Below are 1,138,205 nucleotides of genomic sequence, written 5' to 3'. Positions count from 1 at the left end.
AATGGTAAGAATGAAGAAGGGAAGAATACTAGAGTAAGGGATGTCGAAGTCTTCAGAGCCTCTGGTGGTTATTGAAGTGTTGCCAAGGACAGTGGAAGTCTGTTCAATATGGAATGTAAGAAGAGTCTTCCGGTGCAAGGGATTTGTAGAGAATGAGGCACAACGGAACTGATGTGAGACGTGGAGATGACGAGGCATTTAAGTTGGGGAGAGGATGCTTGGAAGGAGGATGAGAAGAGAGATCGTGTGTAGAATGGTAATGTGAACAAGGGAAGTGATGAAGGAGCCATGGGTGTGTGAGAGATGAGTAAAGTGTGTCCGGAGAGGTCAAGTAAAATGCCTATACGTTATAAAGATTTCGAGATGGGTGAACGTTAATCATGTGCCAGTTCATGGTGGTGTAGTGAGGGGACGAAAAATGTAACATTTGATGTTATGGTAGATTAAGTCTCTGTTGGGTTCAGTGTTTTTGTTGTGTGTTTTTTTAGCTCTTGTTTAGGGTATTCAAAAGGTGGGAGGCGTGTCATATATTACACACGGTCTTAATTGGAATGTGAGGTTGGCGGGATGCCTGAGTGTGGGTTTGAGATTGGACAACTGGAAGTGGGAGAGGGACTGAAGTAGGCTTAAGGCAGTCGTTGGCTGCATATGTTATACTTTAGCAGTTAATAAAGAACCTGTTTGCAAGCTACCTGAGGACTGCCGATACATCGGTATACACCTGGAACTCCATTTTTCGATACACTCTATTCCCAAGTCCTCTGCCAGAGATATGAACAGAGAAAGATCCAAGAAAGAGGAAAGCTTTTCTTTCTGCCCCTCCCAAGGATAGGTTTGGGGTGAAGCTACAGTGTGGACAAGGACTACTACAACAGAGGCACTAGTACCCAAGACCCCTGCCACTGGAGATGACAGAACCTCTGCAAGTGCCACCAATTAAACTTCCCCCTGAGGCCCTGGGCTGAGCTTCTCAGCAACTGCAACACAAGAGAAGCAACCCCAAACACGTTTTGCTGCCTCAGGGCACCTTTGAGCTAGCTTGATCATGCTCAACTAACTTCAATCTGTTATATGAACTGTGGTGCTGATTTGGGCATGCTATACAATTTGATATGCTTATCTACTCTTCGAGCTTTATTGACGTGATATTTCATCACCCCTACCTCACAGAGCCTCCCTTCCATCCTCGGGCTAGTGTCCAAGACCCCCCCCAGCTGGGGCTGTGGCAGGAGTAGAGGTAGAGAAAAGCATATCTCTTTCACTGTGCATCAGTAACGAGAGTAGGCAACAATACTATTGTGTGGGCAGTACCTAGTTCCGAGGGTGCCGTCCAATATCTAGTACCAGTCTCCACGTTCGTGCCTCTCTGTTCACGCTACCGTTGTGCGGTGTACTGGGATTTTTGATACGGCAGTCTGATTCTTTCCGTGCCCCGTTCAGCATACAGTCCAGCTGGGGTCATCAGACTGGGCTGCCATTAGTGCCCAAGCCCCTTTCCCAAACACTGGGAAGGAAGGTCTGCCCCTGTACTGCATCTGCCACGTTGATAGGGTGCCATACTTCACTTTCTTTGATGGAGGCTGGCGTAGATTGCGGGATTTGCCGTCCCAAGTGTCCTTTGTATTCTGCAATTATGCACCGTTCTTAGCCATCCTCTATGATGAGTTGGCCTGATCACCTATCGGTACTGCTCCATGTTTCTTCAGGCATACAGCATTATCCTTTGTTTGTAACGGGCGCCATCTTGGGAATTTTATCTCGAGATTCACGAATAGCAATCTCTGTCACAGCTGCAGTTCCCCACCACAAATCTTCCCCAGGATGCAATCTACATGTGCCACACTTATTCCCACAGCAGCGTGGTCGTTTATAGCCTGAGCACGCAAGTTTTAATGTCCAAATACGGCAGGATAATGAAAGATTATCCGGAGACGCCCGGAAACACGACTTATCCCATGGCTCCCTAGCCACGCCTCCAATCAGGTACCCACACTTGATACCCTTAGGTCTTCTGACGGAGATAGGCGGGTCAGATGTCAGGCAATGCTGCTGCTGTTGGACCATAGGGCATGTCAACTATCCGTGACTGTATAAGGTTGGGACACTTATCTCACAACCTATCCTATGATAGGCTCCAGATTCTCCTCTACACCATAAGAACCTCCTTATGACCCTGGCTGTGAAGACTGTATCCCTTTTCCTCACCTTCCCTGGTTTTCACCACCCCAACCTCTACATGCTTGCCCTCTTTCTTTCTATTCTTCTACTTTCTCCCTTCCCTTTTCCACTTCCAAATCTCCCCTCTTTTTCCTTCTCTTTTCCTCTGTGATCTCGCTCTTCAATCGTTCTCTCCTCTTGACCTCCTTTGCTCTGCATGCTCTCCTCTCCACCGCTCTCCTATTAGCCCCCTGCTGCTCTCCCATGCCCTTCTCTGTATCTGCACTGCCACACCTCCCTTCTGTTTTGCTTCCCTTGTCTATTGTAGCAGGACTGGATCTTGGCTGCGTAAATCTGAGATCAATGCCAGCTGTTTGAGCGGGATGTGTGTGTATGTGGACTGGGCAATTCTAAAGGAAAACAACAATTTTCAGAGGCATTCCTGCATGCTCAGCAGACCGCCCTGTGGCTCTGCAAGCCAAAGGTAAACAGAGGCTATCCACCATCTTGGAAATAGTTCCCTGCAGCTCTCAGTTGATTGACGCCCCATAAGGGCCGCCAAGTCCCCCACAAGTATTCACTCCTGAAGGCAGTTCCTGTCTTTTCCCAGATTGTCACTGCACCCCTGTGAGTTGAGGGAAGGTAATTCTGTGACGGGACCTGCGATAGCTGCTCACAAGTTTGCATCTCTCTAAAACCCAAGATTCACTATAGCAACAGACTCCTGTGGTTGCGAGTTTGCAAGTAGTGTGGCACCTTTTATTCGTCCAGCTGCCTGTTTTAGTATCTCTTATGTGATTCACAGACCAGAATAATGTTCCTGGGCATCAGCTGACCTTCTAAACATGAGGCTAGGTATGGGATGGGGAAGATGTGGCATCCTCCATACCCACTTCCAGGGTCTGCATTTTGGAGTGGTTGGCGGTCCCCAGGCCATATGGTCTCCCACTCGCATACCCAGCCTCATACATGTGACCTTCACAGTAAGCAGAGTTCTATTTATTTTTTTAAAGGTTGCTTTATGATGGTTCTGGAGAACAACAGCAAGATATTGTTTTATTGTAGAGTGTATAGTACATATAATACGATATAATAGTCTGTTCAAATCCCTTAACACACACAAACTCCACTCGTGTTCTTAGTTCTGTCCAGCAACAAGGTAAACAGTATTTTCTTTAACTTTAAAAAGTCAATAGAATATAATAGTCTGCCTTCAAAAACAATCTTTGCCAGAGAACACATACTTTCTCACTCATATCTCATTCATTCCAAACATAAAAACATGTGTTGTCAATTACATTATTTACTTGCAATATAACAATCATTGGATTTCATCTGAGGGAGTTTATTCTCCCTGAAGTTTTAAAGGAATTGTTTCTTTGACGGGTTTAAGCTTACGGATTCTGTGATCGTACCCAGCATGTTTCTTCCAAGTGCTATTATTTAATGCCCAGTTTTCATTAGGGCCATGCAGGGGACTTTCCAGGTAACCTTTTGTGGTGTCTGTACACCCCAGAATATGTGTGTATATGTATAGTTAAGCGGAGTGCTAATTCTATACAGAAATGAAATTATCGGTGTAAGCTTCAACCTGCTGCAAACTGGACAGAACCCTGAAGCTGACAACCTGTGTATGTGCAGAATCAGACAGGTTGTCGATTTGGCAGGGGAAGGGCACAGCGTGTTTGTGAATAATGTGAGTGTTAGGGAGAATTCTCTGCAAGGCTCATTTCCCCAAACTAGTGAGTCCCCCAGCAGCTTTGCTGGATTTTTGGGGTTTATTTTTTTCTCTCCTGCTAAGAGTGAGATTCTTTTTGCTCCCACTCTTAGACATGATTTGAGGTGTTCCTTTAACTTTCCATGTGTTTTATATGCTATGGAGTCTTTTACTCCATAGGGTCTCATGTGTTTTTTTGATGTGGGTTACACAGCACCCTCCGTGCCGTAACCCAGGGGTGTCGTAGCGACCCCCCAACATATACTCCATACCCTGGGACTGACTACTGTCTCCCAGGGCATATAAAGTCACCATTGGCTTTGCTAGTCCCAAATTATGAACAGAAACCAGTACAAACCATCATATTGTGGACGTACTGGTCGGGGCAATTCGATTGCCCCGGGGTCTGTTGTTCGAGGGGTACGTCTCCGTCCCCCCGATCGAGTTTTGGCTGGTGGCAGTGGATACTACTTTTTATATTCGACCGCGAATATATCTCTATGGGATTTTCCCATTGTTCGAGGCTACCAACTTTAATTATTTAATTCTTATAGCCTCCAACATACCGCTGGTTTATTTATTTAATATTAATTCGCCGGTTGGTATTTTTTGCCAGAACTCGATTCTAAAATGGCGATTGTGTTCTCTTCTGTGACTCCAAACCAAGTCGAGCCCTTTGTTCCACTTTTTGGCGGGCTTCTCCACAGAAGCCTCCAAAAGTGGTGCCACTCTGTCTGGGTACCACAGGGGGTGTGGGAGGGGGTTTAGGCGCCCTGGACTGAGTTACCTTGGTAACTCATGTTGCACTCTTGTGTGATTGGCCCAAGTGGTGAGCCAGCATGTTTGATTGACAGCTAGGCTGAGTAAATGGGGGTGTGCTGCATAAAAACAGGGCTTTGGGGACTGGAACTTCAGACGTCGCCACAGGACCTAAGAATCCGAGGAGGGAGAAGCTGAGCTGGCCTGCAACGACGACACCACCGGTGGAGCCCTGCTGAACCGTCTCACCACTTTTCCCAATGACAGAGGAGATCTCCAGCCCGGAGAGTCTTCTTCCTTCGACTGGTGGGGATAACCAGCCTACCTTCTTTTCGCCTTCCTGGAGCATCTCGTGGTTGTAACGCTCACCTGATTCCCACGGAGGCGCCGATCTGTTCTGGACTGCTATGACCTCTTCTAAGGTGATGCGCAAGACTCGGAAGACGGACTGGACCGGACCCCCAAACCTCGCCTGTCTGTCCCGTAGAAGAATCCTTCTGTAGATGGAAAAGGGGATTAACTGTCTGCTGGATAATGTGTCGGATTCCCCCTCTTCCCCCTCTCACACTACTCGAACCCCCTCCGCGAGACCCCGTAGAGTCTCACCTTAGAGTCTGAAAGGACGAGCTCTCCATCCTGCTTCCGATGCAGGGGCGTGTTGATTTCCAGTTACTTCACTGGATCTCGGGTTTGGTGAGTATTCAACTCCGCTTGACTTTTCCGATATGAGGCCGTAAGTATTCAGTTGCAAAAGTTCAAGCCTTAATTGTCCGTTGTCCTTTTCTCTATTTCAGATGTAGGATGAAGAATCCGCGTAGAGGAATGGATTCGCCGAAGGTAACTCTGGTGAGTCTTTTTGATGGATGGTTCCCTTAGTGATCTTGCTTTCACCCACTAATGCGTGTGTCTTTTTCCCCTTAGGGGCCGGGGTACGGAAGTGCCAAAGAAGCGGCACCGACCCGAGGTGTGGAAAGATTGTACCATCAAAAATCAGGTAAGTCTTAAGGTGGAAGAATCAGGCCTTCTTCGATCTGTTCCTTCGCTCACCTTTGTTTTGTCTCTTTTTCTCCTTAGGCGCTGAAAGGCAACGGATGGTGCCAATGGTGGCTGAAGAGCCCGAGGGCGCCTCGTGAAGGTGAGTGGAACGCGGCGCTGCAGCGAGCGATGCGATGCGCTTCTAAAAATAATGTCTTTTCTCAGGATCGTCGGAGTGATGGTTCCGGACTCCGGATGGAGGTAGGTAAAGTTCAATTATTCACCTTTCTCTCCTTTCCTTCCTTTTCAAGTGTTCCAGGTTGCAGGCGGGCGTGGCTGGAGCCAGGATGCAGGAGCAGACACAGTGAGCGTCCAGCTGCTAGATGCAGAACAACGCGAAGCGTGAGCTGCTATCTGGGCGTGGTTTAAATTACCCCCAAAGTAGTTCCAGGTAAGTATTCTTCCTCAGCCACGCCCGAGTGGTAAAATAGTCCCATAGGTAAAATAGTCCCTTTCAGACCTCAAGGAGTTCTGGATCCGGCAGCATGGTCTGCATCAGGTAAGTCCATCCAAGCACTCCCATAATGAGCCTGGCGCCTATGGTCCCAGGACTGATGCCTTCTATGAGCCTGGCGCCAAAGGCGCCAGGACAATGTCCAAAGAGCCCCTATAAGGGGTTGCTGGGTCCCTCCCTGGGGACATGATGTCTGCTTTCGGGGACGCTGGCCCTGAACTGGCTTCCCGGGAGTAGGCATCATGACAGCACTCTCCCCCAAGGCCCCTCCCAAGATTGTTCCCTCCGGGGGTTTTGGTTTGTTTGGGAAGATCCGGTGGAATTTCTTAATTAATTGAGGTGCATGTACACGGTCACTGGGTTCCCACGACCTCTCCTGAGGCCCGTATCCCTTCCAATCGATTAGATAGAAAAGTTTTGACCTTAACATCTTTGAATCTAAAATGTTCTTCACCTCGAATTCAGGTTCTCCATCTATTGGAATGGGTTCTGGAGGCTTGATTAGTCTGGTTCCAGGTTGCACTGGTTTCAGAAGTGACACATGAAAAACAGGGTGAATTCGCATGTTAGCTGGTAAATCAAGTTTAACGGCCGCTGGATTGATTATGGCCGTAATGGAGTAAGGCCCCAAATATTTTGGATTAAAAGTTCGAGGTCCCTTGAGCGATAAGTGCCTGGTAGCCAGCCATACTTGGTCCCCAATCTGGTACTGAGGTGCTTCACTCCGATGCAGGTCAGCATTCTTCTTGTATTTTCTCTTGGCTTGTTGTAAATGTGTAGTTGCTTTTTTGAAGGCTTGGGTAATGTCATGATCACTGCTTCCAAGGAGCCAGGACCAGCCCAACGTCCTTGGAAGCAGGCCCCTAACCCTAATCCTAGGTACCAGCCGGTCCCCACGGGGACCTTTTGGACCTTGTCCTAGCGCCGGTGGCACCAGGCTCATCAGAATCATCGGTCCCGGCACTGGAAGCGCCGGGCTCATAATATGTGTGCAGATGCTTGGGTGGACTTACCTGCAGCAGACCATGCTGCTTACTTACCAGCCTCTTAGAAGTCATCTGTGAATAGGAACTACTTTCTTACCAGGGTGGGGCAAGCTCCACTCCCTGGATTCAGCACTGGAAAGCTTCTGGAACTGGAACTCTTTTCTTACCTAGGCGGGGCCGTGGAGGAAGACGCCTCATCACTCCAAGGCTATTTAAACCACACCCGATAGACGAAACGTGCTTCGCGTTATTCTGCATTTGCAGCAGAACGCTCACCGAGTCTGTTCCAGCCTTTTTTCTTACGATCCCGAATCTGCAAGAATCATACTCACCATTCCTGCATCCTGAATCTGCAAGAAGCATACTCACCATTCCTGCATCCAGTCGACAGCAGCACCTGCAGAGACAAGAAACAGCAGGTTAGCAAGGCAGCCTTAACTCGCAGTGCTACTCACCTGATCCATCGGCTGCGGTCATTTTCGGCACGCTGCACCTCCGCCTGCGAAGACAAAAGCATTGTCACTACTTACCGGCACTCTGTGAATTCTGGATTTCTTCACACTGCATTGCCGGCTGCGGAGATAAAAGCATTGTATCTACTTACGGACATTCCGCGGACTCCGGCGCTGCAAACCAACTTCTGAAAGACAAAAGAAGAGACATTAGACAGGTATTTACTTACGCCCATCGCGCTCTTCGCAATAGAACGCCTGCTCTTCAGCACGAACTACGCTGCAAGGAAAAGACAGTTAGAGCGCTTGCATTTGCTCACGCATTTCCAGGCGCTTCACTCCATCTTCCTCAAGAGTCCTGCAAGACAAAAGAGAGAAAAGCATTATACGAAGTCCTGTTCAATGTTAACGTGCCTTGCACCTAAAGACTATAAAGACTAAAAAGGTGTCTGGAAACTCACCGCTCGTGCAGTTAACGACGGTAACGGTCTTCTGAGTCCAAGAGGCCTATGTTTCACCAGTGAAGGAACTGGCAACAGCGCCCTGCACCAGACGCAGATGGAGAGCCCAGCATTCACCTATCTAAGGTGAGCACGTTGACCTGGGGGCTCTACGGAGAGGGAGAGAGAGGAAGAGGGACATTGAACAACCAAGACCATTAACCCCCATATTCTTTCACCTGCAGAAACCTCACCCTACGAGTTCGACACACAGTGCGAAGAGGTTCGACCCCAGAAGCCCATCGGGTTCTGCACATCACCTTTCGAGTCACAGACACCTTCCTGCCAAGATCAGCGCCTCCGTGGGAATCAGGTGAGCGTTACAGGTAATTGTAGAATGCAGATGGTCCACTGCGGGCATTCCGAGGCCTTGAGGCGAGTCGAGGTCTGAGGTTCGAGGGTGATGCCCATATAAAGTATAAAAAGGACTTTGCCCAGTTCCAGAGTGCACCGAATTATTATATGCATATTCGGCTATCCAAAGAATGTCTTTCCAGTTACTTTCAGATTGCTGCAACATACACCGTAAATATTGCTCAAGGGTCTGATTCATCCTCTCTGTTTGACCATCAGTCTGAGGGTGGTGACTAGTCGATAATCTTACATCGATTTGTGCTAATTGACAACATCTACGCCAAAAGTGGGAAATGAATTGGCTTCCCCGGTCTGAGATTAGTACAGACGGGAATACATGTAAACGAACAATATTTTCAAAGAATTCTTTGGCTAGAACTGAAGCTGAAGGTAAACCTTTCAATGGAATGAAGTGGGCCATTTTGGAAAATAAATCCACAATAACAAGAATAGTGTTATATCCTGAACAAGGAGGTAAGTCCGTAATAAAATCCAATGACAGGGTGTGCCAAGGTGCTGGCGGAATGTCTAAAGGTTGAAGGAGACCGGCTGGTCTTTTCTTTTGGCCTTTATTTTGGGCGCAAACACCACAGGACATCACAAATGATTTAACATCTTTTCGCCAAGAAGGCCACCAGAATTGTCGTTTCACCTTTTCTTCCGTCTTGACAATACCGGGGTGCCACTCTATTAGTGTATCATGATAACGAGAAATAACGAGCTCTTGTAATTCCTTGTGTGGCAGAAATAAGCACCCTTGGAAATAAGGTAAATCATTATTTATAGTAAAGTCAGATCCCTTTTGTACCCAATCCTGTAAGTCTGTAGGGTCCAGGAGTTGTTTAACTCTAGCTTGAATGTCTTCAAGCGTTTGTAAAGAAGTCATGCCCAAAATTCTCTGTTCGGGAATTATCGGTACAGGTTCTGAGATAGTATCAGTTTCTCCCATTCCTATTCGGGATAGAGCGTCCGCTTTGCCATTCTTACAGCCAGGACGGTAGTTGATTACAAAATCGAATTCCGCAAAAAACAAAGCCCAACGGAGCTGTCGAGATGACTGAGCCTTGGCGGTCATTAAATACTGTAAGTTCCGGTGGTCGGTGATCACCGTGATGGTATGTCTAGCGCTAAGTAGATAATGCCGCCAGGCTTTAAAGGCGGATTTAATGGCTAACAGGTCTTTGTCAGTGATTGTGTAGTTAACCTCAGGTGCCGAGAATTTTCTGGACCAAAATGCAACGGGATGCAGTTGGTTAGTTTCGGGATCTCTTTGAGAAAGGACAGTTCCCATGGCTAGGCTGGATGCGTCAGTTTCGACTACATAAGGGAGATCTGGGCTCAGGTGCTTCAATACAGGTGCGAAGGTAAATTTAGCTTTTAGTTCCTGAAAGGCCTGCTCGGCTTCTTCAGACCATTCGAAACGTTTATTTTTCCTTAAGAGCGCAATGATGGGTTGAACAACACGAGAAAATTCCGGGATAAAAATTGGCAAAGCCAAGCATGCTTTGGACACCTTTCATGGAGCTAGGCGATGGCCATTTGAGGATAGCATCCACTTTTCGTGAGTCCATACAGACTCCTTTAGGTGTCAGGATGAAACCAAGAAACTCGACTTCGGTGGCATGGAAAACACATTTTTCAAGTTTAGCAAATAGTTTGTGTTGGCGAGAACTGCCCTGACATGTTTTCTATGATCAGATTCCGAAGATGAGTACACAAAAATGTCATCGATATATACGACAACACAAACGTCGATGAGTTCCCGAAAGACATCGTTCATGAAGTATTGGAAGGCAGTCGGTGCATTGCACAATCCGAAAGGCATCACCTGGTACTCGAATAGCCCATATTTGGTGCGGAAGGCAGTTTTCCATTCATCGCCTTCCTTTATTCGCACCAGATGGTAGGCCCCCCGGAGATCTAACTTGGTGTATATGCAGGCATCCTTCACCTGGTCAAGGAGTTCAGGGATCAGAGGCAAAGGGTATCGGTTTTTAACAGTTATCTGGTTCAATGCGCGGTAGTCAATACAAGTTCTGAGGTCGCCTTCTTTTTTAGGCACGAAGAATAAAGCCGAGGATGCAGGAGACTTAGACGGGCGAATAAAACCATTGGCTAGGTACTGATCTAGATATTGTCGTAAATGAAGATTCTCGGGTTCGGTAAGGGCATAGATCCTGCTGCAAGGGGGTTGTGCACCGGGCAATAGATCGATCTGGCAATCGTACGACCTGTGAGGCGGTAGAGTGTTGGCCTGTTCCTTTTGGAAGACGTCTTGAAATTCTTGGTATTCTGGCGGTATTTGTAAAATGACAGGGGTTACTGTAGCTAGGCCAATATTTGAATTTCTTGGATAACAGGTTTGTGCACAATCTGGAAAGGTTATCCACTTTGCTCGCCAGTCAATTCGAGGATTATGTGTTTCCAACCAAGGGATTCCTAGAATTACTTGAAATTGCGGAGCCTTGATTACATCAAACCCAATTGCCTCCCGATGACCGTCTTGACCCAACAATGTCACTTCAGTAGTGGAGTGTGTTACCAGCCCAGAGGCGATTTCGGTTCCATCCACTGTGGTGATGACATCCTTACTGGTTTTAGGGCAAAGAGGGAGGTTGATCCTGGAAGCCAATTCACGATCCACATAGTTTCCTATAGCCCCACTATCGATGTATGCCTTAATGGCATGTAACCGCCCAGGCTGCTTCGGATTTACGAGGACCATTGGCATGATGAAATGCGAGGTCAGAGAGTTAGTTTTTAAGCTCGGCAAGCGGACCCCTACGCTTGTCGGGCGTGGTCGTTTCCCGACTCAGATTCCATCAGGTTCTTATCAGCACTCCTACCGCCTTCTTAGACGGTTTTATAGGGCAATCTCGTAAAAAGTGTCCAGAAGCCCCACAATAAAGGCATAATTGCATTTGCCGTCTTCGTTCACGCTCCTTTTGAGTTAAAGGTCCTTTAACCCCTCCAATTTGCATAGGTTCAGTAACATCGGCACCCTTGGGGTTAACATGGGTTTTGACAAAAACCCGGGTCTCAAACTTGGACCGATCTGCCTTTCTGTTTTGAAGCCTGTGATCTAATTGGACCACCAAGTCTATATATTCAGAGCAGTCTTGGGGTGGATTTACGACCTGGGCCAGGACATCCTTAAGTTCTCCACGTAGACCTCGATGGAATAACGTGATTCTTTTATCCTCCGGCCATCCAGTTTCCACAGTTAACATATTGAAGGTCGCGATATAGACTAAAAGGTCCTGGTTACCCTATCGTAGGGACAGAAGCTCGTTGTCCAGGGCCTGTCCCTGAGAATGCCGCGCAAAAAGTCTTTACATGCTTGTCTGGAAGGCTTGAAAGTTCCGAAGAATTGGGTCATCTTGAGTAACCAGTGGAACTGACCAATCCGCAGCACAGCCGCTGAGATATGATAGTACAAAAGCGATCTTGGTTTGGTCGTTAGGGAAGGCCCCAGGTCTGCAAAGGAAGTGCAATCGGCATTGATTCATGAATACGGCGAACCTTTTGGGGTCCCCGGCAAAACGTTCCGGTGGGGCCAGTGGCATATTTCCAGGTAGATTAATTTGCACAGGGTTATTTGAAACCACTGGGGCGGAATTACCCCCAGAACCTGGTAAAGGAGTTTGACAAGCTGTCATGATCTCTGCTTCCAAAAGATCAGGACTTGCCCGACTCCCTTGGAAGCAGACCCATAACCCCGGTTCCGAGTGCCAGCCAGTCCCAATTGGGACCTTTTGGACCCTGTCCTGGCGCCAGTGGCACCAGGCTCATAAAGATGCCCAGTCCCAGCGCTGGAAGCGCCGGGCTCATAATGCTTGGGTGGACTTACCTGCAGCAGACCATGCTGCTTACTTACCTGCCAGTTGAACCCCTGATCCTCTTCTGTTTGGGACTACTTTTCCTGTTGGGTGGGGCAGGAGCCACTACCTAGGTTCAGAACACTGGAACTCTTCTGGAAAGCAGGAACTCTTTTCTTACCTAGGCGTGGCTGTGGAAGGAGACACCTAAGCACTACAGGAGGCTATTTAAACCACACCCGATGGATGAATCTTGCTTTGCGTTATTCTGCATTCTCTGCAGCAGAACGCTCATCGTGTCTTCTGCTTCTGATCCTGGGCCTAAGGGAACAAAGGCTTACCATCCTGGAATCCAGTCTTCAGCAGCACCTGTAAAGACAAAGAAAGAACAGGTTAGCACTACGGTCTTCAGTGGCAGCGCATCTCTTACCTGGTCCATCGGCTGTCACCAACGCCTCGCGCTGCATTCCGGCATCTGAAAGACAAAGGCTTACCTACTCTTCGCATGCTCCGGAGGTCTTCGCACTGCATTCCGGCATCTGAAAGACAAAAGCTTACCAGCTCTTCACACGCTCCGGAGGCCTTCGGCGCTGCATCCCGCATCTGAAAGACAAAAGAAGGTGCGTTTAAAGACATTGGGCAACTTTATTACTCACGTGCCATTACTCCTTCCCACGCCGAATCCAGTGGGTATTCCAGCACCCTTCAGCTTCTCTAAAGCTCCGAACTTGTACCTGCAAGATAAAAGGGACAGTTAGTGCGCATCGTGAAGCAGGCTACAAGCGCTTACTTACGTGCTTCCAGGCGCTTCTATTCCTCACGCAGGTTCTATCCTCAACTCTCATCAGCCCGCCATCCGCCATCGCCGGAACCCTGCAAAACAAGAGATATCATTACAAAAGACTTTTAAGACATTTGAAGTGCCCAGAACTTACCGTTCGTGCAGTTAACGACGGACAGCAGTCCTCTGAGGTCAAGAGGTCTGCACCCTTATCCAGTGAAGAAACTGGTTACGGCACCCTGCCCCGAGGCAGATGGAGAGCTCGGCGTTCACTTACCTAAGGTGAGGGCGTTAACCTTTGGGGTTCTACAGGAGAAGAGAAAGGGAAGAGGAGAGAGGCACCCAATAACCCCAGTTCATTAATCCCATATTTTCTATCTGCAGACATCTTACTCTTCGAGTCAGACATACAGTGCACAGAGGTCCAGCCCAAAGAGCCAAACGTGTGTTACACATCACCTTTGAAGATACGGCATTCACCCAGTCAAGACCGGCGCCTCTGCGGGAATCAGGTGAGCGTTACAGAACGCAAAGCCTACCGCAAAACTCCCACCCAGGCGCTATGGAAACCTCGGATACCGACCAGCTAGCCCAGTTACTTGGGGAACTAAGAGCAGAAGTGCATGCAGCCCGTCAGGAAACGAATGCTCTAAGAAGGGAACTGATTATTTCCAAGGAGCGAACAGACGATCTCGCTAGACAATTGCTACAGTCACAAGCCGGACAAACTCCGTTACCCGCATCAGGGGCAAATCTTCCTTCAACATCCTCTACGAACCCAGTGCATATCAACCTACCTGGGAATGTACCTCTGGCTCCGCCCGAACGATTTTCTGGTGACCCAAAGAGGTTTGCAGTATTTATCAATCAGTGCCGGTTGCACTTCTTATGCCGGCCAGCAGCCTTTCCAACTGATCAAGCTAAGGTAGCTTTCGTGCTTTCGTACCTTAGTGGCAATGCGGCAGACTGGTCGATCCCTCTAGTTAATCAAGATGATCCGGTTCTCCATGATTTTCAAGCTTTTCAGCTCAGTACGGAAAAACTGTTTGCAAGACCACAGGGGCAGGTCTTGGACAATGAGCTCCTTTCATTGCGACAGGGTAATCAAGACCTTTTGGCTTATATTGCGTCTTTCAACAGACTGATAGTGGAAACTCGATGGCCTGAGGACAAAAGGATTACGCTGTTTTATAGAGGTCTACGTGGAGAGCTCAAAGATGTGTTAGCCCAAGTAGTGAATCCCCCGCAAGACTGTTCGGACTATATTGACTTAGTCGTTCAAATTGACCACAGACTGCAGAACAGGAAGGCCGATCGTTCCAAGTTTGATGCTTGAGTATTTTCCAAACCACCAACTCCTACCAAAGGAGTAGACTCCGGGGAACCCATGCAAATAGGGGGCCTGAAAGGACCACTAACACAAAAGGAGCGGGAAAGGAGAAAACAGCTGCAATTATGCCTCTATTGCGGAAACTCGGGGCACTTTCTTCGAGACTGTCCGGTGAAACCAGCCAAGAAGGCAGTAGGAGCTGCAGTTACCAGGGTCACAAACTCTGAGCAGGGAAACGACCTCGCCCGACAAGAATAGAGGTCCTCTTGCCGAGCGTTAAAACCAGTTCCGTGACCTCGCATTTCGTGATACCTATGGTCCTCATTAGCCCTGAACATCCGGATCGATTACATGCGATTGAAGCTTACGTCGACAGCGGTGCCATCGGCAATTATGTGGATCATGAAATGGTTTTGAGGATGAATCTGACTCTTTGTCCAAAGGCTGTAAAGGACGTCATTACTACGGTGGATGGTACGGAGATAGCCTCCGGACCAGTAACGCATACCACCCAAGAAGTGACTCTAGTAAGTCAAGATGGACACCATGAGAAGATCGTGTTCGATGTGATCAAGGCCCCTCAGTTCCAGATTATTCTAGGAATTCCTTGGTTAGAGAAGCACAATCCTCAGATCGATTGGCGAGCAAGAACGGTTGTTTCCAGACTGTGTCTCTACTTGTCACCCTCGACCTGGTGTTGCACTGGCAGCAATTTCCTCGGAGGCTCCCCAGTTACCTCCTGAATACCTAGAATTCCAAGATGTTTTCCGGAAGGATCAGGCTAACTCTCTACCTCCTCATAGGTCTTATGACTGCCAGATAGACCTGATACCTGGATCTACTCCTCCTTGTAGTAGAATTTATGCCCTCACCGAGCCTGAGAATCTTCACCTCCGACAATACCTGGATCAATACCTAGCGAATGGGTTTATTCTTCCTTCCAAGTCCCCTGCTTCCTCAGCTTTGTTCTTCGTTCCAAAAAAAGAAGGGGACCTTAGAACTTGTATAGATTATCGCGCCCTGAACCAGATCACCGTTAAGAATAGATATCCGTTACCGTTGATCCCTGAACTCCTGGACCAAGTCAGAAAAGCATGCATATATACAAAGCTGGATCTTAGAGGAGCCTACCACTTGGTACAAGTAAAAGAGGGCGATGAATGGAAGACGGCCTTCCGCACCAAGTATGGGCTATTTGAATATCAGGTCATGCCCTTCGGACTTTGCAATGCCCCGGCCGCCTTTCAATATTTTATGAACGATGTCCTCAGAGAGCTCATAGATGTGTGTGTTGTTGTTTACATTGACGACATCCTCGTTTATTCTTCATCGGAAACTGAACATCGGAAACACGTGAAAATGGTCCCCGAGAGATTGCGTCAACACAAACTTTTCGCTAAGTTGGAAAAATGTGTTTTCAACGTGACTGAAGTTGAATTCTTGGGATTCATATTATCACCTAGCGGAGTGCGTATGGATTCAAAGAAGGTCGATGCAATTCTCAAATGGCCATCGCCATCCTCCGTAAAAGGTGTTCAAAGCATGTTAGGCTTTGCTAACTTTTACCGCAGGTTTATTCCCGAATTCTCTCGAATAGTCCAGCCCATCACCGCCTTGTTAAAGAAAAACAAACGTTTTGAATGGTCTACCGAGGCGGAACAAGCTTTCCAGAATTTGAAGACTAGATTTATCTCTGCACCGATCTTAAAACATCCTCGCCCAGAACTCCCCTACATCGTTGAAACTGATGCTTCGAGCCTTGCCATGGGGGCAGTTCTATCACAAAAGGACCCAGTAACCAATCAGTTGCATCCCGTGGCATTTTGGTCCCGCAAATTCTCGCCTCCTGAAATCAATTACACTATTACTGATAAGGAACTTCTAGCTATCAAGTCCGCCTTTAAGGCTTGGCGGCATTATCTTCTGGGGGCCCGACACACCGTTACTGTGATTACAGATCACCGAAACCTGCAATATTTGAACACCGCAAAAGCTCAATCCTCTAGGCAACTCCGTTGGGCACTATTCTTTGCCGAGTTTGACTTCATTATTACCTATCGACCTGGTACAAAAAACGGTAAAGCTGATGCCCTTTCTCGGATGGGAGTGGAAGAACATTTGATCAATCCTAAACCTGTACCTATCATTCCCGAACAAAGAATTCTAGGTGTAATCGCCACACAATCCATAGAGGAAGTTGAGGATAAAGCCAGGCTACTGGTAACTCCAGCAGACATACAGAATTGGCATCTGCAGGGAAAGGACTTTACGGTGAAGGACAACCTATTATATTTCCAAGAATGGTTATACCTGCCCAGCACAGATTTACAGAAAAAGGTAATCTCTTGTTATCACGATTCTTTAATGGAAGGACATCCCGGTATGACCAAGACCTCGGAAAAGATCAAGCGCTACTTCTGGTGGCCGTCTTGGAAAAAAGATATCAGAGACTTTATAATGTCCTGTGGAGTATGCGCCCAAAACAAGAGTCAAAAGGAAAAACCAGCCGGCCTCTTACGCCCTATTGACATCCCGCCTCGCCCTTGGCATACGCTTTCTATGGACTTCATCACCGATCTACCTCCATGCTCCGGATACAATACGATCCTAGTAATCGTGGACCTATTCTCCAAGATGGCGCATTTCATTCCACTCAAAGGCTTACCAACAGCAGCAACTCTGGCCCGAGAATTTCTCGAAAACATCGTCCGACTGCACGGTTTTCCTTCAGTTCTAATTTTGGATGGAGGTAGTCAATTTATTTCTCATTTTTGGCGAAGTTTCTGTCGGTCGGCTCAAATTGATGTGAGACTTTCGACCAGCCACCACCCTCAAACCGACGGACAAACCGAGAGGACCAATCAAACTCTGGAACAGTATTTGCGCTGCATGCTACAACAAACTGAAAAAACCTGGAAAGATATCCTTTGGATAGCCGAATATGCCTACAATAACTCTGTCCACTCGGGAACTGGGAAGACCCCGTTTTTTCTTTTATACGGTAGTCACCCTCGAACCTCGGAGTTGGATCCACTCCAAGATCTTGGAACACCAGCAGTAGACCACCTGCATTCTACAATCACCCAAGCCTTTAAGGAAGCCATTTCTCACCTTCAAAGGGCTAAAAAACAATACAAGAAAGGAGCAGACCAACATCGGAAGGAAGCCCCCCAATATCAAGTAGGAGATCAAGTCTGGTTATCCACCAAATATCTACCTCTAAAAGGACCACGCACATTCAACCCAAGATACCTTGGTCCCTATTCCATCACTACCATAGTAAATCCAGTAGCGGTCAAGTTGGACTTGCCCCCTCACATGAAGATACCTCCGGTCTTCCACGTCTCTCTATTAAAACCCGTGCAACCTCAAACCCGACTAACTACATCTCCAAAACCTATTCTAGTTGATGGAGAACTCGAGTTTGAAGTCAAAAGCATCCTGGATTCCAAGATCTCCAAATCTAAACTATTTTACCTGATTGACTGAAAGGCTACGGTCCCCAAGAAAGATCCTGGGAACCTGCAGAATATGTCCACGCGCCTCGTCTAATCAAAAGATTTCATCGAACATTTCCTAACAAGCCCAAACCCCCGGAGAAGCCCGGTTTGGGAGGGGCCTTGAGGGGGGGTGCTGTCATGATCTCTGCTTCCAAAAGATCAGGACTTGCCCGACTCCCTTGGAAGCAGACCCATAACCCCGGTTCCGAGTGCCAGCCAGTCCCAATTGGGACCTTTTGGACCCTGTCCTGGCGCCAGTGGCACCAGGCTCATAAAGATGCCCAGTCCCAGCGCTGGAAGCGCCGGGCTCATAATGCTTGGGTGGACTTACCTGCAGCAGACCATGCTGCTTACTTACCTGCCAGTTGAACCCCTGATCCTCTTCTGTTTGGGACTACTTTTCCTGTTGGGTGGGGCAGGAGCCACTCCCTAGGTTCAGAACACTGGAACTCTTCTGGAAAGCAGGAACTCTTTTCTTACCTAGGCGTGGCTGTGGAAGGAGACACCTAAGCACTACAGGAGGCTATTTAAACCACACCCGATGGATGAATCTTGCTTTGCGTTATTCTGCATTCTCTGCAGCAGAACGCTCATCGTGTCTTCTGCTTCTGATCCTGGGCCTAAGGGAACAAAGGCTTACCATCCTGGAATCCAGTCTTCAGCAGCACCTGTAAAGACAAAGAAAGAACAGGTTAGCACTACGGTCTTCAGTGGCAGCACATCTCTTACCTGGTCCATCGGCTGTCACCAACGCCTCGCGCTGCATTCCGGCATCTGAAAGACAAAGGCTTACCTACTCTTCGCATGCTCCGGAGGTCTTCGCACTGCATTCCGGCATCTGAAAGACAAAAGCTTACCAGCTCTTTGCACGCTCCGGAGGCCTTCGGCGCTGCATCCCGCATCTGAAAGACAAAAGAAGGTGCGTTTAAAGACATTGGGCAACTTTATTACTCACGTGCCATTACTCCTTCCCACGCCGAATCCAGTGGGTATTCCAGCACCCTTCAGCTTCTCTAAAGCTCCGAACTTGTACCTGCAAGATAAAAGGGACAGTTAGTGCGCATCGTGAAGCAGGCTACAAGCGCTTACTTACGTGCTTCCAGGCGCTTCTATTCCTCACGCGGGTTCTATCCTCAACTCTCATCAGCCCGCCATCCGCCATCGCCGGAACCCTGCAAAACAAGAGATATCATTACAAAAGACTTTTAAGACATCTGAAGTGCCCAGAACTTACCGTTCGTGCAGTTAACGACGGACAGCAGTCCTCTGAGGTCAAGAGGCCTGCACCCTTATCCAGTGAAGAAACTGGTTACGGCACCCTGCCCCGAGGCAGATGGAGAGCTTGGCGTTCACTTACCTAAGGTGAGGGCGTTAACCTTTGGGGTTCTACAGGAGAAGAGAAAGGGAAGAGGAGAGAGGCACCCAATAACCCCAGTTCATTAATCCCATATTTTCTATCTGCAGACATCTTACTCTTCGAGTCAGACATACAGTGCACAGAGGTCCAGCCCAAAGAGCCAACCGTGTGTTACACATCATCACCTTTGAAGATACGGCATTCACCCAGTCAAGACCGGCGCCTCTGCGGGAATCAGGTGAGCGTTACACCAGCCTGACCTTGTAATAGCTGTCTGGCAAGATCATCAGTTCGTTCTTTAGATACAATTAACTCTCTCCTGAGGGCATTTGTCTCCTGGCGAGCGGAATGAACTTCAGCCCGTAATTCCCCCAATAGCTGGGCCAGCTGTTCTGTCTCGGAAGTCTCCATAGCGCCCGGGTGGGAAATTGTAGGTAGGCTTCGCGTTCTGTAACTCTCACCTGATTCCCACGGAGGCGCCGATCTGTTCTGGACTGCTATGACCTCTTCTAAGGTGATGCGCAGGACTCGGAAGACGGACTGGACCGGACCCCCAAACCTCGCCTGTCTGGCCCGTAGAAGAATCCTTCTGTAGACGGAAAAGGGGATTAACTGTCTGCTGGATAATGTGTCGGATTCCCTCCCTTCCCCCTCTCACACTCCTCGAACCCCCTCCGCGATTCCCCGTAGAGTCTCACCTTAGAGTCTGAAAGGACGAGCTCTCCATCCTGCTTCCGATGCAGGGGTGCGTTGATTTCCAGTTACTTCACTGGATCTCGGGTTTGGTGAGCATTCAACTCCGCTTGACTTTTCCGATATGAGGCCGTAAGTATTCAGTTGCAAAAGTTCAAGCCTTAATTGTCCGTTGTCCTTTTCTCTATTTCAGATGTAGGATGAAGAATCCGCGTAGAGGAATGGATTCGCCGAAGGTAACTCTGGTGAGTCTCTTTGATTGCTTTCACCCACTAATGCGTGTGTCTTTTTCCCCTTAGGGGCCGGGGTACGGAAGTGCCAAAGAAGCGGCGCCGACCCGAGGTGAGGAAAGATTGTCCCAACAATAATCAGGTAAGTCTTAAGGTGGAAGAATCAGGCCTTCCTCAATCTGTTTCTTCGCTCACCTTTGTTTTGTCTCTTTTTCTCCTTAGGCGCTGAAAGGCGACGGATGGTGCCAATGGTGGCTGAAGAGCCCGAGGGCGCCTCGTGAAGGTGAGTGGAACGCGGCGCTGCAGCGAGCGATGCAATGCGCTTCTAAAAATAATGTCTTTTCTCAGGATCGTCGGAGTGATGGTTCCGGACTCCGGATGGAGGTAGGTAAAGTTCAATTATTCACCTTTCTCTCCTTTCCTTCCTTTTCAGGTGTTGCAGGCGGGCGTGGCTGGAGCCAGGATGCAGGAGCAGACACGGTGAGCGTCCAGCTGCTAGATGCAGAACAACGCGAAGCGTGAGCTGCTGTTTGGGCGTGGTTTAAATAGCCCCCAAAGTAGTTCCAGGTAAGTATTCTTCCTCAGCCACGCCCGAGTGGTAAAATAGTCCCATAGGTAAAATAGTCCCTTTCAGACCTCAAGGAGGTCTGGATCCGGCAGCATGGTCTGCATCAGGTAAGTCCATCCAAGTACTCCCATAATGAGCCTGGCGCCTATGGTGCCAGGACTGATGCCTTCTATGAGCCTGGCGCCAAAGGCGCCAGGACAATGTCCAAAGAGCCCCTATAAGGGGTTGCTGGGTCCCTCCCTCGGGACATGATGTCTGCTTTCGGGGACGCTGGCCCTGAACTGGCTTCCCGGGAGTAGGCATCATGACAGTGGCCGCCTTGCCTGTGCCAAGCACCCCGGCAACCGGGATACCACGTTTTCACCACTACCGCGAACCGAAAGGGTAATACCTTTGTACCGGAGAACTCTGCTGCTGGTTTCTTCCCTGGCAGTGCAACGACCTTCATCTTTCCTCCACGATGAGATCTTCTCTTCCTCTGGACGACGCTGCGACTTGCACCCGCTGCCAGGAACAACTGCCCCCGCTGGAGGATCCTCTCCATTTAAGGTACCGTGTTCCGCCTGGCTTCCCTTGCAACCGATTGAACGGGGTGTATTAAATCCTCGTCTCTCGAACCTGGGTTAGCCTGGGACACCTTAGCTAACTTTTCTGAACTGAACTAAACCTTTTTCGAACTACCTCCACAAACTTCGAAGACTCTGTGTAACTGTCTGATCTTGGGCATCTTCCGCCTGGCTCCCTTGAAAGTGGGCCTGGCACCTAAACTTCCTTGCTCACCAGTAGACTGTGCCTTCCTAACTTGCTGTGGTTCTTTAAAAAGTGTTTAGTGTGTATGCTTCCATAATTCTGCTTTTTCCTTCCCTTTTTATTTAACTTGTTGGAGTGCCATCGAACGTTCAGCGCTCACCTCTGTCTGGAAATAAGTGGTGTTAACTAAGACTTATCCAACAAGTAATCAGGGATGTACATATGATAATAGTGATTGGGTTTTGAACTTATCTTACCAATTTAGTGCTAGTGTGTTTTTATAAGTGTGTGTTAAATAAATAACTATATACTTTTACACCCAAGCTCTGGTCAGTGTTTGCTTGTGCTACTGTATTTCTGTACCTATTTTGTATGCTCTGTATACTGCCTAACTCTTCTTGAGGGAAGTCTGACTGCTCAGCCACAGCTACCAAGTGAATATGTGTGGTACAGATTGCTACCAAGTTGGTTTACTGCCAAACACCTGTAGTCTTAAATCTTTTGCAGTGGTCCCTAAGGGAACTGCACAGGTTTCTGCCTAACAGTGAGCCTCCAATAAAACGTATCAAGGTTAGGCATGATGCTCCTCATGTAGTATGGGCGTGCTACTGTTAATAAAAGGGCACTGTCTTAACTAATTTACTAGTCGAGGGGCAAGCTGGTCAAATAATGAATGACAAGGTTTGCATGTTTTCTTTTTATAATCTATATGTTTTTTCAAGGTTATATCGACACCCCAAATGATTACTTTGAAAATCCCCCACAAACCCCTGATGAAGACTACATTAAATATCTAGAACTTTGTCAAAACATATTGCTTACAAGCACAGTTGCAAGATTAAAACAAAAAAATGTTTAAAATGTAAACTCCCTCATTGGCAAATTGATTATAATATCTCTAGAAAACGATGCAAGTGTCAAAAGTTATTTGTATGCCTTATATAATGCACTCTATGCATGTATGTTTTAGTATAAACGAGAGAGGCGTATTCTCCAACACAGTTGTCTCTGTGAAGGGTTGTTCTGAATGCAAATTCATGGAATTTATTGACTCTTGTCTTGTTTAAATAAAATACTGTTCATAGACATCTCTAGGAATGCATGAGTGAAGACGACGTTTAAGGGGACTAGAATACACTAAACTATCTTATTATAAATGCTCTGGAACCCGTTTTTATATTATTGCTCATGAGCCATGCCGCAATGAAATGTAAAATATTCAGAGTACTGTGAGAAACCTGAAGGTGTCTCACCTGATAGTCCCCAGAGATCTATCATCCAGGTATCCAGGACACACCAATCGCTATTGGATCCAGTTCCTGGGGGTGGACCAGTGGGGGGGGAGGTCACCTGGATCTTCGGTGAGTGGAAGTGGGACAACAATGGGCAAGATGCGGTGCCCCCTTCCTTCTAACCCCTTTTCCTCATCCTACTGCATAGGATACTTAGCTCTACCCCCCTTTTTTCCGACATGAACACTTTCTTACACCGTGAAAGGCAACAGACTAACACCAGAGCCGTTTCCCTGACATGTCCCAACACAAGGGTCAGGCAATTGACAATAACTACACACACACCTGACGGCCCTATCCCTTCCCCACAGGGATAAAAGGCGGTGCACGAGAGCACACTTTCATGAAGGCTGAACGCAGAAGGAAACGGCCATTCCGGACCGGCAGTTCAAACAGAGTAGAAAGGCGGTGAGACCTGGAGGGACGACAAGGAGGGAATTGCCCTTGCCCTTTTCAACTCAGACCCGCAAGGAATTCAAAAGGGAAACCATAAGACCGAGAAGTCCAGCTTGCATGTGGTGTGACAGGTGTCAACGGCACACATGGCGCTCCCTGCTGACAGTTAAAGCGGGGAGAAGCGCTTGCCGCCGTGGCGCCGTCCTTGACTCCCAAGACAAGAAGCTCCAACCATTCAGCACAGCCGGTGAGTCAGAGAAGAATTATAGTAAACCGAGCTGTGCTGGGCCCAAGGTTACTGCGGCAACATTGTTGAACAAAGAGCTTGTGTAAAGTGAACTTCAAAGAAACCATAGTAAAAGGTCCAGAACCAGAGTCGTCCAGCGCTGCGGGGGCGCTCATTCGAAGGACTCTGACTGGAGCAATTTCATGTTGTATTATTTTTTTGAAACTGAGAACCAAGAGGCCTTAGGAGAGGCCGGAGTGAAGTGTCGAAGTGGTTCTACGAGGGTTGAGCAAAACCCCTCGTACACTCGAAAATCTTTGACACATTGAGGAAAACTGAGTGACCTGTGAAATTGGCAAATGTGAACCCGACTGAGGGATGCCTACAAATCAAGGTAAATTAACAAGGCGGGTCCTGGGAGTCCCTCTGCCAGACATTAGTCCTGGTTACGAGAGACTTACCCAGAGTCTTTAGCTCACTATCTTTCACAGAGAAGAAATATCCCAAACATACCATTCCTTGTCCTGCCCTGGGGCAGTCCAGCACCGAAATGCTAGGCAATTCTCCTCTGAACAAGAGTACAAACAGCATCCCCAGATACGTGTTTCGGTCTGGTTGGACCTCATCAGTAGGGAGGAGCTGTGCCTCTCTAAGAATAGTGAGCAATTGCCTAGCATTTTGGTGCTGGACTGCCCCAGGGCAGGACAAAGACTGATATGTTTGGGATATTTCTTCTCTGTGAAAGATAGTGAGCTAAAGACTCTGGGTAAGTCTCTTGTAACCAGGACTAATGTCTGGCAGAGGGACTCCCAGGACCCCTTGTTAATTTACAAATCAAGGTAACCAGTGACACACCGAGAACATTGTATAAATAGATCTGTGTGAAGCCTGAATGGGGCCTTTAAGGGAAGCCTGACTGGGGGCTGAGACCCAAACATAAGTCAAGGGAAGAACCTAAGGGGTCTTGTAAGCTCTGGCAAGTGTGTATCCGACGAAGGGATGTCAGGCGAAAGCTAGGGAAAGGAGAAACCCTGCTTTCTGATAAGATTGTCAACTTTGAAATGGGAAAACGTGAACCTGACTGAGGGATGCCTGCAAAGACATTGAGACTTTTTGAATGTTACTTTCTGAGTGAAAGGCCATAGTGAACCTGACTGAGAGAGGCTATCTTTGCAAGAAGGATCAGAGCCCGGCTGAAGGGGATGCAAGGGGTGAAGAGCAGTCGCCCAATGAAAGATTTGAAAGGAACTTTTGTTTGTTTATTGCTTATGGTCAGCAGACCTTCTAAGGCAAGAGACTTTATTGGAAAGAAACGTGGCCCCAGAAGGTCCTGGCATCATTGAAAGGAACTGTAACCTCATGCTGATGAGGTCCAGGAGTGGGCTGTGCTCAAAGATCCTGCCTTGTCCCGTGCTAAAAACGCGGGTAAGGGAGACCCCAGCCCTACCGTCCTGACATATCATTTGCTGAACACTTCTTTCCTTTCTTGTGAACATTATCCCACACTACTTTGTAACTTAGTTGCAAGGATTGGCAATAGTTTTCGTTAGTATATACCCTTTTTATTTGACAAGACGCCACTAGGACTGCCCCATTATTATCTGATGGTCGTAGCTTGCTCCATTCGTAGATTTAGATTAGGCATTTTTCCCACCCATTTATACAGTTTAATAAACACCCTTGAACTGTGATCACTTGTTTGTCTTTACTGTTACCACCATGAGTTCCGTACAGTACCCACACAAAGGAGGCCCCTGGAGCAAGATCCCACTGCATAATCTCTGGACTTCCCAGTAGTCCAATCCACTACTGGCATTCTCTGTCTGGCTCTAGATGCTACAGAGATTGTGTGCCCTGATTGGTTCGAGGTTTAGGCATAGACAGTTTTGGAAATGGACATTTTATTGAGAGAACCCTCTCCCCCCAATCCTCTCCATATGTAGGCGAGGGGCTGGATTGTCAGTGGTGTGGGTGGCACAGAGGGCCAGTGTAAGATGTCTAATAATGTGGGTGTCCTGAATATTGGATGCTGGCTGCTTTGCATAAAAATAAAGTGCATTTTGGGAACATAAGAATAACCACTACTTTATCAAACATGTCTGCAATAGTAATTAAAATGTGCATTCCTTCTGAGCATGCAATGCACTCTGGGTATGGCGCTCATTTCATCATGTCAGAATAGTCACCATGACAGTAAAATGTGTGCAAAGCATGAGACCTATATTCAGCTTTGGACCATTTCATTTTTTGAGATTGGGCTGTCCAGGTGAGCAAAGGACAGCATTCAGATGCAGTTTGTGAAGTCACATATCACATTGAGGCTCCATACACACACTTGAGGCAGTTAGGGGCAGAGAGCTTCCTCAACTTGGGGAGGGTTTGGACCTCAGGTCTACATGGAACGGTGCTCCGGCAAGAGACTTTTGGCCAGAGTATAGCTCTGTCTTGATCCGGCCAAATTCCTTCCCTGGGGATAACCTCTGGTCTAAATTGGGGGTTTGCACCATATTTGGGGCCATTACATGTTGGAGGCTATGACAGTGGTCTCCCTGTGTTTATCGCTCTGTTAGTGATTGCATTAGCAGTTATTTTGTCTTGGGTGTGCGGAGTTGCCTGTATTGTATTTGGCTGGATAAAGGAGTTAACGGGTGATATGTGAAGGGCAGTGACTACACTATATGGAGGTCATTACAACCCCGGCGTTAAGGGTTAACGACGGCGTTAACCCTTAACACCGGATTCCCACTTTAACGCCTGCTTTTGGCAGGCGTTAAAGTCCATGGCGCTAACCCGCCATGGTGCTAATTACACCGCCGTAATTTACGGCGGCGTAATTAGCGCCTTCCCCACTCCCATTATGCCCTATGGGGCAAAAATGGGGAATGGGGAAGGGAAAATGGGAAATGGGGATTTACCGCCCCACTCACCTTGGAATGGGGCGGTAAATCCGCCATCCACCATGGTGTAAACATAGTTTACACCATGGTGGTAAAGTTGGTGCACTTAGCACCAAGGTTGTAATGACCTCTCTATGTTTGTTAATCCTGCTCCTTCAAAGGCCTCGTGGAATGCAAGCAAGCTGCCATCATTTGTGCATGATATCAGTTTCTGCAGTTGCTCTGCAGGCACACGGGCTTGCAAGCTTTAATAGTCACTGGCATTGTAAAGGCTGGAATACACACTCGCTGCAAGTGAATGGGTGTCCGTCATCTTTTGTGCTTCCCTTGTGTTTCATGATCGTGCTAAGGCTTCCCATGAATCCTGATTGCTTACCATTAATCTTTATGCAGGTGCTAATCTTCCTTGTCATGGTCCTTGACATAGTGATGGTGTCAGTCAACAGACATACATCTGCTATTTAGCACTAGAAAAGAATAAACTTTGGACAGAGCTCCTCCCCTTGCTGGGATTGGCTATAAGGGTGCTCCTTTAGTGAGACTGCACCAACTTTACCACCATGGTGTAAACTCTGTTTACACCATGGTGGATGGCGGATTTATCGCCCCATTCCAAGGTGAGTGGGGCGGTAAATCCCCATTTCCCATTTTCCCTTCCCCATTCCCATTTTTGCCCCATAGGGCATAATGGGAGTGGGGAAGGCGCTAATTACGCCGCCGTAAATTACGGCGGCGTAATTAGCACCATGGCAGGTTAGCGCCATGGATTTTAACGCCTGCTAAAAGCAGGCGTTAAAATCAGAATCAGGCGTTAAGGGTTAACGGTGGCGTTAACCCTTAACGCCTGAGTTGTAATGAGGCCCACCTTTGTGTCTGTCTCAATCACAGTGATCCTGCAAGGTAAGAGCCTTGGAAACAAAGGGCGGCGGTTCAAATACACCACAGTGAGCCGAATTACCCTAGCAATAGCAAACAGATGCACAGCATGACTTATGTTTGCTTCACAGGAGAAAAGGACACCCTGTTCACCGAAACTGCATTGTAAGGCTCAATCCAGCTTCTGATGCACTTGTACAATCCTCTGACCTTTCTGTCTTGCCTCACTTATTTCTGATGTTCATGCTGTCTTTCTCTTATGTGTGTGCCTTTTTGAATATGATGCGCTATATATATTAATCTAAATTAAACTTGTTGACTTCCACAACCGGGTTAGTTTAGTGGTTACATTGCATAGTATTTCTTTTAAAATAACGTTGCTAGACTCAACTAACTAGGATTTGTAATGGGGGCCGGCTAGGCTTATCATTTTCCCAGCTCTGACACCAGAGCACTCTCATTCTTGTCACCGCCAGTGGGGGCTAGGATCTTATTGAGGGCACCTTTCAGCTATGAAATTGGAGACGCTAATTGTTCCCTACGCGCGGCCTGGTAACACGAGGGTGGGGGCTTCCATTTATGTTTTGTAACACTGATATGGCGGAGTGGGGAGACAAGTGGTCTTCTGGTGTGGTGTAACAGTCTTTTTACCGTGGCAATTTGAAGAAGGAGGAGTTACTGTGCTGCAACTCACTTCACATCCTTAAAACCAGCACTCCAGCACGGAGTGTAGTGGGGAGATGAGTGGTTTTCTGGTGTAATGTGGTGTAACAGTCCTTTTACTGTGGCAATTCGAGGAAGGAGGAGTTACTGTGCTGCATCTCGCTGCTCATCCTTAAAACCAGCACTGCAGCGTAGCGCGGAGTGGGGAGACGAGTGGTCCTCGTGCGCCCGGCACACGGACAACATCACAAACAAATGTCTACAGAAGGACTGGTTACCCACTGAGAGAAACCTGAAGGTGTCTCCCTCGCTAGTCCCTGGGGATCTGTCATCCAGGTGGCCAGGACACAGCCATTGCTATTGGATCCAGTTCCTGGGGGTGGACCAGTGAGGGAAGATCACCTGGATGGTGGATCCTGGGGGAGTGGGAGTGGGACGCCGGTGGGTGAGACGTGGTATACCCATTCCTTTGACACCTTTCCCCCCTCCTCTCATGTAGGACATTATAAACCACTGCCCCCTTTTCCAACACGAACATTTTCGCACAATAAAAAGGACAACGGACTAACACCAGAGCCGTTTACCTGCCATATCCCAATACAAGGGTCAGGCAAAGTCGGACAATTGATCAGAATCGCACACACCTGATGGCCCTTGCCCTTCTCCCCAGGGATAAAAGGGGGAGCCAGAGAGCACAGTAGAAGCACGGCAGACAGCATGACGAGACAGCTAATCAGGGACGGCAGTTCAAGCAAAGCAGAAAGGTGGCAGGAATTGAGAGGGCGGCGAGGAGCGAAGTGACGTTCCCTTTTCGTCCCAGACCCGTGGAACCTGCGTGGAAGAGACCCTAAGACCGTGAACAATAGCACAAGTGTCTTGCAGTCGATGTCAATGGTACATGGGGCAAGTCTACACCGATAAGCAGGAGCGAGGGAAGCTCCCGCAACCGTGGTACTGGCCTTGACTCCAATGAAGAAAAAAAGCCAAGCGGTTCATCAGAGCCGGTGAGTCGAAAGGGAAAACAGAAAACGATGAGAACCGGGCTGTGTTGAGTTAGAATCGCAAAGGGGCACATTTGAACCAAGTTCAAGTAAAGAACTGTAACCAGCATTGAAGGGGAGACCAGCTGCAGAGGAAAAACGGTACCACGCGGGTGCTAACTTGAGAGACTCTGGTCAAGCCCCGTATGAGAGAAACTACAGATACCAGAAGGCCATAGGACAGCCAGCGGAATAGGTCAAAGTGGTCATACTGAGGATCAAGCAAAATCCCTGTGCAATCGAAAGAATGTGATCTACAAACTAAGTGAAAGAAAGGGAAGTGAATCCAGAAGTGAGAAGAAACCCACAATTTCTTAGAAGAAGCCCACAATTGCAATATCACCTGCAAAGCCCCCCAACCTCTCGTATGGACTGACTATCTCCTCATATCATTTGACATTAGCATTAACAACCAGAACCTCAAACAGTGCCCCCTTGCACCAGCCTGTCTGACCAGAAACAAGCGCAACATTACTGCGGAAACCCTTATGCCACTGGTTCTCCCTATCCTAAATACGCTCCCTGCCACTGCTGACCTCAATCTACTAGTAGATACCTACAATGACCTCATGACCAAAGCCATTCACACCGTTGCCCAACTAAAGCTACGCAAAGGCAAACCTAGAGCTCATCTGAACTCTTGGTATACACCCGCACTCTTAGAAAAAAGAAAGCTAAGATGGAAACCTTATGGAAAAGGACTCCATCAACTCAAAATAAAACCAATCTCATGAATATCTCCTCCCTTTATAAAAAGGAGATAATCCGCACTAAGAAGGAAGCATACAACGTTAGAATAAACAATGCAGGATCCAGTGCTAAAGAACTCTTCACCATCCTAAAGGAGTTAGAAAACCCTAACCCACCGACGGACACGTCAGTGAAAGACAAACCCTGGTGCACGAGCATCTAAGAAGCCCTTGCTAATAAAATCACTGGCCTGCAAATGAAAATCGAGGTCAAAAGACTACAACGCTCCAACAGCAGCTCCTCCACCCCTAGCATACCTACTACCACTAACACCTCCTCAGGCTTCACATTCAAAAAGGTAACCACTCCAGAAGTCCAAAAAATTATAACATCCCTCAAACCATCCAATTGCAAAGGAAACAGCTGCCCCGCTCAGATCATTAAAGACGCAGCAAGAGACCTATTCCCCTACATCGCCAAGCTAATAAACCTATCATTCGCCACCAACTCAGTACCCAACAACCTGAAACAATCATGGGTTCTCCCTCTTCTAAAAAACAATCTCTAGACCCAGCCATTCCCACTACTTACAAACCTATCACCACGGTTCCTTTCCTCCTAAAAATCCTTGATAGTGTTGCCTACCTGCAAATTCTGGATTATTTGGAGACTAACCAACTGTTAGGACTGCGTCAATCTGGATTTCGACCTCAGCATGGAACAGAAACCGCCCTTTTTGACCTCAAAAGTCAGATTGATGAAATTAAAGACAAAGGCAAAGCTGCCATCCTACTCCTTCTAGACCTCTCAGCAGCCTTTGACCTGGTCGACCACAAAATACTCTGTAACCATCTCTCTTCCGCTGCCCATTTCTCCCCCTCGGCCATCACGTGGATACAATCCTTCTTGGCCAACAGAACCATGAGTCTTTTCTTCCGCGGCAGCAGCAGACCCTATCCCCATCACCTGTGGTGTCCCACAAGGATCTTGTGTTTCCCCCACCTTATACAACATCTTTAGAAAGCCTCTCTTTGACAAACTGGACCATCTAGGTGTCACCTACAGTAACTATGCGGATGACACCCAGATACTCCTCACCATCTCTGGCAACTACAATGCTGATGTCACCAGGATCAACGGAATCTTCCCCATCATTCAGGCATGGATGGCCACACATGGTCTCTGCCTGAATGATGAGAAGACTGAACTTCTCCTTGTCGGATCACCTAATAACTTTACAAAACTGAGTCCTGACTACGCCAACATCATCATCGACGGTAACACTATCCCTGTTGCAAAAAATGTGAAAACCCTCGGCTTTTATCTCGACGCCAGTACCAACCTCACCAAACAAGTTAACAAGACTGCCTCAGCTACCGCCTACACAGGAAAATTAATTAGAGCCTGCAGACCTTTTCTATCCACTAACAGCTGCCTCATGCTGGCTAGGGCTCTCATAAAATCTAAGCTAGACTATTGCAACAGCCTCTACCTAGGCGCCAACCAATCCATAATCAATAAACTTCAGGTTCTCCAAAATAATGCGCTACGAGCAGCACTAAACATTCCTAGGCGTGAACATATATCCGCCACCAGAATATCATGCAAATAGCTGTCCATTCAACAGAAAATTGACTTAAAAACTCTCTGCCTCACCTACAAAGCCCTCAACCACCTAGCCCCCCCTTACCTTACCAACAAATTCAACTTGAAACCTGCCACTAGAATCGCTAAATCCTCCAACACGCTATGCCTCACGGTGCCCAGATTCACCTCTAAAAGAGCCAGCGGCTCAAGCTTTACGGTCCTCGCCTCTCAACTCTGGAACACCCTGCCTTTGAACATTAAATCGACCAAATCCTTCCAATTATTCAGGAAACTTGTCATTGGTTGGCTACTGATTAAAAAGCAACCTTAAGTTAGACCTAGCCTATGACAAATTGTTTATATTGTACATACTTCACCTATGCCTCATCTGTAAGTTTTAACTACCTCTGTCTGTATATACTGTACATAACTTTACAAATGTATTACTGCAAACGCTATATATATTGTGCCTTGTAACCTATCCTAAGTGCCCTTTTACTCCCGGGTCTGGAGCGCTATATAAATAAAATAAACAAACAAAACAAACAAACAAACAAGGGAAGTGAATCCCAAAAGGGGTAAAGTCTAAAGACCCAAAAAACAGTGTGTTTGGAACTGTTTAGAAAGACATTAAGATTTGTGGAATATGATACAAGAAGGGTCAGCGCCCAGAAGAGGGGGACCCAGGGATGAAGCCATCACCCAGCGAACATTGGAAACAAACTTTACATTTGTTACAGGAACCTTTGTTCTGTTATTTGAACTTGTCAGGTCCTCCGAGACAAGAGACATTCAATTGTAACGAGACTTGGACATCGACGGCCTGATAGCAGAAAGCTTGAGAGTGTTTCCTGAGAGCTGGCATTAGAACTGTCGTCTTGTGCTAGAGAAGTCCAAGACTGTACTGTGCTCTGAGCACCCATCATACCCTGTGTCCAAAACGTGGAGAAGGGAGACCCAAGCTACCGCATCCTGACATATCATTTGAGAACACTTCTTTATTTTCTTGAGAACTATCCCACACCCCGATTTGTATTAGTTGTGAGGTTTGGTGATAGGTTTCTTAGTATAGGCCTTTTTATTTTGACACAACGCTGCTACTACTGCCTTATTTTTCATATGATGGTTGACACTTGCTCCCATCCTAGATGTAGGTTTCCAACCTGCATACAGCATTCATTGTTCAATAAACACCCTTGAACTGTGATCACGTTTGGCTGTCTTACCTATTGTCACCATGAGTTCCTCACACCACCAAGAAATACTTTGCCTAGATGAGGACGTGAGTATCCACAACCGCAAATGCTCAAGGTGAATATGACTGCTGCGTGCCCTGAACCTGAGGCAAACATTGGTGCAGATGATCCCCTGAGCCCGGCAAAAGAAATTTTGAACCCAGCACATAATCTATACTTGCACGGCGAACAGCCGCACACACTTTCTCCGATCCCCTGTCGGCAGTGCATGACGCGACTGAATGTGACAAGCGTGCCCCACCGGTTACTCCGCACAGACATGCAGGAGAGTTCCTAGCCCTTCAGGCAAACGCTCTCACGCTGGGGAGTTCAAAGGCCCCACCCACGTGTAGCCACAACTCAACAAGCGCTGAATTACCACAGAACACAACACTTTCTAAAGACAGTATTCCACCACAGATTCAATGCTCAATTCCGCCAAAGCTTGCACTCACAATATGGTAGACGGCATTGCTTGCCAAGTCATTAGAACATGAATGTGAGAACATAGAAAGTACGTCACTGCCTCTAACTCGCCGGAAACGGCAGATGATGCTATGAACAATCAAGTAATGAGCAGCCTGCAAATGACCCAGGCTATGTCACTAGACAGTCTGGAATACAGCACGCTGCGTTAGCAGAAGGATGGCCCATGACATAGAACTAATTAAATCTCATCTAGCCTCGACCAAAAAAAGCTAAGTGCGCGCAAGTACGATGCATCCAAAGACAGAAATTACAATTAATTACGACACCTCAATGGCCAACAGAGGCATCAGCGTGACGTCACAAGAATCAATGAATGCTAGCGATAGTAGGCATCCAAGGATCAAATTGCCTAAGGCAAGTGAGCAAGGAAGAGGACTAACGTACAAGCATAAAAGTCATACAACAGAAGCAAGAAACAGCAGTCACAGGCAATTAACCTTGATCATAAATCGAACAACTAACCACTGCGAAGCTAAAGAGTAAGATGAATCAAACACATTGCTGACAAGAGGCCTAAATGACCAATTTGAAGGTAAATACGAACATGACTCAGTCTTCCTTTGTGACCGTACCCCTCACAAGTTACAATTGTCAGCTGAAGCTTCCACGCAACTAGAGAACAACATCATGGTAGCCCTTACAATCTCACTGGCCCCGTTCACCAAACTTTATGAGGCCTTAAATGATACGGTCAAAGATCAGGCGACCTTACTGGCCATTACACACACGAAACAGACCTTTCTTGAAAACTTTCTTGCCAAAGTCCATTACAGACTTGACCTGGAGGCAGAAACTTTGCAAATGTGGCAAAACAGGCTATGAGACTTGGCGAGACGTGAAGAATGTGATAAAACAACGTTGATGACCACCTTAATTGAAAATTGCAAATGGATGGGAACGCAAACAACTACGCACAAAGTAGTTAATTTAATAACAAAGGAATCAAAGTCTTCATCAACACAAACAAGCAACACAACGGAAACAAAGAACAAAAACCAAATGGAGAGTGCAAATGAAGATGCACAGATGGAAAACGGAGAAAAGACCAACCAGAACTCACGTGACACACAACAACGGGACCCAGAGGTCACGCACAAACCCACAGCAACCATACAAATGGAGGCACGCAACTTGCAAAAGAATTATACAGAGAATCCATGATAAGTGGAGCAGAGGACTGAACTCCCAATCACTAGAATGGACCCGGCGTAAACAAACGCACAAATTCAGAACATCAGTGCTCCTGAACAATTGGCCATTTTTGGGGGAAAAAACAAATATAACAGTGACTTTATAGCAGAATGCCACACATCGAAGGCAATCAAATGTCGCGCAGAAACATCAAACGAAAAAATTAAAAAATAAACCGAAGGCCCAAAAACATAAATCGAACAGTTCAAGAGCCTTCATGCGGAACATAATAACTCCTCCACAAGACGGCGTAAAAGAAAACAATAAGATGCGAAGAACAAACATCACCATAACCATAAGAAATAATGATCAAAATATGAACTCCGATATAAAGGATGGCGTGGTACAAATCGTGACCCCAAACAGAGACAGTCATGAAATAAGAGATATTGCTGAATCATCTTTAAATGAAACCATAGATGACAAAGAAATCAGAGCTCTTATTGCAGAAGTCTCCTACTACGATGAGGAGCCAGAACTAGGCAACAGAGAAGAGACAAATGAACCATACACTGGTGCAACTCCCAGCATACCAGTTATCCCCATTCCTACACTCACAAAGAAAAAAAGCTGATGACAAGGTGAAGAAAACATCAAATGAGGAAGACCCACACCTCGATTTCCTCACATTGGAACAGAAAATAATTGCTGCAGAAGCCAGATCAATGAGAAAGAAGAGAGAATCCTCAGATCATCCCAGAAAGGAACGAAGGACGAACTTTAAACATGTGCACAGTGGCAAACATGACAGTACGAACGGAAACCTAATAAGGGTCCAGAGAATTCTACGCGGCAAGGACAATCTAATAATGAATCGAAGAAACATCATAAAATTGATTCACAACTGTCCAAAACTAAGATATATAACATCACATGACATCAAAGTGGTTGAATTCAAGAATGAACACAGAATGGAATGGGTGATACTACACCTGGAGTCAGCACTAATAAAAAGATGCTCTATTGGAGGTGGCGAACAACTTCCTGCCATTAGGATTTGAAATCACGGACTACAACCAACCAATACTAGAATCCTCACTGAAAGACACTAGAGGCACAAGTTCATCAAAAAAATGTGATGGACATCAAAGAGTGGAAAACAAAAATCACCAGAAAACTTTGCAGTCCAAAATCAAAGGACCTAAACATGCCAACATTGAAAATACGAGTGAGTAAGGAAACATTCACTGATGAAACGAAAGAGAGATAGGTAGAGCTAAACCACACAAAAACAAATTAACAAGATTGGTTGTGGATGGCTAGCGCTCTATCAAACCCAAAAAACAAATCATGGGCAGTAAGAATCGGCTTGTGAAATTCTCGAGGATTCACCCAACTATTCAACAAAGAAGACCTAGGATTAGAAACATATGACATTCTCTGTCTCCAAGAAACCTGGCTCAGGAAGTCTCCAATCTGAGAGGGTTATGATTGCTATGTTAACAGCGCACAAAAAGGAACAGCTGGAAGACTGTACTCAGGTCTCCTAACACTCATGAAGAGGGGTGTAGGCTTAGCTGTTATAGAGACCACAAATCCAAATCTTTTTACTCATGCCAATGCACAAACTAGAGGCGCAATCCCAGCTAATTGGACCTGGTCTAGAGGCAACTCTACTGCAATTTTAGACTATATGTTTGTGGCCACCAACTGTCTCCAGTTGGTTGAACAATTCAAGGTGATCCATATGCCAACAAGTGAACACAATCTACTTGAAGTCATATATAAAACTGACACATCACACTAAAGATTTCTCTGGGACGAAACGGATTGAGAATACGCCCTGAGGATATCTCTAAAATGTCCATCGAGCTCGACCATGCACTAAAGAACGAGAATATGAATCCAGAATACACTTGGATATTGCACCAATTCTAACAAGTCAGAAACACTGATGACAAAAAGGAAAACATGCTAACACACAAGTACAATATGCAAGTAGTTAAAGCAAAATAACTGCTTTGGACCGACCAAAGAAAGATTATGGGACTCAAACACCACGAGTGCGACCTATGAGACTCGCTCCTTAAAAAGAGGAAACAAAATTTAACAATTGGCTTATCTCCACCAAAGCCCTCATATTTCAAGATGATGCTGAACATATGCTAAATGCATGCAGCAAAGAACACAAGAAATATATGGGATCTCATTAACTATGAAGGCTCTTACCAACTCGTCGCACAAGCTGATAAAGTCACGGAGCAGGTATTGGTAACACACTTCACTGCCCTATTTGCATGCAAACCAGGATGGAAGAAAAGGGAATTACCACACTCCACAGCAAAATGGAAAATTGAATTCGACATTGAAGACATTAAAATGCGCATTCCCAAACTCCGCGCATCAAGAGCCCTAGGCCCAGATGGTCTCACCAACACCATGCTCAAAGATGCACAGGGGCCTTGGGCAGAATTTTGCATTGTATTTAAACAAATCTTAAAAACCCAAAAAATTCTTAGCTCATGCAAATGAGCGATAATAATACCAATATTTAAAAAAGGTAACCGGAAATCCACGGAATTACCAGCCCATCACCCGGTTGGACATCACGAGCAAAATCTTTGGTTCCATTCTGCTCCGAGACCTAAACAAATGGCCGGTGGAAGCCGGACGTAGAGACTCAAGACAATCAGGGTTTGTGAAAGGAGTGCAAACCTCCCTGAATCTTTCTTTACTAAATCTGCTAAAACTCAGAGCGATACAAACTAGATCAATTTACTATGCAGCATTCATTGACTTCGTACAGGCGTTTGATAGTGTTAATATAGATGAATTATAGTGAAAAATATATAGCTGGCGATGTCCAAGTTCCCTACTAGATACCATAATAGCACTATACTCTGACACTTCCATTGAAGTAAGACTGACCAGGCAAGCAAATGCCACCCAACAAATCTATATGCACAGAGGCAAGGGTGTCCCTTGGAGTCATCGCTATTAAATCTATACATATCAGACCTACATGAATCGCAGAGTCGGGAGAAAGCCTTTCGTCCAATGATCCAGAACCAATACGTCCCTTGGATCATCAACGCAGATAACTTGGTCATAATTGACCAAACCCAGATTGGTCTTCAGCGCAGATTGAATACGCTTTTAGCATATACTGACACAAATGATCTTAAAATAAACATCAAAAAGACATGCATTCTGAAACTGGCTTCCTTGAGCCAAAAAAACATAAGATCAGAAAACAATGTGTGTGGAAAATGGACAGGGAAACGCCTGCACAAGTGGAATCACTCACCTGTTTGGGAGTCCTTATTAACAGGAACATAAATGAAAGCGAGTGGTACAAACTGCTAAGACACAAAACAAGGCAAGGACAGGCGATCTTAAATAAATATGGAAAATCCACCAATTTTAACATACAGAGCAGACACACTCCTTAACCTGTGATGGCAAATATGGGCGATATTAGAAGCCCTATTTTGGAGACACGCCGTAAGATTACCAAATGGGGAATCACTAGAGTTCATAACGCTCTGGAGAACGTGTCACTGTACAGTGTAAGGAACTCATGGCGGCAACAGTAAAGACAGGCACAAGTGATGACAGTTCAAGGGTGTTTATTAAACTGTACAAATGGGTTAGAAAAAACACCTAATCTAAACGTAAATCTAAGATGGGAGCAAGCAAGGACCATCAAATAACAATAAGGCAGTGCTAGTGGCGTCTTGTCAAATAAAAAAACTATTGCCAATCCTTACTACTAAGTTCCAAAATTGTGGGGAAAATGTTCATCAGAAAAGAAAGAAGTGTTTACAAAATGTTAAGTCAGGATGGTACAACTGGGGTCTCCCTTCCCCACGTGTTAAGCACAGGACAAAGCGGCACTCTCGAGCACAGCACACTCCTAGGCTTCTCCAGCACAAGCTTACAATTTGTTTCCAAAATATCAGGGCCTACTGTGGCCATGTTTCTTTTACACCTAGTCTCTTGCCTCAGAGGACCTGATGTACAATTAACAACAAACAAAAAGTTCCTTTCAGTCATCTACTCATCAGGTGATTTCCTTTCACCTGTGTATCCCCCTCAACCGGACTCCGATCCTTTTTGTAACCTTGGCTTCCCTCAGTTGGGTACACACTTGCCAGTTTCACACAGTTCACTTATTCGTAATGCCTTGCAGCTTTCACTTCCATTAGCTTTTCCAGCCCCCAGTCAGGCTTTCTCTTAAGCCCCCAGTCAGGCCTTCCACATTTATCGTTCATACAGCGTTTTCCCTCAGCCGGGTGCACACACCTGTTTCACACTGTCACACCTTTAGTAATGGGTTAAGAACTTTCGATTGTACAAGGACTTTTGGCTCGACCCTCGTATGACCACCTTAGCCCTGTATGCTAGCCTTTTTTATGGCCTCTTGTTACTGTATTATTCGCAAGAAAAGGGGACCAGCCAGAGTCTTTCGAATGGACGCCCATGTGGTGCTGGACTACTGTGCAGCTGGTCTCCCCCAAGTTCAGCAGTATAGAAGTTCTTTGTTCATAACAAGTTGCAGTTTGCAACCTTCACTCGACACCATCCGGTTTACTATCGGTTCTCCCTCTGACTAACTGGCTGTGCTGACTTCCTTGCTGTGTCTTGTCTATGGAGTCACGGATGGTACCATGGTAGCAAGCGCACCTCCCCACATCCTTTCACAGAGGCTTTGCAGGCTTGGGTCGAAAAGGGCACGGGCACTTCCCTCCTTGTTTTCCTTTCCGGTCTTGCCGCCGTTCTTCTCCGTTTAAACTGCCGTCCAAGAATAGCTGCCGCCTCATGCGTTTGTCCTTGCTTAAAGTGTGCTCTTGTGCTCCACCTTTTATCCCTGTGGGGAAGGGAAAGGGCAGTCAGGTGTCTGTAATTATTGTCAATTGCCTGACTCTGCCTGATCCTTGTATTGGGACACGTCAGGTAAACGGCTCTGGTGTAAATCCGTTGTCTTTCACGGCGTAAGAAAGTGTTTGTGTCGGAAAGGGGAGTACAACTTCTAAGTATCCTGTGGGGTAGGATGGGGAAAATGTGTTAGAAGGAAGGGGGTACTGCGTCTCACCTGTCGGTGTCCCACTTTCACTCCACGAAGACCCCTCATCCAGGTGATCCTCCACCACTGGTCCACCCCCAGGAACTGGATCCAATAGCGATGGCCATGTCCTTCAGGTGTTTCACAACTGGAAATGCATAATGATGCCACATCCATTGACCTTTGACATCATTAGTTCCCAATATAATGCAACAAAGGAACATCTGCTCACAAATTGGAACAAGAAATGCAGAAGCTGGCTCAAGCATATGGGAACATCAGTTGTCATACTAATACAGAATCCAAACATGATCAGAAAATAAATAAAAGAACAAGATTGGATAAACACTCAACAAGCAAGAGCAATATATGTGTTAAACATTCCCCTCAAAACACTAGCGGAAGCTATTCCTAAGATTTAGATTGAACATACTGCTGACCGGAGGAGTTCTTCATAAGCAGAAACGAAGGACAAATAATCTGTGGTGCAAATTGAGTGAGGAAAAATAAGTGATTGAATCACTATACAGTGCTCCAACCTCACAAACTTAAGAGTGCTCTACCTGGGTCACCACATCAACCAGACTAAATCATTGTCCCCACAGGAATGGTGGAATATACTCATGTTACGGGAAAACACGAGTATGATCCTTGCGGCAATGAACTTCATAGAAGTGGTGCTACCCAAGTCTTGGGCCGACACAAACACAATCCAAACACAGAACCAAACCGACACGCATGCACAGAACCTGAAATAAAAATAGCACATCAAGGACACAGCGGAAGCAAATGACATATTAAAATGATGATGTGGGACATTTTATAATGCTTTTATGGCTTCTGGGAAGCATACTGTGGTTTTTCTTTTTAAAGGTTTATAACAAACCAATACAAATAAAAAAAATTCAAAAAACGACATGGAGCATTTGCATGTTGCTCACCAGCCGGCACAGGATTGCTGCAGGAGGCTGCAACTCATATTTGCCTCGCTCTCATTATTTTATTTTATCTGTGCTATGATCCTGAGCACATACAGTGCACCACCAGCGAGAACATCCACGGTAGAGTGCTTTGCTCGCTGCATGTGGGAGCGACTTCACTTGAATCAGAGGTAATTGTTGGGGGTCGCCTGCCATGGACATCCGGCAGGTGCCCCTGGGTGCTGTTTCCATCAGCACACCACAGGCCCAGTGCCTGTGGGGGTTTGGGGCCTGCCCTGGACATCCGGCAGGCCCCTTGGCACTATAGGACACCAGCGCCATCGGGGTGGGGCACAGCCTGCCAGGCTCCTGACCATGCGGACCTCTGCCACCGTCCTGGCACGAGGGTCCCATGGCACCAGGGCCTGCAGGCCTGGGCCGCCACGTGTAGGCCTGCGGCCTACCTCATTAATGAGACACGGGCTCACGCCACCCTCTTACGGAGTCTGCAGCCGTTCTGATGCACGTGCCTGCAGGAGCTTCTTTTATTAGCTTGGTCCATGACACAGTCATGGCCCATCTTAAAGGGGCAAAACACGTGGGAGGGACACATCCCCTTAAAGGGGCAATGCACATGGGAGGGTCACCCACAACATTCCTCCTTTTCCATAACAAAACAAACAAACATGGCTAACACATGTATGCGTCCCATCTATTACAGAACGGGAAACTAGTTATCACTTCAAACCTTGCGGGTCAACCAGATACCAAACATAGCACTGGCACAATACCTAGCTAACTGAAAATAGTTACAACCATAACACATGGTACGCAATTCTAAACACACTCTGCGGATGACAGTCGCGGTGGGTGAGCTGCCGATGGAATGCGGGCAGTTCTCCCAATTTACAGGACCCTTTATTAACCTGGGGGTCAGAAATACAACTGCTGACAAAATGCCAAGATCGCCGGCTGGCTCTACTCACACCCCACAACTGCGGGGCCACCGTTTCACCTTATGGTTCTTCCCTGAGACCACACTAGGCATGCGACTACTATACAGATTCACAGCAACAAACACACAGATTACAGAGTCCTCTTAAAGCTCTATTCAGGAGTCACTTCCCGGATCCAGGTCCAGTGATGGTGCAGTTCCTGGCTGGCAAAGCCGCACCTGGTGGGTGCCAGGGGCCACATCGGCATAGTTCCTTGATGTTCAGAGCAGGGCAGTGGGACACCGGTCACCTGGCCTCCATGCTTCTCCATGTACTGTTGGCGGGGCACGGTGCTCTTAATCGGGCACGGGGTGGCAGGACATCACTTGTACCCTCTCCGGTGATGTTCCCTAGTCTGGAGTGTCCCCCTCCATCACGCGCGCAAGAGGGCGCCCAAGCACCCATAAGGAGCTGCAACCCATTTTCAGCCCGGTGCCGATTCCTGGGGTTGGGGTCCAGGGCTGCCTGGTTCATTGGTCAGACCCACGTTGTCCGAAATCTGGAATCCAACCCATTTTCAGCCCAGTGCCGATTCCTTGGGTTGGGGTCCAGGGCTGCCTGGTTCATTGGTCAGACCAACGTTATCTGAAATCTGGAATCCTGCCGGTATTTCCTTACCCCCACCAAATCCTGCTTAGTCTGGTCGTTCGATGGCGTGGCATGCAGGATGTCATTGGTGACCCGCCAATGTGGCACCAATTTGGCAGGCTGGGTGGCTCATGTTCTGCTCGTACTAGGCTGGGAGACGACCACCTCTCTGCTGGGTGGACTTCCTTGCAGCACCCTGGGCACTGCACTAGTGGTGAGGTACATGACGCGCAGCGTGCACCACACTCAGGTGCACTGTACTTGGAGCAATGATGTGGTGTTGGTGGATTGACTCTGTCCTGCGGCCAGTGTCGCCATCGCATATGTGATCACTCACATCTCTCTCTGAATTGAGCGGACTCATCCCGACCTACCCAGTGCACCGCTTCTTCATGGGAGTGTCCGGGTCACCCGTGCTTGCTGGTCAAACCCCATGGTGGTTGGATTCAGGGGGCGGTATGCATCTCCCCAAACCCACGCTGGCCTGGTCCTTTGACCTGATGTCACGCCGGGTGATGTCAGCAAGCAGGCAGGGTCACCACCTCCTTGGTCCTCAGGTGTAAGGTCTAGTAGGGGACATTCGTGGCAGTGTGTTGAAACCACTTGTAGGGCTGTCAAGTGTCTTCCATGTTAGGGTGTCCTGTTTCCCCCATGGCACTGTTATTCAGGTGTTCAGGATGCTGAAAGGTCGCAGCTCGGGGTTCTGATGCTGGAATGGTGAGCATAAGGTGTAAGTCCCCTGTTCAACACAGCGTGGCTCGTGTTGGTGTTGGTGCACTGCCGCACTCGATCAACCAGTTGCTCCCCATTGTGCCCCAGGTCACCGCTTCTGGCAGGTGAGCGCACCTGTGGTAGTGCGACCCTCGTGACTGGGTGAGGCCGATAGTGGGGCTCTGTGAATGTTGTGAACAGACACCTGCTGTCATTCTGTTCTAGCTGGCAACCCACCATGTTCTGCCAGTATGCTGATTCGCTTCTGGTGGTTCGCTTTTGGTTAGTATCTGGACTGCCATTAGACTGGCGGTTGTCACCCTTTTCCATTGTTGAACACTCAGGGAGCACGGGTGGGGCTGCTTACGCTGTATCGATATACAGCCCCCGGTAACCAGAGCTGCTTTCCATGTCAAGGCACATCAGTTCTGTGTTGGAGACGTTCACACAGCACTGTTTCAATATCAGAGGTGGTTCAGCTTGTAGCTTGGTGCCCAGGCACTTTCACAAGAGTCTTTACTTTTGCCAACCCAGAGAAATGCTCATTTTATCATTTCCTTGTTCTCAGACGCACTCAGCACGTAAACCCACAGCTTTCCCAAGAGTGGGCAGCGGTATAGAGCGCCTTGATCGTCGCCACCTGCTTGGCCCGGGCAGTTTCCTCTGGGCTTGCCATCGCTCCAACACCGGACTAGTCAGGATATTCATCGCCTATGCTTTCTAGGGGTCCAACACTGGAGGGTGTTTACTTCAGTTTGTTCTGATCTAGAGCCTTATGGTTAACACACAGGACAACACCAGTCTTACACCTCTTCCACTTTACATCAGACGAACACGGAACCTGCAAGGGGCATTATAGATTTGTTGGTATTGCGCTCGCAATGGAGAGTTTCCTTCAGTCATTGCCTGCTCGCCACAAACAGCTTGGTCATTGTTTCCAACAGATTTTGTCTCCAGCCTGATTTCCCAACTTTCAAGTGCTCCTGGCATGGATATGGCCGGAATACTCCACTCAGAAGCTGCCCTTATGGATATGGCGGAAATAGTCCACTCAAAGGCTGTCCCCTCCCTTCTCGGTGGGGATCAGAACCACTGTCCCTTTGTTTGCGGCAGCTGCCTTTCTTGGCGGGGGTTGAGGCGGCACAGTTACTCTCTTTGCAGGGGGAGTGCCGCGGTGAGGAATGCAGCACAACTCACCCCCGGGCGGGGAGGTGTTGCTAATTTTGCGGCTGCAGCTGCTCCACTCCCCTTCCCCTGGGCTACGCCTGACTCCTCTGCCTGCTGCGTGAGGTGTGGGGTGGTGGGGAGGGGGCAGGGCAGGACCTCACTCATCCCTTGCGGACCTCATTGTGTGCGGCAGCCGGCGCTCCGTTCTTTTCCTTTTTTTTTCTTGGACGGCACCCCCGAAGTCACTGAAAATACCGCCGCGGGCAAGGACTGGCCGCGGGCCGACCCTCCCGTGGCCGCACTAGCACCCTCTTTATACAGGGCCGCGGCCAGGGAGGGTCTGCCAGCCGGGTCGCATTCATTCTCCCGTTGCGGCTGCAGGCTGTGCATCCGATCTCACAGCCACTCCCTCCTTGTCGCAGGAGGGGTGGGTGCTCCCTCATCTGCATCGGGCAGCGGCACAACTGCAGGCGGCCGCACCAGAACCTGCCTCCTTCGGGGAGGGCACCGCTTCACTTCCTCCCTCGCCGAACATATCTTCTCTTTGCATCTTTTCAGCAGAGGGCCAAAAGGGTCTGTGGGATACCCTCCCCACCCCCAAGGCCGCATGAGCACCCTCCTGCCGGGGAGATCACGGGCAGGGGTCCTCCTCCTTTCCCTTTTTCTCTCTCTCCCTTCTTGACTGGGACCAGAGAAAAGAAAGAAAAAATAAATAAAAATAAAGCAATGTTGCCTCCTTTGCAGCCGCGGCGACGGCCACCGCCAGATCTTGCTTTCTGGCGGCAAGCACAGGGAGGGTTACTCACACCCCGGCCACACAAGCACCCTCCTCGCAGGGCCGCGGCCGGGGGCGATCGCCGGCGTGGGTCCCCATCCTCCTTTCTTTTGTGGCAGGATGCCCCCTCACCGCCGGGCGCCGGCTGGCCCAGGCCTTACCCGCAACACATACAGTGGGGCGCAGGCCAATCCTGGCAAGCGGTGGGGTCGGGCACTGCACTTCTCGCTCCCCACCTTTAATGGAGTCCACGAAAAGCCACAGAAATTGCACTTCGTGTGCTCGTCAACATCACTCTTCCTTTTCCTCATGAAAGAGCGACTTCCTCGTCGCTATTGTTGGGGGTCGCCTGCCATGGACATCCGGCAGGCGCCCCTGGGTGCTGTTTCCATCAGCACCCCACAGGCCCAGTGCCTGTGGGGGTTTGGGGCCTGCCCTGGACATCCGGCAGGCCCCTTGGCACTATGGGACACCAGCGCCATCGGGGTGGGGCACAGCCTGCCAGGCTTCTGACCATGCAGACCTCTGCCACCGTTCTGGCACGAGGGTCCCAGGGTCTGCAGGCCTGGGCCGCCACGTGTAGGCCTGCAGCCTACATCATTAATGAGACACAGACTCAGATCACCATCTCACGGAGTCTGCAGCCGTTCTGATGCACGTCTCCGCTTGTTCTTCTTCTTGCTGATAGATTTTTATCCATCAGCAGTGATTTTTGGATACCGAGGCTTGAGCCTCATTACTCCATCTTCTCGGGTTGAGTATGTAGTACGGATCCGTTACTAAATCCAGGCATCCCTGTTTCCCTGCTTCCTCAGCCTTGAGAACGGCTAGACCGTTCTACACCCAATGGAAGCTGTCCGGGAGACGCTAATACAAAGGTCACATGACCAGCATACACGTATCGTCAGCGCGTCGGTCAGACGTACGTCAGCTGACACTATTTAGCAAGCCGGAAGCCTTGCAAAGGCGCTTCTGATTGTTAATTATTACCTCGCGTTCCGGAGCTTGCTTCTGCTACTTTCTCGCAGACGCTACCTTCAATTCAAGGTACGGTTGCCTTCCGCGTTCCCACGCAGTTCCCGGCAACATTCCAGTTCCTCCTTGAGCTGTCTGCTAACCGCGCTCATACGTGGCTTCTCTCTCCACTTATCCTAATGGAGTCCCGTCGTATCAAGCAACAACATTTCAGCTCCTCCTTGAGCTGTCTGCTAACCGCGCTCATACGCGGCTTTTCTCTCCACTTATCCTAACGGAGTCCCGTCGTATCAAGCGACAACATTTCAGCTCCTCCTTGAGCTGTCTGCTAACCGCGCTCATACGCGGCTTTTCTCTCCACTTATCCTAACGGAATCCCGTCGTATCAAGCGGCAACATTTCAGCTCTTCCTTGAACTGCCTGCTAACCGCGCTCATACGCAGCTCTTCTCTCCACATATCCAATCGGAGCCCCGTTGTATCTAGCGACGACTTCCAGGACCCTGCAGAGTCCCTCTCTGCTTCAGTTCACCACGATCCCGCAGAGTCCCGCTCTGCCTCAGCCAACCTACACTCTCAGAGTCCCGCTCTGCCTCTCTCGCCGATCTTCCACCGCTTATGGACTTGCTTCTCTTGGATCAGGATTCCTCTTCTCTCCTACACGTGCACTGTACTCTGGACGCTTTCCTGTGTGCACCAACCCATCTCTAGTGCGTCCCTTGTTCCGCCCGGGTTAGATTCCTCACTACCCTTTCCTGGTCGTTGTATCCTTGGACCCCTCAGACCATCTTGAGAGACTTCCTTGTCTGCACATCCAGGTTAGTGTTTACAACATAGGTTTTTATTGTCCTTCTTATCAACCAGCATTCTAATCAGTTTCCTCTCATCAACATCCTGGTGGATCTTGGTCCTCTAATGCCCTTCCCACCAATAGCTCTCTTTGACTGTTTATTTTACTAGTCAGAGAGTGACATTGATTAGAAGGTTCCCTTTGATACACTACGCCATACCTGTCATCTTACGAAGATAAGAAGACTTCGAGTGTATCCTTTGTTACTACCAGCCTGTATCCTTTACGAGAACCATTGATTTATTCTCCTGTGTCCATTGTGATTCGTTGCTTCAACCATATCATAACAGAATCAGAAGCCATGTTGGAGGAGTCTGATCCCCTGTCTGTCCTCACCCAATTGGTGTCAGACTTAAGACAGGAAATGATCACTGCTCAGGACACCATGCGCCACCGTATGGACGTAATGCAGGACGCCATACATGCCTCCTCACAAGGAAGGGTGGCCTCGGTTCCCGTTGCATCCGCTTCGGGTGCATCTGCACCACAAAGAGAATCCGTCCAGGTACTGATGCCAACCCAATTCCCTCTGGCTCCGCCGGAGAGGTTTACGGGAGACCCAAAAAAGTATTGCACGTTTGTTAATCAGTGCCGTCTCCACTTCTTGTGTAGACCCAGTTCGTTTCCGGATTTCACAACCAAAGCAGCATTTGTATTGTCGCATTTGGGGGGCACTGCTGCAGCCTGGGCAAACCCTTTGTTGGAGACCAATAGTCCTCTTTTATATGACTGCGATGCATTGCTGTCAGCTATGAGCAGGGTGTTCGACATGAGATATTCCACTCAGGCAACCGATTTGGAACTGTTGAATCTACAACAGGGTAGCCAATCATTAGTGGCCTATCTCGCTCAATTCAATCAGTTGACCGCGGAAACACAGTGGCCAGAAGACAAGAAGACCGCAGTCTTCTATAAAGGACTGTCTGAGGAATTGAAAGACGCCTTGTCGACAGTCCCTGTTGTTCCATCAGGATACATGGAGTTGATCGATCTTGTTCTACAAATCGATGCTCGGAGAACCGCCAGAAAGGGCGAGAAGAAACCCTTTTTGTCCATACCGAATCTTCCAGGAGGTTCTCAGCCCTCTTCTAGTGAGCCTGAGCCTATGCAGATAGGTGCTATTCGGGGTCGTTTGTCCGCCGCTGAGCGAGAAAACCGTCGCAAGAATAACCTATGCATGTACTGCGGTTCAGCGGAGCATCTACTGGTTGCTTGCCCTAAAAGACCGGCAAAAAAGCCGGCAAACGCCGAAGCTCGGCAATAGCGGGAGTCCCTATGCCGGGTACCAAAATGGACTCCGCTTTGTCACTGAATGCTTCCGTTGCAGTCTCGGTGTCCTTAAGTTTCAACGACATCACCGTTCAGACCCAAGCCATGATAGACTCGGGTACAACTAATAGTTACATGGATATTGCTTTTGCCAGGCAGTCAAACATTCCTATGACCACCAAAACTGTACCTGAGTCCGTTAAGACAGTTGATGGATCTGTTCTGTCTTCTGGTCTGGTAACAGAGGAAACGTCACCTATCACCGTATCCTTACCTGACGGTCACACTGAGAAAATGGTTTTTGACGTAATTACGGCTCCCCAGTATCCAGTGATTCTGGGTCTGTCTTGGCTTAAACTACACAATCCTGTGATCGATTGGGTCACTGGTCATATCCAGTATCCGTCGGATCATTGCAATGAAAACTGCTTCTTGGATTCCGGTGGGGTTCATGATACACCCGTCTTGGCTTTTCTCGAAGGGTTGTCAAGAGTAAACGCGCTGGCGTCTCCTAGGTCACCGATACCTCAGGAATACGAACAGTTTGCCGATGTGTTCGACAAAGGCAAGGCTGATGTATTGCCGCCACATCGCCAGTACGATTGTCCAATTGAATTGGTTTCCAGAGCCAAAACACCTACCGGTCGTGTTTACTCCCTTACCATACAGGAAGACGCTGTCCTGAGGGAATACATCAATAATGCACTCCGGACTGGGTTTATTTGTCCTTCTCAGTCCCCGGCAGCGTCTCCTTTGTTTTTCGTCCCTAAGAAAGAAGGGGACTTAAGACCCTGCATTGACTACAGGGCTCTCAATGCAATTACGGTTAAGAACCAGTACCCACTACCTTTGATCGACATTCTGTTAGATCAGTTGGGCTCTTCAGTGGTTTTCACTAAACTGGACTTGAGGGGTGCTTACAATCTTGTAAGGATTAGGGCAGGCGACGAGTGGAAGACCGCCTTCAAAACCCGATATGGTTTATATGAGTACCTCGTCATGCCTTTCGGCCTGTGCAACGCCCCCGCAACCTTTCAGTTCTTCATGAACGATATATTCAGCGATTACATGGATCAATTCGTGGTCATATACCTGGATGACATCTTGATATATTCAGCATCCTTAGAGGAACACATACAGCATGTATCCAAGGTACTTCAAAGGCTCAAAGAGAATCATCTCTTTGTCAAAGCAGAAAAATGTGTTTTTCATTCCCGGGAGGTGGAGTTCCTGGGGTATGATATTACCAGCTATGGCGTCAGAATGAGTCGATCCAAAGTCAAAGCCATCCTGGACTGGCCAGTTCCTGTCTCTATCAAGTCCTTGCAATCGTTTTTGGGATTTGCAAACTTTTATAGGCGCTTTATCCATTCCTTTTCAAGAGTGGTGGCACCGCTGACTACACTAACCAGCCCAAAAAATCCATTCCGTTGGACACCAGAGGCTCAAAGGGCATTCGATCGACTCAAAGAAGCGTTTACCACGGCTCCGGTCCTGCAGCATCCGGATCCTGATTTGCCATATATCATTGAGGCGGATGCTTCTAATCAGGCTATAGGCGCAATCCTTTCTCAGGTATGCAAGGACTCCGGGGTGGAACATCCGGTGGCGTTTTTCTCTTGCAAGCTAGCCCCATACGAAAAGAACTACACGGTGGCCGAGAAGGAATTGTTGGCCATCAAAGACGCTTTGCTCACCTGGCGTCACCACCTTCTTGGTGCTAAACACCCGGTGTCTGTCTACTCCGATCACCGGAAACTACAGGCCCTCAAAACCATGAAATGCCTTACGGCTCGCCAGGCCCGTTGGCATTCGTTTTTTGCCCAGTTTGACTTCCGCATATCCTACAGACCTGCTAGAGAACATACTAAAGCCGACGCATTATCCCGTCTGCACTCTAGGGTGGACAACAAAGACAGTACCAAACCTCTTCTACTGGCAGAACATGTGATCTGTGGTGGTTCTGTTCAACCTTCATTGAAAAAGGATATCCTAGACTGGGTAACACATAACCAACGGGAGGTACATGACCTTCGTCTTGATGTAAAAAAAGGTCTTCCGTTCATGAACGGGCTTCTATACCTACCGACAGAGGAGACGCGTACCAAAGCCTTGCATTGGGGTCACGATTCCTTGGTAGCAGCTCATCCGGGTCAATGGAAAACGCTAGAGCTTCTACGACGATGGTGCTGGTGGCCCAAAATGTCCAGAGATGTCGCGGATTACGTCTCGTCATGTGCCTTATGTGGACAATGCAAAAATTCACCGAGTAAACCTATGGGATTACTACGCCCATTACCGATTCCTCACAAACCATGGTTTATGGTTTCCATGGACTTCGTAGTCGAACTGCCCTCCGTCCATGGTTACGACACAGTCTGGGTAGTAATCGACTATTTTACTAAAATGGCCTTGTTCATGCCCTTCCAAGGCATTCCTACGGCTAAGATCCTAGCCGATATGTTCCTAAAAAACATCTTTCGGTTCTTTGGTTTGCCCTCAGTTATCATCACTGACAGGGGCTCGCAGTTTGCATCTCGCTTTTGGAAAGCTTTAACGTCGGCTCTGCTTATGGAGGATCTCATGTCCAGCTCTTATCATCCTCAAACCGATGGGCAGACGGAACGGGCTAACGGTACTATCGAACAATACCTACGCTGTCTGTGTCTTCAATACCAGTCTTTTTGGTTTTCGCTGTTACCGGCAGCTGAGTTTGCATACAATAATTCTTGCCATTCCTCCACGGGTATGTCCCCGTTTTATGCTCTTTATGGGCAGCATCCACGATCCATCCCTGCGGACTTGGAGCTTACTGACACAGTACCTGAGGCAACTGACAAATTGAAAGCTCTGGCCACCCTTCATACCAGATTAAGGGGGCATCTATTGAAGGCCCAAGCCAGTGCCAAACACTATGCTGACCGGCATCGGACGGCTGCCCCTCAATACATAACTGGTATGGCTGTCTGGTTGTCTACCAAAAACCTGAAGATCCCGGGTAAAAGGAAACTACTGCCTTGTTTCATTGGGCCGTACAACATAACGCAAGTGATCAACCCCGTTGCTATACGGCTGGACCTGCCCGCTCGCTGGCGGGTACATCCGGTGTTCCATGTGTCCTTGGTCAAGCCTTGTTCCTCAAGGACCCGGTTGCCCGTCCGGCCTTTGGCAGTTTCCGTGAGGGGCACTGATGAATATGAGGTTCGTGCCATCCTAGGTATGAGAATGCGGGCCGGGATTCCTCACTATCTCATTGACTGGAAGGGTTACGGTCCGGAGGATCGATCCTGGGAACCTGTGTCAAACATCCATGCTCCTGTTTTGCTACGTCGTTTTCATGCGGCAAGGGGTGTGGGGCGCCCTTTGGGGGATGGCACTGTCATGCCTACCTCCCCATCCGGATCCGTTACTAAATCCAGGCATCCCTGTTTCCCTGCTTCCTCAGCCTTAAGAACGGCTAGACCGTTCTACACCCAATGGAAGCTGTCCGGGAGACGCTAATACAAAGGTCACATGACCAGCATACACGTATCGTCAGCGCGTCCGTCAGACGTACGTCAGCTGACACTATTTAGCAAGACGGAAGCCTTGCAACGGCGCTTCTGATTGTTAATTGTTACCTCGCGTTCCGGAGCTTGCTTCTGCTACTTTCTCGTAGACGCTACCTTCAATTCAAGGTACGGTTGCCTTCCGCGCTCCCACGCAGTTCCCGGCAACATTCCAGCTCCTCCTTGAGCTGTCTGCTAACCGCGCTCATACGCGGCTTCTCTCTCCACTTATCCTAACGGAGTCCCGTCGCATCAAGCGACAACATTTCAGCTCCTCCTTGAGCTGTCTGCTAACCGCGCTCATACGCGGCTTTTCTCTCCACTTATCCTAACGGAGTCCCGTCGTATCAAGCGACAACATTTCAGCTCCTCCTTGAGCTGTCTGCTAACCGCGCTCATACACGGCTTTTCTCTCCACTTATCCTAACGGAGTCCCGTCGTATCAAGCGACAACATTTCGGCTCCTCCTTGAACTGCCTGCTAACCGCGCTCATACGCAGCTCTTCTCTCCACATATCCAATCGGAGCCCCGTTGTATCTAGCGACGACTTCCAGGACCCTGCAGAGTCCCTCTCTGCTTCAGTTCACCACGATCCTGCAGAGTCCCGCTCTGCCTCAGCCAACCTACACTCTTAGAGTCCCGCTCTGCCTCTCTCGCCGATCTTCCACCGCTTAAGGACTTGCTTCTCTTGGATCAGGATTCCTCTTCTCTCCTACACGTGCACTGTACTCTGGACGCTTTCCTGTGTGCACCAACCCGTCTCTAGTGCGGCCCTCGTTCCGCCCGGGTTAGATTCCTCACTACCCTTTCCTGGTCGTTGTATCCTTGGACCCCTCAGACCATCTTGAGAGACTTCCTTGTCTGCACATCCAGGTTAGTGTTTACAACATAGGTTTTTATTGTCCTTCTTATCAACCGGCATTCTAATCAGTTTCCTCTCATCAACAGACTGGTGGATCTTGGTCCTCTAATGCCCTTCACACCAATAGCTCTCTTTGACTGTTTATTTTACTAGTCAGAGAGTGACATTGATTAGAAGGTTCCCTTTGATACACTACGCCCTACCTGTCATCTTACGAAGATAAGAAGACTTCGAGTGTATCCTTTGTTACTACCAGCCTGTATCCTTTACGAGAACCATTGATTTATTCTTCTGTGTCCATTGTGATTCATTGCTTCAACCATATCATAACAGTGGGTTTGTTTTATTCTTGGTCTGTGTGGTCTTGTCACAGAAGAGCTGGTTTCACAGGGTCTTCGCAGTGATGGGCCGCGGGTAGCGGTCGAAGGGGTTTGCAGTGGTGGCAGTGAGTCTTCTGATCAGAGGGTTCGGGTTCTGATCCAGTCCTTGGCAGAAGTTCTTACTCAGCTTCGCTAGATGTTCGTCCAACATCTCGATGTCCAGGTCTCTGTGAAGGTCTGCTATCCTTGTGAAGATTGGAGCTCCAGAAGATATCCGCAGGGCCTTGTTCTGGACTATCTGAAGACTCTTCCGGTGTCGCTCATGGCAGGTCATCCATGCTGGGGAGGCATACGTCAGGATTGGTCTGATGATCGCCTTGTAGACGTTGATCTTTGTCCGGAGGGGTATGGATTTGTTCTTCAGGAGTGGGTACAGCGCTGCCATCTTTCCTGTTGCCTTCTGCTGAGTATTCTCGATGTGGCTTTCCCAGTTGAGTTTGCTGTCCAAGGTCACACCGAGGTAGCGGTTGCTGCTCTCCCATTTGATGGTCTCCCCGTTGAGGCTGATGTGTGGGTGCTCCTTGATCTTCTTTCTGGTGAACAGCGTTGCGGTTGTCTTGCTGGTGTTCAGTTCTATCCTCCAGTCGCTGTACCACTTCGCAATGGTATCCAATGAAGCTTGCAGGTTCTTTGCCACTTCCTTTTCGCTGAATGACTGGGAGATGACTGCAACATCGTCTGCATACAGTGCCAGGTCGGTCTTGTGGAGATCTGTCGGGATGTCATTGGTGAAGAGGTTGAACAGGAAGGGTCCGAGGTTCGATCCCTGTGGCACACCTGCTCGGATGGGATGTGATGCACGTGCCTGTAGGAGCTCCTTTTATTAGCTTGGGCCATGACACAGTCATGGCCCATCTTAAAGGGGCAATACACGTGGGAGGGACACATCCCCTTAAAGATGCAATGCACATGGGAGGGTCACCCACAACAGTAATGGCCCGTTGCATCCGCTCTCATGGGGAGACATTTCTTTCCTTAACACAGACATGTCACAGCAGAAAGCCAGGTGGCTGCACCACATTCTTCTTTCTTCCTTCGTCGCCATTGTTATGGGGACCGGCTATTGGCATCAAGACGGCCCCATTAGTGCTATGGACATCAGTACTTTAGTTGGAGGCCCAGTGCCTCAGGGAGGTTGCCGGGGAGCACCCCGTCATATGTAGGGGCAGGGCAGACCCACCGTACTGCCTGAGGGCCCTGTGGCACCATGGCTGTGGCAGGCTCATGCTCACACAGAGTGGACCTGCAGGCCTAAATGAGACACAGACTTAGGGCCTCATTACACGGTAGGCGGTGAGCCATGGCTCATGCCGGTAAAATACCGGCACCGCCTTGGCGGAAAGGGGATTTACCGCCCCATTCCAAGGTTGGAGGGGCGGTAAATCCCCTTTCCGTCATTGCCCTTCCCCATTCCCATTTCTGCCCCATAGGGCTCTATGGGAATGGGGAAGGCGCTAATTACGGCACTGCAATTTTGCGGTGCCGTAATTAGCTCTGAGGTCCCTTAGCGGGTTGGATTTTAACGCCTGCAAAAAGCAGGCGTTAAATCCCCCAACCCGCAAAGGGACCTCATAGTAAGGCGGTAAGGATTTACCGGTACCAGTATTTTACCGGTACCGGTAAATCCTTACCGCCATCCGTGTAATGAGGCCCTTAGTCATTCCATTCTTGAAGTCTGCAGCATACACCTGCACATGGCTGCAGTTGCTCCTTTTATTAGCTAATGACACAGTCATGGCCCATCTTAAAAGGCCAATACACTTGGGAGGGCCACACATAACACTGGCCATCTTTAAAGGCTTTACACTTGGGAGGTTCACACCACAGGATTAAAGAAGTGCAGCTATTTTCAGCTGGTAAACACCTAATCTGCCACTGTATTTCAATGCCATCAAGCACACTGAGTGCACGCCCTAAAGGTATCGTCCACAGCTTTTTTTGATGTAGGGACAATACATTTGGGCGGCAAGTCTGCATGCTGACCAACTGGATCCTCCGTTGCCACAAATCAAATTTTGGACACCTAAATGGAAGGATGAGCCAACACTTAGGTTTAGGTATTAATAGAAAACAGGCAAAAAACAGAGGGGCTCTTCCAAAGCGCCTAACATGCCCTTGAGAGTTTTGTTAAATCTCTCAACCAAACCGTTGGTCTGGGGGTGGTAAGAGGTGGAGAATTTGTAAGTTACCTCGCATTCTTTCCACATGGTTTTCATGTAACTCGACATGAAGTTGGATCGTCTATCAGAGACAACCTCCTTAGGGAATCCAACATGGGTGAAAATGCCCAGGAGAGCCCTGGCAACCACCTTGGCCGTAACCGTCCGAAGGGGTATAGTTACCTGGTGGCATGATCTAACAAAACAAGGATGAACCGATGTCCACCCGATGTGGGAGGGTCAAGGGGACCGACGATGTCGATGCCAACCCTCTCAAACGGTGTGCCCACCACTGGCAATGGTTGCAGTGGGGCGATGACTCTGCCTCCAGTCTTGCCAGACAGCTGACAAGTTGGGCAGGTCCTGCTGTGGGACTCCACTTCTACTCCCATCTGTGGCCAGTAGAAATGGGCAGAGAGCCTCTGCTTAGTTTTCTTGGTACCAAGATAACCAGCCAGGGCACCTCATGCGCCAACTGCAGCAGGAAGGGCCGGAAAACCTGGGGTACCACCAACCTCTTGAGGGCACCAGGTTCAGGCTTAGTGGGCTCACTAACAAGGAGCTCACCCTCCCAATAAATCCAAAATGTCCTAGGCACTTCTCCTTGTGCCTGGGACAGGGCCTGTGTCCTCAGACCCTCGAGAGAGAGTGGCACTCTCTCTGTCCTTTACAGAAGTCCGCCCGGGAGGGTCCCCCTTCAGCCAACAAGCATTGAAGGTCGGGATGATCCTCCGGGTTAAGAGCCTCTCGAACAGGAAAGTCTTCTGGCTCGTCTCCCACAGGAGTTGAGTCGGGTTTTACCACTGGACCCAGCCCGTCCGGAGCATGGATCCCAATGGGTGCTGTCGGAACAGCGGGAGGAGTAGGGGCTCCCTCCACAGAGGCGGCCTTCTTACTCCTCCGTTTCTTTCGTGCCTTGGGTTTCCCCATCGGCAAGGATAACGGGCTAGCAGCTGGTCCCTGTGTGACCTGCGATCGGGTGACTGCCACAGCAGCCATGGGTAGACCATCCGTGATCATCCCCAACTCGACCAAATCGTTTCCCAACAAAACTCAAGCTTTCTCTAACTGGATTCGCTGACATTCAGTGTCCTTGTCTTTGAGTTCAAGATCCCTATTTTTGAGTTCCACTTGCTGTGCCAACTCCTCTTTCTTAAGCTCAGCATCTAGTTCCAACTTGCGATATTCAAAGGCTAACTTCATCCTCAATAACTCAAGCTCTAAAGAACTGCTGGGGTTCGGAACAGAGGCAGCAGGAATGGTGGCATTCCCAGAATCAGTTTCGGCGACAACCCCCGGGGTAGAGTCCTCATTGGTTGCATCCCCCCCTTCAAGAGTTTCACAATCGATCTGGTAGTCCACCAGGGCAGCTATCAGCTCAGCCCTAGACTTATCCACAAAGTCTAATTCCCTGGCTTCACAAGCACTCTGGAGAGCCTCTAAGCTCATCCGAGTCAATTTACCATTCACAATAGATTCCATTGCTTGTAATGCAGTTATCTTGTACATGACTAAACCTTAATCTAATAAAGTGCAGATATCCTTCGTAAGTGGCACGGTTATACACTGAGTCTTAAAACCATAAACATCTCACCGCTGCCACCAGCTGTAAAGACCGGAGGGGGGTGTCTGCACTTCCACTCTCTATATGGTAGAGGGGAGGCACAGATACCCGTGCCAAGATTCTCTATTATGCTAGCAATGGACGAGCAATCAAGGCCTAGCTTCTCGGGAGGTGATGCAAGCTGGTTCTTAAGTACAGTGTAGTCCCCAAACCCCCACGAAGGAATGTCCACACACTGTATCGGTTACAACACAGTCTTTATATAATTAATATTCAAAGTCATATACACAATCACGATAACTCACTTTGTACTCCGAAAATCATTAATGGTAAATATGTACAATTCTAAAGTGGTACCACTAATGTTATTAGATCTTATTAAAGTGCATATGGTCAGAATGACACACAGATCAAAATAAAGAGGAAACCAGCAGTAGAGAGAGGAAGGAAAGCAAGATGGTTCAGTAATAGGCAGAATACTGGTAACTACCGTTAAACACAGTTCTGTGTGGAGATCCCCCCAGCTGGGCAACCTGTAGAAGAAAGATACAAGCCCAGTCCATATATTGTTCACCCTTAGACTTCCCAATAGTTCTGCAACCCCAAAGTACCTTGGTGTTGTAGCATTCCGCGTCGGGGAAATCGACAACCCGTCTTGAGTGTCCTCCCTTTCAGGCAGGAGTCACGGGTCGTCGAACATCTGACGGAGAACAGGTCAAGCTATGACGGTGAAGTGGCCGCGTCGTTCCTAGCGGTGCTCATTGACGGGGAAACGTAAACGTCCTGCCAGGAAGAGGCGTGCGGGGCACCTCGGTGTCGATAGTTCTGGACCTCAAAGAGTTGAAGAACTGTGGCCCAGCAAGGGCGTCGAGTCGTCATCATCTCTGTGGTCTTTGGGTGGCGGGAAACCCACCGGTGGATGCTCCTCGGCGCGTCGGCAGTCAGGCCTTATCCAGCAGGATACAGCGGTGACTATGCGGATGAGAGCGTCCTTGGATCAATGAAGTTTCTTAGGCAACGGGAGCACGGTGGCTCCAGTCGGCGACGGCGGTCGACGACAGTGACGGACAACAGTCCGGGCGCTTCTCCTTGGAGTTCCACGGCATTCCCCGTATCGGGTCGGCAGCCTGTTGAAGGTCTGTCTACCAGGGAGCTTTAGGCAAAGATCAGCTGTGTACGATGGTCCCTAATAGCTCGGGAAGAGGGCGCCTTACAAGGTCCTCTCTGGGTCAGTTCTTGAAGCACAGCAGGGCTCAAGGTTAAGCTTCACTCCACTTACTCGTCGTAGTTGACTTCAGCTTCTGAACATGACTCCTAGCAATGAGAGGTCCCCAGATATACTGTTGATCTCCCATTCATTCCGCTGGGCCGCACTCAAGCATCCAATCACGACTACGGGCATTCATGCAGGCAGGCAGCCAATCAGGCACACGAGGTATTCAGAACATTCACTTCTCTCCAGACACTCACAACAAGTTATGTGTATTGGGACAAGTACCGAGCCATTCAACACTCCAAGCTGCATTCATACCGGTTTCGGGCAGGGCTGTCTCAACCATTGTGTCAAACACTAGATACTAGACAGTCACAACATAGAATGTATGTTCGTCACACACTCCATTCACCCAGGTCCCACCCACATGCGTACCCACAACATACGGTCATTGAGAAGGCTCCAGCCAGTCTGGTCGGCACTTCCCCACACTACCATATACGGAACTTCCACCCAGCAGCCAGTCAGGGGGAAGGGACAGAGGCAGGGATTCCCGGGACTTCGGGAAGTTCAGGGTAACAGGTGATGGAAGGCAAGAGGCCAGGGGGGCCATTTTGCCTCCATCAGGAATCTACCGATTCCAATGACAGAGCCTGGGCATCCCAAAATGGAGGACGCTCAGGGCACCAGTCATTTCAGCACAGAGCTGCCACCAGTCCGTACCCTGCTCTGTGGGTCACACACAGGTGCCCAAAAACATACACTAGGGGCACAGGGTTGTACCCCTACCCATGGGTGCCAAAACGGTATCCCATGGGTCTGTTCACCAAACCAAAAGAGAGAGAGCTGCACCGCCAGGAGTCCCACACGAACTCCTGCATGGAAAACACGACAGAACACACGATAAAAAGCAGTAAAGGACAAGGATACAGAGGCGCTGTCCCTCCGATGCATTTCCAGCATCACAGTGTGCATAGGTGAAAGTGTGCATGCCTCCAATTCACCTCTTCCTCGTCCCAGACTTAAGGGGACCTAAATGGGATATTGGTGGAATGTGTGACAGTGGGGAAGAATGGTAATAACCTATGACGGTCGGAGAAAGATTGGATGGATTTTGACCATTTCTTGATCTACCACAGGCGGTGAATGTGGGTCTGGTCTGCCCATTAGAGAAGATGTTTTCCCTCTTGTTCTTTTCCCTGTTCCTTTATAGAGATGGTTTACTTGGGGTTTGTTTGGTAAGGAAGGCACGGGGTTTGGCAATGCCCTATAAAGGCTTCCTGGACTGAAGGTTCATTGTGGAATGTAAATGGGGGACTCTGTGTCTCACCCAAAGACATCCTTCTTCCACTCCCCAAGTCTCTTCCACCCAGGTGATCCTCACTTGCATATCCACCCACAAGGTTGGGATCCAAAAGCGATGGCCTTTCCCTGGCCACCTGAGAAGAGGATTCTGGGGAGAGGTAAGTGAGAATGCCTTCAGGTTTCTCACATACCCTACCCCTATAAAAACAGCCTCCCACACAGGTTAATAGTCTTTCGGGGTTCTGTTCCGGTTGTAATTCCATTAGACTCGATGTTCAATTCCATACAGATGTGGTGGGGACAAATGTTTCTGCTTTCCAATTTTTAGATGGTATAATTGGGGATCGGCATGAGTTGACTTCCTGTAATAGTGATGGAAAATTGGGGAAGTCTGTACCAATAATAGTTTCCTATGGCAAACCTGGTATGATAGTGGAAGGGAAGTGGGTGGTATTCCCTTGTATTTGAATGGGGATAGTCACCTTTGGGGACATTTCTCGGTCCCCATGCACACAGGTGATCTTTACTAGTGAGGTCCCTTTTAATTTTTCAGATGATATGTGGTCTGCTTGCACTGCTGTTTGTTTGCTCCCTGAATCTACTAAGGCTTGAACTGGTATCCCATTAACAAGGATTGGTTTATAAGTGGACTTGGATGACGTTCCACAAAATAAGTTACTTTGCGTTTTAACCTGTTCATCATAGCCTGAATCTTCCCACTCTCGTCCTACCATACAACCAATTTCCATAGGTTCTTCTTGTTTATTCTGGGGACAATTTCTAGCTAGGTGTCTGGGTTCTTTACATGAAAAACAAATGGGGATTATAGATTTGGTTGGTTTACTATCTTCTCGTCTCATTTCTTCTCTGGGTTTGGGTTCTGGTCTTTTCTTTATTTTCCTCTTTCCCTACTGGTAAGGTCCCTGGGTCGATTAGGGAAATCAGTTCTTTCTTTTGGAAAGAAAATTTGTTGAGGAGACCTCTTATTGGCTTTCTTGTGCTTTGGCTGATGTAACATATGGAAGTGTTTATTAGCATCAGCAAATTTTTGAGCTGCTGCTATAGCTGAACCGAGAGTAGGTTTATCCAGTTGTAAGACAGCTCTCTGGAGAGAGGAAGGTAGGGAATTAATAAATTGTTCTATCCTTAGTGCCTCTAAAACCTCTGGTAGTGTTTTCTTCCCCAACCATAAAGATAGTGTATTTTTAACTTGTTCCTCCAATTCTAGAGGTGTTTCTCTGGGGTTTAATCTAAGGCCCCTTAACTTTTTCCAGTAGAAGTTGCTAGTTTGATCCACTCGTTGTAAGAGTCCTTCCTTGATTTCATTAAAAGAGGCTGTTCCGGAAAGATTTAGCAACTGGTAGGATGTTTGCAATTCTCCTTTGAGTACGGGGCCTAAGTGACATAATGTTAAGTCATCCCCCCATCAAAACTGAGCAGCCAGCCTTTTGAAGTTCAGGAAAAAACTCCCCAAACCATCTCCTTCTTTTTATGGCTAAAGAACTCCCTAGGGAATGCTTGGTTTTTCTTGAGCTGCAATCAGCCTTTCCAACCCTGCTTGAAATCGTGCTTCAGCTTGGATCTGATGGATGGCTCTCACTGGGCTAACACCTCCTCTAGCAATGTCATATTGCCTGGGGAGGGCATGGGGCCTCATTACAAGCCTGGCAGTCCGGAAATAAGGGTGCAGGTAGCAATGTACCAGCACCCTTTCCGGACCGCCAGACTACGAGAATGCATAACTGTTCTGGTGCTTCCATGTCCCCATTCCTGTGGAGTCCTATTGGACTCCACAGGAGGAGTCCTATTGGACTCCACAGGAATGGGAACTAACACTTTCCACTGCCTGACATCCCATCCCGGCCCGACGTCACCTGGAATATCCCGGTGGCGGAATGGTATTACGAGGTTGGCAGCAACCCGTGGTAGCACTGGCGGGTTGCCGCCAACCTCGTAATGAGGCCCATGGTCTCACTTGAACTTTCTTCAGAATCTGACATGGAGGGGGGGCTCTGTTGTGCTCAAGGAAGATGGCTGTCTAAGTTTCAGGCTCCGCAGCCCTGAGCCTCATCCCGACGTCATCCTCATTCTACAGGTGCATGTCCTGATCACTTGGAGGTGGATCGCAGTGTGGAGGATGCCAGCATCAACCGGTTGGCGTCTTGGACCCGGGCTACGCCGGGTTCTCCTATATTCTATCTTCCCGCCGGAACACATTCCAGAGGTGGTCGGCCTGCTTGACTGGCTTCTATGCCTACAGAAGGCCCGGGCCGCTGAGACGCTACGCGACTGTACCCGTAGAGGCTAGCGAGGCATATCTGCTGGTGGCAGCTCCAGGGGATCGTCTTGTCGCAGCTGCTGCTGGACACCGACCCATGACCAGCCTGGTGCCCTGCGTACCCTGGACAAAACTTCTGTGGACGGTCTAGGAGTAGAGCGTCCCGCAGGGCCTGCCTGGGGAGCTGTCTACCTGAGCCAAGCCATCAAAGTTACGGGACGTGCTCGGTCCCAGTCTGGCCTGCGACCTGGTCCTGACTGTGATTGCTGATCCTCTGGCGGCTCGGCTCCACCCGTGCTTTGGATCCTTGGGGCGGACGGCCCCAGCTTGCTTCAGAGACCGGAGTCTCCCCTGCATGACACTCGCTGCCCCACCTGCACCCAGACCTGCCTGGGGCATTCACTAGCTTTCTACTGGCGGTCCGCTAACACCTGCAGCTCACAAATCCACCGCTGTGAGCCCTGAGAGACCGGCTGTATTCCGGCCCACCCCACAATCCTGGGGTGAGCCCGTTGTCTACTGTGGGGTGCAGGGGGAGCTGAATCGCCTCGGCGGCCTCCCTGATACCTAATTGGAGTGCGGGAGCCGGTGATTTGGATCTGGAGCAGGCCAGAGACTGGGCTTGGGCAGAGGGATGGAGGTAGGTCTGACTCCTTTTTGTGCCTCATATACTGATTCCTCCGCTGGCCCCCTGGGCTTCTGCTCGTGCCCGGACCCCCTGGCTTGGTGGTGCTGTGACTTCAAGGCACTGGGATGACTCTCCAGTAATGTAGAAATCCACCTACATAATTGTGGGGCTCCGGAGGTCTTGAGTCTCCCCTGTTCAAAGCTACCTACATCTTTTCTACCTGCGGCTGTGACTGGTTGGGGCTGGGAAGGCCCTCAAGCTCCTTGGTTATCCTGCCCTTGCCGCCTCCACATAACATCTATCCCTGGCCGGGCCCTGTGTTAACTGTGTGTCTCCCTTGTGGACAGCTACGGCGCCTGGTGAGCTCCCCACTGTGGCGTTCTTTTGGTTTGGCTCTTGTCCAAGGCCCGCGCGACCGCTCTCCTACTGGCTCGGCCTGCGCGAGGAGCTCGGGTGCAGGGCTCGCCCCCTGGATGTCCCTCAGGGTCAGCCTGTCTTTCCTCCTCCAGGCCCCACTGTTAAAAACACTTTGCCTACATTTTCCCATCTGCTGGCAACAGCATCTGACCCACATTGAACGCTACAACTAGACTTCCAGACTGTGGGAGATTGGGCAGACATCCATACCGACCTCTCCTCCGCTGCCCTTAGCCTTGACTTCATTATCACAGTTTACCTTCATCGATCCTTCTGTATCTTGAGCTGCTCACCTTATCCATCCTGAACACATCGGTGTGAGGGCTGCATTCATCTCAAACTGCTGGGGGCATACATTTAACCTCTCAGGGACACACTGCCTCTTTCCAACAGGGCTTCTCGGACTGGTGCATTCCACATACTCTAATTGGGGTCATTTTTCCCTATTGATACTTGCTTGACCTTTTCCTTGTACGCCTCTGCTATCCTCCCTCTGGTACACGTCCTCGCCATCATGGCTAAAGGGGGAGGCAAGAAGTAGAGCTCAATCAATATTTACACCAAGGCTGCACCCAAGATCCAAGGGGGAGCCGAGGTAGACGGGGGTGAGCCCTCGGTTCCGGAGGAACCCACAGAAATTCAACGCATGATGGATTATATGCGTGAGGGCTTTACTGCCCTTCATTCCAAGCTTGATGACATGCGTGGCACCATTAGTGCTATAAAGTCCCGAATGGAGAAGACTGATGCCAGAATTACTGAGGTCAAGACCAGGATGGGAACGGCGGAGGACGACATCTCGGCGCTGAGGGCGGACGTCTCCTCACTCACCAGACATGTGCAGTCCATCAGTAAGAAGAATGAGGGCCTAGAGTCCCGCTCGAGACGTAAAAATATACGCATCATAGGTGTCCCTGAAAACAACCCTGAGGGTCCCTTGTGGAGGGGTTTGTGGAATAGACAATACTTTTGGAGGGTCCCAAACTCTCACCAAAATTTGCTGTCGAGCGGGCACACCGTTCCCTTGCGCCCAGGCCCAGACCGTATGCGCCCCATAATCGCCTGAGTTCTCAACTATCTGGACCGAGATGCATTACTAAGGGCGGCCAGAGCCAAGGGAGAGCTAATGCTGGGCTCCAGCAGGATCCATCTGTACCCTGATTTTTCAATGGTCGGTGAAAAACGAGCAAAGATCCTTTTTGATGGTAAAGAAGAGACTCTGTGACCTTGGTTTAAAGTACTCCATGATGTACCCGCCCAAGCTCAGGGTTGAACACAACGAGAAAGTATTCTTTTTCAACATACCAGAGGAAGCTGTGAAATTCGTGGAGGAGAACTTCCCTGGTTAACCCGATGTTGTTTAATTGCTTTATTGTTCAAGGTATACCTTGGTAAAGCCTAGTCTTTGTTCTTTTATTATGCTCCGGTCCACAGACTGTACTGTGTTATTGTGATATTTTAATACTTGACATCATGCCGGACATGCAGTACACACATGTTTATTATGTCATTCTGTTGGGAAGTGGGCCGGGCTGCAACCCTCGCACAGCCCCCTATGCAAGGTTGCAACTGTTGTTGTTTTTGTTGGTTGACGGGTAAGAAGGGAGTTACTCCTCTGGTTGGGAGAGGGGTAGGGTGGCGGGTGGAGGGTTGGGGAGAAAAGTTAAAAAGTTGCTTGGCTTGTGCTTGGTGCAACGATATGACCTGTTCTCTGGGTCAAACAATCCATCTAGTAATTCCCTTCTCTCTCGGGTGGGGATCATGTGGTCATGGGGCTACTGACAAGATGGCGGGTGAGTGCCTGGTGTGCATGAGCTGGAATGTCAGGGGCCTGGGCAATCCTGTCAAGAAGCGTAAACTGCAATTACATGTGGAGCATCATAAAGTTAAGGTTCTATTTTTGCAGAATATTTTTACAGAAAACACATGAATTAGCTGGGGGTTGTGATGGGTTTGCCAGGTCATGGGGCCCCCAGCGCTACTACACCTCCTACTCCACTCAGAGCCATGGGGTGATGATTTTAATTAACAAGTCCATTAAGTTTATTTAGAAAGTGATACACATAGACACTAAGGGGCACTTTTCCTATTATACGGTTCATTATTGTGTAGAGAGTGGTTTTACTATATGGTCCGAACAACGACGAGCCTTATTTTTACTCCAAACTTGCCTCCTTAATAGCTGGGTTCCCCCTTATCCCGATAATCTGTGGCGGCGATTTTAACACGATAGTTTACACGGTTCTCGATCGGTCTGGTACCAGGGTGCGCCAGCTGTCTAAGGCAGCCAAGATTATTATGGCGACACAGGTCTCACTGAAATTGGTCGACGCCTGCCGGCTGCTACATCCTAATTCACGAGATTTCTCCTTTTACTCGTCGGTTCAAGATTCACACTCTTGTATTGACGGTTGGTTTTCGGAGGCACTCGTTTGATGCGTAGTGCTGGCACCCATCCTGCCCAGGACCTTCTCAGATCACTCCCCGGTCATTGTCTGGTTGTTTTGGGGTGAAGGTGGTGGTAACACACAATCTTGGAGATTGAAACCAGACGCTTTACTTGATCCAATCTTCGAGTCAGAGCTGGGTGTAGCTATTGATGATTACTTTGAATGCAACACTGGCACAGTAGCCCCTCAGGCCACCCTCTGGGCGGCTTTCAAACTCTATATACGCGGAATAGCCCTGGCAAAGGAGTGTAGAGGTGGAGTCAAGTACACCCACCAAAAGCTCCAACCCCTTGCTGCCTATATGTTGGGAGATGGAAATTGCAACACATGCAGTACAGAAAATCATGGAAACAAGGTATCTATTGAGAAAACCCTATATGCTTTCACAAAGACATAATGGCCTTTTGGACAAAGTCCCGGAAGAAGTGTGAAAATGAGTGAAAGAGAAGACTGGGAGGTCACACGGAGCAGATCATGACACAGCTGGAAAAGATGCACGAGGCAGAAGAACGTAGACGTTCTATAAACTCTCAAGAGGAGATGGTAAAAATGAGCAACATTTCGGGCTTGAGATGAAGATGTTCATGCTACAGAAATGCTGAAGAATATATAAATCAGTTTACACTTGTACAGACGCAGTAACGCAAGTAGAGAAAGTGAAATTAAGGCTGGCTACCTAGTGAATAGTTTTGCAGCGATGTGTCAATGTATAATACATAGAATGTATAGAACCGGATATTCCACAATGCACTTTAAGCAAAGCTTAAAACCCTGTGATTGGAAAGAGTTTTCAGTGCCCCTTTTATCTCAACTTTTATAAACGCTTCTTTTGCCTCATGTACCGTACCAAAAAAAAAACCTAAAAGATGCTTGGCTCATGCCCCTCATCAAAAAGCCAAACCTTGATCCTAATATACCGACTAATTTCAGGCCAATCACCACCGTGCCCTTCCTCCTAAAAATGTTAGATAAGGGCGCATATGTCCAGATTCAAAATCACATTGCAGCTAACAGTCTCTTAGGCCTCAGACAATCGGGTTTCAGACCAAGACATGGGACTGAAACAGCCCTCTTGGATCTGAAAATCCAAATGGATGAGGCAAGAGACATTGGAAAGCCTGCTCTACTCCTCCTACTGGACTTATCGGCAGCGTTCGATTTAGTCGACCACAGTATTTTAACCAACCACCTCACCACAGCTGCCTCCTTCTCTAGCAAAGCAGCTTCCCAGGTCAACTCTTTTTTAGCGGACAGATCCATGAGGGTTTTTTCCCCCTCTGCCTCAGCCGATCCCTCCCCTATCACATGCGGAGTCGCACAAGGTTTGTGTGTCTCTCCCACCCTCTACAACATATTCACCAAGCTCCTGTTCGACCATTTAGATGATCTAGGCGGATCATACACGAATTACGCAGATGATATGCAAATACTCATTACTCTATCTGGCGACTACCAATCTGACTCCACACTCCGAAACAATATTTACAGCAAAATGCAGGCGTGGATGGCCAATCACGGCCTTTGTCTTAACGACGATAAAACCGAGATCCTTCTCATTGGTTCCATATTAAGACTCAATGGGCCTCATTACAACCTTGGTGCTAAGTGCACCAACTTTACCACCATGGTGTAAACTCCGTTTACACCATGGTGGATGGCGATTTACCGCCCCATTCCAAGGTGAGTGGGGCGGTAAATCCCCATTTCCCATTTTCCCTTCCCCATTCCCATTTTTGCCCCATAGGGCATAATGGGAGTGGGGAAGGCGCTAATTACGCCGCCGTAAATTACGGCGACGTAATTAGCACCATGGCAGGTTAGTGCCATGGATTTTAACGCCTGCTAAAAGCAGGCGTTAAAATCAGAATCAGGCGTTAAGGGTTAACGGTGGCGTTAACCCTTAACGCCTGAGTTGTAATGAGGCCCAATAAGCTAGGCCCTAAATACTCCACTTTCATTATTGGTGGTAACCACATCAAAGTTGACAAGGAAACAAAGACCTATCCATCTAGATTCTGCATTATCCCTTCAAAGACAAATCAATGCGACCTCATGTCACAGTTTAGACACACTTTATAAAAGGATACAGCCGTGTAAAGGATACAGTCAGCATCCACGTTCGGGGAGCCCTTCCGCTCTGGGGTAACTTGAACGTGCAGCGAACCAGATTCTTCCGGGACACCTTGCGCGTGATGCTAAACAAGACTTCCCCCCCAAGAGCATAGCCTGTATGAATTTAACTATAACTAACAGGCCAGGGGCTTGAGCGAAAAGGCAGGAGCAGCGACAACAGAGCTAAGGGAGCAAACAAAACAATGATTCAAAAGAGTAACTAAGGTTACCCAAAATGCAGCGACCAGCCACCCACAATTACCCTCTCTTACCTGCTTAGCCAGAAAGAAATCCCACAACCTTATGTAAGTCCAAACACACCACGGCAACCAGGTGATGCAGGAAGAAAGTTCCAGTTGGTAGAAGTTAGTGCAGAGATTCACCTAACCCGAACGGCACGAGGGCACTGCTAGTGTCCAAAAAGCAATCCCTTATTCAATTCAGCAAAGCGTCTCTGAAGTGAAGGTAAGCAATCCAGGTAGTGACCAGTAGAATCAGGAGAGCGTTCATATAGTCACGTTGATGCGTGGAGTGATGTGTTTTGTGACAAAATGAAAAGTACCATCAAACCATCCAGAATGCGTAGAATAATGAAGGAAGTCCGTGAAGATAGCAGCCTGAGGGGATAAACAGAGCTTAATTGGAAGTTCAGTGATGGGGAAGCAAATCCGAAAGCGTCACAACAAACAGGAGCAGGAGAGAGCAATCCGTATACAAAGCCAGGAGTTCGATTACCAAAGGGAAAACAGTCGAGGGTATTGGCGCCAGAGATGGTAAGGGAGGAGACGTACGGAATAGTCCTTAAAGCATGAGCCGGGTCCAGGAGATTCAGAAAACAAGATAACGAGAATCGGGCACTTTAACTAACTGCTTAGTTTTAGGAGCACCCGTTGCATGGACAAGGTGAGTTAAGTACGATTATCTTTCCCAGGACGTGAGACGCGTTGCCGGCGTGTCACGTGATCGCAAAAAGGGGAAATGCTGGGAAATGTAGTGCGGCGTGTCCTGCGACTTGGAAATAGTCGCCAAGGCAACTTCCACATGGAAACGGATGACCCTAGTCGTCCGTGTGCAGGAACGCGGGGCATGACAGTACCCCTCCGCAAAGAGCGACTACCCCTGCGGGCACGCAATCTTTCCAAAAAAAAGGCACGCAAAAGCCGGGGTGCATGCACATTTGAGGCCGGTTCCCAAGTTCTATCTTCGGGGCCGTAACCTTTCCAATCAATCAGGTAAGATTGCACTCCGTGATGCAGACGAGTGTCCAGTATAGCATGCACTTCATATTCGTCTTCCCCCTGCACATCGATGGGAGCGGGAGCAACAGAAAGCCGGGTACCAGGTACAAAGGGGCGGAGGAGGGAAACATGGAAAACAGGGTAAATCCGCCAATGAGATGGAATGTCCAAACGGATTGCAACAGGGTTGAGACAATGCAGTACCTTATAAGGACCTACATAGCGAGGCAAAAGCTTTCGTTTACCCCGGATGTTGAGATGCTTGGTCGAGAGCCAGGCACGATCACCCGGTGCATAGGAGGGGGCAGGTGAACGATGCCTATCCGCTTGTGTTTTTGTCCGGGACTGCGCAGCCAGTAGATGAGACATAATCGAATCGCGTATAGCAACCAATGTGTCTCTTGTAGATTTTGCAGCAGGGATCTGGTCCAATGAAGGTAGGACAGACGGAAGAATCCTTGGGTGTAGACCATACAAAGCGTAAAACGGGGAACAACCTGTTGAAGAGTGCCGAGAGTTATTATAAGCAAATTCTGCGGTTCCCAGAACGGACAACCAGTCGGCCTGATGTTGCAAGCACAGACAACGAAGGTACTGCTCCATGGTGCCATTGGTGCGTTCGGTTTGTCCGTCCGTTTGAGGGTGGTAGGATGATGAAAGCCGTGCATCTATGCCCAAGGAATGGGTAAGGGCTCTCCAAAACCGTGAGGTAAACTGGGTGCCCCGATCGGAAATCATGATTGTAGGAAGACCGAAGAAACGCACCACATGATCAAAGAATAGTTTAGCCAACAATGGAGCAGTAGGTAGACCAGAACATGGTATAAACCGTGCCATCTTTGTGAAAACATCCACTACCACAAGTACAGTTGACATCCCCCTGACCAAGGGGAGTTCCACCACGAAATCAAGAGTAATCGTATGCCACGGATGTGGTGGGAGAGGCATCTTCATCAATAGACCGAAAGGTTTCCCAGGTTGTCTCTTGCATTGAATACACACCGCACACTTAGATACGTATGAATCAGAATCTTTCTTCATGCCCGGCCACCAGCACCATCGGTGTAACAGGTCATAGGTTTTAAGCTGACCCGGGTGCGCAGCCAACGGGGTATCATGTGCCCATTCCAAGGCCTTCCGTCTGGCTTGGTCATCAGGTAAATACAAAAGCCCATGAACATAAGGAAGACCCGTAACGATTTGGGCATCCAAAGTATTGAAAAAAGAAGCATGATCTTTGGTCCACTGTCGTACTCGGTCAAGGAGTGAGGTGGAGACCGAACAGACACATACCACAGAACCCGAGGGCAATATAGGCGACACCGAGTCCTGGGTGTTAAAATCGGTACCGACACGGGATAGGGCATCCGCCTTCCCATGTAGAAGGCCAGGGCGATATGTAACCTTGAAATCGAATAGTGTGAAGAACAAATGCCAACGTATTTGGCGGGCATTGGTACATTTTGCATGTGAAAGAGCTTGGAGGTTCCGATGGTCAGAGTACACCGTTATGGTGTGTCGAGCACCCAGGAGATGGTGCCTCCACTCCTGGAAAGCCGCTCGAATTGCCAGAAACTCTCTCTCGATGACGGTGTAGTTGCGTTCAGCCGGGGACAGTTTTCGGGAGAAATAGGCCACCGGATGCAACCGCTGTGTAGCAGGGCAGGTCTGAGACAGGATGGCCCCCACCGCTATTGCGGAGGCATCAGCCTCCACTATAAAAGGGAGAGAGGAGTTTGGGTGTTGTAGAACAGAAGCTGTGGTGAAGGCCTTTTTCAATGCCTCAAAGGCCGACTGGGCTTCGTTGTCCCAAACAAAGGGGACTTTGGGACTAGTGAGACAGGTAAGAGGTGCCACTATTTCAGAGAAGGAGCAATAAAGCGTCTGTAAAAATTTGAAAAACCCAGAAAAGACTGGAGCGCTTTTACAGAGTCCGGAACCGGCCAGTCCATCACAGCTTTGACTTTGGAAGTGCATATGAGCACCCCTTTTGCCGATATTTGGAACCCTAAGAACTCGACTGAGGCGGCGTGGAACACACATTTCTCTAGCTTAGCATAGAGGGAGTGAGTACGTAAACGCCGCAGCACGGAGCGGACATGCTGGATGTGTTGAGTGAGTGAATCCAAAAATATCAGGATGTCGTCTAAGTAGACCACTACATAACAATCCAGCATGTCTCCAAAGATGTCATTAACGAAGTGCTGAAAAGTGGCTGGGGCGTTACAGAGCCCAAAGGGCATGACACAGTATTCGTAGAGCCCAAAATTCGTCTTAAAAGCGGTTTTCCATTCATCACTGCTTCGCATTCTAACCAAATTATATGCCCCTCTGAGATCTAATTTGGTATAAATGGTGGAAGATGTCATCTTGTCAAGTAGTTCCGTTATGAGGGGTAGCGGGTACTGGTTTTTTATTGTTATCTTGTTCAAGGCCCTATAATCTACGCAAGGGCGTAGGTCCCCCTCCTTTTTTGGCACAAAAAATATGGGAGAGGCAGCAGGGGACCGGGAAGGTCGAATATGTCCCAGACGCAATGCTTTATCCACATACTCTTTTAGATGTTCCTCTTCTTTGACGGTTAAGGAGTAGACACGACGGTGAGGCACCACTGCCCCAGGCACTAAGTCGATGGGGCAGTCGTAACAACGGTGTGGAGGGAGTTTCTCTGATAGTCCTTTGTCAAAGACATCAGAAAAGTCCTTGTATACCGTCGGCAATTCGGACGTTGGATCCCTCCGCGTGGCATTAATGGAGGGAACATTAGCCACCAAAGCCAAACAAGAAGAAACAGACGTCATATCTGGGTTTTGAAGACAATGTTGGGTACAAAACACAGAAGAAAAATGCACCGTCTGTTGGATCCAGTCGATTACAGGGTTGTGAGTCCGAAGCCAGGGGAGACCAAGAATGATCCCAAACTGAGGGGCCGAAATAAGGTCAAACACTATATGTTCAGTGTGGCCTTCTGTGGTGGACATGCAAAGCGGGGTTGTCTGTTCCGTTACCCATCCGGATACCAGACGAGAACCGTCTACAGCATGCACCTCCTCAGGTCTAACCTTAGGAACTACCATTAAACCATGGCACCGAGCCAACTGTATCTCCATAAAGTTACCGTTAGCCCCCGAATCAATCATGACTGGATTGGTGAAAGGCTCCACACCAGGGATCACAAAATACATAGCCAGGTAGATGTGTGAGGAGGGCGAACATTGTTCCGAGCCATCCGTTTGGTGACTCATCCTTAGGGCTTGGCTTAAGGACGAGTCTTGGCGTTTCCCGCCGTCTTGACAGGTCGCCTAGGGTGTACACGGATGTAGTGGCCTGACTGGCCACAATAGAAACATAGATTATTAACCATACGCCGTTCCCGTTCGGCTTTGGTTAATGGACCTCTGATAGCCCCTATTTGCATCGGTTCGACCTCTCCTGGAGAGGTAGAAGAGGAGGTTTCTGACTTGGCTGGAAGACGAAGATCAGGGATACGCCGTTCGCCACGTCTCTGTCGTAGCCTAGCATCGACCTGTAAAACCAAGTCTACCAGTTCCGGAAAACTGGACGGTAGAGCCGGTACCACTGATAGAGCGTCTTTTAACTCTTCCGAAAGTCCCTTATAGAAGACGGCTGCTTTCTTCAGTTCAAGCCAGGTAGTTTCTGCTGCTAACTGATTAAAGCGGGCAAGGTAGGATATAAGGTCCGTTTTGCCCTGGCTGATAGCAAGGAACTCGAGATTGGAAGTTTGTGCCTTGTAACGCATGTCGAATACTCTATTCATGGATTGAATAAGGGTATCAAAATCATACAAGGCTGGGTCGTTGGCTTCGAGTAACGGCTTAGCCCAAGCCGCTGCTGTTCCTCCCAAATGGGAAAGAAGGAACGCTGCTTTAGTAACAGCATCAGGAAATGCCAGTGGCCGACACAGAAAATGCAGACGGCACTGATTTATGAAGGTCCGATATGTTTTTGGATCTCCAAAAAAGCGTTCCGGAGGGGCCAAGGGGAAAGGTCCAGGAAGCACAATGGGGGCTGAAGCAGGAGGCTGAACTTGGGGTGTAGGAGGAGCTGCTGCTGCAACAGCATCACCAAACTCCTCATCGGGTGGTAGTGGCTGCACGAAACTCTGTAGTACATCCATGCGCTGATGGAGGGTCGCATGTGCTGATGCCATGTCGGTACGCAAAGCCGCAAAGGCTTGCATCAAGGCAGCCATTTGATCAGCTCCGGTGTCCATGACCGACAGGCAAAAATAAAATAGGCTCCTAAATCTGTCACAGTTTAGACAAACTTTATAAAAGGATACAGCCGTGTAAAGGATACAGTCAGCATCCACGTTCGGGGAGCCCTTCTGCTCTGGGGTAACTTGAACGTGCAGCGAACCAGATTCTTCTGGGACACCTTGCGCGTGATGCTAAACAAGACTTCCCCCCCAAGAGCATAGCCTGTAGGAATTTAACTATAACTAACAGGCCAGGGGCTTGAGCGAAAAGGCAGGAGCAGCGACAACAGAGCTAAGGGAGCAAACAAAACAATGATTCAAAAGAGTAACTAAGGTTACCCAAAATGCAGCGACCAGCCACCCACAATTACCCTCTCTTACCTGCTTAGCCAGAAAGAAATCCCACAACCTTATGTAAGTCCAAACACACCACGGCAACCAGGTGATGCAGGAAGAAAGTCCCAGTTGGTAGAAGTTAGTGCAGAGATTCACCTAACCCGAACGGCACGAGGGTGCAGCTAGTGTCCAAAAAGCAATCCCTTATTCAATTCAGCAAAGCGTCCCTGAAGTGAAGGTAATCAATCCAGGTAGTGACCAGTAGAATCAGGAGAGCTTTCATATAGTCACGTTGATTCGTGGAGTGATGTGTTTTGTGACAAAATGAAAAGTACCATTAAACCATCCAGAATGCGTAGAATAATGAAGGAAGTCCGTGAAGATAGCAGCCAGAGGGGATAAACAGAGCTTAATTGGAAGTTCAGTGATGGGGAAGCAAATCCGAAAGCGTCACAACAAACAGGAGCAGGAGAGAGCAATCCGTATACAAAGCCAGGAGTTCGATTACCAAAGGGAAAACAGTCGAGGGTTTTGGCGCCAGAGATGGTAAGGGAGGAGACGTACGGAATAGTCCTTAAAGCATGAGCCGGGTCCAGGAGATTCAGAAAACAAGATAACGAGAATCGGGCACTTTAACTAACTGCTTAGTTTTACCAGCACCCGTTGCATGGACAAGCTGAGTTAAGTACGATTATCTTTCCCAGGACGTGAGACGCGTTGCCGGCGTGTCACGTGATCGCAAAAAGGGGAAATGCTGGGAAATGTAGTGCGGCGTGTCCCGCGACTTGGAAATAGTCGCCAAGGCAACTTCCACATGGAAACGGATGACCCTAGTCGTCCGTGTGCAGGAACGCGGGGCAAGACACCTCATCCTCAATGGCCTACACAACTAAATTAATAAATGCATGCAGACCATTCCCAAACACCAATAGTTGTCTCAACCTTGCAAGAGCCCTTATACTGTCCAAACTGAACTATTGTAATACTCTCTACTTGGGCGCCAGCCAGAGGAACTTGCACAAACTACAAGTAATGCAAAACAATGCTCTCAGAGCCACCCTAAATATTCCTCGATCTAACCACATCGCAGAAACGCGACGCAACTCCAACTGGCTCCCTATCCAAGATAGGATAACCTTTCGAACGCTCATGATTACCCACAAGTGCCTCAACAATTCAGCACCTAAGTACCTGATGGGCAAATTCTCCAGAAAAGAGTCCACTAGATCTACGAGAACTAACTTTGCCCACTGTCTAAACATTCCGAAATTCACACTCAACAAAGCGGGTGGTTCTAGTTTTCTGTTGCTCGCGGCTAAGACTTGGAACAAGCTTCCACCTGCATTAAGAACTGACCCTGTGTTCTTCTCATTTCGGAATAAAATAAAATCCTGGCTATTCTCACAGTCCAACTGAAGACTACCATGCTCTACAACGACCAATCTAGACCTAGCGACCTTCTTGACCATACCCATAGCCTAGGCCTGACACAATCACTGGCAGCCTTGGCCAGTTGGAATCTCACCCTAAGCTATATTATGAACATATACCTGTATATTTTGTATACCTCCCCACCATGTATATATTTGTAAACTTTTGTACCCACCACCTTATATTTTATTGTACCTTGTACTGTATCGTGTATAATTTCCTGTAACCATGTTGGGTTCGGTGCAAATAAAACAAACTAACAGTGTGGCGCAGGTGGAATAATGACTGATGGCGAGAGAGAAATTCAAGAAAGGCTTGGCTGGCCCGGCACCAAGAAGACGAGGCCACTGTGAGCCTGGTGTCCATCCAGTAGTTACAATGAATGTGAGAAAGAAACAAACTTATGTTTGAAATGGAATAGAAAAACACTGAAGGCGTCAAAGGTTCATTATTTAATAGAATTAAATGCTGCAAAAGGCTTGAAAATGCAGTCTCCCAGTCACATGGTCAGATCAAAATAGACATTGGGTTGAGCTACACCGAAACTAAGAAGATACTCCCTTTATTTCCCAGGCACAGAGAGGTTCTACAAGGCCAAGTACAAAGCCTAATTGACTGGCAGACTGCAAGAGTGATGATAGATGTGAGGCTAATTGGAAGGGGAGGCATGATCACGCCGACCTTCCATGCACCTGGTATGGTAGCCTGCATGCTGCTAGCGTGTGGAATATTCCAGAAGGACAAAGGTGTCAAACCAATGGTAGGGGCCCACAAATCAAAGAGCCCTATAGTTTGTATAACCATTTAAGTGTTGAGTATTAGAGTGATACGAAAGATGATGTGCACTTGGGATGGGCTTAGTTGCCCACCTGACAGTAGAAACCCAATCACTTCCCTCGTCAGTATGGAACGTATATTTAGATGTTCCTTGTAATCCTATCACATCCCCAAGAAGGTATTTGTAGTTTGCCATGTAGTGTGACGTCACTTATGATGAGTTTTGACTATAAAAGTTGTGTTTTTTATGAGAAGCGCTGAGAGAAATAGAGTGAACGTCCACTGATGTCCGTTGTAACTCCCTGTTTTAGACAATTGCAAATAAAACAGCACCAAGTTTTCTCAACTTCCTGAGTCAGTTTGATTATTGATGTTTGAGTAACTTCTGCATCCCCATTTATTTCAAAGTATTGCTACCTCATCTTAAAGGGCTAGGTCTATGGGTTCACGTGGTAGCAGAGAGATGATGGTTCAAGGTCTGTCGACCCAATAGGATTTTAAGAGTCTCAGAATATCGGATGTCCTCTGCCATTTAGATGGAGGACCGCAAGGCTTCCTGTGGATAGCGGCCACGACAAAATCTTGCAAGAAAATGAAGCAGGTGGGACGGGTATCTCTTTCACGGAACTCCCGTCCCGGTTTCTATAGGCAGCTGAGCGGATCGAAGGCTAAGGTGGCCGGTTGAGGAGGAGACGATCCCGAGGGTCAGGAGCTGGAAAACGAATGGTGATTAGATTGAGAGAGCTGGCAAAAGATAACTGTGTATTCAATAGGAAAAGTGATAATGGCGAAAGAGTAATGGTTGGATTGGTTGCTTGGTTGGGTTGGTTGGGTATTTTGAGTTAATGCTGAAGAGCGTCAAGTAGAAGTAGTTGGTTGTGGATGAGGAGCGATTCATAAAGATAAGCCCAAAATCCTACATCCAGGGACGTCTAGAAAGAATTTGACTTAAAACCTGAGTGAGTGAAACAAGTCTGCGCACAAATAGATTTGTGAGAGAAGACAATTCACACTCTGAGTCATTATTAGGGGCATGAGTAGCCACGAGGAGCGTTGGCAGACGTATATGTGGGCCGGCCAGTCTGTCTGTCTGTATTACTGTATGTATTGTATGTGATAAATAAATAATGAAATGTCAAGGATCGACAACCTATAAATTGTGGTAAAAGGCTGAGAATAGATTATTTATTTATGTAGTTGATAAAGGTACTGAGTGAATATGTAGACTGAATTAAAGTGAGACATAGAGGTTTGGAGCTGCAACGATTGGTGCACGCTCATATTGTGTTATTTTTCAGGAAAAGTATTTTCTGTGAAAACAACGGTAAGTATTGACAATCGATTGTGATTTGTCATGTTGGTAGATGTCACTACACTCATGCACCTGTACAAACAGCTGCCAAAAAATGCAACAAAGCTTAAACAATATAGTGCAGAATGGGTTAAGGGCACGGCAGATAAAATGTTCATGCCATGGCCACAAGGGGGATCACTGACAAAAGCGGTTTTGCAACACATGACCACATACCTGCACGCAGCGTACAAATGCAAGAAGCTAGAAAAAAGGTTAGCTAGCTTAGAGTTTTGGAAGATGTACCAGGAGGAACAGGAATACCCACCTCCTGAAAACTGGACGCTTAACCAGTGTAAAGAGGGGGTTGTGGAGCCTTCTGCTCCCACCAACGCACCTGAAGAAAATGACGATAGTACAAAAGATGAAGGAATATATCCATTAAAAGAGCTTGAGGCAGCGGCAGGATATAGTAATCCAACGCATGAGCCTGCATATAGTAGTGACGAGAGTCCAGAAAAAATTCCAGAAAGGAATGTGATCTCTAAAGTCCCATGGGACAAAGAGAGAAGTGTAAATCGAACAAACATGACTCTAGATATAGAACGAGAAATAAAGAGATGGAAAGGAGAAAAAGACAAAGCTGATGAGATAGCGCTCATACAGAATGAACAGATGGGCGGTCAGATATTGCTAAAACTTGATGGGAAGGGCATTGAGGAAGTACGGCAAAGAGAAGATCAAGACGAGCAAGATAAAAAAGACAGGGAACCAGAGAAACAATTGAGCGAAGACGAGGCTCAAAAGAAGAGTAGACTAAGTCGAGAGCAACTGTATCAGGAAGAGCAGTTAAAAAAGGAAGAAAGGACAGAGGAGCAAAGAAAATATGAAAACAGGCAGAGAGCAATCGAAGAAGGAGACAGGCTAGAAAAAAGAGAGAAGAAGAGGAAGAACCGAAATTGAGAGAGAAAAAAATGCAAAGACAAAGAGACGAAGAGGTGAGTAGGGCAAATGAGAGGAGAGAAGCTAAGAGACAGGAGGAAGAGAGGGTTAGAGAAGAAGCAAAGAACAGAAAGGCATTTGATGAGGAAATGGAACAAAAGAGAAGGCAGAGAGCATGTGACATTGATCACATTGAAAAAGAGCTAATAGAGCCAAATCCAGTAGTAGCATGGGAGGACATAGAGGAGTTCTTGCCATCACAAGAACCGATGCCAGGGTCCTCCAGGGTAAACCTAGAAGAAGATTTTGAGATAGGAGATACAGGAGATAAAATTGACAAGGTTTATCGAGAGATGGGGACAAAAAGTTAATTAAAAAGCAAAGGGAAAGATAATCAATTTGAGATTTCCCAAGTCACGAGGTAAGAAAGGAAGCTCATTTGGTTTCGAGCACAGAGCTTTGTCTTTGGACGGGTTGACTCTAAACAGAGATGAGAAAGAGGACAGCCACACGAGTTGGAGACAAGATATGTCAGACGAAGATAGAGAAACCTTCCATGGGGAGGAGGGAGTTGGTGCATGCGGTTCTGAGGGATGTTTTCCGACAGATAAAGAGGTTAGATGGTTGGAACTGGACCTACCTAAACCGAGGACGCCAGAATTTGTGGCGCAGCTAGATCGACCTAAAGGGTGATCCCATAGTGTAAAGGGGGATTTGCCACCATACATGAACAGATTAAGGTCATTGCCAGGAAGAAGACGATCAGGAACCATTGTCCCTACTGTGGATAGACAGACGATGGAAGCCAATTGCGATTTTGAGATTTCACAATTTCCCTTGTTAGAAATAGGAGGGGCCAGACCACAGTATATCTCGTGGCCCCAAATGGATAAGGATAACCTAAAGTGCAAACTCCAGAGTTTGACTTCAGGTACCATAAAACGGATCTATGAATTAGCAAAAAAATGATAGGAGGAAACATGTTGGCTATACGGCACATTAAGGGTCTTCTAACAACTATCGTTGGGGAGAGGGCTGATGACATTTGGACGAGAGCAGGGTACGGAAGTGTCACAGCACAGGACACAGAGCACAATGGTACGCCGTTTAATAATTGTAGAGCGGCAGTCTGGAAAGCGCTTAGAGTACAATATCGTGATATGTCGGATATGGGAGCTATAATGGCACGTAAGCTGCAGGAAGTGGAAAATCCACTTGCTTACATTCAAAATGTTCACGAGCAGTGGTCACCCGAGAGCCGTGGGGAAAATCTATACCTGTATATGTTATCATATGTCAGGGGTTGCTAGACCAGGTACAGAGACAGCTCAAGAAGCTGGTGGGCATGGAGGCGAAACCATGGGCAGAAATACAGCTGACCATTGTGCATAATTGCCGATTGTTGCAAGCGAAAAATCGAAAGAGAGAGGATGCTAGAAAGCTCAAGGAAGCTAAATTGGTGCAGAAGAAACTGTCAAAGTATGGTATAGAAGGGGGGATGTTGACTAGTAGAGAAGGGACAGGATCAGGTACGCCGCAGGTATGCACCAACAGCAGTTGGATCAAAGAGGGAACGGATTTATGCCAAGAGGCAGGGGAGGCTTCTGCGGAAGAGAGGGCTTTCAAAATAATCGGGGGAATTTTCAGAGTATTCAAGGGGGTTTTCAGAATAACCAAGGCAGGAATCAAGGCATGCAGGATGGGCAGGTTAGAAGATTCCCTCCTGTATGTTGGACATGTGGAATGACAGGCACATTGCGAGAACATGTGGGAGCCATGGGTATGTACAGAATGGACAATTCTCAACAGGGGGGCAACGTATCCTCCAGCATATAGCCCACAAATTAGAGACGGGTTTGCCCGAGATCAGACAGTGGGCCTGATCACGACCTCGGCGGTAACCCTTAAATCCGGCGGTAGCACTATTACCACCGGATTTAAGGGTCCGCCGAATCAGGGCTTCGGCGGATTTCGCCCCAGCTCTTGGCTGGGGGGAAATCCGCCGAAAATTCACGCTATTACCGCCTGGCGGAAAATCCGCCGGCGGTAAGAGCGCAAATTCTCCCCATTGAGCCCAATGGGGAGTGGGGCATTCCCGAATGGGCTCAATGAGGAATGGGGACTTCCAAGTCCGCCCAACTCGTGATTCCGCGCTATTAGCGCCGGGGCTATGGCGGTCGCGCTAATAGCCCCCGCGCTAATAGCGTTAGCGTTACCGCCGAGGTCGTGATCAGGCCAAGTGTATCAAACACAGGTACCGCTAGCACAGCAGGCTTTGAAACCACAGCAAGCACCATTGAATCCGCTGCAAGGGCAGTCACAACACGCAGCCATGCATATACAGCAGAGCGAGGACACATGACAGGTATTGACTCCTAGGGTAGGGCGTGTCACTGTTGTAGGAGGGAATCCTTTCACAGGTACGGGGATAAGTATGTACCCACAATAGAAGAGCTCACTGGGTGACTTGATGTGTTCGGTAATATCTGTGACACCTAATCCTCAAGAGGAACCAAGGATTGACGTCACGATAGGAGGCAAATTCTTTTCTTTTTTAGTAGACAATGGGCCAACTCGGTCATGTATACGAGAGGGAAACTGTTTATTATCGGGTAATACCATGAATGCTCAAGGATTCTCAAGAGTTTCAAGTAGAGTTCCTTTTACTGAGAAGTTGCCAGTCTCTATAGGAGAATGTGACATGTCTGTTCCATTGTTGTATTCGAAACAGACACCAATTAATTTACTGGGTAGGGATTTGATAACTAAGCTAAATATGACAATCGCCTTCCCTGATGAAGGCATAGTCTGTTCGATGCCAGGAATACATTATTTAAACGTGGGCAAATTTATCATGGCATTTACAGGACAAATAGCCATGCGAGGAGCGCCGCTAGAACCAGATGTTTTTCACTATGGGGTACGTATTTTGTTAACATGGCTACCCGGTTTAGTGGGAAAGGTTATGAGACTACCTGATGAATTCTTGTTCAGGCCACAGATTCCCATGGATGAAGAGGAGGACACGTGTTCCCCTTAGAGTTGCAGGCAGCTGTAGTGCAAAGGGAGTTGGCTATGCTTGAAGGGTTTGATGATGACGGTAGACCATGGAGAACAGTAATTGCTATTGGGGAAGGATATAGATTGACTGACGTCACTGATGAGGATATGTTTAAAGACGATCTGTCAGATGACGAACTAACTACCTATCCTTCAGGAAGAAACTGAAGACACTGTTGCTCAAATAAAGGACCTGCTTAAATGCTAATGTCCATATAATGTAATCTAATCATACCAGTAATCTGACTCTACTGTCCTGTCACTTTTCTGTTGTACTTGTCTGCATGTAAGGCACCCTGATGCCTGCGGGCTTCGGCGTTATAGAAATAAATAAATAAAATAAATATTGGATAAGGACAGAGAGACGGGAGATTCAACAGAACATTATTTTTGATGAAGATATGGAAAAAGTGCCAACTTCTTTATGGACTACGGGTCCTTATGACGTAGGCCTATTAAAACGGGTGGGAGAAGTCAAGATTAAGCTGAAGCGAGGAGCAATTTTACCTCAAGCAAGACAGTACCCTAAGTCTCGAGAGGCAGATGAGCAAATTTTTAAGACTATATCAGGCATGATGGATCAAGGCATCTTAGTAATTTTAGAGTCACCATGCAATACCGCAGTGTACCCTATCAAAAAATCAAAAGGGAGTTTGTGGTTTTTAATTCAAGACATGAGGCTGATTAACCAGATTATTGTAGAGGCAGAGTTTCCACTATTTCCAAATCCAGTGACGATTTTATGTAGTATCCCTGTTGAGGCGCAATATTTCACAGTGATTGATTTGAAAAATGCGTTTTTTCTCAATCCTGTTGTCACAATATGTTACATCACAAGATCACAAGATCTTACATATTTTACATTTCATCAGACTAAGTTGAAAAGTACACGTTTGCCCTAAGGGTATTGTGAGTCTCCTTCGATTTTCAATAGAGTCCTGCAGATGGACCTAACCAATAATGATTTGCCAAGTGTTGTGCTGCAATACGTAAATGATATTTTGGTCTGCAGCACATCAAAAGAAGAGTGCAGGTGAGATTCGATTCAGTTAATGATTTATTCTAGCAGAGAAAGGATATAAAGTAGGCAAAGAGAAATTGCAGTATTGCCAAGAAGAGGCGTTGTACATAGGTCATTTAATCTCACACGAAGGAAAGAAGGTTACTGTTGAAAGAGCTGAGGCAATTTTGAAAACAGCAAAACCACACACGATAAAACAAATGCAACATTTTTTTTAGGACTGTGCAATCATGTCAGAGCATGTGTATTTGATTATAGTTCTTACACAAGACCATTGTTGCAAGCCCTGAAAAAGGCACAGGTGAATCAGGAAAATAGACTGAGGAAATGGAGGAAGGGTTTGATGAACTAAAAAAGCAATATGCACACCAATATGCACAGTGCCAGGTTTGGGGATTCCCAATTATTCTGAGGAGTTTGTTTTATTTTCACATACGAATTGAACAGTTACGACAGCAGTACTTACACAGAGAACTACATCGGCATATTACAGTGAAATTTTGGACCCAGTAATGAGGGGCCACTTCCCTTGCGAACAATCATTGGCAGCCGCAGCATTCGCTATTGAGAAGTCTGCAACCATAGTAATGTGGTATTCCATGACGTTATTTGTTGAGCATGCTTTGTTTGCTGTTTTGGAGAAACCTAAAGGTACACTGACGTTTCAAAGCGATCAAAATAGTCAGGTGTAAAATGGTGAACCCTGTATGTTTGTAACTGAACCAATGGCAGAGGATGAACAAGTGCATGATTGCTCGAATTATGAGGAATTCTATGACGACATCCCGAGAGTGAAAGGAAATGCTCTTGCAGCAGGGGAGATTCTCTCTATTGACGGTTCTTCAAGGATCAATCAAACTGATGGAGAAAGGCATTCAGGTGTGCGCTGTAGTGAAGCAAGGCTAATGGGGAATTTGAAGTAATGGCGTCTCACTTTTCAGAACAGGCTGCAGAATTAGTGGCACTTATTGACACGCTCGAGAATCTCGCAGACCAGAAAGTAACAGTGTACAGTGACTCCACCTACGTGATATCAACCGTGCACGCAGGGCAAGCACATTGGAAAAGGAGGGGCTACCTCTGAGCGGACAGCACTCTGGTGCAACACGCTGCTTTATTGGACAGGCTTTTTAAGGCACTAAAAGGCACAGTAGCCATTGCCATAGTTAAGTGCGCAGCGCACACTAAGAGAACAAACTTTATTTCATGCGGAAACCAAGCCGCGGACAAAGAGGCAAAAGGGTTGCTTCTTCATCTGACATAATGAGCTTTGACACGCCTGATGTGAAAGAGAAAATTGTTGTGATGATGGTTGTAAATTAAAGTTTTAACCACTTATCTAGGAGGCAACTAATGGAAGTTCAGGGTGGAGCCCCACAGGAAGAGAAAGACAAAGACCTGTGGACACAGAGAGGGTGTTCTCTATCCCCTTCCAAGGCACAGTGGCGACACAGTGGCAACAAGACGGCATTTGTGAACCAGTGATGCCTGTAGCCTTATTAGGGGTGGTGTTAGAACAGCTACACTACCCTGCGCATGTCACCATGGAGAGCCTCACAGCAACCATTGCGGAGGACTGCTAGAACACTTTGCTTTTTATGTAGTAAATTGCATCGTATGTTAAACGAGGAAGAAGGACGCAGAGACTGTCCAGTAGACAGTTGCACAGGTAAATTTGTACTGTGGCTCCCCTGAGACACTCTTTGTCGCTGCTAATCAAGGAGTGAAAAAGCTATTTGTTCTTGAGCCACAGAAGCTTGATGTTATAGGACTGTGGAGTGCAGAAGTAAAATAGAACATGCCAGATCTGGACATTATGTTTGAATATTGGAAGAGGGAGCAGTTCCCGGATTCGTTTCTTACTGAGTTTCTCTTTGGAGGCGCCTATGGTTCTGTCTGATGCTGATGTATACGGACTACTTCTGGTTATCTTCATATTTATTCTCAGAACTTACCCTACTCTTGTTGGGAGGAGCCCTAACATACATGCTTTTCTCCAGGATCCTAAGAATGGCCCGGTTATTAGATGCTTATTGGCAATAATGGAGCAGATTAGACTAATACCTGAGCATCTTACTGGAGCTACCGATGGTCCTGTCTAACGATGATGCCCACGAACTACTTGCTATGATATTTTACTATTTTCTTCAAGTTCGTCCTTAACTTGTTTGGTGGGAAACCAACACTTTTGTGTTCATGTGAGATCCTATAAACCGTCCAGCGATCAGCCAGTTACTTGTGGAAATTGCTGAACAGATTCAGCAACTACCGGAGCACTTGATGAGTTTGCCTGAATGAAACAAGTTTTTCCTTCATTAAAAAGTGATTACAGGCAAACATGTTTTGCATAGAGCATATTGCAGGTCCTGAAAGTGAGCAGAGTCGACGACGAGTGGAGAGCCGTCGATGATGGAGCCTGTGGTGGAGCCTCATGTATTGGTGTATAATGTATGCCTGTTCTAGGTGTATCCTTGTTTTTCTGATTCTGCTAATTCACACTGTATATTTCATTTGTCCCAAGAAAGCAATGGTCCCTTTGATTCTTCCTACTTCAGTTACATTGGCAGAACTAGACATTGGGCCTCATTACGACCCTAGCGGTCCGGAAATAACGGTGGCGGTAAACCCGCCGCCACCGTTGTTTCCGGACCGCCTGATCCCGACCCCTGCAGGCGGGAGGTGATGTTCCCGCCAGGTCTGACCTGGCGGGTTTAACACCTCCCTCATGCAGGCGGACGAGGAAACACAGGCAGCATTACAAGATGCTGCCGGTGTTTCCATGATCCCGATTTCCATTGAGTCCCATAGGACTCAATGGGAATGGGGATTTACACTATTCCGCCTCCGTGATTCCCGGAAAACCGGGGTTGTAATGTCCCGGTAATTCCGGGAATCACGGAGGCGGAATGGTAATACGAGTCCGGCGGTAACCAGGCGGTTTTACCGCCGCGGTTACCGCCGGACTCGTAATGAGGCCCATTGTGAGACAACCAAGGCCTTATGTGATTGTCCCCACTCCAGTAGTTTATGTGGAGACACCTGGTCCTATAGCAATAGTCCCTAGAAATCCTTACGCAGGAAGGACTCTTATAGATATTCTTACTGAACGCCAGATACAGATTCTGAGAGAGAAACAAAGAAATAGACCTAAAAGAAGTGCAAGGGAGGATGATTATGAATTAAACAATTATTTGGACAGTACAGCGCATTTGGGGAACAACATGTGGTACCAACACATGAAAGAGGTAGGAAAGAGAACCCCTGAGGAGGATTGCTATGTATATGCACTCCTGCCTTATGCTATGGGGAAGTCTAAGATATTCATAGCCATTCAAATAATAGGCTCATTGCCTTACTCACCTTGCACTCTGCTTCACAAAAGGTCAGTTCCAGGGCCAAACAGCGTCTTTGATATGAGTAACAGAATGGTCAGCACCTGATGAAGATGACTATGTGCAAGATATAAAGACAAGAGTGAGAGCACACACTAGAAATCATGTGATAAGATATGAACAGCCTGGTATGAAGGGAGGAGGAATCAGATGGAAATTCAACAGAAGAATCAATTGTCAAAGAAGAACTGATAAAGGAGTTCGAAGATGTAAAGAAAAAGGTCAGATGCAGATCTGGGGAACAGTGCTTTCTCCAGACGGATGGGAAGAAGGTTTGGTTTCATGCAAAGCACATGCAACACAGTGAATTGCATAAAGCAGCTGTAGAAAATGCGGAACGTTTGTGCAAACCTCTATGGCCAAGGCTTGCAAAATTGCTGACATGGGTTGAAGACAAAGGAGGTCATTTGCAGATAGTGCCTTTGGCCATTGAAGAACTGTGCTTCAAAAACAATGGCACGGAAAAAGTTGGAGAGAATCAGCAATGCGGATGAATCTTTGATGTACCAGGAATCAAGGAAGGGACAGCAGTAATAATGGATCACTACTGGGCCTGTGGATCCAGAGTTTATATGAAGTTGCCCAGAGATTGGGGAGGACTATGTTCTATAGTGATTGTTCATGTTCCAGCATTAGTGATCCTGAAGAGTGATTTGAATATTGATGAATTTCCCAAAGCAGATGCTCACATGAGGAAGAAGAGATCTGTTGAGCTCCTGAGTCGGATGAAGAGGGAGAATTATTTCTCAGCCACGTGAATAGAAGCCTTCAGGGTCGGACTGGGACAAGAAATAGGCCCGAACACCTAAATAAAAGTGGCCCACCCTTCGCCTCAAAAAAGAGGGCCACCCCTCAAAAAAAGTGGCCCTCAAAACATCATCCGTAAATCGTGTCAATTCACGACTTTACAGAAAATGCTACTTATGGAGGGTTCAAGTTTATCGTATATTCATTCTATTGCATCACACAGTGCTGCGCATGCAGTATTTGCACATTCCAAGGGAATCTAGATAGCTCAAATTCCGCTGATGTTTCTGGTCTAGCTGCGCCCGCTCAGGCTCACACAATCCGACAATTATAACTGGGGAGGTGTTACAATAGCATATACCACTGCGCAGGAGATGATGTTAGGATTTGCCACATGGTCGAAGGCCATGAAGGGTAGCATTATAGATACTTTGCAATAACAACTGGGACAGTCACAGCCCTACTGCAATACAACATATTCTTTCAATACAAGTTTGCATCCGTTTGACCTATACATTTGCCCTTAAAGTGCTTAAATGCATTGAAACATGTCTTGTTGTTTTTTTGCACCAGGGTAATTTTTGTTCTCGTCAAAAGTGCAAAATACACTTGCACCGATGCAAAATTTCCATAACATGGGTCATTCCTCTAAGCACACCATAACAAGGTGGGACTTGATGGGTAAAAACTGAGCCTCACAGGTTGTCGCACTTAAGTGTGACACTTCCATCCAAGGTCTTGTACGCATCATTAAAGTCAGTGTTCACAATAAACAGATGGGCACTCAGCAAGGGCCTCTCCCATCATGCATCCAGAGCATGCCAGTGCATGCAAGTGTCCCGTGTATGGTCCAACCCTGGACAAAGCAGTCCATGGAGGTCCGCTTCAGGGAAGACATCCTTTGGCACACACCCGCATCTGCTGCATGCAAACATTCACTGCACGCCTTCGAAGAACGGATCAAATCTGTTGGGTCAGTAGGCAGATGCGGACTAGCATTGGAAAAAGGGTTTCAGTAAGAGCAGGTACACGGTCTAGGGCAGCTGCCCCTGAGCTGTGCTGCATTTTTGCACCGGACCTGGCGCCTCACCTAACACTGTCGGTGCATGCAGCGGGGTGCCAACCTCCCCTCGCAGAGCTTCCAGCCGAGGCAGAGACAACAAACCACTTCACTCTCGCTACAGGATGCACCTGCCATCCTGTCATGATGCCCACTCCCGGGGAGCCGGTTCAAGCCCGGCGTCCCCGAAAGCGGACATCCAGTCCCCAAGGAAGGACCCAGCAACCCCATATAGGGGCCCTTTGGACAGTGTCCTGGCGCCTATGGCGCCAGGCTCATAAAAGACATCAGTCCTGGCGCCATAGGCGCCAGGCTCATTATTGGAATGCTTGGGTGCACTTACCTGATGCAGACCATGCTGCAGGATCCCGGCCTCCTTGAGGCCTGAAAGGAACTACTTTACCTGTGGGACTAATTTACCATCCGGGCGTGGTCGGGAAGGATACATACCTGATTGGAGGAAGGATACATACCTGGAACTTCATCCAAGGCTATTTAAACCCCACCCGAACAGCCACACGTGCTTCGCGTTGTTCTGCATCTAGCAGCTGGACACTCACCGTGTCTGCTCCTGCATCCTGACTTCTGCCACGCCTGCCAGCATCCTGGATCACCTGCAAAGGAAGAGAAGAAGAGAACAGAAGAAGGAAAAGTCCTTACCTGCTAAATCCGCATCCCGGAGACATCTCGCTGACAATCCTGAAAAGGAAGACTTTAATTTAAAAGCTCATCGCGTCGATCGCTGCAGCGCCGCATTCCAGTCACCTTTACAGGGCGCCTCCATGTTCAGCAGCGATCATCCGGATTCGCAGTCACGCCCCAGCGCCTAGGGAGAAAAAGACCAGAACAAAAGGTGAGAGAGAGAAGGGAATAAGGAAAGCTAAATCTCCATGTTAAGACTTACCTGTTGATTCATTCCCTCTTCATTTCGGGTCCACGCCGTATCCTGGCATTTCCGGACCCCGGCCCCTGAGGGGAAAAAGAGACATCAGCGTTAATGAGCGAATGAAAAGACATTACCAAAAAACGCTAATTAAAGACTTACCTGATTTCTACAAGGATTTCACCGCTCATCTCGGGTCGGTGCCTGTTCCCCGGCATTCCGTACCCCGGCCCCTATGGGGAAAAAGACACTAGCATTAGTACATTAATGCATGGACACAAGGGGAACCTCTTATCAAAAAACTTACCTGGAAGCCAAGCAAGTTTGGTTCTCACCAATCCGAAAATCCAGTGAAGTAACTGGATACCAACGCGCCCCTGCATTAGAAGCAGGATGGAGAGCTCGTCCTTCCAGACCCTAAGGTGAGACGCTATGAGAAATCACAGAAGGGTTTCAAGGAGGGTGAGAGGGGAAAGTGGGAGGCCAATTGCATTACCCCGCAGACAATTAATCCCCTATTTTCGCCTACAGAAGGATACTTCTGCGAGCCAGACAATCCAGATTTGGGGGCCCGGTCCAGTCCGTCTTCCGAACCCTGCGCATCACCTTAGAAGAGGTCACAGCAGCGCGAACCAGGCCAGTGCCTCCGTGGGAGTCAGGTGAGCGTAACACATCCTCCCCCGCATGGCACACACAGCAGCTGAGCCAGCTCAGACATAGGTGGGAGGCGGCCAGCAGCCAGGGAGCAGTTCTCCAGGGACAACATGTGGAATGCAAAAGCACTTACCGCTGTCCCCCGGCTTCAGTAGTAGCAGCAGCACAGGCAGTGGGTGTTGCGGGCTTCCTCGGCACAGAGCTGACTAGGCAGCGAGGCGAGGACCAGCGAGGCTGTGGGAAGGGACCTGCAGCCGCCAGCTTGTGCGAGAGAGTGTGTGTGCGCTACCACAGCTGTGAGGCAGCATGCCAAACACAGGAACAGCTTGCGGTCCCGTCGAACCCGAGACAGACCAAGTCCCGCTCAGCTCTGATACACGTCCTGGGATGCTGCTGCTGTCAACTTGCGGCAGCACTGGATGCTCTGAGAGCAGAAGCAGAGTAGTCTGTAACAAATCACTGGGAGGGAGCAGGCCGGTCTGAGGCAACCCTGGCCCTGCCCAACCCTGCCGCTCCCCCTCCAGTGTTTTGAAACACTGACTGCTGCTGGCGCCATGGTGTCGCAGGCCGCGGCAGTTGACCACCGGCCCGCTGCATTTATCAAAGAAAGGTAAGACTTTGGTTACTGTCACGCTCACCTGATTCCCACGGAGGCGCAGGTCTGGCTTCGAGTGCTGATGCTTCTTCAATGGTGAAGCGCAGGACTCTGATGATGGACAGGAAGGGCCCCTCTACTCTGGCTTTTCTGGCTCGCAGGAATATTCCCCTGTGCGTGAAAAGGGAGTATTACCTCCTGACGGAATAATGCTCAAGCCTCCCACTCCCTTCCAACCCTCCTCGATACCCTTCCACGATTCCCCGTGAAGTCTCACCTTAGGGTCTGGAAGGATGAGTTCTCCATCCTGCTTCTGATGCAGGGGCGCATTGAAACCCAGTTACTTCACTGGATTGATGTTTGATGGGAGTTCAAAATAAGCTTGACTATTCAGGTGAGGCGCTGTAAGAGTTCTGTTGCAAGTTCAAAAGTTCAAGCTTAATAATAATGTTCATTGTCTTATTGCAGCAAGCGCTAATGCTTATGTCTTTTTCCCCTTAGGGGCCTGGGTTCGGAATGCCGGAGATATGGCGCCGACCCGAAGTGTTGGTTCCGGATGAGCGTTCAGGTAATGTCTTTGCATTCGCTCATTCAATGTCTTTGTCTTTTTTCCCCATTGGGGCCGGGGTCCGGAATGCCAGGAAGCGGCAGGACCCGAAATGAAATGGGAATGACCCACCAGGTAAATCTTAGAAGGAAACTGAGCTTTTCCTATTTCCCTTCCTTCTCTCACCTTGTTTTCTTGTCTTTTCTCTCTAGGCTCTGGGAAGTGGGTGCGGATCCGGATGATCGCTGCTGAAGATGGAGGCGCCCAGGAAAGGTGAGTGAAATGCAGCGCTGCAGCGATCGAAGCGAAATGCTTTTAAAATCATGTCTTCCCTTTCAGGATCGTCGGTGTGATGTCTCCGTGATGCAGCTTTAGCAGGTAAGCTCTTCTTTCTCACCAATTCTCTCTTATCTTCCTTTGCAGGCGACCCAGGATGCTGACAGGCGTGGCTGAAGTCCAGATGCAGGAGCTGACACGGTAAGCGTCCAGCTGCGAGGAGCAGAACAACGCAAAGCGTGAGTTGCTGATCGGGCGTGGTTTAAATAGCTTTGGAAGAAGTTCCAGGCATGTATCCTTCCACCGATCAGGTATGTATCCTTCCCCGACCACACCCAGGTGGAAAGTAGTCCCACAGGTAAAGTAGTTCCATTCAGGCCTCAAGAGGGCCTGGATGTAGCAGCATGGTCTGCATCAGGTAAGTGCACATTAAAACACTTGAACACATGTCTAGCTTTATGAGCCTGGCGCCTAAGGCGCCAGGACAGGGGTCCAACATGAGCCTGGCGCCTAGGGCACCAGGACTGTGTCCAAAGGGCCCCAGCTTGGGCCCGCTGGCACTTCCCTGGGGGGAATGATGCCTGCCTCTGGGGTTGCTGGGTCGGACCTGGCTCCTTGGAGGCAGGCATCATGACAATTACTTACAGATCCTTTGCAACTTGCGTCCATCTGGCGGTAGCGAGTCGGAGGCCCTGGGGGCCGGTTGCTGAAGTGTGAAGGCACAGTGAAGCCCATGCCTGGGCCGGAGACCGGCCCAGCATGGGCTTCAGGTACTGGCCCCCAAGTCTCCTCCATGATTTTGTATTGGCCACGGGCCGATTGGCCGACGGCTCGATCCGACCCTGAAAGCCTTTGATGCCATCCCATACGGACACAGGCTGTTAAGTAAGACTTCATCAATATTCACAATAATATTCATGCCCAGGATTCAGACGGAAGCAAATACTAAATGGTTACAAATAACCAGATGGGAGCTTTTGAATACAATCAACAACACTATAAAAGGATTTAATGCTATCAAGGAGGAGCTGAGAGCCATAAGACTGATGACCCTTCAGAACAGATATGTCCTGGACATGATCACAGCTATGGATGGAGGTGTTTGTGCCAGAATCGGAGAATCATGTTGCACATTCATACCTTCTCATGACGACGAGAATGGTACCTTGACAGAGGCCATAACGTTGCTGACAAACCTAAACATCAAGATGGAAGACGATGTGGATGACATTGGTGATGACAGCTTGTTTGCGTCATCTTCTCGTGGGTTCCTCAATGGATGGCGAACATTTTCAAGTTACTTGGAGCCCTGCTGGTGATGATCATGTTTGGATTCTGTTTGATCCGGATACTAATCGCACAATGCAAGAAGACTGCAAACAAGGCAGTAGGTATTAAGATTATGATTGATGTCGAATCAGGATTCGAACCAAAGGGGCTGACAAATAAAGAAATTAAAGACTACGTTAAGGCCAGCGTCCATGCACCTGAGGGAATGAAGTTCCTGTACCCTAAGAACCACAAGAAGTATGTGGGGAGATGGATCTACTGCAGTCCATCCCAATGGACAATGCATGCTTATGACCTGGAGTGTTGATGAGCATGTGAAGTCAGCAGGAGGCCTGAAAGGAGCCGTAAAGATATGGGTCCCAAAGAAGTATTTCTTCAGATGAGGATGTCTTGATGTGAAGAGTGAGGAGAGAGTGGGCAATGAATCGCCCAGAGGGGGGAGTGTAGAGATGGAGTCAAGTACCCCACCAAAAGCCCCACCCCCATGCTGCCTATATGTTGGGAGCCTGAAATTGTAACAAGTGCAACAAGTGCAGTACCAGTAAGGATGCCTGTACCACAGAAAATCGTGGAAACAAGGTATCGATTGAGAAAACCCTATATGCTTTCACAAAGAAATAATGGCCTTTTGGACAAAGTCCCGGAAGAAGTGAAGATGTCACACGGAGCAGATGACGCACCTGGAAAAGATGCACGAGGCAGACGAACATAGACGTTCTATAAGCTGTGAAGAGGAGATGGTAAAGATTAGCAACATTTCGGGCTCGAGATAAAGATGCTCATGCTACAGAAACGTTGAAGAACATGTACAGACTGAGTAACACAAGTAGACAAAGTGATCTTAAGGCTGGCTACGTAGTGAATAGTTTTGCAGCAATGCGCCAATGTATAATACATAGCAGTGTATAGAACCTGGATATTCCACAATGCACTTTAAGCAAGGCTTGAAACCCCGTTATTGGAAAGAGTTTTCAGTATGGCGCAGGTGGAAAATTACTGATGGGGAGAGAGGAATTCAAGAAAGGCTTGGCTTGTTCCGGCACCAAGAAGACAAGGCCACCGTGAGCCTGGTTGTTCATCCAGTAGTTACAATGAATGTGAGAAAGAAACAAACTTCTGTTTGAAATGGAATGGGAAAACACTGAAGGCATCAAAAGTTCATAATTTAATAGAATTAAATGCTGCAAAAGGCTTGAAAATGCGGTACCTCAGTCACTGGTCACATCAAAATAGACATTGGGTCGAGCTACACCGAAACCAAGAAGAAACTCCTTTTATTTCCCAGGCACAGAGAGCTTCTACAAGGCCAAGTTCAAAGCCTAATTGACTGGCAGACTGCAAGAGTGATGATAGATGTGGGGCTAATTGGAAGGGGAGGCATGATCACGCCGACCTTTCATGCACCTGGTATGGTAGCCTGCCTGCAGCTAGCGTGTGGAATATTCCAGAAGGTTACAGAGGTGCCAAACCAATGGTAGGGGGCCACGTATCAAAGAACCCTATAGTTTGTATAACCAATGAAGTGTCGAGTATTAGAGTGACACGAAAGATGATGTGCACTTGGGATGGGCTTAGTTGCCCACTTGACAGTAGAAACCCAATCACTTTCCCCGTCATTATGGAACGTATACCTAGATGTTCCTTGTAATCCTATCACATCCCCAAGTAGGTTTTTGTAGTTTGCCACGTAGTATGACATCACTTATGATGAGTTTTGACTATAAAAGATGTGTTTTTAATGAGAAGCGCAGAGAGAAATCAAGCAAACGTCCGTTGATGTCCGTTATAACTCCCAGTTTTAGACAATAGCAAATAAAACAGCACCAAGTTTTGCCAACTTCCTGAGTCGGTTTGATTCTTGATGTTTGAGTAACTTCTGCATCCCCATTCATCTCAAAGTACTGCTACCTCCTCTTAAAGGGCCCTAGGTCTATGGGTTCAGTAGGCCAGGATCCTCGGATCGATTCGTAAAGCCATCAGGGACAGTGAGCTCCGTCTTGCCTGGCTTGAGGCGCAATATGCCTCATCTCTGACCACTGGTACGCTGGTTGAGATAGTCTCCACTCTGGATACCTTCAGGTCCCATGCAGACCGGGAACACAAGTTCCTCGATGCTCCTCAAGCCGCCTGACAGTACGGCAAAGGGGCTCGTCCTGGCTGGCTACTAGCTCGGCTGGTCCGACATGAAGGGGGTACTTTCCATATCCCAGCAATCGAGAGAGCGGATGGCACTCTAGCCCTCTTGGCTCAAGAAATCAACAAGGAATTTTGTGCCTTCTATGAAGCGCTGTACGCGAACTCAGACTCTGCTCCTATGACAGATGTTGTATCGTTTCTTGATGGTCTCTCACTCTCGGTGCTATTTCAGAGACCAGGGAGGTGCTTGCTTGCCCAATGACAAACGAGAAAATATTGGCAGCCATAGGTTCTCTTTCGGCTGGTAAGGCCCCCAGAGCTGAAGCCTCACTACCGAGTTTTATAAATACTACAAGAGGCGTCTGGTCCCCCGGCTAGCTGCCGTCTGGAAGGTGTCGTGTACGGTGGGTAAGCTCCCCCCTCTCTCCGTGAGGCGGTTATATCTGTAATGCTAAAACCTGATAAAGCAGCCACACGGTGTGGCTCATACTGTTCCCCTTCCCTTATTAACTGCAATGTCAAGATCTTCGCCAAGGTGCTGGCCCTCCAACCAGCCCCCTATAGGCCGTTTATTATTCACCCAGATCAGGTGGGATTTATCCCGTGGCGTGCCACCTCCCTTAACCTGCGTCGCCTATTCGACATCCTGGCCTGTACAGACCCGGGACGCAGGCTGTTGCAGCAACATTAGATATGCAGAAAGCGTTGGACTCGGTTTCTTGGAGATTCCTTTGGGCAGTACTAGAGAAGGGGATCTTTGGCCCCCGCTTCCTGTCTTGGATTAAATTACTTTATACATCACCTGTTGCAAGGGTCCACACCGGGGACCGATGCTCCGCTTTGTTTGAGATCGCCAGCGGCACCAGACAAGGATGCCCTTTTCCCCTCTGATATTTGCATTGGCCATTGAACCACTGGCCGACAGGATTCGCCAGAAACATGCCCACAAAGATTGTACACATAGATTGTAAATTATGATACCTTGTTTGGGGATCTCTCCGGGTTGAAAGTTAATTGTACGGAGTTCCACGGAATCCAGTTATATTTTCGAAAACACATATTCGACATGCCATTTTGTCGACAAAAAAATGCAGAAAAAAAAAATTCCGAATGTATTTTTTATTTTATATGTTTTATTTTTGTTTTGTTAGTAAAAAAAAAAAGTGTCAATAAAAAAAATCAGGGGTTTGGGGGGAACCCCCACCCCCAAAGAAAAAAAAATGTTGAATAATAATTATTTTCACCATTTTTGTGTTGACAAAATGGCATTTAAAAAATGTGACGTTCGAAAATGTCACTATAAACCGGAGACCACGCTGTTTCCGTTGACGGATTCTACTAGCCCCCCACCCCGAGACCTGCTAGGGTTCACCTGGACTCAATCAGACGTGAAATATCTGGGGGTGGTGGTTACGTGTCATCGGGCCTCACTGTATGATCAGAATTACGGGAATTACCTTACTGCACTTGTCCGGAAGGTTGAGGGATGGGCTACAATACCGATTACATTGTCTCGAAGAGCGGCACTCCTCAAAATGGTGATACTCCCACAACTCTTATATAGATTTCAGAATGTCCCACTGTGGCCGGGAGCTGAGTTCTTTAAGAAGTTCACTTTGGAGGTTAACCGCTTTCTCTGGCACTCCGGTGCAATCCGCTTGAAGCTTGATACATTATGTTAGGCAGAAACCTGTGCAGTTCCCTTAGGGACCACTGCAAAAGATTTAAGACTACAGGTGTTTGGCAGTAAACCCACTTGGTAGCAGTCTGTACCACACAGATTCACTTGGTAGCTGTGGCTGAGCAGTCACACTTCCCTCAAGAAGAGTTAGGCAGTATGCAGAGTATACACAATAGGTACAGGGATACAGTAGTACAAACAAACACTGACCAGAGCTTCAGTGTAAAAGTATATCATTATTTATTTAAAAACATACTTGTAGTTTACACTAGCAAAAACAAGGTAAGTAAATTCAACACACAGTCACTATCATATATATACAACCCTATTCACTTATTAGACAAGTCTTAGTGAGAAACACCACTTATTTTCAGACAGAGGTGAGCGCTTAACATAAGATGACACTCTAATAAGTTGTAAAGAAAGGGAGGGAAAAAGGCAGAGTTAAGGAAGCACACAAGTTTCAATACTTTTACCAAAAACCACAGTAAGGCAGGATAGGCAGAGTTCTACTGGAGAGCGAGGAAGTCAATTGCAAGGCCCACTCTTGGAGAGAGCAAGCAGAAGGGATCCAGGTTCACACAGTGGGGTTATGCCCAAAGAGTCTTGTAGATAGTTCGCACAAAAAGGATGAAATTGAAGTCAGGAAAAGTTAACTAAGTTGTCCCAGGCTAGCCCAGGGTAGAAAGACGAGGCTTTACTGTCACCCCGAACGATCTGTCGCAATGGAAGCCAGGCGGGACACAGTACCTTAAATGTGAAGGGAGCTCCAGCAGGGGCAGTTGTTCCTGGCAGCAGGTGCAAGTCAGTGTTTCATCCAGAGGAAGAAGAGGTCTCGCCGTGGAGGAAAGATGAAGGTCGTTGCACTGCCAGGGAAGAAACCAGCCGCAGAGTCCTCCGGTTAAAAGGTACTACCCTTCTCTTCGCGGTAGTGGTAAACCGTGGTATTCCGGTTACCGGGGTGCTTGAAACCGGCAAGGTGGCCACGAGATGCTCCAGGAAGGTGAAAAGAAGGCAAAACTGGTTATCCCCACCAGTCAAAGGAAGAAGACTCTCCGGACTGGAGATCTCCTCTGTCGTCGGGAAAAGTGGTGAGACGGTTCAGCAGGGATCCACCGGTGGTGTCGTCGTTGCAGGTCGGCTCAACTTCTCCCTCCTCGGATTCTTAGGTCCTGTGGCGACTTCTGAAGTTCCAGTCCCCAAAGCCCTGCTTTTATGCAGCACACCCCCATTCACTCAGCCTAGCTGTCAATCAAACATGCTAAGTGGTGAGCCGGCCGGCTCACCACTTGGACCAATCACACAAGAGTGCGACTTGAGTTACCAAGGTAACTCAGTCCAGGGTGCCTAAACCCCCTCCCACCCCCCCTGTGGTACCCAGACAGAGTGGCACCACTTTTGGAGGCTTCTGTGGAGAAGCCCACCAAAAAGTGGAACAAAGGGCTCGGCTTGGGTTGGAGTCACAGAAGAGAACACAAACGCCATTTTAGAATCGAGTTCTGGCAAAAAATACCAACCAGTGAATTAATATTAAATAAATAAACCGGCGGTATGTTCGAGGCTATAAGAATTAAATAATTAAAGTTGGTAGCCTCGAACAATGGGAAAATCCCATAGAGATATATTCACGGTCGAATATAAAAAGTAGTATCCACTGCCACCAGCCAAAACTCGATCAGGGGGGACGGAGACGTGCCCCCTCGAACAACAGACCCCGGGGCAATCGAATTGCCCCGACCAGTACGTCCACAATATGATGGTTTGTACTGGTTTCTGTTCATAATTTGGGACTAGCAAAGCCAATGGTGACTTTACATGCCCTGGGAGACAGTAGTCAGTCCCAGGGTATGGAGTCTATGTTGGGGGGTCGCTACGACACCCCTGGGTTACGGCACGGAGGCTCCTGTGTAACCCACATCAAAAAACACATGAGACTCTATGGAGTAAAAGACCCCATAGCCCATAAAACACATGGAAAGTTAAAGGAACACCTCAAATCATGTCTAAGAGTGGGAGCAAAAGAATCTCACTCTAAGCAGGAGAGAAAAAAATAAACCCCAAAAAATCCAGCAAAGTTGCTGGGGACTCACTAGGTTTGGGAAATTAGCCTTACAGAGAATTCTCCCTAACACATTAACCACCCGTATGCACAGGGGGGATTTGCCGGTCCTAATTTTGAGCGTTATTGGGTATCTGCCCAGACACACTTTGCTTCCTTCTGGTTTGACCCTGATGGATCCCACCCTCATGTCAGACTGGAATGTCTGGCGGCCGGGAATCTAAATATTCGTTCTTTGGTTCTCCCCTCCCCGTCCCTGAAATTGAAACCCACTGACCCCACAGGGGTCATGATGACAGCATGGTGCAGAATATGGAAACAGGCAGGCTCCCCCCATCCATTTCAGTGATTTTCCATTGTGGAACTGTCTGCCTGGGACTCCCCCCATGGACACTACGACTGTCCGGAACTGGTCAGTAGCTGATTTCAGTGTCGTTCGAAATGTCTTTGCTATGGGCACCTTTGTGGAATGGCGGGATTTCCCGATTCTTTGAGAGAGCATCCCTCCCCATGGCTACTTTACGCAGGCCTACGCCGTACGTTCAAGGGTAACTGGCGGGCATTCCCCTTTCTCCCCCCTGACGACCCACTATTAGCCGAGGTTGTGGGAGGCTCCCTGTCATGTGGAGGGGTAGCCAGGTTATATAGACTATTACAGGAAAGGGCAGGTTGTCCACTAGATAAGCTCTGAGGAGCGTGGAGCATAGACTTAGGCATGGATATAACCGATGAGACCTGGGAATTCATGTGTGCCCGCACCCAAAAGGTATCCTTTAACTCTAGGTTCCGGCTGATTTAATTGAAAATACTGCACAGGTACCACTACACTCCGATTAGACTATATCGTATATCAGCGGATCGGCCTGATATGTGCCCTAGATGCAACATTGACAATGCTGGTTACATCCACATACTTTGACCATGCCCATGGATCACCAATTTTTGGGGGGTGGGGATTGTGAGGCATTATCAAAGATGCTAAAGCTTACTATTACACCGACCCCGATGGCATGCTTGTTTCACAGGTTTCCCGGTCCCTCCCGTGATCCCAGAAAGTTAGCAGGCCTTTGCATGTTACTTGCAACTCGTTGTATACTGCTACTTTGGTTACACACTGAGCCACCCACCTTTGACCAATGACTCCAATGCCGTAACATGGGCCTAAGACTTGGAGGAACATTGGTCCACTATGCAACCACCTACCTGTAGGCCAAGGAACATCTGGCTCCCCCTTAGGTCCTATCTCCACTCTTTGTCCCCCTCTGATGTTGAAGACAGCCATACCCCACTTTCGCACTTTCGTCGGTTCATTAACGCTATTAATGTATGATAACCTGTGCACATGATACTCACCACTCTGTGATTTAATATATGCATTGTTGCCCGCTCAGAGGCCCTGCGTGGCACAACTCTTGTTCTGTATATTAATGTTAATATGGTTGTTATGTCTGGGAACATTCGCCGCTCCTTGTTGTAACGTCAAGCATGTTAAATAAAGGTTTAAAAAAATAAATCTGACATGGGAAAGAATTCCAGGTATTCGATGGTATCAGATCTTACACCAATTTACCTTGGATTGTTATTACTTATATTCCCTTCTTGGCTTTCCTCTTTCACTAGCTCTAAGGGAGACAGAACAGGGGAGTACCTTTTTCCCAAGTTTAGGGGACCCCATGACCCGGGTCGAAGGAAGGCTTGAGGTTTTCTAACGGTCAAACAAATTTTGTCACCATGTTTCAAATGATAGGTGGTCAATTCAAGGGTATCAAGAAAAATTGCTTTCTTTAATGTTGAAACTCAATCTCGATCCTGAACCTTTACAATCGTCTCCTTCCCGAGGGTTGTTGAACCACTAACCACATAGAGGTTTCTCAATTTGCATCAACTTAGTGTATCCCACTCTGACACCATCTGTAAAGACATCATGAAGTAAGACACAGACAACATTCACTTTTCTAAAATAAAGATTTTATTTCTTAAATGTCAGGATGAAGTAAGGCCTAACTTGCCCTATGTTAAGGTTTGTTTTCCCTACCTAAAGAAACTAAGGATAGTTTGTGTTGTGAAGTTCGACCCAAAGGTTTGTCTCTGTCCAAAACCTATGCTTGCCCTCACAACTAAATCTAAATAGTGTGTAGGGATGTCAGCAAACAAAGAAACAGTGTTCAAAGTGAAGTTCTGAGCTTCGTCCAGCTCTTGGTTTATTGTCAGCTTCTTCTTCAGGTTCAAAACAGTTTCACAAAAATGTCTTGGAGCTCCCTTCCAAAGGTTCAAAAAAGTTCAGAACAATCTTGGGGTTCCCTTGCCCAAGTGAAACACAGTTCACAGTTAATTCAACTTTGTCAGCTTTCAGTATGAATGGTAATCTCTTAGGCTTCCTAACTATTCGCTTGGCTCTTCCTTCTCTTTTAGTCACTTCCAGACAGATGCAACAAAACAACTTCAATCTCCTTGCTTTCCTTGGCTCACTCCAAGTAAGGGCTACTCAGTCTAGGCGCAGTTGTTGGACCACATGGTCCACCTATCACAGGTGACACAACCGATAACTCATGGCACTTTATAATGTTCACTGATTCTCATTGGACTACTTTGCCACCATGTATTTCCTCTCTGCACTTGTGACATTAATCCATTTGCACTCTTGTTTCTTCTTGGCAGTCTCTTGGCCCTGCCAACACGTGCCTTTCACACACTTCACTTTGCTGTGTTGATTCCTTGTTATCACCTTGCTTTTCACATTAACCAATGGTGCCTCTTTATTTGCCTTTCATGTGCTTCACCAATTCTCATTACTGGTTTTTACTTTGCTTTTCGCTTTCACATTGTTCATAAATGCTTTTTCCCTAATTTCACTCTGTTCATAAATACACATCACTTTCTCTCAATTCGTGCAGCATTTTAATTGTACTTGTGCATAACTTTTCTTTAGTTCGGTATTCAATATTTGTTATACTTGGTAATTCTCTTGACACTCAATAATGTCCCTTGGGTATACAGACCCCTTAATTATATGTATTCATTTGTTCGGCCCCTTCTTTGGCCCAGATTAAGCCAATTAGAGCTGCCACTTATGGGATTGGAAAGCTCCTCTCGGTGCTTGCGCGATCCTTTTCTGCTTTTGCTCGCTCCCCTCTCTGACATCAGGAGCACCAGCGAGTCACCCTTGCCTCCTATGCATGTTCTTGCTGCCTCCTGCAGTGAAGCGGAAGCTTCTCTGTCCCCCAGCTCCAGCTGGTCATACACTGCTCAGAGCTCTGCAGGGCCCTGAACTCTCTCATGGCTCTCTCCAGCCTTAGCGTCCGTCTCCTTCTCCTGCAGTCGCCGGCTTCCTTTTCTCCTCTCCAGCCTGCTCCATGGTGTCCTGGCTTCCCAGGTGGTCCCCCAAGGAGCCTCCAGGTGGTCTCTCTCTCATGTGGGTCATTCCTTATATGTACGTGTCGCCTCTTAAGGGGCTGCAGGTGCAAGTCCTTTGCCTGACTCCAATTAACTTTCTCCGTGGGACATGCCTGACTTGCAGAATGGTGTTCTACAGTCCTATTCCTCGTCCCAGTACCAAAGTGGTGTGCATAGGTGGAAGTGTGCATTCCTAATAGTCGCCTCTTCCTCGTCCCAGTCTTAAAGGGACTGAAATGGGATATAGGTGGAATGTGTGACAGTGGTGAAGAGTGGTAATAACCTATGACAGTCAGGGAAAGGTAGGATGCATTTTGATCATTTCTTTTTTGATTTTGTTTTATAATTGAACGCGCTTAATACCCGGGTTTTCGAAGCGCAGACCAGGGGATCGAACCTGTGTTGCTGTGCGTTGTCTTGATTCCAATGTGAGCGCGTTGCCCCTGAGCTATCATTTCTTATTTTTAATAACTTTATTTATAATTTCAAACAAATCCAAACAATGAAGGATAATAACATAAGAAGTACGACAAAACAAGTTTTAAACCTTCCCATATGCCCATATCAGCAAACATGTCTCATAACAGAATACCTAGAAATGGGTAAAAAACAAGAACCAAATGATATTGAAATATCTAATAAAAAATAACAATTTAAAAAAAAAAACTTAAAACCTTTAGACAAAAAGGACAAAATAAAAATAAAAACTTCTCATATCTCATTTCCCTCATCCTGTGTCACATTACCATACAATTCAGTGAAAGACTTCCACAAAAACCAATAATCCTTTTCTTGGCCCATTTTTTGGGATTGAACTAACTCAAATTCCGATAACACAATCACATCATTAATCCAATCCTCAACAGTCGGTTTCTTCCTAGATTTCCACACTTTCATAATTTGTTTCACTGCCACTACCAATATCGTATCTATCCAACACCCATACCGCCGAGCTTTCAAACAACAACCTCTTTTTGCCAATAACAGAACCTGAAAGGGTTTCCTTGGAAAGGAAATCGACAAAGTGATATCCAATCTATCTAATACTTCCGTCCAAAAAGTCGACACTCTCGAACAATTCCATAACATGTGAATCAATGATCCCTTCTCACATCCACATCCCCAACAAATATCGTCTGCAAGTAATCCCAAATCATGCATCCTCACTGGAGTCTAGTACAACCTTCCCAAAATTTTCTGATGTATAAGACGCGGCTTGAGATCCATCTTACTACTATAACCAACCTGCCATACATACTTCCAGATTCCATCACTGATTTTAAATCCTAAATCCAACTCCCACTTCTGGTGCAATGTATCCCAAGACCGCAATACTGGATCATCCTCACTCATGAGTCTCAGATATGTGGACACATTATTTGGTAATAAGTGGAACACAGTCCAACACGCCGGTTCTTTTTCCAGTTCTGAATTCATCATATCAAATACTTGTGTCAGAAGCCGCTCAAGACTCCTATATCTGTTCTTTTCCCGACTACTCAAATGATACTCACATTGAAGTTCCCCAAAGACTTCAAGACCCCATCTCGCAACAAATCTCCCAAAGTCAACAAACCCTTAGAAATCCAACTTCGCCAACACAATACTCTATTACTTATTTGCAATGCTGGGTTATACCAAATTGAAGAAACATGATTCAGAAATACATTACCCTTAAAGTTAAGCACCCACCATGTCATTGAGTCTTTAGATACTTTAATAGTTGGCAACTTATTAGAACCCCTAGGTAGCGTCCCCATTGAAAAAACATTATCCAACTTGAAGGGCATTAAAACATTTCTCTCTATAGTCAACCAAATTGGCTCCTCCACAGTCTCTGATTTCACATATTGAGCTATCATTTCTTGATCTACCCAGAGGAGGTAAATGTGGGTCTGGTCTGCCCATAAGAGAAGGTGTTTTCCCCGTTCCGTTAGAGATGTTTTACCTGAGGTTTACTTAGGAAGGAAGGGAGGGGGTTTGGCAATACCCTAAAAAGGCTACATTGGCTGAAGGTTCATTGTGGAATGGAAATGGGGGATACCGGGTCTCATCCAAAGACATCCTCTCTTCCACTCCCCAAGTCTCCTCCACCCAGGTGATCCTTCCTCACATATCCACCACCAGGTTCAGGATCCAAAAGCGATGGCCTTTCCCTGGCCACCTGAGTAGAGGATTCTGGGAGAGGTAAGTGAGAATGCCTTCGGGTTTCTCACATAACATATATACATGTGAACTATTTGGGTAGGGATTGTGCTGAAAGAAGGTGACAATTGCAATTGAGAAAATGAATGTGTTATATTCATTGATGTAAAGTTATTTTTTGTGCCAACCTTTCACTTTCAGTAAACATTGTAATCAACATAAAGATTTTAATTTAAAAACACAAAAATGAAATATGTACTTATTTGTCTGCATCCTTGTGAGCAGTCTATCTTGGGCTGATAAAGTCATGTATAAAAAAACTACCAATTTTGCCTGGTGCAAAATTTATCAAATGTGCATAGCCACAAAGGCACTGCTCTGTGGCTCTGAACTGGACTGGAGGTGAACCTCCAGGGATGGCTACTGTGTGGTGCTCTGGTATGTGTAGCTTGTTAACAGAAATAGCCTGTTCTACTCACATTTTTCAGGTAGAAGGTTTTTTTTCGGGTTGTATACTAATTGACCTTTTCACAATTGACCTCGGGAGAATTGACCATCGGGAGAATTGGCCTAATTTAAAAGGTCAATTAGGACATATATGCAGGAGGAAACCCCCGGCAACCCCCTACCCAATCCCCTTATATCATTTATAATCCAATAACCAACCCAATACATATATAAAATAACTAAAATATTATAAAGGTCAATTGTGCAGAAGGTCAATTAGGACCACTATAATTAGGTCAATTAGGACAAAAGTTCAATTGTAAAAGGTCAATTTGGTTAATACCTTTTTTCATGCATTGTTAAACCTACTCTAACACATTGATGGGGTTTGCTACCCCTCATAATGTCAAGGACTGGGGCAAATACATGCTACATGGCCCATTTCAGTTGTGAGATGTCAGTCAGGTCCTGGTTTTAACTTTTGATCCTGAGACTTGTAGGCCTGAGTTTATAATGGGGAGATCTGTGACTACAAGTCCCAGAATCACTACATGGCAACATTTTGCCATTTTGGGAGGGAGATTTTGTAACAGAAATCGGGAGAATTGAATGTTCCCATTAGATTGTATTCGAGTTAGAATAGGAAGAAGAAAAAAATATGTAACCCTCCAGTAAGATTTCAGGTTATAATTGTATAATAACCATATATGCCTGCCTTACCAATTGGAGGCTAATGTGTGTTAAGGTAACCTTCGCTGGGTACATCGCTGTTAGGATACACTCAGTGAAGTTTAAGCTGCCACCCCAGAGATTATGCCATTTTCCCCAATGAAATACAAGAGTCCAATCACCCCACATCAAATATTTATGAATTGATGCTATTTAATTATTTATTTATTCTATGTCTGAGAGTCAAGAGCCAAACACCCCACATCAAATGTGTATGAATTGATGCTATTTAATTATTGATTGATTCTCTGTCTGAGATTCAAGAGCCCAATCACATCACATCAAATGTTTATGAATTGATGCTATTTAATTATTTATATATTCTATGTCTGAGATTCAAGAGCCCAATCGCCCCGCATCAAATGTGAATGAATTGATGCTATTTAATTATTTATTTATTCTATATCTGAAATTTGAGAACCCAACTACCCCTCATCAAATGTTACTGAATTGATACTATTTAATTATTATTTATGCTGTTTCTGAAATTTAGCCACCAACCCTCACTGGCACTGTAGTCTTGCATTATAGCTATGCATTCATGAGGGTCCAATATATATATTTTAATGTTAAAGGTATTTATACCGCGCACCAGCACCAGTGCAACTGGTCCCCAGGCGCTCAGGCGGATCTGCAAACAAGGAGGTGGGGATGGGTTAGTAGGGTGAAGAGGGCATAGGACAGTGAGAAGGTGGTGTATATATATATATATATATATATATATATATATACATTTATATACATGGGCTGTACAAGCATTCCCAATGAAATGCCAGGTGCTTAGATACCAAGGTCAACCAAAGGCCTGGTATGTGTTTTTTCCCAGACTATACCCCTGGTTTTCATTTTGCATATCTGTGCAGTAGGGTGTAAGTGCCTCAACTCAGGTTTACCTACATGTTGCTGTTGACTCCTTCTTACAGAATTAAGGGCAGAAACACCTTACACTCTGGAGGCACTGCTGAGATCAGGGGGTATTCACAAGACTTAGAAAGAGCTCTGGTTTACCAACCAGGAGCACTGTATGATATAGTGGTTGTTTCTTACACTTAGTCAAAATGCCGCATGAATATGTGTTGCATTGGGTGCGTGCTGAAGAGCTCAGCCCACAGGCCTGCTTTATAGTGGGCGAGGTCCCCTTACATATCATGACTGATGAAGTACTGGCTATGACTGGTTCCTTGGAACCCCTCACTGGGAAAGTGACAGGTTTGGGTTGCATACCTGGTCAAGATGCAAAGTGTTATATTCTATGTTATGGTGTTAATTCTCTTACAGGTAAAACTCTGCCCGTTGAGATCCGAGGTGGGGAGCCTTTGGTTACCTGCCCCGTCTGGACATTAGACAATTGGCCCAGAATACCTCCATGCCCGGAAGCTACTATATCAACCAAAGATGCAGTAGTCATTGCTGCTGCAGTGGCTGAGGCTGTTAGAGTGACTATGGAATGGCAACCCACATCTCCTTTGGTTACTGAACATGGAACCTACACCCGATTACGACCCTTTTCAGGCAAGATGTCTGTGCCTGAAGGAGAGGAGGGCTATGAACTATGGGCAGACCTCACCCAGCTTATGTTACTCGACTCGAAAGTGTCTGATCAAGAGAAGAGACGACGAGTAATAGAGGCACTGAGAGGGCCCGACATGCAGACGGTACAGTCCCTTCGAGCATTGAGTCCTGATTCGACTTCTCAGCAAGTGATGGGCTCACTGGAGGGAGCTTTTTGGACAACTGAGCCACGAGAGGATCCAATGATGAGGTTCCATTTCACCTCTCTGAAATTGGGAGAGAAGTTGTCTGATTACCTAGTGAGGATTGAGCAAATTGTATGCCTGGCCCACCATAAAGGAGTAGAGACTTCCAGATTGAACCAGTGTCGATTGAAGCAACTACTCAGTGGGGCCAAGGAAGCACTATACCCCTTCTGCAACTGACGCTGTGGGAGAAACTGGATACACCCCCATCCTATGAAGAGCTGCTAAGGTCCATTAGGGCTCTGGAAGAAGAAAAAGGCGATATCAATGTACAGAGTCACCCTGTACAATGCAGGATCTGTAAAGGATTCCAATTGGATGTCTCACACAGTACCAGGACTCTTGCCCTCAGCCTAGGATGTAGCGCTCAATTAGAATACTTTTTCTTTATTTTCAGCGAATTCCGATTGAACTGGCATGCAACCCGTCTCACACCCCCATTTACAAATACCCCGGGTCACAATGGACCATGAACCAGGCCGGTAAATGGGAATACAATATTTATTTATTTTAAATTCAAAGAAAAATCACACAATTTGAGGATTGGGCAGCAATCACCAATGGGGTGATAATTACAGAATAAATGATTAAATACACTTAGTTTGACCTTCTTTTAGAACATATCCAAAGCACAGATCAATAGGAGCAATTCTACTGTTCGGGTAGATAGCACCAGAGTTAAGATTTCCCCCTGCAATGCTCCCTCACACCCCAATGAATCGAATTTTGAGTGGATAGAAAGGAGCAGCAAGGAGTCGGGGATATTAGGCAGCAAACAGAATTAAAATCCGACCTTCCCTCACAAAATAAGAGGCAAACACAGATTTTAAAACCCTTTGCAATTGCATAAAATGATACTTGGAATTGGTAATAATTAATTTAAATATGCGGTTGAATAAATGAGGTTAATATGATTTATCACTGTATCAGGGATGTAATATCACTGGCAACTACAGGGCAAGGTATAAATGAAGGGCATGCAGTTCAGAAAGCAACTTGAAAGTAAGAACACAGTGCAGCCAAACTCACATATTGAAAAGTTGCAATTTCCACTTTTTGCAGTTTTTAATGTCAAAACGGTTTTTAAAAAAACAGGTGAAATAGACAGAATCGGAATGCGGTTTTTAGGCTGGGTGATAGATGCACATCACAGGGATAATATAGAAGTGAAAGAGTGGCTCTAACTGAATACCTGGATGAGATTTTCAATGTGGAAGGATTTTCGGTTTTGGGAAAATAAACGCAGTTAACAGAGAAAGTCGGTTTGGAAAGAAAGGACAAGTTTTACTCAAACTAGATTATCAAGACTAGATTGTTAAAGAAAGACACAGTACTCTCCAAGGTTAATTTGCAATGTTAACCTTTTCACCCCGTGTTCAGCTCTATATGGGAATTACTTACATTATTCAAAATATAACAAAGGATCTATGCAAGACAGAGATGAGTCGAAGAATGGCGCTAACGCTTAGAGATCAAGGACAGGATGCACAGAACATTCAGACAGGTTTAAACAAGTTACCGGGGTATGGATAGGATTACTTAGAGAGCAGAACAAAGACAAAGTATCAAAATGGGGTAGGCTACGTGTGGCTATGGCATGGGGAAATACTCACAATTCGCACTTGAGTTTGGGATTTGGGGACAGCCAACCAGGTTTCTGGACTCAAAGGCTCTGGTCACAGTACGGCGGGCTCTCGTAACAGCAAACGGCTGGGCCTGTCTGGTCACTGGATAGCAAGGGTACAGCTGGCCTGGCATGCAGGTAGTGAGGCAAAAAGCCGGTCTGGTCACAGGATACTCCCAAAAGGGTACCACAGCTCTTTCCCCTAGTTATTGGGATTTTGGTGGGGTGTCTGGATCAATGGTCCTGCCTGTATAGGTTCAGCTATGCTCTGGCCTGGAAGTAGAGTCTGGGATCTTGCAAAGTGAAGTGGAATATCTGGATTTCGGGATGTGCAGGAGCTGGAAATTCAGGAGAGAGTGTCCTGTCTCTATGATCTCCCCCCTTTATATAAGGCGCGTGACCTCACAGGATTTATTGTTGGGCAGAACTAAGCTAGACCTACCCCTAAGAACCGGATAGGTCAGCCTATGTTGGTCGCCTCCTCCAGGAGGGGACTCAGTTTATGGGGTTGTGTTTTATGAGGTACAGAGCCACCCCACAGTCAGTTTTTGCACAAACTCAATTATGACATAAATCGCTCCTTTTTACAATCGTGGCGCTTTAGCAAATTACATAGGCAGATGACATATTTCATACAGAGCATGGTATTCCAACTCCCAGGTCTGTACGACATTGTTTCGTGCTTCTAATAATTTTTCGCGATTTTTAGCTTCACCCAAAATTCCACAATTTTAGATATATGTACATATTATCATAGAACATATTTCCATTAATTGTTAACGTTGCACCATATGTATTTTTCCCATGATTCATATTTTCATGCCGTTTATGTCCCATGCATGCTATGGACAGCCACAATATCTTGTTTTAAAGCCAAAACAATTACACTTAAACTGTAAAACCTTTACATTACTGCGTTGTCCAGTTGTAGAAAGAACAGTCTGAAAATGTATTCATTAAAATAGTCTCTTGAGCCAAATGGGCTGGCCTTTGTCACCAAATGTCAGTTTAGCCCAGGGTTGCCAGAAAGTTTTTCTTTGGAGCTCCTTAGTTTGAGTGGATGGGAGGTGTCACTTCCAAAAATAACACTTAGATGTCCCAGAATCTATTGTGTCAAGCTAGATTCCAGACTTTTCATGTTACATTCTCCCCCGTGGTCCATTCAGAGCTTCCAGGTGCTGGTCCCCTTGGTGGATGTAATGTCCTTTGAAGCCAGGGAAGAACAAACTTGTTTGGCTGGTTCTCCAGTACAGCCAATGCATTTTAATTATTTATTTATTTAGTTTTCCTGAGCCCAAACGACAAGGCTGTTGGAATAAAACATTATATTAGATTTTAAACAAACAACCTCCCCCACCCCCTTACACTTCTAGGCAAGGACAGGGCCTTATTCAGCATTACACTTATAAAACAGATATTTGTATTTTTTGCAAAAGCACATTTTGACACATGGTGAATTCTGCTGGGATGTCCCTTTCAAATTCGGTTTTCTCTTCCTGGATTCCAAAGATTGGTTGCAGCCCCCATCATTTTCTCTTACCCAGCAATCTGTTCAAGGCACAGGTCCACTGAAATTGACACATGCACAGAGTTAGGGTTTCTTTTGAAGAGTTTATTTTGACATTTTGTAGCATAAAAGTCAAGAGTTTTTCCCTACGGCTGAGAGTAAAGTTTCTGGTGATTTCCCAGATCATGCCTGACACAGCCTGTCATTCAGTGAGAAATGCTTTCTTGTGCTAAAGCACAACTGGAATATGGCTGGGCATAGTTGGTCCTTACTGGATCAGAACTGTATGTTGTTTAACAGATGAAAAAGAGCATCAGGGCGCCATCATTTTAAATGCCAAATATTTCCTCTTTCAATGGTGGATTTGGAGCTAGAAGCAAAGCAGCGCTGCTTTTCAATTCTCTTCTTTGGTGTACCTAATAAAACACTGGCAGCCTTTCTCGGTGTGCTCCCTGTTCCATCTTGCCCAATAGGTGCTTGGCAAAACAGTGCAGCCATCATTTGGTAGCTGTGAACGCAGTATTGATGCGAGGTAATGGTGCTCAAAGGAGCCAGTGCAGCCATTCTGCTGGTAACTGCTAAAGTGCAGCTTGGTGATGGAGGGGAATTTTGCTGAGTAGGTATATGTACCCCACAAATTCCCTCCCTGACTCTCCTGAGATTTCTTGTGGAGAGAGAGTAGGGCAAAGTGGGGTTCATCAGGTGGAGTCCTTCCATCAGGGAGGGGTACGCCACGATCCTCCCGTTGTCTCTCATTGGAGTGTGGAGCAACACCCACAGCTTTTTCTTTGGTCTTTCTTTGTGGTGTGGAGCGACACCCCCAGATTTTCCTTCGGTCTTTCCTTTCCAGATCCCCGGGGAAGTCCTCATTGGTCTATGAATGGGCAGAGCCAGTACGAATCTAGTGAATAAATAAGAACCGGATACAACATTTTCCCACTGACTGCCTTCCTGGAAGGTTGAAAGCTGTGCGACACACATGCATTATGATCATTACAGTACTCAGACAATAACGTCGAATAATCCCTCACAAGACACAGATAACTATTGATTTTTACTAAAATTTGTTTGTGATCCCTTTTGCACTGTCAATGAAGAAAAGTACTCCCTGTTATATAGAAATACCTATGAACCTACCTGTTCCCTTCTGGGTCTTCTTTTTCTTGTTCTCATTCTCCAGATGTCTCCTCTATTTGACTTTCTCTTGGCTCCTCGATCAGCCGCAAAGTGTGTCTGGGTTGACAACTCTTTAACTAATTAATATGGACCCATTTCTCTTCTGCCAACTCCTTTGGGGATGCAAATTATGTAGGCTAGGCCTGGGATTATGACCTCCTTTCCATTTTCAAACTTCAACTGACTCCGAGGGGCTGACGCAAAGGCTTTCTTTAGGATTGCCAGGGCCCTGGGATTTACCCTCCAGTTGGGACCGGGCTTGGCAATTACTGGGATCCAAATTAATTTCGAGTCGGTTGAGGATATGACTCCCCATGTAAAAGATGGAGGTAACACCTTGCACGACCCAACAGTCATGTTCTATGCTTTTGTCACCTATAGACATTTTTAGCATACAACTGCTAAGCAGAAGATGTTTGGAACAGGGAATTTCCAGACCCCATACCCACTGATAAACTGACTCAACAGCGGACAGGGTCTGGTCTTTTGGGAGTTTCCTGAATAATACTTCACTGATGAAGCTTTCTTCGCTATTCAAGCCAACTCTGGCGAGAACAGACTCCCTCCCATCATTTAACTGAATGGGGAGGAAGAGCTGTTCGCCCTTCTTCTGAATGCCAGCTGTACTTTGAGCTGGTTTCTCATCCCTTTTGACAATCGAATTGGGATTTTCAGATTGTGAATCTGTCAAGGAGTTCCCCCCTTCTCACCTGAATCCGTTATTTACCGGTGTCTTTGGAAGCTGCCTTCTTTTGGATGGATCGGGTTTTGAAGAAGGCGGCCCGTGTCTCTGCCGAATCCACAATGCGTTCAGTTTTCCAGGAGGTCGAATCCAGGAATCCAGGAGGCAAGGTAAGTTCGCTAGAACTAGAATCCAGGAGGAAGAAGAAAGGGGGGGGTTCGAGGAAGGGATAGCGGAGTGGAAAGGAGAAGAGCTGCGAGCTACGGAGCACACGTCTGGTCGCTAGTCGCTATAGCATTGAGACGCGCGGAGCTGCGGAAGGCGTGGTCTAGAAATAGAGAAAGTTTACGTCCAACGCATGGAGCGAGAAGGGAATGTGTTGGACGGCCATATTGGAGGTATTAATGTGTATAAGTCCGTTGTGACAGGGACCATGAGGCCCAAAAGGGGCACACCCTGCGATTCATGACAGAATCAGTATAACATTTCAAAGTATTTCCTTCCAGTGTAGAATGCCATCACCAATTTCCTGTCCTAGAGAGATTACTGTAACATCAGGTATTTGATTATTCTGGAAATTAAACTCAATTTGATCAGATTTTTGTTCAACCATGTGGCATGTGCCATTTAAACTAACATGGTCGACACTCTGTTTGAATTTTATTGAGTCCAGAGTACCTTGTTCACACAGTCTATTAGGGGAGACAACCTGCAAAGGATGTAATTCCCTAATAGACAGGGTGTTCCCTCTGGAGTCACGACTATGCCCGGGTGTTTCATCTTGTGTCGCCCAATTTATATTTCCAAATCTGCAGTCCTCTCGACAGGAATTTCCTTTTTGGCGAAGTTCTGGAGTTGTCCAGGAAGAGGGGTGAGAGAGAGCTGGTGTCTCTCCCCCTTCCTGAATTTAGCTGCTCAAAGGTATTTTTAGAAAGAAGAGTGGCTTGAGATCCGGCTTCCACCAGTGCTAAAAATGCACATTGCTGTCACACTCACCTGTGCCTCTGCAGGAGCGATGGACGAGCCTCCCTTGACCCCGAGTCTTTACTTCCCCTGTTTCACCCAGGGGAATATCTTGATCTTTAGTAGGGTGTACACTCCATCCTGCATTTGCAGGGGCGTGATTCACTCATGTGATTGGTGCCAATGTCTGTCGGCTGAGTTCAGATGACAAACGTTGTTTTATGCCTTCACAGCGAGGCCGAGAGTTCAAAGCACCAGTTCTTCACTGGCTAGAAAGTCCTTCCCACAAGTGAACGTTGCGCGGAGAATGTTGAGTGTCCAAAATTGTCTGTATTGTCTTTGTTTGCCGGTATTTTTGTGGGTGAGTAGCGCTGCGTGTAGAAGCTAGCTGCTGGTAGGTTTGCGCAGCGCCTTCAATTCGAGCACACCGGGTAATGTCTCTTCCTTTCCCTTGCAGGAGAAATTATGTGGTATTAGCACCTCGAGTCCGGGTTCAGCGCTACTGGAGACTTGGTGGTTAGGTAAGTTTGCACATCGGCTTTTGGTAAGTATGCACCGCGTAGAGAGAGAGAGCGCAGTGAAATAAGTGCCCGCGTTATTGGAGCGAGCGCAATGAATAATGTCTCTTCTTTCTTACAGAGGTTTTTGTGCTCATGCAACTAACCTGGATTTCAGCATCGAGGGAAGATTCGGTGAGTATGCACAGTGTTACTGATGTGCGCGTGTTAACGCTGTTCTTGTTTGTTCTTACAGGTGCCGGTGTAGAAGTCCCCTCTTGACTGGAGAAAGCTGCGGCGTGGAGTAAGAATCAGGTAAGCTGAAGCTGAATGATCCAGAGCGGGTAAGCAGAAGTAGGATGATCCGGAGCAGGTAAGCAGAAGCAGGATGATCCGGAGCAGATAAGCAGAAGCAGGATGATCCGGAGCAGATAAGCAGAAGCAGGATGATCCGGAGCAGGTAAGCAGAAACAGGATGATCCGGAGCAGGTAAGCAGATGCTGGCTGATCCAGAGCACGGCAAGTGTGTTGCTGATACAGCTCACAGTAAGCAACACGAAGCACTGGAAGAATCTTGGGTGTGGCTTATATAGCCAGCCACACCCAAACACTAGAGAGCTAATGAGTTATCATGCACTTCCTGTTTGGCAACAGGAATGGTAAGCAGGAAGTTACTAAAAACACTAGGAAAGAATGAAAGGAGGGATTTGTTATGGGTTCTTTGTGTGCCTATGCCAGGCCTGCCAAGCCTCCACCCAGCTTTCCCCAACTACCTGCCTGATACCAATGACAGTCTTCCCCCTCCCAATGGTGTGTATGAGGGCTTTGGTTTCTCAGGATGGTCCCGGTGGAATTTCCGCACCAATCGGGGGGCATGCACGTGCGTGCTGGGTTCCCATGATCTTTCCTGGGGTTCATACCCCTTCCAGTCAATCAAATAATACAGGATCTTTTGTACTTGTTTGGAATCTAATATGTTCTTTACTTCATATTCTGGTGCTTCTTCACCCACTTGTATGGGTGCGGGAGGTGTGGAAGTTCAGGTTCCAGGGTGTGCTGGTTTTAATAATGACACGTGAAATACGGGATGTATACGCATATGTTGAGGTAACGCCAGTCTCATGGCTGCTGGATTAATTACTTTTCTATTGTATACGGGCCAATGTATCTAGGCTGAAATTTCTTGGGACCCTTTAAAGCAATGTGTCTAGTTGCCAGCCAGACCGAGTCTCCCACTTGATAATCTGGGGCTTTTCGTCGGTGGCGATCAGCATTTCTTTTCTGTGTTTCTTTGGCTTGCTGTAGGTTCCTGCTGGCTTCTCTGGCTGCTTTCATGATGCTGGCATGTAGATTCTATACTTCAGGCATTTCAATCTTTTCTGGCTGATCGTAGACTGACGATCTGGGGTTTCGACCATATATACTAAAGAAGGGTGTTGCTTGGGTTGATGAATGTGTTGAGTTGTTGTAGGCATACTCTGCCATCCATAGAATGTCTGTCCAGCTTTGGCTTGTTTGGTGTCAAAGACAGCGCAAATACTGTTTCATGGTGTGGTTTGTGCGCTCGGTTTGGCCGTCCGTTTGAGGGTGGTGACTAAAAGACAGACAGACTTCTACTCTTGCCAGGGCACAACATTTTTTCCAAAAACGAGATACAAATTGGCTGCCTCTGTCAGAAACGATTATGGTAGGGAATCCATGTAACTTGACGATTCAGTCTAGAAAAACCTGCGCCAGGGTCTGAGCTGAGGGAATACCCTTTAGAGCTATGAAATGAGCAATTTTGGAGAAGAGGTCCACTACTACGAGGATGGTATTATAACCTGAGTTAGGAGGTAGATCAGTGACAAAGTCCATTGATATTGTGTGCCAGGGCGCTGGCGGAAAGGTGATTGGCTAAAGGAGGCCAACTGTTTTTTGCCTGGATGTTTTGTGTTGTGCACACACCTCACAGGTGCCTATGTAGGTGGCAATATCTTCTCGCAAAGTTGGCCACCAATATGATTTGCTTACTTTCTTCATGGTTTTGGCTATACCCGGATGGGCTTCTAACAGCGAGTCGTGGTAGTCTGATATGATTGCTTGTAGCAGATCCTTAGTTGGAACGTAGAGGTGTTTTTGGTAGTATGGTAGTTTGTCTTGAATGGTGAACTGATCGCCCTTCGTGTCCCAAGCCAGTAGGTCTTCTTCAGACATATTTTCTTTTATTTGTTCCTGCAGAGTATATAACGGAGATGGGCCGATGCAGAGGTCGAGAATTTTATGGCTGGGTATGATCTCCACCGGGTTAGGGGCATTGTAGACTTCCTCTCCTTTGCCAATGCGGGACAACGCATCTGCTTTCCTGTTCTTAACTCCGGGGCGGTAGGTGATTACAAAGTCGTATTTCATTAAGGATAGGGCCCAACGGAGCTGCCTAGAAGACTGAGCTTTTGCTGAGCGTAAGTATTGGAAGTTCCGATGATCTGTTATTATTGTGATGGTGTGTTTTGCTCCTAGTAAGTAATGTCGCCATTCACACAGTGCGCTTTTGATTGCTAGGAGTTCTTTCTCAGAAATTGCATAGTTTAATTCTGCTGGGGAAAATTTCCTTGACCAAAAGGCAATGGGGTGAAGGCATCCGGTTTCCGGATTTTGTTGAGACAATATGGCCCCCATGGCAATGCTTGAAGCGTCCGTTTCCACGATGTACGGTAAATCGGGCTGTGGGTGTTGCAGAATTGGGGCTGAGGTGAATTTTTCCTTGAGAGCTCGGAAACCTTCTTCCGCCGCTGGTGTCCATTCGAACTTTCGGTGTTTGCGCAGCAAGGACTTAATTGGATGTACAATATGTGAAAATCCTGGTATGAAGCGTCGATAAAAGTTTGGAAACTCTGTACTCCCTTTACAGACGTGGGTGAGGACCAAGTGAGGATTGCCTCCACTTTTGTATTGTCCAACTTCATCCCCTGGGGTGTCAGTACATATCCCAGAAACTCCACCTCAGTGACGCCGAAGGAGAATTTTTCTAGCTTTGCGTACAGTTGGTTTTCACGCAGTTTGCGGAGTACAGCTCGCACGTGGGTTACGTGCTCTTGGGCAGTGGTGGAGTAGATCAGAATGTCATTGATGTAGACGACTGCGCAGGCATCGATGAGTTCCCGTAACACATCATTCATAAAATGCTGGAACGCAGCCGGGGCATTGCAAAGCCCAAAGGGCATGACCTGGTATTCGTACAAGCCATAGCGGGTACGGAACGCAGTCTTCCACTTGTCCCCTTTTTTCATGCGTACCAGGTGACTTGCGCGGCGTAAGTCTAGCTTGGTGAAAATCTTCACTTGTCTCACCTGGTCTATGAGTACTGGTATCAGAGGTAACGGGTACTTATTTTTTATGGTGACTTGATTTAGGGCCCGGTAATCAATACACGTTCTTAAGTCCCCCTCTTTCTTCGGTACGAAGAAGAGTGGGGTGGTGGTAGGTGACTTAGATGGTCTAATAAAGCCATTGGCCAGGTTTTGATCCAAATAGGTCCGTAGATGAGTGTTTTCTTCCTCGGTTAATGCATAAATGCGGCTGCACAGTACTTGTGCCCCTGGTTGCAGGTCGATCTGGCAGTTGTAAACTCGATGTGGTGGTAGTGTATTAGCTTTCTCCTTTGTGAACACATCCTGGAAAACCTGGTATTACTCTGGTAAAGTGCCCACCAAGCCTAAACCTGCTATCTTTTCCTGTGAAGCTAACAATGGGCTTCCTTTGATCTCTTTGATATCGTAACAAGAGGCGCATTCCGTGGAAAAGAGTAAGGTTCGAGCTCGCCAATCTATCTTTGGGTTGTGCGTCTCTAGCCAAGGTATTCTAAGAATCAGCTGGAATTGGAGTGCAGCGATAAGGTCAAATCTAATACTTTCTCTGTGGCCATCTTGGCAGATTAAGGTGATGGTGGAAGTACACTGTGTTAAATATAAGAAAATAGACCTAACAAGGCAGGTCAATGAAAAAAACTATTTCATAATTTAATAATACAATCACTTAAAACCAATATTAAATGAAGTATATTCAGAATACAATTTTCAAAAATAGAGCCCATGAATAGGCTGAATATACTTGATTTAATATTGGTTTTAAGTGTATTATTAAATTATGAAATAGTTTTTTTCATTGACCTGCCTTGTTAGTTCTATTTTCTTATATTTAATACTTTATTCTACCCAGAATAGATAGAACAGCCATTTTTAGCAGGTGCTTATTTAGTGTCTACTGGGTTTCCTTCCCTATCTCCATACGGAAGTACACTGTGTTACTGGTCCCGTAAGGAGTTGTGTGCCATCCACAGCTGTCACGCTTTCTGCAGTGCCTTACAGTGGAATGCTAATCCCAAGGTCCTTGCGGTCTTTATGTCCAGGTAGTTCCCAATAGCCCCACTGTCTATGAAAGCCTTGAAGGCAAGCATTCGGGTGGGCTGTGAAGGGTCTACCAAAAACACAGGAATACTAAAATGTGAGATCTGAATGCTCCATTCCTGGCTCGACAGACCGACCTCTACATCTGCCGGGCATTGGAGTTTTCCACTACCGCACCTGTGTCTTCCCCTATGTTATCTAGTACTCTTGTAGTCTTCTGTGGGGGTTTAATCGTGTAGTTCCAGAGAAAGTGACCAGATTGGCCACAGTATAAGCAAGGTTTTTCCTGATGCCTCCGTTCTTTCTCCGCCTTGGTGAGTGGTCCCCTGAGAACACCCAATTGCATGGGCTCTCAGTGTATTTCTGAGGCCTGTCGATGGGACGCTTCCTTTGGTAGGACATACACTGGTCTATGCTCTGATCTGGTTCGGTCGGCCTTGCGATCCTGTAACCGGTAGTCTAGTTAGGTCGATGTATTCACTGCAATCTTCAGGAGGATTAACGACTTGCGCCAAGACATATTTTAATTCTCCTCTCAGTCCTCAATAAAATAACGTTATTCGTTTCTCCCCTGGCCAACCTGATTCGGCTATTAAGCGATTGAATTTGGCGACATATGAGATTAGATCCTGACCACTCTGTTGCAGAGAGAGTAGCTCATCATCTAGGGCCTGGCCTTGAGTCCGATGGGCAAATAGTTTTTCCAGTTCACGCTGAATAACTACCTAAGCACTAACTAAGCATATGAAATGTAGCTGGCATTGATTCATGAACGCTCCAAATTTCTTGGGAGCCCCAGAGAAGTGTTCTGGGGGTGCTTAAGGGATGTTGCCTGGAAGCAATAGCTGAACGGGTGTGGCTACAGGTGCCACGGTAGGCTGCCCCTGTGGAACTCCACCTGGTAGGGGTGCTAGATCAGCTTGGGTCTGTAGGAGCTGTCTTGCCAAATTGTCTGTTTTGTCCCTGTTGACTACCAGTTCGCGCCTTAAGGCATTTGTCTCTGAGCGGGCTGCATGCACCTCGGCCTGTAGTTCATCTAACAATAGGGAAAGCTCTTCTACCTCAGAGGTTTCCATCGCTCAGGCAGAGGTATTGTGGATGGCTTCGTGTTCTGTCACACTCACCTGTGTCTCTGCAGGAGCGATGGACAAGCCTCCCTTGACCCTGAGTCTTCACTTCCCCTGTTTCACCCGGAGGAATACCTTGATCTTTAGTAGGGTGTGCACTCCATCCTTCATTTGCAGGGACGCGATTCACTCATGTGATTGGTGCCAATGTCTGTAGGCTGAGTTCAGATGCCAAACGTTGTTTTATGCCTTCACATCGAGGCAGAGAGTTCAAGGCACCAGTTTCTTCACTGGCTAGAAAGTCCTTCCGACAAGTGAACGTTGCGCGAAGAATGTTGAGTGTCCGTAATTGTCCATATTATCTTTGCCGGTATTTTTGTGGGTGAGTAGCACTGCGTGTAGAAGCTAGCTGCTGGTAGGTTTGCACAGCGCCTTCAATTCGAGCGTGACTGGTAATGTCTCTTCCTTTCCCTTGCAGGAGAAATTATGTGGTATTAGCACCTCAAGTCCGGGTTCAGCACTACTGGAGACTTGGTGGTTAGGTAAGTTTGCACTGAGGCTTTTGGTAAGTATGCACTGCGTAGAGAGAGAAAGCGCAGTGAAATAAGTGTCCGCGTTATTGGAGCGAGCACAATGAATAATGTCTTTTCTTTCTTACAGGGGTTTGTGCGCTCGTGCAACTAACCTGGATTCCAGCGTCGCTGAAAGATTCTGTGAGTATGCGCAGCATTACTGATGTGCGCGTGTTAACGCTGTTCTGCTTTGTTCTTACAGGTGCCGGTGTAGAAGTCCCCTCTTGACTGGAGATAGCTGCGGCGTGGAGTAAGAACCAGGTAAACTGAAGCTGAATGATCCAGAGCGGGTAAGCAGAAGTAGGATGATCCAGAGCAGGTAAGCAGAAGCAGGATGATCCGGAGCAGATAAGCAGAAGCAGGATGATCCGGAGCAGTAAGCAGAAGCAGGATGATCTGGAGCAGGTAAGCAGAAACAGGATGATCCGGAGCAGGTAAGCAGATGCTGGCTGATCCAGAGCACGGCAAGTGTGTTGCTGATACAGCTCACAGTAAGCAACACGAAGCACTGGAAGAATCTTGGGTGTGGCTTATATAGCCAGCCACACCCAAACACTAGAGAGCTCATGAGTTATCATGCACTTCCTGTTTGGCAACAGGAAGTGGTAACCAGGAAGTTACTACAAACACTAGGAAGGAATGAAAGGAGGGATTTTTTATGGGTTCTTTGTGTGCCTATGCCAGGCCTGCCAAGCCTCCACCCAGCTTGCTCCAACTACCTGCCTGATACCCATGACAATTGCCCCTGCGCTTGGATGGAGGCGTAGAATCTACCTGCTTTCTCCTCCAATGGGCAAAGGTAATGGGCATTCTGAGTCAGCTAGGCGGTTAATTTCTTGATTTTGGATTAGGACACAGGGGTATTTTGGACATCATTTTGTGTCGGAGTTTGGGAATCTGAAAGCAAAATTTGGCATTCTGATATTTGGGGAGTTTCGGGCTCCCCTTTATCTCTGGGTTCTGTGCTGTCCCCCTTTTCTCAGAGAGAGTCACCCCAATGGGTTTGTGATGTTTGGGAATCCCCTTTTTCCTCTGAACGTGGGTTGCCCCCCCCACTTCTGGGAGGCAGTCACCGGAATTTGTTTGGGAAGTTTGGGAATCCTCTCTTTCTGATTCTGTGCTGCCCGCCCCCCCTCTCGCGAGGCAGTCACCCGAATTGGTTTGGGAAGTTTGGGAATCAATATTTTATTCGCTGGATGACCATTCTGGGGATCAGGGATGGGCGATTCTGACTCAGTCCCCACACCCACCCAGTCTTCATTTAGATCTCTTGGGACCCATTTGTCTTTGGGAGGAATTCCCCCATCCCTGAAGGAGAAGATCTTTTTCCCAGAATCCTCTAAGGATTCTTCCCCTTCAAACTGGAGGACAGTAACTTCCTCCCCACAATGGGCCTGTTTTATGTCTTTATTTCTCCTACCCACCCTCTGTTCCCTAAGTTGCAGATTTTTGGGGGCAGGAGATTTTAGTTGCGGTTCTGGGGTGTCCAGGGGCTTTTCATGAGTGAGGACGGGAGCTTCCTCTAGGGTTTTACACCCCTCTTCCCCCTGTGCCTCCTCCTCTGGAACCGGTGAATTATTGGGGTGCCTGACCCTTGGTTCGAGGGGTGCTGAGCCGCCCTGTTCATATGCGGGTTCTGCTGAGCCCTCAACATGCGACCCAAATCCTGTGTGAGATTCTGGACCTGGCACTCCAGTTGGGACACCCGTTCCGGCTGGTACAGGGGTCTCTGTTCATGCCTAGGTTTTTCACGGGAGGGGTAACTATTCCTTCTTCTGGAGTACCCTGGGAATTGGGGATTTTGGTAACCTTCCACCCTTGGCCTCCCAGCTCCAGGATTTGGTAGTCTGGGCTTCTGAAAGTGGGGAAAGAAAGGAGGGTTGTCCTGCAGGTTGGGGTTTTGTGGATACCGGGGAAAGAAACTTAACCCAGCATTAGGGGGATTACTGCCTCCGGAGGGAAGTTAGGATGGAAGTTTCCTTCGGGCGGTACTTATCTGGTTGGATCCTCCCCCTTGGGCTGGGGGAGTCCATACATATGAGTTGAATTGGAAAGGGTGGGCACAGCTGTGCTTAATTAGAGTTGCTTTGTTTTAACTCAATTCATGTACATATATTTGGGGCACACCTTAAAACCTTGGCACAAGGTGAAAAGTAGACAATGAGAAAGCGATCAGAACTGAATCTGGCCCTAGGTGTGCTCTCCCCTGCTCGCCAGTGCGAGTTGCTCAAATTCAAATAAACACTGTGGTATTATTTCGCAATGTTATTTCACAAACACCACTCTGTACTCTTTGGTAAAATTCTGAAGAATCTTGTCTTCTCTTTATTATTGAGGCTTAGGCATCCTTCGCTAGTATTGTGCCTATTAGGTGTTATGCCAATGCATTTCGGACACTGTCTGTCATCAGGGCTCTAGGCACTAGCCTTCATATCATTATGCAACATACAAGTGTTTATTATGTCAAAAACAAACTTTAAATCATAGTCACATTTAATTCATGTTCAAAATGACCCATCCCCATTTCCCGTCAAAGTGAAAAACAGTGTAAATGCAAAACTGTTAGGTCAGTTAAGCATATTTAGCAATGATGTCATTCACACAATGCATATAACCATATTGTAAAATTTCATTTACATTCAAGACAAAGATGTTCAATAATAAAGTTAGCGTAAACACATACCATTTCCTGTAATTTTAGTCATAGGGTTTGTATCACTGCAAATAGCAGAAGACAAAATAAAATGAAATGAAGGTAAGCTTGTGATTGACTATCCATTATGGTGCGTTGTCATAAGAACTTCATAAGGTGTACCTGTCTTAGCGGCGGTGTATGTGCCTTCCGTTCTATGTCATCCCGTGTTGCCTCAATGCCATACTCTCTTGAGATGGCCTGTGAAAAATCACAATTTAATATTTAACATTATATGCCCCACACACTGACAGTATTGTTGTCTCTGCTATCCTTGTCCTTTCGCTTACCTGTATCACAAACCGATTTGCGGAGTGCGCTGCATTCGGAAAAACCAGCATCCTGTGCAGACGCTGGTTTTAAGTGTTTACCTTTGCTGCCTGGCGACCCGCACGTGCGCAAGTCAAATGGAAAAGTTAGTTTCGTTTCTGCACGCACATATCGCGTTCGCGTTGCCGCCGGCTGCCAATTTAAGTGACAGTGTATCCGGTGGCTTAAATGATGTTCTGTGCATGATGTAATTAAAGCATTACCTCACCTGCCAATCGAATGGCAGGAAATACGATCTGTCAACAATATTCTCTATGCATTCATTATAATCAAACAATAAAGCAAGCTTCATCATTACTACATCTTATAACCAGGTACCGTGGATGAAGGTGGGAGTAAATTCCCACTCTGTGGTTGCCAATTGTTATTCATGGACCATCACAGTGAATGTCCTAAGTCTCAACTGTCTTAAGGCGCGAACAATCAAAGACAAATTATTACAATGCAGTATCCATGAGTACATGTAAATCATAGTCACAATCACGGGGTGAATTTTGGCAGTAGACACCGTCTCTGCATTGGTTCCCGCTTGAACAGGTGTTCCAAATGGGAATCTCACCCCCTGTGAGTTTTTAGAGCCATATTAAAGTTAATTCTGTCTATGTTGAAATGAACCTATGCAATTGTGGATCCAAGATAGTAGATAAAATGAAGTTATACTCCAATGTCGCAAATATAGTTCACATTACCACATTAGAAATCCATATTTATATATTTAAACACATGTATTGTTGCATGTTACTTATAAGAAGTCTGCTATAAGAAGCATACATAGTTCACTTCTTCATTAATTCCACCCGGTTTGAGTGAATCCAGTCTATCTATCCAAAAAGACTCACGTTGGTTGAGCCTTCTTGTGATATCCTCATGTTTATCTTTTGGTTTAACAACTTCCAATACATGGATCCTAATTTGGTTGATGTTATGTTTCTTGGACTCCCAGTGCCTTGCCACTGCAGAGTTCTTGTTGTTCCTACATATGCAGGACCTGTGTTCATTCCATCGGACTCAGCCCGGTCTTGTTGACTGTCCAACATAATAGATGCCACAAGGGCATTTGATTGCATAGATTATGTTGAGGGTATGACATGTTTCAAAGCTCCTCAGTTGGATATTTTCGCCTATGCAAGGGTGATTGATGACATTCCCCTTCGTAATAAAGTTACAGTTGCTGCAGTGCAGACACGGATATGTGCCTGCCCTCTCTGTTAAGGGTTGTTGTGTCATCGGTCTTATTTTGACCAATCTGTGTCTCAGATTGCTGCTCCTTTTGTATGCAAAAATGGGATTGTCCTTGAATAGATGTTCCACCCTTGTATCATCCCTCAGTATTTGCCAATTCTTGAGTATTGCTGCCTTTATTCTACTGCTCTGTAAAGAGTAGCACGATACAAACTCCATGGGGTTATCTCCTTTTATTGGTCTATCACTTCCTCGTGATTCCGGTGTTTGTGTAGTCAAGCGTTACTTTGCTGCTGTAATCTGTTTCTTTATATCCGCTGGCTTTAAACTTTCTCCCCATTGATTCAATTTCTTTAGCACATAATTCCAGATCGTTAACAATACGCTTTACTCTTCTCATTTGACTGTAAGGTAAATTCCTGAGTAATCCCGGTTGATGAAGCTGAGACGATGTAACAAGTTGTTACGATCAGTCTCTTTTTGGTAGATGTTGGTCTCATATTTACCTTATTTGCCATGTATGGCCACATCTAGAAAGTGTTTATCTGTAAGTGAGCTCTCATAGGTAAATTGTATTCTTGGATCTATGGCATTCAGATATGTGAGAAATTGTTGTTGTGTCTCAGACAACCCTGTCCATATTCCGAAAATATCATCTATGTACCTCGTCCAAAGTGCAATGTTCTTCTTCCAAATCATTTTCGATAAGATGTGTTCCTGTTCAAACTTATGCATAAAGCAGTTTGCATAGGTGGGGGACATGGTGGCCACCATGGATGTTCCCGAGGTCTGGAGGAAGAAAGTGTTCTTTTATTGAAAGTAAGAGTTTTCTGCAATGAATTATAGTAAGACCATAATGAACTCCTTCACTACTTTCATTCCTCCTTCTTCATTAACAAGAAACCACTCTATGGCTTCCTGCCCCATGTAATGGAGGATCGAGGTATAGAGGCTCTTAACGTCAATTGTGAACATGATCGAGTTGTTAATGTAGCCAGTATCCTTCAGTCGGTCCAAGAAGTGTGTAGTATCTTTGGTATAGGTACAGGTTTTTTGTACCAACGGGTGTAGGAAGAAGTCGATGTATTGACCAAGCGGTTGTAGTAAACTATCTATGCCAGATACTATTGGTCTACCCGGTGGCAGCGTGGGGTGTTTATGTACTTTGGGAAGTGTATAGACATTTGGTATACATGGGTGCCTGTTCAGTAGAAACGCCTTGGTTCTGTCGTTGATCCACTCAAGTTCTTCTGCTCTATCCAATAGTATCTCCAATTGTCGCATGATATCTATGGTCGGATCTTCATTTAGTTTGGCATAGGTGTTGATGTCACTGAGTTGTCTCTTACATTCCGTGTCGCAGTCTGTGCTATTCATGATGACCAGGGCGCCTCCTTTGTCTGCTCGCTTAATGGTGATTTCCTCATCTGTAAATAGGTATTTGAGTATGTCCAGCTCACTTGGTCTTAAATTACTGAATTTCGGACGTTTATAAGAGATCTGTTTGAGGTGATTAAGAGTTTGTCTTTGAAAGATATCAATAGAAGGGGTGTTCACTGGCGGCATACAGTTACTTTTACGTCTAAATTCCTGTAATATCTCCTCCTTGGGGTCTCTATTTATAGATGGTTCCAACTCATCAAAGAAAACCTTAAGTTTAAGTTTTCTCACCAGTTTGAAAAGATCTACTTTAGTCTCAAATAATGTTGTGCTATGTGTAGGCACAAAACTCAGACCTTTATGTAATACGTCTTTCTCCGTCCAATTTAGGACCCTTGATGATAGGTTTATTACTAGGTCTTCTTCTGTTGTTGACATGCTGCTCTTGTCTCTATCCTTGTATCTCTTTTTACCTCGTCTTGTTTTCTTCCTTCTCTGGGTCACCCTAAAAAAGGTTGGGCTGATGTTGTAGCTCTTGTTGGTATGGGATGATCCTCTCTCTGAGATGTTCCCGTTCCCTCTCCAAGCGTTCTCTGTCGAGTGTCTCTGTCTTCAGAATCAGTGCTAGAGGAGTTATCCGTGCTGCCTCTATTCGGTTTCCTCTGTGGTGGAACCGCGTATCTGTGCATCCACGTGTAGACCTCCCCATTCATGTAGTCATATGTGTCCCTTCTAAATTTCCTTACTTTCTTCCCTTCTATTTCCGTTTTGTATGATTCAAGTTTCTGGTTGATATCCTTCACTATTTCATCAAGTTCTTCTTTACCTAATGTTGTGCTCAGTTCGCTCTCAATTTCCTTTATCTCTGCATTAAGGGTAGTAAGATTCTTTGTGAGTTCTTGTATCATTAGTAGAATCAGATCTAAGGAGCATCTATTCAAGATTGCCTCCCACTTCCCGACAAATTCTTTGTTCTCTTCTCTTAGTGTTGGTCTCAAGTTTATTCTCAGTCCACGTGGTATCCTCTGGTTCTTGTAATACCGTCCTAGTGTTATCGCGTGCAGTTTGTGATTTATTTCTTTGTGGATCAAGTATTCTAGCTGCTTTATTCTCTTTGCAGGGTCATTAGCATTATCTTTTTTTCTTGACCATGAGGAGTCGCTAATTTTCGTGAGGATTGCTTCTGTCTCATCAGCTGTGAAACCTAAGGTTTCAGCTCTCACATCCTTTAATGTCTCAATATCCTCAAAAGACATTACGATGGCGTGCCTCCACCCTGTGTGTGTGCTACAAGGGAATGAGCTGAATTGAAAAGGGTGGGCACAGCTGTGCTTAATTAGAGTTGCTTAGTTTTAACTCAATTCATGTACATATATTTGGGGCACACTTTAAAACCTTGGCACAAGGTGAAAAGTAGACAATGAGAACGGGATCAGAACTGAATCTGGCCCTGGGTGTGCTCTCCCCTGCTCTCCAGTGCGAGTTGCTCAAATTCAAATCAATACTGTGGTATTATTTTGCAATGTTATTTCACAAACACCACTCTGTACTCTTTGGTAAAATTCTGAAGAATCTTGTCTTCTCTTTATTATTGAGGCTTAGGCATCCTTCGCTAGCATTGTGCCTATTAGGTGTTATGCCAATGCATTTCGGACACTGTCCGTCATCAGGGCTCTAGGCACTAGCCTTCATATCATTATGCAACATACAAGTGTTTAACAAATATTAAATCATAGTCACATTTAATTCATGTTCAAAATGACCCATCCCCATTTCCCGTCAAAGTGAAAAACAGTGTAAATGCAAAACAATTAGGTCAGTTAAGCATATTTAGCAATGATGACATTAACACAATGCATATAACCATATTGTAAAATTTCATTTATATTCAAGACAAATATGTTTAATAATAAGGTAAGCGTAAACACATACCATTTCCCGTAATTTCAGTCATAGTGTTTGTATCACCGCAAATAGCAGAAGACAAAATAAAATGAAATGAAGGTAAGCTTGTGATTGACTATCCATTGTGGTGCGTTGTCATAAGAACTTCATATGGTGTACCTGTCTTAGCAGCGGTGTATTGGCCTTCCGTTCTATGTCATCCCGACTTGCCTCAATGCCATACTGTCGGGAGATGGCCTGTGAAAAATCACAATGTAATATTTTACTTTATATGCCCCACACACTGACAGTATTGTTTTCTCTGGTATCCTTGTCCTTTCGCTTACCTGTATTACAATCCGATTCGCGGAGTGCGCTGCAGTCGGAAAAACCTGCGTCCTGTGCAGACGCTGGTTTTAAGTGTTTACCTTTGTTGCCTGGCGACCCGCGCCTGATTATAAAATGTAGTAATGATGAAGCTTGCTTTATTGTTTGATTATAATGAATGCATAGAGAATATTGTGGACGGATCGTATTGCCTGCCATTCGATTGGCAGGTGAGGTAATGCTTTAATTACATCATGCACAGAACATCATTTAAGACACCGGGTACACTGTCACTTTAATTGACAGTGCAGCCGGCGGCAACGCGAATGCGCTATGTGCGTGCAGAAAAAAAACTAACTTTTCCATTCTACTTGCGCATGCGCGGGTCGCCAGGCAACAAAGGTAAACACTTAAAACCAGCGTCTGCACAGGACGCAGGTTTTTCCGAATGCAGCGCACTCCGCAAATCGGATTGTAATACAGGTAAGCGAAAGGACAAGGATAGCAGAGACAATAATACTGTCAGTGTGTGGGGATATAAAGTTAAATATTAAATTGTGATTTTTCACAGGCCATCTGACAAGACTATGGCATTGAGGCAACACGAGATGACATAGAACGGAAAGCACTTACACCGCCGCTAAAACAGGTACACCCTATGAAGTTCTTATGACAACGCACCATAATGGATAGTCAATCACACGCGTACCTTCATTTCATTTTATTTTGTCTTGTGCTATTTGCGGTGATACAAACCCTATGACTTAAATTACGTGAAATGGTATGTGTTTATGCTTACCTTATTATTGAACATCTTTGTCTTGAATGTAAATGAAATTTTACAATATGGTTATATGCATTATGTGAATGACATCATTGCTAAATATGCTTAACTGACCTAAGTGTTTTGCATTTACACTGTTTTTCACTTTGACGGGAAATGGGGATGGGTCATTTTGAACATGAATTAAATGTGACTATGATTTACTATTTGTTTTTGACATAATAAACACTTGTATGTTGCATAATGATATGAAGGCTAGTGCCTAGAGCCCTGATGACAGACAGTGTCCGAAATGCATTGGCATAACACCTAATAGGCACAATACTAGCGAAGGATGCCTAAGCCTCAATAATAAAGAGAAGAAAAGATTCTTCAGAATTTTACCAAAGAGTACAGAGTGGTGTTTGTGAAATAACATTGCAAAATAATACCACAGTATTGATTTGAATTTGAGCAACTCGCACTGGAGAGCAGGGGAGAGCACACCCAGGGCCAGATTCAGTTCTGATCCCTTTCTCATTGTCAGAGTCCATACATATCCCAAGATAGGCCGGTTGCCTTTGTATCTGGGACTTATATAATCAGGAGAGTTAGGGGTCCCATTGGTGGAATTACCTTCCTGACTGCCACCTGTTGCTGATTGGTTCGAAGGCCTTCTTTGTCTCTGATTTTGCTGGTTTTGGCTAAGTGCATTTTTAGGCCCCCCCATTTCTAGGTCAAAATGGGTGCAACCTCCACCTCTGCCACCTTAGCAGCAGCAGGGGTGTTGGTTGGTTTGGGTTTTTTTACCTGATTTTTATTTTCTGTAGGTTTTTGGACCTCATAGATGCAGGTAGCCTGCTCTATTACCCAGTCCAGGAATCTTTTATCATGAAAATCCCTCACCAGCTGGGTCACGATGTATTTAGGGAGCGTATGAAAGTAGGTAGTTATAAACTCTCTGCTATCCGTGCGCACCTTCGTGGTGGTTTGTGCAAGGGTGCATTTTAGCTCCTGCACAAATTCTCGGGGGGCCTGATCTTCTCCGCATTGCAAATTGTAGGCCGCTTTGTGAGCCTCTTGGGGGTTTCTGTGGGTGGAAAAGTGCTTTAAGATGGCCGCCTTGTAGGTGAACCATCTTGAATGGTTTTGGTCTTCCAGTCCAGCAAAGAAACTGGACTACTCCGGAGAGAACGTTAATTTGGCAAATCTATACAGTTCTGGCTATCTTTAAGGTGGAAAGTGTTCCAAATGCTCCCAGACAGAATATTAGCTTTTTTTTTTGGTACAGTGTTATGCAATTCCTAATAGCCTTGATCTGTCTAATGGGGTCTTTCACCAGAACTCTCTTTAGTTTATTTGCCTTCTTTTGCTGCATCACCTGAGTCCACTCGCCCTCAGACTCAGAGGCGCTACTGTTTGAGGTCCACTCATGATCTTCTAGGCACTCCCTGATTCTGAGAGCTTGAGAGGGGCTCGCAGAATGGTGGGGCCTAGTTTCTTCTCCCCTGTGGTGCACAGGAGAGTATTCTTCTGATTCCTCCCTGCTACCAGCGTTGGCAGAGGACCCCCCCCACCCCCAGTGCCCTGATAGGGTGGAGGTCTTCAGAATGCTCTTTTGGGGCCTCATTTCATGCAATTTTTCTACAAATCGAACCAACTGGTCCCTTTGGAGGTAGTATTTCTGCAGATCTAATTCCCTGACTTTCTCCTCATAGGAGGCTTCCTTGTCAGAAACATCAGCCATAATATTTTGGTATCTATACAGGGACGCCCGTCCATCAATTTCTAGGGGGCGCTGACCTGTCAGCTCCATTATGCTAGGCCTATTTAATTCTGACGGCCTCATGGTTTCTGGCTCACGTGAACCAGTAGACATGAAGTCAGCAGTGTACAAAGTATTAAATGGGTTTGAGTCCCTTAGTTCAAATGTCATCATACTCTGATCAGGGGTGGCCCTGTCACTCTCTACTTGTTCGGCGTACCTCCAATTTGGATTAAATCTAGCATACTCTTTCTCCAACCTCGCTAGTTTCTCCCTCTCAGCCTCTACCTCTTGATGATAGGCAAAGGTCTGAGCCTTTTGCTCGGGCTATTAGGGCTTTACTGGCCTCTATGGCCCGCTCCTGAGCTGCTACCTGCTGGTGGAGCCCATCTTTCTTGCCACAGAGGGCCTCATTGTCTCTTTGTGCTGCCTGTATAGTCTGGGAACACTCAGACATTTTTTGTTGCAGGAGATTCACCTCCTGAGTTTGCGTATTTTTAGTTTGGGTGTTCTCTTCCAGAGCACCTTCTACCTGTCTGTTGTGCTCCAATAACTTTCCGTATTCTATTTTGAGTTCAGTTAGTTTCTGGAGGCCCAACTCTCTTTCCTGTAAATCTGTTTTTAGGTTGCTTACTTTCTGACATAGGGCATCTTTCTCCCGATTTAGGGCACCCCTCTGTTCAGCCAGGTCATCCCTTTGTTGCTTGATAGCATTTAATTTCTGGGGTTCTTGATCAAATTCTGCTTACGAGTGGAGTTCTTTAATAATGAATTTGCTATTCTCCTCTTCCAACCTTTTGACCTGATCTTGCAGCATGGTTATTTGTCCTGAGCAGGCCCTGTTATTTGTTAATTTTTGATTCAGCTTCTGTTGCCTCTCAACCTTTTCCTGATATTCCACGTTTAAAGCATCTAATTTGGCCTCTTGGTCAGATTTATTCTGTTATAGTAGAGCCAAGTCCTCTTTTAGCTGTTAAATGTAATTTCTAGATTCTACCTCAGCATCTTGGCTCTTTTCCAATTTTTCTTCCACTAATTTTAGCTCAGTCTGGATTTGAGTTAAGAGTTCAGATTGATTTTGCGCAAGAGTTCTATTTTTTCATTATTTTCCTGCATCACTCCCATATGGAGACACATGTAGGCCGTGATTCTGACAATTTTAATCTGGTCCTCTTTAATTTTCGGAGTCATGTACAACTCTCTCAAAGCTTGAAGTAATAGGCCACCGTCCTGCCACTTGTCCATGTCCATGGCGGTGACCTGCTGCATCATTTCTTCTAGCCAGACTGTCTCATCTTGCTCTGCCCATTCCCCTCTGACAAATAATGTGTGCAGAAGGTGCTCCCTGGCCATGTTGATCTCTACTGTGGCCATTTTTGGAAAGTGTTCTTTCTTTATTACTTTATTTTTATAAGGGTAATCTGTATTCTGTTGTCTTCTGTCTATTTTGGGCTTGATTTAACTTTACTTTTATACACATGCCTGGTACTTAGGATCTGTGGTTGGGAGGTGCTTTCTACAGCGTAACACAGTGTTTCAACCGCACAAAGAATCACTACCTTGAGGGGTAGCCTGCTGTGTAAAGCTGTCATGGGTGAGTACACAATCCCAAATCCCGGACGAGCTCCCAAGCTGTAAAGGATTCCAATCGGGCGTCACACACCGGACCAGGACTCTTACCCTCTTACCCTCAGCCCAGGATGTAGCGCTCAATTAGAATACTTTTTCTTTATTTTCTACGAATTCGGATTGAGCTGGCACACAACCCGTCTCACACCTCCTTTTACAAATACCCCAGGTCACAGTGGACCATGAACCAGGCCGGTAGCTGGGTATACAATGTTTATTTATTTTAAATTCAGAGAAAAATCACACAGTTTGAAGATTGGGCAGCAATCACCAATGGGGTGATAGTAACAGAATAAATGATGAAATACACTCCAACGCCTAACAATACCATTTCTCAGCAGAGGCTGAATGAGGAGCTGCAACAGCTAGTCAGAAACTGACAAACCCAGTTGACGATCAGGGAAAGCCTGAGTACGAATCAAAATCGAGGCAGAGACATTTTCCCATCATCCCGGGAATGGGAGCAGCAGGTGTATCTGCGAGCACAAGAGCCCGAGAATATATTCCCCAATCCTCTGCCCCGTTACCACCATGGAGATTTTGCCATCGTTGTGGGGATGAAAGCCACTCAACTCGACTGAGTGACCAAGAGCCTGATTATGCCAGAGTAGCTACTCACTTTAATGCTCTTAAACCTACTCCAGCCTGGGCAGTGTCGGGAAACGCGCCGGAGGTTTTAGCAGAGGAGCATCTAGAACCTCGACTACAGAACTGAGCTCCACTGAAACCAGCACCAGCAACTCAATAAGGACATTGAATCCAGGACTCCAAACTATCCTGTATCCAATTAAAGGTCAGGTGGGTCCCATGGCTGACCATCTCCATTTAGTTCATGAGCTCTGTAATACCAAGGGTGAGCTGCCAGCGAGTTGAAACATACTACGGAATCAAGCAAATATCCACCATGGCATTCCAGCTGGCCTCGTTGGATCCACAATGACCAGTTGACCTGGAAGGGCGAAGGACCACAGCATTACTGGACAGCGGCTCCCTCATATACCACTGTCCAGCCATACTATTGCCAGTATATGTCGCATCTTCCCTTAGAACCTTTGGAGGGGCTGAATCTGATGGGAGTCGGAGCTGCTGCATGCCGATACCTTGGCTATACCTGTGTGAAAATCCATTTAAATCAAGAGGTAGCTGGTGTGGACACCACCTTGACCACCTTGGCGTTAGTGTACACCATGAAGAACCAAAATCGGAGGTATCTCTAGTCATGGGCACCAACTCTGCCGTGTTCGGTATGCTAGCCAACCTTTGCATGGAGATGGCAGGTCCACAATTTGCCCGATCTTTGACAATGCACCCAGCATGCCAACAGGCATACCTTCAGAAAGGCATGAAGAAACCAGATCCACCTGCTGGGACAGTGGGGGATGTGACCACCACCAACCATGGTCGAGTTGACATAACTGTTATGACTGCCTCTCATTCATAGGCTTCATAAAGGATACACTGGATACGCTGTCACGATGATAGATTCTTCAGTAGATTTATTCAGGTACACAGATCATCATTTGTCATCAGATCATCAGGCGATTAAGAGGAATCAGGACAAGAGCCCACTGGCTCCCACCACCCAGGCTTACATATCCAAACTGCCTGGGCTGGAACATATTCATCCACAAACATTCCATCCTCGCCATTCCACGCTCACAGCCTACATTCCACAGATGACATCAGTCCATGCACACCTCATACATACAGGAAGGAAGACCAACCCTAACACATCCTTCCCTTACCGCACAAGCATACCCATATACACTAAGTACACCTCATGCCTACAGGAAGGCCATATTGCCTCAAAACATGCAACTGTAAACCTGCAAAATCCTCAAAATTGGTAAGAACTAAGCTGTCCACAAGCAAGAAGCATTAATACCAAATGCTTCCCACACAATTCTTCACCATTAACTTACTGGACTCAAAACCTTCTGTACAGCAATATATATCATTGTTCTAACCAAACATAAGAAATGAACATTTCCAAACATAAGAAACAGTAAACAACACAGAGTCTGAGTATACTCTACCTCACCCAGACCCACGATACGCACAACCCTGATCATCACACAATCGCTCTGAATACTCGACATACCAATCAAGTTCACCAAACCATTCAGCACAAAGGGACTTAGCTTGAGAATTATCACATGTCACAACAGTGCTTGGTCACAACAGTACGCCTACAAACATTGGCGCCACCTGCAGGTTCCCAGCAGTGTTCCAAAAAAACTAAAATGAACGGGCGCTCCCAGAGACAAACTTCATACTCTGCTGGTGCATCGATACACGCTTCAGTAGGGACTTCAAACAAATCGCAGACCTCCATACTCTGCGAAATCTCTTCAAGAAGAAACCGTTAATTGGTGTCACCAGGGGAGCCCGGCAAAACTTGTGCTACGCGACAACGCTGTACTGCCACACGTACTCCTTCAATGGAAGCATGGCTTCCTGTTCACGTCCCCACTCGGTGAAGGGTCCTTTACCCATATTTCACCTCTTGCACCGAAGTCTTTTAGTTGCTGTGTATTTCCAATGGCAGCACCAGGAACGAAGGCAAAGACTCCATTCCAGTTACAAATGACAGTAAGATAACATTGCGCTTGTAAGGATGATGCAGACAGCAGCTGGGTTGAAGAAAATAATTAGTCTTTATTCAGGATCAAAAAAAATAAAAGAAATGGATGGCTCAAGTATTCAAATAGCCTTCTTTCTTCTCCGGTGATAAGGATGACCAACAAAGAGTTGTCGCCTAGTCCTCTTAGGCCCAGAGCGTCTCAGGTGCAGTTCTCTCTCCTTCTCTCCTGATGCTCTGAAAGAGAATCCGAAAATTACACACAGTCTGTCCTCAGTTTCAGCCTTATATAGGGGTTGGGGTTGTTTGAACCAATCAGGGCTGCCTTGGGCCCTTTTTCTATAAATATCCCTCCAAGCCCCGCCCCCTTCCTCTTTGCCCACGGTCCTTCCATCAATTTCACCCGCCAACAACAGAACCCTGCGGGGCCCTTCTGCTTCCCTGCACGAAGACACAACCAAGCCCTCTGGAGTTTCGCTTCCCAAATCTGCAGGTGAGTGACACATGGAAAACGTGTACCGGGACCTGTTTACTGTGGCGGCATCTGTTGTTTGTATGGTTGTGGGGAACGCTGTGACACCCATGGCTGAACGGGAGACGGGAGCGTGCAACGACCCGTAACCCTCTGGACGACTCTCTGTATTCACCCGTGTCGGTTCTCCGTTATCTGCGTTCATCTTGGAGCCCGACCAGCCTTGAACGAAAGGAGCGGGGTCCGCCCTGCTCTCACTGTGTTTTTCCGTCATAAGTTCGGCTCCATGTGTTAAGGGAACGGGAACCGCTGGGTTATTCTCGCCCGTCTCCTCGGCCCCAATCGACGCTGGGTCCAGCCCGGGAAGGTGGGATTGCTGTTTCCACTCTCGGGGGCCTTCCATCTGTCTTTCCCCCTCACGGAGGTGTTTCCACAGCATTCGTTTCTTTTCCTCATGGCGGCCTTCCTCCCCTTCTTCCTGTTCATCCCGTTCACAAACCCCCCCCGAAGATTCGAGCCGTTCGGGTCGATCCATGCTTCTGGAGAGATAATCCGGGACCACCTGGAATGAGGCCGGTTTATGTATAGTCCTGAAGCAAAAGGCTTGTAGAGTAAGGAACCACCTCAGTACTCGCTGGTTTGAATCTTTTTGTATCGCCAACCACTGTAGCGGCGCATGGTATGTAAAGACAGTAAATGTACGACCCAATAGATAATATCTCAAGGTTTCTATAGCGCATTTAATTGCTAAACACTCTTTTTCCAGAGTGGAATAGGACTCTTCATGTGGTAGTAGTTTTCGGCTTATAAATGCCACTGGGTACAAATCTTCCTCCACACCCTGTGAAAGAACGGCACCTAAGCCAACACCCGAGGCATCAGTCTGTAGGAAGAACTCCTTCTTGAAATCGGGGCAACACAACACCGGGAGAACCGAAATAGATTTCTTTAGGTGGTTAAACGCCGCAAGGGCTTTTTGGTCCATGTGTATGGAGTGGGTGTAGGTACTTTTCAAAGCTTCTGTCAAGGGTGCGGCTACGGTGGAAAACAGGGGAATAAATCTCCTATACTATCCCACCAACCCCAAGAAGGCCCTAATATGCTTCCTGTTGCTTGGCATGGGTAACTTTAGTATTGCTTCCACCTTGTCTAGTTGAGGTCGAATTTTTCCACCCCAACTAGATATCCCAGATACAGGGTTTGTTGGGCTCCTTTTGTTGTTTTTCTCGGGTTGATTTTTAAGCCTGCCCTGTCTAACTCCTTGATGACACTTTCTAGATGTACTAGATGTTCCTTCAAATTATCGCTGAATACTATAATGTCATCTAAGTATGCCGAACAATAGGCATTATGCAACCTTAGCACTTGGTTCATCAATGACTGGAACGAGGCTGGTGCCCCATGTAGTCCAAAAGGCAAGACCGTAAACTGGTACAACCCCGATGGTGTGGAGAAAGCTGTTTTGACCTTGTCTTCCACTCTTATAGGTATCTGCCAATAACCCTTGGTAAGATCTATTGTTGTGAGATATTGAGCTGCTCCCAGCCTTTCCAACAATTCATCCATGCGAGGCACGGGATATGCTTGGTATGTAGAAATGTAATTGAGTTTTCGATAATCCATGCAAAACCATGTGGATCCATCCGGTTTAGGGACCAGCACTATTGGGGAAGACCAATGACTAGTGGATTTTTCAATGATTCCCAATTTCAACATCTCTTCAATCTCTGCTTGTACTACTGCCCTTTTTGTTTCCGGAAGCCGGTAAGGTCTTATTCTGACATATTGGTTCGGTAGAGTCTCTATTCGATGTTCTACTAGGGATGTTCTTCCAGGGTAGAAAGAGAAAACATTACTGAAAGGGTTAAGAACTTCCATTAATTCTTTCTTCTTCTCTTCTGTTAAGTTAGGACCCCACTGCACGGCCTGAAGCGCTGTTGGTTCCGACTTGCTGGATGGCCCATCCCTTGACAGTGCGTTTATCCCTGTTGATGATTTACTGGATTCCTTCCATGCCTTCAGGAGGTTGACGTGATCATTTTTGGTCTTTTCTCTCCTGTCTGGTTGTTCTATTAGATAATTAACAGGGCCAAGCACAGCTAGCACTGTATAAGGGCCTCTCCACTGTGCCAACATCTTATTGTACGAAGTGGGTAACAGTACTAGTACTTTGACTCCTTTTTGGAAAGTTTGCACCCGGGTAGAGCGGTTGTAATATTTTTCCTGATATTTCTGTGAGCAGCCTATATTCTCCCTGGCCAATTCTCTTAACTTGGTTAGGTTGTCTTGAAGATTAATGACATAGTCAGTAAGCTGGATTTCTTCCTCCTGATCTTCCCATTCGCATTTGGCTACATCCATCACTGTTCGAGGCTTGGGTCCATACAATAATTCGAACGGGGAGAACTCGTGGAGGACTGAGGGGTGTCTCTTAAAACCATAAGTACCCATGGTAGTGCTTGATCCCAATTAGTGCCCGTAGGTTCAGTTACTTTTTTTAGCATCTGTTTAATTGTCTTGTTATAACGTTCCACCAGACCATCTGTCTGTGGATGATAAACCGTGGTACGTATCTGTCTGATATTCAGTTGTTGACATACTTTTTGCATCACCCCAGACACAAAATTCCTTCCCTGGTCGGTAATAATTTCGGATGGTAATCCCACACTGGCAAAGAAAGGAACAAGCAGGTTACAGACTTGTTTTGCAATTATACCTCTCATGGGGAAGGCTTCAGGGTATCTTGTGGCATAATCAACAATGACTAATATATACTGGTGTCCATGGCTGTTAGGCTCCAAGGGTCCAACTATATCCATTCCGATACGGAAGAAAGGTTCCCGTATTAGGGATAGAGGTTTCAAGGGGGCCTTGGGAGGTATTCAAGGATTGGTTTTCTGGCAGACTACACATTCTTCGCAAAATTTGGTCACATTCCGATAGATTCCTGGCCAATAGAACCTTTTTAAGATTTTTTCTTGAGTTTTGTCTCTTGCTAAATGACCCCCTGTTCTATCATCATGTGCCAGTTTCACTACAGTTGGTCTAAAACCCGTTGGTACTAACAAGTGTGTGATTTCAAGGTTTCCTTTGTCTTTGGTTACCCGATACAGTAGACCCCTTGATGTTTTAAACCAAGGATATGTGGTACCGTTTTCAGGTGGGACAATGGCCTGGTCCCAGGCAGCTCTTAATGTGGGATCAGTACTTAACTCACTTCGGAAAGTAGGCTTTTTCTCATCTGGTAACCAGGCTATGACCCCCGTAAACTTCTTTTCTTCTGCCCATTCTCTTTTTCCCATTCTCACTTCTCTCCTACTTTTCCTTGGGGACCTGGTAACTGAAGGTTGAAATTCTATTTGCAAAAAAGGGAGCTGTCTTCAACCATTCTGCATCCTTTACACAGTCCCGAAAGGAGGGCAGGTCTGTCCCTAGCAGTACCAGTGTTGGCAAGTGAGGCATAATGGCGACCCTCATCTTAGACTCGACCCCTTTTACTTCTATGGTGACTTCTTTGGACGGATACGCCTTTGTATCCCCATGAACACACTTTATAGGAATGGTAGTTTCCAACCCATGCCCTTCCCCACTTACTTCCGTCCTGACTGCCGTTTGTTCACTTCCGCTGTCGAGTAGGGCCTGTCGGGGAGTACCATCCACCCGAACATCCAGGTAATAGGGGTCTCGACTTCTCCGGTACTCTCTTCCTTGGATAAATCCGATTTCCATTGGTTCTGCAGGTTTAGGTTTCTTGGGGCAAAACTTCGCTATATGCCCCCAATCGCCACAATCGAAACATTGCGGCTGTCGGCTTAAGGTTGGCCATGGTGTAGCCTTTGATTCTATTCTTGGTGTTCTTTGTTCCGCTATACCCTGGGTTTGGTGGTTGGAGTTTCTTGTAGATGGGAGGTCTGGTGGAGGCATACGAACTAATCCCGCCTTCTGGAATTCGAAGCGATATCTATGGGTTCCGCCAGCGTGGGTCTGTGGTGTTGTCTTACCCAACGTTGCATTGAAGAGGGGAGAGCCTCCGTGAACTGTTCCAACTTGACTTTATCTACTATGTCCTGGACACTGCTACTGGATGGTTTGAGCCATTTTTCAGTCAGATCTTGGATGTGATAGTACAACTGTCTGGGTGTCTCCCCTGTTCTCAATTTTATCTCTCTGAGTCTGATCTGATACGCTTCTTCATCCATACACATATGTTCCAGTATGGTCCTTTTTATTTCGGCATACGCTGTGTCCCCAGCTGGATTGGTAGCTTGGTATGCTCCTTGCATACTTCCAGTCAGCAAGGGGGCTATATAGTGTCCCCACTTTTCAACAGGCCATTGGGCGTTGCGAACAACTCGTTCAAAGTTGGTGAAGAAATAGCATGGATCTTCACTGGGTTGGAATTTCTGTAGCACTGCCGTAGGAGCCATGGGGGACCCTCTGCTTGTGCCATGGCGTCCGTGACTTTCTTCAGCGCATCTTGATTGGCGGCTTGCAGCTGGAGTGTTTGTTTCAAGGTTTGACGGTCCGTCTGTGCCTGGTGGGACTGGACCTGGATAATCTGCTGGAGTTGCTGTTGACCTTCGGCCAGGGTCTTAATAATTCCCTCCATGGCGTGCTGCCTTATCCCACTCCTGACACCAAATTGTGTAAGGATGTTGCAGACAGCAGCTGGATTGAAGAAAATAATTAGCCTTTATTCAGGATCAAAAAAAATAAAAGAAATGGATGGCTCAAGTATTCAAATAGCCTTCTTTCTTCTCCGGTGATAAGGATGACCAACAAAGAGTTGTCGCCTAGTCCTCTTAGGCCCAGAGCGTCTCAGGTGCAGTTCTCTCTCCTTCTCTCCCGATGCTCTGAAAGAGAATCCGAAAATCACACACAGTCCGTCCTCAGTTTCAGCCTTATATAGGGGTTGGGGTTGTTTGAACCAATCAGGGCTGCCTTGGGCCCTTTTTCTATAAATATCCCTCCAAGCCCCGCCCCCTTCCTCTTTGCCCGCGGTCCTTCCATCAGCTTCAACCGCCAACACCAGAACCCTGCGGGGCCCTTCTGCTTCCCTGCACGAAGACACAACTAAGCCCTCGGAAGTTTTGCTTCCCAAATCTGCAGGTAAGTGACACGTGGAAAACGTGTACCGGGACCTGTTTACTGTAGCGGCATCTGTTGTTTGTATGGTTGTGGGGAACGCCGTGAGACCCATGGCTGAACGGGAGACGGCAGCGTGCAAGGACCCGTAACCCTCTGGACGACTCTCTGTATTCACCCGTGTCGGTTCTCCGTTATCTGCATTCATCTTGGAGCCCGACCAGCCTTGAACGAAAGGAGCGGGGTACGCCCAGCTCTCACTGTGTTTTTCCGGCATGAGTTTGGCTCCATGTGTTAAGGGAACGGGAACCGCTGGCTGATTCTCGCCCGTCTCCTCGGCCCCAATTGACGCTGGGTCCAGCCCGGGAAGGTGGAATTGCTGTTTACACTCTCGGGGGCCTTCCATCTGTCTTTCCCCCTCACGGAGGTGTTTCCACTGCATTAGTTTCTTTTCCTCATGGCGGCCTTCCTCCCCTTATTCCTGTTCATCCCGTTCACACCGCTATATAGACATCACCTCCTGATGCACTGGTGACGTCACCATTCACCTTCTGGCCTCAGCACCTCAAGGATCTCTGCAGTCCCAAACCGCTGTGCTGATTCACAATGGCGATTACTACGGCCTCAGGATGCCTCGCCGCTAATCCTGGCTGAAACCATCTCCAATGCCTGACAAAGTCCACACAGGACTCACGCTGGCAGACACAGTACTTTCACTTACGCACCCGCAGGTGCAAGAAGTCACATTGAAGCCACCATAACAGTTTCCTTTTGTTCACCACACAGTTGTCCTCTTGCCCAGGTGCAACTAGCACCCGCTGCCACCGGTTCCATTCGTCACTCCTGCCTTGGAGCTCCACTACTATCTTTGGGCATTGCAGCCATTAATGCCTGGCAGAGAGTCTCTGGCACCACAGCCCTTCACTCTCATTGGGTAACAAGGCAGTCTCCATTGACTGGCAGGGCACCTCTCCTCTAATGTCCCTGGGGTTCTGCTGGAACAGCTGCCTTACTCAGCCCTGGGTGGTGGGCACTACACGGACCATGGGGGGAGTGGGCTCTCCCTCTCTTCCAGCAGTCACTCTAGTTTCTCTTGCCTGCACCCCCGCAGCTGAGTCTCTTCTCTCCTCTCTTAAGACATAACAGAGGTACCTGCTCACTTGTTACTCAATCCAGGGTCCTCCTTAAAACCATACCTCGTCGCCAACTGTTTTGACTGCCTCTCAGTCACGGAACTGCCTCACATGACATAAGCTGAATTAAGGAAAGCACAGCTGAAAGACTTCGGGAAGTCCTCAACACCAAACAAAATGTGGCAGAGGGACTACCAGACAGTAGCAACCTGGCAAATCAACAGATCTAACGCAAAGAATGGAAACCACTAGTACTGAAAGGTGGAGTGCTGTTCAAGGAGAGCCAAATTCAAGGAAGACTTATTCACCGCTCGTGCTCCACGCTCACTACGTTCACTGGCACCACGCGCCCTTCATGATCAACATGGTCATTTGGGAAGCAAACGAACACTGGAGTTAGTCCAAAGCCGATTCTACTGGCCTCGATTGGGACCTGAGGTAGAAGAATACTGCCACACATGTGTCAGGTGTACCACCAGGAAAACGCTCAACCGCAGCACTCCAACACCTACAGAGCTTTGGACCCATGGATCTGGTCTGTGTTGACTTTCTGAGCCTTGAACTTCCGCTGCTAGACAGTAGCGGAACTCAAAATGTTTTGGTGGTAACCGATCATTTGACACAGTATTCTTAAGCCTACCCAAATGAAGATCATAAGGCTGCCACAATAGCCACGGTACTCTGGGACAAATTCTTTGTTCATTATGGGTGGCCTGCATGCCTGCATTCTAATCAAGGGCCAGACTCTGAATCCAAGCTTATCAAAGAACTTATGCATTTGATTGGGTTAAAGAAAACAAGTCCTTCCCCCTAAAACACCCACTGTGATACACAAGCTGAACGTTTCAATTGCACATTGCTGAGCATGCTGGGCACTTTAACTGCCAAAGAAAAATCAAAGTGGAGTCAATTTGTGTCGACATTAGTTCATGCATACAATTGTACGAGAAATGACAGCACTGGATTCAGTCCATATCTACTGATGTTTGGGAGAGATGCCAGGTTGCCCAAAGACTTCAGTTTTGCAGTCTCTTCCGATGGAACTGGTGTGGAAAACTACCGCAAATATGTGAAAGACATCCAAGAACAATTAAATCAAGCTTTCCAACTGGCTTAAGCACCTGCTGAACAGAATGCCAGACAAAACAAGAAAAGGTATGATGATAAAGTCAGATTTCAGAACCTACAGCCTGGGGATTGAGTGCTCCTAAGAAACTTAGGAAAAAGAGGATGTAACAAGTTGGGGGACCGCTGGGAGTCTCAGCCCTATATTGTTGAGTGACAGTTAACAGGACTGCCTGTATTCAGATTTAAAAAAGAAGGGACCCCAAGGTATGTGAAGACTTTGCACCGAAATCACCTCTAGGAGATGATGTGGATCTAGATCCCACTGCTGCTGAAGTTCCTCTTGCACACAGCAACAGGATCACCCGAAGTCAGCAATCGGAGGCCTATCATGGGGACATACCATGCTGTAGGTGCTATCCACCCAACTCAAATGAAGAGGATGGTGAGCCACTGCCCCAGGAAGTGGTTGTGTCCCCCCCAGGGATACAGGTCTGGCCAGAAGAGGAAGAAGAGAGCCATGGCGAATCAGAGAACACTAATGTGGCATACGGGCAAGAAAATTACAACACAACCTCTGTGCCCTTAGGTCATATGCCACCAGGGGGCGCGGAAACACGGATGCCTGTTCCGGCGCCTCCTCTCTCAGGCTGATTCATATCATCCAAGAACAATATTTAAAACAATTTTATTGATCTTCCTTGAGAACGGTTTTTCGCTATTCCTCGCCTGGCACCACTGGACCAAATCTCCTCTCTAAACGCCTAAATCTCCTTCACTCAAACCCATCAAGCGGCCCTCCTCAGCATCGGCACCATTACGGCTTCCTGCCGTCTCTCATTCTCCCAACCATGACTACAGCTACAGGAAAGAAGTCCAGCAGCCCACAGAACGCTGACAAGGAAACGACAGCTCGGAACCGGCTGGTGCAACAAAGGCGCACAAGTAAGTGAGGCCCGGAGGGGGGCACTCGGCAGCTCAGCGGAGGGGGGGCAGCAGCAGTGACCAATGCCAGCAGGCGATGGGCACTCGGCAGCTCAGCGGAGGGGGGCAGCAGCAGTGACCAACGCCAGCAGGCGACAGGCTACTGTGCCCTTGCACGCAAGCACCCTGATTGCCCCCATGTAGACCGCACTACACCCCCGCACCTCATAAAGTATCTGGCTTCCCCACCAAACAGCAACTCAAGAGCAGATGATTTCAAGCACCCAGGCACGCCCCATACACGCTCTGCCTGCAAGCTCCATAAACGCTCCCGATCACAATAAAGGCCCTCATCCCCCGGCAACAGCAGGGATAGGGCCCGGAAGGCGAACAGCCTGGGTGGCACCCAGCCCCCGATGCACCGACAGGACCTGAGGGGCCACTTCAAATGACCCACAGGCAACACTGCCAGACAGAGCCCCATCACCACCGCCAGCTCCAGGCGCACCGATAGGACCTGAGTGGCCACCTCAAATCACCCACAGGCAGCACTGCCAGACAGAGCCCCACCACCACCGCCAGCTCCAGGCACACCGACAGGACCTGAGGGGCCGTCTCAAATCACCCACAGTCAACAATTCCTAGATAGAGCCTCACCACCACCACCAAATCCAGGCCGCAGCCTCTTCCTACTGCAAGGCCCAGGTCGGCCTCTCCACCTGACTGTCTCGGGTGCACAGTTGGGCTGCAACACCCTCAACGTGCGGCCATCTGGCTTCACCCACACAGAGCCTCCAGCTCCACCAGCCGCCTGCTCTGCCGCCACTGCCAGCTCCAGGCCGCAGCCTCTTCCTCCTGCGAGGCCCGGGTCGGCCTCTCCATCTGACTGTCTCAGGTGCGCAGTTGGGCCACTTCACCCTCACTGTGCTGTCATCTGCCTTCACCCATACAGAGCTGCCATTGGTCCTTCATCGCCCCCCTACTGAGCCGCCTCACCCTTCCCTGGACTCTGCCCTTCGCTAATCTGCCTGGCCAGATCCACAAGTGTTTGGGTGGTGTTGGAGCCCTCAAGCTCTACCTCTGGGCTGCCATCTTGGCCTCATTCACCTGCCTGTGGGACCGCCTCACCTTTACCACCAGCGCTCTCCAGACCTCACCATCTCTGGGCTCACCACCATTACCTGACAACCGCCTGCTGCTCTGCTTCGCCCTTCCCAGATCTGTGCACATTGCTGAGCTGCCGCACCTGATCCACCCGTGTCTGGCTTCATTCACCCGCAGGCTGGGCTGCAACCTGCCTCTGACGCTCCTGAGTTTACCACCTAAGCTTACCTCTTACCAGGACTGTGCACACCACTGTGCCACATTGCCTACACCACCAGTGCTCCCCCAGCCTGCTCTCCAGCCCTCCCTGCCCCCGTGGGGCTTCTACTTCCACCTGCAAGAGTGACTGCCTCCAGTCCGCCCTGACTCTACCAGGCTGCTGCACAAGAGTCTTCCATCTTCCTCCTCCTCCTGAGGACACCAGACCTACTTCTTCGACAGCAATCTCCAGACCTGGACCTGTCCATCTCCGCCTGCACTCCATCCCGCATCGACCTGTCTGCCTCCAGCCCACCTTCCGTCTACCCCTCCCGAGGACTCTGGACCTCCTTTCTTACACCTCCTCCTGACCTCCCCTTCTCACCTCTCTGCCTTGGACGCTTTGCTGACCTCTCCAACTGCTCTTGATCGCTTCCTGCTGCAACCCCTATCCAAAGGTCTCTTCCACCCTCATCCATCCACCCTCGGACGCTCTGCTGCAGCCACCCTCACCCCACTGCCTTGTCCCCCTCTCAACTACTGCGACTCCCCATCCTTCTCTAAGACCTCCCAATCCGTCTAGCCCTCCCCCTTCAGCAGCTACAACAGCCCCTGACATCATCTACAACTGTGGTCCCTCTGCTGTGTGGCCACCAACACTTACTCCTTTCCCCTTCCTGTCATGCACCCTATCTGTCTTTCCCTTCGTCGGCTTCCCTCCATCTCCCTCTCCCTCCACCTTCCCCTCATCGTAATGCCTACCCCTCCTCCCACCTCTCTCCCTGCCTACCCCTTCCTTCCTGCACAATCCCTACCCGCCCTAATCTTATCCACCTCCCCACTGCCAACCCCTCCAGCATCATGAGTATTGCCCTCTGGAATGCCCGATCCATCTGCAATAAAGCCACTGCGACCCTCGACCTGTTCTTCCGACTTAATCTTCACTTCTTCTGCATCACCGAGACTTGGATCCCCCCTTCAATTCCACAGTCCCCGCGTCTCTCCCCACCCACTCTTCCTCCTTATCTCATGTCTCACACCCCTCTGGTCGCAGAGCGGCATCGGCCTAATTTTTCACCCTACATTTCTTTCCTCATCCCCTTCCCTCACACTCCCAACCTTCTCTTCCTTTGAATATCTCTTCAAATCCTTCTCCTATCCCGACGCAATTTCCTTCCTGATTATCTACAGACCTCCTGGCCCCCTCTTTTCCTTCTACGAAGACCTGGACCATCTTCTCTCTCTCATCTCTCCCTCCCCTACTCCTCTCTCAGTCCTCAGTGACTTCAACCTCCCTCTCACATCCACATCCACATCTCATTCTTCTCCTCTTCTATCATTACTCAACTCTTACCTCCTCTCTCCGCTTCCCATCTGGCTCCACGCTCGATTTCATCTTTCTCATCTTTCTCTCTTCTTATGTCATGATGCCCGCTTCCGGGGAGCCGGTTCAAGCCCTGCGTCCCCGAAAGCGGACATCCAGTCCCCAAGGAAGGACCCAGCAACCCCATATAGGGGCCCTTTGGACAGTGTCCTGGCGCCTATGGCGCCAGGCTCATAAAAGACATCAGTCCTGGCGCCATAGGCGCCAGGCTCATTATGGAAGTGCTTGGGTGCACTTACCTGATGCAGACCATGCTGCAGGATCCCGGCCTCCTTGAGGCCTGAAAGGAACTACTTTACCTGTGGGACTAATTTACCATCCGGGCGTGGTCGGGGAAGGATACATACCTGATTGGAGGAAGGATACATACCTGGAACTTTTTCCAAGGCTATTTAAACCCCACCCGAACAGCCACACGTGCTTCGAGTTGTTCTGCATCTAGCAGCTGGACGCTCACCATGTCTGCTCCTGCATCCTGACTTCTGCCACGCCTGCCAGCATCCTGAATCACCTGCAAAGGAAGAGAAGAAGAGAACAGAAGAAGGAAAAGTCCTTACCTGCTAAAACCGCATCCCAGAGACATCTCGCCGACAATCCAGAAAAGGAAGACTTTTATTTAAAAGCTCATCGCGTCGATCGCTGCAGCGCCGCATTCCACTCACCTTTACAGGGCGCCTCCATGTTCAGCAGCGATCATCCGGATTCGCAGTCACGCCCCAGCGCCTAGGGAGAAAAAGACCAGAACAAAAGGTGAGAGAGAGAAGGGAATAAGGAAAGCTAAATCTCCATGTTAAGACTTACCTGCTGATTCATTCCCTCTCCATTTCGGGTCCGCGCCGCATCCTGGCATTTCTGGACCCCGGCCCCTAAGGGGAAAAAGAGACATCAGCGTTAATGAGCGAATGAAAAGACATTACCAAAAAATGCTCATTAAAGACTTACCTGATTTCTACAAGGATTTCACCTCTCATCTCGGGTCTGTGCCTGTTCCCCGGGATTCCGTACCCCGGCCCCTATGGGGAAAAAGACACTAGCATTAATACATTAATGAATGGTCACAAGGGGAACCTCTTATCAAAAAAACTTACCTGGAAGCCAAGCAAGTTTGGTTCTCACCAATCCGAAAATCTAGTGAAGTAACTGGATACCAACGCGCCCCTGCATCAGAAGCAGGATGGAGAGCTCGTCCTTCCAGACCCTAAGGTGAGACGCTACGAGGAATAACAGAAGGGTTTCAAGGAGGGTGAGAGGGGAAAGTGGGAGGCCGATTGCATTACCCCGCAGACAGTTAATCCCCTATTTTCGCCTACAGAAGGATACTTCTGCGAGCCAGACAAGCCAGATTTGGGGGCCCCGTCCAGTCCGTCTTCCGAACCCTGCGCATCACCTTAGAAGAGGTCACAGCAGCGTGAACCAGGCCAGTGCCTCCGTGGGAGTCAGGTGAGCGTTACATCTTACTCTTCCTCCCCTGTATCGTCTCTCCCCAACTATCTCTCCGACCATGCCTTGCTCTCCTTCTCCCTCCCCCTCATCTTCCTCCCCTCTCCCTCCTTCTCTCCTCGCAACCTATGCAATTTCAACCCTTCTCTCTTCCTCGTATCCTGTTCTTCCTCCCTTCCCCCACCCGACTTCGCTTCCCTCTCAGCTGATGAAGCCCTCTCCTCACTGTTCTCCTCTATAACCTCCAGTCTTGACCAACTCTATCAACTTTCTTCCTTCTCCCCCTCTCACAAACCTTACCAACACTGGCTCTCTTCTCACCTTCTGAACGACGCTGGCTCAAATCCCCTTCTCTGACTAATCAGTCTTCTTATTTCTCATATCACTCTCTCTATGACTCTTGCCTCTCATCTGCCAAGCGCTCCTACTATTCTACCCTCCTCCACTCACAAGCCTCCCATCGCCACCGTATCTTCCAGACCCTTTCTTGCCTTCTCTCCCCTCCTACTTCTGACCCTTCCACAAACTCCCCCCTCTCTCCCTCTGACTTCGCTAACTTCTTCTCATCCAAACTCCTCTCTCTGCACAAGAACATACTCTCCTCTCCTTCCTTCTCCCCTCCTTCCCCCTCCCCCTCTTCCAGATCTGCCAACTTGTCCACCTTCTCTCCTATTACACCAGCCTGTGTCTCCCTTCTCCTGTCCAAAACTCACCCAACCGCTGCCCCCTCTGACCCCATCCCCACTTTCCTCATCCCCAAAATCTACCCTCTCCTTATTCCCTACCTGACCACCTTCTTCAACATCTGTTTCTCCTCAGCCACCTGTCCTTCAGCTTTCAAACACGCCACCATAATCCCTATCCTGAAGAAACCTTCTGCTAGCCCTCTTCTTGCCTCCAACTTCAGATCAATCTCTCTTCTCCCCTTCATCTCAAAACTCCTCGAGCGCCTAGCCTACTCTCAACTTTCTGGCTTTGTCTCATCCCACTCCCTCCTCCCCACCTCTCAATCTGGTTTCCGCACTAAACACTCCACTGAGACCGCCTTCACCTATGTCCTCAACTCTCTCCTCACTGCTCGCTATGCTAAGCAATCTTCAATTCTCATCCTATTTGACCTCTCTGCAGCTTTTGATACTGTAGACCACCCCTTACTTCTTAGCACTATGTCCTCCTTCGGCCTCAAAGGCTCTGTTCTCTCCTGGCTCTCCTCGTACCTCTCCAACCGATCCTTCACTGTCTCCTGGGGTGGCCGTACCTCCTCCAGCCTCCCCCTGAACGATGGCGTCCCTCAGGGATCCGTACTTGGACCCTTTCTTTTCTCTCTCTATACCGCACTTCTCGCCCCAATCATCTCTTCTTTCGGCATCTCCCACCACTTCTACGCTGATGACACCCAACTCTTTCTTTCCTTCTCTTCCTTCACATCTGACCTCCACCACACTCTTTCATCCTACCTCACGGCCATAAAAAACTGGATGTCATCCCACTTTCTTTCCCTCAATACTGACAAAACGGAGGTGCTTTTCTTCCCTCCTAACACCCTCTCCTCCTCCCCCGCTCCTTTCATCCACTTTCCATCTTCCAACCTCCCCATATCAACCCATGCCCGCAATCTCGGCCTCCATCTCGACTCCTCTCTCTCCTTCTCCAACCACATTTCTCTAACCTCTCGAGCCTGCTGCCACCCCCTTTTCAACATCCGCAAGATCCGCTCCTCTCTCACATTCCCTGCTTCCAAACTCCTAATCTCCTCCCTTATTTTCTCCTGCCTCTTCTACTGCTCCTCTCTCCTCTTTGGTCTCCTTGTCTCTCACCTTACTCCTCTAAAATCCATCTACCACTCCTCTATTCATACTCTGTCTTCTCGGCCCTCTAGACTCTATTTCTTCCTCTCTCACTCTACTTGGCAGGCTTCCCTTCCTCTCACAACTGACATTTCAATTCCTTTGTCTTGTCTACAAATCTCTCCATGACCTGCCCCGCCTACCTTTCTTCCCTTCTCTCATTCTACTCCCTCTCCCACTCTCTCCGCTCAGCAGACCTCTACCTTCTCATGGTACCGACTGCCTCATGTGCCTCCTCACGCTCCCGCTCCTTCCAACTCTTGGCCCCCCTACACTGGAACTCCCTACCGCTCTCCATCCGCTCCACCCCTACCTACCCATCCTTCTGCTGCTCCCTGATATCCCTTCTTCTTCACTCCCCCCTGACTCCCCTTCCCCACCTATCTCCTCTTCCTTGCCCCCCCTTCCCCTTTTACCCTTCCTCAACGACCTCAAACCTGTCACTGATACCACTTGGGGGCATTGATGACGCCAGACCACTCCCCCTTCTCTTCCCCTCCCCCTTCCCTCACCTCCCTGACCTCAAAACGACATTGTAACCCCATCACCTAACCCCTCTCCCCTCCCCTTCCCCCACTCTCCCCCTCCTTTAGTAAATTGCTCTACTTATTGTTCCAATTACTTATTTCATGTTGTAATTATGCTTCTCTCACTTTTGTACCTGTTGTTAATCTGTAAAGCGCTTTGGCTTAAAGTGCTATATACATTCAATAAACATAAACATATAATGCACCCTGAGAGCAGAAGAGAAGTACATCCTACTGTAAACACCAAGCATTTCTTTCCACAGCAAGAGGATCATATCCAGAATCTAGACTCTGGACCCCCAGCAATAGTGGAAAGCACGGAAGAAGTGTCCAAAACCCCTTCGGCAACTGATTGTGAACCCAGGAGATCTCAGAGGGAAGTCAAACCCATTAGAATGCTGAGCTATAATGCTTCTGGGGAACAATATGAGTGTACTAGAAGGGGAATTCCCTTAGGGGTTTCTCATTGTACAGATTTGAACATACCTACGCAAGTTACCACTATGCAGCCGTGGCGGGATATTGCAGTGGTATGGAGTGAGGCTGCTATTTTTTTGTTGCCTACACATCCTGGATAAGATAAACCCTTAGGGACAAGCGTTTAGCCTGACAGGGGCGTGTGTGTAACCCTCCAGTAAGATTACAGGTTATAATTGTAACACTGGTACACAGGTACTGTTGCAAGAAATTGTTAATGTGGGTGGATTTCTTTTTTAGATACCTGTAACTGTAAAAAACAAAAAATAAATAACATGCATTTTTATGTAAAGGTCACCATGTTTGTTTGTTTGTTTATTGATTTATATAGCGCAACCAAACACGAAGGTATCTAGGCGCATTACACAATGTTACAAATAAACATTAGCGTGACTGATAGTGGTTACAGTCAATACGAACATATTAATACAGAAGATAATACAGTAAGGTACAGAGAGGCACATTTGATAGTCATTGGCATTAGTTAACACACAAAGGAGCCGAATATCAACATTTGACAGTGGTTCAGGCTATCTTGGGTATATCATTGGTTGTTCGCCGCAAGCCAACTTATGGTATTTTGCCTAAAGCTGGGGAAGGACTAGTCCGATCTCAGAGAGGGAGGGAGTTCCAATGCTGCCCCGCCATAACGGGGAAACTGCACCCCCCTGCTTTTTTTTGTTTGTATTTGGGCACTACCAGACAGAAAGAGTAAGCCGTCCTGGTGGGACGTGATGAGAATTTTTTGACAATTCACAATTCTCTCGGACAGGTAAAGTGGGGAAGCTTGATTAAGACATTTGTGGGTTAAGGATATTGTTTTAAGCAGAATTTTGTCCTTGATGGAGAGCCATTTATTTTGTCTCCTCATCTCCGAGATGTGTTCTCTCCTAGGTATGCTGAGTGCTGTTCTAAGTGCGTTGTTTTGAAGGATTTGGATTTTATTTACAATGTACTTACTCGCACCTAGATATAGGGCATTGTAATAATCCAACTTTGAAAGGATGAGGGCTCTGGCTAGGATAGTACAACTTTCTTTGGAGAGAAAGGGTTTGCATGCTCTTATAAACTTGCAAGTATATGCTGTTGCAGAGGCCATGGCATTGACTTGTTTCCTTAAATTAACAGTTGAATCTAGGTTGAAGCCGTGGATTTTTACCTCTTTTACCACATTGATGTTATTCCCATCAATGTTGAATGAGGCATATTTGTTCCTGAGTTTGTTAAGGTTTGCTAAGGTTCCTAGTATCAAGAGATCAGTTTTATCATCATTCAGGCAGAGGCCGGAGGAGGCCATTCATGCCTGGATGATTAAGTACATTTTATTCACTATGGCCATGTCCGTATCATAATCTCTGGTAAGAGGTATGAGGATGAAGCCGAGCGTCCCCAGATAGTACGATCCTCCCCACAATGAGAGACAATAATGGACTCTCCCAAGATGGGAATAAGGCTAAGACAAAGTGCGGGTGAGCTTAATGAGAGTTTATATAAGTCAAAATAGGGCATGCAAAGGACTCTGCAAACTCTGAGAGCGCTCTGTCTGACACTAGCAAAGACAGGCGTATATATTTACAAAATACGTCATAAGAACCTACACACTATAGGGGGCACATGTTCGTGGGGATTGGGTGGTGACGACTAACTATAGGTGCAGCTGTGATGTGGTGCGCCGTGGTTGGTGGACGTCACTGGTTGCCAACGTGGGCCGGGCAGGTGAGCTGGGCTCATCCGGGCGGTGCTGTTGTGCCAGGCGTGGCCAGTGTCATTGATGAACGTCTTCCTTGGCTTTCTGCCCTAACGCCACGCACATCGCATTCATTCAATACCGCAACATTATCTTTCCCGGTAAATCGTCCAATAGGTTATTCTACAGGTTAATGCAACACAGGAGGAATGCACCTAGAGTGGGGTCCTTTGATAATACATCAATACATGGTTACCATCATCCTGTTGACCAGGTATCATAGGTCACGAGGTTGGGTCTCAGGGCAAGGGGCGAGCTGTCCAACTTATCATGTCTCGTTAGCAGTCATTATGTATGTGTTCCTACAGTGTTGCTATAATATTGGGTGTCCTAATTTTACAGGGGCCATTAACCTGGGGTGAGCTGGTGGGTCGTGGAGCCTAAGAAAGGGCACCTTTTGGCCTGCGTTTATGGCCGGGGTTTACTGCTGGGTTGTAAATAATTCAGGTGGCTGGCCGCGTCCCTGGGAGCTGGGGGGGGAACGTGAATGCTTGAAGCGGCTCCAGCCGAATTGGGGGAGGTGAGGCAGAGCAGCACAGGCCTCTGCTTTCCGTCTGGCAGGCTTCAATGGGGAGGGAGGGGGAATGGCCTTGGATATGCCCACAATGGTATTTTCCTCGTGTGTTGCAGATTATGTAAAAGAGGCATAAACATTCATATAATGTACAATACTCATTGAGTCTTTTCAAAGCTTATGTTTCTACATTGTTAGTGCCTTTACATGGCCATTTCAAATGCGTTACCTATACCCATTTTGCAATTGATAACTATATGTTAAGTATTTAACAACCACAACATTTTGTTACATTTTATGCATGCACGGTAAGCGAGGTAGTACTGAGGTTGGTGGAGAATGCAGGAACAACTGGCCAATGAGACTGATGGCAGTGACACATGGTGAGCTTGGACATTCAAATACATTTTATGCATTTTCGTACACAATTTACATGAGCTCCCAATGTGGTTGCACTTGTCTTCCTTTGCACTCTAGCAGCATTAGTTTAGTTATGGCATAGGGCCTTGGAGTACATTCTTCTCGGAGAAACATATAACATAAAAACCCGGGACACTTTTACCATTTGCGCATAGCTACGGGGATGGGGGTACTTGAACCAGAATGCCACATGAACACACATTCTGCCATCTTCATGGAGGTTACATGTTTTAGCAAAAGGTCATGGATTGAAGAGTTTCATCACAGGCAGTTTGCTCATTAGTATTTGGGGGCTCTACTTTTGTCGGGGGACCATTTTACAGTTCTTTTCCACCCCGGCCCTGCTGGCCGGGTCATACTGTGGAAAGTGATACACTTCGGAAGGTGAATGTTACAGTGTTTGTGTCTAGCACTAGCTCATGTCCGTCTGTTCGTGGGAACGGGCTCTCAGCGGATCTGCCAGGGAGCTGTGGCCTCAGGGACAAGTGAGGACTCTCCAAGGGTGGGGGCCGCGCTGCGCTGCACAGGGGCTCATGTCATTCTGGTTTCACAAAATGGTTTCCAGGGCCTAGCTTAATACAGCACGTTTGGTCAATGTTTCAGCCAGTGGCCCACCCGCCACCTGGGCCCTGGTGGCAGGGGGGACCCCCGACGAGCCATGGACTTCACAAGGGGGGGGAGAGCTGTAGGGGAGGGGGGTCCCTTGGACCTATCCTCCCATACATTTCCCCCCTTTCGTTACTTATGTAACGAATACTGTAACTGCCTCAACCTCTGGCGTTCCTCTTCTTCAGCTACTGCCTCATCCCATGCAGGGGTGCCTTTTATGGGCATCCATGCCCTACGTACCCCTCGCAGGCTTTCTCCCCTTCTAGCATACTCGTCCGGTGTGCAGGTCATATATATACAACCTCCGTCCCATTCCAAATCCACCCACACCTCCTCATACCACTCGAGTTCATGGGGCTCTTTAATTGCAGTGTGCCATAGCCTGTCTACTACATCCCCGTTGTGGTATATGGGCACCATCTGGAATCTTGGTGTGTTTTCTGCTCCTGTTTGTACCTCTACTTCCTGCATATTTTGTATTGTACCGCGAGCGTTGCCCATTGTCACCATCATCATTGCACCATTTGGTACTGGGTTTGCACAACATCGAAGACCCACCTGGCACACACAAAAAATAAAAAGGAGGAACACCACTGCCGGCATCAGTAATTTAACAGTCATTCCCAGCCATGACGGGACCCAGGAGAAGATGTTGTCGAACCAAGTGCTTGCTTCTGCTCCACCTTCCATTTTCATTCTTTCTCCTAGGTTATGTACGGCTTCGATCACGTGGGATAAGGAACCATTATCTGCATCTTCGGAAGGTACGAAAGTGCAGCAGGCACTTCCAATTTTCCGGCAAACACCTCCGTCCATCGCTGTTAACAGGTCTAAGACATACCTATTTTGCATGGTCATTAGCCGCAGTGCTCGCAGTTCCACTTTTATTACGTTAAATCCTTCTTCAGTGTCATTTGCCAGCTGGATCAGCTCCCAGTGTGTTATTTGGAGCCATTTTGCATTTGCCCTGGCCTGGATGCTGGGGATGAGTGAAGCGAAGAAAGTCTCTGCAGAGCTGAACAATCGATATCTGTCTTGGATCTGTGCAAGTAGTTCTGAGGATGCTTTTGATATGTAGTTCGACGATCGTCTGTTCCGAGACAGCATCTCCCCCTTATTACCGGAACACAGGACATATAATTGTGATTCTGCAGTTGGTTGGGCCTCATTCTGCTGAGGGGTCTCTCGCATTTTCTTGCTCCCATCAATGTGGCTATCCGGTATCACCATTAGTGCAGAATGTAGGATGGCCAATGAGCAGCTGCCGCTCCAGGATTGTGGGAGGTGCAGGTATGCCTGGTTGCCATATACCCAATAAGTGTCCATGAGGGCCGCTGTCCCTTTTCTCATATCCGGGATGGTGAGGGTCTTGTTGCAGTTTTTGTTTCCCCCCATGATAGTTTTCCCGTCTCCCTTGAAACACAGTTCATAGTTTATTTATTTCTGTAGCTTGAAGGGCTTTTCAATGGCAGTCACCCAGGTCAATTTTGAGATTTGATCTTTCCATACTGGTGTGCATGTCTTCTCTATCCACTGCAGCTTCTCTGGTGCCACACCTCGCAGCGCTTCAGCTTTGCACATTATCTCTTCATCTTTCCACTTATTTTCTAAAAATAATGTCCCTTGTATTATAAAAAAATGGTTCTTCCAAACATATCACTCCTTCCGCTTTCGGGTAGCAGGTCGTCTCATTCTGCAGCATTTTAAAAGTTACCTTGTGTGCCTGGAAGGTGTTCTTAATCCTGCACAACGTGAGATGAAGGAGGCATTGGGCATCCACAATAGGCAACTCTTTTGGCAGCAATACTTTGGGTGTACCTGAAGCATGGGGAATAAGGGAGCAGACATAGCACCTCTCATTTGTTGTTTGTTTTGCAGTTGCACTCATGTCTGCATACCATGTATTTCTCTGGTGGGGGTGTCGTGGGTCTTCCATCTTGTCCAGCCCCAACCCGTAATATTTGTCATATTTTCTCCTCCCCATCTTCCTTTTCCTCCTATTATTTCTAAGATATCTCCCAGCTTCATGGGCGAGGAACAGTCTAGACCCCCCTTTCTCCCCTCCGCCCCCCCTTTCCCACTCATCATATAATGCTGTGTATCTCACTGCCATCTCTTCATTCTCTTTCTTTATTCTATCGGGTAGTGTGTTCTCTATTGTGGGGGTGGTTACATGTGTGGGCACGCTGGTGGGGGTGTTGTACAGCCATGATATAACAGAGGGGTTGCGATCATTTAAACTGCGGGCATTGTAATCAGAGACATTTGGCGGGGAAGTTGTGCTATTTTGCATTTTATCCTGCATTCTTTCATTTGGCGGGGTAACAACATTGGGCGGTTTTGTGTAATATCCCCATACAAGTTTAGATCCGTCCCACCTCAAAAAAATCACCTTCTTTAGTATCCACAGCTGTAGTTTGATTTGTTACATTAATCCCGTTATTTCTTCCCCCCTCGTTCATCTCGATAGAGATGAATGCTATGAACCAATAAATAACCAAGCCAAACAGCATTGTAAAAAATAATGTACAGACAATCCACACTCATACGAATATCTACACCTTTCAGCTAAAGCATCTCTACATCTAATCAATCTATTTGTTGCAGGCTGCCCGTTTGTTGCCATGGTAGTTCCTGTTTGAGATATAAAAGTGCATTAAGTATGTGCATGTAAACATTTTTGTTGGCACTGTATGTACCAGGAGGTCATAAAAAGGGAGATGGATGGGACGGGGAGGGTAAGGGGTGCACAGAGAAGGGAACAGAAAATACATATATTTTACACCGTTATTTTCAATTAAACACATTTATTTTTTTTTTCATTTATCTCGATCAATAACCTGTAATAGAATTGTTTTGTTAACAGCTTTATCTATCAGTTTCACTCCTCCATTCATCTGTGCATGTTCACTCATCATTTCCATTATTTTGGTTTGCTGTTGTCTGTACTTCCCCATCCACTTCTTCCTGCACACTAGTATATGCCTTCCGCACATCTGTCAAATGTATCCAATAGCTGAGTCCTTTCACCTTTACAAATGAACTCTCCTGGCATTAGTTGTCCTTGTGTGTCCGGTTCCACAAAGGACACCGTTGGGTTCCCTTCTTCCCTTTTGAATGGTGGTGAGAGCTGCCTTGAAATTGCACGTGCTGCCCTGTTAGCTTCTTCGGGTAATCTGTGAATTCATCTCCTAATATGGTGGCGCTTCTGTGTGCATCTGAGAGTTGGCGCAGTGGGGAATGTGCTGTGTGCATCCGTCTCCCTGTCATGATTTCGTGCGGGGACAATTTATGTCCGGAGCTTTGTGCGCCGGTGGAATGCCCAAAGGTTCCATGGGCCATACGAAGTAGTGTCCTTGCTCGGCTGATTCCTCAGCTCAAACAGTGCAAGGGGTAAGCAGTAGATCCAGTTTTTCTTTAATGAAAAACACAATTTAGACAATCTACCTTTTAACAGGCCGTTCATCTTTTGATGCTTTATTCCCAATAACGCAGTCACTTCCTTGAAGAGCTCGTTCACAAAATGAGTGCCGTTGTCTGAGCGAATTATGTCACAAATTCTCCAGCGCGGGAACACTTCCCTCACTAGGAACTTTGCAGCGCTCTTAGCATCAGGTCGCGCCAGGGCTTTAAGTGGGGTAAGAAATCGAGGGGGGGGCCCTCATTTGGGGGCGTGGCCTAAAACGTACGCAAATCGTAAAGTGGCTTGCAAAGTACACAAACCATAGTAAGGTACGCACACAGATATATAACATGCATATATATGTGTGTGTGTGCATACCTTCCGGTTTGCCTACTTTTCAGGCCATTTTTTTTTAAACATTTCGGTTTTATAAAAGATGGCTTTGAAAGTACACAATTCAAGCCATCTTTTATAAAGCTTTGACTACGGACAAAATTGTCCGTCGGCAAAGCTTTATAAAAGATGGCTTGAATTGTGTACTTTTCAAGCCATCTTTCATAAACCTCGAAAAATGTCAAGGAATCCCCAGGTTCGCCGAGGGTTAAAGATGCCTCGGCGACCTGGGGAAACAAAGGGACAGTAACTGCCTCTGGTGACCCCTTGCGCGAGAGGTCACCAGAGGCAGTTACTATGACTTACAGAAGTGGCAGCCAGGCACAGCATCGCTGTGGTTGGCTGCCACTTCTGTCAGATCGCCTGACTTCAAAACATGCGCATCTCCCGTCGCGGCTGCCGCCGCACCGGGATAATGCATCCCGCCAATGTTGCGCGTGGTGGGACGGGGGCCCCGGCAGGGCCCCGTCTCAGTCCCACTTTTTGGAGACTGCCGGGACCCGGCCCCGGCAGGCCCCGGCCCACTTAAAGCCCTGGGTCGCGCACATGGACCCGCTTCCACCCACCTGGAAAATGGACATACAACCACTATCATGTAGCGTGCCCCATTACACCTCTTCCCCATGTCTGCATAATCGATGTGCAGTTCTCTGAAGGGCCCTGTTGGTTTTGGAATTGTCCCCCTGAGTGTCCGTAGGGTCATCCCGGAGTTATATATTTGGCAAGTTGTGCACTCCATTGTCAATCTAGATATGTGTTCCTGGAGACATGGTACGAACCAATCTTCCTGTATCTCTGCCGCAATGTGTTGTTTAGTATTGTGCGCTGGAAAGTGTAATTGCTGGAATGCTATCTCTAACAGTTTGATTGGCATTACTACTATTCCTGAGTTATTTTGGCGCCACAATAAGTCTGTTGCCGATTGGCTGCACCCCTTTTTTTCCCACACCATCTTTTCTTCACAACTTGCACCTTCCTGTAGCTCTAGTATTTGTGATATGGGCATGGCATTGTATCCTTCTGGAAGCTCTTTGTTCGTCTGGTGCTGCAATAGGTACTCACCTGTTCCATGTTTTTCGAAATACGAAGCCTCCTTGGCAGCAGCATCTGCTGCCGCGTTTCCTAAAGACACAATGTCGGTGTTGGACGTATGTGCTTGGCATTTCACTATTGCTATCATTGTTGGGCCTTTCAGGGCCTCAATCATTTCCTTCAACAGTTCGGCATGTTGCACTGGGGTCCCATCCGCCCTTCGAAACCCTCTCCGCCCACACCGGGCTAGACCTCCGTGTACGGTGGTCTTCATGTAGCCTGAATCTGTGTATATCGTTACTGCACATCCTTTAGCTGCATGTAGTGCTTCTATTAGGGCGATAAGTTCTGCTGCTTGGGCTGAGAGATGGGATGGAAGGCGGTATTGTACTAACACTTCATACTCACCTTCTGCTAGCCTCACTACTGCTAGTCCCACATGTTTCTCTCCTGTGTCCATGTCAATAGATGCTGACCCATCTACAAAATAGACCTCTCCTTCGCTCAGGGCATTTTCAAACACCACCGTGCCCTCCCCTGTTTCTCCTGTGTATGTTGCACAATTGTGTTCTTGCATGTCCTCTAGTGTGCATGGTTCTGTAATGAATGTTGCTGGGTTTTCTGTCCTGCACCTCACTACATGAATATTGGCGCTGGACAATATTATCTCATAGGCGGTTGCTCGCTGTGTAGTCAGTGTACTCTTTGATCTTTCCAGTAATGCGAACAATGAGTGTTCCACAAATAATGTGACAGGGCACCCCATTACTATTGTGGCACTTTTCTCAATGGCGAACGTGGAGGCAGCGAGGGACTTGCTCGCACGCGAAGTGACCTTGCATTACTGCATCCAATGTGCCGCTATAGTAGGCCAATGGTTTGTGTCCTAGGGAAGTCTTTTGTGTCAGTACAGCCGTCATAAGAGTCCCCTTGCAATGTGAGAACAGGTAAAATGTGCGCTCATAATCAGGATTGGCGAGTACTGGAGCACTCGAGATCAGCTCTTTTAGCGACCCAAACGAGTCACTCATTTCTTTTGACCACTCTATTTTCCTGTTCTCTTGCTGGGCCTCTTTGAGTGCTTGCAGTAATGGTCTGGTGTAGGCTGCATAATCTAGTATCCATGTTCTGCAATAGTTACACATTCCTAAGAATGTCTGCATCTCCTTCACTGTGGTTGGTTCTCTCACTGACCTTATTGCTTCCACTCTGTCAGGTATTATTCTTTTCCCGTCCTTTGATATCAGCTGTCCCAGGTATAGCACTTCTGACTGGCAGTATTGTAGCTTCCCTTTGTCCACTTTGTACCCTTTGTTGGCCAGCAGCGTCAAGAGGGTAACTGAGTCTCTTCTGCACATCTCTTCACTCGGTGCGCAGACGAGCAAATCATCTACGTACTGAATGATTGTGCTTTCAACTGATAGATTACCCAGGTCTTCATGTAGTATGCGGTTGAATATGCTTGGACTTTCACAGTACCGCTGAGGTAGCCTGCAGTGCTCGTATCTCTTCCCCCCTAGTGTGAATGCTGTCAAGTATCTGCTTTCTTCCGCCAAGGGGATGGAGAAGAATGCATTTTTCAAATCAACCATTGTGAAATGTGATGCCATTTTTGGGATACTGCACAGTATGGATGCAGGGTTCGGGACCAAAGGAAATTCTTTTTGTAGGAGGTCATTCAGGGGGCATAAATCTTGGATCATCCTCCAAGCCCCTCCCTTTGCTTTTTTAATCGGATAGATACAGGTGTTACATGGGGAGTTTGAGGGCACTATTATCCCTTGTGCTAGCAATGCATTTATTGTCTCTTTTATCCCTTCCTCAGCTTCGCGGGACAAGGGGTATTGCTTCACTCGGGGCACAATTGCCCCTGGTTTGAGTTTGATTACCACTGGTGTCACTCCATGCAACAAGCCTACATCATGGGTGCCTGTTGTCCACAAATTGTTTGGCACCAGTCGCATGTCATCATCAAAAAATGACGGTGGTGCTCCCACCACTGCCATCAACTGGACGGGCACTTGTCTTGTTTGAATTAAAATGTCACAGGGTATTGCTATTTCCATTATTATCTCGCCATCACTCTCCGAATCAAAGAAGAGATCCTCATCAGATAAGTCTCGTAGGGCAATATCAGCATTGATGCACAGTACAGTGCACCATTCACACCCGTCTATGTCCATCCCAATTACTGCAATCCTTTTCACTGATACTTGTACAGCATGCAGGTCTAAGGATACCACTGAACCTGGTGCAATGTCTGGGCGTACTATTGGGCGGAAGATAAATTCTGCTGGTATCCTGCACTCAACTTTTTTAGCTTGGGAACTACTTGGGCCAGTGTTTTTAATCCTTTGATAAACATTCTTTCGTCCACTGGCATGCCACGTATTTCTGGTGCTGTTGCCCGGGCATGTGCCACCAGCATTACGCGTAATGGGCATATTCCTGGGGTTGAGCACACTATCCCTCTTTCCGTAAATTATATTGTCATGATAAGCTTGCTAAGAAGGTCCCTTCCGAGCAGGTTTATTGGCGATTGTTCATAATACAGTAAGGGTGTCTTTACCATTTTACCCCCCACTGTCACATCCAAATCTTCTGTGTAAGGAACCTCAATTACAGCCCCAGAGAACCCCTGCGTCTCTAACTTCCGGTTAGATAGCGGAAACCGGCCCTCACGGATACATGATTTCTCGGCTCCTGAATCTACCATAAATATGAACTGCTTGTCTCCTATCTGCGCTCCTACCAATGGATCCTCTGTTGCATCGTAGGTGGTAGATAGTACAGGACACGCAAGTGTTCACTGTGGGCTGTCCTATGCTGGCTGTCTCATTGTCCCCCCCGGCTGAAGATGTTTCCTGAAACTACTGACACACCACTGTAGGGGGCCGGGGCTGGTGCTCCATTGGCATTCGTTGCGAAAGGGTTGCCTGGGGTGTAGTGCATATTGTCGTTGTTTTGTGGGTTATTCTCTGTTCTGTAATTGTGCGCTTGCCTTTGCTCTGCGTACCCCTGTTCTTGTTCCCTCTGTTGTCGTCCCATTGGAAGACCGTATGGGCTTCCCGGGTGGGGGTTACCATAGTGTTCCATCTCTTGAAATCCGTTGTTCGATCTACTCCTGCACTCTCTGGAAAAGTGCCCCCACCTCCCGCAGTTCCAACAGCTTCCCTGCGCACCTCTGGGACTTTGCCATCCATTTCCTCCATTACCCCCGTACCCTTGTCCATCCCCTCTGCGACCCCTGTACCCACCTCGTCCCCCTCGAGGGGCCCAATCTTGCCACTGCGGACCTCCGTTCTGCTCCTGCTCGTTCCACTGTAGTTGCCCTGCCCAATTCGTTGCCATCCTCCCCTGTATTGCTACCATCCCCTCCTCCTCCTCCTCTTCTCCCTCCCTGCTGTGTGGGAGCGCGGCTACTGCTGCAGCGACCTTCACCAGTTTTGTTTGTACTAACTTTGCCTCGTCTGCCAATCTTTTTTGCGCTATCTCCTTTTCCCTCTCCTTGATTCTTTTACAGTGGTGAACTATTAAGCTCTGTATTTCGGGCCACCCTTTCGCTTCAATACCTGCAATTTTGTCAAGTGCCTTTTGTACCTCTTTAGGGAGCCCTCTCTTTATTACAAAGTAAAATAATGAGGTTGACTGATACCAGGGCGTGCCCGTTTCCGCTCTCCACATCTCCTGGACCCGGAAAATGTAATCCATAGCATCTTCCCCATCATTCATCGTACATTGCATGACTGACTGCAAATCTGGGGTGTCTGGGAATGTCTCTCTTAATGCGTCCCACACCCTTGCACGTACTGTGTTAAAAGAGGCCCCATCATGGCGATCGCAGTCTAACGTTACCCCCGGGAAGCCAGCCTTTACCCATACTCTGTCAGCCTGATCCCCAACTGCCGATACTAGCAGACCTTTCACATCACCTATTGCTAGTGGTACACCGGCTGTGTGTTTCTCAAATGCATATATCCACTTGCTTGCCCCTCCTGATAGCGGTGGTAATAGCTTTAACAAATTGGCCTTGTCCATCTGAGCCCAGGGTATGTAATTCGGCCTCCCCCCTCCACTGTGTATTAGTGGGAGTTGTAACTTCCCCTTTGTTGTCTTATCTGTACTCACCTTCATTCCATTCTTTCCTAGTGGCGCCATCTTCCCCAACCTATTCCTTAGTCGTCCTGTCCATTCTTCTTCCATTGTTCTTCCCGAACATGCACCATCCAACCCCTCATTTCCTCTTCCCATCGCCATGCTTAATCTTTCACTTTCCTCTAAATCTTCTTCTATATCGCACAATAGTTCCTCTCTACCTCCTGTGGCCATAATCTCATCGTCAGTACACTCCTCCCTCTCTTCCAGTTCAATTATTCGAGTTGGTTCTTCTTGTATCCTGAACAGTATCTCCCCCTTCTTCCACCCTTCCTCAATTGTTTTATCATGCCTCTGTGCTCTTGATGTCAGCTCTGACCGAGCAGTATTAGCCCCAGTCTGTTCACATATGCTTTTTATCCTCGAGAGCTCGTCTTTTGCTACAGAGAGCCTAGACTCTAGGTCTTCTGTTAGTTTCTCTATGTTTACTATTGGTGTACTTACCTGGTCGCGCGCTCTATGGTTCTCATACAGTGGGGGTGCCGTTGGCCCTCGAGTCGCAGTGACTGATGTTGGGGGCACGTATGTGGGATCACTGTATCCTTCTGCGGGCACTGGTTTATTTAATATTGGGTACAATTTAGTTACCTCTACTGGTGGTTCCCCTTCTTGCAACACCTTGTCGTCTTTTGGTATCACCAATGGATTGTCAGTAGTAGATGGCAAATCAGTACCTAGCTCTCTTTTTTGGGAGGGGGTACTTCTTCAAACAATCTCCATGGATCTAATATTTCTCTCCTATTGTGTAACTGCTTCCCCTTGTATTTTAAACAAATGTATGTAGCTACCATATCTAGGACACTCTTGTCAAACGATCCCCCTTCTGGCCATATTTGGGGTAACCCTTCCCCCTTTAGTTCTGTAATCCACTGATCGTGATATTTCTTAATACGTTCAGCATACCCAGGTAGATTCTTACAAATATGGGCCAATGGTGTCTCTTCCCCCATGGTTTGTGGTTGTTCTATATATATATATATATATATATATATATATATATATATATATATATATATATATATATATATATAGATGTATATATATATATATATCACTAGATATATCTATGTATTTGTGTATCTCTGAGTGTAGGGACCTGTGTGTGTTTCCGCCACCTGGGCAATATGAGAATGGGCGTGCACAGCCTCTATTCCATATAATTTAGGGGGCACATACAAAAGCAAACCACCCTTTGTACACCACCAATATCTTCAGCACATTTATTCAAAAAATAGTCATTTTACTGCATCGGGCTCTTCCCCGTAAAATTTCTTCTGGTCACACTTACCATGACCACACCATAATTATGCACTTTTTACCACTTTTACACATTCATCTTGACAAATATGTTCTGACACATGTGATGCGTACACACCAATAGGTAACACTCTATTCACAGCTCAATTTGTAATCCCTTTCCTCCCTTGCTAGCTGTCCCTTTCTTTCTTAATCTGATATGAATTTGTCTTTGTAGTTTGATATAAACTCGTCTTTTTACTTAGGTTATCCTCTTCTTTTTTTTTTTTGTTTTTTTTGTTTTTTGGTACTAACCCTGTTTTTTCACCATAAACCCAGAGAGAAGAATAGAAAGAATAGCAGTTACTAATGTATTCACCGTGTCTCCCTTTTACCAGACATCTTTATCTCATTTTCCACTTCTTCATATATTGGCAGTACTAGTCAAGATGGCACTATGCAGCGCCACCTTCAACCCCCTCGCGGAGCTAGGTTCCCGTCTCTTTATCTCTTTTCACCTCTTGATCCTAATGGCCATATGCAAAGAAAAAGTAAAGAAAGCCTAGAGTGGTTCTTAGTATTCCCAAAGTGTCCCTTTTCAAACACCCTCGTTTCCTGTCCTTTTTTCCTCCCCTGCTCCCTTTATGGTCGCTCGCACTTAATACTCACGTGCCCATCTTGAACCGAGAGTCTCCGAACTGGGTCCGTCCAGGCAGTGTTGCCGTACGCTCGACGATCAGCCCCGGCTCCGGCGAGCGGTACTCAAAGGGGATTTTTCAACCGGGATCTCGTACCGTCTCTCTGTTGAGTGTGCACCGGTCACCGTTGGCGGGCAGCCTACCGGAACCGGCGCACCGTGCGTATCCCTTTTCGACCGGAGATGTTCGTGCCAAAGGGGACAGTAGGGATATATTTAAGGAAAAATAATCATGCTGTCGGGGTCACCACTGAAGGCGAGCGTCCCCAGATAGCACGATCCTCCCCACAATGAGAGACAATAATGGACTCTCCCAAGATGGGAATAAGGCTAAGACAAAGTCCGGGTGAGCTTAATAGGAGTTTATATAAGTCAAAATAGGGCATGCAAAGGACTCTGCAAACTCCGAGAGCGCTCTGTCTGACATTAGCAAAGACAGGCGTATATATTTACAAAATACGTCATAAGAAGCTACACACTATAGGGGGCACATGTTCGTGGGGATTGGGTGGCGACGACTAACTATAGGTGCAGCTGTGATGTGGTGCGCCGTGGTTGGTGGACGTCACTGGTTGCCAACGTGGGCCGGGCAGGTCAGCTGGGCTCATCCAGGCGGTGCTGTTGTGCCAGGCGTGGCCAGTGTCATTGATGAACGTCTTCCTTGGCTTTCTGCCCTAAGGCCACGCACACTGCATTCATTCAATACCGCAATATTATCTTCCTCGGTAAATCGTCCAATAGGTTATTCTACAGGTTAATGCAACACAGGAGGAATGCACCTAGAGTGGGGTCCTTTGGTAATACATAAATACATGGTTACCATCATCCTGTTGACCGGGTATCATAGGTCACGAGGTTGGGTCTCAGGGCAAGGGGCGAGCTGTCCAAGTTATCATGTCTCGTTAGAAGTCACCTGGGGTGAGCTGGTGGGTCGTGGAGCCTAAGAAAGGGCACCTTTTGGCCTGCATTTATGGCCGGGGTTTACTGCTGGGTTGTAAATAATTCAGGTGGCTGGCCGCGGCCCTGGGAGCTGCGGGGGAACGTGAATGCTTGAAGCGGCTCCAGCCGAATTGGGGGAGGTGAGGCAGAGCAGCACAGGCCTCTGCTTTCCGTCTGGCAGGCTTCAATGGGGAGGGAGGGGGAATGGCCTTGGATATGCCCACAATGGTATTTTCCTCGTGCGTTGCAGATTATGTAAAAGAGGCATAAACATTCATATAATGTACAATACTCATTGAGTCTTTTCAAAGCTTATGTTTCTACATTGTTAGTGCCTTTACATGGCCATTTCAAATGCGTTACCTATACCCATTTTGCAATTGAGAACTATATGTTAAGTATTTAACAACCACGACATTTTGTTACATTTTATGCATGCACGGTAAGCGAGGAAGTACTGAGGTTGGTGGAGCACGCAGGAACAACTGGCCAATGAGACTGATGGCAGTGACACATGGTGAGCTTGGACATTCGAATACATTTTATGCGTTTTGTACACAATTTACATGAGCTCCCAATGTGGTTGCACTTTTCTTCCTTTGCACTCTAGCAGCATTAGTTCAGTTATGGAATAGGGCCTTGGAGTACATTCTTCTCAGAGAAACATATAAAATAAAAACCCTGGGACACTTTTACCATTTGCGCATAGCTACGGGGATGGGGGGTACTTCAACCAGAATGCCACATGAACACACATTCTGCCATCTTCATGGAGGTTACATGTTTTATCAAAAGGTCATGGATTGAAGAGTTTCATCACAGGCAGTTTGCTCATTAGTATTTGGGGGCTCTACTTTTGTCAGGGGACTATTTTACAGTTCTTTTCCACCCCGGCCCTGCTGGCCGGGTCATACTGAGGACAGTGATAAAATGCGGAAGGTGAATGTTACAGTGTTTGCGTCTAGCACTAGCTCATGTCCGTCTGTTCGTGGGAACGGGCTCTCAGCAGATCTGCCAGGGAGCTGCGGCCGTAGGGACAAGTGAGGACTCTCCAAGGGTGGGGGCCGCGCTGCGGTGCACAGGGGCTCATGTCATTCTGGTTTCACAAAATGGTTTCCAGGGCCGAGCTTAATACAGCACGTTTGGTCAATGTTTCAGCCAGTGGCCCACCCGCCACCTGGGCCCTGGTGGCAGGGGGGACCCCTGACGAGCCATGGACTTCACAAGGGGGGGGGAGCTGTAGGGGAAGGGGGGTCCCTTGGACCTATCCTCCCATACAAGGATCTGGGTGTCATCTGCATAGTTTGTGTAGGTGACACCCAGATGGTCAAGGTCGTCAAACAATGGCTTTGTGAAGATGTTATGCATTGTTGGTGAAACACAGGAGCCTTGAGGCACTCCACATGTTATTGGGATAGGGTCTACAGCCGTCGAAGGAGAGAAGACTCTCATGATCCTATTGTTCAGAAATGATTGGATCCATGCTATAGCGTCCTGGGAGAAGTGGGCTGCTGAGGCAAGGTGTTTGCATAATACTTTGTGGTCCACCAAATTGAATGCCGCAAACAGATCTGGAAGTAGTAGCAAGGCAGTTTTCCCTTTGTCTGTGAGTTTGTCAATCTGGGTCTTTAGATCAATCAGCGCCGTTTCGGTGCCATGTTGTGGCCTAAAGCCAGATTGTCAGACCCCTAAGAGGTGGTTGGTCTCCAGGTACTCCTGTATTTGGAGGTAAGCTACTTTGTCTAATATCCTAAGTAAGAACGGTACGGTTGTAATTGGCCTGTAATTTGTGGGGATCTTAAGGTCCAGAGATTGTTTTTTTAGGAGGGTTAAGACCCATGATCCCTTTAGATTGCTAGGGACGGTACCCGATGAGAATGATGCATTGATTCATTTTGAGATAAAGGGTGCCAAGACTCTGGCGGCATCTTTAATTATCTGAGCTGGGCAACTATCTCCCTGACACCTTGAAGGTTTCAGAGAGGCGATAATGTTTTCTATCTCACGTATAGAAACTTGGGAGAATTTGAAGCATTGAAGTGGTTTAGTAGTATGTGCTGGTGTTCTGGCATGCGTGCCTATGTTAGGAAGGTTCGCTCTTTTGTCCGCAATTTTGTTTTGGGGGAGGGCAATTTTATCGGTTAAGGCATTCTGGATATTAGTACAGCAGAGTTTATCCTAGAAGCAAGTGTCTGTCGGGGGTACAGGGGCTTCCTTTTCTCCTAGGATTACAAAGAGTTCCTTGGTACTTGAACTAGCTTTGTTGTTCCTATCATTGTAGGTTTCATGTTTAGTAAGTATTATTTCTTTTTTGTATTTGGCTGTGGTATTCAACAGGTTGGTTGTATTCTCCTCAGTAGGGAGGTGTCTCCAGAGGACTTCCATTTTGCTTTTTCCCGCTCTCAAGACTTTTAGTTGCGGAGTAAACCATGAATTCAGGTGGGCTCTGGGTTTGCTTTTGTGCATTTTAAGAGGGCAGTGATGTCTAGGGCTTTAGTCATTGTGGTGTTGTATACATCGACTAATGTGTCTGGATAAATAGTATCCGATAGTGAGTTAAGGGTATGGATTACATGTGGTAGGATCTTGTCCGCAGTGATATTTCTTTTGACCCTAATGAGGAGTGGAGGTGCTATCAGGTTAACCTTAGTGGTAGGGATATTGGCTGAAAGGGTGAAGGAAAGTAGGTAGTGGTCTGTCCAGGATTGAGGTGATTAAGGGTTCACAGTTGAGATCAGCTACCCAGTCTAGAGTTCTGCCTTTGTCATGGGTGGGCTGGGTAACTCTTTGGGAAAAGCCAAGTTCAGTAAGCGCGTTAGAAACTGCTAATGCTTGTTGATCATTAGGATCGTTAAAACCTAGGTTGAAATCCCCTAGCAGTAGTATTTGCGAGGAAACTTTAGTATTATCAGCTAGTATTGTGATGATATCCTCCTCGAAGGAGCCAATGAGCCCTGGTGGTCTATAGATAAAATGGGTGGTTAAGGTGCGGCAGTTAGAGATAGGTATTTTAACCATAAGTAGTTTGCAAGACGTGACAACCAGAGAGGGGGCTACTTTCAGAGCTAAATTGGACTTAACAATGAAGGCAATGCCTCTGCCTCTGGAGTTTGCTCGGTCTGCTCTTATGATGGTGTAGTTGTCGGGCACTGCAAGTAGGAGAGCAGGGCCTGCTGCTGCATGTAGCCATGACTCGGTTATTGCTAGGAAGTCCAAGGGACTTGCGCGTATGAGTCTTATGTGTGGCTTTAGGCCATCGGGGTAAGTATCCACAATTGTGTGTTTTCATAAAAATGGGGGGATTTTTATTCATGTTGTCTGTGTTTGTTTGCAAATAAATGTAAATATTCCATATTGCCTTTTGTGTCGGGTTTCAGGAGCCTCAACTGCGACATGGAAGGGGTTGGCCCATTTTCAAGGGCAATGGAGACATAGGCGCACCTGAGGAGAAATGTCTGTATTGTTACTGTTGCCCACCCTTGGCCAGAGGGAAAGTGGTATGGCCCGGAAGTCGGTGGAGCCCGCATTTTTTCAGTCCAAGGGAGACCTCTGGGGAGAGCTGGGAGAAGTAGGTTTTCCTTATCCCTCGGGTGCCCCGTCAGCTCTGTGCAGGCCAATTCGGCCTGTGGCACTTAATTTTTCCCTCATGGGAAGAGCGACCAGTAAGGAAAGTATCGAAAAAAGAAGAACAGAGGTGGCAGGAGCGAGAGCGGAGAGAGGACCGTCCAAGGGGCACTGGTTTTTGCAGTATGTGGCAGCCCATGCGTAGCAGGCCTCGCCGGCCTGTTCTTGGGTTGCGCTCCTGGTCGGAGCCGACCCACAAGTATGGCCGACAGAGGGCGGCGGATGTTGCATTCCCTGTGCTGTTGTCAGTCGGTGGTACCAGCACCAGGCGAGTAGCCCCGTCAGTTTCCGTTGTCCACGCCAAGGTAGGAGATGGAGCGGGCAGTGAAGTGTTTCAGACTGGGCGGTTTTTCTTGCCCAGATGCTCTAACGCGAAAGCGCGGGGAACCATCAGCTGCGTGAAGAGAAAAAAAAAAGAAGAAAAAATATATATAAATCAAACCAGCAAACCGGTCTCTTTGTCACTAGCTGCATAGTTTCGTTTTTCAGGAACCTACACTTTTGCTCTGCTGTTTCCCTCAGCAGTTAAGAGTATCTGTAGAGTGTTACTTGGTCCAAGGAGTGGGTGGCTATTTGAGTTACAGGGTTTTTTCCCCTCTCTCTTTGGCGCCTTATCTCAGCTAATCTGTAAAGCAGGCAGGGGGTGGCATTATTTGCCATGAAAGGAATTTAGGAGACTTGCCTTCTAAAATAAAAATCAAATCAATATAGACATCTAGGGTAGGTGTATAGGATGGGTACTGACAGGACGGATAGACGGGTGCTCTAATTCTCGCTAGCTGGGTAACAGGCTAGTGGAGGGGTTTGTGCGTCTGAGGTAGGTGGTGACATGGCAAGAACTTAACCCGTACAGCCAAGCCCTGTGGGTAGATTTTTTTTGGGCTCTGGGTTCTCTTATTCGTTTGGGTCAGAGCTCTGCCTGGGTTTGCATTGCTTAAGGTGGGTGGCTTGTCATTGTTTTTTGTGGTAAATTCATTTTTTGTTTTAATCAATGTACACGTGGTAGACTGCAGCTACCCAGGTCTGATCAGGGTATTGACATACTAAGACTCCAGCTTACCTTCCTATTACAAACATGGGGAACGGATTGAGGTACCTGTGTCAGTATGAAATCTAACTGTATATGCCCGCCTTACCAATTGGAGGCTAATGTGTGTTAAGGTAACCTTGGCTGGGTTCATCGCCGCTAGGATACACCTAGTGGAGTTTAAGCTGCCACCCCAGAGATTATGCCATTTTCCGCAATTAAATACAAGAGCCCAATCACCCCACATCAAATGTGTATGAATTGATGCTATTTAAATATTTATTTATTCTAGGTCTGAGATTCAAGAGCCCAATCACCTCACATCAAATGTTTATGAACTGATGCTATTTCATTTTTTATTTATTCTATGTATGAGATTCGAGAACCCAACTACCCCTCATCAAATGTGACTGTATTGATACTATTTAATTACTTATTTATGCTGTTTCTGAAATTTAAGCCACCAACCCTCACTGGCACTGTAGTGTTGCATGATATTTATGCATTCATGAGGGTCCAATATATATATATATATATATACACACATTTATATGAATGGGCTGTTCAGTCATTACCAATGAAATAAGGCTATGTCTGTTTATTTATCCAGGTGCTTAAATACCGAGGTCATCCAAAGGCCTGCTATACCTTTATTCCCAGATTATACCCCTTGTTTTCATTTTGTACATGTGTGCTGTTTACTCCTTCTTACAGAAATAAGGGCAGAAACACGTTACAAATAGCACAATTCTATGACAAGACTGGAGGCGAGCATTATGCTTCAACTTCTTTAATTTACCACTCTTCAGCAGTTTCAACAAACTCAAAAACCAATACAAAACACTGAAAAACAGTCTGAACAGACTTCCCTTCCTCTTGAACTACAATACCCATAGTCTCTGTAGTCCATCTCACTCCTTGCTCAGATATGACCACATCCTGTCCCTGAGCTCCTCCTTATATATTGATTAGGAATTAAGCTCTTGATTGAGGAAGGATACCGCAAATGCGGGCAGGGAGTTTGTGTTACAATTGTGAAATTAATGCTGACTTAGATTGCGAAGTTTAGGTTTACAGAGCACGTAGGTGTACTAACGTGTTTCGTTTCATTTTCGAGCGAATTGTCTTTACTATCGCCTTCGCGGCGAGTACTGCTCACGGCGCGGACACCCCGTGCCATATGACCGGCACCGCAGGGGTTGTGAGCCGCCGCCGTGAGGGCCTGCAGCGCTTCGAGTTGCGTTGGCAGGGAGCTGCCGGCCCCCTTCGAGGTCGCCGAGTGTAGGAGCAGCCGGAGCCGCTATGCAGTAGCAGGCCCCTCCCTTGTAGAGGCATGGCCTACCGCTCTCGGGAGCAGAGGAGTCTCCCGGCCCCCTCCTTTGGGTAGGAGGGGCCTTATCTCTGCTCGTTTCCGCGTCGCGTGTTTCGGAGCGGTCCATGTTTTGAGAGCCGGGCCCGGCAGTGAAAGCGAACGTGCTACGTTCAGGGGAATTCAGGAGTTTTCCCCATTGCAGAACGTTAACGGAGCGCTCGTATACACGCGCTGTCCGCTCGAGAGCAGCTGCAGCACGCGAAGTGCAGGAGAGCAGCTGGGAACTAGAGCAGGCGATCTGCTGCCTAATTCACAGGGCCCAGCACAGGGGGCCCGCTGAGTGACACACGCCCATCCCAGTCAACCAAGGAAACGTTATAGTCCGGTGCAGCCACATAAAAAAATATATATATATATATATATATATTAATAGTAATTTTATAAAATAGACGGGAGGAAGAAGAAAGAGGTAACACTATCTCTGTCCCGTCAGTGGCATCTATAGTGTCATGATGCCTACCTCCAAGGGGCCAGACAGGGCCCGGCACCCTCAGAGGCAGGCAACATGTATACTAGGGAAGTCCCAGCCACACCAGATAGGGGCTCTTTGGACTCAGTCCTGGCACCGTTGGCGTCAGGCTCATAAGGGATAACAGTCCTGGCACCATCGGCGCCAGGCTCATACAAGATATGGAAGGAATAGTGTTTGGTGCAAACTTACTTGGCAGACCATGCTGCAATTTCCTTACCTGGCAGATCATTCTACAACTTCCAGATGAAAAAGGAACTACTTAACCACACGGGTGTGGCTGGTGGCAGGATACATACCTTCAGTGGAAGGATACATACCTGGGACTACTTGAAAGGCTATTTAAGCCACGCCCAGACAGCAAACCACGCTTTGCGTTGTTCTGCTCATAGCAGCTGGACGCTCACCGTGCCTGCTCCTGCTCCAGTCCTCGACCACGCCTGCCAGCATCCTGGAAACACCTAAGGATAGAAAAGGGAAGAAGAAACAGGTGAAAACAAACCTTACCTGTTAAAGCTGCATTCTGGATTCAGCGCGCCAACGTTCCTGCAAAAAGACATCATTTTAAAAACTCACCGCGTCGCATAAATCTCGGCGCACTTCTCTTACCTGCACGTGGCGCCTTCGGCTCTGCGACGCCCATCCAGATCTCCTGCAGCAATCCAGCACCTACGGGGAGACGAAGAGAAGAAAGCAAGGTGAGAAGGGGAAAATAACCAAGAAGCACTTACCCGCCAAGCTAATTCTTCTTACCTTCGGGTCGATGCCATTCCTTGGGCATTTCAGCATCCCGGCCCCTATGGGGAAAAAGCAAACATCACATTAGTGAATGCAAGAACCGTAGCAAAAGAACTATTTTAAACTTAACAGCTTACAGGTCGGACTCAGCTTCTGCTTCGTACCGGCTCCATTTCTTCGGCATTCTCGAACTCCGGCCCTTAAGGAAAAAGAGACAGGAAAAGACAGTAGTGGGCCTACACCAAAACTCACCTGAAATCAGGTTTTCGACAGAAACCGCCCTCAGCCCGGAGTCTTCCATTACCTGCAAAAGAGAAGAGGAACAGTTTAGACTCAAGCTTGCCATAAACATTTACGGTACTTACCGGAACAGACAAGCGAACTCGAACTTACTATCCAGTGACGTAACTGGATCCCAACGCGCCCCTGCATCAGAAGCAGGATGGAGAGCTCGCCTTTTCAATCCCTAAAGTGAGTCTCCACAGGGAATTACAGAAGGGTTGCAAGGAGGGTGAGAAGGGGAACGGGAGATCAACACAAAACCCGCAGAGTATTAACCCTTCCTTTTCGCTCACAGAAGGGTATTCATCCGAGCCAGACAAGCCGGATTTGGGAACCAAGCCCACTCCATCTTCAGGGTGCTGAACATCCCCTTTGAAGAGGCCACTGCCGTCCAGACCACGCCCGCGCCTCCGTGGGAACCAGGTGAGCGTTACATATAGTGAAAGGGGCGTGCTGCGACACCTTTTCCAGGTATTTAAGGCACTCACAGCATCCTCGAAGATGTCGGAGTTCGAGTGGAGCGAAGAGGAGCAGCCTTCAGACCTAGCTGCCAGCTTCAAGGAGGTGCTGATAGATGCAGTGGCTCTAGGGGTTAAACCTCTACAAGATAGGCTGGAGTCCTTAGAGGCAAGACTGCAACAGCCAATAGGCAGCACCATACGGACTGATCGCACACCCACAGAGCCCTCAGAGAAAGGGTCACAAGGGAGTATCAAGGCCCGAAAGAGGAGAGCACATCTCGACCCCCAGGGCCCTTTGGAAGGGGGAAAAGACAAGGCCCTGGAGGTCGTCGACGCCTTCGCAAAGCTCCGCGGCGCCAGACAGTGCCGGACCTCACGACCCCCTCTCCAGGGGAAGAGTATGATGGAGATGATGACCCAGGCTCGGAAGAGGAGCCGGAAGATCGGGAGCCTCCCTCTCAAGAGGAGGATGAATTGAGAGAAGAAGAGGAGTGCAAACCCAGCGGAGGAAAGATACTTGGCAAGGAGAAACACCTCGAAGAAGAGGAGGAAGGGATGTTTGATCCGGACAGCATCCGGAATCCGAGGTCGTCAGACTGGCAGCCCTCGCCGAGAGTGGCGCAGTATATGACCAAGAGATTAAGAAAGGCGCTGGACAAGGAGGTCCACCAGAGACTTCGAGTGGAGTGCCCGAGGCCAGACCTCCCAAGGAAAGTGGCTGAGATGCCGGAGTTAGACCCCAAAATGCTGACTTTCGTTTCAAAGACAAGCAAGGACCCCCGTAAGGGTATTGATAGATCTTGGAGGAGCTGCCAGGAGAAGGTGCTGGACCTGGCCGGGCCACTCGCAAAGATCATGGACCTGGCAGAGAGAGCCAGGGATACCGGGGAAGCGGTTGACCTCAGAGAGCCGTATGCCTTTTGGAAAATGCAAATTGCGCCATCGCTTCCGAGCGCGCGGAGAGGCTTGCTATTGAAAATAGATGAGAAGCTCAGTGATTTAGCCTCTTAAGAGGCCGGAGAGGCAGCTCAAGGACTCCTCTTTGGTGAGACCTTCGGCAAGGATATGGGTCGCTTCGTGGGCGCCTACACGTCTCTAGAGAAGGCGCAAGCTTCCATCCGAAAGATCTTTCCCAACCGAGTTTTTGGAGGGACCAGTCGCTTCAGGGGTCGTTCGACTGGTCGCAATCGAGGAGGAAGAAGATCCCAGAATCCCAGAGCATAATACTGGGAGAATAGACAGCAGGACTCCTTCTTCCCATCGAGGGGACTCTTCCCAAGGGGCCGCAGAGGGAGAGGATCCTGTCGTGGACAAGGTTTCACGCAAGGTGAGAGCAGCGTATTATCCTCCAGTAGGGGGAGAACTGGCATGTTTTTGAGAAACTGGCGCAAGCTTTCCAGCGATGCCTGGGTGTTACAAACGGTTGCGGGTATGAGCTTAGATTTCATGCACCCGCCCGTGCAAGGGCGCAGGCCTCACCAGCAGCGTCTGGGGCGCGCAGAGCAGCAGCTTCTAGACCAGGAGCTAGGCCTACTAGCAGCGAAGAACGCCATAGAGAGGTGCCGGGGGGACCCTGTATTTATAAGCAATATGTTCCTGGTGCACAGAAAAGAGAAGGTGCGCCCAGTCATAATCTTGAAAGAACTGAACGGTTGGATAGTTTACCGTCATTTCAAGATGGAGGGCATCCACCAACTCCGGGATTCGCTCAGAGAAAAGGATTGGCTGACGAGACTGGATCTGAAGGATGCCTACCTAACGATACCGATAGCAGAAGAATTTAGACCTTTCCTAGCTTTTCGCTGGAAAGGACAGCTTTGGCAGTTCAGAACTATGCCCTTCGGGCTTGCCTCGGCGCCCTGGGCCATTACCAAGGTAATGAAGCCGGTAGCGGCAGCGATAAGAGAGAAGGGAATAAGACTGATCATCTATCTAGACGACCTTCTGCTCCTGGCCGAGGATCGAGAGTCCCTCAAGTACCAGACGCGTTGGGTCCAGGAATTACTAGCTTCCCTAGGATTCCTGGTGAACATAGAAAAGTCAGATACCGAGCCAGCTCAGGTACTGGACTTTCTAGGCTTTATACTGGATACCACGAAAGCGACGCTCGAGCTTCCAACCCGGAAGATCCGAGACATAAAAAGAGAATTGAGAATATGCCTGCGAAAGCAGGTCGTGTCCCTCTGAACTCAAGCGCGGATTGTGGGGCTGTTAGCAGCTTCTATTCAGGCCATATTTCCAGGGCCGTTACATTACCGAGCCCTGCAGAGGTTGAAGATAAGACATCTGCAGCAAGGCCTGAGATACCATCAATTAGTACCGTTGGATCAGGAATCCAAGACAGAACTGGAATGGTGGTTGAAGAATATGGACGCCTGGAATGGTTGTGCCATTTTCAGAGACAAGCCAGATCTCGTTTTAGAATTCGACGCGAGCCGCCTGGGCTGGGGCGCTCGGTGCGGAGTCCTGCAGACAGGGAGGAAGTGGAGCAAGGAGGAGCTCCAGTTGCACATAAATTGTCTAGAGCTGTTAACAGGATCCTTTGCGATCAGAGCCTTCACGAAAGGGAAGATGAGGTCATGTGCCCTGCTGAAGATGGACAACCTTTCGGCAGTGCGTGTTAAGGTGAGAATCACGGGAATGCTGCGTACCTGTATTTCTGGATGGTCTCGACGGGGCAGCCAGACTGACAAGAAGACTTGGTGACACAAGCAACCAGCCTCTCCTCCACCCTGAGTGGGAACTGGGTGAAAGATGAACCGATTCCCAATGCCACAACCAGGTTCCAGAGATGGCAGTTCTGCACCGCGTTGACAGAAGAAGTGGTTGGAGGGAATCCTTGAAGAGGAGTTGAGAGTCCCAAGGTGTGGGAGGCCACACCCGTAGCTGGCAGTGGGTACGAAGGAGTTGAGAGTCCAAAGGTGTGGGAGGCCACACTTGTAGCAGGCAATGGGTGCTGAGAAGTAGAGTCCAAAGGTGTGGGAGGCCACACTAGTAGCTGGCGATGGGTGCAGAAGAGTAAGAGTCCGAAGGTGTGGGAGGCCACACCCGTAGCTGGCAATGGGTGCTGAGAAGTAGAGTCCAAAGGTGTGGGAGGCCACACCCGTAGCTGGCGATGGGTGCAGAAGAGTAAGAGTCCAAAGGTGTGGAGGCCACACCCGTAGCTGGCAATGGGTGCTGAGAAGTAGTGTCCAAAGGTGTGGGAGGCCACACCCGTAGCTGGCAATAGGAGCTGGGAGGTTGGGAATCCAAAATGGCACAGGAGAAAACTTAGGGAATTGGCCAGGCCAAAAGAAGGGAGGAAGGATGCAGGCAGAGAACCAGGGCTGACAAGAAGGGGAACCAGGAGGGAATTAAGCAGGACCAGAGAATAATCCCAGGAAGGAACCTGGCCAAAGGAGGCAAGTCCGGCAGTAGGCGAGAGGTAGGGTCAGGAGGAGCAGGGAACAAGGTAAGCACTAACTAGTTGAGCGGGAGAAGGCGAGGACACGATCCGGAACAGAACGCGTTGAGACGCGATCTGCTCCCGACCGCGTCTCTCCCTTTATGGGCCGCCGGCGCCTGCGAGGCCTGGAGCGCAAGCCTGATGGTTGCCAGGCGCCGGCGGCCCCAGAATGAGGCTTGAGCAGCAAGCTGCTCCAAGCCTCGGCGGCCGCCCCCACGGCGCATGCGCGGGACCGCAATCGCGGTCCCCGATGCAAGCGCCGCGGAGCTGCCGCCCCTGTCCCTGGAGCTCTCCCCCCGGCGCCTCCCCAAACGCGGAAGCGCGGGTAGAGGCGCCAGGGAGGGGGAGCGCGAACAGTGAACCCCGGTCTTCTGGTAAGCGTGACACTGCGATACATAAACCACCTAGGCGGCACCAAATCCAGAATGCTAGCAGAGCTAGCAAAGGACTTTTGGCACCTCTGTCTACAGCCAGAGACGTCGGTCACAGCGGAGTACCTTCCCGGGACACTGAACGTAATAGCGGACTGGAACTCGCGCTACCTCACGGATTCCAGCGATTGGAGGCTGGATTCAGCGGTGTTTCAGAGGATGACCGAGAGATGGGGGCCAGTGCACATAGACCTGTTCGCTTCCCGGTTGAACGCCCAAACAGCGGACTATTTCAGCTGGAGGCTAGACCCGGGGGCTCAAGGGACAGATGCGTTCTTGCAAGAGTGGAGCGGAGGCCCGCACTACGCGTTTCCTCCGTTCATGATGCTGAGCAGAGTGCTAGCGAAGTGTTGGAGGGAGGCAGCGGAGTTGCTGTTAGTAGCACCATGCTGGAAGTCGCAAGTGTGGTTCCCGACCCTGATGGAGCTAGCAGTGGATTACGCGAGGATTCTCCCAGAAGGAGAGCACCTGCTCACAGACCCAGCTGGGTCGTATCATCCTCTGAGAGTGAAAGGGACACTCCCGCTCATCGCGTGCAGGATATCAGGAGACGCTGGGCGTTGCTAGGCATTTCGGCTCAGGCTGCGCAGCTTATCGCTGAATCCTGGGCTCCGTCTACAAGAAGGAGCTACGACGCGGCTGGGGCCAAGTGGACTACCTGGTGCAAAGGGAGAGGTGTTCATCCCGTTTCGGCACCTGTAGTGATGATTTTGAACTTTTTAGCTCAGTTGCTGCAAGGTGGTAAAGCGTTCCGCACCATAGGAGTGTACAGGTCCGCCATATCCGTGGGGCATCTTCCCATCGAGGGTGTTCCGGCGGGGGAGCACCCGGCAGTGGTTCGGCTTATTAGGGGAGCCAAGTTTACAGTACCCCCCGAGCCTCGATATAAGACGATCTGGGATGTGGTGTCGGTTCTTAAGCTGTTGGAGAGTTGGCCAAGCGACAGATATTTATCGCTGAAGCAACTGTCGGGGAAGTTAGCGATGCTACTGTGTCTAGTTTCTTATAAATGTGTATCAGACATGAGAGCCATAGAGGTAGATCGGAAGGCTTTTGGACCAGAGGGCGTAACCTTTACAATAGTGGGGAGAACTAAGACAGGGACACCCTCAGTCCACTACCCTTATTTTCCGAGTAGGCCTCAGTGGTGTGTGGCAAGCTGCGTGAAGGAGTACGAGAGTAGGACGGCAGAATATAGAGCAGCGAATGCTAGGCAATTGCTTATAGCGCGCAGGAAGCCTTACAAGGGGGTATCCACAGTGACCATCGCCAGATGGGTTAAAGAAATCATGCAGGCTGCATGCATAGATGTGGGGAAGTACGGAGCGCATTCAGTGCGTGGAGCTATACCGTCTAAAGCTTTTAGGACAGGAGTTTCTCTTAGAGAGATTATGCTAGCAGCGGATTGGTCGAATGATCGAACTTTTAAGGAATTCTATTTCAAGCCGACCGAGGGATTAGCGGTCGCTGTGTTGGGAAGCTTTGAACAAGCATAATGCTCGCCTCCAGTCTTGTCATAGAATAAAGATTACCTCTGCTAGCTGCGCAGGGAGTATTAATTCTATTAACGACTAGGAGGCGAGCATTAAATTCCCACCCGAGTGATGTTTTGCGCATAATATTGGATGATCGTATGTGATAATAATATGATGATGTCGTCAATACATGGACACCACCCTGATTTTTCTGCTTTCTGTTATTCCTAGGAGAGGAGCAGAAGAATAATTGAAGTAGGAGACTAGCAGAGGTAGTCGCCTGGGTTGAGGAAGGTCGACATTTGTTTGGAGTGGTTCAAGTCATTGCCGGTTGCAGGACTTAGTGTGGAGTTCTCAGTGTGACTTTCAGAGCGAGTAAAAGAGAGGAGGAGCTCAGGGACAGGATGTGGTCATATCTGAGCAAGGAGTGAGATGGACTACAGAGACTATGGGGGTTGTAGTTCAAGAGGAAGGGAAGTCTGTTCAGACTGTTTTTCAGTGTTTTGTATTGGATTTTGAGTTTGTTGAAACTGCTGAAGAGTGGTAAATTAAAGAAGTTGAAGCATAATGCTCGCCTCCTAGTCTTTAATAGAATTAATACTCCCTGCGCAGCTAGCATGGTAACAGAAATAATAGATTCCAAAACAATACCTGTAGCTGGGTTATACCAGGTCTTATTGAGATGGGGATTTCCGATACCTGCCACACAACTCTTTGTAGGCAACCAGTGCACTGAGAGACCCTATGCCATAAACACTCGATTTAGATGATACCATATCGGGGTCATTATATTCCTCCTTACATTGTAGTCGTTCCCCGTTTTGGATTTGTTCTCTCACTTTTCCTCCCCCCACCCGATCCTCTAAGTGTGCCATTCCCGGAAGCGGCACGATTCCAATGTGGACGCGGCCATTCGTCCTCCTGCGTGGGGGGCAGAGCTGTCACTGGAGCATTGTTTTCATCCTGATCAAACGCCGCAGGGCTCAGAGACTGACTTGTATGTAAGACCCTGTACACGTGGCATTGTGTTTATACCGCGGGTTACGTTTCGTCACAGCAATAATCTATGTCAATGGGCTTTCACCGTAAAGCTCAGATTTACTCTGCAGTGGAATGACCCATTCATTTCAGAGGCTGCGGCAGGCTTCTTCTGGTTCAGAGCAGGCTTGACACTGTCCGAGTGCTGTGTGAGTTCCAGCCGGATAGTGAAGTTCAAGGAGAGCTGATCCAGTGTAAGAGCACAATTTGCCGCCTGCTCATTTAAATAATCCTGATAGCATCTGTCCTCCCCCTCAAAACCTCCACCTGATACCACTGTATTACGCCTATTTTCTGTACACCTCAAAGGTTTCACAGCAGGCTTTATTTTTGAGTACCACAGAAGGATTTACTTTTTGGAACCGTGGCAGGGTACTTCTTAAGGACAAAGACAGGACAACTTTTAAAACAGTACAACACCCATCACATCGGTGCTCCTTTTTAAACGCCAGAGTAGTGCTTGTATTTGAGGAGCGCTGTGGGGCTTCTCCAAAAGGACACCAGCTGACCGCTTCTTCAAGTGTTCATCCCATCCGCCTGGAAGCCCATTGTGCCACGCGCGCCTGGCTGGATCACATGTCATCAGCATCATCTTTCAGATTCCTAGTGCTCTGAGAGCTTGGGTGTTTAGGCTTGGAGGATATTACGGACCAGCTTATCACTTTGATTTGTCAATAGATTTTTGTTATTCGTTCCTGGAGTTTGACTGGGCAGTTTGGTAGCGGAACCATGGCAGATTGGCTTCTCCTGGGCCTCATTGCTGGACTGATGGCTCTCCTGCTACTCACTATCTTTGGTGTGGCAGTGTATTCCGGACTGCTGACTGAAGTGGTGGTTGGGGCTGGCACCCCACCTATCCGCAGCATCACCATAGCCTATAAATTTCGAGTGGGTCCATACGATGAGAGTGGAAACTTGTTCACAGAGAGCTGTAATATTGCCCCCAAGCTGCCGTCCATAGGTGTCTACTACGACAACGTTCTCAAGGTATGTTGTGGGCGTCGCAAGGGAGGGAAGCCCTGACACAAAACGTGGGAGGTGTGGCAGTTCATTGAAAGCGCATTTGAAAATTATTTCGCGCTGGTCCTCTTCCTATATGTAGGCTAAAAGTTCTTAGTTTGAAGCCGATGTTGCATGCGTGGCCATAGACTTTGAGAAGTAGCTATGTAATAGTTAGGAAGCCTCTTTCTTCTTTGAATCCATTCACATTTCATGACTTTGCAACCCGCCTGCAGACCTCCTGCCTATGGAGGCTCATGCTCCTCTCTGGATGTAGTCATATTTTGTTTAGCAGGTTAGATCCAATGGTTAACAGGAGTACGATCACTCAACCAGTTGTGCATGGGGAGCAATGACTGGAGTCAAAGTGTGCATATGTCAATGTCATTGAGCACATCATCCACGAATCTGTAATACACATTCTATATTCTCTAATTTGATTGCTATAACCACGTTCAACTCAAGTTGTCGGTGGAATTTGGTAAATCTTAATTCATTACATTAAGGTTAGGGTTCAACATTTCATTTTTTTCGCTGCTTGCCAGTCTCTACGGTCATTCACCATCATTTATGAATGCAGTCTATTCTTCAAACAAAATATAGCTGGGCGCATCCATGTCATGCATGTGCATATAGACACAAAGTGCCCAGTAAAGACAACATTTCTGAACTAACATAGTTCTAATCCATTTATATCACCATGTCGAATAAGAGTCCCCAGTTCCTTCTCACAACAATGGAACACCATGTGCTATCTTGGCCAGCTGTTGAAACTAGTAGTGTCTGACATTTTGAGTATGGAGCTCTGTATATTTCCCCATCACTTGGGCAGCCAGCCTATGTAACTCGCACTTATCCGGTGTTTTCCACTGTGACACAGGCAGCGTTTAGAAATACTTTGTCACAGTGTCATTTATTGGCAAGCTCATTTTTTTTCCATGAAAGAATACAGTAATTCTACAGTTTTCCCATTTGTTTTGAAGTTCAGAAACATGACGGTATCATACATTTGTTGACATCATCATGCCTGTAAACATGGCCCTGATGCTGCACAAATCTGCATGTCACCAGTATTCTCAGAACACCTGAGAGCAGTGCTTCATTTGTGGGGAGGGGCTGGGGGCCATACCAGGGCCCAGCCCTCGCACTTATTTCGGAGCCCTTTCACTTATTGCTGATTCCAACTTGATTATGGTTTGGTGTTTTGCAACTTTATTTTAACTGGCAGTCAGTCATGGTACTATAACAACAACTGTGCAAGCTGCGAAATTGCTGGGAGTTATTTAGCTCCTACCTCTACATTAGGAGAGCCTGGTTTCCTTGAAGCCAACAGTTACCAGGAACTACCTTTTGGCTCTCCAGTCCAAGTGGTACTTTACAAACATGCATATATGACATTAACCTTGAGAGCCTGAAATTGTTAATAAAGAAGAACTAGGACACATTTAAATATAATGGATCATACATAACAGCCAAAAGGTTACTGTGCATCTCATGTGGGAGTTAATTTTGTGGTGCGCAGTGTATCTGCTTCTGGTTAACTAGCCGTAGCTCCTGCTTACTGGGTGATGCCCGACACCCGGGAGCTGGTTTTAGCTCCTGCTCATTGAACCTTAATCTCAAGCTCTGCAGGGTGCACTGGCCAGAGTCTCTGCATGGGCTTGGTCGTTGTTATTCTTGAACCTGATGACCCAGGTTGGCAGGGCTATTTATCAATTTTTAGGAATAACAATGAGATGGAGAGTGACAGTGGTGGGCACTGATGCTGGCCATGTCCGCACACTGCTCCAAGCAGCCTGCATGACATTGCTGCAAATTCTCTACTGATAGAACCATTAGGGTCGGTGGACAGAAACTGGACAGTCACCAGCCAGTAGCCCTAACACATGGGTAAGGTCAGTGAATAGGGCAATATTGAAGAGTAAGTTCATGTCATGGGTGACAGCCTATATAAGACAATCTTGCTGCAGTGTTTGATAGGCAAGTTCATCAGTTAAGTAATGAGTTTGCCTGCATTTGTCCATCAATTCACGGTAGGGGGAAGGCATACTTGCTCTTTTTTTCAACATGTTCCACTTGCTACTGATAGGATCAGAGCAAAATGTTAATGATGATGCGTTTTAAAGAAACACTTAAACATACGTTTATTTGAAGACACAACTTTTGGTGTCTGTAACTCGTACAATGGCCCCATCACCCTCAATGAAGTGGTGGAAGTTGCAGCTTTAACCACAAATAAGTTGACACGGTTTGGAGCAGCCATAGGTAGCGTCAACAGCGATAGGGAGTTGCCCACCCCAATGTGTAACAGGCGTGCTAGAAAATAGTTGGGCCCTGCCCCTTATTTTCTTCAAATTAAGCACTGCCTGAGAGAGGTTGCAGAAAGGGAACACCACCAAACACACACTGAGTGTTCTCCTGCTATTCTGCAGATCCTTTACACTTATTATTCATGGAGCTATTATACTGTCCATCAGAGCCTTAAAAATCATTTGCCTGATTACTAAGTATGTGCAAGTTTGAGCTCTGGGCGTGGTGCATGTGACCAAATCTTCAGCAATCCGAGGAATCACTTGTCCCCTACTAGTAACTCTTGGTTATTGTGCAACCCTGGAGTTCTTGTCTTTTTCTCGTAGCGAGACATTTCCAGAGACGTTATGTACAATTACTGCATCATCTCTAACTACGTATTCTACGATCTTATCCCACCCCATCCTTTGGACAAGGCCAGTGATGCAAGAAATGTAGTATTTACCTATGCCCCATTTTTTTAGATTCTTTTTTTTCCATTGGCATCATTTCATTACCTACATCTATCCAACTAATTTCATTTTTGGGCTTCTGCCATCCAGTTGGGATGCGATGAAACAGGGGCTATACGCTTCAGACTCGATGTTCTTCTCGACATCTCCTTCACCTGACCTCTCAAGCGGTTACATTTGAAATTCACCTGACTGGCCATGAAGTTCAGACACTTTCAAACCTCTCCACAGTCCAGATCGATGAGGGCTAATGTTTGACCAGTACACCCTATCAGTGCGGGGAATACTCAGTGCTCGAAATGGGAATACAGAAGTGCAGCAGGTACTTGCTTTCCCAGAGGACATGCTTAATGATGAGAAGTGCAGGTACTCCTTCCTCCCTTAAAGGTATTGGTTTTCTGCTGAGCAGTAACGGCTCTGTCATTCAAATAAAACAAGTGCAAGTACTCCGGTTCAGCAAGTCCCTGCCCATTTCAAGCAGTGGGCATACTTCCCTTTTTAGGATACTGTTGTGGAGAAGAGCATCTCCCTTGTACCATCATTTCTGCGCTGTGAATGAAAGTGCACTGCAAACCTCGTCACTTATCAGGCCAGGAAAGGAAAGCACAAACATTCATTATATTTCATACATTTGAACTCTCTCAATTTGTGTACACCCTAGCACGCCAGCACACCCTCTCTTTGGATTTAGTGAGGAGGATATGCACCAATCATTGAAATCAGATTAAAGGATACACAAAGGCCTCTCTCTCATTGGGTCCATTACCAGTGCTACAATCTAAAATTAAGTGGATAGGCTACTGCCTTGCATGCTCGCACTCTATAGCCTGCTTAACAGTTGGAAACCGAATCGAACTGCAGGTGACCCAGAACATGCAGCCAAGGCCTTTTGCAAGCCAATGGCGATTGCGATACAGGTTCCACTGCTGCTGTTGTTTTAGTATGGGCTAGTAGGTGTCACTTCGACTCCTACAAGAAATGATTACATTGCAGTACAGATAGGGAGGAACAGGGATGGCCTGTTACCTAAAGAGGCTGTCGGCTGTCTGTCTTCCTCTTACTTATAGATTTTATCCATCAGCAGTGATTTTTGGATACTGAGCCTTGAGCCTCATTACTCCCCTGCCTGGAATGACATATGAGGAGGGGCACAGAGTCTGTAGGTGTTGTTTGGTTATGTGCCCGCCCATTGCTCGCCCATGGCCATGCTAATCCCTCTCAACATTCCCACCTCTGCCCGCCCAAAACGCCTCCTTCATGGGAACTTTGAGCTCGCTTTAATCAAGCCCTTCCATCAGACTTGACATCCAAAGTGCCTGCTACTGTTTGTTCAGAGTAGTCTTCTGAGAGTTAATGACTTATTTGGAGTCGTAAACACGCTGTTATTATTTTTTATTATTATTATTGAGCGCAGACCTGGCTTCGAGAATGAAAAGGGCGCTTTACAGAGGTATACAACAATAAAGATACATAACGGACTGCTTTTCAGACAACAGAACAGATATACAGCGAGGGGGTGGGATACAGAGGGACACAGAGGAGGGGTATTGCTGTGGAGGGGTGGGCGGTTTCTAGCGAGTCAGGTGGCGTGAGGGGTGATGTGATGGCCTAGGTGTTGAGGTGGAGAGATTCCTTGAAGAGGTGGGTCTTGAGTTCTTTTCCGAATTGTACTAGTGGGGCGTAGGCAGCAATGGCTTGTTTTCTGTTTTTTCCTTTTTACAGCTGCGGATTTCAATTCTGCACGTGCCCTGGCTTATGGTGGTGCATTGTCTTACCAGGCCTGCCTTCTGCCACTTGATTTATGAGCAATCTGCATGTCCTTCACTGAAACCCTGTTAAAACAAGTATTGGCAAAGCCACGGAAGTCCTGTTTAAAAGGAGCATTTGCAAAGCCAAAATGTATTGACTTGTGCATAAGCTTTAAGCTTTTACCAGGCCCTGCTATATACCATGCGGGAAACTGACAGCACGTCATAGATGTACATCATAACGGTTTATGATTAAGTAAAGCTATGTAGCAGCACATCTTGCAAATCTGCATTTTGGCACTAGCAACTTGAGGAGACAGTGGAGGGGGTTTATGTAATTTATGGGACTTGACTAATAGCTTTGGGTGCTCTGCAACAACATGCTGATGAACGTTAAACTCTCACTTCAAACAGTGGGGTGTTATGTTAGTGGGGATTGCTATAACGCAGTGTTTGACATTTACATAGCATTTCTAGTGGGCAATTCAAAAATACGTTTTTTTATTTTTTTATTTTTTAATTTTAAAGAGGAGACGAGTCTCTCTAGCACCCAAGGCTGAAGTGAGAGCATGTGGAGCTGACCACCCCAATGCAGGCTTGTTGCTGGGTTGCACTTGCTTGTTATCCAGTACCTGTTTGTTTTGCACGGCATTTGTCATATGCGCATATGCATACAAAGGCAAACCCCACACTGCGCACAAACAGCTTCTCAATATTTACCTGAATTCAAGAAAACAAAAAATAAATGAAATAAGTTAAATGGGTTCAAATAGGTATATTTCATTTGTTTGATGACTTTTTGTTTGACTGCTATTGAAATGCAGATTTAATCTCATCAGAAATAACAGCAAAATGCATCCGCAGGATTAAGAATGATTAAAAACAGGACCCTGCAGGCTTCTTAGGAGTGTGTTTAAATCTTTTAGGTAGTAGCCAGTTTGCAGAGATCTCAAATTGCTCCTTTTCGGGCATAAGGTGTTAAACTAGTTTTGTTTATGGAGTTTACAACACTTTGCATTCTAGTACTTATACTGCTATAAAAGGAAACTAACACTACAAGTAGATTATTACTCCATGGCAGAACAGAAACATGTTCTACTGCCAATCGAGTGAATGAATCGCTTCGGCTGAGTAGACGCATGTCCTAAAAGAGACTAGTATTAAGTTGCTGTGTGGTCGTGTCCTCCCATGTCACTTCCGGGGGTGTTGTACAGTCCTTATGCTAATTTGTCACCCCACTTATTAGTTCTGGCTGTTAGGTGGTGCTCATGCACCATTTTATAGGCCAAAACTATGGCATTGGAATTTGAAAGGAGAGCGATGGGATGTGTGAGGGACACACATCTTGTGGAGGTTGTTTATTCACTCTCCCATTGGTTAGCCATGTCCATGCTAATCCCCATAGCCATTCCCAACCGCAATTCGCTACCAAAATCTCATCTTTGAGCTAGCTCTATCACACAATAACATCAAACGGTGTGCTGTAAATAACCTGACAGTGTTATTTCAAAGCATTCTTCTTAGAACAAATGGCTTAATTGGAGATGTAAATATACTACTGATGTAATTCACATGTCTTAAACAGGAGACCCATCAGCCACTTGATTTTTATAACAGAATGTGTATCCTTGCATCTGTTCCTTTCACCAAGTCCAGTTAAAAACAGGCATTGGAAAAAACATTATTATTGGTTTGTGTGTAGGTATTAGATAGAGGACCTGCCAGGCACTTCTATCATAGGCCCAGGTACTAACATTTTGCACCTGGTACCTACTTAAGGAAATGTGGTACCATTCTGGCAGTGCCGGGCAAATACCTATCCCATTGCTACTGAAACCTAAAACTGCCAAAGCTTGTTTTTTTTATGGAATTCGGCAATAAAAGTGATTTTCTCGGCAGCATGATGAGGAATGTTGCAACTCTTGACAAACTTGGAAGGAGGCTGCACATCAGCTAGCTATGAGGTTTACAGTTCTCCTAGTACAAGGTAAAGAGGCCTGCAAGGAGAGGAGTTCTGGCATCACATTTTAAGCTGCCACAATGAGCAGCAACTGTCACTTAATAGTGAATTGAAACAATACTCTTGCTTTTTCAGATTATTTTCATGCACATTTTCTCCTTGAAGTTCAGTCATTTAACTAATAAGAAAATATATATATCCCTTTGTACATTTAGTGCACTGCTGTACTTTTACACAAATAAGCACCCGCATATAGGCGTACATTTTAAAATAGGTGGTCAGCTGGCGATGAAACGGATTTATGTTAAACTGATTAAAATATTAGTTGCCCACAAATTACGTGTTGCATTAGTTCCGATGAACAGTTTTACATATTTCTATATAACTGCTCGAGGACGTCTGTTGCAGCTGAGGTTTCAATAACATCAAGTATCAAAGGCGGGGTGTGGGAATTGGGGACTGTTCTGCATATTGTGTTAGAAAAATATTTGGCAATGCAATAAGATATGGAAAGTCACCTCAGAGTTCTCTGACCTTCTAGTTTTCTTATCACATACTACGGTGGGATAGGCGTGGGGGATGACTTGCTAAAATATTATAAATAACCTAGTGTACAGACAGTTTGAGATCTTTTGGGCTTTATTACAGGCTTGAGGTAATGGTAAAAACGAAGTGTATTTTTAAAACCCACTATTTTTAAAATATGACCCATTTTCAGGTTTTAATCACGTGGGATATTTATAGCACAGGGTATAAAGAAAATATTCCATTGCATAAATACCAGACATTTACCCCATGCAGTATATTTACACATTCATGTACTCTACTTTGGAACTCATACATTTTAGTATCGACTGGAAAAATAGAAAATCTGGTCCTATTTCAGTCCCCATATTAGAGCCATTGAAGGCTCAAGTTGTATGCGTAGTGTTGCAGTGCCTTCAAACCCATGGCCTAGCAATCATGTTGTGGACTTTGCAACCAAGTTACATGATTTCTAATCTTGGCTTCCCCGCTTGCCTAAATGTATGTGACCCTGGGTAATCAGTTTATCTTAGAGAGTGCACTCCGTTCCTTATGCATTTTGGAAACAAGGTGATCCCTAATACTAAGCACCATATTAAATCAAATAGTTCACAAAGACAATTCAAGTCCTAGTTACGAGACCACATTAAGCCTTAGCTGTGTTTAACTGGAATGTTTTATCCTTTCCTTGTAGTTTTAATAGCATGCTGCACTTCAATTAATTACGTCATTTTTATCTGATTCAGATTAATTTGAATGTTTGTGTGCCATTCTAAGGCTGTTGTTCAGAGGTGCAAACATTTCTGCAGCTCTGACAACAATGGGCTGGTGGTGGCGCGCAGTAGTAGCTACTCGCCTTTTTAAAGTGGGGAGGCAGAAATATGTTCACAGAATCCTGTTAGCGAGAAAACAAGTCATGGATCCCTGAACCCAACAAGAGTGTTTGGGAGGGTTTTCAACCAAGAAATGGTTTTTTAAAAAATGTAATGAATTGGTCAATTTTATAGCTCACTTTCTTTTAGAAATGGAATAAAACGCCTTAGGATTTGTAGACGGCTTTGAGGGGGGATAAAATATTTAATCAAATACTTGAGGTGCTGGGTCGTTCACATGTGGTACACAAGTGGATGCAGCAAATTACAGATCAATCATAAAATTGTGTGTATAAAAGAAACCAAAGATGCACAGTAGCGAAATACATATTTGTGCTACATCGCTGACACAGTGCCTGATAAAGTTTTCCCCTCCGGCACTTTAAAACATACCCATCAAAAACCATATGCAAGTAGACACTACACCATTTTTAGTTTGGGCTATTGGGTATCGCTTGCAACATCTTTAAGCCGAAACCATTGCATTGTAATACAGATAGGGAGAAATGGCATATGAGTAACAACCACTATGGCTGTGCCTGGCAAGCGCCCTTCCCATACCCACACAAAAGGCCAAATGCATGTTTATTTATTACCACATCTACTATTTGTCTGTCATGTCTTCATACTCACCATTTCAAAACATTTTGGGGGAAACACTAGTTTCATGCTAGTGTCGTTTTTTTGAACTTGAAAAATATTGGCTGCTTTTACATAAAAGGGAATCTTGAGTTCCTGTGATGGTTATCACCGATAAGTAGAAGGATATGCTGGAGAACATTTGTTACCTGATGGCTGCCGCCATGGTGCTAAATCTCACCTCATTTGGCACTCGCTTTTAGGTAAAAGCTATGTATATTTTACAAGATGTTTGTGTAAAACAACTGTTGGCTTTCCCCAATATATTTTCACACAAAATGCAGGTTATTATTATACGCTTTATTGGGCTAACTGCAAATATGAAGATATGGAGCAATGCATTAGCTTTCGAAGGCCATATTCTTCATCAAGTGGTGCAGAGTGAAATGATTAGAAGGCAATCACCCACTGGTCTGTCCATTCTCAAAGCAAAAAAGAATAAAAGTATTTTCAGTTTAAACTCATTAGGTGAAGGAATGCTATGCTTATCTAAAAGACCATAAACCTGCTCTTTGCAGGGAATAACACAACAGTTTTCACTGAAAACAGGCCACGTTTCTAGCTGATGGTTGTATTTTAAGAAAGTAAACTTTCACATGTAACCATTGAATTTAATATCTGCTGAACGTTAGGCATAGGCAGTCTTATATTGCGCCCCAGTAATTCCCTAAAACTACTGATGATCTTTTAGCATACTGAAGTGAAAGATTTTAAAAACATGTAATTGGAGAGCAGGGTTTCCCTCGCATAGAAAAGTGTGTTCTGCAACCACTTTGTAGTGTCATCGGGACCAATTAGTAGTTGAATATAGATGCTAAGGTTTACTCACTCGTATACAGTGCAACACTACAAAATATGTTCTCATGTTTAAGCTGGCTCGGCCTCCAATGTTACTTTGGAAAGCCCCAAACTTCACAGTGGTTTCTTGGCTTGCATACAATGTGGAAAATACAAAATACATTACCCATTTTGATTGTTGCAGGGTCTGCAGTTATCTACATACTCGATAATCGGTGCCAACCATTTAAACCTGGATACACCGAAATTTCCATTTTCGATGTTCTGTGTTATCACCCATTAGTGGTTTTGAACAGAAGTGTGTGTCTAACTGCTGTTTGTGGGAGGTGGCACTGAAGGGTTGTCTTCTGGCTTTGTTGATGTGATGGTCATGTTAGTTCTGGGCTCACAGTGTGACTTAAAACCTATATCTGTTTTCAGATCTCTTACTTTTAGGTTCAGCATCTTCAAGTCCTTGAGCTGCCACATTCCTCTCCTGTGTGTAGTATTCAAAAGGTTCTCTTTTAAAACCATCACCTATAGATCCTGCAATTTGCGTGCATCCTGTGCGAGGTGTTAAGTCTTTGGTGGCTGTTGCATTGTTGATGAGATGTTGTATGTATGTAGCTTCATCTGTGCACAGTTCTTGACGGGTCTCATTTACATACTTTTCTTGCATTAGATTAGGTATATCATATTGGACAATCCATAGTTGTATGTCCCTTGTACCTGCAAGGGGCGGTTGTTATAGTGCAGATGTGTTGGCATATCTTATTTTCCATCCGTTAACATTGCAAGGGTGCATTCCAAGTCTTCTTTGTTCTCGATCTAGTGAAAAATTACTTCTTGTCAGAGACCGTTCTAGGTTTTTCGGTTGATTGTATGCAATTAGGGTAGCTTATTTGAAAATATCTCTCAGCTCCTCATCCCTGCTAACTATAGGTTGTAGGTTCTTTACAATCCTATCTAGCTATGTTGGTGTGTTAGTTGGTAACCTAGATCAGTGGGTTGACGCTCATTGATGCGATCTATGTGTGATTTGCAGGTCGCTTTTTTGAATCCTGGCAAGGCCAATTCAGCCTTTCATCCGTCTGAGGTTGATAAATGAGTACCTAATATATGTAAATATGTTCTATGTACAGAGTTTATGCATAAGCGCTATAAAAATAACAAATAATCATTAATCCTGGATGATGGTTGACAGCCAAGGGTGTTCCTCAGTTAGGTTTTTGCATTTTCACCTCTCCTTTACTCTAGGATTCACATGAAGGGTTCCTCTTAGCAGACAATGCCTGCTCGTAAAAAGGTCCCTTACTAGTTCCAAGCTCGTTACACAAATCGCTTGACACGGCTACTTATGAATTGCTGGCCAGAGGCTTACATATCAGGACAATATGGGATAGTAGTTAGATGCTGGTCCCAAAGTGCTTTTGCTTCCATTCCACATGCCGTTGCCCCCTATCAAACAGGGCTTTCATCCCATTTGCACTACTTCCCATTTTGAGGGTTTTTAGGTCTAAGACTGTTACACGCTTGGGTATCGGACAAGAGGCTGGAAGACCTCCCCAGCAACCCCCTCTCCCCACTTAACAAGCCAACTTTTCACATTTTAATACCAATTCCCTTCGTAGCACTATTGGGAATGGCATTACATTGCGGGCATAAAGTGGAAGGTTAATCACGCTTTTGTCTTTCTGTACTCCCGTGTTCTGTCTACTTTCATGCGTATGTTCGGGATGTCCCCAGGAAGAGGTCACCATCCCAATCGTATGGTGGAAAGGGGAATAGGAGTACATGTTTGACTACGGGGAGAGATCCTAGACTTAATTGAAGCCCATGGGTCCATACTATATACACAAAGCAGGCCTCTGAATTACACTGCATACTGCCTTGCTTTTTCAATGGGTGTTATTAGAGTTTTGAGTTTCTCCCCCCCTCTGGGGTTGTTCTATCTGGAAACTACCCTAATATCGCCCTGGGGTGGCTGACTTTCGAAATGGGAGCTGGTGCCACTTCAAATGCTCAGTTGCACGTGTTTGTTCCTCTTCATGCACTTCTGTTCCTGTCCCTGATGTTCCTTCCTACACCTTTGACTATCTAACCTTCTTTCTGTTCTACTCTCTGTTGGCTTGCTCCCTCTCTGTCTCTCTTCTGTCCCTATGATCAGTGCTTTAAATGGGCAGGTACTTGCCGGGCCTAATTACCTGCACTTCTTTATTTGTAGGTCCTAGTACTGGCACTTCTCATCAGGAAGCCACTACCTTTAATGGAGGAGTACCAGCACCTCCCAATAGTAAGCAGGTACTCTGGGATAGTGAGTAGCTGCACTAGCCAGTTTCCATTTAAAGCACTGCCTATGATGATCACACGCTTCCCACCTACTCTCTCTTTCTAGCTCCCTCACCCTCTGGTTGTCTCCCCTTATTACACCCTTTTCTGCTCTCCTCCCCTGATCCCTCCCGCTGTCCTCCATCCTGCTTTCCTCTGCTCTCTTCCCCCTCTTGGTCTCATTCCTCCCCCTGGCTCTCTTCCTCCTCCTCTCCCCCCCTGGCTCTCTTCCTCCTCCTCTCCCCCCCTGGCTCTCTTCCTCCTTCTCCCCCCCCTGGCTCTCTTCCTCCTCCCCCCCCTGGCTCTCTTCCTCCTCCCCCCACCTGGCTCTCTTCCTCCTCCTCCCCCCACCCGGCTCTCTTCCTCCTCCCCCCCCCCCCGGCTCTCTTCCTCCTCCTCCCCCCCTGGCTCTCTTCCTCCTCCCCCCCCCTGGCTCTCTTCCTCCCCCCCCTGGCTCTCTTCCTCCTCCCACCCCCCCCGGCTCTCTTCTTCCTCCTCCTCCCCCCGTGGCTCTCTTCCTCCTCCTCCTCCCCCCCGTGGCTCTCTTCCTCCTCCTCCTCCCCCCGTGGTTCTCTTCCTCCTCCTCCTCCCCCCCGTGGCTCTCTTCTTCCTCCTCCTCCCCCCGTGGCTCTCTTCTTCTTCCTCCTCCTCCCCCCGTGGCTCTCTTCTTCTTCCTCCTCCCCCCCCCCCCCCGTGGCTCTCTTCCTCCTCCTCCCCCCATGGCTGGAATATTTTATGGCATTTGAGAGGACTGCATGGGCAAATGTCATGCTATGTTATTCAATATGTATACTGCGCCATCACCACCGTAGTGGTTTTATGGTGCCTGACCTTGTCAGAGAAGTGGCGTATTGTGACCCTGCCAGGATTCAGTGAGGCCATTGTCTGTGGATAGTAATGAGAATGTGTGCTTGCATGATGGCAAGGCTTAACGCTAGTACCTGTTACATCCGCCTTGCGTCCCGAATAAAGGCCCCTCCCCCGCTCTGCGCGAGCAGTTCCAGGCAAGACACCAACGCACGTGTGTCTGTGTGTTTCCTTGCTCCCGCTGGAGCAGTGCAGCGGGGCCTGGCTGCCCAATGTCTTCACCTCCATTCTCCCGCCGACGCCTCGGTCGGGAGTGTGGAACACAACACTGGCGACAAGGAAGCGATAAAAAACGGCACACGCGACGCTGCCACCCAACACACATAGCCCTCGGAAAGGGCGAAATCTTTGGAATCACGGTGGGGGCACCCAAACCCAAACCCCCACCTGGGAAAAAAAAAACATATATATCTTTTTCATTTTCCTCAAGGAAACCGAAACATCCCACACAGCACACGATTGGATGGCAACGGATATGCCCACACCTACGGCCACAAAAATACAGCACGGGAAGGCCCGTACACCATCGCTCAGGCAGCTTGAGGTCCAACAGCTGGCAGAGGAAGCAGCCTCTTTCCCAACACGTAGACACACGACGGGGAAGCCAGGAGGAATCTCCCACAGTTTTCCAAGGTGAGGGAGCATTGCCAGAAGTGCGCACGGATAGACGCCAGATCCACGAAATATGGCGACAGGCACGTCCACTTCCAGGCCCAGCACGCCCTCCAGAATAGCCGCTAACCTGTCACTGTCCACGCCGCAAGCAAGCCCGCAAGGAGGAACAACCATTGCACTCCACCCTTTTGATCCATATACCGACCCATCATCAGTTGGCCCACGATGGCAGTTGTGGATACAGAAATTTGAAATGGCCATGGAGTGCAAAGACATTACCACATCAAGGAAAATGAGGTTGCACCTCCTACTTAATGTTGGGGATGAGGTCCTACGCATTTTCAATTCGCTTGCAATCACGGACGGCCTCAACGTTTACCAGCAAACGAAGGACGCCCTGACGGCCCACTTCATGCCCCAGCTTAATCCAGACTATGAAACATTTATATTCTGCACCACCATCCAGATGGAGGACGAGACACTGGATGCCTATCACACCAGGCTCCGGAAACTCGCGATCTCATGTGAATTCACAGACATTGAAAAGGAGATCCGACGCCAACTCATAAATGGGATACACTCAGAGAAGCTAAGGAGGATGGTGCTAAGCGAAAAAGGAATATCCCTGACCAGAATACTGGAACTTGGCCGCCAGAGGGAATTAGCAAATGCCAGGGCGGAACACATAGGCACGACCCTACAGAAACTACAGCCGGCTCTCACGATGGCAACCGTGGCCAAAATCACTAATCACCAATACACGAGGGATGAGGCCAGTGGAAACAGCATGCACCCCAGATGACAGCACAGAATCCCAGGACCCACGGAATTTGGATGGTGCGGAGGGCCTCACCATGGACGACGCAACTGCCCGGCCCAAGGTACCACATGCGGGGCATGCAGCAGGAAAGACCACTACGCCAAAGTGTGCAGATTGTCGGGGGTGCCACAGCAACAACCACAAACACCCCAGGACAAAAATGCAGGAAAGAAAAAGAAACAGGCCAGCGCCCGCCACGTCGAATCTGCGAACTCGTCGACGGAGGAGGAAGGGGATGATGTGACAAACACCCAGCAAGAAGCTGCAAACGACCAATGGAAAAAAGGAAAGAAAGTATACCTAGTTTCAGCACTAAACTATGGAAGCACAACACCCAAAAGGAAACTACAAAGACGAAAATGCCAAGTAGCGATCCAAGGGCAAGACATGCAAATGACTATAGACACGGGGGCGTTCGTCAACGTCATGCCGCTGACCGCATTCAGAAAATTACGGCCCCAACCTGCCCTGAAATCGACAGACACGCTACTGTTCGCATATGGGTGCAAGACTCCACTGCCCATAGTAGGCAGATTCCGAACCACACTTGGCAAGGGTGGAAAATCACTGCAGTCAAAGATTTACGTGGTGAACGCAGGCATCGAATGTCTTCTGAGCGGAGACGCAGCAGAGGACCTGGGGCTGATAAGCTTCATATGCGAAGTGACCGACTCACAAGACATCAACAACATTCTCAAGAAATATCCTAACCTCCTCAAAGGGATTGGATGCCTAAAAGGGAAGTCAATCAAGCTGCACATCGATGAGTCTTTCTAACCACGAGCGGTGCCACACTGAAGAATGCCGTTCCACATACGGAACCAGGTGGAAAAGGAGCTTCGGGCACTTGAGAAAGCGGGCATCATTGAGGAGGTGACTGGGCCTACACCGTGGGTGTCACCCATGGTTGTCACCAAGAAGCCCAAACAACCCGGGAAAGTGAGAATAGGCATTTACGTGCGCCTCCCCAACGTGGCGATAAAACGGGAGCGTCACCCCAACCCTCAATTAAATAGTAGCAGACCTCACAGGATCCAAGATATTCTCAAAGGTTGACCTGAACGCCGGATATCACCAACTGAAGCTACATCGTGATTCCCGGTACATCACGACATTCTCTACTCACATCAGCCTATGCAGATACAAGCGGCTCAGCTTCGGAATCTCCTCGGCGGCCAAGGTTTTTCAGTAAACCATCCAGGAGGTGATGGGCGACATTCCGGGGGTCCTAAACGTCAGTGATGGCATTCTCATTCATGCAGAAAATAAGGAAGAACACGTAAAAAGGCTTCACATGCTACTCGGCAGGTTAGAGTGTGCTGGTTTTACAATTCACAAAGAAAAATGCGAGTTCCTAGAGGAAGAAATCTCCTTTTTTGGGTACACTTTCAACAGCGCTGGCATTTCGGTGGACCCCCAAAAAGTAACGGATATCCAGGCTGCCTCACCCCCCACCACACCAACGGAGCTTCGCAGTTTCCTAGGAATGGCCACCTACTGAGGAAGGTTCATCCCGAACCTAGCCACGCTATCAGAACCCCTTCGAGAACTCACGAAAGCCAGCATGAAATGGGCCTGGGGTCCCACCTGCCAAGAAGCATTTGAACACATCAAGGCATTACTCTCGGCAGACACAACCATGGCATATTACGACCCTGCACTGGCAACCGAACTGTATGTTGACGCCAGCCCCGTGTGTTTGGGAGCCATCCTCATACAAGTGGCTAACACAGGAGAGTCGATGCTGATTGCCTATGCATCCCGTGCACTGACACCGACGGAGCAACGGTACTCCCACATCGAAAAAGAAGCGATCGCAGTACTGTGGGGCTGCCGCCATTTTCATCTATACCTATACGGCCGAAAGTTCAAGACCTATACCGACCACAAACCACTACTCCTGATCTTCACAGGCACTTCATCACATCCCCCTGCCAGGATTGCAAAGTGGCTGTTACATCTACAACAATATGACTTCGAGCTAGCATATCATCCAGGCAGTGGTAACCCGGCGGATTTCCTGTCGAGACTCCCGAGAGCGGCCACACCGGGGGAAATACATGTGGCGGAAGAGATGGAGGAACACATTTGCCAGGTGGTACACACTATGAAGCCAAGAGCCATCGGAATAGAAGACATCGTAGAGGCCACGCAAAGTGACCCATGTTGAGATCTGGTGAAAGACACGATCATCTCGGAGGGAATGGAAATCTTTCCTACGACATCCACCACAGAACAGCATAAGCCAAAGAATTCCTCACGGGGATCTTCACGGTCAGACAGGACCTATCCATCACAGAAGAGGGGCTCATCCTACGAGGGACCCGGATCGTCATCCCTGCAAGCCTACAGGACAGAGTAGTGGCGCTAGCGCACGAAGGCCACCAGGGGATGGTGAGGACCAAGGCCCGGATAAGGCACCGCGTCTGGTTCCCCCACATTGATGGGAAAGTCGAGCAGCTAGTCAACACCTGCATCCCATGCCAAATAACGGGGGTGCTGCCCAGTCCCGAATCCATCCTATTAGCGGAGCGAGGGTCCGCTAGATGGGACGCCATCAGCATAGACTTTTGCAAACTACAGGAAGGCACATACCTATTGGTGGCGATCTACGACCACTCCAGGTACCCCCGAGGTCGAAATCGTCAACTCCATGGCAGTGGAGGCGGTCATACCCGCAATCGAGAAAATGTTCGCAATGCACAGACTTCCGAGGAGGATTAGGAGTGACAACGGCCCACCGTTCCAAGGAAAGGAATTCAAGAAATACCTCACGGAACTCAACATCCGCTACCACCACATAATGCCGAGATGGCTGCAGGCCCATGGCGACGTTGAACATTTCATGCGAACAATGAACAAAGTTTTGCGCCTGTTGCACGTTAACGCAAGCCCCTGGAGAGTGGACTTATACTGATTCCTAAGGAACTACAGGGTAACACCCCACAGCACTACGGGAATATCGTGGCAGACCTGAAGTATGGAACGATCATCAACTCATCCATCCCGCACCATCCGAGCATGAGCACAGACACGTATGACCACGAACGCACCGAACTAAGGAGGACCGTGGCTAATGCATACATGCCAAGAGGTCCCACCACCGAGTTGGTGATCAAGTGGTCATGGTGAGGAAGCCATCGAAATTAGACACCCAATACGACGCCGTCCCATGGACTGTAAGCCAGAGGCACGGCACCATAATAACAGCCAAGAGGGGACAAAGACAAGTAACAAGAAATGCGTCTTGGTTCAAGGCAGTACCAAAGGATCTATGGACGGACGGAGAGCCGCAACCGGAGGAAGAAGAGGACCCGCCCATGGGGGAGGGACATGACCACCCGGAAGATGAAGCGACCATGGATGACAGAATGGAGGAGCCACCGAGTGAACCAGAACTGGGTGAGCCGAATGATGAAGGTGAGCAACCCGATGGGAGCCACGGGTGTGCACCCAGGGGTGGACGATATAGTGAAAGAACTGCGCCCCGGCCAGACTCGGAGACTATGTGTGGGAGACTATGTGTGGTAGAAGACCCGATCGAGAGACTACCTAACTCCCTGGTTAGAACAGTTTGCCCAAGCAATGTTTGTTGGTTAATGTTTTGTTTAAAATAAAGGAGGAATGTTAATCCGCCTTGCGTCCCGCTATGCGGTGACGCAAGGCGTTCTGAATAAAGGCCCCGCCCCTGCTCCGTGTGAGCAGTTCCGGGCAAGACACCAATGCACGTGTCTGTGTGTTTCCTTGCTCCCGCTGGAGCTGCGCAGTGGGGCCTGGATGCCCAAGGCCTTCACCTCCTTTCTCCCGCCGACTCCTCGGTCGGGAGTGTGAAACACAACATTACCTTGGCACATCATATGCTGAGTACATGGACATGATGGTCGTGCCTGCATGTGTTGCTTGGACATGGTGTTTGACAGAAGTTCCAAACCATATTATAGCGTTACCGGGGCCAACGATAGCAAGGTCTACCTTGAGATTGCAATACCCGAATGACATGGGCATACTGTCCAACCCTTTTGGAATTTGATTATATTTCCTGACAATATGGTAACACTACCCGTGCGTAGGATACACTTCCTACAATGCAGCACAGATACACCCCTTCCAACAGCACTTCAAGAATAAAGATACCCCCTCATTCCATGCAACTGCACATTTACCGATTGGACAGCTTAACTGCAACACGGACACATAAAACCTTACATCTTTATTCAGCACATTCAATTGAAACAAGCCAAACCTGTTGGCTCTGCCAATGCGTGTTTATTATCATGGGGTTTCCAGTTCGGTCACGCCACGACCGTTGTCTGTAGCTTGTGGCGCATTTCACGATAGTTGTTTCTCCCGGTTACTATCAGGGGTGGACTGGCCTATAGGGAACTCTGGAGATTTCCCGGTGGGCCTCTGCAACCTGGGCCTCTTTTCTGTGGTATTTCCAAATGTTCTCATAGGAAAAGCATTGGGCTTGCTGAAAATGTGTCATATGGGGCCACTTTGAACTTTATTTCCAGGGCCTCTTTTGGTCCCCAGTAATTATTTCCAGGGCCTCTTTTAGTTCCCAGTCCAGCCCTGGTTACTATGTATGCATGCGGGTTGTAGGCATGGTCGAACCATATGTTATTAGGGTCAACACTGCCACATGTTTGTACATTACATTCCTGTGACGAAGCCGAACCTTTAATGAGCAGAAGTTTCCAGTTGCTGCTGCCAGGCAGTTGGAGCGAAGCGAAACGGTCTGGTTAAAACAGACCCTCGTTGTGTGCTGCTCGCTCTGTTTACAATACAGTCCCTTTTGTTCCAGAAGATTGGGGATACCGGAATATCTGCTCCCAAGGGTCGAAATTAAGATTTGGTAAAGGGGAGCTAAAAGCAGCTCCTGCATTTCCAGAATTAATCGGTGACCAGCAGCTGGTACATAGCGTTTCGCAAATCAAACTTTCAAGCCAGGTACATGCATAAATTTGGTCATTATTTAAGAGCCCCTATGCTTTTATGTGTCTTGTAGATGCGTCCTAATGATTATTTATAGATTGTCCCAAATGGACGGAGTTTAATTTAAATAGGTGTGCTTCTTCAGCATCAGGGGGCTTGAGGAGCCAAATGTATCTCTTGGCAGCTATTGGCATCAAGCTAACCGGGCTCTTCGTGACTACTAGCAGGCACTAAACATCTCCCAGCTCCCTCAGTTTTGCACCCCTTTTTTAATAGCTCTACTTGCATCCACTTCAACGGTATCACTTGAGGGGGAGGGGGGGTCGTGGTGAAGTGGAGGGCTGTGCTTTTGCATCCATGTATCTTTGCTAGTGACAAAGAAGGGCAATGTGTGTGTATATAAGTAAGAAGCTACCCTTCTCCGAGACGTAGTTTGGGTTGTCGTGGGTCGCCTAGCGCACCGATATCCCTTCAACAGGGATGGCGTTAGGGCATTACAGCTCTTTCAGTCGAAATGGACGTTCGAGCCTCGGGTGGCTATGTGCAGCTGCCCACATTATGGTAAAGCACGATGCTTCTTTAATGTAGGATATTCAATGTGCGCTTTTCAGCTTGCAAGATACAGGCTGCCTGTCTTTGCTGGCCCCTTCTGGCTGTAGCCTCCCTCGGGCTTTGCAACATCAAACAACGTTTTACTATATTAGGACCTTGCTGGCAAAGAGGGTTAATGAGCTCTTCAGTAGGCATTTAGGGGATCAGTTTTGAATGAGTTGAAGCATAAAGGGAACTTGTAAAATGCTTTCCTTTTACTCTTTAACCCATGTTCGTGCTTTCCTCGTCAGTCTTAAGCGTTAGATTTTCATGCAGGCGTAAAACAAATGGATTCCAATGGAATACGCCTCTCATTAGCACGTGCTATGCCAGTGACGACGAATAGCCCAAATAAAATGGAGGAGGCACCCCGATAACCCGGGCAGTGTCCTCATCTTGTTCTCCCCCTCGGGGGACGAAGGGGAGGCGCCAGCCAAAAGCACGGCAAAAAGGGAAAAAGCCAGCGAAGGACAACAATGAAAAGGGAAGGGGCTACCCCTTTATAATGGGCGGGCTCCTTACTGTAGGCAGCCTTAGCAGAAGGACGCCCGCCCGCCATCTGGACGAGGATTTCGTTTTCTCGCTTTCCTTTTGGAGTTCGTTGGATGCTGAGGATTTCTTGTGTTGGCGAGTGTCGTGGAAGGAGGAGTGTGGACGGAGGGAGAAGGCGCCAGAAGCGGCGGCAGCTCCACGGACCAGGCTATCGGGGAAGGCAGCTTCGGAGGAGGTGAGCCCAGCAACGAGAAGCAGGCGCAAACGAGGGAGTGAAGCAGAGCCTACAGGACGAGGCGGAACATCGGGGACGGCAACATCAGGACCGGCTACCGGCGAGGGATCAGCGGCGGTGGACGAGGAAGGCGAGGCCCAGCGGAAGGGACATTGCAGAAGCACACGGCAGACACACGCACAAGGTGAGCAGGCAACAGGGGCCTGTGACCTGAAGCAGGCGGGGGAGATCCCACGGGAATGCTCAGCAGCACGAGCAAAGGGCCATGAAAGCCGGTGGCAAGCGGCTGAGGGGCCGAGCATCCCCTGCCGCACGCAAGGGCACGGTGCGCAAGGCAAAGACTCGGCTCCTAAGAGGCCGGGTAGACAACGACACGTAAACACACAAAGCTCGTGACACGAAGAGGGCCACGGAGTTCGGGCCTAGCAACAGTCATCAACTTCCGGCAACAAGGCTGGGGGAAGTAACGAGGAACAAAGGGAGAACAATCTGCTGCACAACTTCCTGCAACAAGGCGGGGCGGAGCCACGAGGAGCAAAGAGAAGTGATAGAATGGACTTGGAGGCATTTATGGCGATGGCCAAATTGGCTGCAGCCAAGCACGGGCCCAACTGGATGGAGGCCTTAATCCCTCAACCAGGGGAGGAGCAGGCAGGACCAAGTCAAAGGCTGGTCTCCCCACCAATGTTTTCGGACAATGAGGAACTTCAGCTAGAGGAGGAGGAACAGGTGGGGGAAGAAGAGGAACCGGCTGGAAAAAGGAAAAGAACCATGACCCAAAAAGCCAAGGCAAACAAGGAGCAAGCTGCAAATGGGCCAAAGAATAAGGGAAGGACATGGGAGGTTGTAGCCGTACCGGCACCTGAACCTGTGGAGGCTCCAAGGAACCAGGGTCCACCCAGCACACCTGCAACCAGACCGGTAGCTGCGAGGTAAGAGGGGCCCACATCCTTGGAGGCAGTGAAAGGTATGATAATGCAATGTATGCAAGCGTGGGGGAATGGGGGCAGCGGGCAATTACTGAGTGGGAATGTAAATGCTTTTAACCAAATGGGAAGTGGGGCAGCAGTAGTACAATAGAGAGGGGTAACTCTGGGACCAGGGGGTCTGGGCTCGGGGGGCTACCAGGCAGGGGTTTCTCCCAGCAATGGGGTGTCAGTGGAAGGAAGCCAGTGGCCGGGTTCTTGGCTCAACACAGCAATTCCGGGGGGGGGGGGTGGCACAGCGGGTCCAAGGACAACTGGCTAATACGGTGCCCAATATAAACTCTGTAGGGCGGCGGGTCGATAGAAAAATACCCGCAGGATGCTTTATCAATGATTGCATATGAACAGTATATCCATGATCTATATTTGAAACACAGGGGCGAAGGATGGTTACAATATGATCGGGTGTTTCGGTTGAAAATGCAGCTATGACCAGCCCTGTCGTGGGATGAAATGGATGTAGGGGGATTTTTAGATAAACTGGTACCGGCTGGGGAAGGGGGTGAGAAATCACCAGGTGAAAAGCCTCAAGTTTGGAGGGGCGGAGGGGGGTACAACCGTCGGGGGAGGGCGTCCTTTCGCAGGCACTCCTCCTGGAACAACAGAGCCAGCTACCAGGGGGAGCAAGCAGACTGCTGGAGGGTCAATGCGGATGGGGGCTGCCCCTTTGGCAAAACATGCCGCTGTAAGCACCCACCGGGGGGAGGTAGCGGGGACCGTAGCTTCTCTGCCAGCGAAGGAAAACGTAGGAGCAGCCACAAAGCAAAGGACAAGGTCAAGAGGGAATGAGCTTAATACCAACATTTTAAGGTCAACTCAACATCAGATGTGCAATAGTGTGATTAAAATTGGGCTGCCAACCCCGGTTAACTTGCAAGCAATGACTCCGTGGTTGAATACTTATCACAACTGTGGGGATGCTAGATTGTTGTGGGAAGGGTTCAGGTGGGGTTTCAAAATTCTGTGTACGGGGGTCAAGAGGGCCAAGGAGGCACTCAATTTGCGGTCAGCACTAAGTATGCCGGAGGTCGTGGCACTTAAGGTGGACAAAAGTTGGGCAGGGTGGCAGGCCTGTTCAAGCATCCTCCGATGGCAAATCTGGTAGTGTCCCCATTGGGGCTGGTCCCAAAGAAGGAGTAGGGGCAATTTCGGCTTATTCACCACCTCTCCTTTCCTGAAGGGGAGTCGGATAACAATGGTATTAAAGAAGAACTGTGCAGAGTTCATTATTCATCCTTTGATGAGGCAGTGGAGGTGGTGAGGGCAGCCGGGAGGGGAGCCCTGATGGGGAAGGCAGACATCGAGTCGGCATTCAGGTTGTTGCCCATACACGAAGAAAGTCAACACTTGTTTGGGTTCAAGGTGCAGGATATGTACTACTATGATAAATGCCTACCAATGGTGTGTGCAATTTCCTGCGCTTATTCTGAAGCTTCTAGCTCCTTTCTGGAATGTACAGTAAAACAAGAGTGCCAGGAAGGGGCAGTGGTGCACTACCTAGATGATTATTTTGGTTGTCAGCAAGAAAGGGACCACAGAGTGTGGGGCTCTCATGGGCACATTTCAGAGGCTGATGAAGGTAATGGGGCTCCCGCTAGCCACGGGGAAAACAGTAGGACCAGTGACCTGCCTTACTTTCTTGGGGATTGAAATTGACACGGTAAAGGGGGAGTGTAGGCTCCCCCAGGACAAGGTGGTAAAACTGAAGGAAATCATCAAAGGTTTAAAGGGCAAGAACAAGGCAACGTTGAGGGAACTCCAGGTGCTGGCAGGGAACCTCAATTTGGCAGGGAAGGTCATCCCAGTGGGTAAAGTGTTCGCAAGGAGTGTCAAGCTGAAAACAGTAGGCTTGCAGCATGCGGGCCAGCATGTGAGGCTGGGGGTGGAAGTACGGGAGGACCTGGCCATGTGGGACACATTCTTGGATAAATTCAATTGGGTACTAATGTGGAGAGGGGACTGGAGTACCAATGACAGGCTCAAGCTGTTCACAGATTCATCTGGGGCTCTGGGGTTTGGGGCAATCCTGGACACCAAATGGTGTGGCGTGGTGTGGCCAAAGGAGTGGCATCAGCAAGGTATCACCATGGACATCACGCTGCTGGAGCTCTTCCCCATTGTGATTGCATTTAAACTGTGGGGGGGAGCAGTTGAAGGACAACAAGGTAATGCTCTGGTCAGATAACCTAGCGGTGGTCCAGATCATTAATCGAGGATCAGCTCACGACACAAGGGTATTGCGGTTGCTCAGGGAACTCAACAAATGCATGCTGGAGCTCAATATCGAAGTAAGAGCAAAACATATACCCGGGGTCAAAAACACAGCTGCTGATGTGCTCTCTCGTTTTCAGTGGGAAGAATTCTGAGGGAGTTGCCCGGGAGCAGACAAGGTGATGACCCCATTCGAAACGCAGTTGTGGGGCATGATTGGGCCAATCTAAGCTCCCTGATTCACACGGGGCTAGCACCAGGCATGGCAAGTAGATACAAGGCTTGCTGGGAGCGGTACTTGGCTTTCAAGCAGGATGTGCTGGAGGAGGGTCAGCAGGAGCTACCAGTGAGGGCCTTTGTGGGTTGGGGCTGGCTTGAGGGTAAAACCAGGTCATGGATGGCTTATTGCTTGGCCGCTATCGCCCATTATTCCAAGCTAGAGGGGAAAGGGGATCCTACAAAGGAACACTACATTGTTATGGCCATGAGGGGCTGGGCTTAGCAAGGAATACCTAAGAGCGACGAGAGGAGACCCATAGACATAGTCAAGCTTCAAAGGCTAGTGGGATGCCTGGGGGAAGTTTGCCACGGGGGTTTGAAGTAGCATTGTTCAAAACAGCTTTTACTCTAGCCTTCTTTGGGGCATTCAGGGTGAGGGAATTGGTACAGGAGAACAAAGGTGCCAAGGGTTCGGGGTTTGTGCAGTTGCAAGATGTACATTGTTCAGTTGAACAGGTGGTTTTATGGTTAAAAAGATCAAAGAAGGAGCAGGAGGGCAAAGGGTGCACAGTGACCCTTCAACCAAGCATAGTCTGCCCGGTCAGGGCCGTGTCAGGTTTCCTCGGGCTAAGACCTCCATCGGGTGGGGGGGGCGCCGCTGCTCATCCACCATGATGGGTCGGCACTGAGCCGCTTCCAATTCAGAAGGGTGATGGAACTAGCACTGGAGAGTATTGTGGAGACGAGTGGAGTATTCGGGACACACTCATTCCGGATTGGGGCAGCTACATCGGCCGCAGCCATGGGCATGGGGGAAGGAGTAATCAAGCAGATTGGGAGATGGAAGTCGGGGTGTTTTAAGAGGTATTTCGGGCCAGAAAAGCTTTAAGGATGACATGTCGTCTTCTCTCTCCACTAGCACCAGCCCAGAGAAGGAGATCGGTCTGGGTAATAGGACATTCATTTGTGTCCAGGGCTGGGGCAACCTGGACAGCGGAGCAAGAGGAATTGACGGCCGGCAAATTCAGGATTAGGTAGCACGGGGTGCCAGGAATGAAATGGGCACTGCTGCAGGGGCAGTTACGCAGATTGCTGGGAGAACAGCAAAAGCCGGACGTGTATAGTATTCACTTGGGAGGTAACGACCTGACAAGCCTGGGGAGGGGAGCGCTAATGCGAGAAATTATGTTTTCGTTACAGGAGCTGGCGGGATAGCTGGGAGACATGGAAATCATCTGGTCGGAGAAAACCCTGAGACCAGAATGGAGAGGCGCGGATAATCACGCAGGGGCTTTGGGCAAATCAGGCACAGGCTGATTAACTTGAAATCCCCAGAATATTTCCTCAGCGATGGGGTGCACTTGTCACCATCGAAGATGGAGCTTTTTTACTGGAACCTCTGCACAAAAATCCTGGAAATGTAAGACAAGGAGCAGGGGGGAGCCACGGTGGCCAGTAACCCACCTGTGGTGTGGCGGTGTTTGGCCAACCAAACACAAGAGACAGACTCCGGATGAGCCAGGAGAAACCCGGAAGGGTCTTCGCTCTTCTCAGACCAGCGCCCCTTGGGGGCCTAAGCGGCAAGGGCATCTTGGGGGGGGGGAACAACAAGGGCTCAGCTTCCCCAAAGGAAACAGCACTCTCCCCGCCCAGGAGCACCTGCAGGGGCAGGAGAGGCTCGGACGCAAAGGGTTGGGAGAGTTGGGCCTATTCTGGACGCTTTGGAAGGAAAGGTGGAAGCAGGTTATTTGGACATGGAGCAGTCACTGCATCTACTGAGTGCTTTCCACTAATGTGTGCAGTGTGGTTTTTATGATATTGTGGAAAATAAATCTGTGGCCTTTTATGACAAAAAACAAAGCAAACTCATTCTATACATTTCTGGGGGAGAAAGGGAATGAGATATTGCTATATGATGTGTCCAAAATTGACGGATGCACGGGTTATGAAGCAGGTGGATTCCATTGGAATCCATTATAAAATGCCACCTGCAAAGCGTATTTGCATGCAGTGTTTTATATCTCTCAAAACCGCAAGTCAAACTGCAGAGTAAAGGTGATGTTTGCCTTTTGTTTAACCTTCAGTTTTACTCTCCGCTGTGAGTGATGAAAATTACATGTAGTGGACCACAAAGCACGTAGTGCAAAAGTAGGTTGTCTCCCACATGCAATTGTTGTCTTTTACAAAACGAGCCTCTAAGTGTTTCAGATCCCTGTTGGCTGCCTGTCCTATTAATATGCAGCTATTAACCCCCTCCCTGCATTCCTTTATGGTCCCGGTTATAATCTAAGCACACCACGTAGGTATCAAACTGTTTACCTCAAAGGCAAGGAAGACTGCAAACGTCATTTTTGAAATCCATCCAGCCCCAATCCTGACCCATCTTCAGCTGGCGTTCGAGGCTGACATTTCGTTTATAATACATTTTAAGACCGGTAATTGTTTTTCTTTCAGTTAAGGCTAAGGGGAGCGGTGGCAGATGTCCATGGCGAGGAAGACTTGTAAACATGCTTCAATCAGCGCGCGAGTCGAGAGCTCTTCCCCTGAGGGTTTCCTCTTTAGTACCAGTGAGCTATACTTGTGACAAGAGCCTGAAACTAGACCGATTAACACATGGAGACAGTGAGGGTATGTGGAACATTGGCACCGAGTAAGAACATAGAAGGCACTAGACGGGGAAGGAGGCAGGGGACCAGAGAGTCATGTATATAAAGAACCAGAGGGAGTCGAAATGTCGTACTGTGCTACAGCAGAGATGGTGAGCAGAGGCCCCTGGACATAGGATTCCAGAAAGTGATACCGTAAATGGAAGCGTCCCATACATAGCATACCTAGCAGGTAGACGCTACAGATCCATGAGAACCCAGCAAGAAGGGAAAAGAGTATGAGCTCGGGGCTTAAAACTGGTGAGAGCTAAATAAGGACCAGGGGAGCCTGTGGCTCCCCAGGGCATCTGTTTCCATACAACAGTATGTGACATTAACTGTGTGTTTGAAAACGCTTATAGCGAGGCATTTGGACGCAAATAGAAGACATTTATTTTATTATTAATAATTTTATTGGTTTTTACAAACCTTTAAAATGATTACAACATGTAAACAAACTGAACAAACAAACACCGAAACTAACAATTCCAGAACTCCATCCTCATGAGTCGTCATTTGTTGATTCTCACAGACTTGCTTTTTACAGACATGTTCACGCTACTGGTGCCAACCTCGGACGATTTTCGATTATCGCTAGCAGCCGGGTTAATGGCAGCACCAGTTTTAAGTCTGTTCCCTGAAACATCTACTTCCACCATTCGTCTGTACATATGGAAGGATGATTTAAGCTCCAGACGCCCAAGTGAATTGTTCTTTCTGATCTTAATTTGGGACAAAATAGCACCAAGTGTTTAAGCGATTCATCAGCTTGCATGCAGAACCTACATTTAAGTTCTAAGTGTTCATTCCCTTTCCATGAGGGAATACGGTCGATGGTTTTAAGCATGTTTAGCCTACACAATGTAAAGAGTCTTCATGCTTGCGGTTCAGGGAATAGTATAACATAATGTTGTTGGATGTTAAAGGCACGTGTCTTGAGTGGCACATCATTCATTGCTTCGACAGCGACTCTCTCTGCACAGGTTTCCTCCCAATCTGCACGCCAGATTTTAAATTTGGCCTTATCAGGATTTCCATGGAGCATATCGGGTTTGATGTTGTATTTCTTTAATATAGCTTTGCATCTATTCGTCCACATAGCCACAATGTTGGAATTAGCAGGTGAGGCTCTATAAAATATGTCGAATTGTGGAATTTGCGCATGTGTGCAAGTTTTGTGGTATAAACTTAATAGCCTCCAGCAGATCCTGGCATGAATCGATATGAACGATAGCTCATACCTTATACATGATGTCTTCAGGCCTTTAGGTAGAGCTAATACTTTGGACCAAAAGCAATTTTCTAAGAATGCCGAAGTCTCGTAAGAGCAGCCAACGGCATTTTCTGCCCCATATATCACGACTGGAATTACCTTTTGTTGGTAAAAGGACAAGACGGGTCTTAACGAGAATTTCCCAAATTTTTTATGGATGATCAACGCTTGGCTTGTGAGTTGTTTATATTTCCTTTTTACTACAGCAAGCCAAGGACCATCATTTATGGCTGAGCTTATTCTCATACCGAGATATTTTACTGTCTGCGATATCTGGAGCGTTTCGTGGCCTAGGGTCCATTTTATGTTTTTTTTTGTGGACATGCCACCACCGTTCATATTTCGTAAGACCAGTATTTCGCATTTCTTAGTGTTGATCGATAAATGGTTGGATGTAACATATGTTGAACAGCATTAAATTTTCTTTGCAAGCCAATGGGCGGTGCATCCTATACGATCAAGTCGTCCGCGTAAAGAAGCCAACTTAGATGTACGTTGGCCACTTTCGGCGGAAATGACTTTACTGCGTCTATTGAATCCCCTATGTCCGAGATAAAGAGGCTGAATATTGCCGCGGCTAAAGGTCAACCCTGTTTGACTCCTTTAAAGGTGTCAATTGGTGCAGATAGGAGCCCTGATTGGTCTAGGCGGATTCAAATTGAGGTCTTAGTGTGGAGTTCTCTAATCGCAGCTGTTAAGTCTGGCGGGCACCCCCAACTCTGCAATTTTTTCCACAGAATCGATCTATCGATGGTGTCGAAGGCATACGAAAAGTCTATGAATGCTAAATAGACCTTCGTATTTGATTTTATTACCTCCATTTTGATGATGTTTAACAATAATAAGTTCAGCGAGCATCCCACTTGTTTTACAAACCCTGATTGACGTTTGTCCACGTGATTTGATATTACAGCCCAGGCTACCAGTTTTTGCTGTAGCATTGTGGCGTAGATTTTGCCTAAAATGTCCAACATTGCAACTGGCCGATAGTTTTGAGGTTTGCTCTATCACTCTGACAAGTAGTGTTTATCCTTTTGAATAACTTTGCACAAATCTCTGCGTATAACTCTGGGTGCAGTTTAATGGTGAAATTTGTAAGGCCGTCTGGGCTAGGGGCTCGCAAGTTTTTTGCTCTCTGATTATGGCCACTATATCGTCTTTTGGAAAAGACAAGGTTCAAGATTTAGTAGTGTCGTTGACTGGGCCATCCAGGGCTTTGTTTGTTTTATATAGTGCTTCAAAATTAGTTATCCAACCGGATTCCGACACCATACACGCTTGTAGTGCAATCTGGGGGGCCTGCACTTTGTTAATAAGGCTCGAAGTCCTTTGTGTTTTTGTTTTGTAATACCCTTAACATTTGCATTGTGACATGTTTATGTGATTTTACCCAGTTTTTATATCTTTGCTTTGCTGTATTTACTCCTTGCTTGCGGACATGTTCTTCTAGAAACTTAGATTGTCTAATTTCACTGCGCAACAGGTGCTTCTGTTGCAAGCGGACAAAGTCGGAGCAGTGTGGGCGTAAAAAGGCCATATGTTTAAACGCCACTTTTTTAGTTTTGAATTGCAACAGGAGTTGGTCGTATTCGAGGTTCCCACTGACATTGCAGTACTGGTTTGTCAGTTGAGCCACTTCGTGTGTATCCATTCTCAATCGCACTCTATTGGATTCGACCTGAATCTTGTGAGGCTACGTTGCGATAGATGCCTTCGGTATGGTTGAAAATTCTGTTACCAACATGTCATGGTCGCTAACGGATTTTTTGACAACTTTCAACAATGTTATGTGTGGATGTAGGGCTTCTGTTGCAAACATATAATCGATGGTTGAGGCAAGACCAGCCCGATGCCAAGTTTGGGCTGGAGATATGTCGTCACAGGTTTTTCCATTTAACATTTGTAGATTGCGTGTATTCAAATCATCTGACCACGAGTATGCCAGCGTTTTTTTTTTCAGCTTCCGATGGTTTGAACAAATCGATGTTTAAGTCACGCAGAGGATTTTATTTGCCCAACCAGAGACTTCCATCAGTTGGTCTAGTATTTCCATTATCTGGTCAATGAATTCCTGTTTCCCGGCTCTTTTATGGTTCCAATACATGTTTACTAGAGTCATCTGATCAGTACATGCCCCTGAGTGACCTCGCAGTTCCATAGATGTTACTTGAATAAATGGTGAATGATTAGCTGAATTCAGTATCCTCCAACCTGAAGATCTTCTGATCATGGTGATTAGTCCTGCCATCGGACGTCCTTTTAGAGGTTTAATTGCTGGATTTAGAACCACCTCAAATTCAGACGTGAGCGGGACTTCGGTTAACCATGTTTCCTGTAAACATGCAATATGTAAACCATCGATCCAGTTCGTCTTGAACAAGTGTGAGAAGCCACGTGTGTTCCAGGAAGCTAATATACACACGTTTGACATTGTGTCATCTTGGCGTTATTGTCGCTTTTTAAGGCTTAATGCCTCAGATAACCAATACCACTCATGCTTTTCCGTACTTGCTCTCATGGTTTTGTCGCTTGGCACGTCGGGATGGGACAATCCAAGCTTGCATTACTACTAATTGTTATTCTTATCTAATCTTTTTGCTGCTCAGATTCAGTGGCTTGCACAGCCAACTTCTGTGCGAGGAGCTTTGAAGAATGATGTTTTGTCTCAACCATGTGATCTCTGTATATAGATGGTTGGGAGCTCTGTTTTAAGTCGAGCTCTGTCTGCTCCTTAGGTGTTGTCGTATTTATGGATGACCACCCTGATAAAGGCTTAGGACAAGGTGACACGTCAGCTCCAAGTGCCATGTATGTTTCGGTGAACTTAAAGACATCAAAGCCTAGAGAAAACAAGGCTACATTAGCGTCCAGTATAGTTGACACAATTAAAGATGACGAGACATGGAGGACCACCTTGTCATTACGCTTTTCATCGAAAAACTCCACAATCTTCAAGTCATTAGAGCTTATGGCCCGTAAAGAAAGCACCAGGTGAAGTAGCCTAATTGTGTTGCCACGATTCAAGATTAACTTGTCAGAGGATTCCAGCCTCTCAAGTATAACCTTGTATACAGGGGTCGTTGTGTTGATACTTCTAGCCGTTGTTACCTTTGAAGCTAGGGAACAAGACTGAGGATCAGTAGGATATTGCGTTTGGCCTGTGTGTCTCCATGTCTCACAACTGACAGGGGTTACTGTTAGCCTACTTTGTTTCTTAGTGGTCACAGACTCGATTGGAACACAAGCACCAGACCTTAAGTCCTCAAAGCAGCCAAGTTGTGAGGCTGTGGTGATACGCATCCTTTTTTCATGTAAGGTCATGAATACCGGGCTATTTGAAGGAATTGGCTGTATTTGATGCCGTTCGTTTTCAAGAATAATGTGGCAAGTTCTCCCAAAAATGCTAGATTCCTGCTGAGTAGGTTGCGGAAATTCATTTAGACTGCTGGTAGGTTTGGGGTTCTTTGTGTCCGTTTTAAGTTCTTGAGCCCCATTAGTAGAGCCTTTTACCCTGACGTCCTTGATAAGTTCAATGCCCTTAGCTTCCACCACCAAACTTGTGCTGGAGTCTACTTGCAGGTCTACGTAGTCTCCATCATCGTGTGTTGATAGATTTAGGAGCTCAGTGGGTATATCATGAGCTGAACCTACCCCGTCCACTTCACTATGAACTCCTGATGTGACGTTCGAGTGTGGAACTTGTTGAGTTTTGTTGTTTGTTTGTGACGAGGCCATTATGCACTTATTAATGCTACTCGCCACATTCTGGACCACATTTATATTTCGCAGGAACTTCCGTGCCCCCTGCAATGATTTGTTTTTCTTGCCCTTTTGATTTTAAGGCTTTTTCGTTTGTTTTGGAGGTTGTATAGTAGGTGGTTTAGGTGCTCCTAAATTCGTCGGAATTTGAGGTGCCCTGTTAAAGATTGAATAGACGTTTGAAGGCTCTACTACTGGGCATGTAGAGGGAGAGGTACTACCCACATCTGGCCGCAACCCTTCCTGCGAGGAGGCTGCTGTCTGAGTGTCAAGTTGCGCTTGATTAGCACTGCTCCGAGCCTGCTCCAAAAGCAATGTTGAACGAGATGTCAGCAATGTTATCGATAGTAGATGTCACTGAAGTTGGCAAGACTTTGAATCCCGGAGGAGGCATGAGCCCAGTTGCGGGTTTCAAGAGAGACAAAGTCCCTCCACTTGCTGATGATGGTATCGCACGCTTACTTGAGAGGAGACCGCTCTGGCTAGTCGTGCTTTTCGGATACAGTGCCTGCAGAGCAACCCCTCTTTGAGACTGCTAACATCGGTTAGGTAGGGCACTTTCTCTCGTAAGGGATTCAAATTGACACAAGGTGTTTGAAGACTTTCCGTTGTTTTTAAATAGCGCTAGGGCCTCTCGCGCGACCTCAGCCAGCAGCTTTTTGTCGATGGAGTCATTTTTCCTTTGGTCATTTAAGAGATTAAAATACGCATCCAGCCTTTTGATTACTTCATGGTGCTCATTATATGAACGATCACACACTTGTTCAAGTCGAATCAGTTTAGAATGCATTAAGGCCACAACCGTTGTCAGGTCTTTGGTTGCGTCGTGTATGCTTTCATACAACTTGGTGAAAGGTGCCAGGGAAATCGCCGTTGATGAGATTAGTAAGGCTTGAAGCTCTGAAGATAATGCAGGTATGCACCTTTCAGGGGTATTCTCGCAAGCTTGATGGCACGAGCATTTCTTGTGAGGTCGTCCCTGAGATGTTGAATTTTCGGGAACGGACGTTCCATCAATGATGAGTCTTGAGAGTCTTCCAGGAGGGATCGATTGATGCCAGGCGACTGGGACTTCTCGATAGACAGGTCGTTAACATCAATGAGCTTCCGTCGTCCCATAGTCAGCCTTTTTGGGAAGTTAATAGATGATTAGATGTATCGTGTAATTTGAGGTCATTAGGAATGAGGTCGTTTGTTTTTGGGCGTTATTAGCATACTTTGAGCTATATATCCTCATTTGCTCCAGTTAGTTGAGAGTTATGCCTTTTGGCTGGATGTTTTTCCGTATTTGCCAATGGTAGAGGACACAGACTAGGAGCTCTCTCGTTACACGCTTTGTTCATTGATACAAGGTTTTCTAACACCTTGTTAGCCACGCCCAGTGAGTCTCTCCTAGCCTCTTTCACTAATTCACCAATGTCAGGGTAAGAGACACCCTCATCTTTAGTTGTCTCAATTGCCAGATGACACATAGAAGCCTCTTGCTCTATACAAAGAGCTGGTGAAGTTGTAGGAACAAACACGTCGTCCAAGTGAGCCTCACACTGTCGAGTGTTGATGATATGCACAGGTGAGCTGGAGTTTAATGGTGACGCCTAGACAAAGACGCCAAGTTCGTCCAGTTGGCCATCGTCTGTGGACTGTAGCGGAGGAGCAACCACCTCTCCAGCCTCTCGAGCGGCCGCTCCTCCCCCGACCTGCAAGGTGACGCACGCAGCCTCTCCCAGCCTCTCCCCAGCGGGCAGATCGACAGCGCCGTGCAGGACAGCACCAGCAACACAGACAGCACGCCCCACCAACGGGCCCACTCCTCAGCCCACACTAGCAGCGGCCATGACCGGCCGCACCACAGAGGCAGAAGCAGAAGCAGAGGCATCGCAAGGTAAGCCGGCGAGCAAGGCACATGCTGATTGATTTATTTTTTCAGGTATATTTTCACCCAAGACAGTATTTGAGGTTGATAACACACTGCCTTGCAATGCAGCCGAAAAACCAGGTCCATTACCCAATCGTTCAATGGTAGTATTTTTGTTCGTCTGTGAGCTTACAACATCAGCTTCAACTTCAGTTTCAGGCATAGCTGCGTTAAGTAGCACGCAGCTTCGAGTGGGGCTAGAATCAATACAATCATGGGGAGGAATAACTTGTTTGTCTATAAAATACGTACATGAAATCTAACGGCTTACTTTGTTTGTATGAAGTCGCTTGGTAGATAAGCTTGTGACAGCTCCACTTGTTCCTTCGCGCCATTTTGGGCGCGAGTCCGTAGGGCTGGTGTAGTGGAATCCAGCATCATAGGGTACGAAGGGTGCTGTGGGAGCTCCAGCTCGCCCACTCGCCAAACAGCCCAGTAGCAGAAATGCACAGCCCTTCTCTCCTCAGGGCTTAACGCCGCAAGGGCGGTGGAGGCAGCCTTAAGTACCCAGCTAACCAGGCAGGCAGCAGCTAGCTGCAGACTTAAAGGCACATGCACCTCCAACTAAAGACAACGTGGTTCACTGGAACTCAATGCAGGAACGGAATGGAAAGCGAGTCTACTTCAGTCCAAACACTCGCCCCAGCCCAGCAGCAGAAATGCACAGCCCGTCTCTCCTCGGGGCTTAATCTTAAATGGAAGACCTTTCATTTCATACATTTAATTATAGTTTGCACTGCAGGTGGAAGGTTTTGGATGCTGGCTGCCCATCAAATCCTTACCTTAGTCCCTGTGAGAGCAGCCAGCAGAGCAGTGCTACGGAAGGGTGCACCCCAAAATAAGCTGTAACTTAGAGGTGCAGGGCTAATGCTTCAAGTGGTTGAGGAGGGTCTAGCCTCCGATATTTTTTTGTGGCTGAAGAGCAGTGGTCTGCAGGGTTGCCCAGAGTTATCCCAGAGATTAAGATTCATTCTAAATTTGCCCAATATTAGCTTCTGTACTTGCCTTCTTTTGTTTTGCGAGGAGTAGGCATGAGCAGTAGTCGGGTTTGCTGAGCAGGGGGTAGAGATTAGAGTTTTCTAAAGTGGAAGGAAATTGACACATTTTACAAGTGTTGAAAAGGTTCATGTGAGAAGCAGAGACAGTGGTAGTGATGAATTGTTGCAGTCAGAGGTCACCATCAAAGAGGGCCCCAAGGTTACAAGCATGGAAGCAAGAAGGACATGCATGGAGAAGATGGGAGGAGGTTAGGGATTATGTTGTCAGCCAGAAGAAAGAAGACTTCAGTTTTGCAGAGAGTTCCGCATGGGCAAACAGAAAATCGCGCAGTGACGGATTGCAGTGAGACAGTTTGTTCCGACATGAGTGGGGTGAAGAAGGGGAAAAATTTGCGGCTCTTTAGCAAAGAGGCAGCAATGAAAGTCAAAGGACGAGGCAAGTCTACCTAGGGCAGAGCTATAGAGGTGGAAAGCAGAGGTACAAGGACTTATGTCCTTGATGACCACATAGTTGTGCATATGGTCTTTACCCCTTTTGTAATGGCTGATCAGGCTGAAGAACGTTGACAGAGGTTAAGATTAATCTTAAACCTTCCAGTCATTAGCTCCTTTTCTTTTTATTAATGCCTATTTCTTGCCTTCATGTCTACTCCCTCCTCCCTAGACAAAGTCCTCAACTTTGCACCTGTAGTCTCAAAAACCTCCTCCTCTTTAGTTTGAAGCACTTGCTCCCCCAAGGTAATATTACCGTTGTAAATTACCCGTGTTTTTTGTGGTTTTTGTTTTGTACCTGGTTTGTGTCTCATTTTGTTCACACCCTCATACACTGGCTCACCACTTGTTCTCATTGTTGTGTTATTGTACAGGTACCCTTCCTGGGAATGCTGCTGCCATCTGTATATGTGCTGTTGTCTTATCCAATCCAAATTGATATCCCTGTTTTTCAAACAAATACAAATAATTAGGCCCACTTAGGGCCTCTGGGTGGTCATATAAATTTATTGGATGTAGGAAGTGAAGACATGCTTCCAGAATTTTGGTAAAGGACTCAGTCAAGCTTTCAACTTAGTAAGCAACAAATATAAGGGCAATATAAGCAACAATGACAATATAAACGTAGGTGGGGACAGTGGTCCCTGCTGCTTCCCAGCCTTGACTTAGTGGTGATTCAAGGAAACAAATGTAACCTATTTAAAATAAGTTGTTAATGTTAATGCACTCATCACCAAATCCGCAATGTAACATGCATCCTAGACAGTACTCAATATATGTGGCCAGATTGGAGCTAGAAAGGTAAGAACTACCTCTGGTATGAAATGAAGGTGAGTGCCCGGACAAGGTCCCAAGCTGGCAAGGTTTATACATAATATTGATCAAGACCAATGTATACAGAACAGAGCTCAACCTCTCTGAATTAGTGTTTTATCTTCTAGGAAATGAGTGATTCAATTTAAATTGATTATTAATTTATTCTTTTTTGTACAATTATAAATTAGCACTTTATAAATCTGCATAAAAATACAGACACCACAATTCATATGAGTCAATCCATGCATATGTCCTACTTTATATACATTCCACTTTTCTTAGGTAAACTACCGTATCATATCCAATAACATACATACAAACTCCAATGTCTCAATACATTGTTCACGTAATCCTCTCAAAAAATTAGCAAATCATAAATCTTTTTTGGTTTTAAGGTCGGCACGTGTTTTAAGCGTAGCTCGTTACCTATGCATTTGTGCTAAATGCTGCCCCAGCCGTCATCCGGACAAGGAAAACCATGCCCACCTTAATAGACTTCGGTGTTCAGTGTCTACAAAAACAAATGAAACCCCATTAAAGTTCTGTCTGTACACCACATCATTTTTTTTAAATAAAAGACTTAATCATGTTGTGGCATTTCTAGATAATATGAATTGTAATGCAATGGTGCATACCATGTATTTCTCGCATGCACATTATTCAATTTTCACAGCTAGCCCCGACTTCTACTTGCTGTTGTTTGTTTTCTTCTTGTATCTAAGAATGAGAGATACAGGGGAAGAAGTGAGACAGCCACGGTGGAGAAAACCTTCTGTTAGACACTGGTTGACATCTCGTGGGTGTTGTCTTAACGTGATTTTGAGACTTTCCGGTCTGTTGCGAGATTACGCGATGCAGACTGCTCCTATTCTTGCATAATGTCTCATGGATGCGCCCAACTGAGGGAATCTTTTTAATATGTTCTAGGCGGTTCTCTAAAAGGTGAAGATAGCAGTGTCTATTAGAGATGCCTCTATCTATGATTTACATTCGTGTTAATCTATGGCTCTATCTTCCCACGGACTCACTTACTTCCAGATGTTCATCTTTATCCAGTCTGTCTCCCCAGACGCTAGTGTTGAGGCCTCCACAAATTTCATACTCTACTTTGTACCAGTGGATCAATAATAGTTGTCGAAATATGTGCTTGCAAAATAAAGTGCGGCAGTAGATTAGGGTCTTTTTGTCTGATTCCTACTTGGCATTCCGTCCTGGAAATTCCAAATATTTTATAGTCACCATGCAGGTGTGCACCCCCACAAGATCAAGAGCAGCACATGCACGTTCCCAGGAAGGAAGAAGAAAAACCGCAGGTAAGAGGTGGAATTTCTTTGCAAATAACACAGATTTGCCAGATATCTTGGTAATAAAGACAGTATAAGTGTATCTAATTAAACGTTGTCCAGCTCCTTTATTGATGTAGGGCACGTTTGCTTCTATTGGACTGATTGACTATACCTCAAGGATGCTTAAGATTCCAATCAGTTAATGTCTAAGGAAATTAAATGGCAGCCTCTGTGCCTTCTCCCTTTGGACTTCCATCTTCGCCAGTGTTTTGTGCAAATATATTTAATTCAATAGTAGCCCATCTGAGAGTGCAAGGAACATCTTTCATCATTTATTTGGACGACACATTAGTTCTGTCCTAGGGTTGCAATCAGCTGCTGATGCACCTGTGATTGTCATTAGACTTGCTACACCGAACGGTTTCCATGTTCAATAGGAACACAACTGTGTCAATACAGAGTGAGTTTTTGAATATTTGTGTTTTTTAGATAGACACAGTAAGCCGAGAACCTTAACAGACGAAATTCTGGCTTCCGTAAGTAAGAAGGCCGTGAACGCCCTATGCTTTTAAGAGGGTTGGGAAAGTTCCATTTTTGAATGGCACTTGACATACCTTTCAACATTAAAGAGCTACTTTTGGAGGATATGCATGCCATATTTAAATAGACCGATTAGCTTGGAACTTACCTTAAAAGGACAAGGTGTGGCACTCTACATAATAGCTTCCTTTGGGTAGATACCAGAGGACTTGACGTGAATGGTGCAGACAAAATATTTTCCCACAAAAATGATGCAGGCAATGTTTCCTGGCCCATTTCACTGTAGAGCTTTTCAGAGGATAAAACCTAAGGAGGTATTCCCCACTTTTGCCAAATGTCATTTGTGCGGAATTGTGTTTGCCACATTTTTTTAACCCCAAAAATATAGATGGTAAGTTTGGGTACGGTATTTAGAAAGGAGTGGAAAGGTGTGGTGTGCAAGTGGCCTCCCACTGCTATTTATGGTAAAGAAAGCGATACATTCGGCCAAAAAGAAATTTTGCGAAATTGCCACAGTAAAATAAAATGGGAAGAATGTTCATAGATCCGTTAAGGAAGGGCTGTTGGTACAGAGATCTAATAATTGTGGCACAGGAGGTAAAGAGGGTGATAGATTCGTGGTGGGTGAATGTATTTTTAGAATGGAAAGGCAATTTTAGGACACCCATAAATGTAGCAATAGTCACATGCAAGTCACCTAACGTGAGGAGCACAAATGTGTGTCTCACTCCACTCATTTGCCAAATCTGCGAGCGCATATACAGCTTGGACCAAACACCCATTAAGTGTTTTATTAAAGCTAAAGGAATGCGACCATCTGCTCCCCATCTATTCCTAGGGTTGCTAATACCTGGCAAAGTTTGTAATCCAAACTAGTTATTCTGCATGTACATGCGCACACATTTCAACTGAACAGTTTCACAGGTGGCTTTGAGAAACTCACTGATCCGATAGATGGTTCAAGGGTTTTTATTAACAACATTCTTATCTTTGTCGTGCAGGGTTTGAGTGTGCAGGATAATTAAGCGGTTGTCCTAGCTGGTCCCTCGGTCTCCCGTGGGCTCTCTCTATCCTAACCTCGCCTTCCCTATCTCCTAGGACAGCATGAACACTAAAGATTGGTAACCCCCTACTGTCTAGACTAGCCTCTCTACCAGGGAAAGCCTAAAGGCCAAGGCCTTCTCTCTTACTCCAGGCAGGACTTTCTAAGGGTACCCTATTCCAGTGTTCCCACAGAGATGGTTGTAAAGATTCAAGATAGTATCTGTGTTTCCTCAAACACTCTCCCATTCACTCCTGCCCCTGATCTTACGCCACTTCACTCTCAGTTCCGATATATACTCCTACTTCCTTTCTCGCCTTCCTCCATACTGTTCTCCCAATTTCTACTCGCGCCTCCTGCTCCCTCATACCTTCACCTGCCTTCTCACCCTGTCCCTTCTCTCTCCCATCCCACCTCTCTCCTCCCCAGTCCCTTTGGCCTTCTCGTACTCCTCTCCCTCATCTCTACTACGTCTTTCTTCCATGTGCTGCTCTCTCCTCCCTCCAACCTTCCAATCTACTAGTCTACGAATCTCTTCTGTCTACTGCTCCCTCACCCCTTGCCCTCTACTAGTCACCCCTTTCTGAAACTCCCTCTCCCTAGTCTCTCTTCCCTGCTCTCCGAACCTCTACACTCTCTCTTCCCCTACCTACCTCTTGCACCCCAGACCCCTACCACTTCCTCTCATATATACCCACACAATCACAACTGCACTCGTTCCACTTAGTGCAAGTATCTCACACACATACTTCACACGTACTCTTATCCAACTTCTCCAGACTCTTCAGCATTCTTCTCCACCTTCCATCCTCCTTTTAGTCTCTCGGTTGACCTCCATGCCTCTTAACCTCACCCGCACATCCCACAGGCTTTTTTACCCATGCCTTCTTGCCCTTACCCATTTCTCCACACCTCTCTCCGTTGGTCGCGTGTTCTCCCTGATTCTGGGTCCCACCCTGAGGCTGACTTTTCCCATGGCGCAGGCCACTGCAGTTAGGTGTTACTAAACACCCTTTTATGCCTGCCCCTTTCTGGTTCTTTTGTCGACTGTTAGGTACTCGCTGCACATTACTTCTCCCTTTATTACTTAGAAGTAATATGCTTCGCCTCACCCTTTACCTCGAACTTCCTTGCCTTTGGTGTTCTGTCATGTCTCCAGTTTTGGCTCGCCTCCGGTGTTCCGTCTTGCCTGGCCTTCGATGTTCTTCCCTTTTCTTCCATCCATCATCGCCACCGGTCTTCCGTTTTTGCCTTGTTATCTTCGATAGTACATCCTGTATGCCTGTAATCACGCTGGAGATCCTGCGTTGGCACACTACAGCTTCCACCATTATGGGGAGATGGTTCAACCGGGATGATGGTGGCATTCAGAGCAACATGATCAATGAGAATTAAGGTGGCTTGTTGATTGCTAGTGAGTGGGTATGAGTATGGGAACTCCGATTTAAGAAAAAAATCGAATGGATTGAACAAGCTTTCATATTTGAAATAACACCACCTGTGATTTAATAACATGGGAGAAATACCTCCTGAAGTAAGTGTTTTTAATGAATATGCACACATTGAAGCAACACAGAACATCTCAGTTAGGGTCCCTACTGAATATGTCTGGTCGGTGTTGCTTTAAGTCTGCAGTGAGTACCGCTCCCATCCTTGACCAGCATTGTGTTGTTGTCAGTCTGCATGAATGTCTTCAATGTTCTCCGGCAGCCTGCTCAGTTTACTTGGTCTGGCAATGGATTCTTGTCAGGGTAGTTCTTTAAGGACACAAAAAGAATTGTGGCTAGAATTACGGCTGCATGTAGCATGTCATTGGATAATCAAATGTGTTCCGGTTATTACAACCAAGGCACATTCACTGGGGCCTTCCCAATTCCCTCAACCCACCTCTGGGGGCATAAATGGTTCTGTCATACGCCCTGGTAGGCCTCCTACCCAGGCTGGGGGAGGGTTCCCTGTCCCTCACTCCCTCCTGATAGGGTAAGGTTCTTAAACCTGTCATACCAGGTATAAGGTTCCTGCAGTTCATTTCATGAAGCGAAACAAAATGCATAATAATGATTAGTCTGTGCCCTCTCGCTTCTTAGGCTATGCTGCTTTCCCTTTTTGTGATGCTATTGACACCCCATAGCACTTTCATTCCACTTAAGGCAGTACCCTGTACAGCATTTTTATTTGCTGCTTTGGCACCTGGTGAAGGGGAATCTTATCTTGATATCCCGTGTTTATTTTCATATTATCTTCTATAATATTCTAATACTGATCTCCAAAAATCGACCCCATCTCCTACTTATTGATCATCCTTCTGATCTGGGTCGGCAAAATAATAATCACTTGTACTTTACTCCTCTTTAATAGCACCCGTGGAATCAGCCAATCGGACGGTAAGAATAGCAGGATGAAACCTATAGTCTCAGCCCGTGTTCCAAGCCGCCTCGCGGGTCATTTCCCCGGCTGGCATGTCCTCCGTGCCCCCAACCCTCTGTCCCTCTTCTTCCTTTTTTTTTTATTTTTATTTTTTTACCACTTCAAACCCAACTACAGTTCCCTGTTTGTAGTGGCGGCACAGGCGGCGCCGCAGCTTCCCTGCTTCTCCGGCCGATATGGAGAGGGAAGAGGGGCTCCGTATGGAGCTTCGCCTTCCCTTTCCATGGCGCCCATCTTAGCACTGAATTTTCAGTCATTGAATGGGACGTGCGAGGCGTCCCATTCAATGGCAGAAAATACATTTTTCTTAGCATCCTGGGTTACCGCTTTGGTAGCCCGGGGAGCTAATGGCCTGAAGCCCTCGTTAAGGGCCCTTGCTTTGCTCGCCCCATTAACCTGGGCAACTGGGCCGTTACGCGCCACCCCTGCCCCCCCCCTTCCAGCCCTTGGACCGGACAGCCCTGGGAACAGAGGCTTCACGACACATTCATCGTCGGCGTGCAGGACCTTCTGCTGACTCTGTCTTACTTCCTTTTTCCACATACTTTTTGTCCCTTTCCTGTCAGGCGATTGATCATCTGACTGATTGATCCAACAAAGTTTCATTTTTAGATGACCTTCCATCACTGACTGATATACGTTTTCTTGAACTCCTTTCTGGGGCAATCACAACTAACCCATTTCCCTGCAGAGCATCTTGTTTGAGGCATATTTCTTCTTAAGTTTATTTACCACATGTCACAGCGAATGTAGATCGGGGGTTGTTTGTTTGTTTATTATTTGTAATGCGCCAAAATACCCTGGGGTAACAGGGCGCAGCAGTTACATGGATTTGCAAAACTTAGTTACATCAACGATAATATATGCATACACATGAGCACAAGAAAATGGCAGGAATATATACAAGTTAACACAGGTGAATACATCATGCACAAACGGACAGGGATATGCAAGACATAGGGGCTCTGAGTGTTAGATAGCTTGCGTCTTCAGCCAAGAGATAGTCTTGGAACGGAAGTTTTGGTAAGGTAAATCCATTCTGAGAGTTGGTGGTAGGGAGTTCCACAATTTGGCCGCTTTCACTGGGAAGCTGTTGCCTCCTATGGTGGAACGTTTGTAGTTGGGGACAGAGAGTCAGTTTCTATATACTGATCTTGTGGGTCTCAGAGACGTCTGTCTGTGAAATCTGTCGATGAGGTAAATAGGAGCAGCATTATTGAGGGACTTGTGGGTGAGTGATGCAGTTTTAAGGAGAATTTTATCCTTGATGGATATCCAATTGTTCTGTTGGCTGTATGTTGTGATATGGTCCCTTCTAGAGATGCCTAGCGCCGCTCTAAGAGCGTTATTCTGGAGAATTTGTAATTTACCAGTGGTAGCTTTTGAGGACCCAAGATAAAGAGCGTTGCAGTAGTCCAGACGGGACAATATAAGGGCTCTGGCAAGGGTCAAACAGCTGGAGTCAGATAGAAAGGATTTGGCTGCACGGATCAATTTGCACATGTAGGCCGTGGAGGAGGCTAATGAATTCACCTGTCTATTGTAGGAGAAGTTGGAATCTAAGTAGAAGCCCAGAGTTTTAAATTCGTGTCCTACCCTGATAGTGTTGCCATCGATCACGAACGATGAATAGGCAGGGCTTAGTTTCTTTAGGCTAGCCGTAGTGCCCAGGGTGATGAGTTTGGTTTTATCATCATTCCGGCATAGTCCATGTGTGGCCATCCATGCCTGGATGATGATGTACACCCTATTCACCAAGGCCAAATCCTTCCCATAATCTCCAGAAAGAGGAAGGAGGATCTGGGTATCATCTGCATAGTTAGTGTAGGTGATACCAAGATGATCCAAATCATCGAAAAGGGGCTTGGTAAATATATTGTACAGTGTGGGGGAGACACAGGATCCCTGAGGTATGCCACAAGTGATGGGAATGGGGTCTGCTGCATCTGTGGGCGAAAAAACCCTCATGGGTCTGCCGTTAAGGAATGATCTAATCCATGTGATGGCCTCGGCGGAGAAGTGAGCTGATGTGTGTAAGTGGGTGCAGAGGACAGAGTGGTCGACCAGGTCAAATGCTGCAGAGGGGTCGAGGAGGAGGAGTAGGGCAGCTTGGCCATTATCTCTGAGCATGTCGATCTGTGTTTTAAGGTCAATAAGAGCCGTCTCAGTCCCATGTTGGGGACGGAAGCCTGATTTTCAGGCTCCTAGCAGGTGCTGTTCTTCCAGGTGCTTCTGTATTTGTACATAGGCGACCTTGTCCAGGATTTTTAGCAGAAATGGTACAGTCGTTATGGGTCTATAGTTTGTGGGGGTGGCTGGGTCGAGTGTGTTTTTTGGAGAGGCAGTACCCAGGATTGTTTTAGATTGGTTGGGATAAATCCGGTAGACAAGGAGGCGTTGATTAGCTTTGTGATGAAAGGGGATAGGTCGCGGACAGCATCTTTGCTAAGCTGTGCCGGGCACAAGTCTCCCTGGTAGTTAGAGGGTTTCAAAGACAGGATGCTTTTTTCAACTTCAAGTACGGTCACTTTAGTGAAGTTGAAAAGGGTGGTTTCTCTTGAAGTCTGCTTTCCAGGTGGTTTGGCCTAGTAGAGGTTATTCAAGGATGCTTTTTTACAGGAGATTTTGTTTTGTAGAGTAGCAATTTTATTGGCTAGAGCATTTTGGATTTCTGAACACCAATTCTTATCTTTAATGCATGTATCTGGTGGTGCTATGGGGGTTCTTACTTCTTTAAGGATAGAGAATAATTCCTTCTTATTTGATTTGGCTTGGGAGATACGAGTGTCGAAGGAGGTACGTTTAGCTAGGAAGATTTCTTTTTTGTACAAGGCCGCTAGTTTAGTGAGTTTGATTTTATTGGCTGCTGAAGGGACTTTTTTCCAAGTAGCCTCGCAGTTTCTTTTTTGTTGTCTTAAGTTTTTAAGGAATGGTGTATACCATTTATTCAGATACATTTTGGGCTTACTTGGTCTGAGTTTAAGAGGGGCGATTAAGTCCAGTAAGGTGGACATAATTTTGTTGTATTCCTCGACCAAAGTCTCAGGGTCCAAGTTGTCAGGGAGTGTGTTGAGTGTGGGGAGTAAGTTCGGGATGAGTCGCTCCACAGTGATACTCTTTTTATTTCTCGTGAGTGTGGATGGAGCCCTACTGGTCGGCATAGGTGGTCTAGTGGTGGAGAGCGAGAACAATACCAGGTGGTGGTCAGTCCAAGCAAGATAGGAGATGTGGGTAATGTTAGCTAGACAGTTATAGTCCGCCACCCAGTCGAGTATTCTACCTTTGGTGTGGGTAGGTTTCATGCTTCTTTGGGTGAATCCTAGCTCGGCAAGTTTATTAAGCGTGGTAATGGCAGGTTGGGTTTAGGTATTTAGTAAGGTGGGGGGATGTGGAGGGGTTGCAGAGGGTCTGCCCCTGCATTTTCTTGCGGTGAAATGTGGTAAGGAAAAATTGAACAATTGGGCCTCAAGCAAATTGCTTCGAGGAAAAATCCTAGAGTTTCCATATGCTGTGCTCTAAATTGGCTCATGGCATTGTCTTCATCTACCCCAGGCTTGGGCATCTGGTCGTCCCACATTTCTTCTATACCTTCCTTATTGGAAGCCATTTGTCCCAGAAATAAATGTCCTCAATTATTTACTCATCCCCGAACTAATGAACTGTCTAGCAGTCACTTTGAGTGTAAAAAGCATGCAACTGTTTTCCTCATGCAGAAACAAAGTTTTGTAAAACACTACACATACTTAGAGAAGCCAAACTAAATCCTCTGTGGTGATGTACTCCAATCTCTGTGGGAATGTAGGTCCATGTTTTGTATTGGTTTGAATGTGATCTTTTCCATAGATCAAAAAGGCCCAACCTCTAAAGTCTCATGCGATGCACCTGCTCCTGATGTTGCCTTCAATGGTCAATGTGTGAGTTCAGATGGATCTGTGGACTGAAGTACTCGTACTAAGATGGCACCCACAATCTGCTGACATTGCAAGATCTGCAGAGAATTTCAACATGTGTTGGGCCCACTTGCCCCAAAAAACTGACAGGGGTGTGTGATGCTGGAAATGCATCAGAGGGACAGGGCCTCCGTATCCTTGTCCTTTACTGCTTTTTATCATGTGTTCTGTCGTATTTTCCGCGCAGGAGTTCATGTGGGACTCCTGGCGGTGCAGCTCTCTCTCTTTTGGTTTGGTGAACGGACCCGTGGGATTCCCTTATGGCACCCATGGATGGGGGTACAACCCTGTGCCCCTAATGTATGTTTTTGGGCACCTGTGGGTGGCCCACAGAGCAGGGTATGGGCTGGTGGCAGCTCCATGCTGAAATCGACAGGTGCGCGGAGTATCCTCCATTTTGGGATACCCCGGCCCTGCCATTCGGATCAGTTGATTCCTGATGGAAAACAAGATGGCCCCTGTGGTCTCTTGCTTTCTATTACCCATTACCTTGTTTTCCCAAGGTCCTGGGAAGCCCTGACTCTGTCCCTTCCCCCTGACTGGCTGTTGGATGGAAGTGCAATATATGGTGTTGTTGTGAAGGCCCGGCCAGACTAGCTGGAGCCTTCCCAGTGATGTATGTTGTGGGTACCTCCTGTGGGTGGGACCCGGGTGAATAGAGTGTGTGACGAATATGCATTCTGTGTTGTGTGTGTCTAGTATCTGGTGGTTGACACAATGACTGAGACAAGCCTGCCCGAAACCGGTATGAATGCAGTTTGGAGTGTTGAATGGCTTGGTACTTGTCCCAATACACATAACTTGTTGTGAGTGTCTGGAGAGAAGTGAATGGCCTGAATACCTCGTGTGCCTGATTGGCTGCCTGCCTGCATGAATGCCCGTAGTCGTGATTGGATGCTTGAGTGTGACCCAGCGGAATGAATGGGAGATCAACAGTATATCTGGGGACCTCTCACTGCTAGGAATCGTGTTCAGAATCTGAAGTCCAATACGACGAGTAACTGGAGTAACTGACGCTTGACCTTGAAGCCCTGCTGGACGAGAAGAATTGCTGTTGCTCTCCTTCACAATCTGAAAGCTGTTGGGCATCCAAGGACTGACCCAGAGAGGACCTGGTAAGGCGCCCTCTTCCCGAGCTACGAGGAACCATCGTGCACAGCTGTTCTTTGCCAACGGTCCCTGGTAGACAGACCTTGACAGGCTGCCGACCCGATACGGGGACTGCTGCGGAACTCCAAGGAGAAGCACTCGGACTGTTGTCTGCCACGGTCGACGACGACTGTCGCCGACCGGAGCCGCCGTGCTCCTGTTTGCCTAAGAACTTCAATTGATCATTGAACGCTCTCGTCTGCATTGTCATCCGCTTGTCTCCTGCTGGAGAAGGCCCGACCGTCGACGCGCCGAGGAGCATCCACCGGTGGGTTTCCCGCCACCTAAGGACCACAGAGACGCTGACGGCTCGACGCCCTTGCTGGGCCACAGTTTTTCATCATCTCTTTGCGGTCCAGAACTATCGTCACCGAGGTGCCCCGCACACCTCTTCCTTGCAGGACGCCAACGCTCTGTCGTCGACGAGCACCGCTAGGAACGAAGCTGCCACTTCCCTGTCGTAGTTCCACCTGTTCACCGTCGGACGTTCGACGACCCATGACTCCTGCCTTAAAGGGAGGGCACTCAAGAAGGGCCGTTGATTCCCCGACACCGAATGCCAAGTTCCCCGACACCTCTCGATGATCCGTGGCTCCCGCCTGAAAGGGAGGCACTCAAGAAGGATCGGAGAACTCTACTCCACCAGGTACATTGGGGGTAAAACCTTAATAGGAAGAAGTGAGACTATTGAACCTATGGACTGGGCTTGTGCGATACATCTTATTTTACAGGTTGCCCAGGTTGGGGGGGGCGGGGATCTCCACACAGAACTGTGCCTAAGGATAGGGGTCAGAATTCTGCCTATTGTTTCAACCATGTTGCATTCCTTCCTATCTCTATTGCTGGTTTACTCGTTATTGATCTGTGTGACATTTAAACCGTACAGTTGATGGACTTTAATGAGATTCGATAACATTGGTTGTACCACTTTAGAATTGTATATATTTATCATTATTGACTTCCGAGTACAAAGTGTGTTATTGTGATCGTGTACATACCTTTGAATTTTAATTATATAAAGACTGTGTTTTCAGTAATACAGTGTGTGGACATTCCTTTGTGGTGGTTGGGGACTACACTGTACTTAAGAACCAGCCTGCATCACCTCCTTAGAAGCTAGGCCTTGATTGCTCGACCACGTACCAATAATGGAGAATCTTGGCTGGGGTCCTCTGCGCCTCTCCTCTACCATATAGAGAGCGGAAGTACAGACACCCCCTACCAGTCTTTACAGGGTGCATAAGCTGAATGCCGCACAGCTGTTTGAGTAACTACCTCTAAAACGAGGAAGAAGCTAGCTGCATTCTGGAACCGTAAAAAAGAACATTTATTTAATAGAAACCATTTCATATACACAAAGATGATTCATAGAATGAACCCAAACTTCTTGAGTCCCACGAAAATCTCAATGTAAGGGAAATACATCACCAACGATGGACAATACATTTGTGTAGTATCACTTCTCTTGCAGTGTGTGGCATAGGACCAGTAGGACACTCCAAGTCATAGTTATCGGGTTCAATCAATTTTTATTAATTTTGTGGCAATGGTTGGGAACAACTCTAATAGGTATTAGAGGAATCGCTTTAGAAATAATTAAGGTTATTATAAAAGTGTCTGGTTTGGTGTCTCAATTACCTAAGTATGGGAATGCTGGCCTTCTCCAGGATTTCCTAATTTAACAATCCCATTCCACGGTGGCTGTGCTCTACTCTTTAATAGCTTCTTCTGGATCGGTCTAACTGCTATAGGTGCTGCAGGCATCACACTAGAAATGTATAAGGGGTGCAGGTAAAGGTTGTAAGGTCGGGACAACTTGATGTGTCTCAAGGTTATAACTAGGGGAATATGAATATTCCCAGCATTCTCCAGTCTAGTATTCCATCTACTATGCAGTCTCAGGAATATAGCACCTAGCACAATTCTTGCTTCCAACTCATTCTCACAGTTATAGTGCCCAGCTTGCTCCTTGGCAAACACAATCCTAGGGAGAGTGCTGTGATGGAACTCCTACCAGTATGTACTTCTTTCCCATTTTTTTATGGTTACTGTCAGTATTCCTATCCCCTAGCAGGGGTCACCCTCATCGGCCGACATCACTACCTTTTGAACACATTCCTACCAGCAAGTATTCCCCCCCCCCTTACTTCAGAGTTTCTTCCAGGCTGTGATATTATCATGCTTCAGCAACAGGTCACCCTTTTGGGCTTGTGTAGTCTCGAATACTTGAGATGGGCAGATATTCTCAACATCTGGTGAGGTCTCTGTGCTGGGCCACGGGAAACGCCTCCTCTTGATATGTTTCCAGATCTTATTCGTGTTGACATCACAAAGACACATAAAATCATAGACCTCAACAGACCAGGCACCCATCTGTTAAGAGGAGCTTCCAGATCAAAGGGTGCCCACATAGAGAAAACCATCCCTCCCTGTACTACTCACAGAGAGCTGTATCTATAGACAACAAAGGCACACTTAATAGACCAATCGAAGATGGATAAATGAGAACCACTTGCATACATGGTCTGCATAGATACACCACCTTGAACCGCAAAACACAAACACCAGTTGGCCCTCTGTTTACACAGGATAGGCGGATGCTGCAGGCCCTATTAATAATGGTACTGAAAGGTGGCCTCTCGAATACCAGACAAAAAAGAAAGTGGGAGCTCAAGTACTTGTAGATTCTAAACCTGCAAAATGCTTGTCTGAACATTGATACATAGATACATAATTTATGATGCACTATGGCCTACTTTTAACCTATGAAGTTCAAGGCAACCATATTGACCGTGCCAGAAAACAACCTTCCATTACCACCTGTCACATAAAGCTGTTGGACACAATGTTTCAGAATCCCAAATGTGTTAGGACATAGGAGCATTTATGGCGACTTTGGATATCTGAGCCCAAGTGATTGGTACCCATTATCAACTAACAGGCCCTGGAGCCTCAGCCAACAGTGAAAAGGTCACCATTCTGACAGTTGTAACACATTTTTGTATTTGCTACGTTCTTTGCAAGTCCTTATAGCACTGACAAACCTGAGGCACAACTAGGATGCATTTTGGCATGGCACCTTGGAAGCTTAGGGAAGATTTCTGTATTGGTCCCACCATATGCACACAAGTTGGCCCAAGTAACTCTAGTTGCCCTACTGTATGACCCTAGCACAACATGTAGGCTGCAAAACATCCACTAGCTTCTGATGATGTTTTAGTCTCAACACCATGGTTCAGGGTGCTATTCGTAGTCCTGTTGTGTATTGTTATGTGTTTTGGCATTTGTATAGCACCTTTTACCATTGTTATGATTCCAAGGCGCTGTGGGTTGAGCACCCTCAGGGACCGCAGTCCAGGTCAGTAGAAAGATTAGTGTAGTACAACGTGCATGGGTACACTCGGTATGTGTGCAGCCAGTGTGCAATAGGTGGTGTTTAGCTGCATACTAGCGCTAGCTGTGGTGCGGTGGCTGTGTAAGGGCAGTAGAAAGTGTGCAGTGAGACCAATGGACTATGGTATATGCATTCCGGCAGTGCTGGTGCTGGAGGGTGACGTGTGTGCAGCTAGGCTGAATTATTTGAGGGGTGTAGCTGCGTTCTAATTGTTTGTTGGTGCAGAGGCAAGAGTTAGCATAGTGGTCAGTCTGCGTGTCTTTGTGTTTTGCAGGGGCACCTTGATTCTGTTCAGCTTTAGGTGCCTGTCAAGGGTGTGGAATCTTCCTGTATCTTGATGGGTCAAATAGTTTTGTTGGTGAAGACTGACGGGTGGCGACACAGAGATCAGTCCCAAAATGTAAGTTCTTACTGCATAGCTGCTAACACTACTCTCGGTGGGCAGTTTATCAAGTTCATAAGTGCTGAATTGGTGCATGGGTTTCTAGTTCTGCTAGATTAATTGCTAGAGGATAGTTCCGTTATAAACATTCAATGGTAGGAGTGATTAGCATCTTAACTGTTGGATGGCCCCCCCGATATCTAGTTCTGCTCAGGGATTTCCATGTGCAGAGCGTTAACGGGCATTCACCTTCTAGGGCTGAGTGCCTGGTGCATATTTGCGTGGCCTGGATCAGCTCAAGAGTGTTGGTGCTTGGGTTACGGGTCTAGTACAATCACCTCTGATTAATGGCGATACATCTTACATCTGCGAATAAAGTGATGAATACATTCTGGCTGGTTCAGAAATTCTGTCAGGGTGCCACTATGATTTGGGATTCACATCTGGGCAGAGGCCCTAGGTAGTGGAGTTGGAGATCGTCAGGCCTGATGGTCTATGGTATGGTCCGTGGTCATCGGGGTACCAAACCAGATGTTGGTCTGGGTGGTAGGTCAGGTGGTTAGGCAAAGAGCCAGGTTTTAAGTGCCTTCCGGAACGCAATGTAGTCTTCGCTGTGTCTAAAGCAAGGAGTCCGTGAATTCCAGAAAGTTGGCGCCAGGGTTAAGTAGGCTGACCCTCCGATACTGGTTTAATTGGAGATGGGGACCACTAGGAGGCGGGCCGGGCTTGACCTAACCGTGTGTGTCGGGAGATAGGGTGTGATCTTGTCTTATAGGAAATTGTGGCCTGCTTTGTGCACTGCTCGGTGGGTAGTACAAAGGAATTTGACAGTGGGCCTGCATCCTTTTGGGAGCCAGCGTAGGGTGTGGAGTGCCGGTGAGATGTGGTTCCTTTATCTCAAAGCGAGAAGTAGTCTGGCGGCCGAGTTCTGTACTCTTTGGATTTTGTTTAACTGATGGCCCGGTAGAGGGAGTTTGCATAGTCCATTCTGGACATGACAATGGACATAACTGCAGCCAGTCTTTTTGGGTAGGTAAGGTAAGGGAAGATATGCTTCAGAAGCCTTAGGTGAAAATGGCAGGCAGTGGATGATTTCTTGATGTGGTGACATAGTTGGGTCCAAGTCCATTGTGCAACCAAGGTTTTTTTTTACAGTAGTGGTGGTCATGGGGGGAGGCAGAGCGAGTGTGGCCAGGGAGTCTGACCCGGGAATGGGCACGATTTTCCGCATACCATGGTCTCTGTTTTACCTGGGTTCAGAAGGAGGTGATTAGTCGTCCTCTTCGAGAGACATGCTGCTAGGTCAAAGCTGGGGTCTGAGCTCAATTTGTTAATTCTCAGGCTGATTTGTGTGTCGTCCGTATAGTTGTAGCAAGTGGGGTTGTGTGAGTGGATGATCTTGGGTGGGGGGGTCAGATAAAGTTTGAAGAGGAGGGGGAGAGGCAGGTGCTTTGGGGTACTCCAGTGTTTATTGGGGATACAGCAGAGAGGAAAGGTGGGAGGAGGGTGATTTGCTGTCTATTAGAGAGGAATGAGGCGATCTAGGTAACAACTGAATCACATATTCCTATTGAGTGGAGTCTGTCAAGGAGGATTGTGTGGTTGATGGTGTCAAGCGCTGCAGAGCGGTTAAGAAAAATTGGAGCTGGAATCCTTCTGAGTCTGCTGTCACTTTGAGGTCATCCCAGATGGAGATTAGCATGGTTTTTGTTCCGTGGTGTGGACAAAAGCCTGATTATGTAGGGTCTAGGAGGTTGTTAGATTCCACAAAGGCATTGAGCTTTGAGTAAGCGGTGCGGTCGAGTTTTGCCAGGAATCTGGTATTGTGGGTTGTCCTGTAGTTGATTGGTAGTTGAGGGATGCTTTTCTAAGCAGAGGTTTTCCATGTGCAGTGGATCTCACCAGTTCTCCTGCATGGGTGGAGGTGAAGATTTCTTTGAGGAGCGATGCGGTACAAGGATCAAGCAGTGAACCAGAGGGTTGGCTGGCTGATGGTAGTTTCGCAAACTCCTTGCTCGAGATGGGGATGAAGGAGCTGAAAAAAGGGTTCTCGGGGGTGAGGGTGGATGGGTCAGGTAGAGCAGGTGTTCAGACAGGAAATTGCAAAGCGTTTGTGAGCAGTGTGAGAAACCAGAAGGTGTCTCACCCAGTAGTCCCTGGGGTCTGTCATTCAGGTGACCAGGACACGGCCATCGTTTTTGTATCCAGTACCTGGGGGTGGACCAGTGCAGGAGGATCACCTGGGTGAGGGTTCTTCAGGGTGTGGGAGTGGGACACCGGATGGTGAGACGCGGTATCCCCTTCCCTACAATACCTTTTACCCCCTTCTCTTTTTTTACAACACAACCACTTTCTCACAGACAGCCCGCAATGAAGGAAAACTGATTAGCATCCGAGCCCTATACCTGACGTGTCCCAATACAATCGTCAAGGGTGGTCAGGCAATTACCGACCATCACACACACCTGACTTCCATTACACTTCCCCACACAGATAAAAGGCGGAGCGCGAGATGAGCGAGGCAAAGCACATGAGGAAACGGCAGCTCCAAGATGGCAGTATAATGAGAGGAAAAAGACGGCGAAACAGATGAAGGTTGCAAGGAGGGAAGTTCCCTTGACCTTTTCGATATGGAACCGTTACTTTCACAAAACCTCGAGAACAGAAGGCTTAAGACCAGGAAACCAGGCTGAAGAATCTTGCATTGTGTGTCGGAGGTACCCAGGGCCCCTTCCTCATCAGTAATCAAGTCGGGAGAATCTCCAGCCACCATGCTACTGTCCTTGGCTCTAAGACCAAAGCCACTTCAGTGAAAGCAACACAGCCGGTGAGTTGGGGATACCGATACAAGACCTGTCTGTGTTGAAGCCAAGGTTGCAAGCACAACATTGTATGACAAGCGCCGGAGAAAACATTGTTAAAATGCGTGTGATGGAGTACTGAATGAAGTTAAACTACTGATGAGTGATTGAAATTTAAAGTAAGCTAAAATACCTTTGACAGAGTGGTCCGGCACCGTGTGGGTGCTCAATCGAAGGTCTCTGTAAGGTACCCAGCTGAGAAGTGATAAAAGTAGATGAAGTTGGTCCGAGCCCGACGGAGGGAGCTCAATTGAAAGCGAACAAATAAATGTGAATCAAAGTGGTCCTGTGACGGGGGTAGTCCAATCCTGCGCACAGTCGAAAGTCCTTGATTTCAATAAAGTAGAGAAAGCTTGGAAAAGCACATGGGTTTGGTCCGAGCCTGACAGAGGGAGATCAATTGAAAATGTCTTGTCAAAGTGGTTCTAAGCCTTGCAGAGGGGGTGCCCTAGCGGAGGAAATCACCCAGGAAGTTGTACATGAGAATCCTGAGGCGAAAGGAACTTTTGAATGTTTGTTTGTCAGGCCCTCTGAAGTAAAAGACTTTGACTTAGAAGACCCTGAGACTGACATTAGAGCTTCACCCTCATGCTAGAAAAGCCAGAGACTTGTGCTAAGCTCGAGTGTGCTGCCTTGTCCCGTGCTGAAAACACGAGGAAGGGAGACCAATGGCTTGAATATCCTGACACACCATGTCTTGAGCACTTTTCTTTTGCATAACATTGTTTTCCACAATATTTGTTATTAAAAGTAAGGATTGGCAATAGGTTTATTAGTATAGACCCTTTTATTTTGACAAGACACCACTAGACTGCTTTATTATTGTTTGATGTTCATAGCTTGCTCCCATCTTTAGATATAGGATTAGATGGGCGTTTTCCAAACTCAGTTGAAGTTTAATAAACACACTTCAACTGTGATCACTTGTGTCTGTCTTACTATTTGATACCATGCCTTCCTTACAGGAGGCAGTCAGGGCTGCGGTGCAGGGCGGGTTCAAGAATTCGGTGATGATCCTGTGGAGCTCACCGCTGCTGCTCTGGCAGATCAGGATCCTTTTATTGTAGTAGGGTTTTTTGGCCTTTCGGATCTCTGATTTGTAGTTTCTGTGGTGGTGGGCGAGTACTGATTTGCTTCGTGGTATTCTGGAACCTCGCCATTTGTGCTCAAGGGAGCGGTTTTATGTTCTTTAGGAGGGGGGGTGAACCATTCGGACGTGGGTCCTTTGTGGGAGGGAGCAGACTTGGAAGGGGTTAGGGGGATAAGGGAGTTGTTTAGCCAGGAGTCAGAGTTCTAGGGCTGCTGGTCTATTTGTGGTTGGGAGTGACAGGAGGGTGCTTAGTAGTGCCTCTGATAGGTCCGGTAGTACCTTCACCTTATTCCAACACTTGATCTGAGATGTAGGATGGCTTGTGGGGGCCAGAGCTGTGAGGATGTAGAAAGATATGGCAGAGTGGTCTGTCCAGATAAGTGGCTGGGGGTTGGATGTGGAAATTAGGTTGGAGGAGCTGAAAATGACATTGAGGATGTGGCCAGCAGTGTGTGTTGTTCCTCTTATATGCTGGGTGAGGTTGAGTGCCTCCAGGCTGTCGACTAGTGGTATAGTCATGGAGTTGTTGGGGAGGTCGAACCAGATGTTAAAGTCTCCCAATAAGGTGAGTGCTGGGTGGGTAACTAGAATGGCTGCCAGAGACTCGCATAGGCTGTTGGCGAAGTGTCTGTCATAGCCCGGGGGCCTTTAGACCAGTAGGAAGCTGTGTGGGAGAGTAGGCTGGAGAGAGAGTTTGACTAGGAGGGATTTGCATTTAGCTGTGCTGGGTTGTGTTTCAGTGGAGGTGAGGGAGATGTGAGGTTTGTGCAGGATGGCTACACTGCCTCCTCTGGAAGGTCTGTTGTGGGCGATGAGTGAGTAGACTGGTGGGAATGCTTTGTGAGCGATAGGCCTGAGGTCGGCCGAGAACCAGGTTTCGATGATGAATATAAGACCAGGGTTGTTGGAGGTTAGATCAAAGATGCTGTGTTTGTTCTTGGCTACGGAGCAGGCATTGAAGAGGAGGCAGGTGACTTTGTCAGAGCTAGAGGCAGCAGTGTTTACCAGGGTGACTGGGGTGGGTCGGGTTGACATTGGGCCGTGTCGACGGAGGGGGCTGGGGGTGTTGGTGGTGAGGAGACAGTCAGTGTGGATGGTCAGTGCGATATGATGGATGGATGTGGTCGGGTGCAGGGGGTACTCTAGTGGATGCATTAAGGCTGAGCGTTACTAAGGACTGGGAAGAGAGGGGGTGGGGCTGCAGGTCTTCGACTTAGTGGTAGCGTAGGATGTGCAGTTCAGGTGTTGGCGATGGGGATTGAGGCGATGTGATGAGGGGAGGTGACTAGTGCAGGGGCGTTGTTACACGAGGGTACATGGGGCTGCGAAAGGGGGGTAAAATGGGGGTTGAAAGAGGGACAAATGGGGGAGACTACATGGATGGGTGTGGTAGAGGAGAGGTGGTAGTGAGGGTAGGAGAGGTGAGGTGGATCGAGAGGTGTAGGGTGAGTGAAGCTTGCAGAGTAGAGGGTGAGGGTCATCTACCTCTGAGATTTGTGTGTTTGGGTGCTGAGGGAGTGTGCGAGAGGGTGAGGGTCTGCAGGAGAGTGGGTAGAGGGTATGGTTCAGGAAAGGGCAAGATGTACCACGCTCAGTGAGGGGAAGGGGCTTTCTGGGGTAGGCTTTTTTTGGGGTGGTCGTGTGGTTGGTGATGGTGGAGGTGGTGGTGGTGGTTGGTTGATGGGCAGAGCTTGCCGGGGGAGGTGTGGTCGGGGTGAGGGCCAAATCTACCTGGACTCCTCGGATGGTTCGATGGTTTTTGCGACAGGTGGTTGGAGGGGGTGGGTGGGGGGGTGTTTGTGTGTTGTGTTGTGCTGTGCTGTGCTGGCGGGCCGTGTTTTTATGGAGCGCCAGAGTGCCCCCCTGGACTGAGAGTTCGAGAGTCGGCGCTGCAAGTATGTTAGAGGCTGTGGAATCTCAGTGAGGGAGGGTTTCAGGTTGGAGGAGAGGCAGTGGTTGGTAGGGGGTATGCAGTGGGCGACTCTACATGGGCCAGGGAGGTCCTCTGGTCAGTGTGTTGGAGGTGAGTGGTGGTGGCGAAGGGTTGGTTGGTCGGTGGGTGGGATTGGAAGAGGTAGTAAGGTTGTGTGTGAATTGTCTTCAGGACTAAGGATGGGGAATGTAAGTTGAGTGGGTAGTGTGTGGTGACGGGGTGTGTGTATTTGAGGGGTTCTGGGTGTGTGAGGTACTTGGTTTGGGAAAGAGGGTGCATGGGTGAGGGACGAAATGTGGAGGGAGGTGTTTTGGAGGTTCTGAGATCCATGTGTAAGTGAGTGGGTGTGTGTGGTGGTAGGTGGTGTGTGCATGTTTCTGGGTGAGTGGTGTGATGGGTTTGAGAATGAATGAATGGATGAGTGAGTGAGCGAGGGTGGGTGGTGTCTGGCTGATGTGGTGCATTCTGGAGTCTCTGAGAGACGCTCTTGTAAGTGGGAGTGGGGTTGTACAGTGGGTGGCAGTGTGTGCGTGAGTCAGTCTGGGGCAGTGTGGCAGTGATATGATGTAGGGCACGGGGTAGAGGGGGGCGATCCGGGAAGCCTGTGCTTCTGTCCTGGGATTATGCTGTTCGCCATGGTTGTGTAAGGGTCGGAGACACTGAGGTGGCTGTGAATGAGATGCCACTCTAGATGAGGGGGCAGGACCTGGGAGGGTCAGATTAGTGCTTGAAGACGTCTAGAGTTGAGGCGAACAAGGGCTAGTGCGTCTGGAATGGAATGGAAGGGTTTTAAGTGGGGGGCACAGTTGCAAAAGCAGTGATTTCTAGATTATGGACACTGGATAGAGGGAGAAGGGCCTAAAATGGGTGCACACAAGTAAAAACAGTAAACCCTAGGTTAGGGATCCATGAATTTAAGATGAGGGCACAGCAGTAATGCAGGGACCTCTGGAATCGGGCTACCTGGACCTAAAATGGGGCGCCGGGGGCACGGTTGATGCAGTAACCCTTAGATTGGGATGTCTGACCTGAAATGAATGTACAATGGCAAAATGATCAGCGCTCGGACCCAGGACACCTGGATAGAGGGAGAGAGCTGCAGGAAGGGTGCATGAACTTGGGATAGACTTGGGATAGCTGGACCAGAATGGATGAACAGCCGTGAATGGAGTGACGTTTTATATTTGGGACACCTAGATAGAGGGAGAAGGCCTAAAAAAAAGTGCACAAAAGTAAAATGCAGTAACCCCTGGAATTGAGCTACCCGGACGTAAAACGGGAGCCCAACAGTGAACGCACTAACGGCTACAAATTGTGGATTATCAAGACCATCTGCCGAAATGCGAGAAATGGCTGTCTAACACAATATGACAGGCAGTGAGGTATGGCTGACGAACACAATCGATCGAGATGTGGGGTATGGCTAACTGCTGCCAGTTATTCTGATGTGACTGCCAGAAAGATGCTAAAACGCATTGTAGTTGGAAAGAAATGGAGGCTGTGCAGAGACGGTGTGAAAAAGCAGATCCATTTTCTTTCTCGAACAGAATCACTGTTTTTTCATACTGGGTTCCAGTTATTAGACCCATCATGCTTAAATGTAAAACACAAAAATTACATGCAAAATATTGGGTAAGTAAAATGGCCTTGCTTGAAATGTAATACTATCACTGGCCTTGGGAACTGCTTCCCAATGTTTGAGTATGTGTAGTTTCTTGCACATTTCTTCCTGCGACCAGTGGAGTTTAAAGTGGAGAATCTCGTGCTTTTGTTTTCTTTCTGTATTAAAGATTTCACCAGTTCTGTGTGTGCTTTTCATTGTTGCTCCTTTATCCTGTGTCCACTTACTGGTGAATAAATATCCAGTGACTTCGAAAGCTAATGCATCTACCATCTCAGAAAAATATGTTTCAGTAAATCCAATAAATGATATCAAAACTTGGATTTTGTTGATTTAAAAACTGTACTAGAACAGCACGGATATATGTGATTACTACGATCCACAGAATTCCGACGACCGAAAATGCAGACTTTTTTTAACCCTTTACACCACATACATATGCGGGTGGAGACCGCTGCACCCACCCATACTACGATCATATCCCATACCCCCCAAATATATATGTGGTCTAGGGGGGGGGGGGGGGGTCGAGAAAAAAGAAAGTCAGATTTTTGAGAGTCGGAATTCTGAGGGCGACATTTTAGGCCATTACCAAACAGCACCAAACCTTTTGCCCACACATAGATGGCCGATAAAGATTACCTGCATATATAAGAGCAGAATGGAAGAATGCACTTACGCCACACTGAGAACAGTGTTGTATCTTGTCTCCCTTCTTTTTTGAGTGATGTGATATTATGAGAGGCTGTTTGTAGTCTATGGAATGTTTGTACTTGACTGAAGGCTACGCCCCAGGGAGTTGGAATGATGTAGTCTGGGTGGTGCACTTTCCTTGTACTTGCAACAAAGAACCATACACAAACCGAGGTAACCAGAACACAACACACCTTCTTTCCAGCACATACACCAGAGGATTAAACCACACACAGGGAGGGAAAACACATGCACAATAAATAGCATAGAGAACTTGCATGATTGAGAACAAACGGTGTCAGTGGTTCAGATAGATGACAGAACTTGGCTAAGGTGCCCAACAAAGATACATACGTACCCATAGAGATCCTAGGACAACTTCCATAAATGAGGGTACAGACTGCGATAATCTGCATGTATGGGAATACCCTATACATGATCTCCATATAAAAATGGGAATACTCTGCATAGTGCACTCCAATAGGGAACATATATGCAAATGAGAACATACAGGGTCCACATAAAGAAATCCATAGGGAGGAGCAAAGTCTGCCTGCGCAGACCAGAGACCAAAATCTCCACCACAGGGGGAAATGACCTGTTTATGCGACTGTGTTTGTGGGAACGTGTGTGTGTGTTAGTTTCAACCAAGGCTGCTGTATTTTTAAGATGGGAACCACAAAATAGCAATCGACTGAGTCAGATGTCGGCGGAAACAGAAGTTCTGATTAAATGAGAAGAAACATGAGTCACTAGCATAACTGGAGAGGGAGAAGTGTATGAGGAGGGTGTAGAAAAGCAACAGGAAAAGTGACTGTTAATATGGATTTCTCGATTCTGGCCTGGTGGACAGATTTCAGGAGGCCAACCTAGGGATAGTGAGTAGGGGAACTCTGAGAGGCTAGGATGGAGAGTGGTCAAGATTTAGTCTCAGGAGAGGAGATGAGACATGAGAGGGGAGTGGGGTAAGGGGGGTCCAGGAGCTGTGTGCAACCCTTTCTAAAGAAGAAATGCAGCGGGCACCAATACATGGCCTCTTCTGGACACTCTACCAGATGGGGGATGAACAATTCCAGCGACAGTCACTGCACACCGGTGACAGCAGGTGTGTCTCCAGTTGCTAACAAAGACAGACTTCCAGGACAGGATCCCTTAATGCTGGGAAGTTGAAACTTGGCAGGAAGGTGACTTGTGGGACTAGCTGGTGGCTACTGATTTCCAGACAAAAACGCAGACCGGCAATGCTTCTCGCGCCATAGCTCAATTCAGAGCTGGCCAGTCCACTAGGTGGTCCAGTATGTCGATATAGTTATGTATTTAGAGAGCGCTCAGTCTCTTGAGCAAGGTTTTTGAAACTAGAATTTTTGGCCAGGCTAAGGGGTAGATTTCCCCAGCGAAGCACTCTTTTCCAACACCTCCCATTTTGTAGTCACCATGCAGGTGTGCACCACCACAGGTTTCTTCCCACAAGAGCAGGGAAGGGGAGAAAGATCAAGAGCAGCACATGCACGTTCCCAGGAAGGAACAAGACAAACCGCAGGTAAGCGGTGGAATTTCTTTGCAAATAACACAGAATTGTCAGATATCTTGGTAATAAAGACAGCACAAGTGTACTGATGTAGGGCACGTTTGCTTCTATCGGACTGGTTGACTATCCAATCAGTTAATGTCTAAGGAAATTAAATGGCAGCCTCTGTGCCTTCTCCCTTTGGACTTCCATCTTCGCCAGTGTTTTGTGCAAATATATTTAATTCAATAGTAGCCCATCTGAGAGTGCAAGGAACATCTTTCATCATTTATTTGGACGACACATTAGTTCTGTCCTAGGGTTGCAATCAGCTGCGGATGCACCTGTGATTGTCATTAGACTTGCTACACCGAATGGTTTGCATGTTCAATAGGGACAAAACTGTGTCAATACAGAGTGAGTTTGTGAATATTTGTGTTTTTTTAGATAGACACAGTAAGCCGAGAACCTTAACGGACGAAATTCTGGCTTCCGTAAGTAAGAAGGCCGTGAACGCCCTATGCTTTTAAGAGGGTTGGGAAAGTTCCATTTTTTAATGGCACTTGACATACCTTTCAACATTAAAGAGCTACTTTTGGAGGATATGCATGCCATATTTAAATAGACTGATTAGCTCGGAACTTATCTTAAAAGGACCAGGTGTGGCACTCTACATAATAGCTTCCTTTGGGTAGATACCAGAGGACTTGACGTGAATGGTGCAGACAAAATATTTTCCCACAAAAATGATGCAGGCAATGTTTCCTGGCCCATTTCACTGTAGAGCTTTTCAGGGGATAAAACCTAAGGAGGTATTCCCCACTTTTGCCAAATGCCATTTTTGCGGAATTTTGTTTGCCGCATTTTTTTAACCCCAAAAATATAGATGGTAAGTTTGGGTACGGTATTTAGAAAGGAGTGGAAAGGTGTGGTGTGCAAGTGGCCTCCCACTGCTATTTATGGTAAAGAAAGGATACATTCGGCCAAAAAGAAATTTTGCGAAATTGCCACAGTAAAATAAAATGGGAAGAATGTTCATAGATCCGTTAAGGAAGGGCTGTTGGTATAATTCTGGCACAGGAGGTAAAAAGGGTGATAGATTCGTGGTGGGTGAATGTATTTTTAGAATGGAAAGGCAATTTTAGGACACCCATAAATGTAGCAATAGTCACATGCAAGTCACCTAACGTGAGGAGCACAAATGTGTGTCTCACTCCACTCATTTGCCAAATCTGCGAGCGCATATACAGCTTGGACCAAACACCCATTAAGTGTTTTATTAAAGCTAAAGGAATGCGACCATTCTGCTCCCCATCTATTCCTAGGGTTGCTAATACCTGGCAAAGTTTGTAATCCAAACTAGTTATTCTGCATGTACATGGGCACACATTTCAACTGAACAGTTTCACAGGTGGCTTTGAGAAACTCTCTAATCCGATAGATGGTTCAAGGGTTTTTATTAACAACTTTCTTATATCTTTGTCGTGCAGGGTTTGAGTGTGCAGGATAATTAAGCGGTTGTCCTAGCTGGTCCCTCGGTCTCCCGTGGGCTCTCTATCCTAACCTCGCCTTCCCTATCTCCTAGGACAGCATGAACACTAAAGATTGGTAACCCCTACTGTCTGGACTAGCCTCTCTACCAGGGAAAGCCTAAAGGCCAAGGCCTTCTCGCTTACTCCAGCCAGGACTTTCTAAGGGTACCCTATTCCAGTGTTCCCACAGTGATGGTTGTAAAGATTCAAGATAGTATCTGTGTTTCCTCAAACACTCTCCCATTCACTCCTGCCCCTGATCTTACGCCACTTCACTCTCAGTTCCGATTTATACTCCTACTTCCTTTCTCGCCTTCCTCCATACTGTTCTCCCAATTTCTTCTCGCGCCTCCTGCTCCCTTATACCTTCACCTGCCTTCTCACCCTGTCCCTTCTCTCTCCCATCCCACCTCTCTCCTCCCCAGTCCCTTTGACCTTCCCGTACTCCTCTCCCTCATCTCTACTACGTCCTTCTTCCATGTGCTGCTCTCTCCTCCCTCCAACCTTCCAATCTACTAGCCTACGAATCTCTTCTGTCTACTGCTCCCTCACCCCTTGCCCTCTACCAGTCACCCCTTTCTGAAACTCCCTCTCCATAGTCTCTCTTCCCTGCTTTCCGAACCTCTACACTCTCTCTTCCCCTACCTACCTCTTCCTCACATATATACCCACACAATCGCAACTGCACTCGTTCCACTTAGTGCCAGTATCTCACACACATACCTTACACGTACTCTTATCCACCTTCTCCAGACTCTTCAGCACTCTTCTCCACCTTCCATCCTCCTTTTAGTCTCTCGGTAGACCTCCACGCCTCTTAACCTCGCCCGCACATCCCACAGGCTTTTTTACCCATGCCTCCTTGCCCTTACCCATTTCTCCATTGGTCGTGTGTTCCCCCTTATTCTGGGTCCCACTCTGAGGCTGACCTTTCCCATGGCGCAGGTCACTGCAGTTAGGGGTTACTAAACACCCTCTTATGCCTGCCCCTTTCTGTTTCTTTTGTCGACTGTTAGGTACTCGCTGCACATTACTTCCCCTTAATTACTTCGCCTCACCCCTTACCTCGAACTTCCTTGCCTTTGGTGTTCTGTCATGTCTCCAGTTTTGGCTCGCCTCCGGTGTTCCGTCTTGCCTGGCCTTCGACGTTCTTCCCTTTCTTCCATCCATCATTGCCACCGGTCTTCCGTTTTTGCCTTGTTATCTTCGATAGTACATCCTGTATGCCTGTAATCACGCTGGAGATCCTGCGTTGGCACACTACAGCTTCCACCATTATGGGGAGATGGTTCAACCGGGATGATGGTGGCATTCAGAGCAACAGGATCAATGAGAATTAAGGCGGAACGTTGATTGCTGGTGAGTGGGTGTGTGGTGAGTCGGTATGGGTTTGGGGAGAACCCCCATTTAAGAAAAAATCGAATGGATTGAACAAGCTTTCATATTTGAAATACATTACCTGTGGTTTAATAACCTGGGAGAAATTCCTCATGAAGTAAGTGGTTTTGATGAATATGTACACGTTGAAACAACATAGAACCATCTCAGTTATGTTTCCTGCTGGATATGTCTGGTCGGTGTTCCGCTTGTTTAAGTCTGCAGTGAGTACTGCTTCCCTTCATTGACAGGCATTGTGTTGTTGTTAGTCTGCATGGAAGTCTTCCATTTTCTCAGGCAGCCTGCTGGCTTTACTTGGTCTGACAATGCATGCTTGTCCGGGTAGTTCTTTAAGGACACAAAAAGAATTTTGGCTAGAATTACGGCTGCATGCCATTAGATAATCAGATGTGTAACGGTCATTACCAGGGGTCAAGTCCTAAAAATTAAAGTGGGGGGGGACTCCTCAACAAACGCAATCGGATGCAGAAATTAGCATGTCATGGTGAAATATGCACATTTCATTAAATTGGCTTTGCATAACCAGTCAAATTGCACAGGACGAATGGAATTTGCCTTTTATAAAATCAACTCAAACACAAAACCAAGAGAGGATATTTTCCTCCAATAGTGTTTTTGAAAACTTTAAAAGATGTGCATGTTTTAAACTCCAAGAATCAATACAAATGTTTTCGCTGGGACTTGCAGTACCGAAAGGCGACATTTCACCTTTAGTTGTTTGCTATTTTTCATCAGGTTATGTAGTGCAGTGTCCGGCCTACGAACCTGACGACTGTGGTTTGATCCCTGAGGTCATCTTTAATTCATAAATTCAAAGAGGTCAATCAAGGTTTCCCATTTTAGCTGGGGGGACTGAGTCCACCCTCTGAATAAAGTGGGTGGACTCCGTCCCCCTGCGTGTACCCTCGACTTGAGCCCTGGTCATTACAATCAATGCACATTCACTGGGGCCTTCCCAATTCCCTCAACCCACCTCTGGGGGTATGAATGGTTCTATCATACGCCCTTGTAGGCCTCCTACCCAGGCTGGGAGGGTTACCCGTCCCCCATCCCCTTCTGATAGGGTAAAGTTCCTAAAGCTGTCATACCAGGTGTAAATTCCTGCTGTTCATTCATGAAGCGAAACAAAATACTGAATAACAATTATTAGTCTATGCCCTCTCCATTCTTAAGCCATGCTGCTTTCACTTTCGTGATGCTATTGGCACCCCATAGCACTTTCATTCCACTTAAGGTAGTGCCCTGGGCAGCATTTCTATTTGCTGCTGTGGAACCTGTTGAAGCGGAGTCATCTTAATATCCCTTGTTCATTTTCATATTATGTTCTATAATATTCTAATACTGATCTTCAAAAATCGACCCCATCTCCTACTTATTGATCATCCTCCCGATCTGGGTCAGCAAAATAATATCACTTGTACTTTACTCCACTTTATTAGCACCTGGCACAGGGCAACCAGCCAATCGGGTGGATAGAAACGCGGGCTGAAAACTATAATCGCAGCCTGTGTTCCAAGCCGCCTGACGATTGGTAATCCCGTAATGTCACAGCGAATGTAGATCGGGTTGCAGAGGGTCTACCCTTGAATTTTCCTGCAGTGAAATGTCTACCCCTGCATTTTCTTGCGGTGAAATGTGGTAAGGAAAAATAGAACAAAAGGGCTTCAAACAAATTGCAGATCCAGCCAACCTGCTTCGTAGCACTCCCTTTCATTGAGTTTCCATATGCTGTGCTCTAAATTGGCTCATGGCATTGTCTTCATCTACCCCAGGCTTGGGCATCTGGCCGTACCTCATTTCTTCCATACCTTCCTTATTGGAAGCCATTTGTCCCAGAAATAAGTGTCTTCAATTATTCACTCATCCCTGAACTACTGAACTGTCTAGCAGTCACTTTGAGTGTAAAAAGCATGCGATTGTTTTCCTCATGCAGAAACAAAGTTTTGTAAAACACTACACATACTTGGAGAAGCCAAACTAAATCTTCTGTGGTGATGTACTCCAATCTCTGTGGGAATGTATGCCATGTTTTGTATTGGTTTGAATGTGATCTTTTCCATAGATCAAAACGGCCCAACCTCTAAAGTCTCATGCGATGCACCTGCTCCTGATGTTGTCTTCAATGGTCAATGCGTGAGGTCAGATGGACTTGTGGACTGAAGTACTCGTACTAAAATGGCACCCATAATCTGCAGATATTGCAAGATCTGCAGAGAATTTCAACATGTGTTGGGCCCCCTTGCCCCAAACTAACTGACAGGGGTGCATAAGCTGAATGCTGCACAGCTGTTTGAGTAACTTCCTCTAAAACAAAGAAGAAGCTAGCTTTATTCTGGAACCGTAAAAAATAACATTGATCTCGTACACACCATTTTATATAGAATGGTGATTTAGAGAATGAACCCGAACTTCTTGAGTCCCACGAAAATAGACTTGTATTTCACAATTCAACAGAAGGGAAATTCATCACCAACGATGGACAATACATTTGGGTAGGATCACTTCTCTTGCAGGGTTTGGCATGGGACCTGTAGGACACTCACAAGTCATAAGTATCTAGTTCAATCGATTTTTATTAATTTTGTGGAGATGGTTGGGAACAACTCTTAATAGGTATTAGAGGAATTGTTTTAGAAATAATCAAGGTTATTATAAAAGTGTCTGGTTGGGTCATAGCAAGGTGTCACAATGACCTAAGTATGGGAATGTTGACTTTCTCTGGGATTTCCTAATTTAACAATCCCATTCCACGGTGTCTGTGCTCTACTCTTTAAATAACTTCTTCTGGATAGGTCTTACTAACTGCTATAGGTGCTACAGGCATCACACTAGAAATGTATAAGGGGTGCAGGTAAAGGTTGTAAGGTCGGGAGACCTTGATGTGTCTCCAGTTTATAACTAGGGGAAAACGAATATTCCCAACATTCTCCAGTCTAGTATTCCATCTACTATGCAGTCTCAGGAATATAGCACCTAGCACAATTCTTGTTTCCAACTCATTCTCATAGTTATAGTGCCCTGCTTGCTCCTTGGCAAACACAATCCTAGGGAGAGTGCCCTGCTTACATCTTGCCAGCACAAACTCCTACCAGTATGTACTTCTTTCCCATGTCTTTATGGTGATTGTCAGTATTCCTATCCCCTAGCAGGGGTCACCCTCCTAGGCTAACATCACTACCTTTGAAAACATTCCTACCAGCAAGTATCCCCCCCCCCTTTGCTTCAGAATGTCTGCGAGGCTGTGATATTATCTCCCTCTAGCAACAGGTCACCTTTTTGGGCTTGTGGCGACTCGAATACTTGAGATGGGCAGATATTCTCAACATCTGGTGAGGTCACCCTGCTGGGCCACAGGTAACGTCTCTTGATGTGTTTCCAGGACTTATTCAAACCCTCTTGTTGGCATTGGCGTGAATTTATTTAGGGTCTGCCCTTAATTCTCCCAGTAAGCACTCTGTTTCCTAATCCCTGCTCCTATTCTTCGGGTTTGGATCCTTCTCCCTTTGGCTGACTCCTGTTCTGTGCCCCTGTGGCATGGTTAACATTTCTGGAATCAGATTTGCCCATTCTGAAGTCTTTCCGCAGTGTCTGTCTGGGGAAGCATGACACAGTGTAGACTGGGACTGGTAGAGGGGCTATGGGAAGTTCCCTGTCAAACTCCTTCAGGTTTCCCTTCATACAGAAGGAGGCATCCCTGTTCCCCACAGCCCTTTCAATTCCAGAAAAGTGGTTCTCAATGCAAGGTTTGTTAAAAGGAGCAGTAACAAAAGAGGAAGAATGATTCCTGTTGGGAAATTTCACAAGTATAGGGAATATTATAAACATCATGTGTTCTATATTGGAGGTGTTGCTACTGTTTAGGGGGCAGAATAAAATGAACGTATTACCCGACTTCAGTCTTAATGATATATTCTGAGATCTCTCATGAAACACTGGACACCAAAGTAGGATATCGCAAAGACACAGTAAATCATAGACCTCAACAGACCAGGCACATAGCGATCATCTGATAAGAGGAGCTTCCAGATCAAAGGGTGGCCTACATTGAGAAAATCACCCCTCCTTGCACTACCCACAGAGAGCTGTATCTATAGACAACAAAGGCACCATTAATAGACCAATCGAAGATGGATAAATGAGAACCACTTGCATAGATGGTCTTCATAGATACACCATCTTGAACCGCAAAATACAAACACCAGTTGGTCCTCAATTTTGAAAAAGGTTACCCTTCGGGTGTGATCATGCGCCCATTAATTTGAACTCCATTGAAGGAAATGAAAGAAATACCACACAAACAGTTGGTCCTCAGTTTACACAGGATAGGCAGATGCTGTAGGCCCTGTTAATAATGGTACTGAAAGGTGGCCTCTCGAATGCCAGACAACAAAAAAAAATGGTAGCTCAAGTACTTGTAGATTCTAAACTTGAAAAATGCTTGTCTGAACATAGATACATAGTTTATGATGCACTATGGCCTACTTTTAACCTATGACCTTCAAGGCAACCATATTGACTGTGCCAGAAAACAACCTGCCATGACCACCTCTCACATAAAACTGTTGGACATGATGTTTCAGAACCCTGAATGTGTAAGGACGTAACAGCATTTATGGTGATTTTGGATATCTGAACCCAAATGATTTGTACCTATTATCAAATAACAGGCCCTGGAGCCTCATCCAACAGTGAAAATGTCACCATTCTAACAGTTGTAACACATTTTTGTATTTACTACTTTCTTTGCAAGTCCTTATAGCACTGACAAACCTGAGGCACAAATAGGATACATTTTGACATGGCACCTTGGAAGCTTAGGGAATATTTCTGTAATGGTTCCACCATATGCATACAGGTTGGCCCAAGTAACTCTAGTTGCCCTACTGCATGACCCTAGCACAACATGTAGGCTGCAAAACATGCACTAGCCTCTGATCATGTTTTAGTCTCAACACCATGGACCATGGTTCAGGGTGCTATTCTTAGTCCGGTTGTGCATTATGTTATGTTATATTATTGGGTATTTGTATAGCACCTTTTTACCACTGTTATGATTCCAAAGCAATGTGAGTTGAGCGCCCTTGGGGACCGCAGTCCAGGTCAGGGGAAAGATTAGTGTAGTACAACGTGCATGGGTACACTCTGTATGTGTGCAGCCAGTGTGCAATAGGTGATGTGTAGCTGCATACTAGCGCTAGCTGTGGTGCGGTGGCTGTGTAAGGGCAGTAGCATGTGTGCAGTGAGACCAATGGACTATGGTATCTGTATTCTGGCGGCGCTGGTGCTTGAGGGTGATGTTGTGTGTATGCAGGTAGGCCAAATTATTCGAGGGGTGTAGCTGCATCCTAATTGTTTGTTGGTGCAGAGGCAAGAGTTAGCATAGTGGTGTGTTTGAGTTTCTGTTCAGCTTCTAGTGCCTGTCAAGAGCGTGTAATCTTCCTGTATCGTGATGGGTCAAATAGTTCAGTTGGTGAAGACTGATGGGTGGTGACAGAGAGATTAGTCCCAAAACTAAGTTCTTACTGCATAGTTGCTAGCGCTACCCTCGGTTGGTAGTTTGTTAAATCTGATCCTGATAGGTATTTCGAATTGGCCATTCAGATCGTTGGGATTAGCAACAAATAAGTGCTACAGTGTTCCTTGCTATAGTTCTTCGTAGGGATTTGCAGATGTGTAGGATTAGCAAGTGGGGGGAGATCCTGATTTGATAGCATAGTGCATATTTGCAGATTAGCTCTTGCACTATCTGAAATGTCGTCAGGCCGAGTACGATATTTAATTTCGCATCCTTACTGTTCATAGCCTGTAAGAATGTCATTGTATATTCCCTTGTTCTCTCCCTTGCCTTGAAGTACATTGCGTGTAGGCGCTATATAAATGAACTATCATATCAGTGATCAAGTTCATAAGTGCTGAATTAGTGCATAGGTTTCTAGGTCTTCTAGCTAGTTTACTGGAGGGTTGTTCTGTTCTAAACATTCAATAGTAGGAGTTATTAGCAGCTTAACTTTTGACGGCCCCCTGATATCTAGTTCTGCTCTGGGATTTCCATGTGTGTAGCATTAGCAGGCAGGCACATTCTAGGGCACAGTGCCTGGTGCATAATTGCATGGCCTTGATCAAGCTCAAGAGTGTTGGTGCTTGGGTCAGGGGTCTAGCACAATCGCCCCTGATTAATGGTGATAGCTAGCATTAGGCCTTAGAGCGTGCCGAGTTCCTGCGCATGAGGTGATGAATACATTCTGTCTGGTGCAGAAATTCTGTCAGGTTGACGCTACGATTTGAGATTCACATCTGGGCAGAGCCCCTAGGTAGTGGAGTTGGAGATCGTCAGGCCTGATGGTTTACGGTAGGGTCCGTAGTAATCGGGGTACCACGCCAGGTGACGGTCTGTGTGGTAGGTCGGGTGGTTAGGCAGAGAGCCAGGTGTTGAGTGCCTTCCGGAACGGCATGCAGTCTGTGCTGTGTCTAATGCAGAGAGGCAGTGAATTCCATAAAGTTGGCACCAGGGTTGAGTTGGTTGACCCTCTGATCCTGGTCGAATTGGAGGTGGGGACCACTAGGAGGGGGGCTCGGCTTGACCTAACCGTGCAGGTCAGGAGATAGGGTGTGATCTTGTCTTGTAAGAATTTGGGGCCTGCTTTTGCATCGCTCAGTGGGTAGTACAAAGGAATTTGAAGGTGGGCCTGCGTCCAATTGGGAGCCAGTGTAGGGTGCGGAGGGCCTGTGAGATGTGGTCCCTTCATCCCAATCCGAGAAGTAGTCTATTGGACGAGTTCTGTACTCTTTGGAGTTAGGCCGGTGCACCTAGGTAGAGGGAGTTCACATAGTCCATTCTGGACATGACAATGGACATAATTGTGCAAGTCTGTTCGGGTAGGTAAGGTAAGGTAAGGGAAGATGCGCTTCAGGAGCCTAGGGTGGAAATGGCATGCTTTGGATGATTTGTTGATGCGGTGAGATAGTTCGGTCTAAGTCCATTGTGCAACCAAGGTTTTTGCAGTGGTGGTGGTTGTGGGGGGGCGGAGGGGAGGCCGAGTGAGGGTGGCCAGGTAGTCTGATGGGGGGAATAGGGCAGATTTTCTGCATACCATGATCGGTTCAGAAGGAGGTGATTGGTCATCATCCAGCGATCAATGTCTGAGAAACAAGCTGCTAGGTCAGGGCTGGGGTCTGAGGTCGATTTTTGAATTCTCAGGATGATTTGTGTGTCATCCGCAAACATGTAGCAAGTGAGGTTGTGTGAGCGGATGATCTTGGGTAGGTGGTCAGGTAAAGGTTGAAGAGAAGGGGGGGGGGGAATGCAAGCGCCTTGGGGTACTCCAGTGTTTACTGGGCATGCAACAGAGAGGAAAGGGAGGAGGAGAGTGATTTGCTGTCTATTACAGAGGAATGTGGTGATCCAGGAAAGAGCTGAATGACCTTTTACTAAGCAGTGCAGTCTGTCAAGTAGGATTGTGTGGTTGATGGTGTCAAACGCTGCAGAGAGGTCAAGAAGTATTAGATCTGGCATCCTTCCGAGTCTGCTGTCGCTTTGAGGTCATCCCAAGTAGAGATTAGCGTGGTTTCTTTTCCATGGCATGGACGAAAGCTTGATTGCGCAGGGTCTAGGAGGTTAAGATTACGCAAAGGCATTGAGCTGTGAGTAAGCAGTGCGGTCAGGTTTTGCCAGGAATCTGGTGTTGGAGATTGCCCAGTAGTTGATAGGGAGTCGAGGGTCGAGGGATGCTTTTCTAAGTAGAGGAGCAGTTTTGAAGGCATCTGGGAAATTGCCAGAGGTGAGGGAGTAGTTGAGAATGAATCTTGTCAGTTTTCCTGCACAGGTGGATGTGAAGATTTCTTTGAGGAGCAAGGCAGGACAAGGATCAAGCAGTAAACCAGAGGGTTGGCTGGATGATGGCATTTTCGCAAACTCCTTGCTTGAGATAGGGATGAAGGAGCTGAAAGAAGGATTCTCATGGGTGAGGTCGGATGGGTCATGTAGAGTGAGTGGACAAGAGGGCGTGTTTGGCGTTGATGGTGGCCTTCCTGTCTAGGGCTGTTTAGCGGAAGTGTTCAGACAGGAAATTGCAAAGGGTTTGTGAGGAGGCAGTCTGGGCCGCGTTGCAGGGTGGGTTCAGGAACTCCGTGATGATCCTGTGGAGCTCTCTGCTGCCTCTCTGGCAGTTCAGGATCCTTTTATTGTAGTTGGCCTTTTTGGCCTTTCGATCTCTGATTTGTAGCTTCTGTGATGGTGATCTGAGATGTAGGGATAGGAGATGGCTTGGGGGGTGGGAGGTGGTTTTAGAGGTGTGAGGATGGAGAAAGGAATGGCAGCATGATCTGTCCAGGTGAGGGGTTGCGGGTGGATGTGGAGACGAGGTCAGAGGAGCTGAAAATGCTGTTGAGGGCGGGGTCAACTGTGTGTGTTGGTCCACTGATATGCTGGGTGAGGTTGAGTGCCTCCAGGCTGTCGACTAGTGGTAGAGTCATGGAGTTGTTGGCGAGGTTGAACCAGGTGTTAAACTCTCCGAATAAGGTGAGTGCCAAGTGGGTAACTAGAATGGCTGCCAGAGACTCGCATAGGCTGTTGGCGAAGTGTCTTGTCATAGCCTGGGGGCCTGTAGACCAGTAGGAAGCTGTGTGAGAGAGTAGGCAGGAGAGAGAGTTTGACTAGGAGGGATTTGCACTTAGCTATGATGGGTTGTGTTTCAGTGGAGGTGATAGAGATTTGAGGTTTGTGCAGGATGGCTACACCGCCTCCTCTGAAAGGTCTGTTGTGGGCGATGTGTGAGTAGACGGGTGGGAATGCTTTGTGAGTGATGGACTTGAGGTTGTCCGAGAAGCAGGTTTCGATGATGACGATAAGATCAGGGTTGTAAGAGGTTAGATCAAAGATGCTGTGTTTGTTCTCTGCTATGTAGTGGGCACTAAAGAGGCGGCAGGTGATTTTGTCAGAGGTAGAGGCAGCAGTGTTTACCAGGGTGACCAGGGTTGGTCGGGTTGGGCCGACGGGTGGGGGGAGGGGGGCCTGTTGTTGTTGTTGGTGGTGAGGAGATAGTTGGGACGGTCAGTGCGATAGGATGGATGGATGTGGTCAGGGGGGCCTGAGAAAGGGGAGGGAGGATGGGGGTTGAAAGAGGGACAAATGGGGGAGACTACCTACACGGATTGGGTGATAGAGGGGAGGTGGTAGTGAGGGTAGGAGAGGGGAGGTGAATCGAGAGGTGTAGTGCGAGTGAGGCTTGCAGAGTAGAGGGTGAGTGTCGTCTTCTACCACTGAGTTTTGTGTGTTTGGGTAGTGTGCGGGAGGGTGGGGGATCTGCAGGAGAGAGGGGGTAGAGGCGATGGTTCAGGAAACGGCAAGGCACACCACGCTCAGTGAGGGGGAGGGGTGTGCCGGCCTAGGCCTTTTTGGGGTGGTTGGTGTGGTGGTTGGTGGGCAGAGCTTGCCGAGGGAGGTGGAGGTAGCAGCAGGCATGGGAAGGGTTGGGCCAAAGCTGTCGCAGCACCCCCTGGATTCGTCTTGGATGTTTTTGGCGACAGAGTGGGGCAGGTCGTGTGTGTGTCAGTTTGGGGGGTGCTGGGGGACACCCTCCCCTCGTGTGAGAGATGAGCAGAGGCCTGTGTCTCGTAGTCTCTTGGTTTGTAGGTAAGGGGGCCAGGGACAGGAAGGTCGCGAGGGTTGGGCAGAGCAGGTTTCCGAAAGAAGGTGCAAGGGTTGTGCTGGCAGGCGGACCGTGTTTTATGGAGCGCCAGGGAGCTCCTCTGGTCTGAGAGTTGGATGTTGGGCGATGGGATGCTTTGGAAGGGGAGGAGGCAACTGCTGGTTGAAGTGGAGAGGGGAGGCGGTGTAAGAGGGGAATGGGCCAGGGAGGAAATTAATGAGGGATGTTTTATTGGTTTCTGGGTGCGTGAAAGTGCCTCTCTGGTCTCAGAGTTGGAGAGTCAGCGCTGCAAGTATGTTGGAGGCTGTGGCTTTTCAGTGAGGGAGGGTGAGCAAAAGCGTTTCGGGGTTGGAGAGCAGGTGCTGGTGGTTGGTAGTGGATATGCAGTGAACGAATCAGCGTGGGCCAGGGAGTTCCTCTGGTCAGTGCGTTGGATGGTCTGCAGTGAGTGTTGGGAGCGAAGGGTGGATTGATGGGTGTGTGGGATTGGAAGAGGTAGCAAGGGCTGTGTGTGTGGTGTGAAGTGGCTTCAGGACTGCGGGTGGAGGATGTAGGTCAGGGAGGTGTGAATGGAAGTGGGGTAGTGTGTGGTGGCAGGGGGTGTGCATGTGAGGGGTTCTAGGTGTGTGAGGTACTGGGTTTGGCAAAGAGGGTGCGTGGGTGAGAGATGAAATGCGGCAGGAGTGTTTTGGAGGTGCTGATATCTCCATGTGTAAGTGAGTGGGGGTGTGGGTGTGGCAGTGGTGGTAGGTGGTGTGTGTGTGCATATTTCCTGGATGAGAGTTGTGATGGGTTTGAGAATGAGGGAGCGAGCATAGGTGGTGTAAGGTGGGTGAGGTATGATCTGGGGTGGTTGATTCTACATTGTGGACATCCGTATAGAGGGATAAGGGCCTAAGATAGGTGCATAAAAGTAAAACCAGTAACCACTAGGTTAGGGGTACATGAACTTAAGATGAGGGCACAGCAGTAATGTAGGGACTTCTGGAATTGGGCTACCTGGTCCTAATATGGGAGTGCCACAGTAGATGCAGTAACCCTTAGATTGGGATGCCTGGGCCTGAAAGGAGTGCACCACAGCAAATGAGCTGTGCTCGGACCTGGGCCAACTGGATAGAGGGAGAGGGGTGTAGGAAGGGTGCAGGAACTTGGGATATACTTGAGATAGCTGGCTCAGAATGCGTGAAAAGCTGTGAATGGAGTGGCATTCAGACTTGGGACAGCTAGATAGAGGGAGAAGGCCTAAAAAGAGTGCACAAAAGTAAAATGAAGTAACTGCTGGAATTGGGCTACTTAGACCTAAAATGGGAGCCCAACAGTGAATGGAGTAACGGCTAGAAATTGTAGATTATCAAGACAATGTGTCCAAATGTAAGAAATGGCTGACTAACACAATATGACAGGAAGTGAGGTATGGCTCACTGCTGCCAATTATTCGGGTGTGACTGCCAGGAAGATGCTAAAACGCATTGTAGTTGGAACAAAATGGAGGCTGTGCAGAGACGGTGTGAAAAAGCAGATCCATATTCTTTCTCGAACAGAATCACTGTTTTTCCCAAACTGGGTTCCACATACTAGACCCATCATGCTTAAATGTTTGAACACATTATAAATTATATGCAAAACATTGGCTGAGTAACACGGCCTTGTTTGAAATGTAATACCATCACTGGCCTGCGGAACTGCTACCCAATGTTTGAGTATGTGTAGTTTCTTGCACATTCCTTCCTGCGACCAGTGGAGTTTAAAGTGGAGAATCTCTTGCTTTCGTTTTCTTTCTGTATTGACCAGTGCCGCGTGTGCTTTTCATCGTTGTTCCATTATCTTGTGTCCACTTACTGGTGAATAAATCTGTGACTTCGAAAGCTAATGCATCTACCATCTCAGAAAAATATTTTTCAGTAAGTCCAATGAAAGAAATCAAAACTTGGATTTTGTTGATTTTAAAACTGAACTGGAACAGCACCGAACCCTTTGCCTGCACGTAGATGGCCGGCAAAGATTACCTGCATATATAAGAACACAATGCATGAAGGACCCATGGAAGAGCGCACTTACGCTACACTGAGAACAGAGTTGTATCTCGCCTCCCTTCTTTTTTGAGTTATGTGATGTCATGAGAGACTGTTTGGAGTGTATGAAATGTTTGTACTTGACTGAATGTTCCACCCCAGGCAGTTGGAATGATGTTATCTGGGTGGGGCACTTTCCTTGCACTTGCAACAAAGAGCCATACACAAACCAAGGTAACCAGAACACACCACACCACCTTTCCCAGCACATACACCAGAGGATAAAACCACAAGCATAGAGGGAAAGCACATACACAACCAACAGTCACAATATATATAACATAGAACATCCACATGGAGTACTTGCATGATTGAGAACACACAGGGGGTCATCACGACCCGGGCGCAAAGGGATACCGGGCATCGGTAATGACACCGGTGCCGGTAATCCCTTTGCGCCCTATTCCGAGGTCCCTTTGCGGGTCCTTCCTTAACGCCTGGTTTTAGCAGGCGTTAAGGACGGGACCCGCAAAGGCATACCGGGATCAATAACGGTACTGCAATTTGCGGTACCGTTATTGCCGCCATCCCCTTCCCATTGAGCCCTATGGGGGCTCAAATGGGAATGGGGAATGGCATTTCAAATGGGGACTTACTGGTCCCGCAAAGGGCGGAATGGACCGGTAAGTCCCCATACCACCACGTCGGTGGCGGTACCGATATTGGTGCTAGTCATGGTGCTAATAGCGCCATGACTAGCACCAACCTCGGAATGAGGGCGACATTCTCAGTGGTTCAGATAGATGACAGCACTCCGCTAAGGTGCCCCAGAAAGATAAATACGTACCCATAGAGAGCCTATGTATATTTTGAACAAATGGGTCCATTTCGGGATAGACGGAGTCCCATAAATTAGAGTATCTAGCGTGGAACATCCCCATAAAGAATTTGCATATTTGCGAACACCCAGTGTAGATGGCACGCTTGGAGACAAGCGCAACTTCCAAAAATGGGGGTACAGACAGCGATAATGTGCATGTATGGGAATACTCTGACCATGATCTGCATATAGAAATGTGAATCCTCTGCATAGTGCACTCCAATAGGGAACATATATACACATGAGAGCATACAGGGTACACATAAATAAATCCATAGGGAGGAGCAAAGTCTGTCTGCACAGACCAGAGACCGAAATCTCCACCACAGGGGAGAAATGACAGCTTATGTGACTGTCTGTGGGAACGTGTGTGTGTTAGTTTCAACCAAGGCTGGCCTGCTGTATTTTTAAGATGGGAGCCACAAAATAGCAATCGACTGAGTCAGAAGTAGCAGGAAACAGAAGTTCTGATAAAAAGGGAAGAAACATGAGTCACTAACATAATGGGAGAAGTGGATGAGGAGGGTGGAGAAAAGCAACAGGAAAGGTGACTGTTAAGATGGATTTCTCGAATCTAGCCTGGTGAACCGATTTCAGGCAGCCACCCTAGGGATAGTGAACAGGGGAACTCCAAGAGGTTAGCATGGAGAGTGGTCAAGGCTTAGTCTCAGGAGACAAGATGGGAGTGGGGTCAGGGGTCCAGGAGCTGAGTGCAACCCTTTCTGAAGAAGAAATGCAGCAGGCACCAATGCATGGGCTCTTCTGGACACTCTAACAGATGGGGATGGCAAGTTCCAGCAACAGTCACCGCACACTGGTGACAGCAGGTGTCTCTCCAGTTGCAAACAAAGACAGACTTCCAGGACAGGATCCCTTGATGCTGGGAAGCTGAAACCTGGCAGGAAGGTGACTTGTGGGACTAGCTGGTGACCACGAAGTTCCAGACAAAAACGCAGAACGGTAATGCTCCTGATGCCGTAGCCCAATTAAGAGCTGGCCAGTAACCGGGTGGTTCAGGGACACTTCTGAAAGCGCAAAGCTGCTGGAACGTGAGAAGACTTTGAGACTGGCTGGTCCCATCAGTCTAAGGGGCGAAGCACTGGCAAGGGCCTTCTGAGATCAGGTAGTCCAATAGGGCTTCACCGGGACAGTTTCAGGAAAGAACGCCAGGCCTCTTCAGAAGTCTTCCTCTGCTCTTCAGTCAGCTGCACAGCTACACGGGATACTTGGCTCTGCTTCTGATCTGCTGGAATGGCTGCAGGACCCCTCTTCTTATCCTAAATTCAGATGAGTGATCAAACTCGGTCCGCCAATAGCAAGGAACGGCACCATGCACTTAGTCAGCAGTGGGTGGTGCAATCAGGGACCACTGTGGGTCTGACTCATGCATGCACACCAGACTCGCTGGCACCAGTTTGTGGATTGGGACCAAACAGTCCCAACCCACTTCCTGGTTCCATACACAAATGGCATGCAGTAGCCTGCGAAAACAGCTTTCTCAGGAAAATGCATGACCATATTAAGGATTTCCTGACCGGAGAACAACAAAATGGCAAAAGAACTGCTATAAATGTCGTGGCACGGCCATGTTAGGACTCTAGCCTACTTTAGTAGCCAAACATGGTAAAGACGAATGCGCATACTCAAAATTTAGCAAAAATGTTAAAATGGTATCTGCTGCCACCAACCTGTCCTTAGGCACGTAAAAAAGTAACCCCAAATACCTTTGTTAAAAGTCTGGGGAGATACAAAAGTATAGTTTCCCAGTACTGACAGTCTGGAGGACTAGTCGGTTTCCCCATGACAAATGAGCAAAAAGGCCAGGGAAGTGAGCTGAAGGATTAGTTTCTCTGTAAAAAGCCAGGATAGGTGTCACAACTACAACCCCTGTAGCTCACTCACACACATCCACTTCAGGGGTTTCTCAGCCAGGCCACAGACTCTTGCCACATTATCATCACTTGGTATCTAGGAACAGGAAGGGACTCAGTTGGGCTCAAGCATGGCACTCTTGGCACCAGTCACTGAGCTCAGCATTATGCTGATCACACCCAACATGGAGGATTCCATTCTGCCTCTATGGGAGCAACAGTCTAGTCTCTGGGTGTGGCTGGCTATTTAAGCCACACCCAGGCGTGCTCCACCGCTTCGCGTTACTCTGCCCGAGGCAGCTGAATGCTCACCGTTGCTCCGCGGCTCATCCAGTGGACCTTGGAGTCATCTATCCGGCTGGGTACATTCTTCAGCCTTCCTGCAAACTAAACCCTTACCTCCACGTTCCGCGGCGGCTCCTGCAGTCGTTCAGTGCTCCAGGACGTCTCCGCTTCTGGTCTTGGTTCCGCGGCGGTCCTGTCTTTGTTCCGTGTCGGCTCCTGGCTCCTCCTCTCGTGGCCCGTGGGTTCTTCAGCTCCCCGTCTCCTGTTTCCACTGTGTACGCGACGAGGCACGGTGCTCAGCTATCCGGCGGTCTTGCAAAGAAAAGAAAGAGAAGAGTTAGCAACAATCCAATTGCACATAAGAGCTAAAGCATGCAACAGGACCTGAATTCAAGGCAGTGTGCAGTATAACTCTCATTTGATGCACTCGAACTCAGCAGTGCATACTGCCCATATGCAAGCATGCAAACATAACAGAGAATACTGAAACATTCTATTATTGGGGTGCATAGAACTCTAAGAACTATTCTGCAAACCCACTTTAGTGAAGTAACTCAGGAGTCATTGGGCAGCACACAATTGAGAGTGCAAATGCGCTAAGGGAATCTGCACAGAAGATTCCCTATAGACATCACACCAGTGAAGTAACTTTTGACAGCCGAACATTGCACCCCTGCTGACCAGAGCAGGACGGAGAGCCGCCTACCTCATCACACAAGGTGAGCTCACATGCAGGGGTGGGACCACGGGTGTGGGAGGGGGGTTGAGAGGTCATCTACCAGATCCCACGTAAAACTCTAACACTCCTTACCTTATCTGTATTCTGTTCATAGACACCATTGTCCTTGTGGAAGCAGTCAGTACCATAGTTCTTGTGGAAGCTGTCAGAGGTTCACCACGGCATTGAGGTTCCAGGTGCTCCTGCAGAGTTAAGGTGAGCGTAACAATAGGGTCAAAACATCAGCAACAAGTTTGAGGGTCTGTAGAATATGGAGGGAAAGTTGCCTAAAAGAATCTTTCTTAAACGTGACCAAAGGTAAAATGTGTAGGACAGAGGAGGGATAAGTTAGATTTTGTGGACATGAGGTTGTATGGTATGGATGGGTAAATGCAGGCCTTGTATGGATGAGAGTTGATATGGCACAAGAGGGAAATGGGAGAGTTGATATAACATAGGAAGTCAATCTATGAGGGGTTAGAAATGTGAGGTGCACCACGCTGTGAAGTTTTCTCAACAAATGCCATTTTATTATATGATAAGGTTGGATGAACGCCTCACTATCCCTAGCCTGACGAGGATTTATCTGCCTAAAATAAACTAAAGGAAACATTTTAACAAAGGATATCTGTCCCTCACACTTACACAAATAACAAATAAACAAGGAAATGCATGGCAGTTCAAAACAATAATGATTGAATTCACAATGTAACATTCTTGCATCATAATCTGGCTAAATTCCCCTTGCCTGGGTTTAAATGTGATTCTGCTTCACAGTTCAAGAAAAGAACTCAAGGAAATCTGGTTTGTAACAATGTTCCACTACGGTTCGATGCAACTTCAATTTGTCAACAGAAAGTTCCAACACAAGATATAAGGATCGTCTTCCTTGAACAGGTTCTCAGTTCCTCAATAGCAACAATGTTTGTCTCTGTCTGGGTGATTGATTTGTGACTCCAATAAATACACCTTCTCTATAACAGCCTTGCACGACTCTTCCTCTAGCACCACTAACAACATAAAGTGTGTCTGTCAGGACCACCTTGTAGCACTCCTCTCATGAACCTTACCCTGGCTCTCACTGGCAAGTCAGCCTTCCAGATAGGGCCAGGTCAAAGGCCTTAAAACCTCATCCAAGACTCTAGTTGAGTCAGTCCTGGCGCCTTTGGCGCCAGGCTCATAACCATCATGAAGACCAACATTAGAATGGAACTATTTAACTTGGGGGGGGGGGGGGTTCAGCCAACATGAAGGCACAAACATAGCTCAGTTACAAGGAACTGAGCTATGCGGTCTAGTCTTTTGGGTGTGGCAGGCCTGGGACTACTTTACCTGGACTACTTTGGGTGTGGCAGGCCTGGGACTATTTTATCTGGACTACTTTACCTGAGAATATTTAAACTGCACCCAAACAGCAGAACACGCTTCGTGTTATTCTGCTGTGGGCAGTGTAACGCTCACCGTGTCCAGTTCTTTGATGCCAGTTTACCTGAAACCAAGGACCTGCAGAGAGGGAAAGAACACTATGAAACTTACCTGGAACAGTATCCTGTCTTCAATCCATCGCTGACTTCGGTTCCACTCACCTGAAGGTACGAACTCCATCACCCGGCACCGCATGCATCCTGGAATACCATAACCTGGAAAGAGGAGAAAGAAAGACAGCATTAGTAAGTGTATACTCACATTTCCTCCTGAACGAAGAAAGCCACACAATTCTTACCTGGGTAGTCCTCTCCTGGTCAGTATCATCGCTGGAACATTACAGCGCTCGGCGAGGAACATCGCGACCTGCAAGGAGAGAAAAGACACAAGTTAGCAATATAAAAGGCGAAACAGCGCAGCGCATCACGCATTACTCACCGGACAGCATCGCGCACACCGCGCTTTCGCCTACCGGCCCATGCTAATCTTCAAACTGCATGACAACACCAAAATACCTTTCCATGCCTAAAAGGAAAGAAGCAAGACATTATCATTCGAACTAAGAGGAACATAAGAACTGCATATAAATACTGTAAAGCAGCAAACCTACGGAGTCGCAGCAGGCCTGGATTCCCACAGGGAGGCTTGCACCAGTGAAGTAACTTGGTCGCTGCTCGCCCCCCACATCTACGCGCCTCTGCCACGAGGAGCAGGACAGAGAATCCAGCTTTTACAATATTAAGACCCATCTTTAACCAGAGGCCTTACCAAGGGACCGGGAGAGGGTTTGAGAGTGCAAATCATCCAACCAGGGCTGGGTGCCGTCCCCGTGGGTACCAGGTGAGCGTAACAACTCCTTCAACTTCCACCTTGCCTGCTTACATGCTAGGCCTACAATCTCCAAAGGTTTGCCATCCGGGTATGCTCCCCTGCCTGAACAGCGTTTCACAACAAGTGCTTTTGTGGTCAATGTCGACTGGCAAGAGGTTTACAACCGCTTCACAGCATTCAACAAATTACAGCTTTAAAACTTTCAACACTTTTCAGGGAAAACAAGATTCACATTGCTGCTCTTTAATACTCTTCTCCCAGAAGGGAAGCCTTTTTGCCACTCTTGTTTCCCCACTACACAATCAACCAAATACTGATGGGGTCTCTTCTGCCTCTCCCCTTGTTTTTGGCAATGTGTGTGTGTATGCCAGCATGTACCAGATGTTGTATACAATATGGGCAACCGGTTTCAGAGCTTATAGACGCTGTTGGCAATATTGTGTTTTCCTTGATTTCAGTCTCTTGGCTTGGTTAATTCTTATTGATATGAACTCTTAACAAGGTTGCCCCCTTGGGTTGCTGGGGTTGCCACAGACTCACACTTTTAAAGTTAGTCACTTGGCTTTGGTGTATATGTTTTTGCTGCTTTTCCCTGGTTCGGTATCCAGAGATAACTTGGGAATCATTTTCATTCACCCGCATATGTTACTTTTGCTGCTTTGCAATAGTTTGACATTCAAAACCATTCTTTGCGCTACTTTTGCTTCTACGCGAGTGTTGCTCACTCACCCAACGCCAGCTTTCCACATGCGAGCGGGGACAGAGTGCTCCAGGGTCACTGACAGCTTATGAACTCACTTGGTAAGTCATGCACCTCTGTTCCCCTCGCTGTTTACAGGACTTCTGTTGTTGTGGCTCCTTGCAAACTGCTTTGTCTTGCCTGACTTCGCCCACACCTCTTCCAATTGGAGCTCCTCTTGCTCCTCAGGCCCTCTGGTGCACGCCAGCCACCAGAGACAGCCTTGAGACCGTCGGGTGTACACCAGCCACCTGTGACAGCCTCCACAGAACAGCAGAACAGTTCACAAGGGGGAAGCTTTCCCCCTACATGCTTCCCGCTGGCCAACCTCTACTCTTCAGATTTCTGGGGCCACAGACCCTTTCAGGACTCGCATCTGATATCTGCCAAGAAGTGGTCCCGGTGTCTTCTCTTTCTTCCAGCTTCTGCCTGGGCTGCCAGCATGAGCCACGCTGCTTCTGACTTCCTCTACTCTTCAACAGTGATGCCAACTCTATGGCCTGTGCCTGAGGGGGGCTTTTAAGCCTCTTTGTCTCCCTCAGGTGTGGCTCATCTGCATTAATGAACTGACCACTCCTGCATCATTATACCTCTTCAGCCCTCTTCTTCATCCCAGTATTTAGGGGAATTATGGGACTTGAAGTCCCTAATGGAAATATTTGATTTTCTTATGTCTTTTGTTTTATTTTTAAACCCCAGGTTGCTCCTTATGACATTCTTTAAAGGAACACCATAAGAATTAGTCATTAGCCTTGATTGTACAGGGAAAGGTAATAATTTTATGTCGGTGTTATTCACAAATGTCCTTTCACTTAATCTTTGGGGGTTGGGGAGGTTTTCAACTTTACAGGTCTCCCGAATATTTGTAGGGTTTTTATTTCCCCCAAGGCCTAGGATTGTATGATTGGTGTTACCTCTATTTAGATGTGTATATTGTGGAACAGCAAGATGGTTATTACAACAAGCCATTACATACTTTGACATTGAGGAGACATCCTCCCTAGAGGAAGACACATACTGTGTCTCATCACACGGAGTCCTCCCATTCCCCTGGGCCTTTTTTCCTTTCAGGTGATCCTCCTGCAGAGCACCAGCCCCAAGTTTAGGATCAGAAAGCGTCTGCCTTTCCCTGGCCACCTGCGATGAGACTTTAGGCAAGGATTTAGTGAGGAGTCCGTAGGATTCATCGCAAAAATGGCAAGTTGTATAGGTGGACACGGGCATTGTTAGAAATAACGTGATGGTAGAAGGCAAGGCTTTGTTCGCGGGATAAACGAGGTCAAGAGGAACGTTGGAAGAGCAGGTGAGGACAAAGGCAAAGTTGGTAGGGTAGAGGAGGGCAAGGGCAGATTTTGTAGGGTACAATGAAGGGCATAGCGAGAATTCGATGGGCGAGTAGTGCAAATGCAGTGTTTGCTGCACATTGGGGAGATGGTGCAGAGTTGGTAGGCTAGAAAAGAGCAAGGGCAGAGTTCATATGGCAGGGCAGACTAAGCAAAGGATGAGAACAAGGCAGAGAGCCTAGTGTGAAACAGAGTTGGGGTCTCAAAGAAGTTCAGTGGCAGAGATGACTGGATGGTTGAAAACAAAGGAATAGCTGTGATGTGGAGAAGAATATTGGCACATTTGGTTGGGTGAACAAGAGCATGGTCGGAGGCGGTAGGGCAGAGATGGTCCAGGGTAGAATAGGTGGGGCACAGGAAGGAAGTGCAGCATGGATATGGCAGGGGACATTTTGATTTGTGTAATAGAAGAGGGCCTGGGAAGAGTGATTTGGTATGTCACAGTCGAGGTTAGTAGGGCAGAAAAGGACAAGGGCAGAATGGTATAGCTTTAGAAAGAAGAGCAGCTCAGATGAGGCAGGTGAAATGTTGGTGTATGGCGCAGGAGGTCAATAACACAGCAAGTGGGACTGCCTGTGATGCATTTAGAGTTGATGGGGCACAACTAGACTAGGGCAGAGCCCAGGGTGAAGGTTAATGTGCAGAAAGGGAAAGGACAGATTGGTAGGGCACAGGCAGCCAGAGCAGTGCCGATCAGGTAGAGACGGAGGGGGCAGTCAGAACTGAACAGGAGGAGAAGAGCAGACACACTGGCCAATATAAAAAACAGAATTGTTTGGGCATTCGAAGAGAAGAGAAGGGAAGGGTGTGTGCGGAGGTGGGTGAAGGGTAGATTGGTAGGGCAGAGGAAGGAAGTACAAAGTTGGCAAATTAGGAAATGTTGCAGCATACACTGTAAAATGTTTTGAGTCAGGACATGTGTAATTGTTTAAAAGGCAGACCAGGAGAGGCATAGTAATTATGAATAGACAAGGCTCCCTAATGCAAGCTGATAATCAACACAAACGAGGCAAACTATGAACCACTCCGAACAGATCTACCGAAGGTGATATCATTGGAACTTTCTTCCAAGCAAAAACAAATGTGGACACTGTTGACTAAGCACAAATGTGGACACTGTTGACTAAGCACAAAGGAGACGGTATCTTGCGACATTTCCAATTATGGTAACCATATATGTCCTATCGAAGGTACCTAAGCATTAATCGGGAGTTTTCCCATAAAGACCAAATGTGAGAGATCTGAGTAACGGAGCATATATGGGAGTACGAGTTAACGGTACATATATGTGAATATCTAGTGTGAAAAACCTAAGGTGTTTCCCCTTCCCACTCTCGGGGTAAGTTCCAAACGGTTGGCCAGTGGAGGGCCATTGCTTTTGGATCCAGCCCTTGTGGGTGGACTAGCAAGGGAGGATCACCTGAGCCGGGGGAGGGTCCCTTTTAATCGGGGAGGGGTTACCCAAGGGTGAGACATGGTATCCCCCATTTCAAATAACCCCCTACCCGACATCCCCTCAGCGTAATGTCAGCCAGATCCCTGGTTTCCTCAGAACCCTCAATGCATCTCCCGTATTAATAACATTACGACGGAACACCCACGCTCAAAAGGATTTTTCTCTTTCTATGAATGTCTCTCTAATGAGGACAGGCGAAGTCAGGCACTTAGCTACGATCACAAACACTGGAATCCAATTGAGGACCGAACTGAGCATAAAAGGTGGACCCCAGATTCACAAAGGGAGAACGGAAAGCCAGGAAGGCAAAGGCGAGTTTGAGAAGGAAGGAAGGAAGGTAGGCTAAATGGCAAACAGCTGAGCAGAGGCTATTGAGAACCAGGCTTGAGAGAACGGGATGCAGAGATGCTACAAGGCTGCAGGTTGAAGCAGGAGAAAGCGTGGCGAGGGAGCCATGCATCCAAGGACACGAAAGGGTTCGTCAAAGGAAGCTGAGAAGCTGGTTAATCTCTCCGAATGTTGTGCCAAGAGACTGCTTGTTTCCCTGGTACAGCGAAGCCATTCAGTAAGGTCTGAGGGGCAGAAGGGGAGAGACCCTGACCTCAGATAAAAGAATTGTGAAGGATGCATTGTTAAAGTACAGCCAGTGAGCTCAAAGTGATGAGAGCCCGGTTTGTAACAACGCAACTGATTACCAAGTTGCAAGCAAGGCTATGCATAAGAAGCGAGACACATTGAAAGAAAGCTTGTTTTGAACTGTGATGAAACTAGGTAACAGAGTGGCGTTGTGGAATACAACATTGTCAAAAGTCTCTGTGAAAGGTGAAAGTTAAAGTATCGCTGAGGTGAAAAGCGAGTTCAATAAAGTTAATGAAAGTGAAAGCCAACTGGAAAGGCTATGGAAGAGAATATTGAGTGAAGCAAGATCCTGATGGGTATCGGAAGAAATAGAACTGAGTGATTAAATGAAAGACATTTAAACTTGTCGGGTTGCTAAGGAGCACGTTTAAGGAAAGACTAACAGAATATAAGGAATACAATGACCATAATGCAACAGTGTTGGAGTGGTCAAACATGGGAATAAGTGAAGCTGTGCAGTTCGAATGTCTGTGACATAAACCGCATAAGGAAAGCAGGAGGATTGGGGAAGGGAACTCTGTGTAGCAAGATGATGAAATATTGTAATGTAAAATACTAAAGAGTTGAAAGTAATGAGTGAAGAGATTCTAAGCGAAGGTGAGGAGAGCCGGAAAGATGCATCCAGGAACATTGTTTAAGTAGAAATGTGTTATGCTAGAGAGCATTGAACCAGGCAAGGCAAGTCTGAGAAAGTGAACATTGTTAAAATAGAACAGTGCTATACTAGAGAGCATTGAATCAGGCGAGGGAAGCTTGAGAGAAGTACATGAACTTCTGGAGCTCCGGAGTGACTTAAGCTTTGGGAAGGGAGTTAAGAGGAAACTCCATGACCATCCTGATATTCTTTTCAGACGCTTATATATTTTATCCAATACCCTACACATTGTTAAGTTAGAACGTGAGGGAAAGCATAGGTTTGACACAGACAGATTTTTACTTTTGGACTATTCTTTCTTCTTTATTTTAATGGTCGAGACTACTCCCTTTTAGAAATAGGGCAAGTTAGGTATTCTTCAAACCCGATTTATATAAATAAAGCTTTTTGAAACTTATATCCTTGTGTCTTTGTCTACCTCTGAGCACCATGCCTTTCTCAAACCAGGCAGTCTCTAGTGTCATAATTGAGAGCTTTCAAATTATATACTCAATATAACACCCAATACCAAAACCAATTGGTTTGGAATGAGGACTGCATGTTAGTCATTATGAACACATTGCTTCGTTACAAGGTTGGCACATACAATAATTCTATGAATCTGCCTTGGTACAACATTGCCACCAATACAGCGGCAACAGATGAGAATTTTCATAAATCCTGCATGCAGTATTTCTGAAAATGTGCATTCTGTATTTTTGCAAATGTTTTGTGTCTATTCCAACCCAATTTTTATGGTGTTGGTATTGACCCATCTTCTGTGCATTTCATTCTAAGTGGTGACAAGGTGGATATCGGTTATACCCACTTTTTGTCCCCCTAGGTATAGGAATAATGCATGCAGTAAATACCGCCGTACACAAGATCAGGTGTACTGTAGAGACAGGCGGTTTTTGCAAATACCAACCATTTATGCCATTGTCAGTGACCTCCAAATGTTGCCCATAAGATTCATTGCATACATAAATTCAGCAAGAATTGGTAATAATGTCACTTGCCTATATTTTTAAGGATAGTTCAGCGAGTTATTTCAAGCAAAATGTTAGTTAGGCTTGTATAATTACTGGAATTTACTCTTGTGAATAATGTATTCACTTTTAAAATCTCGCAACAAAAATGTGTTACGTTCATGGTTGCTATATTTGTGGCACCTTCTTCGTTGGAAGGTGTGGGTCTAAATAAAATATAAGAAGCAAAAGGTAGGTTTGCTCCAATTTGGAACCTGACCCACCAGAGCTTAAGGGTCCAATCAATACACAAAAGTGTGGCTCAGGTTCACAAAATCAACATATCTCTTAAAAGAAAAACAATTTTACTGTGTTATAAAACAGAAAATCATTTCATTGAAACACTTTCTCCAAGTCAAAGACTTCTTACATGTCTAATACATTAATAGTGAAGTAGGTCATAAACAACCAAAATACATTGTGAAAGTACAAAGTATTTAACATTTTTCCCACAAAGGGAAGTCGCAACACAATTACAACAAATTATTTAACATACAGAACACAGCACATTTTGGTTCTCATTTGGTCCAAAACTGTGGTACTAGGAACAACTTAGTTATGTATACAGTTGTTGGTCCCACTATGTGAATGCATAAAAAAAATAATTTTTAGGAAATCTAGCATTTGGGACAATAACAGTTTACTAGGTGAGACTAATACAATGACTGAGCTCAGCAGTGGTCCATCTCTAAAGTAGACCATGCGCTAGTTTCGATCCTGGCCCAGAAGAGGGCCAGTTTTCGTCAGGACTGGATATGTATTTAACAAGTCTGAAATATTGTTTTCAGACGGACTTCCAATGGCTTCATCCAATGCTGCGTGATCGTGCCTTGAAGAAATTGGAGGTACAGAGGAGGCGGGACAGCAAAGTCGCTAGCTGTGCTCAAATCATGAAATATGAAAAGATCTGACCGAGGGTGTCTTGTTTAAAAAGGATTGTGCTCCTGGTGGTCCTCATGGATTCTGGAGAACAGTCCGTAAAGGAGAGCGGGCGGCATCTAGCTGCATCCATGTTCCGCTCTGTGCAAGATATAGAGACAAACAAGCCCTTGGTGGTTGCTAGGTAAAATATGCCAGATGTGTCCTAATCCTGTTAAATTTTAGGGGGGATACATAATATGATTAATGTAACAATCTATGTAAAGCCCCCTTAAATACTGAACCTCCTGAAATTGGAATGGAACCCTGGAATCTTAATTTCTACAAAGCCTATTAGACTGCTTATGAGTAAAGACGCCTCATCAAGAGCACCTTGCCCCATTGGAATTGGTAACTATGTGTTTAAGAACGCACCAGACATTTGGGCAGTTAGCCTAGTCACAGTATTCAGTGACATAATTTTAACGTGTAGAACACCAGAGACATGGACATCATCCAGTATCATTCCAATTTACAAGAAAGGGAAGAAAGACTGCCCATCTAACTACAGACCAATTGCAATACTAGACGTAGACAGTAAACTGTTTACGACACTGGTATTAAGAGCAATAGAAGATTGGGAATTGATTCCAATTGTCTGGGAAAACAAAGGATGGGATTTAGAAAGGGCATTGGCAGCTCTTTGGGTTTATTATTCATATTTGATTCCAAACAGTTGGAACTTAAAACAGTATGTCTCTTTATTTTTAGTTTTAGTTAAAAAAAAAACCTTTTCACACATTATACACATAATATTCATCAAAAGAAAGGATTAAAATGGTAAGAAAGGGAAAAGTGAAATATATTACAACAGCCACTGTAAAACTAGATAGACACTGAATTCCTGAATGGGGTCTGGCATGGATGCACATGCTCATGAATATTCCCCGTCATCAGGCTGGGAATCCTCGGTAAAGAAAAAAAAAATTGGTATCAGTTTCGTTTCTGATCTGTCTTTCTTGGTAGTAACCAATCACTGGTCTCTGGGTCATACTGCCCCCAGCCAATGACTGCCCTCTCCCTAAGCCCCTCCCCTGGCAGCCCTCCTAAGATTTTTACTGCACGTTCAAGTGTTGGGAGTCTTCGTGCTATAGCTCTTGAGCTTTTACTGCGTTTTGCAATTTTTCAAAGAGTTTAATCTCATTTTTTTGGTCAATCGAGCCTCAAGCTCCACCGTTTCTACTTCCGATCAACGTGGACCCGTTTCGGAATTTTCTACGCCCCTCAAGGGCGAAGTTTCATCGAGTTACGCTTCTTGGAGGATTCCAGAAGATCTGAGGCCTACATCGTGGACATGGCCCAGGACAAGGGGAGCTCGACGCCCGGATCCACGCTGTTCAGGAGCTGCCCTGAATGCGGTTTACAGAATGTTTTCAAGGAGGATGAGCATTTCAGATGTCTCTAATGCCTTCACGAAGACAAAACACATGTGGAGAAGGACTGTGCGTTTTGCAAGAACTTGTCGGAATGGACTTAGGGATCGTCGGATCCGTCTCGCCAGCTGGCTGGAGAAGGGCCCAGCAGGTGAGAAGAAGAAGAAGAAGTCCGAGCGGTCTTCTAAGTCCTGTGAGGGCGCCCCGGCGACGGGGGCCCAACAGAAGGCAAAGCACTACGAGTACGCGGGCACCGGGAGCACTGAAGAGTCGGGCTCCTCGGCTGCCAGGCAGGGCGCACTTTCACCGACGCCATCAACCACGAACCAACGCTCTGGCTCGGGGAAGAGGAAATCCGAGAACCCGGGTAAGCTTCTGGAGAGGTCCCGGTCGATCTCGAAGGAATCAGCCAAAGGGGAGCGAGGCGGTGACCCTCCCCCCAAGGTGAAGGCCTCAAGCGCGCCCAAAGTGGTGAAGGCCTTGGAGTCGTGGTGGCCCAGGCGAAGCCTGTGGAGGCTACCCGAGTTGAGGCGACCTCTGGGCCCAGAGTTTCCCTGCCACCGCAGAGGGAATCCTCTTTTCAGCCCATCGATAAGACCCCTTTGAAGACCCTGGTGTAAAAAGAGGGGGGGCGGTGGCCGTTACGGAAACGGATACAGCCTCTGAGGAGGAGCTGGTTGAAGTCGTGAAGGGCCTCAACAAGAGGTTTGAGGAGGTCCGTTCCCACGGGAGGAATCCCGAGGAGGCGGACGAAGAGAGAGACAGCAGCGATGACGGGGCTCCCCTGGAGGAGGAGCAACCATTGTGCCCGTCGCAGCCAGTGCCCGAGCCTCAGGACAACTGGGTGGCCATTTTGATGGCAATCCAAACCTTATGCACGGAAATAAGGACGAGGTTGCCTCTACCCCCAACGGACAACCCAGCAGAACCAGGCCCGTCGGGAAGCCCTCCAAACAAGCGGAAGAGAGTTCACCCCCCCCCCCACCCTTCCAGCCCGCTCAGCCTTCATCTCCTTCCCCTGATCCTAGGGATGACACAGGAACAGATACAGCCACGACGGGGACGGATGACGACGGTGGTGACGACGGGATGGGCCTTCCATCACCACCCCCTCGGGCCTCCCCACCCAGTGAAATTGGCTCCTTCCACGCCATGATTTCCAGGGCATCCGAGCTTTTCCAGCTCTGCCCCGAAGAACAGAAGAAGGAAGGTTTCCTCTATCAACAGCGCGAGGCCAAGAGGAAGACGATCCTCGCAGTGCCGTTGCTTGACGACATCTGGCACGAGGGACTTGCTCTCCTGAAGAACTCATCCATGACGCCTGCCAAGACGGATCGGTACGAGAAGAAGTACCGGGTCCCCGATTCCGCCCCTTTGTGCCTTATGGCACAGCCGACCCCGGATTCGGTCGTCTCGGCAGCGGCCAAGAAGAAAGCGGCGGGGGGATGGCTTCAACTTCAACCTCCCCACCTGATGGCGAGGGAAAGAAACTGGATGCCATGGGACGACGAGTCATCTCGTCTGTGGCAACGACAATTAAGGCGGCCAACGCCCTAGCGATTGTGGCCCGCTACGACAGGGAGTTGTGGTACAAGATCGCTCCCCTGCTGGACTTCCTACCGGACGACAAGAGGGCGGAGGCTCTGGAGATCCTGCAGGAAGGAGAGGTGGCGTGGGACCACGCCATAACGGTGGCCACAGACCAAGTTGGACAACAGTGTTTGCCTTCGACGGCGGGGATGGCTCAAGGCAACAGATTTCTGCCAGGACGTGCAAACCAGAGTTCTGGACATGCCCTTCGACGGGAACAACCTGTTTGGAAAGACAGTAGATGAGTCACTTCAGGCCATCAAGACCGACACGGAGACGCCTCAGGCCTTGGGAGTTTTGCAGCAACGACGGCCACCCTTTCGGAACTCCGGAGGCAAGCAAGGTGCCTCCAAAGCATTCGGCGGTGGCTCCTCAACGTACTGCCAGGCAGCTCGTTCCTCATCGCAAGAGGCCTACAGAGGGCGCGGCAAGTCAGGAGGATCTCGTCGCCATCGCCAAGGAGGCCAGGGCGCAAGGCCGCCTCCAAGCAGGACTGAACAGGCCGTAGCGTCGGTCCCCCATCTGAGCACCCCTTGTGGGAGGCCGGCTGGCGAAGTTTATCAGCGTGTGGGAGTCCATCTACACCGACCGTTCGGTGCTGGATGCCCTGGCCCACGGGCACACACTCAAATTCCTAAAGAAGTGCCCCTGCATTCCTCCCGTGGCCAGGAAGGAAAATCACGTCCCTCAACTGCTGTTAGAAGTAAGGGCGATGCTCAAGAAGGGAGCCATCGAGCTCGTCCCGAAGAGGCTCCTGGGCTCCGGAGTATACTCAAGATACTTCCTCGTAAGAAAGAAGACAGGCGGTTGGTGCCCCATCCTGGACCTGCGTTGGTTAAAACCATGTGCCTAGCACCAGTAGCGGCGTGGCTGCGCCTGCAGGGGATCCACGTTTACCCCTACCTGGACGATTGGCTCATCCGAGCAAGGACAAGGGAACCGGCCGTTGAGCACACAGCGAAGACCGTCCAACTGCTCACGGATCTGGGATTCTCCATCAACTTCCCCAAATCCCACCTGGTTCTGTTGCAGGTCGCACTGTTTCTGGGAGCCAAGCTCGATACAGTGGCACGATTGGCCTCTCCGTCGGAGGAAAGGACAAAGGCCATCCTGGGCAAGGTGCAGCGCATGCTGGCCACAGACGTGGCCAGGGTGAGGTCCATCAAGTCTCTTCTCGGCATGATGTCCTCTTGCATCTACCTGGTGCGCCTATGCAGGCTGCGGATGCGTCCTCTACAGGAGTTCCTCGACGCCCGTTGGATGCAAGCAGCGGGCAGTTTCGAAGACAAGATCCGGCTCAACGAGGTCTTCTGCCAAGCTATTCACACGGACTTTCAGACCCCAGCACACCAGGAGACGGTGACGACGGATGCCTCCCTGGGAGATGGGGAGATCTTCACGCGAGAGGCCTTTGGCTCCCGGAGGAGAGGTCACTCCACATCAACATCCTGGAGCTCCGAGCAGTGTTCTGGGCTCTGAGGTCGTTTCTCCCGTCCCCCACCACGATGTTCTACATCCGGATGCAGGGAGGAACCAGGTCCCCGGCCCTGTCCAAGGAGGCCCAGGATCTGTGGCATTGGGCTGTTGCCCAGAGGATGTTTCTGATGCCTTTCCATCTAGTAGGGATAAAGAACACCATCGCCGACTCACTCAGCAGGGATCTGCGCTCGTGCCACGAGTGGGAACTGCGTTGGGACCAAGTGGATCGACTTTTTTCCGATGATGGGGCAAACCCCAGATCGACCTGTTTGCGACGGCAGCGAACTCCAAGTGCCAGAGGTTCGCCAGCAGGTTTCCCCAGCCGAGGAGCATGGGCGATGCTTTCTCATTCCCCTGGGACGGCCTGTTCCTGTATGCGTTCCCCCCCCGTTGCCGTTGCTACTGCGACTCGTCAACCAACGCAAGAGGTCCCGGTGCAGGATGATCCTCGTCGCACAGGCGTGGCCGAGACAGATCTGGTTACCGGACCTTCTGGACTTATCAGCGTTCCCCCCCCCAGTCAAACTATCGACGGATGCGGATCTTCTCTCCAGAGAAGGAGGCGCCATCCTCCATCACGACCTGGGGTCTCTGAACTTGCAGGCCTGGCTCCTGCGGCACTAGAGTTTGGAGGGTACGATATCCCGGCGGACTGCAAGGAGGTGCTTGCAAAGGCCAGGGCGTCCTCAACTCTTCAGTGCTATGGACATAAATGGAAGAGGTTCTCTGTCTGATGCCATGCACAGAAGATTAAACCTCTGCGAATTACGCCCCCTCAAGTGCTGCCGTACCTGCTGTCGCTGGCCAAGGCGGGGCTGGCTCATGCCTCCATCAAAATACATCTAGCGGCGATCTCCCGCTACACCAGAACTACGGGACGATCATCTCTGTGGTCTCATCGCCTGGTGAAGGAGTTTATGAAGGGACTGTTCCGTCCATTCCCGCCGGTGAAGGCTCCGGCCCCGGCGTGGGAGCTCAACGTGGTGCTAACCAGACTCATGGGTGCGCCTTTCGAGTCCCTGCATTCGGCACCGTTGAAGTTCCTGTCGTGGAAAACAGCATTTCTTGTGGCCGTCACCTCCGCATGACGAGTGGGAGAGATCCAGGCCCTATCCTGCAAGCCTCCATACTTGACTTTTCACGAGACGAGGGTGGTGCTGAGGACGCACTCCTCCTTCATGCCCAAGGTGCCGTCGGACCTCCATCTCAACGAGCCCTTGCTGTTACCAGTTTTCTTCCCGTCGCCTTCGTCACCGGCCGAGAGGACTTTGAACTCACTGGATGTTACTAGAGCGCTGAAGTTCTACGTGGACTGCACGAACAGTTTTCGGAAGACATCACAACTATTTGTGAACTTTGAACCTGTGAACCAAGGGAAGGCCCTCTCAAAGGCTTCCATTTCCAGATGGCTCTCCGGCTGCATCATGCACTGTCACCGGTTGGCAAACCGACCGTTGCCCGGCCGTCCGAGAGCCCATTCGACCAGAATGATCGCTGCTACCACGGCGTTCTTGTCTGGTGTACCCCTGCTGGAAATCTGCAGGGCTGCTACGTGGAGGTCAACGCACACCTTCACAAGATTCTACTGCGTTGACCGGGATTCCAGGGAGGAGTCCAGGGTCGGCTAAGCAGTGCTGTGCAACCTGTTCGCCGGAAGGTGGGCCTGGTGAGGAGGTAAGAGATGCTTAATGTTAAGTTTATGTAATGCTAAATGTTGAGCCTTGCTACCTCCCGTGGTTGTGCATGTGTGTACTGCTATGTATCCTTATATTCATGAGCATCTGAATCCATGCCAGACCCCATGCTGGAGAAGGAACAAGTTACTTACCTGTAACTGTTGTTCTCCAGCATGGGTCTGGCATGGATTCACATGCGAACCCTCCCTCTTTCCCCTCTGCGGCTCTTCACTTGGTCCTACTGCCACTTTACGTGCTACCAAATCTGAGGATGGCTGCCAGGGGAGGGGCTTAGAGAGAGGGCAGTCATTGGCTGGGGGCAGTATGACCCAGAGACCAGTGATTGGTTACTACCAAGAAAGACAGATCAGAAACTAAACTGATACTGATTTTTTCTTTACCGAGGATTCCCAGCCTGACGACTGGGAATATTCATGAGCATGTGAATCCATGCTAGACCCATGCTGGAGAACAACAGTTACAGGTAAGTAACTTGTTCCTTATGCCGAAAACATTACATTCATACATAATCGGATAAACCTTACATATTGCAATCAATCCGAAAAATGTTATCAAAAGAACTGTTCAATTTTTAACCAAACATGGTGAAGTGCGAAGTGCATAGAGACCGAATTAGTGTTCAGGCAAAAGGGCCCAAAGTCTTTAGTTTTAATTGAGTCATATTTGTGGTCGAAATTGCCTAAAGTAGTCATATAAAGAGGTCCTAGTTTGGCGCACTCTGTAAATACATGGCTTGCGGCCTCTAAGTTATTAGGACACATGCAAATTCAGCAAAATCTGAAGTCCTGTCTAAGTTGCCATATGGTCCCCCAGATTAACCGTGGGGGAAGGTGTAGTTGCCGAACCGCTGGGTGTGGGCATTGTGTGAGGTAATTTTGAGTCCTTTTATACATGTGGGAAACCGAGGCGACTGGAGCATAAACGCTCAATTTATCCAAATGATCGTAGTTCCAGTTCCAGTCCCGTTTATCCAATCTTCTAAAGAAGGCTTCGTTTAAGGTCTCATAGTTCTTACAACGTATAAAATCAGGGGTCCAGTTTGTTTCCAAAAAGTTTGTCATTCAGTGCTGAATAATTATACCTTCTTACAATGGGTTCTTTATCATAGCTGTCTCCTATTAATGTTATCAGAGGGCACCTGGAAGCAGTCATTGCTTTAGTAAATAGTACCCCTCTTCTTTTAAAGGCTAAACCTTGTAGGGAGATTAGTCGCAGTTCCAGGCGTAGGTATTCGATCGGGGTAGATATGGGTAATCCCAAAATACTCTGCCAGAAAAAAAACTCAAGTTTGTTTAGCCGGTGCAAGTCGCCTATTGCCAGTGCTTCCAGGCCATACAATATAGTCGGACAGAACCACTGTTTATACAGTGCTACTATTCCGGCTATCGAGTATCATGCATACTGATCTGCAAACCTACGAATAAGCAGAGACAATTGCCTCACTTTCCTAGTTTTTATATTATGATGCTAGCATAATTTGCTCAACTAGAAATTTCAAGGCGTAGGTATAAGTGTTTGTGTATTCAATTTCCCCCAGCCTTGTTACCATAGCAAGTCTGTTCACTTTCTTTGAAGAAAACAGCATTAATTTAGTTTTGCCCAGATTCACGCACAGGGCATTGGCCACAGCATACCTCTCCAGTTCGTTTATCATGGCTTTTATGCCCGAAAAGGTCAGATCGAACATGGCCAAGTCATCTGCAAATAGCATTGTTGTTACTGGGACAGGATCTATTTTCGGGGGGCATTTAGCATGGCTCTCCAGTTGTTTAGGCAGATCTGTATGTCTAAGTTAAATAACAGCGGGGGCCAGCACGCATCCCTATTTGACCACCCTGTTTACTTTCATTGGCGCTGATGGTGTCCTGTCATTTCCCGGACGAATTCGAGCCGTGGTGTTACTATGTAGTGCAATAATCATTTCCATCAGCCATGTTAGACATTTTGTTACCATCAATGTTTCCCAAAAAATGGAGCGATTAACCTGTCAAAAGCTGCACGGAAGTCCACATAAGTAATGTAAAGAGAGGAACCATGCCCATGACCTGTTCACGAGATAAGGGCATCTAACAGTCTTATGTTATGGATGCTACTAGACACAAGCCAGAAACCTGTCTTAAAAGTACATAATATTGGATTAGTGTCAACCCAGATTTGCAACTCTTGAAGTACGTAGGACGCAAATATATTGCCTGCAGTGTCCAACATGGAGAGCAATCTATAGTTCCCAGGCCTCAGTCTGTCTCCAGACTTGAGTACTGGACCAAGATTGACTTTGTCCATGAAGCTGGTACAATGCGTTCTGTGCAAACCTTTTTAAACAGTTGTAGCAGTAGACCCGGCCAGCCCTTAGGATCCTTCTTTAACACCACAGTTGCTAGACCATTAGGGCCCGGTGCCCTTGAACTGTTCAACTTTTCTATACGCAAATACAGGCCCCTCTCATTGAATTTCAGAGACCATTTACATAGCCCTTCACAATGTTATTTATTGACAGGCAACCATACCTTAGATGTAAACATTTCTGACAAAATATATTCCCTCTATTCATGTTCACCTATTGGGTTTATCGTAGAAGTACCCTTGAGGCCCCTTGCCAATGTTAAGACTTGCCACATAGTTTGAGGATTCTTACTATGGACAGCTCTAATCATTGTTTGCCAATTTCCGCTGAGACCATCTGCTGTATGTCTCATCTTCCAATTGCGATAATCGTTCTTGGCCTTTCTAGTCTCTATATAAATTGACATTTGGCAGCCTGCACCCAGTTTAATGCGGCACACGTTTCTCCTTAAATTTAGTTTTGCTGTCTGGATTTAAGATTTGTATAATTGGGGCTTCTGTTTGATAATAGCAACATTCAACCTTCACCTTAAAATCCCAATTGTATGTGTCATGTCACAACCTCAGATACTGTGGCTCTATGTAAGGTTTTAGAGGCGTTGAGGGTAATAATCCACAAGGAATCATATGTCGCCCTCATTTGTATGCCCCCGCAGTTACTACGACTTTGGGGACACACAAAATGAGTGTGACATTTACTGAGCAGGGGTTGCAGGGGTGTCCCCCACTCTGCTTGGGCGCCGTAACGGGAGTCGGAGGTTGCAGGGGTGTCCCCCCGCTTACCATTTTGGAAGAAGGGGACACAAAGAAAAAAAAAGAAAAGCACCCTGCGGCATCAGCTCTAACCCACGTTAGTGGGAGGAGCTGATGCCGCAGGGATAGCAGGGACAGGCGGCACACACAGAAGTGTGCTGCCGTGAACGGTAAATTGGGGGGTGGGGAGTAGGAGGGGAAAATCAGGCCGGGGACGCGGGCACAGTGATCTATAGGATCACTGCGCTGCGCCGTAACTGGCGTCGGCATTTCGGCCCTCGCAGTTATGAGCGGCGCAGTGATCACATAGATGCACCCACAACACAGTGCACACCTTCTTTATGTTAAGGTGGGACCAGACTATTCGATTACCACCATAATTGGAGGTAGCTTCCCTGATTCCCAATTCCTTTAATCCAGCTTGCACCATAATCAGTTCAAAACTGATTAAACAATGGTCGCTTTACTGGTTGGGCTTGACTTCAAAGTCTTGTACCCTCTCCATTAGAACATTATTCCCACCAAGGTAATCAAGGGTCGCCCACTTGGTCCCAACTGCCAGGTCGGTTTCCCCGGCGAATCACTCTGAGTTCTACCATTTAGGAATATTAATTTAATTCCAATTCTGGATAAACTGTGTCCACTGCAGACCCATGCATGGCTCTTTATGTGGCCTGTATTGATTTACCTTTGGCATTCAACATGGTAAATGGCTCAAAACTATGGCTAAAACTAAAATAATGGGATCTAGAAGCAGACCTTTTAAATATTCTGGAGCACATTCTGAGACGAGATTAAGAATTAGGTTGAGCATGAATGGTGAAACTTCGAAAGAAGTAGACATATCCAATGGTCTGCATCAAGGATGTTGTAAGGAAGGCATGCTATCAAAGCTAGACAGACACAAGTAATCACAGTTCAAGGTTGTTCATTAAACTGTAAAATGGATGAGATAAATGGCTTATCTAAACCTGAATCTAAGATGGGAGCAGGCTTTGACCATCAAATAATAATAATACAGTCCTGGTAAAGTCTAGTCAAATAAAAAGGGCCTATACTAAAAATATACTATTGCCAATCCTTACAGCTATTCTACAAAATGGTGTGGGATAATGTTTTACAATAAAAGAAAGAAGTGTTCACCAAATGTTAAGTCAGGATGTTATGGCCGGGGTCTCCCTTCTCCACGTTATTTTTTCAGCATTGGTCAAGGTGGGACTCTTGAGCACAGCACATTCCTAGGTTTCTCCAGCACGAGCGACAGTTGCTTTTCTCTATATCGGGGCCTTCTGCGTTCAAGCCTCTTCTCATGCAAAGTCTTGTGCTTCAGAGGGCCTGACATGCCAATAACAACAGTTTCTTTTGATAACCTTCACGTTCAGTGATTATTCTTCGCCCTACGACCCCCCTCAGCTAGGCTCTGATCCTTCTTGTCAGTGTTAGTCTTTCAAAGTACTTGCCAATTGAAACGGAGGCTTCCAAAGGGCAAGAATGTCTCCCTGGGTTACTCTGTTATTCTATGGCAAGTGCCTGCGTCACAATATCAGTTCGTATGGCGTTCCCCCTCAGCCGGGTGCAAATGCCAGTTTCACAATTCCCTCACTCGGATTCACACTTTCCACAGTTCATAATTTCTATAACGTGTCAAGCACTTTCGATTGTACAAGGGGTTTGGCTTGACCCTTGTATGACCATCTTGATGCCTCATGCCGGCCTTCTCTATGGCCTCTTGCTACTTGTAGTTTCACTAACTTTCAGTTCAATAATTTCCTTGTTCAGGAGAGTGGTTCCAGATAGAGACCTTCGAATGAGTGTCCACGCTGTGCCGGACCACTCTATATCTGGTACCAAGTTCGGTCACAAAATACCTGTGTCTCGTAATCTTCTTAATATTGCCACTGCAACCTTGAGTCTAACACAGTCCGGCCCACTACCAGGTTCTTTGGACTCACCGGCTGTGCTGAACTTGTTGGCGCTTCTTTTGCCGCTGGAGTCAAGGACGGTACCATAATGGCAACTGCGTCTCCCTGCCCTGCCTATCAGTGTGGGAGGGTTCCATGTACCGCTAACATCCATCACACCATTCGCCAGCTGCGTTTCCGGTCTTATGTTTCTTTTGTCTGAGGCTTTGCGGGTCTGGGATGAAAATGGCAAGGGAAACTCCCTCCTTGACGTCTTTTCAGGTCTTGCCGCCTTTCTCCTCTGTTTGAATTGCCGTCCTGGAATAGCAGCTTCCTCGTGCATTCAGCTTTGCTCAGAGTGTGCTCTTGTGCTCCGCCTTTTATCATGTGGGGAAGAGAAAGAGCAGTCAGGTGTGTGTAGTTGTCGGCAATTGCCTGACCGTTTTGTTTGGACATGTCAGGTAAGCAGCTCTGGTATTAGTCCATTGTCGCTCACGGTGTGAGAAAGTGTTTGTGTTGGAAAAGGGGGGTAGAGTTTCTAAATATCCTACTGGGCAGAATGGGGAAAAGATGTCGTAAGGAAGGGGATACCGCATCTGACCCTTTGGTGTCCCACTACCACTCCTCAAAGACCCCACACATCCGTGTGATCCTCCCGTACTGGTCCACCCCCAGGAAATGGATCCTATAGCGATGGCCGTGTCCTGGCCACCTGGATGACAGATCCCTGGGGACTGGCGGGTGAGACACCGTCAGGTTTCTCACAATGTATATTGCCCCCACTGCTTGTTCAACCTATACGTATTGGACATGGGAGAAGTCCTCTCAAGAATAGGCTTTGCCCCCCCCCCACTGTCGGAGCGACAACAATTAGTTGCCTGACATATGCCGATGATATGGTATTGATGGATTACACACCCAGATAGGCTTACAACGATTGATAAATGGTTTTCTACCGACCTATTATTTTAAATTAAATGCATCAACAACTAAAATCATAATCTCTAAGAAATATGGTTTTATATGGCGAGCAGGTTCACAGATATTACCAAGTTGACTGATTTCAGAATTTCATCTGTTATCGAACCCTATAAAAGGATACAGATTTACCATCTGTTTGGTCACTTCTCCATTCAATCGCTGATTGATTTTTATAAAGGGAAAGTTGTGCCTTCGATTTTGTATGGGATTGAAATCCACTACCTTTCTGAAGTATTCATCTCTCAAAAATTGATGGAATGTTGTGGAAAAAGGTTTTGTCACTATCTGATTGCATACCTACTTCAGTCCTAATAAATTAATTTGGGCTTATGTCCTTAATAGGCTGGTTCCATTGGAGATTGTTACAACTTTACGGAAACCTCCTTGTTCCCCAAGGAAATTAAATCTATGAAGATCTCAGCCAGGACATGAAGGTGAACAAGAAAAATTCACCTATGTGTAATTTTAAAGCAAAGGTTGACCATATTCTTAATTTGAATGCAATATCAACATTCCTACTGATAGAAAATCCAATTGAAGTGAAAAATAAGCTGTTTACCAACGACTGGTTCGATATCGGGCAGGAAATAGTATAATATAAATTATATAAACATCTTTCAGTGATTCAGTAAGTCAGGGTATCGTACCAAAGTACCTGACCAGTATGTCCAATTCATACTGGCGTATGCAGTTTGTGAGATTAAGTATGATCGTGTTGTCACCAGGTGAAAGCGACTAAACCCAAGACTTCCTGCACATTTTTTTAAGGAGGTGGGTGTCACAGAAAATGTGGTTCACTTGGTAATTGAAAGTCCCACCCTACAGTCCATAAGATGCAAGACCGTTGAGAAATGTGTTGGCTTTAACAGTTGGTTGAATATGCTGTCCTATTGGCGACTTATAGTATCGTGGAACAAACTACTTTTATTTATATCGTTATAGAGGTTTTTAACTGCTATTAACTTGATCACACTGAAGTAAGGTATAGGTGATTAACCGTTGATGTCCACTAAAGCACATGCACTTTACAAATGAAATTGACCGTTTTTTTATTAACAGGTTGATTGTGGTCTTCACATTCATCTGTATTGTTATGGTGGTTTTAAAGGGCTATTAATTACACTAGATGAAAGTAAGATGAAGGTGATCTATTAATGTAGCTCGGAATAGTATTGGCTTTTTGCTAAAAAGGAAATTGTGCAATTATAGATACTAGGTTGATAGTGGTTTTACATTTCTTTGTGTATTATATATGTACTTGTTATTTTAAAATGTGTGTAAAAAAAAACCTCATTGTAAACTATGACACCCTAATAAAAAGCAATAGATGATTTGATTATTGTTTGGAACAATGGAGCAACCTCTGACCTTTGCACCTATCTAAATATCAACAGTTAAATCCCATCATTGACCCTTTAGTACAATAAAACCACAATCAAAGTTATTCCAAGAACAATCGTATGAAAAAGACAAACAACTGGAAAACCAACAGCTTTGAATAATACTCTACACACATTGTCTGGATATCCCAAACAAAGAAAACCAACATCCTTGACTGCAGGTTTCTCAGAAAGATGTGACATTTACACTTTGTGAACCAGGCAGTGAAACAAACACTACAAACACAGGGTTATAACCACTTCGCCATATAGCAAGCAATCCCTAAAAGAGCAGCAAGAACAAGGGAATTGCCCTTTTCATAAAAATATATAAATAAATGGCAAGCTAATGAAAGTATTAGGTTTATAACCCCTCAGATGAATAAAATCAATGAAATGCATACAATCTAACAAAAAACAGGCACATTCACGAAACCGACATTAAGTATTAGCCCATGAGAAAGAGAAAGAGAGAGAGAGAGAGAATGAATGAATATCCGCAACAACTGCCTGATGTATGCTAGTCCAACCAAAAGATTTCTTTCATGTTGAAATTCTAAAGCATACGTCCACTCATTGAATAGCATTAGAACCTATCAATATCACCGCAGAGTAAGAAAATTGAATAGTAGACATTTTCTACAACAATCCATACTCTGAGAATATCTGTTGTTGGAAACAATATATTAACAATGTTTTTATTATTTATAGAGGCAATGTTGAAAAACTGCACAAGATTGTAGAATAACTCAACAAATGCAATTTACTTGCTCGTTCAGTGCAGAAGTTCTACCATTTTTAGAGTTGCGATCAGGCACGAAAACCGGTAAAATCTATATATTGTTATACCGCAAAGAAACAGATCACAACTTGGTACTGCAATATAGCAGCCAAAGCACTCGAGGACAAACTACTCTTCAGTCAATTTGTGCGTATGTGGAATTGCACTTTTAAGGAAGATTTCAAAAATCAATTTAGTTATATACATTTTGTGAGCAATTTTAATATTTAGTAATTTCATACACATTTCATATCATAGAGGGATTGAATGCACAGCACATTACATATATACACCTTTAATAAATTCCCTGTTTAAATACATAGGCCATAAAAATGGTCTAACAATGACAGCACAGTATCTCTGCAAACAACCTAATACTTATAGACAACATACATATGAGTGCAAAATAACAACATACATATGAGTGCAAAAATACAATGTAGATTAAATATCAATAAAATCCTGACACGCATTCTTTAGTCATGTGCCACATTAATTACTCAGCCAGGAATGTGCAATAAGTGCAACTAAATCAGATTGACTTTTTTTTCCAGGTACTGTTGTTTTCATCATTGCCAACTTAAGTTTCAGCTAAACGCGCACTTCATTGCCTTAGTCCAGTCTTCTTCAGGGCCTAACATTTTCATAAAGGGAGATGGTTAGTGATAATGCATCTACAAAATATGATGTGTAAATATTAGTTCTTATTCAAATAGATATGTTATTCTTGTCTATAAGGTATGACTTTGGGTGCCTGCATAAAGTCATGCACCTGGATATCCCACGTGAGGCAACTTCAGTTCTAACAATGGTGTTTTCAATATATTTTTAGACCGGTATACCAAGCCATGCAGAGATCAATAAGTTGTATTATTTGAGAATACTCAGCTAATAGACAGCGCCAAAATGGTATTCGCACATTATGTTTATTCATGGTTGCCCTTGGTGATTGATGACACGTGTTTCGGCTTGTTCATAATTTTTGATCAAGGATAGGCGTCCCCTACCGCATAGACCCAGGGGAGGAACTAAACAAGTGAACAAGGGAGAAGGGAGAAGGGGTAACGCGGGGCAAAATGCTAGAAGAATCAAGCAAGGTAAGTAACCATCAATATGAGAGCTCAATGAGGGGATAGGCCAGGTCAAGGATGATATAAAATCAGGTAGTCTTTATTATTCACATATTAAATCATATAACATATGGTGCTGAATCCATGATAAAACAGCATAAAAACAGACAATAAATATGGAATATATACAGTAAAAGTGCATGACAACCAACTGAGCTCCCTGCAATGCAGGATGAGTGCAAAGGGCAAAGTGCAGTCGCCCCCCCAAAAAGGAAAGAAGAGAGAAACAGTCTTGCAGGAGGGTCAAAGCAAATTGAAAAGAGGAAGAGATGGGGAGCATAAAGATAAAGAGAAGGATACCTTATTAGGGTCCTAATACTAACCCCAGTCTCAAACTGCATGCACAGTCCAAAGATCAATTCTAAGTCTGGCTGCAACTATTCCGTCAATTAAGAATAAAAGATAAGAAAATGCAAAAATTGCAAAATTGCAACACCTCTCCAGTATCATATTCTAAAGTGGCAGAAATTATTTTTACAAATCAACAGACAGGCTTGCAGTGCAAAATTAATAAGAGGTGCAACCTGCAGCGCTTGTCACCATTTCGACCTAAACAGTCAACCACCGGTACCTATTGTGACTTCCACCATTCTCATGTGCCACACTGGTATCACAAAATAGGTAGTTTTGCCGACCTCCAAAAGTGTCTAATACACATGTCTCCTTTAAAAAAAAGATAGAGATGGCTTGCAAGTAGTCTTCCTCAGGACAGGATAGAAATGGTTATTAAATAGAGGAACAGCAGTGGATTTATATGGTCAACGGATAGACATCTTGAAATTAATCCATGTGTCCTTCCATGGCCTGATTCTTCTTCTGTGTTTGTATATAGTCCTTGCGTTCCTTCTTTATCCAGTTCATCACTAAAATGCATCAGGAAGTTGAAAGAAAAGAACAAAGAAAAGAAAGGAAGCAAACATGTGGCAAAGTTAAAAAGCACATATTAAAAAATCCTTGACCTAGCCTAGCAGCCCCACAGTTGCTCAACATAAACCGTTACACTATGGTTCTGATCAGGAATCCAGTAAGTGCAGTAATACCTCCATATGGAATCATACTGCAGAACCCATAATAGGGTTCGGGATGTAGAAATGTATTCCACCCCACTAAGCCCAGCGTGGATCTTCAATTAAATAAATCCAAACAGCCAGGTGGCCGGGAGAGGTGAGCCTAAATTAATAAAGGGCCTCGCTACAATCCCAGTGGCATATACGTGTAAAGCTAAGACAGCACACCCAATCAGTCATCCATACAACATAAAAGTCCAAACCTTTTGGAATAGGAAAAAGTCAGCTCCTCCTGGGTAAAAACACAGGAAAGAGAGGACCCCTTGGTACTGGGGCTATGGTGTCTTGATGGAGTGAAGTTCACTTCATTAATAAAAATAATTCAATCTTGCTTCCACCAGCTAGATGACTGCTGGCTGAAAAGAAAAAAGAGAAAGAAAGTCTAGCAATACAACCAAAGGGGATCTAGTCAAAGAACACATGTAACATCTATAAATCGTGGAACTATATTGTGGCCGACTTGCTGCATGTGCACGTGTCCCTGTCCCATCCACTGTTCTGCTCATTGCTGATGTATTGAAATCAGTGAGCAACAGTGGTGAACGACCATTGTGCACTGCTGCAATCACTTGAGGAAAAAGAGGTTTTCTATAACGTGCCAAAATATATCCGAGCATTCCTCTAATAAACTAAACTACAACCTCACCATAATAGATGTGACACGCATTGGATAAGCTAGCCGTTAAAACAGGGTAGACTTGTATCAATTCCAAACACCCTATATAGGGCGGTGCTGGATGGTAAGCAATACAATCAACTGGCTCCTTCGCCATGAGCCGGCCGAATTATGTAAACCCGCAATTATAAAAACACGCGTCCAAAGTCTGCAACTGCATGCGGTCGTGGATGCACAACATTATGCAGCCATGACAATCAATGCAGCTGCCGACAATGGCGTGTGAATATGGGAGCCAGGCATCGCGTTCCCTTTCTGAGCCCCGAAAAATGACAGTGGCCACAAGTACGGAAACGGGTGAGAGAGAAAGAAAAAGGAAAAGGCAGGAGAGGGCGGATGTTTCCATACCTTACTAGAGAAGAAGAAAACCAATGCTGCGCAGGGCACTCGCTCGCTCATTTGCGTGTGCCAGAGTTCAGGACCGTGATCAGGTCTGCATGTTGATTTGTCCGGCGGCCCTCGAGTACATTCGGGATGTTCGGAAACTGAACTCCCAGCTTCTTCTTCTTCTTAATTATCGAACGCGTGGGCGGACCCACGCAGGCGCTTCCCCATCCTAAAGGATGATGTGCACCAACCCCACCAATCAACACACAGGCCACACTTCCACACAAACCACTAGCTACCTAACCACAAACAACCACACCCCCCAATCCAACACCACCAGCCACCCCACCGCAAACACACCCCCCCCCACCACTCAAAACACCACCCAGCGAGCCCCGGAGACCGGCGCGCAGACCCGCGAGACCCCGGCCCATACGCCTACACATACGCTTCAGGCGAGGCACCGCACGCCTCCACCTACCCACCGCGACCAACCGAGCGACACCCACACTTCCACATGAACCTCCAGCCACCAAACCACAAACAACCACTACCCCCAATTCAACACCAACAGCCACCCTACCGTAAACAACCATACCCCACCAATCCACACCAACAGTCACAACACCCCAAACTCACACCACCCAGCGAGCCCGGAGACCGGCGCGCAGACCCGCGAGACCCAGCCCGTTCGCCTACACATGGGCTTCAGGCGAGGCACTGCACGCTGCCGCCCACCCACTGCGACCAACCCGAGCGACACCCACACTTCTACATGAACCTCCAGCCACCTAACCACAAACAACCACCACCTCCAATTCCACACCACCAGCCACCCAACCGCAAACAACTACACCCAACCAATCCACACCAACAGCTACCCTAACGCAAACAAACGCCCCCCACCAACTCACACCCCGTCCCCAGCTCTGCCAACTACCCGCCACTTCCAAACGCATCCACCATCCGCACAACACCTCTCAACAGCCCAACCGCCTTCCCGAAACATGCCGGCCGCACTTCAGCGTCTAGTCCCCATTCCTCTACGAGACATGTCAACCCGTCACTAGTGGTGGTGTCCTGTCACATCCAGTGACAGAGACCGAGGGGGAGGAGACACTCCAGTCCTCGTTTCCCATCAGAGGAAATGACCTTAGCGGCGCCCCGCCTCTCGTCATCACGAGGATTGCACGCTCGTCGCGCCCGGGATGTCACTGAACTCCCAGCTGCTGCTGCTCCCTAAAGTAGTGGAAGCCTGTAAGTCACGTGACCTCAAATCGCGTTCACGTGACTTAGAATCCGAGTGGCTTCTTAAAGGAACAGTGGACCTTGTGTATCAGTCCATAGGTGTCAAGCAGTAAAGCCCAAATTTTACAGCAAAAAAAGGGGGGGTGGGAAGGGGGTGGAAATGGGAGGGGGGTTTCCTCTTTGTAAAAGAAGGAAAAACTCACCCTCCAATGATTTGTTGGAAGACTCAAACGGACCCCAATACAAAGGTCCATATGTACCTGGATATGTGAACACTGCAACAGTGTTGTAATGCACATATCGTGGAAAGAATGGCGGGAGTCAAACATGTCTCATAAGGCGCATATAAGAGGAAAGGGGGACAAGCCTGATCCACAAGAAATGTCAACCTGATCCAGGCATTATGTATTCAATCTCAGCCAGGAACACTATGCCTGTTAAGGTATATGGTTTCATTACCCCTGAGCCAGGTCTATTGTTCATGCAGAACCACTAGTCCACCAGGCGGAGCACCCATGTTTGTATAAGGCAAAGGGGGGCATCTGTCAACCCTCAGGTAATGCAGTGGAGCCATTCTTCTTGGTGATTCAAACCATTATGATAACTATCAGTGTGGTACATCCACCACTGTTCCTGTTATGTTCATAAGCCTTTCTCAAATCAGGGCTTGTTACATAGTGTAAGTTAATCTTCAGAGTCAATGTCCCCGTTGTACTGTGTGTTGAAATTTGCAATATAACTGGGTTCGATCCCGTTCGTGCTTTCCCAATACTCGAAGTCTGTGTGCGTCGGCTAATGCTGAAATCAATAAGCCCTTTTTCCGAGAGTCATTAAGCAAATCATTATTAGGCAAACAAGAGTCAAGGAGCCTGCTTAATAACTTCATAGTGTAACAAACTAAAATGTAATGCCTTCCAAATTATTTACATTTTTTTTGTCTTGTGGCGAGTGCCCATTGGGTTGACTATAAAATAATTAAAATAGGTGTATAGTTATATGGTCATAGTGGTCTAATGGCATCAAAGCTTGTCCAGAGAGTAGCATATTGGGCCTTCACCAGGTTTATCCAGACCTTGGACTGCAAAAGAATGGAAAAGGGCAGAAGAGGGCAGAGGGGGTGTAAGGTTCAAATGCAAATTAAAGATCTGGACAGGTAACCGAGGGAATAAGGGGTGTTGATGCATTTTGTGATAGTTTACATGTGTGTAGAGTCAGTATAGAACTATCAAAGCATTGTGCCAGTTACTGTTCAAAAAGGGGACCTTTCCTTGTTGGCCCAGATAAACATCTGATACCAGTGTAAAATCTTCCCTTAGTTGAATGGTGCCAGCAGACCTGATGAACCATTATCTCACTCTCGAGTAAAGGCAAAAACTCCAGTATTTTGTTGGAAAAAGTCCTTACCATTCTCATGCACTTGACAACTGCTACAAGGCTTTGAGGTTCCCCAGAGCGCCATATGGTTTTGACATGATTATTTCCATACGTAGCATATTCGCATTCTAGACTGGGTAGTGGTTCAAAGCTGTACATTTTTTGCTTGACCCACAGTTGTATGCATGATTAAGTTGATAGAAATCCATTTTTTTTTAATTTTATTTTGATTGTGCAATTGGTTTAACGAATAGAAACCTTGCACAAATGCTGAAAACATACACACAATTTAAAATTGCAACACACACTTTATCTAGAATTAAATTTAGAATTCATCTAATTTCCATAAAATCACATTTCAAAAGTAAATAAATATCAGACATTAAAAATCCCTTAAAATATCCTTCTTTCTATACTACTTTCCTTATGCTCCTTGCCTGACCACCTCTATATCAATCTTCATAAGATGTACATACTCACTCCCTTAATTTTATTAGCTTTATGAAGTGGAATCCAATTCATAATTAACTAATTATTAACAAATTATTACATCCTTCATGGATTCCAAATGTGTTTCCAATAGAATTTGCTGCTACTGATATTCCTTTGTAAACATTTAATGAGCCAACTACAGACAAGATATTTGGTAGGTATCAGCCTCTTCTCTCATGCCGTGGGTCACACTGTTTTGAGTCTATGTCGCACTTTGTTGGGTCAACCATTACAAGGTTGCTGTACCGTATAGGTTACAGTCTGTCCTCAAACATCTCTCTACCACATTTCACGTAGCTGATTGCTTTGTGTTGCATTTTTTTCTGGCACTTTACAAGAAACCTGCTATTTGCAAGAACTAGATCTAGTTGCAACCTTAGTACTGTGCACAGGCTACTTCTATATCGATTTAGTTATTGTCCGAACACATCCGGGTTTGGAACATCTAGTGGCTCAAGCGATAAGCCAAGCTCATACTAGGAGTTCAGGCAAGATGGAAGGGATGGTTATTCAGCCGGGCAGATTTATCTCTCATAGGTGTTATAACAGTCCAGACTCATCCAAGCTCTGCATTAGAAAGACCATCCATATTGGCAGCATCCTCTCCCCCACAAATGCCACATTCCTCCATTGGATTACTGAACCAAAGGAGGCAGACTAGCACAGCCACAATTGACGCCATTGATGGAAGGGCATATGACCTTTTAAGATGTGACAATTAGCCACTTGCAAGGCCCATCCTTGTTTTGGTTTTTGTCATGAGGCCCAGTGGGCCTGTACGTCAAAGGAAGGGGTGCAGGTGGAGGGGGATGGGGGGGACTGGCGGTTGAAGGGGCGTGAGTGCACTGCCAACCATCTAGTAGTTGATCTCACCAGGATTTCACGCAATGTATTAGTCCTGCACAATGCAATGCCAAAACAGGAGATTCTTCCTGTCAGGCATATGCTTCTCTGTCCTTGTTGTAATAGACGACATTTCTCTGATATGCGCCTTTTCATTCCCATGCTTACCCATTCATTACCATCATTAAATGCGTACACATGTATAATCCCTACTGCTAGTCGTTATCAATAGCCCTAGGACTGTGAGCATGGTGCCCGAACAGTCCTCTCAGATCTTGGCTGAGTTGGTATGTGCAGGCACGTTGGGAGCAGAAGCTGTAGACCTCTGTTTCCAGTAATTTCACTTTGGGACGTTTCAAGAGCACTACATTGTACAATACAGAAGCAAAAGCGTGCTTGCAATGGTTGCATAGACTGCTGGTCTCCATCTTCTTCTATAAGCAGCTGTGGCCCTCTTAACTCCAGGGCTGTCTGCATTTAAAAATCCCAAAGTCTGAGATCATGCTACCTTCAGTACTCCCATTAGCATTCAAAGCTCTGCTCATAAGTGCACACAATTCTACCCCTCGGTATTGCCTTTCAGAAAAAACAAAATCACTGATTGGATGGTCCCTAGTATACTAGGTTCTTATATGTTGGTTGTTTGGTGTTTAGTTTAGTGCTTGAAGATTTATTTTAAAATGGGAATCGCACAAATTATGTAGGCTAACCTGGAAGGCATGCTTGCTCACTTATGTACTGTTACTGTATCGTGCTCTAAATCACCTGCAAAGACCACCAGTTTGACAAAATGACTATTGCCCAGCAATGTTGCACAGTAGAGCAATTTCTTCTGAGCATTACACTCACCCCTGCACTACTTTTAGTACAGCATTGATCCAGTCATAAAGGTGAAACCGACATTCCAATGAATGGTATGCCTCCTACACCTCCTAATGTAGCACTAGCCAAGTGGGGCTCTTTGTTGACGTTTGAACCAGCATGGAAGCATACAGACAACAATAGCACACTAAATGCAAAAATAAAAGGTATGTCAAAACAAGGTTCTTATTAGAAAATAGGTACTTTACTCAACTACAAAAGCTGTGTGCTGCGACTGGCTCAATCTGAAAACGCCATTAAAAGAAAAAGGTATTTGGAAATAACTCCCCTTTGATGCCGGAATATGTTTAGTCTGGTAGTGATTCGTCTTGGTACACATTAATGTATGTATCCACAGGTGTTTAATATAATCTCGAGTCGCTGGGGTTTTGAAAGCATTTTTGATGGATGTTCCAGTTTGATTGCCCATCTTCCCATTTATCCTTTTCCTGGCAAAGGGTCTAGGTCTGAAAGTCAACTTTGAAGTATATTAGTTTGTATTGTCACATGTTTTAATGTAAACCTGCTTGTTGCTTTTAAAGGGAATCGGAGTGTATGAGTTTCCATATTAGCATATCTTCTGCCTCTGAGTCTTTTTTTTTGGGAGGAAGTTAATTGGTGTTACAAGCCCATGTTCTGGGTCTGAAGACTGTTAAGTGCTGTAGAAAGAGCGTGTTTTCCAATAAAATTAGCTGTTTTTCCAAAGCCATTTGAGTTTCTGCCTACTGCTAACTAGCCCAAGTCAGCTCAGCGAAGGGGTCAGAAAGGGATATTTCATATGCAGATTATTCAAATAGGAGCCCAGAAACCCCCTAAAACGGGCCCAGTCACCACAACATGTCCACAATGACTGCTCGTGCAGAGGCCTGAGGACTATCCTCAGCAGGGATCCTACATACTGCATGCTACTCTAACTTGGAAGTGTCTTCAGGGCCACCCACTTCTCCCTACTTTGGTACTGGCCGTTCTGAGCTGAGGTGCCTTTCAGGTCTCTTCTTTGGGCACAATGGTGCCTTACATAGTGCCTGAAGTGCTATCCATACTACACACACTATTTACTTTACTTCTAGGGCCAGACATAACATGTTTACTTTCATTAATTTGGTCAATTCCACTCCTGACATCAACATTCACCACTCTCAACCCCTACCCTTGGATTAGGCTGCCTTCCGAGTTGGTTTGGTAGCTCCAGAATTATTATTTGGGAATGTACCTGTAGTGCCATAAAGAGACAGCACATTTGTGAGCCTACATATCTACCGGGATTACCAGAGAACTTCTCCACCTCAATATTATAATACTCCATAATTGCTCTCATATCAGCTCAACATATACTTTTCTGTCTGTTCTCTCCAGAAGATGGTTTATGTGTGTGTATAATATATATATATATATATATATATATATATATTTCTTTTTTTATTTGGAATGAGCATTCATCTATACTAATAAAAGCATTTAATCCTGCCTGCTTACCGCACCATGTCTGCAAAGTCCTTTCCTGCTTTATCCCTCTCTTACTTTACTTTTGCTCAGGCTATTCTTCTCAGCAGACTGAAGTGTGGTTTACCCCAGCATGGGTGGGCACAATACGCCTGGGACAAGGATTCAGCAGTTTGAACGTGCTACAGTGGCGATTTGTGGCGATTTGGCACAGTACAAAAGCATACTAACATGACATAAAACCTACTTTAAATGGCAGATCAATTACTGTGCTAATGAAATCTAGAGCAGTATTGGCAGATATCAAAACATTTTTGATCAGGCAGATAGTGTTCCCTCTGGTTTGATAGAAATGTTGGAATTATCACTGTTATCGCAGCTATCGTAAGATCGCTGTTTTTTTCTCCTGTTCCCCTCCCTTGCCTTGTCGCGCTCTGAAACACTTGTGTACGAGCGCGATAGAAATAAAATATGAATCAATCAATCCAAAAAGGAATACGTTCATATATTTATATAATTCTATGAGGACTTTGCTCATTATTAAATAAATAAAACAGTATTAAATAAATAAAAGATGATGAACACATTTGTTTGGTGATCAGAGAAAAAGTTATTGGACACCATCTGGCTGGCATGGAAACAGGAGTTCATTGGTTTCAGTTATTTTGTTTCTTCATCCGACCAGAAGCTCGCCTTACAATCAAACTTGAGGGCAGTGGGCAGTTTTATTGGTGGTGGTTGTAATGAATCGCAGTCATTACTTCTTCTCCAGAGGTAGCTTCTTCCAATGTGGCCAGGGGACAGCTGCTGCTACCTGAATGAGAGAGGATCACATGGGTGAGGCGACCCTCAGGGGAAGGAGATGGCATTGTTGGAAGAAGTAACATATCCCCCTTCCCTTTTGGGGATGCTTCTTTTCTGGCCCATGCCTTAATGGCCTATTGTAACCCTCTCCCTCAAACATTTACCAAGTCCACCTCATACAGTCCCCAAAATCTTACAGGGAGTGATATGTTAATAACTGATACGAGACGAGGAAGAGGCAGTTAGCAGCAGTGATTCCTCCCAATGAGGTCCATTGTCAGCTTCCTCAACATTCTACTAAAGACACTGTGACCACAACTGTGACGAAAAAGAACAACAGAGAAATGAAGGCGACTGGGACCGAAGAGCGAACCGAGTGATCTAGTCTTTGGATACTGCTCCGTTCTGCTGGGAAGTTTAAATTCACAGCAGCTGACAGACTGAGTGAGAGAGATGTGCAGAAGCTTGGTAATGCTGCAGAGACCGAATGACACGCTACGGGAGAGCACGTCGTGGGAAGGGAAGCCAGGGCTAATCCCAACAGCGTGAAAGGAAACAGAGTCCCAGAGAGGGGGGCCGCCTGTGTCGGAGAGAAAAAGGGACCAGTGCAGAGTGGAACCAAATGCGGCAAAGCTACAGCGGCTGTTAGGATGCACGCTGAGCCAGCAAGCTGCACGGAGAAGAAACAAAGCTGCATGAGATGAAAGCAGTGGGAGAAACGCTGAATGAAACCTGTGAAGTGTTTAATGTGGTCTTAAAGAATACCATGAATGGGTCGCTGAGCCCATACCTAAAAAGAGGAAATATACCAAACACAAGTATGAATGTTAAAACAAACTTTGTGAAACCAAAGGTGATAGGCTAACAGTGGAGAAACATCACGCGAAAGAGATGTCTTGGCAGGAGAGTATACCAGGCAAAGTAAAGCATTAGAGAAGGGCTGTACGTCCAGTGTTTGAAAGATTACAAGGAAGTCCTTCCAAGAGACTATAGCAGGCAACTTCAAGTGTTGAAACTCTGGCAGGAGAGTATACCAGGGAAAGTTTAAGGGTGTGTAATGAACTACAGTGTAAGATAAACTCAAGGAAGACCCACGCCCTTGAGATTGTGAGTTGTTTTCAAGGTGGAGAGACAACCTGGCAGAGAAGTACACGAGGTGATCTGCGCGTGTGGGACATGCACCCAAATTGCTAAGAGAAACCCAAAGAGGATTCGTGCCTTGGGATTTTGAGTTGTCTTGAATATAAGGAGAAACCTGGGGAAGAGGGCCATTCCCTGGAGTAATGGGCGTACTGAAAGGATGGAGTTGCCCTCTTGAGTTACAAGGAACTTGGCTATTCTTTGTTTGAACTTTTGCATATTCGTAGAAGGGAATCTGGGGAAAGGAGCCAGCCTCTGGAACTGTGAAAATTATCCATTTAGAACATTTTGGTTTGAATTGTGCCATTTTCTTGGATTTGAACACTTTTGTGCATCAGAATCAATACCCTTTGCACCTTAGAGTTAGTCTTGAGTGTGAGGGCCAGAATAGGATTACGGACACCTTGACAAAGGACAGACCCCCTTAGTTTTTGGTTGGGTTAGGGAAATACCTCCTAGGTTAGGGATATAGGCACAGTGAGGCATTTTCCAACCCCTAATTTGAATCCAGGTTTATAATCAAAACTATGAGTCCTCTGTGTCCGTGTCTTATTCGTTGCTCTTCACAGTGGCTTTTCTGACCCTAATTATAAGCCTACCTGGAAACCAGTGTTTCATGTCCTCCTCCTTTCCCAATTGCATTTTAGCCACTAACAGTAGTGTGCTAATGTTCCCCAGCACATTATCTTCGATCAGATGGGACCCTGTGCTTGCGTTGCTAGTAGGTAGCATGGGGTATCAACCTTTCTAATTTTTGGGATCCATACCGAGCTCTTCCGATATTTGAGCCCTCCTGTTCGGTGCCAAGCTCCTGCACAAATGCCCACAATGCATTGTATATGGCCATTCATACTCCGCTTTTGGCTAATCATGTTGACGGGGATAATGTTGCTCGCCTACTTTTCTCTCGCCTCCAAATCCCATAGTTGACATGCTTCCCCTTGGAGACCTGAGCCAGATTTGGAAATCCTGGGCACTCTACAGTAGTTCCAGAGCTTAGGCAGCTCAACCTCGTGTCACTGATGGCAAAAGAATCACTCCAGCGCTCAGAGGAAGTTCAAGGGTTTTTATAGATTTTTTTTTTCTGTTGGCCTTTTGATGGCCTTAGGGCCATCCCTCTCTCTAATGTGTCTTATTTAGCACCGCCTCCCTAACCCAAGCCTCCCTGATAGTATATACAGAAGGTTTAGCCCTAGTGTCTAATTTGTGTCTTATGCTATGAATGAAGACCTAAATGCAGATTTGTCTTCCCTAGCTGAACTCCCTCAGGTACTTCCGGCTTCCTTGACTCTATCCAGTGATTAGTGTTCTACTAGGATTTGGGAACTGAGTCTAACAGACACTTGTTGGATTCAGTCCCCCTTCTATCATGTGCATGCTCCCTCTCCTGCTCTTTCTTCTCTCTCCTTCCTCCAATCTTCTGTACCTCTGACTTTTTCCACTCCTATGCCTCGCCTCTCCACCTTGATGTTACTCCTCCCTTCTGTTTCATTGTTTCTCCCTCCTCCACACCACTGCTCCCTCCCCCACACCAAATCTACTCCATCTTTCAAACTACTACTTCACCTTCACCACTCTACTACTCTTCTCCACACTACTTCCTCCTCCACATTGTTACTCCCTCCTCCAGTTAGTACTCATTCTCCAGCATGGGGTCTGGCATGGATTCACATGCTCATGAATATTCCCCGTCGTCAGGCTGGGAATCCTCGGTAAAGAAAAAAACCAGTATCAGTTTCGTTTCTGATCTGTCTTTCGTAGTAATAACCAATCACTGGTCTCTGCGTCATACTGACCACAGCCAATGACTGCCCTCTACCTAAGCACCGCCTCTGGCAGCCATCTTCAGATTTTTACCGCACGTTCATGTGTTGGGATCCTCGTGCTATTGCTCTCGAGCGTTAGTGCTATTTTTTTCAAGTTTTTTCTCAAAAACTTTGTTTTTTTCGGTCAAAAGAGCCTCAAGCTCCACCGACTCTCCATCCGATCAACGGGGACCCGTGTCGGATTCGTCTGCGCCCCTCAAGGGTGAAGATTTCGTCGAGCTACGCTTTTGGAGGACTCCAGAAGTTTCTCAGGCCCGGACATGGCCCAGGAGAAGGGAAGCTCGACGCCCGGAAAGCTGTTCAGGATCTGCCCTGGATGCCAGCTGCAGAACGTCTTTAAGGAGGACGAACACTCCTTTTGTCTCTACTGCTTACATGAGGACAAGACGCACGTGGAGAAGGACTGTGCGTTTTGCGGCAATATGTCGGAGCGGACCATGAAGGACCGCCATCAACGTCTCGCCAACTGGCTGGAAGGGAAGAGCCCGTCAGGCGAGAAGAAGAGGAAGAAATCCGAGCGGTCTTCTAAGACCTTTGAGGACGCCCCGGCGACAGGGGTCCAACACAAGGCCAAGCACCGCGAGTCCGCTGGCACCGGGAGCGCCGAACGGTCGGACTCTACGGGCGCCAGGTAGGGCGCACCCTCCCCAACACCTTCAGCCACGAGCCAACGCTCTGGGTCGGGTAAGAGGAAGGGCGAGCACCCGGCGAAGCTCCTGGAGAGGCCCCGGTCGAGCTCGAAGGCCCCATCGGAGGGGGAGCGAGGCAGTGTCCCCCCCCCTCAAGGATAAGGCGGTGAGCGCACCTAAGGTGGTGAAGGCCTTAATCCATCTGGCCAAGCCCTCTATCGATACTGTTGCGGCGGCCCTGGCTCAGCCTGTGGAGGCTACACCAGTGGTGGCGACCTCGGGCCTCAGAGTCTCCCTGCCACCTCGGAGGGAGTCCTCTTTTGTGCCCATCGATAGGACCCCCATGAAACCCCCGGCGGGGAAGAAAAAGGGGGTGCAGGGCGTCGTCGTAGATTCGGCCTCAACCTCAGAGGAAGAGCTGATTGAGGTCTTAAGCCACGGCCTTGGCGTGGAAGAAGACCGGCCCGTCGGGATGGATCCCGACGCAGGTGACGACGACATCGTCGAGGGTGCCGACGGGGCCCCTGATCGCCCGTCGGATTCCCCTCTGCCAGTGCCGCAAGACAACTCGGCGGCCATTTTGTTGGCTATACAGTCCTTAAGTTCAGAGATAAGGACGACACTACCGTTGCCGACGGAGGAACCTCTCCCGTCGGGGGATCCTGAACCGGGACCTTCTGGTGCTCCCCCGCCCAAGAAAAGGAGGATTCACCCTCCACCTCCTTTTCAGCCGTCGCGCCCCGTCCAGCCCTCCTCCCCGTCCACCCGAGGGGATGATACGGGGACTGACACGGCAGCGACGGGTACGGACGACGAGGTATACGACGAGGATCTACCGTCGTCACCTCCCACCAGGGCTTCTCCGCCCGACGAGATTGGATCGTTCCACTCCATGATCGCCAGGGCATCCGAGCTTTTCCAACTCTGCCCTGAGGAGAAGAAAAAGGAAGGATTCCTTTATCAACGGCGCGAGGCCAAGAGGAAGACGGTCCTCGCGGTGCCTCTACTGGACGACATTTGGGATGAGGGCCTCGCCCTCCTTAAGAACCCTTCCACGACGCCAGCTAGAAGAGACCGGTACGAGAAGAAGTACCGGGTCCCGGACGCGGCCCCCCTGTGCCTCCGGGCGCAGCCTACCCCGGACTCCGTCATCTCCGCGGCGGCCAGGAAGAAAGCGGGGGGGAATGCGGCCTCCACATCGACTTCCCCACCGGACGGCGAGGGAAAGAAATTGGACGCTATGGGACACAGGGTCATCTCGTCTGCAGCGACGACGATTAAAGCGGCCAACGCCTTGGCTATCGTGGCCCGCTACGACAGGGAGCTAGGGTACAAACTGGCTCCCCTGCTGGACTTCCTACCGGACGACAAGAGGGCGGATGCCCTGGAGATCCTACAGGAAGGCGAGGTGGCGTCGGACCACGCCATCACTATTGCGACGGACATCGCCGACACTGGGTTTCGCCAGTTGGGCAACGGCGTGTGCCTTAGGCGGCGTGGATGGCTCAAGGCTACGGACTTCCGTCAAGACGTACAGACCAGAGTCCTGGACATGCCGTTCGATGGGAACAACCTGTTTGGGAAAACAGTGGACGATTCCCTTCAGGCCATTAAAGCGGACACTGAGACGGCCCGGGCCCTTGGGGTTCTGCAGCAACGACGGACGCCCTTTCGGAGCAGCGGAGGCAAGGGCGCCTCCAAAGGTTCCGGCGGCGGTTTCTCCACCTACCGTCAAGCGGCCCGCTCGTCGTCTCCGGAGGCCTACAGAGGACGAGGCAAGTCTGGCGGACCCCGCCGTCGTCGCCAAGGAGGTCAAGGCGGCAAAGCCTCGTCGAAACAGGATTGAACCGGCCGTGGGGTCGGGCCCCCACCGAAGCACCCCGGTGGGAGGCCGGCTGGCGAGCTTCGTCAGCGTGTGGGAGTCCATCTCCACCGACCGTTGGGTGCTGGACGCCTTAGCCCGGGGCCACGCGCTCGAGTTTCGAAGAAGGTGCCCGCGCGTCCCCCCCGTGGCCAGGAAAGAGCTTCATGTCCCTCAGCTTCTCCTGGAGGTAAAGGCGATGCTCAGGAAGGGCGTCATCGAACTCGTCCCAAAGAGGCTTCGGGGCTCCGGAGTTTACTCGAGATACTTCCTCGTGAAGAAGAAGACGGGAGGATGGCGCCCCATCCTAGACCTGTGGCGTCTGAACAAGTTCATCAAGGCGCAGAAGTTCCGGATGGTCACCCTCCAGCACGTCCTGGGGCAGCTGGAGGAAGGAGACTTCCTGTCGTCGTTGGATTTGGAGGATGCCTACTTCCATATTCCCATCCTAAAGGGGCACCGAAAATTCCTCAGGTTTGTGGTCCAAGGGCGTCACTACCAGTTCAAAGCCCTCCCCTTCGGACTACGGTCGGCACCCAGGGTATTCACCAAGTGCCTTGCACCGGTGGCGGCGCAGCTGCGCCGCGAGGGGATCCACGTCTACCCCTACCTGGACGACTGGCTCATCCGAGCCAAGACGCGGGAGCTCGCCGTGGAGCACACGGCAAGGACAGTCCAACTTCTCACGGACCTGGGATTCTCCGTGAACTACGCCAAGTCCCACGAAGCTCGACACAGTGTCCCTTCTGGCCTCCCCGTCGGAGGAAAGGACCAGGTCCATCCTGGGCAAGGTACAGCGGATGTTGGTTTCCGATGCGGCCAAGGTGAGGTCCATCAAGTCCCTCCTCGGAATGATGTCTTCTTGCATCTACCTCATTCCCATGTGCAGGCTCCGGATGCGCCCGTTGCAGGAGTTCCTGGACGCGCGCTGGATCCAAACGACGGGCGGCTTCGAGGAGAGTATCACACTCGACGAGAGTTTCCGCCGAGCGGTCCGGTGGTGGGGCAACCGCGCGCATCTGACGGCGGGCATGGACTTCCAGACCACCAGGAGACAGTGACCACGGATGCCTCCCTGGAAGGGTGGGGAGCGCACACCGAAAATCTGCACGCGAGAGGCCTTTGGCTCCCGACGGAGAAGTTCCTCCATATCAACGTCCTGGAGCTCCGTGCAGTGTTCTGGGCCCTCAGGTCCTTCCTTCCGTCCCTCAAGGGCAAGGTGGTGAGGATCTTCACCGACAACACCACCACCATGTTTTACATCAGGAAACAGGGCGGAACCAGGTCTCCAGCGCTGTCCAAGGAGGCGCAGGACCTGTGGCATTGGGCCGTCGCCCAAAGGATGTTTCTGGTGCCGTTTCATCTGGCAGGGATAAAAAACACCATCGCCGACTCACTCAGCAGGGAGCTGCGCTCGTGCCACGAGTGGGAACTACGGCAGGATCTAGTGGATCGCCTCTTCCGACGGTGGGGCACACCCCAGATCGACCTGTTCGCGACGGCGACGAACTCCAAGTGCCGGAGGATCGCCAGCAGGTTTGCCCAGGCGAGGAGCATGGGCGATGCCTTCTCGTTCCCCTGGGAGGGCCTGTTCCTCTACGCGTTCCCTCCTTTGCCACTGCTAATCCGGCTCAAGAGGTCACGGTGCAGGATGATCCTCGTCGCACCTGCGTGGCTGAGGCAGATATGGTTCCCGGACCTTCTGGACTTGTCAGCGTCCCCGCCAATCAAGCTGCCGGTGGACGCGGATCTACTCTCCAGGGATGGAGGCGCCATCCTCCACCACGACCCGAAATCGCTGAACTTGCAGGCCTGGCTCCTGCAGCGCTAGAGTTTGGAGGATACGACATACCGGCCGACTGCAGAGAGGTTCTTGCAAAGGCCAGGGCGTCCCCGACTCTTAAATGCTACGGACACAAATGGAAGAGGTTCTCTGTCTGGTGCCACGCACAGAAGATTAACCTTCTACGGATTAGGGCTCCCCAGGTACTGCCGTACCTGCTGACGCTGGCCAAAGCTGGACTGGCACACGCGTCCATCAAGATTCATCTTGCTGCGATCTCCCGATACACCAGAACCACGGGCCGGACGTCCTTGTGGTCTCATCGTCTGGTGAAAGAGTTCATGAAGGGACTGTTCAGATCGTTCCCGCCGGTGAAGGCGCCGGCCCCGTCGTGGGAGCTCAACGTGGTGCTGACCAAGCTCATGGGACCTCCGTTCGAGCCTCTGCACTCGGCCCCGTTGAAGTTTCTGTCGTGGAAAACAGCGTTTCTTGTGGCCATCACCTCTGCATGACGGGTGGGAGAGATCCAGGCCCTTTCCTGCAAGGCCCCGTACTTGACTTTTCACGACACGAGGGTAGTGCTCAGGACGCACCCCTCCTTCATGCCCAAGGTACCGTCGGACTTCCATCTCAACGAACCCTTGGTGTTGCCTGTGTTCTTCCCGTCGCCTTTGTCGCCGGCTGAGAGGACTTTGCACTCGCTGGATGTGGCTAGAGCGCTGAAGTTCTACGTGGACCGCACGAAGTGTTTTCGGAAGACATCACAACTCTTTGTGAACTTTGGACCTGTCAATCAGGGGAAGGCTCTCTCGAAGGCTTCCATTTCCAGATGGCTCTCCGGCTGTATCATGTACTGTCATCGGTTGGCAAACCGACCGCTGCCTGGCTGTCCGAGAGCCCATTCCACCAGAGCGATCGCGGCTACCACGGCGTTCCTTTCTGGTGTGCCCCTGCTGGACATATGCAGGGCTGCTACATGGAGGTCGACGCACACCTTCACGAAATTCTACTGCGTCGATCGGGATTCCAGGGAGGAGTCCAGGGTCGGCCAAGCAGTGCTGCGCAACCTGTTCGCCTGAGGTGAGCCTGGTGAGGAGGTAAGATGCTTAATGTTGAGTTTGATGTAATGCTTAATGTTGAACCTTGGCCACCTCCCGTGGTTGTGCATGTGTGTACTGCTATGTATTCTTTATTCATGAGCATGTGAATCCATGCCAGACCCCATGCTGGAGAAGGAACAAGTTACTTACCTGTAACTGTTGTTCTCCAGCATGGGTCTGGCATGGATTCACTTGCGAACCCTCCCGCCTACCCCTCTGCGGCTCTTCACTTGGTCATACTGCCACTTCACGTGCTTCCAAATCTGAAGATGGCTGCCAGAGGCGGTGCTTAGGTAGAGGGCAGTCATTGGCTGTGGTCAGTATGACGCAGAGACCAGTGATTGGTTATTACTACGAAAGACAGATCAGAAACGAAACTGATACTGGTTTTTTTCTTTACCGAGGATTCCCAGCCTGACGACGGGGAATATTCATGAGCATGTGAATCCATGCCAGACCCATGCTGGAGAACAACAGTTACAGGTAAGTAACTTGTTCCACCTCTCTTCTTTCGCCCTGTACCATACACTTTATATACACTCCTTTCCCTAACTTCTCTAACCACACTCACCACAAAAACACTCACACTACAGTACTACTTCCACTAATACCTCATCTGCTCCTGAAAAGGCCGTCACCGTCCGCCCGGCGCAGGTTAAAGGAACAGAAAAAGTCTTAAGTAGCAGGTTAAGCCTGCACCCTTTTTCCACATGGGTCTGTCGCGGAACAGCAATAGTGGCCCGGGTAGGCAATTGTTCATGTTTGTGTTTTGCGGATCGGTTTTTGGTGCCTTTGGGGTACGTCCCATGGGGAGGGCTGGTATTTCTGCCCTGTTAGTTCCTGGGGGTCTAGGGAGTTTACGGGTCATTGTGCCCCCCCTCAGGAGGCCCACAAGGTCTTCTGTCAAACGCGGCTTATCAATGCTGCTCTTTGCCCATTTTGGATCACAAAGCCTGTTGTGAATGACTGCATGGGTGTCTTGGGTTTCTTTCTGTGGCTGATAACTGATGCGGTTTGGCAGTGAGCGTGGGTTCAGCATATGCATCAAGGAAGTAGGGCGCTGGAGCTGGATTGACACTCAGTTTTGTCTTGATTTCTTATTCGGATGATGTGTCACTAAAAGAAACCGAGCAACACTTGCAAGATCGTGTTTTTGAAGCATTGCTTGAGACAGAGGAGTACTGCTGAGATGCATGCTGGTACTAAGAGGGGGGCAGAAATTGGGGCCCTTAACTGCCAGTCCTGAAGGTTAGGACTGCCGCAGGACTTCTCCAATCCTGGATGAGGGATCCCTTTTACTCCACTTTGACAAGGCTAAAGTACTGACCTTTTCATATTCCCCACCCACTTCACCTAAAAATGGCGTGAATGAGGGAATTATGGCGATTCGGGGATAAATCCATTCACTCTCCTCATTGTTCTGAAGCTTTCTAGGGCATTTCTCTGGCACAGTGAGAACACAGAGAAAGACCAGGGGAAGGGAGTCATTCCCCCTGGCATCGCGAACACCGGGAGAAACCAGAGAAAGGGAAGGGAGTCATTCCCCCTGCCATTGTGAACATTGTGAAACAGAACCATACTTGAGAGGCTAGTGTACCAAGTTGGTGCAAGTCTGGGGAAGGGAGTTATTCCCCCAACTTGCGTGAACTCTGGCAAAGAGTCTGAGAGAAGCCTGGGAATGGGGTAGGAAGTCAGCCCCCCGCATTCGTAAACTGTGGAAGAAGGCCTGAAAAGGGTCAGAGGAACGCTGTTCCCCCTATTATGGTGAAATTAAAAACCCAGAGGGAACAGGGGAAGAGAACCATACCCTCTGTTGTTGTATACTACAAAGCAAAGCCAAGGAAAGCTGGGTAAGAGAGTCATTTCCCTGGAACAGTGAATATTGATCTTTTGGAACATGGGCTCATAAGTGAGCTGAGACTTTCAATCTGGAACTTAGTGTTGTTCCTTTGAAGAGGATTTCAACCTGGGGAAGAAAGTCATTCCCTCAGGAAATAATCCCTCCACACTACTGGTACAGTAGTCCGTTCTCCAGAAGAGGGGAGCCATTCTTCTGCATCAGGAAGACTCACCAACCCTTTAGTTTAGTTACAAGTCTATGGGAAGGAAATAGGTTTTTGACACAGGCGGTGGACTTTTTAGCTACGGACAGTCTAACACATCCTTAGTATTTGGTTGAGGCAGGGAAACCATGCTTAGAAAATAGGGAAAGTTAGGGTTTTCTCTATTTTTGTATAAAATAAGTCTTAAGCTACAATCATGCCACCTGTGTCGGTTTCCTCCTTCCACACCCTTACACTGGATAAGTGCTGGTTATGTGGGAAGTGTGGGAAGAGAGTGTGAAACCCTTGCCAAATCAGTGGCTCCCACAGGACTTTCAAAATGCTAGGGGACGGTCATGCACAATTACCATTTTGAACGAAAATCGAGGACAAGCTCTTGTTGAGATTCCTCTTGCCACCAATGGGGTATTGTGCCCTCATCCATTTCTACATGCCAGACTTGAACACTGCCTGAGTTGGGCAAAGCATGTAAATTCAGAATAGTAGTGCAGTGCTAATCAATTGGAGTTTCAGAATCTAAAAGCTGTGCATTCCACAGTGCTATGTCTGGAATGTGTCTACTCTCTGTGGTACCAGGTCTGGTTCCAGCCAGCTGAGCAGTATATCTCTCCCTCTTATGAAACATGTGCTGAAACCTCACCAAAGTATACTAAACTGTATGCCAGCCTCTGCTGCCTTTCACTTGCCAGGATGCCAACTTTGAGGGGAAATTCTGTGTACTCCAGCTCGTCATTAGGCTCCCAACGATGGCAGCTTACTGCAGCTCAAGGTCCCATTTATTGGAGGGCTCTCTCCTACGCTAAAACCACAGTACCACTCACTGTGGCACAGAAGAACTATGGCTGTAGGAAGCCCTGCCCACAGGCATCAAATTTGCTGCAATGACAACAGTGATTGGCATCGGGACAGGGAGGCGGGTCCCTGCCATTCTAAGGCAGTAGACATGCACAGGATGCGACCAGGCGAAGTGGCGTGATCTGATCCCGATACGCATGCGTGAAGGGTGTTCAAACTATTTGGTGCCGGTTGCAAGGATACAATGTTGTGTTTCTAGAGGGGACGCTTTGCAGATGAGTCAACATGCTGAACAAACAGAGGGTGTAGTCTGTGAGCATTATGGGGTAGAAACCAAGAGACAAGGAAGCACAGGGACCCTTCTCCTTCCTCCTCCAACTCTTCTGTAGTCTCTCCAAGCAAGGCGAGGAGGAGGTCTAGAGTGGAGAAGTTGCTTGAGCTTATAAACGAAACCTTGAGGGATGAGAAAGAGGATTGGAGGCATATCCTGCCCTTTTTGGAAGATATGGAAGATGAATGGGCCGTGGCTGAGGCAAAGGGTGCTGGCCCCTTATGCCCTCGGGCTCGCCTTTCCACTGTCACGACAGATCGGGAAAATGTTTCTGTTCTAACAAGTTTCCTTAGAACCATATGGAGATCATATGAACAGTCTGCTGGGTTTATGCCTGGTAAAACGGGTATGTCATCAATCTGGTTGAACCCGGATATCAAACTGAACAATAAGACCTTGTTCTGGCCAGAGTAGTTCGCAGCAGGGATTGTTAAAGTTGAAGATCTTTTCGATGGGACCGCTTGGAAAACATTTCGGATTTTGAAACTAGAGTTTGATTTACCTACAGGTACTTATGGCGAATACAGAAAGTTAAGGAGAGCTGTGAACATTCGATCTTTGGTTATCTCTGATTTGGCTCTAACTATTCAACATATTGGCAGAAGTGATCATTCAGCATCTAAAATGTATAAAATGTGAGTGGTTTCACTAATGCTAATGCGAAGCTGCAGGACAAATGGTCTTGCTATCTGAGAGAAGAGATGACTGCAGAGAGGTGGAGTGACTTATGTAGGAATATTAAAAGAATGTCCCTGAATGTTGGAGAGAGATCCAGACAAGTAATGCTCTTGAATAGAGTTTTCTGGACACCAGTAAGACTTAAGGAACGAAATTTAACAGAGTCAGACAGCTGTTGGGGATGTGGTCACTTTCGTGGCACTATGGAACACATGCTATGGGAGTGTCACAGGGTGAGGAATTTCTGGTCGGATGTGACAAGTATGATGAACAAGGTTGTCAATGCAGATTTGGAATTTGACTTTGAAACTCTAATACTGGGGGAATCCACCATGCTGGACGACTTATGTGGGGCTATGATGGCGAAAAAACTGATCCTGAGAAATTGGAAATCAGATGTTCACCCGACGTTGAACATGTAGATGGAGGAGATGTATCGCACAAGCAATATTGAAAATGTGATATATTCTGTGAATGGGGAAGGACGTATTTTTGATAAAATATGGAAGGCCTTTTTGGAGAAAGGTTAGTCAGTCCTTGGAGCTTCCTGTGTCGAGTTTACCTGTATTCAGATAAGTAGACATGCGTGTTTCAATTTACTCATTATAATGTTCATGTCTTTTGCTTCTTGGTTTGTTGCTATGCCAAAGTTTTCTAGAAAGTTGTTTTCAGGTCAATGTTATGAATTGCTATTGCTTTTTGACTTTTGCATCACACCTTTTCTGCCCCCTTTTATTGATTTATTTATTATTATTATTTTTATTATTATTATTTTTGTAAATATATATATAATTTTTTTTAATGAATTTCTTTTTTTTTTCTCAATATATTTTTCATTATTATTGTATGGATAATTGTCTATTGTATCTCTTTGTTACACTGATTTTCTTCTGTTAATATTTAATAAATTGGTTTAAAAAAAAAAAGAGAAAGAGGATTGGAAAGCTAAAAGGGCAAAGTGTGCTGAAAAAGGCTTTATTCTCAGTCCTCTTCAAGTTCTTCTTCCTCTTCTTATGAAGAGGAAGAACAGCCAAGGGGCTGTTAGCTGGATACAAGTGCAGCGATTTGTGGAGATGTCAAGAAAGGGGTTGCCACTCATTTCCGACATTAAGAAGAAATTGCAAAAAGAGTGGAAATTCCCTGAGAAGGTTGTGGTACCCACATTTATGATCAAACTCTATCTGCGGAGCAGGACAAGTTGCTAGTATCCCCCAAGGTGCCCTCTCTTTTATCCAGCTTGATGGGCAGGCCTTTCATCTCCCTAGGCGGCAGCTGTCGGGGACCACACTGATAGGTGGACTCAGCTGTAAAGTGTTTCTGCTGCTCATTTAGTGGTTCAAGCAGGTACGTGTGCCTCATTCACTGCTAAATCTCTGATTGAAAACATGTGGCATGCATGTGTTCAAGAATCTTCAGAGGAACCCGCTGGTACGGGGAAGACTCAGTCCCCTGGAACTCTGCACCGCTCCTGATTCTGCCAATCTTCCAGTCTGAGACGGATTGAATTTCTTCTGGAAACAGTGGCAAGAGTGCATTTGGGACCCACGGGTATTGAGAATTAATTGTGATGATTACAGGATAGAATTTGCAGTAGTCTCCAGAACTGGGAGAGTTAAGGACTCCCAACTCTGATGGAGGGCAGTTAGAGAGATCCTCTGCTCCAACTGATACAGGCATTTTATTTATTTATTTGGTATGTATGATGCGCCTATACACAATGTGTTTCAAGGCGAAACAAGACAGGGGATGGTCCTACCAGGCCTTGTGACATTCGAACCGTGCATGTGCAGTAGCAAGAAGTACTAAGGAGTGGGGAGGGGTGGGAAGTGCAGGTCAAGGTGGAAGGGCCGGTGGGCTAAACGAGTGCCAGGGGAGGCCAGGTGAACAGAGCCAGGGGAATGCAGACAGTGCAGGGGAGGGAAGGTCCACGTGCTGTGTGCGAGGTAGGGGGCAGGAAGGGCTCAAGGGGTGCAGGCACAACCCAGCAAGTGCAGGAGGAGGGGGCCCCGGATAGCCAAGTGCAAGTTGAGGCAGCGGAGGGAACAAGGGGTCCAAGTGCAAGGGTTGACTGGACGAGGATGGCCTGGTGCCCCGTAAGAATCAGAAGGAACCAGACAGCCGGTCAAGCGGCAAATGTGGACATTAGCAGGGGAGGGGGAGAGGGAGAGGGATGGAGGAAGAGAAAAGAAAGATATTGAGAAGCTTCCGGAACTTAAGGAGATCTGGCTCAAGTCTGAGAGACGCAGCAAGGTCATTCAAGAGGGAGGCACCTTCGGAGGAGAGAGATCTACCTCCCACTCTCTCCTTTGAAAGCGTCTGATCCGCAGAGAGTTGGATCTAGAAGACCGAAGGGCTCTAGCAGGAAGGTATCTAGGGAGAGAGAGTTGGATGTAGCGCGGTCCCAGGACCCAGAATGCTTTGTGGATGATGCAGAGGGTCTTGAACTTGATCCTCACAGCAACCGGGAGCCAGTGGAGAGATTTTAAGGCTGGAGAGATGTGGTCCCTGGGCTTGAGGCCAAGGATAAGTCTTGTAGTCCTATTCTGGATTAATTGAAGGGGGCAAAGGGAGGAGTTAGGAAGATTGAGGAATAGGCTGTTGTAGTCGTCCAGCTTGCAGATGACCAAAGCTTTGGAGACATTGAGTTTCTGGAGAAGGTGAGGAAAGGGAGAATGTCTCTGAGGAGGTGAAGCTGAAAGTGGGCCTTCTTGGCGAGGTCTGTGGTGTGAGGAGAGAATGAGAGAGAGAGAGAGGAGTCAAAGTTGACAGCATGGTTTTTTGCGGAGCAAAACCTGTTAGTCGCTAACAGGAGACCCACTGTAGCACTCCTATAGGGAAATGAATCCCGTGGTAACTCTTGAAATGGGGTTCTGAGACCAGAAATCCACATGTATTAACATCACATCAATTCAATATTTTTCTTAAATAATCATTACATTTCATTCACAAATGTGCAATTAATTGTAAATATGTGGTAGCATATATTACCCAAGAACAGACACTACACTGGTTTCAGTTTTCATTTTTTAGTGTAAATAACATAAAAGTGAATGGTAAATGAAGAAGAAAGTCAATTCTAATACACCATTGGCATTAGGTTTTTACAATCAAAAGTCTAATACACCATTGGCATTACGTTTTTACAATCAAAAGAATTATTACAATCACCAAATTTGTACATAGAGTCCACTTACGGTGTAGTGGTAGGGTACATAATAGTAAAGACATGTCTCTTAAACATTAAGAGTCTATAGTCTGACTCTAATAGGCTCCTTTTGTGTGTATGCCGACGCGTTTCGGAAAAAAACCATCTTCAGGGCCAGGTGCCAAATGTTCCATATCAATTAGATTCTATTTTCAATGTTGTCACTCGTGTTGAAACCTTAAGTTCTTGGCCATTGTGTGTGTCTAATTCCATGTAATCCAAGTCCCCAGTCACTGGTCTGGATTAAGACGGAGGGTTGGTTTCTCTTATGGAGTAAAGCGACTCTACAAAGCTTGTAGCTGCAGGGTGTAGCGTAGCAAGAACGCCTAATGCTGTTATAGGGGGCTGGGGTCTCTGGTCCCTGTTGGGCTTTAGCCACAATCAAGGTTTTTTGCCTCAGAAGGAGCGTTGGAGGCGGCTGGCCAGAGTGTGGGAGGGAAGGAAGGAGCAGGGGTTCAAATGAGAAGGGTGTCTTTCTTACTGGCATTAAGGCAGAGATTGTTAGCAGTGCACCATGCCTGGTTATCAGACAGGCAGTCTGCAATATGAGAGGAAGAGGAGGAGGCAGAGAAGGGAAGCTTGAAGGAGAGCTGCATGTCATCTGCATAACACTGGAAGTTAGGAGAGAAGGCGGAGATGAAATGAGCTAGAGGGGCCAGGTAGATGTTGAAAAGCCAAGACGAGAGGATCGAAACCTGAGGGACACCACAGGTGGCGAGTGAGATGGAGGAGAGAAAAGGGCCCAGTTGAATCTGGGAAGGTATGTCAGAGAGGAAGAAGGTTAACCAGTCCAGAGCCTGGTACATGACGCCGAGGGTATCGCAGAGCCGATTCATAAGGATGACATGATTGACCGTATCAAAGACAGAGGAAAGGTCAAGAAGGATGAGAACAGAAGGAGTATTGGAATTGAGATTAGAGAGCAAATCATCACAGGTGTTCAGGGGTGCAGTTTCCTTGCCTCTGGCAGCTCTGAAGTCAGATTCAATGTGGTGGATAAGCTGGGAGACGGGTAGCTTCTCCAACATTTTGCCCAGCAAGGGGGTAATAGAGATAAGGCAGTAGTTAGCCAGATGGGAAGGGTCAGCAGAAGGCTTTTTGAGGAGAGGGTGCACAAGAGAGTGCTTGAGGAGTGGGGGGGGGGGGGGAATCCAGTGGCAAAGGAGTAATTGCAGAAATCAGCCAAGGCTGGAGCAAGTATTATTGAATACTGGGTCCATTGTACCAGTCCCAAAGGAGGCGTGTGAATGGGCTGTTATTTATTTGTCATCCTTGTTACAAAGTCTTCAGGAGGATTCAAGTTGGTCCTTCGATTTAAGACAATGAGCACCTTTGTACAGAAAATTCCTTTTATAAATGGAGACCCCTCAGAAGGTTATTCGCATTGGACCTGTTGGATGCTTGCATCACATTCAGATCCACATGGATCATTTTTGGTTTCTTGAGTTTTTGGTGGGGAATCGATATATGCAGTTTGTGGTGCTTAATTATGTCTGTGATGAGCTCCATGTGTGTTCACAAAGGTTCTGCTCCCAATGGCCATTATTTTCTATGAGATGGGGGTTATCCGCATTTCCTTTGCAGGACAATTCGCTGGTGTGGGGGGAGCTTCTTGCAGCAACTGACCGTGGGGATGGAGTTAATTTGCAAGAGCCTTCATGACCTGTACAATTTGAGGAAGTCCCATCTGGAACCCACCCAGGAACTCAAGATTATAGGTACACTGTTTAGCACCAAGGATGATTATGTATGGTTGGGTATGGTGGCGAGGAGATCGTTTTCTTCCCCTGAGGCAGGAAGTTGCAGATCTGTGCAAGACCCAAGTGTACCCGAGAGTCGAAGTGTTGATGGCTGTTTCCGTGACTCCCTGTGCACAAGTGCATCCTTTGCTGGCTCATCTTCATTAGGTCACAGATGGCACAAGAATCACTCTGTCTCAGAGATGGTAAAGGTGTTTTAACTAACATAGTTGTGGGCCCTAGTGCTGGCCCTCTATTTCTCTTTTTATGTTGACCGTGTACCTTAATCCAGGCATCCCTGTCCCTTGGATAGTAGATATTGAAGGTTGACCCCTACTGTCTTAAGCCTGTCTTGTTCCGGTGGTAAAGCTCTTCAGGCAAAACTGCCTTCTCTACTTAAGGCACCTTCGGGGACTTCCTAGATGGATAGTGCCTTACAAGTACCCTGTTTGATTCAGACTGCACTTGACATGCCCACTCCCGCTCTCTGCCTTTCCTACTATTTCACCTCACTCCTCCTTCAAATCTCCTGTCCCTTGAAGTTCTCACTCCTCCTAGGTCTTTCTTCCACCCTTTGATGTTACTACTTCCTTCCCCCAAACCATTACTCCTCCCTCCTCCAAATCACTACTACTCCCTTCTGCTACTAGTAGTCAGTCACCGTCCTTCCATCCAGTACCATGCACTTCACAATCTTTCCTTACACTAACTATACTCACTGCACTTGCCACACACACATGCAAGCACACTCGCACCACAGTAGCACTTTCCCTCTTCAGCCAATGCCTCACCTGCTCAGAAAATTGCCTCCAACATACACTGCTCCTTGCCTCCTGCTGGTCTCTTAGTCGTCCTTCACCTCCACCTCTGACCTCACCCAAGTAACCCCCACTTTCTGCTTTCTGTTCCTCCCTTCTATTTAGCCTCCTTTTGGGTACTGGCCTAGTCAAAACTCTCTCTGGGTTAAGTCCTCACAGGATTTCAAGAAGGGGATAGAGTTGTTGGAGGGAAATGGGACACTGCTGCAGTGCTGGAGAGTGCCTCATAATCTTCTGAAGGCTTTTCCTATGGGCCCTCCTTTGCTGGCGATTGCCACTACAGATGCAAGCGCCAGTGGGTGGGGTGCCTTCCTGGGGGAAAACTCTGCCTGGGGATTTTGGTCACTAGCAGAGAAGAGGAGTTTGAGCTGGAGAGAATTGACAGCAATTTCCAGGGCCCATCAGTGCTGTCATACCATGGTACGAGGGAAGGGAGCACTAGTACAGACTGACTATACAATGGCATTGGCTTAGGTCAACAAGCAGGGGGGTACCATGTCCAGATTTCTGGATGAGGCAGCTTGGAAGATGAGGATATGGGCATAGAAGTTCCTCCTTTCCCTTTGTGCCTCCCACACCAGAGGATTAGAGAATACGAGAGAGGGTGCTTTTAGTTGTTGACTCAGACTTTTGGAATGCCAATGATGGATATGTTTGCTTCATTAGAGAATGCCCATCTCCTTCTGATCCGTGCCCAGTTTGAACAAGCCGGGGCGTGGAAAATTGCTGCTCTCTTTTCAGTGGCCGGAGAAAATAGTTAACGCCTTTCCTCCTCTTGCCCCGATTCCCAGAGTGCTTCAGAAAATTTGGGAACACAGCATGCCAGCGATTCTCCTCACATCTCTGGCCAAGGAGGTTTTGTCTTCCAGTGCCCAAACAGGTGTTGGTCCTGATCTTGTTAGTTCTGCCCTCAGGCCCTCCTCCGAAGGCCTCACTGCCAGGCATTAGATGGTGCTGGGGGTCTGGATGTTGAAAGGCAGGCTGCTGAATCAAAGGCTGTGGGGAAAGGTTTCACAGGTTTTACAGGCTTCTCAAAAACGGGCTAGTCTTCGGTACTATGCTAGTCATTGGGGCCCTGAGCTCTGTAGGTTTTTTTTTTCAGGAGGGATTCACGCTAGGTTTACTTCACTTCGAATGGATTGTGTCCTCCTACGTATTCCTCATCTTATGATAATTCGTTATCTGCAGCTTCGCTGCTTCGGAAAAAACTTTTCTCGGCAGAGGGCGCTGTGCTCGAGGTCGTGGCGTCGATTGTCCCTCGACGGTCTCCGTACTGTGTTGACGTCACTGATGGTATAAGTAGCTCGAGCCGCGCCCGTTGCTCCAGTTCCCGTTTTTCCGATCGCTTTTCTATCGTGAACGGCGCGCTCCGAGATTTTCTTCGTGAAAATGTCATCTTCTTCGACTCCTTCGACACCCAAGACTGGGTTCAAGAAGTGTATCGATTGTGGATCGAAAATGTCGATCAGGATCCTCACCGAGTTTGTCTCTGGTGTCTCGGTTCTAGTCACCGAACCAACGACTGTGGTTCCTGCCAGTCCATGACCGAGAAGGCCCTTCGTGAGAGGAGAGGTAAACTGTCGGTGGGGAGGGAGGCCTCTAAGAAGGCTGTGTCCAAAAAGCATAAGAAAGCGACCGATTCGAAAGAATCAGATCGACATAGGCACTCCAAGAGATCTCGATCTAGGAGTAGATTGAGACACTCTTCTTCCTCGTCAAAAAAACTGAAGAGGAGACATAGATCTCCCTCATCGTCATCATCTTCTGAGTCGACCGAAGAAGTTCGATGTCCGACAAAATCGGATTCCCCCAGAAAATGGGAGGAATTCCGTAAAAAGATGATGGAGGTTTTCGAGAATGCGGCCCGACCCCCTCGAAAGAACCTCGGAAGAGCCATTCCTCTAAGGTCGCTCCATTGGATGACAAAGAGAAGTCGAGAACTACCTTGGTAAAAGCCAGTAGTATCGAAGATACTCGAGTCGATGCCAAGTCGGAAGACTCCCCGAGAGTCAAAGACTCCTTGAGAGTCGAGCACAGCTCCGGTGCCTCATAAAAAGCTCAAGTCATCGAAGGCTTCTACGACGCCATCGGCGTTGACTGCTTCAGCATCGAAGCCAAGAGCGTCTTCGACACCTGTATCGAAGTCTTCTTCGAAGTCTTCGAAGTTCCGATCGACAACCTCAAAGGATTTTTCTATTCCTTCGAAGGAAATTGTTGAAGAAGAAAGGAGATTTACTCCGTTGCCCAGAACAGACTTTTTTAAAGCTATGTCCTCAATTTATGCGGAATCTGGCTCGGAGGAAGACAAAGTCACTCCCTTTGGAGTTTCATATGGCACAGGACAAGTTCCTGAGGAGCTCATTGATCAGGAATCTAGAATGAGAGACCTGCGTGATACTCCACACTCTGCTAGTGGAATTGACACCTCCCCAGAGTTAGAATTTGCCAAACCTGACCCTACAGAACATGCAGACTCAGGGTACAGAGGTCTTATGAACAGGGTAGTAGAATACATGTGTTGGGGTAACACTTCACCCGTGTTTGAACAGGACGACATGACAGATATAATTGTCAAAGGTCCCCAAAAAGACCCAGTTCTCCCCTTTCATAGGGCTCTTCAGAGAACAGTAGACAGAAATTGGGAAAATCCTGATAGCATTGCTGCTACAAATAGTAATTTCCCAAAGAAATACAGACCAGCTGGTACGGATCCTGAATATTTAAACGGGCATCCGACTCCAGAAAGTCTGGTTATTCAGGCTGCATCCACAGCAAAACAAACAGGATATCCCACTATCCCTCCGGATAGAGAGGACAAGAAAGTTGATGCCTGGGCCCGTAAAGTTTTCACTTCAGGTAGCATGGCCCTGAAATCGACAAATGTCACCTGTACCCTGGCCAGGTTTACCCATACCCTGTCGGACTGTATTTCGGGGGCGGCTGAGCATATTCCGGAAGGCGAGCAAAGGGAAGGCTTCCTGAATATAGTCAAAGACGGAAAGGAGGCAATGGGGGAATGTCTCCAGTCTGGACTGGATACTGCTGATAGCATCAGCAGATCCATGGCTACAAGCACTGTGTTGCGCAGATTTGCATGGTTGAGGAAGTCGGGGTTAGCACAGGATGTGCAATCCAGACTCCTTAACATGCCCTTTGATGGCTCGAGGCTATTTGGCAGTAAGGCTGACGAAGGCCTAAAAAAACTCCAGACCTCGAAAGCGGCAGCTAAATCTCTTAGTGCCTCCATGCGCCAGCCACAGAAAACCTATTCAGGATCATCTTCCTGGAGAGGTCGTTCTTTTTGCTACTACTCCTCATTTGGTAGAGGAAGAGGACAGGCTTCTCAAAGAGGCAGAACAAACTTCCCTCGTGGTGGATGAGGAAGAGGTGCGGAATCAGCCCCAGGAGCGGCATCTTTGCCCTCAGCCACTCCTGCAGCCGCCTCTAAATCTCTGAGACCTTGCTCCACAAGACACCAGTGGGAGGCAGGATCTCTCAACATCTGAAGGAATGGCGAGGCATTACCTCAGATGTTTGGGCACTGGAAACAGTAGCCCAAGGTTACTGTCTCCCCTTTCTCAAAAGGCCTCAGAATCATCTACCGGGAGCCAACTCCGTAAAAATTCCAGACCGGCTCCTGTTGCAGGAAATTTTAATCCTGCTAGAGAAAGGTGCCATAGAACAGGTACCTGTAGCAGAGAGGAACAGGGGTTGATACTCCCCATACTTTCTCATCCCAAAAAAGGACGTAGGATTGAGACCCAGCTTGGACTTAAGAAACTTGAACAAGTTCCTCAGGAAGGACAAGTTCAAGATGGTGACCCTTTCTCAGATCCTTCAGGCTCTACAACTCCAAGACTGGTTGGTATCATTGGACCTTCAGGATGCTTACTTTCATGTGCCAATCCATCCAGGGCACAGAAAGTACCTGAGGTTCGCGATTGGCAATTCTCATTATCAGTTTCGAGTTCTGCCATTCGGGTTGACCTCCGCCCCGAGGGTTTTCACCAAACTGTTGGCGGTTGTGGCAGCAAGTCTCAGGAGAGGAGGTATTCACATATATCCTTACCTGGACGACTGGTTGATCAGAGCAAGTTCTCCAGAACAAGCTCAGGAACATCTTTCGATCACCTGCCACTTCCTCCACAAACTGGGCTTCTCCCTCAATTTCAAGAAGTCCCACATGATACCAACCCAGAAACTCCAGTTTATCGGAGCAGTCTTGGACACTTCATCGGGAAAAGCCTCTCCTCCCAAAGTGAGAGCCCCTCCACATCCAGCAGATGGTAATGAAGTTTCAGAATGCCCAACATCTACCGGCCTTCGATTTTCTCAGGTTGCTCGGCCTCATGGCATCCTGCATTTTCCTAGTACCAGAGGCCAGGTTGAGAATGAGATCCCTTCAATGGGCACTCAGAACTCAGTGGTCCCAGTTCTCAGGGAATATGTCGGATCTTCTGCAAGTTCCGAGCGCAGTTGCTCAGGATCTACTTTGGTGGGCTTGCAACGACAACATTCTCAAGGGAGAATCCTTTTGGCAACCATGACCGGAGATAACCGTAGTGACAGACGCCTCACTCACAGGGTGGGGAGCACACACCAACGATCTGACAATCAGCAGTCGTTGGTCTCCATCGGAGTCCAAACTACACATCAACCTATTGGAGCTGAGGGCAATCAGTCTAGCGCTGAAGGCCTTTCTGCCCTCTGTACAGGGAAAGAATGTCCTGATAATGACGGACAACACAGTGGCCATGTACTACCTCAACAAAAGAGGAGGAGTAGGGTCACTACCACTGTGCAGAGAGGCAATGCAGCTCTGGTTCTGGGCAATACGAGAAGGAATCTCTCTATCGGCAATTCACCTAGCCGGAGAGCAAAACACGGCGGCAGACGCTCTGAGCAGGCAGAGCACAGTCTCCCACGAGTGGGAGCTAGCTCAGGAAGTCCTTCAAGAGATCTTCGCCCTTTGGGGAACCCCTCAAGTGGATCTTTTCACCACTGTGATCAATCGGAAGTGCGAGCAGTACTGCTCAAGGGAATTTCGTCAAAGAGGAGCTCTGGGAGATGTATTCGTATTGGAGTGGATGTTTCCACTGCTGTACGCGTTCGTTTCCCCCAGTCCCTGTGATTCCTCAAGTAATCAGGAGGTTGAGAAAGTTCAGGAAAACCATGATACTAATTGCCCCGGATTGGGCCAGGAGGACGTGGTACCTGGACCTTCTAGACATGTCCACCTGCCCTCCAATACGTCTTCCGCAAAGAGAGGATCTTCTCTCTTCTCCATCCAGAGGTCAAGACACTCAATCTTCACGCATGGTTTCTGAGAGGTTGAGATACAAGGATTGGGATCTTCCGGATGACGTAATGGAGATCTTGCTTTCGGCCAGAAGGCCAGCAACAAAATCTTTATACCGATGTCGCTGGAACAAGTTCAGTTACTGGTGCAAAGATAAGAATGTGGACCCTTTTCAATGTGGCACCCCAATGGTGCTTTCTTTCCTACTGCATCTAGCCAATCTGGGGCTCCAGATAGGGACAATTAAAGGATACCTTGCTGCGCTGACTATTTTTAAGCGCACCTCAGAAGAGGTTTCATATTTCAAAATTCCATTGATCATTCAATTCTTAAAGGGGCTTACTAATGTATACACCCCAATACCTTTTCATGTCCCAACTTGGGACTTCAATCTAGTACTAAAATTCTTGACTTGTATACCTTTTGAGCCTATGCACTCCTGCCCATTGAGGCTCTTAACATTAAAAACTGTACTTCTTGTGGCCTTGTCATCAGCCCGCAGGGTTGGCGAACTTCAGGCTCTCTCATGCAAACCGCCATTTACTACTTTTTATAAGGATAAAGTAAGTTAAACCTTCCTTTTTACCAAAGGTAGTTTCAGACTTCCATTTGTCGCAAAAGATAATATTACCAACTTTTTATCCTCCTCCTCATTTGGGAAAGGAAGAGGAGAGATTGCACAGACTAGATCCCAAGAGGGTTCTTACTTTCTATATCTCAAGAATGGCTAAATTGAGGCAAAATGACCAACTATTTGTGGGTTATACTGGTCATAAACTAGGATTACCTGTAACAAAACAGACCATATCCCGCTGGATCATCTTAGCCATAACTGAATGCTACAGGTTAGCAGGAAAAGACCCACCAGATGGGCTTCGTGCCCATTCTACAAGGGGTATGGCTACTTCTACGGCTCTAAAGAGGGGAGTCCTGGCAGCAGATATTTGTTCAGCTGCTACTTGGAAAACAATACACACTTTTGTAAAATATTACTGTTTGGATACTCCCTCCTCTAATGAGGGTTTATTTGCCAAGGCAGTTCTGGATTCTGTCCATGAAAACTGAAAACTAATACTCCCACCTCCAAAATGACTACTGCTATGGGAGTCTATCATAAGATGAGGAATATGTGGGAGGACACAATCCATTCGAAGAACAAGTTACTTACCAACTGTAACGTTCTTTCAACTGGATGTTCCTCCCATGTATTCCTCATCGACCCTCCCATCCTACCCTGCAGTACAGTTTACGTTTTCTTACACTTTCCTCTCACGAAGTGTGCATCAGTCATGGGGCACGCCTGGGTGTTCCTCCTATATGTTTTCATCGATAAAACAGAATTGGAGCAACGGGCACGGCTCGAGCTACTTATACCATCAGTGACGTCGACACTGTACGGAGACCGTCAAGGGACAATCAACGCCACGACCTCGAGCACAGTGCCCTCTGCCGAGAATTTTTTTTTCCGAAGCAGCGAAGCTGGAGATAACGAATTATCATAAGATGAGGAATACGTGGGAGGAACATCCAGTCGAAAGAACGTTACAGTTGGTAAGTAACTTGTTCTTCTCTCTTAAGGTGCAGTAGAGCGCCATTGGGGCATTCAAGGAGCTCAGCGGGAGGTGAGGCTGGGAATAAACCTGTTATTGCAAGATTGTTGAATCTTTAGTGCCTACAGTTTTGAGAGTGCTCCAAGGTGTCACCTTTGAACATTTGGGTTCAGTGGATCCGAAGTTCCTCGCATTGAAAAATTCATTTTTGGTGGACATCAATTCAGCCAAGTGTATTGGTGAGTTGGATGCTGTTATATAGCTTAGCATGTATGCCATTACACTGTTCCCCATACAGCCTGGAATGTTGCTGCTTGAAGGCATCGTGAAAGTTCTAGAGTGTGGAATGAGTGGCCAGTGTGAGAGAGCGAGGCAGGAGCAGTTTGCAGCTGGCTTATACTCTTGTTATTTTTCATCAATAAAGTAAACAGCAATTACCTTCAAGTAGAGTGGTATCCAGCTTTATTTCAGGTTATAACGAATCACAAAATAACTAATACCATAATAACTATCCGAAAATAACGAATTTGTAAAAAAAAAAAAAAAAAAAAACAGAAAAAAAGGGTTGGGAGTGGGAATAGTGATTTTGGAAGGTGAACCCCTCCAAAAACAACAAAAGGAATTTGTTATTTTGGAATTCGTTATTATGGTATTAGTTATAGTGGTATTGGTTATTTTGGATTCAATAAAATCACATGTAACTGGCGACGAGCTATCTGGTGTGCCGGCTGCGGAGTATCTAGACAGAGGAAAGGAACCCAATGTGTGCTGGCTGTTGCTAGCCTTTGGAGCAAGAGCTGTACTACACTCTGGATATTGGTGGGTGCTAAGGCAAGTGTTGGCATTTGAGGCAGGAGTTGTATTACGCTCTGGATTTTGGTGGTGGCTGAGAGCGGAGGCTGCTGTAGAGCATTGGCGTTGCTGTGAGGCTGTGAATCTGAGGATTTCGAAACCTGTGGACATCAGGCACTGTGCGGATGGTTTAGCAGCTCTTCCCTGGCTTTGGAGGCCTGTGTCTTTGTGGATAGTGACTTTGTGGATATACACACCCTCCTGCAGCTATGGCCAACATCCCAGGCCCTGACATTTTTCTGCCCCAAAGTGGTGAGCCCACCATTAAATGTAAAGACTGGAAGGAGGACTTTCACAAGTTAATTCTTGCCGTGTATGGGCCCAATTCCATTGACAGCAAGGATGTCCTGCTGTGTAACTTTCTTGGTCATGGTGGACAGAAGATCTTATGCAGGTTCCCAGATCCTCCAGTGGTGGATGTTACTTCCCTTAACACTTTCGAGTGAAGCTTCGCCAAGCTGCATAAGCATTTTGAGGTCATGGAAAACAAAATGTTGGCCAGTTACCGATTTGTGACGTGTGAACAGAAGAAGGGGGAGAGCATAGGAGTTTCTAACTGTTCTTAGAGGGTTGGCCATAATGTGTCAGTTTGCTCTGTGTTGCCGGGAGGAACAGTTAAGGGACCAACTCATGATAAAGTGCGCTGATGACAAGGTGCGTGATAAGCTTTGGTGGGAGAAGGATCCCAATATTGACAGGGCGATAGAGATTGCCATGCTAGTTGAGCATACCTCTTCGTGCATCAAGGAGCTATATAGGCATTGTAGCAGGGATTCTGACAATTCATCGGGTGTGAATGTCAATGGCCATAAGGGCAAGGCCAAGTTGGTGAACACATGGTTGAAAGATGTTTCCGGCGAGAGGGATGTGGATGTGAGAACAAGGGACAAGGATAGGAGCCGCGCAACCATGACCCCTTTCAGGCGAGATGTGCAGCATCCTTGCTGTGAAGGGAACTCTTCTGGCCCCTCCGGCCGACCAGTGAGACGTTGCTACCGGTGTGACAGCACGCAACATCTGGCTATGGACAGAGATTGTCCTGCTGTTTTTGCTGAATGCAGATTATGTGAAAGGAGGGGTCACAGGGCCAAATGTTGTAGCTTTCCAAGACCTGGAACTGTGAGGGAGAATGTTGCAGCTGGATGCGATTTGGAGGTGTATGATGGGTTGGAGGTTATCCAGGTGGTCAACGCTGTATGTAAGGTGAGGATTGAAAAACCGAAGGCCATCATTCTAGTTAATGGAGGGGGTGTGGAGATGTTAATTGACAGTGGGGCTGACTAGACCGTGATGAGCAAGTAGTGATGGATATGGGATTTGGCATACTGTGCATTGAAGGAAGCCTGGGTCAGAGCGATCCCCTATGGTGATAACCCCATTGTGTTCATAGGGGAGTCACAGGCCATCCTGATGTTTAAGGGAAGGAGTACGGTTAGTCAGGTGTTTGTCACTAATGTTGTGGGGAATCTGCTTTTGTGGAGCTGCCAAGCGGCACTCTGGATTAAACATCGATCCCAATGCAGATGAACAGGTTTATACTGGGGAAAACACTGATGTGTTTTTTTAAGAACTCTTATTAATTTCCAAAAGCAAATTCCGAAGGAAACATGCACAAATTAAACAAATACAACAGAACATTACAACAGCTGGCCAAACAATGGGACAGCAAGGGCAGAGTCATTGCACTCGGATAGCGGGGCAAAATTAAATCAAGAATAGCAGGTAGATTACAGTGGTGTATTGCGGAAAACTCAGCCCTACGAAACCTTGTAGAACTAGGGTCCACCGGACACATCCACAAACCCAATCTAGTCAACTACATCCACCTCAAGGTGGTCGTTCGTCCGATTTACCAAACATTGCCTGAAGGGAGGGCCTTCCAGGCCTCCAGTTTCATGGCCGGCTCATTCATACCCTTTTGCAGCGCCCTGTACCACTCCCCTGTTTCAGCCGTAATTCACTTCATTAGGTCCCTCTGCCATATTGCATAGTTGGGACCAGCACTCTCGCTCCAGGACATAGCGATTCTCCGTTTAGCAAGTATACGAGCGAGATACATGAGTTTCACTGCGTGTCTGGTCTTGTCAGGTCGAAGGTACATACCCAACAGGTGCTTCATAGGGGTCCACCGGTATCGTTCAACCCCCACGTCCCCTAGCACCGCTGTATCTTAAGCCAGAAGGGCACAGCCGAAGCATATGCAGAAAATCTGTGGGCTTGCCACCACACCACAGACATTCCTGGGGGGCTTGTTTATTAAAATGAGCAATCTTGTGTGGGATCATGTTAGTTCTATATAGCACATTCAACAGTTGAAGGCGAAGGCGGGCATTCCTAGACACCTTTTTGATAAATAGTTACACAGTATGCTTCAGCTTCTCTTCAAACTCGCATTCCAAGTCCGCTTCCCATGCAACCGTAATACGTGTAACACACACACTCGCTCATTACCATGCTGCGATATAAGCGGTTAACAGGCTTCCACCCATCTTCCAGATCATACAGGGTTGATAGTACAGAGTCGCATTCTGGTTCTTCCAGCCAGACTGGCTATCGTGCCTTAGCAAACTTGGTAATTCTCATGTAACTCTAGAATTGACCCTTGTGCAGCCCATTATCCTCAGCAACTATCCGCACACCCCCCCCCCCCCCGTAGCGAGTCCCACCCTCTACCAACGCCTAAACAAGGATAGATTCCATCTATTCTGACACAAGCCTGCCTACAAGGCATATTGGGGGGAGCACACACTCGAGGATCTCATAGTCTTTCGGATTCTATTCTACACTCTACCCCTCCCCAGAACTATCACGTGTGGCTTACACGAGAATCATGTATCTGCAACCCACACAGCGTCCTTAAGGACATCCAGTCTACTTGCCCCACACATCAATGAGGTATCTAGGATCCCTTCATCCGGCAGCCACCCGGCAATTAACTGTGCCTGTGCATCCAAGTAATATAGTTCAAACCATGGTAGCTCTACTCCGCCATCTTCAGACCTCAGTCTTTAAGTAGAGAGTACTATTATTTGTCTCATCCCTCCCAGAGGAATCCCATCACAAGAGAATCCAAGTATCTAAAAATGGAGCATGTTATAAGGAACGCAGCATTAGCAAAGAAGTATAGTAGGTGTGGCAATACCACCATTTTGATCAGCGCGACCGTCCCCATTAGCGAGAATGGCAACCGGCTCCAACACTTAATCGACTCTGAGATTCCCTTCACCGCGGCCACCGTATTTATCTCATGCATATGCTCAGGTCTGTGTCCAATCCGCACTCCCAAGTAGCAAATGACTGTAATTCCCACCCAAAGCCCAATGATGGCAGATCGTCCATGGAGCGGTCACTCGGGCCGCCAGGGGGAAGATACAGGACTTCTCCTTGCTAAAGGAAATGCCAGTAAGCGTCACAAAATTATCCAGCATCCCCATCAGCAGGGGTAGGTTATACTCAGGGGCCAGCAAGTACAGCAGGTAATCGTTCACATACGAGATGAGGTGTTGTGTCCCGTCTAGCAAAATCCTGGCTTCCTCAAACTCCTTCCGCAAATACATCACCAGAGGCTCTAATTCCAGTATGCACAGCATATGCGAGAGGAGGAAACCCTGCCTGGTACCCCTACGGATGTCCCAGGCGTCAGAAATATGCTACATACTCTTACTACACGGTCAGAGTAGTTTAACTTAATCCATCTGGAGAATCCCTCCCCAATCCCAATGGCCTCAAGCACAGCATACATCCAATGCCAATAGACGGAGTAGAAGTCCTTAATGGTGTCCATTGACACCACAGCTTATGGCATCTCCATACTTCGGGATCTCTCAATAAGATACTGAAGTCGGCGTAGATTCATGGACCTGTTTCTGTGCGGGACAAAGCCAGTCTGGTCCCCATGGACCAAGCAGCCAATAACGCGCTCTAGCTGGTCGGCCAGCAAAGCCATTAATGTCTTGATTCAGCATTTAGAGGGGCCTTTATGAATCACACAGGGCAGGCAGCTTCCCGTGCTTAAGGACAGGTACTATCATGGACTCTCGCATTCTATTGGGTAGATGGCCAGTATCATACGCCTCTTCAAACACCTGGAGAACAGGCGCTAGTGTCCCGCTGTAGGTCTTATAGAACTCTGACGGTAGCCTGTCCCCACCCGGGGTCCTACCAGTCTTCAGCAACACCCCCCTTGTAGCTCCTCCACAGTTATGGGCACCTCCAGAGCCACAGCCTGTTCCGGTGACACCATTGGCAACCGAATATTCTCCAATGTAAATGCAACCTCATCCATATCCAACGACACCTTAGCGCCATATAATGACTGATAGTACCTACTGAAGATATTTTTTATCTCCTTCTGGGCCCTCCAAGTCTCCCCAAGGTCATCCCTAATCTCTGTTACCACATGTCTGGGGCACTCCTTCTTACACAGCCATGATAACATCCGTCCCACTTTGTCGCCTTCTCCATGCATCCTGGTTATGAAGGCACCATAATCAAACCTCCTGAGATGTTCCCAGAGTTCCACACACGTAATGCGCAATACCTCTTCATCTGGGCGTCCCCTTCTTCTGCCCTTTCCAACTCCTGTAGTTTATCCTCAAGGTCGCCTGGGGAAAACACTGATGTGTCTGCTGTTGGAGCATTGGATGGTGATGAAGTGGTTAAGTGGGCACGTAGTGTGTTTGAAAGGAGTCTTGGATGTCTCAAGGTTCATCCACAGGTTGAAGGCAGGTGTGATTCCTTTTGCAGCCAAACTCGGGTCCATGCCTCTATCACCTCGAAACAAGGTGAAATTGGAATTAAAGAGATGACTCGAGGATGGTGTCATTGAACCTGCAGAGGCTTCAGAATGGGTGAGTCCCATTGTAGTGATAAGAAAGTGCAATGGGACTGTCAGGTTGTGCATTGACCTCAGTGAGGTCAACAAGAATGTGGTGACGGGAAGATTCCAGTTGCCAAAGATCGATGAGAGGATTGGTTCGAGAGTTTACTCCTTGTTGGATTTTAGGTTGATGTACCACCTGGCCCACATGCATCCAGACTCCTCCGACATAGTGACATTTATTACACCCAGTGGGTTTTTTCAGTGTGCCAGAAAAACATTTGGTTTGGTGTCTGCAGCCATTGTCTCTCAGAGAATAATGCACACCCTCCTGGTTGATGTCAAGTGGGTGAAGTTTTACCAGCATGACATTTTGGTGTGGCGCTGTGATGGGAACGAGCATGATGTGAGGTTTAGATTGGTTCTGCAGAGACTAGGAGATGCTGGTTTAACTTTGACATTGGAGAAAGGGAAATTTGGGAAGTCCTCAGTGGATTATCTAAGGTACAACATTTCGCGTGAGGCCCAAGCTTAGACCGTCAAGGCAATTGCTGATATGGCACCCCCCAAGTGCGAGGTTGCCTCATTCTTGGTGCACATTCAATATTATTCCAAGTTTGTGAGGGGTTTGTCGATAACACTGTGGCTTTGAGGATGTTGACTAGGCGAGGAGTAAAACGTGAATGGTCTGCCATCTGTGTAGCGGAGTTTGGGGTCGTCAAGCAGATGTTCTGTCTTCATTTGTGTTGCAGGGCTTCAGAGAAAGTTGAAAGACAGTTGTTTACACTGATGCCTCTGAGTTTGGTTTGGGAGCGGTTCTCACGCAAGAGTCAGGCAGGTCACAGCAAACAATAGCATTTGCCTCTCGCATGCTTAAGGATGTTGAGGGTCGCTATTCTGTCATATAGCAGGAGGCACTTGCTGTGATCTGGGCTGTTCTTAAGTTCAGAGTGTATTTGTTTGGTATGCAGTTTGTGATGCACACTGATCACAAGTCGTTGGTCTCCATTTTCAACATGAAAGCTCTGGATGGGGTTTCAAGGAGGATTTTGCGATGGATCACAAGGCTTCAGCTTTTACAGTTGAACACGTTTGTTGCAGTGAAAACGTGGTTGATGATGCGCTCTAGCAACATGAGGGAGATAATTTTTTATTGGGTATAGAGGCCACATGAGGATTTGCAGAACAAAATCTATCATTAGGGTGGATTTTTGGTGGCCGACCATGGACGCTTTCATAGAGATGTGGGTCAAGGATTTTGACACGTGTCGCAGCAGTGACAAGGTGTTAAAAACATAGGTTGCATCCATGATGGTTCCCCAGGTGACGTTGTTGCAATGGGGCACCATTGCAATTGACCTGTTGGGTCCTTTGAGTGTTGCTGGTTCCGGTGGCAGCTACATAGTGGTAGTGATGATCTGCTTTCAAAATGGCCTGAGGTGGGGGTCATCGGAGATGCCACGTCTAGGAATGTCATTATGTTTTTAGGAAATCTGTTTGGGAGGGAAGGTTTGCCCTCGCAAATCCTTAGTGACAATGGACCACAGTTTACTTCAAGGGAGTTCCAACAGTGGCTTCAGGAGAGGGGAGTGAAGCACAAGAGGACTGTGGTATACCACCTACAAATCAATGGGTGTAGAACGATTTAACTGCACCCTCATGGACGGGGTCCGGTTGTCTTTACAGAACAGGTATTGGCAACAGGATTTGCTTGCGACGGTGTTCAAATACAGGGTGACGCCTCATCCGACCACGGGTGTAATGCCTCCTTCTGGACTGGGTGGCACAGTTCTGGTTGAAGGTTCTCCACCAGGGGGAATGACTGGGACCCCCATCCCCACCAGCCGTGTTCCCACTGCCCTAGGGATCCTAGGCTTCCTACCCCAACCAAATAAATCCCAACACTTTCCGTTGAAGGCGATCAAGTGACTTTTGCGGGATTGCTACCGGGAGGGATGAACAAAAATAAAGGATGCGAGGGAGCACATTCATCTTAATGTGTGTTATCCGGCCCATCAAAGAAACCTCTTGGGTTTCCCATCTATCTCAGTATGCCTCTAGCTCTTTAAAGAGTGGGGGGGAAATTCGCTGCAAATGCGTCCTTGGGGGAAGCCGTGATATGAACCCCCAGATATTCTATTGCTTTCTCATCCCATTGGACCGGGCAGAGTGATTGAAGGGAAAGAATTTCTTCATAGTTCCGTCTCGCCTCTAGTGCCACAGATTTCCTATAGTTTATTTCAAAACCTGCGGCCTGTCCAAATGAATGTAATTCCTGGAGAGCGGCTTGTAGAGAGGGGCGGATGCTGGTTATCGTAAGTAAGATATTGTCCACATAGAGATATAGCTTAGGTTGTGTGCCCTGTATCGTAACCCCTTTGATTGCTGAGTTATTTTAAATTTGCTGAGCGAGAGGTTCCATGATTAAAGCAAATAGCAAGGGGGAAAGAGGGCATCCCTGTCGTGTCCCTCATGTTAGAGGAATCATGGATGTTTGTTGCCGGTTTACCCGGAGTAGGGTATTGGGAGAGATATAGTTAGCCACGATCATTTTGCGAAAGGAGGGGCCAAATCAAAATGCTTCCAGAGTTAAATGCATAAAGGCCCAATCCACCTTATTGAATGCTTTAGTAGCATCCATTGCCAGGAGTGCCAGTTTGTGTTCCTCCAATGTCACTGTTTCTATCAGGTCCACGGTTCCATCCTAGGACAGACCCTGTCTGGTCCGAATCTATCAAAGTTGGGAGAATTGGAGAAAGGTGATTGGCTAGTACTTTTGTATAGATGTTCGCATCCATATTCAGAAGCAAGATAGGCCTGTAGCTCACTCCCTTGGGTCTTTGTCGGGTTTTAACAGCGAGAGGACTGCATAGAGTGGGTTGTAGTTCCCTTTTCTTGAAAGGAATTAAAGAGGGCCGTCAGTGGTGATACCTGTTGGGCTTGGAACAACTTATAAAATGTATTAAATTGTGTTGAAAACCCATTAGGGCCTGAGGCTCTAGTTTTCAGGGACCTGATCACTGCTTCCACTTCTTCCGTCTGGATTGGGGCTTCTTACGCTGCGCTATCTTTCCTGGAAAGGTGTGGCAAAGAAGCTTCTTCAATATTCTGCTTTTGTCCCTCTAAGGAGCCGGGAGACGCTACCATGCTGTTGATTAAGTGTAATCTAGCCAATTGTAATTTAGCTTGTTCCCCATACTGTTCCACGCCTTGCTGGTATCATGTTCCGTCTTTTCAACTTGGCCAGTTTCCTTGCCAAAAATTGGTTGGCCTCATTACTTTCAGCGTAGTACACCTGCTTATTTAATAAGAGAGAGTGTGCAGTCTCCTTGGCGTAACAGGCCTCCAGTTTATTACGAGCAATTTTTTATATTTTCCGTCAATTTCAGAAATGTCTTGTTCCAATTGTGTACGGGCTTGTATTTCCCACTTATAGTAAGCCGAGGTGTGAGCTATCAGGACTCCCCTGATCACTGCCTTCATAGCATCCCAATTGGTAGCTGTTGAGGTAAGTTCGACTGGGATTTCTCTAAAGTAATCTTGTATGGCTATGGCTACTGTGTGCCTAAGAGCTATTCAATTTAAATTGGATCATACAATCACCACTGTGGCCTAGAGGATGGGGTGGGTCACAAAACCTAACCCTTAATTTAACCTGGGGCGTGGTCAGACAGCACCTTGGGGCCAATAGATACCTTTTCAATGTATGACATAAGATGAGTAGACGCCAAGATTAGGTCTATGCGAGAAGAGAAGCAGTGAACATAAGAAAAGAGGAACACTGTTCCCCCGGGTGTAGTACACTCCACACGTCCACCACCCCCAGAGATCTGAAATAATTGAGAATGCTTAATGCAATCTTGAAGTCTCTCGGAGTGGGGTTGTGCGTTTTATCCATCATGGGGTTGGGAACCCCTTTAAAGTCACCCCCAATGAGAACCTGACCCTCCAGGAAAGGGAGGACTGTAGCCTCCACGTCACTGAAAAATTGTTCCTGCCCCTCTTAGGGCATAGATCAAAAGTAAGAAGTACAATTGCCTAAACAACATACCTTTAACACCAAAGTATCGCCCTCCAGGTTCTCGTATAACATCCAGTTGCTCAAACAACGTACCTTTCACCAGTAAGATGGCCGTCCCTCCAGTTTTGGAGCCACAGGAAGCCAGAAATTGTTTGGGGATGTCTGTATTCCATAGACCAGTGAAATCCGAGTGAAGAAGCTGTGTTTCTTGTAAAAAGATCCCTGTGCCATCCAAATCCTTCAGGTGTCGCAGAACTGACTTGTATTTTACTGGAGAGTTTAGACCCTTGACGTTGGGACACAAACTCCAACTTTTGATGGGCCATGAGGGGTAACTTAGGGACAGCATCTACTGTAAAAGGGGGGGGCAGGAGAGTGTCCTCTGCCATTGGAGGTAAGTGTCTGCATAAGTCCATGTGCCAACCATATTTTCAACTGAACCAACAAAAGCAAAAACAAAAAAAACGGAAAACTGCGGTGAGTTTCACTCGGGGCGGGGCATGGGCCGCATGGAGCCCATAATTAGCCAATGTCGGCGCTTGCAGTGCGCTTACCGCTCATTCCCTACCTAAATACGGGTTGTCTTGCGCAGCCATGCCCAGGATTTGGGATTGTGGGGAGGATATTCCAGGTTTGTGAATTTTGTCAATCCTCGCCTAGGAGTTGCTTTTCATCTTTGGTCTATCAATCTTAGCAGCGATCTGAGAGTCAGGCGGAGAGTCTCTCTCTCCCCCCGGTGGGGCGATCCCCAAAGTTCCCTTGGCTTCCTCCAGTCTGCCGATGGTACGGGTTGTGCCGCTGAATGTGAACTGTATGGTAGAAGGGAATAACCACCAATACTTATTTGGCTCTTCACTTCTGAATTGTTACCATCGCCAGGTCTTGATAAATTTGCACTGTGGAGGCCTGGAAAGTCCGTTCATCCTGCGCACGCCAAGCAGCCAATATTTCTTGCTTGGAGGTAAAAAAAAAAGTGGACCATGGTGATTATATCTGGAGAAGAATTTGATGGTGGTCCCCTACGACTCTGCAATCTGTGTGCGATCCAGGAGGAGCAAGGCCTTATCCAGATGAGGCAAAAGTGCTTGGAAAAAGTCCCCCACATAGTCGTTTAGAGCTTGGTCGGAGATGGAGGAGGGCACCCCTCTAATTCGTAGATTATTCCTCTGAGCCCTATTCTCCATGTCCTCCTGCTTACTTTCCAAGGTATCACTTTATCTTTCCAGGGATTGGATCCTCTCTTGCATGTCCGCCAGTGTAGTCACATGATCCAGGACTTGGTCTTTTGTCTCTCCCACAGTTTTGTCGATATTTCAGCCATACAGTTCCAGAATTCAGTTTTAATATCGGACATAAAATCTTGAATGTCCTCCTTTAGTAGCCAGTTTTCTGGTCCGGAGTTGGAGGTGTGGATTTTGCCATATCCCCTCAACTCCCCACCCTAATCCGAGGGTAGCAACATTGTGGTTATATCCGCGTTCTTCTGAGTTTTAGCTTGTCTCGACATGCTTCCCAGTGAAGCCCGGAGCTTGCACGGAACTGGGGAGGCTGGGATTGATTGTGTATTAAAATTGTAATTTAACCATGGTTAATATGCCTTTTTTTTCTTTTCTTTTCACTTTTCACTCAATATGTTGACTTAATGTTCGTTTATGTACAGACCTTATTCGCCCAGATTTGAAAAAGGCACTTTCTGTGTTGAAACACGTGTTATCAAATGGGCACTTTTTGGACTATGTTGTGTTATAACTTACATACAAGTGTGGCACAGTTTCTATTGTGTGTGGCCATTTTTTGCCTTGTTTGTACTAAGAGGTCGGGGTTCCTTTTTTGCCTCTTTTTGCTACACACATTTGCGACACTTTTTGCATGAATCCTATCTTAAACCAGGCGCATGGTGGAAATTGGGTTGGTTACCAAAAGAAGCCCAAATGTTTTCTCAAATTGTGTAAATATATATTGACGGGAAACAGATGTTTATACTTCTCCTGGAAAGTTACCTTGCAGACAGGAGACCTAGGGCGAGGTGAAATGGCTAGTCCTGAATATTCAAGCCTAATCAGAAAGGCTCCAAACACAGTGCCCCCAATGGATGATGAGAGCCTGGGAGCCGATCTACCTCCCCGCCGCAGGGGAAAGCACTGGCCACTGAAAATCCTGGGCTACTTGTCGTCCCTCTGCACTGCTGCCTCCTACATCCGTGGGCGGGCCAGGAGCAGGTGTCATCTGCAGCGGAGCTGCTTGCCTAGCCAACCTCCACGAGCGCTCTGAGTAAGGGACGGGCACTCCCCCTAGCTTAGCTTCCAGAGGACCTTTGCTCCTGTCCCACTCGCTGTGGTCTCCAGGCAACAGGGCAGAGAAGGGGGTGTGGGAGGACAACTCTGGCTGCACTTCAGTTTCGGCGCACGGCCGTGCCGGGGAACAGCACTAGCAAGCTGGCGGACCAGTGTTATGTGCATCGGAGATTCTGCACAGCTGTTGGTGCCATTTTGGAGAGGTCCGCGCTGCATCGGAGCATCTTCGGCTGTTTTCGCCTGTCCCTCACTGTGTGGGCCAAGTTGGGCGTCACTTTCCTCCTGGGTTGTTCCATCCAGCTTCTCACATCTTTCCTTGGGCTTATCGGCTGCGGCTCAGTGCTGGAAGTGACGTTACCTTGATTGCCGGGCTTCATGCGGAGGCCATCAGCAGAGCGACCGCATCGCTGGCGCAGCTAGCCACACCTCCATAATTCTGCAATTTCAAGACTGTAAAAAAATCAGCTGAAATAAATCAGCCTAGTTGGTGCTTGGCCTTCAATATTCAGAAATATCACATAGAACCAAGCAAATGTGCGAAAACCCGGTTCCATGTCTTAAAATCACAGCAAAAATGGCTGTGAATACAAAATATTGCCGCAAAAATGCTGTGGTTGTGCCGCCACAATTATGTAAAGGATGCAGGGGGGACACCCCCGCAATCCTCAGACCCATTATACCATCTAAGGGCAGCGTGGGTACCCCCACTACCCTTAATTGGTATAATGGGGTACACCTTTACCAGGTCAAACCACTGCATTTTTGCCACGTTTTTTTTTTTTACCTGCAACATTTTTGCCTCGATTTTATTACCTGATACCGAAAACCCAGGGTCCTGGAGAGTGAGGAAGAGAGAGGAGTGGTCGGCCGTGTCAAAAGTGTCAGAAAGGTCCAAAAAGATAAGTACAGAAGAGAGTTTTTAGTGGTGGGCTTTAGAGCGATAAATGGTTCAGAATTGGACTGCCTTACTGCCCAGTCTGTCTCCAGAGGAGGGGCTTTCTTACCAGTGCCTGCAGAGTGTATTTATTCTTCAACACATCGTGGAACGCTGCGCAAGCTTAAGTGGTCTGCTGGGGGTCGTCGAGGCTGGCATGCATTGCTGATAGTCTGAATCTGACGACTGCTTACGGTACGAACACTGCATTTGTGTCTGTATCCCATGACTGACCATTTTTGGCATATCACCGGCAACACTCTTGTGACCAACAGACCGACGAAAACTATAGTTTCTACACTTTCCAAAAATTCTATTGTTTTTTTTTGGCTTTTACATTCAAAATCATGCCGGGTAAAACCGCAAGCAGGTCTGAAGTACACAACCTGCGCAGGGACAAGCCATATATAAAAAGGCCAATACCCGAGCAATCGGGCACTGCACAGACTGTCTTACCATTAGCTTTGAAATCTAAGCCAAATGAGAAACAGGATCGTGGGTGCATTATGTCTTACTTTACATCGCAGGCAGTGCAACATACAAATGTAAACACGAACAAGGCATCATACTTGACTGGAACTGATTTATTAACGGCACTGACTGAACAGGATCTTTCAGGAAGCGATAATCGTACGATAACAGCTCGTTACTAGCCCTTTGCTATTCACTGGAAGGCGCAACCCAAGGTTCTCGTGATGAGCATGGCACTGAACTTTCTAATAAGGCCGCAACGCCAACCTCTTGCTTACCTATTCCCTCTCCTGTATTGCCTCCTCACATTGAAAAATCACCTCGGATGTCATTGCCTCCCAATCTCTTCCCTCCAACTGAATCTGATCATTCCCACAAGGATATGGAGGAAGCTGGACATGTTAGTACATTAAACAAAAGTATTGGGAGCACTGCAGAGGAACTGAACACTAAGGCGTTACACTTTGTGCTAAAAATTCTCTTGAACCTTTGTGGGCGAATCCACAAGGACTTGAACTACCAGGGCACTTTTGTCCCGCCATTGGTGTCCCAACTGGAGCAACATCAGGAGGCTGATCAGTGACTCAATCGGCTCCCAACTCTGGAGAAAATGGTGAACCCCGGTAAAGTGAGCTGGAAGAATCCTCTGTGGGCCAAAACGTGTACACCTCTCCTCTCGCATACCAAACCCACAAAGAACGGCGTAGAGCCAAGCAAGCAGCACGAGTTATCAAAAATCCTGTTTTGATCCTAAAAATATCGCAGGCTGATGAAGCTGGTACTCCCTTGAACCCGGCAACTGTAATCAACACACAAAAAATCAAAGAAACGGAAGAGAGGGGAGTGTTGACGGACTGCAAGACAACAAAAAAGTGTGGGCACATTGACTAGTTGGCTGGTCAAGGAGGTACCGACAATTACGGCAAATAGTGCAAAGGCGCCATCTGTCTCAAACTCTCGACCTCTGCCTATCATTAGCAAAGAACACATTAGTATCGCGGAGCAGGTTACAGGCAACGGGGTAATGACAGCTATTCCATCGGGCAAGGGATCACAAGGCTATAGTTTGGCCCCATTGGAGCACCCATTGGTTTCAGACCCTCCTTACCCTGACCATCGCATCAGTAAAAACGACTTGTGATTCTAAACATCTGAATCGACATGCAGTGTTGAAGCTATTGACCAAGAGTCCCACTTTAAGGATACTAAACAAAAGGAGGGCAACATACAAGATTGCATTGTTGCCTGTCAGATACAGTGGTGCTGATACACTCACACAAATTGACTTTCAGATTCCTTGGTTATGAACTGGACTCTCAGGTCCCTGACCTATTACCTTCCAGTTGTTGTGATAAGTGTAGTACAGAACAAAGCAGGCTGCCTGTGGTGAGTAGCATTGGTCCAGTGCAAGTTCCTACATCGGCAGCACATTTTCAGGGATGGGAATGGCTTAAGAGCTTCCTTCCCCAACAGTGTTCCGCCTTTAAATGAGGATTAAAATGGTTTAGTTGGAACACTAGAGGACATGCTCTTCTATTTTCAGAAGAAGGCACTTTATCATTATTGCTGGCCCACAATATCATTATGTGCCAGGTGACATGGCTGACTGACAAGGTTTACTTTGAAGGCCCGGGGAAACCTTATGATTGGGGTCAGGCAAACTATTGGATCAGAGTTGCTAAGTACCACTATTTATGAAGATAACGTTATGGCTGGTGATATCAACCTGAGTACAGAAGATGGCCATGTAGGAATGCTTTTGATAAATGTGTATGACCCACCGGGGGTGGGTGGATGGTACAGAGGGCAGTTTTGCCTTCATTGATGAAGTATGCATAGAGTGGGTTGCATCTGTCTATGAGATGATTGTGTTAGGGGGTGACCTAAATGCAGGTTGTTGGGATAAAGATAATTGCTCCTCTTTTAATGTTTTTACCCTGAATCCAAGCTTTTGTAGCAGAAAGCCAATGGTCAGGGGCGTATGTAGGTCAACTTCTTTAGGGAATGGCATTGGTACTCTTAAACGGCCGAGCCAGAGGTGATATACCGGGTAAGGGGGCCTCAAGTAGTGTGCGAAGTTGGTCAACTCTGGACTATCTATTTGAAAGAAATGCCATCTTAGAATGTGTCAAAATTCTTGAAATCCTCACTAATACTCATAGTGACCATTCTCCTTTACAGTTAATACTGCAGCTCCCAGTAGAAATACCCACTGATTCTAAGCTTAGAGATTTTACAGTAAACCAACCTGGTAATCGTATTTTGTGGACTGGTGCCAGCATTGACAGGGCCATACCAGCGGTAAATAATTTTGGATCGTCCAGCTGGCAATCATATATAGCTTCCAGCGTGGATGAGATGGAGCACTGGATTAGTGCTGTTACGTCTGATGTGGCGACTGTCGGCTCAGGTTGAGTTTTGGTTGCTGGTAATGCCACTAGGAAACCTTTCCATATCCAAATTTGCAACGCCCAACGTGTGATGCGGAGAGCGGTGCCGGACTTGAGGGAGAGGTTGTGTATAACAGGAGGGTTGGGGAGTTGGAGAGAGGAGGGCTGTGAGAGTTGTACACGTTTTAGAGATGTTAGATGAAAAGTAGTGGCAAAGTAATTGGCAGAAAGGGAGGAGGCGATGGAAATTGGCTGGGGAGGTTTGTTCAAAGATTGGGGGGTAGATGGAAGTACTGTAGATGCCTGACCTAATTTATGATTGTTCCAACGTGCAGCTTTCATCCCACGAGCGAGGCTGGTGTTCTTTGAAACCCAATTTGCATAGTAGTATCACCTGGATGTACTTTATTAATTCTGGAACCTTTTTTGTAAGTCCAGGAATCAAACCATTGGCTGAAGCACCAACTGCCGAGAGATGGAACGCCTGCAAATAACATAAAAGATGTATGGTTAATGCACAAGTGCGCTCCCAAGGGGTATTTTGGCGCTATAGAGTGAGAACTTTCCCGATCTCATTCAAACGTATGACCACGAGGTTCAACAAAAATCGCAGTAGTGGGTGCATTAGTCCACTGAGCCACATACCCAGAGCCTAGGTCACAGGTTCGAAGCCTGGCAGACTATAAAGTCGGCACATAAGCACCATTTGGCTTGAATAGTACCAGTCATTTCATCAGATGTTTCCTCTTGCATTCGCCATGTAAATAAATGAGGCTTACATCACAATAAGTTCTTGTTAATAGACATTAACAACAGAAATAATTAATTTATTGCAAACAAGTCACAAGAATTAGTAGTAGATATTAGCAGCCGAACGTACAGAAATGATGAAATGTTAGATATTGTGTTTTATATGCCTGCCTAATTTCTTTTAACGTATTTATTATTATTTTCGACGTTCCTTGCATTGTATTTTATACTTAAAGCTGTTAAAGGTTGTTATTTTTTTAAAAAAACACGCCCAATAAAAAAATCCGGCTGGTGAAAGAACACATTACAGTACTTCAAGGCTGGAAGGCTCTGAGGCTGCTCTCTTTCGGATAGCACTGCTTTTTGTAGTTAGCCGTAGACGCTGATGATGTGAGTAGATCCCCGCCTGCAGTCTCCTGTCTGTGCATCAGCAGGGAGGCCTAAACAGGGGCGCTGCTGAGCGGGATCTCTGCCCACCTCCTGCTCCCCTCTAGAAATATTGCACTCGGTTTCTAATCCTTGCCCTCTGGCCCCTGGGAGTCGACCGCCCGGCGAGAGAGCTATTTTTCGCTGCACTTGTTTGAAACTTCGCTCTGGGGTCCTCCTGGGAGAGACACCGTCTCATTTTCAGGATATCCCAGTGGATATGTTGCGGTTATCCATTCGTTGCACACGCACTCATGCAAGAAGACGACATATTACAGGAGATAATTGCAGGTAAACATGTCCCAGCACACAGCTCTAAAGCAGGCATCAATCAAAGACGGGGATAACAGCGCACCAGCTAGTGGGGGAGGGCCAGAGGGTATCAACGGCAGGGAGGGGCGAGGTTACACATGAGCAAAGAGCGAAAAGTGGCTAGAGAGAGGGAAGAGGCAAAGACACGGGTGAATGTGAACAGAAGGTGAGGCCGCAGGGACAGCGTCGGGGCCTTTTTTTTTTAATAAAAAAAACCTTTTTCAAATGAAAGGGACCTCCAGCAACTGCCCCTTATTGCCAGTCAGCAGTCTAATAACACAGCAATATATTCCATTATATATTACTTACGTTCTGGGGTTTACGGTGTGCGCTTAGCAGCGCACTCTGTACAACTGCGTTTGCTGGAAGCCCGTCAGGCCACTTCCATTGGGGAAAACAGAAGTGTTATGACATTGTTGCCTTTCAACATTGGTTCCTTCACGTCAGCCACTTGCTTACAAAGAAGGATTCATAGCTCTTGAGCTGGCATTCAGTGTTTAAGCTCCTTGCTGGATCGCTGTCTTGTGATAATTGGCAGTTATCAACCATATCTTTATCTCCATTATAATGTATGCCCCCCCCTGCACCCCAAAGAAGGCCTCAGACTGCCTTAGTTGTAAGCAAGGGCGGGAGGGAGGAGGTCGGGGGCAACCATCATGTTAACATGGGCCCTTATACATCTTCAGCCGGGGCTGGGCGAGTGGGTGTGCAGTGAGAAGGTTGGAGAGAGTGAGGGGGCAAATATCGAGATGGGCAGAGTGGCAGCGTTGGGAGCACGTAATCCAAGGCAAAGATTAGGAAAGCGAACCGAAGTGTAGTGAATGTGGTTAAATGAACACCCTCATTTTATTGTTTACCAAAATAGCTGACGACACAAGAGAAATATATGACACAGCCATAACAATAAGAAACGATGCGCGGGTTGCACAAACCTAAAGCCACTCCAAGGCCACCAGTGTACATGCTTACCGTGACAAAATGACACCTGCTTTGCCGGAGTACAGGAATGAGTAGTGGTTGGGAGTCCTTCTCAGCCCCACACTACCCCTAAACCAGCAGGGATCACCATCATAATGGTGAAGCAGACATGAGGGGGAATGGTAGACTTCCTTGTTCTGCTTAAGGTAGCACGGGCCTCCTGCACGCTATACTCGTTAAGAGGATGAGACCCAGCATAGAAGCATCCAAACAGCATCCAAACAACAATAGTAATTTGGCGATACCAAAATAAAAGCATGGAAATGAAGGTTCTATAAACACAGGAGTCTTCAAATAAACTAAAAATACACACAGAAACTCCCCCCTCATCCCATCCCTCCTACCACAAGAGAAGAGACAGAAATACAGACTTTGGAGAACAAGGGAGCACTCAGCCAGACAAGTGTCGGTCTTGGAGTCTAAATGCTTTTTGAGGCGGCGATTCGGTGTTGGGTTGGTGAGTGTGGTGACTGGATCCAACACTCGGGCAGTTCAACATGCAGCAAAAGAAGTTGGCATAAAGAAACTTGGGACAGGAATTCCTGTTTATTATTGTAAAAAAAGGCTAATGCAAATTCTAGAATCATTTTGTGTCTATACATGCAAATAAAAATTCCTTTGTAAGGCATCATCCTGAAGTAGTCGTTAAGGTTTCCTCCAAGACATCCATGATTTTGTAGTAGATTTGGAAACTAAAATCAGGTTTCCACTTTTTAGTTAACAAATAGACTGTGGCCCTTGGAAATTGATCCTCAGTGCTGCTAAAGGTGAATTTAACTTTAGCCGTCCATTTGAAATTCCACACCATACCTTCTTTCAACCTGTGATACTGATTAAAAAGGTGGGATGTGTCAATGTGAAAGGGTTCCTTTTAGTATAGTTAGCCTTTAAAAAAAAATATATATTTTTGTCAGTTTATGATAATTCTGTATCAAGCATGTCGATAGTTTAAACAGTAAAGTATTACAACACAGTTTTGCTTTTCCAACGCCCCCAAACCAATAGAACCCCCCCATCCTCTGCCCTCGCCCCACCCGCTGGGGTAGCATCCCTCAGTGTCTCGTAAGTTTGGTTTGTCATGTTTCAGAGACTTTGTCCTCTTCTTGCAGTGCAGGGCTATTCCCTGTTAGTACATCCTGAGTCTGGCCTGGAGGATAGCTCAGGGAAAACGTGCTTGCCTTGGGTGCAAGACAACATGGAGCACCATAGGTTTGATCTCCGGGTCCGCACTTAGAAACCTCTGGGTATTAAGCGTGTTATAAATAACCTATCATATCATATGCGGGAGCCTTATCCACTCTCCCTGTATGGCCTCCATCCCGAAGAGTATCAAAAGTGAATCCATGTCCCTCTACACCCCGTCCAGGGCCTTTATCCATCCCAGGACCTCCTTCCGAAATGTCTGCACTTTGATGCATCCCCACCACATATGCCAGTAATCACCCCTTTGGCCACATCCTCTCCAGCATCTGGGATCCACCCCTTTAAACATTTTAGATAATCTAACTGGGTCCCATTGCCATCTGTACAGCAGCTTAATGCCATGGAGTTTGTACTGGCATGCTATAGACGTCCTGTGTGCATTCACACAACATTTTCCACTGGTCGCTGTCCAGCGTCATTTCCAAGTCTTTCTCCCATCTTTCCTTATATAGGTAAATCCCTGCACTCTGTGCAGACAACAGCGCCTGGTACAGTCTGGATATCAATCCTCTTCTCATCACAACAGTGCTCAGAACCCTCTCTGTCAGTCAGGTCCCTCTGCAGAGCTTCACCCCATCGCCCCGACATCAACACCCCCTTAAGCTGCAGGTATTTGTACACCGAAATTGGCTCTACTCCCAGGCACCCCTCTGGCTCCCATTTCCCCACAAAGTCTTTCCCCCTTACCAACTGGCCAACTCTCTCTCTCAACCTGCATCAAACCAGCTCTGGAATCTGGCATGATTCGGGATATGGTCTCGTATCGGTGGCGCCCATATATGACTCAGCAGGGAGGGCCATGTCGTCACTCCCCTCATTTCCCTCTTTATCCTCCATAGATTCAGCAGCGGGCCCATTACATAAGGTGACTTAACTTTCTTCGGGATCATATGCATCGGTGCCCTGAGCCACACTCAGAGGGAGACCAGCCTCCACAGGAAATGTTCAATTTGCACCCGCTGTTTCTGTATATCTAACCTAAGGTGGGGGTTCAGTGCTCTGAACTGCACCGCCCTATAGTAGGTTCACATATCTGGCAACCCCACTCCCCCCTTTGTTTCGGCTCCATGAGTATCTTGTGTGAGACCCTATGCTGTTGCCCCTTCCATATAAACTTGTTGATCCCTTGTTTTAATTCCACAAAGTGGGCGCCTGGCATCTCGATGGGGAGCGCTTGGCACAGGCATAGCACTCAGGGAAGTAATGTCATTTTTATTGCACTTAGTCTACCCAGCCAGGACAGAGTTAGTCTCGACCAAGCTTCCAGATCTCTGAATATTTGCTGTATAATCGGGGGGAAGTTGGACTCATGCAGTGCTCCCAAATCTCTGGATATTCGTGCACCCAGGTATTTTATCCCCTCCTCTTCTTGGGGAATCTCGAGGTCGCTCCATAGTTCCCTGTGCCCTTGGACCTCCATTCCTATTGGGAGTGGTACAGACTTGCCCACATTAACCTTAAACCCTGAGACTTGCCTGTATTCATCTATGACCTGGAGCGCCTGCTGGCTGAGTCAGGGACATTTGAAATGTGGAACAGCACGTCATCCGCATACAATGTAAGTTTATGCTCCGTCTCCCCTACTTTTATGCCCGTTATCTGTGGATTTTGCCTTATCTTTATACCTTGGGGTTCCATTGTTAGTGCAAAGAGCAACAGGGATAGAGGACAATTCTGCCTAGTAAACCTTTCGAGTCTAACAACCCTGGACCTTTTCCCTTATCACTTGTGCCATGAGGTCTTTGTAAATCACCCTTATGGCCTGTTGCATTCTCTCCTCAAAGCCCACCTTCATCAGCACAACGAACCGAAATACCCACTCCACACGGTCGAATGCCTTTTCGGCCTCGAGGCTTAAGAGTGAAAACCCACTTGTGTCTTTAGAGACATGCTCCATTAGATCCAATGTTTTCCTTATGGCATCTGTGCCCTGCTTCCGGGTTATGAATCCGACCTGGTCTGGGTGCACCAAGGGTGGCGTCTTTCCCTCCAGGTGGGTGGCTAGGACCCACTGTGGACATTTTTTCATCAACATTTATTAGGGAGATGGGGCGGATTGAGGGGCAGCATTTCAGGTCCCTTCGTTCCTTGGGTATCACAGTAATTAGCACCTTACTAAAAGACAAACGGGCCATACATGTCTCTAATATATTAATGTATATCCGTACCAGGTGTGCTAGGAGGGTGCCTGAGAACTGCTTGTAAAACCCTATGGTATAACCGTCCTCTTCCAGGGTTTTACCACTTGGGAGGCGGGCAATCGAGTTGAAGACCTCCTCGGGCCGTGATGGGGCTTTCCAAATGCTCCGTTTCTGTACCTGTGATGTGTACCATGTCTATCCCATCTAGATATTCCCCTATCCTTCCTCCGGTTCCAATACATTCTGTATTGTATAAACCCTCATAATACTTCGCAAACCCTTCTGCTATTTCTGCCGGTGTGGTTCTGGGGGTACCCGCTGTCTCCTCCAAGGTCGTAACCCATCTCTCTCCTCTCTGTGTCCGAAGTCGTGCTGCTCCAAGCGCGTTGGCTTTATCCCCTTTCTCATAATACCTCTGTTTTTGAGGTATTTGAGTTTGCACAGGGTTTCGACCAGCTTAATTTCCTTAAATTTTGCTCTTTTGGCCTGGAGTTTTCTCAACATTCTCTCCACACGCTTGCCTTCCCTATGCATTTGCTTCTTCCCCTCTAGTATTTCAGCTCAGAGCTTGTCCTCCTGGAGCATCCTTTTCCTTTTTTTTCACACCCCTTCTCTGATTAAGAGCCCACACCACATAGCCTTTCCCGCTTCCCAGACAGTCTTGATATCAACCTCGCCTGTGTCATTTAGCTCAAAATATTCTGTTATATCACCAGTCAATTGGTCTGCGAACACCGGGTCTTTCTATAGAAGTTCGTTACACCGCCAGCTAGAGTTCGCCCTGTGTATTACGTCTGTCTATTGTCACCCGGACCATATTGTGATCTGTCCATCCTACTTGTCTTATTTTACAGTCCAACACTCTCCACCCCAGGTCCCGGTTCAACAAAAGATAGTCTGTCAGTGTGGGTGAGAGAAGAAAGTGTATCCTTTTCCTCCCGGGTGTTTCATCCTCCACACATCCACAAGGCCCCTCGCCTCAATCGCACGGCCCAGGTGACCCATTTTTTTCTTCTCTCCTGTGACTTCCCCTTCCTTCATGGACCTTCTGTCTAACGCCCCATCCGCCCAGTAATTAAAGTTGCCCCCAATGGTATAGATCTTGGCAGACAACGCCTGTACCTGGTCCAGGGCCTCCTGTATGAACCCTCCTGACCCTGATTTCTGGCATATATGGCTGCTAGCACTATTTTTGCCCTTTCCAACGTACCTTGCACCGTGAGCACCCACCCCTCCAACAGCTTGGTTACCCATGGGTCCTGCAGCCTCCACTGTTTGTGTAGTACTATTCCCACTGCTCCATTTTCACTGGCCCAGAGGCCCAGTGGACCTGTCCTATGCCCGCTCCCTGTAATCTCCTCTCTTCCCCCGTCACCTGCTACGTTTCCTGCAAAAATAGCACATCAAGGTTGGCATCTTGGAACTCCCTTGCTACTAAGGATCTTTTCGTGGGTGAGTTCATTCCTTTCACGTTCAACGTACCCACAGCCAGACTCCTGTTACAATCGTTAGGCCTCATTACCCTTGCTTTCCCCTAACCCTTCCCCCCTTCCTCCCTTTCTGTTCTATTAGACCCACACTGCTTCACGCCATGGGAGCCCCAGGGCAAGCTACTGACAGTAGAACCCCACGTTACCCCAAAAACACTCCCCATAACTGAACAACAATGAATGTGAACCTGAACAAGTTGCTGCGTTCCACAGCCAAAGTTAGTGAGACACCCTCCATCCTACCGAGGGCCACCATGGGAGGGGAGGCGTTCCTCAACCCACTAGCATTCCAATGAGTACCTTGTCAACCCGCTGGCATGGTATCCATTCAGCTCAGTCCAACATTGGGGATCCTGCAATGCTCCTGTCCCCAGCATGTTGGTGCATTTGTGAAGGCTTGCGCGAGTACGGACCGTTCAATCGGCGGTACTTCCGTCCAATTGTTCCCCTCTTTCTTCTTTCCGGGGGTGGCGACCCCTGACTTCTATTCATGACTCGTCTCTCCATCGGATAAGAACCTGTAGCCGCATCCAATGTCAAATGGCAAAGTGTTTGTTCTGCTTCCTCTGCTGAGGTGATGCAGTAATCCATTGCATCCATTTCAAACTGCAGTGAAAATGGGTATCCCCACCTGCGCCTTGTTCCCCTCTCTGTTAACTGTTACATAAGGGCCTGCAATCCCTTCTCTTTGAGAGCGTCAAGTTGGAAAGGTCCTGGTATATCGTCCTGGAGCCTTCAAATTCCATGTCTCTGCACTTTCACGCTCGGGCCAGTATTTCAACCTTATCCCTGTATCTCTGGGATTTGGCAACTATGGAGCGTGGACCATCTCCATACGTTCTGCCTCCTCTGTGTGCCCTCTACAGCTCAGTTATTCTGCCGCCAAGAGGAGATTAACCATAGTTTGTACCTTCTCCGCCACTTGCCTCTGGGTCTCCCACGCTGCTTCTTTCAGGCCCAGTATCTGGATATTTCTTCTCCTCTCCCTGTTTTCCAGGTCATCCATCTTCAACGTGACCTCTTCCTCTCTCAGCTCCGTCATCCTAGCGTCCAGCCGCATTTCCACCAAGTCTGCGTTGAGCTGGTTGTTCTCTAGGCCCTCCACCTTACTTTCTATTGTGCCAACCCTCCTCGTGAGATCTGCCAAAGAGGCTTGGATATCTCCTCTAAGCACTTTTACTTGGGCAAGGATGTGCCTGGAGTCTTTTTTTGTAGAGAAATGGGACATGTCCACCTCTGTCAGCACCTTGCATTCCGATCCCTTAGTCTGCGTCGTTCCCATTTTTTCCACCTGGTTTAGTCGCTGCAGTGGTAGGGGTGCGGGGCACCCATTTGTCCTTGCTCTGTTGGCTTGCTATCCATTTTTTGCAGGGAGAGGTTCCTCCGGAACTGTTCTCTGCCAAGGCCTGGGCGAGTAGTGCTGCCTCTGCTCTTTTTTTTCCTTGCAGTAGTCTCCTATTGTCCCTCTGCTTCCAGGTAGGCAACACTTTCACTGATTTTATTGCTCTTGGCTGCTGGCCCAGGCTCCCTGGCCTAAATTGCCACTTCCCAGTCGGGTCTTATACATGCAGCCAAGGGCGTGCTCAGGCACCTGGTGTCCTCTGCGCTCACTGTGCCTGAGCCCCCTTTCACTTTCCATTCAGTTTGAACTTTCAAAGCGGGTCGATCCCTTGCTTCTCCCCTGGGCTCTTCTTCTTGTGGCCTGCAGGGCTAAGGTGTACCGCCTGCCCCCGGTGGTGGGTGGGGGGAGTGTCACCATCTTCTGCCACTCCCTGTTGGATTTGCCGGACTCCTGGCGCCACAGCGGTTGACCGCACCCCGCACCGTCGGCTTCCTTCCGGGGCGCTGCAGTAGCCTGGGCCGGTATGTTCACCGCTCGGGGTGCCCTCCCTGATGCAAGGTGCCTGGGTCAATCACCGGGTGCACATCCCCCTCCAAACCTCACCCGGGGGTGCACGTGCACTTCAGCCACTGTTCCGCACTAATTGCCGGCGGCAGGGCGACAAGGAAACGCTCCTACTCCTCTCTTTTCTGCTGGTCGGGCGGGAGCTGCAGCTCAGGCAGCCATGTTGCACTGCACCCCCTGGTGGTCTCCACAGTTACCCTAACAACTGCTTGCTCGCTAACTACTGATGCCCAGCAGAAAGTATACATGTGGTGTCTTATATATTTATATTGGTAAGCTCAATTACACTTGATGGCTGGCAGGCCCATCTGTGTACAACCCCGCCCAACATAGTTTTTCAAACGCAGAGGCTGTCTAAAAGTTAGACGGTTTGGCAGTTCTGGCTTTCATGACCAAATCCATTCGCTAGATCTCCTAAAATTTCAAAATAGCTTTGAGATTTCCCCCAGCAGATGGAAATCAGTCACAATGGTGCAATATCTTACCTGGTCCAACAGGTTTAACAGCGTAAGAAATCACTGTTGGTCCCCTGCAATCTAATTGAGAATAGACTCTTGAATTATTTTCAAATTCAATATATTAATTGAAATCCACCATTATAATCTTTGTAATTTCAAACTTTCTTTGACAATACATTTATGTCAAACTAAAGGATTTTTTTATGTGTGAAAATTATACACATTAATTTAACTATTCCACATTTCATCAGCAAATGACTTTCTAAACATAAAATGTAGAAAGAAATTGTTTTAAAAAGAAAATATTAAAATACATTTTTTATATAATAAGTTCAATACATTTCAGGATCAATATTTTTTTTCTCCGAAATATCTAGTACATCCATGGGATCGAGCATGTCACCAACTTATGCCAACACATTTATGTTTCATTGGGATACTGACATTTTTCAATAATAACCCCTGGAAGAAGATACAATTCTATAAACGTTACGTTGATGGCATCTGGAACGGTTCAGTCGAGGATTTCAAGGAATTCTTCTAGCATCAGACATTCAAGAATCAATTGTACATATGAGTTGCACTTTGGACACTGATACTTATGTAAAAAATTCAGAATTGCATTCTACAGTCTACACCAAACCTACTGATGGGAACAACACTGGGGAGGAAGGATAGCTCTGGGGCAACGCGTTTGTCTTGGAAGCAAGACAACGCAGGGCAACACAGGTTTGAATCCTGGTCCTGTGCTTAGAAACCACTCGTTGGTATTGAGCGCATTATAAATGAACAATTATAATTTTATAATTATAACATATTATTAGCTTCAAATGTTCACCCTTTGTCTTTAATCAAGGGTATACCGTACAGCCAATTTATGAGATACAAATAGATTATTTACAAAGAAGGTGAGTTAACGTGGAAACAGGGTGAACTCGCACAGGAAATTCTTACATGGACAATACGATAAAGATGCAGTGTTAGCAGCATCACAAAAAGTCACTTTGTACACTTGAGAGGTATTACTGAAAGAAAAATAACCTAAACAGACTCCAAACTTAGTTTATGTAACAACATTATCAAAACAGAGTTATAAAATCAGTATCTTGAAACACTGGAAAGCTTTTGTCCATGACACAGTATTAAGTAATATTTTCAAGGACCCACCCACATTTGCATATAGAAAATGTTCATCACTATGAAAAACAAATTGGTTAAAGCTTTACGTCCACAGACAGTAAAACGGAAAATAGACTATAAGGGTTCTTGGCACTGCAACAATTGCCAGCATTGCAATAATATAATTAAGGGGAATTTCCTATTACATCCCACAAGCGGCGATCAAGTTAAATTAAACCATAACACTACATGTGATTAAAATAATGTCATATATGCCATTAAATGCCCATGCGGCTTATACTATGTGGGTCTAACAACACTTAAAGCAAAATGTAGATGGACCGAACAAAAGTCTAATTTAAGAACACAATATAAGGAGTCGGCAGTGTTTTGAACATTTGTGGGAGAAAGGATACACTATCTCACAGATATCGACAGAGCCAGGAGGCTCAGGACCCCCACCACTGCTGGAGCAGTGCTGCCCTGCGCCCAGGTGAGGCAACGGATGAAGCCCCCTGCTCCCCAGACATCTGCGACCATCTAGGCACGTATTCTCCACGAGCAGAACTGAAGTCTACACCGTGTTCCATAATTCACATAATGCTGCTACCTGCGCCCAAATTGCAGCTATTTTGCCCTGGTTGCCGTTTTATTCCTGATTTGGTTGCTGTTGCCATCAGCCTCGAGGAAGCATCGACAACTCTAAGATGACCGTCTACAGATCTCCATCTAGTTCCAACTCCTCTGTTCTTGGGATAGGCCCGGTCTGATTGGTCAGCCTTCCCTCCTTAACCAATCCCCTTTCGCCGGCAGGCGAACGCTGGCCCACCCCTAAGGCCACCCACAAGGCTTCCTGTCCGGAGCCTGTCGGGGGACCGAAGGAGCCAGAAACGCTGCCCGTTTCAAGTCAGACTGCTTTGGACCTCGGAGTAAGTGCCTACACTGAGCCCAGCTAAGATCGTTATTCGCCACGGCATTTGCAAGTCCATAAGGCCATCATGCACTCATCGTGTACATGTGCTCCGGTTGCTGCCCAGATCTATCGCTACCTGCCAGCAAGCCTTGGCACCATAGACTTGATGCTTCCCATCCACTGCCTCTCACCTCATTACTGCGTTAGTTACTGCGCTCCTAATGGTATGTCGCACCAACCGCTCTATTATTGACTTGAGTCGCTAACCCTGTCATGTGCCACCGATCTAAGTGTACTGCACCTTTACATCTGTGTTGTGCTGCTTTTGTGCTAAATCCAAGATCCGGCTCCACCCTTCTGTCTATGACGGCCACTCGACTTTGCCTCAGGCCAGCACTGTGTGCTACATTGCCCGACTTTGTAAAGCTGACGCCTTGCACGTATCCCTACACCCCATTTATTGCCTACAGTGCTCGCACTGTCCCGACCACCGCCCAATCCGTGTCCCCATCTATGGTGGAGCACCCTCCTGTCCTAGCCTGATTGTGCACTACCTAGTTATTAACATTTTTGACTGACTCAGTCTGTTTATTGCCTCAGCTAAAACTGTACCCGCCTACTTCCCACTGTTGATTGTGTACGATTGTGCCAAAGTAACTTGCCTACTACTGGTCATGTATGGCCCCAGCCAAATCAAACCTGCCCACTGCCTTCTGCTGGCTATGTATTGTCTTAGCCTAAAGCAAACCTGCCCACTGCTGATTTTGCACCACCTTAGTTAGATTCTCACTGGCCTCTGTTGATTTTGTACTGCCTTAGCCAGATTCGCACCTGCCTTTCTATTGATTGTGTACTGCCCTAGCCAGATTCGCACCTGCCTACGGCTGATTTTGTACTGCCTTAGCTAGAATCGCACTTGCCAACTATTGTCTATGTACTGCTCTAGCTAAAACTACTCCTACCTATTGTTGATTTGTACCACACTAGCTAAAATCGAACCTGCCTACTGATCCTGCACTGTTGTTGCATATATCAAATTTTACCCTCTGTTGTAATGCATTTCCCCCGCACGCTCATCCGCCATGCTCCCTAGGGCGATCCTCATTATATACCTCAGTCTACCTCTTGCAGCAGCACTGACGCACCCTTTGCCATCAGACACCCTATCGCCCTCCTGCCCTGCCCTACCCACCCCGTGTGCGGCAACAAACACAATGGTCCCCACGACACCTTTCATAGCCTCCCAGCACTTCGACACAGACTTTAACCCATACCTCAATAACCCAACCCTCTGGTTGGAACACTTCGCTAGCAAACCCATACCGAACCAACCGTGTCCCCTACCTATCAGAAACAAAAGACTAGGCACCACTGCATTAGATCTTGAAAATGCCCTTTCTAACCTGGGCTTCACCTTGCACATCCAAGAACCCACGCACTCAAAAGGTAGGGCCCTTGACTGCCTAGCCAGCTCTAACTGCAACATCAACGTCTTGGCCAACACCCCTTGCCTATGGTCTGACCACCATATAATCACTTTCAACATTGAAGCCTCTCCCCGCATCCAGACCTTGTTAGCACCTGCTCTCCCGACCAGAAATAAAAAGGATATAACTAAGGAGAAACTTCTCCCTCTGCTACTCCCTCCCCTCAAAGCGGCCACCGACTCCTGCAATGACCCCACCATCCTAGCTGACATCTATAATTGCAGTATGCTTACAGCTATAGACACAATTGCCCCCATTAAACTGAGGAAGGCCAAACCATGAGCACACCTTAACTCTTGGTTCACCCCACAGTTAAGAGTTCTCCGCAAAACCAAACGCTGTGCAGAAAATCGCTGGAAAAGTCACCCTTCTGACGCGCACAAAGATGATTTTCTCTTGGCATTGCTCACCTACAAAGCAGCCATTATAGAAGCGAAAAAAGAGTCCTTTAACAATCGCATCCTACAAGCTGACTCCAATTCTAAGGAACTCTTTAAGATCCTAAAAGAGCTTGAAACCCCTGTCACCCCCCCCTGACACTTGCATCAAAGATAGCAAATGGTGTACCAGCATTCAGGTAGCGCTTCTGAATAAAATCACTACGCTTCAATCCAAAAACCTAGCTAAACAAGACAGCCTGAAACTGGACAATCGCCCTCCTACACCAGTTGGGACCCCCTCCCTGTACCTGCCCAATCTCAAACGGTTTGCCTTCTCACCGCTCACCGTTAAAGAGGTGGAAAACATTATCCTGAGGATCAAACCCTCCAACTGCCAGGGCGACCCTTGCCCAGCCCCAATTATTAAGGAATCTGCCCACGACTTGGCTCCATTTATCACATCCTTCATTAATGCCTCCTTTAAAACAGGAATTGTCCCCGACAACCTTAAGAACGCATGGGTCATCCCCCTGCTTAAAAAACCTTCTCTTGACTCTAGCATACCTACCAATTATCGACCCATTACTACCATCCCATTCCTGCTAAAAATTCTAGACCGTGCAGCATACCTGCAAATCCAAGAGTACCTGGAAGGCAACAATCTTCTTGGTCTCAGACAATCGGCTTCCGCCCCAAACACGGAGCAGAGACAGCCCTATTAGATTTAAAAACCCAAATCGAAGTGCTAAAGGACAACGGCAAACTTGCCTTGTTACTCCTACTCGACCTCTCTGCGGCATTTGATTTGGTCAACCACCAGATCTTATGCAAGCACCTTCACTACGCTGCCCATTTCTCTCCGTCAGCTACGGCCTGGATCAATTCATTCTTGAGCAATAGATCTATGCAGGTCTTTTCTCAATCTGCGGCTGCCTATCCCTCCCCGATTCATTGCAGCATCCCCCAGGGCTCTTGCGTGTCGACAACACTATACAATGTTTTTACAAAACCGCTCTTTGATGTGCTTGACTATCTGGGTTGTCTCTTATACGAATTACGCTGACGACACCCAGATACTCATTCCCATCACTGGTGACTACTTCGCTGACACCAAGGCCCTGAATGACGTCTATCTGGTCATCCAAGCCTGGATGGTACAACATCAGTTATGTCTTAATGATGACAAGACGGAGCTCCTCATCCTGGGCACTACGCAACGTCTAAGCAAACTTGAGCCAGCCTACCAATCATTCATCAACAATGACAACACCATCCCTGTTTCTAAAGACACTAAAGCTTTAGGCGTCTATCTCGACGCCACCCTATCCCTCACCCGACAAACAAATGCAGTCAGATCTGCCTCGGCATACACCTGCAAACTCATTGCAGCCTGCAGGCCATTTCTGACCACCCCTAACACAGTCACACTGGCCAGAACCCTCATCATGGCCAAAATCGACTATGGTAGCGCCCTCTACCTAGGAACTAGCCAGGAGAATCTGAACAAATTGCAAATCTCACAGAACAACACCATTAGAGCGGCCCTAAACATCCCGCGTAACCATCACATTTCGGAATCTAGATTCAACTTACATTGGTTACCGGTCAAACAGAGAATTGCACTGAAAGTCTTAAGCCTTTCCCACAAATGCCTAGCCATCCAAGCCCCCCCCGTATCTTTGCAGCCGGCTCTCCCGCCACGTGTCACTCCGCCCCCAAAGACCCAACCAAACTCATTGCTTAACTATTCGCAGGTTCAAACTACAAAAAGCGGGAGGATCTAGCTTCCCTGTCCTAGCCCCCAAGCTTTGGAATGCCCTTCCCCTCACCATCAGATCAGAAGAATGTTTTAGTACCTTCAAATCCAAAACGAAATCTTGGCTCTTCAACCAGCCGTGAAACTCAGATTTCTTTGTACCTTGAGCCTGCCCCAGTAAAACGTTTTTTTCTAATCTCTACTCTGTACATGATGTATATTGCTGTATATTGTTGTTTATTGTGAATTACCTTGCCCTATACCTATGATTGTGTTGTAACCTTGTTCTAAGTTGCGCCCTGTTGCCTCCGGGCCTGATGGTGCGCGTTACAAATAAACAAACATAAACAAACAGAATGTTTATTTTGGAAAAGGTGGAATTACCGACACAAGGAGGTGATGTAAACGTAAGATTAGCGAGGAGCGAATCTTATTTTTCTTCTTTTTTTAAATTTATTTGTATTAATTGTATCACAATTATTACAAAGAAAAAGGTTTCCATTGAAGGTGTATCTTTAACCTTCATATACAAAATCCGCCTGGTCAATCCGGTGTCAAAAATGTTCTCTCATAATACCTGGTTTTGGTTAAGTCTGTCTTTTCCAAACCGATGGTTTTCATGAATAGAGCTACTGCCGTCACCCACTGTGTTTTTTCTCTGCTCATCAAAAGAGACCAACATGTTTCTTCGCTGTAAGTTTTCCCTGACTTCAGGATTTTCCCCAAATAGGTGTCTCTTGCGGCCTGTGTTCCACTACAGGACAAGAGCAGGTGTCGAATTGTTTCCACTTGGTTAGTAATTTTACAGAAGCGGCATTCGTTTGAGGTGGTTTTGTCTCTTATCGCCATTATTTCTTTGGTTTTCATAAGGTTCAAGCATATTTTTAAGAATGTTCGACCCAAGGTTTTGTTTGGGAACTTTGCTAAGTAACCCCTTACTTCATTGGCTTTCTTTGAGTTAGTTGGAAGATTTGCAGTTAATTTGTATTTCTCTGCCTCTTCTAAAGTCTTGATCCAGTCTGTTTCAATTCACTTTTTTGTGACTTTGCACAGATTATTTAAAAGCTCCTCTTCAGAGGTTCCTCCAATAGCTGGTTGTTATCCACGGCCCAGTTCGTTAGCATGTTGTTTTTTCCTCCTTCAATTTCTTTTGCAATTATTTCAAAGATGTTTGGCTTTGGGTGTAGGATAACCTTTTAGTACAGCATTAGGGTGTTTCTGGCGATGATTGTCTTCAGGGATGTCAGAGACAGTTATCTTCGAATTAGGGTCACAGGGGTTGAATGTGGTAGTCCCAGAACCTGTCGCCAGAAGTAACCTTCATGTTTTGGCCAGATCTTTACTGGGATTTTGGGCATTGCTTCTGCTCCGTAAGTTACACTTGGGACCACTTTGGCCTTGTAATAATTCACAGCCGGAATCAAGGAGACACAACCGAATTTCTTGTCTAGGGCCTTCGCTTGTGATATTGAAGATTTCATTTTTGCATACATGTTTGCTTGCATAGGTTGTTCCAGGGGGTTGTTGTTCAATATTATTCCAAGATATTTACAGTTTGTCACCTTTTCCAGGACCACCTCGCCAGCATACCATTTTGATGTATTTGTGTTTTTTTGTTGATTTTTCAAAGGTAATTTTTTTTGTTTTCGTCTTATTTAGTTCCAGATTGTTTTCCTTTAAGTAGTTTAAGTGGTTCAGTTGCCTTTGTAGGCCCACTGCGGTTTGATCCAACAGAATAACATCATTGGCATAAAGAAGTTGTGAGATCTTTGAACCACCTAGTGTCGGTGGGAAAACTCTGGTTCCTTTTTCGCTGTCCCCGAAGTCTGCCGTATACGGATTGTAGAGGGCCGGTGCTAGCGGGCACCCCTTGACTCCTCTCGATGTAGGAATTTCTGATGCTAATATTCCTTCTCGGCTTAGCCTAACTTTCATTGTTGTTCCTGAATATAAGGCTTTTATTGGGCCCAGCAAGGATTCTGGACAGTTATGTTCGTCAGATTCCTCCAAAGGCGGTCCCATTGACTGGCCGAATGCTTGTACCAGGTCAACGAACGCCATGAAGACTCTTGGTCTTCCCTGGAGGATCCTTGCTTTAAGGCTACTTAACAATAAGATGTTTGCTGTGGTTCCTGTGTTTTTCACTAACCACGTTTGGAACCGGTCAATGTATTCTACCTTTTATAAGCCACTCCTGTAAATTGTCCAGCACTAGGGACCCAACTACTTTACCAATCACGTCAAGTAATGCGATTGATCGGTATTGACATGGGTCATCCTTTGGACCCCTTTTGAATATTGGCACAACATTTGCTGTTTTCCATGTCGGCGGAATTGAGTTGCTTCGTTTACAGTTGTCGAAAGTTTTACTCATAAAGCGGGCCCATGCTAAGGGGTGCTTTTTTAAATCTATGTTGGAGATCCCGTCCGGGCCCGGGGCTCTGGAGTTCTTGAGTTTAATGATCTTATAAATTATTGACTCTGTGTCACAAGGTACTGTCCACGGTCTAAAACTTTGAGGTGTTGAGGTGTCTGTCTCTGGTGGCTTATAAAGGTTTTTGAAGTGTTCTGCCCATTGCTTTCCCCCACGTTAAGAGCGTCCTTAGTGTTTTTATTTGCTGTTTTTAGTAAGAACCAGAAATCTCTAGATTTCCTTTTTCAAATCACTGGAAGCATCAGCTGTGCATCATGTTAGTACAATTTGATGCAATGTTAAATGAGCCAGTTTTTGTTTGCTTTTTCAGGAGTCTTTGCCTTCATTTGATTGTCTAGTGAATGTGATTCCTCGCTAAGCGCTTTAGTTGTCGCAAGATTTTTGTTTGTTGAACCACCTGTTGGTCATATGTATGGTTGTATATTTTTGATGGCCCAATCTTTGTTGCTTTTTGGAGACGATGCACCGAAAGAAGCGGTACATAATCCATGTCGGATTTAGGTTGGATCGAGATGTTTCCTGTCTCCATCTTGTAGGTTTCATACTGGCTTGACATTTCGGTGATCACTTTCTCTGACAGTTTGACGCGGGTGTCACCCTTGTTGACTTCCACCTCCACCTCTGCCTCCATGAAGTTTCTTAGTTCCTGCAGTGCATTCCAGGCTGTTATCAGGATGTTATGGTCGCTATTTAATCACCTGAAAGAATTTGATCCGGTTCAACAAGTCTTTTGACACATGTGCGGTCAATAGAGCCCCTTTGTTCCTGGTGCTCCCATTTAGGAATTCTTAAATTTGATTTTGGTCTCAGCCAGTGAAGGTTGTGTAGGTCGCGGGCATCCATAAGTGCCGCCATTGTCTTGCTCTCTCGTAGACCAGAGATGCTTTTGCTGGGTGCCCCTTTTGATCACCAATTTCCGGGCAGATTGCATTCAGATCGTGAGTTATTGTAATCTGATCTGTTTGATTAATTAAGTAAGCTTCGTCGAGTATTTTTTGAATTGCAATCAGGAAGGCTTCGTTGGATACAGCGCTTGGCTTCCAGTAAGTGTTTACAAGTAGCACAGTGTCTTTTGCATCTTTTTTAGATAAATTAGGACGAGTCCAGGTAATTACACTGACCTGTGTCAAAGTTGATAGAGAGATTGTCATTTAACGTTCTAGCCCACAGCCTGAGCGAATGGCCGTAAGCAGGTCAGCTGAAGGGTGACCTACAGGGCCCCTTTCTGCTGCTGTAAAGGCGATTACATATCCGTCCAAATTTGGTTTTGAAGTCAGCCATGTCTCCTGCAGACACAAAACATCAAATGTTCCCAGGTTGACGTCACCTTTTGTGGTCAGGTGGACAAAGCCTCTGGTATTCCAGGAGGCCATCAGAAAGTTGTTGGTAATTTTGGTTTTTGCATCTGTTAATTGCTTCCCTGGTTGTTGATGCAGGCGCTTGGATTTTAATGGCTACTTGTTTTGGTAGTTAGCAAGAGCCTCTGGATGCCACGCCCACTGGCTTTGGGTTTCAGTGTAGTGATTTTTCCCCAATCCCTTACATGATCTTAATAATTTTTTTCGTCGTAAGATCTTGGTCGACTGTTATTTTCAATTTCATTTGTGGGCCATGGGGTATCCTGTCAGGATCTCTGGCTACTCCTGGTGATTCGTCCCTGACCCAACTGGTCGATCTACCCCTAAAAAAGGGGTTGTCTGCATATGTCATTCCTTGTCCTGGTCGCCCTTTCTTTTTGGTTTTTAGTGTCGTTGTTTTTTGTATAAATCTCTCTTCTCCGATTGGTCCCAGCGTTGCGCATCTCTCTGTCCGTTCTTCTGTTGGCTGCTCGAGGGGGCTGTTTATCGGTGTAAATAACATCCGACGGATCGTTGTTCTCTTCTCTCTCTGTCGTTTCTGACTTCTCTTAAGTCATATCTCAAAATTAATAGGCTTTCCACTGCTTTCAACAGCAAGTTCTTCACTACTGTTGAGGTGATGTGAAGATAGGAGCAGTCTGCTTGTCCGTTTTCGAACAGTTCCACTATATACAGATCTTCCGTATGTATATTCTACAGACACGGAATATGCTTAAAGAGTCTGATTGTGGTTTTTCTGTTAAGGATCAGGTCATCATCGGAGTCCGATAGGCGTTCCAATTTAAGGATGCAACTGCTATGGATTTTTCGGGTGATGTTTGAGCACTGTTTTCTCGTTTGCCGATATTTATATCTCGTTGGGCCGGCAATGTATTTCGTGTTCTTTGCGGACTGTATCTATCATTATCTTTTTGCTTTGGTCTAGGTGTGTTAGGTGTGTTGTTACCTAGAACCTCGTCCAGTCTTCCTCTTTAATTCCAGTGTTGGATGTTGCATTATCGAGTAAGTGCGCTTGGAGTTCTCAGAGTTCCTGATTCTGGACTTGTCCCCACTTGGTTTGTCTCTGGTGAATGTAGAGGATCTGAGTCTTCGTTTTCTCCGTTTATTTTGCCTTTTTTTCATCCAATGTAAGGAAAATCGGGGACTCTGGTTCAATTATCATCACTTTCTTCTTTGGTTCCAGGTGTGTTATATTTCATGGGAGCTCTTCTGCTTTTCTTTTCTGTCTCGGGATTTCGTCAAGTTCAGATTACGAGTCTCCACCATATAGAGGCTTATGTCCATTTAGTCCACAGACTGTTCATTCAATTTCTCGTCAGTGCTGGAGGTAGATGTTCTTTCTTTGTCATTCACTTTCAGGGCTGTAGATCGTGTTTTTGATTCGTCACCTTTCTTGATGGTATTCGGGAGGCTTGTTGATGATGTTTTCTTAGTGTGTTTAGACGATGCCCCTATGATTTGGTCTTGTGAGTTATTATTGGGAACTTTCTGAGGTTTTTTCCCAGCCTCTAACGTCTTAAGTTGTATAAATATGCCATATCTTCTCAGTTTTTTCAGGCTTTTTCGAGGTATATGGTCTGGGGTCTTTTTTGGGCTTTCCAATGCCATGTTCGTCAGCTTATCAGGGATATCTGTGGCTATACATAATTTTGAATGGGTTTTCTCCTTTTTTTCATTCTGTCAGAATTGGTCCCCTTGTTAGAGGATCTCGTCGCTCCCGGCGGCGTTGTTAGTGCCAAGTTATATTGTTGGCTTACCCCCTCATATGCCTTTAAAATGTATTTCCTCAGTGCTCAGCGTGTCTATATAGCCAGATCCTGTTGTCAGGACTTCCGTAATCTGTGAACCAGTTGTGCATCTTCCTATTGGTTTTATCTGTTGATCCCTGTCCGGTTCTTTACCCTCGCTTAGCCAACACGGTACCTCTGCTCCTTGATCTCGCCTGTGTTGGCGTCCAGCGTCTTTTGGCATCATTTAGCCTTCCAGGTATGACGGCTTTGTATGCATTAAAGTGGTCATAGTTGTGTGATCTTTGAGCGTGTCATTCAACGCTTCGTACAACTTGCTGAAAAGTGCTAACGCGATGGTCACTGTGGACATAATAGCCAGTAGGTCAGGTTTTTTCTGAGGTGTTTCTTTGATCGCTATGTTATAAATGTCACTTAATCTTCTGTTTGGGGCAGGGGGTACTTGGGAAAGCAAAAGGTTTTTGTAGTGGGGTTGAATTGATTATGTTTTTTTCTTCAAGAATTCTTTCAGTTGATGGTGTCTTTTTAAATATATCTCTGCTCGACTCTTTTCTTTCTCAACTCCTCTCTCAGTTCTAGTATTTAAGGGTTTGCTTCGACCTCATTATGCATTTGGTCTTCCACACACTTTTTGTCCTGAAGCAATTGGCATGGTGTTATGGTTTGTTTTCCGTTAGGTGTTTCCACAACTGTCTTCGCTTAGGCATTCTTCTACAGGCAAGTTGTTGAGCTCCCCTGAAACATTTATTGGCTTATTGACCCACATTTCTGGGGCAAAGTTATTAAGCCCATATTTGAATCAATTTTCGAAACCAAATTATTCCGAAATCCTGGCTATCTACCATAACTTGTCCCTATCGATAAGAAAGGTCCCATCGATAATCTAGCTAATTTTCACCCGATATCCTTGATTGATGTAACAGCAAAGGTCTTTGCGACGCTAGTGTTAAGGGAACTGGAGTTTTGGGTTGATAGCAAACAACTGCTATCTAAATATCAGGTCGGTTTTAGAAAGTCCATGGGAACAACACTCAATGCCACGATTCTTGCTCACTTACTACAAACCTCTCATACTACATCTTCAGGGGCAATCTACATGGCATCTTTGGACCTCTCGGCTGCGTTCGATAGTGTCATTAGGGAGCACCTATGGAACAAACTCCTTAATTAGGGGGTTCCTTGACACATTGTTGGGCTTATAGCGCTTTTACACTCTCATACGTCCTACATGGTGCGGATTAAGCAGGATGGCACGACTACTGAGGCTATTGACACTGCGATAGGTGTCAAACAAGGATGCCAGTTGGCGGCCATCCTGTTCAATCTTTATATATGTGATATAGATAGGCTGTGGGACGAATAAGTGGTATATCCAATAAAATTGGGAGAAACCGGAATTAACTGGTTGGCCTTCGCGGATGACATTATTTTGTGCGATTGCACCCCCTATGGGTTACAGACCAAACTAAATGCCTTTGAAATATATGCAGAGTAACAACTTGGCAATTAATGCTAATAAATCAAACATAATCGTTTTTGCTAATAGAAAAAAGCTATGTAGGTGTACTTGGCATATGAATGATATAGTCATTCATCGTGTGTTAAAAATCAGGTATTTGGGCTACAACTTATGCGACTCCAATTCTTTGATCATGTGGAAGACCACCCTTACTCAGAAAGCAACTTCTCTCATATCACAGATGAAAGTTATATATCACAAATACGGATTTTATACTTTAAAGGTGGAAGCTGTTTTACTGTACGGTTTAGATTTGTGTATTCTGGATATCACAAAGATATTGAATATACTGCAATGAAAAATATGGAAAGCAGTATTGGGCTTACCTAAATCTGTGCCCAACTCAATACTAATTCATGTACTTGGGCTAAACTCGTTGGCTTTGAAATTTGGTGGCGCAAGCTAACGAACTATAGCAAAATGCTGTTTCCTCCCCCAAATTCATTGTACCAGATTTCTGTTTATGATTATCAAACAAAATCCAATCTCTATCAAGCGACATACTGATAAGATGGAAGAGCTATTACTTAGTATAGCGATGGACCACAAAGAATTGTATGAACGACAGAATGTGGTAAAAAGAAAAATTTTCCAAATGGATTGGGCAAACATCATAGAGGGCAATGCAGCATACACATCTTATAATGATCATTACTACTTTTTCCATAAACAATCACCCAGACTACAATATTTACTGTTATTTCCCTGTCCTAAAGCAAGACATGTTTATTTGAGATTTAAATAAAATCTTATACATACAGGAGAGAGAACCAAGTATTGGTCAGAAGCTTTACATCTTGGTGTGGGAAGGTGTTGTAGATTTTGTGGCAACAAAGACAGCCCTGAGTCGCTCAAACACTTGGTAATATACTGTAATGAGCTTGAAACCGTTAGAAGACTGCATTTAGGAAAATTTTACAATGGCAGTTTAGCTCTCTCAAGAGAGCTGCTATGGTCACAATGCATGTGGGGGAAATCGCAGCCATTGATATTGGCACTAATACACTTTATTGTTGTTCTTGAGGAAAACCTTAAAGGTTGCTATATGAAGGATTAATACCTGTAAGAATGGTGAAATGATATAGCTGTAATGAAGATTCTGTATTAAGTAATTTGAAGAGACTAGAAGCTCTGTTTGATTTTGATTTTAATTTATTAGCGGAATATGATATTCATGTTTACTAATACTTTTTTTTTTTACTGTTCTATAGATATACAAATATATGTTTATACTGTTGTTTTTTAAAGTGTAACAAACATTTGTAAAGGTGTACTTAACCAAAAACAAATGAATAAAAAAACAAAATTGGCTTGTTAAGGGGGGTTTCCGGAGGCTTGCCAAAATGCCATCTTATGGCGTTGAGGTTTTTTCCATTTGTCTTAAAAGATTTTTCTTTATTTTCCCGGAACTTGTATCCTGGTCTTTTACAGAGGAAGTTTCTAGTTCACATAAGGTTTCCATGCTTTCAAAAATTGCTGCGTCGGAAGGTTCTTCCTGTATTATCTCGATCGCAGGAAGTTTTTTTTCTTATAAAAGCTCACTAATGGGTTAATCCCCTTAGTCTTCGGTAGCTTTTGCGGACCAGTCATCTTAAATGTTCGGTGTTTCGCGATGGCCTTTCTTGAATTTCTGGTGTACTTGGGTCTTAAGACTCTTGTTTGCAAAGGTGATTTTAACTTATTTGTTGGCTGGGTTTCTTTCTTCTGTTCCTTAGCCTTGTCCGTGCCCCCTGCTTTTTCAAATGAGTCCGCCTTATCAGCCGATTTCCCTGAATTTGATGGTAAAGGTGATGAAGCTTTCTCCTTGGGTGATGTTAGTGATTGGTTTTAGGGGGCATTCCCCATGATTGGGTTCCTGGTCCTGGTCAGCTTTCCTTGTTTCTGAGGTTGCCACCTCTCCCTCCTCTTCAGTCAGGCCGACCGTTTTTTCCATCATTATTTTTTCTAACGTCATTACAGGATCTTGTGGGCTTTTCAGATCTTCCTTCTCAATAGAGGGGTGAATATCTATATATATTTTCAATTGTTTGCCACTTTCCTGATTGAGAGCGCTCTTCTGGCTTTCGGTGTGTTTCAGAGGCTGGTTTGCTGTACACTGAGCTTTTGGGCGGCATGTATCTCCAGTCACCAGAGGCTGGCACTCACCTGTGCCATTGAATATTTTATCAAATCCCGCATCGGGCAGTTCCTGGTGGTTAGACTCCTTTCGACCACTTTTATTCTTCAAGGTCTGCTCCATGCTTAGCTCAAATGAGGGTGCCACCATGATCCTTTTGCCTACCACCTCGTCTTTACGGCTTGACTCGCGTGTCTCTCCTGGTAAGGTATTCTCCTGAACACTTTTCTCACTCGCCCTCCCTTGCACCATTAATGTCTCGAGGCTTTGTTGCATCGATTTTAATTCCGCCTGTTTTGTTGAGGTTTTGGCGGTTTTTCCTAACGGGAGTTCTTATCGGCCGGGCCAGGCACTGTCTGCTTTCCAGGGCCGGAAGTAGAGATGGGGGAGGGAGGAGGACAGAGGGAAGTTGAGGCCGCTTTTCTTACCTGCCTCTTCCAGCCGAGACATCATTTTGGCCACTTCATCCTTTTCTGCCAACGGAGTTGCTGGCAGTGCCTCTTTGTTGGGTAACTCCTCTCGCCTCGGTCGAGTGCTCCGCAGGCGACGTCCATCTTCATCCTCCTGCTTTTCCACTCAGCTGCCTCGTCTGCCAGGACTGCCAAGACTGCAGCATCTCTGCAGTAGCTCTGCGGTACGCTCCGCGTAGCAAGGCAGTCTTTGAAGGGTAACTCCTCCTCCTCCAACAGGAAACAACAGCAAAGGCAGACTCGGCTTCACTCAGCTCAGGAATCATTTTGGATTAAGAAATTGAACATTTTTTGCTCCCATGGAATGAAAAATGAATGGGATTTATTATGTTATCTATGTACAGTTCTCATAACCAGTAAGTATTATCACATTGGTACATCATTTGAACATTAAAGAGATATATGTGAGTTTAAATGTACACATATACATGTTTTCATATTAGAGTTACACATAGATTGCTACTTCAGAAGATAATAGGATATAATCATATTTGAGTCATATGTATTTTTACGTTAATACATTAGAGTAGGGGAGACGAGAAACCAAATTTAAATGCTGGGATATGCTTGTTCTTAGACTAACTGGTACTTGGTGGAGTTCTCATGAAATGTTGATGCATAAGCTAATGCACAAATAATGTATGATACCTATAAACATAATGGTAGATGTAGATAAACATGATACATCGTGAAACATGCAACTATCTCCATTTAATGTGCAAAGATAATGCTGTTTATTGAGTGTAGCTAAGAGCATTACACACATCCAAGATGGTGTCCACAACCTGCCATAAGAAAAAGTGCTCACTCAGTTCAATTGCTGTATAACAATCACCTGACAACCCACAGGCTTTATATAGCTGAGAAACAAAGCCAGATGGTTTCTTCAACACGCAGGTGTAGATGAAGTTTCTGGGATGCCCCAAGATCTTTTGAACATGGTAAGGCTATGAAATAAACTATAGATAAGTAGTCCAGCCACTACAGAAGGATAGGCATAAGGTTAAACTGTCATTATTATTTTCAGACTTTGAGGTTATTGGATAAAAAAACTCCTCCAACTACACACAACGCTGTGATACTAATTATTTTACAAAACATTTTGTATAGAAAAATCCGAACACTAGTATTTTAACACAAACCTTTTTGGCAGATATTCCACGTATCTGAATGAAATGACGTTTTAAATGTGGAGAGCAAAGGTCCTCAAAATCATTTAAAATTGACAAGGTTCATGTGTATTTAAGGAGATACTAAATTTGTATCATCAACAAACAGTTTGTAGTTTTACCCGATATTTACACAATATCTCTAAATATTTTTATTGGGAAGCAGACAGGATTGGCCCTTGACAAAGGATTAACAAATCCGAAAATGCGTTGGGGAAATATTTCAATATCAGAAGCAAAAAATGTATTCATCTGCACAAGGGAGACGTTACTGATTGAATATGAATAAGATTTGCTCATATAATAATTTCATTTGATATTTTCTCTTTAAAACATTTATTTCTGAATTGTATATTTTGAAAGTAAATGGGGTATAGTGAAATGAATGTGCATAATGTTCCACACATAAAAAATCTTTTTGTCTGAAATGCATATATATAATAGTGTATTGTCAAAAAATAAATTGAAGTTTGAAATTACAAAAATTATAATGGTTGACTCGATTTCAATTAAGATATTATGGATTTAGAAAATAAATTGTCTGTTGTCGGTTAGAGTGCATGGGACTAACAAAAATGTATTTCGCTGTTAACACTTGTTATACTTGTTTTATATTCTTGGTCTGGGGTAGAAGACCTGGCATATACCCTTTTTACCAGAAATATATTGAATACATTAATTTGCAGGTGCACAGGACACTGATTGTGCCTCTCAATGTCTTACCTTTACATGATACAAACCTCTCAAAATAACCCGAATAAAAAGCCCTGATAAACAGAGGCAGAGCTGTGACTGTTCCTACTCATCACAATGCCCTCTTTCTCACTGTAAGGAACTCATGGTGGCAACAGTAAAGACAGACAAGGGAGATCCCAGTTCAAGGGAGTTTCTTAAACTGTATGCAGGGGTGAGAAAAACGCATACTCTAAAGCGAGGATGGGAGCAAGCTACGACCATCAAATAATAATAAAGCAGTCCTAGTGGCGTCCTGTCAGATAAAAAGGGCCTAAACAAAAACGATTGCCAATCATTACCACTAAGTTACAAAAAAAGTGTGGGATAATGTTCACCAGAAAAGAAAGAAGTGTTCACAAAATAAGTCAGTATGGTATGGCTTTGGTCTCCCTTCCCCACATTTTAAGCACGGGATAAGGCAGGACTTCTGATGACAGCACACTCCTCACTATTCCATTCAACAATATCAGGACCTTGAGGGGCCAAATCTCTTGTCTACGAAGTCCCTTGCCTTCAGAAGGCCTGTTGGGCTAAAATCACAAACCAAGTTCCTTTTGGTGATCTTGCACCGTGGGCGATTGCTCTTCCTCCTTGGATCTCCCTCTGCCGGGCTTAGATCCTTCTTGCAATTTGGGCCTCCCTCCGCCAGGTTCACTACGGCCTTTCACTCTTTACACAATCTTCTCGGGTGTATCAGACTTCACCCCGATTCGCAGATATCTCTCAACCGGGTTCACATTTGCCAATTTCACAGTTAGCTTTGTTTCATCACATTCAGAATTTACTTTTTTCCCTTGGCTTCACTCCGTCGGGTTCATTTAGCCATTGTTAAAACAGTTCACGAGTTTCTAAAAACAGTTCCTGTTTTACTTCCTATTTTCAGAAAGCATTGTTCCTTTTCCCTAGCTTTCTTTCAGAAATGGGTCATAGACTTTCGATTGTACAGAGTATTTTATGTGACCTTTGTGGGACCACTCTGACCCTCACACCACTCTCTCCTAGGGTCTTATGGGACTTGTAGTTTCACCACAAAACAAAGGGGACAGCCAGAGCCCTTTGACTGAGCACTCCTGCTGCGCCTGACCACTCTGCAGCTGGCCCTTCTCTCGATTTTCTCAAAAGTTCAAAAAAAGTTCTTAATTCCCATATAATGTTGCCACTTGTAATCTTGGGCTCAACACAGTTTGGTTTGCTATCCTTTCCCTAACTCACCGGCTGTGTTGAACCCGCTGGTCTGTTTCGCTTCTGGAGTCAAGGATGGTACCACAGTAGCAAGTCTGCCTCCCCACCTGTGTTATCTGTGCCGGAGGCCTCTGTGCACGGTTGACACCTGTCACACCACACACCAGCTGTATTCCCTGGTCTTGTAATTCCTTTATCGAAGGCTTTGCGGTTCTGCGTTGAAAATGCCAAGGGCAACTCTGTCCTCGTCGTCCTTTCAGATCTTGCCGCTTTTCTCCTCCTCTTGAACTGCTAGTCTGGAATAGCTGTTACCTCGTGCATTCAGCCTTGCTCCTTCTTCCTGAGTGCTTGGGTCTGAGGTAGGGATCCTCTGCCGGTCTCAGCCATGCAGCCTCCCGCCTGGCTTCCCAAGACCGACTGATTTCCCTCATCTTGCAGGCCCCTTTTAAGCACCTGTGTGATGTTAACAGGCTGCAGATGTGGGGTTAGGGTTGGGCCTTCCTGACTGTGCCTGGCCTCTTTAGTGTGACAAAATGGCAGTCGTCCATACGAGTCAATGGCACTGGGATTCCCATGGGTAATCCTCATTGCTCCCGGATTGTTCTTCCTAGTCTGTCATGTCAGCATGGTAGGAAGGGTGAGGATTATGGGAGTTGTAGTGTTTAGTATAATGGTGTGTAAAATGAGTTTGAAAGGGTTCCAAATAAAATTAACCTTTCCAATAATGTTTCTTAGGGTTCTGACTTGTGTGGAATTGAGAATAGTGAGTGGGGGACTATGTATGTGTGGGAACGGTTGTGCATTGAGAAGGACATGGTCGGGATGAGGTTGAGGTAGAATGACAAAACTCCTACGAAAGCTGAGGGGATATTGGGTGAGGGCCTTGGAAGTGGGGAAGGGGAATACCATGTCTCGCCTAATGGTGTTCTCCCTAATGTGCCTAGAGGTCCTCCACCCTCGCTTGTCCTCCCCCAGGTTTGGAATCCAACATGATGGTCCGCCCCTGGCCATCTGGGTGTTGGATCCCCACAGCTTCATAGGGAGAACACCCCTAGGTTTCTCACACTCACCCACACGCAACTGGGGTACAGGCATAGCTTTTTCTAAAATGTTCGCTTACCCTTGTATTTGGCAACTTTGTTGTTCCCGGTTAGTGCCAGAAAAGAGCAGAATGTCAGTAAAAAGGGCTGTTTTCCCAAAGTTATCTAGGTACACTTTGCTATTACCCGTTGACCTAACGAGACAACTGCAGCTCAGGGAAGTGGTTGAAAGGTGTGACATATATGCATATTATTCATAGAGGAGTCCAGAAACCGCCTAAGAGGGCCCTTTGCTCTAAACTGCCGCAGGTACACCATGGGTTTGCTGGCGAGACCTAATGCAGCCTCAGGGCTGTAGTCTCAACACAGAATTTACATATGGAGGGTCACCCATTTATCCATAATGTAACACTGGCCATTCGTGCCCATTTACCACTAAGGACCATCCACTGCAACCGTTGTGATGCACTGGTGTTTATATTGTTGGGCCACACCCACAAAGGCTCCCCCCCCCTCCCCCACCCCCAGTGCTGTGAGGTGGCCTTACTGTGACATGAAGTGCTTTAAAAGCAACAAGCAGATCATTACCTTGTGTAATGAACATCTTGTAACACCCACTGCCACCTGCACAGGAACCCTGAGCTGTGCAGTGACTGCACTCTCAAACATGGGCAGAGTGTTGTGAAGTCTTACCAATGAGAGCGTTGTGCTATACTGCAGTCAGTTGCTTAGGGATAGATTATCGTGCCTCAACTCGCATTGCTGACTCTACCTTTATGCTCAGCGCCCACATACTAGCGGTGAAAGTCTGAATATCCATATTCACATGCCAGCAATCACTAATTAGCTGACATAGTCAAACACAGAGTACTCTCCACACAAAACATAACTTTTACAGATGATGCAATACTAGACTTCTCCGCCAAAGCTAATGTTATGTTCCTGCCATGTAATCTATAGTCTACTGTGCAGTGTTCAGACTATTGTATACTAAATTCCCAAACCACGCATAGTGCGTTGAGACCATAACAGTAATGGAGGGATGCTATAAAATGGACACTTCAAAGTTCCTGTCACAACCCTGTGTGTGCACTTCGTCGTAATAACCTCAGTTTCCCCCCTTAATTCCTAGGTTCTCTAAAAGCTTTCAGTTTCAGTTTGGGGGTTGTGGTGAGAGCCTACATCTCATGTCGGGATTTGACATTTTCTCGTAGAATTTCTGGGCCCGTTATCATTTTGAAATGGAATTGCATGGACCCTCTTCATTTGGAACTCCCCTCAATGAAGATATCATCTTCCACCAAATTCCAGTCGTACCACCACAGGAGATTCTGCCAGGTCACTGCTAAATGCAATCGCGTTCCCAAAGGTCCTGCTGTCCCAATAGAATCAGTAGCACCCTTGTGTAATTCAGCCATGGAAGATGATCTGTCTTGGACAGCCCCTTATCTCAGATAGAGAGTGAGGGTTTAGCTCCGATCCTGAGCCATGATAGCAGGGTAAAAACTTTGAGAAAACGAATCGAAATATATAAGGATGAGGCGTAAGGGCAAAGGGGCGGGGAGCGTGTTGTGGTAGTATAATATAGAGAAGGGCGGGGGTTTGGGAGAGGACCCCCCCAAAGTAAAAAAAATGAAAAGTGGATGTGTTTTTTTTTTTCTTAAAGTAATTGTTTTGACGAAAATTACATGGAACCAATATCAGCATCAACCTTGCTTGGAGCCATATACGTCTAATAGTTAACCCCCCCCCCATCAAGGCATTGGAGACACCTTTGGGAAGCAAGAGCAGCAACTTCTCCTTATATTTAACATCTTCCACTTGCCTAAGGTTGTACCATTTCCAAAGGTCGCACTTGCAGCGCATTTTGGTTGCTAAACTGAAAGGTGGGCCATCAGTGTTCAAGTACTAATCTTATTGGTGAACCTCTGAATACCACCTGCCTGTGAATTAAGGAGGGAAGTGCTATTCATGACATGAGAGAAGCCATGACACTGTGTAGGAAAATCTCAACACCCAAGTAGTCAAATTCTGAGAGGCCTCCATGAGCCTAAAATAATCACCTGTGTCTTACTAGTAATGATGATCAACTTCTTGGTTCTATAGCTTGTATCGAAAGATCCCAGCAGGTTCCTGCGTCTTTCTAGTCCTGGCCAATAGAACGGCGTTGTTTACAGATTAGAGCACTGGGATTTGCCATAGTGCTGATTTGGACCCCTTTCAGAGGCACAGAGGGGACTCTCTGACCCAGGAAAGCTGACCTACCAGGGCCTTTTTGCCAGAGCGGTGTGCTACCTAGAGCCGATACAGGTCGGAATTCGGAGTCCCCCTCCAAGTAGATTCTGCCTCTCTTAGCTGACATCTGAATATATTGATTATGGTGGGACACCTTGGTAGTGTTCCCTAAGAGCCATACCCCTTTTAATTATGAGGTCCATGGAGGAGAGAGAGCAAATTCCAGGGAAATCACTATGGTTGTTGACAACCCCTCGTTTAGGAAGGCCAGGGTTTCCAAGAGGGAAGCAACATCCCTCCTCTAAACAGCTCCCAGGGGACAGAGGGAGATACCAGACTCCGAGGACCCGTCCAGCAGAACCAGTACCCAACCAGCACACAGCGTGCCCTGCTAGGTTCTGCCATCAAGCTTCCTAAGTGGTAAGTGCCAGAGAGTCTCTGAACAAAGGACAAGGCTGTTGCCTGCAAACACTCTCCTCAGCTTTGGGCCGTCCGCCTTAAAGGACTACACGAGCCCTGCAAAGCTAGGAGGAGTGCCACAGCAAGCAACCAGTGTCCGTCTTCTAAGGGCATTTCCAAGGAAGTCGAGCCCTAGAACCGCGACCGGCTGCACCAATTGACTGTTGTCACGCTGCAGTCACTAAAGCCGTCCGAGAAGCCTCGACCAGCGTTCCAGATCTGCCAACCAGCACAGAGACGATGATTCCTGAGCCACCGTGTAGGCCCGCCTGCAGCTATCTGTCCAACCTCGCTTGCCGAACTGCCTGCCGCCTGATACCTACAGCTGTGTTCCTTCTCGAACTCTGTTGCAGGAGCTGCAAAATGTCCTGGTGCCGACTTGACGCTGTGGATCATCAAGATCATCTCAAGCACCAGGTACATCATTGTTCTGCCCCCTGGTCTTTCTCTGAAAGCCTCTAGTGACATTTACGGCCCCTTGCTCCCTTGGTGCCGAAACCAAATAACCTTGAACAGTTAAGGCTGACTGCTTTACCAACTACCCTCCTGTCAGAATCCAAAGTGCATCCCTTTCCTTCTTGAAACTGTCTGTCCTCTGTGTTCCTTTACAAGGTGGGTTGTATTTTGTAGTGTGCCAGACCAGTCTGTTGTAATAATAATAAATATTTTGATACAACCTTGACTGGACAGGCCCTTTTTATCATTGGGTAATAGTTCCGTCCACGTTCCAAAAAGTGGACAAATAGCTTTATTTATAATTTACTTGTTTTCCAATCTGTTCTGGTGCACTAGAGGTGTGGGGCTGATTGATGGTTTAGAAACCAATAGTCATCCCTGGACCACTTCTGCCACGGAAGTTGATTTACCATAGACGCTCTGTGCAGCGTTTGTCTGAGCCACAGAGTCAGTGAAATAGAATTGTGCAGTCTTCACATATTATTTTGTCTGTTCTATTCGGGATTGGGACCTTGATGTTTTTCAGCCCTCGCCCATTGTCGGTGACTAGCGCGCGTTTTACCAGCAGACCTCCAGGCCTGTTTTCACCCATGGGAGCCTCTGTCACCAACCTTCTCCGTCATGTTCTCTGCAACTTATGTAGCCAGGCACCATCACAGTCTTGCTAGGTGGTGTTTACCTTTACCATGATTGTTTACCAGGATCTCGTCACCCTTAAGCGCAAGTGCAGGGTGGCAGAGAGGAAATGGCGTGCTTCATGTTCTTCCTCTGACAAACTGGCCTGTCGCCTGCTCCAAAGGCAATACCGGCTCTCCGTTCTCACCAAGAAGAGAGCCCTTATCCAAGCCCGCATCTCTGCGGCATCTAACAATTCGGCCGAACTCTTTAAAATCTGCAAGGAGCTGGCCAACCCTGCAGCAGTCTCTACCTCTCCTGTCCCCTCCCAGGCCCTCTGCACGGCACTGGCCTCTCACTTCATTTCAAAAACTCAGGACATCCTGTCCTCACTCTCCTCCTATAACCTCCCCCCCTCTATTCCCTGCCCTTCCTCTGGCTCTTCTGCAGCCACCCCTCCTCTCTCCTTCTCTTCCTTTCCCCTTTTTTCTGCTGACGAGGTTTCAAGACAAGTCCGATCTATGAAAGTCTCATCAAAACAGGTCCACCCCTGTTCCTCCAAAACTATCAAGGACCACATTGACTCCTTGGCTCCTGCCCTTGCTGACTTCTGCAATCACTCCTTCGCCTCTGGAGTCTTCCCAACCCCTCTCAAGCACTCCCTTGTGCACCCCATTCTTAAGAAACCCTCTTCCGACCCTTCCTGCCCAGCTAACTATCGCCCAATCTCTATCACTCCCTTCCTGGGCAAGCTCCTGGAGAAACTGGCCATCTCCCAGCTTAATCTCCATGCTGAATGTGTTGGTAGTCTTCATGACCATCAGTCTGGCTTCAGAGCTGCCAGAAGCACGGAAACTGCTCTCCTGAACATCCGTGAGGACCTGCTCTCGAACCTTGACTCTAACATTCCATGTGTTCTCATTTTGCTTGATCTCTCTTCTGCCTTTGATACTGTCAACCATACCATCCTGCTCAACCGTCTCCGTGATAACCTCGGTATCACTGGTCAGGCTCTGGCGTGGCTGACCTCTTTCCTCTCAAATCGACCCTCCCAGGTCCAACTGGGGTCTTTCCTCTCTGACATCTTCTTCTCTACCTGTGGTGTCCCCCAGGGATCTAACCTCTCTCCCTGGCTGTTCAACCAGTATCTGGCACTTCTCGCCCACCACATCGCCGCTCTCTGCCCCTACTTTCAGTGCTATGCGGATGATACCCAACTCATTTTCAGGCTACCCTCGGCCTCCTCTTCTCCTTCCCTCATCTCTGACTGTCTTTCTGCTATCCAGGAATGGTGTGCCGCCAACGACCTCTGCCTTAATGCCAGTAAGACTGAGATTCTACTCATCGGCACTCCCACTCCCTCCTTCCCTGCTGCTCTCTGGCCGGCCTCTCTGGGCCCTCTTCCTACTCCTACCTGCAAGGCAAAAAACCTTGGGGTCATCTTCGACTCCACACTCTCCTTCTCTCCTCACATATCCGACGTATCTAAGAAGTCACACTACCAGCTACACCTCCTCAGAGATATCCTTCCTTTCCTCTCCTTCCCCCAGAAGCTCACTGTCTCTAGAGCCCTGGTTCTCTCTAAGCTGGACTACTGTAACAGCCTCTATCTTAATCTGCCCGCCTCTACTCTCCGCCCTTTGCAACTCATCCAGAACAGGACTGCAAGACTTGTCCTTTGCCTCAAGCCCAGGGACCGTATCTCTCCAGGACTGAAATCACTACACTGGCTCCCAGTGACTGCGAGGATCAAGTTCAAAACCCTCTGCATTGTCCACAAGGCCGTCTGGGGCCTTGGGCCAAAATACCTTCAACTCTCTCTTCCTAAATATCTTCCTTCTCGAGCTCTTCGCTCATCCGCCTCCAACTCCCTCAGGGTCAGCCGCTTCTCCAAACAACGAGTTGGGGGCAGATCTCTTTCCACTGCAGGGGCCTCCCTCTGGAACAGCCTTCCTACCTCCCTGAAACTTGAGGAGAACCACCTCCGGTTCCGGAAGCACCTCAAAACCTTCCTCTTTGCCTCCGCTTTCTCTCCCCCTCTCCCCTGCTAATACTACTGAAACTGCACTGAATCTGCATCTGGGCCATTCACCGTTCTCGGCCCAGCCACTCTCCCCTGCACTGCCTCCACGGCAACCCCTGCACTACGGGACTGTGTCTGTATCCATACAGACCCCCTTCCCAGCACTTGTTTGCACTTACCTCGCACTTGCCACCAGCTGGCCCTTGTTATTTATCCTGTATGCTGTATGCTTATAACCCTGTACTGCACTTTCCCCTCTCCCTTTCCCCCATGCACTTTTCCCTTCCCCTCTACCCTTGCACTTGCGCGATCTGAATGACACCTGGCCTAGTAAGATCGTTGTCTGTCTCCCCTTGTTCCCCCCCCCCTGCCTCGTCGCGCCTTGAAACACTTGTGTATAGGCGCGTTACAAATGCCATATCATATCATATCATATCATTGTTGGTGGTCACATCTTCCACAGGCCCTTAAGGTCGATCACGCTTCTCCATGCCTCTCTTGAGGTAAGCCTGTTGGCAGGCTGGATGCATCTTCAGAGTTCGTGCAGACTGAGGGCCAGCCATCTTCTTAGATAGATTTGCCAGTGTACCGAGCATTGCAGAGTTGGTGCACATGACCAGCAGCACTTCAGGGTTTTGATTCTTTGTAGTGCAAAACAATGCCAATGTGTTCGAGGTGGTGCTCACTCCAGCCACTTTTTGAGTCAGATGGATTTTCACACAGAGATACCAGAGGTATCAGCAGGCAGCATCCCCAACTCGCATCAGATGTAACCCATCTAGGGGTTCCAGAGGTAGATGTCATATGCTGGCAATAGTATGTTTCGTGCCCCATGGTGACCTGGGATCCACTGTCCAAGAAGGCTGTAGTTCTTAACCCTTCAATATCAACTGGGACGCCCAAGGTGGGTTTTCAGCCTGTAACAGTTTGCTTGCAGCTCAGCCTGGTTGTTACAGAGCTCATGGACCTGACAGAGATGATCAAATGTTGGACCTGCCAAAGCCTTATTCTGACGTCCACTGGCGTTGATCACAGGATTCGGTGTCATCCTTGAGTTGTCTGAGCTAGTTTTCGGGGAGCTTATTCCTGCTCTTTAGGTTCTAGTTGCTCCTCCTCCTCTAGAACATCCTGAGCATTTCCTGACATGGCCCTCGCGGGAGAGGTTTGACAGCATCAAATCGAACAGCTACGGGGGCATAATTTGGATCTCTCACACAGCCGAGTTGAAGGATTGTCAGCCCCACATCGGTGGCAAACTCTCCATGGTGGTAAGGGTGCAGAAGGCTGTGTGTAAAGTTTCAATAGGTAAAGTTGCAACAAGTCGATTATAACACCCGAGTGCACCCTTTGCTTAAGTAAATGGTGATTGATGTAGCTGGCCCCTTGGGCTCAATGCCACGCAGTGGACAGTGACTGCCTTGGGGGGCACGGGGGGGGAATGCCCAATTCCAATACAAACCTAGTTATGTTTACATTCACGCATTGATCATTTATAAGAAGTGTAACGACATATTCGCAGCATTCCAGTAACGTCTGGAGTTTAAAATTCTTGTAATGTACGAGTTGCATTTATTTATTGGGTGTTGTAAAACATGTGCCACTAGTGTACAAGACCCTTCAGAGCGGAAAGAGAAGAAAAGCGGATGGTCAGAGTACCGGGGCGTTTAAGCATGCAAGCGAGCAAAGCAGTTCAGGGTCCAGATTACTGAAACTTTGCACTGGTGCAAGTGCAAAGATGCACGGTATTAGCACTAGGGCAAAGTTTGCCCTATTTTTAAAAAACAGTGGCACACACTAGATGACATGACAACGAAATGAACCGCTTTGAATAGCTTGTTATGAATTCCATTTCTTTTTTGGGTGAATGCAGGCACTTGTGGGAAGTGTGTGGCTTTTGTTTTGAGAAACAGCTAACACACGCTAACACACGCTGCTCATAACAGACCCGGCTGGATAAGAAGTAGTTGGGGTTCAGTGTGAGATTCTACTGGCAAGCTCCATTCCACAGACTAGCACTTAAATGGGCCACGGTCCTTTCCTCAATCGTCCGGCTTAACATGGACTGTGCCCCCCTCTCTAAGAATATTAGGGGGGCCTAGTCGCCCACTTGTGTGCACCCTCGACTTGCTCCGCCCTCACCTTCAGAGAATTCAGGGTAGAGTAAGCCTGGCCGGACATTGGAAGCGGCTCCTAATCAGTGTGTCTCCTGGATTCTGGCTACACATCCGTTGTTTGACTGACCTCCGTCATCTAGATCATTGTTATGAGATCGTGGCTAACGGTGAGTGGGTTGTAAGTACTGCGCTTCTGAGCAGCTTTAAATATGGTACAGTAGAAGCAATGAATGGCCAACCTAGAACCATATAATTATATTCGGATCTCTTAATGTGGCCATAGAGTGGCCTCGGCTCGGTCGTTAGGTACGTCGCCCTCATTGATATTCTGGGCTTGGGCCCCGAACAAAGATTTGACATTCGAGACTGACATTCGAGACTTATTGATGGTTGATAAACACACGACCCGGAAAACATGTTTTTTATTTAAGTTTTCTTCTTACAATTTCGTATCAAATTTGCACTTCTACACGTTGACACCAGATGTCGCTAGAGCACCGTCATATGCACCCTGTCCTACAATGCGGTGAAATCAGCAAGAACTGGCTCGAATGGCGGCCGGTGGAAAGACCTTCCAGAGAGCGCAGAGCAAGGGAGGAAACGTAATTCTTTAATTCGTCAACACTGGACCTGAAATTCTAGTCCTGATTTTCGCACTTAAAATAATTGTGATTTTGTATTGATTACTTCATCTTGTGCCCCAGTTCCAGTGGTCGAAGTGTACAATAAGAAGTAGATAAACGCTGGACCCTGCTGCCTGCCCCTTTTCCCTACAAACCCCATCGCCACGCCCCCCTCCCACGCACAAAACCAACCCCCTAAACAAATGTGCCTTCTTTTTAAGGGAACGTTCAGTGCAGTGCACTGAAGTACAGGTTTCAACTTCTTCCTACACTTTTATTTCAAAATGAAACCGTTCGAGAACAGTTTCTTTTTAAAATAAAAGTATACGAAGAGTATAACTTAATTTTAAAAAGTAGAGGAGCTCTGCTCCCACCCACTCCGACCACTGCTCAGTTCATTCACCCACCACCAACAGGAACGTTTAGAAAGCGTCTAACCCAGTGGTCTTCATACTGGGGCGCTGCCCGCGATAGGGGGCGCTGAAGGATGTCTGGGGGCCAGGAGGAGAGCAGACGTTTTGAAAAGGGATTAAGAGGTGACTTTTTTAAATAGAAAAGATAAGCAGTAGACAATCTAATATTGTAAAGAGACTGGAGCCCTCCTGGACATCCTGCCTGGCGGGGGCGGGGGGGAGAGGGGGTACAGGGGGTAGGGGATAGGGGAGGGAGGTGGGAGGGTGCAACCCCTAGTTAGGGGGGGGCAGACATATTTTTAATCACTGGGGGGCACAGCATGAAGAAGTTTGAATGCCACTGGTCTAGGTGTCGTGTTAGATAATGTTATTTTTGTGGGGCACTAAACCTTCCACCCTTGTGAGTTTGATAGAAATTAGTATCCTTGAGTTGTAATATGACCCATGCTATGTTACTATGGTTTTGTACTACACGGATTCCCCACCATAGTGCCAATCCCTGTCTGCGGTGTTATGTGCCTCCACCCGGATCATCAATGCCTGGCCTCCTGGCAAGGAGAGGGAGAGTGAAGTGGTGAAAGGGGGCCCATGCTCTATATTAGTGTGGCTGCATGCGAGTCCACTGCGTATGGACTGTTGTCTAGACAGATGGGACTCAGAATAGTATGTGTTGGGTAATCTACACGCTGGGATTCCAAGGCAGCTTTGGAAGAATGATATGCGCGAGTGGCTCGAGAGTGTGATGGGGAAATCCTGGCTGATATCTAGACTTCAGCGCCTGCATGTGGTACCTCAGGTAAGCTCCAGACGAGTACACCTGGAACTGTCAAGCTGACCCCGGAAGGTGGCCTAGTCCAATATCTGAACGTGTGCTGAGTGTTGCTCACAAAAGGCAGGGGAGTGCAATAGACTGAATGAAAGTAAAATGTGATTATCCCTGGTGCTAGATATAAAAGTACACAATGTTTATGTGGTCCTTGTTCTTCTTGGTTGACTTATTAAGTAACACCCTCATGCAGAGTACTTAATGCATATATGTTGCAGCTGCCCAGTACAATTGTGGCTTTTTGGCTCGGGATGTCCTTTAAAATCCGGAATAGTCCTCGCAGGACTGAGCAGGGAGGGAATACATCAGGCTGCAAGTCAACAGCATGGCCACACATGCCCACAGAGATCAAAGCTGAGAGCCCCCTCGGGCAGCCAAAGTGGAGAGAATGGGTGTTCAACTGGTGAATGTGCTCCAAAACTGACTTACTGGCAAGGGAAATGGTGATCAGGTACACTTGGAAACCCTTTTAATTAGAATAGTTGGGAGTGGTTATATGTCAGAAATAGTTTTACCATTTTCTTGACTCCATGGAAAGTTACCAACATTTTCAATTTTCATTTTGGCAAAATCTTGTTTTTTTCTCTATGCTGCAAAGTGTTTATACTGCACCAGATTAAACCCCACCTCCACACCCCCATAGAGGTCTCAGCAGCCTTTTGTGCAAAATGTTTCAGGACATTAGCCTCTCTTTAGTTCAACAGTAGTCAGGCTTTTAAGATTTACACAGTGCCAGGGTGTCGCTGTGAGCCGCAGCATGTTGCAAAAATGCTAAAGAAAACCGGGGGGAAAATACCTACTTACCAAGCAGCCGGGCTCTATAGACCGTAAAGCTAGGTCTGAACTGTTGCTCCTCCGGGAGTTTAGTCCTGGACTGGTTCTGTAGTGAGGAAAGCTCGGTCTGAACTGTTGCTCCTCCGGGAGCTTAGTCCTGGACTGGTACTGTAGAGAGGAAAGGTAGGTTTGAACTGTTGCTCCTCCGGGAGCTTAGTCCTGGACTGGTACTGTAGAGAGGAAAGGTAGGTTTGAACTGTTGCTCCTCCGGGAGCTTAGTCCTGGACTGGTTCTGTAGAGAGGAAAGGTAGGTTTGAACTGTTGCTCCTCCGGGAGCTTAGTCCTGGACTGGTTCTGTAGAGAGGAAAGCTAGGTTTGAACTGTTGCTCCTCCGGGAGCTTAGTCCTGGACTGGTTCTGTATTGAGGAAAGCTAGGTCTGCACTGTTGCTCCTCCGGGAGCTTAGTCCTGGACTGGTTCTGTAGAGAGGAAAGCTAGGTTTGAACTGTTGCTCCTCCGGGAGCTTAGTCCTGGACTGGTTCTGTATTGAGGAAAGCTAGGTCTGCACTGTTGCTCCTCCGGGAGCTTAGTCCTGGACTGGTTCTGTAGAGAGGAAAGCGGGGTCTGAACTGTTGCTCCTCCGGGAGCTTAGTCCTGGACTGGTTCTGTAGAGAGGAAAGCTAGGTCTGAACTGTTGCTCCTCCGGGAGCTTAGTCCTGGACTGGTTCTGTAGAGAGGAAAGCTAGGTCTGAACTGTTGCTCCTCCGGGAGCTTAGTCCTGGACTGGTTCTGTAGAGAGGAAAGCTAGGTCTGAACTGTTGTTCCTCCGGGAGCTTAGTCCTGGACTGGTTCTGTAGTGAGGAAAGCTAGGTTTGAACAGTTGCTCCTCCTTACTCCTGGACTGGTTCTGTAGAGAGGAACGCTAGGTTTGAACTGTTGCTCCTCGAGGAGCGTAGTCCTGGACTGGTTTGAACTATTACAAATACTAATGAGGAACCTTTTCCAGTGGACACTAAAAATTGGACCTCAGCGCCCTTATTTTTGATGCAAATTATATTTACGTTGCATGAACCTGGTAACAACAGAGTATTTTATGGTTCCTCAACTCCGTTTTGAAATTTTTTTCCAGTTTTGGCTACACTTTGTTATGTTCATGCGCCAAGAAACAAAAAGAATGAGACTCAACTCGATTTTTTTGTAATGATAGATAATATATTATTTATGCTATTGCCCTTTGAGGTAGGTTTGAACTATGGCTCCTCTGGGAGCTTAGTCCTGGACTGAGCATCTTGAATGTCCTTGATGCCTGCTATAAACTTTGAGGAAGGGAATAGTGGTATAGGAGGCAGGCCACTTCCTGAGCTGATGCTGGGCTCTTCTGGAAGCTAATCTTCATAATCCAGCTTTCATAATCCAGCCTTGTCTATCCTTCTTTCCTTGGGCTGCAGTTACCTTGCCCTTTCAATAGAGGGCATCATGAAGCTCTTAGGCCCAAGTAGGGTTATAGAGGCGGCTTATTTTTGCAGGTCTACGTTGGGTGATATGACCCTTTTCATAAACTGCGCTGCTCCTGTGCACTATTCCTTTATTTCGGTGTTTCGGGGAGTGCTTCCTGCCACCTTAAGGATACTTCAAAGAGCTTAACTTTCGGCATTAATGTGAATCAACATAACATAATATAATCTGGCATAACATTACTTAGCCAGTTAGTATAACAAAACCAGCATTGTGTCCCAAAAAATAAAGGCTGGGAATAAATGCATAACAATTGAAAATGAAAACCCCCAAAATCTTGTTCGTTTACACAATGATCATTGGGAAGGGACAGGTAAAAAGGTCAAGCACAAGGGGGAGCAAGGTTAGGAATAGATGCAGTGAGGAAGTGGTGTGTGTGTGTGTGTGTGCGTGTGTCTGTCTAGAGTTGAGAACGAAAAACAGATTCTAACAGACAAATATTACACAACATGTGGCTGCAGCTTAACATGGCACATTGTAGCATACTGCACCTAAAACAGTGATGCATTTAAAAGCAGGGCAGAGCATAGCGAAGATAGTGTAGCGCCAACCACATAGCAAAAACATGTCATAGTTTAGCATATTTGTTTTATTCATTTACTTATTTGTAGTGGGCCGGAGCCTGCAGGCATCAAGGCGCATATAATAATGTAAGCCAGCATCGCAAAGGTAGCATGTCCCAAATGTATGTATGTGTACATGCATCCAATATTCCCTATAGTAAGCATGGGTATTGATGTATGCCCAGTTTGCAAACACTCAGTCATTCACAGCTAGGCTTGAATGGTCCGGCGACCTGAAGACAAAGTCCTTTTATGATTTGGGAACCTAGGTCTCCCAAAGTGTGGTCAACAAAGCGAGAGAGACCTAGCCAACCTGCTCTAGTACACAGTAGATTGACAACATTGAGAATAACTGAATTCAAATTCTGTATGAATGTTCCCCGTCGTCAGCCTGGGAATCCTTGGTAACATAGAGCAGTTTAATTTTAAACTGAAAACTTCAGTCCCTTTTGTGATCTAGTACAGTCATTTTGTGACGTACTAAATAACCTAGGAGTACTCATGGACAACTGACTATCCCCGGAACCTCAAGTCAACACAATCGCCAAAAAATGCTTCCTCCTCCTACGACTGCTCAGAGGATTACTCCCCTGCCTCTCCTTCCCCCACAGAACCCTCCCAAACATATCCCTGATACTTAAAAGAATTGACTACGCAAACAACCTTTACCTAGGAATGCCGGAAAGACTTAACCAAGAAACTCCAATGGGTGCAAAATACATCAGCCAGGATCCTATTAATACTGAACAGACGAGATCGCATCACTCCAGCATTGAAAAGCTTACACTGGCTACTAGTTGAGAGACAGACTCGTTCATACGTTATGAAAACCTTTATTTCTTAAAGTTTCAGGGTTGGTGTAATACCTAACTGGCCCTAACTCCAAAGGGATGATTCCCTCAAATGTTGTTTCTAAAGGCCGTTGAAGTCTGAAAGTCCAAACTAATAGTCTGTCTCTATCTAAACCTATGCTTGCCCTCACTTTATACAAAAATGTGTGAGGGGGTCTTTTGTCAAAACGAAAAAGTAGTTGTTCAAGAAAAAGTGACAAACCAAAGTTGGTTTCAGGTGGTCTTCTCACCAGGTGCAATTTGGTCAATGTCACACAAATGAGTTCAATCAAAAGGGCTGTTCGTAAGACCTTCTACACAGGGCCCTTACAGTGATTTCCAATACCTTCACTGTTTTTCTGTTGCTCAGGGTTCCCTCCCCCACGCTTCTATTCTCTTACCACTATAAAGAAAATCAATACATCTCCAACTTGGTTAGGCCTCTTGGGGTTCCCTTCCCCAAGCTCAGGCCTCTTCCATCTTTCAGTCAGTTTGATCAGAATGCACTTTGCTTTCCTCAATAGGCTTCTCAGGATTCCCTTCCCTAAGCTCTGGCCTCTTCCATCTTTCAGTCAGTTTGATCAGAATGCACTTTGCTTTCCTCAATAGGCTTCTCAGGATTCCCTTCCCCAAGCTCAGGCCTCTTGCAGCTTTCAACACAAAACTAAATATATCACTCTACCTTTATGGCTTCTCAGAGTGCCCGTCCCCAAGCTTAGGCCCCTCTAGTTCCAAACACAAGTTCAGCTGATCTGGTTGTGCCTTTTCCTAATATACAGCTTTTCTTACATACAGTCCTCTTCTGGGGTAGAATCAGACGCTTTTGAAAACACCAGTCTCTTTGCTTTTCCTCAGCTTGACCACTCTGATCCTTTGCCCCTCTTTGTTTCTTACTCTGGCTTTCTTTTTCACTTTTTATCTTCAGGTGCTTCCTGCACCACTTTCATGTATTTGTTTCCCTTTGTTGTGCACACTTCCACTGTCGTATTCTTTCTCTTTGTTGTGCTTCTTGCACGCTTCCCTCCTTCTGTTCTGCATACTTCTTTCACTCTTCCGTGCACTCCTGCACTTGTTTCCTTCCTTCTGGCTCATTCGCACCCTTTGCTTTTTTCTTTGGGCTTCACTTTTACTTCTGCGCCGCTAATGTATCTTTCTTTCCTTCTGGGTCACTAGCGCGCTTTCTCCTTCTTACTTACTTTCTGTTTGCTTAAAACTGGCCTTCGTGCTTTCCGCTTCGTGCCGCTTTACAAATCATGCTTTTTCCTCCCTTTTCCGCTCCAGCCACCCACACACTCCAGAGTGTCTCTCGATCTCATGCAAAACTCACCAGGTAGAGTAGTGCTGGCGAGCGGTCTCTCTAGGATGCTTTGGGTCTAGGTCAGGGTCTCACCACCTGCCCCTCAGACATCCTTGGACCTGGCACACGGCACTAGGGATCGAGCAATTGCACGGACACCGACAGCAGGGTCTCAGCTGCCTCGCTCCGGCTCTCAGGAGACGCGGCTCATCAGCCACGCTGCAGTCCTTCTCAAACACTGCACCATCATTACAGCACGCCAGTCTCCTCGGGGTTCCTTCTTCCAGAAGCTCCTAGCTTTGTGGCTTCTCTGTTCCAGTATGCTTCCCCAGCTCACTTATCTATCTGTGCAAGACCACACCTTTTCTAGTGAAAAGACCAGTCAAGTGGATTCAGGTGTGAATGGTCAGTACTACATTCCTGACTCTGCCTGACTCTATTAGTGGGACAACTGGAGTTCTTTCTAGGGTAGGTTGCCCTTATTTTCTCCATGTTATTCCTATGGGTAATCTTTACTGATCTTAGTTGCCTCCTCCTTGTCTCAGTATTTGTTGGAAATGGGGAGGGAGGAAATGTGGTGAGATTGGAGATACCACAACCTACTCTCCCTCAGCCTTTATGGGGTATCTTGGGACTGGGTGGGAGTACTATGTCTGACATGGAGGATACCCTCCATCTCTGGAGGGTATCCTCCTCCCAATTTCTCTTGACCCTTGCATGTCCAACCCCAGGATCGGGATCGATCCAAAAACGAGGGCCCTTCACTGGCCACCTGACTAGAGAATCCCGGGGCAGTAGGTGGGAGAACACCATAAGAATGCTCACACAGTAAAAAAAATTGCATCAAATTGAAAGCACTTTGCATCACCCACAAAGCCTTGCACAGACAAGAAGCTGAATTCCTCAAAGACCAGATTAGCCGGTATCGGCCAGGAACGGAACTAAGATCCAGCAACAACTTACAAATAGAGGCAGAACCCTATTGAAAAAAGGAAATTTCGGCAGAACAGTGTTCTCACCTCTAATTGCTAACATCTGGAACACCATGTCCAAAGAAATTAGAACCACAGAAGACCAGCACCGGCAATAACAACTCCACAGACAAACAACTCGAGAGGAGACGAGATAGGCCAAGGAACCACAACCAAGAACCTGGCTAGATACCGTCAAGCGGCAACCTAAGAGCCACGCCCGAGGCTCCAACAAACCGATCAACTTACTAACCCATTTTCCCCTTCCTGCTCCTCCAACATAACTGAAGCCACTACACCAGACCTTGGGCTAGCCACACTACACAAATAGAAACCTGTTCACACCCAGCATCTTTAGATGCTGAAATACACCTACAGTGAACCAGCCACATAGTTCATAAAACCATCAAAAATGCAATTACACACCAAGATAATGCATTATCTTACAGCTACGGCCATCCGTGACTATGGATCCCTTATGGACACTTTCTAACCAGTGCACACTACCAAACCCACCACAACCCCACACAACACTCCCAACACGACCACACACCCGAGGCACTTAATCTTATCCATAGGGTTACTACGCATGAAGCCTCCTGCATAAACTCCCACATGTAAAACAACACTAATAGACGCCAGTTCTCCTGGTTCTGAACCTATCCTCTCACCATATCCCTACTAACCCTCCCCCCCCCTCTCAGACCCACGCTAGCACCTGGAGACTGCCCCTGGGTGGTCGCGGTATTAATCAACATAACATAGTACACTTTTCATTTTCAGGAACATAATTGTGGAAACGATATGCGTTTCTCCCACTATCCAGCACTTTCTCCAAACATTGTATAGGATTGGAGTGTGTTTATATAACTATGACAGTCCAAGAATATGTTGAGATCCCTGATAAGTAGTATAAAAAAAATCTCAGCCATGTTTTTCCTGGGAATGTAATCCCTAAACAAAATCCAAAACAGTTAACTTTACCAATGCTTGTTCCTGCTAGACTTCACCCACCACCCTGTTGTTCTTTATTTATTGAACATTTGTATGGGGCCTATACAGCAGAAAGTGTTTCCAGGCGCCACAAGACTAAGAGGTAAGGGGAACAGAGGAAGATAAACAGCAATAAACAGTCCTACTAGCCTTTGTGACATTCATATCATGTAAGTGCAGCAAACGGGAAGTTCAGGGGGAGGGGCAGGTCAGGACGAAGGTAAGGGGAGGGGGGGGTGAAGGAGGGAAGTGGCCCCACGCGGCTGGGTAAGAGCTAGGTGGCAATCTGGAGTGGAAGTGCACAGGGGGAATGCGGTATGGGTCAGCTAGTGCAAAGAGGGGGGTGGACCAGACTTGGTCAGGAAAGGGTGCTTGAAGGCAAGTGCTGGTGGGCGGGTGTCCTTCAGGCAGACTGATCGAGGGAGGACCTGGCCCCTGTATGATTCTGAAGGGACAAGGCAGTCAGTCACAGCAGCAGGGGGGGGCAATTAGCAAGGAAGTGGGAGACGGAAGGAGAAGCTTACAGAACGTAAGGGCATCCGGCTCAAGTCTGAGAGGGGTGGGGAGGCCATTCAGGAGGGAAACTCCTGCTGAAGAAATAGATCTACCTCCCACTCTCTGCTTGGAGAAACGTCTGACCTGCAGAGAGGTAGAGCTAGAGGACCGAAGGTCTCTAGCAGGGTGGTATTTAGGGAGAGAAAGTTGGATGTAGAGTGGTCACAGGCCCCAGAATGCCTTGTGGATGATGCAGAGGGTTTTACATTTGATCCTTGCAGCCACTGGAAGTCAGTGGAGAGATGTTAGGGCTGTAGAGATGTGGTCCCTGGGCTTGAGGCCAAGGATACGTCTTGCAGTCCTATTCTGGATTAGTGAAGAGGGCAAAGGGAGGAAAGAGGCAGACTGAGGAAGAGGCTGTTGCAGTAGTCCAGCCTGGAGAGGCCCAGAGCTCTAGAGACATTGAGTTTCTGGGGAAGGTTAGAAAAGGGAGAATGCCTCTGAGGAGGTGAAGCTGAAAGTGAGCCTTCTTGGCAAGGCCAACGATATAAGGTGAGATGGAGAGAGCAGAGTCGAAGATGACACCCAGGTTTTTTGCCTCCCAAGATGTGAGGTGAGGGAGCCCAAGGAGGGTGGCCAGAGAGTAGGGGGGGAAAACAAGAGAGGGCAGGAGTCCCAATGAGAAGGATCGCAGTCTTACTAGCATTAAGACGGAGATCATTAGGCAGCACACCATGCCTGAGTAGAAGTCAGACAATCGGGAATGAGAGAGGAAGGAGAGGGGCTTAAGGAGGGAAGCTTAAAGTAGAGCTGAATGTTATCCGCGTAACACTGGAAGTGAGGGGAGAAGGTGGAGATCAGGTGGGCAAGAAGGGCAAGGTAAATGTTAAAGAGCCACGGCGAGAGGATGGAGGCTTGAGGGATCCCCCAGGTAGAGAGTGAGGTAGAGGAGAGAAAATGGCCCATTTGAATTTGGGAGGGCTGATTCAAAAGGAAAGGTGTCAGCTGAGCCAGTTCCCAATCCTTGATACACAGAATGTCACAGGGTCCATTATTTAAAAAAAAAAATCTTTTTATGGAGTTTGAAACAAGCAAAGAATACAAGAAAAGGAATAATCATTTGTTGCAAAACCGTTACTATAAGTAAGTCCAGAATAGTTTACACCACAGTGACCATCCGATATTATCAACTTAATGGACTACCACCTGGAACATCTCCCCAATGGGGCCATGTATGCTAATTGGCCACTAAGGATTTACCCCTATCCCCGAACATCTGCCCAGAGTCCAACAGTCACCATTTTGATAAGGTATATTTAGAACGTTGGTATGTCTAATAGGACAGGTAAAGGTTCACCTATATTTGATGCCTCAATTGATGCAAGTATCCAATAGCTCTTTAATTTGATCCTCTTGTGAATGTCTACCTCGCCTTCCCAGCCCTACACATTCTAGCAAACATAACTTGACGCCCAACTCTAGGCACGCTTGTTTCGTGGGGGAGGCGGGATTGGTCGCCTTCCATTGCATAATTCTTAGTTTACGTGCCAAGAATAAGTGTATGTGTGCCAGGTGTCTTACAATGGGGTCCTGGTGCCAGGATGTGTCGTCTGTGCCAAATAGTAGGGGCCTAGGGGTGAATTCAATGGAGGTGTCTGCTGGGATGCTAGAGACCATTTTGTGTACTTGCCTCCAATATTTCGATATAGCTGGGCATGACCATATGATACGCCCCATTGTGCCCATCCCACCACACTGGCGCCAACACTCAGGGGAGTGTATCAAGCCCACGCAATATAGTTTGCTAGGGGTGTAATACAGTCGCTGGATTAGCTTGTATTTAATTTATTTCTCTGTTGTGAATATTCCATGTCATTGAGGGTATGTTCTCAAAGTAGTCATAGATGTCACCCACATCGACAGAGACATTTAGGTCACCTGACCGTTGTGTTGAGAGGGTTATATTGTGTCTGGTGGTGTTAGGGGTGCATATAGTGTAGAATGAGCGTAGTTTTGCGTATTTGCTAGGGTTTAGTTCCATTTCCTGCTTGCCTGGTGTGGCGGTATCCTGTATTGTTTGTTTGGTAGTGTTCGCTTTTATAACACCTCTTATCTGATGGTATTGTATCCACTAAGTGCATTGGAGTCTGAGTATTCTACTAGGCTCCTGAAATCCTAGCGGTTCATCACCCTCTTATAATTCTGATATCTGGCCATAAAGTTCTGGTATCTGTGAAGAACGTGGTCCAGGCCTATTGAGAAGATTGTGCGCACACTGATCTAAGCGGGGGCGGCTTGGGTGTCAACACCTAGTAGTCCCCTCATTCTGTGCCATTCGGTTATTGATGGGCCAAGTACTGGGTGTGTTTTTGATATTTTCCGGTAGTTTGTTCTGTGGGATAGCCAGAATTTCAGCCGGTGTTTATGGGGACATTAGGCATAGTTCTATTTGGCGCAAGCTGGATGAGTCAGAAGTGTCTAGCCATCTTTTGGCCCAGCAAACCTGGCCAGCTTGGTAGTAGGTTTGCCAGACTGGGACCGCAAGACCCCCATCACTTTTAGTGGCTTGTCAAATTTCTAGCCAGCCCCTGGCTTTTTTGCCCTTCCAGATAAATTTAGAGAGCGGTTTGTCTAAATCATTATATATTGTTTGTGAGAGAGCGCACAGAAGCATTAGTGCAAGATCAGTTTCTGTAGCAAATTCATTTTAAAGGTGCTAGTGCGTCCCATTAATGATAACTGTAGGGGATTCCATCTGGCAAGATCAGCATTGATCTTCGACAGGGTGGGCGTGTAGTTCAGATGTGCTAGTTTGCGAATGGAGGGGAGAAATGGATTCCCAGGTACTTTATGGCTTGTCGCTGGAGGTGGAACAGCGCAACTCCCCCCCGTACCCCAGGGTATGTCTTATCTGGTGGGAAGAACTTCTGATTTTGTCCAGTTCACTATGTAGCCCGTCATGGGGCCAATCTCTTGTAGGATGTGGCACAAGCGTGGGAGCGATGTGATTGGGTTACCCACGTACACTAGTAGGTCATCAGTGTATAGAGATATGCAATGTTCCTCAGGCCCCCTGATTATGCCTTTCCAGCCTGGGTCTCTACAGAGTTTCTCCGCTAAGGGTTCAATGGATAGTGCATATAGTAGAGGGGATAGGGGACAATCTTGCCTGGTGCCCAAATATAGGCTGAAATAGTTAGAGGAATTCCCATTTGTGGTTACTGTGGCCTGGGGATCGGTGTATAATAAGCATATGAGCCCAGTTAACGTCGGAGAGAACCCGTATGCTGCGAGTGCGCTGAACATGAAGTCCCACCTTACTTTATCAAAAGTGTTCTCTTCATCGATTGTTAATATTAGATCGTCGGGATCGCCCTTTTCAGCTATCACATGTAGAAGCCGCCTAACATTGTCTACCGAGTGTCGCCCCGTGATGAATCCCGTCTGATCTTGGTGGATCAGTTGGGGAGAAGCTTGTCAATTCTGCCTGCCTGGCACTTGGCCATGATTTTGGTGTTGGCGTTGATGAGTTAGATCGGTTGATAGGATCCACACTCCTCGGGGTCTCGACCCTGTTTATGGAAAACTACTATGTTGGCGGCCAACATTGATTCTGGAAGGTTACCTTTAGTTAATGCTTCGCTGATGATCGTTTCAAGCTGCGGGGCCATCCGATCTGCCATTACTTTGTAGAAGTCTATCAGTATACCATTGGGTCCTGAAGCCTTCCCACCTTGATAGTGTGGCTATGGCGTGAATGATTTCTTCTGCCTTTACCGGTTCCTCTATTTCTGTTTTTTGGATTCATTAAGAGTGTGTAAATGAAGCGTGTTAAGGAACTCCTCTATAGTATCCGGGGCAAATGGGCTCAGTCTAGTGTAGAGTTTGCTGTATAGCGCCTCAAATTGTTTGTTAATGTCTTTTTCATCTGTTAGTGTTTGTCCCCGCCCCTTATCCTTAATGCTGCGTATTTGCTGGGAAGCTTGTCTGATGCGGAGAGTGAGTGCCATTAGGTGAAGGGGCCTGTCAGCATCTTGATAATAAGTTTGGGACCAACTAGAAAATGATGTTTGCACTTTCTGGGTAGTGAATCGTTTAAGTTCCCCCTAAGTGTATTGAGTTGCGTAAATATGACGGGGTCACAAGTCTGTTTGTGTTGAGCTTCTGCAATTGCAATTTCCGCCTTGACTTAAGTTTCATTCTCTCTCCAGCCTTTTGGTTTATTGCGAAATGCATTACCTTCTCAGGAAGGGCTTGAAGGCGTCCGAGCAGGCAGCAGGGGAGTAGCCTGGAGTCAGGTTGGTGCACCAAAATAGGTTGAAGTCTTCACCTAGTTTTTCTCTGACATCTGAGTATGTAAGCGCTCTTAAATTCAGGCACCAGGGTGGTTTGGCAGGGTGTGTCCCCGATGTCTTGATGAGGAGGAGCACAGGTGTATGATCTGACACGGTCCCTGGGAGGATAAGGCATTGACTAACGTATGGAAGCATGGTAGCCGGGCCACCCAGTAATCCAGCCAAGAGGATGATTTATGGCAGTTAGAAAAGAATGTGAAATCTTGGCATAAGAGGTGAAGGTGTCTCCATATATCGATGTGATTTAGATCTGTCATGAGTGAGAGTAGGGCAGCTCATTTGTGTGGGGTCAGGGGTGCAGTTGGAGTTTTACTTTGACAGTCTATTGACACATCGAAAATTGTGTTCCAGTCCCCACCAATGAGTGTGGCTTTACCAAGGTACGGTGCACATTTAGCATTTAGCCATTACCTGAGAGAAAAATGCAGGTGCCCCCCACCCCCGCTCCGCACCCACCTGGTCAGGGCATAGATGTTTAGAAGAGTGATTGGTTGCTGTCGAATCAGCCCCTGGAGTAGGACATATCTTCCATCCCTGTCTGAGATTGAATGCAATGTATGGAACAGGACCCGTTTGTGTATGAGGATGGATACATTCTTATTGCCCCAATGAGGTGAGTGGATGTCCCTTCCCATCCTCAATTTAGTTTCTCCAATTCATGCGCATCGAGGTGTGTTTCTTGGCGAAATGCAATGTCAATTTGTGTGTCTCGTAGGTAGTTGAGGACGCGCCTTCTCTTGATTGGGTGACCTAGACCAAGGACGTTCAGGGTTATTAGGCGTATGTCGGCTATGACCATGGAGGGGGAGTGTACTAGGATATAGATTGGATGGGTCCGGGTGTAGCCAAGTCAGGCCAGGTTGTAACATGTCGATGTGTGCTTTGCATAGAAACAGGATCATCGCTAATTTAACCAACATGGCCGTGAACACAAAGGCCATAACGTTAACATGAACATTGGGATGGACGAACAGTGTGCCAATACTTTCTAGTATCAGCCCTTGCACAGGGAAAAGCGGACGAAGAGGGGACCTCCTCCTTTTCCTATGTGCGATGGTGTAACCGATCAATGATCCCCAGCGAGCCTGGTGGGATCTGCGGGGCTCGAGGGGTTGGATAGTGGGCCGTGTCCACTGGAGGCAAGGTGGAGCGTTGATTGGCTATTCGTATCGGCCACTATTCTTTTTGGGTGGGGGTGAAGACAGATCAGTATTTAGCAGGGTTTATGAGGATGGAGAGGCCGTTCATGTGTAGCAGGATTCAGCAACAATTCTGAGCGTCCCGCATTGAAGAAAGGTGACGAGTGTGGTCCCATCAGGTTGCTGGTGGTGGGGGTTCATTGCGGCAGAGCCCCCTGGCTGTCTGTCAGCGCATTGTCTTTTGTCTCGTGGTCGTCGTCGTTGTTGGAGGCGGCATTGTGGGGCGTCCGGTTGGCGATCTGCTCTTCCATCCTCCATATCTATGGGAAAGTCCATGCAGACTAGGTCTCGTGTCAATAGGCGCCATGCATCTTCTGGGTTGTCAAACAAGTGCCATGTCTTGTCCAGGAGGATGCATCATACTGCCGGGAATTTCAGATTGAATTTGTGGGACGTGCCTCTCAGTGCGGTGAACAAAGGTGCAATCCTTTTCGTCTGGCGTGATTCCTCCACTGAGTAGTCATTAAAGATGCGTAGTTATGCCCCATCTGCACGGATTGTACCCACCGATCTGTAAGCTCGTAGTATGGCCACTTTGTGTTGAAAGTTAAGAAGTCTCATCGTAACGGGCCATGTGGAGTCGCCGGGCGCAGGTTTTGGGATCGGCGCTCTGTGGATCCTTTCAAATACGTACATGCGTGGGTCTTGAAGGTGGCAGGTGGTCTTGAAACAATTGATATGCAAATGCCTCTAGATCTGCCCCCTCTGCGTGTTTGGGGAGGCCTATAAAGCGTAGGTTATTGCGTCGGGAGCAATTCTCTTGATCTTCGACCTTGGCCCCGAGGCGCTGCACTTATTTGAGTCCAACGAGGTCGGATGCAGCAACTGCACTGTTAACTTCAAGTGCGCTAATTCTCTGCTCGTTGTCTGTGGTGCGTTCCGCTTGAGCATTTAGGCGGGGTCTGCATATCTTGGATGTCTCTCTTGATTTCCAGCAAAGTAAAGTTGGTTTCTTGAGTGCTATAGTCGATGGCCTCATTTCAGTTAAGAGTGTCTGTAGTTGATTTAGTACATCCATTCTTGCAAGTTGCCATGTAGATAGACGTTAGAGAGGTTTGGCGGAGCTTGACGCACTTTCGTTTATGTTGGCGACGTCGGAGTGGTCCTCTGCCATACCCCAGCTCTAGATCAGTGGGAGAACTGTGGGGTTTAGCTTGACTGTGAGTGGGAGTGGTATTTGTGGTTACTGGGTGGTTTCCGGGAGGGTAAGTGCTCCACCAGTCCTTCCTTATTTGTACCGTCCCCTACGGCACTAATGTGGATGGGAGTGACAAGGGTTGCAGTGGTCTCTCCGCCTATAGTATAGTTGGGTCTCTATTACTCCATCCATGTGTGGATTACGGTTTTGATTGCCACCCCGATATTGTATGAGTGGTAGTATGAACCCTACAGGTGAGTGACTGTGTGCGGCCGTGTCCGCCCAGAATTCCACTATGGGTTACCATCTGGTGATGAGGGGAGGAGTCTCTGATTGGGGTATCTCGGTGGTCTTAGTGCTTGCAATGGTTGGCTTTCACTCCCAAAATGGTGTGGCACTTCGCTCAATCCGATGTCTCCCATTGGATGCAGAGACTGAGTGTAATCCCTGGTGAGCAGCCTCCTCAGTGGGCGGTCAACGTGTGGAGTCACACCAGCTATAGCTTGATGCACTCATAAACTTCATGTTGTGCAAAAGATATTTATCCACACAATGTCATCTGCGCAGTCACTGGCCTTTACTGCGTAGCCCCTGTGAACTACGGTGGTGGAGTGATGTCGAGCATCCCTTTAATAGAGCGTGTGGGCTGGGTCGCAGCTTTGCAGCGCTCCGCTGTGTGGCGTGTCGTGTGGCGGTGAGGGATACTCAGTCAGATGTTATTGGGCCCACGGCCCGCGCTGCAGCATATGAAGGATTATTCCGCAAATGGGAGGGAGGGCCCTGCGTCCGGCATCGCTAAATCGTTGGAGTTCAAAATCCCTTCCAGCCAGTGGGGATAGGGACCATGCGGGCAGGGAGCATGTCAGTCTATGCTCCAGTGGCCGTTAATGGACATACTGGCAACGGGACATGAGCCTTTCGGAAGGGAAACTAGTTAGCAATTGATCCTCACCTTCACATTCCCCCGCCGACCGACATGCCTCAGAGCCCGCAGACCGCTGCTGAAATGTCTTTGGGAGTGGCGGGGCTTCTTCAGCCGCTAAGCCGCCATGCATTTCGGATCCTTTCTCGGTTTGGATTACGTGGCTGCAGTGCCAGCTATCCCTCCATGAGCCGGGCCCGGCCCCGTCAGCGCACCACAAGCATTTTCAATCTTCTGCACCGTATCGAATGGCTAGAGGGCACCGGAACAATCTAATAAACCAAGCGGTATCCCTCAGCCCTGTCACAGCTAATATCTGATGGCAATACCGGGTGGACTAGGCGCCATTCCTCCTGCCCTCGACGGAGCCTCAGTGAATCACAGCCAACTTGCTAGGGCTCTCGAGCGCCCTCCATCCCTCACAGGGTCAATTTAAGAGGGTGACAAGATTGACAGTGTCGAAGGCAGAGGCAAGAACAAGGAGGATGAGAACCGACAGAGTTGGAGGTTTGAGAGCAAGTTTTCAGGAGCGCAGTTTTGTGCCTCTGGCTGCTCTGAAGCCGTGGTGGTCGTGAAGATAGCCAGCAGATTACATGTGATGTATTAGTTAGGAGATGACCAACTTCTACAAAGAAGGGGTTGGTGGAGATAGGGCAGTAGTTAGCCAGGAAGGAAGGGTCCGCAGGCAGCTTTTTTAGGAGGGGGTGGACAAGGGAGTGATTGAGAGGTGATGGGAAGGAGCCTGTGGCAAAATAATGATTGTAGAACTCAGCCAAAGAGGGTAAAAGGGTGGCAATATTGTCCTTGATAGTTCTAGAGGAGCAGGGAAGCACCTGTTTGGAGGAGACTGTCATAGAGCAAACAGTCTTGGTGACCTCATCCGGTGCTATGGGTGAGAAGGAGGGGAGCGTAGGAGGGATTGGATGGAGGGAGGGAGGGAGGGAGGGAGGGAGGGAGGGAGGGAGGGAGGGAGGGAGGGAGGGAGGGAGGGAGGGAGAGAGAGAGAGAGAGAGGGAGAGAGAGAGGGAGAGAGAGAGGGAGAGAGAGAGGGAGAGAGAGAGGGAGAGAGAGAGGGAGAGAGAGAGGGAGAGAGAGAGAGAGAGAGAGAGAGAGAGAGAGAGAGCGAGAGAGAGAGACCGAGAGACCGAGAGACCGAGAGACCGAGAGACCGAGAGAGACCTGAGTTTTGGTTGTGAAGTGGGAGGCCAAAGCCATGCAGATGGCCTGGGAAGGAAGAGAAGTAGAGACTGCGGTGGGATTGGCAAGTTCCTCACAGATTTTGAAAGGTCTGGCCCCAGAGATGCAGCCTTGAATATGGGCTGCTTCTTGGACCGGCTGGAGTCTGTAATGCCTTTGGAGCAGGCGACAGGCCAGTTTGTCGGAGTGTGTGAGAAGCCAACCACTTCCGTTCCTCAACTCTACACTTGCTTTTCAGCTAGGCTAGGTTGGAATCATACCAACTGTTGCACTTGGAGGCAGGCTTCATACGGATCCTCATGGCAGGGGCAAGGATGTCAAGGGTGTTGGAGAGGTAAAGGTTAGCAATGACTGAGTCAAAGTGAGAGTTATTAACAAGGGTTGAGGCTGGAATAAAAGAGGCGGCAGAGGCGACTACTGACACTTGCTTAATCGGTCAGATGACTGAGAAGGAGGCTGTCCGTGTGGGCAGAGGCTTATCCGGGGAGTCCAGGTGAGATGAGGAGAGGAGGGAATGATCAGACCAAGAGAGAGGTGGGGGGGGGGGGAGAGAGAGATATATATATATATATTATATACCAGCTGAAATGAGTGCATCCAAAGTGTGCCTGGCTAAGGAAGTCAGGCCAGGAGGGAGATAGTCACAGAGGTTGATGAACGGTAAGGCTGCATCAAGAGAGTCAAGATGGATATTGAAGTCTTGGAGGAGGAGTTTGGAGGTAGAAGTCGGGAGGGAAGTGGTGAGGTTGACCCACTCCATTAGGAAGCTGGAGACCGGCACAGGGGCCCAATAGATAGTAGCGAGAGTGATCGACGGGGTAGTAGAGATACAAAGATAGCAGACAAGACAGGAGGAGTAGGATTAGATGGGTAGGCAGGAATCCATTCAGGGAAGACAAGGGCCATTCTGCCTCCAGGCCATTTAGGCCTGGACTTGGAGAGGATTTTGTAGCCCTGAGAAAAGAAGAGTGTTAAAAGCGGTGACAGAGCTGGCATTGAACCACGTATCAGTGAGCGCAAGGACGTCGAGGTCAAAGTCTCAAGGAGGTGATAGAGCGAGAATTGAGGGTAGCTAAGTGAAGCTGGTTGACACCTTTTAAAGGAGGAGGGGGTAGATGGACGAGGTACCACCACCGCCGGACGGGGTGATGAAGAGGGGGTAGAAGAGGGAGAGTTGGCAGGAGAAGGGAGGAAGTTAATGAGAGATGGTAGATACCTGTCAACAAGGAGGAGGTTGGGTTGAGAGCCCTGGTCCATGATAGTGCATTTTAAGTAGACATTGATGATGCACCTGGATGATGGGAAGTATGCCTAGAGCACTTCCTATCTGGTTCCACCATTAATGGGATAGGAGGTGAAAGGAGAGAGGACAGAAACCATGTGGGGAGTCTATAGGTCAGGATAGGAAATGACAAAGACAATGTCAGTCATAGTCTGCCTGAAGAGAGCATTGACATAGGTGTCGGCGGTAGGCAGACCTGTGTTTGAGACCAGGAGACCCTTCTGAAATGTTTTCCTTCCAGGCTTCGAAAGAGAGGGAGGATAGGTAATAGAGTAGCAGTTAGAATAGATAGGGGAGATGGAGAGCACCATGGGGAGATGGAGGCGGGGTGAGGGGGTAGAAGGATTCCTGGCGGAGGGAGAGAGACGAAGAGCTGCACAGTGCACAAAGGACCAACCAAGCGCATAGCAGCCAAGCAAGCACAGATGAAGTAGGTACTTTAAACAAGATTCACACAAGAACTGCAGATTTAAATGCCCAGATTTGAGATTCAAGCACGCATGGGAAATATAAGCATTTAAGACTGAGGCAAAGTACACAAAATGCAGCAAAACTGGCAAAATGCAAATTATAAAAATCACATCTAGATTCGAGATTCAGACGAGGCACACAGAATGCAGCAAAACTGGCAAAGTGCAAATTTAAAAATCGCATCTAGATTTGAGATTTAAGTAGGGCACACAGAATGCAGCATTTAATAGGACATCATAATGCAACCAATTCTTCAAAAAATATAGTACATAAGTTTGATTGGGAGTGGTGAGGGTGGGGGGGGAGCGGCGAATATGTGGATCAACTTCAGGGGCGGACAGTAAGCGACCAGGAGACGGAAGATCCAGAGAGGGAAGTAGCAGGTACAGAGGCAGTTTGTCTGGTATTCAGAGAAAGTTGGCGGTGGAGGTCCCTCAGTGAGCAATTGCCTCACAGTAGTGCAGGGTGGGAGAAGAGGAGACGGTCGACCTAGAGTGAGTCCCTTTGCACAAGTTGCAGGTGGCAGGCAGCATGAGAGACGGTGGCGGCCATGAGGATGTGGAGTAGGGTGCCCACGGAGTGCCAAGTCAGGGTGAAAATCCCGATGTGAACAAGGGGGTTGGGGAGGGGCTGCAACGGGTGCCAGACTAAGGGTGTAGCAAAGGAGGCTTGGAATGAAAAAAGGCCTCCCTGTATTCAATCGATGAGGCGCGGTCAGGGTGGGATAGAGCACCATCAGCACTAACTTTCAGACTGAAGAGTGGTGGTAGTGGGCAGGAAAGCAAATGACGGAGTAAAAAGGGCGGGCATCCCCCACTCCCTGTGGCCACGGCTGGACTGGGCAAGTGGATTGGCGAGTTCCTTGCAGATTTTGAAAAGTTCAGCCGTGTTATTAGTGGCTTCAGAGATGCAGGCTTAAATGTGGGGCTGCTTCTTGGAGTGGATAGAGAAGCGATGCAGCAGCAGGCCAGATTGTCAGAGGATAGGCCCAAGGTCTGCCTCTTCTGTTCAGTAACTCTGCACTGGCGTTTCAGAGATGCTAAATCAAATTATCGTACCAGCTGTTGTTCTTGGTGGCAGGTTTTAGGTGGATGCTCATGACAGGAGCAAGGATGTCAAGGGTGTTAGAGATGGCAAAGTGGAGGTTAGCAAGGACGGAGTCAGAGGGTAAGTCAGGAGCGGAGTTGGGACTGGGTTAGAAGGTGGAGGTAAAAGCAGCAACTGACACGCGTCATCTGTCAAATGATGGCGAAGGAGACTGTCAGTGCAAGGGGTGGTTCGGATAGAGGACCAAGGGGCCCCAGGTGGGAGGAAAGGAGAGAGTGGTCAGACCAAGAGAGGGGGTGGTGACCAGATTAGAGTTAGGGATGGCACCAGAGATGAGGGCATCAAGAGTGTGGCCGGCAGAGTGAGTCGGTTCAGAAGGAAGAATAGTGAGAGAGAGGGAGTCGGAGGACCCGAAATTGAGAGGTGGATGATTTAAGAGAGTCGAGATGGATGTTGAAGTCACCAAGGAAGAGTTTGGGAGGGATGAGGCAAGGTTGGCCCATTCAGAGAGGAGGAAGAGGGAGATAGGGCATGTAGATAGTATATTTTATTGAGATGGTGCTTTGGGTTCTTGCCTCATGGGCTGGCTGTAGTGTAAATCCAGCACCAATGTGAGTAGTAAGGGTTCTTCTCAGACTGAGTCAGCCATTTGGAGTGCAACCTTTGGCTCTTCTGATGTTTAGCACTGCAACTACCATTGCACATAACCAACATTCTCCAGCATGAGGTCTGGCATGGATTCACATGCTCATGAATATTCCCCGTCGTCAGGCTGGGAATCCTCGGTAAAGAAAAAATCAGTATCATTTTCGTTTCTGATCTGTCTTTCTTAGTAGTAACCAATCACTGGTCTCTGGGTCATACTGCCCCAGCCAATGACTGCCCTCTCCCTAAGCCCCTCCCCTGGCAGCCATCCTCAGATTTTTACCACACGTTCAAGTGTTGGGAGTACTCGTGCTATAGCTCTCGAGCTTTTACTGCGTTTTCGCACTTTTTTCAAAGAGATTTTCAAATTTTTCAGTTAAATTGAGCCTCAAGCTCCACCGTTCTACTTCCGATCAACGGGGGTCCGTTTCGGAATTTTCTACGCCCCTCAAGGGTGAAGTTTTCATTGAGTTACGCTTCTTGGAGGATTCCAGAAGATCTGAGGCCTACCATGGACATGGCCCAGGACAAGGGAAGCTCGACGCCCGGATCCAAGCTGTTCATGAACTGCCCTGGATGCGGGTTGCAGAATGTTTTCAAGGAGGACGAGCATTCGAGATGTCTCTACTGCCTTCATGAGGACAAGACGCACGTGGAGAAGGACTGTGCATTCTGCAAGAACCTATCGGAAGTGACCATGAGGGATCGTCGTTCCCGCCTCGCCAGCTGGCTGGAGAAGGGCCCAGCAGGTGAGAAGAAAAGGTCCAAGCGGTCTTCTAAGTCCTGTGAGGGCGCCCCGGCGACGGGGGCCCAACAGAAGGCTAAGCACCACGAGTCCTTGTCACCGGGAGCGCCGAACGGTCGGTCTCTTCGGCTGGCAGACAGGGCGCGCCTTCCCCGGCACCATCAACCACGAGCCAACGCTCTGGTTCGGGGAAGAGGAAATCTGAGAACCTGTATAAGCTTCTGGAGAGGCCCCGGTTGATCTTGAAGGATTCGGCCGAGGGGGAGCGAGGCGGTGACCTTCCCCCCCAAGGTGAAGGCCTCAAGCATGCCCAAGGTGGCGAAGGCCTTGTTTCACCCGGCTAAGGCCTCTATCGAGGGAGTCGCGGCGGCCCTGGCGAAGCCTGGGGAGGCTACACCAGTGGAGGCGATCTCGGGGCCCAGAGTTTCCCTGCCACTGCGGAGGGAATCCTGTTTCCAGCCCATCGATAAGACCCACGTAAAGACCCCGGTGGAAAAAGAGGGGGGGCGGTGGCCATTATGGACACGGATTCAGCCTCTGAGGAGGAGCTGGTGGAAACCATGAAGAACCTCAACGAGAGGTTCGAGAAGGTATGATCCCACAGGAGGGATCCCGAAGAGGTGGTCGAAGAAAGCGACGGTGGCGCCAACGAGGCCCCAGTGGAGGAGCAGCCATCCCTCCCGTCGCAGCCATTGCCTGAGTCTCAGGACAACTCGGCGGCCATTTTGATGGCAATCCAAACCTTATGCACGGAAATAAGGACGAGATTACCACAAACCCCGGCGGACAATCCAGAACCGGGCCCGTCGGGAAGCCCTTCCGAACAAGCGGAGGAGGGTTCATCCTCCCCCCGCCCTTCATGCCCTCACAACCCGTGGTGGTGACGACGGGACGGACCTTCATCACCACTCCCTTGGGCTTCCCCGCCCGACGAAATTGTCTCCTTTCACGCCATGATCGCCACGGCATCCGAGCTCTTCCAGCTCTGCCCTGAGGAACAGAAGAAGGAGGGTTTCCTCTCTCAACGACGAGAGGCCAAGAGAAAGACGGTCCTCGCGGTACCGTTACTCGACGATATCTAGGACGAGGGACTTGCGATCCTGAAGAACCCGTCCACGACGACTGCCAAGAGGGACAGGTACGAGAAGAAGTACCGGGTCCCCGATGCCGCCCCTTTGTGCCTCAGGGCTCAACCTACGCCGGATTCGGTTGTCTCAGCGGCGGCCAAGAAGAAGGCGGCGGGGGCGACAGCCTCAACCCCTACTTCCCCACCTGACGGCGAGGGTAAGAAATTGGACGCCAGGGGGCGGGTCATCTCGTCGGCGGCAACGACGACAATTAAGGCGGCCAACGCCTTAGCGATTGTGGCATGTTACGACAGGGAGCTATGATACAAGATAGCTCCCCTACTGGACTTCCTACCAGACAAGAGGGCGGAGGCCCTGGAGATTCTGCAGGAAGGTGAGGTGGCGTCGGACCACGCCATAACGGTGGCAACAGACATTGCCGACACTGGGTTTCGCTAGTTAGGCAACAGTGTTTGCCTTCGACGACGAGGCTGGCTCAAGGCGACAGACTTCCGTCAGGACGTGCAGACCAGGGTTTTGGACATGCCGTTCGACGGCAACAACCTGTTTGGGAAAACGGTGGATGAGTCGCTGCAGGCCATCAAGGCCGACAAAGAGACGGCCCGAGCCCTGGGAGTCCTTCAGCAACGACGGCACTTTCGGAGCGGCGGAAGCAGACAGGGGGCCTCCAAGGGATCAGGCGGTGGCTCCTCTACGTACCGCCAGGCGGCCCGCTCCTCGTCCCAGGAGGCTTACAGAGGTTGCGGCAAGCAAGAAGAATCTCAGCGTCGTTGCCAAAGAGGCCATGGCGGCAAGGCCGTCTCCAAGCAAGATTGAACCGGCCGTAGCGTCTGGCCCCCACCGAAGTACCCCGGTGGGAGGCCGGCTGGCGAAGTTCGTCAGCGTGTGGGAGTCCATCTCCACCGACCGCTGGGTGCTGGATGCCCTGGCCCACGGGCACACTCTCGAATTCCAAAAGAAGTGTCCCTGCATTCCTCCCATGGCCAGGAAGGAAAATCACGTCCCTCAACTGCTGTTGGAGGTAAAGGCGATGCTCAAGAAAGGGTCCATCGAGCTCGTCCCCAAGAGGCTCCGGGGCTCCGGAGTATACTCAAGAAACTTCCTCGTCAGAAAGAAGACAGGCGGTTGGCGCCCCATCCTGGACCTACGTCAGTTGAACAAATACATCAAGGCACAGAAGTTCAGGATGGTCACTCTCCAGCACGTGCTGGGACAGCTGGAGGAGGGCGACTTCCTATCGTCGTTGGACTTGGAGGATGCTTACTTTCACATCCCCATCCTAAAAGGACACTGAAAGTTCCTCAGATTCGTAGTCCAAGGACGCCACTACCAATTCAGAGCTCTGCCTTTCAGATTGAACTCGGCACCCAGGGTTTTCAACAAGTGCCTAGCACCAGTGGCGGCACGGCTGCGCCTGCAGGGGATCTAAGTCTACCCCTACCTGGACGACTGGCTCATCCGTGCAAGGACAAGAGAACTCGCCGTCGAGCACACGGCGAAGACCGTCCGCTTACTCACAGAGCTGGGTTTCTCCATCAACTACCCGAAATCCCATTTGGTTCCGTCGCAGGTGGCACTGTTTCTGGGAGCGATGCTCGATACAGTGGAACGATTGGCGTCTCCGTCGGAGGAAAGGACGAAGGCCATCTTAGGCAAGGTGCAGCGCCTCCTAGCCACAGATGTGGCCAGGGTGAGATCCATCCTCGGAATGATGTCCTCATGCATCTTTCTAGTGCGCCTGTGCAGACTACGGATGCGTCCTCTACAGGAGTTCCTCGACGCCCGCTGGATGCAAGCGGCGGGCAGCTTCAAAGACAAGATCCCGCTCAACAAGGTTTTCCGTCGGGCGATTCAGTGGTGGGGCACCCGTTCACACCTCACGGCGGGCACGGACTTCCAGACCCCGGCACATCAGGAGACGTAGACGACAGGCGCCTCCCTGGAGGGATGGGGTGTGCACACCGGAGATCTCCACGCAAGAGGCCTTTGGCTCCCGGAGGAGAGGTCTCTCCACATCAACATCTTGGAGCTCTGTGCCGTGTTCTGGGCGCTCAAGTCGTTCCTCCCGTCCCTCAAGGCAAGGTTGTGAAAATCTTCACCGACAACACCACCACGATGTTCTACATCCGGAAGCAGGGAGGCACCAGATCCCCAGCCCTATCCAAGGAGGCCCAGGATCTGTGGCACTGGGCCGTCGCCCAGGGGATGTTTCTGGTTCCCTTCCATCTTGCAGGAATAAAAAACACCATCGCTGACTCACTCAGCAGGGAGCTGCGCTCGTGCCACGAGTGGGAACTACGCCAGGATCAAGTGGATCGGCTCTTCCAACGATGGGGCAAACCCCAGATCGACCTGTTCGCGACGGCGACGAACTCCAAGTGCCAGAGGTTCGCCAGCAGGTTTCCCCAGACGAGGAGCATGGGCGATGCTTTCTCGTTTCCCTGGGACGGCCTGTTCCTGTATGCGTTTCTTCCGTTGCCGCTGCTGCTTCGACTCATCAGCCAGCTCAAGAGGTCCCAGTGCAGGATGATCCTTGTTGCACGGGCGTGGCCGAGACAGATCTGGTTCCCGGACCTTCTGGACCTCTCAGCGTCCCCACCAGTCATGCTGTCGACGGATGCAGATCTTCTCTCCAGAGAGGGAGGCGCCATTCTTCATCACGACCCAGAGTCGCTGAATGTGCAGGCCTGGCTCCTGCAGCACTAGAGTTTGGCAGGTACGATATCCCGGCTGACTGCAGAGAGGTTCTTGCAATGGCCAGGGCGTCCTCAACTCTCAAGTGCTACGGACATAAGTGGAAGAGGTTCTCTGTCTGGTGCCGTGCACAGAAGATCAACCCTCTCCGGATTACGGCACCTCAAGTGCTACCATACCTGCTGTCGCTGGCCAAAGCTGGACTAGCTCACGCTTCCATCAAGATGCATCTGGCGGCCGTCCGAGAGCCCATTTGACCAGAGCGATCGCTGCTACTACGGCGTTCTTGTCTGGTGTGCCCCTGCTGGACATCTGCAGGGCTGCTATGTGGCGGTCGACACAGACCTTCAGGAGATTCTACTGTGTTGACCGGGATTTCAGGGAGGGGTTGAGAGTCAGCCAAGCAGTGCTCCGCAACCTGTTCGCTTGAAGGTGGGCCTGGTGAGGAGGTTAGAGTTGCTTAATGTTGAGTTTATGTAATGCTTAATGTTGAGCCTTTTGCCATCTCCCGTTGGTTGTGCATATGTATACTGCTATGTATTCTTATATTCATGAGCATGTGAATCCATGCCAGACCCCATGCTGGAGAAGGAACAAGTTACTTACCTGCAACTGTTGTTCTCCAGCATGGGTCTGGCATGGATTCACATGCAAACCCTCCCTCCTTCCCCTCTGCGCCTCTTCACTTGGTCATACTGCCACTTTACGTGCTACCAAATCTGAGGATGGCTGCCAGGGGAGGTGCTTAGGGAGAGGGCAGTCATTGGGTGGGGGCAGTATGACCCAGAGGCCAGTGATTGGTTACTACTAAGAAAGACAGATCAGAAACGAAACTGATACTGATTTTTTCTTTACCGAGGGTTCCCAGCCTGACGGGGAATATTCATGAGCATGTGAATCCATGCCAGACCCATGCTGGAGAACAACAGTTACAGGTAAGTAACTTTTTCCTAGTCAATGGTGAGGGATTTTGGAAGTCCTATTCTGAAACATCTGGATGCTGCAATTTCCAGACTGATGCTATGACGAATTCACTTCTGGGATACCAGTGGTCCCACGGTTAATATTGGTTTCTAAACCATCAATCAGCCAGACAAATCCAATACACATGAAGGGATCCCACCAGATTGTAATAACAAGCAAAGTATTGAACCTCCTTGTTCAATTTTGGTAACTTGGACGGAACAGCAGCCTTATTTTCTAAAGGTTGTGGATTGTTGGCTAGTTGCCACACAACGAAAATTCAATTATTACCCAATGATAAATGTCAAGTCAAGGCTGTATCAAAAATATCTACTTTATTAATCACAACAGACAGTCTAACAACACTATGTAATACAACACACCTTGTAAAGGAATACAGAGGACAGACAGTTTCTAATGAGGAAAAGGAATTCACGCTGGATATTGACAGGAGGGTAGTCAGTATGGCTAAAACCCACAACCGTTTAAGATTTCTTGGCTTCCGCATAAAGGGAGCAATGGGTCTTAAAATGTCTCTAGTGGCCTTATGGGAAGGGCCAGGGGGACAGAACCACAACGCACCTTGTGCTGTAGGTGTTCTTGGTGCGCGACAGGGTCCAGTTGGCTTCAGGGTGCTTTGCAGGCTTCTACAACAGAGTTTGAGACGAGAGTCGGCTGCGGGTATCAGGCGGCAAGACAGTCCGGCAAGCGAAGCTGGACAAACGGCTGCAGGCTGGCCTACACAGCGGCTTGGGGTCAGGAATCGTGTCTGTGCTGATCGGCGGTTCTGAAGCACTGGTTGAGTCGTCTCTGATGTCTTTAAGCGACTGCCGCTTGACAACAGTCAGCGTTGTGGATCGAGGTACTCGGCTGGCTTGAAAATGTCCTTTAAGGCAGACGGTGGTAGATGCTTGTCGGGGCACTTCTCCTAGCTTCTTCAATGGTCTTGTGCTGTCCTTTAAGTTGGATAGCTCTGTGAGGGGTCAGTAATGCGAGGCGGACAACTGCTTGCTTTTTTATCCAAATTAAACATTTTATTAAAGATAAAAAATGCAAATTAATCCTCACTAAACCTAATATATCAAGGAGTTCTCTCCCAAGTCTAAGGTGAAAACTCGTAACATAAACCAAACTTGCCCTCACGCTAAACAACAAAACATTCAAAGTAAATCATAAACAACATAAACAAATGAATAACCAATAACCAGTGATTTGGTTGACCTTCACCTGTCCTGGGTAAATCCCCTAGGATTGTTCAAATTCAATGTCTCTAAGTGTTCAAAAGGAAAAGTAAAGTCTTGAATGCTCTCAAAGGAAACAAAAGTTCACCAAGCAAAAAATCCAATGGTAACAGTTTATCAGCTTTCCTTTGAAACGTTCCTCTTCCAACCCTGGCCGAGAAAACAGTACCTATGACAATCCTGGATATCCTTTTCCCAAGATTATGTTGCAACAGTTCAAAAAGGTAAAGTAACAACTTCTGCATCAACAAGTTCCCATGTAGCTCTTGCCTCTACAGTGTCTCTTGTATAATTGTCATGATGCTTCTTCTTAGGGTGTTTCTTTTCTCTTAACAACCCCCTTCTACTACTGTTAGTGTGGGAACAGACTCTTCTCGTTCCACAGTATCCCACTACTTCACCCCCCTTTAGTACAACATGCTCTGACAGTTTTATAAACCACCACAGTTCAGGTAGTTCTACTTCCACTTGATACTTAAGAATTGTTAGGTTGCTTAAAGACAAGATTATTTGACCTCCACAGGTAGGCAAGGTACTCTTCATTCCTAGGATATAAGAAAAGGGCAGCCTATTTGCCTCTGTCATTCTTATTGCCACCAATACAATCGGCCTCTGCTTCCAGACTGATTTTATTTTCACTAAAACAATCTCAGCATTACAGATTGTTGACTTAATCTTCTTACAAACACCCAACCCCCTACCCCAGCTTCATTCACACCTTCTTGGTTTCAGTAGCTGTCATGACCACTGTGAGGGGGCACAAGTTGTGCCACAAGCAGGTACCCACCAGAACCCTGAGGGCCTTAAAACCACTGCAAAAGAGCTTGTGGAGCAAGTCCTGGCGCCTTTGGCAGCAGACCCATATGTAGGTAGGAAGGGCTGTTCAAACTAGGTCCCATTTATGTACATGGGCCTTTAAATCCAACAGTGAAGCACCCACACAGTCTAGTTCTAAGAACCAAGCCATGCAGTCTAGTGTTTTGGGTGTGGCAGGCCTGGAACTACTTTACCTGGGCTATATAATCCACACCCTGACTGCAGAACACGCTTCGTGTTATTCTGTAACCAGCAGCGTGACGCTCACCGCGTCCAGCTCCTGGTCTTCAGCATCTTCCTGTAATCCTACAAGAACAAGGTTATTCTGTCTTACCTGAGAAAACACCATCCAGCACTCAGCATCTCAACTGGGCTGCACTCTGAGGAAACTGAGAGGAGAAGAAGAAACATCACTCACCTGTGAGTACTAGTTTAAGAACTTCCGGCGAACCGCTACCACAGCTGCTGTTCGAACATTGCAACCTGCAATAACGAGAAAGGGAAAAACAATATTAGAACGCGCGCTTCCAAAACATCGAATTCCATCATTCTTAACTGAATTCCATTGCGCTAAGCCACGCTTCCATCCGGAGCACCACAGCAACATCTGCTAAGGAAAAGAGACCTATTCAGGTTCTCTTTCAATATTAAACAACTGCACAGCGCTGTACTTACCTTAACGGATTCCGGGGGCCTGTTTTTCAACGCGCTCTCATCCACTCGCAGCACCACAGCAGCCTGTGAGGAGAAAAAGAAGAAGAAGAAAATGCAGGTTAGCTTTTCAAGACAATAAAGGCGCTGCGCTTCACGTTTTCTCTTACCTAGAAACATGCCTCTCCATCCGGCACGCCAGCATCAAGACCTTCGCACCTGAAAAGAAGGAGATAAAGACATTAACGAATTCCCACCATAAACCGAACAAAGACTTACAATTAACAAACCTACCTGCCTACCAGCAGATTCGGGGTCACAGCAGGCCTGGGCCCAAGGAAGGCGTACTGCACCAGTGAAGCAACTCGGGCAGCTCGCCAACAAACGTCAAGCGGCCCTGCACAAGAAACGCAGGACGGATAGCTCACTCTACAAATAACTAAGGTGAGAAAAGAACCCAGTGGGAAGGGAATCGGTCAGAGGGAGGTGGGAGATTCACCCATTAGAGACAGTTATCACAAATCCTCGCTTCTGTAATTGCAGATTCATTATTCAGCACTGGGCAACTACGCATCCAGGGTTCCAGATCTCAGAGCCTTCCAGACGCCCCCGGGGATATCAGGTGAGCGTAAAAGTAGCTACCCTGAAGCTGTATTGCCACTCTTCCAGCTTGGAATAAAAATGTCACACTTGTATCAGAGGACACTCGACCTATTACAACTTCAACAACCTCAGAAAGCAGGTGAGTAGATTTCAACGGGGCTAGTTTCACTGCAGAAAGGATTTGGCTAGTGGCTTGGATAGTGCATGTTCTTCTCGTCAGTTTAGCCAGTTTAGCCACTGATGCATTTATAAAAATACTTGTTCTGGATGTCACAAGGTTCAATCTTCAAAAGAGAAACCGATTTAGGTACACACGACCACTCTTTGAAGAGGATCTTTAACGTTAAAGACCCATAAAGAATTGTGTTCCCCTTAAGTTATATTCCGACTTCAGTTGGGAATCACAATTGTTCACAACCAACCTCTTTGTTATAGTATTCCTTGTTAACAATATGTGAAAGTTACCTTTTCGGTTTCCGAGTGATTTAGAAAAGGGTCTCCCTAATTGGAGGCATGCGACCACTTACGTTAACGTTAAAACCATCCGACAATGGAAAAGGAAAGTTTCCCTTTTACACACAAGCACTTGGATTGCTTCAGAAGCACGTGTGATACATATTCATTGTACGCCGACCTCTTCACAACAACAAACAGTCTTTTACTTGATCCCACTCTTATGCAAGTTAATCCAGAGCTGGTAAGTTACCGGCAAGTGTTATAAAGTGAACCTGAACACAGAGCCGGCTATAGGAACACTGCAGTTGTACACTGCTGCCACTTCCTGACTTCTACTCCTTCTCTTACTACTTTAGGCAATCTTGGGACCCACACCCACCCCTCTGGATCACGGGTGTCTCCAGTCCGGCCTTAACCACTGGGAGTGTCCTTTACTCCTCTGTCCCTCGGGTGGCTTCTGTACATGGTCCTCTGGTGTAGCACGATCACAGAACTGCGATCATAACCACTAGGCACACCTAGGAAGACCTTCAATCTCTCCACGTCTCTCTCAGTGCAGCCACGGCAAAGCAGGGTTTGTGAACACAGGACTCTCTCAGGACTTGCAGGTGAAATCTGCTTTCCTCTTGCCCAGGCGTCCCTTAAGTGAACACAATTCCTCATGAACTGTCAGCCACGTGCTCTTCTCCTTCTGCTACTACTGCCAGCCTTCCAGCCTGCTCCAGCTCCATTCACTGCTCCTTCTACTATACCTCTTAAGTGGGGCAATTAACTTCAGGTTCTGACTTTGATTGTTAATTACCTGACCCTGGCCAAGGCCGTTGGGCCTACTTGCATGTCCTTCACGTCTACATGCCCTTTCAGCCCCCACCATTGCTGCCACCACCCACATCTGCTCTGCATAGTGTCGACACATTTGGGTTTAAACTACAGCTTGCAGCTGCTCATTGGTGTTGATGGATTCTCTGTCTATCATTACTTCATCATCAATGTGAGTCTGAGAAAATGAGTGCCAGGGTTGAGCCCTGGCAAACACCCCCACAAATTAAGCACTGACCAGATCACAAGACAATAACTTAACTTAAGGAGTGCAGACCCTAAGAAGTATATTTCTCACCAGAATGGTGTCCCTGCAGTCCGATTTCAATAGGCTTGTGTTGGTGATAGTTTAAAAGTTCAACTACTTTACTAAAGGTAAGTAAATGTTTTCTTGTATACCAGATCCAATGCTAACCCAGGGCCAGGATACTCGACCCAGGTTCAACAACCAAAAGGTGAGTGGAATGGAATAAGGAGACTCAGTGACTTGTTTCCATTGTAATCCTTTGGAGGATGGGGTGAAGGGAGGTGAAAATACACTGCACTTAATTACCCCCCTGACTCAGATTTTCCCAGATGTCATTGTGGATAGTCTCTGGGTCGCTGGGGGCTCGTTCTTCCGCCGTTGTTTCCGGTGAGAGGGCCCAGGAGGGCACAGGAGTTGAAGGTTCGAGGAGTCTTATGGTTGGATGCAGCTGCTAGATGCAACCTTTGTCGATGAATACATGCAAGAACCGCCTATGCAGGTCTCTTCAGGACGGTTCTTTGTGATTTTTTTTTGTTGATTTATTTACTTTTATTTGCAGGGGCTCAAACCACTCCCCACCGGTTTTAAACATATATATATTTTAAACAATATATTTTCAGTTAAAATGTTTCTGTAAGAAATCCTTGCTAAAATCACTGGATACCTTCAGGACACTTCAATAGCAAGGTTGGCAAACAAGGACAGCGAGGCTCAGCGCAAAAGACCTGTGTTGTTGGGAGTGTTGTGGGAAGCGCAGCAGGTGAGTGTGAGTGTAAGTGTGGGAACTTGCCAAGTCTGCCACCAATGAGACAGAAGCAGGTTGTTTTTACATGCACACACAAATTAAATTAAAGTTGGTGTATATTTAATTCCCAAAGAAAGTAGCCTGACACGTGCTTCGAGCAACTTGCTCTTCTACTGAGGCTGTGCAGAGGAAATCCTGTATTTCTAATACAAGGTGTGTGGTAAGTATCATAAAAATAGAAGGATTGTGGGCTCCACTTAAATTGCAGTTGCAAGGTCAATTGAAAGCGTGATCGCATGGAAACAGCGTCTCGGCTGTGACTGTGAGCAGTGTGTATGTAAAAACAACCTGCTTCTACCTTCAGGACACTTAAAGGTTGAAGAAAGTGACAGTCTCCACACACAGACGACTGGCGTTCTTTCAGTTGTGGCCACAGAAGCTGCTTCAGGACAGGGTGCCTTGATGCTGGGACTCCGAAATTCGGTGAGAAGGCAACGTGTGGAGTAAGCTGGTTAACACCAGAATTCCATAACGGCAACGCTTTTGGTGAGGTTACCCATGAGAGAGCTGGTTGGACAGTCCAGGGACACTTCCAAATGCTCAGAAGGGCAGGATCCTCAACAAGACATCTAGACTAGTTGGTCCCACTAGTCCAAGGGCTAAAGCACCACTCGGGGTCTTCGGAGATCAAGCAGAAGATGCAGGGCTTCATCGGGCTACCTGCTGGAAGGGATGCTTAGCCACTTTAGGCGTCATCTTCGAGTCTTCAGTAGGCGGCTTCTCTTTGAGAGATTTCTGGCTCCAACTTCGATCTGCAGAAATGGTTGCAGAAGTCCTCTTCTTATCCATAATCCGAGCTGACAAGTCCAAGTCCACCAATGGTAAGGATCTGCACCATTTATACAGCCAGCAGTTGTCCGATTAGGGACCACGTCTGCTTTCACATTTGCTCCACACCTAGACTTTCTGGCACCAAGGTTATGGAGTCCCACACCCTTCCTGGGCCACACACACGCACACACGTATTAGTAGCCTGCGAAAGCAGCAGCTTTTTGGGGCAAGTGCAGGACCATATAATGATATCTGGCAAGGCAGGAAGAAGGCCAAACACCAATATGGCCAAAGAAGTAAGCAAAAATCTCCTGGCATGGCCAATTTATACGTTTTGTAAACGCCAATTTATACGCAGTAAACTCGAATACTCACTAAAAATAATGCAAAAATTGTAAAAATGTATCTGCTGCCACCAGTTTGTCTTTAGGCACTGTGAAGAATCCTGCGTATCCCTCACTGAAACCCTGCCTAAAGTATCCTCCCAGGTCGCCAGGGGTAGGCACCCACTTCCGGATCCCAACCCTAGGGGTAGTGTACTGCTGGATTGTCACTTTGGTGGAGACAAGACCCAGGGTAGTGGGGAGATTGCCTGGGATGAGACACAATATTTTTTCTTCAACAGGGAGACTATTACAACTGTACCAGAAGAGGTTATGGCTTACTGTCATTTTAATGTCTCTCAACCTCCTATGGGAATCTAAGGTGGTATACCCTAAGGTTGGAGCACCAAACCATATTGTACCAAAGGAAAGAATTATTTTGGTTCCTAAAATCAAATGCCCTCCTCAATACCAAAGGTACACTATACGGAATGGCGGGAATTGAGTCTTCATTTTCCTCTAGCAAAGTTAAACCCTACAGTCACTGTTATAATTACTAAGGAAATACAATCTACTATTAAAAGTACTCAAGAAGTTGACTAAATGGACTTTGATGAAGTAAAGTACATGCCCAAGCAATTCTGTAGGGACTGAGATTAAGAAGAGGGCTAAAGAAGCATGTAGATGTAGTAGTCAGGCAATTAGGCCTAACCACCTTTGCAAGGGTCAGGCAATTGAAACCAGTGGCTCACACCTGAATCCAATTGCCAAACCTGTGAGGCATAAAAGGCCGCAGCAGGAGAGGGGAGAAGGAAGGAGCAGGAGTCGGAAGGCTGGCAGCAATAACAGTAGCTGTAGTGGAAGTGTACAAGGCGGGCACAGTTGACTTTGAGTAAAAGGAATACAGAAAGAACGTCAGAGCGTGGAGACAGAAGATTTCACCTGCAAGTTCTGAGAGGATCCCGTGGTCTCAAACCCTGCATTGCCGTGGCCGCACTGAGGAAGCTGTGCTGAGAGTGGAACTTTCCCCAGGTGCGCCTTGTAGCTGTGATTGAAGAGCCGTGACCTTGCTGAAGCCCATAGCAGAAGGCAAGCTGAGGTACTGGGGAGTAAAGGAGACTGCCAGTTGGTGTGGCCGGACTGGAGATACCCATGGCTGCAGAAGGATGTGGGCCCCAAGATTGCCCGATTTAGTAGTAGCAGTTGAAGTCGGGAAAGTGAAGCAGCCTGCAACCGAAGTGTTCCTCGAGCCGGTGAGTGAGGCTCAGCCTTCAGGTTCTCCCAGCAAGCCTTGCCGGTAACTATTACCAGCTCAGAAGTAACTTGCATAAGTTCAAAAGCGAGTATAAACTGTTAGTCGTTGTGGAAATTCCTTTTAATGAGGGAAATGTAACACGCTCACTATTAGTGAGAGCAATAGTGTTAGCGTAAGAAGAAAAGCCTATTATTTCGATTGTTGAACAATTTACTGTTGCTGGAGTGGTCGCATATCTCTCATTAAAAGGAAACTCCTGTTAAAAATCATTACGTAATACTAACATTGACTTTCACAAGTGTAACAAGTGAATGCAACATCAAAAGAATGTATCAAAATAGTGGCCAAATGTATTGCCTTAAGGAGTCTGAAACCGTCTACGCGAAATTGAATAGAAATACAATCCCTGGAATGATATGATATTTTATTTATAGCGCGCCCATTCACAAGTGTTTCAAAGCGCAACGAAGCAGGGGAGGGGCAGAAGGGGGGAGACAAGACCACGATCTTACTAGGTCCAATGAAATTGAGATTGCGCAAGTGCAGGGGAGAGGAAAGGGGAAAAGTGCTGAGGGCTGTGGAGGAGGAGCAAGTGCAGGACATAGGATCTAAACATCAAGAAACAAGAAGTGCAGCCAACAGGTGGCAGTGCAAGGTTAAGTGCAGAGCAGCAAGTGATTTATAGTGCAGGTAGGGGGTCTGTAGGGTTACAGATAAAGCCCCAAGTGCAGGGTTGCCAGGAGGCAGTGCAGGTGTGCAGCTGGGGGGGGGGCAGCATCTCTTTAAGGTTAAAGATCTATCTTAAAGAGTAGTTGTGTGTGCTTCAATATGTTGTTCCTTTGATGACTGAACCTTGTAGTATTCAGAAAATGTATTCTTTAAGTCCAGAAGTTTTTGTATACAACCAGTCCTATTAAGATCTATACGCCTGATCTGCGAGGTTGTTAAAGGTCCAGAATCCTCTGATACTAGTGTGGCATAGTTACCTGAAGCTGTAAGAGCGGCAATACAGCTTTGGAGTTGTTACTGGAACCAAGAAGGTGTGACCAAAGCTGGGGAAGGGAGCTGGGTGCTTTTGAAAGAGTCGTGCAAAAGAAGATCATCTATAATGCTGAAGGCTGCTCAAGTTGAGAGAAAGTCAGTCTTGGAGCAGAGGCAGGTTATACTTGTGCAGTGAGGCAGACCTAAGGGGAAAAGAGGCTGCCCTTTTCTTTGAGTATAGGAAAGAAGAGTGCCTTGCCTACCTGTAGAGGTCCAAGTGTTTTGCCTTTAAATGCCTAATAATTCTGAAGTATTAAGCTGTAGAAGAAGAAGTATAAGTACCTGAACTGTGGTGGTGTATAAACTGTCAGTAGATGTCAAGTTGAAGTTGGTTGAAATAGTGGCATACTATGGAACAAAGGAGACTGTTCCCACGGTAACCGTAGTAGAAGTGTGGTTGTCAAGAGGAAAGCAGCAACCCAAAGAGAAGCATCCTAACAATTATACCAAATATACTGCAGAGGCCTTAATTGTAAAGTCATAGAAGAAGTTGTTGACCTAATCTTTTAACGGTGGCAATCATGGAAGGACAACATCCATGATTACCATTGGTGTTATTTTCTTTGCTGAAATTGGAAGGGGATCTTTTCAACTGGAAACTGTAGAAGTGTTACCAGTGGATTTTTGTTTAAATAAACTTTTGTGTTGAGTTGGAACTCATAAGAACTGGTTCAAGACTTTTCTTTTCCTTTGCACATTTTGGAGATTTGAACTTTGGAAACCCCTGGGGAAGGGATTTACCCAGGACAGGGGAAGTCATCCAAAATACTCGTTAAATATTGTTCATTCTTTTATGTTTATCGATTTCCTTTGAATGCTTTGTTTAGTGTGAGGGCCACTTTGTTTATGATTCACTTAGCCTTTAGAACAGATAGGGAATACCCCGATAGAGTAGGAATAGCAAAGATTTATTTGCACATTTTTCTTGAACAAAATGTCTAATCTTGAGAAAAACACAAGCAGTTGTCCGCCTTGCATTACTGACCCCTGTCAGCACACATACAAGTAACCAAAAATTACATTTTTTTAAACGCTAGGCAAATACAAAATTATTCCCATTACATTGCAGTATTCAAAAGTACTGCCATTAAAAAGGGAAACATAGTTTCCCAGTACTGATAGTCTGATGAACTGATCAGTTTCCCATAACAATGAGCAAACTTGCCAGTGGAGTGAAGGTGAAGGCCTTACTTCCCTTGAAGAAGACAGGACAGATTTTAAAATAGAGCAAAAAGAATGGGGGTGCATAGGAACTATGGAGGGAAAGTTGCAAAAGCGAAATCGTTCCTGACCGTGCCTTGCAAGTGCCTTTCCCATGCCAACATACAAGCCAAACTTGGCATTGACAATGCTGGTTTTGCTTTGGGAATGGTGCGAAGCAACTGCTTGCGGTTGTACCGTACAAAACTCAATAAATACATGTAATTTGTGCCTTTTTATATACAGACATGCACGCACACGCTCAGCAGCATACGGTGGTGAGGGCAGGTGAGACGTGGTGTCGGTGGCAGGCGCTAATCGTTTTAAAGATGTCTGTGTCTCAGCAGCGTGGGCTCTGCACAGAGCTGCTAGCGATGGTGCTGTCTGTATGGGGAGGCGGTGTATGGAGGGCTGTCAGGCTCTTGACTGGTGCTCCCTGCTGGAGGGGCTCCAGTCGCCCCACGGCTGCATGGTTCATCAGTTTGATTGACATGTCTCTGCCATGAATGTAGTGGAGTGGCACAACGGCCCATCTGCTGGGAGTGCTAGAGCTGTCTGGGAGCTCTGAAGGCACGCACTGAATGACTCGCATATCCGTTCCACTTTCTCATCCATAACCCTCCTCGCACTCTCGTCTGCGTCCACTCATTCTCTCTTTACTCTTCCACTTTCCCTTTCATCGCGCGTCCGCGCGCGTGTGTGTGTGTGTGTCATTATCCTCCAGCTGTTCATGCATCTTCCTTTTTTTCTCTTTCTGTAATTCCACCCTTTTCCCTTCTATCTCCAGCTCCCTTTTCCCCCATTCCAATATGTTCTCCTTCCTACACACTAAGGCCCCATTTGACTGTCTGCTGATGCTTACACATGCCACTCTCGCTCTCTTCCTTCATGTCCCCTCTCACACTTACCCCCTTTCAGACATGCGCCCTAGTTACTTCCACGCACAGAGTTCAGAAGCCACAGCTGGATGTTCCTTCTGAGCATAGGACGTCCCCTGGTGAGCAGGAGTTACTTTTGGAGAACAAGGACCTAGTAGTGTGAAAATGTACTTCAACATGAGATTAAAGTAATGCTCTCCTTTTCTCTTTTTTATGGCATGGATTTTTTTTGTTTGCATTTTTTATGGGGGGGTTCTCCCCCCCAACCCCTCCGTGACACCCTCTGCCCGACCACCCCTCCCCACCAATATTGCCTAATTCAAACTCGCCATGCACATTTTAGGGCAAAAATTGGAACAAAATAATTCGAACTAAAGCATTTCGACCAATTGTTGTTCGAGCCATAGACTCAATATCCTTCTTTATCAAATACATTAACAAAATGATCGATTCATTTTGAATACGTTATACAGGACTCAAAATATAGTAATGTAACAATCAAGGGAATCTTTGTAATCAAATTCTAAAGATATGCACTGTAAAAGCAAAGTGAATGAACGTTCAGCATTAAGCATATGTTCAACTGACCACATGATATTGAAAACATCAGAGAATTGACTTGATAATAATGTTTAAGGTTCAAGGTTTCCTGGGACATCTTACACTGTTTTGTTTTGTATTTATCCGCATTTCTTTTTTGGTCATTTTTTACGCACACTTATTGTTTACTTTACTTTAAAAGAACAAGTTGAAACTGGTATTTTTCGGCATTTATTAAAATACAAAATAAGTACTTTTAGTAGAAATATGCCCATCCACAAACGTATGGTAGAGAAATAGAACTGGGTTCATCCACATCGAATCCAACTGCATTCTTACATTGAAAAATATGGCTACTCGTGTGACCGCTGCTGACCTGGGACACTTCATGGCAGAACTTTAAGCAGCTTGAAATGGGATATCACTTACATTTTACTCCCCACAAGCTGTAATTTTGTAAAATGATTGGTCTGCAGGCCATGTCTGATAGCCGGGGGATCAATGCAGGGAGACCTGTTTTTCTGTTTTTATAAATCGGTGCATCTTTAAAACCGGTTGATTTCTGTATGTATATATGCATAAAAGCAGCAAAAAACAGGTACTCTGGGGGCTTTAATCATGGGCAGCCACCTCCTTTGAGGCTAGGGATGTGAGTCTGCTTAGCAAGACTCTCTCAAGGGGTCTGGGCAAGTGGGACCTCACTGGGAATGACTCCCTTCTCGGGGACAAAGACTCCCATTCCGATACGGCACTCCATGCCAGAAACACGCCAATTACATACATTTGAACAAAAAAAAGACTTCTGTTTTGAATACTTCTGTTTTAGATTCACTGAATAGTCCTCAAACTCTTTGGCTTCAGGCAATGCTGAATTGCATCTGATCGCCAAAATAAGGAGGACACACCCTTTTTGTATGTGAGGACTTGTATAAAACCAAGAGGAACTTGGATTCGAAGAGTGATTCCTATGGAGGCCCTGGCACTACTATGCAGAGGCAAGCCTGTGGCAGCAAGGAGGGCGTGCGAAGAGCTAGCTGAGTGCGTGAGGGTTGACGTTCTACCCGACCGCGAAGCCGAGGTCGGAGGAGAGGCAGAGACGGAAGCACAATCGGCACGACCACGAAGAAACGGTGGTAGGCCTTTAACTGACACTGAGACCAGACTGTCTGAGGGAGCCCGGGTCCCCGAGCTCCTCACGTATCAGACCATAGCTACTGAGCCAACTACCAACTGGGAGAGCCAACGAGGTTAAGGGAGCCTGAGGAACCCAACACCCATTGACTGAAGGCTTCGAGAGCTGACGAGGTTACGGGAGCCTGTGAAACCCGTATGTGAAAATGCCCTACGAAAGGGGGATTGAGAGTGATATGAACGTTGTGATCGACGACTGGAGAAAACTATCAGGGTTACGGGAGCCTGAGAAACCTGAGTGTGCAAAAGGGGGAAGAGAAAAAGATATGAGCACTTTAAATCAGAACTACGAAAGGCACAGAAGTGATTTTGAATTTTGACAAACCTGTGTGGACAACCGCCTTAGGTAAAATAACAATTGAAAAGAAAAGTAACCTGTCTGACGTTTACAAATCTTTGGGGAGTTTCAATATCTCAAAAGTGGAACAGAAATAAGTTTTTATTTTTATTTTCAAGAAATCCTGGAGGAATGGAAATGTCACATCAAAGACTATTTTCTTTGTTGAAAATGAGAGACTGACACCCCTATCTTCATACAAAGACTGGGAAGAATATCCTGCCGTGTAAAAGGAACTTGGAAGACTGAGAACAAGTCAAACATGTTGGGCCATGCAGAAGCCTGGCTGAGGCTATTGAACAAAGCATCCCCTTTTCCCTTTTTAGTAATGAGTTTTTTTTTTTAAGTGGTAGGCTCAGTTAGTTGGATAGGATTTGGACTAAAGAGCTTTATTTTGGACTTTAACATGCATCCCCCTCCCCCTTAGCTTTTGTTTTTTGCTTCTTTTAATTTGAATAAAACCCTTGTAACGTGTCACTAATTCCTTCTGGTTCGCCACAGGCCCCTCTTACCAAAGAAAGAGGAGAAGAAAGAAAACCTTTAGTAGATAGCCTGGCAGGGGGGAGCTGTGGAAAGACGCCTAACACAAATGAGAAAACAAGGATCGAATTTCATTTTTTCCAGGACGGCAAAAAAGAAAATTCCAACAGACCGAATCAAAAGTCTTTTCAGCATCAAGTTGATCAACGATTGTATAAGCATGAGAATCTGCCTGAGAAAGAACACAGAAAATCCAACTGTTGGTGGCAGTGGAACATGAGGCTATGAAGCCTCATTGATTAGGGTGATTTGGGTGAGGCATCCCCGCTGCTGCTCCACATTCAGCCAAATGCCTGCCCTTATGATTGGCACCAGAACATGTTCCTTTGTCTCTCAGGATCATTCTTTCCTCTAGAGCATGACATACAGTTCTCCTGTGTCAATGTGTGTATTCATCCTTTAACAGTGGTTTCTCCGCTCCTGGGGTACTTTTCCATTTATCTATTCTAAACTATATATCACTCTGGGATTTATCTCGTGGGGGGAGGCTAATGTTGGAGTCATGGCAGTCAAGGATAGGCTCATGAAAAGTGTTAAAAAATGCAAAGTGAAAATCAAATTACACTCTGTTTTGCAGCGATTGCATGAAAGATGCACAAATCAGATGTTACACCCACCGGACTATATATGAATCGTTATAGTTAGATGTTGAGCAAAAAGATATATGGGTAATAAACTGCAGATAAATATCCCACCGAGGGGTTGAGAGCCACATTTGATAGATGACGAAAGCAAAGCTAAAGTTTCCCAAGTGGTGATTGAACCCGAACGTGTAATATTTCCCTTAAGTTGATCACCGTCCATATACACTGTTACGTTATATTACGTTTTATTAAAGACTCATCGACGCCTGGATCTACGTTGAAACACCCGATTCCAAAAGCTCGAGTTAGGAAATTGCAAAGCATTTTGTAACTCTAACCTTTGTGATGTTGGTTGTTTGTCCACTGCTGAGCATTTAATGTATGCAGGGGACACCCTCTGCAACCCTCACAGCCCATAATACCGTACTAGGGGAGCAGGGGAAACCCGCGCAGTCCCCACTTCCCTCGTGCAGTGTTATGGGCTTCAGCATTTTCTACCACGCCAAATGTGAAACAAATGCGCATTTGACTTATTTTGTTCGACCTTTTTGGTCGAAACATCGTAGCCTCGGAGAACGTTGTGCAGGCTGATAATGAGCAGAGCTGGCCTTAGGGCAAGGTGGGCCGAGCGTCCTGCCATTAGACCCCTGCCACGCCAGTTCGGGGGAGTCTTTCAAGGTCTCCCCGAGCTGGCGTGGTGGGAGAAGGCGTGGCAGGCATCCATTTGAAATGCACATTTAATAACGGTAGGGCGCCTGCCGTGCCTATTAAAAGATGTGACGCTCCCTCCACCCCCTGCCACAGTAGGAAAAACAGTGATCAGGACAACCCAGGCAGAACAACGGGTGCATGGGAGAAGGGAGGTGAGGAGGGGCGAGGAAGAGCGAAAGAACACGTGGTCGGGGAATGCGAAGAATGCAAGACACGTGGTGGGGGAGCTGCGAGGAACCACGCAGTCCAGGATTGCGAGGGACTATGTGGGCAGCACGGGGCAATGCGTGGGGCACGCAGTCAGGGAACGCGAGGAAGTAGCGAGGAGACACGAAATGGAGTTGTGAGGAACCACGCAGTCAAGGATTGCGAAGGGAAGCCACGGGCTAGAGCGCAAGACAAGCATGGGAAGTGCAGTGGGGGGATCGTGGGAAGATGCGAGGACACGCGATCAAGGGGATGCGAGGAAACACGCAATCAACGATTGCGAGGAATCACATGGGCTAGGGAGCGTGGCAAGCATTGAGCATGTGGTAGGGGGATCGCAAGGAGGATGTGAGGACACCCGATCCGGGAGTTGTGAGGAACCACGCAATCAAGGATTGCGAGGGACCACGCGGGCTGGGAGTGAGGCAAGCGCTGAGCATGCGGTCAGGGGCACGAGGAGGAAGCAAGGAAACGCGACTGGGGGGGAGGCGAGGATCCATGCAATCAGGGATTGCATGACCTGTTTCGGGTAGGTTGCACACGTGGCATTCCTATAGCACATGTAGCTCCTCCTCGCTTCGGGCCCTCCTTATTGTTGGAGGGCGGTCCATGGGCACACGGGCCATCCTCCTCAGGTCTGGGCAACCCAGCATACTCTTTAGTTGCCATTGTTGCGGGCTGGCTTGTAGGCGCACAGGATAGCTGGATGGTTTCTGGGGGCGCCCAACATACAATTACGGTTGCCGTGGTCACATGGCTGGCACCAGTTTCCGGGGGCTCCAGGGCCGGCAACTGGGTTCTGGTCACACAGCGTGACATTGGCCTGAGGGCTCCCAGGTTACACGTACTGATCTGGGGGCACCCAGATCAGTGGTGGCTGCTGTACCATGGTCACACAACACCAGCCTGCAGGCCCAATAATGAGATCCAGAAACAGTGGCATTCATGGAGTCTGCCACCTTTCTGGCGCACATGCCGGCTGATGCTCTTTTTACTGACAGTCATGACAAAGTCATGCCACATATTCATAAAGGGGACAACACCGCACTTATCAGCAAAGTACATGGGCAGTAGGCCTTCAGTTTTCATCCCCCATAATACATCAAGGAGTTCATTGCGACGAGAGTTGAGAAACCAAAATCAAAGTTAAGTGCAGTTTCATTGTCAAGGGTACTTCACACAAAGGTCTCCATTGACGGCGTTCCCCAATGCGAAAGGGGCCAAGTGGACTTTCTTCTCTGTATTGGTAGGACCTACCATACTTCGGTTGAGATACCATGAAGGACTAGCACCAGGCGCTGCTCCGGTGCGTCTCCATGTCATTGGACTGTTGGTGGGGGAGGGGAAGTATTCATTTTGGCACACACAAATGGGCTTATGCGCTAAGCCGTAAAATGCAAATTGAGAAATCAATACTCGCACAAACTCAGACTACAATAAATCGGAATAGTGTGGTACTGTGCGCAGCCGCAAGCAGAACACAATCCAGTGCCCTTATTCTTGCATCTGGACCTCCAGTGGTGGATAGATGAGAAACACATCAATGTGGAGGTACCCTTCTCCACCGACCGGGACCCTGTGCAAAGACGTATTCCCCTGCGGGCTGGGGAGCAGTCTTGGACCGTTTGGAGGTACATGATTTATGTTCCCCAGAAGAACTATTTCAGCACATAAATAATTACAGAATTGAAAGCGATTTATCTTGCCATGAAAGACTCCTTGTCAACGCTGACTGGTTACCAGGTGTTGATCTACACAGACAACACCACAGAGGTTCTACTTGAACACACAAGGCGATACAAAGTCCCCTTTCCTGTGCCTGATGGAGACCTGGGCCTGATGTCTGAAAACACTGTTTCCCCAATTGCCTCCCACGTATAAGGCAAGGAAAACATTGGCGTGGAAGCCCTGAGTCCCAGAACATACACATTACACAAGCGGCAACTCAATCGGGAGTCATTATTGACGGTATTCTGGCCAGTGGTATCCCAATTCTGGATTTATTTCCACTTTCGAAAATGGAAATACAACTTATGTGCATCAAGAAAGGGGGAGGACACAGATTCTCAGGGGGATGTCTTCTTGGTCCCCTGGGATGGCCAGACACTTTATGCGTTTCCACTACTTTCCTTAGTTCCAAAGATGATGGGTAAATTTAAGCAAACAAATTGTCACATAATCCTGATTGCTTCCTACTGGCCAAAATGTTTCTGCTTTTGAGATCGCCAGAATCTCGACAGCCGATCCCACTCCAACCCCCGGCCTCTGCCCAGATGGTCGGACCTCTGATACAGCAGCAGGGAATGGATCTGCATCCAAACCAGAAACGCATCCCTTGGCAGCTTGGTCCCCAAGGATATAGTCTATGCCCACTTAGGGTTGTCCAAAAGAAATATGGATGTCATTAGGGCCTCCAGGAAGAGGCCCACCGGATTACAATCCGTAAGTTAATGGATGTGTTTGTGCTACTGGTGCCTGGTGAAAAGCTAAGACCCCTGGCAAGAAAGTGTGGGTGTTGTACTGGCCTTAGTTACAGGCTTAGCAGGGAAAGGGGTCTCTGTGGACTCTGGCGAAACTTGCTTGCTGGCAATATGGCCCTACCTAAATTTGAAATAGTAGTTTACAGGCCCGTATACATGTGCCAAAGTGCAGGTTTTCATCAACACAGTAGGACCACTATATATCCTAAGGCTACAGCTCCCTCTAGCAGTGACAGCAGGCAAAGCTATGACTGCATCGGATAAACATATATTTGGCCTTTTATTATATTGTTAGATTAGATAAGGGGGTGTCATTAACAAACCCCATAGTGAAAAGACACTGATGACGCTTGGCCCAACAAGGAGGAGGCCCCATAGCAATTGAGATCTCAATGTGGTATAAGCAGCGTTCAGGCACAAGCCTTTCGAGCCTCTAGCCTCCCTGAATTTGAAGTGGGTGACTTTTAAAAAGATCTTTCTAATGGCTATTACTTCTGGGCACAGAATCTCTGATCGTAGGCCTTATGTGTAGATGACCTTTATGTCATTGTTCACAGGCAAACGTTTGTTCTTAAAACCAACCCAAGCGTTTTGACAAAGGTTGAAAGCAGTTCTATCCTTGAAGAATCCTGTTTTAATTCAGTCACCAAGCACAGAGGCGCCGAAGAAGCCTGCACACTCTGGACGTGGCAAGAGCATTATGGTTCTACTTTAAACGCCCAAAAGACTCCAGAAAAGAAACACGGATGTTTGTTACATTTGGCGGAACAGCCGTGGCGGGTACGGCAGCATTGAAGGCTTTGCTGGTCCAGTGGTTAGTCGCCACTGTACTGGAAGCATACACGTTGATGGGCAAATCTCCTCCTAAAGGACTTCATTCTCGCCTCTTGAAAAGGGAAATCGGTCTCTGTTGGCTTTCAGAAACACGTTCCCTTGCGGGATATCTCCAAGGCGTCCACACCATACGTGTGTCAGCCCTACTCCCTCAATAGGAGATCAAGGAACAATAGCCAATCTTAATCACCCACACGCTGCTCTGTCTTCAGCCATCTCACCTTTATCGCACCTCAATGTGCCTAAATGCAAAAACAGGGAAACCGGAGCAGAACTCTTCAGCGCTCAGAAGTTCGTCTCTGAGGCTGGGATCAGATAATCACTCTTGTGGAATGTGTGGTGGCTCAGCCATGGACTTTTTGTTTCCCCGGATTCAGCATCCGAGGAAATCCGGCCCAATTATAGAACTGCCTATATTTTTGTCTTTCTCCATTGAACTGGTTTTATAGCAGGAATCTTTATTTCTTCCCACCTGTTCCCTGTACAGACGGTTGAAGGTGGCTTGCTCTGCCTTGCAGCCCCCACTCTTGGGTGGAACTTGAACTTGATCTGCAAAAACAATTAGATTGTTCAATGGCCCTCTAGTCACCCAGAATTCAAGCGCATCAAGATTTCCTCAAAGTAGTTTTCCCAAGACTAGTCTGTAACTGTCAAGCAGAAGCAGTTTGTCTTGGGGTTGTCTCCTGCTGGGCTAAAGATTGATGTACAGTAGTAGGGAATACCAGCCTCCTGCTGTGCCTCATGACCAAAGATCATCCTGCAAAAACCTGTGTTGAGGGAAGAAGCCGTTCTGCTGTAAGGAGCCAGTTCTGTTTTCAGAGGCGCCAACTTGGTTGCAGCTGAGAAGCAAAGCACTTGATTTGTGGAGTGGTTGGGGCCTCTCACCAGCACATTAGAAGACAAAACAAACTCGCACTAAAATTGGGGCCAGTCCAAGTAGGCCGCACACATTTCCTTAACTCACATACCAGACCTAAGAAAAATGTAATCAAATAGTTCTTCAAAACGTTTCTTCAAGAATCTGTAAGGGAATCAAATTCAACTGCTAACGAACATGTTGTCCTTCGACTTAGTGCAAAATTTGGGCAGTGTGACTCTATAAAAGATACTGAGCTGGAAAAACAACACGGCCCAAAGGTAAGGAGTTTTCATTGGGAAAGACCCGTAAATTGGTCTCGGGAGATAGTTTATGATGATATAGCCCACCTCTGAGAGATCGTTTTTGCAGTCAGCTGAACCCTCAGTAGACACTTGGAAAAACCCCAAACTTTAGAACATGGCCGAATATAAACAAAAGTAGTTCAGCTGGATAACCTAGTATTTCAGTGCAGTATGGTGGTGGGGGGTTTGCTGGCATCACAGGGGGCGTAGGTATGGGACTTCAAAAGGTGGACAGACTGCTTTGGTAAAACACAATCTTGCAAGGTGGTGCTGCTGAATTTTATGTAGTCTCCTGTAGGTGCTGGCTGCTACTTCTCATTTTCCGAGTTCCTTTGCAAGGTCTGCAGGATTTAGGCAACGGTGCAGAACATGCCACTATGTTGGAGAGCCATGGAGCTGGGAATAGCACGCGATCAGCGCACAGGAATGAGATGGTCTCAGCCAGGCCATAGCAGTACGGCAGAGTTTAATTTGAAGTAGCAGGAGCATCAGTCGGTGGAGCACTCTCAGCCAGGCAAGACCGTTCTGTGACTGCACAGAGCGCTCTTTCTAAATCCAACTGTCACGCCCCTGCGCGCACACAAGTGTGCGCAGGGGCTGAGAGACAGGTTGGGACCTGGAAGCGCAGGACCAGGCGAAGGAGTAGGTGTGTTGGTACATGTGTGTTGGTGTGTGTGTTGTGTTTATGTATGTATTTGTTTTGGTTTGGGAGAGGAGGGAGAGGGGGATAGGGCTTAGACCGAGATGGGCGTGGGTGGGTGGGTGCGTGTGTGTTGTGTGTATGTATGTGTTTTCATTTGGGGGAGTAGGGGGCGGGGAGGAAGAATGGGGGCTCGGGAGTGAAAACCCCAAATATGTTTTTTTTTTTTTTTTTAAAAGGATAACCGCATTTTAAAGGTCTCGAAAGAAAAAGACCTGTATGTACAATGCCGGTTTTCAGATTAAAAGAAAATCGGTCAAAGTAAAAAGGTCTTTTTCTCTTGAGACCTTTTAACAAAAGGTCTTTTCACACCGAACCATCACATTGGGATGAAGAACCACAAACGGGTCCCTCCTTTGAATGACTGCAGACTGCACAGGGGCACCTGCGGTATCCATACATAGCAGCTAGAAATGCAAGAGGGCTTTAAAGTGCTGTCCTTGCCTCTCAAGGAAAACGTCCAATGCTGGGCATCTATTCTTCCCCTACTGACTTTTGCAGGGTGGTCATAACCTCACCCCAGGGTCAGTCAGTCCATTTAAATAGCTACAAGAAGCCACTGGGTGATTACTGTCCAGTTGTAGACGACGAGTGGTCCCTGTAAACGAACATGGCAACTACTTCTGGCCTAGTTGCCTCTTTTTAGTGGACCTTTAGGTGAACTCTTCTGTGGAGATGACTTCGGGTGACCTGCCCTTTCTCATATAAATCTATGACTGCGCCTTTGATTTGCTCAGGTGCAAGAGGAAAGTAGGTGTTGAGGGGTTCAGATATGTGCCAGGCATATCTCTAGTCACATAGAATGTCTAGCCAAAGCCATCCACAGACCAGGACCCCAAACTGTGTATTCTGCAGTCCTCTCTCTCCCACTGCACAAAGGTTGTCTGAGTTCTTTGTATTCTTTGAGATGCAACCCACTAGAGAATTGGGTGTGGATTCCCAGACATGACTCTTTGTTAATTTTCCGCTGATGATAGTCTGCCTTCAGATGCACTTTTGTAAAGATGGTGGCGACTGTATTTTCCACAGTCATATCCAGGTCATCAACTGTAGGTGGCATATGCCTTTCTATGAAAATAGATTGGTTCAGGCTTGTACATCGATGCAGACTTGTCCATGTTGTTTGGAAGCCAATCAAGAGAGATCAGTTCTTATTCTAATGATACCTACATGTGGTCTAAACTCAAGTGCGACTCACTCTCTTGTCAACGTGGAACTTAATTGAGTCTTTCTTGCAATCAATCCCCTTGGAGAGGCTTTTGACTTCTTGTAACAGTTCATCTCTGGTGGAGCTTAAGAGTTTAAAGGTGAATCTGATGAAGTCCATGTTTTCTGCTGCTGTACAACGGACTAGCTTGACCAAGCCTGCCTTGGCAATGAACACTTTCTCCCTGGTCTGGTCCTCTTTGTGCCATGGATCAGGGATGAAAACACCTTATTGAAGGATCTCTGATACCTGAAGGTAGGGGTGTACCAAAATTCTGCTTCAAGTAAGTATTCGGTTGAATTCTGGCTGAAAATGAGATATTCAGCTTTGGATGAATACTTTATTATCACTTGAAGCCAAATAGTTTCCCCTGCAAAATACATTAAGTACTGCTTTGAATTTGTCCCTGGAATCATTCAGGCTTGTCATGTTTCTCCTTGAAAAAAATCATTAAACAAATGCTACTGTTTCTTTTTTGATTGGGTCCAGGCAGAGCAGAGGTGTGAAAGTGCAATGAAAGTTGCTGCCCTTCATGTGCTGGACAGACAGACTTTCATCTGATGGTTTGCTGGGGATGGGTCAGCTGAAGCAAACGTCTCTATTTTGAATGAGCTCGGGTCTCCCCTGTATTTTGCAGTTGAAACCTTTGAACTGCAGCAATAGTTTATTATGTCGCTATTGGAAAATTGTATTTTCGAATGGATTGTGTCCTCCAACGCATTCCACATCTTTGACATGTAATGTCCACAGCTGTGCACTTCGTAAACTTTTTCGGTAGAGGGCGTCCTGCTTCGATGGTGTCGGGTCCATGTCCCTCAAAGGCCTCCGTTGAGGGCGACGTCACAGGATGTTTATAAATAGGACACACGGCGCCCGTAGCCTCGGTTCCGTTTTTTCCACGAACGTGTTAACTTCGTAGAAGATGTCTTTCTCTTCGACCCCTCCGACTCTGTGATCTGGCTTTAAGACCTGCCGGGACTGCAAGTCGAAGATGTCGCTCAATGACCCCCATCGCATTTGTTTGTGGTGCCTGGGCAAGTCGTACGACACAGACGACTGCTCGAAACGCCAGTCGCTGGCTGCCAAGGCCTTGCAGGAGGGGAAGGGGAAGCTCCAGGTAGGTAGGGGCTTGAAGCCTGTTAAGTCCCGGACTTCTAATTCCAAGTCCAAGGGGGTTTCCACTGATGACTCGAGGGGGAGACTCTCCGCGTCAGAAGGATTCCCGGGATCTCGGTCCCGAAGAGGTTCCCGCCACTCGTCTTCCTAGTCCTGGCACTCGCGGAAGCATTGTGGAAGTCCTCCTCAGAGGATGGTGCTTTGAGGAAGGGTACGTGCCCTACGAAGTCCTCGACTCTGGAGGAATGGGTGGCATTTAAGAAATCCATGATGGCGATTTTTCCAATTGCAGGACACGGGTCCGGTCGCGCCTTTTGACGAAGCCGGCCAGGATTGGTCTCGTTCCGTGGCTCGCACGCCTTCGGGCTCGGGTTCGCAATGCAACACACATCGGGAGCTGTCGAGGTCCCCTACGGGCAAGGAATCGAAAGGTCGCAAGAGACGTGTCTCTAGGTCTTGGTCCTCGTCCCCAGCGAGACCGCAGCAACCTATAGAGGGTGTGGGGCCGGCATCGACTCGTTCGGCGCGTGTCCGTCCGATTCGGACATCGACACCTTGCTGTCATATCAGCCCACGGTGCCGTCCGCACCTGTGTAGCCGTCGGTGCCGAAGCCTGCGGCGATCACGACGTCGAGGTTGTCGACGCTCTCAAAGTCGAAGCCTTCGATGCTATCAGCACCTTCAGGGATTTTTTCTCGAGATTTGCCGTTGGAGTATCCGGACTTCGTGAATCCTCCAAGGAAGGCTACGTCGAAGTTGGTGAGGCCGGCTTTGGCCTCCAGGCCCTCTTCTGTCCCCAGACCTGGGTTTCAACCCCGTCTGGATGATATTTATGAAGAGGAGGAAAGGTCTGAGGTTGAGGAACCTGGTGACCTTGATGAGGCTCCACTTTTTTCTGGAGACAGTCAGTTGGAGGAGTTGAGGCAGTCCCTCCATGATGCAAGTGGACTGGACACTTTGCTGGAAGTTGAATTTGGTAGACCGGAGCCTGGGGCTCATGCAGATTCTTATAGGAGACTCATGGCACGAGTCTCGGAGTATCTGGGCTGGTCTAGTCCTCCGGAAGACTTTGCAGGATGATCTGACGGACATCTTGGATCAAGGTCCGGCCTCTGACCCTGTTTTGTCATTTCATCTTACCTTACAGAAAAGGGTGGCAGCTGCTTGGCAGTCCATGGAGTTTCTTCCAGCTGTTAATAAGTCTTTGACCAAGAAATACTGCCCGTCCGTTAGTGACCCCAGCTATTTATGTACTCACCCCACTCCCGAAAGTTTGGTGGTTGAGGCGGCTACGGCCACCTCGAGGCAGGCGGCATACCCTGCTATCCCACCGGATGGGGATGACAAGTGCTTCGACAGTTGGGCCCGGAGGGTATTTTCTGCTGGGAGCATCGCCCTGAAATCGGCCAACTTCACGTGTGTCTCTGCAAGGTTTTCTCACACTCTGTGGAATTGTGTTTCTTTGACGGCTGAGCATATTCCCCAGGGAGAAGAAGGAGATGGGTTCCTTGCTCTCGTGCAGGATGGCAAGGATGCCATGTGTGAATCCCTTCAATCGGGTTTGGATGTGGCCGACAGTGTTAGCCGATCCATGGCTGCAAGCACCGTTATCCGCTGATTTGCGTGGTTGCGTTATTCAGGGTTTGCTCCAGATGTACAGGCCTGTCTTCTCAACATGCTCTTTGAGGGCACACATTTGTGTGGCAGTAAAGCTGACGAGAGCTTTGAGAGGTTGCAGACCTCAAAAGCTGCGGCGAAATAAGTGCTGCGGTGCGTCAACCTCCACCTTTTTGTCCTAGGGGACAGCAGTGGAGGGGAGGTTCCTTTTTGTTACTACTCCTCCTTTGGTAGAACGAGAGGGGCCGCCAGTCAAATGGGCCATCAAAAAAGTACACGTGGTGGTCGGGGAAATCGTGGTGCCAAAGCCGCTGAGGCAGTTGCCTCTTTACCTTCGGGCACTGCCGCAGCCGCTTTCAGACAGTCGTGAGGCCATGTCCCATGGTTCGCCGGTTGGGGGCAGACTGTCTCAGTATCTAGAAAAATGGCGTGCCATTACTTCAGATGCGTGGGTTCTGGATACCATAGCCCACGGCTACTGCCTTCCCTTCCTTCAGCGGCCTCACGACAATCCACCGGGGAAACTCTTTGAAGCTTCCGGATCTGCTCTTTGTGCAGGAAATGTTGAGCCTGCTGGAGAAAGGCGCTATAGAACTGGTGCCTGTAGCGGAGAGGAAAACAGGATGGTATTCCCCATATTTTTTGATCCCAAAGAAAGACTGGGGATTGAGACCCATCATGGACTTGCGTTGGTTGAACAAACATCTCAGGAAGGACAAGTTCAAGATGGTCACTCTTTCTCAAGTCCTCCAGGCCCTCCTCTTCAGGATTGGTTGGTGTCTCTGGACCTCAAGGATGCTTACTTCCATGTGCCGATCCATCCAGCGCACAGGAAGTACCTGAGGTTTGTGGCTGGTGCCTCGACTTTCAGTTTCGGGTCCTGCCATTCGGATTGACCCCCGGCCGAGGGTCTTCACCAAGCTCATAATGGTGGTGGCAGTGTACCACTGGAGAGGGTATACCCCTACCTGGATGACTGGCTGATCCGGGTGCGCTCTCCCGAGCTAGTTTTGGATCATCTCAGCGTCACCTGCCGCACCCTTCACAGGCTGGGCTTCTCCCTGAATGGGGGTGGGTAGGGTCACTTCCGTTGTGCAGAGAGGCAATTTCTGGTACTGGGCCATCCAGCAGGACATTTTGATCTAAGCAGTTCATCTGGCCGGAGACGATAATACGGCGGTGGACACTCTTGAGCAGGCAGAGCGCGGTCTCCCACTAGTGGGAGTTGCCTCAGGAAGTCCTTCAGTAGATCTTCGCCCCTTTGGAGAACCCTGCTAGTGGATCTCTTCGCCACCAGTGTCAACCGGAAGTGCGCGAGATTCTGCTCATGGGAATTTCCTCCAAGAGGAGCCTTAAGAGACGCATTCGTGGTGGATTGGTCATTCCCACTGCTGTACGCGTTTCCTCCAGTCCCCGTCATTCCACAAGTGTTGCGGAGGTTACGGAGTTTCGGTTCCCACATGATCCTCATTGCTCCGGATTGGGCCAGGAGTGCGTGGTACCCGGACCTTCTGGAAATGTCCATCTGCCCTCCATGCCGTCTTCCCCACCGAGAGGATCAGCTCTCGCACACGCGATGGGTGGGGGGGTTGGCTCAGGTTCTCCATCCAGAGGGCAAAACTCTCATCCTTCACACTTGGTATTTGAAAGGTTGAGGTATAAGAATTGGGACCTCCCGGTTGACGTGATGTAGGTGTTGCTTTCGGCCAGGTGGCCTGAAACACAATCCCTGTACCGTTGCTGTTGGCGTAAGTTCTGCGACTGGTGCAGAGATCACAATGTTTTTTTTTTGTTAATATAACATTTTATTTGTTTTTAAAAACATAAAACATACAGCCCCGCACCGCAGAGTGAACATAATTACCCATGCCCGCCCTCCAACAACCCCCCGCATTGATCACTTATAAGTGAGCTTCCAAACACATCACTGCCGATTTCCACATATGTGTTATATTCATCATTCCATTTGCAGATCTCTGAATGGTGTAACTGCACATCCCTCTAAGTCGCTACTAGTGCGCCGCTTCCCAGCGTTGCCATATTTTCTGTGCCTTCTCTGGGCATCCCCTTGCGGTGTAAACTCTTTTTTTCCATTGCGATGCAGCTATCCACATCTGTAATCCATTGTTCAAAGCTCGGTGTTCTTTCGGAGCCCCAGAGTTGCGCTATGTTTCTTTTGAGTATCGCTGTGGTCGGGGATTAGAGCGCTTTCTCATACCTCGTAAGATCAATGTCTTCTATTCCCAACAATAAATGTTTAGCCTTTACGCATATCGTCTTTCCCAGTACCCTCGACAACTCATCACAACACCTCTGCCAGTATTGCTGGATGTTGGCACATTCCCACAAAATATGATAAAATGAGCCTTCCTCCCTCTTGCATCTCAAACAGTATGGATTCATAGCTTTTCCCCAGTTGAATAGTGCCACTCTTGGGTAGTAAACCCTATGTAGTATTTTTAATTGGACTAATCTAAGCCTGGAGGAGATGGCCGTTTCTCTAGGGTACATTAATGCAGTCACCCAGTCCTCTGGAAGTATGTCACCCACTTCTCTCTCCCATTTGGTTTGTAAGCTTGCTAACTCCTTCGTAGCAAAGGAGTTGATGGCACTATACATGGGCGATGTGATTTTCTGTGTAAGTAATTCCGGGAATATATTGCGCTCTAATGGGGAATAATCAGGTATATCACACAATTCACGGAGGTGAGCTTGCAACAGATGTCTTAGCTGTATATAATGGTACTGTTCAATAGGAGGAAGTCCATAGGTGACGGACAAATCTGCAAATGCTTTTATCCCATTGTCCTGTACCACATCTCCTATTTTCGTAATTCCCAGCTGGGCCCATATTTGTCATTTCGGGAGTTTGTGCACCTCTGGGAGGTGTCTGTTGTTCCAGAGTGGTTGTGCTAAGGTTAGTCTTTTCTCCCAACCTAAGTATTTATGTATATCCGCCCAGACCAGGGTTACATGCAATGCCATGGACGGGGCAGCAGATCTATCTTTTTTCTTGTATAGGAGGCTCATGATGGGTCTTTCTTGCGCGTCGGTGTCCTGTAGTATGTTATGCGGTAAAGTGGCATCCCCATGCAACTCATCGTTTACTATTGCCATTTGACTAGCCCAGTAATAAGTCTGTAGTCGAGGGAGCCCGATCCCACCCTCCCATATGGATCTTTGCTATGGAAAGGGGGACACCCAAGGATGGCACTTACCACTTTGCAGTTTCCTAAGAATTTGATCTATTTTGTGAAACTCACTGGGTGTTATTGGTAATGGTGCATTCTGTAATACATAAAGGAAACGGGGGAGAGTCATCATTTTGAAAAGCGCCGCGCGTCCCAGTAATGTAAGCGGTAGGGACATCCAGTGACGAACGTCCTCTCTAAATCTGGCTGTTACTGGATATAAGTTTTTCACCACATAGTCCGTTAGATTGTGTGTAATTTGTATACCGAGGTATCTAAATTGTTCTTTTTCAATGCGGTAGGGGCACACCTCCGGTATTGCCATATCTGTATGCTTTACTGGGAATGATATGGACTTTGACCAGTTGACACGGAGTCCACTGAACGCTCCGTATCGTTCTAACAAAAGTGACACAATGGGACAGGAGACCTGTGGATTTGCCAGGTAGATCAACAGGTCATCCGCGTATAAGGACACTCTGTCCTCCCACCCATCTGCCCATCTGAAGCCACTCCATGTTTGTGTGGATCTTAATAGGATTGCTAGGGGTTCTATTGATAGTGCAAAAATTAGTGCTGATAGGGGGCAACTCTGTCTCGTGCCTTTACCCAACTGGAATGGTTTAGAGGTGTATCCATTCACCTTTGTTACCACTACCGGAAGGTGGTATAGCAATTTAACCCAACTTATAAAGTAGGGGCCTATGCCCATTTGTCGCATAATTTCCCAAATCGCCTCCCAGTGCACTGAGTCGAATGCCTTTTCAAAATCTATGGATAACAGGGCCAGGGGGATTTGTATCGGAGGGGGCTTTTCTAACGCTTTGTGTAGTCTATATATATTTTGCCTAGTGGACCTTTGTGGCATAAACCCACACTGATCTGGGTGCACGAGCGTGTGTATTACTTGTTGTAGTCGATTAGCTAGCACCTTCGCAAGTATTTTAGCCTCGCAATTTATCAGAGAGATAGGTCTGTAGGAGCTGCACATGTCAGGTGGTTTGTCTGCTTTCGCAGAACTATTATGGTAGCTTTCCTGAGGTCTGGCGGGAGGCAACCCTGTGAGCGTGAATGCTGAAACAGGCGCAGGAGTTGTGGAGAAATTGTGTTTGCTCCTATCTTTTTCCATAATTCGATAGGAAAGCCATTTGGGCCCGGTGTCTTCCCTGACTGGAGTTCTGACATTGCACAGGTTACTTCTTCCTCTGTGATTTCTTGTTCTAAAATGGCCACCTGTTGTTCGTCCAAAATAGGAAGAGTAATTTCTTCTAGTATTTAAGTCGATGGCGGTGTGGTTGGTGCACTATACAATTCAGCATAATATCTAGCAAACCCTTGCGCTATATCTTGGCCTTCTACTAGTGGATCTGGATTCCCTGTTGTTAATGTCCTGACTTGAGTAAGACCTGAGTCCCTGCGCTCCAACCACGCCAATATTTTCCCCGCTTTGTCCCCAGTTTCATATATTTTTGCTCGCATTGCGGCATGCGCTTGGCTCGCGTTATCTAAAGCTATGTGTCGCAATTGATTTTGTGCTAGCTGCAGCGCTCGGTGTGTCTCTGGTAGATCCTGAGATAGGTGAGCAGATTCTGCGGCCTGTACCTTAGCTTCAGCCGTGCATATCCTTTCAAGGTGCTTTTTCTTGTAAACTGCTGTCCAGGCTATAATTTCACCCCTTAATACTGCTTTTAGTGCCTCCCATAGTGTTGTTGGGTTGTCTACAGAATCTGTATTTATTTCCAGGTATTCAGTCTCCAACTAGGTGGTGGGAGTGCCCTGCTGGTTTTAATCGTTAGCATGAGTGGTGAGTGATCTGAAATACCTCTAGGGAGCAGATGTGCCTCGCACGCCTCATGTATATTACATGTTGGTAAAAAGAAGTAATCCAGCCTGGATAGGGATGCGTGTGCACCAGAGTGGTACGAATATTCTCTTATATTAGGGTGGAAGGATCTCCATGCATCTTGTAATCCTAGTGCTTCTGTAAATGTGGCAAGTTTAGTACGTATTTCTGGATTTCTGGATCGTACATGTGTCCTATCTAATTCTATGTCCATGACTTCATTAAAGTCTCCCCCGATTAATGTAAGTCCTTCGGTGTTGTCAACAATTAGAGGCGTAATGTCGGCGGTCAGAGGAGTTAGTAGGTTGGGCGGTGCATATATGGCGATCATAGAAATAGCACGTTCCCACAGGGTTCCCATCGTGTGTACATATCTGCCTCCCTGATCTCGAGTGACCACAGTGGGGCTGTAGGGAAGTCTTTTGTGTATCAGGACCTGGCGGTAGTTTGTGCGTTTGAACAATGTGCAATTTGTACCAGCTAAGTGTATCTCTGTTAGAAAAGCCACATCCGGTGAATGACGGTTCAGTGCTTGCAAGACTAAACGTCTGTTGATACTATTTCCGAGCCCGTTAATATTCCATGTCATCACTCGGATGACTCTGTTTTTATCTACAGTATTGTCTCGTGCCATGTGACTTGTGCGTGTGTGGTTTCAGCATATTGTACATCTAACAATATGTCATGATCCATCAGACCGAGAAGGGATTGGATTATATCATGCGTTTGATGGTTCTTTGTCAAGACTGGTCTATTCTTACGTTCTATTCGGGCCATGTGCGAGGACGTATTTGTCATGGGTCCTTTAAATACCAAACATTTTGGAGCGTAACCACTATGAATCCCCCACCCCCACCCTATACTCCACCCAACCTGAAGCATCTGTCGCCCAATTCAACCAACAAACAAACACCTTGTCAAAGGGACAGGTAACACCCTAAACAATAACCATAACCCTGATTTCTTTGCTTTTGCCTTGCTTAGTCTTTAACTATCTTACCGGTTTCAAGCCGACTATTCGTAGTTACAGTCTAAGTTCTTGGGAGGTGGCCTCAGGTGGCCGCCTTTGCAATGTTAGTTCCGTGGTGGTGTTATATGTAGCTCAGGATGAGAGTACCTCTCGGGTAATGACACAACCGCAATCCCAGGAACCCAGATCCATTGGCTCTGGACGTGGAAGATGAAAGGCATAAAACCGCTAGGGTCCTGGTCGCAGCTGGCCGTGTTGTATCTCAGGGCTCATTGGGGACTGTTGTGTTGTATCAGCACTACATGTGAGATACCGACTCAGGCTGTTTATAGGTGGCATACTGTGACGTTCTGAAGCTTCTCACAGAAGTTCATCCAGGCCGTGTTTAAGACGAGGAGAACCAGGAAGTCTTTACTGTAGGGACTTTCCTCTAATGCCTGTTATGTTCTTGTTGGTTACCTAAGAGATGGCCCCGCGAGAGGAGGAGAGGGAGATCAATGGTTTGTCCTGGGCATACTGAGGGAAGAGAGAGAGAAACACCCAGCGGAGTGAAACGCTAACTGTAAATGATAGAAATATTACGTCCAGTCGAATGAGAGGCTTCCGAGCATGAAGCGTTGATGATCCGCTCAGGCGCTGTGCCCTGACTGCCTTCACCGTGAACACAAGGGAACGAGTGAAAGGGACGAGGCGTTCGTTGCCGGCGAATCGCTACAAGGTTGATTGTAATTGACTACGTTGCATGTAATTGACTTCGCCGAAACCCGACAGGATCTACAAGGGCGGAGGTGAGTGAAATGAGAGAGAGAGAGAGAGAGAGAGAGAGAGAGAGAGCGGGAGAGAAAGGAAGTTCAACCGTATTGAACCCAGTTGTAAAGTCTACCGAAGTCAGCACCGTTGCGCTTTTTATTGGTAGCTCGACGAGGGACAGTGGTTAAGTTTGTTTGCTAAACGTTATAGAGTAAGCGCCGTTGTGCCACCGTTATACAGAGACTGTTTTGAAATAACGTTACGCTGGTCAGAGTGTGGTATAAATCCTACAAGCCCTTCAGTAGTCAACGTGAGGGTGAATAATTCAATTTGAGGGGTGTGAACGCTAAAGGGAGAAGCCCCGACCGTGGCAGAGAGAAGATTACCAGTGAAATGAATAAGGAAATTCGTACTCAAGTGAGGGGAGAAAATAAAGAGAAGAGTCAAGACAAAGAAACATCAGCATCACACAGTTTATTTTTTAAAAAAATGTTTTTCTTGTTCTGTAAAAGAGAATCCGTTAAGCATTACAGAAGCTACAGAAAAGCATAACCTGAAGAGTACGTCAGCTCCTATGAACCTGATCTATTCAGAATAAGAGACTTAAGGTAGGGAGTTGGACAATAAGACCACCAAGAGAGGGAAGAATATTTCAAAGGAAAGGTCAGAAGAAAGAAATAAATAAAGAAAGAGACTATAGAGAAAAATCTCCAGAACAACAAGAGAGACGAAAGTCTGAGAAACAAACCTGTAATCTCTTACCTGATCTTTGTCCAAACGCCATTAGCCTGGAGTTCGAAGACCTCAAGAGAAAACCGTATCCTTTCATTATCTAAAAGAAAAGAAAACAGTTATTATTTTAATAATAGAATTGGGTTCTCGTGGTAATCCAAACAACCTATGTAGTGGCTCTGAGTTTCATTCATGATTTAAAAGTGACAATTTCACAGTTGGTGTCAGAAGTGGGATAGTGAGAACGCCATGGAGGACCTTATCAAGACCCTAAGCGAGGGACAACAACTATTACAACAGGCCTTACAGTTGCAGACCCAACAGGCTCAGGCCGACAGACTAGCGTTTCAACAAGCGCTACAAATGCAACAAGCCCAATTACTAAAGGTCACCAATACCAGGAACAACACTCCAATACCTACCTCTGTATTACAAAAATATTCGACAGGGGAAGATCCCGCACATTTTTTTGTAAATTTCGAGAGAGTATCTCGAAATGCACAGTGGCCAGCCGAGAGATGGTGCCATTACATCGCACCATTGATGACCGGGGAAATGCAGTCAGCTTATCAAACCGCCAATCCATCAGGAGATACTACATATGGAGATATGAAGAAGGTGGTATTGGAGAGAATGGGGCACGATGAGGAAACGTATTGTATCAAATTCAGAGATATCAAGTTGGGTGGAGAGGAAACTCCTAGGCAGTTGTTCTACCGAGTTAAAGAACTGGCAGAGAAATGGTTACAGCCTACTGTATCCTCTCCCAACGAAATAACAGAAAAAGTGATATTAGAACAGTTCATTGAGGCTCTTCCCGGACCTGTTCAAAGACGGGTCAAACAACACCATAGATTATCTGTACTGGAGGCAGTTGATGTGGCTTCGGCTTATCAAAAAGCTGGACAGGGCCGGATGATTGCATACTCAACAGCTAACAAGTTACACCCACCTATGAATAAAGCTGTACCTCAACCGAGGTGGCCTCATTCTATGCTGAGGAAACCTGAAGGGGAAGTCTTACGATCCCGACTTAACAGTGAGGGCCCTAGCAATTATCGTTCGTCTACCTCCACAGTTCGAGGACCTCAATGTTTTGATTGCGGTGACTGGGGTCACGTTGCTAGGTTCTGCCCAAAGAAACCGAAAGCCGAACCAATAGATGTGGGGGTTTTCGACTCTCTAAAAGGAAGTGAATATGTAGAACAGCTACCTGGGAGACATCCCCAATACTTATACACTTGCGAAGCAGAGGTGGATGGAAAACCTACAACTGCGTTTATCGACTCTGGGAGTCTACAGACCGCCATAACACAGGAGTTGGTAGGTGAAGCTTATCATTCCTATGAGAAAATTCCGATAAGGTGTGTACATGGGGATGTAAAAACTTACCCGTCAAAGAACATCCAGATTAAGTTGGGCGGGGAGACCTTGGGCGTGAAAGCAGCTGTACTTCCCAGTTTACCAAAACCATTATTAATTGGGTCCGATATACCTGAATTGCCTAAATTGATTCATGAAATTGAGAAGAGCTGGTGGGAAACTGCCCCTTTCTTTGAAGAAGAAATCTACCCACCAATCGATAAACCATTTAAGAGTAAAAAGCTAAAGAGACTTCAAAAAGAAGAATGGAAGAGCAAGAATGTGCTTCCAATAGCAGTGGACTGAAAGATAGAAGAGGATGGTGATAGTTTCAGGACTGCTCAAAGTCTGGATCCCTTGCTTCAGTATGCTAGAGAACGAGCTTTGGAAGATACTAAGGGTCAAGGTCCACGTTTCATCAAAGAGAAGGGGTTGTTGTACCGAGTGAGTAAGTCCCGGACTGGGGATGAATTGAAGCAACTTTTAGTCCCTCAGAAATATTATCCAACCGTACTAGAAGTCGCTCACGTTCAAGTTGGAGAGGGACATCTCGGAACAGAGAAAACTACTAAGAACATTTTGGACAGATTTTATTGGCCAGGGGTTTACCAACATGTGGTTAGATTTTGTCAAGCCTGTGAAGATTGTCAGAAGAAGAATAGGGCCAACGTAAAGAAAGCCCCTCTACAACCAATGCCCCTAGTACGAGAACCTTTCAGCAGAATTGGTATCGATATTGTCGGGCCTATTGATCCCACGAGAAGAGGTCATAAATACATCCTCGTTTTGGTGGACTATGCCCCTCGTTACCCAGAAGCTTTTCCCTTAAAAGCTACTAATGTACAACAGATAAGCAACGTGTTAATACCCTTTATTGGTCAAGTGGGGATCCCACGAGAAATCGTTACAGACCGGGGGACAAATTTTATGTCCAATGTCATGAAACAAGTATGCGATACATTGAAGATAGAACATCTGAAGACAGCGGTATACCATCCACAAACGGATGGGCTAGAAGAACGCTATAACCAAACTATCAAGCAGATGATACGGAAAACAACATCACCAGAAGACAAAGACTGGGACAGGGTATTACCATGGATATTAATGACACTAAGAAATACTCCACAATCTTCCACAGGTTTCTCACCCTTCGGATTACGGTTTGGAAGACCAGTGAGAACGTTGTTAGACGTGTTGAAAGAAAATTGGGAGGAACAACCAGAACAAGAGCTATCACTAACTGAATATGCATCTCAGCTACAGGAGCGGATAGAAAAGCTGGGAGGTGTAGCTAGAGACAATCTTCTCCAAGCTCAGTTAAATCAAGAAAAGTATTACAACCAAAAGACTCAACTTTGTACTTTTAAGAAAGGAGATCAGGTCCTAATCTTAATGCCCACCTCAGATAACAAGATGTTGGCCAGCTAGAAGGGACCTTTTGAGATTCAGGAAGTTTTGCGGCCTTTAACATATAAAGTAAAACAACCCGGTAGTAGGTTCATGAGTTAAACATATCATGTAAATTTGCTTAAAAAATGGATTCCTCCCATACAGGATGTTGCTATGATCACTAACGATGTATCGTTAGAAGGAAACTTTCCACAAGTAAAAGAGAAAATAGGTATGGAAGGGTTAAATATCAACATGGAGTTAACAATGCTACAGAAATCTGAACTGGCTCATCTCTTACAAGATTTTGCAGGCATATTCTCTTCACTTCCAGGAAGAACTAACCTAACTTGCCACCATATAAATACCAAACCAGGGTCTATAGTAAGACTTAGAGCTTATCGGATATCTGAATCAAAGGTAAAATCCATCAATCAGGAGGTACAAGAAATGCTGGATTTGGGGATCATCGAACCATCGTTTAGTGACTGGAGTTCTCCAGTAGTCCTGGTCCCGAAGCCAGATGGTACTGTGAGATTCTGTATGGACTTTCGAAAATTGAATGAGATTTCTAAATTTGATGCGTACCCGATGCCAAGGATCAAGGATCTCTTGAATAATCTAGGAAAGGCCAAGTTCCTGACCACCATCGACCTAACCAAGGGCTATTGGCAGGTACCGTTATCACCAGCCGACAAAGAGAAAACAGCCTTCGCTACTCCGACCGGACTCCACTCTTTGGCTTGCATGGGGCTCCTGCTACATTTCAAAGGTTGATGAATTACTTGATAAAAGGATATGAAGGATATGTTGGCGCATATCTCGATGACATCATTATCTATAGTCACACCTGGCAAGACCATCTGGTTCATCTAAGAAAAGTATTCGCTACGCTAAAAGGGGCTGGATTGCATGTGAACCCTAAGAAAACCCATGTAGCTGAATTCCATACAAAATATTTAGGGTATTATGTTGGCCAAGGGTTGATTAAACCCCAAGACGAGAAAGTCAAGGCTATCAAAGAGCTGAAATTCCCGGAGACTCCAAAACAAGTACGGGCCTTCCTTGGATTTGTGGGCTACTACAGAAGGTTTATTCCACACTTTTCCACTTTAGCTACTCCACTAACAAATCTATTGAAGAAGCCTGCGTTGCCGAAGAAGGAGTGGCAGACTACTGAAACTATGAAAGCCTCTACTGCTTTAAAAGACGCTCTCACCAGGAAAGCAATGTTACATTGCCCTGACTTTAACTCTCCATTTATTCTTCAGACTGATGCTTCAGGAACGGGACTTGGGGCAGTCCTTCTTCAGAATCAAGGGAACGGCGAAAGGCCAATATTGTTCATCAGTCGTAAATTGTTGCCTCACAAACTAAACTACCCAACAATAGAAAAGGAGTGCTTAGCGGTTAAGTGGGCCATTGATGCTCTTAGATACTATCTACTGGGACGTGAATTTACCTTAATAACAGATCATGCCCCCTTAGTTTGGTTAGCACGTAACAAGGACTCCAATCAAAGAATACTAAGGTGGTTTCTTTCCCTTCAGCCCTTCTCCTTCAAAACCATTCATAAACCTGGGAAGCTGCTGTCACAAGCCGACTATTTATCTAGGACACAAACCCTTCCCGAACGTAAGGGTTTAGTAGAGTGGGTGTGACGTTCTGAAGCTTCTCTCAGAAGTTCATCCAGGCCGTGTTTAAGACTAGGAGAACCAGGAAGTCTTTACTGTAGGGACTTTCCTCTAATGCCTGTAATGTTCTTGTTGGTTACGTAGGAGATTGCCCCGCGAGAGGAGGAGAGGGAGATCGACGGTTTGTCCTGGGCATACTGAGGGAAGAGAGAGAGAAACACCCAGCGGAGTGAAACGCTAACTGTAAATGATAGAAATATTACGCCCAGTCAAATGAGAGGCTTCCGAGCATGAAGCGTTGATGATCCGCTCAGGCGCTGTGCCCTGACTGCCTTCACCGTGAACACAAGGGAACGCGTGAAACGGACGAGTCGTTCGTTGCCGGCGAATCGCTACAAGGTTGATTGTAATTGACTACGTTGCATGTAATTGACTTCGCCGAAACCCGACAGGATCTACAAGGGCGGAGGTGAGTGAAATGAGAGAGGGAGAGAGAGAGAGAGTGGGAGAGAAAGGAAGTTCAACCGTATTGAACCCAGTTGTAAAAGTCTACCGAAGTCAGCGCCGTTGCGCTTTTTATTGGTAGCTCGACGAGGGACAGTGGTTAAGTTTGTTTGCTAAACGTTATAGAGTAAGCGCCGTTGGGCCACCGTTATACAGAGACTGTTTTGAAATAACGTTACGCTGGTCAGAGTGTGGTATAAATCCTACAAGCCCTTCAGTCTTCAACGTGAGGGTGAATAATTCAAATTGAGGGGTGTGAACGCTAAAGGGAGAAGCCCCGACCGTGGCAGAGAGAAGATTACCAGTGAAATGAATGAGAGGAAATTCGTACTCCACTGAGGGGAGAAAATAAAGAGAAGAGTCAAGACAAAGAAACCTCAGCATCACAGTTTATTTTTTTTTTAATTTATTTTTCTTATTCTGTAAAAGAGAATCCGTTAAGCATTACAGAAGCTACAGAAAAGCATAACCTGAAGAGTACGTCGGCTCCTATCAACCTGATCTATTCAGAATAAGAGACTTAAGGTAGGGAGTTGGACAATAAGACCACCAAGAGAGGGAAGAATATTTCAAAAGAAAGGTCAGAAGAAATAAATAAATAAAGAAAGAGACTATAGAGAAAAATCTCCAGAACAACAAGAGACGAAAGTCTGAGAAACAAACCTGTAAACTCTTACCTGATCTTTGTCCAAACGCCATCAGCCTGGAGTTCGAAGACCTCAAGAGAAAACCGTATCCTTTCATTATCTAAAAGAAAAGAAAACAGTTATTATTTTAATAAAAGAATTGGGTTCTCGTGGTAATCCAAACAACCTACGTAGTGGCTCTGAGTTTCATTCATGATTTAAAAGTGACAATTTCACACATACCTAATATGTTTCCAACGTTTTGGGCCCAGTTGCATTCCGAGAGGAGATGATCCTCAGCTTCGTTCGTGATGTTTGTTTACATCACTCTGTCTAATCCTCGGCGGGCTCCGCCGCCTGTTCCGGAGCTGCTGGTTCTATGACCACTGGGGGTCTCACTCGGGGGACCCTGTTTGGTCTGGGCCGGGGTCTACCCTCTTGCCTCCTTGGTCGCACTGACCAGTCACCCTCTATGTTAGTCTCTGCCCATTTCCAGGCCTCTTGAGGGTCAGTGAAATGTGTAGTCATCCCTTTGTGATAGATCTTAAGCTGAGCTGCGAATAACAATCCGAATTGGACTTTCATGAGGGCGAGTTGCCGCTTTAGAGGTTCAAATGATTGTCTTGCACGTTGCACTTCTCTCGTATAGTCCGGGAAGAAGGCTACCCGGGAGCCGTTGTAGGTGACTGTTCCCTTTGCCCAGGCCATCTGGAGTAACGAGTCTCTGTCCCGGTAGTTGAGGAACTTGGCTATGACAGTTCTGGGTGGCATTCCCGGGGTAGGTTTGCCAGAGGGTATCCTGTGGGTTCGCTCTATCGAGAAGAATTTTGAGAAGGAATGTGGGTCATAAATGTCTGCTAGCCACTGCTCCAGAAACAACTCCCTGCTCGGTCCCTCCGTCCCCTCCGGGATCCCGAGAATACGACGTTGTTGCGGCGAGACCTGTCCTCTCCCTCTTCCACCCTGGTCTCCAGGGTCTTCAGTCGACGCAGTGCCTGTGACAGCTGTAGGTTGATATTGCTAATATTGTCCTCCGTACCTGAGATACGCTGCTCCGCCTCCCCCATTCGAGACGTAAGTTTTTGCAGATCGTGGCGGAGGAAGGACACATCTGCCGCCATGCTATCGATCTTCGTTTCCATAGAGGTACGGGAGTTTGCGATGGCTGCCATTATATCTTTCAGTGAGAGGGTATCCTCGACTTCCACAGGATCTGATTGCAGGGTTTGATCCGTCGATTGAGATGTGGTGGCGAAAGCATATTGATCCATCCTGCTTTGTACACTTGGTTTTCGTGGTTTGTCTTTACCATTCTGTAGCGCAGGGTTTAGCAGTGTGATCTGTAGGATCTTGTTTTATGGAGCACCTTGATTAGCCTCACCTGTGGTGTGTCGATTAGGGCTGCTATACCAGTAACACAGGGAGTCTCCTACGAGCCCTCTTCAGACAAGGTTCGATAAAACTACTTCTTGGGTCAGGGTTTTCCACTGCTATCTGGTCGTCTGTTCTCAGTACCCCTGATTGGCCACTCTGGTACCACTGTTGAGCAGGTGCCGGTGCTCGTACTCCCCGGTTTGAGGCGAGATGGAATCGTGCCTGCGCGTCCTCTGGTGGGCCATTTTCTGGACAGGGGTCAGTTGTCCTCACAGGGAGCTTGGGTCGCACCCTCACGATGTGTCCCCTGTCCCAGGAGGCCCCCAGTCTGCTGCCGGCCCTGAGAGCAGTTCTGATGTGTCCCCCTGCGCGGGCCAAAGGTTGCGGGGGCTGCGTACTGTGGGCCTTGGGCTGCGCTGTTCATATTACTCCCAGGAGAGAGAGGTAGCTACACCTCGATCCGGGACTCCCGCTTCACACTCAGAGCGGGATCCCGCTTCCGTCGCTGGTCCCCCTGTCGGGCCGTTCCTCTAGTCGGGCAGAGGCAGGGGCGGGGGGGGAACAGGGAAGGATCAGGCCAGGTGTTTCATTGCCCGCACTCCAGCGGGCAACCGGGGAGAGGTTTCTCCCGTCCGCTCCCCTTCAGCGCAGTGGTTCTTCCTACCTTCACTCCAGGCAGCTCCCGCCCCGATGTACTCCTCGCTCTAGACTGCTGCAGACCGCAGCGGTGGCCGGTGTATGGCAGCCGATGCCTCGCCGTCTCTCTCCGCCCCTGGCAACTCCTTCACTATCCCGCTCCCGGCACACGTTGCAAGCCCTCCTGATGTTGGATGTATCAGCCAGGCGGGGCCTCGTCGTTCCCGCGGTCCTCCGTGGGCACTGCAGTTCTCCCCGATGTCTTCGTCATGTTGCGGCGACTATTTTGATGTTGTGCCTTCGCATTCGATCGGGGCTCGCAGTTTGCAAATATCTCAGCTGTGAGCTGGATTCTCGCTTTCCGATTTCACACGCTTGTGCCACAGCTCATCTTCTTTGCCTCGGATGATTTTTCAAGCATAAAACATTCCACTGGAAGGATGTCGGAGCAGGATTTCTTCGGCGGCCACTGGGGCTCCACGGACTCACGTCCTGCTTGCTTGCATGTTGGCCACGCCCCCCCAGAGATCACAATGTTGATCCTTTCCAGTGCTCCATTCCTATGGTTTTGTCTTTCTTACTTTCTTTGGCCCACAGCGGCCTTAAAGTAGGTACCATTAAAGGTTACCTGGCAGCGCTGTCTATCTTTAAGCGCTCGTCTGAAGAATGTTCTTAAATGTATTCCCGCTGTCTTTCCAGGTGCTGGTTTGGGATTTTAAATTTGGTTTTGAAATTTCTCATGGGTGCTCCTTTGCACTCTTGTCCTTTGAGATTACTGTCCTTCAAGACTGTGTTCTTGGTTGCGGTTACATCCGCTCGCAGAGTGAGTGAATTGCAGGCACTTTGATCTAAGCCACCCTTTACTGTGTTTCACAAGGACAGGGTTGCACTGCGAGTACGTCCCTCCTTTCTACCTAGGATAGTTTCTGAATACCATTTGAGTCAAAAGGTGATTCTTCCATCTTTCTACCCTCCTCCTCATCTCTGGTAAGGAAGAGGAGCGACTCCATCGGTTGGATCCTAGGAGAGCTCTGAGCTTTTACATTTCTAGGATGTCCAGGGCTAGAGTGGACGATCAACTCTGTCGGATATGCTGGACACAGATTGGGCCAGGCTGTTACCAAACAGACCTTGTCCAGGCGGATTATCCTCACCATTACGGAAGGTTATCGATTGGCAGGTAATGACCCTCCCGATGGGTTGAGAGCTCATTCCACTAGGGGCGTAGCTACTTCCACCGCCCTCCAGCGGGGTGTTCCTATTAGGAATATTTGTGATGCTGCTACATGGGCTTCCATCCACACCTTTGTAAAACATTATTCCCTGGACACAATCCATGGTCAGGATATGGCCTTTGGGAAGGCGGTTCTTTATTCCGCAATCTGATTGGGTACTCTAAATTCTTTTCCCTCCTCCATTTATTGGTACTGCTTTGGGAGTCTGTCAAAGATGTGGAATGCGTTGGAGGACACAATCCATTCGAAGAACAAGTTACTTACCAACTGGTAACGTTCTTTCGACTGGATGTTCCTCCAATGCATTCCACATCACCCTCCCAGCCTGCCCCTCAGGAGAATTTCCTATGCGATTGCAGCTTCCGTTTTCCGCAAGGCTAAGTGCAGTGCAGCAGGCATGAGACTGGTGCCACACGTTCTGGGGGAAAAAAATTAAATTGAGGCTACGTGCGTCTTATTTATAACATCCTGTGATGTCGCCCTCGATGGAGGCCTTCGAGGGACATGGACCTGATGCCATCGACGCAGGACGCCCTCTGCCGAAAAAGTTTCCGAAGTGCACAGCTGTGGTCATTACATGTTAAAGATGTGGAATGCATTGGAGGAACATCCAGTCGAAAGAATGTTACCAGTTGGTAAGTAACTTATTCTTCAGTGGTCTATTGATTTGCTGATGACCTGTGTGAGAAATCTGAAAGTTGCAGGTTCCAATCTCACCAATTTCCAAACCAAATAATCTAATTAAGTGGATTAATATAGCTGTTGCAGAGATTCCATTAAGTTCCATACCCTGAGTAAAATGGCTCAGGAGTAGTGTGTCTGCGGCAAAGAACTGTTTTCAGACTGCAGGCCAGGGTTATGAAGCGGGTAAAATGGCTCAGTGGGAAATGTGTCTGAGGCAGAGATGTGCTTGTAATATCGAAACATAGTTTACAATTCCTGCCCTCCAACATGAGTTTCTTTTGAATTGAATAAAAGTGAAAGATATTACTAAAAGTGGCAATTTTTTCAAATCAAAATGTCCTTGTCTGTGGCAGCAGAAATATTCCTTCCAACATGAGAGGGTTAAAAAGAGGGATATTTGTGCAATAAGGAGGAGGAGATACAAGTTTATAATTTAGAAACACTGGACCGAATAAATGTTGTGAGAAACCTGAAGGTGTCTCACCCACTAGTCCCCGAGGATCTGTCATCCAGTTGGCCAGGACACGGCCATTGCTATTGGATCCAGTTGCTGGGGTGGACGAGTGCGGGAGGATCACCTGGATGGGTGGTCTTCGGGGAGTGGAAGTTGGACACTGATGGGTGAGACGCAGTATCCCGTTCCTTATGACACCTTTTCCCCATCCTACCCCGTGGGATACTTAGAAACTCTACCCCCCCCCTTTTTTCGACATGAACACTTTCTCATAGTGTGAAAGACAACAGACTAACGTCGGAGCCGTTTACCTGACATGTCCCAACACAAGGCTCAGACGGAGTCAGGCAATTGCTGATAACTACACACACACCTGACTGCCCTTTCCCTTCCCACAGGGATAAAAGGCAGAGCACAAGAGCACACTTTGAGCAAGACCGAACACAGAGGAAGCAGCCATTCTGGGATGCCAGTTCGAACGGAGGAGAAAGGCAGGGAGATCTGAAAGGATGACCGGGAGGGAAATGCCCTTGCCCTTTTCAACCCAGACACGCATAGCCTCTGAGAAAGAAAACATAAGACTGGGAATCGCAGATGGCGAGAGGTTTGACGGGTGTCAGCGGTACATGGGACCCTCCTGCACTGATAGCCAGGGCAGGGAGAAGCAGTTGCCATTGGGGTACCGTCCTTTTCTCCAGCGGCAAAAGAAACGCCAACGAGTTCAGCACAGCCAGTGAGTAGGAAGAAACTGATAAGTGGACCGGACTGCGTTAGACACAAGGTTGCAGTAGCAACATTGTATATAAAGAAAGAAGATAGCAGACAGATGTCTTTTGTGAGTGAAATTGGTATCAGAAATAGAGTGGTCCGGAGCCACAGGGGTGCTCATTTGAAGGACTCTAGCTGGTACCCCTCTCCTGAACAAAGAGAAGGTATTGAACTAACATTATGGAAAACTACATACCAAGAAGCCCTGGGGGAGGCCGGCGTAAGGTGTCAAAGTGGTAATACGATGGTCAATCCAAATCCCTTGTACAGTCAAAAATCTTTGACACGTTGTGAAAACGAAGTGTACTGTGATAATTGGCAAACGTGATCCCGACTGGAGGATGCCTGCGAATTGGGGTAAATAGTGAGATACCTGTGAACATTGTAATCACAAGCATGAACCCGACCGAGGCATGTGCACAGTGAGTTAATGGTCTGAGCCTGACTAAAGGAGGCTAACGTTGAGAGAAAGATCAGAGCCCGGCTCAGAGGGATCCAAGGTGAAGATTACCAGAAGGAACCTTTTGTTTTGTTGTTTATAGCATATCGGGCCCTCTGAAGCAAGAGAATTTGCATGAATGAGATTTGGGCACAGAAGGCCCTGATATTGTGGAAAGGAACTGTAAGCTCATGCCGGAGAAACTCAGGAGTGTGCTGTGCCCAAGATTCCCGTCTTGTCCCAGGCAAAACACGTGGGGAAGGGAGACCCCGGCCTTCCCATCCTGACTATCATTTTGTGACCATCATCTCACACTGCTTTGTAGCATAGCGGTAAGGAATGAAATAGGTTTTTTAGTATTTGTCTTTTTTATTTGACTAGACGCAACGTGGACTGTATTATTATTGTCTGATGGTCGTAGCTTGCTCCCATCTTAGATTAGGCATTATCTCACTCACTTTTACAGTTTAATAAACAACCGTGAACTGTGATCACTTGTGTCTGTCTTACATTGATACCATGCCTTCCTCACAATGTACAAGTGAAACAAATAAGTAAAATAAACCTGCACGTGCCAGTTAAAGATCTGAAAATTAGCTATGTCCTTTCCTTATAGGGCCAACTAAGAACCATGGAGGTCTCGGCATTCCCTATATATTTTTGTCTGGTATCTTTTACCATGCCCCAAACATACCCCACCCAAAAAAGAAAGAATAATACTATTAATAAAAACACATTTTTCAAATGCCTCATTCCCACTCATTACCAGAGGTAGAAAGCATGGCATTATCATCCTAAAGGTTTGTATTCAGTACTGGTTCAGCAGTCAGCAAGGGGCAAATTGATGTAATCACTCCTTTTGTGTTTCAGTGCCTTGCTGGAGCCAGAAGGCTAAAGATGGGCAAGCCCAAAAGGAACATATGAAAGTGCGAGTAAACACATCCCAGTCTCCCTTCAGTCATAGCATACATGCATACTATAGTTTTGGGCTAGTCTTATTTACGTGGGCCTTGCCCAACACGCGATACCTGTGTATGCACACAAAAAAACTGTGCTGCTATTAAACAGTTCCTTTTCTGATATTTTATTCCTTTTCATGGTTACACAACCATCGTCAATAGACAACAAAGAAATCCAATAAAGAATGGACATACATATTTTAAAGTGTTTTTTTTTAATTTACATAGTGTTTTTCTTGTCTACATAATATTTAGCGAAAAGGCAACTATTCTGCTCCGCCTGAATACTTGTCCAACTATTCAGTTTTCGGCTGAATACTTAAATCTAGTATTCGGTACACCTTTATCTGACGATGAAGATCTTGACCTTGGTGTGATGAGGTTATGGACAGGAGTCAGTCATTTGAACTTCTCCAGCAGCACATGGACCGATGCACGAGGATACAAGGATTTGGGGGTGGAGCATGGTAGGTTGTCTGCATTGTATACATAGAACATGTAACCACCGTCTTCTGCTCTTTGCCCGATGGACCTTTGCCTCGGGGCGATCCAAGTCACCCGTTACCTTGTCCATCCAGGCTGGGTTCTATTTGCCGCCTTGTCCAAAGATCTGCAAACGATGGCAAAGTAGTTGAGCCTTTAAACACATTGGGTAAGCAAAGCCCCAACACTGTGTGCTCTTAGAAATAGTGTGACAAAATGCACCATCATTGATACTGTTCAAATTTCAAGTAGGCACACACCGAGACTCCAGAGTAGTTAAATGCAAAACAATGCTTGTATTAGAATATACAAATCATGAAAATGAATAGAAAACAGCGGTAAACAGAAGACGTGGCCAATGCATTTCAGATAGAATTCTATCCTCTTTCAGGGCGCCTCTACATCAAACATTAGACATGTAATATGAATCAAACATACAGACCCAAATCCAAAAATGTAAGGAGAAAAGAATAAACAGAAAATAAAGAACACAAATAGTGAATAACGATACATGAAATTAAGTCGGCGTAATTGACACATGTAAACCAATACCTCTCTCCCTATTAAAGATTCCCATACAATCAAGCCTAGGGTGCTTGCTCATAGACACACTGGTGAGGGGAAACGATCATAAGATGTCAGAAATCAGACATGTGGAACCAGTGCTTTAAGTGGGCCGGGGCCTGCCGGGGCCTCTCGTACCACACAACATTGGAGGGATGCATTATCCCGCCGTGGCCGCAGCTGCGACGGGAGATGCGCCTGTCATTTTAATGTCAGGCGAGCTCACAGAATTGCCAGCTAGGCACAGCGTTTCTGTGACTGGCTGGCACTTCCGTCAGTCACTGTAAATTCCTCTGGTGAACCCTTGCGCGAGGGGTCACCAAAGGAAGTTATAGTCCCTTTGTTTCCCCAGGTCGCTGAGACTTCTTTCACACTCGGCAAACCTGGGGATTCCTGTGTTTGTCGTTATAAAAGATGGGTTGAAAAAGTAAACAATTCAATCCATCTTTTATAAAGCTTTGCCGACGGACAAAGACGCCTCAGGCTTTGTCCGTCATCAACGCTATATAAAAGAGGGCTTGAATTGTCTCTGCATTGTCCACAAGGCTTACTGGGGCCTGGGTCCAAAATAGCTTCAGCTATCCCTCTGCAAATACCTCCCCTCTCGAGCTCTTCGCTCCTCTACCTCCATCTCCCTCCGGGTCAGTTGTTTTTCAAAGAAACGAGCTGGGGGTAGATCTCTGTCTTCGGCTGGGGCCTCCCTCTGGAACAGCCTCCCTGCCACTCTAAAACTTGAGGAGAACCATCTCCGGTTCCGGAAGCACCTCAAGACCTTCCTCTTTTCTTCTGCCTTCACTCCCCCTCTCCCCTGCTGATCTGTTCTCTCTTGGCACCGTGCACCTGGCCACCCTCTGTCCTCCGGGCCCAGGTAGGTGCTCACCCCGCCACCCTCCTGCACTGCCTCCGGGCCACCCCTTTCACTGGGGTCTGCATCTGTACCCATACAACCCCCCCTTTTTCTTCCTGCACTTATCTGACCTAGGCTGTCTACTGCCTTAAACCGAGCACTTGCAAATTGCTGGCTGCACTACCACTGGTTGTTGCCTTTATTTATTTATTGTTATTTATCTGTTTCTTCATGCTTCGCACTTTCCACTTCTCCGCCCTTCCATGCACTTTTTTGCCCTCCCTCTCTCCCATGCACTTGCGCGTTCTCAATGTCATTGAGCCTAGTAAGATCGCTGTTTTGTTCTACTCTGTTCCCCTCCCTTGCCTTGTCGCGCTCTGAAACACTTGTGTATGAGCGGGATAGAAATAAAATATCAATATCAGAGACACATGATGTTCTTCCTATTCCTTCTTATTTAGCGTCACTGCTCAAAGGGATACACTTGTGGAACCCCGTTTTTTTTTATTTTTTTTTATTTTTTTAAAAGAGGCCTGAACATGAAAGTCTCAGCCACTCCAAAAATAAAGAGCCACATGCTTCAAACCCTTTGCCCTTTGTTTATTTTGGGCAGATCGTACCAGTCTTACCCTCTGCAGACCACACCATTTCTTGCATGGTTGGGACTGCTCCACAGTAATGTTTCTAGTGCCAGCGTGTGCAGAATCTTGCTCGTGGTGCAGCACTGCCCCCTCGTGGCATTTTGGGAAAATACCTGGCATCCGTTTTTTTGAACGTTGTTTGACTCGATGTTACATTCTTTTGGGTGCATTGTATATGCGAATCGTTAATTTTATTATGTTTCCATGTACATTTGAATAGTTTACTAATTTGCGTTATTTTGTTTTATACATGTATGTATGTTGTTGGGGAGATTGACCTGGTCAGGCATAGAGTTTATAAGTTGGCGAGGTACACTGTGCTTCATGCATGCCAAATTGCATTCATTATAGTTGTTATCCGTTTATCGACTACGGATAAACTGGCTCTGTCAAGAATCGAAGGTGTGCAGTGGCGTAACACAAAATGTGGGGGCCCCCCTGCGAGCCATGCTGAGGGGGCCCCCCAACTCGGCAACAAATCACGGGTTGCGCCACACTCTGGGCCGGCCTAGACTGTCACGCTTGCACAATACGCATGAACGTGCTGCTGAAGGGGTATGCCGCACACTGCACTAGGAAAAAGATATAAATGTGTTTTAATGCAATATACAGCACACTTTCTGAGATAAATTGGCTATAAAGCCAGAGTGTTTGCAATTGTTTTGTAGGGTAACACAATCCAATACATGCAAGTCACCAACAGTGCACAGGAACATTAATGCTTCCAACTGGCTGCACAATGTAGACCAGTGTAAACACGTAATAACATTATAGTACAGAATGCCAGGCCACATTTAGACATACCTAGACTGTTTTCAGCAAAATGCCAGTCAAAGCAATAACACTCTTCAAGAAGAGAGCACACAATAAAGCATGTGTCTCCATGGCCTCGAACAACACGGCCAAACTCTTTAAAATCTGCAAGGAACTGGTCAATCCTGTTGTGGTCTATACCTCTTCTGTTCCCTCCCATGCCCTCTGTACAGCTCTGGCCTCTCATTTCTCTGCTAAATCTCAGGACATCCTGTCCTCTATGTCCTCTTCCTCTCTCGGCCCATTTTGGCCATCTCTTCTCTCCTCCTCCTTTTTCCTCTTTCTCTCTGACAACACCTGACGAGGTTTCTAGACAAGTCCGATCTATGAAAGTGTCGTCCAAACAGGTGCTCCGCTGCTCCTCCAGAACCATCTAAGCCCATATTGACACACTCGCTCCAGCCTTGGCCGATTTCTGTAATCACTCTTTCGCCACTGCAATGTTCCCCTCTCCCTTTGAGCACTCCCTTGTGCACCCACTCCTCAAGAAGCAGTCTGCTGATCCTACCTGCTGGAAAACTATCGCTCAATCTCCACCTTTCCTGAGCAAACTCTTGGAAAAGCTTGCCATCTCCCAACTTACTCTCCACACTGAATCTGTTGGTTGTCTCCATGACCATCAGTCTGGCTTCAGAGCTGCCAGAGGCATGGAAACTGCTCTCCTTAACACCTGTGCTGCTCTCTAACCTTGATTCCAGCATTCCTTCTATTCTCATCCTTCATCTTTCCTCTGCTTTCGACAGGGTCAACATTGCCATCCTGATCAATCGTCTCTGTGAGAACCTGGGCATCACAGATCAGACCCTAGAGTGACTGACCTACTTCCACTTGGTCTGCCACTCCGCTCCCAGGTCGATCGTGGTCCCATTCTCTCCGCCACCTCTCTCTACCTGTGGCATTCCCCAGGGCTCTATCCTCTCACGCTGGTTTTTTCAACCTCTACTTGGCCACTTTGGCCTCCCTGATCTCTACCTTATCCACTAACTTTCAGTGTTGTGCGGAGGACCCAGCTTTCCTTCAGGCTCACCTCATCCTCCTCTCCTCTCCTGCTCATTCCTGACTGTCTATCCACGATTCAGGATTGGTGCGCCTCCAACAATCTCTGCCTTAATGCCAGTAAGACAGAGATCCTTCTCATTGGGACCCTTGCCACTGTGTTTCCTCTCACTATAGCAGACCACCTTGGGCCCTCTTCCTTTGCCTTCCTGCGAGGCAAAAAACCTTGGTGTCATCTTCAACGCCACACTCTCTTTCTCTCCTAACATCTCGGACATCACCAAGAAGTCCCACTACCAGCTGCTCCTCCTCAAAGGGACTCTTCCCTTTCTCACTCTCCACCAGAAGCTCACTGTCTCTAAGCTGGACTACTGCAACAGCCACTTTCTCAGTCTGTCTTCCTCTAGTCTCCGTCATCTGCAAATAATCCAGAACAGGACTGCAAGACTTAGCCTTGGCCTCAAGCCCTGGGATTGTATTTCTCCAGCCCTGAAATCTCTCCACTGGCTGCAAGGATCAAGTTCAAGAACCTTTGCATTGCCCACAAGGCTTTCTGGGGCCAGTGCCAACACTAAATCCAATGCTCTCTTCCAAAATACCTTCTTTCGCTAACCCTTCACTCAGCTACCGCCAACTCTCTAAGGCTTAGATATTTCTCCAGGCAGAGAGTGGGGGTAGACCTCTCTCCTCTGCTGGTGCCTCCAACTGGAATGGCCTCCCTGCCCCTCTCAAACTTGAGGCGGACAACCTGAAGTTTCGGAAGCAGCTAAAAGCTTTCCTCTTCTCTGCTGCTTTCGCTCTCTCTCCCCCCCCCCTGCTGACCTACCTGACCTACCTGTCTGCTGTACTGACTGGCTGCTTGGCTACCCTCAGAGTCTCTCTGAGTCCAGGCTCTTTCTTGATTGGTCACCCTTGCACTGCCTCCGGGCCTACCATGCACTTAGGGGCTGTAACTGTAACCCTGCAGTCCATTGTTCTCCTTGCACAACCAATAGCTGCTCTGCCCTGGCTGCACTTACTGAGAGCATTGCTGCCCTGTTTTCCCCTCCCCTCTCACTTGCACTTCCCTGCTCCCTTTTCCCTTGCACTTCTCGTTCTCACAATGACACAAGGCCTAGTGAGATTGTTTGTCTTGTCCTCCCTCTATCATCCCTCCCTTGTGTACACTTGTGTACAGGCGCATTATAAATGACTTGAATCACATCATATCATTTTATCACAGATGCCCAGAAAAATATACAATGCTGCAGTAAGAAATGGCTAGACTGGCAGCACCCAAATGCCAATCTAGCCAGGTAATTAAAGTTAGCAGGACTACTTTATCAGACATGTCCAGTTAAAAGAAAGTCATACCAAACTGAAGAATGACTAGACTGGCTAAATCAAAATGCCTCTCTAGCCACTAATACCACATATCATGCCTGCTTAGCCTGGACATGGACAACCATCATGATTTATCACACAATCCTGCCCACCCACACATCCACTCTCCCTCCCACCCACCACCCCAACCTCCACAATCAGCTCCTTGGCCCAGAATTACCTCTGCGTCCCTCTTCCTTGTCCCAGAGCTTTCGTATGAGGCTCCTTGCCTCATAGGTAAGTACTGGGATGAGGAACAGTGGGACTAGGAGTGATGAAGATTACAGGTAGCTAAATCAGGCATTACCTCCATGTACCTCTACCTCTTCCCAGTACTTTTGTATGAGGCAGAGTGCCTCAAACACACGTAATGCCTCTTATATAAGTACTGGGACGAGGAAGAATAGGGCTAGGAGTAAGCAAGGCATTAAACACAAGTAGTAGCGCAACACCATTGAGTTGACTGGGCTTCAGCACTACCCCCCCTGACATTTTGGGCTATATTGACTCAACTTGGCTAACCTCTAGAGCAGTTGCCAGACCGAACAGGACACAGATTTTAAACGGCACCTGGTTTTTGCTGTTAACAAGAACCCAGCAATTACCAACGTAAAGCATTTCACTGTTAGTACCTGCATTCAAATTCCACATTGTTTAGGCGATTGAAATCGTGATGTGGGTTTAGTACTTGCATGCCAGGGGAGTGATTGGAAGGGTAGAAAGGGAACAGGAGACTTATAGGAGAGAGTTAACTGCTTGTAACATTGAATCTGCACTAGAATAGTCTCATTAAAATGCGTAAATAATTTGGATGCGCCCACACAAATAAGTTTCCCCCTCCCCACCGCATGTGAAGTTAGCGCCTCTCCCAACATTTGAAGGGTTAGCCCCCCCGAAATGAAGGTTTTCGTGTGCCCCTGTACACAAGCACACACACCATTCACCTTATACACACCCAGTCATCCACACATTTAAGTGTGCACCCTTTCACCATACACTCACACAGGTAGCCACCTATCCATTTATGTGTGCACCCTTTCACCATGCAGGCACACCCCCACAGCCACCCATACATTTAAGTGTGCACCCTTTCACCATACACACACAGGCAGCCGGCTATACATTTGAGTGTGCACCCTTTCACCATAGACTCATACACGCACACCTCATGGAGTTGAGGGGGGGCCCTAGTACTTAAAAAAGAAATTGGGGCTCATTACGGGTCCAGCGGTAACCGTGCCGGTGCTACCGGTGGGTTGCCGCCAGACCCATTAAAAATTACTATGGCCTGACTTCCCGGTGCCACCGTGCTATTTCAAGTCCGGCGGCTGGGAAATCAGGTGCCGGTAATTTCGTTAAACCCCAGACTCCACGGGAATGGGGACATAGAAGCACCTGCACCATTGTTAACGGTGCCGGTGCTTCCGTGACAGGTCTGCCTACCGTGGCTGCTGTGCCTGGCAGGGTCAGACCTGTCGGGCACGGCAGCCCCACCAGGCAGACCTGTAATATGCCGTTCCGGAAACAACAGTGCCTGTAAGCTTACCAGCACCGTTGTTTCCGGACCGGCATGGTCAGAATGAGCCCCATTGTTTCTTTTTTAAGTCACTATAACTTCATTAAGAAATTATTTCAGTTAAGGACCGAACCATAATCAAAATAATTTCTTTATGATGGCTGAGTGGCTTCAAAAACAAACAATTCCTTTTTGAATGCATAGGGTTCCCCACCCCATGACATGGAGGCCTCCCTCCAGCCTAGGGTCTTCCATGTCATGGGTGACGGGGGCCCTCAGACTTAAAAAAAAAAGTTTCTTTTTGTAGTCACTCTGCCTTCATAAAGAAATTATTTCTGTTACAGAAATGTTCTTTATGAATGCAGAGTGAATTTCAAAAGAAACTTTTTTTTTTTTTTAGAATTTTTTTTTTTTTTTTTTTTTTTTTACTGGGGCCCCCTCCCAGCCATGTGCTGGTGGGGCCCCCCACACCGCGGGGGCTGCGGGGGCCCCTGTTACGCCAGTGAAGGTGTGTCCTACTTACCGCACATGGCACCGAAGCGTATGCTTATCTACAGTGGTTGAAGTGGAAAAAATATAAAGTGGGATCTCACAAGGGCCAGGGTGGGAGCGAAGTTCCGAGGAGGGGGCCGAGTTCCGAAGAGGCGGAGCTGGCATTTGAACTCGGCTCGAAGGAAATGTTCAAAATAATAGTTTAAACATGGTGCCATTTCTTTCATGCTGCTTCTTTCCAAACTGGACACTACATCGATTCTACTTTAAATCACTTCCATGGCAGTGGTGCACCCAAAATACTGTTGCTAATGCTGTGATTTTTAGTACATTATGGGATCCATAGACACACTCGACGGTAGAAGACTACCACGGTAGCTCAGCAGGTTGAGCAACGGTTGCTGAGATGTTATATATTCAAAATTGGTTTCTAATCGTATGACTCTTTGCAATTCCTTATAATAAAAAAAAACAAGTGCTATAAAATGTAATTCCAGGGGATGGGTTAGGCTCATAGCTGGTTTATATTCAGGGCAGATGTGGGGGTATTTCTGCCCTTCTAATGACAATCAAAAGTTGGTACCCATGACCCCACAGTTTAATTTTCTAATAGCAACTGAAGCATTTATTTGTGATTAAGCAGTTCGATGGTCATATAACATCTTTGCAAATATAACCTGTGATAAAACATAAATGATGGGACACAGAAATTGCAGGGTATTTGTGTGGTAGTCTGACAAAAAAAAAGAAAACCATTTCAAAGAAAACTAGTGAATGCAAGTTTAAGCATCATTTTTGAGTTTGGTAATATCGTTTTTCCTTTTTCTATGAAAGTGTAAGATGCACATATGGAAAACAGTAGTGTGCCCAGCATGTAGAATGCCTGCTTTTAACAGTGATGATTTTTATTGAATTGCACTTGAAAGCAATGATTATAGAGCAACCTAGACAACAATATAACAAACAAATTATCTAAGTGAAGGGCACTCTCCTAGATTTTGCTGCTAGTAAAGCATCTATTGCTGCTGTGCAATCTATTTTTCTGACATCGTCACCACTCTACCCATCTGTTTCACTCCCAACTTCTCGCCCTCTTCATTATATGTTTCTCGCCACATTTCCCATCTCTTGCCTCATCACTGCTTTCAGCTTCGTGTGCACCTGATGGGTGGATATCCTCTTCCCTTCATCTAGACACAGCATTTCATGATCTCATTCTCCTGCCCTTGGATTCATTTGAATAGTATTCTTTGTCTTTCTCCCTCTTTCATTTTATTTCCCTCTCCCTTTCTTTTATTTCCTTATCCTTACTTTCCTTTTTTAGCTTACCTGATCCCTTTTCCTTTATGATGTTTGTTTTCTTTGTATAACCCTTTTGTCCATTCTCTTCTTTTCTATAGGCTTACCTACTTTACATTTTCGTTAATTCATCCTTTGTGCCTTCTTCCCAATCCTTCCCTTTTGCTTTCTTTCACTTGACCTATTTTATTCTCCTGTTTTGTTGCCAACCTCTTTTTTTTTTTTCTCACTCTTGTTGGTAGCTCACCTTTGTCTACTTATTCCTCCTCTTACATTTATCGCACCCGATATCTTTCTTATGTTCTCCCAACACCTCCACCCAATTCTCTGCAGGGCTGTCTTTCTCTGTGTTACCCCCGCCAAACCCCCATGGGCATTAGAGATGTTCAATTTGAATAGGTGCTAAATTATGGGAGCTGTCAAGCCCATCCAAGATAATGATATTGTAAAGTTTTAACTTCAGCAGATGGAGCTGATGCAGTATGAGGGTAGTTGGCCTTTGTCACCTTTGAATCGGCATTGGGTGTGATTCGTCCAGCTGCACCCCTTCCCAATCACCTACCACTAGAAATGTCCCTGGTTCAGTGCTTGAAATGTAAATACAGAAGCGCATCTACTCACTACCCCAAAACCTGCTTACTGTTGAGAAGTGCCGCAACTCTGCCATTAAAAGTATCTGCAAGGAACTGGTCAATCCTGTTGCAATCTCTACCTCTTACCTCTCCTGTTTCCTTCCAGTCCCTCTGTATGGCCCTCACCTCTCACTTCTCTGCTAAAAGTCGGGAAGTCCTGTCCTCTATCTCCTCTTCCACTCCCTCTTCCACTCTCGGCCCCCCTTTGGCTATCTCTCCCTCTCCTCCTCCTCCTCCTCCTTTCTCCTCTTTATGTCTGGCAACACCTGACAAGGTTTATAGACAAGTCCGATATATGAAAGTGCCGTCCAAACAAGTGCTTCCCTGCTTCTCCAGAACCATCAAGGACCATATTGACACCCTCGCTCAAGCCTTGTCCGATTTCTGTAATCACTTTTTCACCACTGGAACTTTACACTCTTCCCTTAAGCACTCCCTTGTGCACCCCCTCCTCAAGAAGCCATCTGCCGATCCTACCTGCTCGGCAAACTATCACCCAATCTCCATCACCCCTTTCCTGGGCAAACTCTTCGAAAAGCTGGCCATCTCCCAGCTTATTCACCACACTGAATCCGTTTAGGTGTCTCCATGACCATCGGTCTGGCTTAGGAGCTGCCAGAGTCACGGAAACTGCTCTCCTGAACACCCGTGAAGATCTGCTCGCTAACCTTGATTCCAGCATTCCTTGTGTTCTCATCCGCCTTGATCTTTCCTCTGATTTTGATGCGTTCAACCACGACATCCTGATCAATCGAGTCCATGAGAACCTGGGCATCATGGATCAAACCCTAGAGTGGTTGTCGTCCTTTCTCCTGGACCGACCCTCCCAGGTCCAACTTGGGTCCTTCCTCTCCACCACCTCTCTCTCCACATGTGGTGTTTCCCAGGGCTCTAACCTCTCACCCTGGTTCTTCAATGTCTACTTGGCCGCTTTGGCCCACCTTAGCTCTACCTTCTCCTCTAACTTTCAGTGTTGTGCTGATGACACTATGCTCTCTTTCAGGCTCCCCTTGGTCTCTCTCCTCCCTCGCTCATACCTGACTGTCCATTCATGATTCAGGATTGATGCGCCTCCAACAATCTCTGCTTTAACGACACTAAGACGGAGCTCCTTCTCATTGGAACACTTGCCCCTGCTTTCCCTCTCTCCCTCTGGCCGCCCGCCGTGGGCCCCCTTCCTTTGCCTTCCTGCCAGTTAAAAAGCCTTGGTGTGATCTTCGAGTCCACTTTCTCTTTCTCTCCTCACATCTCGGATGTCGCCAAGAAGTCCCACTACCAGCTGCACCTCTTCAAAGGGACTCTTCCCTTTCTCACTTTACCCCAGAAGCTCACTGTCTCCAGAACTCTGGTTCTCTCTAGGCTGTAATAATGCAACAGCCTCTTCCTCAATCTGCCTTTTTCTACTCTCTGCACTCTGCAACTAATCCAGTACAGGACTGCAAGATTTATCCTTGGCCTCAAGCCCAGGGACAGGATCTCCCCAGCCCTGAAATCTCTCCACTGGCTCCCGGTGGCTGCAAGGATCATGTTCAATATCCTTTGCATTGTCCACAAAGCTTTTTGGCGCCGGGGTCCGCACTACATCCAACACTCTATTCCAAAATACCTGCCTTCTCGAGCCCTTCGCTCAGCTACCTCCAACTCTCTAAGGGTTGGATGCTTCTACAGGCAGAGAGTGGGGGTAGATCTCTCTCCTATGCAGGGGTCTCCGTCTGGAATGGCCTCCCTGCCTCTCTCAAATTTGAGCCAGACCACCTGAGGCTCCGGAGGCAGCTCAAAACGTTCCTCTTCTCCTCTTTGTCTTCCCCCACAAATCCTGGTAACCTACCTGACCTACCCACCTGCTGAACCGACTGGTTGCTTGGCTATCCTCACTGGATACCTTTCTTGCTCAGGCACCCTTGCACTGCCTCTGTGCCTACCACACACTTAGGCGCTGTAACTGTAGCCCTACAGTTCCTTGTTCTCCTTGCACTATCCAGAGCCTCGCTACAGCTGGCTACACTTACTCAGACCATTGCTGCCCTGTTTCTTCTCCCCTCTCCATTGCATTCGCCCCCTCCCTTTCTCCTTGCACTTCTCATTCTTGCACTTGCACGATCTGAATGACACAAGGGCTAGAAAGATAATTTGTCTTGTCCTTCCTCTGTCTTCCCTTCCTTGTCGTGCCTAGAAACACTTGTGTACAGGCGCGTTATGAATGATTTAAATCATATCATATCATTGGCATCTTGATGAGACGTACCACTACTGTGCTTTTCAAATAAAATGTAGGTACTCGGGACCGCCAAGTACTGTGCCATATTAGACACCGTAGTCTAGACTTCACCCTTCCCATTTGGGGTACTTCCTGCCTTAGATTCAAATATTTTCACTCTAGCCCAGCACTGTGTATTCATTGTGATGTGTTGCAGTTGCACTTGCCTTTGGGCACCCACTGGCCTGTGCTGTCTCACAGGCCTGCAGTTATTGTATTGGCAGTTGACCATTCTTACCAAGTGATCTCTGCCAGGTACTTAACAGCTGCTTGGAACTGTAAGGAAAGCATGGTATCAAAGTAAGACGGACACAAGTGATCACAGTTGAAGGGTATTTATTCAACTGCAAAATGGGTGAGATAAACGCCTAATTTAAACCCAAATCTAAGATGGGAGCACGCTGCGACCATCATATAATAATAATAATAATAATACAGTCCTATTAGAGGCTAGTCAAATAAAAAGGGCCTGTACTAAAAATGAAACCTATTGCCAATCCTTATTACCATGCTACAAAATAGTGTGGAAACATGTTCATAAAAAGGAAGACGTGTTCAAAAATGATAAGTCAGGATGTTAGGCTGTTGGCCTCCCTTCCCCACATTTTTAGCATGGGACAAGGCGGATCACTCCAGCACAGCACACTCATGGGCTTTTCGGGCACAGGTCACAGTTCCTTTCACCAATATCAAGGTGGAGTAGCAAAGAGCTCGACTAGGAAGATACTTCAGAAGAGAAAGCTGGAGATATTTTGATTCCAGGCCCTAGAAGACCTTGTGGACAATGCAAGGGGTCTTGAACTTGATCCTTGCAGCCACTGGGAGCGAATGGAGAGATTTCAGTGCGGGAGAGCTACGATCCCTGGGCTTGAGGCCAAGGACAAGTCTTGCAGTCCTGTTCTGGAAGAGTTGTACAGGACGGAGAGTAGGGACGGGCAGATATAAAAATAGGCTGTTACAGTAGTCAAGCCTAGAGGGGACCAGAGCTCTAGAAACGGTGAGCTTCTGGGGGAAGGAGAGGAAAGGAAGAATACCTCTGAGGTGGTGCAGTTGGTAGTTTGACTTCTTAGAGACGTTAGAGATGTAAGGAGGGAAGGAGAGTGTGGAGTCGAAGATATCCCTGAGGTTCTTAGCCTTACAAGTGGGAGCAGGAGGAGGGCCAAGGGAGGCCGGCCAAAGAGTGAAGGGAAAGAGGGGAGCACGTGTGCTGTTAAGGTGGATCTCCGTCTTGCTGGCAATCAGGCAGAGATCATTGGCGGCGCACCACTCTTGGATTGCAGACAATCCAGGATGAGAGAAGGAGAAGAGGTGGCAGTAAGGAGAATGTGATGACAGGGGAACATTTTTGGCAACCCTGTCCAGAGATAATGGTAGTCACGGATTCTTCCCTTACAGGATGTGGAGCTCGCATGTGCTCTCATGATTAGAAAACTTTAGTCCCCAACAGAATCAAGGCTACACATAAACCTTTTAGAGCCGAGGGCGATCCCACTGGCGCTGATGGCCTTTTTGCTGACCATACAGGGGCATAATGTCCTTACAATGACGAACAACACAGTGGCCATGCATTACCTCAAAAAAAGACGTGGTGTAGGTTCACTACCACTCTGCAGGGATGCAATGCAGATCTGGTTTTAGGCACTACAAAAAAGGATGTCTCTGTTGGCTGTTCACCTAGCCAGAGAAGAGAATACGACAGCAAACGCTCTGAGCAAGCAGGGTACAAGTGGCTCAGGAAGTCCTTCTAGAGACTTTCGCAGTGTGGAAAACCCCTCAATCTGTTTGCATCTAGTATCAACAGAAAATCAGACCTGCTCTGCTCCACGGTATTTCCTCAGAGAGGTGCTCTGGGGTACGCATTCTCAGATGACTGGGATTTTCCACTCCTGTACGCGTTCCCACCAGTCCCCCTCATTCAACATGTAATCAGCAGGTTGAGGACGTTTGGGACATCCATGATCCTGATTGCTGTGGATTGGGCCAGGAGGATGTAGTACCTAGACCTTCTACCTAGACCTTCTAGACATGTCCATCTGCCCTCCATTCTGTCTTCCCCAGAGAATGCATCAAGTGGGAGGCTATCCTCTTCACCCATAAATCAGAACTCTGAACCTTCACGCCTGGTTTTTGAGAGGTTAAGATCTAAAGATTTGGGACCTCCCAGAAGACATCATGGAGGTGTTGCTTTCAGCCAGACGACCAGCAACAAAAGCACTATACTGCTGTCGTTGGAACAAGTTTTGCAGCTGGTGTAGAACTTAAGATATTGATCCTTTCACTTGCAATACACATGCAGTGGTTCCCTTTTGGCTGCCATCAAGGGATACCGGGCAGCATTATCCATTTTTAAATACACGCCAGAGCAAGGTTCTTACTTCACAATGCAAATTGTCATTCAATTCTTCAAAGGGTTGATACATACTTTCCCACTGGTCCTTTTTCAGATTCCGTCCTGGTATTTGAACCTGGTATTAACCATAATCGGAGCTCAATTTCAACCTCTCCATTCTTGTCCTCGAAGGCTATTATCAATGAAAACAATATTTTGGTAGCCATCACTTCTGCTCACATGAGTGCGTGAGCTACAAGCCCTGTCATGTAAACTGCCCTCGACAATATTTTCTGAGGAGAAGGTAATTTTGATAATTCCTTCTTCCTTCCCAAGGTTATGATATGATATATTTTATTTGTATCGCGCCCATACAAGTGTTTCAGAGCGTGACGAGGCAAGGGAGGGGAAACCAGGCAGGACAAAACAACGATCTTACTAGGCCCAGTGACCTTGAGAAAAGGTTGTGTCTAAATTTCATCTAACGCAGAAAATAACGTTACCAGCTTTTTACCCACCACCTCACCTTTCTAAGAATGAAGAGGTTGCACAGGCTTGACCCGTAAAGGTCTCTTAGTTTCTACATTTCTAGAATGGCTAAAGTTGGGCAAGATGACCAACTATTTATTGTCAATACCGGCCACAGTCTCAGCCAAGACGTGACCAAACAAACTTTATCGCGTTTGATCATCCTCTGCAATTCAGAGTGCTTTTCCACTGCAGGAAAAGATGTCCCTGAAAACCTAAGAACCCATTTCACCAGAGGAGTGGCAACCACCTTGGCTCTCCAAAGAGGTGTACAAGTGCAGGACATTTGCAATGGCGTAACTTGGTGCTCACTGCACACTTTTTTTCAAAGCATTACTGTTTGGACACCCTGTCAGGCCAGGACGCTCACTTTGGCAGAGCGGTTCTGCACAATATTATGTGTTAATCAGAATTCACTAAATATCCACTTCTACCACCTCTAAAACTGCTACGAGAGTATATCAAAGATGAGGAGGGCACAATCCATTAGAAGAACAAATTACTTACCCCTGGTAATGTTCATTCTACTGGATGTTTCTCCCACTGATTCCTCATCGTCCTCCCTGTCTACCCTTCTGTCTTTGGGGGAATTTATTTTAATATACTTCTCTCTTTCAACGCCCTTGCGGGTTATTTAACCCTGAAGTTTGCTGTACAGAAAGATGGGGGGAAAACGAAGAATTGAGGCAACAGGAGCAGTGCGTGCTATTTATACTGTAATCGACTGTCAACAGCGGGAATGGTAACCGTAGATGGACATCGACTCAATGCTGCAGATCGCCCGCTGCTGTCAGTAACATTTACGAGACAGCAAAGCAGGATATGGATATATCAAAGATGAGGAATGAGTGGGAAAAATATTCAGTGGAAAGAACATTACCATGGGTAATTTGTTCCTCTAAATACAGATTAAGTCTTCTGCAAAGGACACTTGTTAGATTATAGATAAGAAAGACATTGGAATGAAAGAATGAGGTGTGTGTCAACAGACTTTAGAAGTCACATTTGCCACCATAGTGGCAATCGCGTATGCCTCCATGCAAACCAAATTCATTCTCCTAGGAAACCCCACCAAGCATGCCCAAATCCGCAGTTGGCTGACTGATATGAAGCTGAATGGATTCATGCTTTGACTCTCACCCAGTGCAAAGTCACTCTGCTTTATTTGGTACCAGTTTGCGTATCTATGCAATGTTAAGCCTTTCATCCATGCCTTTAGTTTCAGGACAGTTGTCCAAGCCCTGGTCATCTCCCACCAGGACTTTGGCAACACTCTACTCGTAGGAGTCTCAGATGCCGCCATTGCCCCTCTGAAAGCCCATTGGCACACTACAGCACGCTTCATCACAGGACTAAGAAAATGTGACTGCATCACCCCCACCCACAAGAAGCTGCACTGTCTACCCTTCAAGCAGAGTGATGCCTTGACTGGAGCTGCTTTCATCACCTACAAAGCAGTCCCAGTCAACGCATCACTCTGTTTGGCTGAGAAACAAAGAACTACAAGAGATAAGTGGACTGCAAACCTGCCTTTTCCTGCAATGCACCCTGCCTCTGGGACAAGTTACCAATGCAGATAAGACTGGCACCCTCCATCCTACACTTCAGTAAGGACTGAAGCCCCTACTCTTCAACGAACATCTCACCAATCGCTGATCACTCCACTTAACCCTATTTCTCCTCTTTTGGAATTCCCGCCATTTTCCTGCTCCTCATAACCATCCCATCTCCTCTGCTACCCCTTCATCCTACTTTTTAACCCTGAGTACATCCCCTATGGGCAGCACTCTCTTGCTTTCCTTTAGCTTTGTGCCTTCACAACTGTAATTGTGTAGTTATTGCATGTTATGTGAACTTGTGTTAGCCTCACCATAGCTTGCATCTGTTGGTCTGTCCAAGGTCCCTGTCAATGTTCCACCCCCTTCACTTCCGCATCACATTTGTATACTCCCTTATAACACAGCCCGTAATGAGGATAGCTGAGTCTGTCAATGTGTCCTTTTATGTTTTGTTTCTAAAAAACTTCTCTCCGCAATAAAGGCAATACGATTGTCTGGGTTTGAACAGAACAATTTGGGTGTGGGCGGTCTGTCAACGTTATAAGGGACTGCAGTCCCATGGAGAGCCAACTTGTTTCTGGGTCTTAAAACATCATTGTTTAAGTGTAATCGAACAGAACTCTTGTTGGGGCCTATTGTGTGCCAGGTTGTGGAGAAAGTGTCTTCTATCTTTGTATCCTGTTTGACTTGTTCAAAAGGTGGTGTTCTTAAGCCACAGTTCACCTGGGGTGTCGTGTCGTGACCCAGTCATTCTCCATCAACTCTCCCTTTTGTGGCGCTTTGAGCCCTAGCTCAAGTGTTTCTACTCACATGCTAAAGTGTAGGGAGAGTGCAGTGCGAGTATTCCTGCTGTGTTGTGGCCCTAGGCTATGTGCCTCCTCTAGCCTGGAATATTCCCAGCACACCTCTCCCCTTGCATCATGGCAGTGTGTCTCCCTTAACTTTACATACTGCACCAATCTGTTGTGATGGGCTCAGGAATCACTACTGACATGCTTGTTTACTGTTTCTTACCTCGAAGTTCAGCTATTCCCCTTTTCTTTCTAGTCACTGACTGTCATTAATTTTCCTTCCAGGTGCCAGTAGAGTTCTGCCGCTACCTGGTGGGCACCATCATTGGCGAGGGCGAAGAGCAGCCCCGGGAGGATCTGACCCGCCAGTTCGAGAAGAATGGTTACAAGATCATCACCTTCCCAGAGGTCAGCCATGCAGTGACCACCACCTTCCCATACACCACACCGTTCTCCATCCAGCTGGCCACCACCCGCGTCCACTCTGCCCTCAATGAATACATCAAGGTCGGTACCCCATGCTCCTATTTACCTTTAAGTGCAGATCAAAAGAGCAATATATTGATCTTCCTTCAGTCTTGTTGGGGGACCAGGGGACCAGTGACCGTCAGAGGAAAGGTGGACTACAGAAGAACTCACTGTTCAAGGTTTCACGTGTTTCAATCGCAGCAATTTTCACCGTGGCTATTTTCACTGTGGTGTTTTCACCTCAGGCCCCATCTAACACACAACCGATAAATTCTTTTTTACATCGCCAAAAACGGCAGGGGTGAAAATAGCCACACCGATAATTGCAACGATTAAAACACGGTTACTGCTTTTGACGCATCGTGTTGCTTGGTCAAGGCTCCATTACTATTCCAGTAATGTGTTGTCAACATATGTGGCTGTTTTCCTGCTCCATCCCAGCTGTTCCTCTGTATTTAACTTTTTCTCAGAAGCTTTCCTCTTCCGCTTCTCATGATTGTCACCAAGCCTTCTTTTGTGGGCACACAAGGCAAGTGAGCGCCCCAAGACATTGCTCCAGGCCTGCTGTGAGGATGGTAGATGTTTCATCCCTTTTGATATCCTGCCTTATCTACAGCTGCTTCAGGTCATTGTGGTGCCTGCCCACAGACATGTCCTGAAGTTGTTGCCTCTTCAAGCCAAGTCAGCGGGAGGCATCCTTTCTTCCTCTCTCCTTTCTAGGCATTGTGGTATCCACCCTTAGTCAAAGTTACTGTTGCTTGTCTCCAGTAGGAATCGCTTGTCCTTGTACAGGTGGCGGCTGTCCTCTTCAACCAATGTGATGTTCACCTTCAGGATTTTGGTTGCGGCCCACTGCTACTTCTAATGTAGAGATATGGTCAGGACTTAAAAACTTCGGATGTGAGACCTGGTTGATTTGACAGCAAGCTTGATCTGATATGTTGGCATACTGTGTGTCTGAAACAGGCTGCATTTGTTGCCCCACCTGCATTTTAGTTGTGATTTGGAATTCAACCAGACTCTTCTATTTTAGGTGTGCATAACCTGCCATGGGGGATGTGTGGCATATGATCTCCATTGGCAAGCATAAGCACAGTCACTGGTCCTGGGCACGTCTAACCCATAGTCGGTAGAATGCAATACATTGAGTTGTGTAACTCATGGGGACACTCTAAATCACAGCTGTTTACAAGCACCCCTGAGATGGTTACAGATTTCGAAACAGCTCTACTCATTAGCATCACAAATGATGCAGCAGAGTCGTGCAGTTTGGCGACATCCTCGAGAGGCTGCAGCTTCATGACCGCCTTCACATGAAGGCTGTTCCAAAGTTGAAGTGTGCAGTTGAGCGACGGCCCCTAAAAAATGCTTTTTCAAAGCTGAGGGGTGCGGCTTCATGCACCCTACAAAAGATGGCACTCCTAAAGTTCAAGGACACAGCCTAATGATATAAAAAGTAGAGGAGGGCAGCTTGGTGTGAACATTCCTAAGAGACTATTCCCAATGATCTGGAGATGAGTTGTATAAAAGGCTGTAAGCTTACTCACACTCCTTGAAATGGGTTGAAAAAACAGGGTTCCAGAAAATCGTGACTAAGGGTTGTACTTTGAAGGATTCGCTTAAGATGACGTTTTCTGCATGGGGAGAATTGCCACGGAAATCCCACACCGATGACGTGGATTCTTCATGTAGAAATCTAAAATGTTGGTTCAGGAAGAAATGGTGTATTGATAATTTTTAATGCATTTTCCCTAAATGCGAACAGTTTTCAAATTCACATCATTGTATTTCCAAAGCGTTGCAGACCACAAGAGTGTTTCAGAGTATAATGATGCTTGACTTTCACAGCTTATAGTCCATAATCATTGCAATAAACAAAGTTAGATAACGCAGGATTCGTTTCAAGATCTGAGGTCCACGTGGATTAGTATACCTCCGTCCCCAAGTACCAGTCAGAGAAGTAACAACCACTTGCTGACCGGTTATTGGGGCCACAGGTGGCTGGAACAGAGAACACCGGGTCCCGGGTGGCTGCAAAGAAAGGCACAGGGTTAGGTATGCAAGATACAAGAAGTAATATAGTATGAGTCTGGAAGGACAAGGGCACCTACCCGTGGGATGTCCGATGACTACTCTTCACCTAACTGTTCCCCCTGAGAGTGTGATGCTTGAAATCGAGGAGATGGTAAATACCTCTATAGAGCACGGTTCACCGTGTAGTCCAACAAGAAGCTGGGACAAGGATGGCCAAAGGTTCTAGATTCCTGATGTACCAAAAAATGCCAAAGCTTGAAAATGAGAGCAGTCCATGTAAGCAAAATCCAAAGTAGAAGTAATCCAGGTAGGCAGTCCAGGGTCAAAAATCCAGAGATCAAAAATGTATTAGGTACAAGAATACCGGAGTTGCTAAGCGCCGTCGGAACAGCTGAGAAGCGTTGAACAACTAAAACTCTCCTTTTATCCCGTGTTTCCTGGTCACGTGATTGCTTTCCCGCACACGTGATTTCGGGGTTAGCATCACATGACCGCTTTCCTGACTGCTTTCCTGCACACGTGATTGCCGGGTTAGTGTCACGTGACCGACGCGTAATCGTTTTCTATGTAGCGGAGTGAAACGCGAGTGGTCACGTGAGCGGCCAGGCAGTAGTGCGGGGATCCGGCTGGACAACAGTGGCCAACAGCGCCAGCTGGAACGGGGCCAACAGCACCAGGGACGCCGTCCCGCTGGGGAACCGGGGAGATGCCGGACAGGTATGGATATGGAGGCGGACGGCAAGTGCAACCCCGGCCGGCGTCGGACCGGACCTTCAGTGTGTGTCCACACAGCCGGTGAGGTCCGCGTGTGTGTGACAATTCGTTCCATAAAGTACTTCATCAGGACTATACCATAATATGACCTCTGCTCTAAAGTGGCTGAGATAAGCCCAGGTCTTGCCAGCGAAGTGTGGAGCAACATTATACTTTTCAGAACACTCTGATGTACCGTGAAGCTTTGAAAACACAATGAATTGAAACTTTGAATGCTACCATGAAGAAAACCAAACTAATTACCAAGACATTTTATTCTGGACTATACTTACAATATTGCTCTACCTAGAATTGAGCAATTTTTTCATGGGTTTTGCCTTTTAATTATTCTCGAGGTGGGATGTCGACCACAAATGTTGGCCAGCATCCATTTCCTTACTCGACTGCCTGTTTGTCAAATGATTGAGCCAGTATAGAGTCTATGTAGTACTAAACCAAGCAGGCTTAGTCCTTTGGTAGGTTTTACATGTAGATGGCAGACATCCAAGTATTTTAGAAGATATCATGAGGACCAGGGGAAAGTACTGAAACAGCAATGTCCTGATGTCACTGCCGCTCTCCCACCCATGCTGTGGACTAACTGCTCTTACGTCGTAGGTTTCAAACCCAGGGGCTGCGGTGAAGCGTTGCTCCAAATTTTATACATTTCTCAAAGGCTTTATTATTATTATTTTGTTTTTACAACACAACAGTTTGTATGGCAGGTATAACACTGTGAAATAAAGGTGCTGAAGGCAGGAGTAAACTAAGACGCCTGTTTTAGCACCTTTTCACTGCTATGGGGCGTTGGAGGTGGTGTGTGTTGTTGTCCTCGGTTCTCTGTGTGCAAGCTGGCGTGTGGAGTGCCCAGGCACATGCATGGAATCCTGGTCTACAATGTTGAGTGAGAGCTGATGAGTGACTGGCTGATGGTGAGGATAGACCAGTGGCTGTTGCCTATTACACTTACCTATTGTACTCAAGTGACCTCTGGAGCCATACAATAAACCTACCTTTACACTCGCCTGAGGATCCAGCGTGGTGTGTTATCCTAAAGGATCCGGTCATTTCAGAGTGAGGGCACTGAACAGGACTTCCATTTCTGCCTCCCCTTCCCACTTCACCTCCAAAAATCATTTGGTTTTATGCCAGCACGTAATTTTCAAGCTGGCTTGTAATTAATGGAATCCTTCAGAAACTGCCTGTTCTTAGCACTGGATAAAAGCAGGCGGATTCCATAGGAATCACTTGAAAAAAAAGGTGTAGGGGCTTTTGCTGGTTTTTACACCTTTTACTTTTCAATTCGTAATGCAGATGATTAAAATTGAATAGATGGGACCGTTTTGCACGTTCACATAAGTGCAAATGTGGGCGTTACCCTCCTTGCTCTTTATGTAAAATGAGACCCCGTTTGTTTACTGAAGGAGAGACCTTAAAATCTTTAATACTTGTTGAAGGCCTGTCTAATGAAGTGGTTTACAGACTAGCAAACACAAATCGGGAATTACTGTCCTTGCTCATTCCTGCTCCCTCTCGCCACATAGTGACCACATCAAAACCGATCTGTTTTTTACACACCGCACACCCGTCTGTGGAGCGCTAATTTGAAGTCTGCGAACACGCGTGTGATGTCCTCACTTCCTTCTCGTTTGGAAGGAAGTCCCATGTTTATGTTTATACACGGGCTGCGACCCGTGTATGCATAGGGGCGGGGTTAGCCGCCCATGTGGGCAGTTAGAAGAAGGATCCCGAGCAATAAAGATGTGTTGCACCCCAGCTCCGTGTGTGTCTCTTCCTGTGATGCGGCTGGACGAGAGTTCCATGTAGGAGGGTGAGGAGGTCCACAGAGGGGATACCACACTGGCGACGAGGGAAACGAAGTTCCCGCCGTGCCCGCGATCACTGGTCCACAGCTCGTGGTGTGCCGACTGTCACCACTGGGAGCCTGGATTTGATCAAACGCGGGCCGATAGCGGTGGGTGGAGCGCGAAGGCTCCCCACTCTACGAACTTGGGCGCAAGCGTGTTTCGCGCGGGTGGAGCAGCTGCCGGCTCCCCGCGTAAACACCATTCCGGGCGGTGGAGAAAAATCCTCCCGCCGACGGCTACGCCTGCGGAGGCCCGGCCCAGCACAAAGGAAATAAAAATAAGCAACAAACAGCGGGTGGAGCAGAGACTCCCCGCGCGGGTGGAGCAGCTGTTAGCTCCCCGCCACCAGCATCCCCGGGTGGGGGAGGAGTTTGGCTCCCGCCAACGGCAACGCTCACACGAGCGGTGGAAGAGCGAATCTCCCGCTCCAACGATCGGGAAGACATAGGGGTAAGAGTGAGCCCCCTCCTGTCCCCAAAGAAAAAAATAAAAATAAATCAATCACACCATGCACGAGGGCCAAATGTGCAGCCCCCCCAAATAAAAACAAGGTGCCACCGCCCCAAGAAGAGGGACCACAACACCCCCTACTGGCAACAAGGTGTCACCGTGCCAAAAACAGGCACCACAGCAACCCTGCTGGCAACAAGGTGCCACTGCGCCAAGAAGAGGCACCACAGCATCCCTGCTGGCAACAAGGCGCCACAGCGCCAAGACTTACATCATTAAAACAAAACCGGCACTACTGTGCCCCTGCTGCAAAGTGAACCACACTTAGCTCAGCCAAACAACACACAGAGACACTTCCATGAGCAACTCAGAGGAAGACTCACTGACCATCCCAGTGACACCAAACAGCACAAGCCAAAAAAAAATGACAGACAGCCTCCTGACACAGCTACCAGCAAAATTTGACCTCACTGACACTGGCACCCTTGGTTCAAGATGGAAGAGGTGGCTGAGGGACTTTGAAGTATGTCTGAAGGCGGCAGGCGCACTAGATGAGGAACAAAAACTCAATCTTCTAAATCATGCCGTAGGACCAAATGTCAGAGACATTCTTGAAGAAATCCCCGAGGACAACATAGATACGTACGTCAAGCTAAAAACAACACTCACGGAATACTTCACACCGCACACTAATGTGGACTATGAACGACACGTGTTCCATACCACAAAACAACAAAAGGGTGAAACCATAGACGCATTCGTCATGAGACTAAGAGCAAAAATGAAACACTGTGACTTCAACAATTATTCAAATGAAGAAGCCCTCAGGTCACAAATAATAGTGGGGTGTGAAAGTGCTGACTTCCGCAAAAGACTCTTACAACAACCACGCAACCTCGAGGAAATCCTACGGCTGGCACGTTCGGAGGCGGCCCTAGCCGCACAAGTGGAAGGTTTGGATGACATAAAAATAACCCATGGAAAACACGAAAGTCTCAACAAATTGGAAGGGACTGCAATGAACAGTGATCCTTTCTGCTACCGGTGCGGACACGAATACCCCCACGAAGGGACGTGCCCCGCAATGGGACAGAACTGTTCCGCGTGCGGTGGAGAAGACCACTACAAAGCCGTGTGTCTAATTTTCCGCAGCAAGATGAGAGGGGCTGGAAGGAGTTACAAGCCCATGCCAGAACAGGAACAACATCAAATAACACCCCACCGCCATCATCGAGGATCACACCAAATCCCTGAACAAGGGCGCCACAAACACCACGACGAACAGACGGAAAGAAGACATGATAAGAGAGAATGGAGGGAGAACAGGACACCCCTCCCCAGGACAAGAAGAAGACCACGGAGATACGTACGGTGTCTCATTGAACAGTCACAGTCTGACAGCGTGTCCAGTGCATCGTCAGACGAGAGAACACCAAAATTGGAAAGAAGCCAGGAGACACCAAGAAAGAAAGGATACCTATACGCTCTAGGGAACAGCACAGCAAAAGAACAGAGCCCCATCCTCAGAATACAAGTAAATCAGACGGCCGCTGAGTTTTTGATTGACACAGGGGCAACTGTAAATGTGATCAGTGAGAAAGTCTACGAGAGCATACCCCATGCCCCCCGCCTGCAACCAGCTCGAACACTCATTTTTCCATATGGATCAAAGACCCCGCTTGCATGCAAAGGTTTCTTCATGGCCTCGTGCCGATACAAAGAACATGAAAAAAGGATACCCATGCACGTCCTGGAGGCAGCGACGGAGAGCGGGTGCATACTGAGTTATAAGGCAGCCATAGAAATGGGACTAATACACGTATTGTACCGTCTCATGGTACACAAATACCTTGACCCCACAGCAAGCATAGAACAGGTTTTTCCATCGCTATTCAAAGGCCTTGGGAAGTTGAAGGACAGGCAAATAGAACTCCACATCGACACCAAGGTCCCACCCATAGCTCAACACTATAGAGGAATACCCATAAACATTCAAAGACAAGTAGAAAATGAACTAACCAAGCTGCTGGATGCAGACATCATTGAGCCGGCGGAAGGACCCACCCCATGGGTCTCCCCAATCGTACCAGTACCCAAGAAGGACTCCCAAGACATCCGTATATGTGTGGACATGAGAAGGCCCAACGAGGCCATACTAAGGGAACGCCATCAAGCCCCTAGGATAACGGACATGGTACATCTGCTAAACGGTGCCACCGTATTCTCCAAGCTGGACCTCAACAAAGGGTACCACCAGCTGGAACTGTGCAAAAGCTCACGATACATAACCACTTTCGCCACCCATCTAGGACTCTTCCGCTACAAGCGGTTAAGTTTCGGCGTGTCGTCTGCAGCTGAAATTTTCCAAGCAGAAATTCACAATGTCATCAAGCATGTACCCAACTGCTTGAACTACAGCGACGACATCCTGGTGTTCGGTCAAACTCAAGAGCAACACGACGACACACTAATGAGAGTGTGCATGGCTCTGGAAGAGGCACAGCTCACACTAAACAAAGACAAATGTGAGTTTCGCAAGAAAACACTCCGTTTTTTCGGTCACATATTCTCTGAAAAAGGAATGACACCCGACCCGGAGAAAGTCAGCGCACTCCGAGAAGCCCCGCCACCCGCCACCACATCAGACCTTAGGTCTTTTCTGGGCCTTGCGAGCTACTGCACACGATATATAAGAGACTTTGCATCCATCAGCAAACCTCTCCGAGCACTCATCAAACTCAACACAGAATTCACATGGTCCCCACAGTGTCAAGAAGCTTTTCAAGCAATTAAAGATCGCATATCCGACGCCCGGAACATGGCATATTTCGACCCCAAAAGAACGACAGAACTCATCGTCGACGCCAGCCCCGTAGGCCTAGGTGCCATCCTGACACAACTTGACGACAGAGAAGAAAGCAAAAAACACATAATATCCTACGCCAGTCGAAGTCTCTCCAAGACCGAACAAGCCTACTCTCAGGCGGAGAAGGAAGGTCTGGCCGTAGTGTGGGCTTGTGAACACTTCCACTTGTTCCTATACGGAAAACCTTTCGTAGTGGTGACAGACCACCAAGCCCTCATTTTCATTTACGGCAACCCTCAAGCGAAAATGCCTCCACGCATAGCTCGATGGGCCCTCCGGCTACAGGACTATCAATTCTCCATCACTCATAGACCTGGGAAAGAACAGAACCCTGCTGACTTCCTCTCGAGACACCCGAAGGACGCGTGTGGACCTGAACCATCCATAGCTGACCAGTACATACGATATGTTATCAACAGCAACACACCTCAAGGACTGGACATGGACCACATCATTAGTGAGTCCAATACGGACCAAGGGATACAAACCATCCTCAGATGCGTAGAGACAGGGCGATGGAAGCATGCTAAGCAAATTCGAGAAATTATGAACGAAGAGGTCAAGAGGGATATCACATGCTTCCTAGCTGTGAAAGAAGAACTCGCAAAATCAGATGAAGGGATGCTGCTGAAGGGGACAAAGCTGGTGATACCACGCAGTCTGCGCCAGAAGGTACTCGAACTCGCTCATGAAGGACACCGGGGAATCGTATCCACCAAAAGGATGCTGAGGCAGAAACTATGGTTCCCCCATCTAGACACGGCAGTAGAGGAACTATTACAAGACTGCCCCACCTGTGCACTGGTAAAACCACACACCTCCCCAGAACCCCTAAACATGACCACCCTCCCCAAAGGAACATGGGAAGAAATAGCTGTTGATCATTTCGGGCCCATGGAAGGAGGAGAATACATTCTGGTGGCTGTTGATGAATACTCAAGGTACCCTGACCTACAGATAGTTTCTTCCACATCAGCCCATCATACCATACCAGTGTTAGACCGGATGTTCGCAAAGTATGGAGTGCCCAAGGTAGTAAAGTCCGACAATGGACCCCCATTCACTGGCCAGGACTTTCAGAGATTTGCTGAGTACATGGGTTTCAAGCACCGAAAAGTGACACCCCTATGGCCACAGGCCAACGGAACAGTCGAGCGTTTTATGAGCAACATCAAGCGTACCACACAAATTGCCCGAATCACGGGAGAACCGGTCGAGAAGTTATTGTATCAACTGATGAGAGACTACAGAAATACTCCGCATAGCACTACGGGAAAAACACCATCAGAGGTGATGTTCGGGCGAGCAATACGAACACAGATACCCCATGTGACCAGTGAGGGAGAGAAATACACGGGGGATGATGAAATGAGGGAAAAGGACACCGCTATGAAGGAGGTCATGAAAAGGGCAGCTGACACCAAACGGCGAGCAAAAACAAATAACATGGAGCCGGGAGATTTAGTGATAGTACGTCAGCCCCAGCCGCGGAAAAATGTAGCCCCGTTTAGCGAGGAGCCTCTCATCATCATCCACAAGAAAGGGTCACTCATCACAGCAGAAGGAGACCAGAGGACAATAACAAGGAACTCATCCCATTTCAGGCGGGTATCGAGAGCCCCAGCCAGAGCAGAAGCTAACTTGAGTGACGAGATCACTCCATGGGATGCTCCCTATGACGGAGACAGAGAAGATTCCGAAGGAGAAGAGACTCCCGAGAGAGGAACAGACATTCCGACAGGAACGGAAGGTCGACCAGCTAGGAAGAGGAAAAAGCCCCACCGCCTCATTGAGGAAATTAACTAGTTGGACTAAATGTTTAGTAATGGGAGGATGTGATGTCCTCACTTCCTTCTCGTTTGGAAGGAAGTCCCATGTTTATGTTTATACACGGGCTGCGACCCGTGTATGCATAGGGGCGGGGTTAGCCGCCCATGTGGGCAGTTAGAAGAAGGATCCCGAGCAATAAAGATGTGTTGCACCCCAGATCCGTGTGTCTCTTCCTGTGATGCGGCTGGACGAGAGTTCCATGTAGGAGGGTGAGGAGGTCCACAGAGGGGATACCACAACGCGTTTGCGCTGTTGTCCTGCCTGAACCCATCGCAAAATGCAAACTGAAATTTGCGAAGCATATTATACAGAGTACAGCAAGGCTCAAGTCGAGGGTACATGCGGGTAGACGGAGTCCCCCTACTTTTTCAGAGGGCCCCCTCTTCCATTTCTGTGACTGCTGTGATGAAGAGGCTGGAGCGTGTGAGAGCTGCGAGCGTTGGCAAGCGGGTGACCAGGGGTATGTGCGAGTAGCTGTCAGACTGCTCAGAACACAGGCTCATACCAGAAGATTAACCAGTATTCTGATTGGTTGTGGTACCCGACAGGGTGCAAATCCAAACTATAAAGGCTGCAATGATTTTCAAAGTATTCACTATTAGTACCTTCAGTCCCATAAATACTGTGGCAGCCTGGGACTAGCAAGGTGCCTCCCTAGGAGCAGGGCCTCATGAGAGGCCTAAGCAGAGTAAAGCAGATTCTTTCACTTCCTCACCAAAGCCTGTGGACTTTCAAGAGACACTGCTCATGGAATACAGCGGCTTGAAGCAGTCTATGGAAACAAGAACACATGTAGTAAAACCCCCATTATCTTTTGCAGTGTGAGAAACCTGAAGGTGTCTCCCTGTCTAGTCCCTGGGGAATCTGTCATCCAGGTGGGAAGGACACAGACATCGCTTTTGGATCCAGTTCCTGGTTGTGGACCAGTGTGGGAGGATCACCTTGATGGGGGGGGGGGTCCTTGGGGAGTAGGAGTGGGACACTGATGCATGAGATGCGGTATCCCCCTTCTTTGAACACCTTCTCCCCTTCCTACCACATAAAATATTCCAAAACACTGCCCCCCCCCTTTCTGACACGGAACACGAAATACAATGGACTAACACCAGAGCCGATTACCTGACATGTCCCAATACAAGGGTCAAGCTACGTCACACACACCCGGTGGCCCTTTCCCTTCCCCACAGCGATAAAAGGTGGAGCACGACAGCACCCTACAAGTAAGGCAGACCGCACGTCATGAGAGCTAACTCAGCATGGCATTTCAAGAGAAGGAGAAAGACAGCACAAGTCGAGAGGATACCAAGGGGAGAAGTGACCTTGCCCTTATTGACAGAGACCAGTGAAGCCTCAAGAGAAGGAATTGTAAGACTGCAAACAATAGCCAGTGTGTTTTGCAGCAGATGTCAACAGTACCCGGGCGCCTCCTCTGCTGAAAACCAGGCAGAGGAGAGACGCATGTCCCAATGGTAGTGGCCTTCACTCTACAGACAAGAAAGCAAAACAGTACATCACAGCCGTGAGTCGAGGGGAGAGCCGATGAAGTAACCGAGCTGTGTTGAGTGAAAGTAGCAAGTTGCTAATTGAACTTTGAATGAACAAAGAACTATTGATATAAAGAAAGGGGAAAGCCAGCTTAACAGAATCAAACACATGAGTGTTCACTTGAGAAACTCTAGATGATTACCCTGCTGTTGAACAACAGTAACCAGAAGGCCTTGGGAAAAGGCAGAAGGGGGTCAAAGTGGTCATACGGGGGTCTTGTCAAATCCCCATACAGTCAAAAGTCTTTGACCGGCAGATGATTGGGAAACTAAGGGAAACTAATCCTGCATGGTATGAAAAGTACACGAAGAGTGCGTTGTAACGGTTGGCAAGAGTGAACCCAGCGGAGGGATGCTAACAAGAGGGGAGGAAATCTGAAGTCCCATGAACCTTGTGTTTACAGGAGTGAACACAGTGGAGGGAAGTCCATTGTGAATTGTTTGTAAAGAAATGAAGACACGTATGTTTAAGTCTAAAGTTCTATGAACATTGCGTTTATATGAGGGAACCCAGCGGAGGCATGTCCACAGTGAACTAAAAGGTGTAAAGCCTAAAAACTGTTTGAAGAGCCATTCAGTTGTTTCTTTCAGTACAAAAGCATTGTAAGACCAGGGGAAGGGGAGTGTGCCCCTTGGCATTAGAATCTGAGCCCGGCAGAGGGAGAACCCAAAATGGAAAGCCATTGTGAACCCGTAGGAGGGAGGCTGGAAGTTGAAAAATGATCCGAAACCGAAAGAGGAAGATCCAGGGGCAGAAAATCACCACCCAAAGTTCGTTGAGAAAGGAACTGTTAAATTGAATTATCGAGTACGACTGGTAGAGGTCTGCGCCTGGAAGAGGGTGGGGGGCATTGGCATTGGACACCTACTCCAATGCTTCCGCCAGACAGACCCTTACCGACATCCTCTTTGTCGTTCCTTTGCCAGATCTATGGACTCCTCATATGGTCTCTGTGCTCTGCCCTATCTCCTCCTCCCCCATTAATGGTGGCACTCGCTGGGAAGTTCTCATGGCTTCCTTCGACTCCTCTAAAGTCATCATTAATGTCTACCTTAATGGCACTGTCATGGTCCAAGGCCCTCAGGCCAATTTCCTCCTCTTTGATAGGCGCTTCCCTCGCCTCATCAATTTCCTCTCATCATCTGCTGTCCCCTCTTCCCCCTTGGCTACCTTGCTCTCTCTCTCCTCCTCTGCCCCTCCTAGGGCTCTTTCTCCTCCGCAGGGCGTACCTCTGATTTTTACTCCTCCCCGGAAGGTCTTTAAGGCTGGCAACCTTCTTCATATTGCCACTCTCAACTCTCGCTCTGCCGTCAAACACTCCTCCGACATCTGCCACCTCCTTGAAGAACTAGACCTTGATGTCCTTGGTCTTACTGAGACCTGGTTCACGGCCAGCTCTGTCACAAGCTTTGACACTCTCCTCCCTGATGGCTACAAGATCCTCTCAGCACCCAGATCCTCCCGGTCCGGTGGGGGGAGCCCTGATCTTTCCTGTGTGGATTCCTGCCTCTATCATTCCCGATCAGACCTACTCCTCTTTTGAATGCCTTGTCTGTAGGCTTTCTCTCTCACCTACCCATTCTCTTACTGTGGTTACCATCTACCGGCCTCCTGGTCAAATCACCTCATTTCTCTCTGAGTGGGCAGACCTCTCCTCCTCCCTCCTGGCCTCTACCACTCAACTCCTCCTCCTCGGTGACCTAAATATACATTTAGACTCTCCTTGCTCCTCCTGTGTACTCTTCTGTGACCTCTGCAACTCCCTCTCCCTGTCAATCCTCCCCTCTGGCCCGACTCAATCTGCAGGGCACACACAGTCGATGTCTTGATCTCCTCTGACCTCCCCCTCTCCATCCCTCTGACAACTCCTCTCTCCTGGAGCGATCACTCCCTCCTCTCATCTTATCTCTCCCTCTCTTCCCCCCAAGCCAAGCTTACCCTAACGCTGCCACCTACCTTCTCGGACATCCGGCCCATGAAGCGTGCGTCAGTTGAGGCTTTTGCCGCCACTTTCTCTCCCCCCCTCCACCTTTTGCTGTCTCACATCCTGACGCAGCCCTGTCTCTGCTCTACTCTTCAATTTCTGATACGCTTGATGCTCTTGCCCCTGTCATGAGGATCCGTTTCAAGTCCAAAGCCAAGTGCAATTCATGGTATGACTCTGACCTAGCTACACAAAAACGTAAGTGTAGGGCAGCTGAGAGGAAATGGAGGACTTCCTGTTCATCCTCTGACAAACTGGCCTGTCGCCTGCTACAAAGGCAATACCGACTCTCTGTCCTCACCAAGAAGAGTCCACATTCAAGCGCGTGTCTCTGCGGCATCTAACAACTCGGGCGAACTCTTTAAAATCTGAAAGGAGCTGGCCAACCCTGCTGCAGTTTCCACCCCTCCTGTTGCCTCCCAGGCTCTTTGCAATGCCCTTGCCTCTCACTTCATTTAAAAAAGCCAGGACATCCTGTCCACCCTCTCCACCCACACCCCTCCTCTCCCCTCTCCATCTGTGATTGCTGACCCTCCTTTAGCCACCCTCCCACCATCCTTCTCGTCCTTTCCTTTTTTCACCCCTGACGAGGTCGCTAGACAAGTCCGATCTATGAAAGCCTCGTCAAAACAGATTCATCCTTGTTCCTATAAAACCATCAAGGACCACATTGACACCCTCGCTCCGACCCTTGCTGATTTTTGCAACCACTCCTTTGCCTCAGGATCCTTCCCCTCCCCTCTGAAGCACTCCTTTGTGCATCCTCTTCTCAAGAAACCCACAGCTGATTCTTCTTGTCCAGCTAACTATCGTCCAATTTCCATTATTCCCTTTCTTGGCAAACTCCTGGAAAAGCTGGCCATCTCTCAGCTTAACCTTCATTCCAATTCTATTGGCTGTCTCCATGACCACCAGTCTGGCTTCAGAGCTGCCAGAAGCACAGAAACTGCTCTCCTGAACATCCGTGAAGATCTGCTCTCCAACCTTGACTCTAACATTCCCTCTGTCCTCATCCTCCTCGATCTCTCTTCTGCCTTCGACACGGTCAACCATACCGTCCTGCTCAACCGTCTCCGTGAAAACCTGGGTATCTCTGATCAGGCTCTGGCCTGGCTGACCTCTTTCCTCTCAGATCGACCCTCCCAGGTCCAACTTGGGTCCTTCCATTCATCTATCTTCCTTTCTACCTGTGGTGTTCCCCAGGGGTCTAACCTCTCGCCCTGGCTTTTCAACCAATACCTGGCAACTCTCGCCCACTGCATTGCCACTTTCTGCTCAAATTTCCAGTGCTACAGTGACGACACTCAACTCATTTTCAGGCTGCCCTCTGCCACCTCCTCTCCCTCTCTCATCTCCGATTACCTAACGGCCATTCAAGAATTGTGTTTCGCCAATGATCTTTGTCTGAATGCCAGCAAGACGGAGATCATCCTCATCGGCACACCACCATCCTTTCCCCTCTCTCTGGCCGGCCTCCCTTGGCCCTCCTCCTACCCCCACCTGCGGGGCTAAGAACCTCGGGGTCATCTTTGACTCCACCCTTTCCTTCTCTGCCCACATCTCTGAGGTCTCTAAAAAGTCAAATTTCCTACTGCACCTCCTCAGAGGTACTCTGCCTTTCCTCTACTTCCCCCAGAAGCTCATGGTATCCCAAGCTCTGGTTCTCTCTATCTTGGACTGTAGTAACAGCCTCTTTCTAAATCTACCTCCCTCTACTCTCCGCCCTCTGCAACTAATCCGGAACAGGACTGCGAGACTTGTCCTTGGCCTCAAGCCCTGGGATCGTATCTCTCCAGCTCTGAAATCTCTCCACTGGCTCCCAGTGGATACAAGGATTAAATTCAAAACCCTCTGCATTGTCCACAAGGCTTTCTGGGGCCTGGGTCCAAAATACCTTCAGCTATCCCTCCGCAAATACCTCCCCTCTCGAGTACTTCGCTCCTCTACCTCCAACTCCCTCAGGGTCAGTCGTTTTTCAAAGAAACGAGCTGGAGGTTGATCTCTGTCTTCGGCATGGGCCTCCCTCTGGAACAGCCTCCCTGCCACTCTAAAACTTGAGGAGAACCATCTCCGGTTCCGGAAGCAGCTCAAGACCTTCCTCTTTTCTTCTGCCTTCGCTCCCCCTCTCCCCTGCTGATCTGTTGCCTTTTGGCACTGTGCACCTGGCCACCCTCTGTCCTTCGGGTTCAGGTACCTGCTCATCCTGCCACCGGGCCACCCCTTGCACTGGGGTCTGTATCTGTACCCATACAGCCCCCCTTTTTCTTCCTGCACTTATCAGACCTACCCTGTCTGCTGCCTTAAACCTAGCACTTGCAACTTGCTGGCTGCATTACCACTGTTTGTTGTCTTTATTATTTATGTATTGTTATTTATCTGCTTCCCCTCTGCTTCGCACTTTCCACTTCTCCCTCCTTCCATGCACTTTTCCCCTCCCCCTCTCCCATGCACTTGCACACTTTCAATGTCACTTGTCCTAGTAAGATCGCTGTTTTGTCCTCCCCTGTTCCCCTCTCTTGCCTTTCGGCGCTCTGAAACACTTGTGTACGAGCGCGATAGAAATAAAATATCAATCACTCAATCAATCAATGAGACCATGTGAGCATACAACCTGAACTGAGATCATTTTTGAATTGTCTTTGCCCAATCAGCATTTTGCAAGAGTTGTTTCACTTTTTTGGGGTTCAACATGAGAGTAGTCAAAGGCGCTCCTACACTGCTCAGCAGTATGTTACGCATTTCCATTAATTTAAGTAAAAATGTTGATTTGGGGGCACCCTACGTCAGCATTGCAGAAAGTTCATTGTACAAATTATTTTCAGTTTGAGCTATTAAGTTTCGAATAGCTGAAGACATTTCCACTCCACAATACTCTGAAATGATTATAACCCAAATTAATAGCGAATAGCTACTATTGGGACATAAATCGGTAAGCAGGAGATCGTTTTTCTAAGCATAGATGCCTCTAACCTATTCACATCCAATTTACCCATTATTAATGGAATTTCACTCCCGTAAGGTATTTTCAGGATAGCTTTTAATTTATAGAATCTCAGAACAGGCGTGTAAGAGAAACCTCAACATTTTTGATCTACTACTCGCATCTGGGTAGTACAAGTTTTAACTTTTGACAATAAGTGATTTAGAATTTGGGCGCCGATTGCATTTACATTCACAAAAAACCCAGTTAGATCATGGAATTTTTGATGACCAATTTAGAATTCTCCAGATACCAACTTTTTAGAGATTATGGTTTTCTCTTTTCACTGAAGCACAAGATGTGTGATTTTTGTGGGTTTACCGCTAAGCCATTGTTTGTCATGTTTACATCAAATGCTGTAAGCAATTGCTGGAGCCCCACTGGCGATCTATCAAACAGTAAAAAGTCATCAGCATAAGAGCACGAGCATAATTTCTTGCCTTCCAACTTCGGCTGGATAAAGGCCGCATTCCCCAGCACCGGCCCTATATCAGATGTATACAAATTATATAGGGTCTGGGCAAAAATACATCCCTGTCTGAACCCATTTGATGTCTTTATTGGCTCAAAGAGCTGTCCATCGCTGCTCAGTCGAACTTGTATCATCGATCATTCGTGTAAATGAATTAGAGTGTCCAAAATGTCTCGCGGGAGGGCCAATAAGGACAACTTCTTCCATAAAATGCAACGATTCACATGATCAAATGCTAGGGATAGATCCATGCTGGCCAAATATACCAGACTTGTCCCCTTTTGCCAACCTAATTCTTGAAGGAGGGAAATTAACAACCCTCCAGGCAATGTGCCAATACCTTTTCTAAAACCAAATTGATACGGCGAATAAACCTTTTCTGTGGTTGCCCACTGTTCGATCCTATAAAGGAGAAGGCTTGCATATATCTTTGAGTCTGAATCTAATAACACTATTGGCCTATAGTTTGAAGGCAAGGATCTGTCTCCCTTTTTATAAATAGGAATGATATAGCTCATATTCCACGAATCGGGGATGACTTTTGTTCTGCTTATATCTTCAAAAAGAATAAAGAGTGCTTTCGACCATTTATCCGGATTACCCTTAAAAAGGGCATATGATTAGCCATTGGGACCTGCTGCTCTGGAGGGGCATGCCTTGACTATCCTCTCTCTAATTTCTTCAATGGAGAAGTTGCCCGACCACAGCCGTGTTTCCCCATTATGTGAAAGATGTTCGCTTAGCTCTGTACTTGCATACATATTTCCAAAATGTGTTATCCATGTTTGTTCATCAATTGGATTAAGATTCCGCACTACCGCGGGTTTACAGGTTCTATTTATGAGCTGCCAAAAGTGCTTAACCGAATTGCTTTTTAGAGAGCATAGCATTTCCTTATAATCAGCTTGTAACAACGTAGATTTATAGTTTCTTATCCAATTTTTGTATATCTCCTTTGCGTGTTTAATTCCCTCTATTCTCAAATTCTCTGGAAGTTCTAGCAGATGGATTTGCCTTATGGTGCGACGTAATAATATCTTTCTTGCGCGTACTAATGAATCATACTTGTGTATGTGGCTTTTGAAAGCCTGCATTTTAGGTTTCTTTACCGAATTTTCAATGAGGGTTTTTACATAAGGACCAAAGTGGTCATGTGTAAACCTAATTTTTTTTTCTTCAAATGTAGTAACATCCTGATCCTTGCAGAAACGTTCATTGCATGCAATTACATTACCGGGATGCCAAATGATCCTATTATTCCCTGAGTTTAAGGCCAAATCACAGGACATCTACTTGGAGGGCACCTTTTCTATAAGGATATGCAAATTCAATTCAAGTATGTTATGATCGCTCATCAGGGTAGAGCGGAGAATAAAACTATCTGCCAAATTAAAGATGTCCTCTGATACATAAATATAGTCAATGGCAGTGGATTTTTCTCAGAGAGTCCACATTATGTAGAGCGCCTCTGGTCGCAACATATCATATGTGGCTTTCAGACCCCACGTTTTAAATAGCATGGACCAACAATAACGATCACTCTTTCTGTATATGGTGCCCTTAGGATTTAAATTAGTTTTTTCAAGAGGGTCAGCCATTATATTTAGCGGAGGGTCGCAAGAAGTTACTACGCCCCCCCTTAAGCGGCAGCATATTTGTATTCAAGTCCCCCATCAAGAGGATTTGGAGCCCTGGGTATTTACAAAAACATTTCTCCATAATCTCTTCCATTTTGGTTGTCAACTCACATAAATTGGAGCCGGGGGAGCAATGTATATTCCAAAGTAATACATAAGCTATGCTCTCCACCTTTATGAGTGCCCCCAATGCAGAGAGCTGGATTATGAAAGTTTGTATCAGAGAAATAACGATGCCAAGTTTTATTGCCAGGAGTAATCCCCCTTTCGGCCGGCCTAGCCGACCTTCATAAGCCAAAAGATGATGACACTCAAATCCATCTAGCTGAGCATTGGAAGTCATCCACGTTTCTTGTATACATGTAATGCTTTTAGTTTTAAATAGATTGCATAGTTCACTCGAGGAAAAAAGATGAAAATTTCCTCGGGAGTTCCAAGACAATATGGTAAAGGTATTTTTCTGGTTTATATCTGCGGTTTGAGATTTTGAAGATGGAGAATGAGTCTCGAAGGCTCAGGGCGAGCCATCTGCAGTTCGGATCCTGTTCCTCGAGACTCTATTGTTTTTTTTAATTTTTATTTTATGGAGTGTCCTCCCAAAGGTCCCAGTCTGGACAGATCGTGTGTATGAGAACCTTCTGGATGGGGAGTGCCGTCACCGAAAATGAGTATATCAAATCCCCTCTTATTAAACTGGTCTAGTTCTAATAAGACATTTCGAAATACCAACTTCGAGTGAAAGACTAGCCTTACATGATCCAAACAATGCGGATGGATAAAATCCACCCTTTTGATATCCGCCATGGTCAAATTTGCTAAAGCTGGAATATCATTCAGAAGTTACAAAAATCTATTCCTATTCATGGCCGGTTGGAAGCCACAATCAAATAAAGGATAAATTAATATACTAGGCGACTCTAGAAAACACGGTTTCCTCCACGGAATATGTTTAAATTCCGTGTCCATGTAATGTTTAGGAGATCGCTCCTCTGCTTCCCCCTCCAGGACTCCATCTGAGAGAAATGGATTAGCCCTACAAGGGGACTTAATAACTGGATCATTGTCCAGAGTCTTCGAGGGGGAAGGCTGGGAGTTCAATGGCCTAGACTCATTTGTACATCTCGGCAATTGCAATTGGATAGGATTAGTGACAGAATTAGCAGCTCTTCTAGGTTGAGGGAATTCCATGTCTGTGATAACTCACCTCCTCAAAGCCTCATCCACCGCTGTACTGATCATCACCGCTATCTCCAACTTACTCAATATGATCTTATCTATGGGCCCCGGAACAGTGTCACCCGCTAAGGTAGGAGCCTCTGAGATGTTATCTTTCTTTAGCTACTCCCCTCCTAGCTGCGGACGTGACTCTGTTCAGCGGGGATCAATATATCATCATTTAACTGAAACTCCCTTGCAGCTGGGTTCAAGGCTGGAGACGTGTTGGCTGAATTTTTGTCCGTGGTCTTCGAAAGAGTAAGAGTGGATTTGATAGTCCGAGGAGCTTTTGTACATCTCGTCTCCTCCTGTTGAGCTGAGTTAACTACGGAGTTAGCAGCTCCTATAGGTGCAAGGATTTCCGTCTATGGTATGGTTCGGCCTCTCAGTGCCTCATCCACAGCTGTGCTGATCAATAGCGCTACCTCAGATTTACTCAATGTAATCTTATCTGAAAACCCAAGAGCTAGATTACTTGCAATGGCGTTAGCCTCAGGGTTATTACCTTTTTTTGCAGGATCCCCTTCTAACTCTAGGAGGGGATGCTGTCCAACAGAGCCACCATCTACCTGGAGCTCACTAGATGAAGAGTTCAAAGGTGTATGTACTGTCCCGGGCTTGTGTATGTTAGGTTTAAAAAAAAGGCCATAACTTTCTCTCTGCTCAAGCGGGGGGGGGGTGTCGTGCCCTTTTCAGAAGGTTTTTTTATTTTTAGCCAGCTTATTTTTGGTTGGAGTTGTTTTGCGAGACATTTCATCAGAGTTAGATGGAATACTATAAGCTCCTTCCGCTAAATTACTTGCCGTGTCTGAGGGCTCTATTATTTCTACGTTAAGATCAGAGCATTGCGTCTTCTCTTCTCTTATAAAATTTCTCCAATTGTTTTTCGAAGTTTTATTTCTACAATTAAAGAAGGATGAGTTTCCGGTCTTTCTATTTTTTTTTTTAATGGTTATTTTTATTTTTAGGATCCGGTACTCCATCCTTTTCCATCGTTTTTGTATTCTTAGATGGATGCTCCGAAACAATTGTTTTTTGTATGTGAGAGATCTGCTCCGTATCCGCTGTCGGATCATCAGTTCCATCTACTTCCTTAATTAATGGAAAACCCATAGCTAACATCTTGGTCATTAATTTAGTGGGAAAAAGATCCAAAGCTTCTATACCCATTTTAGTTTGGGAGAGCTGTCTTTCCATCAATATTCGTAGTTACATAAATCCAGTAGAATGAATGTTTAAATCCTGTAATAATGAAAGGAGTAACCCTCCCATTTCGGTGGACGAACTCCCCTTTGCAGTGAATGGGTTCGATGGGTCTAGTAGATGTTGTGACATATCGTGCAGATCCCCTTCTGCTGAGAAAAAATCCGGAGGCGTATCTAGGAATGAGGTCTCTGGAATGACAACTGCTATCTCCCTCTGTACCACCCAGGCATGCTGGCCTCAGTGTCTTCCTCCTGTTGGACCTGCGCGCCACCCCCCATAAATATCATAGAGGATTGCGCCATTGCCTCAACGTCCAACAGAAGAGAGTCACTTGGTTCAGGGGGGGATGGTGGTAATGGCATGTTCATTGCCATTCTTAAGGTGTTTTTACTGGGGTAAAGATCAGGGGCGCCGACAATATTTCGTCATAGAGTCTTGTCCCCTGTGCTGTAGTACTTCTAGTAGAGGGCCCTAGTGCAGAGCCCCGAGTATAAACATACTCAATACTGTTTCTCCGTCTCGACATTATTATAGCACCAATTAAATAGGGCAGCAGCCTGTCCAGAGCAACCCCGGAATAATGGGCAGAGGTGCCACCATGAATCAATTCACTCAGATGGTTTCACTATGGTGAGTGAGACAGGTCCGTCAAATAGATTACATTTCCTCTCAGATCATATACGGCAACTTCCGATGCCAATCTCCTAAGTAATGCGTGCTGTAATTTCTTACATTACCTCTGTAAAGGGCATATGCACAAGGTAAGCACGGGAATGATTACACAATATGTTTATAGATACAGACAATCGCCCAAAGGCCAGTCTCCCCAGCAGACTGTCCTTCCGGGTCACAATCTATAGGCCACCCTTTCCCTTTAGAAATGTCAGATTTTCACTAAATCAAGCAATACATGTGCAGGGCAACCAAAAAAAAATAACAAAAATAACAGACTGAGCCGATTCATATAATTGCGAGAGCTTATCGATATACCTTGGCTTGATGATTATAACGGTAGGTCTGCCTGCGGAGCGTCTTGCACCAAAGGCCACTCGCCTATCCCCGCCGACGGTCACAAAACACACGATATGATCCCTCGCGCCTCCGCCGCACAGCCAAACGGCCCACTTGGCGTCCACTTCGGGTGCGCGCGCGGGTGCGCTGGGAAGCCGCCAATTGTAGAGCGTCGGGCGGAGGGGGCGGGGCCGGAAAAAAGCCACAAACTGTGATCAGCAGTGAGAAAAACAAAAGAGAGATAGGCGTTGGGTCACTCAAAGAGATTCACAAAGAGTTCACAAGAAGTTCACATAGAACCCAGCCCATGGGTTATATCAGATTGATTACTTGTTTTCGCCACGTTTCGCCACTTGGAGTCTTCCTCTTGCCGACTAGCACGTGGGCATCCGCGGGTAAGTCATGGACACGGAGAGCAGGTTGTGCGAGTTGTGCAGCCAAACAGCCCACTTGGCATCCACTTCAGGTGCTTATTCTAATATAGTACGAAATGGATGCTTATTCTACACTAAATGCTTTTTGGAGTATTTTGTCTGCATTATGAATTTGAGGTGTTTAAGAACAGACTAAATCGGTGACTTACCCCCTGCAGTGTACCTGAAATAAACCTTTAATGAGTCTAGCAATTATTGTTTAGAATTCCAGAAAGACAAATTATTTGTTATTCGTATTCTTTCTTATTTAGGGTCTCTGCTGAACCCCCTGTTTTTTTAAGAAGCCTGAACAAGAAAGCCAGCCACTGTAGAAACAAAGAGCCACATGGCATTGGCCAAAGCCCAGGATCTTCAATAAAAAAAAAAAAGGTTTTTAAAAAACATTTATTTTTTGGGTAGCAAGGGAGACCTCAGGGGTCACAAGTGCGACCCCTAAATGACGTCCCTGGAAGGGAGACCCCTGGCAATCGCATCCTGACTTATTATTTGTGAACACTTCTTTCGTTATTGAAAACCCTATCCCACACTCTTTCTATAATTAGTTGCAGGGATTTGGCAACAGTTTTATTTAGTATAGGCCTTTTTACTTTCACAAGATGCCACAAGGACTGCCTTATTTTTTATTTGATGGTCGACGCTTGCTCCCATCTTAGATTTAGGTGTAAGTTAGACGTTTTTCCACCCTACATTTACAGTTTAATAAACATCCTGGAACTGTGATCTGTTGTGTCTGTCTTTACTGTTGCCACCATGAGTTCCTTACAGCAGGCAGTCCCTGTTAGACTGTCCTCCACTATACTTTCTAACTTCAAATCTCCCGGCGGATGTTGATGCCTTAAATCACCCAAATGATTTCCATTTCTAGCAAATTTCCTGAGAATAAGTAGAAAAATTATTGCAATCATAATTTATAGACTAGGCACTATTCCGGTCTCTGTAGTCTTCCCAAAATACATATTCCAAACTTGTAGTTCATGTAAAAAAAAAAAAAAAAAGACAACATCTGAAAAGCAAAGCTGAAACGGTTTGTAAAACTATAGCGAAAAGAGGTTTAGAAAGCAAATTGCAGGAGTATCTTATTCATCTTATTCTGAATTCCGCTCAAGTAATGGCAGTTGAGAATGTCTGTTCCTGAACTCTCTAGGCCGTCAGACATGTAGAGTTTTCTGGTTCAGTTGTGAATGCTCCCACAGCAGGCCGGATTAGAAGATCAAGATTGGAAGAGCTTGACGTCCACATGCTTAGGGTCCTCAATGCAATCAAGTCAATGAAAAAACCAAGTGTTCACTTATACTTTCAGGGTCTTTCACAAGACTTTATAGGGATTCTTTAACATCAAAGTCCGTTCGGAAGAGGGGCAGCCCTCAAGGGTTTACAATGAATGAATGGATCGAATCCGATATCCATAGGGACAAAACCCCAAAAGTTATTTTACCGACAATAACTTTCGTTTTTTTCTCCCCTGGCAATTGCCGACAACCCGCTTCGCCCCACCCCCTTACTTACCTGTGGGCGGCACACCTCCTTGTGTGGCGCCGTCTTCTGCTCTGCGATGCCAGCTCCTTTCCCTTACGTGGATGTGCACCGGAGCCACAGGGTCCTCTTTTGACATTATTGTGAAGAAGGGTGCGGGGGACACCCTCACAGCCCCTGCTGCCCTTGTTCACTATAACGCCACCAAATGGGGGATTTGTTCGACATTTTCGACTATAAGAAATTTTCGTACAGCTGAAATTCGAACAAATCTCCCATTCGTTTTTTTTTCTATTATACAGATTCCACCCTCGAGCAGTCTGCAAGGAAGTTATGCTAGTGTTGGAAGGAAAAGGTGAATCCCAGAACTAGCCTCAGGATTGGTGGGGATAGTGGTGGAAAGGGGAGTGCAGCACAGAAGCAGTCTCAAGCAGTCTCAAGGGTTTGGGATGGGGAGCAAAGTGGGGTTGAAGGTTTATAGTTAATATTTCAAATTGCATTATTTCGAATGCAAAAATGTCGAAAAAATTATACTGAAAAAAAAATGTCAAATGTCTTTTTTTTGTTATTTTTTGTTTGAAATGGGGGGTTCCCCTCCAAACCCCCCCTTTTTTTAAAGCCTTTTTTTTATTCGCGAAACCAAAAAAAACATGTAAATGAAAAAAAGAATACATTCGAATTTTTTTTTCGTTTTTTTTTTAGACATTTTTGTCATTCAAAATTTTATTTTCGACATATTACCTGGATAGCGGGGTTGAAGGTATGCATGGGATGAATGGTCTTTTCCCCAGCATAGCATAGAAAGAAACTCCTACCAGAGTGGTGATGGAGAAAATTACATTGCCTTGTGCTCGCTTCTAGGGGATTCTGGTGAAGGGCGAGGTGAGCCAGCAAACTGTTTCTACCGTCATCCAACTGCCCTTCGCCTGTCCACCCTAGACCTATGGAGGAAGTTGGGAGTCTTACTAGTTTTGGCCTAGCAGCCAAATCAGTACTGTGCCTTGGCCTCTCTTCTTTGCAACAGAGGATCTTGCATGCAACTTCCGGCCCTTCATATTAGAGGAGCTTCTAGGTGTTTATGGTGCAAGGTGTTAGGCAGAAGGGGTGGCAATGTAGGCCCGTTTTTTGTTTGAATACCAAGGATGGCAGTTAGTTGGGCCATGTGCGCGCACTAGTAAATCAGGACTGTGCCTTGGCTACTCTTACCTGAGAAAACCCCTGTAGTTACCTAAAGAGAGGTGGAGACCGCCAGAGCAATCAGTAGGGATCCCATAGAGACCTGGGGAGAGGGAGAATGCAGCATGCCCAAGATCACACTGGTAGTTGAAAAGAGAGAGGAGCTGGGAGCCTGCATGGTGCTTCTGTTGAAGGGGAAAGTGAAACCAAAATGTTGGACAGTGTTTTATCCCTTCCTGTCTCCACCTTTCCAGGTGACCTCACACCGTAAAGGTGCAGAGCCCAAGAGTGTGGGCTTAAGAACCCGGGAGCCTATAGAAAGCCAGGAAATGAAATTGGCTAAGGATATCCAAATGAAGAACAAGAAGGCACAAGGGCGGCGTAGTTATTTGGCTATAAAAAGCCAGGCATACAGTCCGCAAGGCAGTTCCCATTTGGGGAATGACTGGAGAGGATGCCGGAGGGGGTGGCACCTTCCTGAAAGCCTGAAGAGATGCTGCAGATGGCCATTGAGATTGTTGAGTCCCACTTCTGCAAACAGCTTGCGAGAGGACAGAAGAAACTATTGAGACTGCTCGAGTCTCACACCTCGCCTGTATTTTGGGGGCTGAAGAAATCATTAAGACAACTGCATTCACACATCTACCCTGCACCTTGAGAGGGCAGAGGAAGCCCTGGAGAGTGCTTGCGTCTGAAACATACCATGCCTCCTGCGCGGCCGACGAAAGCTTAAGAGACTGGTAAGCATGTACCTCCCAAAAGAGGCTGATGCAAGCATAAGAGACTGGGACGTGAGAGAAGAGGCTGCATTAGACCAAGTGACAGAGAAGCTGAGTAACATCCGGGCATATTTGGGAACTTTATAATCAATGTATTAAACTTAAATATTTATCTCAGATATTTTTTCTACCACCTGCCACAGTTGGGAAGAATGGTCATGTGAGAACAAGAATACATGACAAGGAGAGAGTAAGATTGAGAAGCAATCTGGGAGAAATCAGGCCACATGTTTAACTTGGCCATGAGCAGAGAGAGCTGCTGGCACATAGCGCCTCGAAGTCCACTGTTATCTGTGTGCAGAGACAGATTACCTATGGGAGAGAGGAGTTTGCTAGCATATAGGTTGACCATTGTACCAAGAAGGAAAGATAAACTGTACGAGGACATGTATGTCAATCAAAATCAAAGGAAAGAGTCCCGGAGTAATAAGGGCCCTCGCGTCCCCTGCACACCACTGTACTGCAATGCAGTCAAGATTTGATTGTCTGATTATTCTGATTTATAAAAGAAGCCAAAGCAACACTGCATGTGTTAAAAAAAAAAACCCCAAATATATATATATACATATATATATATATATATCTGAGGCTTGTGGAATCTGCTTAGATCACATGCTGTGCATAGGCCGACATCTAGTGGAAGCTGCGGCGTATTAGTTTGTTTTTCGAAACTTGAAAATGGGCGTCGACATAGGGCGTGCCAGTAATACTATCCCTAGTGTGACGTCCACTGTACCCATGATCCCTCACGCGTGTAGGACCCTCAGATTGTTTTTTTCCGCCATACTTGTCGGAAGCATTGTTGCAGAGTTTCCTGGCTTTCAGCCATTTTGTCATAATTCATCAAAAAATCCCTGTTTTTCCAATCCCACGTCGAGAGATCGAAGATCGACGCCGGTCTGAAGAACGAACTACCGTCAAGACTGCACGGCAAACTTTGTCCCTCGGAAGGCCTCTGGCCTCGGCCCTGCAAGTAGGAAGAGTGGGGGGTGGACATAATCACACTCCCTTTATTTCCTACATACGCTCGCCCCCTGCCATAAGGTGACATATGGAGAATACTCCATTTAAATTCTGCCCCAAGTGCAACCGCAAGTTTCCTTGGGTTGAGAAGCATAACACCTCTAATCTCTGTTTGCCTAGGGATCATCCCGAAGCTAACTGCAGAGCGTGTAAGCTCTTTAAGGCTAAAACACTAAAGGACCGCTCCACTAAACGTTGGGCCCATTACGCCAGGCAGCTCGAGGCCATGGAGCTGGTGGGTTCCTTCAGTGACGGCAGCAACGCCACCGTTTCGGACGGCGAGGGCAGAGGGGCGTTGATAGACACCCAAGCACGAGTCCCCGGCCTCAGAGGATTGTCCGGCGGGGCAGTTATGGGGACCACTTCCGGCGACACGAGCGCTACCCACACTACTGCACCTAAGCACACTAACCCCAGCCGAGACTCGACACGTGTGTTGAGCGCTCGGAAGAAAGAGGCACATGAGAGCGGTCCACAGAATCAGTGTCCTCTGGGCGTTCCAGGTCGAGATCGCCTCACGACACACGGCAACCATCCACGATTGCCAAGGGTGCCTCGCTCCCCAAAGTCACAGAGGTATGGTTGTCAGAAGATGAATCCGACCTCCACTCCCAAGCAGCACGCTTGGAGTCGGCTCCGGCAGCACTTTCCACGTCTGCCTCCGAGTCTCGATGCACACACTCTAAAAACACGGCACCTAGCCAACACCCCCCCCGAATCTCGGCGCCAGGCATCGAAAGATTCAGAAAGAGTGAAACCATCAGGGAAACACTCTTCTAACCATGGTAAAGGGGACAAACAGCAGAAAAGTCTTCAGAGACGACATCTGCACCCCAGGTCCAGAGAGACAAACATAGGCCCTCAGATAAGGATAAATCTAAGACCCATGGCCATGTCTCTAAGCCTACAGTTATCTCTCCCACCCTACAGGGAGAGGAACCTCAGCAGGAGGTGGTCATCCCCAGTTCCAGTGAATGGAACTCTGATGACATCGACATGGTGATTAGAGGAATGGCTTCTTTAGCCAATTTCTATGAAAGAAATCCTGATTATTTTCTGAGCTATCAGAGTACCCCTGACAACTCTACTCCTTCAGGATCCAAAGACCCTCAGCCTCCTAGTAAGAGACCTCGTAATGAAACTCCAGCTCAGGACCTCATTTCAGACCCATTCTCTATTCAACCTTACCACCAGTATGCTGAAGACCCAGACATACAAATGCTGGACAACCAAGCAGGGGTCGATTATTACGGCGAGGACCAGGATGAGGAGGAGGAAGACAAGGCAGAGGTCTATAATCTAGACTCACCTGTTAACAAAGAACCACCGGTCACTGACTCACCTGTGGATAATCAGCCTCTACTGAATAAGGTCTTAACTAGAGCTGCAGAGCACTTTCACATAGACTCTCAAGGGGCTCAAGAAGAGAGGGACTTTGCAGAAGAGATCAAGGGGGATAAGAAACCCATTGCCCAAGCCATACCAATTCTGAAGTCCATCCAACACAGAATTTACCCTTCCCTCCTCACCCCTAATCTCACTAGGGCTGTCAACCCCAGAATTGAAAAATTGTTCAGGGCTGCCCAGTCAGACCCACTTTATATAAGGGGCCAACTTAAGCCCGACTCGTTGGTAGTCACTACCACCAGGAAAAGAGCGGGTGCACCTCATTCATCATTCATGATCTGAAGATCCCCCAGACAAGGAGAGCAAGAGGATATATGGGCTAGGTAGAAAAGTGGCCTCAACTTCCGCTTACCAGGCAAGAATCGCCAATACCACCAATCTGCTGGCAAGCTATAATTGCCACCAGTGGGAGCAGGTAGCTGCCCTCATCGCCTCCACACCTGAACCACTAAAGGGCCAGTTAGCCCAGATTGCGTTGGAAGGTAGATCGGTGTCCGGCTGCATTCTAAAGGCGACCTTTGATGCCGCAGATAATGCAGGCCGGCTCATCGCAGAGAGCACTGTCATCAAGAGACACGCTTGGCTCAGACAGTCAGGGTTTAAACTCGAGACCCAGGCTACTCTTATCGACATGCCGGTGGAACCGAATGTCTTGTTTGGCAAAGCAGTAGTGGAGGCACTCAAAACTGCCAAGGATGAATACGATACCCTAAAGTCCCTGGGACAATTGACTAACAAACCCACGAACCAAAGAGGGAGTAATAATAATTTTCGTCACTCACGCGGCCAAAATTCCCAGAGGGGTTCCAATTACTCACAGGGGCAGGGTATATCATGGGGTAACAACCAACAAGGTACCCAAAGTTACGGTAGAGGTAACAAGAGGGCCCGTGGTAGAGAGAAAGGCAGCCCGGGCAGAGGCGGTACGCCTCCCAGCAAACAGTGACGCTCCGCTCAGGGTCCCTTCGCATGCATCCCCAGTAGGGGGGCGCATTTCAAACTTCACCCAAGCATGGGAAGGGATCACCTTGGACCGATGGGTGCTGTCCACAGTGTCAGCGGGTTACTCCATTGAACTACTGGAGCACCCCCGCAACCACCCTCCATGACAAAAAATACACTCCTTACACCATCAAAAGATCCTTTTCGAAGAAATAGTCAATCTTCTCGCAAAGGACGGGATAGAACTCGTCCGGGCAACCAGGTAAACAAGGGTATTTATTCAACTTACTTCCTTGTGCCAATAAAAGATTTGACATTGTGCCCAGTATTAGACTTACGCTCTGCAAACAAGTATGTCAAGCCCCAAAAATTTTGCATGACTACGCTCCAAGAGGTAATCCCCCTCCTAAAAAAAGGGAGATTACATGGCAACATTGGACATGAAAGATGCCTATTTTCAAATTTCCATGTTCCCAGCGCACAGAAGATTCTTGCGCTTCAAGGTGGACAGTCAGCACTACCAGTTGAAGGTGCTGCCCTTCGGTATAGCCTCGGCTCCAAGGGTATTCACCAAGGTACTGGCGGTGGTGGCGGCACACCTACGCAGGGAGGCAATCCCAATGTACCCTTACCTGGACGACTGGCTCATCACGGGGGAAACCCCAGTAATTTGCAGTTCCAACATCCAAAGAACGATCGACCTCCTCTTCAATTGGGGTTCTTGATCAACGAGAAAAAATCCAGCCTGGTGCCAAGCACCTCCAAACAGTTCCTAGGAGCTGTCCTAAACACGCAAGAGGGGTTGGCCTTTCCATCAGAGGAAAGAATTCTGAATATACTACTGCAAATTCCTCAATATCAGCCCGGTCGCCAGATAAGGGTGCGCAAAGCGATGTGTTTGCTAGGCATGATGGCGTCATGTATTTACCTGGTCCCCATGCGCGCCTGCGACCCATGCAGGGAATGGTTGGCGAAACAGTGGTCTCAGGCAAGTGGTCAGTGGGACGATCTAGTGGTCGTTTCGCCAACACTAGTACAGAGTCTTCACTGGTGGACAAGAGAGAACCTGTCAAAGGGAAAACCCTTTTACGAACCGGAGATGCAGGCCGTAGTCACTACAGATGCGTCCCTGTCGGGGTGGGGAGCACACCTCCTTCACCACACAGCTCAGGGTCTCTGGTCCCACAAAGTGGCCAAGAATCACATAAACCTGCTAGAGCTTCTGGCAGTCTTCAGAGCGCTTTGAGCGTTCGTACCCCACCTGTTGAACCTGTCAGTGCAGATCTTAACAGACTGCACTGCAGCTATGTTGTAGATAAACAAACAGGGAGGAACTTGTTCGCCAAATCTGGCAATATTGCCCAGAGAATTTGGAAATGGGCACTCAGACGGAACATTTACCTGTCATCGCAACATGTTCCAGGGGATCTCAATTCACTAGCAGACGCTTTGAGCAGAGACCCCCTCCCGGAAGAGCACGAATGGTGTCTACACGAAGAAGTCGTAGGAGACTCTTCTCACAGTGGGGTTTCCCGTCTATAGACCTATTTGCCACAAGCGAAAACAGACAATGCCCAGGATTTGCATCCAGGTTCCCCCAGCCAGACTCCATGGGGAACGCTCTATGGATGAACTGGTCGGGGATGTTTGCCTACGCTTTTCCACCAACCCCTCTGTTGGGGAAGGTGGTCAACAGGATGCACAGGGATTTGAAGACGCTCATCCTAGTTGCTCCCATGTGGGCGAGACAACCGTGGTTCCCGCAACTGCGCAAACTGGCAGTGTGCGAACCCATCAGACTCCCGTGCTGGCACAACCTACAATCCCAGCACGAAGGACAAACAGTGCATCCTCAACCCAGCTCGATGAACTTGGCAGTATGGCTCCTGAAGTCATAGAGTTTGGCCATCTCAATCTACCACAGAGATGTATGGATATCCTAAAAGGATCAAGGAAACCAAACACAAGACACTGTTACTTTGATAAATGGAAGGGATTTGTTATTTGGTGCCAGAAGAAACAAATCAACCCGGTTGATTGCACTCCTTCCAATATTGTCACCTACATGCTCCACCTGCTGAACGCAGGGTCAGTATTTAATTCACTCAAGGTACACCTGGCGGCGCTGTCAGCCTACACCACCTCCCATTACAAGGTATCGTGGTGGAAAGTACCAGTGGTTAAAGCCTTTATGGAAGGGGTAAAGAGACTCCACCCTCCAATTTCGAACCCACCACCAGGATGGGACCTAAATGTGGTGCTTGCTAAACTCATGGGGTCCCCCTTTGAACCCATGCATAAAGCTAGTCTAAAACACCTGACCTATAAACCTGCCTTCTTTGTAGCCATTACATCCATAAGAAGGGTCAGTGAAATTTAGGCTCTGTCAGTGCAGGATCCTTTCTTTACTGTTCATAAGGATAAACTGGTTCTACGAACTCACCCTAGGTTCTCACCTAAATTCATTTCTAAATTCCATGTTAACCAGTCCATTGAGCTACCGGCCTTCTTCCAAGAACCCAAAAGCTCTGCTGAGGTGAAACTACACACACTAGATGTGCGAAGAGCGGTCCTCTACTACGTAGACAAGACCAGACCGCTAAGGAAGACAGATCAACTGTTCGTCTCCGTAGCTACAGGCAGAGGAGATCGTGTCTCTAAGGGTGCCATCTCCAAATGGATAGTGAAATGTATCCAGCTGTGTTTCTCCCTTTCAGATAAAACTCTGCCTTCTACACCAAGGGCCCACTCTACAAAAGGCACTGCGGGCCACTCTGGCTTTCATTGCAAATGTACCCCTCAACACAATTTGCAAAGCAGCTACATGGAGCTCGATTCACACCTTTACTCAGCAATACTGCATTGACACTCATTCCAAGACAGATACTCAAGTGGGACAAGCGGTTCTAAGACGTTTATTTGCTCATGACCCTTCTCACATCCCACCTCCTTCTTCTAACACTGCTCGCTAATCTATGCACAGCATGTGATCTAAGCAGATTCAACAAGCCTCAGAAGGCATACATTACTCACCGTAATCGTATTTCTGATGCTTGTATCTGCTTAGATTCACATGCGCCCACCCTTCCTCCCCTCTGAGAGAAGGCGCATGGATACTTGTAGTCTTATGTATCTTATCTGCTTGGATACTCTGTAACTCACGCTACTCCTCATGCTACCTCATGTCAGAAAAAATACAATCTGAGCGTCCTACACGCGTGAGGGATCATGGGTATAGTGGACGTCACACTAGGGATAGTATTACTGGCACGCCCTATGTCGACGCCCATTTTCGAGTTTCGAAAAACAAACTGTATACTCTGCAGCTTCCACTAGTTGTTGGCCTATGCACAGCATGTGAATCTAAGCAGATACAAGCATCAGAAATACGATTACAGTGAGTAATGTGTATATACATATATATATATATATATATATATATATATATATATATATATATATATATATATATATATATATATATATTACACGGCCACAGTAGTTATGGTTAAGTTGCTGTTTCCATAGGAAGAGCACTTTTTGGGCGGCCTATAACTCCGCTCCCCCTGGACGAATCCTCACCAAACAAAAAAAGTATATGGGCCACTCTGAATTTTTATGCAAAGTTTGGTGATGTTTGGTCCAGGGGGGGAAAAGTTACAGGGGGGGGTCCCAAAGCGTCTTTTTTTCCCATAGACTGAATGGGGGAAAAACTTTGCGCACGGCTATAGGCCAAACCGCTGGACTGATTTTCACCAAATTTGCGGCAGGGGCAGTGCCTTGGTCCTGAAAGCGTGCTTTTGTAAATTAGTGATATCTCTGCGGTCACACTTCACTGTTCGCTCTGCAGACAAGATACCGATTGGCTAAGGGGCTGGCGTCATGACCGCGGACACGCATCGTCTGTCGATTGGCTGCAGTGAGACGTGTTGTGCGTCAGATTGTTTGGATGCGCCCGACATCTTGGATCCGCCGACAGTGCAGCGGCGACCAGCGGAAACATGCTATTTCGAAACCTATTTTGCTGTGTCATAGTGCTTGGGGTGGTTCACACTGTAAGAGATGGGTGAAAAAATGTATTTGTTCAGGCGGTAGGTGTTAATATTGTATCCTCTATGCACGCCTTGTTCGGAATGTTTGTGCGTACAGAAAATGAGGGTTTTAATAGGGGTATTATTTCAGTCCGTGCTGCGCCCAGGCACCTTGAAACTGTTGTAAGGACTCGCGTGGTGTTAGCGGAAATTGCAATTGAGTATATGTCGTTATTACATTATTTGCTCCTATGGGTGTGCTATTGATTAGTACGCCGCTATGGGTGTGACATGCTGCAGTGGTTGTGGCCAGGGCCTAGAGTCTTGGATGCATGGCCGTAGGCCGAAGGCCATACTTTCAAGACTGAAGGCCCTGGCCACAACCGCCGCAGCATGTCACACCCATGGATACACCTGTAGTATTGATTATCGATTAGATGGTTGTGGGGAGTGTGTACAGTTTTGGCTGCATGGCCACAGGCCATGCACCTAAGCACAAAATTATAAGCACTGGAGGTATTAGCCACTGCACACCCATAGATTGTAATGGGTATGGATATACAGGTAGGAGTCTAGCCTCTGGCCAGAACCACTGAAGCATACTAAAACTATTACTGCACCTTTACTACCGCACATCACTCAGGTGGTTGTGGGGAGGATCTGCAGTCTTTGGTGCATGAACACACTTGTCAACTCTAAAGTTATAAGCCAACATTAATTTTACATAGTGCGGTAGTTGTGGGCAGGACGTTCAGTTTTGGGTGCATGGCTGCAGGCTGTAGGCCATACACCGAAGAGTGTAGACCCTGCCCACAAGCAATGCAGGATATCACAGTCATACATCTCAGCCACACATTCCATTATGTATCTGACAGGTGTGGGCAGGGCCTAGAGTCCTGGGTACGAATTGAGTACATGCTACAACAATGTTTCAGTGTATGGGTGTGTCACTCCTGTGTAAGCGACCATGGGTGTAATATGCTGCGGTGATTGTGGCCAGGGCGTAGAGTCTTTGATGCATGGCCGTAGTCCGTAGGCCATACTTCCAAGACTCTAGGCCCTGGCCACAACCACCACAGCATATTACAGAAATCGATACAATTGTAGTATTGCTTATGGGTCAAATGGTTGTGGAGAGTGTGTAGATACTTGGCTGCATGGCCGAAGTGTTGTTACAAGCCACAATGGCCGTGATATGGTGTGGTAGTTATGGCAAGGACTTGGACCCAAAAACATAGTTATAAGCACTGCATTTGTAAGCCACTATGGATTTCATACACTGCATACCCATACATTCAAAAATCTATGGGCTTACACCCAAGTCTGTAGCTTGTGGCCACAACTACTGCAGCATATAACAGGCATAGGTGCACTCGTACTATGAAACATCAGTGAGGTGATTGTGGGGAGGACGCCGAAGGCCATGCGCCCAAAAACAACTTTATAAGTAGTGAAATTAGAAGCCACAATGGTTGCGCTATGCTTTACTGTTTCTGGCAGGACCCTGAGTCTTGGGTGCATGGCCACAAGCTATGCACCCAAGCCTGCTGTGATTAGGAGTGAGGGTATAAGTGAACATGGCTGTGGTGTGGTGTTGTGTTTGTGTGCATTTTCTAGTGTCTTGGTTGCATGGCTGCAGACCACGCACGCAAAACTAACCTTAAAAGTAGTTAAATTAGAAGCACCATGGTTTTGATATGTAGCGATGTTTGTGGTTAGGACCTATAGTGTGGGTTGCTTGCCCGTAGGGTGTAGGTGCTGGGTTATACATCAAAAAAGCTAGGTCCTGCTTTTAGTCACTGTACCATATTACTGCTATAGATTAGCTGTGTTGATTTGCATATGTATGAAATGACTATAATTATACTTACTGATTAATTTGTGCAGAATCCACATATGTTTTACACGACTGGAGTCCTTGGCGCACCTACCCTTTTTAAATTTCTGTGATAAAAGAAAAAAGCATGTTCGTGTTTGCATTTTATGAAGACTTCTTACATTGTATAATAGACAGTTTAGTTTTTTTTTTTACCCTCATACTTAGTTTACAAACCAGTGTACTGTGCATTGTGCTCAGTTTCTGTGTTTGATTTTGAAATCATTGGGTCTGGGAGAGCAAAATCCTTGTCGGATTAAAAAAAAAACCTTCATTTGCTATGCTACAAACGATTTCTTTGTTTTCTTTGTGTTTCCTTGTTCTTTCTGATTTATGTTATGCTTGTAGCCTTGTTGCTATTTTTAACAGCAGTTAGATACCTGTTGGCGTATTCTAATTGTATGTAGGCTTTCACTTCATTTTTTGGTAAAGTAGACATTAGTCATTCAATTTTGGCTTTAAGAAGATTAAATACGCATTTGTAAGATTTGCTGACAATCTCTGCTTCAGAGTAATGGTGCTATCATTGCATTCCGTCCATCCACATTTCTTCTTAATGTATGCACTGTAGTGACCTGCATTGGTTGTAGCTCCTGCATGGTAGATTATACCTACTGTTGTAAAGGTTTTCTTTCCCAGTGACACTTGACCGTGTGTAAATCCGGTGAGCTTGCAGTTGTTTTTGGTACCATCTGCATTGTAACGTAGCAGCATAAGTATTATGTACTTACTATGAGTTTGTATCAGTAAGGTTGAGCGATTGTCTGAATTCCACATAGTACATAATCTGGCATGGTTTGCATTCTGTACTAGTTGCTGAAATGGAATGGATTCACAATTAGGTATGGATACATACACAAATCGCTCATTTGGGATTTGTTCCTGTATGACATTGCTACAGAGAGTGCATGTATGTTTCCACATGTATGAAATCTGGAAGATAGGTATAGGTATGCTTTTGTTTTCCAGTACTTGTAGTAAGTACATTAGAAATTCTCGTGGCTCTTCCTGTGTGTTTATAGTGAATCTCACCATTCCAACACAGTAGTCCAATTCTTGTCTTATTCCATGAACACTGTACGTGTTTTCAGGATTGTTTGTTCCGTTTCTATGAAGGACTAACATTTGCAAACACAGTTGGTCAGTACTGTGTAAGTAAATATTGTTAACCATTGGTGGCAATTGAAATAGAATATTCATTGCTATATTTGCATAGCAACTTACACCACTTTCATTTGAAAATCTGAATGGACCAGCCACTTCCGTTTTAGAGTGCTTTTTTCGGAGTTTCTCTTCCTTCTTTGAAGAAGTACCTGATTTACTTTCCCTAATAGGTTCTCTTTGCTTGTGGTAATTGATGAACCTAATCCTTCTTTTCTTTTCTTCGAAGGATTTGCAATCAGATTCTGTTGCATTTCTGATAGAATTACATTTCTTTTACCACGTTTTAATTTTTCTGGAACAGGATATTGTTTCAGATGGGGGTATACAGTGACCGCAGTCTATTGTATTCCAAGATGCAAGGAATATCAGCGGTCACTTTATTTGCATCAAAGTTGATTAGATATAGACCGTCGATTGTACGTAAGCTTGATAGTGCTACGTAGCTCATGCCTTCTTTAAAGACTGTGTTTCCTATATCTATTAATGCTTTGTCTAGGGTAAGACCTTGGGATTTATGAATGGTGACTGCATATGCAAGAGTTAGAGCAAATTGTTCTCTACGTACATACATGTCTTTGAACAGAAGGAATCGAGCAGTTGAGCGCCCTATCCTTTTCACTTCTGAAAGTTTGTCAAAGCGAATATTGACAAACGGAATGTTGCTGTCACGTGGGTATCATTGAAAGCCAACAACTGTACCCAGTGCCTCATTAACTAGCCCTTGCTCCACGTCAAGGTTACGTTTCAGCATTACTCTACAATTTAAAGATAATTTTAATAATTTTTCCAACCCAGCTGTGTTAGATGTTGAATTTTCTAAACTACTTAGTGTTGTTGTGGCTTGCTCACACATGGGTAGTGTCATACCATGTATGTCTAGTTTGTCTGTGGCGTAAATTTCAATTATTGGTTGCATTTCTTTATTTAACATTGTTTGATTGAATTTGACACAGCTTGCAAGAGTTGGCATTAAGGCCATACAATTGACATTTTTGTCCACTAATTGTTCCATAACATCAGTATCACATGCATTATCGCCGTGAAGTGCATGAATATGCCACTTTTTCAATATTGCTTGTGCTTTCTGAGATAGTACACCAACTCTAATACTTTTTAGGATGTTGGCATAAGTGAGACCTGCAGATTGCTGCATGTTTTCTGTTAATTCTCTGTATTCGAAATGTTGCCAAAGGTTGACATTTCCTATACTGCCAACAGTTTTACGGCAGAGTTTGTGTCCTACTGTTTTGAAAATAGGTTCCCCTTTCACTGGTGTCAATTGTAGAAGATCTCTGAAAACGATAATGTGTTTCCCTGCAAAGAGTTCTTCGTAGTTTGTTTTAAGTACTTCTTGCAATCGGAGGTGAATCAAAGCCAACATTAGGTTGGAGGCCATGCTCACTTCATCTATTAGTAGCCTTTTCATTTGCTTTAATACTCTGCGTAGTTCCTTTGCAGCTTCTGCAGAAAGTTTGTAGTAGTCTAATTTGTTTTGGTGTTCTACTGGAAGAAGTAGTAATGGGTGTAAAGTAACACCGCCTATGTTGTAGGCAGCTAAACCTGTTGGGGCAGTTACAACAGCTGATAGTATGTTGTTTGTCAATTGCTGAAGAAACTTGCTGATGATTTTGATTAAGAATGTTTTTCCTGACCCAGCTTCACCACTGATGTACAGCAATATTGGTTTGTAATTTTGGCAGGTACATTCTTTATTTTTGTGTTGTACACCATGTGCAATCTGTTTTGTTACGTCATCAAAAATGGTGCTCTGCTCTTTGTTAAGTTTTGCTTGTTGTACAGTTAAGTCTCCTATATTTTCTTAATGGTGACACATGGTGTTTTCCACTTCTGTCATAGCTAATTCTGCCTCATTTGCTATTAGTGGCTGTCCTAGTGGTTCTTGACGTCCTGTTACAGAAGGTTGACTACTGTCGAAAGAGTCCTTATCTAGTTGGGCCTGAAGGTCTTCTTCATGTTGCTGTTCATTGTGCAACATTGCTTTGTACTGCGTGAAGTTCACATCAGTGATAGTACTTTCATTTTCTTTGAAAGCATCTTCATAGCAGTCATAGTTATCTAGTATCTCTTCCTCTTTTCTCCATGGTTTAAAAAGTTGTAGTAGAGACATGTAATACAGTTCTTTCTGTTGAGGACTTTTTAATGACAATTTAACATGATTAATTAAGCTTCGTTTTGTAAGTTTCACTAAGCTGCCTTCACAATCTGTGACCTTTGCTTTCATTGGGTTTTATATTATTTTTGTATGCAGAATTTGAGCGATGTGGTATAGACACATGCTCTCCAAAGTGCTACTCCTGTTCGGATAGTATGTGTCCAGTAAATTGTTTTTTAAAATGTCTTGGCTGTTGGGATCATTTCTGGCAATTGTTTCTATGTCCTCATATGATTTCAGAACTCTTTTTCTAGATTTAGCAGGACCAAGACTTAGCCATACTATGTTGTCTGATTTTCCGTACAAAGCAGTACCAGTTAAACGATCTGCCACTTCATAGGCGCCACATTCTCTATGACAGAACATTTTTATGCCTAGGCTGTACAATTTCTGAGATAGTGTTTTGTCTGATGATAGGCCATCCCAGAGGTCTTGAAGCTCTGTTTTTTCAGCTTTTGTTAAGTAGGCTGTAACATATCGTGCAACAGCAGTGGAATTGTTTGCAATGTTCTACACATCTATGTTTGCATTCCATAAGAGGGCAATGATTGCATTGTAATCATTGATATATTTACTTACTTCGGTTCATTTTATGTAGCACGTGTTTTTATGTGATTTACTTTTCACGCTATGTCGAACTGAAGACATGAAGTTGTTCACTTCACCTGTTTCTGTAACTGGTCTAGGGAAAACAAACCAGCATTTTGTGTAGTATTTCCCTTTGTTTTTGTATTTGTGGCGACAATATTTGCCACATTTGTGTCTTTGAAATTGTAAAAACTGCCCGTGCAGGTCACTATGTGTCCGTTGTGAAGGGATTTCACAAGTGACATATTTGTGGATGAACTGCAAAACAGTGGAATCAGTGTCCTGACCAAATTTACGTGCACCTTTGATCCATAAAAGTATGTGAATATGTGGTGCTCCTCTCGCTTGGTATTCTGTGCTCCAAAAAAAGTGCTGCACTTCTCTGAGGGGAGGAACAGTTTTATTGCAAATAAAGTGTAGCATAGCAATGAAACGATGATGGAAATTTCTTGACACATTAACTTGATCTAGAGAGCAAAGTTCTCCAGGTGTTCATAAATGTATGTTGGTTTTGTTGTTTGATATGCGTAGGAACTCATGTAAATCTTTCCATGCATATTCTGCACAACTTAGTGTAACAAACCAAGTCGGTGGTCCAAGGTTTCTGATCATACAACGTACGTCTCCGTGCCGTCGGAACCAGTATTCTTTTGTACCACGCATGTTTGCAAACAAATTTGTTATACTTGACTGTAAACCTTCATCTTTTTCTTGTACTTTTTGTATTAATTATGTAGCTGACATATTTTGAAAGTGGGTTCCAGATTTCAAAATGTGTGCAACTCTGTAACATAGGGTTGCTAATTTTTCAAAGAGTAGTTGGAATATGTATTCCACATTTTGTCTAAACCTGTGATCTTGCGAATACATTCGTAATGACGGTATTCTGATGCCGTAATTTGAGTGGGTCTATCATCATACCTGCCACCTTTGCCAGTAGGAAATAGCAGTGGAAAAGCACGTGGTTCTGTACTTTTTTCCCATATGCTCATTGGTGAACCTTTGGTTTGTCACATTTGGTAAGTTTCTAGTGCATCATCTATGCTTTCATTGGAATGCAATGGATGAATTGTGTACTGGTCCAAAAGAGTGGATACTGCAGCAGGATCTAGAAGTTCAAATTGTCCAGTTTCTGGTGACTGTTAAATTATTGCAGTTGTTTCCCTTAAGCTTTCTTCAATATTTATTTCCTTGTTGTATTCGTTATTGTCTTTTCGATATTGCAAGGCTTGTCTAACTTTATGTAAGTCCACCAGTTGTTGCCAAATGTTTTTGTCTTTGGTTGGTACACCATTTACCAACACAATTAAAGAATGCTCTATTGAACGTTGCACTCCTAGAGTGTGCACATTTTCTGTAAAATCTAATGGCAAATAAACTACTTTGCCATGAATGCCTTTCACCAATTCAGAGGGAGGTAATTTGGCTGTTTTTGGGTGAAGGTGTATAATTGCTTGAAATGGATGAACTGTTTGAATTAGGATGCTGTCGTACAAATTGAGTTGTTGCAAGGTTTTTGGTAGTGGGAACAATTCCAAATTATTTGTGATAGCACGTGAAGGACTTTGGTTGTTGTCTAGTTTTGCAGTGCAGTAACTACAACATATTTGGGGTTCACTTATTTCATATTTGTTTTCGGCTATAAGATAGAGAGCTAATTCAAACCACTTGGAATCTTCATTGTCTTTTATTTTGTATGCTATGTCTACATTTTATGTGTTCCTTTAGTAAAACGTTCTGCGGCAACACACACACACATGGTTTGGTTTTTCAGCCGATTCACTTTTAAATTTTAGTATTTCTTTTTTGTATGTGTGTAATAGAAGGTTGCTATGTGCAGAAATGTTGGTAGTCTGTTCTAAAACTATTGCATTTTGTAAGTGACATTCACTTCCAAAATATTTTCTCTGGATACGGTCAATTTCTTCTTGTAGATACTTGGGTGTACAATGCAGAAGAGTGTTATTTAAATTGGCTAATTCTGAAGCTGGACTTTTAGCATAGTATATTTTATACACTACATTTCTTACATTTGAATGATGTATTGATATGTGTTTGATATCATGGAAGGTGCTTTTGCAAATAGGTCCAGAAATGCAGGCTAATAAATGTCCTTGCAGTCCTGTATATTTGCGCACTGGACAGGTATCCATATTTTGCAGCACTTTCATTTTATTTTTGTCTTTACCTTTCACATACTGATTGAGGAACTGACGTAAAGATTTGAAAGATTTGTTAGGAATGGCACACATTGACGTGCACGGCCATTTGTATACTGAACGCTCTGATTCGGTTGAATTTGAGAGGTAATTCTGAGTTTTCAGGGGATACTTTTCTAAACAGTGTTTCTTGATCCATGATGGTATTATTGATTTTTTCATATCCTCTTCCGCTGCTATGGATGGCAATTGTGTTTGTTTGATTTTGTTTGCATGCTTCTTCATTAAAATATGGTTCTGTGGTTGTAGTGTGACTCCATTCACCTCCACAAATATGTAAGAAGTTATTTTTGTTCACATTCCGTTTATTGATAAGTTTCTTTTGCAGTTTGGTACTTAGTTTTGTTAGTGGTTTCATTCTATTTAACACCAATATAAACAACTTCCTTTTGAGAATGATTGCACTGTCCACGAGAGCTTTTAGGATTATTTTTTTACGATAGGTTTTAAGGGGTGAGGATGAATTCGGTCCTCTTCTTATTAGATTCTGAAGGACTCTGTGGCGAAACATTTTTGCTAAAATATTTTTTTAACTATAGATTCTTGTTGCTATATCAGGATTATTAGGAGCATTGTTAGAGGTACTGGTAGCTGATTTTTTGTGAAGAGTTTTGTGCTTCGTGCCACATTTTGTTGGAGGAGGTAAAGTTTCGGTAGTTGAGGCATGCTTTGTTTTGTTAAACAAATGTATTAGCCGTTTTGTTCCAACGTTCTCTACAAACTCTGGTACAGATGGATGCTTAGGTTGGAAACTTTTATTTTTATTTGTTCTACTTCTGCGTTCCTTTCTATGAACTTGCTTTTTGGTAGGTATTTTTTGGGGTCTGTTGGAAAAAAAAAGGCATGGTTTTGTCTGTTGTACAATGTATGTGTGCTGTGTGCTTGCGTGCATGAGTTTGATGGGTAAGCACTTTGTGGTGGTGTGTGAATGTGCATTGGCCTCTTACAATGATTTGGGAAGTCTACTTTTCTGTTTGCATACTACTACTATGTGCTTCAGATGAGAGTAGAAAGTGGGCTAGTGGTAAGGAGAAGCCTTAATAGTGAACATACTGGCATCAAATTGAAACAGCTATTTGTTTTCTAGTACTAACATTCTAAGGGATTTGTATGTTATTTGAGTTCCAAACATACAGGGATTTGTGAGTCATTCTGCCTGTTGTTCTTTGTTCAGTAAATGGCGATTTGTGGGTAGAATGTTTGCTTTAGTGCACAAATTAAATACATAACCCACACAGTCTGTTTGAGGAATAGTAAGAATATAAAGGTCGTACTGTACTTACTTTTTTTTTGCAGAATGACCAGGTCTCTTCAGATATGTCATTTGCAGTGTAGATGCTGTTGATTTTCAGGAGCGTAGTCTTCACTGCGATTGTAAAAAGAAGTTAGTAACTGTGTGTGTTTAAAGCTGTGATGTTAAAGTACACGTTAATGTTGTATTTTTCGTCGCAGTATTCTTCTTTGACATTTGAACACAGTGCATGTGTGCTTTTCACTGCACTATGTGCTACCTTTCTATGTTACTTGCGGTATGTCAGTTGCACGTACTTCAGAAATGCGTACACTTTTTAAGTTACGAAAATGTCTTGTTTCTTTTAAGCTGTGTTATCTATGGCAGAGAGGTTTGTAAGCGATAGGTCAGTATAGTAAATGGGGGAAAAATCTGTACTTTCACATTATAAGTATGATTTCGAAAAATCGAGAGACCCTCGAAGGGAGATGTGACCACAGCAATCGGGAGCATTTACTTTTTCTCATACGATCGCATTGGAAGTAGCATTTATGTAGACGCTACACAGTAAAAAAAATGGTGTCATTTTCTAATGGAAAATCGAGTTTCTCACTAAAAAGGGAGGGTTCTAACGTATGTACAGTTAATGAAAAATCAGACATTTTGTACTTCAAGGACGACCATTTCATTAATTTCTTTAAATGAAATCATAAGGGTTGCACCTGTTCTCTCAGTAAAATATGCATACCTGTAGCTCATACACATGCATATGCGCATGGATATAGCTGTACGTAGAAATCCGCGACAATTGCACAGTAGTTTTTGAAGTTGGTGCTTTGGAATGATCTGCGACTTGCATTCACAGTGATCAATAGTACATTTGAAGTGCAAGATTTTGATGACGGAGTTAAATGTAGGGATGGTTAATGTGATTGGTGGATGGCTGTGTGACTGCTTAGCTGTGTCCAATGAGGAAATGGAATCGCGCGTGATGTGGAAAGGGTAGGAGGACTGGCTAGGAGTTACGTGCCGCACGTAGGCACCGCTTGTCCGCGGGTAGGGCGTGTCACATACGGGTATCTACAGCAAATCGAGCATGGAAAGGGGACTGTGGGCATCAGCCAATCAGATGTTGTCCTTTGTGGCGAAAGACGGTGCGTATACTGAAGATGGCAGAGGGTCGGGATTTTGGTCCTTGGAGACATTTTTGTCCAAGGTTTACAGCTGTATGCCGAAAGTAGGCATGTGGCACATCATTTTGATGTGAGAGGAGTGGAGGTGTTGTGGAGCGCTGAGACTGATCGCAATGATGCAACACTTCTCCAAGTTTGCACCGAGATGTGAACGATGACCACTCCTCGTGTGATACTTTTGCACTACGGTGCTTGCCATTTGGGCTACGTGAGTTCACGTACTTTGTTGAAAGATTTGGAACAGTTAGTTGAGGCAGTCATGAACATCTTTCCAAATGCGAAAATAATTTTTTCTGGGTTACTGCATAGAGGAAAATGGGACAGTAGTTATGTTTTCTGTCCCGATCAACGTATTGGGAGGTGTAACATTAATCGCGGCATGTGTGCTTTTATGTTACGTGCTAGTATGTTTTTCTGCAGCCGACCATTTCATTCATTTCTTTAAATGAAATCATAAGGGTTGCACCTGTTCTCTCAGTAAAATATGCATACCTGTAGCTCATACACATGCATATGCGCATGGATATAGCTGTACGTAGAAATCCGCGACAATTGCACAGTAGTTTTTGAAGTTGGTGCTTTGGAATGATATGCGACTTGCATTCACAGTGATCAATAGTACATTTGAAGTGCAAGATTTTGATGACGGAGTTAAATGTAGGGATGGTTAATGTGATTGGTGGATGGCTGTGTGACTGCTTAGCTGTGTCCAATGAGGAAATGGAATCGCGCGTGATGTGGAAAGGGTAGGAGGACTGGCTAGGAGTTACGTGCCGCACGTAGGCACCGCTTGTCCGCGGGTAGGGCGTGTCACATACGGGTATCTACAGCAAATCGAGCATGGAAAGGGGACTGTGGGCATCAGCCAATCAGATGTTGTCCTTTGTGGCGAAAGACGGTGCGTATACTGAAGATGGCAGAGGGTCGGGATTTTGGTCCTTGGAGACATTTTTGTCCAAGGTTTACAGCTGTATGCCGAAAGTAGGCATGTGGCACATCATTTTGATGTGAGAGGAGTGGAGGTGTTGTGGAGCGCTGAGACTGATCGCAATGATGCAACACTTCTCCAAGTTTGCACCGAGATGCGAACGATGACCACTCCTCGTGTGATACTTTTGCACTACGGTGCTTGCCATTTGGGCTACGTGAGTTCACGTACTTTGTTGAAAGATTTGGAACAGTTGGTTGAGGCAGTCATGAACATCTTTCCAAATGCGAAAATAATTTTTTCTGGGTTACTGCATAGAGGAAAATGGGACAGTAGTTATGTTTTCTGTCCCGATCAACGTATTGGGAGGTGTAACATTAATCGCGGCATGTGTGCTTTTATGTTACGTGCTAGTATGTTTTTCTGCAGCCACGAGAACATTGTCCCGAGTAATGCGGCTTATTTCGAAGCAGATGGTGTTGGTTATCATCTTTGGGAAATGCCATGTTCTTTTGGAATGTGAGGCTTGCTTTGGAGAAGGTTCTGTAATGGTTGTAGGAGTAAAGTAAGAACAAAAATATCACAAAAAAAAGAAAAAGGCATATGCCAAAAAAAAAGAAAACGGCTCTTTTCAGAGCCCACCTTCAAGGGGAAAAGGGGAATGATATGTCCGCGAACATGGCAGTAGTTTGCAGGCGCCGCCTTTTATCAACGGGGATCATGGGGTGGAGACGCATGCAAATGAGAATGTGCGAAGGTAGGGATTGGCCACTAAAGGTCAGTGGGTGTGTTCTGTACGGAGATATTTAGTCAGAACGTCTTTTCCCTGACAGGTGACCAGACAGCAATGGCTCTGTGTGCCCGAAAACAGATTATCTGGATTTTGGGAGACTCGTGGATACATTGGCTGAAGGTGTATGCGGAAAGTTTCGGTCTATCTGCAGGTCTTGGATTTCCTCATGTGGAAGTGCACTGGCATGGCGTGCGCGGAATGAGGTGGTTGGACTTGGTACCTCTCTGCATTACTTTACAGACAGACCGTCATCCTGATATACTTATCATTAATTGCGGAGGCAATATTTTAGGCCATGTTTATGGCATTTCTTTGCAATTTGCAATGAAGGAAGGACTTGCGCAATTCATGGACATGTTTCCAAATAGCCAAATAGTTTTTTCCCGTATTGCTCAAAGACAAAAGTGACTACGTTCATCTGCATTTGGCTCACAAATGGAAAAAGTGTGGCGCAATGTGAATAAGGCTGTTTGTGCATTTCTAAGAGATTTTGGCATGTCCTCATTCCACAATGAAGACATTTTGTTTCGCAGCTCCTTCATATTTCGTATAGATGGAGTCCATCTCACATATGCTGGCAATCAAATTTTTCTTCGTAATGTACAACATGCATTGCAACTTTTTTTGGAATCATAGTCTCCTATTTGGCAATCCATTTTTTCCACCCTACAGTTTTTGAAGCATACTCAACGCCACAGAAAGGCTCTTTTCAGAGCCACCACTTACTCCCAGCGAAAAGTACATTGGTTTTGCATTGCTTGCACCCTCCATTTTTGTGTGTCCCATGACTGTCCGCGGACTTATCAAAAAAAGCGAGGGAGGCCTACAACTGTCACTTCAAAGCTCTATTGTTAAACTGAGAAAGGCGGCTCTGAAAAGAGCCTTTTTTTAAAAAATGTATAACTTTTCAGTTCACTGCTTTTATGGACACGATACACTAGGTGAGGAGGGCACGGGAGGGTAAGGAAGGGACACCAACCATGGGAAAAAGAAGGGCCAGGTAGAGAGAGAAAGATATAGGGTGGCCTTCACTTAGGTAGGGCGCAGTTCTTCTTGTGCTCAGTGACTGTAGCCTCAAAAGCACTTCGAAGGCTCTCCCCCCTGCAGAGTACTGCGTCACAGTACATACACAATATTGTGACCCTCGAAAGGTAAGGGTCAACAGCATCGGGAATGGCTTCTGACGCAGCTGGAGGAATGCGCTCCCCCACAGGAGTGTCTCTTGTGGTGTGAGGATCGGACATGGAGGATGCTGTGGAGGAACTCAATCTACTATGTTCTTCACATGGCACCACCTTGCGAATGTCCGCACTGTGGAACGACGTTAGGTGTTGCTTCATGGTTTTCTTACCAAAGATGTACGCACCAGGTCTGCCGCGACTCAGCACCAACTGGCACTGGTTGCACTTGACCAGGTTCGCACGTGCTTTCGATACGTTCCCATAAACGGAAAACAACCGCCACACCCACGACTCCCGCCGAGTGTTTGTAGTGCAGAGTTCTTCCACCTCATTCTCTTCTTCCTCTTCCTCTTCTTCCTCTACATTCTCACCCGTATATCCCTCTGAAGGCCCTTGGGGAGGTGGTGGCGGTGGAGGATTTGGGGGTGGTGCTGAGGGTAATGCAACAGTAGCAGCCATGGATGGCATAAGGATTTTTTGCCAAATGGTCGCTACGGTACTAAAGGCAGCACAACTCTAACTGCTATAGCCAGAAGCACAATGAAGATGACCTCGGGGGGTGTGGCCAATTATAGGGGTCGGAGGATACGGCTTGTGACCACATTGCTCACTGTAAAACACTCCAAAAATTGTAAACGACACATTCACAGGTGGAGCTATTGTATGGGAAATGTCAAATGGTGATGTTATACTGAAAAATACTTTCCCATTTATGTGTCAGTTATTTTGCAGTGTTGCGGAAGCAGACAAAGTGCGCAAATTAGTCCACACGCTCAGCGTGGGTGTGGTCACATGATGACGTCCTGTACACATCCGCGAGGGAAAAGCATGCCCGCATAACAGCAAATGCAGACTAACGCACGTGCGCATGCGCGCCCCTGTTCTACGGACAGTGTTCGGGTCCTGCAACTAATTAAAAGTGTGACACAAGTGAGATGGACAGTTAGGGACAGGCGGGATGTTTGCAGTACTTATGGGTGTACTGCGCATGTGCGTACCTGATCTGATGACTGTAAGGACAGGTCCAGTCTCCTTAGGACACCTCCATTTTGTTTGATAACGAACATGCCGGCTACCGCGCCTGTTCTACGGGCGGTTGCATCTTGCTGCGGTTCCATCTTGTTGCGGATGATACTGACAGATATAGTGTCCTTAGAACACTTCCAATTTGACCTCATTTATATACATCCTGCCTACCTACTATATTCTAGGAACATGTTTGATCTCGTTTTTGAGCTGTACGGAGAGGTATAATGTCCTTAGCACGCCCCATTCTGTTACTTTACACACACTATGCACAGATGGTGCCTTCTAAGATCAGTTCCATCTTGGTTGTCATTGGTACGGGTAGGTGTATTGCCGTTGGAACATCCACATTGTATTGCTTACGGCTAACTCGAACAGGCGCGCGCTGTTCGCAAACATTTTAAGCCTTTTTAAAAAAAAAAAATCTCTAACCCGTATTCAACAACAACTATACAAAAACTTTCTAAAAAATGACATGCACTTTAATCAACAGAAACACAGGGGGATGCGGACACTGACACGAATATAGGGGAATTAGGGTTCGACACGGGCTGATTGTGAGGAGATGATTTGTGTGGGGAAGAAGGGATGGATGTTTCATCAAAACTTCTATTTTCTTCTTGAAGGTTTGCGGACGGATCACTGGGGAATGGACAAGGAGGGCAGGTACAGGTGGGACAGTGGTAATGTACTTTTCCTCTAACAAACTCTTCCACAAATTCCCTTAAACTATTAAAATTGTCATTCAGTGGCTCCATTTTACGTTCTATCCTTTTCAGCCTGACTTCCTCTGTGTCCTTTGATGGCTTCTCTTCTTTTTTCTCCTGGTCTGCTACAAATAAATATATATATGTTAAATGGCCATAAAATAGTGAAGATTATTTTGCTTATGCAGAGCACTGTGTTCCATTACTGTCGCTATCTTCAGACATTTCCCCATGCAGAAAATTCTCCTCCAGCCACTCCAAAGTATTGCACATTTCTGTACGAAAAGAACAGAAAAAAATTATTTCTTCTGCACCTTATACCAAAAAAGTACACACTTATATAAGAAAAATGAAGTTAACATACTTTTTTGCTGTAATTTGTCTTCCTTGAAGTGCGTGCGTCTACTGTCGGTCCTGCCTACAGAGTTTCTGTGATGTCATCTTTGATGTCCTGGGTGTTAGTGTTAGCAGTGCACAATGATGCGGCCAGTTATGGTTGCTTAGCCTACCATAACTGGCGAATTTCAGGGGTTTTTCGGTTTTACTTTGAACCACAATGGCACATTTGAATAGGTTTTGTAGTGGAGGGCACAGGTTTTTGGTAGGGCAACTTAACCATAACGTCCTATATATATCTCATTTCTTTAATAAAACAATATGTCAAACATAGCTTTACACGTTTTGGGATTCCTCCTTCGCCAGGAGAAAACTTATTTCATGATTCCAGTACATTTCAATCTTCATGTTCTACAAGGCAAGTACAATAAATTAAAATCAATAGGATTTCATCATGTCAATCTCTACAACCATAAATCAGTTACATTTCAAAGTATCTAATCTATACAATCTCCCATGTTCAATACGCAGATTATTCACCTGGATTCTGGAGTGAGTAAAGATTTGTTTTATATGTCAACCTGCCAACTCCTGACCTGGCACCCCACCAGCTCTAAACCCCAAACCTACTCCTTTCTTTAAGCACCGTTTCACTGCAAGTTTGACAGGGGAGACTCTGCCTACAATTAATTTCTGAAAGGAATCACATGGCCGAGATGTAAGATACCCTGACCCTCGCCAAATGTGTATGTTGACGATGGCAGAAGCCCAATGGATCAAGCCTAGCATTCTAGTGAGAAGTGTGATAATTGAGCCAGACAATCCATTTTCTGCCAAATGATATAATTGGAGTTTGGTAGAATGCAGCTAGCAGTAAGTACATCACACTTCAAGAGCCATACTCTAGGCCCAGTTATCTAGGCCCAGTTTATAAAATTGGTTCATCACTCCCTCCATTCCCATCAGCTGACGGGACCGAATTGCCATTTTTGCAGAATCAGTTTATATCAACTGACAACATGAAGATTGTTTGAGTTAACTGTGTTTTGGGAGCACGAAGGCTACCCACGGTGCAGTGCTCAAAATTCCTAACAAAACCTATTCGGGCAACACTGGCTGTGGCTAGTGTGCACAAAAGAAACCTAGTGGTGTGGCCATGGCCGAAGATGGTCCCCCACTCACACATGCTGATCTGCTAGCTAATTCTTTGTCCTTGTTATCAGTCTTTTTATGTGCACCCTGATGCCTGCGGCACAATATTAGTAAATAAATAAAATAAATAGCTAGTGGGCCGGTTTAGGAAACCTATAGGAGCACTATGTAGAGTGGCCGCAGCCAAAGGCTGTGGGCAATGACGATGGCCAAAGGCCATGGCTAGTTGACCTGGAAGAAAGCTATTCGGGCAACATGTAAAGAGGCCACGTATGATGGCCAGGGCCAATGGTTATGGGTGAAGGCCATGGCTAGTGAGCGGGAAAGAATGGTAGTATTTTAAAAATATAGTGGACACTGTGCTCCCTGGCCAGGGCAGAAGGCCAGGGTTAGTGGCCCCTAAAAAAAACTATGGTATAACAAAACCCTTGAAATTCACTGAAAAACTTTAGTTAAGGTGCAGTTAAGTTGCGCAGATTTAACACAACAAAATCCTTGAAATTCAGAAGATGTGGGAAGTCATGACCAGCTTAATTTGGCGCGTTCCCATTTCAAAGCCCATAAGCACATGCATAGTATAAGAGAAGGCAATCACAATGGCAATACAAAATGGCATTATGGGGGACATCAATGGGAACGTGCAGAGTTAAGTTGGTCATATCCGCAGAATTTTAATGTTTTTATTGCGTTCAATCTGCGAAAAATAACTGCACCTTAACTAAGGTTTTTTGAGTGATGTATATCTGTGCATTCACATAGCCACACCAAGAGGATAACATGACGGAGCTACTGAAGGCAGAGTGGCCATCTGGAGCAAAACATTTAAAGGCGCTCTTGGGACCTTCTCCCTGACCAAAACATTAAAATTCCCTCTGAGAACCCTCTGACTTTCTGGTAGAGGTGGGGTAAATGACTGAGGATCCAGGCAGTGGACATAAGAAGCACAATCAGAGGGAAATGGAATAGAGCATGACCTTGTTTGAAACCGCCGAAAAGGTTAAAGGGCTTGTTTGCGGATACTCTCATTCTTTCATAGTGGGAATTTCACCATGAAGGAGAGCTGTCTCAATAACTTACTTGCTTCTCTAAGGATGTTTGTGCATTGGGTACTGGGCATGTGCACAGCCCCCATCTGCACTGACATGCTTACCCTGAGACCCGGCTTTTCCTCTCATCCCCTCCTCTTCTAAAGTTCTGCAAGGGTATTTGGGAAACGAAATGCAGAACGGCACTCTGTTGTGGCCATTTTATCCTCTTATCTGAATCCTGTGGCTGCCCCAATATATATATATCTATCTATCATTATGGCAACACATGTTTCGTTTGGGTGAGTTGTGAAAAATGAAATGACCATCAAAGCCAATGTGCATTATGTGCCAAGTGAACCATGCATCTAACCCTTTTATCACAGAAATATTTGCCAAATATAAAGCTCTGTGGTCATTATGTCCCCAAAATGTGCCTTGATCTTTTGCAAAGCAGCCAGGGACCTCAATATGGAATGTCTAAACAGTGCAGTAGGCGCAAACCAGCCTAGCCATCTTGGAATTATCTTTATTGTAGGTTCTGATAATGTGTTTTGCTCATTAGGTTTGGACTACAATACATTCTGGAAGTGATCATTGGAAGTGAATATTGAAAGTGAGACAGTTCGCAATGTATTACAATAAATAATAGTCTTCATTTTTAAGATCTTATTTTGCCAAGAATACACATTGTTTGGTCTCTCAGAATGTCCCATCTTCTTGGAATTAGTTGACCTCACACTAAAACCAATAGTCTGTTTCCGCTGCTGATCCCGCACATTTGTTACAGTATGCAGAAATAGTAATACATATTTAAAAAAAGAAAATAAACTCAATTGTAGACCCTGCAGCCTGGTCCTGTCTCATTAGAAGGTTGCTCAGAAACCCAGAAATCCACACGATTGCTGCACCCCTCTCAGCTCGCTGAGCCCTTCTCCCCTCCGTAGAGAAAAATGTATGCCCATTTTGCAGTGGTGACATTTCTGCAGGACAAACACAATGTCAATGTTTGTCTCCAAATACTAGGCTAGTACCAAACGTATGGAATCCATCTCTCTGCTGCTCTTATTCCACTTTTGACAATAAATAACAAAGCTGCCCCCCCCTTCAAGATAGTTGTGTTTTTCTCTCGCTGCTTTCAGCATAGGATGGGTTGCATCACTCTATTGCTTTAAAAATAATCTAATATCTTTGACTAAGAAACATGTAGTCTAGTCGAAATGCATCCTGGGTGCAGCAGTGGACATTTTCCTCAAGCCTCAGTAAAGGCTGCATTTTAATGTGAGCTCTGAATACTGTGCGTTCTTTGAATCACTAGAAAAGCATTGTGTTTTTCACTATGCTACTTTGCCATGTTCATGGACTGTTTTGAATTACTGCCTGATAATGTTGCAGGAGCCGAAAGCAAGCTCTTTCGTGCTCCCAGGAGAAAAAGAATGGGCTTACCCCTTGCAGTGTTGCATGTGACACAATACGGCCGAATGCTTGTAAATGCCAGCAACAGGTGAACTTTCTTTAAAATGCCATTTTGCATTTGTGTAATGTTTAAATTGGAGAGCCCCGCATTAGGCTGTCAGCGAAAAGGCTTCAGGGCTGGAGAAAAGGTGGGCGCATCTTTTCTGATCGGTCCCGTTGTGAATATTCTCTCTGCCAACCTGGTCTGGAAGGTGTCGAGTGAAGTTCTTGGCGAGATGAAGTGGCTTACAGCTTTGCCAACGGTGATGTATTTTATCTAATCTACTTTTTTATTGCTTTTTATTCACTTATGTATGCTTTTGTTTTGAGTTAATAAACATCCATAAAGAACCAATTTTATAATCTAGCTGAGAGTGTGAGTGAATTCTTGCGTTTCAAGTGTACAATGGTTTCCTATTTAGTGTATTGGGGAGAAAATTAAGTAATATATATGTGCACTTTTTTTGCGAAAGCAAAACAAGTGCACAAATATATTACCTTAAGAATACCAATGCTTATAAAACAGAATATAAATGAGGCTGGAGTTTAATGGTATGCGAGGAAAGGAGGACACTAAAGGCTGACCCTTTCTCGCCTAACCTGGGCTTCCCACTGCGCTAGCCCAGGCTTCCCTATCCCCTTGTTTGGTAATTAGAGACCGGTAACCTCTGGTGTCTAGAATACTGACTGGGGTGATGGCATAAAGGCCCCAGACCTTTCTGTCTCACTTCCTCTGGGTAGCGTAATATTTTTCAGCAATGTCTGTTTTTTAAAATAGTACCTCTCAGTTTCACATAGTCCCTCTTCTTCATGCCCTTGTGTTCTTTTCTCTGATGTTCCTTCATTTCGTCCCCTCTTACTATCATACTCCGTTTTCCTCCCACTCTGCACTCTCCCTCTCCATTTCTCCTCTGTCCCTCTGATGATCACACAACTTCCACCTACTCTCTCTCTGGTGTTCTCTCTATTTCTCTGTCTGGCAGTCTCTCTCTACTACTGCCTTTTCTATTGAACTCTCCCTTTTCTACTATCCCCTATCCACCACTGTCATCTACTCTCCACCCTTCCTCTCCTCTCATATTCCTCCTTTTACTCTCATATACTCTGCATATCCTCCCTCACCTATTCTCCTACTCTTTCATTAACACACACCTTCCAATCACCATATATGTATTCCTGGACACAAGTACCCCTTTTTATCACAGTCAATGCCTCCCCTCGACTCTCTGCTCCACAGTCCTTCTTCCACTTGCTCTCTTGATCCACCTCCTTTCCACCTGACCACACTCCAACGACCAACATTCCTTCCTTACTCTCCCTTTATAGTGCTCTTCCTGGGGTTCAGACTCTTCCCACCCTTTTTTAGGTTGTAGCACCCACCTGCTTCTACGTGCCAATCTCTACCTGGCTTTTCCCTAGGGGCCAGGTTACAAGGTACTTCAAGCCCCGCCCATTTTCCCAATGTGCGTTCATCAGTGTTCATGATGACTGTTCGATATGGGAATCGCTGGCTGCAGAACTGTTATTCGGTCGCTGTGAAACATCTTTACTGGCAGTGAGTGGTGTGTCTCTCTCGTGGGTTGGTTAGTTCATATTCTGCCACAGGGTATTCTGAAGATTGAACACTGGCCAGAATGGGGTATGGTAGGCATTGTGGAATTTGCAGTGGTTCTTTGCACTTGTAACCAGGCACATAAAAGGGGGGCAGACACCGGCCTCTGGGTAAGACAGGCTTTGGTAAAAACTCTAGGCCTCCTGCCCCAGGTTGAGAGGGGTCCCTAGAGAGAAAGTGAGCGAAAGCGAGACTCCAGATTGGCTTATCATAGGCCGATTACAGTTAGTTGAACATAAGAAAATTGAACCATTAACATAGATCATGGTATCTGCAATACTTTTACCCCAATGAGTAAGGTAAGTAGCCCAACATAGGAAGTGTGATTTCATGGCAAACTGTGCTAGAGGTGCGGGCAGTGGCAACTAAACTTAAGGGAAAGGATGAGAAGCACATTGCAGACAGGAAGGCAGCATGCAAGAAAGGATGCACAGGGAGGAGGTTACTGTGGTGATCCGCTAGTGTACAAAAGGCAGATGGAAGGAATGGGAGAATTACGTGGCCCTTTCAACAGCAGATGATTTGGCCTTCGAGAGGACATGACATCCAATGTATACTCTCTACAAGTTTGTCGATTTCAAATCCATGACGTAATCTTCAAAGAGGATCTTTGATTCGCGTGAATTGAACACTTTCTTTTTTGACTTGTGAAGGGGTCATCTGGAGTCTGTAGGAATAAAAAAGGTCCTGATTTATGATGATCAATTAGCCGACGACTGCTGTTTGTTTTATCACCTTTGATAGCCCTTGTCTGAACTGAGTTCTGTAATAGCTTGTCCCATATCCGAACCCATGGATCGATATAACCTTTGAGTAATTGTTTGCTCCTGGCCGGGATGATACTGCAGCGGCAAAGCGATTCCCAGTCTGCGTTTATTAAGACAAAGTACATGACAGTCTTTGCTACTACGTTTCTTTGTTTCCCATCGAATGCCACTGATGTTATACCAGAGTTTAGACTGAATAAATGTTCACATAGAAGAATACAACTTTGGAAATATATCTTCACTTTTCTATCGTTTACTTTGTCTTCTAAATTGATAGAAAGATCAGTCTACAGTTGAAGATCCAGTGACATTTGCCTTAGTGCTTAGCGATAGTTGCAAGCAAATCTTTTGGTGGGGCTGTAATAGACTAAAAACGTATATGTAGGAGATCTTCTTGTAATTGGGGTACTATGTTCATAACCATGTATATTAATCCCATGTAAATCTGTGCTGTCTTAACCTGTTTTGCCCATACCCCATTTTCTAACAAAAATATCCATATGACGCATGAGGCCTTTGTGACGTGGGCCCTAAAGACGGTGTAAAACCATGGACATTTATTCTATATGGCTGTTTTTTGTTGTAAGCCCGTTTGCCACTTTCAAAAAATATGTTTCTATGTCCGACAATGTTTATAGAAGAAACAAACCCCTTGTTCTGAAATCGTCTGCACCAGAGTAACCTCCAAAGTAGAACACTTGGAAAATGGTGGCTGAATACTCACAGATAATCCTGCATGGACACGATCTGTTTGTTTTGTTATGAATGAGGGTACTCTAGGCACTAACATCCCCATTAAGGGATTTTTATTAGTAGTCGAGGGGGAAGTGGGGTGTTAGATTGACATTTTAGAGAGGTACATATCCTGGGTGCTCATGAGTTTATAAGATTAAGGGCCTCATTACACGGTAGGCGGTAACCATGGCGCTATTAGCGCCATGGTTGTCGCCGGTATTTTACCGTGTCCGCCTTGGTGGATGACGGATTTACCGCCCTACTCCAAGGTGAGCGGGGGCGGTAATTCCCCATTCACCAAGGCACTTCCCCTTTCCCATTTTTGCCCCCATAGGGCATAATGGGAATGGGGAAGGAGCTAATTACGGTACCGCAAATTGCGGTACCGTAATTAGCACCGAGGTCCCTTTGCGGCACCCTAATTTAACAGCTGGTAAAACCAGCCGTTAAGGTCGGGTCCCGCAAAGGGAATTCGTAGTAAGGCGGTAAGGGTTTACCGGTACCGGTGCCCTTACCGGTAAACCCTTACCGCCTACCGTGTAATGAGGCCCTAAGTGTTGCACAGGAGGCCCTGACATTGCCATGTAGGGCTCGCTGAACAGGACTACTGAAATCACCTGGGCCTGGCTGCTTGTTACTTGCAAAACATCAAGTGACACACCCCCACCGCCGTCCCTCGCCCTGCCCCGTCCCTCCTACCACAGAATCTCATTCTCCAACTGGACCGCTTGATGAGATGATCCTGTGACATGTGATCCAGGTATTGCAATAGGCAGGGCTGTATGTGGATCTGTGTGGCTTCTGTTATTCATGTGTAATAAAGACGAATATAGTGAAGAGAGCATGTTTTTCTGCAGGGACCCCGATAATTGGCAATGATTGGGCCTCATCACGAGTTTGGCAGTAAATCTGTGGATTTACAGCCATACTAGTTAACTACCATCTATTGCCAAGCCCACGGCAACGGATCAGCTTATTGGCCTACCTAGTCAATTTTTACTGCCTCTATGGTCTGCTGGCACGCAGAGCCAGCTGCGAGCAAAGGATTGCAGACAAGGCCACTGATCCCTGTTTTGTCCTGGTTTGACTGCCAAGAAGTTCCTATCATCACAGCAGCATCCGCCCTGGCACCCGAAGCAGAAGGTGCCTACTCGATGTCCTATGGCGCAAGTATGTACCTCGATCCCCCTGCCTACAACAGCCCTTCGATGATGGCCGCCGCCATCGACTGATCCAACAAGGGATCGGTATTGCAGGGCAGCGCCGCAGTCAATTGCCAAGCCCCCAGCAACAGAGCAGCTGGTTGGTCTGGCCAGTCCATTTTCCTGTGTCTATGTTCTGCCGGCAGGCAGAGCTGGCTGCGAGCACATGCCTGCAGACACTCCGCCTGCCGACAAGGCCACTGATCCCTGTCTGGCACTGTCCAGGCCTGGCTGGTGCACCATCCTGCGCACACAACCTGTGTACATCGATCCCTATGCGTGACCTGATCCCCTCCATGAACTGTCCTCCCAGCCACATCGATGGTTGTCCGGTGAGTCCAGGCTCCCAGAGAGTCCCTGTCGCGCACGCTCGAGGTAAGACCTTCGTTATTGATCTCTTGTTTCACTTGGCGTTCAATACCGTTACATGGTCCTACCCTGGGTTCCATCCCACGTGGTTTCATCCTCGGACAGTGCTGGATTCACCTTGTTTGGCCCACGTTCAGCAACTCAGCCACAACACCACACAACCTGGGATGCCCATCCTCACTGACTCTGAATGAGCATCCTCGTCCACCCACCCCATTCCTGCCTCCTGAAATACGACTACTGGTAATAACAGTTCCTCCACAGCCGAGACAGAGTTCCAATCAGTTTGGCTCTAAGGCGCAATATCTAGAATGGATCTCCTGCAACCTCAATGCCCTGCACACCTCTCTCTGCCACCTCCTACTAACTAACCCTTCTCCATTCCTGTCGGCAGCATGGCCCACTCCACCTCAGATAAACGTCCAGTGGCAGATTCATGCACCTCTTCCATCATCTGGCAAATTACGAACTTCTACCCATACCTACCCCCTTTCTTCCTAAACTCAGCAGCACCGTTGCACTGTGCAAACAGAGTGACCACCATACTCCCCATGACACTTCTCGCCCCCCGTCCCTAAGCACATCACCACTACCCACGTAGTGCCTGTCCTACAACACAGACATTCTAAGCCTCTCCGGTTTTCAACTTGGTATTCAAAGACTACGGAATCTACGTGCCAGAACTTGCACAGCTATGTCATTGCTGTTACGTCTCACATATCCTATTTTGGGTGTGTCTAGGAGATCAAGGTTCACCTCCTGCACTGCGCCCTCCTCTCCCTGCCACTTCTAATATTGTCACCTCTCCTACAGCAAGCCCGGCCCCACTTCCACCAGTTGACACGAATGTATCGCTTAATTTCACACTTCTAAATGGACATTTCTTTGGCCAAACACTAGTGAGATCCATGACCTCATCATAGACACCACCTAGATTTGCTTGCTACCACAGAATCTTGGCTCCACAGCGCATCTGGCCCATCGCTCTCGCTAGCCATTCCACCCAACTACACGATTTGCAGGGCTGACCGTCCCCATACCTCATGAGGTGGCGTCGCCCTCTTTCTGAAATCCTCCCTTATCATCTGAATAACCCCCACTCCTCCCATTCCGGGTTTACGAAACACTGCTCATCAAAATCTCGATTAATCCTCAGACCATCTTCAATATCTTTCTACTATACTGCCAACCCAACTCCATCAGTACACCAGAGTCCGACATCCCTCCCTCTTCATCACACCTTTCATCAAACCAGCCACTAAATGCATGATACTGGGTGACTTCAATGATCCCACTGATCATAAAGCTACACTAGTACACGCAATGCAAGACATGAACTTCAACTTGTTTCCTGCCCTACTCACACTAAAGGACGTATCCTTGACTGGATCCTGTCCACCAACTTCAGTATTAACATTTCTCTCATTGGAGCAATATCTTGGTGGGATCATTACCTAATAGAATTTGACCCCCTACATGTCAAATACGTCCCAACCCCTATACCTTTGCCCTACCCCACCTTGGTCAGAAACACCAGGAAACTCACGCATGAGATTCTCGGGCCCTCCTGACGATGCTCATCTCTACTCCTCCAAGAATTAGAGATCCTGAAGGCCTTGCAGACCTCTACCACTAGAGACTCTTTCACACTTTAGACCTTCACACCGCTTTAAAGTCAGAAATGCCCAAACGTCACACGCCTGCTAATGGCTGCTCCTCAGATGAGCTTGTTGCCCTCCGGAGAAGTAATAGAGCTTTAGAACTTCTCTGTAGGAAAAACTCTACCCCTGCTAACTGCATAAACCTATCCATTGCCACCAAATCATACAAGAAAGTGGTGTTCTCCCACAAAGCAAGCTCCTATAACACTAGAATTTCAAATGCAAATTCGAATGCTAAAAAGAACTGGGAAACCCTGGTTCCTCAAATACCCAGACTAGGTCTGACAAAGCGTGGTGTGGCACTATCCAAGATGCCCTGGCCAACAAAATTGACCAGCTATGTAACAAAATCAATGGTAAGAAAACACAATTAGCCACTAAATTCCCACCTCCAGCCGCCCTGCCACCACCCTCCAATTACAAGGGAGATTGCCCGGCACATATTGTTGAGCTCTGTGCCACTACCGTGACACCTATCATTACTGACTTTAACGCATCCTTTAGAGACAATGTTGTTTCTATCAGTATCAATACAGCTTAGGTCACTCTGCTCCTCCAAAAAGCGCCACTGGACCCTTTCCTGCCCACCAATTACCATCCCATCACCACTGTTCCATTCTTGCTTAAAATTCTAGACTGCATTACCTACATGAAAGTTAAACAATTTCTCGAATACCACTATCTCCTAGGATAAAGACAGTCTGGCGTCTGAAACAGCCCTACTTGACCTCAAAATGCAGTTTGACAGTATGCGTGACTCAGGTAACTTTGCCATTCTTCTCTTCCTTGACCTCTCAGCAGTGTTTGACCTTGTGAACCATGGCACTCTATGCCATCACCTTAGAACCCACTTCAATTTCTCTAGATTCTTTCACCTGTCATTCCTTAGTGAACGAACCTTGAGAGTCTTTATTGAAAACTCTGCAGCTGATCGCATCCCAGTCCCCATCAGTGTCCCCCAAGGCTCCTGACTGTCACCCATCCTATAAAACACTTACACCAAAACCCTCTTTGACATACTTGATTCACTTGGTATTATATACACCAACTTCGCTGATGACACCCAAATCCTTATCCCTATCACAGACAACCACCCTGAGTGAGGACACTACTACCATTAATTGCGTTCACTGCTCCATTAAAAATTGGATGGCCACTCATAACCTCTGCCTCAGTGATGACAAAACAGAGCTACTCATTGTGGGTTCATCTCACCGCCGACACAGCCTATTCTTAATTTCTCATTGATGGTACTGGGACGGTCCTGTAAGCAGGTTAAAACGTTAGTTTACCTTGGTATAGAGCTTTCTATGACTAAGGACATCAATGCCCTTGCCTCGACCACATCCTACTCCTCTAAACCCATTGCCTTGCATAGACAATTCCTCTCACTAAAAACTGCCTTATGCTTGCAAGAGCCATTATACTCGGCAAACTGGATTACTGTAATGCACCCCTCAAGGGCACGTCAGCAACTAACTTTGCCAAGCTTCAATTCCTCTAAAATAAAGCCCTGTGTGCAGCACTGGGGCTTTGTCGCTCTGACCACATCACAGCAGGACAGTGAGAAGCCCACTGGCTGCCCATTAAAGCCTGCATTGACTTTAAAACTCTGACTATCGCTCACAGTTGCATCTACAAAGAAGCCCCACTCGACCTGAACAAAAGCATCACTAAGAGACAGCAGATGCGCTCTCTTCGTTGTTCCAACAATATCTCGCTGGTCATTCATTGATTCAAATATGCCGAGCAGGATGTGTTACCTTCTGTGTCACAGTCCCTACCCCCTGGAACTCTTTACCTCCTAACATTAGAAATGAACCTTCCCACCCGGCCTTCAAGAGACTTTTGAAAGCTGTCTGACATAAATGTCTTAACATTTTCTATTTACTTGCTGCCTTACTGTTTCTTCTGTACAAACTCTGTGCTACCCCTGGGTATGGGGGTTACATAAATGCTATAAATACAATAAAAAAACCATTACCACCACTCGGTCCTGTGGCATTACCACAGGATTACGAGTGGTGGTACGGTGATGTAAATCCCCACATTTGGAGTCGTCAGGACTCCATGTGAAGTTTTGTTGGATTTACTTTGAGCAATAATACTGCGTGGTAAATCTGAAGGATTTGCATCCCGATTTTTACTGGAGGTGAATCTCGCATTTTACCTCCAAACCCAGAATTCGTCAATGTGATAAAAGCAGCAGTAATCACATTACCACCCAAAAAGTGTCATTAACGGAATGACTACCTCTTTTTTACTGCATCGCTGAACTTGTATTGAAGCCCAATGAATTGAAAAGGGTGAGCGAAGGAGAGGGACCCTCTAATGTAGAAGGAGAAAGGAAGACACAACATAACTGACACTGAGTGCCAGTCTATCTTTGATGCACATAATTCACAAAAGGGGAGAGGGGAGTGAGAAGAGAACAAGGAAAATAATAAAGAAAGAAAAAAAATTTATAGCAACTGCCATCATTAGGGTAGGTTTTGTGGATACTGCAGCACCATGGCAACGGGGAGAGAAATGTGAGAAAAAACATTATCGTTGGCCAAATGGGAATTGTGACAAATCTACTTCCGGGGCACCAGTGGTCGAGGGATGAATATCGTTTTTTAAACCATCAATCAGCCCCGTAGCGCTAGTAAACCAGAAGGGATACGAACAGATTGGAAAAACAAACAAATTATAAACCTCTGTGCCCAATTTTGGTAACGTGGACAGAATGGCAGGCTTATCTCTGCACGGTCGTGGACTGTTGGTTAGTTGCAACACAGCGAAAATACAATTACCCAATGATTAAAAAGGGACTGTAGAGTCAAGGTTGTATAAACATATCTACTTTATTATTATCACAACAGACAGTTTGTGCCCACTACACAATAAAACCCACCCTGTAAAGGAATTCAGAGGACAGACCGTTTCAAAGAAGGAAAACTGATGCACTCTGGATACTTACAGGAGGGTAGTCAGTAAAGTAATTAATCTCAATTGTTCAAGGATACTTGGTTTAAATGCAAAGGGAGCAGTGGGTCGTGAAACATCACCAGGGTCTTTCGGAAAAGGAGCAGGGGACAGAACCACAATGTACCTTGTGCTTACAGAAGTTCTTGGGTGCAAGACAGTTTCAGGGCGCTTCACAGCTTCTTTGACAGAGTTCAAGATGGGAGACAACTGTGGGTATTGGGCAACAGGCAGTTTGTAGAGCGAGGCTGGACGGATGGCTGCAGGCTGGCCTACACAGTGGCTCAGGGACAGCAATCGCTGTCTCGGTGCTGGTCGTTGGGTCCAAAGCATGGCCGAGGCACCTCAGACAAAATGAGTGACTGCTGTGTAACAGTCAGCTGTGGAGTCAGTTGTAGCTCAATATGCTCAATTGACTCTAAAATGTCCTTTAAGGCAGATGTTGGTAGATGCTTGTCGATGCACTCCTAGCTTGTTCACGGGGCTTGTGTCGTCCGTTAAGGCGGACGGCCCAAAGCCGAGAAGAGTGTTGCAGGCAACTGCCTTGTCCTTGGTTTGGTTCAGAGACTCTCTGGCACTTCCCACCTAAGAAGTGTGCTGCAGAGCCTAGCAGGGCACGCTTTGTGCTGGCTGGGTACTGGTTCAGGAGCTGTTGGAGGGTCCTCTGAATTCAGTATCTCCCTCTGTTCCCTGGGAGTTGTGTAGGGTTGGGATCTTGCTTCCCTCTTTGCAAATCCTGCCATTCTGCCTGCTGTAAACATATAGTACCAGGCATGACCGGTCACTACCTTTTGATACAGAGAGGCGGGAGCTGGCTTCAGGTTGACATGGTGCATATTAAAGGTTGTTTGGGGCTTCCGGCCTCTTTTATTAGAGTTCATTCAAACAGGCCTAACAGGCCCACTGGGGGGGGGGGTTTGTTCGCAGGACTGATTAGTATGCGAAACTGCCACCAGCAGCTAAAAAAGGACAGGACGGATCCATGCAGCCTTTGTTAAGCTGCCCATGGCAGGAGGAAGGTTGCACTCCCCTTCCTGAGGTGTCTTGATGTACTCTTGGCTGTCATATCCAAACTAAATATGACTTGGGGGGGATGGGGCCTGTAGGCTGTGTCCAACCAGATCTGTATGTCGTGCGGTGAGCACGTGAAAATGTGTGCAGATTAGCCCCACACATTTTCCGGAGGTTCATCTACCATCATTCAATATATTTTAAAATTTCAAAAATCCCTGACGGCCGCACACACGCCCACCCACCGTGCCGATGGTTGAATTCATCACAGGAATACAGAGGAGGATTAGTGGAAGGTGAAGGCGTACGCTTCTCCAACACTGGATCTTCACAGATTCACTTATGTTGTTGGATATTTCCTTTCGTCAGACTGGAAATTCTCAAATAAAATAAAACACTGCATTCACTTTAAAGCGCTATATACTTAATTTCAGGCCTTTTTACTCCTGGCCACAATGAGGCAGCAGTGGTCTTGGCTTCGCCCTCCGAGGCATTTTAAGTTTCTTTATATCATGCTCAAATGCTGAGGCTCGAATTTACAGCCCTTGTATTTTAAACATTTTTTTGAAGCTATCTACTGCTGCATCTTCTAAGAAGGCAGTTTTAGACAGCAAAATATAGGATTATTCCTGTTTCAGAAGGTTCAGTGCTTTTTATTCACTTTTTCCCTGGGAAGAGGTGTAGATATACTGGAATTTAGAGGAGTGTAACTACCAAATCTTATGCTAATAGCTGAGAGAGATAAAAGAACCTCTTAAAACGTTGCTCTACCTGCCGTTTGAAGAATGCTTATAGGACAGGCATGGGGAGTGCCTGTACTGCCTTTGCTGCAGTCATAACATGGAATCTTGCAATATCTGCAAGTCCTTTTCCAGTAAGACTTTTGAGAGACAGCTCTAGGGATCTGGTAGCCTCGTTAGACAAGGGGACAGAGGCCAGCGACTCTGCTTCTACAAGGAGTTCTGCCTCATCCACACCAGGTAGGTCATCCTTTAAAGTTGTTCCAGCCAAGAAAGCAAGATCCCATGAAGAAGCTCCTAGAGGGAAAAGCGGGAAAGGTTCTTGCCTGACGCAGTCTCAAAAAGAAAATGATCAGCTCTCCTTGAAGGCAAAATTCATTTGGGTTCTGAAAGCTGGGAACAAAAGACCGACCTTGTAGATTCCAGGCTGAAAAGGCTGCATTCGCCAAGTAGGTCTGTTCCAGGTCTTTTCTCAGTCCTTTTCATGGACCCGCCCATAGCCTCCATCTGCTGTGCAGCCCACATCCAGCCCACCCTCTCACCCCACTTACCTGCTGTGCTCTGGCACACTCTTGCAACTGTCTATGCCACGCCCCCTACAGACGTACTAATGGGAGCAAGCCTTTTGTATGTGGCCTTCCCATGTATGGTGCAGCACATGTGGTTTAGCGGGTGCCTCCTTGCCAGATGTCGATCTGCCTCTTGGAACCAGGACTACAAGAGTCCTTTAAACATTTCGTTTTACAGCAGCCTCTCATGGGGGTGGAACAAGCAAAACCTGTTAAGCTAACCTTCATTCACAGACCCTCAGTCCTCTGCAATGATCCCAAAAGATGCTTCAGTGGAGGGCCACGGGCTCAATTAGAAGACCTTCATGCCAAGGGTCAATAGGATCTAGAAGAAAAACAATTGCACTTCGATAGCCTAGGGCTCTGAGCAGTCCACTTAGCATTGAACTCTTTCTTGCCTCCACTTTCTTTCTTGATAATGAAGAGAATTCTGGAAATGCAGTAATGCCTCAAGAATGTTGGGACATTCTGGATGCAGCGAGAGCCAGAATGTCCCATTCTACCATGGGTTGCTATGAAAATAAGTGGTTAAGATTCCGATCAAGGTGTTTGCAGCAAGAGCGTGTTCTTTTTGATTGACGACCACATAAAATACTGCCATATCTACTTAGTTTAGCTAAAGGAGGTCTGACTTTCTCATCATTCAAAGGTCACTTAGTGGTGAGCTCTTGCTTCACTCATAAACCAGATACCGCATCTCTTTGGTCTCAAAGAATCATCAAGGACTTTATTAAGGGACTTTTAAAAATGTTCCCATTGGTAAGAAAAATCACACCAGCATGGGAATTGCAAATGGGACGTTCTAAATTGACAAGGCATCTATCCTATCCCATGGAGAAGGCACAACTGGTATTCGGTGGTGACCACTACCTCTGCTAGATGAGCCAGGAAATTCTACTCCTGGCAGTTTGAGCAATTTCTACAGGAACATGGTAATTCAATTGAGCATGTATGCTAAAGGTTCCCATGGCATTTTATCTGAATCAACCTATGATCCTTCGATTCTATTTTTGAGCACCCATCCATTCCTTTCGAACAGCCTCTTTACAGTTCTCCAGCATTGGTATCTTTCATATATTGACATGCAGTCTCGGGAGCATAGCTCGTGGGCAACACGTTCGCCTTGAAAGCATGACACGCAGAGCAACACAGGTTTGATACCCGGGTCCGCAATTAGAAAGCACATTATAAATAACCAATTACAGTTACAATTACAAATGGCCCATCTAATTCTGCATGAGGCTCATTGATTCACCTTTTTTATGCATTGTCAGAATCTGAAGATGGCTTCCAGGTGTGCAGTTGGTGGACTGTGGCCTCATTGTCCAGGAGCCATAAGGCTTTTAATCAATCCGATAGAGAATTAAAGTGAATGCAGTTTTTTGTTAATGCTCAAGTAAACGGCTTTGTTATTGTTTGTGACACTGTCAGGGTCTGCACCCTGTCAAGGGAGGGAGGGCAGGGACCCCTTGCAGCTTAGGGAAGGAGACCTACCAGGGCATATGCCAGAGCCAGCCCTGCCCTAGAGGTGGGGTGGGAGAGTTGGGAGGGCCCCATTCCCTAACCCCCTTTGGTGTGTATTGTATATTACTGTGGGTACTGCTGTCCCTTTCGCAAGGCCTGTAAGCCTCTTTTCGAGGGGATTGGGTCCTCCGACGTATTCCATATCTATGACATGTAATCACCACAGCTGTGCTGCTTCGGAAACTTTTTTCGGCGTCTGCGTCCTGCGTCGATGACGTCGATGCGCCGTCTTCGAGGACCTCCTCCGACGTCCGACGTCATCCGATGTGATAAGTAGGACGCACAACGCCCATAGCCTCAGTTACGTTTTTTCCGCAAACGTGTTGCTTCGTGTTTCTCGGTTTAAACGCCTCGACTCTTTGGAGTTCTGTTCTTCTCGGTTCTTCGAACCTGTTCGTTTGTGAAAATCCTTCTGAAGATGTCTACTTCGTCTTCGACCCCGTGTCCGGGTTTCAAGAAGTGCGGGGAGTGTGGGTCCAAGATGTCGGTGACGGGCTCGCACGACGCCTGCCTCTGGTGCCTCGGGGAGGCCCACGACACGGATGACTGTATCGACTGCCAGTCGCTCACGTCCAAAGCCTTACGCGAACGTAAGAAGAAGTTGTCGGTAGGTCGGGTGTCCAAGCCCCGGAAGTCGAAGTCTGCGGGGCTTTCGACGGATGATTCGAGGGGTGACTCTCCGTGTCATCGTCGGAAGTCTCGTGGGTCTCCTTCTAGGAGTCGGTCTCGCCACTCCTCAGCCTATTCGAGCCATTCTCGGAAGCGCCGACACCGGTCGTCTTCCAGGTCCTCTTCGGAGGGTTCTGCCCGGCACGTCGCTTACCCCTCCAGCCGTGCTACGCCGGAGGAATGGGCTTCCTTCGGGAAGAAGATGCTGGCGATTCTTGAGTCGCAGGGTACTCAACCGTCCGCGCCCCCGAGTGGGGTCGGTCGTGTGAGGTCGAGAGTCACTGCTCGCAAGAGTGGTCGGCACGAGTCACGGGAGAGGTCCCGTTCGAACAAGGGGATTCGTTCTCGGCGTACCCGTTCCAGGTCCCGGTCCTCGACGCGTTCGAGACCGTGTGCACCTGTGAGGTCTTCGAAGAAGGCATCGACGTCTGTGGCGTCGAGGGCGTTGACAGGCTTTCTCGAGGCTCTGGCTCCGAGGAAGTCGTCGATGCCATCGACGCTCAGGTCGTCGAGGGACACGCTCGAGGCTCCGACCTCGAGGGCTGTGTCGACGCCGCCGATTCTGGAGGCGCTGCATCTGACGTCGACGCCGATTTCCTCGACGTCGACACCGATCCTCTCGGCGCCGATGCCGATTCTCTCGACGCTGGCGCCGATTCTCTCGACGCTGGCGCCGATTCGCTCGACGCCATCGACGCCTTTCGTGTCGGAGGTACCCCAGGGACCCCCTAGGAAGGCTCTGGTTAAGAGCAAGCACTCTCGAGTGTCTTCTTTTCGCCACCTGGACTATATTTCAGAGGCGGATGAGGATTCTGATGGCCTGGTTCCTAGTCAGGTTCCGGATGAAATTGTCTCGGGCCATAGTCAGTTTGACGAGTTGAGACAGTCACTGCATGATGCCAGTGGACTGGACACCTCTCCGGAGGTGGAGTTTTGTAGGCCTGAGCCTGGCTCTCATGCTGATTCCTCGTACCGGCGCCTTATGGCTAGGGTTTCTGAGTACTTGGGATGGTCTGCTCCCCCAGGGGAGTTTGTGCAGGATGATCTGACAGACATCCTTGATGTTGGTCCCCCAACTGACCCGGTTCTGCCGTTCCATATGGCTTTACAGAGAAGGGTGGCGGCGGCTTGGACTGCTCCGGAGAGTCTCCCGGCGGTGGGCAGATCCTTGTCGCGAAAATACCGTCCAGCCAGTGGCGACCCCTGCTACTTGACCAGGCACCCCACTCCGGAGAGTTTGGTGGTGCAGGCGGCCACGGCCCCGGCGAAGCAGGCGTCGTACCCTACCATCTCTCCTGATAGGGACGACAAACATTTTGATGGTTGGGCGAAGAAAGTGTTTTCTTCTGGTGGTATGGCGCTTCAGGCGGCCAACTCCATTTGTGCCTTGTCACGTTTCACGCACACTCTGTGGAACTATGTTGCGTTAGCGGCTGAACATGTTCCCGAAGGGGACGAACGGGATGGTTTCCTTGCTATGGTCCAGGATGGTAAGGATGCCATGTGTGAGTCCGTTCAGTCGGGTTTTGACTTAGCTGAATGCGTCAGTAGGTCCATGGCGGCGAGCACCGTGATACGCAGGTTTGCGTGGTTGCGTAAGTCGGGGTTTGCTCCTGATGTGCAGTCCCGGCTCCTCAACATGCCCTTTGACGGTGAACACCTTTTTGGCAGCAAGGCTGACGAGAGCCTTGAGAGGTTGCAGGCCTCAAAAGCTGCAGCGAAGTCGTTGGGCGCTGCAGTTCGCCAACCTCCGCCTTTTCGTCCTAGGGGACAGCAGTGGAGGGGTGGTTCCTTTCGCTATTACTCATCCTTCAGTAAAGCGAGAGGAGCTGGCAGTCAAAGAGGCCAACGCCGGGGTACCAGAGGTGGACGACAGGGTACCCGTGGTGCCAAGGCCGCTCGGGCAGTTGCCTCTTTGCCCTCAGGTAACGCCGCAGCCGCTCCCACTCTGTCGTGAGGCCATGTCCCATGGTTCGCCGGTTGGGGGAAGGCTGGCGCAGCATCATGTAGAGTGGCAAGCCATTACTTCAGATGTGTGGGTTCTGGAGATCATAACCCACGGCTACTGTCTTCCTTTTCGGCACAGGCCTCGCGACAATCCACCGGGGAACCTCTCTTTGCAGAGTCCGGATCCGCTCCTTGCGCAGGAAATTCAAGCCCTGCTGGAGAAAGGCGCCATAGAACTGGTGCCTGTAGCGGAGAGGAACAAGGGATGATATTCCCCTTATTTTTTGATTTCAAAGAAAGACGGGGGATTGAGACCCATCATGGACTTGCGCGGTTTGAACAAACTCCTCAGGAAGGACAAGTTCAAGATGGTTACTCTCTCTCAAGTCCTCCAGGCCCTTCAGCTTCAGGACTGGTTGGTGTCACTCGACCTCAAGGATGCTTACTTCCATGTGCCGATCCATCCCAAGCACAAGAAGTACCTGAGGTTCGCGGTTGGCGACTCGCACTTTCAGTTTCGGGTCCTGCCGTTCGGATTGACCTCCGCCCCGAGGGTTTTCACCAAGCTCATGGTGGTGGTGGCAGCGCATCTCAGGCAAGGGGGGATTCACGTCTACCCCTACCTGGACGATTAGTTGATCAGGGGGAGCTCTCCCGAGCAAGTCCTGGATCATCTATCGGTCACCTGTCCCTCCCTTCACAGGCTGGGCTTCTCCCTCAATTTAAAGAAGTCCCATTTGACGCCAACGCAGCGGCTCCAGTACATCAGAGCAGTGCTCGACACTTCCCTGGGGCACTGTTTTCCTCCCCAGGTGAGGGCTCTTCACATTCAGCAGATGGTGCACAAGTTTCAGCATGCCCAGACGCTCCCAGCGTTCGAGTTCTTGAGGTTGCTCGGCCTCATGGCATCCTGCATTCTTCTGGTGCCAGAGGCTCACCTGCGGATGAGATCTTTGCAGTGGGCACTCAAGACGCAATGGTCGCAGTCCTCCGGCAGGATGTCGGACTCGATTCAGGTGCCGTCCTCAGTCGCCCGGGACCTTCTGTGGTGGGCCGTCGAAGGCAACTTGATGAAGGGGGCTCCATTTTGGCTTCCCTGGCCGGAGGTGACGATCGTGACGGATGCATCCCTCACGGGATGGGGAGCTCATGCCAACGGGCTGACAGTCAGCGGTCGTTGGTCTCCGTCGGAGTCCAGACTCCATATCAATCTGTTGGAGCTGAGGGCCGTCAGGCTAGCCCTGAAGGCTTTTCTGCCGTCTGTGCGAGGGAAGAATGTCCTGATCCTGACGGACAACACAGTGGCCATGCACTACCTCAACAAAAAAGGGGGGGGGGGCAGGGTCACTTCCTCTGTGCAGGGAGGCGATGCAGCTCGAGTTCTGGGCCATCCAGCAGGAAGTTTCGATCTCGGCAGTTCATCTGGCCGGAGCCGAAAACGTGACGGCGGACGCTCTGAGCAGGCAGAGCGCGATCTCTCACGAGTGGGAGTTGGCTCAGGAGATTCTCCTGGAGATCTTCGCCCTTTGGGGGACCCCTCAAGTGGATCTCTTCGCCTCCAGTGTCAACCGGAAGTGCGAAAGGTTTTGCTCGCGGGAATTTCCTCCAAAAGGAGCCTTGGGAGACGCGTTCGTGGTGGAGTGGTCATTCCCGCTGCTGTACGCGTTTCCTCCAGTCCCCGTCATCCCGCAAGTGCTGCGGAGGTTACGGAAGTTCGGTTCCCGGATGATCCTCATTGCCCCGGCGTGGGCTCGGAGGACGTGGTACCCGGACCTTCTCGACTTATCCATCTGCCCTCCACGTCGTCTTCCCTACCGAGACGATCTGCTCTCACGGGAGGGGGGTCAGGTTCTCCATCCAGAGGTCAGATCCCTCAACCTTCACGCTTGGCTTCTGAAAGGTTGAGGTATAAGGATTGGGACCTCCCTGAGGACGTGATGGAGGTGTTGCTTTCGGCCCAAAGGCCAGCAACAAAGTCTCTGTACCGTTGCCGTTGGCGTAAGTTCTGCGACTGGTGCAGAGTTCAGAATGTGGATCCTTTTGCATGTGACATCCCCATGGTTCTGTCCTTTTTACTTTCTTTGGCCCACAGGGGCTTGCAAGTGGGTACCGTTAAGGGTTACCTGGCGGCGCTGTCCATCTTTAAGCGCTCGTCTGAAGAGTGTTCTTACTTTAAAATCCCTTTGATTTCACAGTTCCTGAAAGGGCTCACTAATGTGTTCCCTCCGTCACCTTTCCGGGTGCCCGGTTGGGATTTGAACCTTGTTCTTAAGTTTCTTATGGGTGCTCCGTTTGAGCCTTTACATTCTTGCCCTTTGAGGCTGTTAACTCTGAAAACTGTGTTTTTAGTTGCGGTTACTTCCGCTCGCAGAGTGAGTGAGTTACAGGCACTTTCAGTTAAGCCTCCCTTCACTGTATTTCACAAGGACAGGGTTGTCCTTAGAGTTCGTCCTTCTTTTCTTCCGAAGGTAGTGACGGAATTTCATTTGGCCCAGAAGGTTGTTCTTCCGGCATTCTATCCTCCTCCGCATCCTGGTAAGGAAGAGGAGAGGCTCCATAGGCTTGATCCTAGGAGAGCTTTAAGCTTTTATGTTTAACGCATGTCCCGGGTCAGAGTGGATGATCAACTCTTTATTGGTTACGCTGGAAAGCGTTTGGGGCAAGCTGTGACAAAACAGACTTTGTCTCGCTGGATTATTTTGGCCATCTCGGAGTGCTACCGCTTGGCGGGTAAGGACCCACCGGCTGGCTTGCGGGCCCATTCTACTAGGGGTATGGCTGCGTCTACTGCCCTGCAGAGGGGTGTTCCTATTCGCAACATCTGTGATGCAGCCACCTGGGCTTCAGTACATACATTTGTACGTCACTATTCCCTCGATTCCATCCGAGCACAGGATCTGGCCTTTGGCAAGGCGGTCCTTTGCTCTGCTATTTGATTGGCTATTCTACATTTTGATTCTAAATTCTTTCCCTCCTCCTTGCTTTGGTACTGCTTTGGGAGTCTGTCATAGATATGGAATACGTCGGAGGACCCAATCCCCTCGAAGAACAAGTTACTTTCTTACCTGGTAACGTTCTTTCGATGGGATGGTCCGACGACGTATTCCATATCGCTCCCACCCTGCCTTCCCCGCTGCAGAATTTCTTTTGCAATTGCAGCTTACGTTCCGCAAGGCTTTGTGTCTGACTGGCAGTTGACTTCTGTCACACGTTCTGGGGGAAAAAACTACAACTGAGGCTATGGGCGTTGTGCGTCCTACTTATCACATCGGATGACGTCGGACGTCGGAGAGGTCCTCGACGACGGCGCATCGACGTCATCGACGCAGGACGCAGACGCCGAAGAAAGTTTCCGAAGCAGCACAGCTGTGGTGATTACATGTCATAGATATGGAATACGTCGTCGGACCATCCCATCGAAAGAACGTTACCAGGTAAGAAAGTAACTTGTTCTTCTGGGCAGAGATGTCTTTTGTCTTTTTCAAAACCACAACTCTCAGAATGCACCTCGGTGCATCCAAGAAGAACTGGACTAAAAACGGGGAACTGGAATCAAGACCAGTAATTGAATGGACTGTGATTTTCCCTACCCAAACGGGGTGATGCACCAACCAAAGACGGACCCGAGGGGCATGCTGGGACACTATAGAACAAACTGAGAGTGAGAAACGACTGCAGGCGACCTTTGGAGACACCTACATACTCCTCAAACCCAGTTGGAAATGAAACTCCCTGGCACTAGAAGAAAACAAGGAATACAAGCAGCCTTGGCACATGTCTGCCACCCTGCAAGTAGAGATTGAAAAGGGAGGTGGACTAAACCCCTTCTTAAGTCCTTCAGGGCGTTCCAAGCACCAGAGGGATAGCTTAGCCAGAGAATGGCCAAGGGAGCATGTGAGCTGGGAGCTCAGTTTGAGCCAGGAAGAGTGTTGGAAGGGGGTAGGTTGGGATATTAACACCCAACCATCACAGAGGAGATTTATAGGCGTGCGGCTGAGATCAGGTGGAGTAGTGGTGGATCAAGAGGCTTATGGTGGAGTGCTGAGGTTGTGGCAGTGTTCTTAGAGATGCAGGTAACACTGTGTCTAGGGGAGAGTCTTAGCAATTGAGTGAAGTGGGTGGAGGAGGGGTGTAAATGTTGAGTGAAATCGACATACAGGGGGAGACGCGTAGGGGGATTTAGATAAGGTGTGAGTGTAAGTGACAGAGTGTGGAATTTGAGAGTGGTCAGAAAGTGAAAGGTGGTAGTAGGAGTGATAGTGGGGAGGGGCAGACAAGAAGGGGGATAGACTGGTGGAGGGAGTGTGATATGACAGGACTCAAATTAGTAGACGTGGGTCATTGAGGGAGGCAGGTAGAGAGAGAGTTGGGAAATATGTGAGAAGAGATGTGCAGCAATTGAAAAGATGGTGGAAGAAATGTCAGAGGAGATGAAGAGGGGAGTAGATAGGGGAGAGAGGAGGGAGATAAGTATTTGTATTTATTTAATTGTTATAGCCGCTAAACAATGAATTGAAAATCAATAGAAAATGGTACAATCAAAGTGGGTAATACATTACAAGTAAATCCAGATGCACAGGAAAAGTAAAATCAATTGTTAGAAACAGAAGATGGAAAATATGTTTTCTCCAGCATGGGGTCTGGCATGGATTCACATGCTCCTGAATATTCCCTGTCGTCAGGCTGGGAATCCTCGGTAAAGAAAAAAAACCAGTATCAGTTTCGTTTCTGATCTGTCTTTCGTAGTAATAACCAATCACTGGTCTCTGCGTCATACTGACCACAGCCAATGACTGCCCTCTACCTAAGCACCGCCTCTGGCAGCCATCTTCAGATTTTTACCGCACGTTCATGTGTTGGGATCCTCGTGCTATTGCTCTCGAGCGTTAGTGCTATTTTTTCATGTTTTTTCTCAAAAACTTTGTTTTTTCCGGTCAAAAGAGCCTCAAGCTCCACCGACTCTCCATCCGATCAACGGGGACCCGTGTTGGATTCGTCTGCGCCCCTCAAGGGTGAAGATTTCGTCGAGCTACGTTTCGGAGGACTCCAGAAGCTTCTCAGGCCCGGACATGGCCCAGGAGAAGGGAAGCTCGACGCCCGGAAAGCTGTTCAGGGTCTGCCCTGGATGCCAGCTGCAGAACGTCTTTAAGGAGGACGAACACTCCTTTTGTCTCTACTGCTTACATGAGGACAAGACGCACGTGGAGAAGGACTGTGCGTTTTGCGGCAATATGTCGGAGCGGACCATGAAGGACCGCCACCAACGCCTCGCCAACTGGCTGGAAGGGAAGAGCCCGTCAGGCGAGAAGAAGAGGAAGAAATCCGAGCGGTCTTCTAAGACCTTTGAGGACGCCCCGGCGATGGGGGTCCAACACAAGGCCAAGCACCGCGAGACCGCTGGCACCGGGAGCGCCGAACGGTCGGGCTCTACGGGCGCCAGGCAGGGCGCACCCTCCCCGGCACCTTCAGCCACGAGCAACGCTCTGGGTCGGGTAAGAGGAAGGGCGAGCACCCGGCGAAGCTCCTGGAGAGGCCCCGGTCGAGCTCGAAGGCCCCATCGGAGGGGGAGCGAGGCAGTGTCCCCCCCCTCAAGGATAAGGCGGTGAGCGCACCTAAGGTGGTGAAGGCCTTAATCCATCCGGCCAAGCCCTCTATCAATACTGTCGCGGTGGCCCTGGCTCAGCCTGTGGAGGCTACACCAGTGGTGGCGACCTCGGGGCTCAGAGTCTCCCTGCCACCTCGGAGGGAGTCCTCTTTTGTGCCCATCGATAGGACCCCCGTGAAATCCCCGGCGGGGAAGAAAAAGGGGGGGCAGGGCGTCGTCGTAGATTCGGTTTCAACCTCGGAGGAAGAGCTGATAGAGGTCTTAAGCCACGGCCTTGGCGTGGATGAAGACCGGCCCGTCGGGATGGATCCCGACGCAGGTGACGACGACATCGTCGAGGGTGCGGACGGGGCCCCTGATCGCCCGTCGGATTCCCCTCTGCCAGCGCCGCAAGACAACTCGGCGGCCATTTTGTTGGCTATACAGTCCTTATGCTCAGAGATAAGGACGAGGCTACCGTTGCCGACGGAGGAACCTCTCCCGTCGGGGGATCCTGAACCGGGACATTCTGGTGTTCCCCCGCCCAAGAAAAGAAGGATTCACCCTCCACCTCCTTTTCAGCCGTCGCGACCCGTCCAGCCCTCCTCCCCGTCCACCCGAGGGGATGATACGGGGACTGACACGGCAGCGACGGGTACGGACGACGAGGTATACGACGAGGATCTCCCGTCGTCACCTCCCACCAGGGCTTCTCTGCCCGACGAGATTGGATCGTTCCACTCCATGATTGCCAGGGCATCCGAGCTTTTCCAACTCTGCCCTGAGGAGAAGAAAAAGGAAGGATTCCTTTATCAACGGCGCGAGGCCAAGAGGAAGACGGTCCTCGCGGTGCCTCTACTGGACGACATTTGGGATGAGGGCCTCGCCCTCCTCAAGAACCCTTCCACGACGCCAGCTAGAAGAGACCGGTACGAGAAGAAGTACCGGGTCCCGGACGCGGCCCCCCTGTGCCTCCGGGCACAGCCTACCCCGGACTCCGTCGTCTCCGCGGCGGCCAGGAAGAAAGCGGGGGGGGGTGCGGCCTCCACATCGACTTCCCCACCGGACGGTGAGGGAAAGAAATTGGACGCTATGGGACGCAGGGTCATCTCGTCTGCAGCGACGACGATTAAAGCGGCCAACGCCTTGGCTATCGTGGCCCGCTACGACAGGGAGCTATGGTACAAACTGGCTCCCCTGCTGGACTTCCTACCGGACGACAAGAGGGCGGATGCCCTGGAGATCCTACAGGAAGGTGAGGTGGCGTCGGACCACGCCATCACTATTGCGACGGACATCGCCGACACTGGGTTTCGCCAGTTGGGCAACGGCGTGTGCCTTAGGCGGCGTGGATGGCTCAAGGCTACGGACTTCCGTCAACACGTACAGACCAGAGTCCTGGACATGCCGTTCGATGGGAACAACCTGTTTGGGAAAACAGTGGACGATTCCCTTCAGGCCATTAAAGCGGACACTGAGACGGCCCGGGCCCTTGGGGTTCTACAGCAACGACGGACGCCCTTTCGGAGCAGCGGAGGCAAGGGCGCCTCCAAAGGTTCCGGCGGCGGTTTCTCCACCTACCGTCAAGCGGCCCGCTCGTCGTCTCAGGAGGCCTACAGAGGACGAGGCAAGTCTGGCGGACCCCGCCGTCGTCGCCAAGGAGGTCAAGGCGGCAAAGCCTCGTCGAAACAGGATTGAACCGGCTGTGGGGTCGGGCCCCCACCGAAGCACCCCGGTGGGAGGCCGGCTGGCGAGCTTCGTCAGCGTGTGGGAGTCCATCTCCACCGACCGTTGGGTGCTGGACGCCTTAGCCCGGGGCCACGCGCTCGAGTTTCAAAGAAGGTGCCTGCGCGTCCCCCCCGTGGCCAGGAAAGAGCTTCACGTCCCTCGGCTTCTCCTGGAGGTAAAGGCGATGCTCAGGAAGGGCGCCATCGAACTCGTCCCAAAGAGGCTTCGGGGCTCCGGAGTTTACTCGAGATACTTCCTCGTGAAGAAGAAGACGGGAGGATGGCGCCCCATCCTAGACCTGCGACGTCTGAACAAGTTCATCAAGGCGCAGAAGTTCCGGATGGTCACCCTCCAGCACGTCCTGGGTCAGCTGGAGGAAGGAGACTTCCTGTCGTCGTTGGATTTGGAGGATGCCTACTTCCATATTCCCATCCTAAAGGGGCACCGAAAATTCCTCAGGTTTGTGGTTCAAGGGCGTCACTACCAGTTCAAAGCCCTCCCCTTCGGACTACGGTCGGCACCCAGGGTATTTACCAAGTGCCTTGCACCGGTGGTGGCGCAGCTGCGCCGCGAGGGGATCCACGTCTACCCCTACCTAGACGACTGGCTCATCCGAGCCAATACGAGGGAGCTCGCCGTGGAGCACACGGCAAGGACCGTCCAACTTCTCACGGACCTGGGATTCTCCGTGAACTACGCCAAGTCCCACCTGGTACCCGCGCAAAACGCACTGTTCCTGGGAGCGAAGCTCGACACAGTGTCCCTTCTGGCCTCCCCGTCGGAGGAAAGGACCAGGTCCATCCTGGGCAAGGTACAGCGGATGTTGGTTTCCGACGCGGCCAAGGTGAGGTCCATCAAGTCCCTCCTCGGAATGATGTCTTCTTGCATCTACCTCATTCCCATGTGCAGGCTCCGGATGCGCCCGTTACAGGAGTTCCTGGACGCGCGCTGGATCCAAACGACGGGCGGCTTCGAGGAGAGGATCACACTCAACGAGAGTTTCCGCCGAGCGGTCCGGTGGTGGGGCACCCACGCGCATCTGACGGCGGGCATGGACTTCCAGACCACCAGGAGACAGTGACCACAGATGCCTCCCTGGAAGGGTGGGGAGCGCACACCGAAAATCTGCACGCGAGAGGCCTTATGGCTCCCGACGGAGAAGTCCCTCCATATCAACGTCCTGGAGCTCCGTGCAGTGTTTTGGGCCCTCAGGTCCTTCCTTCCGTCCCTCAAGGGCAAGGTGGTGAGGATCTTCACCGACAACACCACCACCATGTTTTACATCAGGAAACAGGGCGGAACCAGGTCCCCAGCACTGTCCAAGGAGGCGCAGGACCTGTGGCATTGGGCCGTCGCCCAAAGGATGTTTCTGGTGCCGTTTCATCTGGCAGGGATAAAAAACACCATCGCCGACTCACTCAGCAGGGAGCTGCGCTCGTGCCACGAGTGGGAACTACGGCAGGATCTAGTGGATCGCCTCTTCCGACGGTGGGGCACACCCCAGATCGACCTGTTCGCGACGGCGACGAACTCCAAATGCCGGAGGTTCGTCAGCAGGTTTCCCCAGGCGAGGAGCATGGGCGGTGCTTTCTCGTTCCCCTGGGAGGGCCTGTTCCTCTACGCGTTCCCTCCTTTGCCACTGCTAATCCGGCTCGTCAACCAGCTCAAGAGGTCACGGTGCAGGATGATCCTCGTCGCACCGGCGTGGCCGAGGCAGATATGGTTCCCGGACCTTCTGGACTTATCAGCGTCCCCGCCAATCAAGCTGCCGGTGGACGCGGATCTACTCTCCAGGGAAGGAGGCGCCATCCTCCACCACGATCCGAAATCGCTGAACTTGCAGGCCTGGCTCCTGCAGCGCTAGAGTTTGGAGGATACGACATACCGGCCGACTGCAGAGAGGTTCTTGCAAAGGCCAGGGCGTCCTCGACTCTTAAATGCTACGGACACAAATGGAAGAGGTTCTCTGTCTGGTGCCACGCACAGAAGATTAACCCTCTACGGATTACGGCTCCCCAGGTACTGCCGTACCTGCTGACGCTGGCCAAAGCTGGACTGGCACACGCGTCCATCAAGATTCATCTTGCTGCGATCTCCCGATACACCAGAACCACGGGCCGGACGTCCTTGTGGTCTCATCGTCTGGTGAAAGAGTTCATGAAGGGACTGTTCAGATCGTTCCCGCCGGTGAAGGCTCCGGCCCCGGCGTGGGAGCTCAACGTGGTGCTGACCAAGCTCATGGGACCTCCGTTCAAGCCTCTGCACTCGGCCCCGTTGAAGTTTCTGTCGTGGAAAACAGCGTTTCTTGTGGCCATCACCTCCGCACGACGGGTGGGAGAGATCCAGGCCCTTTCCTGCAAGGCCCCGTACTTAACTTTTCACGACACGAGGGTAGTGCTCAGGACGCACCCCTCCTTCATGCCCAAGGTACCGTCGGACTTCCATCTCAACGAACCCTTGGTGTTGCCTGTGTTCTTCCCGTCGCCTTCGTCGCCGGCTGAGAGGACTTTGCACTCGCTGGATGTGGCTAGAGCGCTGAAGTTATACGTGGACCGCACAAAGTGTTTTCGGAAGACGTCACAACTCTTTGTGAATTTTGGACCTGTCAATCAGGGGAAGGCTCTCTCGAAGGCTTCCATTTCCAGATGGCTCTCCGGCTGTATCATGTACTGTCATCGGTTGTCAAACCGACCGCTGCCTGGCCGTCCGAGAGCCCATTCCACCAGAGCGATCGCAGCCACCACGGCGTTCCTTTCTGGTGTGCCCCTGCTGGTCATATGCAGGGCTGCTACGTGGAGGTCGACGCACACCTTAACGAAATTCCACTGCGTCAATCGGGATTCCAGGGAGGAGTCCAGGGTCGGCCAAGCAGTGCTGCGCAACCTGTTCGCCTGAGGTGAGCCTGGTGAGGAGGTAAGATGCTTAATGTTGGGTTTGATGTAATGCTTAATGTTGAGCCTTTGCCACCTCCCGTGGTTGTGCATGTGTGTACTGCTATGTATTCTTTATTCATGAGCATGTGAATCCATGCCAGACCCCATGCTGGAGAAGGAACAAGTTACTTACCTGTAACTGTTGTTCTCCAGCATGGGTCTGGCATGGATTCACATGCGAACCCTCCCGCCTACCCCTCTGCGGCTCTTCACTTGGTCATACTGCCACTTCACGTGCTTCCAAATCTGAAGATGGCTGCCAGAGGCGGTGCTTAGGTAGAGGGCAGTCATTGGCTGTGGTCAGTATGACGCAGAGACCAGTGATTGGTTATTACTACGAAAGACAGATCAGAAACGAAACTGATACTGGTTTTTTTCTTTACCGAGGATTCCCAGCCTGACGACGGGGAATATTCATGAGCATGTGAATCCATGCCAGACCCATGCTGGAGAACAACAGTTACAGGTAAGTAACTTGTTCCTTCAGGTTAGTTTGAAAGATGAGCAACGAAGAGGATGAACTGATAGAGGGAGAGAGTTCCAATGCTCTAGGGGCAAGCAACGCAAAGGAGCAAAAGCAGGATGAAGCACAGGGGGGTTTGAGAGCAGAGAAAAGGAAGGGATTCTGAGAGAGCAGGTCAGATTAAGGGAGAGAGCGAGAGAGAGAAGCAAGCCCATAGATGAACTTGAAAACGAAAGGGAGGAAATGGTAGAGGAGGAGAGACTCAAAAGGAAGAAGTGGGAATGAAAGCGAGGAAGTAGTAATGGAGAAACTATTAGATAGAGAGAGAAAAAGATGAATGTAGGAATTATAGACCGAGCGAAGTGGGGCTAGATGAGAGGCAGGAAGACCAAGAAGAAGAGCCAAACAGTAGTCAATACCAGACAAGACTTGGCAGAAAAGAAGAAGCGTGGTGGTATGGAAGGGGAGATGAGGACGGGTGCAACGAATATTAAAAATGGTGTCAGGAGCGAGCAGTAGAAGAGATGTGAAAAGAAAAGGAGAGAGTAGGGTTAGAGATGACACCTAGTTTATGAGCTGAGGGTGAGAAAAGAAGCCAGGGAGAAAGAAGGAAGGGGGAGGAATATGTGGGGGAATCGTGGTAGAGGGCAAGAAAAGGAACTCAGTTTTGGAGGTGTTGAGGTGAAGGAAATGGGACGACATCCAGTGTTGAACTGCAGAGAGGCAGTTGGAAACTGGAGTGTAATAAAAGAAGTGAAAGAGAAAACAATGTGGGTGTCGTCAGCATAAAGATGAAAAGAAAGTTTAAAAGAAGCAGTAAGGGTAGATGGAGAAATCTGTAAAGCGAGGTGAGCAGGGTACCAAGGACAGATCCCTGAGAGACCCCATAAAGAAGGGGACAGGAAGGAGAGGTTTGGCCAGCACATGCCACAGAGCAAGGATGATTAGAAAGATAAGTGAAACCATTTGAGAATAAACCCCAAAAAAACGAGGCAAGAGAGGGTGGAAAGAAGTGAGTAGCCGACAGTATCAAATGCTGGAGAAAGGTCGAGAAAGAGAGGAACGTTTAGAATGTTGTGCTGTGAAAAGAGTGTTTGAGACATGTAGACGGGCAGTCTCACTAGAGTTGGAACGATGGAACCTAGACTGAAGTGGTGGCAAGAGGCAGTGAAGGATGCTATAGGAAGTAATCTGAGAGTAAACAGCACTCTGTAAAGGGTTGAAGAGAAAAGTAAGAAGAGAGATGGGGCGAACGTTGCCAGGAATAGAGAGGTCATGAGTGGGGTTTTGCAAGATGGGAAGGATGAGCGCATGTTTAAATGGAAAAGGAAAGCAATTGTTTAGACAGGAATTAATGAGACAGGTGAGATATGGGAAAAGGTGACAATAAATTTGAGCGAGGAGAGCAAAGGCAAGAGGATCAGAGAGAGAAGCAGTTGGATGAGTGCAAGTGAGAAGGGCAGAAGTATCAAGATCAGAAAGAGGGTAATGAATAGGGGGTTGACATGGGGGGGAAAAGGGTGAGAGGGAGGGATATAAGTTGAGAAAGTAGAGTGGAGAGTAACAACTTTGAAGGTAAAGTAGTTGGCTGGCAAAATCAGAAAAAGAAATGGATGAGAAAAGAGACGGATCAGGAGGTCTGGGAGAAAGAATGATGTGTAAGAGTTGGAATAAGCGATGGGGGGGATGGGAGAGAGAAAGCGCAAGTTCAGAAAAGTTAGGAAAGAGCAGAGAGGTCAGACTGAGATTGGGACTTCTTCCATTACCGTTCGGCTTTATGGAGGGCAGAGCAGAGAGGGGCAAGAGCAGGAGAAAGCCATGTCTGACAGGGATTGGCGGATGGAGAAAAGAGGTGTGAAGGATAGTTAGTATAGAGTAGACAAAAGCGAAGAATGAAGAACGTTTGCAGCATCGTCAGGAGATGGGGCAAAAAAGCAGATTTTGGGGGGAGGGAAAGAGTAAAGAGAGGATAGAAATGAGGCAGAATCGAAAGAACAGATTCCGGTGGCTGAAAATTTATGTTGAACATGGGGTTAGAGGTGGAGATGAGAGAGGAAGGGACAGGGAGAGTAAAAGGTGATCTGAGAAATAAAGCGGATAGGCAGAGATAATTCCAGGGGAAGGGGGCTAGAGAAAGATAAGGTCAAGGCAGAAGCCTGATTGATGGGAGGCAGGAGAAGGGAAAAGATTCAGATGGTAAGAATTGATGAGCAACAGAATAGGAGAGTGGGTAGAGGTGGTAAGAAGGGAGAGATTAAAGTCCTAAAGAAGGAGGGGGAGGGGAGAAGAACAGATATCCGAGTGTCAAGCTGGTCTGGAAAATCTGGGGAAGAGCCAGAAGGTCAGTAAATGATAATTAAGGAAACCGGAAATGGTTTTGAAAAGGATGAGAAGCGGTATTCAAAAGATGCAAAAGTAGGAAGACTAGAAGGAGGTGGAGCTCACGCCCAGAAGGAATTGTAGAGAATCCCAGTGCCACCACAGAGGTGGGTGGGGGAGGAGAAAGGAGTAGGAGAGGTAAGAAAGGAGGCAGGGAGTAGAAGTGTTCTCAGAGTTGATCCAGGTCTCAGTGAGGCAAAGGAAGTGTATATTTAATCACAAGAAAAAATCAAGTATAGATTGGGCCTTATTTATAGAACACGTATTGCGAAGGCTAAGATTAATGGAGGGCAAGCAGCCAGAAGATACAGCCGGATAGGAAAGGGTGGAAAGGTTATGGGTACAGGTGAACAAGGGAGGGGCGAAAAGAGGAGGTAGAGAGCCTAGATGGGATAGGGGTAGGCATGTTAGTTAGAAGAGGAAACAAGAGGGGGACCAAGTATAGCACGTAGTAATGAATGGTGAGGATGCACATAATCAGTCGCGAACAGGGTAAATGGGGAGAGACAATACCCTTAGAGGGACGCCCAGGGTAGGGACGCCTGCTACTGTATGGTAGGTGTGATGGAACACGTAATCCCTCACAGAAGGATGCAGGGGAGGTGCCAGCGACAGATGCAGAAGCTTTTAAGTAGCAACAGGAAGCAGCCATCATTATCTGTGAGTTGGAGTAAGCAGGAGCATCAGTAGGAAGTCTGGGGCAGCACCCTCGGTGAGAAAGTCCTTAGTGGTCACATGATCCCTTATTTGACCACAAATGTAGTCTTGGGTGGTAGGGTGTAATGGAGGTCACAGCGGCAAATACCACAGTGTTCATGGGGCCTGGGGCAGCAGCTCTCGTCCTGCATGGATTGGAGGCTGTAGGAGCACCAGCAGGTAAGTCTCCTGCTGATGTCCCCCTCTGCCTCTTTGACTGGCTGTCTGGTTCCTTCAGATTCATACAGGGCACCAGGCCCTCCTCGACCAGTCTACCTCTGCTTTTGGTCTCCCCTGACTCCCCCATCCCCCAACCTGCACTTTCCATTCTGGGCTCCCTCCCCCTGCACTAGCATGGCTGGGCCTGCACCCCTTGAGCCCTGTCCCTCACACTTAGCATGTGGATCCTTTTTCCCCTGCACTCTCTGCATTCCCCTGTTACTGTCCACCTGGCCTTCCCTGGCACTTGCTTGACCCAGGGGCCTTTCCCCCCTGACCAGCACTTCCCTCTGGCCTCTCCTCAGACACCTCCCACACTTCTTGTTACTGCACTTGCACGATCCGAATGTCACAAGGCCTGGTAGGACTGTTTTGGTTTTTCCTTCATTCCTGTCCCCCCCTCTGTCTTGTTGTGCCTTGAAGAAACTTGTGTATAGGCGCATTATAAATGCCCAATAAATAAATATTCCCAGTCAGATGTGCAATATAAGAATGATTTAATTTTAATACCCGAGAGCACGTCTGTTATTACTTTGGGCCTGCTTTCACACCATCTGAAAAACGCTCCACCCTTCTTTGACTGCATGAAGTTTGGATTATAGTGGATAGCATTAAAAGGGGATAGGAATCGGGTGAGATTGCATTTGTTCACCAGATGATACCAAGGGTTGGTCAGTTTAACCATGATCTTACAGATGGCTTCCTTACCGACAGAACCGCCTCCAGAGATGTTCTGAGCACTGTAGGGTCTATCCATGCCCACACTTTCTCAGATTCTCCCTTCTTGCACTCAGACATGATATGAGGCTGAGTGGTATCAAACTAGGGACTGAATGTGGGAAACAGTTTGCTCAGCACAGACAACTTCTTTTACACCAGAGAACACACAAAGGTGAGAAACCTTATAAGTGCACTGAATGTGGAAAGGGGTTTAGTCATAAGGGAGGTCTTATTTACCATCATTCTTTACATACAGGTGAGAAACCTCATAAGTGTACTGAATGTAGGAAGAGCTTCTTTTTGAAGAGAGATCTTACTTGCCACCGGAGAATACATACAGATGAGAAATCAAATCAGTGCACTGAATGTGGGAAAGAATTTGCTCAGCAGGGACAACCTATTTTACACCAGAGAACACACACATGTGAGAAACCTTATAGGTGCAATGAATGTGGAAAATGCTTCATTGTGAACAGTAACTTCATTAGGCAGCAGACAAAACACAAACGTGACGATCCATTTAATTGTAGGGAATGTGGGAAATACTTTGGTACACAGGACATTCTTATCTGCCATGAGGGAGGACATGTAGGTGGTGACTTCTCGGCTGCAATTGAAGATGCTGCAGAGCGGAGGAGAAATTTCTACAATGTTACTGAGATTGGCATGGCTATTGACTAAAACTGTGAAGAAATGGCCTCCTCAGCTGTACCCAGTTCCTTTGGCACACAAATAGTGACTGATTATTTGGTCTCCCCTAACCCACCCTCCCTCTAACCTGCACTTGCCCTACCGGGCTCCACCCCCCTGCACTAGCCACTAACCATCCAGCCCAGTTCCTTGCACTTAGCATGTGGACCTTCTTTCCACTGCACTCACTGCAATTCCCTTGGCACTTGTTTACCTGCCCCCCCCTTAACATTCACCTAACGCACAGGCCCTCTTTCCCCTTCACTCCCCAGCAATTTCATGCTCGCCACTCCGACCTTCACTGCCTTTCCCACCAAGCATTAGTGCTTTCCACTCTGACAGCCGCCCCCCTTTCCCGCCTCCCCAGCACTTCTTGTTACTGTACTTGGACGATTCGAATGACACAAGGCCTAGTGGGACCGTTTTTGTTTTTCTTCATCCCTGTTCCCTCTCCCCCTCTCTCTCCCTCTTTTGTCTTGTTGCGCCTTGAAAAACCATTTGCTGTCAGATGATCCCACAAGAGGAGAAATAGAGGGGTACAGGGTGAGGGCGAGGACATGAGGAAAATCACAGAGGGAGGAGAGAGGAGACAGAGGGAGATCTAGAGACTGGGATGGTGAAAGAGTGTGAGGGGGAGAGCCAAGTGGAGAAACTCTGATGGAGCCAGTCTGTTGCGAAAAGGGAGAGAGTAATTGGGAAATTCCAGGAGGGAGCTAGATGGGGAAGGCCATGGCCTTTAGCTTATCCTTCCAGATTAGAAAAGACCTAGAGAGTAGGGGTTGCCATGCTTTAGAATACATTGTGGACAACCTGGTAATTTGGCAAACCTGCGTTCTATTGGAGGGAGCCCACATGGAGGGTGAGAGTTCCGTAGGGACCCCCTTGGTTTCAACTGTCCCAGCCTTCCCAAAGCATTCAAACTTTTAATAAAGGACCTTAAATTGATCATCTTTGTGTACAGAGGTGGCCATTTCTCAGACATACTCCCATGCAGCATGCCATCCTTGGATACACGCACTCTGCATTAAAAGAGAGATATTTATCTTCTGCACGGCTTCACCAGGAGTATTTATTTAATCAACCATAACACAGCTGTCCAAAAAAAGTCTGTCTTTCTATTTCCAGCATACCTTTATAGCATCACACAACAGTTCTGTTCTAAAGTCAACCTTACAATATAATACGCCAGATGTCTATAAGCAAAGTGCATGGCCTGTTTTCATTGGACATAAATGCTTCCTGATTTCTTCTTGCAATTACCTTGTGTTATGCTAACCAGCACAACTTGTTTTTTCCAAGTTCAATGAATCACAGGGCATATTTTGCAACTTAAAGCTAGACAGAAGCAGTTTTGGAAACACGCACATTGAAGCAAGACTCTGCCAATGACCTCTAAGGCTGTTGTCGTTTTTCTGTTGGCCTCTGTGGTTTCCTTATCTACCTCTTATTTTATTTTACTGCCAAATTAATTTATAAAAAAACCTCTTGCGACATGGATGGACGTCTTTTGCTGTAATATTTCTATATCGGGGAACTTTTTTCTGCATGCATTTGAGCTCTCTATCTTTCTGATACATTATTTATGTCTAGTGTCTATTGAGTGTGGGTAATATTCTTCATATCTAAACACAGTTTGGCCGAATGTCTGTTACTTTGTAATATGTACATATTTGCCTTGTGTCTTATGCAGCTATATGTGTCGTAGTTGAGATGACATCACTGACTTCTGTCATCCTTTGCTCACATTTTCTGTTTAGGGTATGGGTATGGATAATACAGTTGTTTGAGTGCATAACTCTTCTCATATTTGCAATACTGGACCAGGGGGTGGGGCACAGGCCTTGAATGACATGCTCACCTGTCTACTCCACTTCATTTGTCTGGGTATTTCTGAAGCCATTTACTGCTTTCATTCTCCTGTGTGCTTTGACTCCTCACTCCACTAAAGGAAGTTGTGTAACGTTAGGTAATAGATGGTTTGTCCTTGGTTGAGAGTCACAACACCCCCCTTTTTAACAAATTAAAGATGTGTTTTTAAGAAGGGATACAAATGCAATTGAATTTTTGTTATCCAAGAAGATGGTGCCTCTATCTTAATACTTACTGCTCAACTAGACCTCCTACTTCCCACAAGTAACAACCATATCTACTGAGGAGGCATCCATTCCCAGGTAGCAGGGTTTCATCTTATCTCCTTCTTGGGAAGTTTCTGCTTCCATATTATTTGCATATTTAGTTTCCTGGTTCTTGGTTTGTTTGAAATCATTAATTTTATTTGAAAAGCAAAGCACCTCTTCCAGTGAGCAAACGGACAACAATAATTCATATGGTTTACCGGGTGATTTCACATTTCTTCCCAAAAATGCATGTGGATATTCGGCTGCAACACACCTATGCTGAGAAAGTGAAGGAGGGCTAGGCAGATAACGGGGGAGCAGTGATATGTAATGTATAGTAAAAAGCATGTGTTTTCTGAGAGTCTGGGCCAGGATACACAACTTTCCTTTTTTTTCTCACTTACGAGTTGAGAAGCTCTGGTCCCATGCACAGCCGGCCCAGTCAGCTCAATGAATGTTCTTCCAAATCATATATCTTCCATACCTTCAAGAAGCCTGAACATGGGAGCATCTTGATATCAACATCTCAAAAAGGCACGACCAACTTAAAACCCGGAGAATCTCATATTTTTCTGTTTTCCCTGTAAGGGAATTAATACATTTAGGTCTGGAAAAGTAAAATAAAAGTGAATTTAAACTTTTTTCCCTCCTCCTTTTAGTAAGGTTGTCCGATTTGGCTATTGTGTGTTCACGGTCGATTCATCTTTGGTCTTGCTTTTAATGTCGTTGACTAGATTCTTTGGGAGGTTTGACTCTGGTATGTCACATGCTCTAGGAACTCACTGTTTAAGTATCAGTTTCTTTCTCAAAGTTCCTAGGATCTTGTGCTTGAATTCACCAACTTGCATCGTGTCTAACCAATTACTTTCTCTGTGACCTCCCTGGTTGGGGTGGATTTTTTTTTCTCTGTTCCCACATCTTGGCCCTGTCTTCCTCCATTGGTTTTGGGTCTACATCCATGGGTTCTTCCTCTTGTCCCAGTTTGGCCCATCAACTGCTTCACGTCCCTCACTCTAGTTGCCTTTTGGGTTCAGGCAGCTTCCCCCTGCCCCAATGGCTCCCATTTCCCTTGCTCTTCATTCTTGCTGTGTCTGAGATGCTCCCATCAGTGTTGCTTCAACAGGTGTTTTCTCATTGTTCTGAATAATGTTTGACAGCTCCATGCCAGGGAGTGGGGGTGGGGGGGGGGTTCAGTAATAGATCAAGGGTCTCCAACCTGTGGATCGGCAGATATTTGGGACTACATCTCACATCACCCCTAGCCAGAATAGTCATCCTTCATAATGGTGATGGATCTGGAAGTTGTAGACCAAAACACCTGGAGAGACGCAGGTTACAGACCCCTGGCTTAGATGTTCTTTTTGTGTTATGTTTGGATAGCACGTCATCCCACCTCTTTTATGCGATAATCTGAAGAATGGTGTAGGGTCTGTTGAAAAATGTACTTTTCTTTTACATATATTCAGATTTTGTGCTTTTCTTGATTCCTGTCTCCACACAACATTAATACAATCCAGAGTAATCCGCTACTTAGACTCTCAATTTTAATTTGCTAGGACCTAGTTTATGTGAAATCTAATTTCTTGTGATTTCTTTTTCCATTTACATTTTATTTTTAGAGGCAGCCAGTAGCCATTAATGAATTGTTTGCACTGGATGCTGGGGGTCTTTTGTCCCCAATTAAGATTCATTCAGTACTAACTGTCTATGATTACAGCCATTCTTGCAGTATTGGAGGCCTATAGAGAAAAGGCAGTATTTTGAGCCCTGTTAGCAAGAGTAGTGCGGATGGACGGATTCAGACTGGGAGAGTTGAGGATGTAAATGTTTAATGGTCACGGTGGACTGGGACACACATATGGGGAAGGGAAAGGAGGGGTAAAGAATTAAGAGTTTTGACCTGGGGATAGGGAGTAGAACAAAGGATATGAGGGAAAGAAAACGAAATGGGGAAGATGCACATAGTGCATGAATATTCAGTAGGAAGTGAATGGAGAGATTAGAAGAATAGGATGGAGAGACGGAGACAATGGCTACAGTGAGAGTTGAATATGGGGGAGGGAGACATTGATGAACAGGGGGAATAACTAGGCTTGCAGGGCAGAGCTTTTTAAATCTTTGATTAACATTATTTCAGTTCCCCTTTAGTAACTCTGGACTAGCAGGTTTGTGAACGTGCAAAATCAATGTTTCACATTACTCACTTGGTTGTAGCCACATCGCAGTATTCTGCTGATCTCCCTGAAAGAGAGAGATCCAAGGATGAAGAGTAGGGTCGTGAGGATTTTTAGGGTGCTGGATAGTATGGGATGAGAGACATGGGGGATGGGTAAACTGGTATGAAATTGAGAATTAAGGATGTGCAGGTAAAACGCCCTGGCCAAATGGCTAAAGAGAATGCATAGGAATGTCAGGGTTGGAAGTGGAGCTTGGGCTGGTTCGACCATGTGGCTGGTTCATGGTCTACTCGAGTTGCTTGTCACTGGCAGCTAAAACACAGGCCCAGCTGTAACATAAATTAAAAAAAACGTGCCGGGCCACATCCACCTGAGGTCCAGTTTCTCCCGCACACCACTGCACACACCATGTAATCCTCCCAGCCGTGGAGTGAGAAGAGCAGGGTCCGGCATGTAGCACATCTCATTGTTGTCAGCTGGGCATCGGATGGGACGCTGTTTGGATGCACAGAAGAGGGAATGGTTCATTGTGACAGGCCAGGTGTGAATTTTAATTCATAAGAATTTGAACAGTATATTCGTATTTGAAAGTCCCTTCAGCTCCAATTAACTGCTAAATTGTGCAATTCGAGTTAGACAAAAACCTTGCCTTTAAAACTGTCTTGTTTATTTTTATGATGCTTGCTGGTTTGAAACACACAAACAAGGTTTGGTTTTTATGCGGAACGTCACATTTTCTGCATAATACCAAGCTGCAAGACTGTACACACCGGTGACAGTGCCACATAATTTTACTGTAGGGTGTCTTTAAATCTTAAAAGTAGTTGTAAAACACAAAGAATATTTTTTTCAACTCCTATTACTTTACATTCTGGTGCTGGTAGTGTTTTATGTAGATGTGAAAACACAGCTACAAAGAATCTTTTTTGCTGAACAATAAAAACGTATTCTTTTGTCAAGGTTTGGAATGTGATTTATGTACTGTTGAAGCCGTCTCTATGAAATGGATATAATTTTTGATCTTTAAAGCCATCCAATAACACCTATTTATATTAGATAGAACTAATAAGATATGTGGTCACGTGCCTTGAGTACCATGCTCAAGTCCCAGCTTCACCTCTTGAAGAAAATGTGATCCTGAGAGAACCATTTTAAATTCACTGTTGTCTGCAAAAAATAGGGTGCTGGTTATATGGTTTGTATTTTGGGAGGTGGGGAAGCAAGTAATCAGGTGTAGTTTTGTGTTGAGGGGGGTGGGGAGGTATGGCGCCAGGCCTGGGAATTGTGGTGTGGTGGAGGTAGAGCACACTGTTTGGGTTGTTTGCTGTGGGGTAAGGACAGGGCGGACACCAGATATGGGTTGTGTGTTGGAAGCACAACGGCAGGTATGATTTGTATGTTTTGTGGGCTCAGGAGGCTGGATTTCAGGTATGGGTTTTGCTGGGGATGCAGGTTGCCGGGTTTTGTTTTGGCGGTGGGGCGGGGGTTGTGGGGAGAGATAAGATACTCAGGGCCTCATTACGGGTCTGGCGGTAACCCTGTCTGTGCTACCGGCGGATTACCGCCGGACCCGTAAAGAATTACCAGCGCCTGACTTCCTGGTGCCACCTGGGGATTCCAAGTCCGGCGGCTGGGAAGTCAGGCGCCGGTAATTTTGTTAATCCCCATTTCCATAGAGTCGGGAGTGGGGACATGGAGGCACTGGCACCGTTGTTAACGGTGCCGGTGCTTCCGTGACTGGTCTGCCTACAGTGACTGCTGTGCCCGGCAGGGTCAGATCTGTCGGGCACAGCGGCTCTGGCATGCAGACTCGGAATGTGGCGGTCCGGAAACAAGGGGGCCTGTAGGCTTACCGGCCTCCTTGTTTCCAGACTGCCACTATTGTAATGAGGCCCATGGCATGGGTTTTGTGCTTTGGGGGGATGGAGAGGCAGGACACAGGTATCTGCCTTTTGCTGAATTGACTCGTGTTTGACTCTTAGAGCCAAGCCCTCCTTGCCCAGCTTCTGCTCTGCTCTACCCATGAATTCTCTGGATCCCCATACCCAAGTGTGCTGTTTTCCGTGTCTATTCACTAGGGTCCCAAATACTTCCCTGATGGTCAGTGGGTTGATTACTACCACTGCGACAGTGAAGTTCTCCCCTGATGCTTGCTATTCTGGTATTCAAGGGGTGTACGTCTTTCCCAGTAATCAGCGTGATTGACCGAGCATCACAAGGGAGCCTGAAATTTTTTTAAAAAGTGAGGTATGTGGGGATTCTCCCCCGAAACATTAATGACTTAAAATGATGCATTTAAAGCACAGCAAACTTTTTGTGAAAAATTGGATAAAAAACATTAAAAGAATTCTGTGTGGTAAAACCTGAAACAATCCAATAGATGACGGGTAATCAACAGTACATGGGAGGATTTTCCAATGCCTTTTTATATAATGCTTTTGCGCACAACATATGCCAGCGTTACCGATATAAAACACTTTCACGATGCTTGTTCCCACAACATATGCCAGTATTGTGTGTTTAAGAAGACATTTTAATGCTAGTGTTGGGAAGGAGGGGCGATCGTCCTGGACCCCGTCCCAGACCCCCCAGTGCTTTCGGATGAAATGGAGTCCCGGGAAGGTACAATAGGGGTTAGGGAAGGTTACAGGGGACTGGGGGGTCTCATTAGGATCCATAATGCAGGGAGATGGTGCGCTTCTTGCTCTAGTATGCTGGAGAATCGAACACCATTTTAAATAGTAGCAGCCATGTTGGATTCAAGGCCTAGTTTTGCACTGAAGCCAGGGGCACAGGCCAGAGTCTCACACATAGAAATAAAGTATATGTAGGAAGTAACGGATTGTACTTGGACAAATGCATCGCAACCTGGGCACATGTGACAACACACCTGGACCTGCTTCCATTTTCTAAAATAAGATCATATTACAAAATCACATTGCTGGTGATAGCACCCTGACACATTCCACCTCCTCAACCCCCCACACTCCAGCCCCTCCGTGTCCTGGCCCACCTACACACATGTGCAAACCTTAACACTCATTTACACACAATTTCAAATAAAGCTCAGCACATTTTCTGTTTCCCTTGCCTGATATTGGAGATTTGTCCAGCCACTGGTCCCTCTGCTTTTCTCCTCTCCTTGGGCTTAGGCAGCAGCAGGAAGCAGGCACTGAAGTTGCTGGACACTTCCCTCCCCGAGTCCTGCCTCCAGCACAGCCTATGGGAATACATGACCAGAGTGTCCAACTAGATACCCTGGTGGCTATGGGTCTTGCTCCTTTGCTATTGGCTGCAGGGACAAAGGCCCACATGCGACTCTTGGGACAGTGCCCTAAAGGTGGGCCTGGGGGGCCAGTCTCTGCAACCAGTTAGTAATAATTCTGTCATGCAGATCGTTTGTCAAATGGAATGCTGTTCATGCCAGAATAATGACAACCAGTAAATAATGGGTAGGGCTGTGCCCCCAACGTCTATTTTGCATCGGCCACCACTTTCTACTGCTCACACTACTGTCTCCCCTCGTGCATTCGCTAAATTTAGATTGTGAGTTAGTCCCCGAGAAGGGTGATACATTAAAGAGCAATTCGGCCTAATAGCCTTTACTGCTTAAAGAGCAGAATGGGAGTATAGAGGACATTGAGGTGGTGATGGTGATGGACTGGACGATATAGCGCGATGGTTTTGAAGGAGAGAGCGGAAAAGAGGTGTCATTGAGAGGGAAGATAAGAGAGGAGTGTGAAAAAGACAGACCTGAGGAGGAGTGAAAGAGAACCATGCAGAAAGAAGACACACAGATTCAGAAGACCTGAAAGAATGCTGTGAGATGGTAGTGTTGCTATGCCAACGGCTTCTCCAAATCCTCTTGCCCCCTCCCACACACACACCTGGAGAGCATCCCCAGACCCACAGCAACAGATCCAAAAGCACCGTTTTCAAGCACTGCCTTTAATGAGAGTCAGAGGTCAGCTGCGTTAAGCGATGCGCCTGTTTCTCTCCCTTTCAGCGGGTGCCCAGGGGGATCCGCCGAGGAAGCGATCAGAAGCTGTGGAAGGCAAAGAATCCGACATTAAACTTCAAAAGACAGGAACAGTGCCTTCCCCCAGCCAGGTGGGAGCTGCAGAGGCACGGCCCCCAGCCTTCCAACATCCAATAGGACAGAGGGCTTAGGGTGGCGGGAGAGCAGAGACCAGTAATATGCTTGGATGGGAAAAGAAGGAAAGGGAACAGAAGGGCTACAGATTCCAGGGCGAGAGGGGGCGGAGGCAGAAATGGCAAACATTAGGGGGTGGAAGGAAGGAGCAGAAATAATGGGATAAATAAAAGGTGGGAGGCAAACATGTTAACTTGTGGTGGTGGAGTCGTGTGTCCAGGTGTGTTGTCAGTTAGGGCGGGAGATCCGAGGTGGCAATGCCAGCATATATTATTTGTACAAGACAACACCTGACTGAAAGGCGGGCAGCTCTGACATATTGTCGAGGCAAACCTCTTGATATTATTTGGGCACAAGCAATATGAACATGTTTTATTTATTTTATTTATTTATTGTTTGCTTGTTAGGCGCTTATACAGCAAATAAATTATTTTTCAAAGCGCAATGTTAGTGCAGTGTTCTAACACATTATTTAGACAGAACTCAGAGCTTTCTTTGGGCACACATAACCTTACGCGGGGTAGTGGTGGAATATTTTGGAGGCAAGCATCATGATGATCTTTGGGCACAGGCAGCATGAGCATGTTTTATAGTGGCAATGTGCGATGATTCGCAAGGTAACATCACTTCTCCCCTGGGGGTGCTCTTTCCATGACGCTAGCGAAGTGTGGCCACTATCTAATAGTCCCCTTATGGGTGATATAATGCAGGAGGACCTCATGGGGAGGGACTTCCGCTTTGGGGATAAGGATGATCACCTAGGGTATAGCCTCTTGCACAATGTAACACCCCAACCTTTCCTAACCCTCTCTCCATGTCAAACAACTTTCTTGACACCCGGAGGTACCTCGAAGTACAATGTTCACTGTGGAGTTCCTTGCTGACAGCGGTCGTTTTGTGGTCTCCCTGCAAGGCTTATACTGTGGCTGAGCTTTGTGAAAGAGAGGATGTTGCTAGAAGCAACACAGAAGTTGCCTGACCTCAAAGTAATCCTCCTTCCTTGCTAATTTGAAAATTTGAACTGTAATCGAAATCCTCTGTAATGTAGAGGACAGTGAGCGAGTCACTGATATTTGATATTTTCCTTCTTTTGTTTCTGTGTTTCCCCCCATTGTAGCTCAACTGTGATTTGTCTAGTCGCATTAGCCACTCCTCTGAACCCGCCCCACAGCAGTTTCAAGTTCCGAGTGTGCAGCGCACCCGCGCGCGCCCCTGGAAGTACGTCGAAGTACACTGTTCACTGTTAACGGTGAATGGCGTGCGGTGAGTGGCTGCGAGTTTAGCGTTTGAATAACCTAAACAAACTTATCCGTATTAAACTAACTTGTCATTTTGAGAAAGGGCGCACTGTAAGGGCTGGGTAAGAGCCTCAATAATATATATTCATTTTTTCTTTGCATTCTTTTTCTTTTGACCCTCCTCTCTGGCCCCTCCTGGTCAGAAAGACTGAGATTTCTGGTGAGGTCATACTGCTGATACTGGTTAATTGTATTAATGGTAAAATTGTATACTTTGCGAACAAATATGCCCAATATTGAACCTCTAACTGACCGACCTTATGACTTTCATACTACACCAAAACGTAACATGAATGGCCCTCCTCCACGCGGATCTTCGCATGGTAGATCACTGTTGCATACTAGCGACATTAGGAAGTTCTATTCTGATGGTTTGTCGGGGGCTGTTTGTAATCCTTTAAAGGGGAATGAAAAAAATTGCAAACCTATAATTGACGACCCCCAAGAGGCAGCGGCGATCCCTGAAAATGTTAAATCGGGAGCGGCTGCGATCGACTTGTGCACGCTGTCAGACTCTCTCCTAGCTGCTTTTACTGAACATAACCTGATAGGCGATTTTGCCCTACCTGCAAATGCAAAATCCATGACTGATGTAATTATACACTCTGAGCCTGTCCAACCTCTTGATAAAATATGTTCTGTAAATAACAATCACGAAAAAATGAATGATGATGTGGAGGTTATTTCTAATCCGCCAAATGGTATGGCATCAACGGTTAGCTGTGAAATAGCGAACAACCTAATGTAGAAGATGATGTGGAACACCTGTCTCAATCACAAGTGATGTTCCCAGAATGCTCTCACGATTCATCCCTCTTGTCAATATCATTCACGCAACATTCCCCCAAGCATTCTAAGCATGGCAATGTAGGATCCCAATGTCCTCAAAATCCAGTTTCACTGATTCCCACAGAAATAACATGATAAGCTATGAACACAGCATTGTTTTCATTAGCCAAGCTATATGAAACCCTAGATGCAAGACTAATGGATCAGAATTTTCTACTAAAAGAACTGTTAGATAGTAAAAATGCTGTGACTCCGGTAATTGATCACTTACCGGCTGAAAATATAAGTGCCCAGAAAGTATGTCCACCAAAACCAGCAGTCATAAAAGAAACTGCTTCTTGCTTGCTTGATAATAGAAATAATTTACATGAATAAAAGCTAAGTCCACTGTGTGTGAATGAAAAGAAAATGGGCCCTGGATGTGTGATGCATGATAAGAGTATAATTGAAATAATTGATCAAGAGGAAGTGGAAGGAAAAAAAAAGTAATAGGAGAGAGAACTACTGAAAAAGAGAGTGTGCCCTGTCTGCTTCCCCCTCCCCATAATGAGACATATAACATATTCAGTGTGACTAAAAGAGGGAAAAAAACCTGAGACAAAAAAACTAAGAATGAGAAGATAATGAAAATGCAGAAGAACAAAAATTCCCGTCAAATTTTTTTAAAGCTATTGTCTCTACCTGACAAAAGAAGTCAAGAAAAGAGTGCAAAATACTCTGCTATTAATAAAAACAAAGCTACCTTCCCTTCCATACAATTGGCATCTCGCGAAAATAAGATTCCAATGAATATGGAACTCAGATGTGATCCTCTTGACAATTTAGTGGATGAAGTTACGAAAAATGAATAAACTACTGGTGTTTTGAGAACTTACCCCTCCTCCCAATTGACTCAGCTGAAGGAACAGGGAGGCGATCATGATAATAGACCTCAAGATTCCTCTTTCCTAACCTTAGAAGATAGGCGTGAAGAGATTATGAAATCAATGGGTATTTTCTTCTGGCAAAATCTACAGAGCGCAAAAACAAGCGTAACAAGGCCCCTCGAGACTGAAACAAATCAGACTGGGAAATATAACCCGAAAGTATATGAGACAAAATCCCATCAAAATAACATCTTTGGTGGTGCAAGAGTAGCTCCAGTAAGTGTAAATGTTATGGCGACAAACAAACAAAAGGAAATTAAAATACCGCCAAGGAATAGATATAACAAATGTAATGACACATGTGAGTTTAATTTTACAATGTTGAGGCGGAGAGTTTGGGTTATATGATCTGAATCGATCCTCAGTATTAAACATACTACAGAGTATTCCCGTTTTGCTAGGGTCAAAGTCTGACGACATAGCCCAAGTAGAGTTCATCCATGATCACGACAGGTCAGTTGTTAAAATATGGATGTCATCAGCTATAGTCAAATACTGTATTTGGCAAGCAAGGGACGAAATATATCAATTGGGTTTTTTGCTGCATAATCCTACAGTAACATCAAATACAGTAAACACCCATCCTCTGAATGTAGCTAACATTTATCCTTCAAGTGTAACCAATATACATCCAAACATTTCAAATGGAAAGGTATGGTTTGCTGATAGACCATCTGATCCGCTGACGATAAAATGTTTCACAGCTAATGATAATCAAACAAGAATGGTAACGAGCTTCTCTCAGAGCAGAGGGTTAAATGAATGTTAGCTACCTTTTGATGAAAGTAAGCAAAATATTCAGCTAGCTTCTTGGAACACCAGAGGCCATGCTCATCTTGCATCAACTTCAATCTCCATATTAGGCCCATATGATATTATTATGCTGCAAGAAGTATGGCTTACCTCTCCTCCAGTGTTGGAGAATCATTTTGTTATCTTGGAAACGGCTATTAAACAAACTAGAGGCCGACCAAAGGCGGGTCTTCTAACAGCTGTAAAAATGTCAAGCGGAATGAAAGGTGAAGCGTGGGCCTCTCCTAATAGTTACATGCAGTTGGTTCGAATTATGTCAAATAATCACATTGTTGCCTGCTTTAATTTGTATTGGAACCATATAAGCATTTCTGACAATCGGTTTTTAAAGATTTGACCCAATGCCTAACTATGATTGATAAAGATCCCCTTGTCAAATTTACAATTATTGCGGGTGATTTAAATATGGATTGTATAAATGAAAAAACGGGGGAGTTAAAGGAAACGAAGGAAAAGTGGATGTGCCTAATGAAAGCGAGAGATGTTTCAATATGATGAATGGCTCAGTGTCTGGCGATGTTCCTCCTAAAGTCACATGGCAGCAAGGAAATTACACCTCCACTATTGATTATGTTTACACTAACAAAGATCTATTTTCCTTTGTCACCTCCTTTTAAAGTTCTACAGCAATCTAAAAGTGATCATAATATTCTCCAACTTACATGGACAGGGCCAGCCAAAACTGTTACAAATCAAAGCCAAAAATATACTAGGAATTTAGAAATCTCTACTAATGGTAATCATTTCAGATGGACTCCAGTGGTCTTAAATGATCTTCTTATAGCATTGTCATATCCAAAAGACCTTCTGAAACCAAACTTACACTATTTCGACGGAGACTATGTGGGAACGTTACAGCTATTCAAGAAACCTGACCAATTACTCTATATAGATCAGAAACAGCATGAACATGTATATGATGAAGAGATCAGAATTAGGAAAGCTGAGCTTAGAAGAGAGGTATGTTTCATTATGCAGCAGAGTCATAATGGTAAAGCACTGATATCGAAGTGCAAAAATAGATATAAAAATTGGTTAAAACAACGAAAAGCAAAAATGATATTGAAAGATGCTCAAACCATGTTGTACTCAATAGCTTCAAAAAAATCTGCTTTAGTATGGGGCTTAATAAAAGCTACCTATGGGGGCAAACAATCAATAAAACAAATAAATGCAGTCCCTGAGGAAATATGGGTACAATACTACAATTCCTTATATGCCGAAACCCATATCTTGACGAGACAAATAGATCATGGTCTCAAGGGAAAAGAACAATTGATCTTCGATAACCTAGATATTGAAATGTACATCAAAAAACGAAGCAAGTCGATAGCCCCGGGACCGGATGGTCTTTCTAACCTAATGTTAAGGAAAAATCCAGGGGCATGGGCAGCTATATTGGGTGCCATATTTAATCAGATCACAACTAGTAAAAAAATACCTCGGCAGAAATCAATTATTGTCCCCATTTACAAAAAAGGGGACAGATTGGATCCAAGAAATTATAGACCTATCGCGCTACTTGATGCACCGGGAAAGATCTTTGCGCGTTTGGTCTTAAGAGACTTTAACAAATGGTCTAAAGCAGCTGGTCTAAATGATCCCTTCCAAACAGGTTTCGTCGTGGACTTAGGCACTTCTGTGAACCTACAAGTTTTGAATGCCATTAAACAACATGGGCTACAAGCTAAACAATCTGTCGTAATGGCGTTCATCGACTTTGAAACCGCTTTCGATTCTGTATCAAGAAAACTTTTATTCAATAAATTAGTTAAAAATTCATGTCCTGAGTATTTGCAACATTGGATAATTCAATTCCACACAGAAACGTCCATACAAGTTTGTCTGACAATGGATGGAATTCTATCCAAATCGATTAACACATACAAAGGTCTGAAACATGGGTGTCTCTTGGCTTCAACCCTTTTTAACTACTTTATAGCAGATGTGGTGAAGGAGTTTAGGAAGGTGATAGCAGACACGCCACGGCTTGGAATTCATGCAGTCCCTTGGATGTTTTATGCTGATGACCTGGTCTGCTGGCAAAAACACCAAGGGGCCTGCAGAATTTACTTGACCAGCTAGGGAAATACGTGGAAGAAAATAATTTGGTCATAAATGTCTCCAAAGCAAAAACAATGAAGAATGTACCCAACAGTAAAGCCAGAGCATCTCGTTTCACATGGTCCCTTATGTCCCAAACTCTAGAAAATGTAACACAATACAAAATACCTGGGGATGAATGTCAATACATCTATGGCTGACACTCCGTACCTTGAAGAACTTAAAAAGAAAATCAGAACCGCTACCTCACAGGCTTCCGTCATAAATCAAAAATATGGTACCTTTTCTCTAAAGCCTATAATTATGTTTTATTGTCAGAAGGTAGTACCAATGGTACTATACGGTGCTGAGACTAAGTCATGGAGAAACGAGATGGCCTAGTTGAGATTGGAAGGCCAATTCTGAAAAAATATATTGCATGTACCACGACAGTGCAGAAGTGTTTGTTAAGATATGAACTGGGATTATCTTCCTTATACTGCATGTGCATGTGGAGATTATGTGGCCTGTACCGTAAATGTATCATGGATCAACAAGAAAGCTCCTTACTGCATGTTCTGTCTATTTACATGAAAACAAGTGAACACAAGGTCATGGGCATGTGGCGTCAACGCATCAAACCTTTCTTGCAAAGTGCTGAAATCTCCGAGGAACTATTAATAACTAATCCCAAGAGAGCGAAGGAGAAAGTTATGATATGGGATTGGATTAATACATATGAGCAATGGCAAAAGACAAAACATGCCAAAGTCCATAAGATAATTACGAAGAAAGTCAGAACACCGTAAAATTATTTGCTGGAGTTTCCTGGTGTTAAAGCGAGAGATTCATTTTTAAGATTTAGAATGAACCAGTGGCATACAAGAAATGTTCTAGCTAAATGGAACATCATTACAAAAAAAGTGGACTTTTGCCGCTTTTGTAAAGATCCAAAAATTCCTGAAACCTTAGTCCATCTAATTGCGGAATGTCCCATGCTACTGCACAAAAGAATCAAGTGCTTCAAAAAACACTTTGAAACACACAATTAACGATTGAACATTTTTGGTTTCGGATTTTCAATACTGAAATAACTATAAGATTAGCAATTGTGAACTATTTGATAGCATTGAAATTAAAGGAAGACTTCACGGAGAAATTATAATGATGATGTGAGAGAATTCCGTAGTGATAGAAAAGACTAACTAAATGTTCTAATCAGGCTTTTATATATCTTATGGCTTAAGTAAAAGCTAAAATATCGTTTTTACAAACTGTAAAAGAGAAAACATGAAAAAATGAATGTAATATCTTTCTCTCTTTGACTCCGAGTCAATATGATCTGTTTTTATATGACATGATTTAATGTGTAATGATGTGATTTACATTTGTTTGGTTTTGCATGCATAATTTTGTTTTTATAAATTTTGTATTTACGTATTGAAAAGTTGATTTATCAACTATATCAATAAAAAAAAATAAAAAAAAGACGCTAGCGAAGTGTGGCCGCTATCCAATAGTCCCCTTATGGGTGATATAATGCAGGAGGACCTCATGGGGAGGGACTCCCGCTTTGGGGATAAGGATGATCACCTAGGGTATAGCCTCTTGCCCAATGTAACACCCTAACCATCTCTCCATGTCAAACAACTTTCTTGAAAGTAGACCCATGTATTTCTGTAGTGTAGGAGAAACAACCACAACAGAAAGTACCAGGATGAAGAAGCGCACAAGAGACATAAAGATTACTTACTTTGCTAGTACTGGTACAAGGTGGCACCGAGAATGTATGAAGAGCAATCCATCAAGAACAACAAAGGATATTGACAATCCACCAGGGCGGGACTGGCAACATTGTATAAGAAGAGAACAAGATGTGAAGACTTTGTGAAGCTCAGCCGGGATAGGCAGCAGGTGTGAGTGGGAGTTTTCGATCCCTGTCGGCTGGCTGGAGAGGAGCAGAGAACGCTGGCGAGGTGCTGAGGGAGTTCTGTATGGGTCCAGCTGGAGCGGACCCGAACGCAACACAGGAAAAAGAAGACAAACCGTTCAGGAGAGCGCAGGGTTGCTGTGCTGCTGCAGAGGCGGGGAAAGGCAACCCGAGGAACTGGAGAGACTTGCCCCATGCCCAGGATGCCCAGGTGGTGTACCGAATTCCCAACAAAGGTAGTGGGATGTACAAGAAACCTAGAGGGGCCATGGGGATGGAAGAAAGGCAGGCTCGAGAGGCTCTCTGCTGACCAAGTAGTAACTACTGGGAAAGGTGCATCGAACATCAGAGAACTTCCTCGTCGCAGTGGCAGTAAACAACCCACAGAGCACCAGAGAAGGGTCTGGGACCCAAATACCAGAATAGCGAGCATCAGGGGAGAACTTCACTGTCCCAGTGTTAGTAATCAACCCACTGACCATCAGGGTAGTGTTTGTAACCCTAGTGAATCGAGCATCAGAGGAGAACGTCCTCATTGCAGTGGCATCTACAGGCCCACTGACCACCAGAGAATGGTCTGGGATCCTAAACCAAGTGAATCAAGCAACAGAGGAGAACTTCCTTGTTGCAGTGGCAACAAGTAGTGCACTGAACATCTGAGAAGGGTCTGGGACGCCGAAAGAAGCATATTGAGTATCCAAGGAAAGCATCCTCCTCGCAGTGGCAAGCAAAATTCCACAGGGGGCCCGAGAAGAACATGGGACTTTGCCAATACCAGTAGAAGGGAGTCTGCCTGCAACCCCTACTTCAAAGGAGGCCCATGTTGTGATCCAGCGCCGCATAGGGCTCAGTTAGGGAGACACTCTGATGTACTGCAAACAGGAAGTTTGGTGGGATTTAGAAGTACATGTTGTCATCCTTCCCCTGTCTGATATCAGACTCGGAGGACCCGTCCAGCAGCTCCAGAACTGGTTCCCAGCCAGAACACCACGTGCCTTGCTAGATTCTGCCAGCAAGTTTCCTAGGTGGGAAGTGCTGGAGAGTATCTGATCTAAGGACAAGGCGGTTGCCTGCAAACACTCTCCTGAGCTTTGGGTCATGCGCCTGAAAGGACACAAGCCCTGCGAAGAAGGTAGGAGGAGTGCCACACAAGCATCATTCAGGGTCCATATTTTATGGACATTTTCAAGACAGTCGAGTCCTCGAACCGCATCAGGCTGCACCACAGACTGTTATCATGCCTCAGTCACCAGAGCCGCCCGAGACGCCTCGACCAGCATTCCAGATCCGCCAATCAGCACAGAGACAGCGATTCTTGGCCCCGAGCCTGCCGAACTCCCTGCCGCCTGGTACCTGCAGCTGTCTACTGCCACTAACTCGGTCTCAAGTGCTGCGAAGCGCCCTGGAACTGCCTCAACATTGTTGAGCACCAAGAACTTCTTCAACACCAGGTACATTGTTGTTCTGCCCCACGGTCCTTCTCTGAAGGCCCCTAGAGACAGTTAGAACCCTTAGCAGAAATAACCTTGAACAGTAAGACTGATTACTTTACTGACTACCCTCCTGTTAGTATCCAGAGTGCATCCCTTTCCCTCATGAAACTGTCTTTCCTCTGTGTTCCTTTACAGTGTGGGTTGTACTTTTTAGTGTGCTAGAACTGTCTGTTGTAATAATAAAGTAGATATTTGTATACAACCTTGACTGGACAGTCCCTTTTATCATTGGGTAATAATTGTATTTTCGCTGTGTTGCAACTAGCCAATGATCCACGATGTTGTGGAGATAAGCCTGCCGTTCCGTCCACGTTACCAAAATTGGACAAGTAGGTCTTATAATTCACTTCTATTCCAATCTGTTCACATCCCTTCTGGTGTACTAGAGGTGTGGGGTCGATTGATTGTTTAGAAACCGCTATTCATCCATGGACCACTGGTGCCTCGGAAGTTGATTTGTCACAATGCATCTTTTGATTTTATTGCTTAAACCATTCACATTCCAAACATGCACAAGAAGTTCGTTCCTTCAGTGGTGCTCACAGGGAGGCTCAAGGAAATGAGTAAGAAGACTCACTGCGCTGTACCAATGGGGCCTCTAACAGGGCTATGCGAACGTTGGACCGGTCTGCAGATTGCTGAACAAACTTGCCAAATCCCCCAATTTATCCAACCGTATTCAACAACACAACAGGGTGTATCCATTGCACAAACATAAACTTAAGCTTACTCAAGCTATCCCTAACTGTAAGTGGTACACACTAGTGTGGAACTAAATGTACTCTCCAATCATCCCACTGCATCACCCATTTAATGTACAACTCTTCGGTATGCCCCGTATTGCCCGTTCAATGCCAGGTCCTACTCAAGTATAAGAAAAAGGCTCTTCATTTTGCCCCCTCTGAAGCAACCAACAGCTCAAAGCTGCCCACCCCCCATTTGGTCCATCACATGTCCTGATTCCCGCTCCACACTGATCCACTATTGGTATAGTGTCCTCAGCCTGGGGCCGGCCATCCACAGAAGGCTGCCTTCTCTACCTCTGGTGGTTCTGTCACGAGCCTTAGTGCAAATCAATCCATTCCCATGCCTGTCTGGGGCGAGTAAAGAAAATCGCCCAGCCCTCATACAAGATCATCAGGGTAGCTGGGAAATAGAGAGCATATTTGACATTCAAGGCCAAGAGGTGCTTCTTAACCACATCACAAGATTGCCTGGCTTTCTGCACAGCTCTTTAAGTCCGGAACTACTGCTACCCTTCCGCCATTAACCTCCAGTGGGCCCCTTTTGCGAGCCATCTGTAATATTGAGTCGCAATCTCTAAAGTTCAGGATCGTACCCACAATCTCCAGAGGGGACACCCCAGGGGAGGAGGTGTGGCTGCAACCTAGTGGACTCTTAATGGTGAAAACAGACAGGAAGGCCCACAAGTTCCTTAAACCAGATCTCCACGAACAGCTCGGCAGATGGCCCATCTGTCCTCTCATGAAGGCCAAACACGGCAATATTACTGCGGCAGGATCTCCCCTCAGCATCCCACGCTGTCTCTCTGAGAAGTCTGGCGCGACGTAGTTCTTCTGACAGTTGATTCTTCACAGTAGTGAGTGTGTCCTCCAGATCCGAGACCTTCGTTTCCACCTCACCTACACAGGCTGACATCTTGGGGAGGTCCTGGCAGAGGAGACCTACATCTGTTCTCATTGCCATATTAAGCTTTTTTGGGGCCCTGGGCATGGACATCTTTGGGCCCCCCCCTCAATCAAACCAAAGGAATTAAGTGATCAAGTATATCTGGTGGCACCCTCCCCTCACCCCCACCGTGAGCAAACCCATAGGTAGACGTGCCGGCTTGCAGCATTCAAATAAGCATGTTTACTCCCTTTAAATCCCCTTACCCTTTTCATTCTTGCTCTGATCAGATTGATGAACAAGTAGCATTTGAAGGGCAACATTAGCAATCTACAAAGAGGTTACTTCTCTTCTAGTATATAAACAGGATATTTTTTATCAATATCATCCGGGAAGGTATGCAGCCTGCAGTATTAATGCAGTACTGTATGTAAAAGGTACATGTAACCCAGAATAGGCAGAGAGCACACATTGGCTGACTCCGAGAATGCAAAAGTGCTCAAGCATGGATAGAGTAGACCAATTGTAAGGAAGGAGAAAGCTACAAATACCATAGCATGGATAATAGAGACAGATTAGACGCTACCAGGAAGGTGCCTCTATCCAGACAGACTGAGATTAGAAGTGGGACATGGTTTTCAAATAGCGTTGCCATTAGAGCCCAGGGCAACAAGTGCCTGTGTAGTATATCAATACTCACTATTATAGTGGAAGAAACTCTATAGCCAGTGAAACCATGAGTGAGGCTTTTATGAAGATCATAGCCTGAGAAGGAAATCATACTGAGGGGCTTACAATTTTGAAAGGTTTAGGGACTGGCAACACTGAGAGGTTAGGCAATACAAGATTAAATGAAATGCCCAGGATCAAATATTGCTTTACGGGGTGAAGCTGGGATTTGTGCCAACTCTGCAATTTCTACATTTGAATACTTTCTTTTCCAGCTCTTACCATGTATCAAAACAATCTCATTTTTATAAAACTGACTTGCAAAGTACATAAATCACATTCCAAACCTGACAATTTTTAAAACTAAAATATTACAGAAGGGTGTTGAGCAAAAATGGGAATGATTCTAGCTACATTCTCTCCATCATCAAGGGAAGTATAAAAGTACCAGCATACCAATCGATGGGATGTAACAGATTTAATCTAGGTATGCCGTTTGTACTTTTAAGCTTTAAATACTTCCAAAACAATGGTTTGTGAAATTGTCATTCATAAACGTGCAGAAAAAACGTTGACTTTTATACAAAAAGCAAAAAGTTGTTTGTGTCAAATGAACAGACCTTAAAATATGCTTGCCCAATGCCTACAACATCTGGTCCGCTCTCTCCTGTCTACCACCCCTTCCACTCAAATGGCCTACATAAGAAGAAAGATCAAGTAATGAGCTAAACGATGCCACCAGCATGCAAGAAGGCAAACCTCACAGAAGACAGAACAGTAATGCAAGAGATATACGATTTGACCAGGATCACTATTGTCTGCTGTCAAAGCCTGGATTCAAGCATGAACACTTTGTTCCTACAGTCTTTTATTCACCCTTTGGACTAATAGTTTATGCTTATCTTTGGAGGGGATTGCTTAGGTTTTAGAACGCCCCATCTGAGCAAACCAATTTCTAGACCATCACCATACGAATGACATGTTAGTTTTATAGCAACCCCTATCTGGTGCAGGAACATTGCTGATAATAGTACCTCTTATGTTTCAAAACCAAGTACATATGCAGGTAGGTTTATAAACTTCAGACATAGGAAAGGTTCAGCCAGCCTTGCTGGAATGTGCTCTTCTAATCTTTCATATGAACCCACATCTCTCTAATGCATGCTTAACACACTGAGCTAACATCTGAACCATTGTGGCACTCAATTTATCAATTTGGATTTCAACTTTGGCTATTGCACATGAACAACATAATTCCCACAAGAAGGAAAGAATGCTACTAAAGTTGTGCCATATGAAACACACAAACTTTGTATTCCACAGTGAACATAGAAAACATTACATGATTAATTGATCAAGGCAAAATGTACTTGTCAAAACAGACAGACAATAGGTTTAGTGCCTCAGTAGCATGCCATAAAAACTGACGTGTGCTACTTAAGTCTGGTGAACAATGGAGTCTTACTTTAGATCAGGCAGCCTTGTGGGGGCCCCCCCTCCAAGGTGGGGGCCCTGGGCATAAAGACGTCTGTCTGTTCTGAGGGAGTTAACCTTCTCCACCATGGAGGATCTAGAATCTTATATTGCCTGCAGGAGATCCTGCATAGAAGGACGTAGCCGGATGCTTGGAGGGTCCACTATCACCTCTGCTGTGCGCTCCCCTTGGAAGCCTGTGAGGCAGTAGTACAAGCCTCCATCTTGCTCTGGTCTGATGGCAGGATTTTCGGGGCTTGTCTCTAGTCCTGTTTTGCAGCAAGAGTATGTACATCAGTAGTGCAGCAGTGCGTCCCTGCAATTGCTGGGTATAGATAGGCAAATCACGGTCACGCAGGGGCCAGAAATCCAGAAGCGGAAGGTTGGCTGCCACCCCCAAACACAGCCAGCCGTGAACACTAACAGTAATGTAGCTGTGACTCAGGAGAGAAGAGTCCTCCGCGCCTCGGTACCCCCCCCACTCCTAGGCCACCGCAGGTCGCTCACTGGGCATTCCAAGCCGCCACAGCCGCTCTGGACCTGGCCGGGGCCGCAGGGCACTGATGGGACAAGCTGGATCGGTTCTGTGGCTTGGAACCTCTCCGTATATGGGGATATTGTTTGGGCCAGAGTGCTGGAGACAGATGTCGCACTCCACATCACCTGACATCTCTCACTGACAGGGATGCACGCTTTGTGGCTAGGATGCTTTTCCAATAGACTGATCTTATCAGCATCCTAGCATCTATGTTCTATGGTTAATTGTTAGGCAATAGTGATCCGGTTTTTACCCCTAGCTGGTTCATACACTTTGTCTAGTATTCAAGCTGTTCTTTTATGGCTAAGATCAATCATAACAAGTAGACATTATACATAGTCCTGCTTTGATAAAAGTCTATATTGTGTATTTTACTGGTCCACTCTCTCACAAAACGCTTGGCCTTTCTATTCGTTCTTTCTACCCATTGGAGGCATATTGACAACGTATTCCAAAGGCTTACAGGTGCAGTTTTCCCATTTAATGTATGGGTTTTGCTCTTACTTGGATGGTTATTTGGGAATTCCGAGGAAGCCAGTGGAGTGATGTTATAGCCGACGTGTAGGGGTTAGAGTCTAGTGAGATAGTGAGACCTCCATCTACTGCCGATCTCTAGTTATTCTTTTCTAGACCCCATCCTTCTTTGCCCTCATTTGAGGGATTTGGCTAACTCGTTTTTGTGCCCGGATCCACCATGATCTCAGTAGCATGACCGTTGTAGTGTAAAATGAACCGTGGCTTTGCCCAGCATTGGGCAGGCTGCATTGATGCAGTTACATGTGTCTGTTTTTATTCCAGAGGTGCTTTCGGCTGGCTCCAGCCTTATTACTGCTTCCGTGTAACTCAAGGAAAGTGGCACAATAATGTTCAAAGGCCAGGCTATGCCCGTACCACCCCAACACATTTCATTCCTCGCAAGCCACAGTGAGTAATGTAGTAGTCATGTTGGCCTACATATTGCATCTACTCCTGTGACATCCTCACCAGAAGACAAAGGGAGGCATACAGGTGCCCCATGGTCCTTCACAACTGAACTTAGTGGCAGGGATGTATACACGCAACTCACCAAAGAGTCTCAGTGCGCACATAAAACAGCCAAAACAACAACAAAAAAGCATCCATAAGACAGAAACAAGATTCCAGAGTCCAGGGAAGAGTTAAGAAACCAGTGCAAATATAACCCAGTCAGTCATTCAAGTTAAAAAGGTACATGTTTGTTGATTTCTTGAAGCTGGCGGAGTTCGTAACATCCTGCAAGTGAGGCAGAAGTTTATTCCATAACTCTGGAGCACAATAATCAAAACTCGTGCCACCAAAGTTCCTGAGTTTTTTATAGGTACCTGCTGTTAATTGCAGGTTCCGCTAGATCTGAGCACTTTAGGTGCAGAGGCCTCCTGCAAACGATTCATGAGGTAGCTTGGGGCACTACACGAACGGCATTTGTGTGTCTGGGTAAAGATTGTATAAGAGACTCTGTGACACACAGGAAGCCAGTGGAGCACTCGTCTAGCCTCAGTGACTTGTCAGCCTATTGAGACCCTTCACATCCCTCACTGCCTCATTCTGAAGGACCTGTAAGGGACCTCGTGTTAGTTTTGGAAGTACCGGCTAACAGGTCATTACATTAATCAATGTTGGTGTTGACCAATGCACAAGCAAGGTATACCAAGCTATCAATGAATCGATAAGGTCTAATCTGCTTGATTAATTTGATAGTATATGCACAGATGGATGCAAGGTATGCAATTTGCTTTTTCATGGTTAAGTATGAATCAAAAACGACTCGCAGTGTCTTAATAGATGAAGCCACTGGGATGTTGCAGCCAGCAAAAAAGTGACTTACCTTTCCTCCACATTCTTCAAGCGCTAAGCAGACCCAACTCTAAGCAGCTCCGTCTTGCTGTCATGTAAAGCCAGAGTAGTAAAGGACATCCAGATCTGTACCAGAGAGTAGATGTGATTGTCAAGGAATCAGTGTTATAATTCCCAATCAATTAAAAAATTAGCTGGGTGTCATCCACATAGTTAGCATATTTCACACCTGACTCGTCAAGAAAACCGAACAATAGTCGAATGATTCTGACTGGTGCCATGTCCAAGGTTACCATGAAGAGTAATTCTGCTGGATTCCTTTAGCATTTGTCTCGGGAGGATAGCTCAGGGGCAACATGCTCACCTTGGAAGCAAGACGACAGGGAGCAACACAGGTTGATCCCTGAGTCCACGCTTAGAAACCTCTGGGTATTAAGCGTGTTATAAATAACCTATCATCGTATCATATCATGTCCTTAGCAAAAGCCAAGTTCTTAGCCAGTTATAAATGCATCATTGTGTTACGAGCCCCAAGTGTGCAATATGTATTGTGCCACCTGGGGAAAGCACACCCACGCACAGGAACAGCAGAGCACCATACATTTTCGTCATTTATGTGAATCAACATAGTGCTGTATATATATAGCAAGGGGAATCGGCCGTTGCTGCAATAATATGGAGACAATTAGAAGGATATACGACTAACAGTAGAATGGATATAGAGACTGGGGATACAGAGGTTTGTAGATGGGATACTGTTTATGGTGGGAAAAGGGGCCCATGCTTAATTTAAAAACAGTCTTGGTTGATTGGCAGCCATGCATGTGTTAAAGTTTCAGATGATCCGCGCTTCCTAAGTGCAATGTTGAGTCCCTGGGTCTGCATAAGGGATTTCCACCTCCTGCCTACTTCTGCCAAGAGAGGAAGCACAGTGTGTTGCCTTTTGATACCCCATCAGAGAAGTCCTCAAAGATGCATGTCCTTACGCTTCTCTTCTCACATGTTCACCACTTGTTTGTCTTATGTTTTAGAAAGTGGGTTGTTAATTCCTTAACCGCTGTAGAAGGGCGTCAGCCCCTGAACTTAACGTTGGATCATCAGATGTGCTTGCACCACAAACCGCCACTGGGATATGGTCTTGCTATGTAACAAGCCTTAAATCTGCTGGTAGGCAGGTGATTGCTTGGTGAAGCGTTTGTCCCAGAAAGTCTCCCAGTGCCAATGTTGTATGCATAGGAGCAACTGCGCTTGCTGCTTCTTGAAGTGCGTCATACCCTCCGGAAGCATGCTCGATCTTCAAGGCAATGCCACGCACCCACCATCTGGAATTCTTTGCAGTTATCGGCTCGGAATGCCACAATGCTCCAATTTTGCAAATCTCTCAAAACCTGGCTTTTTCAACAACACCCGACCAACAACTAATCCCAATTGACGCACAGAACTGAACTCAGTCTTGAGTTGATACCAACCCAACTGCTGGCTACCCACACCCGGTACACCCGGTACACCGCGTCACTGCTTTCGAGCTTGGTCTGCGCTTTAAACAACAACAACAAAAAATCAGACTCCCATAGCTAGTCGAACAGCTGATTATTTCCTGGGGGTCTATGTGCTTGAGAGGCAAGGAGGTCGTCTGCCTGCCAACTCCAGAGCTTATAAAAGCCTAGAACATGAACCAGGCCTCTTCAGGGAAAGCTGCGAGCATTTGGAATAGTTTGCCACCGACACCTGGTGTCCTAGTTGACTGGATGAGTTTCTTTTTAACATAATGGTAAATTGCAAAATGTCCACATAATCTGACTCCTGATGCATGGGTTCAGTGTGCAGTGTTTTTCTGCTAAGACGGGCGGATGAAAGCGGCTTCGTCTTTATTTGCCTTTTATGATATAGTCCATATTTTTTACCATGATGTGTTGTCTTTAGAATTTAAGATGCGATTCCTCTATTTAAATTGCAATGCTATATAGCAGTCTAATACATAATAAAAGTAAATACAGAATAATTGGATTTTGCGGGCAATTCTTTCGTTGCTTATGCTCTCGTTGGTAATCAAGTAGTAATCATCAGGGTAAGAGACATACAATGTTGAGCATGTAGGTAGCAAGTCTCGAAATCTCAACAATCACAAAACTGGAATTGAGATAGTTTATTTCACTCCCTTTCACGTTAGTGTTTCCATAGCATATGTGTTATCCATTTAAACCGCACTAAACCGAATTTCGAATACTTGGGATAGCAAGTGTTTTTTTTTTTTAATTTCATCCAAAATGCCTCACTATTGTGAAGTAGGATTCCTTGCTTGAAAACATCTCGTGACAAAGAGGTTTTGCATTTTTATTTGAAGAGAAATTGCATTTTTATTTGAACAGAAATAGCTATCTGCAGAATCATGTGGGTTTGCAAGTAGGTTGGTCCCTACTGCTTACCCCAACCTCCAAATGGGCTCCCACCTGCCTGAAATAAATAAGGGCCAGGCCAGGAAAGAGGTTTGCAGGTGGTGTTGTAGGGACCGTGGTACCCATTCCTTACATATGTTCAAGCACTGTGTGGAATCCAGGACTGGAGTCCCTCTGATTCCCCCCACGCTCCTGCATCATTCTTTTAGCTGGGTCACATCCCTGACCCTGTCACAGTATGTTGAGTTATACACCTATTACTTTAATGATGATTGTGTTAAAAACAAGGCCTCTCACTGCTCATGCTGCAATAATATGCACCGATAGCTTGTGGTTTCCTTCTGCAGCAATACGCCGTGATGAGGATCCTGGTTGAATTCCACTCAGTTTTGATGTAGCTCTTATGAGGTGGGGGGAGGGAGGAGAGATCGTTTTTGGGTTCACAACATATTTCACTGAGAAGGGGTTTTATGTGAGGTCTCACCCAATCATCTTGTGTTTGATGGGAAATGTATGTTTAAATGCTTGAGGTTGTCTAGGGTATTTCTGTGGGCAGGAAACTGTTCTGAAACCACAGAAGAGAAGAAAGAAGGGCATTTTATAAAGGGAACACTGTAGATGCCCCCGCTTTTGTAGTCGTCATTTGGCCTTTGAGCTCTTCTTTTTTGCTCTTTTTAAGTCTATCTCATTTCCCCCATTGTTCTGTCCTCTTCTTCCCTCCTATCCCCCAGTCCTTGCTGGTCCCCTTATTCCTGTTCCAATTCTTCTCCTTTATTTTCTTATGCCTCTTCCGGTCTCTTTCCCTTTTCTCTTTAATTCCACTGTCCACCACACCTATGGTTACTTTCGCCCCTAAAACCTTCTCTCTTTCTCAATTCTCTTCCTTCATTTGAATTGTTACATGATCTCCTTTTTCTTGCCTGCATCCATGGTTCCCCCATTATCTAACCTCTCCTCAACTACTCCATCTCTCTCGCTCTCTCGCGCTCTCGCGCTCTCTCGCGCTCTTGCTCTCTCTCTCTCTCTCTCTCTCTCTCTCTCACACACACACTCCACTTCTTCCTTTCGCTGGTTACACTTTTTTTATTCTACAAGTTTTTCTCCCACCTACCTACACTCTTTCTAGCTCTAATGTCATCCACTTTTCCCCTCCTCTTTCTCACGCACCCATACTACCCTTCGCTCATTGTTACTGGTCTAGTTCTCTCCTCTCTTCCCTTTCCACATATTTTTCTTCCCCTCCATCTTTCTCTACCACTACATTGCTCCCTCTGTCTTCACCCCTCTCCCTCCCTCTCTCCCACTTCATCCTTCGTTCCCTCTTTGTCCCTCGTTCCCTCTTCGTCCCTCGCTCCCTCTTTGCCTCTTCATCCCTCTCTCCCTCTTCGTCCCTCTCTCCTTCTTCGTCCCGTCCCTCTCTCCCTCTTCATCCCTCTCTCCATCACTCGCTCCTATCCTATTCCTGTATTACCCGTCTTTGCCTGAATCTGAATCTCTCGTCTTCCTCCGCTCCCTTGTTTTACCAGTCACGCGCACTCCCCCTCTTTCCCATCTCTTGCCCTCTCCGAGGACCTTTCTGATGAGCTTCATATTAAATTGCAGCAGACTCTGTGGCTTTCGCAGTTCAAAGGCTTTGAGGTGGATTCGGAGATTTTTCATCTCGGACTAATTGGGGGATTTTCTGACAGACGGTGCGATTCCTGACACACACTGTGATTCCACTGCCGCCTTCTTGGAGACTGTTTATCTGCTCTCCATTTAGACATTTCTAATCGCTCTTGTCATGGGCCAGGAACTAACATATCGCATCCTTTAATGAGCAGAGCTGGCATTGTTCCCTCATGGTGCCTAGAGATCTCAGGGCTGCGTCCTGGCATCATCGTAATCTGCTCGGGCCGTTGCATTGGTGCCACCTCTACCCCCTCTCTGTGTCTTCCAATGAGTCCCTGAACCTGCTTCAGCCTCTTCCGCTCTCCCTGGAGATTATTTTATCAAATGTCCATGCTGCCTCCTCCTCTTCTATTTTACCTATATTTTTATCTTTCTTCTGCTACGTCTATTATCAGGATGACTTACACTTTATTCCCAGTCCAGCCCCCTCCTTTCCTATTTGTTTGTACATTCCCATCCCTCCCTTTCATCTCAGTCCAGCCTCCTCCCTTTCTATATCCCTGTCCAGTCTCATCCCTCTATATCCCTGTTCAGTCTCATCCCTCCCTTTTATATCTGTCCAGCCTCCTGCCTTCCAAGCTTCCGTTGAAGCGTCCACCCTTCCTGTTTGCTTATTCATCCTCCATCCTTCCTATATCCCGGTCCATCCTCCTCTCTTCCATGTCCCTGCCAAGCCACCTTTCTATATCCCTATCCAGCCTCCGTCCCATATCCCTGACCAGCCTCCTTCCCATATCCCTGACCAGCCCCCTTCCCATATCCCCGACCAGCCCCCTTCCCATATCCCCGACCAGCCTCTTCCCATATCCCCGACCAGCCTCCTTCCCATCCTGGCCTGACTCCTTGCTATATCCCTGACAAGCCTCCTTTCTGTATCCCTATCCAGCCTCCTTCCTATATCCCAGTCCTGCCTGCTCCCTTCCTTTATCTCTGTCCAGCCTCCTTCCTATATCCCTGTCCAGCACCAGCCTCCTGCCTTCCTATATTCCTTTAAAACCTCCCACCTTCCTGCTTACCCATCCAGCCTTCCTCTATTCCTGTCCAGCTTCCTGCCTTCCTATATTCCTTTCAAGCCTCCTCCCTTCCCGTTTTCCCATCCAGTCTCCATCCTTCCTATATTCTTGTCCAGCCTCCTTCCTATATCACTGCCCAGTCTCCTTCCTATATCACTGTCCAATCTCCTCCCTTCCTATATTCCTTTTAAGCTCCTTCCTTCCTGTTTCCCCTTCCAATATCCCAGTCTAGACTCCCCCTTTGCTGTTCCCCAGTCCTTGTTCGTTCACTCTTGTGTTTCTGTACTTCTTTCTCAACTACTTCTCCCCACACCTGGATTCATTCCTTTCCTCCCCTAATTCCCTTTTATTGTCCAGTCTTGTCAACTTCTGTTTCCTTGCCCCTCTTCCTCTTCCTGCACTGCCTTGTCCATAATCCCCTTCCATTCCCGATTCCCTCTTCTCCCAACTCGGAACCAGTCTGCTTACTTCCCGCAGCATTGTATTACCTTTCCTGCCTCCACTCATTTATAGTTTTGGTTGCAGTGGTGCCCACACCGCATTCTTTGCATACCATAGATAATCCGTTTGATCTCCCACAGAACACGTGGCCTCTGAATTGTGTTGTTACTGCACCAATTGTTGTGAGGATTCCGGTGGCGTGACCCAGGGAAATGGAACCACCACTTGTTATATGATGCCAGGCCAGGAGGTGGTACTCAGGGTATTTCCCCGGTCTCCATCCTATCCCTCAACTCGTCTGGAGGTGCACTCCTCCCCTGTGAATCCTATGTTCGGCTGCAAATCACATGCACATGAACGAAAACGCACATATAGGGAGAGCGTGAAGCGAGCTGTCCACAGACCCCCCACTGTCGACGTTTTCAAGCCGCCCTTGACTTGGAGAATATTGTTTGTCCGAGAATGAAGTGTTCCCGGACGTCGCTCGTGGAGGGTGTCCTGGGCCCCGCACATAGCCATTTCTGGGAGTCCGCAGGTGTCAAGTATGATCACAAATCCATGGCGGGAAGATTTCCCGAAGCGGGGCTCTGGTAGTCTTCGAATGGAGTTGCTTGATCAACGGCTGCTGTCAAAAAGCTTGAACGACATATGTGACAACAGAACACAAAAAGACTAGGCATTTGTCAGAAGGATGGTGGTGTAGAGCTTCAAAAGTTCCACCAAGATTTGGGTGTATAGATCTTTGTTCACTAACCTCTGGAACATCCTAATTTGCAACCTGGCCAGTCTCGGCAGGTCTTCCTCCCAGTCATAGACTTCGTGCTTTTTCCAGATCTTCCACACTTTGAGGATTTGCTCGTCAGCCACAAGAAACACTCTGCTCCCGCCCCCTTCACGTTCAATAATTCTAGTGCAGCAACTTTAAGCGAATGTTCAACCTGCTTTTTTTTAAACCACCATAAAATTGCAATGATGTGTGGTTCTGATCTGGAGGTGAACTTCCAATGAGGTTTACTAGGTGGCGCTGTGTCATGTATATCCTATTAGCTGGAATGTCCTATTATACTCCTAGGTTAGTGAGTAGTAGTAGCCCCACACACAGCCTGCAGTGCATGTGCATATGTTATGTACGGCTATCGTTGGTAATATTGATTATAAAACTACTGTCAGGCTATGTATGCTGTAAAGGTTTTATACTGCGCTAAATCAGCACCATAGAGGCTCATGGCGATGAGGCTTGTCTGCGAGTCAGCCTATTGTGACCATGCCAGGGATATCCTTGCTCTAGTCGGAAGTAGAGAAAAAGGGGTAGTGGAAAGAGGGGATTCAAGCAGAGGTGAGGCAGGTTAAACGGAGAGGGATGATGTTTGTCGCTGTGTGGGTGTATGCTGATCCAGCTAACCTGGATCGTGGTCCTGAGTGCAGGAAATGTAGAGAGTAATTTGAAAGTGTCTGTAGGAGCAGGGAACGGAGATGTCTTAATGTGAGGACAAAAGGGTTACATTCTTCTGGGCCCCACTTGGGGCTCAGGGGGGGCCCGTTGCAAAGACGTCAGTGCACATTTTTCATAAAACATGTCAAGATATTGTATTGTGCACTGCTGGGTCTGGTGGCTGTTGTTCACAACTACAGTTTGAAATGACTAATTAATCATGTAATGCTTTCTGTGTCCCTTGTAGTACAGTTTGTGCCCAACATGCGTGGCGTTTTCGCCTTTCTTTGGGCTATATTGATTACGTGCAATAATGGATGTTGAAATTCATATGGATATGTTTGAGTGTCAAGATGGTTCAGAAGATAGTTCAGTGTGTTAAGCGCTTGATGCAGAAATCTGAGTTCAGATTTCAGTTCCAAATTTTGACCAGGCATACTCAGCCTTTCCTATCTCTGTGGTTGATAAACTTAAGTACATAAACTTTGGGGATATTAACACTTGTGCTACACAACAACATAACTGCGCCAGAAAGTGCTAGTTATATAAACAAACGCCGCATCAGTGTGGTGCAGTTCTAGGGCTTGGTCACTCCAAAGAAGCGTTGTAAATTGTGGGCAAGTCCAATGAAATGTTATTAGGTAGCTAATTCAGTTCATATTGCAGCGTGGACACCGAACAACACTGCGACCCTGGGCATGTAATCGTATTACAATCCTTCAGAGATCAAAATAAGGACTTGATGAGCATGAGCTAAAACTAGCTTCTGGGTATCAGGCTTCACCCAGTGAGCAGGAGATCCACTGGGTTGCAAGCAGGCACTACATGTCACCCAGCAATTCCAAACCCTGCTCTTTAGAACTGTGCAGCCTATTGTGAAAAGGTCTGGCTTCTTACGCTCTGGTGGCATTGCTTAGGCCGTTGCCTGCTCTTTTTTTGTTCATGTCGGCCATTTGAGTGGAAGGGGTACTAGACAGGACACAGCCTCTCAAATATCACATGCCTCTGGGGAGATTTTTTTAAGGTCTCCTTTTTTGGCAAAAAAACTTTTTACCAATATTAAATGATGATCTTCGCAATCAGCAATTTTTTGGCAAACAAATGCCCTACGCAGAAGTAACATCTGTTGTCAGTGCCTTATGGGGTAAAAGTGTGCTCTGTAAGTACAAAGGACTTTGTTACCGTATCACAGTTTATTTTGTTGGGTCACAGTGTATTCACATCTTTAAAATACAGTAGTAAAAGCCAGATGAGTTTTTGGGCTCACAACAGCAGAGAAAATAAATCTCAAACATCATTTTGCTAAACATGTTTCTATAAGGTTTATATATATTTTTTAAATATTCACATGTTGGTTTATCAGGTGATATGTGTACTTTCCCAGTGAAGTCTACTTAACAGGGTATTATTTTACTTCATGAAAGTCGGACATTTACAAATAATTGTAATGTGCTGTATAACTAGACTGGAAAACAATGTGATCAAGTGGCAAAATTGCAGACTGGTCTCAAATTCCAGCTTCAGAACTAAGTGTGTGATCCCGTGCAGCACATTTAATACGTAGTTCCTAACCTGTAAAAATTGCTGGTCCCCAAAATGTTTCCAAATTGTCAGGCCCTAGAGCAATCTAGTTCTGAGGGGTACGCTCTTCGAAAAAGCCTCACTTGTTTTTTAATGGAATATAGTGTTGTTTTATGTGTAATAATGGCGACCATTGATATACTCTGCTCTCCAAAGCCATTTCTTTCCTGGCTCACTCATGGCAACACCACTTGGAAAACATGGCCCACAATAGCTCAGTTTATGTTCGGATATGTGCACCTTCCTGATAACATCTAATCTCTGCCCTCTATTTATGCTGTGGTGTGTACCTTCCTCCTGGTTTCCAATGTGTCCCTGCATCCATGGTTGAGCACTTGTATATTGTATGTGGCTAATAGTCTGAGTCTGTGTCTATGCTGGGATATGTCTACCTTTTTGTTGTTGTTGATAGAACTGCTCATCTGTGCCCTGCATCTATTCTAACAGCCTGTGTTTCTCCCTCCTGCTACTTACTGTCAAGTATCTATGCCAGAATACAAGTAGCCTCATTGCAGACAGTGAACGTTTCTCTTAAAGTACAACTTATTTATTATTCTGGTTCCAGCAAGGATACAAGAGGCAGGTGACTTCAGGGGAGCTCTTTTTATTTTAATCTTTGCTAGTAAGATATACAGATATACAGAGGTATGGGTTATGATTGCTAAGAATGTGGCAAGATTTGACCAGAAATTCTTGGAACCCCTGATTTCTTTGGTTTTGCCCCAAGATGGTCTGTGTCCTGGGCCGCAAAGTCTCAGAAGATATTCCCGATTGCACTAAAGCGATTTTAACTCCTGACACTCAAGTGTTTCTATTTTGATACAAATGTTTTGTTCTTTGGATCCAGTGGTTAGGACAACTATTTGGTTTTCGTCCAAGCTCGTATATCCCTTCTTATGTCTTGTTATTTGTATTTGATGATTAATAACATGATGATTCTCAACATTCCAGGAAAACCTGGTGCACTGGATTACTTAAAACTTCAAACCAGTTGGTACGTGTTCCCTTCAGTGCAAAAGGAATCCTGGGTGGATTTCAATGTAAAATGCCAGCCTCAACCCTCGTCACAGACGCCTAGTCCTGTGGTGTTCCATTTGGCTGAAATTGAAGACAGTACTGTGCCCTGTAACATTTTGCTTAGAGGACATGATCGAGAGGTAGCTGAAAGTTTGAATGAATGCACTGCATGCTAATGGCTTAGGGACAGCGTGATATTCATTGTTTTGCTCTCTGTTCAGCTTTAGATTATGAACGCTAATTCTAAGATAGTGCTCCATAGTAATACATTGTTGATGCTCGCAGTCTCTATGGGACTACTTCATGGATATTAACTCTTGGGCCACACCAACGAAAATCTCGCCTGTGGCTCACACATGGATGAGGATAGGACCTTGAATCCTCCGAGTGGAGCTTTCTGTGGTGTTATGATCTTGTGTGATCCATCACAGTCCTGGGTTGAGAGAGGTTACACATGGCCCCTCCCTTTGAGTCCTGTCCATTTAAACCTTTCCATAGTCAGCTTCTTGGATTTCAAGATGAACACTTGTGCTGACCTTTTGGCTCCTTTGTGTGCTCAAGGACAAAGTCTGCAAACAAACGGCCTTCCTCCGAATAGAGCTGTAGCTCTTAAAGCATATGGCTTGCTGCATTCCTCCATAATTAAGCAATTAAAATCGCTGGCTCCCTGAACTGTACCGGGTGGTAATGGCCAGGACCTGTAACGAGGGTGCAAGGGCCAGTACTCCCCAGTGATTATTGCTATTAGGACCCCGGGTTTACATACCAGGTGCAGAAAGCTATTTATTTGTTACAAACCATGGTTCGCGATTAACATGTGATCCGTTGTTTCAAACAAATACTCAACATGGCCACCATGGAAATGGAAGCAGCATTTTCGAGCAGATCCCCTCTTACATTTCCATTGTGTCCGGAGGCGTGAGGAGCAGCGCGGCAGTTGTGCAACACCAAACAGTAAATGGTAGTCAGGGTGGGGACGGGATGAAGCAGCAGTGACACCGGGGAGAGGGAGTGAAGATTGCAGGCAGTTGCAAGTAACAGTAAGATTGTGAGCTGCATTCCACACTTAACAGCACAGCCATCCATTCCTGTAGAAAAGAAGGCATGCTATCATTGGCTATCGCCGCGGGTTTCTCATACGTAAAAATTGCAAAATGTTTATTTAGCCACTCTGATTTCGTTGGAGCAGGGGGACTTTTCCATTTCTGTGCTAGGGCCATTCTACCCGCCCTCAACATAGCACACGTCACTGTAGAGAAGGGCACTTCCTCGCTCTCAGGCCTGGGGACACCCAGAAGGATCTCCATAGGGTGTAGGGAGGGACACGATCCCAGAATGCTCTTAATCCAACTGAGTAGCTCCGCCCAAAATGTCTGAATAATTGGCCATTCCCACCACATGTGGAACCACGTACCTCGGCCAGAACAAGCCCTGGGGCACATAGGAGAAACATTAGGGAACATCTTGGAGAAGATGGCAGGGGGTCGATGCCAGGAATGGAGAATCTTAAAATGATGCCCCATGTGGAATGTGAAGCCCTAAGGCTCTAATCTATTTGAGCTGTGACTTGGGTTCGAAGGCAAGAGGGGGTGGTCTGTGCACCAATATGCCTTGACCGGATGATTGTATGCTAGGGTCCCTACCGATGGGGATAGGTGGTGGAAAAGTATCACTTTGTTCAATTCCTTTGCTCTACCCTTTGTGCAAGTTTTGTGTATTGCTCATGGACCCTTAATTAGCTCTTGGTTTGGGGGGGGTATTTGGGGGAGTGGGTGGTAGGGGTGTGGGGAGTTGGGAAGGCATTGCATTATTTGTTTGTACTGTTGCTGAGTGTTGGAATTTGAAATGCTTAATAAACACAAAGTGGAAAAAAAGATTGTGAGCTGCAATCTTGAGATTCAGCCTGTGCTACGAGTACCCCAATTGCACATGCCCTGGGAGCTAAAAAGACTTACAGAATATTTTTTATGAGGAGTGTCATTTTGTGCATTACGACCTGTCCACACAATTGGTAATGTTATTAGTGCTGAGTTGGGTTTTCCAGTCTCACTGCGCCAACACAAAAATCAGTCAGATGCTGCTTAAGTTGCAGATTTAGTGCAAGAACCAATGAACAGCCTGACACGTGTTTCAAGCAGTCCTTGCTCTTCCTCTGAGGCTTATGTTTGAAGACGCGCTAATGCAGTCATGTCTATGTAGTGGAGTTTAATGCAGATATTATGGAATGATTTGCTGTGTAAGGTGAACATTTTGCATTACTTTCTACCTTGAGGTTCTGCTTAGTAATTGGGGCCAGTTGGTTACCCTTCTTATTCGGACTGTTGGATACAAGGGAGGCAGGCTGGTTAGAATCTGTCTTCGAGGAAGCGGTAGCCTTGTTGCGGTGATGGTTATGTTTTCTCTGTACGTTGACAGCTTGATTGGAACTTTCATGGTTCTGTTTCATTGTTTTGAAGTTTAAGGTATATACATATATATATATTGGCGCACCGACTGCAGTCTATTCACTACGTATAGCCAGCCTTATGATTACTTAGTCTACTTGCATTTGTACAGTTCTAAAACGACAGGAACTTTCTGCAGTGCTTCTTCACACGTGCAATCTTCATTCCACACATGAACGTCTTCTCAATTCTTTACTTCGCCATCAGATTCTATATCGTTTATGCATTCTCTTCCCTGGTCATTCTTTCTTTGTCATGACGTCACCATCTTCTTCTTTGCATGTTTTCACACTTCCTCAGACATCTCTCCTAGGAGACCATCATCCTTCTGGGGATACATCACGTAGGGTTGTCTCATTGGCTACCTTGTCTCAAAGGCTTCTCGTGATATAGGTACTCTTACTGGTATTGCGCATACCGCAATTTCCTGTTTCCAACAGATAAGCAAAATAGGGGCGGGACTTCCTGCAGAGGCTTTTGGCTGCTCCTCTACAGCATGTTTCATCTTATATGTGCCAATGTTCAATATGAAATGTTCTAATAATGTTTTTGAGACGTTTGGGGCTGCGTTGAAGATGGGATGAAATATGTTCAATAGGTGTATGGAAGAAAGACTGAATGTGACCTATTGGCAGGGGTTAATGTCTGTAGATCTGTGGAACATAATTCGAGATGTGCCCTGGCTTGCTGAAAAGGTGTACATGCTTTTGTGAACCAACAATTCGATGTACATGCAGGGATGTAATTGGTCTGATCAATTATTTACGGTGCAACCTCTTCATTTGCGCAAGAGTTTTGACACTTGCTTTTTTGGCACGGTGCCTTATGTGCAGTTCCCAATTTGGCACCTCTAACCTAGTCTCCTAGAGTAGAAGGAACCAAGGACTGCAACCCCAGGCACAGGCTCTCATGTAGACCCTGGTTGTCTGTGTTCTTTTGTAACACCTTGAGTGCTTAGGGCGAGTATGTTCGTCCTGAATTCCCATAAGGAATCCTTGTAGGCTCTGCACACTCCCGCAAGTGAAAGTTGTATTCCACATGTGCCCGTATTGTACACACTTCACAAGAGATAATAGGCATCGATTTTCTTTGGAAATAACCACCCCGAGCTTAGCAGAGTATCAGTTCTAAATTGGTGTGCACGTCCTGCCACCGACTAATTCAGCTTACCCTCCCTCCCTTCCTTCCCTACCCTTCTACTTTGATAGTGCTTGTTATTGTATTAGCTAAGCGAGCACAGGAGGATCTTATAGAATCTATCAATATACGTGAACTAATCTCTTCAGTACCAAAGCTTTCGACTTGTTTTCGCAGAGGTTGTGAACCATGTGATTAGGCCTTGAGCTCCGGTTTAACCAGAGGCAGAGATTTCAGAAAGGATTTCTGCATCATTTGGTATTTGTGGATTATGTGTGAATGGGAGAATATTCAGAGGGAGTGACTGCCTGGTAAATGCCAGTTAACATCCTCCACTCTGCGGCTTTATTTTGTTCAGTTCCAGCGCTGTCCATGTTTCCATGAAAATGGCCTTCATATCTGTGAGGTGGACAAACGGGAACCTGGGAACACCCCCAATATGTTCTCATCAGGCAGAAGCCAGGTGCAATGTAGAGTTTGAACAAATGCACTGCATGGGATTGGTTGAAAGCAGATTGATGTTTTCCTACCTTCCGATGTAAACCCCTGGTTCTGAGGTAGAAGTTCTGATCACTCCACGTTTCGCCTGTAATTGCTTCTCAAGCGGCTCACCGCAACAGTTCCATGGACATCTAATTTTTGGGGTCTACCGAGGTGTCAAGATTCCAGTCAGACTGAACATAGCTCATCGAATCTGCCATAAAGTTGCACCATACCTGCTCTTTGGGAAGCCAAAATAATCATTCTACCCCAGAGGTGCAGTCAGTTTAGTGCTGTCAGGAGTGACCCATCTGTACCAGTAGCCCTGGAAACTTTCAGTCCGACAAACTCTATAGAGGTCTATTTTTGCCAGCACATGATCTTCATATGGGCTGCTGCCATGTTAGAGTCCTTCACCTTGCTCTTTATCGTGAAGCCTCCTTCTTGAATGAGATAGCAGTGTTCTGTCTCCCCTGCTGCCATTTGGCGAATCTTGTTGCCCCACACAACCTTTGTTTTTATTGTGCTGATGTGACGAATCGACTTCCGGAGCACCAGTGGTCCGGGGATGAATATCGGTTTCTAAACCATCAGTCAGCACCACACCTCTAATACACCAAGAGGGATCCGAACAGATTAGAAACACAAGTCCGAAATAAATCTCTTTGTCCAAATTTGGTAACCTGGACGAAACGGCAGGCTTATCTCTGCAAGGTCGTGGATCGTTGGTTAGTTGCAACACAGCGAAAATACACCATTGTTATCCAATGATAAAAGGGACTGTGCAATCAAGGTTGTATACACATATCTACTTTATTATTATCACAACAGATAGTTCTAGCACACTACAAAATGCAACCCACCCTGTAAAGGAATGCAGAGGACAGACAGTTTCAAGAAGGAAATGGATGCCCTCTGGATACTGACAGAGGGTTAGTTGTTAAAGTCATTAATCTGAATGGTTCAAGGATACTTGGTTTCAGCACAAAGGGAGCAATGGGTTGTAAAATGTCACTAGGGGACTTCGGAGAAGGACAAGGGGGACAGAACCACAGTGTTTGTAGAAGTTCTTGGTGCTCGACAGGGTTTAGTCGGTTTCAGGGAACTTTGCAGCTTCTGCGACAGAGTTCAAGATGGGAGACAGCTGCGGGTATCAGGCGGCAGGCAGTTCGGCTAGCAAGGCTGGCCAGATGGCTGCAGGCTGGCCTACATGGCGGCTCAGGGTCAGGAATCGTTGTCACAGTGCTGGTTGGCAGGTCTGAAGCACTGGTCGAGGTATGTCACAACGCAGTCACTCAAATCTGTCTGATAACAGTCAGGGGTGCAGTCGGTTGCAGCTCGAGGGGATTGACTGTCTCGAAAATGTCCTTTCAGGCAGACACTGGTTGATGCTTGTCAGTGCACTCCTCCTAGCTTCTTCACTGGGCTAATGTCCTTCAAGGTGTATGGCCCAAAGCTGAGGAGAGCGTTGCAGGCAACGGCCTTGTCCTGGGTTTGGTTCAGAGACACCTTGGCACTTCCCACCTAGGAAATGTGCTGCAGAGCCTAGCAGGGCACACTGTGTGCTGGCTGGCGACTGGTTCTGGAGCTGCTGGAAGGGTCCTCTGGGTTCAGTATCTCCCTCTGTTCCCTGGGAGATGTTTAGGGGAGGGATCTTGCTGCCCTCTTTGGAAATCCTGGACTTCCTTCACTGGTGGAAGCTGTAAGGCAGAATCTACTTTCAGCCAGGGTCCAAATGACTCCTTTGTGTTACTCCTTGCAAATCCTTAAGATGATCTCGTAAGAGAGGGGCTCAGACCTCTTCTAAAGCCAAATGGACCCCAGCGATTGGTGCAGGCTAGGCTTACCTTAATGAACCAATTATGGGTCCCCACCAACAATCTTCTGTTATGCGTAAGGTCATAACCAGAATGCGTTGCAACAGGAAAGGTAAAGGGGTGAAAATATGTACTTCTAAATCCCACCCATCTTCCTGTCTGTTGTGGATCAAAGGGTCTCTCTGGTTAACTGAGCTCTCTGTGGTTCCTGATCAAAGCGCAGCTCTCCCTTGAAGTTGTGGTGAGAACAGGCGTTTTGTCTCCATCAAATCACGTACATCTAACCTCTGAAAGGGGGCCCTGCGGGGGTTACCTACTGTAAACAGTTGTCCCAGACATGACAGTTCACTGTCATTGATACTAAGGGGCGAGAGCCGATTTCAGGTTGAAAAAGGTGTTGAGATTCCTGTCCCTTTTGTCAGCTCTGTGACCAGGCCTCTTGCAGGCCTACTTCAATTAACTCTCATCAGTATGCACTGCCACCTGCAGAACCGACAATGGGCAGGTCGGGTCCATGGAGCCTTTGGTATTGAATTAGGCTGGCCATGGCAGGATGAAGGTTTTGCCCTCCCTTTTTTTAGATGCCTTCATGTGCTCCTGGGTGTCATATTCCAACTAAATGTGACAGGGAGGACTGCGCTCATAGACTGTGTCCCCCCAGATTACACAGGTCTATGGGTTTGTCGTGCAGTGAGCATAGAAAAATGTGTGTGGATTAGCCCCACAGATTTCCGAGGTTGATCTCCCATCATCCAATTTCTTAAAAAATATCAAAAAAGCCCATGCAAGTGCACACCCACCATGCGGATGGTCGAATTCCTCACAGCGGATGCCCTGCATACTCTCTTCCGGTCTGAGAGGTATCTCTTAGATTGATATAGTGTGACATCATGGGTGTGTCCGTGCACTAGTTCCTTCATTTATGAGTCTGAGCCTGGCTGCACTATGAAAGCAATGTCCATTTGAGTTTTTCCCCAAAAAGAGTTCTAAGTTCCCTTGGTAAGCACCTTGTACTAGAAGAAGGGACTACTCTATGCAATCGAGGACCAAGCTCCAGAGACAGCCCTCCTTTCATTAATCAGGAGTCTAAAGAGCTGCCACCTCTGAGTGATGGGGCTTGCTACCATGAGAGTATCATCCCTAACGACAGCCTTAACCTAGCAGTCGGGATCATTGAGGCTTCTGATCTCTCCAATTCCAATCATTTGAAATGGACGTCAGAATCCCCTTTTAAACTCTTCTCTATTCCTGTCAGCAAGCCCCAGCAACATGCAGGTGTGACGCTGTTGGGACCCGTGGGGGCCAGCCGTGGGAGAGCGGTTTAGGGGCAGGGTTCTCGTGCCTAGCAGTGTGGTGCTGTCCTTATTGGGCGCTGCCGCTCAGCCCGGAAGGCCACAGATGAGTAGGGTCTTGGTCCTATAAGAGGGGAAGCAAAGCGGTGCTGCCCCCCCTTTGTTCTGATGTGGTGAGACTCTGCACCTCAGCGGGCGGCGCCCTGCTTTCCCTTTGGGGACACTGGTAGACTTTCGTCCTAGTTGAGAGACGAGACTTGCCGATGTATGGTGAAGCTGTCATCGCAGGCAATCACCGAACTGTCTTTAGCTGGTAGGTGCACAGGGGCGTGGAGAATGGGTTTGATGAGTGCCAGGGGGTCTCCTTGTTCCCCAAGCACCGTTCTCTGGGCATGAGGGGATGGACAGAATCACTCCCCCATGTAGAAGCATAGGATGGGATTCACAAGTGAGATGTTGAGTATTTTATGAGGCCAGACATTCACTACTTTTGCATTTTGTAAATAAATGTTGCCAAATGCCTTTCAAAATGATTCATATGTCATGTCTTTCTACTTGGCCATGCAGCCTGCGTTGCCGATGTCAGCAATCTCCGGCAACATGCCGGGCAGCGCTGTTGGGAGGTGTAGGGGCCAGCTGAGGGAGAAAGGTTTAGGGAGAGGGTTCAGGCTCGGAGCACTGTGGTGACATCATTATTGGGTGCTGGCGCTTGGTTCCAGAAGTGTACAGGTGAAGAAGGGCTTGGGCATGGACCTATAAGGGGGAGAGGGAAGCTGTGCTCCCCCCTCTGCTTTGGCGTGCCTGATACTTGACACCTCTGAGCGAGGTGGCCCTGCTCTCTGCTTTTTCCTGGCCACCCACCCTTGTGTTTTGAAGTGGGATGGGTGCGGATAGTGTCGGGGTGTGAGCGGTAGATTTAGCACATTACATTGCATTTTTTATGCTTGGGTCAGACATTTGGGAAAACTGGTAGAGAGATTGTACTCCTATTTGGGGGCTGAGGCTCTGCACTATGTGGTGAAGCTGTCATGGTAGGTGCTCACCGAATGGTGCTTAACCAGTAGGTGCCCAGAGCGGCGAGAACGGATTTGGGGGTTTTGTTGGTTCACGGGCGTGTGAGGAATTCGACCCTCCACATGGTGGGTGGGTGCTCACCTGGGCTTTTTTGAAATTTTATTTTAAATGAATGATGATAGAATATGTGTGGGGATAATCTGCACACATTGTCCTATGCTCACTGCACGACATACACACAGACCTGTGTACTCTGGGTGGACACAGCCTACAGACACAGTCCTTCCTGTCATATTTAGTTGGGACCTGACAGGTGGAGTACACAATGTATCTCAGAAGGGGGAGGGCCAAAACCTTCCTCCTGCCATGGCCAGCCTAATTAACTATCAAAGGCTCCATGGATCCGCCCTGTCAGTTTGTTTACCCTCTGCAGATGGTGGCATCAATTAACATAATTAACATACTAATAGAGTATACTTCAAACAGGCCCACGTGGGTCATCGCTGGAGAGGCTAAAACAAAGAAACAGGAAACCCCTGCAACCTTTGATATGTACTGTGTCAACTTGAAGCCAGCCCCCGCCCCTCTGTATCAAGGATAGTGACGTGTCATGCCTGCGGCTGCAGGTTTACAGTAGTCATCCCGGGGGGGGAGGGGGGATACCTTATTCAGAAGGTACAAGTATGTGGATTGATGGAGACAGAAAGTCTGTTCTCGCTGCAGCTTCAAGGGAGACCTGCCGCTTTAATCAGGAACCACAGAGTGGGGCTCTATTAACTAGAAAGACCCTTTGATCTACAACAGACAGGAAAATGGGTGGCACTTAGTATTACATATTGTCACCCCTTTACCTTTTCGTTGCAAAGCAGCCAGCCTGGTTTTGATCTCATGCATACAGGATATTGTTGGTGTGGACCCCGGATTGGTTCATTAAGGTAGGCTTAGCATACAGCAATCGCTGTGGCACATTTGGCTTTAAAGAGGAAAGCAAGATCGCTCTCCTAAACACCTCACAGGGAATAGAGGGAGATACTGAATCCAGAGAACCCTCCAACAGCTCCAGAACCGGTACCGAGCCAGCACACAGTGTGCCCTGGCAGGCTCTGCAAGCAAGCTTCCTAGGTGGGAAGTGCCAGAGAGTCTCTGAACCAAACCCAGGACAAGGCTGGTGCCGCCAACACTCTCCTCAGCTTTGGGCTGTCCCCTTGAAAGGACAACACAAGCCCAGTGAAGGAACTAGGAGGAGTGCATCGACTACCATCAACCAGCATCCGCCGTAAAGGAAATTTATTTGAGACAGTCGAGCCCCTCGAGCTGCAACCGACTGCACTGCTGACTGTTGTCATGCCGCATTTGCTAACGTCGTCTGAGACACCTCGACCAGTACTTCAGACCCACCAACCAGCACTGAGATGATTCCTGACCCTGTGCCCCCATGTAGGCCATCCGCAGCCATCCGTGCAGCCTCGCTCGCCGAACTGCCTGCCTCCTGATAACTGCAGCTGTCTCCCGTCTTGAACTCTGTCGCAGAAGCTGCAAAACACCCTGAAAATGACACTACACTGTCGAGCACCAAGAATTTATACAAGTACCAGGTACATTGGGTTCTGCCCTCCTGGTCCTTCTCCAAAGGCCTATAGTGACATTTTACACCCCATTGCTCCCTTTGTGCTGAAATCAAGTATCCTTGAACCATTTCAATTGATTACTTTACTGACTACTCCCCAGTCAGTATCCAGAGTGCACCCTCTTTCCTTTTTGAAACTGTCCTCTGCATTCCATTACAGGGTGGGTTGTATTTTGTAGTTTGCTACAACTCTCTGTTGAATAATAATAAAGTAGATATTTTTATACAACCTTGACTCGACAGTGCCTTTATCATTGTGTAATAATTGTATTTTTGCTGTGTTGCAACTAACCAACTATCCACACGCTTGCAGAGAGAAGCCTGCCGTTCCATCCACATTACCAAAATTGGATGCAGCGGTTTATAATTTGATTGTGTTTGCAATCTGTTCGCATCCCTTCTGGTGTAACAGAGGTGTGGGGCTGAATGATGGTTTAGAAACAGATATTCATCCCTGGATCACTGGTGCCCTGGAAGTTGATTCATCACAGGGGGTCTCCTCACTCCCTCAGGACTTGTTCTCTGAGCATAGGGGAGATGGACAGAACCACTCCCTCACAAAGGATGGGATTGACAAGTGGGATGTTGAGTCTTTTATGATGGGATGCATTCTCAAATATTGCATTTTGTAAATAAATGTGGGCAAATGCCCTTGAAAATGGTTCATGTGTCGTCGTGTGCCTCCGCTTGGCCTTACAAGATATGCACTTTTTTTAAAAACCGAAGTCTCAAACAGAAAGAAGGTCAGATTAAAAATGTATTGAAAGCATACACAATAAACAAGTTGCAGCCATTGAAGCGCGACGGCAGCGAAGTTGCATTGTCCAAGCAAAGATTATGTTGTGCCGATGTGGTGTCCGTCTATAGCGATTTCTCTTTGGAGCGTTGTCTGTCTGCCAGAATCTCGCTCCGATTCAAGGCCCTCTGAGCACATCTTCGTCGCGTGAGCCGATATGTCACTCTGATCAAAGAATATCTCCGTTTCTTTCCGTATGCAGGAGATGTCACGCGCCTCTCTCTTATCTGCTGTTTTGGATGAAAGGCAGCATGAGACGTAGCTCCTAGCAGAGCGCTGCCAGTTTCCGTGATTTCCTGCCAAGCCCTCTGCGGATGGGAGCTCACTTTCACCATAACACGCCTTTACCAAATAGCTACGAGCAGACTTCGTGACGTCCCTTCTCAGTACGGCCACTTAGTGGGTATACGTATATATGTATTTTAATTAGTATTATTGCATGAAGTAGTGATTTTAAAACCCATAAATCATGACAATGGCGTCATGCCCTCGAGTCATTTTCAACGTTCAGTGGGAATGACATATCTCCCCTTAATTGTCTAATGGCTTTCAATCCGTGAGAAACTTGGAATTGGGTTATAGAAACCTATAAAACGTAAAGTGTCTTCTCTTCCAGTGATGCCATCTCTTTATTCTTGTGACATTTGGCCTTGTGATTTGTCATTATGTCTCTGATCCCAAGGATGGCATTCGGTATTGGATACAGCACACCTGGCTGTACAATGTCAAGCTGCATCAAACCATGGAGGTTGTGTGCCAATGGGTGCCTCCGAAGCAGCGTAATACTAGCTGATACTGAAGTTATTGACATCCAAACTGTATGAATACACTGTACTATAATAGGTTCGTTTAGGCATTAAACTGCACACGAGAGACACTTATCTACTGCTCCACTCATCTACAATCAACATACCCAAACATTGCTCTTAGGCCCCCCTCAGCACTTTACTCACATACCAGCCATGATCCTCGCCCGAAGAGTCAAGTGTAACATACCATCACATGTACATTATACAGCTTCACCGTGAACTGCCATCAATGGTGAAACCTTGCAAGGGAGTACAAGAGTTTGTTTTCCATTGCTGGTGTCACAATATCTGAACCGCAATCCACACCTTTAAAAATGAAAAAGGCTAGCAGCGGCTTCTCTGGAGGTGGCGCCAGAAGACTGCGGGCGAGGTGGAGCAGAGCCACCACACGAGGGCCGTCGCCACTCGGACAATAACCTCAGAATCCTTTCTGTTTGAGGCAAAATCCTGGAGCTGTGAAGGAGCAGTTGATGAGGAAGAAAGCACAGCTGGGAGAAGTCACAGTGAAGCTGAGCAGTCAGAGCTCACAAACATCACTGTGAATCTGTGAGCAGAAGAGCACAATTGTTGGAGGGAGATACTGACACCAAGAAGGACTTGGAATGGAAAGAGAGGGAGGCCACATATTGTGGACCACAGCTGAATGAATAGAAGCACTGGTGCCTTGAGCAAGAAAGGTGAGGCCGGAAGGAAAGCATGAAGAGAACGCTGACCGGTTTAAGACTGAGCGAGAAGGTCAATAATTTTTTTGAATTCTTGAATACAAAGCCTTACATCTAACTTACATTTCAGAAAAAGTGGAGAGAGCCGGTGAAACCTGTTTTGTATGCTGGGAATCAACGTCTTACACCCGGCCCAGGCCTAACGGAGACAGCGAGAGGAAATCGGAATCGCTTTGCTTCGTCAAAGTGGGATGAGAGCCTCTCTTTACGGGTGGTTCGAGTTGCAGAAGGAATCCACAGCCAGTGTTTCCCCTTAAAGGAATGGTTCGGTCAAAATTTTTTATTGCCCCTACGGGTCGGCCATGTGTTTTTAAGCCTAAATCGCTCGATTTTAGAAACATTTCCTATGGACCTTACCCTAGTTTTTGTCCATTAAACGCACGCGAAAACAGGCACCAGGGAGCTGCCATTTTGTGATAATCCTATCATTTCCCCAATCGCCCTGGCTGACCTGCTTTTGAGGCACTAAATCATATCCCCCGCCCCTAAGCCTGTCAGCAGACGCATACCGCCCATTTCACAACGCCAAATCACGTCTCATGTCAACATTCGCTGCGCTTCAGCTAATGACGTGTCGCCATGGAAATGGCAGGACGCCTCTTTCCTCAATAAGTATAAACAGACCGTTTCACAACACACAGCAGCAGATTTTCGATTCCATTCCTCTCTGTGTTACTTTGAGTATTCTGTGACTCGTTTCTGTGCTCTGGTTAGCTACCTTCGTTGCTTGTAGCCCGTGTGGACAGATACCAGTACTACCGCTATGAATTATTTTAGTTTGTGCAACACACAATGGAACGACAGGTAACTCGTTTTTCCGGGGCCACCAGCATGGGCAAATTGCTCCCTTTTTGCTGTCTACTTCAACCTAGGGAGGGGGTTCCCGAAATGGCCTCTTCAGCCAGAAAGTGGTGTAGGAAGCCGAGAAATGGTACACAGGAGTTGTAGGTGGCTAGTGAGGTTTATTTTTTGACAGTTCATAAAAAAAGAATCATGATGGAGAAACTCCTAAAGGGCCTCAGGGTCATGTCTAGAACTAATAAGGGACAACTTCAAAAAACGTGCAACGGCAAGAATAGTATATAATAATAATAATAGGGCCAGGAGAATGGCTGAAGGGCAACTCATTTGTCTTGGAAGCAAGACAACGCAGAGCAACGCAGGTTTGAAACCCGGTCCTCCAAGTAGAGACTGGTCTCCGATTTGTGAAAAAAAATAATGAAAATATATATACATTTATTACAGGGCCTGCGGTAGCAGCCCTGTAGTTATGGTTAGGTGGCTCACTCATAGAGCACTTTTTGGGCAGCTTATAACTTTGCCGCCCCCTGGACGAATCCTCATGAACCTTTGCAAAGAACGTATATGGCCCCCTCAGAATGATTCTGCAAAGTTTGGTGCGGGTTAGATAGTGGGGCAAAGTTATAGGGCGGAGGGGGCGTCCCAAAATGTGTGGAAATCCTCATACACGCAATGGAAAAAGGTTTTTGCTCACGCCTACAGCCCAAACTGCTGGACGGATTTTCACCAAATTTGCAGCAGGAGGTGGTGGCTTAGTCCCAAATGTGTGCTTTTGCGAATTTGGTGTAAATCCGTCCAGTAGTTTCTTTTAAAAAAAGAAAAAAAAATGAAGTAAAAATAAATACGTGATAAATGGGCTTGGTCCGCGGACTTACTTCCTGATTCGGTCCGCGGACACCGCCATGAACCATTCGGGGGTGGGGTGATGTCCACGGACATTGGATACGCCCGCTGATTGGATGGTGAGACGCGTGAGGTGCGTCATATTTTTGGAAATGGCCCCCATTTTGCTTCTGCGGGCAGCCGCAGGTGTTCCCGGACAGTGCAGTGAGGAAAAAGTTTGGAAACCATATTTGGGGTTATTTGGTTGCCGAAAGAGGACCTGGAAAGGGTGGGGGGTGGAATAAAGATGATTTGGAGCTGTTTTTTAGGTGAAAGTGTTTGCAAATGACACTGAGTCCGCAGTCACCTCTTAGTGTCCGCAGCTATTACATGGTTGGGTGTGGGGTTGAGGGCAGGTTTTGTTAATTGAAGGTCTATTGTACGTATTTGTTGTATATTTTATTGTGCTGGTTGTGGCCTATGGCTATGCCCCCAAGAATCTGCCCATTGGCAACATACACTATAGTAATGTGTATAGTAATTTTAGTTAATGCAGTGGGAGTATACAGTATTTGTCATAAGGTGGAATTCTAATTAAAGTGTGTATGGTATTTATGATTGTAGTTAGTGGTCGAAGTGTACGAAAAGAAGTAGTGGAACTATGCTTTCTGCTGGTCTGCATCCACTCCTCAGAAACCCCATCACCACATCCACTCCATTCTCACACACTGAAAGTGTATGTTGGAACTTCTTCTTACAGTTTTAGTTTATAATAAAACCATTCCGTAACAGTTTCTTTTTAAAATAAACATATAGGAACAGTAAAACGTAATTTTAAAAAGTGGAGGAGCACCGCTCCCAACCACCCCTGTTCACTCTGACTACTGATTGTAGTACAATTGAGGACAGTGCTTTTTGATGTGTCCTTCACCTTTTAGATGGGCAAGAATTGTATTCTCATTGAACGGTTCCGAGATTCCATAAGCCTTATGGAGCAGCTGCTGGACTGGATGATTTGTTTTCCTCACTGACCATCCTTACCAGGTGCAACTGGGCTGTTTGTACTGTTACACCTCACTGTTTACCTGTAGTGTACCCTAGGGTTTTATCCTATAATTGTGATTCTTGCATATGTATTTCATTCCTTGGGCTCACCTTGTGCCCCCCCTCCCTTCTCGCACACAGGTGTTGCCTGTTTTGCTTGATTCTTCTACCTGCTCCCCCTGCCCCCTCCAGCCTACTTCTACAAGAGTCTGTCCTGATACATTTTGGTTTCACCATCACCGTCTTGTGGCCAATGCTGGATTTGATTTTTATGGAGTTCATTGATTCACGGTGTGTCACCCTTTCTCAACTCTCATGCTGGACTTCCTTTGCATCTTGTACTCATGCTGTTCCCATCTTCATCTTGTACCCTTGCTTGTAACAGTATGTGTTTCTACGGACCGCTGCAATTGTATTCGCTCTCCCCTCTTGCTTCTCCACTCTTTTTGACTGCTTACTCTCTGTTCTCTCCTCCTCTCCCTTTCTCCTTCCCTCACTTTCTTCTGTGCACTTACTCGATCAAAATTGCACCTGGACCTAGTATGATAGCAACCTCGTCTGTCTCCTCCCCTCCCCTCCCCTTACCTGTTCACCCCTCCAGCCCCCCGAAACCCTCCAGCACTATCTGAAATGTTGTCAGGCCTAGTACGATAGTCCCTTGTTTTGTTCCTCCCCTCCCGGTCTGCAACCCTCTCCCTCACCTTTTTTTTTTCTCCAGCTCTACCAGAAATGTCATCAGGTCTTGTACGGTAGTCGCCTGTCTGTTTCCATTTCCTTCCCATTCTCCTCCTCCCTTCCTTATCTTTGTTTTAGCTCTTGCACTTTCTGAAATGTCGTCACGCTGAGTACGATAGTTAATTTCACATCCTTACTGTTTATGGCCTGTAAGAATGTCATTGTATTTTCCCTTGTTCCCTCCTTTGCCTTGAAGCACTTTGAAACACATTGTGTATAGGCGCTATATAAATAATCATATCAAATCATACCTGTGGTTGTGCTCTTCTTATTTGTAGTGTTATGTTAATGGCACATAGGTTTCCTTAAACTTCCCTGAACTAATTTGTAATCCTGTTTTTTTTTTCCTCTAATTGTGTAACTGCGATTGTGGCATTGTGTGCAGCTTACAATCTGGCGTCAATGCTAGTAAGATGGAGATATTTTTTACTGTGATACCTGTGCCCTGTTTTTCTTTGACGCTCTGGCCACTGTATTTGGGCTGTCTACTTTCACTTCATTCTATGAGGCCAAAAACCATGGAGTTATCTTTAAGTCTTGTCTGTGCTTTATTCTTTACATTTTGGAGTGTGTAAACAAAGCCCATGCTTCGAGCTCCACCTCCTTACAAGTTTGTACTGTTTCTCACTGTTAGGGAGAATTCTCTTGTAAGGCTAATTTCCCAAACCTAGTGAGTCCCCCAGCAGCTTTGCTGGATTTTTGGGGTTTGTTTTTTTCTCCTGCTAAGAGTGAGACTCTTTTCCTCCCACTCTTAGGCATGATTTGAGGTATGTCTTTCACTCTTTGTGTGCCTATGGGCTATAGGGTTTTCTTTTTACTCCATAGGGTATCATCTATTTTTTATGTGTGTGTTACACAGCCCCCTCAGTGCAGTAACACGGGGGTGTCATAGTGACCCCCAAGCGTAGACTCCATACCCTGGGACTGACTACTGACTCCCAGGGCCTGTAAAGTCACCATTGACTTTACTAGTCCTAAATTGTGAACAGAACCAGTACAAACCATCATATTGTGGAAGTACTGGAAGGGGTTAATTATATTGCGCCTGGGTCTGTTTTCAAGGGGGCACTGTCCAGTCCCCCCTTGTCGAGTTTCTGGCTGGCGGCAGTGATTACCACGCAAAATATTCCACCGGAATATTTCCTATGGGATTTTCCCATTGATTTTAAACGCACCACTTTTTGGTGCAATGTTAGATACCGCCGGTTTATTTATTTAATATTAAATTAACAGTTGGGTCTTTTTGCCAGAACTCTTTTCTAAAATGGCGTTTGTGTCCGTCTCTGTAACTCTGACCAAGGTCGAGCCCTTTGTTCCACTTTTTGGCGGGCTTCTCCACAGAAGCCCTCCAAATGGTGCCACTCTGTCTGGGTTCCACAGGATGGGTGGGGAGGGGAATTGGCACCCTGGACTGCGTTGCCTTAGCAACTCAAGTCGCACTCTGTTCTGATTGGGCCAGTGATGAGCAGCCCGGCTCACCACTTAGCATGTTTGAGTGACAGCTAGGCTTTTGAATGGGGGTTTTTCTGCATGAAAGCAGGGCCTTTGGGACTGGAACTTCAGAAGTCGCCACAGGACCTAAGGATCCGAAGAGGGAAGAAGCTGAGCCATCTGCAACGATGACACCGCCGGTGAAGCCCTGCTGCAACTACCTCAACACTTTCCCGATGACAAGAGAAGATCCTCTGCTGGACGAGTCTTCTTCCTCTGAGCTGGTGGGACCAACCAGTTCACCCCTTTCGCCTTCCAAAGATGTCTCTTGGTCAAATCGCGCGTGCCAAGCAACCCGGCGGCCGGATAACCAAGCTTCACCACTTTGACCGCGAATAAAAGGAACACACCTTTTACCGACGAAACTCAGCGGCAGGTTTCATCCCTCTGCAGTGCAACGACTCCACGTTTCCTCCTCCATGAGATCCTCTCTTCCCCTGGTCGAAACAACGAACTGCGACCACTGCCAGGAACAACTGGCACCGCTGGAGCTTCCTCTCTCTTTAAGGTACTGTGTCCTGCCTGGCCTCCCTTTCTTTGGTTTGCCCAAGGTGACCCTTAAATCCTTGGCTTTCCAACTGGGTTGGCCCCAGACCTTCTAACTTTACCTTCTTGCATCGCCCCAACCTCTTTTGAACATTCTGCAAAGACTTTTAGTGCATTTTAAACCGTGTGATCCTGGGCACATTTCGCTTTGCTCCATTTAAAGTGGGCCTGGTCTATGAACTTTGGCTCTACAGTATATACTGCCTTTATTCCCTTGCTGAGAACTCCTAAAAGTGTTGGGACCTGTTTTATTTCTATGCTCTGCCTTTTTCTCTCCCTTTAACTGAACTATTGCAGTGCCATCAGGTTACACGCTCACATCTGTTTAACAAATCGTGGTGTTTTAACTCTGACTTGTCTAATTGTTATCAAGGGAGGTGTGTATACTTTACCTGACTGTATTTTAACCTGCTTTTGATTTAGAGTGCTAAAAGTGTGTTTTAAATAAATAATTATATACTTTTTATACAAAGCTCTGGTCCGTGTTTGTTTGCTCTACTGTATTTTTAGCCCTATTGTGTATACTCTATATACTGCCCTACTCTTCTTGAGAGAGGTCTGACTGCTCAGCCACAGCTACCAGATAAATCTGGGTGGTGCAGACTGCTACCAATTGGATTTACTGCTTACTCCTGTAGTCTTAATCTTTTTGCAGTGTTCCCTAAGGGAACTGCACAGGATTCTGCCTAACACTCACCTTCACCCAAAAGCTGAATGTCTGTACAGCCCTGGTTTTGTGTAAGCTGGGCTATTGCAAGAGCCTTTTCATTAACTTCTCTCTTTGTTGCGTATGCCTCCTTTGGCTAATATATAATAGGGCTGCAAGCCTTATCCTTGACCTTGAACTCAGGGATCGTATCAAGGATATATCAAATGTATACATTAGCTCTTGCTACTTGTAAGTACTGCAATATGTTCAACTTTGTTTCCCTACATACTGTACTGCTAGATCCCTCTGCTGCTGTAACTCTAATACTCTGCATGTCAAACGGTTTTTAAAACAGAGAGTGGGAGGAATGTGTCTGTCTTCGGCCGTTTCTTGTGTTTGGAGCAAGCTTCCTGTTACACTTGAGATGGACTTCCTTAAGTTTCAGAAATGTATGAACACTCTATTTTGCTGTTCCTGTTTTACTTCATCTCTTCTCTACTAACTTATGCCAGTGCCACTGAGACTGGTGGCCTGGCCCCTTATGAGCATTATAGGTTCCAGACTGTATATGTAGTCGCCACTAGTAAACCCCCCTTTCAGCACTGCCTTTGCGGGTCTAGCGTTTGGTGGATGTGTACCCCACTCTTGGCCAGTAGGTAGCTAGTGGCCTTATAGTTTGGTATCTTGGCACTTTTCTGCTGGGCTTCGATGAACACTTGGTAATGTCTACTACTATTTCCATTCATGCACTTGTTTTACTGCACAATGTGTGTGTGCATTTAAAGCAGCAGTGTGTACAATCTTTTTGGATAAGCAAGTGAAATGTATATGCAAAAGATTGGTAGACCATTTTTAGCAGCATTTGGTGTGTGGAAGTTTAATATGTTGATCGGGTATATGTACAATTTATTTTACTGATTGGTGGATATGTGTGTGAATGGTTTAAAGCAGGCAATGAGGTAGTGTTACACACATAACAATGAAAACGGTAAAATGGCTGTGTTGTCTGATGGTGTGCATGCGCAATCCAGGTTTTTTAATAAGGCATGTGCTAGACCGGGGAATGTAGAGACTGTGGATAGTCATGAAGGGCAATGGATTATGGTATTTAATGCATACTAGAGAGAAGAATTTCAGACACAAAAATAGTTTGTGCTTTTTTCTTTTTCTGTAGTTTACAATTGTACATTATTTCCATTAGCATAGTTGAAAATGCTAATTGGAATTTTGGAGATTAATTAATTAATTCATTAATTTGCATTTTTAAAGCGCTCACACAGCCCGGGGGGCATCAAGGCACTGTTAAAAGAATGTGTCTTAGTTGCGTATTTATAGTGCGCTTAATACCCGAAGGTTTTTAGATGTGGACCCGGGGATCAAACCTGTGTTGCTTCGTGTCGTCTTGTTTCCAAGGTGAGCATGTTGCCGCTGAGCTTTCCTCCCAGGACATTCTTATTGAGTCGAACTACTTTACCAAAAAATGCAAAGTAGATGGAGTCTATACGTTTTTGTTTTACTTCTATTTTTTAACTGTGAATGGTGGTTCCTAAATTAACCCTTTTTTGTGTTTATTTTTTATTTTTTTGTAGTAGAGGCCAGGAAGTAAGATGTGGAGTAAAATGAGGGAATGGGCGCTAACCACAGATATGAAGAGGCAGGTGGACAGGGGAAGATGTTGCACATGCGTTATATCTAAGCTAGAGGGCAGTGTTTCTCATGCTCTTTTATTAAAGCTTCAAAAGCACTCCGAAACTGCTCCCCCCTGCAGTGTGTTGTGTTGCAGTGTATACAGAGTACTGTTGTCTTTGAAAGATATGGATCAACAGCCTCTTTTATGGCTTGCAAAGTAGCTGGTGGTATTTTATGTCCCACAGAAGTGGGCTGTATGGTTGCAGTATTTGTTGAGGAAGATGAGGTAGAGGAAGACAGCCTACTACTTCCTAAGAAAGGAACAGCCCTTCTGATAGCATCCCGGTGGTTGGATTTGGTGTGGCAGCGCATGGAGGTGGCCCCGTAGGAGTACTGCCCAGGTTGTTCGCGACTGAGTAATCAATGCATTTCACTTTGGTACCCTTAGCCTTTGGTGCATTCCCAACAGTGGTAAAGAACTGCCACACCCTTGAATCTTTCTGGGTGCTAGAGGTAGACACTTCCTCTCCCTCATCTTCCTGGTCCTCTTCATTGTTTTAGGAATTATTGCGCTTCTCTCGTTGTGTAGGTCCCCAGCTGGTGGTGGTGGCTCTTGGGGAGGAGGGCTGGCAATAACTGTCATGATGCCCGCTCCCGGGGAGCCGGTTCAAGCCCGGCGTCCCCGAAAGCGGACATCCAGTCCCCAAGGAAGGACCCAGCAACCCCATATAGGAGCCCTTTGGACAGTGTCCTGGCGCCAATGGCGCCAGGCTCATAAAAGCCATCAGTCCTGGCGCCATAGGCGCCAGGCTCATTATGGGAATGCTTGGGTGCACTTACCTGATGCAGACCATGCTGCTCCTTGAGGCCTGAAAGGAACTACTTTACCTGTGGGACTAATTTACCATCCGGGCGTGGTCGGGGAAGGTTACATACCTGATTGGAGGAAGGATACATACCTGGAACTTCTTCCAAGGCTATTTAAACCCCACCCGAACAGCCACACGTGCTTCGCGTTGTTCTGCATCTAGCAGCTGGACGCTCACCGTGTCTGCTCCTGCATCCTGACTTCTGCCACGCCTGCCAGCATCCTGGATCACCTGCAAAGGAAGAGAAGAAGAGAACAGAATAAGGAAAAGTCCTTACCTGCTAAATCCGCATCCCGGAGACATCTCGCCGACAATCCTGAAAAGGAAGACTTTAATTTAAAAGCTCATCGCGTCGATCGCTGCAGCGCCGCATTCCACTCACCTTTACAGGGCGCCTCCATGTTCAGCAGTGATCATCCGGATTCGCAGTCACGCCCCAGCGCCTAGGGAGAAAAACACCAGAACAAAAGGTGAGAGAGAGAAGGGAATAAGGAAAGCTAAATCTCCCTGTTAAGACTTACCTGTTGATTCATTCCCTCTTCATTTCGGGTCCGCGCCGCATCCTGGCATTTCCGGACCCCGGCCCCTAAGGGGAAAAAGACATCAGCGTTAAGGAGCGAATGAAAAGACATTACCAAAAAACGCTCATTAAAGACTTACCTGATTTCTACAAGGATTTCACCTCTCATCTCGGGTCGGTGCCTGTTCCCCGGCATTCCGTACCCCGGCCCCTATGGGGAAAAAGACACTAGCATTAGTACATTAATGCATGGACACAAGGGGAACCTCTTATCAAAAAACTTACCTGGAAGCCAAGCAAGTTTGGTTCTCACCAATCCGAAAATCCAGTGAAGTAACTGGATACCAACGCGGCCCTGCATCAGAAGCAGGATGGAGAGCTCGTCCTTCCAGACCCTAAGGTGAGACGCTACAAGAAATCACAGAAGGGTTTCAAGGAGGGTGAGAGGGGAAAGTGGGAGGCCGATTGCATTACCCCGCCGACCGTTAATCCCCTATTTTCGCCTACAGAAGGATACTTCTGCGAGCCAGACAAGCCAGATTTGGGGGCCCGGTCCAGTCCGTCTTCCGAACCCTGCGCATCACCTTAGAAGAGGTCACAGCAGCGCGAACCAGGCCAGCGCCTCCGTGGGAGTCAGGTGAGCATAACCGAATGCGAAGCCTTCCTACAAATTCCCACCCAGGCGCTATGGAAAGTTCTGAGACTGATCAGTTGGCCCAATTACTGGGGGAATTACGTGCCGAAGTACATGCCGCTCGTCAAGAGACTAATGCCCTCAGGAGGGAATTAATAATATCAAAGGAAAGAACTGATGACCTGGCCAGACAGCTCTTGCAAGGTCAAGCTGGGCAAACTCCTCTACCCGGTTCCAGAGGGAACCCCGCTCCTGTGGTTTCCAGTAACCCTGTGCAGATTAATCTACTTGGAAACATGCCGCTGGCCCCACCCGAATGCTTTGCTGGGGACCCCAAACGATTCGCCGTATTCATGAATCAGTGTCGTTTGCACTGCCTATGCAGACCTGGGACCTTCCCTAATGATCACACCAAGGTAGCCTTTGTATTGTCATATCTCAGCGGCTGCGCTGCCGATTGGTCAGTTCCACTGGTTACTCAAGATGACCTGATTCTCCGTGATTTTCAAAGGTTTCAAGCAAGCATGGAAAGGTTATTTGCTCGACACTCTCAGGGGCAGGCTCTGGATGATGAACTTCTATCCCTGCGACAGGGCAATCGGGACCTCCTATCCTATATTGCAACCTTTAATAGACTAATTGTGGAAACGGGATGGCCAGAGGATAAAAGAGTCACGTTGTTTTATCGAGGCCTTCGCGGAGAACTTAAAGAAGTCTTGGCCCAAGTTGTAAATCCGCCCCAAGAATGCACAGAGTATATAGACTTAGTGGTCCAATTGGATCACAGACTTCAAAACAGAAAAGCAGATCGGTCCAGGTTTGAGACCCGGGTGTTGGTCAAGACCCATGCTAATCCCAAGGGAGTTGATGTCTCTGAGCCTATGCAAATTGGAGGGGTTAAAGGACCCTTAACTCAAAAGGAACGTGAAAGGAGGGGGCAGTTAAAATTATGTCTTTATTGTGGGAATTCTGGACACTTTCTACGAGATTGCCCGGCAAAACCGCCCCGAAAGGTGGTAGGAGCCGCTGATAAAAACCATGAAGACTCTGTTTCGGGAAACAACTCCGCCCGACAAGTGTAGGGGTCCGCTTGCCGAGCTTGAAAACTAACTCTCAGACCTCGCATTTCATTGTGCCAATGGTTCTCGTAGATCCAGAACAGCTTAAGCGGTTGCATGCAATAAAGGCATACATCGATAGTGGGGCTATTGGAAACTATGTGGATCGTGAATTGGTCTCTAGGATTAACCTCCCTCTCCGTCTTAAAACCAGCAAAGATGTCATCACCACAGTCGATGGAACTGAAATTGCCTCTGGACCGGTAACACATTTCACTAATGAGGTGACTCTTATTGGTCCCGACGGCCATCGGGAGGGTGTTGTGTTTGATGTAATCAAGGCTCCACAGTTTCAGGTTATTCTTGGAATCCCTTGGTTAGAGACACATAATCCTCGAATTGATTGGCGAGCTAAGAGAATAACCTTCCCGGATTGTACACAAACCTGCTACCCAGAAAACCTGAAGATTAATCTAGCATCTGTAACCTCTGCCTCAATGCAACTACCTCCGGAATACCAAGACTTTCAGGACGTCTTCCAAAAGGAACAGGCCAACACGTTACCTCCTCACAGATCGTACGATTGCCAAATCGATCTGGTGCCCGGTGCACAACCCCCTTGTAGCAGGATTTATGCCCTTACCGAACCTGAGAATCTGCATTTGAGACAATATTTGGATCAATACCTAGCTAATGGTTTTATTCGCCCGTCAATGTCCCCGGCATCCTCAGCTTTGTTCTTCGTGCCCAAAAAAGAAGGCGACCTTAGAACTTGTATCGATTACCGCGCATTGAACCAGATAACGGTTAAAAACCGTTATCCTCTGCCTCTGATCCCTGAACTCCTTGACCAGGTGAAGGACGCTTGCATATACACCAAGTTAGATCTCCGGGGGGCTTATCATCTGGTACGAGTTAAAGAAGGGTACGAATGGAAAACTGCCTTCCGTACTAAATACGGATTATTCGAGTACCAGGTGATGCCTTTCGGATTGTGTAACGCGCCGGCTGCCTTCCAATACTTCATGAATGATGTCCTTCGGGAACTTATCGATGTTTGTGTTGTCGTATATATCGATGACATTCTGGTGTACTCCTCTTCGGAATCTGATCACAGAAAACACGTCAGTGCAGTACTTGAAAAACTGTGCCAACACAAACTATTTGGTAAATTGGAGAAATGTGTTTTCCATACCACAGAAGTCGAGTTTGTAGTTTTCATCCTGACACCCAAAGGTGTCCGAATGGACTCAAGAAAAGTGGATGCCATCCTCAAATGGCCATCACCTAGCTCTGTAAAAGGGGTTCAAAGCATGCTCGGCTTTGCCAATTTCTATCGCAGGTTTATCCCGGAATTTTCACGCGTGGTACAACCCATTACTGCACTCTTGAGGAAAAATAAACGTTTTGAATGGTCTGAAGAAGCCGAGCAGGCCTTTCTGGATTTAAAAGCTAAGTTTACCTCCGCACCTATGTTGAAACACCCGCGTCCAGATCTCCCTTATGTCGTCGAGACTGACGCATCCAGCCTAGCCATGGGAGCTGTCCTGTCCCAAAGAGATCCCGAAACCAACTAACTGCATCCCGTAGCATTTTGGTCCAGAAAATTCTCGGCACCCGAGGTTAATTATGCAATCATGGACAAAGAACTGTTAGCCATTAAGTCCGCTTTTAAAGCCTGGGGCATTATCTGCTTGGCGCTCGACATACCATCACAGTGATCACTGATCACCGGAATTTACAGTATTTGAAAACCGCCAAGGCTCAGTCATCACGGCAGCTCCGATGGGCTTTGTTTTTCGCTGAATTTGATTTTGCGATTACCTATCGACCTGGCTGCAAGAATGGCAAAGCAGACGGCTTATCCCGAATTGGAATGGGAGAATCTGATACAAACTCATAACCAGTACCAATAATTCCCGAACAGAGGATTCTAGGCATGACTTTGTTACAGACGCTTGAAGACATTCAAGCCAGAGTGAAACAACTCCTGGACCCTACAACCTTACAGGAATGGATACAAAAGGGATCAGACTTTACCATAGATAATGGTTTACCTTATTTCCAAGGACGCTTATTCCTGCCACAGAAGGAATTACACTAACTAGTTATTTCCGGTTATCATGATACATTAATAGAGGGACACCCCGGTATTGCCAAGACAGAGGAAAAGGTGAAACGATAATTTTGGTGGCCCTCTTGGCGAAAAGATGTTAAATCTTTTGTGATGTCCTGTGGTGTTTGCGCCCAAAATAAAAGTCAAAAGAAAAGACCAGCCGGTCTCCTTCAACCTCTAGACATACCACCAGCACCCTGGCACACCCTATCAATGGATTTTATTACGGACCTGCCTTCTTGTTCGGGGTACAATACTATTCTGGTAATTGTGGATTTGTTTTCCAAAATGGCCCACTTTATTCCTTTGAAAGGTTTACCTTCAGCTTCTGTCCTAGCCAAAGACTTCCTCGAAAATATTGTTCGGCTACATGGATTCCCACCTATACTAATTTCTGACCGGGGAAGCCAATTAATTTCCCACTTCTGGCGCAAATGTTGTCAAATGGCACAGATCGACGTAAGATTATTGACCAGTCACCACTCTCAGACCGATGGTCAGACCGAGAGGACAAATCAGACCCTTGAACAGTACTTACGGTGTATGTTACAGCAATCTGAAAGCAACTGGAAAGACATTCTCTGGATAGCCGAAAACGCATATAATAATTCAGTACACTCTGGAACTGGCCACAGTCCTTTTTATACTTTGTTTGGGCATCACCCTCGAACCTCAAACCTTGACTCACCTCAGAACCTCGGAATGCCTGCAGTAGAACATCTGCATTCTACAATTACCCAAGCCTTCAAAGAGGCAATACGCATTTACAACAAGCCAAGAGAAAATACAAGGAGAATGCTGATCTACATCGGAGTGAAGCACCTCCGTATCAGATTGGAGATCAAGTGTGGTTAGCTACCAGACATTTACCACTCAAAGGGCCTCGAACTTTTAACCCAAAATATCTGGGACCTTATTCTATCACGGCAATAATTAACCCAGTGGCTGTTAAACTTGATTTACCAGCTAGTATGCGAATTCACCCTGTTTTTCATGTGTCACTTCTGAAACCAGTGGTACCCGGAACCCGACTACTCAAACCTCCAGAACCTATTCTAATAGATGGGGAACCCGAATTCGAAGTGAAGAACATTTTAGACTCAAAAATGTTTAGGTCAAAACTGTTCTACCTAATTTATTGGAAGGGGTACGGACCTCAAGAGAGGTCGTGGGAACCCACCGACCATGTGCATGCACCTCGATTAGTCAGGAAATTCCACTGACTCTTCCCAGACAAACCAAAACCCCCGTAGAGAACAACCTTGGGAGGGGCCTTGGGGGGGGGGGGGTGGGAGTGCTGTCATGATGCCCGCTCCCGGGGAGCCGGTTCAAGCCTGGCGTCCCCGAAAACGGACATCCAGTCCCCAAGGAAGGACCCAGCAACCCCATATAGGGGCCCTTTGGTCAGTGTCCTGGCGCCTATGGCGCCAGGCTCATAAAAGACATCAGTCCTGGCGCAATAGGCGCCAGGCTCCTTATGGGAATGCTTGGGTGCACTTACTTGATGCAGACCATGCTGCAGGATCCCGGCCTCCTTGAGGCCTGAAAGGAACTACTTTACCTGTGGGACTAATTTACCATCCGGGCGTGGTCAGGGAAGGATACATACCTGATTGGAGGAAGGATACATACCTGGAACTTCTTCCAAGGCTATTTAAACCCCACCCGAACAACCACACGTGCTTCGCGTTGTTCTGCATCTAGCAGCTGGACGCTCACCGTGTCTGCTCCTGCATCCTGACTTCTGCCACGCCTGCCAGCATCCTGGATCACCTGCAAAGGAAGAGAAGAAGAGAACAGAAGAAGGAAAAGTCCTTACCTGCTAAATCCGCATCCCGGAGACATCTTGCCGACAATCCTGAAAAGGAAGACTTTAATTTAAAAGCTTATCGCGTCGATCGCTGCAGCGCCGCATTCCACTCACCTTTACAAGGCGCCTCCATGTTCAGCAGCGATCATCCGGATTCGCAGTCACGCCCCAGCGCCTAGGGAGAAAAACACCAGAACAAAAGGTGAGAGAGAGAAGGGAATAAGGAAAGCTAAATCTCCATGTTAAGACTTACCTGTTGATTCATTCCCTCTTCATTTCGGGTCCGCGCCGCATCCTGCCATTTCCGGACCCCGGCCCCTAAGGGGAAAAAGAGACATCAGCGTTAATGAGCGAATGAAAAGACATTACCAAAAAACGCTCATTAAAGACTTACCTGATTTCTACAAGGATTTCACCTCTCATCTCGGGTCGGTGCCTGTTCCCCGGCATTCCGTACCCCGGCCCCTATGGGGAAAAAGACACTAGCATTAGTACATTAATGCATGGACACAAGGGGAACCTCTTATCAAAAAACTTACCTGGAAGCCAAGCAAGTTTGGTTCTCACCAATCCGAAAATCCAGTGAAGTAACTGGATACCAACGCGCCCCTGCATCAGAAGCGGGATGGAGAGCTTGTCCTTCCAGACCCTAAGGTGAGACGCTACAAGAAATCACAGAAGGGTTTCAAGGAGGGTGAGAGGGGAAAGTGGGAAGCCGATTGCATTACCCCGCAGACCGTTAATCCCCTATTTTCGCCTACAGAAGGATACTTCTGCGAGCCATACAAGCCAGATTTGGTGGCCCGGTCCAGTCCGTCTTCCGAACCCTGCGCATCACCTTAGAAGAGGTCACAGCAGCGCGAACCAGGCCAGCGCCTCCGTGGGAGTCAGGTGAGCGTAACAATAACTGATGTCATTTTTTAAGCTAAATAGCAGTTTTGTATGTGCTGTGTGCTAGATTAATGGATAATGTGTAAGAATAGGTGTAGGAGCTGTCCAAGGGTACATTTTGAGCTTCAAACTTCCTAGATCAGCTGAAAATGCAGTTTCGAACTGTTCGTAAAGCACAGACCAATTCGCGAAGCGCTGAGCCATTCGGGAACACGTCATCATGCTGCGTTTGTGGTCACGTGACACTGTCTGGAAAGTTCACGGTGACGTCAGACGTTCTCGAACGTCGGCGAACACAAAAACAGTGGAAAAAAATGGTAAATGTATATAGAAGTGTTAAAAATGTTGCTAGAAGGTGATGAATGGCAGAGTTTTAAGGTGGAACTTTCTAAACTGGACAAAAATACTGCTCTATTTGGGGGTAAGTATGAAATTAGAAAGTTGTAGCAAATTAGAGTGCATTGGTAAAAACCCATGAAATTTAGTGAACAAGCTTTGTTAAAGGGACATTATGGTTAAGTAGCACTAAGACAAACTGTTAAAAAGCAGGTTCCAGGCTCTTTAAGTTCACTTCATCTAAGTTTATTTCCAGCTTAATAGTTACAGTTCCACATGAAGACATTAAGGACATAAACTGAGACAAACACTGGCTCGCATCACCCAGGGCCAGCCAGCTGTAACCGCCACAACACAGAACACTAACTCAGAACATTCCATCATCCACTCATAAACATTCCACATGACATCACAAACTACCTCACTTCAGACAATCACAATACAACACACCTCCCTCCTTTAATCAGCCATATATGCACAGAACAAGTCACATACCAGAACGACACAACTACCACCTTCCAAGAAACACGCACACATGCCACTCAACTGGTAGACAGACCCTTCCAAGGTCGAACCCAGCCATCAAAACATCACAACCTGACAAACTACATTCCATGTACAAATCAAAAAAATACTGTCATCCATCTGCCTGTTCCTGCCACAAACAAGCAACTGGGCTCTCACCCCAGGACCTGGCAAACCCTGAAACTGGGCTACTTCACCTACATTCCTGAACAACCACAAGACTGCTTCACCTCCTACCACCTGCCCCCACCTAAAACAATGCGGGCATCCAGGCTGCCACCCTGCAACCCCAGCAGGCCTCTAGACTGCCACTCTAGAGAACTGAGACCTCAAAGCCTCCCAAAAAGACAACCACAACCTCACTACAACAGGGATTCAACCAAAAGGAAACATGCAACATCACTTAGATCACAAACACCCATGGTCTTAACACCATACACATTACACCAGACCAGGATGTACAAGCCCTCCAAACACATTGGGAGCAGTGGCCACGCACTACCAATGCCAACATCAATGACTGGTGAAAACTAAACTGTTTTATTAGCAAGGAAAAACATCCTGTTAAACCCATGGATACAACGAAAGCCACACTAAATACCACAAGTAACATAGAAAACAATTTACTCATCGTCTCGGGACATACCACTCTCAATACCAACGGGTCATTACCAGGCGTCCCCAGCTACCCATCTACCACCAGCTACCTACTGTCCACTGTGATGAGAAGGATAGAAACCCTAGAGGAGGCGCTACCTCCCTTACAGAACAACCTTAACGCTGTTCAACCTTTACCAAAATCAGGTAACCACTATAAACCAGACCTATAACCAAACATGAAATTAGAAAATCCTAACATCCTTTATGAAAGAGTCGAGGTGCTACCTCACTCTTGAATTACTGCATGGATCTTCAACTTTTACCACATCAGGTAACTACCTAAACCAAACCAAAACAATACTACACTGCCCATGCGACACCAACCATGCGTTACCCATATATTACCCCGCATGACTAACAAAACATTCACACATTTATCATGCTCACAGTGCTCTCACTGACTCTCTCCATCACCATCCAACAGTTGCATATAATATACAATATCATTAGAGTCAGATAGTAAACTTATGCATTTCCCAACTAAAAAGACATAACCTTATGTCTTGCTGTAAACCAGACAAAACGGCAAAACATGCACATTTTAAACATTAAATGACATGACCATATATGTTGCTGAAAATAAAACAAAACAGCAAAACTAACACTTTTATGAACCTAAAATTCCATAGCCATTTGTGGGCTCTAAAGAAAAGAAAAAATTCCAACCCTAATAGTCTATGTTGCTATCCAGCACCCTAACTGCTGCAAATCCTCCAAAAATGTTATGCTATCGCACGCATGCACATTCAATTAATCTGTGCACTGAACAATGGCATCCTCTGCTAACGGAAGTCCATGTGCGACAGGGCATGGCACTCCAACCTAAAAATCCTCCAAAGAATTAAACTGTATACAAAAGCCTTAATCCTGTGACTTCCATACCTTGCAAAATACAATCTGCACCATCCATGCTCATAAACATTTATAAATATACACCATCGTGCACTTTCATGCATACCATATCCCACAACTTTACCCTTTTTTTTATTTTCAGAAAGACATTAACGTGCATCCCCACTTAACAACTGCATTAAAGAAAAAGAATACGTCTTCTGCCCATATGCGGGGCACACCGGATATGCAGTCACTGGTAACAGGTAATGGTTTAATTCACCATTTAACAACAGTTTCAGTTTTCCTCCTGCGCGTTCCGCAATGAAGAGCTGGAAAAGCCACATAGCAAAGTCACTCAACAGGCAGTGCCACAGCATTGTAATTCTTTGGATAAATGTACCTTGCTTTTCCAGAAATGTATAGATCACTGTGTTACATACGATGTACCTTGCTTTTCCAGCGATGTATAGACCACCGTGTCACAGACATCGCTTCCTCTTCACTTGCATGAATGGAACACCCATCCACTTTAAGGCTGCTCCTTGATGGGTCGTGCAGCACCAACATCTCCTGCTCATGTAACACACAGAAGACGGTCCAAAAGCTTCCGTGTGCGTCCTTACGTGAGGCCACGTTCATACGGCCTTTCATCAAATGTTTCTCTGCCTTTTCTTTGTGAATTCGGAAAACCGTAGCATCAACAACGGAACGCTTCGGGGCACACGTTCCACACATTCCATGCTTCGCCATACTCCTTAGCATTCGGAGGTACGCCATCATTAAAAGAGATCCTCTGGGCCATACAGATCTCCTGTCAGCCAAACAAATTAACGGTAGCTGGGTTAATGGCTGTATCATTGCAGTCAAATTATAGTCAGTTTTCAGTGTTATTCTCACAAGCAACCCATGCAGCATCCAAAGCAGCAATTTTACTAACGGATGGCCCTACATTATTTTCCTGACTACGACTGTACTTTCACAGTATTTTGAGGAGCAGGGACTGTACTTGACCCCAGGCTGCCTGCACTACTGCGTTATTAGAGTGCACTATATTCTGGCTCAAGCAACTGCCCACATACATAGTCACCAGAGCTTCCCAGCATTTCACAGTACCTTAAAGTCGCCGAAGTGTTACACCAGGCTCTGTGCCTTCCGGCTGCCTGCAAGGAGCATTTGTAAACTTCCCTTTCAGGACTTATACCTGGAGCACCCTCCACACAAGCTGCGTTTTCCTCATCTGGGCAACCTATGGGCACTTTTTCCTTTTTGGCTGCACTGGATAAGGCGCTGCGCTGCACTCTCCCATCAGGGTCCTTCATCCCATTGCTAATCCATTTTGCTGTGCACGCGTGGGTTCGAATCCCGTCCTCGTCGCCATTGTTAAAAAGCAGGTTCCAGGCTCTTTAAGTTCACTTAATGTAAGTTTATTTCCAGCTTAATAGTTACAGTTCCACATGAAGACATTAAGGACATCAGCTGAGACAAACACCGGCTCCCATCACCCAGGGCCAGCCAGCTGTAACCGCCACAACACAGAACACTAACTCAGAACATTCCATCATCCACTCATAAACATTCCACATGACATCACAAACTACCTCACTTCAGACAGGCACAATACAACACAAACCTATGAAATTCAATGAAATAACTTTGTTAAAAGGACGTTATGGTTAGAAGTAAAACTGAAAACCCCCAGAAATTCGCTAGTTATGGTAAGCTTAGCAACCATAACTCGCGCCACCACCGTGCACTGCTAAGACTAACACCCGGGACATCAAAGATGACATAATATTGCTTGTCATCACCTTACCCAATCTGATTGTTGGTCAAAAGACTAAGGCAAGGTTGTGGCACATGTCAGCAGGGATGTAATTTCACCCAAATGCCAGGGGTAGTGGAAATTACATCACACAACCCTTGACCTCTGGTAACATCACATGAAGTGATGTCAGTTGACCTACCCCCCCTTGACAAACCAGGAAGTGGCATCACATAGCATTTTCCAGTGCAAGTTTATTTAGAGCACCGATCGTGTCTCTCTCTACTTATGAGGCCTTGTTGTATTGTAAGGCCAGGGTACCACATGAGGATCTGAGGTACAACTATTTCATTCCCTTTTTTGGGTATGTTGGCCGTAACATGATGTTTTAGTGAGTGAAAACAGTTATCATTCCTGGTAAGTATATTTTTATGCAAGTCAAAATGTATTTTCATTTTAAAAATTGCCATTTTTTGTAATCCACAACGTCTTTGTAGCTAGAAATTCAGATTTTATTTTAATCGTACATGACACCTTCACATCAGGGGACTTTATAGCAGCGGGACGCTTTTTTGGAAGGTGCTGATCATGCCACCAGACCTGACCACACCACCTTTGTACTGCAAGTGGCATAACGAGTCAGACACAAGCAGACCTATTAATCCCTATTTTTCTGGGTCGGGGGTATTGGGCAACCCCCATTGCAATGTTGGTCGGGAGGGAGACTACATAGGGACAAATGTGCATACGATTTGCAACGACACGGTGGAGTGCTCTATTTAGGGCCAGCACTGCACAAAGATGCCCAAATGTGCACAGCCTCCAAGTGCATTTGTTCTGAATGCTTGCAGCTAAAGCAAATTGCTTTCAACTGTACCTTGGTAGCAAGAATGCACATGTGCACCTGCCACAGGCGCACAAATGCCATTGTGTCTGTTTTAAATGGCATCAAAGGCCATAAGCTATTGTGTTTGTTGAAAAAAAGAATGCGTTTTTCTCTTCGTTATACTTAATGCTCATTATAAAAGACACACTTGTGTACGTCTTTCTGCTGCGATCAGAAAAACATAAATGTAGCAGTGCACTGCATGGCCACAGTTCAGAAGGAAAGATGCCGCTTTTTGCTTTTTACTAATATGATTCCATCTTTCTTGGTCAATCTATAAATTGATCAAGAAAGCACTCTGACTTCTTGCACTGCCTGGATGTATAGAGTCTAGCAAGGTAGGTGATTGGACAGATGGGCAGCAAAAAGGATAGCCAGGCCATGGGAAGCCGGTGGAGTCGTCGGGGCAGAGAAAAGGGTCGGCAGTGAGCAAAATAGCTATTCTGTCTATTATATGTGGTCCACTAGCCTCTGTTGCAGATTCTGAAGCAGGTCAGATACGCTCCTGTGATACTTCAAGTTACGGTCAGATACAAAAGAATTTGGATTAATTTAGAGGGCCGAGGGCCACCCAAAGCCAGCTTTAAAAGAAAATGAAATTAAAATTATGTTTTTAAAAATAGTTTTTTGAGCAAGGGGTAGGAAGACCGCAGGGGTTGCAGCTGCGACCCCTAGAGACCGCCAAATGAAGTCCCTGCGTGTCAGAGCATGGAGGGCCATATATTCCTCCATCGCAGAGGCCGCTTTCCTGGATAATTCTATTGTCCTATTTTGGCCACACTGACACTGGCAGCATTTGAAAATCATTTCTTGTCACTTTGATTGCTGATTTTCTTCCTTCTGGATCGCAAATAGCTCAGCACCCAACAGGTAAAAGATTGCCTACCGCTGAGTGATTATGGCACATTACAGATTACCAACGCAACCATTTTTGTTGTTATAAGAACACAATGTTGATACCGTGTTTTAATCCTTATTCAAGGTGAAAGAGCAATAGGGGCACAAACCATGCCTTTTCCGAAAAAGAGTTTATAAAACAGCACCCATATCCACAATATACAATTTCATACTGGCAATGCCCTACAAGGAATTGACATTTGGCATTCTTTGGCCTGTAAAAATGGCCCCAAGGCTACACAAGTCGGCCTCATTCACTTTTATTCGGTGCTCTCCTGATAAGTCATGAAAAGGAGGGCCAGGGAAATCCACTACACAAAGAGAAGCATTGCGATTGAATGTCATCTTAATGTCCTGCTGACGTGTCACATTTACAATTCAGAATGGCAGGAATTTAAATTGACAGGAGCTGGGAGGTATTTAGCTCCTGCTTATAGCTTAGAAAAGAGCCTAGCTAGATTGACACTAGCAGCTACGAGGAGCTACTTTGGACTCCCCATGCAAACTGGTGGCATTCAAACATAACTATTGGGAATGTGTCTAACGGAGCATTGGGATACATCTAGAAGACCGCTGAACTACAGTAGAACATAGTGTGCGTATCATGTGGGAGGTAGGCTTGCAACTCTTTTCACAGTAGCTCCTTGTTAACCAGAGGTAGCTCCTACTTCATGAATGATGCTGGATAACCAGTAGAATCTATAAGCTCCTGCTCAGCAAATTCTTATTTCGATCTCTGGATAAAACTCACTTGCAAGTTAAATAGAGTGTTAGCTCTGCATAAGTATCCAACCCATGGAACCTTTCTCCTTTCACCTCTGGCTTGAAAAGGCTGGTCCATTACGGTAGGGGCGATGAGTTTTCTGAAGCATGACATTAAACTGCTCAGCCATCACTAGATGCCCAATGCTCAGACCTGGCCACTCTTGTACACCTACAGGCAATGTCAAGACTTGTCTAGCAATCCAACAACATGGCATCCTATCTAAACACCCAACACAACCCTACCCGGGTCATGAGAGGAAGGTAGCCCAAAAACCGTTGAATACAATCAATCCAAACAACCAGGCAGTTCCGTAGAACCAAACTGTCATGGAGATTGTCTTATCTCAAGATGTTACACTTTATATAGCGGAAAAACCACAATACTAATAATGAGTATAACATAATCCCACCACCCTCGCTGGCCCACCTATAGAACATGCTAATCCCCCCTATAGTCCCTTGACCGATTGGCCACATTTACACTATCACAGTCCCCTAGACACGTGGTCTCCTACATCGTCACTGTCAAACCCAGGTTTATGATTGGTGGGTTCTTATCAATAGGTTTATAAATTTAGGACCATCACGTGCTGCGCACCCTCCTGTTCCAGACGCGATCAAAGTACCACCACAAGACCAACCCTGCTTTTGATGAGACAATAGGCTTCCTCATTAACTCCGACACCATGGCGCACACAAGCTGCACCCCCAACCTTGTACTACATTTATTGGCATCACCTCTGCTCCACCTATCCTGAATCACAAGACGTTCCAGACATGGCTCCCCCTTATGGCCTCCCAACCCCAGGTTCCCAGGGATGACATGATCAGGCCACAGGGTTTTGGTTGCGTAGGTTGTGTGTCTAGGTGTAATTCATACAGGGTGTCTACCCAGGAGCAAGGGCAGTAGTATTCTACATCTTTGTATGGCTTATTGGCGTCACAGAGCCTCATGCCCTATTCTCATAACTTTGTCCTTCAAAGAGCGCTCACTTCCTGCTCACTTGCCAACTAACATTCCTTCCCCATCACGTCCAGGCCCCGTAGCTGGATACAATTAGTGCTCATCTGCGCACCATGGGTGCCTCTGACCTCGGCTTCTCTCCTGGTGAATGGGAAAAGGGATTTGTTTTTGGAGCTGAACTAGGAGCTGCATCTCCACACAAAGGCCTGTATTCTCATCTGTTCATCGTGTGCTAGGCCTTAGCATTCAAAATGGCGTTACTCCTGTCACTTTTACCACACTGACCTCGCTTCTACCACACTACCTTACTCACTCCATCTTCCACCTATGTCTGCTCTTTCCCCATATCACACATCAATACATACTAATAATACAGCAACTAAACACTGGGCCTATAATGCTGCCCTATCTATAACCTCTGCACCGCAACATTATTAGATGTGTTGCTCTTTCTGTGTTGCTATATGTGGGTATCTAAATCTATCAGATCTAACTAAGACAATGGGCCTCATTATGAGTATGCCGGTCTGGTAACAACGGTGCCGGTAAGCTAGCGCACCGCTGTTATTGGACCGGCACACTCTGAGTTCTGCGGGCGGGTGCCGTCCCGCCCACCAGATCTGACCTGGCGGCAGAACGGCACCCGCCCGCAGACTCTGACGGAAGCACAGACACGGTTGCCCACAGTGCCAGTGCTTCCGTCCTCCCCATTCCCATTGAATCCTATGGGACTCGAATGGGAATGGAGAGTAATCTTTTCCTCGCTTTGGGGAATTATCGAGACCACCGGGGCTGTAATGAGACCCAATGTATACGCTGTCCATTTCACTGTGCTCCCACGAGGTGGCTCACTAACACCCTTTTTCCTGGCTGGGATGCTGCACGTGCATCCCAACAGTCATCAAGAAGATTATTCAAGAACCCTCTCTAGTTCTCCCTTCAGCCCCAGGCACATAGTTTTATGGAGTGACTGCAGCGCAGTATGAGGGTTTCATTTCTCCTAATAAAATTAAATGTTGTTCGGAAGCTAGTTTTCTAGAGGCAATTATGGTAGCACTGTCTGTAGAAACTGGTCGAAAATATTTTAAAACATCTCCGCAATCTTACTTCGAAGATCCAGAACTATTCTCTATCATCCTCCTTTCCTATCAGAACAGCTTACTGCTCCAGTTGAAATACTGCTATTCCTGTATATTTTTGCTCTCCCTTTTACTCTCCCTTCTGTCTCTTACTCTAATCCAAACTCCTTTCTGTACAACACTAATCTTCAACGATTGCTCTATTTTAGCCTGTAGGCCTTTGGAGGGGTCAGTATCACAGGATAATGGCCCGCCACCAAGTTTTTGCCTGTGTTGAAGCCAAGGCCCATACGTTGGGGAAGGGTCACGACCCCAAGTGATAATGACTCCTCTCAAGGTATATAAGGCTATTAGCATATAGAGGTAGTAGCAATACATTTTTTGTTTGGGATATTAGCTGTCGGTTGCAACACCTATAAGCTGAAACTATTGCATTAGAGTACAGATGGGGAGGAATGGCATATTAGAAGTGACACAAAGCCTGTAGGTGCTGCTTGGTTATGTACCCACCCATTGACTGCCCACGGCCGTCCAAATCCCTATGACCATTCCCACCCAGTTCCTGCGCCCTGCACAAAACACTTTCTCATGGGAACTCTTTGAGCGTGCTTTAATGAAGCCTTACCATCAAACTTTGCACTCAAATTGCCTTCTGGTGTTTTTCAAAGCTGTCTTCTGAGTGTTGATGACTTAATTGGAGTTGTAAACCTCCTACTGGTGTAATAAAAATGTGTCACCAAGTCCCCATTCCACCACTCGATTTATAAGCACTCTTTGTTTCCTTCACTTTTGCACCTGCTATCATCAATGGCCAGTTAATAAAACTACAGCTATGTCCGTCAAGTGTCTTTCCCATGCCTACACAAAAGCCCAAACTGTTGGCATTGTCAATTCTTTTTTGAGGTTTTGGTGGTGACATAAAAATAGTTTACTTTAATAACAAGTAAAGTAAATAGGCAAAGTATTTTAGTAAATGAAATTCGTTTTTATTTTGTAGTATTTAAATAACAAGGGGCTTAATTACGAGGTTGGCGGTAAAACCTACCAGTAGGCAGCAGATTATCGCACTGTTTCTGCTGCCTGACATTCCTGTGCTACCGGGATAGCCTGAGGGGTGTTTGAACGGTAAATCCCCATTCCCTTGGAGTCCCATAGGACTCCACGAGAATGGTGCCACTGAAGGACTGGCACCAGTTTTAACGGTGCCGGTGCTTCTGTGAAAACACTGCTGGTAGGGCCTGAATTCCCAGCAGGTCAGGCCTGACAGGTGTTCTGTTCTCCCATTTCTATTTCTATGTATATATGCTTATAACGTGCCGAAAGCCTGCGGGCATCATGGCGCGGAGAAAACCTAAGAATACAATTTGCATAAAGGAGGATGTTTGAATTCTAGGTTAGCCATGGCTATACCTAGAGAGTGCCCTGTTGCCTAGGAATTCACTGGAATAAGAATGTGTTCAGCGATTTCCTAAAAGTGATGTAATTTCCTTCCTGTCTCAGGGTTGCTGGAAGCCTATTCCAAAATATGGCTCTACCTCGACCCGCTGCCCGTTTGACCTCTGGGACCGCCAGGAGGCCTACATCAGCTGATCTAAGGCTTCTCTTTTGTGTGTAAAGCGAGAATTTCTCTTTAAAGTAGGTTGGAGCCACACCAAATAAGCATCTGTGTACAATCGTCATGGCCTTAAAATTGACTCTCTCTTCCATTCGAAGCCAATGAAGATCCTTCCTGCCGATATGTGTTCGCTGTGTTTAGTCCTCTTAACTATACAGACAGCATCGTTCTGCATGACCTGACATCTCTGTAACTCCCTCTTAGAAGCTCACATTAGCAAAGCGTTACCGTAATCTAGGCGAGACAGTAAAATCGCCCTTGCGATATTAGCGGTATTTGCTTTGTTAATGTAGGGTCTGATGGCCCTTAGCAAGCGCAAATAATACGCGTTCTTTTTGGCTAAGTAGTGCTTCGGCACCCATGGATGCTTGTACCATCATCCCCAGTGTTTTAACTTGTGGTAACACTGGGATGATGGCTTCTTTTATAGCAAACTCCTTGTATTGAGCTCCTGACTTAGATCTTACTTGACGGGATCCGAAAATCATAAGTTCTGTCTTGTTATTATTAAGTAATAATGAAAGGGGTATGCCTGCAATTTGATCCCTGGTCCTTCAGGCAAAATACAACACAATCGAAAACAGTGGACCAGTGGTCCACTGTTTTCGATTGTGTTGTTATTATTAAGACACATCCAATGTCTCTGCATCCAGATGTCGATGACCTTATAAACCTCCTCTATTCTATTTTGGCACTATCTGTAACATAATCTCCTGTTAATTCGAAAACCAGCTGTGTATCATCGGCGTAGTTTGTGAAAAATACGCTGATGCTTTCCAATAGGTCACAGAGGCTTTGCATGTATAAATTAAACAGTGGAGACAGACTGGCTCCTTGAGAAACTCCCAACAGGATAAGGGCTGCTTCTGAAAATGTGTCTCCCCAGTGAATTCTAGCCTTCCAGTCACTTAGGAAGGACGCTATCCAAGCCAGTGCTGGTGGAGAGCACCCTGCAATTTTATCTAGTGCAGCTTGGAGTAACTGGTGGTCCACCAGATCGAACGCCGAGCTGAGGTCCAACAGGATGAGCAGTCCCGATTTACCCTTGTCGATCAACTCTAGCATATGTGATTGTCAGTCAAGCATAGCTGACTCAGTGCTATGAGCTGTTCTAAAACCTGATTGCTGATTGGGGAGCATCTCATGAGTTTCCACTTGTTTTTGCAACTGGTTTGTGGCGATTTTATCCAATATCTTCAAGATAAAATTCGAATTGGTTATAGGACGTAGGTTGCTTGGGTCGTTGGGGTTCAGACCTGCCTTCTTGACTAGGGGAGTTATTGTGACCTCTTTAATGGTTTTTGGAACTATTCCCTCTATAAACGAGGCGTTGAATATTCTAGTAAGAGTGGGTGCGAAAAGTTCTTTGTTGTCCAGTATGATCTTTGTGGGAAGTGTATTTTCTGCACAAGAGGTAGGTTTCATTTTTGCCAACACTAGACAAAAATCCTCCTCCGTGATAGCTGCAAAACTGAAGCTTTCTCTACTTTCGGAAGGAGGGTTTTCTGTGGGGATGGTTTCTGAGCTAGTGGTCTCCCTTACTTTTAAAATTTTAGTGGCAAAAGATTCTTGCACTCTATCGCAGTCTTCTTTGGAAGGGTTATGGGATAGTGATAAGAGTTTACTAGTTGAATTTGCGGCTGCCTCGATTTCTGTATTATAATAATTTAATTTAGCTTCCCTGCCTTTCTATACTCATTATTTATACGTTTTGAGTCTTCCCTATTTTCTTGGGTTTGGTTCCGTAGCCATACTCTTTCCTTGGCGCGTTTCGCTTGTTTAAGTGTGTTGATTTCATTGTTATACCATTTGCATTGGTTATTATTTTTCGTGACTGACCTGTGTTTTAAAGAGGCATGCTTATCTACAAACTTTTGCAAATGTGTTGTGTATTTTGATAACATGAGTTCGCAGCTATCATTTTCTGCAAATGACTCAAAAATTTGCTGTAGACATGGTTTTAGGAGCTCGGGCCCTAAATTCCTGAAATTTCTGCTCCGAATTTTCACATGAGGGTTCTCCTGCTTTTTAGGTGGGGGTTCTAATATTATCTCAAAAGTGACCAAACTATGATCAGACCAAATGCAAGGCTCAGTTGAGACTTGTGCTGACTGCAAGTTATTAGTTCAAATCTAGTCCAGCTGATTCCCTTGAGGTGTTGTGGGATTGTTGTTTATTATATAGAAACCTGTATTGTTCAAGGAACTTTCCAAAGCCATAGCCTCTTTATCTACTGGGTTCCTACCGGCAAACATACAGTTTGACGGTCCTGAAAAGGAGCCGGTACCATACTACCGGCACCTGTATTTCTTTGGCACGCCAAACTTGCAATGAGGCCCATGAGTATCTTCATAAGTTAAAACTTTTTCAAATGCAAACTTGGTTGAACTGAAACTGGTTTGTCATGCATTAGTTGCTAGGTAAAAGTAAACAGTTTCTCTAAGAAAGTGAAAGGGTTTTTCCATGTTTTAGCTTTCTCTTGTTAAATAGGATTTTGGAGTAAATAAAATGTCCCCCATGAGAGGAAGTGAGTTGTTGAAAGGAATCTTGCCTGGAAATTGCATTGTGTTTCTGTGTCTGCTTTTGAAGACATGTTCAATATTCATTCAATACCTGTAGTTTTTGACTGCACCATAAACATTCTGATTGGCTGAGAGGAAGTCATTAATGATCTCCATGTGCTAATTGTGTGGGCACCTGTGCCCCCCTAAAAACCAGACATGCTAAAACCAAGCCATCTGCCCCTTGGTACACCCCTGAGCTCACGTACAACAAATGCTCAATCAGAGCCCTGGAGAAACAGTGGAACAAAACCATAACCCTGGAGAACTCACCAACCTCAAATCTCTGTGCCAACTGTAGGATTCTGATTACTACTCCACCACCATAGCAGCAGCCCGTGACAGGAGCAAAGCCATCTTTGAAGTAGTAAAGCATGGCACCAAACCCTCGCCGAGGTGCCAGCAACTCAAGAAAAATGTGACAGAGTCAACAACTATTTTATTGAAAAAATAAACTAAATCCAACAGAGAATTCGCCCCAATGGACCGAATTCTCCCCTCTTTCTCCCCCAGACCTCCTAAAAACAATCTCCTCCCTCAAACTTATTTCCTACTCTGACAATCTCATTCTGGCATCCTCCAGCATTAAACAATTGATGGTCATGGTGCTCAGTGCACTCCTCAGCGTCATTAATGCCTCACTCACAGAAGGGTAATTGCCTGACACCCTCAAGACTGGTCTGGTATGACTTCTTTTGAAAAAATCGATCCAAAACCCAGACGACGTGGCCAACTACCAGCCCATTTCGAACTTTACGCTTATTAGCAAAATCTTGGAAAAAGTAGTTACTACACAAATTCTCACAAGAATCTAACAACTATACCACCTAAAAGACTATCAGTCGGGTTCCGCCCCATATGTAGCATCGAGACAGCTGCCATGGTGGTGGATCATGCCCTCCAAATCATGGACATGGGTCCTCCTTGACCTCTTGGCTTCATTCGACACCATCGACCACTGCATCCTTCTCTCCCTCCTCACCGATACAATGGGATTCTCTGGCACTGTCTTGATTGGTTTACCTCATACCTCTCAGGCAGACACCAGGCTATCCCTATGAACACGTTGTGTTCTGACTCCCAATCTCCTGTGGAGTCCCCCCAAGTTTCCATCCTCTCATCAATACTTTTTAACCTTTACCTGTAGCCTCTGGTCACACTCCTCAAAGATCCCGATATAGCCATGCACCAATATTTGGGCAATACTAAATTGTACATGAGAGTAAAAAGCCCAAAGGACAGCAGTCAGCCAGTCCTGCATGCTGCCTGCCTACCTCAAACTCAACCCATCCAAGACTGTATTCATCCTCATCGGTCCCCCTGCTAAACAACAACCTGTTCAACAATGACTCAATGATGCACTTAAAAGGATTTGATCTTTAGCTCTCTGATTAAGCAAAATTCTTAGTTTTCACCATTGACAGCAGCTTGTCCTTCCAGAAACACGTTGCTATGGAGACCCAAACAGCCTCCCTCCAAATCGCCACCAGATTCACCTCGCTGATGTGGCCCGACTAGGCCTAAAGACATGTCAAGTCAAATTGATACTCAAAGATGGTTTTTCATGCTTAAAGTGCCTGTTTTTAGACAGATAAGTGTGCAGATGCTTGCTTGTCCTGTTTGTACAATGGTTCGCCCAGAAGAAGGCTGGGCCCTCAAACCTTTTTGGCCCCCTGAAGCCGAAAATCAAGTAGGCCACTACTGGACTGGGTTGACAGTTTTTTTTCTCTCTACATGTATCCGTGGGGAATAGAGGCTTAGTCAGCTCGCTCTACCGCTTTGCTTTCAAATAGACTTTCACATTCAATACGTGTTTGTGCAGAGCCAACACACAAGTGTGGATCCAGGTGTAACTCTATTAGGTGTTTAGTTTTACTGGCTGTTTGCTTTTGTATAGTTTTTCCTTTTGGCTCTTCACTTGTCGTTTCTGTTTGCACTTTCAGTGCGTTTTTGTGGTTTGTGACGGACAGAGTGCTGCTTTTTATTAATGGATACACAAAACAATTTTGTTTATTTTCAATTACCTTTTGTAAATTCTTTCTTTTGTATTTCTTCATTTGTTTAGTTCTTTTTGATGAATTGTTGATGCAAATTAAATGATTATATATTTTTTCAATGGTCTGTCTTACTATCAATTTCAATTTCAATAACAATTTCATTGTAACCTTCAAGCAATTATCACCGGCATTTATTGTGTATCATTAGGAACTGTTATCATGTTTTGTGACTTTCCTTTTGATCCTACTTTTCAGGTTCTTTTTGAATCGTATGTGGGTTGCATGGTTGTAGGTCAATTGGTCACATCTAAATGGTCAACAGTACAAATGGTCGACACCAAAAGGTCGACAGGTCAAATGATTGAATATCGATATTTTTTTCAAAACATTTTTTTTTTTGGGGGGCCCTCTCACCCCCCCTTTTTTTTTTTGCTAAAAAACCCTTTTTTTCCCTAAACGAAAACCTAAAAAAATATATATATCTAAAAAAAAAAATTTGATCAAATTTGTCCATTTGTTTGTCGACCATTTGACTAGACACTGGGTTGCATCCCCTTCCAAATCTCCACCCTTCGCAAACTGAAATCCTTCATCCTGCTACAGGACTTCCGGACTGTAGTTCAAGTCCTTATGGTCTTGCACATTGATGGGGGAAATGTCCTCCTGGCAGGGCTCCCAGCCACTCACTTTGCTCCCCTAAAAGCAGTCCACCACAGTGTAGAATGTCTTATTACGGATGTGCAGGCATTTGACTGAATCACCTCCATCCTATGCGAACTACATTGGATTTCTCTCTAAACCCCAGGATACCGTTCAAGACTGCATTCATCATCTACAAGGCAGTCACGAGTAGCACACTAGCTTTAAGCTTCACCTGTCTGGTGGCACAGTCTCCTCAAACAGCAAATCGACCAACCGGCTCGAATTACAACTCGTCCGTAAAGAGAGGACGTGCAAACAATCCATCTCTTCTCAACCATCCACTCTCTGGAACTCGATCCCTGTATAGACTCGGAATGGCCCCACAATTCTCCAATTTCACATATCTTTCAAAAGGTGGCGCTTTCAACACCTGACCAAGGACTAACCCAAATGGATGCACAGACCTCCACTCACAGTACTGCGCTGCTGTTAAAAGATGCCTGACCAAACACTGGCTACCCACACACTGTACAGCACTCTGCTGCTCTCGAAATTTGCACTTTAATTAATAAAATAATACTTATCATTATAGTCCTTGAATAAAGATTACATTTCAGATCTGTCCCACACAGGCCTTATTCAGGGTTTCCAGGTGACTCCATGTCATGAGGGACACTCTGCCCCCTTAATTTGTGCATCACTTGCATTCTGGAAGTTGTAGTGTTGGGTCACTTCAATGGAATGAACTTGATGAAAGTAGAAGCAAAAGCCAAGAATGTGAAATGGGTGTAAAGGTGGCATGGAGTCCTTCTGAACTGTTATACCCATTGTCATTGCTCCCTTTTGCCACGTGTTACAGATTTGTAGTGTTTCTTTTGTCCCAGTCTGTGTTCCGTCTATCCCATGAGTTAGGGATCCACTCCGGATCCCTTAGATAGGGTAACGGCTTTTGACCGATTCAGACCTACTACCGTTATCCTACCTTTTACTTGTCTACTCCTATCGATTATGGACCCATGCTCCCTTCTATTCGACCAACGCTTAGCGTTCGCTCACCGTACAATCCTTCTCGCTGCTGGTTTCTCGTGTGCCTGGTAACATCAGAGGCGGATCTAACGGTCGCCAGGCAGACAAATGGCGACGGGGCCCCTGTCCCAGGCCCCACCCCTTCCACACAGCAAAAGGCCCTTTCTGTTGTGATGTCACTCCAGTTCGAGTTGAGTCGTGTGTGCGTTTGTTCTGCGCTTCTTTCACAGTGTCAAAAGTTTAGCCTAAAATTGTGAAAGAAGAGCAGAACTGTTTAGGGTGTGCGTTTGTTATTTTGGGAATGGGGATCAGGCAACCAGGTATGAGTTACATGTTGGCTGTGTTGGAGGCTGGGCACCAAGTATGGGCCAAGTTTCTTGTCTTATTTGCTAGCGCCGCGGTTTCCTTCCCTAGGCGCTACACTACAGTCCGAAGCCGTGAAGGGGACTCAATTTCTTGGTGGGCTTTTCTTGTGAAAAGCACCATGAGCTGGGGACAGTCATGAATGAGAAAACCTCACTCCATCCCACTCCCCCATCACGACCTGCACCAGTGAAGGGAAATGCCTGCCTTTGGCTGGATGGAGTGAACACAGGCTGCGGCCCCATACAGTGCCGCCTGCACTGATGTGCGCCCTGAAGTTGGGGGCTGCCCCAAAGGAAGCCCCAGGACAGGGACCGTCCCTGGCCCGGTGAGTCAGAGACTCGGGGCCCGGCTCAGAGGGGAATTCATGGACCGCAGCACTGCCTATAGCAGCTGCACGGCTCCCTGCAGCACACAGGCTGCCCTCAGGTGCCTACCTCGTTACCTCTGTGGCTCTCTGAGTGTGTTTCTCTATCTTTCTTGTCCTGCCCGCCTTCTTCTCCTTTCCCCTCCATCGCCCTATCTCGTTTTTCATCTGTTTCTCTACCATTCTCTCACCTGTGTTCTTCTCTAACCCCATCGCCCTTCCCCCACGACTTCCTCTTCCATCCTATGTTCCATCTTTCTTTCTCTTTACTCACTTTATATAATATTTCTTACTACCTCTCCCAGCCTCCCTGTCTTTACTTATATTTCTTTCTGCTTCGTTCTCATCCCTTCATCTCACTTCTCCCTTGGCCCTCTCTGTCTCCCTCGCCCCTCTTTCTCATCGTCCTGCTCTTGTGGTCACACTTAACTCCGCCCACCCAAAGCTCCGCCTCCATGACTCGCCCACCTAGGGCCCACACCAGGTGCTCCCCAAGGGGCCCTTTGCCTTAAATCTGCCACTGGGTAACATTCAACACTATTGGCCCTTTCACACGTGTTTCATAGCTATCTGCACTTCCTCTATTGCTCACTGATTGGCCATTATCGACTGCATGTTTTTGCTTTTGCCTTTCTGCAATATATGTCTGAACTCCCCTGCAACCCACCGATGCACGTCGTCTGTCTTCCTGTCAATCAGCCTTCTCACCTGTCCCTTTTTACAGATCCCCTTCCCATGCAGGCCTGACCTTGTCATATTACTCCTGTATCTCATTAGTGGTCCGCCGGCTCTGTGTTTGTGTCCGCGCGGAGGGGGGGGGGGGGGCGGAGGGGGGACTGAGGAGGAGGGGGGGCACAGGCTGCTGGACAGGTACCCGGGGTAGAGCCCTGCTGCGGCAGGGTAGGTCCATTTTGCTGCTTAAGGCCGCGATATTCATCTCCACGCTCAGCTCCTGAGGAGCATGCTCAGGACACAGAGACGGAAGCTGAAAAGGTCACTCGAAGCAGCTGCTAACCTTCTAATTTCCTGGACACCGGGCTCTGACTGCTACCGCTTTCAACAGAGCGCAGTGTGTTCCTCTCGCCCCTCCTCTCATTCGCGCTCGCTTTCTATGTCTCTTTTATTACCTGACAGCACTGGGCCATTAATTGGCTCGCTTGTCACTCACACAACAGAGCAGGAAGCCCTCCGCGTGAGACATCTCACTGTGTGGAGGTAATTAGACCCCATGGGAGAGCACACAGCAGATCCCTGCTGTGCTTCTGTTAGTTTGGGGCGCACTGAAAGACAATTTTGCAGGGGGTTAGATGACAATGTTATCACTGGCACAGGATGTTCCCGCCCTCTGTATGCTGTTGACTACCATAACCCTCTCCGCTCATTGTGGTGTCCTGGAGACGCACAGACCTTCCTTTTACCTCTCTGCTGTGACCTGGCTGTGGGCCAGGTATTGTGGATTCTGACTAATTTCTTCACCCTGTCTGAAGAATCTATACTGGAGAGAGAGCTCTAATGGGGAGGCCATGACAGGGGTGCTGGGCACTGAGACTGCGCGTGGGACAGAGAGAGACAAGTCGAAGAGCTATCTCGCCACTTATATGGAATGCAGAGAATGGGCGGGAGGCAAGGGGTGTGTGCCTGACTCTGTCCTTGTCAGAAGGCTCGCTGGTGCCCTAGGTTAGATCTGGCATTTGTAACTGGTGCTGCCAGGAACATGCACTGTTCAGAGGCTGGGAATATGTTTGAGATGGGCCACTCTTGACTCCTCAACTACATTTGCGCTCACTTATGGTGATGATGTGGCCGAATGGTCACGGACAAATCATAGGCGGCTCGTGCGGCGCCGCAGTGCCAGATACAGAGGAACACGATCATCACATGCACTACGATCAATGTCCAGCCAGAGCTATTTACTTATATGAGAAAATAGATATTTATTCAGAAAGGAATGCTACTATGATTATTATGTACGAAATAAAATTATGTCCAAAGATAGCTAGTCCAAAAGCACAAAAATGTAGCATAGCTCAGATAGGCTTTTCTGACATACTTCTGTAGCCGGGTGGTTAGCACGATCACAGTTGTAGTGCTTGGTATTTTTGAGGTGTCCTTAAAGTGAAGGGAGAAAATGTTGGGGCACCAGTCCAATGTTGGTTGATGAGGGAATGAGGGTTTGATGTGAACATTTCAGTAGGACGCGACAGCATGATGGTTGTCCTCACAGAATTCAGGCGATTCCTCCCGTCCAGCGGTGATGGCATCTCTGGACCTCCAAAAACAGATGACGACACTGGGGAGCAGTAGGACTCAGAACTAAGTGCAGATCTCCTAGTAAATGTCCTTTGGACAATGGCACTGCCAGTGTTGAACCAGCACTGGACCACATTTTGGGCTTGGAGTCAGTTTCTGCTTTCAGGGTTGCTTTCTTGGCACATAAAGCAACCTTGGGTAACGGTTTCCAGAGCCAGAATGTCTTAATAACTCACCCTAGTCTATCGGACGTTCCTGTTCGTCTGTGGTACAATCAGCCATGCCTGCCTCAATTATTTGCCCCAGGCCCCTTTCCTGCCATGGCCTCATCTTTATCTCACTAGCAGACAGACTCAGAGGTCCACTATCAAGATGGAGTTCCCAGCTGTCCATCTTGAGGACATGACCACCACACCTGCATTTATCTGCAGCACTTTGCCTCATGAGCAGCTCATGTACGGATTCTCTTTCTAGCATGGTTTCTTCCGGCAACCACTTCTTCGAGGCACTTGCGCAATCCCTATAGGCTTTGCACAACTACTTAACAGGGATCCCGGCTAAAATGGGGGTTTCAAGGCCAAAGCAAAGGGGTACTTCCAATCAGAAGGGTGCATTGCTGGAAAACCAGTAGTAAGCCTCATCCTTTAAAATAGGCTTACTTTTACAAGACTTTGTGACTGCACAATGGTTTGGATCCCACTTAGAAGTTAAAAACCTCCCCTTAGTTTCTTGGGTCAGTTTCTGCAACAGCGAGGCCAGAGCCATATTTGTCCACATACTCTACTGCAAGCAGTTCTTTTCATGTCCGCTAGTGTGGGCTGCTTGATTTTTAGAGTTGGTGGTTATAGGCAACAACCCCTACAAAGGCTGCAACGAACGAGAAATGCTCAAGCACCCGGTAAATTGCATTTACTCACCTGGAAAACTGATAGTTGGTACAAATCTGGTTACCTCGTATATAATCCTATCTTGCCAAAGCCTTCTACTTCTGGGGGATAGATATTTAGGACGGTTGGCGAGTTAAGCTGATGATTTGGCATCATGCCAGGTTCTTGGGCTCAGATGTTAGTGGGTAAACAAATGAGTAACCTAGTGATCGAGTAAGGGACAAAGTATTGTACATGCAAGGAGTGAGCGTTAGCACTGCGCCCAATTTATGGCCTTATAGTCGCCCCTGACATTTTTCATACGCTAGCACCCTTCTGTTCTGTTTGTCCCTCACTCGAGGCTCTGGATCTTGGTGTTTGGTGCCCAGACCTAACAAGTTTAGAATGTTTTGAAAACTCAAATACCCGCTAACTCAAGAATGTATCTAGGGGTTTCCCTCTTTCTCATTCCTGGCCCTGGCCGGACAAAACCTGTGAATGTATCTAGGGAGGTGGTTTTCAAACTGTGTGACTCGCCCCCTAGTGGGGCCTGGAGAGTTTCCGGGGGGCACAAGGACCTTGCAAATGGGAGGACGGTGACTGTTTTTAATATGTACTATATGCAGATATGACATTTCTGGGGACCCAGCATAAAATGTTAAATGAAGGGGGCTCAGCACTAAAATGTTTTGAGGCCACTGATCGAAGGTCACACTCCTTCTCATCCCTGATCAGACAACAATGCATCTGCTACGGCTATGATCCCTCAGACTAACTCTAGTCTGTATCCAAAACAACCTGCTTGTGCCAGAAATAAAATATGTCCTATTGGCTGCTGTCCACATTGCAACCATCACACGTGACAGTGCGAATTAAAGAAATCGTTATATCCTAAAATAGCATTGCCCCATCACTGGAATAAGTATAAATAGGGAGCAGAGATTTGTACCTGGTAGCAATACTGAGGCACCGTAAGGGAACTCGTACTCCTCTCTTGCAACTTTATGTAGTCTCACCCCCATTGGGCAATGTTACTTGCGCTTTATGAGGGAATGGACACCAAAGCTGCCTGTGCTCTGACCACCTAAATGGTGCACATTGGCTTGCACTGATCCTTATTCTGCTAATTACAAGAAGGATGACTTGCCTTTTGTGTGAGCCTAAGGGCAATAGTGGGTCATCATCCTAACTGGCTCCACCCAAAACAAGTGAAAGAACACTCCTAGATCACACTCTATTCCTACCAACAAAAGTTAACACATTAGGGGAGCTGATCCTTGCAGGAACTTTCAGTCACCATTTTGGGCGAGTAGAAAATATACTACAGAATTGTAGTGCCACCTTGCAACCTACTAGTCTGAGATTACATGGCTGCTGCTCCATTGCAAATGTTGGGGATCCACCTTTAAGGGTCACACATAATTGACTGGTGAGGTAGGCTAAGATTCCTACCAACAATGTACAGGAATCTGTATTTTATACTACATTGATGTGCCACTCCTTAAGGCACCTAGTGGATCATTGCCCTCAGAAGATTGTGAGGGGTCAGAAATGAAAGCCGGACACACAGTTGTCATGTTATTGGTTCACTTTTGGTTAACTTTTAATAACATAAATGGGTTGGGAAAATGCCCCTCTGACCCTGTTCCAAGAGGAGTTTCCCTACCTATAACCATAAAACGAAGGCTTGGTCTGTGCCGGGATATCGGAAATCAAAAGCTGTCCTCGTGTCCAAACATTCTATCATGACCCTTGCACTACAAACTAATTGATAAGGTGAAAAGGGAAATGTCTTTAACATGGTATTTGCAAAAAGTGTACATAAATGAAAATATAACGGCTCCAACATAAATGTTCTCCAAGGTAACAGAACCTTGGTTCCTGAGGGTGGCTCCTTTGCCCTGGATTCTTCGATGGGATGGCAATATCTCTTGTTCTAAAAGCTCTTTGTGTCTCTCTTCTGCCCACAACAATCCTACTAGGTAAACATTGTTCAGCCTTGTGACATCCTTCTTTTTGAAAAGTTCCTTCTTTTCAATCAGACACTGTCCTTTCTTGGGACTTCTCTGTATGTTTGCAAGTTGCCTCGTATACTCCCCAGCCAGGACTTTACATGCACTTCCAACTGCCTGGTATACTCTCCTGAGAGGACTTCTCATATACTTGAAATTTACCTGGTTGACTCACCAGCCAGGACTTTTTATTTCCATATATATGTCTCTCCTTGTATTCACAACTGTATTTCTTTTCTTTGATTCAGTATTTTTGATGCTTTCAATATTCACTTTCAGTTTTCCCTATATCTGGATTCCATGAACTGATACTTTGTTAGGGGTTGCATTTGATTTCTGCCTTTTTGACTCACAAACAGTCTTCTCATCGTTCCGGTCTCTGTGGCCTCACAAAGTTCGAATTGTGTTTGGCACGGTCACCGAAACGCCCTGGGGTCCCCACTTCACTTGGGCCGACTCTACGGCTTTGTGTGGCGTCTTCGATCCCGTTCGTGCTTACGCTGCGCAGCTCTGCTGCTTGCCTTCCATCCTGGACTTCCTCAACGTCTCTCTGCCTTCTCACGTGGCTCCACTCCTGCTCGCCTCAAGCTGCTCGAAAGCCCAGGAATCGTCTCATGGTTCCTGGCATTTCTGCGGCCCTGCCTCCTCTCGCAGCGATTCGATCCCTCTTTGCTGGAGAGCCCCCTGGCTCCACCACACTGGCTCGTGCCTCCAGCTTCCGCACACCTCCAAGAGAGATGCAACGTCTTCTCCTGAGCTTTTTCTCATATCTTGGTTTCTATTTTTAAATGTCCCGTTCACAGGTGCTCGCTCAAAACAACTGGAACGCTCATTGAGCGTGAGGCTCCTTCTGCTCTGCATCATTTCCTTCATTCTCCTTTTCTCAGTACTTGGTTATGGGAATTGGAGTCCACTGATATCAACTGATCCATGGTACTTGGAAAACCTCTCTCAATGGTTTATAGTGATAGTTTTGAATCAAGATTCGAAAACAAAAGCTGTGACATGCTATATTTAACATGCAAAGTGCATTTCTTTCGAAACCAATCCGTCGACAATAGTCATGGTTTCAATTGAAATGCACTTTTACATGTTAAAAGAAGCATTTCAATGCTTTTTTTTGTTGTAACGTTGAAACATTCGATGGAGCTGCCCAATGCTGTAATTTCAGCACTAGACTGCTCGACAGTAGTCATGGTTGGTTTCAATTGAAATGCACTTTTACATGTTAAAATTGTAACATTGAAACATTAGATGGAGCTGCCCAATGCTGTAATTTCAGCACTGGACAGCTCCATGTAGCGTTTCAAGGTTTTAGTGTATATTGGGGGGGTTCCTGACTCCCCCCACCCCCCCCTAAGCCCCATGCCACCCTCCCACCCCCCAACCCTAACCCATGTCGACGGCACTTTTGAATTTTTTTCAAAGAAATTGTCATTCGAAAGAATGGCATTTCGAATTTATTTTTTCGAAAGTTTGCTTTTCGAAACTTTTGTATTTGAAAAAATGACTGGACACCTCTCTCAATGATTCCATATGAAGGGTCAGTTCTATATGATGGGGGAATTAGAACTGAAAAAGGCTTTCTATAGCTTTTACTTTCCAGACAATGGATGGGAGTTTGGTCAAAAGGATGTTGGGAAACGGTTTCTCTATTTTCCCTAAGGGAGGGAAATGACAAATGTCAATATACCATTAGGGTATTGAGTATAAATGGTTCCTCATGGGCAAATGGGGGATACCATGTCTCATCCAATGAAGTCATCACATCCCTCCGTTAGTCGTCTCCTCCCATGTGATCCTCCCTCATATTGCCGCCGTCAGGGTCAGGATTAGGTAGCGGCTGCTGTCCCGTGGCCACATGGGAGGACGTTACCGCCACGGAATCCGTGATGACTCTATTGGATTCATCACAAGATCTTGGGAGTTGGAATAGTTTGTTGAGCCTTCTCTGGGATGAAGATTGGTTTCAATGCTTGTAAAAGCCAGCCTTCGGACATGCCTTCAGGACCAATGTGACATTAAGCTGAAATCATCTATGTGGAGGCTATAGCTCACTGTCCAGCCTGAAGAGCCGGTACGCCCTGTGTAGTAGAGCCTAATGTCATGAGCCCAGTCCCCCATGAAGACGGGGCATTCGGTGTAAATGCACCACTACATGGGTCTGCTGAGAAAAACTACAACATTATTACAGGCAGCTAAGAGCCATGGTTGTGAGGCACTGTATGTGGAGGATAATGGGAGCCAGAGCGTGACCCTTTTTATTGATGCCACATGCACATTTTATACCAATTCAATCACCTTGCAATATTATTTAAAGAACCTGCGATTTCAGAGCTTGATCTCTGCAAACTCTGAATTATGCTGATCCTCTCCCACAACTAAATGTGCACTTTCCTGTGAGTAGCCACAGTGCTGCGTCATCTGCAGCACATACCCTGTGGCCTGCTGGAACATCTGCTCTTGTCCACAGCAGCATGCCCCCTCCTGTGCCTCGGCTTGGACCGTTATTCCATCCTGCTTTTCTTGCGTGGTTTTCCCAACCATCACCTTCAGACCCTGGGCCTCATTACAAGTTTGGCGGTAGCCTTGCCGGCAGAACCGGGTCATTACGGCCGTGCCCGACCCGGTAATTGCCCATTCGCGGGCACTGGAAAAAAAATGCTCCCCATTCCCATTGAGCTCAATGGGAATGGGGAGGTCGGATGCACCGGCACCATTCAGAATGGTGCCTGTGAATCCAACATGCTCTGTTTGCGGCTGCCGGTACGCCTGCCAGGCCAGGCCTAGCGGGCGGGAAGGCACCCGCTTGCAGAACTCGTCGTTTGCCGGTCCGGTAACAACAGTACCAGCAAGCTTACAGGTACTATTGTTACCGGACCAGCAAACTTATAATGAGGCCCACTGCCTTTTACCAGCACTCTGACAGCCGGAACTTCCAGCCACCCCGCTCCCACCAATACAGAAACCCCAATGTGATTATACAGTATCCTGCTGTTGGCTATTATTTTATTTTTGGAATCAGTAGACATTCACATTCCATGGCCCCAATCAGCTGCATCATCTGCCCCTCATCCCTTATGTGCAGTGGAGTCTATAGCACAGGTACTGGAGCTTCTTGAATGTGTACGTAAATAGTAGTGAACTGTGCAAGTAGAAGATGAGCAACCTCACCCTTTACTTGCAGCGCAGTATCATTGAAAACAGAAACTGGGAGCCCTAATAAGGCCCTCACCAGAGAGTGAGAAATAAGTCTGATCTCTTGTCAAGGACCTTTGTATACAGACAAAGGGTCATGACCACTCTTTTATTGTTGCAGATTCTTCAGGTACCACTACACGGAAACAAGCTGCTTTACCGAGCCAAAGTTGAAGGGGCTGTAGAGGCAGACCGAGAGGGGAGAGCAGAAGCTTTCATATCGATACCAGTTATTTGTCTTCCAATTCCTGTGTAGATTAATTAGCAGGGGGGACGCGGATAGAGTAGGTGTTGTGAGAACCAAATGGTAGGCTAAATAGAGTGAAGACTTTAAAAAGTAAGACATTAAGGCTGTTCATCTTTTAGAAAGCACGGACTACCGTAACAGGGCAGTGCTTTAAAAAAAGCTCCAAAGGCTTTTTGGAACAAGAAGGTATTCAGTACTTCTGGAACTTCCTGTCCAACCTCACATAAAGCCTTTCAGTCAACAATGTTGACCTTAAATTGGGTTTCGCACGAAAGGTCCTAATACAAATTACCAACCCCACCAAAAGACCTAAAACACACACCACGAAAAGTTCTAACTACCAAAAGTTCAAACTTTTTGTGGTAGGTGTTTCAGTGGGGTCGGTATGGGCCCTGTTGGGTGTCCCCTGCAACACCCCGTTACTACAGTGAGCGGGGTGTTGCGGGGGACATCCACCAGGGCCCTCGCCAGTTAAAAAAAAATATATTGTATAGTAATAATACCATATATTGTATAGTAATACTGTATAGTAACGTGAGCGGGGTGTTGCGGGATACACCCCTGCAGCTCACCCGAGCAAAAAGAAAAACAAAAAAGCCAGGGGCTGTGGGGGTGTCCCCCGCAACACTTCGCTCACGTTACTATACAGAATAGTGGGTGGGGGTTGCGGGGGACACCTGCGGCGCCGGTTCCCGATCACCGATCACCAAAGTGAAAGGGAACCAGCACTGCAGAGACAGTGTGTCTGAAAGGAAGGTAAGTAGGGGGGTGGTGGGGGTGTGTTGGGGCTGTGAGTGAGTGTGTGGGTGTGAGCTTTAATCTGTGTGATTTTAATAGATGTCCACATGGGAAATGTATGAACATTTCTGTGTTGCGTACATTTTCCGTTACGGACCATTTTGCATCGTTAAAATCACGCAGATCCCTTAAATTGTGCTTTGCAGATCTCGCCTTTGAAGGCAGACCTCAAGTTCAGGAATGTACATATTGGTCCAGCAACTTGCTTCGGCAGTTCAGACCCTGTGAGCAAGCTCTGTGGTTTATGCACATCACCTTGAAGGAGATTATTTGATTTCAAAGTAGCTGCTTTATGGCCAGGTGTTGTTAGGGATCGTAATGACCTTGCTGCATGGCTTTGAATTAGTTAAAGCTGCTTGAGGTTTTTTTTGGGGGGGGGCTTAAACTCAAAGACACTATTACAGTAAGTTCAATAACAGGTCTATCCCTTTATTTTTTGTTAACCAGGTTTTTCTGTTGAACAGGGATAAGTAGGTGTGGTGTGCCGCCAACGATCTCTGCCTTAATGCCAGTAAAACAGAGATTCTCCTCATCGGCACACCTGCTCCCTCCTTTCCTGTCACTCTGGCCGGCCTCCCTAGGCCCTCTTCCTGCTCCCACCTGTGAGGCTAAAAACCTAGGGGTCATCTTCGACTCCACACTCTCCTTCTCTCCTCACATCTCTAACGCCTCTGAGAAGTCGCACTACCAGCTGCATCTCCTCAGAGGTATTCTTCCTTTCCTCTGCTTCCCCCAGAAACTCACTGTCTCCAGAGTTCTGGTTCTCTCTAGGCTGGACTACTGCAACAGGCTCTTTTTAAATCTGCCTGCTTCTACTCTCCGCCCTCCGCAACTCATCCAAAACCATACTGCGAGTCTTGTCCTTGGCCTCAAGCCCAGGGATCGTATCTCTCCAGGACTGAAATCTCTGCACTGGCTCCCAGTGGCTGCGAGGATCAAGTTCAAAACCCTCTGCATTGTCCACAATGCCTTCTGGGGCCTGGGGCCTCAATGCCTCCAACTCTCTCTTCGTAAATATCTTCCTTTTTGAGCTCTTCGCTCCTCTGCCTCCAACTCCCTCAGGGTCAGTCGCTTTTCCAAGGTGGTAGATCTTTCTTTGGCTGGGGCCTCCCTCTGGAACAGCCTCACTGCCTCTCTGAAACTTGAGGAGAACCATCTCCGGTTCTGGAAGCTCCTCAAGACCTTCCTCTTTGCTTCTGTTTTCTCTCTTCCTCTCCCTTGCTGAACTCCTGGCTGAAACTGAAACTGCACTGGCCACCTGGCTACCCTATGATCTCGGGCCTAGGTCCCGTCCGCGCCAGTTGCACATCTGCACTGCCCCCCTGACAACCCATGCACTTGGGGTCCGTTTTCTGTATCCCTACAGTCCCTCTACCAGTACTTTGAACACTGGATGTCTGCACTTTCCTTGCACTTGCCACCAGTTGGCTGCACTTTTTTTTTTTATTGTTTTACTGTTTGATCCCATGAACTGCACTGTCCTCTCCCCTTTCCAGTTTCACTTTTCCTCTCCCCCCTGCCTGCACTTGCCCAATCTCAATGTCACCTGGCCTAGTAAGATTGCTGTCTCTTTCTTCCCTTTGTTCCCCCCTTGCCTCGTCACGCCTTGAAACACTTGTGTATAGGTGCGTTATAAATGCCATATCATATATCATATCAATATCCGAACACAACAGGCAGCACACACTACCCTCTCCTCCTTTTATCCTTTTTGTTTTAAATGGGTACCTCGTGAATCTTATAGCTATATGGACATTTCCCCGCTGCACACCAAAAACCACTTCATTTGTAGAAAGAATATATATATATAAAAACCCGAATTTTATAATTTTTCTCTGGAATTTATATAAATCTTGTATCTCCTATAGACCATTTCTCATAAAATACATATAACACGAGTTGTGTGCAAAATAGGGGGTAGTAAGTGTACCTAATTCACCCAGGATTCATAGAGAAAGGGAAATGTATTTGGAAGTGACCCTCTTGTAGAAGAAGCATGCAGGGGGCGATAGTTTAAAATATCGTCTTGTGGTTTATTCTTCAGTTGCCATAAAGTTACAGTGAGTGTCGTGTAAATAGTAAAGTAAGGAACACCCACCAGACCAACCATTCTTCTGCCAGCCAGCCAGCTATGATCACTGATTCCCAACATATCCTCAAGGTTCCATTCAGCGCACCCTTATACATTCAAACACAAATTCTTCTCGAACACATGGGCTAGAGAAATGTGATGGGTGAAAGAGAGACCTGCAATATAGATTGAGAGGGCGGAAGCACTGTACATGATCACTATACATAATGTGATAAAGCAGCAAAGTACTAACTGATGCTGAGTCCAGACAAGCCAGTGAAACCAGTCTTTTCAAGCCTGTGTGGTGGCTTTACCAGGGAAACGGTTCTGAGTCTGCATTCTAAGCCTGTCGTCTCCAGTAATCCTCATGTGGTCAGGCCCTCGAAGCAGTGGATCCTTACAAATGTTGAGAAGCAGAGTACTATGGGAAAAGAGGAGGGGACGACACTGATGAGGCACATTGCAATTGTTGTGTGGGATGGCGTATGGTGACGGAGTAGGTAAGCCTCGGTGGATCGAAAAGCCAGCCACTAATGCTCTGGAAAAGTGAGAGAGCGCAGCCTCAATACAATGTATTGACGCAACTCTCAAAGAGCCAAACAGGGCTGATCACAGAGAATCCTGAGTTGCTGCACACAGAGTGGAAAGGTGAGCACCAAGGCAGGGAGTTGCCAGCTTGCAACGCCAGAAATTCCCAATCAGATTCTGACACAGAGAGTCTCTAAGAGGTGGATGAGGTGGTAGGACAAAGCAACCGACGAGTGGCGGCAAGGAGAAACCAGAGTCCAGTATACAGAACGACGCAGACACTGTGGCGAATGAGGCAGGCTGGGAGACACCGAAAGGAGATGTGACCTACCCAGGAGGGCACTAAGTCGGTCATAGAAAGCCTCCAAAGTGAAGTCTACGGGGAAGCGAATGATGGTGCAAAGTGTCACTGAAACTGTTAAGCTAAAGAAGAAGTGACGCATTTCTTGTATCCAGGAGTCCTTAGAAGTATCCTAAGGATGTCCTTTGGTGAAGCAAACCTTTTCCAGTTCTGACCCTTATAAAAAAGGTATGCAGTTATTATATGTAATCCCAAAATAACTAATGCAAGTACAATGAATACAAAACAACGGAAACAATGAATTTGGGAGAAGAAAACTAAAAATGTGGTTGGGAGTTGGAATAGTGGTTTTAGGCAGTGGGGAAAAGTATTAGCAAAAAAGAGGGTTTTGGGGGTGGACCACCCAAAAACAACGAAAAAGGGATTAATTATTTTGGTATTAGTTGTTTTGTATTCGTTGTAAATGCATTATTTATTTTTGGATTTAATGTAATCACATGTAACCATAAAAAAAGTGCAGGATAGGGATGATGAACAGCCAACCCATTTCCTAAAGTTATCACAAAAGCCACATTGATTACAAAGGAAAGCCGGGTAAGAACCGAGGCCAAACAGAGTAGGAGGAAAATGTTTTAACAGGAGGGCTGGAACTGTAATTCGAGTGTCAAAAAAATGTAGAGGTGAACTACTACCAAGGGCATCCGTGCAACAGCTGTACCTTATCCAAGGCAAAATCAATCGGACCTTGAGCAATTCATTTCTGCAAAAGCCATGGACTATTTAAGAAGCACAGAGACTGAAAGGGAAGCTGGGTTGGTGCTTACTTGTATGGTGAGACCTAGCGAGACAAGGAGCCCTCTCTGATCCCGAGGGAAGGGATTATAAAGTTCAAGGGGATGACCAATCATTCCTTGTTTTAATAAATATTCTTACATTTACTTTGATTTTGGTACGCCTTTTGTGTTTGAATCAATTCATCACAAAGCTGAGTGGATAGCTCAAGTGCAATGGGCTTCTATTGGGAACAAGGTGATGCTCTGCGGCATGGGTTTGATGCCCTGTTTGGACCTACTCTGCCCTTCAGCTTCCTAGAGTTGGATACATTCAGAACGATATATGATATGATAAATTATTTGAAACGCGCTTAATACCCAGAGGTTCCTTCTAAGCGCGGACCTGGGTATCGAACCTGTGGTGCTCCGTGTCGGCTTGTTTCTAAGGCGAGCATGTTGCCCCTGAGCTATCCTCCCGAGACTAACACCAATTATTACAATGCTGTAAAAACTGGATGCATCCGGTATGAAGCATCCTAATCACTGAATTCTTATCATTATTATTCACTACTGCTGGTCCTGTTGGCTCAAGAACGAAACATACCCGTGAGGTCGGCACATGCCCTCTTTAGTCTGCTGGTGAATAGAGGCTGCACTGCTGGAGCATTGCGGCACCTCACTTGACAATAGGTGAATAAAGGACATCCGGCCCAGTCGTAGAAGTGGAGAAAGATTGGAAATGTCAGACAGCTATTACATTACTTGTTGCTGGCCCCCATGTCCCTTCAGGAAATGGTGCTAGATTCGAATCTTGTTAATCTATGGTTTCAAACTTTGGGAAGGAGGAAGAAGTTCCTAACCTACACTACAACCACACAGCCTCAGTGGGGGAGAAGATACAATAAAAAGCCATTACACAGCTCAGCTGATGAAATAGGAATAAAATGAAAACTACGATATAGCGCTCGAACTTCACATGCGCTTTAAAGCCTGAAATAACACTTAAGACGCTTGAACCTGAGATGTACCGTGAACTTGGAAATAGCGCTTGAACAGAAGAAGTGCTTTCAACAATGAAACTATACACCTGAAAGTGGCATTGAACCCTAAAGCTGAGCTTTAACTCTTAAAGGATCTTCAAATCTTGTAAAATCATTCATGGGGTACCGTATAAAGAAATGTGGGGTCAAACTAAAATGTGGTCTGGTGACTATTTGTCAGAAGGTTAGGTGTTATGGGAAGGAGCCAAGCCCCAGACGACCTGGCAGAGTCAGCAGTCAAACCAGGCTTACTGGGGTGAAAGTCATAAATATAAATTCAATCCAGTACACTTTTATTGTAAACTCTGGGATGAGCAACTGGCGTGCCGAGTTTAGAGAGAAGGTGAATGAAGACAGACTGACAAAAAAGGTTGTGATCTTGACACTATTCATATGGGAGAGTGAGAATGATGTTATTCCAGAGAAATTGGATACCATGTTAAGGAAGCATTGGCAAAGCAAATGGTGTTTCTGTTTGCAGTTGTTTGTTGCATTTTCCATTTATAGGCATGAATGCAATTAATACGTACTCAGTTATTTCTTAAAAATGTTAAGATTGTTCTGCAGATTAGTGTTTGGAAACAAAAAGGATCAGCAGAAAACATGGTAAACAAAAAAATTCTGTTCACGGTGGTGTGTAAGGTATTTTTAAGATATCTATTGCTATTGACTTTGCCATTGCTTGTTTTATCTATGTTACTGTTTTTCAGCTGTACTTTAAAGGCTTAAGGGCACAGAATGCCACAAATATTTGTACGAAACGGGTGAAGCAAAAATAAACTAATGGCTGGTTTGTTTATTTTGAGCCTGAATGAGGACGACACATTCAAGAACGCAAAGTCAAGTCTGCTTCCAAGTGCTCCTTTGGGTTTTGCAGTTGTACATTCACATCTTGGGAGATGATGGAAATAAAAATGGTGTGACATAGGCATACATCTCTGTCACTTCCTCACAGACCGGTCACATGCCACACTGTCCAGGCCGATTGCTAGGACAGAGTTCAACAGATGCCAGCTTCTATTTCCCTGTAGCCCAGCCTGGCTCCTGGGCCAGCTTTTCCTCCTGTGGGTACCTTTAACACTCCATCCCTCAATGAAAGAGGTTGTTTCTCAAGGGCACTGCCTCATGGCAAAGCCCCGTCTGTTGCAGGCTTTAGACCCTTTCAGTATATCATGTACCATTGCCGGTAGCATAGAGATAGCACAGCACATGCATGCCTTCCTTGGTTTCATTCCATTTTATTATCAGCTTATTTTGTACCATTGAGTTGACCTCACAGTGGATACAACAGTTATTGTGTGGCCAGGAAGTGCCAAGTGCTCCATCAGTTCTCAAGGCATTGACCCGTGCGATTTTCAAAGCGGGTTACTACTGGGTGTTATAAAAAACACACTGCGGCAGTATTGAATGCTTTAACTGTTTTTTTATTTTAAAACAAAAAGATATCACAGCGGTTGGGAAGCAGAGATCTGAATTTAGACTGGTTTCGCTAATTTCTGACTGATCGTTGCCATGTGTCAGGCACGCTCTGATCCCTACCCAGCAGGGCCATCTTAACAGTTTTGGGGGCTCCGGGCACAGACAGCCTTGCCCCTCCCCAGACACCCATGTTGCCCCCCCGAAACCCATGTCCTACTCCCATCCCCCTCCAAACCCATGTCGCCCCCGCCACACGACACCCCTCCCCCTCCCCCTCCATATCTCGAGTGTAATTCAACAGATACTCCTCTAAGCTTTAAATGGATTATCTAGTTGTTAATAAAATATAAACATTATACATCTGTGATCTGTTTCCCCAAGAGGATGCTATATTAAGGACATTTCACTATGTTTTTGTTTCGAAGAATATGTTTTGTAAGAAAATAAATGAAAAGGATTTTAAGCAAGAATTTATTAAACAAAATGAAAACCTAACAGTTCAACATGAACCTTTTTGCCTGCATGAATGTGTCCAAAGTACACGCACTTGGAAAAACATGAAATAAGTAAGGCAGTACAGAAATGACAAAAGCATGTAAGAAAACATCAAAATTCACCTGGCATTTCAGTTCATGCCCGCACGGCAAACAAATTCAGGTAATCCTAGAAAGAATGAGATGACAGTGAGGATATGCTTTCTACACCACCAACATTAAACTATGTGTTTCCTTCTAGATTTGCTTATTGCAAAATCCTTAATTATGTCTGAAAATTCGATCTCTTGAACCATTTCAGATTCAATGCTTAACAGAGCCAAAGGATTCAGCCTGGCTTGAAACATATAATTTCGTAGCTCACTTTTTATCAACTTCAATTTTGAAAATGAACGCTCCCCACTGCAATTTGTCACCATCATAGAGAGGAATATTCTTAATGCAATGTCTAGATTTGGGAATGCAGTACCAAGCTTATCCATACCTCAGCTGTGGGCATAGTGCTGCGGCATGCATTCCAACTGCACTAAAGCATATAGTGGGAGAAAGCTCAGGGGCCACAACAACTTGCCTGTGAAGCTGTGACCCCAGTGAAAGGGTAAATATGCAATGCTGGACAATCCAGTGGATTGCACCGTGGAGTGGGGCAAGGAGCTGCAGCCAGAATTTGACGCTGATGTTGACGCTTATCTTAGCAAGTGCTTGAATGCCATTTAAACGAAGGAGGACATTTGTGTGCCCACAAAAAAAAGCCAGCCACATGCACTTCAGAATACAGAGGATTGCCTCAGACCTGTGGAGCCAGAAGTGGCAATTGTGCCTCATAAGAAACAGTGTGTGCCTGTTAATGGCCGGGGGTGGTGCGCAATGAGCCTGGGACGCTGCAGAACAGGGCCAGGTACAATATTGGTCTCTATCGTGTGAAAGATTTATAATATATCATCAAAGAAACAACATGAGCTTAAAGAGCAAAAGACAAAGATATGCGCCATAGCATTCCACCAATTGTATCCCATCATCTTCAGCTGGCACTCCCTGTGCTCTTGGCATTGCCACCCCTTAAACACTTCTCCATCATCCCAGTGCTGCCTATACTCTCCTTTAAACCCACTGGCATGCCTGTTGCTCCTTTCATGTTCCCCTTCATGTCCCCCCCTCCATGCCACCTATCCCCTTGATTGAAAGGTCCACCAGTGGCAGTTCCCACTCACCGTCGCAAGCCTGTGTACTGGATATCTACACACCAGTAAACCCCACACCCCTTTTCAACCTCTTGTCCTCGTTAATCTCTGCGGCAGCACAGATCCATTGCACCCACCTCATAGTGCACCAATGCCCATTTGCCAATGTGAGATATTACCCCCAGAGAATGAGCAGTACATGGTTAGCAGTTTCAAATGTACCAATGTGAGATGATCAGTGATGCGTTCAAGCACCTGAGCAGTTTTACATTTGGTATAACATTGATGGGCTGGAAACCAAGGCAATATGAGGACCACAATACTCTGCATTGTGCATGTGCGATTTACTGGGGATCACACGCTGAACTCATTCTTGCCGATGCACCACCAAAATGAATGGTAACTTCTGTGTCCCCACTGCCCTGCTTCCTCCCCCACCGCATTTAGTCAAAGAAGTATCTCTCACATCCTCATCAAGCCAACACCTAATGACGCTACCTACAAACCACAAGACTACCCACCTTATTTAGAAACGCCCCCTGATGAATACAGATTAATTTATTCATGCATGTCTTTATATTTCTTTATATACTTATTTAATTATGCTTTCCTGTTGAATTAATATCTGCAAACAAAGATGCCAAAAACAAGCTGTTCTTTACAGGGGAGGTGGGGGGGGGACAAACCTGCAGAACATAAAATAAAAGTCACATCAATGAACATTGCTAATCTTCAGGGAGTGAGTTGCTAGTTTATGCTGACATAAACATACCAATAGGAATGAGGGCATAGATTGCATTCGGCGCACACAAAATTGTTCAGAGTTCAGACTACAACTCCCATAATCCTACACATTAACTGTGCTGGGTTTGGGAGATTTTGTCTAACCGATTAGAAAACAAACCGCTTTTCCGATACTTCAGAGACTCCCATGAAAAGATTCCTCGCCCCCCTCCGTAACCTATGGCTGTGTCAGGGACAGAATAAAGGATTCATTTTGGAAGTATATTGGCTGCTCTGTGTTCATTTATCAATTAGAAAGGCGATTGGAAATGTGCACACAATTCGAAATGAACGGAAGAACAAATGCATCTTTTTCAAAGCAACTGAAAGGTGTGAGCCCCTGTTTCCGGGCATGTACACGAGTGTGGGATGGATAAAGACAAATTGACTATAACATGGGTTATTTTCCCAGATAAGCTGCATGTGAGAAACCTTCTGTGGAGCAGATGCGTTTGACAACTGCCTGCATTTGCTGCGTCCCCTGATGCTTTACTCTGCCTTTCCCCTGTTCAAAAGGCAGGTTTTGCATGTACGAAATCAGAGGTACATTTTCAGTGTCGGTGCATGAAGTGGCTCCTGCCTCACTGCCACAGCTGACCACAGATGAGATCCTCAAGAGGTCCCATACACAGGACCTCGTGGCGCAACGGTAGCGCGTCTGACTCCAGGTCAGAAGGTTGCATGTTCAAATCAGGTCGGGGTCAAGTGAGTCTCGATTTTTTGAGCGTTTAAAAGTAACATTATTTTAAATCCTGTGGTCCTTTTGCCAAATACTGTACAGAGAAGATACAGAGTTAATCCTTAACTGTTTGATAAACCTACGTGTTCACCCAGAGAAGGACCCCCAGTGTCCGGCTGTTGATGCGTTTTGTTGTGCACTAGGGGCAATCCTGCTGCACACAGTGGCGGCGGAAAGGAGGGAGTTCACAGCGCCGCTAACAGCCACGTTACATGTTGAGGGAACTTGCTCTGATGTCAGGGCACATTGTGGCCCGCACAGAAAACAGCCCCACCCCACTCATGCCAACAGGGGCATGTTCACCCGTATACCTTTAGGGTGAGCGCTGGGTGTAGAGAAATGCACTGTACAAATAAGACACTTTTAGCTGTTAAATGTGTTTGGGAAGAAAGCAAAGGAACCTGCTGCTATTAATACTGGGGACTGCGCCCGCCGCCTTTGGGGGCCATCTCTGTTCTCGGCATCTGAGGTGGCTGTATAATGGGGTGAAGAGCCAGCATCAAACAAAATGGAAGATGAAGAAAACAAATGCGTTCCTGGGTGGGCTTGAACCACCAACATTGCGCCACAGAGACAGCTGATAAGATCTTCTATGAGGACATGTCAGTCTAATGGCAGCGTCCTGGTCAACACTGCACCATTGCCAACCTACCTGAGACAGAGAGAGCTGAGCAGCAGACAATCAGTCTTCGTCTCACTGTCCTTCGTCACTGGTCCGTCACAAGCCTCCAGAACACGCGTTGCTGCCTGGCTTGGCTTCGGAAGATGAGGAAGGCTGGCAAGCTGCACAGAAGTGCACTGCGCACTCCAGCCCAGCCTGCACTGGCACGTGCCCTATTCCCTGGGGGTGGGGGAGGAGGGGAACGCACGAGCAAGAGTTGGTGTCCAACAACTCTTGCTCGTGGTCCTGCGTCGTCCTCCTCCCCCTCCCCACTGTTGTTGTACAGTGAATCAATCATGCCATGACATGGATGGGAATCGAAACCAAAGCGTTGGCCCGAGCCTGCTGCGTGCAAACTTCAGACAGTCTGACGTTTGCAAGCATCAGTGCACAGATGGACACAGGACACACAAACTGGGGGGGGAATAAAGGGCATTGTATCCCCCCTCACTTAAGATTGTGGGGGATTTATCCCCCCCATCACCCCATGTCCTTTGACCATGGGGGCCCCCTCCAGGGCCACCAGGATGGGGGGACCGGGACACGTGCCCCATTTGCCCCTCCATAGAGACGTCCCTGCTTCCCAGTACCAATTGCTGTCCCTCAGGGGTCAGTCTTATCTCCCTTTTTATTTAATTTATATATGCAACTATTAAAGGATCTGGCCGTGAAAAAAGATGTTTTCATGCACCAATATGGTTACGTTCCCCAGAACTTCTTTTCTAGATTGGCTTGCTGTAGCAAACATTCCATTGGACTCCTGCCTGTCTTTAATCCTGATGGATAAGAGCAGTGGTTAAACCCTCTAGATGTTATCTCTTTTTCTTACGAGTAGGGAAATGCTTTTTTTCTGTTGTACGTTTTCGTTTTATAGTGCAATCTCTGGTATCATCTAGAATTGGCTTTGTCAATTCTCTTTCAGTCTGCCTCAATCTTCACTGACTCCTCTGAAAGCGGTTTTCCATTCAGCTATGCAGCTGCTCGTTTAATACATACATCTTGAAAACTTGATCACATTATGCCAATCTTAAAAAATGTTAATTGACTTTCGTTGGCGCTTACGTCTTCTTTTAAGTGAGTTTGTATTGTTACTAAAGCCATCTATGTCCCAACTCCTTTGTTTGGTCAATAAACTGAAGATTTTTGGAGGCTCTAGAGTTCTCTGTAGTTGGTATTTTCTCCATCTTGAAGTTCCTAGATTGAAACACAGTGGCTTGTTGGAATGCTCTTCCACTGGAAATTTGTTTGATACTGGAATGTTAGAATTTCCAAAAAGCATAACAAATTTGGCATTAAAACATTGCATTTTCATTTTCGCAACTTTTCATGGTGCTTTGTCTGTCATTTTTATGATGTGATTCTTGGTATTTTTATTACCGTTTTAAAAAAATGTTTTAAAAAAGTATATATTTTATTATACAGAGCTCTGATGCATCTGTTACCATGCTTGCGCTCTACATAAACTCTTGATAAATAAATAAAACAAATGTATTAAAACGAAAGTGGCGCCCACAATTGTTATAAAAACACAAAAGCGCTGGGATTAGAAATCATACCAACAAGATAGATTTATTATACACCAGGTCACATCTCCTTGGACACCATTTAGCTTTCCTTTTACACTCACACCATAAAGAGTGATACTTGTTAATGACTGTGTGATTTCAGTCTTTGCTTCTGTCTTTTGGAATAAGCAAATAAACTGTAGGTTAGTGATTTATTTATTGAACTAAAGAGAAGGGCTGTACTTTCCCTTGTGTTACTGTTTGCACCAACAGATGTCTCGTGGTACAGCCCATTAGTACCCTAGATTCTACATTGGAATGTAAGAAACATTCTGATTGGCCCTCGGCTGGCCGCTACCCGGCCGGGACTCCCTCAGCCGGGATTCCATGCCATTGATACCGGCAGGGGGCATGGCCGCCCCTCAGCCAATGATGAGGCTGCCATCGTCCCCGCCGGGGATTTAGGTATGTGTTTTTTTTTTTTTCGTTTTTTTCCTCTTCCCCGCCCTCCCAACCCCACTTACCTTTTTGATTTCTCCTTTTTCGGAAGCGAACGCGCTGGGAACACTTCTGGTCCCAGCACGTCCGCTCCCTATGGCCGCCATGTAAAGGGAAAACTGACTCTGTTTTCCCTTTGCCGGCGGCCATTTCCTTGGACATTTTTATTTTTCCTTTTTTGTTCCGAAACACCACTGCGTTTCGGAACAGAAAAGAATACTATTAGTTCCCCGGTCTTGCAGGCCTGGGTACTAATAGCAATATGCCCCTCGCTGCAGGGATTACTGAGGCAGGTAATGCCCGAGGGCCTTTGTTAAGGCCCTCGCTTCGACCTATAACTATGGGACCCGGGGCATTACCTGACTTAGTAATGCCACCACGGCGAGGGGCATATTGCTTATTTATCAACCCCTGCAACACTCAACGACCGTACGTAGACCTATAGTCTCAGGACAGTTCATGAATGTATTAGTGTGAGATAGTCATTCTGGGGTGGAATGCCCCAATACTTAACTAAGCTTTGTGCAGTGCACTGATTCCACTAAAAAGCACTGCAGCCCTATGGCGAACCACAGCCGGTTTGACCCTGATTCCTATACACAACTCTTTCTTGGAAATCACGTGTCAGATCCAGGATTGTCGAAGGGTGTCAGAGCTTCTAAAGCTGCCCTCTCTCAAACCGTTTTCCTAACAATTCGGCAGTAACCCTGCTTGTGTTATACGCTGCACGCAGCTGCCATCACACTGTAATTGGGTATCCTGGGGAGCTGATCCCTCTTAAGTGATTTCCTCACGTTCTGGTCTCCTCAAGGTGCTATGATGGTCTGCAGTGTTGCAGTCTCTCACTGCTCAGCTGGTATCTCCATTACCATTTTGCTTGACCTGGCATCATGCTACTGCCTTGTGGATTGGCATGCATTTATTAAAACCCCTCTTCGGCTGATGTGGAGGTAAACACAGAAAAAGAATCATCAGAACTGAAGCCAATACATGTCGCAAGCATGTTCAGTTTCCATGGCAACCAAATATTCTGCTTCTCAACACCCATTCCTTCTCTCTGTTGCATTGTTTTGGCCATAGGGTGGTGCCAATACACCAATTTATGTGCACAATCAAAAGGTTATAAGTTAACCTGTTATAAAAACGAATTACATTGATTTATAAAAATACTAGGCAACAAAATGTTCACATTTTGATTTTTGTTTGAGTGATGCCACTCTGTTGGTGAAAGTAGGTCATATACACCCGTTTATCCGAAAATTGCACTGGTGGTAAACGGTGCAAGAAGCCCCTATCATGCTAGGTACTGCCTTATGGAGAGAGACTGTGCAATGCACTTTTATGCCTGGCAACAAGGAAAATGTGTCGCTTACCTGGAAAAATGCAGACACACAAATCCAAACATGCTTGGCAATAACATTATTTTAGTTAACTGCTGAAAGCGGACAGATGCAATAATGACATGTCTCTTAACAAGAAAAAAATGTCTAACTGATCAGTGCTGATATACGCACAGAATGCATGGCTAACAAGAAACCACTCATTTAACTGCTGAAAATAGACACATTGTATTGGATTCCATTAGAAACCGTAGCATATAAGGAATATGTGCCAACTGCGTAATGTGCATATATATTTATTTTTAATAAAGTGACGGAAAGATGGCTAGTAATAACATTTAAATACTGAAGGCTGCATAGTTTAAGGCAAAGGGAAATAAGAAATTGTACAGCACAGAGTAGGCAGTTGGACTCAATCAGTAAGTGTACTGCAATAAATACGATGTAATTCGCATTATCGTATTACTTCATAACATGCTCTTGGACAGGACGCTGCGACCTTTGGCTCACCAGATGTTTTGGACTGCATCTCCTATCGACGATGGCCAGCATATTCAATTACGAGGGATCATGGGAGTCATAGTCCAACACATCAAGAGTGACCATGTTTCCAGATTCCTGATCTTGGAAAATCTGTTTTGTGTATCAGAGGGATGTCATGAAGAAACCCTTTTTTTGCTCCCCCGGACAATACCATACATACACATCGACTGCAATATGTATGTGAATGTGTAGAAAGTTAACATGTTTCCTAGCCCTGCATCCTCTGTGGAAATATTGCTTCCAGTTCTACAAATCTGCCCAGTAACAGTAAGCACTTCCTGAGCTGCGCTGCCTTCTTACAGCTTCTTGTTAAGTATGTCAGAATGTGTGGCCGATTTGGAATTGCCTCAGCCTACTGCTCCTTTAGTGAGAAGGGCCTGTCCAAGTCCAGCTCTGTATTTCTTTAGAAGGGGTAATCTCTCACCCAGTAAATGCCCACTCGCTTAAGCAAGGCAGATTGTTCATGTTTGGAAGGGGACAGGACATCCTCGACTGAGGGGCAAATGCTAATTGTTTAAGTGCCCACTCTGGTGTCTAAGCGATCGGGGCAACCCAGCAACACTGACTGTTCCTTATTGATGAAGTACCTACCTGGGACTGTACAGTGCATTCTCCTCTATTCGTAAAGGACATGTTCTCGTCTGAACTGTCTAGTTCCTTGTGTTGACAGTCCTTATCCATATTGCCTTTGAGCTAAACATTAAGATGGTTGTGATATTTCATTTATAGTCTGTAATGAAGGAAGTCATGGGTTACTTCAGGTGCGCAGCACCATTGGGCAATTGGGCTTTATTCTGGCCGGTAGCTCATGGGTGCACACTGGTCTACAGAGCTTTCTTGAAGGGGCCAGGATGCCTGCCTGGTACTCCGCTGCTCAGGCAGCAACTTAAAAAGGACCTAGCATTTCATTTTTGAACATCATTCTCTTATAAGTAGCACCTTTCTGTGCGCGAATGTTTAGGTGATTGGGATTTTGATGAGATAGTGATGCAGAGAGAGCTTCAGTCACCTATGAAGTCTTTCTTCTTTCCAGACAATTAAAGTCTGCCACAGAAATCCTACATTTGTAAAGCTTTGTTTAGTTCTATGATGTCTGCTTGTTTGACACAAAAAAGGCTTGCTATGCTTTTATGTAGATAATTTATTTTTATGCTCATTGTGCATCCAACAAGCTGCAAGATTGTGCCAAACAATTACGTAGGTAAATCATATTTAATCCGTAGCTCTTGGAATGAGAAAAGATTCCCGTCTTTAATTAACTCCCCCAAGACCCAGATGTTGGTTCGTATCCACAACCAGGGTGTACCCATCTTCGTAATTTCAGAGAGTTCCTTGTTATGCCATACTAGGTGCGATAGTGTGAGTCTACCTGCCCATCCCATACAGGTTGTGACTTCTTACCTGATCTTAACCACTAGTTGCATGCTCTTAGACAGCGTGTGCATCCCCCATCCACCATACAATATCGGCAGCAGTCAAGCTCCACTCATCCAGGTGCGTTCCACCGGTATGTGGAGTGACTGGAGGGCCACTGTGTAACCATTCATTGGTGGTCGCCGCTTGGCCCGCCCAGTAATAGTTCCTTCCCTTGGGTAACCCATTATCACCGTCCCAGACTGAGCTTTGTAGCACTGTGAGGGGAATTGTGGGGCTGGGAACCTCGCCATAGCAGACCTGAGAATAGCTTCCAGTCTATCAAATGCAATTTTGGGAACAGCGATCGGGGTATTTTGCCAGACTATATGTACCTGGGAAGCATCAGCATCTTACAGAGCGCAGGCCGTCCCAACAAGGATATTGGTAGAGATTTCCAGTGCTCCCCATCATGAAGGAAGCGTGACGTGTCGGCTCCAGATTGTGTTTGAGAGATTACCGCTGGTCTACACAAACGCCTGTGCCCTGGTAATTAAACCATTCACAGGCTATATGATAAGCACTAAGTGGGGGGCGGGAGGGATTGCTAGGTCATCTCCCTGTAGGGGGAACAGTATCGATATGCGCCAATTCACAAGTCCACTAATCTTCCCAAACTCTTGCAGAATCTGTGTCGGCAAAATCGTGTTTTAAGGAGAGTGTGGAAAGTTGTGTAGGTGTCTAGGGTTATCTGTAATATGTGGAGTTTAGGAAAAATGTAGTATAGACACCTGTCTTTGGGTGATGTCAATTCAAGTGTGCGTTATTTCTGTTTCGGAGTTGTGTGTCGAGAAGTTTTGTTTGTAAGGGTGGAAAGTACAATCATTTGGAGGTGTTTGTTGCCATACGTTGCGCAACTGGCCACCCAATAACAACTGCAAACAATGCTTGTGATGTTGGGCTAAGTCTCGCTATGCCAGAGCACACATTCGGGACCCACAATGTGTAGACCATTGATATGGGCCCCTCTTCTGATTGCCCTTTGACACATGACACCCCAACCGTAGCGCCACTCAGGTTTACAAGGGATTATGGTACAATGCAGGTGAACATGCAACATTACACCTCATCATGACCATGCTGGCAAGTACCAATACAAAAGGTGTGTTTTGCCTTTAAATCCTATCGTGCTTTTTGGCAATGTCCCCTGCCAAGTGTGTTTAAAATTGCACCATTTGCTGCTGATTTGTCATCGGAGCGCCAGGGGACCACGCCGGTGGTGATAGTGCACGGTACAAATGTCCTTTAACATTAACATTAGTTCCCACAATCCCACAAACAACTCTTGACCGAGAATGGAACAGGGTTCTGTGAAAGTTGGCACCTCCCACACACATCTCTGATGGTAGACATCCCTCACAATTTGAAGCGCTGTTATCTCACCGCAAAGGCTAGTGACACAAATGTGATGGCCTTGAGTGTATTGAGCAGGGGAGGGCGGCATTGCCCGCACACAAGATATTCCGGTTGCAGTCTGAAGCCAAATGTGTTGCCCTCACGAGTTGGAAAGCTCAGCCTCGAGTCAGTGACTGTCACGTGACCCGTGACAGCCAGTTAATGAAGAGCTTGCATGGTGTTTACCTGTGTAGACCATTGCAGTGTGCTTGCCAGCTGTGCCGGAGAACACATGTTGCTTCCATGCATGCAAAAGGATGGGAAAATAATACTTTGGCGATGGGACTCCTATATTAAATCTAAGTATTCTGGGATTCTCAGCTGTGTGACAGCAATAGTCTTTTGTGCAACGCTGGTACTACTTGTACAGTTCGCACGTGCAGCAGCGAGGGGCCCAGATCACATTTTCACATGTGATGGAGTATCGGCTCTGTTGCTCTTCATCCATCTCTGTAAGGCCCTTCTTTACATCAGGCACCAGAAAGGAATGGCCAGCTCCAGGCAGGAGACTGTCAGATGAGGAGTCTCAAGTCAATATCTTCCAACTGATAAAACCTTTGAACTTTGTCCTTCTGCCATTGTCTTTTATTAGTTTACACTGCAATGTAGTGTGTGTTTTGAATTGGGAAAAAGATTCTCGTTTTCTGCCAATAAGTTACACCGCTATCAGAAACATGGCAACTCTTTATTAGACAATTCCCTCAATACTGGCTTTTGCACTCAATCTCCATCCCATTGAGTGTCCTGGATCTGAGCACACACTCCGCTGCAATTCACTTGTGGAACCGACCAAGCCTGTCCAGTCCCCGGGGAAACCCTTCTGATGTACCTTTACTTTAAGCAGACTTGGCTTCCACTACCCTTTTCCCATAGACCTCATTGTTCATAAGGATTGTTTCTTTGATTATGGATGTTATTATGGCAATAACACCTGAGCTGGCGTGCTGGTTTGGCTCAAGTTATTACCCACGGGCCCTGGTGCCGTTAATCCTGCCTGCTGGGAAGGTTGTTCTGGCTGTTAGTGCCCTGTGTTTTTAATCCGGGGCGATAATAGCAATCAATTTGTTAGAATGAACTGAAAGAGTGCTCGTGTCATTCCGTTCATTCAAGCAAATACTTTACATGGCCGCTGCCAGAGTAAGCACTAAGTGGAGTGGGGGAAGGTTGGGGTAGGGAGTGAAGACCAGAGTGAAGGGTGGCTGGGGGCGAGATGGTGGGGCGGGCGCTCGCAGTCCTGCTTTTATTTGGAATGTGGGATTCACTGTGTACTGAGCAAGCTGATCGGCTGCGGCACCCACAATAACCCAAAGATTAAGGTCATTATGTATTCGAAATAACAGAAAATAAAAGGATTAGGAATCATTTGATTCCACGGGGTGGGATTCGTAAATCAAGTGCAGCTTGCTCAGGCTTTCATAGGACCCTGGTCCTAGATCCTTCTCCCTCTCCCCTGGACAACTCTGAGTGGGAAAATAAGTCTTTCACAGTGTCTGGGGTTAGAGTGCCCCACACAACTTTCTTGGCTTTGTGTAGAGTCTTTATTGGATTTTGTTGGATGCATCAGGATGTCTTGGTGGTTCTCTTGGATTTCTGGAATCCCAGCACTAACATCCATGGTATCTAGGGTGTCACTCTGTAGCAAATATTGCACATTGTGCCCTTTGACTGAACCCCTCGCCCCCTTATCAGGCTGTCCTGGTCATTTTTCTGACCCCTACACCACCCTATGAGTTTCTTCTGGAACTTGGATCTTGGCCTGGTTTTACGCTTACTGCCTTTTATCCTCGGGTCAGTCCTCCTCTTCACCCTCCTTTCTGCTACCCCCCACTGCTATTTCCCTCCTCCTTCGTGCTATTTCCCTCTTCCTTCGTGCTATTTCTCCCTTCCTCCTTTTTGATCTCTTTTCTTCCATACCTTTTCTCTTTCCTCTTCCTTCACACTCTTCTTTTCCTCCTTGGTGTTCTGCCATGGTCTGACTTTCCCATCCTCTGCTCTTCTCTCTCTTCTTCCTCCTTCATCTCTGCTTTAAACTCTCCTCCTCCATCTCTGCTACAATTCCTTTTTCCATCACCTATGCTCCAAAGTCTCTCCTCCTTTCCCTTTCACTAAATTGTCATGTGCTCTCTGCCACCTGTGGCGGCATGGAATGAGGAGTCTGGCCAAACGCTGGCATAGTGTTTTTTATAGACTTTGGTTATAAAGCTTAAAACAAACCTATCCATCCCTAGGTAGAGGTGCTTTCCCTACCCCAAACAAACTGAAAATCAGGCAGACTGGAAGTCTGTGTAGTCGAAATCAAAAGTTCACCGTTCTAGCCCTGACTCCTATTCTATCCCTACTACTTAAACACAAATCCTAACCTAAGAAAAATAGTTATTTCTAAAACCCAGGAGAATTACTCCCTTCTCCTATGTACGAGTCTCTTTAGGTGCAGCTTTCTCAAGCTCAGGAAATACTCCAAGGTTCACAAATGAAGGAAAAGTTCTAAATTTCAAAAAGAATAAAAGTTCCTCAATTTCCAGGTAGGGCTAGGAGAATGACTCCCTTCTTCTAGCGTGCCCCCCAGTTCTTTGTAAGCCTCTTACAGGCTATCTTATCTTCAATTTCTTTAACAAATCTTGCAGTGCCCTCCAAGGGCTTATTCTGCTCTATCCTTTCTCTACTTTCTTTAACTTGCCCCCACTGGGATAATGAAGGGGGTCCCTGAGTCCTCCTTGACTTGTGGAACTGGCCAGGGAATTGCCTCACTACACTACTTTCTCTTCTTTGCCTACTTCTTCTTCTGCTTCCCGACAGTCTCAAACTTTCCCGGCCCCCTGCCGGACGTACTCTTATTCCCATTTACATCACTCTGGGAAGGCGTCACCGGTTTTGATAAGGGTAGCGGGTGGCGGATGTGTTCTTCCGCCTTCAACTTCTGCTTCTTTTCATAGGCCCGCTTGTCTTCGCGGCCATGTACTGCTGGCTGTTTCAGTGTATGTTTCCGGACCGAACGGTCCACTCGTTACAAGTCACTCCACCACCACAGTTTGTCATGCTCCCCGTACATTCGCCTGCGGTAGGCCACAGTAGGCGGTCTCGGTACAGTTCTCCGACCGCATGGTCCACCGGTCATGCCACCACCTCTTAATTTGTCTACTTCAAATGCGCAGGCTTCCAGCTGAATCGCAAGATGCAGTCTGGCCATCCCACTGCTTGTCTCTGATACGTTGGAGAGCTGCCTTGCTACAGTCTCCCGAAGGCCATAATGAACCTTGCGGGTGACTTAACATCATCCTCACTCACCAGGTTCTCCTTCCGGATTCAGAACAGAACATCGTCCTTATGTGCTGTTTGGTTTAAATAGCAGGGATTGTCCCAGCGTTTCAGCAGTTAGGTACAGCTGGTTGAGCACTCTGCTGGATTGTAACGTGCTCTCCTTCATCTCGGTCCTTTCAACCTTTAATAAAGTAGTAGTCCGTCTTCCTTCACTGTTCTTTGCTTTAATACAGTTTAAAGAAAGGCTAGACTTGGCTAACCAGTCTAGCGTAGGCTTGTTAAGCACAACAGGAATAACAGACTTAGAAGAAAGGACATGACACCAGTATATATTGTCACTTTCAGAAGAACTCTTCACAGATCTTATAGGCTTCAGTGTCTCAACGGTGAAAGGTGAGGGGAGTTCCAGCATGGGACGAGAATCCTTACTCCCAGAAGGATTTGGTGTTATCATTGCCCTGTGAGGTGTGGCCTTTCCGCAGACTTAGGCCCTTGTCCCCAGGAGGGGAGTCCTTCCCTGTACGGTCCTCCCACGTTTTACCATCCCTAGGGGGACTGTCGGTTAGCAGCATCTCCACCCCAGCCTGATGGGAAGGGTCTCCCCCCTGGGAAGAAGTGACACCATCTGTAGAATCGTCACACACCTTACTATCGGTACTCCGAAGGCCCATGTCACTAGTCAGCCCCAATCCCCTTTTATCCCTCTTGCAGACAAGGTCAATGATTAATTGTTCAATGGTCGTCAATTGCGAGGAATGCATGTGCATTCTTGAGGATTGGTTTCCACTCCTCGGGACTACATGCTTGAAAGGTGACCGTTTTTGGGCGCCGCCCCTTCTCATGGCTCCACTAGCCGACACAATAAAGCATTTTCATAATCTGGGATTTATATTTTAGGTGGCTGACACTACTGCTGGTGGTGAAATTCTCATCTTTGGTTATTCTATTTTTTGACAAGGTACTGAATCCGTGCCAAGACAACAACCAATACGTTTTAACTTGTATTCTTTCAACCTTTTCTGGCTGACTCCCAGAGGCATTTCCTATGGCGCCTAGTGGGTAGTCTGGTTTCCCTGGTGCCTTTATCCCGATGGCTGTATCTAAACCTTCTCCTCACTTGCCTGTCTCCTACCTTCTCCTCTTCCTCTCCGTCTCTTTCTCTCTCTCTCTCTGTCTCTCTTGCCCCCTTCTCCTCATAAACCATGCCCTGGTCTTATTACTCTCCCCCTTCTCCTGTCTCCACCCTCTGGCTGATATCTCCCCTCTCCCTCGTCCCTGCCTGCCAACTCCCTTCTGGTCTCTCCCTCTAAGATTCCCAGCTTCCAACACTACCCCTACTTATATTCTATCCTCCCTCCTTCCTCTCACACACCAACCTCTTTCACGCTTACACTCATCCTATCCCCTTCCTATGCTCCCTTCAAAACTATATTCAGTCAGTCTCTCACTCGCATACATAAAACCAAACTGGTGCTACCCCCACAGTCCAAACACTTCACTCTCACAAAGCACTCCATATCCTGCAAATCTTTTACCTGCTGCACCCTCCTTGCTGGTCTCTTGTTCCACCTCCTCTTCGTCCAACCTCACCTGTACACCTTTCACTCTCAACTGAATCGGCTGTTTTTTATATATAGCCCTCCCATCTGCTCCTGTGGTTACCCTGCCTGGATCAGCTTCCCCCCCCGGGCAAATATATGTACGAGCTATACCCTTGAGGGCCTTACTGTCCCTTGTAAGTATTCAAAAAGCCCTCTAGCCCTGCCCACTTTTCAATCTCAACTTTCCTCCAGCCAGCCATGTGGTCAGAGGTGTCATTTGCTCCCCTGTACTTTTTTTGTTTTTTATATTTGTAGAAGCGTACAAAGTCCTTGGGCAACTAGGTACTGGTTACAGTCATTGCAGGTGGAGGGCAGAGGGACAGGGGGTATACATTATTGTTAGTTGAACAAGTAGGTCTTGAGCTTTTTTCTGAACAAAGGGTAGGAGGGTTCAGCGCGAAGGGGGAGTGGTAGATTGTTCCAGAGGCTGGCAGCAGACATCAGGAAACTGGACCCTCCAGCTCTTTTGCTATTGAATCTTGGCATGATGAGGCAATGGCTGTGTATGGAACGCATAGGTCTTGCAGTCAAGTGTCTGAGTCTCTGAAAGAGGTACGAAGGTTCTTTGTTCGACAGGCAGCGATGAGTGTAGCATCTATGCCGATAGCTAGAGTTTTCACAGATGAAGAGACCGGGATCTTGCGGGCATCGATGTTGAAGAAACGGAAGTCATTATCTAGTTTGGCGAGGTAAGCCGAAGTTCCGACAGAAAAGGAGCTCTGTTTTCTCCTCATTCGGACAAAGTCTGTGCGATGCCATCTAGGTTTGGATGGATTCGTAGATGGTTTTCAATTTGAGAATGCACACGGAGAGCGGGATGATAATTTCGGTGACGTCCGCGTAGTTTGTGTAAGAAATTCCAAGGGAGTCTAGGTGGTTAAATAAAGGTTTAGTGCAGATGTTGTAGAGTGTAGGGGAGACACAGAAACCTTGCAGGACACCACAAGAGATCAGCGTGGGAGGCGCAGCGGTGTCCCCTGCAATGACTCTGGAAGTTTTGTTGGCAAGGAAGGAGGCAAACCAATTGGCAGATTCATGGGAGGAAGTGGGGTGGTGGCATAGGGTCTGGTGGTCACCGAGATTGAAGGTAGCAGATAGGTCGAGGAGCAGAAGGAGGGAGAGTTTGCCGGCATCGTTCGAGTCATCAAGTTGACTCTTTAGGTCAAGGTGGCCTTTTTCCATTCTGTATTTGGGGTGGAAGTCGGATTGGCATGGGCTGAGGATGTGGTGGGTTTCCAGGAATTCTGTCGAGGATTTTCAGGAGCAAGGGGACAGTGGTGATAGGGCGGGCGTTAGTTGGTGGGGATGGTGTTGCCAATGAAGGTTTTGTGAGTATAGAGTGAGCCATGATTCTTTAAGGGACGTTGGGACAGAGCAGGAGGCATTGATGAGTCTCTGTTCAAACAGGGCTTTGGGAGTATTCGTGGGTCTCCCTTTTTTCTGTATGGTCCTTGCCACCTCCAGTTTGGCTGCTTCTGCCATATTGGTCCCCTGTAGTCCATCTGGAGTTAGTGCGGTGGTGCGTTTGATTGTCCATTCCCATTTAGGTAAGAGGTATGTTCCTCCTAATCCAAACCGTGTCTTGTGCATTGTCGTACTTGTAGTCCCAGTGTTCCTTTACTTTTTATTGCATTCTGGGGCCCATTATCCATGCCAGGTCTCTGAGGAGTCTGGTGCATACGGCTCATCATAGTCTTTGAAACAATAGAAAGAGAGACCTTGCCAGGACAGAGGCTGATAAGGCGTTGGCTGAGAGAAAACGGCACCAATTGGCATTCATGGCTCCAAGCAAACCTGGAAGCCAGGGACCAGGGCCCTCATTGAGACAATCTTCTTTATTGACCGGGCCATACCCATATTGAAATAAATTATTTGTCCCCTGATGTATCTGGAGGCACGCTTGAGGCCCACAGCCTGCTGTGCAAGCACTGCTCGCAGACTGTCTTAACATCAGGCATTTCTATCTGTGTGGGAAGGTTTGTATGTGCCTGATATGGCAGATCTACGAGCTGAGACACCCTTTGCCAAAACACTGCTCTGCTCTCCATGTTTCAAACCTCCAATAAATGTTTCGGTTAACGGGACTGAACAAAGGCAAAGTAGGCTAGGGATGAACTGGAGTGTATACAGATCAACCACATAAGTCTTCTTGGGTCAGCATCATGGAGGGTGTTGCACTCGCCTGCACCAGATTAACCCCTATTGCACCTCTGGCCTCAAACATTGGACGTCACCACACATCTCAGTAGCTAAGCTGCCGCTGGCTGTTAACTAGAGCATTGGGGTTAACTTAGTTTGTTAAGGTCTTAGTTACTTTACTGATAAACCTTGTAAAGTCTATACAGCAGGAAATGGGCGCTTTTGAGGTTCAGAATGTAATTGTGTTTTGTGGAAGTAGAAAGGCCAAAAGAGACCAAGACAAAAATAGTTATTTGCAACATCAACCCTTAGCCCCCCTCTCGCTTGCCGTCCTCTGACCCAAACTCTCCATTTTTAATAAGAAGATTGCTCCCTTCTGGTTTGGGGTTGTTTGTTCGTCTGATAATTGTTTGTGGCGAACTGTTCGAAATAAATCTGTATGCGAAAAATTACCAGATTAAAGAAGCAACCCCAATCCCTCTTGACATTTAACCCAAATGCGCCCTCCCCCAACTCTTCCCTCCTACCTACCTGCTTGCTTGCTCCAGGCCCCGTGCAACCCTACAGCATCAGATCCGTCCCTCTTACGCAGGTCAGATCTGATGCCGCAGGGTCCCACTCCCCTCCCCCTTTTTTTTGCCCCCCTGCCTCATGTTGAGGAAGCAGGGGACATCCCTGCAACCCACAAGGCCAAAAATAACGAACATTGGGAGCGGGGGACACCCGCGCAACCCCTGCTCCACATATTCGGTATATTATATAATCAATGGAATGTTACTGGCCAAATTTGGTCAAATGTACAGTTTGATCGATTATAAACGATCAAATAGACTAATACCCTCCCTTCCATCTGTCTTTTCTGTGTGATTGGATTTAAAGCTGGATCTACAGAGGCTCTTGCAAACTGAGCATCTTTCCCCATGTCTGCCACTAGTGTTGCTCTCTCCTTTGCTGTCTTGCACAGACCCATTTTCCTGCTTTTCTGTATCGGTCCTTCCACACCTTCTGCCTCCTTTCTGAAATACTTTCACTCTTCTTAACTTTTTCCAACTAGGTTGTTTATGAAACTGAATTCTAAGATTAAGCATGATGTAATCCAACTATACTTCATGAAACATGCATAAAAAAAGAACATCACACAGAAGGGTGTGTGAGAGATGGCTGGGCTTCTGCTGGATGCACAAAATTAATGTTACACCCCAACTCTAACCTGATGCCAGAAATGCTGCAACTGTATCTTCTTAGCACCTCATAAATTCATCCACACATTTCTTTGTTGAGAAACTTCAGTCTGTCTGCCTTCTCGCCTTTCAGTCTTTCTCTCTCTCTCTCCTCCATTATTTTTCCCACTTCCCCCCTCTGTGTGTTATTTTGTTTCTTTGTCTTCTACTTCCTTCCTTTTAAAGATGTTTTCCAAAGGAGTAGCCTCCGCTTGAGAGGCCACCCGTCCAGCTCTGTAAAGTGCCACTTCTTGAGAAACCCTCTCTCACTCTAAGAAGCGGTCTCTTACCAAGAGCAGTCTGCTTGAGTGACCACGTCTTGGAGCCACAGTGCATGTGCTGGCCCTGCTGTCTAAGCCACGGCTGCCAATTTTCATGCAAAACGCCCTCAATCTGAAAGAGCCAGTCATATGTCATGGCAGATCATTGATATGATATGGCATTTATAACGCGCCTATACTCAAGTGTTTCCCACCTTGATGTCAGTCACATGGCAGGGGACAGTGACAGTGCCAGATTACAGGGCACTCTTGGCCAGCCCTAAAAACATTCTTTCTTCATGCAGAGCCGCCTCACATCAGCAGGACGTTCCTCCATATAAGCACTCCTCCTGAGCTAAGTCAGCCATTTTGACTTACAAGGTCAAGTGAGCGTCCATCCTGGTACAAGGCATGAATTAAATGGGATTGGTAGATTACTGCGCTCCCAATTTGGTTGCAGGAGAATTGGTCACAGATTTTTGCCTGCATATATATCAGTGGGTGGTGGGTATAGGCAAGTAATTAATGTAAAGGGAGTAAGGGGCAGCTTCGAGGGTTCTCCCCCACATATATATGCGGCAAATTCAAGCAGTAAAACAATAGAAAGTTTACATTTTCAAAATTGCATTGCAGGATTAGGTGGTATACTCCATTCACCTCCACCCTTCCACTCCCATATCTCTATAAGCTGCTAGGTTAGAGATGTAGCGAAGATGGGACACACCATGTTATTAATATGCTAATCTAAAGGTCAACAGATTTACTTCATATGGGACAGTGCCTCACTTTGGTGTATGTCGTGGGCTCTAAGACATTCCTGTTTCACGAGACGGTACCACAAAGAAGCATGCATTCTGTTCCCCAAAGCAAGGCAGATTCACTTCAGAAGGATACCGCCTCCACTACGTACTTCCCCTGGTTTCCACGTAATGGTGAGCACTTCAGAAACAAGCTGCCTCTGTTTAGCGCGAATCCTGGGCTCCGCGCTCCTTGGATTCATTTCTGAATGGCAAGTGCTCTGTGTAAGCACTCGTTCTAGTCTCCAATGCACGAGGAACATATCACCTCTTGTAAGCACTGTGATGACGCCCCCCTTCCTGGTTCTGGGGACCAGCTAGATGTTGGCTGATGGGGCTCTGGTGTGGTATGGGGAAGATCCTATTGTTGGCCCACCTTGATGCCTGTCACATGGCAGGGGACAGTGACAGTACCACATTACAGGGCACTCTTGGTGTTCTAGACTACCCCCCACCCAGCCGACCAAGGCAGGCCAGTCCTAAAAACAAGGACTCTGTCCAAAGCCCTTACAAGACCTTGTAGGGCAACACTGACACTCCCTCAACAGAGAGCCTGAGGTTCTCCCTAAGAAGAACCAAAACTCCAGCACAAGTAGAGAAAGATTGCCCTTAAGTGAAATTATTTCTCCTCACTCAATTTTGTTAGCCGATATTTGATACTGTTACAACTTCGCCCGAGTGTTTTGATAATGTTACAATTTCACACACCACATCAAAGGAATCCTTGTGTAAAGCCTGCAGGACCAGCAATGAACCCTGCGATTCGGCGGTCTCACTGTTGCCAGTGTGTGACTTCCTGAATGTTGAGAGTTCAACACGGGAAGCCGAGTTGCAAAAGCGCGGTTTCCTGACAGGTAACTCTCACGTCGAGAAACATTGTTTTATGTTGTATGCATGCTCAGTGAAGCAAAGGTTTTTGAAAGCTTAGTGTGTTACCAGCCTCTAAGTGTCTCACTGGAAACACTGACAAGTTCAGTGCAGCACAGGCAGCTCCAGGGAGTGTTGGAAGAAAGATTGAAAAGCAAAGTTGTGGGCAGGCAAATCATATAATATGCCAGTCCCTTGTGCCCAACACATCCTGCTGTGCACTCGGGTATAACAGCTAATAACAATCCTCGCAACATTACAAGGGACAGGAACCAAACCCTCCCTAGAAGACCCAGCCAGGTAGAGGAGGGAGCTCACTATAAAAGCAGCCAGCCCCAGTTGTTCAGTGTGGGTCATGGGAGCAGGATGCTCACGTTTGGGCTGGAGAGTGGAGAGTGACTGAAGAAGCAGAGGCTTGACCGATAGTGGAGATAGGGGGTGGAGAGGTGACCGCAGCAGACAGCAAGCCGAGGTGGTGATAGTTAAGACGTTTGAGGGGATGGTTACATTTGACAGTGGGAGTAGACTGAAGGAGTTGGTAGCAGAGGGGGAAAAAGATAGCGTGAGGTGGTGATAAGAGTTCAGTGAATAACAGGAGGTGATAACATCAGGGGCAGAAGAGTGGAAGTCAGTAGGAGGTGATGGGAACCAGTGGAATCGAGGAGGTGGGGAGCCCCAAGTAGGAGTAGCGGCAATAAGTGCAAGTGGAAGACTGAAACGGTAGAGGTGAAAGAAAGAACACCACAAAGAAGCAAGCTGATAGTAGAGGAGACTAGAGGTGTAACATTGTAGAGGATGATGATGATGAAGCGCCTACACAATGAGATTGGTTAGAGGTAACGACAGGGGATACTGAGACAAGAGCAAACCAGGGGGTAATTTCCTAAGAGATGAACAATCGGGAGGCAAGGATTGGAACGAGAGAGAGAGAGAATAAAAAAAACACCACCACTGAGTTAGCAAAAGTAGGCAGGTTTCATTTCAGCAGGGCCCGGGCGGTCCTAGGAGTGATGAGGTGGTGGAAAGAGGAATGAGCGCTGGTCAGTGGGATTACTGCAGGAATAGAGAAGAGACAAGGGGCGCAGCCTTGGGGTTACAGGGGTTGGCACACCTCTCTGTCTTCCTTACCGACACTTGGACTCACTCACTCATCTCTGGGAAGGACTCCAATACCAAGTTGGTCATTGGGGTTCAGGACCCAGAAATCCTCAATACGTTATCTGACAGAAGAAGGTTTCAGGAACTCTCAAACTCACAATGACACTTCAACTGAAGAAGTGCTTGGGAACCCTAAAAACCACAACCCCCGGAGGGGTACTGAAACTGCCCGTTGAACTGTACAAAGTAGGACAATATCTTCTTAGTCCAGTTGGCTCAAATACTTGCATCCTGCAGAAGAGACATTCAGCTCTATCACGAGTTGGGCAGTATCCTGGTGCTGATTGCGCCAGGATACCGACGAACACTAATAGCGTTACCGCAACTCGGTCTGGTGCTATTAGCATTAGCACCGGATCATGAGTTGCAAGTGGGGGGGGGTGGCGTGTGGTAAGTCCCCATTCCCATTGGGTCCATTGAACCCAATGTGGATGGGGGGGCACTATTACCAGCAGTGGTAATAGCACCGAAAATGGCCTTAAAGCCGGCGCATTCACCTCCAGTTCACAGCTGGAGGTGAATGCACCGGAACACGGGATTGGGCAGACTGGTAAATGCAGTGGTAATAGTATTACCTCCTCATTTTACCGCTCTGCCCAACTCGTAATGACCACTCATCGGCCATAAGGAGGGTCTCTGAGTTCCCATTTGGAGAGAACCACCCTATTATTTTGTTTTTGAAGATCCTATTTTCCTTTGAGTTGCCCATTCCTGTAATAAATCCCCCGATAAAATGAGTGAATGAAAACATTTGTTTTTGGTGTCCTTCTAGGCCCAACTCCGTTGTCTTACATTTTTGCAAGGTAGGGCGGTCAGGCGGTCGGCACAATTATCTTGCTCAATCTGAATCCATCTGTGTGCTAAGCAGGCCTTCCTTTGTTTAGTCTCTCTTTGGAGCAAATCGGCTCCAGGTTGTGGTGGTACTCCATCCAAGGTGGCTTTGACGGTCCTCGTCTCCTGCTGTGTCCTTTATCTATGTCGGAGTTCTTATGAGTACAAGGGGTTTGCCTCATGATCCCTCGCACTCTGCCATCTTCGTTTAAAAGTGTGGGTCGGTCACTTCTTCTCTGACATAGCGTAGTCTCATACTATGAGTCCATCATAAGCCGCTAGCCATTCTCCCCCTCTCTCTTACGCCGTGTGTATACTTGTATCGACAGATCTACGTGTATATTTAAGTGGTAGAAAGCTTGAATTGCCACATTGTTATCTCATGTGTTCTTAAAAGCACTTCCCCATTAGCATACTGCAAATGGTGCAGAAGCTCAAATGTGAACAGTTCTAAAAGTAAAGTGTTCAACAAAATATCCATTTACATACTTAAAGTTCCTCGGATTGGATTTAGTCATCTGAGTTTCACGAAGAAAGCAATAAAGGGAGGCATACATCATACTTTAAAAGTAGAGTCTAGATAATGCTGCCATTACTGAGCATGACAACCAGAACTACTTCCTAGGTAGGGGAAAATACCGCCTGAGTGGAACCGTTTAGCAAGAATCTTTACGAATGCAAAGTTGGCTTTTTAAAATAAACATAAACTAATGCACCATATTTTACAAAGAAATAAAGTGCAGCAGTGTTACAACATTAAACCCACAAGCTCATCTTCTGATTCTCATGTCTACGTGTGTACCCCAAAATACAACCTTACTTTTTGTGCTAAATAATACTACTTTGTAGATAAGTCAGCCCCCAATACCCCCAAACATCCCCTCACAAAGCCACCCCGTACCTAGTGGGCCATTATTTTAGGGCCCCACTCCCAACTCAATCTCGCTTCCTCGTAGCCCATGTATCGATGCAGAAACCTCAAGCCACCTCTAACTGCACCAAGGCCTGGACTTACTCCATAGCAGAGTGCTCCAACATTCCTCGAGACCAGTTGCACACTACTCCAAATGTCCACAGTCCTGAAAAGCACAATCACCCTTTGCACTTGAAAAGGTCTTTACAGTCTGTGAATATCTCTACATGTGAATACATCATTTTAAGCTTCATTTGCCTTCGACATATGTTTCTGCCTGTTGACACTTCATTTTTTTCATTTTCAATCTATGGCATTGTGATCATTTTAAAACAATATGTTTATATTTAAATAGTACTTATTCTACCAGTTTTCTGTCTATTTCTCACCCCTTCTCAGAGTTGTCGCCATTCTCCCGCCATATATATCTCTCTCTCTCTCTCTCTCTCTCTCTCTCTCTCGGATTCTCTCTCTCTCGGATTCTCTCTCTCTCTCTCTCTCTCTCGGATTCTCTCTCTCTCTCGGATTCTCTCTCTCGGATTCTCTCTCTCTCTCGGATTCTCTCTCTCTCGGATTCTCTCTCTCTCTCGGATTCTCTCTCTCTCTCTCGGATTCTCTCTCTCGGATTCTCTCTGTTATTTCTTTGTCTTTCTCTCACCATTCCTCTATTTTGTTTCTACTAGCTTTACTTCTCTCCCTCTGCTCTGTCTTGCTTTACACATTCTCTCTCCCTCTTACTTCTTGCCTGGTTTGTGGGGTTCTTCAATAGCAGCCAGTGACGTTTTGGCAGACTATGTATGATCCCATTTTCTGTCGTTGCTGATGTGGACCTCTATCCTTCCTAAACTGTGCCCCATTGTTCTGTTTAGTTTCCTTATCTCCTTCAATCCTCGGTGCACCTCGGGGGCAGTCTAGTGTCAAGCTACTGAGCCTTCGCCGAGAACAGAATCCCGGTCAGGAAGAGCTATCAAAGGCATACTAGGACATTTATATTTATTTTGATTTTCATCTCTGAGACTGCATTGAGCAGAACTTCAAGTGGAACATTATGAGCCTGGAACTTTGAGAATACATGAATGATTGTTAAAATTAGGAGACCTAATAACATTGGCCGGTCTCTACAGCTCCATGTGTGCTGAGTGTCGATTGGCTAAGAGGTTAGTCATATGTTTTTGATGTTGGTACGTATGGTGGTTCTTGCACACCACCTTGTGGACAAATCGTTAGACGTTGCTATGTATAGGAGATAAGAGAAAGCAGCATGGTTGGTTGGCATGTCAGCTGGCAATTCTATTGGTATGAGTTGGAAGCATCACAAATTATTTTTTGTGTCCTTTCACCATTATTCCTGCGATTCCTTCTTGGTCTTTTGTCGTAGTCCTTCTCCTTTCATTGTGACCTACAAGGCGGTCACAAACAAAACAGCACTCTACCTGGCGGAGAAACTTTCAGACTCCAGAAGCCAGGACATCACATGACGGAAGAACTGCAAGAGGGTAAACATCCACGAGATAGGCCTTTTTATACTTCAACCCTGCCTCTTGAACCATTTACCAACGCAGATCAGATTGGCCCCTCCATCCTACTCTTCAGGGAGGACAATAAGACCCTTCTCTTCAAAGAACATCTTGCCAGTCGCTGATCGCTTCTACTCCGCCTTACCCCCCACCTGCCCCGGGAGCTGCCCCCCTCCTCCTCCTCCTTCTCTTCTTCCCACAACCCATCCCAGTTACCTCTGCTACCCTTGCACACTACCTGCAATCTCCTAGGTGCTGTGTCCACCATCCGCAGCGCTCTGCGGTATATACAAATAGCGCTGGGAAGAAACCAGAGTCCCTGAATAACATGAAATGCCATCTAATCTGACTAGCGAAGGAGAAATGCAAATCCATTTACAGTAAATGAACTGTCTGGGCATTCTACAAAAGTGAAACCTTGCTGCGGACCAATTGCAAAACTGCAAAGGTGCTGCATTCGTGGGATCATGCGCCTTATCCGGGAGCATACAGCATATTTGCAAGCACCCTGCATTTTGACAGGAAGCACATCATATACTTATTGAGGGCATCCATTATAACTGAAAGCAAACGCTATGAGGTGGGAGTGTTTCTAGATGCTCAGTTGCGATTCAAGAAGGTCCAAACATGTCCCTCCTGTAAAGCCCTGAAACTCCAGCATAGACACAGTCTGAATCTGAAGCCAAAAAGGGGGTTGCAAGAGCCGTCATTCACTGATAGCGAGGCTGAATACTCAGGATGTACTCTTAGAAGGCAGTTGGGTTGACTCACATTTCAGCATAACACATAGATGCAACCTAAATACGACCATGACAGGTTAGTATGAAAATACTTTATTTCACTAGGATAAAATGCTACAAAATGATACGTTTGCGAAAATTGTGGCTATTAAGACATTGCAGTAGAAGTTCAAGTCTGTTCTTTCATAAAAAACAAACATAGATTTCATATTCAAAGTATAGGAGTAGCCCACTCCTGAATTCCTCTCTAGCACGATTGATTGAAAAGTACTTCTCTTGAAAACCCCGGAAGTGACAAAATTGGCTTTTTGTTGTGCCGCCAGGTGAGCCAGCAGACCAGAGCTAAAGACTACATTGGAAAAAACCAGATGTTCACTTTGCAGATTCTGGGTTCAAAGGGATATGCATTAGAAAACAGGGGCTGCTCACTTACTGTCCAAGGCCACAAGGATCTCTTTGAGGCACAGACCATTCTCAAGCTTTCGAGATTGTTTGTTACAGCTCCCTGTCAGGGGGAACGTTTAGATGCATAACTGCGCCTTCAAGGCATGCTGGCGGGATGCCACGTGTCCTTTTGCCATTGGGCAGTCTCCATACAACCGTGCGTTTTCCATCGCAAGTGCGATGATCAGATGCAGCATTACGCAGCAGCCGCAGTGAGATAATCTCTTGTCAATGCACTACAAAGATACACCTACCTCCAAACAACGTGCAAGGGTGGGAGCTCTGCAGGCAAGGCCTCTGCACAGAGGAGAGGTTTGCCGGCTCGCGAATCCCGCAGAGACTTCCACAGGAAGTCACTTGAAGGGGTTGTCGCAATAGGAAACATCTATCCAGAGCAGAGATACCGATTTTTCAGAAAAGGCAGCATGTAATAGGAGTGACTAGATGAGTGGACTGATAGTTGCTTCTCCTCAAAGATTGATGACCATAAGCACATAGCTATTTCTGCCTCTGCAGTTAGAATGTTATTGATCATAGCAATGGAAGGATTGTTCTCCCCCCTTCTAACGAAGCAGAACAAATTTGCTCCGATCGTACCACTTTAGAAGATCAACAGTGTACAGTTATAACGGCAGGCACCAAACGTCTACTCTGTTCCGGAGCATTACACCATGAATGAAATGTTCCATTAGAGGGAATCACCAACTCCATTCACGCCCCCATCTCATCAAAGACGGGCTTCCTGGTAGAAAGCCTAGAACAGCCAAATTAAAACCACCTACTCAAAGACAACTCTTTACTGAAAGTCCTGCCTGCAGCAGTAGAGGATTGAACAGCGGATACAATCTGTTCTCCTGCCAGCGAACACAATAGGAACAGCCCAACTGAATTATTGTTACCGTCACTTGGTCCGGCGGATTACAAGTGGCAGTGGCCTTGTAAGTCCCCGTATTTTATGAGTCCATAGGATTCTATGGAGGTTTTGTTGGTAGAATTACTGCTGCGGTAATTCCGCCACGGTTATTCTGCCGATTTTGCCGATCTTTCCGGCCGAGCGTTGGAGGATTTACCTCCAGCATAATGATGGTGGAAAATCATCCACTCCAGGGCACCCTATCGTGTTCGCTGGCAGGGGAACAGATTTGATCTGCTGTTCAATCCTCTACCGCTGCAGGCAGGACTTTCAGTGGAGAGTTGTCTTAGAGTAGGTGGTTTTAATTTGGCTGTTCTAGGCTTTCTATTAGGAAGCCCTTCTTTGATGCATTCACTTCCATGACATTTCATTGTGGACACTTAAGGTTGTCCTAAGACGTCTAATGCAAAGGGGAAAATGCAAGTGTAAATCTCTTTTCAAGGGAATGGTTCCTTTGTACTTGAGGTCACTATAGCCCAATGCTGCTCCCTCTTCAATAACACGTAACAAACATGCCTATTCTTTTAGATCAGCACCATCAGCCCAATGAAAGGGTCTGTCAAAAAGTGATTTCTGCACTTAGGATAACATGTATCGTGTATGTATCTGACCACAGCATAAAAAGTGACAACCTATAGCCCTCACATTAAGTTGAATACAAAATAATACTGACACGTTGTATAGCTCTACCAGCATATTATCAAACATTAACAATTCTAGAGGAACATAACTGAAGCTTAATCCACCATCAAATAAAACTGCATGTTTTCTGGTGACAAATTGCATACTGCTTATTAGGTAGAATCATATTGGATATACGAAACCATAATAACAGGAAGCATAATGCGTACTAACTAGAGGCCTCCTACATGACTGGTATCCCTTACTACAATCCTGTTCTAACCACAGCCAAACACGTCTCCCACCCAAGCTGGCATGAGGCTCGTGTGTGTAATACACTTATGTAACACTTGCAATTTTCCTATGTTTAGCGCCTAGAAACACGTTTGTGTACAGGCATGTTAGCAAGGACTTATATCACATAAGGAAGTTCTCATTTTTGCAGGCAGGGGACCTTAACCATAGAGTTTACTCCTGAGCGGTCCAGACTTGGGCCACTCTACTCCTTTGGCAGAGGGACAGGGCCCCACCAATGGCGAACACTTCACGAGATGCATAAATAAATCAAATAATCAGATAATCACATTGTCTATTTCTAAGGCCGAAAAAAGCCGCAACAAGAGGTTTCCTTTATTTGTTCTACCTTTTTCCCCACTAACTTTGGAGAAAGTCCAAAAGCTGGGTTCTCGGTTTATATTGTTTTTGTTTATAGATGGAATGAGAACTGCCCCCTCAATTGAAAAAAGATGCAGTTGTGGGAATATTGTTTGCGCGACGTTTGAAGGAGCAGGAGAAACTATGAAATCCGCCGAAAATAAACTTGTCACAAATTGTTCCTTGGTTGAGAAACCCGGAAAGCTCATGTTTTGGGAAACCGTTTGACTGTATGCAGTGTACCTTCCCGCTCCACCCAGGGGTCAAAGACAGTTACTATCAGTATGACCCAGCAGGGCAGCGCCACAAGACGGAACTCTACTTGTTCTGCCTGATCTAAAGATCAACCTTTAGGGATAGATGCACAGTTTAATTCTGCATGAAATACTATAAGTATGGGCTACAAAAAGAGGTTTCAGAGCTACAATATTGTAATCCCTGGTATTTAATAACTTAAATATACCCCCATTGGAAATGGGAATTACTTTCTTATTCCCTAAAAAGTAATTTACTCCCAACTTCAAAAAATCGACACATCGCCCCTGAAATATCTCCTGGGCGACATAGGGAAGGTGAAGGAAACTACGAGGAGGCTATTCAATATATCATGCGTCATCGCAAAACGTTGTATCCTTAAACACTGGAAATCCCCCAATGCCCCGACTAGTGCCTCCTTCCTGAAGGAACTATGTATGGTAAATGATGATGAAGAATTATTTATACTGTCAGTACCGTCGCCCTCTCGCCCCAAGGACATCTGGTCACTGCTGCGCTTCTATCTCTGTGACCTGGATTCAGACTAGGACACAGCATCTGAACACACACCCTGATTTGTGTTATCTGCCTATCTTACCAGTGATGTTTTTTGTACTTATATTATGAATACTGTGATGTCCCACTTTTGAATGCTCCCTCTTTGTATGTTAATGACAGTGTATAAATTAATGCCGTGCCTGTGAACTGCTCTCTTAATAAAAATATGTTTAAAAAAAAAAAAAAAAAATCGGACATAAACTACTCCCACTTCAAAATCTTACCTGGAGCCCTGACCTTGACATCATCCAGCAGGCCAATATGATTCGAGGTGGACGCAAAGCGACATGTAGCATGCTACCAAATTGATACATATGCATGAGCATGCTTCCGGGAACCATATTGCTTACGTGAACACGTTACCTGGAAGTATTCTGCAAATATGAAGCATGCTGTACAAGTAGAAGCAAGCAGCATACAACTGAATTCTACCTGGAAGGAAATTGCACTTTACATAGAAGCATACTAAATATATATATATTTAAATACAGACGTCCTATTTCTAGAATGCTGCACAAATCATTTTGATTACTACTTGGAAGCATGCTACAGACTTAAGCTGGTAAGATAGCTCAGCGGGTTCAGCGCTTGCTGCTGCGATCTTGAGCGTGATCTGTAGGTCGCAGGTTCGAATCCCGGCACAGCCAACTCAGCCTTTCATCCTTCCGAGGTCGTTAAATGAGTACCAATTTCGATTGGGTGATAGTGTATGTAAATATGTGCTCTGTATGCGCTTTGGGTTCAAGGCACTATACAAATAAACACATCATTATCATAGGTATTAAAGAATAAAGGGTAAATATGCGAAGCCCATGGTTCCCATTTTAAGTATGAGACTCGAAAAGTTCTCCCTTTCTTTACTTTGGATTTTCTATTTGCCAGAAATAAAGGCGGTTTTCCTTGACATCTGCAAGAGCCCACTCTGCGCGGACTGCCACTCCTGGAGCAAGTAGTGTTGCTCCATGTGATGTGGCACCTGCTTCAGTACCCCATTGCGTCAAGGGCTTTTAACAAAATGGGAATGCTTGTAATTGGACGATAGTTTGCACAAAGATGGGGTTAGATGGAGCCATTCCTAGTAATGGCGTGACCCTTGCTTGTTTCAAAGCAGCCTGAACAATGGCATCTCCTAAAGAGGCATTTATAAAGCCTAATATTATCAGATGCCATGTCTGCTCCGTATGCTGCTTCATAATGCTGCTTGATACTGATTCTGCAAGTCAAACCTTTCATACTACCATTCAGACTTCTTCAGATACCATTTGACCGTCTACATCTAATTGTAACCCACCTCGACCTTGGGTTCTCACTCTTTAGAACACTTCATAGTCACACCCTGGGAGGGCTGATTGAATTTGGCACAAAAACACATGTACAACCAACTTCTCTTCTTTCAACTGTAGGTTTCGCAATGACAAGCGATTAAAGAGGCTAAAGTAAATCATTACCAGGCACAGTTGCCTATTCTGCACGTCATGTTTTTCCCCATTTTAAATCAACAACGTTTTATCCCTCCCCTCCCATCTCTTCCATCCACACTTGGCTCTGAATACTTTGTTTCATATTTAACTTCTATAATTGAGGTCATTTTGACATCTTTATATCATATTAATACTCCTTTTTGTATTCCTCCTGTTCTACCTGTGTCTTGTCATGATCATTATTATTTGCTGTCTGTTTCTTCTGCTCATCTTTAGTCTCTCTGCTTTCTTGATCAAAATCTCTGTACCCTTTTTTCTTACCATATATTTTCTTTTTAATTCTTTTTATTATTTTCAGCACAAGAAAACAGCACATATACAGATTATAATCACAGTAAAGCGAGTCAACAACGGGAGCGTAACACATTGACATTACAGTTGATGGTAAGTCCTTCGGAGGAGGGGTAGGTGTGCTGTGTCGTGTGGCGGTGCAGGGCGTGTCCAGAGTCTTCTCGGTTCCTGGCTTTATACCTGTTCCTCCCACTTCCCCCATATCTCGAGGAACTTCCGGGGGCACCCCCTTGCCGTGTAGATACGTCTTTCTAAGGAGGTGCATCTGTCCATTTCGTTGGACCATCGGTCGATACCTATTCTGTCCGCAGAGCCCCAGGTGCTTGCCGTTAGTCTCTTTCCCAACCCCAATGCCACACTTAGAAATGCCCTTTTGTATTTGGTGAGGTCCGTTTCTACCGCTATTCCCAGTAGGATGAGTTTGGGGTCGTGGGGGATTGGGACTCCAGCACTCTGGAGAGGCGTGACAGGCACGCTGTCCAAAATCCTTGCAATACCCCACATTCCCAGACCATATGGTAGAAGGTGGTCTCTGCCCTCTTGCATCGGAGGCAGGTTGCATCGTCGTCTCCCCCCCATCTGGCTGTTTGTGTTCTGGCGTAGTATGATCTGTGCAGGATCCTGAGTTGTATCAGTCTGAGTTTTGCGTCTATTCCAATCTTGCGTGGGTTCATCAGTGCCTCCACCCATTCTTCTGTTTCCAGTGCCCCCAGGTCTTGCTCCCATTTCCCTCGGAGGTGTGCGAGTTCCCCAGAGCCGAAGGAGTTAATCACCTGGTAGAGGGTGGACGTGACCATGGAGGAGATTCGGTGTGGAAGGGTGTTTGTTTCTACGGGGGAGCTTGCGGGTATGTCGGTAAGGTCCTGGAATTGGGTGTTGATGGCGTGTGTGAGTTGGAGATATCTGAAGTGGTCCATAGGCCTTAGTCCATGGGTTGCATTCAGAGTGTCAAAGTCTCTCAGCTGGCCCTCGTGGATTATGTCCGCCAGTGTAAATATCCCTTTCCTCTCCCAGGTGTCAAAGTGGCCCATTTGCAGGATTTCGGGAAGGTGTGCATTGTGTCACAGGGGATGGATCAGGGTTGGTTTATTCTTCCAGCCAATGTGTTTGTGTATCTCCCTCCAGATTCAACGGGTGTGCAGTGATCTCCTGGAGACCCCCTTCAGGTTTCCTTTGTTGTCGTATAGTATTTGTAGAGGAGGTGGAAGGCCGGTATCTATTGTTTCGATCCAGATATGTGGGAGCGTTGGATCCCCGTGTAGCCAGTCGTTTACCACACCTGTTTGTGCGGCCAAGTAGTATATGCGGATGTCGGGCAATCCCATGCCTCCCTCACACACCGATCAATGAAGTGTTTTGAGGGCAATGCAGGCTTGTTTCCCGCCACATAACAACATGCGTAGGGACTTGTCAATGTCAGTGAATGTGGCAGCCGGGATTGGGAGTGGGGCGTTTTGAAGGACATATAGAAATCGCGGGAGCGCCAACATTTTAAATAGTGTGGCCCTACCCAACAGTGAGAGAGGGAGGGTTTGCCAGTGACAAACGTCTTTTTCAAATCTCTCCATTATTGGGCGTAGATTCAGTTTGAGAAAGTCATCTGGTATGGTGGTTATCTGTATACCCAGGTAGGTAAAACCTAGTATTGAGACTGAGTACGTGCAGGGGTTTGGGATCGCTTCTTCTCCCCCTTGAACTGGAAAATATATTGTTTTCTGTGTATTTACCCGGAGGCCCATGAAGTGTTGGTACTCCTCCAGGGTCCTTGTTACTGTCGGGCAGGAAGTTACTGGTTTGCTCAGGTAAATCAAGAGATCGTCTGCATATAGTGAAACGCGCTCCTCACCTCTCGTGGGCCAGGCGAACCCTGTCCATCTTGTGTCTGTGCGTAGTCTGATTGCTAGGAGCTCGATGGCGAGAAGGAATAATAGAGAAGAATAATAATTCTCGCTGGGTCGCCTTGTCCCGCGACCCAGCGAGAAAGTTCTCGATGATTTCCCGTTGACCTGCACAGATGCTACGGGGAGGGTATATAGGAGTTTTGTCCACGACATATAGTAAGGCCCAAATCTCATGCGTTTCATTATGTCCCATAGGGTCTCCCATCCTACCGAGTCGAAGGCCTTTTTGAAGTCAACCGCAAGGAGGCCGAGCGGTTCTGGGATCTCTGCCGCTCTAAGGCCACCCAGACCCTACGGAGATTCATTCTTGTGGATTTGTCAGGCATAAAGCCACATTGGTCCGGGTGAACCAGAGATTCGATCACCCCGAGCAGCCTGTTGGCCAGGACTCTAGCGAGTATTTTGGCTTCCCCATTAATTGGTGATATTGGCCTGTACGAGGCACAGTGTTCTGGGGGTTTCCCTGCTTTGGGAATGACCACAATACTTCCTGAGGTCCGGGGGGAGATAGCCCTGCTCTCTGCTGCGGAGGAACATGTTATGCATGTATTTCCTTGTGGTTGCACCTATCGCTTCCAGATTTCTACCGGGAAGCCGTTGGGGCCTGGGGTCTTCCCCGATTGTAGCTGTGACAGTGCCTCCCCAATTTCTTCTTCCGTAATCTCGGCATCTAGTTCTATTTGTGGTCTGGGGAGTTGGGGGATCTCGATTTGTTCAAAGATGCGTGGAGCGCTTGGTGTGGGGTCCTCAGCTGGTGGAGAGTATAGTTGTTCGTAATAGTCGGTGAAGGCCTCCGCGATCTCGGAATCGCCCGTTAGAATTTCCCCCTCTTGGGTTTGAATGGTCCGTACTTGACCCTTACTCTGTTCTTGTCGCTCTAGCCAGGCTAGGGTCTTGCCGGCCTTGTCCCCCCTTTCATATATCTGGCTTTGGTTTGCCATTGGGCAGTTCAGGCATTGTCCAGGACCCGATCCTTTAGGATTGTCTGAGCTGTCGTTAGGGCATCCTGTGCCTCTTGGGTTCCTTCTTCCAGCAGTTGCTCCTCTCGTCGGGTTACTTCGGTCTCCGCTTCTATGATTGCCTCGTTGTGCTGTTTTCTGTGCGCAGATACCATGGAATTCGCCTCCCCTCGCAAAACAGCTTTGTATGCTTCCCACCACACGGTTGGACAGGTGGCCTCTCTACATTTAGGTCGAAGTATTCAGACGTTTTACCCGTGAGACTATTAATTATTTCCGGTATTCCCAGGTAGTAGGCACTTAGACGCCAGATGGGGTCCCGCTTCTGTTGTTTCCCCTTGAGTTTGATCAGTAGGGGGGGGGAATGATCCGAGATCCCTCTCGCCAGGAATTCTGCAGCTGTTAGTCGATGGGTCATGTTCTTTGGGGTGTAGATGTAGTCCAGTCTGGAGAGGGTTGGAATAGAACGAGTAACCCTTCTCTGACATGTGGATTGTCCTCCATGTGTCCATTAGCCCATTGCGTCCGCAAAGGCGGACAGCTTGGTCGGGGCATCTGCTGTCCTGTTGCCTCTGTGCGTTCTCTCCTGTCCAATGTCCATCACCTCATTAAAGTCTCCTTCGAATGCCCACGCGTCCGCCTGTTCCTTCAGCATGATGGTTTGGAGCTCGGTGAGGAGTTCCGCCGTGAGCGTGGGAGGTGTGTACACTGCAATGAGGCCCCAGGTCTCTCCGCCCATCTCTCCAAGCACCATCACAAACCTTCCCCGAGGGTCTGATATCACTTTATTGGTCTTAAATGGGACCCGCTTGTGTAGGAGGATCATGACTCCTCTGGAGCCTCTAGAGAACCCTGCCATGTATGTGTGTGGGTAGTTGGATTTCCTGAAGAATCCACTGGTAGTACCCATGTGGTGGGTTTCAGTGATAAATGCAACATCCGGGGAGTGCCTGTTAAGATAATGAAGCACCAATTTCCGTTTTATACTTGACCCCACACGTTCACATTCCAAGTCAGCAGGGAGATGTGTCTGCTTTTGGCTACGTCTGCGTGTGTCCTCCTGTGTGATGGTGCCGAAGGATGTGCTACGACTTCATGTCTTTGTCACTTGCGGTGTGCTGTTCTGTTCTGGGCTATTGTGCCCCATCGTGGTCCCTCTCGCTGTATTTACGATATGGTGTGCTTTACGTACAAACCTTGAAACGTGAACAATAAACTTGAGGTCGGCTCGGTTTGAGTATGAGTGGACATGCTTGGGTCCCTAGGCGTGGTATGCCCGTTTCCTATACTTCTGCAGCAAGGATGTTTCCAATGTGGCATGTCGCAGATCACTGGTGTGTTTACTGTCCGTGAGCCTTTTCCTACAGTGACTAAAATTCCCAAACTCCCCCCTCCCTGCACTTCCCCCCAACTTGAAGTACCTGTCGCCCAAACCAACCGAATCATGAACTAAATACTGTAGGTGGTCAGGAGGACCAAGTGCTCCAACTCGTGCAACCTGTAGCCGCTCTGCACTCCGGTGGAGGGGGGGGCGCTTCTTTAGGTTCCTCTCCGCCCAGGCTGCCTGGCTTCAAAGTTGCTCCTTGATCCTTGTGGGCTTTAATTTATTTGTCTAGGTTCTCAAGTTGGCCCGCTTTCGGCCGGTGTTGCATGCGTCTCGTCCGTCCCTTGTGGTGGTGTCAGCTGCTCGGGGGGGTGGTGGGTGCCTTTGTCGCTTTCTCGGGGTGCGTTTTTTCTTGGGCTGGCTGGGTGTGGATCTGAAAGAACCTGTGTTTCGAGCCAGTCCCAGGTTTCCTGGGGGTTGTGGAACACCTGGACCACCCCTTTGTGGTAAACTTTGAAGGTTGCCGGGAAGAATAATGCGCATTTGATATTCAGGGACGCCAGCTTCTTCTTAACAGGGTCATACGATTGCCGTGACTTCTGGATTTCCCTCGTGTAGTCGGGGAAGAAGGCGATCCGGTTACCATTGTAAGTAATTGGGCCCGTTGCCCTCGCCATCTGGAGCAGTGTGTCTCGGTCTCTATAGTTAATAAGTTTGGCGATCACTGTGCGCGGGGAAGCGGTCTGCCTGTCGGGACCCTATGCGCTCTTTCAATTGAGAATAACTTTGAGAGTTTCTTCGGGGCCATTAGATCTGCTAACCAGACTTCCAGGAAGAGTTCCATGGAGAGTCCCTCTTCTTTCTCGGGAAGGCTGAGAAAATGGAGGTTGTTGCGGCACAATCTTCCCTCGCTGTCCTCGGCTCTGTTCCAGGAGGGCGATTTTCTTTCCCACTTGTTCCAGTCCATCCCTCAGGTTATTAACCGTGTCCTCTGATTCAGATATCCTTTATTCTGCTTCTCCTACCCTGGAAGTTAAGTTCCTCAGATCCTGCCTCAGGAATGACACCTCAGAGGTCAGGCTATCGATTTTTGCCTCCTCCGAGGACCGGGAGTTTTTTATCGCAGCCATAATGTCCGTGAGTGACAATGCAAGGTCCGGGTCACCACCCCTCGTCTCCTCCGCCCCCTCATTTGCCGCTCCGGGGAGCCTTGCTGGTGTGCAAGTTGTGTATTTGTCCATCTTATTCTGTGTTGCCCCTCTGCGGGGCAGGTCTTTGCCCATGGTTAGTGTCTTTGTTATTTCGCTCACCAGGTCGTCCCCAGGGATTGTAAGTCTTTATTTCTCAGATCTTTTCTGAGATGAAGTCTCCTTCCTTTGCTTGCGTCTGGGGGGGGGGATTTCCTGCGTGGGGTATTCACCTTTGCCATGCTTTGGTATGTTGGTGTAACTGCCGATGGGTATTAGCAATGCTGGAGGGGGTTTTAAATGTCCTGGATCCCTGGTTGGGGGTGGTTTCGGGGCGGATTCCTTTATTTGCCCCAGGTCTGCGTGGCGTGTCGCAGGTTCTGTGCCAGTCTCTCCTGGATGCCACCCACGTGGTCCCCGCGATGGCCGGTGTCCCTGTGCGTTGTGTCCGCCTTTATAGTTGCCCGCGGGTGTACCCGGTCCCCAGGCTTGTTCCCCAGGGGGGTTTTCCCCCGCTGTCAATTGGCGGGGCCTTTCTTGACACCGTCGCTTATTGGGGCTCCGGCAGTCCTAGTGGCCCCGTTTGGGTGCTCAAAAGTGCGGGCTTATGGCTCTCCCGCTGTGCTGATTGTTGGCTGGGGCCCCTGCCACACCATGGGGGACCCCAACCGGGTGGGGGGTGGCCTTGGGTTTTCTTACCATATTTAATGATTTTTTTAAAGGACATTTTTACAGCCATGTTTTGCTAATTTGCTAATTTTAAAAAGCTACTGTTAATCATCTAATCCCTCTATCAACGTATGGCTCTCTAAGCTTATTTATCTAAACTGTTGGGGAGAATTGTCTATCAGCCTATCCTGATCCTTGTACCTTCTTCCCAACAGTTTAGATAACTAAGGTAATAATAATCTGACTACAAGAAATGCAGTTCCCTGAGATCCAGTGTCCATTCAGGTTCTTCTATGGAACTACATTTCTTGTAGTCCGATTTATATTTTTCCTATACCTCATCACAAGAGTCCCTCTAATTTGGCCATTTTTGTCTTCATTAGTTATTTCCAGCAGTGCCTCTTATAAACAAAGTGATTACTATTCTGTTTCATTGCAGTGTTTGCTCCCTGCTCTTCTGTGTGCAAGGTTTGGTACTTGGTTCTCTTCTTTTTACTTATATACTATTCTCTAGACTTCATTAATTTTGTTGTCTGGCTTTCAAGCACGTATTTTTCTTACAATACTCAGATTTTCTTTTCATTTCCTTCCTTCATCGATCTGTTAACCAAAGTTTAACTAGCCGCTTATCTTCTATTGTATCTTGGATGACTGAACATTACCTGCATTTACATTTTTTTTAACTGAAATTCTTTTCTTTCCTGCTACATCCTTTGGTTTCTTTTCCTCCTTTACAGATATGTTTGAGATTCCTCTTTTTCTGGTTAGGATCAAAATGTACTTTTTGATGCTTGTCCTTTTCGGTTATATATTTACTATCTATTTCATCCACCTACTTGTTAGTACAAATTCTGCTTCCTTATTAAACTATTGTGCTTTTTACGTGGGACTATCAACATTTTTCTTAATTTCAGTTTATTTTGTATTCCGTGTTTCATATCCTTTTTGGACTAATGATTTATTCTTATGTTTCATGGTTTCTTGCCCATCTTCGTTGGCTTCCTATTATTCCTTTATTTTCATTTCATACGTCATGTATTATTTTTAATTAGTACCCAGGGCCAGTACTGCAGCCAAACAGATTGCTCAGCCCGTGGGCTGAATCTCATGATCCAAGCCTGCATTCTGAGCAAGCTGAATGCTGCTTGCACCCTTGTCACCGTCTTGTTACCCGCCTCCCACCACACCAGCGCTGGAACCCCCACCCCCTCTCTGCCCACTTACTTACCTTTTCTTTCTCTGTTCCTCGGCCCACTGCGCTGCTCCTTCTCCTTTGCTCCTGGGCCAGCGTGAAAATGGAAGAGAAGCTCCACACAGAGTCAAACCTTCTGTTTCCATGGTGGCCATTTTGAGCGAGTATTTGTTCTGTTCATTTAACCAAATGCATTTCTTCAGCACCTGTTCATTTAACCAAATACATTTCTTCAGCACCCCGGTTTTTAAACTAGGGTGCTACTAGCAATAATACCAAGACGGCAGCCAGGTAATGGCAATGGGATCCATCGTTAAGGCCCTCCCTTCACTCGCCCTATAACTTGAGCTCTGGCCCTTAAACGGCCAATTCAGATGTTTCTCCCATTTGAAGGGATCCCAGAACTCTGATGAACTCATCAACATCTTTGCTGGTTTTGATCATTTTAATGTGTTCACAAATGCAGCAGTTACCAGCTGTATTGCCCGCTATTTTGTGTGTGATTTCACGCAAACCCTAAAAGGTCTCAATTCTATAGTATGTGTATCGGCCTCATTATAATGGCATTAACACCAGTGATTACAATCTTACAACTCCTTAATGTTCTTCTGAAATTCCTAAATAGAATTAAGGAGATTTCATTACCTTCGTGTTTCTGTTCCAGAAAAATGTATTCTTCAAAAGTTTACAATATATTATGGGGTGTTTTAATGTCGCAACACTTAATGGTTGCATACACAATCAAAGGTTCCGTAATTTTGTTGATTTTCCTTCTGCCAACTGCGACCTTCCTCGTCTCAAGATACTTAAAATGAAACAGCGTATATGGTCTTCTCCTTATTTTATCAGGAAATTGCGCAATATCTTGCATAACTCTGGTAAAGACGGAAATACCTTTGTATACTGTCACAGATGGCCCCAAGAACACACCAACTGAGGACTGCGCATGCGCGCGCGACGCATGCGGAGCTAATCTCATCGGCTCCCGGCGGCCGCTACAATTATCCTTCAAAATACTCTCCTTGTGCTGAATATTTTCTCCCCAGCGATGCGTGAGTGGTGGCGGATACTACTGGGAAACAGCCGCCGCATCCCTGAAAAGAATCGGTGCGGTGGACGCGAGCATCTGCCCGGACCGTGCAAGCGAGCGAGCCACAGCCATTGAAGTGCAGGCGGAGAGACCGCCCACCCTCTCCCCTAGCCGAGGCGTGGCGAACGCAGGGGATCCTGTGCGAGAAGGCTCACTGGGGTCACACTGCGGGACTGTCTCACGCCCTGCTGACACCGCCGGAGAACCAACGGCGAGCCCCTTCACCTCCCCGGCCCTGGGGAATTTTCGGAGTGCGGGGCACGAAGTGGCCACAATCGGCGCCATACATAACGGCTCCCCTCTTGGCCCCGACCGCGTCGCAGATGGTGCGGAGCCCTGCAACCGCGGGAAGCAGCAGGTGAAACGCTACACCGCATCCCCCTGCTCGAACTTAGCCTCCATACCTGCCCGTGGCTCGGGCCCACATTATCTGCCTTTTCCCTGGAAATCCCCCCCCCCATCAACGAGACTACAACACCCGTGGTCGAGCGGCAGCGCGGCAAGGTCAGCCGCGAGCTGGACTCCCCCGCTGAGGGATGATACGCTGCAAACGAACAAACGTATAGCAAGGTACGCGGGTGTGTGGGGTGGGAGATTTGCCTTACTTCCCCCCTCACGGCCCCTTATGCAAATAGCCTGCTGCAAAGCCCACTCAAGAGGGCCACAGCTGTGCTAAAGATAGTCACGGACCAGCACTATATCAGCGCACAGTAGAGTGTCACGGCCCCCCACATGAGGCGTATACGCAGCAGAAACATAGGAAAGGAGCAATCCAAGCGGCAAACGCTACAAAGTAAAATGGACCTCTACACCATGTGAGCCCCTCCCCAGCGCGAGCTTCAGCCCCCAGAAGAGGCGGGCGCCTCCGGAGGGCCCTGCAACCCCCCTATCTCTTTGTCAGACCTCATGAAAGCGATTGGGGACTCAAGGACATCATTGGAACTCAAAATGGGCGGCCTATCCTCTGAGGTGTCCCTTATACGTCAAGACCTCCGCAACCTGTCGACCAGGGTGGGAGAAGCGGAACAGAGAGTGTCTGACACGGTCCACCGACTGGAACAGCAACTCACTGCGATCGCCCAAAAAGTGGCCCAACTGGAAAACCGCGCTGAGGATAGTGAGGGGAGGGCGCGGTGCAACAATCTCAGGATCCTCGGAATACCAGAGAAAGAGGAAGGCCCCAGCGCAGAACTCTTCTTAGAAGATTGGCTCACCCATGTCTTTGCCCCTAAGAAGCTATCCAAATTCTTTTCAGTGGAAAGGGCACACAGAGTCCCCACTGGCTGACCTACACCGGGTGCCCCGCCCAGAACAATGATTGCACGTCTACTGAACTACCGCGACCGGGATGCGATCCTACAAATGGCAAGGGCCCCGATTACATACAACGGCTACAGAGTCGGTTTCTATCCTGATTACGCTAAAGAAGTCCAAAAAGCCCACCAGTCATTTGACTCCGTCAAGAAGAAGCTCCAGTCGCTATCTATCAAATATGCCCTCTTATTCCCGGCATTGCTAAAAGTCCAGTATGAGGGCACTACTCACCTGTTTTACAATCCCAAAGACGCATGGGACTGGCTTGAAACTCAAGTCCTCACAGACTCCAGAGTGAGGCGTATGCCATCGGGCCCGCCCACACAGCGGCCTCGTCCCAAGAGACCCTCACCCCCTTGCTCTCCGACCACTGCAGACGACGATGCGACGGGGACCCCTGCGGAAAAGGGATGAAGGCCACGCAACAAGGGGTCTAAACAGCTGCTCAATAGAATGGGAGTGCACACTTAGCGGCTGCCGACCCTTATGCGGCGCGCGCGCTATCACAGCCCGGGTTATCCCGAAGAAGTTTATCAAGTTATAAGGTTAATGTTTGGGCGACAGGTGCTCCCAGTTGGGGGAGGAGGGGGAAGTACAGGGTGGGGGGAGTTTAAGGACTGTAAAGAAACAGAATGAAGGGACGAGAAGGCACGATACAGGAAAACGCCGACAAGGAAATCACGCACTGTCTATGGCCAAGACCGCTGACACAATTATCATACAGGCAGCAGGTACACCAATACGAAACGACCCCCGGATGTCTCCCCCGAAAATACATCACTACACACCTCTCGAAAGTGCACGACCGCCACTGATCCTCCCAGATGCCATGATAAGAGGCCCGCGCAGATAGAACGAACTCTAACAAGGTAATTGTGCTCTCCTGGAACGTTAACGGCCTCGGTTCCAGCATAAAACGAAGATTGATGCTCCAATACCTCAACCGCTACTCGCCAGACATTGTTCTTCTAAACGAAACACATTTAGTAGGCACGAGCACTAACTTCTTCAAAAGATCCAACTACTCTCACACCTACCATGCCGGATTCACGACAGGAGCTAGGGGCACGATGATACTCGTCCACAAGCGAGTCCCCCTGCAGGTTAGGAAGGTCAAAACCGACCCTCGGGGCCGCTACGTAATGATACTCGCCGACATCTGGGGCGAGAAATGGGGCCTCGATGCAATCTATGCCCCCCCACGCTCACGAAAGAACTGCTCTCTGAACTACGGAACCTACTACTGGAAGACGAGGCCAATGTATGGGTGATTTGGTGGGGACTTTAATGAAGTGATGGACACTGCAGTCGATAGATCTCACAGGAGATCTGGAACCCGCCCCGCCTGCAAACCACTCACCATGTTCGCCGAAGCCATGGGAATGATGGACACATGGCGCTCTCTCCATAACGATGAGGCTGGTTTTTCCTTTTTTTCTGGCATTCACAAGTCGTTCTCCAGGATTGACTATGCCTTCATCCCCCGCAGCATAAATCACAGGCTCCTAGATGCTGAATTCCTCACAAGGGGTATTTCGGACCACTCTCCGCTCCTTCTGACCATGAAGAACTCCTGCCGATGTTCGGATCGTAACTGGCGCCTGAATACATATCACCTACGCCTCCCTGAAATTGCGGAGGAATTGGAAAAGAAGATTACGGAATATTTCGAAAACAACGAAGGCTCAGTGGACTGCCCGATCTCGCTCTGGGAGGCGTACAAGACTGTCCTCCGGGGGGAAGCTATTTTGGAGATTTCAGCCTACCAACAACGACAAGCCCAATTGATCAAAGAGGCAGAAGCAGGTGTCCTGGAGTACGAACGGCAAACCCTAGAACACTGCATCCAAGAGACAAAAGAGGCTCTGCTTACAGCATAAGACGCCCTTAGCAACCTAGCTCAAGACAATGCACGAACAGCCCATCAGCTAGTCCGAAGCCAAATTTATGAACGGGGCGACAAGGCGAATAAAACCCTGGCCTGGTTGGAGAGACGCGAACAGAGCACGGGACACGTACGGGCCATTAAGTCTCCAGTCGGAACACTCCTCACAGATGACTCCGACATTGTTGAGGCATTTGCTGCCTACTATAAGAAGCTCTATACCCCACCCGCCGAGAGCCCGCCTTCCGAACCCTCATGCTACCTCGACCAGATAGAAATCCCGAAACTCACACAGCGCCAAACAGATCTCCTGAACACTGAAATCACTGTAACCGAGGTGCAAGAGGCGCTTGCACAGCTCCAACCTGGGAAAACCCCAGGCCCCAATGGGTTCCCTACAGAAACATGGAAATGCCTCGGTGGTACACTACCCACCCACATGCACCGTATGTTCCTACGCAGCAAAGAGCTGGGGGCACTCCCCCGGACCTCAGGAAGGCATGCATAATAGTCATACATAACCTCGGGAAACCCCCGGAGGAATGTGCCTCCTATCGCCCCATATCCCTGATCAACGGGGAAGCTAAGGTCCTCGTCAGAACACTCGCCAACAGACTACTGCAGGTGATAGAGACCCTCGTCCACCCCGACCAATGTGGATTTATGCCCAATAAGTCCACCCGCATGAACCTACGCAGAGTTCAACTGGCCCTGAGTAGAGCCAAGGAAATACCAGCCCCACTGGCCCTCCTGGCGGTGGACTTTGAAAAGGCATTTGACGCTGTGGGGTGGGAGGCTCTGTGGGCAATCATTGCTCGGATGAACCTGGGGCAAACGTTTATATCATGGGTTAAACTTCTCTATGCACTTCCGGAGGCCATGGTAAGGGTGAACGACAGGTCTTCTGAATCATTTCCCTTGGGCCGAGGTACGAGACAGGGGTGCCCGCTCTACCCGCTTCTTTTCCTCCTGGCCATCGAACCACTCGCAATTGAGCTTAGGGTTAACACTAACTGGTCGGGATTCGCCTGGCCGGGAGAGGGGGGGACCGACTATCGCTCTACGCGGATGACCTCCTCATATACCTCAGTAACCTGCGCACTTCCTGCCCGATTGTCTCCCTCATTCTTAGGGAACACCAAAACTTTGAGGGCCTAAAGGTGAATGAAGCCAAAACCATTTACTTCCCGATACAGGGCGGCGAGTTTGCTATCCCGGAGACCTGCCCATATCATGTCTCTATTAGGGAATTTAAATACCTGGGTATACGGCTCGACCCGACACTTAGTAGGTTCCTTCAACTTAACCTACAACCAGTAATTGACCGGTTCAATAGAGATACCTCCCACTGGCAAGCACTCCCCCTATCACTTATGGGCAGAGCTGTGCAAGATGATGACCCTCCCCAGACTGCTGTACGTACTCCAAAATGCCCCACTTGTCCTTCCCTGAGACACCTTCGCACTTATTGACAGACACCTTCGCACGCTGCTGTGGGGCGGGAAGCAACCCAGAATCGCCCTTGGTACGCTGCAGCGATAGGTTTGGGAGGGAGGCATCGGTTTACCCTGCATACGCACCTATTACCTTGCAGCACAGATCGGAGTAGTAAACGACTGGATACACGCAGACCCCACACTCCCCCACATCCGCATTGAAATAGAGAACATGGCCCCGCTAAACCCACTGCAGATCCTGTATGCCACCCACAACCAACCCCCGAGGTTACCCAGAATGACACACCATATTTGCCAGGCCTGGCGGGAGGCGCACAAACTAATTGGCTGGAAAGGACAGCCAACACTGTCTCAACCCCTATGGCACAACGCGCTCCTCCCGGAAATAGTAAGGATGGGCTCCTTCGATCACTGGCACGCAAAAGGGATACACACATTGGCACACGTGATACAAGGGGGGGGGGTCACATCCTCGACTTCGAGGCCATGCAAGAGTAATTCGACCTCGCACCCATGGACCAGTTTCGACATGCTCAGCTGGCCCACGCCATCCGCACCCAATTCCCTGATACAACTATACCCCCCTGTACTCTTGTTGAGACCAATATCCTCCCGCAATGCATTCCCTCTAAGGTCACTTCCACGCTCTATCAAGGCCTTAACTCCTTCGGGGTTACTCAGCTCGACAGGCTCAAGGAGAAATGGGAAAGGGATATAGGCCAACTGGAACCAGAAGACTGGGTTGAGGCATTTATTTTCCCCTAGAGAAATTGGTATAGAATCTGAACTCAGGCTAATACAACTGAGAATCCTTCAACGCTCGTACCGTTCACACACTGCCATGGCCAGATGGGGGGGACTGGAAGACGAGACATGCCTTAGATGCAAAGCGGAACCTGCCACCTTCTACCATATGATTTGGGACTGCCGGGTGTTACAGATCTTCTTGGAGGGATGTATTAACATTATCTCTGCTACCCTGGCGACACCAATCCCTAGGGATCCCAAAATGATATTATTAGGCATCGGGGGTGAAGTGGACCTTTCAAAATATGAAAAAATGTTTTTGGTGATAGCATTTGGGACAGGCAAAAGACTGATCGCGGCTAGCTGGGGCTCTGCCGACTCACTATCTCTGAACCACTGGAGTAATGAGCTGGATAGATGCACGGCCTCGGAACGCCGGATACATAACGCACGTGGCTGCCCCCTCAAATTCGAAAAAATATGGGGTAAATGGCTTGATGCTCACTGAAATTCGTTAATGTAAGTAGATATGTACCGCTGTTAGCATTGGTTACCTGCCTCATCCCACAAATGTCTGATGGCTCTCGGCCCTGCAGGGCTCCTCTTGTCTTTGAAAATGCCATACTGCCCTGGTCAAATGTATGCCTATGACTCATGTTTGTTTTGTTGTTGTGTTGTTTAAAACTTAATAAACAGAGTTATAAAAAAACAACACACCAACTCTTGAAGACCATTCAAGGGTTTTCTATTAGATGTTTGAGAATGGTCTCACTAAGGTTTCTTTGTCTCCCTCGACCCTAGTCCAGACTTCACTAAATCCCAAAGTGGTCACAAGAGATTGGTAGCCCTATCTGTCAGCAAATCTGTCTGGTTAGTGTTGAGTGCCTAGAGGCAATCAATCACCTTATCTCTCTTACTCCTTGGCTCTGGCAAACTTCCGGTTAGGTATCCTGTCCCAGGTTGAGGAGTCTACACACCCTTCTTGACAGGGTCAGGCCCCTGACAATATCACAATATTAAATCATAAGGATTTAGGGCCTCATTACAAGTATGGCGGAGCGGGAAGCAATTGGCAGTAATAGAATTACCGCCAATATTCCCGCTCTGCCATACTAAGAGTATGGCCCTGGAGTGGAGGATTTACCTCCAGCATTATGCTGGAGGTAAATCCTCCAATTCTCCACCGGAAATATCGGTGGAGTTACCAATGACGGAATTATTGCAGTGGTAATTCTATCAACAAAGCCACGTAGAGTCCTACGACTCATAAAATATGGGGACTTACACCTCCACTGCCACTTGTAATCTGCTGGACCAAGTGACAGTAACAGTAATTCAGTTGGGCTGTATGCCATCAGATTTTACCACTGGAATACCACCCACCTTGTAATGAGGTCTTTGGTTTCCAAATTGTTTGCCTAACTAAACCAATTTTATACCGCAGCTTTCCTTTTAATTCCTTTCAAAATCATATTCTTGGGTAATGAGGAATACATGTTTACATCTACTTCCTCCAGGAAGATTTCATTTTGCTTCTCAAAAGTGTTAACCTCATGATTAGAACCAGAATGAATGATTTATTTGAGAATTGTAGACAAAGTGTAATCAGAAGCCAAATTTAAGATGGTGTAAAGCACCCATTTCCTTCATTTAAGAAATGTCGGAATTGAAGTCAGCCCAGCTCCGTTCTAATGAGCTTTGTGGGGATTCCCTTTCAAAATCCCAAGGCTGGTCTTCATAACGTTCCTTCAAACTATTTTATCCACGTTAAACTAGTTAGAACCAACATTTGAGTCCATACAATGCCATTGGTAGAATCTTTTCTTTATATGCCTTCATTAAGGGACATATGTTAATATCCCCAATACTTCAAATCCCCCATTGTGGCCACAACCTTAGGGGTCACTTTATTATGAAATGTCATGGCGTTCATTTTAAAATTAAAATAGATTCCAAGATTTTTTAAACAGTCCATTGTCTATAACTCTAGGACCAGGTCTTCAACCAAATTTCCTGGGTTTCCTTGCCAATAGTAGACACATAATCTTTGTCTTGAATGAATTGATTTTCAGGACTAGGCCCTTGAAATAAATAAGGTCTGTGTACAGGTTTCCCTGCAGACCTCTCTGATCCATCAAAAGAAGATTGTATGCATATTCTTAGTATCATATGTGCATTCTGCTAAGCTTAGAGGGACAATGTCCAAGTGTACAGAATACTTTATAAAAGCCTGCTTTACAAAGATTATATTGTAGTGCTAATATGCAGCCTTGCTTAAGGTCAGAGTTGCAATGATGCAAAGAGCCAAATTTATTAGGAAGAACTCTGACCAAAGTCTCTGTTACGCCTCGGCAGGCCTGCAGGAAGGTCGTTGCCCTCCGTAGGGGTATGCCTCATTGCGCAAACCCATTCTATACCCACTGGCAACTACCTTGGAGAATAGTGGCTTCGGCTCACTCCGCGGCAATTTTGGACTACAATTCCCAGCTTTCCGCCTCCCTCTGTCAGCCCAGAGGCGATGACGCGTGAGCCTCGGTTTCGTCCGGTTCCACCTTCTCCTTCCCGATTTAAACCTCGGAACCGGACGAAACGCTGCTTCTGATTAAAGTTGCATCCCGGTATTTAGAAGTTCCGTCTTCAACCCTACTCTTGCCCTTGTGTACCAGACCTGTTTTCTTCATTCACCGACTGCTTTGCCTGCCATTTTGGAATATCTGCTTGCTCGTGTACCAGACCTGTTTTCTTCATTCACGGACTGCTTTGCCTGCCATTTTGGTAATATCCGCCTGCTCGTGTACCAGACCTTTACTTCATTCACGGACTGCTTTGCCTGCCGCTTTGGAACTGTTTGAGATCACGGCATCGGTAAGACCCTTCTTTTCACCACTTGCTACCCAGCATATCTCCTGTACTCATTGTACCTTGCCGCCAAACTATATCACCTGCAACACTCCAACTTAATTGTGTCCTTTGCTGTTACCATCCTCTTGCCACAATAAGACTTCAATTGGGCTTTCTTCAGTAGTGCACAGGGACGCTTTGCTGATAGTGCACCAACCCGACTCTAGTGCGGCCCTCATTCCGCCCGGGTTCAGTTTCCCTAACTAACCTACCTATTTGTTATTTTGCCCTTCCGTTGTCAATAACTCTTTGGATATTGCAGATTGAACAGCACATTAGTGGTAAGGGTTTTTTGTGGTTATTCATTTTCCTTTGCTAATTGACAACTATAGTCAGGACAGGTTACATTCTCCTCTTTTAATTATAGGTGGTTTCCAGTTGCCTTGAATCAAGGGGAGGGCATAGTTCAGGTACTAATAGAAAGATGTATCGAGGGAAAGGGATCTTTCTGTATTCCCAATTGCTCACCTCTTGTTTTTCCTTTACAGCTGGGTTCGTGGCGGTGTGTTCTCCCCGCTCTTTTAAGCAATCAGTCTCTCTGCCTGGTTCTACCCAGCAGAGAGCCATATCGTTAAAAAGGTCTTGTGCCCTCACAGAGAGGAGGCTAGGTTGGAGGCCCCGACCTAGCTCTTCAATCAATAGTTCAGTCCTGCGCCTTCCGGCCACCAATTTGGTATACTCCCCGTCCGGTGAGTAACAAAATCAGAAGCCATGGAAGAAGCGGATCCGTTGGCCACTCTGGTTCATTTGGTATCCGAACTATGGGCAGACATGACTGCAGCACATGATGCCTTACACCATCGGATTGATAACCCGAGGCCCTTTCCTGCACCCCAGACTCTGGGGATTGATCCGTCTGGTGCTACTGCCTCAGGCTCTGGAGCCCATACAGCCTCCACCTCTGGGTTCACCCCTCGCCCTGTTCTGATGGCCACACAATTCCCATTGGCCCCTCCAGAAAGTTTTACCAGTCACCCAAAGCAATGCTGGACATTTATCAACCAATACAAATTGCATTTTCTTTTTCGTCCCGCGGCCTTTCCCAATTCCACCACGAAGGCGGCCTTTGTCCTTTCACACCTTGGAGGGACAGCGGCAGCCTGGGCTAATCCTCTGCTTGAGTCCAATAGCTATGTTTTGTATGACTGTGACGCTCTTATCACAGCCATGAATAGGGTGTTTCATACCCGATACAAGTCACAGGGTACGGACCTAGAATTCCTGAATTTACGCCAGGGTACGTCTTCCTTGTTTGCATACCTCACTAGGTTCAATCAATTGGCAGCCGAGACGGTCTGGCCAGAAGAGAAGAAATCCGCGGTATTCTACAAAGGATTGTCTGAGGAGTTAAAAGACGTCCTGGCTACTGTGCCAGTAATTCTTACCACATTCGGTGAGTTACTTGATTTGGTGTCACAAATCGACGCTAGACGATCTGAAAGGAAGGGAGAACGGAAAAACGTGGCTCCAGTGCCCCTTTCCCTTGATTCCGTCAACCCTCCCTCCTCTGCTTCTTCAGAACCTATGCAGATAGGGGCAGTGCGTGGTCCGTTGTCTCCTGCACAACGTGAACACCGACGATCCAACAATTTATGTATGTACTGTGGTTCGCCTGAACACCAATTTAAGGATTGTCCAAAGGAACCCGTTAAGAAGGCGGGAAATGCCACAACCCGGCAATAGTAGGAGTCCCTACGCCGGGGGTATTATCTTTGGGCTCAAATGTGGCAATTACCATACCTGTTAGTCTGCCAGTGGTATTTACCACTACAACTGACTGTTCCTTCTCTTCTCAGGCTATAATTGATTCCGGTGCTACTGGGAATTATATGGATTATGACTATGCCATGAGTAATAACGTTCCTGTGGTCTCTAAACCACAACCTGAAGCCGTACATGCTGTAGAGGGCTCTTCCCTGGTCTCGGGTCTGGTTACTCAAAGCAAGTCTCTCGTCCGTATGCAGACGGACATACTGAAACACTCTCATTTGACCTGTTTAAGGCCCCCCAGCTTCGTCTAATTTTGGGTATTCCGTGGTTACAGTACCACAATCCTGACATCGACTGGGCAAGGAAGGTGGTACAATTCCCTTCCTCTGTCTGTAACGAGAGGTGTTTTCAGACCAGTTGCATTACCGGTACTTCCTGTCAAGCCCTGGTGGCCTCAATGGCCTTGATAGGTGCCATTACCAATGCCACCGAACCTCGTATCCCTGTGGAACACGCTTCCTTCCGGGACGTCTTCGATAAAGGAGGCGCAGACCAGTTGCCCCCACCCAGGCCATACGATTGTCCTATCGACCTGGTACCGGGGGCTAAAATACCTGCTGGCAGAGTTTATTCGCTCACACTGCCAGAAGACAAGGTGCTGAAAGAGTACATTGACAAGGAATTGGTTAAAGGGTTCATCAGACCATCGAGATCACCGGCAGTATCTCCCCTGTTTTTTGTCCCTAAAAAGGAAGGCGACCTTCGCCCTTGCATTGATTACAGGGTATTAAACACAATTACAGTTAAGAACCAGTACCCTCTCCCCCTGATCTCTGTATGTTGGATCAGCTAGGTTCTTCTATAATCTTTACCAAACTTGACCTGTGTGGTGCCTACAATCTAATCCGCATGAGAGAGGGGGACGAGTGGAAAACCGCCTTCAAGACCCGGTACGGGTTATTTGAATACCTTGTGATGCCCTTCGGGTTGTGTAACACCCCAGTCACCTTTCAGGCATTCATGAACAATGTCTTTGACGATTGTCTAGACCGGTTTGTTGTGGTCTACCTAGACGACATACTGATTTATTCTTCATCCAAGATTGAACACACCGAACATGTGCGATTCGTCTTACAAAGGCTGAGAGAGAACTGTCTCGTCGTCAAAGCTGAGAAGTGTATCTTCAATTCATCTGAGGTTGAGTTTTTAGGTTACGACCTTACCAATCGGGGCATCCAGATGAGCCAGTCCAAGGTTAAGGCCGTTTTGGAATGGCCTGTTCCTACTACAACCAAAGCCCTACAGTCATTCCTGGGGTTCTCGAACTTTTACAGGTGCTTTATCTTTTCCTTTTCTGCCATATCGGCTCCTTTAACAGGTTTAACCAGCTCGAAACAACCATACCGTAGACACCAGAAGCGCAATCTGCCTTCGAGGCCTTAAAGGCGGCTTTCTCTTCAGCACCAGTGTTGCAACATCCCGATCCGCTCCTGCCCTTTTTGGTGGAAGCTGATGCTTCTGGGGCAGCCATCGGGGCTATACTGTCACAACGTTGGCAGGACTCGGGTGAGATTCATCGGGTTGCGTTCTTTTCGAGAAAACTGACCCCATACGAGCGCAACTATCCTATCACGGAAAGAGAGTTGTTGGCAGTCAAGGACGCTTTCTCGGAATGGCGTCACCACCTATTGGGGGCCCGTCATCCGGTTACAGTCTTCTCTGACCATCGGAGTCTATTGGCATTCAAGTCGATGAAGTGTCTCACTGCCCGGCAGGCCCGCTGGCACCTTTTTTTTTTCTCAGTTCAATTTCACCATTACGTATCGGCCAGCCCGCCTCAACGTTTGTGCAGACGCCTTGTCTCGCCTTCCCTCTCACCCGGAGCAAGGCAAACCCGATTGTCCTCTTATGTTGCCTTCTAGGGTAGTGTGTGCATGTACTCCACGCCCTTTGCTCCGTTCTTTAATCTCTGACTGGGTGAATACACATAAGGAGGAATGTGTAGCCTAAATCTTGACGTGGTACAAGGACTCCCCTATATTCAGGGCCGCCTGTTTGTGCCCCCTGGGAAAGCTCGTCTCCATGCGCTTGCGTTGTCCCATGACTCCTTGATAGCTGCTCATCCAGGCCAAAAGAAGACTCTGGACTTGCTCCGTCGTTGGGCCTGTTGGCCGGCTATGTCTCAAGACGTGGTTAACTATTTGGCCTCCTGTTCTGTGTGCGCTCAATGTAAGGTCTCCCGGTCTAAACCTGTGGGTTTATTGCAGTCACTCCCGGTCCCTCACAAGCCATGGTACATGGTCTCTATGGATTTCATTGTGGACCTGCCACCCGTAGACGGTTTTGATACCATTTGGGTGGTAATCGATTATTTTACAAAGATGGCACTTTTCATTCCTTGTGCGGGTTTGCCTTCTGCTCCGACATTGGCCTCATTGTTCCTTAAAAACGTGTTCTGTTTCTTTGGTCTGCCTTCTATTGTGGTTTCGGATCGCGGGCCGCAGTTTACGTCACGTTTTTGGAGGGCTCTGACGGCATCTCTTGGCATTGATGACAGGTTCAGCTCTGCCTTCCATCCACAGACCGATGGGCAGACTGAACGGCTCAACGCTACTCTCGAGCAATTCCTACGCTGCCTCAGACTTCGTTTCCAGTCCTCATGGTTGGCGTTGCTACCGCCCGCTGAATTCGCTTATAATAACTCTCTGCATGCTGCTTCTGGTGTGTCCCCCTTTTTTGCACTATATCCACGGTCCTTGCCCCTGGATCCTGACCTTCCCATTGACAATCCAGCTGCTCATGCGTGTGTTCGGGACCTCAAGTCTGTTCATGGGGTCGTTCGTCAACATCTTCTGCGTGCTCAGTCAAAAGCAAAGAAATATGCAGACATGCATCGGACACCTGCACCCAACTACCGTGTGGGTGTGAAGGTTTGGTTGTCATCGCGCAACCTGAAAATACCTGGTAAGCGAATGCTCTTACCCAAGTTTGTGGGTCCCTTTCCTGTTACAAAGCTCTTAAATCCGGTTGCTTTGCGTCTTTCCTTGCCCTCTTCTTGGAAACAGCACCCAGTGTTTCATGTCAGTCTGCTGAAGCCTTCCCATCCAACATGCGGTTGCCGGTCCGCCCACCCCCGGTGCGGGTGGATGGCAATGATGAGTTCGAGGTGGCAAATATCCTGGACTTCCGACATCGTAGGGGTCGTCCTTTTTACCTGGTTGACTGGAAGGGGTTTGCCCTGAGGATAGATCTTGGGAACCTTTGTCTAATATCCATGCCCCGGCCCTGCTTCGCCGCTTCCATGCCCGCAGGGGGGTGGTGCCGCCTTTGGGGGTGGATGCTGTTACGCCTCGGCAGGCCCTCAGGAAGGTTGTTGCCCTCCGTAGGGGTATGCGTCATTGCGCAAACCCGTTCTATACCCACTGGCAACTGCCTTGGAGAATAGTGGCTTCGGCTCACTACGCAGCAATTTTGGACTACAATTCCCAGCTTTCCGCCTACCTCTGTCAGCCCAGAGGCGATGACGCATGAGCCTCGGTTTCGTCCGGTTCCGCCTTCTCCTTACCGATTTAAACCTCGGAACCGGACGAAACGCTGCTTCTGATTAAAGTTGCATCCCGGTATTTCGAAGTTCCGTCTTCAACCCTAATCTTGCCCTCGTGTACCAGACCTGTTTTCTTCATTCACGGACTGCTTTGCCTGCCGTTTTGGAATATCTGCTTGCTCGTGTACCAGACCTGTTTTCTTCATTCACGGACTGCTTTGCCTGCCGTTTTGGAATATCTGCTTGCTCGTTAACCAGACCTGTTTTCTTCATTCACGGACTGCTTTGCCTGCCGTTTTGGTAATATCCGCCTGCTCCGTGTACCAGACCTTTACTTCATTCACGGACTGCTTTGCCTGCCGCTTTGGAACTGTTTGAGATCACGGCATCGGTAAGACCCTTCTTTTCACCACTTGCTACCCAGCATATCTCCTGTACTCATTGTATCTTGCCGCCAAACTATATCACCTGCAACACTCCAACTTAATTGTGTCCTTTGCTGTTACCATCCTCTTGCCACAATAAGACTTCAATTGGGCTTTCTTCAGTAGTGCACAGGGACGCTTTGCTGATAGTGCACCAACCCGACTCTAGTGCGGCCCTCGTTCCGCCCGGGTTCAGTTTCCCTAACTAACCTACCTATTTGTTATTTTGCCCTTCCGTTGTCAATAACTCTTTGGATATTGCAGATTCAACAGCACATTAGTGGTAAGGGTTTTTTGTGGTTATTCATTTTCCTTTGCTAATTGACAACTATAGTTAGGACAGGTTACATTCTCCTCTTTTAATTATAGGTGGTTTCCAGTTGCCTTGAATCAAGGGGAGGGCATAGTTCAGGTACTAATAGAAAGAAGTATTGAGGGAAAGGGATATTTCTGTATTCCCAATTGCTCACCTCTTGTTTTTCCTTTACAGCTGGGTTCGTGGCAGTGTGTCCTCCCCGCTCTTTTAAGCGATCAGTCTCTCTGCCTGGTTCTACCCAGCAGAGAGTCATATCGTTAAAAAGGTCTTGTGCCCTCACAGAGAGGAGGCTAGGTTGGAGGCCCCGACCTAGCTCTTCAATCAATAGTTCAGTCCTGCGCCTTCTGGCCACCGATTTGGTATACTCCCCGTCCGGTGAGTAACAGTCTCACTCTGATAAAGTATTGAAAGGTTTAGCAAGCCATGGTCAACGCCCATTAGTTAAGCTTTTTCGATATCCTACTTCAATCAACATGAACCCAATGCTGCTGTAAAGCTTATAAAAGCCACAGCAGATTTTATAGCCCTTTTTGATAAACTGAGGCATACACCATTTTGTGATGCAGATCAAACCCAATTGAAAGAATGGCAGAATGGTCTTCCCGTTAGCCCAGTTGTTAAAGCAGTTTAATAGCAAGGATGCAATCTTTTCACAGTTTTTGGCTAGGGGGGCGATACGGGGGGAGTTATGTTGGTCTTCCCACCTTTATGTCTTAATAACAAAGGGGCACGAACAAAGATATTGTCCAAGTTGACGGCAATGTGAATGTTTTTTGCAATTTTAATAAACAAAAATAAAGTAGTAGAGCCCAAATATACACAGCATTCCTTAAGGCTGCATTTGCAGGTCTTTTAACCCAACATTTAAGCTCCGAATTCCATCCACAGGAATCAGAGCTCCTCTCCATTTCACCACATCCTGTGTTGCAAATGCCTAGCCAATTAATTGTTCTCGCGTACTAGCACCAATCGGGTTTTTCTGATCTCTAGCTGAATTTAGAACAACATTGTTGACCAGACACCAAAATTCGTTTACATTGTTTTTCCCCAGCAGGTACCACATGTACCACCATTGTTGGGCTGTTCCCCTCTTCATATGCACCTTTAGCCAGTATGTATACTTAAGCTTGAATTTCCTTTTACTTTCTGCAAAACCATGGGAACTTCACCAATTGAAGATTGTGAAGATCTCAACCATCTTCTCATTTCCTGAATGTTTAACTATCTCTTCCTCCTAAGAGGACACCACTTTTAGTGATCATGTTATTATCAGAGGTAATCATCTAGTTGTTCACTAATTCAACATCCAAGTTCAAATGAAACTCAGGAATGCTTAACAGTGTGTTAACCCCATTGCCATCAAGACCATCGAAGTTCAACTTTCACAGTTGTTCATTTAGAATGTTGATATTCTCCTCATCATAGCGGTTTCCAGTAGGATTAATGTCCTTGCCTTCTAACATCTTTTCTGGTACTTGCAAATCAAGACCTAAATCTAACACAGTAGTGGACGTTGAATGATCACTGACCATATTGGGTTCCATTTGTACATTTCTCTCCATTTGAATGTGGTAAAAACAATGAATACATAATCCAAGTTTGTACCAATCCCCTAGTGTTGTTGAATACATTTGACAGGGATGTCCTCTGTTTTGCAACCATTAAGGATGTCCAGAGCCAAGTAAATAAACGCCTCAGACCACATTCTACCAGATTTTGTAACATGTTTTGCTTCAGAATAGCATCCGGCACTGAAGGTTTTAAAAGATCACACCTATCCACATTCTAGTGATTCGAGAGACATCTTGCATTTGTTGCAGGTGATAATGTCGCTGTGAAAAAGTTGCTAGGCAGGTGACTTTTTTTTTCCTGATTTTCAAAATTCTTTCCCCAAATATTCTAAGAGGGGTATAATTGTATATTATTCACCAAATATTCTCTGATTGGAGGTAAAGTGTTTGTCTGGGGGTGCATTTTTGGGGAAAGGGCACCACCAGGCTGCCATTTGGCCGGCGACATTATCACTGGTTACCCTTGATTGAGGTCACCTGCTAGTCTAATCATATTTGAATGATCAAACCTCTACCATTCCTTAATTTCAGTTGTACAAGAAATGACCTCTTTAGTAATGGCGTTTTCTGAAGGATCCTTTACAATTATAGCTAAACCTTCCAGCGTCCCCTTTACTTGATAGGGTATCAACCTACGCGCTAACACATTAGATGAACACAAGGAGGTATTAGACTTGGTCAGCGGAATATAATTCTTTACTTCCATCCGTAAACCACCCACAAGGCAGCCGTTAAGTCCATTTAGAGCTGATTCTATCTGAAGGGTAATACCATGAATACAATGGAGTTCACAAAGCCAGACTCCTTTTTTTGGAAGAATGTTATTCTTTATAAAAAGTTTAAAAAAATGTCCTTGCTTTAAAAATATATTGCGACCTCTTGTGTTCCATGATAAAACCTCATTTGTTCCAGTGATCTTGGACGTGGCAATGATGATCCAGGCTGCAAAACCCCTGCCAACCAATAGTAGTCTCTCTTGCTCTCTCCTCTGTTGAAGGGGTCTGCTTTCCCATGTGCTCTGCAAGTCTGATGTGTTTTGATCCCTTAGGAAACTCATTTTTAAACCCCCTTCAGATGGCACTTATGTGGCTTTTTCTTTTCAGTGAACCTTTCACTAAAACCTTTCTCAACTTTCTTTCCCCGCCATTCAGACTAAGGTACATACAGATCATCGGCCAAACTTAGAAGTTACGAGTGACTCATAAGTCACAACTGTAAGAAAGGCATGGTATCAGAAGCACAACAGACACAAGGAAGGTTGTTCAAGGGTTTTTATTGAAATCTATTCTAAACCTAATGGCTAACGATGGGAGCAAGCTACGACCAACAAAATCAAGAAAAAACTGTCATGTCGTGTCAAAACAAAGATGGTCTATACTAAAAACAAAATATTGCCAAACCTTACTCTATGCAACAAAAGGGTGTGGGATGATGATGTGTATAACAAAAACAGTGTATAAAAAAATGCAGTACTCTTTCAGAAATCACTTAAAACTTGGTTTGGCTCCAGGTCTTTAAATAAGAAGTTCGGATTTAAGGGATTTTCTGTTCTTTTACTGCTTTGCGGCAATGGTGTGGGTTAGGCCTACCTTTTTATTGTTTTATATTGTTTTATATTGGTGTGTGTGGTATATATATATATATATATTGCAGAAAAAAGAGCACTCTCCGCGGCTGATTAAAAGGCCATAGTCAATGAAAGACAAAGGGCACAGCTCACAATAAAGTAGAGGTCTGGAAAAAAATAATTTTAATATTTCATAATAAAAAAAAACACAAGTAAAGAATACGGCTGGAAGGCAGTAGCAAAAAACAGAGGCAGGACGCCCGTGAGCGCGACCCACACACAACGCGTTTCACACTCAACTGAGTGCTTGATCACATGATATATATATATATATATGTATATATATATATATATATATATGATTTTATTTACCTGCCTTTTCAGCACCTGTATGCCAAGATTGTGCTATATACATTTTAGATATAAATGTAGGCAGCTACCAGGAAAGTCTGCCATCAGAAAGAGGGGAATTCTGCATCCCCAGCACTTAATATCCTCCGCATGGTAGATTGTCTCCTGCGTCTTCCGCTAATCCGTGGCCCACCAGGTTATGTCGCTAAGCTCCTTATCTTTATTCTGCCAAGTGGCTTGAATTCTTAATTTATATCCCTTGCTGTGAAGCTTCGATCCAAGTCTGTTGTAGTAAACATGACTCTGTTTCCTTAAACGTCTTGGATCACTTTTCGATACAGCAATCCTTCCCACTAAATTGCAATCCTTGCTTTGGTGCGTTACCTAGCCCCTAATTACATGTACCCTTTAATTGTAAAATTGGATAGAAACTAATCAAGTCAACGATAATAAACTCAGCAACTACAGTACCTATAAATCACCAGTCCTCCATCTCAGATTGAGCTGGCTTACTCTCTCGTCTACCTGTAGAGCGGCCACAGTGATTCCCTTCCTCACAAGCAAAGCTCACAAAACAAAAAACTCAATGGTGTATGCAACTAATCAATTTCCTGTAGTCCAGGGGTGAATATCGGTTTCTAAACCATCAATCGGCCCCACACCTCTAATACAGCAGAAGTGATCCAAACAGATTGGAGTAACAGGCAAATTATAAACCTCCTTATCCAATTTTTGTAACGTGGTTGGAACGGCAGGCTTATATCCAAAGGGTTGTGGATCGTTGGTTAGTTGCAACACAGCTAAAATACGATTATCACCCAATGATAAAAGGGACTGTCCAGTCAAGGTTGTATCAAAATTTCTACTTTATTTATACACAACAGACAATGCTAGCAACACTACAAAATACAACTCATGCTTTAAGGGAATGCAGAGGACAGAAAGTTTCAAAGTAGGAAAAGGGATGCACTCTGGATACTGACAGGAGGGTAAGTCGGTATGTTTTATTTTTTTTAACTGTTTTTAGTAACCTGTTTTTTTTGCATACAAACAAAAGATGAGCAACAAGGGGCCATGAACCCCAGCTCTCCCCCCCCCTACTTCCAATCCATACACTGGAATACCATAACCACAACAGTTTGTTAAGGTTCTTGGCCTTACCACACAAGGGAACAATGTGTCTTTAAATGTTTCTATGGTCCTTCTGGGAAGTTCCAGGCAGACAGAACCACAATGTACCACTTGCTGCAGGTGTCCTTGGTGCTGAACAGGGTCGAATCGGCTTCAGGGCGCTTTGCAGGCTTCTGTGACAGAGTACAAGAAGGGAATCAGCTGTGAGTTTCAGGCAACAAGACAGTTCAATAAGCAGAGCTTTACAAACTGCTGCAAACTGGCCTACACGGCGGCTCAGGGTCAGGAATCGTTGTCTCAGTGCTGGTCGGCGGTTCTGAAGCCCCGGTCTAGACATCTGGGATGTCGTTAAAAAACTGTGGCTCGACAACGGTCAGCATTACAGTCGGTTGCAGCTGGTGGAACTTGACAGGCTCAAAAATGTCCTTAAAGGCAGACGTCAGTGGATACTCCTTGAAGCACTTCTCCCAGCTTCTGCAGTGGGCTTGCATCCTCCTTTAAGGTAGATGGCCCAAAGCTGAAGTGTGTGTTGCAGGCAGTTGCCTTGTCCTTGGTTTCGGGTTCAGAGACCTTCTGGCACTTTCTACCTAGGAGGCTTGTTGCAGAGCCTAGCAGGGCGCACTGTGTGCTGGCTGGGTATCGGTTCTGGGGTGGCGTGAGAGTCTGTATCTCCCTCTGTTCCGTGAGAGATGTTTAGGGGAGGGATCTTGCTTCCTTCTTTGGATACCCTGGCCTTCCTTCACTGGCTGTGGCTGTAAGGCAGACTACCTTCAGCCAGGGTCCAAGGTTGAGTTCTTCTTCCTTCTTGCAAAGACTTCAAATGATCTGCCAAGAGAGGGGCTCAGCTCTCTTTTAAATCCAAGTGGGCCACAGTGATTGGTGTAGGCTAAGCCCACCTTAATGAACCAATCCTGGGGTCCCCGCCAACAATCTCCTGTATGCATGAGGTCATAACCAGAGTGCTATACAACAGGAAAGGTAAAGGGTTGAAAACATGTGATGCTATGTCTCACCCACCTTCCTGTCTGTTGATCGAAGAGTCTCTCTGGTTAATGGATCTTTCTGTGGCTCCTGTTTAAAGGGGCAGGTCTCCCTTGAAGCTGCAGCGATATCAGACATTCTGGCTCCTGCAAACCACATTCTATTACCTGATGAATGGGGTCCCCCTGCCGGGGAGGCTTACTGTAAACACGTAGTCTCAAACATGACAGTTCACTGTCAATGACACTGAGGGTGGGAGCTGGCTTCAGGTTGACACAGTTACATATGAAAGGTTGTTGGGGTTTCCTTTCTCCTTTGTTAACCTCTCTAGCCAGACCCCATGTGGGCCTGTTTGAAGTACACACTATTAGTATGATAATCGCGGCCACCAACTGCAGGGCCTAGCCATGGAGCCTTTGTTGATTAAACTGGCCATGGCAGGGGGAAGATTGGCCCTCCCCCTTCTTGAGATGACCTGGTGTACTCCTGGCTGTCACATCCCAACTATGACAGGGCCGACTGTACCTGTAGGCTGTGTCCACCCAGAGTACACGGGTCTATGCATTTGTTGTGGTGTGACCATAGGGAAATGTGTGTGGATTAGCCCCACCAATTTTCATGAGGTTGTTCTACCATCATTCCATTTAATTAAAGAAATGAAAAAAATGCCCAGTCGAGTGCACACCCACCCTGCGGATTGTTGAATTCATCAGTGTATCATGTACATTATGAACTGACCTTTCTGCAATACCAGGGACTGTTCCTCTAACATTTGCATAGAACAAGCTTTTGGCCTTTCATGGTCACTTCTATTTTTGAATATTGCGCAGTTTAGAAGGCTTCCGTGCTTGCATTGGATGTCCAGGACAGACACAGTGGAGGACCCAACCAGCAGTGTAGTTGCTACAGTCTGCAAGAAGAAGAATGTTGGCAAATACCATCAGCGGCCTGGATCTACTCCAGGGAGTAATGAATGCTCCTGCTTCGCTCAATTACTGATAAAGTGCAGTAAGGCAGCATGACACTCACTTGTGAAGTTTGTGTCTTTTCGAAAAGTTATACCCAAAACCCACGATGCGTCCACGTGCATCATTGTGGCAAAGGGACAAAGCCGAGCAAAGGTGTCAAGGATTATTGATAGAAAAGGTTATTGACACGTTCTTTTTGAGTACGTTCTTGAAGGCTTCCAATGTAGTAATGAGAAAAGAAACGGAAAACGTACAGATGCAGCATTGTGCAAAGTAAAGAAGTGAATGTGTATGTATCTGCCGAGTTCTGAGCTATTGTGACTTGTGTACGTTACATGGACTCTTTTATTTCCTTGCACATCAACGTGTTTCTTGTGCATACAGTCTTAGTAGCATTAGTTTCTGAGTAACCGTGTTCCTATCAAAGTCAATACATATGTATGAACCTTGATCATTATTGTGTGGGTAATGTGTCCCGCAGACCCACTAGGCCTTGAGTGCTGGAACACATCTACCGAAGGTGCACCACGCAGCGGGCAAAGCCCTTGGCTTATTTTAGACAGTCTGGCGCCCCAGCGGTTCTACTTAGAAGTGATAGCAGCGTAGCGTGTTATTTGTCCCCCCCCCAACCTACGATCCATTAGTTGGGCTAGCTGAATGCGCTCGCACATTCAAGTAATTAATGTTTGTTCAAATATTGACACATTTAGTGCATGTGGAATTGATGCTTTTAATAGCAAATATATTTTTTTCTTACAAGTATGGGTTTGAAAACATTCTGTATTTCTTAATACAGTATGTTGAACACAAATGTTTTCTCCTACTTTGTGTATATGGAATTATGATTTTATGCACCCAGAAACAACTCCATCAGACAAGTCTAATCCCAGGATTACATCGAATACTGAAATAAGCAGGTACAGATTTCTGGCCTACACATGTTTCACACTGATCGGCTTCATTTTAATGCCCAACGTGTGTACTACAGGGCCTGATCCAATAGCACCACACACCGTGGGAAATAAGCAGCGCTCAGATACCTGAGGGTTCATTGCGCTATATAAATGCCCAAACAAACAAACAAACAAATAAAGTGGTCTAGGATTTCTCTTAGAATAGAACTTTATAGTAGATTAGCCTTTCTTTGTCTTCATTAAAACAATGAAGCCAGCCTATGCATGTCCCGCCATGTCAACGCTATTTCTAACTCATCCGCCTACTCCACAAAACTCCTGAACGCATCCAAACACTTCCTCTCCCCACAACACCATCTGACCATTGCTATAGCAGTAATAGGCTCTCGTCTTGATTACTGCATCTCCCTTCTCGCTGGCACTTCAGAGTGGAACTTGAACAAGATGCAGACCATCCAGAACAATGCCATCCAAGCAGCCTTGAACCTCTCCAAACAAGACTTAACCCATAGAAAAACATCCCACTGGCTCCCTGTCAGAGAAAGGGTTAACTTTAAAATACTTTCCATCACTCACCGTTGTCTTTCTAACTCTGCATCGCCTTACCGTTCTTGCAGAGGATCTCCAAGAACACTTCATCCAAACATCTCGACAGCCACAGACTTACCACTCTGCATTTCAAACTCACCAGAACCGGGGGCTCTAGCTTACAAGCCATTTCCACATGGCTGTGGAATAACTTTCCTATGCACCTACGTTCTGAGACCTCTTACTGGCCTCTCAAAAAACAGGTTTAAACCACCTTATTCCACTGACATTGCAGCGGCCTCCAGACAACAGTTAAACACTAACTTGTCCTGATGACCTTGCCCGAATATTGTACTATGTAACCTCCCCTCCCCCCCCCTTCTCCCCACCTCTACCTCCTCCATCAACAAGCACCTTGATGCATATGGGTTTTGTGGGCTCTACAACCACATAAATAAACATAAATAAATAAATAAATGGTATGCAGTAATCAACAAGGTGGTTGTAGTCTTGACATTGTTGATTATTGCATATTTGGAACCTGGTGGTCAAGACGGCAGTGACAGGCGCCTCATTTTTGTACATTCATTCATTAAATTGTAAGCCAGGAAAGAGTCCATGTAAAAAAGGTACATATTTCTGGAGAAAAGTTCTATATGTGAACAATGGAATTTGCACAGACCGGCCACTGTTTCTAGAGAAAAAGTCTTACATGTGGTCACACTTTTATTTTTAGTTCCTTCTATCAAACATTGGATTGATGGAGTGGTCCTGCTTATGAGTGTTCTTTCTGCCTGTGTTTTTTTGATGGTGGGTTTTCTCATTGCAGTTATGGGGAAGGTTGTGTCTTCTATTTTTCATTAGTTGCTGGACTTGGGTTACTCTTGCAAACATGTCACATTTACAGGATCTCTGCTTTAGGTATGAGAAAGTCTGAGTTTAACAGCACTAGTGATCCTGTGTTCTGCCAGGTACCTCGTCCTGCTGGAAAAGATACTTATGGTTTGAGGGCCAGTGTTTGTCTTTGGGTTGCATTGGGGAGGCAGTGCTCGTCACAGTAAACTTGGCAGGCAGGAGCTTACAGTTGCCTCGGGCACCAATGAAAAAGTGGCCCACATTTGCAAATGACAATTCCCTTTTGTGGCAAACTGAGTAGTACCTAAGGGGGAGGTTTTTCACCAGATGTGATGCAAATTGTGCATTTTAAAGAATATTCATTCAGTAACAGTGGTCAAAACTACTAGCCGCATGTCGAAGCAACTTATGAAAGTGGACCACATGGGCCAAAAAAGTGGGCCACTTTGACCCCGAAAACTGGCTCACAATAGCATTTCGTGTTTTTGGTTCGGGCATTGCCAGTCTGAGCCTGTTGATGGGGATGACGATGTCTGGCGTTTGCACCTACTGAGCAGGAATGTCTATGTTTGAACCAATCTGAGCTGCAAAGAGTCAGGATTCAGCTGGGCAATCTGTGGCAGGTTTGGGAGCTCCACAGCAGCTGTTAATCACCACCCGCAGGTGTTGGCGATCCTGTCCGGGGTTCCAGCCTGTTGGCTCGCGCCGTTTATATGAGCATAGCTGCTTTCCTACCTCCGCCCGTTTGCCATTGGTTTTGAACCGGTCTTTGCAGCCTCTGAGCTTCATTCCAGCCTGGGAGGCGTCACGTGATCTTTCAGATGGGGCTAGCCGGCGCTTTAAGGTACTGATATCTTTACACACGAGGGCCAGCGTGTACACTTCTAAGAGAGTTACTTACCGCCGGACCCAAAAGCTTCCATACCACACATAACTTCAAGCTTGCCCGGCTTTGTCGAAAAATGCAGTGAGCGCTTGAAAGATGCTGCGAGGTTTGCACGCCAGGATAATAACGCTCAGGTCACAGCTGCCGCAGGGTCCTTTGCGACTGTCGGTGGGAACGCTCCAGTGCACCGTCCCCGCCAGGGGGGTGAGATGCTGTAGTCGTTCCCTATCCAAACCCCTTCAACGCACATAACTGGGCTACAGACTAGGCTTTCTAAAGGGGTTCGATATACTTCAGGAGATATTTTAAGTAGCAAATGGATTTCTGCCCCGATTACTTTTGCCTGCACCCTTCTAGGTGCACCGGCCCCCACATTATCATTTCAAAATAGCGCTACAGACGGTTCTTATCTTCCAGGTCAGGGTACTCGCTGGCACAATATCTAAAAGGCAGAGTCGGTATACATATAGCATATACCATTGGTGCCAGCTTAATTAGACGATAGCGGCAGTGCGTGATCGCAACACACGCGTTTACAGCAGCACATAGCAAGATGCTGGTGGTGTACCGGTGTCAAAACATGAGTTGTGCACAACCTTCTCTGGAAATGAATAGTTTTACAAAGGTAGCGGGTGCCCCTCTCTCGCAAGAACAGACATGATAACCTGTTCAGTGGTTATTAACCACTTGAGAGTTCGCAGCCACTGCTTTTACTCACTGTGCCTTTCACAGATGGGAAATATCCATTTGCATATCAGTCTTTGTCCTGCCCAGGGGCAGTCCAGCACCGAAATACAATGGCAATTCCAATCTGAACGAGAGTACCACCAGCAACCCCATACACGTGTTTCACCCTTGTTGGGGATCATCAGTGTGGTGAAGCTGATGCCTCTCTAAGCACAGTGAGAGGGAGACCACGTCTGGTTGCCCCCAGGAGACCTAGGGTTACCAATCCCAGGTTCCTTAACAAATAGTTTTACAAAGGTAGCGGGTGCCCCTCTCTCGCAAGAACAGACATGATAACCTGTTCAGTGGTTATTAACCACTTGAGAGTTCGCAGCCACTGCTTTTACTCACTGTGCCTTTCACAGATGGGAAATATCCATTTGCATATCAGTCTTTGTCCTGCCCAGGGGCAGTCCAGCACCGAAATACAATGGCAATTCCAATCTGAACGAGAGTACCACCAGCAACCCCATACACGTGTTTCACCCTTGTTGGGGATCATCAGTGTGGTGAAGCTGATGCCTCTCTAAGCACAGTGAGAGGGAGACCACGTCTGGTTGCCCCCAGGAGACCTAGGGTTACCAATCCCAGGTTCCTTAACAAATAGTTTTACAAAGGTAGCGGGTGCCCCTCTCTCGCAAGAACAGACATGATAACCTGTTCAGTGGTTATTAACCACTTGGGAGTTCGCAGCCACTGCTTTTACTCACTGTGCCTTTCACAGATGGGAAATATCCATTTGCATATCAGTCTTTGTCCTGCCCAGGGGCAGTCCAGCACCGAAATACAATGGCAATTCCAATCTGAACGAGAGTACCACCAGCAACCCCATACACGTGTTTCACCCTTGTTGGGGATCATCAGTGTGGTGAAGCTGATGCCTCTCTAAGCACAGTGAGAGGGAGACCACGTCTGGTTGCCCCCAGGAGACCTAGGGTTACCAATCCCAGGTTCCTTAACAAATAGTTTTACAAAGGTAGCGGGTGCCCCTCTCTCGCAAGAACAGACATGATAACCTGTTCAGTGGTTATTAACCACTTGAGAGTTCGCAGCCACTGCTTTTACTCACTGTGCCTTTCACAGATGGGAAATATCCATTTGCATATCAGTCTTTGTCCTGCCCAGGGGCAGTCCAGCACCGAAATACAATGGCAATTCCAATCTGAACGAGAGTACCACCAGCAACCCCATACACGTGTTTCACCCTTGTTGGGGATCATCAGTGTGGTGAAGCTGATGCCTCTCTAAGCACAGTGAGAGGGAGACCACGTCTGGTTGCCCCCAGGAGACCTAGGGTTACCAATCCCAGGTTCCTTAACAAATAGTTTTACAAAGGTAGCGGGTGCCCCTCTCTCGCAAGAACAGACATGATAACCTGTTCAGTGGTTATTAACCACTTGAGAGTTCGCAGCCACTGCTTTTACTTAAAAAAAATTCTCTGGAAATGACTCTGCATGTCGTAGCGTGACACTGCACCTGGCAGTGTGTACGTCTAGAGGTGGTAATGTCTGCAGAAAGGGTGCCGATGTGTCTGCAGATTGTAGTGTGGAAATGACTGCATTATGTGTGACTTCATGTGGCAGTGCGTACGTCTAGAGATGGCACTGTGCGCATATCTGCAGATAGCAGGGTGGAGAGTGTCTGTTGGTTGTAGTGTGACTCTGCATGTGGTCATAATGTACCTCTAGAGATTGTGATGTCTGCAGATAGCAGGGTGGAGATGTGTCTGCAGGTTGTAGCAATGACTCTGCAGGTTGTAGTACGACTCTCTATGTGGTCATATGTACCTCTAGAGATGGTGATGTATGCACGTCTGCGGATAGCAGGGTGGAGATGGGTCTGCAGGTTGCAGTGTAGCAATGACACTGCAGGTGGCAGTGTGGCACTGCAGGTGGCAGGGATGGTAATGTGGGCGTGTCTGCGGATAGCAGGGTGGAGATGGGTCTGCAGGTTGCAGTGTAGCAATGACACTGCGGGTGGCAGTGTGACACTGCAGGTGGCAGGGATGGTAATGTGGGCGTGTCTGCGGATAGCAGGGTGGAGATGGGTCTGCAGGTTGCAGTGTAGCAATGACACTGCGGGTGGCAGTGTGACACTGCAGGTGGCAGGGATGGTAATGTGGGCGTGTCTGCAGATAGCAGGGTGGAGATGGGTCTGCAGGTTGCAGTGTAGCAATGACACTGCGGGTGGCAGTGTGACACTGCAGGTGGCAGGGATGGTAATGTGGGCGTGTCTGCAGATAGCAGGGTGGAGATGGGTCTGCAGGTTGCAGTGTAGCAATGACACTGCGGGTGGCAGTGTGACACTGCAGGTGGCAGGGATGGTAATGTGGGCGTGTCTGCAGATAGCAGGGTGGAGATGGGTCTGCAGGTTGTAATGTGAAAGTGTCTCTCTGCAGGTGGCAGAATGCACGCGTCTACAGATGGTAGTGTGCACGCGGCTCTGTCGAGGAGTGTTCTTCCGTCTTCGTGGGAATGACCGCGCACGTCTTTCCACACATGGCAGAATGGAAATGTCCCCATGCAGATGGCAGTGGGAACATTTCTCTCTGCAGATGACTGCGCATATGCTTCCATGCGGTGTGCAAAGGCCTTTGTGCAGATGGCAGTGTGCAGATGAGAGTGCATATGTTTCTCTCTAGATGGCGTTGTGCATATGTCTCCAAGCGAATGCTGAGGCCAAGCGTCACTGCTATGCTGGGAGTCCTGTGCTGGGAATACACTGATACAGTAACGGCGAAGCTGCTTCCTTGTTACTCGCATGGCTGACTAATTGTATTTGGGCCTTTATGGATATTCAGTAAAATAATATACATGCGTGCATACCTATCGTCCGCACTGCAAATGAGCAACACTGAAAGTATTCCTTTGCTTCACGCTTTCCCTGTTTAAGCCTGAGTTGCAGACCCCGCCCCCCCCATTCATGTGTGCTGGTGAGTAATGTTTTAAGGCGCAGGGGGAAATGATTATCGGATATTAGCACATAGAGATCGTTATTGACCTCCTTTCAGTCAATTAGAATAGTTAGATTTCAGTCAATAACTCCTGGCATTGCGGGCATACTGAACATTCTGTCTTCAGAAGCAGACACGGTAAAAACGATGCAATTTACAGGCAAGATTTTTTTTCAACAATAAACTTCCGCTCTGCGAGTACCTTTTTTGGCTGCAACATCCTGTTTAACACACCAGAGAGAAAGCTAAAACGTTGGAAAATGCTTTCACTTTATTTGAGGGAAATCGTATACATTTACGTTGCAGCTAGTTCATGCTCATGTAAAACCTGTTCCAGTTCAACTATGTTACAATTAAGACGCTTACCTTATGAAGAAAAGCAAGTTATTTAAACACTAAAAAATAAAACCACATTTAATTTACTAACTCTGTTTGTCTATGTACTTTAATTACTCATGAAGTGATATTTTTTACTTTATCACCAAAATGCCAAAACATGTATTACTACTTCCACCATTGGTTAATCGCCTTATAGTCCTCCGGAGGGGTCATTATCGCTTGCGATAATGGCCCTTCCCCAATTTAGGTCCCTCTGCTTTGCCTTGGGCCATAACTTTGTGGCAGATCATTATCCGGCGATAACGACCCCTCCCGCAGTCTATAAGGCTGTATTGAGTGTCGCTTAGAAGCACTTGTGTAATGGCGCGTTATAAATACCAAATCATATCAATATGGACCAGACAATAACTCTGAAGGATACAATAAATGTTGTGGGGGAAGACCACAAAAGCGTCCATACTGTGTTCTCTAGCATCCTTTCCACCATGTCATCTCAGTGGATTTGCAGTGGCACCATCTATTAGTCTTTGTGATAGGCTGGCTCCAATATGTAGATGACTGTGAAACATCCTTAGACCTCATTTTCGAATCCTTAGATACCTGGATGTGAAATGCTGCTATGGTGAAAAAAAGATTATGGTAATCTGACTGGTAGCAAACAAACACAGAGATTAGAACCTGTAAATTCTACCAACAGCTAACGAATGAGCACAAGAAACTTGGTACTTACCCAGATATTAAATCCAGTTCCCAAGAGCTTACGCTAGGTCAGCGTTTATGAGATGCTGCTTCAATCTTCTGACAAAAGAAACCATCTACATAAGACATACATACATAAGGGTAAAACTCAAGCTAATGATGTACATCGGGTTTGGTCTGCCGACAAAGAAACCTCATTTCTAATTATCTGGTTACATTAAATCTGTACATTTTGAACTTTCAGGCAATTCGTTCATGAATTAGATTTTATCTGCTCTTTTAATTTGTGGGAAAGATTGATCAGTGGTAATTCAAATTCCATGACTTTTGTGATATGGCGATTTTTAGCTAGATGAAACCTGTTAGATTTAAACAAACGCTATAGGATTGAATGAATTAAGCGAAGGTTTTGAAGTTGTATAGTTATTTTACAATGCATTTGCTTACTTACACTTCTGTGTATTTTATGTTCATTTTTGTCTCTTCTCTTTCGAAGCATTACATGTTTTAAGTGCAAACATTTTTTTCTTTCTTTTAAATGTTCATCTTCTCGATGCATATGTTCGAGCAAGGTTTTGTTCTAAAACTATGAACACAATAAATACAAAAATAGGCTTTCTTTCCTTGCAGTGAAACGGGAACACAGGTAAACATCTAACGTGGAACTGTTTACCACCCCCCCTCAATGGTTTATGGACTGCCCACCAAATGGGTGCAAATGCAAAATCGAGCCAGCACCACATTTGCTACTTAAATAGCTGTGGCTGGGTAGTTCTCTCTTGATTGTCCAGTAACCGCTTTTGGTCCTATTTTTAGTTTTCGCTATAACTTGTCACTTGCAACACCTATACGCTGAAACTATTGCATTCTAGTACAGATAGGGCGAAATTGCATATGAGGATGGACACACAGCTTGTAAATATTGTCTGGTTATTTGCCCACCCATCGACAGCCCATGGTCATGCTAATCCCTATGGCCATTCCCACCCAGTTCCTGCCCCTCCCCGCCCAAAACACCTCCTCATTGGAACTCTGAATTTGCTTTAATCAAGCATTACCATCAAACTTTACACTCAAAGTGCCTGTCAGTGTTTTTTCAAAGCAGTCTTTTGAGAGTTAATTACATTAATTGGAGTTTTGATATGATATGGCATTTATAACGCGGCTATACACAAGTGTTTCAAGGCGCGACGAGGCAAGGGAGTGGGAGCAGAGGGAAGACAGACAACGATTCTACTAGGCCAGGTGTCATTCACATCGCGCAAGTGCATGGGAAGGGGGGAGGGGACAGTGCAGTACATGGGGGAAAATAGAATACATAACAAGAAGTAAGGCCAGCAGGTGGCAAGTGCAGGGGTAAGTGTAGGCATCAGGTGTCAAGTGCTGGTAGTGGGAATGTAGGGATACAGAAAACAGCAAGTCCGGGGGTTGCCAGGAAGGCAGGCAGGTGTGCGACTGGCGGGGGCGGGGACCTGGGCACCAACTTCAGGGGGTGGTCAGGTGACCAGTGCAGTTTCAGCCAGGAAGTCAACAGGGGAGAGGAGGAGAAAAAGCAGAAGCAAAGAGAAAGGTTTTGAGGTGCTTTCGGAACCAGAGATGATTCTCCTCAAGTTTCGGGGAGGCAGGGAGGCTGTTCCAGAGGGAGGCCCCAGCTGAAGAAAGAGATCTCCCACCAACTCGTCGTTTGGAGAAGCAACTGACCCTGAGGAAGTTGAAGGCGTATGAGCGCAGAGCTCGAGAAGGGAGATATTTAGGAAGAGGGCGTTGAAGGTATTGAGGCCCCAAGCCCCAGAAGGCCTTGTGGATAATGCAGAGGGTTTTGTACTTAATCCTCGCAGCCACTGGGAGCCAGTGCAGAGATTTCAGTCCTCGAGAGATACGATCCCTGAGCTTGAGGCCAAGGACAAGTCTCGCAATCCTGATCTGGATGAGTTCCAGAGGGCGGAGTGTAGAAGCAGGCAGATTCAGAAAGAGACTTGCAATAGTCCAGCCTAGAGAGAGAACCAGAGCTCTGGAGACAGTTCTACCGCTGTAATACAAATTTCATAACCAGGTTTGCCTTCAGCCACTCGATTATAAGCACTATGCCTGTCCTTCACTTGAGGGCTTCAAGTGTCCTTCACTTGAAGCCCTGTTAAAAACAAGCATTGGCAAAGCCAACAGTTTTGGATTGTGTGGAAGTATTAGGCATTTCCCAGGCACTGCTATTAGGTGCCCAGGTTCTTGCACCCTTTTACACCTGCTGCCATCAATGGCCAGATAATACCACTACAGCAGTGACTGGCAAGTGCCTTTCCTATGCCATTACAAAAGCCCAAACTGTTGGCATTGCCAATGCTTGTTGATCATCCAGTGTCCCACGGTCGTACGTTCAGCACCCTGTACAGCGCCTGCTGCTACTGTATTCCACCTTCAGCACTCTGAACAGCGGTAACTGCTATTCTGCAATTGAGGTTTCCGTTGCATGGACAGCGGCTGCAGATACAGTTACAAAGTTCAGCACCACAGACAGCATTGTCCTTCTAACATGGAGGACCTGAGGAGTAGGCACACTGGTTACATTTCCTAAAGATGTAAACAGGGCTCCTCAATTAGTTAGTACTCCAAGCTTCTCAGAGGCATTTTTATTTCAACAAAACCTGATTGGGCCAAAGTCTTTTCATATGACCGTTTTTCCTACTTAAGCCTTCATACTCGTTCTTCGACAAGATCGTACAGGTTTAAATAAGCCTCGCTGGCCAGGCTAAATCTGCCCGTTGCGTCCACCAGCTTTCTCAGCTGACCGAAATCCGCTTCAACATGGGCACTCCCACTGAATTTGCTAAAGCAGTTATTGGGATTAAAGTCTTGGTGGAGCATGTCTTTGGCTCCCCTGCCCTTACCATATTTTGCTTTATTTCTTGCAATGCACTAACACGCCCAAAGGCCTTAGGGCACCATAAAATACATCACTATTTTAACGCCTGTGCAAGCTGTACTGTGCAATAGCTCTGTATCTACTATTATCTTCCCACGGGAACTAAAAGAAGACACCCATTCTTGTTTTACTCTTGAAACTTTTAGATGATCCCACTTTTCCTGCAAATCAACACCTCATTGCAATACCCCATTTATTGGCAAAATCCTGAAGAAGATATCCATTATTCAGCTCAAGGACTTCTGGAAATCAAATTCCCTTCTCCACTATCAGTAATCTAGAGCCCGATAAATGAGCCATTGCATCTGTTCTTCTCTTAGTTAGAGGGAAGCACCTCAAGTCCTATGACAGCTACTGCCCTGCTGTCCTCCTTCTCCCGGACATGCCCTATGCCTTTCACACTGTTGACCATGCCACCCTGCTTGAATGCCTTCTAAACTCCTTTGGCATCAAACGCAATGCTCTCAAGTGGATCTCATCCTTTTCTCTTCTAGATGGGTTCAAACCAGGTCAAGCCTTTTCCTCTCTGAGCCCAAAAGCTCCAAATGTGGGGTCGTTCAAGGTTCAAAACTCTCCCCCCATGGCTTTTCAACACATGCTTCCAATTGCCGGTTGGGGAAAAAAACGATGGCGTAAAACCAGAGTGTTTTCCAATTTGAGAGAAACGCATATCGCACTTTGAGGCTATAGAAGAGCTATTGTTTTAGCTAAAACCACATATCTTCATGAAAAAGTTAAGTTGGCCATCAATAAAACTGTGGAGCTCTTTTCAATTGTGAACGCATTTGTGAGGTGGTCAAAGAGGCAACAGAACCAAGGGAGGACCCTATTCTAGTAATGAAACCCAGCCAACCAAAGGTTAACACAGCAAATCAAAAGAAAACTACATGTCCCAGAAACCACCACGAGAAACGAAACCAAGGAGGGGGCAGAGACAGAATTAAAAAGGGAAAACGGCATAGGTACAACCCAATCATACAGCATGGAAATAGGTGTACCAGAGACTGGCACTGGTGCAATGCAGGCAGCCCGCATATAGATGGGTGGCCCCAGAGACATACAGGGTGGGGTCAAACAGTGCAACTGGGTGGAAGGAGGAAAGAAAACGCCCTGCAGGTGTGGGGAATGGGAGGGAACACTGGCTGGAGACTGAAGGGAGGGGGGAGCAGAGAGGGGGTTAAATGCAGCAACAGAGCTCACCAGGTGTTTCTGATTACAGCTGCAAGCCGAGCCGGAGACCAGAGAGGAATGGAAAGGTGATTGCGACTGGGCGTACTAGAAGGCTCACTGAGAGGCACAGGGGAGATCCCTATCAGAGGCGGACTCGCTGAGGAGAAGCGCCAGCCGTCAACCATTAATCAAGGACTGTGCATTCCGTGTGGATTTTTTCCTTTTTGTTTTCTCAACCCAGTGAACAGAGGGTGAGTCAGACTGAAGGCTATGGTCCGTGGAGAAAAGAACTAAGTTGACTTTATTTTCCCTTTTAACGATGCGAGAAGCCAAGTGGAGCTTCTTTTCAACTCATTAACCCTTTCACGGAAACAAAACCTCATGAAAACTAATACTGTTTGATGTGCACAAGGAGGGCTGTTGTTTAGGTTAACACTGCAATAAATCTTAAAATTGTTAAACCTACATCCGACTACAGCCTACTATTTTACAGCATTCCTTATTCTTTGTAGCTCCTCTCAAGCTTTGCCACCCTCGGCCTGCTTGTTAATGAATTCAACAATTACTTTCTTGCAAAGATACACATGATATATGTAAATCTCATATCCATCACAACTATATTCCTTCCCTCACAGCTCCTTCCCTTAACTTCCTCTAAACATTATTTTTCTCTTAAACATATGTCACAGGATGTTATTCATTCTTCAATGAACAAACTCAAATCTATTTGCTTTGCGGTGAACGCTTTCGAACATTTGTGATACTAACTCATGCTAACAATCTGGCCAAGCTTGTTGCACACTCTCGGCCTGATTAACATAGTGTTTTCCAATGGGATTGCACCATTATAAAAGACTTCCATGAATCAGCCCCTTTGTCAATCTTTCCCTTACATAAGGAATCGTTCCCCATAACTTGAAAACCGCCATCTTTATACAGTTTCTTAAGACATCGTCCCTTGATCCAACTGCAATGGCGAACTATCGACCGATCGCCAACCTAATTTGACTGGCCAAGATCCTCGAAAAAGTTTGTATTTTCACAACTGATGGACTTAATTGAGTGTAATCAAATTCTGGATCAACTTTAATCTGGTTTATAATCCAGACATGGACAGAGTCTGCTCTTGTCGCAGACTGGATAATTTGCTAAACTATTTTGAGCAAGGCAATCTATCCTTTTCAGTCATACTAGACTTATCTGCTACTTTTGATATGTGGATCATGTCATCCTTTTACTCCGGATCTCGGATCTTGAATGGTTCCAAAGCTTTCTCTCCGGTAGAACTCCGATTATAAAATCAGGACCCTTTACCTCTGCACCTTCTCCAGTCACTTGGGGAGTGCTGAAGGACACATCTCTTCCCCTCTTCTTTTTTACATCCGACCTTTAATTACCCTTATTGAGAAATTTGGCATTTCCTACCACTCATACGCCAATGAAACCCAATTACTTTTCAGGGTATCTGGCCTCTCTGATACATTTGATCAACTTCAGCTGTGCCTTGAGAAGATTACGTTATGGCTGACCAATAACAAACTCCATCTTAACCCATCAAAAACAGACATTATGCTCTTGGGTCCCAAACATCTGCTAAAGGACCCCGCTTGGCATCCCCCAGAGCCCTTGTTGTTCGGCCTTCCCACAGCCTTCTCTCCAAAATCTTCGCTCCACCTGGGACCCTGAATCAACACTTGCCAAGCTAATATGCATGCTGGTAAAATCATCTTTTTTCTGCCTTTGATCACTACGCTGTATCCTTCCTTTTCTTCCCAGAGCAGATCATGCCGTTGTGGTTGGTGCATTGGTTAACTCTCGGTTCAACAATGCCAACACACCATATATAGGTGAACTGGGTGATCTCCAGCCCTTTTAGATGAGTAGCAATATCGTTGAGATGGATGGGGATGCAGAGTTTATTCATACATCAGTAATCGAAACGACTCAGGTAGTTGGCAAAAAGGATAACTGTTTTAATATCCATTATCTAAAACAGGGATACAACGGACATCATCCGACGACGCATAACTACTTTCTGAAATACATTGAGAGAAATTGCTATCTTATATAGCAAAAAATAGTCATAGGTGACGTTCAACCTGCGTTTTTCTAACGTCATCAAACGTGCCAACCTACTAAAACCTAGTGGAAAATGTGATTTGGTCTAAGGAACTATCTAAATGTACACTCTATTCTAGTATGGGACAAAGAGTAAATGTCATAAGCTTCTTAACATTAGGTGGGGCAACAAAGCCCTCCCCTCAAAATAGCTACTATGAACGTCACTAAATACATGATTCCCCATTGGCTACACAAACTATAGGACCCCTAATTACATGGTCCCCTACAATTGGTTGGCACTCTAATCTTCGTCAGTACTTTTCCACCTGCATCTAGCAGCATGCAGATTGGACTTACAGGTGCTGGTGAGCTTGTCTAAAACAGAGCTTCCCACCAATTTGCATATCCATCTATCATCACCTCAGTGGTGTGCTGGCAATAAATAAGACTTTGAACTTTTCCTTGGGAGTGTTCTTAGCTCTGGAGAATTCAGGAAGTGAAGGCATGCTCTGCCCTCATTCGGAGGTGCGACCATCTCGCCCGTCCAACTTCATCTGTCCACGTGGCTGTAGACCATGATTTTGAGTTTCTAGTGTATTAAAATACTATTTTCTAACAGACCACTGACGTCTTCCTTGTTTGGTTCATGCCTTCTGAACAGGAGTTTTGTTCTTTCACATGATTTGTATCCAATGCCTGCTCGCTCCAGCCTGATCAGACCATGGCTTCTTGGCTTGGCTTCATGGCTCATCCAGCCTCGCTTTTCCAAGATTCACTTTTAATTCACTTGTTTTCCTTACTACGACACACTGAAAATTAGGCCTTCCTTTTCCAGTCCAATTCTGCTATAACACGTAGTGGAAACATCCATTCTTATTCTTTATGCATATATGTATATATTGGTGTATGCCACAACTTATTCACTACTTAGCTAGCCTCACAAATACTTCATCTGCTTGCATTTCTCTGCATCCGTACACAAGTAAAACAACTTGATTTCTTCAGCGTTTCTGTGGCATAAGCTTCTTCACCTTTATCCTAAAATGTCACTTATTCTTGATTCTTTCTTGATGCCTTATAGAATATCTTCATTCTCTTGTCTCTGCATCTCCTTCATGCACGTCAGCTCGATTCTGCATGACGTCACCGTTCATCTTGGCCATTCATTTGCTCTGCTTCTTCTGGGATTTCATTCAAATGGGCATCATATCGTCTCGTATGTAGGTATGGTTTTCTCAATGGGAACCTTGCTTCCAGGATTCTCTTAGGTATTGGTATTCTTACTGGTACTGCATGTGTCTCACACTCTGGCTCCCAACATATAGGCAATATGGGTGAAGTGGTTGAGGTGGGGGTAGTTGGCTGCTCCTCCACACAGGCCTGTCTCATTTTCCCATCGATCATCTGCAACTAGTATAAAACGCAGCTACCCGTCTCACTTTCATTTACCAACATACTCAGCTATTTCTGGCCCAGACACTCTCTCCACTGGCTATCGGCCCACGTATTGTTCATATTCTTTGGCTGATCTACTAATGTGTTTATGGTTTAGCGCCTCACCCAAAATTGGTTTTTCAGTACCATCCCTCATGTCTCATTCAGTCAGCACAGTATCACCTCTTACTTATTCCTCAACCACGCTGCTTTACTAGAGTGGATCACCATTTCTCTGTGGATGGACCACGCCTCTGGAACAACCTGCTACTTCAACTCCCTGTATGCTGTATGAAACATGTAAAACACGTTTTTGTTCATTTAATCTCTTGCTTTTATTTATGCCCTTTTATATTCCCCTGCACTTAAATGCAGTATTTTCTGCTTTGTGCACATTTTTGAGAATCTGTAAAGTGAGTAACACAGAATCAAATCAAATCTTATTGCTCCTGTTTCATGCGCATTCCACACCGAGGTGCACGGCACACAGATTGCCTTCAAGCTGGATGGTAATCCCACTCTGACCTCTATCTTAATCCCATTTTGCCACACTAGTGTCCAAAAGGGATGCCTGTCAACCACCACTGCTTGCCTTTGCCATTTTCCTGGACCCTTCCTGTGGAATCCCAGTTACCTTAGTCCTAAAATGACTGCCTCTCTCATCACAAAGTTTCTAGAACAACCCTGGAAGTAACACTTCCATCTAGACGTATTCTAGATATTCGTCCCTTTTTTGAACATTTTTCTTTGGTTGAGGCACCCTCGCTAGGATTGGTTACTGTAAGAGCCTTTATCTCGGTCTCATTAAGGCTCTACCCCACCAGTTGCGTGTCATTCAAAATACGGCAGCCAGACTTATCCTTAGACTGACGCCTAGAGGCCATATCACGAAAACCCTAGAATCACTCTACTCATTTCTGTTGGCAGCCTGGATTGCCTAAAAAACTCTGATTAATTTACCAGGCCTACTGGGGTACAGGCCCTACGTACCTTCAGCAGAAAGGGTCCAAGTACTGCCCCTCTATGCTTTTAACACTTTCCTCCTATAGTCCCCTAGCTGTTTCGCACCCGAAAAGGAGTAACATTAGTGGTCTCTGGGTGCTGCTGGTGTCAGCCTTCAGAAGGCTCGACCTACCGCCATCAGTGCAGAAGACCACCTTCGTTTAAGAAGAGGACTCAAGCCTTTGCACTTTTAACAAGCCTTCAACCATACATTTTGGTTCCTGTCGTCTTGCAGCATGTGCCCTTGTCTGCCTTCCAGGACTGTATGGCCCACGGTCTCTGGGACCTCTGCTGCACTTCATTAATCTGCCTCCTGTTGGAACCCTGAGCTCTGCCCTTGTTAAACTGCTGTGATTGAATGGCTTGCACCAACTTTGCACTCTCCTGCACTTGACTGTTCTGCCTCCTTCAGAAGAACCCTGAACTCTTGCTCTGGTTGATCAGCTTTGAATCATTGGCCTGCACTGACACTATCCTGTAGCTCCCTTCCTTTGCCTTTGTCCCTTGCCCTCCCAATGTACTTACCTGATCTGAATGTTCCAGTGCTGTGAAGATAGCCCTCACCCTCCATTCCTTGTGTGTCACTACAAAGTGACTGTGTTCACAGCTGACACCTTATACACCACAGATACAATAAATACATACGTTGTGTGCTTCTTCAGTAAGCCTCTGCATGGGTTTTTATTTAATTAGGCATCATCTTTGGAGGAATAGGTCGGCCGAAAATGGGATGATCACATGTGGTCACCCAAATAATGTCCTCCCGCCCATTCACTTTAACTCACCGCACTGAGTATTGTCTCTGTGCATACACTCTTCAAATGTGCCATTGTGGGACAGCTCTTGAGTAAATAACAGGCTGGCCCTGCTGAGTTGGTAAATTATAGGCCAATTGCTAACCCACTATACTTAGCCAAACTATGAGCCTCATTAAGGCGACAGTAGCAGAATTACATAAAAGCCAATAATCTCAATTTTGTATCAGGCAGGGCAAAGTATGGAGCCAGTGATTGTCTCATGTGTTAAACAATCGTAGAACTCTGGGCATTGGTGGAGGTTTCTAGAGTACTGATTATATTAGATCTCTCAAAAGCTTTCAACCCCATATCCCACTGATCAGTCTGCCACTAGCTGGGATGCAGTACACCGTCCTGCAATGGCTTGAATCGAGAACAAGCCATTTCTTATCTCCCCCCATTGTGCGCCTTTGCTCCATGTTCAGGCAAGTACCATGCAGTGTCCCACAGGGATCGGCTTTGCCAGTGCTCCTGTATAAAACCTATCTGATACCCTTGATCCAGATATTGGAATCCTCTGGCATGATGTTTAATGATTGTGCTGATGATCCAGGAGTTACTGGGTAGTTTAATACCATCTACTGACTTCACAATTTACTTATTTTGTTCAAACCTATTTATTGAATATTTGTAAAGTACATACTGTTTAGAAAACATGCCAAAAATGTATGGGGAAGTCCAAGAGTAAAAGAATAATAGTGCCCGGTCTCTTCCTCAATGGCGAACTAAATTCATATCTGAAGCGGTGAATATTATTGGCTGGTGCAAACAGCTTTTTGGCCTTTGAGATTTCCTTCTCTGAAAAGTTGACTTTGTTTGACAGCCTTGTTTGCATTGCCCATAGTCCCTGTGGTTGTACTTCTGATTTATGTTTTAAAAGCATTCCCACTATTTGTGAATGTTCATGTCCTCCAGTGTATTGGGTCTGCTGAAGCCCGGTAAGGTAAAACTATTTTGAATTTCCAAAGGAACCGCTTTCTGCACTTAATCATGCCTCATACCGAGCAAACGCATTGAGGGTAGATATGGTGGATGAAAACGTGCCTTAACTGGAATTGTACATCTCGTCATGCTATATTGATGTTAACGATAGTCTCATCCTATATCGATTTTGAAAATATTTCGATATATCTCCAAAACTCAATATATCGCCCAGCCCTAGTTAATTGTGGGTCACCATGCAGACAGTAGTCCATGGTAAATCAATGCAGTGATATGTGTGCAGCAATGATGTGTGCGCTGCACAAGTCACTTGATTAATGGCGTCTATGTGGTGCTCCTCAATGTAACAGCACATATGCCTGTTTTTGTCTGATGTGCCCCATGTCCATAAAATAGCACACTGCAACTTTTTGTGTATGTGGCTCTGACGAGAATGCATACTCTGCCCTCACTTAATTACATAAAGCAATCAAAGAAGTTGCCTCAAATTGTACATCCCTTAGGCCAACCACCCATTTTTACATTGTCATACATGATTTTCACTAGCTGCAGGCCAGCACCAATTAGAGATGCTAATGCCAGCTCTGTTAGATAAAGCATGGGCCAGCTCTTTTTTGCAGAAATAACCTCTGAGGCCTGCATAATGGTGAGGAGGTAGTGGCTGAGGAACTGTGGACCCTTTAACATGCATTAAAAGCCAATTTTGTTTAAAACACTTCATCAGCTTATTAATGGTCAGGCTAACGTTTGTAGGAGGTACACTCCTTTGTGTGTATCCTTGGTGTGCATTGTTTATTGGGTGTCTCTTGGAGGGTATCCTTTCCTGTCTATAGATATCATTTCCTAAAGATGTTTCTGTATTGGGGGCTAGGCATGCTCACACTGAAACCCAGCCCTGCGTCATCTAAAATTCTCCAGAAAAAAGAAGCAAGAGTGCCCTTGTACCCCATTTGAGTGGCTGATGTTGCAGCCATTTTATACTCTCATCCAAAAAATGTAAGCTGTCCGAATGAGTATGTATGGTTCATGGCTACACACCTTTGAATGTTAGGTTGAGTGTTATGTACAGTGATGTGAGCACCAAGCCATGCATCTGTTATGTATTTAGAGATCCGCACATAGAATCCTTTTATCAGACTTGTTTATCCAACATAGAGATCTCTGATCACTGTTCTATTTCTGAAATGTTCTGTGATTTATTGCAAAGCAGACAGGAACACTCTTTGGTGCTACTTGTCCCCTTTCCCACACTCATGGAGGTATTTTGAAAGAGTACAATGGGAGCGTACTAGACCGTCCATCTTGGAATGATAACCTTCTATCAGAAAATAATGCATATGGTTAGTCTAGTACTGCCTCTTGCGAAATATGTGAGGTGCTACGAATAGAACGCTTGCAACACAGTGCCAATTAGCCCTCAGACCCCAGCAGGCTGGTCACACAACAGCGTGCCAGTATGGACAGTTTGAAACTGCATTCAGGCAAGGCCTTCCCTAAGAGCAGGTGACAGAAGAACCATTTACTTTGGCAGGAGCAGCTGTGTTTTCACATTAGATGTCATCTGTAAAGTACTTGAATTGCAATGTAATCAAACCAGCTTCATTTATATAACAATGATTTATTGATATTGAGGAGGGGTTTTGTCGCGTGACACAGAGGTGTAGTTTGAGAGTGACACGTGCCGGTGGGTGGGGCATTCTAGTGTTTCGCCCTGGGCACCAAGTTGGCTAGGAACTTGCCGTCCTCTCACTAACTCCACAACCCAGACCCATTTCACTCAGCCAGTGATGACCAATAAACAGATTCTCAAAAGCAGTAGAGGCTACACTCTGGATTCCCTCGTCCAGTACTGGATGCAGGGGTTTTGCTTGGCGTCAACAACCCTCTATACAAATAAAATGTAGCACCTTTTGGGTCCTAATGCTCTTTGAAGTTTAGAATGGAAGCGCGGAGAGTGGGCTTATAATGCCAGAAGCTGAGAAGGCCTGTTACCATTATAGCATCGGCTTCTATGACGGTCTAAGGCAGTAACTGCGCATACAAGCTATGCCAGTGGTATTAGCACGTCAGGCAAATGCATGGTTCAATTATTGTCTGTCAAAAGTGAATCAAGCTGTCGGACCTAAGCCCCCACTTTGACCATGTCTGCGATCAGAGAGTGGGCCGCTCTCAAACAGTAGTCAAAGAGCACCGCAAAGTCATCCATCTCAGAGGCAACCGCAGGACACACTCCATTATTATTGATAGCTCGAACATTGATTGCTCTGGCCTCGGCCGACTCTACGACCTCGCAGTCCTTATTTCTGTCAAGCAGTTGCGGCCACCTGAGCCATGCAGCCAGGCATTAGATTAGGCTCTTTGGGGTTGCTTGTAAGAGAGGCCTGGATTTGACTGCTGTGTGAATGAAGGATCTGTAGCATCGGTTTGTGAAACAAACGTTACATTGCAAGATGTTGGCAGAGGACTACTCTTAAAACAAATCTATTTCCGTTATTCAGGTTTTAAATATGTGCTTTTTATGTTTCCTATATAACATTTACGACAGTGTTCGAAGTGAAAAGAATTTGTGAAACTATGGTCCCTGCTGGTCTTGCCCTGCTGCCCACAAACCCCAGCGCCACCTCCCACGCTCAATCCAAACCCACAAACAAACGCATTTTATGTTAAACGGAATGTTCAGTGCAGTGCACTGAAGTGCGAGTTTCAACTTCTTCCTACACTTTTAGGAACAGTTTCTTTTTAGAATAAAAGTGTATGAACAGTAAAACATTAAATAAAATTTAAAAAGAAAAGGAAAAGGTAGAGGCGTACGCTCCCAACTGCTCCCCCCACTTCGACCACTGATTTACTGTCAGCTGAAAAGCACTTTGTTTGGCCCGATGACACACTAAGAAATAAGCACCCTGGAAGGGGGCACTGGCCAATCAGGAAACTCTGATTGCAGGCGCTATTGTCTGGTACAAGCCCGTGTTCCGAGCACCAAGGGTGCTGATAGCCAGCGCCCTTCCCCACTCCCCTTTCCCTTCCCCACAGCCCCCTCACCTCTTATACTTGGATCAAGGGTAAAGCAATAAAGAATGCCAGTTTCATGGCTAGCTTGGCTTATAGTGTCAGCGTGTATTTACTTGCTTACTGTGGCATGGCATTTATTACTTTTTACTTGACATCAAGGGTAAGGCAAACATGATGTTTAATTACATGGCTAGAGTGTCTTACAATGTATCATACATGAACACTGAGAGCTTCACATCCGAGCGCACCTCCTGCGCCAAGTCCTTTATGTTTCACATTGACAAACACCTCTCTTTCAAGACACACATAGCTTAGAAAACTCAGACAGATTGGTATCAGATCTCCCTCCCGCAGAAATTCAATCCCTTCCTCCCTCCGGGCAGTTTTAGATCCCCCGTTCAAGCACGGGTCCTATCCCACCTGGATGGGGGAAATGCCCTCCTCGTAGGCCTCCCGTCATCCTCCCTTGTGCCCCTGAAAAGTGTCCTACACGCGTCCACACGCCTCATTAAGGGTCTACACAGATAGGACCACATCACCCCAGACCTAATCGACCTTCACTTGCTCCCACTGCACGCACAAATCACCTTCAAGTCTTACTACAGCATCTATAAGGCAGTCCCCCTCAAGTTACCCAGCTACCTCGTGGAGAAGCTAGCATCTCTGCCGGACAGCGCACCACCAGAAGCCAGGAAACATGCACCCTTGAAATCCACTGCTGCAAAAAAGAAAGCACCAGAAAACAAGCCATCTCTGCCTACGCCCCCAAACTATAGAACCTCCTCCCCGTCAGCATCAGACTCGCCCCCACTCTCATACAATTCAGAAAATAACTCGATGCACCTCTTCAAAGAGTCTCTACTCTTCAACACCTAGGCCATCACGTCGCCCTTGCGCTCCCTGACTCACTAGACGCCGTCTGCCCCTTTCCACCCCGCCACACATCTGCATATCTGTTCTGTTGTTACCTCTGAAAAGTGCTCCGTTATGCATCTATACTCTTGTATACCCCTGTAAAGCACTCAGTTGTGTATCTGTATTGTTGTATAGCTCTGTAAAGCGCTCTGTTGCTTTTGCAAGCTAGGTCTGCGCTCAATAAATACCATAATAATAATTTATAAAAATAAGAATAACAATGGTGGTTCGAGACTAGCCATATATTCTTTGTATGGCCTTGCATTTTTGTACTTTCAAGGGTAAAAGCCAGACTGGATATACATTCTTTTTGTGGCATGTCATTTTTTACTGGCTGGAGTCCTTATATTGTAATACTAGCATATATTGGTGCAGCATGCATGGACGTGTATTGGCACAGCCAGCATAAAAATGGTTTATAACTGGCATATGTTGTAGGCAAAGGCATAATGAAAATGCATTGAGAAATGTTCTTGTGACTGTTTCGCATATTAGACACATACATTAATGAGCAGTTCATACCAGGACCGCAGTGCCTGGCAACTGCCTGTCCCATGTCTACCAAAAAGCCAAAACAATTGGCATTGCCAATGATTGTTATAATTAGAGCCATAACAAAATCAAATTAATGGTTTCAACTTTTACCCTCACACCATTCACTGTGAGCCCTGGTGGCAGTGTAGTCCTTGGCTGTGAATGTTATCTCCCAACAGCTTCATGTGCCCAGATGCCTCAGTGTAAGGTGCGCTATACAAATGGCAAATAAATAAATAGTCATAAAACTCACCTATGCAGATTGCGGAAGAATCTGCGCCTTGAAACACCTTTTGCTATATAGACACATTATAAATACCCAATAAATAAAATAACCTAGTCAGCCGGTTATGTCTTGCAACCAGTAATACCCAATCAGAGCTTCCCCTCACAATCTCTACTAAGCCTTTCGGCCCCAATAGTCTCAAAGATTGTTGATGGCCTAGCATCACAAGCACAGAAATACCTTCCTCGTCCATAGCCAAGAAATATTATCCACCAACTATACCACAGCACACTCCACAAAGTTACTGTGCAATAATGAAAGAAGAAGACAGTACTTTCAAGACTGTCCTTTCACTGGGAATCAGGTAGAATGTCCGGGCCTTTACTAAGAAGGGAAAACCAGCCGTAGTCAATTTCCTGGGTAAAAACTTTAAGTTGCAAGTTACTAGCTATGCATAAAAAGTCACTTGCCCTCTGTTATCCACATACATGCAACACACCAATTCTTACTCGCCAAAAGGCAATTATCACTAAGCAATGGTTAGTGGCAAGTGCACATTTTGTGCCACGCCAATTTATAGTCCTACTCTGTTCAGGAACAGTTGTATCCAAACTTTTTTCAGGATTCAGAGGCAGCCTGTCCTTCGACCTATGCGACTTCTGTTGAGCCATTTACCCTCCAAGAGCTTTAATGGGCAGGTGCCCAAATCATAAGTAGTCCACTGCAAGTCAGAGGTGATATACATTTGTGGAAGTAAGTTGAAGATAATGAAGGCATATCCTTGAGCACGGCACAGCGATTATGCAAAAGAAAAGCATGCTGAAAGTGAGTGGGTGTTGTAGGAGAAATGGAGAGGGGAAGATATGGTAAAAGAGTGAACTGGTGCCGTGAACAGTAAGAAGGGGGGTCCATTAAGAATTTAATGACACACATTTGTGAGCATTAAGGGCTGGGCAGGTGATCGGTTAGATGTTCGATAGAACATCAATCTAGGGGTGACCACTGTAGTAGGTCAGACAGATGAGGCGGGCACCGAGGTATAGTTGAAAACTACTATTAAGTAATGCAAAACAAACCTGTTCTAATCCCTACTTCTAAGAGGAGTCCCCTATGCTATAAAACAACAGAAAGGTGCTTGTCTGGATGTCTCAGAAACTAAAGACAGTCCTCCGCCCCAAACCTATGCTAACCTATCTTTTTTTTGTAGAAATGAAGATCAAAAGAAGGCTTAGTTAAAGGTTACTTCACACCAAGAAGTACTGGTGGCTCGTTTCTGACCTTCACCCCAGTGTCTTCGGAGAGACTCTTCTGTCTCAAAATCAAAGAAAGCCTTCAAAAGAAAAATGTTTCTCAAAGTTCTTATGTCCCCAATAATGTCCTCATCCAACTATCCGACTTTATCCCATCTGCAGGGATATGTACATTTATACCAGGAGTCTCGAAACTCCCAAGCCCAAGAATGTTCACTCCTAGGCCCTTCTGTGCTCTTACTTCTGGAGACCTCAGGTAGATGCTAAACTTCCTTAATCTGAATATTTACTGACTTACGTCTCAGTGATTTGGTCCTTTTCTTACCCACAGGTGGGCTTTGGGTGGCTCTGGCATGGTTGGTTATTCACTTTTGTTCACCCCGTCCTGGGTTATCTTCGTGGTAGGCCGTCTCCAGCCCCTTCCCTTGTTCGGCTCCGTTCACTCCTTGGGCCTGTTCTTAGTAGCCCCTTTCGTGGGTCACAGGCTTCTCTGGCCCCTTTCTTTGTTCGGTTATGTTCGCCCCTAATTGGGGTTTGTTCTCGGTTGGCCCCTCGTGGGCTTCAGGCATCCCTGGCCATTTGCTTGTTTGGTTTAATTCACCCCATCCTGGGTATGCGCTCGGTTAGCCCATGCTACGGGCTCCTCTGTCCCGCCACTTGTATGGTTTTGTTCATCCGTTCCTGGGGTATGCTCTTGGTTGGCCCCTAACAGACTACAGGCTTTTTTTGCCCTTTCGGTGGCGTTGCTCCAAGTGGTTTCTCCCTGCTGGGAACATTGAGGCCTGAGCTTCAGGACACCATTACCTCTCGCCTTTGGTGGCCGTGGCGCTTCCTGCCTCAGCGGCCCCCTCTTGTCATGGGGTTCCATCTTTGTCAAAGCTACAGCGTTCCCTGCGCGGCCTCTGGTTTCCACCCACCATGGTGCCGTCTTCTTACTCTGCTCCTCTCCTGTGATGCTCTGAAAGCCTCTGTTCCTCGCCCTATGACCGATGCTCTTTCTGTTTGGCTGTATGATTGCTTGCCCTTAGCTTCTTTATCATTCTTGACTTGATTAGCAATTAGCACCTGGGCCAATCTTGGAGTCAAGTGGATCTTCCATTGTGTAGAACTGCAACTCGCTAACTGTGCAAATGCTGTCCTCATCTCTCCTAATGTTGTGTCTGTGGTCTGTTTGCAAATCCAAAGCCTCCTATTTGTATTTCTCCTGATTCATTGGCTTGCTCAGGAGTGCTCTCTGTCTGTACTGCACATTCTCTACACTCAGTCTCTGTGGGGCTGTGATATGCAGCCCTCTAACCGGAATCTTCTGCATCCTTAAACTGCCTGAATTTGCAGAAAAGGTTTGGGGAGGAACGGCAGATTTTGTGGATACTCCATACCCGGCCTCCAGTAATTTCATCATGGAGCGGGTGGCTTCTCTTAGCCCCCAGAGTCTCCCGCTTCCCGCCTAACCAAGCTCAAACTTGGCCCTTTGACACAGTATTCACTCTTTTACTCAGTTTGCTTTTTTATGAATCTTAGTAGAGAAAAGAGGGACTCCCCATGAAAAAGTTTGACATCAGCCTTCTCTTTACTTTTGCTCTCAAAGCACTTCCTATTATACTCTAGTGATTTCTGTGCTCTTGCTTATTTCCGTCCATTTCGGAAAGTTGGATGGTTTAAACTTCTGTTCATTGTAGGCTAGTTCATGTCCCCTCTTCCCAGCCTCTCTGTAACGTTTTATCGGGAGGGTAGGCCCACCTGTCCCCAGTAATCAATCCCCCACTACTGGATGTCTGTCTGGTAGCGTCTTCTGCTAGGCTTTGCTTACATCATGGTAAGTTTGTTTTTCCTACTGTTATTTCACCTCTTGCTGCAACTGTCCCTTGTGTCCTGGTCTGAACCGTGACCACTCAATATCCTGAACTTGCAGATTCCCTTGCACTTATCGGTGCTGCTAAAGTGGGGGGCTCGTTAATCTTCTGGATGAGGTCAGCGACTCACATGCAACATTTAGAGGGCTCTCTAGTACCTTGCAAAGAGTTTGGTGAGTCCGGTGAGGCTCGGCTGGCCAGGGTCAAAACTGGGGCTCTGGCCTGAACCGCCTTTCGATCAGTGCCTGCATAATGCAGCGGCACACCACAAGCCCCACCATCTGCCCGCGGTAGCACCTGTGACAAAAACAAGATTTTTAAAAAACGCTTCCTGTCTGTGACAGCACATACAGGGGCAGAGTTGCCTGACTTCGTAGCCCCTCCTCCACTCCTCGATTTGCTCGGAAATGCAGGAATGGAACATGGAGTCTAAGCACTTGCTGTTATGGCATCAGGGGTGGAGCCGAGCAGTGAATGGCGGCAAGTTTGTAGCGTTTTGCTTCATAATGCAAGTGCTTCTAAAGGCCACCGTTTTCCATTCCCCCCACCAGCGCCTCCATCCCACTTTCTCTCCCCTGCTGCCCCCACCACCAGGGCCTCCATCCCACTTTCTCTCCCCCTTCCCTGTGCCACTATCCACAATTCCCCTAACTCGTCTGAGTGCCGCCAGACCTCCCTTTTCCCCGCTTCCCCACGTCACCATTTACAATTACCTCCACCTCATCTGAATGCCAGCAGACCCCTATCTCTTCCCCCTTCCCAGTGCCACCATCCACAAAATACCAGTGCTAACCCCTGTTGTGGGTCAAAAGAAGTACGTTGACACTCTGAAGACACTTCCAACAATAGTGTATTAAATAATAAGGCGGCCTATTTCTTCCTAGAACTATGGGGTGCTCCCTACCTATATAATTAACAAAGGTGCACGTCAGTCATCCAGAAATGTTCAAATCAAAAGAAAGTCCACTGTCCAAAAAAACGAAACCTGTCTGACCCTACCACTATTCAAAACAAGCTAAGGCCAGGAGAATGACTCCCTTCTACTGGTGAAGATGGGCTCTGCTGTGCTTTAGGGTTCTTTTAGTATCTTATTTTCAAATAGTCTCTAGCCACCTTCTGTACCAGGGTTTACAATTCTTGGATACTGTCTTTAGTTCTTCCTTTATCTTGTGGTATTATTTTCCCAGGGCTCTTTCGTGAAGTTTTTTGATCCTAACATCTACATAGTTTTTTTGTGTATTACCTTGTGTAATATTGTCTCTTGGTTGAAGTGTCCTTTCTTGATAAGTACTGCCCCTTCTTCCTGGCATTAGTTTGTCCTTGTTATTTGATACACTTCCTTTGTGGTTATAGCATAGTATTCTGTAACCGACGCCAACTGTAGCTTCTGGGACACCAGGGGTGGTTCTTCCTTTTCCCGGCCGGTATCTGTTAGTTGGAGCAAACCCATTTCCTGGGCTAACCTTCTTTCTCTCCTGGTTGTTACAATTCCCTAGCTTTGTTTGTGTCCATCCCTTTCACTGTGACAAGTTGTCTTAATCTCGTAATGCTCTCTCTTTAACAGGCTCCCTTTTGTATCTGTTGAATGTTAAGATATTCTCCCCACTTCCCTATGTTGTCTTCTCCACTTATTGATGATCTCTTTCTCAGGTTTACACATGACATTTCTTCTGATAGTATTACAGTTCAGATATGGCAACTTTGTAGTTTGTTTCTACAATTTCACTGGAACAAGTTTCTCCACTCGTATAAAGATTCCCTTTTGGCATCCCGGTCCTCCCGTTCTCCCCGTTACCACTCCCTTCATGAGGGAACATCTGAGGGGACCTCATTCGTTCGGGACCGTCATTTCTGCTTGGCTTCTTTTTCTCAGTTGGCTTCTCCATTGGCGTCTCTTGGCCAATTTCTCGCTTCCCCTTCGTGCTACAGTGCAGTGTCCCTCCTGGCAAACGTTGCTCTTGCAGATACCTCAGCGGGTTGGTGTTGGCGTAGTTGGTTGGGCTCCCTGTCTTCCATGAACTACTCGTGGTCACGCCACCAACTGGTTTTGGGTTCTCAGACACTCGGTTTCTCAGTATGGTGTCTCCCCAGAGTCTAACATCTAGTTCAGAGTCATTCTGAATTTCGCAGGCTCTGCCACTCTCATTGGCTCCGCCTCCCACTTGTGTTACACTACCAGGGGGCCTCCCATGCTGTCTCTCTCTCTCTCTCTCTCTCTCTCTCTCTCTCTCTCTCTCTCTCTCTCTCTCTCTCTCTCTCTTCTCTTTCTCTTTCTCTTTCTCTTTCTCTCTCCTCAATCTCAGCGTGGCTTCCTCCTTAAATGTCCTTGTCACCGTGAAGTCAAGGGTTGTCCTTAAAGAGACAGCTTCTTTTCTCAAACTCCTGGTGCATGTTAATATTGTCTTCAGCCCAGTCTTGGTTTTTATTGTTGAGCATCCCATGTATGCAATCAAGGGAGCAGGGTTAGGGAGTTCCTTAGAGGATCGGAAGTCCTTATCCCCAAAGGGAGTGTCTCCCATAGTGAGGTCCCACTTGCCCAGACCTCTACTGAGGGCTTGCGTAGCAGGCTAACCTCCCTAGCCTCAAAGGGGGAGACTCCCCCTTCGGGAGAATGGACGAATTTACTTGATTCATCACACACCCAATACCCCAAGTGCCACACCTGCTTTTCCCTCCCCTCCCCTTTTTCTTTCCCCAGTCCTTTTTCTCTCCCCAATCCCTTTTCTCTCACCTACCCAGCCCCGTTCCTTATGCCACCTTCCCAAAAGAATCCTGATGCAGACGTCCATCTGCCCTGTTGTGCGCAGTTATTTCCATATCTCAGCTTGCGTTTGGCCCTAAGCATCAGATCGGACCCCCTGTCTCGGGCCTGGCACTGCCCAGCCTTAAGGTTTGCTGGTTCTCTTAACTCTACGTGTGCAACAGTCCCACCGGGCCAACAGGTACTGATAATGGTTCATGCATGTTCCTGCTTTTCTGCATACCTCTTGATGTGTGTGTGGGGAGGGTCCAGGGCCCCTTAAGTGATATGGCAGCCACAACACAGTTTGGGAGATCCTTTAGATGCACAATTCAGAATAATGTGTTTTCAATGACACGTTTGATGACCATACGATTTAATGGCCATACCATGGCGATCTTGCTGTAGGCACGAATGACCATATCCATGGGGATCTTGCTGTAGGCACAGTGTGTAGAGAGTAACGAAGTGACATATTTTTATTTCATTGCATTTTATTGGGCAGTTGTAAGGCGCTTATACATCAAGAAATTGTGTTTCAAAGCGCCCACAGGACAGAGGAAAGGGAACAACAGGAAAATGGGAAAAAGATAACAGAGAAAAGTAAAATAGAGAAGCAGTCCTACTAGGCCTTGTGAACATTTGGATCATGCAAGTGCAGAGACGGAGAAGGGACAGTGAAGGGGGGGTAAGTGCTGGAGGTTCCTCAGAGGGGTGAAGTGCCGGAGAGCCAGTTGCAAAGACAACTGGTAAGTGCCAGGCAGTGACCACTCGATGGAAGAGGGGTCACCCGCCCATAGAATAAGTGCAGGCCTGTGAGGCAAACGGGCCAAGTGGTGCCCAGAGGCAAGTGCAGGGGGAATGTGGATGCTGCAGGCGATCGGACAGAAGGCCAGGGCCAAGAAGGACACATAGACCCTGGCCACCAATCACAGCAACTGTGGGGTTTAGCACGGGAGGGAGAGAGGAAAGTCTTGAGGTGCTTGCGAAGCTTGAGGAGATCCGGTTCAAGAGGCTGTTCCAGAGGAGGGAGCCAGCGGAGGAGAGGGAACGGCTGCCTGCTGTCTGCTTGGAGAAGCGCTTGGCAATCAGAGAGTTGGAGCCGGAGGATCAGAGTGTTCTGGAAGGAGAGTATTTGGTGACCGCAAGTTGCAGATAGCGTGGTTCCTGGCCCCAGACAGCCTTATGGATGATGGGATTTAAATTTGATCCTTACAGCAAACGGGATCGTGTAGAGCGATTTTAGGGCTGGAGAGATACGGTACCTGGGCTGAAAGCCAAGGATATGTTTTGCAGCCCTATTCTGGATTAGCTGGAGAGGCGGGGAGAGGAGGAGGGCAGATTAAGGAAGAGGCTGTTACAATAGTCCAACCTCGAGAGTACCAGAGCTCTGGAGACATTAAGCTTCTGGGAGAAAGTGAGGAATGGGAGGATGCCCCTGAGGGGGTAGAGTTGGAAATGGTCCTTCTTAGCAAGGTCCATAATTTGAGGAATGAAGGAGCGAGAGGAGTTGAAGATAACTCCCAGGTTTCTGGTTTCAGAGGAAGGAGATGGGGAGAGCCCATCAAGGGTGGCCAGAGTGAAAGGAGAAAAGAGGGAACAGGAGTCCTGATAGGAAGAATCTCAGTCTTGCTGGCATTGAGACAGTTCGTTGGAGGTACACCAAGACTGAATGGCGAACAGGCAATCAGGAATGACACATGAAGTCCGAAGAGATGCAGAGGGTAGTCTGAAGAAGAATTTTGGGGATGACAAACTATGGACCAGTTGGGCGCTGGTAGGATAGGGTTTATTGAATAAACTGTCATTCATTTCTACAATGATGTTTCTCATTGGTGCTTATTAACCAAGAAATAAACAACTTAAATAATGACAAAAACCTGACTTGACCATATATCTGACCAACTCGCCTAACAGCGACCACTGGACCACCCTATCCTACCAGCGCCCAACTGGTCCATAGTTTGTCATCCCCAAAATTCATCCAAATAATCTGGAACCCCGGAGTTGGTTCCCCAACAAACCAGGACTCAGGCTGCAGGTCTAACTCAGTAACAACTAAAAAGGAGGTGCGCAGGAGAGTGAGTCCCGCCAACAAAAACTCCACCCATGCTAAAACTAGTCTGAAGAAGAGTTGGATGTCATCTATATAACATTGGAAGTGCAGGGAAAAAGTGGAGATAAGGTGAGCGAGAGGGGCGGGATAGATATTAAAGAATCAAGGCGAAAGGCTAGAACCCTGGGGAACGCCAGGAGTGGAGATAGAGGGGGGAGAGGTGAAAGAACCCCGGATAACCTGGGAGGGTCGGTCATTGAGGGAGGAGGTCAGCCAGTCCAGTGCCTGATCCGAGATACCTGTATTTAAGTATATATACCTATATAAGTAAGAGTCTCTAAGGAAGGGGTAGAGAAGCACACATTATGTAAAGCATCAGCTCTGAAGGACACACAGGGCAGAGTCCAACCTGTGTCCAAGGCCGCAGGGAACCGACTGACTATACAGTGTAGCACACGTGATCATTTGGAATTTGTGATATTATGTAACAAAATCTTAAAGGTTCCCAGGTCTCTACTGTACCCTCTCCCATATCAGTTCATATTCCACATTTTCCATATCCTTTGCGTATATATCTTCCATGCAAGTGCTATCCCACCACAGAGAAGGGCCTGCACCGTGAAACAGCATGCATTGCAGGTAAGTGCTGTGTCCATCATAGGAGCTACTCAACATTTGTGTTGTCAGGGGTGGACTGGCCTAAAGGGAGATCTCCGGTGGGCATCTGCACCATGGGGCTCTTTTGTGTGGTTACTGATTTGTTTCCACATTCTTTTAGTCAGTATGGTTGGTGGCAATGTTATCCTCTCAGCATAATTTGACATGATAAATAGTTAATGTAAAAAGGCACAACAAGATAGATTACTTTGTTACTTGATCAATACACAACAAAGCTGTGAGATTAGGCACAATGCGTGTACCTTTGCGATCATGTAATGCTGATGGAGGTAAAATGAGCGCTATTTCGCTTAAGAGCTTCTTGGCACTGGTCTGAAGCAGCAAAGTGGAGAAAGTCAGTTTTATATGGATTTCCCAGGAAAGCAAGATTGTTGGGGGTTACTGAATTCGGAGTGATGCAGAATTATGTTGTTTGGAGGAGTGTGAGAGAGTGCGATGGGTCTTTTCAAACGTCAGAGTAAGTGCTCCCCAGCGAATTGCCTGAGTGCTAAAGTACTTTCTCATCTAACATATTTACAAAGGATTTAAGGCAAATGTCATAATGGCTGGATGGGTTCAGCACAGCTGAAAAGAGCAGGAGAACCCAAGTGTGGTGACGTCGCAAAGTCGAGTCTGGAGGACAGTTACTGTAACCAATCCTGGGCAGGCACTCTTCATTCACACAATGCACCCGCGGACTGGAATGCTCAGTCTTGCAGCCAAGGGTCCTTAGCCATGAAGACTGAGTGCAAGGTGCACCTGTGACACTATGGCTGCGGGAAGCACCCCGCAGGTCAAACCAGCTCAACAAAATCTCTGCTTGACCCAGTGCAGATCTATTTACAGGTCAGTGGCCACCAGCCACTCCTCAAATGTATTGCCTGCAAGTGCCCCTATCCCAGTACGTTAGGAGGGGAATCTGCGTGTGGTCTGCTTGGGAGTGGGACTGCAGATGAACGGATGAGCAGTGCCACTGGAAACATAGAAGCAAAGAATGTTCACTGTTAGGGTGAAGCTCTGTGGCATTGTTTATTTTTTCAGTTATCTTTTTGCTAGTTTAATGTCAGATTTATAAAAACCGGCATTCCCAAGACATGATATTGTATGAAGTGCAGAAAAGAGGAAATCTAAAATTCAAAAGGATTAACATGCGCCACTAGCACATTAGCTGTGATTATTATCCACACCTTTTCCGCCAATTCACATAAATCTATAATTCACAAAATGGCACATATTGAAGTGCAAATTACACTTCGCTATGTAATTCACATTACCTTTCAAGTACACAATATTCTTTTGCACTTTACCAAAAAGATTCTGCAAATAGGCCATCACCAGAGCATAAGTAACTTTTTCATATGGATTCTTAAGTATCAGGTGCTAAGCGCTGTTTAATGAAATATTTAACATTATACGGTCATCATACGTATAAAGGAGGCACCAAGGCAACATAGTAATTTCGTAATCGATTTTCAGAAGACCATTACTGTACCTTCCACGGTTTTATTGAAGCCATCCCAAATATTTTCATGTTGTATCAAATCATATTTGTTTTCAGTGGTGGAAGATGAAAAAATGAATGGTACTCAGGTTGCATCCAAAATGGGGGCATGAGATGGGAGTGGGGTGTTGGAGGAGGGATAGTGCAGTGAAGGTTGGGGGCTTGACCTTTGGTTTGCAATGTCCAATGGCTCTTTTTTGCATTGTGGCCAGACTAGACATTGGATGGAATAATAAACTATAATGGCACCAGATTTGTCCCTGATAGAAATATCAAAGCAATATATTCATAAATAGAAATATTTGATACAACTGTTATTATTATGATTATTATTATTTAAATTAAACAAGATATGTGTTACAAATCAGCTTCCGGGGCACTAGTGGTCCAGGGATGAATATCGATTTCTAAACCATCAATTAGCCCCACACCTCTAGTACACCAGAACGGATCCAAACAGATTGGAACACAAGTAAATTAGAAACCTCCTTGTCCAATTTTGGTAACGTGGGCGAAACGGCAGGCTTATCTCCGCAAGGTTGTGGATTGTTGGTTAATTGCAACACAGCGAAAATATAATTATTACCCAATGATAAAAGGGACTGTCTAGTCAAGGTTGTATAAAAAAATATCTACCTTATTATTATTACAACAGACAGTTCTAGCACACTACAAAATACAACTGACCCTGTAAAGAAACACAGAGGACAGACAGTTTCAGTTTCACGCAGGAAAGGGATACACTCTGGATACTGACAGGAGGGTAGTTGGTAAAGTAATCAGTCGGAGTGTTAAAGGTTATTTAGTTTCAGCAGCAAGGGAGCATGGGGTCGTCAATGTCACAAGGGGCCTTCGGAGAAGGACCAGGTGGACAGAAACACAATGTACCTGGTGCTTCAGGTGTTCTTGATGCTCAACAGCATCAAGTCTGTTCCAGGACGCTTTACATCTCCTGCGACAGAGTTCAAGATGGGAGACAGCTTGTGGGTATCCGGTGGTAGGCAATTCGGCAAGCAAGGCTGGGCAGGCAGCTGCAGACTGGCCTACCTGGCAGCTCAGGGTCAAGAATCGTCTGTGCTGGTTGGCGGATCTGGAACGCCGGTCGAGGCATCTCGGACGGCTTGTGTAACTGCAGCGTGACAACAGTCAGTGGTGCATCCCGTCGTGGTTCGAGGGCTCGACTACCTTGAAAAAGTCCTTAAAAGGTGGATGCTGGTTGATGCTTCTGTGGCATTCCTTCTAGCTTCTTCGCAGGGCTTGTAGCATCCTTTCAAGGTGGACGGCCCAAAGCTGAGGAGAGTGCTTTCAGGCAACAGCTTTGTTCCTTGTTCAGAGACTCTGTCACTTCCCACCTAGGAAGTTTGCTGGCAGAACCTAGCAGAGCACGCTGAGTGGGTCGTCTGAGTGCGGTATTTCCCTCTGTTACCTGGGAGATGTTTAGGGGGGGTGGGGAGTCTTACTTCCCTCTTGGACATCCTGGCCTTCCTTCACTGGCAGAAGATGTAAGTCAGACTGTACCTTCAGCCAGGGTCCAATGAGTTGTTCTTCTTATTCCTTTTCAAGTCGTCGGATGATCTGCTAAGTGAGGGGCTCAGACCCCTTTTAAAGCCAGATAGCCCCCATTGATTGGGGCAGGCTATGCCTATCTTAAGGAACCAATCCGAAGTCCCCACCAATAATCTTCTGTTATGTGTGATGTCAGGATCAGAGTGCTTTGCAACAGGAAAGGTGGTAAGAGGTGACAACATGTACTCCTAAATCTCACCCTTCTTCCTGTCTGTTGTAGATCAAAGTGTCTCTCTGGTTAACTGAGCCCTATGTTACTCTTGATCAAAGCACGGGTCTCCCTTGAAGATTGTGGTGAGAACAGACTTCTGTCTCCCACAAATCACATACTTCGTACCTCTGAAATGGAGTTTGCTTACAGGAAACTGTTGTCCCAGACATGACATTCACTGAACTTCCTACAGAGGGGTGGTAGCTAGCTTCAAGGTGACACATAGCATATCAAACAGGCATTAGTTTTCCTGCCCATTGTTGAGTTCTGTGACCAGGCCTATTCGCAGGCCTGCTTCAAATAACTCATCAGTATGCACCGCCATCACACAGAACTTAGACAATAGGACAGAGCGGATCCATGGAGGCTTTGATATTTTAATTAGGCTGCCCATGGCCGGAGGAAGATATTGCCTTCCCCCTTCTTGAGATGCTTTGATGTACCCGTGGCTGTCACATTCCAGGTGAACATGACTACGGAGGACTACGCCTGTAGGCTGTGTTCTCCCAGAGTACACGTGACTATGCATTTCGTGTGGTGAGCAGGGAAAATGTGTGCGGAATGGCCTCACTCATTTTTGGAGGTTGATCTCCAATCTATTTTTTTCCATTAAAAAAAATGTAAAAGCCCACGCGAGCGCACACTCCCCGTGCGGATGGTCGAATCCCTCACAATATTATTTGACGCACACCTCTTTAGAACATGTTTATTAGTGTTATCTGTGAATCATCATTTACACTAAAACGCACAATTACACATACAGTTTAAACATATTTTGATTGGAAATAAAATGTGAACCCTGTAGGGTTCTATACATTCTCAGTATGCAAAAATATAATTTTCATACTTGAGTAGTACAGGAAGGTAATCCATTTATGACAGGTGATAGTTTCATGTTCATTTTAAATCACTGTATCTTTTCTCTTAGTGAATACTTTTATTGGTAAGTAACTGTTATAGAGGAAAACAGAAATTCAGTACTTTGAGCAAGCACATACCTGTACCTTAGCCTCAGTACACTTTGAAGTTGCCAGTAATCATCTGGTTGCAGTCACTTCAATTGAATCCAAATGTTGGCAAGGACAACATATGTGGCTGTTGTGTAGGCACGTGATGGGCATTTGCCTGGTACTATCATAACGTTGTTACCCGACCATAGGATGCTAGCAGCAAGATAATGGCAAGATTGTCTAGGCATATGAGTGTCTGGCATATGCCTATCTAATACGGTATGCAATCCAAAACTGTTTACTTTTCCAATGTTTGTTTAGATAGGACCTAAGTGCAAAGAACATGCATAAATCAAGTGCCTGAAGGCACACACGTGTGAGACATTTTTATTAAACCTGTAGCTCCTTTGCAGCTGCAATTAGGCCATTAACTCTACCTCCCACCCTAACTGAAAATAAATTAAAGGACACAACTGTGCACTGAAAAAAACACAGCTTATAAATGGAATATACACCATCTGAATGCATGTATATGCACACAATTTCCCTAACCACCAAACTAACCCACAACAGATATACCAACACAACTTTCCACACTCCTTTAGCACAACTCTGACGACCCACGGACAACCACACAAACAAGTCCCTTGGGAACCTGGAGTGCACATTAATTATTGCTCCACACAGCTCACAAAATAGCATAAACTTACACCGAATAGAGGCGCATCTTAAGATCTGCACACAACAACATTGTAACAAAGCAATCTTGCCCTGATCCACAGCTACTACATTCGTCTCCTACCCCACTGCTGGCAGAACCTGAAGCTCCCGGAAAGGGAGATAATGGTAGCAGGTGTTCTATGAAGGATGCAAAAATAAATTGCCTAAAAGGACATAGCAAAGAGCTTCACTCATTCTCCTGTGGGTTACTACTCTGCATGGCCGAAGCAATGTCTGTGACTGGCAGCAACAGTGGAAAAAATTATGCTGGCTGTGCCACAGTTAGTGTACTGAAAATTCCAGAGTAGCGGACTGTCTGGCTTCTGAGACTATATATTTGTCTGTCAAATCGAGTTATCTAGGACTGAGGGAGGGCCAGTGCACCAGTAATGGAATTCTAGGTGACGGCTTTGGGATCCACTAACAGAGGAGCAAAGGTGTACACTATTTTCTTCCTACTCATTAAAGGCATCCCATTGCAATGGTATCGTTTTTTCAAATAGTGTGATTAAGACTCCAATTTTTCCATTTAAGTCAGAGTGGGATTAAATTGACAAGTATCACACTTTGGCTAAACAGTGAAGCGGGGAGTTTAACCCACTCTGCACATTTGACCATGTATCTTCCATGCTTTACTTATCACAAACATTTTAGTTTTGGATTTCAAGACCTAAAATAATGCTGTTTTATAGAGTTTACTTGCACAATACACAAAGTGCATGTAAATCCTTATGGCAACATGATAAACCAAAGGAATATCATTGTGGCTTTAATTTTCACATCCTGAATTGTAAACTAGAAGTGCCAGAATGCTCAATAACGCAAACCTGAAAAATCTAATCACGCCTACTGTACTTTCAGTGATTTAACATGCAATAAAAGAAGTTGTGTAATAAACTAAGATAGATCTGCAGATTCTTTGTCACAAACCTCTAGCTCGTTGTTATTCATGATGATGAAAACATTTCATTAGTGCTATGAAAGCGTGTTTATTTTTGTGCACGTCAAGCTACTGGACATCATGGATACAAACAAAACTTTAAAGGGTGCTTTGAGTTGCCCACTTTAACTAGGTAACTATTGCAAGGTAACTGGTGCTTTGCCAGGTCTTTCAGTTGGAAATGTTCCGTCCTGCATATGAAAAGCTCTGCTCCTGATGATAAAAGAAATGTGTTTGCAGGTCGTTAAGGTGCTCAGGCTGCAGAGCCACTGTGTGTGCCTGTGCCTGGCTGTGGCTTTGGAAATTGACAGTGCTTGAGCTGAATTTGGCTCACGAAAAAGTGTCCAGAACGCATTGCTTGAACCTTTCAACTAAAAGTACACTTTGTTAAAAGCAAATGAAGTAGTGGTATGGCGTACCAATGATTTATATTACACTTTAATCTCTGCTTGTTTTACTAGTGATTATAAGCACGGCCAACCTCTTGCTGCGTTCAATTACCGGTTTTGAAAGAATAGGCGGATCAGCCCATTCTTAACCTCCGACAGCACGTGAAACACAGGCAGAAAGAACGCGTGAATCAGTGTCTCTGCACAAGTACCACACTCAGGGGTGGACTGGCCTATAGGGAACTCTGGAGATTTCCTGGTAGGCCTCTGCACTCTGGGCCTCCTTTGGGAGGCATTTCCAAATGCTCCATATGAAAAGGGATGGTCTTGGTGAAAATGCATAATATTGGGCTACTTTGAAAATTATTTCCAGGGCCTAATTTGGTTCCCAGTCCACCCTGCCCACACTTACGGCCAGAACATTTTTCTCTGGGTATTTCGACACTCTTCCTCCTACATACATACAACTTAAAAACTAGACCTGGCCTTAGGCGTGATGTCACTTGTGAGAAGCCTCCCTAAAACTTGTTCGTTTAGCGATCACTGCGGCCTCAGGTGCCAGTAAGGGGTTTGTAACTATTGATTTCAGTTTGGACAGGGCTTGTAAGTCACACTTCAGACTTCGATCATTTTTTGGGGATTTTACGATGTTTTACAGAAGTTACAGTGGGGGTGTGAACTATCTGATTTTCACCTCCAAAATCAAGAGCGCATCTTTACTGGCAATCTGCAAGTCAGGGCGATGGGGGGACGGGGGGGGGCAAGTGGGGAAGGCAATAGACTGCCTTCTATTCCCCAAGAAGGAGCAGAGTCGGTTATGGGTTTTTACTTTCTCTGCTTAGCCTGGCTAGCCAAGCACCCTGATATGAAAACCAGTCAAAAATTCAGCAGCTAGGCCTATAATCTGTGGCAGTGGCGCCCATCACCGGTCACCAAAGGCTGGCACTGGTACTACATGCGCACTGCTGGTGGCTAAAAATTACAACTGATTGAAAATGATTTGGTAGCTATTAGGAACGATTTTTTTTGTAATGCTTTCCCCTCCATGAACATCTTTGAGACCACCCCCCCAAATTGTTCCTGTTATTGTAAACCTGAGCTGACTTGTTAAGGTCAGTAAAAACATTTTTGTTTTGCTTCCCTTGCTTAGCTCATCTATATTGGGGGTACTGACCAGTGCCTATGGGCCTCAGTGCAGGGGGACTATGGCCTCCATTACGAAATGACCTCATAGTTTTGAACCCCACCCATCACCTTACAGCGAGGAGCGGAAGGGCTACTTTGTACTTTTTTTATCTTTGTACCTGTGTGGTTACTTGAGTGAGGTGTCCAGAACGGGCTGATGGCAGTAGATATTTTTCTACCCTTTTTTTTTTACATAAACACATAAGCATTTATTAAAATATATGTTTTACTCCACCCCGAAGTTCACGTCTTTATTTCCCTCTGAGGCAAGCATATAGCCCACACTAGACGGCCCGAATTTGGCCAGTGAATACACCTCGCCGCGAGAAAACTTGGGTTGGCAGAGAAGTGCTGATACTATGGTGTTTGAAAACTAAGTGTTGGTATTCCGTACCCACCCCAACCGCCACTTTAAACCTCCGCCCTTGAGAATTAATCGTCTGCATCGTATGGACTTGCGCTGACAAGCCTCATGCTGGCATGACGCAGGAAGGAGGGGAGAAAGAGGACCCAGGATGCATTTGTTTTGGGGGAAACGTGGAAGGACGGTTTGTGTGATCATTCCTGATCGGGGATCAAGGCTCGACGCCATGCTCCGGGAGAACTCCCCTCTCTGGCGCAGTGGGCTGTCTTCCCTACGGTGCTCTAGCAGATTTTAGCGTGTCTGCCGGCTTGTCTCTGTGATCCTGGCTGTCGCGCGCTCAGACGTGTGAGGGAGCTAGGGGAGGTGTAAATTGCATAGCATGTTGCCTCATCCCAGGTGAGAATGAGAAGCTCGCAGCCTGTGCCACACTGACGGCAGGTCCCGGCTCCCGCGAGCTGGCAGGTGCTACGCGTTGGTTTTTTTTATTCATTGTTTTTCTTTTCCACATATCTCCCCTTGTCCCTCCCTCCCTATTTCTGTCCACACAGCTGCCATCTTTCTGTCTTAGCCCCCTCTACCAGTCGGTCTGCCCTATTTGCCTCCTATTTTGCCACTCTACCCACCTTTATGACATCGCCCGAGCCCTCTGTTCTCTCCTTCTATACATTTTCCTTCGTTTCTACCTCCCTTTGTTGTGTGGGCAGGAGGGGGGGAATAATTAAATTGAACTTTTATTTTGGGCGTCATGCCGGACACCAGCCTCTAAGCGTGGGACCGGGATTTGAACCTGTGAGGCTGTGCATTGTCTTGCTATCAGCCTGCCCCACCCATTTGTCTATATTTTCTCTATGCTTCATATGTGATGCATCTTTCGTCCTTCCTACCTTCTGCCAGTCTCTAGTCCTCTTTTTACTGTTTCTCCATCTCGGTTCACTTCACTCTCTTTGGCTACCCACCCCTGACACTTAGGAGCCCATTTTAAATGAGCATGTATCTGGAATCTAATGCGTAAAAGCCCGTCATAAGGCTTTTACACAGTAGATTCTTGTCTCGGCTCATTTTCATTCACTCTTATGGTGTAGAGGAGGGGCGGATCGTAACTTATGAATCTGACGCCCCATTCCTTTCCACAATACAAATACTACAGCATTTACACCAGCATGGATTTCATGCCAGCGCAAATGCAGTGAATCCGTATGTTATCTGCCTGCTTTTTACACCAGCAAGAAGTAGGCGGACTCCATAGGAATCCATTGTAAACGCTGCCTGCCATTCATCCTTGGCTGGTACTGTTTACTTCATTTGCACAGCAAAATGCAAAAGAGCAACGTACAAGCAGGGGCTGGGTTAAGACTTTTCTAGGAATGGTGTGAGGATGGAGAAACAAACACAAGATATTGTATCATAAAAGTGAAATGTATATAAACAGAGACATTTACACGAAGAGGTCTCTTTAGGATGCTGGGCATTTGAGGTTAGTGCAGACTGCAGCTACCATTAATGATTTAGGAAAAGTGGTTATAGGTTCAACTGAAAGAGGTTGTTTAGTCAGGAGCTTGAAAGCCTAAGAGAAGTGTATGTTCTATTTTCGAAGGGAAGCCAAAGAAGCATATACGCAGGCTAGGGGCTCAAGGGGATACAGAGTGTAGAGGAGCAGGTGGATGCATTTTCCCTAACCCCCTCCACCTCACCCCCATTATATTGCAACAGAAGGAGAAGGGCCCTAAATGGGACCCCATGTGTTGTCCCTATACTGCATTGATTGTATGAGAGACGAAATGCACTCAGACAACCGTATCAAATATATCCTTGCACTGAAAGATTGGAAGGATATTGTGTGGAAGGATGTCAGCACGTACCCTTGGACATCATGGAACGCAGAAATCTGATGAGGGTAAAGTGATGCCATGAAGAAGATGTGTGAAGATATACTGAAATAATATGAAAATACTTAAGAGTGACGATGTAACTGAAGCAACAAGAGAAACATGTACGACATAAGAGTAATCATGTATGCAAAAGAAGATAAAGTAACTCGCTGACTATCAAGTGTAAATACGCAGTAACGCAAGGTAGAGAAGACATATAGAAGCTTGCTATAGGAGAATATATAACATGGCTAGGACGGCCATAATTGGAAGCTGGATGCCTGCTTCTGTTAAGATTCAATCCAGTTACCTCAGAGTCAGGCCATGGTTGCAGATTCAGGAGATGCTGGAAAATAGCCTTGTGTGCAAAACAAAGAGGAGTCTATGTTGGCCTGGGATCAAGGATGCTATTTTTATGGAGTAGCTGCAAGGCACAAAGGGAGGCAGACGGAAAAGCCATGAGCATGAGCATGAGACCTATTTCTCCTAGATTAAAGAAGAAGAAAGAAATCTGCAAGAGCCAGGTATTGGACAATTACAAGTGTATATATATATATATATATATATATATATATATATATATGGTTGAGCGAGAACGTTTTGCAGGCCATGAGGGGCAATGACACCCAGTATAACTGAATCAAGCAGAAGTAAATAAGAGGTCGAATTAGACTAATTTGTGGTCTCTTTACACGTGATTCAGAAGTCGAAAACCAGGGCTATTCATTCGTCTGTGGATGAAGATAGTGATGTGCTTACACTCCCTTGGATGTCCCAGAACAGAGAGCAGGCTACAAGGTCAACTACAAACAGGAAACTCTGGCTCATGGTCGGACTGATGAGAGATGATGGACCAATTGGGAAAGTGGGGAGTAATCTGACATGACTCAAGCAGCTGGGTTTCGTTTCGCGTACGTGCTGCTAATAAGCCGAAAGTCCAAGGTTGGGTGAGAATAGTCTTGGGAGGATAGCTCAGGGGCAATGCGCTCGCCTTGGAAGAAAGCTGATGCGGAGCAACACAGGTTGATCCTCGGGTCCATGCTTAGAAACCTCTAGGTATTAAGGGTATCAAGTCATTTTTTCGAAGCGCAAAGTTTCGAATGTAAATGTTGAGAATACATCTTTTTGAAAAGTCATTTTTTCGAAACGACATTCTTCCGAAATAAATTCGAATATGGTATCTAAATGAAGGTAAGTATTAGTGCAGGGCTGGGGCCAGGGTTAGGGTTGGGGCTTGGGATAGTTTAGGGGTTAAATTTGGGTTAGGGTTGGGGCTAGGGTTTGGTTTAATTGTTAAAATAGGGTTGGGGTTGGGGCTTAGGGTTGGGTTAGGGTTTGGGGTTAGGGTTGGGGCTAGGGTTGGTTTAAGGTAAAATAGGGTTGGGGTTGGCGCTTGGGTTAGTTTAGGGGTTAAATTTGGGTTGGGGTTGGGGCTAGGGTTGGTTTAAGTGTTAAAATCGGGTCAGGGTTGGGGGTTGGGTTAGTTTAAGGGTTACATTGGGGTTAGGGTTGGCGCCAGGGTTAGGGCTTAGTGTTAGGGTTGGGGCTTGGATTAGGGTTGGCGGTGGGAGGGGTGGCGTGGAAGTTAGGGGGAACCCCCCCAATATAAAAAAGTAGCATTTCAATGCTTTTTTGTAACTTTAAAACGTTACATGGAGCTGCCCAGTGCTGAAATTTCAGCACTGGCAGAGCCCCTTGTTATGTTTTAAAGTTACAAAAAAGCATTGAAATGCTACTTTTAACATGTAAAAGTGCATTTCTATTGAAACCCGCCCATGTCTATTGTCGACGGATTAGTTTCAATAGAATTCCACTTTTGCATGTTAAGTATAGCTTGTCAAAGCTTTTGTTTTCAAAACTTTAGTTTCAAGGCTTTAGTGATTAGAAACTTTTGTTTGGAAGCAATCATCTTGATGCTCTTCCCATCTAACTTGAGTAATATCTGTCCTCCCATCCATTCATTCTGTACAAGCCTTTCCTCATCGGCCCTATAATTTTCTCCATTCCATCTCTTGATTTCTCCGTTTATATCTGTTGATATATTCAATCTCTCCTTTACCCATTCCGCACTGTACTGTTTGAGTTTTGGGACCATGTCGTGGTAATGTTTTACAATGGTGCATAAGAGGAGTATCCTCCACGATGACAAGTCACAATTAACTGTTGATACATACCAGGTCATTACCTTGTTGATATTTAATACATCTCTACCTATCTCAAAGCTTATTGCTCAACACGTTTAATCTCAAAACAATAAATATGAGCAATCACCATCAATCGCCGCTCAATCCTCTTTTTGTCTCAACAACCTATTCTGTCTTCTAACTGGTCCTACCTGTCTTCTGACTGGCCCTGTCTGTCTTCTGATTGGTGCCAATGGTTTGCTATAATTAACTCAAAACGTCACTTCCACGTTTCAAAATGTGCCACTTTTCAAAACTTCATAAATCAAATAATACTCAAAATAATAACACAACACACATTAATAACCCTTGTGATCACCTTCCCTTTTCCCTATAATCATTTATAGTAAAAGGTATTCTTTCTTCGCCTCCAATTATATTACCCCATACAGAGTTTAAGACGTCACTTTCCACGATCCCGACTGTGTGTATTCTCTCTTAATATTCTGACTGGAATTTGAAACGTCTCCTTCAATCTCCCTTAAATAGGATTACCTAGGCTTTCTTTAAAAAAAAAAGAAAATCTTGTTACCCAACCTATTTTTATAAAATATCAAAATCCCAACCCTTTTATATTGCTATTTCCCTTAGTCTATTTACATCTGTTTAATCAACTCTAGGCCTTCAGTATCGTCTCCTCCTTCAATTTGACCACTTTGCCTTCTGTCCGCGGAACGCCCGTGGAAACCGAGCAAGGATTTCTTCAAAGAGGGACCTGCCCACCGTCTCAGTTCTTCTTGCAAGTTTATTTCTATTGGCCGCACTCCACAGGAAACTCCACGATCTTCCCTCTAATGGTGGAGGAAGCCTGATTATCCGAAACTCTGAACTCAAACTAGTTTCGATCGGAAACCATCTGCACTACTACCACATGAGTTTATGGCCCTTGGAAAGTGCATCTGTTACTGGGTGGGATTACACCAGAATAATCATGAGTCCGATTAACCGGACAAACTCAAGATGGCAAGTTGCTGTTTTATTAACAGTTATCTAAAAAAGGGAGCTTACAACGAACATCAACGGACGTGCGCTCATTCTCTCTGCTATTTCCGCATGAAATACAATTACATACATTTTTCGTGCGTCAGAATGACGTCATGCCACGTAGAAATAGTGAAAAACCTATCAAGGGTTGGGATTGGTTAAGGGACATATCTAGGTATACAATCATATAGGAGCTAGGTTCGTTATTGGTTGCCCGATATCAGGTGGACAGCTCATGACTACCTATTCAAAAGTGTCATATTAACACAAATCAGTTACACTGTTTCTCATTGGTTTCTCAAGCTATGAGGCCCTTCGTTATATGGATTTATAAATTTGGTTGGCACGCTTGTGTCATGTGTGGAACATTTGGTTCAATTAGCAGCACGTAAGCCAAGACCCAGGTGCAAGTAGATAGGACAGAGGCTGCTCTACCCCCAATTAGCCCAACATCTCATCACCCATGCCCTCTGCCATGGACTACTCTTTGTAGTTGGCCTTGCAGGGTATTCTTGTCCTCAGAATGCAACAGGAGTGCGGGCACTCGCTATCGTGTCTGAAACTCCATGTTCAAGCCCTATTTCCATCCTTTACTCGCGTGACAGGAGACCACAATTCTGTTAATTCATTCTACAAGCTTTTAAATGCTTTAAATGAAATAAGACGTGGCATCCTTTTTGTTCTTCCTTGCACCTTAATTTGAGAAGACTCATCCTCCACACGCATGTTCCTCCTCATTATAGATAGCTGACCTTGACTTCTCAGTTCTTGACTAAAGGCCAGACAGCCTCCCAACCCACGCTCCAGCAGCCTGTTATTCTACTGCGAGACAACCTTTCATTCTTTCTTCATGATTTCTTGGCTTACTTATTTCATGATCCCAATGTCCAGTTTCTGTACAATGGCGGCTCTGCCTGCATTCTATTTACTACGTGTAGCTTGCCTATACGATGACTTGATCTACTTTGCATTTTAGCGTCTGTACATTCATTACATTTTTGATTTCTGCAGCACTTTTTAACGTGCAATCTTCTTTTACATTTTTAAGGTTCACTTGATTCTTTACTTCGTCATTTCTCCTCTGGGATCCATACATAGTCTTTGTTCGGTATTTCAGGATGTCGTGCACACTTTCTAACAATGTCATCAGTTCGTTTTCTTAGCTCTTTCGCCTATTCCTTCAAGGACTTACTCCTGCAAACTGTAATTAACTCGAGGGTACATTCGATATGGTCATCTTAATGGAGACAGTCTTTCATATGTTCACTGCGGTATTGGTACTGTAGCTGATGTTAGCCTGGGCACGGTCTCATGGCTCCAATACAGGGGAGGCAGGTGGGATAGGTTCTCCTGTGGATATATACGTCTGCTCCTCTACATAATCACACTGGTTTGAAAAAATCCCCTTTGTCTGGTGCGTGTTATTACCAGAGAAGAACTCAGGCCAGTAGCCTATCTCCTGTTTAATTCTGTAACACCTATTATAATGCAGGTCGCCTAACACTCGCTCGCTTTAAGGCTGGACTGTGGAGGTGGTATAGTGTGGCCTCCTTAGCTTGGTGGCGATGGCCAAAAGAGCCAACCAGGCCACAAATACCCCAGGGCTACATATTGATGAAAAGTTCTGCCCTAACATTTGTCAATTCCTTTCGCTAACCTAACCTACGTGTTTTCCTCAACTGTGACATCACCATATGTTAAGATATTGTGTTTAGTATGCGGCAGACCAAGGCACGCTCCCACATCATCTATTCCCACAAAACAATTCCAAGAGGTTGGGCACATTTGCTCAATGGGAAGAGCGATGTCCTTTATTCCTCTTCTCCTGTCCTTCAAAGGGATGTTTGATGCATCAGTGGAATGCAAGGCCTCATGTGCTGGGCTTGGAGTTAGCAGTGCGACTGTCCAACCTGCCCAGCACGATTGCAACAAGTGACTGGCCCAACTAAGGTGTAGATTACCTTTGCCGGGCTTGGCCCCAGCATGAGCGTCGAGGCCGAGAGCTCTTCCAGTCCAGTTCCGTTCATCAGCCTAGGTGTGGCTCTGTTGAACCCCGAGCCAGATGGTAAGTGCATTGATTGGCGGAGCTAAAGTTAACAAGCACCTCTACAAAAGCAGCGTTTAGAAGCAAGATCTCACCAAACGTACTCCAGATTCAAGAGCTCTCTTAAAAAATACATTATACGCACCGGCCTATTGTGGAATAGGAAAGGGCTGCCCGCTGGGAGTTTTGCATTGCGTGTAACATTAATTCGAGGTTTGATGGAGATGGAGCCTGTAGAAAGCATGGATGCATCAGCTGGCAGAGCCACGCGCTTCTTCTGTAGGAGTCTCGACGTTCATGGGAAGAGAAGAGCATGCCTTTAAGGAGCGTGGTGCTAATCGCTGCATAAGCTCCCATGAATTGGCACTTTGTCACTACATAAATCTCATGGTCATCCCAAAAGCCGTGACTCATCTTAAGTGTTACTGGGTTTTATTATTAGGGCTTCCAACGGGCTGAAATTATTTTTGGTCCGTTTTACTGAAAACAACTGGACTCTGGAAAAATACATGCCTCAGCTCGCAGTGAATGATTCTGTACTTTTGTATGACACACGAACAAGCCCTTTTTCTCCTAGGCACCACCCTTTCTGCCTCCCCTCCGTCCATAGCTACACCCTTACTCCTCTAGGGCCTTTTTGAATACTTCTCTCTCTGTATCCCGCCCCATTAGTTCTTCTCGCCCTTTCTGTACCCTTCCTTAGTGATTGTACCCACCCAGATGCCCATCATGCTCATCCCTCTGCTCTTCTACATTTGCATCTCAACTGCATTCTCCTACCTATCCAGAAACCGACCACCCGGGCATTTGTGTGAAGGTAGGCCATGGAGCCTGATGGCCCTCATAATTCTATACACAGCCTATAACTCCCCATTCTCCACCCTTAGCTCCTCAGCACTTCCTGTGAGTGTGGTGAGTGCAGTGCCCCTTCCTCGCCTTTTGCCATTCCCTCTTCATGCTGCACCTCCACAGTGCAGTCAGCCCCAGATCATCTGAACCATCCCCGTCCCTGACCCGGTCAATAGACTCAGCATGCAAGACTACTCAGCGACAGTGGCTTGATGGCCATGTCTGATGGTTTCGCTTTTCATCCTGCTTAACTGCATTTTTGGCTTAAGCGTATTGCTCCCAGCCAGAGGCAGAGCCGGGCTCAGAAGTATGGCCGGGTTGGATGGCAGTTTTGAGAGCTGGTAGTGAGTGTGGGCAGGAAACCCTTTGCACCGTCAACCCCCCCCCCCCCCTCTGAGGCCTGGTGGCTATTAGGCCTTCCTTTGGCCAATCGATACATCTTACACCCATTTCATATGGCGTGGACAGGCTTGTGTCCTTTGCCACTGTACGTTTGCTGCTGCTGCCATCACGTTCACTACTGTCTAAACGAAAATGAATGCACCGTTTTAACAGGCTCTTGCAGTCAACCAGGAGCCATGTGCTGGGCATCACAGCAAAGTGATGCCTCCTGCCTCAAAATCATCGGCTGGTGCCGCCCAGGCTCCCGGCTCTCGTCTCTGTGGCTAATCACATTATATCCGCTCTCTGCAGGTAATGCGGGAAGTTGTGTGCTCCTTATTTGCCTACAGCTTTATCTAGAGCCTCGAAGTCCGACTTCCGGGCACATAATTGACCACAGGGATGTGGCATAGCGCTTCCTTAACAGTACTTTGTAAGTCTGAATGTTAAACCAAGTGTATTCTAGGCAATACTCTCTGATGTGCGATGTTGGCTAGTAGTTTGCCGTCCATCTATGGAACAGGACCAGACCGGAATAGAACATGTTAGTTAATGAGCCCATGTAGGTGCTCCAGAAGCTGCCTGATGTCACTCTGCGCATTTCTGCGTGCAGTCCAGATTAGAGCAGATACTGAAGAAAATATGTAGTTTCCTACAAACTGACTGGGATGATTTGATGCACTTACTACACTCTTTTGACCTCATCCATAATGTTCCCTTATCCCTGATAACACAGCCTGTCCTGGATCCAAAGGCTGGGAGTAGAGAGAAGCGACAGGCAGCTTGCAAAGTAGCTCCATGGACCTAGCCCCTTCCTTAGTTCATGGTGCGGCATTCCCTGGAGTTCGGCCATCTTAAGGCTGCAAACTTAGTGAGAGGAAAAGAGGTGGCGATGCAGATGAAGTTCAATAAGGGTACTGTGAAAAACCACGAAACGGAACAACACACCTTGGTATCCCCACGCCCAAAACAACGGCCTTATGTAATGTAGGTTTCCCACACTGGTCCTCTGCTGATGCCATCATAAGGAGTATCAGGAAGCGTAGGTACAACTAGGGTAAGCGCCTGGAGCCCCAGTATCTCAATATCAATCACTTTGACAATCCTTGTGTCCCCTTTTCCTCGCCTTTGCTTCCTTTAGCAGCTATGTTCAGTGTTCATCGCTCTGCCTTCTAAATCTTCAGTCCCTTACCTGTCCACAGCCTCTTCTCTGCCCCTCCCCTTTCTTCCATCTCCCTCTTTTTAAACCGCATTACATGATATTGCTTTGTATAATAAACGTGTCCGCAGCAGTTGATGCTAGGAAATTGGATGAGCTGCACCCTCTCTCCAACATAAGCCGAGGACTTCTTCTGTAAGGCAGGGCATTCCCTGCCCATGGAGCGCTGCAAACATTTTGCAGGTGGGAGGTGTGAATGTGTGTGGGAGGTGTTAATTGCTTAGTGGCACCACGGGCCCAGAGATGGTTTTAGATGAACTCGCAGCCATGTTTGTATGGCTGTACACTGCCATTCAATTATCAGTGGCTGAGAGATTTCCTGTTTGTAAGCTGGAAGGTTGGGAATGTACTTGGGATCAATGTAATGTGACAAATACAATTTCGGGATACCAGTGGTCCAGGGGCGAATATCGGTTTCTAAACTATCAAACAGCCCCACAGCTGTAATACACCAGAATTGATCCGAACAGATTGGAATAAACAAGCATACAATTAAAATTATAAACCTCCTTGTCCAATTTTGGTAACGTGGATGGAACCGCAGGCTTATCTCCCCTAAAGGTCATGGATCGTTGCTTATTTGCAACACAGTGAAAATATAATTATTACCCAATGATGGGTGTCCAGAAAAAGTTGTATAAAAATATCTACTTTATTATTATCACAGCAGAAAATCTAATAACACTACTAACTACAACCCACCGTGTAAAGGAATGCAGATAACAGACAGTTTCAAAGAAGGAAAAGGGATGCACTCTGGGTACTGACCAGAGGGTAGTCGGTATAGTTAATAACCACAACAGTGTTAAGTTTTCTTGACTTTAGCACACAGGTGGAAAAGGGTTTTAAAATGTCTCTAGGGACCTTCTGGGAAGGACCAGGGGAACGGAACCACAATGTACTTTTTGCTGCTGGTGTTCTTGATGCTTGACAGGATTCGAGACGGAAGTCAGCTGTGAGTGTCAGGCAGCAAGACGGTTCGGCTGGCGAAGCTAGACAAACGGCAGAAGGTTGGTCTACACAACGCCTCAGGGCCAGGAATCGTTGTCCCCATGCAAGTCAAAATCCTTGGGGCATGGATTTTCCTTTGGATTCTCGTACGCAGCTTTAACTTTTGCCTGGTATACTCTCCTGCCAGGGTTTTCTGCACACTTGTAATAGCTTAACAAAGTTAATGAGGTGATGGGTTGTCCTTCTCTCCCCTTGACCTCTCTCAGGCTTTGCTTCCCTTGGATGTGAGTCCCAGACTCGTTAATGGTGATTTTGCAAAGTTCACAAGGTAAGGGTTTCTCTTTCTCTCCCCTTGACCTCTTTTGGGCTTTGCTTTCCCAAACTAGTATTGTCGGTCCCAGACCCTTCTTGGTATTCCGCAAATTCGTACTGTGGGTCCCAGACCCTTCTTTGTCTTCCCCAAGTTTGTACTGGCGGTCCCATACCCCAGTCCTACTGTCTAAGGCTTTCATTACACTTCCTGACAGTGCTTTGGTGTCCAAACCCTTTCCCTGGACTCACCGGCTTTCTCTTTATGGCTTTTCAGCGTCTTCTTGAGCATCTGTGATCTGGATGATGTTCCAGCCTCTGCCGCCTTCAGGAAGCACAAATTGCTTCCTTGCACTGCGCTTTCCGTAAGCCTCTCCTACGCGCGTTGCTCACCAGGCTGTCCTCTCGCACCTGGTAGCTGTCTGGGCTCCTGCGCCGCCGCTGGTACCTTGTTCTGCTGTAAGCTGGAGAACTCCTGCTTTTAGCTGCACTTCCCCAGTGAGGGAGCATTCAGCTTCCCTCTGGCACATGGCCTGTGCCCAGGGGTTGACCCCCTTTTTGGGGGCCCAAACGGTTCACAGGTTCCCCCAACAGTCCCCAGTTCTCACAAAGCTGTGGGGTACATCTGTTCCACCTTCACCTCTCTGGGATAGCAGGCCAAGGCCCCTTCTTTTGCTACAAACAAATCCTGCAGCCATGTCTTGCAGGGAAGGCCTCTCTCACACTTCCTGAGTCTCCTTGCTCTTATGCTGGCTCTGGCCAATAGGATTTGGGGAAAGACTAGACTGTTGATAGTGGTTCTCATTAGGAGTGAACTATTGCTCCTCGCCTCTTCCTCGTCTCAGTTGTTGGGGAAAGACTGGACTGCTTACAATGTTGTTCATTAGGAGTGTATCACACTCGGATCCGAGTCATATTTATTCATATATTGCTTCATTCTTAGAATTAATCCAAGGTAATTGATTGTTGAATCGTGCCTTTAAGGTTCCACAAATTTTATTTTATGTAGTTTACTGTGTTGTTTTCCAAACAAACATTCATTTTTTTATTTTCGTTTTTTGGATTTTGCAACTAGTTAAAACAAATTATTTTCTTAAAAAGAAATGGTTAAAAACAGAATAGAATCTCGGACCTATACCAAAAAGATGGTGGTCGTTGATGCTGACTCCTGTTGTTGAGTGGGCTCGGAGATTTGTTTCCTTAATATATGAGCTCCGTTGGTCAGTAGGTTTGAAGAAAGAAAAGAGAACAATAGGGTGATCCCTTCTTAGTGGTAGGGTCTACCAGCAAACTGATGTAGGGATCTAAGATCCAGGAGTGGAGAGTCACCCCAATAATGCTTTAATCAACTCCCATCTATCCGGGTCCTGGATTCGGGTAACATGCGTTTTTTAATTTGCGAATCCACTGGGTTCGTTTGCCCACCTTCCACTCGCTTGTCGGAACGCCACAGTCGTGCCGTAGCTATGAGCTAGTTGATTAAAGCATTATTGGGGTGACTCTCCACTCCTGGATCTTAGAGACCCAGTTCTCCCATGAAGAATTCTACAGACCACACAATAAAAACCAGTGCGCGTCTATAGCCCTGAAGAAAGTGGTGACATCCAGTCTCAATACCACTGAAACCGGTCGGCTTTTTTTGCGACCTGAGTAGTCAAATCTGGATTAGATAAGATCCCTACATCAGTTTGCTGGTAGACCCTACCACTAAGAAGGGATCACCCTATTGTTCTCTTTTCTTTCTTCAAACCTACTGACCAACGGAGCTCATATATTAAAGAAACAAATCTCCGAACCCACTCAACAACAGGAGTCAGCATCAACGACCACCATCTTTTTGGCATAGGTCCGAGATTCTATTCTGTTTTTAACCATTTCTTTTTAAGAAAATAATTTGTTTTAACTAGTTGCAAAATCCAAAAAACGAAAATAAAAAAATGAATGTTTATTTGGAAAACAACACAGTAAACTACATAAAATAAAATTTGTGGAACCTTAAAGGCACGATTCAACAATCAATTACCTTGGATTAATTCTAAGAATGAAGCAATATATGAATAAATATGACTCCGATCCGAGTGTGATACAAAATTAGGGAAGTCCCGAGGTCTCGTTTCCCAACCCAGGTTCCAGTTTTGTGGATCCCCGTTCATTAGGAGTGATCATTATTCCTCCATACCTCTACGTCGTCACAGTATTGGGAAAGTGATCTTCATTCAGGATATTCCTATTCTTCCTCGTCCGAGTACCTTTTAGGGGAATTGTAGGATAAGTCAAACCCATGAGTCCATTAGGGGAAGGGATGGTTCTTAAAGTTGTAAGAAGGGGGTTTAGGGTCCACTGATTGGCAGGGATACTGTATCTCCCCCGATGATGTCGTGTCACTCACTTGAGGGTTGCCTCGCCCCTGCCGGGAAGAAGTGATGACACATCTGATTCATCAGAAAGGGCTCTTTGGAACTGCAGGTTCTCTTTCGTCTAGTTTAATAGTTACCCCACTGTATTTGCTCCTAAACATCCACGATCTTGTGCCCCAACAAGGCTGTACTCAGAATTTCTTGCATAGCCAAGACTCATCACCTCTTCCCAGGGTAACTTTATCCCAATTGTAATGACCTCTTTCTCAGGAGCACTCAGGATTCTCTTTCTCAGGCTGTTATAGTTCAAGTTCATCAATTCTATATTTTGAGTTTCATCAGTTTCACTGGGAGAGTTTATCTCCATGTTATATTCAAACTTCATCAATTTCACTGGGACAAGTTCCTTTCAAATTGTAACAAATCCCCTGCAGCCTTCCATTCTCACCATTACCACTGTCCTTGCAGGGGAATGTCTCTGGGCCTCCCACTTCGTTGTCGGCTCGTTGTCGGTGGTGTGCTTCTCTCGCTCTGCGTCACGATATCGCTTCTGATACCCAGACAGGTTGCTGAACTCTCTCAGCTGGGTGGTGTCGGCGCTGTTGATGGGGCAGCCATGCCCACCATGAAGGATCTGTGGTCACGCCACCACCGAAATCAGGGTTCTCTTCCCCTCTGCTGCTCTCCACCTGCATACGCTGGTGCTACTGCGCCTCTCTCTCTGTAGCGCAAAGCAGGTATGAACTTTGCAGGCTCAGTAACTCTGTTTGGCTCTGCCTCCGTCAGGTGTTGTGTTTCCAGCAGGCCTCTCCTGCTTGTGTACGCGCCTCACGCGTTCCTCCTTGTTCCCCATGGTCTCTAGTTTCAGCTTCTTCGTCGCAGTCAATTGTAGTTTTTTAATTAAAGTGACAGATTTTCTCTTGTGGATCATGGCATACTTTATGTTCATCTTCAGCCATTCTTATTTTTTTCAACGTTTGTTTGCCATTTTCAAATGTAACAGTAACATTGAATACCCCCCCCAATGCCTTTCCTACATCCCCTCCCTGCGCCCCAGCTCCCTCCAACCACCCTCTCCCCCAGGATCAGATGGGCTTCCAAAAGTGAATAGTCGACTAATGCAGGAGAGAATGTCAGTGTATTTCCAGTGTGCGTAGCTTTTGCGGGCAGTATGCCTTGCAGTAGTCATCATGCAGGAAAGGGAGGACCACCCCCCATTTGGCTGAGAACTTAGTGCTGTCCCCGTGGAGCGGGTAGGTCAGCTACTCCAGGGCAACAAAGTGCCATATTTTGGAAGACCAGTCTTGTTCAATCGGGGGATCCTTCACCTTCCAGTGTTGCGCTATTACCTGGATCGCTGCCAAAGTTAGTATTGCATAGGCCTTCCTCTGGAGCTCCGATCAGGCTCCAATTGCGCAGCCTTCCAGACCTAAAATGCTTTTTATGCCTCTTTCAATCTGATTGCCAAACACTTTCTTCATATTATCATCAATTGCCTTCCAATATTTCATTAGTTTTGGGCAGCCCCACCAAATATAGGTCCAATCTCCCTGTCCCCCACATGCCCGCCAACAGTCCTGGGAAGATCTCCCACTAATGGAATGCAACCGCGCTGGCGTGTAATGGCACTGAGTCAATACCTTGTTCCATATCTCCCTGGTTTGGATCGCCCATGTAAGTCTCGGGATGCCCCTCCATAGCTGCTCCTATTCCTCCATATCTATGGGACCCCCCAGTGACTGCTCCCACCTAGCCACATATGTATTGGGTGGTCTAGGGTTCCCATCTGACAAAAATGTATATATGTTGGAGATTAGTTTCTTATCTTCGGGATTGGTAGTGAGATATCTTTCGAATGGTGTGAGGGGCCTTGTCACAGCTGCCTTGTTAGAGGGGGATCTTAACCGGTGCCTGAGCTGTAGATATTGCAGCATATCACTTTCCCTGAAGTCCAGCTCCCGTTTGCACTGTTCGAACGACTTGATCCTCCCCTGGCCCTGAATCATATCCCCCATCTTGGTGCACCCAAAGACTCCCAGCACCATCCCCGGGGTGAACTGGGGGTTTGAAACAGTGGTGTGAAGGGGGATGCTAATGTAGTAATGCTGCACTGATGTAATTCTTGGTCCCAGGTGTCCGCCAATAGGGCTGTAATGGCGCCTTTATGCACGTTTGGTGGTCTATATCCTCTGATAAGCCACAGAACCTCCCTGGAGGGAGTGCCCGTCACTGCCCTACCCATAGGCAACCATATTTTTTTCATGGTTGCTCGTAAACCAGTCCTTGATATATCTCAATTGGACTGCTGTATAGTAGAGCGAGAAATTCGGCAGACCCAACCACCTTTGTGTACCGGGGCCATCAGCGTGTGTAAGGCCACCTTCAGGGTTTCATTGTTACACACAAATGCTGCAACCATCTTATTTAACACCTGGAAGAAGGGGCTGGTGACCGGAATCGGTAGTTCCTGGAAGTAGTACAGCAGTGTGGGCTGTATCATCACTTTAAAGGTGTTAATTCTCCCAAGCCAGCATACCTATAGGGGGGGGCCAAGCGGCGTAACTGGGTTTTGGTTGCCTCCAACAGTGGATTATAGTTTGTGTCATACAACCCCGCCAGGGACCTGGTAATTGTTACCCCCAAAAGCCTAATGCAGTGCGACGCCCAGCGGAAGGAGATGCTTTCCACAGCCCGCTGCAGTGCGTCACTTGCGAGCGCCAAGTTTAGAATTTCTGACTTTGCGATGTTAACTTTCAGTCCCGCAACCTCCCCAAACATCTCTATCTCCCGTACTATCGCCGGAAGAGAGTGCTCGGGATTGGTGAGGGTAAGAAGCATGTTGTCCGCAAACGCCATAATCTTGTGATAGTCGCCCCCAACCGGTATCCCTCGTATATTCCCCATAGATCTAATTTTAGTCAGGAATGGTTTAAAATTGATGGCATATAGGAGCGGGGACAATGGGCAGCCGTGCTTGGTTCCTCTTTTTAGCGGGATGGTCTTGCATAGCTGTCCGTTCATTGATAGTAGTAACAAGAGGGACAGCCCTGGAGCGGACAGGACTGGGCGGGCTGGAGAAATAGTGTATACAAACGGGGTTTAGTCCTGTCCTCAAAACTTAGTCTGTGCAATAACTTCTTGCCCAACATTCTCACTGTTCCCTATCATGCCGACGTCGGTTGCGGATCATTTGTGGGACACGTGTCCCAGGAGCCTGTGCTCGGTTGCTGATTCTTTCTTCGCGGCCTTCTCACTTGTGTCCATTCCCAGGACTTGCTCTGCAGAGGTGCCTCCGCCCCGACAGATGTTCTAGTGCGCGTCTCCTTGTCGTTTTCTTGAAGACTATTCACTTCTTCATCGCATGTGGTGATTCTGTGCTGTTGCCCCTTCCAGGCGAAGAGGGGGCCAAAAGGGAAGGTCCATTTGTACTTGATTTGTATAGCCTAAAGAGCTCTTACGACCAGACCCATTTCCCTGCATTTCTGCAAGGTTTATGGGCCGAAGTCTTGCTACAGACTAATTTCTATCCCATTGTAGGTGATGGGTTCAGCTTGGGGGGCCGCTCTGTGGATGAGTTCCTTCTTTCTGAGGGTAGGTTGTTAAAGCCGCCAGCGTGTCTCTGGGTTGCACTCCTGGGTCCTGTCGCCTTGGGACGGTCCGGTGCACACAGTTGATAAGCACTTCCTCTTCCGCCATCCCGTCTCCCAGGAGGTCTGCAAAGATATGCTATGTCACCCCCCCTAAGGTCTTTGTGCCCCACCTCCTCCGGTAGGTTGCGGATATGGATGTTCGACCGCCGGGACCAGCTTTCGAGGTCTTCACATTGAAGTTCTAAGTTGTAGGATATCCAGACTAAGTCCTCGAGGGTCTCATCCGTTTTTCTATTATCCACCGCCATCTTATGCAGCGCTCTCCCCATAGTGTCCGTCCACTCCTCCAGGCTCATGACATCCTTTTTCAGGTCCTGGTTCACCTGCTTGGCCTCCGAGGTGAAAGTCGTGAACTCGGTTTGAAAGGAGGCTGTGAGCTTGTTCTGGATGTTGTGAAAGCAAGCTTCCAGAACCTCTTTGGACATAGGCATGGTGTTGGTGCTGCTGCTGGGGTGGGGTGGGGGTGGGGGGGGGGTGTGGGGGGTGTGTGTGTGTGTGTGTGTGTGTGTGTGTATGTTCGTGTTCGTGTGTGTGTTCTAGTCTAATCCGGCGCAGGGGTAGAGGCCGCCTCAGGGTCCCTAGCTCAGCATTGTCAGGGGCTGCCCTCCTGTGTCGCAGGCAGTGGCTACCCCGCTTGTTGGGAGTACCCCGCCCCTTGTTTCCCGGCATCTGGTGGTAGTATTGTGAGTAATTCGACCATCCACACAGAGAGAGTGCGCTCGCCTGGGCTATTTGATTTTTTTGTTTATTTAAAAGAATGAATGATGGGAGATCAACCTCTGTAAAATGAATGGGGGCATTCCTGCACATATTTTCCACGGCCACCGCACAGCAGGAAAATAGTAATGTAACTCTGGGAGGACACAGCTTACCAGCACCGTCCTCCCCTGTCATGTGTAGCTGACACCTGACAGCTGTGGGTACATCCAAAGCCTCTGGTCATGGGCAGCCTGAATAGCATTTCAAGGCCCCCTGGGTTTGCATCTCCATTGTTGCACCTTGCTGGTTGCGGCAGATACTGAATAATGTTAATTAGCTGGCCTCAGGGAAGGCCTGGGAGCAGGAAGTGACAATGGAGACCAGAGACCAACAACTCTTTGTAATGCAATGCATCAACTTGGTACTAACACCCCTCCTTGGCATGAAAGGGCAGTGAATGTCCTGTCTGGAACCACTCATTTCAGAGCAGGGAAGTATGTGAATTGTAGGAGACGAAAGTCTGCCTGCAACACCCTACTTCAAAGGAGGCCCATTTTGTGACCAAGCGCTGCATAAGGCTCAGTTAATTAGGGAGACCCTTTAATGTACAGTAGACAGGAAGATTGGTGGGACTTAGAAGTATATGTTGTCATCCGTCCCCTGTCTGTTGCCAAGCGCTCTGATTTTGACATGAAGCATCATTGAAGATTGTTGGTTGGGACCTAGGACTGGTTCTTTAAAGCAGGCTCAGTCTGCACCAATCACTGGGGCCCATTTGGCTTTAAAAGAGGGCTGAGCTCCTCACTGATCAGATCATCTGAAGACTTTGAAAGGAGTCACAAGGACTCTTGGAGCTGAGCTGAAGGTACAGTCTACCTTACATCTTCTGCCAGTGAAGGAAGGCTAGGAGTTCCAAGAGGGAAGCAAAATCCCTCCCCTTAACATCTCCCAGAGAACAGAGGTAGATCCCAGACTCAGAGGACCCGTCCAGCAGCTCCAGAACTAGTATCCAGCCAGTACCCAGCCAGCACCCAGCGTGCCCTGCTAGGTTCTGACAGCAAGATTCCTAGGTGGGAAGTGCCAGAGAGTCTCCGGACAAAGGACAAGGCCGTTGCCTACGAACACCCTCCTGAGCTAGGGCCGTCTGCCTTGAAAGGACACAAGCCCTATGAAGAAGCTAGGAGGAGTGCCACACACGCATCATCCAGCGTCCATCTTTTTAAGGACAATTTGGAGACAGTTGAGTCCTTGAACCGCATTCGGCTGCACCGCTGACTGCCGCAGTCACCAGAGCTGACGAGACGCCTCGACAGCATTCCAGATCCGCTAACAGCATAGAGACAATGATTCTTGGCCCAGAGTCGCCGCGCCAGACAGCCTGCAGACATCCGCCCAGCTTTTCTTGCCAAACTGCCTGCCCCCTGGTACCTGCATCTGTCTCCCGCCACTAACTCTTTCTCGTGTCGAGCACCAAGAACTTCTTCAGCCCCAGGTGTATTGTGGTTCTGGCCCATGGTCCTTCTCCGAAGGCCCCTAGAGACAGTTACGACCCTTTTCCCCTTTGGTGTTGAAACCAAATAATCTTGAACTATAAGACGGATTACTTTACCAACTACACTTCACACTTGTGTTCGCGCCTTGAAACACTTACTTGTGTATAGGAGCGTTATAAATGTCATCATATATCATATCATACCCTCTTGTCAGTATCCAGAGTGCATCCCTTTCCTTTGTGAAACTGTCTATCCTATGTGTTCCTTTACAGTGTGGGTTATAATTGTAGTGTGCTAGAACTTTCTGTTGTAGTAATACAGTAGATATTTCTATACACCCAGACTGGACAGTCCCTTTTATCATTGGGTAATAATTATTTTTGCTGTTTTGCAACTAACCAACGATCCATGACCTTGCAGAGATAAGCCTGCCATTCGTCCACGTTACCAAAATTGGACAAGGTCTTATGATTTACTTGTACTCCAATCTGTTCGGATCCCTTCTGGTGTACTAGAGGTGTGGGGTTGATTGATGGTTTAGAAACAGATATTCATCCCTGGACCACTGGTGCCACAGAAGTTGATTTGTTACAAGGATTCACTGTTTCTGAGGCACGGCTCCTGTGGCATTGTTATGGGGTGGGCACTGCCACTCTGCTACCACTACTCACTTTGTCTGGTTTACTCCTGCCACAACTCTGTTGCCTTCCCCTGGGGATCAGTCTGCCTCCTTTGGAGGAGGGGCACCCTCCTCGTCTGCTCCTTCGCCAGGTTCAAATGGTGCAGGCACACTGGGGTATGCTGCTAGGGGGCTAACTTGGGAGCAGTCCTACCCCACCCCTTCTTCTCTACTTGTAGGGTTGCAAGACCTCCTTTTCATCAGGGGCCACAGAGAGCCTTCTTCACCCCCGTTCACAGGGCTCGGGTGCAATGAGCAGGCACATATAGTGTCAATGATCCCCCTCCTGGGACTTTCTCCCGGCCTGCTGGTCGGTATTGGGTCTGCGCCCTAGTCCAGGGCTGCTTCGCATGCGGCCTTTCCAGCACCAGCACCCTGCGCTACCGGCCCATTGCCACAAGTTGATCCTGCAGGATGCGGGCGGTATGTCCTTGCGCTCCTCCGGTCCAGCCCGGGTGCACTGGGACATGCATTGTGTGCGCCGGAGCTCCCGTTCCCTGTTATGTCCCCATGCGACCGGTGGGGGCTCACATCAGCTAGGGCTGGTCCGGGGCCGGCATGCCCACCCCTAGGGCACCTCTGCAGCCGGGGCTTGCAGCGCCGGGAGTATCCTGCCAACTTGCTCTTTTCACCGGGCTCCAGAATACTTGCACCTAGGCTCCCGCACTAACTCGTGCTGAGTGTATGCATCTGCAGCTGCTTTTGATGCTTCTTGGCGGGGCTCGATGCCTACTCTTTATTGTAGATCAGGAGGCTGTGCAGACGGAGCTCTCAGGCTCACGTGTACCTCGAGCAGGTCGCCATCTTGGAATCTTCAGCCAATCTTCTAAAGGTGGTTGTGTTTTGCACATCGGTCTGTCTCATGTATGGATGGCTTAGGGAGTTTCTCAGCAAAGCGGGAGTCTTTGCCCCCAAAGGTGGAGTTTTTCTAGTGAGGTCCCACTTGCCCAGACCCCTATGGATTGTCTTGCGAGGCGCGCTCACCTACTAGCCTCAAAGGGAGAGTGTGTCCCCCCTCGGGAGAAGGGACACATTCCTTAGATTCGTCACACAGCCCACACAAAAGTAAAATGGCACAGAAAAAAATTACACTATCATAAAACATACACTTCCTCTCTCTCTCCAAATGAGCTGGTTCTTTGACAGATTCTCACACCTCTTTCAGAGTTGTAAAGGGCCCCGTGTGGCTACGTTGAACTTCTCTGTCTGGGAGTTGAGGCTTCCGATGGACCACCTCATATTCCCAAAGACCTTGCACTGCCAATGGAGTTCTGAGGTGCCAATCTGTGTTTATGAGAAGCTCTCGGTACATTATAACTTATTTTTTAATTTTTATTTATTTCATGTTTTATAGTTTGTACACTAACTCTTAACATTTCGTCTAATCTTTTCTATTTACAACATTGTTTACATAATTTAATTAAAAGGTAGACAATAGAAGAAGGGGGAAAGGTTTCAGATGGTGTGCAATTTATGAAGTCTAATTTGTGTTGATGTGCAGTTCCATTTATTTTTCCCAGATTGCATTGTCCTTAATATAAGAGGTAAAGAATGTCCACTTGTGATCTGTTCCCATCTTTCTGTGGCTTCATATTATCACCTTATATCTGCAATGCAGAGTTTCGATGTGGCGTGTGTGCCCGTTTTGGGAATGTTTGGTGAAGCCTACCCAGAACCTAGGCCCCATAAAGCTTTGCCAAATGTACCCGATTTCAGCCCGACTCACTACTTTATAATATTGGGGCCGTGCAGCACTCTACCAGGTGAGCCGCATAAGACACAGCGAAAGCTTCTAGCTCTCATCGTTCTGGCCGTGCTGTAATTTTACCACGAATGAGCTGCTGTGTAATTCTGTAGCCTCACGGAATAAGCGGCAGCCCTGCCTGCCAAAGAAAGCAAGCACGTTGCGACAGGATCAGACCCTTTCTGCTCTCATACAGGGCCTGTGGGGGAACACGGATTTGTCTTCACGCTTAACCAGCTCAAGCTTGTAATGTAATGATTTCAAGTGGAGCCGTAAATTGATTTTTAATTGGCGTGACCAATTGCATTTCCACCCGTTATGTGGGTCTCCGGAGCTGGGAGAATGGCAGCCTAGGTACGAAGTGCCTGTGATTGGGCACAGAAGGCTGATGCAGGCGAGTCTGCTCGAGATGCAGTGGCACGAGGGGAGCAGAGCCCAGGGAGCCTTTGGGTTACGGGGTCATTACAGAAAGAAACCCAGGCCCCCACCCTTGCCCGGGCTGTCTATCCTTTCCTCTCAGAAAACAACTGCAGCGCCCAATCAATCAGTTTACAAAGTAGCCTCGGAGAGGTAGAGTCGGAACAAAAAAGTCTACCAGTGACAATGTTGTGAAAAGCAAGTTTTCTTTTCTGAGGCTCACCTTATAACTTATGGCTATTTCGGTTTTGCCCGTTGCCTGTTCTCAAGTTTCACACCTACCACTTCACCTGTAGACCAGGCTTGACTAAAAACGTATTTTGTTCTGCCCCGTAGCAATTTCTGTTTTGGTTACCCATTAGTTGGTTGGATGTTTTTTTTTTTCGGGAATTCCGGGGTGTCTTTCTGGTACAGTTCGACTTGCAGGAATTGGAAGATGCCACTCCGTGCTGACTGGCCTCTGGGTGTGCCTTAAATTATGCAAATGCATAAGCAGGGATAGAAATTGAGATTTGTTGACCAGGACAAAAAGCAGTCCTGGGTATCGGCATAACCATTTAGACAGGAACTAACTCTGGGGAACCAGGAGCTAGTAGAGAATGCGCCGCAAATCAAACTTTGCACAAAATGAAAACTACATTTCATATTATCCAATTTGCTCTAAATGTCATTTAAATGTGTTCTTTATTGATCAATGTTATACATTGCCAAACATACACTGTTAATATCACATAACTCGGTTTGTAATGCGCCACTTGCCCCAGGAGCCAAAAGTAGCTCCTGGTAGCCGTTTGTTTCCAGCTAACAAGGCTCCCCTTGGCTATAGCAAAACCAAAAGTTGATAGCTGGAAGGTTTTGAAGAAATCATAACTACTGAAATAGCTCTGGGCAACCCTCCAGACCATCATGAAGGAGAAAGACCATATTCAAATCATGCTTGGACCCACCCCATGGGGCCGTCCAAACTGAACTGCTAGGTCCTATCCCTTCGGCACAAGACCACAAGCATCCCCAGACATGTTTCGACCTAGTTGAGCCTCATCAGTGAAGAGTAGCTTGGCTCTCTAGGCCCAGCAGGTACTTAACCCACGTCTGGGCATACCTGTCCCACTCGGGGTGACTAAAGCAAAACCAAAGGTTGATGGCTAGAAGATTTTGAACAAATCATAAACACGGGCACAGCTCTGGGCAACCCTCCAGACCATCATTTTCCCCTTGGCTAAAACCAGGAGCTAAATAGCTCCCAACTGCTGGCAATTGTGGACCCTGCATAAACTCCACCTGTGTGTCTGGTCTGAACTTTCATCATCACTAATGCCTCTCACTCTTTTCCATCACCCATAGGTTGCATCCTTCTCTTTTCTTCTCTTTTCTGTTTACTTCGAATGTGCTCTTTGTAGAGTTTACCCTTCAGTGCATCAGTGCTAAGTATTTCTTCCAATGTGCTTATGTTCTGTCTGGAGAGCTTCATGTACTTCATCCGAGGGAACCGAGGCTGTAAACCCCAGGTTACTTGCTTGTTTACATCCCACTTTGGCCATGGCTTGGATGAGGAGCCTCACTGCACCCCCTCCACCCCTCACCCCTCCCCACTGTCACATACGTTTCTATGCAGTAAACACGAAGGTCCTCTGGTAGAAAAAGCCTGACGGGGCATATTGTGTCTGTCATTTTCTTTTCACTTTTAGCCCATCATAATTTGACAAGCCTCGACCGTTTGGAAGGCCGAAACAGTCAAAGGCTGCATGAACACATAGGAGTTATTTGTTCAAATGCGTGTAAATTGGCCGGAGGGGGCCACTTACCTTTGCACTTACAGGTAAGCAGGTCACCTCCGGGCATTTATCTCCATTTGCACTGCAGAGTGAAGCAGGGAGGTGTCAAACAGTGGCGCAAGCGCCTCCCACTCCACATTGCAAACTGTGTAAGTGCCTCCTGACATTTACGCATGCAGGCTGGTTTACAATGGATTCCTAAAACGCTCAGGCCTGAATAAAGGGATTAAGACAGGCGTAACGCTTTTACGCCTGACTTTAACCCTTTCATTTACACTCCAGGAACTTGGAAAATGGCCCCATGGTGTTTTGCCAGTCTTGGGAAGGAAGCAGTGTCCTACCCTGTGCATGCATGTCACTTTCAAACATTAAATGATGTTCACGAATATCCATGTAACAAAACTGTCATTCCCAGTTTGATCAAATGCACCAAATGGAGAACCTGGTCTCGGCCTCCATGGTGGGTTCCCGGGCCTAAGTATCTCATGACGCAAGAGCCCTGAATTACAATAATTTCATTTACATGTTTCTAAAACTGCGTTTGGTTTGTTGTTTATAAAGGAGAGCATTTCATTGACCAGCTACTCAGCTATTGAGATCTGCAGGCAGCTCAAGTATCATAATGGGATGCAGACATGCTCTCACGAGCAGTGCTTTGTTTGAGCCTTTTTTTAACGTGATAAATCCACAAAACGATCAACAATTAAGATTCAAGAAGTCAAAGACCTCCATAGATTACACTGTGTTGAAAAAAAGTACTTCCACGTGTGGAGCCTTCGAAGTATTTTAAACATACTGGGGGTATTTGTATTTTCCTCGACAGTATCTGTTACGGCCTTCTCCCATTGGCTGAATCGAGATTGGCACTTTTATAAATACACACACTACTTGTCTTTCGTTGTGTTCTCAGGCTTGAAAAACAAAGCAGAGAATGCCGGCCTGTCTTCTTGCCTAGCTAATGATCTCCAATGTCTTTGTCACCCAACCATTAACCACTTAAGCGCTAAGGGTGGGAACGTGCACATCCTTAGCTTTGTCTGGGAAATGCTTAGGCTGTGATAGCTTATTAATTCATTAACGCATTCGTCGTTGCTAAGGGATTTAATCTAGCACTACAGAGGATAAGCATGGAAGTTTTTAACTTCCTCACAAAATGGGCTGACTGCAAAAATTGTCGGCATAGAATTTAATCACATCTGCTCCCAAAAAGTGAACGGAAGCAGGGGCTGGCCCTAGGCATGGGCCATCTGTGCAGTCGTCCAAGGGCCCACGCCTTTGGGGTCCCCACAGGCAACATCTGCTTTGCCAAACTCTTTTTCCAGGGAGTATCTACTGATTCCCGAACAGCCCCCTGAGAGACCTTGGAGCTTTATTTAAAGTGCTTCCTTAAAGCGCAGACACTGGGCCCTTAAGTGCCTCACAGCGGGGCAGTCAATGTGACCCCCCAAGTAAGTATAATAAGAGCAGTAATGGTAGCATTTGCATGTGACAGCCCCACACAGCTCCAGTTAGCTACACAAATGTGTGCCATTTCTCAGACACTTCAACTGAGTCGTCATAAAATATACTCCGCTTTATAAGTCACCTAATTTATTTAAATGCTATGGGCTTGTTGGCATGCGCCAAAAAAGTTGTTTTAAGGTGAATAGTTTTAATAGAATTTTAACAGTAAAATACATGTTTTCAAGGTAACGAACAGTTAATCAGATCAGCTATTCAAAATTGTTAACAAAAAGAAATGGGTTCAATTGTAGTAAGTGTATTCAGAAAACCATTAATCAAACGTGTTTGCATTCTGTAACAATATGCTAAAAGGGAGAGTTTAATTTGTGGAATAATGTACAAAGTCTGTTTCATAAATCAGGATTAAAAAAAGTGAAATAACCCCTTTGAGACAAATGCGAGCAAGACAAACAGGAACAAATGGGGCTAAGGTACGAAATGTCAAAAAGCATTTAGGAACATATTGTAGTATAACCTCCAATTTACATAGTAATAATCTACATATCTGTGTCAAACAGTGACTACATGTAGTGAAGGTGCCCGTTCCCCGACACAGTATCCACAAATCAGAATAATGGACACACCCCAATAGGGAATGAGACCAGGAGATAGATTGCAAGTAGAATAAAGTTTATATGAGATACATTGTGCATGCAGAGAACTCTGATGCCCAGAGAGCGCTCTGCCAACAGATTCACGGGTAGCACATTAAAAAGGCACCAAGCGTCATGTGTGACATCACATTACCAATGCACAATTCTGCAACGCAATTGGATGGAGTCGTTGATGCCGTATAGATCCATAAGTGTCGACCACAGGGGATTGGTGGATGCTTAGGAGTCACTTCCGCAGCACGTTGGTCAGCTGGGCTCATCTTTGCGAGGTGAAGGTCAGGCCAGCAAAATGACACTTTCCCTGACTAACTGATCTTACAATAACAGCATTTGAGAGCATGAGACAAATGACACTCATTAAGTCAGGTAGGAATGTGGGTGCTTCCCAGAGTTCATACACAAGTTAGAGACAGGCATTGTACTCTGCATCCCGGTACTCATAAACCTAGAATCCCCGACCCAGGTGCCCACCTTGGAGGTTTTGATTTACCTAATGCCTCATGATATGAATAGACAAGTGTTGGGATTAGAAAGAATATATGAGTGTATGGGGTCAGGGCTTGCGGGGGGGGGGGGGGGGGTGGGGGGAGGATCTTCAGTTGGCCACTACAGGAGGTCAGAGGTGTATCTGTATCAAAGAGCAGAGGGGCATGGGCCTCATAGTTTACAGCTTAGCAGGGTGGGCCTCAAAAGGGACACAAGCAGGTTAGTGGAGATGGGTGGGCTCTTTGCTGTTCTGGTCTCACACAGTGCAGTGAGCTCATCTGTTCTGGGACGGCACTAAAAGGTTGCAACAATGAATAGCTGAACTTTTGTGAGAACATGGTTTGTGCGAAGCTGTCAGGAGGCAGTGGGGTGGGGGCCTGGGCTGGTGGTGTGAAGCGTGGGGCAGAGGGAGAGGCACGTTTTTAGAGATCATTTTCAGGCCTAGTAAAAGATGCCGTTTGGAGTGGAGAGGGCTGTTGATATAAAAAGGGTGGGGTCGGAATCTACCTTGCGGGTCGTCTGATGGGGTGTTGATGTGTCTGAAAGTTGGAAGATGTAGCAATGAAGAATTAGTGAGGGGTGTATGTGGGAAGGAAGAATGGGGTCTGTGTTTAATGATTGCTTCAGGGGTGTTTGTGGTTAGCTTGCTCAGTTTCCGCAGACTAGCTTCATCAGAGTTAGAATGACTGACTGGCTGTCTAAGCGCTTTGAGAATGTATTGAAGCCGGCGATTCCAGTTTGAATAATTTGTATTCCTTGTTGTATATCCGGTTCTTAGAAGTACAGTTATAAAACGCCGTCGATTTTTAAAGATCGTATCACTTTCCCTGTCTGAGACTAAAAAAATACAACAATCATACTCTTTATTTACGTGTTTTTGTAGAGATTTACATATTTGTCCGTGGCCTCTAGTGTGCGGGTTGTGTCCTTTTCAAGGCAATTCTGTAAAACAGTATTTATTTAGCACTTGAAGGAAAAAGGTAATTATATAAGCAACATCCAAAGCTGACAAGATATGTGGTGAAGTGCCAAGATCACAGACTGGGTGCATACCCGAGCTTCACTCTTTAACCAATGTGTGTGATACTGGGAAAGTACTTGTACCTCAATGTGCCTTATCTGACAAAAGGTCATCCTTTTCCTGGTCTACACTAAAGAACAATCAATCATGGTTAAACAGATGGTAACGAGGCTCCACATATACATTAATCACACAGTGATTTCTCATACATTGCACATGACAAAAGTCACCCTCTTGGCTAATTACTGCTAACTTCTTGTAATGTGCCTTTGCATAACGCCCTAGAGTATTAAGTACTATATCGCTTTCTGTGACGTAATTTCAAGGCATGCCAATAAATATCCAAATAAGGGGTCCCTGCGCATCTTTTTATGCACAGGGCCCTGCAATCCCAGCACCAGCCAGGATTGAAGCCCTACTCACGATGAAGTCCTACTTTGCATTGTGTTCTTGTGAGCAGAAAAAAATCCTTATGCGTTGCCAGAGCTAACCAGTTGATTGGAGGAGTGAGCAGAGCTGGGGAAGGCAACGTGCAAAGCAAATGCGGTTTCATCCATCTTCAAGTTCAAAGTAAGGGAGCTAAGACCTTTCTTTAGCCAGAAGGCAGAGGCGTAGACAGGGTAGGCCTGAGCGGGCAAGACCCACCCCGAAATCTGTAAATGCCTTCTCAGCAGCACTGTGTGGGCAGATGTTAATGTCACTGCGGTGGGCCCAACTACATTAGCTTAAGGCCCCACTTATTAGAGAATCCTGGCTATGCCTCAGCAAGAAGGTAACGCATCCGAGTCAGGACACTTCAGAAAAGAAAGTATACTCGGCCCAGGGATTGGCAGGCTAGAGTTTCTTGACATTTTCTCCAATCGTGTTTTGTTATAGTATTTTTAAGGTCAATTTGGACCAACAAAATTGGAGTATCTTGAAGTAACTTTGCTTCACTTCGTGAAATTGAGAAGAGGTGCTTCCTTGATGGCAAAAAAGACTATGCAGGGCTGCATCCAAGCCAACCCCTTATTAATCTTTCCAGGACCATGGAAAGGGGCTGCTTTGCATGACTTTAATCTTGCTTGCCTGCAGGGACTCCCTTGTGCCCAGAAATGTCTGGTAGGTTACCAGCACTGAGAAGCCAGGTGTTGTAAGATAAATCCAGATGTGTCTGGGGAGCTGTAGAGGCGACTGTCAGTCGATATATGCGACCAATGGGCCCTGTAGGTTTCTGTAATGCTGGCGCGAAACGACCAAGCACGCGTGTACTGCCCTAAAGGGAACTTCCTGGTAGGCCTCTGAACCCTGGGCTTCTTTTGTGTGGTAATCTATTTTATTTCTAAATGTTCTCATAGGAAAAGGGGTGGGCATGCTGACAATGTGCAATATGGGGCCACTCTGTACATTGTTTACAGGGCCTCTCTTGGTTCCCAGTCCATCCGTGCACCTACGAATAATCTATGGACTTGTAAATATTGCATGCTTGCCTGGATCTGAATGATCTGAGCCATGTTTTTTTCAGTACAGGAGAAGGATGGAAATTGTAAGTAGATGACCCCTCTCACATGTACACTTCTGAAAGAGGTGTGTATTAAAGAGTAGGTCTACACCCTCAGAAGTGTGAGTAAACGAAACCCATGGATTCCCTCATCGGCTCTTCCTGAAATCCAACTTTCGGATGTGGATGAGTTGCTATCCGCACAAGTCTGCAAAAAAGATGAATCTCCAGATACCAGGACTGAGAGGCAGTTTCTAAATTGCAAAGCAGTTTATCTTGTGCTTACTTATCCAATGGCACGCTGAGTCTGTTAGTACTCGACTTTCCCACCCCCTGGTCTTGGTTACTGTACGGTCACTCTGGTGCTCCTTTTGCATGGTACGTTGACTGATACTTTGCCTTGCACTTTCACTCTTGTACTGGTTGCATTGATGGTCCAGCTGCCTTATGGCACTCCTAGCCTTTAACTGTACACTCCCAATTGACTTATGTTCTTTCTTTCTTTGCCTCTTCTCCACCCCCCCAAAGTCTGAATGTTCCAAGAAATGTGAAAAACTTTTTGCCCCCCCCCCCTTCCTTTTTGTACCTCCTATCACTTGAGGAGCTGCAAAGCATTTATGTACTGCAGCTGTCTCCATATCAATCCACATAACTAATAAATTCATGTCCTTTTGAGTTCTTGGTTGTTACTATCTATCTATGTTCTATTCATGCTTGTTTTTATATAGCGCTGTTCGCCCAAGGGCCTCAGAGCGCTCCCAAGATGGACAGACATTGATACAGATAGAAAAGTGAGTGGCAGAGTGCTATTCTTCACGAAGCAGACTGGAGTGATGAATGCTTACGCTGCGCCTTCATCAAATAAGCAGGTCTTAAGTTGCTTCTTGAATTTGTTGATAGATTCAGTTTTTTATGGTTACAGGAAGAGAGTTCCAAATCATGGGGGCCCAGGAAAGGAAAGTTGGCACTGCCAACTCTTTTTAGGAGTTGGCGAGGTTGAAATAGTCGTAATTACCTTCAGACCGCAAGTTTCTCCTAATGGGAGCTTTCCTTATTTTGTCAGAGAGATAAGTTGGCGCGGTACCAGCTAGACATTTAAAGACTATAACTGCACCTTTAAACTTCATTCTTTGTCCAACCGGAAGCCAGTGAAGATTCCTTTTGGCAGTTGAAATCTTAGAGCGTCAGTTGAGCTCATTAACGGCCCTGACCGCTCCATTCTGAATGGTTTGCATTTTAGTTATATTGGATTTTGAGGTGCCATTTAATAGACTGTTACAATAGTCCAATTTGGAGTTTATTAAAGCCCCAGCAATCACTGCGAGGTTAGGCTTTGATAGATAAGGGTGAATTTGCCATAGCAAATTAGAATAAAAATCACACAAAGATTTTACATATGATGCATGCCTTGTGAAAGACAAATGAGAGTCCATAAAAATACCTAACGTTTTTACGTACTCAGATACTAGGATATCATTATTATTGATTTTAAAACTTTGGTACTGGTCATCTAATTTTTTTAACCTTTGTGGAGTGCCAATTATCAATAGTTCTGTTTTGGCTTCATTAAGTGCTAGTGAGTTTGCCATCCATTTCTGTATGGCAAGAAACACCTCACTTAGTAGTCTGCATCTTTTTCATAAACTCCTGACAGCGTGAAAAGCAGCTGGGTGTCGTCAGTTTTACTTTTGAGCTCAACATTGCGTGATGCAGGCAATTTAGGTGGACTCTTCTTTTCTTGTTCAAGGAAAAGCTGATGTTTGCAGTCACACTCTTCTTTTTGCCTAAAGCAATGTTGTGAAATGACTCAGTTGTCGCACATTAAACAAAATCGCCTAGAGTCTGTTGGCCATATTCATCATCACGTGAGCAAATCTGTGGGTTTTCGGAATCGAGAAAAGTCACTGGAAGATATGAGTATGGGCGACCAGCTAGAGTGCGAGAGGTTTTCTGGTGAGCACTTTGCTTTGGAAGGCCAGAATCTGCTGCAAAAAGGGAGCCTGGTGAGCAGTGCAGGGGACCCCTGTTGGAGCCGACAAGGGGTGCTCATGAACAGTATGCAGACATGGACTGGAGGAGAGATTCTCAAACGGGAGCCATGCAAGAGAGTTTGAAATTGCTAACGCCAAGACCCTAAGTATTGACTATATGGGAGAAAAATAGAGAGAGGAAGGAGCAATGAGGCTGACATACCAGAGGAGTGAATACTACGAAGTGTGGACAGAATGTTGCAATAGTGTAGCTTAATGTTAAGTCATTTTGCAAGGCTGCCAAGACAACGACATACCTGATTTTACTCTTAGTAGGGATCATCAGTGCAGTATTGCCTTGACAGCCTTGTTTTTGTAGCATTGGGACATGTATACAAAACACCAATCAAGTTTTGGTGGGTTTAAAAAAAAAAAAATCTTGAAAAAAAAAAACCCTTTCACCTAAAAGTGTGAAGTCAAACATCCCACAATGCTACCTAGTAGGCATCGCTGGGAGTTCACCTCCAGTTCTGGCCCACATCAAGAAGGCATTGTGGCCATGCAAATTAGCCCAAATGCAATCCTTTTTCTATGTATATATAATTACAGCGTCTGCAGTAACGACCCTGTAGTTATGGTTACATTGGATTTCACATAGGAAGAGCAGTTTTCGGGTGGCTTATGACTTTGGCACTGTTCGACAAATTCACACAGCATTTTGCAAATACAATATAGACCTGACTTTGAATATTTTAACAAAGTTTGGTGGTGTTTAGTCAAGGGGTGGACAGATGTGAACCAAACTTGCACAAGGAACTTAGGCCAGGTCCCAAAAGCATGCTTTAGCAAATCTGGAGTTAATACGTCTAGTGTTTTATTTTTTCAATGTGCAAAACTGTAGGTACGAAAAATAGTGATATAACCTTAGTGCCTGAGGCATGGGCTATGGCCATGGCCAGGGGCCAGATTGTCCAGGGCATGGCCGAAAGCTGAAGGCCATGCTCCGGACAACCATCTGGCCATTTGCCATGGCCACCAGGGGACAGGCTATGGGGGTTAAAGTTGGCCCTGGCACTGGCCTCCGGCAGTGCATAATGTCTACTCTGAGATGGATAATGGGGCCTGCAATATGACTGAAGCCCATGCCCCATAGATTGTGGACACTGGCCATGGCCACAAGCCATGAACAATGGCTTGCTGTCTCGTTTTTGAGGAATAGTGGCCTCTGGGCCAGGCTACCGGCTAAACTTACTGTCACTAAAGAAAAGGAACTTTCCAGTAAATGGGGTGTCATTAGGGATGTCAAAGATGATGGCAGATGTGATGTCATCTTTGATATCCTGGGTCTTAGTCTGAGCAGGTCATGTGTGGGCGCGATTTATGGGTTTTTTCGATTTTGCGCTGCAACCCTAATGTCCCTATAACAATGCTTTTTCTCTAAATGTAAATGTTTTTATGAGAGAAACTTAACCATAACATCACTTTAAGGTGACATGGTGAAAATCTGTCCAGTAGTTTTCTAAAAAACAAAAAAAGAAAATGCTCAAAATGATATTTGGGGGAGGGAAAGGGGTCGTTTCTTAATAGGATCTCCAATGGAGGGCGAATGAGAACCACATATGCAGTGGGGAGAGTTAGTGGTGGACTGAGAGCCTGTTTTGGCAAGAATGTTTTCGTCTCTCTGGTGGAATCTCACAGGACTCTCATAAAATTTCCACTGCAGTGTCAAAAGCCGAGCTCGGAAAAGAAAATACATCACAGGAACCGGAGAGTTAAAGAGAACATTAGGAGCTGGCCAGGGTGGAATTATAGGAGGAGAGGGAGTGGGGCGGCCCAGAAAAGAGGAGGGGGACACATTGTGAGTGTCACTGGGAATGGGGAATACTTTTACATTTACAAGCATTTTCCTATTATCGTGGTAATTCGAAAACATTAGTCAAGAGTTTCCAATTTATCGCAGCAAAACTCTTAAAAATCAATGAGTGTGGGAAGTGACGACCATCTTAACGCGCAGTTCCTCCACCCGTTACTAAGTACATGAGCATGTACATGTCATCACAGCAGGGATTAGCAATAACAAAAACATGTCAACATGGGGAACATCTATGGAAGAACTCAGAGTTTAAGATTGCTGCTGTATTTCAAGTGTTTTATCGAGATAAATTGGATCCTCATAGCTTTGTCTTAACTAAAGATTATTTCACTGGTGGGTGGGTGTGTGTGTGTATGTATATATATATATATATATGTATATATATGTATATATATCCTGCCTTTATTTTGATCTTCCTCCCAGTATTTATGTTCTTTCCTTTTACTTTTATTCTTCTACTGCCTTCAATCTTGTCATCGACTCCTCTCCCATTGTGTTGTACGAATTGCTCCTCTGCCTTTTGTTTTCTAATCATCCTTACCTTTTCCTTCCACTCTCTTCGATCTTTATCACTCCCTCCCACCTCCTTTTTTCCAGATCCCACGTCGCCCCTTCGTTTCTCCCGCCTACCCTCTCTCTCAAGCACATTAACTTGCTGTTTTCCTCCATTCCGTCTTCTGAAGAGCCTGTGATTGATCCTAGGTATTTCAGCCTTGTTAGGTAGCAATTATTTTTGCAGCTTTGGAGGAGCCCCTGTGTAGTTATCCTGGGAACAGTGTAATTACTCCTGGGTTTACCGAGTAAACTGTCTGGGGTTGTCTAAGCTGGCAAATCTTGTGACTCCAGAATATCCTGCTAATGGGAGGCTTCTATATTGAGGCCATATAAGGGTTTACCAGCTATGGCTGCCAGCTGATTAATCAGTGTATTTGTGTAGAACCATATAACAAGTGGGTGTCAGGAACTGGATGCTCCTTCCTTTAAGGAATGACGATTTCCCAAAGGCAACCTGATGGCAGATTACACACACAGCAGGATAGGATGCCTAATGGAAAAGATCACTTGTTTAGAAAAAGCCTTTCAGTATTAACAAAAATGATTGACCTGAAGTCCAACAAAGTATGAGTTAAGGGAAGCATACATCCATTGGTTAGTTTACTAGTGTCAACATGTAGGGAAAGGCGAGTTATGATACATCACCACAATATCACTGCCCACATATATAAACAGCTACCTAAAGGCCAGTGATGGTTACAGTGCATGAGCAATAGTTCAGCCCTGATGGAACTGGGAGGTACCACGCAACTCATCACTTTGCCCCTCATAGAACAGAACCAGATGAAGGGTTGGCATATAGCTTGACATCCAAAGCTTCAAGACTGTTTTCTACTTCAAAGAACACACCAACAGCATAACTGGTATTAGCTACGTGCACCATTTTGACAAGCCATCTGCAGCTACTCCTTACAGTATGGTACTGTGACCTAATGCCCTTATGGCGGATTCAATATCCCCTTGTGCACTACTGAAAAACACACACTGAAGTGCCATACTGACCTTGTTTATGCCAAATGCTAAGCTGAACCCAATGCCCCTCGACGTCATGATGACCCCAACATCTCCAGACACTCTGCTGGTTCCAACATCCAGACCTGCTAAATTAGCAACTGCAGTTGCATATTCTGTACCTATAGGGAGGCTTGGCATAAGGCTTTCTCTCCAAACTGAATGCAACAAGTACACCTGTGCATGCAACATCTCACATTTCACATGACAAATCTGTCCCGGCTTAATACATAGACCGCCTCACCTGCTTAGGTCACTAGAATGGAGAGTGTGTTTGGGGCCTTCTTCTTTTGACTGTGGATCATTCGGTAATGAAAGTATAATATGTTAAATTCTTTGATCTGGCAGTATAATTTTCAATATGTCTGTGCACCTGATCTTTCTGGTGTGGCATTTTCAATCATTACATCTAGTCTTTCCATTGTCATGAAGCGGAGTTGGATCAACACAGGACAACACAGATGGTAGTGGTTGAATAGTTGTTAATAAGGTATATTTACTGATTTGGGGTAAACTGAATTCAGGTTCCTTCTTTGTGAAGGTGATCCCGTTCAAAATCACTAATTTACAGTCCTGGGTTATTTAAGTACCCCCTCCTCTTCCTTCCTGTCTCCTGGATCGGCCCAGGAGGAAGAAGAGGGAGAGCTGCTGTGTCCAAAGCTAGACAGTCAGGACGGGCATTGGACACAACCGATCTTCCTCCCCCTCGGCTGCTTCTGGCTTATGTGGCCTGGAACAAATTCTTCTTTCAACCCACCTTGACTGGCCCTGGGTTGGGCCGACATGGGGCATGGCCGCACTGCCTGGGCCTGGCTACCCTGCGGCTCGGGTTAGGCAGCTCTGATCTTCTCCTTGTGCCTCCCTACACAAGCAACCCAGGGTCTTTGTTGTTGGGCTCGCCCCGTCTGGCACCAAGGTGGGTCGATAGCCCCCTAGACCCTGTGAGTACCCGGGCTGCACCGGACACACTGCCCGGGCACATCGCTGATGCCAGCGGGGCACCTAGTATAGGCAGCCCGGTTTAAGATGTTCATATAACCCTGGGGCCTGCTCGAGAACATGACTCTCTAGGCCTCAGATGCTTGTTGGCTCCTTAGCCTTCTCCTGCCTCTTGCAGACCGTTATTCCCAAAGTTTTTTTCTTTCCTCATTGTTCTCTCCCGTGCCCAGTCCACTCCTTGGCAGGGGAGGCTCTGTCCATGGTTCTTTTTTTATTTTTTTATTTTCTTTACTTTGCACATTCGGGGCTGGATGGTTTAGTACAAAAGCTAACCATGCATGTAAGTTGACAAAAAAATATCACTAAATGAATACCTTATTAACTCTCCCTGGTGTCAGAGTCTTTAATTCTTCATTTTACCTCAGGGAAAAGTGTGCAGCCCCACCTAGCTGGGGTCAAATTGGGCCAAGGGCTACATATGGGGTTGATTTTTTTAGTTTTTTTTGTTTAATCAACAATTCCTGAGGTTCTAGTTAATCAATGTGAGGAATGCTCATTGTGTACCTTGGTCCGGTAGAAAGGAAATGTTTTCCGGCAGGAAATCCATTTTGCATTGTGAAGGGCATCTGGCATTGAGCACACCGCCGAGGAGTTGTATGATAATGTTTGAGAATGGTGGTTCCACCAAACGTGGCTCCATTAAACAGTTCATAAGTGATGTAATAAGGGCATGGATCCTGTGCTGCTGTGATTGGGTTACCATGGATTCTGGACTTTACCTCGCAGGATACATGTCATACAGACCGGTTCTACTCCATGTCACTGCTCAAATGTAACCCAGAAGAATCTTCTAAGGGGAATATAGCTGAGAAATGTAAGAGAGCAGACTGTAATGTGCATTGCCTTGCCACATTGTAACACTCCCAGAGACTGTGGAGTCAACACCACCATTTTAGACCGAACATCATCTCTAGTGATATAAGTTACGAGGACATGGAATGATTCCTGGCAACTTTGCTGACTATTCTTGCCCCATTTAAAACTTGCTATAAGGAATATCGGTAGCAGCAGGTCCTAATTATACCAAATTTAGAGTCCAAGAAAATGTACTATCAAACTATGAATTAGGACATTAACGTTTGCATCCTTGCCCAGACGAAAAACGTGATCTGAGACTTGAGTGCTGCCAGGCAACTTCTTCAAGAATAGCTGATGCCCACTCAGATGGAAAAGGCAGCTGGGAATGGAACTGGGTAACAATGTATGTATGAGATTTATAAAGCACAAACCTAGCTGGGAAGCAACAGAGCACTGTACAAATGGGTCGTACCCAGGGGTTACAAGTAGGATGTTGAGTAATAGAGGAGCTGGGGGCAAACATTGGAGGAAGGGAGCTCCTGAGGAGGAGGAGGAGGAGGAGGAACGGTTGAGTGGAGTGAGAAGTGATTTTAGCACCCTGACGTGGGGAACCAGCTAATCAAGTTAGCTAGTTATGTGGGCTGCAACCGGCAATCTCAGCCTGGGTTCCATGCCACCTGACGGCCGGTTCCCCTGCTGCCATCTTCCCCCCGACCCTCCGTCCCTCTTTTTATTGTTTTATTCCCCACCTTCCTGCCCCCCCACTTAACTAACTTCTGCGGTGGTGAGTGTGGCCCACACTCCTTCTCGCCACCCTCAGGACACCATGGAAAGGGAAGAGGGGCTCCATACAGAGCCCTGCCTTCCCTTTCCATGGTGGCCATCTTGGAAACATATTTTTTTTAAAAACATTTTTTGCACCCTGGGTTACCGCTTTGGGAACCCGGGTTGGTAATATCCTTAATGGGGATAACTCTGTAGTAGTAACTAGTACATGCGTTATGCTAGAAAATGCACTAATAGTATGACTGCATTTCCATATTGTATACTAAGCTGGAGTGCCGACTGAAATACTAGGGCTACTCGATATTGGAAGGGATGTTTAGCGACTCCCTGCCAAGAAGAGGAGTTGTGTTTCTTACTCTTTGCTGAGCGTAAGATTGCTTCCAGGGATTGGTGAAGCCAGCCTCATATTGCATTCTTGAGGTCCAGAGAGACATTCTGTGCATCATACTGGCACTGTTGTCGCTACTCTAAGTAGATATGGGGGTAGCGAGAGGTGAAATCAAAAGGACTAATTATTTCGTCTTTTGAGGTGGTCACCAGAATGTTTCACTACAAGTGGTAGATGTAACTTCGCAGCACAATGCTCGGAACATATTGTGATTCGGAGATTGGCTCTACCATGGTGGCACCAGTCAAAAGTTGCCCCAGAATTGTGTTCTCCATTAACAAAAACGTTCTACGTACCAACGTTTGCAAGATTCAAAGTCTGCAAAAGCTTACCCTTATGGAAATAATCTGTGGGGTGCACCGCTGGGCCGGTCCTAGATAGGCACCCCTTTCCCTGGCAGCGTGCATCAGCGCTCATTCTCTGAGCTTTTCATTTTGTACAGGAACCCTTCACTGAACCCTCCCACAGCTTCCACCTGAGGTTCTGGATCCACAGCTTCCACCTGAGGTTCTGGATCCACCACTCCCCCCTGAGGTTCTGGATCCACAGCTCCCATCTGAGGTTCTAGATCCATTGCCTGCTGCTGCCCATGTGCGGCTAGAGTAACCCCTCTGATGCGTTTACTTAGATTTCGTTCGTTATCCTGCGGTTTCCATGAAATGTTGACACTACTTTTTGTTTTTTCTAATTGTATTTGTATCAAGTAACATAGCACTGTGAACTAAGCTGAGCAATCCTGGTTCCAGGTGCTTTACAATAGTGTGGGTTATGTAGATGAGACATCAACCTGGACAGTATGGACATTTACACATTATACATTAACTGACAGTATGGTAATATACGTAAGTTTACAATTAGGTACAGTTGGAAGCTAGGACGATGATAGATTGTGGGTGGGATAATAAAGGGTGTGGAGGCAATGTTTGAAGGCAGGTGTGAACGTTAGAATGCTGGGGATGTTCTTGATGTGGGAGTTACAGTTCTTGGGGCAAGAATATTGAAGTGATGGAAGTGAGAGGCAGAGCAGTGTGGGTGGGAAGCAGTGAAATTAGGTATGTGTGACGAATATCAGGATATCGTCCCTGTTTCCCAGGGGGGAAACCCATTCTCGTGTGGTCAGGGTGGTGCGGCCACAACCTAAAAGATCCCCTGGGGGTGGTAACATGAGGGAGGATAACATGGGGAGGTAGTTCCCCTATGGACATGGGGACGATATTCTAGAGAGAACATGGTTCCTCTATTACCCACTCAAGGTTGACACCCAGGACCCAACTCCCCAAACCTCCATATCCTATTGTCATGTTGAAAAAGACCATCCTTGTATGACAAATAAGAAGGGTCATAAGTATTTAAGGGGAGTATTCCCTTTTACTCTGACTCACAGGACTGGGACGAGGAAGAGGACCAGAGCGATGAAGAATACCTGGAGGAACCAAGCTATGCGCTGTAGTTGTTATACCAATCCTATTGGTGCCAGGACATTCAAAACCACAGAGCCTAGAGAAACATGGCCTATTTTTTTCCTCTCGATGCGGGTCGAGGAATCTGAGTGCTCCAGGCAGACCTATGGAGCAGAAAGGCTCAGGGAGATGGCGTCCCATTGAGATACATTACCGACAGGGTTGTGCTGTGTGACAGTTGAGGCGGAAGGAAGGACCGAGCCTTCCCGCAGACCAAGTGGACTGGGAAGGTGGAGAAATGCTGACTGAGTATAGAGCGAAATGGAGACCATGAGAAACCCAAAAGCCGCTGCGAGAAGATGGTGAACCCATAGAAGGGAGTCGGGGCACAGGCGCAATGTATGGGGACTCACAGGGGTTGACAAGCTGGCTCAGAATCCCAATCCCTCACCCAGAAAAAGAGGTATCTTCTTCGTGGCAGTATTAATACACGGAAGCAAACTGTTATGAAATGCAAAATACCGAAAGCCGCAGAGACAAGATATCAAAATTAAATGAGTCTGAGAATGTTGGTAAAGTCCTGGCAGGAGAGTATACCAATCAGGGAGATTGCAAGCCTGGGACTCGCACCCAAGTGATTGAACGAGAGCAACTAAAGTTTTAGCAGGAGAGTATACTGGGCAGGAAAATGTATTTTTTATTTTGGAACAAGCATATGCTGTGAGAAACCTGAGGGCATTCTCAATTTTACTCCCTTGGGGTCTTCTACATAGGTGGCCAGGGAAAGGCCATTACTTTTGAATCCCGACCCTGGGGGTGGAGAAGTGCGGGAGGATCACCTGGGCGGAGGGTTCCTGGGGATTGGGATTGAGATATACTCAGGTGAGACACAGTATTCCCACTATCCCTTCCAAGAGGAACCCTCTATTCCAAGGGCAGTAATGGGATATTGTCATAAATGTCCCATTGACCAAGATAAGAGTCTGAAATACCATCTATCCAGACGTACCAGAAAGAGAGGAAAAAGGGTTCAATGTAAGATGGGCGAGACATGGTATCCCCCTTTCCCTGTTGACAGCCATCCTAACGCTCCCCCAACGTCTGTGGGCTATTATAAGCCAGCACCCCTCAAATCTTCACATGTAACACTTGACAGTACTGAGATGAAGAAGAGGCAAATAAGAGTGATGAAGACTACACCTTGACACCACCATTGTGGTCAGGCAGGGCTAATCAGACTTCCACACCTGCAGCTTGTCAAGGGGCTGCAGGTGTATACATGGAGACCAGCCCAGCAATGCAGAATGGTGTGACAAGTGAAGCAACAGGGAGACCAGAGTGTGGAGGAGCAGCAGGAAACCTGTGAAAGGAGGAAGCCTTGGTTGCCCCGGAGAAAGAACCAGGATGCCGACAGAAGTACCAGAGGTCTTGTGTGACCCGATGTAAGTGGGCTCCGTATTCCCCACAAGCCTGCGAGCCCCCAAACCTCATTGAATGCAGCAGCACCTCTATGGAGCCGGGAATGCAGAGGACGCTGTCTGCATTTGGAAACCAGCAGCAGAGGGGCCGGGGGGGAAGCAGAGGGCACACGGCGAACGAGCGGAGCACGCACCAGTGGGTTTTCCCTACTTCAAGAGTGATGGGAAGCCGCTGGAACCACCAGGAGGACGCAGAGAAGGCAGGTGAGTGTCGGAGAGGTGCTCTGACACCAGGGAGCTCCTAAGGAACCACAGGTGAGTAACGGTCAATGAGAGTAAACAATTAAGCGCATATAGAACACCGAACTAAATGGAACATTGACAACCCAATGCACATTGAATAACAAACTAAATAGAAACTAAACATTGTCAATAAAACCAGTGCACATTGAATATCGAATACAATAGCAATTTAACATTAGAGCGAACAAGTATACATTGAACACTGAACATAAATTAGCACTATAACAGAGCATTGAACGCTGAGCTGAAAGTGAACTTTAATATATGTGGCACAACAAACTAACCCAAACTTTGACGTCCATACATTAAAGGCTGAGGGAAGCCAAACAGTGAACTTGAGTGAATGAAGTGTGGCAAGGCTACAGGTTGGCAAGGGGTGTGTTATAAATGGTGGCATAGCCACAAGGCGACCAAGGAGAAGCCGTTGGAGCACACAAATACACCCTAAGCCAAGACCCCAATAAAAATAACAAAATGACAGTGACTTGGTGCAAAGGAACAAGTACCAAGTAATCTGTGTATGGAGCTAAGGAGCCTAGGGATCCTGGTTGCACAACCCGTACTGGGTGGACCGTGTGGTCTGACAACTGTGCCTAGGCCAGAGAGCCCTGAATGGTGAAAGCTAAGGACACCGTGAAACACGCCCAACAAAACCACTGCGAAAGAACTGGCGAGGCAAACCAGAACGAGGGTCGGGTTGACCTGGTGCTTTATTAAGGACTTTTTTTCAAAAGACTAAGACAAGTATAATTAAAGGCATTGAAGTCTTGGGGAAGTGAATCCTGAGACCTAGGGGATCACACTTGTTTTGGGACCGTAGTCACAAGACCCCTTTGTTTTGGATTGTGTTCCTTGAAACTTGGGGAAGGGAAACCCAAGGATTGGTTCTGAACTAAAGTCCCTTGAACTGGAGAAATGTAAACTTTGAGACTTTTTCATGGAACATTCTTAACCTTGGGGAAGGGGAGCTGAACGAAAGCTGTGATCTGAAAGATGCATTGAACGTTGAGTTGAACACTGGTTCTTTTGATTTTGACATCCCTACACATTGGTTAATTGTAGTTGCCAGTGCAAGGATAGGTTTTGGACACACAGACTTTTAAGTTGAACTCTTTCACTCAGACTTTCCTTAGCATAGGGCAAGTTAGGCCTTCACCATCCTGACATTTTAAGTTATTAAATATCTTTTGTTTGAACTTGAAGTCTGTTGTCTGTGTCGTACTTCATGATGCCTTCACAATGCATGATGGCATCAAGAGGAGAGAGTCATCCTCTTGATCGCATAAAAACCAGGGGAAGGGAGTAATTCCCCCTGGTCCTGTGGAGAACATTGAGAGTCCAGTAGAAAAGGAATTACCTCTTGGTTCTTTGAACATTGTGTTAGAAAGAAAGCCGCATTTATTCTACTGCTTGTGGAAGAACCTTTTTTTTGTTTTGAAACTGCAAACTAATTTTCCTCCTTTTGCTGCATCTGGAGCAATGGAACGAACACTGGACATTACTCAGAGGAAAGGAGTAATTCCACTGCAGTTAGCAGTCCTGGTTTCCACTTTGTATATTAGTTAAGTGTAAGGGTCGAAAATAGGCAGTTTGGATATAGGACGGTGGCCTATTGTTTTGATGGACATTCTAACAGCTTTTGCTTGAGGCAGGAAAACACCTCTTTAATTTAGGGAAAGGTAGGATTTTCATTTTCTATCTAATAAAAATGCAATTTGCCATTAAAATGACACCACAGTGTTCACATCCTGCTTCTGACTCTTTACATATGGTGTCAGTTGTGGGATTCGACTCACTTGATACAAACTGGAGCATCGAGAGACATTACCAGCCAATTTCTGCTGTGTGACAATCGAGGCAGAAAAGAGGACAGAGCCTTCCCGCAGTCCGAGCAGACTGGGAAGCTTGAGAAACTCTGCCCGAGTACAGAACTCAGCCACAGAGCTGAATGGAGACCGCAAGAAACCTGACAGCCGCCACAAGAAGCTGGTGAGCCCATAGAAACGAGTTGGGGCACCAGATGCTGTATGGGGAATCACAAGGGCTGAGAAGCTGGCTCAGAAACCCAATGCCTCACCCAGAAAAAGTGGTTTCTTCTTCGTGGCATAAGAATTTACATCAATCAAAGCACATACAATAGCATGCAATTTATAGCCAACAGGCTTTGAAAAGGAGAAAAAACTTTTCTGAACACGAAACTGCAAGATCATGTGATCGCAACTAAGGATTTAAAAGCAAAGCCAAAACAAACCCACCAGACATTGACCGCTGCTTTTTCAAATGGGGAACTGAACCCTGGAAAAGACGGGTACTGTGGGAAATCTTTTTTGATATTTCTTTTCCTTTGGTGGGGTGGAGAAATGGAGCATTCCTTAATGGATTGGACACTAATGGCCACTCCTATAGTAAGTAGGTTATGGTATTTTCTAGGTTTGGAAATTGTTAGTATATATGCGAAGGGGATTTTGTTTTCTGAGTATGTGGAACTCAGTTGCAGCGAACATTCAAGAATGCTTCTCAACTGATAATTTTAGGCAGCCAACTCATAGGTACCAATTGCACAACTGGAATGTGTCGTTTTATTAAACAACATTTTGTTCATTTATATATAGTGACCAATCCATGGCTCCCTTTAGGTCGGGTACATGCCTGTGCACAAGAAGGCGACAAGGTCTCACAAGTAGTGGGAACTCAAGAATACAAGGGATCACGTGAAAAGCATTTTGATTGGGGCATCCTAAGTAAAAGTACAGATTTTACTCTAGGTTTAGCCCACAAATGACAACACTGCTGATGCAGTCAAAACGTAATTAAATATACTCAGTCATATTTTTCTGTTCTACAGAACGGTATCTATTGATTGACAGAAGAGCAAACGGCTATCCGCAAATACAGACCCAAATAAGGTCCTTATATATTATGGGTCTTCTGCTAACATCTGTTGATGTTCTCCCTAAGCTTAGCATGGCATACTCAATTTTTGCTTTATTTTTATCTTTTCTTTTCTCTGCATTAACATTGTCCTTTTAAGTTTTTATTCTCAAACTATTGTTAAATAGTTTCAACTGTGCTAATTATGCAATGCTAACTGATGGGATTGTACTTGATTGATTTATTACCCCTTTCAAAGCCTCCTAGTGTGCTTGCTCATTAACCCAGGACGTAGCACCTTATAATGTTCATGTCGAATAACGCCTCACTCTGGCCATCCTCTATGGGCTCTCCATCTTCTCCTTCATCTGAAGCCAGAAACCTTGGAGTCATCTTCGACGCCTCTTTCCTTCCTCCCTCACATTCAGGACATTGCCAAGAAGTCCAACTTTCAACTCTTCCTTCTCAAAGGAATTCTCCCTTTTCTCACTTTCCCCCAGAAGCTCAATGTTACCAGAGCTCTGGTTATCTCTAGGCTAGACTACGGCAATAGCCTTCTCTTGAATCTCCGCTCTTCCTCTCTACGACCCCTCCAGCTAATCCAGAATAGGGCAGTGTGACTTATCATTGGCCCCAAACCCAGGGACTGCATCTCTCCTGCTCTAAAAACTCTTCACTGGCCCCCGGTTGCTGCAAGGATCAAGTTAAATCCCTCTGCATCATCCACAAGGCTGTCTGGTGCCAGGGACCATGCTTTCTGCAACTTGCTCTTACTAAATACTCTCCCTCTAGACCTCTCTGTTCCTCTGGTACCAACTCCCTGTGTCTCAAGCTTTTCGCTCAACAGAGGGCTGGAGACTGATATATTTCCTCAGCTGGCTCCCTCTTATGGAACAGCCTCCTCCTTCCTCTTCGTCTTGAGCCGGACTGCCTCAAATTTCGGAAGCTCAAGACTTTCCTTTTCACCTCCTCCCTCCCTCCCTTCTTCTCTCCTCTGCTTATCTCACAGACGCTGTGATTGGTGACCAGTTCTCTTAGGTGTCCTTCAGGTCCCTGACCTCACACACTCAATAGTCTTCAGCCTCTGCCTACTCACAGCACTTGCCTCTGCACTCACTGGCCTCCCCACTGTAGTCCTGCACTTACCCATGTATATTTTTACAGTTGCAAGTTCCCTAGCACTTCCTACACTTGGCATTTTCACCTGCTGCTCACTCACAAGCACGGGCACTCCAGCACTTTCCCTCTTCCCCTTTCCCCTTTCCTCTCTCTGCATTTGCACGCTCTGAATGCTCACAAAGCCTAGTCGTCTTTATCTTCCAGTGTATTAAATGTTTTCTCTCCCATGGTCCCTTCCTGTTGCCCTGTGGGTGCTTTGTAACACAATTTACTTGTTGTATAAGCACCTAACAAATGCACAATAAATAAATAAATAACTACCTTGACAAACTTGACTTGAAGAATTGGTATTTTTGGGAAAGCACTTACACCCAGGGATATTTTTTTGAATTTATGCAAGGAAGCAAATTGTTCTAACAAGCAAAGTACCGAAAGCCGCAGAGGCAAGATATCAAAATAGCATGAGTCTGTGAATCTTGGTAAAGTCCTGGCAGGAGAGTATACCGGCAAGAAGATTGTGAGTCTTGAACCCACACCCATTTTCTTTTTGGTATGAGCTGGCATATGCATGGTGACATAAAGTGGAAAGAGTCGCCCTCTTGAACATATGAAAAAACATACATTCTCATGTGGAGAGACCAGGAGAAAAGGAATTACGTCTTGGTTCTGTGAACATTATGATCAAAAGGAAGAAGCCTTTCTTCTACTTTTTGAAGAACCTTTTTTGGTTTTGAAACTGGAAACTTTATTTTTCTCCTTTTTGCTGCATCGGAGCAGTGGAATGAACACTGGTCATTACTCTGAGGAAAAGAGCAATTCCTCTGCAGTTAGGAGTCCCAGTTTCCCTTTTGTATATTAGTTTGTGTAACGGTCAGAAATAGGCTATTCTGACAGTTTCCTCAGTCTTTGATTGAGGCCCAGAAACCCCTCTTAGATTAAGGCAGAGATAGGATTTTCATTTTCTGTTTGATAAAAAGGCAATTGGCCATTCAAATGCCATCACTGTGTCCGCGTCCTGCTTCTGGCTCCTTACATATGGTGTCAGGCTAAATTGATACAAACTATCCCACTCTTTGCCCTGCCCATCCCTGCCATTTTCAAATGGAAATTCAAACCAGATTTCTTGGCCCCCTGTTTAACCAAATTGAGATCCTCTGTTCTCTCTTGCTCCTCTCTAGGTCTCTTCTATCTAGCAGGCCTCAGACTTTTGCCTGGCTCTTTGCTACCCTTCGTCCACCATAATCGCTCTTGTACCGTCTCCCTTTCTACTCCACACACCAAACTCTCTATCACTCCTCAACTCTGTCTTCTCAAAATGAACATGCAATGCCTGCTCATAAGTGGTGCAGAAATTGCACAGTCATCTTTTCGCCTATAAGAATGCTCTCCTCTCCTTCACCATGGCTCTTGGTCGTGCCAAATAATTCTACCCCAGTGTAATTACCATTCTTTGTTCTCACTTTCGCAAACTCTCCCCCGCACCTTTGTACAATCTCTTCTTCTAATGGATTGTGTCCTCCCACGGATTCCTCATCTTAGATATATTTTATGCTGCTTTGCAGTCTTCGAGCATTTTTTGACAGCAGGGGGCACTGTGCGGCATCAGCATCTATGTCCCTCAACGGTTATGTTGCTGCGCCCAAACGTGAAGTCGATGATGGTATAAATACCACGCCCCACACCACACCCCCCTTGATTCAGTTCCTTTTTTCCACATGCACAACACACTCTCTGAACAGTTTGACTCATTGTACTAGTTTGAATTTTCTGTGTTACTATTTCTATGCTGAAAACAAGCTTCAAGAGATGTGCTGACTGTGATTCGAAAATGCCGATCGCTAATCCACACAGGATTTGTCTCTGGTGCCTGGAAGAAACTCACAAAGTTATCAAGTGTGGCTCCTGCCAATCAATGACTGGTAAGTCCTTGAAGGAGAAGAGGTCAAAGCTCACCCTAGGTCGGTCGGTTTCAAAATCTCTGTCTTTTACACCTTGGAACAGAAAATTCTCTGAAGGTAGTTTAGCCAGAGACAAATCTCCAGAAAAGTTTAAAAAAACTCACACATGTACACAAAAAAGAACCCAATTATGAAACTCTGGAAAATGCCAGACAACACTCAGGCTGTAAATAAGGAGTTGGTGAAAAAGTACAAGCCTTCTTCTGTATACCCCGATTTCCTTTTTGCATCCAACACGAGAGAGCTTAGATGTACAAGTGGCAACTTCAACTTCAAATGCTGCAGCTTATCCAACCATCCCTCCAGATAGGGACGATATGTGGTATGACGTCCTTGGAAAAAGGGTCTTTTCAGCAGGAAGCATGGCGTTAAAGGCGATTAACATATCTTGTCCACTAACAAAATATAGACATACACATTATGGGAAGTGGTTGCACAAGCTGCAGAAGACATTCCTGAAGAGGACTTGCGAGAAGCTTTTAATAACCTAATTAATGACGGAAAGGAGGCTTCCTGTCAATCCCTTCAATCCGGACTAGACACAGATTGCGATGGAAGATGCAGTGGGCCTAGTGCTGTAATCGGGCGTTTTGCATGAATGCGTAAATCTGGCTTCACCCTTGGCATCCAATCACGGCTTTTGTATATGCCTTTTGATGGATTCAACTCATTTGGCCCCAAGGCGGAACAGCCATCGGAAACTTCAGGCTTCAAAGGCTGCAGAAAAATCTTTGGGGGGCAGTCCATCAGTCGCAGCAACATCCACCTTTGCAAAGCCGGTGAGGGTGATCCTTTCGTTATTACTCCTCAATTCAAAGGGGGAAGAGGTCACACAAGTCAGAAACAAGGGCAAAGAAGGTTGATACATGCCCCTAGAGGTTGTGGAGGAAAATCTGTTTAGAAAGCAACCTCCTTGTTACCTTCAGAAGGCAGCCACGACCCTAGAACCACTCTGAACACTTTGCTCACATGTCCCCAGTGGCAGGCAGGCTGACCCTGAATCTGCAAGAATGGCATCTCATTACTTCAGATGCATGGGAACTACAGCCAGTGCCCCAAGGGTACTGTCTCCCATTCCTGCAAAGACCTCCAAATTGTCCCCCAAGCTATCTCTTCGGGATCCAGATCCATTCCTCCTACAGGAGATTCTTTCCATGTTGGAGAAAGGTGCCATGGAGAAGCCACATGTAGCAGAACGGAACCAGGGCTGGTACTCCACCTATTTCCTGGTGCCCAAGAAAGACAGAGGACTCCAATCCATCTTGGACCTGAAGCACTTGAACCAGTTTCTCAGGAAGGACAAATTCAAGGTGGACTTTTTCACAGATCCCCCCCCCAGACCCTTCAGCTCAAGAACTGGATGGTGTCCCTCGATCTTCAGGATGCTTATATTCATGTACGTATACATCTCAGGCACAGAAAGTAACTGAGGTTTGCCGTCGGCAGTTCTCACTATCAAGTTCGACTTCAGCCTTTCGGGCTCACCTTGCCCCCTGAGGGTCTTCACCAAGTTGAGTGGCAGCAAATCTAAAGAGGGGAGGGGTTCACATCTTTCCCTACTTAGATGACTGGCTGACCAGAACTCATTCTCCTGGGCAGGCTCTGAAACATCTCAACAGCACCTGCCACTCCCTCCACAAACTGGGCATCTCCCTCAACTTCAGGAAGTCTCAAGTGACACATTATCAAACGCTTCAATTTATTGGAGCGGTCCTGGACTCTTCCTCTGGCAATTCTTAGCCTCCTGAGTTGAGGGCTCAACATATCTTGCGGATGGTAATCAAAACGCCCAATATCTACTTGGATTCGATTATTTGAGGTTGCTCAGGCTCATGGCATCCTGCATTTTCCTGGTGCTGGAGACCCGTCTGAGTATGATATCCTTCCAATGGGCCCTGAAATCCCAATAGTCGCAGTTCTCAGGCAGGATGAAAACTGAAATAAAGCAGGATCCACAAATACCTTCAAGTCCCAAGCAAGGTAGCGCAGGCTCGCTGTTGGTGGGCCTTCAGGGAGAACGTGGTGATAGGGGAACTCTTTAGGCACCCCTGGCCGGAGATAACGGTAGTCACAGATGTCTAGTTTATGGGATGGGGCGCACACATGAGCGACTTAACAATGGGAGGGCTTTGGTCCCCCTGAAGAATTAATACTACTCATAAACCTTTTAGAGCTGAGGATGATCAGTCTGCCGCTGATTGCCTTTTTGCCTTCCATCCAGGGAAAGAACGTCCTGATGATAACGGACAACACATTGGCCATGTATTACCTCAACAAAAGGGGTGGTATAGGATCACTACCACTTTGCAAGGAGGCAATGCAGCTCTGATTTTGGGCTCTTCAAAACGGGATTTCTCTGCTGGCTGTTCATCTAGCCGGGAAAGCGAATACAACGTGGATGCTCTGGGAGATGCGTTCATAATGGAATGGAATTTCCACTTGTTTTCGTGTTCCCTCTGGTCCCCGTCATCCCTCATGTCAGCGAGAGGTTGAGGAAGTTTGGGAAATCCATGATCCTGATTGGTCCAGGAAGATGTGAAACCCGGACCCTCTAGACATGTCCATCTGCCCTCCATTACATCTTCCCCAGAGAGTGGACCTACTCTTGCAAGAGGGAGGCCATCTTCTTCACCCAGGAATTTGGAACTCTGAATCTTCATGCCTGGTTTCTGAGAGACTAAGATACAAAGATTGAAACCTCCCGGAAGACATTATGGAGGTGTTGCTTTGACTAGATGACTAGCAACTAGAGCCCTATACCGCTGCTGTTGGAACAAGTTTTGCAGTTGGTGGACCGCTAAAGATATAGACCCTTTCTCTTGCAATACACCTCTTTTTTACTGCCCGAGCCCTTCAGGGGCTGTAGGTTGCTACCGTTAAGGGTTACTTGGTGGAATTATCTATATTGAAAAGCCTGTTGGAACAAGGCTCTTATTTTAAGATGCCTATTTTAATACAATTCCTGTCCAATTTATTGTCACCGGTGCCCTGGGATTTGAACTTGGTTCTTACATTTTTTATGGGAGCGCCTTTTGAGCCACTTCATTCCTGTCCTCTCAGGTTATTAACCTGAAAACCATCTTTTTAATAGACATCACATCTGCTCGCAGGGTTAGTGAGCTACAAACCCTATCGTGCAAACCACTGTATTATCCAAGGAGAAGTTAATTTTTTTTTCTTTTCCATAAAATATTTTTTATTGTTTTATAGGTACAAACAAAACAAAGCAAAGAAAACTAAGTAACACTTAATCACTACCTTTAAACACACAGGTATAAACTTCTTTCTGGCGCCTGGCTCTTCTTTGCATATATTGTAGAGTTATTACGTCTAATAATCTTTAGATTAATTTTGATCGCTTGTGTCAGTTCTCTATTCGGCATTCAGTGTTTCTGTGGGTCTTCTTTGGCCGCCTTCAATTGTCCTCCCATCTTTGCCATATCTTGGCCGCTTTCTCCGGGCACCCCCTTATGGTATACACTCTCGCTTCCATTGGCACACACATGTCTACATGCATTACCCATTTCTCGTACTGTGGTGGTGCGGCCGAGCCCCAAATTGAGCTATATTTCTTTTTGCAAGGCCTGTGGCTGTTGCGAACATGAGTTTTTCGTATCTTGATAGCTCTATATCTGCATCTATTCCTAGTATCAGAAGTTTGGGGTCCATCGGTATCTCGCGGCCAATCACTGTTGATAGTTTATCGCAGTATTTTTGCCAAAAGTCTTGTATCTGCGGACATTCCCATAGGACATGGAAGAAGGTTCCTCTGAGGTGGTGGCATCGTAGACAGTTGGGGTCCGTCGCTCTTCCCCATTGGTGCAAGGCCTCTCTGGGATAGTAAATCCAATGTAGGATTTTTAGTTGGATTGATTCTGCCTGATATTGCTGACTCACGAGGGTACATGAGGGCGGCGGTCTAGTCCTCTGTTTGTATTGGACCCACATCCCTTTCCCATTTCTCTTTAAGTTCTGTGAGCTCCTTTGTGGCAAACGAGTTTATGGCATTGTACATTGTAGAGGTTATTTTGTGCTCAATTCGCTCCATCACTGTTTCTTTCGATCAGGGTGCACTCTGGTACATTGCGGAGGTCTATTTCACTTGCAGTGAGTGCATGTCTCATTTGCCGGTAGTGGAAGTGTTCTGTGATAGGAAGGTTGAATTCATCCCTTAGGGCTTGGAATGTCTTAATTTCTCCATCCCTTACCATGTCTTGTAATGTCTGTATCCCCGCCTCTTCCCAGGCTGCCCATTTGGGAATTTCTTGAAGTTCCGGTAGATGTTTATTACACCACAGGGGTTGTCTCAGTGTGACTTTCCCTTCCCATCCCACGTGTCTATGTGCATCTATCCAAATTTGCGTTCTCTGACCAGCCATTGTGGGTGTGATTTGTCGTGTTTTCTTTTGATAGAGGCTTTCTATCAGGGTGATCCCGTGCTCCGTCTGGGTATCTGCTCTGTTGTGCGGTAGCATTGAGTCGTTATGCAGGATATCGTTCACTACTGACATTTGGGCTGCCCAGTAGTACGTTTGTAGGTGTGGAAGTCCAAATCCCCCCTCCCATATTGAGCGATGTAGGGTTTTCAGTGCAATTCGGGGATACCCACCTCCCCACAGCAGCTTCCTAAGTGTCTCGTCTATTTTGCAAAATTCTATTTTAGGTATGTATAGTGGTGCATTCTGCAGGATGCATAAAATCCGGGGGAGGGCCAACATATTGAATAAGGCAGCTCTCCCTAGCAGGGTCAGCGGAAGGGCCATCCAGTGCCTCACATCGTTCACGAACCTATCTCTCAATGGGTGCAGGTTTTTCTCTGTATATTGAGTTAAGTCTGTCGTGATTTGTATCCCGAGGTATCGGAACTGCCCTTTCTTAGTTTTAAATGGGTAATTATCTAGGGTCACTGCATCGAGCCCCTTGATTGGAAACAACAGGGATTTATCATAGTTTACCCTTAGCCCGCTAAATTTCCCATAGGTATTTAACATATTCGTAACAATGGGACAGGAGATTGCTGGGTCACTTAGGTAGATTAGGAGGTCGTCTGCGTATAGGGACACCCTGTCCTCCCAGTTCTGTGCCCAGTGGAACCCCTTCCAATCCAGGGACTCTCTCAGCATTATCGCTAGCGGTTCAATTGCCAGTGCGAATAATATCGCAGAGAGGGCGCATCCTTGTCTGGTACCCTTCCCAAGCTCTATAGTACGTGAGGACCAGCCATTGACTCTGATTTATGCCATCGGGGCATTGTATAGGAGTTTGATCCAGTTTGTAAATTGAGCTCCAAATCCCATTCTGTCCATAATGAGCCACAGGGCTTCCCAGTGGACTGAATTGAAGGCTTTCTCGAAGTCAATGGTGAGAAGTGCCAGTGGGTCCTGTAGAGCGGGTGATCTTTCAATGGCAGATTGAAGTCTATGAATATTCATTCGCGTGGATCTTTGTGGCATGAAGCCGCATTGGTACGGGTAGACCAGGGAGGGTATCACTGTTTGTAATCTATTGGCCAGTATTTTTGCTAGTAATTTGGCTTCATTGTTTATGAGAGTAATTGGACGGTATGAGCTGCATGCATCTGGAGGTTTACCTTCCTTGTGTATTACCACTATATTGGCTTTCCTTAGGTCCGGCGGGCGGATGCCATTCTCCTTTGCATGTAAGAACATTTTAAGCATGTGTGGCGCCACTTCTCCGGTGCCAATTTTCTTCCATATTTCCACTGGAAAGCCATTGGGCCCCGGGGTTTTCCCATTTTGGAGCTGGGAGATGGCTGTCGTCAGTTCCTCCTCCGTTATTTCGGCTTCGAGATTCAGACTCTGCGTTTCATTTAGTGCTGGCATAGTTAGCGTAACCAGTATGCAGGGGTCCGTCAGGGTCGTCGGCGGGGCATATAGTTTTTCATAGTAGGTTGCAAAGGCGTCCGCGATGACTGAGTCCGTTGAGACCCATTCAGTGTTTGTGGTGCTTATCCGACGCACTTGAAGGTGGTGGTTCTCCTCTCTCTTTTCCAACCATGCCAACATCTTGCTGGCTTTGTCTCCTGTTTTATATACCCTGGCACGCCTGTTTCGTGCATGTCAGCGCGACGTTATATAGCTTCTTTTGTGCCACTTGTAATGATGTGTTGTCCTCCCCCGCTCCCGAGCTTATGAACTTCTCTTCGGCACATCTCACCTCCGCCTCTGCTTCCTCCACGTCTCGCTGGTGCGATTATTTTTGTGTGATGTGGTCCAACTCAGAATTTCACCCCTTAGAGTTGCCTTATATGCTTTCCATACTATTCCCGCATCATCCACAGAGTCTTGGTTTAATTCAAAGTATGTTGCAGTTGCTTCTTGGATTTTCTGTTAGTTCCGGAAATCCTAGATAATATGCATTCAGTCGCCACTTCGGTGGAGGTTGGGGTCTTTCTGTCTCGAGCAGCATCGTGAGCGGGGAGTGATCCGATATTCCCCGGGGTTGCAGAGTTGCTTCAATTACTTTGTGTATGTCTTCGCCGGGGAGGAAAAAGTAGTCTAGCCTGGACATCGATCCGTGTGCACCCGAGTGAAACGAGAATTGCCTCTCTTCTGGATGGAGGTCTCTCCATGCGTCCTTCAGGCCCAGTGCTGATGCAAATCTTGCAAGCTTAGTTGGCAGTGCTGGGTTTCTTCCTCTTTGATGTGTGCGATCCTCAATAATGTTTATCACGTCATTAAAGTCTCCGCCCATTACCAATGTATCCGTCGGGTTGTTTACTATTATCGGCGTGATCTTCTCAATCAGGGCCGTCAGTAGTGCTGGGGTGGAATAAATCGCCAATGTGGCTATGGTTTGGTTCCACAGTGTGCCTTGCATTAAAACAAATCTGCCTCCAAGGTCCTGGATCACCTTTGCTATGTCAATCGGGGTTCTTTTGTTTATCAATATTAATACTCCCCTCGAGCCCATGGAAAAGCCTGCGTGGATTGCTATTTTATACTTGGTTCTCTTGAAGAATTGGCAGTTTGTGCCCGCCAGGTGTGTTTCAGTAAGCATCACTATATCTGGGTCGTGCCGATTTACATAATGTATTACTAGCCATCTTTTTATGCTGTTTCACATTCCATGTCATGAAGGTGAGCTTCTTTTCCCTATTTGCAGCTGTGGCCATTGTTCCCTGAGTTTCTTGCTGTATACAGGTGGTTGTCCCTTGCGATCTTCATGTATGCCGTGTTCGGTGTAGCCCTGATGGGCCAAGTGTCAGTTGAATACCTGTGTAACTCCCGTTTCCCCCTCCCCATACTCCATTCCCAACTGATGCATCTGTCGCCCATTGAACAAAACATCTATCTACTATAACTAATCTTAAGTGCTTAGGTCTCTTTGGTATTGGGAATACCTCAGTATACACTTGCTACTGTGGAGGTTTGTGCCGTACTGGTCTGTGGGCCGTCAGCATTCAGTTTCCGGTTGATGATTATGTCAGGCAAATTCCGTTTGATTTATGCCATGTTCTCTTCCATCTTTCATCCATCTTTGCAATTATTCGTTTTCTCTATGAGGTCTCGCTTCCATTTTCTGGTGGGGTGGTCCGTCTGGTGGTTCATTTAGGCGTGGCCTATTCCTTCTTGTTTCTTGTCGTTTGCGTGGATTCCATTCGCCCTTCAGGTTTCTCTTGGCCCAGGTCCATCCCTCTTTGGGGTCAGTGAAGTGTATTGTGGTGCCATTATGATATATCTTCAACTGCGCAGGGAACAGGAGGCCATATTTCACGTTCAGTGTCTTTAGGCGCTTTTTAAGGAGGTCAAAGGACTGCCTCATTTTCTGCACCTCTCTAGTGAAATTTGGAAAGAAGCCAATCCTGGAGCCGTTATATGTTATCTCCCCTTTTGTCCTGGCCATTTGCAACACTGCATCTCGATCTCTGTAGTTAAGTATCTTCGCTACCACAGTTCTCGGTTGTTTTCCAGGTATCGGTGTGCCCGTTGGGACTCGATGTGCTCTTTCTATTGAGAACAGTGTTGACAGGGTCTTGGGACAAATAGGTCGGCAGGCCATTGTTCTAGGAAGAGTTCCATGCTCTCCCCTTCAGAATTTGTAGTCCAAGAATACGGATGTTGTTTCTCCTTGACCTGCCCTCTCCCTCCTCCACCCTGCTCTCCAGTACCTTAATGCATTCTAGCGCTCTGTTCATTTGCTGGCCCATACTTCTCAGCTTATCCTCCGCAACAGATATACGGGTTTCGGCCTCACCGGTGCAGGATGAAAGTTTGTGGAGATCATGTCGCAACAGGGAGACTTCTGTAGAGATGCCATCCATTTTGACTTCCATAGAGGTTCGCGAGTTGGCAATAGCATTCATCACATCCCTTAGGGATAGGGTTTCTTCTGCACTTTGTGTGTCTTCAGGTCTACTTGATTCTGTTGGCGGAGGCAGGGTAGTAGTTGTGAATTGCTCCATAGTGCTCTGGTTGACCACCTTTTTGGTTGTCGTCTTATTCTTGCCCATTTCAGCAGCTGTCTGCTAGCTTGTTGTTGTTATGTAGGATGCGGACTTAGTGTTCTGGCTCGTCTTGTGGGGTGGATCGTTTGGTGCTGCTTGTATTTTATCGGGAGATTGCCATCCCAGGCGTGCAATGCACCGTGTGGCTCCTTATTCTCTATATGGGCACCTCTGCCTGTAATATTCTGCTGCTTTGTGGTATTGCGCTGCACCACCGGTGGGCTTTTCCGGCTGATGGACTGGTTAGTGGGCCTCAGCTTCCCTCTTTCCCTGTGTTCCAGCCACAAGCGTTACATGGGGATGTCTCGATCGGCCAGGCTGGGTGTGGGGACCTACTCCTTTCCGAATTAACCAATTCCAGAGTTTGTTCGGCCCCCCTTGCCTCACTTTGCAGTGCCTGGGTCCCGTTCCTCTCAGGTTGCCTTTTGCTTCATTGGCAGTTCATTTTGGGTTATTATCTGCTTCCTGTATTTCAGGATCCACCCTTGTACCCTCTTCTTCGTTCTGGCAGGGTAGTTATATAGCCCATGCGTTGGGCCCACGTAGTCAGCGTGAGCTTGGGGTGGGGGGGATCCAATCCCCCCCTCCCGCAATATGGCGCCCTTGGCTCAATACCCTGCCCCCACCTTCCCCTCTCCTTACCGGCGTGACTTGCAGGGTGTCAGCGGGCGCTTAACGATACACGGAGCGCCCGCGAGTGTCAGTTTTAGAGCAGGAGGCAGCTCAGTTCAGTCGCCGAGCGAGGAAATCTGAGCTCACCCGCTCGGATCCATCGCAGGGCCGCTGGGTCTCTGGTCAGGGTTCCGCTGTCCACGCGTAGCCTCGTCCGCCTCAGCTGCTTCTGTCTTTGATAGTGATGAGACGAGTAGCTACCAGAGGCTTGTGCGCCCCCTGCGCCACTGGGCTCCCAGCGTTTCCTTGACACAGCACGCCGTCCGCCTCAGAGGGTGTCTGTCCGTTGTGACCGCTCCTCTCTCCTGGCGCTTAGCAGCCATCTTGGATTCTCATCAGTGCCAGTCCCAATATTTTCTTCAATGGATTTCTCTGGGTCTGACTATTATAATGCTTCGCAACTTCAGCAGGCTGTAGCGGCAGATGTCAGCTCTCATTTGATGCAACTGCACGGCTTCATTTTAACAGCTATCCGCAGGATTTTGAAGGATTCTACTGGTGACCCGGGAGCTCAAAAGGATCACGTCTCCATATTGAGCCCGCTGGCCACGCCCCCGAGAAGTTAGTTTTGAGGGTTCGTCACTCCTTCCTTCCCAAGGTGGTATCTGAATTTCATTTGACACAAAAAAATTACATTAACAGATTTTATCCCCCTCCTCAACCTTCTAAGGTTGCTATCAGGCAGGATGACAAACCTTTAATTGGTTACACTGCTCACAAGTTAGGCCAACCAGTGACCAAGCAAACACTGTTGCAATGGATCATTTTATGCATTTTGGAGTGTGGAAAGGGGTGGCCCTAATAACTTAAGAGCCCATTTCGCCTGGGGAGTGGCAACTACTTTGGCTCTACAAAGAAGTGTACCAGTGCGGGACATTTGCAATGCTGCAACCCGGTCCTTCCGCCATACATTCTGAAAGCATTATTGCTTAGACACCCTGTCAGATCGGTACACTTGCTTTGGAAGAGTGGTTCTGCACAATATTATGTGCTAATTAAAATTTCACAAAAAGCCACTTCTTCCACCTCCAACTGCTATGGGAGTCGATCTAAGATGAGGATTTCATGGGAGGTCACAATCTATTAGAACAACAAATGACTTGCATCTGGTATTGTTTTTCATGATAGATGTTCCGACCATGGATTCCTCCTCACCCTCCCAGCCTACCCCTCTGACCTACAAAATGTGTGTTTCCTTTCTTTTTTTTTTTTTTTAAATTTGTTTATTTATGACACAGCTCATCGGAGAACATATACATTAACATTTATTTGCAGCTCCTTAAAATGCATATGATTTGGCATTGCCCCCCTCAATACCCCATTATCCCTAGGTGGGACTAATTTCCCAGTCTCATTGGCCCAGACCAGGCACTCAGTGTTCGCTGGTGAAGTGGAGAGCTCTCGCGATCAAGCATGACTTATAGGTCAGGGCCAGGTAGTTCTGGTCATAGTCTAACAACACAGCCCAATAGTTCATAAAACGATGGAGAAGGCCCGCTCTGGCGGCCCTGACCTTTTCGGCTATCAGGATGTCCCATATTTTGACCCACCAAAGGCTCATCAGGGGGCCTTCCGCGGACTTCCAGGTGCGTGCCACCGTAATTTTGTCCGCCAGCAGGAGTTGGGTTATCAGTGCTGCCTTTCGTCCTGTCCTTGGGTAAGAGTCTGGGGTCGGGGTCCCCAGGAGGACCTGCTCGGGGTCCAGCGGTATTGTCACTTGGGTAATATCCTTTATTTAGGGCATGTCCACCACATGTGGAGATAGGATCCTGGAAGGCCGCAGAGGCGCAAGCAGTGTGGGTCCAACGCCGGCTAGAAGTGGTGAAGGCGAAGGGGGCGAGGGTACCAGCGCAGCAGCAGTTTGTGGGCGCATTCCCGTTTGGTGATGCAGGGGGAGGCCCGGCACGTTCTCGTCCAAATGTCCGTCCAGGAATGGTCCTCTATACCGTGACCTAAGTCCGCCTCCTATTGGGCCATGTAGGAGGGCTTGACGAGGAAAGGGTCCTCCTGCAATAGTTTATAGAGAGCCGAGATCTTCACCCGGGTTGGCAGGTCATTAATTGTGAGCGCCAGTGGGGCTTGGGTTCGAGTTGCTGCCACTCAGGTCTGGGGGTGGGAGCACCAGTGCCTTAGTTGGCTGTAAGAGAACCTGTCTGTTTCTGCAAGTTGGAAGGCTGTTTTGCATTGTTCGAAGGTGCGAGGGGGGCCCCTTCGAAGAGCTGGCCCTGTGATTCGAGACCCCCTGCCACCCAATTTCTAAAGTTCCTTGGGCAGGTGCCCGGGGAGAAAGCTGGGTTAAGGAAGATTGCAGAGAATGTGCACCGGTCCCCTGGTATACCTCTGTGCCTGCGGGCCCTGTCCCAGGCTCTCATTGATTGTTTAGTTGAGGTCAGCACGTCTGGCCAGGCTCGGTGCAATGCGGAGGGAATGAACTTTGGGTGCCCCAAACCAATTCCCATGCTTGAAAGTGGGCCAGCTGCGCTACATTTATATATTTGCTGAGGTCTGGAACCCCCAGTCCTCCCAGTTTCGCACTGCTCATCCTGGTTCTTCGGGGGATACGTGCTTTCCTGCCCTTCCAGATAAAGTTAACTATTTTCCGTTGAAGCCACTGCAGTGGGCGGAGCGGGATTGAGGCAGGAAGAGGGGAGCAGGCGTAAAGGAACCGTGGGAGAAGGTTCATTTTGCACGCTGTGATGCGGCCTATGAGGGAGATCTCTTGCGACTGCCAGCGGTTGAGGTCCTTTTCCAATTGTTCAAAGAGGTGGGGAAAGTTAATCTGATATACTTTTGCTGGATGGGCGGGGATCTGTACCCCTAAGTATGGGATAGATGTAACGCTCCATTGGAATAGGCTTTGCTTCTCTAGGGTTTCCAGTTCGCCTGGGTCCAGTCCCACCCCTAAAGCCACCGATTTTCCAAAATTGATGGCGAAAACTGCTACTCTCCCGAAACTTTGGATTTTGGCTAAGGCCGTCTTCATGAAAGCCTTAATGTTGGTGATGGCCAGTAAGACATTGTCTGTGTAGAGAACAATCTTGTGTTGGGCAGGGCCTATCTGAGGGCCTCTGATCCAAGGGTTTTGGCGGTTGCGTTGGGCCAGGGGTCCCATGGCCAATGCGAAGAGTAAGGGGGACAAAGGGCACCCTTATCTCATTCCGCATGTGGGAGGGATCGGGTCCGATAAGTGGCCGTTGACTCACAGTCGAGTCTTGGGGGCTTGATAATTAGCTAGGACCACTCTCTGGAAGGTCGTGCCGAAGCTGAAGGCCTCGAGGGCGAGGCGTAGACAAGTCCAATCCAGTTTGTCAAAAACTTTGGTTGCATCCAGGGCCAGCAGAGCGAGTTGTTGCTCGTCCTGATTAGCAATCTCTGAGATCTAGTGCCCTACAGATGTTGTCCTTTGTTGACCTGTGGGTTATGAATCCAGAATGGTCCGGGTCTATAATTCCAGGAAGGATAGGCACCAGGCAGTTGGCCAGAATCTTGGAGTATATGTTGGCGTCCAGGTTTAATAGTGGGATGGGTCTGTACGAACTATTGTCCTTGGGATCTTTTCCGGGTTTGAGGATGAGGACTGTGATGGACTCCTGCATCGTTGGGGTGACAACTCCAGTGACGGCAAACGAGTTGAAGAGTTGCGTTAATGGGGCCACCAGTTGAGGTCAGAATAGTTTGTAGAATTGGGTAGACAACCCGTCTTGGCCTGGGGCTCTAGATTTCAGCCGTTTTACGGCTTCCTCGACTTCCTCGCTGGAGGATGAGCACTTCAAGTCCATCTCTCACGGTTTTCCATGAAAAGGTTCTTAATTGTTCTGGCAATAGGGTTCCTCACTGCCATGTCACCAAGGATAGGGTCATATAGATTCCATCGGCGGTGGGGGGGGGGTCCGGATTCTGGGCTCGCAAGATTAGTGGGACTGGGGCATGGTCTGAGAGAATCCGGGGGCCAATAGAGACGCTGTCCGTGAAGGCCAGGACCTGGGGGGAGGCCGGCAGCAAGTCAATTCTGGAGACGGTGTGGTGCACATATGATTAGAAGGTAAAGTCTTTCTCTTCCAGGGATAACACTCTCCAGGTGTCGACATTCAGCGTCCGAAAAAGGTGGAGCAGGTCTTTTGTCAATTTCAGGTCCCTGGGGGATGGAGGTGTGATCTCTCTTTGAGCGGGTCTGGGGCTCCATTAAAATCTCCCCCGATGATGACTTGCCCTTCAATGAATGATAGGAGGGACTCCTCTAAGTCTTGATAGAACCCTTCCTGATGCTCATTCGCAGTGTAAGCTGAGACAAGGGTGTAGAGTTGGCCAAAGATGATGCATTGGATTGCGATGAAGCGACCTTCCTGACATTGTAGCGTGTCCAGAACCTGTGGGTTCAAGTCCTTTGCGAAAAGAATGGCGGTGCCTCCCTTCCTGGTGCCGTTGGTGGCCAGGAATTGTAGAGGAAAGTGTCTGCCGCGCAGGCGGGAGAAGTCTGCCGGTATCAGGTGGGTCTCTTGCAGGAACGCTACTGAGGATCCTTCATCATGCAGCATTTGCAGGATGGATTTCCTTTTCATCGGGGAGTTTAGGCATCTGACATTTAGGGTGGTGAACTTCAGCTTCAGATGTGGGGGCAGGCTCTCCGAACTCTCTTGCCGCGAAAGGGGGGGGTTGGGTGAAATCAAGTCAGCCATAGTCGTGAGAGGCAAGCTCCTTTGTGTTCTCCTGAGGCTGAGGGTTTTCAAGGAGCCTCCAACGGTAGGTATAAACTTCCAACATAGGCCTCCAACGGGGGGCCAGAACTCCGGCCGGGGGGACCAATTTTAATATATCGGTGGATCCCCTCGCCGCCCAGGCTGTCATCAGCCAACCTGGTTGAAATTCACTCCCAGGGTAAAACGATGACATCCACCTTGAAGGAGGGTGTGGACAACGTGGGGTCCGCAGCAGGTTTCCGTAAGCAGCGTTGGTTCCAGTGCTATGTGTTCTTTAAGCATCTCGTTGATCTTCATCTAGGTTTATGGCTTCTCTACACTCTTGTCCAAGGGGCACGCCTCGGCTTGGGGGAAGCTGTGCCCGGATCGGGAATCCTATGGCTGGGGGTAGTGGGGACCCTGTGTCCGCTGAGGAGCCGGGGCGCAGGATTGACACTGAGTCATCGAGGTGGCTGATGGTTCGCGGGTGCCATTGTGCAAGAAATGTAGCGCTGTGGGAAACACACAGGTAGCGGATCTGCTGGTCTCGGAGGAAAAGCGTAAGTGGGTGCAGCGTTCTGCACTTCTACAGGGTTAGAGGGGAGAGGTCCTGGAAAATCTGGAGAGGGGAGCCCTGGAAAGATAGTTCATCGCATGTGCGACCTATCGCCAAGATGGCCTCTTTGGTGAGGTAGAAGTGGACTCTTGTGATTACATCCGGGGCGGGAGTCCGAGTCGGATCCTTGACGCGGGTGCAATCTGTGGGTGCGATTGAGTAGGAGTCGAGACTCATCCAGGTTCGGCAGCAACGATTGCCCATGTACTCGGGAAGCTCCTTGTCGGGGATTGAGGAAGGCACCCCTCGGATGTGTGGGTTATTGCGGCGGGAGCATTTTTCCAGGTCCTTCTGCTTGAATTTGAGGATCTCGGTCCATTAGATTCTGGATTGCGCGTTGCACTTCCGCCAGTGAGTTGGAGTGTTCTAGGGCTAGTTCTTCAGATTCCCCCATCCTGTGCTCAATGTTACTGACCCTTTGCTCTATTTCTTCCACTTTAGCGGTGAGCTCCGACATGCAGGATCTAAACTCCGCTTTGATATCACACATGAAGGCTTGGAGGTCTTCTCTGGTTGCCAGGGACCTTTTATCATTCAGCGCTTTTTGAGGTGTGAGTTTAGGAGGGTCTGCTTTCTTGCCTTTTTCTGTTGCCAGCAGCATGGTGGAAATGTCTGTGGATTTTGAAGGTTTGAGATTTGGCCATGGCTCCAGGGTGGGCGGCGAGTCCCCGCGAGCTCTGCACAAGGTTAGAAATGTTAACAGGCGGGTAGGGAGCTGGGTGACCTGTAGGAAGCCCCGGCACTGCACTAAGTGTGGTGGGAGCGGAGAGTGGAATGGGCCGGGGCGCCCCAGGAAGTGAGCAGGTAGAATAGGTTAGACAGGGCCTATGCCGCAGTGGAGTAGAGGTTAAGACTTGAGTAGGAGGGCGAGCGGGGGCTCTCAAATGTAAGATGGCTGTTGGCCTTCTACTCACCATTTGCTGCTAGCTCCCGGAGTGAAGGTGGTGGGGTCAGGCCCCTCTGTGCTGTAGAAGGTAGGGGGTGGGCAGGGGCGCCCCAGGAAGCTGCGGGAAGCAACGGGGCCAATCAGGGCTGCAGTGGGAGATCTGGGGGTCCTGGGTTCCAGGGAAGAGTAGTTGGGTCTCCGAAGAGAGGAGGAGGCAGGTCCTGTGGCCCTGATTGATCAGTCCCAATGTCACCTTAGCAGGGGCCCTCAGAGAGTTTTGGTTATAGTTAAGCGGCACTTGGAGGAGTCTGGGGGGGCTCCGGGGTGGAGGTGGGCAGAGGGGCCCCTGTGTGCAGCTGAGTAGCAGGAGAGGGGTCCCCAGGTGGTACCTGCGTGGGCTTAGCAGGGGCTCTGTGGAGTTAGTGACCGCTTCTACGTAGCTGGAATGAGAGCAGAGCTCTCAGTAGAAGCTGATGGGTGCCTCTGGCTGTTTTAAGCTCGCGGGAAGTGAATCAGCCACCTCCGGAGCCACCGCTCACTAGGGCCCCTTACTGGGCTCAAGGGTCATCGCCGCGGATGGATAAGAGCCCCCCCCCCCTGCAGGGGGGCGCCAAGCGCCTGCAGGATCAGCAGTCCTGCATCCAGGGGCAAGGAGACGAGCGTTGCGCTGGTGGGACCCGCTGCAGTGCGGGCGAAGGAGAGCTCCGGAGCCCAACACTGGAGAGCGGGAGGATGCTGCAGGCGCCCTCCGCGTCCTGAGATCCGGATCCAGGAGGGGCCGATGTGCCCCGGCAGGGGTGACAGGTAAGTCCAGGGGGGGACCCGCTGTTTGAGGGGAAGCTGGAGGTGCTGATGTGGGGGCGGCACGCCCGGGTGGCGCAATCCTTGTGGGCCGGGTCCGGGTCAGGTACCCCGGCAGCCCCTGGCTGTGCTGTGAACGGTGCCAAGGAGCAGCCAAGGAGCTAAGCTTATTAGGCTCCGCAGGTGATCTCAGAAGGGATCCAGTCATCGGGGGTAGTCCCGGAGCCAGCGAGGGTCGCTGGAAAGCTGCAGGACCCGGGTCGAGTTGGTGCGTCCGCCATTTTGATTCCACGCGATGGGCACAGTCGGCGGCTCTCCCCACCGCATTTTCAGGGAGCTTGCCCGCGTTATGCACCCAGATTGCTGCCGTCGGCGCCCCTTAGGCTCCGCCACCTAGATTGATCGTTCAAGAACGCTGACCATAGCCGGAACTGGAGAAATTCAGGTGTTGCTGCGGTCCCATGCGGAGGCCATTAGAGGAGCTGCTGCATCGCTGGCGCTCCATGCCACGCCCGTTTCCTCTTTCTTTTAACGCCCATGCGGGTTATATAACTCCTCAAGATGGCTGAGCAGGAAGAGGGAAAAAGTAGGAACTGAGGCAATTGGGCGCTGTGTACATTGATAATAGTATAAATAATATTTATACCATCATCAATGTCACGTCTGGCCACAGTAGTGATAACAGTCTAGTGGATCGACGCTGATGCTGCTCACTGCCGTCGAAAATGTTTCAGATTGCAAAGCAGGATACGGATATATCTAAGATGCAGAATCTGTGGGAGGAACATCTATCGGAAAGAATATTACCAAGAAAAAGTAATGTTCTTCCCAGTCTGCCAGTGACTTAGCACACTTCATCTCTTCTCTCTAACATTGCAAACATTTGAGACACGCTCACCACATTCCTACCACTCTCTGCCTCTGCTTTTTTCTTGCTTCCCACCTGTCTCTAATATCTCCCTCCTCTCAACTTCTCCCAGCAACTTGGCACCCAGTGTTGGAACTGCCTACCCCTCCTGAGCTATCACAACTCTCACCTACCCCTGCCTTCTCTTCAAAATCTCTTTGCCTGGGTGTGTTAGCAGACTGCCCCAGTTATTAACTGCACTACCAGTCATAACGTAGCCATTGGCAGACCCGCAACAATCTGCCTAGATCTATCCTCTGACCATTCTGAAATCCTTGAATAACTTGTCTTTAAGAGGATATCCTCTCACCTGGACACTAATGATTTCTGAGACCCTCTCCAGTTTGCCCCCTCTCGCTCTGTGCTTTACTTCACTGGAACTCCCCTCCTCCCCCATGTTAAAAGCTCTACTACTGCCCACTCTTTTAAATCTACACTAAAGCTCCAACTCCTCAACTACGGATAAGCACCCTCTAATTACTCTCTCACCCAGACTCCCCCGCACGGAACTCCATTATTTATGTTACCCTCCATATATATTCAGTCCCCACTGGATACTGTTTATAATGTCTCTTGTGCCCATTTTCTGTACCTTGTATTCCCAACCATGTACCAGTCCTTTGCTCACTGCCTTTCCTGCTAATGAACAGCATCTGATTCAGGGTTGCCCTGACGATTGTTTTCTTTTGTAAGTGTTTCTGGGTAAAACACCTTGTGCTCGCAATGAATACAAATATCATTACCAAGCAATAAAAAAAGGTCACTAAGGGACAGGAATTTGATTAACTTCAAACTACTCTTTCAAAGATGATCACTCCTTACTAAGTAATTTTGTTATGCTGATGGTTGACACAGAAGCGCTATGTTGACACTGGTGTGGTGAGTCCAACTAGAGCCTACCCAGTATGATTGCTTGTCTAAAGAGTGATCCTAAGGGACCAGCCACAACTGGATGCTATCCTTGCGTTGAAAACAACCCTTTTTTCTGCACACAGTCTAGTGTGTGAAGATGTGTTGCTTAGAGGCCTGTTGTCCCCCGAGTATTTGTAGAAGCTAGTGCATCACAGCCATGACCGAGGAGCTGCAGCTCACAACCTTTAACTTGAAATTGCTAGAAACACTTGTAGACAGCCATATTGCAATTCCTATTTTTGAGTGCATGACTTTGGCCTGAATGCATAATCACTGTGAAATCTTGCAAAAGCCCCGAAAAGACCAGTCCAGTATTTTTCCAAGTCCTCTCTAAAAGTTGTTGGACAACAGGACATTGTTGGAGGACCACATTTAAATCGCCCCAAAACTTCCTTTGCTTTACTGACCTTATCTGGATATATTGCCACCTTACCAACATGCAGAACCAGCATATGCATAAGCTTCTTTAGGCTCTGGAAACGCCTTGTCTGGGAGTTTCCACCTATGCCAGCAGTGTTCAGTGCAGGGTTCGACGAGTCCTAATTCATAAATGGGTTGCGCCTCTATGATGACACAGGCTACCAGCTTCGGATGGAGTGGTCTTAGCTCCAAGTCCCAAAGTACATGTGCCAAATTCCTTATCTCAGAGCAGCCAAGCCCTTTCCAATCTGGTTGCACTTATATTTCGGGTTTCAGAAGGTGTCCTCCCTTGTAAAAGCCTAGGATGGACTTTTAATGAAAAACCTTGCAACCGATTATATTAGGGCCCTTGTGATTTACATTATGTAGCAGAGAATACGCCTTAAAAAAATCTTTTATCCAGTTTTGTCCCCTAAATGTTGTTGAGGTTACTGGTAAATGAAGACTCCCCAGTGCACATAGAGGCTGCCAGAATCGTAGAGTTATGTTATATAAGGCCACTTTACATTTCATTAACATACATACAACACTGGTCATTGGACTGGATTTTCCTGGATCTGAGATCTGGCAAACTACCTCCCTGAAGCTCGGATCCGGAAAACCATTTACACCCCTCAACGGTTTAAATGTTTTCAATTTGCTTTTGTTGCTGAAGCTGGGATTCAAGCACACGTCCTCGGGACAAAGCAGAGCGACTTACCTCCTAGACCACTTGAATGTCTGCTAAGGATGCGTGTGACTATACATTTTAGGACTTAACTTTGCAGGAAATATTTAAGCAGGCTTTGCAGGTTTAAAAAGTGTGCACCTTTTTATATTTGCACGAAACACTCCTCTTCTCTTGGGTTATTTTCCAAGTGTTAAAAATTAATGAATCTCCTGAAAAGGAAATGTTTATTTATGGGGGGGCTTAGAAAAATCACCCGCATTCACCAACTGATTGCTGCTCCCCACCCCCCCAGGCCCTCCTCTCCATCGCTGGTGGGATCACACAGTTAATGATTTCCATTTCCAGACCTGTATGCATACTCCTATGTGGGTCTTCGCCTTGTGCTACCTATGGAAGAGCTAGGGATACTTCACAGTGCCTTGTGGTTGCTGGATATGGTTCTGACAGTAACTAGAGACCAAACAAGCGGTTTGTCCTCACAGAACCGTTCTGTGTGTGGACAAACCGCTTGTTTGGCCTCTAGTCACGCTGCTACTTCTACTCTTCAAGTTTGCATCTCGTGTGGTTTTTGGGTTGCAGTGTTATTAGAGGTCCATAGTGTTGGTGGGACAGGTGTCCTTTGACCCACAGCCACTTAGGACACCCACAGCGGGCTTATGGGAGCTTTCCACCGTTCACAGCAATCTTTGGAAAGCAGAGGGTGCATCCGGATCTATGTGATCACTGCGCATTTTTCACTCCAAAAGCCGAAAATGTCGATTTTTCTCTCTCGAATGTTTGCACTTCTCACAAATAAATGTTGGGTTAGACCACCCTCCCCTTGCATCCCCTATGCCTAATTAATACCACTACCACACTTACCATCTATATTTGCGAGGACACGCTTTAAAATGCGACAAAAACAAATATTTTCTGTTTCGCAGTGATGGGATTTTACATTTTTGTCCTATCCCGTGCATCCTCGGTCCAGGAGCAGGAGGATTTCTGGGTGTCAGCAGGACGGGGTGGGCAGCTGGAAGCTCGCCTTCACACGACCTTTTGACGTGTATTGGGCAAACGATAGATTATATATCTGTGCATCCGTGTGTACTGACTGAGATGCGTTGGCGAATCTGCATACCACAGCGATAAATCTAATGCATTAGTGTGTTATGTTCGTATGTACTGCCATGCACTGCTTTCCAATGTGCTATGACCATGCGGGGGGAGGGGTCGCTCCTAGGCACCTCTAAAACTGACAAAACGTTATGTGTTGTTGTTAATTGGGCCGCTGTGACTTTTCTAGGCACTTGGAGCAGGTTATTTTGTATTATATCCTCGTTCACGGCGGGGCGGGGGGGGGGGAGAGTGGGGTGCGAGGGTGTACCCTTTCATTTCCGAGCCGAGCAGGAGAACGCTGGATGTGGAGCGAGGAGAAGCCTGTATAAGGATCCACAGAAGAGGTTCCAGTTGGTTGGGAGGCAATTGTGAGGTGAATGCCTTCACGTTATTATTGTTAATTATTTGGCGGCCTTCGTTTGTGACCTCTTTTAGGGCCGCCTTAGCGCAGCCCCCGCGTGCCCCTGTAGCCCCGCTCTCCCTGGCATGCTCGGTTGGCGTGGCAACTGGGGAAGGAAGCCTCTTTCGCCTCTAATTAGTGGGCAAGTCAGTGGCAGATGGTCTCTGTATCTCATTAGCTGCTCTCTCCGCCGCGGCGCGGGGCATCTCCCGAGGTTCTCTTGCAGCGACGACGTGCTTGTTTTTTTCGGTCGTCAGGAGGAGGAAGAGAGGGATTTTTAAGCATTGTTTATTCCTGCTTTTCCTGACCCTGGTTTACTCGTTTCCCGACACTTCGCGAAGGCCCCGGGAGCCAAAAGGATGCAGGCCACTTTGCCCTGATTAGGGTGCATACTATTTTTGTACGCCATGTGTTTTTGTATCGCACAACTTTTTTTTTCTTTTTTTCAAACTCGTCTCCATCGATTGCAGTAAAATTGGTAAGATCTTAATCTGGAGGGTTTCCCATGTTGGCATGCACGTGAACTGCCCACATAGTGGAGCTTTCGAGCAGCTACCTGGCCGTGAGAGGTGGGTCTCCCTCTGCTGGGCTCCATGTCTCTCGACCGCGGCCTGTCCTGAGTCGCTGCAGTGCTTTACTGGTACTAAGGGCATTTGCATTTTTGAGTAGCCGAACTTGCCCATGCCAGAGGAGAGTACCCGTACTTAGTCGTGTGCGCGCATAGCAGCAGACGAGGTCCGAGGCTGAAGCGACTCACAGGCTCAGCAGGTTGCATGCCAGCCCCGTGTCGTCACAGAACATGCCACAGTGTAGAGAGGAGATGCACGGATTCTCGCTTGGCCATGTCCTTGCTCGTCCAGGTCTCTCTCTCTGTTCTCTTTCTACAAAAGTGCGAGTCACGTCTCCACTTCCTCTCTACTGTCACCCATTAACTGGGGGCAGACCAAATCTACGCAAAAGTGTGTGCAAATGTGTTTAAATATTTTTCCATAGTTGCAGATGGGAAATCTGCCGGAACTGTCCAAAAGATTCGAAATCTGCAGGTGATTTGGAAGAAAACGGGTGGAGAATAGTTTTTTTTTATGCAGTTACGTTTCACAAAGAAAACCTTTCACAAACAGTTCACAATCAATACAAAAACATTACAATAGAAAGATGAAAACAAAAAGCAACATGATAGAAAATACACAACACATACATTAGAATCAGTATACAAGTACCTAGTTAATCGATATGAACCAAAAGTATTTGACAAAAAATGAGGCAATTGCTAGTGAAATTTGATTACCAATTAAAATTATTTTCCAAAATTGGGAAGTTGACAACCTATATTTACAGTACACAAAACACATAAAATATAGCTCCCCCTTTGCACATAACTGGACATTCAATGAAAAGATGAGTGTCACTAGAGTTGAAATGGAAACAGTCAGCATCGACTGGTCTGCCCTACTCTAGTTATGTTACACCCAACACTTTAAAATAAAAACATTTAATTTTCTTCACTATTCATTCTCTCACGTCTGTTAGGAAATCTAATCAAATATTTTGACATTGGTTTAACTTCCACCAGGGAGTAAGAAAACAACCAGTATTTCATTAAAGGGGAAGTTCTCTCAGGAAGCTTATTGTCCCAATGGACAGGCATTTATTTTTTAGCATATATCGATCGTTCTAAAAAAAAAAAATCCAATGCATGTTACCTTACATTTTGTGACATTTACAAATGCAAAACTCATGCATTGGGAACCGCCATCTTGTGCTATTATTATCTTTTGAACCATCACCCGAAGTTAAAGTGCCCCTGTGGCAGTACATCATAAGACCCACCTCTCAAGCTGATATCGTGTCTTCCGTCCGCAAACCAACCAACCAACCAAGGTTGATCCTGCTTAGCTTCATGGGCAGCAGGGTGGAGCCCATCTAGGCCGTAAAGCTGAATACAATCAGTGTTTCATCTCAACACCCTGAATGCCACAGCCTCCTGTGAAGCTAAGCAGGATCAGCCTCGATTGGTTTGTGGATGGGAGAGCGCTGGGGAACGACCAAGCTTAGTGATTTCTGCACATGGATTGTGTTTATACATTTTAATTTTAATTTGATGATGGCTGGCTGTATAGATCGACTAGCTGACTGGGTATAGCCAATCAATGTTTCATCTCAGCACCCTGAATGGCACTAATCATTTGCCTGCCATGAGGGTACGGATTGTAGTTCTGCCCATCTGTTTGCAGGATCATTATATTATGGATAGTGCTTCAAAATGACACCCTGGCAACCACCAGGGATTGCAATTGGATATCCTATGTATCAATAGGATATCCGGGCAGCCTTACGTTATATCCCAGGTTGGAGGGACTTAAGTTTGATGTGCAAGGGATTCTTTATAGACCAGTTTATGGCAAAGGCAATTTTGAAAAATTATTTTAATGTGTGATAAGAGGTAAGGATTATATGGTGCAGAATATTGACTATAATGGAGTCTGATTTCAAACGTATATAATTTATTTGCAGGTTTAACCATTAATTTCAAGATCTATTGTGCATGATTATACAGGATGCAAACATTGTCTCTTTAGTGATGACAAGCAGGCACAGAGACGTATTCTGCTCGTTTGTGGCATCATGCGTGGCACCTGTGATGACGTCATGGATAATATTAATGCTGGACTCCAAAATGGTGGCGTGGTAACATGGAACTCTAGAACTTACTCTACCGGGTTGAAGAGGGACTCGTCCAGGTATACTAAGTGTTATCCTATGAGAATGCCCAGAACACAAATCAAAGTATAAGTGCAGGATTTTGATTTTATTTTGTTTGTAAGGTTTGGCTGAAACATTAGGATGGATATAAGAAAACCTAGTATTAAGGAACTTGAGTTAGAAGTGAGTATCAGTGGGCTAACTAACCTAATTTATTTGCTTTTTTGGTGGTGACGCCTAACTGTTTAGGAATTTGAAGGTTAATATTTTATTTGGTGAATTTTGTTTAGCCCTCACGTGGAATGCCAGTATTAACATCTGCACATTGTGTACTCTAGGAATTGGAACATGGAATGTAGCAACAAATAGCTAACAGTGTCCTAAATGGAATTGTTTCAAATACTTTTGAATTCTGAGGTCAGATATGTGGGTGCTGTGACAAATCTAGTAACATTGTCACTGATTCTCTCGTGGGAAGCTTCTCTTATTTGGCCAGGCAAAGGCAGAGGCTACCTGATTCTGACCCTGGGGGTGGCTATCGGAGGGAGGACCACATGGGGGAAGACCAACTCCAGAGAGGTTGGAACCCCATAGAGAAAACTAACCTGGCAATCTTAATTCCACATGACACCCATGCACCTTTATACATACCTGAATTGCTTATTGTAAGATGGAAGAAATCCCAGGTTTTTCCAACCGAATAGTCTATTTCACACCCGCCTTCCCATTTAAGTACTGAGACAACAAAGTGAGATGGAGTAATGAAGATGACTAGAGGCGGTAAACCAACACTACATTCTGGTCTGTGGAAAATGTTGACTTATGCTAGGAACTTTAAAACTGCTACAGCTGATAGCAGTGGAGGAGAGTGACAGAGTCCAAGGCTGTTGGCAGCCTGTGTGAACTCTGACAAGGACACCAGAAACCAGAAGATTGTGAGCCGCCGCGCAGAGACTAAAACGGATATTGTGAGGAAGAACCGTGCCAAAAGTAGCCTGCCGCCTGCTAACCGGTAGCAACAGGAGCCGCCCAGAGCAAGAGAAACCCAAGCAAAGACAGACCGGCTGACGGGAAGTATGCCTAGTCAGCAAACCGAGCGAGAAGCCAAAAATTAGAGGCGAGGACCGCCAGAGACACCCATTAAGTCCAGGGAGATGGGATGGATTAAAAGGATTAAAAGTAAGAGCAAGTTCTGTATCGCACTGAGAACACAAGAGAAAGCCATTTAAAATAATAGAGGAACTGATGCAAATGAGATTATTGTGAAAGAAGGGTAGCTGACCCGGCATTCCAAAGGAAGGAATACTGTGTATGTGATCACTGTTAAAAGTGAGACAAAAGCACAAAACTTAAATAGAGGAACTGTTAACCATACAGACAGTGCTGAAAAGGGGTTGCAGACCCAACCCTTGAAAAGGGGGGAGCCACAGTAAATATGGGCATTATCAGAAAGGGGTCAATGACCCAACTGTAGAAAGCCATTGTTACATGGATGAAAGAAAGTGAACAAAGAAGTAGAAAGCCCTGGCAGGTTAGTACACCAGGCAAACAAAGAGTCAAAGACTCATACTCAGGAGTGGGAGATAAGTGAAGTTATATTCTGGCAGGAGAGTAAACCAGAGGTGAGAAGCAAAGTGATACCTTGGCAGGAGAGTAAACCAGGGGTGAGAAGCAAAGTAATATCATGGCCAAAGAGTAAACCAGGCACAAGAGTAAACCAGGGGTGAGCAGCGAAGTAATACCCTGGCAGGTGAGTAAAGCAGGCATGAGAAGCAAAGTGATACCCTGGCAGGAGGGTAAACCAGGGGTGAGAAGCGAAGTGATACCCTGGCAGGAGACTAAACCAGGAGTAAGAAGTGAAGTAATATCCTGGCCAAAGAGTAAACCAGGCGTGACAAGTGAAACAATATACTGGCCAAAGAGTAAACCTGGAGTGAGAAGTGAAGGGATACCCTGTCAAGAAAGTAAACCAGGAGGAAGAAGTGAAATTCCTACACAAGAAGGGAAGATACAAAATAAAGTGATATCCTGGCAAGGAAGTAAATCAGGAGTGAGAAATAAAGGGATATCCTGGCAAGGGCGTAAATCGGGAGAAGATAAATTGAGAGATATCCTGGCAAGGGAGTAAACCAGAAGCGCAAAGGCAAATAACCTTAACCTTGTGGATACAACTGAGAAGACTCATACTGCTTTCAAGGATTGAAAAGAAAGTCACAAGTACCCTGGCAGTTGAGTACAGCAGGGCTAGAAAGTGGACAAAGTGTGAGGAATTAGACATTGTAAAGACACCCCATGCTTGTAGCAAACTCAATGGAAGTTTCATGCCCTTTGGAACACTTTTGTCCGACCAGAAGGACTGTAGGGGAGGGAAGACCCCTTTTCTAGCAGGAGCATTTATTACTTTTATGTTGTGCACCTTAAACATTTAAGTTAAGAGCTTTTGAAACACGCTGCAGGTATATAGCTTACCAGAACATCCCTTTAAACATTATATTGAGTTCAGAGTGTGAGGGGCAGATTAGGATTTTTGAACACAGGGCACACTTTTGTTTAACGTCTGACGCATACGTTCCTTAGTTTTGTTGAGGCAAGGAAACCCCTCTTAGGATTAGGGATAGGTAGGACTTTCCTCAACCCTTCTTATTATTTTTTGTAAATAACATGCCTCTGAGTCTTACTCTTGATCTCTTAAGGTGATTAATTAGCTACTAATTTATATTCTCTGGTGGCAATAACAGGCTTGAATAATGATGTCTTTTTTGTTTCACTCTCTTCACATTAATTGTATGAAAATATGTTGTCCTTCTGATCCTCCACTTTTTCACCCTTTTACCTTTTCATCTGTATTGTCAGCAATTGTGTTTCAATGCATGCACTCAAATAGTGTATATTGCCTTGAAAAAGTCCTCTGAAGGGTGAAACACATGGCCATGTAGTCAGCATTTATGACTCTGTACATGTTTAATTTATTGGCATATATGACCCAGTATATTTGCTTTTGAGGGTTTGGCACTTTATCAACTCAGAGTACTTATTAATTTGGGAATGCATTTATTTTTCTTTTTTATTAAATTAAAAATCTACTTGTCTGAAGAGCGCTAGCATTGGGATGAGGCTTCTTTGTTGACTTTTGGGCTCAGGACTTGGTTGTGTGCTGGACTTCAAAGCAGAGCAACCCCTCACGTATATTGCAACAGTAGCTATTATGAAAGTGCGCATCCCGAATAGTTCTGATAACCGAATGGCGTGAGATGTAAGAATAGTCATCATCGAGTGGATTGACAAAGAGCTCGGTAGATCATAGAGAGATTGGAAGAGGGCCGTCCATACTGCCTCTGAAATTGAGTTTGTTATAGTAATGATCTGTAAGGTACTCATGTTGTTGACAAAGTGCCAAAAGGAGCATGCTTGTTTAGGAGTGAGACCTTGTAACTGTGATGAATGCAATAGTGTCATCACTCCTTTGACGGCAGTAACCTCTCCCCATGTGGCCAGGGGACGGCAGCTGCTACCCGATCCTAACCCTGGCTATTTCGGGGTGGATCACAGCCTCTGGGAGAATATCATGGCACCATTGGATGAGACATGGTATCCCCCTTCTTCTTTTGAGGATACCACATCCATGCCTAATGCCATATTGGCATATTGTTATACCTCCCACTCTTCCACCTATGAAGGGCACAGAAGACCTTTTCACAAGATCTGTATGTAAGCCATCAAAATCTGACCTACCTTTTAAGACTCATGAAAATACCTTCTCAGACTACCTACAAGTCATCCGGAGCTGACTTGCCCTTACAGATCACTGCAAACACTTACCCATACTTTACATGCAAATCATCAGACATGGACTTCCATTCCCATGACTACAAGAATACTGTGATGAGGAAGATGAGCCGAGTAATGCAGATCCAAGAACGCCAATAGCACAAGCTGCGCTCTAGTTGTAAGCGCATACCTGTGGCAGGGAAATGTAATCAAGCAAAGCAGCTGAATGAGGCATGCAGCTGGCAGGAGAAAGCTGCTCCTCTCTGTACGGATTCCTTACGGTGGGGCTGCAGAGAATTCTGTGGCGCCAACCACTTCGAGGAAAAGGGAAACTAACTGTGAGTGAGAACACGCTGCGGGAAGGCCAGAAGCCAGCAGAGGCCATCTGGGAATTTGCAGGTGTTGGGAGGCAGCCTCCGCCTTACTGAAGCCCAAAGCGAAGCAGAAGAACCCAGCAGGAACAGCGAGCGGTAGCGAGAAGAAATGAAATATCAAATGACTGCTGCCGGCTTGCTGTGGGAGAAACAGAATACACCAGGAAGAGCTGGTGAGCCCACCCAAGGAAAGCAGGCACACTGGGGGCGTATTGGCATCCATGCCAAACCCGAATAATGGTTAAAGGATAGTTCCGGGACTTTTTTTTTATTGTTCCTATGGTTCGGCCATGTGTTTTTAAGCATAAATCGGTAGATCGTAGAAAACTTTCCTATGGACCTTACCCGACTTTTCGTCCATTAACGCACTCGAAAACATCCGCCATTTTATGATAATCCTCTCACTTGCCGCATCGCCCTGGCTCACCTGCTTTTGCGGCACTAAATCAAATCCCCCGCCCCTGAAACAGACTTGATCAAAACATTCATATTCCCCGCCTCTATCCGTGACGTGACTGAGCTGCGTAGGCAAACGCGCCCAGGCGTCTTCTACGCGACTCCACACAGAACCAGGAAATCAACACAGATGAGCTCAAACAACACATCGCGCCACAATTGGGAATATGAAACTGTACTTTTAAATTAAACCGCAAGATTGTAAATTTGGTAAAGTACATTTATTTGACATCAAATGTTTTGAGAATATTCAGCGATTAGCATTTTTATTTGCTCACGTTCCAAAAAGTTCGTTTCGAGGCACACGATGTTCCTTTGCTGTACACAGGGTCTTAGATCATCTCACAATACAGCGCCACAATTCGGAATATGAAACAGTGGTTTAAAAGCAAACGGCAAGATTGTACATTTGGCAAAGTACATTTATTTGACATGAAATGTTTTGAGAATATTCAGCGATTTGCATTTTTAGTTGCTCTCGATCCAAAATATTTCGTCTTGAGGCAAGCGATGTTCGTGTGCAGTAGACAGGGTGTTGGTTTACGATAAAATAAGCTCTTCGGTCGCACTGATAATCGCATGGCTATTCCAACAACGAGGCACTAGGGCACCACAACGGTCTGTATGTTGCATCTAGCCGTTAGTACCGCGTAAGGGCATACTTGTACTTGGCGATCGTCCCACAAAATGGTCAGGGTGCTAACGTTGTTCACGCGGAGAAGCAGCTGGCGGTTAAAAAAGCCATCCGCCGGTGTCTGGTACTCCTGACACAGACAATAATGGACGATGTATCTATTTGAAAAACATAAAAAAAGGAAATTAGTCTCACCATCAGATCTTTATTAAAATTATTCATTTTATATATTAGGTCTGGAAATTATTTCATAGCTAGGACAGTGCAACTGGGTTTTATACGTCAAGGGGGACTGTAGGATACTGAGACAGTCCCCCAGTGCAGGGGTTGACAGGGAGTGCAGGTGGAGAGTGGAAGGGCCCAGGACCGAGGTCGCAGACAGTGGACAAGTTAGATAGTGCGCGGTACAAAACAATATGCCACATAGAATGAACAAGTACAACTTAACCCGTCTTTAAAGCTACTGTATAGTAATTAAATTGCGGTATAAACTCATCTAAAGAGTTACTTACATTATATTTGCATTTTCCATTGTGTCTGTGCGTAGGGCAGCCCCGAAATACCACTCCTTCTATGCCGACGTTTTATTTCTTCTAATGAACGAACATGAAATGGCTTTCGTTTCTGAAATTATATTCATTATCGTTTCTTACGTGGTCCCGGCCTATCAAGGTCAAATAACAATAGAACCTTATACTGAGTCGTGGGCCATTCTGGCACCCGAGAAAAAATCAAAGCAGCTGACCTTCACTTTGAACGAACACACATTCCTAGTTAGCTACATTCAGTGTAAGGCCGTCTTACAGGACTTGAAATTTACACTCCATCTTTGCATTTTGTCTGCTTGCTTTGCTGCCCCACAGAACCATAAATACGGAGACATTCTATATTTTTGGAAAAATAATTTATATTACTGTTTGGTTTAATTTAATGCGCAAATGAACAAGGTTGGATATATAAACATATTCAATGGGCCTGCGACATGAGGAGACTCGAGAGAACAGACAATCAAATTACAATCATTTAAACCGTGATGTGTATTTCTCAATGAGCTCTTCTTTAGGTGGACATGGAACAGAGGCAATGTTGGGTGGCAATGCAGTTGTCACCTGCACAGGTTCGTTCACAACTCCATTTATGTGCCTATCTAGGACGTCAACAATAAGTCTCTCAATAAACTCATATTGCATATCCTCAAACACTGGTTTGATTTCCCATTGTCTACTTCTTTTAGTGAAGGCCTTATTGTAGCGAAGCGTCCCTAAAGTTCCGGTCGTCCTACTTTGTTGACGGCCGACATTATGGTTATGTGCCAAGACCGCTAAAAGAGTCCGATTTTTCATGCCCTCCATGCCAAAATGCAATCGTTTTGGCCTGTACTTTAGGCACATATTGTGGAACACCTCCAAATCTCCTGTGTGGCAGAATTCCGTGAGTCCCCTCAAAGCTTTTGTTATAGTTTTATCAAATACAATCTTTTCAATGGCTTTGTGAGTGGGTGATGAAGGAATCAACCACTTCTTCTTCCGTGCCTCCTCTGTGGACAAATGGCCATGTTCACAATTGTGGAAATGTTGGTTCGTGTTCCAGCTGTGCACGTTTGTACAGTGTAGCATTACTGACCGCCATTTTTCCAGTAGAATTTCCAACGACCCTCCACATGTTTTTGAGCTCCACCAAAGATGGTTGCTGATTGACTTGGACCACTGTGAAATACCTTGCATATCTTTTTTTTTACCTGCAGCCGACAATTTTTTATTGATTGTTTTTGCAAGATGCCAAACGTCAAATTGGTGATTTATATTTTTGTACTCTTCTCTCATTGTCTTGGCAATTGAAAAGTGTCTGTCCGTGGCTATCAGGTCGATCACCATTCCCCGCGATTGTAGTTCTTGCAATGATGCTACAAAGCCAACTTTCTCCATGGCCACTGAGGATGTACTTTGTGACACCTGCACAACCACCGAACTCACAATTTTCTTACTTTCCATGTCCTGAAAGTGGTAGGTGCAGTACTTGGCTGAAAATCCTGGGCTGTCGCACTGTCCATCACCGGCTAGCCTGAACCGTTTGCCCGCGAATGTACTATCAATAGACATTTTTTCCATTCTCCAAGCTTCGCTAATGGCTGGAAATAGATAATCGGTTTGGTATTTGTAGAACTGAGTTTTCGCAATGAAACGGATTCCCACAAACTGAAAGAAAGACTCTAATTTTTTAAAACTTGAACCACTAAAAAGTGCAGCCGCTGCACAAAGTAGATTGCCTGCTGGCAGTTGTCCCAGCGTGGGTTGTGCAGACCATGAGAAAGGATGATATTTTGTACAGGTGGCATGTATTTTAAGGTTAGTGCCTCGAATTGCACGAGTCACATTAATCAATGGCTCCCCACATACTTCCCCACCTACCGAATGCCCACATTTCAACCGAATAATAATATCAATCAAACAACTATCGAATACAATGAATTTGGCCTCTTTCCTTATACTGTCACTCTGCATCCCAGCTGGTTCGGCCTGTAACGTTGAGGACATGTCACTCACATGAAAGGTAGAATCTCTGATATCGTCTTCCGCTATGTTCAGTGATATTGAAGGTGTTTCATTGTAGTCCACTTCATTCTCTTCCATTGCAACATCTGTTCCTTCTCCGGCAATGGGTGAATAGGACAATTTCTTCAACTTTCTCGCGGTCTTAGTTTTTGCGGGTGTGGATTCTGTGAATTTATCTCCAACTGCATCCGAACTACCAGGAGGACATTCACTATCAATGGCTGGTGGTGGTATAGCTCCGTTGTCAATCACTTCATATTCTTCCCATTGGCACGATGCATCTCCAGTCTCAAGTCCCTGCCAAAAGGTTTGACAAGCAACATCTCTCGTTCGCTTCACTGTCTGTGTAGATCTAGTTCGTACACCCACTCGCAACTAGAGGACAGATTGGAAAAGGGATGTTCAGTTTAAACACAACTTACAGTATTGAACTATTAACAGTGAAAAACAACATAATATAGTGACCAGGACACTAACCTTCTTTTGCTTTCTTTTCTTTGAAACTTTCTTGCCTCGAACTTCAACATCAGGACGCTGTTGCTCCGACTCGTGTGTGCATGTCTCCACTTCCTCTTGCGCTGCAACGACTACATTTTCATGATGAGCACATCCATCACGCACTAACGCTCCATTGACTCCCTGAAACATAGAACTTTCATTAGTATGTATAATAATATCGAAAACACAAAATGTACTTGGGGACCAATACCCACGTACATCTCAATAGCAAAACACGAATGAACGCTTTGTGTAGAACATTCAAACGACAATTATTCACGCATTGTTGATCTAGTTAGATGGAACTGTCAAGATCCATACCTCGGGCTCCTCATAGACTTCCATTGATGATATTATTGAAGATGATGCTTCAGTGACTCCCTGAAACACAGTAATTGCATTAGTATGGTTTTCTATTTTGATAAAAAGAACAGAAACTTTGTGCAGGCGTGAACGGCTCATCTAAATAGACCTGCACAAATGATCAGTTGTCTAAAATAAATAATGGATATGTAAATATGATTTGATTTGCTTGATCGTTGGAAGTGTCACCACCCAGAGATCTGCATCAACTACTAGGGGTGATGTTCTTGTAGAAGAAGCTCCGTCATCTCCCTGAAACATAGTACTTGCGTTAATAAAGAAGGAAGTATAGCGGATGTAATCACGTCATATGATTTCGCTTGATCGAACTGTCAGTATCCATACCTTGAAATGCATAAGAACATCAAGGGACGATGTAACTGCGGTGCACACTTCTGCAAGCTGTTGCGCCGACCCGTAACTGCATGCTCCCCCTTCTTCTTGGACTAATGCTCCATCGACTCCCTGAAACATAGGACTTTCATTAGTAATGAACACAAAATTGAAAAAAGAAGACACATAGGAGGGCGACGGAACTGTCCTGAAACGTACCTCGAGCATCTGAGTGACATCAACGGTAGTCGTCAATACGCTGGACTCCTCAGCATCTCCCTGAAAGACAGTACTTGCATTATTTTGGATAACAATAATTATAACTGAAAACAAAGACTAGAGGACGAGTACAAGGGTGTACCATTAGGTAACATAATTACACGATAAATTAAAACTATTGATTTACATGCCTAAAACAAGTCAGTGGCAGAATAGCCAAGTAAGATTACCCGATAGGCGCTTGAAGTGGCTGATGACTGCAATAACGACACGGATGGAGAATCTTCCGCCTTCATATTGAGTGGATACATAAATGGGAAATTATTGTTAGCTAATGCTACACACTACCGCAAGGCCAAGAGATAAATACGTAAACTTGACTCACCAGTGTAGGGATGTGGACGAATAGAGTGGGAATAGCGGTTGAGAGCAATTTTCGCCTCGCTCGCGGTGTGTTCTTCTTTATTAGCAATGATGTGGAGTACTTGTCAGAGGTAAAGTGCCTGCTGCAGATGCGGTATCGATCACCCCTCTTGTCCGCAAAGACCTCTAGGACTCTACTTTCAAGCTCAGACGGTGGATATCCGCAATATCGGACCCATTCTCTTATCTGATCTATTGTCTTAGGGAAAACATGCATTATAGTACCTTCAGATTTATTATGGGTCTTCGAAGGGCAACCGCCAATGGAACAGGCAGGCATTGTGGAAAGTTCTGAAAAGTAAAGATCAACAATTCTCTATGAATACCAATGTAAACTCAGAACATGTGACTAGTTCCTTGCATGTACTGTCTTGAACGAAAAGAAATTGGACGCAAAATGATTATCGTACATGGCCTTACCTTGACGAACAAACAGTTAGATGCAGGGATCAGAGTAGTTTCTTGTCGTAGAACAGGGAGCAGTTCACAGGTTGCAAACTGACGAGTTTCCTCGAAGTGGTCACGGAAGTTCACAGAGACGAAGAGCAGATAACCAGCACCTTCACGGGTTGACTAGCAAAGCGCAAAGAAGTGCTCATTAGAAATATGAAGTGGGTTATAAAGAATTCGAAACAGGGGTGTGTTTGTGAATGAATGACGTGTATATGTCGTGGCATTATGTGGATTGCAGGGGGCCGTCCAGGGTGAGGGGGGATGCTTGGCAGGAGACACGGGGTCTGGAGGTAGACATGGGAACAACAACCCATGCTCTGTAGACCACTTTGAAGTGTACATGGTCTTTGGCACCTCTTGGCCTTTATCGCTCCCTGACTGCTCCAGTTGCCAGCACAAGTACCCCGGTGCGAACTGCCTTTGATAGGGCGGGGGGTGGATTGGGGCGGTGGTCGTGCAGACAAGACTCGTTTGCCGCAGGGCCTCACCAAGGAGAGGCCATCTAACTGCATGTAAGAGGCTGGCTGCAGGATCTAGTACATGGAAGGCAGGGGGGGTGAGTTTATAAATACCTCACCCTCCCAGGAGAATATATGGGTGCAGTTCACCCTGGAGACCCTGGATGCCTAGGCAGTTAGTCAGCAGCAGGCTGGCCTGTGGTGGCAAGGCGGCACGGGCCAGAGGTGGTCATCTCTGTACCCGGTGCCCAAAAGGATGATTTATTATGATCAACCATATTTACCTATAACCATGTTTTGTATCAATAAAATACAACAGCCTTCCTTTTATTGCCAACGCTTGAACAAATCAAAACAACCATTGTTAAAATATATATTGGGTTTTATTTTGGATCTTAATTTCAATTGAACATAAATAATAAACATTACACATTGTAAATTTGCGGTTGCAGCACATCCAGGGAAAATCTGCGGTATTGTCCACTGTCGCTGGGGAAATGTTGTCTAATGGCAAGTACCGCACAGGCAGGTATTACTCTCCGAACGCGGTGTCCGAGCCTCCCGTGAAGCCACCAAGTGAAGCAACGATAGGCCACCAGCCTGTACCACCTGTGAAAATGAAAGATGCAAACTGTATTAAAATGACAAAACTTTCTTATCACTGTCGATTCAGGTAAAAAATGTCATTCTGCTTTGAAAAAAATTCTATCTAGAAAATGCACAATATGGAACCAATTTACATGCATTCGAATGATATGTAGATGTAATTTTATATGTGGGAGACGACCATGACATAGTAGTGGCATCACTGGCATCACAAACAGAGTATACTTACTCGTTACTCGGATTACGCGGACGAACAGTGCCGCGAAGTTCGTGCATAAGCACCATCATCATCCTCAACACGGTCCGTGAGAGGCAGGCTTCCCTGAACTCTGGCAGCTCAGTGATGCATTGCGGACTTGGCTCTCCTTCCGAAATGTAGCCCAGGCATCCCGAGTTTTCTCGGCAGCAGCAGTTCTCCTCCTCAGTTGGCATTAGCTCGCACTGATTGCACGTGCACCAGGTGGAGACGCCGTCCATGCGACATGGTCCAGGCTCTTCATCCGTTGACTGGTCCTCCCAACTGCCGTCCGAATCCCCATCGTTTTCGCGTGCTTGCCTTTCCAGTAGTTCTTCCTCGGTGTACTCGGGCTCGTACATATACGGCATTATTGTAGCCATTATGTGGTAAAGAAAGTAAAATAATTTATAGCGGTGGTACTGGTATCTGTTCACACGGGCTACAATCAACGAAGGTAGCTGACCAGAGCACAGAAACGAGTCACAGAATACTCAAAGTAACACAGAGAGAGGAATGGATTCGAAAATCTGCTGCTGTGTGTTGTGAAACGGTCTGTTTATACTTATTGAGGAAAGAGGCGTCCTGCCATTTCCATGGCGACACTTCATTAGCTGAGGCGCAGCGATTGTTGACACGAAACGGGAAATGGGCGGTACGCGTCTGCTGATGTCAGGCTCAGGGGCGGGGGATTTGATTTAGTGCCGCAAAAGCAGGTGAGCCAGGGCGATGGGGGGAAATGATAGGATTATCATAAAATGGCGGATGTTTTCGAGTGCGTTAATGGACGAAAAGTCGGGTAAGGTCCATAGGAAAGTTTTCTACGATCTACCGATTTATGCTTAAAAACACATGGCCGAACCATAGGAACAATAAAAAAAAAGTCCCGGAACTATCCTTTAATGAAGCACATGAAAGAGAAAGATCAAGTGAGCATTTCTTTCAAAGGGATAACGGAACAAAAGTAAATGACTGTCAAGTTTGTGAGTGTATGCAGTACACATATAAGAAAATAGTATACCAGACAGATATAATAGCAGATAAAGCAAACATAAGAGAATATCAAGTTTGGAAGGGTGTGCATAGCCTACGCGAGAAAAGCCCTGGCAGGACAGCACACCAGTCAAATTAAAGCAGCAAGGAAAGTACATGTATAAGGACAGTATACCATGCAGTTGCAAGTGTGTTCATTTAAGAAAGCCCTGACAGAAGAGTATACCATGCAATTGTAAGTGTGTTCATAAAAGAAAACCCTGGTAGGGAAGCAAACAAGGCACAGACAAGCAGAACAGTGTCTAGGAAACACATCACCTACAGAGGTCCTGAGAGATACATATCAGGACTAGCAAAAGGCTGTGCTGATAAGAGAAGAGGAGTGAAAACCTGGCAGGAGAGTACACCAGGTATCCTAACAAGATGAAGACGAAGAGCCAAGTTGTTTTGTGTACCAGTTGTGTTGTTGATCAGGAGAAACTCACTGAACAGATATTTTTGAATATACAACAGAGTGAAGAGAAATATAGGGGAAGGGAACCACCCTCTGGAACAAGGAACACTATCCATCTTGAACATTTTGAGTTGGAGTTAAGCATTCTTCATTTTTGAACATTTATAAACCACTCAAGGACAACAACATTACCCTTTTCACCTTAGAGTTAATTTTGTTAGAATGTGAGGTCCAGAAAAGAAAGTACTTTGGACGTGGGACGGTGTTGCTTTGGACGTTCTGACATTGAAAGACCCTTAGTTTTGGTTTTAGGTAGGACATATCTCTTAGAGCATGGGCAGGGGCATTTCCCCACCATCTTTTATTTTAATAAATGTATTTGACCAAAACCATGACTCGCTTGTGTCTGAGGGCCTCATTACACGGTAGGCGGTAGGGATTTACCGGTACCGGTAAAATACCGGTGCCGGTAAATCCCTGCCGCCTTACTACGAGGTCCCTTAACGGGTTGGAGTTTTAACGCCTGCTTTTTGCAGGCGTTAAATACCAACCCGCTAAGGGACCTCGGAGCTAATTACGGCACCGCTAAATTGCGGTGCCGTAATTAGCGCCTTCCCCATTCCCATTGAGCCCTATGGGGCAGAAATGGGAATGGGGAAGGGCAATGGCGGAAGGGGGATTTACCGCCCCTCCAACCTTGGGATGGGGCGGTAAATCCCCTTACCGCCAAGGCGGTGCCGGTATTTTACCGGCATGAGCCATGGCGCTAATAGCGCCATGGCTCACCGCCTACAGTGTAATGAGGCCCTGAGTATCATTCCTGGCTCATCACATAACCTGTTTCCAGCATCTCTATGCAACAACAATCTTTAATGGGATATGAGACAGTTTGTGTAGGCTTGTTTGAGCGGTTCCCAGTGATTTCTTCACTGAAAAAAAAAATTGATGGCAGCTCAATTATTTTTTTTAACACACTATCCAACACTTTCTCCAAATAGTGTAGAACTGGAGTTTGTTTATGTAATTGCACCAGTTCTAAAATATGTTGGGAAGGTTGTTTAATGGGTTAAAAAATAAATTGAGAAGTCCCCGATTATGTTTCCCAGAAATGAAATCACATATAACCGTTTGAGCTTTCTTTGGAGCTCTGATGAGTTAGGTTTGTTACTACAGCGCAAAAATCAAACATTGCGTCTCAGCTCTTGCTTCTTATGCTGGACCCAATCATACAAACATCCAAAAAGTGAGAACCTGGGAGCCAAGCATAGGAACGTCGGAAAAGTTGATCTTTTAATAGTCAGCCCATCAGTCTATTAAAATATTCGAAGTAACAAATCTTATCTAAAGTCTGTGCTCATAAGAAATCTGCCCCACAGATTCTGGAGTGTCTCTACATTGAAATTCCTTTCACCATTCTTTATCTACCCCTCTGACATACAGCACCACATTCTTGCGACCTCTTTCTTGGGCTTTCTCTCTTCATCTTTTTCACTCACTCTGTCCCCTACAGCTATCGCCCATCCTCTCTCTTGGTTTCTCTTTTCTCCTTCTGTCTCATGTTGATCACTTTCTCCGGTTTCACACTCCCTCTCGTTTTCAACTTTTTTCCTTTCTCCTCCCTCATGTCTCTCACTCCTGCTTTGTCTCCCCTGCTTAGTTTCTCTTTTTCTTTCCCAGTCTCTTGCTACTTCCATTCCCATTAGCTTTGTTTCTCACTATCCCGCTTTCTTTCCCATTTTACTCTGTCATGGTCTATGATGTACTTTCCTTGGGGGCTCTTATACGACTTCCATATGCAGGTCTCCACTTCCCCATCTTCTAGCACAAGGCTTTCTAAGATTCCACCACGTTTTGCACTTCCCCAAGCTCCTTACAAAGAAGTGGTTCACATACGCGCTGTCAAATTTCCATCCCTTCATTCACCACTTGCTTAAACACGGCACACAACACAGAGGAAGGGGTTTAAGGACTGCCACATAAGAACCATCACACAGGCATGTTAATGAAGAGAGGAGCGAGATTCCGGCATAAATAACATAACTTAAGAGGGACAAAGAAAAGCAGTACAAAAACAAATGGTTACTAACTACATAATTTGGAAAAAAATAAACCTGACAGCAATGAGATATTGGGCCAACTGAAAAAAAGCTGTCCTTGATGAGAAGGTCCACACAACCATTTGGAACAGTGTATAGACAAAAAGAAAATGTTGATATGCAACTGCATATAACGGGAAACAATGTAAGAAAATAAAATGAAGTGAATGTTGAGAGGCAGAGTGTGACGGGTAAATGATTGTGAAATGATTGCATGCGACCGAGTGAGGCAGACGTGTAACTGTCAATGATGTTGCTGAGACTGGGATATTGAATTTCCAATTTGCAAAAGTGAAGTAATGTACCAAACACACATGTCTGCAACATTTATTTTTACAAATGCAATTACGTGGAAATGTAACAATTGTATTCGTAAAACAATGTACATTCGCTGTACAATGTGAATATCCAAACTTCTGTACAATTTATATATACATTGGAATTTTACAGCACATGCATAGATGATAACATGAATCATTCATACCAACACTTACTCACTCATCTCACCCAGACTATAATAAGTGCAGTACATCTAATATACAACACACAGACCACAATAAATACCTTTCCAAGTAGGGGATCTTTAAAAACTCTAAAAGTCAGTTCTCTACATGTCTAGTTTCGGTATTAGGGCTTACAATGACACACCTTCAACAAGTAAATATTCCCAGACCTATGCATGTTGCATTATACATTAATCATAGATATTGTTTTGCAGTTAATCTCATTAAAAGTATTTTGGTTCAGTTCATAAATTATATGCACTCATCCTTGACCTTCACGTGATTTTACAGAGTCCATCTGTTATTCTGTCCTCAGCAATTTGATGTTGTACCAACCTAAAGATTTATAGCTTGATAGGTGTGGCCAAGAGGGCAGGCAAGACAGTGATGCTATACACTTCATGTATCATAGCTGCTCTCTACACACACCATGGCAAAGAATTTTCGTAGAGTGTTTGGAAAGTACTAATTTGAAGTTATGCTATCCCCAATGTGTCTACCTCCTGTCTGTGGCCTTGTTCAAATTATCACCCAGTACTTTTATAAACAAACGGTCATTGCGCTAGATTGAATGTTAGCGCGACAACGTCCTTTTGGAATATATGTCTTGTCATGGTGGGCCACCGGTATGTCGAACAGCAAAAGCTTTCCCAGGTGTATATATGAGACAGCCGGCGTATTTTAAACACCACTATTATTAACTTCTGCATACATGTTAATACATTCATCTGGTTTCCTTTATATATAGTTTGCACATTTCATCTTATCACTTGATATTGTGAATGTGCCTCATGGAATGCCCTTGCTTAACTGGCATCACCGTTCCCCATGAGATATTTGGTTTGGGGGGCGTCACAGTGCCTCATAGTGAAGGCTGTGACTGATGGAGGAGAGGAGGAGGCTGGAGGAGGAGGACGGGCAAGTTATTGCCTAATTCTGCCTAATGTGCGAACTGTATTTGGTGGGGCCTCGTTGTGTTACACCGTTCTGCTATGCCACCATTCTGCTATGCCCGATGGCACATTCTACAGCGCTGCTTGATAATAGCAGGCCATTTAAATCGCAATACCAACTCAACTGAGTCCTATAGTCCCCATGCGCCCACTTTTCCAATTAAAGAAAATACACAGGACAAATTAGCATTCGCCAAGAGAACAGCTATTCCTATTAAATTACTTGCTAAGTGTAAAAGACACACTCATTTTAGATTTAGAAATTGGTAACAAAATATGTCCTGAAATACAGAATGTCAATATGAGACATTTTGCTGCTCCACATAAAGCGACTCATGTGTGGGGTTACGGCCAGTGGAGGCCCGCCCATAGGAGCAGAAGGGGCGGAAGTTCCCCAATGAAAACGCCCATGAGTAGCAGCAATATGGTGTCACTCGTGGACAAGGTGGCTGCACTAAATGTTTAGTAGGGAGCATGCTAATGAGCCATCACTGCTGCACATGCACAGTGCAGTAGCAGAATGGAGATTAAACTCCTATCAAGAGAAACCGATCCCTCATACAGGCTGGGGTGGGGTCAAAATGTCCAGACCCCACCCCAGTCTGTGCAAGGAATTGCATAGGGGGCGGTAGCTGAGAGAGGGGTCAGGTCTCAGTCCAGCTTTGGAGCCATGACCCTCCTTCATCTATAGACCGCACCCCACTCACATGCAGGAACTTGGGAATGGGAAACAAAACCAAAGCAGCCTGTTTGGTTTCATTTCTCAAAAGGGAGAGGACAAGAACAGGGACACCCGGTAGGACTGGTGTCCTTAGTCTCACTAGCAGCATAAACGGATCTGGAGGTGCCAAAGCTGTCCGTGGTGCAGTGTGCAACACTTCAGGTAAGTTTACAGTTTGTACTTTTCAGTTTACTTTTTGTAACTTTAAAGTCCCCTCCCTGGCCCAGAAACCCTTTTCTCTGAAAAATGTGTCATCTTCTTCCCTCTAATTAAATTTGGAGGGAAGGCAAAGGGAAAAATGAAGTCTCCGATATTGCCCAGCCCACACCCGACCCTTTCTCCTGAAGGACTGGTTCACTTCAGACTCACTCTGAAACATAGCCAGCCATGCCCAATCCACATTTTCGTAATTATGTACACGTTTAAATTCCTGGCGTTTTAAATTACCAGCGATGAAAGGACATCGTACCGCCCATACTTAGATTAATTGGGCCCGGACTGACTGGCCTTCAGCAGGAGAGCGTGAGAGTCATTCTCGCTGTCAGCAACAGCAGCTCCCATCCAATCCGAAACCTCACATCCCAGTCACAGAGACAGCCTGGAAGCATACTTACATTATGTTTAACTGTGTCTGCTTTTTCCAGATCCCAGGCCGTCTCTCTGTGTGATAGAGAAGGGGTGCTTAGGTTTGGAGACACACTTTCCAGTCTCCAGATCTAGACTATTCCAGGCCAGCCATATCTCCTCCTCAGGCCACCACCTACCCTGACCCCAAGACACTCACTCGGCCTCAGGCCCTCACCTGCCTTGACACTCACTCATGCACTCAGCCTCAGGCAGGCACCCACTCAACCTGACACTTAATTGCACATGCACCCACTCATGCAACTCAACACCAGCCATCCATCTGCCCTGAGTCTCACACATGCACTCAGCCCACCACCCACCCTGACACTCGCACATGCCCTGACACTCACACAGGCACTCCACTTCAGTCCCCACTCTCCTTGACAGTCATACACTTACTCATCCTCAGTCCGCGATTTGCACTGACACTCCCATATGCATTCAGCCTCAGGCAGGCTCCCACCCAACCTGACACTCGCTTACTCACGCAACTCAGTCTGCCTTGTGCCATGAAACTCACACATGTGCTCATACCCACACACAGGCAATAGACCTTCCTTCCTTCCTTCCTTCCTTCCTTCCTTCCTTCCTTCCTTCCTTCCTTCCTTCCTTCCTTCCTTCCTTCCTTCCTTCCTTCCTTCCTTCCTTCCTTCCTTCCTTCCTTCCTTCCTTCCTTCCTTCCTTCCTTCCTTCCTTCCTTCCTTCCTTCCTTCCTTCCTTCCTTCCTTCCTTCCTTCCTTCCTTCCTTCCTTCCTTCCTTCCTTCCTTCCTTCCTTCCTTCCTTCCTTCCTTCCTTCCTTCCTTCCTTCCTTCCTTCCTTCCTTCCTTCCTTCCTTCCTTCCTTCTCTCTCTCGGCATGTTTTATTTGGCATCACAGTAAGGCACACCTGGGAATCATATTGCATCACAAGACTGACCTACGTTGTTGGACCAGTCTGGATATATTTTCTTACTTGTGACATAGCGTGTTTTAATATTTATTTATTGGGTATTTATAATTGCCTATATACAGAAAATGGTGTTTCAAGGCCGCCACAAGACAAAAGAGGGGTGAGTGAACCGGGATGAAGAATAACAAAAATGGTCCTACTGGGTCTTGTGTCAGTCAGATCGCGCAAGTGCAGTAACAAGAAGTGCAGGGGGGCGGGGGTCAAGGGGTCACGGTCAGAACGGCTAAGAGGGAACAGTAGAAAGCACGCAAGTGCTGGATGGGTTGGGGGGAGAGGACCCTTTGGCTAGGCGAGTGCTAAGGGGAGGCCAGGTGGAGAAATGCCAGTGGAAAGCAGGGAATGAGGGTCCACATGCTAAGTGCGAAGAATGGGCACAATGGGGGTGTAGTCCCCGCCAGGCAAGTGCAGATTTGGGTGGGTGGTCGGGGGAGAACGAAGTGCTGGGCTAGACTGGGTGAGGAGGGATTGGTACCTGTATGAATCAGTGGGGACCAGGCAGCCAGTCAAAATGTGGCAGAGGGGGGCATTAGCAGGGATGGGGAAGAAGGAAGGTAGAAGAGAAAAGGAGGGGTCTTGAGAAGCATCCGGAACTTAAGGAGATCTGGCTCAAGCCCGAGAAGGGCAGGGATGCCATTCCAGAGGGAGGCTCCTACGGAAGAGAGATCTACCACCCACTCTGCTTAGAAAAGCATCTGATCTGCAGAGAGTTGGAGCTAGAAGTCTGAAGGGCTCAAGCAGGGAAGTATTTAGGGAGAGAGTTGGACGTAGCGGGGTCCTAGGCCCCAGAAAGCCTTGTCGGTGATGCAGAGGGTTTTGAACGTGATCCTCACAACAACACAGGAACAAGTGGAGAGATTTTAGGGCTCAAGAGATGTGGTCCCTGGGCTTGAGGTCAAGGATAAGTGTTGCAGTCCTATTCTGGATTAGTTGAAGGGGCTAAGGAAAGATTTACGCAGATTAAGGAATAGGCTGTTGCAGTAGTCCAGCTTAGAGAGGACCAGTGTTCTGGAGACGATAAGTTTCTGGGGGAAGGTGAGGAAAAGGAGAATTCCTCTGAGGAGGTGCAGATGAAAGTGGGCCGTCTTGGCAAGGTCTGCGATGTGATGAGAGAAGGCGAGAGAGGAATGGAAGATAACACCAATCTTTGATAACACCAATGTGACTAGACTGACCGATTTTGGTGCAGAGATTCTTGATATCTTTCCTTATTGTGACATGGCACTTTTACTGGAAAAGCCAGCAGATGTATATTCTTTCATGGGGATACTGGTATATTCTGTCGAAGCCAGTATGGCCATGATTTCTTATAATATCATTATGGGGCTAATGCGCAAAGCAAACTTCAGTATGTTCGGATATGGGAATGCTGGCAGATAATGGTGCCCCTTAATTTTGCCTTGTTGCACGAGACGGGAGGTCTGCTCAAAACCAGGGGAACACAACTCAAATCTCAAGAAAGAGTAGGTCATCCATCCCACAATGCTGTTTTAGATCAGTCATATGTTAACTTCACTCTCATTTAACCGAGACCTCTTTCAAAGAAAGTGTTTAGTTTCCTTTAAAAAAGCGTTTAAATATATATTCTTTTTATTTGACACAATGTACATCAGGTATACTAGACTCCAAATGTCTATGTATCCTGATGTCATGTATTGCCCACCCTAGCAATTTCATTCATACAATCAACACATGAAAAAACATTAAGGGCAGATAGAAAAACAATTCCGTGCATCCAGGGTTAGTACCCAATATAGAAATAATGGAGGAGACCATAAACACATAGCCACTATATTAACATTTTTAATTTCTGGATGTGAAGGGCTAGACTGAGCGAACTAATAGCAAATAAGCTGTCTATAGCACCTCCATTTGGCTCTATATAAATCACCGGACTCCACTGACGGTCCTCTGATGTTGGTCTATCCTCCAGGCTTCCAAATGTCCACTAGGGCTGAAAAGTTCATTGATCAACGACTGCCACTCTGTGTTTCGGCCAAAAAGCGAAAGATACACTCATCCCAGGTATCCGTTCATAGTATTTACAGTGGCCTTCATTAGTACAGGAGCATGCTATTATGTATAGGAATGAATTCCCAGCAACCCTTTGTGTGTGGATTACACCATAGAAGACAGATTCTACAATGTAAACAGAAAAAATAGTGTCAGAATGGTGGGAGTTAGCAAACATTTTAATACACACACTATCAGAAACAGACAAATGATCTCAAGAACTGACCTGTACAGATACAGCAATTATCATGGGGGAAATGATTTGTGCACGCTGATTGGGTAAAAAAACAATCAGGCGTTTGTAATGTATCAACATCAATCATGATCGTTGAAAGAAGCAGCCCATAATTGCTGGTTGTAAATATGATTGTTTTTCTAGTGCAATGCAGTAATTCTATTAATTGTCTGTGTATTTTGAGAACTTTCCTAAACACATTTTATGAACCACTACTGACCTGTGGAACATCATTGCTGGACATGCTGTTTAGCAGTAAAAGCTGTCGCCTGTGTGGAGGGCGCAACTACATAAAATGTTAAAACAAAATATGATTCAGTGTAGTCTGCATCCTTTATTTGGCATCAAATGTTAATTGCTCCGTGCGGCAGGGGGCAGCACTTATGTTTTTCATACTAATGCTGGTAAACCTTATGTTTCAACAAAGCACGGGAAGAACTTAATAGGACCGTGTTAGCTGGGCGCATGCAGGGCCCTAAGATACCTGGCTATGTGAGGGTGCTACAGGTAAAGCTTACCTGACGAACGCTCGCTGCAGCCCATCGTGCGGACACAATGCTGGGTTTTGAATGCTTGCTGGCGGCATCAGTGGTTATCTAGCTATAAGGGCTTAATGCGTGAGTCGAACGTGGCCACAAAGAACGGACTGAATGGATTGGCACGATAGTTTGTTGCTATGTTTATATTGTCTGTATGAAAATGTCTGCTTAGAGACGCTCAATTTAATACAGATGATTCGTAGAACAATTTGAATGCAGAGCGGAGGCCTAATATTACAAATTGTGTATGTAAGACTTCTCACAAAGGTAAACAGTGTTGGAGATATGATGGAATCCTGCTGTTCATGGTGTGCGGGATCCATTAGTTTTGAAAATTAGAGAGCCCACTCCACGCTTATGTTGAGGCCTTTCCTTGCAGTGTCCAGACACTGTATCCATTTTTGCTCAATCTTATGGAGTTGTCTCTCACCCCTTCTGGGATGAGCTTTAACTAAATGACAAACCAGTCAGTACATGTCACTGAAATGATGCCTCTTCTTGGTAAAATATTTGACATGGAGTTTTTCAGCTAATTTGTTTTCTATGCAAGACCAGTATTCACAGATTCGGCGTTGGGCTGTCTTCCCAATGTACAGCAAGTCACATGGGCATTTGATGCCATAGATCACCCATTTACTTTTGTAATTGGCAAAGTCTCTGCATTCCCAGGTGAGTCCATATAAATCAAGTGTCTTTACGTTTCATATGTATCAACCAAATTCTGACTGATGTTCTGCATCCGTAAAAGCAAACCGAGTCTTGTGGTGTTAAAGTCTGGCATCTTCAAAATGTGCCAGTTGTTCAAGATCACCTTAGATGGTGACATGGGTGATAAGTAAATTGAGCTTTTTAGTTTTCTTAATGAGACATCCTCTGTTGGTATGTTTTGCTCTTTTTCTAACCTCCCTTCCTACTTTCTGTGGGTATCCTCGTTTGCAAAGTCTTATTTCAAACAACAAGCGGAGCTCCGCCATCCTGAAAGAAGCCAGCGCATATAGGAACCATTAATTCACACAAGATTACAGGAAAAGATGCAATATTGGGATAATTGTGAAATCAGCACTAAGCAACACCATAAGATATGAGAACACCAAAGTTTTAATATTCGAAGACAATACAGATCCCTACCTAAATCCTATAGAGCTACTTGGCCTAACCACAGAATACCATTTACTCAAACTGAAATGCACAATTATGTATGAAATATGAAAAAGCTTAAATGTGTTTTCTATGAGACAAAAAAGTCGGAAGTACGGATGTATGAATTATGTGTAAAATGTGTACTAAGTGAGTCGCACACACTATACTGTATCGCACACACTATTACTGTAACTGTGCCTTGAGAAAGCCCGGGTAAGGGCGAAACAATTGCACATGCCTCCAATGGAGAATGTTGGCACCCTCTAACAAAATTGAAATTCACCTTGGTATTAAACCAATAAACACTATTTATCTCACCTGTAGGAACAATTGCTTTACCCAAAGGTTTCTAGATGCAAGCAACCCAACATACCTACGCTTTCTACCCTACTTACTTACTCACTGACTAGTGGATAACAGTCATTGCTTGATTCTGGGTGTGGAAATGCCATCTATGTTACCCTTCGTAATGGCAGACGTTTCCTATAAAGCGTGCCCCAACTGTTTTAACACCAACAACCAGCCTCTGAGCACCAGCCACAGAAATGTCACCAAAGCCTCCTGCACTAAAATGGACACAGAGACCACGAGATGGTGAAATGGCAGAATGCCCAACAACACAATGCCACACAGGGTCAGGGTGAAACGAATGAGCGTCCGGGACGAGCGAAAGTACCACAAGCTTGATTCACGGGCTCAGTTCTATGCCCTGCACACCCATCAAATGCTCACCTCAGCACTCTGTCCTCTCTCCCTAGGGCGGCAACCCAGTCAACCCAACACACAGTGCCGCATCAATCGACGCATGGCGACAGCAGGCACTGCCGGCTCTGCAATTCCCAACCAACATGGGGCTCTTCTCCGCACGGCGACTGGAGTGTGGTGCACACCACACTTCCTGGTTGCGGGCAATTAGAGAAATGTACCCGCATCATGGTAATAGGCAGCTGAGACCATGCAAAACATTTGTGCCCCTCCAATAAAATAATTCACCAGCCGCCACTGTTTATGTCGTAGTGTCTGGCTTCACAGCTTCACGATCTAGAGTTCAAAACCTGGCTGCAGCAATACCCACTTCAAGTGGGAGCAGCAACTTATTATTTTTGTGTAGTTATTTAAACACAGGGGATGGGAGTGTCTGCCATCTAAAAAAAAGTGGACGGATGCCATCCACCCATGTGGTGCCGCGACTTGTGCCCTGCATGGTATTCCAAATGGATAAAATCATCATAGAGGGATGCCTTTGCAGGGTTCGCAAAGTCTACTAGCTCACTAGCATTAGCGAGTCATTTTTATGAAGTGCAAGCACCATTTGCAGGTTACTCAACCTTGCTGGCGAGTATGGGTATGTTGGAAACTTATTTTAGATTTACTGCAAACACACTTTGTTTGCAGAAACTGGCAAATGTGCTTATAGTGACCTGCACCATTTTACAAAAAGCACTGGTAAATATTTTGTCACCAGTCACATTGGGGCATGTGCATTTCTCTTAGGTCGAACATGTAAACTAAGGAACTCGCCCTGCGGGTCTAGTGGGATTTGTAATAATTTCCAAGGCCTGCTTTGAATATGGATTTCTGACTTGCACATTTCGAAATAAAACTTGCATGATGAGGCATTTCCTTGGGAGGCAGCTGTACTTACTGATCTTTCCAATACCTAATGCCAGAATTGCTTGATGCAGTGCTGGAAAAGGAAAACATTTACTTGTGAAAGTTTCTCATTCTTGGAGTGGTGGGCTGTGGGGAGGAGCCCGCAGGGTCACGGGGCATGGCCCCAGGCCTGGCCAGGCAATACAGTATCTCTTCATAGAACTCAATCCTGGCAATTTACATGAAAGCGAAGCGCATTATGGTTACATAATGTCCACAATTTTAAATTTGAAACATATAGTGAGTCATTAAGATACCCTTTGACCGAGAAATGGAAGTTGGGCTCTGCAGTTTTGATTGATCACACCGTATGAAAAAAATGTCTGTACATTGCAGGAGATGTATATCAGTTTCGACAGCTGCAACAAGTATGTGATGCTTTGGTTGTTTCCTTATACAGTATCCCGTGGCGAGTTTACTGAAAGTGTCTGCTTGTTGAAACGTGGGTTGCTTGTGCATGGGATAACTCGGCTTCAAGACAGATCTCGCTGGGAGTATCCTGTTCTGAAGCCGAGTTAGCACACATACAAGCAACCTGCCCTTCAACGATCAGACGGCTTTCAGAAGAGTCAGCGGTAATGCATTCTCTTCTGAAAGCCGCCTGCTCGTTGAGCGCGGATTGCACGTATGTGCAATAACGTGGCTTGAGAGCAGATCTGTGAGTGCCCTGGGTAAGACTCTGGGTCTGCCCCGGAGACCGGTGTCATGGTCATGAAGTCAGGGGCCGCATGCACAGGAGACCTGGGTGGACACTGTCCTGGCGCCTTTGACACCAGGCTCATGCACAAAAATAAACAAGAACATCCATTTAACACCAAAAAGCTTTTATTATGGACATAACACTTCAAATGCATTAACCTTGAACATTCCATCCATTAAGCAGGATGCATTAACCTTGAACATTCCATCCATTAATCAGCCCCAAGTGTATTCTTGGGTGTGGCTGCTGATGGATTGCCTTCACACGTGCTCACTTTCTAGGAGTGGCAGGGTGTGGCTGGTAAGCCGGCCCGATCCTCAAGACAGATGCTTTGCGTTATTCTGCACTTGCAAGCAGCGTAACGCTCACCGTCGCCTGAGGTCAGACTTACCTTTGAAGATCCTGCTTCCTGGACATCCTGCTTCCTGCCTGCATACTTACCAACTGGGGGAAGCTGTTCTTACCTGTACATCTCTTTGGCGAACCAAGTATTCATCTTTACACTTTCCGGAACGCCGAAATCATCATCATCTTGGCACCGCAGCACAACACGCTCCATCGTCGACCGCAGCGCCTGCAAGGAAAAACAGAAGACAATGTTAGACATCGAAAAAACAGTCAGTTTAAGGTTGCGCTTCGCCATACTTCGTGCTTTCCTTAAACCATTACTTACCTGCTGTCGAACATTGCGGTAGCATCCATCTTCTTTCCGGCCGCGTCTCGCGTCTCACAGCTGCATTGAGGCCGCATTTCCATCTAAGGGAAGAAAACAGAAGAGACACTTTATTGCGGGCATAAATAGGAGCAACGTATAAAGACATTAAACAGAACTAACAGCATCACAAGAGCTCAAGAAAGACTTACCAATCATAAGGAGAAGCATAGTCACAGCTGGACTGGACTAATCCTTATCCGGGATCAGTGAAGGCACTAGATCCCAATCGACGTGCCCCTGTCAGAAGTAGCAGGACGGAGAGCTTATCTTCCATAATTCACGGGTGAGCTTTATGGGCCGGCGTATGCTCACAGAAACCGTACTTTGTCGTGAAGGGTTCGAAAAGTACAACAATCACAGATTGGCGCACTCACACACTCTTATCTTCACGCAGGAGCAGTATCACCACGTACCACCACTCACAGCTTTTCTACTGAGGGAGAGGCCTGAAGGGGGTGATTCAAGTTCAGGGAGGACTGCAACCATGCCCCAACGCCTCCGCAGAGACCAGGTGAGCGTAAAAACCGGCCCCTGGCTTGATGGCCTTAATCTGGATTGATGTGGGGAATGTGAAGGCATCATGAAGCAAGACACAGACAACAGTTTTTCTTAACAAACGTATTTTATGTTAAATGTCAGGATGGAGTAAGACCGAACTTGCCCTATGCTAAGGTGGGATTTCCCTACCTAAAGAAACTAAGGACAGTCTGTGTCAGTAAGTTCAATTTAAGTCTGTCTGTGTCCAAAACCTATACTTGTCCTCACAACTAAAGATATACAATATGTAGGGATGTCAGCACCAAAAGAAACCGTGTTCAAAATAAAGTTCTGAGCTTCTTCCAGCTCTGGTTTGTTTTCAACTTCCCCTTCCCCAAGTTCAAATAGTTCCACAAAAAGGCTTGGGGTTCCCTTCCCCAAGTGCAACACAATTCCAAGATATCTTGGGGTTGTCTTCCCCCAAGTTCAACACAGCTCCAGTCCCTTGACTTTCAATGATACTTCCAGTTTCAGTTATAATCCTTTAGACTTCATAACAGTTCAAACAGATGCTATCCTTTTACTGCAACACTTATACCATACAGCCCTTGTCTGGTATCGGGTAATAAAATCGCACCAAAAATGTCGCTGGTAAAAAAAATCGTGGCAGAAATGCTGTGGTTTGACCCGGTAAAGGTGTACCCCATTATACCATTTAAGGGGAGCAGGGATTTTGGTGTTGTTCCCCTGCTCCTCTTAAATGGTATAATGGGACCAGGGGTTGCAGGGGTGTCCCCTGCATCCTTTACATAATTATGACGGCAAAACCACAACATTTTTGTCTCAATATTTTGTATACACTGCCATTTCTGCCACGATTTTAAGACATGGAACCCTTTGTCTCTTGGCTTCTCTTTGCTCTTTCCCAAGTCTGGCTACTCTGTCTTGGCGCAATTGTCAGACCACTCGGTCCGCCCATCACAGATCACGCAACCGATAACCCATGGCACTTTCTGATGCTTTTGGTTTTTCTTGACCAATACAGGTCTCCACCTTGTACTTGTGTCAGTACTTAACATATGCTATGGTTTCTCCTTGGCAGTCTTTAACTTTGCCACAACTTGTATTCACTTTATTCTTTGGTGTATATCCTCTTCCACCACCTTGCTTTCATATTGTCCATTGAAGTTCAACAACTTGTCTTTCATACTTGCTTTGCACTTAATTCATAAGTAGTTAACTTGTCTTTCACTTTGTTCATCAATGCTTCTTAACGGTTTTCAGTACTTCCACAATAGCACATAATTTGCTTTTCACTCGTGGTGTAATTTGACATTAATTCCATATCTTCTCTTTAGTTTGATATTCAATATATGTTATTGTATTTCACAAAATACTTGGCAAACTTTTTTCGTGATTCATTGTTCTTTCATTCGGGTTTCAAACACCATTCTTATAGGTTTCAGCTTGATCGCTCTTAGCAAATGTCCAATGTCCACCCCTGGAGTGCCCCGGTAATAGTATTTCCTGTCTCGCACTCACAGGGTCTGGTCTGTCTATCTGCATTCAAGTTAAACAACGTGTCTTTCACACTTGCTTTGCACTTAATTCATAAGTATTCCATTACAGGCTTTTCACTTCACACCTGGGTACGCACTGGGAGCTCCAGCAAGCAGTGCTTGTCACCTGTGAACCTCAGGGCAGCGGCCCATGACTCTTTGGAGTCTTCTGTGTTTCCCTGCTCCATTTGGAAACACGCGGCATAGGGGACTGCAGGGTCTCTGACCTCCTTGTGGCCGGTTCGGGTAGTAGTGCCTCTCTCTCACCCCTCTGCAATGCACGGCGTCCTCTCCACCGGCACCTTTCCAACCTGCTGCTCGCCTTGCGTCCTCGTCAACCAGGTTTCCCTTTCCACGCTGCTGGGCTCTCCTTTTAAGCACCTCTAACCTTTCAATGGGTTTTAGGTGCAAGTCCTTTGCCTGACCATACTCTTACCAAATAATTGGGCATGCTTGACTCTCTATAATCATCTTCCTCATCTCAGTACCATAGTTGTGAAATTGACTAAAAGTGTTTATCACTCCAAGTTGCCTCTTCCAAGTCTTAAAGGCATATGATTGTGGGACTCTGGGTGTGTGTGGAAGGGATAAAGACTGAAAATACCCTACAAAGGGGCAGGTTACCATGTCTCACCTGAAGACATCTCCCCAATCCCTGAGTTCCCTTCAACCAGGTAATCCTCCCTCGAAATGTCCAAACCCAGGGTCCAGATCCAAGAGCGATGGTCTTTCCCTGGCCACCTAAGAAGATCCAAGGGGAGTAGATGCAAGGATGTCCTCAAGTTCCTCACAGGAAGGAACTTTGCTGTGTGCCCGCCACTCATGCTGTGCGTGCTTGTGCATCTGGGAAAAAAAGCGACCCTTCTCTTCTTGGGGTCATTCTGAAACACAAGTCCAGCACCCACACTGCTCCCCCGAACCATGCACTGACGTAGAGAACACAGACCAGTCACCCCCCACTTTCTCGCTACTGCACTTGAAAACGTGCACTACCCTTGCCTTATCCACAAGCGTGGTAGCAGTGCTCAGCTCAACGACAAACCTGTGCAAATCAATTCAAGGCCCAGGTGCACAACACTTGACTCCACACAGTAGCGTAAAACCCAGACTCCCAATTCCTAAACATAGGAAGGTGCGCTCCTCACGATTCCTAGTGTGACCATCATCTACCTACCACTGCCACACCTTAGCCCAGTAACTGCTGGCTTGGTAAAGCACCAGAGTCTTCCACATTTTTCAGATAAAATGGCCGCGAGCTGTTGGGTGCCCTGAGCTGCTGCCCCCATTTCGGCAGTTTGATCATGAAGATAAATATTTCATTCATTCAGCACCTGTACTGTACTTTGTAGTGCACGTGCTACAGCCTACCTTTGCTGGTGCCCTCCCGCTGTGCACTTCTTCTGGTCTTGCAGTATCCAGTAGCATTCTTATCACCTTGTTTCCATTCTACTCCTGTTTCAGCTACATAAGGTCCCTATTGGCGAGGGGGTAAATAGCTTTTCGAAAGTGGGAATTTGGTGTTTTATCTACCTGCTGTCTGCTTGTTTTTATTCTGCAGTGAGGGAGGTCAACAAACCTGCCCCATGGTGACACACAGCTACTTACCCTTCCCTCCATTGCTTTGTCTAGGATTTCGCCACATAATGAATCCGCAGGGTGGGGATGATGGTATGCACATATCTCGATTATAATCTATGCACCCCACATTTGCCACAGATGGTTTGTCCAAGCTCTATGCAAGGCGGACCCAAATATATGACTACAATGAGATCCCATAAGCCTGCACACCACATCAGCCGGTCTTGGCGCTGACCATTTGATCCTAACACTTGGCATGCATACAAGCGTCCTTGTGTAATTTTAAACATCTTTCAACATCTAAGCACCTCACAACAGATGGTTTTCCTGCCAACCTGTGCAAGGCCACACTCCAGTGACAAAACCACCTTCTGCCATTCTGCACAGACGCAGGCCTAATGCTGGACTTTCACTGAAGGTGCACAAGAAAACAAAGTACTTTGCCATTATTTTCTGATTCACCATTATGCAATTTCAGAAACGTACTCTACAATGGACTACATGTGCCTAGATGCTCTGCCTGGAGGAAATTCAACACGCAGGACGTTGCCCCCAGTCACTTGTAGAACTGATGTTCGACACACACACCAAAGGCTGAGCTGGTAAGTGGCCCAAACAACTGTACCACAGATAGCCCACAGGCAACCCCTAGGTACTCGGCCCAAAGGTATCCTTCAGCAGAAAGACGGCCCTCTCGATATGTAGCCTTCATAAAGCGCTAGAGCATCGCAGAGCCTACGACCAACAGCAATAGCATAGGAAGAAAACATACAAGACAGGATACATCTTTTCCAGGACCAGCTTAACGTAGTACGATATCTACACCATAAGCCGAATGCACAAACTGCCAACAATCCTGGATAACCCCACTTCCTCCTATTGTAATACTTTGGCACCAATATTACTACAAAATCATTCTGTGGCTCAAACCTTTTAACTACTACTTCAAAATTACAGGACAACCTGGACATGGCGTGGAAATGCGAACTTGAAACTGACATACAACATAAGGAGCCCAAAATGCCAGCCTAAAGACATATGGCAGGACCTTTAGCCAATTGCTGCATTGTAATTTTTTTTTTTACTTTGTGTGTTGAATGGTCATGTTATCAGTCACATATCACATAATTGTGTATTCAATGTGCACAACATTTTAGTCAATTAACAACATCTGGAAGATTTACAATATTATAGCATATACGGTTCAAGACCTGTCATCATCAGATACCATGTTGCATAAATAGCCCCTAAACGAGGCCCAGATGTCCTTTGGGAGACACGTCGTAGGTACAGATAGCACACATTGTTCTTCACACTCATTTACGTATGTTTGGTCTCTGAGCCAGTCATCGAGATCGGGTGCATGTTTAGACTTCCAACACTTTAATATGCATTTCTTAGCCACCGCACATGCATCATTAAACAATCTTCTTGCGGTCTCAGAAGATTTACCAATATCCCCAAAGAAGTACTTAAGAGGAGCAAGCGAGGATGGAATGTAAGTCATTTTTTCTATGGCTTCAGCCACACAGCCCCAGAAAGATGCAACCAAGGGACACACCCAGTACATATGGAAGGCGCCAGCTTGTGGACTACCGCATTTTGGACATTCTCCAGTACAATCCGTCATACATTTAGCCATTTTGACAGGGGTGTAGTGTAGAAGGTTCAGGATCCTATACTGAATCAGATGCAGCCCAGCATTCAGAGATATTGTTTTGGTTAATTGACAGTATTTGCGCCATTTATCCTACCAATTGCTACTTTTAATGAGAATAAAGAAAGCACAAATGACCTCGGGAATGGACATGCTTAAAGAAACCGCACTCACAAGCAGAACCATGTGGAAGGGCAGATTCCAAGTACTGATTTACCGATGCACGGATAACACACATTGACCAAGCCCCCTCCCACGCGCAATCGAAACCCCCAAACAAACGCACGTGTTGTTTAAGGGAATGTTGAGTGCAGCGCACTGAAGTGCAAGTTTCAACTTCTTTGTACGCTTTTATTTTAAAACTAAACCATTCCAGAAGGGGTTCTTTTGAAAATAAAAGTATAGGAACAGTAAAAGTTTTAAATAAAAAAGTAGAGGAGCACCACTCCGAACTGCTTCGACCACTGGCGGTGCGGTTAAATGCAACAGTATTAACGTATACCTCTGCATTACTGCACTGCCCAACTGTAGGTTTGGCGGAAAGTTGGCGGGTTCACCTCCAGCCAAATTTTGGAAGAATTAACGCTGTGCTGAAAATGCCCTATTGAATCCTATGGACTAAAAAAATATGGGGAGTTACACTGCCACTTGCAATCAGTGTTAATATTGCTGGATCAAGTGGTTACTGTTTGGTATCTGGGTAGATTTACCACCAAACTTGTAATGAGGCCCATTGTTTGTACACTATACAATAAGCGAGTGTAATCCATAAAGCATAAAGAAAAATATGTGATGGAGATTGGATGTGAGACAGTTCCATGTTATCCAGACGCTAAAACGAAGTCAATAATATATATGCATCATAAAATCTTGTAATGACTGCTATAAACCTGATGAATCACAGGACAAACGGAAAATGCATCAGAATCCTCTTCTTTTCGCTTGATCAATCTGATGTATTCAAAATTGCAGAGAGCCTTTGAGACACAATAGTCAAGACTCTCTACAACGCCACGACCCAAACCCTCACAAGGCACTTTAGCAATAAACAAAACCAGACTTGTCGGCTTACAAATTCTTGGGTGCTGTCAACCACCATACTTGCCCTTAGCTGCTGTTGCCATTGGTGTAGTGCCCCCCCCGCAGCCCCCCCCATATCCACATGTCCTGGGAAGAGGGGGCGCTCAGATTTAAAAAAGGAAATAGTTCCTTTTTGAAGTCACACTGACTTCATAAAGAAATTATTTCCGTTATGGTTCAGTCCAGATTGACTTAAAAAAGAAACTTTCTTTTTGAAGTCGTAGGGTCCTCCCCAGACCCCACAACATGGAGGACTCCAGCTCCTCTGCGCATGATGGGAACAAGCATTGCTGCTGCAGGGAGCTGGAGGCCTTGTTCCTCGGACCAACACATTTAAAAAGGCAAGAAAATGCATTTTCCGTAAATGGGTGTGTGCGCGTGTGTATATGTATATAGTGTACCTCTCCCCATCCATACACATGCCAATTAGACATGGGTTGATAACATGGACTCTGCCTAGCCCTTATAAATGTAATGGCCATTATGCACAAACGCATACTAGCATCTCCTAACTTTCCCATAGGTGCTTCACAGGTAAGTACTGGTGCGAGGAAGAGGGAAGATGGAAGATGGATGTAGAGGTAATTCCGGGCCGAGGAGCTGATTTTGTTGGTTGGGGATAGAGGGTGGCAGGAAGAGTGGACATGTGAGGGGTGTAGGTTGGGGTGATAAATCACAATGATTATTCATGTCCAGGTTAAGCAGGCATGATATGTGTTGTTAGTGGCTAGACTGGCTTTTTGGTGCAGACAGTCAAGTCATTTCGTACTGTGGCTTGACTTTTTTTAACTGGGCATTTCTGATAAAGCCATCCTGCTGAGTGTAATTATCTGGCTAGACTGGCATTTGGGTGCAGCCAATCTAGCCGTTTCTCACTGTGGCACTGTATAGTTTTCTGAGCATCTGTTATAAAATGACCTTAAAGTGTTATTGCTTCCTGGTATTTTTGGGCAACCAGTCTAGGTATGACTAAATGTGGCATGGCACGTTTTACAGTAATTTGTTTATTACGTGTCTAGACATGCAGCCAGTTGGACATGTCTTCATTGTGGCACAGCATTTCTATTAGCAAAGTACTACTTTAATTAAAGCATTCATGTTCCTGTGCACTGTTGGCAACTTACATCTATTGGATTTTTGGGTTGGTGTTACCCTGCAAAACAATTGAAAACACTCTGGTTTTTTAGCCAATATTTCTCAGAAAGTGTGCTGTATAATGAATTAAACACATATTTATATCTTTTCTCCTAGTGCAGTGTGCATTGTCCCCTTGCAGCAGCATGATTACAGTGTGTATTGCACAAGTGTGGGAGTCTAGGCCGTCCCAAAGTGTGCCGTGACCCGTGATTTGTTGCAGAACTTGGGGGGTTGGGAGGGTGGCCTTGACATGGCTTGCAGAGGTGCCCCCCAAATGTTGTGCTACGTACTAACATTTTATTCTTTTTCAATTAAAGGTCTATAAAAATAAGATTTTAATGAAACAAAAAGGGCAAACTATTAAAAACACTAACATCTCACCCCTATAATGTGATGCACATAAAAGGCAGACATTGAGAGAAAACAAACTCTTGTTATTGAGAACAAGGGTCTATGGGTAAAAAATGTTGTATAAAAGTCAAAAAGGTGAAGAATATCACCTTAATGCATTTGCTTGAGTCTTAAATGTCATAAGGATAAGTGGAAAAAGACCACCTATATATATACCTTCTTATAATCTGTATCGGTCCCAACCGCGTAGAGTCTGGATCCTTGGCGTTTTCTGGTGATTCGACTTTGCTGCCCTGATACGCAAGTGCAGGGTGGCTGAGAGGAAGAGGAGGGCATCGGGTGCATCCTCTGACAAATTGGCCTGCCGCCTGCTCCAAAGGCAATACAGACTCTCTGTCCTGTCCAAGAAAAGAGTGCACATCCAAACACGTGTCTCTGTGGCCTCTAACACAGCAGCAAGGAGCTGGCCAATCCTACTGCAGTCTCCATCTTTTCTGTTCCCTGCCAGGCCCTCTGTACAGCTCTGGCTTCTCACTTCCACACTAAAACTCAGGACATCCTGTCATCACTCTCCTCTTTCCCTTCCTCTGCCTCTCTCGGCCCTCCTCAGGCTGCCTCTCCCTCTCCTCCTCCTTTCTCCTCTTTCTCTCTGACAACAACTGATGATGTTTCTAGACCAGTCTGATTGATGAAAGTGTGGTCCAAACAGGTGCTTCCCTGCTCCTCCAGAACCATCAAGGACCACATTAACACCTTCGCTCCAGCCTTGGCCATTTTCTGCAATCACTCTTTCGCCACTGGATCCTTCCCCTCTCTCCTCAAGCACTCCCTTGCGCACCCCCCTCCTTAAAAAACCTTCTGCCGATCCTAACTGTGCGGCAAACTATCGCCCAACCTCTATCACTCCTTTCTTGGGCAAACGTTTGGAAAAGCTGGCCATCTCCCAGCTAACTCTCCACACTGAATCTGTTGGTTATTTCCATAACCATCAGTCTGGCTTCAGAGCAGCCAGAGGCAGGGAGACTGCTCTCCTGAACACCCATGAAGATCTGCTCACTAATCTACACGCTAGCCTTCCTTCTGTCCTCATCCTCCTTGACCTTTCCTCTGACTTTGACACGGTCAATCATGCCATCCTGATCAAATGACTCTGTGAGAGCCTGGGCATCACGGATCATGCCCTTGAGTGGTTGATCTCCTTCCTCCTGTACCGACCCTCCCAGGTCCAACTTGTGTTCCCCAGGGCGCTATCCTCTCACCCTCTCACCCTGGCTCTTCAATATCCACTTGGCCCCTTTGGCCCGCCTGATCTCCACTTTCTGCTCTACCTTTCAGTGTTATGCAGATGAAACTTGTGTGTCTCTCACTCGCTCTCGCTCTCCCTTTCCCTCTCTCACTCTGGCCGTCCTCCTTGGGCCCTCTTCCTTTGCCTTCTGTGAGGCGAAAAGCCTTGGTGTCATATGCGTCTCCACCCTCTCCTTCTCTCCTCACATCACATTCCTTGCCAGGAAGGCCCACTACCAGCTGCACCCCCTCAGAGGTATTCTTCATTTTCCCCAGAATCTCACTGTCTCCAGAGTCCCTGTTTGCTCTAGGCTGGACTACTGCTAGAGCCTCTTTCTCAATCTGCCTTCCACTACTCTCTGACTTGTCCTTTGGCCTCAAGCCCCCAGGGACTGTATTTCTCCAGCCCTGAAATCTCTCCACTGGCTCCCAGTGGCTGCAAAGATCAAGTTCAGGACCATCTGCATCCTCCACAATGCGATCTGGGGCAGGGGCCCACATATATCCAACATTCTCTTCTAAAATACCTTCCTTCTCGAGCCCTCAGCTCAGCTACCTCAAACTCTCTGACGGTGAGACGCTTCTACAGGCAGAGAGTGGGGGGTAGATCTCTCTCCCTCTGGAATGGCTTCCCTGCCTCCCTCAAACTTGAGCCGGGCCACCTGAAGTTACGGAAGCAGCTCAAGACCTTCCCTTTCTCCTCTGCTTTCTCTCTCGCTCTCCCCTGCTGACCTACTGCTCCCCTGTGCTGACTGGTTGCTTGGCTACCCTCAAAGTCTACTGGTTGCCAGGCTCTTCCATGATCAGTCTCCCCTGCACTGCTTCCACGTCTACCGCGCACTTAGGGGCTGTAACTGTTATCCACAGCCCCCTGCCTCCTTGCACTTACCCAGGGCCTCACTGCCCTGGCTGCACTTACTCAGAGGAATGCTGCCCTGATTGTACCCCCCTTGCCTCTCCTTGGCACCTCCCCGCTTCCCGTTGCATTTTACTTTGTCACACTTGCACAATCTGAATGACACAAGGCCTAATAAGATTGTTTGTCTCGTCATCCCCCTTTCTTCCCTCCCTTTGTCTTGTCATGCCTAGAAACATTTGTGTACAGGTGCGTTATACACTACCGATCATATGATATCATTCTAGTCCGAGTTTGTGAGCTGGCTTAAAGAGATGCAATAATGATATGCAATTCAATAAGCGGCTCATTGCTCGATGAAGATTGTGACAGGCAGGCGATGTCCAGTCGCGATGGCTCAAAACTTGATGGGGTCTCGATGCAAGAGAAGCTGAAATTGAACTTCAGTGGTGAGCTATTCCAACTGGATCTTGAGACACGGAGCGGTTTGATATGCAGCAACGGCTCATTGCTTAAGAAGTTTCAAACAAGTGCCAATGTTCAGGACAGTGTAATTTCAAGGTGCTTGAAGCACCTTGCCATTGAGCGGGTGTCAAAGCAAGCTCTGGTTGGTCTTTGCAGAAGCCCAAAGATGTTTGCTGTGCTCACTGCGATTCAAAGTGCCTCAAAACTGCAGAGAGAGTCAAAGAAGCTTTATTTGGTTCTGTGGGACCCTTCACCTGAGTCCTGAGGAAATGGGAGCCCGTCTTCTGCCCTTCCTACCCAGAAAGATGCCAGGGACTCATGTAGGGCTGCACTTCAGCAGGCAGAAGCCAGGTTGCTAATCCTTAGCAACAGTTAGGTTCTCCCCCCAAGCAGGTCACTTCAAATGTTCCCCTTAAGTGGTTAGGGAGAGGGTCTCCATCTTCCTTGGAAATACAGATCTTCATGCCAATGGATGGGGGGTTTTGGGCAGTCTTTATCCCAACAAGGCTACAGTGAAATCTTCTTCTGTATAGTTTCAAGATGACTGTTCCAGATTATTCTTAAACATGATTCCATTAAGTGTGCTGTCTCGCCCTCTTACATGGTCACTATGCCACAGCAGATTGATTCATTCATAACCTTGCTGTTGAATCAAGGGTTATTTCTTGTGAAATCAGCTCGCAGAGTGCCTTATCTGCAGGATTTTGGGGGATGGGGGTACATCAAGGAAGAGGGAACCTGGCAAATTCAAGATGGCTGGCCCTTTCCCTGCAGTGAAGGTCTCTTAAGTTACACTCTCCTATCCTGTATCCCCTCTCTGCCTTCAGTCAAAAGGGCGAACATCATTTTCTTTATGGTGTGATTTACCCATTGTGTCACAAACACCCCTTTCATGCTCCCAGCTATTTCCTCGCTAAAAGTGGATTTATGCTCCTCTCCTGGAAAATGTGTCATAGCTTTCTAGCAAAGAAGAAAGAGCATCCTGGTTTAGGGCCAACCATGCTTTGGGCTGAACCCTCAAGGCCATGCACAATACACAAATGGCTCTGCCCGGCAGGTCCAGTGAAAACCACGCAGACATAATAAATTATATCAGATTGGGTTTTGGCAGTTTTATCTGTACTCCCTCATTTGCAAGCATATCAAACTCGATATAGCTTTATATTTATATTCAGACAGAGGTCTGGCACCCACCAGGCAATCAAGGTTATGCAGTGAAAGATATTTTGAACATGGGTGCCAGTACTTTTAAAGGCAGCCAATGGCTGTTCGAATGAATGTTGGGTCTAGCCACCTGTTCTATCAAGGCAAGGCACATTACTCTGTGACTGCTCTGTTGCCAAAACACACTGCAGCTGCTGGTATGTCACTAGATATGGAATAGCAAAGTACACCTGTGTGTACTATACTTTTCAACATCAAGCATTTTGAAAGTGGGGCCTGTTTAGCAGATCCAACATTCTGAGAGAGAAAACCTAAAACATTTTGCATATATATATATATATATATATATATATATATATATATATATATATATATATATATATATATATATATACACATACACTCTCTCTCTACATCTCTCGCTCTCTCTGTCTCTCTCTTTCTCTCTCTCCAATGTTGGTACTTGCAGACCCTCCACAGGTCCGTGCTATATGCCCCAGGAATCTTCATATAGAAAACCCATCACACATCTTGCTCCCAGAATTAAGCAAGCCACAGAAACACGTTTCAAGGCTCAACCATCCACTTGGCAGTGATAAACTGCACCAGCAGCAGCAAACACCAGATAGTGGCACACACAATACACCACAATCTCTCCACCTACTAAACAAAGACCAATCATAGCTCGCCCAGAACCACATAACATTCTGGCAGCCCATGCTCCCATCGTGGAGCACCTTGGCCAGCTAATGACAAATAATGCAATAAGTTAAAAATCATTGTCTGTGTCTGTTGGCACCCGCTTCTCCACCAACTACACTAAAGGAATTTGCATCTAATGATGCAAATGGAGCAAATGCAGGCTTCTTCACTTTGACATCCAGCCAATCCTTCGTTTGAACCATTACTGCGACTAACCTTACGGACCACCTTCACAACTAGAATGGTATTGTGGGGAGGAAGCATACTGCATAGATGTAGAAGGAGAAGACTGATACACAGGTGGTATGCTTGCTGGGATAGATGTTTATTTATTCAAAAATAAAGAGGAAACCCATCTCTCCCCAACTCTAAGAGGGGTTTCCCAGCCTCTTCTAAGGAACTAAGGAATCTGTCAGAATGTCCAAGTAATAAGAGTCCATCTTCATGTGTCAAAATGCCTACCTCCATCCCTTAAACTAGGAACTAAACTAAAAGATATTGGACCTTTTTGGTCCAGAAGAATGATTCCCTTCTTCTGGACACTGGACTAGAGTTACAATTGACTGGTGGTAACTGTGCCTGAGAGAATGGCTCCCTTCTCCAAGTCTCAGTTCCTTTCCAGGGGATAACACAAAGTTACAGCTTGAAATGTCCAAGTAGCAAAGTTCTTAATTCAACTCAAAATGTTACAACTCAAACATCATTCTTTATTGCCTGTAGTTTTCCTTACTATTTGGTTCCTGGAGCTTGTCTCCCTTCTCTTGGTGTCTTGTTCCTAACACTTCCACAATGGCAGGGGAATAGCTCCCTTTCTCTGCTTTGCTTCACGATGTACAACATCATGAAGCAACAGATAAGGGTCACTTCCCCTGATCTCTTGGCTCTACAGTACACAGCACCAAGGAGTATGGTTCAATTCCCCTGATCCCTCTTGGCCTTCTTAAAGTTTCAGAATGCTAGGGGAGGGGGTGAGTGTGATGAATCTCTTTCCCTGTCCTCCTTTTCAAGTGTCCCTGTGCTTTACAAGACTCCCAGGGGAATGACTACCTTCCCCAGGTCTTTCTCACAATGTTCACCACTGCAGGGGGGAATGACTCCCTTCCCCAGGTCAATCTTCCAACTTGCTCTCACAGTTCACACTGCCAGGGGGTGAGTCCCTTCCCCTGGCCTCTCTCTGGCCTCTTGTTTCAGTTCCCAGTGTCGGGGGAATGACTCCCTTCCCCTGACCTTCTTTAGGTTTGATTTTGGCAAAGCACAGTGCCAGGGGGAATGACTCTCTTCCCCTAGCTTTTCTCCAAGGTTGACACAGTTCTGTGGGTTCTCTCCTCCTGCTCAGGCAGACATGGTTCACTTGCCTGCCAGGTACTGCAACAAAGAACATGGCTTAATGTATAGCGCTCCTGTGGGTGACGGCCGCAGAATTTGGCTTTGTTTGCTTTTAGCAGATCTGGTTCACTACCCTGCCACGTGCTGCCACGAGGAAGATGGTTTATCAGGCTACTCATTATGGGTTGCGGGTCCCAGACCCATCTCCCTTTAACCTTCTGCCCTTCAGGGACCCCACCAACCGCCCTGGGCACTCAGAGTTCTCTAGAGTGCTTACTGGCATCCTTTGTCATTTGTGGGCTTCTTCGCCACCCTGTTTGGGTCTTTCTCAGCTTCTCTAGGGGCTGCTGTGTCTCTGCAGCATCCCCATGTTCCTGGGCTGCTCATCTCCAGCTTCCTCGTTTGGCTAGCTGCCTGTTGCTTCTCCACCACCAGTCCATCCATGGCAGGCCTTCCAGGGATGCCTCTGCCTGTGGGTAAGCGCCCTGGTCTGTGCTCTCCTGGCAACTCTGATTTGTCTGGCTTTAATCTCCTGGTTCCTCCAGGGTGGGGTCTGACAACACTGGTTGTCCCTCTTCTCTTTTGTTGACAAGTTGCTTCGTACCTAAGCAGATGCAGTTAGAATGCTTGCTTTGGTTCTGCATGGCCATCTGCACGGCTCTGTGCCTCTTCTTCATCTCAGTATCAACTTGGAGATGTTCCAGTGGGTCAATTTGTTTCTCCTTCATCTCAGTACTTACAGGATGCTCTCCCTTTGTGGAGCCTGCACTCTTCCTAGTCCCAGTACTACTTATACTGATGGATCTACAGAAATATATAGGAACATTAGGGATAGTGTTGGTGTGATAGGGGTAGAAAGGTGTTTCAGGGTAAGGTGGTCTATGGGGATACCATGTTCTTCCCAGGTCGTTACTAGTCCCACAGTGGGTTTCCCTCCCTATGAGAGACACCCGCTGAGTACCACCCCCAAGGGGGTTGTCAGGTAACAACCTCACCTCCCTGGCTCCCCCTAGGGGAAAAGTGGCGACATCTGGGGATTAGTCACAATACGCATACAACTTTACACAGTAATGTGACAACACACATGACAAAGAAGCAAACATGCCACCACAACAGTATATGGATCATATGGTATCTCAGAAAATATGATGCTGCTCTTGTGGCTCGTTTCTTGGATGCCAATCTGCAAATCATGTAGGAACACGTTCTTGCAGAAGCACGAGGTTGTGACACTTGCTTTCATCATATACTGACCATGAGGATAGCACCTGTGGGCCAATGGCGCAGATCCAGGCCTCTTGTGCTTCTGCGACACACTAATCTTTGTCATTTCCCTATGTCTGGCAGTAGGCTGATTGGACCGTGTGTTCATCTGCGCGACTGCAAGGTTTAGTGCATGTTCATCCTTGAAGAGTAGGGCTGTATCGGGACCAGATTGCTTTATTGCTTCTCAATTTTCTTTTCAGAAGACCCTTCATCTATGTGCACACTCTCACATAGTCAAGTTGAAGGGGAGTGCGAGAGAGAATTGAATTTACTTTAATTTCACAGGAGTTTTAAGAGGCTGTGCTCAATGGTAGTAATGAGTAAGTGTTTCATGATTCCTTTAATTGCAATGAAAAGTCAAGGACATTACACTGAAACTTCACATTCTCCTGAATAGGTGTACCAAGTGTTTCATATTCACTGAAATTGGGAGTATCGAGAGCTAATAATTTCCAAACCTTGCACAGGATTATATAGGGCTTCGGTATTCATGTTTATCAAAGTGAGGCAAATGATTCCTATGAACTCAGGTGGGATTATGGAGTGCTGCATGATCCCTATTAATTTCAGTGGAGTACATCCTGTACTTCCTCTTAGTGTGTTGGTTACCAGCAACATGTCTTTGTTTGCAGTATTACTGGCAAGCCCCATATCAGAACCTCTACCCCTGCGCAGAATGTTAAAGGCAACATGTTTCAATTATTTTCCCTCAGATTGATCATATCGCCCTCTATAGAAACCACCTCAACGTAAGGGAGTGGTAATGAATGCCTTACCATTCACTTAGTACTGCATATTTCTAGAAAATAAATCATTTGTACATTTCACCTGCAAATATATTTCTCTCTCATTTGGCGTATGACTGGTAAGAAGTATATCCAAACTTATTCCAATGTTGGTATATATTGGTGAATAGGCAAAATCTAATATATAACCTTACCAACACACACCCACATTATAGGCACAACGCATTCCCTCTGCACACAAAGTCTTGATGTGCGTCACAACTCACACCTAGAAAGCCTAAAGGCCTGCATAGCTCATGGTACATGTGATCCGGAACTCCACACAAATCACCACATCGTTGCCTTTTCCCTCTCTCATCTAACCAAACCCACCCACTGTCTTTCAGATCCACCAAAGTGCATGGAGACCAAACACATGGCATCGGTTCACGGTACAAAACCTAGTATCACAACAGAACTGGTCAAGATGCCTGTACCACATGAAGAATCATATTTTAGATGAAATGTTCACACAATATGATATTCTAGCATGGTTGTGCCAGATTTATAGGTTTGACCACTACTTATTTGATTTTTTCTTTTTTATAAATCTTTTTATTAAAATGTTATAGAGAACAAGTAAGAACAATTCAAACTTAATACCATAATGACATTAGAACAATATCAGTAAATACCTTTTTTATGTATTTTATTTTTGTTTAACCCCCCCGTCCCTCGCTGCACCCCTCCTCTCTCTTCTCCCCAATGTATACCCCTTTTTTCATTTTAAAATGTTTAAAACATTTTATTGCGGAAATCTACAATTGAAACGGATTAGACAATAATGAAACAATAGATTGAAATAGGAGTGAGAAAGGAGAGAATCATTGAAAACATCCCACATGGCACCATATTTATCAATTTTTCTTAACCTCTGATACGTTACTGCTTGAAAGGATGGAGAGGTCAAGTAACCAGTCATCAATAGATTGTCTAGTATCGCTCTTTCAGCATTTTAATATTTGCTTCTTAGCCACCATCAACGCCTTATATGTCCAAAAAAGTAAATCAGCCGACACCCAAAAATCGATAGGAAACAAACCCAGTACACATATTAATGGAGTACGAGGGAGCGAAGAATCAAGTACTTTGCGCATGACCAAAAAACATGTGCAAACCCGTTCCAATATCTGATTCCAGCAAATATCATCTTGAGTAAGTTTACAGGGTTTCATCTTTGAAGGGGACCAATAAATACAGTGCATCACCCGCTGTTGAGTAAATCTCAAATCTAAATCTATTTTTTATTTACATGGTCCTGCACAAATGCGGTTCCATTCACCATCCGATAGAGCAAAACCTAGGTCACAGCTCTATATCCCCCTACCACATTCAGATGCCATATTAACTTTCTTGGTGCAAGGAGTTTATACAAAGTAGAGGCCGAAAGTGGTTCACCCTTAGACAAGAGCAATATAGGGGACACACCATGTATAGAAGCGTTCAATGGAGCAAATAATATTTCGAAAATTCCACAGAGTACCCGATACTGGTGTACTCTGACAATGTCAGCTTATATTTGAATCTCAGGAACTCAAAATGAAGCGTAGATGTTCCATCAAAAATGTGCCCAATTTTCCAGATACCTAATGACTACCAGGAATGCCACAATAAGGAGCGATTATTAAAATGAATCGCTGAGTTCCCTCAAATAGATGAATTAAAACTCTTAAGGTATTTTACCCCTGCGGTCTCACCGTTTTTCTTCCAATCTTTCAGGACATGCTGAGCAAAAGGAAGGGTTTTATCAATATTTAATTTCTTATCCATACTGTGAAGGCAATCTATAGGGACTGGACAAACAGAGGATTTCTTTATGCCAACCCAATTTCCTCAACCAATAGTGCAATGTGCGAAGCGAAAAGGTTCTGTGATACAAAGCAATATTTGGAAAGCCAAATCCTCCCAAGCGTACGGGTTTCATAAGTATATCTCTATGGATCCTAGATCGGCCCCCTTCTCTCCATAAAAAATCCCAAAATACTTTATCAATGTCACAAATTAAGATGTTTGTTAACGGGAGTGGTAGCATACTGAAAATGTAAAGCAGCTTTGGTAGCAGTGTCATTTTAATAATATTGATTTTGCCCCACACGTTAGGTTTAGCCTATTCCTTTTCAAACACAATATGGTTATTTCTGTAAGTTTAGCACAGATATTATAAGTTAACAGGGTGTTTACCTGCCTAGAGATTTGTGTTCCCTGGTTTTTTAATCCATTATTTGCCTACACACCCCGTTCAACTCCCAGGAGATCTCTTTGACATGCAGACAATATAGGGAAAATCAAAGTCTTGGAAACATTAACTTTATAATTGGACACACGGCCAAACGCCTATAGAGTTGCTACCAATTCCATAAATGATCGCTCTGGGTGAGACAGCAAAACTAGAAGATTTGCATACAATAGGAGCTTAGAGACAGTCACCCAACGAAATACCTTTAATGCTATCATTTCCTCTGATGGAGATGACCAGGTGCTCAAAAAACTAATAGAAGAAAAGGGGTGATAAAGGACAACCCTGTCGAGTACCACAATGAATTGGAAAACACTCAGATAGGCAACCATTCACCAAAACCCTTGCACCTGCATCTGTCATGGTGCCTACCCCCAGGCATCCGGACCAAGCCCATCAGCCCCGGGAACAGACATCTAGACATTTAGTAAAACATCAGCAGCCCCGGCTAGGGGCTATCTGGGTTCAGTCCTGGCGCCTTAGGTGCCAGGCTCATAGTCCTTACTTACCTCAGGCAGACCATGCTGCAAATGACTCCAATCCAACATGAAGCCTGAAAGGGACTATTTTTCTACAGGGACTATTTTTTTACTCGGGTGTGGTTCTAGGGACTTCTTACCTGGGACTACTTTTGAGGCTATTTAAACCACGCCCGACCAGCAACACACGCTTCGCGTTATTCTGCATCCAGCAGCGTAACGCTCACCGTGCCTGCAGCCTCCATCCAGTCTTCTGCCACGCCCGCCTCGGATCCAGAGCTCCTAAAACAAAGAGGAAAGAAAGGGACAAGGTTAGAAAACGAACTTATTTCTATTCCACACCTGATTCTGGATCCATCTCGTCTCCGGACCTGTAAAGAACATCATTTCTGCACGCGCCGCACCTCCAGCTGCAGCGCCGCGCCATACTCACCAGTCTTCACAGCATCCTTCGGGTCGGCGCTGCCTCCATCATTTCTTCGCCGAACTTCGACACCTAGGAGACAAAAGAAAACCACAAGGTGAACGTGCATAGACTACCGCGCATTAAATCCGATCACGGTTAAGAACCGATACCCATTGCCTCTGATCCCCGAATTACTAGACCAAGTAAAGGACGCTTGCATCTACACTAAATTAGATCTCCGAGGAGCATATCATCTGGTACGTGTAAATAAAGGCGATGAATGGAAGACTGCTTTTCGCACTAAGTACGGGTTATTGGAATACCAGGTGATGCTCTTCGGGTTGTGCAATGCACCAGCAGCCTTCCAGTATTTTATGAACGATGTCCTTCGTGAACTCATTGACGTCTGTGTTGTTGTATACATAGACGATATTCTAGTGTACTCCTCTTCAGAATCAGACCATGTGACGTTTGTGCAGTCCTTGAGAAACTATGCAGCACAAGTTATATGCAAAATTGGAAAAATTCGTTTTTCATGCTACGGAAGTTGAATTCCTTGGATTTATCCTGACTCCAAAAGGAGTCTGAATGGACTCTCGAAAGGTGGATGCAATCCTCAAGTGGCCATCACCTAGTTCAGTTAAAGGGGTACAAAGCATGCTCGGATTTGCTAATTTCTACCGCAGATTCATTCCAGATTTCTCACATGTTGTACACCCTATCACAGCACTTTTGCAAAAAAACAAACGCTTCTTGTGGACCGAAGAAGCTGAAAAGGCCTTCCAAGAGCTGAAGGCGAAATTCACGTCTGCACCTGTCTTAAAGCATCCACGTCCATAGTTGAAACTGATGCATCCAGTTTAGCCATGGGAGCTGTCCTGTCCCAGAAGTATCCTGAAACCGGTCAACTTCACCCAGTAGCATTTTTGTCCAGAAAGTTCTCGGCACCCGAGTTAAACTATGCGGTTACCGATAAAGAATTATTAGCCATCAAATCCGCCTTCAAGGCTTGGCGGCATTATCTTCTCGGTGCCAGGCATACCATTACGACAATCACCGATCACCGGAACTTGCAGTATTTAAAAACAGCCAAGGCCCAATCGTCGCGTCAACTTCGATGGGCATTGTTCTTTGCCGAGTTCGATTTCGTGATCACTTATCAACCAGGTTGTAAAAATGGCAAGGCAGATGCCTTATCCCGAATAAGGATGGGAGAAGCATATGCGAACCCCGAACCGGTGTCTATAATTTCAGAACAAAGAATTCTTGGCATGACCACTCTACAGACACTAGAGGATATTCAAGTAAAGATCCAACAACTCTTCGATCCAACAGCGCTGCAGGACTGGGTGAAGAAAGGCTTCGACTACCCAGTCATCAATGACCTACTTTATTATCAAGGGCAAATATTTCTACCACACAAGGAACTACAAGAACTAGTCATCTCCAATTATCATGACACCCTGATGGAAGGACACCCAGGTATCGCAAAAACTGAAGCTAAAATTAAGAGACAATTCTGGTGACCCACCTGGCGAAAAGACGTAAAGTCATTTGTAATGTCTTGTGGCATTTGCACCCAAAACAAAAGTCAGAAGAAAAAACCAGCTGGCCTCTTACAACCTTTGGATATTCCACCTACACCATGGCACACCTTATCATTAGACTTTATTACAGATCTACTTCCATGTAATGGATTTAACACCATTCTAGTTATTGTGGATCTTTTTTCCAAGATGGCCCACTTTATTACTTTAAAGGGATTACCTTCTGCTTCAATTCTGGCCAAGGAGTTCCTCGAAATCATTGTTCGAATACACGGATTTCCTTCCGAATTGGTCTCTGACCGAGATAGTCAATTCATTTCACATTTTTGGAAGAAATGTTGTCAACTGGCGCAAATCGACGTGAGGTTATCAACCAGTCACCATCCCCAGACCGATGGTCAGACGGAGAGGACCAACCAGACCCTTGAACAGTACCTACGTTGCATGCTACACCAGACCGAAAGTAATTGGAAAGATATTTTATGGATTTCCGAGTATGCATACAATAACTCTGTACATTCAGGAACCGGACTAAGCCCCTTTTATACCATATATTGACATCACCCTCGAACCTCAGAACTAGATTCGCCTCAGTAGAATGGAAATGACCAACTGCAGGCATGTCTAAATGCTATTACACAAGCCTTTAAAGAGGCAACAGAACATTTGAAACAAGCAAAAGAGAAATATAAGAAAAATGCTGATCAACATAGAAGTGAAACTCCACAATACCAGATTGGGGATCAAGTTTGGCTGGCTACAAAACACATACCTGTGAAGGGAACTCAGACTTTTAACCCTAGATATTTGGGACCTTACACTATTAAGGCCATTATCAACCCGGTAGCCATCAAATTGGAATTACCCTCTAATACGTGCATTCATCCTGTCTTTCATGTTTCACTTTGAAAACCAGTTCAACCAGGAACAAGATTAACCAAACCACCCGACCCCATCTTGATAGATGGAGCACCTGAATTCGAGGTAAAAAAATATCCTGGACTCCAAGATGGTTAAATCAAAACTTTTTTATTTAATCGATTAGAAGGGCTACGGACCACAAGAAAGGTCATGGGAACCTAGTGACCACGTCCATGCACCTCGGTTGGTGAAAAGATTCCAACGGAACTTCCCAGACAAACCAGGGCCCAGGGGAAGAACAACTTTTTGAGGGGCCTTGGAGGTGGGGGGGGGGGGGGAGTGCTGTCATGATGCCTACCCCCAGGCATCCGGACCTAGCCCATCAGCCCCGGGAGCAGGCATCTAGACATTTAGTAAAACCTCAGCAGCCCCGGCTAGGGGCTATCTGGGTTCAGTCCTGGCGCCTTAGGTGCCAGGCTCATAGTCATTACTTAACTCGGGCAGACCATGCTGCAAATGACTCCAATCCAACATGAAGCCTGAAAGGGACTATTTTTCTACAGGGACTATTTTTTACTCGGGTGTGGTTCTAGGGACTTCTTACCTGGGACTACTTTTGAGGCTCTTTAAACCACGCCTGACCAGCAACACACGCTTCGCGTTATTCTGCATCCCGCAGCGTAACGCTCACCGTGCCTGCAGCCTGCATCCAGTCTTCTGCCACGCCCGCCTCGGATCCAGAGCTCCTAAAACAAAGAGGAAAGAAAGGGACAAGATTAGAAAACAAACTTATTTCTATTCCACACCTGATTCTGGATCCATCTCGTCTCCGGACCTGTAAAGGACATCATTTCTGCACGCGCCGCACCTCCAACTGCAGCGCTGCGCCATACTCGCCAGTCTTCATAGCATCCTTCGGGTCGGCACTGCCTCCATCATTTCTTCGCCGAACTTCGGCACCTAGGAGACAAAAGAAAACCACAAGGTGAGCCGAGGGAACCAACAAATATAATTCTTACCACCATAGACTTACCTGATTTACCACTGGAGGCATCCTTTTGTGACTCTCCATATTTTCACGTGCCGCATCTGTAAAGAGAGACAAAACACGTTTTCCACTTGCAACATTTACCGGACTGCGTAATACAGACTCTTACCTGAGCGCCACCAGCTGCCACAAGAGCATCTTTTCACGAGCCAGCTGCAAGACAAGAAAGGAAGGGGGGGGAACAAGAGTGAACATCGGACATATTGAACTCTATGAACTTAATACTTAGTGGTACTCACCAGGAACCTCGGAGTCAATACTCTCTGGAACTCTCCCGAGCCTTCAAACCAGTGAAGTAACTGGAATCGATGCTCCCCTGCAAATCCACGCAGGATCGAGAGCTCATCTTTCAAGAATATAAGGTGAGATTGCTGTGAGGGCATTTCGGAGGTGATTAGTTGGGGAGGACTGTGGGGTGCCATCACTTGAATCCACAGTGGCTAAATCCATCTCTCCACTTGCAGGAGAATATTTCTACGGGTTAGCAGACAAGATTAGGAGGGCAGATCCAGTCAGTCATCGCTGCACTACGCATCACGTGGGTGGAGACCGCAGCTGTCCGGGTCTGATCGACGCCCCTGTGGGAGCCAGGTGAGCGTAACAGCATCCCTATATAATTCCTTAAAAAGTTTAAAAATTTGAGATCCACAATTAACTTGAATCAATACTTGCTGACGAAAAGACCAATATACCCTATCAAATGCCTTTTCTTTATCAATACTTACTGCAGCATAAGCCTCCGAACAGCCACATTTTAAATGTACACAACCAACAGTTCTCTTAAATTATCAACATTTCTGCCAAAGATAAATCCTGTCTGGTTTTGATGGGTCCCCTTCAGCAATAGCGGGTTAATGCACATTGCAAAAATCTTTGCCAAAAGTTTGACATCGGCATTAAGTAGAGATATGGGTCTGTAATTTCCACATCTCAAGTGATCTTTTCCAGGCTTATGGATCACAGAAATCACTGCAGTTTTCATAGAATAAGCTAATTGTTGAGAATTAATAATTTCCCTAAATGGGTCAACTATAAATGGAGCAAGGGAAGCAATGAATGCAACATAGAATTCAATCAGGAAACCATCCGGCCCTGGGGATTTATTGGGAGACATTAACCCCATTGAATCAATAACTTCCTGTACTGAAATGTCTTCTTCCAAAAGAAGTCCATCACTATCATTTAACTCCTGGATACGAATATGTTCTAAATAATCAGCAACTTCAAAATTATCTACAAGTCCTACTTCACAATACAATGATGCATAAATCTTGCTAAATGCACCACAAACTTCTTCTATTTTCCTCAAAAAGGTGCCATTGTCTTCTGAAATAAAAAGTACTTGTTTCCCCCTCTCTCTTCCGCGTAACATGTCAGCTAATAATGTCCCAGACCATTCGCCACGTTCCCAAAATGCTTTCTTAGAATAAAATAAATCTCTCTACGCTTTACAGTATATCATTTTATCTAAAGAACATTTAGCATTCATCGTGGTCGAAAAGGAATTCACACATGGATTGGCTGCGTGTTCGGCTATGCATTTTCTATAATCTAATTCCAACTGTGTATACTCTGTTTCTCTCACATTTTCTTTTTGTATGAAGCGTAGCTAATTATTCTGCCACATAAGAAATCTTTCAACGCATTAATCTGTCAACTGACTCGGCATTCTCTTAAAGGAACAAGGAAATCATTTCTATTCCAATTTGTTTGATAAAATCCTGATCCAACAGCAATCGAGTATTAAATCTCCATTGGATCAGTTTTCCCACCTCCCTGCGAACAGTCTAATTTCAAGTTTACATATGCATGATTGGAAATCCCAATATAACCCATCTCTGATGCATACACTTTGTTAAACAGATCTCTGCTGACTAAAATGAAATCAATTCTAGAAGAAGTTTTATGCGGTACTGAACAGAAACTATACTGTTTTTTTCCTGGATTTAGTCGTCATCGGATATCCTGTAAATCCTACAGTTGCAACAGTTGCATTAACTTTAAAAGTCCTATTCTGGCCCTCTCCTCTGCGTAAGAACATGATATTTCAGTCATATCCAACGCATTATCTAAAATAGTATTGAAATCCCCACCTATTAATATAGATCCATTACCCATTTCTTTTAGGACACCATCTAATTTATCAAAAAATTAATGTTGAGCTATATTCGGGGCATACACATTCAAAATTATTAAAAGCCTATTTTGCACCTGCAACCTAATTGCTACAAATATCACTTCAGTATTAATATTCACCTTTTCTACAGAGAATCAGATGTTCTTCTTAAATAGAATAGTTACTCCTAGAATTACTAGCAAAATAACTTGAATATTCTTTTACATATAAATTATTTAGAATATACTCTATTTTTTCATGCTATAAATGGGTTTCCCGGGGTAGGACAATGTCAGTCTTTTTTTTGCTTAAAAAGTGAGCACCTTTTTTCTCTTAATTGGATTGTTCGCTCCCTTCACATTCCAATTTAGTACATATCGTGAGTCAGCCATTTAGGGTAAGAACAACCTGTACATTGTAATTGTTCTATTCCAAAAATAAATAGACACACTTTCAGTGAGGTTCTTATTTCGCAACAACCCATTTTTCAAGATAAATGTTATTGAAAAAATTAAAATAACGAGAAACGAAAGGAAAGAAAAGAAATAAAATAATAAAAAGCAACTAAAACAAACTGAGACCAGAACATGATGAAATAATAGCCAATAGAGAAGCAACAGCTACCCCATATTATGTAACACCTCATTTCAGTGACGTTGATGGGGGTATAGCACTCAACATTCAGTTCACCATACATTAAAAGAGTTTCATATAGTTCGTCAACATCAGCAAAATGTGTCTTACATTTCAGAAAACAAGTCGATTGTGCATTAAACATCCCCTAGAAAGGAAATCAATATATACATGCCATCTATTGCCATAGTTACTTCACAATAGTATAGAAAATGACTTAAATCACTAGACAAGACTTGATGGACACACAACTCAAACCACACTCCCTATATTCATTAATAAATCTTTAATATAATCATTAACAGTCGGTTGTTTGTAGTGACATCTAGTATTTAGGCATATGTTAAATCAATAGGAACATATCTCAGCTCTCGCTATATTTATTCATTTTGAGATCATTAGTATCAGGTAATAAAGACTATAATTAATTTATCTCCAAGTTGCCGATCACACAATCATCTATGTACTACACTGGAAACAATTTAAAGTTTAGTAATCCAGGTCTACAAGTTACATAAAAAACCTCCTAAATGAGTATCTTCCTACGTTCCCATGTTGAAGAAGAATCTTAAGGCAAACAAATTACAACACAATATAGCACCAACATTTAATTTAGGATCTATATATTCCTAGTAGTTATAACTGCACAGACTTGCATTTACACAAGATGGATTGAACTAGTGACACGTGTAAACATAAATTCACCTTTTTCAATTGATCCAACATTCACCACACCTTTTCAACAAGTGCAACATCCATAGTCAATCTTCTCATATCAGGTCTTCAACCCCTCAATGCTGAAAATGTTATATTAAGAACACTTAATTGCATACATTGCCACAAAGATCCTTAACCGCGTTGTACAAGTAATCAGTCTTGACTGTATTAACATTAACTGATCCCCTCTTGACTGACTGACATGTTAATCCTAAATTAAAGAGAGATTCTATCCCATCCATGACATCAAGTTGGTTCATGCCATAGAGGCCAAAAGCAAAGGTGCTCACATGAGCGGAAATGGCTACCATACTAGCAAATACAGGACTGTTGTAGCTATGTGTAAAAGATGAATAGCTAAAAGGCCTTGATATTATCATCCACCAAAGTCGCTTCTATACAGGTATTCTTCCCAATACTCAACATCCACCAAAAACAGCTTGATAAACATCACTTCAGTCCTCTGACCGCTTCAAGTACACCCTAGTCGTGCATGCTGATGCACACTTCGGTTTGATAGATCACCCTGAGAATAGTCACCCCAGCATTCCAGTTACTTTTTTCCGAAAAAAGACACCTGGGGCCTAATTCACAGAAGTGTTTTATAATGGCAAAACCCCATAGGAAAATCCTCTGTGAATTAGGTACCCACATCATTGGTTCTCTGCAATGTTCTGAAATCTATAGTCATAATCCTTGAATGTCATAATTAGAGGCAATTTTTCAAACTCCAAGTAATAGTTGAGACCCCAAGGAACATTGAATGAACTATTGTGATTCCCCATTTCAAAAATCCAAACATGTCTTCCTCTTCCAGCAAGTTTTCCTCTGAACCTCCCACTCCTTCATGATTGAACTCACATGGTCAGAAATTCCACCAATCATTATTAACGTCCTCATAACCAAGCCAATTATTATGTCATTTTTGATGTCCAAGGTGTTAGTTTGGTGGTGACATGTGTTTTGGTTGTGTAGTTTACCATAAGCAGCAAATTCCTTTTGTTTTTCGATTTAACCTTGCAAGCGTAACGTCCCTTTAGCAACATTTTTTTCACTGAATTTCAATGGTTTTTATAAGTGAAAATGTTTCATACTATTATTAATTCCTCTTTTAATATATATGAAAGGACTATAAATTTCCTTTAACATACATACTTTTTGAAGCATACTGTTGTGTGTCATTTTTAGCAGCCCATTCTGGGGATGCAATTCATGGTTGAATTACCTAGTGCATGAGGCACGACCGTGACCCCAGCCCCACCAAACCACCCCAGTTATCCACTGCACCTAGCCTGCATCTTGGTCCAGTCGAACGACGTCCATTCATCGCCCGTTTTTTTGTTGCAGCATTTTTTGCTGCCTTTTCTTTTAGTTCAAAAACCCAGCAATATTCTCGAACGTCCGAGATGTTCATGGACATCGGAGTAACCTGCTTTTTGGCTTTTTCTGGACATACCCCATCCTCATCCACCGTCACCTCCACAGAGATTTTCATTTGTTTGGCAAGTGTAATGTTGTGTTTTTCAATGTGTTTTTACCGCAATGTTTGCGGACTATGGGTGCAGTTTGCAAATCCAACATGGTGTCCGTTTCAAAGGTTTGACGCACTTAATGTTTTTAATGGACCAATCAGCTGCCATGTGTGATGTCCATGAATGTTATGCGGCTCCCTAATTGGTCTAAAGGCGTCAGCGAACACCGAACCAGGAAGTGAGTCTGCAGACCGGAAAGAGATATCACACATTTTTTTACCTACATTTTGCCCATTTCTTTTAAAATCTACTGGATGGATTAACACCAAATTTGCAACAGCATGCTTTCAGGACCAGGTTGCTGCTGCTTGCGCTAGCTTGGCGCGAATCCGTCCAGCGGTTTTGGCTGTAGCCGCCAACACCATTTTATTCCATTCATGTCTATTCATATTTCAAACGTTTTGGGGATGCCCCTATAACTTTGCCTCCCCTTGAAGAAACCGCACAAACCTCCACAAAAGAATTCAGCGCTGAATGTATACTTTTTTTGCAGAGGATTCGTGGAATGGCGCCAAAGATATAAGCCACCCAAGAACTGCTCTTCAGATGGGAAGAGCAACATAACCTTAACTACAGAGTTTCTACTGCAGACCTTTGTAATATGTATGTTCATAATATTTATTACAGTTAAAAAAAAAAATGTTAATAATAAAATGCAGTTTTTGTATGAATTTCTATTTTTTTATTAATGTGTTATAGTTCACAAGGAACTTTTCACATATAAACACAATGCAACAACAGATAAAGGAAACGTGCAACACGCAAAATTAAAAACACTTTAGCAACAGCTTACCATTCACATAAAACTTTCCAATTTATTCTCACCTACAGGCATAACATAAATATATAGCAATTCATTAAAATGTCTTATACTGAATGATAAGACTTCCCCTTAATTGATCAGTTAACATCTGAGGCTCAGCTCTCAGGACAACATTCCTACCGGAGCGCTAAGACCTCTTTCATGAAATGAACAGCAGCCAACGACCACTTAAATTATGTATTTGTAAAAATACGTTGCCATACCCAACCATGGTGTACCACCTTAAAATCCTTTAAAAGGTGCGAAAAATGTGTCTGGCGCATCATTGTCAATTCGGGGCAATTTACCAACAGGTGCCGTATGGTTTCTATAGAGGTTTTCATTTTACGGAATCTACAACGTCTCAAATTGCGACATACCCCACCTCGAGTGGCCAAGATTTAATTGGTAGGGAACATATTCATGTGAAAGCGTAAACACGGACTATGCCAGTATTGCCCCGGGCATTTCCTGAAGTAGCATGGCAATGTGTTGTAGGGCGGGCATCTAGCAACAACCCCTTGAATAAATGGTACATCCTTACACAATCAATTTTATCAATCCAGTCGGCCTCCCATACTCTTTTGTACTTTCAGTGGGTTCATTAATAGGTACTCCACCGAGGTGTCAACGGCACTTAATATTTTGAGACACTGGCGGTGCCATTCTGTGAGACCGGCCGGAGACTTGGCCTCTAGCCCATACTTTAACATACCGCAGGTCGATCCCTCTTCCGTCAGATTGATCTTTCGTAGGAAGTTTCCATTTAACCAATGCTTCCAACGACGCCAGACCCAATTTGTACCTTGAAACTGGGGCTGGAACACTAACTGGCAAACATAGAACTTTCCTCCAGAATGCTCCCTCAAGCTTTCCCCATTGCCCTTTAAGGGCAAAAAATGTCATCTCTGCACCATACATCACCAAAGGGACCCCCTTTTTACAGTAGAACTCTCGTATGGGAATCATCAAGAAGTAGCCAAATGTCTTGTTTAGGCAGAGTGCCTGTGCGGCCATAATCTTTTGTTTACTTACAGTGAGATGCCAGACTATTTTCTTTCTGGAAGATTGGGAAACCCAGATACACAAAATAATCCACTTTCTCTACGGGCATCCCACCAATGGACCACTTGAATTGCCTTCATGCCTTTCCAGAAGCCTTATGCAGAATTAGAATTTTCGATTTGTGGACACTTATCGTTAAGTTATTCTTTTTGGTGTATGCCTCCAAGGCATTCAACTGACGCTGCAACCCTATTGGCGTATGGTCCATTGAAATCAGGTTGTCAGTGTACATTAAATAATTAATCAATCTGGCATTTAGTTTTGGGGGAAATATGTGATACCCAGAAAGGCTTCACCCAAATCGGACAAAAAATTGAGCAGTAGGATCGGGGCCAGTAGGCAACCTTGCTTCAGTCCTCTTACCGAATTAATCAGAGCAGATAGTCTACCCTCTCTGTCCAATCGGACACACAAGGTGGTGTCCGTATGTACCGCTATCAGGATCACCAGTAGAGCAGGACGACGACCCTATTTGTCCAGTTTGGTCCATGACATGTACCTCGTACAGTGTTAAAAGCCATAGAAAAACCTATGAAGGTGGCATAAAATGTTTTTTTTTCATCGCTCCTTTCTTTAACAGTTCCAGCACAAAACCATTCATCTAAGTCCCCAGTCCCTGACAAAACCCTGTTTGGAAGATATCCATTCTTCCGTTCTCATTTGCCCAGTTTTGCAGGTCTCTTAATACTAGGCCTGTGAAGATCTTGGCTGGGAAATCCAACAGGGAAATCAGCCTGTAGTTTGAAGTACTTAAGTGAGAATCCTTTTTTAATATTGGGACGACAATTGCTGTTAGCCAAGACGCTGGCACGGCTTTCTCCCCGAGTATACTTCTAAACATACTATCCAGGACACCTACCCAAGTTGTTGGGTTATTTTTAAGAACGCACATTGCCAATCCGTCTGACCCCGAAGCCATAGATTATTTGGTCCTTGATATTAGATAAAGCAAATCATCAGAGTCCCAAGTTAATCCCCACTCTGCTGTTTTTCCCATGTCCCCAATCCACTCTTGCTCAATATCACCAGCTGATTCGTAAATCTCAGTGAAGTGGGTTTGCCACGTTTCTTCCGATATCGGGTTTATTTGAGACCCCGTTTGAACCTTGTCATTGGGCCTCATTACGACGTTGGCGCCCGAGTCGTTTTTTTTACAGGCCCCCAGCAATGAGGATGTACCGGGGCATTCGAGCCCCAGCGGACCCGGTACATCCCCATTGCCGGTGCCGGTAATAATTACTCCCCGTTCCCATTGAGCCCTATAGGGGTCAATGGGAATGGGGAGGTCGGATGCACCGACACCATTTGTGAATGGTGCCGGCGCATCCGACATGCTCTGCTCACAGGTGCCGGCACGCCCGCCAGGTCAGGCCTGGCGGGGGGAAAGGCACCTGCGAGCACAACTCGTGATGGGCCATTGTCTTTAAGTTCCAGGAGTCATTCAAGTTGTTACTGGCCATGACCTCCAACATTTTACGGACGTCCCTGAGGGTCATTAGGTGGTGGTAATGTCATAGCCAAGCCTTATAAGCCGCCTTCACATGCATCCTACTCCTCCTATGTCTTTGGACGATTTCCTTACGGGAGGTCCATAGCTCTCTTTTTAATCAAGATAACCCGGTCTAATGAGTGCCTGTGTAGAATTTTGCCTGGTTTCCTTTTTGTCATACGGTTGTAAATCTGCTCCCAAATTGCACGCACACCCTTTCCATCAAACCCTTCCTAAAAATAGCTGTTAAATTCCCCGATTCTGTTAAAGGCTGTCATTTTGTACTCATTTTATTATGTTCCCCCTCCCCCCGCACGTTCACCTGTAGGTCAAAGGCCTAACCTTCGATGTTCTGCTTACTAGAGGGAACTGTCCATGTAATTCTAAGCAGCTGATGTTCGCCAAAGTTTCCACCATGAACGGCGACTCCAGCTCTGTTTAGGTATCCTCAAAAACATAAACGTAATCTAGGATGATACTTTGAGCACCCCTCACCCAAGAGTCACCCTTAATGTTCCCATTGAGGATTAATAACCTCCGTTTCTCCATGAGATTCGCCCCATACCCCGGCTTAACTATTTAGAATTTGTATATGTTCCAATTCATTTTTTATTTTACTTTTTGAAATGCATTCATAGCGGCCTGAGTTTTGATGCTGCTGTGATGTCCATGAGGACAACACATCTTGACTATGCCAACAGTGGGTCTTTTGCGCTGCATAATGCAGATCAAGAGTGTACCCCAGCAGCTATGGCAATGCATCTCTGTTGTCAGGGAATACAGGGAGTAAGTTCAAGTCCTTGTGCCTTGCTATTAAGTACTTCTACAGGAAGGTTCCTCAGTTCTAGAGCGATCCTTTAGGACTCTTATACACCATCAAGAAAATGCATCCCCATCAGCCTTGCAGCCATCGGTTCCACTTTTCAGAAGATTTTGGATGGTTTGGCACAGTGGTCTTGCTCAAAATGTCACTTTCAATTCTGAAGACCGGTAAAAATGTGGATGTTCATGCAATACTTGTATTCAGCGTACAGTGTTTGAGAGTCCTTCTGCATTCCTCTTTCAGTCATGTTATATTTCTCTAAGAAGTCCTTATGATGGTGTGGCGGATCTACCAACCGTGTGACACACAAAAGGAAGGTCCTGCTGTTTCTTGGGGTTTGGATGGAATGAACGCCTATAGAGTCTAGAGGTTTATAAAAAGCCTAGAAACTCCCCTTTAGGAATAATCTAAACAAGCAGTGTGAGCATTTGTCAAATAATAGTGCCAGGATTCTTTTTCTCCTGGGGATACTGGTCACCGCATTTTACCTACGCTCAACACAGTCGCAGGGATATAGCATTCAGATGTGTCCTCGCTATGGTTACAATCACTGGATATAGTGTTCAGTCACTACTTTCCCAAACATTCTCTTCAGTAGCCTACTCTTGGCATGCAGTCGATGGAAAAGGGGGAACTGGTTGCCAGATTACCCCTTTTTGTTAATAAAAATCAAAAAAGGGTTTTGCACCCCTGCCAGATGGTAATTCCTCACAGATCTTCCTATCACATATATGAAAAGACCCACAGATCGCCCATGCTTCAAGAGGACATTGCGTAAAGAAAGATTCCAACAACTCTTGACTCCTTCGTCAGCGATAAACAGTCCATATAGATTAAGATATGCAGACACACCTGGTGCAGAGTGCAGAATTCTGAAAAGTCCACCTAAGGGACAATTACCAAATGAATGTTGAAGATTTCATGCAATGTTGAAAAGGGGTGTGGGCATTTAGGGTTGGGGGTGTTTGGAAGATTCATTGTGCTAACAATTTGGAGACAATTCATGCTGATTTGGGCAGATGCTAATACGCATCTGCATAACATTTGATGCATATAACATTTTGGAGAAGATCGACTGTTTCAGAGCATAGTCTCATGTCTGTGAACCTTATTTGGCAATGGTAGGGCAGTGCCTGCGCCGAGGCTTCCTGTTGAAAATAAAGGAAGACATTTGGGATCTTACCCAGGCGGCCTTGTGCTTCATGCACCACTTTAAGCTGAACTCCCCTAGGAGCCAGTTGAATGATTTTAAGGCGTGTGCTATGCCCTCAGGTTGAGATTGACATCCAAATTGCCTGTTGTTGCCTCTTCTGCACTGTATGAATGTGTGTTTTGGGTTGTGGCATAATACCCAAGCGTGGGAAGACTATTGGTCTTATGAGTGTGCTTACACACTCTGACCACTCACAGGGCCTATTTGGTTCGTCTTCCCCTCTGCACTGTATTTATATGCATCATTTCTTATATATTGTTATTGTTTCTCATCCCTTGTACCCTCCCTTCAGCCTAACAAGCGAACAATAAATAAATAAATATATACAATCATGATTGTAAGTATTGTCCCGGGAGGATAGCTCAGCGGCAGCGTGCGCGTCTTGGAAGCAAGACGACACGGAGCAACAACAGGTTCGATCCCCGGGTCCGCGCTTAGAAACCTTTGGGTGTTTAAGCGCGTTATAAATACGTAACTAAGAAAAAAAAAAACCACACAATTACGCAACTAAGAAAAACAAAAAAGACAATTCCTGTAACAGCGCCTCGATGCCTGCGGGCTGTGTGAGCGCTTTATAAATGTGAAATAAATAAATGATTGAACAGAAGCAGTGGGACTATCTTCCTGAGCATAGCATCTTATTGACTGCATGTATATGGGAGTCTTGTATGAAGCGGGCGCTACTGCCAGATATGCGGACCATGTGAAATCTAAAGTGCTTGCATTCCCGTGTCCTAGCACAGAACCTTAAAGTTGTCCCAAGCCATGTTGGCCACGAGTTGCTCACCCAGTTGTAGTTTGATTTTTTCTCAATTCTAGCACTTGCATTACTGCGTTTTATCCATTGCTTTCTGGGACTTTTAGCTCGACCATCTATAATGAAAAAATCAGGACTGGGTGCGGTACTCTGACCTGACCCTCCTCGGGAGACTAGAGAGGTTGGCCATCAGCAGTACATTATTTTCAGGCCTGTTTAGGCATGTACAGCTTTTCTTCATCCAGAAATATATGTGGCTTCTAAGTATGTATTTTTAAATGATTTCTGGTTTGAAATGTCAACACAAAGAACAGTATTGCATGTTCCGTCCTGCTGGCAAACCCTCTCACTGTTAAAGAAACTTGTATATGTGATCAGCATGGAAGTATTGAACAGTTGTGTTGATCAATCAGCAGTCTCCAGTATTTTTATTATTACTTTTTTTTAATGCTACGCCAGCTCACCACTGTAATAGTCTCAAAGCACCATAAGCCTTGTCCGAGTTAAGGTGCATTAAGTCTGGCAGAGGGAAGCAGGACCTGTTTCTGCTTAGGATGCATTGACTGGAAAATTGTGTGATATAAGAAGAGATATCTGTCGAACTAAAATCTGGTGCGGAACGAAGATGGCATGTAAGCAGGTGATAGATAGGTGGTGATTGCTGCATTGCAAATGTATATGTAAAATCTGGGTGCGTTAGGGGTTCGAGATATGCTAGGGCTATCCTAAGTATATTGGGGGCATGGTTGACCAGGGTCATCCTAATAGATGGGTAGCTCTTTTAAAAGTATAGTAAAGGATGCCTGTCCATTCTACGGGTGCTCTCCATGTCCTTGAGGGTGGCCATGTAAGGTTTTGTACTGGGGCTTAATTAAAAGGAAACTTATTGGGGATCGATAATTGAGGGTAGACTAGATGTGTAGGGAGGATTGCCAATTGCACCACAATGTACAATGGTTAGAAACGTGTTTTTCTTAAGTGCTCCAAATGAATTTTGTGTGGGCATTTATCCACATTGTTGTATGCTGGGTACCCTATATCACTGATTGATTTTATTTACTGTGTGTTTTTGTTCTGTATATTACTTTGTTTATTAAATCAGTTCATATATATTGAGCTAATTTTAGGTACGACAACCTTGTTAATCAAACAACTATCTTAGTGGGTGAGGTCTTGTATTTTGCTTACATTAAAGAGTGATGTGTGCTTAGTTGCCTTAGTAATGGAATGCTGCAGGTAATACACCCCCCTCCAAGGCCACCTAACAAGATTCTGTGTGAGCTGCGTCCCATCCCCGCTCCCCCCCCTACACTTCCTGCTTCCTCCCCAGTTGCTTGTAGATCTCTGGCAACCAAGTTGCCCGCCCTTCCTCGTTGTTGGCTCCCCTCTCTCTTGTATTTCTGCTTCCCTCGCCATGGTCCTTCCCCCTTATGCCTTGTAAAGCGCTCCATTGCTTCCTGAAGCTTGGTCCAAGTTCAACAAAGACCCTAATAATAATAATAATAGTGAATTTTCGTTATCAGAACAGTCTAGCAAGAGCAAAGAAGCTTAGAACTAGAAGTATGTTTCTAGTAGTCAGCCTGCAGTTTAACCACCTAGTGGTGTCATAGTTATTCCTAGTGGTGTGTTCAGAGTTGGAAGAGAAGCCCCCTTTTGGTCAACCTTTCTGTGAACTGTTGACAATAGTTTTTTCCAGTGGCCCTATCGGGGCACTAAACATCTGCGAAAAGTAGAGTTTCTGCATGGAGTTTGTGGCGTGCTCTGGAGAGGCTGACCAGGGGGGCCTGCTTAGTTGTCGGGTTGCAGTTTCTGAGGCTCTGGCTAGTCCCGCGTGTGGAATGTGTCTTGAGCAGTGATTCGCTCGTTTTGTGCTGTCCTGACTAGTGGTAGCGTGGATTAGTGGTGCCAAAATTTGTTTTGTTTTACTCTCATCTCTGGGCCTTGTTGACTGTGCATGCAGGCCTCCTGTATCAGAAAGTGAATTGGGTGCCACGGATCTGGATCAAGTGCTATTGGTTTATTGAAATGGAGCAAGGGTGTATTATTTAAGCCTGTAATGATTAGTGGAAGTGTTGCCTGGTGATGCGAGTCTGCATCTCTCGAAGTATTTCCAGATAGGTCTGCATTCCATCTTTTGTTAAGGGTGCGCATGCGCCACGAGCAGTTGCAGCCATGTTAGGGTGCCAGGTGGCGACAATCCTACCACTGAGCAGAGACATCCTGATCATAGATGGGCGGGAAGGGAGGGCAACCCTATCGCGTCGGTGTCGTGAGGGAAGGAGTGGAATAACTCTGCACATTGGACACAGAGTCTCCGTGGCCCGAGGCACCTCCTGTTTGGGTTTCTCTGCTGATCAACTTCTGTGCTGCCTCCATGGCCAGCACATTGTTCCTCTTCTACAGATACCTTCAGCGCTCAGATACGTCTTGCCTAGTGGACGGTCTACAGCTCCTGGAACTAATAGGACTGACAGTGGTTCTACATATGCTTCAGCCCCCCCCCCCCCCAATACCTTACAAAGATATCGACCTGTTTGCTGGGAAGATTACAAGGTTGATCGTCTTGATCCCCCTTTACCATACTCACACGTGTGTTCAGAAACATGCTCTTTCAAATGCGAACCATTTGGGGGCTTGATGTTGCACTGTGTATTGCACTGTGTTTAACATCTGTTTCGCTAGGGAGAGAGAGACCTCGCTAGTACTCACTTTTCGACCCCTCCGTCCCTCCTGCATTATGTTAGATTTTGAGCTTGGATCCTTATACATGATGCTCCATTCCATATCCTGCTCCATATCTTTCGTAAGTTTGACCAGCATCCTGCTTTGACTTCAGGAAATCCGTATTGGGGAAGGGCCATTAGTTAACAGAAATGTATCCATCCCAGAATGCGTTTAATTTTCAACATGTTTGTATATTTTCGGGAGATTAAAGGTCAGTGAATCCATTTTCCGTAACGTGAAGTATTGCTTCCATTTCACGGAGTTTCTGGTCCATGTGCAAATGAAAAGTCCAACGGTTGTGTAGCACTGATCATCACTGAAGTGCTCTCGCTTTGCGAGCCAAGGGAACCTTAATACAGTGGCATGAAGAGATTTGCTCAGGATCACACAGTGTGGCTGAAAGGGAAAGCCAGCAAAGATTTCAGATCATAGGTTCTGTTTCCAACATTGAAAAGTTAGCTGCTGCTGTTCACTTCCATACGACCTGTGTGCACTAATGAGAATTTTATTTGCGAAAGAGTTTGTCTGATTCTGTGTTTTAATCACATGGCTTATGACAAATAACATAGTAGGTGTATTTGTAGAGAGGACATTCACCCCGAGAGGGGTATCCTTCACTATTGAACGATAACTGATGCACTCATTTAAATTCACCCCCCTAGGATGAAGGGCTGAGGGGACTTGCCGTGATTCGAATCTGTGACCTTGTGGTCAAACTCAGGCCCTTGCAGTGGATGCATTAATCCATTGAGCCACAGACCCGACTGCCTGGCCTATGTGTTTATAATGAACCTATAATCCTTACCACCCATTTATTTTGAACCTTTTATGCACATCCACCATGTGCTCTGGTTGTTGCTGATGCCTGTCCTTTGATAAGTCACACATTATCTATACGGGCTTATCATGGGCCATAATGCAGCAAGAGAGAAGGAATGATGCTTCACATTAAAGATGCAGTTATTCATCAGAAGAATCCGACTCTAGGGCTGTCTTGTAAAATAAATGAAGCATCAGCATGCTCCAATACGGAAGAGACGCACAGAAGAATACGTGTGCACGTGAGTGCCCTGCCCAGAGGTGGTTTCTGCAGAAGGAGATGAGGGGACCCGAGCGGAGTGGATTAAGCCATGAATGAGAATGGAGAAAAGAGGCTAATTGACAATGGACAATATGCTCCAATAACTTTGAAAAGCAGGAGTATCCGGTCTCCTAATGCGGCCTTTCCGAGAACAAGAGTCCGATTTTTGTCGGTGTAGGAATGACAGAACTCTGCCTGAAGTAGCTGGATAATATGCCAGAGAAAGGAAGGCATTGAGGGCAGTGCATTGTCGTGTAGTGCCTGGGGCTCAAGCAACCGTGGGGTGGAAGGAATGCTTGGGAGGACTTTGACTCATTCAGGCTGGTGTGAATGCTACAGGTGTTTGACCCTGCATTAAATAGAAAGGGCATTTAAGGCTCCTCCAATGATGCCTACTGAGCCCCACACCGCAATAAAACTAGCAGCGTTCACAATCCTAAAAGTGAAACAGGCACAGCCAAGAGATGCACCTCCTTCGGCTTTTCTGGTAACATGGGCCGAGGGCAGGCTATACTCTTAGGAGATGTGCAAAGTGATCATAGTAGCAACCGCAACAGCAATAATGCAAATACTCCCCCCAAAAATAATGTCCAATCAAGGTTCTATTGAAAATGTACATTTAATTAAACAATCAAGAATACAAGTAACTAACTAGAAACACAAGCCAAACACAAACCCGTGGAAAGAATAGAAAGTGCACAGCTTGTATAGAGTAGCACTCTGAGTACTTGAGCTGGGGTGATCAGGCAAGCAATTTCAGCAATGTCGCTTTAAAGGATATGTCTTTTCGAGACAAGGTGCAACAGGGGGGCTTAAAAGTCACTATGGACCCAGAATGTGGACCGAGGGCAGGCCCTATTCACAGTACCTTATTCCTGTCTTTTGAGGGCTCAACAGCATTGAGCAAGACTTCTAGGAGCTTTCGAAGGCAGTGATTTGGTGTTGGGTTGGTGAACTGGTCGACTGGGTCCAACACACTATACGGTCGAAGCAGCAGTGGCACGTGGCAAGGAGAAGCTTGGAACAGGCAGGTGATGTCAGGGTCGGTGAAGCTCACAAGTGGTTCAATGTGTGGGAATCAAGGAACAAAGCTGTTCTTTGACTTCTGGGATGCTTGGGGGCCCAGTCCAATGTCTTCAGGGACAAGGTAAGTCCTTCTCTTGCACTCCCATTCCTGGTAGCTTGGCTGACACCTATAGAGTATCCTTCAACAGTGAGGAGGCACCTGGTTCCAGTGAGGCATTAGTCCACAGCAGTTCACCCGCATTGGTCCCCGGAAATGGTTAAGGGACAGAGTTCTTCCCTGCCTTCACCTCTATGGCAGAAGTCTTTTGAATGGACTGCACTCCCACAGGGTTCCAAAGATGCGTTCTTCTTGGGGACCAGGAAAGGATCAAGGAAGGAGTGAAAGACACATTCCTTCTTAAGGTAAAAGGTTGCAGGGGAATGTAAGGGGCCCAACCCCTATTGTTGTAACACATGACTGTTGCCTTCCTGCATCATACTTGGAGTGCCTTACTCAAAAGTAAATGGAGGGGACAGGAAGGAAAGAGAGCTCTACAGAAAACCAAGATGGTGGTCCCCTTCTCAAAGGTTTTGTTCCCTCTCCAGCTACTGTATCTGCCCCTTCCCATGCCAGCAACCTCAAAGCCCCTTTGGTGTTCAACTCTCTTCTGTGAAGCTGACCTTTATTAAGTGAGGGCCCCTTTGAAAGCAAGGCTCTTGGGAGATCTCCTGCTGAGAGCCTGAGGGGAGGCATTACCTTTCTCCCGGATCTAAGGGGCGGGTAGGGTCAATGTAGGTCAACATTCCTGGCTATTGTGTCTGCTGAGCAGTACCCGACAGTCAGGCTCCCCTGAATACACATTGCCCTCACATACACGGTTTGGATTCACAGGGTATCACATCAAATCGGTGTGTCTTTAATGATTCTGTGATCTTATAAGTCACTCTACCATAACTTGGTATTGCATATTCTTAGAATTTACCCTGCCACCAGAAGGATGAGGGCAACAACTATTATATTTTAGCTCAGAGAAGCAGAAGTTAAATGCAGCCTCTGTCCACAGTGACTTTGAGTCACAGCAGCTACTGCACATGTGACCTTCAAACCTGCTCTGTTCCACTGGATAGAAGGTGCTGCAGTTGTCAGGAGACTGGTGCATCAAGGGCATATGTATGCACTATGCTTTTGAAAGAGCGGTATGATTAGCGAAACCCCCTTTAAGAAACAGAATGACCCACATCATTCCATTTATTTCATAAAAATCAAAAAAAGCTCTGGCTGTTTCACCCACACCAGATGGCAATCCGTCACAAAAGGTATTCAGTTATATGAATGATTCATTTAAGGCCTCCTCGTTGTCGAACTGTGGTAGTTAATACTATGCTTGCTCACTCATTTGTACTGATGTTGTAGCTCCCTGGTGCTCTTCTTCGTGCCATTATTACTAGCTTGTCTGCTCACTTTTCTCACAGATATCTCTGGGGGGCATGCATCTCTTATTCTCAAGTGGCTAATAAAGGTATCCTTTCTTCGTGTTAACTAGGTTCCCTTCCACCAAAGTCGAAAATAATAGAATTTCAAACTCCTCTTCCTACTGCAGCATGGTGTCTGTAAACTGCTGCTCTCCTGCTGCTTTGGATGAAGACTTCCATTAACCCTCATCACTCACTATTCTGACTAAATCTGATGGGAGTTGCGGTCCAAAACATCCGGCAAGCCAAATGTTGCCGACCCACCTGTACTATAATATTTATTATTGGGTTCCCTCGCTTTTTCACTTTGACATTTAATGCATCAGAGAGAGTGATGGTAGATAGCTAGGTTGATCTTGAGATTGCAAAGACCTAATCAGTTACTCCTTCTCCACCTGTAAAGGAGTCACGTCGCCTTTTAAGTGGACTCAAGATTTAGAATTTAGCTTTCTATGTCATATGCACAAACCTGCTAGGATAAGCAGAAATGCATCAGTGCAAAGTGAAGCTATTGTTAATTTTGCACAATGAGTGCTACTTAAAGTGGCTGAGCTTTGGTTGCCCCCCTGGCTCCACCCTGGTTCCTGGTGCACCCCGTTCCTCCCACAGTGATGGCCTGGCACACCATCAGGGCTGGTACTAACTGACTCGGGTGCTCGTCGTCAAACATAAGAATCAGTCCTCTGTCCAAAAAATTTCCTACTTTGACCCTACCACTAATCAAACGTATTCAGCAAACAGAAATGAAGCTAGGAGAATGACTCCCTTCTCCTGGTCCAACTGGTTCAGCCTTACGAGCTGGTTTCTGATAGTTTCTAGCAACAGTTCTTATTAGTTCTTGTAATTCCTTCATAGTACTTTGTACTTGTTGAAATGTTCAACTGTTATTCTTTCTCAGCGTTACATATATTCCTGGACTTTCCGTACCTTCCTCTTGGAATGTCAGGTAATTGACACTAACCATACACACCTGACTCCAATTGACCACCACCTAAAGTATAAAAAGTGGAGTTCAGCCAGAGTAAAAGGAGCGAGCTGGGGTTGCTGAATGACTGAAGAACAGGAGGCTTCAGCTGGAGGAGCTCAGAGGATCCGGAGAGAAACGGGATGCCTGGACACTGACCCTGTGTATCGGAGGGGTTGCAGCGCAGAAAGGGTGCCATGGAGCTGTGTCTCCATGGAGCCAGATTGGGCTGTGCTGGGTCCTGTTGGCCGTGTCTAGGCCAGTGCTCGTTTCCCTGGGACATATCCAGGTCACAGGGGTTTCTGAGGGGCAGGTGGTACGACTCTGACCTTGACACATACATCCCGAAGAGACTGCCCGCTAGCGCCACGCTACTCGGTGAGCTTCAAAACAAGGGGAGAAACTCAGTAGTGTGTGGGAGACTGGAGCGTGAGCATTCAAAAAGAAACGTGCAAGCGGCACGATGGCGAGAAAGAGATGAAGGAAAGTAAGGAAATTGTGTGAATTCTGAAAAGAAGAAAGAAGAGAGAGGGTGCGAACAACCAAAAGAAAGTAAAATAAAAATGGAAAGATGCGAGCAGCACAAAGCCAAAGAGGGAGGGAGAGGGAGAGAGGGAGAGAGGGAGAGAGAGGGAGAGAGAGAAAGAAAGTTAAGTGTGCAAGAGGCACGGTACAGCAGAAGATGCCAAGGAAAGTGTGCACGAGGCACGTGAAAGGCAGAACGTGTCAAATGACAGTGTGCAGAGAGCACAGAAAGGAAAAAGGTGCCTGAAGAAATAGAAGCAAGATAAAGAGCACATGGAGAGCGGGTCATGTATCAGAGTGGTCGCGCATGGGGAGAACTAAAAGCCCTGCGTTTTCAACAGTCTCTGATATTGCCCCAATGTTGACAAACAGCAGTGTACAGCGCCACCTGAGCAAAGGTGGAAAAGGGGGAGCTACACTGAGAGCAAAGTGGAAGCGAAATCCCCCAAAGTGAACGAAAGGCTGTTAAAACCTCACCAGAAGGAAGTGTGTTTTTGAGGTGCAACTTGACAAGGAGAACCTTTTGGTGTTTTGTGTTTTTTTTTTTTTTTACTGTTGAGTAAATCATTTGAGACAAGAAGGGGCCTAGGCTCTCAGAAGAGAACCCTGAGATGCCCAAAGGAAACTGAGAGACATTGTTTGTAAAGAGAAATGTCTAGACTTAGGGAAGTGAGCCCTGAGAGGCCTGAAAAAACAGTGAATATTCTTTTGGAACCAGAGGGACCGAAGTTCGGGAAAGGGAACCATAAGGGACCCAGAGACATTGTGAACTATGTTATTTTGCTGCAGGAGCCCTACCTGGAAAATCCAAAGGGCACCCCTTTTGAATTGAACTATTTTTAAACTGGCAGAACTACTCCTGACAATAAGGCTATAAAATCTAGCCTTAATTTGCATTTCTTTTTGAGCCATTTTTCTGTTAAGAAGACCCAACATCACATTTGTTTTAAGAGTGAGGGCACGCATAGGTTTGACACAGATAGACTTTGGTTTTGAACTTACGGACATCAACTCTCCTTAGAAACATCAGTTGAGGGAAAAACCCCATTAGAGTTGGGGCCAGTTTGGCACTACACCAACCCTACCAATCTTTATAATAAAGGTTTTTCAAACTGTTATCTTTGAGTCTGTGTCTCTCTTGATACCATGCCTTCCTCATACTACCAAGGCACTCTTCACTCTTGGTATCTTTTCAGTTAGCACTATGATGAGGGAGATCCCTCCCGCGATATTCCTCACTCTTGATATCTCTTTTGTAATCACTGTGACAAGAGAGATTACTCCTGAAATACTCTTCAGTCTCACCCAAACTCCCAACAGGTCTCCTGTGGCTCCTGTTACCTTTTGTTCTGGAGGAGGCACTCCACTGATTGTTCCTGGGTTGTTGGTCTTGCTCTCCCTGGTCAACCCTTTTCGCGTCTCTCTGGTCAATACCCTTTGCATCTCTCACTCCGATTCCTGCTGCACCGTGCTGGCTACATGGGCTTCTTGACTTTTCGTATCAGCGAAGTTGAAGTACCGCCCGGTCCACCTCTCTGAGATCAGGCCACCATCGTCTTCTCTCCAGTTTTAGCATAGGTCGGGTCTCCACCTGCTTACGGAATGCTCTGCCGACCATTCCAGGATGTCCTCTTGATGGAATAGCAGCTTCTCCTGTTCACTTACTCATTCCCAGGTTTGAATTTCTCAGGGCTGACAGGCTTCACGCCAGGTTCTCTTCTCATTGAGTCCCTTCCTGCTTTTTATGTCCTGTAGCTGGGTCCTGCCCAGTGGAGTGCCTTAGTCCTCCTTTGATGTGAAATTATTTTTTTTCCTACCTCCTTGGGGCCGACTCTTTGCAGTGCTGTTTAGACTTGGAAAAGGAGTAGTTTGCATCACTCCTTCGATCTTCCTCATCTCAGTACTTTTCGAGATTATTTATTATCACTGTGACAAATCATCTTCTGGGGTACCAGTGGTCCAGGGATTAATATCTGTTTCTAAACTATCAATCAGCCCATGCCTCTAATACACCAGAAGGAATCAGAATAGATTGGAATAACAAGCAAATTATAAACCTCCTTGTCAAATTTTGGTAGCGGGTACGGAATGGCAGGCTTATCTCCGAAAGGTTGTGCATCGCAGGTTAGTTGCAACACAGCAAAAATACAATTATTACCCAATGATAAAAGGGACTGTCCAGTCAAGGGTGTATCAAAAATATTGATTTATATCACATCAGACAGTCCCATCAACACTATGAAAGACAACCAACCCTGTAAAGGAATGCAGAGGATAAATAGTTTCAAAGAAGGAAAAGGGATGCTCTCTGGATACTGACGGGAGGCTAGTCGGGATGGTTAATAAGCACAACAGTTTAAGGTTTCTTGGCTTCAGTACAAAGGAAGCAATGGGCCTTAATATGTCTCCAGGGGCCTTCTGGGAAGGACCTTTGGCTGTAGACGTTCTTGGTGCTTGACAAGGTCGAGCCAGCTTCAGAGTGCTTTACTGGCTTCAGTGACAGAGTTCAAGATGGGAGTCTGCTGCAGGTATCAGGCAGCAGGACGGCGAGTGAAGCTGGACGAACGGCTGCAGGCTGGCCTACATGGCGGCTCAGGGTCAGGAATCATTATCTCAGTGCTGATCGGAGGTTCGGAAGCACTGGTTGAGACATCTCAGATGTCTTTAAGCGGTTGCGGTTGGCAACGTTCAGCGTTGCAATCGGTTGCTGCTCGAGGAACTCGACTGTCAAGAAAATGGCCTTTAAGGTGAATGTTGGTAGATGCTTGTCGAGGCACTTCACCCAGCTTCTTCAATGTGCTTGTGTCGTCCTTTAAGGCGGCCGACCCACAGCTGTTGAGTGTGTTGCAGCCAGATGCCTTGTCCTTGGTAGTAGGTGCAGAGACCTTTTGGCACTTCCTACCCAGGAAGCTTGCTGAAGATCCTAGCATGGCATGCAGTGTGCGGGCTAGGTACCGGTTCTGGAGTGGCCGGAGGGGCCTCTGAGTTCTGTATCTCCCTCTGTTCCCTGTGAGATGCGTTTGTCATGGTATGAGCATAGGAAAATGTGTGTGGATTAGCCCTACACATTTTCCTGAGGTTGGTCTATCATCATTCCATTTAATTAAAAAAATTCAAAAAGCCCAGGCACATGCATGCCCATCATGTGGATGGTCTAATTCCTCACAATCACTCTGTATGTTCTTCCTCATCTTGGTAGTATTAAGACTTAAGTGAGCAAAGGAGGTATTATTGCAATAACAAACAGTAGTGCTTTCTGGTTGATTTTTGGAGGACCTCCAGGATTTCTTGGTCTGAAAGGCAAGTGGTTTAGGGAGTCCCATCACGGAATGGGAGTCCTTGTCCGCATGAGGGGAGAGTCTACTGTGAGGTCCCTCCTAGGGGGATTGTTGCCTAGCGGGCTCACTTCTCTAGCCTCACACGGAAGGGATCCCCTCTGGGGAGAAGTGATGAGATCCTGTGAATCACATTTACAGGATATTTTCATGTGTTACACTGGAGAACCAACTGTAAATTGTATGGCTTTACCTTATTTATGATTCAAAATGCGCTGCAAAATGCATCATTTCACCACATTATTTAAAAAAACATTTGCTGGGAAAAACTCCTTTCTCCCCGAATCACCTTAATTATTTTGGGCTCCTTTGCTATGCTCTTTCATCCATGCTAATTTGAGGAAATGTTTAGGCCCTTCCGCTTAAAATATTCTTCAGGCATGACTGCACATGATTCCTGACGTTTCCTGGATATTTTTCACCTTTCACTTTAGAAACTATTGTCAATTGTATGGATTTTTGTATCCCATTTCTTTAAAAAAAAAAAATCTGAAAATGCAACATTTCAGCATTTGATTTTAAAAAATGTTCAGGGGGAGATCCTCCCCCGAGAACCCTGGTTAATTCTTTTCGGCTCCCTTGCTACTTTAGGTCCATCGTGCTAATGTGAGGAAATATATAGGCCCCTCCACTGAAAACATTCATCACCCTGTGAGGGCTACCCCTTGAGTCTTTTAAATCTTGATGCCCATCAGGAGCTATTCAAACCCCTGTACCCCCTCTACCCCAGGCACTAAACACTGCCCCGCCACTAGCTGGATATTGTACTCTGCAAATAGTTTGGAAGAAAGAAAATGGCATTAAGGGAGCCTTAAACTGGATTGCTGAGCTCCGAGTTGACGAGGGCTAGCATACCACAATTACAATGTCACCCATTTAAGGTTTAGTAAGATGCTGTGTATATATTTTTAAGCCAATGATTTCTTCTCTTTTCTGCAATAAGGTTTCTTTCCTAACGGAAAGGTTATAGTTTTTATAAAGCCGTACAACCGGTCACGTCAATAATTAGGGGTGGACAGTTCATGAGTGAAGGGCTGGCCTCTGAAATGAGTACTGCCTGTGCTTCAAAAGGTGGAATTCCAGAGCAGAGCCCACTTCTTCTTTCATCCTTTTGAGGTCGTTGACTCAAGTATCATTTCATTGAGGTAATAATTACACTTGTTACTGTGGCACTTTCAAGCTTTAGAAATCCGACACGAAGCACTACGTAAGAATTCAAATTATTTGTATTATTAGGTCTAATTCTAATTTTTCAGCAGTACGTTACTGGAGGCTAAAAATATTTAAAGTGGTGTACCATAAACGTTTGTCAAGCACGGCGAGTGAGCAAGACCAAACGGACGGATTCTTCCACTCTGAATCTTTTTCAATAAATGGGAACTGTACAAAATTATGCCAGATGTGGTGTATGAACTGGTATGGTTTAGATTTACAGATGTATGTGTCACTAGGCTAAGACACAAAAGTATAATGTTTTGTGTCAGCGATGCAGAAGATTTAAACTCCACTCCATTCGCACACAGGGCAGTCAGTCAACTTAAAGCACTATTGAATCCATGAGGTTCGAAGGAACATTAGATCTAAGGAAATAACTAAAATACTAAAGATATGGGTAATATAACCTTCCTAGAGCCCTTGGTGCTCCCCAGTAGTCCTAGTTTCCAAGCCTGATAATATGTTGAGATTTTGCATTGATTTCCAAAGGCTAAATTCTATCTCGGCCTTCGATAACTACCCCATTCCACGAATCTGTGAATTGATCGAAAGGCTGGTAAACCCAGAGTTCATTTCCACCCTAGATTTGAGAAAAAGGATATTGGCAAGTCCCACTAAATCCTGCAGATAAGATCGCCTTTATCACAACCCAGGGCTTATATCAATTTGCAGTCCTTCCCTTTGGGCTGCACAGAGCCTGTTTTGTCTTCCAACGGCTGATTGGCAAGGTGCCTGCTTGTCGCTTGCAGGGACTTACCTGAATAACCTCATGATCCATAGCCGTAGTTTGGAGGAACATCTTCCGCACCTGTTCAGGTGGATTTCCAAAATCAGCAATGATGGGCGGATTCTGGGAGGTCACCCTATTCTGGTGAACAGAGAAGACACTGAGAGGTTAGCTAAACCCAATCAAGGTGAGGTAAAGTGACAAGGCTTGGTCTCAGGAAGGATGGCAGTGGTCTCAGCAACCCTAGATGGGTAAATATATAAAAATGCAATTATCTATTAGGCCTTTAGTTCACACACTGATCAGATAGAAATATTAGCCTAATATTGTCACACAAAACCCTTATTAAACATATATATAATTTCTGAGGCTTGTGAATCTGCTTAGAATAACATGCTTTCCATAGACCGACATCTAGCGGTAGCTGCAGATTATTGCACATGATGTTTTCGAAGTTTGAAAAGGGATGTCGGCTAGTCGTGTTTATAATTCTATCCCTAGTGTGACGTCGACTGTACCCATGATCACTCGTGCGTCGAGGTCACTCTGATTATGTCTTTCCACCATCGTGGTTAGTCATGTTTCTCTGAAGTCTTGTAGCTATGCTACGTTTGAGTTAAGATCTCTTTCATTACTACTTTTACTGTTACCGCTTGATGATAATCTCAACGGAAGATCTCTCAAAGACCGAAACAGACGATTGGTCCGGCAGTGGTCTTCGCCCTAAAGGAACAGAATCCTGAACTCTTGCATCCCAAGCAAGGACTCCATATAATAATTTCTGAACTAAATTATCCGTGCTGCTCTATCCCCAAACCCCTGCACCCTATGCTATGCCTTTTCAGAGCACTTCCACAACATCGCTACTGACAGACACTCTGCCATCATGTCTAAATTAGAAATAATGCCCCGGCCCATTACCCACCCATCTCCCATCCCCCGTCCAAACTCCCTCCTGATATAAACCTTTGCCTCTTTCTCTCCAATCTCACACCAGGCGTTCCTCTCACTCCTAGCACAAAGCCGCCAATCAGGTTCCCCAGAAGACCCTTGACCGGCCGCCCTCCTCAAAAACATCCTAGCCTCAACCTGTGGAGGCAGTATCATACGCTTAATCCTTAACCACTCCCTAATATCGGAAACCTTCCCGGAAGCCGTAAAAACCTCATATATCAAACCCCTCCTCACGAACCTACGCTCAACCCACTACTCCCCCAGATCTACCGGCCCTTTTCCAACATCCACTTCATGACGAAACTCATGGACCACACAGCATACAAGCAATTTGGCCATTTCACCAACTCCAACAACCTCCTTGACCCTGACCAATCTGACTTCAGACTGCTCAGAGGAATGGAGTCCTCCCTCTTGTCCGGTTGGGATGACCTAAAAAGAACAGCGGATGCGGAAGGATGTGCTGTACTCATTCTCCTTGACCTCTCTACCGCCTTCGATACCATCAAGCACACCATTCCTCTTGACAGGCTACACTCTTTAGGAATCAAAGACACTGCCCTCTCTTGGATCTTCTCTTTCATCTCTAAACGCTCGCAAATCATGCTCCTCCACCCTTTCACCTCTACATCCCGACCAGTACCAAAAGGAGTCCCACAGGGAGCATCCCTATCTCCCCTCCTCTTCAACATCTATCTGAACGGTCTTGGGTTGTTTGACCATGGTACAATTATTTATGTCAGAAATTACCATAGTCATTTTCGCTGCAAATACATTTTTACCGTGGCCAAACAAACCAAACCCATGTCCCCCCAATTGGCAAGTACATCCACAAACATCCCCCTACTTAACTTTTCTCTGCCTGCTGCCTCTCCTGTACCCTGCAGCTTCAGTTCCGTCTCTCTTACGTGGGTCGGAACCGAAGCTGCAGGGTCCCTATTTTCCTTTTTCTTTTTTTTTTCTTTTTTTCCATCCCCTGCCTCCAATATTGAGTAAGCAGGGGACACCCCTGCACCCTCGAAACCCCAAAATGCCGAACATGGGGAGCCATCGAAAAATCGATCGAATGGTACTTGCCGAAATTGGTCAAATGTACCATTTGATCTATTTGTTACGATCAACTTGGCTAATTCCATCTGAACCCACTCCTTGCACTCGTCTGCTCCCACAATATCACCTGCTATAACTATGCAGACGATACCCAGCTCATCCTTACAACCCCAAAATAACCAACTCCAACCGTCCAGATCTATCATCATGCCTTTCGGATATTGACTATTGGATGATGACCAACCATCTCATCCTCAATCCTGGATGAACAGAAATCCTAGTCTTTTGTTTGTTTGTTTTATTTGCTTATATAGGGCACCAAACCCATGGGTATCTGGGCGCTTTACTTAGGCACATAGTTACAATAATATATAAAGACAGTAAATAATACAAGGAGAAAATGTAACGCTCACCTGACTCCCTCGGGGGCGCTGGCCTGGTTCGCGCTGCTGTGACCTCGTCTAAGGTGATGCTCAGGGTTCGGAAGACGGACTGGACCGGGCCCCAGATCTGGCTTGTCTGACTCGCAGAAGTATCCTTCTGTAGGTGAGAATAGGAGGTTAACTGTCTGCGGGGTAATGCAATCGGCCTCCCACTTACCCCTCTCACCCTCCTCAAAACCCTTCTGTGCTTCCCCGTAGCGTCTCACCTTAGGGTCTGGAAGGACGAGCTCTCCATCCTGCTTCTGATGCAGGGGCGCGTTGGTATCCAGTTACGTCACTGGATTTTCGGATGGGTGAGAACCAAACTTGCTTGGCTTCCAGGTAAGTTTTTCTATAAGTGGTTCCCCTTGTGTCCATGCATTAATGTTCTAATGCTAATGTCTTTTTCCCCATAGGGGCCGGGGTACGGAATGCCGGGGAACAGGCACCGACCCGAGGTGAACGGTGAAATCCTTGTGGAAATCAGGTAAGTCTTTAATGAGTGTTTTGGTAATGTCTTTTCATTCACTCATTAACGCTGATGTCTTTTTCCCCTTGGGGGCCGGGGTCCGAAAATGCCTGGATGCGGCGCGGACCCGAAATGAAAAGGGATTGACCCAACAGGTAAGTCTTGACATGGAGTTTTAGCTTCCCTTTTCCCTTCTTTCTCTCACCTTTGTTCTTGTCTTTTTCTCCCTAGGCGCAGGGGCGCGACTGCGAATCCGGATGGTCGCTGCTGAACATGGAGGCGCCCTGTAAAGGTGAGTAGAATGCGGCGCTGCAGCGATCGATGCGATGTGCTTTTAAAAATAAATGTCTTCCTTTTCAGGACTGTTGGCGAAATGTCTCTGGGATGCAGATTTAGCAGGTGAGGCCTTTTCCTTCTTCTGTTCTCTTGTTCCCTTCCTTTGCAGGTGATGCAGGATGCTGGCAGGTGTGGCAGAAGTCAGGATGCAGGAGCAGACACGGTGAGCGTCCAGCTGCTAGATGCAGAACAACGCGAAGCACGTGTGGCTGATCGGGTGTGGTTTAAATAGCCTTGGAAGAAGTTCCTAGAATGTGTCCTTCCTCCAATCAGGTATGTATCCTTCCCCAGCCACGCCCGGGTGGTAAATGAGTCCCACAGGTAAAGTAGTTCCTTTCAGGCCTCAAGGAGGCCGGGGTTCTGCAGCATGGTCTGCATCAGGTAAGTGCACCCAAACACTTTCATAATGAGCCTGGCGCCTATGGCGCCAGGACTGACGTTTTCTATGAGCCTGGCGCCATAGGCGCCAGGACGCTGTCCAAAGGGACCCTATAAGGGGTTGCTGGGACCTTCCCCGGGGACTTGATGTCCGCTTTCGGGGACGCAGGCCTGAGCCGGCTCCCCGGGAGCAGGCATTGTGACAGCACTCCCCCCCCCCTCCCCCCCCAGGCCCCTCCCAAGGTTGTTCCCTCCCGGGGTTTTGGTTTGTTTTGGAAGAGTCGGTGGAATTTCCTGACTAATCGAGGTGCATGCACATGGTCACTGGGTTCCCACGACCTCTCCTGAGGTCCGTACCCCTTCCAATCAATTAGGTAGAAAAGCTTTGACCTAAACATTTTTGAATCTAAAATGTTCTTCACTTCGAATTCGGGTTCCCCATCTATTTGAATAGGTTCTGGAGGTTTGAGTAGTCGGGTTCCGGGTACCACTGGTTTCAGAAGTGACACATGAAAAAGAGGGTGAATTTGCATATTAGCTGGTAAATCAAGTTTAACCGCTACTGGGTTAATTATTGCCGTAATAGAATAAGGTCCCAGATATTTTGGGTTAAAAGTTCGAGGCCCTTTGAGCGGTAAATGTCTGGTAGCTAACCACGCTTGATCCCCAATCTGATACGGAGGTGCTTCACTCCGATGTAGGTCAGCATTCTCCTTGTATTTTCTCTTGGCTTGTTGTAAATGCGTGGTTGCCTTTTTGAAGGCTCGGGTAATGGTAGAATGCAGATGTTCTACTGCGGGCACTCCGAGGTTCTGAGGTGAGTCGAGGTTTGAGGTTCGAGGGTGATGTCCAAACAAGGTATAAAAAGGACTATAGCCAGTTCCAGAGTGTACCGAATTTTTATATGCGTATTCGGCTATCCAAAGAATGTCTTTCCAGTTGCTTTCAGATTGCTGTAATATACACCGTAAGTACTGCTCAAGGGTCTGATTTGTCCTCTCGGTCTGACCATCGGTCTGAGGGTGGTGACTGGTCGATAATCTTACGTCGATTTGTGCCATTTGACAACATTTGCGCCAGAAGTGGGAAATGAATTGGCTTCCCCGGTCAGAGATTAGTATAGATGGGAATCCATGTAGCCGAACAATATTTTCGAGGAATTCTTTGGCTAGGACAGAAGCTGAAGGTAAACCTTTCAAAGGAATAAAGTTGGTCATTTTGGAAAACAAATCCACAATTACCAGAATGGTATTGTATCCCGAACAAGGAGGCAAGTCCGTAATAAAATCCATTGATAGGGTGTGCCAGGGTGCTGGCGGTATGTCTAGAGGTTGAAGGAGACCGGCTGGTCTTTTCTTTTGACCTTTGTTTTGGGCGCAAACACCACAGGACATCACAAAAGATTTAACATCTTTTCGCCAAGAGGGCCACCAGAATTGTCGTTTCACCTTTTCCATTGTCTTGGCAATACCGGGGTGTCCCTCTATTAATGTATCATGATAACCTGAAATAACTAGTTCGTGTAAATCCTTGTGCGGCAGGAATAAGCGTCCTTGGTAATAAGGTAAACCATTATCTATGGTAAAGTCTGATCCCTTTTGTATCCAATCCTGTAGGACTGTAGGGTCCAGGAGTTGTTTCACTCTGACTTGAATGTCTTCAAGCGTCTGTAACGAAGTCATGCCTAGAATTCTCTGTTTGGCAATTATTAGTACTGGTTCTGAGTTTGTATCAGATTCTCCCATTCCAATTCGGGATAAGGCGTCTGCTTTGCCGTTCTTGCAGACAGGTCGATAGGTAATCACAAAATCAAATTCAGCGAAAAACAAAGCCCATCGGATCTGCCGTGATGACTGAGCCTTGGCGGTTTTCAAATACTGTAAATTCCAGTGATCAGTGATCACCGTGATGGTATGTCGAGCGCCAAGCAGGTAATGCCGCCAGGCTTTAAAAGCGGACTTTATGGCTAACAGTTCTTTGTCAGTGATTGCGTAATTAATCTCTGGTGCCGAGAATTTTCTGGACCAAAATGCTACGGGATGCAGTTGGTTGGTTTCAGGATCTCTTTGAGACAGAACTGCTCCCATGGCTAGGCTGGATGCGTCAGTTTCGACGACATACGGGAGATCTGGACGTGGGTGTTTCAATATAGGTGCGGAGGTAAACTTAGCTTTTAAATCCTGGAAGGCCTGCTCGGCTTCTTCAGACCATTCAAAACGTTTATTTTTCCTCAAGAGTGCAGTAATGGGTTGTACTATGCGTGAAAATTCCGGGATAAACCTGCGATAGAAATTGGCAAAGCCGAGCATGCTTTGAACCCCTTTTACAGAGCTAGGTGATGGCCATTTGAGGATGGCATCCACTTTTCTTGAGTCCATTCGGACTCCTTTGGGTGTCAGGATTAAACCGAGAAACTCAACTTCTGTGGTATGGAAAACACATTTCTCCAGTTTAGCAAATAGTTTGTGTTGGCGCAGTTTTTCCAGAACTGCCCTAACGTGTTTTCTGTGATCAGATTCCGAAGAGGAGTACACTAGAATGTCATCGATATAGACGACAACACAAACATCGATGAGTTCCCGAAGGACATCATTCATGAAGAATTGGAAGGCAGCAGGCGCATTGCACAACCCGAAAGGCATTACCTGGTATTCGAATAATCCATATTTTGTACGGAAGGCTGTTTTCCATTCGTCGCCTTCTTTTACTCGCACCAGATGATATGCCCCCCGGAGATCTAACTTGGTGTATATGCAAGCGTCCTTCACCTGGTCAAGGAGTTCAGGAATCAGAGGCAGAGGATAACGGTTTTTAACCGTTATCTGGTTCAATGTACGGTAATCGATACAAGTTCTAAGGTCGCCTTCTTTTTTAGGCACGAAGAACAAAGCCGAGGATGCCGGGGACTTTGACGGGCGAATAAAACCATTGGCGAGGTATTGATCCAAATATTGTCTCAAATGCAGGTTCTCAGGTTCGGTAAGGGCATACATCCTGCTACAAGGGGGTTGCGCACCGGGCATCAGATCGATTTGGCAATCGTACGATCGGTGAGGAGGTAACGTGTTGGCCTGTTCCTTTTGGAAGACGTCCTGAAAGTCCTGGTATTCCGGAGGTAATTGCATGGAGGCAGAGGTTACAGATGCTAGATTAATCTTCAGGTTTTCTGGGTAGCATGTTTGTGCACAATCCGGGAAGGTTATTCTCTTAGCTCGCCAATCAATTCGAGGATTATGTGTCTCTAACCAAGGAATTCCAAGAATAATCTGAAACTGTGGAGCCTTGATTACATCAAACACAACTGCCTCCCGATGGCCGTCAAGACCAATAAGAGTCACCCCAGTAGTGGAATGTGTTACCGGTCCAGAGGCAATTTCAGTTCCATCGACTGTGGTGATGACATCTTTGCTGGTTTTAGGACGGAGAGGGAGGTTAATCCTAGAGGCCAATTCACGATCCACATAGTTTCCAATAGCCCCACTATCGATGTATGCCTTTATTGCATGCAACCGCTTAGGCTTTTCTGGATCTACGAGAACCATTGGCACAATGAAATGCGAGGTCTGAGAGTTAGTTTTCAAGCTCGGCAAGCGGACCCCTACGCTTGTCGGGCTGAGTCGTTTCCCGAAACAGAGTCTTCATGGTTTTTATCAGCGTCTCCTACCGCTTTTCGGGGCGGTTTTGCCGGGCAATCTCGTAGAAAGTGTCCAGAGTTCCCACAATAAAGACATAATTTTAACTGCCGCCTCCTTTCACGTTCCTTTTGAGTTAAGGGTTCTTTAACCCCTCCAATTTGCATAGGCTCAGAGACATCAACTCCCTTGGGGTTAGCGTGGGTCTTGACCAACACCCGGGTCTGAAACCTGGACCGATCTGTTTTTCTGTTTTGTAGTCTGTGATCCAATTGGACCACTAAGTCTATATATTCTGTGCATTCTTGGGGCGGATTTACAACTTGGGCCAAGACGTCTTTAAGTTCTCCACGTAGACCTCGATAAAATAACGTGACTCTTTTATCCTCTGGCCATCCTGTTTCCACAAGTAGTCTATTAAAGGTTGCAATATAGGATAGGAGGTCCTGATTGCCCTGTCGCAGGGATAGAAGTTTGTCATCCAGAGCCTGCCCCTGAGAGTGTCGAGCAAATAACCTTTCCATGCTTGCTTGAAATCCTTGAAAATCACGGAGAATCGGGTCATCTTGAGTAACCAGTGGAACTGACCAATCGGCAGCGCAGCCGCTGAGATATGACAATACAAAGGCTACTTTGGTCTGATCATTAGGGAAGGCCCCAGGTCTGCATAGGAAGTGCAAACGACACTGATTCATGAATACGGCGAATCGTTTGGGGTCCCCAGCAAAGCGTTCAGGTGGGGCCAGCGGCATGTTTCCAGGTAGATTAATCTGCACAGGGTTACTGGGAACCACAGGAGCGGGGTTCCCTCCGGAACAGGGTAGAGGAGTTTGTCCAGCTTGACCTTGCAAAAGCTGTCTGGCCAGGTCATCAGTTCTTTCCTTTGATATTATTAATTCCCTCTTGAGGGCATTAGTCTCTTGACGAGCGGCATGTACTTCGGCCCGTAATTCCCCCAGTAATTGGGCCAACTGATCAGTCTCAGAAGTTTCCATAGCACCTGGGTGGGAATTTGTAGGAAGGCTTTGTGTTCTGTAACGCTCACCTGACTCCCACGGGGGCGCTGGCCTGGTTCACGCTGCTGTGACCTTGTCTAAGGTGATGCGCAGGGTTCGGAAGACGGACTGGACCGGGCCCCAGATCTGGCTTGTCTGACTCGCAGAAGTATCCTTCTGTAGGTGAGAATAGGGGGTTAACTGTCTGTGGGGTAATGCAATCGGCCTCCCACTTACCCCTCTCACCCTCCTCAAAACCCTTCTGTGCTTCCTCGTAGCGTCTCACCTTAGGGTCTGGAAGGACGAGCTCTCCATCCTGCTTCTGATGCAGGGGCGCGTTGGTATCCAGTTACGTCACTGGATTTTCGGATCGGTGAGAACCAAACTTGCTTGGCTTCCAGGTAAGTTTTTCTATAAGTGGTTCCCCTTGTGTCCATGCATTAATGTTCTAATGCTAATGTCTTTTTCCCCATAGGGGCCGGGGTACGGAATGCCGGGGAACAGGCACCGACCCGAGGTGAGCGGTGAAATCCTTGTGGAAATCAGGTAAGTCTTTAATGAGTGTTTTGGTAATGTCTTTTCATTCACTCATTAACGCTGATGTCTTTTTCCCCTTGGGGGCCGGGGTCCGAAAATGCCTGGATGCGGCGCGGACCCGAAATGAAAAGGGAATGACCCAACAGGTAAGTCTTGACATGGAGTTTTAGCTTCCCTTTTCCCTTCTTTCTCTCACCTTTCTTCTTGTCTTTTTCTCCCGAGGCACGGGGGCGCGACTGCGAATCCGGATGGTTGCTGCTGAACATGGAGGCGCCTTGTAAAGGTGAGTAGAATGCGGCGCTGCAGCGATCGATGCGATGTGCTTTTAAAAATAAATGTCTTCCTTTTCAGGATTGTCGGCGAAATGTCTCTGGGATGCAGATTTAGCAGGTGAGGCCTTTTCCTTCTTCTGTTCTCTTGTTCCCTTCCTTTGCAGGTGATTCAGGATGCTGGCAGGTGTGGCAGAAGTCAAGATGCAGGAGCAGACACGGTGAGCGTCCAGCTGCTAGATGCAGAACAACGCGAAGCACGTGTGGCTGATCGGGTGTGCTTTAAATAGCCTTGGAAGAAGTTCCTAGAATGTGTCCTTCCTCCAATCAGGTATGTATCCTTCCCCGACCATGCCCGGGTGGTAAATGAGTCCCACAGGTAAAGTAGTTCCTTTCAGGCCTCAAGGAGGCCGGGGTTCTGCAGCATGGTCTGCATCAGGTAAGTGCACCCAAACACTTTCATAATAAGCCTGGCGCCTATGGCGCCAGGACTGACGTTTTCTATGAGCCTGGCGCCATAGGCGCCAGGACGCTGTCCAAAGGGCCCCTATAAGGGGTTGCTGGGACCTTCCCCGGGGACTTGATGTCCGCTTTCGCGGACGCAGGGCCTGAGCCGGCTCCCCGGGAGCGGGCATCGTGACAAAAATACATTATAAATACAAAAATGTGCAGAAATATACAGAAGCGCAGGAAATGTACACAAATTGCAGGTTCAAGACATAGTTAAGGTAGCAAGTTGTGACAAGTCGAGGTGACCTGTAGGTGAAGCACACCTAAGCTATGGGCAAGGTCGGTGAGGGTGATAGGTCATGGTCACGATCTTGTGCCGTGGTCCTTAGTTTGACTGCAGGAACAGCCAGGTTTTCACTTTGTTCCGGAAAGATGGGAACAAACGTTTGGACATTAATGTTGGGGGTAGCTTGTTCCAAGTCTTAGCTGCAAGCACCGGAAAGCTGGAACCACCTGCTTAAATGAGATTATATTTCGGGATGTTGAGGCAGTGGGCATAGTTGGATCTAGTAGGTCTGGTGGGTTCTTTTCTAGAGAATTTGTTTATCAAGTATTTCGGGGCTGAGTTGTTGAGGCACTTATGGGTGATCATGAGTGTTCTGAAGGTGATCCTGTCTTGGATAGGGAGCCAGTAAGTATTTTGTCAGGTTTGTGAGATGTGGCTTGAGCGGGGGATATTAAGAGCAGTTCGAAGGGCATTATTTTGCAGGACTTGTAACTTGTGGAGGTTTTTCTGGCTTGTGCCCATGTAGAGAGTTTTACAATAATCCAATTTGGACAATATGAGAGCTCTTGCAAGGTTGATGCAGCTATCAGAGGTCAGGAAAGGCCTGCAGGCGTTTATAAGTTTTGATGTGTAGGCTGTTGAGGAAGAGGTAGCGTTAATTTGTCTTTGGGGCGTTAAAGGAGAGTCGAGATAGAACCTGAGGTTTTTGCTTCCTTGTCAACGTTGATAAGGTTGCCGTCAATATTGAAGGAGGCATATTTAGGGCCTAATTTGTTGAGTCTTAACTTGGATCTGATGAGAAGAAGCTCCGTTTTTTCGTTGTTGAGACAAAGGCCATGTTTGGCCATCTAAGCTTGTATTTTGCTGTAGATTTCATTTTAGGAGGGTGGCATCTGATTGGTAGTCGCCTAATGATAAGTATTTGCGTATCATCCGCGTAATTTTTGTATGATATGCCTAACTCGTCTAGGTGGACAAATAGGAGCTTGGTGAAAATATTGTAGAGGGTGGGGGATACACATGAGCCCTGGGGGACTCCACATGTGATAGGGGAAGGGATGGCTGACGCGGTAGGGGAAAAAACCCTCATGGATCTGTCTGCCAGGAAGGAATTGACCCAAGCTGCACCTTTATTGGAGAAGGAGGCGGCTGTGGTCAGGTAGTTGCTTAGGATATTGTGGTCGACCAAGTCGACAGGTCCAGTAGCAGGAGTAAAGCCGTCTTTCCGTTGTCCCTGCCCTCATCCATAGTCTGTGAGAAAACAACGCTCCTTCCCCAACCTGTTCCCTGGCCTCACTCCCTATGCCAATCGCCACCACCCCCGGCAACCTCCACCTCAGTGAAAAACCCTGGGTGCACACTGGGTACGGATATATCCCTTTCCCAACATATCAACTCTGTATCCAGAACCTGTTTCTTCCACCTACGCATCGGCAGAAGTATCTTCCAATACCACACCCATCCGCGCCATGTCTCTGCCATCATCCTCTCCCTCTTAGACTATGCAAACTGCCTCTATCTAGGTGCACCTGCGTTTCAGCTAAGGAAACTGCAAAGAATCCAAAACACTGCGGCTCGCCTGCTCATTATCTTCCCTCTCGGAGAAAACATCAGCCCTACACAAAGAGTCCACCATTGGCTCTCTATTGGTCGACACACTACCTTTAAAGCCATGTGCATCACTCATCATGCCATCCACAACACCTGCCGGAATTCCTCCAATACAAACGCACTCGCTACTACCCCTTAAGGAGACTCAGATCTGGCACACCATCTCTCCTAGTTGTCCCACATTACAACTGCACCAGACTTGGCAGATCCTCCTCCTCTGTCCAAGCAGCAATCATCTGGAACTTACTGCCCATACACAACCGCAACATTGACAATCACCTGTCATTCAGAATGGCCCTCAAAACCTGGCTCTTTCCTTCCTCCTCTTTATGCTCTCAATCTAGAGAGATCACAACTGGCGAAACCAGCCAAACGTGTTGGACCTAGAAAAACGACTTTGAAGATGAACTCCATCCGAGTTTAAAGTATGTATACTGTGCACCACGTCTGTAGACTGTAAAAAACCCAAGGGCTTTTTCCTCAACAACCCCCTTGCTATCCTCTTCTGGGGTGGTCAGAGAAGGGTCAACGCATTGGGTCTGGACCCGGGGGGTGGACCAGAGAAGGAGGAGTCCCAAGGTGAGACATGGTGTCCCCCTTTACTTAATACCTCCCTACCCGACATTCTGTCTTCTACCAAACACCATTTTGTATCCTATACCATTGCCCCCTCCCCAATTCCAACAGGTACCAACACAGGTGTAGGCGAACCAGGAAAAGGAGAGCACATATATCATCCGATGTTTTACAGCACCAGGATTGTTTGCCTTCTAACAGCATTTTCTATAATTTTCCTGGGAAACACTATAACTCCCATAATTCTTCCCCATTGTTTTTCCCCTAACCACTGGGACGAAGAAGGGGCAAACTGGAGCTAGGAAGATTACCCATAGGGACCAATGTACTATGGATTCCTATGGGCAGTCTCCATCTTGTCCCGTTAACCAGGTCAGAGTCTGGTAGGGCTGGGCACCCCCTCACACCTGACTCCTGTTAACCCCCCCCCAGCCAGTATACAAGGCAGAGCACACAAGCACACTTTGAGCAAGCTGGAGATGCTGGATGGTGCATAGAGGGTGGGAGGAAGGAATAGCAGCTGGAGGGCCTGGAAGGAGAAGGACTGCTAGAAGACTGAGTCTGTGAGTACAGGGGAGGTTGCAGTGTGGTATGGGAGCTGTGACTCCAGTAAGCTAAACCAGGGGCAGCTGTGATTACCTGCCAGTGCCCAAGCAAGAGCTCCGCCCTGGGTGAACTACTAAAGCCCAGGCCTTTGAGGGGCAGGTGGTGAGACCCTGACCTCAGGAAACATCCCATTAAGACACACTCCTACTCCCACAGCTGCCAGAATGCTAATAATGGGAGCTTGCGAAGTGTGAGCGAAAAAAGATTGAGGCATCGTGGCACTTGAAGTCCAGAAACATTATTCAAAACTTGAAGCATGGTGAGGTACGAGGAGAACGGAAGGCGAAGGGGCTGTTTGACTGCAAAAGAGAGCAAGAGGAAGCCAGGTGAGAGATCTGTGTTTCCAAAGGGCCTGAGAGTTTGCTGTAAGAAGCCGAAGAGCTGAAGGGAATATTCGTTTGATGTGCTTGAAAGTTGCGAGCTTCCCTGACGTGACAAGAGCATTGGGGAGGAACCGAAGGGCTGATGGTGGAGGCCCGACCTTGAAAAGACAGGAAGGAAAAGACCCTAAATCTGAACACAGCCGGTGAGTCCTTGAATGTAGCGAGAGTTCGGTTTGTGAAAGGCGCATGTGATAACCGTAAGAAGCAAGATTATGCATATGAAGTAAAAGCAAGAAGAGAAAGAGACGATTGTTCTGAAGCAATACAAGTTAGCAGGGTGGTCCTGCAAAATTAAGCGCAATGCAGAAACTCTGTTAATCATGAAAAGTATCTCCCGGTGAAGAGAAGTGTTTATAAACTTTTAAGTGAATGCAATGAAAGTAAATCAAAGCGGGAGGTTGGAAGAAAGTGAACCCTGATCCCGAAAAGCTTGTTAAGTGTTTTTGAACAATTTGCTCGTGAGAAAAGCAAAGCCAAGCGGAAGGTTGCCAGTGAAGCTACAATAACCGAAAGGCATTTCACGAGACAGGCTCGAGCCAAGCAGAGGGAAGCCTACAGTGCAACTGAGTTGGTCGAAGTAGTCATGCAGAGGTCTAGAAAAATCCTCTGCTGTTTTGAAAGTTTTCGACTGATGTGTTGAACTGACAGACTCGAGTCCGACTGAGGGAAGTCTGATGGTGAATAGACTCGAGCCGAACTGAGGGAAGTCTCATGGTGAATAGACTTGAAACCGACTGAGGGAAGTCTGATGGTGTGTTTTGTGTAAAAGTGTGGGGAAGGGAACCCCAAGAGAAATTACAGCTTCGAGCCCGGAGCTCGACTGGGGGAAGACTGATTGTGAAAAAAGGAGGAGACCTCGATTTGGGTGAGAAAAACCTGAGGGATCTAATTGAACTGTAAGCCGGTGAAAGACCTGACACATGTTCCTAAGACGTACCTGCAAGCCAAAGTGTGGCACCTCGAAGGAACTGTGTCGCTCACCTATCCTTTCCACAAATCCCGAAAATTAGCCAGTTCATAAAAGCCATTCTGACATTTATTTTGAAAACGTTTTGAAAAAAACTATTTTCCTTTGCAAACATCTGATTTTCACATTTGTATATTGAGAGTGAGGACAAGGTTAGGTTTCTTTAGTATAGACCCCTTTATGTTTTGACAAGACTAACTAGTCCTGTTCCCTTTTAGTTGATGGTCGAGATTACTCCCATTTCAGCTATATGGTCAGGCAAGAAGTCTACAACCCTTTCTGAAGATATTAATACGTTTTTGAAATGTACATAACTTGTGTCTGTTGATAACATGCCTTCCACACAGGACACAGGCCGCACGCACAGCCACCCATCCATACACTTCAGAATGCAGCTACGGCTATGCAATTCCGGTTTAGCAGCTCGCAGAGCTGTCCACACTGAAACCCCTGACGTACCTCAACACCTCTGCCATTAGTATACAGCGACAACCTATGAAGCATTTTGGTCCAGCTGGGCACACCTCAAATCTCGGGCACTAGCACTCTATCCTAAACCACCAACAGCACCCGCCCACATGCCTGGCCTCCTGGCTGCTTACTGGAGCTTAGCCAGCCCACCAAAGTCCTAACATGGCAAATTGTACACGCGCACCCATTTAATTAACTCTTACAATCTCCCACACATGGACTACGGTCCCTGAGGGCGTTCGAACCACAAAGCGCATTGAGGCCATACAAATGGGGAAGAGGCGCTATATAAATGACGAATACAATACACTACTATAAAATCTCTGCCTGCTGTCTTTTTGGGTTCTAGCAGCTGTCAGGAATGGCCATGGGATCTTTCAAACAGCACTGTGCCACTGCAGGGCTAGTGCCTAGGGCGATATGATGCTGGCCAAGCAAAGGCACATGTGTGCACTATACTTTTGGCGCAATTAGGAAAGTGGGGTCTGATTAGCAGACCTCCCTTTCAGAAACAGAATTGCTGGCATCATTGTATATAATCTAATGCTCTCCCTTTCTTGCTTCGTACACGCTCTTGCTCTTTCTCTGTGTCTCTGTATTAATTCCAGTATCTTTTTCCCATTCTACTTTAACACTAGAAATAACTGACACTCTAGGGCTTCTACTGAGTTCATGTTTTGCTCCCTGGAAAAATGCGTCCCAGAGAACTCGCTGTCAATTATGGAGTGGATTAATCAGCAGATTTTCATTTAATGCTTTTTCCTTGGCCGCCTTCATTTTTTTTATCGGTCATGATTATATGCGCGCGTAAGTGTTGAGTTGCCAGACTCTCAAACTTTCACTTTCTCATCGAGTCCACTGGATAGTTACACACTGTAAACTGTGCATTCGAGAATTGTGCATGTCACCTTGCCAGGTGAACATTTGCTTGGTTGACCGGTGTTTATTCCTTTAAACAAAGCCTTCAAATAAACATGTATAAACATGTATGCCCAAAGGCTGAGGGCCGACACTTTTCACTTTTTCGAGGAACGCTATTGACACTTCCCAACAGGAAGCAAGTACTTGGTTGCAAAGTGTCTGTTGGATTGAACGCCTATACTCCATGGCAACGATGATCCTTTTGATTATTCCCACCCCATCTATGCCCCCACAGATGTATTTTCACCAAAATGCCAGGGGTAGCGGAAATGACATCATACGACCCCTGGCCTCTGTTAAGTGATGTCATCTGACCCCACGCCCAAGTGATAGCACAGTAAGCGATGGAACACGACCTTTCACCCCTTGACAAAACCGAAGTGGCATCACAAAGCAATTGTTTGAGTACACTACGAAAAGTATGGTTACGATATCACTGTAAAGTGATATACATTTCATACAAGAATGGATCACTATATGTATCATTAATATCAGTGTGTATAGGCCCAGATTACCATATCAATGTGAATGCAAGCAGACGTACAAGGTGAGTGGAAACGCCCCCAAGTTAGCACGATCCTCCCCGCAATGGGAGACAATAATGGACAATCCCGTAATGGGAAGAAGGCCAAGACAGAGTGCGGGTGAGCGTAAGTGGGAGTTTATCCAAAGAATATGGCATGCAAAGAACTCTGCAACCTACGAGAGCGCTCTGCCTGACAATCGCAAAGGCAGGCGTATTTCTAATACAAAAGACGTCATCAGAACCTACACACTATAGGGGGCACAAGTTAATTGGGATTGGGTGGCGTCGACTAACTATAGGTGTTGCTGCAGCGTGGTTGGTCCGGGTGAGATGTCGTCACTGGTCAGCCTCGTGGGTTGGGTTGGGCCTGGCAGGCCGGCTTGAGGTCATCCGGGCGGTGTTGGTACGCTGGGGCAGCCTGTGACAAAGATGAATGCCTTCCCTGACTTAGGTGCCCTAGATCATGCACATTTCAGTTACTTAAACCCCCATATCTAACTTCTACAGTAAATCTTTCAATCAATACAACACAGGAGGAATGCACCTTGTGAGGGGTCTGGTGGTCGTCTGTTGGATTTACCGATCTTCTGACGTTTGGTATTTCAGGTCGAGGGGCTAGGCTCTGGAGGGCTTGTGCCGGGTGGTACATGTTTTATCATTACGTTAGACGCTACTCTGAAGGGGGCTCTGTGTCTCGTCCCATTGTCAGGGGAATCTTGTGCGGGGTCAGGCTTCTTGAGGTGGTCTGGGGGATGGTGGGATTTACGAGAGGGTGCTGGTAGATCAGTGGATTCAAACGTGAGTTTATTACCGTGCTGTAAATAACGCAGGTGGCGGCCGGTGGCCTTGGATGCTGTGTTGGGGCCTCTGACTATCTGAAGCGGTTCCAGCTTGGTCGGGGGAGGTGGGGGAGCACGGCACAGGCCTTAGCTTTTTTCTACTTGGCAGGCTTCGTAGGATAGGAGGGAGAATGGCCTTGCATGTATTCACAAAAGGTATCTTCCTCGTGTGTTGTCTAATTCTGAATACAAAACTTTTATATCATTGGTCTTCTTTAAACTACTATATCATACATGTATACTACGAGGTCATTAAACATTTCGTTAATATATTCGGCCTGAGTACCTTTTCGTTACCTAACATCACATTTACTACAGAGTTTGATTATTTTATGTACATTAGACGTTACATGAGGTAGTTCTAGGTTATGGCCTACAGAGATTGATACTCGCCGCTTTGGGGGATTAAGAAAACATATACGAGTTCAGGTTTCTACATAAAATTGAAAGAACACTTATACAGTTGAAGGTTATACGTTTGGTCGACATCTTTCTCTGTGGTTATAGCAGCACTAGTCCAGACCTGGGGTGATATCATATAACGTTACATCTTTATGGTTTATTCACAGTTTACAGAATCTGTTTAAACAGAGGTAGTTCATTAATGCCAATACTTTGAATTGTTTTCTACTTCTCTCAGGTAGTGATGCTTCAGCTTTTTTCCCCGTGGCCCCGGCCTCACGGACCAGGTCATGCGGGGTACAGTATTACATTGTGAATGATAAAATGTTACAGTGTTGACACCTCGGGTTTAGCTCATACCCGACTTTCTCATGGGAACGCGCTCGCAGCGGATCTACCAGGGTCACTGCGGCAGGGATACTTGGAAAGCCCTCCAAAGGTGGGGGCCGCGCTGCATCGTGCTGAACTCACGCCATCTTTACTGGGCAAGAAGGCTTCTAGGCCTATCCAAACGTTAGTGTGTGTGTGTATGATAGATCTGTGGGGGCAATGTCATCGGCGGGCAAGCCCTCTTCCACCTGGGCCCGGGTGGCATGAGGGGGTGCTCGGCGAGGCATGGTCCTCACCTGGGGAGAATAATGCAGGGGGGGGGCCTTTAGGGCCTGTCCTCCCCTACATTTCCCCCCTTTCGTTACTTAAAGTAACGAATTCTTCAGGTCTTCCAACCTTCTGCATTCTTGCTCCTCTACTATCGCGTCATCCCATGCAGGTGTTCCCTTAATGGGCATCCATGCCCTACACACCCCCCTTAAGCTCTCTCCTCTTCTAGCATATTCGTCTGGTGTGCACGTTAAATATATACAGTCACCACTTTCCTCCAAATCTACCCAGACCTCTGTGTACCATTCTAATTCTACAGTTCGGGGCTCCTTGATAGTGGTATGCCATAGCTTGTCAACTATGTCCTTGTCACGGTACATAGGCACTAACCGGTACTGGGGGGTGTTATCTATTGCTGTCTGCACATATACTTCTTGTGTTGCCCTCATTGTACCACTGGAGTTGCCCATTGTCACCATCATCATTGTGCCGTTAGGGACCGCATTTGCACAACATCGGAGGCCCAACTGGCACAGGCAGAACGCCACGAGGAGGAACACCATAGCTGGTAGCAGAAATTTCATTGTTATTCCAAGCCAAGAGGGAACCCAGGAGAAGATATTGTCGAACCACGTGCTGGCTTCTGCCCCACCTTCCATCTTCATCTTCTCTCCCAAATTATGTACTGCTTCGATCACGTGGGATAAGGAACCATTCTCCGTGTCTTCAGAAGGTACGAAAGTGCAGCAGGCACTTCCTATTTTTCGGCAAACACCTCCGTCAATTGCCGTCAGTAGGTCCAGAACATACCTGTTCTGCATGGTCATCAGGCGTAGAGCTCGCAGTTCTACTTTTATTATGTTGAACCCTTCTTCAGTGTCATTGGCTAACTGAATCAGTTCCCATCGTGTTATCTGGAGCCATTTTGCATTTGCCCTTGCTTGGACACTTGAAATTAGCGAGGCAAAAAATGTTTCTACAGAGCTGAACAGCCGGTACCTGTCTGGAATCTGTGCCAATAAATCAGACGAAGCTTGAGATATGTAATTTGATGCCCGTCTGTTCCGTGACAGCTCTTCTCCCTTCTTTCCGGAGGACAGGACATAGAGGTGTGATTTTGCAGTGGGAGGAACCACACCCTCGTGCATGTTCCCTGGCATCCTTTTATTTTCGTCAGCGTGGCTTTCTGGAATCACCATTAGGGCCGAGTGCAGAGTGGCCATCGAGCAGCTGCCGCTCCATGCCTGGGGAAGGTGTAAGTAGGCCTTGTTCCCACATACCCAGTATGTGTCCATCAATGCGGCTGTTCCTTTTCTCATATCTGGGATGGTGAGGGTTTTGTTGCAGTTTTTATTCGTCCCTATTGCCACTTTTCCTTCTCCCTTAAAACATAGTCCGTTCTTGATCTCACCTTGTAGCTTGAAGGGTTTTTCTATTGCTGTTACCCATGTTAGTTTGGAAATGTGCTCCTTCCATACTGGTGTGCATGTTTCTTCCATCCATCGCAGTCTGGCTGGTTGGACACCTCTCAGTGCTTCCGCTTTGCACAGTACTTCTTCATCTTTCCATTTGTTTTCAGAAAACAGTGTCCCTTGTATCGCAAAAAATGGTTCTTTGAGACATACCACTCCAGCTGCTTTTGAGTAGCACGTTTTTTCATTCTGTATAATCTTGAAAGTGACGTCATGTGCCTGGAAGGTGTTTTTTATTCGGCATAGCGTGAGATGAAGGAGACATTGGGCATCCACAATGGGCAATTCTCTGGGCAACAACACTTTAGGTGTTCCTGATGCATGGGGAATGAGTGAGCAGACATAACAGCTCTCATTTGTTGTTTGTTTGGCTGTGGCACTCATATCGGCATACCATTTATTTGCTTGGTGGGGGTGCCGAGGGTCTTCCATTTTGTCTAGACCTAACCCATAGTACTCATCATCCCCCCTCCTGCTTGTCTCTCTTCTTCTACGTCTGCTGTGTTTGATAGATGAAAAAATAGGCCCCCCTTCCTCCTTCCCACCCCCCTTGTCAAAGTTCTGATATGTTTCCTTATGCTCGTTAATAGTTATAATATTCCCATCTTCCTCAATAAACAACAAGTCGCTTTCTTCAGATGGGGTGGGGAGGGTATTGGGGCTGTTAGATAGTTCAGGTATAGACATTGTGCTGTTTTCCATTTCTGTTTGTATACCTCTTAAATCAGACAGGGCGACAGTAGGTGGTTCAGTGTAAAAACCCCATACAAGGTATGATCCATCCCATACCAGAAAATCACCTTCTTTGATATTTGCACTTGTGGTTGCATTGCTCCCAGGAGCTCGAGTGATGTTATTCCCCCCTCCCCCCTCGGTCATCTCGATAGAGATGAGCGATATAAACCAATATGTCACCAGGCAAAACATTGATACGAAAAATGCAATAACACAAATTGACAATCCGCATTCGTATGAATATGTAAGTCTATCTATTAACATTTCTTTAATTCTAACAAATCTAGTAGTTGCAGGCTGCCCATTAGATGCCATGGTAATTCCTGTTTGAGATACAAAAATTCATTAAGTACAGGCATGTAAACATTTGCAATGTAGGAAGCTCTTTTTTTTTTTTTTTTTTTTTTTATTAAACATGGAAGTGGGTGGGGGAAGGGTTTATTTCCACAGACACGGGTATTTACAATTAATACTTTTAGATCATTTTATATTATATAAAAAAAACTTTTTCAAACGGAAAGAGAAATTTCAAAAAATGAGAGAGCACCCAAAAAAAACCATTCACTTGAAAGAGCGAAAATATATTTATAGAAAAAACTTCTTCAAAAGGAAGGAGAAATGTCAAAAATGAGAGAACACACAAAAAAACATTCAATTAAAAAGAGCAAAAATATATATTCTCTTTTTTTTCTTCAGTACTAATGCCATGTCATCAGCTGCATTCATTGTCAGTCGTTGCACATACATAAAAACATCTTCACTCATTCTGTACAACTCCACTGTCCTCTGTTGTCTGTGCCTGATCCTGCGCCTCACCTTCCACAGCGCTATAGGCTCTGCGCACGTCTGTCAAATGCACCCAGTATTTTAGGCCCTTCACCTTTACCGCCGTCGGTGTGCAAAACACTACCTCATAAGGGCCATGAAAACGTGGCGCATTCCACCTTCGCACAAAACTTCTGACATATATAAAGTCACCGGGCATTAGCTGTAATGGTTTGTCAGGCAGTGTTAATAATTCAGTTGTATTCCCCTCCTCTCTTGTAGAGGGGGGGGGCTAGTTGCTTAGCTATTATGCGCGCTGCTCGTGTCAGTTTTTTCAAATACTCTGTGAATTCCTCTCCCAATATCGCTGCGCTTCTGTGTGCATCAGAACGTTCACGGAGAGGTGAATGTGTTGTGTTCATTCTCCTTCCCGTGACGATCTCATGAGGGGACAAATGGTGGTCTTTGCTTGGCTGATTGCGCAATTCGAACAGGGCCAGAGGTAGGCAGTACATCCAGGTCTTTTTGAGGGAAAAACATAATTTTGACAATCTGCCTTTTAACAGGCCGTTCATCTTTTCCACTACGCCATTACTTTGAGGATGATAAATCGAACATAATTTGTGCTTTATTCCCAGTAACGTAGTTACTTCTTTGAATAGTTCGTTGACAAAATGGGTGCCGTTATCTGAGCGAATCACTTCGCAAATTCCCCAGCGCGGAAATACTTCCCGAACTAGGAACTTTGCAGCGCCCTTCGCATCCGGGCGCGCACAAGGACCTGCCTCCACCCACCTAGAAAATGGACATACGACCACAATCATGTAGCGAGCTCCATTACATCTCTCTCCCATATCTACATAATCAATGTGGAGCTCTCTGAATGGGCCATTTGGTTTAGGTATCGTACCTCTTAGTGTGCGCAATGTCATACCTGAGTTATAAATCTGACATGTTGTGCATTCCAATGCTAACCTTGTTATGTGTTCATGGAGGCAAGGTGCAAACCAATCTTCTTGTATCTCCGCCATTATGTGTTGCTTTGCATTATGCGCGGGAAAGTGTAATTGTTGAAAGGCTATTTCTAATAATGTTACTGGCATCACCGCTTTTCCTGAACTTTCTTGTCGCCACAATAAATCAGTCGGCGACTTGCTGCATCCCCTCTTAGTCCACAGCAATTTTTCCTCTGCACTAGCTCCCTCTTGCAGCTCTATTATTTCCTGTGTGGGCATCATGTTGTATCCTGTGGGGACCTCTTGGCTTGCTGTGTGGTGCAATAGGTACTCTCCTACTTCACCTTTCTGTAAATATGAAGCTTCTTTGGCAGCGGCGTCTGCTGCCGCGTTCCCCAAAGATATGAAATCTGTATTTGTGGTGTGGGCCTGACATTTTACGATGGCCACTGCCGTGGGGTCTTGCAGGGCCTCAATCAGTTCTTTCAATAGTTCTGCATGCTGAACCGGTGTCCCATCTGCTCGTCGAAACCCTCTCCGCCCCCACCGTGCCAGGCCGCCGTGTACTGTGGTTGTCATGTATGCTGAGTCTGTATATATTGTCACTGCGCACCCCTTGGCGGCACGCAATGCTTCTATTAGCGCAATTAGTTCTGCTGCTTGGGCTGAATAGTGTGATGGGAGGCGGTGTTGCACTAATGTTTCGTATTCATCTTCCTCTAATCGTACCACTGCCATACCCACATGTTTCTCTCCTGTCTCCATGTCTATTGAGGCTGACCCGTCCACAAAATACACCTCTCCCTCGTTCAGGGCATTCTCAAAAACCACCTGGCCCTGATCTTCGTCACCTGTGTGTGTTGCGCAGTTGTGGTTCTGCATGTCTTCTATGGTGCACGCTTCTGTGATGAATGTGGCTGGGTTCACTGTTTTACATCTCACTATATGGATGTTTGCGCTGGACAATATTATTTCATATGCTGTGGCGCGTTGTGTTGTCAATGTGCTCTTTGACCGCTCTAATATTGCAAACAGTGAGTGTTCCACAAATAGTGTCACAGGACAGCCCATTACTATTGTGGCACTTTTTTCAATAGCGAACGCAGCTGCAGCTAGGGATTGCTCGCACGCGAAATGCCCTTGCATTACTGCGTCTAGGGTGCCACTATAGTAAGCCAGTGGCTTGTGCCCTAACGATGTCTTTTGTGTCAGTACAGCTGTCATCAGTGTTCCTTTGCAGTGTGAAAATAAGAAGAATTCGCGCCCATAATCTGGATTCGCCAGTACTGGGGCGCTTGATATCAGCTCTTTCAGTGAGTTAAATGATGTGTTCATTTCTTCCGTCCATTCTATGTGTTTGTTTACCTGCTGGGCCTCTTTCAGTGCCTGCAATAAGGGCTTTGTATATGCTGCATAATCCAATATCCATGCACGGCAATAGTTGCACATACCCAGGAACTTCTGCATCTCTTTTACTGTTTTGGGCTCCCCAACTGCTCTAATCGCCAGTGCCCTGTCTGGTATGATCCGCTTGCCATCCTTTGATATCAGCTGTCCCAAGTATAGGACCTCTGTCAGACAGTATTGTAACTTTTCCTTGTCCACCTTGTACCCTTTATTGGCCAATAATGTCAGGAGTGTTATTGAGTCCTTTCTACACTCCTCCTCAGTTTGTGCACAAACCAATAAATCATCCACGTACTGAATCACTGTGCTTTCTACAGGCAAATTCCCCAAATCCTCATGTAGTATCCTGTTGAAAATGCTTGGGCTCTCGCAATATCCTTGTGGTAGCCTGCAATGTTCGAACCTCCTCCCCCCTAGTGTAAACGCTGTTAAGTACCTGCTCTCTTCTGCTAAGGGAATCGAGAAGAATGCATTTTTCAAGTCAATGACCGTGAAGTGGGACGCTGTTTTTGGAATATTGCATAGTATTGTCGCCGGGTTCGGCACTAGAGGGAACTCTTTCTGAATCACATCATTAAGTGGGCGTAAATCTTGTATCATCCTCCAGGAACCTCCCTTCGCCTTTTTAATCGGGTAAATGCATGTGTTACATGGGGAGTTTGAGGGCACTATTATTCCTTGTGCTAACAGTGCATCTAGTGTCTCTTTAATCCCTTCTTCTGCTTCGCGTGACAATGGATACTGTTTTACCCGGGGTAAAATTGCTCCCTGTTTCAGTTTTATTACCACAGGCTGAACCCCATGTAATAACCCCACATCGTGGGGGCCATTTGTCCATACGTTAGTGGGCACTAACCTCATGTCATCATCAAAAAATGTATGTGGTGCTCCTACCACTGCCATTAATTCAACTTCAGTTTTTCTTGCTGTAATTACAATGTCACACGGCATTGCTAGTTCCATCACTATTTCGCCATCCCTCTCAGTGTCAAAAAATAGCTCCTCGTCCGATAGCTCCCGCAGTGGGATATTTGCATTTGTACACAGTACTGTGCGCCATTCACATCCTTCCATGTCAACGCCAATCACACATATTCTGGTTGCTGACACGTGTACTGCGTGTAAATCCAATGATAGCACTGACCCGGGAGTAGTGTCGGGGCTCACTATGGGGCGGAAAAGGAATTCTGCTGGGATCCTCCAATCCGTCCTTTTTAGTTCTGGTACTATGAGAGCCAATGTTCTCATGCCCTCAACAAACATCTCCTCGTTTCTTGGTAACCCTCTGATCTCTTGCATGATGGTGTGGCCGTGTACTACTGCTAGTATGCGGAGGGGACATATGCCTGGTGTTGAACATACGATACCGCTTTCTGTGAATGATATTGTCATATTTAGTTTGCTTAAAAGATCCCTCCCCAGCAAATTAATGGGAGAGCGTTCATAGTACAGTAAGGGTGCTTTCACTGTTTTACCCCCCACTGTCACATCCAATGCCTCTGTGTAAGGAACTTCAATTACAGCCCCAGAGAACCCCTGCGTCTCTAACGTTCTATTAGATAACGGGAACCGGCCCTCTCTGATACATGATTTCTCCGCTCCCGAATCCACCATGAATATAAATTGCTTGTCTCCTATCTGCGCTCCTATCAATGGTTCCTCTGATGCATTGTGGGTCGTAGATAGTACTGGACACGCAAGTGTTCTCTGTGGGCTGTCCTATGCGGGGTGTCTCATTGCCCCCCCTTGGTCGAAAATGTTCCCCGAAACTACCGACACCTCGCTATAAGGCGCGGGGGCAGGCGCTCCATTAGCTACTGTGGCGAAAGTGTTACCTGACGTGTATTGCACATTGTCATTATTCTGTGGGTGGTTTTGCGTTCTGTACTGATGTCCGTGTAGTTGTGCATTACTTCTTTGCCCTGTATTTTCTGGTTGTTGGTATTGTCCCATGGGAAGGCCGTATGGGCTTCCTGGGTGGGGGTGACCGTACTGCTCCATCTCCTGAAACCCGTTGTTTTGTCTGCTCCTGCACTCCCTTGAGTAATGCCCCCATCTCCCACAATTCCAGCAGCTCCCCTGTGGACCTCTAGGACCCTGCCACCCATTTCCTCCCATTCCTCCATACCCTTGTCCTCCTCTTCGGCCCCTGTACCCACCTCTTCCCCCTCTTGGGGCCCACTCTTGCCACGCGGGACCTCCGTTCTGCTCTTGTTCGTTCCACTGTCGCTGGCCTTGTCCGGCCCAATTAGCTGCTATTCTCCCTTGTATGGCTATCTGCCCCTCCTCTCCTTCATCTCCCTCCCTCATGAGTGGGAGTCCGGCTACCGCTGCTGCAACCTTCACTAATTTTGACTGTACCAACTTCGCTTCGTCTGCCAATCTTCTCTGTGCTACTTCCCTCTCTCTTTCTTTTATTCTTTTGCAATGATGCACTATTATGCTTTGGATCTCCGGCCACCCCTTCGCCTCAACACCTGCTATTTTGTCGAGTGCCTTCTGCACCTCTTTTGGGAGCCCTCTTTTGATGATAAAGTAAAACAGAGACGTTGACTGATGCCAGGGCGTACCCGTTTCCGCCCTCCACATCTCCTGCACCCGGATAATATAATCCATAGCATCCTCCCCGTCATTCATTGTACATTGCATTACTGACTGTAAATCAGGGGTATCTGGGAACGTCTCCCGCAGTGCGTCTCACACCCTTGCTCGCACTGTATTAAAAGAAGCCCCGTCATGGCGATCACAATTCAACGCCACGCCGGGGAAACCAGCCTTAGCCCATACTCTGTCCGCTTGATCTCCTACTGCGGATACTAGTAGGCTTTTTATATCTCCTACTGCCAACGGTATGCCGGCGGTATGTTTCTCAAATGCATATATCCACTTGCTCGCCCCTCCTGACAACGGGGGCAATAATTTCATTAAGTTAGCCTTGTCCATCTGGGCCCACGGTATATAGTTTGGTCTCCCCCCCCCTCTGTGTATCAACGGAAGTTGTAACTTCCCTTTTGCAGTTGCACCCTCCCCTACCTTAGTCGCTACTGACTCCAATGACGCCATCTTCCCCACTCTATTTCTTAGTCGTCCCATCCATTCATCATCTATAGTCCCTAGCGAGCATGCACCATCTACCTCCTCGCTTTCCCCTCCTACTGCCATACTCAACCTATCACTCTCATCCATCCCTCCTCTGACATCACATAACAAGTCCTCTCTGATCCCTCTCTCTCGTGAGACATCACCAATGCTCCCTTCTGATGCTGCTACCTCTATTATTCGTGTCGGCTCTTCCTCAATTCTGAACAGTATTTCCCCCTTTTTCCATCCTTCCTCAATTTGTCTACTTTCGCTTGACGCTCTAGACGTGCGTCCTGATTGTGTGGGGGCGCACGCTGTGCGCTCACATATGTCTTTTATTCTTGAGAGTTCATCCCTTGCCTCAAAAAGCCTCGACTCTAAGTCACTCGTTAGCTTTTCTATATCCACTCTGTGTGCTTCCCTGGGCGCGCCCTCTAGTGCTTTCGTATGGCGGGGGGGCTGTTGGCCTTTGTGGTGTAACAGTTGTGGGGGGAGGCACATAAGCAGGGTCGCTGTATCCTGTTGCGGGGGCTGGTTTGTGCAATATTGGGTACAAGCTAATCACCTCCGTAGGTTGTTCAGTATTTAACTGGTCCTTTTCCCCTCTTGGAATCATGAGTGGGTTGTCTGTTGTGGACGGCAGATCGACATTTGGTGCCGGATCTTTGGGTGGGGGTACTTCCTCAAACAATCTCCAGAGGTCTAATATCTCCTTCCTGTTTTGCCATTGTTTTCCCTTATACTTGAGGCTAATGCATGCTCGTACCATATCAAGAACGCTTTTGTCGAAAGATCCCCCCTCGGGCCAAATCTGGGGCAATCCCTCCCCTTTCAATTCAGTTACCCATTGATCGTGATATTTATTTATTCGTTCCGCGTACCCCGGTAAGCTCTTACAAATATGCGCCAAGGGAGTTTCTGCCCCCATATTCTAAATCACTAGCAACGACCGTGTTCGCCTCCTTTACTTTTAGTTAGCTGTAGATATATATATCTATATTATTTTTTTTTTTTTTTTTTTTTTTTTTATGGCACAGACAAGAGCGGACGTCTCAACGAAATCACCCAAAGTTATTCACTGCACAAATCCTTTCTTATTCACCACAACTCATCTCCTTCCCATTCCCATACACTCATGTGATTTCTCTTACAACCAATCAACTACTAGTTATGGTCAACACTCTCTAGCACCCCCTCGCGGTCAACCGTTCCTCTCCACTACTCACACGGTGCGCGCACCCCTCACACTACTTTTCCACTCACACCTCTTCTTTTTTTTTTTTCCCTTTCCTCCCTGGCCAGCTGTCCCTTAATTTCTGTTTAGGTTACTGTGATCACGTCTGTTCGTGTCACTACTTAATTCCACTCCTAAAAGAGTGCTCCCTATTTTATAGTTCTTCTACAAGTATGTTCACCTTATACCCTTTTCGCGTTCCCCCCTTGCCCCGTGGACTGGAAAAAAGAGATAGAAAGAGTAGCAATCACTAAAAGTATCCTAAGTGTCTCCCTTTGCCAGACATCAATAACTTATTTTTTACTTCTTCAAATATTCCCAGTACTAATTTGGATAGTACTATGCGGCGCCGCCTTCCACCCCCTCTCGGAGCTAGGTTTCCGTCACTTCTACCTCTTCACTTACTTCTTATTCCTAATGGCCATATGCAAAGAAAAGATAAAGAAAGTTTTAAGACCTGTCTTTAGTAGACACCCGTAATTCTCTCCCCTACCTGCCCACGTTCTCCTATTCACAAGTTCCCCTCTCTCACCCTTTATGATCGCTCGCACTCGGTACTCACGTGCCCGTCTTGAACCGATAGTCTCCGAAACTGGGTCCGTCCAGGCGGTGTTGCCTTTCTGCTCAACAGTCAGCCCCGGCTCCGGCGAGCGGTACTCAAAGGGGATTTTGCAACCGGGATCCCGTACCCCATCTAGTTTGAGTGCGCACTTCTAAGCGTACCGGTCGCCGTTGACGGGTAGCTTCCCGGAGCCGGCTCACCGTGCGTTTCCCTTTCTGACCGGAGATTCTCGTGCCAAAAGGGGGTCGTTAAAAGGAGTTCAGGAAAAACAAATTTGGAAATATCACGCTATCGGGGTCACCACTGAGTGGAAACGCCCCCAAGTTAGCACGATCCTCCCCGCAATGGGAGACAATAATGGACAATCCCGTAATGGGAAGAAGGCCAAGACAGAGTGCGGGTGAGCGTAAGTGGGAGTTTATCCAAAGAATATGGCATGCAAAGAACTCTGCAACCTACGAGAGCGCTCTGCCTGACAATCGCAAAGGCAGGCGTATTTCTAATACAAAAGACGTCATCAGAACCTACACACTATAGGGGGCACAAGTTAATTGGGATTGGGTGGCGTCGACTAACTATAGGTGTTGCTGCAGCGTGGTTGGTCCGGGTGAGATGTCGTCACTGGTCAGCCTCGTGGGTTGGGTTGGGCCTGGCAGGCCGGCTTGAGGTCATCCGGGCGGTGTTGGTACGCTGGGGCAGCCTGTGACAAAGATGAATGCCTTCCCTGACTTAGGTGCCCTAGATCATGCACATTTCAGTTACTTAAACCCCCATATCTAACTTCTACAGTAAATCTTTCAATCAATACAACACAGGAGGAATGCACCTTGTGAGGGGTCTGGTGGTCGTCTGTTGGATTTACCGATCTTCTGACGTTTGGTATTTCAGGTCGAGGGGCTAGGCTCTGGAGGGCTTGTGCCGGGTGGTACATGTTTTATCATTACGTTAGACGCTACTCTGAAGGGGGCTCTGTGTCTCGTCCCATTGTCAGGGGATCCTTGTGCGGGGTCAGGCTTCTTGAGGTGGTCTGGGGGATGGTGGGATTTACGAGAGGGTGCTGGTAGATCAGTGGATTCAAACGTGAGTTTATTACCGTGCTGTAAATAACGCAGGTGGCGGCCGGTGGCCTTGGATGCTGTGTTGGGGCCTCTGACTATCTGAAGCGGTTCCAGCTTGGTCGGGGGAGGTGGGGGAGCACGGCACAGGCCTTAGCTTTTTTCTACTTGGCAGGCTTCGTAGGATAGGAGGGAGAATGGCCTTGCATGTATTCACAAAAGGTATCTTCCTCGTGTGTTGTCTAATTCTGAATACAAAACTTTTATATCATTGGTCTTCTTTAAACTACTATATCATACATGTATACTACGAGGTCATTAAACATTTCGTTAATATATTCGGCCTGAGTACCTTTTCGTTACCTAACATCACATTTACTACAGAGTTTGATTATTTTATGTACATTAGACGTTACATGAGGTAGTTCTAGGTTATGGCCTACAGAGATTGATACTCGCCGCTTTGGGGGATTAAGAAAACATATACGAGTTCAGGTTTCTACATAAAATTGAAAGAACACTTATACAGTTGAAGGTTATACGTTTGGTCGACATCTTTCTCTGTGGTTATAGCAGCACTAGTCCAGACCTGGGGTGATATCATATAACGTTACATCTTTATGGTTTATTCACAGTTTACAGAATCTGTTTAAACAGAGGTAGTTCATTAATGCCAATACTTTGAATTGTTTTCTACTTCTCTCAGATAGTGATGCTTCAGCTTTTTTCCCCGTGGCCCCGGCCTCACGGACCAGGTCATGCGGGGTACAGTATTACATTGTGAATGATAAAATGTTACAGTGTTGACACCTCGGGTTTAGCTCATACCCGACTTTCTCATGGGAACGCGCTCGCAGCGGATCTACCAGGGTCACTGCGGCAGGGATACTTGGAAAGCCCTCCAAAGGTGGGGGCCGCGCTGCATCGTGCTGAACTCACGCCATCTTTACTGGGCAAGAAGGCTTCTAGGCCTATCCAAACGTTAGTGTGTGTGTGTATGATAGATCTGTGGGGGCAATGTCATCGGCGGGCAAGCCCTCTTCCACCTGGGCCCGGGTGGCATGAGGGGGTGCTCGGCGAGGCATGGTCCTCACCTGGGGAGAATAATGCAGGGGGGGGGCCTTTAGGGCCTGTCCTCCCCTACAAAGGCTAAACGATAATAATTTGTTAATCTATAGCACTTACACTTAAGCGCTTCGTATAGAACAAATATACATACAATATCACACAACCTGTGTTGGTACTCATTTATCAACCTCAGCAGGATGAAAGACTTAGTTGACCTTGCCAGGAGTAGAACCTGCAACCTGCAGATCACACACACATTGCAGCAGCGAGCGCTCAACCCACTGAGCTATCTTACCGGCTATAGCTATCAAAAAACCAGCCACTCTGGAAACCACATGCTGCTGGCCACAGCCCAGGAGCCTCCATTTTTTTTAAGGGTAGCAAAGGAGATTGCCTACCTGCCCCTCAAAACAAATCCTACGGTGATATCTTTGCCGTATCTTTGCCAAGCAGTACAATCAAACTTTGTGCTGTACATAGTCTGCCAGTGGTATTCGGAGGTAGTCTTTTGACAGTTAATGGCTTGATTGCAGGTGCAAATGCGTTATGCGTGCAATAAAAATGTCTTAACCAAATGTGTTTGATTTATTTGCAGTAGGTATATCCTCTTATCTGTTCCCTGCATTGTAGGTCCTGTTAAAAACAACACTTTTTGCCTTGTCTATAGGTATTAGATAGGAATTTGTCAGGCATTGCTAGCACATATACACAGGTACTAAAACACTTTTCCAGCTGTTACCATCTTATGGCAAAATTTGGAAGCTGTGGTCAAAGTGGGCGGGAGCTGTGCTCCTCTACTTTTCTGGAAGGGTTTTGTTTTAAAATAAGTGTAGGAAGAAGCTCAAAACTTGCACTTCAGTGCACGTCGTGGGGGCTAGGTTGGAGGGGTGGATTTAATCTGTAGCATGCCCATTAAGAGGTACGAATGGTGGGTGATTAGAAAGGGTTAGCTGCGTAAAGCTGCATGCTGTGGGGACAATGAAGAAAGGTTCATGAGGGTTGTTTAAAATGTATTATGCATTTTCGTTCGCTGTGTTTCTTTCAGCCTTTACATAGTGGTGGGGGTGGAATGGAGGAAAGGTGGGACCCAAGAATGGGGTTTGTATAGTTTGTGGGAGGTGGCGTGGTGACAGGGGTTTGTGTAGGGCGGGTGAGCAGGGATCATCGTTCCACTACTTCTTTTTGTGCACTTCGACCAGTGGTTGGAGGTGCCTGGCAAATACCTACACAAAAGCCAACACGGTCAGCGTTGTCACTGCTTAGTCCCTCCAAGCCTTAACCCGGAAGAGATTACTTTAACCATGAAATCATGACTAGTGGTCCAGGCAGGCATTTCTGGATGTTCTCTACCGATGATAATACAAGTTAAAATACCTGAGCGCATATGCCATACAATACACGTTACGAAACATCTCTGCACTTAACAGAACCCCTGGCAGCCAACAGATTTGGCACTCGTTTTATAAACCTTGGAAATTTGAAATGCAGAATCAAGCCTCGGCGAGTCAAACCTGCGAGCAGCCTGTGCTCTGCTGCATGTGCATTCATCCACGCGTTACCTCATTTGCTTATATCTGCTGCATGATAAGGCATACCCCAAATTTATATTGGGAGGTTGTGGCAAAATCATCCACAAATTCCCGAGTTCATTTGGTGAATGTATGTGAGATCTGTGAGTCTTTCAGCAAATGCCTTCGCCCCTGAAATGCAACCCCTCCCAGATTTAGCTGAAAATGCCAACGAGATCGTACCTGCCCTTTATCGGGGCCGGGTCAAGTATGGAGTGTAAACAGCCTCACCAATGATTAAGTGGAATGCTCTAAAATCATAGTCACTTGGAAGCAAGGTGGCGTAGTTTCTGAAAGCCTTTACCTTGCCACAAGGGCCCAGGGTCAGCCCAAACTGCCGGTAGGTGAAAACAGCTTTGCTAACTCTCTGAGCTTCAAAAGATGTGTTTCTGCTAGTCACTTTTTAATTTCAGTGTTTACACCGCTTAAAGTTTTCATGCGTTTTGGTTTGATTCCCCAGGGAATTAGTGAAATATAGCCAAACGTACCTTATTGGGGAGTCGACCTACATCACGTGAACCCGAGACTTTTCTTTTTGACTGCCCCCATTTATAACTCACGTACATGGTGGTGCCGGCCAAAGGTGTTCAGTGTCCTGATAAGACTCCCTTAAAAATGGACTGGAGTAAGTGGTGCTAGGACTGATGCGTAGCCATGGGCGACTGCAATGATCTTTCATAGCTGTCCAGGCCTTTGGCCCCACACAATCTGTTTACTTTCTTTAGCTTTTAACTGTATTGCATTGTGATTGGTTGGTACCTGCATTCTCCAGGACCTCTGGTGAAATTAGGTCTGGAGATTGGGCGACGCAAGGTTTAGTAAGAAGGATTTTGGCCTGTACTTATTTGCAAAAACTTGAATAGTCTTTTGTGAGTGCAGCTAATGTGTCTTTGTCCTCTCACCCACTTCTTGCCCCTACTCTGTTTGATGACCAGTTATTTGACCGGTTTCAAAACCATATGAGATCTAGAGCCATGATGAAATATCTTAAGCGGATTATTGACGAGACGATACCTCGGCCACCTGCACCTCCAGACACTCAGTCACCTGCAGTCATGTCTGCGATGCCTGCGACTACAGCAACATCAATCCCCCCCATAACCTGCAGCCGCCTACCATACTGGTGCATCCTACCATCTTCTGCCAGCTTCTCAGCGGCCAACAGCTCCGACCATAGATCTTTCCGAACCTCTGGACAAAGATTCACCGTCAAGTGAAGTAGAGGAGAAAATTCTTCACTCAGCTAACGTTTTCCTGAAATGGATGCTTGGACTTTCGGAATTCCTAGGACTTCCCACTTTCTAGGACTTCCTTCTCTTGAGGAGCCACAACAATAAGAGGACCACCCCTCAGAGGTCCTGGCCCTCAGATCTTCTGGCAGATCCAGATTACAGATTCATAAAGATGTCTTGGGGGAGGCTAACAAAATATGGCAGAAGTCCCACTTGAAGCAACTACCAACGAAAGGCTTAAGGCACATTACAGGACCCTCGCATCCAAGAAAATGTGCCTCACCACCCATCTTCAACCACACCCAGTGGTGGTAACTTCTACATCATTCTGCGCTAATCCTTCTACTTATGCCGGTTCCTTCTCATCACCAGCCTTGTTGAATAAGGAGGCAAAACATTTAGAGGCTACGGTTACAAGGTATACACCAATGCCCCTTACACCTCAGACAGGCTAAGACAGACGCACTTCTGGTCACTGCTAACTCGAATCTTTGGCAGGTGATCAGCAATTTTCAGCCTCTCCTTCCCAAGCAGCAAGCCTTTAAATTGGGACTTCCTCGAGATTTTAGTACACAACATTGATACCTTCAATAGAGGCATAGCTTTGGGTGCTGATGTGGGCAAAGTCACACGGTTGTATGCTACCAGATTCTCACAAGAGGTTTAAGACTGAATACTGGAATTGCCTTTCGACAGTGAAAATCTATTCCAGTCGCCCACAGACAAGGAATCAAACAAGAGGAAAACGTCTAAGCAGATCGCAAAGTCTCTAGCAATCCTCACCAAGCTGACCCACAACCCTTTCAGCAGTCTGCTTTCTCCAAGGATGCAAGTCAGAGGTCATTTTGTGGCTACCTGGACAGTAAGGCAAGAAACCCTGACAGGCCTCCCAGTGGCCATAGAAGGAAGCAGCCTCGCTTCTCTTCAAAGGACTACTTCACCAGATCATCTTCTACAGCTTCACCAGATACAAAGAACCAATTAACTGATGAGCCAGGTCAACACAATGCCAGTTTGCTGCAATCTCCTCCATCACTTTGCACACTGGCAGACCATTTTCCAGAACCGCTGGACATAGTCTCTGAGGTTTACCATTTTTCGATAACCTTTCACCCTCCTCTTCTCCAGATGGGCTCCACCCCTCGTCTGGAAGAGGTCAACAAGCGCCTCTTCATGTTGGCCATAGAAGTTATAGCCCTGGACCACAGGGACCAGGGCTTCTATTCCCGTCTATTTCTTATGCCCAAGAAAACCAAGCTGGCCTGTGGGAAATCCCAGACATTTCCACATTCAACCTTTTCCTCCCCATTGAAAAAATAAAGATCCTGCCTGCCCAGATCCTGGGACCAATTCAAGTAGCAGCTGGTTTTGCGCCATGGACCTCGAGGACGCATAACTACACGTTTCCTATCTGGTAACCCCTTCAGAAATTCCAGTGGTTCTCCACTGTGAGATATTTTCATTACAGGACACTCACTTTTGGAAGGATCTTGGCTCCAAACTGATTTACCAAACTGATGAACACATTAGCCAGCTTAATTCGTTAGAGGGGGATACATGTCTACCCATACTTGGATGACTGGTTGGTGTAGGATAGGCATGGTATCAACACTAAGACAGATACAAGGGACCACAGTTCAAGGGTGTTTATTGAACTTAGGAAAAGGATTTAAAAAAGACCTATCTAATCGCAAATCTAAAGATGGGAGCAAGCTACGACCATAAAATAATAATAACGCAGTTCTAGTGCTGTCTTGTCAAAATAAAAGGGCCTATACTAAAAAAATATTATTGCCAATCCTTACCGCTAAATACAAATAGTGTGGGAAACAATGTTATGTTAGAGAAAGAAGTTTTCAAGAAATTATATGTCAGGATATTCAGGCCTTTGGCCCCCCCTTCCCCACGTTTTCAGCACAGGACAAGGCAGCACACTCGAGCTTAGCACAGTCTCTGGCTTCTCTAGCATGAGGGTGCAGCTCAAACATTAGTATCAGGGCCTTCAATGCCCAATTATCTTTGCCTTTCAAAGTCTCTTATTTCAGAGTGCCTGATGCAACAAACAAACAATACGTTCTTTTCCTCTTGGGATTTCACATGTACTCAATTTCTCAGGTGATTCACTATTCACCCTGGATCCCCCTCAGCTGGGCTCAGATCCGTTTTAACACAATGTTCAATCGGTCTCCCTCCACCGGCTCAGGCCAATTAATCTATTTTGTCATCAACGTGCTTGGCAGTGACAACATCAAAGACTTTTGAGTGTGCAAAGGATTTTGCTTGACCCATTGCAGGACCACTTCGATGCACAGTTCTTTGCCACTCTCCCCTTTCTCAACTCTCAGTTGGATACCTTACAGAGACCTTCGAATGAGCGCACACGCTGTGCCAGACCACTCTGTCAAAGGTATCGTATCTTGGTTTCAAAGTTCAATGACTCATCTGTTGTTCAATTTTACTTGCGTTGGTTATCGCATGTGTATCATACCCTGTTCGCTTCAGCGCTCACCATACAATGTTGCTTCTTGCAACCTTGGCTTCAACACAGACCGGTCTGTTATCAGTCTCCCCAACTCGCCAGCGGTGTTGATTTCACTGGTGCTGCTTTGTTGTAGAAGCTAAGAACAGTACCATGGCAGCAGGCAATTCTCCCCGCCTTGATTATTGACGCAGGAGTGCCCTGGGTACTTCCGACACACAATGCAGGATTCTTCAGCCTGGTTTCCTGGTCTTACACTTTCTATTCTCAAGTTGTCGTGAAAGTGACGGTTCCTCGTTGAAAATGTCAAGGGCACTTCCCTCCTTGCGATCCCCTTCTCTTTTGCAGTCTTTCTCCTCGTGTTAAATTGCCATCTTGGAGCTGTTGCTTCCTCGTGTGCTTTGCCTCGCTCAGAGTGTGCTCCCATGCTCCGCCTATTACCTATTGACCCTGTCTGACCATTGTATTGGGACATGTCAGGTATACCACTCGGGTGTTAGTCCGTTTTCTCTCATTGCAAGCTGTCCGTGAGAAAGTGTTTGTGTTGTGAGGGGGTGGGAGAGGTTTGAGTTCCTAATTATTCTACCTGGTAGCATGGGGTAAAGGTGTTACCGGGAAGGGGCTACCGCGTCTCACCATCCGGTGTCCCACTTCCCGACAACCCCTCACTCAGGCGATCCTCCCACACTGGTTCACTCCCAGAAACTGTATCTTAAAGCGGTGGCTGTGTCCTGACCACCTGGATAACAGATTCCCTGAGACTAACGGGTGAGACATCTTCAGGTTTCTCACACTGGTCTGAGCTCCTTCTGCGTGCCAGGCAGCCGCATCAACTCAACCATTGATGGACATACTCTTCAATCTTGGATTTTCCATCAACCATCAGAAATCAACATTAGTCCAGTCTCCTTGTAGGATGTTTCTGGGATCTGTGTGGAACTCACAGGCTGTGAGGATGTTCTTATCCCAGCAGATGATCTTGGATATCTTAACTACCATGAGCCATTTTCAGAGGAGGCAGACTACCTACGTGTGGTGGTTTAAGAGGTTCTCAGGGTCGATTGCTGAAGAGAACTAATCGGACTAAATCCCAATCCCAAACTTTTTAGCTCATGACTTGACATGTTGGAACCAGCTCACTAGCTTGGTTAGTGGAATTTCTTTTCAAGAACCCGATCCAGAGGAGTGTGTCACCGTGAACACTGTGAACTCCTCCCTTGCAGGGGAGGGTTGGCTACTTTGGGCCCTCTCACTACATGATTGTTGTCCAAAGAGGAGGGCCTTCTCCATATCACCATCCTCGAGCTTCAGCCGTAATTCATTGCCTTGACAGCCTTTGCTGCCAGATCATGGAGATCTCATCAAGATGGACATTTGAACCCCAATGTACTACCTGAAAAAGCAGGGAGGAACAAGAATGCCCCCACCCCCTCCTGTACCTGTTAGAAGTGAAAAAATGGGAGTGGGCAATCCAGCATCAAATTTCCCTGAATGTCATTCATCTGCTGGGACTTCTCAATATGGAGGCCAAGCTCCTCGGCAGGGTGACATTCCACGACCAAGAATGGGAGATCAAGCTCTTGTTTTTTTGCACAGTGGACCATCCCCAGGTAGACTTCTTTACCACGGCCAATAACAGTATGTGTCCCCTCTTTGCCCCCAGGAACTCCTTGGGAGATGCACTGTGAGGAATTCGACCATCCACATGGTGGGTGTATGCTCGTTCGGGTTTTTTTTAAAATTCTAATAGAAATGGAATGGTGGTAGATCAACCTCCGGAAAATGTGTGGGGCTAAGCCCCACACATTTTCCTATGCTCACTGCACGGCATACACATTGACCCGTGTACTCTTGGTGGACACAGCCTACAGGCGCCGTCCCCCCTGCCATATGTAGTTAGGTTATGACAGCAAAGAGTACATCAAGGCATCTCAGAAGGGGGGGGCAAAACCTTTCTCCTACCATGGCCAGCCTATTTAACTAACAAAGGCTTGATGGATCTGCCCTCTCTGTTGGCTCTGCTGGTGGCAGCTTCACATACTAATCGGAGTTAATGCAAACAGGCCCACAGCAGGACTAACAAAAGAGACAGGAAACTCAAACAACATTTGATATGCACTGTCTCCACCTGAAGCCAGCACCTGTCGCTCAGTATCAAGCGCCAGCACCTGTCTCTCAGTATCGAGGGCAGTGTCCTGTCATGTCTGAGACTCTGTTTACAATAGGCAACCCCCACAGGGGGACCCCATTCAGAAGGTATGAAAATGTGGTTTGCAGGAGACAGAACGTCTGCTCTCGCTGCAGGTTCAAGGGAGACCTGTCGCTTTAATCAGGAATCACAGAGAGCTCCATTAACTAGAGAGACCCTTTGATCCACAACGGACAGGAAGAATGGTGGGACTTATATTACATGTTTTTACCCCTTTACCTTTTCTGTTGCAAAGCACTCTGGTTATGACCTCATGCATACAGCAGATTGTTGATGGGTACCCAGGATGGGCCGGTTAAGGTAGGCTTACCCTACACCAATCACTGTGGCCCATTTGGCTTTAAAAGAGAGAGGGCTGATCCCCTCTTCTGGGGAAATCATCTGAAGACTTTGCAAGGAGTAACAAGAATAACTCACCATTGGACCTTAGTTGAAGGTACAATCTGCTTTATAGCTTCCGCCAGTGAAGGAAGGCTAGGATTTCTAAGAGGGAAGCAAGATCCCGCCCCTGAACATCCCCCAGCGAACAGAGGGAGATACTGAATCCAAAGGACCCTCCAGCAACTGGTACCCAGCCAGCTCACAGCGTGCCCTGCTTTGCTCTGCAGCAAGCTTCCTAGGTGGTAAGTGCCAGAGAGTCTCTGAACAAAACCAAGGACAAGGCAGTTGCCTTCAACACTCTCCTTAGCTTTAGGCTGTCCGCCTTAAAGGACGACACAAGCCCAGTGAGGAAACTAAGGGGAGTGCATCGACAAGCATCCATCAAGCCATAAAGGACATTTTTGAACCAGTCCAGCACTTTGAGCTGCAACCTGCTACACCGCTGACTGTTGTTATGCCGCAGTTGCTAACACCATCCGAGACGCTTTGACCAGTGCTTCAGACTTGCCAACCAGCACTGAGACAACAATTTCTAACCCCTTAGCCGCCGTGTAGACCAACCTGCAGCCATCTGTCCAGCCTCTCGCCGAACTACCTGCTGCCTGATACCCACAGCTGTCTCCCATCTTTAACTCTGTCGCAGAAGCTGCAAAGCGCCCTGAAACTGACTCGACCCTGTCGAGAACCAAGAACTTCTACAAGCACAAGGTACCTTGTGGTTCTGTCCCCCTGGTCCTTCTCCAAAGTCCCCTAGTGACATTTTACAACCAATTGCTCCCTTTGTGTTGAAACCAAGTATCCTTGAACTATTGTGAATAATTACTTTACTGACTACACTCCTGTCAATATCCAGAGTGCATCCCTTTTCCTTCTTTGAAACTGTCTGTCCTCTGCATTCCTTTTATAGGCTGGGTTGTATTTTGTAGTGTGCTAGATCTGTCGGTTGTGATAATAATAAAGTAGATATTTGTATACAACCTTGACTGGACAGTTCCTTTTATCACTAGGTAATAATTGTATTTTTTCGCTGTGCTGCAACTAACTAATGATCCACAACCTTGCGGAGAAAAGCGTGTGGTTCCGTCCATGTTACCAACATTTTAGAATTTGCTTGTGTTTCCAATATGTTAGGATCCGGTCTAGTGTACCAGAGGTGTGGGGCTGATTGATGGTTTAGAAACAGATATTCATCCCTGGACCACTTGTGCCCCAGAAGTTGATTAGAGACAAACACTTTCGATCAAGTGGGACATTCAGACTATGTATACGTTTCCCCCACCCCTCTTTTCCCCTGCAGTCCTGGCGATTCTCCAGCAGCAAGAGCGCCACTCTCATTCTGATTGCCCCACATGGCCAGCCTGCTTCTGGTTCTCCCAACTGGTGCAAGCCCGGATGGGAGTTATGAATCTCTTCCGGCAACGCATGATCTCCATCTGACGCTAGGCCATCTCGGGTTATCTGCAGAGAATATGGAAATAATCCAGGCAGCCAGAAAGGCTTCCACCGGGCCTAGTACAAGAGCAAGTAGACGAGGTTCTGTTACTGGGCTCTAGACAAGCATGTCAGTCCTTTAACCTGCCCTTTGAAGGAGATCCTCTCCTTTATCTCACAGCTTGCAGCCTCCAGCATCTCGGTTGACTCATGTCAATCTTATCTTTCAGCCATTGGGGGCTGTCACACCAACCAGGACCTGTCCCTTTCTATCTCAAACCTAGTTGTGCACAGACACTTTAAAAGGTCTCACCAGACTCTATCCCCCGGTCAAGAGAGTAGACCAGTTTTGGGATTTGACCATTGTCTTATCATTGACGTTTAAGACCTTTGAACCTATGGCTTCTACTGAGCTGACATTTCTGACATGGAATGTAGCACTTTTGGTGGCTCCCGCCTCTGCGGGTAGTCAGCGAGATCCAGTCTCGATCAGCTTTTGAGCTCTACACTATTTTCCATAAGGACGTGGTTTTACGCATTCACCCAACCTTTCTGCCTAAGGTGGTGTCCTCGTTCCACATCAATGAAGAGGTGGTAATGCCCATTTTTTCTGCGAAACTCCTCTCTCTGGCTGACATTGCTCTCCACTCTCTTGACGTCTGGATCGTACTAAACAGTTCAGGAAGTCAGAAGCCCTTTTTATTACTTTTGGCAGTAAGCACAGTGGCTCGCAGGCCTGTAAGGCCACTGTGGCCAAGTGGTTAGTCTCAGGCATCAGACACTGAACCTCCTAAGGGCCCAGGCTGTGGCTTTTCAATAAAATATACCTTGCAACAATATTAGTATTTCCGCCACAGGGTCTTCACCATTTGCTTTCTGTAAGCACTACGGTCTTGACACCAGCTCCAGGACTGATACCAGTTTCGAAAAGACTATCCTTCGCAACCTTCTTCGCTACATGTAAGGGTGGCCCTACCACCCTCCCAAGAAAACGTTTTCTTGCTATGAAATCTCCCATCAGTATGGAGGAAAGGGGACAGGACATAGGAGTAAGAAACAATTACTCGCCATAGTGACATGTGTCCTCCTAGTACATAGTCCCCTTTCCACCATACAACCCACCTTCCACCCCTGTAAATCAGTAAGATAGTAGTAGCCCATGACCGGTCAAAGAATGGCAGGGGAGGCCAGTGGGAGGAGCCAGTGAGGGCTGCCACGCCCCAGCATGCAACGAATTTGAAGAGGAAGTTTACTTTTTTTTGTTATTGCAAAAGGTTCCGATCCCATCAGAATGGAGGAAAGAGAACTATGGATTAGGAGTACAGTGTCTCACAGTCTCTCTCTCTCTCTCTCTCTCTCTCTCTTGCTCTCTCTTTCTCTCTCTCTTTCCCTCTTTCTCTCTGTCTTTCTCTCTTTCACTTTCTTTCTCTCTTTATCGCTTTCTCTCTTTTGCTCTCATTCTCTCTTTCTCTTTTTCTCTCTCTCTCTTAAAATGCCTAATGATACATGCATAATCTCCCAAATATATTCTATGGCTGAGTCCCGAAGATATGAAATTTGATGTTGCCCTCAAAAATGCTTTTCCGTTGTGTATTGTTTGTCCTTTGGTTTTTGTGGGTTATAGGACAACCCCTTTCCTGATAGTACGCTCTCCTACTCAAGCAGTTTGCGCTTTACCTGCTCGCTCCGTTCTCATTTACTGTCACTGATTCTACGTTCTCACTTGCTCTGTTCTTATTACTAGATTGCTGTTCTCGCACGCTCACTGTCCATTCCACAATGAGTTTCCCTTCCGCCACTAACATTCCCTTACTTGGGGAACTGGCATCTGCTGAGCGCACTCACCCTCTCTTGCTGAAGCAGTTGATATTGTGCTCCCTTGCTGGCTCCCTCTTACGCAGGCCTTTTCTTGACCCTTCCGGGTCTTCTTGCCTGCACTGCACAATCATCAAATTGGTGTCTCTTATGCAGGTAATGGGACGGCAAGTTTGCAGTTTGTTTTGTGGTTTCTCATGAAGGGTAAAGCACTCCCTGCTAATATATATGTATGGTATGTGTCTTATTTAAGAAAGCTGTTGTAAGACTGAAGTTAACTATGTGCTTTCCTCTTAACCTTTTCAGGAGCGGAAGCTTTGTGCGCACCCTTACATTGAGATCTACAAGGGTGACCAGATCCAGTTTGTGTGCCCGCTCTCTCGCCAGAGTGACTTCTACGTGCCGGAGATGAAAGCGCTGTTGAAGAAACTCCGAGAGGAAGAAGAGAAGGCTGCATTAGAGGGCACAGGTGACAACCTCTTTCATGTTTCTTTCTGTTGTCCATTGTTGCTGGCTGCTCTAATGTCCTGGATCCCTCTGCTTCTCTTATCTCCAAGAGTGTATGCTGCACAGATGCATTCCAATTCCTTAAGGCTAGGTGCCCACTCTATCTATGGTACTTCTGATTGGGCCAGCCTGGTGCTCGTGTTCTACAGGTCAGTTTCCTGGGCCTGGGTTGCCAAATCCCTTACATCCCTTAGTTATCAATGCCAGACGGATTAACACATAATGTGCTGGAGGTGGGTGCTTCTCCTGCCTTCCATACCCTGGCCTGGATTTGGAATTGTAGTTTGAGATACACTTGAAGTAAAAGAATGTGACGGTGCAGTGACCGTAAGGACTCTCTATCTGAAGTTGAGATAGTTTAAGCTCTGCCCAATGATCAGGGATTGAGCCTTCTACTGAGTAATCCCTCGGATTTGCACTCTTCTGTGATCTCGGAGATGCAGGTAGGAACATTTGGGAGCATGGTGTCGCTCTCCCAGAGCACAGTGTTGCAGGGGGTTGGTATTTCATAGGTACCTCCAGGCCTGCCACTCCCTGCTTCGGACCCAGATCATTTTTATTTTTAAAAAAAAATCAGAAATGAGGCATTTTATTCTTATAATCCTAAACTCTTCAATAACATGCCGTCATGTTCAATATTGAGGAATTGTTCTGTGCTTTTCTTTATATTTTCCACCTGCACCCTGGCAACAGTACTTATTTCGAAATCCTCAGCGAACTGGGTGGAGTGATTTCTCCTTTTCGATTTGTGTCTCTCGCACACTTAATAACCAGGATTGGGCCCATGTATCTCTTGCAGCCTAGAAGCCTGTGCCCTGCCCGGCTTAATAACCAGGAGCTGCCCTACATACTGTTAGTAACATGTATTTCGAGGGGATTGGGTCCTCCGACGTATTCCATATCTATGACATGTAATCACCACAGCTGTGCTGCTTCGGAAACTTTTTCAGCGTCTGCGTCCTGCGTCGATGACGTCGATGCGCCGTCGTCGAGGACCTCCTCCGACGTCCGACGTCATCCGATGTGATAAGTAGGACGCACGACGCCCATAGCCTCAGTTCCGTTTTTTCCGCGAACGTGTTGCTTCGTGTTTCTCGGTTTAAACGCCTCGACTCTTTGGAGTTCTGTTCTTCTCGGTTCTTCGAACCTGTTCGTTTGTGAAATTCCTTCTGAAGATGTCTTCTTCGTCTTCGACCCCGCGTCCGGGTTTCAAGAAGTGCGGGGAGTGTGGGTCCAAGATGTCGGTGACGGACTCGCACGACTCCTGCCTCTGGTGCCTCGGGGAGGCCCACGACACGGATGACTGTATCGACTGCCAGTCGCTCACGTCCAAAGCCTTACGCGAACGTAAGAAGAAGTTGTCGGTAGGTCGGGTGTCCAAGCCCCGGAAGTCGAAGTCTGCGGGGCTTTCGACGGATGATTCGAGGGGTGACTCTCCGTGTCATCGTCGGAAGTCTCGTGGGTCTCCTTCTAGGAGTCGGTCTCGCCACTCCTCAGCCTCTTCGAGGCATTCTCGGAAGCGCCGACACCGGTCGTCTTCCAGGTCCTCTTCGGAGGGCTCTGCCCGGCACGTCGCTTACCCCTCCAGCCGTGCGACGCCGGAGGAATGGGCTTCCTTCGGGAAGAAGATGCTGGCGATTCTTGAGTCGCAGGGTACTCAGCCGTCCGCGCCCCCGAGTGGGGTCGGTCGTGTGAGGTCGAGAGACACCGCTCGCAAGAGTGGTCGGCACGAGTCACGGGAGAGGTCCCGTTCGGACAAGGGGACTCGTTCTCGACGTACCCGTTCCAGGTCCCGGTCCTCGACGCGTTCGAGACCGTGTGCACCTGTGAGGTCTTCGAAGAAGGCATCGACGTCTGTGGCGTCGAGGGCGTCGACAGGCTTTCTCGAGGCTCTGGCTCCGAGGAAGTTGTCAATGCCGTCGACGCTCAGGTCGTCGAGGGACACGCTCGGGGCTCCGGCCTCGAGGGCTGTGTCGACGCCGCCGATTCTGGAGGCGCTGAATCTGACGTCGACGCCGATTTCCTCGACGTTGACGCCGATCCTCTCGGCGCCGATGCCGGTTCTCTCGACGCTGGCGCCGATTCGCTCGACGCCATCGACGCCTTTCGTGTCGGAGGTACCCCAGGGCACGGGTGGACCCCCTAGGAAGGCTCTGGTTAAGAGCAAGCACTCTCGAGTGCCTTCTTTTCGCCACCTGGACTATATTTCAGAGGCGGATGAGGATTCTGATGGCCTGGTTCCTAGTCAGGTTCCGGATGAAATTCTCGGGCCATAGTCAGTTTGACGAGTTGAGACAGTCACTGCATGATGCCAGTGGACTGGACACCTCTCCGGAGGTGGAGTTTTGTAGGCCTGAGCCTGGCTCTCATGCTGATTCCTCGTACCGGCGCCTTATGGCTAGGATTTCTGAGTACTTGGGATGGTCTGCTCCCCCAGGGGAGTTTGTGCAGGATGATCTGACAGACATCCTTGATGTTGGTCCCCCAACTGACCCGGTTCTGCCGTTCCATATGGCTTTACAGAGAAGGGTGGCGGCGGCTTGTACTGCTCCGGAGAGTCTCCCGGCGGTGGGCAGATCCTTGTCGCGAAAATACCGTCCAGCCAGTGGCGACCCCTGCTACTTGACCAGGCACCCCACTCCGGAGAGTTTGGTGGTGCAGGCGGCCACGGCCCCGGCGAAGCAGGCGTCGTACCCTACCATCCCTCCTGATAGGGACGACAAACGTTTTGATGGCCTGGCGAAGAAAGTGTTTTCTTCTGGTGGTATGGCGCTTCAGGCGGCCAACTCCATTTGTGCCTTGTCACGTTTCACGCACACTCTGTGGGACTGTGTTGCATTAGCAGCTGAGCATATTCCCGAAGGGGACGAACGGGATGGTTTCCTTGCTATGGTCCAGGATTGTAAGGATGCCATGTGTGAGTCCGTTCAGTCGGGTTTGGACTTAGCTGAATGCGTCAGTAGGTCCATGGCGGCGAGCACCGTGATACGCAGGTTTGCGTGGTTGCGGAAGTCGGGGTTTGCTCCTGATGTGCAGTCCCGGCTCCTCAACATGCCCTTTGACGGTGAACACCTTTTTGGCAGCAAGGCTGACGAGAGCCTTGAGAGGTTGCAGACCTCAAAAGCTGCTGCGAAGTCGTTGGGCGCTGCAGTTCGCCAACCTCCGTCTTTTCGTCCTAGGGGACAGCAGTGGAGGGGTGGTTCCTTTCGCTATTACTCATCCTTCAGTAAAGCGAGAGGGGCAGGCAGTGAAAGAGGCCAACGCAGGGGTACCAGAGGTGGACGACAGGGTACCCGTGGTGCCAAGGCCGCTCGGGCAGTTGCCTCTTTGCCCTCAGGTAACGCCACAGCCGCTCCCACTCAGTCGTGAGGCCATGTCCCATGGTTCGCCGGTTGGGGGAAGGCTGGCGCAGCATCTTGTAGAGTGGCAAGCCATTACTTCAGATGTGTGGGTTCTGGAGATCATAACCCACGGCTACTGTCTTCCTTTTCGGCACAGGCCTCGCGACAATCCACCGGGGAACCACTCTTTGCAGAGTCGGGATCCGCTCCTTGCGCAGGAAATTCAAGCCCTGCTGGAGAAAGGCGCCATAGAACTGGTGCCTGTAGCGGAGAGGAACAAGGGATGGTATTCCCCTTATTTTTTGATTTCGAAGAAAGACGGGGGATTGAGACCCATCATGGACTTGCGCGGTTTGAACAAACTCCTCAGGAAGGACAAGTTCAAGATGGTTACTCTCTCTCAAGTCCTCCAGGCCCTTCAGCTTCAGGACTGGTTGGTGTCACTCGACCTCAAGGATGCTTACTTCCATGTGCCGATCCATCCCAAGCACAAGAAGTACCTGAGGTTCGCGGTTGGCGACTCGCACTTTCAGTTTCGGGTCCTGCCGTTCGGATTGACCTCCGCCCCGAGGGTTTTCACCAAGCTCATGGTGGTGGTGGCAGCGCATCTCAGGCAAGGGGGGATTCACGTCTACCCCTACCTGGACGATTGGTTGATCAGGGGGAGCTCTCCCGAGCAAGTCCTGGATCATCTATCGGTCACCTGTCGCTCCCTTCACAGGCTGGGCTTCTCCCTCAATTTAAAGAAGTCCCATTTGACGCCAACGCAGCGGCTCCAGTACATCGGAGCAGTGCTCGACACTTCCCTGGGGCAGTGTTTTCCTCCCCAGGTGAGGGCTCTTCACATTCAGCAGATGGTGCACAAGTTTCAGCATGCCCAGACGCTCCCAGCGTTCGAGTTCTTGAGGTTGCTCGGCCTCATGGCATCCTGCATTCTTCTGGTGCCAGAGGCTCGCCTGCGGATGAGATCTTTGCAGTGGGCACTCAAGACGCAATGGTCGCAGTCCTCCGGCAGGATGTCGGACTCGATTCAGGTGCCGTCCTCGGTCGCCCGGGACCTTCTGTGGTGGGCCGTCGAAGGCAACTTGATGAAGGGGGCTCCATTTTGGCTTCCCTGGCCGGAGGTGACGATCGTGACGGATGCATCCCTCACGGGATGGGGAGCTCATGCCAACGGGCTGACAGTCAGCGGTCGTTGGTCTCCGTCGGAGTCCAGACTCCATATCAATCTGTTGGAGCTGCGGGCCGTCAGGCTAGCCCTGAAGGCTTTTCTGCCGTCTATGTGAGGGAAGAATGTCCTGATCCTGACGGACAACACAGTGGCCATGCACTACCTCAACAAAAAGGGGGGGCAGGGTCACTTCCTCTGTGCAGGGAGGCGATGCAGCTCGAGTTCTGGGCCATCCAGCAGGGAGTTTCGATCTCGGCAGTTCATCTGGTCGGAGCCGAAAACGTGACGGCGGACGCTCTGAGCAGGCAGAGCGCGATCTCTCACGAGTGGGAGTTGGCTCAGGAGATTCTCCTGGAGATCTTCGCCCTTTGGGGGACCCCTCAAGTGGATCTCTTCGCCTCCAGTGTCAACCGGAAGTGCGAAAGGTTTTGCTCGCGGGAATTTCCTCCAAAAGGAGCCTTAGGAGACGCGTTCGTAGTGGAGTGGTCATTCCCGCTGCTGTACGCGTTTCCTCCAGTCCCCGTCATCCCGCAAGTGCTGCGTAGGTTACGGAAGTTCGGTTCCCGGATGATCCTCATTGCCCCGGCGTGGGCTCGGAGGACGTGGTACCCGGACCTTCTCGACTTATCCATCTGCCCTCCACGTCGTCTTCCCTACCGAGACGATCTGCTCTCACGGGAGGGGGGTCAGGTTCTCCATCCAGAGGTCAGATCCCTCAACCTTCACGCTTGGCTTCTGAAAGGTTGAGGTATAAGGATTGGGACCTCCCTGAGGACGTGATGGAGGTGTTGCTTTCGGCCCGAAGGCCAGCAACAAAGTCTCTGTACCGTTGCCGTTGGCGTAAGTTCTGCGACTGGTGCAGAGTTCGGAATGTGGATCCTTTTGCATGTGACATCCCCATGGTTCTGTCCTTTTTACTTTCTTTGGCCCACAGGGGCTTGCAAGTGGGTACCGTTAAGGGTTACCTGGCGGCGCTGTCCATCTTTAAGCGCTCGTCTGAAGAGTGTTCTTACTTTAAAATCCCTTTGATTTCACAGTTCCTGAAAGGGCTCACTAATGTGTTCCCTCCGTCACCTTTCCTGGTGCCCGGTTGGGATTTGAACCTTGTTCTTAAGTTTCTCATGGGTGCTCCGTTTGAGCCTTTACATTCTTGCCCTTTGAGGCTGTTAACTCTGAAAACTTTGTTTTTAGTTGCGGTTACTTCCGCTCGCAGAGTGAGTGAGTTACAGGCACTTTCAGTTAAGCCTCCCTTCACTGTATTTCACAAGGACAGGGTTGTCCTTAGAGTTCGTCCTTCTTTTCTTCCGAAGGTAGTGACGGAATTTCATTTGGCCCAGAAGGTTGTTCTTCCGGCATTCTATCCTCCTCCGCATCCTGGTAAGGAAGAGGAGAGGCTCCATCGGCTTGATCCTAGGAGAGCTTTAAGCTTTTATGTTTCACGCATGTCCCGGGTCAGAGTGGATGATCAACTCTTTATTGGTTACACTGGAAAGCGTTTGGGGCAAGCTGTGACGAAACAGACTTTGTCTCGCTGGATTATTTTGGCCATCTCGGAGTGCTACCGCTTGGCGGGTAAGTACCCACCGGCTGGCTTGCGGGCCCATTCTACCAGGGGTATGGCTGCGTCTACTGCCCTGCAGAGGGGTGTTCCTATTCGCAACATCTGTGATGCAGCCACCTGGGCTTCAGTACATACATTTGTACGTCACTATTCCCTCGATTCCATCCGAGCACAGGACCTGGCCTTTGGCAAGGCGGTCCTTTGCTCTGCTATTTGATTGGCTATTCTACATTTTGGTTCTTAATTCTTTCCCTCCTCCTTGCTTTGGTACTGCTTTGGGAGTCTGTCATAGATATGGAATACGTCGGAGGACCCAATCCCCTCGAAGAACAAGTTACTTTCTTACCTGGTAACGTTCTTTCGATGGGATGGTCCGACGACGTATTCCATATCGCTCCCGCCCTGCCTTCCCCGCTGCAGAATTTCTTTTGCGATTGCAGCTTACGTTCCGCAAGGCTTTGTGTCTGACTGGCAGTTGACTTATGTCACACGTTCTGGGGGAAAAAACTACAACTGAGGCTATGGGCGTCATGCGTCCTACTTATCACATCGGATGACGTCGGACGTCGGAGGAGGTCCTCGACGACGGCGCATCGACGTCATCGACGCAGGACGCAGACGCCAAAAAAGTTTCTGAAGCAGCACAGCTGTGGTGATTACATGTCATAGATATGGAATACGTCGTCGGACCATCCCATCGAAAGAACGTTACCAGGTAAGAAAGTAACTTGTTCGTCTCTACCCCCATACTTTTAAAACTGGGGCCAGACCAGCGTCTCCCTGCAGATGCTAGGGTTTGGCTACAATCATGACAACTATGTACCTTGTTTGTCTCTTACTTTTAGGAGCCATCATTTGACCAATGAGTTTATAGTGACCTGGAAGAATGCACCATCCCACCTTTAATAACGGTGATGAGACTAGCTCGTTATAGTAGCGATGGAATGTCTGTGCTCACCTACCTCTACTTTCTCCTTTAAATGTCCATGATATTCCTTCATTGGCCATATTGTGACCAGACTTATTCGCCCCCCCCCCAATTTCACACGTATAGTTCTAGGCTTGACCTTCACTAGTGAACTGAACGTCTACACGTCAGCCTTTGGTAACTGGGACTGGACTGATTGCTCACGGAACAAGTGCCATGACGCACCTACCAGTAAAGTGGTTCCCCATTTGCAAGCTAATCACTTGATTTGCCTTCCAACACATGCAGCCTTTAGTTATAGTGTTAAGGTTTCCGACTTTACAATCCTTACCAGAACCTTCCTACATCTGAAGGGAAGGACCGAGCAGAGCACATAATAGGTGGTTTAACCGCTTGTTTTTCTTTTTTTTTTTTTTACAAATACCCTTTTGTGTTTCTCATCAGAATAATATTTTTGTCGTATACCCGTCTGAGTGCAACTTTAGTAGAATTCAAATGAGCTTGTTGTATGTGGCAAAATAAGATGGGCCAAGAGCAGGGAGCCTGTGCCACACAGTGTAAGCGACTTCAGCACAGTGCTGCCTTGGAAAACCCTATTATGAACAAGAGAGAGGTGATAGACACTCTAGCGGCGCACAATGTGGACGAGCGAGGATGGACTGAGTGCAAAACGCACCCAGGGAAGGCAGTTACGAGTAGGGTCCTTATGAAGACCCTGTAGGGTTCTATCTAGTGTAGCGTGTGCAAGGTGCAGTCTATATGGCCCGGAATTAGGAAAAATGTGTGTGAGTCCATACACAATTCCCACAGAATTGTATTGCAGGCACCAACTCCCATTGCGAGGCCTTACACCTGAAAAATTGGCTTTTTTTAATGAATCTTTTGATTATTTGAAGAAAAAAAAAGACAAACACATACATACACCACACTACATGCATGCACTTTCTTACAGTTAACAACTCATGCCCAGGAGTACAGATTCAGTGATACATTGTAACAGCTCGGTATTGTCAATTCAGTGTAGGCAGTGGGCCCTCCTCCCCTTTGTTCTAGGAACTCCTGTCAGTTCCTCTCTTCCCACTTGCCCCACAATTTTGCGGCTTTTTGTGGGCAGCCACGTGCTGTATATATGCGGTGTTCCACAGCAACACATATGTCCATATCTGCAAGCCAGTAATAGTTTCTGTGGTGAGCCCCACAGGCGGGCAATGTTCTGCTTAATCAGTCCAGCTGCCATGAAAATAAACAGTTTATCCCACTTGTTAGTGAGATGTTCATCGAGGATGCCCAGCATTAGTAATTTAGGGTCCAATGGCACCTCCCTCTCTAGTGTCTCAGAGTTTGGTGCAGCATTGTCACCAGTACCCTTGAATTCGAGAACATTTCCACAGGATATGTATGAAGGATCCTTCCCCTGCCCAGCACCGTCAACAGTTCGGATTGGAAGTCCAGCCCCATCTGTACAATGCCACCCTAGGATATTACAGTCTATGCAATATCTTATGCTGGACCAGGTGGATTCTGGAAGTGGTTACTATTTCCCTTGGGTGCGTCAATGCTAATATCCAATCCTCCGGGTCGATAGTGCCCTCATCCACCTCCCATTTCTGTTTCAGGGTGACCAGTTCGGGAGTGGCGAAGGCCGCTATGGCATTATATGGGATAGACGTGACCTTAGCAGGCACACATTCTGTTAGGAGATTGCATTCTATGGGGGGTCCATTCTGGCAAATTTGTAAATGAGGATATGTTCCTACGCAGAGCGTGGGTGAATTGCGTGTAGTAGTAGTGTTCTTTCTGTGGTAGTCTGTATTTCTGCCGAAGCAACTCGAAAGAGATGAGGTCGCCCTCGGCGAGAATATCGTCGACCCTCGTTATCCGGGCCTCGGCCCACCGCGGCCACATCAGTAACTTGTCTACCTCCGCCAGGTTACTGTTGTTCCATAAGGGGTGCATCTGGGTCACCTTCTGTCCCCAACCAATGTGTTTATGTGCTCTCTCCCATATCATAGCAATATGTGTTGCGGTCATTTGCCAGTATTTGTGTAACCACTGAACAGGAGTGTGACGGGTTGCTCAAATAGATCAGAAGATCGTCTGCATATAGAGAGAGTTTGTCCTTTCCCCCTTCCGGCCAATTAAAGCCCTCCCATGTAGTGGTTTGACAAAGCCATAAGGCTAAAGGTTCAATTGCCAACGCGAATAATAAGGGGGATAGGAGACACCCCTGTCGAGTACCCCTGCCGAGCGGAAAGGGTTTTGATGACCAGCCGTTGACCCTGACATCAGCCTCTGGGATTCATACAATAGCCTCACCCAACCCAGGAATGTTTCACCAAATCCCATCCGATGCAGAGTCTCCCAAAGACTCTGCCATACTACTGTGTCAAACGCCTTCTCAAAGTCGATGGCTAACAAGGCGAGAGAAGTGTTAAGGGCCGGGCACCGCTCTAGGAGTAGATGGAGGCGCCTCAGGTTCATGCGCGTTGATTTGCTCGGCATGAAGCCACATTGGTCGGGTGGATCAGTGAGAGGATAACTGTCTGCAGTCGTGTTGCAAGCACCTTAGCTAAAATATTTGCCTCCCCGTTAATGAGTGAAATCGGCCTATATGAACTGCAGAGCTCCAGTGGTTTTCCTGGCTTGGGGATGACTACAACACTAGCTCTGCACTGGTCTGGAGGGAGGATACTTTGGTACCTACAGTGGAGAAAGAGCTTGTGTAGCTGGGTCGCCTTTGCTGTCCCGCCCAGTCTTTTCCACGTCTCGACCGGGAATCCATTAGGACCCAGTATTTTCCCAGAGCTCAGTTCGGTAATGGCCTCTGCTATTTTGGTTTCCGTAAGATCTATATCTTGCTGCGCACTTTGGGAGTGAGTCAGTTGGGGAAGTACAATATTATCTAGTATAGAGAAGTCAACCGGGGCAGTTGGCCCTTGATAAAGTGTAGCGTAGTACTCCGTAAACGTCTCCGCAATGGCAGAGTCTTGGTGCATCCGCTCGTTTTGGCTATTTGTGATTTCTCTGACATGCCAGTGTCCTTGCCTCTTCTCCAACCAAGCCAGCAGTTTGCCTGCTTTGTCCCCGTGTTCTTAAACACGCACTCTCGTGACCGAGTGCGCCTGTTTCGCATTATCAAGTGCAATATTCCGGAGGCACTCTTTTGCCTTCAGAAGGGATCGGTGTACTTCAGGGGTACTATTTTGTATATATTTGGCCTCCCACTCTTCGGCCTCCCTCTCTGCCTCTGCTACCCTTCGAGTGAGCTCCTTCCTCTTTGCTGACGTCCAGGAGATCACCTCACCGCAGAGCACCGTTTTATAGGCCTCCCAGACGATTACTGGGTTATCGACCAAGGAGTAATTTATTGCAAAGTATTCCACGGTTGTCTCGTGGATATGATCCACGAAGTCGGGGAATCCGAGGTAGTAGGTGTTCAGCCGCCACCTTTTTTGGGGTGACGGGGCATTGACTGTCATATCTATCATCAGAGGGGAATGATCCGATATGCCTCATGGGAGGAGTGACGCTGCAGTGACCCTATAAGCGTCTGGGATCGGAAGTAGTCTAATCTGGACAGCGAAGTGTGCGCCCCTGAATTGAACGAGAATCCACTCTCCAGCGGATGAAATGCTCTCCATAGTTGACATAGACCCAGGGCGTTTACTGAGTAATCCCTCGGACTTGCTCTCTTCTGTGACCCTCAGAGATGCAGGTAGGAACATCTGGGAGAATGGGGTCGCTCTCCCAGAGCACAGTGTTGCAGGGGGTTGGTATTTCATAGGTACCTCCAGCCCTGCCACTCCCTGCTTCGGACCCAGATCATTTTATTTTTAAAAAAATTCAGAAATGAGGCATCTTATTCTTATAATTCTAAACTCTTCAATAACATGCCCTCATGTTCAATATTGAGGAATTGTTCTGTGCTTTTCCTTATATTTTCAACCTGCACCCTGGCAACATTACTTATTTCGAAATCCTCAGCAAACTGAGTGGAGTGATTTCTCCTTTTCGATTTGTGTCCCTCGCACACTTAATAACCATGACTTGGCCCATGTATCTCTTGCGGCCTAGAAGCCTGTGCCCTGCCCGGCTTAATGACCAGGACCTGCACTACATACTGTTAGTAACATGTATGTCTCTACCCCCATACTTTTAAAACTGGGGCCAGACCAGCATCTCCCTGCAGATGCTATAGTTTGGCTACAGTGACGCTGCAGTGACCCTATAAGCATCTGGGATTGGAAGTAGTCTAACCTGCATAGAGAAGTGTGCGCCCCTGAATTGAACGATAATCCACTCTCCAGCAGATGAAATGCTCTCCTTAGTTGACATAGACCCAGGGCGGCTGCGAATGTACTAAGACTGGCCTTGTATCATAACAAATCTACCCTTGGGGTCTTGCTCCACCGAAACTAGTGTAAGGGGGAGACGTTTATGTATCAAAACTAGAACACCGCAGGAGCCCATAGTGAAACCTGCGTGTAGAGCTGTGCAGTAATTTGTCCTGCGAAAGAGACTGCATGTCGTGCCTGCCAAATGTGATTCAGTAATAAGGGCGATGTCGGAAGAATGCCTGTTGAGGAACGGGGCGACCAAATGTCTTTTGATCCCAAATCTGAGACCATTGACGTTCTAGGTGAGAAGCCAAAGGGACCTAGCCGGTCCTTTGCTCCCTAGCGAGTTTTGGGGGTGTGCCATAAGGAATCACAGTGGGCAGAATTATGTATGGGTATAGGTTGAATCTGGTAATTGCATGCAGTGTGGCGTTCACACAATCGTCTAACAAACACAAACGTTAAACAAAGATGAATCCCCCATTCTCTCCCTCCCCTCCCCATACTCCACCCCAACCTAAAGTACCTGTCACCGGAACATTAGCCGGGAGGCAACTGGAACCCGCCCCTGGCCTTAACCAGTGAACTTACTACTCCTGCTGGAGGCTCGGAGTCCTGGGTGGTGGCCATAGTGGCCGCCGCCGCTTAGGTAGCAACTGACGAAAAGGAACCAAGAACCGGTGTGCGCCTCAGTCGGTGTGTCCCAGCTCTGATTTAAGCTCTCATCTCTTCTCTTCTTACGTTCGACATACGCGGGACAGTAACTTTATGTGTCCGCTTCATGTGCCGGATCATTCTGCTCCGGAGATAGAGGCTGCCGATCAGGCGGGACCCAGAGTGGCAGGGCCTGGGTTCGTCCCCTGGGGTTTAGGTTGCCCTCTCCCCAATTTCCTTCGCTGTGGTTCTCTGTCCATCTCCAAGCCTCCCTCGGGTCCGTGAAATGCACCATAGTGTCCGTTGTGCTAAATCATGAGTTGGGCCGGAAAGAGCAGTTCATATTTCACGGTCAAGTGGAGTTTTCTCTTCAGGTGTTCGAAGGACTGCCTGGCCTTTTGCACTTCACAGGTATAGTCCAGGAAAAAGACGATTTTGGTGCCATTGTGTGTCATCGCCCCTTTAGTGCGAGCCATCTGTAAAATTGCATTCCCATCTCAATAATTTAGGAGTTTGGCAATGATTGTTCTTGGAGGGGCACCCGGGGTAGGTCTTCCAGCCGGCATCCGCTGAGCTCTTTCAATCGAGAAGAACTTAGAAAAGGATTTCGGGGCAAAGAGATCCACCAACCACTGTTCCAAAAAGAGTTCCATACTGGGGCCTTCCGTGTTCTCCGGAAAGCCCAGAATACGAATGTTATTGCAGTGTGATCTGCCCTCGCCCTTGTCGAACCGCACCTCAAGGGCCTTCAGACGTGTCAGTGTTTGTGAGAGTTGCTGGTGCACTCTACCAAGGTCGTACTCCACACCAGAGATACAGTGCTCCACTTCTCCAGTACGGGCGGATAGTTTCTGGAGATCATGGCGAAGAAAAGATACTTCAGCTGTCATAATGTCCATCTTTTTCTCCATAGAGGAGCGGGAATCGAGGAGGAACAGACTCCATCGTTGCAGCGGGGCTGGTTGTTGCGTATTGATCCATGGTACTCTGTGTGGCCTCCTTCTTTGGTTTATCTTTGCACATGCTTGACCCGGTGTTCACCAGGGAGAAGGGGATCCGCGGTGTCTGTAGGTTCTGTTTATAAATGCCGAAGAGGATTTGAGGTACCTTTTATTAGTACTGTTTGAGGTAAGCCCAGCGCACGGGGATTACAGAAAATGTGTTTCTTTCCCAGGGAATTCGAGGTTGGAACCCTGGTCCGCAGTTGCCACACCAGCGTCCAAAATGCCAACAGGCTCCGGGCAATTGTGTCAAGCGCGGTTTCTGCAGCATGGAAGAGTTCCTTTTCTGCATATAGGATGTGGGCAGCACCCGCGATCCCCGGGGCCCACCTGATCGCCTCTGTCGTCTTGGACTGGGCCAGGCCACAGGCATAACACATTGAGCTGCTTGGTCTGAGTCGGCGTGGCCTAGTACATCCACCTCTGGCCACCCGGTCTCCCACCGGTCAGTAGAGCCTTGGGTATATTCAAGCCATGATGTAGGTCTGCCGGTCCATTTCAGTTCTCGAGTCTGCCACTTCACAGCTTGCTATAGGCGTGGAATCTGTATGGCCCTTATAGCTGCTCAGTAGATCTATGTGTCCTGTGTGGAATTGGGACCCTCAGCACCTGATCTCCTTCATGGCCGCCACAGTCAGTCGTTCCCACCTGGATTATCCCTGGTGTGGGTTACCGCTCCCCGTCCACAGGGGTGCACCGCTATGTCAGTATGTGGGCGGCTCTTGGTGCTTCTGTGTTATTCCCTTCCTGAAATGGCTGGAGGCGCAGCAAGGCATCCTTCAGCACCACCACTGTGTCCCGCAGATTAATCGTATGCGTATCTCATCTCAGGGCCGTGGGGTCAGATCGAGGGCCACATCCTTTATGGCGATATTGTTCACTATGTCCCCCAGACTCTTTGTGTGGGGATACAGCCGTAAGATCTGTGAGAATACGTGAGTGTGTTCTTGGATTGATGCTGTATTGTCCACTCTTATGAGCGTGGATATGAATTGATGCCAGGGCGAAGGGTAGTCCAATCCCCTAGGTATGTGCCGGTGCAGGGTTACCTAACGAGTGCCGCTGTTACCAATATCCGGCCTCCACTGTTTTCGTTACCATCGCTGCCTCAATGCATATTCGCACAGTGGGCAGTTCCTGAGAGAGAAGCCGCCCTGATGTGCAGTGCAATAATCAACACAACTATGCCGCCTACCTCGGCCACACAAAGAGGGGCGGGGGATTGGAGGGTCCCTTGCGGTAACTACCAAGCAGTCTCGATCAGTCCTGTGCACTGGAATTGGAAGAGGAGTGGCGCAGATCAATGTCGGATCCAAGCTAATCGCCCAGTATGGTTGTACCCAGCGGGCAACTGCGCAACTCCCAGCGCGGCAGCCGTTGTGCCCTTATTTCTGATGGCCGTGCCCTCTCACCTCGCAGTCCGTGCAGCATAGAGCCGTGATGTTCTTGAAGCGGGAGGGGTGCTCCAGTAAACTACGTGGGCCTCACCCCCACCCGGCAGCCCCGGGGCTCTGTTCCCGCTCCTCCTTGATTTCGATCAGTGTCAGTAGGGGCGCCTGGCTCGTCTCGTTGTGCTCACCGAATGGGGCCGATGACCCGCAGCCCACCTGGGAAGCTCTGCCACCACAGGTCTTGCCCTATGTCCGTAGCCTGATTCACACGGTCACATCCGCTAGCCCTCTGGGTTGGGCACAGCCGCGCTGGGCGGTAGGGACTCCAGGCGCTTCTGGACAAGCGGTTGACCCGTTCAGGCGCACAGGTTCACCTCGGCACCTCACCCACCGCCGATCCGTTTCTCCACACCCCACTGTTGCGGGTCCGCTTGCCGTCTCTGTTGCTGTCGGGGGTTCTTGGGCAGCGCATCCTCTCAGCTATGGCCCACTCCAGCTGCCATTTTGCTGGGTGGCTGTGTTATCGGGCGGGGACTTAACATGGTCATATCTCCTTCCACAGACCAGCTCTCACCGTCTCGCCACAGCCAGCCGCCTCACCGCTCGTTGCCTTTTCGGTTCATTCGCTCCTTTCCGTACTTGATGCCACCAAGTCAGGATAATGATCAGGATATAGTTGGTGGCCACGGGAGCTCACAGACTTCACGTCCGCATTGCCTGCGGGTTGGCCCCTCCCACTGCCCTTTTCAAGACACCTGCCACTTCTGGCCCACCAGTCGAAATGTACATTACTCTGCCATTGCCCCTAAAGACTTCATTTTTATACATCAACTCATCCCAGTGACTGATAGGACCATCATGCCATTCCATGCAACACTGCACACCAAACACTTCCTTTCCCCCAGTAATACCTTACTAAACATTTCAGGCTTTTGTCGGCTTTCTGAAATATGTCAATGCATACGAGCTTGCCAAAGCCATGGCACTAGTCTTTTTTTAATTTTTTTTTATTCTTTATTGAATGTAGTTGAATAAACAACTTTTTCAATATTCAAACAAATTCAATTATAAATTATGTATAAACAAAAAATCAAGCAAGGTTAAAGTACATTTTGTTAAAAGTATAATAACATTAACAATTAATCCAAATAAGTAAAATAAAACCATAAAATATCTAAACCAGTTAGGCCCTTCCAAATTATTCCTAACTTATGAGAGACTTAACTAAAGGCAGGCACTAGTCTTTGATTCTGCCGATCTCGCATCTTTCTACAACAAGAGGACACTAGACCGCATCCCGGGCTCTTCTAAACCTAATGCTAGCACATTTCATAAGACACAGTACTGTATAACGTTCTAACTGCCCTCCAAAAACAGAGATAAATCCACTAATCGCGCATCCTTCTCACCATATCAGACTAATTGAAAAATGAGGTTCCCTTTACAATTAATCACTATACAAAGTGTGTTTGAAACCATCAGGCGCTTTCTCCGGAAATGGCCCAAAATGTCGCCCTCACAATTGCGACGGCCGAAATGCCAGACTTTTTTTAAACACCCCCTTTACACCACATATATTTGTGGGGGGTCAGGGATATTATATTAATATGGACGGGTTGCGGGGGGGGGGTCTCCCCGCATATCTATTTGGTGTAAATGTGGTCTAATGAAAAAAAAGTCAGCATTTTTCGGCCGTCGCAATTGCGCGTGGTCGCAGTGATCACATAGATCTCGTTCTCCTAATGCCCTTCTTCTCCATGCACTAACAGTTGTGATGAACCTATTACAAAAGTTTGATGATAAAATTCAAACTAACCGACCATTTTTTTTTTTGTTATTGAAAGTTTGGTACTTTAAATGTCACATAAGAAATAGCTGTAAAACATGACATTCATATAATATACAGAGGAAAAATAAAATGAAAAGTATAACATAATCAATATTGATGTACAATATTAAATTCTATCTTGATTAAAACAACGTTTCCGTTTTCAACCAGAAATTCATCAACACAATTGTCCCTACCCAGTCCAATTCCGTAGCTTTTTGGTGGTGTTGTATCAGCAGTTCCACGTTGTCGTGCAACCAATCAATACGTCATTGAATGATTTTGCAAAAATTCTTCATTGATGCCAGTTTATTCCTTTACATCTCCGCCTTGAAATGCTTTGGTGGAGGGTATGTCTGTCATTGTTCCAACCTTGGCTTTCCGTTTTTTAATGTAGAGAATACCTCTACGCATGAATGCCAATGTGGACAAGGACATAAAGCCAAGTTCAATCTGCATGAATTTGATCAAACCACAGTTGGACAGAGCAAAATCCGGTTGCCAAAGACTTCCCTTCAGTCAGTCCAATTACGTAGAAGCATTGTTGAACCGTGCCTAAATGTCATTTGAAGCAATGGTGCCCATACTAAGACATTTTGAAGTATACCTGCAGTATCTGTTGGAAAATCCACAAAGGGAGGATATCAGAGGGACGAATTTGTTGGTGTTTTTTTTATTCATGCGATCTGCACTTTTACTGATCACAAGGACTGCTCTTAAAGAGAAGCCCCAGATAGGAGACAGTGAATTCCTCTATCAATGTGTCTTCCAACAAACACTGAGTTATGGTCTTGTTAGACTTGTGGCTTAAATGCATGATTTTGTTTTTTGTAGAATTTATTTTCAATTACGTGTTTGATGAATATTGCATAACTGGGGCCAAGGCTCCAATAAAATCGTATTGGCGTTTAGTCGATCAGAACCCTATTTTCAGCACACGCCATACATTGAAGGTGCTAATTTTCTGACTTTGGAGGTAAATCAGCCTGGGACAGGTTGAATAACAGGGGTGCACGGGACGTGTTAATCGTCCTTGTAAAGACCCCTGTGATATCCGAACTGACACTAACTTGTGTATCACTGTGTAACTGTATTAGCATATTTAATATACCCAGATTGATTCCCCATTTCCATAACCTCTCCCAAAGGTTCCGCTAGTCTACACAATCAAAGGCGGATCTGTAGTTCAGAAATGCAACATATAGAGGTGGACAACCCGTTGACTGGCAGGTTTAGTACGTATTCGTACAGCAACAGCATTGTGTGTAGTAGATGCACGTTTACAGAAGCCAATTTTCAGCGGGGAGAGCACGTGCTTATTTTCCACTCTATTATTTAGTTTTTGGAATAATATGGTGGCAAGATTTTGCTTCATGTGTCAAACATAGCTTATAGACAGTAATTTCCTGGGCAGAGAGACTGTTACCTTTTTTTAAACACAGGTACTAACAGAGATCCTTTCCAGATATAAGATAAGAACATAATAGCCATGGCCAAGCATGAGCTTGTTTTTTAGGGCTATGCGTGCTAATTCATCTTATGCAGGAACCCAAGAATGTTTAGCCTTTTTAATGAGCACAAGAAATGCCTTGCATAAAAAGTCTACTCAACAGTTTGTGCTCTAAAATAACTGTGCAAGGCTAAGCCCCTGTGACTATATTGATATGCATCTCCTCTAAATAAATACACCAATCATCCTCATTTATAGGAATAATTTGAGGCACTGCTCGACTTGCCCTGCAGTTATTCACTATAGTAAAAAACACCTTCATACCACTGTTGGCAGTTATCTGTTAATTGTATGTTTATGTCTTGTTAGCCATTTATTATGCTGTTTTCAGATTCTTTGCATGCTTTTTTGCAGCTGACAACTCTTTGATTGAGGACATATGTTGAATAGCGCGCCAGTGCTCACATTTATTTTTATTAATTCTCAGATCATACTGGGGAACTTTAGAAATTCCTTTAAAACAAATTGTAATTAGTTGTGTGTACAGCAAATTTGGCTGCAGGTCTTCCAAATTATGCAAATATGGTATAAGGCCATTTTATGTCCAGCAGGACAGAACAGTACGTCCCTGAAGTCTTTTTCAATATCATTATTAAGTCCTTCTATGGTATGGTCTGCTACGGATAATGATCCCATGACTGTTGAGTGTTGTTTCACCAACGATGGCTTTAGTTGTAGGTACATCAACTTTCCACGATAGTGAGAGTGTAAGCATAGTGGTAACGGGTCTAGCTGTGTTATTTACAGTAAACCTATCCATTTCACCGTAATTCTTCTCTATAAACATATAATCGAAGGTAGCCTTCCTATTGGCAGAGTGCCATGTATAGTTCGCCACTAGTCCTATCATTAAGCATGGTCATTTTCCTAGATGACAAAACTCTACCCAAATTCTCCCCGCCTTGTTGGCTCTTCCTTGCTAAATTTGCAGCCTGGAATGTCACCAATTTAGGAGCGCGTCCTTACCACATGGCAAGACATCCTCACCTTCCAAAATATCCTGTTTCTTGGTGACAACATTCAACTGCATCTGCGTGGAAAAACTAGATCTCTTATTCCCCAAAGAGATGCCCATGTTCTATAGCACTTCCCCAAAATTAATTAATGGTTTGGACTTACAGACGTTTTTCACTAAACTTCGTCTATCCCATCTTTTTATTGTATGGTTTATGCTCCAGTTATGCTTCCAAATGTTTTGATAGCATTTTAACATGCGCTTACTTTCTATACACTCATCCACTTTTTCCGTTTTACCACACACACTTTCTTTTCTTTCCCTGCTGCTTTTTTCCGCCACTTCCCTCATCCCAGCCCTCAGTCCAACCCCTGGCAATCGTCATCTGCTACTGCGGCCCTTTTAAAAATCCCACCCTCCACATTTTTTTCTTACTACAATGCATCATCTAGTTTCCCTTCCCCAAACATTTGTAGTGACTTATTTGTATCGATTTTGGTGAACAGACCATAGCTTCAGACAGAGGTGTTAATCGCTCGCTCATCTCGTTTACTGGGGACTTAGCCTTTGGTTACTGATGCCCTTTTGTAATCTAGCAGTGACCTCGGTGACAGACGATTTACTCCCGCCAGTGGACAAGAGTAATATTGGGCGTTTGAAGGGCCATGCGTTCATTTGATAAAGTGGTGCTTTCAATAGCCTGCTCTGCTGTTCAGTGGCTACCTCCTCTCCCTTTCTCATCTCCGCTGCCTTCAGCCATTTTACATAATGTGTTCACTGAAAAAGAGGACCCATTTTAAAATAAATTACAATTCTATTGGGTGAGCCCACCTTAGTCTAGTTTCATGAACATGTGGACAACCTCCACCAGCTTTGCAAAATAAATGGTCAGTACAAAACTTTTATTTTATTGCCTAAAGGTAGTAATGGTTTGCCCAATTGTTTTTACAAGTCGGTTTATGGGTAGTTTGTTTATGCCCCATTGTAAAGCGCTTTGGCGTGCGCTCTACAAAACCTCGGCATAACATATACTCCCCTAACTTGTCCCTTTCTCTTTCCGACCCTACCAGAGCAACTGGAGATCATCCAAATGGTAGCGAAGCACGATCGATAAATCCCAATGGCATAGCATACCTTAACATGCCGTGTGATGAAATGACTACTGCTCTGCGGGAGTACAAAGATGAGCATTGGCTAGACTAATAGTGAACCCCAGTTATAAAAACGAAACCAGCCCAGCCATACAGGTGTGCCTCCTTCCCCTCTTTGGAGAGAAGACACAGGGCAGTCTTTACTCTTCAGGAGGGGTGTGAGCTGGGATGATGCAAACCACACAACATTAGCACCGTGGGCATCGCTCTAAAGCAATGGAAATGCTCGGAACGCGGGCTGTATTAACCAAGGAAACCCGCGCTCTGAGCATTTTCATTGGTTTAGGGTGCTTCCCTTTCCCACTCCCCCTTCACCATTAACACCCATGTAGTTTTTGACACGGGCGCTAATGGTCTTAAAAATAAACGTACCTTTGTTTCCCGGCACCAGCCGCGGAGTACTGCTGTCTACAGAAGTCCGTTTTCATGTTGCTGACGTCACAGTCATCAACATAGAAAGTTGACTTGTACAGCGCCGGGCCGTGAAACACATTTCTATAATTTTTGTTGTTGGTGAAAACACCTTTAGTACCTGTGTAGAGAACTACACGGGTGCTAATGGTGATAGGCTGCTCGGTGGTGTGCCAACTCTTTTGGAAATGGCACCCCCACCATCATTAAGGGGCCAGAGTGCAATTTGGGCAGTGGGCCGTTACCTACAGGGTTGGCCCCGCCACTCGAGGCATATACCTCAATAGTACAGTGGTACCAAAATAAAAGACTGTTTAACCAAGGTTCTTTAAAAATAGGATCTTTAATTAATGAACATGCACACAACTAATAAAACACTACTGGCCCAAACATGTAAAGGAAAATACAGAGTAGCAAATGGACACGGCCTCTTCAAATTCATTTTGATCTTTTCTTTGTGGCTCAACAGCATCAAGCCAGGCTTTCCAGTCTTCAAACTGGAGTCCTGGCATTTTCCGCGGAGGGATTGACCCTGGGAGTAGGGGCGATGTGCTCCAATAGTGCAGTGCTCTTCAGGAGAGATGACCGCTTGCAGGTCAAAAATGCTGGAAAATGTAGGTGGTCTTGGCTAATTGGCACTGACATACTCGGCAGCCTTTGATGCGTTGAAGGGGAGAATTGCTTTTAGCAGGGAGCAGGATTGGCTGGCTCAACACAGTGTCAAAGTACTACAGCAGGGTCAGCTTGGAGCTCAAAGAAGCTGGTGACCAGGTGGTGGTGTAGAGTTGGGGACGCTAGAAGACGTAATGGGTCTCGGATGCAGAGACAGCAGAGCTTCTGTGTCGAGAGAGCTCAGAGAGAAGGAGGCGGTTGAGCATTGAGGTCAAGAATTACTCTGGCGGCTCCCTTACAGTAGATTGGATGGTGTTGAAGGCACCCAAACTGCAGTTGAGGCATTTTGGAGATGCAACTAGACCCAGGGGTTGCTTTCTTGGTTCTGTGGTTGATTGACAACCCAGGCCATGGTCTCAAGGGCAAAGTGAGTCCTCTCTTCTGCTCTTCCTAACTAGGAAGATTTGTAGATGGCACTTGCTGAGGTTCTGTATGCTAGTGCCTCAGTTGCGCTAGGCCATGAGTAGTTTCACCCCAAAATAGCCCTTTGGATGGTTGAGAGATGAGCTTGCCTTTTCCTTGGAGCAGTGTTTGTTCACCTTTATGGCAGAGGACTTTGGATTAGACTTTATCCTCAACGGAGTTCCAGGTGAATCCTTTTTATCTTGAAGTCCAATGATGAATCAACTAAGTGGAGGATTCCCACTTTAATAGGCAATATGCTACAGTGGATTGGTCCAGAGCAAGTTTGGTGTCAAGTGTCTAATCCAGGCTGCTTTAACAAGAGTCATTTGCCTGCTAATGTTCTATCTAGAGTGCCTTCTCTGAACGATGTGAGGAGGGTAGACAGGAAGTTTAGGAGCCCTAGCAGAAACCAAGATGGAGAGGCCCCTCTGTAGTCTGAACCTCTCCTCTCGGCTACTCCAACTCCAACCCCTTTGTCTGTCTGCCTAAATCAAAAAGACTCCAGTAAACGGCAACCAGATGTGATGTGGCCATTGTCAGGTCAGGACTATCTTTGAAGCACCAGTTCCCAGAGGACCTCCCCAGTAGGTTTCCTGTTTCCTGGAGGATGGTGTCAGACCATCTCAGGGAATCGGAGAAGCTCCCTCGACCAAGGACCACATGGTTGTTGTGGGTACGCCCAGGCCAGACATCAATACATACACAGCCCTGTCCCAAAGAGTCACTCCTCACCAAGGTTACACTATAACAGATGAGGCTTGTGGCTGTGTAATTACAGATCCCACCATGTTACAACCAGACGCTACTTGTATTTAAATGTTAACGTGCCACAAGGCTGCCGAGGTACACAATTATAATGTTGTGAACCAGAGGTGGGGATGATTTAAAAGACTCATCTGCCTCTTGGAACTTTGTGTTCCAGAAGTTATTTAGGAATGCACATGTGGCCTTTTAAGCTGACCTGTTTCCACTGCAAGGCAGTTGGGCTATCAGGAGATGGTCAAAGCAAAGGTACATGGGTGCACTATTTTTAGAGCATGATGAAAGGGGTGGGCCCTGACGAGCATAATTCATAAACCAAATTAACCATGTAATTTTACTATTAAAAATCAAAAATTATCAGGCTTCATGACCGTACAGATGCCATTCTGTCACATGCTAAAATACGATTTCCTTTTGGGTTGCGTTAATGATTGGCTCATCCCCTTGGAGCGCCTTATTTCTCCTCCAGTGCCTACAGGTGTAGAGCCATGTGGATGGGGAGCACTGTTACTGTTCATAACGTAGAAATGCATCACTGCTTTTTTAATTATGAAATTGGGAACAATGCATCATCAATACATTATCAAACATATGCAAACAATCCATATTCATTCATTTGAACTGTCAGAAAATCAAATAAACAAGTACAAAAGTTCGTTCCTATTCAAGGCCAACTTTAAGGCTGCACGTTATTCTACCGATGTTTACAGAAGTTGAAATAACTCGCCCAAAAAGGGGATTTTTAAAATTCTTTCTTCCTTGAGACGATGTAATATGCTGTTCTCCATCATATCAGCAGCCCCTCCAGTTGGCGTGTCATTCTAGCGTTTATATGCAGTTTGCAAACGAGCAGCAGCTGCACTAATCCCAACTTTGCCCTGGCCAGACGATGTACCTACCAAAATCTAACCTGTTCCAGTTCAGATCTAGTTCTTCATACAAAGCACACACTTCATTTCATCAGACCACAAATCCTGTAGCCTACAAGCTAGCTTACTCTGAGAAAGGAACATCTGAAAGATATCAGCGTCGGCTCCTGGCCCTTTGGACATCAATCTAAATGCGGGGGATACACATGGTCTAGCCTACAGGGAGTATATTAATAAGTAGCCTGTCGTTTGCTGTGAAGTTGGTATGTAAAGGAGAAAGCAATAACGTTCTCACAACCGCAAACTATTCCCTCGTGGTCCTGATCCGTCCAGTAGCGGAAGTTCGTGCAACCTCCGGAAAGATTTACAGTGTACAGTGATGAAACATTTGGCCACAGCACACCTGCTAAACACAGGAAGCATATTAACTGATCGATTCCAGAAACCACCAAGTTGCAGTAATTCAGCTACTTACCAGTAACACAACCGCGTGACTCGTGATGTATACCTGACCCTTAAAGTCAAATCATCATTTGGCGGCAAGCCAGTGGAGCAGTTTGTTTGGATGCTATATATGGGTTTTTGGTAAATTCCGAAAAAAATCTGATAATTGACTCCCAGGATTGTTTCCTTCCTCGGGGCTCCGATAAACACCAGTATTCTAATGGATTAATTGCTCTCGCGTGCAAGAGCAGGATTTGAAACCCTGTTGCTCTGTGTTGTTGTGCTTCATAGACGGACACGTTACCCCTTTTATTTCGTTTTCATTGGAGCAGGTGAGAGCTGGCAAAAGAGTGAGTCTTTTCTGCGGTCTGGTGGCATTTACAGTCTCCTACCAGCAGGGCACTTTCTGGACTACACAGCACCCAGCAAAATCCCTCCAACTGATTCTGCACATATCTTTTGCATGCTTTAGCAGAAGTGTGGTGTCACCTGTACTGGCCCACTGATAACTACGGGAATGTTCGCTCACGTCCAAAGCTGCACTGCCCCAGGACGCAGGCGCGTGCGACCGGCACCTGCTTTCACCCGGATGGACGCTTCCGATTCATGGGCAAAACGATGCAAAGGAGATGCCCTTTCCAGACCTAACTCTTACCTGTTTGGTTTCGTGACGCTCTATTTGGAAATATGGAAAATTGGTAAAAATGACAAACGGCACTCCAACGCTGGGACTTTGGCTCCAAGCGGCGTTAAACAGCAATAAATACAGAGAGAAATAAAGTGAGAAGCAAGCACCTTCTCAATTCGCATATTGGGTCTATAGGGTTGGTGTGCAGCCTCTTGATCACAAGCGCTGGTCCATTGTGAAAGGGCGTGGACGTGGAGGCAATCTGCTATTAATACCTAGAGGGACAATCCTCATTGCAATTGATGGCCATCTGCTGCTTTACTTGTAGCTCCATTGAAGGTACTTTGTTTTGGGCAAAAAGGTGAAATTGAGATTTCCCCTGCAGCAGATCAAGAGGCGCGGCTTTATGCGCTTCAGGTTCCTGGATAGCCAAGCAAGTGTGAGCTAAAGACTGTGCTTTAGCTCTGAAGCTGTGTCTTAAGGCTTGTTGCATAAAAGGGGACTTAGCTCAGATTGTAGAGTGCTCGCTTGGCATGCAGAGGTGTTGCGGGATCGAGGCCATTCTCCAGCAAGAGACTTTTCTTCCATTTGATTATTTTATTAAAAGCTCATCAATCCTCTCAAACTAGGCATAAACTTGCTTCCGAGTTTTTACTATCCTCTCAAAAGTCTTCCGTCCATTTTCTACTATCCAAAAGAGTCCCACATTTCCGCGTGAGGGCCGGCTACTGCTGAGATACTATGCAATAGACGCATAGCATGCCATTTTTCACATATTCATGAAATTCCACTTTGATGAGACTCAGCGCTGTAAACCTTTTATTTCATTAAGATGCTTCAAATAATTGGTTCAAAGTGTGCTGCCTACTTTAGTATGCTCTTTTAGTTTGTTTTCATTGGAGCAGGTCGAGCTGGCAGAAGAGTGAGTCTTTTCTGCAGGAGCTCAGATTCCAGAAAGCATATTTTACCTGCGTTTCTTATCACTCGTCTGTGTCTCTTCACTGACATGAAGGGTTGGCTGCACTTTGCAGTCTCTTGGCATTTTCAGTCACCTACCAGCAGGGATCGTTCTGGACTACACAGCACCCAGAAAAATACTTGCAGTATCAGTGCAGCGGCGCGCTCCGTTTCATTGCTCTGTGTGTGGAGTGGGCGCCGAGGGCGACACTCGGTTTCCTTTCCCCAGCCTCTCACTGCACTGCTCAAAGGTCACACACAACACTTCCTTTTGGCCAAACCCTATCAGTGCCTCTCCGACCCCATCCACATGTATTGTTGTCATTTATTCAGTGCTTACCCTATATCTCAATTAGTTTACAGTGCTGTCTCTGCCCCTAATCCAGAGGATGTCCTTGTACTGCCCCTTGGTGAAATGCTTCTCAAGCAGGGGAATTCGTTGATCTCTGGTCCTGCCTATTCTATGGTTCATGGTTCTCAGCCAAGTCTAGGGTCTCCCATGATCTCTTGTCATATCATCTAGTGTCCCAACTCCAAGGATTCTCTTGTGGCACTGTCCTGTCTGCTCTACTTGTCCATTCTCCTTATCCTTGATGCCAATGCTCCACTTGACACACATCCTTCAATTGTTGGGTTTAAAAGGGGGGCACCTTTCATACTTTGCCAGCATAGTTATTGAAAATTCTCCTCCCTCTGATTATTTTTCCAGGTTGGTTCATTTTTTTGAAAAGCAAATGCTAATTTGTTTTGTGCACTTTCTTCTAAGGCCGCAGTCTGCAACCTTTGACTCTCCAAATGTTGTGGACTGCAAACCCCAACAGTCCTAGCCAGCATAGTCAGTGATTAGGGGTCTTGGGAGTCATAGTCTAAAGCATCTAGAGAGCTGCAGGATGCAGACCCCTGTTTTAAGGGGAAAGGTCAATTAAACTAAATTTGTATATGTCACTTTAAAATATGTTCCCTTACTGTGCATATGTTAATGGGTGGCAGCTTTTGATTTTCGCTACGGGGCAGAACTTACCACACTGAGTGACGCAAGGGGGCTGTACCCATCCAGGTCACACACCGATCATCACTGCTCTAATGTGGTTGCCAAATCAGTCACCTGTCACAAGTATTACCAGGTGGGTCATTTGGCTCAATGCAGTAACAACCATTTTAACATGAAAGTGTTTCTAACATCTTGCGCCGAGAGGTATTACCCTACGTATGCATGCAGTGAGCAAATCAAATATTTTCTGTGTTTGCACTGGAAAAAATACTTATCTGCGATTTTTAAAAATGTGTACATTTTCTTTTAAGGAGCAAACCGGAAAACCCTGATAAACACAGATTCGGAAAGTGTTTGAAAACACTGGAACAATACCCCAGAAGCAAATAAATAAATAAATAAACAAATAAATAAATAACCCAGGCAACCCTATGGGATAAACTACACCCTATCATACGTTATACAGATATGGCAAGTCCCTGAGGAGTTCTGTGAGCAGTTACTTTAAAAGCACACAGCACTTCATGGCTCTAAGTGCTGCTGTTTCAGCTAGAAATGCGCTCTGTGCTTGCACAGGCAGCAGGCATTGTGACATCACAAGCAACTGTAATAACTGTTTACAGAGCAGTAGTTATATCATTTTCTTATTGCAGGTCACTGGTGATGTCACAACTGGCCTGCAATAAGACAAATGTTTACAGATTTTTATACAGGTATTGCAGGGTAAAATGTAGCATTATGGTGTAGAGAGGGTACCAGGGGTGTCGCTCCTCACCCCCATGAACATGACAGGGTGAAGAGCCAGGAACGCTCGAAGTCACCCATACTTTTACGGATGAACCCCAAGTGCACCACTGGCTGACACGTACCCAGAAAGGCATCTCCTCAGTTAGCCATTCAGACCTAATCCAGTGCACCTCCTTGTTGTAAAGCCTTTCACTAGACATCCGGATGCATCACTGAAGCACAGACCTGCTGTGGAGTCTAGATTTGGTTCCAGGCAAGGCTTTATTTTACATATGTACATTACTCCAGTTTCTCTTGTATATATGTACAGTCATGTATAGACACTGACAGGAACATGGATGGATATAAACATAACTAACAAAGGAGTGAACCCACCGGCCATCCAGCCATCCCCAGCTCATCCCCAGCTCAGGCTCCCAACTGACACTCTCGGAACATTCACACACAGATCCAACCAAAATTCTCCTGAGCTGCATTCATGCACCAACATTCTTACAGTAAGCATCCAGGCCAGTGACAAGACAGGACTACATTACAACAAGGGCACTTGCGATGGGAATACCCTAATGGACTGCCTCGATTAAACACCAAGAAGCCACTATGCTGACGGCACTAGTGATACCAGAGCAAAGCAATGTTAGTCATGAAGAATACTCGCAGCCCTGCACTGAATTACACAAACACACATTTGCATACACAAAGAACATGCTTACACAGTTCGATAGAGGACCGACACATATACATACTGTCAAAGCTTTTATTATTTTTCTCATTAGTCAAATGCAGTAACGCAGAAACGCAAGGCAAAATGAGATCCTGAGTAAAGCTTGCATATGCTTATAGCAATTAACCCTATAGGACTACAGGAATATATACAGAGCCTGATAGGACCACGCGTGACTAACCTGTAGGAAACATAGCACAGTACGAGCATGTAGAAATCAAATAAGGCCTCAAGACACAAACGCGAGACAAGAGGAGCTGGTCCAGGCTGCACGAAGCACAGAGCAAGTTCACAGCCAAGGACAAAGATAAACGGTTGCATTCCAAACTCTAGACGATAAGGGACCAGCTGCAAACAAAATGGAATAAATCCTCATAAATGCAGACCCAAGAGCTCGATTTTGTTATCTAGAAGGACGTGATGCAGCCGAACTAGACAATGGGCATTCACCTGTGGTGGGAAGGAAAGCCGTTCTAAGCAGCCCAGACAATAGGTGAAAAAATTGTAGCAACGTGGAGACGCACTATCATAGACAAAGATGGTATACTACCAGATACAATTCAGACAGTCATTTCACATCACCTTGAAGAGGTGCACAGAGGGCTGAGAACAGAGTCGGGACCCAGGCCTGGGGAGACCAGCTCCTGCCAATCACGAGATAGAAAGTCAGGGGTGGATGACAAGGGGCGAGAACCAATGGTAAGCCCATTACTCTGGAACAACGTAATAGTTAGTTTCTTGTGGGTGGGGCAAGTCCGCCACCTAACATGTGAGGAGCAGTAGAATAACCTCTATAGGGGATTTCTATATGGGTTACCACTCCTCATCCAATCGGTAATGGGGATAGGTTTTTTGGGAAGGGCCCAGGTGATGACGACAAAACACATCAAAACTGGGGAGCACGAATTGTAAAGTTGAGATGTACTGGAGAATCCTGATTGTCTTGTATGATTCCTGTTGGCTTTTTGTAATAAACCACAGTTCTAACTTGCTGTTGGCTGAGTCCTCTGTTTATTCTGGGGAAGGGAGTTGGGCCCTTGGGAGTCAGACGGACCCCCAGACAACCTCTGGCATACCGGGGAACCGTCCCAACAATGGGATTTGAGGTTTCTTCCCTAACTGCAACCATTTATTTGCATAATAGGAAATGCATGTATTTCAGAGGTTCCAGGCCACTAAAGGTTTAGTTGCTTGCTTACTCTGTCAGAGACTGTGCTTAACTTGTCTCTGCCGGGCCACACTTTCACAATTTTACCTTCTTGCCTATCTCACGTTCATAGCTACCCTGGCAGGTGTGACCGATGGTGGCGGTATCTGGAGCAATGTGTGCTCTCCTTTGAACACCCCAAGAAATATTCATTCAAGGCTCTCGTAAAAAAAGCAGGCATTCACATTATATTGGATTTGATTGCTTGTGTACAGTCACTTGAAGAGCCGCTGCTACATACCACTGTAGCCAAAAGAGGAGAGAGACCGGGCTGACATATTGAATGAAACAAAAGAAAATGAGCACCTATGAAATAGCACAGTGCAATGTAACCCTGTTATGGTTTGAATCCCCAGCACAGCACAATTTTTTAAAAAAGCAACCCGACAGCTAGGAAAGCCACTTTTTTTAAAATAATTAATCTGACCCCTGCCGGTGGAAAGCCATTGTCACATCACACAGTGCTATTTCGTAGGTGCTGGATTTCTTTTGTTTCATTCAATAGACTGCTTGACACATAAAGCCTGTAGCGGGCTTTGTCAAGCATTCTATTGAAGGAACATGAAAAGAAATTCAGCACCTATGAAATAGCACAGTGCAATGCGACAATGGCTTGTCACCGTAAGGGCTTGGGTGCGAACACCCAGCGCAGGACAACAAAGCAACCCGACAGCGAGGAAGGCGCATTTTGTATATTGTCCTGTGTTGGGAACACTTCAGGCCATGCCTATCGTTTAGGACGCACACCCTTGTTACAGGAACCCCCCCCCCCCCCCACTCGATTTCTCGCCCCACTAAAAGCTATGCGGCGAGGCCTGTGGTGGTCCTCTGGGGGTGGTTTCTATCTGCAGTGTTAAGTGGTAGGAGATCTTGGAGTGGAGATGGTTAGTCGGGGGAAGGCGGGAGCAGGCCTTGCGAGGAAAAACACCCCGCAACCCTGCACTCCTACCTCTGGCCATTTGCAGACCGGACCCATTTCTCTAACTCCCAAGGCCCCACCTCTCTCTCTCCCCTCTTTCCCCATCTCTCTTTCTCTCTCTCTCTCTGTCTAAAATAGATACATTGGACCCCATGACCCATGAGGAGAAAACCCAAGCATCTGCGAGTTGGCAGATGAGGGAGAGGGGTGGGTGGAAACTCAGGCATTTCCATAACCTGCTATGGCTTATGGGATGCAAAATATTAAGGTTCTTTGGCAGGGCAGTTTAACATTGATGGACTGCATTGACCCATTTCACATTCTTTAGTATGTTGGTTAGCAGGCTGAGAGATACTCGGGTGCTACGATCCGTGGCTTGATGGAACTTTTGCATGTCTTGGGCAGGGCCTGTTGAGGCAGGGCAAGGCGTTTGTTGGACAATCGTCGGGGGATTGGTTGGGGCAGTATTCAGAATCCCTGATCATTTTGACCAGACTACCCTACTGTCCCCCACAAGCCACAAACCCTTCTCACACAGTCCCAAAATTAACCCCCTCCCCTGCTACCAACAGCCAAAACACACCAGGTGTTGTCAGAACGTCCGGCCTTTCGGTATCAGAGTGATGCTGCAACCCTGATTCTTCATGATGAAACGAGGAGAAGAAAAGATGGAAGGTGGAGTATGGAATCCTGAAAAAAGAATATGTGCAGCATTTTGGCCTAAAAAAACAGAGGGAGATAAGACTGCTGCAGGAGCCGTGTTTTGGCACTGGCAGTGACAGACCAGAGTTTTGGGGAAGTGGGATGGGATGGGATGGACTTTCTAATAAGGCTGCAATCACGTGTTTACAGTCTCTCTGGCCTCTTGCTAGCTAATCGTCTCAGGTTAATTACATGTCTTATGCCACAGCAAAGTTTTGCGACCAGGGCAAAAACAGCCATCATCCAGATGTTATGGGCTGTTCTTCTAAGGGTATGGCGGAGTTGTTATGGATTAGCATATACCCGAGCTGTGAACTGTTCCCCGCTGGGTGTCTGCTGGTGCCAGAGAAGGTACCACCTCACCCCTAACAGCTATTTACACTACATAAGAGAAGAAAGGGGAAGAGAGGCTGTCGGACTGTCTCTCTGAAGTACGTGGGCTAGTGACTGAAATTGTGCACTTACGTTTATAACTTTTATACAGTTTGGTAAGATGCCTTTGGGAATTGTCAGAGAATGCTGACAAACGTCCCTCAGCTCACTCCTGAACTGGACAGCTACTGTGTGTGCCCTCCATGACGAGAAAAGCAATGACACATTACGCTCCCTCGGTCTCATGCTAAACCAGCTGAGACGTTTAAACAGGGGATGTGCAATACAAAGAAGCTTGCAGCTCCCTGAAAAGTGAGCAAAATGGCATTGTGTGGATAGGATCAATCTGTAAATAACTGGGATACTCTGTAAACTGGGTGTAGGGTTGTAGAACTTTCCTGTAAGAGTTCCTTTTGTCTACTTTGACTTGCTTATATGCAGGCACGCTCGCATGCACCAAAAACCTATTTTGTTCTTTTCTTCCTGGCCAGTCACCACCAAAAGTAACCTAAAAATGTATATGGACTTATGGTCCAGTTCGTTACTGTCCTCTTGTGAAGTACTGAGTCTCAAAGTCAAAATCAGAGTTTGCAGTGGTTATCTCTCAGTTGTTGGTTCATTCCGGGTGTGAAGTTGGTACCTCACGGTACCTCACCGTTTTTCAATGGCTGCAACCTGCCCAAGTTGGCAAACGCTAAGCTCTTTGGGATTAGGGACTGCCGTTACCTACTAGTTCCTGGGACTCAGGTGGCATCGTCTTCATCCAGATGATGGGCTTTTGTGTCACCACCAATGTGGACTCGAAGGTCTTGGTATGTGTTAAAGCAGCTCAGGGGCCACACAGTACCAATCAATGCTTCTGCAGTGCAGTCTAGATCTTTAGCCAGAGATGTGGCTCTGGCTGAATAGATACCTTCAGCGGTACGGGGGACTCCCAGCATTGGAGAGGAGAAATGGAGGCCCTGCAGGGATAGTGTGAGCACCATGGTGCTCTCACTCCAAGTAGCACACAGTTGGAGAGGGGTGCGTACCACTCTCTGGTGTCCCTGCTGCCTCATCCTGTTTCAGGTTTACAACGGGTCTCTGGCAGGGACGTCCTTTCACCAAAATGCCAGGGGTAGCAGAGGTGACATCACGTGACCCTTGACCTCTGATGACATCACTGGGCATGATGCAATTCGACCTCACCCCGAAGTGACATTACGGGAAGTGATGACACCCAATCTTTCACCCCTTGACAAAACAGGAAGTGGTACCACATAGCATTGTTCCTATGTACACTACGAAAATATGGTGATGATATCACTAATGTGATATACATTTCATACAAGAATGGACCACCATATGTACCAGTAATATCAGTGTGTATAGGTCCATATCACCAAATTACTGTGAATGCAGGCAGACGTCCAAGGCCAAATGATACGTTATTATATAGCACTTACGCATAAGTGCTTTATATAGAACAAATATACATACAATATCACCCAACCTGTGTTGGTACTCATTTATCGACCTCAGAAGGATGAAAGGCTGAGTTGGCCTTGCCAGGATTCGAACCTGCAGATCACACACACACACACACACACTTGCACATGGGAGCAGCGAGTGCTCAACCCACTGAGCTATTTTACCGGCTATAGTAAACTGAGCAATAACATGTCTGAATTTTCTCAAAGTCAGAAAGCAAATTACACTCTGTAGTGGATACCATCAAACTGGTAACAGATTTAACCGCAAGCCAGTTCATCTGCAGGTCCAATGCAAAGTTGGTCACATGTCAAACCTGCGTAGATCTACTTTTCAGGCTTCAGAGGTTGTCTAAATGGGGAAAGCAGCGCACTTGCACAACATCCCATACTCTGGGCACTTGTTACCTCATACATGCAAACAAACACCCTGAACAGCATGCCAGGGAGATTGGAAAGATAGACACATTACAACAAAGCATTAATTGTGGCACAATGAAATTAATGGCCACTTGATGTGCTATGGTAAAATATTTCTAATCTGTACACAAACTTTTAGGCACAAGGATTTTGTCAAGTGACACTGAGATGGAATGTCTTGCAATGATCGTAGCAGAGACAAATACTCTAAATGCTTTTTGGCAGTTTTTGTCCGCATTGTGAATTTGAGGTGTTTAAGAACAGAGTAAATCAGTGACTCACGCCCTGAAGTCTGCCTGAAATAAACCTTTGATGAGTCTAGCAATTATTGTATAGAATTCCAGAGAGACAGATTATTTTTTATTCCTATTCTTTCTTATTTAGGGTCACTGCTCAAAGTGTTTACGCTTGTAGAACCCTCTGTTTTTTTTTTTAAAGAGGCCTGGTCAAGAATGCCATCCACTTCAGAACCAAAGAGCCACATGCCGCTGGCCACAGAACAGGAGCTTCAATTTTTTTAGGGGTAGGTGGGGGGACCACTGGGGTAGCAAGGAGACCTTACGGGGTCACGGCTGTGACCCCAAATGATGTCCGTGGTCTCTGGCTCTGTTAGATGACGAGTGCCTCTGTCCTTGCATGTCCATTCATCCAGCGGCACACCCTTTACTGGGATTTGCGAGCAGGAGAGGGAGTGACAGAGAATTAGCCCTGAATAGTCCACCTGAGGTGAGGGACTTTGGCACTAGTCCTGCTCTCTCTGGCGAAGCCAGAAAGACCGCCCAGTTCCACAGGGTACTTGATCATCCGGAGTATTTGGAAGATCTGGTAGGTCCCTTAACTGGATCCCACACTCTGTTTTCATGCCAGGCTGCTTCTTCACTCAACAATAAATACCTACAGCTGTCCCTCATTATCGTTGGATATTGAGGTTAGGGTACGGTTCCCAGTACCAGGATTGCATTCATTCAACCATTTTGACGGCCACTCAGTCCGTAATGGTCACCACATACAAACATTGTAGGGTTCTACTTGACCCAGGTTGCGTATTGTCTCAACATGGTGGACACAGCAAACTATTTGTTCATGGAGAGTGCAGTTGAACTATAGCTCCATGTACTGAGCTGCTAGTGTTTTATTAAATATAATGTCGACCGAAGCACTGCATTTTTCGGTGCTTCAGATTACACTATATTTAAACAGAGAGCACTATCCAGGTGCGCAGGTCCCTGAGCCCTGCTGCCCGCGGCCAACAGTGTGCCTAAAAGCCACCTGTCCCCAAGGTTGCGCCCCAAAATATCCCGCGCCAAAATGACTGGCGCCGGAAATACTGCGCACAAACACAGACCATGAACCAGGTATAGCAACGGCCCATGCACCTCCCCCATGCAATGCATGCCTCTGCCAGATGCTAGAACTCCCATTGCATGCAGTGGGTTTGGCCTTGTGAACCCTTGGTCTGTGCATTGATTGGTGGAAGGAAGAAGTGTGGAAAGCTCTCCCAAGCCCACTTCAACAGGTGCGAGTAAGGGCCTGACATCGCACGTTCTGTGGTGCATATTGAGTTGAGAATAAGCCAGAGAGGAACGTCCTGTACACATAGAGTGAGAAACTTAGAGCAAGCCCCTAGGCTGCGAATTGTAGGCAGCTGAAGACGGTCCATTGGGGATAGACCATTGCACACAAAGAGAGGAGCATAAAGTGACCGTGTGGCGAGCACCGCGTTCATTGCAGAGCTTCAACCAGAATAATATTTACTCCTAAACCTTCTCCCTAAAATACTGCGACCTGTGCGCATGACAAAAGGAGGTGCGCTTCCGCAGTCCGCCCCCTGTAGGGCTGTGCCTTGGGAGGTCACGCGAAAGACACTCGACATGCTGGAATGGAGGGCGATTGTCCCTGGCAGGAGGCTGTCAATTCCAATCCACGTCACTTCTCCCGCCATGACTCTAGGGGCCCTCGGCCGGGAGGTCATCTGGTCACACTGTGCTAAACCCCGCCCCCTTGTCCACTCCTGAGGCCGCGGCAGTGCAAGGTCAGAGCTGGGGCCTCCGGCTGCTCCGGGAAGTCTCCGTCCTGACGAAAAAGGACAAGCACCTTTCACCAAATGCGGTCTGTTCAGGAAAGGTCCCCTTCACACGGGTGCCCAGCACTGACATTTGCATATGGGTGCGTGGGCGGGGGTGAGGGCTTCTGGGGTTTAGAATTTACACTAGGACACTCCCAGGTCCGACTGCAAGACATCACCACTAGTGAGTGACATGAACAGCCTGATTCCGTGGGTCCTGCCGTTTGTCTGATAATAGACTGGCTTGCTTATTTCATTCAAAACGGTCAAGCTCACAAATACACTATTCTTTTGTGAATCCTTATCTGTAGGGTTGCATACAAATTGTATGGAACACAACAGCGAATTCATCTCGTGTTAAAAAAAAAACACTGCTTCCTAAGCTCCTCTTTATTTCCTGCCCCTCTGCTCGATCAGTTCCTTCTATAACTCCTTTGCCCACTATGCTACGTGGCCGTGTTATAGCCTTCCCCTTTTTACTGTTCCTTGTTATTTCCTCCCTCCTCTTGCCCACACACGCTTCTGCTCTAGCTCTGCTTTCCCTGTGTATTCCTTTCCTCATCAAAACAAAGCACTGTAAAAAAATATATACTGCAATCTAATCAACACAAGATCAATGTTCAAACAGGCTACAGAGTTCTAGATCTACTCTACGTCAGCAGAATAGACATCATGTTCGTCATAGAAACCTGGTTAGATGACAACTACAGTGTCACATTACACAGCTGTCTATCCAACATCTTCAAATGCACACTGGTAAACAGAAAAGGAAAGAGGACTTGCAATAGTCTACAAGGAACACCTGAATATAAAAATAGATGACCCGCTGAACATTAGAAACTGTGAATCCCTCGTTCTTCACCTGACAGCGAACTCAAAAACAAACCCCACATTCATACTCTATATACCACCGACCTACGACGCAACCTTCGTAGACACCTTCATAGAAGCCATCACAAACCTGGCCATCAAATGCGATCACCTGATAATCCTCAGGGACTTCAACATATGGTTCAAAGAAGAGAATGCAAACTCACAAAAATCGCTAATCAAGCAGCTCGAGACAATGAAACTACACCAGATGGTTAAAGGAGCAACATACAGAGCAGGACACAATCCTGATGCAATCTTTGTCAACATAAAACTGATCTGAACTGCACCTCTAATACAAATACTATGGAGCAACCACCTCATCATACCATTAGTGCTACAACTACCAGCTAAAGCTCCCAAACAGCCCCAAAAGCTCCCCGCAATATGGAAAAAAAACTGGAATACCATCATAAGTAGCAACTTAAAGGAACAACTAGAATCCTCAAACTATCAACCTCAACCCTGGACAGAACCGACCTACTCGAAAAAAGCAGACCTAATCCAGAAATGGATCGCCGAAACAATAGACTGCCTCTGTCTGTTAAAACCCTTCATCCCATCACAAAAGAAAACAGTGGCAAGATGGTTAACACCTGACCTCAATACAATGAAAAAAAAACAACCGGAAACTTTAACTAGTATGGAGGAAAAACTACAACCATGAAAACAAGAATAAACTATCAAAAACAAATCCAAGCATACAAAAAGGAAATTCTCAAAGTCAAAAAGAATTACTATGACAACCGAATCACAAAAGCCACCAACACCCAGAAAGAACTATTCAACATTGTAAATGATGAGAACCCCACCTGGATGCAACAACACACCGGTACTTTCAGAAAAATGATGCAACGACTTCACAGACCACTTGAAAAATAAAATCACCAACATACATCAGATCATACAAAGCAGACCAATCAAACAGACCATGCACCACGCCCCACCTACGCTGGGACCACAGAACAAACTGCAAAGCTTCACCCAAATATCAGGAGAATGATTTGTCAAGCTGGTGAAACATAGCAACAAAGCAGGATCGCCAATCGACCCCTGACCACCAGACATCAATAAATCAATCCTCACACAGGGCACGCCATTGGAATACCACAGAAACCTCTTCAACCAATTGCTCTCAATGGGGAGAGTACTGCATGCTTTCAAATCTGCGTACATCAAACTACTCCTCAATGATACTATGGGCGATGTGGACGACTTTTCTAACTACAGACCGATATCAAACATTCCCTATCCGGCTAAACTGCTAGAGACTTATGTCTATGAAGAAACACTGGAACACCTAGAAAAACCACCAACCATTGGACCAGGCGCAAGTTGGCTTCAGACCCATGAGAGGGACAGAAATGTCACTTTTCTCTATCTGGGATGAGCTAAAGACCAACGCAGATTCCAATACAAACTCTCCACTGATACTACTTGACCTCTCTGCAGCGTTCGACACAGTCAGCCACAACATCCTCATCAAGAGACTGGAAGAAATAGGGATCATTGACACAGTGCTGCTTTGGATTAAATCTTTATTATCCGAAAGAACAGAAACAATATGGATAAAACACTTCAAATCCATGCCGCGTGACACCACTTTTGGAGTACAACAAGGATCCTCCCAATCCCCACTCCTCTTCAACATCTACTTGACTGCACTAATCAACCTCATCAAAAGGCACAGTCAGACCTGCTACAACTACGCAGATGTCACCCAAATTTACAAAATTGAAGAAGTACAAGAAGAGAAAACGACGCTAGTAGAATGTCTCAAAGAACTCTACGAATGGATGAACACAAGCAGCCTCAAACTCAACCCGGGCAAGACAGAAATCATGACTATATCCAAAAACCAGGGCATCAACCAATACATCCTATGGCCCTCAGAACTAGGAACAGCACACATGCCATCCAAAATAGTCAAAAACCTTGGAATCCTAATGGACAACACACTTACCCAAGAACCACAAGTAACCGCAATAATCAAGAAATGATTCTTCCACCTGCACATGATGAGAAAGATTCTACCATTCCTCTCCTTCACGCACAAAACACTGGCCATCAGCTCCCTCATCATTTCCAGGATAGACTACGCAAACAGCCTATACCTCGGAATGGCAGATTATCTACTGAAGAAACTGAAACACACACAGAACGCAGCAGCCAGACTTCTCCTCAAACTCTCACAAAGAGCCCATATCACTCCACCGCTAAAGATGCTACATTGGCTGCCAGTTAAAAACCGAATCACATTTAAAACAATGTGCATACCACACAGAGCAATCTACTGCCAAGGAGCACAGTTCCTATAAAAGAAAATCATCATTTACCAGCCAACCAGAACACTAAGATCCAGTAACGACATCCGCCTGGAACCTAAACAATACACAAGGAAAAAACTTGGTGGATCAGCATTCACTTGCCTAGCCGCCCAAATATGTAACTCCCTTCCAAGTGAAATACGAAACATGAAGGACCATCTAAAATTCAGAAAACTCCTAAGAACCTGGCTCTTCAACTCTGAACCGGACAAAAATGAATGAGCAACATCCACACCCCTTGGAATGAACACACAAATGGCAAGACGGTGCACTACACCAGATCACAACAATGTGCAGGGAGGTAGAGAGATGTCGGAGTGGGATGGAGATCCGGTGGTGTCCCCGCATGGGGGGTCTGCCGGAGGCTAGGGAGAGGGGAGCATCCTAGGTTGAACCACAGACAGAGAGGGCATTAGAGCTTGAGAGGATAGAGGTGGCAACTGAACAGATAAGCCACAGGGCCCATGGAGCTCAAGGGCTGTGGGCTATATTGACCCACTCAACGGCATTGTCCCACATCACTAAGCTGCATGTGCGCAAGAAACAGCAACCTGTGTACGCTGGCTCCTGTGCGCACCAGGACCTCAAAACTGCGTTTTGGCAGCAACAGAAAAATGGCTGCACCATCCTGCCTAGCACACTTCAGGCAAGATGGAACAAGAGGACACACTGAAAAAATATGCCAGTGTGTTCTGAAACATATATATGGAATCAAGTGAACAGGGAGCAGTGCATTGCTGCAAAAGCCATAAATCCCATTCAAAATTAACCATTTTTCATCCTTTAAAAATCCTGCATTGATGCTAATTGCATCTGTTCATTCTGAAACCACTGTGATTAAAAAGGCCCTGCCATGCCCTGGATATTTCACTGCGCTTCACCAAAACCAGGCATAATTATTGAGTGACCGGCCCAGTCAAACCAGCTCTGAGAGAAATCAATAAGCAACTTCACTTTCACTTGCACAGGAACATATGTTTATTTCCTTCCAACTGTATCCGGGCTCAGCAGTTCAAAGAGACTTTAACTCTCTGAGCCAGGTCAGTGGAAAATGTATCTATGCTTTAGATAAAACTCCTTCATTCAAGGAAATGACTACAGCTGCAAAGACAGTCTGGGCAGCTGAGGGAGCTGCTAAACCGAATGTAAAGAAAGAAATGCTAGCAGTCTTAACACATGTGGAAAAATGGGCTTTGCTGACTGAAGAAAGAAATTGGCCCGTGTAAAAATAAATTGTGAATGAAAGCTTGCTTACATAGCAATATAAAGGGATTATGTTAGCGGTTATAATACACACATAGCTATCTTCTTTCACAGGCTGTTTTAATTCAGGACCCAAAATAAGAAATTAAAGAGTTTAAAACACATGGGCTGGATTTGCAAGCGCTCAGAAAAAACAGTAATTCCAGTTGCCAGCCATGAAACTTCCCCAAGGAAGGGAGACACACCATAAATCCAGGACACGTAAGTGATTATTGCCAGCTTGAAAAACTTTGAATGGGCCAGGACAAGGAAAGTTCACACGCTCGTCAGACATTCGTCTGTGCTCCAGGCTGGGACAATAGAAGTCCTGGGACACTAACCCATCAAGTGAAAGGGGCAATAAAACCTTCAATTTAGATGGGAAACCCCCCCTTGCCTTAAAGAAAATGACAGTTGCTTGCAGTTGGGAGGAAGAAAAAAAAAGGGATCTTGTAACAATGGACTGCCTTTTGGTTACAAAGGCTATTTTATAAAGAAACTCCAAATGCTTTTTATCTCTGTAGCAAGAATTTGTAAAAATGTAAAAAGTTTGCAGTTTCAAATCTAATTTTATGGGCTTTCTTTTAAAACTTGGTAAAACTCATTGCTGCATGGGGAACAGAAGTTACAAGTTGTGGAATTTTATGCCGAATCTTTCATGTTTAAAATTACCAAAATGTATCAGAAAGGCGAAGCAAGGTCGCACAGACTGGAGGATTGGACTGATGTGTGCTGCACATAATATGTAACCTGTTGGTATAATTTGGCAAGAGATTGCAATTGTAGAAATGTATTTTTTTGGCAAAATCGGATTTTAAGTAAAGTAAATGTGGAAATTCTTGGACATTGTAAAACTCACCTCATAAACCTGACATCATTCCCTTCGAAATCCAACCAGTTGAGAGCAAGGCAGGGACTAGCACCCCTGCCCAATCCAAGTAGTTTAGGGGCGTGCATAGTTAACCCTGCCCAGCCTCTACCTTCATGATGTCATTTTGCACTATAAATAAGGGTCCCTGACAAGACCGTACAGACACACACTTGCTGATTTTCGGCGCCGGCGTCCTGTTCCTGTTCCATCTATCTAGACTCCAAATCCCAACTACAAGGCCATTGCTGATCCTATTCCTGCAAGGCCTCAAATTCTGAAAATCATTTAATTTCCCATTAACAATGGGTAAACTGTGGTACTTTTGGTATTCTGATCCAGATTGGCTTGCTGCCACTCACTGCATGCTGCTGCCATCCTGCTACCCTGATGACCTATCTTATCCAGTGACCAGAATTCTAACGGAAGTGCTACCCTGTATCCAGTCCCTGCCCAGCTGATCCTGTCTCGCTGATTTTGCCCAGCTGTCCTTTGTTAGACCAGATGCGTGTGGTGACCAGAACCGCTGACTGTCCAAAATCCAAAAACTGGAAATTGGACTGTGAGTATCAATAGGAACCATAGAAAACCATAGTATACCTTGCCTTGCCTTGTGCTCATCCCACTCTAAGTCATCCTATCCTTATAACTTGTAATATTGTCAGAATCAGTTTTGCCACCCTGCCTTTGATTTCTAGTGGTAGCGCCATCTCTGTAGTAATTCTGCCTTCTGTAAATCCTAAGCTATTAATCCTATTTCAAGTGATCAGACTGGTTCCGCCAGGGCGGGCGCTGGGGGACTAGGGTTGAATTTGTGAATCAAACCTGGGGCTTACTGTGTCCCTCTTTGGTATTCCAGCCTGAATGCTCTAGTGTAGAGTAAAACTGTTCTTGTCAAAACTGATTTCCTTTCCTTTTTCACCGCTTCATTTTACTCAAAACGTGCCTTTCTAGATCTTGCATAACTCACTCAATTTACCAGGTAGAGATGTAATTTCTTTATTAAAAACAGTTTTGGTAATTTCAGGCGGGAATTGCAAAGTTTGCAAAATTCCCAACGTGTGATTTGCTGCAACATGTTTTAAAACCTGCCACTCATTTTCGAACTGTATGCTCTTGGTTATAAATTGCTTATGATTGTTAGTACTTCTACATGGTTGCTGTAGTGAGAAATAATATTTGTTTAAGGTTTTTAGACACATTTATTCATCCATTTCCGAGTGTTATTTTAACATTTCCATGGTTTAAAATCTCTCTTTTTTGGGGAGGGAAGGTCGGATTTCAATTCTGTTTTCCATTTGTCTTTCCTGATTACCTGCTGCTTCTATTCATCCACTCAGCATTGATTATTTGTGGGTTGAGGGAACATTGCAGGGGGAAATTCTAACTCAAGTGATATCTTACATAGAATCAAAAAGTGCTTCTAGTCCCTGGTGTTTTGTAGATGTGTCAATAGAAGGTTAACTAAGTGCATTGCTTCCATTCCTATTGTTCTTATCACCCCATATGAAAAAGTGTATGATTTATTTTGATTTTAAAAATAAATAAATAAATATTATATTTTTTATCAACCAGCCTGGTTCATGGTTCATTGTGACCCAGGGTATTTGAAAAGGGGGTGTGATATGAGTGGTGTACCATCTCAATATTGAATCTAATCTAAAAACATAAGGTTTCAGTTGCGCGCTGCATACTAGGCCGTGACTAAGGTGTGCATCGCCTGATTGAAATCCTTAACAGGGCACAGGGAAGTGTTCCCCTCACCCCCTGGAAGCGGCCTAGGGAGGCGATGGTAGCTGCACACCAGGATAGGCCAGGGGACAAAGCGGTGTAGACATCCATTAACATGAACATGGTGGGTTGCAGGCATCACCACTAAATAACCCTGCTGACAACTCTCGAATCTGCACAGAATGTAGGCGGGAGACCTGCTAGCACACCACACCACAATGCACAGCACAGGCAGGGTCATATGCCACAGGTGGCCAAAGCGGAGGGGGTACGATGGAGCACCGCCACTAGCAAACCGAGTAATAAACGTATCCCTCTGCTTATACCTCTCAAACTCTAAACAAAACACAACCATACCTATACAGCACAACAAACCGCGCGCACTTCACTACACCGCAACAATGAAACAAAAAACCCATAGCCCCGCACAACAGCACATGACGACTACCGACTGAAAAATCAGACCCACGCTCAGTCACGGTGTCAACCGAACTGAAGCTGCCAACAGCACATCACAGCTCTTTTGCGCTTTTCCCACTCAATCTCACTCAGTCCTACTTATTTTCCCTACCCTCTTGCTTTTCAGTTCCGCCAGAGCGCCAGGGGACCACTCAGGTGGTGATAGTGTGCGGTATAAATATCATTTAAAATAACCATATACTCCCAACCTTTTACATTTTTGCATTTATTTCTTTTAAACATTTTTTTTTTATGGAATCAAAGGAAAGCAATGGATTCATGCCACAAAAACGCTTTCAAAATGTAACCTTGATAACAGAGCAGAGGACGTTGGTCCTTGACAATGGAGTGAGAGAATGTGACTTCAAGACCAGATGTTACAGGGGTAGGCGGAAACATGAACCAGGGACAAGGACAGGACGGAATAACATAGGAAAGGGATGGTGGAGGAATTTAAATGTTAAATGTATTTGTACCGCGCACCATCACCAACAGAGTTGGTACCCAGGCGCTCTGGTGGATCTGCAAACGAGAAGGTGGGATGGGTTAGTAGGGTGAAGAGGGAGTGGGATAGTGAGAGTGGTGGTGTTCTGTTGGCAGCTTCAACTAGGTATACATTTGTGCTGAGCTTTTGGTGCGAGTATCGGAGCGATGTCAGTCCTCGTGTGCTGTTGGTGCGTTTTTTGTTGTTGTAGCGGTGTGGCGAAGAAAGTGACAAGCGGATCACTTCAAAAAGTGACAAGCGGATCACCACACAACAAGGTAAGCTAAGGAAAACCTTAATTCCCTCATAGGCTATAAAGTCTGGTAGCAAATAGTTAAGAAACCAATTTATCTTAACCTAACTTTAAAAAACGTGTGCCCTTTTATTTAACTAGGGTTAATACACCAAAAGGAAATAGAATTAAAGTCAAAGGAAGCGCCAATAAAAAAATAATGATTGAATTGTGGCAAAGCTAAATCTACAGTAGTGGTGAGTGTCATCTGTTTGGAATCTTTTTTTCACCATGATCTATTTGAAAATGTTTGAACAAATGAATAGTTATGATTAACTTTTTGGTATTACAAGAATGCAAATTGTATGCTCTCTTTCTTTTGTAGAAAATAGAAATTGAACCTCTCCTGAAGATCCTTAGTGATAGTAACTAAGGTGAAACACGTGTAGAGAGAATAGAACTTGAGAGAATAAAATTTGAAAATGATACAGTAAAAATCAGTGAATGGAACAAAATTATGAGAAATATATGAAATATATGAAATAAATATATTTATATTTTGAAAAAGACACGTAGTGTGAAGGAAATTTATTTTGGCACTCAAGAAAATATAAAAATTGAAAAATGGAAAGTCGCAAGTGGAAATGTATTTTATTTGGAAAACGGTGTGTCGAAGAGCATGCGGCTTGTGGTGCGAAAGGTGGTTGTGTTCGTTTTTTGAGCGAGTTAAGTATGTATAAAGTTTTAAGCTTTTTTTGGTTAGTGGGTTATGTTTTGCAGCTAATTGCAGTATGGGCGAATGCCTAGATATCGGGAATCCTGCCTGGTGCAAAAACGGCTAGACTTGAGAGTCCTGTGTAGTGGGGGAGAGGCCCACGCCCAACAGAGCAATTGAGTATATTGCCATACTTCGCTGGATTTGAGAAAGAATTGAATAATTCAGTACAGTCCTAAAACAAAGCTAGAACCGAGAAGTGTTAAATTAAGGATGGAGGGGTGACAGAAAAGTGCTTTAGGGTTGTCTGTGAGGGTAGGAATAGAGGAACACAGGGTGATGGAGGAACGTAGAGTGTTGGAAACAGGTTCTTCAGAATGGAGGAGTCTTATGAGGTTGGATTAATGAGAAAGGGGTAGAGTAGGGAGTGAGATGAGCAGATGGGTAGGGTGGAGCAAGTCCATGGATAGTTTCGGAAATGAGAAGAAGTTTATACTCCGCTCTTTATTTCATAGATAGCCAGCCAATCTGACGATGGGCACAGGAGGTAGAGGTAAAGCGAAAAAGGTTGAAAAGTGTGCAGACCGTGAAATTGAGTACTTTGCCCATAGTTGAGAAAGAATAGATGGGGAAGCGATAGAGGAGACTGGCACAGTAGTCGGATCTCGAAAGGACTAAGGAGACAATTAGCTGTTTACCAGTATTTAAAGGAAGATGATGATCAATTTTTTGATATTGAGTAGGTAGAGGCTGGCTGCAGGGGCAGATTTGGAGATGAAAAGTGAGGTGGGTTGAAGATGACACCAAGTTTACAAGCAGAATCAGAGTAAGGAAGGAAGTCAGAGGAGAAGAATAATGGGAGAGGACAAGATAGTCTTTTTGGCTGGAAAGTAGAGAACTTCAGTCTCAGTTGAGTTAAGCATTAGCGAGTGAGACGCTAGCCAATAATTGATGGCGGGGAGACAGTTTGACAGTTTTGACAACAGATAAGGAGGGAAAGGAGAAGATCTATGTGTCATCAGGGAAGAATTGATCATAGAAGCCGTAAGAGGATTTCAAGGCACCAAGGGATTAAGTATATAGTGTAGAGAAGTGGACCAATGACAGACCCTTGAGGAACACCAACAGTGAGGGGGTGGAGGATGAGTGGGGAGGCAAGACTGTTCCAGGACACCTGAAAGAGTCGGAGGCAGGGTATGAGGTAAACAACATAAGGGCCTTATCTCTGATGCCAAGGAGAGAGAACAAAGAGAGATGGCCAGAATGGTCAACAGTATCGAAGGCAGCCTAGAGGTTGAGTAGAATAAGAATACCTGAACAGTTTGCATGAAGTGAGAAAGATATCACTTTACTGACATTGAGGAGAGTTGTCCCGATAGAATGCATAGGTCGGAGAGCAGATTGAAGAGGGTTCCAGAGGTTGTGAGTATCAAGGAACTTAGCAAGTCAATTGAATTCTACTCACTCTAGGATTTTGGAATAGTGTGGTAGAAGAGAGACCAGACAAACTTTGATAGGACAGTTAGGATCGAGACAAGGTTTCTTAAGTAAGGGATGACAGCAGCTGACTTATAGGATGAGGGAAAAGTAGCATCCTCAAGAGATAAGTTGAAGTAGGAAGTAAGATGTTGTCCAACACTGGGAGATATGTGCTTCACAGAGTGTGCGGACAGTGAGAGCACAGAAACAGTAAGCCATGAGGATAAGGCAAGAATCTTGTAATGGTTGGTGGGCACAAAGCAAGACATAGTGGGAGAGGAGAGTGGGAGTGAGCGAGAAAAGTGAACAGGAGGAGGGTATAGAAGATAAGTATAGAGGGTACTGCGAACGGTAGGAAGTTCAGAAGCAAAATTATTTGCAGAAAGAGTGTAGGAGATGGAGGGGCTTGAGAGAGAATTGAGTTGAGGGACTTTTTGGGGCACCTGGGTTAGGAGGATTGAGACAAAATGAGAGGGATAGTAGTCACGTTTGGCAGAGTCAAGAGCAGAGGAGTAATTTTGAAAAGCAGTCAGACGTTGGTGATCTGAAGAGTGTCTTCACCATTGCCAAGTGCAACACTTTTTCTGCAGGTTGCGTATGAGAGGTGCAATCCAGGGCGGTGGAGGGGAGGATTTATGAGTAAATGTGGAAAGAGGGTAGCGAGAGGAGAAGGGAGGATAGAGAGCAGTGTTAAAGTTAATGAAGGCTTCTTCAGTGGATGGAAAGGTGAGTTCAGCATAGGAGAGTGGTGTAGATCAGAGAAGTAGTCAGAGAGTTTGGAGGAGGGAAACATGCACTTTGTAACAGTTTTATTAGATGGAGAGAGTGAGGACAAAGCAGGAGTGGAGTTTGAGGCAAAGACATGATCGGATGAAGAAGGAAATATTAGAGGCAAAGCGTTGATAGGAAATGAGAAGAAGGTTGAGGGAGTTTCCATTTCAATGGGTAGATAAGGAGAAGAGAGTTAGTCAGTGGATAGAGCAGCATAGAGAGAGGGGAGGTTAAAGTCACCAATGACAAAGAGGTGGTCATTTGGAGAGAGAGAGACAATTAATTGGGTGAGGTGTTTGAAGAATTGATCTACCGGACCCGGTGGCTGATGGAGATAGATCATATGTATGCCATAGGGGGCAGTGATTGTGGAGATTGTGTATTCAAAAGAGGGAGGATTAGCAAGAGATAGGGGTGTAGGAGAGATAGGACGTTTGGACGATGAAAACAGTCCTGCGCCACCACCTCTGTCAGTGAGGCAAGGAGAGTGGGTGAAGGTGTAGGTAGGGTCATGAAGAGCAGTAAGCGTTGCAGAATCCGAGGGAGAGATCCAGATTTCAGTAAGGGTAATGGGGTCAAGAGACAGAGACAGAAAGAATTTGGCGGTAAAGAAGGTTTTATTACGGAAAGACTGCACGTTCCAAAGAGCAATGGAGAATTATATGTAGAAGCATACTGATGTTACTCTGAGAAATAGAGAGGCGATGGTGGTATATGCGAGAAGAGGACGTGTAATGCAAGCTCGGGTTGGAGTATGTTTTGTCAATGGAGGGAGAAGTGGAGCGAGAAGAGGCATGGCGGTCGAGGACAAGAGATGATAGAGATGGAAAGAGAGTTCAGATGCTTCTGAGCGGAGGGGAGTGCAGAGAGAAGTAGAAGGGAAAGGACGAGATAGCATGAGAATTGTATGGTGATAACGAGGCATAGAAGAAGCAATAATGGGTACTTATAGACAAGTAGCAGTACACAGCAAAGCAAAGGCTCAGAGGCAAGGGGCTGTTCGGAGAAGGCTGGGAGATTGCCCTTTACTTTAACGCCCATTGGCTGGACACCCATATAAAGCTACTTAACTATGTGACAGGGCAAAATGCTCGTAAGATGGCTGCCACTTTTAGCACCGGGACCCTGTTCACGTGATCTGAGACCAGTGCCCATAATTGGTGGCTAAAATGGAGGCAGGCCTGTGGGGGAGCAGGGAGCAGGGCTGGCTGGTAGCAGGGACTTTTGCTGACGGTGGTAAGACCTTTCAAAGGTGATGGTTTTGGGATCACAGTTCCCTTGAGCAGCACCTAGATCAATCCTGGATGCTTTTTGCAAGTCCCATGAATTCAGCAGCAGCCTAGCCAGATGGCATGAGTGCCTCTGGTTGTGTTGTAATGTGATCTGTGTTGCTCTCAGTCCAGTTGAAGCCCCTTTGGAGGTGGAAAGACCTTTCAAAGATGGCGGTTATGGGGTCAAAGGTCACATGAGCAGCCCCTAAATCCACCCTGGTTACTTCTTACAGGTCACTTGAACACCCCAGGCAGATACAATGAGGGCCTCTGGTGGCGTTGTAATGCACTACTCTGTGTTGCTGTCAGCCCAGTTGACGCCCCTTTTAATGTGGAAAGACCATTCAAAGATTTCTTCTTATACACACCGGTTTCTGCTGTAACTCTCCCTTCCCTGTGTATCCCTTTCCTCATCAGGTACTATGCCCCTCCTTTACACAGATTCTTGTGCTCTAGCACCTTGAAGCATCTCTTGTGCTAGATGGATTTACCACTAAAGATCTCAGACCAAATAACCGGACAGACTTAATGAATATGGCAACGTACTACTTTATTCTCAGTTTACTAAAGCACGGTCAACTGGCAGACATCAAATGGATGCTTGCACGCTCACACACAAACTTGATTACACAGAGGTCTTGTACCCCAATATCCGTCATCTATGACATCCTACGTGGCAAACCATGAAACCTATTATGGGGAGGGATTGGTTCGGAAAATATATCTACTTGTATAATGTATATAGGTTAGTACTTCATTGGCTGTCTCTTATCTGTAAAACACACCTCAAACTACCTCTAAATATGTATAATACTGATTGTAGCGAACAGAATGGCAGTGGATTGGTCTATGCAACATTGTATAGCAGGCTGCCCCATTGACCCATTGATTGTTTGGCATTTGCACATAACGTTGGGCTTTCGGGTCGGCTAGCAGCATGTATGGACCTGAATCCCAGGTGCTTGAATCACGTCAGATTACTCCCTACTTTCCCAATTAATCCATCATCTCTCATCAGCCAAAGTTTCCTGTCTGTTGTTGACCTTGTAGCCTGCTCTGTTCTAGGATATTCAAGGGAGTGAAAGCACATCACTATCTTCATCCAAGGCTTATTGAATAGTCCTTGTTTTCGACTTCACAGTCACATTGTAACGCTCACCTGATTCCCACGGAGGCGCTGATCCCAGCTGGGCTGCTATCGTTTCTTCAATTGAGAAGCGTAGAGCTCGGACGACTCTCAGGACTGGGCTTCCTCTTATCGAATGTCTGACTTGCAGGATAAGTTTTCTGCAGGTGGAAGAAAAAGGGTTAATCACCGTTTGATGGGATTCCTTCTCCCACCAATCGCCAGTTTCTCCCACAGCGTAGCTTTCTACTTGTCTCGGCGAGCTCTCACCTTAGGCGTATAAATGCTGAGCTCTCCATCATGCGTCTGGTGCAGGGGTGCGTGGATTCCAGTTACGTCACTGGATGAGTTCAGTGTTGAGGCTCAAGTCTTTTGCGGCCTTAGTTGTGGCACTGGTGCTGGGATGCCGAAGAGCGATGCCGCCGTTAATGCACGAGCGGATGCCTGTAAGTATACTGTAGTCTTTAGGCTTTAAAAGATGGGCACCTCAATAATGTCCCTTTTCCTTTGTTTCAGGCCTCGGGATGCTGTGGGCGTAGTTTTCCGTTGCAGCTGCACGTGCCGATGCACGTAAGTATAATGTTCGTTGGCCGCTTTTAATGGCACCTCTAATAATGTCCTTTTTCTAGTTTACAGGTGCCGGGATGCTGCGGGCTTTATATCCGTTGCCACTGCACGTGCCGATGCACGTAAGTATAATGATCGTTGGCCGTTTTTAATGGCACCTCTAATAATGTCCTTCTTCTAGTTTTCAGGTGCTGGGATGCTGCGGTTGATGCGGCCGCTTCTGCGCGTACAAAAACTGGTAGGTTAAGATGAATGCGACTGCCTTCACCCGAACCCCTTTTCAATTATGTCCTTTGCCTTTCAGGTGCAGAGAAGCTGCCGAAGAGAAGGCCGCGGTTAGCTCCGTTGCAATCACAGATGGATCAGGTAAGCGGGTGCGGCTGCGAGCGAGTTGCACTTTTCTAACCTAATGTTTATTCTTTGCAGGTTTTGCCGGTGACTGGATTCCGGGATCTGGTAAGTATTGTTCTGTGTCTTTCTTCATCCACAGGTTGCTGCGCGGAAGCTGATGAGGACTCTGGACCTGGAATGCAGGAGCCGACTCGGTGAGCGTCCTGCTGCTGCTGCAGAATAACGCGAAGCACGTGTTTTCCATCGGGCGTGGTTTAAATAGCAGAGAAGTGCTTCCAGTGTGTGTTCTTCCAGCGGTTCCACCCAGGTAAGAAAAGAGTTCCTGAATGGAGGGAATAGTTCCTCCCAGCCCTGATGGCTGGGGACTTCAACCAGACTGGATTGTTCTGGGTAAATATGCAGCATGGTCTGCCTCAGGTAAGTCCACCCAAGCATTGTTACACTGTTTATCAATATGAGCCCGGGGCCTATGGCGCCGGGACTGAAACCCTTCATGAGCCTGGCGCCAAAGGCGCCAGGACACGGTCCAAAGGGCCCCTGTAGGGGTCTGCTGGGTCCGGAGTAGTGGAAGACGGGTCTGCTTCCGAGGGCGCTGGGCCAGTCCTGGCCCCTCGGGAGTAGCGCCCATGACACACATGTGAAGAGACCAAAAATGTGTCCATTTCAGCCTCTTATTTACTGCTATTTGATTTAATTATACTGAGTGGCATTGCTCCTCTTGGCCTTTAGAGACTTGCTCACTCTACCTTGTATAGACTTTATACACTTTTAGTTGTCCAAAGCTTGGCTCTTGTAGATGTTTTCTTCTCTTTTAATCTAAGAGAAATATGTCTCATCCATGGCTTATCCATCTTCCTCCCTTCATGCTTGGCAGCTATTCCTTAAAAATAACATCCTTGATCCCAGGCCAACATAGACTCCTCTTTGTTTTGCACACAAAGCTGTTATTCCAGTGTCTCCTGACTCTGCAACACTCATCTGCTTCTGAGGTAGTTGAATTGAATATTGTGAGAAACCTGAGGGGTATTCCTCCAAGCAGACTTCGGGAAACCCTTATTCGGGTGGCCTGGGGAGGGCTGGCGCTCTTGAATCCCAACCCTGGGAGTGGACGAGCGAGGGAGGATCATGTGGGTAAGGGAGCTCTGGGTTATTCTCAGGGAATCGTACCAGGTGAGACGCGGTACTATGCTGAGGTAGAGGAAGAGGCAGACAATATCCCTGAAGCTTTTGTAGGCTATAATACATCTGCCTTGCTTCCTCCCATTAAATCTCTCCTACCCAGATCCCACAACCCTTCCGTACTGAACCAACCCTCTGAAATCTCAAACCCGGTTGCACCCAAAGAATATCTATCCCAGAATCATCTTTCTGCTTCCTACCCGAACACTCCTGGCCATTCTTTACCTGTCCCTCTGATTATTATTTTCCACACTCCCAACCTGATTAGACAAAACATTATAATTCCCACAATCTCCTTTGTTCATGTCACGACCCCAGCTATTTGCGTCCATTTCACAAAGCTTCCCTATCTCGTCCTGTAGAATACTCTGACACTCCAACCCCTCCCCTTTCCAATACAAAGACTGCAATTTCTAACACCTTTACACACCCAAGACAATGGATTAATGTAAACCCCCATCTACTTGACATGTCCCAACCCAGCGTCAAGCAAAGTCAGGTGATTAACCTAAATCACACACACCTGACGGCCCTTTCCTTTCCCCACAGCTACCAAGTGGCAGTTCAAGAGAAGGAGAAAGGCAGCAGGAATCGAGAGGGTGGAGAGGAAAGAAGTGACCTTGCCCTTTTCGTCCCTGGCCCGTTGAACCTTCGTGGAAGAGAGTCTAAGACCGCAAACAATAGCACGTGTCAACGGTACACAGGGCAAGCCTATGCCGATAAGCAGGAGCAAGGGAAGCTCCTGTGCCCGTGGTACCAGCCTTGACTCCAGAGAAGCCAAAAGCCAAGTGGTTCATCACAGCGATTCGAGGGGATAACCGATAAGAACCGGGCTGTGTTGAGTAAGAATCACAAAGTGGCAAGTTTTGAACCAAAGCTGATTAACTTTGAATGAACTGTAAAAAGTGTGAAGGGGGGAGACCAGCTGCAGAGGGAAACTGGCACCACATGAGTGCTAACTCAAGAGACTCTGGTCGAGCCCCATATGAGATAACCTACAGATACCAGAAGGCCGTAAGAGGGGCGGCGAAATAGGTCAAAGTGGTCATACAGAGGGTTAAGCAAAATCCCTGTACAATCGAAAGACTTTGATCTAGAAGCATTGTGAGAGAAAGGGACTTGAATCCCAGAGTGAAAGTAAACATTAAGAAACCAAGGGAACTGAATCCATCTAAAGTCACGAGGGGTCTGAGCCCGACCGAAGGAGATCCAGGGGTGAAGCCATCACCCAACAATATAAAGACAATAAGGGTCCAAGCCCAACCGAGGGTGATCCAGGGCGGAAGCTGTCACCCAAAGTTGATTGATGAAGGAACTGTGATATATGTTGATAAACAATTGAGAAGGGTCAGCGCCCAGAAGAGGGGGACCCAGGGGTGAACCCGTCACCCAGCGAACATTGGAAAAGAACTTTAATTTGTTAAAGGAACTTTTGTTTTGTTGTTTGAACATGTAAGGTCCTGGAAGGCAAGAGACTTTCAAGTGAAATGAGACTTGCCCATCGACGGCCCTGATAACTGAAAGCTCGAGGATTAAAAGCTGAACTATCATCTCATGCTAGAAAAGCTTGAGAGTGCGCCCTGAGAGCTGCCATTGGAACCTTAGTCTCGTGCTGGAGAAGCCCGAGACCGTACTGTGGTCCGAGCTCCCATTTTACCCCGTGTCCAAAACATGGGGAAGGGAGACCCAGGCTACTGCAGCCTGACATAATATTTGAGAAAACTTCTTTCTTTTCTTGAGAACTATACCACAAGCCTTTTTGTATTAGTTGTGAGGTTTGGCAATAGGTTTCTTAGTATAGGCCCTTTTATTTTGACTCAACGCCAATAGGACTGCCTTTTTTAATTTGATGGCTGACACCTGCTCCCATTTCGGTTTAGATTAGGAGTTTTTCTAACCTGCATACTGCATTTCATTGTTCAATAAATACCCTTGAACTGTGATCACTTGTGTCTGTCTTACTTGTCACCATGAGTTCCTCACAATATTAACCGGAGCCGGCGTCCATTTTCCAACTATGGCCATCCTGGCCACGTTATATATTCCTCTATAGCAAGCTTCTATGTATCTTTTCTACCTTGCGCTACTGCATATTTACACTTATTGGTCAGCAAGTTACTTTGTCTTCTTTTGTATTCATGATTACTTTATCGTTTTGTACATGCTTCTCCTATCACTTCAGTTACATCGTCAATCTTCAGTATTTTCATATCGTTTCAGTATGTCCTCATATAGCTTCTTTATGACATCATTCTATCCACGTCAGATTTCACTCAGCGCACCATGATTTCCAATGGTGCGTGCTGACATCCTTCCATACGGCATCCTTCCACATGTTCAGTAGAAGGGTACATTTGATTGGTTGTCAGTGCGCGTTGTCTCTCGTACACTTGATGTGGTATGGGAACAACACATGGAGTGTCACATAGGGCCCTCCTGCTGTTCCAGTATGACGGTGGTGTGGGAGCGCCAGTTAGGGAAAATACTTCCTTGTGCATCCCTTTCCTTTCAGTTCATGTGTCCATTCTTTTAACGTATTCTTCCCCTTATCCACACCAGTTAATGCTCTAGCTCTCCCTTCCCTGTGTATTCCTATTCTCATCAGGTCCTTTGCCCCGCTTTTTCACTTCTTCTTTCCCTCTATGCACACCGTTTCTGTTCTGGCTCCCCCTTCCCTGTGTATTCTGACAAATCCTTGGGTATTGTCACTGCTCCCATGGGGGGGAGCCCCTTCCCATTAGGCCAGGGAGGTCAGGCCACTACTAGGTAGTCCACCTGGGGGACAAATCAACTTTCGGGGCACCATTGGTCCAGAGATGATTATCTGTTTCTAAACCATCAACCAGCCCCACACTTTTAGTATACCAGAAGGGATCTGAACAGGTTGGAAACACTAGCAAATTATAAACCACCTTGTCTAATTGTGGTAATGTAAATAATCGTAAGGGTACAGAAGTCTGACACAGTGGTGTAAATAATCACAATAGTTCAAGGATACTTGGTTTCAACACAGGGAGCAATGGCTCATAAAAGGTCACTAGGGGCCTTCGGAAAAGGACCAGGGGGACAGAACCACAATGTACCTTGTGCTGTAGGAGTTCTTGGTGCTAAACAGGGTTGAGTCATTTTCAGGGTGCTTTGCAGCTTCTGCAAAAGAGTTCAAACGGGAGACCGCTGTGGGTATCAGGCGGCAGACAGCTTGGTGAGCAAAGCTGGACGGACAGCTGCAGGCTGTACTATACGGCGGCTCGGGCTGAGGAATCATTGTCTCAGTGCTGGAGGGCGGGTCTAAAGCACTGATGGAGGCATCTTGGATGGCTTTAGCGACTTCGGCGTAACAACACTCAGCGGTGCAGTAGGTTGCAGCTTGAGGGGCTCTACTGGCTCAAACGTCCTTTAAGGCGGTCATCGGTAGATGTTTGTCGATGCACTCCTCCTAGCTTCTTCAGTGGGCTTCTGTTGTCCTTTTAAAGTGGACGTCCTAAAGCTGAGTAGGGTGTTGCAGGCAGCTGCCTTGTCCTGTGTTTGGTTTAGAGACTCTTTGACACTTTCCACTTAGGGAGTTTGCTGCAGAGCCTAGCAGGGCATGCTGTGTGCTGACTGGGTGCCGGTTTTAGAGCTGCTGGAAGGTCCTCTGGATTCAGTATCTCCCTCTGTTCCCTGGGAGATGTTTAGGGGATGGATCTTGCTTCTCTCTTGGGGGCCCTGGCCTTCATTCACTGGCAGAAGATGTAAGGCAGACTGTACCTTCATCCAGGGTCCAATGCTGAGTCAGTTTTGGTACTCCTTGCAAAGTCTTCAGATGATCTGCCAAAAGAGGGGGTCGACCCTCTTTTAAAGCCAAATGGACCACAGCGATTGCTGTAGGCTAGGCCTACCTTAATGAGCCAATCTTGGGCCTCCACCAACAATCTCCTGTATGTCTGAGGTCTAACCAGAGTGCTTTGCAACAGAAAAGGTAAAGGGATGAAAACATCATGTAATACTAAGTCCCACCCATCTTCCTGTCTGTTGTGGATCAAAGGGTCCCTCTGGTTAATGGAGCTCTATGTGGATCCTGATTAAAGTGGAAGGTCTCTGTTGAACCTGAGGCGAAACCAGACTTTCTGGCTCTTCCAAACCACATACTCGTACCTTCTGAATGGGGTCCACCTCTGAGGATGACTACTATAAACATGCAGTCCCAGACACGACATTTCGCTATCAATCAATACTGAGGGTGGGACCTGGCATCCAGTTGACACAGTTGCATATGAAAAGGTGTTGGGGGTCTCCTTTGTTAGCCTCTGCAGCCAGACCCCCTGTGGGCCTGTTTGAATTCCAATCTGATTAGTATGCCTACGTAGGCCTACCTTAATGAGCCAATCTTGGGCCGCCACCAACAATCTCCTGCATGTCTGAGGTCCAACCAGAGTGCTTTGCAACAGAAAAGGTAAAGGGATGAAAACATGTAATACTAAGTCCCACCCATATTCCTGTCTGTTGTGGATCAAAGGGTCCCTCTGGTTAATGGAGCTCTATGTGGTTCCTGATTAAAGTGGAAGGTCTCTGTTGAACCTGAGGCGAGACCAGACTTTCTGGCTCTTCCAAACCACATACTCGTACCTTCTGAATGGGGTCCACCTCTGGGGATGACTACTATAAACATGCAGTCCCAGACATGACATTTCACTGTCAATCAATGATGATGGTGAGACCTGGCATCCAGTTGACACAGTTGCATATGAAAAGGTGTTGGGGGTCTCCTTTGTTAGCCTCTGCAGCCAGACCCCATGTGGGCCTGTTTGAATTACACTCTGATTAGTATGCGAATTCTGCCACCAGCTACACGGTGGATCCATGGAGCTTTTTGTTAGTTAATTGGGCTGGCCATGGCAGGAGGAAGGTATAGCCCTCCCCCTTCTGAAATTGCATGGTGTGCTTCTGACTGTTACACCCCATCTAAATATGGCAGGTGGACTGTACCTGTAGGCTGTGTTCACCCAGATTACACAGGTCTATAGGTGTCATGCTGTGAGCATAGGAAAAATGTGCGCGGATTAGCCCCACACATTTTCCGGAGGTTGATCTACCATCATTCAATTTCATTTCAAATTTGAAAAAAGCCCAGGCGAGCGCACACTCACGTGCAGATGGTCGAATTCCTCACAGGTACTCAGCTGGGTGGATCTCATGGGGAGGGAAGCCCTCCATGGAACTGATGTCGATAGCCTTGGGAGATATTTCGGACATTGTGTTTTGTGAACAGAACGTCTACAGTCAGGTTGGCAGGATAGTGAACCAGACCTGATATTACGTTTATAAGCTGAAGCAAGGACAAAGAAAGAGGTTTCCTCCTTTTTTCCGGGAACTGTTTTTTTAAAATTCACTTGAACAAACATTTAAGAACAGAACTTTTAAGTTAAAGATCCAATCACAAGATTGTCTAATGAAGTATTGTACCCTTGAATCTATATCCAGAAATTAGAGTCCTCCTTCTGGATAAAGAAGATACCCAGTGTTCCTTAGTTAGTCTAGAGTTCAAGGGACCTAAATAGGTTTTGACACAGGGCGGTAAACATTTTACTTTACTGGACATACTTAGAGTCCTTAGTATTTTTGTTCAGATAGGGCAACCCCTCATAGAAATAGGGCAAGATAGGTTTTCCTTTTATTTATCTTTTACATAAAAGCCTTTGCGAGAAGACATGCCACCACTGTGTCAAACTCGCACTTCAGCACCCTTACAGTATCCAATTTATCAACAGGTCCTATGTCCCTCTGTGTCACTCCTTTTTTTTACCTTATCCATGCCGGTTTCTGCTCTAGCTCTCCCTTCCTGGACTATGTGTATCCCTTACCTCATCAGTTCCTGCGCTTGCTCTATTTCGATTCTTTATCTTGCACATCGAGAACGAACATGGGTCAAATACCCTGTTCTACTGAAGTTCGTAAAATCAGGAGGGTGTAAAACCAAGTTTTTAGAATATTTGCATCCTTCACAGAGGAGGCATTTCCATTTGCATATCAGTCTGGTAAATTACTACGACATCAAGTTATCTTGTGAAAATTCGACTTTACTTGGCTGACAAGCAAGGATTTGAAAACAAAATAAGCGACTGGAGTGAAAGACTAATTGATTCCGTTGGTAATCTTAGTATAATTCCCTTCAGTACAATTGCCAGATACATGTATTGCATCGAAAGGAGGCCACATGAGTTCAGACACTAGAACATATATGGGGAGAGCTTTGGTAATGACAGGAACCTCTTCACAACTGCATTCAAGGAAGAATTGAATCATGTTAGCGCTACACGAAATTTGATTGTGCTTGTTACTGTAAGCACGGAAGTCTATCCACAGTGAGGATTGTTGTGATCATAATCTGGCTTGATAAAACTGCCATTCACATACCAACCTATCTGTGGGAAACCTGAACACTATTAGGCTCTGGTTGTGTGTTTTCGTTTTCACTGTTTCTTAGAACTCTGTGCTTATTCCTGTGTAACTCTCAAATACGTTTACTGGAACAGTTGAGTAGCCAAGCTGCCAAGATGTGGGATGCCTGCCTGTGATGCAAGATCTTTCCTGCCTGCCTGTCTGCATGAGGAACCTCTGGCTGACACAGATGAGGCAGGTAATGCCCCAATCAGTGTGCTCTGCTTTTCGCTGGGTGTGCAGCCATAATGCTGTGCCGGCCCTGTTTTATTGTTGCTTCCCATTGAATCCCGCGTGTGAAATACTATTATATATACCAAATGCGAGATCCAGTTTCTCCAGGGTTTAAATACGCACATGTTTGTAATGTGCTCGGATGAACGTGCATCTCCTTTTTGAATCTCATTGTGCAGTTTCAACAGTATTGTTGCAATTAAGCCCACACATTTCTTACATTTGCATAACTGAAATCATCAAGGCATCTTACTTTGCAATTTTATAGCGGTTTCATTTTTTCTTCTAATGTTCTAGTTTTCCTTGAGTCTTCACTTTCTTTAAATCGAAGGTTCTTGGAGTGAATGTTCTTTAGGCATTCTTCTTCGTGTTTTTTTTTAATGAAATCCATGCATATGAAAATGTATCAATGACCTCACAATAGTCATTAAGGTTGTTACATGGTTTAAGGTTTAGATATGTTTGCCATTGTAAATAAATTGTGATACATATGTGGGAATAATTAATAAGGGGTTCTTGGTTCCCTAAATCCCAGATGGGGCTGACTCACATGGACTTGTATTGGAGCAAATCGGACGGTGCCCGTGCTTCTCTGATTTGCTCCGGTTGCCTGACATGTAATTGACCAAGTCTGAAACTAGAGCCGCCCGGAGGTGCCTCGAGCATCTCCGAGATGCCCTTCAGCAAATCTTTGTCAATCACATTAACACATGTGCATCTCAGAGCATCTCCTGATTTGCTCCAGTGCAAATCTTTGCGAATCTCCCCCTACGTATCTTAAGGTAAGTGATGTTCATAACAAGTATGGTATGTTTTATCAGGAAATCTTACTAGAATATAAAACTATACTATAAATATAAAACTGATATATATATGCATATATATTATACTATTTTCTATACTATAATAAATATAAAATTAGTCTACAAATATACGATATAGAACTATAACATAGGCATAATATAATCGTGAATCAAATGGTGTAATTTAGGAGGAGGAGTGTGGCCACGATGCAACAATGCCACCTATGTGGGGAATGGGGACCTGCCTTACTTGGATGTGGCACAGCACATTCACTGCCATTTTCCATAGAGGCGAGACCTTGCAGACTCTACAAACGGCACAGGTGTAGCGTTGCTTCGATGATGGCACACAACAGGTGGAGGAGGCAGCACTGAGGTAGCCAGACTTCTGTGAACCTGGGATCTAGGCAAGGCATGAGCCACTAAAGTAAAGATTCTTCTGGCTGACGCAAGGCGGGTGCGCCGGAGCCCCCCACTCCGACCGCTGGCCGGGCATCCTTGCTGACGCAGGAGACGGGCGGCGTCAGTGTCCTACATACAATGAGTGGATGGAGTGCACCTATGTTTTTTTTTCATTTATTTTTTTATTTATAGTTGTTTCGGTCGCAAAAAAAATGTGAGACCTTTCAACTTAAATTACATACAAAATTAAAAGTAATACATGAACAAAGTGAATTAATTTTTACATAAAATAAAACATTGCTCATTGACAAGTTTCAACAAAGATTACAACAGATTTAAAGCAATCATCATTTTGACACTGCATACTTTAGTATTTTGAGTTGATGCAAGTAGTTTACAATAGCATATCTTACTGCCTTTCTTTTGGTATGGAATAATAGGTCCCATAGGTCTTCTGGGGTCAAGACCTGTTGGTCCGTGAATGAAGGCTTGAAGTGAACACAACAGACTGAAAGCAATTTATCACATTCTGAGCATAAGTGCTTAAGAGTTTCTGCCTGTTGTTTACAAAACCGACAAGGCAGAGCAATGTCAACATTGCTGCTTCTGTTCAACACGTCGTTTGTCAACCACAGGTTTAGCCTAAATCTCATGAAGCCATTTCACTAGCTAGGCCTAGGGGACCTCACCATGTAATCAGCCACAGTGTTGTAACGCTTCAGTTCAAATGGATTAGCCTCAAAGTTTTTATAGTTGGTACGTGCAAGACGTGTATGGATCCAGTCCGCTTCCCAGATTTTTTGTTTCGCTTTGTTTGGATTTTCTATTAACAAGGTTGGGTCTATCTGGGCTTTTTCTAGAATTGATTGAATTTTTAAGCGCCATACTTTCGGAAAAGTATCCATTGAACTCATTAAATATGTGGAAATGATGTTGGTAATCCCTGTTGTAAATTGATTTAGTAAGCATTTGCGATACAATGCACACAATTTCCATTTGTAGACCGCATAGACTGAGATTAGGCCCAACTCATATCTTAAGAGTGGTAGAGGTTGTGAGTTTGGCAAATTTAAGACCTGCCTCCAGAAGCGACCTTCCCTGAGGGCCCAGTAAGAGTATGACATTATTTTCTGGGTCTCCGCACCATAGAGAATAACAGGCACCACTTTTAGTTTGAAATAGGTGAGTATTGGTAATAATGAACATTTACAGTATCTCGCTTTAATGATACGGGCTTTGGCAGATGGACATTTACAGTTTGTGAAGCCCTTGTTTAATGTACTGGTCAGGAGCGCACTGATTGCAAATAATCATGCCCAGATACATATAAACATTAGTAACAATGATCTTACAATTTTGGAGTGGCCAATATAGCTGGGAAAGACTTTTCCTGGTACCAAATTGAATGATATTTGTCTTTGCAATATTGATGGTTATGCCGTTTGCTTTGGTATATACAGACAGGGCACCTAATAGATGTCGCAAGTTTTTAGGGGTATGCAACATTAGTACCATGTTGTCGGCATATAATAACCATTGAATCTGAACCCCAATGATTTTTGGAGAGTCAGATATCAGTTTAGCAAAGGTTTGATTGATATCGGAAAGAAAGAAGCTAAATAAGGCCGAAGCTAATAAGCAACCTTGCTTTAGGCCTCTGGCGGTAGCGATCGGAGATGTTAATAATTCGCCATTGGTTAGTCTGACCTGGATTGAGGTGTTGGTGTGCAGTTGGATTATCCATTTCAGAATGTACCATGGGCAATTAGCATCGGCCAATTTCTTATACAATAGCTCTCTTGGAACAGCATCAAAAGCCATTTGAAAATCAATAAAAGCGAAATACAAGAGCTGTTTCCGTTGGTATGCTCTCTGAATGAGGCTTGATAAAGTGATGATAATTACTCCAGTACCTATGCCTTGTAAAAACCCTGTTTGGAATGGATCTCGAAGGTTTTTATCCTGCAACCAAGTATTGAATTTTTTTTAAAAGCAGCCTGGCAAATAATTTACCCGGGCAGTCTAATAGCGCGATTGGTCTATAGGACCTGGGATTCTCCCGATTGCCATTTTTAAAGATGGGAAGAATGATGGATTTTTTCCAAGCCTCTGGAATAGAGCCAGATTTGAATACTTGATTAAAGATACATTAGAGAATACCTGCCTATTCATCTTTATGCATTTTCAACATAACGTTATGCAGGCCATCAAGACCTATTGCACGGGAGGAACTCAGTTTTGTAATGCAGAGTTTAATATCATCAATGTCAAATGGAAATTCTCCAGGGGCTGTGATCGAATGGAGACACAATCGCATGTCAGGGAAAGGAGTGAGATATAGGTTTTGAAAGTACAGCTGCCATGTCTCAGATGATATCGAGTTTATCTGGGCAACGAGTTGAGGTATATCGGAGGTATGATTAAGCAGAGCCCATATACCGGCTGTGGATTTCGAGACAAGTTGCTTCAGCATAGATGCCCCCTCCTGTTCATAAAGCTTAGCTCTTCTTGTTTTGAGCCATTTTTTATATCTCTGCTTGGCTGATCTAATTTTTTCAACAGTATCAATTTTATTTGACTTCTGTAATTGTCGAATTTCATATCTTAGGTCAGCTTTTTGATATTTTATTTCCAAATCATAGGCATGAATATGTCGTTGTTTAATTAACCCATTACCACTAACAACTCGTAAAAACATCTGCATGGCAATTGTATAATCTTTAGCTAGGAGATCATGGCTCTGATACATTTTCCTTAGATTGTAATCTAGGTTTCGTAATTTCTCTCTATCCCAATTCAATCGGTTTCTCCCATTATTCACAACAACATCTGCTATATTTGTATTCGTCCACTGTATCGTTTGGGTTTGACCAATCTGCAATGACAATTTTAGTTTGTGATCATCACCTAGATCTGTCTGAATAACCTCCAACTTTTGAACACAGTTAAAAACTTTTGCATTAATATACATATAGGCTATAATAGCATGCGGAGCGCCTCTTTGCCAGGTGGCCTTGGCGGGGCAATCACCCTTGACACTTCCATTTAGCATCAGGAAGTTGCGCTCGGCCATAATTGAAGACCATGTCATTTCATCTCCCTCTAGTGCAGTAGCCCCATCTGTAATGAGATGCAGATTAAGATCGCCTAATACTACAATGTACATTAGTCCGACCTCAAGGGCAAAAGCATCTAATATTTCCACAAACTGATTGAAAAAATCCTCTGATTTCAACGTATTGGTGCACCAATATATATTGACAATTGCTATTTTTTGGTAGTTGTTAGAAAGTTTTGCCACTTGAAATGATAATGATGGAGACTTACAAGTGGTCAGGTCGAACCCACATTTCTTTTTTACCGCTATTATTAGTCCGCCTTTAGGTCTACCAAAGGCACCTTTTTCAGCTGGTGTAAACAATATGGTATGTGAGTCCCAAGTCGGTGGCAGCAAGAGCCAGGTTTCCTGGAGGGCAACAACATCAATATCAACCAGGTCCCAGATGGTCGTGGAATTGAGGTGGGTGTGCCCTCGGATGTTCCAGGAGACCACACTCAAGATTTTTGTATCTGGGCATAGTTATGCAGGTCTGATATGATCCGCTAACTCTTGGAGGGGGGCACTATTGCAAGCTGATGTGAACATTCGAGACATATTGCCCTGTAGTGTAGTAGGACCGGGCAGGGATTCTTGTGTTAAGCTGAACCCTAAGTCAAACAAAACCATTCTGGCCTGGCACAAGGTCTCAGCCACCAAGGATGATCGAATGTATAATCGAGCTACAGACAGGTCAGTATGATTTATGAACTCTATCTGCTCAATATCCAGAGATGAAATAGCTGATAGAGCTGGAATTTCTGCACAGGTATTAAGAATACTAGATCATAGGACTTGAATGGTGTTTCTCTACATTTGATAATGAAACGATGATATGATTGCTCTTGTTTTGCCTTAGTCTGGGCAGATCGTTCCCTTGTCAGCATTGGTAACCTTGCTTGGGATCGGGCCCTCCTGTCCTGGTAAATGACGGCGGCCAGTTGAGGCCCCTTTAATAAGGGCTTGAGTGAGGGAAACCCTTTTTCCGTCATTATCTGTTGATTAGACTCGTTTGACTGCTGGACAAAGGCTTCAATGGACGCTTTAATTTCCTCCCGTATCTCTTGTCGAGAGACTGGGGCCAAGTTAGATGTTGGGGCTGGGGCAACTGACAGCAGTGGTTGTACATGCTTCGCCTGTGAGTTAGCACTGAGGTTCTGTGCCAGATACGCCTCAACTGAGGCTCTGATTTCATCCTGTAATGTATTTGTAGGACAATCACCTTTTTTAGGGGCATCAATGGCTACTGAACTCTGAACTGTGTGGACAAGCGCTTGTGGGCCTTGTAAGGTATCAGATTGTAAAAGCTGTACATCAGCCTGGCAGCCCGATGGATATCACAGTGTTCGTGCCTTACCATCTGTGGGGGCTTGTTTGGAAGGAGCTTCAGATATGAATCGATGTATTTCTGTATTTGTGACTGAATCACAATCAAGATAGGTGCGCTCTGAACAGTGGAAGTTTGATTCAGGGACTTGGCTAGGGCATTGCAGCAACTGCAGGGGGCAACGAGGAGGGAATTTCTAAGGCTTTTAGCTGAGAGACTCGTTGTTCATTGCTGCATTCTACCATTTGCACTAAATCGTCCAATGGTTTGTGCGGCACTGTCGCTGCAACCGTTGGGACTGCCTCTAGAACCTGGGGACCAGGGTCAGACGTAGAAACTTGCGCCTGATCCATAAACGAGTCCACTAGATTTTTCCGTTTTCGCCCCATTGGTGGTTTCGGGGTAAGTATTTTGGATTTGGCTAGTTGCACTTTCCTCTTTTTGCGTGGTCGTGAAGTGTTAGATTTAGCAGCTGGCAAACTAAAAACCTCAAATACATTTTTTGGGACTGAATTATAAGAGAGCTGATTTGTCTTAAGGTTGGCAGCAGCCACAGAAAAGGCTGCAGCAATAGGCACCATCGCTGCGGCGGTGACTGTATCCTCTGATGTTTTAGGAATGTTAACAGTGGAATTTGCTTCCCCCATAGTAGTGGAAGATTGATTTCTAATCGGCACACTAGGTATGTTGGATTGTGAAAACAACTGCACAGCAGCAGAGGTGATGGAATCAGTTTCAAATGTTTGCGTATGTGCTGTTTGTGTAAGTTTGGGGCTCAATGGTTCATGAACTTGAGCGGGTGGTTTAGGCTGGAACTTAATTTTTGAGTGTAATGAGAGCAGTTGTTCAAGACACGCAGTCTGTTTAGAAACTTTCACATACAGACCTTCGTATAATTTAGCCACAGCTAACAAGGCTGTGTTCATGGCAGCCAACGTGTTGTTCAAGGCAGGGGCCTCCGGAAAAGAGCATCTATCCTTGTAAACTGGGTTCAAGAAGAAGTCGGACACTCGAGCACCCTGATCAAATCGTGGTTGCTTGGGGAGTGGGCGCTATAAATGAGACTGATTAGTCAATAGATTCTATAGGAGAGTTTATATTCTTTATGGGGGAAGCTGTTGGTGCCACTATAGGTATTTCACTGTGGGGCAACACAGGTGACATGGACTCACAGTTTGTGCTAAAGTGACTTTTATTACCTGGTTCAAGCTGAATTAAATCACCAGTATTTGAGCAAATATATAAAACTTCATTGGAGAGTTCATCTGTTCGGTTAGTGAGATTCATGAAGTCAATATCCTCCTCCTCAATTTCTCCAATCATTGTCAGATGAGCATGAGCCTGTCTCAATTTTTGTTGAGCCAGGACAGAGCATAGGACAGGTTGTGGCATTGTATCCCCTGGTAAAAGGGCTACCGCAGACCGTAGATCACCTGCAAGACAAGCCGCTATTAGTGTGGTATCCGTAGGGGCGCCATGCAAACTACTTTCATGATGTGTGATATCAGGGGCTACTGTTTGAAAAGAGTCAGAGACCGTAGGGCCAGACGGTTGTACTACCGTGTAAGTCTCCATAGAAACAGGATCAATTTGGGGCTTAGGGAGCAATTGACCAGTATTTCCCTCGACCTCAGATGTTGTTCCCACCGTTGGGCACAATTGAATATCATCAGAGACTGAGCACGAGCGCTGAGTAGAAATACGACCAACACTTGGTAGTAATGTTGTGAGCCGAGTTTGGAGAAAAGCTTTTCTCAATGCATTATCACGTCCCAATTCACTCAATTTTACTCGGGTCTCCAGAATAGGTGGCATGCCGGTGGTCGGGGAGTAAGGGAGCATTCAACAAGTCTCCTGCTGCAATGAGAAAATGGTGAGGTTAAATATGCAAGAAAGACTACACCCAGGAACTGATTACCTAGGACCCGGCGTCCCGCGAACAGTACTTGTAGTACTTGCCGGGTGCGCTATGATGTTGGATTAAGTAGCAGCTGTGCGAGACGTGCTCGCTTGGAGGTGGAGCCAAAGCTAAGGCAAGACCTTTAAATAAATATATAAAAAGAAAAAAGACAGCACCGTATTATTATACAGCTAACAGTGGAGGCTGGGATATACACAGGCTCTACGGTGGCTAATCAGTATGCACAACGTGTGCGCTAGGTGGGTGTGCACAACGTGCTCAGAGACAGTCACCTTTTTCTGTTTCTTTCAGTCCAGGCAAAGCAAGCGTTGCTGAATAAGACGTCCTCCCGATGGACGCGCGGCACAGCAGTAGAAATGCTTCGAAGAGGAGAATGCTTCAAGAAAGTGCAGGACCGTCCAACTCTGTGTCCTCACACGCCATTTAAGTGAGAAATTGGGCGTTGTCGTGATATTTTCTATTCATTAGTGTATTTGATTTCCACTATAAGAACCTGGTCAGAGTGACCCCAGATGGAACTACTTCAAACTGATCTTGTGTATCCTAGACTTCTGTTCCAATCAATGCCGCAAAAATATTTATGCTTTTGTAAATCTTAATTCCGAGCACGAGCACGAGCACTAGGATTGTGTGCAAACTCCGTTCAGTGACTTTGAATAGCACAAGAGCTATGTTGTGATCCACGCAGGGCAGTCGGGGAACTGGCGCATGCTGTGGGTAGTGACGTCAAAGGCAGTGAACGTACATCCCTTAAGTGCCAAGGACTAGTATGCTCGTCCTTTTTGCATAGGCTTGCATAATAGCCTGGCACTAGCCATTTCCATATCTCATTTTAGGATGCCTTTCCCAACTCAAGAAAATGCACATAACAAGCTTTCCCAAGAGAACATATTTTCTTAAAACATTGCGTGCTAACTTAGCACGTTTTATGTATTACAATGTGAAGTTTAGAGATTCTTGTGGTCCTGCAAGTTTCTTGCCTCATAGCCACGCGACCTGGGTTCGTATCCCGAACATGGCTCTGTTTTATCAAGAGGAGGCAGCTATTTAAAAAAAAAAGTTTAAAAAAAAGTTTTAAAAAAGATATCATTGGAAACCCACAAGGGGGAGGACGGCGTCCACGCTCTGAAAAAAGTGGGGGGACTTTTCCCTTGAGCTCTGCTTCCACCCTTTTCACCATGGGTCTTGCTCAGAGCCGGCCTTAGGGGGGGCTAGCCGAAAGACCGCCCGCCCCACCCCCCAGGCCGCCATTAGCCCCCCACACGCCAGCTCGGGGGGAGTCTTTCGAGGGCTCCCCCGAGCTGGAGTTGTGGGAGAAGGCAAGGCAAGTGTCCTTTTACTGTAAAATGTGCCCGCACCGGTGGGTGCATTCAAATATGCACTTTTCATAAGAAAAGGCGCCATTAGCCCCCCACCACGCCAGCTCAGGGAAGTCTTTCGAGGGGTCCCCCGAGCTCGCTTAGTGGCAGGCGCCTCATTGCCATTGAATGCACCCACAGCGGTGGGCTCATTCAATGACAATGGGGTGCTAACGCGCCCTATTTAATCTCCTCGCAGAGGAGGTTAAAAAACAAACAAAAAAGTTGCTCATCCTGGCCCCGCCCCCTGTTAATCAGGGGTGCGTGGTTGGCGAGGGGGGCGCTATTTCACCCAGGGCGCTGCTGCCCTTACGGCCGGCCCTGGTTTCGCTGATCTGGGAGGGGAGTGCAGTTTAGCGTCCCTGAGGCCTGTTCCCTGCTGTCAGAGGGCCCCACGAAGTGGCAGACTTGCTACAGACTGGGTCCCCATAGGACACCAAACTAGTGAAGGCGTCTCTGGGGGGAAAACATCTTTAAGACTCTGCTGCCGAGGATGGCACCTTTTGTGAAGTGAGCAAATATACCTAAACTAATATGTCCCCCTACCTAATCATATAAATTAATCTTAGACATGGACCCCGTGAGGTTATTGCATCCCTGGGCCCATGCAAAAGGGTGCCAGCCAGTGTACTCCATGGCAGTGCCGGCCACAGATCCCCCTGCGTGAGATGTGTGCCCCCCATTCCCCTCCCACCACAAATGCAGAACAAGTATCAACCGAACAATAGAACGTAGCCCACTGCTGTTCTTGTAAAGTGTGTTTAAGGGTGCCTTGCCTCCACTCAGTGTCATGTAAACATAGTAAACAATCGCCCCTTTATTTGCTGTGCCGTGGGGGTGCTCTTGTGCGGCCAGTCCCTCTGAGCGCAGCCCTTAAATCGACTAGTTAGTCCACCGATTTATTAAAGCCGCTTTAATAAATCGGTGGACTAACTAGTCGATTTATGGGCTTGCTAGTAAGGCAGGGGCTCCTTACTCCCATTATGGTTTGCATGTGGGGAGAGGGTACAACACCTTCACCAGGTATGATGCCCAGAAGGTTGAGGTGAGAATGCAAATTAGGGCCATCCCCGAATGAGCTGAAGTTTTGTGGGCAGAGACGGGGGAGCTATACACCCCTTTTGCTATACACTGTAGGTCTAGACAGATACCTAGAGTAGCACTGCATTTTGGCGCCTCTCCCCAGGGCCGTTCGCAGATCCTCACTCTGTATCCATTTAAGACAGCTTCATTTCTCCTCATAATTCGCTCGCTCTCCATTCTATGGCTTACTCATCAGTCTTCATTTTTGTTCCTAGCGAGTAGTACTCTTAAATGGGTCTTTGTCTGACAGTAGCAATCTCTTTACTGAGGGACCAGCTGCCGTGCTTGTTTTCCACAAGCCCTTCTAAACGGGCATTTGGGCAGAGTGGGGAAAATTAATGAGCCAAATACCTTGTTTGTGCTTGAAAGAGGTGAGGAGAGCAAACCTATGCCGTCCCCAGGCGGGGAGCTTGGTGTGCAAGGATTTTTGTGACTACCGCACAGCCAGTTGTCCTCCTTGGATATATTGGTTTTCTACTGTTTAGTTCACTGTAACTGCAAAGATTACCAGTGCTATTTATGCCTTTCGTAATTTAAATGGACCGCTCTGCTTTTTTCCATGTGACGCGCTTGTGTCTAACATTACCCTTCCTTTTTATGAATCCCTCGTTTGCGTTTTCTTCATGCTTTCCTTTGCTAGCCATTGTTTTTCTATTTCTCATGGACGCTTTCAACAAAGGACATGGATTTAATGTCCCGATTCCCCTGCTGTCTTGGATAACCTATCCCTCTTTGACTGTGCTTTCTTCTCTCCTCTTGTTTGACCACTTCAAGGTTTTATAATTTTTTTCTAGACGACTCCCCATTCCTGCGATGCAACTTAATTTTTAGCTGTTTGCTGTTAGACTTCGTATAACGTATAATCTCTGATTGGAGATGCCCAAGATGGTTTGCCCCAGAGGCTGTCCCTGGGTGACCTGCCGTTGAAAAAAAAAGTCCTCTGCTATCCCTCCACGCCCATCAAATTTAACAGACAAGATGTGTACACAGTTGGTCTAATTTGCAAAAAAAGTTTTTGCTCAAAGGTATTCAAACTTCATACCCTGTCTTGAATTGTTTCCTAAATAATCTTTATAGATGTGGTCTGAGGGCTGTACCATGTAGACCAAACTAAAGACCTGAGCATCACAAGGACGTTTAAGGAGATTCATGGGTTCATAACACCCGTTAAGGCCTGGGGGCACGTTATGTAAAGCTATTATTAAACCCTCACTCTTTTATGAGTCAAAATGGCATAAATAGGGGATGCAAGTAATGCCGTTATGTGACTTCTTCCTGAGGGAAATGTCCACTCCATTTATGATAGTTAAAATAACAGAGCTATGCATTGGCCTGTTGATAGTATTTAAATCTGCCTGGGTAGTCACTGGCAATTTGCTACGGGTACCTATGTAGTGGTCTTTTTGATAGTGTAATGGTTTATTGAGAGGCCACCATCAACACAGGGATTTCCTTCTTTCCCCAAGCTAAGTGTCACACAAACAGTGAATGACGTTTTGTTTATTCAGCCCTATTTCAGCCTCATATCATGACTCTTGGATCCCTCCCCCTGAGCTACCAATGAGCCAAGAACCAGGCCGGTGTACAGGAAATATATTTGTATTTATTTGAATTATAGGTAATAGAAATGACACTAAACTACACACGCCACCTTCTCTGTGGCTCACAATTAACTTCTTGATGCACAAATAAATCACAGAAATGGATTGGGAAAAACACACATACAATACTTTTCTTTCTACAGAGTTCACTTGAAGAAATAATCAGCACTGGTAATGACCGAATTCCATTTACATATGCAATGCTGTCCAATTTCAATTTTCCTGCATACTTAAAAGGCTAGCAGTTTAGTTTTTCAAATGTGTGCACATGCACATGTCAATTATTATTTCACCCACACTTTTGCTTTAAAATAAACACTGAGTGATTTAGCTGTTTTTCAGGCCCCCCATACTTTGGTCTGTGTTGGGGAAGCTGGACAGCAAAATGGATGATTGAAGCATTTTGGATTTCAGACCCTCCCCCTCCCCCACTTAAAGGCATCTGTTGGGGAAAATTGATGGTAAAATGGGGAGGATTTTTTTTAGTTTTGGTTTAGGAACAAATGCACCCCTCATCCTAAAAGAAGTTGGGGGTGACAGGCAAAATAGGATTACCTAATTACATTACAGTCTATAGTTTTCAGCGCACACCAGGAATGAGCTTTGTACATTTTGAATTTTAACAAAAATCACTGTAGTGTTCTGCTAAAGGGATTTTATTAATTCATATTTTTTAGTTAAATAGGCTAAGGATCTATGCAGTTTTGCCCCCGTTTGCCCCACCCACCATAAAGGGAAAGAATTAAAACCTGCAGATTTTCCCACCTTTTAGTTACAAAGGGCTCAAGTCTACTCTCACTGAACACCTCTGTTTAAAGATCAGGAAAGCTGCATTTCAGAACCCTCTTGGAGAACAGGGCAGGGTTCTGGTCACTCCATTCTGAAGTATGGTCCCCCACTCTTCACCACAGGGCCCAGTCAGCTTTTTTTAGGCCTCCCAGCAATAGACAGCACCACTCAGATGCAATCTCAGCAATCTTCTTAGGGGTTTGTTTGCAGCTGTCAGATGATAAGTTTTAGCAGCTCTGACCCTTCCTCATAGTGCATTCACTTTATATACCAGTGACACCATCAAGATTTCAATACTGGGCAGTACCCTGCAAGAGTTCTCAGAACGAGGATTGGCCAGTTACCCTTCTCTCTCCTCCCAACTCCAGCCCCTCTCTCAGAATTGGTTTAAGAGTCTGGAACAGACATAAGGCAACCTCCCTTTGAAATCCGCTTTTGTTTATATGTTCACTTTGGGGCAAAGCTTAGTTTGTAGCAGAACTTCATAATTTTACTAGTAACTGCAATAATATACATATATTCCGCTTCAGCTACTTATGAGGAATTTAATAAAACAGCGATTTCCGCATCATGTTGCGCGCCAGTGTGGTCATTTTCCACCGTTTACACAAAATGCATAACAATTATGCACACGCAATTTACTCCCCACATTACTAATTTTACCCTCCACCAGCTCGCCAACTCTCAAATTCACAACATGTTCAGAGCAGCCAGAAACACCTTTTAGCTGGTAATTTCAGTTCCCTAAGTCGCAGGTGGATGATTTTTACTTCAACAAAATCGCCAGGAAATTATCTAAAAAATAACACATACATCAATGCAGTACGACTTGTGGTTTCTGGGAAAAAGGCCTAAGTTATAGTCCTTTTCAATTAATTGTAAATCTTTATGTTCAGCAAATGGTAGTTCTGCTTCCTCCAGGTCATTTGTCTTTCTCAGACCTAGGCACTTCACCTTGTGCCTGGGCCTGTTTTCTTAGATCCTTGAGAGAGTGGCACTTTCTCTGACCCTTGCAGAAGTCTCCCTAGAGGGACCCCTTCAGCCAGCAGGCATTGAAGGTCAGGGCGATCCTCTGGGTTGAGTACCTCTCCTGCATGAGGGTCTTCTGAGTCTTCTTCAGGAGTTAAGTCTTGGATTACCACTGGACCCAGCCTGTCCGGAGCCAGTATCACAGTGGGTGCTGCTGAAAGCGCAGGAAGAGAAGGAGCCCCCTTCACAGAGGCAGTCCTCTTGCTCTTCCTTCTCGCCTTGGGCCTCCCCTTTGGCTTGGTTACCTGACTAGCAGTCAGACTCGGTGTGGCGTGAGACCTAATGACTGCAGCAGCAGTCAGGGGTAGTCCAACAGAGATCAACACCAACTCTACTAGATCATTCCCCAACAAGATGTTGGCAGGTACATTGTCCTGAACCAGGACGGAAAGCTTTGCTTTCTTGTCTGCAATCGTGATGGCGACTAAGGCTACAGGAGATCATTTGGGAGGCTAACCTGTTAATTCGCAGAGGAGCACCTAAATAGTCCTCTGGCATGAGCAGGGTCCTGTCCACCACTGTCATACTTGTCCCAGTGTCTCTCAAACCAGTAGAAGGAGGGCCATTCAGGAGGACACTTCTCAAAAATCTGCTGGTGTTTTGTGGGATAGTAGCCAGTACTTCTGCGTACTGGTCCCAGGCCCCAAGGGACACTAGGAAAATCTCTGCAGGAGCACAAAAGGTGATTCCTGTAGAGGAGGGGAGGACAGTGGCCCCACCTCAGACAGGAAGCAAGGGTAGGTCAGGCTGACAGCCTGGACTTCAAGTGCCTTACCTTTACACTTGGGGTCACTCTTCTTGTGGTCCAGAGCCCCACAGTCCAGCAAGTGCCAGGAATGTGAGGTATGGTACTGGGTCCACTGGGAGCCTGCTTTACAGCAATAGAACCGCTGCTCTTGCTCCCACCCCATAAGACTTTCCTCACTAGATGTTTGGTTCTTAGGAGAGGAGGGAGGTTTAGGTTTATTTGACTGTGATTGCCTTTGGGAATCCTCAGATTTCTGAGAGGTCCCTTACTCTTTGTCCTCGTCCTTTCCAGTGGGTTCCTTATGGGACATCTGGTGGGAAACCCACTTGTCAGCCAGCCTGGCCAGCTTAAAGGGATCCAAAATGTTCTGGTCAACAACATGCTGACACAGCTCTGGTGAACAGGCTTCAGAAAAATGCTCAAAAAACAAAAAGTGGGACAATTCAACAAAGGTTTTCACCATGTATCCATCAATCCACCCCATCATGTTCATATGTGCCGCACTCACCCAGTCAACTCAAGACACATTCTCCCTTTTTATATATTCGCTGAACCTTTTAAGGTATTGGGTAGGTGTCTTGCCAAACTTGGCAATCAAAGCAGCTTTCATGCACTCATACTGACCCCTTCTTCCACACTCAGTTTCATAATACAATCATAAACAGTCTTAGGCACTCTACTTAACAAACACTTAGCCCAATCTCTTTTATCATCATCATGGATTCCACGAGCCATTCCAAAAACTTCTATCCATTGGAGGATATCGGAACCCTTCACGTACACACCATCCAAATCTTTCATAAACTTTGTGGCAGGGGACCTGACTCTCTCAACTGGTTTGGCTGAAGTCTCCATTCTAGCTTTCTCTAGCTGGATTCTCTGACATTCAGTGTCATTGTGTTTAATTTCAAGATCCCTATCTTTGAGTATCACTTGCTGTGGCAACTCTTCCTTCTTTAGTTCAGCTTCAGTTTCCAACTTATTATATTCAATCCTTAATAATTCAAGTTCCAGAAGCAGATTCAGTAAAAAACTCAGGCCCTCCCACCCTTCATCAAGAGCATCGCAATCCGTCTGGTAGTCGACCAGGGCAGCTATCAACTCAGCCCTAGATTTAACTCCCTGCCTTCACAAGCACTCTGCAGAGCCTCTAATCTCATCCGGGTCAATTTACCATTGACAATAGAGTCCATTGCTTGTAATGTAGTTACCCTGGTACACACCACTAAACCTTAAATGAACAATATGTGGATCAAATGTAAGTGGCAAGGATACACACTGATTCTTAAACCCATTTGCATCCCACCGCTGCCACCAGCGTAAAGACTGGAGGGGTTATCTGTACTCCTGCCCTCTATATGTCACAGTAGAAACACAGACCAGCCCAGCCGAGGTTCTCCATTTGGTAGTTTGGACAAGCAACCAAGGCTTAAACTCCCTGGATGTGATGTGGACTGGTTCTTACGTACAGTGTAGTCCCCAAGCCTCCACAAAGGAATTTCCACACACTGTTATGTGCCAACACAGTTCTTCATATAGAAATAAGGTTCAAGATATATACAAATAATGGAGCAAAACTCCTTACTTGTTAACAGTGAAGTTTTAACGTTGTTACACACATGAACCAAAGGCCTAGCAATTTGCTAGCTACAGGTGAGAGGGGAGCCAGTTGACTTGTTTCACAAAGCATTTTTTTAACTTGAGTTCCTGGTATATTTGTAAAGTTAAATGTGTGCTTCAATGAGATTGATTGTAAAGGTAGGGGCAAAGGACAGACCTTTGTTTAGTACCTTGATGCCGCTGGTAGTTCGTGTTAGGCTTGATAAGTTCATTACTACTTCCGGGGTCTCACTTCCCTCTGTTGCAGTTTGATTTGTGATCTTGTCAGTCTGATAGCACTTTCTTGTTCTTCTATTGCGTTTCTTGGTCCCCGCTCGATTGCTTCTCTTGGATCTTTCCTTGGCAGTGTACTGTCTCGCGGTGGATCTTGGAAACGTACGCGTTTCTGGGTCGGTGCATGTGTCCCTTTTTTGTAGCCTTGGATTTCGTCTAAAAAATTATATCCGATGCTTCTGCTTGCTTCATTGGATTTGGTAAGGTTGGATCTGGGTTCAGCAGTGTTAGTCTCTGGTTCAGCCGGGACATGGTCGGGGTTGCTTTCTGCATCAGAGCTGCCTGGTGAACTGTTGAGAGTGCTCGCCTTGGAGTTGGTGCCGGATGTGTTATCAAATTTTGGTTGGAATGTGAATATCCGGTTATCTTGGTATTCTCTTTCATCCCTTGCAAATTTTCTGCATTTCCTGATCTCAACTTCATCCTGGTGGGCTTTCAGTATCTCGTACATTATTTTGTTATACTCCTACATCCCGTCCCCTTTCCTCCATACTTATGGACATTCCTCCGTCCTGTGGGACAGGACCGGAGCGCTTTGTAAAACATCCAAAAATGTTCTAAATGTATTTTCGTTCTTCCTCTCTTTCTATGCGGAGCCCGGCATGCGGCCGTAACCCCAACCATCTCGGCTCCGCCCTGCACATCGCCCATCAGTCATTTTCTCTGCTTGTTTGGGACTGGACACGCTTGCATCCTCGGTAGATCTTCTTCCCGTTTTCCTCCTCTCTGGCTCTCGCTAGCGATCGTTTACTAGTCTGTCTATGTCTTTCAAACTAGACTTAAAAACGACTTGGGGTTATCAGTGCACACTAATAATTCAAGATCAATTTTCCATTATTGGATTTTACGGTTTCTATAGTTTTTCAGGAGCGGGGGAGAAAAGATGGTCTTGGCACAAGACCAGTATTGCACAAAAAAGGAAGAGTAAGAGGATCCAGATTGGGAGCCCTCCCGTCCCTGCAACTATGTAATGTTGTCAAAAAGACATTCAAATGTTCAAAATAGAATTACTCATTAAAGCACATTCAATTATAACTAATGGCAGTCTCAATCTCAATTTTGAAAAAAAGTAGAAGCATTTAATAAAGGAAGAACAAAACAAAAATGTTTTCCTTATTACAGTAGATTGTAAGTATTTCAGCATTAAATGCAAAGAAAAGAAAACCATCCGTCAAATCAATGTTCTTGGCTGATGCGTTTCGAGGTAATTTCCTCTTCTTCTTGAGCCTAATTGAACTAGGAAACATTTAAGCCAAATATGGCAAAAAAAAGAAATACGGGGAGAGAAAAGAGGGGTAGAACCCATGAGTAAGTTTTACATGGTTATGTAAAATAAACCTTATAGAGCAGATAATGGGGGATAATACCCAGCAGTGATGGTTAAAAACAAACAGTACAGAATATTTGGGTAGTTGCTAAGCGAGCTGCTATACATTTTATGGGCGGTAATACCAGTGTTCAGTATCCCGCTATTTTTAGACACTAAAGTGTCTTACGCGAGCCCGGTGAGCACCAAATGTGTAAAGTTAAAATTAGGACAACAGTATTCCATTGTATGTTGGAGTGGATATTCAGAAAAGACTGAGAGTACAGAAACTGGAAGGTTCAGACTTGTGCTCACGATTGGTGTGGAGCGGGTGCCCTTTTACATTTATTAATTTTTACATACCATAAATTCTGTATACACATGTGATATCACGCAGAAATAATGTAACAGTGGGAATAAATGCTAATTCAAGTTTCAAACAGTTAATGGGTACACAAAATATTTTTTTCTTTTTTTCTTTTCTATATAGATTCAAGGTTCCCAACTGTGTAAGTACAACAGTGACAGAAGACCTTGTTATCATACATATTCATGGGCATAGTATTTGCATATTCACAATCTGTTTCAAGTCTATCTCGCCGTACATTACGATGGTCTGTGATGTTCATAATGTGGCTGGCCCGCTAGGTAATGTCATGATCTGCATGGGAGTGCTCTACTATTTAAAGATCAAATAAATTATGTGAATAAGGAGAATTAATAATAAATAAAAGGTGGGGTATTTATGGGAGAAAAAACATGTTAATAAGAATTGTAATATTCCTCAGGTCAGCATGCGGCGTACGTTGTCAAGGGTTTTGACCCATGTTGAGTCAATAGACTGAATAGATGTGGGGATGAGCTATCGCTGCCCATTATTCTATCCCAGAACAAACTAAATCAATAGACTGGGTGGATGTGGGGATGAGCTATCGCCGCCCACATTCACGCCAGAATAGGAGAACTGCGCAGTTGGCACGAGACCACTCCAAAGATACAACCTTCTTGTGGGGGGTTCCACATCACCACTCTACTGTAAGGATGCCATCAAAACAATGTTAAGCAAGGGCCCTATACTATCAAGCAAAAGACCACTCTATTGAAATTCAGTAATTCAAGACAACTCGAAAATGAATGCAGTCCGACAAATTCCCCAAGGTGGCGCTAGCGGTCTAAACTCTGACAGGGAAACTGTATTTAGGAGTTGCAAGAGGGGCAGGGACTTCAAAGCTTGTTGGTTAATTGAAAATCTAGCCACCTGCTGTTCCCAGAGGCCAAGAGGCTGGGAAGCCTTAACACCTCAGAGATTCCCACACTAGGATGCAGGATATCACATGACCCTGTTGATTGATTGAGGAGAGACTTCCAGGCAGCCTGCTGGAGCCCACACAAAAGGCTCTTTCTGTTGAATGGGGTATGTTAATTTTGAGTGTTTCCTGTCAACAGCCCTCTGCCAGCAAGGAGAGACATGTGATCACTGACCCACCCAGACTTCTGGAGGCGGACCCAAACACTTTGGGGAGTTGAATTGAAACAAATATATAGTTTATAGAAACAGTGATAATTTATTGTAACCAAATGACAGGAATGTACAACTTTGAGAGTCTTAGTTTGAAAAATGCCCTCACGATTTGAGTCCAAACTCCAATTTGTACCATGTTCTGGGGCAAAACCCCTCTAATTATGATTATTGTAGACAATGTGTTTAAGCTAGAGACATGGAAAGTTACTGGGATATATGTGGAAGGGAAATGTACCTTTGTATAATTTTTGATGAAAAACCAATGTTGCAAAACCCACTAAAATCGAAAATAAGTTGCCATTTTTGGATGCAAGCTCCTAGAAACGCCAGAGTCGGGACAGGGACTATCTTTAGTAATATATGATGTGGGTATGTGATGTCAAACAACTGTGTACCTGGGAAATATGTATTTGGATCAGGAATAGATTTGTGTGCACATTGACCAGGGGAGTGTCATTTCTGCAGGTCATAAAAATGACATCACTCTGACACACTATCCCTTCCCAAATCAGGGACCAAAGAATCTATTGAGCTATCAAATCAAGAAAGGGGCAGGCTTAGGGATGCTAGCCTCTCCACCCACTTTTTAAAACACATAAAAAGAGACTGCTGGGACAGGTAGGGACATTGGATTCCATTTTCTGCGGGACGCTCTGCCGGGAGACTCCAGACTTCACATCCATCAATCTCCAAAGACCAGAACTTTACTTCAGAACTTAAAGCAAGGGCCTAAACCCACAAACTGAGAACTCTTCTAAGCAGGCCTCAGCATCCTTAAAATCATTTGCAAACTATTCCACAGCCAGTCGAGCTGTTTGAATTCTTTGCCAAGAACAATTGCCAGAGACCAGACCAGAGATCCAGAGAGACCCAGACCGCTGTGAGCAGAACCGGTGCCTGATTGACCCGCCGAGCAGAGAGAACCGAAGTCCAGTCGACCAGATCCGTGACAAGGTCCATTCATTTCAAAATTAGGAGTGAGTATCCGCCAGAACTGTGCAGAACCCATTCGAGGGGATTGGGTCCTCCGACGTATTCCATATCTATGACATGTAATCACCACAGCTGTGCTGCTTCGGAAACTTTTTCGGCGTCTGCGTCCTGCGTCGATGACGTCGATGCGCCGTCGTCGAGGACCTCCTCCGACGTCCTCCGATGTGATAAGTAGGACGCACGACGCCCATAGCCTCAGTTCCGTTTTTTCCGCGAACGTGTTGCTTCGTGTTTCTCGGTTCTTGCCTCGACTCATTGGAGTTCTGTTCTTTCCGGTTCTTCGAACCTGTTCGTTTGTGATTATTCCTTCGACGATGTCTTCCACTTCGTCTTCAACCCCGCGTCCGGGCTTCAAGAAGTGCGGGGAGTGTGGGTCCAAGTTGTCGGTGACTGACTCGCACGATGCCTGCCTCTGGTGCCTCGGGGAGGCCCACGACACGGATGACTGTGTCGACTGCCTGTCGCTCACGTCCAAGGCCTTACGCGAACGTAAGAAGAAATTGTCGGTAGGTCGGGTGTCCAAGCCCCGGAAGTCGAAGTCGGCGGGGCTTTCGACGGATGATTCGAGGGGTGACTCTCCGCGTCATCGTCGGAAGTCTCGTCGGTCTTCTTCTAGGAGTCGGTCTCGCCACTCCTCAGCCTCTTCGAGGCATTCTCGGAAGCGCCGACACCGGTCGCCTTCCAGGTCCTCTTCAGAGGACTCTGCCCGGCACGTCGGTTACCCCACCAGCCGTGCGACGCCAGAGGAATGGGCTTCCTTCGGGAAGAAGATGTTGGCGATTCTTGAGTCGCAGGGTACTCAACCGTCCGCGCCCCCGAGTGGGGTCGGCCGTGAGAGGTCGAGAGCCACCGCTCGCAAGAGTGGTCGGCGCGAGTCACGGGAGAGGTCCCGTTCGGACAAGGGGGCTCGTTCTCGCCGTACCCGTTCCAGGTCCCGGTCCTCGACGCGATCGAGACCGTGTGCACCTGTGATGTCTTCGAGGAAGACATCGACGTCTGAGGCGTCGAGGGCGTCGACAGGCTTTCTCGAGGCTCCGGCTCCGAGGAAGTCGTCGAAGCCGTCGACGGTCAGGTCGTCGAGGGACACGCTCGGAGCTCCGGCTCCGAGGGCTGGGTCGACGCCGCCGATACTGGAGGCGCTGCATCTGACGTCGACGCCGATTTCCTCGACGTCGACGCCGATCCTCTCGGCGCCGTTGCCGGTTTTCTCGACGTCGGCGCTGATTCGCTCGACGCCATCGACGCCTTTCGTGTCGGAGGTGCCCCGTGTCTCGGGTGTTCCCCCTAGGAAGGCTCTGGTTAAGAGCAGGCACTCTCGGGTGCCTTTCCACCACTTGGATTATATTTCAGAGGCGGATGAGGATTCGGATGGCCTGGTTCCTAGTCAGGTGCCGGATGACATTGTCTCGGGCCATAGTCAATTTGACGATTTGAGGCAGTCGCTGCATGATGCCAGTGGACTGGACACCTCTCCGGAGGTGGAATTTGGTCGGCCTGAGCCTGGCTCCCATGCCGATTCCTCATACCGGCGCCTTATGGCTAGGGTGTCTGAGTATCTGGGATGGTCTGCTCCCCCAGGGGAGTTTGTGCAGGATGATCTGACGGACATCCTTGATGTTGGTCCCCCAACTGACCCGGTACTGCCGTTCCATATGGCTTTACAGCGTAGGGTGGCGGCGGCTTGGACTGCTCCGGAGAGTCTCCCGGCAGTGGGCAGATCCTTGTCGCGAAAATACCGTCCAGCCAGTGGCGACCCCTGCTACTTGACCAGGCACCCCACTCCGGAAAGTTTGGTGGTGCAGGCGGCCACGGCCCCGGCAAAGCAGGCGTCGTACCCTACCATCCCTCCTGATAGGGACGACAAACGTTTTGATGGCTGGGCGAAGAAGGTGTTTTCTTCTGGTGGTATGGCGCTTCAGGCGGCCAACTCCGTTTGTGCCTTGTCGCGTTTCACGCACACTCTGTGGAACTGTGTTGCGTTAGCGGCTGAACATATTCCCGAAGGGGTCGAACGGGATGGTTTCCTTGCTATGGTCCGGGATGGTAAGGATGCCATGTGTGAGTCCGTTCAGTCGGGTTTGGACTTAGCTGAATGCGTCAGTAGGTCCATGGCGGCGAGCACCGTGATACGCAGGTTTGCGTGGTTGCGGAAGTCGGGGTTTGCTCCTGATGTGCAGTCCCGGCTCCTCAACATGCCCTTTGATGGTGAACATCTTTTTGGCAGCAAGGCTGACGAGAGCCTTGAGAGGTTGCAGACCTCAAAAGCTGCAGCGAAGTCGTTGGGCGCTGCAGTTCGCCAACCTCCGCTTTTTCGTCCTAGGGGACAGCAGTGGAGGGGTGGCTCCTTTCGCTATTACTCGTCCTTTGGTAGAGCGAGAGGAGCTGGCAGTCAAAGGGGCCAACGCAGGGGTACCAGAGGTGGACGACAAGGTACCCGTGGTGCCAAGGCCGCTCGGGCAGTTGCCTCTTTGCCCTCAGGTAACGCCGCAGCCGCTCCTACTCAGTCATGAGGCCATGTACCATGGTTCGCCGGTTGGGGGAAGGCTGGCGCAGCATCTTGTAGAGTGGCGTGCCATTACTTCAGATGTGTGGGTTCTGGAGATCATAACCCACGGCTACTGTCTTCCCTTTCGGCACAGGCCTCGCGACAATCCACCGGGGAACCTCTCTTTGAAGTGTCCGGATCCGCTCCTTGCGCAGGAAATTCAAGCCCTGCTGGAGAAAGGCGCCATAGAACTGGTGCCTGTAGCGGAGAGGAACAAGGGATGGTATTCCCCTTATTTTTTGATTTCGAAGAAAGACGGGGGTTTGAGACCCATCATGGACTTGCGCGGTTTGAACAAACTCCTCAGGAAGGACAAGTTCAAGATGGTTACTCTCTCTCAAGTCCTCCAGGCCCTTCAGCTTCAGGACTGGTTGGTGTCACTCGACCTCAAAGATGCTTACTTCCATGTGCCGATCCATCCCAAGCACAAGAAGTACCTGAGGTTCGCGGTTGGCGACTCGCACTTTCAGTTTCGGGTCCTGCCGTTCGGATTGACCTCCGCCCCGAGGGTTTTCACCAAGCTCATGGTGGTGGTGGCAGCGCATCTCAGGCAAGGGGGGATTCACGTCTACCCCTACCTGGACGATTGGTTGATCAGGGGGAGCTCTCCCGAGCAAGTCCTGGATCATCTATCGGTCACCTGTCGCTCCCTTCACAGGCTGGGCTTCTCCCTCAATTTAAAGAAGTCCCATTTGACGCCAACGCAGCGGCTCCAGTACATCGGAGCAGTGCTCGACACTTCCCTGGGGCAGTGTTTTCCTCCCCAGGTGAGGGCTCTTCACATTCAGCAGATGGTGCACAAGTTTCAGCATGCCCATACGCTCCCAGCGTTCGTGTTCTTGAGGTTGCTCGGCCTCATGGCATCCTGCATTCTTCTGGTGCCAGAGGCTCGCCTGCAGATGAGATCTTTGCAGTGGGCACTCAAGACGCAATGGTCGCAGTCCTCCGGCAGGATGTCGGACTCGATTCAGGTGCCGTCCTCGGTCGCCCGGGACCTTCTGTGGTGGGCCGTCGAAGGCAACTTGATGAGGGGGGCTCCATTTTGGCTTCCCTGGCCGGAGGTGACGATCGTGACGGATGCATCCCTCACGGGATGGGGAGCTCATGCCAACGGGCTGACAGTCAGCGGTCGTTGGTCTCCGTCGGAGTCCAGACTCCATATCAATCTGTTGGAGCTGAGGGCCGTCAGGCTAGCCCTGAAGGCTTTTCTGCCGTCTGTGCGAGGGAAGAATGTCCTGATCCTGACGGACAACACAGTGGCCATGCACTACCTCAACAAAAAGGGGGGGGCAGGGTCACTTCCTCTGTGCAGGGAGGCGATGCAGCTCGAGTTCTGGGCCATCCAGCAGGAAGTTTCGATCTCGGCAGTTCATCTGGCCGGAGCCGAAAACGTGACGGCGGACGCTCTGAGCAGGCAGAGCGCGATCTCTCACGAGTGGGAGTTGGCTCAGGACATTCTCCTGGAGATCTTCGCCCTTTGGGGGACCCCTCAAGTGGATCTCTTCGCCTCCAGTGTCAACCGGAAGTGCGAAAGGTTTTGCTCGCGGGAATTTCCTCCAAAAGGAGCCTTAGGAGACGCGTTCGTGGTGGATTGGTCATTCCCGCTGCTGTACGCGTTTCCTCCAGTCCCCGTCATCCCGCAAGTGCTGCGGAGGTTACGGAAGTTCAGTTCCCGGATGATCCTCATTGCCCCGGCGTGGGCTCGGAGAACGTGGTACCCGGACCTTCTCGACTTATCCATCTGCCCTCCACGTCGTCTTCCCTACCGAGACGATCTGCTCTCACGGGAGGGGGTTCAGGTTCTCCATCCAGAGGTCAGTTCCCTCAACCTTCACGCTTGGCTTCTGAAAGGTTGAGGTATACGGATTGGGACCTCCCTGAGGACGTGATGGAGGTGTTGCTTCCGGCCCGGAGGCCAGCAACAAAGTCTCTGTACCGTTGCCGTTGGCGTAAGTTCTGCGACTGGTGCAGAGTTCAGAATGTGGATCCTTTTGCATGTGACATCCCCATGGTTCTGTCCTTTTTACTTTCTTTGGCCCACAGGGGCTTGCAAGTGGGTACCGTTAAGGGTTACCTGGCGGCGCTGTCCATCTTTAAGCGCTCGTCTGAAGAGTGTTCTTACTTTAAAATCCCTTTGATTTCTCAGTTCCTGAAAGGGCTCACTAATGTGTTCCCTCCGTCACCTTTCCTGGTGCCCGGTTGGGATTTGAACCTTGTTCTTAAGTTTCTTATGGGTGCTCCGTTTGAGCCTTTACATTCTTGCCCTTTGAGGCTGTTAACTCTGAAAACTGTGTTTTTAGTTGCGGTTACTTCCGCTCGCAGAGTGAGTGAGTTACAGGCACTTTCAGTTAAGCCTCCCTTCACTGTATTTCACAAGGACAGGGTTGTCCTTAGAGTTCGTCCTTCTTTTCTTCCGAAGGTAGTGACGGAATTTCATTTGGCCCAGAAGGTTGTTCTTCCGGCATTCTATCCTCCTCCGCATCCTGGTAAGGAAGAGGAGAGGCTCCATAGGCTTGATCCTAGGAGAGCTGTAAGCTTTTATGTTTCACGCATGTCCCGGGTCAGAGTGGATGATCAACTCTTTATTGGTTACGCTGGAAAGCGTTTGGGGCAAGCTGTGACGAAACAGACTTTGTCTCGCTGGATTATTTTGGCCATCTCGGAGTGCTACCGCTTGGCGGGTAAGGACCCACCGGCTGGCTTGCAGGCCCATTCTACCAGGGGTATGGCTGCGTCTACTGCCCTGCAGAGGGGTGTTCCTATTCGCAACATCTGTGATGCAGCCACCTGGGCTTCAGTACATACATTTGTACGTCACTATTCCCTCGATTCCATCCGAGCACAGGATCTGGCCTTTGGCAAGGCGGTCCTTTGCTCTGCTATTTGATTGGCTATTCTGCATTTTGATTCTAAATTCTTTCCCACCTCCTTGCTTTGGTACTGCTTTGGGAGTCTGTCATAGATATGGAATACGTCGGAGGACCCAATCCCCTCGAAGAACAAGTTACTTTCTTACCTGGTAACGTTCTTTCGATGGGATGGTCCGACGACGTATTCCATATCGCTCCCGCCCTGCTTTCCCCGCTGCAGAATTTCTTTTGCGATTGCAGCTTACGTTCCGCAAGGCTTTGTTTCTGACTGGCAGTTGATTTATGTCACACGTTCTGGGGGAAAAAACTACAACTGAGGCTATGGGCGTCGTGCGTCCTACTTATCACATCGGAGGACGTCGGAGGAGGTCCTCGACGACGGCGCATCGACGTCATCGACGCAGGACGCAGACGCCGAAAAAGTTTCCGAAGCAGCACAGCTGTGGTGATTACATGTCATAGATATGGAATACGTCGTCGGACCATCCCATCGAAAGAACGTTACCAGGTAAGAAAGTAACTTGTTCATCTCTTAGTTAAAATAATCTAATTCAAGCTATTTTAACCTAATTAGAACAGCCTCCTAGAAATCGTGTCATCTGTCATTTTTAAAGCTGCCCAACTGTCACCTGTCAATTCTGCAGCTGCAAGCTGTCACCTGTCATTTTGAGGTTTACTTTAAATCCGAAAATCTACCTTTATTAAATCATCCGTATCTCTGGAACCGAGGAACGAGATTTATCTGAAAGCTTAGAATCTAGGCTTTCCAACGAACCTAGAACCGACTTCCTACTCCCTATACTTTTTCCGTAATCGTGAGACACGCACTCGCGAAATTTACCGCGATTTGCGATTTGGCCCGATTTCTTCATCTGTAGAAATCAGCAGCTTTTTGCTTCTCTTTGATAAAATTTGTTTGCAATCTGCTAATCATTCATAGAGTATTGTTAAAGTGAGCCTGAACTAATATAAAGTAGCCATCACCTACCCTGAACCTCTAGAGGGAATTAAAAGCAACTTTAGCACCTTTTCACTTCCTTGCAAACCACATTAAAGTAATTCGCCTGTGTTTAAAACTCATCCCTTTTTTCTCTAAGCTTGCTGGGGTAACTGGAACTGTGTATTGCATTATAAAGTGTGATTTGTTGGGATTCTTGAAGACTGTGTGCTCTCCTTCCATTTCTTGTATTGCATAGGGGGGGGTGAATTGTCAAAAGAAAAAGTGATCATATTACCTTTTGCTAAAATCATAACAAGTTATTTCTGTACTGCATTTTATTCCACCTTGCGTTTCCTTGAACCATATAAAGCATTCTTTCCCACCTTATTCTTCTGTTCCTATTCATAGGTTACCTCTTGCTGACTACTGCTCATATTCACAAGTGTAATATCCATTATCAATTTATTTATAGAAGTGTGATATATATATATATTGTTTAAATTTTCAAATAAACCTTTTAATTTGCAAAACAAACCTACTTCTTGGCTCAGTGGTGTCAGGGGGATTCTAAGAGGGGGGTGTTATAGAAGGGTTGTCATCCAGAGTACTGAACTGGATATAAAAATACATCAATAAGGGTTTTCCTCAGCATCCCAGACTAGGCATTGACTTAGCTGTAGTGTTGATTGAATATCGCTGACAACGTGGGGAATTAAGTTGAGTAACCATATGACTCAGATGAAACATTTTAGTAAAAAGTCTTCATTCAGACTAATGTGTCCAAGCAGTGGATCCAGTACTTCTCACGTCTTGATAGGATAGATTTCCAACTAGACTTCCCAGATTGTTCATCGTGTCACGGACGCTTCGCGAGGGCAGATCCCCATCCTCTTTGCCTAGAGTGTTTGGGTCTGGATCACTGTTGGGACTCCTGCTTTTATTGCGACTCCCTTTCGGTCCGGGCACTTCAACGTCGGTTGGAGCGGTGGGAGGAGGTTTTTTGACGTACTCCTCCTTCGCATTTTCAGGCGTTCATCGACAAAAAGAAGAAACGCCCGGTAAATTCTTTACTTTTCAGAGCACCCCGGCCGGGAGATACCTTTCCAGGCTCTTCCCGAGCCAGGAGGAGCGTTGATCGCTCTGTCACCGGGGATTGCCCTGAGGTGCTTTCTGGGCCAAATATTTGTACCTGGGTTTTCTCCAAGGGTCTCCGTAACGGGCCTGTGGATACCGGAGCACGCTCTGAGGCACCTCCTGTGGGGGGTTACTTGTTGACCCTGTTCTACTGAGTCGTGGGGTACCGGAGCTTGCTCTGAGGCCTTGTTATTGGCTTCCCTCAAAAGTCCTGTGGTGCGCCCCGAGGCCTTGGCTGGGCTTGGTGTTACCCGCACTAGTAAGGCTGTTACCGGACCTGGGTCCGAGGTCCCTAGTGCTAAAGTGACCAACATTTCTGAGAGGCCTGGCAAAGCCTTATCGGTGAAAGTTGTTTCTCACCGTGCCTGCTCTTGTGGCGACGCCAGAACTGTTAAGGGGGCAAGGAGTGAAAGTTCTTCCTTTACCGGCAGCGCCGAGATCCTTCCTGTGAAGGCTAGTTTGCCTATTGGTATGTTGCAGAAAAATTCCAGGCCTCATAGTACTGGCTCGGCCGAGGTTCCTTATGTAAAGGATAAAATTAAGACCACTGACCCACCGACGGGGACCCCTGCCTCACTTCCACACGTGCCGCAGTTCCCCATAGGTGATGGCAAAATGGCAGCCGTTCCCGCCACTACCACGGCGGCCATTTTGGGTGCTTCTTCTACAACTACGCCATCGGCCTCAGGTGTTGGAGTTGGTTCCGCGGGTGAACATAAAATTCCTTGTGCGCATCCGTTTCATCCAGTTTACGATTTGAACACCTGGATGCCCCTTCTGCACAATGTCTCGTTGCCTGTGTGTTCGGCACCTTTAATTTTTGTGGACACTTCGCGGAATGGACCTGTGTGGCAACCCTCCCCTCTGCGTCCCTGGAATTATCCTCCTCATGAGAGGCCTTCTCCGGCAAAACCGTCTCCGGAGGGCGCCTTTTTTTAGTAAATTTCAGACGCTCATGCGCACCGACCCCATGAGAGAGTATTTCAAGGGTCTTTTTAGGGAGATATGCCCGCCGGCGCCTCCGGTTCCACCCGTTCCATCAGTGGTTCCGCCGGCGCCGCCCTTGCCTACGGTGCCTCCACCGACCCCTCGCCCTTGCCCCCATTGTCCCCGTGGACAAGGCGGTGCCTGACACGGTTCAGCAGGACCCTGACCTGTCGGATGATGCGCAGAGCGATCAGGACAGTGAAGACCAGCCCCGCTCTATTAGAGCTTTTCATGACCGGGTACTGGACATGATGTGCCTATTGGATGTTCCAGTGCCCGAGGCACCCACTCCGCAGGAGGGTGTGCTCTCGGGGGCGTTCACCTTGTCTGCTTCAGAGCGTGCCGGCCTGTTCTTGCAGTAGGACATTTTGGCCGAGATCCGCAGGGACTGGGAAAAGCCACACTCTGGACTTTTCGTCAATAAGAAAATTGACGCGCGATACATGCTGCATTCTTCAGAAGAGGTGGCCCTGTCATCTTGTCCGCCCCCCTCCTCCACAGTGGTTGCCACGGCCACTTTGCAGTCCAGGCCTGCAGCTTCCTCTTCTACGACGGCGACTCAGGTTCTGGGAAAAGAGGACAAACTCCTGGACTCCCTTGGGAGCGAAAATATTCCTAACTCGGCCTTGCAGCTCCGGCAGGCTAATGCGGAACTGGTGTTAGCGGGGCGAATATGAAGATGTGGAATGGTCTGTCGGAGTTCGAGGAGTTCATTCCGGTCGAGAAGCTGGAAGACTTTAAGGCAGGTTTATCTGATGCCAGAGTCTTGGCCCAGGATCTGCTTGAGGCCGCAGCTCATCACGTCGACACGTCGGCTCGGGGCCTTATGCTGGGTGTTGACACTTCTCGGCAGGCGTGGTTGCATGCCACCAAGTTCTCGAAGGAGGTGCGGGACAAGGTGTTGGACCTGCTGTTTGACGGTAAGGAGCTTTTCCATTCCACAACGGATGTGGAGCTCACTAAAACGAAGGACAGCACCCAGACAGCTAAGTCCTTGTCAGTCCTGGTAAAAACCCCTTTTAGGACCCAGAGACCGCTGTCGCAAAGCCGGCCCTCCTCTGGTTTCTGGGGCTTCCTGTCGATGGTGATGGCAAAGGAGCCCTTCTTTCAATGTTCTTAGGCAAGATGGAGTTGCGGCTCCGGTTGTCGAGCAGCATGGTAGCAAGCTGTCCCTGCTTCTGGGCAACACGACTCGACTGGCTTCCAGTGGTTACAAAAATCCTACGAACCCCGATCGACGGCAACAGGCTTTGACAGCCTCGATGTCCTTGTGCTTTACTTCAAGGTTTATCGACGGACCCCATCTCCGGTCGACAGTCTTTCAGGACTGGCTCCCAGGGTGCCTCGATGAAGATCAGCTCTGGGAGAGGTCTCCTAGCCAGGTCCTCTCTTGGCTTAGTCCTCGACAGACTCCAGCTTTTATATTGCGTCGAAGGAAAGCAGCAGCAATTCTTCTTCCAGGTGGTCTTCAAGGATAAGCAGCTTCAAGTTTCAACTTCAGCTTCTTTACAAATTGGGAAGTGAGAGGTCCCCAGATATACACATCTGTCCCTCATTCACTCTGCTGAGTCAAGCTCAGTCAGCCAATCGGACAGAAGGGCATTCATACAGGCAAGCAGCCAATCAGGCTCACAGGCATTCAGGCTATTCACTTCCACCCAAACACCCATAACAAGGAATGTGGATTGGGGCAAGCACCCAGCCTTTCAACACACCACACTGCATTCATGTCAGTTTGAGGCAAGTCTCATTCATTGTGTCATCCACACGGAAATCAGACACCCATAACATAGAATGCATATTGGTCACACACTCTACTCACACAGGTCCCACCCCAAGGGTGTACCCACAACATACAGTCACTGGGAAGGCTTCAGTGAGTCTGGGCTGGATTTCCCTACAATACCATTTATGGTTCTTCCACCCAACAGCCAGTCAGGGGAAGGGACAGTGTCAGGGATTCCCAGGACGTTTGGAAACAAGTTAACAGGTAATAGAAACCAAGAGGCCACAGGGGCCATCTTTCCTTCTATCAGGAACCCATTGATTTCTATGGCAGTGCCTGGGTATCCCAAAATGGAGGATACTCAGAGCACCTGTCAAATTCAGAATGGAGCTGGCACCAGCCCATACCCTGCTCTGTGGGCCACACACGGGTGCCCAAAAAACATACACTAGGGGTATAGGGTTGTACCCCCACCCATGGGTGCCATAAGGGTTTCTCAAGGGTCTCTGTTCACCATCAACCGAAAAGAGGAAGAGCTCTGCCGCCAGGAGTCCCAACTGGACTCCTGTGCAGAAAACGACACAGAACACACATAAGGGAGTACAGGACATGGACATGGAGGCCCTGTCCCTCCAATGCATTTCCAGCATCAAAGTCACCTTCCAACTCATTGTTATTCGTGAAAATAATTACAAAGCCCTCCCTTGCCAACCTGGATCATCAGGTTCATGAATAACAATGAGTCAGACCAGTATGTAGAGACCCCGGCCAGTGCACTCTACAGTTGATTGCTCTGTTACTAGAAATGACTGACAGTAAAAATAATAAACTTGTCAAAATACTACAGCATAATCAAGCTGGGATTAGAAATAAGTGCCAGGGCCCATAAATAAGTGCTCGGGCTGAGCCCAGGCAAGCCCCCTTCAAGCTAAGTATGAGGAATTCGACCATCCACATGGGGAGTGTGCACTCGCCTGGGCTTTTTGATTTCTTAAAAATGAAAATGAATGATGGGAGATCAACCTCCGCCCAATGCTATTGTCTAAGTTCTGTGTGTTGGGGACTCATACTGATGAGTTAATTGAAGCAGGCCTGCGAATAGGCCTGGTCACAGAACTTAACAATGGGCAAGAAAACTAACACCTCTTTGATATGCAATGTTTCTCCTTGAAGCTAGTTCCCACCCCTCTGTATGAAGGACATGTCTGGGTCCACTATTTACCATATGCAACCCCTACAGAGCGGACCCTTTCAAAGGGAGAAGTATGTTAATTAGGGGTGGCAGGAAGTCTGCTCTCATCACAAACTTCAAGGGAGACCTGCGCTTTGATCAAGAGTCACAGAGGACTCACTTAACCAGAGAGTCACTTTGATCTACCACAGGCAGGAAGATGAGTGGGACTTAGGAGTATATTTTGTCACCCCTTACCTTTCCTGTTTCAAAGCACTGTGGTCCTGACCTTACGCATAACAGACGATTGTTGGTGGGGGGCCCAGGATTCGTTCTGTAAGGTAGGCTTAGCCTGCACAAATCACTGGGGCCAATTTGGCTTTAAAAGAGGACTGAGCCACTCACTTAGCAGATCATTTGAAGGCTTCACCAGAAGCAGGAAAGAAGAACTCAGCATTGGACCCAGGCTGAAGGTACGTCTACCTTACAGCTTCCACCAGTGAAAGAAGGCCAGGATTCCCAAGAGGGAAGCAAGATCCCTTACCTAAACATCCCCCAGGGAACAGAGGGAGATAACTGACTCAGAGGACCCCTCAAGCAGCCCCAGAACCGGTAGCCAGCCAGCACACAGCATGTCCTGCTAGGTTCTGCCAACAAGCTTTCTAGTTGGGAAGTGCCAGACAGTCTCTGAACAAAGGACAAGGCTGCTGTCTGCATGCACTCTCCTGGGCTTTAGGCCCTCCGCCTTGAAAGGAAAGCACGAGCCCTGTGAAGAAGCTTGAAGGAATGCCACGACTAGCGTGAAACAGTGTCAATCTTTTAAGGACATTTTCGAGGCAGTCGAACCCTCAAACTGCGACAGGCTGCTCCACTGACTGTTGTCACGCTACAGTCACTAAAGCCCTCTGAGGCACCTCGACCATCGTTGCAGATCCACCAACCAGCACAGAGACAACGATTCTTGACCCTGAGCCTGCAGCTGCCCGTCCAGCCTCGCTTGCCGAACTGCCTGCCGCCTGATAACTGCAGCTGTCACCCGTCTTGAACTCTGTTGCAGGAGCTGCAAAGCGTCCTGGAACCGACTCGACACTGATGAGCATCAAGAACATCTCAAGCACCAGGTACACAGTGCTTATGTCCCCCTGGTTCATCTCCAAAGTCCCCTAGTGACATTTACGACCCCTTGCTCTCTTGGTGCGAAGACCAAATGACCTTGAACAGTTAAGACTGATTGATTTACTGAGTACCTCCTGTCAGTATCCAGAGTGCACCTTTTTCCTTCGTGGAACTGACTGTCCTCTGTGTTCCTTTACAGGGTAGGTTTTATTTTGTAGTGTGCTAGAACTGTGTGTTGTAATAATATTGAAGTAGTTATTTTTATACAACCTTGACTGGACAGTCCCTATTATCATTGGGTAATAATTGTATTTTTGCTGTGTTGCAACTAATCAACGAACCACAAGCTTACAGCGATAAGTCTGCCTTTCCGTCCACGTTACCAAAATTGGATAAGGAGGTTCATAATTGACTTGTGTTCCAATCTGTTAGGATATTTTCTGGTGTACTAGAGGTATGGGGCTGATTGATGGTTTAGAAACCGATATTCATCCCTTGACCACTGGTGGGCCGGAAGTTGATCCGTCACACTAAGCACTACCCATTTTCATGCCAATGCCTCCTTCTCAAAGACTGAATATCTTGTTTCTGGACTTCAGATGCAAAGGTTCTGGTGCATTCATGCCTTGAGGCAGAGTCCAGATTGTCGAACAAGTGGGGCCTGAAGCTAATGTAGTTGGGCCCACCTCAGTTACATGAACATCTGTCAACGCCCACACAACGCTGCTGAGTAGGAATTTACAGATTTTGGGTTGGCCTTGCCCGCTCAGACCCTACCCTGCCTACGATCGTGCCTTCGTCTCTTTACATTAGTCCAGCTTTTGTACCATTCTCTGTGGCATCTGAGTAAATTATGGTCACGTGGCCTGATTGTAAATTAGACAGACCTCACCTCATGGTGAACTTCCTCAAATCCTTGTTTTTTTCTGACATGTTGTGTGCTTGCACTTTTGAGGCCTTGTGAAGTCGCAGATTTGCATTACAGCCGTAGGGCCTCTCCCTCCCTCAAGTGGTAAGAAAAACAGAAGTGGACAGCAAAGCTACCGACCTCTTGGTGTGGCATTATTTGCACTTACAGTTATTAAATACTAATTCTTAATAGTGGCGTCAGCAAGCACCACTAGCCACATCAAGAGGGGCTTTAATGTCTGGGACAAAGTACATAGTCCTCACAGTCTGGATGAAGGTAAAGGTGCAACTATGTGTGTTTCGGCTCTGCCAACTGGAAGGAAGGCATGGCAACCATAAGACAGACACAAGTGACCACAGTTGAAGGGTGTTTATTGAACTTCAAAAAGGGTATGATAGACGCCTATCTAAACCTAAATCTATAGATGGGAGCAAGCTATGACCATTAAATAACAATAACACAGTCCTAGTCGTGTCTGGTCAAAATAAAAGGGCCTATTCTAAAAAAAAGAATCATTGCCCATCCTTACCTCTAAATACAAATAGTGTGGGGAATAAGGTTATTAAAAAGAAAGAAGTGTTCAAAATGATATGTCATGTTCTCAGGCCGTTGGCCTCCCTTCCCCACGTTTTCAGCAAAGGATAAGGCGGTTCACTCGAGCGTAGCTCTGTCTCTGGCTTCTTTAGCACGAGGTTACAATTCACTCACCAGCATCTGGGCCTTCGGAGTGTAAGTCTCCTTGCTTCTCAGTCTCTTAACTCAAAGGGCCTGATGCAACCAAATAATCAACTAGTTTGTTTCCCCTCTACAATTTCACAAGTATTCATATCGGGTGATTCACTATCCTTTTAGTATAAAGCAGGGGAGTTGCTAGCTCTGGAAAAGACCCGGGGCTACACTGATGTCAGAACTGTTGGGACTGGGGGCTAGCTAGTCTTTTGGCTGTAGCTCCTGAGATTCTATCCGGGGCTACAACCAAAAGATCAGGGGCTATAGCCCCTTTAGCCCCCCCCTAGCAACGCCCCTGGTATAAAGTTCTGCAAAGGCTCAAGCTTGTCTTTCATCTTTCACTTCACCGCACATTGTTTGTGGGTAGTTCTTTTTCCGGTTACTCTCGGTTTACCCAGGATCTCCCTCAGCCGGCTCAGACCAATGTCAATTTCACATTAAGTATCCAAGACTTTCGAATGTGGACAGGTTTTGGCTTGACCCGTTGCAGGACCACTTCGATTTCACAATTATCTTTCTATTAACGTTCGCACCCATTAGGTTGGATACCTAACAGAGACTTTCGAATGAGCACCCACTTGATGCCGCACCACTCTGTCTATGGTATCAGTTCTTAGCTTCAAAGTTCATTCACTCATCTGCTGTCTTAATAATCTTCTTTATACAATGTTGCCGCTTGCAACCTTGGCTTCCAAACAGACCGGTCTGGTATCAGTCTCCCCAACTGACCGGCTGTGCTGACTCCACTGGTGCTGCTTTGTTGTAAGAGCCAAGGACAGTACCACAGCGGCAAACTGGTACCTCCGACACACAATGCAGGATTCTTCAGCTTTAATTCCAGGTCTTAAGTTTCCTATTCTCGAAGGCTCTTGAAAGATGCTGTCTTTTGGTGTAATGGTCAAGGGTACGTCCCTCCCTGCAATTCTCTCCGGCCTTGCTCAGAGTGTGCTTTCGTGCTCTGCTGTTTATCCATGTGGGGAAGTGTAATGGAAGTCAGGTGTGTGTATAATTATCAGTAATTGTCTGACCCTGCCTGACCATTGTAGTCAGACATGTCAGGTATACGGCTCGGGTGTTAGTCCGTTTTCCCTCACAGTGAGTTGTTTGTGAGAAAGAGTTCATGTCGGAAAAGGGCCTGGGGGTCTGAGTCCCTACGTAGCCTACCTGGTAGGATGGGGTAAAGGTGTTACAGGGAACGGGATACCGCATCTCGCCGACTGTTGTCCCACTTGTACTCCCGAAGATCCCTCATCCAGGTGATCCTCCCACACTGGTCCACCCCCAGGAACTGGATCCAAAAGTGATGGCTGTGTCCTGGCCACCTGGATCACCGATCTCCGGGGACTAAGGGGAGCGACGAGACACCTTCAGGTTTCTCACACAACCTACAAATGGCCGGTTTAAATAAGGGCATTTCTGCACTCTACTTCTGTTATGTGGAATGTTGAAATGTCAGCAAATATGCGAGGACAATTGTGTATTTAGGGCCATGTTACTAGGCCAAGTCAAAAACAGGGCTCCAGCAACTCTCAAATAGCACCGGGTTACCCATCAGCACATGGATCCCAGGCACTGTGCCAACTCCCACTCTCTACGTAACTGTGGCACCTGGTACCAAGGCAGTGCGTCAGTTTTAAAGAGCGGTTTTGAGCTTCACCTCCTGCCTCGCGTGGGCTGGAGGATGGGAAGTGTTTTTCTGGCATATATGCCACTTGTGCCGCTTCTGTGCCAAGTGCCTGGCCCTCTCTCCGCCCCTGTCCTCTTTATTGGCACGGCCTCTCAGGGCAGGCTGTGATTAGCCGGGTGCCTCGGCTGTTATTACATTGATGTATTATTTAGCAGGGGGAGATGAATATTTGATAGGACTCGAAGCCTGAACGAGGAAGAGGTCGGAGCTGTGAATAGACGCAAGTAGTAGTTCCTGAGCCCCCGCCACCCAGTGGGATGTCAGGGAGGTGGGCTTGGTGTCCCTTCACTGTGATTCACCGCATCGATGTCTCTCACTGCCTTCTGCCTATGCCACACAACCGCAGTGCAATCTCAATGTTGCACACCCAGAGGTTTCGCACACTGTCTCCCTCCTATAGGGACGTTTACTTTCCTGCAGCTCAAATAGTATCATTCCCTGGTAGCTTCTCGCACCATTTATCAAGCTTTGAAGCACGTCCACCCTTCCACACCAGTGGTGTCTCTCTGCCACACCAAATTGTTTCACCCTCTCAGTGTCTCCCTCTGTCACATACATTCAGCATCTCCGCCCTATGACACCCTTAGCAGCTCCCTCCTGACATGCCTACATTTGAAAATCAAAAATACTAGGCGGTCTGCTGTTCCTGGTGTGCTCCTAACACAGCCCAAATACAAAATTTCAATTTGGCATCAGCATATTTCATTTGCATGTGGGCAAGCCTAAATACTGCAGATTTATTCATAATTTAAAACAAGCACACAAGATCTGTTCAATTATTAGATCATCTATTTGGTGCAAAACCAGGGATTATGTAGTTTACACTAGAACACCAGTGTATACAGTGTATAAGGCACATTAGGTCAAACTGATTTGCCCAGGATCACACACTTCATTTAAGCGGTGAAGCCAGGATATTAGACAAGTCTACAATTTAGAGAGTTGACCCCATATTTTGTCAGGTCTAATTAGTAGAAATGCGTTCAATTAATGAATTTCAATAATACTGTATTTTATATTACTTGAACAATACACAAATTATAATAAACCAACTTGACAAATGTATAAATCCCTGTAGAAATATGTTAAGCAAAAAGAGTATAATTCCATGGCAGGGTGGTCAGATCACAACAAACAAAACTGACCATACCTATTGATCTGAATACTCTTTGAGACCGGTGTCCTGTCTAAGGATCCCAACATGATTACTTCCGGTCCCTCACAAAACAATTTTCTACAAATTAGAAACTCCAGAGATCTCCTGCTGTCTCCCAGAGAAACTTTCCAAACCCCCGAGTCACCTGGCCAATTACAGAGGTTAAGCAGCTATGGCTCACTCATCTTCCCATCCCCAGTGACTCTACCTGTCACACCCTAACCCCCAATGTGTACGGTAGTCACACATCCACAACACTGCCCAGGCAGTCTCTTACAATAGTTTCCAGGACAATGCTGTAGATGCTTACATGAAGCCACACCCACATTTTCAGAATGCCTGTTCTCTTGACACACCCGTTTACAGATTTCAAAATGGTAGTACATTAGCAAGGGGAGAGAAAAAATCATGCTTGCAGTTGTTCTTTAACATACATACATTCTTTTATTTTTTATTTTTAAGCAATCTTCATTTTTAAAATAAAAAATACTTATGTAAGTTTCAAATTGACATTTCACTAAATTATATACATTTTTTGACCATCGATCCATGAAAAGCTGAGCTGGTTCTGACAAAATTAGAACGAGTGGCTGCCGAGCCAGCACAGCCTACAGTTGAAAATTAAAAGTCCTGAATGTGTGCTGCCCACTTTGCATGCCTAACACTGTTCCTAGTGTTAAAAGCTCTGCATTGCCTCATCTCAGGGTAAAAAATGATGCGTATGATATTAAAAGATAAGCACACACTCTTATGAACCGGCTTAACTCGGCGCTTTCCCGTTGATCTCCCCCATAATGCCATATCCCCCATTATGCTTTTTTGTATGTTATTGTGAATTCCTTCTCTTATAATACGTATGTGCTCTTGGGCTTTGCAACGGGAAGGCGACGAGTTAAGCTGGTCCTGAGTCTCCCAATGTGCTGAATTTCAAGGGTTTTGTTGCTTACCTTAACTGCACTTCAACTAAAGTGTTTTTGTTGAACCATAGTTTTTTTTTTAATGCCCACTTTATATTTTTTTGGCACCAGTAGGCACGGCCGATAACTTTCAGCGCCACTGTCCATGGCCTTCGGCCGTGCCCACTGTGTATTTTTTGGCGCCACTGGTCATGGCCTTAAGCCATGCCCATTGTATATTTTAATTTAACACACTGACTTGCCACTAACCATGGCTTTCGGCCAAGGGCAGCGGCCACAGCCTTTAGCCGTGACCACTGTATTTCTTAAATTAAATCACTCCCTGCTCACTAGCCATGGCCTTCGGGCATGCCCACTATTTATTTTTTTAACACTATGGCCTTTGGCCGTGCCTACTCTCTATTTTATTTTTTACCATAACAGGCCACAACCTTTGGCCATGCCAACTTTATATTTAAAAAAACTGGCAGGCCTTCAACCGTTTAAAACGCTACCAAGCCACTGTAGCTGCGGGTACATTGCAGTAAACTACATTTATTTCGTCAGCTTGGATTCACATGCTCATGAATATTCCCTGTCGTCAGGCTGGCAATCCTTGGTAAAAGAAAAACAGTTTCACTTTCACTTACAAACTGTATTTCTCCCATAAACTAATCACTGTCCTCTGGGTCATACTGCCCCATCCAATGACAGTCCTCTCCCTAAGCCCCTCCTCTGGCTGCCATCTTCAGATTTTTACCGCACGCTTCAGTGTTGGGAGTCCTCGAGTTTGCTCTGTGAGCTACTTCTATGTTTTTTTCGTGTTTTTTCACAGAAAAAGTTTCTATTTTTGTTCAGAAAGAGCCCGTGTGCTCTTCTCTCCATCTGCCGACAGCAGGGATCCGTTGACGGTGAACTTCAGCACCCCTCAACGACGAAGATCGTTGAAGTTTTCAGAAGGTCATTGGGCCTACTTTGCTCACTCCGACCGTGACGGAGGAGAAGAATGAATGAAGGGTCCATCTTCAAGTCCTGCACCAAGTGTGGACTTCGAAATGTGTTTGTGGAGGACAAACACCTGCAATGCCTCTACTCCCTGCATCCGGACCACAAGGAAGGTGATTGCGAGATATGCCCTGGCTTCTCCAAGAAGACAACAAAGGACAGGCACTGTAGACTGGCGGCATGGATGAACTCCAAGGCCTCTGCCCAAGCTCTGAGCAGGATCATGCCTCACCCAGGGCTGGCCGGTCCAAGGAGCGATCTTCTAAATCCTGTGAGGGCACCTCATCCCTGGGTGCCCCAAGATAAGACCAAGAACCGCATGCCCAGGTCCACCGGGGTCACTGCAGAAGCGGCTCCCACGGCAGACAGGCGCGATCGACATCCCCCTCCGCCTCCATTGCCAGCTGGCAATCAAGCTCCTCCTCGAAGAGAAAATTGGCCAAACCAACTAAACTGCTGGAGAAGCTGGACAAGCCACGGATGGAGAAGAAGAATGGCCGAACTGCCCAAGAAGGTCCAGGCGGCATGGATAAATCATCGTCGATGATAGAGCTAGTGGCGGCGGCTCTCTTGAAAGCCTAGGTGGCTGACCCTGAGAAGGTAACCCCCACAGCGCTGAAGGTATCCCTCCCTCCAAGGCGCAAGGCCACCGTAGTGACTTTGACAAAGTCTGCCAGCACGCCAGAGAAGGGGACACGTCAAAGAGCCCGGTTCCAGCCCCCGATGGTGGATCAGTCGCAGGCCTTGGCCCAAGCCATGGAAATTTCGTCCACAGATGACGAGGACCTCGAGTCATTACGCACGGTCCACGAGAACGTGATAGAGGAGGATGATGGCACAGGGCCTAGTGTTCCGATCACACCAGCTCCGCCGAAAGGTGTGTCTCTGGACAAACTATCGACCCTCCACACCCTGGTGTCGTAGATACAGAAGAGGATCCGACAAGGGCTGGTTCCAGTGGTCCTCCAGACCCCCGATCAGCCACCAGCAAAGAAGAGGAATCATCATCCGACACCCCCATTTCAGCCTCCACGCCTGCATCAGGTCCCCCAACCCCCAGCAGACCCAGACACTGGGATGGATACGCACACGATGACAGACGAAGACATTATTATCGTCGCAGCGGGTCCCCGCAGCCTAGGGTGTCCCCCCGGACGAGGTGGGGTTCTTTCCTTCCATGATAGATAGAGCCTCCGAGCTGTCCCAGCTTGTGCCCAAAGAAACCAGGACGGAGGGTTTCCTGAACCAGAGGCACGAGGCCAGGATGACATTTTTTTTGGCAGCGCCCCTCCTGGATGACGTGTGGGATGAAGGCCTGGCTCTCTTGAAGAACCCTTGCACAGCTCCAGCCAAATGGGATAGACTGGGGAAGAAGTACCGGGTGCTGGAATCCACACTCAAGTGCCTGAGGTAGCAACCATCGCCGGATTTGGAGGTATTGGCAGCCGTGAAGTAACGGCAGGCTAACCCGTCCTTGTCGTCTTCAGTCCCTCTTGACAGTGACGGGAAGAAGATGGACGCCATGGGAAGGAAGGTGATTTCCACCGCAGAGTCCACGATCAAGGCGGCCAACGCACTGGTGATCGTAGCCAGGTACGACAGGGAGCTGTGGTACAAGCTGGGTCCCATTTTGGAGTTCCTCCCGGATGACAAGATGATAGAGGTGATTTCCCTCTTCCAGGAGGGATAGATAGCGTCGGATCACGCCATCACAGTGGCGCTGGATGTTGCAGACACAGGGTTCCAGCAAATGGGGAACAGTGTCTACCTTTGTCGCCAAGGCTGGATGAAGGCCTCGAATTTTCATCGGGAGGTCCAGGCCAAGGTACTGGATATGCCTTTGGACGGAGATAACCTTTTCGGGAAGGTCAAGGCGGATACGAAGACGGCCCCTTCCTTGGGCACCCTACAGCAGCACTGCCCTTCTTTTCGCTCCTCCAGAGGAAAATTGGGCAGGTCATCGAAAGGGTTCTCCTCATCGTACCGTCAGCCTTCCATATACACGACTTAGGAAGCCTACAGAGGTCAGTCCCAGGCCTACGGTGGTGGAGGACAGCGTTTCCGTCTCCCGCAGGATGCCGGTGCCGAAGCATGCCTGAACTGACCAGGACGTCAGACCCCCACCCGTTCCCCCCCCTGTGGATCATCATCAAAAAAATCAATGAAAAGACCATCAGTGACAGATGGGTGCTGGATGCCCTTGCCCAAGGACATACGAGTTTCAGCAGAGGTGTCCACGGATCCCTCCAGTGGCACGTCAGGAGCAGCGCATTCCTCAGCTCTTAGAGGAGGTACGGGCCATGCTATGAAAAAGGGGCGATAGAGCTGGTTCCCCAGCGACTCCGGGGGTCTGGAGTCTATTCCAGATACTTCTTGGTCAGAAAGAAGACAAGGGGGGTGGAGGCCCATTCTAGACCTACAACGTCTGAACAAGTACATCAAATCTCAGAAATTCAGGATGATCATGTTGCAACACGTGCTCTGCTAACTGGAAAGAGGGGATTTCTTGATATCACTGGACCTGGAGGACACCTACTTCCACATCCCCATTCACTGGAAACACTGAAAGTTTCTATGTTTCATGGTGCAGGGACAGCACTACGAGTTCAAGTTCTTACCCTTGGGCTTGAAGTCGCCCCACGAACTGCCTGGCATTGGTGTCGGCCCATCTGTGGCTACGAAGGATACATGTATTCCAGTACCTCAACGACTGGCCCGCTCGCGAGAATTGGCCGTAGGACACACAGAGGCGGGCGACAAGCCACTGATGGATCTGGGGTTCTCCATCAATTATCCAAAGTACTGCTTGACGCCATCGCAAACGTGCTGTTCAGAGGAGCCAGACTGAATAGAGAGTCCTGCCTGGCATCACCCTCGGAGGAGAGGGTAGCAGCCATTCAAGGGAAGTTGCAGCAGCTGTTGTTGATGAAGACGCCCACGGTGTGAACCATCAGGTCCTTGCTCGGCATGATGTCATCCTGCATGTACCTCATCTGGCTCTACAGGTTACAGATGCCAACCATTCAGGAGTTCCTGGACGCTCACTGGATACAAGTTTCCGGAATATTTGTGGACAAGATCAGTATGGATGATGAGTTCCGCCGGGCGATAAGGTAGTGGGGCGTCCGCTCCAACATCGTTCGGGGCACAGGATTTCAGAACCCCCCATTCCAGGAAACGGTCACCATAGACGCTTCCCTGGAAGACTGGGGAGCCCACACCGGACATCTGCACACCAGAAGCCTGTGGCTGCAGGAGGAGAAGGATCTCCATATCAACACTCCACACCTCTCGAACCGCTCCACAAAACCAGTGACCCAACCGTTCTTTTCTCCTTCAAACAGGTCAATGAGCGAGATATCATTGCCCTCATGAATACCATCAAACCCTCAAACTGTAAAGGATACATCTGCCCAGCCGCCATCATCAAAGAATGTGCCAGCACACTCTCACCCTTCCTTACGGCATTCATCAATGCCTCATTCACGACCGGATTGGTCCCAGCATGCCTCAAAGAAGCATGGGTTTGCCCCCTCCCGAAGAAAACTTTACTGGACCCCACATCCCCCAGCAACTCCAAGCCTGTAACCACCGTCCCATTCCTGCTAGAAATACTGGACAAAGCACCCTTCATGAAGGTCCAACAATTCATCGAAGCCAACAGCCTCCTTGGTCTCCGTCAATCCGGCTTTCGCCCCGGTCACGGAACCGAAATTTGATTTAAAAAAATAAATAAAAAGAAAATGGATGATGCTCGTGACTTTGGTAAACCTGCCTTACTTCTACTCCTGGACCTATCTGCAATGTTTGACCTTGTTGACCACAACGTCCTCTGCGACCATTTGACATCCACAGCCCACTTATCACCCAAAGCGACTTCCTGGATCACCTCATTCTTGCAAGGCAGGGCCATGCAAGTCTTCTTTGACCAAGCCTCTGCCTCCCCCGACATCAAATGCGGAGTCCCGCAAGGCTCCTGCATTACACCGACCCTATACAACATCTTCACCAGACCACTCTTCCTCATTCTTGATTCACTAGGCACCACCTATACCAACTACGTGGATGATATACAAGTCCTCCTCCCACTGACTGGCGACTATGAGTCCGACACCAAGTTCCTCAACGCCGCCTACTCAACCATCCAAGCCTGGATGGCTGAGAACAGGTTGCGTTTGAACATGAAAAGACGGAACTTCTCCTGATAGGCTCCATTGAAACCTTAAAGGAGCTAGACAACCAATTCCTCTACTTCACGATTGACAACATAAAAATCGCAGTCTCTCAAACAGTAAAAACCCTAGGAGTTTGCCTAGACTCCAACCTTTCAATGACCAGGCAGGTCAACGCCATTGCGTCGGCCGCAGCATGCCACGCCAAGCTGCTTAGTGCAACCAGACCCTTCCTGTCCAAGGACTAGTGTCTCACCATAGCCAGAGCTAGAACCGGATCCCGACTCGACTACTGTAAGGCCCTCTTTGCGGGCACGTCAGTAAAGAACATGGGGTAGCTTCAAACTATCCAAAACTGTGTGCTCCGTGCAGCGATTGGCATTCCCAGAAGGGACATATATCTACTGCCAGGGAACAGGCCCACTGGCTACCCATCAAAGAGCATGTACTCATCAAAACTGTGGCTCTAACCCACAAATGCATCAATCACACAGCCACGTTATACTTTACCCAAAGAATACACAGATCAGCATCCTCCAGACCAACCAGGACACCTTATGCCAACCTCCTGACAGTACCCAAAGTCAAACGAGCCAGAGCAGGGAGCTCTAGCTTCCCATTCATTGCAGCCCTGCAATGGAATGCCCTTCCACCACACCTAAGAGCAGAAACCGCTCACCTAGCCTTCAGTAAAGCCATGAAAATACTTCTATTCGCCTGATGCCATTCTGCTGAAACTATATGTATGCAATATTTCTACAATGTCTGCTACATGTGTTTTACCCTGCTTTGTATGATGTATGCCTCATGTAACTAAGTAATTTCCTTGTAACAACGCCTCAATGCTCCTGGGCTGTTGCACGCTTTATACATTTAAAAAATAAATAAACAAACAACACCCTAGAGCTACGGGCAGTGTTCTGTGCCCTCAAGTCGTTCCTTCGGTCTCTGAAGGGCAAGGTGGTGAGAATGTTCATGGACAACACCACCACAATGTTCTACATCAGAAAGCAGGGGGGGGGGGCACTCTCCAGGGAAGTGCAGGAATTGTGTTGCTGGGCCGTCGGACAAGAAATGTTCCTCGTCCCCCTTCACCTATCGGGAGTCAACAACACTATTGCCGACTCCCTCAGCAGGGAATTGCGCTCCTGCCATAAGTGGGAACTTTGGCAGGACTAGGTGGACCGCATCTTCGCAAAGTGGGGCAGGCCCCAGATTGATCTGCGACGGTGGCGAACTCCAAACGGCAGAAGTTTGCCAGCAGATTCCACCAACCGAGGAGCCTGGGGGACGCGTTCTCCTTCCTGTGGGAAGTGATGTTTCTGTATGCGTTTTCTCTGTTGCCTATCCTGCTACGAGTCATCAATGCACTCAGTGTCAGTGCAGGATGATACTCATTGCCCCGGCATGGCCGATGCAGATTTGGTACCCAGACCTTCTCAGCCTGTCAATGTTGCCTCCGGTCAAGCTACCAGCAGTCCTGGATCTTCTCACCAGAGAAGGAGGCACAGTCCTGCATCATGACCCAGGATCGCTCAACCTGAGGGCTTGGCTCCTGCAGCACTAGAGTTTGGAGGAATTTAGTTGCCTGCAGACTGCAGGGAGGCTCCTTGCCAAGGTCAGGGCTACGGTCACAAGTGGAAGCGTTTCGCTACGTGGTGTCGGTCGTAGAAGATTACCCCTCTGTGATTCACGTCCCTGCAGATTCTTCCGTACATGCAATCTTTGGCCAAGGCTGGACTGGCGCACGCCTCGGTCAAAGTACATCTGGCGGCTATCTCATGCTACACCAGGTCTCCAGAAAGGTCTTCACTTTGGTCTCATCGACTCATCAAGGAGTTCCTTAAAGGACTGTCATGATGCCTACCCCCAGGCAGCCGGACCAAGCCCATCGGCCCCGGGAGCAGGAATCTAGACATTTAGTAAAACCTCAGCAGCCCTGGCTAGGGGCTATCTGGGTTCAGTCCTGGCGCCTTAGGCACCAGGCTCATAGTAGAAATCAGTCCTGGCGCCTAAGGCGCCAGGCTCATAGTCATTACTTACCTCAGGCAGACCATGCTGCAAATGACTCCAATCCAACATGAAGCCTGAAAGGGACTATTTTTCTACAGGGACTATTTTTTACTCGGGTGTGGTTCTAGGGACTTCTTACCTGGGACTACTTTTGAGGCTATTTAAACCACGCCCGACCAGCAACACACACTTCGCGTTATTCTGCATCCAGCAGCGTAACGCTCACCGTACCTGCAGCCTGCATCCAGTCTTCTGCCACGCCCGCCTCGAATCCGGAGCTCCTAAAACAAAGAGGAAAGAAAGGGACAAGGTTGGAAAACAAACTTATTTCTATTCCACACCTGATTCTGGATCCATCTGGTCTCCGGACCTGTGAAGAACATCATTTCTGCATGCGCCGCACCTCCAGCTGCAGCGCCGCGCCATACTCACCATTCTTCACAGCATCCTTCGGGTCGGCGCTGCCTCCATCATTTCTTCGCCGAACTTCGGCACCTAGGAGACAAAAGAAAACCACAAGGTGAGCCGAGAGAACCAACAAATATAATTCTTACCACCATAGACTTACCTGATTTACCACTGGAGGTATCCTTTTGTGACTCTCCATATTTTCACTTGCCGCATCTGTAAAGAGAGACAAAACAACATGTTTTCCATGTGCAACATTTACCGGACAGCTCCCAGTAATACGGACTCTTACCTGAGCGCCACCAGCTGCCACAAGAGCATCTTTTCACGAGCCAGCTGCAAGACAAGAAAGGAAGGGGGGAACAAGAGTGAACATCGGACATATTGAACTCTATGAACTTAATACTTACTGGCCCTCACCAGGAACCTCAGAGTCAATACTCTCCGAAACTCTCACGAGCCTTCAAACCAGTGAAGTAACTGGAATCAACGTGCCCCTGCAAATCCACGCAGGATGGAGAGCTCATCTTTCAAGAATATAAGGTGAGATTGCTGTGAGGGCATTTCGGGGGTGATTAGTTGGGGAGGACTGTGGGGGTGCCATCACTTGAATCCACAAGTGGCTAAATCCATCCCTCCACTTGCAGGAGAATATTTCTACGGGTTAAGCAGACAAGATTAAGAGGGCAGATCCAGTCAGTCATCGCTGCACTACGCATCACGTGGGTGGAGACCGCAGCCGTCCGGGTTCGACCGACGCCCCTGTGGGAGCCAGGTGAGCATAACAAGGACTTTTTCGATCTTTCCTGCCGGTGAAGGCTCCTGCCCATGCGTGGGAACTCAACAGGGTTCTGACAAGGCTCATGGGGGCCCCCTCTGAGCCTATGAATCGGGGCCCTCTCAAGTTCCTCTTCTGGAAAATGGCTTTCCTTGTGGCCATCACCTCCTCCAGGAGGGTGGGTGAGGTACGGGCCCTATCCTACAAACAGTCATACCTGACTTTCCACGAATCGAGGGTGGTGCTGTGGATGACCCCCTCTTTCATCTCGAAGGTTCTGTCGGAATTCCACCACAACTAATCTTTGATGTTACCTGTTTTTTCCAGAAACCTTCGTCACTGGCTGAAAGGGCCTTGCACTCGTTAGACGTTGCTCGTGCCCTGAAGTTCTACGTGGCACACACAAAGAGATTTTGAAAGACTTCACATTTGTTCGTGAACTTTGGTCCTGTGAACCATGGGAAGGCCTTGTCCAAGGCTTCCATCTCAAGGTGGCTCTCCGGTTGGCGAACCGACCGCTACCCGTCTGTCCAAGGGCCCACTCCACCAGAGCGATCGATGCAATGACTGTATTCCTGGCTGGTGTGCCCCTGATGGATATCTGGAGGGCTGCTACGTTGAGGTCCTCGCACACCTTCACAAAGTTCTAGTGCGTCGACAGGGATTCCAGGGAGGAGTCCAGAGTCGGCCAAGCTGTGCTACGCAGTCTGTTCCAGTGGTAAGGGTGAATTGCTTCTGTTGAGCCTTGCCACCTCCTGTGGTTGTGTAATGTTGTACTGCTGTGTATTCGTTATACATGAGCATGTGAATCCATGCCAGACCCCATGCTCGAGAACAAACAAGTTACTTACCTGTAACTATTGTTCTCCAGCATAAGTCTGGCATGGATTCACATGCAAAACCTCTGTTCGTCCCTTCTGCTGCTCTTCTTGGTCATACTGCCACTTTACGTGCTTACCAAATCTGAAGATGGCTGCCAGAGGAGGGGCTTAGGGAGTGGACTGTCATTGGATGGGGCAGTATGGCCCAGAGGACAGTGATTGGTTAATGGTAGAAATACAGTTTGTAAGGGGAAAGTGAAACTTTTTCTTTTACCGATGATTCCCAGCCTGACGATGGGGAACATTCTTGAGCATGTGAAACCATGTCAGGAAAGCAATAGTTACAGGTAAGTAATACCCTCAGTTATTTGTAGTCTTTATTCCAGCAGTTATCAGGGAAAAACTGCAAAAATAAAATGCTAGCCCAGACCCTCACCAACAATCCCTCTTGTGTATGCCTGCTCCCCCAACTCTCCTGATGGCTGCCTCTCCTCCCTTGACTTCTCCCATTGGCCCCACAACATTCTTAATTTTTGTGACGCAGTTTCAGTTGAAATGCCGGATGGCCGCATTTAAACCTAAGGGTATGTGAAAAATGTTTGAGCCTTGTGTTGCAAACTGGGGCCCTAGCCCACCCCTCCCCCCCAACTCCCAAATATCACTTGGTGTCATCTTGCCTCTCCCCACCTCTAGCCTGATGACATTTGCCTGTTTTTTTCTGCATTTCATTTTGCTATACCCTGGGGTATACCCACAGCTATCACTAGCATCAAGAAGAAAAAAAAGATGTCCGCTCTTTCATTTTGGGCTGTGCGGTCGAGCAAAAAGTTACCTTTTTTTTGTCTATGGGAAAATAAATGCAGACTAGGCCAAAAGATCTTTGTTGTTGTTTTCTTAATACCTTTTTTATTTTGAAGGAATCTTTTCTAAACTTTACAGCCTGGGGGGGTGGAAGGGGCAGAGTGGGGTGCCCGAACATAGAAAATGGTGAGCAGAATTCCAGCAAATCCATCAGTCAAAGGAAGGTTAACAATTCATTATCTGGGATTTCATCCTATGTAACTCCGACTCACCTTAACTATAGAGTGGCGATCACCCTATAACGTGTGTGTGTGTGTGTGTGTGTATATATATATATATATATGTTCCAAACGTTTCTACACCAGAGCGTCGGCATAGTCATGAGTCGCACTCACGAAGTGAAAAATAAAGTCAAGTTCCAGTATGTGACACAAATCACACCGCAGTCCAATGAATTTAAAGTTTCCTTTAATGTTCCAAAATAGGTTAAAATTGTTATTGCTTCCAGCCCTCGCCCAGCCTGACAAAAAACGGAAAGCCGACAGTGGATGACGCGTTTCACTACTCCTCGTAGCTTGGTCACATGATCTTACCCTTGCTATAGACACACCTTTATTTCTTTCTCAATCTCAAGTCCATGGGAATAAAGAAGGGACTAGATCCACCTTCCATTTGCCGTGTGTGACAGCAGGATTTAACCCATTGTTTTCAGTGAATACTGCATGCTAATTTCACATGGTATACTCGAAACAGGTATCCCAATGAACTTTATCATGAATGGATGGGCCTCAACTCTGCATATTTTGTTCCATGCTCAACGTACGATACAGTTTCCATTCACAATTTCCATATAAAATGAATCGCATGAAAAGACATAACGGCATAATAAAGAGCTTAGTGCATTTCTAGATGTACAATGCCGTTTCATAAAGTGCCAAGAGATATCCACTCGTAGGTGCATTTGTCGCATTTGTCGCATTCCCAATAAAGTGCATAGTGCACACCTCAAAGCCTGGAATGCTGTCCACCGCTCATAATGACCTGATAAAATACATGATGCCATACTATATGTACAAATTCCATAAAGTGCATAGTGCAAAACTCAGAAGCTGGATAGATGTCTCCAACTCATGATGGCATCATAAAGTGCATAATGCAATTCTATGTGTGACATTTAAATACTAGTTTCTTATAATCCTATTCCAGGACAGCAACATACAGTTATGTGTATAGGATATAACAATACCGATGTGTTCATCTTCTAGTAGATTGCTAAAAGATGACTATTAATTGGTGGTATGTCCCCATGTTATTCTACTTAATCTGTAGTATTATGAGTATTCTAAATTTTCTTTTCATACGTATTCTATTTTATAGTATCCCAGTGTATTAATGGTTAGCAGAGTGATTCTAATGGACCTACCCATTAGGGCTAAAAGTTTTGAGTAACACGACAACCCACAGCGGATTGTATCTGAGGGATCCAAACTGTGTCATAATGTAGGTCTAAAAGGTTCCCAACTTAAAAAATCAATAATGGGAGCTATTTAAAATATCGCAAAAAAGAAGAAAGATAGAAGAGAATTAAAGAGAAATGTTTTGTAGGTAAAAATGAAAACAGCCCCTTTTGCAAAGATCATCCATTCATCTAAGATCCATATATTCAGTGAAAGCCATATCTTCCAGAGGACTTGAGAGAAACGTAAAATCGGAGATCATATCTGCTTAAATGCACTAAAATCTGCAAAACTGAATGTCTACTAAATCAATCTGATGTTGTATCATTCACCCAAATAGGTATAAAGTTCCTCATCAATGTTATGTCCAGACGGGATTTTACTCTCAAAGTCGACGATATAACGTGTCTCCTGTTGTCTCAAAAGTTTTTCTCTGTTCCCTCCCCTTGGTCCAATATTGATTTGTCGTAGTCCAGAAAACAAAGTCATATAACTTCCCTTCATGTTTCTCCCAAAAGTGTTTGGCTATGGGATATGCAAAAGCAATTTTTTTTTTTAATAGCTCTGACATGCTGTTGAATGCGTATTTTAAGTTTGCATTTGGTGCTCCTTATATACCATTTGTTGCATGTACATTTTGAGTGCTTAAACAATATACTCTGATTCACAGATAATACTTTCCTTGATGGTGATGGTTTTTTTGAGTACCGGGTGTAGGTATATGGAGCATTCATCTGCAAATTTGCATATCTTGCATTTTTTGCATTTGAAAAAACCCTTACTACTTTGATTCAGTCAAGTATGTTGATTGGGAATCATTTTGGGTGCCATGAAGTTACCGACTAGCTTATCTTTAATAGACTGGCATTTCCGGAATGAAAAGTTGGGATGGGTACCCAGAGATTGTCTGAGATCATTGTCAACCATAAGTGAATTCCAATGTATTCGAATGATGGTTTTGACTGCCTTTGCTGACTGTCCATAGGTTAGTATCAGATGGGTTGTTTCTTCATTACCCACACTCCTTGGTGCATTCTGCCGATCGAGTAATAATGACGATCTGTCACACTGACATGCCTTCAAATATGCACGTTGAATAATTTATTTGGGGTAGCATTGTTTCGTAATACCCCAAGCTGTAATTTTGCTTTCCTTATCATATATTTCTATCTCGGAGCAATTCCTATGTAGGCGGATAAATTCGCCGTATGGAATGCTCCAAATCAGATTCTGGCAATGTGCACTCTTGGCGTGTAGTGGAGCATTAACTCTTGTGGGTTTCCGAAACAATTGAGTTTTGATTTTACCATCTTCTATAAGGACCGTCCCATCCAAGAAAACCACTGCTTTAGGACTATGTGTCTCTGTGAATTTAAGATTGAAATTATTGATGTTCAAATGTTTCACAAAGTCCATCCATTCACTGGGGGTACCTTTCCAAATAATAAATCATCAATGTAGCCATGCCACATTACGACTTTGTTCGTGAACTTTTCGTTATCTTCTCTTCAGGCCTCATACTTTTCCCAATATCCCATTGTAAGGTTGGCATAAGAGGGGGCGAAGGTAGTGTCCATCACAGTGCCTTGTTTTTGTTTGAAGTATTTTTGATTGAATAAGAATACATTGTTTGTCAAACAAAAATGAATTATGGCCAGAATCATTTCTGAATGTAGAGTATAGTTCAACGATATACACACAAAATTATCCTCTATTTGATGCAAAGACATGGCATATGTAGTTCACACTAGAAGAGCTGCAGATAAGGTACAGAAGGATACACTGATTTCTCCATGATCACACATTTTATTTAAATGATGAGGATTTAGGAACTTAGCCTCATATTTTCTCAGGTCTAGTTGGTAGAAATGTGTTCAGTCTGTAGATTTAAAGAGATTACTTGAAAAGTTCTCAAATCATAATAAGTTAACTTCACAAATCTATAAACCCCTATAATATATGTTAAGCAAAGTACCTCCATCTTGTTTGGAAGACAACTAGCAAAGTCATATGTTTCATGTAATTTAATATAGTCATAAAAGCTGTGAAGTCTGGGTGATTACACAGCCTACGATTTAAGATCCACCTAGTATGCACATAATTTCTCTGCCGCCCCGTATTTGTATGCCCGTGAGGAACAGGACATTAGGTCAACGGACACAAAACTCATTAAAGTGTTTTACCTTCATGATAGCTAAGTGATATAAATGTTCCTGATGACCCTATGCGTGACACAGGCCTGATTCCTTTTTGGCGATCCAAGCTTTATTCTCTTGACCTGGCTGAAACTGCTGTGCACAAAATCGCACAGGTCTTCCTCTCTCCTCCAAAGGAAGTCTAAAAAGAACTGGAGTCTTTGGGCCAATCCAGGAAGTTAGGCAGATCTGTGTCAAGCTTTTCGAATTTTAACAAATGTGCATTAAACCACTTGCCCATCTTGCCATATCAATAGATGACATTGATCTTTAATTTCTGAACTGAATTAACATTCCTGGAAGCTTTATTTTTGAATATTTGAAGCCATTGAATCATTGGAATGGCTCAGTGAGGTAAGAACCTGCAACAGAGGTCTAGCTGCAGGATTCACACAAATCACAGTAGCATGCACATTAACCCACCAAGTTAATATTACAAACGAATGTCACAGGGAAGAAAAGAGGAGAGTGATTTTTATTTATTTTTTAAAGCATATACCAATACCATTGTTGCAATTTTAAGAAATGTTATTATTGCCCAACAAATGAATTTTATAGGCGCACAATTAGCATTAAACTGGCTCTTCCCAGACCTTAATAAACTTTTAGAGTATAGGCCAGTCATAAAATCCTACAACATATTTACCAGCAGAATCGTATTAATTTTGTCATTCTAGATGCTGATCCAGGTATAGTGACTTGCAAGTGTCTTTTCCCCTATCCTCCTAGCCTTTTACAAAAACTGGCCTGTTATTAAATCTCACCATTTTATCTTTATACTTCAAATCAAATGCAAGTTGGCTTTGGCTAAAAAGCAAACACGGACCATGTGTCAGCTTCTTTCCCACCAATGCCTCCTTACGCTCTATGGTTGTTGTGAAGTAGAGATGTTTATTCCCTCATGGCATGTGGTCAGTGTGAGTGGTGCATCCTGTGCAGAGTGTTTCTCTGCATCCTGGTATTCTTAGTTATGCTCTCCATTGCAGAGCTGTAAGTGACAGAATGCATAAAAGGAGGCATGTCTGGATGCCCATTCACATGTTGCACTGTAGTAAAGTTGGTGTCTTCATTCTTCTGTGGGTTAATTGTGTTATTAGCAAACGTGGCTTACTTTTTCATTATTGAAAACAGCCATCTGATATATTGCTTTGCGTACATAAAATGTATGCAGTTATTCAAAAACAAAGTATTTTATTTTACTTTCAAACAAGCAGGCAGCTTTGTACATTTCTATAAAATACTCAAACTTTTCTTTCACAAATAAATCAAATAGCTGGGAGACCTGTTGTGTGGGCTTGGCTTTAAAATGCATGTGGGCCATCCAAGTGGTACAACGTCCTTTCATCGCGGTCCGTTTTTTCACGAGGTTTTTTATCACACATTTTTTAACGAAAAACCCATTGAATTTATTTGGGGGGGTTAGAAAATGATATGTAAATGAGATGTGGGTGTTTGGGAATAGATGAAAACTGAAAGGGAATGGGGCTGGGGGGGCAACCACCTAAAAATTATTTTGAAAACAATTCAATGGGTTTTTTCGTAAAATAAATGTGCGGTAAAAAAACCCAGCGAAAAAACATCCTGCAATGAAATGACATGGAACCATCCAAGTTAGCCCCAATGTTAGTACTTTGCATGAAAAGTTGGGATTTTCCACATTGATATGGTCACTGTAGTTGAATTTGCTGCCTACTGGAAAACCCTTATATGATAATAAAACTGTAAATCACAGCTCCAAGGAAAACCGCAGGAATCCCATTCAGCTTTGGCTGACACACTTTAAAACTCCATAGGCCGCACCTGCTAAGCCTTTGAAACTAAAACTGCTGTCCCATGTCAAGCAGACAACTGGAAAGTCCTCTCAAAAGCCGCCCTTACCCGAGTTATCCGCCACAGAGCTGAGGTAAGGCGGTCCGTCCAGGTGGCCACTGTAAGATTGACTTGGTAACGCACCTGATCCTGTGGCCTACCAGAGGCACCAACATATCGGAGGAAAAAAGCATGGCCTCAAAAAACCTCAAACTAGAAGCAGAGTATTTTCTGTTTGGGATGATTTAGGTTTCCAGGGTTCCAGCATTGTCGGAGGATGGCGTGAAGGTCTTCAGTGATTGGACACAGTAGTAGGGGTAAGACACACAGAGCCAGCAGCGGGAAGAGCCACAGGGGAAGGAAAAGGAAAATAGGGGGAGAAGTAGAGACGCATGGGAAAGAAGAAACACGTACCTGAAGCGTCTGCTCTGAATAATAACAAGAGCATTGAGACACGAAAAGCTGGATGGTATTATTCTTATGGGAAGGTATGCATGTGAGGAATTCGACCATCCACACGGTGGGTGTGCGCTCACCTGGGCTTTTTTGAGACTTTAGATGAAATTGAATGATGGTAGATGAACCTCTGGAAAATGTGTGGGGGCAATCCGCGCATATTTTCCAACGCTCTCCGCACGACATAAAACAGACCTGTGTACTATGAGTGGACACAACCTACAAGCGCAGTCCCCCCATCATATTTAGTTGTCGGGCAGGGCAGCTATGGGGGAACACCCCCGGCGACACGAGCGCTACCCACACCACTTCCACTAAATACTCGAAGTCCAACTGAGACTCGACGCGCGTGTCGTGTTCCCGGAAAGAGGCACACAGAGAATGGTCCACCGAATCGGTGTCCTCTGGGCGTTCTCGATCAAGATCGCCGCATGACACCAGGCAACCATCCACTGTTGCTAAGAGTGCCTCGCTCACTAAAGTAACAGAGTTTCGGTCGTCGGATGACGAAGCCGACCACCATCTCCAGGCCGCACTCCAGGAGTCGGCGTCAGCAGATCGCGTGACAGTTACTCCCGGGTCCCAACCTCCACACTCTAAGGAAAGGGACACTACCCCCGAATCTCAATGCCAGACGTCGAAAAGCTCAGAAAAGGTGAAAACACCAGGGAAGCACTCTTCCACTCACGGGGAGGGGGGAAAGCAGCAGAAGAAACATTCTCTGCCTTCATCTGCACCACAACATAAAGACAGGTCACAGTCTTTTGTAAAAATATCCAAGACCCCTGCACAATGCCATAGGTCCAGTCAGGATATAGCAGGGAAACCCTCCCAGGAAAGGGTAATCCCCAGCTCTAAAGAATGGTCAAGTGAGGATATAGACAAAGTTATGTCTAGAATGTCATCCCTAGCAGACTTCTATGCCAAGAATCCAGAGCACTTCCTCTCCTATACCTCTGACAGGGCTACTCCCTCAGGGTCTAAGGACCCGCAACCCCCTGGTAAGAAACCTCGAGTTGAGGCGCCAACGCAAAGTCGGTCTTCTGACCCTTTCTACGTACAGCCATACTCTCAGTATGATGAGGTTCCATGAGATGTAGATCCAGCATTGGCCACGTTGGACAATCAAACTGGGATGGATTACTATGGGGATGACGAGGACCAAGAGGAGGACTAGGATGACCCAGGAGCCTACAGAGTAGACTCCCCAGTAGGCAAAGAACCTCCGGTTACCGACTCTCCTGTCACCAACCAACCTCTCTTAAATGAGGTTTTGTCTAGAGCGGCAGAACACTTCTGCATAGATACTCAGGGAGCACAGGAGCAGAGGGTCTTTGCCGAGGAACTAGTGGGAGAAAAGAGACCCGTTGCCCAGGCCATCCCTATTCTCAAGTCTATACAAAGGAGAATAGATCCTTCCCTTCTCAATCCCAACCTCACCAGGGCGGTAAATCCCAGGATCGAAAAACTGGTCAGGGCAGCCCAGTCAGACCCACTGTACATAAGGGGGCAACTGAAACCTGACTCCCTGCTAGTGACTAATACCCGAAAGAGGGCGGGCACACCCCTATCATCGTCTGAAGCTCCCTCCGACAAGGAGAGTAAAAAGATCTATGGGTTGGGAAGGAAGGTAGCCTCCACTTCCGCCTACCAGGCAAGGATTGCCAACTCCACCACCCTGCTGGCGAGTTACAACTGCCATCAGTTGGAAGAAGTTGCGGCACTCATCGACTCCGCACCGGAACCTTTAAAAACCCAGCTGGCACAGGTTGCGTCAGAGGGAAGAGCTGTGTCCGGTTCCATCCTTAAAGCAACCTTTGATGCCGCGGATAACGCCGGCAGGCTGATAGCAGAGAGCACTGTTATCAAAAGGCATGCTTGGTTAAGACAATCTGGGTTTAAACCCGAAACACAAGCATCCTTAATAGACAAACCGGTGGAGCCTGATCTACTGTTTGGCAAGGTGATAGAGGACCCATTAAAAAATGCCAAAGATGAGTACGAGACTCTCAAATCCCTGGGCTAGTTAACCAACAAACCCCCTAATCAAAGAGGGAATGGCAATTTTCGTCGCCCACGCGGCCAACATTCACAAAGAGGCTCCAACTATTCCCAGGGGCAGAGCACACCATGGAATAACAACAACCAACAGTCTACCCAAAGTTATGGCAGGGGTAACAAAAGGGGATGCGGTAAGGGTAGAGGCAGCCCCAATAAAGGCGGCGGCACGCCTCCCGCAAAGCAGTGACATTCCGTTCAGGGTCCCTTCTCACACATCCCCAGTAGGGGGACGCATTTCCAACTTCACCCAAGCTTGGGAAGGGATCACATCAGACAGATGGGTGCTGTCCACAGTGTCCAAAGGATACTGCATAGAACTTTTAGTGTCCCCGAAACCACCCTCCACGTCAAAAGGTACATTCCTTAGACCACAAGAAGATCCTACTCGAAGATATCGCCAATCTTCTAGCAAAGGACGCGATAGAACTCGACCAGGGACACCAGGTAAACAAGGGTATTTATTCAACTTACTTCCTTGTGCCAAAAAAAGATTTGACAATGCGCCCATTATTGGATTCACGGCCTGCAAACAAGTATGTCAAGCCCCCAAAATAATTCGCATGACTAGTCTCTAAGAGGTAATCCCCCTCCTAAAAAGGGGAGATTACATGGCAACATTGGACATGAAAGATGCCTATTTTCATATTTCCATGTTCCCAGCGCACAGAAGATTCTTGCGCTTCAAGGTGGACAGTCATCACTACCAGTTCAAGGTACTGCCCTTCGGTATAGCCTCGGCTCCAAGGGTATTCACCAAAGTACTGGCGGTGGCGGCACCACACCTGCGCAGGGAGGCAATCCCAGTGTACCCTTACCTGGACGACTGGCTCATAACGGGGGAGACACCAGTAATTTGCAGATCAAACATTCAGAGAACTATCCACCTCCTCTTCGAATTGGGATTCTCCATAAACGAGAAAAAGTCAAGTCTGGTGCCAAGCACCTCCAAACAGTTCTTAGGAGCTGTCCTAAACACACAAGAGGGGTTGGCCTTTCCATCAGAGGAAAGAATTTGGAATCTACTGCTGCAAATTCCGCTATATCAGGCCGCTCGCCAGATAACGGTGCGCAAAGCGATGCGTTTGCTGGGCATGATGGCGTCATGTATTTACCTGGTCCCCCACGCGCGCCTGCGCATGCGTCCCATGCAAGAATGGTTGGCAAAACAGTGGTCTCAGGCAAGTGGTTAGTGGGACGATCTAGTGGTCGTTTCGCCAACACTTGTACAAAGTCTTCACTGGTGGACAAGAGAAAACCTGTCAAAGGGGAAACCCTTTTACGATCCCGAGATACAGGCTGTAGTCACAACAGACGCATCCCTTTCAGGGTGGGGAGCACACCCTCTCCACCACACAGCTCAGGGTCTCTGGTCTCACTCAGTGGCCAAGAATCATATCAATCTGCCTAGAGCTTCTGGCAGTATTCAGAGCGCTTCAAGCGTTCAAGCCCTACCTGTTGAACCTGTCAGTGCAGATCCTGACAAACAGCACAACAGCAATGTTTTACCTGAACAAGCAGGGAGGGACTCGTTCACCAAATCTGTCCAAGCTTGCCCAGAATATTTGGATATGGGCACTCAGACAGAACATCTACCTGTCATCTCAACATGTTCCAGGGGATCTCAATTCTCTGGCGGACGCTTTGAGCAGATATCCCCTCCCAGAAGAACACGAATGGTGTCTACACAGAGAAATCGTAGAAGATCTCTTCTCTCAGTGGGGTTTCCCCACTATAGACCTATTCGCCACAAGCGAAAACAGACGGGGCCCAGGATTCGCATCCAGGTTCCCCCAACCAGATTCCCAGGGGAACGCTCTGTGGATGAACTGGTCAGGGCTGTTTGCGTACGCTTTTCCACCAACCCCTCTCATCAGGAAGGTGGTCAACAAGATGCACAGGGAATCGATGACGCTCGTCCTAGTTGCTCCCATGTGGGCGAGGCAACCATGGTTCCCACACTTACGCAGACTAGCGGTGTGCGAACCCATCAAACTTCTGTGCTGGTACAACCTACTGTCCCAGCACCGAGGTCAGACAGTGCATCCTCAACCCAACTCAATAAACCTGGCAGCATGGCTCCAGAGGTCATAGAGTTTGGACATCTCAATTTACCTCAGAGATGCATGGACATCATAAAAGAATCTAGGAAGCCTAACACGAGGCACTGCTACTTTGACAAATGGAAAAGATTTATCTGGTGCCAGAATAAGCAAATCAGCCCAGTTGATTTCACTCCTTCCACTATTGTCACCTACATGCTCCACCTGCTGGACGCAGGGTTGGTATTTAATTCACTGAAAGTACACCTGGCAGCTCTGTCAGCATACACCACCTCCCATAACAAGGTGTCATGGTGGAAAGTACCAGTGGTTAAAGCCTTCATGGAAGGAGTAAAGAGACTTCACCCTCCAATTTCTAACCCACCACCAGGATGGGACCTTAATGTGGTGCTATCTAAACTCATGGGCCCCCCCTTTCGAGCCCATGCATAAAAGCATTCTCAAACACCTGACTTATGAGACTGCCTTCTTAGTATCCATTACATCTATAAGAAGGGTCAGTGAAATTCAGGCTCTGTCAGTGCAGGATCCTTTCTTTACTGTACATAAAGCTAAACTGGTTTTACGTACAGACCCTAGGTTCTCACCTAAGTTTATTTCTAAATTCCACGTTAACCAGTCAGTCGAGCTTCCGGCTTTCTTCCAAGATCCCCAAAGCTCGGCTCGGGTGAAACTACACTCCCTAGATGTGCGTAGGGCGGTCCTATACTATGTAAACAAAACCAGACTGCTAAGGAAAACAGACCAACTGGTTGTCTCCGTAGCTACAGACAGAGAGGGAGATCGCGTCTCTAAAGGTGCCATCTCTAAGTGGATTATAAATTGTATCCAGCTGTGTTACTCCCTTTCTGAAGAAACCCTGCCTTTCACGCCAAGAGCCCACTCTAGAAGAGGCATTGGGGCCACTCTGGCTTTCATTGCAAATGTACCCCTTGACACCATTTGCAAAGCAGCTACTTGGAGCTCTATTCACACTTTTACTCAGCACTACTGCATTGACACCCATTCCAAAACAGATACACAAGTGGGACAAGCGGTTCTAAGACATTTATTTGCTCATGACCCTTCTCACATCCCACCTCCTTCTTGTAACACTGCTCGCTAATATATGCACAGCATGTGATCTAAGCAGATTCCACAAGCCTCAGAAGGGATACATTACTCACCGTAATCGTATTTCTGATGCTTGTATCTGCTTAGATTCACATGCGACCCACCCTTCCTCCCCTCTGAGAGAAGGCGCATGGATGCTTGTAGTCTTATCTTTCTATCTATCTGCTTGGATAATCTGTACTCACGCTACTCCTCATGCTACTTCATGTCAGAAAAAATACAATCTGAGGGTCCTAGTCGCGTGAGGGATCATGGGTACAGTGGAAGTCACACTATGGATAGTATTACTGGCACGCCCTGTGTCCACGCCCATTTTCGAGTTTTGAAAAACAAACTGTAATACTCCGCAGCTTCCACTAGATGTCGGCCTGTGCAGAGCATGTGAATCTAAGCATATACAAGCATCAGAAATACGATTATGTTGAGTAATGTATTATATATATATTCAGTGAAAAAACTTTGTTAAAGGGACGTTATGGTTAAGTTGCGCTACTAAAAACCTATGAAATTCAGTGAAAAAACTTTGTTAAAGGGACGTTATGGTTCCAAGTAAAACCGAAAAACCCTTCAAATTCGCCAGTTATGGTAAGCTAAGCAACCATAACTCGCGCCAACACCGTGCACTGCTAAGACTAACACCCAGGACATCAAAGATGACATCACAAATGTCATTGATGACATCACTGATGACATCACATGTCTGGTTCGCTCTTTTTTCTTTTGCTGACATGTCTAGGCCACATGGTTTTCTTCAGTAACAGTCAGAAACTAAAAATGTTATTTTATTTGTAGACGTATCCTTCAAGTAGGTTCTTTCAGTAATTCCCTTAGAGTCCAGTCACATAATAACCATAACGTCCCTTTGACAAAGTTTTTTCATTGAATTTCATAGGTTTTTATTAGTGCAACTTAACCATAACGTCCCTGTAACACAATTTTTTTTTACTGCATTTCATAGGTTTTTATTAGTGCAACGTAACCATAACATCCTTTTCAATAGATGAAGACAACTAGCATCTAAGGTCCTCAAAGTGGGAAGCCCAGGTGGTTAAAAAAAAGATTTTTCTTCCCAAACCGGGACGCCTGCGGCGTCCCGGTGCAGGAAGGAAAATCTTTTACCAAGATGGCCACCATGGAAAGGGAAGGCGGGGTGTATAAAGAGAACACAACAGGGCATGAGCGGGGGGTGGGCGGGAGGGGATAGAGACACACGGGGCATGAGCAGGGGGTGGGGGGACAAACAAAAACACGGACATGCCGCACGGACATGAGTTTGTGCGGCAGATCCCGCTCCTCGGCCCTCCGCTGGCCACCGTGTGCGATGGCGGGAGCGGGGGGCTGGAGGAACAGGGGACACACGGAGCATGAGCGGGGGTGGAGGGGACAGGAAGGACACACGGGGCATGAGCGGGCGTGGGGGGATAGAAAGGACACACGGGGCATGAGCGAGGGTGGGAGGAACAAGAGACAGACACGCTCCTGCTGACCTGACAAAGCCTCTCATGCGGGAAAGAAAGATGGCGGGCGTCTCTGAAGCTTTCACTGCATCCAATGAGAGAGCACGTCAGATGTCCGCGGACATCACGCAAGCTGCTGGCCCAATCACCGTCCTGTCCTCGGAGCGAACAGGGAAGTCCGTCCGCGGACCGAACACATATCACTAATTTTTTTTTACCTACTTTTTGGTCATTTTAAAAAAAACTACTGGACGGATTTTCACCAAATTTGCAAGAGCACGCTTTCGGGACCAAGCCCCTGCTCCTAGTCCAAATTTGGTGAAAATCCGTCCAGCGGTTTGGGCTGTAGACGCGAGCAAACATTTTTTCCCATTCAGTCTAAAAGTTTTGGGACCCCCCCTGGACGAATCCTCACCAAACTTTGCAAATAAATTCAGAGTGACCCAAATACTTTTTTTGCAGAGTTTGGTGAGGATTCGTCCAGGGAGAGCGAAGTTATAAGCCGCCCAAAAAGTGCTCTTCCTATGGAAACAGCAACTTAACTACCGTGGCCATGTAATAAATATATATATATATATATATATATATATATATATATATATATATATATTAAAGTGGGGCTCGCGAAATTCGGTATTTTGGGCTTCGAAATGTTTACATCCTTTATTTTGTTATGATCCCGGATGTACTCCTTGTTATTTGTACCCTCCTCTACCCAACTAGCCTACTGTCCTCTAAATTCACCAGCCACCTGTCACGCCGCCAGTCTTGGGGCTTCCTTACCTGTTACGGCGCTCCCCGTCCTGGAGGCTGTACCCGCGCTTCCGTCTTCGGGGCCCGGGCAGTCTTGGGTTTCGGGCGCTTCCGGGTCTTCTGTGCGCGTTGCTCAGCGCATGCGCAGGCGGCCGCTCTCCGCGCATGCGCAGTGCGCAGAGTGCTCAGTTCGTGGAATCCTGCGGCCCAAGCCTCGTTGTGGGCTGACCAATGCCTGGGAAAAAGCACGGCTTGCGTTGCAAGCCTCCCAGGTGTTGGTGGCCACATATAAGGAGCCCCGGCCCTTATTCAAACCGCGTCTCAACGCGGTTTGGTTCGGACCATGTCTACGCTGGTTCCTTGTCTACTTACCTGTTTCCTGAGTCCTTCTGCCTTTCCCTGTTCCAGTATGTTTTCCCTCCTGGTTCCCTTCTTGTTGCCTTCCTGTTCCCTTCTCCTTTTACCTGGGGTTGGGTTCCTGGTTCTCCCTGGCTCTCGCTCTGGTTTTGGGGTGGTTCCCCCGGCAGGCCTTTTCCCATTTGGTCCTGGGTTCTACTGCTCCTTCTGGTTCTCCTTGCCTGCCTGCCTCTGTCACTTGCTGCCTGTTGCTGATACTTGGAAGAACTATTCAACCTCAGCCTACTGGTCTTCGTCATACGTCATCTGGAGCCTATTACCCTCTGTGAACCCGGGAGCCTATTGCCCTCTGCTTGCACTGTCCCGACGCCACGCTAATCAGGGGTGAGTGAACCCGTGGCGTTGGGAGCCGGTTCACCTCCAATCCGGTTCCATTCGGGCTGGAGCTGGGCTGGTTTCCCGCGCCATCAGTTACGTCTCCACGGAACATCAGACAGTCTGGCATCATCTTCGAGACCCCAAACCGGACAAACAGGTACGCAGCGCCCTCGTAACGCTATCTTTAACACCACCTTACACAACACCACAAACCAACCCCACTGCTACATAAAACCAGTTGGCACATGTACATTAATTGAGCTACGACGAAGTTTTCCTCTTTAGCTCTACCCCCACATCAGTTGCCAACCAAGACTGACAGCACTGTAATGTGCCAGATCATGGGCTCTTCCTTCAGGATAAACCTATAACTATGCGTCGCACAGCGGAACTCAGGGATTGCATACTTTCATCCTGCACCTCTCCCTCCATCAACCCCTCCCACATCGACATTTCTCTTTCTGTAACAGGGCCAGGCACAGCGAGGCCAGCAAAATGGCAGAAAGGCACTATAAAAAAAAAACACTTAACAGTGCATTAGAATTACATCTTCACACCCAACTCACAGTAGATTTTCATTTTAAAAAGTTCAGCCCTGTTGTCATTTGCATTGAATTGCTTCTATAGTGTTCAGTGCAGGCTGAATAGTTCTTACTCCTTTGTCTGAGCTGTAGCGGATGAATGCAATGATCATTCAAGATGTCGGATTAAGAGCACCAAAAGCAATCATCTTTGACAGCAGAACCAGCATCCACCTCATGCCAGTGTCCCTTCTCTGAAGGAACATTTCGGAGTCTATGCCCATTGATTCTAGGGCATTAGAATGACTGTGTGTGTCAGTTAATACCAACAACATAAAAGTTATGTTGTGTGTGTATATATATGTTTGTTTGTTTGTTTATTTATTTATTAATGCGCTCCAAGCCCGTGGGCAGTCGGGCGCAGCAAAACAAGTAGATTCGAAACTTAGTTACAGAGGCCTGAACACAGCCTATTACAAAAACAGTGGTAATTTACAGCAAGTGATACTTTACAGCAGGTGATACAGGTGAGGCAGTACATGTAGGATCAGCAGGAGGAAGCGCAGAGGAATGTTGTCTTAACAGGTGTTGCAATCGTTGTTGTGCAGCCATTTGATGGCATTAGATCTAAATCTAGTGTAAGGTAGGGGGCGTCTAAGGTCAAGTGGGAGTGTGTTCCATGCTTGGGCAGCTCTGACTGGGAAGCTAGATCCACCCGCCGTGGTGAGTTTAAATCTAGGGACTTCAAGTAAGTAGGTGTTGGCAGATCTTGTCGATCGGTTAGAGGACCTCCATAGGATTCTTTCAGCTAGGTATGGGGGTGCTTGGTTGTTAAGGCATTTGGCTGTGAGAGAGATGGTTTTGAGGAAGATTCTGTCCTTGATCTTGAGCCAGTGTGCCTCGGTCCGATGTTTGGAAATGTGCTCTCTACGTGGGATATTCAGGGCTGCTCTAAGAGCATTATTCTGTAATCTTTGTAGTTTGTCTGTGACCGCCTTGTTTGCACCTGAATATAGGGCGTTGCAATAGTCCAGTCTGGACATGACAAGAGCATTGGCCAAGGTGAGGCAGCTGGCACTTGACAGGAAGGGTCTGGCAGCACGGATAAGTTTACACGTGTAAGTGGTTGTGGAGGCTAGGGAGTTCACTTGCTTTTTGAGGGAGAGAGCTGAATCGAGGTAAAAACCTAGAGTTTTAACCTCGCGCATAACCTTAATAGTATTATTGTCGATGTTGAATGAGGCATAGTCCGGGGTGAGTTTAGAAAGGTTATGGTCTGAGCCGAGGAGCAATATTTCAGTTTTATCGTCGTTCAGGCAGAGGCCATGGGTGGCCATCCATGCCTGAATGAGGATGTAGATTTTATTCACCAAAGCCAGGTCCGCTCCATAGTTGCCCGAAAGGGGTATGAGGATCTGGGTGTCATCTGCGTAATTTGTATAGGTGACACCCAGTCTGTCCAACTTGTCAAACAGTGGCTTGGTGAAGATATTGTACATGGTGGGTGAGACACAAGAGCCCTGAGGGACTCCACATGTAATTTGGATGGGGTCGGCACAGGTGGATGTGGAAAACACTCTCATGGTGCGGTTGGCTAGAAAGGATTGTACCCATGCTATAGCTTCTCCTGTGAAGTTGGCAGCGAGCTTGAGGTGGTTGCATAAGACTGCATGATCCACCAGATATATATATATAGCGCCTGTAATGCACTAACCACCACAGTAGTGCTTTTATAGCACTGGCACCTTTTTAGGAGAAGGTGTATTGTGTCCCCGCTGACATAATCCGACTATAGTCTGTGGAGTAAGAGGCAAGCACATGGGCACAAAAGTGGGTGTGAGGAGAAGCACGAATAGGATTGGGATAAACAGAACCAACACATTGGAAAGATACGATAGGATTGAGGTAGATGGAATAGTATTATGCAAGTAGTGGCGCAGTGGATCAGAAAGATTGCTGATCTAGAAAGAGGGAAAGGGAAAAAAACATACCCAGTGGCTGAAGTGCACCATAGAAAGTAGTTGAATAATGACCCTGGCCGGGGGCAGGACAAGCGGGACCATGTAGACACAAGTGGTAGAGCGTGCAGTCGGGGAGCTTGACAGCCAAAAGGAGGTGATCTCCTTTATTGATTTTCATTTCTTTCTCTATCAGTCAGTTGGAACATTATATATCGCCTTAGTGAAATCATTTGCCTCAACTTGCCGATCTTAAAAGTTTACTCTGTGGGAACTCATACTTAAAACCTATCTGAACTGATGCTGATTCTACAGCGACCTCAAACTAGAAAAACGTGCACCGTCATGAATAACATATGCTCATTTATTCCAACGCCTGTGTAATACTGGAGGTCTTTAATCTCCTCTGGTCTGACAGAGACTCCTAGCAATGAATAGACTGATCCTCAATAGACTAAAGGTTCTATCCCGGGGCATACCATGTGCTGCTATCCTTAAGGGGGGCAGGAGCAGCTCCATGGATGCATATATAGAATCTTAAGCTGAATACTATACTCATTCTGCAAGCCACAGCAGGTTCCTGCGAGCACATTGGACTTGATCCCTTCCCCTAAATCCAGAAAACAGAGTTGTTGAGCCATTTGGAGTTTGCAAATAAGTTTCATTAAGGTACCCCCACCACCCTCCAGGAGTGCATTACATAGTTCGAGCGACTAGTCACTAAAGTTCCTATTGCAACTGCACACCTGTCATGTGGGGTAAAGGGACAAATCCCATGAGGCGGCCCAATTACAAATAGCATCCCCTGTGAATGGCATGGGTCTTTATCAACTGTTACGTCTAAACATTTAACCTGAGCTAACAACTTAACAAGTTTTCCAAAAATCAAAGAGAGAGCAGGTGTGAAGTGAGATACCTTATTTGTAGTAGCAGGGCCTCCTCCATTTTATCTGGCTAAGATTAAGCCAGCTAGAGTCATCTAGGCTGAAATGTTATATAGGCTTTGTTATTGTCTGGTCAAACAGATTTCAGTTAAGTTGTTAGCACTATAGAGTGGTAAAAATGAAGAGATTTGCTTCATCTTTAAAAAGATCTGTTTGGGAATGGTGAAATAGGTTGTAAAAAGTAGAGGCCCTGTTATCAGTAAAAAGTACAAGTAGTGGAACTCTGGTCCTGATAGTTTCCGCTCACTTTGACCTGTGGCAGTAACAAGCATTTTCCAGTGTTGGTGGTTTCTAGCGCCCTGCAAGAACACTAGACTTAGCAGAAGCATGGCTGTGGGAAGTCTATGCAATGTGCTTGTGAAGCCCTTGTTGTCCAGAGGCCAGAATAGTTAGTTAGCATTTTTCTAGGTGTCTGCTGCAAATCCATGGTATATAATCTGGGAAGGCGAAGCCAACTGTCTAAAGAGACAGAGGGAAGTATTGGTTGTGTAAAAAGTGAATACGAGGGGAACCACAATGGAAGAAATAGAACAGGGAAGTGAAAACCACTTTACAAGAGCCATAGTTGCATGGCCTCATGAATATCAATTCACTCATGCAAGCTGTGGGAGATGTAAAGCTGATGAATTGGCATAATTTATGAATTGGCATAATTTAACCACGGTTCACTCTCAACTCCACTACCATAGGCCCATTATAAGTAAGTATGCCACATATTAATGATGCTATATTAGCAGACATCCAAGCACAAAGATGTGCAGTTGAGCCAAGAGTAAAAATAACTAATGAAATGCGTGAAAAGGATAAAAGAGGTTATGCAAAATAAATCACCCTTGGGCATTATTTAAGCATAAGAGCTAGCGTGAAACATATGGATTCCTAGATACTTGTTGGGTCCAAACTAAGCCAATGGTTTTCCCGCAAAATAATAGGCATTAGGGGCTATAAGACTATCCAATAGTAAATGCAAAAGGTCCATGTCACCGGGTGCATTTAAGAACTTGGTAAGTAATAGGTAAATCTCTGTCCACGGGCAAAGCTTCAAGTTGTGAGGTATCGCTCCCCAATGGTATAATTCACTGATAAAGGCAATATCTGGACCTCTTGAAATGTCATGTTTTAAGAAAGTCGACGTTTCAGTAAAGTGTGCACTTGCAACGTCTATAGTTATGCAACATTCTCTTTTCGTGAAGGTCACAGAACAAAAAGTCCTGATGGAAATGGCTTTTGATATTCAGTAACCCGGGCCTGAGTTAAACTGCCCTAATAACAGTTAAATGCTCAGTAATCTAGTGTTAGGCTAGACAGCCGGCGGCTAGTCCGCTTTAGCCTCCCTTCCTGTCTGCATGTTCCTTCCTCTTCTCGGGGTGGTGTCAGCTGACCTGAGTTTGTCTCTGCTGCAGAACACATCTGGTGCCCCTTTAGAAATATTAGTAACCATTCCCCTGGCATGTGATAGATTCACGCCAGTGTATTTCTACAGTTGTGTTGTCCTTCGTTCCTCAAGTGTGACACTTTTCCCGGCTATTCACCCTTGTTTGTTTGCTTGCATTATACCCAAAGTAACTTGGCCAACATCACCCAGTGTGAAAAGGCTATCGCAACTAATAGGTCCTTCTTCCAAAGTACTACGTCAAGCCTCAAGACACTGATGTTCTACTCCCTCACCTCCTTCCGCTCCATGGTCTCAGTATTCGTATCTCACGCACTACACTGTATTTATAAACAGAGTGGCTTTCTTGTGACATATATAGGTTTCTGGTTTGCTCAGGTAGGGCTTCCGCCATCTTTTGCACGTCGAGTGAGGCAATACCTCAGAGACCGGTCTGACATGTGACAGACGTGCAAGGGCCACCTGTTCTGGAAGCTTGGAGTCTTTGGTCCTCGGTTATCCCAGATCCTCGCCTGATTCTGTGGTTCATGTTGAGCTTGCACTAATAGATTACAGGGCTCTCCACATTGAGAGATATTGGACTTGCCTGGGGCCTGATCAATGGAATTTAATATAGTAAAAAGTCCCCAGTGGCAAGGAGGACATCTTTCCTCTGGTCGAAGATCAATATTCCCTGCCAGAAATTGTATGTGCTTGTTTTAACCCCTGCACTGCTGGTATTCCGGGACAAGCCTCCCAGGGACATTCTATCCCGACTTTGTGCCGGGATAGAATGTCGCTTTGTCTCACTAGCCCCCTTCATTGTGCCTTGTTCTTATGTGACTCCCATCATTAACCATACCTTATCGGAAGCTGAACAGCCGAGTAAAACCTAACTTGCATAGTAGGAATCATTTTGCGAAATAATATAAAATGTAAATCTGATGATGGAAGATGTGAGAAGCAAGGTTTCCATGTGTTAAAATCGTGGCATGTAAAGGGACACCCCCGCAACCATTATACCATTTAAAGGGAGTGGGGGACACCCCCGCACTCCCGCTCCCCTTAAATGGTGTAATAGGGTACACCTTTAACGGGTCAAACCATGGGCCGCGATTTTTTTGTACAGGCGCCATTTTTGCTGCTATTTTGTCACTGCATACCGAAGAAAGCGCAAGTGCAGGGGGTGATGTTATTCTGGACAGCAAGGGAATGGGGAAATGTAACCCAAGGGCTATGTGGAAAGCATCCGCAACAAGTATTAAAACAAGCAAAGGATGAGAGATGGGTGAGTAACGGCAAGCGATTTTAAAAAAAAAGAAATAAAAAGCGAATGTGTGGCACACATAGAAATAGACGCCTGTGTCACTTTGGTCACTAAGAAAGCAACAGATCAAACTGCATCAAGAGTACTGTAAAAATTTGCAATAAAAAAATGAACGAAACCATAATAAAATGTTGGTGTACCCAATGGGGATTGTTGGCTGCCTGTGGTCGCGATAAGCATTGCGTGGAGTGGCGCTGCATGCCGACCTCCCTCATGCAAAATAAAGACTGGGCTCAACATAGATGTGCTCTCCTTTGTACCTCCTAGCGCCACAAAGGAAGGATTGGCTGTAAATTCACCCTGCTCTTGCCGATTGCTTTTTTAATGCATGTATGGAAAATTAACGTATGTGTAAGAGTGCTGAAGTCGCACACAGAGACCAATTTATGAGTTAAGCAGCAGAGACCTAAAAGTATCAACAGTGTTTGTCAGTGGAGCTGGCTCGACAAGTAATGGGCGGAGTGCTAATACAGCATCAAGTTGAGGACCTCCTTCTTTCTTCTCCAAACATCAACTCCTCAATCATCAGCTTTAACCTGTATTAGGAATAAGAATAAAGACTGATGAGGGAGCCGTTGCACTGTGAAGCAGCTAGGAGGCAAAATGTGGCTGTACAAATTGGACACTCTAAAGTCCCTCTTAGGGCCACCTCAATTGTCCTCTCAATCATCTTCCTGACTCGTCAGATGCCATTCAGCACAGGATTCCTTGAGTTTTGGAGCTCTTCTGTGAGTGAGGCAAAATGAGTGAGACGTTTAGGAAACATGAAGACTAGTTAATGAGGAGGAGAAAGAGGCAATACGAATGAAGATTGGTGAGTTGGGAAGTCGACTGAGGAGTAAGAAGGTGTGAAGAAGGGAAGTGAGGATGGTCTAAAATGAATACCTCGCGTCCATTTTAGGGCATCGTCCTTTTTCCTCACTAACATCTGACTGTAGAAGCAATACATGTTTTGGAGTTTTGGTGCTAAAATAAAATAATTTCCCTTATGAGTGAGTAAAGTAAGCAGACAAATCGAGTTAGTAAATTAATTGATTTTATTAAGTAGAATTTAAATAATCTGGTTGTGACGAATCAACTTCTGGGACACCAGCACCAGTGGTGCTGGAATGAATATCTGTTTCTAAACTATCAATCAGCCCCACACCTCTAGTACACCAGAAGGGATCATAACAGATTGGAAACACAAGCAAATTATTAACCTTCTTGTCCGATTTTGGAAACGTGGATGGAACGGCAGGCTTATCTCCAAAAGGTCGAGGATCGTTGCTTAATTGCAATACAGCTAAAATACAATTCATTACCCAATGATAAAAGGGACTGTCCAGTCAAGGTTGTATAACCATATCTATTTATTATTATCAAAACAGACAGTTCTAACACATTACAAAATACAACCCACACTGTAAAGGAATGCAGAGGACAGACGGTTTCAAAGAAGGGAAAGGGATCCACTCTGGATACTGACAGGAAGGTAGTCATTATAGTAAATAATCGCAACCGTTCTAGGATACTTCTTGGTTTCAGTTCAAAGGGAGCAATGGGTCCTAAAATGTCATTAGGGGCCTTCGGAGAAGGAGCAGTGGGACAGAACCACAATGTACCTTGCGCTGTAGGAGTTCCTGGTGCTCGACTGGGTCTAGTTGGTTTCAAGGCACTTTGCAGCTTCTGCGACAGAGTTCAAGACGGTAGACAGCTGTGGGTATCGGGCGGCAGGCAGTTCGGCAAGCGAAGCTGGACAGACGACTGCAGGCTGGCCTACATGGCGGCTCGGGATCAGGAATCGTCTCCGTGCTGTTTGTGGTTGTGAAGCACTGGTCGAGACGTCTCAGATGGTTTTAAGCGACTGCGACGTAACAACGGTCGCAGTCAGGTGCAGCTCGACTGGCTCGAAAATGGCCTTTAAGGCAGGCGTTGGTAGGTGTTTGTCGATGCACTTGTAGCTTCAGCACTGGGCTTGTGTTGTCCTTTTAGGTGGACAGCCCAAAGCTGAAAAGTGTGATGCTACCTGTGTGTGCAGATAACTTGTCCTTGGTTTCGGGTTCAGAGACCTTCCAACACTTCCTACCTAGGAAGCTTGCTGAAGAGCCTAGTAGGGCCTACATTTTGCTAGCTGGGTACCGTTTCTGGAGCTGCTTGAGGGTCCTGGATTCGGCATCTCCCTCTGTTCCCTGGGAGATGTTTAGGGGAGGCATCTCATTGGAGGTCCTGACCTTCCTTCACTGGCAGAAGATGTAAGGCAGACTGTACCTTCAGCCAGGGTCGAATGATGAGTTCTTCTTGCTACCCCTTGCAAAGTCTTCAGAGGATCTGCCAAAAGAGGGGCTTGGCCTTCTTTTAAAGCCTCATAGACCACAGGGATTGGCGTAGGCAAAGGCGACTTTAATGAGCCAATCCTGGGTTCCCACCAACAATCTCCTGTATGTGTGGGGTAATAGCCAGAGTGCTTGGCAATAGAAAAGGTAAAGAGTTGAAAACATGTAACACTAAGTTCCACCCATCTTTCTCTCTGTTGTCGAGCAAAGGGTCTCTCTGGTTAATGGAGTTCTCTGTGGTTCCTTATTAAAGCGGCAGGTCTCCCTAGAAGCTGCGGCGAGACCAGCCTTTCTGGATTCGGCAAACCACATAATTGTACCATCTGAAGGGGGTCCCCCTGCGGGGATGACTACTGTAAATACGCAGTCCCAGACATGACATTTCACTGTCAATCGATACTGAGGGTGGGAGCTGGGTTCAGGTTGACACAGTTGCATATAAAAGGTTGTTGGTGTTTCCTGTTTCCTTTGTTAGCCTCTGCAGCCAGGCCCCATGTGGGCCTGTTTGAATTACCCTGTGAATAGTAGGCAAATTGCTGCCTCAAGCTGCAGGGCTCAACAAAAGTACATTGCAGATCCATGGGGCCTTTGTCACTTAATCAGGCTGCCCATGGCAGGGGGAATGTGTGGCCCTCCCCCTTCTGGAGATGCATTGAGTACTCCACCCATCAGATCCCAACTAAATGACAGGGGGTGGGGACTGCACCAGTAGGCTGTGTCCACCCAGAGTACATGGGTCTGTGCATATGATGTGCGGTGAGCATAGGAATATGTGTGCGGATTAGCCCTACACATTACCCGGAGGTTAATCTATCATCATTTAATTTCATTTTAAATTTCAAAAAAGCCCAGGCAAGCGTGCAGTGTGCGGTTGGTCGAATTCCTCACACTGGGTATCTTCACAAGTAAAGGACTTCATTTGCAACCTGGTTGGACTGGAAAAGATTTAACATGAGCATGTATTTGTTGTCTAGAAGAAAGGAAATCATTTTCCAATGGTTTCTCTTTCGTATGCTAAACGGTACGCTGCATAAAAAAAAAGGTCCTCCCAGAGAGGAAGTGTCTTGTTGCCAAAATGTATGCCTGGAAATTGCATTGTTGTTTCTCTTTCTCCTACTGAAGACAGAATGTTCAGAATGCAGTCAATACCAGTAGTTATTGAATGCACTGTAAACATTTTGATTGGCTAAGAGGTCAGTAACAGTCTCCATGTGCTAATAAGGTTTATTGCCCAAATTACTCCGCTTTCTTGATACTATCAGAATGTGGCTGAGCGTCAATTTGAGTCTGAAGTCTGTGGTCCTAGGACAAAAACTCATTTGGTTTTTTTTTTAAAAACAATGCCACTTTAATGACTCAATTGGGAAAAGTGACACCCAGCGGGTCTATAATAGCCGAGCATAAAAAGAAATCCAGTCAGGTTTATAACATAACATTTCCTTACACATGGCTCAAGTAAAATGCCAGCTGTGAGATTTTTCATTTGCATAGCAGCTCCCTGAACCGTTGTTTCTTGCATTGAGCATTATAGAATGTTTTTTCTGACGCCTCCCACTGAAACTTTCATGGCACGTGTTACCATTATGACAGTGGTGGCGTGCGAACGGAACGCCTGTCTGGGTGCGTAACCGCTGCTCAAGCTTGATTGGAAGTGACGGAAGGGCGGGAAAGGACGCTGCTTAAGGGAAACAGAGTTCTGTGTGACGCTGTGCCCAGAAACAAGGGCACTCGGTGGGAGTGGAGTTTGCGAGCTTGTCCCAGGGCAGGGGGCTATAATAGGACATTGCATCCTGCTCTTGTCTTGGAAGACTTTATTTAGTTCGTTAATTATCGGTACCCTCATCTGCAGTGTATTGCCCCATTCTGCTGCTTTTGCTTTTATATATGTGGACGTTCTTAAAAACATTTTCTATCACTGAACTAACGTTAGATTTTTGCCTGATCTAGAAATGAAAAAACCTAATTAATAAATAATTTCGCAACATAGTTGGAGATAGTAAACCAAATTCATAGAGATCCAAAGACGGCCTCCTTGTTAGTTGTGGATATGCAAGTCAAAACACAGTTTGATCCTCGGAGTGTCAGTCTCTGCTGGCCTTTGAAAACTGTTCCTTTGAAGACCTGTCAGCGTTTCTTACAGGTAATACCTTCAGACTTCACCATCTCAGCTTTGAAGACCAACGTCCTTTTGTCACGAGGCCTCTTCTTCCAACATTAACATCAACCAATGTTTCTGCCAGCTTTTTATTCGGCACCTATGTTTCCCACATCTTAACCAGTAGGACGGAGCCAATGTGCTAGTTCCAGCTATGTGCGTGGTTAGCGAGATATGAAGGGGTATGGCGTTCTAGTGGTCTGATTATGATACAAGTCCTTTTAAACGCGCCTGTACACTAGTGTTTCTAGGCGTGACAAGACAAGGAAGGGAGGACAGGAGGAGGACAAAACAGATGGACCTTGGTAGCTGTCCATCTGATTTTGCAAAGCTCACAATTCGTCCATTCGAGGTATTTTCCGCCATGCACCCATATGCTGTAACGTTTCGAATCCGTTTAAACCGAAATTGTAGGACAGTATGCCGGATACATCTATCACGAAATTGTTTAATATATTTGGTAGGCCATTTGGTGGGGAAGTAATCACCTAACCAAGTTTTCATTTCTTTTCCACCACATTTACTTTTATGCAACACACACCATAACTAATATAGTGACATTGTACACGACAGTAAGTCTCTGAAGCATTAGACCCAGTACAGTGAAAACAGAATAAAAAAGAGAAAACTATAGCAAACCATCGATCAGTAGATACATTTACCAAGCTAATTCATTACAATCAATTCTGCGGCTGCGTCCAAAAAACAGAAGCAACGTGATATTCATTCATGTTTGGGCTCACTGTAGTTAAGAGGGACAACTTTTCGGTTGAAATGTGATGAACGAATAGTCAACAATTGAAGCACCCCTGCGCTCTTTTATGTTCCGAATGCACTATGCCTAGTAAGGTCGTTTTGTCTTTATCTCCCCTTCCTGCATGGTTGTGCCTTGAAACACTTTTGTATAGGCACACTATAAATGACCAATCATTCATTCATTGATAGTACTGGGAGGAAGATAGAAGTGTGTTGACCACGGGCACGCTGGGATGTGGAGCTACATATAATGGTGGCAATTGATAATCCATCTATGTAACCTTCTGCACAGAGAGGTGTGGATTGGCCCAGAGGCCAGGGGAAGCCAGTGGCCAGACGTCAACCAGCAGCAACCACCAAAAGTAAGTGTGGCATGGGTGGGGAGTAGAGCAATTACTCTACTGCAGAAAGCCCTTCCACTATACATTACCTTACCTCACAACATAGCTCGCCAGGCAAATGTTACCTTCTTCAATCTTAGGGAACACTCGACACTAGCGATCGCCCATTGAACATTTGCTCTCAGGTATAGGTATATCTAACCATCTGTGTCTGCCATGAACTACACCTACTGTATTATATTCTGAATCCTGCTGCATTGTGAAACTTAGACCTCTCCCCCACTATACACTTATTCTCAAACTGCATTGTGAAATTTAGGCCTCGCCCACTATCCAGGATTCCCACATCTAGGTGTGTTGTCCCTTGCAATCTTGTATACAAACTGAATTGTGAAACGTACGTCTCTCTCCCACTATACATGATTCCCAGATCTAGGTGGGCTGCTCCTTGCAATCTTGTACTCAAACTGTATTGTGAAACTTAGGCCTCTCACCCACTATACAGGATTCCCAAATATAGTTGTGTTGTCCCTTGGAACCTTGTACTCAAACTGCATTGTGAAACTTCGATTACATTGTGGGACTTAGGCCTCTCTCCAACTATACAGGAATCCCAAATTTAGGTTTAGTCTCTTTATCTGCCTATTATATCCTGAAGCCTCCAGCCGAATAACTTGCAAACCTTCGTTACGTATACACACCACTAGTGTGGACACAGACCGCAGGCACGGCCAAGCATCCATCCACCGTACAATACTGCTATGGCTAAGCACATCCGGTCTAGCAACACACATAGCCGTGTAGACTGAAACACCAAACTTACCTCAACACCTCTGCCACTAGCATACAGGGACTACCATCCGAAAGGAACTCAGTATAGCTGGCGCACATCTACTCTCCATACAATAGCAATCTATCGCAATACACCAACATCGCCCACCCACGTGCCTGGACTCTCTTTGGGCTGCTTAGTCGAGCCTAGCCAGCCACCTAATCCCTAGACCGGCAAAATGCACACACGCATCTCCTAAACTAAACCCCTTAGAATTTTCACCACATTGACTACGGTCACTGAGGGCGTTCCTACCAGAAAAGCACATTGAGGCCACACAAGTGGGGAAGGGCGCTATATAAATAACCAAATACAATACAGTATATGGTGATGGTTTTTTGACCTATGAAGAGTGTGTTCAAGATGCAATGTGTTCCCTTAACTTTCCTAAATGTTGTTTGGCAAGAGGATATTATAACCTTTTGTCTAACCCATGTTTTCAGTTCCTGTTGCAACAAGGATGCAACATTTTACTTGATATTTCCAGGAGTGCAATGAACTGATAATATTTTGTGTTCTCCCTTAGTTCGTTCCTGAATACTGGAATTATTTGTGATTGTTTTTCATGTCGTAGGTTCCCTCTCTTCCTCCTCTTCCTTAGCAAATAAAATATTGAGGATCTCTGCCCATATAAGTGGCTGGTTTCTGATGACCATGGGCCTCATTACGAGGTCGGCGGTAACCCACCGGTGGGTTGCCGCCGACCCCAATACACTGAATCTGCCGCCTGATTTCACAGTGCCACCAGGACATTACAAATCCCGGCAGAGCGGGAAATCTGGCGGCAGATTCAGTAACTCCCTATTCCTGTGGAGTCCCATAGGACTCCATGGAAGTGGGGAGCTGGAAGCGCCAGCACCGTTGCTAACGGTGCCTGTGCTTCCGTGACGACTCTGCCTCGGCCCCTGCAGGCAGACCTGTACTGTGGCAGTCTGGAAAAAAGGGTGCCAGTAAGCTCACCAGCACCCTTGCTTCCGGTCCGTCACACTCGTAATGCGGCCCCCTGTTTGCAATCCCGTCAAATCCAGGTGCTCTCAAGGTTTTAATTCTGGCTATTATGTTCCTGATTTCTTCCTTTCCAAACGTTCCCTGCAATTTCTTTTGATTTGGACTTTAATGATCTCCATCTTTGATACTTAGTTATAATTCTCTCTAATAAACCTCTCACGGGCAGGCACTCCTATCTGGATTTATCTGCGCAATATTTTGAAATGTTTGCTCATGTACAATAAGAGCCCAGAATGTCTTGAATTATTTCTAGCTTTTCTATCCATTATTCATGTTCCGTACTTGTTTCTCCAATTTCTATATTGTTGTTTAATTGAGCAGATAGCATTTCTTTTTTTCTTCTAATGGAATATTAGTATTAGATTTAATCTGTCTCACAGATACTCTACATTTTCATTTCTTGTACTTAATTTTCTCATGACACAGTTTTTGTACTACCTTCTCTTCATAGAAATAAACTTCTTTCTACTATCAGCAATTTCACTGGTCCATTCAAAAACTTCCTCTAAGTTACTCTAAGAAGTTACTTGGACAGCACAGGTTCCATGTATTAATATCCCCGCAAAAATATCGCCAAAAATATCGCCATATTTTTGCAGCGATATTAAGGCATGGAATATGCGGGGAACACCCTTGCAACCACTGCATTATCTTTAAAGGAGCTGGGGCCACCCCCGGATCCCCTGCTTCCAAAAACCCTAAAAATTACCCCCCCAGCCAAAAATATCGCCCATGGCCGTTCCAGACGACCATATATACAGCAATATTTTTGGTGGGGATAATATGTAGTGATACCACAGCACAACTATCGGTTTCTCCTTTAAAGCATCCCAAAGATTTATTTTTAAAAAAGATCTATTTTGCAAGGATTTGTAGAGGCGCATACTTTTTGTTTTTTATTTCTAAAATGTATTCTCGTCTGACCATTTATGTTTCTCCTTGCACCCAACCCATCAACCTTTATTATTAAGGAAAGACGCAAAAAGTTGTTAACTGTAGATATTATATTTAAGTAAAGAACTTTTTGGTACCTGCAGGGGTCTATGAAAAATGTGTCCATGTTGGATCTCAGTTGGTCATCCACCCATGTAAAATTTCTCAGGAGATGCCCTCGCGCTCACCCATTGGCCTTAATGAATCCCCATCCCACTGAAAACCCAAGCCTTCCCAACTGGATTACATCTCTTTGGCTTTAGCATCGCTCCATGTAGTTGTTCAATTGCACATATTCAATCAAACTCTTTTTCTTGGGAAATAGTTGGATATTTGACATTTAAGTCTCAGCCCATTATTATTATCATTAGGTTAATTATTGAGTGCAGACCTAGCTTCGCAAGCAACAGAGCACTTCCCCATCATAGGGGAAAGAACATGGTGAGGGAAGAAGAGAAACAAGGGAGCCCGGAGTTGACGGGAGGAGGTGGGTGAGCCGTTGGGTAGCAAGGGATCTACACGCAATTTTAATTTCTGCTGAGTTGCCCTTCCAATACATCAATATGTCAGACAACCATTCAAACATCTCATTGAGCATATAAGAAGCAGGATTTAATTAACCATTTCAAGCAGAATGTTCAGCTCCTTAACATAAACTATTAACACGTAATCACACTTATGCCCTGGTATGACATGCTCTGCCACCATGATTCTCTTAATCCCTGCAATTAGTCCCCCCTTGTGAGCTGAAATCATAAACGTGTTATAGACATCAATTAGAGATATTAGAACACACTTTTTGGGGTCTGGTTATATGATATCCCAATACTAAATAAATCCCATTATCATCCCTGAGGAAACTCCTGTAACATCTTTGTATTCCAGGGCATTGTGAATAGCAGTAAGCCCAACATGAGTTTGTCTTTTTAATTCTAATGTCTCCCCTACTACCTTTCTGCTATTTATCACTTTTTGCTTTTCAGCTGAGCAATTTGGGCCCGCCTGACCTAAATCTACTCATACTTTGTTTTTGCTAATTTGGGATCCTCAATTCTGTTCAGCTTGAATTCTCTTCTTATTACCCCAGTTTGCAACTTCCCTTCTTTGCTCTTCTTTACATCAGTTATTTTCACTCGAGGTTCCTGGCTGGATTTCCTATGGAATAACTGGTAATCTCATTATCTTTAGGATACGATGCAGTCACTTCAGACCCATTTTCGAGGGATCTTGGGTTAGATTTTACAATATCATGGCAACAGCAGGCATGTAAATCCGGACCTCTAAGTCCATTTATTGTTACAACTGAGTTTGCAGCTATTAGGAATGGTGTTCCTATGCAAATTGTATCGAGATTTGCCTCAGTATTATTGGTTAGTTAGCCAGTTAGTTAACTGATGGACTAATGGACAGTTGACACTCAGGCAACACAGAACTCTTGTATAATACAAATGTTATACATGCTTCCAGTTTTTACCAAATGGTGGAAGGGTAGGGAAGTCAGCAGTAAACACACACTCAACCCTGTCACACATCCCCTACGCCCCCAGGGCAATACTCAAGGGAAAGAGGTGAAGGGATCACACTTGCACTTTAACGAATCAGGAACACCAACGGTTCCTAACCTCAGCGTACAACCATATACGTCTAGCTGCTGTTAGCGGTATCAGTCGCCTCTTGGAGACCCAAATCCGAGACCAGCTGTGGACGAAATGGCAGATTCCAGGAGGACACCAAAAGTCTCCTCAGCTCCCTGCTCTCTGTTGATGACTCCTAAACACATGCCACAATGAGTTCAAGTGACGTGGGGCAGGGAAAAATCAAACTGCAGAGTAGATGGGGGCGAGTAAGATCACAGCCCTAAACACTACAAAGCTCTAGGCAAGCAGCACCAGTTTCGCAGCACATCCCTCTACTGTAAATGCTCTCTGGCTGCTCCTACTCTTTTCATGTCACCTCCCAAGGTAGTACACTATGGATACAGTAGGGGTGGTTTATTTTCTCATTTGCTTTTCTTTTCTTCTACCATTGCCTTTTTGTAATATTTATGTAAAATTCCTTTCTTATTTATGTCTGGAGCAGAACAAGTCACAAACAATAGTCTTCAGATACACAATACCCTAGTCATTGAAATTGATTGCACAAAGCTCGAGTAGGTGCTCGCTTATGACTGCCTGGGCACCAGATTTTACGCAAATGGATTGTGGACTCAACAGATGATCAAAGCCACAGTGACCTTGGAGAAATATAGTGGATAAATAAGATTTTCAATTTGTCATGGCAGGGGCACTGTGACTCCTGCACTCCAACTATATAGGTCACAAGCCTTTTCGTCAGCACTCTACGTCCCGATAAAGACAGACAACACAGTGGTCCTGCATTATCTCAACAAAATAGGAGGTCTAGGATCACTACCACTTTGCAAGGAGGCAATGCACCTCTGGTTTTGTGCTCTACAAAATAGGATCTCTCTGTTGGCTGTTCATCTACTCGGGAAAGGGAATACAACAGCAGACTCTTTGAGTAGGCAGAGTACAATCTTCCACAAGTGAGAGTTAGCTCACAAAGTCCTTCTAGAGATCTTTGCCCTTTGGGGAACCCTTCAAGTGGATCTGTTTGTGTCCTGTATCAACAGGAAGTGCAACCTGTTCTGTTCCAGGGAATTTCCTTATAGAGGAGCTCTGGGGGATGCGTTCGTAGTGGATTCAACTCCTATATGTGTTCCCACCAGTCCTAGTCATCTCCAAGGTCATCAGGAGGTTGCAGAAGTTCAGGAAATCCATGATCCTGATTATCCTGGATTGCGACAGGAGGACATGGCAACTGGACATACTGGACATGTCCATCTGCCCTCCTTTCTGTCTTCCCCAGAGAGTGGATCTACTCTCGCAAGAGGTAGGCCACCTTATTCACCCAGGAATCAGATTACTGAATCTTCACGCCTGATTTCTGAGAGGCTAAGATTTCAAGATTGAGACTTCCCGGAAGACGTTATGGAGGTGTTGCTTTCGGCTAGAAGGCCAGTTACTGCTGTTGGAACAGCTGTGGAGAGCAACATATATAGATACTTCCTCTTGCAGTACACCTGCAGTTATTTCTTTTTTACTGCACCTAGTCCATCAGGGGCTGTCGGTGGCTACCGTTAAGGGATAACTGGCAGCATTATCCATTTTCAAACGCACAACGGAACAAGGCTCTTATTTTAAGTTGCCTTTTGTCATACAATTTTTGAAAGGACTGAGAAATAAATTTCAGCAGGTCCCTTTTCTGGATCCACCCTGGGATTTAGACCTATTACTTAAACTTTAAATGGGAGCACCTTTTGAGCCACTCAGTTCCTGTTCCCTCCGGTTACTCACTTGGAATACCCTCTTTTTATTAGCTATCACCTCTGCTCGCAGCGTGAGTGAGCAACAAGCCTTATGCAAACCACCGTTTACTGTATTTTCCAAGGAGAAAGTCGTTTTGAGGGTTTGTTCCTCCTTCCTTCCAAAGGTGGTGTCTGAATTTCATCTAACACAAAAGATTACATTTCCAGATTTGTACCCTCTTCCTCACCCTTTTAAGGATGAAGAGAGGTTACATAGGCTTGACCTAAAAAGTACGCTTAGCTTTTAAATTTCAAGATTTTAAACCATCAGCCAGGATCACCAACTATTCATTGGGTACACTGGTCACAAATTGGGCCAAGCAAACACTCTCGCGTTGAATCATTTCATGCATTTCAGAGTGTTACTCCATTGCTGGAAAGGATGTCCTTGAGAATATAAGAGCCCATTGCATCAGTAGAGTGGCACCTACTTTGGCTCTACAAATAGGTGTACCAGTGCAGGACATTTGCAATTCTGCAACATGGTCCTCACTCCATACTTTCTCAAAACACTACTGCTTAGAAACCCTGTCGGGCCAGGACGCTCGCTTTGGAAGAGTGTTTCTGCACAATATTATGTGCTAAATAAGAAATTTCACAAAAGTCTGTGTCTCCCACCTCCATCTTCAAAACTGCTATGCAAGTCTATCTGAGATGAGGAGTCTGTGAGAGGACACAATCGATTGGAAAAACATTGCCCTCCCAGCCTATCCCTCTAACTGAGGGCACATTTTTGTTCACTTCTTTCTTTCAACGCCCACGCAGGTTCTCTAATTCCTCAAGGTGGAAACTAGGATTTGAGGCAACGGGCGCAGTGTGTGCTATTTATTCTATCATCGACATCACGTCTGGGCGCGGGAATGGGAACCGTTGAGGGACATTGACAAAGATGCAGCACACTGCCCCCTGCTGTCAAAAATATTTCAGAGTTGGCAAAGCAGGATACGAATATATCTAAGAGGAATCTATGGGCGGACCATCCATCAGAAGAACAAGTTCCTTACCAACTGTAACGTTCTTTCAACTGGATGTTCCTCCCACGTATTCCTTATCTTTGATAAATCCACTTCCAGCTTGCTGATCTCGGAAATATTTTCTCAGTAGAGGCTGCTGCACATCGACATCCCTCGAAGGCCTGCGTATCGGCGCCAACGTCATCATAGGTATATATATAGACTCGCGCAGCATCCATTGCTCAGGTCTGTTTTGAGGTGCTGTGTTTGTCCATTATGAGATGGTTAGTACCCTTGAAGGAGTGTAGGCTGCAACTACAAGGGAAGTTTTACTGCGGGGTAGGATGGGATGGGTGATAAGGAATACATGGGAGGAACATCCAGTTGAAAGAACGTTACAGTTGGTAAGTAACTTGTTCTTCGATTGGATTGTGTCCTCCCACGTTTTCCTTATCTTTGATAGACTCCCAAAGCAGTAATGTGTACAGGACGTGGGAGTAAAATTTAGTGACTTTCTAAGAATGCACAGAGTGCATCACAGTTTTCCCAAATTTAGTCTCCTGGCTAGTGGAGCAATCTAGACTGTAGAATTTGGTGAAAGTATGTGCGGACGACTATGTGGCAGCCGCACAGATGTCTTTAATTGGAACTCCTCTTTGGAGAGCTGAAGAGGCTGCGATACCCCTGGTTGAATGAGCCCGAGGTGTTGAGGAGGATCTTTTCCTGCCAATTTATAGCACTCTATGATAGTTAGTATTATCCATATTGAGATGGTCTGTTTCGTGATAGGTAAACCTAGTTTATGTCCTGCATATCTCACAAACAACTGATCTGCTTGCCTAATCCTTGCTAGTCTGTGAATGTAAAAACTCAAGGCACGCCTTGGATCTAGCCTGTGCAATCTCTCTTCCTCTTTCCCTGGGTGAGGAGGAGGGTAAAATGAAGGCAAGGTTATCTTTTGTGTGATATAAAATTCTGAGACAACCTTTGGGAGGAAGTTTGGCTTCACTTGAAGAACTACTTTATCTTTGTGAAAGATGGTATGTGGAGGTTTGCAAGATAAAGCTTGTAGTTCGCTCACTTTTCTGTCAGAAGTTAAAGCCAATAGGAAGACTGTTTTTAGAGTGAGAAACCTTAATGGACAGGAATGAAGAGGTTCAAATGGAGTGCGCATTAGAAATGTTAAGACTAGATTTAAGTCCCACAGGGGAGCCTGAAAAGGAGTTGGACAGAAAGACATTAGTCAACCCTTTCAGAAATTGAATGACTAGAGGCAACTTGATATATGAGGGTACTTTAGCAGTGCGTTTAAAGATTGATAACGCGGTGAGGTAACCATTGATTGTGCCAACTTGAAGTCCTGAATTTGCCAAATATAGCAGGAAAGATAACACCATCGGTGTACTACATGAGAAAGGGTCAATATCCTTATCTCTACACCAGTTGCACAATTTGTTCCAAAGGCAGCGGTATAAAGATTTAGTTGCTGGCCTTCTGGCCGAAAGCAACACCTCCATTAGGTCATCAGGGAGGTCCCAATCTTTGTATCTCAACCTTTCAGAAACCAAGCGTGAAGGTTGAGAGTCCTGATATCCGGATGGAGAACCTGACCTTCCTCTTGCGAGAGAAGAGCCTCTCTTTGTGGAAGACGTATCGGAGGACAGATGGACATGTCTAGAACATCCGGGTACCACGTTCTCCTGGCCCAATCCGGGGCAATTAGAATCATGGGTTTCCAGAATCTCCTGAGCCCCCTTATTACGTGAGGAATCACACGGACTGGAGGAAACGTGTGCAAAAGTGGAAACTCCCAGTCCACCACAAACGCATCTCCTAGAGCTCCTCTTGGGGGAAATTCCCTTGAGCAGTATCGATCGCATTTCCTGTTGACACTCGTTGCAAACAGATCTACCTGAGAGGTTCCCCAAAGGGTGAAGATCTCTTGAAGGACTTCCTGAGCTAGTTCCCACTTGAAGGACTTCCTGAGCTAGTTCCTGAGACTTGTGGTCTGCCTGCTCGGAACGTCCTCGGCCGTGTTCTTCTCCCCGGCTAGGTGAACTGCTGATAGAGAGATTCCTTCTTGAATTGCCCAGAGCCAGAGCTGCATTGCCTCTCTACACTTTGACCCTACACCTCCTATTTTGTTGAGGTAGTGCATGGCTACTGTGTTGTCCGCCATTATCAAGACATTTTTTTCCCTGTACTGATGGCAGAAAAGCTTTCAGTGCTAGTCTGATTGCTCTCAGCTCTAATAGGTTGATGTGCAGTCTGGACTCCGATGGAGACCAACGACTGCTGATGGTTAAGTCGTTGGTATGGGCTCCACACCCTGTGAGTGAGGCGTCTGTGACTACTGTTATCTCCGGCCGGGTTGCCAAAACGGTTCCCCTTTCAAGATGTTCTCCCGACCGGCCCACCACTGAAGATCTTGTGCTATTCTCTTCTGGATTTGTAGGAGATCTGACATCCTTCCTGAGAATTGAGACCACTGAGTCCTGAGAGCCCACTGGAGAGATTTCATTCTCAGGCGAGCCTCTGGCACTAGAAAAATGCAGGATGCCATGAGGCCGAGCAACCTCAAAAAATCAAAGGCTGGTAGACACTGGGCATTTTGAAATCTGGTCACCATCTGTAGAATATCTTGAGCCCTCGCCTCTGGTGGCGAGGCTTTTCCCAGGGATGTGTCCAGGACTGCACCAATGAACTGGAGTCTCTGTGATGGTATGATCTGTGACTTCTTTAAGTTGAGGGAGAAGCCCAGCTTGTGGAGGAAGTGGCGAACATAATCTAGATGGATCTGAGCTTGTTCCAGGGACACTGCTCTGATTAACCAGTCATCCAGGTAGGGGTAGACATGAATCCCTGCATCCTTAGACTTGCTGCCACGACCGCCATTAACTTGAAGACCCTCGGGCGAAGGTCTGCCCAAATGGCAGAACCCGAAATTGATAGTGAGAGCTGCCAATGGCGAACCTCGGGTACTTTCTGTGCTTGAGATGGATAGGCACATGACCGTAAGCATCCTGAAGGTCCAGAGATACCAACCAATTCTGAAGCTGGACGGCCTGAAGGATCTGAGAAAAGGTTACCATCTTGAACTTGTCCTTCCTGAGAAATGTGTTAAATTCTCGTAAGTCCATGTTGGGTCTCAATCCTCTGCCCTTTTTTGGTATTAGGAAGTAAAGGGAGTACCAACCCTTGTTCCTCTCCGCTACAGGTACCAGTTCTATGGCACCTTTCTCTAGCAGGTCTAAAATCTCCTGCATAAGGAGCGGATCTGGAAACTTCATAGAGTTGCTCCCCGGTGGATGACTGAGGCGTGTGTAGGAAAGGCAGGCAGTAACCCTGGGCAATTGTTTCCAATGCCCAAGCATCTGACGTAATAGCCTGCCATTCTGTCAGATGTTGAGTTAACCTGCATCATACTGATGTTTTGTGAGAAGAGACCTCAGAAGCGGTTTCGGAGCGGCTGACGCAGATGCTTGAGGGTAAGGCAGCACCTGCTGATGCGGACTTGGTACCTTTTGACCCGCCCACCACGGGTAAATCGTCTCTGGCCCCTTTGAGCTGGCTGCCCTCGGCCCTTTCCGAATGCGAAGTAAAAACGAAAGGGCTTTCCCCTTCAGGCCGTACCTGAGGGGGCAGTTTGGAGGTTGACGAATTGCATTCCCAACGGATTTGGCTGCCTCTTTGGAGGTTTGCAGTTTTTCCAAACTGTCCTCAGCTTTCTTGCCAAATAGAGAGGTGCAGTCAAAGGGCATATTTAGAAGTCTGGCTTGTACATCAGGAGCAAAACCAGACTTCCGCAACCATGCAAATCTGTGGATTGTGGTACTGGCTGCCATGGCTTCGCTGATGCTGTCAGCAGAGTCGAGACTTATTTTGGAGGGACTCACACATCGCATCCTTCCCATCCCTGATTATATTAAAAAATGCGTCTCGTTCCTCCCCTTCTGGGAGACGGTCAGCCGCTGATGAACGCAGTCCGAAAGGGTGTGGCTGAATCTCACTAGCGTGCAAGTGGCGTTAACTGCCTTAAGTGCCATGCTGCATGCCGAGAAGACCTTTTTGGCCATGGCATCAAATTTCTTGACCTCCCTATCTTGTGGTATTGTGGGGTATGCCGATTTACTGCTTGACGAAGTCGCAGCCTGTACTACCAAGCTCTCAGTGGTCAGAGGCTTAGATAAGTACAGAGGATTTGAGGCCGATGTTCTGTACTTCGCCGAGAGATTTTTGTTTACTGCAGGGATAACCTCTGGTGTTTCCCAATTTGCAGTTATCTTTCTCTGTAGTGCTGCATGAAAAGGAACTATAGGGTCTTCTTGAGGTTCTTTATCTAAGATGTCTGTTAAGTTGGAAAGAGGGTGCAGGTGCTGACCACCCCATAAATTCCATAATTCTCACCATAAGAGCTCTATAAGACATCTCTGCATGCTCCCCAGGTTCTGGTCTGCCGAAGTCCGCTTCTGGAGAGGTATCTATGCCACTGGCATCCTGTAAAGACTCCTGAAGATCTTTTAATCTGACTTCCTCTGATATTAGCTCCTCTGGAATAGGAAGTCTTGTAGTTTGAAGGCCAAATGGCCTTTCATTATCAGAGTCTTCCCCTTCCTCATAAATAGAGGACAAAGCTCTGAAATAGTCAGAGCGTGGGTAAGGGGTAAAACCCATTTCAAGTGATGAGGGAGACATATTGGTCCACACTGCTTGAGATAGGGTTGTAGTTGTCGATGTAAGTTTGTCGAGACCTATGACGTCTACAAACGGCATCAATATACTCGAGTATGACCTCGATGTCGTCGAGAGAATCGAAATTCTACTCCATGTCGTCGACATTTTCGAAAGGATCCTTCGATGTGCCGATGGTGCAGTCGGGGCATGAGGTTTCGATGGTCTTTCTTTAATCGGGGTCGACGACGTTGATGACGTTGTTGTCTTATGTGTCGAAGGCGCCTTCAAAGATGCCTTCTTGTTCGAAGGGCCCTTGTCTCTACTCGAGGGTTCATGATGCACTTGAGGGTTTTTATTTGCTGAGGTCGACGACTTGCAGCGTTTCTCTTTTTCGGGTCTTTGAACTGGGGTATCACCTCCTGGCATCTCTGAGGGGGACAAGGCTGCGTTCTCGAAGACCCTTAGCATTTTTTTGCGAAATTCCTCCCACTTAGCAGGAGAGCTGTATTTAGTGGGGCAGGTGACCCTTTCTGGTGAGTTGGAAGATGAAGAGGAAGGTGATCTATGATGCCTCTTCTTAGTATGTCTCGATCTTGATGAGTGGTGAAAACCTCTAAGAGATCTCGACCGGGAATGTTTTCTCCGATGGCGAGGAGACGAATGTCTCGACTCGGCCGAGGACAATTTTAAAGGGGTAGAGGATTTAACAGTCTTACCTTTTTCCAGCTTCCCCCTATGCTCCCTCAAGGCTTTCGCTGTCATGGACATACATTCCTCACACTGCGAACACTGGTGCTCTGAGCCCAGGCACCACAGGCAGATTCTGTGAGGATCGGTTAACATCTTTTTTCAACATTCCCGGCATTTCTTGAAACCGGATTGCAGCGTCGATGAAGCGGACGAAGATGCCATCATAGATTCAAAGAATTTTTCAATAAAATCGAAGTTTAGGAAAGATTCACTGAGGAACCGAGCGTTGTGTCTCTGAGGCTTACGAAGTGCGGAAAAACGGAACTGAGCAACGGATGCTGCGCAAGACTATATATATACCTATGATGACATTGGCGCCGATACCAAGGCCTTCGGGGGACGTCGACACGCAGCGCTCTTTACTGGGAAAAAATGTCTGAGGCCAGCAAGCTGGAAGTGGATTTATCAAAGATAAGGAATACATGGGAGGACACAATCCATTCGAAAGAACATTACCATGGCTAAATCATTTGTTCTTCTTGCTGTCTATGGCACATCACATACTTTTGATCCATGAACACAGGCACTGTTTCAAACTTTATCAGACCACGTCTATTGATGGCCTTCAGTTTGATTGATCATGGGATTTTGCGTTATCTGCATTGCCTGATATATCTGAGTGGGGAAACTTTGCAGTGGATCACTCCGTGCCCTCAGGGTAGGTGTATGCTATCCTTCTAGCCGGTCCAAAGTATCAGTATCAGTACTACTATTAAACAACTGCGCGATCCACTGATCTTCTTGGTCAGCCAAAAATGTAAAGTCTGCAAATGTTTTGAATACCTTAGCTTAACTTTTGGTAGTCAGCTAAACTGGAAGATAAACTTGATTATCAGAAGGCGTAAAATGAAACGAGCTTCAGGCAGCATCTTTAGATTTGCAGAATCCATGCAACATGTCTGTATAAGTCACATGCTAACCGTATATAGGGGTAAGAGCGTGGCCGCGGTAGCTTTCAGTAGTGAATTCTGGGGTGTGGGTAAGCTGTAGGGACTCCAAGCTCAGGAGAATTCTTTTCTCTCCCATCTTTTGGGAGTGCCACCGACTATGGCATCATTTATTACACATCTCGAAACAGGACTTGACCACTTTTCTGATGCTCTGGAGCTCAAAGCCATGTGGATGAGCCAAGAAGAACATTTAACCAAATCCCTAATAATACACTTTCTTTGGAGAATTATCTTAAAATTGAATGGTTATTCTACATTAAAAAAAACTCTTGGCAATGTGGGCTTGAAATGTGATTTTTCAAATCCATCTAGTCTTGCTGCTACAACTAAGAAAGAATTAAAAAGCAGGTTTCTGACCCTCTGAAATAGCAGGAGGGAGGAGACGAACCTTGTTAAGTCTTGTGTAGCACAGTATCTCCCTCTCGATCCATCTATAGGGAAGGCTTTGTGTCTCTTGATTCCGTGACCAATTTCTGTCACAGTTCACTTCTGTCTGAAGCCAGACTAAACACTTTGCAGCTGAAGGCTTAGGTATCATTGGTCTGGCATGAAATATGTAAACGACTGTCGTTTCTGTGATGATAATGATGAAACCCTGGCGCACTTCGCGCTCTTCGGTTCATTATATAATGATCTGCTGAGTTTATACCTTCTAACTTTACTCGGGAGCTTCAGTCTAAATCAATGGAAATGTGCTTTTATGTTGCTACTGTGACCTTCCAACGCTTCAAGTGCTTTTAAATATCTTCAGCATGCATGGAAAAGAAGAACTCGACTGTCGTCGTTGTGATGTTATTTATTAATAGTGTTTTATGATATGCACTTTGTTTTAGTTATGTTGTATATGACCCGGGTTTGAGGTATCTTGTTGATTTTCGTATGCTGTTTTATGCATTGCTGTTGTAAATCCAAAATAAACAAAGTACTCACTGACTATATCAGCATGTTGATGCCAACCATGTGTGCAGATGACTTGATCGAGGTGGGGCTGTTATTGATCTGCATCTGCCAGCCACTTGGGATGCGAGTACAGACTACAGTGATCTCATAGGCAGCGTTCTTAACAAACATACTGAAATGTCTGCACTAGCGAGGACTGGTTTTTTCTATTTAAGGTCACCTAAGGGGTTATACCAATTACTTTCGACCACAGATTTAGAAGCATTGGCTCAAGCCTGTGCGTAGATGCATTTGGATTGCAAGGACACCCCATGGGATAGCACTTGCCTGTCTGGTAGAAGGGAAGCCTAAATCTAGTCTATTATTTTGACATTTAATCCTCATGTTTTGGGATCTGCATTGGTAATTACAGATCTCCTGCGCTAGGTTCAACTTGTCTATGGCAGCCATGGAAGCCTTATGGTGTGTTGCGACTTAGTGTCATCAGTATCCTGTGTGACAAGGTCAGACATTTGAGCTTGTCACAAGGGACTGGGAACCCCTCTGTCTGTCTCAGTCTGAGGTGGGCGACCTACCACAGTGGAATCCAGACCCAGCCCTACCCAAGAGGAGGATGTTGGCAGTTGAGAGGGCCATCATTTCTGTCCTCTCCTCAAGTGCCTCTTTGTATCCTAATTGTACCACGTTGTATTGCCCCATACCTCTGCAAACAAATGCTTGTCAATTTTGTTTCTATTATTGCAGGCAACTGTAGGCCACAGAGACCTGGCCAGACCACGGGCAACATCATAACCAAAGTGAGCCTCCATACCGATCCTTCCAGTCAGCTGAATTCTCTGTGCAGTGAGAAGGCGGCAAACCAGTAGACAGAGCGACAGAGGAAGTTGCGGCCGCTAGGAATGCGGCGCACAACCAAGCATCAGCAGCATCCTCCGCGCCCCCAGCAGCAGTGACAGTGCCACCTCAGAAAGACTTGTATCACTGTGCCGCAGAGTGGCTTGCTCCAAGACTTCCCAATTACCAAAACGTACCTGCGGATTACCGCAACAAGGCCCCCTAACATGAAGTGGGGCACTTACCAATGTGGGCCCCGATTGTTGCAGCACATCGGCCCCATGGGGAAAAAACAGGTGGGGATTAGCCCCTTTTTCGAAAACACTGACCCTTGGAACGTTTCCCAGGCGGGGAAGACAGAGCCAAATTGGTTAGGCTCAGAAGTCCAATGGTAAAACAAAGGGGGGAGATAAATAGGGGGACAGGAAACAGGAAGGTGATGGTTATTCTGGTTAGATCAAAGGAGGAGGAGCAGTAGGAGGAGGAGGAGGCGGTGCCAGGCCAAAAGATGAGCAGGAGGAAGGATGGTAGACTAGAGTGTTGAGCCGTTTTGAAGAAAAGGTGAGGTATGCGTTTGGTGAAAGCCATTTGTACTGCGTGGTGAGTGTGCATTCAAGGTAGGCGAGGGAGTGTAGAGGGTGAGTAAAAAGTGTTTGAATGAAAGGAGAGTTAATGAGAAGATATTGGGGCGTTGTGTAGTAGAGGTGCAGAGAGGGGCAATTGGTACGATTGTGGAGAGGGAAGAGTACTAGTAGTGTGGAGAGAGCAGAGTACTAGTAGTGTGGAGAGGAGCGAGTAGTAGTGTGGAAAGTGATAGGGGTGTGTAGGGGGAGGTAACCTTGGTGGGGTATGTAGGCGGTAGAAGGAGAGAAAGACATCGCAGGACAGAGAAGGAATACCTAGGACGAGAGGAGAGAGAAGGTGGGAGGAGTTGGAGGGAAGAGAGTAACCGAAAGAAGGGAAGAGAACAGAGAGACATAGGGAGGGACAAGATCGGGTGGGAAAGGATGCGGTCCAAATGGGGCTTGAGTGTCTGTAAGACACATAGTACAAATCCCTTAGAACTTACCTGAACGTTAAAGTAGGTCTATCCTAGAAAGTCACTGAGGGAGTTTAGATAGACAAGCCGATTGCCTTCAGGCCCCCACTACCAGCCAGTCAGTGTTTAGAGAGCAGGGGTCAATAAACGCTATATAGTAGCTAGGGAAACCTGGGCTGGGGTGGAAACTGCTTACTTTCGATGAGAGAGCCAGGGGCCGCCCTGGTACCTTATTTGAGAGTTGTCATGTTCTTTAGGCCATCTGTGACACCGTTGATGTGTGAATGGGAGGGTGGCGATGGCCTCGGATTTTTGGAGGGTTTGTGTCGTACCAGAAAAAAAAGGGTGCCAATAATGTTGTTAATTATTTATTTACAGTGCGCTTTCCCCAAAGTGATGTATGTTGAACATTTTATATACAATTTGTATTGCCCAACTGAGGTTGGTACTCTATCAACTTTGGAAGAATGAAAGGCTGAGTACACTTTGCTGGGATTCAGACCTGCAGATAGCACACAGATCTCGGCAACAAACCCTCAACCTGCTGAGCTATCTTACCATCTTACTGTACAACTGGCTTTGCAAAGGCATGCCTTATCAAGTATGGCACTTATTTGAAATGTATGTGACCATGCCAGTACCCTGGCCTTGTCAAGAGGGCACAGGAATCCCTCTCAGCCATGGGTGACAGGACTACCCTGGAGCAATCCAGAGCCAGTCCTGCCCATGAGGTTGGTGGTCCCAGCAGAGGGGGCCCCAATAGCTGCCCCCCATGTGCCAGTATGTTTGCTGGCAGATGCTTATCTTCAGCCTTGCCTCAGGTCTCAGATACTGGCAAGTGTCTTTCTCTTAATTGGAGAGTTCCCATTTCAGAAGGAGAATCTGCAGAAATCGGAGAGCTGCAGAGAGACGCAGATGTAAGAGTCTTGAGGCAGAGAGAGAGATGCACAGCGTAACCAACACCCAAAATCACAGCGCTTCACAACGCGCCCCAGTCTCCCCAGATGACCACCCCAGCACAGAGAAAAACAAAAGACCTTACGTGGCCCCCATGTTACACTTGCCATACACTGGCAAGTAGGTGCAGCACAGTACCTAAGACCCCCAGGGGAATGAAAAGGGAGCTAGACTTACTGGAATACCCAATGAAATAGGGCCCCACACCACTGACATAAATATTACCGAATTCAGAATGTGTCCACTCCGCACAGAGAAAGTGGACGGGGTTTTGACCACTCGCATACGGTGGGGAGTCAGGAATGAAACACAGACACAAGTTAGACATGGTTTAAGCTAAAGACGTTTACTTAAAAGAAAAGAAATTGCCTCACTATCCCTAATCTAAGAGGAATTTCCCCACCTAAACACAAAGCTAATGGGTCTGTCAATGTCAAAATAAAAGTATGTCCTGTGTTCATAATCATATTCCAGTCCTCCCATTCTAAAAGAACTCTAAGGTGCAAGGCTAATGCCCCTTGTCTTCGTCAAGTGTTAAAACATGGTCAAAGTTCAACACAAGAGTTCAAAATCCAACAAAAAGGTTTTTCTTCATGGACAAAGGTTCCCAGTACTAGGGAGAACCATGCAAGCTAAGTGAGAAGGCCAGAAAATGGGTTGTTGATGACTCTGGATCAGGAGGCGGAGGAAGGGGTGACGGTTTTCGTTGTCAATGTTTTTGACAATCGCAAAAATGTCCTCTGGTATTTTAGACTGTCTCGCCGAAGAGGTCAGTCACTCAAATGAGAGAACATCGCTTGCAGGCGTTTTCTGTGCTTTCTTTTGACTGTCTGGCAGTACCTTTTGAGATCTGATGCACACTCGATGTGCGGTGCGACTGGCATTTACTCTCGCGACATGGAGCAGCAGTATTGATCTTAGTCAGTGGTATTCAAACTGTGGGTCGCGACCCCCTAGGGGTCCGCGGGTGCATCCCAGGGGGGCCCTGAGAGCTCAGCATGAAAAAAGAATTTTATTTTATTTTTTTTTTTTTTTAGATTGGAAGAAATGGGCAGGGGTGGCCCACATGGGCGGGCTGAAGCATGAAACTGTCTCAGGCAACAATGAAAAAGTGGCCCACAGTTGTAAATGGATATTCATTCCTTTAGTCACAGACTGGGCCTCATTACTACTATGGCGGACCAGTAACAACGGTGCTGGTAAGCTACCGGCACCGTTGCTACCGTTCCGCCATAGTAAGAGTTGTGCTCGTGGGTGCTTGACAGCCCCCGCCAGGTCTGACCTCAGCTCGTCGGATGCACCGGCACCGTTATTAACGGTGCCGGTGCATCCGAGCTCCCCCTTCCCATTTGAGCCATATGGGGCTCAAATGGGAATGGGGATCTACCGGCACCTTCGAAAGGGCAATTATCATGTCCGCCTAACTCGGCATGACCTAGTAATTGCCCATTCGCGGGTGCCAGACCCGGATGCAACTCCAGTGGCAGCCGTGCCGGTTTTACCGGCACAGCTACCGCCAGAGTAGTTATGAAGCCCACTGTTTCAATAGTACCCAAAGGGGTGCTTTGTGTTAAAATGTAAGTAAATTGTGATATATTCAGCAACAATGGTCAACATTACTAACTGCATAGTGGCCCCTCACCCATTATGGAGGAGCTAAGGAGCCAGCCCAGTGAAACAGTGAGCACTCCCTCAGCTGCTTTATCCAGCTAATGGAGTGCTCCTGGGCTGGCTGAACTGTCAAAGGGAAACACTGTTTCCCTTTGACAGTTCAGTTTAGTTCCCCAGCCGCACATGCTCACTGAGCCATGCAAGTGCTGGGGCGTTTTGCTTCGCCAGCATTGCATAGCTCATTGGAAATGCTGGCTGGGGCACTGCATGTCTGTTTGTCCGAGGGGGAGCTCCTGCGCCTCCTCGCACATACGGACAGAGCAGCTGGAGCAGCACCCACACACAGGCCAATGCAGAAGGTACGTTTATGTTCATTGTTTTTATTTAAACATGTGTATGGATGCGTTATGAGTGAGTGTATGGTGATGGATGCTCATGTGAATGATAGAGTGATTGCTGTATGAATGTGCAGCGCCTTGCATATACACATAATCATGTTCATTGTGTTAGGACCAGTGGGGCCCAGGGGACAGGGATGGTATCTTTTTACCGGACATCTATCATTCAAAACCCTCTGCCTTGTCCACAAGGCTTTCTGGGGCCTCGGTCCAAAATACCTTCAGCTATTCCTCCGCAAATACCTCCCCTCTCGAGCTCTTCACTCCTCTACCTCCAACTCCCTCAGGGTCAGTCGTTTATCAAAGAAACGAGCTGGGGGTAGATCTCCGTCTTCGGCTGGGGCCTCCCTCTGGAACAGCGCCCTGCCACTCTAAAACTTGAGGAGAACCATCTTTCTTCCTGCACTTATCAGACCTACCCTGTCTGCTGCCTTAAACGTAGCACTTGCAAATTGCTGGCTGCACTACCACTGTTTGTTGCCTTTATTATTTATTTATTGTTATTTATCTGTTTCTCCTCTGCTTCGCACTTTCCACTTCTCCCCCCTTCCATGCACTTTTCCCCTCACACTTGCGCGTTCTCAATGTCACTGGGCCTAGTAAGATCGCTGTTTTATTCTCCTCTGTTCCCCTCCCTTGCCTTGTCACGCTCTGAAACACTTGTGTACGAGCGCGATAGAAATAAAATATCAATGCCTGCCCCCTGGACTCCCAGCAACAATTGCAAACTGTTTGGCTATTTACCCATTTTTTGTTAAAAGTATGCTCTACAATGCAACATTTTAACCTATTATTTAAAAAAAAATTCACAGGGGGAAACCCCCCCGAACCTCCCCTTAATGCCCCTCCACTTAAAAAAGATTCACCAGCCGCCACTGGCCCTCAGACTGTGTTGGGAACGGGATGGGGGAACCGAGGGACTATGGTGGGAGCACAATGGGCGGGAACCATGGGATAGTGATGGGAGCAGAGTGGGGAGAGCCCTGGGTGTGTGATGGGGTGGGGAGAGACCAGCGACTGGGTAGGAGTGGGATGAGGGAGCCCAGCGACTTTGATGGGAGCAGGTGACGGCGCGCAATATATACTGTCCATTTGGCATTTCTGGGGGGTCCCGACCTGCCCAAATTTTGCTCAGGGGGGCCCTGGCCAAAAAAGTTTGAAGACCACTGATCTTAGTACATGTTTGCGCTTGTTTGGGCAATCGCATCCGCTTGTGCCTGCCGTAGTCTGCCCTCTGCAATGGTCACTGGAGTAGCTGCACACACGTAGGTAGTTTGCCCAAGTACGTTTGTTTGTAGAGTAGGCATTGTATTCCTTGGGGCCTCCTAGATGCTTGAATGTGAACGTCCATCCCGAGACCTGCAGATTACAGGTTTGAATCCATGTAGGGCTATCGAAATCTTCAATCTCTCTGAGGCAGATCAAACCAAGTACCCTGTTTTGCAAGTGCCCAGAAACACGCTAGTTTGCAGTGTGTGCTACTTAAACTATTGTTATTGTTGTTCTGATAACTATGAAGACAGCTTCTCAGACAACTTTTAAAGTTGTGTCTTCCATAGATCAACCTTTTTGATGGTCAAACATAACGTGGGCCATTGTGGTCCATCAGGACTTGTTTTACATGAGAACAGGTCATGAACCAGTGCAGCACATACCTGTCGGGAGAGGTGGGGGGGTTCATGCTAGGCTAAGCCCACCCAAGCCAAATGGCTCAAGTGAGGTCGACGTCAGTCTGAGCCAATCGCTGCTAAAAATATATGGCCTTGTCTGCTCCCCCCAAAAAGGTTTGAGCGCAAAATAAACCTTGAACTGCTAACGGGATTCAAACCTTTGCCTTGCCATGTCACACAACAGCACTAAACCCGCCGGATTATATTTACCACATGCCCAGAAGCTTATTAGAAATGTCTTAAGCACAAACGGTCACCCATGGGCATCTTGGCGCTAAAGTTCCCACGGGGAATGTTCGGTAAAGGTGCACATATACCGAAGTGCCCTTAACTCAACTTGAACTAGAGGAGAACAAGAGGCTGCTCTTCCAACCTGACATCCCCTCACCCCTTTCACATCTGCACTGTACATTCATTGCTGCCTGCAAAGACTTAAGTGGCCCTTTCTGATACCCATATCTAAACGTGTAGCTCCTTTGCCTCCAGCAAGACCTATGTCTGTTAATGTTTGGGCGATCAGAACGGATGTATTCATTTGCTTCTGGATGCCAGCATAAAGGTCTAGTTGGCTACCAAAATCTGGGCCTTCTTTCAATAGAAATGGAGTCACGCAAACTAGTTTGAACCGGTCTCTAATTTTCAGCATGTGTGCTTGACACACACCAACATGGGTTTGCATTTTTAATGGAACTTTATTTGTCCTTCACTTTGAATAACACGCCATCATGCCTGTGCCAAAGTGACTGATTACAAGCACATGGCTACATCACACAGGTTTTCCTGTTTTATGTCGAAGTGTTGAAAGTACATTTCAAAGTTAAGACTACACGTTTTAGGCTCGCATTACTTTGCAATCTGGTATTTGTAGCTTGCCAATGAGCAAGGGGAAAATTAACGTACAATCAGATTTTTTTTCGTATAAGGGTTTATATATTTGTCAAGTTGGTTTATTATGATTTCTGTACTTTTCCAGTCCTCTCTAGAGATTAGAGTATGCGTTTAAGACAAACAATCATACATTTCTACCATCTAAAGCCCAGAAAATATATGGTCTATCCATAAGTTGGCAACTATTCTCAAACCTCAGCTTCATCATTTAACTAGTGTGATCCTTGGCACACCATTTCATATCACTGTGCCTTGTCTGCGGAATTCTAACGCAAGCTACTTAAGTCTTGTTTTGTACCAAATAGAGGATGCTCTAATTTAACTGAAACAATGTGTGCAGTTGTTTTAATGTATTAATCAAACAGCAAAATGTGTTTCTTAATAGAAATAAATCATAGATGCTGATATTCCCTTCTAACCTGAGGGTGGGGCAAGACCAGAGTTAAGAATATTTATGAACAAGGCGGTATTCGGTGCGCACTGGGGACAGTAGAAATCTCTGGGTTTTTGATCTGCAAATGTAGGCAGTTATGGTGAAGGCTTCTTCACAAGGTTCCACGTGTCTGGAAAAGCCTGGCTGGCATTAGGCGCTGCATATACCACCCCCTCTCCAGACTGCTTGACAGCAGCAACCAAAGCAGCGAGTCCTCGTGTCCTGTGATATGTGGGAAGTGGTTTTGGCGTCAGGAAACAAGAAACATTTCGAAAAAGGTATTTATTTCCCAAATATTATCACAAACAGCCCGACTAGGTCTGGGAAGATATGTGATCAGATATCCGAAGGTTTCAAATGCTTTTTACTGTTTGACTAAGTGTGTGATCTATGCCAAATTATTTTATTTCACACCATACTGTATCTACCAAATGATCCACCATACTGTATCTACCAAAATGATCCACCATACTGTATCTACCAAAATTGGGATGCCCGGTAGGGACCTTTTGTTTTGGGCAGTGGAATGGAAAACACCAGGTGTGGGTCTTGTCGGGGTACAGAGGCAGGATGCCAGGAATAGGCCTTGTGGCAGGTGGGCAGTCAGTATGCAATATATGGGTCTTTCACTGACTCAGATCTTTTGTGGCCCCTAGAGGCAAGTCACACCCCTTGACTCAGCTCTAGCTATTAGTTCTCTGGCTCCCCTGCCTCCACCTATCCCTGTTGTACTTTTCAGGCACCAGCAGATTTTGCACCCCTGTAGAGGTGCCTGCTGATGACAGTCGAGTGGGGCGGGGGTGCAGTGCACCCTACCCATATTGCACATCTGATCCCATTAACGCATGGCAGACACACTGCCTTTGCGTCCAGTGGAGAGAGTCGACCTTTTAGGTCTGTAGTCTTCCAGTTTTGAGATCAGAGCCCCCATGCAATGCAGGAGATGTCTGACGCATACCACTTCCTTTTCGACATTTTCGAAAGAATCCTTCGATGCCCCGAGTGCCGATGGTGCAGTCGGGGCATGAGGTTTCGATGGTCTTTCTTTCATCGGGGTTGACGACGACGTTGATGACGTTGTTGTCTTATGTGTCGAAGGCGCCTTCAAAGATGCCTTCTTGTTCGAAGGGCCCTTGTCTCTACTCGAGGGTTCATGATGCACTTGAGGGTTTTTATCTGCTGAGGTCGACGACTTGCAGCGTTTCTCTTTTTCGGGTCTTTGAACCGGGGTGTCACCTCCTGGCATCTCTGAGGGGGACAAGGCTGCGTTCTCGAAGACCCTTAGCATTTTTTTGCGAAATTCCTCCCACTTAGCAGGAGAGCTGTATTTAGTGGGGCAGGTGACCCTTTCTGGTGAGTTGGAAGATGAAGAGGAAGGTGATCTATGATGCCTCTTCTTAGTATGTCTCAATCTTGATGAGTGGTGAGAACCTCTAAGAGATCTCGACCGGGAATGTTTTCTCCGATGGCGAGGAGACGAATGTCTCGACTCGGCCGAGGACAATTTTAAAGGGGTAGAGGATTTAACAGTCTTACCTTTTTCCAGCTTCCCCCTATGCTCCCTCAAGGCTTTCGCTGTCATGGACATACATTCCTCACACTGCGAACACTGGTGCTCTGAGCCCAGGCACCACAGGCAGATTCTGTGAGGATCGGTTAACATCTTTTTTCAACATTCCCGGCATTTCTTGAAACCAGATTGCAGCGTCGATGAAGCGGACGAAGATGCCATCATAGATTCAAAGAATTTTTCAATAAAATCGAAGTTTAGGAAAGATTCACTGAGGAACCGAGCGTTGTGTCTCTGAGGCTTACGAAGTGCGGAAAAACGGAACTGAGCAACGGATGCTGCGCAAGACTATATATATACCTATGATGACATTGGCGCCGATACCAAGGCCTTCGAGGGACGTCGACACGCAGCGCTCTTTACTGGGAAAAAATGTCTGAGGCCAGCAAGCTGGAAGTGGATTTATCAAAGATAAGGAATACATGGGAGGACACAATCCATTCGAAAGAACATTACCATGGCTAAATCATTTGTTCTTCTTGCTGTCTATGGCAAATCACATGCTTTTGATCCATGAACACAGGCTCTGTTTCAAACTTTATCAGACCACGTCTATTGATGGCCTTCAGTTTGATTGATCATGGGATTTTGCGTTATCTGCATTGCCTGATATATCTGAGTGGGGAAACTTTGCAGTGGATCACTCCATGCCCTCAGGGTAGGTGTATGCTATCCTTCTAGCCGGTCCAAAGTATCAGTATCAGTACTACTATTAAACAACTGCGCGATCCACTGATCTTCTTGGTCAGCCAACGCGACTGCTCCGAGCAGGCAACAACTATCACATTGTTGCAATGAGTATGGAGGTTTTAGCATGTGGAAAAATCTACCTATCTTGCTCATGGGGTGTTGAACTGCCCTGCCCACCAGCCCCGCCTTCTCACATGCCTTTCCTTGTTGAGATGCAGAGCAGATCTTTTGAGGGACTTCTTGGCAGAGCACAGAGAAGCAGGTGAGGGAGTCCTTTGGGCTATCTGGATGAAAGCCCTGCCTTTGTCTCGTCCACACCAGCCTGCTTCTGTGCTATGCTGTCCACTGGGTGAATAGTGTGTAGGCATGGAGTGCTACCACTGCTTTTGTGGGTGATTCCAGACATGAGCCAGACAAGATGTTAAATTGGTGGGAAATGAGATGCTTGTAGACTCTTTTATAAGTTAATACGTTTTCAACAATTTCTCATAGGAAAATAATATTTGCAAAAAGGTGATCATTGAAGTTAGTTAACATGTTGGGCGTATCCATGAAAACCAAATGGTGCTTTTGGATAAATGTGCTCCTTTTTGGAGCGCTCGTCATATTGGAGCAAGCAGTGGCAATCGCAATGCGCTCATTTTTGGAGTGCTCGTCCTAGTCCTCAAACAATGGAAGTAGGAAATCCCTGGCACACAAGCTGATGGTACAAAATGATCAATAAGATGAATTGGTGAACATCGTCCCAGATATTTATATAATTGTTAAATGATAATGTTCTAATCATAGTAATTTCCTTCGATGCAAACTGTAATGCATCTCATGAACCCCCCTTTCCCACTCAGGCTCCCATCCTGTCGGGAGTGTCCTGCTTAACTAGGCATGGCTATGTGAATTCCAGATTCCATCGAGTTGCTGGGTGTCGGGCAGGCTCGTTGGACAGAATGGAGCTCTCTCTGGAACCCCTGGTCTCTGGGACCCCTGGTCGCTCTACCTTCCAACCAAAAGGATCGACCCAACTGTTCACCGTCCTTCAAGCCCAGGCAGGTGGGAGGTGGTGACCTACGAGCAGACCACAAAAGGGCGACCCCGGAACCCTTCAAACTTCAGCACTGAACCACGCAGGGGGATGCAATCAAACTACAGACGGTTAAATATTAGGGAATCTGGACTCAGAGCCACGGTCGTATGTTTAACTTGTGTTCTTGCATCTCTCTTGCCTGATTTTATTTTCCCTGACCCTCTTTGCCATTATACGGAGACCCAGCCCTGTTCTTTTGGAACCACTCTCCGAATAACCCCTTAGGCCTTACTCTGTGTTTTGGTACAAACAAATCCTAGTTGCACACAACCTGCTTGGTCTTCTGTTGAGCCCTTGGCCTCTGACACTACACACAAAGGCGGCACACCTCTAATCTCCCCCTGTTCTGGTTCTCTGCTCCCCCTCCCTACTAACCAATGGGCAAGTGATTGGCTCCCCACACACTCTTAATTCTACTCTTGCATGTCGTAGACCCTTGCAATGTCTCACCACTCGAAATGTTCTCTTTCCCCCTGGTTCCCGTTCCCCCACTCCCAGCATTTCTCCATTTGTAAAGCATCCAGCAATGGGCTTGCTAACGTCATGCTTTGTCCTGTGTGCAGTGTTTTGTTCAAATAGATTTTCTGATTTTAACAATAAAAAATACAAATGGTGTCCTCACCCACACAGTGGTGTGCACGCATTTCGTAAAGTCCCCTGGACGGGTATTGGTGGCTGACTTACTATTGGCTCTATGCTCTCGTGGCGGCCGGGGGGGAGGGGGGAGAAGGGGCAGTTTCTGATGACAAGCAATTGTAAACGGGTTAGTGGGTCCGTCCCTTCCCACCTGCTTGGTTCCTGCACTGCCCTGAATACTCATTGATCAGAAAGGCAGCACGCAGAGAGGTGTGTGGTGGTGCAGGGGGTCGTTTCATGGCCAGCCTGGACCAATGATCAGCAGGTCGTGGTGTACGCATCACGCTGTCCATTTCCAAACGCTCAATTTCAAAAAAATGTGTAGCCACACGCATCCGTTTTGTTTAATGAAGTTTAATTCAATTTCTTTTTGTGCTAACCGTACACATATTTGCTTGTTTAAAACCTCATTTTCTGTGTGCGATGCTAGAGCGAAGCATGCACAATGTTTCAAGCTAATTCTGTTCATCAGGCGCCCCTCACGCTCCTGGGTGATGCGCTTCCTCCCTGCTTCCCCAGCCAGCCTGCTGTGCATCCTAGCTAGTTTGTATTGTTTAGCAGGTAGCACGCTCCAACTTCCAAAGACACACAATCCATATCACTTTTTACGATTGCATTGCTTGTGTTTTCTGTCCTGCTTGAAGACAGCTGGCTGCTCATTTCCGTTGATATCCCTAGGCCCGGTCTCCTTTGCCTCATAATTGAGGAATAAACATCGGGTGCCAGATTATCAAAGATATGCACTGGTGCTAAAAAGTGAAGCAAAAGCTTTGATAATGCACAATGGAGCAATCAGATTTTGTCACAATCCTTATCATCTAAAAGGGTTTGCACTCGTGCACAAATTAATCAGGCTGTTTTGTGCACTATATTTGCTGCATACACACAGCAAAAGGTGCCTACTACATTTATTTTCATGTTAGGCAGCAACCATATCAAATAAAAAAGCCTGCTCCAATTTGCCCTGGTGGAAGCATTTTTAGATGATACTGATTGTGGCTAAACCGGTTTGCTCCATTCTCTATGATCAGAGCAGCAACATTGGTGCTAAATTCATTTAATCCACTTTTTTGCACCAGTGCAAAATCTTTGATAATCTGGCCCCTGACTGGGCGCATGGCTGCAGCCCCTGCCCAACAAATGCTTCAGAATAATTTGTGAAGCCAGGCCGCATGCGTGGGAAATTTAACGACTGCATCCGGACGCACACTTTGTCTTCACCCATCATTCCTTCACAGGATTCACCCTGGAATCTTTTTCTGTCCTTGTAGCCTTCTGTTTTTTCTTTGTGCCACTGTCATTTTCAGGCGCCAGTCGTTCTTTTCTCATCTATGCAGTAATTGGAAGTTCTGCGAGTGGCAGTTCCCAGCATAGGATCCACACATCCTCTGCCTAGTGGAAAGGGTCCGACCACGTGGGGAAGCCCTGTAACTGGCTTCAACACTGTTATTTGTGAAACACTGTTTTGGTCAGCGCCCTCTGCGGCTGGCTTCGACAATGGAAGAACCTATTTCACAAACCCCTACCCGCGCTATGGATGTTATTTCATTGTTCCAAAAGCGAAAGGTAACACATCTATATTCTCAATAGAACTTCGCCCTAGTGATGATTTCTAAGAACTACTGGCCCTGGGAGGTATCCAGTGGGCACTCTTTCGTATGGTGGACAGCTCTGAGACCACTCAAGGAGGGGGGCTGTTAGCTTACCTTTCACTAAGTGCTTGAATTACATATACCCATGTGTCTCGCTGAGGTGATGCAGATGCGACATACAGCCACAAGTTGAGCTAGTAATGCCAGGTGGCTTGATCGTAGGCCGTGCTAACTTATGCTGGCGGTGTACCCAAGGTGTTTCTTATTACCGGGATTTTTCCCCTAAGTCTTCTGACATTTCCGACTTGCCTCATGATAGACAACGGCCTACACAGAGGCAAGCCTCCTGCATTAGAGTAGTGTGCAGGATGGGAGACTGCAGTCAGGCAGCTGATTCCTCTCTGCTCTTCATTCTAGAGAGTTCTACAGTCGCCACACCAATGCATTCAGATTCCCCACAGATCCCACACCATGATGCGCTCGGCCACTTATGCTGGAAATAGTGGCGAATAATGTTGCTTCTTGGCATGATTCTGGCTTTATTTTGACCTTCCACACTGCAATCAGTTGGAGGGAAACGCTTGTTCACCTCAAGTGGACTGGACCGCATTGCCTTCAGATGGACTGGCATCTGCTTCCTCATCTGCCTCCAGTCTCTGTTGTACAAAGAACTATGGCTTGCATTCGCAAAGAGGGTCTGTCACCCACACTTCACTGAACTGCCTGGGACCTGGACCTTAATAGGGCTCAGGAGAGGGTAAGTTCTTCGTAGCGTTTCAGAGACTAATAACTTTGCTAGCCATGCAAGTTTTTTTTTGTGTTTTTTATGTCTTGGTAGCAGCAGCTATAACCACCTCAGTAGTTCCAGCCAGTCATCCCCCTTTGCCAACAGTTCCTCGCCCTCCACCTCAGGCTATAACTCCAGTCAGAAGTGCCATCTGCAAAGGTTAGATCACTGAAGAAGCTACAGGAGGGGAGATTGCTTCTTAAATGTCTTTGCTCTATGAGTATATGGAGTGGGCAATGGGTTGATTGGGAGTACCTGTTTCAGGTATTCATGCATCAGTTTTTGTGGATGTAAAGATTTTGGGAAAATGCTGGCTCAATTCAGCTTTTTAACAGAAACATTGACATTCCATAAAGACCAGTACTTTCTGAGCAGGCGAGGTTAGAATTGTAACAGAATTGTAACCCCAGACCTAGTGGTTGGTTGTAGCAGCAACAATCTTATGGGGACAATGTTCTTACTCTTCTGTATGGACAGATGCATTGCCTGACATAAAGGTGAAAAGTGTCCAGACAGTTTGGAGCACGCGATTTATCAAAATTCAGCATTAAACCTAACACTGTCACGTGCATGTGATCTGTTGACCTCATGCACTTTGAGATTCGGAAGCAATTCAGCAGTTTTCAAAAAGATTTGCCTCAGGACAACCTGGGTCTATTTCAGAAACCAAACTGATAGCGAAAGATTTAATAGAAATCCCTAAAAGAAACAAATTGTACACAGATAGAAAAGTCACTGTTTTCGCTAACTAAGCAGCCCCCAAATACTTTCCAAGGATCATAGCAGTCGCAAGACAGCTCAAGGTATTCAGTGGGGTCTCACAGAAACCCTACAAGATAGGTACTCGTAGTTCCCAGAGATAAAAGCAACACACTATCATGCGAAGGGTTCCTTGACAAGTCCAAGCAATGACTCTCTGATTACAGATCATCTTTCTCAGATGGGAGGATGGATACATCATTGCTTACAATCTTGAGCCAATATTTAGAACGATCACTGGGTGTCATCAGTGTGTGGAGGGGTTAATTACTCCTGTTCCCAAAGCCACTTCTGCTACTCAAAGGTCTGCATGCAGGGGTGAAAAAGCTTCTGGAGATCCGCACCCAATTATGTATGGAATTCTTCTCCAGATTGATCATTGTGCTCAAGATAAACAGACGTGTGTGCATAAGCAGTTTTGTACCTTTCTCATGATGATCTCTCATGTGCTGGATCGTTGTTCCTTTGTTGGAGGAGATTGATATGCGCTGTGGATCTAAATAATGACTACATCAACTTAATGCTAACCCCAGTTAGTTGATTAGGGGCCGATCAATTTGAGGACCAAGGAAAAACGTTAGCCCTATTCAAGATTATTGCACATGTCCAATACGTCAGTGATGGGAGGCCATCGGAATGAGTTTTCCATTTTGTGAAGAGGGATTTTGGTGGTGAATAGTATTGTGCCTCTATGAGGTCCATGGGAAAACAAACAGAACATTTGGGAAACACAATATTTGGAATCTAGCACAATAGTAGTGCTGAAAACTGAGATTGTAAAGGAGTACCAATTTACAGATGTTTCCAGTGCACAGGGAGACTGTGATCCTCAATGAAATTTGTGTTGCACCATCCATCAAGTTGGAAGAAAATAGAGTACTATTACAATATCCGGGATGTATTAATTATATCATAAGTCCGGAAAGGAGACTGATATGACTAGACCCCTGAAGAATGTGCATTCATTATAGTACAAAGGTCAGAAACATGTTGGGTTGTTGAGTATGTGATGTACATATTTAGTATTGTATAATCTAGGATTTGTCCAAATATTGCCTATTGATGAGAATTGATGAAATGTTTTATATTTTCAATGCTTTTTGTGTTTTCTCCTTGTATACTTTTATGTTTGGCGTAGTTAATGATTGTTATGATTATTTCTGTAACACTGTTTTTGTAAATTTGTTATGTTGCTGTCTATCCTGTGCTTTGTATTTATAAATTTTTTATATTTGGTAAGTACTTTATGGGAAAACCATAGATTTACTAAGACATTTTGGAAATAATAAAGCTAATGTATTTGTAATAGCTATTTGTGTGTTAGTGACATTAACTCTCTCAATTAATCCTTTCCTTAAGTATGTGTTAGTGAATCTAAAAAATGAGTACCGCCAAGTGCTGTTTTAGGACCCCACCCGCCACCAATGTTCCTTAGGTTTCTCCCTATGAGGGAGCCAGTTTAGGTGCTGAGACCTCCCAATTCGCCTCATTGCAGCTCATTGGGTCTTCTCCAAAATGATGACAGCAATGAATGCCTTAGGGTGCAAGGAGACCACGATTATCCATACTTGGATGACTGCCTTCTCCACGTCCCCAGTCTGTAGAGACAGCAACAATCCCTTTGTTCCCTTCTAAACCTTCTTTTTCCTTGAGAATTTCTGTCAACAAAGACGCTTCTCATGATTCCAACCAATAGGCTAGCATATATGCCTCACCTGCGACCCACACCAGAAAAGATCAGGCATATTCAGGTTGCAGCATCCTATTTCCTTTCCAGGAGGAGTACCCCAGATTATTTATTTCTGCGACTGCTGGTTCTGATGGCATCCTGTGTCTTAGCAATGCCCTTAGCCAGGCTGAAAATGAGGCGAGTTCAGCTTCAGTTAGCAGAGGCATAGGACAGTGCCTCTCACCCTCATTCTGTCATTCTTCGGTTCCATTTGTTAATATCCCTGCAGAAATATTGCAATACAAAAATACTGCCATATTTTCGTGCCGATATCAACCCATGGACCCTGCGGGGGACACCCCCGCAACCCCTGCTCCCACAAATTACCCCCCCAAAAAAATATGGCCTATGGCGAGACAAACAGCCATATGTACGCAATATTTTTGGTGGGGATATTTTGTAGGGATACCTCATTCTTCCAATTCTGATACACCTCAATGTTGATTCCTTTGGTATGCATGGGTAGTGAATCTGACAGGAGGTTCTCTTTCCAAGATGCAAATCCACACATAATAATTGCAACAGTTCCCTCCATTTATGATGGGGCGTGACCCTGGACTGTTTATCATTTCACAACCTATAGCCAAGACACGATGGCAGGGAGCACATAAAGTGGCGCTCTATAAATAAAGAAATCAATCAATCAATATATGAAGCTCAAAACATATTTTTAGCAATGAACTTTCTGCCCCTTTTATAGTCAACAATATATCGTTATGTTCTATTGAAGCAATCAGGGAGGCAGGATATTTCTCACCTCTGTTCCCTAGTTATTCAATATTGGGAATGGTCCATTCTCCACAATATAACTCCCTCACCATCTTATTTGACAGGGGAATTCAACAAGGACACCGATTCCCTCTGGTTGGTGACGCATCCAAATCACATGTGTAAACCTCACCAGGAAACACCCACACAATGTTTTGACACGTGGCAATTGATTGATTGTTGTTTACAGAGGGCTACCAACTGCACAGGTATCGCAGTTCTAGGGAATTGCATCTAGGGATGGAAAACGCAGAGATCGAGGTTACTGAAAAAGGAGCGTTTTCGTTTTTTACGAAAGATCAGGAGTTTATCCATCCTGCAAATCTCTTTGGGAAATGTGTTCAAGAGAGACATGACCTGGATTTAAAACAAATAGCTGCTTTATTTTTTTTTCATTTAAAGCTGGAACGACAACTAGACATGTATGTGTTTGCCGACCAGAGATTTCTGCCAGGAGTGTGCCATTAGTCGTTTTCTTTTAGGTAGCTTGGTGCATGAAGATAGAGTGATTAATGTATTAAAGTGATGGCCTTAAATTTGACCCCGGCATGAACTGGGAGTTTTGTAAGAACCGATGAAATATGGGAGCGCTAACAGGTGTTGCTAATGATTCTGAAGGTCGTGTACAGTAGGGCCTGAAAACATCGAAATATGGCCGTATTTGCTCCCAAAAAGAGCACATTGCAATAGTTTAGCTTTGCACTCATTACTCCTGAAACAATGATCTTGCTATTGTCTTCAGGCAGAAATGGACGAATTTGCTTGTGAATGCAGCATAAAGTAATAGGACCAAGCTCACAATAGTGCTAGCTTGGGATGACCTAGACTGTGTGGAGTACAGAAAGACACCTAACGATTTGACTCTGTCCACTGTATCGATCTTTATGTGACAGCTAGGGATGTGGGTATAGAAGGATGGCAACTGGGTCATTAAGTGGCGGTGTATAAAAGAAGGAATTCAGTTTTCATTTGGTTAACACCCAGGCAATTTTCTCTCATCCATACTTTTAATAGGTTGAACAGGGCCTGGAAATGCTCTACGTTGTCAGCAGGAGTGCTGGTCGATAAACTCCTGTTGGGAGGAACTCCCAGGTATGCCAGAGGGACACTGGAACTTCGCAGACTTGGAGGGCCCAACACCCTCCCCCAGAATACGCAGAGGACTCAGTCAATGGCAAGCTAAAACTGCGGTTTATTAGACAAAACCAACAGGCATCAGCAGAGGAACAGAGAATATTCATGCACATCTCGCTCTTCCTTGGCTCGCAGGCCGGTTTTAGTCCCAAATGGCGTCATCACTTCATCACAACCTGGGCCCCTCTCCAGAAAACCTATGGGTATTGAGTATGGTATAACCTATACAGGACATTATAGATGTTATTTTACTGGCCCTCGCATGTCAGGTGGCCTGCCTGTTCCATCCCCAATTCACTAACTATAACATTGTTGCAGTGTTGTGGACTTAACCATTGGTTCTTGCCCGTTGCTACCCACCCCATGGGTACTAAACTGTGATTGGCTGGAGTGGACATCCCAAAGCCTGGGACCGCAAAGGTTCTCAGCTCACTGTGTACCTTTTGAAGGTGATGAGAACAATTGTGTCTCTTGTAACTTGTGTGTACCACCTCTGCCTTATGAGAGTGCTCTCCAGTCCGGCGCAACACTTGTTGCATACTTTTTGTGATCTGTGTCTTGCTGCCTGGGACTGGCTCTCCTTTCCTAACACTGATGGCTGTCCATTGTCTGCTTCGGCTGCGTCACGGGTTTATAGACCATGAATTTGAGCTCTGCAGCTCTGAATTATGAGGATATATTAGTATTTTCTGCAGCTTGTCCCTTTGTCATCAGGTGATTGGAATGTCATCAGTTTCCCTTGACTGTGGCTGTGGGTCCTGTCTCACATGTCTTGCTCTCTGTCCAGCCTGAATCAGCTCAGCTCGTCTCTTGCTCAGAGGCCTGAGGCCTACTGTACTTTTCCTAAACTTTATAATGTGGTTTCTACAGTGTACATGCTATACTACATTTCCATAGGTAAATCACACTTGGTTCTGTCAGGTCAGGTCTCATAGATGCTCCTGCAGTCCTGTAGGGTTATTCGCATTGAAGCATCTGCAAGCTTTGCTCAGGATCTCTTGCGCCTTGCATTTAGCTAATGGCAAAAATAATAAAAGCAATGACCGTATGTATATGTATATGCATCTGTCCTCTAACTATAGAACTGTACGCTCGTGTTCTTAATGTATTTGAGTGTGTGTTTGTGTCCCGATGTGCGGATGGCACGTGTGCTTCATGTCTAATGCTGCTATGTCATGGTGTCTCCAACAACGTCGGCAGCATGGTTTCTTGGTGTTTAGTCCAAGCTGTCCATACAGGTGTCGCTGATCATGGCCTGCGGTTCTTCATTCACGCATGGATAGCTCTGTATGTCCCTTGGTCGGTATGGCTGACTGAGGGGATACCTCTCAATGTATTTGTCAACCATAGGCCCATTATCAATTTGTCCAACATAGAAGGGATGGTTGCAGTGTTCCTGGCCTTCTTTCTTGTCATGAATTTAGTAGGAGGGGAGGGTGGTGGCAGGATCCCGAACCCCTCTTCAGTCCCCCCCTCTGGTTGTGTCGACCACATCCTTATACGACAGTCCTTCTTCTCTTGGCTGCCATATCTTCGTTATTCTTTGAAGGTGTCGATAGTAGTTTGTGTGGTCATCGAACAACCACGTAATGTAAAAGCACACTTCTATGGGGTTAAACCAAACCCACTTTCCTTCATAGTATTTTGCATAGATGGGTGTGCAGGGGGACGGGAGTGTCCTTCAAGACTAGAATAGGTCCAATTGAAATCTGGAACAAACCTTTGTTCCCTGAGAACTAAGCAACTCTGTCCTTAATCGAACATCAATCCAGGGATTTGGAGTGCTCCTGTTTTACAAAGCCATTGAGGCCAAACTGTCAGGTTAACCCCTACAAATAATGGGAAGAGCAACAACGTAAACTTCAAGAGATACATCCTCAGTAAATTAATGCAATCGTGGCCACACTACTTTTGAATGGAATATAATTTAGTACCAAAAACCTAAAATATATTGTAAAAGTAGATGTACAAATCATTACTGAATTACGTTTCGTTCAAGTTCTTAATGTCTTTGGTAAAATCTAAACGGCATTCTAATTGTTGCTATGGCTTTTGAAGCTTCAGTCTGGCAAGGAAGGCTGCCTCCAGAATGTGGCCATTGTGCACATGGAGCAGCTAAAGTTCTCAAGGACATGGAAGTATTCGGGTACACAAAAGCCTTGTGCAGCAGTTGAACTTGTGACTTTGCTCTTCCGGGTAGGAGGTAGGCTTCCAAATCGAGAGCAAGGCTATGAGCTCCAAATGGTTGGAGCACCTAGGAACACTCATGTCTGGCAGGAAGGACTCCACTTTATTTTCGTTCAGGTTCTGAAGCCTCGCTAGCACCTATGGTGTAGGTTTCTCAGCAGCAGTTGCAGAGTATTGGAGATATCTGTGCATCAAATGGGCTTTTGGCTCATTTGTAGCACTGAGGTTGCAATGTCTCAAATAGCCCCCGCCAGCATTGCGAGTAGCAACTGTGCGCTACTCTGAAGTAATCTAGAATTCAACTTCAGGGCCAGTGTTTAAATCCTGAAACAGGACAACATTGCCCTATCCTTGATCATTCCTGCAAAAGGTGTCCAATGAAACGTGAGAAGAGAAAATGGTTCTGCTGAGTTCTCATGTTTCTGCTTATCCACAACTGGCAGATGGGAATTTTTGTGGAAACCTGTACAACTTAGAAACAGAGGCAATTCCTGAGGGCACAGAGAGGAGTGTGTGAGCCAATATCTGACAAGGAGGCCTTCACTTTGCTTTTTCTCATTCACACAGATCCACACACTTCTGCTAGAACATACATCCTTCTCTCCCTTACCCCATAACCCGTTTGCACTTGTGTTCCCTCTCCTTCTCACCCACCTGTCTTTTCTCTTCTTTGCCGCACATTCTTTCATAAAAACATGTTCTCGTCATGTTCTGCTCGCTCTCTTATGGATAACTTTGACTCTATACCTCTTTTCATTGTTTCTTCTCTGGATTGTTCTTTCACTTTTCATGCAGGTATCACCACTGCACTGGTGTAGTAGAGCCCCACAGGCAATCATGTCAAACTACTAGTGTAGTGGTGCCCCATGGACCATCATATCCATATTCTGATGCAGTGTGTTGATTACTGATGTATGAGCGCAGTGAAGTCACATAGACTATCCTATCTACCTTCTGCTGATTACCAGGGATTACCATTCTATTAGAGCCTCACAGATAATCAAGAATACTCATGCTGCAGTTGAGGGATCACTACTATACTAGTGTAGTGACATCATATGAACCCTCATGAGAACCACTTGATGCCGTGCAGGAGTCAATGCTATACTAATGAAGTTGAGGAACAGGGAGCGTGATGCCCAACTCCTGATATACAGTGTTCACCACTGTGCTAGGGTTATGACATAATATATGGAACATCACCTGCTCTTGCTCTGGTGCAGGGGTTGCCACTGTACTAGTGGAGTTGACTCAAGTACCCACCTCCCAGTTGCTAATCAGCTCATCCTTCATCTTTTCTCCTTGCACTGCACACACACCGACCAGCCAAATGCACACTGCAACGGCCAGGCCATTGCCACTTTCACAGTCTTTCAATTGCTAAACCAACACTCGCCATACTCTACCCCTCATCCACCAACCCACAACACATCAGCCCATTCTGTCTTGCCCCGGCCTATTCCTGCTTGCAGGGCACAAACCATTAACAACTGAGCATGTTGCTGAGCATGCTTGCATCACCTGGAGTTCCCCTCTTGCAACACACATTCCCATGTGCCCTAACCCAACTCACTTAGAATGGTACCAGCACACAGACAATGTATGCTTCGGATCGGCATGCATCAACACAACAGGTTTCCTACTTGCTGCTCCAGCTTCTCCTCCCGACTAATCCCAGCTCTTCTATTATACAAATGTCAGAAGTCACGCTAATCAAGACCATTGAATTTAGTTATTTTCCCATTCACCCGAATAACTCCCCCACAACCCATGTCCCTCTTGTTTTCCCCAGTTGCTCTCCCATCATTCCACGCCCCCACCATCTTAGCTACACAAGCCTTTTCATCTGCCAACCATTACATTTCCATTTGATGAAGTGTTTTGCAGCATGCCTAAGGCAAAGTCAATTGCTGCTTATTGCTGGGTCGATCTGATTGCTGTGAAAGTGAATTGTTGGCCAGATAGGTGAGAATTATCCACACAAGAGATGGGATTCTAGGATTTATTTCTTTAATACCAGGCATTGGGACATTGGTCGCATATATTGTGCGTGCTTCTGGAGCAGGGCAGTCAGTCAGAGGAAGCTGGCTTGAGCTGTTCAGCCTAATATTTTATGGAGACGGGATATACAGCTTTAATGGAAGCAGGCGAGGGAAGAAATGGGTTTATGCTGAAAGCATTGTAGATTCTTATCTTATACTAGGTGTACTTATGGAGCGCGCATACGCCCATGGGCATCTTGGCGCTAAACAGCATTACAGTCAACCGGACAGATGTGATGAAGTTACCTGTATGTCAACCATCGAGAAAGGATGTAGAACTCTGTGGGCAAGGCAGTCACCCATTCCATTAGGTAACCCCTGGAGGTAGTAGAAGGAGGATCCCCTAGACCTTACCCAGAGGCGTCTCTGGGGTGGCTGGGGGAGCTATAGCCCCGGGTCTTTTGGTTGTAATCCTGGATAGAAGCTCAGGGACTACAACCAAAAGGTTAGCTAGCCCCGCGTCCCCAGAGTCCAGAGATTAGCATAGCCCCATATCTTTTCCAGACCTAGCAACACCTGCCCTGTCCTCCCTCGCGAAGTCCGAGGGGGCAGCGACTGTCCAAGTGAGTCAAAAACTCATACATTCTCCATAGAGAAATATGCAACGTTCGATGGGAAAAGGAGGATCTTGAGTTATTTTCCTCATTACTGCACAGAGGAAACAATCCCAGGAATGTTTCACATGTGTAGGAGGCAAGCGAGTGATGGTCCCTGTTCTTGGACCAGAGTCGAATGAAAATCTTGCAGCAAAAAAAGAAAACCCATGTCTCGAGGAATAGTGCGCTCTAAAATATCATTGCCTTAAAAGATGGGCAATAGTCTAAAACATACTTTAAACACATTTTTAATGAAAGTTCCTATGTAAACCTTTGAGCAAATGAGGCTCAAAGCGTTTACATGAGAGCATCCATTTTGCCATTTCAGGCAGCCTCGTCAGCTCTGCCCTGGCGGCACTAAACAAGCTGCAAAAGCTCCCTACTTTGAGATGTTTTTTTACTGCAGCCAGAGCAGAGGTGCATGAGTTGAGGAGGCTGCCTTCACTTTCATTTTACGTTTTCGGTGCTCCCCACCCCAGGGAAGCACAGAAAATGTAAAATGAAGGCAAAAAGCAAAGGCGCGGCAAGTACAAATACAACGTTGTTGTATTTGTGATTGCCGTGGTTGGAAAACCACGGAAATCATAAATACAATAACGTTGTATTTCTGACTGTGGCGGCTTTTGAGTGGAGTCTTCTGGGCTCCCCCATCCAGGGGGAGCCCAGGAGACTCCAAGCGAAAGCCGCCGCAGTCAGAATAACAAGGTTGTTGTATTTGTAAATACCGCTGCATTTACAAATACAACAACGTTGTATTTCTCACTGCGGTGGCTTTCGCTTGGAGTCTCCTGGGCTCCCTCAGGTTTGGGGGAGCCCAGGAGACTCCATGTGAAAGCCGCCGTAGTGAGAAACACTGCAGCATTTCAAAACACACCCGTGTTGTGTTTCTGCCTGCAGCGGCTTTGAGCCCAGGAGACTCAAAGTGAAAGCCATGGCAGGCAGAAATACAACGCGGTTGTATTTAAAAAGGCTGCGGCTTTTCTTTTTAAGTTTCTCAGGATTACCCAGCTCCGAGGAGCGCGAGAAACTTAGAAAGAAAATCATAGCATTTTTAAATACAACAACATTGTATTTATGTTTGCAGTGGCTTCAGCTTGGAGCCCAGAGGGCCACCGCAAACATAAATACAATGTTTTAAAAGCTGCGGTTTTCTTTCGAAGTTTTCCGGGCTCCTCCAGCCTGGAAAACTTAGAAAGAAAACCACAGCTCGTGCTTATTTAAAAAAAGAAATAAGCACTTACCCAGGTGCAGCCTGCAGTCTCTGGTCTCCGGCACCAATGAAGCAAAAGCCACCCAGTGGTAGTTTTTGCTTATTGCAGCTGGCCGGCTTTTGCTTCATTAGTGCCGCAAGGGCAGGCACAGGAGGCATCCATTTCACAAAATGGATGCCTCCTAGTGCTTCACGTTTTTGAGGTTGAGCTTCATTTGCTCAATACTTTACATAGGGACTTTGTTTAAAAATATTTTTTTGATATATTTTGGATTATGGCCCATCTTTTTAGCTAATAATATTTTAGAGCACACTATTCCTTTAAGAGCAATAAAACACACTCACTAGTAAATGCGGACGCCAGACTGCAGGATCAGCCGGCCCTGTGGCAATGCCATGTTGGAACAAGATGGCAGCAGGACGTTTGTAATCTCTGTTTAGAAAAAAGAGGGGGTGAGGCGCGCACTCTAGTTCCCAGCTTTGTGTACCTTCTGCAGTTCAGTTGCTCTTCTCCTCCAAGCGCTTTCATGCCTCTTACAATCTTCAGGGAGGCAGTCTGTTCAGGTGTTGCCTCACCCCCTCTTTTTTCTAAATATTGATTCGGGAGTCCTGGACTCCAGAGGCGCAGCACCTGGGTGACCCATGCCCCACTTAGGAGAGCAATAATGCTGGTTTTCCTCCCCTCCCCCCTCCGTGGGATTTATATTGTGCAATTGGAGGGGAGTTGGTTCTTGGTTACCAGCATTGACTACAGCTACCAGAATTCCCTGAGGACAAAATTGGCACTAATCAGCAACACCTGAACAGACTGCCTCCCTGAAGATTGCAAGAGTCATGAAAGTGCTTGGAGGAGAAGAGCAACTGAACTGCAGAATGTACACAAAGCTGGGAACTAGAGTGCACGCCTCACCCCCTCTTTTTTTCTTTTGTCATCTCTGTTTTTTGTGGCCACAACATCTAGATTCAAGTGTGTCTCAAAGCCAGCCACTTGGGGAAGAGAGGGAACAACCAACCAATCTGTTGGGCTGAGAGTGTTAATTTATGGCACACACTTTTATTTTATCCTTTATGGTTTTACTGAGAAATAATTGATCATTTTTAATGTTTTATTATTGTGCAGCTTTGTAATTGTACAGTGCTCGCTTCAGCCATATTCCACAGAAGAGCAGTTGGGGATTTATAATATCTTTGCTTAAAGTCATGTTAGTTTTTACTCTGACCGAGAGGCTGAAATATTGTATCATTGCTGAAAGTACCTCACACGAGATCGCTTCTTGTGTGGACTTCGTTTCCCATTGGAATTAGCGGCATGCACAGGTGTGACGTCTCTCGCTGAAGCAAAGCCTGTTTAGGACTATATTCAGCTTGTGTGTCTGCAGGGGGGAGTCCTCAATCGTCTTCGCGGAACTCATGGGTGCTGCAACACCTCTGGGTGGGTTTATTTCTCTTGTGAATATTTTTATTGATTTTAAGTTTCAGATGGGTGCCATGTGCAATAGCTATGCGCTGCGGGACTTAAGAAAAATGCCTGGATTTGTATTGCTTTGCGCGCTCAGTAAAATTCATGAGGCCAGAATGTTTGATCCCACAAGCCCAAGAACGCTATCAAGCGGCTCACTAAATGCTGCTATGCTGAATGCTAGATCAGGAGTAGCACATCTTACTGAAATATAGGAATGGTTGAAGAATACGAGTTGGATATTTTCTTCATCACAGAGAAATGGTTTATTGATACTTCCCATGCCCTGTTACATTGCTTACTCCCAGAAGGATATCTAATCCAATGTATCAACTGCCCTACTAAGCGGGGGAGGAGGGATGAACGTGATACACAGATCTTGTGTACAAATCTCCCATTTTGAATCTTTAAATTGGGAGGACTCCATACAGATGGGATATCTGGTTTTTAGGATTTCACACAGCAGCTCAATGAAAATGCTGTTTGGTTACAGGCTGCCAAGGTCGGCTCCATTTTTCTTGGAGAAATTAGACAGCTATCTTATTACCATAGGGAGTAAGTATAATCATTTTGTCTGCCTTGGAGATTTTAATATTTGGTTGGATGAGCAGTCAGGGGTTGATTCTAAAGGGTTATGGAAAATTCTGGAAAGTTACAACCTTTCTCCTTTGGTGGTTTCACCTTCCCATGTTCATGGCCATTGTTTAGATGTGTTGTTAGTCAGAGGCAAGGGAATTTTAGCAACGAATACATGTCCAGTGTCCTAGTCTGACCACTTTGTGAGGTTGTTCTCTGTTGTGCAGAATACAATTAAAGAGCAACTCTCCAATGCTAAATGCATGTTATTTTCCACAAGCCTGAAGATGCAGAAAGAATATCAGGACCAGAGTTGAGGAGAGCTTTAGCCTTTATTGATTCCTCATTTAGTTGTGATGCAAGATGCAGCTCTTCTGGATACTATTGGCTCCACGGCTGCCCTGCTTAGGCTAAATACATCTAAGAAAATCTCCAAACCTTGGTTTACCTTAAATTTGATTGGTTTTAGATAACATTATAGAGCCACCGAACGGATGTGGAGAAAAATGAGGACTCCTGAGTGGGTTTTTGAGGTCAAACCGGCACTAAAAGATTATAAAGTAGCAAAGCAGAGTTTCTGACTAGGAAGATTGATGCAGCAAAACATCAGCCTAGAGATTGATTCTCCATTATCTCCAATTGTGTTCACCCTGACACCATGTCTGTGGTCAGGGAATCTTCACCTGACCATGCTAACACTTTTAATTCGTTTTTTCTTAACAAAATAAAACGTATTCAGGAACATATTTCTCTAAATAAGTTCCTGGAGGTATAAATAGGTCCTACTAGTTCTGAACTGGACATTTTGAGGGGAAAGGATTCCACGCCCTGGCTACCTACCGCCTTGCGACTTTAAACCAGTGTCGGAGGAAACTATTGTCTTATTAAGGGCTCTTAAACACACAAACGACTCAGTCCTTTATCTACCTGCATGCACTGCAACACGTCTGGTGGCAGTTATTGCTCCCTTTATGACTCTTTTTGTAAGCAAATCATTGGCCCACAGTTCAGTTCCGCTGGACCTAATCAATACTGGAGTTTCGAAGTCATAATGTGTTAATCCGTCTTAATAATGTCAGATCTCAGGCAGAGACGGCATGTGTGAAGCATTCTGGGAATTAGAAGTTGGGGACACAAAGCTGTCAGAGTGGGGAGATGATCCAGCCGTAACAATAAATTGAATATGCAGTGACTGAATGGACAATCCTATAAGTAACCCTGTGGAGACAAGAATTTGTGTAACAAAAGATAATGGTCAGGGTATCTTTTAAGCAATTCAATGTGAGTGTAATTGGCTACCAATTTGCATGCATTTTTTTTTTCACAAACTCTGTCTTTAATTGGGAGAAGTCCAAATTAAGAGCTTCAAACAAGCCAAGCGTTAGTGCTGCCCATGTATGTAATCTATTAAAAGTAATGTATGTAAATATGTCCTATGTAAAGCGCAAAAACAAATTATCATAATTCCCCTTGTATTTCTCCTGCATCCAAAGGCCCATATACCCTTCAGCAAAGGGCACACAGGGTCCTTTCAAGCCTTATTAAGGAGTATGCCTCTTTTCCTAAGCACCAATGAGGCAAGCGAGAGTAGCCCAAATACCAGGCGCACTAACTCGATTGGAACAGACCCAGGTAGATTGAATATTTGTTTCCAGAATTTGCCCAGAATTATTTTCAACCACCTCAGGTCAGCCATACACAGTGCTTCTATTCCATAAACTATGGCTGGGCAAAAACGTTGCTTGTAAAGTAGGGCAATTCCCTCATAGCCATACCCTGCAGTGTTATTAGCAAAACATGTTTATCAGTGCGGTCTGAATTATTGCCTTACGCTGCTTCTCCCCCTTAAGTTCCAAATAGTTTCCCCAATCAAATTCCAGACCAAGATATCTATAACAGGTTATCATTTGTATCCATCCCTTGGGTTGTATGAAGGGAGTTTACCTGCAACCTTGCCATAACACATGAACTTTTATCCTTCTCAGAATTAAGTACCAATCAGTCAATCAACCAATCACAAAGGAACCAGCTAATGCGGAAACCGACCCACCAACCAGTGTGCTCACTGTAATTACTCCTAATCGCACCTATGAAAAGAGGCACACACTGGTGGAAGGTGATGGTGTTGGGACCGTTTCCAGAGCTGTGTTGCATTGAGAGAGAGGAAAATAAGAGTCAGATAGCCAGAACCTGCATTGGCCAAGCCAAATACGCCAGATAAACCTAAAGAGAGAGGCCACGATGTGGCTAAGCCTATTGAGCAGTACCTACCCAACTCGTCGCATTTGGTAAATGGCTGTTTTAGGCCATTGACACTCCCGAGTGAGTTGTAAGGTTATCATTTTAAATGGATTTTAAATAGCAAGGCAGGCGAGAAGTGGAAGTTAGACAATGGGGTGTGAGGGGTTGTCCCGCATTAAAAATGCTGCAAAAATTCCCGTGAAAAGGCCACCACGGTGAGCTGTACCACATCCTATTGAGCCACACTGTAGACCAAGTCCCCGGAGAAGGTAACACTAGAAAGTGTGTTGGGAGCCTGTGTGCGATAGGAAGCAAACACGTTGCTGCATGTTGCAAGATGGAGGTGATGGCCTCCGAGCTCCAGCAAACCTGCAATAGGCACACTGCGCACGTTTAACTAATCTGAAAAGTTGAAATGTCCTGACGTCATCCCTGATCATGAATGCCACCTCTCATAGCAGAACCCTCGGTGCTTTCCGAAACCTATCGGCAATGCACGCGCCTCCAAACATTACAAAAGCAACATTTCAGAAGGTACAGGAGAAGAACGGGCACCAACTCCGGCCAGGAGTGCATGTACAGTTTGAGCCGGTAAATGCCAAGACGCAAGACCAGTGCTTGTTAGTTTGTCCTAAGGCGAGCGGTTGGGAGGTACACGTAGAAACGTAGCGATGCTGTTCTCCTTAACCAGCGCAAAGCGCGTGCCGTGCCGCTGAGATCAGAATGGGCGATGAATGACCCTCTCCCCCGCTGCCCCGGGAGCTTCTGCCTCCCTGCCTTTGCTTGTCAAGCGTCCGCTGCTCCGTGAGCTGGCGCCACGCGAGGCCTGCGGTGCTCTCCGCGCCGGATCTGCTCGAGGGCTCCATAGATGGGCAGGGAGCTGGATGTAATGCCGGAGCGTGACGGCGGGCCTGATGTTCCCAAACCTGCCATTGTTTGCCTGGCTGTAGAAACCCACAGAGCAAGAGCGGGATTAAAGGGGCAGAGAGGTTTTCAGAATAACCATTTCAGGGCAAAATACCGAATAGTCGCTGCTAGCTTTATTGCCCTTTGTTTTCGTAGTTTACAAAAAGCTAAAAAAAAAAGACCCTGGCCGGAAGGCAACTGGGTGCTGTGCATGCGCAAATAAAAGATGTACCCTTTAATCTGTGAACTCCCGCTGCTAGAAGGCCTGCCTGAAGGGGGACAGAGAAGTATGTCTCCGTGTGCGAGAAATTGACACAATTTACTGGGAGAATACTCCTCCCCACCCCCTCCACCCCACTTCGTAGGCGTGGAATTGTCACTGGTGCAGGTGACACTTGCATAAAAACAGAGAGCATTTTTTGGGCACATGAGAAAGATCACCAATGTATCAAACGTGTGGGATTGTAAATCAAATGTGCATTGCTTCCGTGCATGCAGTGCACACTCGGTAAAATGCTCATGTCATCTGTCAGATTAGTGGGGGCTCGGGGTCGGGTCTACACGGAACGGCGCTCCGGCAAGCCAGTGTATTCCCAGTCTTGTTCAGGCCCAATTCCTTCCCTGCCTGGAAGTGCTAGGGAACTAACAGAGCTGGTGGAGACCTCAGGAAAGAGGTGCATTGAAAGAGCTTTCTGTCCCAATAATGAAATTGCAGAAGCAAGGCTTGAGATGAATTGGCAGAGTTGTGAGGATGTTGCTGCTCTGGGATATGGCTCACTCCTTGGCCGTCAGGATGTAGATGCATTAACCAACTTAACCTATGTACGCTGTGGTCCAGGATTGAAATTGTAGTGGTGCATTAATGTGGCTGAGGCAATCTGATTTTGTGTTAGGTGGTTAACTATGTTATGCTAGTGAAATGGATGTCACTATGTGTGATGTAAACCCCAAAGTGTATTACTGTATGATTGAAGCAGGGCTTCCGGTTTTCCGTTTGTACTGACGTTAACTCGTAAATGCAGATGGAAATCACTCTGTTTTCTTTCAGTATTTATTTGTTTTAAAAAAAACTGAAAAAAAGCAAAAATACATGTCTTGATTATTTCTTCAGGTTGTCGAGCATAATGTTGTTGGCTTATACCTATACAAATCAACACAATGGAGAGTAAACAAAAAAGTGATTTATTTCTCTTTGAAATTGTTTAAAGTGCTTCAGCTGTGTTTTATTACTACACCATAATGTGCAGCTGTTTGTTCTCAAGGCGAAAATGGATAATGGCTTGATGTTATTGTTATTGTTATTGTTATTTTGCACTTATATAGCGCCTTATATACCATTGGTATGGTCTGAAGGCGCTGGTAGGTTGAACGCCCTTGGGAACCGAAGTTCAGATCAGTGGAGAGAGTAGGGAGAGTCAAAAGGTGCGTGTGAGCACCGGATATGTGTGCAGCTTGTGCGGTACACGTGTAATAGCTGCTTCTTATCGGTAGGTGTGGTGGTTGAGAGATCAGGAGAATGTGTTCGTTCTGGCAGGATTTATCCGGAACGGAGGTGGCTGCGTTAGGCCTGAGGAAAACGCCTGGCTGGGGGTGTGGGACCAGCAGTGATTACATAGAATGATGTGGAGTAAGCGGTGGATGTTCGTATGAGGACAGTTATACCGAATGGTGTCATAGTATCTCTGTGTTCTAGTTGAGTGGTGATGTAAGGAGAGAATAAGCGTGGGGTGTGGTGTGATGGGTTATATGCTCTTTCAGTGTGCAAACTTCTGAATGCAATTTTCCCAGAGAGGGAACTGGGCGAACTTCTAAGTACAGTTTTCCACACAGAGTCTATTGGGAACACTTCTAAATTCATTTCATCAGGGAAGGTATTGGGCTCGTATCCGCAGTCATCATCCGCCCTCCGCATTCATCCGCCCTCCGCAGTCATCCGCCCTCCGCAGTCATCCGCCCTCCGCAGTCATCCGCCCTCCGCAGTCATCCGCCCTCCGCAGTCATCGCCTTCCATAGTCATCCGCCTTCCACGGTCAGCCGCCATCCACATTCATCTTCCAAGGTATCCGCCCTCCACAGTCGTCCGCCCTCCACAGTTATCCGACCTCCACATTCATCCGCCCTCCACAGACAAGCGCCCTCCACAGACAAACGCCCTCCACAGACAAACGCCCTCCACAGACATCCGCCTCGCACAGTCATCCGCCCTCTATGGTCATCCGCCCTCCACAGTCATCCGCCCTCCACAGTCATCCGTCCTCCGTAATCATCCGCACTCCGTAATCATCCGTAATCATCCGCACTCCGTAATCGTCCGCACTCCGTAAACGTCCGCACTCCGTAATCGTCCGCACTCCGTAATCGTCCGCACTCCGTAATCGTCCGCACTCCGTAATCGTCCGCACTCCGTAATCATCCGCACTCCGCAATCATTCGCACTCCACAGTCATCCGCCCTCCACAGTTATCCGACATCTACTGTTATCCGCCCTCTACCGTTATCCGCCTTCCACAGTCATCCGCCTTCCACAGTCGTCCGCCTTCCACAGTCATCTTGATGTGCAAGAACTAAGCTCTTTGAGCTTCCTGCTGCAGGCATCCAAGCGCTATATTTTTAATTTGCATAAATGCAGAAAAGCACTACTTGAAAATATTTATTTACAGAGCAAATGTAAAAGTGTAAAAATACATGTAAAATAACTAACACATAAATATTGATATATACAGATGGAACTGGTGAAAAATAAATATCATAAAACTGGGACCCTTCTTCTTTAGTGGGGTATTTATTGAACGCAAACCTAGCTTTGGGAAGCAACAAAGCGCTTTTCAATCATGGGGGGAAGAACACAATGAGGGAAGCAGAGAAAAAGGGTGCAGGGAGCTACCGGGGAGGGCGAAGGTGGCCAAGCAACCAGGGGAGGAGACAGTGGGGAGCAGATCACTGAGTCTCAGTGCAGGGTGGGGAGTGCAGGATGTGTGGACGTAGGTGTTAGGGAGGAGCCAGGATATAGGCGCCTTTGGTATAAGTCAGTCTGATTTACCCTGGATTTATTGTGTTGGGTTTATGACCTGTATAAGTACTGCAGGGTGGTGACGGGCATCATTGAGGGGTGTTGCGAAGCTCTGTGTGAAGGCTGTTAACTGGTGACTTTCATTAATCACTGTGTTTCCTTGTAGGTGCAGATACACTGAGTGACAGCAGCTCTGTGAGCCTTGAGGCCCCAGATGATAGCCGGGAGCCGTCGGTGGCCACCACCATGACAACTGACACCCCCACCATTCGCAATCGCGAGGAGCCGGACAACCGAAGCGAACACAGCTATAGCGAGTCCGGGGCAAGCTGTTCCTCCTTCGAAGAGTTGGACCTGGAGGCCAGTGCAAGCGATGGACCAGGAGGACGCCCACCACCAATGACCCAGCTTGGCTACAAGCTGGAACTGGATAGCTCCAAATGGGCCAAGGAGCCACTGCTCTCTGAGAAAATTCGAGGGGAGGAATAGCTTCTCCTCTGGGACCCATCTTAGAGTTTGTCCCACAAGGAATGTATGTTAGTCGAGCATTGTGTTGTAGTAATGTTCTCTGGTCCATATCAGAGTTCCCGTCCCTGAGAATTGCTCCTTTCTACAAAATGAGCTGCCAGGAGAAGAATCGAGCATGGCATTCTGCTGAGCTTTCCATTGCAAGAAGCATTCCAAACCTGGGAAACCTTCCATAATTCCGTTACACTCCTCTGCTCCAGACAGCCTCCTCCCCTCTCCTCTGCATCATCTCTCTTTTGAGATTGTTCAATCAGAAGACATTTGCACATTCCAGACAAGATCCTGTGCTAGGCCCAGCTCACTCAAGGTACCAGGTGATGCATGCCATCCCATGGCTGACCACCCATCCCTGTGTAGCTGCACCCTTTTCTTTTTACTGCAGGATGTGCTGCTGTCCCCTGTCCTCCCATGTTCAATGCTAACATGTTACACGTTGTCTAGAGCCCTATTTGGCGTGGTGAACGTTTTAATGAAATAGCTATATTTTAAGCATCTAGGATGTCTTGTGAAAGTGGATTGATGAGGACATTAAGGCCTACTTCACCCTTGCTGCCATACATTTCACACTGCAAACCTGGGCTTTTAGTAGCCCTCCTTAAATAATACCAGTTGAGGCACGAACCCAGGGGCTTGGTATGGGCTTCATCAAACTCTCCTCCCCGCACCTCCCATATGGTTATAGTATAATCTACACACCATGGAGTGCCCCTTCTTGGCTCTCCAGATGTTTTGGACTACAACGCCCACCATCCCTGGCGAGCATAATCAATGGTGAAGGGTCCTCGGAGTTGCAGTAAAAGACTTCTGGAGAGCCTCAGGTTGAAGTCCCCTCCCTGCTTTACTCGATAGAAAATGTGTTTGTGGAGTTGCAGGATAGTTCTACTTTTATAACTGCACAGGTTGGGATCCTCCTCGTACACTCCGGCAATAGAATTTATCAAGCACTTAATGGCTTGGGGTTAGGTTTTCCTACGACTAGAAGAGTAAAGTCAGCCATCTTCATTCAAGGAGCTGCCTTAAGTTTGAACCGTATGCCCCATCTTATTGCTAATACTTCCTTGTTGTACCAGGGCCACTCTTCCTTAGGGGACAGAAGGCGAATGAGAGCACCCGAGGGGATCTCCAGTCAAAGTACCCCACATGCCTGCCTCCAGATCATGACGAGCAAAGGAGAGAGATATATTGAAAGCGCACATACCCCAGTATTGGAGTGTCTTCCAAATTGCAATCCAGAAATGGGTGAAACTGTTTTCTTAATTTGGTAAGCAGATTCTTCTTATACCACCAGTGCGATCTGACTGAGCAAAAAAGCCTGCTGACTGGTAAAGAGCCTACATTAAAGGGCCGTAAAGCTGTTTAAAAATGTTTTATTACAGAAAACACATTCACAGAGTTTGCGCCTCCTTTAAATGTTACCCAAGACAGTCTCCTGATGGTCTGGAAGTCTAGCCTTCTCTAGTGCCATCCTTTTTGTGCATAATTGCCACCATCTCTTGTCCAACCCAAACCCAGACTTGGGACTGAATGGTGGTCATACCACCCTGTTTCACAATCCTTTCTGGAAGTGAGTGATCTCCAATCCTGACTGCATGATATCCTACCTACCCTGATGCAGACTGCCCCCAACTCCCCAAGTCTGATATGCTTCAAACTCCAGTCTGGTGTTGTGTGACCTCCTTAGGGGACCTCAAATACTGCCTGCTTCAAATTGTGAATGGCCCCTAAGGCTCGTCTACTTTAAATATGTCTTAAGCATGGGATGACCTCTGGGGTGGGCCTCAAGTTTTACCCTGGGCTTTCCTGCCACTGAATGCCCTCCAAGGTTGGCTGTATTCAGATACCAGTCTTTTATTGTCTTTACCTTTCATGGTGGCTTTGTCAACGAATCACCCATGTCAGCTGGTTATTGGCACAGAGTTGGGTCTTTGTTGCTCTCAGCCAGCACTTGATGACCCAATGAAATCCTTAACTCAAATACTTTCCATGTCTGCCACTAAAGGACAACAAAAGCACAGCTTTTTTGTATTGCAGAGTTGCCATTGTTTGCTACTGTGGCTGCTTTCAAGTTGCTATTGTATGCTACTTTCTCTTGGCTTGCATCATATTCCATAAACGTTCTTCCTTTAGGCCCGAAGCATGTTGAGATAATCCATTTTGTGGTGCTGATGTATAGAAGTTCTCCGTTCATATAGCCTGTATTCACCCTCGTATGGTTCGGACTAGATTCCAGGACTGACTATCCACTACCATTCTGGCACTGTTAAATTTCCAAGGCTAGCATCAGTTCTACGACTTGCGCTAGTAGACAAGTATAGTAGCCCTTTTTTGGCTATCAGCCTGGTACTGGAAAGGTATCAAATGATAAGCTTCTTGAAAAAATAAAGTATGGAATTAGAAGTCCTTATTGGCTTATCACTGTCAAATCCCAGTGTCAGCCGAAGACCCCCACAGCTCCCCTCTCCAATTATCAATTGCTTTGGCATTTTATGACTCCCTAGTCTGATGTTAGCCAACTTCCAACCTACCCCTGGTTGATGACAAAGGTTGGCATCTGTATTCAAGCTATGCAGTAAAAGACAGCTCTGGCTGAACCTCTTTCAGTTACTAGCACCATACTTGAAAGCCCTTAACGAATACTGTTCCTCGTTAATGTAGTCTGTCATCGGACGACTTCAAGGCAGACTTCTGTCCAATCAAAAGACGTCACCGGATGACCAGAAAGGCCACAACCCCTCATTTACAGGTGCAACTGACAACTTCCAAGATGTTCCCTCACTCCTAATCTTGCGCAGGATAATCTAGCATTTACAAAATACCACCCATCCCCTTTACAAAAGCATCTCAGAGACTGTTCTTGTTCAGATCCAAGCCTGCTGCTAAATGGCCACCCAGGCTTGTTGCATTTGAGCACTGGATGACACCTGAGGGTGTCCATCTGATGTGGCATATATGGAATGTAATATCCAATATCTATCATGTCACAAATTGAGACTGATCTTTTTCAAAGTTATTCAGGACAAATGTGCGTCCCCTGCATGCCGATGGTACAGCATCACATGTTTCTGGAGTATTTTTGAGTACCTTTACCCACCCAACAAAAGTGCTGACATACCAGAGCACTATAGGAAATGGAAGCATATAGCATAAGGAATATGTATTCCATGACATTTGGTCTTAGCTTGTTAGAATTCATGGGTAGTCCCATTGCCTTTGCATCAGCCTTACTCAAGTGCCTACTTACAGTAGCCCAGCTGCAAGACTTTTCAGACAAGCGCGTTCTCCTCCTATCGTTAAACCCTTCATCCACCCCCCTCTAAAATACCACTGATTACTATAGTCAACCTCCTGATCAGGGTGCAAACCTCAGTCACATCAGTACTCTGTCCACTGATTATCGATGGTGTGTCTCATGATACCCACTGGTGCTCTAAATGCTCCTGTAGGCAGCTCACTTATCTCCCAATGATTCCGGAAGACAACTCTCCCTTGGGACATACATACCTCAGTAAAGGGTATGGAAGATGTGGGAATTTCTAGGCAAAGAGAATATTAGTTATCTGTTGGTAAGACTGATAAAGACCTTCCCATATTGGTACTTTTTCAAACACTAAAAACAAGCACTTTACTTACCATCATTGGCCTCATATTGGCTTTTGAGCACACACCTTGAAAATAATTTGAAAAAGCTTAGGATGCTGACTGTGATGGGCCTCAAAGAAATCTGTTAGTACCTTGACGTAGAATCTATGCTGGATTATGAACGAAAGCAGACCAAAAGGTGGAAGGAATATATTATATTAGGGCTGACGCTCAAGACCAAACTATCCTAAATAGGTAGGTTCTTGGAGTTATTCTAGATGCTCTTCAAAGTATGTCGACTGCCGGCATTCTCCTTGGACCCATGCACTAGCCCAGTGATGCTACCTTTTCCACCAGGAGTTTGAGTCTGATGTTTTTTGGAGAGGTGACTTCCACGGCCATGTTCTTGCTGTTAAAGGGTTGCTAGTATATACTTCTGTGAGTGCATTATACTGCAGTGTAACTGTACTCCAGCTTGCCACCTCTCAATGTTATTTCAGAAGCACAGTAGAGCCTGCATGGTAGGAGCCCAAACACCCCACTGCCACCGCGTAGACAGTGGAATACGTTACTGTTTAAACAACTATAAGATTTTTCCTAAAAAGTAATGTTGTCCTTTACCATGAAGGATTTTTCTTCCACCAACTACCCATCTAAAACCTCTTTGCTGCTGTGATGAGTCCAGAAACTTTACTTCCTACCTCCTCTGATGTCACTTCCTGTTTTAGAGGTTGTAGTTTGTTCACACAATGGAAGAAAGCCTACATAAGATACATGCGAACTAAAAACGTTCTTCCAGATGTGAAAGCATTGATTGTAAGGGACAGCACATTTTGTTTGGAAAAAACTTTTGCCATGTTATGAGCAAAAAGGGCAACTCGCGCCTTCCCATCTTTGACTTTCAAGCGGGTTTCTGCGTTTCTGTCTGGCTATGGTTGTCTTGTGGCATTAGAAGCCGTGCTAGCAATGATCATCTTAACCAAGCGTAGTAACTGGAATTAATTCCTTTCCACTTCAACACATTGAGCACTCAAACGTGTCCACCTGGACCATGTAATAACTGACCAGCCAATTTATGTTGTTATTTTTGTGAAGACTACAATTCTTGTAAATCACCCTCTTCCAAATAAAGAAATATTTACTTCTGACTCTCATTTGGCAGTGTTAATGCTGCTTCTCTTTGGTGTAAAGTAGTGGTCTTCAAGTTGGTCCCTGTAGGGCGGGCAGGAGGGTGTCTGGGGGACACAAGGACCTTCCTTAAGGGAGGCCAGCGGCTGCTTTTAATAGGAAATATAAACAGATATGGCATTTGGGGGGCCCGGCAGAAAATATTTTTAATCAAAAGGGCTCAGCATACAAATGTTTGTAGATTTCCATTGTAAGGGAATTGGGTAAAACAGGATATGTTTTAGTTGGGGGAAGATGGTGGGGTAAGCAGCTGATGTGCGAGACTTGTGGATGCCACATACAAAGCAAGAAAGGTTAGATTGCAGACGCTGTCAAGGTATGAGACCGGGGTGGAGCTTTTGTGATGGGGTCAGTGTGTGGAACCAATGGAAATAACGTGAAATGGGCCAATGTGATACTTTGACTAAAGGTGTAAGAATTGGAGTCAAGCTGGTAAGGGACATGGAGAAGGTGCTGGAAGTTTGTCTTTCTATGAATCAGTGAGGTGTGAGCAAGTTATAATTATTCCTCCTGATATCACTGCCATCACTTACATGTGACATTGCATTGAAATAACCACACTGAAATCATCGCAACTGTGAGCGCTCTGGTAGTCTATCTTTGAAGGAGACATTCCGGTAAGTTCCATATGCTTTTTGAACCAATGCAGGGTGACAGCCTTTAGGTGTGATTTCATAAATTTGTTTCAAATGGATTGTGTCCTCCAACGTATTCCACATCTTTGACATGTAATGTCCACAGCTGTGTACTTCGGAACCTTTTTCGGCAGAGGGCATCCTGCGTTGATGACATCGGGTCGATGTCCCTCAAAGGTCTTCGTCAAGGGCGACATCACCGGATGTTATAAATAGGACGCACGGCGCCCGTAGCCTCAGTTCTGTTTTTTCCGCAAACGTGTTTGCTTCGGAGACTCTGTGCGCCTTGTGTATTCCTCGTGAAAATGTCTTCTTCAACCCCTCTGACTCCGCGGTCTGGCTTCAAGACTTTCCGGGACTGCAAGTCGAAAATGTCCATTACCGACCCGCATCGTATTTGTTTGTGGGGCTTGGGTGAGAGTCACGACACAGATCCCAGTCGCTAACTGCTAAGGCCTTGTGGGAGCGTAAGGGAAAGCTTCAGGTAGATAGGGGTTTGAAACCCAGTAAGTCTCGTAAATCCAAGTCCAAGGGTAGGTCCACCGACGATTTGAGGGGTGACTAAAGCATCAGAAGGAGTCTCAGAAGGAGTCTCGGGGCTCTCGGTCCCAGAGTTGTTCCCGCCATTCGTCCTCCTCGTCTCGCCATTCTACGAAGCGCCATCACCGGTCGCCTTCCCCGTCCTCCTCGGAGGATGGCGCCTCGGGGAAAGTGGCTTGTCCAACTAAGTCCTCGACTCCAGAGGAATGGGCTGCCTTTAGGGAGCAGATGTTGGTGATTTTCCAATCACAGGGCACAGTTCCGTCCGCGCCTTCTAACGAAGCCGGCAAGGAACTGTCTCATCCGTGGCTCGTACGCCTTCGGGCTCGGGTCCTCGGCGCGATCCTCATAGGGAACCTTCGAGGTCCCGTTCATACAAGGCTCAGGATGGTTGCAAGAGACGTGCTTCCAGGTCTCGGTCCTTGTCCCAAGCGAGACCGCAGAAACCTGCTAAGGGCTCGAAGGCGGCGTCAACGTTGTGTCCGTCGGATACGGACATCGAAGGTTTGCCTTCGTATCAGCCCTCTGTGCCGTCTGCGCCTTAGACGCCCTTGACGCTGAAGCCATCGGCGCTCTGAACGCCTTGGTACTGGGGATCCTCCAAGGAAGGCTGTTTCCAAGTCTGTCAGGCCTGTTATGGACTCCAGACCCTTCGGCTGTTCCGAGACAGGACTTTTACCAGATTTTGATCTTGACCCAGTTGAGCCTGATGGGGCTCCTGTTTTTGTAGGGGATAGCCAATTGGAAGAGTTGAGGAAAACTCTTCATGACGCTAGCGGCCTGGACACTTCTCCAGAAGTGGAATTTTGGCAGGCCTGAGCCTGGGGCTCTCGCGGAGTCGTCCTATAGGAGGCTCATGGCTAGGGTAACTGAGTATCGGGGCTGGTCCAGTCCTCCTGAAGCTTTTGTGCAAGATGATCTAACAGACATTTCCTCTGACCGGTGTTACCTTTTCATCTGACCTTACAGAAAAGGGTGGCGGCTGCTTGGCAGTCACCGGAATCTCTTCCGGCTGTTAACAAACATTAACCAAAAAATACTGCCCTTCCGGTAGCGACCCCAGCTACCTATTCATTCACCCCACTCTGGAGAGTTTGGTGGTTCAGGCAGCTACCGCCACCTCGAGGCAGGTAGAGTACCCTACCATCCCTCCTGATAGGGACAACAAACGCGTCGACGGTTGGGTACGCAAGGTGTTTTCTGCAGGTAGTATGGCGCTAAAATCGTCCAACTCCATTTGTGCCTTGGCAAGATTTTCACACACTCTGTAGAACTGTGTTTCTCTTGCGGCTGAGCATATTCCGAGGGGAAAGAGAGGGGTGGGTTCCTTGCTCTCGTGCAAGATGGCAAGGATGCCATATATGAATCCCTTCAGTCGAGTCTGGACACGGCAGATAGTGTTAGCCAGTCCATGGCTGCGAGCACTGTTATACGCAGATTTGCGTGGTTGCGGAAGTCGGGTTTTGCCTTGGATGTGCAAGCCCGTCTTTTGAACATGCCCTTTGATGGCGCGCATTTGTTTGGCAGCAAGGCTGACGAGAGCCTTGAGCGGTTGCAGACCTCAAAAGCTGCGGCAAAATCATTAAGTGCAGCTGTGCATCAACTTCCACCTTTTTGTCGTAGGGGACAGCAGTGGAGGGGAGGTTACTACTCCCCCTTTGGTAGAATGAGTGGAGCCGCCAGTCAAAGGGGTCAGTGTAAGAGTACCCTGGTGGTCGGGGAAATCGAGGTGCCAAAGCTGCTCAGGCAGCTGCCTCTTTGCTTTCAGGCGCTGCTGCAGCCGCTCCAAAACAGTCCTGAGGCTATTTCCCATGGTTTGCCGGTTGGGGGTAGACTGTCTCAGCATCTCGAAGAATGGCGAGCTATTACTTCGGATGCGTAGGTTCTAGATAACATGGCCCACGGCTACTGCCTTCCCTTCCTAAAGCGGCCTCACGACAATCCACCGGGGAATCTCTCTTTGAAACTTCCAGATCCGCTCCTTGTGCAGGAAATCTTGACCCTGCTAGGGAAAGGCGCTATACAACTGGTGCCTGTAGCGGAGAGGAATAAGGGATGGTATTCCCCTTATTCTTTGATCCCAAAGAAAGACAGGGGTTTGAGACGCATCCTGGACTTGCGTTGGTTGAACAAACTTCTCAGGAAGGACAAGTTCAAGATGGTCACTCTTTCTCAAGTCCTCCAGGCCCTTCAACTTCAGGATTGGTTGGTGTCTCTGGACCAACAGGATGCTTAATTTCATGTGCCGATTCATCCCAAGCACAGAAAGTACCTGAGGTTTGCGGCTGGTGACTCGCACTTTCAGTTTAGGTTCTGCCATTTGGACTGACCTCCGCCCGAGGGTCTTCACCAAGCTAATGGTGGTGGTGGCAGCGTATCTCAGGCAAGAGGGGATTCACGTCTACCCCTACCTGGACGACTGGCTGATCCGTGCGCATTCTTCTGAGCAAGCATTGGATCACCTCGGTCTCACCTGCCGCTCCCTCCACAGGCTGGGCTTCTCTCTCAATTTCAAGAAGTCGCATCGGACACCTTCCCAACAGCTCCAGTACATCAGAGCTGTGTTGGAAACGTCCTCGGAGAAGTGCTCGCCTCCCAAGGTGAGGGCTCATCACATTGTGCAGATGGTGGACAAGTTTCAACATGCCCAGAGTCTCCCGGCTTTCGAATTCTTACGGTTGCTCGGCCTCATGGCATCCTGCAGTTTTCTGGTGCCAGAGGCCAGACTGAGGATGAGATCTCTGCAATGGGTCCTCAAGATGCAGTGGTCGTAGTTCTCAGGCAAGATGTCGGATCCTGTTCAGATTCCAATCTCGGTCTCCCAGGATCTTCTGTGGTGCGCCAACGAAGGGAACCTGATGAAGGGGGAGCCATTTTGGCAACCATGGCCGGAGGTGACTGTAGTGAGGGATGCTTCCCTCACATGATGGGGCGCTCATGCCGCCGACTTGACCGCCAGCGGTCGTTGGTCTGCGTCGAAGTCCAAACTCCACATCAACTTGTTAGAGCTGAGGGCCATCAGGCTAGCCCTGAAGGCAGTTCTACCGTCTGTGCGGGGTAAGAGTTTCCTGATCATGACGGACAACACTGTGGCCATGCATTACCTCACCAAAAAAGGGGGGTAGGGTCACTCCCGTTGTGCGGAGAGGCAATGCAGCTCTGGTTCTGGCCCATCCAGCAGGGAATTTCGCTTTCGGCGGTTCATCTGGCCGGAGACAAAAATGCGGTGGCGGACGCACTGAGCAGGGAGAGCACGATCTCTCACGAGTGGGAGTTGGCTCAGGAAGTCCTTCTGGAGATTTTCGCCCTTTGGGGAACCCCAGAAGTGGATCTGTTTGCCACCAGTGTGAACCGGAAGTGGGAGAGATTCTGCTCAATGGAATTTCCTTAGAGAGGAGCCTTAGGAGACGCATTTGTAGTGGATTGGTCATTCCCTCTGCTGTACGCGTTTCCTCCAGTCCCCGTCATTCCTCAAGTGTTACGGAGGTCGGATCCCACATGATCCACATTGCTCCGGATTGGGCCAGGAAAGCGTGGTACCTTCTAGAAATGTCCATCTGCCCTCCATGCCGTCTTCCCTACCGAGAGGACCTGCTCTCGCAAGAGGGGGGTCAGGTTCTCCATCCAGAGGTCAGGACTCTCAACCTTCACGCTTGGTATCTGAAAGGTTGAGATATAAGGATTGGGACCTCCCGGATGATGTGATGGAGGTGATGCTTTCAGCCAGCAACAAAATCCCTGTGCCGTTGGCGTACGTTCCATTCCTATGGTTTTGTCTTTACTTTCTTTGGCCCACAGGGGCCTTCAAATAGGTACCATTTACGTGCGTGTCTGAAGAATGTTCTTACTTTAAGATTCCTTTGATTTCTCAATTTCTTAAAGGACTGACTAATGTGTTCCCGCCGTCCCCTTTCCAGATACCGGTTTGGGATTCGAATTTGGTTTTGAAATTTCTAATGGGTGCTCCATCTGAACCTTTGTACTCTTGTCCTTTGAGATTATTGTCCTTCAAGACAGTGTTCTTGGTTGCGGTTACTTCCGCTCGCAGAGTGAGTGAATTGCAGGCACTTTCATCTAAGCCACCCTTTACTGTGTTCCACAAGGACAGGTTGTCCTTCCTTTCTACCTAAGGTAGTATCGGAATTTCATTTGAGCCAGAAAGTGGTTCTTCCTTCTTTCTATCCTCCTGGTAAGGAAGAGTAGCAACTCCATAGGTTGGATCCTAGGAGAGCTCTGAGCTTTTATATTTCTAGGATGTCCAGGTTCAGAGTGGACGATCAACTCTTTGTGGGATATGCTGGACACCGATTGGGCCAGGCTGTTACCAAACAGACCTTGTCCAGGTGGATTATCCTCCCCATTACCGAGTGTTACCGATTGGCAATTAAGGACCCTCCTGAAGGGTTGCGAGCTCATTCCACTAGGGGCGTGGCTACTTCCACAGCCCTCCAACGGGGAGTTCCTATTAGGAATATTTGTGATGCAGCCACATGGGCTTCTATCCACACATTTGTTAAACATTACTCCCTGGATGTGATCCATGGTCAAAATATGGCGGCGTTTTTTTATTCCGCCATCTGATTGGACGCTCTAAATTCTTTTCCCTCCTCCATTTTCTGGTACTGCTTTGGGAGTCTGTCAATGATGTGGAATACGTTAGAGGACACAATCCATTCGAAGAACAAATTACTTACCAACTGGTAACATTCTTTCGATTGGATGTTCCTCCAACGTATGCCACATCGCCCTCCCAGCCTGCCCCTCTGGAGAATTTCCTATGCGATTGCAGCTTACGGTTCCCCAAGGCTATGTGCAGTCAAGCAGGCATTGGATTGGTGCCACATGTTCTGGGGGAAAAAACATACTGATGCTACGGGCCCAGTCCGTCCTATTTATAACATCCGCTGACATCGCCCTCGACGGAGGCCTTCGAGGGACATCGACCCAACGCCGATGACTCAGGATGCCTCTGCCGAAAAGGTTTCTGAAGTACACAGCTGTGGACATTACATGTCAAAGATGTGGAATAGGTTGGAGGAACATCCAATCGAAATAAAGTTTCCAGTTGGTAAGTAACTTGTTCTTCAATTACCACAGCAAAAACAGCTTACTATGTAGATGTTTACCTAGTTTGTTCACCGTTCAACAGGAGATGTTCTCTGTTGCTGGAGAACTGTCCATTTCTCTAGGCAGTCTACTGATATCCCTGCTTTGGTGGAGCTGTCTAATATAATGCCCACTTACTGATCTGGCAAGGTGGTGGCCATCCAGAAATGTATTGATCATAACAGATGTACATCTTGCAAGCTAAGGGATGTGCTCTATTAGCACCTTCATGAGGTGCTAGCCAATCAGGTGGCCAAAAACGTGGGAGGAATCCACTGGCAGCAGAGTGCCTTCTCTTCTGACTCCCTGCCTGCCCCAACATACCTGTGCTTTTCTGGTTTTACACATTTGCTTTCTGGTCATAGCTGTAGATAAGGGACTGCAATCTCATTTTAATATTTACTCGTCCTTTGTTTCTTTTCGTGAGAATTTGACACAGGAAAATTAAGTGGCTTCTTTAATGAAAAGAAAGAAAAACGAAAACCTATTGGCTCCCCCATACGAGGGCCAAGGGTGCTAGTAGCAGTCACCCTTGCATTCAGGTGGCGAGCAGGACTGGTAAAGTCCCGGAGACCGCGCTTTGCTTCTGCTTAAGGAGCATTACTAACACTACCTGCCCTCAAGCGCAGGGGTGATTGCTACATGTCTGGTCAAATCCCAAACTCATAAATACCTACCCACCGAATGCCACCATCTGAACCCCCCTCCAGCAGTCCCACCCTCTAAATCCCTTTAACTCAAATACCCTACCCATGGCCCGTGCTGTCCTTTCAATCCCCATACTTCCCTCTGACTCCCTCCCAATTGCACACTCAGAGGTTTCTGCCCCCTGACTGCACTCACCCACCACACCCCTCAAACCCTATTCAATTCCCCTAACCTTCCCCATGCTGCCAACCCCTGAATCTCCTTACCTGCTTGCCTTCACCGCAGCCCGATCCACTTACTGGCTCCGAGCAACATAGCAAGGCTAGCCCCACTAAGGCACATTGAATAGTGTACATTAAATGGTATTACCCAAATTGACCTTTTACAATTGACCTTTTGTCCTAATTGACCTAATAATAGTGGTCCTAATTGACCTTCTGTGCAATTGACCTTTACCTTTATTTTACTTTTTATATATATGGGTGGGGTGGATTTGGGGTAATAAAGAATGTAATGGGATTGGGTAGGGGGTTTGTGGGGGGTTATGGATTGAGTGGAGGTTGCAGGGGTTTCCCCCGCATATATGTCCTAATTGACCTTCATTTCACGATCAATTGTGAAAAGGTCTATTCGTATACATCCCATTGAATAACTTAACCAAAGTCGTTTTTGGAATAAAACAGACCACATTATTAAAGATTCAACTCACAGGCAATCCCAGCAATGCACCGGCTCCTAGTGAACCAGTCCATAAGTATAATGCCTCCGTGGCTGTCCACCATTTCTGGCTTTTACACCTGGTGAACCCATCACCTCTTTTTTACATTCCTTCCGGGTGAACTATGTCCCTTTCGGTAAACTCCTTCTGGGTTAAACCCCACCTCTGGCAGCCTTTCCTCCCAGGAACAGTCTTTTAACTCCTATACCCCCCTATGGAGCAAAGCCACGGACCTTATGGTCGCCTGCATGTGATTCCGAAGTAAACCCCTTCCCTGTAACGTCATTACCCCCAGGTGGATCACTAAAACATGTGCAGCAGTGTCCATCCTCTGATGTCTTTTGACTGTGGGCAGCAGGGTGGCCCATCGCATCCCTGAGACACAGAGCCAAACCATGTTGGGTGTCTTTAAACCAACATTGCCATCCCTCCGATGCCATTGACGGCCCCTCCTATCTGCACATGTAACAAACGAATGCTGGGGACCCATACCTTTGCATATGCTGGAGGTAATTACAAAATAATTGGAATCTGCATCCATTAATACTGCCATCATGTCATACTTTACTTAGACTTTTAAGAAAAGAAATAACCTCATAATTACACTTTTAAGAAAAGAAACAAAATTGCTCTTGCCATTAAAACATCCTGTTGGGATCCCTGCCAATTTCACCGACAGCAAAGTACTTTATTTTCTTTTGCCTAAAAAGAAACATTATTGATGACACCCCTCCAGCACCTACTCAACATTCCCCTTTTAACTTGTGCCGCCATGGCCCTTGAGCTCCTTGACGTCTGGAAATACATAAAGCCTATATCTGTCAGATGCCCATCTACCAATCCTCTGTATTTCCTGCCCAGACATTCCCACCTTAAACGCTTAAAGGCGGTTATAGCTCCACCATTTCTAAAGGAATGCATCGTCCATCCTCTTCCTTACAAGCCTGCTCTCTGAAGCGTTAACGCTGGAACCTTCCTGAATTAGAATAGAGTCAAGGGGAACCCACCCTTGTGAAGAAGCGAGTATGCCCTCCCCCAGGCGGTCTGTTGGCCAGGTAATGTGAAAGCAACATGGTGGGGCAACTCAGTGTGTCGGCTGACCTATTCAGGGGATGTGCCTACCTCTCCCCTTGTAATCTGTTTTGGAAATTCAAACCTTGATCACCAACATTCCACGGTCAAAGGAGTATGTAGCCTAATTTAATCGCCTTCCCAGTAGTATCTTTTTTACTATTAGCTAAAAACTCACTGATGAACATTACCCTAAAGAAGGCGATGGCAAACGCTGCCCAAAACCATGCCACCTCAAAGCTATTGGAGCACACTTCAGGCAATAGTAATTCGAGGGTTTTCCTTATTATTTCGAAATTAACTGAACTGAATTGTCCCAGCCGTGAAACAAGAAAGCGATGAACCCCTGGGCATCCAGGGAATTTAGGCCGCAAAAGACTGTTCCCAGCTTGCCTGGCGCTACCTAGCTCTGGCCTTCAGATTTCGGCCTCCCCTCGCAAGAAGTGGAGGCAACCAGAGGGGCATCCAATTATGCCAACTGCATATTTAGCACCTCCTTCAGGGGCTGCTGCATTGGCTAACCCTGAATAAAGAAAGTGAACTGTGTGTTTGCCCATCCCGTGTTCACTGCGTGTGCCAGTCGGTGGCCCGTGGATTCGGCTACCCACATTCGGAGACAGTGGATTTGACAAGTACATCTTTGCTGAATATGGGTAGGACTCTATATTTTTCTCCTTCTGGATCTAAGTCTTATACTCTTTTCCCCTGTAACCGACACTGACATGATGGCTTGGTTCCCAAAAAACAAAACAGGATCTCATGTAGATCCCAATCCCACTAATATTGTACATCACCATTCCTGTATAAGGGCCATTATACGGACAGCAAAGAAAATGGAGATAGGGAGTGCAGATATTGTGAGTTGTAATATTGGAGAGTTGAAGAGCTGCTGGTAAAGTCAAGGACTGTGAAGTGGAGAAGGAAACCCTGAGCGGAGTAGGGAAGTGGCAGACTAAGATCTGGAAGGTGGAGTGAAAGGGAAAACCCAGAGCCTGGAGGAAGGCGAAGGAGAAAATAAGTAACTGGAAGAAGCAGAAGTGAAATTCTGTAGCGAAGGTGAAGTAAAGAGAAAACTTTGAGATTGGAGGAAGGTGGAGAAGATAAAATCGGGAGCGCAAAGAAATCAGAGGCTGAAGAAAGCTGGAGTGAAGGAGAAAACCCAGAGACTGAAGAGACGTGGACTTCAAGAAAGCCAGACAGCAGAGGAAGCAGCATTTTGTAAAGGGATGCAATGAGGCTTTATAAAGTATAGGTTGCTGTAAGCTATATCTGGAATGACTTACTAAAATATTAACAATAATGAATATTCTAAGTGGTCTTTCCACATGTGACGAATCAACTTCCGGGCACCAGTGGTCCAGGGATGAATATCTGCTTCTAGACCATCAGTAAGCCCCACACCTCTAGTACACCAGAAGGGATCCAAACAGATTGGAAACACAAGTAAGTTATAAACCTCCTTGTCCAATTTTCGTAACGTGGACGGAACGGCAGGCTGATCTCTGCAAGGTTGTGGATCGTTGGTTAGTTGCAACATAGCAAAGTACAATTATTAACCAATGATAAAAGGGACTGTCCAGTCAAGGTTGTATTCAAATTTCTACTTTATTATCACAACAGACAGTTCTAACACACTGCAAAATCCAACCCACCCTGTAAAGGAATGTAGAAGTCAGAAAGTCTGGTCTCGCTGCAGCTACAAGGGAGACCTGCCGCTTTAATCGGGACCCAGAGAGAGCCCAATTAACTGGAGAAACCCTTTGATCTACAACAGGCAGGAAGATGAGTGGGACTTAGTATTGGACGTTTTCACCCCATCTACCTTTTCTGTTGCAAAGCACTCTGGTTATGACCTCAGGCATACAGGAGATTGTTGGCGGAGACCCGGGATTGGTTCATTAAGGTAGGCTTAGCCTACACCAATCACAGTGTCCAATTTGGCTTTAAAAGAGGGCTGAGCCCCTCTTTTGAGCAGATCATCTGAAGATTTGCAAGGGGTAACCAGAAGAACTCAGCATTGGACCCTGGCTGAAGGTACAGTCTGCCTTACATCTTCCACCAGTGAAGGAAGGCCAGAATGTCCAAGAGGGAAGCAAGATACCTCCCCTGAACATCTCCCAGGGAACAAAGGGAGATACTGAATCCAGAGGACCATCCAGCAGCCCCAGAACCAGTGCGCAGCTATCACTCAGAGTGCCCTGCTAGGCCATGCAACAAGCTTCCTAGGTGGGACGTGCAAGAGAGTCTCTGAACCAAACTAAGGACAAGTCAGCTGCCTGCAAAACTCTCCTCAGCTTTGGGCCACCAGTCTTGAAGGACGACACAAGCCCAGTGAAGAAGCTAGGAGAAGTGTATCAACAGGCATTTTCTGACGTCCACCTTAAAGGACATTTTCAAGCAAGTCGAGCCCCTCGAGCTGCAACCAATTGCACCACTGATTGTTATGCCGCAGTCGCTCACGCCATCCGAGATGCCTCAACCATAGCTTCTGAACCACCGACCAGCATTGAGGGAAAGATTCCTGATCCTGAGCCGCCGTGTAGGCCAGCCTGCAGCAGTCCTTCGAGCCTTACCTGCTGAACTCTCTGCCACCTGATATCCACAGCGGTCTCGCTGAACTGCCTGCCACCGGATACCTGCAGCTGTCTCCTGTCTTGAAGTCTATCGCAGAAGCTGCAAAGTGCCCTGAAACCTACTCGACCCTGTAGAGCACCAAGTACATATACAGCACAAGGTACATTGTGGTCCTGTCCCCCTGGCCCATCCCCGAAGATGCCTAGTGACATTTTACGGCATATTGCTCCCTTTCTGTTGAAACCAAGTATCTTGAACTATTGTGATTAATTATCTTACCGACTACCCTTTTGTCATTATCCAGAGTGCATCCCTTTTCGAAACTCTCTGTCCTCTGTATTCCTTTACAGGGTGGGTTGTATTTTGTAGTGTGCTAGAACTGTCTGTTGTGATAATATTGAAGTTAATATTTTGATACAACCTTGACTGGATAGTCCCTTTTATCATTGGATAATAATTGTATTTCGCATTGTTGCACCTAACCAACTATCCACGACCCTACGGAGATAAGCCTGCAGTTCCGTCCATGTTACCAAAATTGGACAAAGAGGTTTATAATTTGCTTGTGTTTCCAAGCTATTTGGATCCCTTCAGTTGTACTAGAGGCGTGAGGCTGATTGATGTTTTAGAAACCAATATTCCTCCCTGGACCATTGGTGCCCCAGAAGTTGATTAATCGCATTGGTGGAAAACGGTCGGACCTAGTTGGAGCCTAGCGCACAGCTTAGTCACCCAACGATAAAAATACTTTTGCAGGCAATGTTTAAACATTGCTAGGTATTTGTGATAATCATGGATCCTGACATAGAGACTGTAAAAGGCATGACCAATGATGTCCTGCGTGTCCTGTGTCAAGAGAGGGGACTTCCCCACAGCACTAAGGTTATTAAACCAGAGTTGCTGACAAACCTCCAAGCTTGGGCAGAAGTGAGGGCGGTTGGAGAGAAAACCCCAGCGGACGGCTATGCCCCGTGTTCCCGAATGAAGAAGTCCTTGTGGGAGGGCCGTGGGGCAAGGGTGGTTTCTTAACACTCTAGAGTTTCAGTGAGGTCCGGAGCTAGTGCGACAATCCACAGGTCCCAGGCCGCAGTAAAGTCTTATGAGACAGGTATGGTGTCAAGAGAGACAGAATCTCAAAAGGGTTTGTTTGAAAACCTTTATTTACTAAGTTTCCTGGGTTGGTATAATGCATGACTGGCCCTAAATCTAAAGGGGGAATTCCCTTAACTGATGTTTTTAATGGACGTCGTTGTCTAATAGTCAAAAATAAGTCTGTCTGCGCCTAAACCTATGCTTCCCCTCGCTCTGTACAAAAATGTGATAGGAAGTCTTTTCAAAACAAGAAAAATAGTGGTCCAACAAAAAGTGGAAAGCAAAGTTGGTTTTAGGTGGTCTTCTCACCAGGTGCTGTTTGGTCAATGTCACACAAATGAGTACAACCAACAGGGCTGTTCGTAAGACCTTCTCCACAGGCCCCTTGTAGTTATTCTTGAGTTCCTTGGGGTTACCTTCCCGAAGCTTCAGCTTATTCAAGTTTCAAAACACCATGGAAAAATTATAACACAGTTCCTTTTGTAAGCTTCTCAGGGTTCCCTTCTCCATGCGGAAGGCATTTCAACAGTACAACAAAAACTAACAAATCTCCAACTTGGCTGGCCCTCTTTGGATTCCCTTCCCCAAACTTGGGCCCCTTCAAACCTTTAAACACAGTCACTGTTATCAGGGAGCTTTCTTTGATAGGACTCTCTGGGTTCCTTTCCCTCCAAGCTTTAGTGCTCTTCCAACTTTCAAACACAAAACATAATCTATTACAGTACTTTCTTGAGTTCACAGGGTGCCCTTCCCCAGGTTTAGGCCCCTTTAATTCACAACACAAATTCCACTGGGTTGGGATGTACCTCTTTCTTATTAACAATTCTTTTCACATACCATCCTTTCATTGGGTAGAATCAAAGGTTTTCCAATAGACCAGACTCTCTGCTTTTCCTAGGTGAGACCACTCTGACCCTTTTGCCCCTCTTTGTTTTCTTACTCTTAGTTTTCCTGATGCCTTTTTGTTTCCTTCCAGTTGGTTCCTGTACACCTTTTCTACTTTCCTTTCCATACTCACTTGCACTGTTTACTCTTGTTCTTCTTATCTTGCCCCTGGCACTTTTCCTTTATTCTTTCTCTGCCACCTTGCACCCTCTTGTCTTGTTTCCTCTTTAGCATGCCCCTGGCACCTTTCTTTGCCTTTTCTCGTTCCCCTCTCTCGTTACGGGCGGCTTGCACACTTGTGCTTCTTTCTAATTTCTCTAATTTTCTGCTCCGATCAGTCTTTTGCTCACTTTCCACTCCGATCTGCTTTTCTTACGTTCTGCTTACTTTTGCTTTCAGCTATGCTTTTAGCCTTTTCACTTTCTGCTGTGCTATTGCTTTCTGCCTTTATGCTTTCTGCTTCGCTCCATCTTTCAGCCTTTACGTTTTCCTTTCTTTGTAATTCCTCGCCGCTTTTACTGTTCGTGCTTTTCTCCCGCTCCTCTGTCATCTAAACGCACTCTCCTGAGTTTCTCACATTCTCCACGAAACTCACCGGGCAGCATTGGGTTGCGAGGCGGTTCCTCCAAGAAATGCCAAGTTGAGGCCAGGGTCTTGACATCTTCCCCTCGGGCATCCCTGGGGTAGGCACAGGCCCCAAAGGAACGAGCACTCTCCTGGACCTTGCCAGCGGAATGCAGGCTACGCTTCTCAGGCTCCCTAGAGGCACCGCTCCCACTCCACGCTGCAGCCCCTATTCCACACCGGGCCAGCACCTCCACGCGCTGTCCTCCTGCCTGCAGCTCCTGCTTCTCTGTGCTCCTGGGCCCCACCGGTCTGGACTGCATCCCCAACTCGCTCATTTCTGTGTGGATGACCACACCTTTTATAGTGAACAAACCCGCCAAGTGGAATCAGGTGTTAGTAGTTACTATTGACTCTGCCTGACTCTATTAGTGTGACAACCTGAGTTCTTTCTTGGGTATGTTTCCCTTGTTTTCCCCATGTTATTTCTATGGGTACTCTTTATTGATCTTACTGGCCGCCTCCTCATCTCAATATTTGTTGCAAATGGGGAGTGGGAGATGAGGTCAGATTGTAAACACCCCACAAAAGCTGAGGAAGAATTGGTTAGGTTTTTTTCTGGACTGGGAAATACTATGATAGTTCAGGGGCAATGTGCTCACCTTGGAAGCAACAAGGTTCGATCCACAGATCACGCTTAGAAACCTCTGGGTATTAATCAGATTATAAATAGCCAGTTACAATTACCATATCTCGCTCTCGGGTATCCTGCCAATCCCCCATAAGCCTCCACTCAGGTGATCCTCCCTCGCTTGTCCACCCCCAGGGTCGGGATCCAAAAGCAGATGCCCTTCCCTGGCCACCTGAATGGAAGATCCCGAGGGAGTGGGTGGGAGAATACCGTCCGGTTTCTCACAAACCCTTCTCCTATGCTGTGTGGTCTGCATTGCTTCACAGGGGAACCTCAAAAGGAAATTTACATTTCCTTGTTCCTTGCCCTTTCGATGTTCCACTGAGAAGCAATAAAGTTGTAAGTCCAAGAACCACTGCATAACTCTTGGATTGAACTCTTTCCTTTGATTGATCCATATGAGGCGGGAGTGATCCGTGATCAACCTAAACCTCCTACCCAATAAGTAATATTGAAGATGGACAATGGCCAGTATCCAGTGATTCCATCGAATACAAAGCATCGAATGCAAAAGCATCGAAAAAATGCATCTTTTAAAGGTAAAGGTTTTTTTTTTATTATAATGGGTTTTAAGGGGTAAAAAACAGGGGTTTGGGGGACCCCTCATTTAAAAAATAAAATAAATGCATTTTTTATGCATTTTTCCGATGCTTTTGCATTCAATGCTATCACTATAAACCCAATGGCTCATTTGATGGCTAAGCTTCTAGTTTAATCACTGAATAGTTATTTTCCCTGGGGAACAATTTTTCAGCTAGTGTATAAAATGGGGTGTTCTAGCCCATCATGGATTTGGGATATCACTGCACCTAAACTAGTTAAAGAAACGTCCGTTTGCAATGTGAAGTGCTTCGAAAAGTCTGCTACTTTGAGGATAGGTCTTTGACATAATGTTTGTTTGAGGAGCCGATAACATATTTCGTCCTTATCCCATTTGAGTTTCTGGGGTTCTGCATTGCGTAGTTTGTCGGTCAATCTGGCTGTCTTAGTGGGGAGGGGGAGATGAGGTGAGAGTGCAAACACCCCACAAAAGTTGAGGAAGAGTAGGTTAGGGTGTTTTCAGGACTGGGGAAATACCATGTCTCACCTTCGGGTATCCTCCTCCCAATCCCCTGTGACCCTCTACTCAGGTGATCCTCCCTCGCTTGTCCACCCCCAGGGTCGGGATCCAAAAGTGATGGCCCATCCCTGGCCACCGGAATGAAAGATACTGAGCCAGTGTGAGGGAGAATACTGTCAGGGGCCCAGTGATAATTCCGGCTCTTAATGTGGTAGCGGCTAGAAAGCTCCTGCTCTAGGAGAGGAGACTAGCGCTAGAGGAACAGAAACAGCTGCGAAAGCTGGCGCTCAAAGAGAAGGAGGTCAACAGATACACCTCTAGCAAAAGCAGCAGTAGTGGCTCAAACCTGGAATATGCACCGGTGACACATCCTCAAAGTGCAGGCGTATGAAGTGGGGAAAGAATTTTTACTGGTTTGAAGAGCTCAAGCTTGCTTTTCAGCTACATGAGGTGGATGAGGTACCGTGGGTTGCAGCCCAGATGAGTCGCTTACGGACGCCAGGAATTGATGCAATTCTTCAATTAACTCCTGAGGAAAGGCGTGGTTGAATGCCTCTGTAAAGTGGCAGGGGCATTCTTCAATCCGAGGGCATCACATTGAACTGTTAATGTCCTTCTTGGGTTGAGAATGCTGACCTCTCTCTCGCTCCATCTGTCAAGCCAACCTGCTAATACCCTGCTGTGAGGTTAAAGGTACTCATGTACTTGGCTGCGCCAAGCTTGTCAATGAGCTCATCTGCCCGAGGAATGGGGTTAGCATTTGTGTTTGTGACATAATTGAGTCCCCTGATTAAAACGTCAGGTCTCCATTGAAGCTGCAGGGAGACCAGACTTTCTGACTTCTGCAAACCACATTCTTGTACCCTCTGAATGGGGTCCCCCTACAGCAGAGGTCTTCAAACTGTGGGGCGTGTTTTTTTTGTTTTTTTAGTTTGGAGGAAATGGGATGGGGCAGCTCACATGGTCAGATTGGGCCATAAAACGGCCTTAGGCACCAATGAAAAAATGTCCAGCAGTTGCAAATGGATATTCAGTGTTTAGTCACAGAGTGTTTGAATAGTACCCAAGGGGTTCTTTTTTGTTCAAATGTAAACAGATGGCGATATTTAAAGAATATTTATTCAGCAACAAAGGTCAAAACTACTAGCTACATAGTGAAGTAACTCCTCAAACTGGCCCACATTGGCCAAAAAAGTGGCCCATTTTTACTGGCCTACACTAGCATTTTGCATTTTTGGTACGGTCATCTCCCTATTGCCCTATAGGCCAGTCCAAGCCTGCCGGCTCATCCATAATGGGTGAGGGGGCGTCCACCCACTGGACACCTCACCCATTATGGAGGAGTTGAGGAGCCAGCCCAGTGAAACACTGAGCACTCCCTCAGCTGCTTTTTCCAGCTGAGGGAGTGCTACTGGGCTGGCTGAACTGTCAAAGGGAAACTCTGTTTGCCTTTGAAAGTTCATTTCCCCAGCCGCACATGATCACTGAGCCATGCAACGCTGGGGGTGTTTTGATTCGCCAGCCTTACATAGCTCATTGGAAATGCTGGCTGGGGCACTGCATGTATGTATGTGCGAGGGTGTGCTCCTGCGCCTCTTCGCACTTACGGGCAGTGCAACCTGGAGCGGGGCATTTTAGCAACCACGCGAGGAACGTTTATGGTGATTTATTTTTTATTTAAATGTGTATGGATGTGTGTATCCTTGTGTTATGGGACTGTGGTGGGAGCAGGATGGGCGGCAGCACTGGGATAGTGGTGGGAGTAGGGTGGGGAGAGCCCAGGGTCTGTACTGGGAGTAGGGTGCGGTGACGGCACGCAAATGTTCATAGCGATTTCTACATACTGTCCATCTGGCACTTTTGGGGGGGGGCGGCCTGCCCAAACTTTGCTCGGGGGGGGCCCAGGCCAAAAAAGTTTGAAGACCACTGCCCTACAGGCATGACTACTATAACAACTGTCCCAGACACTGACCGAACGGAACACCCCTGCCGTCTTGGAGAAGCGCCACGCTATACTTACAGCAACTTTTAGGAAACAATGAAACATAGATGTATCTAAATCTAAGGGGCGTACATTTACCCATCCTTTGGAATAATAGGAGGACGGAGCAATGGCTACCCAGAGGAATTCCCATCTGCCACTACGAACGTTTCTCCCAAGAATACATAGATTTAAGATTACATAATGTACAGTGTTTAAATGTTCTAACCAGTGACTAAAGAATCACTGTATCTAAAAGCATAACTGTAACCAAGCAAAAGACAGTAAGACCAAAGGTAATGAATAATTTCGGTAATAGCCAGGTATTGTGTAACTAGCCCAAAGGAAGCCATTGTTTGGCAAAATAAGAAGTACATGCGGCAAGAGATTATTGCTGGCTGCTTATGATTGCAACAGAATGCAACTTACGAATATGATGTAGCATTCACAAATTAATTTACATAATTAAAAACACCTGTACTGAAACCAATCAGAAATTGTATTTATTTATTGAAAGACCTATAGAGGCATTTGAGCACACAAGTGTGAAGGGGTCCCCTAGTTACTGCATGTTCTTATTTTAGACCGGTTGGTGTTACGGTCTAACGCCCCCCCCCCCCCCCATGCCCCACCAGATGCTGACAATGCCACAATTCTCCAAAATAAACTAATATTAACATTGAAAAGCAAGATTGGAACAGTGACACTTGGTAACGCCATTAGCCCATTGTTAATTAGGCTGGCCATGGCAGGAGGAAGGTTTTGCCCTCCCCCTTCTGAGATGCCTTGATGTACTCTTGGCTGGCATATCCCAACTAAATATGACAGGGGGGAAGGTACCTGTAAGCTGTGTCCACCCAGAGTACACGGGTCTATGTTTATGTTGTGCAGTGAGCATAGGAAAATGTGTGCAGATTAGCCCCACACATTTTCCGGAGGTTCATCTACCATCATTGAATTTCTTTTCAAAGTAAAAAAAAAAGCTCAGGCGTGCACACACCCACCATGCGGATGGTCAATTCCTCAGACCACATTTTTGTTAGTACAATGTTTCTGTGATCCAGGGAACAGGAGGTAGGCAGAAGGGTAACTGGATGAGAAAAGAACTACAAGAAAGTTGGAAAAGATGGCGCAGATGTAAATTGGTTGGAAATGCAGTGAATGGGCTAAGCATTAAAGGACCCTGTTATATGCATTTCTACACGTCAGTTACCATTACAAGAAGGCCACCAGAGTAAACATTTAGGTAAAAACATAAATAAGGAACATGTTCGCTGGGGAATTTGACTGCGCTATAATAACTGGGAATATCATTAGAAAGTTGCTTGGCAACATTCTTTAGTGGATCATTCTTCGGTCTTGTTTGAGCTGCTTGGGGATTTTTCCATGTTGGATTATTGGTGGTTCAGAATGGTCCTCCTTCCCGCTTTCTGAGTTGGAGCCTTGCTTTTCTTCCTCTATTCGTTTCCTGCATCTTTCCGTTTCACATGTTTATCTTCCTTCCCTTTCCCAACCTTCTCAGCCTGGTTTCCCTATGCATCATTGTTCCCACCTATGCAGGCTGCTGCATTCCATGGACTTTGCAGATACAGCACTTCTTGCTGATTTCATTGCTGAATACCCCCTCGAATCCCCAGCACACTCCTATCCCACGGTGCTACCACTTCCCTCTAGGGCATCTCGTGGTCCAGGGTGTAAGCCCTTTCAGCTTGTCAGTTAGGAAACTGCTCCTGCCTTACTCCCCCTCTGTTGTGTAACTTGCATTCCCCCTTTTGGTTTCTTTTGGGAGATGCTATGTTCCTCTTTAGCAGATTCTGTATTTCTCTTGCAGTTTTTCTCTGGTTCTCCATGTTTTTTCCTGCCTTGACATTTGGACTGCAGGAGACAGAGCGGGACAGGTGGGAATCTGCAGGGCACCATGTCCACATGCCCTGTACAGGTTAGGTCTTCTTAATCATTTTCTGGTACCAAAACCGTTGCTGATTGATCCCGACAGCTAACTTGTAAGTCTCTTGTTTTGTCTCCCCTCTTTCTCTGGGCAGTAGAAGTCTGGAGTGTGGCATTCATCTGGGAACTCTAGGGTCCATTGCGAAGGAAGGATTGTGCAACTGCATCTTCAGAAATGACATTCTAGTAGTGATAGATTGCCAAGCGTTTAATAAAATAAACTTGGACAGCATCTCCTTGGAAGAAATGGCAAAGCACATTCAAGTTATTCAGAATGCGCGTATGACAACCCAAAAAGAATGAGGGATCCCGTTAGACAGGATTAATAAACTCCAAACCAGGGTATCCCCTGGTGGTCAAGTGGCAACCAAAACTCGCGGGCATCTGGAAGCAATAAGACCCCACTGCTAAAGATCACTCCCCAGATTTCTGGTTCAGCCAACTAAGAGAAGTTTTCAGGGTTTCCAAAGACATTTAACCACTTTCTAGCCCAACGTCAGCTGTTTTATGGCCACACCTCAACAGTTTAGCTCTGGGCATGCTAAGATTGCTTTCATGCTGTCCTCCCTATGCAAGAATGCATTAGTTTGGGCCACATCCTTGGTTTTAGATGATATTCCTTGGTTACAGGTTTGTTTTGGTCACTGTTTGTATTTTTTTTCTGTTTTTTTCTTGTTTTTTTCTTTTTTATTATTAAGTTTATTGAAGTTTACATAAAAACATACAGAACATTACATTCATCAACGTTATAATTATAGAATTCATCACAAATAATCTCCACAAAACCCTCACTCCCTACCTCATCACGAAGTAATATAAACCAATCCAAAATGTCATTATAACTCATCCAAAAATCTACCCCACATTTCATCAAACAATTTCATTTTTTCTGTTTCTGCGAAGAACAATCTTCTCAATTCTGGAAACCTGCCTTAAGTCCTCCACCCACTCTGAAACGGTTGGCCTCTCATCACATTTCCATTTCCTCAAAACGATTTTCTTTGCTAAATTTGCAGCCCTGAAAAACCAGCATTTCTGTGGGTAAGTTCTTCCACTTTGTCATCCTCACCCAAGATGATAGTAATGTAGTCAAAATCTTCCTGCAGCAATAGAACCTCATTAATTTTCTCCGTGACTCTCCTCCAAAATGTCCACAATTCATAACAATCCCAGATCGTGTTCAAAAGAGCCAACTGCATGTTTACACTTCCAGCAAGCCTCTGAATCAATCATTCCTCTCGCATGAAGTCTTTGGGGAGTCCAAAACACTCTGTTAAGAATTTTGATTTGCCGGCTTTGCTCTCCCAGATTAATGGAAGTCAGAGGCACATTTTTACAAATACACCTCCATCCGTCCTCAGACATATCTGAACCAAGTACCTCAGACCATTTCGAAAGTAATCCCTCTGCCGGAGCATGACGTTGGCCCAGATTCTTGTATACCTTAGACGCCATACTTCCCCCTGCCTTATACTCGGACAACCAAATCTGCCATTCATTGCCATCAACTGCACTTTCATTCCGCAGGATTCTCCTCAATTTCCTGTATTCCCCCATTGTACAGTCTCTGAGATCTTTAACTCGTGCAAGTCTTTTGAAACTGAACCATTTGCCATCTTCAAACAAATCACTCAGCCATATTATACCACTTAGAAGCTAGTTCAACCACAGTAGCAGCCTTCCATTCACCAGTATTCCTGGATACAACCAGATTGGGATCAAATCATTATCACATATTCAGCGTTTACTCTTCTTCCACAGCTCCTTCCAGCACGTTCTCAGATATTTTGTTGGCGGAAATGACTGATACCCAGATCCATCCACCGTGGACAGTATAGCCCTAGGTGGTAATGGAGATGAACGGCTTGATTCCGCCAGCGTCCAGACATCCATTGAATTGTCAACAAATGGAACCAGATGCCTGGCTCCAAAAGCCAAATGGTAATTTGCAAAGTCTGGAACCCCCAAACCTCCACAGTCCTGTGGCAGCTGCAATTTCCACAGTCTAAGGTGTGGTTGCTTATTCTCCCAGAGAAAAGATTGGATTAAACTCTTAATTTTCTTCAAAAAGCTCTTTTTAACGTCCAAGGGGAGCATACTAAGCACAAAATTGACACGTGGTGTGGATGTCATTTTGATGGCATTCACCCACCCCCATAGACTCAATTTAAGTCCACTCCATCTCTTCAAATCAAGCTCCATGGATTGAACCACAATAGCAAGGTTGACATCCATAATTGTTGAGATATCACTAGTCAACCAAATCCCAAGGTATCTCATCTTATGCGGACACCATTTGAAGCCGAAATTCCTCATTTTCAAAATAGTGCATGAGGTTGATGCTGGCAGTGCCTCCGATTTGGCCCAATTGATCTTGTAACCAGAAATTCTGTTGAATACATCAATCAACCTAATCAGCACTGGAATAGAGTTCTCCACATTCTGAACCACCAACAACATGTCATCCGCACACAGCCAAACTTTTTGGCTGGCCGCACCATAATGGACACCCTCAATTCTCTCCTCCTCTCTTATCCTCACAGCCAGAAGTTCCATAGCAATTAACAACAGGATGGGTGGCAGAGGACAGCCCTGTCTCATTCCTCTTTCAAGTTCGAAAATATCAGATCCCATGCCATTAGTCCGAACACATGCAGTAGGGTGTGAATACAGCAGTCTTATCCATCCGATCATGTTTTCCCCAAATCCGAATCCTTTCAAGGCACTCAAAAGATATTTCCACTCAATACGATCGAATGCCTTTTCTGCATCCAATGATAATGTCACCACATCATTCTGGTGCTCCTTGCTTTCAAATAGAGTCAGCAACAGCCTTCTCATATTATCTGATACATGTCTTCCTTTCACAAAACCTGACTGACCTTCATCTATAATATCCATCAGAGAAGTTTTAATCCTCAAGGCCAATGCTTTGGCTAAAATCTTGTCTATGTTCAGTAAGCTGATCGTCCGATAACTGCCCGTTTTAACTGGTGACTGCCCAGCTTTCAGAAAAACAGAGATCGAAGCGTGCCTTGTAGAAGTGGAAGACACCCATCTCTTAAAGATACCCGCAACATTTCCAAGATAAGTTCAAAAACCTCCCCTGGGAAGATTTTATAAAGTTCTGCTGGTAGTCCATCTGGACCTGGGCATTTCCCAGTGTTCAACGCACAAGCTGCCGTCCTGAGATCCTCCACACTCAACTCTCTTTCCATGCACTCCAATGATTCTGCGCTTATTTTCTTCAAATGACAGTCCTCAATGAATTGACAAATCTCACTCTCAGATAAGTTGACTTCTGAAGAATAGAGGGTTTTGTAATATGACTTAAACGTTGCATTAATCTCCATAGGATCAAAAGTCACCATCCCATCATGTCTCTCTATTGCATTAACAGTTCTTTCATTATCCATGACTCTCAGGTGATGAGCTCAGCCTTCATAGAATACAAATCCTCCAATTTTTCCTTTTTCAGTTTCAGTACTCTCAAAGTATCACTTGAAAAGTTTTGCATATTACCCCTTTCAAGGCCCTGAATTTCCTCATTGAGCTTCTTCACTTCCGCATCTCTCATTTTCTTTTTCTTGATTGACAATCCAATCGCATTCCTCTCATATATGACTTAAAGGCTTCCCATACAAACTCCACCTTGACTTCTGCAGTCCAGTTCTCAGTTACAAAAAATCTTGCATCTTGAACTATCTTATCCACAATTTCATTGTCCTCTAGAAGCGAGACATTCATTCGCCATGTGTTAGACTTTGGAACAGGAACGGCCAATTGCTAGCCTATGGAGATCGGAGCATGATCCGAAATCAGCAATGGTTTAATGTCTCCCCCTTTGAATGATTGCGTGCAGAGGCCAGAAGTAAGGAGGAGGTCAATCCTTGAGTAAACATTATGCCTTGCAGAGAAGAATGTATGTTGTCTCATTGAAGGGTTCTGCAATCTCCATACATCTGAGAGGTTCCATTCAGCCATAAACCATTTCAATACTGACCTTTTCAGAGTATTTATGCTATCCATTGCCCCCATACTTTAACAAGTTCAGGCTCTAGAACAACATTAAAGTCCCCTCCCACAATGACATTACTTACATGCATATTCTGTAAAAACTGTGCTAGAGAGACAAAAAAACTACCATCTCCCCCATTCGGAGCATATATGTTGCAGAAACAATACGGAACATCCTGAATATTTGCAATGACACAGACAATCCTCCCATCTGCATCCTTTTCACATGTCATCTCAGAAATCGGCAGGTTCCTTCTAAACAGAATACACACGCCCCTAGAGCTAGTAGTGAAAGATGAGCAGTAAGCATCACTGACACATCCCCTTTTCCATTTATCTATATCTGTATCCAGCAGATGAGCCTCCTGAAGCATTGCAACATCTGCTCCCATTTCCTCCAGTTTCATCAAAATCACTCTCCTCTTTGTAGCACAATTAGCTCCATTCACATTCCAAGATACCACCCTCAAATTCCTCTGATAAGTTTAAGACATGAGTGGGTCCTGCTTCCCGATCCTTGTGATGAATTCACATAACACAGTAGAACTTAAACCTACAACCACTATAACAAACCAAACTGAAAATATAAAAACACTCTTGGGTATGAACCACCCAACCCTCCAGAACTTCCCTTCCACTTACACGCAGAAAGGGACTACCCCAACCCCTCCCTTGGGTCAGTATAGAGGATCCCCAAAAAGATGTACATCATAAAATCATCAGTAGGCAAAACAAATTTAAGCTAAATATTCAGTACAGTCAGATCCGCGGCAAAACCCAAAACCCACACCACCTCACATCTCTCCAGGGAATTAAAAGATGTATGAAACCATTCCAGAACATGCGCATTATCCCACGACCAAGATATCTCAAAAACATTCTTCACCCGAACCACCCTAGGTCATTAACAACAGATTTACCAATACCACCATTCTCATTACCTGTCTCCTTACACAATTGTCAGAGAACACACCATACCAAGAAACTATGAGCGTAACAAAATGAAACTCCCAACGAAACATTGCCTATACATATATTAATATTGCTATTAGATATGGCACAGCTAGAATAAAACAAAACCACTACAGTCCCGCAAGTACTAACAATGCCTACACAACTGTATCCCTATTACAGCTTCCCCCTCATCGATCATACACCACCTTACCCAGTACGCCATTCAGCAAACTTCAGCATTCCATCCACAACAGAGTACAAAGGAACATTGAGAGCCAATCCAATTCTGCAGACTGCATTTATCTAGTATTCCCCTTAACTGCAACACCCTCCCAGGCCCACCAATTAGGTGTTTAGTGTCCTCTATATATGTCTGTACATAGCTGCCATGCATTAACAGTAATACCCAATAAAACTCTCTGTGACATCATTCTAAGGGTTGTATTTCAGTAACCCCGTTTAAAAGTCAAAACCAAAGTCCATAATGTATAGAACCTATCTGCCGTAGATGTACGTTTTATTTCCTACAATTCATCACAGTGTACTGCTCAGGTCTTGTTGAAATCGCTACCAAACACAACTACAGCAGACATGTGGAATCTTGTGACATATGAGCGCAACTTACATATATATACACATACACATGCATTTAACGGTGTGTCAATAAGTCCCTGTAGCCCAGCTCACTGCACAATTCAAAAAGAAACGGGAACATGAATTCCTCAACAAATGTTCCAGTTGCAATTCCAAATCTGAGCCATAACGACACCTGGTGGTTCTACTATTCGGTATGGATTTACTTATGTTAAGACAGAGCTCTATAATTTTGGCTGCTATGATTCAGGAGCCTCTGGAGATTTCACTTATCCAGATGTTGTAGCAGCACTTGGGATTGCAACACTACAGTAGGCCTGGCAGCAACTCGTGTGGCCGGTAAATGGGAGAACATTAACATCAGGGGATGTACGCAGGCTGGTTACTCAGGGGAACTGTGTTTTGATGCTATACGCCCTCCTGATTTCGTAGTCATCCTAAATCACATAATTAAGGATGCCCAATCCATGCATTGATTGGGGGAAGAAGACCATAACCTTTAGTTGGAAGGGTACAGGGAACATTGTGGTTTACAATTATGCAAGAGTTGTCAACAAACCATGAAAGGTGTAAAGGGCAGAAAAGGATGAAGTGACCATTCAGAACCAAGATGTAGTTTCAGAAGAAGATGAAGACTCCAATGAGAAGTGCCAGTGTACCATTAAGCCGCACCCCGGGAACCGTCTATAATGAAAGCAGCATCCACGTGAATTAGGCAAACTTCTTTATTCCATATTCCTCAGGGCGCATAGATACAGACTATCCATATAACGTGCTTCCCAACCATCTGGTACCATGCATAACTGTTTCCTGACGAGAGAACATGAACCTTCCTTGCTGTTGATTACTCAAGGAACGCAAATATAATATGTCATGTGCAGCGGCAGTCTTGGAGAAGATGTGAAACAATTTCCACCACACAGGGAATGACTGCCAGGTTGAACTAGTAATGGACTCAAAAATACAACATGACCGGATTTGAGCTTTAATGGTCAAACAGGAAACTGAGTAAGTTATTAAGGAAGAAGTTCCTAAATTTCTAGAGGAGAATCTAAGGTTTTATCAGACACCATCTCTCCACAGCTGGGGCCCTAATTCGTGTGTTCTGAAGGCAGATTGTACCTTGAGACCTTCTCTGGACTACCCCAAATTGAACTTGATTTTTTGTAAAACTGCCATTAATCTCTGTATTAACGGACCAGTATTGGATTGCAACATTTCTTTCCAAGTTGGACTTGCCTGGGTCACATAACTTGGTTCGAATAAAGGACGGTGATTAACTGAAAAAGCACTGTAATACCAGGTATGGCCATTTTGAATGGCTAGTAATGCCACATGGGACATGTGAGAGAGGTCTTAAAACGGTTAAAAAAGCAGATGATGTTTGCTAAGTTGAAGAATCACTAATTTGAGGTTTAGCCTCACTATCATTTTTAGGATCTCAGTGAAAGGGATGAAAATGGATGCGCAAAATGTGGAAACAGTACACAAATGGTACAGTGTGCACACCGATATAAAAAGTACAGAGATTACAAGGAACACTGCAAAAAATGGTTGTATATGGCACCTCCATTTGTGGACCATTTAAAGCACTAGGGACAATCAGTCAAATGGCAGTACAGGTAGAACCATCAACAAACTGGCACATACATCAAGTGTTCCATGTCTCACTGAAACCACTCTAAGCAAAATTGCACGAAGGAAGTCACCCACTATCTAGCTACAGCATTTGGTAGTCTTGACAGCGTCTGGTCCAGAGTAACGATCTTGGGCACCAGCAGAGTTTGTTCATGTTCCTCGTTTAATCATCAGATTGCTTCAGAAATTCATGAAGACACACAAATGGATGGAGAGGGATTTTAGAGGAGAGGATGCTGTAAAGATCCAAGGAACTGGAGGTATGCTGAAGGGGAATTGATTTGGAAAGGACTCACAGGGGGTTTGAAATCTGTCCCAGATGGAAATTGGCAGAAAGGCAGTTAAGAGACCACAGCCTAGAGGGGCCTGTTGGATGTGGGGGAAGCATTTATGTGCATCAGTTATGATACCAAGTTGACCTCCAGATTAGACTTATATTTTAAACAAATATTAGAAATAGGACTATCCTGTTGGGGGATTGGATGGGACTACAAGTATCTGGTACTAATGTTAGGAAGTTGCTTGGCAACGTTCTTCGGTGGATTGTCCGCAGTCTTGTTCAAGTCCCTTGAGGATTATTCCATTTGAATCATTGACTTATTGGTGTTTCAGGTTGTTCCTCTGTCCCTGTTTTGGGTAAAGTCTTGCTTTGCTTCCTCTTTTTGTTTCCCACTTCTTTACCTTTGGTTATTTTTTCATCCTTTCCCTCTCCCACCTTGTCATCCCCCTTCCCCTGTGTCTCCTTGTTCCAATCTCTGCGGGCTCCCTCTTCGATCACACCTTGCCATGCTCATTGCTGAACTGCCCTGAGGCTCCCTCATTGTACTTCCACCCCATGTCACTACCACTCCCCTCAGACACCTCCTCCGGTCTGGCACTAACACTTTCAGTTCCACAGTTTTCATCATGCTTCTGCTTTGCTCGCCCCCTTTGGCTTCTTTCACGACCTGCTACTTTCCTCATTTACAGATTCTGCAATTCTCTCTCTGGCAGTTTTTTCCCTGCATCCCCTGTTTTTTTCTTCCTTGAGGTAAGATGTATAAAAGACAGGAGGGGCAGGTGGGTGTCAGTGGGGCATTGTATCCACATACTCTCAACCGGGGTAAGTCCTCTAGCTAACTGGTGTCCTTTTTGATCTTCTTACGAATCCAGTGAAGAGTCTGCTCCTGACCTCCCCTTGTTTTGTCTTCACTGAATAGTGGAATTCTGGGGTGTAGCTTACATCCAGGAGCTTTAGGGTCCAGTGGAAAGGAAGAAGTCCGTGATCAAGTCTTCAGAAATTACATTCTAGTTGTGGCAATGTCTTAACCAACTCGGCAAGGGCTCCTAATTTTAAGAGACACACAAAGGCATGCATGCTCATTAACACAGATGTCAGTCAACTCGACTAACGTCTTTGCTTCCTAGTGTTGAGACTAAAGGTTACATATCATTCCATCCATTCTTTTTTTTGCATCGAAAATATTTTCCATCACAACTTTTCCATTGAAAACTTTACCATTGAATCACTATTAATATAATTAAAAGTAAACATTCATCGAAACTGTTTCATCGAAATGAATAGGTGGGAAATTTTTCATTGAAAAATCGCTAATAGTACACAAGCTAGAGGGAGCTGTCCAGTGCTAAATCGCTTCCATGCAATTAAGCACCGGACAGCTCCCTCTAGCTTGTGTAGTATCAGCGAGTGCACTTGACACTTTTATTTCATTTTTTAATCGGCTCCCCTCATCCCCCAAATAAAATGAAAGTCCACAGTCCAGTCAGAGGGAGCTGTCCAGTGCTGAAATATATTCAATTCAGTTGCAATTTAGTTCAGCACTGGACAGCTCCCTCTAACTTGTGTGGTGTTTATTTTTTTATTGGGAGCGTCCACCCAATCTCACCCAGAAACCCATGTTTACAAAACTAAACCCTTTCCCCCCCAAACATCAATACATCTATCTTTTTAAGATCCTAAGGCACTCTTTCCATTGAAATGTAATGAATGAAATGCTTTTCTATCGAAATTCAATGACAAAAATGTCAATGAATATTTATTTCGATGGAAAGGTATTTCAATCAGTAAATTTTGATAGAAAAAGTGTCTATGGATCTTTTTTCGATGGAAAGGCTGCATACCGAAACTAAATTGTATTTGGTGCGTTGCAGGGCACTGCCTAGTGCACATTTCCAGCAGCACCATCTAGATTCTTGTGCGCCTCTTGTGCTGACCAATAGGTGTTCCTGTAGATTAGTATACTAAGGTCCTTCTGCAGACTTGGGGGCTCTCGGTCCTGTGTTAAGTGATGAAGTCTTTGCCAAGCCAGTGAAACACCAATGGCAATAAGTCTTTTTGTCCCGGCCTTTTGCCATATGGCAAATCCTCTAGCACTGTAGGAACAACAAAAGGTGTGGAGAGGCCAGAAAGTGGGGTTGTGATGTCCTCAGCATGTCCAAGAAATGCATCCTATGAGAAAGCTGTGATAGACCCAGAGAGTGGAGTGCACTGTGTGTTGTTTCCTGGAGGAGTTTTATGGGCAGGAGCTGTTGGAGTTGGCTTCCAACTTACAAGTGGCCAGAGATTTGCACACCTCTCGGGAGTTGGGCATTTTCCGGTGCCTCTGGCTTTTTTTCAACAGATTATAGCCAATGTGTTAGAGACACTAAGCTTCATGGCAGCTTCCCGAATGAAAGTTCAATTAGAACTAACGGGCATTCTCGATGAGGGCCCCCAAAGAGAGACCTTGCTGCCCTTTGATCCGGCAGTGGAGGCCCCGGTGTTGGGGATTTGGGAGAAGCCTGCCTCCGTCCCGCTGTCGGATAGTACCTGGCCAAGAAGCACTGTCTGGCGCCTTCTGGCCAGGCTTTCCTGTCCAGTTATGCCTTTCCCAAGAGCTTGATGATTCAGGTTGTGACGGCCAACCTCAAGATATCCACGTTTCCCCTTTTTACCCCCACGTTTCCCTCTTTACCCCAAGAGGTTGGATGCATTGAGAAGAATTTTCCCCTCTTTGCTCAACGCCCACCAGACTATCCCCTTTCCAGTCCCTCTCTTTCTCCTGATCCCCTCCTGTTGGAGGTGGTCCATCAGCTTTCAACGGATGGCGCAATAGAAAAGGTGCCATGCTCGGAAAGGAGCAGGTATTTACTTATTTACTGGTTCCAAGGAGCACAGGGCTTTATGCCCCTTTTTGGATCTATGACTCTTGAATCTGCACTTATGCAAAGACAAGTTCAAGATGGTGCTCTGTCCTATATCCTTCAAGCCCTTGATTTTCAGGATTGGTTAGTGTCCCTGGATCATCAGGACTCCTTATTCCATGTGCCGATCTCAAGCAGAGGGAATGCCAGAGCTTTATGCTGGGTACATGCCACTACCAATTCTAGGTCCTGCCATTTGGTCTGTCTTCAGCACCCGATCCTTCACTAGATTGCTGGCGGTGGTTGTGACTCACTTCAGGAGGGATAGCGTATATGTCTTCACCTACCTGGATGACTGTCTCTCCTGAGGTGAACTCACTCCCCACACCAGGCATTGGAACATCTATACCGTATGTTCAGCTGTTACACAACCTGGGCTTCTCCCTGAACTTCGGGAAGTCTCAGGTTTTGCTGTCCCCGCCCCTCCAATTTATGGGTGCAGTCTTGTACACTCACCTGGGTAGGGCCTACCCACCCTAGGATTGAGTGGCGCACATCTTCATGATGTTTGATGTACTCCAATCCGAGGAGCGAATCCTGGCCTAGACCTTTCTGTTATAACTGGGTCGCTTGGTGTCCCGAATTCCAGTGGTGCTGGAGGCATGGTTGTGCATGGGATCACTTCAGTGGCTTCTCCGTTGTCAGTGGTCTCCATTTCAGGGAAACATTTCAGGCATTTTACAGGTCTGGAGCAGAGTTTCTCAAGACCTCACATGATGGTCCCTATGAGGCAACCTGCTGAAGGGGGAGTAGCTTTGCAAAGCTCGCCCCAACTGATGGTAGTCACGGATGCGTCCTTGAAAGGCTGAGGAACTCACCTGCAAGATCTGATGTTGAGCATACTCTGGTCTCCTTCAGAGTCTCTGAAACATCTCAACTTGCTGGATTTGATGGTGGTCAAGCTGGCCTTGGTTGCCTTCCTCCCAAGGTATACTGGTCCTGACAGCTGGTGTAGGGTTCTTGCATCTTCTGGGCTCTGGAGAATTGTGTTTTTCTGACAGCAGCTCTTCTAGCCATAATGGAGAATGTCCTCATAGATGCCTTGAGCAGACAGACTTTGGCACTCTGCCAGGAGGTGTGCAGTCATAATGTCGAAAAAAAAATGTCGACAGACAAAAATGTCGAAAAAAAAATGTCGACTTTCTCTTTTTTTAATTATATATTTATTTTAGGGGTTTGGGAGCTAAAAAAAAGGGAAAAATTTTAAAAAAAATTAAAAAAGGGGGGTTGGGGGGGGGGGGGGAACCCCCCCATATAAAAAAAAATGCATTGAAAAAAAAAGTCGACATTTTATTTTTCGACATTTTTTTTTCGACATTTTGACTCGACATTATGACTATAAACCCTGCCAGGATGTTCTAGAGGAGATATTCTACTGGTAGGGGCCTCCCCAGGTGGATTTATTTGCTTCTAGTGTCAACAGAAATAGCAAGATGTTCTGCTCCTGGGAATTTCCTTGGCAGGGAGATGGGGGTGGGGGGGAGGTTGGGAAGGGACGCATTGACGGTCGAAAGGTCTTTCAAACTTCTCTGTGCATTTCTGCCGTTCCTTTTCCCTCCACTGGTTCTCTGAAAGCCGCACCTTTTCTGTTCACATTCATTCTGATCACTCCATATCAGGCTTGGAGAATGTCATACCCAGAGTTACTGGACATGGCAATCTGCCCTCCCTGGCGTCTTCTAAGGAGGGTGAATCTGCTCTCCCAGTCGGTGGGATGAACCTGAGCAGCCAGAAGCTTGATGCTTAACTGCTGAGAGGCTGAGGTGCAAGGAGTGGGATTTGCCCAATAATGGCCTGGATGGGCTCCTTGCAGCTTGAAGGCCCGCAACTAAGTCTGTTTATGCCTGCAGGTGGCATACATTCTTGGCTTGATGCCGGGAATGGGATCTGGACCCTTTCCCTTGTCCTACATCTTATGTGGTGGATTTTCTGATTTCTTTGACTGGCCGGCAGATTGGCACTGTAAAGTTTTACTTCGCTGCTATCTCAGTTTTTAAATGGACCCCGCAGTAAGATTCTTTCTACAAAATTCCCACGGTTATGCCCTCTGGGTCATGCCACACGTAGAGGGGTGTGGTATGCACATTAACTCTACATGCCTCTCGTTGCTGTTCCTATGCGTGAGACCTAGAAGTGCATACTTCCAGGTGGAGCGCTCAAGATCACATTAATGAGTATACAGATAATTGTGTTGGACTGGTGTTTCCATGGTAGTCTGTTTACCCCAGTTTGAGAGGTGTGCTTGGACCCCCTTAACAGTGTCACACAGCCCAGAGTTATATGACAACTTACAACAATCAAACTCTGTCATCCCTATGATCGACTCTTGTCAGTGATTATGCCACCTACTTTGAATCTGTTAAGTAAGGCCCACTTCTTTCACCTTCATGATATCTTCTGTGACAAAATATTATTTTGTGGGCTTAATTGCTCAGTCACCTCATGCGCCGACTCTGCTTCAGGTAACCACATGAAGTACACCTGTCCTTGTCCCTGGATCTTCAGGACTTCTCTGCTGTCTGCTGTCCCACCTAGCAACCTGGAACCTCTGGCTGTCCCTTCTTCCCCAGAACATTCATAGGTGGAACCTGATCCCATTCATGACACAGATGATGAGGAGGATGAATTGGCAGAGAATCCCCACCAGGCTAAAGTGAAGGTGATCCACTGTTTTGTAGGTGATTGTACAGTTTGGAAGGAGCTGAGATAGGGGATCCCCTCTACCCTCAGCGAGACCTACTGACCCGGATGTCATCTACACAGACCTGCCAGAGGTTGGCTGTTATTAATGTGGAGAATATGTTTTAAGAGGCTACAAAATATGGCAATGAGATGTCGGTTGCCTCTGAGTGAGTATCCACCAGGGCTGAGAAAAGCTGCTGCAGATTGGATCCCAGCCTGCCACGTGCACGGGACTCAGAAAAAGACAACGAGTTCTTCATTGTTGCCTGCCTTTGCAGCCATCACCAGTCTGCCACTTTTCCCATGGCAGCCTTAATGGAAACGGGCATTGACAAAAGCTACTGAGGCATGGCCCCCAACCTGCCCATCTAACTAGGACCCAGGAGGAGAATATTTGATTTTAATTCACGCTCGGCACCATCACCAACCTGCCTCATGCCTCCCTTCCCTTCCCAGACCAGACTTGCCACCACCTTTCGCCCAATTCATTAGCTCCCTGTCTCAGTCAAATCAAGTGTTCTCACCAAAATGCCAACTCTACTGAAACAGCCTCCCTTCACTTCAACCAAGTGCTTGCTGCTCCCTTTGGGCACCACTATACCGCCAACTCCACCCTCTCTTGGCCAATTTGGATTTCCCTTTCAGCGGACTTTTGAGAACAAGCATGCACCTTTATTTAGGTCAGTGGCACAAAACCTGTTGCCTGCTCTCCCTGCTGCCTATCCAGAATCTTTCCCCATGCTATGCCCTTCCATTGAAACCAATTAGTCATGCTAGTTCCATAACTCCATCTCTCCTCTTACTCTGGCAAGCGACCCAGAAGCCTCCAGGTTGTGCTCAAGTTACCCAGTCTCCATTTTTCCTCTCTCTCTGCTTGACTGTGCATGTTATCTCTCTAATGAAATATCAACAATCTCGGACACTCACACTAGCCTTCTTTTTCTCCCTCTGCCATATGCCCTTCGACCATCACTTTGACGCTGTCCTTCTTAGCTGACCTTTCAGCCACCTCTTCAGCTGGACTGGCACGCGTCCTCTCTGCTAAGCCTTCTTGTGCCCCTCCAGATCCATTTGCACCCCCAAGACAATTAAGTAACTGGCACCCCTGATCCACACCCATCCCTACCATCTCTTCAATCCCCCCTGTCCTCCAGTATCTACCCAATCTGCAATACCATGGCCAACATCCTACCGTTCTTAGAAAAAAACATAGGGCTGACTCCAGCAATCCTGTTTGCTACCAACATGTTTCCCTTTTTCATTACTATTGAAAAATCCTTGAGCATGTGGTGTTCAATCACATCACTACTTACCTGGAGAAACATTGATGCAGCAATTCTTTCAAGTCTGGGTTGTACAATCCGTCAACCCACCAAACCATAGCTCACCCATATTTCTAACTCTCCTACTACTGCCTACCGGTCCCACCTTTCCTCTATCCCCATGGCTTTCTCTGTTGCATTTGATACTGTTGACCACTTATCGCTCCTCTTGATTCCGTTGCACTTTGGCTTTCAGCGCACTGCCCTTGCTTGGATTGCCTCCTATGGATCTGGTCACTCCTTTTCCATGTTCTGGAATTCTGGGACTTGCTCGGCCACCTCAGTTGTGTTCAAGAAACGTCTTTTTCTGTTCTGCTCCTTTTCACTCTCTACACCTCACTCTTGGAAAAACCCATCCCCCTTCCTTTGGATTCCTGTGTTATCTCTTTGCCAATGACACCTGTAAGGAAGTCACATGTCTGATCACGTGCATGGTGGACAGGATTCCCTGCTTGCCCTACACCATGCCACATTCAGTGTCACATTGCCACCTAGAAACTCATGTCCTTAAGGGAATCGGCCAAAGGTGATTCTGTGAAGCTGGCCGTGGATACATGTTTGGCTTTCCATGTGCGTGTGCAGAAACCATGTCTGTAAACACAGCGGGAAAGAGTGGGACTTGAACTATGACAGAAAACTTGAGCAGCCAACCACTTGTTTCACGAGATCACCACACCCATACCTTAATGCCGGTTGGGCTAAGGAAGTCCATGGGGAGGGATTGCCAACCACAAATGCCTTATAAACACTGTATGGTAGACCAATCACCCCGTAACCATACCATATGCATAGGGAGACACTCTGGAGTTATTTTAGGCAAGAGAGATGCTGTAAGGTGGAGTAATGGCCCTATAATAGGAAAGACCTGTGATGGAGGGCTTTGGGAGTCTGGAGAAGGAGCCTTTTCAGAGAGGGGTAATAAGAGTGCAAATGGAACTTAAGTAGAAGACAGGAGGGCAGGGAGAGGCCAAGGTTTCTATTGGAAGAAGGACCCAGGAGACTGGGAAAAGACCCAGGACACTAGGTGGATAAACACCGAGGGGACTGGGGAAAGAGGGAGCCTGCAGAGGTGGCTGGGGATAGGAAAAACTGGAGGAAACCCTCAGAAGGGTGGGTGAGAAAGGGCCAGGAGGTGGGGGAGAGACAGAGAACCAGAGGGCTGTGGAGAGAGACCCAGGAACCTGGGGAGAGAGAAACCCAGGGAGCTGGGGAGAGGGACCAAAGAGGTTAAGGAGATATAGAAAGAGACAGAGACTGAGAAGGATGAGTCCCAGGAGGCTGTGGCAAGAGACATGACAGTTACGCAAGAGGCTGGGGAGAGACTGACCAAGGCGATTGGAAGAGATAGATTTATGAGTTAATTCTAGTTACAGAGGTGGTTACGGAGCAGGTGAAAAGGTACAGCGGTGGTGAGAGAAGCTAAGGAGTAGGGGGTGAGAGTAACCACAGAGGGTGGTGGGGTGAAGAATCCAACCCTGAAATATATAGATGCCGAAGGAACAGCCGCCTAAACGCAAGGCGATGAATAGGGAGGAGACTACTAAAGACAAGGGTGAACAGAGTGGGGAGGTGAAATGCAGAATGCCCAGGAGTAGGAGAGAGGTGGAGGAAAGGAAGATCAGGGGGAGAATAAAAGAGCAGTTAGAGGAGGTTGGTAGAAGACACAAGGGGAAGCCCGGGAAGGGTGGAGAAATTAGCCCAAAGCGAAGTGCAGAGGATGTGCAAAAATCTCAGAAGGACCAAGAGTTGGAAGAAAAGGTAGAAGCTCAGGCGGGATGTCGAGAAGGAGAGAAGTTTGGGTTGGAAGGCAGTAGAACCAGAACCCTGAGATGAGTCGCAATAGGCCTATCAAGAAACATGTGAAGACCTTAGGGATGCCTCCTATCTTCAATGGCTCAGGCCTCAATTTAAATCCAGATTCAATGTGACACCAACTTCGGGAAAAAGCCAACGAGCTCCAGTTTGGAATGAGATCTAGATGGATGTCTCCCGCCATACTCTAGCTACATATGAAAACTGCAAAAAAGAAATGGATTGCAAGGGACCCAAGAAGCAGCGAAAGGAATCGTGGGACTCTTTATTCTGAGATTTCTCTCTTACTAGCCTGCACCTGTTGGGATAGGACGAAAATATCAAACCCCTTTAATGCTAACCCAAAAATGTTGTGTATTGTTGGTCAATTATTTTCACTTTTTTGCACAAATATAGATGCTAAGTGGGGTAGAGGTATTAATGGGAAAGGCAGATGTGGGGGGTGGGCTTCAGGGTGTCTCCCCCGCATTTATTTGTTTAAAAAAGCAAGACAAAGTCTGGATTTTTGGGATTTACAGTGAAGGATTCTGTATTTCCACATAGATCCCACCTGTTCACCATATTTATTTTGTTGGTTTAAGCTGCTGGGAGAGATCAGGCTCAAGACTTAAAAATAATAGAAGAATGTTTGTTTTGAACACTTTTGAACCTTCCTGACAGACGACACACTGACTCGAGAACTTACCACATCCTGATGAGCAACTATCCGGACACAGGGTACGTTATTTTGTGCATATTATGGCCCTAAGGGAGTAGATTTGGTGTTCATCTGTAAAGAAGTCTTAAAACAAATAATTTGCATCTGGCCTATGAATGATCCCACTCCCCTTTCTTTACCTCAATTTTTTTCCAATATCACTGACTGACTGCATGTCTGCCATTAGATAGGTGAATATGCCTCGCTGTCTTTCAGGCATCCCCTCTCCATCTCCCATAGCTGACAACATGGGGGTTCTCTTTGACAGTGATCGGAAACTAGAGCAAGTTATCATTAAAGCTCTACCACTACCAGGCTTAACCTCAACTGTAAAATCCATTCAATGCTCGCCTTTCACTCTGATAAGATTTGCATTTTAAGGTTGAAGATGTCTCAAAACATCAAGTCACTGATCGATGGGTTTAGCTCTATCACAAAATCAGAAAATGGAATTGATTATGCTAAATTTCTAAATTACACCGGGATCCTTCAAAGTTTCATGGTGAAAAACCTTGAGCAACTGAGGAGCTTAATCAAACATTGCCACACCTATGACTATACCGCTATAGCTAAAATAAGGGAACTCCAAAAAAGTTTAAGAATATTAAAAACATCATATTATGAGTGGGTGGAATCGGCTACTCGAAGGCAAAAAAACACATATAAGTACTGGCTCTGGGGTCATAAAGCAGATATGCTGCAACACAATGCAGAGCATATGCTCAAGGCAATTTGTAAAAAAAGACCCGGTGAAATATGCACTTTGTTCAAAAGCAACCATACTCCCCAGGCTGCTTTACAAACAAAGTATCGGAGCCAGCTTGGATGGTCCACTTTAAAACGTTGTACCGCACTCCTTCGTCAGTTGGAAACATCTTTTCAGGGCCATGGCATACCTTGAAAGACTATGAAGATATCTTGAGTTTGATTGAAAAACCGAGTACCTCTCACGCTCCGGGCCCTGAGGGTTTGACCAACGCAATGTTGAAACAAAACCCAGAACTGTGGGGGAACTTTGTGTACAGTGTTTGAACGGATTGAGCATGTGTACTATCCCTGACTCAAGGAGACGTGCCATTATTGTCCTATTATTGAAGCTCCTGGATTTTTATAAGCTAAAAATGACAGCAGTCCTCACTTATGGAACGGAATACAGATTATCAGGTGGGAGTTGGGGCTCATCTCGGTATGCAGTCTTTATATCGAATATATTTGAAAGAAGGAACTTTTCTAAAAAAAAAAATGTAAGGAACATTTTAATAGAGAATGCATTCACGGGTGGGGTAAAGGGTTAAATATTTTGGGAAAACGGTTAGGGTGGGAATCGGGGGTTTGGCGGGGGAACCCCCCACTCCCAAAAAAAGAAAAGTGCATTCTCTATACAAAAATTTGTCAACAAATATTCGATATATGTGCATTCTTTATAAATGACTTCACTATAGAGATATGTAACCCTCATCTTGCTTAAAGCTATGGCAGAGTGGACATCTTTGTCCCTCTTTAGGAAGTGTATACTGGCAACCTCTCCTTGCCTCCATAAAACAGGAAATGGAATTGGGTCGAGATATGACTCTTACAAAATTGGAACTAAACTGTAGGGAGACGCTTGAGAAACTGTTGGTCTGTGACGAACTGTTAAAACTAACAGACTAAGGTCAAGTGTGTTCTGTGGAAAGCAGATTGGTTAGCAACCTTGAAGGATGCCAACAAGTACAAATTGTTTTATAACCTGAAATACGAACCAAGGGCCTGTGGTGCTTTACCGAAGTACTTGGCCAAATTCCCAACCGGCTTTTAACGGTCGCAATTTATGAGACTTTGCCTTAACTTGTATCCGACCAAGGAAGTCACATTTGCAAGATCAGCACTAATGCCAAGGGACGTACAATGCAGATTTTGTGGTCAAGCTGGTTCAGTGGAAAACATAGCTCATTTATTGTTTTTTTGCACAGCCTTCACGGCCCTGAGAACTAGCTTTTTAGAAAACTATGGGCCTCATTACAGGTCGGGGGGTCCGGAAATAACAGTGGTGGTAAACCCGCCGCCACTGTTAATTCCGGACCGCCCGATCCCGACTCCTGCAGGCGGGAGGTGATGTTGGCGGACGTGGAAACACCAGCACCATCACGAGATGGTGCCGGTGTTTCCACTTCCCCATTCCCATTGAGTCCTATGGGACTTGGGGATTTACTGAATTCCGCCTCCGGAATTCCCGGTACACCGGGGTCGTAATGCCCTGGTATTTCCGGGAGTCACGGAGGCGAATGGTAATACGAGTCCGTCGGTTACCAGGCGGCTTTACCGTCTCGGTTACCGCCGGACTCGCAATGAGGCCCTATGGCACCTTAACACCGGCGGAATGGTGGGCTCTTTTATTGAACTGGGAACGGACATCTCTGGTGCTAGCTGCAGTATCTTTTTTAGAAAACGTCTTTGATAGGAAAACTGGTAACATAATTTAAAATATAGTTGCTGCTGTAATAAAGGCACATGGCATGTGTGGGACAGGAGTGGGAAGCAGTGGAGGCAATTAAATAGAGATGATTGTGTGTTAAGGACATTTCTTCGATTTTAGGTTTAAGATGTGGAGGACTGCAATAAAATATTTGGTAAAAAAAGGTTTGTAATAAGCCAATAACGCAAATAAAAAAATACACAAATTAAAATGAATGATTTACATGTACATCATTGCTCAGCAGACTACATTACTTTGCTAGTACCCTTATGAGACCCCCTCTTATCTGCTTTACCTTTCACTCCTTGACAAAACAGGAAGTGGCATCACATAACAGTGCACTATGATAAATATGGTTATGGTATCACTGTAAAGTGATATACATTGCATACAAGAATGGATCGCCATATGTATCGTTAATATCCATGCGTATAGGCCATATTACCAAATGACTGTGAATGCAAGCAGACGTCCAATGCCAATTGATAATGATGTGTTATTATATAGCGCTTGCGCTTAAGCGCTTCATATAGAACAACTATACATACAATATCACCCAACCTGTGTTGGTACTCATTTATCAACCTCTGCAGGAAGAAAGGCTGAGTTAGCCTTCTCGGGAGTCGAACCTGCAAATCACACACACACATTGCAGCAGCAAGCGCTCTGCCCACTGAGCTATCTTACCGGCTATAGCTACCATCACAGCAGCCACTCCAGAATCAAAGAGCTACATGCTGCTGGACACAGCCCAGCAGCCTCAATTTCTTTTTTTTTTTAAAGCGATGACTACAGGGATAGCAAGGGAGATTTCAGGGGTCGCAGTTGCGACCCCTAAATGACATCCCTGAGTGCAGCTCAACAGAGGGATCCCGACAGAAGGCAAACTAACTCACTTGTGAATAGGGAAATCAAAATGGTGGACCTGCAGAAAACAATAACTCTGCTGCCTGATGGCAGATGGGGCTTTTGAGATCTCAGACTGCGGGGGCAGGGCACAGGCCGAATACAATAATTAAAACATGCACCACACATGGTACTCATTGAAGCTTAAACCACAGCTAGGGAGGAGGAACCTTTGGGGTGAACCTATCATGAATGACCACATTAACATGAAATGGAGCCACCAACCATAGCACACATTGGTGAAACTGCCGTTCGGGCCTTACTATGAAAAGAGGACTAAACCTCCTGAATGAGGCAGTGTTCTGATGGTGTTCCAGAGTGTACGTTGTGCTGCAGTCAGGGGAAAAGTAGTAGGGCTAGTGAGACAGCACATCCTGGATGTCAGGATATCCATTTCTCAGTTGTATTTCAAATTCACCCGCTGCAGAGGTTAAAAAAACAGGTTAAGCCATTAAAGAAAGTCCTGACTAGGAACCTTAAAAGAAATCACAACCTCAGACCTTGCCAAGTGGACAACTCCCCTACTTGGGGATACTGCCGATGACAACTGTCCTTAGTCCCTAGCAACTTCTTACACACTGCACATGACTTAAATGCTCGATAAATTAGCACCGACAAAAGCCCTCACAGTGAGAGAAGGGAGTTCTCGCAATAGTCGGTTTACACCGAAACTGGAAGAACTAAAAAAGAAGAAAAGGCAAGCCGAAAGTATCTGGCTAAAAAATAA

General features: G+C 46.6%; 1 protein-coding gene across 1 annotated transcript; it reads left to right on the top strand.

Moving 5' to 3' along the window:
- The first annotated feature begins 176,350 nt into the window (after window positions 1-176,350).
- TEX264 (testis expressed 264, ER-phagy receptor) lies at window positions 176,351-1,097,672 on the top strand. The gene is made up of 4 exons (XM_069644039.1): window positions 176,351-177,456; window positions 454,635-454,856; window positions 914,604-914,766; window positions 1,092,578-1,097,672. The coding sequence occupies exons 1-4, from the start codon at window positions 177,199-177,201 to the stop codon at window positions 1,092,898-1,092,900; spliced, it is 966 nt and encodes a 321-aa protein (XP_069500140.1). The 5' UTR covers window positions 176,351-177,198; the 3' UTR covers window positions 1,092,901-1,097,672.
- The last annotated feature ends 40,533 nt before the right edge of the window (window positions 1,097,673-1,138,205 follow it).

The sequence above is a fragment of the Ambystoma mexicanum genome, chromosome 2p (assembly GCF_040938575.1).
Source record: "Ambystoma mexicanum isolate Mex_15411 chromosome 2p, UKY_AmexF1_1, whole genome shotgun sequence".
Taxonomy (NCBI): domain Eukaryota; kingdom Metazoa; phylum Chordata; class Amphibia; order Caudata; family Ambystomatidae; genus Ambystoma; species Ambystoma mexicanum.
This window is presented reverse-complemented; position numbering and strand designations above follow the sequence as displayed.

Bases quoted from the DNA above. Each gene is read 5' to 3' on its own strand.
- TEX264 (XM_069644039.1), top strand. From the start codon at position 177,199: ATGGCAGATTGGCTTCTCCTGGGCCTCATTGCTGGACTGATGGCTCTC. The intron at 454,857-914,603 runs GTCGGTACCCCA...TAACCTTTTCAG, and splicing joins CCCTCAATGAATACATCAAG to GAGCGGAAGCTTTGTGCGCA. The intron at 914,767-1,092,577 runs GTGACAACCTCT...GTTTCCTTGTAG, and splicing joins GGCTGCATTAGAGGGCACAG to GTGCAGATACACTGAGTGAC.